At 44.1% G+C, this 1153433-nt stretch overlaps 1 protein-coding gene across 3 annotated transcripts; it reads right to left on the bottom strand.

The window, feature by feature from the left end:
• Window positions 1–312778: 312778 nt before the first annotated feature.
• On the bottom strand, window positions 312779–1116142 carry OPN4 (opsin 4). Of its 3 annotated transcripts, none has more exons than XM_069610768.1 (11): window positions 1115757–1116142; window positions 778227–778369; window positions 739821–739951; window positions 737535–737738; window positions 680655–680826; window positions 641277–641438; window positions 549625–549732; window positions 414353–414533; window positions 328982–329134; window positions 326669–326737; window positions 312779–318888 (listed from the first exon to the last, which is right to left on the bottom strand). In XM_069610768.1, the coding sequence occupies exons 1-11, from the start codon at window positions 1115898–1115900 to the stop codon at window positions 318577–318579; spliced, it is 1779 nt and encodes a 592-aa protein (XP_069466869.1). In that variant the 5' UTR covers window positions 1115901–1116142; the 3' UTR covers window positions 312779–318576. The 3 variants fall into 3 exon arrangements, with proteins under 3 accessions (XP_069466869.1, XP_069466868.1, XP_069466870.1); XM_069610767.1 differs by having other exon boundaries at window positions 739821–739954; window positions 1115757–1116139; XM_069610769.1 differs by lacking the exon at window positions 328982–329134 and having other exon boundaries at window positions 739821–739954; window positions 1115757–1116140.
• Window positions 1116143–1153433: the final 37291 nt, after the last annotated feature.

The following is a 1153433-nucleotide window of genomic DNA, read 5'->3' as shown; positions in this document are numbered from 1 at the left end:
AGGTGAGAACCACAGACTGACACATGTTTTCAGTTAGTTCTCCGTCACGAAAATGTTTCCAGATATTTATATTTATAATGCTGCCAAGTGTGTTACAGCATCGTTTGTGTCCCAATATTTTGAAAATAGGTTGACTTTTTACTGGTGTCAACTGTAGGAGGTCTCCAAAAACAATTAAGTGTTTTCCTCCAAACAGTTATTAGTAGTCTTGCATTCTGAGATGAATTAAAGCCAACATGAGATTGGAAACCATGCTTACTTCCTCTATCAGGAGCACTTTCATTTGTTTCAGAATTATGTGTACTTCAGTAGCAGCTTCTGCTGATAATTTGTAGTATTCTAATTTGTTTTGGTGTTCTACTGGGAGGAGCAGTAGTCAGTGTAAAGTTACGCCTCCTATGTTGTAGGCAGCTATGCCTGTGGGAGCTGTTACACAGATGAAAGGTTGTTTTTAAGTTTTGTAGACATATGCTAATTATTTTAATTAAGAATATTTTACCAGAACCAGCTTCACCACTTACATACAGCAGCAGAGGTTTATAATTTATAGAGCTACAAGTCTTAGTTTCATGTTTAAAGCCATGTTCAATTTCTTCAGTGACTTCTATATAAATGGTGAGTTGTCCATCATTTAGCTGCGATTTGAGCACTGACACGCCTTCTTCAGATTGTTTAGAATGATACATGGTATTTTCTACCTCAGTCATGGATATGTTTTGCTTCATTTAAAATGAGTGGTTCTCCAAGTGGTTCTCGGCTTCCTGTAAGGGAAGGTTGACTGCACTCAGGAGTGTATTTAGCTAGCAGAGCTTCAATTTCTTCCTCTTGTTGGCGTTCATTGTATTGTTTGAAATTTACATTTGTTTTGATACTTTTATTTGCTTTGAATGCTGCTTCAAATGAGTCATGATCACCTAATAATTCTTCTTCTTTTCGCCAAGGTTTAAAATGTTGCAATAGGGCCATGTAATAGAGTTCTCTATGTTGGATAGATTTAAATGATAATTAGGCTTTGCTTCGTAGGTTTTATTTGGCTTCCTTCACAAGTTGAGACTGAATATTTGCCAGTTTTCTCATCTGGTGTGACATTGTTTTTGTAGGAGTAGCTTTGGGCTATGTCGTAAAGGCACTCGTTTTCCAAAGCAGTACTTCTGTTTGGGTAGTATGTGTCAATTAAATTGTTTTTTAAAATGTCCTAGCTGTTGGGATCATTTGTGGCTATTGTTTCTATTTGTTGGTTGGATTTAGTTGGATTTTATTACACTTTTTCAGGATGAAGCTGGACCAAAGATTAGCCCGACAATGGGCCGCATTACGAGTATGGAGGTAGCCATGCTACTTTTAGCGGCATGGCTATCCCCATACTGGGCACCGGGTCTGGATTCCTGGAATGGGGAAATACCAGGCCATTCTGACCTTGGAGGGCCCGGTATTTCCCCATTCAAGGAACCCGGACCGGTACATCCCCATTCCCATTTGAGCCCCCATAGGGCTCAATGGGAATGGGGAGGATGCTAACAATGGGCCAGTTAATGACAGGCCCATTGTTAGCATCCTGGTCTGCTCGCGGGTGCCGCTAAGGACGCCTGGTTTTAGCAGACGTCCTTAGCGGGTACCGTGAGCAGACCTCGTAATGAGGCGGTATAAGGTTAATGGGGCCAGCAGCTCTACCGGCCCCATTAACCCTCTACCGTCAGGGTCGTAATGAGGCCCAATGTGCCATATAAGGCTGTACGTGTTAAACAGTCTGAAGCTTTGTAGCATCCGCATTGTCTATAGGAGAGTATTTTTGTACTGAAGCTGTATACCTTTTGTGACAGTGTTTTGTCAGATGATATGTCATCCCAGAGGTCTTTTAGCTCTGTTTTCGCATCTTTGCTGAGATAGGCTGTGACATAACTTGCAACTGCAGTGGAATTGTCTGCAATGTATTGTATATCTATATTTGCATTCAACAATAATGCACCTAATACCGCACTTGAGTTTGGTTTCTAAGCACAGATCCGGGATTCAAACCTCTGTTGCTCTGCGTGGTCTTGCTTCCAAGACCAGTGAATTGCCCCTGTGCTATCCTCCATTCATGTACTTGGATGCATCATCACTTTTACTGTTGTATGTGTTTTTAGGGCATTTGCCTTTTACACTGTGTATAGACAAAAACATCAAGCAATTTAGTTGTTCTTTTGCGCAAACTGGTCTAGGAAAGCCAAAGCAACATTTGGTATAGTATTTTCCTTTGTTTTTATATCTACATCAGCAGTATTTGCCACACTTATGTTTTTGGAGGGGTACGATTTGTGAACGTAGGTCACCATGTATGGTTTCTGAAGGGATGTCGCAGGTAATGTAATTTTCAATAAACTGTAAAACACTGGCATAACTGTCATGGCCACATTTGGGCACATCTTTTATCCATATGTGATGCTCCTGTGGATTGATATTCTTTTTTCCAAAAGAAGCAGAAGCGTTCTACTTCTCTGAGTGGAGGGGTAGTTCCAATACCGATCAAATGCAGCATGGCAATGAAGCGATGGTGAAAGTACCTTAATACATTGACAGGGTCAAGAGAGTAGAGCTCGCTTGCCTGGTGTTTCTATATCTGTTCCCTCTTTTTTTGGTTTGCAGGGCGTAAGAAGTCATGCAATTCATTCCATGCATATTCTGCAGAACTTAAAGTAATAAACCATATGGGTGGGCCTAGTTTCCTTAACATACAATGTTCATAAACATGACGTCAGAACCAGTATTCTTTTGTACCACACATGTTTGCCAAGAGATTTGTGATACTTGACTTCAAAACTTCATCGTTGTCTTTTATCTTTTGAAGCAGTTGGGTAATAGACATGTTTAAAAAATTAGAGCCTATTTTTAATGTGTGTGCAACTTCATAACATAGAGTTGCTAGTTCACTTTCGAAGAGGAGGTTACAAATATATTCTATATTTTGTCTGAATCTGGGGTCTTCAGAATACATTTATAAAGAGCGATATTTTGAGGCAGCCATATGTGTGGATCTTTCATCTTATATTTCTCCTTTTCCTGTAGGAAAGAGTAGAGGAAAAGTACAGGCATACTTGCCAACATGATCCATTCAAATCGATAGGTTCTTATCAAGTTTTTTTTCCTTTGCGTTCTGTTACTTGTAGTCCACTTTTCCCATTATAAAACTTGGACTACAGGTCCTAGAACGCAGAGAGAAAACTAGGACTGGATAAGCACCTACAGATTGGAACGGGCCATGTTAGCAAGCGTACATTTACTGCCAATATATTAAACTTACACACACCAAGAGGTACTTAAAAATGTTCTACAAATCGTTTTCATCTGCTTTTCCTTTCTTTTAGAAAAAGGTTACATACAGTGCTGCTATAAATGCACATATGCATTTTTTTACTTGCATGATAATGCTCCTAAAAGAAACATGTTTAACTGCACAGCTTTGTAAGTAACTGCCACTTGATGTGAGCAGGTGTTGGATGCTGCAATACATGGCATTTGGTAGAGTGGTTAAAACGAGAATATTCTTATTGAGAAGCTTGTTACAGGGTAAGTAGAAGCAACCATGCATATATATTTATGAAGGTTGTTAAAAAAAAGGTACTTTTAAAAATATAAGCATACCTGTACTTTGTGTTGCTAGGTGTAGATCGTCTTGAATCTGCAAATAGAAATCTTGGAGAGTTTCACAGTAGTTCTTGATGCAGGTGGCTGTGAGTAACAGGAGACATGTACTTTGAGAGTTCAGGAGTACATCTGAAGTGTTGAACTGAGATGACGGGGTTACATGTCGGGTTTTTGGACTTTATTGGTGGATGGACGTGTGACTGTTTGGAAGCAGCCAATAAGGAGGTGTCAGAAACATAAAAGTAAAAGGGTAGTAGGGTTGCCCTGTACTATGGCGTCCGTGGACATGGTAGTTCGCGGACAGCGCTCATGCCATATCGGTCCTTTAAGCATGCCTGCCATGGAAAGGGGAATGTAGAGACATCCACGACTGTCCATGGACATCAGGGGATCTGACAATCCAGTTTCATGGGTGTGGTGTTACAGGAAGACTGGGTAGCAAGAGTTATCTTTGTTGTGTGGAGTGAAGATGGCTATGGCATTGAGGAAGCAGAGTGTCTGGATCATGGGTGATTATTGGGTTCATTGGCTAAAGGTGTATTCACAGCAGTGCGGATTGTCTGAGAATCTTGGATTAGAAGAATTTGACGTTTCATGGTATGGAGTTTGAGAAAAAAAGTGGGTGGAATTTCTCCCGCTTTGTGAGAATATAGTTACTTTCAAGCATCCAGACATCATTGTTGTTTATTGTGGAGTCAGCAGTTTGGGCTATGTCACTGGAATTTGTTTACTTTTTGCAGTTTACAGTTTGCCATGAAAGATGCATTTGTAAAGTTAATGGAACTGTTCCCCCATTCCAACATTGTTTTTTTTGGGTAGCTCAAAGACAAATGTGGATGCGTTCTAATTTATTTTGTGCACAAATCGAAAAAGCAAGGCGCAATGTGAATAAAGATGTATGTGCATTTTTGCAGTATTTTGGAATGACATCTTTTCCTAATGAAAATATCAAGTTTGATATTGTGAATAATTTTTGAGGAGATGGAGTGCATTTGACTGATGTCAGAAATCAGAGTTTTCTTTTCAATATCCAAAATCTGAAACAATGTTTGTGAATTCATGAAACATGTTGTGAAGTATTTTCCTAGTAGTTGTAGTACAAAAACCGAAAAGAATTTGAGGCAGTTTTGTGAAACTTATAAAAAATAATTACATTCAATAGAACATTTGTTAGTTCAGTATATGAAACCCCCAAACATTAAAAAAAAGGTTCTTTTAAGAGCCACCATTTTTGAACGCAAAACAAGTAAATTTATTTTAATTCCTCCACCCCACGCCTGGAATTGTCCAGGTGTCCATGAACTTCACATTGTCTGCAGAATATGCAGACTGCAAACATTCTTGTAATTTACTTTTTTAGTTCTATTTTTTTCACTGTGAAAGGTGGCTCTTAAAGAAGCTTTTTTGTGTTTTTTGATTTAGTATTTCTTTGTGTTTTTTACATGAGAGGAAAGTTAAGGTCAGGGAGGGAAGGGAGGAAAGGTGCACCAACCACAGATACGGCGGGCCAGGTGGACAGTGGAAGATGTTGGTTAGGCCTTACATTTAAGGTAGGTGGCAGTGTGTCTTGTGCTCCTTGACCACGGGCTCGAAAGCACTACAAAACTGTTCCCCCTTTCAGATTGGTGTGCCGCAGCACAAACATAATACTGTAACTCTTAAAAGGTAAGGAGTAGTCTGTGTGGTGGCAGGAGCAGTTGAGGAGGATGGGGTAGAGCTCGCCAACCTGCTTTTCCCTGAGAAAGGAACAGACTTTCTCAGAGCACCCTGGTGGTTGGATCTGGTGTGGCGGCACATGGAGATGTTCCCGTAGGAGTACAGCCCAAGTTTTCCATGACTGAGTACGACCCTGCACTCAGTGCATCTCACCTTATCTGCCAGAGACTTCGGTACACCCCCAACAGTGGTGAAAAACCACCAAACCCATGACTCACTCTGGGCGCTTGAGGTAGGCATTTACTCTACCTCATCTTGCTCTTCCTCTTCATCCTCTTCTACATCACTGCACCTGTTCTCCTCTCCAGGCCATCCAGGTTGTTGTGGTGGTGGTGGCTGGGGAGGAGGGAGGGTCATGAGTGATGACATTTTGCAGGTAAATCCAAGCAGGAACTCAAGAACTGCAAACAGGTGCTCTCTCCCAGATAGCCAGATGAGAATGACTGAAAGTAATGGGTGGGTCCCTTCAGAGGAACTGTCTGCATACCGCTCAACTGTCTGCGGACTACTGAGTAGAAAATAGGCCTTGGAAAGTTGTAAAAAGTTGACAGATCAACTAAGAATGGGTCTAGGAGCTCTGGAGGGGTAAACCTTCAACTTTTAACACCCTATATTGGCCGATAATGCAGTTTTAAACTGTTCACGGTGACTGACACCATCCACGGACACTCCATCACACCGCATGGGGGTGGTCACATGATGACATCCTGGGATGGTGGGTGTCCGCGGACACCCCTTGGGTGGGAGAGGCCAGGCTGATGTGCATGGGGGTATGCAAACAGGCACTTTGTCCGCAGACTATTTAAAAGTGCATCATGCGAGAACGGACATGCCTGGACAGAGCATGCCGTCCTCAGGAACCCCTTTTTGAAAACAGACCCCCGAACAGTCTTGTGGTCTGCAGACAATTAATTTGGCTCTTTGCATTTTTTTTATCACAGATTAATATAGAAGACATTTATAGTAGAAACAAAATAATGTATTCATAAAAGGGATGGGGTATCGGAATGTGAAACATACATGGAAGAATTTGGAATTTCTAGGAAATCATGATCGAGGGAGAGAGAGAGGTTTCATCAAACCGTCTTTCCTGTATATTTTGTGAATCTGATTGCGGTGATTGCTGGGGAAAACAGGGCAGGTGCAAGTGAGACAGTGATAATTTACATTTCTTATAACATGATATTTTACATAATTTAAAAGTATTTTGAAGTCATTACTAAGTGTATCCAATTTTGCAGGCAAGATCATTTTTTCATTATGTACAGTTGGGGATTGGGAGAGTCTTTGGGATTGTTTGCGATTCTTCATAATTCACTGGTGGTGTACTTTCTTCAAGTAAAGTATGTAATATAAGAACAGACTGCATTATTATTTCAATGAGCTGTTTATAAATTACATTATTTGTTTATATTGAAGATGTATTGTTTACCATTAGAGTTTGCATCATCCCTCATTGCTTCTTTTGGAAAGTTTTCCTCGAGCCACTCCATTGTGTTTGCCATTTCTGTAAAAATAAAAAAATAGTAATATTTGCTTATGACAAATGTTTATATAATGAATGGTAATAATAACGAAATAAATGCACCGTACTTACTATTTTGTGAGACTTTGTTTTGGAATGAGCTGCTGGTCTATCTCAGTCTATATGAAGAGATGTACTGGCCTGGTAATTTGAGGTGTGCAGTTATGGTTTGTGCTTGTGCATTCCATAATATGGTGTGCTAAATGAAAAAACAGTTTTCACATTTTGAAATGTTGAATTGTACAAAAGGATATATTTAGGAGTTGCATTAAGCATAGATGTAGAAAATTGATAGCCCTTGAAGTGGTTGAAATGAATGATTAAACCAATGTAACAAAATAGAATTGTATTGTCATGAGTTAAAAAGTCGAATAAGATTAAGTGCAAACAATCTCTCAATGAACACAGTTTAACATACATATATAAAAAAAATCCAAAATATATATATAAAGAAGAAAAATATAAACAAACGTATATAACAGAACTATGTAGTGCCCAAAAAAGTGATTAATGCAGAGTAGTAACTGTAGGCCTATCTAGGTGGAAATACTCTTCAATATAGAGACATTTATAAATGATGGGAAGTTAATTCATTACAGTCTCCCAAGGCTATCAATAACTCTTCCTGGCACACATTTTAGCAAAAAATTGCCTCCGCTATGGGGCATTGGCTTGATCTCAACATGTTTCTGTTCTAATTCCTATTAGTGGTGAACATTCATCAGGAGTATAATGGTGGGAGTTACCAATGAAACTTGGACTCTCAGATTGAGAGCTCTTCCATTCACAATTAACGGGGTAATTCATAGAATTCTGTGCACAAGTGGCGTACGCGTCTGGCGCACTGTGTGCGTGTGCGACTTTCTGCACCAGCCGCGTGCGCTAAAATCCATTTCTGCGCACAGCGTATTCATGGATTTTAACATCCAAAACCAGTCGTGGCGCAGAGTGGTGCAGCAACCCTGCAGCAGCACCAGTTACGCCCCCAACCCCTCCCCGTGTGCCATGTACAGCGTACAAATACCATACATGGCGCACAGGCTCACAACCATGAAAATGCCTGTAAAACTCCCCGCGCACCCCTCCGAATACACGTACCCCGCTGCGCGGGTAGTCTCACACGCGATTGGGCCTGTGCAAGCGGGGTACGTGGATTACTGGGGTTCGCGTGAAGTTTCACACACGATTGGCCCAGTGCGAGCAGGGTACGTCTATAACCGGGGTGCGCGGGAAGTTTCACACGCGATTGGCCCTGTGCGTGCGGGGTACGTGGATTTGGGGGGTACGCGGGAAGTTTCACATGTGTTAGGCCCTGTGCATGCGGGCTACGTGGATTACTGGGGTGCGCGGGAAGTTTCACACGCGTTTGGGCCTGTGCGAGTGGGGTACGTGGATCACTGGGGTGCGTGGGAAGTTTCACACGCGATTGGCCCTGTGCGTGCAGGGTACGTGGATTTGGGGGGTGCACGGGAAGTTTCACACGCGGCAGGCCCTGTGCGTGCGGGCTACGTGGATTACTGGGGTGCGCGGGAAGTTTCACACGCGATTGGGCCTTTGCGAGCCGGGTACATGGATTACTGAGGTGCGCAGGAAGTTTCACACGCGATTGGGCCTGTGCGAGCGGGGTATGTGCATAACGCAGTATGGGGGAAGTTCCACACGTGCTTACACTGTCAGAGCGGGGTATGTGCATCCAGGGGGGTGCGCGGGGAGTCCCACACGTCAATTGGCAGTGTGGGATCTCACAGGTGTGCCCTCTACCCCCTCCACAGACCCTGCAGGCAACCCACACCACAGGGGACTACCCAGCACCCCTGGTCATGTCCCGCAGGCAGTCCATCCACCATGGGCATGCCCCCAGCCAGGCCACATGTCACCTTGCATTAGTGATCACCAACACATGTCCCCCAGCACCCCAAGCCCCCAGCAGTGAGGGGCACCTGCCAGCAGGCCCCCACTCATGTCCCACTCATGTCCCCCAGGACCCTCCAGCAGTGAGGGGCACCTGCCAGCAGGCCCCCACTTATGTCCCACTCATATCTCCCAGCACCCCCACCCCCCAGCAGTGAGGGGCACCTGCCAGCAGGCCCCCACTCATGTCCCCCAGCACCCCCACCCCCAGCAGTGAGGGGCACCTGCCAGCAGGTCCCCACTCATGTCCCACTCATGTCCCCCAGCACCCCCACCCCCAGCAGTGAGGGGCACCTGCCAGCAGGCCCCCACTCATGTCCCCCAGCACCCCCACCCCCCAGCAGTGAGGGGCACCTGCCAGCAGGCCCTCACTCATGTCCCCCAGCACCCCCACCCGCCAGCAGTGAGGGGTACCTGCCAACAGGCCCCCACTCATGTCCCACTCATGTCCCCCAGCACCCCCACCACCCAGCAGTGAGGGACACCTACCAGTAGGCCCCCACTCATGTCCCCCTGCACCCCCAACCCCCAGTAGTGAGGGGCACCTGCCAGCAGGCCCCCACTCATGTCTCACTCATGTCCCCCAGCACCCCCACCCCCCAGCAGTTAGGGGCACCTGCCAGCAGGCCCCCACTCATGTCCCACTCATGTCCCACAGCACCCCCACCCCCCAGCAGTGAGGGGCACCTGCCAGCAGGCCCCCACTCATGTCCCCCAGCACCCCCACCCCCCAGCAGTGAGGGGCACCTGCCAGCAGGCCCCCACTCACATCCCCCAGCACCCCCACCCCCCAGCAGAGAGGGGCACCTGCCAGCAGGCCCCTACCCATGTCCCACTCATGTCCCCCAGCACCCCCACCCCCAGCAGTGAGGGGCACCTGCCAGCAGGCCCCCACTCATGTCCCACCCATGTCCCCGAGCACCCCCACCACCCAGCAGTGAGGGGCACCTGCCAGCAGGCCCCCTCTCATGTCCCTAGCACCCCCACCCCCAGCAGTGAGGGGCACCTGCCAGCAGGCCCCCACTCATGTCCCCCAGCACCCCCACCCCCCAGCAGTGAGGGGTACCTGCCAGCAGGCCCCCACTCATGTCCCCCAGCACCCCCACCCCCCAACAGTGAGGGGCACCTGTCAGCAGGCCCCCACTCATGTCCCACCCATGTCCCCCAGCACCCACACCCCTCAGCAGTGAGGGGCACCTGCCAGCAGGCCCCCACTCATGTCCCCCTACACCCCCACCCCTCCAGCAGTGAGGGGTACCTGCCAGCAGGCTCCCACTCATGTCCCACTCATGTCCCCCTGCACCCCCACCCCTCAGCAGTGAGGGGCACCTGCCAGCAGGCCCCCACTCATGTCTCACTCATGTCCCCCAGCACCCCCACCCCCAGCAGTGAGGAGCACCTGCCAGCAGGCCCCCACTCATGTCCCACTCATGTCCCCCAGCACCCCCACCCCCAGCAGTGAGGGGCACCTGCCAACAGGCCCCCACTCATGTCCCCCAGCACCCCCACCCCCCAGCAGTGAAAGGCACCTGCCAGCAGGCCCTCACTCATTTCCCCCAGCACCCCACCCGCCAGCAGTGAGGGGTACCTGCCAGCAGGCCCCCACTCATGTCCCACTCATGTCCCCCAGCACCCCCACCACCCAGCAGTGAGGGACACCTGCCAGCAGGCCCCCACTCATGTCCCACTCATGTCCCCCTGCACACCCAACCCCAGTAGTGAGGGGCACCTGCCAGCAGGCCCCCACTCATGTCCCACTCATGTCCACCAGCACCCACACCCCTCAGCAGTGAGGGGCACCTGCCATCAGGCCCCCACTCATGTCCCCCTACACCCCCACCCCTCCGGCAGTGAGGGGCACCTGCCAGCAGGCTCCCACTCATGTCCCACTTATGTCCCCCTGCACCCCCACCCCCAGCAGTGAGGGGCACCTGCCAGCAGGCTCCCACTCATGTCTCACTCATGTCCCCCAGCACCCCCACCCCCCAGCAGTGAGGAGCACCTGCCAGCAGGCCCCCACTCATGTCCCACTCATGTCCCCCAGCACCCCCAACCCCCAGTAGTGAGGGGCACCTGCCAGCAGGCCCCCACTCATGTCCCCCAGCACCCCCACCCCCAAGCAGTGAGGGGCACCTGCCAGTAGGCCCCCACTCATGTCCCACTCATGTCCCCCAGCACCCCTACGCCCCAGCAGTGAGGGGCACCTGCCAGCAGGCCCCCACTCATGTCCCCCTGCACCCCCACCCCCCAGCAGTGAGGGGCACCTGCCAGCATGCCCCCACTCATGTCCCCAGCACCCCCACCCCCCAGCAGTGAGTGGGACCTGCCAGCAGGCCCCCACACATGTCCCCCACCACCCCCACCACCCAGCAGTGAGGGGCACCTGCCAGCAGGCCCCCTCTCATGTCCCTAGCACCCCCACCCCCCAGCAGTGAGGGGCACCTGCCAGCAGGCCCCCACTCATGTCCCCCTACACCCCACCCCACTCAGCAGTGAGGGGCACCTGCCAGCAGGCCCCCACTCATGTCCCACTCATGTCCCCATGCACCCCCACCCCCAGCAGTGAGGGGCACCTGCCAGCAGGGCCTCACTCATGTCTCACTCATGCCCCCCAGCACCCCTACCCCCCAGCAGTGAGGAGCACCTGCCAGCAGGCCCCCACTCATGTCCCACTCATGTTCCCCAGCACCCCCACCCCCCAGTAGTGAGGGGCACCTGCCAGCAGGCCCCCACTAATGTCCCCCAGCACCCCCACCCCCAAGCAGTGAGGGGCACCTGCCAGTAGGCCCCCACTCATGTCCCACTCATGTCCCCCAGCACCCCCACCCCCCAGCAGTGAGGGGCACCTGCCAGCAGGCCCCACTCATGTCCCCCTGCACCCCCACCCCCCAGCAGTGAGGGGCACCTGCCAGCAGGCCCCACTCATGTCCCCCTGCACCCCCACCCCCCAGCAGTGAGGGGCACCTGCCAGCAGGCCCCCACTCATGTCCCCCAGCACCCCCACCCCCAGCAGTGTGTGGCACCTGCCAGCAGGCCCCCACTCATGTCCCCCTGCACCCCCAACCCCAGCAGTGAGGGGGACCTGCCAGCAGGCCCCCACTCATGTCCCACTCATGTCCCCCTGCACCTCCACCCCCCAGCAGTGAGGGGCACCTGCCAGCAGGCCCCCACTCATGTCCCCCAGCACCCCCACCCCCCAGCAGTGAGGGGTATCTGCCAGCAGGCCCCCAATCATGTCCCCCTGCACCCCCACCCCCAGCAGTGAGGGGCACCTACCAGCAGGCCCCCACTCATGTCCCACTCATTTTCCCCAGCACCCCCACCCTCCAGCAGTGAGGGGCACCTACCAGCAGCCCCCCGCTCATGTCCCACTCATGTCCCCCTGCACCCCCACCCCCCAGCAGTGAGGGGCACCTGCCAACAGGCCCCCATTCATGTTCCACTCATGTCCCCCAGCACCCCCACCCCCAGCAGTGAGGGGCACTGCCAGCAGGCCCCCACTCATGTCCCACTCATGTCCCCCAGCACCCCCACCCCCAGCAGTGAGGGGCACCTGCCAGCAAGCCCTCACTCATGCCCCCCTGCACTCCCACCCCCCAGCAGTGAGGGGCACCTGCCAGCAGGCCCCCACTCATGTCCCACTCATGTCCCCCGCACCCCCACCCTCCAGCAGTGAGGGGCACCTGCCAGTAGGCCCCCACTCATGTCCCACTCATGTCCCCCAGCACCCCCATCCCCCAGCAGTGAGGGGCACCTGCCAGCAGGCCCCCACTCATGTCCCCCAGCACCCCACCCTCCAGCAGTGAGGGGCACATGCCAGCAGGCCCCCACTCATGTCCCCCAGCACCCACATCCCCCAGCAGTGAGGGGCACCTGCCAGCAGGCCCCCACTCATGTCCCCCAGCACCCCCACCCCCCAGCAGTGAGGGCACCTGCCAGCAGGCCCCCACTCATGTCCCACTCATGTCCCCCAACACACCCACTCCCCAGCAGTGAGGGGCACCTGCCAGCAGGCCCCCACTCATGTCCCCCAGCACCCCCACCCCTGAACAGTGAGGGGCACCTGCCAGCAGGCCCCCACTCATGTCCCCCTGCACCCCCACCCCCCAGCAGTGAGAGACACCTGCCAGCAGGCCCCCATTCATTTTCCACTCATGTCCTCCTGCACCCCCACTCCCCAGCAGTGAGGGGCACCTGCCAGCAGGACCCCACTCATGTCCCCCCTACATGAAATAAAAATGCACAATCATGGCCCACTTCTACACCAAAATACCACAGCACGCCACCCCATTCTTGAGACGCAATATTTCCCAATCCACCCCACACTGACATGCCTATCTCAAGACACAAACTAAAAGTCAACTATGTACATCAACACATGTCCGTCACACACACACACTGGTTGGCATTGATTGTGTAAACCCACATTTTCACATGCATTAACTCAATGAGCGAATCCCACACATGGAACTAAAATATCAAAATGTATTATGTACAAAAATAAAGCAATGAAATGAAAGCATAACAAAATGGCAAACATGAAATGAAAAGCATGTGCAAAAGATGAGTAAATGAAGTGTATAACCAATCCAAAGAAATCAGAAAGAAAAATAGTCCAAACTCTCCCTCCACCAACGCAAATCCAAAGGAAATGTAAAAAGAAAAATCCATTGATCCATGGTGAAATCAAAAGAAAAAGTTCAAAATAATCCATTGTCCAACTATGTACAATCCATTGTCCAAAAGAAAAATCCATTAATCCATGTTCAAAATCAAATAAAAAGTTCAAATAAATCCATTGTCCAACTATGTACAATCCATTGTCAAGAGTCCATGAGCCCAACGAAAGAAATTAAACCTACCTAAGAAACTACCTAATAAAAAAACTATATACAAATGTGTGTGGCATAGTCCATTCGCCACAAATTAAAGGAAAAGGAAAAGGAAACCTAACTGTAAAAACTATTTACAATGGCAGCGCGCTAGTCCGACGGCTCACTTCCCGATTTCCCAGGCCAGGGCATCATCGAACTCCTGCTCAATGTCCCAGAGGCGGTCCTCTTCCTTGGCCCCGAGGGTTCGCAGGGACGATGGCATGTGGACCTCCAACTCCCTGCGAATTGCCTCGAGACACTCGGCCCGCCTTAGTGCCCTCTGCATGGAGTTCTCCGCCCTGACCATTGTGAGCCGTGCCTTTTCCGCCCGCTGCCGCTCCGCATCTATGGCCTGGCCCAACTGCTGCCACACGGAAGACACTTCCAATCCTGGGTCCTCCTGCCCTCTTGCCGATGCCTGCCCCTCCGATGTTGAAGGCCCCGAGCCATCATGGCTCCCACCTTGTTGCTGCTGCGGCTGTGCCTGTGTCTGTGCCCTGGCTCTTGCTGCCTGCACGTCATCCTCCGGCTGGGGTGCAGTTGTTGAGGTGGCCACCCCTGCTGGACGTCCGACTCCCGACTGTGGCAGGGATGTGTCCTCCACCAGCCTGGCCGCAGGGTCAGAGGCAGCTCCATAGGGTTCCCAGGTGATACATGGGTGGGAAGATGGCATGGAGGACGACTGGCGCATAGCGGGTTTAGGTGAGGAGGGTGTCGGAACAAGGTCCAGCAAACTGAGGAATCCGGCCCTGGTGACCCGTACCAGTAGGTCAACGCGGTCAATGAGGCATTCGAGATGACGTGCAGTGTCCTCACGAAAACACTGCAGGTCACCTTGCATGCCCCGTTGACGCAACGCCATCCCACTCAGGACAGGCTCAGCCCGGTCCCGGATAGCCACATCCGCAGGGAGAGGAAGGCCAGTTGTTGTAAGTGGACCCCCTCCCTGAAAACGGGTCTGGACTTAGCATCCCTGCTGGTGCAGGATGATGCAGTCACAGGATCGGTGACAAGATTACACACAGGCACCTCCACGGCGGCCTGTGCTGCCTCCTTTCCCTGCCCCTGCACTGCACCACTAGCACCAGTGGAATCCCCACTTCCAGACCCCGTGTCTGTCCCTTCCACGGCCTCCTCCTCCACCAAACCCTCCACCAACCTGGATGACTCCGTGCCATCTTCCTCCGTCGGACCCTGTGGGGTCTCAGCTGCCCCTTATGCTGCCGAGGAGTCCAACTCCGACCTCCGCCTCTTGGACCTACCCTTGGCAGCTGCGGCCTGGGATGCGGTACCGTACTCCTCACTCCCTGACGAGATGACAACCTGGGAGGGGAGCCGGGCCTTGCGACTCCGGCTGGTGGTGCGTTCCCTGCCGCCTTGCTCCACAGCACCCTCTCCGCCCTCTCCATCAGTTGACGCTGCAGACAGGGATAGGACACAGGCATCAGGGCACTGTACAATGGACTTATACACACATGACAGTTGCACATGAGTGGCAGTGTCAAACTTCAGACATGGCATCACAATCCCCAACACACATGTCATTTCAACTCACACACATGAGCAATTCCACAGCAATATTACACCAGGCAGCACCATCCATACACATACAACAGCATGATCAGCCGAAGGTGAGCCTGACATCACATGAAACACAGGGAGTACACAAGACATGTACACACGCCACCACACTTACATGCATGTGTACATCTCCACCAACTGTCGCAGTGATGAGATCGCCATTCATGTCACATCTGGCATTCAGCCTTCTACATATCAGTGTCACATGCATCCATGTTGCATCACAGTTGCACACTTGTCAAATACACACACATGCACATGTACACAGTGCAGATACATGCAGCTGGAACCAACATCCATGTTGACACAACAACCATCCCAACGTACATACACAGTAATTCAAACATGTGTGCTCCCACATATGTATTTGGCCTGCATGCTTACCCACACATACACCATCCATGTGTCTAACACATGAGAGGACTCGCATGTGTCAGCCTCACGCCCCTGTACATACACATCCATACATGGCCCTACAAAAACACATGTGCAACCTGCACACTACTGGCACACCACGACAAGCACAGCGTCCAATCAGTATGCATGTACACTTACCGCTCGACTCCAGATGGGTCTGCCTCTCAAGGACCTGGACGTGGAGCGCTGGGCATATGAGTTCCAGAACCCTCAATTGGTGGTCGGACAGGTGGCCCGGGCGCCCCTTGGCATCCGCTGACTTCAAGAGGCGCGGGCCTTGTCGAGGGTCCTGGACCTGAAGTCCTCCCAGCGCTTCTTGACATGTTTGATGTTGCGGACTGGCACCCCCCCCCCTCCTTGATGGCAGTCACGATGGCAGTCACGATGTCCAACCAGATCCCGGTCCATCCTTCATAGTCAGCACAAGAACTTCCAAAGAGGGCATCATACTGCCCCAGGACTTGCTCGAACAGGACACCAACTTCTCTGGCACTGAAGCTGGTGGCCCTCTGCCTCTCTGGCTGGGGGTTGCCAGTGGTGCCAGATGGTGGTGCGCCCGACATGGCAACCCCGGAGGCAGGTGTGGGTGGTCAACTGGGTGCTGGGGCTGGGCTGTGGAGCAATGGTATCCCAGTCGGGAGTCTTCAGTTCCAGCAGGGGTGGTCACAACAACTGCACCCCTGCAGATGGCTGATGTGCAGGCAGCAAATAGCAGGGCACGTGGGCAGCAGGCAGGCAGGCAGCAGCAGATGGCAGGTGGGAGCGTGCTCGGGGCTCTGGGGGGCAGTAATTCGGCCTTCTGGGCAGGAGCGTGGTCTTCCGTGTTTTGTTGCGTGGCCAGCTTGTTACGGAATGATTTGGCACGTGAAAAAATTGCACGTCTGCGTGTAATTCGAGGAAAGGCCCTTAGCGCGTAAGCGCATCTGTGACGTTACGCGCACGGACGTTTCCCTCGTGACGTGGGCATAGTGGTTCAGCGCACATGAAAAAACTGCACGTCCGCGTGTGAATGCGTGTAATCCAAGGAAAGGGCCTACGGGCGTCTGTGACATTACGCGCGTGGGCGTTTCCCTCGTGACATGGACATAGTGAATCAGCACGTGAATACACTGCACGTACACAAATTCATTGGACCAAATGCCCTTTAGCGCATAAGCACCTCTGTTACGTGACGTGCAAGGGCGTTTCCCTCAACACGGGTGCATGTTCATCGTACACGTCCAAAAACTGCACGTCCGAGTGTCAGCTCGTGTAATTGGAGGAATGGGCCTTAGCGTGTACACGGGTAAGGGACGTTGTACGTGTAGGCCAGATTAAAAGGTATAGGATGCCATTTACTTGTACGTGCTTTTCGTGGAGAGCGAGTGGGTGAATTTTGTACTTCTTGTCGGTTCACACTCGATTACTTCACAGCGTTTCAAGTTCGTACTCCCTGTTACCTCTGACAGCGTTCTATTTTTTGGTTGGCCCTGTTTCCTCAAACAGCGTTCACTCCTTCTTTTGTCCTGTTTCCTCAGACAGCGTACAATTCTTCTTTTGGCGGGGGTGTTGCCAATGCGTCTTTTTCATGTTCTTTTTCCAGGCATACGGTGAGTCGCACACGTATTTACCAAATGTGCTTGCCCCGAGTGTCGCGTTCCCCTTCAGAGGTCATTGTAGGCTGCGTGTATTATGCGTACGCTTATTTTTGTGTTTCTGGGTGCCACAGCATAGTGCAGGTTCATTTTTCCACGCATGTGGTCTACGAGGGGTTGCGTGCACATTCATTTTGTTTTCGGGGTGCCTGTGCGTTGCGTGACCCGTCATCTTCCCCCAGGGGTCACAGACAGCGTTGCTAGAGCACTAGGGTATGAATTCCATCTAGTACCCTACCCCTTTCACTCCCAATTGCCCAGGACAATAGTTTACTGCTACTCCCATACGCACATGGTTATAGTCATGTGGGACATGTGTAAATCATGTACAGGACCTCTGTCTTGTCATGCCTATGTGTGTGCTATGGTGCTCATGCCTGTCTGCATTTGTTGTATTTCATGTTTTTGCAGGTGATGACGCACTTGATGCTGGTGAGGTTGAGGAGATGGTGCAGACCCAGGAGGGATCTCTGCCATGCCCGAGCACCACTGGAGGACGTGGTGTGGTGGTGGGTGGAAACCCAATCTTACTGCAGACCATTCCGTCCATGGGTGCCTCTGGGTGCACCTCCCCAGACCTCTATTCAGGTGCTGAATCAGATGATGAGACTTATGTGCTGCCGCAGGTGAGTGCTTCTGGCAGGGATTCTGTTCTGTCCAACCCACCTGCACCAGGGGTAGACCCTCTATGGGGATGTCAGTGTTGGTAGGTCCGCCTTTGGTGGTTACGGATGCAGGGTCACACTCCACAACATCTGATCCTGTTCCTGGGCCAGCAGATCAGAGGGGGAATGCAGTCCTGCATCCTCAGGCAGTGCCAGCACAGCAAGGTGCAAATTGCCTTGCCCCAAACAGGTGTGGTGCCTGCCGACGCGGTGGCTGTGCACCACTAGGCAGTACTGTATGGGAAAACTCCATGTACGGTGTGGCAACCCAACAGGCAGCATCAGTTGAAATGATGGCTCAGGCAATGGAGAGGGTGGCCACTTCCATTATCCCCCCTGAAAGGCAAATGGAGCAACAACAGCAGGCAACAGACTCCATTTGCCAATCACACAGGGAAGACATGTTGGTGTCCAATAAGGACCAATGGGCGGCACTGGAGACTCTGCGCGAAGCCATATCAATAGAGTCACAGGGCCACAGGGAAGCCCTGAGGGTAGAACTCCATAACATCAGGGAGACTCTGCTTGAACTTGAGGCTTCCTGAATTTTTAGGGCAGAACAGCAGCTGGAGCAGCTCACACGTTCGCTCTCAGCTGAGCTGCAGGCAACCCGTGAGGAGATCCGGGCATCACGCGAGGCCATGCATGCGGAAATGCAGGCAACCTGTGAGGTGCTGCATGGGGATCTCCACACTATCATCCTCCAGAATCAGACCTTCAACACTCGCATGCTTGCTGCCATGGAGGACCATACCAGGGCTTTGCGTGGGCTGCCTCCCATTGCACCACCACCTCCTGATGCAGCAGAGGGTGAAGATACCGACAGCAGTTCTCCCACAATGCCATAGCCGTGCAGGCCATGAGCCCCTGGAGGTATTTTATTTTCCCAACATCCACGCAGATGGGTGTTGGTGTGCACCCTGTCCTCGAACCTCCTGGGTGGCCCCCCTCCCGGGCCGCCACATGGCCATTTTTGATTTTATAAATATTTTTTTACAGTGTGTTGCCTTGTGTGGCTCCCGTGGGCATCCACTGTGTATTCTGGCTGGGCACATGCAGGCTTGTCCTGAGTTTGGGTTAGATGCTTGGGTTTGTGTCACACACACCCCTCCTGATTCCCGTTTCCATGGGCTTGCAAAGGGTGTGACCAAGTGACCGTGACTTACACAGTGACATTGGGCTCCCATGAGCTGTGTGGGCAGTCTGTAGTCAATACTGTGTGGACATCCCTAGTGGGTATTGTTGTTGTATTTAACACTCCATGGTGTATTGATATGTGCTTGTGCATCCATGTCTTCCTCAAAATTTGCAGGTACCTTCTTCATGTCTTCACAAGGCCGTCTCCTTTGCAGATGGAGTTCATGTTGTATGCAGTACACTGACACATTTGCGTGGCAGCAACACTCTGCAGTTGGAAGGGGTCGATGTGCTGGCTTATTCAGGTTGTAAGACGACCACTACTTTGACTTTGTACTGTCATGTTTTTGCAATGTTTCATGCTATGTTGATGTATTGTGTTGGTGGTAAGTATTTGGTCATGTTTGCTGTTTGTTATTGATTACTGGGAGCATATTGTCTGTGGGTTGTTTCCATTTGGGACAGTGCACTTTGTGACACTTGTGTCAGGTCTTGTGCATTGCTTTGTTTGCTTTCACATTGCATGACATGTCATGGTGTGTTGGGTGGCGGAGATGGGTAGGGGTTGGGTGACATGGCGCTATTTTCATGTTGTATTTTGATAGGAGGTAGTCATTCATGCAGCATGAATGTATGTCTTTTAATGACACAGCATTGGTTGTCTTTGGGTAGGTAGGGATGCACACAGTGTGTGCATCCCTACCTTCCAGGTGACCAATCTCAGGCTGGTATGGTTGTGACAGTTGACTGTCCCTTATGTCATCATCATTGATTGTCAGCTGGTATGTGCCAGGGATGTGTGCACTCCACAGGAGTGTGATTTTCGGTGAAGTAATTAGCCACCAGCTGCGTACGGGCTGCCTCACCACGTGCCCTTTCCCCTCCCATGCGCAGTGGCGTGCATGTGGTTGGGGATGTGGGGGCACAACCATGTCCACCGGCAGGCCCCGGCGTGTTGCAATGTTGTGTAGGACACATTCTGCCACTATGATCCTGCACACTACTGGGGGAGCGTATAGCAGCTGCCCACCAGAACGGTCAAGGGAGCGAAAGCGTGACTTGAGCACTCCGAATGTGCGCTCCACTATGCCCCGGGTTGCAATATGGGCTGTGTTGTATCTTACCTCGGGTGGTGTGGTGGGGTTCCGAATTGGTGTCATCATGTGGGTGCTCAGAGGGTAGGCACTGTCCCCTGGGGAGGTGATGATGGGTATCATTAGTGGGGTTGTGACATTACTCAGTATCTGACATGCAGGCATGTGCAGTGGCATTTATACTCACCAAGCAGCCATGTATCTCCATGCCGCCCAGCTTCTAGGTCCCGGTTTAGGGTTGACATTCTGTATATGAAACTGTCATGGGTGGACCCTGGATAGTTGGCATATACTGAGGTGATGATTCCCTTGGCATCACAAACTACCTGCACGTTGATTGAATGCCAGTGCTTGCGGTTTCTATAGATGTGCTCTGATGGCCTGGGAGGATGTAGAGCCACATGGGTGCAATCAATGGCACCTAGCACTTTGGGGAAGTGTGCCACCCCATAAAAATCCTGGGCAACAGCCTGCCTTTCTGCAGGTGTTCTGGGCAGGTATATGTGCCTGCGGACTGAGGGGCGTGCAGTCATGATGGCCAAGACCTGGTGTAGGCAGTGTGACTGCGTGGCCTGTGACACCCCCCCACTATGGCACTTGTCCGCTGAAATGACCCAGTAGCCAAGAAGTGCAGTACATTGAGCACCTTTTCCAAGGGGCTCAGTGCTTGGGAGCACAGGGTGGGTGATGTGAGGTCATCCTCCCACTCACTCACCAGGTCGAGTATTATGTGAGGTGGAAACCTGTACCTCCCATACACCTGGTCATCAGGCATCCCAAAAAGGCTGATTCTGGGTGTAAAAATTCTGGCCCTGACTAACCTCCTCCTCTTCCTGCGGTATCCCACGACCACTGCTGCGAGGAACGGTATATTCATCGTAGCATCTGAGCTTGTTTGTTGTTTGCACACACTTTTATGCTGCGCGGGTCCACGTACACCTGCATCCTGCTGGCATACGTGTTTCCGGATTAGTGCGTCTTTTTTGGTGCACATGTTAGCCCCGTTCGATTCCATGAATACATGTTGTAGGCACGCGTGCGGGCGTTCCGAGCATTTGCCACCTGTACTTCCCCGTAACGCCCACATTTTCACGCGTTGTTCCCCATTCCGCGTGTTACGCCCCGTGTTCCGCCTACTTCTGTTGTGTGCGCTGCGCTATGTGCGCTTTTGCTATGCGCGTAAGGCACGCTGTTTGATGACGTGTGTGCCTGCGTGTGCCACGCAGGATTTTAGCTCACATCCATGGATTTACACGTGCACGGACTTCCATGAATTGCTGTGTGCGGGTTTCGCTGTGATTTTGGCACTTGTGCTGCGATTCGCACGCTTTTGCACGCTTGCGCAGGAATTTTCAGTGCACATTAATTCCATTAATCGGCCTGTAAGTCTGTTTTCCCTGGACACAAATCCGTATCACTATCTCACAACAACCTGGGCTATCAATAAAAACAAAAACAAAAAAATAAAAAATAGCTATTAATGCTATAATCAATATGTGGGATCTATGTCAAATCCCTAGATCAAACCAAGGGTTGTAATGACCTTTGGTGGTGTATCGGTGTAGACAGATATCACAGGGAAGGTCTTTTAAATAGACTCGAGGTCTGTGTGTATTCTGAAAAAAAAGCGCACATCATTGTGCTTTAATGCTACCTTTAACCATGACTCATTCCACCCTTCAGTCGAGTCCCTCCTGTATCAGAGAAACGTCATACTCTCATATTTCTATATTACTGACCTCAAACGGTCTATGTCGCTCTTCAGGGCGTGACTTCAGGCTGTGAATGCATTCTGTGTTAATCAGAAAGAATCTGTAACCATATACAGAGGGCTATCAGTCTAACGGTGTAAGGTGTAGATGTAAAGAACAAATTAACTGCTATAGCAGTGAACTCACCCTTTGATGGTGCATTGTTATGCATATAGGTGCTGGTAACTCGATATCTCTGTGTGATATTTAGTTCACTATAGACTTTCAAATGACGTCCTAAGGTGAAACAAAGGAATGGGTAAGCAGATAACCACATAAGGGCTCTAGAGTTAAACATACATTTGTAAGTTTATAAGTTATCTGGCTTGTACCATTATTAGCTGGAGATGAGACAAGGCTCGTAATAAACCGGTCTCTACCCTGCCCTTACCACAGAATACACACGGTCCTAATGCGGGTGTGGATTATCTAAAATATTAATCATATCTGCCCATTGGGTAAAGACCCTTACCTGCAAATGCCAGATTGTAGCCGTGGCTTCTGGTCGCAGTGTTAGTCCCATGTGTCTAATGGTTACCTAGGTAACCATGACTATAGCTGTTATAGGATCCCTTCCAGTTCTGAAAAAGCTGACAGCCATCTTTGCATATGCTGGCAATCACCCTTTGTTTGTGCCATGCATATAGCAATTGGCCATAGTGAACTTCTCTACTTGAAAGCTAGTGTAGTTCGAATGTGACATTAGGTAAGGAGAACGATGAAATACTAAATCACTCTGTGTATTGCGTTGTTTTGTCAGTCACCTTTAGTTAGTGTTGTTTAGGCTTTAGAGCACTCTATAATTGTTTGTCTTTATATGCATGTAGTCCCTCTAGGTATCGACATGGTTGCACATACTCTGTCGCAGTATTCAATAAAAATATGATCACTTTGGATGGTTGCACATACTCAGTCGAGAATCATAAAAAAGAGCACTTTGTATGGCGAAGAGCCTAATGCCATTAGAACAGATCTTCCAGTTCGGATCTGAATCTCAAAGGGTGATCCACTTTATGTCCCAGCTATACTGTGTATCAGTGACTACAAAAAAGGTAGGACTACACTCTTTTAACGGATAGCTCAGTATATGATCTATTATTTCTACAGATGCTTGTAGTGTGAAGGTTGCTGTGCAACTTTCCGGTTTGTGGAGGGCATTGTGGATGAAGGGCCCAGTTTAGTCTCTTCCTCTGGATACTGAAATATAGTAATGAGAGTGCTCACTGGGCATTCTTACCATTATGCCACCATTTAATCTTGTGCCATTCCAGTGCCTCATTAAGACCTCTCTTGTCCCTTTTGGTCAGGAAAATCAGTTTGTGTTCCCGTTTGAACAATTTATCTTCTCTGATCTGTTGGTTTTGTCTTTTCATCACTTGTAGGACTGTCCAGTCAAACTCTTCCCTACCATGATTATGATTCATATATATTTTACTGGCCAGTATTACCAGATTAAAAATTGTGTACTTCTATGGTGCATGCTGCAGCCATTGCCTATGTGTATGTATTATTACGTTCCTGTATTAACAACAGCACTCCAATACAATGTTTTGTTTAGATGAGTACATGTTTTAATACATTCAATAGTTCATGAAAGGTCTCCCAATTACTCCTGACATCTTGACTTTTCATCAAAATTAATTTCACATGTAATATCATCAGTGATGTCATCAATGACATTTATGATGTTATCTTTATCTTTGATGTCCTGGGTGTTAGTCTTAGCAGTGCACGGTGGTGGCGCGAGCTATGATTGCTTAACTTACCATAACTGGTGAATTTATGGGGTTTTTCGGTTTTACTTGTAACCATAACATCCCCATAACAAAGTTTTTTCATTGAATTTCATAGGTTTTTATTAGTGCAACCTAACCATAACGTCCCTTTAACAAAGTTTTTGATTGAATTTCATAGGTTTTTATTGGTGCAACTTAACCATAACGTCCCTTTAACAAAGTTTTTTCATTGAATTTCGCAGGTTTTTATTAGTGCAACTTAACCATAACGTCCCTTTAACAAAGTTTTTTCAATGAATTTCATAGGTTTTTATTAGTGCAACTTAACCATAATGTCCCTTTAACAAGTTTCTTTAGTGAATTTCATGGGTTTTTACCAGTGCCTGCTATTTTCCTACAACTTACTAATTTCATACTTACCCAATATAGCAATATTTGTGTCCAATTTACAAAGTGTCACCTTAAAACTCTGCCCTTTTCCACCTTCTAGCATCATTTATAACTCTTCTATACACTTTTTGCAACTATTTCAACTGATTTTGCATCTGTAGACTTCTACGAACATCTGATTTCATTGCAGACCTTCCAGAAAGTGCCACATGACCATATGCTCGTGCACCGATTGATGACGTGGCCGAGAACCCGTCTGCACTTTGCGATAAGATCCATGCTTCGCGTACAGTTCGGAACTGCATTTTCTACTGACCTAGGAATTTTCAACTTCAAAATTTCCCTTGCACAGCTCCTACATCTATTCCTACTCATGATACATTAACAATCTAGTACACAGTAGATACTTGGACTCATTTTAGCAAAACTGCTATTAATTTTAAAAATGGCATCTGCAAATGTCCTCGCCTCCCCAAGAGCCACCACCACCAGCTGGAGGACCTTCCAAACAAAAAAAGCACAGTACTTCCTAGACAATGAAGAGGACCAAGAAGATGCAGTAAAGGAAGAGCCTACCTCTAGCACCCAGAGAGAATCATGGGTGTGACAGTTCTTTACCACTGTTGGGAATGTACAAAAGGCTAAAGCTACCAAAGTAAAATGCACTGAGTGCAACTTTGTATTGAGTCGTGGACTCCCTGGACAGCAGTCCTACAGGACCACCTTCATGTGCTGCCTCACCAAATCCAATTACCGCAATGCTCTCAGAAAGGTTGTTCCTTTCTTAGCAAGTAGGAGGCTGTCTTCCGCGCCTCATCTTCCTCAACCAATACTATAACCACAAAGCCTACTTCTGTGGGACACAAAATCCCACCAGCTACCTTGCAAGCAACAAAAGAGGCTCTTCATCCATTTTTCTTCAAAGAGACAACATTCCTCTGTACATACAACAACATAATAATCTGCAAAGGGAAGCACTTTCGAAGTGCTTTTGAAGCTGTAATCAAGGAGCATGGGAAACACTGTCCCCTACCTTAGAAACAACACATGCGCAACATTTTCCCCTGTCCACCTGTCCCACCATATTAGTGTTTGGTGCGTCTTCCCTCCTTTCCCTCCCCACCTTTCGTTGTAAGCTCTCCTGCCAATAAAAAATGCATCCAAAACCAACAAAAGAAATGTTCCTTTAGGAACCATCGTTCACAGTTAAAAAATAGAGCTAAAAAAACGTATAGACTCCATCTACTTTACATTTCTCAGTAAAGTACATAGACTCAATAAGATTTTCCAACATTACCATTTGCATTTTGTGTTGCGCTAATGGGAATATTGTGGCGTTCATCCCCCGTTCCAGGGACTGGAACGGTGGATACCGGCCCAGCAGCTCAAGTTATCAGCCCAAGCGAAGCGAGGGGGGATAACGAGATCTCCGGACCATTATCCCCACATTCCAGCCCCTGTAAAGAGGGATGAAGGCCACTAGCACCGTAGGTTCCCAAAGCAGGAACCCAGGGTCCCACAAAGGGATTTTCCTCTTACACCTGTAGGAAGAAAAATCCTTTTCCAAGGTGGTCACCATGGAAAGGGAAGGTGGGGTTTCATACAGGGCCCCTCTTCGCTTTCCATGGCAGCCTGCAGAAGGCGAAGAGAGAACCCTATGACCATATTACTACAAGCACATTTTTCTTCCCTTTCAAACTTATCCCAATTTCAAACAACTTTACCACAAAGCTGGTCCCAGGTGGACATGGCCACTTTAATGCCATGTGTTGTCTCTCATGGTCATGGCCACTAGCCAGATTGTCCGGACCATGACCTTATTCCATGACACAAACAATCTGGGCATTGCCCATGGCTACCGGCTATACCTCAGTCACCAAAAAGGTATATCACTATTTTTTGTACCTACATTATGACACTTGTTCAAAAATAAAACAGGGGCACATTTGCAAAACCATGCTTTCAGGCCCTTGCCAATGCTCCGTGCATAGGTTTGCTGGAAATCCACCCATGTTTTATTTTTTCAAAAGTGTCAAATGTATGCACATACAATAGTCATATAACCTAGCCCCCACTTGATAAAATACTTTCAGACTTTATGAAAACATTTATATCTAGATCTAAAATCTTTTTGCAAACCTGTGTGTAGATTCGTCAAATTGCACCACATTTATAAGCCTTTACAATATTTTGGGACCGCCCACTCTAATTTTTCCCTCTCTTGACAGAATCCCATCAAACATTGCAAAAACATTTACATCTAGATCTATAATCTATTTACAAACTTTTGTGTAGATTTGTCAAATGGCACCACATTTATAAGCCTTTAAAATAATTTGGGTCCCCCTCTAATTTTGCCCCCTTTACAAAATCCCACCAAACTTTGCAGACTCATTTCATGCAGTTTAATTAAGTGGTGCCAAAGTTATAAGCCATCCAAAAACTGCTTTTCACCAACCCTGTAATGCAGAGGTGTCTGCGAACTTCACAGGACTGTTAGTGAACATCCGGGCTGTTCGCGGACATTTGTGGCAAAAAACACCTGTTATGTTTGCTTTTTGCAGCCATATCCCATCCCATCCTCATCACCCCTCACCTCCCCAGAGATTATTTGATAAATTTGACAAGTGAAATGTTGTGTTTTTTAATATGTTTTTACCGTGATGTCCGTGCACACCGGCCGCTGTCCGCGAATCCAAGATGGCGGACATTTTAAAAAATCTGACGCACTTTACGCTTTTCACCATCCAATCAGTGGGCGCGTCCGATGTCTGCAGACACCATGTTGCCCTTTAAGCCAATCAGAGTCCTGTCCGTGGACCGAACAGGGAAATGGGTCCACGGACAGGACACAGATATCACACATTTTTTTCACTTACATTTTGGTTGTTTTAAAAAACTACTGGACAGATTTACACCAAATTAACAAAAGCACGCTTTTGGGACCAAGCTGCCATACCTGCCGCACATTTGGTGAAAAACTGTCCAGCGGTTTGGGCTTTAGGCGTGAGCAAAGTTTTTTCTCATTATGTCTATGGGAAAAAAAACAATTTTGGGACCCCCTTTACGACTTTGGCCCCCCTTGACGAAACCTCACCAAACTTGGCAATTTAGAGTGGGCCATATACTTCTTTTGCAAAGTTTGGTGAGGATTTGTCCACGGGGAGCAAAGTTATAAGCCTCCCAAAAGTGTTTTTCCTATGAGTTGAGCAACTTAACCATAACTACACGGCCGCTACCACAGGCCGTTTAATATATATATATATATACACAATGAAAAACGTGGGGGTGGACCACAAACTTCCTCCTGCTCCTGTTGCTCTTGTGACTAATATAGTCCAATCCCAATCAACACAACCCTGGGGAGTTACTAGCTAATATCACTCTAAACCAAACCACTTCATGTAAGAAACAACCCTGTTTCTTATTCAAAACACATATATTTATTTAAAAAAAAGTGTATACATACAGGTGAAGACTCTGCTTGCCTATGCATACTAATTCATACAAACATAACATATAACATTCTCCATCATACACATTGACATTCAATATGGGTTAGTTCATGTTTGGCCTATGCTATTGTGCCATAGCATTTTTCATACCCTTCTATCTATTTTTATATAGTAAGTCCGGTAGGTGTATTAACCTCACTTTTGGAGCAGTGTCTTGCCACAGTGTCCCTCAAAAGCAAAATACGGAATCATATATGTTCTTGGTGCCTGGAAAAAACTAGACTAAGGTTGTTTGAAATAGTCACACTTCACAGTTGTGTAGTTGTATTTTCTGAGAGTTCTCTCATGTCTCTGTGTTGCTTCACTGTCTTATCTTTAGGTACCTCGCACCATCCCCTTGAGGTGCTGGTTGATTATCACCCTGCTATTCACTATAAGTGAACCAATGGATAAACAAAAGGTGGTGTCGACGCACTGTGTTTCGGACTTAAACAATGAGATAGTTCACATCCATGCGGTGGTCTTCCCTTGGTGATGAAACAGGCCTTCGTCAGGACAGAAAAAAGTTTTTTGTGCTGATGTTAATCTTCTAACCCCAAAAATCGTGATCTACAATTAAAAAGGAAAGACAACCATGTTAAAAGAAGTGGTCTGAGTGCTCTAACTTACTAGAGACTATAGGAAGTGAATATGGGACATGGATCACTAACCTTATTAGATGATCCAAACAAGGACAGATTTCAAAAGCGGAATGCATCAAAGGTTAAGCATTTCGGAAAAGATTTCCTGTAGGAGAAATAACAGGGCAATGGCATGTTAGCTCCAGCATTGGGATTTAGGTGTATGTATACTTCACACTCTGGCAAAAAATGCTTTCAGTTAGTGTAGATAAAGGACTAGGACCCGTCCCTACCTTAGTACAGAACAGAAGAAAAGCCTCTGTAAAAGCTGGAGGCGCCCCAAGGTTTCTCATCCGACCGTTCAGACTGAGTTCACTTCAAGGAAACTGCTGCTGCAGATAGGATCTGCGACTGTTGATGCAGAAAAAAAGGAATTCACAGAATGTCAAGCATTCTAAATGCAACTGCCTAGAGCACATGTTACTGTGTAGCTGGAACAGCTATGGATAACGAGATGGCCGTTAATAACAGAGGGAGCTTAAAGTTGGCGCTCATAGTAACGCCAAAGTCGTCATGTGGTAATACAAAAGGTGATTAGAACCTACAGTAATACATAGGCAGACAAGACCCTTTAACTTTCACACTAGTTAAAATGGGGTGTGGCAATAATGTGCTCGCCAAGGTAACCTGCTCTATATCCTGATCCTGTGGTTATTGAGAAAACGACATCTCAGAGGCTACAGGCGGTGCTCTATTCAAGAAGCTATTTGTCAAAACCCCAGTGGCACCAGCTACAACAGTACGTGATGCGCCGCAGCTGCAGGAGAAGGAAGAGAAAATGTATAATTCATACCTCGATGCAACTAGACAGGGAGCTCTCCTGTTGTTGCTTCAGACGCCCGGTGACTGTGTTCGAAAGGCACGTAATGCCAGCATCGCCGACTGTGTTACACTATAAACACTGGGCGATCAGTCTCATGGATATCGAAATAGGACTAGTTCCCAAGTCAAACAAAGAAAGAAGACTATTTGCATCTCACGCATTACACTGCAGAATGATCTTGTGTCTCCATGTTTATCACTACCTGTGATTCCTATCGCTAAATGTGGATAGCCCCTCCTCCTTCTGGTGTTTCCAATGTTGCAGTGAATTGTGTACCAGCTCGTTCAAATTTTGAAAAATGCCAGTATAGACATACCATTTATGTACATGTGTTAGAAAACGGTTCCAGATTCATAACGTCCCTCCCGTTACCCCATCCTCTCGCAGGCAGCAGCAGGTACGCTTACCCGGTAGAACGCGGAGGGGAGCAGTGTTTTGTCCGCGAGCCGAAATGTGTAGACGTGCTCGTCAGAAACCACCTTGCCGATGCTTTGTTTGGAAGTTGCCATGGCGATTACGGCAATGGGCGCATCGTGTCCCACGTGATTCCTTATGTAGCGGATCAGCGTACAAGTTGTGGAGTCACTCCTTGTACAAGGTCCGATCCATCTCTATTCTAATTCTGCTGCCCCTCCTGGTCCTTCCATTGTGAGTGTACCCCCAGAGACACCATGACTAGCTGTTGACACATCACTCTCCTGGTTGAGTCCAGCTGAAGTACCAGACACAGGCAGGGTAGGTCAGATGTATGGGTGTGGATGGCGGTAATAGGAGATTCTATCACGGCAGGATTTATTAAAATCGAATTGGTCAAATTATTTAGGATGAATTTGGCTGCAAATATATGTGGGGGAGTGGAATATATATAGGGGGAGGTTGGTGGCAGGTGTTGGGGGTCTCTCTCTGCATATATTTGCAGCCAAATGTAAACAAATACAAATAACATTGTACTAAATAGAATTCGACAAAAGAAATTCGATGGGGTCACCTACAACCTGGTTGTCCAGTCTCCTGAATGCAGGGAGCTGATCTGAATAGTGCTAAGACGTGCTACCCATTATAGATTGGACCGCGCGGACCACCTACCCTAACCCCATTCCTAAACAGTCACAAATGCTGCATAGCTTAGTGTGTAATTCGGCACTGGCTTCAGTCCATGTTAGTTAGTGCGGCACTTCCTCCCGGGCAACGGGCCACCCTCACTCCTCTCTTGCACAGCTCTCTCTTTGTGTCTTGCTCATTAGTTATCCAGAGGCCCTGCTTGCACACATAGCACACCCAATGCTACTCCTTTTATTCAGAAGAATAAAAACAAAATGTATCTGAAGTTACCACCTCTTCTCCTACATCTCTGCAGAAATGCCCAATGTTTTCTGTACATCACTTGATGCACTATACCTTCTATAGCAAGGTATAGGCATGTGCAACCCCTTGGATACAACACATTGGTCTGCTTTTTTTTATAAGAAACAATCATCACTTTTAACAAGCAGCCTTTCAATTCAGTCAAACCTCATGTGAACCAGAAGATATGTCAGTAGTGCATTTAGAACACTGTTATAGTCTTGTCAGAGACCCATGTAGAGAAATGTCTGTCTGTGGCTCTTTGTCACTTTAACGTTTAATGTTTCAGCACTGCCCAAACTCCATAGACCGTTGAGGTCTGTGGAATTAAATATACTCTTTCCTTTTTGCCTAATACATGTTTTGCCTAATGCATTCCTTCTTTACAGCAAACAGTTATCAGGATACCCTTCTGCCTGCCTCTCCCTGGTCTCTGTCCTCCTTCTCTGACAGAGACTAAAAAGCGGTAAGCATAGAGGCTGATACATGGCACTGACTGCCTCTGATCAGGTGGTCCTCTGGGTGAGCTTCTGCTCCCTCTGTAGCTCCACACGAGATGCAGAAACAAGGTTTCCCTTTGACAGAGTAGGCAGATGGGAAGGCACCAGGCATTCAGTGAGCATACCTTTTTTTATTCCAGCACCATGCACAACAACTACTGGGGCTCCCAGGTTAAGACATTTCTGTCTAAACACATAAACCCACCTGCCTGCCAACAAGGCTACAAACAGGTTCGGGTATCACCCTGCAGAGCACAGCATGGGGCCTTGCTGAGAGTGCATCCGCTGTTTCCCTGTGGCTACGCTCCGCTTCATAGGCACAGGAACAACTCTATCAGGCAGCATCATAGACTTGTGTAGAGGAGCAACTGAATGCCTCTGCAGGAAGTCCCGCCCCCATTCTTCCTACATGTTGGAAACCGGAAATCACGACATGCACGACACCAGTGATTGTGCCAATTCCACGGAGAGTCTTCGAGAAAAGGTATCCATTGAGAAGACCCTATAAGATGTACCCCCACAAAGATGACAATCTCTTGGAGGAGATCCCCCAAAGGAATATGAAGAAGACAGAAAAGGAGGCTGGTGACGTCACAAGAAATGAGTGTGACGCATGGAGAAGAATGGCCGAAGAAGAAGATGCATAGACATTATAGAATCTGATGACGAAGTAAAGAATCAAGTAAACTTTCATATGCGGAATAAAGATTGCACATGTGAAGAGCACTGCAGAAAATGCAAGCTGTTTTATAACTGTACAGATGCAGCAACGCAAGTAGATTAAGTAATTATAAAGGCTGGCTATACGTAGTGAATAGACTGTAGACGGTGCCACCATTATACAGAATCTGGACATCAGTGTCACATATCTAGTAAGCTCAGACCCATGACGAAAGAAGGATCAGAAAGCTGTGTCACAGTAAGAAAGCAGCTGAAGATCGAGGAAAAGCCTGGAATAGCTGTCTGGCCTGGTGTCAAAGGATAGAGCGGCCAAGAACCAGTTATCTATCCTAGAAAAACAGTGAACCTGAGAAGCTGAATTGGCGCTTGTTAAGGTGCAAGAAAGAACACCATCAGTGCCAAGTTTATTAATTGAAGACAGTTAAATGCTGCAAAACAGGCCGAAATATGGTCTCCTGTCACATGAGTCAAGGATGGAAATAGGAGTTGGGTGTACAGACCAAAACTATGATAAGGGTGTGCCTATACTCTCTTTCATTCTCAGGAGCAATGATACTTTGCAAGGACAAGTTCAAAGACAAACTGAATGGCAGGTGGCACAAGCGATGAGAGATGTTGGGGTAATTGGGTGTGGAGACACGATCAAGTCCACCCACTGGCACCTGGGGTACCAGCGTACGTGCTGCTAGTGAGCCGAATGTTCGAGAAGAGTTTGTACTGCCTGTGCATGCCAACCAATTGTAGAAGGGCCTTATAGTTTGATAGCCAATGGTGTACCGTGTATATAGTAACTGATGAAGATGACTTGCACTAGGGGTGGGCATAAGTTGTCCACCTGATTGTAGAGACCCAATCACAACCCGTCCTATATAGAAAGTATACTTAGATGTTCCCCTTAAGCCAATCACAACCACCCCAATATGTTTTTTATGCAAAATGATTGAGAGCTCGAGCGAATGTCTGTTGATGTCTGTTGTAACCCCCCGTTTTAGAAAATTGAAAAAAAACAGTTGGACGAGACTTTTTGCCAACTTCCTGAGTCAGACTTATTATTTGGTGTAAGAGTTATTCTGCATCCCATCCTGAGTATGATGTGTTACTGATTTAAAGGGCCCCCCCTAAGGGTTCAAGTGCTAGCATTGTCAGATGGTTCAGACCCATCAACCTGTTGACTCCAGAGTTTCGGATGATCTAGCCGGAAGATCACAGGGTTTCCTGTGGAGCGTGGCCGAATAGAAAACTTGCAAGTAAAATTGAGACAGTGGCGAAATCCCTACCTGGTTTCCATAGGCTCTTTGTGGAAGGAAGCTGAAAGTTGTCGATTGAAGGAGGAAGTCGATACCGAAGGCTTCAAGCCGAACAAGCAAATGGTTAGTAGAATAAGGGGAACGGCAAACTGAGGGGATGGGATCGTGGTCATTAAAAAAGGTAACGAGAAGTAATGAGAAGTAACAAGAAGTAACAGGAGCAACAGGAGATTTCTTTTGGTGTATTTAGAGATTGATAAGAAGCACAAGAGTCCTAACCCAAAGGGTTTTAGAAGAGGCTGTCTCACACTCCAATCGTAGTAATCTAGGCTATGTGCATGACAGGTCCGCATAAAGTGACAATTTAAAGTCTGTAAATCAGGGTATTAATAGGGGCAGAGAGTAAGAGTGATCACTAAGGTTTTTATGTAAAGAGTCAACTTGTCTGTTTGTTTATGCATTTGTGTTGAATTAAGGTGTCGAGGAGCGTAACAAACTATATTATGAGAACTGAGACAAGGTTAAAAAGTTACACTATCTATCTAGGGAAGTGGTTGGTACCACTCAAGAGGTAGACAGAGAAAATTGGAGAGATAAAGGTTTTGAGTGGCAATTGTTGGAGCGCACTCATATTTGTTGTTTTTATAAAGGTATTTTGTAAACACTGGTAAGTATTGACAGTCAATTGAGACTTGTCACAATGGGAGACATTACTTCTCTGATGCATTTATGTAAGACATTGCCAAAGCACATGCCAAAGCTCAAACAGTATAGTGCGGAATTGGTGAAGTGCACGGCAGATAAGATGTTCATGCCATGACTACAAGGGGGATCACTGACAAAAGAAGTATTGAAACACATGTCCATATAATTGCACGCTGCAAACACGGGAAAGAAATTAGAGAAAAGGTTAGCTATTTTGGAGCTCTGGAAGATGTACCTCGAAGAGAGGGAAGATCCGTCACCTGAGGACTGGATGCTTAATCAGTGTAAGGAGGAAGGTGTTGAGCCCTCAGCTCCCCTTACATCACCGGAAGTAAACAGCGATAGTAGGGAAGAAATGGGATTGTATCCTAATGAACTGAAAGCAGCGACGGGGTATAGTAATCCGATATACGAACTGCCCGCTTATAGCAGTGATGGCAGACCAGAGGAGAGTAAGAGAAAAGAGGAAATCTTTAATATCTTGCAGGACAAATGGGAGAAAAGTGAGCGAATAAATATATTGACAGGCATAGAATGAGAGATTAAGAGATGGAAAGGAGAGAAGGATAAAGCTGACAAGGTAACGCTCGTACAGAATGAATGGATGGGAGGACAGATGCTGCTCAAACTAGATGGTAAAATGCATCGAGGGAGTAAGGAAAAGGGAAGATCAGGACGAACAGGATAGAAAAGACAGGGAATGAGAAAAGAGATTAAAGGAAGATGAGCATAAAAGAAAGAGCACACAGCGGCGAGAACAGATGTTTCAGGAGGAGCAACAAAAGAGAGAAGAAAGGGCAGAGGAGCAAAGGAAGCATGCCAACAGGCAGAGAGCAATAGAAGAACGGGATACGCAAGAAAGGAAAAGAGAAGAGGAGGAAGTGCAGAAATTAAAGGACAAAACATACAGAGATGAAGAGAAGAGGAAGAAAGAAGAGCATGGGCAAGGACAGAAGAGATAAGACAAGAAGAGGAGAGAGTTAGATGGAAGGCAATGAAAATGGACACATTAAACACATATGATGTAAATGATTTTGGATATATTTGGCAGATGTTAATTTTTCAATTAAGAAATTGTGCTTGTGGAAGCCCTGTGATGAATAATTGTGTTAATTGTGTATCATTAGGTGCATTTGGCAAAGTGCCCCATGCTTAAGATCAGCACTTTTGCAGGCATCTAAATAGTAAGAGTACATGCCTATTAAGGTTCCGTGGTGTAGAACTAACAAGGTACCTCTAATTTTATAATTGCTATTATGTATTTCATAATTTGTAGTTATTATTTCAAGATAATGAAAATCTTTAAAAATATCACAGGCATATGTGTACAGCCTGGCAATAGATTACTTACCCTCTGTCACCAGTGTCTTCCTGTAAATCTCCAAAATGGACACCCGGGACCAATTAAATGCTTTTCAATTAAAATGTAAATATTGACCAGTTTTCACCCGCAGAGGAGAATAACCAAGCCTTTTTATCATGTCACATTATGCTTAAATTGACTTTGTAGTTAATATTTGGCATTGGCTATATTTAGCTCCATTTGTCTAATAAGAGTGAAGCACCAAAATCACATTTTCAGAAAGAAATTAAATTAGCATTTACAAAGCATCCTCATCCCTGCACCTCAGAACATATTTTCCCACAGCAGGGTATTTACCATTTACCATCCTAGAACAAGTGTGTAAAAAAAGTGTGTTTTTTGGTGAACTTCTATAAAACATGCAGAACTTGTCAGAGCCTGCTTGTACGGAAGTTAAAGAGGTTTACAGAGTTGAGTTCCCTGATTGGCCACTAATGCCAAATTGTTATGTAAGTGGTTTCTACCTCATCTCTGTACTTCAATATTCCAATGGGATGTGTCTGCCGTATGCCTACTCCCAAAATGTAAAGGTGAGTGTTTAAGGTCATCATCTGTACAGCAGCCTTGCAGACTACAGAGTGATTGCTGCAGGCGGGGAGGAGCTCCCCAGTTTAGCCAGTGCAATCGATGTTCTAGCTGCACCTCCAGTGCAGATTCCATCTTACTTTTTCTCAACCTACTCTGTCGTGTGCAGGAAATTGAAGCCCACCGTGCCCTGGGATTGTCAATGTCAGGAGAATTTGCCCAGCCAGATCATTCCGAGAGAGTTCAAGTGGTGTCCGGTTAAAGGTGCAAATACAAAAGGTGCGAATGCAATAGGATCGGGTCAATAGGACCGAAAACAAAAGGTTCACGTTTTATTTAAATTATATATTTTGGGGGGTTTCCGTTTAGGTAAAAAAAGTGGTTTTTACCACAAAAACAGGGGTTGGGGGGAAGCCCCCCCCCAAAAAAAAAAAAAAAAAAGTCAAACCTTTTGTTTTCGGTCCTTTTGATACGACCCTCTTGTATTTCGAACCTTTTGATTCGAACCTTTAACCTATAACCGGTTCAAGCTATATGAGAGATTTCAGGAATTAGTCTCCTTTTGCTGGAGACTCCTGCAGGTTCTGAGTGACTTGGCATATTAGCACTTGGGCACCTGGATTTGGCGGGAGCAGTTAAATGGTTAAGAACCGTCAATAAAAATGCCGGTATTTTGAGTTACGATGAAGATAAAGGCAATTATTAGCTACTGACAAGGAAATCGAGAAAAACTAATTCAAACAGTGAGGGCCATGGAGACAAAACATCTACTGCCCTTTCTGGATGAACAAAAACAAGGAATAAAACTCCAACTTTCCATAAATGTGAACGTTTTGAGAAGAGCAATAATGATACAGGGAACAGGAAAAAAGACCCTCTGCAATAAACACAGTGGTGGGCTTGACAAATAATCATACTGTTTGTACAATGAGAAGCCAATGAAGAGAGATAAAGAAGATGCAATGTGAGAGCAGCAACATGTGCTGGTGATTAGAGGTGTATCTACCTTCTGAATGAGCTGACGTTTTTGTAAACTATAGTTCAGAAGGCCAAAGAGAACAGAGTTGCCATCGTTTTATTAAGAATGAACTACACCAGTGGTTACTGACAAGGGACGGGTCTGGCCTTGATAAGGACACATTTGCTAATGGGGAGAGCATGATCTTTGATCTGGGCATGAATTTAATATTACAGTCCAACTTGAAACCCAGATTATTTTTCGATTGGGACTGGAACAGGGCAAAGGCTCACAGAGAGCATACACAAATGGAGACACCAGAGTTTGACACTACTAACATTGCCTGAGTCTTGTCTATGTTAATTTTAGGTCTGTTGGAGATCATCTACTCAGAGATGTAATTCATTCACTGCTAGAATTGCAGGGGGACAGTGTCCAGCTCCCTGTTCAAATGGATTAGGAGCTAGATGTCATTAGAAGATGTGTAAATTGTATGCATGCAGGTGTGTATGCGTAAACAAGAGGGTTTGCATCTGCAAGTGTGCATCTGAAATAGAGTGAATGTTTGTGTACACATGTTAATGCAAGAGAGCATTTTGTTTGTGTGCACAAGTGTATGAGACAAATGAATGGATATGTGAATGTGCGTGTGCCCGGGTAAATGCGTGTGTAGCAAGAAACATGGTTTCACACAAAACACAGGACATACAAGCCTTAAATTGTGCCTGTAGTTATTCACACTATTATTGTGTACCCTCAATGCTTGCCCTAATCAGAAGAACAGGAAACATTCCACTCATTGTGGCAGTGGTGGGGAGGAGGGATTATTGGTGCAGTGGCAGCCAGGGCATAATTGTTTTACTGTGTCATTGAAGTTTATACTAGGAATCAAAGATAAAGCAAACAGGTGGTATTGCGTGGCGAGACTGGCCTACATTGGTGACACAAGTCTGGCCATGTGTTCCTACTGTGGCATGGCATTGTTTATGGGAATCAAGGGAAAAGCAAACATTATAAGTGTTATTACATGGCTAAACAGGCCTAGATTGGTGGTGCCAGTCTTGATATATTGTCTTGCTGTGGTATGGCATTTTAAAGTTGGCATCAAGAGTAAAGTAAACATGGTAAGTTCTATTAGTGGCTAGACTGACCTTCTTTGGCGTATTACGCCTTGCCCATTTATTTTTATGGTGGAATGGAATTTTGTACTGGGAATGAACAGTAAAGCAAATATGATAAGTGTTATTATGTGGCTAGACTGATTTTCCCACTATGGTGCAGTGAGTCTTCTTATATATGCTTACTGTGGCATGGCATTTTTCTACTGGTAATCAAGGGTAAAACAAAGACAGTATGTGCTATTATATGGCTAGACTTGCCTACTCTGGTGCAGCCAGAATGGCCATATATTCTTCTATGGTATGATATTTTTTACTGGGAATCAGGGGTAAAGGAAACATGATAAGTGTTATTATGTGGCTCGACTTGCCTACATGGTGGTGCCAGTCTGGGTATTTTTCTTACTGTGGCATGGAAGTTGTTACTGGATGTCAAAAGTAAAGCAAATATGACAAGTGCTGTTACGTGGCTAGACTGGCCTACTTTGTTGCAGTCAGTCTGGCCGTATACTCTTATTGTGGCATGTTATTTTGTAGTGTCAAGGAGAGTAAAGCAAATGTTATGTACTTTATTACGCGGCTCGACTGACTTTGGTGCCAACAGTCTGCTCATATATATTTACTGCAGCCTGGCATTTTGTACTGGGAATCAAGGGTAAAGCAAACACAATAAGCATTGTTATGTAGCTAAAGTGGCCTACTTTGGTGCAGCCAAAATGGCTGTGTATTCTTACTGAGGTGTGGTATTTTTACTGTGAATCTGAGGTAAAGCAGACATGATAAGTGTTATTACATGGCTAGACTGTCCTACTTGGATGGTGGCAGTCTTGATATATTTCTTACGGTGGCATGGAATTTTTATGGACATGCATAGTAAAATAGAAGTGTTATTACGTGGCTAGACTAGCATACTTTGGTGCAGTCAGTCTGGCCACATATACGTACTGCAGCATGCTATTTTTTACTGGGTGTCAAGAGTAAATCAAACATCAGTGTAATTATGTAGTTGTACTGGGCTACATTGGTTCAGACACCCTGTACATGTTTTCTTACTGTAACATGGCATTTGTATTGGCAAAGCCAACAGGTGTATGTTCTTAGATATGGATACTGGCAAATATTGTCAGAGCCAGAATGCTCATGTTTTCTTGTAGTATCCTTACTGGGATTATGTGCAAAGCAAATATGAGTATGTTCTTATATAGAAATACTGCCATACATTAATGCAGCGAGCATGAATATGCATGGGCACAGCCAGCATGAAAATGCTTTATACTTGCATAGATCGTTGAAAAATACATCATGGAAATACATTGGAAAATGTTCCTGTGCAATGTTGGTGACTTGCACCTATTGGATATGTTCATATGTTACCCTACAAAACCAATTTCAAACTGGTTTTTACCCAATTCTTCACAGAAAGTGTGTTGTAAAATACACCATTCAAAACTGTTATTTTAAAAAATTCCTCAGAGGGAGAGCCCATCGGGCCCTGCAACTCACTTTTGTTGGTGCAGACTCCCTCGCTGTGCTTGGTCACTCAGACACATTTGTGGGGCAAAATGTACATCCCTTCAATAAAACAAAATATCACCCACCACTGTGTCTTTAATCTCGGCTTTTTCAAGTAAAAATGATTAAACAGATGATGTGGCTTTCAGCAAAGCAATCCTCTTGTAGGTGTGCAAGTCAGCTGTCTCTCCCCGTACCACAGTGGTGCCTGCATCATGTACCAACACTGTACGACTGCACCCTTATATTTCATGCATTTACAGTCATGATTCTTGTGGGTGGATAGTCATGACTGCTGGTTGGCCCTTTTCAATTAAACAACATTTTGACATCTTGGCTGCTGCTAAGCAAGTTCGTTTCTAGCAGAGCTGGGCTCATGATGTCATGTTGTGTGATGTGTCATGAAACTCATGGAATGTCATGTCTATATTAGATATGATGATTCCCTGTTTTCTTGCGGTGCTCCTGTACAATCAGTCAATGGAGAGAGAGTTACGTGCTAGGGAAGTAGGGGTCAGGTGGGTGGTGTATTCAGAGAATGACAGGCGATTGGGCTCAACTGTGCATCCAGGTAGATGTAATAGGACACGCTTTTTGCTGAATACAGAAGTTCATATAGTTCTCATTAATCTTATCATTAGATGATGGGCTGCAGGTCTTGACATGAGGCCATCACTAACTTATGAATCTCTATGCTATCACAATTACTTTGGCTAGTATTGTGTGTGACTCAGAGCAGTAAACTTCTGTATCCATCTATATTCCTTTTACTGGCAAATATGATACATTACGATTTGATTTTTCTGTGTATTTTTATTTGTAGACCTATAGTTCATAAACCATACACATTCTTCACAATATTTCTTAAACATGCCGGAGAGATTAGAAAACGTGTCCGTGAATGTGCGCCTGCTATGAGCTCATTCCCATTGACATTATCTGCATGAAAAACATCCACGTGTACTGTCTTTTTTTTAGACGATGCTGCAGCTTGTTTCCCTTCCCAACTCTGGCCTGTGTAGGGGGACATGTTTGTATGGGCCTGCTGTTCTATGTGTGAACCTGGTGATACTATTGTGAAAGTAATTTAGAATTTTGCACTTCCCATGTGCTTGTATGGACCGTGGTCTTACTGCAGCCTCCCTTTTTACGGGCTACCCCTGCGCTTGCTCCCCTTTTCCGATCCCTGTGTGACTGCCACCTAGTTTCTTTTTGTTTTTTTTTCGTCTTCCTCAACACAGGGGAGTCAACTTCCTCCCCGCAGCCCCGACTGTCCCCATTGTTTTCAGTGCTACTGTAAGGAAGCCCGTCGAGAGAAAGCCATGGTAAGATGACCTAGGACCAGTTCTACAAGCCTTCTGGGACCCCAACACACCTCAAAAGTATTCAACATGTGTTTGAAGATATCTACACTATACATCATTACTTGGTAAAATGATGCTGTTTTCACAAGTCCTGAGTGGACACCTAATGCCTTTAACCATGCATGGAAATCATAAACTCCATCATCAAAGGATTCCATAAACTAATTTGCTCCCCAGTAACGGTGTAAACCTATTGGAACGAGGAAGCACATTCTTTACAATCATTGGTTTGCACAATAAATCTATATCATGTATTCTCCAATTTCTCTGAAATCGTTGGTTAGACTTCATTACAAGTTTGCCGGTATTCCGGAGGTAAATCCGCTAGAATACTGGCAAACGGAATGGAGGTTACCAGCACTTGGTCTGCCGGAATTACCGGCAGATTACAAGTGCTGGTAAGGGCAGTAAATTCTCATTCCATCGGGTCCCATTGGACCCTATTGGCGGGTATTGCCACAATTATCGTCCGTGCCAGCAATAAAGGCAGTGTTTTGCCAGTAGGGGTCATATTAACCTCCAGCTTTTAGATGGAGGTAAATCCTTGACCCCAACTGGCAAAGTTGTAGTTTAGCCGGTCTGGTAAAAGTTCCAGTAAACGTTTTTACCTGCATTTTTACTGTGTACCGGCTAGCTACGAATGAAGCTGTTTATGCGTTATATTGCGGACCAACAATGCATGCTTTCTAACACTGCAGAATAAGGAGAGCCCGGTTCACCTATTGTTTCTGAGTAAAGAGTCATCACGCAGCATGAAAGTACATGCAGTTAATGGACTTTCATTTTTTTCCGGCCTCTGGCAATGGGGACATACAGGGCCATTACAACCTTGGTGGACCCTGTATGTTCCCATTGCCAGGAGCCGGAATCCATTACTCCCCATTCCCATTTCAGCCCCATAGGGCTCAATGGGATTGGGGAGGTCAGATGCACCGGCACCATTCCCAATGCTGCCGGTGCATCCGACATGCTGTGCTCGCGGGTGCTGCTCTGCCGAAAGGCACCCCCGAGTACAACTCGTAGTTTCCAGGTCCGGGAACTACAGTACCAGCAGGCTCACCGGTACTGTAAGTCCCAGACCGGCAAACTTGTAATGAGGCCAAATGTCTTTTTCTTTTTTCCTAATCTGAAGTGCTAACACCTGCAGGCAGCCCGTGTAACTGTGCAGCGCTTCAGTTACACAGGCTGCCCGAAGTTTTGGCGTGGCTGGTGCTAGTCGCGACTGGTCCCTGGCAGGGCCCCTGCTCGAAAGAACATTCTGGAGACTGCCCCGGCCCACCTAAAGCCCTGTCCTTAGAGTAACCAAGGAAAGGATTAGTCTATTGCCTTCTGACTAATGGCCATGACCCCCTTACTCTGTTTTCAAGTGCAACATCATGATCTATGGTGTACACTGCTCAAGGGAGGACCAGAAAGATCAGTAGAGAGCTTAGCTTTACCATTAGCAGAGAGAAAGCCAAGGTAAGATGATCTAGCACCAGTTCTATAAGCCTTCTGGGACCCCAATGCACCTCAAAAGAATTCAACTTGTTTTTGAAGATATCTAAACTACATCATTACTTGGTAAAATGATGCTATTTTAAGAAGTCCTGAGTGGACACCTACTGCCTTTAACCATAGATGAAATCTTAAACTCCATCATCAAAGGATTCCATAAACTCATTTGCTCCCCAGCAACGGTGTAAACATACTGGGAACGAGGAAGCACATTCTTTACAATCATTGGTTTGCACAATAATTCTATATCATGTATTCTCCAATTTATCTGAAATTGTTGGTTATTTCCAGTTAACAGATCCGTATTGTAGTGTATGGTTGCAGGTACTGTAGACTTCATTGCAAGTTTGCCGGTATTTCGGCTGTAAATCTGCTAGAATAGCGGGAAACGGAATGGCGCTTATTGGCACTTGGTCTACCGGAATTACCAGCAGATTACAAGTGCTGGTAAGGGCAGTAAATCCCCATTCCATGTGGTCCCATACGACTCCATGGGGGGTTTTGCTGCAATTATCGGCCGTGTCGGTAATAAAGGCAGTTTTTTGGCAGTAGGGGTCAGAGTTACCTCAGCTTTTAGCTTGAGGTAAATCCTTAACCCCTACTGGCAAAGTTGTAGTTTAGCCGGACTGGTAAAAGTGCCAGTAACTGTTTTTACGGGCATTTTTACTGTGTACCAGCCAGCGCGGAATAAAGCTGTTTATGCGTTATATTACAGACCACCAATGCATACTTTCTGACAATGCAGAATAAGGAGGGCCCGGTTCACCTATTGTTTCTGTGTAAAGAGTCATCACCCAGCATGAAAGTCCACACGATTAATGGACGTTCATGCTGCTTGATGACTCTTTACTCAGAAACAATGGGAGAGCTGTGTCGTCGAGCCCCCCTCCTGTTTCTGGGTCATCAGGCAGCCCGGAGAGACAAAGCCACGGGTTGTCAGGAGGTGTCAGTACTTCGGGTTAGAAAAAAAAGAAAAGGCAAATGGGCCTCATTACGAGATTGGAGGTAGCCATGCCGGTTTTACCGTCATGGCTACCTCCAAACTCGGCTCCGGCACCCGAGAAAGGGGAATCACCGGGCCATTCTGACCTCGGCGGACCCGGTATTTCCCCTTGTACGGGTGCAGGAGCCTGTACGTCCCCAATCCCATTTGAACCATAGGGCTCAATGGGAATAGGGAGGATGGTAGCAGCTGTACCGTTCATAACGGTAACATTGCTACTATCAAGTTCTGCTCGCGGGTGCCGGTACGGCCACCTGGTCAGACCAGGTGGCTGCAAGGGCACCCTCAAGCAGAACTCGTAGTATGGCGGTATGGTAACAACGGTGCCGGTAGCGATACCGGCGCCGTTGTTGCCTTACCGCCATACTCTTTATGAGGCCCAATGTCTTTTTCCTTTTTCCTTATCCGAAGTGCTGACACTTGCAGGCAGCCCGTGTAACTGTGCAGCGCTTTGGTTACACAGGCTGCCTGGGGGTTTGGCGTGGCTGGTGCTAGTCGGGACATTTCCCTGGCGGGGCCCCTGCTTGGAGGAACATTCTGGACACTTTCCCGGCCCACCTAAAGCCCTGTCCTTAGAGTAACCAAGGAAAGGATTAGTCTATTGCCTTATGACTAATGCCCATGACCTACTAACTATTTTTTCAAGTGCTACATCATGATCTATGGTGTACGCTGCTCAAGGGAGGACCAGCAAGATCAGTAGAGAGCTTAGCTTTGCCATTAGCTTAAAGAGTCTCAAAGGATGCATTAAAATATAATATACGGGCTAAGATACCAAGGAGATCTAGTGGTGAGTTTGAAGGCTAAGGCCATTTTTAAAGTAACTGAACTTCTAAATGACTTGGAAAATCATTTTGTGTATAGAGAAGGGTACTTTATGTGTGAGCACATTTGAGAGTGAGTGAGTGAGTACATTTATAAAGTTCAGAGTTACAGAACTGACTTTCTCAAGGAGTTGTGCATTATGAGGTTTATAAGCACCGGAAAGAAAAAAAAAAAAGATGTTAACAAAAAAGATGACCCTGGGCTGAATTCCTCCTCGGGTGGCGGATTCAGCCTCGCTGGTGTCTCATGCGTGTTAGTTGTGGCTTGGGCTGGTGGCCTGTGCCTGTACTTGTGCACATTTCGCCCAGTGTACCTGTTTTGGACATTGACCAGCCTAGGCTTTTGGTTGTAACTGGTTCTTTTTTTGTATGTTTTAAGATGTGCTCCATCCTGAGTGCACTGCGAGTGCTGTTTGCTGCCTTGGCTGCTGGGTGGGTGACACTGTCTTTCCTGGAATTATCCTTGATACTTTACTGACGCGAAAATGAAGTGTCTCAAAGACTGTGGAAACCCCGCCCACTCGCCGCCTATAATCTGTGCACAACTCGTAAGGCCTGTGTTGCGCGCATCCACACGCGCGCATCCCAGAGTGTACTTTAAGTGCTGTTTGCTGCCTTGTCTGCCGGATGGGCTATGCTGTCTTTCCTGGAATGATCCTCAATACTTTACCAACACGAAAAAGAAGGTAGCTGTCCGCTTACGTGCAGCCGATTGACTGATAAAAGAGACTCTTGTATTGTTTTCAATACATTTAGAATACGTAGTAAATACTGTCTCATTCATTTACCAGTGTCTCAAAGGCTGTGGAAGCCCTGCCCACTTGCCGCCTACAATCTGTGCACAGCTCATAAAACCCATGTCGTGTACCACGGAGGCACTGCGAGTGTTGTTTGCTGTTCGTTGGGAGTTGGGAAAGGGGAACTCTGCTCCTGAAGGTTTTGTTAATTTATCTTGGGGTGATGACTGGCCTTTTGGAAGGTTATGCTTTGGCATTCCCCCTTCAGAGATATTTGCTATCTGAAAATATGCTAATTTTTGTAATGATCTTTTGACAATATTGTTTTGTGACTCCATCTATATTGTATACTGTATGATGTTGACTTGTTTTATATGCAGAATTGACGCTTTGTGCAAAAGAAGCATCATATGCTAAACACTTAAGAACGAAATGCTTTTGCTGTGACCCGCTGGGCTTAGTTGTGTAAACTTTTGTGGTTAGTACTAGAAAGCGGATTGGCTTGTAATGAACTACTTTCTAGTCGTACAATGAGGGAAAAAACCATGTCCTCGAATAAAGACATTCTTGCAGCGCCATTGGTCTTTACTCATAGAAGAGATAGTCTATCAAGAGCAAGGGTGATGCCCCTACCGCCTTCTCCTCAAAAAGAGCGTGAGGAGAGCAGCTGTGGACTTACCACTGACCCTGATGTATCTCTATTAGACACACAGAATCAGGAAATCCAGGATCATTCTCAGTCCCTTTATGTGGAAGACAATGAGCTGGTGCTTTTGAAGGATCCTAAGGAACCTGGACCGTCCCTGGTTATTCCAAATTGTTCTATGGGGGATAATTTGGAACATTTCTTCCTGGACACTCCTCCCATCTTTCTCGCAGGGGAAATAACTTTACTTGGATTGTCCCAACATATGGAAAGGGAGGAGGGGGGGCAGGGGGAGATGAAGGCCGTAATATCCCATGATATATCCAATGCAAGTAATCCTAATGAATTCTCAAAGTTATTAGAGATCATTGGGTACATGAAGGGGGATGTAATGAGGGAATTGAAATTGCACACAGGCCTTTTGAGAGATTTGTTACAGTTTATGAATGTCTACTCCTCTAGTTGTGCGGCCACAGTGAAAGAGGGTATGGAAAATGTGATTAGTGCGATTCAGTTGAGTGCAGGTTTGACAAACATCCTTTGGGAATGGTGTGCAGTGGGTAGCGTTTTACTCCCCACCCCTGAAGAGACCCTGATGTCTCCTTTGAAGAGGGTGGAGCCCGATGCTGAAGGGGAGACTAGAGCCGCAGGCCCTTTGTAAATGTGGTTACGAAGAACTCAAAGAAAAAAGAAAAATAAATGAAAAGAAAGATGGCCGTAGACCTAAGGGAATCTAGGATCTGGTCCTGCAAACAATTGCATGGAGTGGCATTTCAGGATCTGCAGAACCACCTAGCAGAAGTAAAATAATACAGAAGGAGTGAAACAAACCTATGGGATCTTCAAATAGCATCAGGATCCTTCCAGTTTCAGTAATGCTGATGCCGCTAACATGAGATACCCAAGCTGGGAGCTATGAAGAAGGATCCTAAAGGCACAGGGTCTACTGGTCAGGGGGATGATGGTCGTGACTCCAACCCCCCGGTAAGGTTGGGGAGTGAACAACCCAACACCTCGCCAATACAGGGACTTGATAGGCCCCGGTCTGGGGGTGGGGGAGCTGGCTCAGAGCATAACACAGAGAAGTGATGGGTACTTTAACAGGAAGACTGGTGGACCAAGGAGATGGCCATACAGGAAATATATAATATATATGGGAAAGATGGGTGTTTTCAGCAGAAGGAAAGTTTGAGAAATGGTTCAGGGTGTATGCGGCCTGAAGAGAAAAGGGGTCAGGGGGATCAACACTTTAGGCTATGTGATCCAGCATACCCTGAAGTTCTGAGTCTGGTTCTGAATTATCTGTTCGATGAAGTGGGACCTCAATCTTTGCATAGATCTTGTATTTAGGCTCTCTTTGAGGATATTCCGGAACTCAGGCTGATTACATCTGCTGATATTAAATTAGTTGATTTTATCCATCTGTTGAGATATGACTATTTTAGATTGGTCATACCTTCTCCGTTGGTCAGATACACTCTATTTAATGAGGTGAGTAGCCTTCAGAAGTTTGGGAAGGATTTAACCATATTAAAGGGGCTAATATTCAGTCCAAGGACTAGAATAAAGGGCCCACTTCAATCGCTAGGGAAAGAGGTAACGAAGTGCAGGAAAGTAGGGTTTGTGTGGAAAAGCAAGATTCAGCTTTAGAGGGCCCTAACGGGTGCTGGTTAGCGCTAACTTTGAGAGATTCTATTGCATAGTTTCAGACTTTGAGTCAGCCACTTTAGAAACCTAGGATCGGTTAGTTTTGTATCATGGAATTCGAAAGGGCACCCTCGGTTAGCTGCCTAGCTATTGCATTTAGGCAGGGGCTAAACTTAATTAAAAATGGTGAGTGGAGGATACTGGATGAATTTCTGCTTATTTCTCTTCATGCACCTCAGGTTTCAGGATCAGTGGAAATACGTCTTATAAATGTATACTGGAACCCGGCAGATAAGTCAGATAACGCTTTAAGTATTGCCCTTGAAAATCTAAATAAAATGGTTGAAGATTGGCGCATAAACTCACCTGGGGGCTTGATCATCTTGGCAGGCGACCTCAACGCTAATTGTATGGAGGCGCTTAATAATCTACAGGAGCTTCTACTTATGGATCTGCCGATCACATCCAATCATATAAGAAAAAACAAACATGGAGCCCAGTGGCTCAATTTTGCAGAGAGTGGAGGATACCCCGACTTGGTACGTGAGGAGCTTTTGCTCAATTATAGATGATGTCTTCCTGACCCGGCAATTGCTTGTAACAATACATAATTTAGAGATAAGGCTTACTAAGTTGAGTGATTATGCAATGTAGTGCCTCCAAATTAAGTGGCACTTAAAGGCCTCTTACCGTCATATGATTTGGAAGAATCTAGGAGTCAATGTTAGAGGCAATAGATTTAAATGATCTGGAAAAAAACAGGAAATTCAAAGATATTATGATGCTCGATTTCAATCCACAACACTGGAAGTGAAGGTGGGGAATTATTATTTGTTGAATTTCTCTGGATAGGTGGAGAATTATTTGTCCACACTTTATCTAGGTACAAACAAGTATGGTATAAGATCACTAAGTCGTACATATGTTTTTGACCCTGTTGTGAAAGATCGAAAAGCACTCCTTTTGAAAACAGTAAGAAAGATCTATAAAATAGGGGGGTCTATGTGACGAAAGAAGGGATCAGGTTCAGAAGCTAAAGAACAAGCCTATAAGAACTGGCTTAAGTTCTATTTTGCTGCCCTCTATCAAAAGGATGGGGAACATATGATGGCATCCCTCAAAGTTAATAGTACTCATAACTTCTGGGATTTAATGAACAAAACTGAGCTGAAACCATATCAGTTACTTACTAATCCTATCGCCGAAAAAGACTGGTTACTCCATTTCGAGAATATTTATAAGCTCCCTGCCACTTCATTAGTGGAACTGGAAGTGGTTTGGCATGAGTGGAATCTGGATGCATCCATAAATAACATTGCCAGGATTATCACTAAATCTAAATCCTCCAAAGCAGGTGGTCCTAATAACTTGATTAATGTTATCTTAAAACAAAATGTAGAGATATGGGCCAACATTCTCCATATATTTTATTCTGATATGGTGTGTCAGAAGAGTGCCCCTTTATCTCGGCAAATATCTTTTCTAGTCCCCATCTTTAAAAAGAGCTGCACACTGTCTCCATTAAACTATAGACCAATTGCCATAATGGATGTGGAGTCTAAAATATTTGCGTCAATATTACTGGAGCATCTTAAGCTCTGGTGTGTATCAAATGAGATTTTGAATGATAGGCAAATGGGCTTTAAAAGAAATGTTGGCACGTACTGTAGGGGCCTTCTGCTTATCTGCATTCAGAGGCTTGTATGGCAATCAGATTTACCTGCTGTTTATGTGGCATCCATGGACATGTGCATAGCTTTTGTCATGGTCAATAGAGCCTTACTATGGATAGAAACTGCTAGACTATGGATGAAAGTGAGATTGAACTCAGATGGGAGGATGTCGGCCAGTCTTTCAACACACAATGGTTTACGGCAGGGGCGCATATTGGTGCCCACATTATTTAATCTGTGCATTGCTGATGTAGGTAAACTTTTGATCAAGTCATTTTTGCATCACCGAAAATTGGATCTCTAAAAATCAATTGCACGGCATACGCGGATGATTTTGTGCTGATTGACTGTACGCCGATAGGGTTACAGAGACTGATTAATGCTTTTGGCCAATATATGGTCGAGCTCGACTTAAAAATGAATCCGTCCAAAACGATCATCTTGAAATGTGCTAAGGGTGTGAGGTCCAAAAGGAAGTTCTGCTGGAAATGAGAGAACAGGGTGCTGCCTTTAAAAGAAAATATGCAATATCTAGGATACCCCATTTTAGCAGACCATTCCAAGATTTTCTACCGAAATTATCTTAAAATAAAAGTAGTAGCCATGGCCAGATAATGAGGTGGATCAATCAGACATTTGGAAAATTCTCCATGATTCCATGGAGGGACTTCTATAGAATGAAAGCTTTGCCCAGAATATGCTATGGTTTGGAATTGTGTCCTTCATGGATACTCCCAGAGCTGAAAGCCTTGTGTGGAGAGTGGTCTTATTTAATTTGCCAAAGTGCATTCCAATGCAAGTAATAAGATATGAAATTGGTTTACAATCTACGGCTAGTATAATGCAAGGGAAATTACTGGCTCTTTTGAGAAAATGAGAAACTAGCCCAGAGGTCTATACAGTCTTTTAGGGGAGGATTTGACTGAAGGTTTTGTAAACGATATACGCAAAGAAGGGGCATCAATCCTCTACAATTTGGGAGCTTCAGTAAAAACCCTTATGGACAATCCCAGGAAGGTAAAAACCTAATTATAGGTAATGACTGGTATTCAGATAAAAATAAAGCCGGAGACTGTAAACTGTATTCTCAAGTGATGTTGCCCCAAAAATGGTATCCTGACATGGAACATTATCTAAAGAAATATCCCAGTCGATGGGAGAGAAACAACATGATGCGATTTGGCTTTAATGTTGTAAGAACGAAGGAACTATTACTTAGAAGGAAGCAATTGGGAGATATGAATGTCGTGTGTAGATTTTGCAATACTACTGAGGAGATAGAATCCGTATTCCATTTGTTATTGGTATGCCCTGCTTTACTGACTGTTAGACCGCAATACTTTGGTTCCTTTGTCACCAATACACAAAGAGTCCCAAGAGATTTTGTCTGGTTGTCCATGTTACATGGGGATTCCATGGCTTTGAAGCTTAGAGTCTTGTCGTTTATAAAACATAAGTGTAAATTGGAATGATAATTTTTTGCATGTTTGCTCTTTCTGATAGGTTATGCATGACAAAGTTGGAATTCAACCCTATTTTATTAAACATCTAAAGAATTAGATAGTTTCTAGGTGTTCTGGATGCAGCCGATTCATTATAGGTTGAAATGAATTTAACTGCTACTTTATTTTATCTGTGTATACACATATGGGTTTAGGATTTTTGCTTATTGTTTATTGTGTATTGCTTATTGTGCTATGTTCTATTGATGAAATGTGTAGACTGTTGGTACTGTACTGTAATCAATATGATGTGTAACTAGGAACAACTGTTTTAATGGTATTGAAAAATGTGTATATATATGTTTTATTCTTTTTCTCTAATGGAAACTTCATTTAACATATGTCATTTATTTTTCTCTTTTTGTCTCTCTCTTCTTAGTAAAGGTTTCATAAGCCATATACATTTGTTAATAAAAAAATGAAAAAAAGATGTGATCCATCCCACTATTACTTTTTTGTCGGGGGGTGATTTGTTTTGTCTTGCAACTTTTTGCTCATTTACATTGCTGGACCCTCACTTTGACTGTATCACAGATTGTTATTGCCATGTCTTTCTTGCTAGCTTCTGTGTGCCTTTATTTTCTCTCTTTTTTCTTTCTCTTGTACGGTATTAATGGTCATAATTTATTTCTATGTACCAATTCGTTAATTTTTGTAAAGAGCCTTGGCGAAGACGCTCTAGACATGGAATGAATAATATTTTACACTCTGTGGAAAAGCAAATCCTTCCCTCCAGCCAAGGTCCAACTGGAGTCTATTCCAAAGAAAGATGCCCGTCTCTCCCCATCAGACTTTATTGAACTGGACACAACCAGTGACACTGCTTTACAGAGAAAAGTTCTTGAGTGGGGATGGTTCTCAGGAATATTTGCTAAGGTGGGTGGGAGGGGGCACTTTTCATAAACAGATTTGTAGGTGAGGCAGCCTATTGTAAACTGGATTATTGAGTCGTCCGGCAAGCAATGGTGGGACCTCTTGATGGCAAAGATATGATCTATTCTATGCAGCCCTTTGACCAGCCGTATGGCCACATTTGGGATCATTGCAATGGTTGGAACAAGTTTAAAGGGAGGCCCCCATACTGGATCCTGCATGAGTCATGCCTGGTATTGTTACTGTTGCCTACTCAAAGAGCCTGATCGTTACTAGGACCAAACAAGAGGATCTGCTTTAGGTGATGCAGTTGTTTGGTCCTAGTAACAATCATACTCTTTTTGTAGGCAACCGTAATAATGCCAGCCTGGACTCCTGCACGATCGGGCATGTGTGCCCCCCTTAAGCTTGATCCAACCATTGCAATGAGTGCACATTGGTGGCATAATGTCTTCATGCTTAAAGGCCAGGTTATCACAATTGTAAGCATGAAGGCATTATCTCACCATTGTGCACGCTGTTTGTGGATGATGGGAGCGGAGGCATGTTGCACTCACATAATGTATGTTTGTCATACCAGTCACCACACTTCTCCCACCATATAAACACACTGCTATTTTATGACTTGTCTTGATATTCGCACCTCTTCTATTTTATTATATGTTGTATATACACTGGTACTTCTGCATGCTATTCCAGACAGTACACTGCAGCAATCCCAATTGTATGGAGCAGCACACTTCGGTAGGACTGTGATGTCACCCACCATGGAGCAGACTGGGAAAGGGTGCAAAGAGGCAATTGTCCCCTGTGCTGGCTGGGCTTTTGCTCCAAAGACCAGAGCCGCAAAATGTCAAATTCCTTCCAAATTTGGCTTGCCTCAAAAGAACCTAGTGCTCAAAGACTGTCTGGCTTCTGTTTAGATGAGGTGAGACAGTCAACATTATTTCAGCAATGTTGCAGATATACCTAGGTGGCCCTCACATGTGGACCTCCACCGTGGGTGAGTGAGTGGAAGAAGAGACGAGGCACGGGGTCGTGCTCACAACACCCAGTGGCAATGTACACATTTAACTTAAAGATCATGTGATCCTGGATGGTAATGTTGGCACTACTGTGCCCACACATTATTGACCTTTTACACTCCTCAGCAGCTTGTCAGGTCTTCTACTTACCAAGGAAGTACAGGTCCATATCGGATTAGAGTTTGTCCTTAATTTAATTCTGTAGGCATGCTTCCCCAATTCTCTGTCAAATTCCTGATCACTGGCAAGTTTATCATGAGAAGAGTGTAATAGGACCCCAAAAAGCACCCATGGATGTAACTATATGGTATAAAACAAGGAGGATCTGCCTGGGAGTCTCTCTGCCGGACATTAGTCCCTGTTACGAGAGCCTTACCCAGATTATTTAGCTCACTATCTTTCACAGAGGAGAAATATCCAAAACATATCAGTAACTATATGGTGCCATTAGGAATGGCTGCTGGATTGTTTGTGGAGAGTTAAAAACCACTCACAGAAAGCTGTAACTCAAAATGATGTCATTAGTGGACTACAAACTAAGGGGCCAATTTAGAGTTGACCTTTGGCAGAGGTGGTATTTTTGCAATACCTCCAGAGGTATTTTAGGAATACCACCTCAGCTAGTGGTAACGTAAAGAGGTATTTTTTAAAAGGGTTCCAACTTCATATAACTATTGTGCATTTGTTTATGTTCAAAAGTGTCCATTCTGACCCTTTTATGCATTACATGGAAAGTTGGTGGAGGGCATCAGAGATGCACATATTTTCACCCCCATACCATGGCCCTTTGTAATAACAGTTTTCACTGTATTGAATGCAAGAGCTTGCCCATCCCCCATCCCCTTTTACAGGAAAAAAAGGTCTAAAATAAATTGTGGCCAATTTGGCTTTTTTAACTCCACCTCCTCGGTGGAAGTAAAAATCGGTAGATTTTCGGCAGAAAGTCGCCTAACATGCTGCCACCGGTAATAGTGCCAGTGGTACTTAATCAAACCCTGATTTGGGCAGACAGTAAAATCAGCACTATTTGCCAGATACTAATAATTTGATAATTTCCACCCAGCTCTGAATGTCCCCTGTCTTTTTTTTCCTCTTGTCCAGAACATCTTACCTGACCAACACAATATACACATACACATCAGCAACAGATTCACATATATAGATACATAGTCACAGGAACACAGATGCATCCTTCCACATGCTCGCCATTACCAGATACCAGACAGCATCCCTTTGCAGTTCTCTCTGCTTCCATTCATTGAAAGAAAGTGCATCTTGGAAGCACAGTAACAGCCAAGTCCCCACTGCTTCATTTTCACTGCATAGTCCAAGTCCAGACCCTATAGTCACATTTACCGGCAAGACCCGACTCAGCCTCATGTCATGTTTGGCAGAGGCTGACTAGCAAATCAAGGTAGTCTCCCACCTGCATGTCAACCTGGGCAATGGAAGGGGTGAGTGACAAGGAATTGGTGACAAGTGAAGTGGGTGTGATCAAGGAGTGGGGATTGAGTTAACAGGTAAGGGATCGGAAAAAAAGGGGAATGGAAGCCTGCAAGCTAATTGTAATGATTGGGGTGATGAGGCATTGAGGATATGCTGCAAAGAAAGAACAAAAGAGTGTGATGGGTAAGGAAATTGGGGTAAATGAGACAGAGGTTCAAATCTAGAAAGGTAGAAAAGCCGCTTGAGTAACTGTTACTGAGATCTGTGTCTAACCTGCATGCCCCTGCACCTGATTGAGGGACAGGTGCCACCCCTTTCTTTTTTCTGGCAAACTGATGTATACTTGCTTTAGGAGCATGTTTCAATAAAGAGTCCTTACATTGTGTCACGTTGCTTTATGGAGTGATTTGGTGCTTTGAAAGTCAGATGTATCGAACAGTTCAGTTTAAACCGTTCAGTTTAGCCCTTAAACAGCGACTTTGCAGAACACGTTTTGTTAGTTCTAAAATTGAAGATGGAATAGGAAAAGATGAAGTCTCCTCTGCTGCTAAATTTGAAACCTAGGAAGCTAGGGCTTGAATCCCTGTCTTCCACAACTGACACATTTTGTGATCCTGAGCAAAACACTTTTCATCACTGTGCCCTTTTGCTCTGTCTGTAGGGAAATGTCTAACTCATATGAGTTTATAGTATATAGTATCACTTCATTAATAAATGTGAACCATTTATATAATGTGCACTGGTGGGGGGGGGCAGTATAACAACTTAGGTTCCTATGTTGTGGGGAGGGTGGGAGTGAGTAGGCAGGGTGCCAGGTATTGCTTGTGTTATGCGTTGGGGAGGCATGAAGCCAAGAATGGGTAATTTGCATGCCAGCATGTGCTTGGCTCTTACAGCGAAGCCAGACCCCCTAATTTGGCTCTACTCATGAATTCTCTGGCTTCTCTACCTCTTTAGATTGTTGTAAAATTAAAGATGGGGTGTGATGATGTAATGAAGTTGGAGGAGTTGTAGTCTGTTTTCAAATTGCCGGCTGGGACACAGGAAAACCTGTGCTCAAATCCCAGCTTTCAAATTTGATGAAGTCATACCATCCTGGTTAAATCGTGTTACCGCGTGTGGTATGTGTTGGTGGAGGTTCCCTAGGGCCCAGCATCCTAAGAAATGACAAACAGAACGGAATCCTATTTTGCATAAAAGGAAAGTAATTTGAATAATATCTTCTATATATGCTAAACAATTTGTAGATGGGGGAGAAGGTTGGTATTAAGCTTAGTTGTTCTGAAAGTTGGGGCCGCTTCATTTTGGCCCTTCATGTTTATCCAGCGGGGACTCGGCTTCTAATGAGCGGTGGGACCAATAAACTTGCATACGTGCTATATGTGTTTCACAACCCCTATTAACTATTTTTAGGACTGCATCTGCAGCAATAGCTGTGCCCTGGCACATTACCCTTCTTTGCCTGCTTAATGCATGGATATTGGTCAGGGGAGGCTGGTAACTTTTTTTTGATGCCCCTTAAACTGCATCTGTCTTTTCCAGATCTCTTGGGAGCCCCTGGTGTCACTGAATAATGCCAGGCATGTTGAAATTGACATGTAACCTTCTTTGAAGAGTGTGTCATGAAGCTCTCCTTCGTCTATCCTAGTTCGCTCGTAAGAAGGTCTGCACATCGGTGTATAATACATGGCAGCTTGCAATATCCACATCAAGGCCTCTGCATAATGTCTTTATATTGCATAGAAACCTGCAGTTTCTGCACAAAAGTCTTGGCATACTATTTTTATTACAAGGCAAATGCAACATGATAAGGCAACGGCAGGACTCCTTACTGGCACGCATTAAGAAAATGACATCACTTCTCTTATCACATTTCAGTAGATTCGAGATGTCACAGTGGCCGCTGCCAGAGACAGACAGCACACTCTATGAAAGGCAGCTCTTCACAGGATTGAAAATGCCACTGAAAAGTTTAATTAAAGAAACTAAAGCAACGACCTGCTTTTCAGATTATTTTCTTTTGAACTCTGTTTCCAAGTCACTCTCCTTAGTGAACAAATAAGCTGGCACTAAGGGTACTATGTTTATTTCGTGTACTTCTGGACATTTGCACAGCAGATCAGGAATCTGCATATATGCTGTTGCTTATTCTGAATCTAAATACTGGGTGTTAAATGCATTTTATTAATCTGCTTACAATGTGCTCTTGCAAAGCATTGGAAGCACCCTCTCAGTGTTTCCGCGTAAACAGTTTCTACATTTATTGAACATTACAACCACTGAAAGATCTTTTGCATCAGAAAAAGCAAGACATGGGGCCTCATTCCGAGATTGGAAGTAGCCATGGCGCTAATAGCGCCATTGGCTGCCTCCAATAACGGTACTGAGTCTGCCCTCATTCAATGGGGACTTACCGGTCTAGTCAGACCTTTGCGAGACTGGTAAATCCCCATTGAAAATACCATTCCCCATTCCCATTTGAGCCCCCATAGGGCTCAATGGGAATGGGGAAGGTGCAAATAACGGTACCGCAATTTGCGGTACCGTTGTTTGCTCCCTGGACCCTTTGCGGCTCCCGCTAAGGCCGCCTGGAAAAACCAGATGGCCTTAGAGGGACCCTCAAAGGGACCTCGGAATAGGGAGCAAAGGGATTACCGGCACCGGTGTCCTTACCGGTGCCCGGTATCCCTTTGCACCCAACTCGTAATGAGGCCCATGAAGTGTTAAATAGGCAGATTAAGTAACAATGGCCTCATTCCGTGTTGGGCGGAAACGCTGCCGGTGCTACCGGCGGGTTGCCGGTGGACTCAGAATAATTTACCGGTGCCCGACTTCCCAGTGCCAATGGGAGATTACAACCCTAGCAGCTCGGGAAGTCAGGCAGCAGTACATTGTATGGGAGTGAGGACCACGGAAGCCGTTGCTTCCGTGACGGCCTGCTTACTGTGGCCGCTGTGCCCGGCAGGGTCAGTCAGACCTGTCGGGCACGGCTGCTCCGGTGCTCTGGCAGGCAGACCTGTAGTATGCCGGACCGGAAAAAAATACAGTGCTGGTACAGCACCGTTGTTTCTGGACCAGCATACTTGTAATGAGCGCCATTCAATTATAAGGAATAAGGTGTCATCTACTGTACATTAGAAGGATATTGGAAGTCACCTCCGAGTTGTTTGACTTTATAAAGGTTCTCATTCTTCTACTTGGTCCAGAAACTCCTCAGTGACTTGTAATATCTTTATCGCATGCAGCTCAAGGCGTTCTTTAGCCCACATATGACACTCTAGAAAGGACATCACTACTCATCAGTAACACACAAAATGGCATCACTACCGCAACTGTAATAGATTATTATGGTAACATCACAATGCCAGATGCTTGAGCACAGAGCACAATTCCAGTTGCCACTAGAGCACTTGTGTAGACCTGCGACTAGCTGTTTAGATTCCTTTCTTCCGAAATAGCTTTCTTTGACCATTTACAACCATTCATTGTTAAAGAAACGTTTATTTTAATAGTTTGTCTTGTGCACGGGTGGGAGTTTAACTGACAAGAGCAAGACTCTATCTGCTTTGTATCACTTAAAAAAAAAAAAGAGGTTACACCGTTGGGAGGGACCTGGTTTGCATACAGAGGTTATCCTGGAAAACCTACAAATATATGAACCCCTGTAAGCCTGAGGGATTTGGTACTAAACAATGTAACAATATGATATGTTTAATACATCATAAACTATTGCTCATGGGTTCACTAAGAGACACATTGGGCCTCATTAGAACTCCGGCGGTAGCCGTACCCTTATTAAGGGCACGGCTGCCGCTGGACTTGCATTTTTTCCACGAACTCCGAATGGGCAAGAACCGGGTCATGCCGAGCTCGGCGGACCCGGTAATTGCCCATTTTCGGGTGCCGGAATCAAGGGTGTGCCGATCCCGATTCTGCCCGATAGGGCTGAATGGGGATGGGGACGTCAGCTGCACCGGCACATTCAGAGTTGTGCCGGTGCATCCAACGTGCTCTGCTCGCGGGTGCCATTTCACCCAACAGGAAAAACCTGCCGGGTGAAACGGCGCGCGCGAGCAGAGCAAGTAGTATGGCGGTCCGGGATCTACGCTACCAGCATGCTTACCGGTACCGTAGTTCCCGGACAGCCATGGTTGTAATGAGGCCCATTGTATTTAATAATGTACATGTAGGAGAGACCATGGTCTGTTGACAGTAATGAGACAGTTTCTTCCCCTTGCGCTACTGTTCGCAATGGTATGGAGAAGCAATGTCTGCACTATATGATTCAGTCCATTGAGGGGACTTTTTTCAGGGGTTAGTCTTTTAGAAAAGAATAAGAGGTTTTATCCGGTAAAAAAACATTGAAAAGAATAATTAACCTGACCTCAGTCAGCATCGTTATTCATGCTAGTAAAGCCCAAAGTGCACTGCTCCTGTAATCTTGCACCTATGCAAATTACAAATAATTGTACCTACAGGTTCATCAATTTCAAAAATTGAGATAGTTGTGTGTTCAAACCGATTAATCACGGAGTCCTCAGGACAAGGCTTTTGTGTTCATTTACATATGCTGGCGCACTACCCCCGTACTTGGGGGGGCATTATGTAATATTAATTCACCTTAATTATGATGTGCAGACGTTTTGTGGCTAAAAAGCTTGTATATTTTGAATTGGCAAATAATCATGTTTGTATGTATCCATCCTTTGGTTCGTGCTTTTATTAGCATGGCTCCATATCCCTTTTATTACGGGGATGGGATCCAACTGTACAAAGTATATATTCGGATGACCCAAGCTAGAGGAGGATTTAATCATACGTTCATTTTGAAAGAAAATATGGAATATAAGGAGGCCACCACCTTCCGAGGTTCATTTCCCTCGTGTTGCATGAATGCTACTAACAAACTGTGCGAAAGAAAACGCTTGCTTAATCCAGAAACATTTGTTAATGAATTGTTTGGATTCATACGTACACATCATTTGAAATACATTTTTTAGAGTGAACCAGTCATGGCTTCTGGTCCCAACACAGGCCTACAAACAACGTTAACCCTTATTCCCCCTACTTGAAAATGTCACCAGAATCTAAAGTATTTGAAAAACAGGTAAACAAATCACACTAATCGAGCAAGAGCAAAAAAAAGAAACCCTATTAGATTCCAAGCAGACAAGTGCCAGTGGTTATGATTCATTCAATTCCTTTCAGCCATCACCTTTAGGTTTTGCACAAGAATCTTAACAGCGTTGATGTGTTAGTAATGCAGCTGTCTGATAACGGAGGAGCTATTGCACTCACGAATCCATGTGTTTTTAAGGCTGAATCGTAAGAAAGAATGGATAAGAGGGGAAGAGAACGGTATACTATCAGAAAAAGAAGCAGATGTTCTGACTCCCACACCCAGAGGAGCACAGATGTTATATTCCATACTTGAAGAGCCACAAAAGTCTTTCTAACCTAACGGGCGGTCCCATTGTATCGGGCCATGGTTACTTTTAGAACGTCCATCCAAATACACTGGTCCTCGTTACGAGGCTGGCGGTAGCCGTGCCTGCAGTACAGGCACGGCTGGCGCCGGTATTTATTTTTTTCCGGCGTCCAGAAAAGGGCAATTACTGGGTCATTGCAACCTTGCCAGACCCAGTAATTGCCCTTTTCTGGGCGCCAGAAAAAATTCTTCCCCATTCCCATTTAAGCCCCATAGGGCTCAATGTGAATGGAGAAGGTGGTAGCACCGGTACCGTTAATAACAGTACCGGTGCTGCCATCATGTTCTGCTCGTGGGTGCCGGTACAGCCACCAGGTCAGACCTGGCGGCTGCAAAGGCACCCGCGATCAGAACTCGTAGTTTGCCGGTACGGTAACAACGGTACCGGCAAGCTTACCGGTACCGTTGTTACTGTACCGGCAAACTCGTAATGAGGCCCACAGACTTTCTTGTTGAGACAGTACCTTCATGAGAGGAGAGCTTTTACTAAACACAACAGCCATTTCATTAATATTGTAGAAGGAAGTCCAATTAACCCAGAGCAAAATCTTCTAATAGTGTTAGATGTTGAGTCATTATACTCCTGGATACCACAAAAGGCGGCCATACATATATTAAGGGATTACCTTGACACACATCATGCAGATATGCTAAATCCAGGAAAGTTTTTATTGAATGGTGTGCCCAGGTCACGCACACTTACAATTATTTTCGATTTTAAGATGATTATAACCATCAAATAGAGGAAACAGAGATGGCTCTACTTTTGTCCCCCAATGTTGTTGACCAGTACATGGAACATTTCGAGGAGACACGTGTATACCATATTGATAACATCTACCAGTTCTGCATTGTGTTGTGGGAAAGGTTTATAGATGACAATTTGGTGGTACGGGAGGGCCCTGTGGATGAGGCACTGAGTTTTGTAGAGTGGTTTAATGATCTAGAGCCACATTTTAAGGTCACCAATATTATTAGCAAACATCAAATAGATTGTATAGACATTGCTATTTTTTTTAATCCAATGGCATACTACATGTCCAGGCTGTACAACAAGCCCACAGATAATGTAAGGGTCCTTTCACTCAAAATCATTAATAGATCATTTACCTGTGGGTGAATTCTGTAGATTATTGAGGAATTGCACAAACAAGCATATTTTGAGTTGGAGGCTAAATCTGGGGCCACAGATAGGTTACCCACAGAAGGTTATACACAATACATGGAAACGGCACAGAGGGAGAAGCGCTACTCCAGATGACTGAAAAGCCAGCTATAAACACTAGAACAGTAGTGGTCAATATATTTTAAAATGTGTCATTTAAGATCAGGTGAAAAGTTAGCATATTCTTGAAAGAGGCTCCCATACGATCATGGAGGTCTCTTTTTCATACTGAGAGTGTAGGGATATCAGGAAAACACTTGTACACACAGAGATGTGGAAGATAGAGAAGTAAGCAGAGTTCACAGTTTCCGAACCATGGTGTTACCCGACTTTGAAAGGCCATCACCCATGTGGACAATGTGCAGTAGGTACATTTACTACCTAGTCAACAAAAATAGATATAGGAATGGCCACATCATGGAGACAAGAAATGTTTACCAATTGTAACTATAGTTATGTGGAGAGTATGATAACTTGAGCTTGTTCGAAAAGGTATATCCGTTTGACCACCCGTTCTGAACAAAAATGGATAGGGGAACACACAAGCTATAAAAGCAAAAAGAATTTGAACGTCCCTCTTATGAATTGTTTGGCAGCAGGTCATAACGAAAACGGAATTAAATGTACTATAGTTGTGTCCATCAAACACATGGAAAATGCAGAGCTATAGATGCTGAAATGGGAATACAGGTGCATATTCAAGAGCAGGGGCCAATGGTTCATAGTGATAGTTTCGACAGTGAAAGTTTCTACACACAAAACTTCCGACACAAAAGCATCGAAAAAAAGTTTCAAATGCATTTTTTTAAAACATTTTTTTTAATGGTGTGGTCCCCCAACCCCCCATTTTTTTTTTTAAACTTTATTTAATGATTGTGGTACACAACATTGCAACAACATGGCATTCCAAATATATCCATATCAGAGACATTCAGTTTTGTTATACAACATAAAGTGTGGTATTACAGTATAGACCTGTTACTGAGCCCTGCCGGGCTACTACTGGTAGAGTCCGCTTCGCATAGATATACTCTGAACGGGGCCCAAATGTCCTTCGGTTTACATGTATTCGGGAGTGACAGTACTCGGTGTTCCTCACATTCATTAACGTACATCAATTCCTTAAGAAAGTGGCTCACTTGTGGTGCCTGTGCACTCTTCCATTTTTGCAGAATGCACTTTTTTGCCACTGCGCACGTAATGTTAAAGAGTCTTCTAGTTACCTCTGACTGTTTTCCTATATCCCGAACAGATATTTTTGCGGTGTGAGGTCTGCCGGTATCTGAGTTACTTCCTCTAGGATTTTAGCCACCTCCCCCCAGAATACACACATGTGTGGGCAGCTCCAGTACATGTGCATTGAGTCTGCCTGATCCGCCCCACACTTCTGACACCTGCCGGGATTGTTATTTGTGAATTTCGCAATCTTTTGGGGGGTGTAGTGCAACTTATTCAACACCTTAAATTGGATAAGCCGGAGGCCCTCGTTCATGGATACCCTCTTGGTCAGTTCACAGTACCTCTCCCAGGCTCTTTCAGTTATGGCAGCCCCCATGTCCGCCTCCCAGGAGGTCTTTATATTTTTTACCGATGGAGTGTTGGCATGTACAGCCATGTATAGCCCTGAGACACTGGTCCCCGACCGGGTTGACAGAGCCACCCGGCACGGGTGCGGCGGGGGCTTATCTGGGAACATTGGCCACCTAGCCTTAAAGGCCATTCTCATTCTATGGTATTGTAATATCATCAATTGGTCCTTCCCCATCCCCATTTTGAACTCCTCCAGCGTTATAAATCTGCCATTGGGAAATATGTCATTGATTTTAAATTCTCTCTCTGGGTCCCATGTCTTCTGCACATCTGGATCATATGTGGGTGCTATATCGGGGAAGTTCCTGAATGGGGCCTCAGCGTAGTAAGGTGTTTCCACACCGAGTTTACAGTAAATTTTGGACCATGCATACACAGTTGTACTGACTGGGTCGAATGGAAACTCATCTCTGTGCTTTCCTTTAAAGATGACTGACCTTAAGTCGGTTCGGCGTGCAGCATGTTTTCTAAACAAATGTGGGGTGAGGTGTCCTGCTCATCATACCAGTGTTTAACAAACTGAGCCTGTGCTACCAGATAATACAGTTCAAAGTCTGGGGCTGCTATGCCCCCTTTATTGTAGGGTTCCACCATTGTCTCCCACTTCATTCTGGCTGCCCCCCCGCACCAGATAAACTCCACCGCGATGGATCTAAGAGTATCAAAGAATCGCCTACCAAGCCATATCGGGACATTAGTAAATATATATAGCAGTTTGGGGAGAATGACCATTTTCAATATAGCTACCTGGCCAATAAGTGAGATGGCAAGTTTAGCCCAGAAGCAAAGTTTGGCAGAAATCATGGTCAGCAGGGAGTCGTGGTTGTTCGAGAATAGGGATGTCCTATCACCTGACACAATAACCCCCAGATATCTTATCTTGTCGGGGGACCACTGTAGGCCGTGCGAGTTTTTTGGACATCTAGTGGCAGGAGTCAAAGCAAAGATTTCGGATTTGAAGCGATTAGTTTTGTAGCCTGAGTATTCTGCGAATTTGTGTACAGTTTCCATTGCTGGCCCCAGGTGTATGTCTGGCTCCCGGATGTACAACAGGGTGTCCTCTGCATATAGTGAAATGGATTGGGTTAGGCCCGACATCCATATTCCCCTCTGTTCCTGGTGTTGCCTTATTGCTGCTGCAACCGGTTCCATAGTAAGGGCGAATAGTATGGGGGAGAACGGGCAAATCTGTCTCATACCCCTGCCCAGCTCAAACCATTCTGACATGGTGCGATTGGTCAGTACTCTGGCCCCCGGGTTAGTGTATAGTACCTTAACGCCTTTAAGGAAGTATGGGCCTAGTCCAAATTTCTCAAGCACCATGAACAAGTACGTCCATGACACTGAATCAAATGCCTTTTCGGCATCTAGGGACACCACCACCGCCTGGGCTTCTGGCTTTATCTGGGCCATAGCACCAAACAGCCTACGCAGATTCAGTGCCGTCGATCTTGTGGGGATAAATCTGCATTGGTCTGGGTGTACCAACACAGGCATATTGGGGAGGAGTCTAGTGGCCAGAATCTTTGTGAATACCTTGGCATCACATTTTATAAGGGATAGGGGTCAGTACTGTCGGAATCAAGAGTATATTGTGCCTCCTATTGTAATAAATATATTAATATTGGCCTATGCCAAGCTGCTCGAAAGTCACTTGCGAGATCTCTGCTACAAGGTCTTGACCTTTAATTCATGTAGGCCGCCATTTTAGGTCAAACCACCATTTTAGGATTTATGTGGAAAAGTCACCCTGTGAGCTAAAATGGTGGACGATGTCATTGCAAAATACAACATGGCCCTCTTGACCTCTGTACATCGCTAATGTGTAATCTGCCTGCAGGCTACTTGTTGAGGTCATGAACTGAGACCTCGTCCTACGTTGACCTATGTGTAAAAGGATTACTCGCGCAATCAAACCAATCCACGAGTATGTATTATGATAATGTATTTACACATTGGACAAAGACCATCTGTTTTACTATATCATATAAATGTTTAAGAAGACCTGCAATACAAAACTTAGAATACACAGTTAATGCATACGCTTATTGTTACATGTAATAAAGAACAAACCAGTTAGATGCGGTTATTTGAGACTCGGCAACGAACCCTAGAATTGGTGACGTATAAAGTAGAATATTAACCCGAAGAGGGGTTGGAACTAGTGCTCACAAAATGCATAAAAAGAGAATGCATTCTAATGTACAGTCTCTCACTGAACACACTGAACCACGCTGGAGTTCGTTGTGTTGTACTGAGGGCCGATAGCTATCTGACTTTGCACTGTTTTGTAATTGTATTCGATAGAGAATAAAGTACTTTGTATGTTCCTTTGAAACCTGTGTTTGGTGTATTTCCTTTTGGGGTACACAGCCTCGATATTTTGTTTCTGTTTTCACAGTACGAGGACATCTCGCTCGGAGGGCGCCTGGGCTTGAGGAGTACCGTTATTATGGCCTCCCTCATAGACGTTGGGAGTGTCCCTATCTCTATGGCCTCCTCCCATACGGACAGTAGTATCGGGGCCAGCTCCTCACAGAGCTCCTTATACTACTCGGACCCCAGTCCGTCAGAGCCGGGTGCCTTTCCACTGGCTAGTGATTTAATCGCTTCCTTTATCTCATCTACTATTAGGGGCTGTCAAGCAGCAGTCTATTTTCTGTTGACAACGTCGGGAGCGTGATGTTATCTAAGTATTCCCTAATGTCTTGGGAAGTTTTCAGGTCATGATTGGCGTATAGTTCTGTGTAGAATCGGGACAATTCTCTATTTATGCCCTCCTCACTTGTGGTTACTGTGCCATCCCCTGCTATTATGCTGGAAAATCATGGTATGATGTCTTTCGGCCGTTAGTAGGTTGGCTAGGGTGCGACCCGCCCTGTTTCCCTCGCCATACCGGCGTGCTCTAACTGGGGTAGCCATGTACAGTAGTTCCCTGATGGCCAGTTTATTGAATTCTTGTAGGTTACTATTGATGTCCGCAAGGGTGCTGTCCTCATGTATGGCTGTGTATAGCTGTTCTAGCTGCCCCAACCGTTTCTCTACATCCGCCAGTTCCCCCCTGACCGCCTTTAACAGTACTGTGGATTTGGAAATCAGGATCCCTCTTACCCATGCCTTAAATGACTCCCATAAAGTCGCAGCACTGTTGACTGTTTCTCTATTAGTTTCGAGGAAGAATTCTACCTCTGTATGTAATTCCTCTGCCACTGCAGGATCCTTAAGGATGCCGGGAGGCATTCTCCATCTCCTGACCGGTGGCTTCAGGTTCCCAAGTACCATATCTAACAGGATAGGAGAGTGGTCCGACAGGGTGCAGGGAAGTATGTCGCTATTTTCGATTTGGTTCATAAGGGATGCGGAAACCAACCAGTAATCTATGCAGGATTCGGTGTCATGCACCAAGGAGTAGAAGGAATACTGTCTTTTATGGGGTGTAGTGTTCTCCAGGCGTCTACCAGTGACAGTTGCACTATGATTTGTTGTAGATTAACAGCTGTTTTTGTGGGGTCCTGTGTCTGGAGGTGGAGCGATCTAGGGTGGTATCTAATATGGTATTGAAATCTCCCCCCCACAATATTTGCTTGCTTCCAGAGAAGCCAACCTCCTGCATTCCATTTGCGTAGAAGTCAGGGTCGTCCACGTTCAGACCATATGTGTTTATTAATATCAGTTCTTCCCCAGCAATGTGTCCCCACTCTATCACGTATCGACCCAGAGGGTCTATTTTACTTTTCTCCAGTTGGACCCCAACAGAGAGGTGGATCAGGATAAGTACTCCTCTCGCCTGTGAAGAGTATTCAGTATAGTATCTATTCTTACCCCACCCTTTCAAGAGCTCGGTGTTGACCTTCTGGAGCGCATGAGTTTCTTGTAACATGATTATCTGGGGATGGTGTTGAGTGACATAGGCTCCCACCTTGTTCAATTTGGCTTGATTGTTCAGTCCCCGGACATTCCATGTAAGGCGTTTAAGCCCTCGGCCGACGTTACAGGATTAGCCATATCTGTATATCCTTGTTGTGTCTCTTGACTTGCTGTTGCTCAGCAGAGTTCCATGCGCTGCAATGTCACCACGATTTTTAACTTGTGGGACTCTTCCAACTGAGTCCCAGACCCTCAACCCCCCGCCCCTACCCGCATTGCTCAATGGAGCTGAACATCCTGTAGTACTTTGGTCCCGCACCCACATCATCTCCCCTAACTTGACAATGCTGTCCTGTTACGTTCATTCCCTTAAACTGATGAACCTTCCTGAGGGTCGCCCGTTGCTTACACCTGGCTTGCCCCGACAGAGGCTCCCGTCTCGGTTATTTATGAGTCTTCATTCAGTCCGTCCATAATGTAGTGTGTTCCTTTCTCAGGGCGGTAAGGAGCTGGCTACCCCTTTTTAAGAAGGAGAAAAAAGACCAAATTTTCCCCGCTCCTGATTCTTCCCAGTGTTAGGGAGCAGATGGTTTACTTTGGTCAATCAGCTGCGTCTGGTATCGCAATTCCGGGTCGTGGTCTGGCGTTCTGTTCGACTATCCGGTCTCTAGGAGGTAACATAATGGAGGCCTCTATATATGTCATGGCTTCTGTTGGGTTTTCGAAGAAGTGGGCTCTCCCGCCATGTTGGATTCTCATTTTCGCTGGGAAGATGAGGGCATACGGTACATTGCGTATCCGCAGCTGTTTTTTAACCAGTTCGTAGGATCGCCTCTGTGCCTGTATACCAGCGGAGAAGTCTGGATATATATGGATCCTGTTGTGTTCAAACTGTAGAGTGCCTTTCTCCCTGGACAGTCTGAGTATCGAGTTCCTGTCCCTGTAGTTGAGGAGGCAAGCTATTATGGTGTGAGGAGGCGCCCCAGGTTTCGGTAACCGCATCAGTGTGCGGTGGGCCCTCTCCACAAGGAAGTGTTCAGAGAAAGAATCTGCTCCCAGGATATTTCTCAACAGGTTCTCCACTTCCCTCTCCATGTCACCCTTGCCAAAATTTCTGCAATACCAACAATTCGGATATTATTTCTCTGAGATCTTGATTCTAAATCTTCGCACTTATGTTGAGTTTTGCATAGCTCTGTCTGGAGGTGGGCTATGTCACGGCCATGCTGTAAAATTGTGTCCTCGTTAGTGCTTATCCTGTTTTCCGCCTCTGTAATACGCGTGCTCTCCTTTTCCTCTCGAGCATTCAGGGACCCAATCGTTGCGACTATGTCGTCGAGTTTTACATTTACTGCCATGAATCCATTTTGAACCAGTGTCGCCAGGCGGTCCAGGGGGTCTTCTCCCTGCTTGTCGTATCCCTGTGGCATCCCATCGGGCGCCCTGTGTGGCTGGGAGCTGGCGAAGGAGTCCATCGGCCGGTCTTTTTCCCTCCTGTTCCTTTCCTTTCGATGCGTCCCATGTGGTGTGGTGTGCGCCTTTGAGTGGACTGCGTCCTCCCACGTATTATATATTAGTGTATAACTGTTCAAGTGAGAGCAAAACAGGCAGGTAGTGCGGGAGTGTTTGGCCGTCTGCACCCCTCTTTCTTTCGGGTGTTTTCGTATTCATGCGTGCCTCCTGCGGGGCCAGGATCTTTGCCGGGCAGGTCCCAAAAGTTGATTGTAGTGACTGTCCCTGCACGGCTTTTAGCGGGGTGTCCCCCTTCACCACTCCAGTCTTGATGTTTTTTTTTTCCCCACTTTTTCCATTCTCGGCGGGGCCGCCTAGGTCTGCCCTTATATGCACTGGGGTGTTGGTGGTACTCTGGCAATTTCGTCTTGCTCGGCGTGTCCCGCCAAGTGCCTATGCCCCCTTTAACAGTCCCTGCCGTGCTTCATGCGTTGTTTTTCACAGGGCGCTGCGTTCATTTAATTCGTCAGTAGCAGTTCCTGGGAATTATCCCTCAGCCACCCCGTGGTCTCTCCCCGAGGGTCTCGGCGTGACACTGATGCTTGTTGTCATGAGGGGGGGCGCCTGCCCCGCTTCACTTACTTGATGTGGGGGGTGCAACACGACCCCCCCGTGTCTTCGCGGTCCTCTTCCGTGTTCTCCTTGCAGGGAATGGATGGGTCGCGAGAACCGCACAGCAAACCCTCAGCTTCTCGGCAGGGCCTCCGCTCCCCTCTCCTGCTGTGACCAGCTTCGAGCGGCAATGCCCTCCGCCAGCAGCTCCTCTGCGTTCCAGGGATGGCAACAATGCCCTTAGTATCACGGGCGACGCGGAAGTTTCCGCACCGGCCCCTCCCCCACTGCGGCCCGCTCCTCACAGCACACCTCCGGCACACAGTAGCTGTCCTGTGGAGCCGGCGGGCGGCCACGCCAGCACCTCCTGCCTGCCGAAACTCTCCCAGCCAAATATTTCGGGTTTCCGCCAACGTAGCCACTCAGCTGTTTGGGTGCCTGCTCCGGAGGTCTTTCGCCACCTCAACCTTCCTTTCTCAAGCGTTTGGAATGGCGCTGAAAGGATTAATGAACATCAGGATTTATATTGGAGCCGGAGCTCTCCTTTCAGTCGGCCAGGTTCGTCGTGCGCAACAGCGCCCCCGTCCGCCCGTTTTCCTTTTAAAACAAACTTTTTTTTCTACACAAAACTAAAATAAAACCTGAAATATGAAAAAAAATGCATTTGAAACTTTTTCTTTCGAAACTTTGTATTCAGAACTTTTGTATGTAGAAACAAAGTTTTTTAAATAATGACTGGATTGTGGCCAATGACTGGGCCACAAAGAAAAACTTGAATGAGCTACATAAGAGCGATTTGATTTCAAACTCCATGTTGAATATGTTCCTTTGAAAAGATGGAACATTATCAGAAGGTTTCTTTGACTATGTCTATATGGTAGGATCCATATATAAGTAGTCAGTGGACAAGATGGAAGAATAAGTACTGCATGTTTTTCATTAGGCCCATGTAACATGATTTGAATGCAAGTAATCAGGGACTTCCTGCTAACATAATGAGGGATTGTCTTGTACACTATATTGTTACTCAATAAGAGTAAACATGAGGAAATAATCAGAAACAGTGAATTTGGCTAATAGTAGACTTTCAATACATAAGGAAGCTAAAGTAGTTGGGCCCTCAGTTTAGTCTTTTTGAATTGTCCATGGAATCTAATGTTAACTGCATTCACACATTTTGTGGTTTATGCAAACATTTAATAATCTCTTTTATGCCCATGTTACGACCCAAGATTCCTATTATTAAAGCTCAGGAAGCAATGCACACCACGTCCAGTTGTTTACACTTCCAAGGTGGCCGTAAGCAAATGACATATTTAAAGGAGATAACTGAAGGACTACGTATTCAGATGGTAGATTAAGAGAGCGTTTTCATTTGTGCGGTTTGTTGGCAATGTTCCCTCTAAGTATTTTTCTCTATGTGCGGAACCGGTTGGCTGTTGTGCACACATTATTTTCCAGGTACGCAACGGACTAATGAGGAAAGCCACTTCATGAGCTACCGTCGCAGAAAAGAGTTTCAAAAGGAATTCCTCTTCCAAGCCACTGCAATTCTTAAAAAATCTTACAACACTTTTTCCAAACACATAAGCTAAAATAAAATATATCATATGTGATTATACACAAAACACATCAACCAGTCCAAGCCTTCAATATCTGCCACAGTACCTTGCAAACATACTTCTGTGCAGAGAAAAATGTGTATGTTTTATGCCACTGGAAAACACTCATTTGTATTACAAAACACAAATATCTCTTGTCATAACTGATGTGGCTGTCAAGAAACTCAGAATACATTTGCCGATGGATTAATGGCAGTTAAAAGCACCAGGAGAACATGCTTCTAATAATGTGTGTAAGGATGATAATTGTATCAGAATAACTACACCTTAGAAAATGATGATCCAAAATTCCTGTGCCTCTGCTTACTATCCACATTACGTTCTCCTGTAGATAGTGATAACACCATCCTTAGAGGTAAGAGACATATGCACCATGCGTTTTTACTCCCTAAAAATGCAAAATGTGCCTAACAAAAAAGAGAAACAATGAACATATCATTGCTTCAACCCACAAAGCTCCACTGATATTTTTTCGAATTAGTGAACAGTAGAGCAGTGGCATAGGAAGGAAGGAACTCTAATAATATTAATGCCCGATCTCAAGAGGAATTTTATGGGGAAAGAACATCTTTTTAATAAGCAGAAAGTATACCTATTGGCAAAACTAATAACATTTTTACTCCCTGAAAAATCATTTGACTCCAAGTAGGGAGCAAAGTCTGATTAGAGTCCTGCTTGTAACCCTGACATAGGGAGTGAAATGACAAGGCACATAATAAAGTGTATAGTTTTTCCCACCCTTCCGCACCATAAGCCTAGATAAAATTAAACAAGAGCCTTACTGAGGTTTATTATAGAGCCATGATGAAGAAAATCACATATATATGCCCCTTTAAGGTAATTGCATCAATTCATCAGAGATACAACCGATTGAGCGCCTTCTTCTGTAACTATGGATCCCTCTTCTGTAATTCTTTTTGATCAGTTAGATAAGATGCAGGGATATGCTAGAAACTGCAAAAACAGAACACATGGCTATATTGAAAAGCCCACAGCAGTTGAGCATAGAAAGAAAAACAAGGTGCTGTTGTCTAGATGGGTACTAGAATTTCCTATCCTTTAGCAAACATGCAACACATTTCTTTCAGTGTATTGCTGAAACGTCTGACTTGGTCTTTGGAATTTGCTGCTTTCTTCATCCCCTCATACCCTTCCCCGGCCCCTGTGCTTGCCTCCAATACTAGTTGATAGACCAGTTGGTCCGATAGCACAGTGAGTAGAGCGCTCGCTTTGCCATCTGTGCAGAGCCTGCTGATGCAGGTTCTAATCCCAGCAGGGCCAAACTCAGCCTTTCATCCTTCTGAGGTCGATAAATGAGCACCACACACTGTGGGTAATAATAAGCAGCGCTCCAATGCCTGAGAGTTCGTAGTGCTACATAAATGCTAAATTATTATTATTATAGAGCACTGTAAAAAGTAAAGGATTGTAATAGTAAACACTCACTGGGATATTTACAGACCCACCATACTTTGCAAGCAAGGCATATTTAAATGACAACATATCATGTGAATTTTTACAATGTCATGACTCTGCATGTACACAATTCTTTTGCAGTGCATACAAGATTGTTTGCAACATACCCCACCCTTATATCATTGTGTAGGATTACACAAGGGCTCAGTGAAACTATTTTTGTATAGAAGCAAGTTAGCATATAATGTGTTACGGTCTATGCCCAAAGAACTCTGAACACATGGAAATGATGCAAATTGTTTGAAAAGCATTCTTCTGTCTGAATATCCGGTGCACTGATAATATGGTCAAGTAATCCCAGGCATAGTCCATACCCATAATCCCTTGTAGGGTAAGTAAATGATATTGCAATGTTGCTCTCTACTTATAGGGTAATGGTAGTAATGCAGAAGTAGGAGACACTGAGCAACACATTTGTCTTTTCAAAATCTTTATAAGGCAAAATAATATTTGAGTTTTATAATGCGTTAATTTACAAGGGGCCACTTCAAAGCAGTTGTGTGACAGATGTACAAAGAAGAGGAAGTATGAGATTTGGTTACACATCCAAGTAGCCTGCTTACTTACAGCCAGTATCCGATATTTGAGCTGGTAGTTCAATTATGTAGTGGGGGTGACGCTTTTCATAAGGCACAATAAGTACCAGACATTCTGGCACGTGAACGTTATTCATGTTACAACAAACATAAAACAAGTGGAGATAGGTATGCGTCTGCTAACCATCCGCAGAGCCAAGAGAGGAAGAGTCAAGGTTGTCCAGTAGTATCTTAATGTACTCTGGGCAGAAGTTAGAGTCATAAGGGTGTGGTAGAGTCAGGTTTAGGAGTCATAGGTGGGGAGGGAAAATCTTTGTTTAATGTGTGCAGGAATATCTTGGTTAGATTCTTCTGTTCATGGAGCCAGTTTTTCATATTCGTTTTTAACCTCTTGTGTGGTATTTCGCTGTTAGGGATTGTAGGTGCACAGTAGAGTAATTAAAATTATCACAATATGAAAACTAGTTGCTTATTTTAAGAGAAAAAACTGTCAGGTAATTGCTGTGGCTTGTGCCTTATTACATCTTTTTGTATAGGTGAGAATTGTCTGTGTGCGCTGCTAAAAATCTTCTGAGCGGCACCCAGAAGGAAGATGGGCAAGCTCACATGCACACAGCTTAGAGGGAACATTGTTTGTTGATACCATCCAGGAAAGGTGCAGGAAAGCAGTGTAGGAGATTTAGGTGGCACAAATTCCAAATAGGCCAGGAATCACAACTCAGACTCCTGCAGAATAGATATGATAGTGTGTAATTCATAAAAACAAATGGAGTGGGCAACTGGGCTTTGGCCTGACAGGGCAGTGCATTGCAGGTAGTGTATGGATTAATATCTAACTTCTAATAATTAATCTACTAACTCCTAACCCCTAAATGCAAACCATTAATATAATGACTGTTTACAATGGGACAGCTGAGTCCATAGCACTTAGTACAAATCATTGGTACAAGCTTAGAGTGAAAAACTAGGGTGCAACCTGGGGGTGTAAATGGGTTGCAAGCACAGTCTCTGCAATACCGATTAGAAAATATATGCAGGAATAAAAACTGCTTTTGCGATGGAGATGTGAGGGTTAGAGAACTTGGAATTTGCAAAATCATGTTGCTCAAGGTAGGCCCATTGTCCGAGCTACTAGCGCAGGAAGCCAGTGTAAAAAAATGCAATATATCGATTCTGGTGCCCATTGAAACAAAACTCTGCACAAAGGTGATGGTGGAAAATTATAGGGACTCATTCATGGGATTTACATGAAGTGGGTTGGCAAAGAGAGGATTTGATAAGAAGACGCAGAGAGAAAAAATGCCTTTTTGGTTATTTTTGTGGCCCAGCGAGAGAGTAAGAATGAACTCTGAGGCCTGGCTGCTTCTGTGCTGAGACCTGCAGTGCCGATAGCTGCCGGATAGAGTGCAGGGGTGAGAAGGAGAGCTGCAGTAATTCTCTGGGAGTGAGAGAGAGAAGCTGCCAAAGTGAGCACAGCAATTTCCATGCAAGCTGACTTGATGAGGTAAACATGACCTTTCATAAAGATAATAATGAGCAAAGTGACTTATTAGAAAGACTCCAGGTCTTGGGGACGGGTAGAAGTGAAATAAATAGACAGACAACTCAAACACAATTAGCTATTTTAATTGGTTTTCTCCATGTGCAAGGGTCCAGGTTCACAGGCAAACTGAAAGCTTACAACTCTGACAAAATAGTTGATACTTTTCAAGGCTACAGATAGCTATGCATTTCCAGCCAAACGGTAAAGTATACGTGAAGTTTGCTATGGGGAAAGAACTTTGTCGCGGGGAGGGCAGTGGCTATAAAGTGAACTCACATCCCTGTTTGGGTTTGAAACATAGAAAATGCTTTCACCCAATGAAAAAACTTTGGATTACAATGTGCATTTTCATTTGATATCATTGCAAATGTCAAGTTGAGCTTATTACCTTGCACCTGTTATTTCATATCAAGAACACTGTGTACTAAACTGAGAATCTCAATTGCATATGAAATACATTAAAGAATTAGCTCAGTACTGGTCTATTTTTCTTGTGTGCTCTACTTATTTGTGGTATGTATAGACAGATGCAAATCTAAGGGGTATTTAGTACCGCCTGTGTTAAAAGTAAGAAGCACCAGTGGGCTAGGCTTGGCAGTAACCTGAGTCAAATCATAGTAAGATAATTCCCATGTTATAAATACATGCTTGTGCAGGTGATCTGGTAAGTCTACTCTGGGCAATTACTTAGTAATCCAATATGACTAAGATAGAGAAATGGTGAATAAAGTGCTGAACTAAGTCCTGCTTTTGTTTCGGCTAAGGATCCTGGTGTAAGAATGATATCAACCAGCTCTGTGTTTTTGGCGAAGTAGGAATCCTCACAAAGATATCCTTCAAAATGAATGTGTGTTTAAATCCCATAGTTAAGATCTTCAGAATATTTTTTTTTGTAGATTTGGCCCCTATCTAATGTATGACTGACATAGGGAACCAGGATAATAAAATCATAAACAACTGATGGATAAATATGAAATGATAAATGACAGATTCAGTAAAGCAAATATAAGAGCTTTTTATTCACACAATTTCTGTACATCATAATTAAGGTAAGAACTATGAATACATGTTCCCCAACTAAAAGGATAGCACAGTCACGTATGTAAGGTACTAATGAAAAGACAAACAGACCTTGTCCTCAGGTCTTCCCTATCAATAGGGTTGGACGAAGAGCAATCTCCATTTTGATATTGGTGAACCAGAATGTACAGGTACTTATTATTTTGTATTGGTAAAATATTATAGGAAAATGTGCTTTACTAATAGACTTAATGATGATTAAGTTCAGACAGTTTCTGTTTTTCAGTATATTCCTACAGGAGACCCCTTCCTTTTTTGGTCTGTAAAAGAATAGGCCCTGAACAAGATCCCACATTTGGACTGAACATGTAGGACACACATTGCTTTTCCCCAAAATGTTGGACCGTAGAACAAGCAGAAGAAATATATGGTTGCTAGATATGTTAATATTGTGTGCATAATGCTGAATTTGCTTTAGCTATATTTAGCACATTGATATACTCCAAAGATGTATGTATTTGAAATGTATTGTTTGTTTTGCTTATATTTTGTCACATTACTGAAAATAGACAAGGACCACCCCTACTGGTTTATGATGAATTAAGAACATTGGGCCCCATTACAAGTTTGCTGGATTTCGATGGTAAATCATCTGAAATAGAGCCCAACGGAACTACTGTTACCACCGCTTGGTCTGGCAGAACTGCTGCCATATTACAAGTGCTGGTGGGGTGGCGTTAGTCCCCATTTATGGAGTCCACAGGAACCCATGGGATTCTGGTGGAATTACCATTATTTTGGTGTTAAGGTGGCAGAATTACCTCCAGCATTTTACTGGATATTTTCCCTCCGCTTCACAACCAAAGTTGTGGTATGGCAGTGCAGTAATGCTGCTGTAATGTTAACTGCCGACATTTTTTCCTGCAACGCCATCTTCAGGGTGAGACTGTGGCAACAAATTGGATCGTGCACAAATGAAAAAGGGGCCCAAAGTCACAAATGTTAATGTTAATGGTAATGCTAAAGGATATTTGTATCGCGCACTATCACCACCGGAGTGGTACCCTGGCACAAATGACACATTCTTTTTGGGTATTACATTCGTTAGGCAGTAAGATGTACTGTAAATTGCTCATTTTGCACAGAATATTTGTTCAGTAACGCTTGTCAAACCTGCTAGCAAACTCATCAAGGTGGTTCACTTTGGGCAAAAAAACAAGCCCACTTTGACCCAAAAAACAGGCTCACACCAGCACGTTTGGCCTGCACTTCAGACATTACCATATTGCCCTATAATCCTGTCTGAGCCTGGTTTTGAAGCCCTCCCCAGCACCGAGGCCAAAGTGGTTGGGTGGAGTGTGAGCAGTCTTAAGGGGATATAAGGACTCTCCTGTGTCAGGAGGCATATGGGTATGTAGTAGAGCTTTATTAGTTTTGTGCTTTCGTGTTATGAGTGTGTGTGTGTGTATTGTTTATGTCAGTCAATAGTGTTTCTCACAAAACATAGCTTGCTAAAAGATAACCATCTCATGGCAATATCTCTAAACCTCCAGAATGTCACACACACCCCTTTTGGTGAGTCATAAAGGGCAACCCACACTTCATCATTATACATCAGCCATTTATAAATAAGGTGCTGGTAACTACATGTACCAGCACCTTTTCCAGACCGGCATACTCTGAGTCTGCCGGTAGGGGCAGTGAACTACCAGCAGGCCTGGCTAATATTCTTGACAAAAACCTGCAGGAAAGGTGGAACAACATCACACAAGCAACACCAGGCTACTCTCAAGAAATAACTGAAGACACAAAATGTATTCTATGAATCGATCCCTTAATCCCACCACATTCATTAAACCAAAGTATTCTAATCTGCATCAGGGAACATGTACTGCTGGGCAGGAATCCCCAAAGAAGTGGAAGAACTAGTGAAAGAATTCCAACCTTGTGAGTGCAGTGACAAAATGAAGAAGACATATGCAACTCCTCTTCAATTCAGTGAATTGAAGTACCCAGCTAAGTGTATAACAACTTGCCTGTTTGAGACTTAAGAACGGCTAAAAAGTTACCTACTCGTCTTGATGGACTACACCTCCAAATGGGTGGAGTGGGGCGTAGTTCAGGTTACAGTAAACACATGAAAAGTAATTAAATTCCTCATAACTATATTTGATAGAGAAGCTGTTCCTGATGATATTATCAAGGAAATATCAAATTTCCTAAAGGACCATGGCATTACACATGCACATACAGCTTTATACCATCCAGCCTCAAATTGATTATTAGAGAGGATGGGGCATTTCTATAAAGAGTAGCAGACAACTGGAGATAGCTAGCTCTCTACCATGTAAAGATGCACTCAAGGAAACCCTAAATGCTTACAGAGTCACTACACACTATTCTACTGAAGTAGAGCCTTTTGTCCTCAGGAGGGGCAGAGATGCATGCAATCTCTCGAACCACTGTGGGTACACAAAAATGAAACAAGGGAGATTGACATGGAAGCTGAAATGACAGGAGTCAGAGACAAACAAAAAATATAAACAATACTATAATCTGAAGAATGCAACCACTCCAACCACAATAAAGGATGGAGAATGGATCAGAGTCAAGGAATCTGATCGTACATTAATAGGACTATCTAAGTTCAGGTCACCTCAACGTGTGAACAAACTAAAACAGTAAAAGTGTGATCCTAGAGAGTGGAGAAAAATGTTCAGGTGTTGTGGTGAAAGTGAAAGAAGATCACTTTGATGCACAAGAGTACCAACATCACAACCCAGAGCTGACCTCAAGAAGATTTGGCAAACCAGTCAACGAAGAAAGAAGGAGATGCACTGACTATGAATCCAGCATAATCTTGAAGAAATTGACTGTTAGTGCTGAATATTAGAAGAGATGTTTTATATAATTAACCCTAATGCAAAACAATCTTTACACAACCGCATCACCATTTCCCCACTGTTAATCCTTTCCTCATCTGTTCTTCCCCATCCTATGGTTTCTCCCATTTAACGCTTGTACGGAGGGATTCGTGGTGTAATGACTCAGGCCCCATGCTCGAAGCAACCTCCATATGTTCATGGGGTCTGTTCCAGAAAATGACCAGATTCAGAGAGACTCTTATTACTTGAATGAATTAATTACTGTAACTCCTAAATGCTTGCACTCAAGTTGAAACACTAAAAACATTTCTTTGAGAACTATCTAGAGTCACAAGAAGATGAGCACTCCTATACATACGTGGGATGTCTTTTTGTCAATTGGGTGGGGACAAAGATCTGATATACACTCTTCTGAAAGAGCAAACAGATTCTTAAAAGGGCATGAAGGACTCTCATACTTTGACCGTCAATGGTCCTTTTTTCTCCCTCTACCGTTGGGTGCTCCTCAAGGCTTTGCTTTTGGTACTCCCTTTTTTCACTTTATAACACCCTTCTATCAGCTATTATCTCTAGATTCAGGGGTTCCTTTCATTATTAAGCCAACCACTCACAAATCTTTGACTCTTTATTCAATTTCTCTGATAGCCTATTTCTTCTCTTTCCTCTTGTGGTCTTGGAATTCAACCGCGCACCCTTACTGTCTTCTACTTAACCCTTTTAAAATGGCAGTTTTCTTCTTTCTGTCTTCACTAACCAATCTCTCCCTCACCTTTCCTTTACTATCTTTTTCTCCCATTTCTCTGCCCTTGCCTAACTCTGCACCTTGGTGTCCTCTTTGACTCTCCTCATCGTTTACTTACTGAATCTCCTCCGTTGCTAGTAGATGCTGATTCCAACTCTTTAGCATTTGTAAAACTCACGCCTTTTTCCCTTTATGCTACTAAAGTTGACATTTCTGTCTTTCTTTTTTTCATCTCTTCTAGTGTTGGTCCCTAATCATCGGTCTCCAAGCTTATCAACTTGCCCCCTTTGTTCTATCGATCATTTTGCTGTATGTGTTAGTCTACGTCGTTCAGCCTGTTCTTCCCTCTACTTCTCTCTTCTTTCCTTATTTTGGGTCTCCTTTTTCCAATTTCTTTGCTTGGTGTTAAAGTGCCTTTTTGGCTTTTCTCTGCTCTATCTTGCTGCTCTCATTTCTTTCTACTCTCCTCCTTGTTCTCTTCAATCACAATTTATCTGTATTTGCTTGCTGTGCCTAAACAGCCTTGTACTCAACTCAATCTAATTTCCATCGGACTGCTTTCTTTTTGCACTTTACCATCTCCATTGATCCAACACTCTTGTTCCCCTCATTCTTCTAGCACCAAAAGAACATTAAAATCTGACTCTGCGGTCCACTACCTGAACCAAGTGAATCCTTTCCTTCAAGCTCTTTCTCCTCCATTTGCCCACTCTATTGAACTGCTTTTAAGGAGTTGAACTGCTGAGGACAATCCATGCGCCTTCATCTATGCTGCTAGTGAAAGAAATGTTCTTCTGATCTTTCCACTGTCTATCGAGATTCTCATCTTGTTCTCACTGTAGTTCTTCTCTCCGCCAAATGCTCTTGCTCTACTGAACTTACATCCTCTCTTCACTGACAAACCTGCAAATTATCACCAATTCAGTGCTCCCATTGAGCCCTTTGAACCATTAATAAAGAGCTTACACCTGTTGCTTCTTCTGACTTCTCCTCCTTATTCCATCTCCTACTCTCAAGAGGCAAATTCTCTGCATGATACAAAACAGAAACAGTCATTCATATACTTAAGAAATCCACTGCTGATGCTCAGAATCCCTCTTGCTCCAGAAATGTCTCTCTTCTGCCCTCCTGCAGCCCTACTCTAAAATCTTCAAGCACATTGTATTTAATTGGATTGTCACATACCTTGAAATGAGAAATCTGTGATTGCCTACAATTAGTTTTTCTGGGCAAACACTCCACTGAAACTGCTCTCCTCCATATTCACAACTTTCTGACCTCTACTCACCACTCTCAGCTCTCCTACAACCTCATTCGACTTGATCTGTCGGCAGTCGTTGACAATGATGAAATAAAACCTCTACTACCATTATTTTAATGACGTTGTACTCAAACGGATGGCCTGCTATCTCTCTGACTGCTTTTCCTCCATCTCGTGAAACTCTAAAAAACTCCTTCTCCACACCTATTCTAGTGGATGTTCATCAAGGATCTGTCCTTGACCCGCTTGTCAATTGCTTTAATCGTTAAACCTCCTCTCTCTATGAGCTGATCTCATTCTTTTGGCTTTCAATATCACCTCTTTGCCAGACGACCAGATGATTATCCCCTCTGAGTGTCACTCCTTCCATCTTGTAATACATCACTTGCTGTGTTACAGCTATGCAACACTAGATGGCTTTTTACTGCCTGATAACATGCTCCTCCAAGACAAACATCTTCTTTCCCCGTGCTGCCAATTCCACCTCCAGTGAGAGAAAGTCACCCATGTGGGTAGGCAACTTTGCACTTTATGGATTTTGGTAACACAAAAAGATGCTGGTAATTCTATTTCAAAAGTGAGCACTGTTAGTCAGTCCTCACTTTATTAATGCTCCATTCGGAAAAAGTGTATTTCACATGTATTCTTTTGACTGGACCGTGTCTACTAACACACCATCAGTTGCCATGTTGTTTGGGAACATTGCAGCAAGAGAGGTACATGTAAATTCCTGACAAACAGCCTGCTGGAATCTAAATTATTGCAACAGTCATGAGTTGCCTTTAAAGGTATGCGCCCATGATAGTTTGCTTAAATACTAATATCAAGCAACATCTGATTTGATATGGTGGCCCATTAGGAAACACAGTGTACACTGCCAAAACCCTCTGATGTAATTGTATTAGCTAGGAGTTCCCTGTGACCTTTCACAGTTGTCATAACCTTTGAGTATCACTGTCTGGGACTGGGGTTCACCCACAAGAATGTGTAGAGGCTAGCCCTGAAGGCACCCTTTTTACCCAGCTTTGGAAGGCTTGACAACTTCACAGAGGAGCAGCACATACCACATACGAGAGAGTGTCAGCTTGTCCTACCAAGGAAGCCTGGCTAGCTGATTGGGGAACTCAGATTAGGGCGACAATGACTGGTGTTTATTTAACTCATGCAGAGATGGGGGAGGGTGGTGCAGGGAGTAGTGCAGCTTTGAAGAGGAGCTGACCCAAGAGGAAGAGTGCTTGGAAATGGTCAGTCTCCACTCCTTCATGTACCCCCACCCAACTTCCTGCAGACAGCTGTCTGGGTGCTGACATTGGAAGGCAAAACTTTCATTACAAAACCTGACATTGGTCTCTTACAGTAGTCTTGCAATGTACAAATCCAATTTGACAAAATGACGATATGGGAGGTGGGACCCTTCCCCTATTGTGGGGAGTAGAGAGTGGGCGGTAGACCTCTCTTCTCTGCAGGTGCCTACCTCTTTAATAGCCTCCCTGCCCTTCTCAAACTTGAGTCGGACCACCTGAAGTTCCGGAAGCAGCTCAAAACTTTCCTCTTCTCCTCTGCTTTCTCTCTCTCCCACCCACCTGACCTACCTGACCTACCAGTCTGCTATACCGACCGGTTGGTTGACTACCCTCAGAGTTTCATTGGGTACCAGGCTCTTTCTTGATCAGTCACCCTTACACAGCCTAGGGGCCCACCACGCACATCCCCCCTCACTTTCGCCTTGCACTTCTCCTTCTTACACTTGCACGATCTGAATGACGCAAGGCCTATCGTTTGTCTTGTACTCCCTCTGTCTTCCCTCCCTTGTCTTGTAGCGCTTAGAAACACTTGTGTACAGGTGCGTTATAAATGACTTAGCATATCATATCATATTTGAATCATCTTGGAAATGGGTAGTACCCACTCCTTCCTGTACCCCCTTCAAACTTCCTACAAACAAAGCAATCTGGGAGTTGAAATCAGAAGTCAGAAACTCTTGTCAAGAGCTGAGATTGGTCCAAACAGAAGGCTTTTAATGGAATAATCCAATGTGGTAAAATGACGATATAAGGGGCGAGACACCCCTTAGATGAATCATCTTTGGACTGAAAATAGAATAAGGATTTCTCTGGAACTGCCCAAAGTCCTCAGATATTGAAGTGAAGATAAAGGTTTCCAAGGAAGGAGCGAGACCTTCCCCCATCCCACTCCAGGGGAATATGTGGAGTCACCTGTTTTGGACACGGAGTGTAGCAACTTCGAGAGTGCTCTCTGGCTGGGAAAAACAGAACAAGAACACACCTTCCTGTCTAAGCCCATGTTCAGGGTTCCATATTACCTCAAGATCAAATTAACAGTTGTCAGTTCTGTTTCCTTGACTAAAACCTCTTTCAAGCTAACTTGACCACTTTTTAGTAATTTTGAGCCATCTTTAGGCCCACAGAGATGCCTTTCACATTCTAAACTTTTCAAACTGCTTCGATCCATTTTCAAGGCGCCAAATCAACCTCTCCTGCCTGTTCACAGAGGCTTTTGAATTGATTGCCAAGCAAACCACATCGCTGGATCCAGTCAAACCAACTTGACAATTTCTTTTTTTTTTTTTTAAACTTTGGTTTTATTGGTCATTTTTCAGAAAAAGAAACAATGACAACGCCGGGAGCAGTATGAATATCACATTTAGCATTGTCATCAAACCCCCGTGGTCTCCTCCCCCCCCTCCCCAACTCCATCCACCCCCCAGATCAGTGTCCTTTCGTGAAACCAATCGCAGGAGTCGTCATCAGTATTCGTAGTTCGGTGCCTTGGAGCCATGCTATGCGTTCCCTTAAAAGCTGGCTTAGGCGGATCCGCTGTCTCCCGGGCCGTGGGCAACACCATTGTTCTTGAGTGGTTCTCTCTGGGCTCCATCGCCCTCACGCCCCGTGTTGTTCACATAATGTCAGTGAGCCTCCCACCCCCATGCCTGGTAAACCCCATACCAATTTGCCTGGAAGGTGCTCGATTCATTGTTTACCATGGCCGTCAGTTTGTCCATGAGGAACATGTTCTTCAGTTTTTTTAGCCAGTCTTCCTTAGAGGGGGTCTCCGGACTTTTCCACCTTTGGGCTAGGGCCACCCTTCCTGCTCGCAACATGGTCTCCCACATTCTTGGGTACCTATATATTTCCGCCTCCTCCGGAGGGAGGCCCAATAACATCTTTAGTGGATTGAGTGGGGGTAGTTCCTCGGTGACCTCCGCCATCCATCCCCATACCTTCTCCCAGAACCCCTGTACCTTCAGGCAGAACCACCACATGTGACCCCTCGTCCCCACTTGGCCGCATCCTCTTAGGCATCTGGGGGACACCCCCGAGAACATCTTGGACAGCTTCAATGGGTCTCTATGCCAACCCTGTAAAATCTTAAAGTTGTGCTCCATGTCCGACGTGAACAGGTTCCCATGAAAAGCTATTTTAAACACCCTGGACCATGCGTCCTCCGAGAGAGCCTCTCCTGCCAGGTCATTCCAGAACACACAAAACCCTCTCCTCCCTTCCAAATTAACAGTGTTCAATATTTGGTACATTTTAGATACTACCCCCTTCCTCGTTGTGGCTGTGTCTAATAACTTTTAAAAAGGGGTCAGCTGTCTCCGCAGATTCAGGCCCCAGGTCTGGTCACAGAGGATGCCCTTCAGGCGCAGATATTCAAAGACTGAAAGAGACCCCCGCCCAAGCACATCTCGCAGCTCCTCAGGATGAAAGAATAATGGAACAGATGAGTAGTGAAGTAATGGAGGAATTAAAAAGGAAAAGGGAGGAAAATGGTAGGGAGATGGAGGAGAGAAATGAAGGAGAAAGAGAAGATAGGAGAAGGGAGAGTGAAGTATGGGGGGATGTATATAGAGACACAGAAGTAGCAACAACATCAGCGCAAAGGGGAGCGGTTGATAAAGGAGAAAAAGGAGAACTGGACCTAATAGACTTACAAACAGTAACAATAAAGGGGAAAAAGACCGAGTGGGGGGTGCCGTTTATGACTGACTTTTGCAGTGAGGAAGAAGAAGGAGTGGAGAAGGAAGGAAGAAACAGTGAAAGGGAAAGCCTAGATAAACTATACATCACCCGGACCAACACAGACTCGCCATGGATCCGTAGGAGAAAGGATGAGCTGGAGAGAAGTGAGGAGGATGAGCAAGGAATAGCGGAAAGACAGACACATGAGGTGGCACCGCCCCCATCACGCCCTCTCCCATCGCACCCTACATGCTCAACCACCTCACGCTCGTTACGCACAATAAAACTTGTGCCCTTTACAGACGAACTGACACCCTATGCATGTCGGCTTAGAGACCTCCCTAGACGCAGGCAGGAAGGACGAATACACATGCCCATATTAAATACAGGAAGTGATGGAAGAAAGGGAAAAGATGGGGAAGAAAGAGTTGCGAGCAGGGGAAATACAGACGGAATTGACGACGTAGAAGAGAGGGAAGAAGAGGAAGGGTGTGAGGACTCGATTTTATGGAACACAAAGGATAAAACGAGACATAACTTAACGCCACTTCTGGAGAGGGGAGGGGTTAGACCACAGTACGTCCCTTGGAAGCATACAGACAAAGAAAATATAAAGTGCAGGCTCCCATCATTAAGTGGAGGTGTGGGTAAGTGGATATATGAAATGGAAAAACACACCGCAGGACAGAAACTAGCAGTAGGAGATGTGAAGGGCCTTCTAATATCAATATTAGGGGATGCAGCGGATGACATTTGGAAGAGAACGGGATTCCCTGGGGTAACAATAACAAACACATCGCATGATGGGGCACTATTCGCAAACTGCAGACATGCACTATGGCAGGCACTGAGGGTACAGTACCCAGACACATCAGACATAGGAGCAATTACCTCCCGCAAGATGCGTGAGAACGAAGATCCTGTTGATTATATCCAGGAAATCCAAGAGAAGTGGCGCATGGAAACTAAAGAACAATGGGATAAAACACCCGCAATATTTTACCATATACTAGTACAAGGGCTCCCGGAAGGAGTTCAGAAACAACTGAAGAAAGTAGTGGGAATGGAAGCAAAAGCATGGCCAGAAATACAACTGACTATAGTGCATCATTGCAGGACGTGGCAAGGAAAAATGAAACAAAAGGAAGAGGACAGGAAAACGGAAGAGGCTAAACTAGTACAGAAAAAGCTTACTAAATACACAATGGAAGGGGCACTAATAACTACGCCTACAACAATGACCCAAAGCCCCACACAAGTAGTGGCTGCACAAGATCCCTCCCAAATACCACCTTCACAGACTATAACACAACAGGTGCCGCCACTCCAACCATACACGACCAACATGGGAGGAGGATACCCAATGCCAGGAGCTGGGTATTATAATTACAACAGGGGGAGAGGAGGAATTATGAGAGGGAGAGGATACGGATATAATACCCAACAGCAGGTGGGAGGACTTAGAAATTCCTATCCCACAGGGCAACCAGTATACCAGGACAACGTAGGGAGCTTTCCATGGCAGAGTAGCGAACCACCGGTGTGTTGGAGTTGTGGATTATTAGGGCACATGTCACGCACGTGTAGAGTAAGACCAGGAACACCATCATGGAGTGAACAGGGACAACCAAGGCCCACACAGGAACAGCAGGGCATACAGCAACAGCAGACGTTGCAACAGGGAAATGAACAGCAACAACTAATAACACAGACACATTCACTGCCACAACAACAGGTAGCGATAACACAACAACCCCAAGTACAACAAACACAACTGGGTAGGGTGACGGTCCTGGGACACAACCCTTACACAGGAAATGGTCAATCGTTGTACCCTCAATAGGACAGCCCACAGATGGCCTTGGTGTGTCCCATCCTGTCAATAACACCTAATAGTGCGGAGGAACCACGCATAGAGGTAACGATAGGTGACAAAAAGTTATCATTCCTTGTTGACACCGGGGCGACCCGGTCTTGCATAAGGGAAGGTAAATTTAAGATGTCAGGCGAAGCCATGAACACCCAAGGATTCTCTGGGGCTAAAGGGTTGGTTCCTTTTACTGATAACATTCCCTTATCTATAGGAGATTATGACCTGTCAGTCCCACTTCTATATTATAGTGCCTCACCAGTAAATATACTGGGGAGAGCCATAATGAACAGGTTGAATATGACGATCTCATTTACTGAGGACGGCATAATTTGCTCCACTCCAGGGATTAACATCCTCACAGCACGACAGATTATGCAAGCGTACTGCGGACAAACAGCGATTAGGGCGGAGCCAGTAGATGGCGAGCTCTTCCAGTACGGGACAGGCATGGCATTTGCATGGATGCCAGGGATAGAGGGGAAAATGTGGAGGAGGCCAGCAGCCTATCTGTTCAGACCAGAAACACCAGTCAATGAGCCAGAAGGAAAGGTGGTTCCAGTGGACATTGAGAGCATTATAGCAACAGCTGATTACATTGCTGTACATGCCCAAGACAGAGAAGGAAGGGCATGGAGGGCAGTGATAGCACTAGCGGAAGGATGTAGACTCACCCAGGTGTCAGATGAGGAGCTGTTCTCAGAAGAAAAGGAGGAAGGTGAAATGGTGTTTATGATGAGTGTGGAAATATGGCTAAGAGTGGCGTACAAACAAGTAGCACAGAAAATTGCAATGGCACTTGAGGCACCCGCATGCACCCCAGTCCCCTTCTTTAAGGAGGATATGACAAAGGTACCCACATCACTGTGGACTACTAGCCCCTATGACATGGGGTGCATAAAAAGTATAGGGGGAGTAAGGATAAAATTGAAAAAAGGTGCAATACTCCCCAGAGTGAAACAGTACCCACTATCAAAAGAGGCAGATGAGGGCATATATGAAACCATAACGGCCCTTATAAATAATGGCATATTGGTCCCCTCAGAATCACCATGTAACACGGCTGTATACCCAGTGCGCAAGGCTAAAGGGGGTTCTTGGCGTTTCATACAGGATCTCAGGCCCTTGAACAACATAGTAGAAGCAGAATACCCCATAGCAGCAAATCCGGCCACAATATTGTGTGGCATTCCAGCAGATGCATCATGATTTACAGTGATCGACCTTAAAAATGCATTCTTCTCAATACCATTGCACCCAGACTCACAAGATCTGACTAGCTTCACTTACAGGAACACAAAGTGGAAACACACCAGATTGCCACAAGGGTATTGTGAGTCACCCTCAATTTTCAACAGAGTAATACAGATGGATTTGGGTAATATTGAAGTGGAAAGCAGTGTTGCAGTATGTCGATGACATAATACTTTGCAGTACAAATGAAAGGACATGCAGAGAGGACTCATTAAAGATGTTGACAATATTGGCTGAGAAAGGTTACAAGGTAGACATGGAAAAGTTACAGTACTGTCAAGAACAGGTACTTTACATTGGTCAGCTCATATCCCAACATGGAAGAAAGATTGCACCACAAAGAGCACAGGCCATTTCAAACACACCAGTGCCACAAACAGTGAGGGAACTGCAGCAGTTCCTGGGTCTATGCAACTACTGTAGAGCATGGGTATTTGATTACAGTTCATACATAGGGCCCCTGCTTGAGGCGTTAAAGGAAGCTAATAAAGGGGAGAAAAAGCTGGGGTGGACAATGGAAATGAAAGAGGCTTTTGAGGAGTTGAAAGATGCGATATCAACTGCTCCGGTACTGGCATCCCCAGACTATGAGCGACAATTTTTTATATTTTCACATTGCGACTCAGCAGTAATGAAAGCAGTGTTGGCCCAAAAAACAAGCATGGGCTACAAACCAGTAGCATTTTACAGCGGCCACTTAGATCCTGTGATGCTAGGTCATTTCCCTTGCGAACAAGGTCTCGCCGCAGCTGCTTTTGTGGTAGAAAAAGCATCAGCAATAACCATGGGGTGCCCAACTACACTGTTTGTGGAACATGCACTGTTCGCCATATTGAATACACCTAAGTCCACCCTAACCACGCAAAGGGCATCAGGTTATGAGATCATCTTATCCAGAGCTGAACTATCAATTGTTAGATGTAGCACGGTCAACCCTGCAAGGTTCCTAGCAGAAGTAATTGAGGAGGGAGATTATGCCCACGACTGTACGCAAATAACTGACATGTACTCATGTACTAGAAAGGTTGAAGAAAACGCGCTAGAGGGAGGTGAGCTCTTGTTCATTGATGGGTCATCAACTATAGACCAAAGGGATGGTGTAAGGAGGACTGGGGCAGCAGTGGTAAAAATGATGGAGGTACCGGTGTGTGTGGCCATGAAATGTGTACAATTACCACAGCATTACTCCGCTCAAGCAGCGGAATTAGTTGCACTGATCTTGGCGTTGAAGGAAAGCTTTGACAAACGAGTAACCATATACTCTGACAGGGCTGTCGAAATGGAGAAGAAGAGGGTTTAGGAGAGCTGATGGCACTCCAGTGCAACATGCCCTCCTATTGGCTGAACTAATTGAAGCAATAAATGACCCCCAAGAATTAGCTTCAGTGACATGCACCGCACACACCAATGGTGAAGATCACATCTCAAAAGGGAATGCAGCGGCAGACGCACATGCGAAGTATGCTGCATACTTTGGTGAGATATGGAACCCCCCAGAGTCACAGAGAGGGAGAGGGAGGGGAATGCCTAAGGAGATGTTGATAAGAGAAGGGTACACCCATCTCCCAGCCACACAGATTATGGAGCTACAAGCGGCTGCACCAATGGCCGAAAAAGAAATATGGGTAAAAAGAGGATGCACAATGTCACCAACCGACGCATTATGGCGCCAGGGTGACACTGGAAAGGTTGTAATACCATTGGCACTTTTGAACACCGCCCTGAGCCAACTACATTACCCAGCCCACACAGGCAAGGAAGTAATTGCAGCACGAATTAGGGAAGACTGGTTCTGCCCCGAGTTAAATTCTCATATGTCAAATTTTATCAGCAACTGTCTCACATGTCAACAGTTTATGGCCGGCCACACTCTGAAGGTGATAAGAGATACTATACCCCGGCCAGAGGGACCGTTCCGACATCTCCATATTGACTATGTTGATATGATCAACGTATGTCAAGGAAATAGGTATATGATTGTAGTAGTATGCCCATTCTCGAGGTGGATTGAAGCAGGGCCCTGTTCACACCCAGATGCATTTAGAGCAGCTAAATTCCTAGTGAGGGAGGTCTTCCCTAGGTGGGGAGTGTGTGAGGTATTAAGGTCAGACAATGGCCCACATTTCGCAAACGAAATGTTCCAGCACATTACATCCCTGCTGAACATCAAGCATACATTTGCATCTGCATACCACCCACAGGCCAACGGTATATGTGAACGCCTGAATGGCCTATTAAAGGAGGCAATTGCAAAGATACAGCAAACAACAAAGAAGAGTTGGTTATATTGCCTTCCATTAGCCCTATTTGAGCTAAGGAATAGACCAGGGTCCGACCACCACCTCACCCCCCACCAGGTGGTTACCGGACGTCAAATGCGCCTTCCCCTAACGCCAACATCAAGAGCATTTACTGATCACGAGAGTACTGCGAGTGTTCTTGGTGATGAAATGTACCAATATGTGTCTTCTTTGATTACTAGTGTAGTGTTTGTGTCTCAACAGCTCGAGCGCACGCGGGGCGGGTCTAACAGCGACCAACAAGAAGACGTGGATAAAGAATTGGAAAAGGAAAGACTGTGCAAAGTTGCTAAAGGTGACCACGTACTACTTCGCAATTTCAACAGAAAGTGGAACAGTCCACGATTCACTGGCCCCCATCTGGTAGAAGAGGTATCAACGAGAGCAGTAAAGTTACAGGAAAAACGTGCTTGGAACCACCTACACGACGTAAAGATCTACAAACTCCAGACCCGCCCCAGCGCCACCGACAGGGCCACAGGAAGAAAAACAACAGCGTCACCAACGGAGGAAGAGACTTCTCCCACAACTAATAGCCTAAGTGTCCCCATACCCTGCCACCCCCCAGATTCCCCAGAGACAACTATTAGAAAAGAAAGGGGTGATCCCCATACCGCCCACCCCATGGTTACACGATCAAAGGGTAAAGAGACTCCCGCCAGCCTGGGCCCCAAACCCTCTGCCCATTGACCCCCTACCCACTGTAGAAATAACTGAACTGAAGGACATTGTTTTTGCACATATACACATGTAAACACCTGAATGTTCTCTTTCTTTTCTCTCGCACATGCAGGTAAAGCGTATTATTGTACTGTTAAGAAAGTAGATAACTCACTAATTCACTGCCCAGGAGTAGATGGTACCCTCAGACGATAATTACCTGGAAGAATTGTCACACCAATTTGTATATGAAATAAAACGGCCAACGTACCTGAAAGGAAGGAGGGTACGTGTCTACTACACAGCATTCCTCTTGGCCATAGAACATTCAATGCCCCACCTCCAACCATACTTGCCTGCCCTAAGAGATAGATCGCTTAGATTGGCGTGGGAACAGCTCTTCGCCAAGGCACTGAATGACTACTTGATAGGGAGAGCTTAATAACAATAACTAACCTTAATAACGAGCATATTAAGAATTTTCAGGCGGGCAACTGTAACGTCGCAAGAATAAGCTGCCGGACTGCAGCAAAGTAAGAGCAAAATGCCGGTGAAATTAGCATTTGTAATAAAATTGATAGGGATTTTAATGATCACCGGGTTCTTGGCTGCCTCTGTATGGCAGTACAGCTATGCTATTGATATTATTGCTGTACCCAAACCTAATATACCCCCACCCCCAGCTGCAACAGGTGTTACGTCAGGTGGTACTAGTAAAACCCCACACCAGGAAAATAGAGTTAAACGCAGCACATACTCAGATAATAAAGGCATTGACAACTATGTACAAGATTCAGCACACGTCTCTAACAACATGTGGTACCAACACATGACCAAAATAGGCAAGCAGACAACAGGAGACAGCTGCTACGTTTGCTCATTGATCCCACATGCCATGAGCGCTTCTCGAACATTTGTTGCTACGGAGATAGATGGAAAAATAGCACGATGTATAATATACCTGGCACTGTTCCAGACGAAAGGAAGATTTCAAGGGACAGTGGTGCATCTGGTGTGGAAAACACGAGATACATATCCATATGAAAACAACTTCCTTAAGACTTATTTGAGTTACCACAAGAGCAGTCTACATGCTGAAGGATTCAGATACATAACAAGTGGCCCTGAAAAAGGAGAAACAAAGAAGGTAACACTACAGTACCTACCATGTGATTGGTACGCCGCTGAAGTCCCTGGTAAAAACGGATGTTGGGAAAGACCACCGATGATAATAACAGGGAAGGTGTACATGGACAACAAATGGGACATAGGAGTGGTTGGCAGCAACATGGTAACAAGAGAAAATATTTCAACTATTGATGGACATAACCATAGATGTTGGATGACTTGGATCAAGTACGTACCCATGCTTACGTGGATGGAGAAGGATGAAGACCCAATAACAATATTGCCGCTAACTGCGCCTAAGGTATGCTACCAACATAAAGGAGAGGTGGATGTAGGATACAACACCAACTGTGAAAGCGTGATGGAGTTACCTGAGGGGCGAGCAGGAACAGCAGTAGTAATGGACCATTACTGGGCCTGTGGAGACAAGGCGTATCACACACTGCCCCCTTTGTGGAATGGTGTATGCACTATAGTACACGTTAATGTACCATCACTAGTGGTACCCCAGAAGCATGTGAATATGGCGAATTTCCCCAAGATGGATGAAGGAAACAAAAGGAAGAAGAGATCTGCACAGCCTCGGAAAGGGCCAGAGAACAGACGCGACGGCAACAACACTGTCCTCAACAGAAGGAAAAGACAAGGAGAACCCCTGACAGGAAATTACCTGTGGGGAAGGTCGGAAACAGCACTCACCTCAATTCCGCCGGAACACAGACTATTCAGCAGAGCAGCCATGTTCTTCTCCTCAATAATACATCCTGGACTGCAGGCCTACGCAAACGCGAAATGGCTCCAGATAACTAGGTGGGAACTAATGATGACAATTAACTCTACAGTAAATGGATTCAACGCAATAAAAGAGGAATTGCGAGCAGTAAGAATGGTTGCACTACAGAACAGATATGTACTGGACCTCCTCACAGCAATGGAAGGAGGAGTTTGCGCAAAGATAGGACAATCATGCTGCACATTCATTCCTGCTAACGATGCTGACAATGGTACACTCACGGAAGCTGTATCACAATTGGCCCAGATGCACTCAAAAATGATGGATGAAAGTAAAGGTGTGAAAAAGGATGAGAGCTGGTTTTCCATATTATGGTCATGGATGCCATCGTGGCGTGTCAGATGGACTGAAGATTATAGTTGGATGTACTATTTTGGCTGCAGCTGCACTGATCATAATAAGATTTTGGAAGGCCCGGAAGGCACGCACCACAGACGAGATGATCGAAATGGTTGGTATACACCTCTTGATGCCAACAGATGACGGCCAACACACAGGCACAATCATAAAAGAGAGAGAGAAGTTGCGCAACCAGATCATCACCAACCACCTGGACCCACCATCTGTGAAGCTCGAAAACCCAAGAAACCCAAGGAGCTACATAGGGAAATGGGTATACTGCACTCCTGGAGGAACCTGTGAATATATGTATTGGTCATTTGAAGACCATGTTAACCACTATGGACATTTGGGAGGAATAACTAAAATATGGAGAGTAAGAGGAGATAAAGAAAAGGATATGTTTGTGGTCGACAAGTCGACCAAAGGGGGGACTGAAGTGGGAGAATGGAAGAACAGGCTCCCGCCCTTCCCCTCTCGCGCTTGGCCTAGAGGATCACGGCCCAGACACCCGCCACAAGAGGAGTTTGCCTATCTACCGGACGACCAAATACCCTGGTACAGGAACATAAGGATGTGCCCATCTACCTGCCCAGCAGCCCGCCCTGCCCATACCGACACCTGCGGCACGGATCAACTCGACTAAACCTACACGTCGTTAGAGATGCCATGACGACCTAGCCAGCGGTCAGCACACCTGTGCAAACATGCACACCGGACACTCCCACACCAATCCACACGAAGAACATATTCAGTGCTATGACGTAGGCGACAGACATACTCACGGACGTGCATCTTTATTATTTTCCACATAGGCTCTCAAAATGCAGAAACGCAAGACGCATCATGAACTTATCTAAAAAAGCTTGCTCACGCTTCTTCTAAGAACCATGTACCATAATGAAGAATATAACGGAGACACGATACTGAGGATAGAGCAATATGATACCGCAACCTAAAGCGCTCTGCATCAAGCGGTTCCACCTATGCACCAGGCCCAAGTAGGCCGCAAGCAAAAGCTTCCATGAACATTGAATGAGCAAGAACTGGGTTGCTGACCCTGCAGAATGAGTCCGGCGAAAGCACACCGCCAAGGGCACGATGTTGCAATCTCGCACGCTGCAAGCCAACGCCAAGGTCGCACCTGCAAGATAAACCAGGCACACAGTAGGAAAAACAATATTAATTGTGTTGAATTTTGCCTCAAACACGGTCCCCCCTCACGTGACAAAGTCAAACCTGACAAGATGCCAAGCCCAGGAGGAAGGAGACGCCTGAATCCCACGTTTCAAGACACAGGCAGATACAATTAAAAGACTCATTGGACATCTGCAGCAGTGGGAGTAGTCGACCTCCCAACATATGAATAAATCCTCACATTGTTTACACCTACCCATATTAAAACATTGTTGCAAATTACAGGTGCACCGCGAGCTGGGAACAGCGATAGTCCCAGACTGGGAGGCTCGCGAGCGGACCAATCAGAACATGGGGCTCTTATCACTGACGCCATTAACATTGACCAATCCTCAGAGGTCTTCATGTAACAATTTTCATGTATCAAATTGAAGGGACAGCCCAGGTATACCACCTGACTAACCCTCAACCACTAATACCGTTCTCTATATGCATGCTATACTAACCCTACCACTCGAGTAACCAATCCAGAGTGGAGATAGGTTTTTTGCTAAACTTTCCAAGTGACGCAAGTAGCGCGTCATACAAAGGTAAAAAGGGCCTGCGAGCCCCACGATTGTGTGTGTGTCAGTACGGACGCGTACGCCCTTGACCCATCCCTGCCGTTTTGTCTAATAAACAGCAGAGTCACCTTGCTTCTTGCGTGTGTCTCATACTCTATTTCTTTTGGGATATACGGGAGGAGTTGGGGCCTCCCTGCCCGGAGGTCTGCGGACGGTCCGGCCGACCCCGGCAGAATTTCCCCCCGACAAGTGATCTGTTGGTTGGGGTGTTCAACACCCGCACGTTAAGGGAACCCACGCCCAGGGCAGGCAGATCCTCAGCCATTGTCTAAAATCGACATTTTACTGGGTAGCTGACTCGTGGCACTTTTCCTTTCCTGCTCCTTTTGTGTTATAACCTGATCTCCCCTACCCCCTCCCCCCAGGTGGGCCTTAAACCTGTCCCCAACTGCCCCCTGGTCCCTCCTCTGAACTGAACAACCCCAACTCTTCATTCAACCCCCACCCCCACCCCGGCGTCCAGCCAAGTAGTTCCACCATTGCTGGTAATTGGCCGGACCACCAGCCTACCGCCTCCGGCTGGGCTGATGTCGAAAATCACTCCTCCTTGAGCCCTCCCCTTTGTCCCCTCTCGCCCCCCCACCAGGCCCCCGTCCCCAAGCAACCGGTATACTTGCTGTTCTGGGAGGCCCCTTACGTCTTTAGACCCCGTAGTCCTGGAAATCTACTCGTCCTTGTGCCGGGCCGGACGTTGTGATCGTGCATTGAGTTCTTTGCCCGGTTTCCCCATACCCTTTTGCACTTCCAGACTGGTTTTCCAGCTTCCAGGCTACCCCGGGTTCGACCGGCCTGCTCCTCCATGACCGGGGTCGGCGTCTTCCCTGTCCGTCGTCGGGGACGGCGGGTTCAGTTTCTTAAATTTCCGTGGACCCGTCTTCTTTCTCCTCTCTCCTTGTGACCTGCGTTCCCTGGCTCCTTCCACTGCGAATCCCGTGGGTTCTCGCCGAGGGGCCGGGTCTGACACATATTCTTGGATGGCTCCCCTTATGTCCTCCTCTGTAAACAGGGTCAACCGTTGACCCTCGTACTCGAACGAGAGGGAGAAGGGGTACCCCCATCTATAGCGCACCCCCTTCTCTTTTAGCATTTGTGTCAGAGGGTGGCACATCCTGCGTTTGGCCAGTGTGTATGAAGAGAGGTCCTGGAAAATGGACACTTGTGTGTTGTTATAGGTTATCTCTCGTGTCTTTCTGGCCTCCTCCAGAACCTTCGCCTTCTAGGTGTAGTAGTGAAAGCGGACCAGGATTGACCCTGGGCTCCGAGCTCTGCCCCCCGCTCTGTGGACCCGGTCGAACGTTGGTTCGGCCGTCATCTAGTCCGAGAAAAGGAGGGTGATGATGTCTCTCACCACCCGGTTCAGTTCTCTTTCCATTTCTCCCTCCGACTCCGGGACCCCAAAAATTCTGAGGTTGTTCCTCCGTTCCCTATTTTCGAAGTCGTCCATTTGTCTGGCCCTCTCCTCGTCTCTTTTTTCTAGAGCAGCTATTCTCATGGACATGTCCATCTCTTGGGTCATTGTTGAGGACTGGTTGGTCTCCAGCTGCAACAGTCTGTCCTCGACCTTGTCCACCCTGCGGTCCATGTTCTCCATTTTCTGGGCAATGTCGGCCTGCATGTCTCTAATCTCCTGCAGGACCGAGGCAAAGCCCTTTTCCATTGTAAGGGTGGGCGGGGGCGAGGTCTCGGGCTGGGACATTCTAGTCGTCCGGTCCAGGGCACTAATCACCCATTTGGCGTCCTGGTAGCGATACTCCTGGAGGGTTTGGTGCCAGCTCATCCGATCTTCCTATCTCTCCCTCTGGCCAGTGGTCTTCGGGGGCCAAGAGCGAGGATCCTGCTGGGCAACCGCCCTCACTCCTCTGGGCAAATCTGCTCCATGTGGGGCTATCTTTGAGCAGGCACACGCCCCGCCAGTCTCCAGCGGGGGCCTCACACTCTCTACACACCCTTATCCCGCTGCTTGTGGTCGTCTGTCCCTGTGTTGGGCGGGTGGTCGACGATGAGTATCAAATTGTAGTCGGATGAGGGTCCAGGCTAGGCATGCTGGTTAGGTACTATCAGCCATGTTTTCTTCCAAGTTCGTCTCCAGGCGGGCACTCGCCCTGGGAAAGAGCCCAGGGGCCACCACCTGTAGTAGTCCCTCGCCTTCTTCACTGGCCGTGCCCCGCTGTTGTCTGCGGTACACCGCTCTGATGGCCCTCGTCGGGGTCCGTTGGTCGGGGTCCCGGCGCCCCTGTTGTTCGACTCTGTGGTCGGGAGCTCGGGACAAGCGGGCTGCCTCTCCTCTGGCAGATCTGAGATCGCGGCTCGAGTCGCCGCCACTGGGGGCTTCCGCTCTGGGCTGGTCGGTCCTCCTGTGCCGCGGGGCCCCGCGGTGGAGTCCCCGCCGAAGCACCGGCGTGCTCTGTGGGTGGGGTAGAGTGGAGGAGTCAGGCGCGCTTACAGGCCTCAACAGCTACTGCGTACCACGACTCCCCGCGCAGCTCTGGAGGCGGGCGGGGCCTCCCGCGGTTTCTCTCATTGGGCCACGGGGCCTCGTTCTTGGGCATCCGTGGGTCTTTCGGCGTCACTCTTTCGCCCGGGGGGTCCCCCGGGGTTCACCGCCACTGAGAACCACAGCTATTTCGCAGGGGGATCACGGGGGGGGGCTCAATCCCTCAACACGGCCCAGTTTCGGCGGGAGCGGCGTCTTCAGGCAGCCATCGCCTGTGCGCCCCCTGGTGGCCTCTCCCAACGTGACAATTTAAACGCTGACTCGACAAATTGGGAAGCACCTGACTCGACCCCTCCAACTCGACCCATTGGGAAGCACCCAACGCACCCATCGAAACGCCAACTCAAACCATTGGCAAGTGCCTGACTTGACCGTCTCAATGATAACGCAACCCATTTGGAAGCGTCTGACTCACCCGTTCTCTGTGCTGACTAGACCTTCTGGAAAGTTCTATTGAGTCTACAGAATGAGATTAAAGGTATCTGTAGAGGTTCCGTCCTCATGCCTGGTTTTAAGTTCCCTAGTGACATTTAAGATCCAACTCTTTACCTTTCAAAATTCATACTTGAACTGGATCATTGCTGCAAAGACAATTACCTGAATTGCATGCATAGCCTGTACTCATACTCGGAATGCTCGTTTATCCAAAAGTATGAAAATTCTGTGTATTGCTTTGCAGGGTAAGGTTGTTAGTGTTTTAATTAGGGTGCATGTATTTTTGTTTTATTAAAAACTATTTTTTAAAGTTCCTTGTATAAACATTTAATTTATTTTGGTACAACATTGCTATTGTTTTAGATGCTTACTTGCTGGCTCATACACTATTGAAGAACCCTCGGCCCATGCTACATCAAAGAGGCAAAGGAGGTGTACCATTTATGCCATGTGTTTCTCACCTTCATGACTGTCATCACTGCTGGTTCAGCAGTAGTGTAGTGTGGCGCTTCTTGGTAGTTTAGAAGCCACTAATCTTCCCTGTACTCGTGCAGAGCAGAGGTCACTTTCAAAACACACTCTCACATCTCCTTCCTGTCTGACCTCCACTTAAAGCGCACAACCGTGGTGTCCTCTTTCAGAGCGATCTTACACACCAACAGTTTTTTACAACCACTGCCTGTGCTGCCAAGATCAACCATCTCAAAATAAGGATGATCCACCCCCACCTCACCCACCACTTGGCCAAAACTCTGATCTCTACCCTCATACCCAGCAAACAGGACTACTGTCTGAGTCTAGTTCTTGGCCTTCCTCTTTACCCCTTCTCGCAAGAAAACAAAGATTTCAACTTCATCAACACATGCTCCTTTTGCAACCTACCCAGATTCTCCCATTCTTCTACTTAACAACAGGATGAAGGATGGCTCACCATCTAAAATCACACTCTTGTAGTTCCTTCTCTTTATCTACATATTTATAAATGCTGTCATTTCCCCAAGTACCTTTTTTACTCTCCTTCTGAATCTCTGCAAACTTCCTCTCTCCACGCCTTTCTGCCCACCCCGCCCTGTTGAATCCTCTAAGTTCCTCTGCTTTTCTCTACCTGCCCTTCTCCTCTGGAATGTTCTGCCCTAGCCATCAAAGCCAGTCCAACATTGGATTTGTTCAAAACCCAACTAAAGCTATGTTTGCTAGCCAGTGGGCAGCCATGTTCTACCCCTATGCTACTTCTATTTAACTTATACCCAGCCTAACTCTCCTGATAAGACTATACAGACTATGGCCCTAGCCTGTATAGCCTATTTATGTTTGCAGTCTTGTCGCTACCCGTCTATATCTCTTTGTACTGCCCCATCCATCACCTGGTGCAATCTCAGCTCAGCTCAGCTTGTGTAAGTCAAGTCTGTTTGAAAGAGCATTAAAAGGTCATCCATATTATTGTCTAAAATATAATTAAATACAAGGACGGTACCAATGGCGTGCTAGTACACTACAAATGCCACATTGGAGTATCAGTAACAGTGTAGGTGAGCAGCAGAGATAATGAATGGGAGACAGAGTATGGTGTGGTAACCTTCAAAATATTTCTGCAAATTTCAGTAGCAGACTGTCAGCGATTTTGTGGAAGTGGGGCCTTCACTGGTAATGGACCATGTCCTGCTGGGTTGAGTCTGTCATAGGATGCAGTGTCATTGGTGGGGGAAAGAGGATGGGACGATTGGGATTGTCGACATGCTACATGGCTGCCTTCATTTTTAATTTGGGCTATTAGACTTCAGCGCCACCTATAAGCCAAAACTATCATATGACATATGAGGAGGGACACAAAGCTTGTAGGTGGTCTTTGGTTATTTGGCCAACCATTGACTGACCATGGCCACTTCCCGTCCAAAATCCCTTCTTATGGGAACTGGGAACTGTTCGAGTTTGCTAAAAATCAAGTGTTTTCATCAAAGGCAGTTTTCTGAGAGATAATGACTTAATTGGAGTTGTAAACGTACAACTGGTGTAATAAAAATGTCTTAACCAGGTTGCCTTCACCCACTCTTTTTATGAACACTATGGGCGTCCTTCACTGATGTCTTGCCTGTTAAAACCGTTTGTTAGAATGTATACAGTGTCGCTATACCTATCTACAATACTGAAATCTTGTATTCTTCTCAAATTAAATGGAAATCAAAAACCATATTGTTGCCACTGTGTCCTGGAAACAATGGTATTACTGAAAACATAATATTCAATCGTGCTTAAATTCAGAAGACAAATGATGATCACTGCTGGAGCAAGGCTAAGTGGTGGGTCAGGAATTGTCTTTCAGTTTATGGCCCTTTGGAACGTGCATATGGTAATGGATGGGATTACACCAGAATAATCCAAATAACCGGACAAACTCAAGAATATGGCAAGTTACTGTTTTATTAAAAAGTTTCTAAAACAGGGAGGATACAACGAACATCAACGGACATACGCTCAGTCTCTCAAAGATCTCCACAAAAAATATGGTTCTTATGCTCAATAATACGTCAGAGTGATGTCATACCACGTGGCAATAGTGAAACACCTACCAAGGGTCCGGATTGGTTAAGGGAAACATCTAGATATATGCTTCTATAGGAGCTAGGATTGTTATTGGCTGTCCGATATCAGGTGGACGACTTATGCCTACCTCTAAAACATGTAATTTCAGGAAAATTAGATACATAGTTTCTCATTGGTCTACAAACTATAAGGTCCTTCGTTATACGGACCAATACAATTGGTTGGCACCTTGGTGCCATGTCTGGAACATTCCGTTCATTTAGCAGCATGTAAACCCAGACCCAGGTGCAGGGAGATAGGACATGAAGCTACATCACCACCCAATTAGCCATGCATCTCTCATCACCCATGCCTTCTGCCATGAAATTGTCTTTGTACTTGGCTTTGCAGAGTATTCTTGTGTTTCAGCATGCACAGGAGGGTGGGCATGCGCTATCGCACCTGGAACTCCAAGTTCAAACTCTATTTCCATCCTTGGCTCACGTGACAGGAGACCACGATCTGGTCCATTTTGCAGCTTTTAAATGCTCTAAATGGATTAAAACTTGGCATCCTTTGTGTTCTTGCTTTCACCTTAACATGAGAAGATTCATCCTCTGCACACTCGTTCATCTTCATAGTAGATAGTTGACCTCGATTTCTATGATCTTGATTTTAGGCCAGGCAGCCTCACCACGCAGCTCGATGAGCCTGTTTTTCTGCTACGACACAACTTTCAATTCTCTGGAGCTGCGTGTTCCCAAACAGCCCTTTAAGATGAGTAGCAACACCTGGAGATGGAGGGGGTGCAGATTTTATTCATACATCAATAATCAAGATCACACAAATAGTTTGGCAAAGTTCGTCTGTTTTAATGTCAAGAATCTAAAACAGGGAGTACAACGAACATCAGCAATCGCTCGATATGCTGACTCTACTTACTTCATAAAAAACCTGGACTCTTATACCCATAACTGGTCATCATTGACGTTTTGACCTGCGTCATTACCAACGTCATCCTACGTGGCAAACTACACAAACCTAATGGGAGGTGGGATTGGTTCTAAGTGAATAACTAAGTATATGCTCTACATCTATGTGGAGGAACAAAAGAAGGTGGTAGGATAATTAACATCAGGTGGGTCAACTAAGCCCTCCCCTAAAAAGATCACTAAATGTAGGACGTCCCATTGGCTATACAAGCTATAGGACCCCCAACTACGTGGTCCCCTACAATTGGTTGGCTTCTAACCCCCATCAGTACTTTTCCACCTATGTTAGCAGCACGCAGACTGAAAAACCAGGTGCGGGTGAGCTCATCTTAGTACCAGCTACCCACCAATTATCATATCATCCATTATCACCTCAATGGTCCATTGTCAATTAGTGCTTTGAAGTTGGCCTTCAATTTGTACTGTTCTCTGAGAATTTAGCGGAGGAGTATGGGCATCAGCCAACCTCTGTGCATAGGTGTGATCATCTCGTTCGTCCATCTTCCTTCTATCACGTGACTGGACACCATGAAATTGAGCCTTTTCGTGTATTTGATTTTATTCTTCAATAGTCCTCTGACGTCATTGTTTTTGCTTGACCTCTCTGAACAGGAGCTTCTGTTCTTTCACGTTAATTGTATCCAATGTCAGCCAATTCCAGTCTGATAAGACCTTGGCTTTCTTGGCTCAGTCAACTCCTTAGCTGAGCTTTTATTCTGTTTAATTCAATTGCTTTTCTTAACTGCGACACTGAAATTGAGGCCTTATTGCTTTGTTCAGTACTGCTTATTTACATAGTGGAAACATCCATCCTTTACTTTTTCATATGTTTCTATAGAGGTATATATTTTTATGTATATATTTTGGGGCATGCCGCGGTCTAATCTATTCAAAAGCATGTGGCTAGCCTCATGATTGCTTTGCTGCTTGCATTTCATTGCATCTGTACATGTTTAAAGTAACTAAGTATCTTCATCAGGTCTGTGGCATAAGTCTCTTCATCTTGATCCCAAGATGTCACTTATCCTTGGTTCTTCTTTGTTTTTATAAATCGTCTGCCTCTCTGGTCTGGTTATCTTTCTACATGGGTGTCGATTCACTTTGTATGACGTCACTATTTATCTTTGCCATTGAATTTGTCTGCTTCTTCAGGAATCTGGTTTAAATGACCATCATATTGTCTTGTATGCAAGTATGGTTTCCTCAATGGGTACTTTACCTCCCATATTCTCTAAGGTATAGGTATTCTTATGGGTACTGCACAGGGTCCTCGCTCTTCTCTTCGCTGGTTTAATTGTTCAGTATACGTCACATACTTTGGTTCATACTTTTCAGGTAATGTAGGCAGGACAATTGGAGTGGGGGCACTTGGCTCCTCCTCTACACCCCCCCCTCTGGACAATTTATTGACCACTCTCACATCATCTTTTACATCTAGACATCCTGGTCTGCAGAAATGCTTCTTAGGGATCCCTATCTTTATGACTCCCTTCAAGCATCCAGGTGATTTTACATGCTCATCCTTGTTCCATGTCATGAGCATGCACTGTCCACTTGCACTGCAATAGATCCATCTTCCTACATACTTCTTATGGTCCTTTGGATGCAGGAACTTCGTTCCCTCAGGTGCATGGATACTGGCCTTCACAAAGTCTCTGATTTCTTCATCAGTCAGATCTTTACGCTTCCATCCTGGTTCAACATCAATCATGATTTTCATCCCTATGGCTTTCTTTGTCGTTTTCTTGCAATGTGACATTATTATCTTGATCACGCAGAATCCAAGCAATATCATTACTATTAGGGCTCCAAGGAACTTGAAAGTGCCTGCCATCAATTGTGGAACCCACGAGAAGAGTGATCCAAACCAGCTGTCATCAGCAATGTCTCCTACTTCGTCTATCACCTGGCCATGGAGTTTCATCAGCATGTCTATGGCTTCTGTCAAGGTACCATTCTCGTCGTCGTCAGAAGGTATGAACGTGCGACATGATTGCCCAATTTTTGCACAAACACTTCCATCCATAGCTGTGATCATTTCCAAGACATTTCTATTCTGGAGGGTCATCAGTTTTATAGCTCTCATATCTTCTCTGATTGCATTGAATCCTTTAATGGTAGTGTTGATTGTCTGCAGCAATTATCATCTGGTTATCTGTAACCATTTGGTATTTGCTCCAATTTCACTTCCATCAAGGCAGAGCCGGTGACTGCAGGCTTCCAGCTTACGGTATCTGAGCCTCTCCGTGGGCCGTGGGCTTTTTTTTCTGCTTAAATTTGAGTTGCTACCATTGTTTTTCCCTCGTGTGTTTCCCCAGGCCCCCCTGCCCCCCTCTCCCCTTCTGTGTTCTCCTGGTTTCCCCTCCCTCCCTCCTGCCTCCAAGCCTCCCAGCTCCCCCTGATTGGCTCTAACTCCCTGTCTCCTCCTCCTCTTTACTGGTGCTACCAGGGCAGCCCCTGCCCGGCAGCCCCACGGCTAAGGGCCCCTTAGGCAAAGGATGGCTCCCTCTTTGTGCGGCTCCTGCTGTGTCTGCAGGTGTCCGCAGGTAGACGCCAGGTGCCATTTCATCCTCAGGGTTTGCCTCCCGGCCTTCCCCCACCTACTGATTCCTAACACAGCCGGGTGGTCCCCTAGGCTGATGTAAATAAACACTGTATCAGTACCCAAATCTTGCACTGTGAATATTAGGCCTTTTTCTCCCCTACAGGATTCTCAAACTTAGGTGGTTCCCCGCATGTTGTTGCATTACGCACTGTATCAGTACCCATTCTTGCACTGTGAATTTTAGGCCTTTTTCGCCCCTACAGGATTCTCAAACTTAGGTGGTTGCCTGCATGTTGTTGCATTACGCACTGTATCAGTACCCATTCTTGCACTGTGAATTTTAGGCCTTTTTCTCCCCTACAGTATTCTCAAACTTAGGTGGCCTCACACTGGTTCGAGAGTTGAGCAGTTGTGAGCTCCAAACCCACTTCTCTTTGGGCAACTTGCCTGCCGCTCACTTCTTGTCTGCCTTCTTCCTGACAGTTTCTCACTTCCTCACTTCTTGTCTGCCTTCTTCCTGACAGTTTCTCCCCCACCCCTTCCTCTCCCACCTACTCTATGGTGCTCTCTGTCTCTCCTATCTTCTCTCACTGCTTCTCTATTGACTATCCTGCTCTCCTCATTAAATCTGGTAGGAAGAAGTTTAAAAAGGACATCCTGGTCTCAAAACCAGGCCTCCCTATCTCTGACACCTACACCAGTGCCTCCTCCAAGGAAACTCTCACTGACATTCTCTTTGTTGTTCCTTCACCCGACATATGGACCCTTCATATGGTCTCTGTACTCTCTCCTTTCTCCTCTTCTCCCATTAATGGTGGCACCCATTGGGACGCCCTCCTGGCCTCCTTCCATTCCTCTAAGGTCATAATTAATGTTTACTCAAATGGGACTGTCTTGGTCCAAGGTCCTCAGGCCAACCTTCACCTCTTTGATAGACGCTTCCCGCGCCTTATCAACTTCCTTTCCTCTCCTGCTGTCCCCCCTCCCCTCTCCTTGGCTACCTTGCCCTCCCTCTCTCTCACTGCCCCCTCTCAGGCACCTTCTACACCTCTGCAGGGCGTACCTCTGATCTCTACCCCTCCCCGGAAGTTCTTCAAGGATGGCAACCTTCTCAACATTGCCACTCTTAACTCTCACTCTGCTGTAAAACATTCCTCTGATATCTGCCGCCTTCTGGAAGAATTTGACCTTGATGTCCTCGGTCTCACCGAGGCTTGGTTCACGGCCAGCTCTGTCACCAGCTTTGACACACTCCTAGCGGACAGCTACAAGATCCTCTCTGCGCCAAGGCCCAACCGCTCTGGTGGGGGTGTGGCCCTTATCTTCCCTGAATGGATTCCTGCCTTTGTCACTCTTACGCAGACCTACTCTTCTTTTGAATGCCTCGTCTGCAGGCTCTCTCTCTCCCCTAGCCATTTCCTTACTGTGGCTACTATCTATCGGCCACCGGGTCAGATTTCTTCCTTCCTCTCTGAATGGGCGGACCTCTCCTCCTCCCTCCTGGCCTCAACTACTCAACTCCTCCTTCTTGGAGACTTCAACATCCACCTGGATGCCTCCTGCCCCCCCGCTGGACTCTTTCGCGACCTCTGCGACTCTCTCACTCACCATTCTCCCCTCTGGCCGGACCCACTCTGCAGGGCACACTCTCAATGTTCTGATCTCCTCAGACCTTTTCCTCTCTGTCCCTCTCTCCACTCCTCTCTCCTGGAGTGATCACTTTCTCCTATCCTCCCACCTCACCCTCCCTACCCCCCAGGTCAAGCCACCTCCGCCACTGCCACCCACCTTCTCGGTCATCCAGCCCATGAAGCGCGTGTCAGTTTAGGCTTTCGCCGCCACCTTCTCACCCCCCCTCCTCCTTTGGCTGACGCTCACCCTGACACAGCCCTCTCCACGCTCCACTCTTCTATATCTGATACTCTTGATATCCTTGCCCCTGTCATGAGAATCCGCCTGAAGCCCAAAGCCAAGTGTAACTCCTGGTATGACTCAGACCTTGTCGCCCTAAAACGCAAGTGCAGGGTGGTCGAGAGGAAATGGCGTTGTTCCTGCTCATCCTCTGACAAACTGGCCTGCCGCCTACTGCAAAGGCAATACCGGCTCTCCGTCCTCACCAAGAAGAGAGCTCATATCCAATCCGGTGTCCAGTCAACTGGTCGACAACAAACTGGTCGACTGCAATTTGGTCGACACCATTTGGTCGAATGCCAAATGGTCGAATTTTTTTTTTTTATATATATATATGTGTTTTGTGGGTTTTCGTGTGGGTAAAAAAAAAAAATTCGACCATTTGGCATTCGACCAAATGGTGTCGACCAATTGTCCTGTCGACCAAATGTTTTCGACCATTTGACTGGTAACCATCCAATCCCGCATCTCTGCGGCATCTAACAGCCCGGCTGAACTCTCTAAAATCTGAAGGAACTGGCCAATCCTGCTGCAGTCCCAACCTCTCCTGTCCCTTTCCAGGCCCTCTGCACGGCTCTGGCCTCTCACTTCATTTCTAAAACTCAGGACATCCTGTCCTCACTCTCCTCCTATCACCCCCCTCCCACTACTCCATGCTCATCCTCTGGCTCTTCTTCAGCAGGCCCCCCTCCCTTCTCTGCCTTTCCCCTTTTCTCTGCAGACGAGGTTTCTAGACAAGTCTGATCTATGAAAGTCTCATCAAAACAGGTTCAGCCCTGTTCCTCCAAAACGATCAAGGACACATCAACTCCTTGGCTCCTGCTCTGGCTGGTTTTTTGCAATCACTCCTTCACCACTGGAGTCTTCCCTTCCCCCCTGAAGCATTTCCTTGTGCACCCTCTCCTTAAGAACCCCTCTGCTGACCCCTCCTGCCCGGCTAACTATCGCCCAATCTCCATCACTCCCTTCCTGGACAAGCTCCTGGAGAAACTGGCCATCTCCCAGCTAAATCTTCACACCGAATCTGTTGGTTGTCTTCATGACCATCAGTCTGGCTTCAGAGCTGCCAGAAGCACGGAAACTGCTCTCCTGAACATCTGTGAAGACCTGCTCTCCAACCTCGATCCAATACCCCTTGCGTCCTCATCTTGCTTGATCTCTCCTCTGCCTTTGACACTGTCAACCACGCCATCCTGCTCAACCGTCTCCGTGATAACCTGGGTATCACCGGTCAGGCTCTGGCGTGGCTGACTTCTTTCCTCTCTGACCGACCCTCCCTGGTCCAACTTGGGTCCTTTCTCTCTGATATCTTTTTCTCTACCTGTGGTTTCCCCCAGGCATCTAACCTCTCTCCTGGCTGTTCAACCAGTACCTGGCACTCCTTGCCCATCGCATTGCCACTCTCTGCCCCAATTTTCCGTGCTATGCGGATGACACACAGCTCATTTTCATTTCAGCTACCCTCGGTCTCCTCCTTCCCTTCCCTCATCTCTGTCTGTCTGTCTGCTATCCAGGATTGGTGTGCCGCCAATTACCTATGCTTTAATGCCAGTAGGACTGAGATCCTACTCATCACACACCCACTCCCTCCTTCCCTGCAGCCCTCTGGCCGGCCTCTCTTGGCCCACTTCCTGCTCCCACCTGCAAGGCTAAGAATCTTGGGGTTATCTTCGACTCCACACTATCCTTCTCTCCTCACATCTCCGACGTCTCCAAGAAGTCACACTACCAGCTGCACCTCCTCAGAGGTATTCTTCCTTTCCTCTCCTTCCCCCAGAAGCTCACCGTCTCCAGAGCCCTGGTTCTCTGTAAGATGGACTATTGTAACAACCTCTATCTAAATCTGCCTGCATCTACTCTCCGCCCTTTGCAACTTATCCAGAACAGGACTGCGAGACTTGTCCTTGTCCTCAAGCCCAGCGATTGTATCTCTCCAGGACTGAAATCCCTGCACTGGCTCCCAGTGTCTGCAAGGATTAATTTCAAAACCCTATGCATTGTCCACAAGGCCTACTGGGACCTGGGCCGAATTACCTTCAACTCTCTCTTCCCAAATATCTTCCTTCTCAAGCTCTTTGCTCATCTGGCTCCAACTCCCTCAGTGTCAGTTGCTTCTCTAAGCAACGAGTTAGTGGTAGATCTCTCTCTTCAGCAGGGGCCTCCCTCTGGTATAGCCTTCCTGCCTCCCTGAAACTTGAGGAGAATCATCTCCGGTTCCGTAAGCACCTCAAAACCTTCTTCTTTGCTTCTGCTTTCTCCCCCTCTCGCCCCTGCTAAATCTGCATTGTCCAAAACTACCTGCCCATCCTGTCTGATTCGGGCGCAGGCACCGCCAGTTGCACACCTGCACTGCCTTCCCTGGCAACCCTGCACTAAGGGACTGTTTCTGTCTCCCTACAGTCCCCCTACCAGCACTTATGTCTGTACTTACCTTGCACTTGCCACCATATGGCTGTTTTATTATCTTATTTATTCAATCACCCCTTGTACTGCACTTTCTCCTCTCGCTTCCCCTCCTCGCACTTTCCCCTTCCCCCCTCCCATACACTTACGCAATCTGAATGACACCTGGCCTAGTAGGATCGTTGTCTGTCATCCCTTGTTTCACCCCCCCATGCCTCATCGCGCCTTGAAACACTTGTGTATAGGCGCGTTATAAATGCCTTATCATAGCATATCATATCATATCATACCTGAACTGCTGGTAGATAGATTAATGAAAACACCGAAGAAGTTTGGCTGGGCAGTCTGTGTTCATATGGAATAGCATCAAAGGCTTCAATTGATTTAGCTAAAAAGTAATTCTCCCTCTTCATCCTCTTCACAGGTTCTACAGACCTCTTCTTCCTCAGGTGGGCATATGCTTTTGGAAAACTGTCAAGGTTCAGATCACTTTTTGCAATTAGCAACACAGGAACAAGGACATTTACTAATGTACAGATTCCTCCCCAATCTTTAGGCAGTCTGATGTAGGCCTTGGATCCACAAGCCCAATAATGATCCATGATTACTGCTGTTCCGATATTCATTCCTGGTGCATCGAAGATTCAGCCACAGTTCTGAATTCCCCCCACTTTTCGTGTACCATTGTTCCTGAAACACAGGTTATAACTCTCCAATGGGACTATCTGCAGGGGTCCTCCTCTGTCTTCGACCCATGTGAGTAATTTAGCAAGTTTTGCCCGGTGCATTCTCGATTGTTGGTTGGTATTGACCCATTATTACCCAGTCTCTGCACATTAATACTCCTTCTTCCCAACCATCAAGTGATAGAACAGTTCCCCAAATCTGCATCTGGCCACTGTTTTTTCATCTACGGATGTCTTCTGCAGATTTGCCTGAAACTTTCAGTTTTTGATTTAATTCTCTTTTTATTCCAGTTCCTTTTACTCCAGGTTTCTCGTATCTGATCACAAGATTCTTTGTCTAGGCATTGTTTCTTGTCTTTATATCTTGAAAATAGTCATCTTTATTTGGATCTGTCCATTCAGTTGCACATTTGAGAGAGGCTGTTCGACCCATGAACTGGCCTCTTGTACTACAGAAAGCTAGGTGCACTGTGAAGTTAGGACATCTATTTCAATAGCTATGAAGATCTTTGACTTTTCCATGCTGTATGGCAGGAGTGCACATACAAAGCATTCTTCATCTGATGTTCTTCTTCCAACTTCTTTCATGTGTTGGTACCATATGTTGTTTCCCAAGTGTGCTCTGCTGTCCAGATAATCATTCAGTTCATAATTATCTTCTTGGGTGCTTCTCTTGGTTCTCAAACTCTTCATGTAGTTTTCTATGACTACATCTCTAAATGTATCCACTTAGCTTCTTCTGGCTGGTTTGTTTGCCGGAACATCCGTCTGGGTTCCCTGCGTAGAATAAAGTTCCACAAGTCTTTATACATCTGTCTTTTTCTAGCAGCAGCTAATGACGGCCATAAAGTTTCTACTATAATCTCTACGCGTGACTTTTATTTGGGACTTGTGCTTGGGCCTCTTGTCGCTGGACCAGGTGAATCTGCATGTATTCTCTGTGTAGGCCCAACCTTCATCAACCCCTTACCTTGCCTGATCCGCCGACCATGAAACAAGTGCTGTGTCTGATTTATTACTAACAACATCCATTTCAAGCTCAGATATCTTCCTATCTTTTCTCTTGACAGGAATAACTATGTATGGTCTAAGCTGCCTTGTAGTTGCCACGCTCACCTTTTCGTTCTGCTCAGAAACATATACTGGAGTCTTGGCCCCATGTGCTCCTATATAAAATGTAGTTGTCACTGTCAGTGAAAGCAATATGAGTATGAATATAATGCATGTGTAAATGACACAAAGGTATGCCACTTTGCAACATCTGCTTCTTGGACAATGTGTCTGTCTGTTCTCATGGGGCAACTCAATGTTACTATTGAAATTCCCCATCTCGATCATTTGATGCTAAGCAAGGAAAAACACATTTTAATAGCTCTGCATTTTTAGATTGCTTTCTGGAAGCTGTTGTCTTCGTTCAGCATTCGTCCTCGATCAATTATCTGCTTTCTGGATGCTAAGAAATGATTTTATCTTTCTCTCTGGAACCAGCTTTTTTCCCTCGTCGGGATGCAAATGTTCCTTTATCGTGAAGAAAAATGACCTCTGAGTTCTGCTTCATATATCAGCTCCCAATCAATGCCTCAAATCTGCTTCAGTCCAGGAAAAAAAAAGGAAAAACAATGTACAATGAAAAGATATACACATTTAGATACAAAGCATCCAGACCTAAAAAAAAAACAATTGGACATGTTGCTTCCCTGTCAGCATGAACAAAAAGTTTTGTCTTTTATTCACTTCCTCGATCTTTCACTCGGAGGAAAGTTTCTACACCTCTCTGTGATTTCTTTCAGAATAGATGCTCACCTGGATAATAATACTCTCCAAAATTATGTTAACATTTGAAGTGTTTCTTGGGTCTCTAAGAAATGTGTGCACATCAGTGTGCCTCCCAACGGGGTGTGGAAACTCTTCTATTAGCTGAAAGAACACCACACTGACCAGTCTATGAGCTGCTTCATCTGATAGGGCATCTGTGCTCTGCTCACTGTACTATGGTAACTTCAAGAATTGTTCTGCAATGACTGTGATCAATCTTCTTATTATTTTTTCATTGTCAGGATCTCGAATGAAAGCTGGAATGCGGCAAGTTCTCCCCACCAGTGTCAGATAAGAACGTAACACCAACTCAAAATACGTAAGTATGTTCCTGAAAGGTCATCACTGGGTAACACCATGAGTAGAACTCAACAAGAACTCTGTGTGGAAGGAATCAGGATATTGTACCCTCTTCCAGTTGCTGAATCTAGCATATTCTTATTCTTATCAAGGCTTTAAATATGCCTCAGTCCAAAATCAATAAACCTTTATCACTTTTCTTGTTATCAAGGCTTAGGCATGCCTCAGTCCAACGTCAATAAGCTACTGTGGCTTCAAGAATGCAAATCTTCCCTTAACCCTGCAACTAAGATGCACAGAGTGTTCAACTGTGTCCTTTTACCCTTTTATTTATAGCTCAAAAGGGAGTGTTCAAATTCAAGCCACAGTCCAACAAAAGGGTTCTTTACACTTTCCACTTGTCAGTTTATGCGTCCTTCTTTTTCTTCATAGATCTCGTCTGCACGTCCTGTGGTTCTTCCCCCGATGATTTTAGCTTCTTCGTGGAGGGGGGTAGGCAGAGGGGTTCCTCCAGAGTGGATCTTTATATCTCCCAAGAAGATACAAGCACGCCTACCCTTCAATTTGACAGCAGATGGCATTACGTCCTCAACGACAAAAGGACCGTAGAACCTGGGCTCGTCCCAACCTTTCCTTGTGTGGTTATAAACTGGGACCACATCTCTGGGATAAAGTTTGAGAATATGAAATTCCAGAGGTTGGGTTGTTGAAGCATCTCCTTCTGTGTTCTGTACTGCCCTACACCCTCACCTCTGCAACTGTCCTGAAATTACAGAAAAACGGGACGTCATACAGTTCAAATAGTTTTGCAGTTCCAATCCTAAAACTTCTGATGTCAGCTAAGCATCACTTCTAACTCGGGATGGAGGCATTAGGGGTGTTCTCATTCGCCTTCCTGTCACGATTCCGTGAGGCATAAAATGGTGGTCAGAACCTGGTTGGTTCCTTAATGCATATAATGCCAGTGGTAAGCAATGCAACCACCCTTTCTTCAGAGTAAGCTTCAACGTGGCTATTCTTTCTTTTAACAGGCTGTTGAGCTTCTCACAGATCCCATTTCCTTGCGGATGATAAGCCGAAGAAAACTTGTGCTTTATACCAAGCAACGAGCTGATCTGATCGAAAACTGTATTAACAAAGTGAGGTCCATTGTCCGATCTCATTACCTCACACACTCCCCATCTAGGAAATACTTCTCGCAATAAAACTTTGGCTGTAGAGGTAGAGTCTGGGTGTGTGCATGACCTGCCTCTATCCATCTAGAAAAAGGACACACTACAACAAGCAAATATCTATATCCATTGCAAACATGTATCATGTCGACATAGTCGATATGCAAGTGCTGAAAAGGGACATTAGGTTCTTGGAATGACACCCCTCACTATGCGCAGTGTATGCCCAGATGTGAATTGTTGGCAAACAATACAATTTACCATAGAAAATGCAACATGCTCCATTAGGTTCGGCACAAACGAATCCTCTGCAATAGTTAAGGCAAGATTCTCCCTAGTTGTATGCGCTGAGTAGTGTAGATGTTCCAGCATCACCCTTAATAAGGCCATAGGCATCACTGGTTTATCAGTGCTGTCTTGTCACCACAATGCTTCAGAGGGGTTTAAAGAACACCCTCTTCGCTTCACAAATTATTTTCCTCTTGCGGTGCCTCCCCTTGGAGCTCCATTATCTGTGTTTTAGACATATGATTATATCCTTCAACCTCAGTCATCATCACATTCATCCTTTCATTCACATCAGTGGTCTCGATATTCATCATCCCTGTATCTGTATTTGCTATGCACTTGGCGTCAGCGGCTGCTGCTTGTTTTCCGCGTGAGATAAAAGTTGGTCCCTTTCGTGTGAGCTGCGCATTTAACGACTGCTATGTGCACTGGGAGTTGTAGTGCCTTAAAAAGCCTGTCCAATAAGGCTGCGTGCTGCACTGGCATGCCGTCCACTCGGAGCTAGCCCCTCCTAATCCAACATGCTAATCCTGCGTGCACCGTCAACATCACATAGGCGGAGTCGCTGTACATTCTTAATTCCTGGACTGTGTGATTCTCGACCCCGGGTATCTACGCCAATAATTCTGAAGCTTGCGCTGAATAATGAGATGGCAATCGAGTACTAACGAGCACTCAAAATTCTCCATTTGCCAGATGTTTCACCACAGCGGCATCTGTGTATCTTTGTCCATTATTTTGATCGATTCTCGAAGATCCATCAATGAAAACAATCTCTCCCCCTGCGAGTGCATTCTCCTTTATTCTAGGGATTTCATCATAGAACTCTTCATAGTTTGCACAATCATGTATGGGCTCTCCTTCTGTGATTGGCTCAGCTATAAACATAGCTGGGTTCACTATTATACTTCAAACTATTTTAATTGCTGGTTTTGGTATGACTACCTCATAGGCAGAAGCCCTTTGAGATGTCAACGTGCCTTTCAGTTTTTCCAAAATGGCAAATAGTGCATGTTCACCAAATAACGTCATAGAACATCCCATCACTATGCTTGTAGCCTTTTCTATGGCGAACGTGGCGGCTGCAAAACTTTGTTCGCATGGAAAGTGACCTCTCATTACTGGGTCTAAAATTCCACTGTAATATGCAAGGGGCTTGTACCCCAATGTGGTTCGCTGTATGAGTACTGCTGTCATAAAAGTACTATCTATATGCGAGAATAAAAATAATTCCTCTGCATAATTGGGGATCTCTAGAACTGGGGCTGTGCAGATTGTTTTTTTTCAATTCATCAAACCCTTCTTCCATTGACTCAGTCTGCACAATTTTTTCTTGTGTTGCCTGTGCTTTCTTTAAGGCCTGTAAGAGAGGCCTTGTATACAAGCTGTCGTCAAAGACCCATGCTCTGACATAATTGCATATTCCCAGAAAACTGTGCATCTGTTTTATCGTGTGTGGCTTAGCTGTTTTTAAAATGGCCTCAGCTCTTTCAGGAGTAACTTTCTTTCCTTCATGTGAAATCATTTGGCCTATGTCCAACACTTCTTGTTGGCAATATTGTAACTTTTCTTTGTGAACCTTATATCCTTTGTCAGCAAGTATAATCATCAGCTGAACAGAATCGCGTCTGCACTCTTCCTCTTTGGTGCTGCAAACTAAAATGTCATCTACGTATTGCAGTACAATGCTTTCTAAAGCGTTCTAAAGCAATATGGCTCAAGTCCATCTAAAGGATTCTGTTGAAAATTGATGGAGACTCACAGTACCCCTGGGGCAGCATTGTGCTTTTCAATCGCACTTGTCTAAAAGGAAACAATGTCAAATCTTGCAAGTCTTTGTCCAATGGGATTGAGAAATCAATCACTGTGAAATATCGTGCATCAACAGGTATATTACATAGAATTGTAGATGGGTTCGGGGCTAAAGGGAACTCGGCCTCTACAATTTGGTTTATTGCTCTCAGATCTTGTATTAGTCTCCAAGACCCCACCCCCCTTAGATTTCTTGATAGGATAAACTGACATAGTACATGGTGACTTAGATACCTTGCTCCATCATGGCGGAAATTGTCTTGAAAATGCCCTCATCTGCCTCTCGAGACATGGGATATTGTCGTGCTCGAGGTAAAACTGCTCCTGGTTTCAACTTAATCTTCACTTGCCCAACCCCTTTCAGTAAGCCTACGTCATAGGTGGTCCATGATGAAACTGGCACTTTCGCCATATCTTCATCAAAATATTCAGGGCGCTTCTGTGCTAGCATCATTCTCTGCGGAACTTTGCTCTTGATCGCCTTTACCCAATAAGTAATGCACATTTCAAATATCACAAAATCATTAGATAGATAATCTCTAAACAATTCCTCATCAGTGACATCTGTCACTCTGCAGCCTTCTTTGATTGCAATTATTGTGCTCCATCGTCTACCCTTATCATCAGTTATATCAAGTAAAGCCATATTTCCTCTGACTATAGCTGCTTCTATGTCTAAAGGAAAAATGTGCCCCTCCTCTTCATCCATGGGTATCTGAGGTCTAAATAGAAACTCATCTGGTATCCACAAGGTTCTACCTACAAGACCTGGTAGCCATGTTAAAAGAATGCATATCCCATAATGGAACACCTCGGGTTCGAGCGGTATCACCCTAGGAGCTATCTATCCTGCAAATGACATGATCATTTTGCACACGTTTAAATAATGCATTCCCGGTGTTGAGCATATTATGCCTTTGTCTGTAAACAAAATGGTCATATTCAATTTTGTCATCAAATCTTGTCCTAATATGTTGACAGGTGTTTGCCTCGAATAAAGCAGTGGCACCATCATAACACATTCTCCAATGTAGACTGTTAATTCTTCTGTGAAAGGAACTCGACTAGTTGCTCCTGTAAAGCCCTGAGTATTCATCGAATTGCCAGACATAAAAATTGTGCCCTCATGTATACACGAGCGCGTTACACCTGTGTCCACTAAGAACGAAAAAGCTTTCCTGCCTATATTTTATGTCTATCCTCGGTATCTCATGAGGATTCAGTGTTATAGATAGGACTGAACACATCAGGTCTCCCAGTGAGCTGACCTATTGCGGGTACAGTCTCACTTCATCACTCGTGAATGGATTTCCTCCATCAACAGTGACACCTCCTATTCTACGAGTCATTGGTGGTTCTGTGTTTGTGTACTGCTGAAGTTGCATAGGAGATTGCTGCGATTGTCGTTGCAGTTGGTTGCCTGCCATTTGCTGTGATTGCAAGCCTTGCTGCACTCTTGGCTCTTGCTTCTGCACTGTTTGATTTTGTGCAAATCCATTTCCGCTCTGCTGCGAATATGCAGGTGGATTTGGCATTCTCTGTCTTGAAAACTGATCATAATGCACCATCCTTTGGCTTCTACACACACAAGCCATGTGCCCTGTCATTCCACATGTCCAACATATAGGTGGTTGTCTCCCCATCTGCCCATATTGCATATTCTGATTACAGTTTTGCATATTCTGAAAACCTCCCTGATTATTCTGCCAATACCCTTGATTACCTTGCAACCTCTTCCTAGATATCCCCTTCCTCGTGGACCACATGCACTATTTGTCTGATCAAACTGTCTTTGGTTATTTACTTGTGGCATGTTCACTGCCTGCTGCGAATTTGATCCGCCTACGCTAGTTAACATTGCCCCTTCAATGGTGTACTTGGACAGTTTTTTCTGAACTAATTTTGCTTCCTCACCTTTTTTCGCGTATTGTCTTTTTTGCGATTCTTTTCCTGCAGGAGTCTGCAGTAATGTTCAATAGTTAACTGGATTTCTGACCAAGGTTTAGCTTCTATACCCACTAATTTCTTGAGCTGCTTCTGTACTTGCTCTGGCAGCCCTTGGCATGATATATGATAAAATACAGGTATAGATTTTCCACAAGCATAAGAGTCTCAAGCGTCCAGGCGTCTTGGACATTTTGAATGTGAACTAATGGATCATCCCCTTCCTTCATCTTTCTTGTCATTATAACTCCCATATAGGATGTATCCGGATATAGTTCTCGTAGCGCTTTCCAAATTGCTGCTCTGCAATTATTAAATGGCACTCCATCGTGTGTGGTGTTGACGGGAGTCACACCAGGGTAGCCTGCCCTTGTCCATACGCCATCAGCGCTCTCACCAAGTATGGCGATTAGAAGACCTTTAATATCCCCTATAGCTAATGTATTCCCACCCGTCATTTTTTCTAACTCATGTATCCATTTTCCATTGCCGTAAGTTAAACTCAGGAGTTTGCACTTTAAATTATCGCTGTCCATTTAGACGCCCAAAACTCATTCTCATCTCTCATCATTTGTCTATCTACCGCCGGGGTAATATTCCCACATCACTGTCTACCTGGCAATGGTCTTAACCTGCTTACATAGGTCGGGGACTCCCCCCCTCTGACCGTGGGGTTGCCCCTTATGTCGGTCTGACTTTGTCAATGGCTCTGGTGCCTTGGACATAGGTATCTTTAAATCTGACCATATTATTCCTTTATCTATAGGCGAATATCCCTCTGGAACACATACATCACTTCTCTCTTCCCTCTGGAAGGTTTCCCTTTCTTCATCTGATACTTTTTCTGCCCAACCCGTGCGACTTCTCTCATCATCTCTATTTAATGTAAGTCTGTCTAAATACAGCTCCTTGTGTCTCGCTCTACAGGAGGCTTCCTCCGTTTCATACAACTGAATGCTCTCGAGATGATCATTTTTTCCCTTCCCTTATGATTCTTTCTGGCCTTGCATTTTGTGGTATATTTTGTCGATTGTTTCCCCAATACTCTGTGAGTCAAACTCGTCTTCTAGATTTAGTCTAGACGTACCTGGTAATGACTTGGATTCGGGAAAATATTCCTCTATGTCTTCCAATGCTACCTGTGGATTGGGATTTCTGATTTCCCTTTCCAAATACACGAGATTGCGTGCTCTCTGCCTTCTTTTGCGTTCCATGTCATCATCGACTTCTCTGCGCTTTCTCGCTTCTTCTCTCACTCTATCTTCCTCTTTCTTTTTCATTTCCCTTCGTTCATATCCTCTTCGTATCTCCTCTTCCCTTCGTCTCTGTATTCTTTTCTCTCTTATCCTTTTCAATTCATCATCTTCTATTCTTTTTCTTCCTAGCCTTTCTTGTTCATTGGCTGTCCTTTGTCTATTGTCATGTTTTCTTTGCTCTTCTGCTCTCTTGTTTTTTAGCTTGCTCATCTTGATATAACTGTTCTCGTCTTTGTCTATCCTTTCTTTTCGCTCCCTCATCTTTCAATCGTTCCTCCCTTTCTTTTTCTTTTCTATCTTGTTCATCTTGATCTCCCTTTTGTCTTACATCCTTGATGCCTTTACCATCGAGTTTAAGTAAAATCTGACCTCCCATCCATTCATTCTGTAAGAGCGCTAGCTCATCAGTTTTATCCTTATCTCCTTTCCATCTCTTTATTTCTCTCCTTATATCTAGAGATGTACTTGCTCAATCACTTCTTTCCTTATCATGTCTCTCCTTGTCTCTTGGGACTTTGGAGGCTGTATCTTTCTCTGTATCTTTCTCTGGGCCCTCGTCACTACTTTGCGTAGGTGACTCATATGAGAGATTGCTCAGATTGCTGTATCCCAACGCTGCTTTAAGTTACCTTAATGGGTATAACCCTTCGTCATTCTTAGTTTCGTCTTTTATTTCAGACGGGGCGGGCGGAGTAGAAGGCTCTTCACCCCCCTCTTTGCATATGTTGAGTATCCAATCTAAAGGCGGCTCCTCCTCCTTTTTGTGTTCATACATTTTCCAAAGTTCTAGACTCGCTAGGCGCTTTTCTAACTTTTTCCTGCGTATGCTGCATGCAAATATGTCGTCATATGCTGCAGAACTGCCTTTGATAATGATCTGCTTTGTGGCCATGACATAAACATTTTGTCTGCATTTACTTTAACCCACTCTGCACTGTATTGTTTAAGTTTAAGCACGTGCTTCGGTAGCTGTTTGCAAAGATGCATTAATGGAGTAACTTCTTCAATTTTTAACCTTCTCTTTTCTCTTTGCTACCACTCGCTTACGCTTAAATTACAGTTTCCAAATTACGTCTCAATCAAAATACACTTATGAGCGAGCACCAATCGTCGCAAGCTCCAATCCCATCAAAACACAATTTTTTACTTTAATCTTGCTAAAAACAACCATCAAAGTTTAATTCTAAAACAATCAATTTCCGTGTCTCAACTTCACGCTTTTCTATAACATAAAACTGTTTCTTTCAACTCTGACATCATCACCCCTTTCAATCACATAAAACAAACAGACAGACTTTACCAGCCACATGTACTAGTCAGCTGAATGGCAAAAGTTGTGTGATATTGCAGAGACTCCAAAGTTACTTATGTCGACGGCCAATGGTTATCTTATCAAACCATGCTATCTCCGCTACCAAGTGAGCTAGGTGTTCCCAAACAGCCCTTTAAGATGAGTAGCAATACCCTGGAGATGGATGGGGATGCAGATTTTATTCATACATCAATTATCAAGACGACACAAATAGTTTGGCAAAGTTCGTCTGTTTTAATGTGAAGTATCTAAAACAAGTACAACGAACATCAGCAATCGATCGAAACTCTGACTCTTACTTACTGCATAAAAAAGCTGGGCTCTACCCATAACTGGTTATCACTGACATTTTGACCTGCGTCATTACCAACGTCATCCTATGTGGCAAACTACACAAACCTAACGGGAGGTGGGATTCGTTCTAAGCGAATAACTAAGTATAAGCTCTATATCTATGTGGAGTAATGAAAGAAAGTGGTAGGATAATTTACATCAGGTGGGGCAACTAAGCCTTCCCCTAAAAAATGGCCACTACGAACGTCACTAAATTTACGACGTCCCATTGTCTACACAAGCTATAGGACCCCCAACTACATAGTCCCCTACAATTGGTTGGCTTCTAACCCCCGTCAGTACTTTTCACCTACGTTAGCAGCACGCAGACTGAACAACCAGGTGCAGGTGAGCTTGTCTTAGTACCAGCTTCCCACCAATTAGCATATCATCCATCATCACCTCAGTGGTCCGGTGTCAATTAGTGCTTTGAAGTTGGCCTTGAATTTGTACTGGTATCTGAGAATTTTAAGGAGTATGGGCACCAGCCGGCCTCTGTGCGTAGGTGTGATAATCTCGTTCATCCAACTTCCTTCTATCATGTGACTGGACACCATGAAATTGAGCCTTTTTGTATATATTTGATTTTTATTCTTCAATAGTCCTCTGACGTCTTTGCTTTTGCTTGACCTCTCTGAACAGGAGCTTCTGTTCTTTCATGCTAATTGTATCCAATGTCAGCCGATTCCAGTCTGATAAGACCTTGGCTTTCTTGGCTCCGTCAATTCCTTAGCTGAGCTTTTATTATTTTTAATTCAATTGCTTTTCTTAACTGCAACACTTAAAATGAGGCCTTCTTGCTTTGTTCAGTACTGCTTATATATTTAGTGGAAACATCCATCCTTTACTTGTCCATATGTTTCTATAGAGGTATATGTTTGTATATATATATATTGTGGGCCTTGGCACTGTCTAATCTATTCAAAAGCATGTGGCTAGCTTCATGATTGCTTTGCTGCTTGTGTTTTATTGCATCTGTGCATGTTTAAAGTAATTAAGTATCTTCATCAGGTCTGTGGCATAAGTCTCTTCATCTTGATCCCAAGATGTCACTTATCCTTGATACTTCTTTGTAGTTATAAATCGTCTGCCTCTCTGGTCTGGTTATCTTTCTATATGGGTGTCGATTCACTTTGTATGACATCACCCATCATCTTTGCCATTTAATTTCTCTGCTTCTTCAGGAATCTCGTTTAAATGGCCATCATATATCCCATATTCACTTAGGTATAGGTATTCTTATGGGCACTGCACAGAGTCCTCACTCTTCTCTTTGCTGGTTTAATTGTTCAGTATACGTCACATATTTTGGTGCATACTTTTCAGGTAATGTAGGTGGGACAATTGGAGTGGGGGTGCTTGGCTCCTCCTCTACACTCCCTTCATGGTTTCTGGCTTACTTAATTTATGATACCAATGTCCAGTTTCTATACAATGGTGGCTTTGTCTGTATTCTATTTACTACTCATAGCTAGCCTATACGATGACTTGATCTATCTTGTGTTTCAGCGTCTGCACATTTACTGAACCTTTGTTTTTTGCAGCACTTTGTGCATGTGTAATCTTCTTCTTTTACACTTGAGAGTTCACTCGATCCCTTACTTCGTCAATAGCCCTCTAGGATACATATATTATTTTCAGCCAATAGCTTAGGATGTTGTGTACTCTTTCTTATGATGTCAACAGTTAATTTGTTTAGAGATTTCTCATATTCCTTCAGGGAGTTCTTCCTGTAGGTTGTCATCACTTCGAGGATACATTCGATAGGGCTCTCTCAATGGATACCTCCTTCGAAATAATCATGGCAGTACCAGTACGATGGATGGTGTCAGACACGGCACAGTCTAATTTCTCCAATACCGGGGGAATAGGCGGGCCGGGATCTCCTGCAGATGTATACAGCTGCTCCTCTGCAGCTTTATGTCACCAGCAGGCAACTGAAATAACTGCAAGTCAGCAGCTGCAAGATCATTCTGTGTAATGTGACATTAGAGCAAATCTTGCAGGGATATAGCTCAAATCCCTGCTAAGCGAGCAACAAAAACCAAACATGCTTCTCTCTTGCTGCCCAGAAACAGTTCTCAGAGCGAAAGAAAATAAGGGAACGATGGCTGATTTTACCAAATCTTAGAAGAAAATTGTACCCTTAAGTTCCCACCCACTTCTACCTCTGGCTAAGGGGCTTAGAACTAAGATTTGTGTGTGGACTTTCTTACGGACATCAATGTAAGGATTGATTGAGGGGATTTCACAGAGCAGTCTGTCTCTCTCTGTGGACTGGGCTTTGGCTATGAAAAGGGGCATGCGTTGGGTTCTCTCTTCACAAGGCGAGAGACACGGAGCAAACCGTAACTATCCAGCTCAGCCTGCAAGCCCTTATAAGAGCATGGACAACATTTAGCGGTCACCAGGGTTGCACTTGCGACCCCTGAGGTCTCCCTTGCTACCCCTCTGGTCTCTCTTGCTACCCCTACAAATTACAAAATGAAGCTCCTGGGCTGTGGCCAATGCCACGTGCCTCTTTTCTTCTAGAGTAGCTGGCTTTCTTGTTCAGGCTGCTTAAAAAAACAGGGGGTTCCACAAGTGTAACACTCTGAGCAGTGACCCTTAATAAGAAAGAATAGGAATAACAAATAATGTGTCTTTCTGGAATTCTAGGCAATAATTGCTAGACTCATTAAAGTTTTATTTCAGGCACACTTCAGGGGGTGAGTCACTGATTTAGTATGTTCTTAAACACCTCAAATTCACAATGCAGACAAAATCCTTCAACAAGCATTTAGAGTAGAACAAGAATCCATTTGGGACTATGTATTTTGGTTTTCGCAAGTTGCAGTTATAGCATGTTTTTTTCTGTTGATACATATGGTGATCCATTCTTGTATGAAATGTATATCATGTTACAGTGATATTGTAACCATATTTTTCATCGTGTACTTAGAAACAATGCTATGTGATGCCACTTAGTGTTTTGTCAAGGGGTAAACGGTTGTGTTTCATTGCTTCCTGTGATGTCACTTTGGGGTAGGGTCAAATGACATAACTTCCTGTGATGTCATCAGAGGTCAAGGTTCATGTGATGTCACTTCTGCTACCCCTGGCATTTTGGCGAAATGACGTTCCTGTATAAGTTTCACGCATTTTCACATTGTTCAGCCCTTCATTAATTGCTGTGGCACTAAACAGGTTAGCGGCTCTTCTGACAACGGCACATCCTCCCCCTCCATTTAAATAAACATGCATTGCAACATGTTGAAAAACAACCCCTCTCATTTCTAAGGATCTGTTCATTGTTATGGACACTCATCTATGTAGGGAAGATAATTAATTATTCAGCCATCTGATACAACCGTATCCTCCATTCCTTCAGCTCAATAATCGCATACTTTACCTTTAAGCTCTAAGAATGGAACACGTTGTGCTTGTTTTTCAGTTATTCAAAAGTCATTTTCATATTTGAGCCCTGAGCATATATAATGTCACCGCATAATTATGAATCATTTCTTGAAAATCAATATTTAGACATAAGACTTTAGCTGTGAAATCACCCAACAGCTGAATACACTGAAATCTATCAACTCTTTCTGAATTCTGGTGGGGGATCTTAACACGTGGCGTGGAAACCCGCTGGACAAAGAAGCAATCCTTCTTGAAAAGACGTTGAAAAACATTGACTACCTAGTCCAGAACAGTGAACCCACTACAATGAAAGGAAATCAGTTGGATTGGAATATTACACAGAATCTCAATATTCAGAATATAAAAACCCATCCATGCATCTGGTTCGATCATTTTAAAGTTATTTTTGAAATACATCTGCAGGACATACTTAAACCTAAACATAGCCCACATATCAGGATTTAGAGCACAAATTTCAAAGGCCTAGGCCCAGATCAATTGGAACCATGCTTACGTCAAATAGCAGATAGCTTCCAAACTGGGGACTCCTGTGAGCAATTGTTGAAGCACTACACTAACCATATACATGATATAGTGGAACAGTGTGCTCCTCTTAAATCCAAAATGGTCAGGAAGACCAACAACCTCCATAGTTGGTTTAATAGCACACTTTGCGAGCTCAAGATTGAGAAAAGACGATTGGAAAGGATCTGGCAAAAGGATCCATCATTAGAAAACAAAAAACGTTGGAACCAGGCCAACTCTAAATATAGAAGGGGTATTAGAAAGGCCAAAGCGGAACAATACAATGAGCTGATCGAAGCTGCTCCTAACTCAACAAGTAAGCTCCTCAATATTCTCAACTCGATTGAGAAACCCAAAGCACTGTCCCCTCCATATACTCCAGCGGAAGAGGATTGCAAACTCGTGAAAAAGGCATCTGCAGATAAAATACAAAAAGCCAGAGAGTCCGTCATTCAGGCTAGAGAAACCTCAAAAGAGATTCACCTTCTCAACGCTGCTGAATTGCAGTCTTACGAGCTGGAGAATTTTTACTTCCAACCAATCTCTGAAGAAGAGATGGTGAAGGTGTTATCTAAGATGAAACAGTCCTCTTGTGCAGAAAATGTAATTCCTCCTAAAATAATTGTAGAAAATGAGGAATTGTTCACCCCAGTCCTGTCAAAGATAACCACTGCTTCCTTCCATGATGGCATGATACCCTAAGACATAAAAAAGGTGACCATCACACCTCTGCTTAAAAAAGCAGGTCTGGATCCTAAGGACCCTGGCAACATGCGCTCGATTATCAATACTAATTTTATCCTGTAAATCATAGATAAAATTGCCACAGAACAACTGCAATCCAATGTTGAAGCCAACAACATATTGCACGTGCAGCAATCGGGCTTCCGTGTCGCACATAGCATGGACACTGCGATGCTTGACCTACAATCACAAATGCTATCCATAGTGGATAAGGGCAAGACAGGGATGCTAATGCTACTGGTCGTAAACGCGGCTTTCGATCTTGTGGATCACCTGCTGTTACAGCAGGTCTTGGAGAAAACAGCAGGATGTTCAACAGCGGCATTGGCCTGGCTGGCATCTTTCATCACAGATCGAGTAGCCAGGGTACATTGGGAAGAGAAGTTTTTGACTCCAGCCCACATACGTGCAGGGGTTCCACAGGGAGCCAGTATATCCCCTCTCCTCTTTAACCTCTTTATGAAATACTTATGTGTACTCTTAGAATCCATCGGCGTATATTTTACAAACTACGCCGAAGATACACAGTTGGTGTTAGAATTAGAAGGTGATTACCAAACAGATAAGGTTAAGATCATGGCCATGTATGACCTAATTGACAAGTGGATGGAAGAAAACTGGATGTGTTTAAACAGCAATAAAAAACGAGCTGATGATATTTGGCTCACGACAAGCGAGACAAGCTAGGAATAGAATATGAGGAGTTTGTCGTCAAAGATTCATGCATTAAGGTAATCACCCAAGTGAGGATGGAACGGACTCTGGGTACGGAGGCTCATACCAACTACCTCCACAAAAACAACACCTACTACATGAGGCTCTAGAGAGCTATCCGCCCGCTCCTGAGCAAAAACAACTCAGCCACAATCGCCAGGGCTATCATACTATCGCGCCTTGATTATGGCAATTTTCTATTACTGGGAGCATCTAAAAATGCATTTAGAAATGCCAGATAATGGAAAATAATGCGGTTCCGGTGGTAAAAGGGATCAACAGAAGAGATCATGTGACAGAAGGAAGGAGAGCACTTCACTGCCTCAGGGTTGTGGAGAGAATTCTCTTCATATCCATGGCTCCAGTGCATAGATGCCTGTATGGGGTGGCCCTGTTGTATCTCAGATCTAAGTTCACTATATACACTCCTAACAGGACCCTGAGATCAGAAGCACAGGGCAAGCTACAGGTACCACCAGCAAATCGAGCCAGGGGCACCGGAAAATCCTTTCTGGTCCAGGCGGCCCTGCAGTGGAACAATCTCCCTGTGGCTATGCGCTTAGAACCGAACCATAGAATTTTCAGGAAGCACCTGAAGACCCACCTTTTTAAGCAATTTCTGACTTAAACAGACCTTCATTAGTATTTCGACTGTCTATCTACTGTACCCTCTTCTATGTCTCTGCGCCCTGATTCCTGCTGGCTTTCGGCGCATTATAAACGCATAAATAAATAAATAAAAAATAAACATGATGCAGTTCTAGGGACATTCGACCCAAATCCTCCCACTCACCACCATAAAATCGGCAGAATTACTGCAGCGGTAATTCCGCTGCTGTAATTCCACCAAGAAATCCCCATTCAGTCCAATGGACTCTAATTAAATGGGGAATTACACCGCCAAATTAAATGGGGAATTATACCGCCACCACCACTTGTAATCTGGTCGAAACTCTGCAGGACCACGTGGCAGTAATGGTAATTCGTTTGGGCGTTTTTCCTGCGGATTTACCGCCGGCATACCACCCAACTCGTAATGAGGCCCTTTGTGTTTATGTCTATGTGATCAGATCCAGATTCCACATAAGGTCAAAAAGGTGAATTCTTTAACTATTGCTTTTAAAAATGACCGGAGTACAGTATGTACAGGAGCATTCTTGAAAACACAAACTATTTGTTGTTACCCTACTTTTTTTGCAATAAATCACTGTAATCTGTCAAATGATGTTCTCCTGGAAAAGTGTAACCACTATGTTTACATTCTGTACCCTACTTTCTCACCTTGCCCAGAACTTTAGGTGGCAGGAACACATTTACCTCCTAAGCTAGGGATCTGCAACCTGCACCCTTGAAGATGATTTTGATCCATGATCCCTCACTATTGACTTGCTGGCTAGGGCTGATGGGAATTGTAGTCCCAAACATGTGGACAGCCAAAGGCTCTGTAGAGATATCCCAGCATCATGACCCCTGCCCATATATTAGAGTGTATCCTTAACCTTGCATCTGCATTTCAGTTGTGCTCGTCCCCACTCTCCACCTATGGATCAGTCTTATCAGTACATTCCTGTGTACACTACTTCCAATGTGTGTGTCCTCGTAGGTCTGACTTAACAGGGAATGGGTGCTTACTAGTGAGCAGGGGTGGATGGCAGGTGCACTTTTTGCACTGTGGAAAGTCTCACAAAGTGATAACTGTCGCTGCTGCAAGTCCAAACGCAGTACACACCTTATTTCACTGTCACTCGCGAGATTGCACCAATGCAAACCTACCATAATTCCACACCAGGTTGAATAAAGGCGTTGCATCAGTGTTGTGTCGAAATTCACATCCAATGTATTGAACATTAATCAAAGCGTTTCATAGCTGCATTAATGCAAAATAAACCACTTGGCGTTAGTTTTTAGGTTGGCACATATATCTTACTGTTGTTTGTCTAATTTGCCCCCAATAGACTCCTCTATTTGTTGTCCCATATTTTTATGGTGCTAAATATGTTGCAAAATTGAAACATATTGCGAATGGAAGGGAAAGAAGGCAGCACAGCACAGGTTAATAGCAGATTGAAGGTGTGTGGAATGACCACTGGGTAGATGAAGTCACTTTGAATGTTTAACCCGAAGTCACCCTAGAGATCCTTCGTGAGAGCGCACATCTATCTTCCTGTTCCAATGGACACGCAGTACCAGGACAAGGGGATCTATTACCAGTACTGCATAGCTGGAGGTCTGGCACATGTCAGAGTACAGTCGCAGCTGTGGACGTTATTTCCCATCCTATCTCTAGTAGGCCTGTACTTAATGTAAGGGGAGCACTAAACACATTAGATAACCATTTTTTTTGCACCGAGTTTTTTGCCTAATATTTTAGGCTGAAAAAATGCATCCATTTTTTTTATTTGGGAGGGTTTCTCTCAAACCCCTCTTGCATATTATCTAGTCCCTATTCCCTACACCCCCTAGCTCTTAAATACCCTTACCCCATCCCCCATATTTTTCGATTCGTTTTTTTCAGCCGAATATTGTCAGCGAAACACTCAGTGCAAAAAAAGCCTGGCGATGAAACAACGTTGTACCGGAAGTACCGGAAGTACAAAACGCAATCCTTAACGTTTGCAGTCTATTAAATTGGGATTCTACTAATGTTCACAATTTCCCAAAGTAGTCTTTGTGTGAGATTGCATACATGTTGCTCTAAAAGCCAAGTCTTTATCCAAGCGTGTATATATTGTTTGGAACCACCACCGCTCCATACATTGTAAAGGGGTTTGTGATGCAGACCATCTAATTACATATTCTGCACAGGCCGCAGGGTCGGACTGGTAATAGAATAGGCCGAGGCCCAATGCACCGTCCGACAATCGCAAATGGCGGTTATTTACTTTTCTTGAAAAACGGAATGTTACCAATGTTTTTTTTTTGTAAAATATGGAGCAAAACGAACTTTTAAAAAACTTTTTAAAAACACATGTATTCAGTGACATTGGTCAAAACTGCCAGCTGCACATTGCAGCAACACATCAGACTGTACCAGTTTGGCCCAGAAACCCATCTCACACTAGTATGTTGCCCTGTTACCCCCTTGCCAGTTTTAAGCCATAGCACTTATATTTTTTCAGATGTCTGGAATATCACAGGCAGAGACAGGGTTAAATGGCAGTGGAGGGCTCGTCGGTATATTATACCTTTTTTCACAACTCCCTAACTATGTACTATTTTTTTCCCAGTAGGCAGTGCATATGAGTTACTTACGTGCTGGCACAATGGCAAACCCAAGCAGTTTTAGACGGATTTCATTGTATTGTGGCTTATTGTAAGAGCATGAATATTAGTGAGCGACCATTTACAATTCTGAAGCCTCAATTCAATTGTCTGCTTTGTTCTGGTGACATTTTGCGGCAGTGACACGAGGAAACTGTTCCGCCTAGCAGACCAAAGAGCTCCTCGCGGTCACGTGACTTCCTCCCATCCCCTGGGAATTGGCGTGCATTAGGAGCCACCCCAGAGAAAGTTGTTGCACAGAGACAAGGGAATAGGGACGGCAATCCTTGCAGGCCCTGTGCTGCCTCTCTGAGATTACAATGAAATCATACGCTTCCTAATTAGAGGAGAGACTGGGGTCGTCAACCTCTCCCATGCCACTCTCCAGTGAGCCCCCTTGCTGCATACGACACGCGTTCCCATACAAAAATACAGGTATAACACCCCTCTGACAGCAGACTCAAACAGAGACTGTGCTATACCAGTGCCCGCTCACTACAAAGTAGGGCCAGAGAGTTTATTCTTTGGAGGGGGGGGAGGGAGGGGGTTCTCATCCTGAGTATGTCACCAGTGACTAAGGAAAAACATAGGAAACCCGAATAGCAGGACAAGATTGACTCCTAGGCAACACCAACCCACACATGCAAACCCGGATCCCGAGTCTGAACCAAATATGACTGACACAATGGCCTTGCACTTGTTCGTAAAATCCTCCAAGCCCTACAGGACTCAAGAGCCAACACTAGAACAAAAAATGGATCCAATGCAAATGGATATGGGGCTATCAGCCATAGTGAGGGTAAACAGAAACTCGGATATCAAGTGTTGAGTATGTGCTGGACCCCTTGCAACGGCACGTATAAACGTTAACATCAAAACCTAGTATTTGGAGAAGAGGATAAAGGCTAGGGAGCAGGGCCAGCCTTAGGGTAGGGCGGGCCGGTGACCGCCCGGGGCGGCATGCCCCCCAGGGCACCATTTGGCCCCTGCCACGCCAGCTCTGAGAAGTCTTTCCAGGGCTCCCCCAAGCTGGCGTAGTGGGAGAAGGCGCGGCAGGCGAGGCACATTTAATAACAATAGGGTGCTGATGCTTGGTACAGCACCCTATTCGCATGATTTCCTCCTTCCTACGACGCAGGAGCGAGGCGGTTTGCATTGGAATAGGGCGCTCATGCGTTAGCATGAGCGTCCAATTCCAGTGATTAGCTCCCTTGAGGCACCGGAGCGAGGAGGAAGATAAAAAATGTGGTGCATCCTGCACCCCCCCACCGCCCTGCCCCCTGTTGACCAGGGGCGCGTGGGTGAAGCAGGGGGCACCAATTCGCCCAGGGTGCTGCTGCCTCTAAGGCTGGCCCTGCTAGGTAGGGGAGGTCAAGAAATAATATATGAATCATCGGTCTTTGGGAGGAAATTGAAGGGCCCTCTGCCGAGCTATACTTTGAGGACTGGTTCCAACAGGTTGAAGGGCCAGCCCTATCAGACTTTCCAATGTTTTCTCAGGTTAGGGAGCCCACAGGATGCCAACTACAGAGCCTCCTGCAGTGAATACCCAGGGGCTGGTTATAGCAAAAATGCTCAACTATCGAGACTGTGACACAATACTACAAGCAGCAAGAAGACACATTTCCCTGATTTTATAACAGTGGTCCAGAAAGCCTACCAGTCTTCTGATATGGTCATGAGGAAACTGCGACTCCGAGATATTAAGTTTGCAATGATGTACCGGTTTTCCCTTAAAATCATGGGAATTAATGGCACACAATCCTACACAAAACTTAAAGAGTACCTTGGAAAGGACTTAGATAATGTACAAAACAAGGGGGGCAAGATGAGGGGAAGGGTGAATGCAAGGAAGGACAGGAAAAGGAATGAAGATCAGCCACAATCTGAACTGCAAGAGCACAGGGTTGGCAAGACTGGACATGTGGAAATATGGTAAGGTCGGTTGAATGAATTGAAAAGTCAGGAGACAGAAAAGTGATTTAATACAAAGAAACAGTGGGTAACTAGGTATACAACATGTCAGAGCAGTGCGGGCTAGTAAGTGTCCCCTCAGAATCTCTCATATGGGTGGTTACTTATGTTCTGTATGTTATAAGAGTCGGCAGATGCTTCTAGTTTGGGCGAAGTATGGGGACGGAGAAGTTAAGGGAGTTTACAGTGTTATTTAGGTCGAACAGCTCTGCACGAGGGAAGCACCTCTTTTGAGAAAACTACAATTAGGGCACCTAAATGCAAAAATTGCCTACGTAGACAAAGGTGGCAGTAGCAGTGGAAAATAGAGGTCCTCATTCAAATGTCTATCCTGGAATATAAATTGGCTGAATGAAAACATTTGATGAGGGCTGGCGGTGCAGTACCTGGAAAGACATTTCGGCCTCATTACGATAGTGATGCTAAGGCAACAATGGCGCTGGTAGGGCTACCGGCACCGTTGTTACCATGCCGCCACATTACTAGTTCTGCACCCGCGAGCAGAACTGGATGGTAGCAACGGTACCGTTATTAACGGTACCGCTGCTACCATCCTCCCCATTCCCATTGAGCCATATGGGGGCTCAAATGAGAATGGGGACATACCGCTCCGGGTCCCACGCAAGGAGAATTACCGGGCCCGCCAGGGTCGGAATGGCCCAGTAATTCCCCTTTCGTGGGACCTGGAGCCAGACCCGAGTTTGGGGGTAGCCATGCTGGTATAAATGGTATGGCTACCTCCAATCTCGTAATATATGCATGGGGTTCCAGGAACTACGGTACCGGTAAGCATGCCGGTACCATAGTTCCCGAACCGCCATGCTACGAGCTGTGCTCACGGGCGCCTGTCAGCCCGCCAGGTCTGACCTGGCGGGCAGAGTGGCACCCGCGAGCCCAGCATGTCAGATGCACAAAAACCGTTGTTGACGGTGCTGGTGCATCCACCGTCCCCATTCCCATTGAGCCCTATGTGGTTCAATGGGAATGGGGACTGACAGGCCCCAGCACCCGACAATTCAGGAATTACTGTGTCCGGCAATGTCGTAATTACCCGGTAATTCCTCATTGCCGGGTGCCGGAAAAATGCAACTCCGGCGGCAGCCGTTCCGGTTTTACAGGCACGGCTACTGCCAGAGTTGTAATGAGGGCCATACCATCTCATTATGAGTTGGGCGGAGCAGGTTAAATGCGGTGGTATTAGAGTATACCACAGCATTACCCCAGTGCCCAATTATGAGTTGCTAAAAGTTGGAGGAGCTGGAGGTAAATCTGCCAACTTGCTGCCCGATTTCGGCAGAATTACCTCTGCGGTAATTACACCAAAATGCCCCATGGGGTCCTATGCACTCCAAGTAAATGGGGACTAACAACGCCAATGCCACTTGTAATCCGGCGGTAATACCACCGGAGTAAGTGGCGGTAACAGTGATTTCATTTAGTGGTATCTCAGCAGATTTTCTGCTGAGATACCATCAAATGTATAATGTATAATGAGGCCCATAGAGCAGATGTAGTCGTGCGCCAGGTAACCCACCTAGTTAGGACTTGCTTAACATTTCTAGCGAGAGGCCAATACAATACAGTAGAACATGCAGGATTCTGAAGGAGTTCACAAGGAGTTGAGATGTTGATACAGCATTCCGTACCACTTAAATTATTCATAGTGAACAGAGAATAAAGGGAGATGTGTTCTTGTTGCAGGAGAATAATGGGGAAAAAAGATATTAAGATATTAAGCATGTATGTACTCCACCTCTGAGTATGGAGTAGCTACTTGCTCTACAGTCATCACTTTCACATAACAGGGCAGATTTGACGATAGTAGGTGGGCTTTCAATGAGTTCATAGATTCCAGGCTAGACAGACCCTTGCAGATGAGACATACAGGTTGTCACCAAAAAAAACAACCCCTTTTGTTCGGTTGAAGGATATCCGGCGAGACCTTCATTCTGAGGAGAGAAAGTTTTCCCATACTACACAGGAGCACACACCTCACTGTCAAGATTAGACTATTATTTAATTCCCTGTTTATTGTCCCAGAGGGCTGTAGAGGCAGCCTACCTGTGGAGAGGCATATCGGGTCATGCCCGTATTTGTTTTAAGATTAGCAGGAAAGTAGACAATGGAGGGGGACTGTGGAGACTCAGTCCTTACTACTTGGCAGAACCTTAATTAATGTGCATGTTAGAAGAAGATGCATCTGAATAGTTTAGATAAATGAGGGCTTGATGGACAGCCCAAGTACATCGTGGGAAGCCATTAAAACAATTTTAAGGCCATCTCCTAGCACAAGAAACATGGAATTGCTAAACTCCTGGACTTAGAGAGACAAATTAAGATACAGGAGAAAGGTTATGCAGCAGATGGCGCAACAGAGTTTTACAAGTAAATGTTGAGGATAATGGGTCAATATGAAACAGTAGTGACTGATGATGCTAGAGAGGAGAGAAGTGGGGATCCGTTGGGTTAGGAAACTCTAGGCAACTGGTGGAGATGCTCACACAATGGGAGATGTGATTGCCAAGGCCTTGGCCTCTTTCTACCGAGAACTGTACACAGTAGTTGTAGTCTCAGACAGGGGCAGATCAATCAATACTTGGAAAATATTCAATTTTCCAAGTTAGGAGTTGAAAGTCAACTGGATCTGAAGGGAGACATCGCCCTGGAAGAATTAGATAGGGTGATTGGTCGGTGTCCGGTGAAATGGTCGACAGACAAATGGTCGGCAGGACAATTGGTCGACACAATTTGGTCGACAAGTCAAATGGTCGAATTTATTTTTATTTATATATATATTTTTTAGGTTTTTGTTTCAGGAAAAAAAGGGGTTTTTCGCAAAAAAATGGGGGTTGGGGGAGGACCCCCCCCAAAAAAAAAATGGTGAAAAAACACACAAAAGAAAATTCGACCAGTTGACCTGTCGACCTTTTGGTGTCGACCAATTGTCCTGTCGACCAATTATTTTCGATCAAATGACCTAGAACCTGATTGGTCAACTTCAGGTAGAGAAAGCCCTCGGGCCAATGGCCTCCCCGTTGATTTATGGAAAAACTGGGGGCAACTGTTAGTCGTCCCATGCTTGCAATCTTTAATGAGAGTCTGGAGTATGGGGAACTACCAATTATGGTAATACACACAATAAGGGAAATCTCCAGAGTTTGGCTCATCATATTACCAAATCCCCCTTCTTAATTAATGAAGAATCTAACATTCTGGCCAAGGTCTTGGCAAATAGACAGATTAGGATGTTAATAAACTCAGATCAATGTGAGTTTGCCCTGGGAAGACCGATGAGAATTAATGTTATGAGGATTTACATTGCCCTTGCTAAGATTTCCCTGCTACAGCGTCCTCAGGCTCTGGACTCAGAAAAGGCCTTTTACTCAATAAAGTAGGACTTTATTGGGCCTTAATAGAGGACATCAGATTTGGTGGATCACTTTATATCCTGGGTAGAGCTGGGTGAATCCAATGGCCAGAGTCATAGGTAACGGTCACATGTCACAATGCTTTTGTCTTTGAAGGGGCACACGTCAGGGCTGTCCCTGTCACCACTGTTATTCTTCTTAGCCATATAGCCATTCAAGGAAAGGATAAGATCTGACAGAGCGCTCAGGGTTTTTGTCTGGTCTAGGGGATTGGAAGACCAAGTATTGCTCCATGCAGACCACCTAATGATATATTTGGGGGACGAAAGAAATGATCAACGAGTTTGGTAGACATAGTGGCTTACAGATTAATTGGGAAAATCTATAGTGCTCCCGTGGAGGCCCTCAGGTGATCCCCGTACACTGCCCTCTACATATTAACCATGGTTCATTTAATAACCTGGGCAAGCACATGGGCATTGTGGTTTTTGAAAGAACTCCTGGACTCAGTCCTGGTGAAACTAAAAGGGGACGTCAGACACTGGCCTAAGTTATGACTTTAAATGCTGAGCAGAGCCAACCTGTTCAAGATGATTGCGTTAACAAAACTACTGCGCGTGTTATAGAACACCCCGAATGAGAAACTGCAAACTGCCTTCAAGAAAATAGAGGGTCTGCTCAGAGCTATTATCTGGGGAGAAAGAACCCATCGGATAGTCTGGAAGACCCTATGTCGATCAGTCAGGGAAGCGCTATGGGGGTACCAGATATCCGTAAGTACTATTGGGCCACCCAATTAGTTGCATGGAACAAATGGTTGCTCGGGTATGTGACTGAGCCCACTTACAGTTTGATCTTAAAATAATGGGGGATCGCTCTCCACTATAAATATTGATTGGGGAAACGGGAGGGTATGCACTACTACCGGCAGCTCAGAGGGTAATACAGGTAAAATGCCAGTTTACCAAAGCAATGGGTTGATGAGGTAGGGCTATGCTTATGTCTCCACTATGAGATAATCAGAATATTACTGATGTTTATAAATGGAGAACTTTGCCACACTGGATAGACAAGGGGATAGTGAAATTGGGAGACATAATCATCCAGAGTAAACTGGTGCCTTGTTAAGGCCTGAGAGAAAGATTCCACCTACCGATAGGCACATTCTATACACACATTCTCCTGAAGCACACATTACAAGAACAGTTCAGGTGAGAGGTTGACAAGAAAAAGAAATAGGGGAAAAATCAATCATAGCTTTATACCAAACATTCACCAACTTCATTTCTTTACCACTAACCAAATTAGAGGAGAAATGGGTGTCAGCCCTTGGGAAATTTGAGGATCAGAACTGGATGGAAGATGTAATGTCTGGCAGCCTGAGAGTCCATTGTTAGCAATAAGCTACCCCTGGTTCCATATACACTTTCGTATTCAAGAAGGTGTTTGTGTGAAATGGATTTGGCCCTAGACTCGAGGTGTCCCCACTGCGGGAGTGGCTGAGGCACCTTTTCCACTTGGTGTGGAGCTGTCCTAAAATCCAAAGCTACCGGCAAAGGGTATTCAGAAAACTGTTCAGGGCCTTGGAGCACCAGATACCAATATGTGACAGATTAGCAAATCTACATATTTGAGGTGAAAATGAGATGATGTCTTGGGAAAATAAAATGCATCACAACTGCGTTAGTAGTGGCTAAGGGGGATATTGCCTCTAAGTGGGGGGAGACCTTTGAGCTTTAAGGAAGGCTTGGACTGGTGTTGTCAGCTGGAAGAAAGAATGTATAGATATAGAAAATGCCCAGGAGAACTCCAAAAGATCTGGGGGAAATGGATCCAAATTAGTTGTGAAAGGAGATTTTATTTGCGTGGTCCAGCTGAGAGAAGATCAAATCATTTCAGGATTGTTTGGACACTTAAGCATCAATCGTGTTAAACATGTTATGGAAGGGGTGTTAAGGGTTGCAAGTGATGGGGGTGGGGGAGGAGGGACAGGACATGTGAGTTTAGTTTTAGTTGTATTTTTTGAGGGAAGGAGTGAAAAGAGGGGGAGAAGGGAAGAGCAAACAATCAATAAGCTGTTGTGCTAGGCCTAATGACTTGCCATATAGGATAGTAAGTGCATGACAAGGAGTGTGGGGAGGAGGAGGGAGAGGAGGGGGAAAAGGACATACAGAACAATAAACTACTGTGCTAGACCTGGCGACATTCACATTGAATGACGATAGGTCGTCATTGATAATGCGTCCATGCACAAGTGTTTCAGGCGCAGCCAAGCTAGGGAGGGAAGACAAAGGGAGGACAGACAAAATTATCTTGCTAGGCATGGTGCATTCAAGGTTGTGCAACTGCGCAGACAGGAAGTACGAGGGAGGGGGAGTGTGAATAAGTGTGCCAAGTCCATCAGGGGCCTGGGTTAAGTGCAGAAGAGGTTTCCTCTCACATGGAGCATTTTTCTAGTGCTGAAGTGCGAGGTAGAGACCCGGAGGCAAGTTTAGGAGTGGTGGGGGAGCCTGGGACATGTGTGGCTCTGGAGGTGCAGCAGGTGACCAGTCAGCAAAATTGATCAGAGTTGGGAGGAAAGCAGGAGAGAGGAGAAAAGGGATTTGCAGGGGAGAGGGAGAGAGAAAGAGGAAGAGAAGAGGAAGGTCTTGAGGAGTTTCCAGAACTTGAGGAGATCCGGATCAAGATGGAGAGAGGCAGGGAGGCACCTGCAGAGGATAAGGTTCTACCCCCAAATATATGGAGAAACGGCTCACTCGCAGAGAGTTGGAAGAGGCAGAGTGGGAGGCTCTAGAAGGGGAGTATTTATGGAGAGAGCGTTGTAGGTTGTGCGGTCCCTGGCCCCAGAAAGCATTGTGGACTATGCAGAGGGACTTGAACTTGATCCTTGCAGCCACTGGCAGCCAGTGGAGAGATTTCAGGGCCAGAGAGATGCGGTCCCTGGGCTTGAGGCCAAGGATAAGTCTTGCGGTTCTGTTCTGGATAAGTTGAAGAGGTCGGACAGTAGAAGTAGGGAGACTGAGAAAGATACTGTTGCAGTAGTCCTGTCTAGAGAGAACCAAGGCTCTGAAGATGGTGAGCATCTGGGGTAAAGTGAGAAAAGGTAGAATACCTCTGAGGAGGTGCAACTGGTAGTAGGAATTTTTAGAGATGTCCGAAATGTGAGAAGAGAAGGAGAGAGTGGAGTCGAAGATGACCCCAGATTTTTTGCCTCACTGGTGGGTGACCAAGGGAAGCCTGCCAGAGTGCAAGTGGGAAAGCGGGAGCATGGGTCCCAATGAGGATGATCTCTGTCTTACTGGCATTAAGGCAGAGATCATTACAGCACATCAGGGCTGAATTGTGGACAGACAGTCAGGGATGAGCGAGGAAGAGGAAGAGGTCGAGGGTAGCCTTAAAGAGAGCTGTGTTTTATCTGCATAACACTGAAAGTTGGAGGTGAAAGAAGAGAACATGTGGGCCAAAGAAGCCATGCAGACATTAAAGAACCAGGGGGATAGATTAGATCCCTGGGGAACACCACAGGAAGAGAGAGAGTGATAGCGGAGAGAAAGGACCCAAGTTCCACCTGGGAAGGTTGATCAGAGAGAAAGGACGCTAGCCACGCCAGGGCCTACTCTGTGATGCGCAGGAGATCAGGATGTTGTGGTTTACTGTATTGAAAGCAGAAGAGAGGTCAAGAAGGATGAGGACAGAGGGAGAGCTGGAGTCAATATTTCAGAGCAGGTCTTCATGGGTGTTCAGAAGAGCAGTTTCCGTGCCTCTGGATGCTCTGAAGACAGACCGATAGTCATGAAGACAGCCAACAGATTCGGTGTGGAGGGTAAGCTGAGAGATAGCCAGCTTCTCCAAGAGTTTGCCCAGAAAAGGGGTGATAGACATCGGGCGATAGTTTGCAGGAATGGAAGGGTTGGCAGAGGGTTTTTTGAGCAGAGGGTGCTTAAGAGAGGGCTTGAGAAAAGTGGGGAACCCCAGTGGTGAAGGCGAGGTTGTAGAGGACCGCCAAGGCCAGAGCTAGAGAGTCAATGTTGTCCTTGATGGTTTTGGAGGGGCAGGGCTCCACCTGTTTGGAAGAGGCTTTCATAGACCAGACCTGTCTGTATACCTCAAGTGTGACTGGGGAGAGGAAGCAGAGAAGAGGGGGTTGGGAGGGGGCAGCTCAAGGGGACCCAAGGGATGATGGTGCATGAGTGTGCACGGAGGAGAGAGAGGACAGGATGTCTGGTGTTTTGGCAGTGAAGTGTGCAGCCAGGGCCGAGCAAAGGGCCTGGGTGAGTGCAGTAGAGGATGAGGCTGCAGTAGGGTTGGCAAGACATGGGAAGGTGAAAGTTAGAGAGGGCTCTGTCAGGGTCGGAGTCAGATGCAAGAGTAGAAGGCGGAGAGTAGGTAGAGGTAAAGGCGGCCACTGACACACTTTTCATGGGTCTGGTGACCTTGAAGGTGGGAGGCATGCAGAGTGTGCAAGTGTTAGAGGTGCAGCAAGCTTGAAGTGAGAAGAGAGATGAGAATGATCAGTCTAGGAGAGTGGGGTAGTGAGAGGGACAGAGAGGGGGATGTCTGTGGTGATGAGAGCATTCAAGGTGTGGCCAGCAGTGTGCATCGGGCCACGGGGTAGAATGGAGAGAGAGAGTCACATAGGTTGCGGCAAGGTCCTGAAGAGTCAGGAGAGTCAACGGTGTATTGAGAAGGCACCCTCAACACAGCGAGTCCCTTCCCTCCCAGTTTGGGAACCCTCAAGTGGTTATTCAACAAACTGATTAACAGATTATTTTTTTACCCCCATCTCAGACACATATCATGCCCTTGGATGCCTCTCCCCTGAGCTAACAATGAGCCAAGAACCAGGCTGGTGTAATGGAAATATATTGGTATTTATTTAAATTAACAGTAATAGAAATTACCACACAAATATTGAAAACACCACTTTATCCGTGGCAGAACATAATCAACTTTGATCAGCACAAATAAATCGGACAAGTGAGTAAAAAAGAACACAGACACAATTCTTAATTTTCTGTAAATCTCACTTCACAAAATAATTACACTGATCAATGATATCATTTTACCCCAAACCTTTGGTTTAAAATAAACACGGGGTGATTTATAGTTTTGTTTTTCAGACCCCACGCCCTTGCTCTGGTCTATTTTGGAAGTCAGACAGGAAAAATGTGAATGCTTTGGGGGATTCTGGATTTCAGACCCCCCCTTTACTGAAAGGCCTGTGTTCGGGAAGCTGGATAAAAAGGTTGGACTGATTTAAGAACAAAGACACCCCTCTTCCTTATAGAAGTCAGGGTCAGCTGGACAACAAGGTTTACCCAATTCAATTATAGGCTATAATTTTCAGCGCACACTGGGAAGTGAGCTTTGCTAATTTCGAATTTTAACTAAATTCACCCGTAGTGTTCTGCCAAATGGGGAATTAATTAAATTAATATTTTTGGTTATATAGGCTAAGGATCTACACAGTTCTGCCCCCCATCTCGACTGACTATAAAGGGAAATGATTCAGGGAAAGTAGACACCCCCCACCTTTTGGTACTCAGAGGTCTCAGTTGGCTCCATGACTTCTGTCATAATTCCACCCAAACCACTGTCCCTTCTTTCACGAGAGCTACAGGAATTTCCCTGACTCTGACTGCAATGGAATCTGCTCACACAAGTTTTTCTTATTTTGATAGCCTGTTTTGTTTCTGAACACCTCTGAAAAAAACTTTTTTTCTTTCAACAGCTATAAGACTGGTTTACAAGTTTTGAATCACTAGAACTTGTTCATTGCTTGGCTTTAAGATGATCCCAAGCTTGCCCTGAACTTCCCAGCTGATACGGTTGCCTGCATTGCTGGCAACATATACAAATCTATTTACAGGTCAGGCTATTTTTAGCAATGTAGGTCTGCCTAGAATAATTCTTTAATGGCTATGGGCATTTCTCCATGTTCGTAAGCTTGCACACCTGATTCCTTGAGTGTGCAATACCTGAATGTGTTCTTCATTATTCCTTTTTATTAATCAAGGTGTAATACACACCACTCCCAACTAGGAGATTGGTGCCCTTTGTATTGATCATTACCTCTGTATGTGGTTTCTTTTCTTCTTGTCAGATTGTACCTTCCTGACCATCCCCTTCATTTTATAGCCTCTTCCTACATTACAATTGAAACAACATCTGATAATGCTGCCTTGTATCCCCATGTTCTGCAATTGTGGTTTAGGGAATTGACTCCTTGTCATTAGCAAGTTCCTCTGAATTTCTGCAACTGAAACATAGCATATTTGGCAGTTTCCATTAAGATCCACCTCACCTCGTTCTTGCTTGCTCAACTTTCTTCTTCCATTATCCTCTTCTCATTTTGGTGGGAAACCCTGATACTGCTTGGATCTCTGGCTGACCATGTTGGCTCCAGGTCCCGCCATTTCTGCAAAGTCTTCTTTTAAATCTCGAATAGACAATTCGGTTTGTTGAACTGTTTTTGGATTTACAATAGCCTCTTCTAGCATAGGGTCTGCCTTTCTCCAGGGACGTATGTGTTTACCTCTTTTGCATCCACATGTGTTTTGCTCAAAAGAGCTTCTTCAGGGCCAATAGTTACATTCCGTAGTGACTCTATTGCTGCTATAGAGAGATCTATCAAGTGTCTTCTTTCATTGTGTACATTTGGTTATATAATCTCTTATGTTAGGGTTTTCAAAGTAGGTGTTGGTGTGTGGCTGCTTTCACTGTTCAAACTTCTTCTTCTGTGAGAAACATTAGTTCAGGTTTTCATGTGTCTCATTTATAGGATGTCCAATTAAGTAAGCTGAGTCTTAGATATAATTATTGTCTGCTTGTTGTTGTGAGCACAGCTCTCCTGTTCCCGAGCATGTGTAGGCCTTATATTTTGCATAACAATTTTTACAATAAAACCTTTTTCTAACTATATAAAATGTAAATACCCTTCCCATTATGACCCATAGAGCCAAGTGCAACAGGGTACAAGACAATCATTTTTCTGTTGTTCAATGCTGCTGAGAACCCCCAAAACAAACTTTTTTCTACAACTATTTTCCCTAACTAGCACCTACTCTGCCCTTATTTCAAACCGCACATTAGATATAATATAGATAGATTATAGTGAGGCACTATAGATAAACTGCGTATCAAGTTCTATAGGAAACCTGTAAATTGAATTTCTAATAACCTTTGACTGGCATGACAGATTTGGCTGATATTTTGCAAATGAAAGGCTTGTCACAGGCTTCCCCAGACTGAAACTTTTGAGAAGGATTTGTTTAAAAAATGAAAAACATATTAAGAAAGCAAAACAACAGTGATTTTGACCTGCTTCCATTCATTTCCCTTAGAGAAGAAGTCCAGATTTCTGCGCCGCGCATAGCAAAAACGGCTGGATTGAATTGGAACAGGTACTAAACAACTTGGGCATGAAGTGTTCACTCGATTTTTGGGAGCGGTGCCCCCATAACTCAAAATTATTGCTATATCTCCCAGGGTGCTTTGCAGGAGAGAGGCTTTTCAGAAATGAAAAGGCCATAATTTATTTATTTTGCTCCATTTGAGCGATTACCGCGGTAAGTACCGGGGTAATGCTCAAATGGAAAGTGGAAAAATTTGGATGAGGAAAAGGGATTAAATGGTATCAGGGTAGAGGTGGGGAGGGGAAAGAGGACACCATGTGAAGTTGGGGAGTTGGAGGTGGTCTGGGGAGCCAATTGCAGTTTGAACTTGGCATCATCACGGTAATATCGTGGTAATCCAGATTACTGCTAATCTTTTTAACGGCAAAGGGACTAGATTAATCCACAATAATGATCAAGGTAATGGACACCAGGGGGAAAAATAAATGGAGGTACATCTATTGTGAGCACATCTCCTAGGCAGGAAGAAATGGGTATTTGTGCCAGTGGCCCTGGCTAGTGGGCCACAGAGAAAACTACTGGTGAAACATGTACAGGTGCCACAGCCGAAGGCCATGGCTAGTGGGCCCCAAAGAAACCTGTAGGTGGACCATGGACACAGGCCAAGGTAGAAGGCCATGGTCAGTGCGCCCCAAGGAAACACATAGGTGGAACATCTACAGAGGCCACGGCCGAAGGCCATTGCTAGCGGGCCCCAAGGAAACCTATAGGTGGATGGCTCTGGGCACAGTCCATGCCCGAATGCCATGGTAAGTGGGCCATAAAGAAACATATTGTTGCAACATGCACAGTGATCGGCCGTGGTCACTGGCCATAGCCAAAAGCCAGGGCTAGTGGGCCCCAAGGAAACCTATAGGTGGATGGCCGTGGCCACTGTCCATGCCAGAAGGCCATGGCTTATTGGCCCTAAAGAATTCCTATTGGTGCAACATGCACAGTGGCCATGTCTAGTGGCTTTCAATAAACTATGGTATAATAAAACCTTTGCAATTCACTGAATACACCTTAGTTAAGGTGCAGTTAAGTTGCACAGACTTAATGCAACAAAACCCTTGAAGTTCAGCGGATGTGAGGAGTCATGACCAGCTAAATTAAGAGCATTCCCATTGCAAAGGCCCTGAGCACATAAATATTATAAGGGAAGGGATTCACAGTGGCATACGAAATGGCATCATGGGGGACATCAATGGGAACGTGCTGAGTTAAGGTGATCACGACTTCCCACATCCAATGAATTTCAAGGGTTTTGTGTTAATTCTGCGCCGCTTTACTGCCCCCTAAATACGAATTATTCAGTGACTAGAAGACATATTTAACGATCAGAAGGAGCGAGGAAACCTCTAATAGCCATCCACTCTAGCTACATCTGCTGGTTCACCATGCCACACACATGCCGGCCTAGCAATGCCAATTAGCCTCCAGTACCTGTCCTCAATGCAGAGAATCATGCAAAGTGTGTCCCTACGACAACAGTTTCTTCCCACGCCTGGAGAGCCAAATGCCTCGTGGGAAGTTTGGATGAATTATTTTCAGACGTACCTAAAGGTGGCAGGAGTAAATTAATGCAGAGGTGACCAAAAAGAGGCCATTCTTCCTCATCATTTGGGTACTGAAAGCCTTCAAATGATGATAGGTTTATCTGACCCCTGCAAAGGCCGCCAGTGTATAATCCAGTCTTAGCACATCCATATATGTGTGGGAACTTCACATTCTAAAGGCCCAGTTTGGAAATAAAACAAATGCGGTGCTTGAAAGATGTATTTCTTCTCACGTAAACAGATGAAAGCTGAGGGTGTGCATCATTATCGATGGGGCTAATTGCCAGGTGCATATTCACAGGGAGAAAACAGGAGTTTCCTAGAGACCTGTTAACGATGTTCACATTCAACCACAATGTCCAAATGGAAATGATGTCAGGCTGGAGATCTAAACCTGCAGGAAGCGCTTGAAATTGTGTGCAATATTTAATTCCCACGCAAATGTGTCAGCATTGTTGTGGTTGTGCATTTAAGAAGGTGACAGCCGGGGGCGGTACGGAAATGGGGGCCAGTGGAAAAAGCCAACCAGGCTGGCTGCGCTGTTACACCATGGCAGGAACAGAAACATATTTAAATAAAAGTGAAAAAGGTATAATCCTTCACAATCCAGCCTGCCTCTGAGGAACTGAGTGCTGCAAGGTTTTTTTGGCTTCTGTGAAGATGGGGCAAGACAATAGCCTTGATTTCAGCAATGTTGCATATGTTCCTGGGCAGCCCCCACACCTGGGCCTCCACATTGGGTGGGGGATGGGGGTGGAAGGATGAGGAGCCTAGGCACAGGGGTATGTTCATACCTCCCAGCCGCAATGTACACATTTAAATGACAGATTCTGTGACCCAGGATGGTAATGTTGGCACCACTATAACCCTCACACCATTGTTCTGTTACAATCCACAGCAGCGTATCACAATTCCTACTTGCCAAGGAAGTAAGGGTCCATATCTTTTTATAGCTTTTCCTCAGTTTTATTCTGTGAGAATGCTTCCCCTATGCTCTGGCGAATGTCTTGATCATTGTGGAGTTCTTAACAAAAAAGTGTTCACTAGCACCCTGAATAGCACCCATAGATGTTACTATATGGTGCTTATATATACAGCTTTTGGAATGTTTGTGGACTCACGTTTGGGCACAGCTGAAGAGCAGGCAATGAAGGAAGTAATATTGAGGTATTCGTTCTTAGTAGGTGACAAGGGGTCATTCAGAGTTTGTCGATGCGTTTGTATAAAGGCAGGTGATTGTTAACTCAGGAAAGGACATGGTTGGCATCTGAAGAGGCATGAGTTGCTTAGGTTTTCAAGGGAAATTAATGGTTGCTAGGATAGTGTAGCTTAGCGTAGAATCAAATTGGTAACAGGGCCTAGGTAGAGTTAGGGAATTAGGTTACACCTTTTGTTGATGTGAGGTTTAGAGGCACATCATTTGTGGGTGGATCTGAGTGTGAATTATGGGTGAAGAGGCAATGCACCTCATGCCACTTGGTAAGTGTACGAGAAGGCCAAATCACTGAGAACCTCACATGCCTTTACCAGGCAGAGGAAAAGGAAAAAGCATTGAGAAAGCCAGATGCATTTAGGAAGCAGAGGAGAAGGCCAAATCAGTGAGTACTCCAAGTGCAGTTAGTAGGCCTAGGGGGAGCCCAAAGCATGGAGAACCCCAGCTGCATTTAGTAGTCAGAGGAGAAGGCCAAAGCATTGAGTACTCCAAGTGCAGTTAGTAGGCCAAGGAGGAGGCCAAAGCATGGAGAACCCCAGCTGCATTTAGTAGTCAGAGGAGAATGCCAAAGCATTGAGTACTCCAAGTGCAGTTAGTAGGCCTAGGAGGAGGCCAAAGCATGGAGAACCCCAGCTACATTTAGTAGTCAGATGCGAAGGCCAAATCACTGAGGACTGCATGCATATTTAGTAGGTGTAGATGAAGGCCAATGCACTCAGAACCAGAGGTGCATTTAAAAGGTGGAGAAGGCCAAATCACTAAGAACCGCAGGCATATTTAGTAGGTGTAGAAGAAGGCCAATGCACTCAGAACCAGAGGTGCATTTAAAAGGTGGAGGAGGCCAAACCATTGAGAACCCAATACACATTTACTAGGTGGTAACGAAAAGGTGGAGTCTACAGTAACCTGACGTATGTCCAGCTCGCTCCAACGCTAAGGAGACAGTTGCACACTTTATGTTTTTATGCCCACACTATGCAGATATTCGTTAAGTACATTTAACACCTTACCTGATCAATTATGAAGTGAGCACCCTATCCGAAGCTGAATTACTATGCAAGAGCACTGAAAAGAGAGATTTTATATTTGCAGTTGTAAGCTTCCTTGTGAAAGCCTGGTGCCGCAGGACTTGCTATCTAAAACTGAAAACAGATGATACTATAGCTTGGAAATAAATCCACTAAATGAGGAGAAATTATCGTAGTTTAGATGGAAAAATTGTAGCTAATGCTGGAATTGCCTTCATTTTGTATTTTATGGTTTCAGGATTCAAGAGGAAGGATAGCGAAGGGGCAACCCAGTTTTGCATTCCGATCCTGCGCTTAGCTTAGAAACCACTCGCTGGTATTAAGTGCGTTATAAATGAACAATAAATAAATATTAGAAAAGCGATTGATTGAATGATGGAATAAGGATTAATATTAACTTAATTAGTGAAATCAATTGAATTGATTTTATATCCCCCTGACTTTACAGTAAGGAGTCTGACCTTAAATGACATTTTAATCCCATTTTCTCCATTTCGAAATTTAGTATCTCTAATGCACTTCACTAAACAGGAAATAGTCCGTTGCTATGATGGGCGACATGACAGGATACAATCATGTTAATCTAAGCCCTGTACTCTCATATGTTTGCTTACACTACATTTATTTATTTCATGTATCTGTGTAAAATGCGCCGGAGCCCGCAGGCAGAAGAGAAAGAAGGGTAAGAGTGTCTGTGTCACAACAGGCCTGATTATTCAAATAGGATTGTTTTCAATTACTTCCTGACACTCAAAAGGCTCGGTTCTGCACATAGATCTTTGGGCAGATTGTTCCAGGCTTGAGCTGCCTGAACCAGGAAAGAACTGCCATATCCTCTAGTGCGGTTGCTCCTGGGAACGGCCAAACATATGCCCTCGCTTGATCTCGTAGCTCTAGTAGCAGCAATATGAACTTTCTTGCAGACTTTTAGGTAGGGTGGGGCTTGTCCATAGTGACCTTTGTGAACAATAGTGAGAGCTTTAAAAAGAGTCCTAGCTTCTACTGTGAGCCAGTGTAGATCTTTTCTGTGCACCGACACAGGCTCATGTCTATGCACATTTTTAACGATGCGTACAGCATCATTTTGTAACACCTCCAAGCATCCTTTGCCTCCCTTACTAGTGCCAATATGTAGTGCACTACAATAGTCTATTTTAGGCATAATCAAGGCTCTCACCAAGGTGGTACAGTTAGCTTAGGAGACATAGGGCCTCATTACGAGTGCAGCGGTAAGGGGTTAACAGCGCCGGTAAGGATGCCAGTGCCATTAACCCCTTACCGCTGCATTACAAGGTCCCTTAGTGGGAGCCACTAAAGGACCAGGGAGCAAATAACGGGCCCGTTATTAACGGGCCCGTTATTAGCTCCCTCCCCATTCCCATTGAGCCCTATGGGGGCCCGAATGGGAATGGGGATGGGTTTTTTGAATGAGGAATTACGGGGTCCTCCAAGGTTGGAATGGCCCGGTAATTCCTCATTCAAGGAACCCGGACCGATTTTGGAGGCAGCCATGGCGCTAATAGCACCATGGCTACCTCCAAACTCGTAATTAGGCCCATAGGGTTTAATTAATCACAGAAGTCTGAGGTGGTATTGAGTTTTGTTAACCACATTCTGTATATGAGTGTCTGAACTTAGTGATCCTTCAAAGACAACCCCCAAAGTCTTGAATAGGGCAACGATGGGGATAGAATGTTTGTCGATGGTAAACCCAGTGTAAAGGTCCCCAAGTTTCCCTCGGGCCTAAGGGGAGCCAAAAAGAAGTAAATCAGTCTTAGCTGCATCCAGGCACATTCCATTGTTTGCCATCCAGTTCTGAATCGAATTATAAATCAGAGATCAGATACATGCTTGCTCATTAATTTGATGTTGACTTTAAAAATGTACTACCGCTAATGCACTTTACTCAACAGGAAATCATCTATTGTTAGGATAGGCGGCGCAATAGGATGGAATGATTTTAATCCAAGCCCCGTATTCTCTTTTGTCTGTTTACACCATACACATGTTCGCTCACAAATGTTATATTGATTTGAACGTGCATATGACCCACTTGACTTGATTTGTATCTACTTTGTAAGCAGTATAGTATTTATGACAGCATGAATGTATTGTGTACTTGTGTTTATGCTTTTATGTCTCTTGGTCGAAATAAAGCTATTTTGATTTGATTTGATTTACTAGGTGGAGGAGAATCCAAATCAATGAGCACCCCACATGCATTTAGTAGGGAGAGGAGATGGTCAACGCACTGAGAACCCAGGAGAATTTAGTAGGCATTGGTGAGGGCCAAAGCATTGAGAATCCTAGGTGTATCTAGCAGGCATAGGCCAAGGACAAACCACTAAGAACCCCTGGTGCATATACTAGGCAGAGGAGCTCTCCAAAGCACTGACTGCCAGAAGTTCACCTCTGTGCCGCATCAGCTCGCCTCGAGGCTATTGGAGAGAACATCGAGCCCCAGCAACACCTGCTGTCGGAAATGGAAATTACTTTGCGCATACCAGAAGCCATTTTGCTAGCCACTGCTGCATTGCCACAAGACTTAGAATGGCACCAGGCCAGCCATGGGACCTTGCTCAACAACAATGTCAATGCTTTGTTCCAAGTTGGTTGCCATTCTTATCTTTGTATATTCAGTGACGCGTTTCTCCTGTACTGATGTTTGTACTGATGCCTTACTACTCTGCTTAAAACTCTTCTTTCAATACAGACTGCCATGACTCTGACCCTCCTGTTTTCTTCTTTGTACTACTGCCTTACTAACGTACTTAGACCCCAGCCGGTATTAAAGACTATCCTGCCTATGGCCCTTCTGTGTCGTTGTTTGTACTACTTTCTCACTACTGTGCTTGGACCCCAGTACCCTTGTGGACAACCCTACCTCTGGCCTTTTAGTACAGTTGTTGTCTACAATCTGTGTTAGGAAGCCTCTGTGCATATCTACTGACATCCTGCCAGGTTTATGGGGAACCATTACATACACCACTACTCCACCCACATGGTACCCACTCTCCCTTTTTTATAATGAGGACCTCTGTGTTGGACCTGTCCCATGGTCAGCCTTAATTATGAACAAACTCGAACCTAGACTATCCCATCGGTCAGCCATGATTCTAACTTAGATCCTTAGGTTGTTTATGAAGTCTCTTTCCTCTCACTGTATATTTGTATTCCTGTATGTACGCTGTTTGTTTGCATTTCCAAATGTATCCATTGTTATATTATCAATATTCCTCTCAATTGTTGTAACTAAGCTGAAAGTATCCCTGTAACTCACTTTGCAAAGGTGCCCATATACCCTTGGGTCGGGTGCGCCATACAAATAAATAAAAAAACAAACAAACAAACAAACAAACTGTTGATTACTGGGCAATGGACTTTCAGACTTGTATATACTGACTCTGGACTTGTATACCTATTGGACCTTATTTCATCCTCGCGGCATTCGTACTGCTGATTGGTTCCTTCTTGGCCTCATGCTGGCTGGTTGCAGGGCTGACGATGCAGGGCATCTGGCTGTGTATCAGCTCTCAATCTTCTGACAGTATCTACATATAGTTGGGATGAATGGAACTACTGAGCACCTACTGGCATTTATTGTTGACTCACTCTTCAATGTCAAGCCGGCAAGTTAAAAGCAGCATGTGAGTGAGGAACAGAAAACTCAGAGGGTTGTCATTCACACGAGGATATGCAAGCCATGTATAACAGTGCACCGAAGAGATGTTTAAAAGGCTGTATGGAACACAAAGAGGGAGCCAATGATCAGAGAGCAACAACCCAGTGTGGGACTCCACCACTGCAAAGAAGTATATCGGACAGTGCACACATTCCCCACAACTATTTATACTACTACAGACAGCACCCCAATGAGCTTTCAATGAGTAGAAACATGTAAGATGCTGCGGGACAGGTGCCTCCCACAGTCTGCATTGCAGTATGCATTGGGGTCCCTAAAACAATTCAGTGGGCGCACTGCGGAGCAGTTGGTTGATGCATATGTTATTGACTAATGCCAACTGGGTGGTGATGATAAGCCACCTCTACTATGACTTGGCAGGCAGCCAGTATGGTCATCTGTACTTGGACACATAGATTTAGAAAGCCTAAGCTGCCCACAACTAGTGTGGAGTCTAAATGTGTTGTTAGCACTGTTTGTGCTATTGCCTCAGACCTCCGGGGAAGCCTCAATTACACACACACACACACACACACACACACACACACACACACACATGCACACACATACAAATCAGACAGCTTACTTCTATCGAAATGAACTGGCATATTTTCACTGAAGACAACAATAGGAGGAAGGATCAGGACCATCTCTTGCAAGGCAAGACCACAAAATAAATTCTGCAGGTCAGACCTGGCGGGCGGAAAGCCACCCACCCACAGAACTCGTAGTTTACTGGTCCGGAAAACGGTGCCGGTACGGTTCTACCAGCACCGTTAATTCTGGACCAGCAAACTTGTAATGAGGGCCTATGTCTTTTCATCTGTTGTTTTCCCTGAAGGCACATTTATCACAGGGATTTTTGCATCGGCCATCTGCATTGCCTTGCATGTACATCACCCTTTGGTCCTCCTAAATCCCCCCAAAACGTAGGGACACTCTGTGACACCATTACACAGGTTGCAGGTACTCGCTCTCCACAACTGCAGGAGGACCTCATGTGCCTTACTGTTTTCGTACAGGTTCATCCCATACAGAGCACCAGCACAGTGGGTTAATCAGGGATCTTCGCTTCAGCAATTTCCCAGGAAAGGGTTCGACCACCCGTCTCCTACACCATGTTTGCATCTGCAGGCTGAAATCTCTGCTTGGTCCTGTGGAGTGAAATAGGTGAGTTTTCACCCAAAAAGAAACCTGTCCCTATTTTGGGATATTCAGGAGATTCAAAGCAGCCGCATGGAATTGACCTCTAGATGCTTGTTAAGGGACCACAGGCAAAACTGAGAGATTCACTCAACTCTCTTTGAATTTTGCTAGTGCACATGAAACTTATAGGGGTACGTGTGCCTTAATGGTAATTTTGAACATAGCATTACCGAAGATGTATTTTTATGTATATTAAATGAACAGCTAAGGGAATACATTTTAGAAAGCCTGAAACACACAAAAGACCGTCGGATTTGCGGTAGAGCCAGACACCACGTGTGGTTACATGGTGCTACGATAGGACACTAGGCAGTATCCTTGGGATGCGTGCTCTTTTTGTCAATCACTCCTTGAACATAGGTAGGGTATTCCCTGGAAGAAGGTGCCTGGAGTTCAGTATTATCAATGGCTGTGGAGTGAACCCACCCGCAGAATGCTGCAAATAGTTACAATTTTTTTTATCCAAATGCCCCTGAACACACAACTTTTGCAAAGTTGCAAACAGGAACCTTGACAAAGAGAGCTTTAATAGAACAGAAAAGTGTGTCCATTACCTTTGGAAAAAAACGGCACTTTAACCCCAGGAGGAGACAACAGTGAGACCCCATTGTGGAATTGTATACAGTGTGCTTAGAGACGGTACAGCACTGAATATAGAGAAACTAATTTGACATGAAGTCTGAGAAGAGTGCACTTAAGTTCAAAAGGATTGGAAAGGTGCTATGACTGATCAGCAGTCTCAGGCAAGCAGGAACATTGGGGGTAGAACCTTGGTGATGTCCCTTGTGCAGCTCTGTGATGTCACAAGCCTAAGAGGACATGAGAGCATTAGGGGAGCATTAGTTGTTAGACTGGAAGCCTCCACCGCAGCAAAGGGTAAAAAAAACCATTGATAAAACAGGATCTCATTTAGCAGACATACATCTGTTTCTATTCAATGATGGCCTGATAATGTTCAGTAGATTTATAAGAGGTAGCTCATACTACAGTTTTGCTTTTTTCCTCCCTTCAGGCAGGACGTACATGGTATTACCCGCACTGCTGTGATGTCATGATGACATGTGGTAAATTCTCCATTGTGACAAGTCCGTGGTATAAAAGGCTGGTTGCCAGGGAAAAGCAGGATTGGAGACCAGGACCCTGTTCAGTGAGGATGATTGCTGGAGCAAGTGGAAAGAATAATGAGATGCTGCAAAGGGGTGACCAGGACCAATGAAGAGGGGAAGAGGGCGAGGTTGAAGGGGGTGAAGGTAAGTACATAAATCAGATGAAACAAGCTGAACTCTGAACTGAACTATACTGAATATCAAACTGAATACCACCTTTGACCCTTACCCTGAAATCCGGCCCCTCCCTCGACCATCAAAATTTACCTAAACTATTCTCAGAAACGAATTTGTAATCCAAAATTCAATCTTCTTAGCCCCACACTTTAACACCATTCCAAAGTATGCCTTTTACCTTTCCCACGCTTACCGCTTTTCTATCACACACCCTCTCAAGTCTTTCCTCACCCCATGTCAACTTTGCTCAAGTCTTCTCTGCCCACCAACCCCTCCTGTTCTTTTTTAAACTCTTTATCAATTGAACATATTAAATACATCATAAACATTAAGATAGAGTCGGTGAGTTACATCTTAACAAATCAGATGGTTCTTTCCCAAAGGAAGAAAGATGTAGATTAGTTCCATTCTCCCCTCTGGGGATCATACATCATAGAGCCACCATCTATAACTAACCCTATGCAATGTTACTAGATACGAAAAAGAGAAACAACAACACAGAACAAGGACATATACAGACATGTAAGGACAATACAACACAACTCAACTCCTAACACTTTTTGGCACCCTTTCCCACTCACCGCCATATCCCCCTAACAACCTTCTCACTTCCATATTTACCCACTTCCTCAACCTTCTCATACCTGCATGCATCTCTTGTTTTTTCCTTTTCCTCCCTCATTCTGCCCCCTGCCCATTCTCTCCCCTTGGTACCTCTTCCCATCACCCTCTGTCCTCGTTATCTCTCACAGTCTCTCTTCCTCCAGCCCCCCACCCATCATGCTCCATCCCTCTACACTTCTATCAGCCCTTTCTCCTCTCTTCCCCTGGCCTTTCCCCTCCTCCTCTCTCATGCTTACATCCTTCTAACCTGTTCCTTTCTTCCCCTTACCTTACCCCACCTCCTCTCTTCCCTTTGCCCTCCCCCTCTCACCTCCTCACTTGACCATTCTCCCTCCTTCCCATCCTCCCCTCTGCCTGCCTCACAAAGTCTTAAATTATCCCTTCTCCACCACTCCATCGTAACTCCTCCTTATCTGCACACTGTAACTAGCTTCTTCATCCTCCTCAAACCTCACCCATCTCCCAGCCTGCTTTACATTTCCCTCCCTCTACCATTTCTAGACATTTGGACTAACCTGGTGCGTGGAAGGCAGCAGATACACCATTCCAAGAGGGCTTCCGCCAAACAAAAGGAAAAGCAACCAAGCCGAAATCTCTTGAGAAGACACTAGTTCCCGGGGGCCAACTTGGCCAGCAAGACTATTTAAGTCCCACCCGCTCTACAGCACATGCTGAGTATTCATTTTACCAACTCTGCACCAGTTCCTGGCGCCCTTCGGATCATTTCCTGATTACCAGATTCTATGGATCTCTGCTCACTCTTCGGACTCGGACTCTTCATCACATTCGGTGCGTGCCTGTAAAAAGAGAAGAAAGGACCCATCAATACTTGGATGGACATTATCGTGGTGAATTGTTATTGGATTTATCACTTAGCTGGATTGGACAATGGTTACTTGGTTTTTATTGGTGCGTGTCTTTGGAGTTAGGCATTTGAACTGAACCTTGTCACATTCAAGCATAAGAGGAAAGGTCAGGAAGATAACTGAGAAGCCAGCCACAGCAGTACTGGGCTGTTGAGCCAGTGATGTTAACTGGACCTAAGACGCATCTGTGAGCGCCTCTTCCATGCACGATGGTATGTCCAAGGCCCATAGGGCTCAGCATATACTTGAGGAGGAGTGGGTGGATAACAGGGTACCATTCTGACCCCTCTCAGTGTCTCCAGGAACCAGACCCACGCACTAGACAAGTGACTGAACCACGGGGTGCCATCTTCCTGTTGTAACATCACACCAATCCAAAAGCCTCATCCCCTCCTCCGTAGCTGCGCTAATGCACCATTCAAGTGCCATTCGAGGTTGGGGCAGGAGTGGTGGGGGTGTTTGCGAGGTGTTCCAGGATGTCCCTGCAAGACCGCAGTTCTACAGAACTCTGAGCCCATGTATTTGTCTTTCCTGGGTGCCATGGAAACCCCAGAGATTGACCAGTAGGCCATGGTGCTGGGGCACCTGTGGGCGGAGGTCCATGCTGCAATGTCAGAAACTAATACCCTTTAGGCAGGAACTGATAATTAACTGAGAACGAACTGATAAACTTGCTGTTTGTTTTAATCAAGCCCAAGCTTCACATAAGCTTCACATACCCTATTATCCAGAGCACATGTACAAGCAGGAACCACACAGGGTGGGGAACCCCCATCCAGTTTACAGCCCCAGCTCCTGTCCACTTGGTGCCAACAAATGCTTTCTAGGGGACCCACAGAAGTATGCAGTTTTTCTCAATAAATGCAAATTATTTTTTTTATGTAGACAAGTGGCCTTCTTTAATGATCAAACTAAGGTGTCCTTCATCCTGTCCTACTTAGGGGGTCATGCGGTAAATTGCTCCATACCAATTGTGGAGAGAGATGACCCACTTCTGGAGATGGAGAAGCTTTTCGCTCGGAAGACCCAGGCACTTACTCTTGATAATGAACATCTCTTGCTGAGAGCGGGATCCCAGGACCTTCTCAAGTATGTTGCTACTTTTAGCAGGCTGGTGGCAGAGACAAACTTGCCCAAGGAGAAGAGGACTACCCTGTTTCACCAAGGGCTCCATGGAGAATTAAAAGATGCTCTGGCCCAAGTAGTAAACCCACCTGATCAATCTCCTGACTATATTGATTTGGTGATAAAACTTGATCACCGGTTGTCTGAGAGGAAAGCGGATCAATCCCGGGCGGATTTCCGGCCAGTCTATACATGTCCAAAGAAGGTCACCAAGCATAGTACAGAACAACCATCTGAACCCATGCAGCTTAGAGGAGTTTGTGGTCCCATAACTCAAGAAGAAAGAGAATATTCCGCTAGCAGCAGCTCTATCTATATTGCGGAAAGGGAGGCCACTTATTGCATGATTGTACAGTGAAGCCAGCACGGAAGGCTGTATGGGCCCTGGATGCCAATCACCCGCAAACAAAGTTGGGAAACAGCGATGCCTGGCACACTTACCGGCCCGCTTGTCGAGCGCAGGGAAAATAGCACAGGTCTCTCACTTTGCATTACCAATTGTTTTGATCATCCAGCAGCAAGACCAGGAGATGCATGGCATCGAAGCTTACTTAGACTTCAGAGCCATAGGAAACTACATGGATCTTGGTTTTGCTGCCTGATTGGGAATCCACACATGTCACAAAGCTGACTCCGAATCCGAGCGGTGGACGGCACACCACTAGCCTCAGGCCCAGTGACATAGTGCACAGTGGACCTTAGTCAAAATGGACATCAAGAAGATATTTTGTTTGATTTAATTTGTGAACCCCAATTTAAAGTCATTTTTAGGAATTCCTTGGCTAGAGGCACATAACACTTGCATTGACTGGAGAACCCGGTCTTTATCCTTTCCCTCCTCGCGTGCAAAGACGTGTTACCACCAACCACCAGTAACTTCGATAAGCTATTCATTGCCTCTGTCCTATCAAGCTGAGCAGATGTTGGGTGTGGTTGGAGAGTTGCCAAAGGAATATCAAGAATATCAAGATATATTCTAGAAGGACTAGGCCAATACTCTACCAACACATCGACAATATGATTGTCAGATCTATCCTGTCCCAGGAACGCGAGTGCAGTGTAGCCGCCTCTTTGCCCTGACAGCACAGGAGAACACACACTTGAAGGTGTACCTTGTGCAATACCTAGTAAATGGGTTTATCCGGCCGTCAAAGTCCCAAGAAGGATGGGGACTTGAGGAACTGCATCGATTACAGTGGCCCTCATTACGACCCTGGCGGAGTGGGTTACCGCCAGCGGTAATCGCGGCGGACCCGTCCGCCCTACTACGAGTTCCCGTAGCGCCATGGAGCCTTTCTCCGCCTGGTTTTACCGGGCGGAGAAATCCATGGCGCTAAGGGACCTCGTTGTTAATTACGCCACCGTACTTTACGGTGGCGTAATTAACGCCTTCCCCACTCCCATTATACCCTATGGGGCAAGAATGGGAATGGGGAAGGGCAAAATGGGGATTGGGGATTTACCGCTCCGCCAAGGTCGGCATGGGGTGGAAAATCCGCCAACCCCCATGGCGCTATCGGCAGCTTTCCGCCGTGCTCCGCGGTGCATTTAGCACCGCGAATTCCGCCAGGGTCGTAATGAGGGCCAGTGTGTTAAATCGCATCCTCATAAAAAATTGATACCCCTTGCCCTTAAAATCGCTACGCCTGGACCAGGTCAGTGATGTGGCTGTGTACACTAAATTGGACCTCTGAGGTGCCATCCGCCTGGTGCGTGTTAAGCTTGCAATGAGTGGAGAACTGCGTTCTGCATGAAATATGGCTTGTATGAATACCAAGTAATGCCCTTTGGGTTGTGTAATGCGCCAATGGCGTTTCAATACTTGGCGCCTAGAAACACTTGTGTACAGGTGCGTTTCAAATTCAATATCATATCATATCATATCATATGAACCATGTCCTAAGGGAATTACTGAATGTCTGTGCTATTGTCTACATCAATGATATTTTAATCTATTCATCGTCCCTTACGGTGCACATTGAGCATGTACTAGCTCTTCTTGAGTGTCTATGCCAATACCATCTGTACGGAAAATTGGAGAAGTGTGCTTTCAATGTCACCAGTTTGGAATTCTTTGGCTTCATGCTCACACATCAAGGGATTCGGATGGATAACCGAAGGTGGAAGTGAACTTCAGTGGCCCTCTCCAACATTTGTCAAGGCAGTACAGAGGTTTTTAGGCTTTGCCAATTTCTATCAGTGCTTCATTTGTGACTTCTCCAACATAGTGCACCCCATCACCTCATTGCTTTGGAAAAACAAGAACTTCCAATGGAGTCAGGATGCGGAAAAGGCTTTCTGCACTTGAAAGCCCGGTTCACCACAGCTCCCATCTTGTTTCATCTGAATTTAGAACAACCGTACATGGTTGAGACTGGCAACTCCAACGTGGCAATGGGAGCAGTACTTTCCCAACGGAATGACAGAACAGGCCAGCTCCATCCTGTCGCCTTTTGGTCCAAGAAGTTCACACCCAGTGAAAGGAAATACACAATTTCCAATAAAGAGCTCCTAGCAATAAAAGATGCCTTCAAAGAGCGCCAGCATCATCTGCGTGGGGCAAATCATCCGGTCACTATTTTCACCAACCATCAAAACCTACAGTACCTAAAGTCTGCACAACCACAATCAGCAAGACAATTAAGTTGGGCCCTTTTCTTTGTGGAATTTGGTATTGTTATTACCTACGTCCAGGAACACACAACAGAAAGGTTTTGTTGCATCTGGGCTGCAAGAAAGAGGATTAAGAGCAAGCGTATGCTTCACCTGAACCAACCCCAATTATTCCTACTGACAAGATCGTAGGGGCAGTGGATCAACCAATACACACAGGTACAAGATGCTGTGCAAAGTCTCTTCACGCCGGACAATCTGCAAAACTGGGCACTAAAAAACCCAACTTGTACACTCTATTACAGCCTGTTGTACCATCAGGGGCGACTCTACATCCCTGTTAGGGAGAATTCTCAAAATGGGCTAATTCCTCCTACCTTAGAGACACCAAGCTCTTTTGCTGAACTTTGGGACTCTGTACTTTTTAATTCTGTTTGTTTTCTGTGTTTATTTTCTTTAGTTATGGAGTTTTGACCAACTCCATATGCATTATCTTTTTCTTGTGTGTCACACAGAACCCTCAGTGCAGTGGCACAGGGATGTCTTTTAGACTTACCAAGGTTCAAATACCTTCTCTGGGACTGACTACTGTCTGCCAGTGAATGTAAAGTTAAATTGACTTTGCTAGTCTTTTTAAATTTCTAGACCCAGCACACCCTGCCTTACAGCAGAGTGCTGGAGGAAATACCTCCTAGAAATGCCTAGAAAACTCATGTAGCCCTCAAAAGCTACCCTTTCCTCTCAGAATGGCTGGTGGCAGTGGTATTACCATGATTTCCCCGAACACGACCCATTTAAACGCTCCGGTAGCTGAAATCCACCAGAGCCATGTTTTTCAAGATGGCGTCTGAGCCCCCTCTGAAAAAACAGGTTCCAATAGACTTTTTTTTCGCCATTTCTTTTTGGAAAGGTCCTTCTAGTGTTTGTCAAACCAGGTTTGGTCCCTTTGTTCATTTGCCTGTGGCGGGCTTCTGTACTGAGTGTCTGGGGTGGACAGGATGTGAGGGAGGTGCCCGAAACTGTCTGTGCTTAGTCTCCTAGGATACCTGAATGCACTCTGGCGTGATTGGTTGGCTGACTGTCCGGCAAGGACAGCCACCCTGCTGCGTGAGCTACAGCTAGGCTGGAATGAATGGGAGAAAACTGTTTAAAAGCAGGTCTCTGGGACTTGGAAGGCAGAGTCGACCACTGGAATGAAAGAACCGAAGACGAGCTGAAGGAAGACGACTTCTGCATTGGTTTTCCCAGTGAAGCCCTGCTGCAGGTCCGAATTGCCTGAAACTCCCTCAACAGAGAAGCCCTTCAAGGACGACTTCTTCCCTTGAGCTGGTGGGGACAAACCAACTCGCAAGGAACCTGGAAACCATCTCCAAACTGGTCGAATTTTCTTCAGAGTGCTGTTGAAAACCGGATAGCCAGTGAGAAGGATACCAGATTGTGGACTTTAAGGCACTCACACCTTAAACCGTCGTTTTGCCGAGGTTGTGGATCCGTCCCTGTGCAGTGCAGGAACCTCCCAACGTCCTCCCTCTTGTCCCCACGACTGAGGCTCACGGACAGCGAGTTCTGCAGGAACTGCCAGGAACAACTGTCTCAGCTACAGCTTTTCTTCATCCAAAGGTACTATGCAATTGCGGTAGAGAAATCCTCTTTGCCGCGGTGAAGGTTTGTGATACTTTCCCAACTTTGGAGTCCTGTTCGCTCCTAAACCTACCTCTAACTCTTTTTCGTGCAAACTACTTCTAAGAACATTGGCAAAGACTTATCCATTTACTACCAGAAATGTGCTATCCTATCCAAGACACTGATCCATTGACTTTGGCCCAGGCCTATTGAATTGAACTGCCTCTTGTAGTGAACCAAAAATATTTTCCCTGCCTATGAAAGTAACTGTGTTTGATTCTTATAACCTTTGTCTTTCTACCCCTTTTGAAAGTTACTGAAGTGCCATTTTGCTCCCACTTCAGGTGAGCCTAACTTGTTCAGAAACGTATTGGTTTGGTACTGTAGTGTATTGTTGTGTGTGATATTGAGCTGCCTATTACTAGTGGAATGTTTTCTAAATAAATGTATATTGTTTTACCAAGAAACCTTGAGTAAGTGTCTGTTTGAACCACTGTAATTGCAAGTCCTTTGTGTAGCACCTTGTACTGCTCACATCCCCCTTGAGATACGCCTGGCTGTTCAGCCCTGCTACCACAAAACTGTATAGTACAGACTTATATCAAAGGTGAGATTGTGCTTACACCTTTAGTCTTAATTGTGTGTAGTGTTCCCAAAGGGTGCTGCATCTGCACGTAATTCTGCTTAACACTGGTGGCAAGTGGTGAGGATAAAGTATAGATTGAGAGTGTTGCTCTTACTATTGTTCAAATAACCCTTACAAGTCTGGGCACCACTAGAGAAGCAATCGTTTTATCATGCCTGATATGGATCACTACAGACATTTTAACCTATCCTAGTCATTTTAACAGTTGTTCAACTAAGAGAAATGTGTAAAACTAGGAACCTCCCCTGTTAAAGGCAAAAAGAATGAATTGATAGGAAAAGTGTTGGAATGTCAAAGTCTAAGAAATAGGTCCGCTACACCTACTTCTGTAGAACATGTGGAAAATGATGATGAGGATGATAATGTTTCAGAGACCAACTCAAATGTTATTGATGAGTTAGACGAGACAGAAGCGTCTCAAGATGTAGGCCCTACTGTACCTCTACCTGATCTTAGGCCTCAACCTTTAGCCACAGGGACCCTACCAGGTCCAGTACTGAGTCCAGAGTTTGTCTCTCTTGAGAAGATGAGACTTGAGTTAGAATTCAAAAGGCTCTAAGCCCAAACTGAAAGTAAACATCAAGAACTTAAACTAAGGGAAATGGAATTACAACATGCTCTTGAAATGAAGAAATTGTCTCTTGAGAATGGTTCTCTCCCAGAGTCTTCTAGGTCTCCCAGTCCTAAGAAGCCTCGTATGCCGAAAGATGCAGTAAGTATGTATGAGGTTAAGCTTGATATTTTGGATTGGTTGGCTGCTTTTGAGTATAACTATAGGATTCAGGAAATTACAGGGAATCAGCTGATTCCTTGGCTTTTGTCTAGGCTCCCCCAGGTTGCAACTGATGCTGTAATGGAGGTGGGGGAAATAGACAGAATGGAGTATGAAAATGTGAAACTCGCTTTGATAGCGAGGTTTGGGAAAACTCCATCCCAGTATCTTAAGAGGTTTAGAACCCTCAAAAAGCATGACGGTACCCCTTGGGCTACCTGGGTGTGTGAATGTTTGAAAAACGTAGATGGTTGGGTTAAGGGTTGCAGAGTTAACACTTATGAAGGTATGAGAAATCTGTTCATGTTAGAATCTATCAATGATACCTGCTCTCCTGAGCTGAGACAGCACTTGGCTGACTCAAATGAGATTGATCCCAAAAAGTTGGCAAGAGCAGTTGACTCATGGGTAGCCAACAGGGCCACTCATAAGGATTCTGAGGCCACTCATAAGACCCAAAGGGTACTGCATGTAATTCTGCCTACAATCCTTATGCGGGCCTTACAAGAGCAGGTGCTTAAAGAAAACCACAATGCTCTGTTAGAAGGCCAGCAAGGCATCAGAAGAACGATACAGAAAAAACAGCAGCATTACTGGTGGCCCACACTCCACAATGATGTAGCTTAATATATTCAGGACTGTGGCATCAGTGTACAACAGAAATCCCAAAGACATAAGCCTCATGGTCTTCTCCAACATATTCCAGTACCCTCATCACCATGGCACACAGTCTCTCTAGATTTAATTACAGAATTATCCAGTTATCGAAGATACAATACTATTTTTGTAGTGGTGGATCTGTTTTCAAAAATGGCACATTTCATCGCCTTAAAGGCCTACCAAATACCTTGTCCGAATTCATGGGGATTCCTCTCTGTGCTTATTTCTGACAGCGGGAGCTAGTTTCTGCCATGCGTCTGGAGCAGATGCTCTGCCTGTGCCCAAATAGACATATGATTACCCACGGCCATCACCCTCAAACAGAAAGAACTAACCAGAGTTTAGAGAAATACCTCTGATGCATGTTAGTGCAAACAGACCATGAATGGGTAGCTCTCCTCTGGGTGGCAGAATACGCCTATAACAATTCAATGCATAGATCTACGGGATTTGCTCCTTTTTTTCCTGTTTCATGGGTAACATATACCCACATCATATTTCGACTCTGTGGTCCACTAGGAATGCCATCTGTACACTAACTACATGAAACCATTCATCACACCTTAAACCAGGCAAACCAAACCCTGCAATATGCTAAAAGCAACTCACAAGTGGTATGCTGATGATTGAAAGAGGCAACCTGCTTCGTCATATCAAGTCGTTGATCGGGTCTGGTTAGCGACAAAGCACATGTGACTCAAAGGGCCACAGAAATTCCTCCCACAATACATCAGCCCTTATCCCATTACAGCCCTAACAGGTCTGGTAGCAGTCAAGCTCACCCTCCAACTTTCTATGTGTATATACACCCTGTGTTCATGTGTCAATCATAAAAGCCGCACACCCAAACACACGCAGCATGCAGATAAAGCAGCCATCATTCATCATTGTAAGGAACCCGAATATGAGTTGTGCAACATCCTTGATTCTGTAAGGGGGCCCTTGGGAGGGTGTTGTCAAGACCCCCAGGCAGGCACATATCTCACACAGAGCCATCAGACGACACCTCCTGACCATACAATAACTGGGTCTAGACACTTGCACTAACCTGGTGAATGGATTGCAGCGGATACACCATTCTAAGATGGTCTCCACGTAACACAAAGAAAAGCAGCCAAGCCGAAATCTCTCAAGAAGATAATAGTTCTCTCTGGCCATCTCGGCCAGCAAGACGCGGAAGAGCCGTGCCAGCTCTTCCGCGTCTGCCCAGTCTTCAAATTACCAAGACTACATCAGTTCCAGAAGCCCTTTGGATCATTTCCTGATTATCACGCTTTTAGCTGAGTTCTATGGATCTCTCTGAGCTCTGCTCACTCTTCAGACCCATACTCTTCATCACATTTGGCGCGGACCTGTAAGAAGAGAAGAAAGGACCCATCAATACCTGGATGGACATCAGTTACTTGGTTTTTACTGGTACAAGTCTTTGGAGTTAAGCATTTGGACTGGACTTTGGATTCAAGCATAAGAAGGAAGCTGAGGAAGCTAACACAGAAGCCAGCCGCAGCAGGACTGGGCTGTTGAGCCAGTGACGTTAACTGGCCCAAAGATGCATCTGCCAGCGCCTCTTCCACAAATTATGGTAAGTCCAAGCCCCAGAGGGATCAGCGATTAGCATATAATCAAGGTGAAGTAGGGGGATAACAGGGTACCATTCTTGCCCCTCTCATTTTCTCCAGAGACCAGACCCACGCACTATACATGGGACTGAACCGGAGGACGCACTACACATGGGACTGAACCTGAGGGTGTCATCTTCCCGTTGCAACATCACACCAATCCAAAAACCTTATCCCTTCACCACTAACTGCTCTAGAGCACCAATCAAGTGTCATTCATGGTTAGGACAGGAGTGGTAGGGCTGTTCATGAGGTGTTCCAGGATGCCCACAAGGTAAGCGTTTTCCCTCCCCCCTTACCTGTTACACTCACCCCCAAACCTGTCCCATCCCCACTCACCACTAGGTAGATGTCTATTCATTTTACCACTTCCCCCAGTAACTGCCACTCTCTCCTTCTTCCCTTCCACTGTCTCCCCTTCTATTATCCCTTTACCCACCCCTCACGCTCCATTACATATCCAGGGCCCATTTCCCTCTCTGCACTTTTTCTTGTCTTACTCCATCCCCTCTGTCCCATTGTCACACTCTCCTCTTCCATTCTCTCCATGCTCTCATCTCTACCCCTCTCTCCTACTCCATCTCCCCCCAGTATATTCCCCTTCCTCCCTCTCCCGTCTCCCTCTCTCTGTTACCTTTCTACACCCACTCTGCTACTTTCCCACCCCATCTCCCAAGACATGTATTTCTCTCCCTGCTCTATCCCCTGTACCATCCTTATCAACTCTCCTCTTTTCCCTTCCCCTCTCCCACCTGACCGTCTCCCCACATACGTCCATTCACCTATTCCATTCCCATCCCCCCACTTTCAGTTCAATGTACATTCGTTGCTTTTTTCCTAAATGCTAACTTCAGTGAATGCATTTTTGCTTCCCACACCTTCGTTTTTTACTTCCCCAAACACCCATTATATACCATGGCACAGTTTACCATATACTTGTTTGTGTTAAATAAATCGGCAAAAATAAAATGCAGCAAGACCTAATTTTGCAAAGTTTCCATTCAGGAAAAGTGAGCTAGACCCCACCTTCTACATGCCCTCTCTGTGTTGTCCGATCAACTCCATCATCTTCTCCTGACCCTCCTACCCAATGGGCCTGCCCTCAGTGGCAACTTTAACCTTGTATTGGGGCAGGATGTATATTACATTTCTGTTAGCATGCACTACACATAAACCTCCACAAGATGTTAGTCATATGTCTTGAAACAGATCACGAGAACTGATACTCTGATGGGTGGTGTCCCATTCCCATGATATATTTTGTGATGTCATCCGTGATGTTATCTGTGATGTCATCAATTTTCTCTCGTTTCCAGGGAAGCCATTGTTGATGTATTAAATGATGTAAAAGTGATGTGTGTGTTGGTCTCATCTTTGATGTTATCAGTGTCACCATTGGGCTGCACAACGATGGGGATCAGTGTCTTGGTGTCTTAGCGTCCAACAATTGCTAAATTTCAAAGGTTGTATTGCACAAAACCATCCCTTTATTGTCACTTCAGCTGAGTGGTCTTTCAGCGTATGCTGTTGCACATCTGCGTTCTGTTTTGAAATCTTTTACTTAGATTGTATTTTGTCTTCCTCCTTGATTGCCTTCGTTGCTTTGAGCTCCTTTTCCCTTCTCTAACTTCTGTATGACTCTCAGGTTCTTGTTCACTTCCTATGTAGAGTCTTAAGTTTGCTTACAGTTTGTATTCTGATTTTCTTCTTTGATGTCTTTAAATTCTTCATCACTTTCCTTATGTTCCCCCTTTTTCTTTATTTTCACTGCCACTGCCCTTCTTGTGTGCACTCGTTTCCACTCTTTCTCTCCACTAGATCCTAAATACTGGAACGTTCTACCTTCACATGTGCAGGGCACCTATATGTTGCTCTGCTCTCAAAGAACATTTCCTTTTTTCTTCGACCTTTCCTTTGAGATCTATTATGTTCTATTGGTTATGATGCTGCATTGTCATCAATTATTCTGTAGGTCTGTACCTTTTTTACGTGTTTGGCAAAAGCGCTATGTAAATTCAATAAGCATAAACATATGGCCAGGATGTTTGTGAGGGTTCGCTCTCTGGATCCTAGTGACTAGAGGAGCAGAGGTCGCAATACAAGCGATGACACATTGGGGTGTTTGGTGCCCAGAACAGCTTAGAGATGTGAGGGTTCACACTGGGTGAAATACCAGACTTCCCCCGTTCCTGTTCTTTCTCTTTGTTCCCCCTTGTCCTGTTCTCCTAGCACCTCTAAGGCCCTCACTTAATTGGCAGTGTAAGTAGCCACAGCAGCCAGAAGCTGTCACCAAAATTAGATCATGATGTTGATTAATATGTGCCAGAGTCATCCGTTCGCGAGATCCTTTAGTCTCTGAACTTCAGAGCAAGAATCTCCCTGGCTCCCTCTGCGACCGAGAGAGCAAGGGTTGGCCATTGGCAGCCATGTCTGAGCAGATTAGAGCATGCATTCCTCGTGTGCCCTTAGTGCGTCCCATGCTAACAGACACATCAGCCCCAATGGCGCTCAACCATAAATCTTCTTACGTGGCATCAGACACAAATGCCCTGTGTCAGACGGTGTGTCGGTGGGTGGGGGCATGGAGGTGGGGGAATCCTTTGCCAACGAGCATATTTCCAGGGCTCTAGAAATGTACAGCAGGAGACATGACTAAATCGCCATTTTGTTTTCATTGATCTACCAGCATATTTTATATCTCTGGTTCTCTAGGCTACAAGTAAAGCAATGCAGTTAAAGACTTTAAGGTTTTTTTTTTTTAAAAAAGCATAGACCAGACAATTATAGAATGCAAGCAAATAGAGCAATACGATGTCATGTTATAATAATACCACCATTTTAGATCTGGCTGTAGAGCCAGAACAAGATATAGCTCTTGAGAAAAAAACACAACGGGAAATGGGGGGGAGCTGTTGTGTGTGTAATGTCGCAAGCAGGTAGTGCGCCACGTTTTATTGGTGGTCTAATGTGGCTCTTTCCCAGGAAACAGTCTGTGTGTTAAGATGGCAGTAGGAGGAAGAGAGCCATTCTCCACCCGAATGGCTGGCCACATCCTCCTGCTCAGTCAGAATGAGCCGGTTGTTGTTCAGCCGGTCCATCCCTGCCCCTAAGCCAATCGTCCATTCCTCAACGGAAGGCAGCAAATGACTAGCAGTGGGATGGCTCACAGGGTTCACTGTGATTGGTCCATCATGCTCTCCTCTGAGTGGAGTGCTATTTGACACATGTAGTAATGTTGGCTACGCCTATCAAGTGATGCAAGGTGAATTATGGGGTAAGCATGTATGTATTTTAGGATCTGTTTCTGTTGTCAGCAGAGGGTGGAACAGGTTGCTATCGCAGGACTGGAAAGTCAAGGCAATTTGCCCCAGACACCTTCAGCAATAATGCTCTGATTACTTACCGGTAATCTTCATTACTCCTAGTCCTACTCCTCCTCGTCACAGCACTTACTTCATGAGGCACCTGCCTCCGACACAGGACCTTCTTCTATTTCTTTAAATCTCTATAACTCCTCCCCCACATCCATGTCACTCAGTTTCATATTACCAAGCCGGAGCATGGGCCCTTCCCCGGAGGGAGGGTGAGGAGGGTCGTCAGTACTGTGACGAGGAAGAGTAGGACTAGGAGTAATGAAGATTACCGGTAAGTAATCAGAGCATTACCTCCACGTCCACTCTTCCTCGTCCCAGTACTTACTTCATGAGGTATACCAAAGCAGCAACGGGGAAAAGGTCCCAATGAGACACAGAGCCAAAAACAGTGCAGCAAAACACACCCACAATAACTCTTAAATCACATCCCCACAGACAAAACTCCAACCACGAAGGAACCAACCCCCGAGTGGGAGAAACTCAACCCATAGCGGTTGATGAAAATTCCTAGACCAGCCAAGGCGGCAGCCATACAAATCTCTTGCAGAGAAAAACCCTCCTTGCATCGGCCCAGGAAGCCGCCAAACCCCTGGCAGACCGCCCCCGATTGTGCGCAGGCACAGGCAGGCCAGAAGCCACATAGGCCCTAGAGATCACAAACCGGAACCACCGGAAAATGGAAACCACAGATGCGTTATGCCCAGCCCCAGCCGGACCACAAGCAATCAGAAGACTATCAGATTGGTGGAAAAAGCAAACCAAGCCAAATACTCCAACGCGTCCCGTCGGACATCAATGTTAAGCCGAGCCACCTCCTCAGGCGTTCTTGGATCATGAAAGAAGTCAGGGAGAACCAGACCCTGAGAGGTGTGAAAACCGAGAGACAACCGAAGGGAGAAACATCAGTCCACACCCCGGCACCACCGAGTCTGGCAGCACCCTCAGGAAAGGAGCGTGACATAAGAGAGCCCCAATCTCCCCAAGCCTACGGGCAGAAGTGAGGGCAATAAGAAAAGCAGATTTCAGTGTAAGATGTTTGATATCAATCTCGGAAATGGGCTCAAAAGAAGGCCCGTGAAGGAACCGTAATACAAGAGGGAGATCCCAAGAGGAAAGCCCTTTATCAGCACAAGGACGGGAAGAAGAAAAACCCTGGATTAATTTCCCCACCAACACCTCCCCATCCAAGTGACCGTCAGAGTCCCCCAAAAGTAATTTCATGGAGGCCTACTGAGAGCGAAGCCTGGAAAAACTGCCAGGCCCCTGTCAAAACCCCTCCTGGAGGAACTGAAGGATAGCAGAGGCCAGAACGCAGGGGAGGGATCCCAGACCGCCCATACTAGTCTCGGAAATGGCCCCAGTGTCTGCCTAACACCTTCAGAGTGGAGGGTCTAAGAGCATCCATTTGGACCCAACTACAGGATCTGAGAACCCCTGAGATATCAACCTAGACTGAACAATAGCCACACTGCCCATTGCATCTGGTGGAATTCCAACCGCAGATCCCCTTGAAGGGGACACGGCCACCTCGGAACCAGCCAAGGTTCCTAGGACCGAAGCTCCAACAGAGAGGGGAGCCAACTCCGGCGGGACCAGAACGGAGCTAACAACAACACAGTCACCCTGGACACTCTGATGCGCCAAACCACCCGGGGCAGAAGGGGAATAGGCGGAAAGGCATAAAGGAAAACCCCAAGGCCACTGTACAGAGAGGGCGTCCTTCCCCCAATCCCCTCAGCCTGAAACCTAGAGCAGAAGAGGGGAACTTCTGCTGAGGCCGGGGATGCAAACAGGTCTAGAACCAGGGACCCTAATCTGACACAGGTCACCGCAAAGACCTGGGCCAACAGGACCAGTTCCGCAGAGGAGTGCAAACCGGCGTCTGAGAAGATCCGCTTGAACATTGTCCACCCTTCTGATACGTGAGGCCACCAGAGGCACCAGATGAGAGTCCTCCCAGGTGCCTATCAGCGCTGCCAGAGCATTCAAGGAGTGGCCGGAAACCCCTTTTGCAGTTGACATATGCCAAGGCCGTCATATTGTCCGATCGGACCAAAAACCGCCGACCGTCCAGCAACTCCTCGAAGTACACCAGAGCTTGGACAATGGCACAACTCTTGCCAATTGGATGATCGCCGGCTCTCCCCAGATCTCACAACCCTTGAGCTGAGAGGACCCCCAATGTAGACCCTTCCTGCTGGTGTTGGTAGTAGGAGATGCCACAGGAGGAAGGACCATGCACACTTCAGCCTGTAGACCTGAAACCCCCCGCCACCATAGCAGGGACACTCGCAGCGCTGGGGATACTGAAAACAAAACTACGAAAGCTGAGATGTCGGGAGCCAGTGGGAGAGAGTACAAGACACCAGGAGACGTAACCGAAGACGGGCTCAAGGAACTGGAAAACATGCAAGACGCCACGTGCCCCGTAACTTCAGCAACAGGCGAGCCGAGACATACTGCCTTCTGAGAACCCATCCCAGAACAGCCAGCAAGCGCCCCCCCTGTACAACATTCAGAGTACGCTCTCCCCAGACGTCCGGACAAGCAGTGCAGGGTCTTGAGACCCATAAGCAGGTGACACACCCTAGAAGGCATAGGGACCAGGAACACCCGCAAGTAGAAAACTTGACCCTGAACAGGGAGCGGAACGGGCAAGACGGTAACCCACAACAACCGTTCGGAGAGAACGGATCCCATGGCCAACTACTTTGACCGTGAGCTGGGTACCAAAGTCCTAACCATGCAAACCTGGACAGGAGGAGACAGGAACGGCAACTGATACCCCCTCCAGAAGGAGCCCATTACCCAGGAAGCCGAACCCCACCGGTCCCATACACCTCCGAGAAGATAGAGACGAGGAGCCAGGGAAAACCGCCAGTCACTGCACTTGCACCAGAGGGAAATCACAGGACGTTGAAACAGGCCTGCGCCAGAATATAACAGCATGCTTGTCAGACCATAAAAAGATCTGACCTATCAAAAGGAAGATACTGGCCAGCCCAGAAGTCCAGCAGACTATGGCCCTCTCAGCTGACAGAGGAGCCACCAGGCTGGCGTCAAAAGGGCAGAGTACTGTCACAAAGCGGGGCAAAGCAATCCATCCCGGATAGCCGACATCAAAGGCAACCCCCTACCTGAGGTATGCCTATAATGGAAAACCCACTGAAGTGACATCCCCCTCCACCGGCACCAGGGGCTCTGAGAACCCCTCTAAGCACAGACATGTGCCACCATGTGCCCTATCACTTCCCACAAGTCTGAGAGGAGGCGTGAAAGCAACACGTTGGCACCGGAGGACCTAGCCCTAAAAGAAGAGACACTGGGAACCCCCTGCATGGCCGTTACTTCCATGATGCATTTTCCATAATCCCATGCCGGCAAGGGAAAAGCAAATCAACTCCTTCGACTTTCCCTCGCGCAGTTTAGAGGAAGAGGACAGGACAAGGAGTCTGCATCCATAGCTAGCACAGACCCAAACACACCACTAACACGCCACATGACTGAGAGGTGGCTTGAGCCCTGTATCCAGTAGCTGGTAGCCCCATGCTCTAGATCGTTCCAAAGCGTCAGTCTAGGAAGGTTGAAGGACCGAGTCAGCACCGCTGATACTCGAACCCGAAGTGTAGACTATGCCAGGCCGGTACCCTTCCGGCCGCTTGCAGACGTGTCCAAATCTGTGCCGTATTCACAGGCAGCACGCAAGGAATGCAGCCAACATCTGGTGCATCCTGGGCTGTGTGTGTCTGAGGAGCGGGTGGTATGTGACATGCCTGTGACAGTACAGTCACACTTTCAAATACTCTGTCACAGACACCCCACGACAAGAAGCAGAGAGGCCTCACAACAAAAAGGGAAGGCTAGCCCATACTGCCAAGTGCTTGCCATCATTTCCAATAAAGATGTGTACACGGAGCACGAGGTAACGACCTTTCGAAGGAGTGAAGATGGTCATACCAGCAAGAGAGGGGAAAACATCAAGCACAGTCCTCCCCTCTCCTTACCTTCCCCCAGATAATGCAGCTAACATCCGGTGCATCCTGGGCCATGTGTCTCTGAGGAGCGGGTGGTATGTGACATGCCTGCGACAGAACAGAGCCCCCGCACTTTCAAATACTCTGTCATAGTCACCCCACAACAAGAAGCAGAGAGGCCTCACAACAACAGGGAAGGCTTAGCCCATACTGCCAAGTGCTTGCCATCATTTCCCAATAAAGATGTGCACGCAAGGCACGAGGAAAACGGCATGTTGAAGGAGTCAAGATGGCCATACCAGCAGGAGAGGGGAAAAATATCAAGCACAGTCCTCCCCTCTCCTTACCTTCCCCCAGATAATGCAGCTAACATCCGGTGCACCCTGGGCCGTGTGTCTGAGGAGCAGGTGGTATGTGACATGCCTGCGACAGAACAGAGCCCCCGCACTCCCAAAGACTCTCTGCCACTGTCACCCCACGACAAGAAGCAGAGAGGCCTCACAACAAAAGGGAAGGCTAGCCCATACTGCCAAGTCGAATCAAGACGGCCAAAACAGGAGGAGAGGGGAAAAACATCAAGCCCAATCCTCCCCTCTCCTTACCTTCCCGGGGCCGTGCAGGGCCCGGGACACAATGCTCACGCTGCGGTCCGGAGCCCAGCAAAGAACCGAGCGAGGCAATCCAGGGGGCCAGCAATCGGTGCTCCCTGGTGCCCCGCACCGGGAAGAAAAAGTCCAACCTGCCGGAGGCAGGAAAAATTAAACTGAGTGACATGGATGTGGGGGAGGAGTTATAGAGATTTAAAGAAATAGAAGAAGGTCCTGTGTCGGAGGCAGGTGCCTCATGAAGTAAGTACTGGGACGAGGAAGAGTGGACGTGGAGGTAATGCAGAACTTTAAAACCATACATCTCCCCGATACATTAGACCCTTTTTGCTGCCAGACCACATTCCAGAACCTGCATTTTTCACCACTCCTTCTTATGCAGCAAACTTTGCTGCTATAAAAGAAGGCCCAGAACCGGAGTATCGCCACAGTCCACTCTGCAGCTCTACTGGATGACTGGAATCTGTACTTTTGAGCCTTCCCAAGACTGTTATGTTGGTTACAATGCAGAAAAAAGCATATACCACAACGCACTGTACCAGTTAATTAAAAGGCAGGAAAACCTGTGTCTGCACCTTTCAGCCACTGAATTCCTGCATGTGCTCTCCATCATCAGACACCTGCAATCAGTGTAAATAATCTCGGTGCAGCCGTCCAGGAAACATTTTCACTTCTGAATTGGACACAGAGCAAGAGTCAGACATTCGCAGGCACGCAGCCACACATCAGCGCAGCTTGAATGGATTGTACATACTAATTGCAGAAGGCATCAGAGAGCTTTCCAGGAAATAATAAGGGAACATTGGAGCGATTGGTAAGCAACATCAGGGATATCTGGATGGAAGAGCTGGGGGATGTCCATGGAACAACAGGACATCCTCTTCCCTGCTTCTTTTTTACTTTCACTGCACGTATATAACAAAAAAAAACATGTTCTTGGTAATAGCATTCGCATGAGTTACTACCAGGTCAGTGGGTTTTAATTCAGGTTCGATTTAAAATGTAATACACGTGATGGATAGTAAAATGTATTAAAACTGTATTCATTAATTTGTAGGAAAATTTAAATGAACAATGTCCCTGGTGTATTCTGTTCAAACTGCGTTGGGAAAAGATTGCAGTATCCATTTAGATTATGTTATGTTATGTTATATTGCATTTATATAGCACCTTATATACCATTGGTATGGTCTGAAGGCGCTGGTAGGTTGAACGCCCTTGGGAACCGAAGTTATGATATGATATGATATGATATGGTATTTGTAACGCGCCTATACACAAGTGTTTCAAGGCGCGACGAGGCAGGGAGGGAGGGAAACAAGGGGAAGACAGACAAACGATCCTACTAGGCCAGGTGTCATTCAGATCGGGCAAGTGCAGAGGTAAGGGGAAAAGGAGAAAGTGCAGGGGGAGGAGGTGGGGGGGAAAGTGCAGTACACGGTAAGTAGCGTAATAAAATAATAAATAATAAATAAAAGGGCCAGCTGGTGGCAAGTGCGAGGTAAGTGCAGAGCAAGTGCTAGGAAGGGGGCTGTAGTTCAGGTCAGTAGAGAGAGTAGAGAGAGTCAAAGGTGCATGTGAGCACCGGGGATGTGTGCAGCTCGTGCAGTATTCGTGTAGTAGCTGCTTCTTAGCAGTAGGTGTGGTGGTTGAGAGATCAGGAGTATGTGTTCGTTCTGGCAGGATTTATCCAGACCGAATGTGGCTGCGTTAGGCCTGAGGAGAAACGCCTGGCTGGGGGGGGTGTAACCAGCAGTGTTTACTTGATGGGGAGTGAGCAGCGGATGTTGGTATGATAACAGTTATACCGAATTGTGTCATAATATCTCTGTGTTCTAGTTGAGTGGTGGTGTAAAGAAGAGAGTAAGCGTGGTGGTGTGATATGATGGGTTAAAAGCTTTTTTAAACGTTCCCAGCATTCCAAACCATACTATTTACATCACGCAATTCTATGCGCTCTAGTCCATTCCATGTACTCTTATTCATTCAATGCACTCCAGTCTGCTCCACACACTCCGGTCTGCTCGACGCATTCATGCACTCCAGTCCGCCCTGCGTGCTCCAGTCCACCCCACATACTCCAGTTTGCCCCACGCATGCACTCTTGTCTACCCTGTGCATGCACTCCTGTCTGCCCCACGCATGCATTCCTGTTGGCCTCATGCATGCATTCCTGTCAGCCTCATGCATGTACTCCTGTCCGCCACTCGCACTCCTGTCTGCCATTCGCACTCCTGTCTGCCACTAGCACTCATGTCTGCCACTCGCACTCCTGTCCGCCATTCGCACTCCTGTCCGCCATTCACACTCCTGTCCGCCACTCGCACTCCTGTCCGCCGTTCGCACTCCTGTCCGCCATTCACACTCAAAACCGCTCTATTTACTCCAATTCGTTTCGTGTATTCTCAGTTGTTTTATGTACTCCCTCCACATATTTCATCCGTACCATTCCGTGCATTCTAAGTTGTTTTATAAGGCACCCGTTCTATCTACTTATGCCAGTCGTTCCATCAACGTACATCACCCGTTCCATCCATGTCCGTCAGGCGTTCCATCCATATATGTGATCAATTCCATTCACATGTATCATTTGTTCTATCAATATAGAATCCATCTACATACTTCACTCGTTCCGTCCGCTCTACGCATTCAGAAGCTCTACGAACGTATCCATTCTATGCACTCATCCATACTGCATGCACTCTGTACTCACTCGTTGTACATACTCATCCGCCCTACACAACCCGTCCAATCTATGCATTACGTCTGTTCCCTCTAGGATCGTTCACTCCGCTCTAGGCACTCATTCGCTCTAGGCACTCGTTCGTTTTATGCCCTCACACGCACTATGCATTCACCTGTTTTACGCCCTCGTCTCCTCTATGCACTCGTCCCCTCTACACACTCGTCCCCTCAATGCACTTCTCCCCTCAACGCACTCGTCCCCGCTACGCACTAATTCCCGCTACGCACTCATCCCCGCTATGCACTCATCCCCTCTACGCACTCGTCCCCTCTACGCACTCGTCCCCTCTTCACACCCATCCCCTCTACGTACTCGTCTGTTCCCCGCACTCGTCCACTCCCCGCACTCGTCCACTCCCTGCACTCGTCCGCTCCCAGCCCTCAACCGCTCGCCTTAGTCATCCACTTGCCTCATTCATCCGCTCTCTGTACTCATCTGCTCCCCACACTCATCCGCTCCCCTCATTCATCTGCTCTATGTACTCATCCACTCTATGCGCTTGTGCTTTCCACGCATTCAACTCATTCTGCTTCCCGCACTCATCCGCTCCTGGCACTCATCTGCTCTATGCACTCGTCCGCTCTAGGCACTCATCTGCTCTAGGCACTCATGCTTTCCACGCATTCAACAGCCATATGCGCTCATCAGCCCTAAAAAGTCATTCGCTAATACGCAGTAATCCTGTTCTACATATTCATCTGTTCTCTACACTCATCCGCTCTGTACACTCATCCGCTCTATACACTCATCCGCTCTGTACACTCATCCGCTCTGTACACTCATCTGCTCTGTACACTTATCCGTTTTATACACTCATCTGCTTTATACACTCATTCGGTCTATACATTTGCCAGGTCTGCACATTCATCTACTCCAGCGACCCACACACTCTCCGTACTTCCATACTCATCCGCTCTACATACTTATCCGCTCTACATAGTCATCCGCTCTACATACTCATCCGCTCTACATACTCGTCCACTCTACATACTCGTCCGCTCTACATACTCGTCCGCTCTACATACTCATCCGGTTTATGCTCATCCGTTCTGTATATTCATCTGTTCTACGTGCGTACGTACGAGCGTTCTACTCGCTTCTCTGTATTTATGCACTCATCCGCTCTACACGCTTGTCTGCTCTACACACACAACCGCTCTGCACACTCATACGCTTAACATTCTCATCCATTCTATACACTCATCCGATCTACATACTTAATTGATTTACATACTCATTTGATCTATATAGTAATCTGTTCTTCATCTGTTCTACACGTTTCATCCATTCTAACTATTTCATCCACACCATTCACTTTGTTCGCTCCTCATGGATTATGTCCATTTCAGCAGTTTAAATCTCTTTACTGTTTCCCTATGATGTATTCCTTACTCGTTTAATTCTGTTTGTCCTTCAAGTTTGTATTCAGGGTTATTAGCTGTCAATTTCTCACATCCGGTAGTTTGTTGGATTGGTGTCAAAGAGATGCTGTTAGTCTGTTTGGTTAGTTTTGGTATCGGCTGGTTTTAGGAGAAGAGCCAGGTTTTCAGCAGTTTGCGGAAAGGCGTTAAATCCTCAGTTAGGCAGATGTGGGGTGGGAGCGAGTTCCACAGGGTGGGGCCAAGGCTGAGAATGATGATCCGCCCAGTCTGACTAAGTTTGTCTTAGGTATGACCAGGAGGCCGGCTGAGCTTGATCTTAGGGTGCGTGAAGGGTGATAGGGTTTTAGCTTGTCTTGAAGATATTGGGGTCCGGTTTTATGCAGTGCTCGATGGGCGATGCATAAGGTTTCGAAAGTCGCCCTTCGGGTTACTGGAAGCCAGTGAAGCGTCTTAAGGGCTGGGGAGATATGGTCTCTTGGGCCGAGCGCAAGTAGCATTTTGGCTGCCGCGTTTTGTGCCCTTTGCAGTTTATTCAGTTGGTACGCGTGGACTCCGAGGTATAGGGGGTTTGCGTAGTCCAGTCTAGATATAACAATTGATTGGACCGCAGAGAGTCTGTTGGGAAAGGAGAGATATGGAAAGATGCGCCTAAGGGTTTTAAGGTGGTAGTGGCAGGACTTTCAGACGTTGTTGACTTGGCGCGAGAGTGTTAGGTCAGAGTGAAGGGTGCATCCAAGATTTTTCACTGAGTTTCAGGGGGTTGGTGAGTTGCCCGTGGCGGGTGGCCAGGGTAGTGGGTGCGGAAGAAGTTCGGAGTTGCCACATACCATGATTTCTGTTTCGGAGGGGTTTAACAGGAGGTGGCTTTGTGTCATCCAGAGTTCTATGTCGAGGAGGCAGGAGGCCAGGTCAGGTCGGGGGTTGGGTTTTGAGTTAATTAGTTTTAGAATTAGTTGAGTGTCGTCAGCGTAGTTGTAACACAGGATGTTGTGAGAACGAATTATTGGTGCAAGGGTGATCAGGTAGAGATTGAATAGGAGGGCGGATAGGCATGCTCCTTGCGGGACTCCCATGTCGACTGGTCGGGTTTGGGAGGCATAGGTGGAGAGTATCGTTATTTGGTACCTATCTTTGAGGAATGAGGCTATCCATTTAAGAGCGGTTCTACAAATTCCTAGGGAGTGGAGGCGGTCTAGGAGAATTGAGTGATTGATTGTGTCAAAGGCGGCAGATAAGTCAAGAAGGATTAGTGCGGCGCATCCCGTGGAGTCTGCCGTCATTTTAAGGTCATCCCAGATTGAGGTTAGGGTGGTTTCAGTTCCGTGACGGGCTCTGAAACCTGATTGTGCGGGGTCTAGGAGATTGTTGGCTTTGACAAAGGCATTTAGTTGGGAGTAGGCGGTTCGGTAAATGAGTTTGGCAAGGAATCTGGTGTTTGAGATGGGGCGGTAGTTTTTTGGCTCAAGAGGGTCAAAGGAAGGTTTTTTAATTTGCGGTTTGACATGAACCATTTTGAAAGCGTCGGAAAAGATACCAGAGGAGAGGGAGGCATTTATGATGGATCTTGCGTGTTCTCCTACGCAGGTGGAAGCGAAAATCTCTTTGAGGGTTGTGGCCGGGCAAGGGTCCAGCGGAGAGCCAGATGTTTGCGGCAGATAGGAGTTTGAGAAATTGCTCTGATGATATTGGGCTAAAGGATTCGAACGTTGGTTGCGTTGTGTTCGCAGCTGGTGGGCTGGCCGATATGGGGGGAGTATTGCCTTATGGATGTAAGAGAGCGAGTTTGGTGACTAGAGTATTTGTTCTTTCGAGAGCCGTGGTGTAAAAGTGGAGGGAGAGAGAGTCGCACAGTGATTGTGAGGGGGTCGGGCGGTCGTGGTGCATGCCGGTTTGGTGAATTCAGAGGTGATTTTGTGGAGTTCTTTGCTTGGGTTTTTGCAGTTTAGGAATCGGGAGTTGTAGTGGGCTTTTTTTGCTTTCCGGTTTTCGGCCTTGTACTGATAGAGGTGTCGGGCCAAGGTGGCCTTGCTCTCCATGCTTTTGTTTTTCTGCCATTTGCGTTCTAGGTATTTATATAGTTGTTTAGTGGACTTCAACTCAGGAGTGAACCATTTGGGAAAGAGGCCACGGCGGGTGGATGGTTTGCCAGGGGGGTGTGAGCGGCATCAGAGATGTGTTGAGCCATGAGTCAAAGGCGTCAGCGGTTATTTGTTTATTGAGTTGGCAGGTAGGTGGTGGAGAATGGAGGAGCGTGTCGGCTAGGTCTGGGACGATAATGAGTTTTTTCCAGCATTTGCGTAGACTCAGAGGTTCAGATTCAATTATGGGAAGGGGGTCGGGTGAGCAAATGCCGAACGAGAGAATGAAGTGATCGGACCAAATGATAGGGTTTGGGGTGTTTAAATGAATCTGGGTTTTGGAGCTAAAGATGGCATCAAGAGTGTGTCCTTTATAGAGAGTCGGGCCCTTTATGTGGTGTTGGACGTTAATTGCATCTAGACCGTCAACTAGAGAGTGTGTCATGGGGTTGGTGGGGATGTCGAGCCATATGTTGAAGTCTCCAAGAAGGGTGAGGTTGGGATGGTTTAGTTGAAGGGTGGCAATAGAGTCGCAGAGGTTGTTTGCGAATTGTCTATCGTAGCCAGGGGGTCTGTAGATTAATAGGAAGCTGTGTGAGAGCGATGGGGAGATGGATAGTTTAACAAGGAGAGATTTGCAGGAAGGAATGGAAGGTTGGTTGTCGATGATTGAGGTGTGAAGAGAGACTTGAAGACGAATGCTACTCCCCCTCCTCTGAAGGGACGGTCCAGTGGGATGAGGGAGTAGTCAGGGGGGAAGGCTTCATTAGCAATTGGGGCGAAGTCATCAGAGAGCCAGGTTTCGGTGATGAAAACCAGGTCTGGTTTGTCAGATTCGAGGAGGTCGAAGATGCAGTGTCTGTTTTTTGCTACGGATCGGGCATTAAATAGGATGCAGTTCACATCGGCAGGCGCGGTTGGTCTCGGAGCTGGAGCGGAAGGGGGTGGTAGCAGAGAGACTGGAAGTTGGAGAGGGTGAGGGGTAGGGTGGGCGATGATCGATGGGAATAGTGGGCGAGCAGAAGTAATGGCAGGCTACTGGCGGGATTGGGTGGCTGCATGAGTTAGGATGATCCGGGCTGGTTTAGGGGATTTGAAGGTGGGGTGTGGGCGGTTAGGAGTTTCAGTTGCAGTTGATGAGAAATCGAGGGAGAGGGGTTTCAGGAGGGGTGAAGCCACGGGGGAAGGAGGAGAGTGGAGGAATGAGGTGGAGGGTCGAGACAGGGGGGACAAAGAGTGCTGAGAGATTGAGGGGGACGAGGTACGTTTCCTCTTTAGTTTCTTTGTTGCGATTGGAGTGTGAGAGAGGGTAGGTGGGTCAGAGGGGGAGAGGGATGCGGCTTCGGGTCTTGCTAGGGCTAGGTGTGCAGATTTTAGGCAGGGGAAAGGGTGCGAATGGGGGGAAGGTGGCGGGGGTTTGAGGGCAAGGCGGGGGTTGGATGATTGCAGGGCGGGGTGTGCAAGGTATGACAGTGAGGGGAGCGGGCATGGTTAACGTTGGCTGGTCGGTGGTGGGGTTCAGGTGAGGAGTGGTCTTAGGGTGGTTGGCTCGCCATCGTGCCCCTCTGGCTTGGTGTTTGGAGAGGGGGATGGTAGGGAGTGCGAAGGAGGGTGGGGTGATTTGGGAGGATGGGGGGCAGGCTGATTGGGGAGAGGGGGCGGTCCACTGTTGTCGTTTCTGACAGACTTTGGTGGAGTGGTTGCACTCATGCTTGGTACTAGCTTTTAGGTGGATTTAGGAGGGCTTTCTAATTGTAGTTCTAAATTCAGTGGGGGCAGCCTTTTAGGCACACTTCCAGGTTCAATTTGCACAGAGATGATACCAGGCTATTAGGTACACTTCTAAGTTCAACTGTACACAGAGATGATATTAGGTTCTACCTCTAGATTCAATTTTGTATAGAGGGGATATTAGATTATTAGGCACAGTTCTAGATTCTACATTACAGGTGTTGTGTACACTTCTAAATTGAGCTAAGTGCAGAGAGACTATTTGGACACTAGTCAGTTCAGTTAGGGCACACTAATAGGCACACTTCTCTCAGTTCAACTTTATACAGGGAGGGTATTAGGCATGAGCCTAAATCAACTTTGCACAGAGAAGTTGCTAGGGAGATCAGTCAGTTCAACCCGGCACGGTATTAGACTATTAGGATATTGGGCACACTTCTAAATTCAACATTCACAGAGAGTCTATTGTGTGCATTTCTACATTCAACCTTCACATAGAAGCTGCTCAGCACGCTTCTAGATTCAACCTTCACAGGGAGTCTATTGGGCACACTTCTGAAATCAACTTTCACAGAGAGTCTATTGGACACACATTTAAATTCAACTTTCACACGGAGGCTATTGAGCACACTTCTAAATTCAACTTTCTACAGAGAGGCTATTGGGCACACTTTAGCTTTTATATTAGTGGAAAATGCATAAAAATACAGAAGGATTTGTAAAACTGATATGTTCATTTTATGGAATTATCTTTAAGTTATTGAACTCTAATACATTGTCATATAAGAAACTAATGAACAATATGTTTTAACATAATATTAGTTTTTGTACTTGTGGACATTAGAATGTATTAAATAAAGTTTAAGGATGTATACATATTTTCTGTCAAAGATTTAATTAACTTGTATTTAAGATTTATAAATGTTAGTATGACAATGTGAGTACGGTAGAAAAACTCTAAGCTTGAGAAGTTGATGTGATTGATTTTTTGGTTCATTGGGTTTGCTAGGTCCCATCATTCTCCGAGCATCATAAATTGGTTTACAATATAGAATTCTTTTCAATCAAAATAAACGGATAATTTTGGTGTGCTCCTTGATGCGTATAAAGATTGAGAGGAACCACCAGGGAGATTTGCAGGAATCATTGGGAAGATTTTGAGGGAACATCAGGGAGATCTGAGGAGAACATTAAGATAATTGTTAGGGTCGATTAGGGAGATTGGGAGAGAAACTCAGAAAGGTTTGCAGAGAAGATCTTGTAAATTTGCAGAGGATATCCTAGGGAGATTGGGAGAGTACCTATGAGCTGTTTTTAGGTATCAGGTATTTAACTTTATGAGGCCTTCCCTGTTGAGTTTGCAAAGGCAGCTAGATGGTTTTCTCCTCGGTCTTCTATACTTTCCATTCATATCTTCTCCCCGTATTTTTTAAGTGTCTCTCCTTGTAGACTTCTCACAACTTCCCACTTGCTCATGACCATCAAACACTTGCAATCATTACACAACACCCCCTGCTTCCACACCCAGCCTACTGAAGCAAGAGTTTTTCTTAGAGAATAGGACACAATCCAGCTTAGTAGTGTGTGTAAATATCTATACACAAAATGTTTTTCAGGGAACATCAGTATGATTTGCTAGGACGATATAGAACATGCAGAATATTTGCTAGGAATATTGGGGAAACTGTGGCAATACTTCAGTTCAATTAGGAGAGAGCATGTGCTACTTTTATTTCTATAAATGTAATATTCTCCAAGTGACAGAATGCAAATAAGTAAACCAGGACTGGATGGGTAGCGACACATGGTCTCAAAAGCTCTGAGGAAGATAGAGATTTTGACAGAGCGCAACAGGTATTGAAAGCAAAGGTTGTGAGGATTTTAACGGTTTGTCAGTATGATTTGAAGGGAAATACAAAGAGATTTCAAGGAAACATCTGGAACATTTTTAGAACATACTAGTGAGTTGTAAGGTAGTATTGGGGTAGATTCGTAAGGGAAATCATGAAGATTTGGCCTAAATATTGATACGATCAATGCTGCTGGGGTGTGTTCGTGTGTGTCTTTGTGCGTGTGCGTGTATCTCTGTGTGTATGTGTTTGTGTGTGAGGGAGACCTTCAAGTCCCAAGCTTTAATTATAGCAGGGCAGACTCAGACCTTTTAACCTCCAAGCCTGCAGACATTTGAGTATAACTTTCTTGAGTAAGCTGTCAGTTCCAGCACAACAAAATGGCAGCATTGTGGTAGCAAATGCTCTACAGTGTTAATTAGAATGAACACCAGGCAGTGTTGTCATACAGACATGGGACGTTTAAAAGAATATAAAGGACATTCAGAGACAAAGTCAGAAAGCTTTGGATAAAACATCAGTACGATTTCATGGGAACATCAGGGAAACTTGGAGGGTTTGTCAGAGAGATTGAGGGGCAATTTATGGGAGATTCAAACATCAGCAAAAGTTACAGGGGAAAATTGTCAAGATTGTGCACAGCTAATGCTATGAATGGGACTGTGATCTGAAGCAGAGTATACACATCTCTGTCATATAGTAAGTACTCTGTGGGGTCCTCTGTATCCCACAGGCAGTGAGTATTTTAAGACATTTAGACCAAGTGTTGGTAATGGTAATCGATTTTCACAATAATTTGGCACATTTACCACTGAATTGGCACCAAGCTGGTAATGAGGCCCATTGATTTTGAAAAGAAAGCTTTGGGACACATCAGACAGATTTGGATGGCATATAAATAAGATTTGTTGGGGCATTATGAAGCTTTGCAAGCTACATAATGAAGATTTGGAAGAAACATAATTTGCTTCCTGAATGAAAGTCAGCCAAGATTCACAGGAGACATTAAGGAGATAAGATAACTTAGTGAGTCAGATGCGCACGGATGAAGTTTGTGTGTGATCTGCAGAAATTGTAAAGAGGCTAAATAGGCTATTAGGTTAACTATCCACTGTTCCAACTAATCCTCTTTGGCATTCTGTATATTACAAAGCTAAAACCCTTGCTTTATTGGCTGAAGATTGTGTGCAATTATCAGCTTCAACAGTACCTCGGTGCACTATGTGATGCCTTGGCTACACTGGGCAATGAGAGCATTCCTTGGTTTGTATCCATGTCGGTAAAGCTTGTCCTCTTTGTTTTATGGAAAGATCCATTTGCTCTTTACCCAAGTACCAAAAGAATTGTAATAAATGCTTATGAGGACAGGTTCTCGATGGTATTCTTAGCGTGCAATGCAAGTTTATGTTCACTATATAGAGCAATAAAAAACATTTAGGATTCGAGTGTACTTGCACCTAATCGACTCTCCACGTGCAAAGTAATTATTTATTCAACTGGGTCTAGGAATTTTACCATTGTTTGTTTTCACTGTACATTGAAACTTATGGGATTTATCAAAATGCCCATTGTGTGCTCCTGGGATGAAAACATTAGCACGTTTTATTCGCGTGTCCATTATTTGACAGGAGAACATGGCTGGGACCTACTCTGAGACAAATTAATAAACACATTTTGGTTGAAACTGTAGCCATGTGCAGATTTGCTAGCAAAGTCCCCTTCGTAGTAGCAAACTTACTCCAGAAAGCTTCGTCAATGAGAACAAGCTATCTGAATTCAGCTATACAAGTGTCTCAAATGATCAAATAATCTATTGCTTTCTACAACAATTTCTGGAAGTGGCTTTGCCTACGAATTATGTATTTGTGCTATTTCTTAGTTGATCTTGATATAGCCATTGAATTGATTTTATGATTCTGCATTGTTTGTAATATTATGAACTGTTTCAAGAGCCTATTGTTTTTTCATGCAATATGATTTGTTACTGTCATAGTATTATAACTAATATTTTCCCTTTGAGTATTAACTATAGGGGACTGATGGTGATTTGTTTTACACAAATATTTACAAAATAATATTTGTTATGTTATTGCAATTTTATCAAATATGCTTTTTTATCTTGTAATATATACTGATGTTTAGGATTAATTCAAACAAAGCATCTTAATGAAGTGACTAGGTCTAATGATTTTGTAGCCAGGAAGTTCCGTTTAGTGCCCATACATTCTTTGTATTTATTTTTTAATTTATGTTGTTGTGATGCTTTTATGATTTTAAATAAAAAAGGCGCACCCAAGCAAGTCCCCTCAAGTCCTGCTTTTCCGCGGGTGACTTTGCTGTTCGTTTGGATTCGGAATTGGACTTTCCTTGGACGCGTTTCTTCGTGTGTCTAACACGTTTTCCCTCATCAACTACAGCTAACAGAAGGTGACTTCAATATTGACTTTAAGATAGCACTGTTAGTGCAAAACGACCTTCTAATACGCAGTATTTCTTTCTGTTTAGGCTTTCTGGCATAACAGCAGAGGCAGAGTCTTAAAAGGGAAGCTGCGCGCGCACCCAAGCAAGTCCCCTCAAGCCCCTTTTTTTCGCTTTGCCGCGGTGACGTGGGGCCATGGGTTTCTTGCTTTTTTTCTCTGTCTCTTGCTCAGTATAGAATGTTTCCAACACTTAAAACTGGTATGCCTAAAGATCTACAAGTTGGTCCTGGGACAGTGGTTTCAAAAAATTGACAAAAGCCTGTCGTGAACTCTACCTCTACTCCGAAAACCTTACGGTTCAAAAGAGGCATGAACCTTACTTTAAAAAAAACGAATTCTCCTGACATTCGTAAATTCTACAAAGAAACCCTCGTTCGATCTCCAAAGGTCTTGGCAGACGAGTGTTGTACGCCTTTGCATTGTAACATCTCTCGCAAAACCTTATTGAAAAAGATGAATGTCAACCCCCGCCAGGCTCCCGCTCACCCCTTGAGCTTCCTTCCTACTCCCCAGGGTCAACAGCATGTATCTGTATGCCATGGAGCACCAAAGCCATCCGGAGCTCTGTTTAGTAAAAATCTTGGGGATTCCAATGCAATTACGGACAGCAGTATTCTGGAAAATGTTCCTCCTACTGCTGAATTCTTACTAAATAGTTCTGCCATTACGCCACATGTCTCAGATGTTGCAGTAATTGATCTCAATCCCTCCAATTCCTCATTTTCTCCACATCTTATGTCTGATAACCTATCTAAATCACCTATCATGTTTTCAAGCTGTTACTCTTCCATCTCCAATATTTCTTTTTGTGTTCCAATGGCCTGCAGACCAGTAGCACCTCCTGATAATGTCACTGCCATCTCGATCCCCTCGACTGCTAGCAGTCGAGTTCAAGAATTTTCTCTGAAATGCACTTGTAAACAACTCCATCTCTACCCTGCAGCAGCACAAGTACCTCAGATTGATAACAACTTGGTGCTCACTCAGTTCGCGCTCAGTGCTTTGCAAGTGTTTTTAACAGTCATAACTAAACTATATGACACTCTTGTGTTGAAGCTACAGAATCAAACGACTTTGTTAGAAAAAATAAGTGCATGGCAAATGGAGTGGCCCAGTGAGCATCCTAAATCAGGCTTACCGTCCTTTCCTATTCCTGTTCATTCTGGTTCTCAACCACTGTCTGAAAACTGTGTTCCTGTTTCAGCTGTTCTTATTCCTCCCGGTCCTTCATTATCTGATGACTGTTTTTCACTGCCTTCAGTCACGGTCACACAAACTCCGTTGTGTGACCTTCCAAATCAGCGTTTGCCTCATATTGATCAAATTATTCTCCCAATTGAAGTCACTGTGCAATTTGTGTGTCCTGACAACGGCTTGAACATTGAATCCTGCAATGTTTTCACGAATCCACAGTTTTTGCCTGCAGATCAGACCCCTTCTTGGCCTGATAAACATAGGAAAAACTTGATGCCCACATTAGCCAACTCAAAAACAAATTTGGTGTTAAATGTGTCTCGAAAGACCCCGTGCTTGGTCACCTCTCAAATACCAGCAGATTCCTCCAACAAAGAGACCTACACCATTTTCTCAAAACAAGAAAAGACTCTTTCTATTGATCCAAAACTACCTAAAAATGTTTCTGGAAACAACAAAATAAACACTGCTAAATCTAAATCATTCATCAAGAACCTGAATCTGCCTAAAAAAACACGTTCAACGTGGCTCGTTCAGTCTCTAAGAAATATCTTGCGATGAAACAGTCTAAGGTGACAAATAACGCCATCATTCAGTTTCAATCTCCCACATCGTATCCTCCTTTGGATCAACTAGTGGAAATTGCTCATCAACAGTCGCAATTGGAACTCCACAAAACTTCTGGCCCTAAAGTTGTTACAATTTAGGCTCCTGTTGCAAAAATCAGTGCTACTCCAATTCCCAGTCCCGATGTTGCACATCGGGAAGAGATTAGGAAGGCGGTCGATGCTTATTTATCTTTCATGATGCAGAAGCCACCCATCAATAATATCTCGAATAGCCTTCCTACTACTGATATGCATATCATGAAGCCTAGTTATGAGCCGCACCCCAAGTTGCCTGATGTGCCTCACTCAAATCTTACCAACGTTTCCAATCATGCGCCCACTGCAAATGTTGTGGCAGCACCCATGACTGCTCCCTACGCGCTGCTGATGAAAATCACTCCAGAAATGATTGACAAGTTACATTTAGTCACTCAATCCAGACAAATATCAAACATTCCGCCTTTGAAGGCGGAAAATGTCCCCCTTGCTCAAAAAATCCCTTTGCCTCAAAAGCCCCCAGGCAAACCTCTGGCTAATTATTCGCTTCTTCTGGCCTGTAAACCTAGTCCAGCTACTTAAACCATCTTGAATAGAAGTACACTTCTGGCTATATTTTCTGACATTCGCTCACTTGAAGATATTAGCTCAACAGATATTGCGCTAATTGAATTTCTGGTCCAGCATAGTGTTAATTCTGTTCGAATGTGGATTCACTCAAGAGCCATCCAAAATTTAATTTGGATGGCCAGAGCTGAACTTTTTTCCTTGGACTATGTTCTTTCAATTGACACTCTTAACAAGTTAGCCCTTAATCAAACCTCTGTTTCGTTCGCCAATTGTGAATATGTTTCCCAGGGTCATCAAATTCAGCAAGCTGCCATTTGAACTGGTCAGCGAAACCTTGCAGGCTTGCAGCCAAACTAGCTAGTTTTGGAGCGTAATGCACAATCTTTATCGCTCATTTGCTGGAACACCAGAGGTTTCTCCCATTTAATTAATAACGATAATAATCTCCTCATGCGTTATGACATACTTCTGTTCCAAGAAACCTGGATGATTTCGGCCCCTTTGTGGGACCATCATGATGTTTTCCTCAATCCAGCTCAACGTGGGACTTCTGGGAGACCCACCTCTGGCCTTTTAATAGCCATTAGGATGGGCCATGGATTGACTGCCAAAGAATGGTGTTTCCCGAATCAGTTTCTGCAGATGATTAGACTAACTGTTCATGATATTGAATATGCACTAATCAATGTTTATTGGAATGTGGCTGGTATATCCGATGGATGCTTTTTTAAGGCCCTTACAGAACTATTTGATCTGGTTGCTCTTGAGTCTTCGGTTACTAATGTAATCATTGCGGGAGACTTACATTTAGATTGTTTTACGCCATGTGCCAGTAACAAATCTAGACTAACAAAATGGCTGGCTTTGGTTTCCAACTATGACTTAGTCATGATCAATGGAGCATTTCCATCGGATACACCACCGAAGCCTACCTGGAAAAGAGGTTGCAGTCTGTCAACAATTGATTACATTTTTTGTAAATGCCTCTTTGTTCTCAAGCATGGACAACTTCCAAGTTTTCTCCAATGACAACAGTGATCATAATCAGTTAGTTACTGAGTGGACAATTCATCCTATAGGTGCAAGGTCTGAACATCCTTACTACTTTGCAAATCTAGTGCTCAATAATGGAGGACATCGCCTCTGATGGTCTATTCAAGCCTTGTGTGAGTTAAATGGAGCCCTGGAAAATTACTGTGACCGTGACATTGTTCACTATTGCAATCTGTTCCAATATTTCCAGACCTCCAAAACTTCAAAAACTAATATTGGTTTCACGAAGCCTGGCCCCAGACTTCATGTTTTTAATATTCAGGTCTAACAATTAAAAGCTCACACTCGTGCCCTCAAACGTCAAGCCATGCATGCCCCGGCTTAACTTAGAACTGCTATTCTGAAGTCCATTAAGACAAGGCATAAAAATGCCATTAAGGCATATAAAGCTCAAATGTATCAGTTTGATGGGGAAGCCATGGTATCTTCCGTTCAATCTAAATCTGCAGCAGGAGTATGGTCTCTAATAAATAAAACCACACGCCCACCACAAGTTGTTTTGCAAGCTAACACAGTCACTGAATTAAAGTAGATTAATCATTTTTCTCTATTGTTTTTCTCTATTGTATGCTCGTCCTTCTCATTCCCTTTGTATTCCAACAAACGTTGCATCAAGTGCTTTTCATCTTTCCTTCGATCTTAGTGACATCAAATTTTACATCTCGAAGATCAGTTACTCCGGTGCATGTGGTCCTGATGGCCTCTCAAACCAAATGTTTAAGACACATCCTGATCTCTGGGCCATGATATTACATAAGATCTTCACTACCATCAACACTACACAATGTTTACCTACATCCTGGACTCATTCGATAATCGTTCCCATCTATAAAAAGGGTGATTGCTCTTCCCCGGCCAGTTATAGGCCCATAGCGTTATTAGATACACCGGGAATTTATTTTGCATGAATCATCCTCCGGGACTTTAATTCATGGACATTGCAAAACAACTGGAGAGACCCCTTCCAGACGGGATATATTGCCGGCCTTAGGCATGCCCAAATCTCCTAACTTTAAATATCCTTAATTCCAAATATGCAGACAGGAATCAAGTGCTATTTCTAACTTACATAGATTTCAAACATAGATAACAAATTTGATTCTATCGACCGGTCCATTTTACATCAGAAATTTATTTCACATAAGTGTCCAACCTCTCTTCTGACTTTAATCATGTTGCTTCACACTCACACAACCATCCAAATAAGACTTTCCATGGCAGGCAAACATTCATCCATCATTGAAACTGCAAGAGGTCTCAAACAAGGCTGCATCTTGGCCTCATCAATGTTCAATTTTTTTCTGTTCGATCTAGGAATTAGATTACAAGCCACAAAGAGTGACTCCCCTAAACTTGGATCCCACATTATAACTCACTTGTTATATGCTGATGATTTAATCCTCATTTCTCAGACTCCTTCTGGGCTCCAAAACCTTCTTGATTGTTTGGCATCATATGTATTAACCACCAATCTCATTATTAATACACAAAAAACTCAAACCATGATTTGCAAACCACATGCTAAATTTAAAGTTAAGTCTTATAGTTGGCACTTACAACAAGTCTCCTTATCTCAAGTTGACTATTATAAATATCTTGGTGTCACTATACAGGCTTCCTCCTCCCATCAGGAGAGAGAAGATGAAATTCAACTCAAACTTTGCATGCTAATTTCGCAGGCCAAAGTTTTAAAGAAGAAGTATGGCAAATTCACAATAAAACACATACTTTTATTTTATCAGCAAAAAGTGATACCCACCTTATAATATGGCTCTGAAACTTCAACAGCTAAAAAACCCGAATGGTGGCATATTCTATAGGCTCGCTTTTGGAAACAACTTTTACAATTGCCTCAGAATGCGCCACTACCTCTCATACGGCACAAAGTGGGCATTCCATCCCTAGAATTTTATAACAAATGATCAAATAATTCTCCCAATTGAAGTCACTGTGCAATTTGTGTGTCCTGACACCGACTTGAACATTGAATCCTGCAATGTTCTCACAAATCCACAGTCTTTGCCTGCAGATCAGACCCTTTCTTGGCCTGATAAACATAGGAAAAACTTGATGCCCACATTAGCCAACTCAAAAACAAATTTGGTGTTAATTGTGTCTCGAAAGACCCCGTGCTTGGTCACCTCTCAAATACCAGCAGATTTTTCCAACAAAGAGACCTACACCATTTTCTCAAAACAAGAAAAGACTCTTTCTATTGATCCAAAACTACCTAAAAATGTTTCTGGAAACAACAAAATAAACACTTGCTCATTAATCGTAGTCTGTGCTTAAAATATAAGGACTTTGGTTCTCGTGTATTTCCTACTAAATCCTTGCACTCCACGGCGCTCCATCTGATAAAATGCCCCAGTTCTTATGTTAGACAACAATTTCTCAGATTTCGCCTAAATCTTTGACCAACAACTCAGGTATTGTCAAGACGAAATCTGATTCAGAAAGACCGAAACTTCTGTCGCTTTTGTTTGATAAAACCCAAAAAGAAATGTTGGAACATTGTGTCCTATATTGTCCAATGCTCACGAATCAAAGGTTGACGCATTTTGAAAGATGCAGCTTGACTAAATATCATCTCATGTCAATGGACAATGTATGGTCCTATATATGCAATAACTCTGATTTAGGCATGAGGGTTGCCATAGTTCATTTTTTAGATGCCATCTTCCATAAATGTCACTCTGAAGTAGTTTCCGCCTAAATCTTAGATTGTTTTTTATAGGCCCCAATCGCATCCAGTAACCTCATTGCCCAAAAATATTGTGCAAACTGTAACTAGTCGTTTTGGCAAGGTGTACATTTTCTTTTTGTTCTTGACAAAGAAAAAGGGGGAAATGCTTGTTTGTGTGACTAAATCTGTATATATTGAGTCTAATCTATTTACACGCTTAATTTTCATAAATTCACTTTCCCCATTTGTATCTTGTATTCATAATGAATGCTTTCTTTTCTTCACTTTACTTCTCTTCTTTTTATTTTCACAAAGCTTGCGTTTTCAAAATGCTCAATTTAAGATATGTAAAATGTGTAATATGTTTTAAATGTAAAATGTAAATAATTATTTGCTGCTTTTTATACATATTTGAAAGGAAGTTTATATTATCCGTATCAAATAAAAAAATAAAAAAAATAAAGGCAATTTTGAATTTTAATTTGCTTGCACTGCTTTTGAAAGGATATATGTGTTTTTGAATGTCATCTATGTGTCTTCAGAATGTGTGTAAATTGGAATGTGTGATTGTGTGTGTGTGTATCTGAGTAAGTCTCAAAAACAAAAATAAGCGGGCACCACTTTTCCTTTAGAAAATATCTGAGTGTATTTAAACACTTTCTGGAAAAAAATCAATCAATAATAATAGGTAAAACATGAATGCTCACAGGAGCTGGCTGTAGTAAGTCTGGAGAAACCCTGACTCATAGAACAGTGAAGCAAAAGACTAGATAGAAAACCTAGTCATACAGCCGCTCTCCGTATGGACCCAGCAAGGGTCTTGTAGTTCCAAGCAGGTTGTCTGGTAGCAGTAGTGAATCTCTTTTTCAACTGTATCAGTTCAATAAAGATACAAACGTGTTCGGAGTTTTGGTAAGAAAAGTATATGTATCAAAAACGGATTTCAAGAAAAAATAATAAATAGGAAATCACTAATCACATCTTAGTGAGGACGCGGCCGCCACTTCTCATATTTTTTGAATAGACCTAATTTACCAATGCATTTCGGAGCATAGAGCTCCTTCATCAGGGTAAGTCTAATCTAACGACAAAAAAACATTAAACATAAAAAGAAACACAACATGTTATAACATACAGTTAGACATAAAGAGTAAATGACTTAATAGTCACATTCCAAAAAATAGAGGCAGGTACAGGTCAAGTGGTGATATGCAGATGGAAAAGAAAAGAACCAATGAGTAAAATAATGTGGGAAATCTACAATACTGCTTAAAATTTTTTAAAAAAGAAAGAAATGTGGCAAGTTCCCGCACGAGAAGTATGTGGCCAAGCGTGGCAAAAAATGCAGAATCAGTGGCAGGCATAAAGTCTGTTGTGAGTAACAGCAGTGTGTGATGCGCAATCAAATTAAATGATCGATCTGTTGAAAAGAGGTCTTGTTTAGTGTAGGTTAAGAGAGATACAGTAAAAGAAAAAAGGGGAAGAAAGCATTAGTGGGTACCTGAAGGTCTGGATTCAAGTCTACGGCGGCTATGGAAACGCTGTGGTGCATCGCTGTGTAAAATCATTGCTGTAGCAACGCTGATATAAATAGACACGTGACCACATCGCTCCAGGAGAAGGCGCGATGCGGCACGTTAACAAAAGTACTGCTAGAGGGGTGTGTGGGCATCTGTGAGGCCTGACAAATAATTATCAGCACTGTGGAGGGTAAGCAAAGAATAATGATCACATAAAAAGTACATACAAAAAATACAACGAAAACATAGACATAAAGAGCTTACTAAATATATTAGTGTCTATCATCTAAAACAATGTTAACAGTTGTAAATTAAGGCGCATCGCTTAGAGTAAGCGTTGCCATAGAAACGCTGAAATACATAGACAAGTGACCGCATCGCTCCGCGGACAGGCGCGATGTGGCACGTTGACAAGAGCACTGTATATGGGGCAGGTAGGCATCAGGGGAGACTAAAAGACAATTATCCACATTGTTGAGGATTAGAAAAGAATAGTGGATACATAAAAAGTGCATACAAAAAAATGGACATAGAAGAAATACTAGAAGTGTCTGTCTTAAATAAAGACAGTCACTAAAAATGGTTATAAATGTAAATTATGAGTGAAGGTGCAATGTAAGCAATTAAGGCTGAGAATACTGGGAAGAGTGGGAAAGTGTGCTCATTAGCCGCAAAAGGTGGCACCAAAGGTGTCACCTTGGGTCCCAGACACATGTCCGGGAGGGGCGGCAATTATGTTGGAGCGCGAGAAGCGCTAAGTTTACAAATTAACTAATGTACGCATAAGAATGTTAAAAAAAATGTTGTGTGACCAACTATGGTGGCATAAAGCACGACTGTCAGCAAACCAACATATAAATAGATAGTCCTGGCATAACGCTAAAGACAAAAATACTTGGATATTATAAACATTGCTTATACGTTTGTAACATGCAAACACATCAACAGATGGTTCAGAAACAGTATGTACAATCTTACATAGAATCAACAATAGTACATCAAATCAAATATAACAATGATAGTAGATTTCTTCGTTGAGGCCATTGGGATGCAGGCTTCCCAGTCTGTCGATCCAAAATGTCTCTCTTTGGTTGAGCCGTAGGCCCAAGTCTTCGTGGGGATTGAACTTGTTGAGTACTTCCAGGATCAAGTACCTGATTTGTGACAGATTGTGATATTTCTCGTTCCAATGTCGAGCTACTGCTAAATTAGGATTCAAATTACGTATGCAGGAACAATGCTCGTTCCAGCGTACTTTTGCTGCTCTTGTAGATTGGCCAACATAATATTTCCCACAGGGACACTTTATTCCATAAATGATGTTCATGCTATCGCAAGTTCCAAATGTCTTAAGTAGGATCTTGTTGCCCATGCTGGGATGATATACGATGTTACCTTTAATTACCAAACTGCAGTTGGCACAATGTAGGCAGGGGTATGTCCCTGTCCGCTGGGTTTTGGGTTCTTTCAAGGGGGGTCTTGTGCAGTAGATTCTTGCTTCTCTGATAAGCAAATACCGGCAATTGCTCAAACATTTTCTGCACTCTGACATCATTCCTAAAGATGTTCCAATGCTTCTTAATGGAGTTCTTGATCTTATTGCTTTGGACCGAAAATTTTGAGACATATACTGGTGTTTTGAGTTCTCTTTTCGGTTTGGTGGTACTAGACAATAGTGTGTCGCGATCTAGAGTGTTCATTCTTTGGGAAGCTAATTCAAGTTCTTCCTTCTTGTAGCCATGTAGTAGAAATTTGTCTTTCGTAGCTGATTGTTGAGCTAGACATTCTGTAGGATCGCTTACTATCTTCTTAACTCGTAGGAGTTGACTGTATGGTAATTTCCTGAGAAGGCTGGGTTGATGAAAACTGAGGCGGTGTGATAGGTTATTTGCGATCAGTGGTCTTGCGAAACAGAGTGGTACTGTAGATGGTGTCTTTCTTCTCTATGAGAACGTCAAGAAATGTGATTCGATCCTTAGATATCTCGCTCGTGAACTGAATGCGTGGGTCAATGCTGTTCAGATATTCGAAAAAGATCATGAATGCATCTTCAGTGTTCGTCCAAATTCCAAAAATGTTGTCAATGTAACAGGACCATAAGTGAATATTTTGGTTCCACTCTTGCTTATTCAGTGAATGGTCTGTTTCAAATTTATGCATTAAGCAGTTGGCGTATGACAGAGCCATGGTGGCCCCCATTGATGTGCCAGAGATCTGTAAAAAGAACTTGTTGTGATATTGAAAGTATGAGTTTTCTGCAATGAATTGAAGAAGAGTCAATATGAATTTCTTTTGTGCACGAACAGTGGGTGTTTCTAGTAAGAGCCATTCTACAGATTTGATGCCGAGATCATAGGGTATAGATGTGTATAAGCTATTGACATCAATTGTAAATATGAAGTGTTCTCGTTGAAATGTTGTATTGTTGAGCTTCTGCAAAAAATGTGAAGTATCTCTAATGTAAGTAGAGGTTTTTTGTATCAGCAGTTGAAGAAAAAAGTTAATGTAAACTCCCAACGGTTGGTTAATGCTGTCCATGCCGGCGGCTATGGGTCTCCCTGGAGGTTTACACTGATCTTTATGGATTTTGGGTAATGTGTAAAAGTTAGGAATCCTGGGGTGAGTGTTATTGAGAAATTTGAGAGTGTGTTCATTTATCCAATCGAGTTCCATAGCTTTGTCAAGAAGGTTTTCCAAATTTTCTTTAATGGACACAGTGGGGTCATAATCCAAGGGTGCGTAAATGGTCTGGTCTTGTAATTGTCTCATGCATTCTGTGTCATAATCTGCCGTATTCATGATTACCAAAGCACCTCCTTTATCTGCTGGACGGATAGTTATGTCTTTATCACAATAGAGGTATTGGATTGTTTTCATTTCATGTGGTTTCATGTTCTTATATGGTGGAATTTTATAACTGATACTTTCAAGATCTTTAGTAACCATTTTCTGAAAGATATCTATCAACGGTACAGAAATCGGTGGTACAAATCCATTCTTAGCTCGAACCTCTTGAAAATCAGGAGTATCAGTAGTACTTTCACGCGGTTCAAGTTCTTCAAAGAACACCTTAAGTTTTAATTTTCTGATAAACTTGTAGAGTTCAATCTTGGTGTTAAACAGAGTCATACTATAAGTTGGCACAAAGCTTAACCCCTTTTGTAATGCGTTCCTTTCCGTTTTGCTTAATGTTTTACTAGATATATTGATAACTAGGTTTTCCTCAGTTGTAGTCTCGTTTGGGGCTTGTTTCTGAGGTTTCCTCCTCCCCCTGCGGGTTCTTTTGAGCAAGCTCCTAAAAAAGACAAGGTTGTAGGTGTTTGGGTTGAAGGAGTAGAGGAGCGATTAGCCTCACCCGATCGTTGTTCAATCTGTCCCTCAGGGTCTCTATGTGCTTCTTAATCAGAGCGAGATGTGGTGTCCGTTGGATATTTATAGAGTTTTTTGGGAGCTACTGGTCCGTATTTTTCCATCCATGTATATACTTCATGTTTACAATTGATGTCAAGAGCTTATACACATCTATACCCCAGGATCTCGGCATCGAATCTGTATAATGGCTCTTACTAGAAACAACCACTGTTCGTGCACAAAAGGAATTCATTTTGACTCTTCTTCAATTCATTGCTGAAAACTCATACTTTCAATATCACAACAAGTTCTTTTTACAGATCTCCGACACATCAATGGGGGCCACCATGGCTCCGTCATACGCTAACTGCTTTATGCATACATTTGAAAGAGACCATATACTGAATAAGCAAGAGTGGAACCAAAATATTCACTTATGGTCCCGTTACATTGACGACATTTTTGGAATTTGGACGGGCACTGAAGATGCATTCATGATCTTTTTTGAATATCTGAACACCATTGACTCACTCATTCAGTTCACGAGCAAGATATCTAAGGAGTGAATCACATTTCTTGACGTTCTCATAGAGAAGAAAGACACCAGTTACAGTACCACTCTGTTTCACAAGACCACTGATTGCAATAACCTAATACACCGCCTCAGTTTTTATCAACCCAGCCTTCTCAGGAACTTACCATACAGTCAACTCCTACGAGTTAAGAAGATAGTAAGCGATCCTACAGAATGTCTAACTCAACAATCAGCTATGAAAGACAAATTTCTACTACATGGCTACAAGAAGGAAGAACTTGAATTATCTTCCCAAAGAGTGAACACTCTAGATCGCGACACACTATTGTCCAGTACCACCAAACCAAAAAGAGAACCGTGAACACCAGTATATGTCTCAAAATTTTCGGTCCAAAGCAATAAGATCAATAACTCCATTAGGAAGCATTGGAACATCTTTAGGAATGATGTCAGAGTGCAGAAATTGTTTGAACAATTGCCGGTATTTGCTTATCAGCGAAGCAAGAATTTACGGGATGAACTTGTTCGCACAAGACCCCCCTTGAAAGAATCCAACACCCAGCGGACAGGGACATACCCCTGCCTACATTGTGCCAACTGCAGTTTGGTAATTAAAGGTAACATCGTATACCATCCCAGCACAGGCAACAAGATCCTACTTAAGACATTTGGAACGTGCAATAGCATGAACATCATTTATGGAATAAATTGTCCCTGTGGGAAATATTATGTTGGCCAATCTACAAGAGCAGCAAAAGTACGCTGGAACAAGCATCGTTCCTGCATACGTAACGCAAATCCTAATTCATCAGTAGCTCAACATTGGAACGAGAAACGTCACAATCTGTCACAAATCAGGTTCTTGATCCTGGGAGTACTCAACAAGTTCAAACCCCGGCTCAACCAAAGAGAGACATTTTGGATCGACAGACTGGGAAGCCTGCATCCCAATGGCCTCAACAAAGATATCAACTATCATTGTTATATTTGTTTTGATGTACTATTGTTGATTCTATGTAAGATTGTACATACTTTTTCTGAACCATCTGTTGATGTGTTTGCATGTTACAAACGTATAAGCAATGTTTATAATATGCAAGTATTGTGTCTTTTGCGTTATGCCAGGACTGTCTATTTATATGTTGGTTTGCTGACAGTCGTGCTTTATGCCACCATAGTTGGTCACACAACATTCTTTTTAACATTCTTATGCGTACATTAGTTAATTTGTAACCTTAGCGCTTCTCGCGCTCCCACATAATTGCTGCCCCTCCCGGACATGTGTCTGGGACCCAAGGTGACACCCTTGGTGCCACCTTTTGCAGCTAATGATCACACTTTTCCACTCTTCCCAGTATTCTCAGCCTCAATTGCTTACATTGCACCTTCACTCATAATTTACATTTATAACCATTTTTAGTGATTGTCTTTATTTAAGACAGACACTTCTAGTATTTCTTCTATGTCCATTTTTTTGTATGCACTTTTTATGTGTTCACTATTTTTTTCTAATCTTCAACAAGGTGGATAATTGACTTTTAGTCCCCCCTGATGCCTACCTACCCCATATACAGTGCTCTTGTCAACGTGCCACATCGCGCCTGTCTGCGGAGCGATGCGGTCACTTGTCTATGTATTTCAGCGTTTCTATGGCAACGCTTACTCTAAGCGATGCGCCTTAATTTACAATTGTTAACATTGTTTTAGATGATAGACACTAATATATTTACTATGCTCTTTATGTCTATGTTTTCGTTGTATTTTATGTATGTACTTTTTATGTGATAATTATTCTTTGCTTACCCTCCACAGTGCTGATAATTATTTGTCAGGCCTCACAGATGCCCACACACCCCACTAGCAGTACTTTTGTTAACGTGCCGCATCGTGCCTTCTCCCGGAGCGATGCAGTCACGTGTCTATTTATTTCAGCGTTGCTACAGCAATGCTACACAGCGATGCACCACAGTGTTTCCAGAGCCACCGTAGACTAGAATCCAGACTTTCAGGTACCCACTAATGCTTTCTTCCCCCTTTTTCTTTTACTGTATCTCTCTTAACCTACACTAAACAAGACCTCTTTTCAACAGATCGATCATTTAATTTGATTGCGCATCACACGCTGCTGTTACTCGCAACAGACTTTACGCCTGCCACTGATTCTGCATTTTTTGCCACGCTTGGCCACATACTTCTCGTGTGGTAACTTGCCACATTTCTTTCTTTTTTAAAAATGTTTAAGCAGTATTGTAGATTTCCCACATTATTTTACTCATTGGTTCTTTTCTTTTCCACCTGCATATCACCACTTGACCTGAACCTGCCTCTACTTTTTGAAATGTGACTATTTATTCATTTACTCTTTATGCCCAACTGTATGTTATAACACGTTGTCTTTCTTTTTATGTTGAATGTTTTTTGTCATTAGATTAGACTTACCCTGATGAAGGAGCGCTATGCTCCGAAATGCATTGGTAAATTAGGTCTATTCACAAAAATATGAGAAGTGGCAGCCACGTCCTCACTAAGATGTTATTAGTGATTTCCTATTTTTGATTTTTTCTTGAAATCCGTTTTTGATAAATATACTTTTCTTACCAAAACTCCGAACACGTTTGTATCTTTATTGAACTGATACAGTTGAAAAAGAGATTCACTACTGCTACCGGACAACCTGCTTGGAACTACAAGACCCTTGCTGGGCCCATACAGAGAGCGGCTGTATGACTAGGTTTTCTATCTAGTCTTTTGCGTCACTATCTGATTAAGTCTGCCTGTGTCTGAGAGTGTGTATGTGTCATTTGCCTTTTTGTATTTCAGAGCATATGTTTATGGCTGGGCGTGTATGGTAACATATGGGACCACCTCTGAATGTGAGAGCATCTGCATGCGCCTTCGCATGTGTGAGCAACTATTTCTGCCAGTCTGCATCTCGGTGTCTCTATGGTATGCACCCTCTGGAAATTTGTCAATGTCGAGCTTGTGTGAAATAGTCCTGTTGGGGTGGTGGGTCTCTATACTGAAGCAGGGGTTTTCTCAAGTATTTAGTTCTGAATTATAATTACATTTTCTCTGAATATAACACATAAGGCTGAGCAGGAGAGATTAAAAGAAGACTATTGTATTAGCAATAAGGGTAATTGCATATACTGTACCAGAAATAAACTATGAAGCATGAATACTTTGTTAGTAGCGGCATTGACTGCGGACAATCTTCCTACATTTGCTAATATGGACACCTTTTATTCCACAGTTCAGAATTTATTAAGAATCACTGTGAACCATCACCATAAAATCACATCTAGTAGCTGTACTCACAAGAATATATATGATCTATCTGTAGCTAATAGGAAAAAGACCTTCATAGCAATATATGCTGGTTAAAAAGAAATATGCAGGATTCCAAGATAAGAACTATGAGACTAAGGAAACTGAAATGCAATATGAAAATTGCCAAAGGATGCCTAAAGGCACTATATCCTCTGCACAGTAGACACTAATGTGTATGGCATTAAAAGATAAGAACATGCAAAGATTCTGGCACATTTATAAAAAAATATAACTCTGGAATGCTATGAGGAATTCGAGAGATTAACCCTATCTCTATTGATTGCTGTAGAACTTACATACTGTCTCTCTACTATCAATAACAAATCCCTGAAATTAATGATTATTGGAACATAGGTGACAAAGAATGTTTTAAGTTCTCTGTAGCTGAAATTGAAAAAATAATTGGGGACATGAAGTCATCTAGGGCCCCTGGCCCTGATGGACTACCGAATTTACTATGCAAGGAAAATTTAAAGGTATGGGCCTCAATTTTGAACATTGTTTTCAGTGAAATCTTATGCACGGGACAAATACCGAATTCCTGGAAATGCTCTGTGTTAATACCTATTTATAAAAAAGGAGCTAGAGACAGTCCGTCTAACTACAGAATCCTGGAAATGATTGACTCTAGTGCCAAAATCTTTAGCACATTGTTATTAGACTATATAACTGCATGGATAGTAGAAAACAAGATACGCAGTAATCAACAATCTGGCTTTTGTAAGGGTTACAGCACCATGTCTAACATTTGGGTTTTAATCCATTTTATACGTACTACTTTGCCATAAAAAATTAAAACACTGTATATTTGTTAAATAGATTATAGCAAAGCATTTGACACTGTTAACCGCCAAATTCTCTGGGAAAAGGACTGGATCCAGACCTTCTCGGGCAAACATGCGGGGACAAAGGCTCCGGCCCTAGCCACAGGATCTAAAGTACATAGGTGCTATGAGAAAGTTATCAGAGAGGCCAAATGTAAACTTAGAAGAGATCTCCGTAGGTTAGAAATAGCGAACATTCCCAGTGAGGCTCTCCTCAAACAGAGGAGAGCCTTAAGAAACGCCTCCTGTAACCGGGTGAAAAGGTGACGATGGGTCAGTAACAACGTAGCCTGTCAAACTATGGCCGCGATCCTTCCCTGTGGGAACACACGCAGCATCTGGGCTATATTGGGGGAAGCCAAGGGAAATACTAACCACAATATGATGAATCCCATTAAGAGTAGTGAATGGGTAACATTTTTGGGGGATCGCAATATATTTGCACAGTGATCCACTCCTTGTTGGTGGACCTCAAACCAGCAGGAACAGCAATTAAGATCACAGAGGAAGATAGTTACAGGAAAAGTAAGAGCCTGAAACCCTCCTGTGCACTGGGCCCAAATGGCCTGGCTAATGTTTTTCTGCACCATAATTCCTATTTTTTTGGTCCCCCTTACTTAAAATATTGTTTGATAAGTTACTGGCTGAATGCAAAATCCCCACCTCCTGGCAAACTACTCATTTGGTACCGATTTTGAAAAAAGTCTCTCCTCTAGAACCTGGTAACTACCGGCTTCTATCCATGCTGGATTCCTCTGGGAAGTTGTTGGCTTCATTTCTACTTAAAGAACTCCAATGTTGGGCCGAACACGGAAATATACTGGATAAATTGCAGAGTACATATGGTTGAACAGGCACAAGTAACTAACAGGCCACTTTATTCAATCTTTTTCGATCTTAAAGCAGCCTTAGAAACTATTAGGAGAGAGTTGCTATGGTGGGAATTAGATCTCTTGGGCTTTCTACCAGGTCTTTTGTATTTTTTTAAATCGCTCCACAGTTACAACACGGTCTATCTTAGGCCGGATATTAGCGGAACAAGGACTCCTCCGGTCATGCAAAATGTTGGAGTCAAACAAGGTTGCGTAACTGCACCAATTCTATATAATTATTTTGTCTCGGATCTTCCGGATTACCTGGCTTGGATTAAAGCCTGCCCTCCGAAGATTGGCGATTCTCACTGTCGGGTCCTGGCATACGCTAATGACTTGGTGTTCGTAGACCACACCTTTAATGGTATTTAGCGTACTGCCCGTGGCCTGTTGGACTATGCTGAAAAAAACGGACTAGTTATCAACAAACACAAATCCCAAATTGTGCTACTTACAGCAAAGCAAATAGCAAGACCTAGACTTCTGATTTTAAACACCTTGGTTGTGTACACTCCAGTTTATAAATACTTGGGGATAGAATTTGAAGTTAGAAGGGGCTATAAAATCTGCATTGAAACCCGGGTTAGAAAGGCTGTTCAACTTACAGCAGTCTGTTTGCCAGGAAAAGGGAAAGTTACAGGGCCTTCCAAGGGGTATTTCTACGGCCATTTTGAGATTGTAACTAGGTCTACCTTCTCTTAAATCCATGGTGTTGAAGAAGAGAGCTATCCTAATCACAAAGCTGATGAACTTCCCTTCAAACCCATTATTAAGCAATTTGGGCAATTTGGGCAGTATGATCCGAAGATTGGAAACTAAGTCAGGTCTTAGCAGAGGAATGGCCTCACTCTTTAAGGAAGTTGGCTGGAATTCTATCTGGGGAAAGACAATTCCAATCTCCAACAGCGCCTTACTAAACATCTGGACCTATGGGACTGGTGTGTAAATATTAAGCATTTGGGATCCCTGAAAAATGATGGGTTTGTAACGGATGTTCTCCACACCTATCAAAAGATGCAACCTTTTCTTGCACTCTGTCCATCTAGGATATTGAGCAGATTTATTCTCCTATTGCGTATTAATAGGCTCCCGGTATTGGGCATAGGTGGCCTGTCTGTGGCCATGCCTGTCTTAGAATGCTCCTGCCGCATCTGTGGCAATAATGCCATACAGGAGATGGCCAGACATGTTCTTACTATGTGCAGTAGTATGGAGCAGGTGTGTGTGAAACATTTTAGTAAGTTTGTCCACCTCCAGGACTTGATAAAAGGCTCCACATTCTGGAAGAAGAATTGTAGAAATACGCAGAATAGGAGCAAGCACATTGCACTTTTCAGGGTCTGGAAGGTGGTGGAGACACATTTAAATCTGGCCTAGAGTGGAAACTCTAGAAATATCTTCTTCAAATAAGTTTATTCGGAATAAAAATATCCATAAAGCACATTACATAAAAGAAAACATACATAATCAATACCAAAAAAGAAAAAAAAACGGCACCAATTTGATCAATAAAACAAGGAAAACTGGTAAAAAACAGAGTAAAAAGATATATCTATTTAACGTATATTAAATATGTATTCCACATGTGGAACACAATTGATCAACATAGAGGCGTTTTAAGCAAAACAGGACCATTAGTTGGGCAAAGATTGTATGAATTTGAATAATAAAGCAGTGACCTTGGTTTTTAAGGCTTTTAATGTTTTTGAAATCGACACTGTTCTATCTGTATGATATATATATTGCTGTTTGTCTGTATGGTTATTTGTATGATATTTTGTAATATTAGTACTCTTGTATACTATGATATGAATTGATTTTTCTTACAATATGCTAATTAAATGATGAATGTATATGTGTAAAGTTTTAATTTAAAACTATAACACATCAAATAAATAAATAAATAGCTACACTGGGAAAATGGAGAAAGATGGATTACACTCTCAAATATTATATTTTGTTAAATCATTGTATACTGACAATATGGTACAGTTTAAAATTGATCAAGAGGGTGAGGTGAGTGAACAAATCCCTGTTAATTATGGCCTTAAACATGGGTGCACTCTGGCTCCGATATTCTTCAACATTTATATTTCAGACCTTGAAAGAGCTTTCAGTGATTGCAATAACCATCCTCCACGCATAGGTGTCTTTCCCATTTCCTGGCTTTCTTACACAGATGATATTATACGTTTTGATCAGACTGCGATAGGATTACAACATAGCCTGAATAAATTAGCAGTATACTCTGAAAAACACGGTTTGGCTATCAATCTGTCCAAATCTAAAGTTATGACGATCAAATTGAACTGTACATTTATAAAGATATTTAGAACGACAATTGATAACAATATGTTGGAAGAAGTAGAAACACTGTTACAAAGTTTAAGGCTAGTATGTATTTCATCTTGAAATCTAGTGGACACCCAATACAGGGCCTATTGAAATTATATAACACTTGTATAGTTCTTGGTGCACTCTATGAGCTTGAAGTTTAGTCTACCAAAGAGAACGACTGGATGAGACTTTTAGAAGGGGAACTTGGGAGAAGTGCCTTGGGTCTCCCTCAGTGTTTACCAGCAGAAGCAAAATGCTTCAAGCTGGTACTGATTTCTTTGACTACCCGGAAAAATGATTGCAGCATGTAACTTATAATTCAAAATAAGGCTAAATGCTGGCAACACTGACTCTGTGTACTCATATTTCAGTGATCAAAATGGCAATAGGTGCCCCTTTCCAGCTTTGAAAATAGGGCACAGTGATATTGATCACGTATTGGAGGAAATCGGATGCGCACTGATGCCAGAGGATAACTTGGCCACAAAATATTTTGAGATAAAAAAAGGCAATGATCTGGGATAGGGATAAGAGTATTACCTATCCATCCAGGAAGTCCAGCTATAGGTTATACTTATATATATACAAGTATTCCAACCTGATACTGCATGCTCCTATCTTATTCATTTGAAAAAAACAAATAATCAGCTTCCTTTGTTGACAAATAGGTGCAGGTGGGGAAAGATTACTATACAGGAACAAGTATGCAGAATATATGGAGAACAACAGGAGACTGCACAACACTCGTTGACAGAATGCTCTGGTCTAACTCTCATGCATTAGAAAGGATACTCAATGCGGATTGATGACATGAATTTTATTCACACTAATCAATTTTGGTCTGCGATCTATAAAGGAAACAATATTGTGTAAACCTTCTGTATATTACATGTGGGAAGAAATTATGAATGTGTTGCAGAAATGTAAATTGAAAGAAATTTTGCACGTTATTAGAAACTGATTTTTTAGAAAGTGATGCTATTTTTATATTATAAAGATCAAAGTCATCTATCTTAAACTCTATTTTGTAGTCATGTCTAATGTATTCATGTGTTCTATGGGCATGACCTTTTAACACTATTCATTTACTCTATCATTTTATAGTGTTAAAGGTTATATTTAACCACATGACACTTAATAAATAAAAAGAACATTAAAAGAAATGTAGTTCTGAATGTGGCAAACAGATTCTGAGATGTGTTGCCCAGTAGGACATTTTGTAAGGACTAGGACAATTGCCTACTGAGTCAGGTAGCCCTTTTGGGTAGGGCGCTGAACTGAGTGAGGCAGTGTGTATTTTGGCAATTTGGTCTTCCTAGGAAGCTTTACTTGGTGATGTAAAGTATTGCAGTCCTCTAGAGGCATCGAATATTGACTGAGGCATAGTACATTTATAGACATCCTAAAGGTGTTTTTATATTGGGTGAGGAAATGTGCATCCTTTGAGATATAGTCCTCCATGTTTATCTGCACTAAGGGACTCAGAGCTCATTCTGAAATGTGTAGTTATGAGGGAACATCTGTACTGAAGCAAAGTGAATTATGGGGCATAGTGTCCACCTTTTGGTCTTCTGTCCTGAGTGAGATGATTTGCCCTCTGAGGCAGGGCAGCAGGGATTTGGCAGTAGGAGGGGGCAGAGATGGGGGAAGTGGGATGGGTCACAAAGAAAAAAAGAAAGCGTGCAGTGGAATAGAACCGCAGGGCATAAAGGAACATGGATTCATAGCCTTGGCACATATCCACGCTCCTAGCCTCCATATTGGCCGTGAACACCGCCCCCTTACCCCTCTCCTCCTGGGGTGGTAATGTCTAGTGTGTTGGTCTTATCTACGAAGAAGGGAACTGAAGCCTTGAAAGGAGCAAGGATTTGGCAGAAGAAGAGGAGGTTTACTTCTCGGGGGACAATGATATTGATTATCAAGCAGTGGTACCTGGTGAATGTTTTAAGTGGAGAGGCACGAATATTCACCCCAAATATGCCAGAGGGACCAAGCGTAGCTTGGGAGCACAAACCAAGCAAATAGGTTCCAGGCGGTCCAGTCCTCAGAAAAATGTTGGTTGGAATAATGGGTTAAAATGGTTCATTTAACAGCACACTTTAAGTGAAAAATTGGGTAAAAAGCCAGTTAGCAATTGGGTTTGTAGGGTAACTCGTGAAAATAAAATAGATGCAAGTCATCAACAGTGCACAGGAGCATTCCCCAATGCATTTTCATGATGCTTTTGCCCACAATATATGCCAGTATAAAATATGCTTACAATAACTGTGCTCATACATTTCCATGCTGGCTGCAATAAATGGCATCATTCTCATATGTGAAGATATTCATTCATGTTTGCTTTGTGCATAATTGCTTTATCATAGTTGCCCACTAAAAAATACATTGCCAAAAAATAGCTAGACTGGCAGTAGTAAAATGCCAGTCTTGCCACATAATACCAGTTATCATGCTTGCTTTGTTATAGATGCCAAGCCAAAAATGTCATGCCAAAGTAAGAAATAGATAGATTTGTTGCACAGAAATGGAAGTTTAGCCACGTAATAGCACATCATGCTTGCTTTATTATAGATGACCAGTAAACAATACCACGTTAAAGAAATAGGTAGAGTAGCTGCACCAAAATGCCAGTCTTGTCACCTAGTAACATTTATTATTCCTGCTTTAACAAAGATGGGCAGTAAAAAACGTCATGCCACAGAAAGAAATGATTAAACTGCCTACACCAAAATGCTAGTCTAGCCACGTAAAAACACTTACCCTGTCTGCTTTATCAAAGCTGCCCAGTGAAGAATGTCATGCCACAGCAAGAAATACCTAGACTGACTGCACCAAAATAGCAGTCTAGCCTCATAATAACATTTATCATGCCTCCTTTATCAAGATTGCCCAGTACAAATGGTGCAGCCACGCCTGCACCTGGAGATAAAATGGGCACATGTACATTTCTATTTACATTTACTTGACTTATTGAAACTATTAGGGACCCCTTTAGTTAATATATGTTACAGATCAAGTTGTAATAGCAGGTCTAAATGAACTGGCCTGACTCTTGCATAGATTCCAACCTGAGGTGGGGGTAAGAGGGCCTCATGTGTGTTTGGGAGGGCATCTTTGTGCGTGAATCTTGCATTGTTTCAAACTGTAGAAATAAGTCTGAGCGTTAGGATGTATAAAACATCCACATATCTCCTGATATATGTGATGTCTGTGCTAACTCACACACTATTATTCATATTTATTTTAAACCTATGCTTTTCTCTCACTTTGTTAGTAGGATGTGTGTTTCAGCTGGAGGGTTCTCTCCCTTCTAAATAACTCTAATGCCCTCTGCAGTTGTTTTCATGCTATTATTTTCTGACTGTGCTTTAGGGATTGCTGATGTCATCACTCTCTGTGTTGTCACAGATGGCTTTAATAACTCACAAAGACCCAGAGATAGTTCAAGGGTTTTATTAGACACATAATCAGATAGGCAGATCTGTAGTGGATTGCCTTGGATTCAGGCACACTAGTGGCATTCCTCTCTTGTCTCCCATGGGATTCCAGCTTCCTAACCCAGGTGTCCCTGTCCCGAGGTTAGTTTGGCTAGCGATCAGTAACTCTTATTATCTAGGAATCTGACTAAGGTGATGGACTAAAGGCTGCAGCCTCATCTGTCTTGCTCCCTCCAGAACATCCTAGGAGTACTCTAACTCTGCAAAGGTCTTTCCCAGGTCTCAAAATATATATCAGAGATTGATTGTGCCAAAACAGATGCCTAACTCCTTGCAATCTTTTCCCCACTAGCTCCAACTCTCCTATCCCTGGTCTTCTCCCTCCTTCCTTACTCACACACTCTGCTCTCATTTCCTATTTCCTCCCGTTTTCAAGCACTTTCCCTTACTGCTCTGCTTACTTTTTACTACACCACTCTTCTCACCCTTTCACTACAACCTTCTTCTCATCTCTCAATCTCTCCTCAGGGATGGTGCCCTGCTCACCGTACAGGGATATAGTGCCCTGTTCACCTTTCTCTACTAACCTTTCTCTCTCACTCTCTCTCCATATCTCTCTCTCTATCTCTCTATCTCTTTCTACCCAGTTTATTCAGTCCCACTATTCTCACCCCTCTTCTCTCCTGCACTGTTCAACTCAACCTACTCTCCTACACTCCAATACTATCTTTACTCTCTTCCAGCACCCACTCTCTCTCATCTCTCATTCTACCTACTACACTCTCTCCCTTTCCTCTTTCTCCCACTATTCCCTCACTTTTACCTTCAATCTCTTAAACACTCATTCACCGCTTCACACTCACAAAATGGTACAACTCTCTCTTGCTACTGTGAGACATCAGAAATGTGAGGCAGACAACTTTGTGAAGGTTTTCCAAAAGATGCCATTTTATTAACTCAAAGGGTTGGATGAACCCCACACTATTCGTACCCTGATGAGTATTCCACTGCCTAAAATAAACTAAAGGAAACACTCTAACAAAAGGTTTCTGTCCCTCACACTCATACATACAATAACTCAACAAGGTAATATATAACAGTTCAATAGCAACACATATAACAGTTAAGTTCACAGTAATAGCTGTCGCTCCTTATAATCTGGGTGAATTCCCCTTCCCCGGATTCTGTTCAACAGTTTCAAAAGAATACCGAAATCCGATCTTCTAACAAAGTTCCTACCCAGTTCTTTTTTATTCCAACTTGACAAAAAACGTTCCAACACTTCAGAATTGTTCAACAAAGTTTCTTTCTCTTGCACTTGCGATATTAAGAACTCAAGCATCCCTGTTCGTATAAAATAGGAACACATCTTTGGTTCATCAGGATTACCATAAATTGTCTCTGTCAGGATTATTCTCCAACAACGTATTTGTTTTGAAAATGTTCAACACTACTGTAGCAGTTTACACACTTGCTTCAGCAATGAAAGTTTGTAAGGATGATTCTGTAATATTTCACCAAAACATATCAGTGGTTCTACCACATCTTCTTTACGACTTGTCAACACCACTTCACAACACTTCATCAACATCCATCTTGTAGACTCACAGGCCAGGCCTACTAATTCAAAGTCCTCTGTTCTGGTATACTCTCCTGCCAGATCAGCATAAAGTATTGCAACAACCTCTGACATTGTGTACTCTCCTGACAGGCCAAAATAGACTATGAATGACAAGTACTTCTGTGGTAAAGATCAGTTTTCAACAATTTAGCAATGTGTCTTGCTTCACAACATCATGATTAAGCAAGGCTTCAGGGAGAACAAGATTCACATTGGTGCTATTTATTATACACTTGTGATTTACACACAGTCTGCAAGTTATTCTCCACTCCTTCTGAATATCCTTTATCAGAAGGGCAGCCTTCTTGCCACTCTTGTTTCTCCACTTCCTCTTTACAGCTTCAAACTCAAGTATTGCTTCTGGAAAAACAAGAAGTAATTGTGTGCTGTTTGTTATACATTTGTGATTTCCTCACTCTCTGCAAATTATGCTCCACTGTCTCTGAATATCCTTTACCAGAAGGGCAACCTTCTTACAACTCTTTTTTCCCCACGTCCTCATTAACCAAATACTTGCAATAATTCTGTTTCACTCTGAGTCTTCTTTGGCTTTGGGAATGTGGGTACCAGCCAGTTCCTTTTAGGAGCTTCTTCAAATATGGGCAATATGGGCACAAATATTACGCTCTCTTCTGGTATTACCCAATTCGATACCAGTCCAGGAAGTTAGGCTTCAACTTGGCTTACAGTCCTTGAGATCCCTTTGGAAGCTGGCTGTGTGTAGGCTCTAGGCAAAGATCACCTTTGAAGCCTCTCGTACAGCGGGGCACTCAGGAGTACCTGGTATAGGAAGTTGGAACAAACAGTCCTAAGACTTTCTCGGACATTGGTGTGAGTGTTGTGCCGAAGACTGAGGTCGAATTTCATCTTGCTAAAATTGAGGAGAAAACCCGCTACCAAGACAGAATATTATCCCTAGATCAATTGGCATTTCAACCCAGTTATGCACAATATTCCCATCAAGGTCAGTTTGAGGAGACACCCGGAATTATCTTATTAGGTTACGCTCTCCTGGGTTGGTCCATTTTATCCTATACCTATAAGTTTTGATATTCTACCAGTATTGGGTTACCCCGGTTCTTGGGTAGGAATGCCTTGACATATGAGACTCTGTAGGTTGTGTTGGGAAGCGGGAGAGACCGCTCGGCATAGCCTAATGCAATGTCCTAGCATTCTCTGCCTGTATGATAAAGAATATGCTCATTTCAGAAATGTTGTACATGGCCGATTCTGGAGTCTGCTCTATGAGGCTGAATCGCCCTCCACATCGGGACTATTGCAAAAAAATAGATTACTGCCATGAGTGAGTATTATGTTGTTTTTACATGAGATTATCTTGTATATTATATGCTAGAATTTCCCTGACATGTATGACATTGTTGATGAACTCTCTTTTACTGTGTTTATGTATTTCTTTTATATGTAGTCTGAAAGGTTAATTAACCAAATGCACTTAATAAAAAAAAATATGGGCAATAGGTTTTACAAACATTTAGATTCTTATTTGCCCCTTTTGACTTTGGCAATGATTGTTATTTCTAATATGCCTTGTTATAACTCTCTTTGGGATTTGCCAATGGAAGTTTGTATTGGGTTCTTGAATTATTGCCCCATCTTGTTGATCGCTTTCAGATTGACCCGCATGCATATGATCACTGCCCTTTGGCCTGATAATCAAGCTTTTATATTTCCACTTGCTCCATTCAAAGTCAGTTTGGTTTACAAAATACTGCTTTATCTGCTTTCAGTCAGTTCAGTATTCAAAAGTACTTTTCTTCTTGTATTTGCCTCTACGTGTTTTGTTTCTTATGTTAAAGTATCTGGTTTGAGCAAGTGGGTGCTTACTGAGCGCTCCGGTTTCACAATATCTTAGTGAACTCACCGGGTCTGGCATGTGTTTCCGTTTGCCTCACTGCATCCAGGTCCCCTGCCTCAGCTGCTTCTCACGGCCCAGCAACCGGCTGCTTTCAGTCTTTTGTGGCCTGTGCCATTCGCACGCAGAGCTTTCTCTGCTCCAAAGGCTCTCCAGTGCTTGCCTGCCATCGGAGATATCCTTGCTGTAGGGAAAGCTTTCTAACCATTTGTTTTCCACGGTGCAGCCTCTGCAATTCCGATCTTCAGGGGGAAAGCTTCCAGCTCTGATTCTTCCCGCTGCGAGATCTCTACAATTAGGGCATCTGGAGGCAAAGACCTTCTAAAGACCGGCAACTGCTCGACATTCGACAGTGATCCTGACGTCTTCTTCCTCCTCCAGATTCTGTGTCTGCTGCAATGTGGAGAGTTGACAACTCCTCCACCTACGACCACTGCTCTGCTCCTTCTTCTCACTAATGGCCTGCACCTGAGGGGGCCTTTTAAGCCTCCCAATCGCCCTCAGGTGTGGGTCATTTCCATTAACAAGCTGCACTTTGCAGTTTTGTGTCTCTTCAGCCCTCTTCTTCATCCCACTACTTTGGGGATTATGGAACTTGGAGTCCATAATGTAAAAATCTGCTTTTCTCGTGGGCATTTTAATCTTCTGCTCATTTCTTTCCTTAATTATATGCCTTAAAGAAATATCATTAGGATTAATTGAGAGATTCGGCTTTACAGAAAAATAAAGATCTTCTGGGTCTAAATTGTTATTATTTGCAGACTCATCTTTATTATTCCTTTGGGAGTCAGGGGAGCTTCCATTTCTATGAATCTCCATGATTTTAAAAGGAGCTTCATTTCTCCCAATGCATGAGTGATCATTAATGTTTTCATCCACATTAAGATATTCAACTTGGGAAGTTAAAAGTTCTTCCTGACAACAAAATCCATTACATATTTTGGCATTACTGATATTTCTTCCCTAGAGGAAGACACATACTGTGTCTCACGCAGTGGAGACCTCCCGCGCCCCTCGACGCTTCTCCTTCCAGGTCATCCGTCCGTGTAATACCACCCCCAGGGTTAGGATCAGGAAGAGTCTACCTTTCCCTGGCGATCTGGGAGGAGACTTTAGGTAGGGTCTTTAAGAAGACTCTGAAGGAATCATCACACTACCAATACCTGATCTCCACTGAGCGCCAACCCTACCACCAACTCCTCAGCACTCCACTTGTGCTTGCTCCACATGGTCTTTCAGTCACTTCCATCACTTCTGCAATTCCACACTCTTCCCTTCACTCACTCCCCTAATGTATTGTGTGTCTTCTGCTTTTAACCCCTCCCCCTCTCCATTGGCTCCACTGCTCACCTGACTCTATGGTCCAGTCTATGCCTGTCTTTTCCTCAGTCTCGGTTGCACAGCATACAAACTTTTAATACGCTCTAAGCCCCCCCCCCTTCTCCAGCATGAGAAGGAGTACTGGCAGGCATTTGCGGACTCAGGGTGGCGCTATTGGCAGCATGCACGGCATATTGGGGAATAACAGGGACTGCACCCCTCCCCCAACTTCCTCTCCCCATTTCCGGGAGCGGTCCCTGTTCCCCCCTGACGTTCATGACCCTAGCCCTGTCACAGTGTGTGATGCCATGCACAAGGCCCACCGCTCACTGCTGAATGTTCTTTTTTAGGTAATCTACAGCACACGAAAGGGAGCTCTATGTACAAAGGAAGAAGGAAGTCTCACAGGCATTATTCTGCCGCTAACTGCACCAAAACACAGGAGTAACAAGGGATACAAGTAATATCTATATACTGTGACCTGGCCTGGATAGAACAGAAAAATGCTTCACATTGAAGGTCAGAGTACTGTTGTGTTTATGTGGTGAGTCCCAGTGTGGTCTATCTGTCTACATATTCACAATAGCTTCACAATTCAAGAAAAATCTATAAGAAAACGTGTCTTACAAAAACCATGTGCTGAGATGAAACAAATTGAATTCAACCCAGTAGACACTAAATCACAATTCAATATTTTTTATTAACACGTATAGAAAAAATCATTGTAAAAAACTAATCTCATAATTTATAAAAATATTCATCAATGTAAGTATCAATAAATTTGTTAATCAATCCATCAAGTTCATAATTGGACTGATAAGATACAACATTCCTATCTCAAACCACAACACACCACACATCAACCGTACTACATTCATACTCAAACAATTCATCAAATCACTCAATTATAACAAATATTTCATCAATAAAAACAATCATGCTAAAATACAACATTACAATTTCTAGTCCATTGTTAATATGAACCATGAATTAATCACAGCTGTGCCAGTCTATTGTTTGTACAATCTATTCTGACTCAAGCTTGTATTACTTAAAACTGTTTACAAATAACAGTACAATCCCCGACCCGATATGTTTCTTTCTGTGCAAATCTTGGTTAACAGAAATTCTTCAAGGGCAATATGTTCCAGCATGGTCGAGTGGAATGTAGATGGAACAAGAGTATGTGTATACTACACCGACAGATTATACCTAAATATAAACCTAAAAACACAACATCAATCAGGCTAAATGCTTGAATTTTTAGATTGATCATTACTACCGCCGCACCATGAGTGAACGGGGTGTAGAAAATGATTATAAATACCCACCATCTATCTCTACCACTAGGGAAATCATGTGAACTGGGGTACGGAACCATAATAGAAACACCATGTTAATTGGTATATCCAAAGTAATACCACCATCACCAGCACCGCGTGACATGTCGGGACTTCCAGAACTGCTGATATCATACCTCTGACTAGAGGTAAAACCAACCCTGACACAATTGTGTACCGTGCACAAAAAAGAAGAAGGAGGTCCATAAACAGGGTCACATCAGACCAAACACTCACAATGAATCTTGTGTGAGTATTTCAATGAGTACCACTGGTGAATATCACTTCCAATGGTACACAGTCACCAGTGGAGCAAGTAGTGCCATACACTCAATGAAGTGAGGAAGCCCAATTCTGTAGACTCTGTATATACAACATGGTCAATTCTAGCCCACCTGCCAACAAAGAGGCGGAACATAACCAATTAGCAACCCTGGCTGGACTGTCAGGCACAAAACATCTCTTTTTCCGCATTAGCACGTGATGTCTCGGAAACAGCTAGTATAGACATTATATATTCCGGGTGACAATACCCAAAACAAACATGTCTACCACGAAAACATGCACATTTCACCCCGGCTTACCTTATTCATCAAGGTCTGTTACTTTCCGGCATGTGCATGTATAAAGACTGCATCCTAGCAAGTGTCTCCCCGTGAAACAACAACGAAAGCGTTGTCTGTATCAGTCAAACCGAAATGTTTAACATTACTATGGAAGCAAGAGAAAAGTAGCGAGGACAAATCAGTGGGCCGAATCAACACCATGAGATGATCAGCTAAACTGCTCGAGACATCCGTACATATTAATGGTGCAGCATGCGTGTTCAAAAGAATGCATCTCGTGAGACCAATAACAACTGACCCACCCCAACCAGGGTGGGAAAACGGGACAGTGTAGGGCAGCAAACTAGTGCCAAAAGCACAGAATGAAAATGCCGGTACAACCCCGGTGCCGTCAACATCGTGAACAAAAACTGCAAACTAGTGCGAAAAGCATGGAGTAATTATGCCGGTACAGCCCTAATGCCGTCAGCATCGTGAACAGAAACCACAAAAGCAGCCCTGCTTACCTGAATGACTCCCGAGCGTGCTACACTGATAGCCACAGTGGGCCAGTGTGCCGGCACGTCCAACGGTCAGGCTCAACATTTCCGGGTGATATACGTACTCGATTGATCACGTGGCGGGCACGTAACGTAGAGTGTCATAGAAATACACACCCCTTAGTCACTGTTCGAACTCAAAAATAATCTGTGACGATGGAACACATTATCAGCTACATTTTCAAGATTAAGTAAGTGGGTTGCACTATATAAATCAAATAAATGATTATGATTGAGTGGACAAGTCCCCACATCAAAGTAAGCGTAATATGGTAATAATGCTTCCAAAAAAGTACTCACACATCAATTCATAAGGGTAAAAACCCCCTAGACAAAAAGACAATCATGGGGTGTATTATGTACCTCTTCACCGACATAGCTAACTCCACACCACACCGTGGGTAAGCAGCCAAACAAAACAAACAAAAACTATGAGCTCTGCCTGTTTCTGTGAGCATTTGTTTGTGCTTTGAGTGAATCTTGTGTGCACACAATGTAAAAAGAAACAATTCATCCTCAACGTTGGCCTAATTTTATTACTAACTAATGTGTACCCACATACATATAAAATAATTCTTTGATACTTAATGGCATTGTGCACTGAGAATGATGTGAATATGTTAAAAACATATAACGGCGAATGGTTGGTAAAAGAAGAAAAATACAATATTGGCATATGTTCCATTCTCTGCAACCATTGTATCCACTTACATAGCACTTTGTGATATAATCTTTTGTTCCATGTGTCACACTATCTCTTCTGATGCCCACCATCAATGTGGTTAACTTTTTAGCACTATCCATCTTGTATCTTCTTCAGTATGTTGTTTCTCTATTAAATGTTTAACTATGGTAGCTTAAGAGATTCAACTGCGTAAACAACCATGATGTTCAGTGATATGGGTTTTGATCTTCCTTTTTGTCGTGCCAATGTACAGGCGATCGCATTGGCACCATATACCATAGACCACAATACTGCTATTGGAGTTGATTAAATCATTCTGTAAAGGTCAATATCCATGTCTTATCTTTTTCTGATGTGTCTACATGTCTCACATGTACCGCTTGGATGGCGGTGTAAAGACTGGAGGGGGGTATCTATACTCCTGCTCTCTATATGGCAGAGTGGAAGCACAGAGTAGCCCAGCCAAGATTCTCTATATGGTAGCGAAGGTCGAGCAATCACGGCTCAAGCTCTCAGGAGGTGATGCGGGCCGGTTAAGTACAGTGTAGTCCCCAAGCACCCACAAAGGAATGTCCACACCCTATGTTAGTGAAAACACAGTCTTTATATAAATAAGGCTTTGATTATGAACACATATAATATCATACTTTGTGCTCTGACAATTCTAAAATGGTAAATATATGCAGTCTCAATGTGGTACCACACATACTCTTCATTCCATTAAAATGCATCAACTGTACTCAGTTCAAATGTCATACAAATCAGTTAATAAAGTGAACCAACAATAGACATAGGAGGAAAGCAGGTTGGTTAAACCAATAGGCAGAATATTGGGCCACTACTACCAGGCACAGTTCTGTATGAGGGTCTCCCCACCTGGGCAACCGTTAAATAAAGATATAACACAAGTCCAGTCCATATATTGTTCAATGAATCTTATTTCCCACTAAAAAGGTTCTACCACCCCAATGTAGCTAGTTTGTTGCTGCAAAAGAGAGTCACTGAAGAACTTTGGCCCAGCAAGGGCGTCGAGTCGTCAGCATCTCCTGCGGTCTTTGGGTGGCAGCAAACCCACCGGCGGATGCTCCCCTGCGCGTCGGTGGACTTGACTTTCTCCGGCGGGACAAAGCGGTCGGTTGTGCTGGCGAGAGCGTCCTTGAATTCAAAGTGTCTTATTCAATGCAGAGTTGCAGCTCTGGTCGTCGGCGGCTTGGGGTCAGGTGCTTACCGCTTCTGGGCAATGCAGCTTCGACAGGCCTCCAGCGCTTATAGCAAACCTGCAAACCTTGTTCGATGACGGTGGACGGCTGTCTGGTGTTTCTCTTCATTCTCCTCGGCAGCCCCAGTCTCCGGTTCACAGTCGTTCGAAGGATGACTTCCAAGGTGCTTCGGCGAAGTTTAGGGGTGCACAATGGTTCCTCGTAGCTCGGGAAGAGGTCTCCTAGCCAGGTCCTCTCTTGGATCAGTTTCAACGGCACGGCAGCTTTCGGATTGCGGTGAAGGTAACAGCAGTCAACCTTCTTCTTCGGGCTCAGCTTCGAGATTAAGCATCAAGTGTATCAACTTCAGCTTCTGAACGATTTCTAGCAGCGAAAGGCCCCCAAATATACTGTTCTGTCTCTCATTCACTCTGCTGGGTCACACTCAGGCAATCAATCACTAAGAAGGGCATTCAGGCAGTCAGGCAGCCAATCAGGCTCACAGTGCATTCAGGCCATTCTCCTCCCTCCAGACACTCACAACAAATAATGTGTATTGGGACAAGTACCCAGCCATTCAGCACCCCACACTGCATTCATACCAGTTTCGGGAAAGGCTGTCTCAGTCATTGTATTACATACCAGAAACCAGACACCCATAAAAATGAAGTGCATTTTGGTCACACACCCTATTCACCCAGGTCCCACCCACAGGGTGTACCCACAACATACAGTCACTGAAAAGGCTCTGGGTAAGTCTCTCGTAACCAGGACTAATGTCTGGCAGAGGGACTCCCAGGACCCCCGTGTCAATTTGCATATTTAAGTAACTTTGGGTCTCACCCTAAGTTACTAGGGGAATCCAGACATGGACCTCTTGCTCACTAGTCTTAAAGAGGCACAGATCCACCCTACTGATGAGGTCCAACCAGACCGAAACACGTGTCTGGGGTTTCTGTTGGTACTCTTGTTCAGAGGAGAATTGCCTAGCATTTCGGTGCTGGACTGCCCCAGGGCAGGACAAAGACTAATATATTTGAGATATTTCTTCTCTGTAAAAGATAGTGAGCTAAAGACTCTGGGTAAGTCTCTCATAACCAGGACTAATGTCTGGCAGAGGGACTCCCAGGACCCCCTTGTCAATTTGCATATTTAAGTAACTTTGGGTCTCACCCTAAGTTACTAGGGGAATTCAGACGTGGACCCCTTGCTCACTATTCTTAGAGAGGCACAGATCCACCCTACTGATGAGGTCCAACCAGACCGAAACACGTGTCTGGGGTTTCTGTTGGTACTCTTGTTCAGAGGAGAATTGCTTAGCATTTCGGTGCTGGACTGCCCCAGGGCAGGACAAAGACTGATATGTTTGGGATATTTCTTCTCTGTGAAAGATAGTGAGCTAAAGACTCTGGGTAAGTCTCTCGTAACCAGGACTAATGTCTGGCAGAGGGACTCCCAGGACCCCTTTGTTAATTTACTGAAAAGGCTCCAGCCAGTCTGGCCTGGACTTACCCACAATACCATATATTTAACTTCCACCCAACAGCCAGTCAGGGGGAAGGGACAGAGTCAGGGCTTCCCAGGACTTTGGGAAAAACAAGGTAACAGGCAATAGAAAGCAAGAGGCCACAGGGGCCATCTTGTCTCCTACCAGGAATCAACTGATTCCATTGGCAGGGCCTGGGTATCACAAATTGGAGGATACTCAGAGCACCTGTCAAATTCAGCATGGAGCTGCCACCAGCCCATACCCTGCTATGTGGGCCACACACAGGTGCCCAAAAACATACACTAAGGGTACAGGGTTGTACCCCCACCCATGGGTGCCATAAGGGTATCCCAAGGGCCTGTACACCAAACCAAAAGAGGAGGAGCTGCACTGCCAGGAGTCCCACATGGACTCCTGGGCAGAAAACAATACATAACACACATGAAAAAGGACTGCAGAACAAGGTAAGGGAAGGCCTGCCCGTCCAATGCATTTCCAGCATCAAAGGCGGCCTTTAATTTTAGGGAGTCCCCATGTTTGTGGTGTAGTATTTAAAGTATTTGTGGGTTTAATCACTCTTATGACAGTCCTCATCTTGGAGAGATGTGCTACGTATTAATGCAAATCAAGACAGTTCTAAAGTGCTGTCTTGCTTAAAATACCCCTGTGTTTGTTTATGATTCTTTGGATCTTCAAAGGCAATGTGGAATATGTGTTCTCAACCACTAGGGCATTCAAAATTGCTAATGTGTGGTGATTACTAGTCCTCTTCTTAACTGTTCTCAACATCCTGTTGGAATATCTTCTTTGTAGCAATTTGGTAGAGTGCCTTGGCTTCTTTTTCGTAATCTCTATACTGTTCCTGTACAGCCTTAGCTAGTGCTCGTATGGCATATTTTCTCTAAGGGATGGATCTAGGATGAAACTTATCATAACTAAGTAGGACGTTTTTTTGTCGGTCAGTTTGTTGGAAAGCTTGACCTTCAGGATACCCTCTATTTTGTGTATATGGTGGGGTTTTGAAAAGTAACCTCCTTGCTAATTATTTTCACTGTAAACTTTAGATGTACTTTAAGTTGATTTATCATTCAAGAAAAGTCAAAGCTTATTCTTGGTCACCTCTCCAAATCACAAGCACATCATTGAGGTGATCTATGTAATGATGTTTTGTTTATGTGGATGAAAACATTGTATATAGTTGGTTTTTCAAAGATTTCTTCATATATGTTAACTATGCTAGGAGCCTCTGTTGCATCCACAGCCATGCCCCCTATTTAATTGTATAGCTGCTCAATCAATCAAAAGAAATTGGGCCTCATTACAAGTCCGGAGGTAACCGAGGCGGTAAAACCGCCTGGTTACCGCCGGACTCATATTACCATTCCACCTCCGTGATTCCCGGAATTACAGGGGCATTACAACCCCGGTTTCCCGGGAATCACGGAGGCGGAATGGTGTTAATCCCCATTCCTATTGAGTCCTATGGGACTCAATGGGAATGGGGATCATGGAAACACCGGCAGCATCTCGTGATGCTGCCGGTGTTTCCTCGTCCGCTTGCAGGCGGGAGATGCTAAACCCACCAGGTCAAACCTAGCGGGAACATCACCTCCCGCCTGCAGGAGTCGGGATCAAGCGGTCCGGAAACAACGATGGCAGCGGGTTTACCGCCACCGTTATTTCCGGACCGCCTGATTTGTAATGAGGCCCATTGTCTTTAAGGGCCATTTGAGTGCACCAAAAAATAAACTCTTTGAGCACATCCATGGGGGTATTCCAATAAGTACATCAGCTAGTGTTCTGAATGATTAATTTGTTGCTATCTTAGTATCCATAGTTATCAATAAGCTGCCTATTTAATGCCATAGGTAGGTTCAATGCAACCTCAGAATCTTGGAAATTAGCAACTGTCGTGCTGATTTTCATAAAGGGGAACATATCCGACCCATCATATTAGAGGCCAATTTCTTTGCTGCATGCAGTAATAAACTGCTTGGGAGGGTAATTCGTAATAGGCTCTGCATATGGAACCGTGATGACTACCCCATTTTAGAAATTCAGTATGGTTTTAGAACAGGGAATGGTACACAGGGGCAGATGCTGAATTTAGCACTAATTGCCTCGAAATTCAATGTTCCTTATGCGTCTCGAATATATCAGCTTTCATGGGCCTTTCATGTGTCTTTGAATGTGTCAATGGGGACCTATGATGGTCCATATTGCAGTGTCACACAATCCCAAGGCCATTGTTGGAATTGTTGAAGGCCCCGTATAATGATTTAAGGGTTCATATTTGCTCTGGCCCGTATGATAAATTCACTGATCCATTCCCCACCAAGGCGGGAGTAAATCAGGGATGTGTACTAGACCCCCTACTATTTTGTATTAATGACTTTGAAAATGATATATCACATGTTCCAAGTCCGGCGTTGTAGTGCGTGAGAACAAATGAGCTAAACCATGGAGCCGGTGTGCAGCCATTTTTGCACATTCACTTCCAAACCGCAATGAAGTCTATGTTTACTGCAAACTCAGTTAAAAGGCAAACACGGTTCTTGCAGCTTTTATGATATTTTAGTGTTAAGTAGATGAGCTCACTGCATAGGATAGCTTTGCATTGCTCGCTCAAGGATGAGCCAGGAGAGACGCAGAGCTGTGCAGGTGCACTGATAAGGGGCCCTGGGAATGACAGCTCAAGAGCATGAGCTGGATTTTTCCACTGTCTGGATTTTTACACTCTAACAGTGCCTCCAATGCTTGCCGTCTGTCACTCCGGCCGGAGACATTCAGTCCCCTATGGAAGGCGGAGACTCTGACCCAATAAGAGGAGTGGTAGAATCCGCTAAGGGCAGTTGAAGTTCCAGGTGAAGGAAAAGTCTCGCTGAGAGGGAGGACGCTCTATTCCAGAACCTGTTAGGATCTCTCTGCTTACCTGCTTTGGCACTTTGCAGGGTTGTTTTGGGTGATTTTGGGCGGGATGAAGGTGTTCTCTACAGCTGCACTAACGGTGATGATGTATTAACCTATGTCTATGCCCATATATGTATCGATGTGTAATAAGTTGCATTTATTCTATTGTTTTATGTAAGCTTATGAAATATGAATAAAGGGCATGTAAAGAGCCACGTATATTCTAACTGTTGGTCTAAGTGTGCATCATTGCCTTCCTGAGTCCAAGAACTTTCATTCCGTATAGTGTGAGTAGTTATTCTGACGGTTATACACAGGTTTGGAAAGCAAAACAGAAGGTCATCAACATTCTGTGCTATCATATGTGGATGATGCAGTTTTGTTAGCTAAGACCCCAAATGCCCTTCAAAGTATAATAGGTCTTTTTGTACATTTTCTGGACTCGAGGGGCATATCCATAAACGAGGGGACAACTAAAATCAAGTCCATGGGTCAGAAAAACCATTCCTTAGAACAGTTTTCTATAAGGGCAAAAGGATCCAAAGGATCGAGAGCTATGACTATTTAGGCATATGTGTATTGAGTAACCTGAAATGGACAAATCAAATAGCCAGGGTTACCTCATGTGTGAAACAGGCTAACACAACTCTCTTTCGCTTTGTGTCATCAACTAGTGGTATCCACATGGAGTCACTAATTAATTACTATTAGGACAAGACGGTAGGCCAAGCAGTTTATGGCATAGGTATCTGGGGCAGTGCAGATGTCCATAAGAGAGCTGTAGCTAAAACACCTTCCTGTGATGTATTTTAGAAGTGCCACAGTTAGGCCCTTCTTTTATTCTTCATGAGGAGGTTGGGTTAGTGTATATTGAAGAACTACTGAGAATGCACCTGATCTCACTACGGTGTTCAATATGGACTAATCTGGAAACATGCATGACCAAAAACATATTGTTTGACACCATGACCAGTGTTACGACAGGCTCTATACGTTGGTTGTCTTAAATTAAAAATTAGGTAAATAAAATTGGGTTGGCAGCCTGATTCTCATATCTGGACTTGATTCCAAGAAATCATAAAACCCTGATTAGAGATAAATATATCTTCCTTCTGCAAACTTGGAGTAAAGAGTGGTGTTTGGAGAAAAGCACAATTAGACAATGGGGGTCATTACATCCCGGCCGGTCCAGAACAGAAATGCTGGTAATTCCACATACCGGCAGGGTACAAGTTTGCTGGAGGGGGTTATCTGATATACCGCCTGCCAAGACATGGAGGTAAATCAGGCCCCCACCAGAAGAAAACTGCCAGTCTTTCTGGCACTGGTGTTACCAGTGCTGGAAATACCAGAAATTCTCATGAAGTCCTATGTAATGGGGAATTACCAGTATTCCCGCCATCTGTAATAAATATCCTGGTAATACCGGATATTAGGTGGCGGAAACGGTAACCCCCAATATCTCTCACAAAAGTCCTCAGCCGGTCCTGCAATATATTTATTGTGGAGCAGGCACATGTTCTTGCACGCACTAATAACCATATTTCGTTTCAATATACTACCACTAAATGATGTTAGAAGAGCTTGGGAACGTGGCCTGACAGAAAGAGCCCTAAACACTTGTACTTTGTGTATTGCAGAGGATTTACTATATTTTTCTGTTATTCTGCCCCAAGTACACTGCAATTCATCACTACATGTTGTTAACTTTCTTAAGGAAATAGGGTTTTCGAAATTGTCGCCCAGCACTTATATTTCCAGTAATGCTTAATGAACCTTTGGTATGCTTTGTAGTTGAGACATGTTTGTTTGCAGCAATGAAAATCTGTTTCTCCTGACCTTTTACAGATTCTTTGAGATGTTTTATTGTTTAATTTAACGGGATAGTTTTCACTAGACTAACATACATGATTGAAAGGTTTCTCTTTAGTACACAGTATTGCTTTTGTTATACTTACTTTGATGGAAATTGTGTATTTTCCGAAATAAACTATTAATGATTGATTGATTGTTTGAATGATTAGGTAGATGATCGCATAGGCATTTCCAAGGCAGAGAGACTTTTCTGAGATGAGGTGGAGGGAGCAGCCAAGACTGACACCTCCCTGATGCCTTTGTGCCACCATAGCTACACTTTCTGCTAATGACATTGCCCAGTAATACCTTACCAAGATCTCCATACTATCCAAGACATTCTTACCACTCTCTTTTCCCTCACCTGCCATTTTATCCCCCTCTTCAATCCCCACCACTTTCTGTCTACACTTCTTCCCAATTTCTCCCACTGAAATGGATCCATTCCTGCATACAGCCAACCCCTCCTGAGCACATGTTGACACATTTTCTCCTGAGACAGCCAAGGAACCTGCACCCCTGAACAATTTATATCACTTTTCCCTTTTCAGCTTCTCTATTTTAATTGAGATCTATTTTTCCTGCTTCAAAATAGCTACAGTTCTACCAATAAGATAAACACACTTGGCTGACACCATTGAAGAGAAGGTGCCATCACCATCTCACAGCCTTGGCACCCCTGGATCAGGAAATGCAGGCTTAAACACATCAGGACACTCAGACTGGATTTCAAAAGACATCTGTTAAATCTTTTCAGCAGACCAGGGCACAGCATACAGCATATTGAAGAACAATCTGCAACTCCCAAATCCCCTCAGGCTTCAGCCCTTTATATACTATTTTAAAAAGTGAGGAAATGCAATGATCAATATAAAACATCCTGATTGGCCTTGGTACTTGAAGACAACCCCTTTTTCAATCCCTGGTTGGTCGCCTTAGCTGCCACTCAGAACAAGTTTAAACAGGTTACACCTAGCTCATTCTACACCAGTGGACTTTCCATGAACTTCTATGAAAAAATTATCCAGTGACATCATCATGACTTTACACAAATTGACCATTTTGTATGCTCAAGCATCCATTTTAGAGTTGCCTGACTTGTCTTAACAAAAATGTTTCCTTACATTAATTAATGCAAGTGCAAATACAAAAGCTGAATGTTTGAAACTTCCACAGGAAGAGACAATAAAGGGGGAGCTGGAGGTGGCAGGGATGGTGCACAGAGTCATTATGCCAGAGGTGTTGGATACAACTGTGGAGTAGTGAAGGAAAAGGGCATTGCAGTTGTAGACCCACTAGAGTTGTTTTCAGAGGAATCGTACAAAAATGTTGCCCTCATTTGTGCGCCCACGCAATCACTGCGACTTTGGAGGCGCACAAAATGAGGGTGACATTTACTTTGCCCAAGCAGCGCAGTAACGAGGGTCAGGGGTTGTGGGGGTGTACCCCACTTACCATTTCGGAAAGCAGGGGACACGTAAGAAAAAATAAGTTAAAAAAGAAAAGCACCCTGCGGCGTCAGCTCCAACCCATGTTAGTGGGAGGAGCTGACACCGTAGGTATCCCAGAATGCATGCTGCCCTAAAGGTAAATGGAGTAGGGGGGTCGAGAGGGGTAATGCAGGCCAGGGGAAGCAGGCACAGTGATCCATATGATCACTGCGCCGCGCCATAACTGGTGTCAGCATTTTCAGCCATCGCAGTTACGGGGGGCGCAGTGATCAGATAGATCCTTTTTGGACAATGCCTTAATCAACTTTGGAGTTGGAGAAGGGAAGGTGGGGATCAAGAAGGGAGAGTGTGCAGTAGAAGAGTTGGGCTATCTGGAGCAAGTGGAGTAGAGGGTGTATGGAAAGGTGGAAGAGCTAGAAATGTAGGAAAAATAAGTAGTTCCCTAGCATATGTCTTAGGGGGAATAGAAATAACTTTAATAATGTATTCGAATGAGTGGAGTCCCGTACCGTAGCCAGTGCTGCAAATTCATGTGTCCTGCATCACGCGTCGTGTCCCTTCAGCTCTCAGAAGTTATTTCTTGAACACCAAATAATAGTAAATTGCACTTTATTGCCCAGATTTGAGAAAGGCACGTTAAAGGTGCCGAAACACGTGTAATCACTATGGGCTACTCAATAAATTCTGAACCAAAGCAAAATCCGTGTGTGGTGCAGTAATAGATGTGTGCAGAAACCCTCTTTTTTTCTGTACTGACAAATGAAGTAGGGAACTCTGTGTCTTCATTTTCTGCATGCACCATTGCGACACAAAAAAGCTGGTATTATATTTTGAGTCGCGGAGGTCTAAGAGTGATGAAAAAAGTCCCCCACAAGTTGGTTTTGCATTATTACATGTATTAGCTTATGCACAATATGTTGGGGATTGGGGATTGGACCTTTCTTTAGGTCCAGTGTAACAGAAGAATGAATTGCTAACTGATGATCAATCATAGTTTATTCGGTTAACACCATTAAATACATCATAAATACATTTAGATACATAAAAAGTTATGCACCTAGGAAAAAAAGAAAAAAGAAACAGTCCTATCAACATGTGCTTACTAACATTCTTGGAAACCAGGAAAATATAGGAGAGACGGATGCAAACCTGGTTTTTCTAAAGAACGTGTATTAGAACAGCTCCCAATCTCATACATACAAAAAATACCCAAATAGCGACACTAAACATTGTTGAAGAACTATTGCTGCGTAAAAGAATAACTCAATCTTTCTTTGGTGGACAGAGATGTCACTCACTGAGAATTATTTTGTTTTCAATAATAAGTTCTATGCATAGATACACGGGACATCAATGGGGTCAGCAGTAGTGCCCACCTTGGCGAATCTGTATGATGAAACATTGGAAACAAACGTAATCCTCGTTGACACCAATCCGGACAGATAACATATTAAATTGTGGAATATTTTATTGATGATGTCCTAGTAATATGGTCTGGTAACATCACAACATTTGAAACGTTCTTTTCCTGGCTGAATGATTATAATCCGTTTTTGAGGTTGACTGCTGTGATCGATAAACAATCTATTAATTTTCTCGACTTAATGATCTACGTTGACATACTAGAGAGAACCTAACGTTTGGCCAATTCCTTTGATTAAAAAGGACTAGTACGACAAGAATGGATTTTGATTTACGAAGCTAAGATACTTACTAAAACATTGTCCAGAGAGCATACCCCCAAATAATTGTACAAACAGGCCTCCAATAATCACTCAGAGTCATTGTTAGAATACAGTCCAAAATGCAACAAAGGGGAAGCAATAACCTTTGTAAATTTGTTTAACCCATTATCCAATGAAATCAGCAAGATTGTCAAACACAACTGGCATATTCTCAAGGGAGGTGATTGCCCATTAGACCAACCTAGATGTGCCTTTTGGAGAAGTAAGAATTTAAAAGAACTGATCACAAAGAATGACATATATTACCACACAGACCCACAACCAACATTTACTCAACAATGGGGCATAAACAAACCGGTAGGCCAAAGCCTGTGTGGACAGTGTAGTTGTTGCTCACAAACTTCTAGAAGTAAGGAGGTTGATTTGGGTTTGAGAAGCCCTTGGCAACAAAGATTATTAACTGATTGCAACTTCGATGGTGATTTATGCAAGTTGGTGTCCATGGAAACGATTATACATAGGCAAGACCGAAAGGAAAGTTAAAATACAGATTCGGGAACAAAAAAGTTGTATACTCCATAAAGTACTCAATGCACCACTGGTAGGGCATTTCAATGCATTAGATCACAAACCAGAGGATTTGAGATGGACAGTCACAATGAAGGTGAACCCACAAATAACACTGCCAACGATAAACACAGACTATCAATTCAAGTACAACGGTTGATCTATTTAACCAAAAGCAACACGATCGGTCTCAATGAGGAAATTGATTGGCGTATTATCTCATGATACATTGTCATCATGATGAGACTTCAGGGCACCAATACTTTATTAATGAACTATTCTGGGTGTAGCCACAAGCGCATCATCTTTCCCGGGACTTATGCCGAACGTGATTACGTCAATATAGACAATACTGTGTCACTTTTAATTTTATTCAACTGATATCAGAGCCTCAAGCTCTAGTTTACATCATGGGTGGTTGACACTGTTCAACATCAGACACACAAGTCTTGCATCGTATTATTGGCAGTGGGCTGCACCTTGCAATCTGTGTGAATAACCCAGTCCATTTGTTCAAGTAACCTTAGTTTACATGGGTCTCCCGCCCACTTCCAACATGTCCGCCATGTCGCTTCATACCCACACATACATCTTGCTTCCTTTCAAACATAACACTTGATCTTACCAACAATATTTGTATACGTCACTTGTGACTCCATCAGTACTGACAAAGGACTACCCAAGGATTTCTAATCAGTATTGTCCATGCATACCGAAGCAAGCGTGGAGACAAATATACAAATTGGTAACGAGGATGCAGGGTCCTCGCTGACATTGAAGATATTGGAGTACAAGTACCTTCAAGTAAGTCATCCCCACCTTCCCCCTTTTTGAACAGTAGCATGACTTAAGGTTCAGCGCCTTCACTCGGTCTACATAGGTGACTGCACACCACAGCACGGGCTACTCCCACCATTTTTCAAGTACTATGAAGTGCATCTGTTACGGCACGAGGCAAGCCTCCCTTACAAGTATTATATACTCATTATTTTTAACCTTGGGCACTGCCCTAGAACTGGAGTGCTCCCTCCACGTTCTATAAGATGACCAGATCGTTAGCATCTTTAACCTACGACATTCACCGGGAACGATGAGTAAGTGCTGATACGACTCCCACGAGTTACTTCGTTAATGATAAGACTTTTATTGGCTGGGGCATATTCTGCACATTGGGCTCTACTATTAGGCATATATGTGTTTTTTAGTTTCATGTTGACTATATTATGGAACACTCGTCACTAATAGAGTTTTGTTTCTTTTTCTATGGTCTAGGGGATATTGTCCAACGATAAGGACTACATTGAACGATCACAATCAAGAACTTCCTTGTTGTCCGTGTCATATTCTGCTCCATTGTATTATTTGCAATACAATTTAGAGTATTTAAGTGACACTGAGTTTCCTCAGTGCCTCACACAGTCACCACAAGATAGGCCCATTAGGCCTGTAGGGTATTTTGTGGAGATTTGGGCCTGACGGTATTTTATTACCGCCGAGAAATAACTTGGCAATAATCACTCTTTGTATTCAGATTTGGCCATGTGCAACAATAATACAATGGACATGCATTATTTCAGCACCCAGACCTGCATATTTGGTATACGTGGTTGGTGGTATTTTGGTGAGCATAATTCCCTTGTTTTATTTGTGGCCCCAATGTCCAGAATCCCTTATCTTCGCTTAGATTTTTCGTGTGATCACTAGAGAGACCTCAGACCTGCATTCTAGGGAAACCACAATTTCCAGGGATAGTGTTGGTGCGCCACCATGGGCAAACTCACTGACTTATCTACGACAGAGAGCTATATGTGGTAGTCTTGTGGTAATTTCCACTACCTTATATACGGTAGGGAGCTATGTTCAGAGAGTCTCTCTTCCCGTTGGCTCATGTACCTCCAACAAGTTATACTACAGTCACTCACAATTATTCATACTGATTCTGACATACACACATCTGTCTTAAAATGACCATTGCACTGTTTAAAAATCTCCCCACATCATTGGCATTGTAATGGTAAATAGAAAATAAACCACCCGTCTGTTTTCAAATATTTTCTGTATTATAAAATTTGCATTTAGACATGATCTCATTCTTTACAGCAATAAAAGGGAACAATCAAAGCATTTTCAATGACACACTGCAATTATAGTGGCGGAGAACAGAACTTAAATTGCAACATTAGCACTTGATTAAGACACGCACGGGACTTTCATTTTTCTACACTGACTGCATACTTTCGTGCACACACACACAGCTCCCCCAGTTAGGTAATTACCTTATCTGTTCAGAGGATTCTCTCTGTGAATGTGGCTCTCTTGGCTTAACTCCAACAAAAAGGAACGCTTGCCTTCTCAAGCCGGGGTCATTGCCTGGAATTCTCAGCTTTTTCAGATAGGACTGCCTCTGCCAGTGGAAAGGTAATTCTTTCAGCTTTCCCCAGTCTCGACTGCAGCAGGACACCCCCACAGCCAGGTCTTCTCCCCAGTAGTGCAGAAAGATGTCTCCCTGTCTTTTTCCCTGCTACTGCCCACTAAAACTTTCCTCTCAGCCCTCTTTATGACGTGTTCCAATGAAATCCATCATCTCTCATCCTCCTACTTTTAAACAATAGCTTCGCTTATACATTTGCAATTGTTGCAAATCTGACTTCCTTCCTCCTGCAGTTACTGTGCACAACAACACGGATAATCAGGCAGAGAAGAGAGGAAAAATCTGCACACTCATTTAACTGGTTTTCAAAGTATGCCTAATTCTGCAGTAGAGAACACATTTTATTAGTGAGTTATATTAAAATAAGGTTTTATTAGTCAGGTTAATGGTTAATATGTTAGCTGTTAATTTTCAAATGTGTCTCTAGCAATATAGGCATTTCAGGTGAAAAATAGTGTGCATTTTTAAATGAACACGTGTGCTTTTAACTGTAAAAATAGCTTTGCATCTTATATGTTAAAATCGTTTTTTGACTGAATAGTCTGTCTTTCCTTGTTAATCTGCTAACCCATATAGCAATGCACCGCACCCTTGTGGTGGTGCTGCAAAAAAAAAAAAATGCTACTTGTGCAGTAGTGCTGTAATGCTACTTGTGCAGTAGTGCTGTACTCTGTGCTGTAACATGCCAAATATCCTTACATATACCCTCCTTTTGTTTTTAGAACTTGGCTATAATCCAAGCCAATTCCTAAAAACAACTTGTTCTATTTTTTTTTTACAATATAGCAATCCAACAAAATGAATATTCATGTGCATCAATGAAAATTTGCAATTAACATTTCATCTGAGTCCATCAGTTCATAAAATGTTCCACATTTGCCTTCTCAGTGGAAGTGGCATTACTTTAAGTTTAAATTTCCAAGTCAATTAAAAACAATGAAATAAAACAACTAACTAAAACAAATAAGTAATATAACAAGTTAAAATAAATAATTAAAATAATAAATACGTGGAACTTCATATGCCGGAACTTTTGCTTTGTCTCTTTTGGTATGTCCCGGCCAGCGATGTTATTCGGTTCATTCGAGTACTCTTTCATCTTGGCAATCTTGAATCCACAGTAGTCATCTCTTTTGGCATTCCGGTTATTTTGTCTTCACCTCCACCTGGAGGCAGGCATCTTTTGGTCTTCATCCAGGGGACTCCAGGACTCCATCGTCTCCCGTGGCCTCTGATCCCGGAACCTCCGATCAAATAATGTTAATCGTCTAAATCAAAATAGAAAATAAACAGATTAAGTACATAGCACAATACTAACTTCATCCTTTTGCCAAAAATAAAACATGCTTGGTAAAAATACTTCGTTTTTTTTTTTCTTTTTTCTGAAATTAAACACAAGTTAAAAGAAAACAAACACATATAAAACAGCATTCAATATTTAATACACTTTCTCTCTGCACACCAACCACGAGCTTCCGTTATATGTGCATTTATTTATTTATTTATTTATTTATTTATTTATATTATATATTTTCACATATATTACAGTGTTTATGTGCCATCATTACAATCAACTTTTTTTTTTTTTTTTTAACTTCTTTGTCACTGCCTCCTGATCACACCCATTTATTTTCTCAAGGGACTCTATCCGTTTCCACATGCTCAAGCTGCCTGATCTCATGTCTGGGATGGCATGGTTTGATTTGATTTACATGGACAAACTGCTCTATTGCTGTTTCACCTTCATTTTTCAAAATTTTATACACTACAGGAGAGACTTTATCTATAATTCGGAATGGCCCCTGCCAGGCTGCCAGAAATTTAGAATTTTTCTGTTTACTTTTTCCAAAATGAAACTTGTACACCTGATCCCCTACATTGTATTCCTTTACTGATGTCTTTTTGTCATAATATGACTTAGCACTGTCAGCAGCTCTTTCCAGATTTCTCTGCACAAAAGCAAATGCATGTTGCAAATGCCTCCTCAGTTCATCAATATATTCATGAACTGTGGATGCACTCACTAGAGTTTGCTCATGTGTTCTGTATAGTAGGTGTTGTGGTAACACCATTTTCCTACCTGTTAAGACCTCATGGGGGCTAACACCTGATGCTTTGGCAGGAGTCGACCTGATTGCCATCAAAACCAATGGTAAACGCAAATCCCAGCTGGAACCTGCTTCTGCCACAAATTTCTTTAAAATGTCCACAACAGACCTATTGCTTCTTTCAACTGTACCTGAAGACGCCGCCCGATATGCGATATGTAGTTTCCTTTTCACACCTAGTATTTGCCATACCTTACTCATTAGAGTACTTGTGAAATGACTTCCTCTGTCTGACTCAATTCTTTGTGGCAACCCAAACCTTGAGAACACATGGTTCACCAGCAATGTGGCTGCTGTTTGCGCACTACAATCTGGTGCGGGAATGCACTCAATCCATTTTGACATCAAACATACCACACTCAAAATATAGCGGTGTCCCCTGCTCGACCTTTTTAAAGGACCTACATAGTCTATTTGCAAATCTGACCATGGGAGAGTTAGGCCTCTTTTCATCAATGGTGCTCTATGCATTGGTGAAGCAGGTTTAAATTGGGCGCATACTAGACATCCTCTAGTATATAATTCCACATCTTGGGACATATGTGGCCAGTAAGCATAATCTTTTAGTATTTCTAATGTCTTTTGTGAACCTCTATGGCCTGCAGTTATGGCATCGTGTGCATGGTGTAGCATTAGTCCTCTGAATGAAAGGGGTACTACCCACTGTATTTGCCCTGTTATGGACTCTCTAATCATGAGCCCATCCTGTAATCTAATTCGTGTTTTGTTCTTTAATAACACCCTCAACTCTTCTTTTCCCATACAATCATTTTCTGTTAAAGGATTTTTTTCAGGATCTATCAAATGATTATAATAGATTCCCAAAATTTGATCATTCTTTTGTGCCTCAATCAAATCTTGGTCTGGCGTGTCATGACTCCACTGCACCACCGGTTGATCTACCTCCTTTGGTGCTTTAGAACGTGTGACTGCATCAATTTGTATTTCACCCATTAAATAATCAATAGGTAGCAATTCTCCCATCACAGCCCCAATCTTAGCCAGATGGTCTGCCTTATCATTTCCCTCCTTATCCTCTCCTGGTGTTTTTAAATGCCCACGAATTTTTCTCCAGTATATTGTTAAATTATTTTCTGACACCAATTTGTCTATGGCTTGTATCATTTTTCCATGTTTAAGTGGCTTTTTGTTGTATGTAATCATGCCTCTTGCTTTCCAACCAGGCAAATACTCCACAAAGCTATTCCGTGCATAGTCAGAATCAGTCACCAGGACAATTTCACTGAACTTTTTATCAACTGCAGTAGCAATTGCTTTATAGATGGCTGCCAATTCCGCCACCTGACTGCTCCTATCTCCAATCCTCATCCCTATACTAGGAACGCCTTCACATTTCAACCAGACATTTCCTATTCCTGCCACTAATTGTTTATTACTGTCATTTTCAATGTGAAAAGCACAACCATCCACATATACAGTTGGCAAATCCTTGCATGTTTTTTCATCAAAAGCTTTGTGTGGTGATTGTTCAAATTCCTGCAAACTAGCTTCCACTTCCATTTCATTTGGTATTTGTTCAGCTGCACAGTCATGTAAGTCAGCTAACCCTTGAGCAATTGGGCTCTTTTTATTTTGTCCATATCTTACTTCTACGGGAAAACCTTGTAATGCCAGCGTCCATGAAGTGATTCTGGATTGCGCTAGATTGCCTGATCTAATTCTTTTACTCTCTAAAAATTGCAAAGGTTGATGATTTGTTTCAATAATCACCTTTTCTCCCTGAACAATGGGGCGGAAATGTTGTAGCGCCCACACAGTGGTTAATAGGGCCTTTTCGCATTCATTAAATTTCATTTCAACTTGGGAAAATGCCTTACTTGCATATGCAATGGTTTTGTGATTCAAATCGTGTTTTTGTGATAACACTGCTGACATACAATGTTCAGAAAAGCCTATTTCTATAAAGAAATCCCTGTCCTTTATGGGGTATGCTAAACATGGTGCCTTTACAAGACATTCCTTCAATCTAGCCACTGCATCAGACTGCTCTCTTTCCCATTTCCAGGGAGTATTTAGTTTAAGCAGTTTAGTCAATGGTTGAGTGATTTCTGCATAATTCTCAATGAACTTTCTGTTATAGCCTGTCATCCCTAATAAACTTTTTACTCCTTTCACATTTTTAGGATCTTTTAATCTTTGTATGGCCTCTATTTTCTTCCTTTGTGGATTTAGCCCATGTTCAGTCACTTCATGCCCTAGAAAGTTCACTTTTTTCTTGCACCATTGTGCTTTTTGCAAAGATACTTTGGCGCCTGCTTTCTGCAATTGGCCAAGCACATGTCTTATTTCATCAAAATGGCTTTTAAGGTTTTCATTTTTTATCAAGACATCATCCACATAAACTATTGTCCCTCTTTCCGCTGCATCTGGCATGGCCTTTCTCAAAAATATGCCAAATTCACTCCCACTATTGATGTACCCGAACGGAGCTCTAAGCCAGGCATATTGAGTCCTGTCAAATGTAAAGGAAAATAGGTGTTGTATCTCCTCTGCCAATGGCACACACCAATATCCAGATGTGAGATCTAACGTGGTAAATACATTTGAACCATGTATCTGAGCTAGGCCCTGATCAATGAATGGTAGTGGCCATCTAGATACTGGTACTCTTTTATTTAACTCTCTTAAGTCTGCACATAGCCGCCATTGACCATTTGGCTTTAACACACCTAAAATAGGCGTATTGGATGTGCTATGAATGGGCCTAATTATTCCCCGTGATTCCAAATTTTTAATAATCTCTGCCAATGATTCTAAACATGCCAGCGGTAGTCTATACTGGCGTACAAACACTGGATTTCTGCTACAACCTTCTGGTAGTGTGGCCACATGTAAATCAGTTAAACCACAATCATAAGCATCTTTTGCAAATACATCCTTAAACTCCATAAATATTTCCCTCAGATTGCGTCGATCCTCATCGCTGTTACATGCATCCGCTAAGGAGATCTGCTCTTCTACCATTCTGGAAAATTCTGGAAACTCTTCTGGTAAAGGAATCTCAGCGCTTTCCTCTAACTGTGTGGCTGTGTCTTTTTGTAGGGCTGCCACTTTCAAATATTTTGGCATATCAGCTTCCACTTCAATGGGCTGATTTCCTGTTTCATTTTCATTTAAATTAAATATTATGCAATCCTCTTGATGGCAGCACACTGTCTCATTTGAATCATAAGGATACACAGAATGAATTTTAAATATTCCTTTGGGCTGAGAGTCCAGGTGTTCTGGCAACTCGCCCTTGGCATCTACATATTTTTCAGGAATATTCCCAATCACCATGTTATTTAAATCTGCCGTATAATGTGATTTTTGTATGGCCATTCCTAATGGGGAGTTTTCCTCTAAATGAACGTCCTGACAACCTTTATTATTTACCATGATTTTTACAGATCCCTCACCAATGTCTACCAATGGAATGTATTCATAATCCAGGCCTTGCTGTTTTATGGATTCATTCAGGCATACAAATGCATCAGAGCCTTTCATCTGCTGTCCATTTTTGCATTGCAGTGTTATTGCAAACTGTTTTGTAAATGCAGGAACAATAGTATTTTTCCTCATTTGTAATTCGACTGCATAAGGAACTAGTTGTGCACAATGATAAGCCCTTCTTTTGTCTTCAAATTCAGGCGCCGGCCCACCTAGGCGTGACCATATTTTTTGATTAAGGAAATCTAACACCATACACATTCTGTGCATGATGTCATTGCCCATGTAAAATTCATTTTGTGCTCCACTCACTATCCATACATTATGGTAAATTGCTTTCTGCCCAATGCTAATTTTAAGCATGCATCTGCCTGTAATTCGGTTTTCAAAGTCTGGACTGTCCAACCCAGAAACATATTGGTTTTTAATCCTAAATTTCGGGATTTCTTCCCTCTCCATAATTTTTTGCAACAATTTCTCATTAATGAAACTCCTTTCATGTTCAAGCGCTAAAGTGGCTTTTATTGTTTTAAGATAATCATTTATACCAGCGTGAACCCATGGTTGCTCATCTTCCATGTGTATCTCTGCCAGAGTGGTAATGTGTTTTTCTGAATCTGTTTTAGGAACAATATTCTGTTTGCATGTATTCTCTTTTAAATAGAAACGTAATGTGTGTTCGTCTATGGCAGTCTGCCAATCTTTCCTTGGGTCCAAGTATATTTGTACAGGTAGTTTTTCATTGTCGCTCTGATCTTTGTCTTGACACCTTAATATAACAGTGACACTAGGTATGCAGCTATTCTGGAGATATACCTCCACAGCATCATTTGTTTTGGCAACGGTGTGACATTCTTTTATATTGCTGTTTTGTGATTTTAGTTTCTTAGGCCTCAATGGTTTTTTGGTTAAGGACCACAGCACTCCATTCACCCCATCTATGAGAGGAGACAATCTTTTCAGGCAATCTGTCCCCATCAGAAATGGAATTTCACAAATAGATGTGATCAATACCTCTTGTTTCATTCTGTGCTTTCCTATTTTTATGTCAACCTCAGTTACACCTATGATGGGCACCTCCTCCCCATTAAAGTTATGCACTGGGCCTTGATTTGCCTTCACTGTGATCTGACTCTGTGGAGGCCTCCCTTCATTGATACTCTTTACCAGCTCCTTGGACATAATTGTGGCCTGTGCGCCAGTGTCAATCATAGCAAAGGTGTGGCATTTTTCTTCTACAGTGATGGGTGCATAATATCTGTCCTCAACTTCCTCTAATACACATAAGAAATGTGAATTCTTACTGATTTCAGGGCTCACCTTTCTCAGGTCTTTTTCACTTTTGGCTAAGCACATTGGTAAATGAAAAGACATTTTTCCCTCCTTTTTACCCATTTCTGTGCGAGATATTTTATTCATTTCTCCATGTTCAGAGGTTTTTTGGAGTGTGGCCACCGTTCGCCCATCCATCTGGGTAACATCAGAGACCACATTACAACCTTCCAACTGAACATGTGTCACAACATCATTCAGCAATTTGTCATTTTTTAATTCTGTGCATTTGTGATCATTTAGTGTAATACCAGCCCTTTCAGCCTCTTCAAAAATATGTGGCTCAAAGAATTTTTCAGGTGATTGACTTGTACCCTCCTTGTGAGTATTTCCTTTTTCTGTCTGTGTTTGGTAATTGTTTTGCTTGCCCAGGGAAGGAGCTATGGCATCCCCACTTACTCCCTGTTCACTGGTATTCCCCATGCATGAGTCATTTTTCTTAAATCTGTCCCTTTGTTCTTTTGGAATTCCTAATGTTTCTTTTTCATTTGTGCAAATCTTTACTGTTTTATTTAGCTCTAAGTTAAACCGTACCTCTTTTTTAGAAGTATTTGCACTTTCTGTCACAATTTCATTTACTGGTACTTTCATTTTTAATCCATTAGACATCTCAGAGTCGTTATGCAAAATTATATCAGAGCAATCTGTCATTTTGGCACTGCAGTTATCATGAGTACTTAGTCACTTTTCGGAAGCCCCCCGGTCATTGCTATGGCCATCAGCCCCCTCTTTGGAAGGTTGTTTTTGCGCTGTATAGAGCTTTCCTATTTGCTCAGCTAACATTTTCACTTGGGCCTCAAGGCATTGGAACCTTTCCACCTCTCTAGGATCCTCTTTCTGTGGCCTAGGTCGATATTGGTTGTTTTCCCCCTGATTGGATCTATTCTGATACCTCTCAGGTGATTGATACCGGTTGGGATGGTTTCTGAACTCTTGATTCATTTGTGGAGGGGAGCGGGTTGCACCCATCCTTTGATTATAGTCCCCTGGTGGGGAATCATTGTACTGGCGTGGACTGTAGTTCACGTTTTGCTTCATGTCCTGTCTCTCAGATTGTGGGTACTGGCCCCTATATTGATTTCCATTATCAGTAAATCGATCCACATATCGGGGCCTATCCTGATTACCATATATCATGGTGCTGGGATCAAATCTGCTCTGTGTCCCCAATGACTGGTAGGGACCATCATTTCTTTGATCTTGATTTTGTCTCTGGTTATTGTTCATACCTGCCATATCAGACCGGTATCTTACCCGGGGTCTATCTCCTAAATATCTAGGGCTGATGTAGCTCTCTCTATTACTAGGATCATGTGATTGGAACATTGGTACAGTAAATGGCGATCTTTGTTGATTACCCCTTTGTTCAGGTGTCACATTATTTTTACCTTGGCTTTGAGCAGACTCAAGGGACATTTTGGCTGACCTGATTTCCATTACTGTGGCTGAGGGTTCTTTAGATTTAGGCCTAGTATCTTTCATTTTATCACTTTCTCTACCCTGACAATAGAGTACCTCATATAGCTTGGTGCTTTGATGTACAATCCATTCAAGGGACTTGTCACGGTCAAATTCACGGACCAATTGGGATATGATGTCTTTCTGTAGCCCATAGAAGTATGCGGTTTTAAACTCATTGGAATTTGAGTCAAAAGATACATCAAAGCGAGAGAATGCTCTTTTTAAGTCTTGTAAAAATTGGCGAGGTGATGTATTAGGTCCAGCAGTAATAGTGTACGCAACTTTCTTTGCCTCCTGCAATGACTGAAAAGGAGAAAAATGACGCCTAATTTCTTTTTCAAACTCCAGCCATGTCATATTCTGCTGTTCATTTAATCCCCTTATGATGCTGGCCGTCGGGGCATCTAAAGTTAAATGAAAATATTGTCTGTACTGTTCCTTAGGTATCTGGAGCGCTTTAAAAATGTCATGCACCGCTTCTAAGTGATCCTCAATGCAGCATTCACCTCCCTTTTTAAATGGTTTGATCAGGGCTTTAATGGATTTCATTATTTTTATGGGGCTACTTGTTGCAATGCATGGAATTGCACTATTTTGTGATTCAATCCTGTTTTCAGGTGTATGAGATTGGTGGCTGCCCCCAATGGGAGTATCAAATCCCCCAAGGGCACTGCAACCAAGTTCAGTCACCGGCCCAGTCACTGGGGCACTAGCTCTTTGGGCAGAGCTAGAATTCACCTCCACTCCATTGAATGTGGTACCCTGCCGCCTCTCCTGGGACCTGGGAATGCACATTTGCTGTTCTAAGTCCTTACACTTTTTAAGGAGTCTGTTGGCTTCATCATGCAAATAATTATTTTCATCACTCATTTTATTAATTGCCTCCTGCATATCGCACATTTGCATTTGGCATTCATTGAACTCTTTACTTCTCTTGTCTCTTTCTTGGATCATTTTAATCATTTCTTGTTCTACACTCTGGAGATCACCTTCTTTTTCGCAATGTTCTTTTTGTAAAATCTGCATTTCTGAAACAACCTCATCTTTATCCTGCCTAATGTGATCCACTAAGGCTTTTAAGTGTGTCAATTCTTGCTCACTATCTTCAAATTGTTTCTTGCTTTTGGATAACTGAGTATCAAAGTCTCTGCATTTTAATTGCATGTCTTTTTGGCATACATCCAATTCTGCTCTCAACATTTCCTGATTTTTACTTGCCCCATCTAATTCAGTCTTTAACCTGTTAATTAGCTGAGTATCATTCTCTTGCATTCGCAGTGACTTGTTTAAAATAAACCATATTTTGCCGCATAGCCGTATTAAACAGTCTTTCTCTGCACTTTTATCGGCTGCATTCAATAATCTTGTAAGGCAGACCTGAATTATGCTGCCTTCTGCAAAAATATTGTCTAGTTTTTCTTTCTGCACCTCACCCTGAATGCGGTTACTCCATTCTAAGGTACTGTTCGAAGACCAATTCCCATGTGCAAATAACTTTGCCTCTAAATATTGCACTAGATCTGAGAATGTGGTTTCCCTTTGTGACATTCTGAAATTCGTTTTTAGTGGCACACTGCTATTATAAAATGGGTTCCCTTTAATGTGCAAATGGCAGTGTGAGACACGCTTGCCACGCCCAGTAGGTACTCTGTGATCACTTTCCCGGCCTGCAACGCACCATAAATATGTAGGGTATTTTGTGGAGATTTGGGCCTGACGGTATTTTATTACCGCCGAGAAATAACTTGGCAATAATCACTCTTTGTATTCAGATTTGGCCATGTGCAACAATAATACAATGGACATGCATTATTTCAGCACCCAGACCTGCATATTTGGTATACGTGGTTGGTGGTATTTTGGTGAGCATAATTCCCTTGTTTTATTTGTGGCCCCAATGTCCAGAATCCCTTATCTTCGCTTAGATTTTTCGTGTGATCACTAGAGAGACCTCAGACCTGCATTCTAGGGAAACCACAATTTCCAGGGATAGTGTTGGTGCGCCACCATGGGCAAACTCACTGACTTATCTACGACAGAGAGCTATATGTGGTAGTCTTGTGGTAATTTCCACTACCTTATATACGGTAGGGAGCTATGTTCAGAGAGTCTCTCTTCCCGTTGGCTCATGTACCTCCAACAAGTTATACTACAGTCACTCACAATTATTCATACTGATTCTGACATACACACATCTGTCTTAAAATGACCATTGCACTGTTTAAAAATCTCCCCACATCATTGGCATTGTAATGGTAAATAGAAAATAAACCACCCGTCTGTTTTCAAATATTTTCTGTATTATAAAATTTGCATTTAGACATGATCTCATTCTTTACAGCAATAAAAGGGAACAATCAAAGCATTTTCAATGACACACTGCAATTATAGTGGCGGAGAACAGAACTTAAATTGCAACATTAGCACTTGATTAAGACACGCACGGGACTTTCATTTTTCTACACTGACTGCATACTTTCGTGCACACACACACAGCTCCCCCAGTTAGGTAATTACCTTATCTGTTCAGAGGATTCTCTCTGTGAATGTGGCTCTCTTGGCTTAACTCCAACAAAAAGGAACGCTTGCCTTCTCAAGCCGGGGTCATTGCCTGGAATTCTCAGCTTTTTCAGATAGGACTGCCTCTGCCAGTGGAAAGGTAATTCTTTCAGCTTTCCCCAGTCTCGACTGCAGCAGGACACCCCCACAGCCAGGTCTTCTCCCCAGTAGTGCAGAAAGATGTCTCCCTGTCTTTTTCCCTGCTACTGCCCACTAAAACTTTCCTCTCAGCCCTCTTTATGACGTGTTCCAATGAAATCCATCATCTCTCATCCTCCTACTTTTAAACAATAGCTTCGCTTATACATTTGCAATTGTTGCAAATCTGACTTCCTTCCTCCTGCAGTTACTGTGCACAACAACACGGATAATCAGGCAGAGAAGAGAGGAAAAATCTGCACACTCATTTAACTGGTTTTCAAAGTATGCCTAATTCTGCAGTAGAGAACACATTTTATTAGTGAGTTATATTAAAATAAGGTTTTATTAGTCAGGTTAATGGTTAATATGTTAGCTGTTAATTTTCAAATGTGTCTCTAGCAATATAGGCATTTCAGGTGAAAAATAGTGTGCATTTTTAAATGAACACGTGTGCTTTTAACTGTAAAAATAGCTTTGCATCTTATATGTTAAAATCGTTTTTTGACTGAATAGTCTGTCTTTCCTTGTTAATCTGCTAACCCATATAGCAATGCACCGCACCCTTGTGGTGGTGCTGCAAAAAAAAAAAAATGCTACTTGTGCAGTAGTGCTGTAATGCTACTTGTGCAGTAGTGCTGTACTCTGTGCTGTAACATGCCAAATATCCTTACAGGCCACTTATATTTCCTTCCACCTCTAAGAAATTCTCAGAGGAACGAAACATGTTGTTCTTTTTTTATTGAGAAATACTTACACTGATGTGTTGTTTTGTTACCCATGCTAATGATTAGCCTAGAGGCCTATTGACACCATGCCTAAATATGCATTCAAGATTGGAACTTGAGCACTGAAAATTGGTTTAAAATAAATGTTGTGGTCTGCTAGATGTTTAAGTGTTTTAGAAAACGCGATATGCGATATTTGTATTGTATGTGACTTCTATTTAAATATGTTTCTCATTGCATCTTTGCACTAAGTCACTGATAAGGAGGGATACACTGGTAACTTTATCATGCACAAGTCACTTTGTTATGTATTAACTTTTTGTATTGAATAAAAGAGAATTAATTCCCATATACAGATAAAGTCATAACGTGTTATTCATGTTGAATATTCCAATAATAATGGTGACTTAATATTGAGATGGAGCTACAATTTAATTGAACTCAAGTCCTTAAACCCTAGATAGTTATCAAAATACGCACCTATACCTCTCCAAGGATTCCTTCACAAACCGATGAATATCAAACATAACATCCTCATCTGTTGAATGAATCATTAAAAGCATTGCCTCCTCTAATATTGTATTTTTTCAAATGTGATCTTAACCATGTTCTTCTTAACCCTTTATAAAATGTATATACAGATATACAATGTACAATATCCTCACGCATTCCCATTCCACATGGACATTTCGTATCCAGTCCTAGTCACAGTGTTCCGTTATGCACCAGTAAAACATTTTGCCTGATAATTAAAATAGTTCTCATGCACTCATGGGAATTTATATTCGTAATAGAATTACGGGGTACCATTACATCACAACTCTCCATGTACAGGTTCATTGACCGGAGCCTTCGCAGACACTCCTGAGTATTGTCCCATTCCTCTTTTTGGCACAGACTAAAATCAGTATTCTCCTTTGCTCTTTAGACAGTCTACGCAGGTGCTCTATATTCCGCTGACCCCATTTTTCATCACAGTTGCTCCCTCAGAAAGCATTGGTAGTTCCCCTTTAGCAAGCAACTACACATTTCCACTAGGGCATTCTTAACATTTGGGTTCATAGAGTCCTTAAAGTGCATTTTCAGATAAAACTCAATGAAGCGGATTGTCAAGAATCAAGGGTCTGGCTATAGCAACAGGGTAACTAATGGCACTGAAAGGAACAAGAATCATCCTCCACATACTGTATTGAGCCATCACGACTCCTTGAGACATTCCTGACACCGTTCTTTAGCTATTCCACGTCAGGTTTATGTCACAGAAAGAACCCGAATGCTAGAGCACTGGCAGTTACCCTGGAAACACTGGCGTTGCCTCCATGCGCACTGTCACGCGGGGCACGCGAGCCGGATCACGTGACTCTGGACATTTAAGCCTCTTCCATCATGGCCGCAGCGCTTCTGATTAGTTTCACAATAGTTACGTTTTGTGTCTTGTTCAATTCTTCTATTCTCTGCCTCATCCCTGGATTGCCTGTTGAAATTGCCTTGCCTGATACCTGCTGTTCTGTGCCCATCACGTTATCAGCCTCTTTTCTCAGCCTCACAGACTCTGTTTGTTTGCCGATTCCAACCCACTCCTGCCCGCTTGTTGCCGACTCGGATTTGGACTCTGTCTGTATTTTGCCCACGTTTGGTCTAAAGGATTACCTGAAAGTTACCGACCTTGTTTTGTGTACTGGACTCCCTCTCGCTTATACACACGCACTAGAGACTGCCTGCTTGGGACCACCTAGGCGTCCGCGTCAAGTCGGGTCCGGTGGCCAGCTGGAACTAGAGATTCGTACCACCTTAGGATTAGGCGTCCTCGTTTCGTCAGTTTAGGTTTTATCTGCCTTTCCTTCGGAATCATTTGGAATCCTTAAAGACTGCCGGACATTCATTCAACATCTGAGTTCCAGATAGACATCACAGCCTTGCATCTTCGGGTGCCGGTAAGCCTTTGTCTGGGGAATTCTGGGCCTCTATTGTTCTTTTGTTGGTAGCATATTCTGAAATTAGTTTACATATTCTGTTATAGAGCTGAAACCCCAATATCAGAGACCAGAAGGTTCTGAAGTGTATGGTCAAAGGACTCTCACCTGCTTAAAAAGGTCAGTTCTTTACACATTTTTCACATACCTTGTTTGCATAACCCACACCTCTGATGACTGTTCTGTTCTTTCACAGTTACGGTCTGCGTCTGCTGTTCCTATCATTGGGGGTCCTCGCCTGGTGTTCCAACCCGCTCTGGTGTTCGTTTGGTGTCCTTCTTCCCAGTAATAGACTCCTCTAGTTGTGTTTTGTTTCACTCAAAGTGATACATTATATAGAAGAATTTGTTGGCCACTCTACGTGATCAACCATCAAGAGTAGACGGATTCAAACACGGATGCAGGCCTGGCGTCTCATACTAGGGACCCCAAGCTCGCATCATAGAGCATCCCCTGTTGGTGCTGGAGATAGATCCACCAGCTTTCATAAGAAAGCATTTTGCACCACCTCTAATTTTGATTAAGGGGTAAAACCCCATAAATTGCATCCATACAGCGTATCAGTAATTATCTTTTGGTTCAACACTTTTATGGACTTATCCATCCTTTCCCCCATACAAATAATACAATCTGTGAAGTGCTCTCACACCTGCTTCCATCCCTGTGGCTGCCAAAGTAACCAAAACAGGTGAACAAAACCCCCAGATGCTCCTATATTTGCCTCTGCCAAAGACCACAATCTTTGTTTTTTGGAGGTTTGGTATCAAATTGTTCTTTTTAGGAAAATTATCTGCATACAACAGACTCTGCTGTAGCCCCCCTTCTGTTAAGTCTATCAATGCCATGTCATGGGCATATAGTAGGGCACTATATTGAACCCCATTTAATTTGTTTATTTATTTAATTATTAATTTATAAGAACTTACCCATCCAATACATTTGAAAAACCAATATCAATGATTAAAATTTAAGCAACCACAGTACAGTGAGTGTTAATAACCATACATGAAACAAGTATGAAAAAAACACAATATCAAACATATTCCAACAATAGTAAATACTAATTATACCAAAATGAACTTACAGTTAAGACACGACACAAAGATGGACATACATAAAACACTTACATTATAACCCCAAGCTACTCCTAATCAATGACTAATAAACAAACCTGTCGTAATATAAAGGAAATCAAGGAATCACTCATACAAATCTTTAAACAGACTCTGTAGTACAAGGTATAAACCTTCTCAATCCTTATTTAACATTAACACTTTCTCATAGTTCGATATGACCCGCATCTTCGCTAAGCAATCTTCTACATTAGGCTTTCTCAATTAAATTCAATTCTTTATTCTGTGACACAGTTTCAACAAGTAAAACATTACAAACATAAAAATAAAAAACAGATAACATGATTAAAAAAACTTCATAAAATCACATTACATTAAAATAGACTGAAGGTGTCAGTAAAAGTTATTTTTACCAAATCCATCACAGTTATAGCCAGTTGATCAGTGGGTTCTAACAGAAAGTTCCACAACACCATTTCCCATGTGAGCAATTCTCTATTGTTTAAAATATGACTCAAACATTTCTACCCAAAGGTTAGAAAGGGCCAGGCATTCAACAATTATGTGTTTTACAGTTTCTTTAGTTATCAAACACACACCACAGAGACGCTCTTCCTTAGGCACTCTATTCCTTGCCCCTATAACATCATTTGTTGACAACAGATTTCATTTTACCCGTAGCCAAAAGACTCTCAGTTGTTTAGACAGATATTTTATCAACAATTTCTGCAAGGAATTATAAGGTTTTATGTCCAAGGAGAAATCTTCAAAAATCTTGTAGGGCTCAGACAATGTCCATTCATAATCCAGTCATTTTCATATATTTTCTTTTCGACCTTGGCCAGAATGCACTCTAAATCCTCCATCGCTACACACTTGTCATCCAATATACTTAAGACTCTATTCATCCATATGTTAAGGGGCCCACAGTCAACCTGTTTAAGAAAGAGATTCAGTTGCTCAAAGGGTAGAAACAGGAGGAAACTAAATACTTCTGAGTAATTAAACTTCATCAAGCAACAATAGCCTATAAAGATACGAGGCCCAATATATGCCGGACAGCCACAAACGGGGTGTCCATAGGGAGTGACAAAACATGCATCCAAAATTAAAGCCTCAAGCTCAGACCAAGATAGGGACCCAAATCTGATTGTACATTTTACGGACCGGGAGTAAAGAAAAACACCCATACTCTTATCAAGTACCCTAAATTGAGTGACTGATGTGATCGTATTGAGCTTAAGTGTATGGTTCGCCTGAGCCAACAAGCCTTTGGCTTTAAGCGAAATCCCAAGTTATCTAAATTCACACACTTCTTCCATTCTCAGATTATTAATATACCAGCCACAGTTAGGCCTACCAGAAAAAATCCTCTGCGGATTTACCACCAGGATCTTGACTTGGGTACACTGATGTGCAGGCTAAGGTCATTTGAAGTAATCGGCCACTCCTTTTAACAGTCTATGGAGGCCCATTGCGGTAGAATCCATTAACACAAGGTCATCGGCATATAAGAGGCAATGCAGTTTCAAGGAGACCAATCTTGGGGGGTTAACCACAATACTAAATAAAGCGGCCCCTATGCAGAGAACATGGAGGTTAAATAGGAAAGGTGCTAGCAAACACCCCTGGCAAAAACTGCGTTCAACAAATTTCAGGCTGAGTACAAGCCCCTTTTGTCTAGCCTAACTTTCAATCTGATATCTGAATGCAAAAGCTCCAGAATATTGACAAGGGAATCCAGACAGCCCCACGCCATTAACATCTGCCACGACCTGCCGTGGTCAACACAATAAAAGGCCTTGGAAATGTCTAGGCAGGACAAATAAAAACTATGTTTGGACAGTACAGCCTGATTAGACAAAAGCTAGATCAAAAAGCAGTTCAAAAAAGTACTTGTACCTTTTTTCGAAAACCTGACTGGTTTCGATCCAGCTTACCAGAGTCCTTTGGAAAACATTCAAGAGCCTGTAGAATAAAACGTGAGAAGATTTTGTAGGAGACATCGAACAGGGAGATAGGTTGGTAGTTTGCAGGATACAATCTATCCCCCTTTTTAAAAATTACGACAACTATAGCCTTCTTCCAAGTCTGAGGAAACTGATGAGTCACCAGAATGTTTTGAAAAAGTTGAAACAACACCACTGACCACAATTGTGGGGCTGATTTGAAAGTTAAGTTTGTAAGGCCATCAGGCCCTGGAGCGTTAGAGGATTTTGCCCTTTTTAATGGGCGCGAGATTCCCCTCAATATCTATGTCCAAAATTCCCCAAGATTGAACATCCTTAGTTATCCATCCGCCCCCCTTTGGGCTAGCCCTCACCAAGGGCTGGGAAGCAGAAGACTGAGGCTCATAGAGATTTCCAAAATAAGACTCCCATAAGGAGCCAGATATTGGCTGCAATTGCAAAGATGTTTGAGCACCAGGCCCTCGTATTAGTTTCCCAAAATATGCCGAATCCCTTTAGCCCAATGCGATAAACATGCATTCAGCGTCCCTTTGAAACAACAAATGCCTGTAGCCCTTTAACCAGTTTCTATGAGCTTGCTTCAGCTTTCTTACAATTGTGATAGAGATGGATTCAAGTTTGATTGCATTTCTAATGCCTCTTCTTAGTTTTCATTTCCTTACACTCACCTATTTATCAAATGTATGACTAAGTTCTGAGCGATAAGTGGCTCCATTTAAGCTTTTTGATGGTATTAGGCCTTGGAGTAAATCCTGCATATATGGACCAAACATCTGGGGAGACATTCCCAAAAAAGCACCCTCAGATAGAATCTAGGACACCTTAGCATTAAAGCATGACGGATGCTTCGGACGCCATAAAATAGCATCGTCTCTAGGTCTCACTACAATTGGACCCAATACTTCTGATGAAGGACCAGATATACAGGCCCCGTCCCAAAGAAGTGATCCACTGTGAGTGGTCGCTAGATGTACTATCTATTACCTCCAGCAAGTCAAAGCTAGCAAACAAAACACTCACAGAAGATATGTAGTCCAGAGTAGAACTGGGGACTCCATTTGACCATATATAATTTGGTAACATGTCCCCCTGAATATTCCCATTAAGAAGTCGCAAGTCACAATTATCCAAAAGAGAGCGGAACAAAAGCCCTCTATCCCTTGCCATCCTGAAGTATTGGCAAGTAACACCTAGGTCGTACCAGTGACTAAAAAGACACTATGGGCCTCATTACGAGTTTGGAGGCAGCCATGCCCTTAACAAGGGCATGGCTGCCTCCAAACTTAATGACGGGCCCGTTGTTAGCATGTTGGTCCCCTCGCGGGACCCGCAAAGGACGTCTGGTCTGACCAGACGTCCAGAGCGGGTCTCGCGAGGGGACCTCGTAATGAGGCAGTAAGGGGTTAAAGGCGCCGGCACCTTTAGAGGCGCAGTTAACCCCTTACCGCCTCACTTGTAATGAGGCCCTATGAGTTAAAGTCCCCCATGATAACAATACCCTTGTTGGTAGATGCACAGCGAGAATAAATCACCTTGGAGATAACTAACAAAAAATCAACCAAGGATATCACAGCAGGATTATAATAAACATTCAGCCCTATTAATGAGCTCCAAGTACAATCACCCAAGTCCCACCAAGTTATTTTCATGCCCAGGATTTCAGGGTGACCTAGAAGCACATTTTCCACATTTGACCCAGGAGACACCGGCCAGGCACTAATCAGCCCCCACCGTGGTCTACCTCTTGGACCCTTCCTCTTAGCCTCATATATAATGGAAAAACCATCAACAACTGGAATGGCTAACATAATTTTTTCTTGCAAACAAATCAGATCCGCTACTAGCCATATGTCATCATTAATACGCAGGTGGCTGAATACGCGTGTATTCCATGAGAGCAGCCTAATAGGATTATATCACTTAGAGCCCTGTTGAACTGAGTTATGCTCATGCAAAGAATGAATAATATGTGCCCAATCATAAGTCACTGAGCATTTTTCTGAGCAGTCGGGACCTATGCCCTTTGTACTTGTAGTATCTAAGTTTATGGTAATAATCAGAGGTTCATTTATGGTCAGGACCACCACCTCCACCTAGAATTTATTTGTTAGAAGTTGTTTCCATCCACTCTTCAGACAACCGATAACTCAAGTTTAACAGACATGATGATTCAGCCAAGACCAGATTTTTTATCAGCTGGGAGTAAAAGACAACCTTTACCATATCCACCTGATTAAAATCAAACAAAAAAGAATTCTGGCAATGTTTTTTGATGTTAACAATTGTAAGGTAGGGTTTTGTGTAAACAGTGCTAATATGTATTGACAGTTAAGGGGATACGAATCCTTTACCTTAAAAGTATGCTACAAGAATAGGCAATATAAAATTGTCCCCTAAGCCAGGCAAGTCAGCCTTTTGATCAAGCATCTCAGCTTCCTCCTTCAAAGGTAACTTAAACATAGGTGCCCTGTTCAGACCTTTAAGAACCCATTGGGGAATAATAACAGGGCTTGGTGGACGGGGATGCCTTGATACAATATTCCTCCTTTCTTCCATAGTACACAAATTTAAAGATTCCCCCACTGCCACATGTGGTACTTAAATAGAGGGAAGAAAGATTGAGGCTGTCGGTTACAATGCCACCAAAGAAGAAGTTACAGAGGTAGAGGGGGTTATATAAGACCCTCACATGCTCCGTCACCACCTCAGTCACCGGTCTAGGCAGCACAACCAACTGATTAGGTTTTGCGTAGGTAGGAGAATTTAATTAATCTTCCTCAAACCCATCTGAGTAAGTGGAGATGGAACTCAAGTTTAAATGCTGAGCCACAGCAATTTTAGACTTAGGTTTCAAGTGGGCCGTAATTAAATAATTGCTCTTGCTTGCCGGATTTATAAGAGTACTCATCATAAGGCGAGTTACAAGAGAACTCTTGGTACCAATAACCATCTTACGCTTACCGGCCACCTTTTGTTCATCTTGAATACAAAGAGCAATTTCTTGAACAACAGACAAGCCAGAGGCATCACAGTCATCAGGGAAAACTTCTGTCTGATCTTTGATTGAATGCAATAATTAAAAGGAACTTTTCTTATTATTCAATGTGTTTTCTTTTTTTGTGTTTTTAGATTGTATTTTTCCTTTTAGCTCCTAGTTCTTCAAGAGGCGAAGAATCTCCCAATGACACTGATACAAAAGTGGCAACAGCCTCCACTGACTTAATATTTAACTTTAACTCTGAATAACAAGTGAAGTCTTCTCGACTGCTCATAATGAATGATCCCCCACAAGGGCCGTCGAAGAAGTTTCATCAGATAGTCCTTCCAAATTATCGCCCACCCCAGGGTCAATGGACGGGGCAACAACAGATGTTTGACAAGTGGCAGGCACTGAGGTTACAGTAGAGTGAATACGCCCACAACCACATTTATCGTGAATCACTTGGGACATTCCCAAGTTATAAAACCTTCAATGAAGTTAACTTTCACACATAAATATTTTATAATTAAGCGAACCTCCTGCAATTCATAACAGGTAAAGAGATGGTCTGTGTCCGTAGAGTCAAGAATCCTTGAGAGCACTGGGAAAGAGAATGCATCAACAACAGGATCTTACCAGGAAACATAATGAGCACGGACAGAGTTTGAGGCAGGGATATGTTGTTCTTGGACCCAGCTGATCAAAAAACTCCTGTTTTTCTGCTAAATTCAAAGAACCTTGGGAAACTGCGGCATAAGCTTCACCCTGAGGGAGAGGAATCTGTGCTAAGTTCCGGCTCGGTTTAAACAATTGAATATCCTCCAACCATCGCCCCGAACAGCTGGGACTACCAGCATGCACTTGTGGACACGCACCCTAGGAAAGGCGGATACTTTTGGTCAGTTCAGAAGAAATGACAGGCACCAAGATAGAAACATTGGATACAAAGTTAGACTCTGCACAGTCCAACAAGTACTTGGGATGCACATGGCCGAGGGAACACAATATCTCATAGGGGATCTGAGCAATAGTTTTCCCAGGTGATAAGGAGGCAAATGTTCCACCTGGGATCTTAGCTTTTGGTGGGGTTGGCCGCAAGGTAGGGGTTTGGCCAACCTTTTCACAGACCACCGTTGCAGGCATAATTCCAACTTTTGGAAAGTTAGGAAAAACAGTATTGCAAGCAACACTTATCTCATTGGCGCCCCCAACGGTCTGAATCAGTACCTGTGAGTCTCCCACTGCGCAAGCCGTGCATGATTAAAGTCAGAGTAGAAACAAGCTTACCGAGAAAATAAGCTGCACCCTCACAGTACCTTCAGATAACAAGGCGTCGGGCGGCATTTACAAGGCTCAGAATCATTGGGGAGACCCAAAAATGATGTACCCATCAACCAACAAACAGATGTACCTAAAATCACAACTATTCTTTACAACATGCAAATATACCTTTTTGACCAAACATGTTAAAAAACAAATCATTTTCAACGGATCAACGGATCACGGAAGGAGATGGAATGCTGGCGCGACCCACAAACCAGTCACTGATACGCTCTCCGCTCCACTCCCACCAGCCCATGTGAATACCAAAACACACAGCGCACACTGCACGCTCCGCGTAGATTAGGGTATTTGAAGCCTGCCTACTGACAGTAGAAAGCGAAACAAGAGTCTGGAGTGCTTTCCAACAGAACTGCTAGTCACTGCTCACACGGAAACACACATTAGGCGTTTTTCTAGTCTTCCAGACTCTCAGGATCAATTTTGCCACAACAACTAGAGCTTTATCTATCCATTCTCCATAATCTATCGCAATTGTGCACCTTCCACTACGTAGCAACAAGATCACTTGCACAGGTGATCTTGGGAAATTAATATTCAGAATCATATCCACCCTGTCTAAAACCTTCTTCCAAAATAAATGTACCTTTGAACATCTCCAAAACAGGTGTAATAATGCAACTGTATCCCTACCACAACCCCAACACAGGTCGTTATCCAGCAGAACTAATGTATGCATCCATACCGGTGTCCAGTAAAGACGTCCTATAATCTTTTGCCGTGTCATTCTCAGATTCATATCCATTTTAGTTCCAGACCCAATTGTGAGTAAATCCCCCATTCCTCAGAAATTATTACCAATCCCAAGTCCTCCGCCCAAGTCTGTCTCAATTTTTTCAAAGATTCCAGATACATTTTATCCATGGCATCATTGCGATATAAGTAGAAACCATGAGTGTGGCACATCAAATAATTTGCAGAGTCCCGGCCTAGTTTCTAATGAAGTACTTATCATATTAAGCCTCTGAGTCAACAGAGTGCGTATTTCCATATAGCGGGCCAATTCCCTTTTCACCAATTTAAACTGCTGCCGGAGTTCCTGAAATCTCAATAACCTGCCCTCTTTCAAAACATCACTCAGTCTCAAGACACCTCTTGCAATCCAACTACGCCAATGCAAATATTTGTTCTCAATTTGGAGTCCTGGGTTATGCCACAGTGATGAATAATAATGGAACCATACAGATTGATAATTCTCCACAAACCAGGTCACTAAAGCCGCCTGTGTGGCAATCACGGGCTGCAATCTCATTTTCAATCCTGCACATTTTTCCATTCAGTATAAATTGTCAGGTACGTAGGGCTTACATACCTCCCTTTCCAGTTTTAACTAGAGCGGTTGTGTAGCACTGCATAACTAAAATTGTAAGCTGCCTTCTTAAGTAGGACTCCTCTGTGATATTTCACAAGATCCGGGTAGCCAAAACCCCATTTAATTTTGCCGGTATAACTTTAGCATTAGAGTTGTGTGGATTGAAACCATATAAGAAAAGGGAGAATTAAAGTGACGCTGATGGGCACCCCGTAGTGACACCTTTATTTATGCTAATATCCCTTGAGTATTTGTTTGCCCCTGCGCAAAAGATAGCTGCTGAGGTATCACCATAAACCAGCTGTATCAACTGTATCAGATTACGGGGCACATACATTTCAGCCAGCTTTGCCCATAATAAGTTCCTTTTGATTGAATCGAATGCTTTAGTTAAATCCAGGAAGGCTATATACACTTTGTCACCTCTCACCTTTGTGTATTTTTCAATTATAGTTTGTAATACAGCGCATTGATCCAATGCCGAAAAACCCTTCCTGAACACTGCTTGATTATCTGGCGATTTTCTGTTGCTCAATGCCCAAATCTGTATGCGAGACGCCAGACACCCTGTAAACATTTACTTGAGATGTCAAGGAGGGAAATCGGACAATAGCAGTGAGGGTCCTTTATTTGACCGTTTGTGAAAATTGGTACTAGTAAGCTTTGATTCCACGACTTTGGGCATTTCCAGGTAGCCGCTACTGCATTAAAAAACTGGGTTAAGACAGGCACCCACCATTCTGACACCCAGACAGATATCTCTGGTCTATTCCAACTGGTCCTGCTGCTTTGTCTGTTTTTTAAATGGAAATTGTGTGTCTTTATTTCGTCATAAAGGTTAATTTCTCTGCATACTTTTGCTCTAGAGGTTTAGTTGCCCTTTTTATCACTTGCTGCATTATTTAACACTCGTTCAAAATGTGTGATCCACTTGTTTGGGTTAATAGGGTCAATAGAGCATATAACCCCCTTCGCATTTCTAGCAAAACTAATATACAGAACCTTTTAGTATAATTATTTTGGACCATCCTGTGTAAAAAAAAATCACAATGTTCTTCTATAAACTGATGTTTTTTCTTTTTTTAATAATTTTTTGTAGGCACGTTTTTCTTCATGGAGAATCCTATCCTGCTGTTGCCTCCCCTTATTGCCTGGTTCAGCCTCCATTTTACATATCTGCTCTCTGCATCGAACCACGGGGCATCCCCTGCTTTCTTTCCCTTTTGTTCCCCTAATGAACACCTATCCCGAGAGATAGCTAATTTTTCACAGATATATCCCATCATGCTTTCAATGTGTCAGATAGTCTTTCTATAATCCTTATCTTTACATGTTGCCATCCTTAACCTTTGCATCTCCGGGCCCTGCAAATGGAGCATCACTTTGTCTCTCCCAACTTTCTATCGTAATTAACCCTGGTTGTTGATTCATACCTATGCCCTGTGCATAATTGGTTTACCATGGACATGGACTGTCATAGGATTGTGATCACTCTCCCACCTCTCAACAAATGTAAAGGATTTCACTTTATTAAAAGAGAGAAGTTTCACTATAGCATAATCAAATATTGATTCGCTACCACCAAGCTTGCATGTAGAATTCGCTGGTATATCATCCTTACAATGGCCATTTAATTTGACTAGTAAATGAGAGTGCATCAGTTGAGCCATCACCTTCCCTCTAGCATCCTGTGCTTGATTATTCAACTTCCTTCTCTGGATGACCAAAAAATCCTCTGCTGAAGAGTCATCATATCCGTCTACCAGATTAGTCCCTAATTTGGCATTGAGATCTCCCAATAGCAGTAGGCTGCCTACTGGAGCTGATTTAATAGATGTTCTCAGGGGGCATCCATCCCTTGAGCAACTAAACTCTCGGGTTTTGGGTGAATCTATACGTTTAAAATAGAGAGAATCCGCTTATCCCTTTGAGCCATACTGCATATACCAATGCAAAATATAAGGCCATCTGTCTGGATGCATTTTGTAGACAGACAGCCCTGGCAGCGACGAGCACACCAACATAGCTAGGCCCCTTCTCCATCTCCCTTTCTCAGATGTACACGCATCCGCTACAAAAACGTTGATTGCCGCGAACAGTTCCCTAAGCAACCTGGAGTTCTCTAATCACGTTTCTTGCATGCATATTATGTCGAAAGAGCCTAGCCATTAGACCCAGTCGATATCCGCCGATTTGTTCCGTACCCCAGCTATATTCCAACTAATTATCTTCAGGGGGTTTGCCTTGTTGCCCTCCCCCCTTTTCCTGGGGAATCTATTGGGCCTTCCAAATGATATGCCTCTTGCTCCTTTACTGTACATTCTTGGCATTGGGGTGCCCGCCTACCCGGCAAACATACGGTATTCAGAATCATTTTGTCTGGGATAGTCAGAACAGTGATAAACCATCTCCACAGCCTGTCGTGGAATAAAAAGTCGTCTATGTTTCTCCTTTAATAGCTGCTCCATTTCGCTCCTTGAGCAATCTAATTATAACCTTTTTGGACCGGATGATGGCTGGGATATAAACTGCCTCTTCGTCTCTACTTGCCATATCACTGTTACTGTTAATGTGGTATGCCACGAGCCATGTAGATGGCTTTGCCTAAAATGACAATCTTCATTTATTAAGATCCCTCTTGCTGCAAGTGCCTCTTTAGAGTTTAGGATGCACAATCTTATGAAAGGAGTTCTGAAAAAGATGCATCACATGCTACGACCTCCGCAGAACATACAATACCATAATATCCTCACTGTTGAGAACATTTTACAGAATATATCATCTACTTGTTATATGGAGGGCAGTTCTTTTATCAAGATTCTCTTGTACAGGTTCCTGTTGCCAAGTGTTCGTCCCTTAAATGGACACATTACATTCTAACGGATCAGTCACCTCGACATTCTTACAGTCAGGAAGCCAGATATTCATAATCTGTACTTGCATTGGTTGATTTATACTTTCGCTCCTCATCAGTTCTGCTACTTCCACGGACCGCAACTCAGTCCCCTTTGGTTGTGTTGTCATAGGCCTCTGATTGATGTCCATTGGGCCCCTATCTTCTGCCATTATGGGTACCTCGTCAGAGAGTTGATCTTTCTGTCCTTGTGTCAACTTACAGAGCGAAGTTACACATGCCGACTTCATCTAACTGATGGATTTCACACTTTTTGTTAAGGGACCAAATGTCAAGGAGCAGGTGATCCATGTCCTGTTTTTACACTCCGCCATGTGTGTATAGCAAGCTGGCAGCGAGTTTGCTTCTGTACTTCCTGGATTACCCATTTCAGCTGATCTTGGTGTTATTCTCTGGTTTCAGATCTTTTAAACATTTTATGTTGAGGTTGTTATTCTCCTTCAGTAACATTTGTGAAAACAGCTGTGATCTTTCCATGGCTGTTGTGATGGAATAGGATGCTGCCCAGAAGAACAAGGGAGAGAAAAGGTTTCTGAGTGTTATGTCCTACCTTGTACCACAACTCAGCTCAGTGGGTTTTCAGTCATAAAGGAAAAGCAGATAGCATGTGAATAATAGGGCTCCTTCACCTGCATAGTGGTATCATGGGATGAGTGAGCAGAAGAAGACTCCAAACAACAATAGTACAGTAAGTTCCAAAATAAAAGGAATGTCCAAGCAATGTTCTATACACATATGTCCATTAGTTAAACACACTTATACACAGATAATACATTAAAATGAATGCAACTATGAAAACGCAAAGTGCTGTAGTTTGAAATGTCTTGGGTAAGGTAGGAAAAAAGTGGGCCTAACCATTTCAGGTGGCTAAATTAAAAGTAAGACAGTGAAGGTACCTAGGAACACCTGAGACAGGGCACCTAGTCCACACGTTCACTACCTTAGCCTCTAAAGTAGACTGAGCATCTCAGTGTGCTGACCGGGCCTTGGCTCAGAAGGCAGCCTGGTGCGTGCCGCGTGATGAGGTCCAATCAGACAGTCAGAGGTGGCTCACTGTCTCGCAGCATGGAGGGCCCATCAAAGTAACGAGCAGGACTCTTTACCCCAGTGTTTGCAATTGGGATCCATTTAATCAGCTGGTTTCATGCTTTTGGCTCTTCTAGCAGGTAGCCTATCTGTCCCTCATAAGCGGATGAGTCTTTGAATCCCTTGTGACAACCTATCAATAACCCAACCAAGGGTCATTAAACTGTCAGCATGTATATAAAATATCGATGGGTCACCACTTCACATATAGCTGAATTCTGGCAAGGGATTTGTGTATTTTTAAGCACCCGGATTGGAGCCAATCAAAACCACTTTTTAATAAAGTGGCTCCCCTCTATGGGTAATCGTACCCAGAGTCCTGAGTCTGCACTAAGTCATGTGTGATAAAGTACAATATGCAAAGAGCAAATCAAAAATAGTAGGATATTTCTTTCTCTGTAGCATGCTCCTTTGGTTGTCTTAGCCACCTCCCTCATCTCCTATCCCCTGAACATCAAAATGAATCCTCTGTAAATATTTCCCTTTTTTCCACTTCCTTTGGCATTTACTCTGCCAACGCCTTCTTCCATGAACCCAAACCTCCCTACACAGGGTTATAGCGTTAGATTCTCACATGAACATGAAAAGGATTTCATGGGCCATTTGCTTTACATTCTGAAAAATGAGGCATACATTCAGCAAATGTCCCTTCCACCTAATCAGCCAGTGAGTGGGAAGCAATATAGTCCGACATTATATCAAAGAAAATTTGAGATTGGCCTCAACTTCAATTTCCTGCATAACGCAATATCCATCTCTTATAGGATGTTAATTTATTATTTGATTAATCCATCCTCTATTTTGTAGAAGGTGAGGAACACCATTAGTGTAATACAGTCACTTGAAATGACAATGGGCTACACTCACAAAGATTTTCGCTAGAGCAAATCAGGAGATGACCTGGGCATCTCAGATGTGCTCGCACTACCTTATATATTATTCACAAAACCTAATACTGGCAATATTTGGAAATACGTGGAACATCTTCGATGTGCTCATATGCAAATGATATTCTAAAGATTTGCCCCAAGGCATGGCTGGGATGCTCCTGCCAGCCGCATATTTGCTTTTGGTGTATTCTGTATGAATCAGGTACATACGATCGCAGGAGCAAATCCAAGATGCTCAGGCCATCTACTGATTTGCTCCAATGAGGCCCAGCACATGTTAACATGAAAAATAGCTTTATGTTCCCACATAAACAGTTGAATGCAAAATTGTTCATATTTGTTTCAATGCATGCATTGGGTTGCAGTTTTATACCCTCCATGTTTGAGGCTTCTATTGTACTACTATCAGGTAGTCTAGACCAAAGTAGATTTGCATGGGTTGCATCATTTTGAAAACAGTTCTTTGTCTGCTAAGGTGAAATCAGCTTTAGAATACTGTTTAATCAGCAGGGGTATAATGTTACTGTTTACTGTTTAATTGTTATGGAAATCAATAAAGAACGTTTTAAAAAAAGAATACTGTTTAAAAACCACAGCATACTTTTTCTTACTTTATGAAATAAAATGAATAGAGTAAGAGGTGTCAATGAGTAGCTCTACTGTATGTCGCTGTTCCTTTAGTGCATGTGAGATGTTAATTGCAAACCTAACATAAGAACCTTTAAGAAAGTTTATGCATGTGCGTGTTTAATATGGCATGATATATTTGTATCTGAAATGTTTACATTCCGGTTGCTTGTGTGTCAGGACACAGGGCACAGCAGAAGTATACTGTGAAGGCATCATGAAGCAATACACAGAAAACAGATTCATGTTTCTTAACAAAAGTATTTTATTTCAAATTTCAGGATGGAGTAAGGCATAACTTGCCCTATGCTAAGGTGGGATTTCCTTACCTTAAGAAACTAAGGACAGTCTGTGTCAGTAAGTTCAACTTAAATGTCTGTCTGTGTCCAAAACCTATACTTGCCCTCACAGCTAAAGATATGCAATGTGTAGGGATATCAACACCAAAACAAACAGTGCTCAAAATTAAGTTCTGAGCTCTGGCATGTTTTCAACTTCCCCTTCCCCAAGTTCAAATAGTAAAAAAAAAGGCTTGTGTTTCCCTTCCCCAAGTGCAACACAATTCAAGGGTATCCTGGGGTTCCCTTCCCCAAGTTCAACACAGTCCCAGAATATCTCGGGGTTTCCGTCCCCAAGTTCAATACCGTTCCAGGATATCTCGCGGTTCCCTTCCCCAAGTTCAACACAGTTCCACAATTTCTCTTGCCTTTCAATACGGCTTCCAGTTTCACTTTATAATCCTTTAGACTCTGTAACAATTCGAACAGATGCTTCCTTTCATTTAAGCACTTATTCCACAGGGTCTAGTATTTTGGCTTGCCTGGCTCTTTCCCAAGTCAGGCTACCCAGTCTCGGTGCAGTTGTCATACTACACTATCCACCAATTACAGGTCACGCAACCGATATGCCTTGGCACTTTATGATGCCCGTGGTTTCCCTTGGTTTGTTACAAAACAAGAGGCTAAATCACGAGGTCTAGGTGCAGTTATTGAACCACACAGTTCACCCATTACAGGTCACACAACCGATGACCAGTGATACTTGGTTATTAACTTCTTTATCTTCTCTGTCAACCTGTTTCATATGCCACCTTATAATGCCACGTTTCTTTAACAGTTTCCTTGGTTCTCTGTCAAGCCTTTGTCCAAAACAGGCTCCCTCTCTCTGAACCTTTGCCAACAATCATTGTTTGCTGTACTATTCTACTTGGCAGTCTTTTAGGCTTTGCCACAACCTGTATATTGGCAGTCTTTTGGCTTGCCCACAACTTGTATTCATTTTATTCTGTGGTGTATATCTTCTTCCACCACCTTGCTTTCACATGGCCCGATCAAGTTCAACAACTTGTCGTTCACGCTTGCTTTGCACTTAATTCAGAAGTATTCAACTTGTCTTTCACACTTGCTTGTCAATTAGTTCATAAGCATTCTACTTGTCTTTCACACTTGCTTTTCACTTAGTTCATAAGTATTTGTTACATGCTTTCGCTTTCTTCATCAATGCTTCTTAGAGATTTTCACATCCTTCTCTTCCCACTCGTGCTGTAATTTCACATTATTTCCATATCTTCTCTTTAGTTCGCTATTCAATATATGTTTTTGGATTTCACAATATACTTGACAACTTGTTTGTGATTTAATGTTTTTTCATTCGGGTTCCAAACCCCATTCTTATACGTTTCAGTTTGATCACTCTGAGTAAATGTTCAATTCCCGCCCCTGGAGCACCCTGGTAGAGTATTCCCTGTATTGCACTCACCAAGGCTTGTCTGTTTCTCCGGGCGTCTTCCTTCTGTTCTCCGGCTTCCACTTCACTCCTGGTTATGCGTCGGGAGATCCAGTGAGCAGTGATCGCCACCTGTGAACCTCTCTGCAGCGGCTCACGGCTCTTCTGAGTCTTCTGTGTTCTCCAGCTCCACCTTTGCCACACACGGTATAGGGGACTGCAGGGGCTCTGACCTCCTCAATGCACGTTCAAATCATAGTGCCTCTCTCACCCCTCTGAAATGCATGGTGTGCTCTCCACCAGCCTCTCTCCAGTCTGTTTCTCGCCTTGCAGCTGTGTACTTCTCAGCAGGCAGGTTCCCCTTTCCATGCTGCTGTGCTCTCCTTTTAACCAGCTTTGACCTTCCATTGGGTTGCAGGTGCGAGTCCTTTGCATGACCATACATGTACCAATAAACTGGACATGCCTCACCCGCTATAGTCATCTTCCTCGTCTCAGTACCATAGTGGTGAAATTGACTAGAAGTGTGCTTCAATCCTAGTTGCCTCTTCCTCGTCCCAGTCTTAAAGGCATATGATTGTGGGACAGTGTGTGTGGAAGGGATAAAGACTGACAATACCCTACGAAGGCAGGGGGGGACTTATTCTCATATGGAAAAGGGGGGATACCATGTCTTACCTGAAGAGGATCTCCCCACTCCCTGAGCTCCCTCCACTCAGGTGAGCCTCCCTCACATATCCACCCCCAAAAGTGATGGCCTTTGCCTGGCCACCTGATAGGAAGATCCAAGGGGAGTAGATGGGAGGATGCTCTCAGATTCCTCACAATACACGTATGAAATATGTGATTAGCAGTGAGAATGTAAAATATTAATCAAGCTTGAAACCAGCTCCTGTGCAAACCATGTCATTACTCTTTAGGAATAGGAACTGTTGTGAAGACATCTTCACTATGCATAGCATGATCCAAAAAAGCTCAGGAGAGTACACCATTGCAGATGGCATTCTGTCACACTGGTTGTATGGTTATTTTTAAACTGTAACAGCATATTCTTATATGTGCATTTCTCCCGCTGTGTAATTCTGAAAATTCCTTCCAGAAAGGACACCATTATGTCCAAAAAGTCAACAAATCTGTCACTAAATGTTTCAGTGAATTCAATGTGGGTGTGTATTTGATTGAGGTCCTAAACAAATTCTGTGAACTGATTTGTTGATCCTCAGCACAAAACATATGCATCATCATTCTGTCGAGTATTTATAGCTCCTTTCTCATTTAATGTTTCTCTATGTAGACTATACCTTTGTTTATATAAATGTTTGTATATCTATTGAATATTCAGTGAAAAAACGTTGTTAAAGGCACGTTATACTTACTTTGCACTAACAACAACATATCCATATTATGGGTACACATAAAACCGAAAAGCCCCAGAAATTTGCCGGTTATGGTAAGCTAAGCAACCATAACTCGCGCCACCACTGTGCTCTGCTAAGACTAACACCCATGAAATCAAAGATCACATTGATTGGCACAGTGGTGGCTTAGCTTACCATTTCTGTTTTTTTTTTTGGTTTTACATGTACCCATATTATGGATACGTTGTTGTTAGTGCAAAGTAAGTATAACGACCCTTTAACAACGTTTTTTCACTGAATGTGCTAGGTTTTTCTTAGGACAACTGAACCCTAACGTCCATTTAACAAAGTTTTTTCACTGAATTTCATAGGTTTTTACCAGGATAATTTGTATAGAGGTACCATACAGCATACCAAATGGAGGTGTGCATACCGATGGGCACATTAACTGCGGACTGTGCATCTGTTCGTGGATAGCGGATAGCATTCAAACTGCTGAAAAAGGCAGGGGTTCTCTTACATGGTTGTACCATTCAACAAAGACAAGGAACATATGCAAAGAGCATCATGTACGTGCATTGCAAGAAAAAATGGACTAGGTTTGCAAACTATGTACTTGTCAAACAAACAGAGCAAAGGCATAGGGTATGCACCATAATGGAATGCACCAATAAGAGAAATACTATCTGAGTTGACCAAATATTACTGCACTGCTGCTTTACATAGGAACGAAGAAGGAAGTGGCAGAGTAAGGACTGCAAACTATTCAGAGCAGAACGTCACTACAACGCGGTAAGTACACAGAAGTTTTGCCTACAATTGCACATCTTGATGATGTATCCAGGTTCTAAGGTTTTAATATCAAAGACAAAAATGGGCATTTAAAAAAAGCTAGGTATATTGTCAGAGTTCTGTAGAGTAAAGCAAGCATATATGAAACCACTCTAAAACCATGCTAATGGTGTGCCATGCCTCACACAAAATCTCTAATAACATCAACATTGAAACAGAGAGACTCCAGCAGGCGAGTTTCTAAGGCTACCTGTGAGTGAGATTCCAAGATAATGCTAAATGGTCTGGCCAATTGAACAAAAGCAAGCTTATTCTCAGAAGGCTATCGGGTGTTATTCATACATTGAATACCCAAACAGGATTATCAATTACCATTGGCCGTTTGAGAAGTTGACTCATTCCAGGCATGCTCCGCTGCCTTGTTTGTCAGCAAAATTTGAGGGCATGATGTTACCCCCTTTATGTCTATGATAGAAAACAAATGTATAAAACAATTTTCCTACCAATACCCCTTATATATCACTACTGTTGGAAACAGGCTTCAGGACGCTCAGAGGTGAGATGCTTTTGAGGCCCTTTTCTTTTGGTTATGCCTACATTCCTCTGTCAATTTGACATAATTTGACAGAATTACGTTTTTAGAGATACAGTAGAATCTGCTAATGGCAAATGTTGGAAACTATATAGACCTCTCTACAACCCACTGCAAAGCATTGGGATGTTGTACATCCTCATTGAAAATGTTCCTATTACACAAGAGCGCAAGAGGGTAATACATTCTAAGCTTGAGATTTTGTACTTGAAAACTCTGATTTTTGAAACTACCAAACTGTCAAGTTTCACAGGCTGCCTGATATTTAAAACTAACCTGGATCTTAAATGGACCTTTTGTCTCATTACAATACCGGCGGTAGCCGTGCCAGTAAAACAGGCATGGTTGCAGCCAGTATAATTTTTTCCGGCACCCAGGAATGGGCAATTACCAGGTCATTATGGCCCACGGACCCGGTAATTGCCCATTGCTTGGCGCCGGAAAAAAATGCTCCCCTTTCCCATTCAAGCTCCATAGGGCTCAATGGGAATGGGGAGGCAGGATGCACCAGCACCATTCAGAATGGTGCCGGTGCCGGTTGGCGAAAAGGCACCTGTGAGCAGAACTCATAGTTTTACGATACGGTAATGACAGTACCAGCAAGTTTACCGGTACCATTGCTAAAAAGAGCACTATACATCAAATTCCGACTCAAAATCTTTCCTTTCCATCAAATGAAAATAAAAAGGGCCTATACTAAGAAACCTATTGCCAAACCTTACAATTACTACAAAAAGGGTGTGGGGTGGTTTTTAAGGAAATAAAGAAGTGTTCACAAATAAAATATTGTAATAATAATAATTTATTTAATGTGATACAGTTTACATTAATACACTTTACACATAATCTAAATTTAAGCATGTACCTATGGTAGTAAATACCTAAAAACAAATAGCTTAAAACAACATACAAAAGATCCTAAAAGTAGATCCTAAAAAAAGTTGATCAGCAAACCTAAAAGGTCAGCAAACCTAAGAAATACATACCACATTACAATATAACATTTATAATAATGGAAAAATCAGATACCAAGAAAAAAAGCAAAGTAAAAAAATATGGGCAGGTAAAATGAGGAATAGTAGTCATGAAGATGAGTAATCAACAAACACACTCGAATTATTCTTCCATCCTGTTTGTACAAATGGGCATGCAGATAAATGATCACAGAGAATAAGAATAAAAAGCGATGATCAACAATGCTGATCAACAGCACATCTGGACACCGAGCATCACCAATTGAGGTGCTGAAGATAAATCCATGTGAGTACGGGCAGAAATATATTCAACCTCATAACAATTGGCAGTTAAGACCATAATTTATCACTACATATGGCATAATCATGAGGCTATACTACGTCACACATTGTTTTCCGGATACTATTCAAATCGTGATACCCAAAGTCTCTTCAATCCTTAGCCAGATGTTATAAAAGGACTTTAATGTCCACAGGCTCTCGGAATTGATGCAGTGGTGCCAAAAGGTTAAGTCATTGATTGTTGACAAGTCATGGGTATACAACCCAATATGCCGGTGGATTATATCTGTCAAGCCACCACATTGGGTTAGTAAATGTCTAGCTGTTTCTAGTTCGTTATTAGCTTTACATACCCTACAAATCTGTTGGTCACTTGGGATGTGTTCTCTTCTGCCTGTGACAATCAAAGTTGGAAGCTGGTCCATCCTGAGTAGCAGTATAAAGAGTTGCAACCTTTTAGAGGGGCAAAGATTGAGATAAGCCTGTGCTTTCATGAAGGAATATAGCCTATACTGTACAAACTGATAACTTTTCAGTGAGTTGAGGTGGGCAAAGTTCTCTAACCAATCCCACATATCAACACGCTTATTCAGTGCCTTCTGTACCAGAATTTAGTACACCCCTTTACGCCAGGCCCAGCCAATATCAGGATGTGGTAGCTTGGATCTCCCTTCCCCACATTTTGAGCACAGGGTAAGGTGGGATCTTGAAGCACAGCAGACACTCGAGCTTCCCCAGCATGAGTCGACAATTATGTTCCAGTTCATCAGGAGCCTTGATGGCCAAGTCTCGTTTCACTTGAAAGTCCTACAAATGGTAACAGGGTTCAACTAATCTTTGCCCATTTTGCACCATGGAAATCTGACATCCACGTCTTGCTGTCCTGCGTATGCTCATATAGGGAGAAGATGGCTCTATCCCATTTTCTCAAATAGCTGGCATTTTCTATTTCAAATGCTTACGCCTTATATAAATCTACTAACTATGAGGATGTTGTCTTTAATGTTTTTTTTTCTTGCATAGGGCCTGGCACGCTCGATTTAAAGTAAATGCCACGATTTATTGGCACAGGATAGACCTCTAGGAATTGCGGTCTTGCAAAGAGAAGTCATTTCAGTATCTCTTGATTATTGCAATTACTTGCACATTGTCCATATTATATCCATCGCACTTTCTCGGAAAGGATGTTTTATCTTTTAAGTAGCTATTTATATATTCTTCTTTTGAACAAAATGGATGCACTTTGTTTTTCATCTGTGGTATTCTCTTGTACTGTACTTGTATGGGAACTGCCCGAAACAAAGTGCAATCAGACCTCAAAACCCTGCGTTACCACTTCAAAACTGAAAGTGCTTCATTCTCGGGCAAATAATTTACTAAATTGTTAGTCGCTAGAAGTTACTCAGTTTGCAATGCATTCTGTTAAAAAAAAGCTCACTTATGACGTGCTAGACTGTATTGTAGCATTCACACAGCCAAAGGTTATGGCTTGTGCACAGCAAAATTGTTTTATTGCAATGTATGCCAAAAAGACACAAATATTTGCTGTTCCGAAATGTGTGGGTTGTTGCGAGGATTTTTGTTACAGTTGATGTTGTTGATTTTGGAGAGGAGCTTCAATAAATTTAAACTGATTCACCATATTTATAGTCTTTAATGGCTCAGGTGAATAGCTATATTTTCAATTCCCAGCAAACAAAAAGAATAGACTGCACAGCAGCAATACATACTTTTACAGCTTCAGAATCTGAGAATGTGTGCTTTAGACAAATAACAATAACAGCGCACAGATGCCCCCGCTGTTCGGTGAGATTTATACATGTCAAAATAAATAAATAAATAAATACATAAATACATAAATACACCACACCAGATAATGAAAGTGAATACATTTCTTGTAATAATGTTCTCTACCTTGATGTGTGACACAGTATCAGTCAGACACCCGGGATACATTCATTAAAGATGGGTATGGATGTGGGGGTGAGACAAGCTTCAGCAATGAAGAGTAGCTTGCTGAGAAATGTAGTCAAAGAAAACAGTCAAGGGGAATAAAGACGACGGAAAATCAATTTATTTCGGCTTCTTATAAAATCTGAGTACACAGAGTAGTGTTTATGTTTGCAGTACAGTCCTGATATGACTATTTACGCAGGGCATAAGCTAAATCACTGACTAAGCAACTTATCCTTGAGAAATATACACCGCGTACCTACCCTGTAGCCAACCATGATCTCAGATTGTAATATTCGCAAGGCAGTTGTAGTTTAATTTGTTCTTGACAAAGGCGTGCATCTCTCGCAAACCTCTTAACAATCATGCATTTATTGATTGACGTATTGATATCTGTCAAGACCAATTTAAATACATCCCTTTATACATGTTATCTAGTCCGCACATTGATTGTTTTAAATTAGAGCAAATAATATCTGATTGACTCAAAATAGGACTAATCCACATGTTACATCAAGTTTTCCTTAAGACACTGCAACTCTACTTTGCTCACTTTGAATGAGTGCAACTACCTGTTTCCAAGCACAGATGGTGCCAACAGGCCATGCCCCCTCAGTTATCTTGTCTCTCCAGTAAACCTCTGCTGTACACCCCATCTGTGCGTGTCTGTCTCTCTATCGCTCGCTCTCTCACCTCCTCACACTCTATCTCTTCCCTCTCTTTCTCCCTCCCTCTCTCTGCATCTCTCTTGGGTAGATCTCCAGTGAGTTATGGTGATGCCCCTCATTGGCAGTGACGTGAATAGGGAACCCCTCCTTGCACTTGCAGAGAGGGGGCCAAGGTGCTCTATGAAGAAGATGTCCCAGTCTCAGACTAATCATGGGGTCTTTCCTTCTCTGTCTCAGGAACTCTTGGGGAACGTCCTCTCTCTAAACCCTCCCTCCCCCAGCCTCCTCTCTCCCTTTTGCTTTCAGTTTTATCCCATATGCATGGGCTCCCATGGGCTGAGTCACTCTTCCCAATCTTGAGAGCTGTTGGCCATAGAAAAGATACAACTATGCATACAATTGTCTTGCCCTTTCCAATATTGACTCTGATCACACATGAAACAGAGATGCAAGCATTTCATTTAGTTTGTATACCCGTGGTGATTTGCTCTGTGGCTCTGAACTGGAGGTGAACTTCCAGCGATGGCAGCCATGTGGCTCTGTGACACGCATGGCCGGTTAACTAAAGCTGCTTCTTCTACCGGCGCATCACATGATGGAAAGGTTTTTCCATACTTTAAAAAAAACTATCATAGTATGGTATTTAGCTAGCAATACTGAACTCACAGGGATGTCAACTACACCCCACAGATGATCGGTAATACATGGAAACCCCATCTGTGGTGTACTGCCATATAATGCAATGACATTGATCTCAAATGGACCAAAATGAAAGCATATCATTTAATTTTTATGGCGATACCTCTTTGCTCTGTTGCTCTGAACTGAAGGTGCATTTCCAGGCTTGGCCGCTAGATGGTACCTTGGCATGGATGGTTTGTTAACTGAGATGGCCTTTCCTATTCGGGCTCCTGCTGAAACCACTGGTACACACTTCACATTTTAATCACCGGGGCTCTGAAAGCAGGCAGATGCCAAACACCTATGCATGAACTGTTTCCGCTATTAGCAACTCCCTAAGTGGAGGCTTACAGCTTCCAATGTTTTTTTAAAGTTGGCCACACAGGGCTTTAGAGATTTGACATCTTGATGCTAACCTCCTTCCTACATGGGACCTCAGCTGCCCTCTAATGTTCATTATAAGGGCAAGCAAGGTGCCCAATGTTCCTTTAATGCCAACATGGATGTTACTACCTTTCTTCTTAGGCATGTCTTTTATCTTTATCAATCTTGTCTTTTTAGCATATATCTTTCAAACTCATATCTGTTTATTATAATATAATTTCCTTTCTCACATTGTTACTTCATTTCATATTTTTAAAATCTGGCTTCTCAAGAATACTGTGAATAGCTGCCTCTAGGGACCTCCTGTAGGTGCAAAGGTGTTTTGGCTTGGAAGTAGTATTTAATAATTGTTTGTTTATTTAGTTTTTTCTTTCTTTAGAAGCAGACCTATAATATGTTAGAGAATTTTAAAGATATGTGGGGGGTATACACTGTAGGTAGGTGCGCTTGGGCTGTCCACTGATGATGTGTGGGAAGCTGCAGCGGCAGCACTCTGAGGTATTCCCCTTGCCTCTATAAAGAATAGGTATATTTGCAATGATTGTGCTGTCCACCTGCGCTGCACCCTAAGAGTAGATGAATAATGCGTAAACCATTCAATAGGTTGCCAAAGTCAATGTAATAAAGTCATTTATTCTCGTGCTCAGTAGTATATTAGCATCTTCATACAGTCCATATGCACCTACGTTTCTTATAAATGTCTATTCTGAAACTCTATACCATTTACAATACGCACTCAAATAGCATACTGAATAATAAAACTATGTACACTAGCAGGGTTCAGCAACCTGTGGCCTTCCAAATGTTATGGACTACAACTTCCATTAGCTCTGGTCAGCAATTGTCAATGGTGATGGATCCTGGGATTTGTAGTCCAAAACATCTGGCGAGCTGCAGGTTGAAGACCCCAATGCTACACCTTACCTAAGTTCTTATTCTTGACTTCAACAATGACCATTGTGCTCGTGAAGACTTTGCCCTCTCCTCCTTTTGGAAAACGCCTGATTGATGCATTGATGTATGACTAAATCCATTAGTAGCTCTTGTTTGTGTCTTTTAAGAAAGTGGATGCATGCCCTTTCCTGCATCTAAAGATCTAATTTGCTTGCCATAATATTAATGAACTCTTTAGGTACCATGGGTAGAGAAAACTCCATAGTTCCTGCACCTATTGATTGATCATCTTCTCCCATCTGCTGATACTCAACCATCAGGCCCGGCCTGCTGGTGCGCAGCATTCATTTGGCAAGACTTAACATTGCTGCCCTTAGTTTTCTGTCATGGTCTCTCAGTTAAATATGATGCTCAGATGGTTCAATTGACCTCAAACCTGGACAAAGCAAGCAATTTCAGATATATAACTTCCATTTTCACAAAGAAGGTCTTAATGAACAAATTGAGTGAGTCAACATAGTGTGTGGCAAAGTGCCTTAATATTTTACATGTTTTGATATCACTGGAATGTATGCCTGATTGAAACATTGGTATTTGGATGTGTACCCCTAATTCAAGTGACATCCCACAATGCGAAAATGGTTGTATTCTGAATATGTTGTGCTTTATCTGCAATTACATATTTTGATGATTTAATCAGTTTTCAAGCAGCTGTTAAAGAAACTATTTTGAATGCACCTGGAAAGTAATGAATGTTACTCAGATTAGACGGTGGAATGAAGCACATGAAGCATAGTACCATTGTTTGGTGATATTGTCAGTTCTGGTTCTGTCTTTGCAATGGATTTAATTAATTGAAAATGGCTTAGAGAAGTGGAGTCAGCTAATTAGCCAGTGTTAAAATGCAGGTCCTTTGAAATTCAATGAATGCGTTTCTACCAAGATATCGGAATAAACTACATATTGAAAAGTACAAACATAGTTTAAGTAAAATGTTAAAGAGAAGGAATAGTCACATCGGTTAGAGCTAAATTGAGATCCCTTAACAAGGATTAAGCTGGAGGCTCAATGACCTTGATGTAAACATTCTGTTTCTTCTATAGCACCACAATTGTCACATTATGTACATTACCTGTAACTGTTTTATAATGTCTAGACTACCTGTATTGTTTACCTACTGACCATGCTTGTAATATATCGGCTATGCTGTAACCATGGCAAGCGCCTGGATGCCCTAGGACCAGGCGGCACTATACAAATAATAAACTAAACTAAACTAAACTCTCCCAATGGACAGGAAGCAGAGTTTATGTCTTAGGGCACAGTTTGGTATTGAAGAGGCTAGTCCTAGACCTTTCTTCCAAATTAGACCTTGAATAGAGTCTAAGTAGGCTTTCAAGTCTGACAAAATAGCATCCATGCCATATATTATAGCAGGTACTATTTTTGTCAAATAGAATATGAATACTGTACTAAGCAAAAACCTGCTCAAACGCATGTACATTCTTTTCATTTGGGTTATAAGTGAATGCATCCTGTAAGGAAAATGTGTGGATGTACAGCATAGTGCATGATAAAAACAACTTTAACATGACTAACTATTAATACTAATCATTTTAACAAAACTGACATTAGTAATTAGATTTGAGGGACAAGTGGGTTACTGTTGCTTAGGCCACAGGCCGTGTTGCAGGTGCACCGACATTGACATTGTGATGTTAGTTTAGAAATAAATGCAGGATTGAAAAGATGAACAGTGGTGTGCCTTGCATATGCTGGATTCAGAGCGCTGTCAGACAGCAGAATGAGCTCTGGAATGAACACTTTCATTGTTGTGCTGATGAAGGGAGCAGGAAGGAAAGGATATTTTGTTTCACATTCATCCGGGCTCGGTGGCATGTTGAAAAATGCTGTGCATGGGTCATTGGAGAAAAGACTAGTAAACACTTGAAAGTTACTGTGGGTGTTGACTGACTAGTGACTTCATGAGTAAATCTAGTAATTTGAGGGGCAATAGTAAGGAATCCATACGGAGATATAGGTCAGAGGGAGATGAATGGAAGAGACTTTAAAAGATGAGCAGAGGGGAAAAGAAGGGGAGACATATGGAAAAAATGAAAACAGAGAGAGAAGGCAAGGGAGAAAAAGAAAATTAACTGTGGAATCAGTGTTGCTGGATGACTGGTTGAGGTGTTATAGTGTAGGTTGAGTGTGCTGGGATTCTGTTACCCTAGAGCTGAAGCAATGTCTTGGAGAGACATCAGCTGTGAAGGGAGTGTGTTTTTGCCAGTGCAGTCAGAGACTTCAGACACTAAGATCCTGGTGACTATTGGTAAAAAAAGATAATTAATTAGGGTACATCCCATAGTCTATTTAGTGAAGTGTAAAACTGGGCACAAAAGGGCAAGAGCTCCTTTGCCCTTGAGATATCGAAGGACAACTGAGTTAGCCTGTGTGTAAATTGTAAATTGTTGAGAAAGGAGGGAGTGTTACTTTGTCATGCAGGAATTCTAAAATTTGCTAGTTAAATTTCTAAGGTTGCGTATAAGGAATGGATGTTCTGCCAGGTTTGCTGATAAGTACTAGCTAGGTGCACTCACGGGAAGGAGAAATCACTGTTCTGGGTGTGGGGGGTTGTGAATGGAGTTTAAAAGCATGCCGATAAAATGTCATTACAAATGTAATGATGAATCATGAAAGCTGTGTTTACATGTTTTTTTCTTTTTTTCTAAATAGGCAATGTTATTCTGTATTTGTGTCTATGTGTGATAAGTATTCATTATGTGTTGGCTGTTTTTGATGAAAGAAAATATAACACAAAAAAACAATTGTAAAAGAGTGTTGTGGTAATCATTGATGCTAAACTTTATTATAGTTTCGGAAAAGAGGTGTGAGGGTATTTTCCTATTGCCTAGTTCAGTACCAGCCTTTGTGGTGTCTAGCCAAGAATCCCATAATAAAAGTGTAGTAACAGAGATGTGGCAATAAACATTTGTAACAATACTAGTTCTCAAACTCTCTGTTATCGTAGATATTGGAGTATTATTAGAAATATTGAAGCCTAAGTATTGAATAGAATGGACTTGTTCCAATTTAGAAGACCTGATTAACCAACTCATAATTTTTGGTTTCCTCTTAGTTGTGTATACAAAGACTTTGGATTTGTTCCCATTCACTATCAAGCGGTTAATGGCAAAATATTCAGCAAACAAAGTCAGTTTCCTTTGTAGGCCATTTGGTGTTGGGTCAAAGAACAGTAAATTGTAGGTGAATGCTAAACTATTCAATCTCATGGCTGCTCATTTTATTGAGTATGCATTCTCAGAATATCCAAAATGATCAATATCGGCAAAAAACAAATTAAAAAGAAGTAGAGCAGGGTCACAACCTTGCCTGAGCCCTGTGAAGGTCTCAATTCGTCTTGACAATAGATCACCCTTGAACAGCCTGATTTTCACATGCATGTTTCGATGCAACAGAGAAAGAAGTTTAACCAGAGGTCCAGGTATTCCTCTACTTAGCAATTTAAACCAAAGCCTCTGTTGATTGACATGGTCAAAGATACTGGACATATCCATTGACTCCATAAAAACTGTTCAATGTATGCCTTTGGAGATAGAGGCCTGGATATGGGCAAACATTGCCCCATTTAAGGATGTGCCTACCTTCTTTCAGAACCCCACTTGGAACTTGCTCCAGATATCTTATTGATCAGCCCATTGCTCTAATTCTCTCAGTAACAGTGTCGCAAGGATTTTACCAATGGCGTCTAAAATAGCTATCAGGTGATAATTTGCTGGATTAGTTTGGTCGCCCTTTTTCGCAAATTGGTATGATATAAGACATCTGATACAATGATTACTAATTGATCATTATACACAATTGTCTATATTTTCGTTAATAGTACCCACCGTAAACAACTCAGAATGGTTGTAGAAGTAATTGGAATAAAATAAGTTGTTCATTATCTGAGTGAATTTCCTCAGAAGAGGATGGTTCCACTTAACACTTAAGCCGTCCATATGATGTTCGACCACTTCTAGGGTCTGCGATGCTTTACGAATTTCAGTAGGTAGGTTAATATCAAATTTGATCAATGAATGATCGCTCAACCCAGCACTGTTGATTAGTAATTCTGAGCAAAATGGCAACAAGTTGTTAAATACAAAGCAGTGATCCATCCAGATCCTCGATTCCAAGTGTAGATGTTGTTAAGTAATTCTACTCCATTCGGGACAAAAATGTGGAAATGCCAAGTTTCCATATATTCTCCCCAAATGTTACCTCTGTGAAACCCACAAATAGGAGCAGAACAGTAAGTAGGTAATATCATTGAATTTGTAACTAAATTATAGACACAAACAGAATTAAAATCGCCAGAGATGACTATGTTGTTAGCATGACTGTCACCCAATCATTTTTCCACTACTACATCAATGGCATGATGAATGTTGTAAAGTTGGCATTTGTCAGGATTCCAATATAAGTCAATAATAAAAATGTGAAACAAGTTATTGGCAAACTCGAGCCCAATAGCTCAAATGTGTTTGTTAGTTGATTTAATTGAGTAGGCCCTTACTTTAAGTTTTAGGTCCACTGCAATGGCCAAACTGCCTGAGGATGTCCACTGAAGCCTTCAGTGGGTTTATCTGAAAATGTTTGATAGCCCTCAATACAAAGCAGATCCATCAACATAGTCTCTTGCAATAGCAAGGTATCATACCCAAGGAATGCAGAACTGTGTTTAGAAGCATTTGTTATGTTTACAAAGCCATAACTTTTCTATGAAAGAACGCAATGCAGTTTTACTAAAGATATCTCTTCAGACTCTTTAAATTGGTGTGTTTACTAATGGCATCTTCGTGCCTTGAAACACTTGTTTTATAGGTGCGTTATAAATCCTGTATCATACCATACCATATCAATCATGACCAATCTTACTGAAAATTGTCTCCCTTACATGAAACAGACTTTGAGGCAATGGTATATTTCCCCTTAGTCAATTCTTTTGAGACTCCCAATTGTTTAAACATGGTTAGGTCTCTGGGATTTGACAAGAAGAGGGCGATATGAGAGAAGTCTCTAAGCCTCAACATGTCGAAGCCCATAGATCTAAAAACATCAATTTGTTCTGATACCGGACGAGCCATTAATGGAGTGTAAACATGTACCACTAGTTTGGCAGCACCCTGGTAGGGACTCTCAACCAAATCAATATCTCTGGAGTGCAATAGATGTAGTGCTGTTATTTCTGTAGCAATATGCAATAATTTTAATCGATTGAAATTAACAGATCCATTTATCTGAATAATATTCCCAAAACTATTCAGTCTTTCATACTAGCAACATTTGTCGATTGCTTCCCTTTAGGGCAGATTGCCAATTTCTTGTGTTCTGGAGGGCGAACCTCTGAGGAAGTAGTGGACAGACCCATGGTATAGGTCCTTACACTAGCCCCATCGATAATAGACTCAGGAATTTTAACCTGGTTAGGAGATTCAATTGGTTGTGTTAGGGGAGGCTGATCTTCCAAGCAAATAGTAGAAGTACCCACATTAGAGGTCCTTACACTGGCCCCAACATAAAGGATTCAGCAACTTTAATCTAGTTAGGAGATATAATTTGATACAACGTTGTGGTACACTCAGAGGAATCTAACACATGGATCTAGTGGTCTGCAGATTCTTCAAATTCATGGGATATCAGAAATGTGGTTATTTTTCCTGCAAAACATTCCTACCAGTCTTTTTGTTTCCCGTTAACTCTCTTAAATGAAATGCTGTTCGTGGTGACAGTAGCCACTAGTTGATTGATTGATTGATATTTTATTTCTATCGCGCTCGTACATAAGGGTTTCAGAGTGTGACAAGGCAAGGGAGGGGAACAGGGGAAAACAAAACAGCGATCCTACTAGGCCCAGTGACATTGAGAACGCGCAAGTGCATGGGAGAGGGGGGAGGGGAAAAGTGCATGGAAGGGGGGAGAGGTGGAAAGTGCAAAGCGGAGGAGAAACAGATAAATAACAATAAATAAATAATAAAGGCAATAAACAGTGGTAATGCAGCCAGCAATTTGCAAGTGCTAGGTTTGAGGCAGCAGACAGGGTAGGTCTGATAAGTGCAGGAAGAAAAAGGGGGGGCTGTATGGGTACAGATACAGACCCCAGTGCAAGGGGTGGCCCGGAGGCAGTGCGGGAGGGTGGCAGGATGAGCAGGTACCTGGGCCCAAAAGACAGAGGGTGGCCAGGTGCACGGTGCCAAGAGAGAACAGATCAGCAGGGGAGAGGGGAGCGAAGGCAGAAGAAAAGAGGAAGGTCTTGAGGTGCTTCCAGAGATGGTTCTCCTCATGTTTTAGAGTGGCAGGGAGGCTGTTCCAGAGGGAGGTCCCAGCCAAAGACAAAGATCTACGCCCAGCTCGTTTCTTAGAAAAATGACTGACCCTGAGTGAGTTGGAGGTAGAGGACCGAAGAGCTCCAGAGGGGAGGTATTTGCGGAGGGATAGCTGAAGGTATTTTTGGACCCAGGCCCCAGAAAGCCTTGTGGACAATACAGAGGGTTTTGAATTTAATCCTTGCATCCACTGGGAGCCAGTGGAGAGATTTCAGAGCTGGAGAGATACGATCCCAGGGCTTGAGGCCAAGGACAAGTCTCGCAGTCCTGTTCTGGATTAGTTGCAGAGGGCGGAGAGTAGAGGCAGGTAGATTTAGAAAGAGGCTGTTAAAATAGTCCAAGCTAGAGAGAACCAGAGCTTGAGATACCATTAGCTTCTGGGGGAAGGAGAGGAAAGGCAGAGTACCTCTGAGGAGGTGCAGTCGGAAATTTAACTTTTTAGAGACCTCAGAGATGTGGGCGGAGAAGGAAAGGGTGGAGTCAAAGATGACCCTGAGGTTCTTAGCCTCACAGGTGGGGGTAGGAAGGGGGCCAAGGGAGGCCGGCCAGAGAGTGAGGGGAAAGGATGGTGAAGGTGTGCCGATGAGGAGGATCTCCGTCTTGCTGGCATTCAGACAAAGATCATTGGCGGCGCACCAATCTTGAATGGCAGTTAGGCCATCAGAGATGAGAGAGGAGAGGAGGTGGCAGAGGGCAGCTTGAAAATGAGTTGAGTGTCGTCAGTGTAGCACTGGAAATTTGAGCAGAAAATGGCAATGCAGTGGGCGAGAGTTGCCAGGTATTGGTTGAAAAGCCAGGGCGAGAGGTTAGACCCCTGGGGAACACCACAGGTATAGAGGAAGATAGATGAAAGGAAGGAACCAAGTTGGACCTGGGAGGGTCAATCTGAGAGGAAAGAGGTCAGCCAGGCCAGAGCCTGATCAGTGATACCCAGGTTTTCACGGAGAGGGTTGAGCAGGATGGTATGGTTGACTGTGTCGAAGGCAGAAGAGAGATCGAGGAGGATGAGGACAGATGGAATGTTAGAGTCAAGGTTGGTGAGCAGATCTTCACAGATGTTTAGGAGAGCAGTTTCGGTGCTTCTGGCAGCTCTACAGCCAGACTGGTGGTCATGGAGACAGCCAACCGAATTGGAATGAAGGTTAAGCTGAGAGATGGCCAACTTTTCCAGGGGTTTGCCAAGAAAGGGAGTAATGGAAATTGGGCGATAGCTAGCTGGACAAGAAGGATCAGCTGTGGGTTTCTTGAGAAGAGGATGCACAAAGGAGTGCTTCAGAGGGGAGGTGAAGGATCCAGAGGCAAAGGAGTGGTTGATAAAATCAGCAAGGGCCGGAGCGAGGGTGTCAATGTGGTCCTTGATGGTTTTAAAGGAACAGGGATGATCCTGTTTGAAGAGGCTTTCACAGATCGGACATGTCTAGCAACCTCGTCAGGGGTGAAAAGAGGAAAGGACGAGAAGGATGGTGGGAGGGTGGCTAAAGGAGGGTCAGCAAGCACAGATGGAGAGGGAAGAGGAGGAGTGTGGGTGGAGAGGGTGGACAGCATGTCCTGGGTTTTTTAAATGAAGTGAGAGGCAAGGGCATTGCAAAGAGCCTGGGAGGCAACAGGAGGGGTAGAGACTGCAGCAGGGTTGGCCAGCTCCTTGCAGATTTTAAAGAGTTTGGCCGAGTTGTTAGATGCCGCAGAGACACAAGCTTGTATGTGGACTCTCTTCTTGGTGAGGACAGAGAGTCGGTATTGCCTTTGTAGCAGGCGACAGGCCAGTTTGTCAGAGGATGAACAGGAAGTCCTCCATTTCCTCTCAGCTGCCCTACACTTACGTTTAAGTGTAGCTACGTCAGAGTCATACCAGGAATTGCACTTGGCTTTGGACTTCAAACGGATCCTCATGACAGGGGCAAGGGCATCAAGCGTATCAGAATTGAAGAGTAGAGCAGAGACAGGGCTGTATCAGGATGAGAGACAGCCAAAGGTGGAGGGGGGGAGAAAGTGGCGGCAAAAGCCTCAACTGACACATGCTTCATGGGCCGGATGTCCGAGAAGGTAGGTGGCAGTGTTGGGGTAGGCTTGGCTTGGGGGGAAGAGAGGGAGAGATGAGATGAGAGGAGGGAGTGATTGCTCCAGGAGAGAGGAGTGGTCAGAGGGATGGAGAGGGGGAGGTCAGAGGAGATCAAGACATCGAGTGTGTGCCCTGCAGAGTGAGTCGGGCCAGAGGGGAGGATGTACAGGGAGAGGGAGTCGCAGATGTCACGGAAGAGTACAGAGGAGGAGCAAGGAGAGTCTAAATGTATATTTAGGTCACCGAGGAGGAGGTGTTGAGTGGTAGAGGCCAGGATGGAGGAGGAGAGGACTGCCCACTCAGAGAGAAATGAGGTGATTTGAACAGGAGGCCGGTAGATGGTAACCACAGTAAGAGAATGGGTAGGCGAGAGAGACAGCCTACAGACAAGGCATTCAAAAGAGAAGTAGGTCTGAGTGGGAATGATAGAGGCAGGAATCCACTCAGGAAAGATCAGGGCTACCCCCCCACCGGACCGGGAGGATCTGGGTGCTGAGAGGATCTTGTAGCCATCAGGAGGAGAGTGTCAAAGCTTGTGACTGAGCTAGCCATGAACCATGTCTCAGTAAGACCAAGGACATCAAGGTCTAGTTCTTCAAGGAGGTGGCAGATGTCAGAGGAGTGTTTGACGGCAGAGCGAGAGTTGAGAGTGGCAATATGAAGAAGGTTGCCAGCCTTAAAGACCTTCCGGGGAGGGGTACAGATCAGAGGTACGCCCTGTGGAGGAGAAAGAGCCCTCAGAGAGGCAGAGGAGGAGAGCGAGGGCAAGGTAGCCAAGGGGGGAGAGGAGGTGACAGCAGGAGATGAAAGGAAATTGATGAAGCGAGGGAAGCACCTATCAAAGAGGAGGAGATTGGCCTGAGGGCCTTGGACCATGACAGTGCCATTTAGGTAGACATTAATGATGACTTTAGAGGAGTCGAAGGAAGCCATGAGAACTTCCCAGCGAGTGCCACCATTAATGGGAGAGGAGGAGATAGGGCAGAGCACAGAGACCATATGAGGAGTCCATAGATCTGGCGAAGGAACGACAAAGAGGATGTCAGTAAGGGTCTGTCTGGCGGAAGCATTGGAGTAGGTGTCGGTGATAGGAAGACCAGGATTAGAGGCCAAGTTATCCCTTTTGAACTTCTTCCTACCAGACTTAGTGAGAAAGGAAGGATAGTCAATGGAAAAGCAGTTGGAGAAGATAGGAGAAACAGAAAGCGCCATTGGGGTGGAAGTAAGGAGATGATGGAGATACTGGGGGGGCTAAGGCAGGTAGGTGTGAGACAAAAGAGAGTGGTGAGGTCACTGGGCTGGCAAGTTACAGAGAAGAAACAGTATACAAGCAAAATACAGAGAATTTCGCAATGGGCAGCAAGATTTGACTTTTTAGTACAAAGCAAAAACAGCAAGATTTGACTTTTTCAATCTTGGAATTGGATGTTAGCAAAGGGTTTTAGGAAGCACTGCGCAGCAGGATGACAACATGGGAGCAACAAGCAGAAAGAACAGTGATAGTCAAAGGCAGTATAAGTGAGTCCCTGAGGAGGGAACAAACCCATAGTTCTGGAGGTGGCAAAGTCAAGGCAGTCTGGAATTCTTAGAGGAGTGAGGTGGCAGCATCATTGTGGTTAAGGGACCCCAATTAGCGTTCTGGAAGCGGGCAGGGAGCAGACAGGGGCCTTGGAAGTGGGCCTTTGCTGAGAGGGCCAGCTGAAGCCTGCCAGTCCCTGATTGGATGGAAGAAAACACTCAGCAACCAATGGGAGTGCAGCACAGGGAGAGGTGATTCAGCACAGCCTGCCTACACAACAAAGAAAACCACGGTGGCCATCTTGGAAGGGCCAAAAACAGTGAAATAAGCAGCAATAGTAGGAAAAAACGAGTGCTTTCAAAATAGCAACGCAGCTCCAGGTATTAAAAAGCTCAAAAAATGGCTGCACGATGAAAGTGCCAAATAAAACAGTCCTTTCCAACAATATTATGCAAATTTCCTCTATTTTTCTTTTTCTTCTTTTTTTTCATATTTCAATTTTTCAGGTTCAATAATTCCCCAGGAGGTGCAGTAATGCACAGAAAGTGCACCTACCTAATGGAATGGTCAGCAGCCAGGCACAAACTCCACATGTGCAGGAGAACAACAGTTCATCTCTTTAATGGGAACCGTCTATAATTTCAACATTAAGTGGTAAAGAATGGAAGAATTTCCTAGAAGACCTTTTCTTGTTTCCATTTAAGTTAGCAAGATTTTTAGTTTTCTTCTTTGGTTGCTTGGTTGTTTAGCTCTCACCTTTTACTGTTTTCTTTGCAGCAGTGGTGTTGCATTTAAGTCATGGGAGACCAATTTGTCTCCATTGGTTTCAGGATCCACTAAATCATCAGGATCTCCCAAAGAGTGAAACAAAACTGGAGAGGAACAGAATCGTGATAGAGATGATTGAATAACTGGTGGAGCATGAGATGCACCGGGCGCTAAAACATCTGGATTAATACTGTCAAAGATCGAGCCATCCCTGGTGAAATCAATGTCCAGAATTTCTTCATTCCCCCCCTCACAGCACGGTTTTATCAAGATGGTCATGAAAGAGTGGTATTTTGGTGAACAGAATGTTTGATGTTATCATACAACCTCATTATCAACTCTAACCCAAATGCAATGCCATACTAGAAGAGGGGTTTAGCGTGTCAATGTTGGGAAGAATTTTAGAAGCGTTCTTTGGTTGTACATTATTAGGAATAACAAAACCCACATGAGGGGAAAGCACCTGATGCAGTGGATTTAAGTGAACCTGATTTTGAGCCGGAGAGTGGACAGATCTTGAGTTGGAAGAAGAAAGAGATGTTAATTCAGACTTTGTGTTCGGGTGGCAAAGATTAGTTATTTTAACCTATTTTTGTATTGGCTGTAGGGCAGTATCAATGGAAGCATCCATATTGGAGATGTAGACCATGACCGGGAGAGCACTTGATAAGTTGTCAGATGTAGCAAAAAGTGACCTGTTTATGTTTGACTGGGGCACAAGCTCAGCAGAAGCATCCATACTACAGGGATGGCCCACTAACGGGGGAGCTTTTGAGAATGTCACAGAGGTAGACGCGACAGTCAAGGGGTCTGCCAGGATAGAGACGTTGGTAGCACTTCTAAGATTGTATGTTGGCCCGTGATAGAGACATAAAGCTGTGACTGAGGATTGCGTCAAATTTGATATTGTCAATATGAACTTTCGAAAAATGAATGTAAACGCGCGTTCTTTCCAATGTCCAAGACAAACATAAAAGACATACTCACATTGCCAATGCTCTCTACTGTCACACGCGGACCACTTCAGACCATACACTTTGCTGCACTTCTGCACCACACTCCCCACAGTGTCTTTGGTTTTTAAAACATACCAACGAGCTTCTTTTCAGAGTTGCTCCAATTTGGGTTTGATGCAACAATGCAGCCTCAAAACAGCAGTAGGCAGCCACCACAGACCACACACTTCGCCGCACTTCCACACCAAGTTTGTCTTTGAGTGTACTTCCATTGAGTCATGGCCATGCCCTTGGCATGACTGAGGGACCCCATCCTGCACCAGCAGAGAGAGGGTCCAGGCACTCAATAACAAAGAAGCCCCCTGTCACAGGCTTAGCATGGGACCTTACAGTTTCTTTCTCAGGAACACTTGGGAAACCTTCAGTCTCCAATCCCTCTCATTACCCAAACTCCTCTGTCTCTCTGCCTTCTGATCTAATTTCCTTTGCAGATGAATAGTCTGAATAGCAGATGAAAGGACTTAGTCTCTCTGTCCCTTTTCAGCAAAGGCCACACTGATATTTGATGTATATCATTCCCTGACAGTTTGCTACAGAAAACATTTGGGCACTGTTAACACTTTACACACTTGGAATCCCCATTTGTGCCAGCAGGCCTGGCAAGAAGTCTGAATGCAAAACATCTAAATGTTTACCACTTACACGCTTACTATCTCCCAACAGTGGGTTACATTTTGACCATAATTTTGAAAATGTCATTGATATTGTAATTTCATTAGCTCTATATTTTAACACAATCAATTTATCTATGTGTGTCAAATGTCTTTGACATTTGTCATTTTTGAGAAATGACACTGTACATTCAAGTTAGTGTGAAAACAGTCCAACCACGTATTAATGTGGTGTTCAGTCTCTTTAAAGAAAATGAAATTGTAACCCAAAGTTGATGAGCATTTTGCTGACGGATTCCCAGACTCATAGTTATAGAATGAGGTCGAGGAAAGGTCAGTAAAAAGCCATAATAAGAAACAAAATGGGGGCAGAGGAAGGAGAAATGGTAAAAGGAGAGGGTAGGAAGGTGGGACTAGTAACGTGGGCCTCTATTTGCATATCAAAAGAAGAAGTGTAAATAGAAAAAGCTCAAAGCAAACAAAATAGTCATTGTGAAAAAAGAGACAAATGCACTAAATACTATCTAGTATATACCACTAGTAACTGCAGTTATATGTTGACCGAACCTGAGGTATCACTTTTAAAGTAACATCAAAACAATTCTCTGGCAGCCTTCATTGCAATATTCCTAGGTTGCTTTTGAGTTATATTTGATGTTTTTACATTTCAACTGTCACTTACTGTTTTTAGGCGGCAAGTGCAAAGTTGTTGGGCTTTACATTGTGATCCACACTCTTTTCTTCCCACGGATGTGGAAAGCCTCCCAGACATTGCATTCAATGTTACAATCACAGCCACCATTAAATTCTGTGGGCAGAACGATAACTTTTATGAGGAGGCAGCGTGCCGGCTCTAGAGATGGAATTAGTAGCTGCAGTGTGCCCTGGACATGTCTGTAGAAGCATTAGAGCTAAAAAGTTGAGAGGGGGACATACAAATTAAAGTTTGAAAGCTATTCCAATAAGTAGCGAGAGAAAAAGGTCTTCAGTTCACTGCAGTCTTTTCACTATGTTTATGCTTATTATAATCCTCAACACATTCTGAATCACATACATTTTTAATCATCCACATGTATTTACCATGCATATTGCCATTATTTAATCAATTGTTGTCAAATGACTGTACATTTTAATAAGGTGTTGTCACCATCTCACTGTTATTTGCCAAAAAGTACCCAAATAAACCCCGTACACCTGGTAAATACATTTGACATTATTACATTAAGCACACTTTATACATGTAATGCTCTCTGCATACAACTTTATCATATGTTAACACTATCCAGGGTCTGCTTGGAGACCTGATCAGGAATGGGACTAACAAGAGAATAAAAGATGTTGTGAAAGATTGCAATGATTTACCCTCCACCATAGATTTGACACCAGATTGGAATCTGGATTCTCATTTTTATGCCCACTACTCAAAAACAAAATATGTAATTGGGATTGATGTAACAACATTGACTAAATCCGCTAAAAGCAACATTTATGTTGAATATTCAAAGCAAGCATTCCCGATTGCATTAACATGAGATTTTATAATCTCATACACTGGCAATACGATGTGCAGATTATTAATACTATTGTTTTTTAACATTCTCCCCTCCTGACGCGTTATGGGAGCTAGTCATGGTTTACCAAGAGAATTAGGAACCTGTCATCTTTCTAAATTTAACTATATATTCGAAAAATCACAACATCTTCTTACACTGTGTCCTAGACTTTCTGATGTATATGTAAAAAATGTAAGGGCCTGTGTGCACAACATACAATATGTCCCTTCTGATCAGTTTTGGGCATATTGTGTTCGGGATGTTCGATTTCACACATAAACACCCTAAGGTGTCTATGGAATGTCACCAGGCATAAATTAGCTATTTCCACAAATTAATAAATGTGAGAGGGACAAGAATGAATCTGTACAAATTTACACCTCTTTGAAGGATTATTTTAGTGTTAGCAGCGTATTCTACATCATTGGCTTCAGGAATTGTAATGCAGTAGATAATGCTGTTTTGCATTTTATATTATGTTATGTGTGTATTTCAATTAATGTGATTTATAATGAAACAATTCTTGACATGATGAACTATTTGTATTAGTATTGTATTTTTACTGAATTCATATTTTATTGTGTGAAAGGTTTTATTTCGCCATAACACACTAATAATAAAATATACCACAGAAATGGCAGAAATACTTCTTTTTACGGCAGTGAATGGAAGTGTTTTATATGTCTATGATTAATTTGATATGTTACATATTCGTACATTGGCACATGCTGGCATATTGTGGCAGAGCCTTTGCAGGTATGTTTTTGCAGGGGATAATATTGCAATGTCCTTACAGGGGCTAATGTTGTGAGGTTGGTGCCAAGCAATCACAGCTGTTTCCTTAGAGGGGAAAATGATGTTATGTTTGGACAACCCCATTGCAGGTTTATCCTCACAGGGAAAAAATGTGGTGTGTTGGGGTGAAGTGCAGGATATTTTCATCAGGCAACATTCAATTTGGGGTAATTTTCCATCCCCTCCAATCCAGGTGTGCAGAATTTGTATTAATTAAGTTATTTTTGTGAAATTGGGTCCCCCATGTAATCATATTGATTTCCTAACAGGCCCCCTCCCCTTTTGGGGCAAGACACATGCTGGGCTGCACAGAAGGTTTATTTATTAATCACATACAAACAATTAAATCAATTTAAATGTAAGCAAATTATACATCTATGAAATTCCAGCTTCAGTGGTGAAAACGGCATTAACATGAAAGTAAACTTGAAAAGCACATGCTTCACCATATATGCATTTGATTTATCCTGAGCACACATTCACCAAGTGTTAAACAGATATATGATTACTCAGGATAAATTGACATTTTATAGAAAACCCAATTTAATCAGAACATCCCAGCCTATCTAAATCTTTCGACTTCTTATTTGTTGCAAAAAAAAATGCAAGACAAGCTACTTAAAATTCCTGCATGTGAATCACTTACAAAATGAAAGCATATGTTTGCTAAACTCCCTTCAGTGGTGTCTCTATTGCATTAAAGTGGAAAAGTGTACATTTTCATTTTCAATGGGCAACTTAAAGGCAGATAAATAGGTAGTGATTAATCACCCTTGCCCATTTTGTTAATTTAGATCAGCACCAGTAACAGGACTCTGCTAAGTGATGTAACCCGGAACTGACTTCAATTACCTTATTTTTCAAGAAATGCAGACAGGGAGATGTTCGTTTAGCTCCATGAATGCTTCTTCTGTGTGATCATGAAACAGAGAAAGAGTCAGGAGATCTCCCAGTATACGCACCACAGGATGTATTCTATCACATATATAAATCCAGAAGCACGTACAGTTCTGAAATACTTCTCAGAATATATAGTCAATTTATATTCCCCCCCTCAGTACTTTAAAAAAAGGGGCAGGATTTAATCTATTCCCCTTTATTGTATATTTCCCCATGGCATTATATTTACATAGGAATTTCTTTTGGCTGCCTCACAGACAGGTGGTAAGCTTCTTAAACTGTTAACTGCTGAGGACGAGTATGTTCATCCTATTTGCATAGACATGCATAATAGACCAGCAGTTAAGGGGTTATGGACTGGTTTAATGCTCCGCCTCTGGAACATGTGGGCAAGAGTTAGCAAGCAGAGTCAACTTCCCTCCACAGTCTTGTCCCTTCATTCTATATTTGGGCCTATCTGCTGTCTTTCCCATTGAAGAAGGCCGTGGCTTTAAATCCTGGTTGGCTCTCACTTGTAGGGCTCTAGTATATTTCCAAAAATGAGTCCAAAGCAAAACAATCTATTGCCTTCTCTTTTCTGTTGTTATCAGTTCTCGTTTCTTTCCTTCTCCCCATCCATCAGCCAGGCAGTCAGTGACTGTATGCGTGAGTGTATGAGTGAGTGTGCCCCCAGAAACTATGGGTTTGAACTTTTATAGAGCAAAACCACTCCCTATAATTATAATTGTTCTTTATAACATGCGTTATACCAACAAGTGATTTCTAAGCGCAGGATTGGGATTCAAACCTGTGTTGCACTGCATTGTCTTGCTTCCAATACAAACCCATTGACCCTGAGCTATCCCTCCTCTTATAGAAGTGTGTATCATTTCTATAATTTAATTGGTCAGAGTATTTGATTGAACAGGGTTCCAAATGTGACATCATACTAAACCATCCCTTCATACTCATTGGCCATATTAATGAGGAGGGCAGTATGATTGGATTAACTTCCAACCCCAGTTTTCATCCCTTTTGATGTGATGTCATCTTAGAGATTTCTGCATTAAACAATTGTAATCTTCTAAAACATCATATTCCTCACTTGAATTCATGATGCTAATAAGCTCATCAGACGGCTCTCACTTAGATTAATCATATAATGCGTTTTTCATCTCAACAAGAATTATGTTGGATGAGTTACACATTTTGGCTTTTACACACTGATGCTTTCATACAAAAATAAATGTTGCATCCCAAAGTAACAGGCTTGCGGGCACTGACACCAAGATATATGAATCACTGGCATGTTCCCACATTTGCCTAATTTACATAATTAACATAATATCACTAAAATCTAATTTTACATTCAGCTGGTTGGGATTTTCACCCTTAATATTTACACAAAACAAAATAAGTCTAAAGGGCCTTCCGTTCAGAAGTTAGACACAAAATATGATTGCATACGTCAAATTTAAAGGCAGTTTTGTTTCTTATTTCCAAAATATGACATGGCCTTTTCAGTTGATCTGCCTAGAATCAGTCGCCTTTCAGCTCAGAACTGGGGCACTTGTGACTCCTGTGAATGCTATTGTCATGATGCAAGTTCTTTGAAGTATAGAGCTGGCCAGGACTTTGCGACCCTTTAATGATCCCAGGATCTGGCTGATGGGGATCAAATTTATTATTTATTTATTTTTTACATTTTTTGTAATGCCTAAGCCCAAAGGTATCACAGCATTTTGTAATGAGCAGATAGAATGCATGGCATGAAAAAACAGCAAAGGCATGGAATGACAACATTCGTTACTGTATTTGTAAAAGAGCCAGGTCTTGACAAGCCTCTAGAAGGTAGTGAGCGAGTGCTAGTTACGGATGTTAGTTGGCAGGGAGTTCCAGAGAATGGGGACTGTGACACAGAAGCTGACACCGCCAGATATTTTGCACTTAAAACATGGGGCAGTCAGGAGCATGCGGTTCCTGACCTAAGTGATCATACTGGGAAACTTTTGGTGATGCAGCTGTTTAGGTAGGAGGGGACTTCTTGGTTGATGCACCTGTGAGCGATAGCCAGTTTTTTTTAAAACAATGGGTGCTTTGATGGGGAGCTAGTGTGATTTGCATCTAATGGCTGAGCTGTGGTCAGAGAGTTTTAATCCAAGGGCAGCATGAGTGCTTTATTGCAGTTGGTGGAAGTTGTGCCCATAAAAGGTCATTGCAATAATCCAATTTGGAGAGAATCAAAGCATGGGCCAAAGTAAGGCAGTTGCTTGGAGAGAGGAATTGCCTACTAAGTGCAATGAGTCTTGCAGTGTAGGCCATCAAGGAAGCTAGGGCATTAATCTGTCTTGTCATTGCTAAATAGGCTTCAAGGTGGACGCCTGGTGTTTTTATGTTTTTGAGGATGGGGACCCATCGATGCAAATGGAGGAATCAAGATGTTTGAGCCGGTAAGGTGAGCCAATGATGAGGAGTTGGGTTTTTTCATCATTTAGGTATAATTTGTGAGTGGCCATCCAGTTTTGGCTAGTGCTGTAGACAAATTTGAAAGTGGCACTGTCTCTAGAGTGGTCACCTGTGATGGTAATGAGAATTTCGGTGTCATCAGCACAGTTGGTGTAAATGATCTTCCTAGAATCAAGCAGGTCAAAAAGGGGTTTTGTACATGTATTATAGAGTGTAGGAGAGAGGCACGATCCTTGCGGGACACACAGGGGGCAGAAATGGGGTCAGCTGCAGATTCCCCAACGAAAACTCGTGTGGCACAATCACTCAAAAATGATTTCATCCAGGCACAGGCTTTGGGAGAGAAGTGGAAATGCTAGATAAGGTGGAGACATAAAATGTCATGATAGACAAGGTCGAATGTGGCAGAGAGGTCTAATAGCAATAGGATTGCTAGATAGCCCGAGTCATGGTTGGAGTCCATTTTGATTTTTAGATCCAGCAAGGCCATTTCTGTGCTGTGCTTGGGAGAGAAGCCAGATTGTCTGTTGCCAAGAAGGGGGTTTTGCTTGAGGAAATATTGAACTTGGCTATAGGCAAGGAGATCTAAGATTTTGAGCAGGAGGGTGACTGTAGTGAAAGGTCTGTAATTGGTAGAGATAGCAGGATCCAGGAAGTTTTTTTTTAGCAGGGGTGCTATCCAGGCAGATTTGATGCTGGTGGGCACCACATTCGATGTAAACCAGACGTTGGCAAATTCCGTAATGATGGGTGCTAGCGTAGAGGCGCAGAGCTTAACAAGGTGTGCTTGGCAAGGGTCGCCTTTGCAGTTGAGATTATTAGTTTGCAATTATTTGAGAGGGGATGCTACAGAGGGCCTATTTCTTGAATATTTGAGGTTTTTACCCTAAATTCAGAGACGGATGAAATTTGTACATTGATACCATTTGTTTTGTTCTGCAGGGCTTGGCTTCCTGCGAACCAACTCCAGACAGAATCATCAGTTTTTATGGTCATCTTCAAAGCCAATGTTCACACTTTTCTCCTGGAAATGCCGGCCAGCGCCCAGTCATGTTGCTTTGTTGCTATGAGTTGGGGGGAGGAATACCAGTTGCCCAACGTGAGTTTTTTCACCAATGCAGCCTTTACATTCATTTATTTTCCATGTGGCTTCTATATTTTAAACGAAACACCACTATAAAATGTTCTTGCCAATCAAACAACTCTCACAACTAATTTTGGATATTTCTTTTTATATGAAGCCGATTTTCAGTTCTGTACACACAATGCCCAAATAGTTGTTTTGCCTCTCCTGTGACATGTTGTGCTTTTCATCTCAAATTGGACATTTCACAATTGTAATACAAGTTTGCTGGCTTCTTCCATGTAACACAACAATTCCTTTTAGTCCCTTGTCATATACTGTTGGACATATACTTTTTTTTAATATGGGCTGTGAACATCACACATTTTCTTCACATGTGTCATTTTTAAATGCTGTGTGCAGGCTGCAGCTCACATGTTTGTTTTTCAATTTAAAGTTTTGCTTTGCATCCTTTTTTTGCATAGATTTCCATACATAAACCATCATAGTTTAGTCCATAAAGGGGCAAATACTGCCATTTTGGGCAAATCCCTTACAGTTGCGTCCTTGCAAGATAAACTCTTGGCAATTTTGGGCAAAACCATCACAGTTATGTCCTTACAGTGGCAAATGCTAGAGATCTTTTCGGTAAAGCTATTACATGTGTGTTATTTTTTTTTTTATTTTAATGATTTTTATTGTTAAAATATTGATTTTGATACAGATATCAACAGGTTACAGACTTTGAATAAAACAAGAACCACAAAGAAATGACATAGTAAATGATTTTGGTCTCTTGTAATAGTATTTCTATAAGGCTGAGTCATTTGTTAAATTCACTTGCAAATATAATATGAACTATAGTAGATATAAACCGCATTAATATAACAAGTAGTATAAAATTAATAATAGCACAGGTCTGCAAAAAGTGACTTATATGTAGTGAAAATAGAGATTTGGGGGGAGACGTACAGGGAGACAGACTAGAGACATATAAGGATAAGGAGGGAAGAGGATAAGGGGGAAGAATGGGTATATTGGATTATTTCATCAAAATAATCTAATCATTTCAAACATTATCAAGTTCTAGCATTTCTAAATGAGTACGGAAATATGAATAATGATGCAAATATAAGGGTGTAGATTTATGTACCATGAGCAGTTGCATTAAAACAGTTAAGATACCTGGTGAAATAATACCATTTTGCATTATATTTAGGAATTGTGTTGTGATTATTGGCCATGCACATCTCCAGTTTATGAGTGTTACAAATGGTGTTCCACCAGATTTTGGTAGAAAGCAAACTAGAGTCTTTCCAGTTAGCTGTAATGCATTTTAAAGCTATACAGATGAATAAATCATAAAGTCTTGCAGAGTCAGATGGGATATAAGTTGTAATGGCTATACTTCCTAAATATATGTTAACAAAGGAAAAGGGCACATCAACACAGAAGATACATTTAAGAAGCTTCCAGATTTCCTTCCAAAATTGAACAGTAAATGAACATTCAAAAAACATATGCATATACGTGGCGGGAGATATGCCACATGACCAACATTTAGCATTATAATTCGGATTAGATTTAGCCAATTTGGCCGGAGTAATAAATGCTCTGTGCATGAAGAAATAATAGTGTTGTGATATATTTGCTGATACCGATATATGTTTGATTTTAGCAAACAGACAATGTCATATTTCATCTTCAAACATGAAGCCCAAATCAAGTTCCCATTTCAGGCGTATAGGGCAAATTTTAAAAGTTGAGGTGAGCATATTGTAAATTTTTGAGGCTCGAACTTCACCAACTATGGTAAGGTGCATTAGTCTAAGGGCATCTGGAGTAAGAATTTCATTGGAAAATTGGGCAAGTGCATCAAGGCAGGAATTAATTAAGTTGTTATAAAATTGAAAGTCCTTCTTAGGAATGTTAAAAGTGGTGGAGAATTGCTGGAAGGAAAGGACATACGGGTCATCCATAATGTGTTGAATGAATCTGATACCTTTTTGAATCCATGTTTTGCGGTTAAGGATCTTGTTATTAATTACTATGTTCTTATTATGCCATAATAGTGGGGAAAGATGTTTACTAGGGGTTACAGTGTGAGGAAAAAGAAAGGTTTTTAGAGCAGATATTGAAGCTTTAATAGGGTCTAAGATCTTTTTAGCCGAATGTTTGAAAATGTATATGTAGTCTGTGATGTCGTGTGGTAAAACTACTTGTTTTTCTAATGTACACCAGGTTGGGATATCAGCGGATATAGGATCCATGAACCATTGACGAGATTGTTTTATAAGAAATGCATGATGATATGATTTAAAGTCAGGGAATCTAACTCCCCCCCATATCATAGGGGGCTTTCAGTTTCGTCAGAGCAATTCTCTTACTTTTTCCTTTTCCCCATAGAAAATTAAGTAGTATAGAGTAAATGGATTTGAAAAAGGAAAGGGATAATGGGACGGAGAGAAGTTGCAAATAGTATAGTATTATGGGAGTAAGCATCATCTTGATAGTATCTAAGCGCCCCCACCAGGAGAGGTATAGTGGAGACCATTTGGATGTTAGATCTTTAAGGGTGCCCAGTAGTGTTTCAGTATTGAGTTTGATCGTATTAAGGATATTTGGGGCAAAGCGAAGACCTAAGTATTTGACTGAGCTACTGCACCATTTGAGGCCAAAAGTGACAATATCATGTTTAAGGCAGTATGGATTTAGGGGCATAATTTCTGATTTCTGTGTATTTAATTTATATCCTGAAACCTGACCAAATTGTGATAAAACACTCAAGAGGTTGGGAATGTGAAGTTTGGGGTTTTTAATTAATATAAGAATATCATCCGCATATACAGCTATTTTATTTATGGAAGCACCGACTTGAATTCCCGGGATGTTTTTGCTAGATCTTATTGATTCTAGAAGTGGTTCAAGAGAGAGGATATATAGTAATGTTGAGAAGGGGCAACCTTGACGCGTTCCTCTTAGTAAGGGAAAGGAGGAGGAAGTCTGACCATTTAAGTAAATAGCCGAATTGGGGGCAGAATAAAGCAGTTTGACCAGTGAAATGAATTTTTCACCACAACCATGCCAGCGTAGAGTTTGAAACATAAAATTCCAGTCGACACGATCGAAAGCTTTTTCCGCATCTAATGCAATGGCCGCATAGCCTTGTGTGTCTTTTTTGTCATTGGCTGCAAGGTTGATGGCGTTTAATAGGAGTCTTGCATTAGAGGATATATTACGTCCTTTAACATATCCTGTTTGGTCTGGTTTAACTAGACTTGGGAGTGAGGATTTGATTCTATTGGCAAGTATTTTGGCAAAAATGTTGCTTTCAATATTGATAAGGGAAATGGGTCGATAGTTGCTAGGAAGAGTAGGGTCCTTGTCGGGTTTTGGAAAAATGATAAGCAAAGCTTCAGAAAAAGATCCCGAGGAACATTTTTGTGAGATAAAATATGAAAAAAGGTTTTTGAGCTTAGGTGTTAAGGATTGAGAGAATGTGTTGTAGAATTCTGTAGATAGTCCATCAGGGCCTGGTGCTTTTCCTTTTCCAAGGCCATAGATGGCTTTGGTAATCTCGATAGAAGTGATGTCTTTTTCTAGATGAGATAGATCAATTTCAGGGTAGGTGGTTCTACTGATATTATTCAAAAAGGAATCAATGTTTTCTCTAGGAATAGCGCATTCTGGAGTATATAGATCCGTATAAAATATTCTAAAGCATTCCAATATTTCATCGGGCCTATGATGCATCTTGCCCAGCTTATCTTGAATGTGAGAGACTTGAACTTTTTCTTTTTTGGTTTTTAGGTAAGAGGCTAGCATTTGACCTGCTTTATTAGAAGTTTGATAGATCTTAGTTTTATATTTAAGAATGGTTCCTGCCGCCAACTCAGTAATCTCTTTATTGATTTCAAAGCGTATCTTAATGACTTGTCGTAGATTAGCTGAGTTAGTGTCAGTGTAATAATGTTGTTCTGCAATAGTGAGTTTAGTGTAAAGATCATCGAGATGTTTTTTCCTGATTTTTTTATTCTTGCCTGATAGGGCCATAATGTGACCACGAAGGGCCGCTTTGAAAGCATCCCAATTATTGACAGTGGAGGTATCTTGCTCTTGGTTTTCGTTAAAGTATTGTTGAATGAAAGCATTGATGGATTGAATAGATTTAGGATCATTTAAAAGAAAATTAAGTTTCCATCTGGGAGAACCTTTGTTCATATCTGTAAGGGAGAAGGAAGTGATGACAGGAGCGTGGTCAGAAATAATGATATTGGCAATCTTAGAGTCTATAATGGATCCAGAAAGAGTCTTTGCAGCGAAAATATAATCAATACGTGACAATGTGTTGTGTGGGGGAGAATGGAAGGTATAATCCAAATGTGAAGGATGAGATATCCTCCATGAATCAATTAGTCCTGTTTCTCCTAGACAATTTATAAAGGATTTGTGAGTTTTGTTGGGTTTAAATATGCAACTGGATTTTCGATCCAAAAAGGGGTCAAGAACCTGATTGACATCGCCACACATTATCAGGTTGATGAAGTCATTTTTCAAAATCATTTGTTTGATATTATTCCAAAAGGAGGGATCTGGTAGTGTAGGTCCGTAAATATTGAGAATTGATACTTGTGTCGTGTCAATTTGCAGTTTAACGCAAACCCATCTACCATTTGTATCTGCATCTTGGGCAAGGATTTTGTAGGGTTGTTTTTTACTAATAAGTATAGCGACACCATTTTTCTTGGATAAAGCTGGGCTAGCAACAACTTCCTTCACCCAAAGAGACTTGAGTTTCATTGATTCTTTGAGGGATAAGTGTGTCTTTTGTAGACAAGCTATTGTTGGTTTAAATTTATTTAAGTGAGATAGTACTTTACATCTTTTCATTGGATTCATGCAACCCTTAATATTCCATGTTATGCATTTAAATATCATCTAGCTGGCGGAAATTTGATATTCATACATCTAATAGCTATCGTACAAAAATACGCATATACCATTGTCATTCGATTGAAATAATGTTTACACCAATATTTGTGTTGAAGGAAGGAACATTGGGGGTAAGGGAGGGGAGAGAGGGGTTTGATCACAACTTGACAGGCAGTATACCATGACGAATGAATGAATTTAGAGATCAAACAGGACATGGGATAAGGAGTTGAGGGGAGATATATATAGGGGATAGGAAACGCCTACCGGGTCGCTAAGTAGGAGAAAGCGACTACTTGTGGAAGATGGACCCAAAAGAGCGCCCACCCCACATAGTAATTATCAAAGTAAAATCATAGCATTAGGTAATTAGATACTTATGAGCATAGAAGTCGAGTGATGGAGATCCATTTTCAAGTAGTAGATGAAGTGGAGGCCGCCGCTGGAGAAGAGGTGTCCATATTTTCATTTTTAATGGATTGTATGAAGAGCTTTAAGTCAGCGGGATCATCAAAGACTGCAGAGCGTCCTTCGTATGTGACTTTAAAGGAGCAAGGATGGAATAAACCATATCGGACATTAAGTTGTTTAAGAGCAGGCCGGAATGCCAGAAAGACCTTTCTTCTTTGTGCTGTGCTTCTTGCCACATCCTGTGAGATATATAACTTGCTGCCATGCCATATTAGGGATTTACGTTCTTTAACTGTGGAGATGATACGTTGCAGTTGAGAGTATTCCAAAAGGTAAAATATTAGCGTTCTTGGTGGCTGACGAGATGAGGGAGATGCTGAGGGTTGGCCAATCCTATGGGCTCGTTGTATGTTAAAAGTAGTTTCCAAAGGCAAATGTAGTATGGCCGGTAAGAATTTTTGTAGGAAGACAATAGGGTCTGTACCCTCAGCTTCTTCAGGAAGGCCAGAGATACGTAGGTTATTGCGCCTACTTCGATTTTCCAAATCTTCATTATGCTTTTGAAGTTCTACAATGGATTTTTCCATTTGTGCTACCTTAGGCAATATATCTTCAAGCACGCCGATTCTTTTCTCTGCCTCTTCTACTCTGTTGTTAACTCCCATCCACCTTTCATCAAGTTGCTGTAACTTAATATTTGTGGTTTCCATAAAGGGTTTAAGTGCCCTGATTTCAGCAAGAATGGTTTCAATAGCTGGGTCTGAGATTCCACTTGGAGGAGGAGAGTCACTTTTGGGTCTTTTCAGAGTAGTTGAGGAGGCGGCAGTGTCTTTGATAGAGGAGCTATTTTTTTGGTTGGTTTTGCTGGTTGCCATATTTGTGCCGAAGTTGATAAATATAAATTGTTATGGCGTCTAATTATTTGTAGAGGATCTTTATGCTGACTAGTAGTATATAATTATTACATCCATATTATTCTTAGGCTTTACTCTGTATTAGAGGGACCAAAAAGTGGAAATACCCAGAATAATAAGGCATACACTACTAAAGATTAAATATGATATGTTGTGTAGAGCTGTTATCCAAATATAGAGGTTACGTCCGTGGGGCTGTAGAGTTCAGCAGTTGGATGATTATAAACCAGTCAAATAATACAGTATTGGAAGGTTGCAGCAATGAGGCATGGCAGTGGTGTAAAATTTAAAAGCAGCACTCAATATTTGCAAAAGGGAGACTTAATAGCTTGTACAGGATGATGGTTTTAAAGGATAATTTATGAAATGTGGCTTAAAAGTCCGTTCACTGTTCTTGCAGACTCCTTTTTGAGGTGTAAGACTAAAATATCCTCTCTTGTTAATCTAACTTATTCTCTCTTCTTGTTATTTTTTATTTATTTATTTTTTTATTTATTTTTTTTTTATCCTTTAAATATATCTTTTTTTTTTCCTTGAATATAAATTATTGTAATGTGAACTGTGCTCTTCTAAAATTATTAATCCTTACTTTCATTTGTTTACTGGTTTTCTCTGAGTCCAGCAGATGGCGCACTCGTGATGAAGCGTAGTAGTTTAGGGCCCAGACCGGGGAGTCAGCTGATGAAACGACGCCGTGTCTCTCCTCACGTGAGGCGGATTGCTTCCTATATGCGTCCGATGCGGAAGGTGGAGAGTGGAGCCTGTCGCATGAGAAGCCGTTCTACATGCCGGCGCAGCGAAAGAAGACGAGCAGGTGGGAGCGGAGTGTCAGCGGAGCTCAAGAAGGAGAAAAAAGGTAAGTGAAACGATGTTTAAGTTAACCTAATGCTGTTTTATATAATATGTGAGGTGGAGCCGCTGTCGTAGGCTGCCATCTTGCCTCGGCGTCAAGCCACGCCCCCCACATGTGTGTTATTAATGGTGGAAAATGCAGGCATTTTGGGGTGAAGCCATCACTGGTGTGTACTTATAAGAGCAAATGTGGGCATTTGGGGAAAGGCCATCACAGATGTGTTCTTACAAAGATAAATACTGGTATTTTGGGGCAAGGCCATCACATCTGTTCACTTACAGGGAGAAGTTCTAGACTTTCAGAGCAACGCCTTCACAGCAGTGTCCTTAAATAGGCACATCCTGGCATTTTGGGTGTAAAGTAATTTACAAGTATGTCCTTATAGGGGCAAATACGAATGATATTTGAGCCAAAGCCATCACAGATGTGTCCCTCAAAGGCAAATATTGCCAATATTTGGGCAAAGCCATCATAAGTGTGTTTTACAGTGGCGATACTGGAATTATTTTTTACTGTGTTTACTGTATATCTGCAAACCTTTCCAACAAACAGCCAGCTGCAATTTGTTTTTTCAATATGTGCGCTGCATCTGTATTCCTATGCTGAGTTACCAGTTTCTGTTTGCACTTGTTTTTTTGACTGGAATACATTGTGCCATATCAATGACCAGTAAAATTAAAAAGCTAGGAATTTAAAAAAATGTATTTGAATGAAGTTATTTGGCACCTACTAATGGCTTTGCTGCTTTGATCTTCATGACATATCAGGAATCAATTTGTTCATAAACAAAAATCTACAAACAGACTGTATACTTGACTTTAAATCTACCCACTGAAGGGTAGCCTTTTTTTATATTAACCACCAACTCCTTGCTGTTTCTAATGTAACACATTATCTATTCGAGAGTTCAATATGCCACATTTACGTCCTCCAAAACTGTTTGTTCATCAGATCAAATCAGCTAATTCTTGCAGTTGTGTATATACTATGAGTGTCATCGACAATCTTTGAATTATGCTGTTATGCCTAATTTCTTCAATAGGTAGGTGTCACAGAAGCGTAACATGAGGAACGGTGGAGCCGAAAATGTACTGTACTCGTCTGTATATGCTCTTCACCATTTAAAACGTATTTATTGAAACATAGAAATTCGAACAGAGATTTCTACTCAATATAATGCATTTTGAATGATTGAACAGTGTGAGCATTTTCATTCTTGTTCATAAGCTTAGCACCAGCATTTATTTTCAGTCTTGTATTCTGGGCATAACATCTTAAATCTAAACTCCTTCTTATGGAGAGCAAACAGTGTGACAAAATAAATATAAATCACACAAAAACATGACACCATTCTTCCAATAAATCTTACACTTATGTGGTACTAAAAATATCAAAGAAATGCAATGGCAAATTAATTCAATATCATTTAATTTGTAAAATTCCACATCAAATCTGTGTGTATATATACATGTATATAGCTTGCATTGCAGTAGCTTCAGTGATGGAATATATCAATGTGGTTAAATTAATTTCAATTTTAAGTTTTTGATGAACCAGCTTTTTACATACAGTAGTTCCCAGGTTCTGGTCCTAGTGAGCCCAGGGATGGGTTTCACATGTGGATGGGCTTGGAGGTGGGGGTGTGCCTTGTTTGGCGGCATGCATGAGCTTTGGCGCAGGGAAAATACTTGGGCTTTGTATAGGCCTCAGGAAATGATGAGTCTCAAAGCATGGAGGGGGTTCCGATGAGGTGTGCAGACATTCCTTGTCCAAAGAGTAGGCACAGAGTTATGAAGAATATTTAATACAGTTTACGTTCGTTGTGGCGATTACAGCAGTGAAACAATGTATCTCTTGCACAAAGTAGCTGATTTTGAAAAATCTGATATCTCTGATATATCTAATGCCATTCCAAGTTGATTGTAAGATCAGTTTGAATTGCACAGTATCTGTTATTATCCTACATTTGGTATTAAAGGGCACTTAAAGCCCACTAGTTATCCAACCACTGGATTAACAGATGCAAACGTGGAGCAACTCATTGGTTACTCATTTGATGAGATTTGCCCTGGTTACAGGATTAGTGGTTTTGACTGGGATTAATTAGTACCTGCGACCAACAGGTAATGCCTGACTTCTTCAAATGAGACATTAAGCTTCTGAGCAATCCACATTTGAGTGCTATGCTCCTGCAATGCAGATATAAATCCTTGTTGGTTACCCATTGAAGTTCACAAAGGTTAATTAAAAGAAAAACATTTCAATTAATTGGCAATACTAAAAGTATACTTGGGGTGTATGGAAGTTAAATTGGCTAATGCAGTCCAGGGGAAAGGCATCTTCTGTTGAAAATTGTTTTAGCGATATATTATGCACTACATGCTAGTAAATACACACATATACTTCATCATATTAAAATATATCTTCATTGTATATTATTATCAACATTATTATTTTCCATTATTGTATTCTATGCTGAAATATATTACGCATATACACAAACATAGACTTAGAGATAAACAATACCCATGCATAATATGGAACCATGTATTATTGTACTAGTTGGCCATTAATTGGTTCTCATATTATAATAAACCATAAGCTCATTGGTCCAGTAGCTGGTAAATGTACCAGCTACTGGTACATAAATTACATACACCTTTCAAAAGGTTTATTATTAATTGCATAATGTGGCTTGTTGGTAATTCCCCTTGTATTTTAATGTGTACACATCTATGAATCAGATGGATGACTAATCACACCGATGTTTCAGACCATTTGCTATAAAAGCCTAATCATGGCCTATATTAGAGAGTCAGTGATAGCATATTTGTGGTTAGGATGCAATCTGGAATCCAAGTAAATGTACATTTTTGGTCCTCTCTGATCAACCTAAGCAACCGAGGAATCATCTGAGAATGAAATTTGTAAAGGATTGATCAAAGGGCGCCAAGGTTAGAGAGGTCCCTAAACATTTTCTTAATGGGTTTTCCCGTAGAGACTCATTTGCTTATCAATATCATAGACATTCTGCACAGTTCAGCACCAGATTTGTCATACATTAAAAGATGGTTCAGAAAGGGACCTTTGTTTTTGAATGGGTGAAATTAGTTAAGCAGCTTTTTAAAAATCCCAGATAAATTGAGAAACAATGCCTGTATATTTAGGGGCTGATTCGTGGAATTATCTGCGCCGAAAAAAGGGCTTTGTGCGCCATTCTGCCCGCAAATCCCTGTTTCACAAATGGGGATTTGCGAGCAGAATGGCACACAAAGCCCGTTTTTTCAGCGCACATAATTCCGTGAATTAGCCCCTTAGTCTGTTATCTTCGATCTGAAACCAACATTCTCAACTCAAGTTTGTGATCTAATTTTCGGGAACTGTAAGAATGCTTTCAAAGATCTGCCATGTTGGGTGGTTGGTGGATCAATTTTGTAGTGAAATAGTGAGTGAGAAATGGATGCTGTGTACCGAGATGTGGGAATTTGTATTATATTGGGGCAAATTATTTGCTTTCAAGACACTCAGATCCACTTGTGGCTTCAAATTGAGACAGGAAATATTATTAATAAAAAATGTTATCGACAATTAATTTGGCTCCCCTTAATTAATCTTCACTACAATTTCCAGAAAAGATTTTTGGGGACAAGAACACTGTTTGCGTGAGTGCCAAGAAAGAATAGATGAGAAAACAATGAGTTGTATGGTGGTGAACCATTTTGGATGATCTATGATGTTGGCCCTGCTGAACAGTCTTTCTCAAGCCTCTGAACAACTGTTTGGGTAAGTAACTATGTTCATGTGTCATTTTAGGAAAATATTTGAAGGGGCAACACTTATCACAGGGATCCACAAAAAAGAATGTTCCCACAATTGAACACTTTCTTTCTGACTTAGAATAAGATGTGTGTTTTTAAATGTGTGCATGACCATGGGCAATGCCTTGCACTCTCTTAACCTTCTAAGTGAGGAAAGGCAATGACTCTGGGCGGTTTCTTGTGTGTATTGTGAATAATGCGCTGCTAAAGCTGTGCCTTTAGTACACTTAACAAGGGGCATGGCAAATGCTGTGCCGTGTGTCAAGTATAGAAGAGGCATACCTCACTGAATCCCTTACTCATTCTAAATGCATGGCATGGGTAGATGGGTAGAGGACCACACTCATAGTTGTTGTATATCATTTCGTTTAAATGGAAATAGTTTTGTTTATGGGATATAATGTAAAACATCTTCTCTGAATAACCCTAATGATGATGAATGGTATGTTGTCTGGTTCCTGCAGTAAGTCTAATTTTCCTCTTGACATTGTCCCGGGACCTGCTCTATGTGCCAAAAAGCAATCTCTGACTGCGATATTTGCCACAAGAGTTCATTGATGAGTGATCGAGCGTGTATGTCATTAAGGAGAGAGGCTGATAATGTTCAGAATGTTATGCATAGGTAGGGTGACCAGATTTTTAAAATATAAAACCTGGATGGCCCACCGACATAGAAGTAGGACTACAGTTTCTGTTGACATAAACACAAAAGAAGGACTAACATATGCATAGGACTATAGTGAAAGTGAAGTCCTACTTCCATGGTGGTGGCCTTTTCCACACAAAGTACGTGTTTATTAAAAGCTCATTGGAGGTGAGAAGCCATGGAGGAAGAGGGGGGTCTAAAACACAATCATACGCAATCATGAAGAGCTATGCCTGGCCCAATTGCTGTATTTTTTCAAGGGTTAGCAGCAAAAACCAGGACATTGGCCCAACATCCCTCCAATCCCGGGACAGCATTTTAAAAGTTACAAAAGTCTTGAGACGCTGGGTCCAAGGCTAAAATACTGGGATGGTCCTGGCAAAACCGGGACGTCTGGTCACCCTATGCATAAGTATGGTGTTACATCTTTCTCATTGCAAGCAACAACAGTGTGACTTCTTCGGAGGAATGCTCCCAGTATCAACAGGCTGCATAACCGGGTATCAGGTAATAGTATCCCTATATATACATATGGTTGCCATATATAATGTCACTGGGAAAAGGATGTGGTGACATTATATAGGTGACCATGGGCCTCATTACAACTCAGGCGTTAAGGGTTAACGCCGTCGTTAACCCTTATCGCCTGATTCCAATTTTAACGGCTGCTTTTAGCAGGTGTTAAAATCCATGGCGCTAAACCGCCTTGGTGCTAATTACGGCACCATAATTTACGGTGCCGTAATTAGGCCTTCCCCACTCGCATTATGCCCTATGGGGCAAAAATGGGAATGGGGAAGGGTAAATGGGAATTGGGGATTTACCGCCCCACTCACCTTGGAATGGGGCGGTAAATCCGCCATCCACCATGGTGTAAACATAGTTTACACCATGGTGGTAAAGTTGGTGTACTTACCGCCTGGGTCGTAATGACCCCAAATATATATAGGGACTGGGGCAGCAGGGGTTGCGGGGGTGTCCCTGTTTGCCATGAAAAATAAAAAAGGGTTTGTTGGTTGCAGGGGTGTCCCCTGCATGTTCCATGTAATAATGTCCCCACAAAAAAACATCAATTTTTTGGCGATTTTTTGCATGGCGATATTTGTGAGGGAATATTATTACAGGGAACCCATAATCGACTATGATCTTACAAATGTGTTATTCAGATACATAAATAGGATTCTATTTTCTTGGCAATATCAAAAGTGCTGGGATTATGTAACAGGACTGGGTAGCAAATTACAGTTTAATGATGTAATTGGGTACTTGAGTCCTTTCAGACACCGCAAAGAAGATTGATCTAGAGGGAATCCAGCCACTAAAGTACACCTTGATGGAAACAAAGGCACTACAAAAAATAGCATAACACAATCAAACATAACATTGCATAAGATAAAATAATAAGCACCACATAGGCACGTATAACATGACAAACATAACACAGTACAGTACAACATGCATACATAGTCACCACGTGAGAGTTTACTGCTACAACAAAGTCTTGACGAATGACGGGCCAAACTGAATATACACATGTTTCGCACTAACACAAAGTCAAAGAATTTCCAGGATTTACTGAACAGTTTATAAAGAAACAAAAAAGACTTCACAAAGTAAGTTTCCTAAAACACTTAATGGTTTATTTGTTATTTCATTGCCATTTTTACAGTGGCTATTTTAATAATCCGGGTGTGGGTGTTTCTGCATTTCAGACAAGCATATAAAAGATGTATGTTATATATATATATTTTACAATGGCCGTCATTTAATTTTGTGCCCCCTTCCCGGCCAATAGAAGCTCCTGTATTCTCTTCTCCATCTTCTTCACGCAGCTCTAACTGTCCTTTAAGCAGCCAAACACGGTTCATGACTCTGAGTCCTCTTTGTGATTCCAGAAGCTTCCAGGGGTCAGATTACAGAAATTTTCCACCAGTCCAAGTGCAATTTTGAACAGTAAGTAACACCATTCTGTATAAGCACTAGTGCAAACTTTGCCATGATGTAAAATGGATTGGTTTTTGCACAAGAACAAACTTTACCCCGCGTGGTAATTACATGGACATCTGCACTTGTAGTGGAAAGGTTTTCTAATGTGGCCAAAATGTTTTGTGCGGTAGCGCTAACTTGGCCTTACTGCTAATACTGTGTTAAAATGCACTTGCACTGGTGCAAAGTTTCTGTAATCTGAGCCCTGATGCGAGCTGGTCACTTAGCCCTTGCTCAGATGCTGCCACTTGCAGCCGCCTAGGTGTCACCCTGAAAGAGAGGCATGGAGACTAGAAACTTGGTGAACATGTGTCCATTCAAGTTAACATGTCCGACCAGCTTTTTTTTCCCCACTAACCAAAAGCCCATTCCAACTTTGCCCAGCAATGCTACAAGTCAAAAGTCCAATAAGCCTACAAACTATCAAGGGGAATTTGTAAAGGTACAGGAAAACAACCCATACATACTTACAACCTCCTTCTCTTATCCTGTCAGTTTGTGCTCTGGTACAAAAGTGATATTTCATTGATCAAGAAGAAAAACAATGGGTATTGTGGGAATGATGTGGGAGAAAAACTTGATAATGCAACCAGTGAATGAATACCTCGAGGACATCAATCTAACAGGGAAGGGGAAAGATGATGTTTGTATTCTCCATCTGGAGGGCAGAAGATATTTTCAGTCTCTTATATCATGAATTTTTCAAAAGTGGAAATTTTTCACAGTGAAAGCAAATGATTTGTAAACACTAATGGATCCGACATTAACATGAGCCCTTCTTGACCCCTGCAGATTCAACAGGAAATGATGTCCTATCACTGCATGTGATAAGTATATATTGTTCTTTGTTTGTCTTATTATGAAAAAGGTTCTTTGAGACAGACCTAAACCGATAATAATTGAATTGATATAAGGTTATTTTCAAAAACATGTAATTTAACACTGAAAATTGAGTGTACAAAGTTGGGAAATGTGCAATCTAAAATTATAAAATGATGCAAAGGATCTTCAACTCCAAAATAGGCGTATCAAGCAGTTTAATATGACATCTGTGTGAGAACACGTTGATAAGAGTGGTTTTTGTTAAAGCTGTTCTCTGAATACGTTATTAGCTAATACAGTATTGCACGATTACAAAAGAGTGATTTTTTGTGAATGCAGCTGCTTCCAAGATGCCCACATTTTTGTTGGATGAGACAAAAGCACATGCCAACTTGGAACTTTATGAATGGTGGCTTCCACGAAGTGGTTCATTGAGGCACGACCACAGCACTAAATGTCTTTCCTCACCATCAGAGATACCACTTGCAAAGCTAAAAAAAACCTTTGCAGGAATTGTACAGAACCTATAGATTCCTCAAATGTCCTGTAGTTGGCAAGTCACTGATGGATGCAATTGAGGCTTCAGCTATGTAGTCCTTTTTGGGGATAATGGAATGGGGAACAGAACTCTTACTCTTGGAATCCACGGGGAAAAGGTTAATCACTATCAATAAGGTATTTACTTAAGTGAGCCCTTTAAAGGCATGCAAACCTCTCTCCCTATAATTCTGTAGTGTCTGACCATACCTTAAATTTTACTTGTATTTTTCTCATTTGGACCCATCATTGTTTACCGAATTTGCCTTGCGGCCTGTGTTGAACTTAAATTCATTGACTTATAGCATTGTTCATGAATGCCTGACTCCCCCATATCCAAGATGTTCATTTGCTCATTACCCTCCATGAGAACAACAGGACAGAATGTCCTATGAAATGGTTGAAGCCTAAAGGAGCTGAATTCTGCATTGCGTTTTCCTTTTGTCAAGCAATCTATCAGAAATGCAAATAGATCCCATTAAGAGAGAGACGATGGTACATCCTGGAAACATTGTATAATCAAACCTGGTGTAGTGGGGGCGCATATGTTCTGAAAGCAGAGAGCCCATAATGGAACATTATAGCGTATTGAAAACAAATCTAGCAAACTAGCTGAGGGAATAAAATTTCCCATTCCTGTTCCACCAACCGAAGTCCTATAGTGGAATGCTGATCTGTATCCAAGAACCCTATTCCTTAAGTAGCCTATGCCCACAAGGCATAGTATGACGCAATAAAGAGATACATCCTCCCAGCACTAGTACATTGGGCGGCATTTAACAACATCACCACAGACACTGGATAAACAGAAGGGAGGCCAGACGGTCCTCGTTTGCAGGTTACAATCTAATATCTGACCTGCCTCTAAGCAAGAAGAACCCCTGATACCAAAGGCTAGGCTTGAATGACTCTTTGGTATTGCTTCTTATATGCTAAATACACACCGCCAGACAACTAGGAGAGCATTCCTCGACTTGAAGATCACCCACCAAACCAACAGGAACCAGATATCCTAACCATCCGCCAATGATATCATGAACCTCAGATACCCAGAAACCAGAACATATAAGCATGAAAGGTTTGGGATTGCATATCCAACAGCGGGGGCAGCTAAACAAACAACTGTGTGCCCCCTCCCCACCAAATGGTCATGCATCAATAGCTAGATGCCCATAATCAGCCCTGACCTGTACCAAAATACCATATACGCATACCCATCATAGAGAGAACAATTACAAACACCTAGTACTGACTATTCAACTGGATGCACAATACAGCACACCTGCAATGCTCTCGGTATCCTCAATTGATGGTAACCATTAGGTCACCTAGAGGAACTCAGGACATATTGAACATAACATTTTCCCAAGGAATCTATTGCCCAGACCTGGACTGGAATAACCATACTTCCTTTCCATTTAGCAATGTAGACCTAATTGCCTTCATGCTCCCTTTCTCACCAAATACTCCGCATACCAGCCATAACACACATGCTAATGATTCAGGGCCCGATTCTCATGTGGGTGTTAAGTAGCCAAAAGGTCGTAAAAAGCGTTAACAACCTTTTTGGTACTTACGAACTATTCTGAAGGTGGCGCATTCTTCTGAAGCTGGTATGAATGTGCCACTTTCGGATCATATGTGGCGGTTGCTAGGATGGGCGGGAAACCAGCCTAGCAACCACCACATTCGTTACCTGCCATTTAAGACAGGTATTCTTGTGTAACTCCTCCACTTTTAAATGTTTTAAATGTGCGTTAAAGCGGCGCACATATACAGTACCATTTCGGTGTCTGTATTGTGGAGTAGTGTCTTAGGAAGCTGGTCGCAGTGCAGCTGGGTGACCAACCATTAGTGTTTGGGGGGGTTGGATGGGTGTGACACTGGTTGCATTGAACCCTGTCTCTCATTTGCATACTAGCACTACCTTTTTGCTGTATTTTAGCATGATTTTTTTTTAAAGTGCAGTGTATAAGGTCGTGCTAGTATGCAGGTGAGAGACAGGGTTCAATGCGCTTGTAAATGTAACCAATATCCTTATGGAGGCATACACATTTGCAAACATTAACTGCTACATTGCATGTTGAATATGAAGGGTTCTCGGCAGCACTTTTGTAAAATAACGATTATGGTGTTATTTAAGGAAAGTGCAGCTGAGATTTTTCCATTGCACCCGTTGTACCAAAAAACAGGCGCAATGAAGGCAGAGCACTGTCATGCACTACGAGGAACCCCAGACCCACTTGAGAATAGTGGTGGAGCCTGGACCTCCAGATTTGACGCGGTGATTCATGCTCAATGTGGCAACTTCAGAATCGGGCCCTGAGTCGCTCTGCTAGTGTTAGACAAAGTAGCCATATCTGCTCTTTCGTCCCACCACTTTGCATTCCCACATTTACCCATACTAGTGAGATGAATCGTATTAGTATGTAGTGTGGCATGACACCTGGGACCCATGTGGGAGCACAAAGCTCACTTGTCCAACTGATTTAGGGGTCTATGGAACGTTTAGCACGATGCAACGTGACTTTGCAGTAGTGCAGTGACTTTGCACTGCCAACAAACACACTGATTCACAAAGCGATTCAAAGCGTATGTTTGCAGAGAAAAATGACTTTGCACCTCAAAAATACACTTTGAACCGCTCCGTGAATCCGGGTGTCTGTTGGCAACTGTGTTAAATGTTCCATAAATTAGGCCCGTAGACTCTTACCGGCATCCAGACAGCAGAAACTTCTGAGTCTGCACTCCTCAGCAAGTCAGGATTCAGTGGCACTTCTCCCATTACTCCCGATTGACTCCCCAGCCCTTTCACTTGCACAACCAAGCATCAACTGCAGCTATAATGGAAGAAGTCGTGCTATACACAGCCCTCTTACAGTACAGCCAAGAACAGAAACGAAAGCAACATGGATGGGGATAGGTGTTCCCTAAAATGGCCTCTCTAGGTAAAATCCCAGAGGTTTTTTTATAAAAAGACTTTCTTGTGATTTTGCTATGCTTTTGGGGTGGCACGGATACTGCACGTTGGATCCAAAAAAGCCATGTTACTGATGGAAAGTTGTATAGTAAAGCTTCACAGTCACTGCTGTCTTTTCAAACTGTATCCAATTAGCCACATCTAAACCGTCGCAGGTTTTTTCAGCAAAGCAGAGTCACATGGCTTTATGACGAAGCGAGCCTCTTGATATTTTTCAGGAACGAAATGCATCCAAAAATAAGGCCGTGACTCGGCGAACTCTTGGCGCACGTGGAGACAGTTCCCTCGCAATCAAAGCTGCGAAGACGTTATGAGTTATTCTACCATGGACTGGCTCCTCACTGGATTTGCCGCCATTTTCCCCTTTTGTTGTTTAATGTCCGCCAGAGGCATAACATTCCCAATAAAATGCAGCCGATCTCTTGTGCAAGGTTGGGCAAGGAGGGCGATTGCAACCACTACTAACACTTTGTCAAAAGAACTGGCGCAAATGTTTGGCGCGAATGTTGTCAGTTGCTGCAGCTCCATTGGCGGCAATAGAGACATAGATTACAATGCTTTACAACAGAAGCACACGGTTACATTAGACACCTTCATGTATGTACTGTATAGAGAATATCCTCTCACTCAAATGACTACAATAAATAGGCGAATTGTCACTGACAGATTCTAATGTGAAAGATCAGAGCTTTGCAGGAGCTTCATTTGGAAAGTTGGGCGCATTGTTCTGGTAAACCTGGTCCTTAAACAACATTCAAATTTCATTTATAAGCTAAAATGTGCGTAGTCCTCCATGTTTCCTTCCGTAATGGACTCGATGATTTGCTGTAAACAATGTTCACCTCATGTCCACTCAGTGTTGTGATGTTCGTGCTGCAGCAGGACATCTTCCTAAACACATGACACATCTAGGATTCAGCCTAGGGGAGGAAGCGGAAAAAGCCAGAGCTTATAAATAACTGAGCAAATAGTTCTCTACTGCAGATCTTTCCACACGCGCTCACACACAGACGCACGTGCTCGCGCGCACGCACGCACACGCACACGTGAGCACAGGAAAAAAAGCTGTGTTGGAAGTGTTCGAAGGGGCGATGTTGGGGGTCTCTGGGTGCCCCCACGCGTGCCCGTGAGCCCCTCCACCCACAGACTCAGACCGGACACGTCTGTGTGCTTCGGGCTCCCCGGTCGCTCTGACGCGGCCGGGAACGCCCCGTTTATTTAAGGCGCACGCGGCGACGTGCAACGTCACGTCGCCGCGTGTGCGTCTCCCTCACGGGGCAGCGCCACACTCCTCCTTTTTCCGGGAGGAACAACAACAACAGATACTTCCTAAAATTGCACTGCACACAACATAACAATTGCAAACTCAGAGCCCATGCCCCTTTAATGTCAGCCTCCCGATTCCCCTTACTCCGGACCACAGACAATCGTCCCCAGCACATAGTCTCCGAGATAGGCAGGTCTCCCTCGCCCAGCCCTCTGGGGGTACCTCCCGCCTACCTCAGCCGCAGGAGTCCCAGCTGCTCCAGTGCCTCGTTCGGGCGACCCCACGAGTTCCCCCCGGGGGGTATCTTCATCCGGGAGGACAGTCTCATCCGGGTCAGGCGGGAGCTCAGCTCGAGAGTCCCCCAGTTTCTTAAAGAAGCTGACATTCCGAGTGACAGCCGACTTCCCGTCCGAGGCCGTTACCATCGATCCCTTTACTGCCACCATGTCCAGCGGCTCCGGTTCATATGGGAGCGAGAGCTTTCCGTGGGGATGCCGATTCCTGATCAGCACTTCGTCGCCCGGTTCCAGCCGCTGCGGACGAAGACCCCGCCGTATGTTCTCTTGATGTGTCCTTGCCTGTCGCTCCGCCTCCACACGTTGGTCATCTATTACGCCGGGTTCCTTTTCATGTACCTCCGGGAGGAGACCTCGGGGGCACCTTCGGAACAGGACTTCAGCCGGGGCCACCCCCGTTGAGGCGTGTGGGGTTGTGCGGTACACTCTCAAGAACTGGTATAGCGCCCGCTGGAGGGGCTGGCCCTGTCCCTGGGCTATCCGGAATGTTTTGTTCAATGTCCTCATCAGCCTCTCCGCGTCCCCGTTCACACGGGGCCACAGCGGGGACACCTTCCGGTGCGCCACTCCACAGCTCTCCAGAAATTCCGAGAACCTAGCGCTCTGGAATGGGGACCCATTGTCCGAGCACAGAGTCACGGGAAACCCATGGGTGGCAAAGATTTTCTCCACAGCGCCCACCACGTGCTCAAATGCCACCGACTCGACGAATTCCACCTCAGGGTATCGGGAGTATTCATCCACGATGGCCAGGAAGTGAGTGCCTACGGCCGTGGATCCGAAGTCCGCATGTACGACCTCCCACGGCCGGGTCCCTCGTGGCATCACTTCGATTTCAGGCTCCCGTTGGACTGGGGAGGCCGCCTGGCACCACACACAGGCCGCTACGAATTCGTCCACTTTCTTCTCTAGCTCAGGAAACCACACCTTCATCCTCAGTCTCGCCTTCGTCTTGGCGGCCCCTTGGTGTCCCTGGTGTGCCAGGTTGATGACTTCATGGATCTTGGAGCCCGGCACCACCAGGCGATCGCCCCGCAGCAGCAGGCCCGACTCCGTGAAGGACAGTTCGTCCTTTACCTTCCAGAGTTGCTCGAGGGTCACTTTAGCCTCTTGAGTGCGCCCTGCCACCAATTCCAGCACGGACTTCCAGGACCCCGACCGCATCGAGCTCCTCAAGATTCGGAAGCACTCGTCGTTGGCCGCAGCACTCTCCAGTTCGGGTAGCGGCATTGCGTTGGGGGTGGCATCCTCTACCACCATCCTGACGTGGTCATCGGCTTCCTCAGCACACGAGTCTTGTGCGGGTCCTCCACCGCCCACCGGGTGCCTGGACAAGTAGTCAGCCGCATTGTTGGTACCCGGCCGGTAGATTAGGGTGACGCTATATTCCAGCAGGGCCAACATCCACCTCTCGATTCTGGCTGGTGGTTTTGAAGATGATCCGGCCATGATCGGAAGCAGCGGCTTGTGGTCCGTTACCACTGTCACGGGTCTCCCCAGCACATAAAGCCGAAAATGCCGACAGCCCCACAAGACAGCCAGGGCCTCGCGTTCGATCTGCGAGTATCTCTGTTCGGTCTCGGAGAGGGCTTTGCTGGCATATGCCACTGGCCTTATCCCCCCATCTTTGCCCACTTGGGTGAGCACAGCACCGAGGCCAAACGGGCTGGCGTCCACCACAATCTCTGACTCCAGGGCGGGGTCAAAAAAAGCCACGGTATCATCTGCTGTCAGGGCGCCTTTGATGTCCTCGAACGCCGACTGTTCCAACGGGCCCCACTGCCAGGTGGTATCCTTTTTCGTCAGGGCCCTCAGAGGCTCCGACCTCGAGGCTAGATTCCTGATGAAGCGCCCACAGTACGTTACCATTCCCAGGAAGCTCCGCACATCTGACGCCGACTCAGGGGGGCGCGCGGTCCTGATGTCCTGGACCTTCCTGGGGTCGGGAGATACACCGCCCTCCTTGAAGATGAAACCAAAGAACTCAATGGTCGGGCGGAGGAACTCGCACTTGTCTCTGTGGAGAGTGAGCCCCAGCGACTGCAGCCTCTCAAGGGTCTTGGCCAGACGTCTCAGATGTTCAAGTTCCGTCCTGGCAAAGACCAGAATGTCGTCGCTAATGTTTAGGACGCCCTCCAGGTCTGCGAGAGCGCCTCGGATCAAGTTCTGAAATACCTCGGCTGCTGACGACACTCCGAAACTCAGCCGCTTGTATCGGTAGAGCCCCCTGTGGGTAGTGAAGGTTGTAATATATCGGGACTCTGGGTGGAGGACAACTTGGTGGTATCCAGCTCGTAAGTCCAACTTAGAGAAGCAATGATGTCATCGATTGTCGGGGTCAGGTGTCGTTCTCTCCTGATGGCCTTGTTGGGCAGCCTCATGTCCACACAGATCCAGACGGAGTCCGGCTGTTTTGGTTTCCTCGCCACTACGATAGGGGATACCCATGGTGTGGGGCCCTCCACCTTTTCGATTATATCCAGGTTCACCAGGTTGTCTAGTTCCCTGTCCACCTGGTCCCTTAGATGAAACGGGATCCGCCTGTGTTTCAGAGCCACGGGCTGCACCGACCCATCAATGTGGAGTCTCACGGGGTCACCCTTCATTCTCCCAATCCCTTTAAAGATGTCAGCGTATTTGTCCAGCAGATCGTTGATGTCCTCTAAGTAGACTGAGTACGCGAAGCTCACTATGCCAAGAGCCTCCGCGGCCGCACAACTCAACAGGGTGTTGCTGCTCACCGGAGTCACGTAGAAGCGGGCCTTGATCTTCGTCCCGTCATGCTCCACCTTGGCGACAAACGCACCGTCCAGTGGCAGGGGCACCCGCCCACCAAATGCAAAAATGCGGGCTCTCGGCGTCGCCAGCCTCGGGGGTGGGTTGAGCGCGGCATAATGTCCTCTCGCCATTACGTTGACTGAGGCCCCCGTGTCGACCAGCACCGGGACCGGCGAGCAGATCACCTCCACGACGCATCTCGGCTGTCTCCTGCTCCTCCCCTTGAGGACTTCCATGCTGGAGACGAAGAAGATATTCTCCTCATCCTCTTCCTCCACTTCTTCCGCCGGCGTCTCCTCTCCCGCCTGTTCCACCTGAGCTACATTGGGCGGGCGGTTTTGGCGAGGGGTCCACAGACGGGGTTGTCCCCTCGGAATCAGTACAGGCAGGGTCGCCCTGCACACCCTCGAGAAGTGGTCGGGCACCCCACAGCGTCCGCAGATTTTTCCTATTGCCATGCACTCAGACGAGTGGGGGAGGTCATAGCCGCACTTCTGGCATGACTCCACTGGCTTACCAGCTCTGTCTCTGGGAGCCCCACCGGGCCTTCGCACCCCTCTGCCGCCTCGCCAGACAGCGCACACCTCTTCCGGCCTCGCTGCGCGGGATCCGGCCTCCATCTTGTTGGCACGGGCCTCCGCCACCTCATGGCACCGCCCGAGCTCCAGGATTCTGGGCAGGGTGAGTCCGGGTTATCTCAGGACCTGTCGCCTCAGCTTGCCGGATGAACATGCCTGGATTAGCATGGTCCTCATCATATCCTCCGCATCCCCCCACGCACACCCTTGGGATAGGCGGCGTAGGCGGCCATAGAAGGTGTCGAGCGTTTCATCCTCCTTTTGTCTGGCCGAGAGCATGACGAACCTCTCATAGTCCACGTTGGCAAGGGGAATAAAATGCGCGAGGAGGGCGGCTTTGGCTTGGTCATAGGAGTTGTCCACCGGAGTTAACGACTCAAATATCTCCTGCACCGCTGCTCCGGCCGAATACAGCATCGTGGCCACCTTGCTGTCATTGTCCGTGACCTGGGCGGCCCGAAAGTACATGTCCAGCCGTCCAATCCATCTTCTCCATCGAGGGCCCAGGCTGGACGGAGGACCCGTAGCGTCAAACACCGGAATGGGCTGCAAGGCCGCTTGCGCCCCGGCTTGGGCCATGGCCAGGGGTGGTGGTTGGTTCGGGGGAAGAGCGGCACCAACCGTGGGTGTAGGCAGCCCCGATGTCGCCGGACGTGGGGTTGGCTGTGGGGGATTCTGTTGAAACAAATCCGCCAGGCTTTCGTCCTGCGAATCCTCCGAGGCCGTGGCAGTCGCACCCTCCAGGGCGCCGAAATCACTCATGGGCCCAAGCGCACAGGCGCCCTCGTTCTAGTCCTGAGGGCCGCAACTTGCACCTCTCTCCACACTGCCACCACCCTCGTGATGATGAAAGGGTTGAAGAGGGTCCTTGAACCAAATGCTCCAAAAATTGAGCTTCAAAAATTGAGTGGGCTGAGAAGGCCCAGCCACCTCAGTCCATCTTCCAGCTACCACACGACATTACAGACTGAAAATTGGCCAAAATATCAAAATTCAGGCATGGGCCTGCGGGTTAGGCTGCCCGCAGTCAGCTAATCCAAAAATTGGGCTTGGATGGCCTTCCGACTCCAAACCGGAGCTTTCGGAAGTTCCTCAGCCACGTGCGCAAGATGGCCGCCAGCCGCGTGTATGGTCCGCGGCCACAGCGTGAGGCGAGACATCCGCGGATGTTTCGTCGTCGGAGAAAAATAATCCGGGATCGCTCTCACCGCCGGGCCCGGGCATCCAACACTCGTCGCCACTGTTGGGGGTCTCTGGGTGCCCCCACGCGTGCCCGTGAGCCCCTCCACCCACAGACTCAGACCGGACACGTCTGTGTGCTTCGGGCTCCCCGGTCGCTCTGACGCGGCCGGGAACACCCCGTTTATTTAAGGCGCACGCGGCGACGTGCAACGTCACGTCGCCGCGTGTGCGTCTCCCTCACGGGGCAGCGCCACAGGCGAGTCCTCTCTCAAAGAATGGTAGACAGCTCTTCAGGGAACAACTGCTCTGGGAAAATATCTGCCATGAGTGGCTCTCCGAAGGCAAAGGAAATGGTGGCAAGTGAAGCGCTCTGGGTGAATGTGTCCAAGTGGGCATCGGCGTCGCCCTCGTCCTTTTCAGAACCCTTGTTCATATCCCGATCCGGGGAGCGTGGCTCAGTCGGGGGCTGAGTGGCATAGCGTGCACTGCTCGTAATGACGATGCTGGGAATCGGTGCCGCTGGCAGCCTACGCAGAGAGCCTCCTTTCCTCGGTCCAATGCCGTTCAAGCTCTTAACTGCCTAGAAAATAAAAAGTCAAAAAGAATGTAAACACATACGTCTGAAATAAGTGTATATCACCTCCATCTCGTAGAAAGTTTAAAAAGTCAAGAAAAGATCAACTGATTAGCCTCTACCATACTTTTTAATTTTACATTTTTACATAGCATGACACTTAACACCAAACTGACTTGTCCAGAAAGGCTGCTGGTCAGGGGAGTTGCTAGGTCTGGAAAAGACCCGGGGCTACGCTGTTGTCGGAACTGTTGGGACTGTGGGCTAGCTAGCCTTTTGGTTGTAGCTCCTGAGATTCTACCCGGGGCTACAACCAAAAGATCAGGGGCTATAGCCACCATACCCCCCCCAGCAACCCCGCCTGCTGCTGGTCCTTAGAACAACACTAAATTCACAGTTGTATTATTGCCATACAAAGCAGGGCGGAGACAGGTTCTTCAGTCCAAAATTTCATAGGAACAGCTGAGGAGAAATCATGCGCAATCTGAATGACACAAGGCCTAGTAAGATCGTTATTTAGTCCTCCCTTTGTTTCCCCTCCTTGGCTTGTCGTGCCTATAAACACTTGTGTACAGGCATGTTATAAATGCCACATCATATCATATTATGATGCCAGTATTTGTAGCCAATCATTGGTACGGCCTCGTAATACTGTGGTGTATCTAAAATGTGCATTTTCACACAGTGCTTCATGTTCACAAAGAGAGGCGTCTGAATAGCAGACCTTAATTAGTGTATGTGCTGTGAATAGGTGTTCAGGCGTCTGTGTGTTAGGCAATGGCGCCTGAGAGTAGTAGAGTTGCATCATTGGGAGTGCATTCTTTCTTGGCATGACATGTGTGGCTGTGGGCGATTAAGTGCTTCTGACGACAGAGTAGAAAACTTTGCCAGATTGGGCTTGGTGCTGTGATGGGTTTGGGAGATTTTCATGCAAAAAAGCCTGACTTGTGGTTGCTATTTTGACCTTAATGCTACTCCTCACTGTTGTGGCCCACCGAGGGCAAAACTGGTTTGGGGATGCTTGTGGTCTCATGAAGAAGGGATGTGAGCAAGAAATTCGGGCTGGACTGCCCCTATTGAGGTGGGACTAAGCCTGATTTGCATATGGTCCTTTCCCCTTTTGTAATGGCTTGGCAGGTGAAGAACGAGGGTCTGGAGGGCTGCTCAGAGCAATTCCAAAGATCATGATAGGTTCTAAATCTTCCAGTCATCACCTCTTGTTTTGCTATAGTGCTACTGGGTAACAGCATGTTAACATTCATATTTATGAGTTCATTGGGGTTTAATGTGGCATCAACTGAGAACAAAGGTGCTTCGGAGCACCCCCAAAGGAAGGGGAGGAGGGAATAATTATCTTTCACAGGGGCTCATGTTCATGAGAGCCGTACTGTGAATGGAAGGCGTAAAAAGCTTTAACGCCTTCCACTCACGCCACTGCTCATTTTCAAGCATTTGTATGGTGGAGGGGAGGGGCGGAACGCAAATTGTATTTTGGCCACTCCCATCTTCTATGCCATACAAATGCTCCAGCATCTGCCCTGAAATGGATTTTCATGGCGGTTCAAATGCTGGAGATCTCTTTGTGGGCTGTTTGCTTGATGCACCAGCATAAAGCAGTCAGACTCATAGGGATCCATTGTACATGCTTCCTGCCATACGAGTATGGCAGGGCATGTGTAGAGTTACAATTAAACCCTGCCCAACATCTGTGTATGCCGGGCAGGGTTTAATTGTATTCATGAACACTGTTTACCATGCGTGTTCTGTAAGCAGTGCTCACAACTGAAATTATACCCTCCCCAACATGTGAGCATGTCAAGGGGGGTTTAATGGTAATTGTGAGTGCTGCTAGCTATGCAAATGTGAAGGGCAAAAGGCAGCTTACCCGCTTGTAAATCACCTTTTGCCCTTTATTTTTGCACCCCGCAGTTCATATGACTAAAGTGACCTGGCTACATCTCAGTGTAAAGGTAGCAGGTCCCCACCATAAAATTACATCTGGGAGCAAAATGAGCTTCACAGTCTTCAGAAACATGTGCATCAATGCAATGCTATTGTAAAGGAAGGGTGACAGTAGCAAATAAATAAACCAATATGATAGCACATGGGCAAGGTAAGAAAAACAATACATAATACATGCAAACCAAGAGGTAGTAAAGGGCAACAACTTAAGTTCTTGATGTCAGACAAGTGCTCCACTTGGGTAATTAAGTCTGAACAGATCACACTGACAAAATGCCAAAAACAGAACTGACACTTGGGTGTACAAATTGGCACAACTCTATTGTGAAGGGAATAGTTCTGATGTTGTTTGGAACTGAATGTGGTTCTCAACGGATTTGATGATGATCAGATCATTTCAGAGGGTGGAAATTGGAGAGCCCAAACTCTCTCACTAAAGCAGAACCACCAAGAAATGCCTGAAACCTTCCTATTGGTCCTGGTAACTTATACATCATGAAAAGAATAGCAAAGGAAGGAAACATTTTTCACGCTTTTTATAAACCACATGTCTTTCTTCCTTTGCTATTACTCCTACTATCCTGCCACCAAACTTTCCTTTTTAAATACATGTAATCACCAGCAGGAGCAGGCCATAGCCATTGGAGCTGTGGTGGTTGCATAAGAGGGTGTGGTTTTCAATCATCTGGACTATGTTGTTTTGTTGGCAATATTGAGTTATAGTGTGTGTTCTGTGCAGTTCAGCCGGTATTGGGCTCTGTTTGATTATGTATTAGGCGTTCTGCTTGTGCATTGTTGCTGAAAAGTAACACAATGCTATCTGTGGGGGAGGGTATTGGTATTGTACTGGTGTGTCTTGTCTTGCCTTTTTTAAGAACTCATATTAAGTTTAAGAGGGTAACAGGGCATGCCTGTTTTCTACTTGTCTTTATTTGTCAGTAAGATCAATCAGTCCTTTGTCTGGTCTAGTTCACTTACTAGCCTCATCAGTTCGTGACTCACTCAAGTCCTGCTTTAGCTTTGCTTTTGTGATGGCTTTTAATCTGATGCTTTTTTTGACTTTTATTTTGCATTTTTGATAGCTTTCAATCAGATGCTAGAGCACCCAGCTACTGCATTTTCATCCAAATGGGTATCAACTGCTGCAAGGCTCTATGAATGTGCATTCTTACGGGACCCGCTTCAAGCTTTTAACTGCTGAAACCCAGTGATTTGAAAAGCATCCAGTAGTAGTATTTAAGATTGTAATTTTACAATCAAATAGCATATGCTTGCCTTAACAGCCAAATGTCCATACAGTAATGTTTTCATGAGTTGAAAACAATTAGACACATTTTTAAAATCAGAATATACAGTAGTCTCAACCTGGACTAAATGTCAGATAAAGAGAGCTACAATACTCCCGGGAGGATAGCTCAGTGGCAACGTGCTCGCCTTGGAAGCAAGACGACACGAACCAACACAGGTTCAATCCCCGGGTCTGCACTTAAAAACCTCTGGGTATTTAAGTGCGTTATAAATATGCAACTAAAACAAAAACATAAAAAATTCTCTAACGGGCCTCGATGCTGTGTGAGCGCTTTAAAAAAAAGCAAATAAAAAAAACTCCAGAGGACACCAATGCATACAAGTCCTTGCCCACGGGAAGTCCAAGACAGTCAAAGAGTTAGCCAGAGATAAAGACTATATTAGTCAACTAATTAACAGTGATATTAAAACTTAAAATGAACACATTTGCAGATGGTTCTCAGGGGAACTGGAACTGGGGCATTTATAGGAAACGGATATGCACTTGCATGTTATGTTTGAAAGTTTGCACATTGAAATTTAGAATTTCGGCTATAACAAGTCAGGCAAAGTAAATCCCATTAGATTGGTAATAACATCCATTAGTGCAGAGCTTGGAAGTGGGTGGAATCCAGCATGAATAGTGACCCTTTACTTTCAGTGAACACCTTTGTGTTTTTATTGTGTGCATCGTGACCCTGTTGTGTAGGAGCAGTGCTGGCAGGCAAAGCATAGCATGTGGTAATAGTATTTTTGGCTAAGAATGGAACTTTGGTGATCAAAGATCTACCTTTTGGAGGGGAACGCCAAAGACAAATGGAGACGGTCTCAAGTTTAAAGTGGAGAGGCGCCAGAAAAACACAATGGGCCTCATTATAACAGTGGTGGTTCAGTGATAATGGCGCTGGTAGTGATGCTGGCGCCATTATCACTGTACCGCCACATTACGTGTTCTGCTCGCGGGGGCTGCTCTGCCTGGCTGGTCGGACCAGGCGTGCAGATCGGCACCCGCGAGGAGAACTGGATGTTCGCAACGGTACCATTATGAACGGTACCGCTGCTACCATCCTCCCCATTCCCATTGAGGGGGCTCAAATGGGAATGGGCACGTACGGGTCCCGCGCAAGGCGAATTACCGGGCCCGCCAAGGTCGGAATGGCCCAGGAATTCCCCTTTTTCTGGACCCGGTGCGGACCCGAGTTTGGGGGCAATAAGGGCATGGCTACCTCCAAATTTGTAATGAGGCCCATTGCTTCATTCAAGACTTGCGCTTCTCCCCACTTAATTGCTTCCTTGAGAGGCAGCGCCTGACACCTGATGTTGAATTTTACACAACCTAAACCATCCCAGGACCAATATTGGGCCTTGAATGCATGTCACCCAAAGACTGTGTTTTGACAAATTTAAAGTGGAAAAAGGAGATGCAAAAATCCCCAGTTTAAAAATCTCTGCATTCATCATACCATACCACATTGCAACAATTTATTGTATGGAGTTATGCTAATGAAGAGATGTCGAGTCTGAAAAATGTAAAAGCAGTTTTGCATTTAATTTATAATCACATCCTTCCTTATAAATCATGGAACTATTTGTTAAAATGAAAGAGCCCACTGTGTCAGAAATGTTCCAATGTAAACAGTGTGATTCATTTTCAACAAGAATGTGAAACCTTGCTTTATTCCTTCAAGAATAAGTATGAAGAAAATAACAGACACATTTCTATAAATGCATGTGGGCACCTTTCATGATTATGCAAGCAGTGCACATGTCATATTTTAAAATAGGGAATTCTTAATGGCATAAATATGTAGCTTATCAATAGTTTTCTCACATGGCTCAATAAAATGTAAATTTTGCTGTGCTCTTGATAATATGACTTTAAGTTAAACTCTTGTTCAACCGAGCCTTGCCTTGGGGATCGGTGCAGCCCAAGAGATTTCGATGAGCCATCTTAAGTGAACAGGGATTGTGAGTTGGCATAAAAACGTATTAGGCTCACAGAAGAACAAAAGGCCCTTGAAACAGGCCTTGTGAGTTTTATGGGAGGCCGACCATTGTGAATTCATCCCAAGCAGAAAATATTATTATAAATACAGCTTAAATCCCACAAATGCAACGTATTTAGCGTGTTGACTGACAACCATCAGGCCTCTTCACCTAGTGTCCAGCTTCAAAGTCAATAGCATGTCCACTTTTGAAGTCGGCTCATCATAAAACACGAACAGTTGCTTCTAATGGAAACTCCAGACAGAATAATCTGTCAGGCACCTAAATCAATCATTGACTGAAGACCTTACAATTCTTGCTCAAATGTGTCATTGTGTGGATGGGAGGGTATTTCTCTTCTCCATGGTTTTAAAGCAACCACAATGTACTATTATATTTTAGACAAAAGAACGAGGTTTAGCATAACCCTGCAATTATGTAACTTAGAAACAAGGCGCAGGGTGAATTGCTATTGTGATATTTTGTTCTCTATCTAATCGGTATACAGCCACATTGCCTATGTTTATTAAACAATAATAACATTATTAATTTTCAGACTCTTATAATAAATATGCCACACATTTATGCTGCATATCAAGTTGTGTGTGTGTAGGCTGGAGACTTACAGAAATCTACATTTCATTGAATTGGTAAATTGCTACCAGAAATGATGGATTCAAAACTATATTGCATTCAGAAGTGTAAGAGTGAAAACACCTCAACAAGTGCTCAAGTCAAAATATATAGAAATGATGCTTAGGCAATGCAGAATGTGGTGGTGGGGTGAATTCTTTGGGACTTTCTGACTGTTGGGCAAGCCAATGGAAAGATTTGACCAATATAATACTATGACATAAGTGTGGGAATATTACACATTTGAAAAAGAAGGAACACAGAGGGAATATGAGTCCATGACTCTGGAACTAAAAGCTGCAGGGAAGGAAAAAACATGGTTCTGAGAATGAATGGATTAATCAGGGATACCAATGGATAGATGCTTGCTAGAACCAGAAGGGAGTGGCTTGGAAAGGGTGCTACTAAAATACATTGATGTTGTAATGGGAAATGAACAGTGAATTCTCACTGCATTTAAAATCAAGGGAGATACCATTTCAAACTGCCATAAAATATAATTTTGAGCTGTGTGCACAGTGCAATACAAACAGCACTTCTGTGAAGCCTGTGCACACTTCTTTGTAAATAGAAATCTGACAAAATTGTACCCAAAGCAATTTCAAAATAAATTTAACATTGAGCTATAGTTCATACCATAGCCTAATGAAGATGTGCTTGATAATGTGTAATTTGTGTAAGCCCTGATTGACCCAAGTAACCCTTTTGAAAATGGACCCTGCAACAGCCCCTTCCCATGCAGCCCCTTCGGCTAGAGGCCACAAGGCAGGGAGCTGCTGTTTGCTCGTGTTCACCTGGGAGACCTGCCAAAGTTGACCATTGGTGGGGATGGGGCAGGGGTAGTCTGGGTCAGAAGTGCAAGGGTTGCTGTGTTCCGGGAGGCCTTACCGTCTCACTCATCTTCATAACATGGTTTACCAGGGTTGCTGGTTAGTGGGTGGTAGTCTTATCACTGCTGCACTCCAACCGTTAAGTAGCATTTAATTAACTCTTGGGTCCCCACCTTAGGCACCCTTCTCAAATCTAAACCCTATGCATAAGTATGGTGTTACATCTTTCTCATTGCAAGCAACAACAGTGTGACTTCTTCGGAGGAATGCTCCCAGTATCAACAGGCTGCATAACCGGGTATCAGGTAATAATATCCCTATATATACATATGGTCGCCATATATAATGTCACTGGGAAAAGGATGTGGTGACATTATATAGGTGACCATGGGCCTCATTACAACTCAGGCATTAAGGGTTAACGCCGTCGTTAACCCTTAACGCCTGATTCCAATTTTAACGGCTGCTTTTAGCAGGCGTTAAAATCCATGGTGCTAAACCGCCTTGGTGCTAATTACGGCACCGTAATTTACGGTGCCGTAATTAGCGCCTTCCCCACTCGCATTATGCCCTATGGGGCAAAAATGGGAATGGGGAAGGGTAAATGGGAATTGGGGATTTACCGCCCCACTCACCTTGGAATGGGGCGGTAAATCCGCCATCCACCATGGTGTAAACATAGTTTACACCATGGTGGTAAAGTTGGTGTACTTACCGCCTGGGTCGTAATGACCCCACATATATATAGGCACTGGGGCAGCGGGGGTTGCGGGGGTGTCCCCGTTTGCCATGAAAAATAAAAAAAGGGTTTGTTGGTTGCAGGGGTGTCCCCTGCATGTTCCATGTAATAATGTCCCCACAAAAAAACATCAATTTTTTGGCGATTTTTTGCATGGCGATATTTTTGAGGGAATATTATTACATGGAACCCATAATCGACTATGATCTTACAAATGTGTTATTCAGATACATAAATAGGATTCTGTTTTCTTGGCAATATCAAAAGTGCCGGGATTATGTAACAGGACTGGGTAGCAAATTACAGTTTAATGATGTAATTGGGTACTTGAGTCCTTTCAGACACCGCAAAGAAGATTGATCCAGAGGGAATCCAGCCACTAAAGTACACCTTGATGGAAACAAAGGCACTACAAAAAATAGCATAACACAATCAAACATAACATTGCATAAGATAAAATAATAAGCACCACATAGGCACGTATAACATGACAAACATAACACAGTACAGTACAACATGCATACATAGTCACCACGTGAGAGTTTACTGCTACAACAAAGTCTTGACGAATGACGGGCCAAACTGAATATACACATGTTTCGCACTAACACAAAGTCAAAGAATTTCCAGGATTTACTGAACAGTTTATAAAGAAACAAAAAGGACTTCACAAAGTAAGTTTCCTAAAACACTTAATGGTTTATTTGTTATTTCATTGCCATTTTTACAGTGGCTATTTTAATAATCCGGGTGTGGGTGTTTCTGCATTTCAGACAAGCATATAAAAGATGTATGATATATATATATATTTTACAATGGCCGTCATTTAATTTTGTGCCCCCTTCCCGGCCAATAGAAGCTCCTGTACTCTCTTCTCCATCTTCTTCACGCAGCTCTAACTGTCCTTTAAGCAGCCAAACACGGTTCATGACTCTGAGTCCTCTTTGTGATTCCAGAAGCTTCCAGGGGTCAGATTACAGAAATTTTCCACCAGTCCAAGTGCAATTTTGAACAGTAAGTAACACCATTCTGTATTAGCACTAGTGCAAACTTTGCCATGATGCAAAATGGATTGGTTTTTGCACAAGGACAAACTTTACCCCGCGTGGTAATTACATGGACATCTGCACTTGTAGTGGAAAGGTTTTCTAATGTGGCCAAAATGTTTTGTGCGGTAGCGCTAACTTGGCCTTACTGCTAATACTGTGTTAAAATGCACTTGCACTGGTGCAAAGTTTCTGTAATCTGAGCCCTGATGCGAGCTGGTCACTTAGCCCTTGCCAGATGCTGCCACTTGCAGCAGCCTAGGTGTCACCCTGAAAGAGAGGCATGGAGACTAGAAACTTGGTGAACATGTGTCCATTCAAGTTAACATGTCCGACCAGCTTTTTTTTCCCCACTAACCAAAAGCCCATTCCAACTTTGCCCAGCAATGCTACAAGTCAAAAGTCCAATAAGCCTACAAACTATCAAGGGGAATTTGAAAAGGTACAGGAAAACAACCCATACATACTTACAACCTCCTTCTCTTATCCTGTCAGTTTGTGCTCTGGTACAAAAGTGATATTTCATTGATCAAGAAGAAAAACAATGGGTATTGTGGGAATGATGTGGGAGAAAAACTTGATAATGCAACCAGTGAATGAATACCTCGAGGACATCAATCTAACAGGGAAGGGGAAAGATGATGTTTGTATTCTCCATCTGGAGGGCAGAAGATATTTTCAGTCTCTTATATCATGAATTTTTCAAAAGTGGAAATTTTTCACAGTGAAAGCAAATGATTTGTAAACACTAGTGGATCAGACATTAACATGAGCCCTTCTTGACCCCTGCAGATTCAACAGGAAATGATGTCCTATCACTGCATGTGATAAGTATATATTGTTCTTTGTTTGTCTTATTATGAAAAAGGTTCTTTGAGACAGACCTAAACCGATAATAATTGAATTGATATAAGGTTATTTTCAAAAACATGTAATTTAACACTGAAAATTGAGTGTACAAAGTTGGGAAATGTGCAATCTAAAATTATAAAATGATGCAAAGGATCTTCAACTCCAAAATAGGCGTATCAAGCAGTTTAATATGACATCTGTGTGAGAACACGTTGATAAGAGTGGTTTTTGTTAAAGCTGTTCTCTGAATACGTTATTAGCTAATACAGTATTGCACGATTACAAAAGAGTGATTTTTTGTGAATGCAGCTGCTTCCAAGATGCCCACATTTTTGTTGGATGAGACAAAAGCACATGCCAACTTGGAACTTTATGAATGGTGGCTTCCACGAAGTGGTTCATTGAGGCACGACCACAGCACTAAATGTCTTTCCTCACCATCAGAGATACCACTTGCAAAGCTAAAAAAAACCTTTGCAGGAATTGTACAGAACCTATAGATTTCTCAAATGTCCTGTAGTTGGCAAGTCACTGATGGATGCAATTGAGGCTTCAGCTATGTAGTCCTTTTTGGGGATAATGGAATGGGGAACAGAACTCTTACTCTTGGAATCCACGGGGAAAAGGTTAATCACTATCAATAAGGTATTTACTTAAGTGAGCCCCTTAAAGGCATGCAAACCTCTCTCCCTATAATTCTGTAGTGTCTGACCATACCTTAAATTTTACTTGTATTTTTCTCATTTGGACCCATCATTGTTTACCGAATTTGCCTTGCGGCCTGTGTTGAACTTAAATTCATTGACTTACAGCATTGTTCTTGAATGCCTGACTCCCCCATATCCAAGATGTTCATTTGCTCATTACCCTCCATGAGAACAACAGGACAGAATGTCCTATGAAATGGTTGAAGCCTAAAGGAGCTGAATTCTGCATTGCGTTTTCCTTTTGTCAAGCAATCTATCAGAAATGCAAATAGATCCCATTAAGAGAGAGACGATGGTACATCCTGGAAACATTGTATAATCAAACCTGGTGTAGTGGGGGCGCATATGTTCTGAAAGCAGAGAGCCCATAATGGAACATTATAGCGTATTGAAAACAAATCTAGCAAACTAGCTGAGGGAATAAAATTTCCCATTCCTGTTCCACCAACCGAAGTCCTATAGTGGAATGCTGATCTGTATCCAAGAACCCTATTCCTTAAGTAGCCTATGCCCACAAGGCATAGTATGACGCAATAAAGAGATACATCCTCCCAGCACTAGTACATTGGGCGGCATTTAACAACATCACCACAGACACTGGATAAACAGAAGGGAGGCCAGACGGTCCTCGTTTGCAGGTTACAATCTAATATCTGACCTGCCTCTAAGCAAGAAGAACCCCTGATACCAAAGGCTAGGCTTGAATGACTCTTTGGTATTGCTTCTTATATGCTAAATACACACCGCCAGACAACTAGGAGAGCATTCCTCGACTTGAAGATCACCCACCAAACCAACAGGAACCAGATATCCTAACCATCCGCCAATGATATCATGAACCTCAGATACCCAGAAACCAGAACATATAAGCATGAAAGGTTTGGGATCGCATATCCAACACCGGGGGCAGCTAAACAAACAACTGTGTGCCCCCTCCCCACCAAATGGTCATGCATCAATAGCTAGATGCCCATAATCAGCCCTGACCTGTACCAAAATACCATATACGCATACCCATCATAGAGAGAACAATTACAAACACCTAGTACTGACTATTCAACTGGATTCACAATACAGCACACCTGCAATGCTCTCGGTATCCTCAATTGATGGTAACCATTAGGTCACCTAGAGGAACTCAGGACATATTGAACATAACATTTTCCCAAGGAATCTATTGCCCAGACCTGGACTGGAATAACCATACTTCCTTCCCATTTACCAATTTAGACCTAATTGCCTTCATGCTCCCTTTCTCACCAAATACTCCGCATACCAGCCATAACACACATGCTAATGATTCAGGGCCCGATTCTCATGTGGGTGTTAAGTAGCCAAAAGGTCGTAAAAAGCTTTAACCTTTTTGGTACTTACGAACTATTCTGAAGGTGGCGCATTCTTCTGAAGCTGGTATGAATGTGCCACTTTCGGATCATATGTGGCGGTTGCTAGGATGGGCGGGAAACCAGCCTAGCAACCACCACATTCGTTACCTGCCATTTAAGACAGGTATTCTTGTGTAACTCCTCCAATTTTAAATGTTTTAAATGTGCGTTAAAGTGGCGCACATATACGGTACCATTTCGGTGTCTGTATTGTGGAGAAGTGTCTTAGGAAGCTGGTCGCAGTGCAGCTGGGTGACCAACCATTAGCGTTTGGGGGGGTTGGATGGGTGTGACACTGGTTGCATTGAACCCTGTCTCTCATTTGCATACTAGCACTACCTTTTTGCTGTATTTTAGCATGATTTTTTTTTAAAGGTCGTGCTAGTATGCAGGTGAGAGACAGGGTTCAATGCGCTTGTAAATGTAACCAATATCCTTATGGAGGCATACACATTTGCAAACATTAACTGCTACATTGCATGTTGAATATGAAGGGTTCTCGGCAGCACTTTTGTAAAATAACGATTATGGTGTTATTTAAGGAAAGTGCCGCTGAGATTTTTCCATTGCACCCGCTGTACCAAAAAACAGGCGCAATGAAGGCAGAGCACTGTCATGCACTACGAGGAACCCCAGACCCACTTGAGAATAGTGGTGGAGCCTGGACCTCCAGATTTGACGCGGTGATTCATGCTCAATGTGGCAACTTCAGAATCGGGCCCTGAGTCGCTCAGCTAGTGTTAGACAAAGTAGCCATATCTGCTCTTTCGTCCCACCATTTTGCATTCCCACATTTACCCATACTAGTGAGATGAATCGTATTAGTATGTAGTGTGGCATGACACCTGGGACCCATGTGGGAGCACAAAGCTCTCTTGTCCAACTGATTTAGGGGTCTATGGAACGTTTAGCACGATGCAACGTGACTTTGCAGTAGTGCAGTGACTTTGCACTGCCAACAAACACACTGATTCACAAAGCGATTCAAAGCGTATGTTTGCAGAGAAAAATGACTTTGCACCTCAAAAATACACTTTGAACCGCTCCGTGAATCCGGGTGTCTGTTGGCAACCGTGTTAAATGTTCCATAAATTAGGCACGTAGACTCTTACCGGCATCCAGACAGCAGAAACTTCTGAGTCTGCACTCCTCAGCAAGTCAGGATTCAGTGGCACTTCTCCCATTACTCCCGATTGACTCCCCAGCCCTTTCACTTGCACAACCAAGCATCAACTGCAGCTATAATGGAAGAAGTCGTGCTATACACAGCCCTCTTACATTACAGCCAAGAACAGAAACGAAAGCAACATGGATGGGGATAGGTGTTCCCTAAAATGGCCTCTCTAGGTAAAATCCCAGAGGTTTTTTATAAAAAGACTTTCTTGTGATTTTGCTATGCTTTTGGGGTGGCAGGGATACTGCACGTTGGATCCAAAAAAGCCATGTTACTGATGGAAAGTTGTATAGTAAAGCTTCACAGTCACTGCTGTCTTTTCAAACTGTATCCAATTAGCCACATCTAAACCGTCGCAGGTTTTTTCAGCAAAGCAGAGTCACATGGCTTTATGACGAAGTGAGCCTCTTGATATTTTTCAGGAACGAAATGCATCCAAAAATAAGGAAGTGACTCGGCGAACTCTTGGCGCACGTGGAGACAGTTCCCTCGCAATCAAAGCTGCGAAGACGTTATGAGTTATTCTACCATGGACTGGCTCCTCACTGGATTTGCCGCCATTTTCCCCTTTTGTTGTTTAATGTCCGCCAGAGGCATAACATTCCCAATAAAATGCAGCCGATCTCTTGTGCAAGGTTGGGCAAGGAGGGCGATTGCAACCACTACTAACACTTTGTCAAAAGAACTGGCGCAAATGTTTGGCGCGAATGTTGTCAGTTGCTGCAGCTCCATTGGCGGCAATTGAGACATAGATTACAATGCTTTACAACAGAAGCACACGGTTACATTAGACACCTTCATGTATGTACTGTATAGAGAATATCCTGTCACTCAAATGACTACAATAAATAGGCGAATTGTCACTGACAGATTCTAATGTGAAAGATCAGAGCTTTGCAGGAGCTTCATTTGGAAAGTTGGGCGCATTGTTCCGGTAAACCTGGTCCTTAAACAACATTCAAATTTCATTTATAAGCTAAAATGCGCGTAGTCCTCCATGTTTCCTTCCGTAATGGACTCGATGGTTTGCTGTAAACAATGTTCACCTCATGTCCACTCAGTGCTGTGATGTTCGTGCTGCAGCAGGACATCTTCCTAAACACGTGACACATCTAGGATTCAGCCGAGGGGAGGAAGCGGAAAAAGCCAGAGCTTATAAATAACTGAGCAAATAGTTCTCTACTGCAGATCTTTCCACACGCGCTCACACACAGACGCACGTGCTCGCGCGCGCGCGCGCACGCGCACGCAGACGTGAGCACAGGAAAAAAAAGCTGTGTTGGAAGTGTTCGAAGGGGCGAGTCCTCTCTCAAAGAATGGTAGACAGCTCTTCAGGGAACAACTGCTCTGGGAAAATATCTGCCATGAGTGGCTCTCCGAAGGCAAAGGAAATGGTGGCAATTGAAGCGCTCTGGGTGAATGTGTCCAAGTTGGTATCGGCGTCGCCCTCGTCCTTTTCAGATCCACTGTTCATAGCCCGATCCGGGGAGCGCGGCTCAGTCGGGGGCTGAGTGGCATAGCGTGCACTGCTCGTAATGACGATGCTGGGAATCGGTGCCGCTGGCAGCCTACGCAGAGAGCCTCCTTTCCTCGGTCCAATGCCGTTCAAGCTCTTAACTGCCTAGAAAATAAAAAGTCGAAAAGAATGTAAACACATACGTCTGAAATAAGTGTATATCACCTCCATCTCGTAGAAAGTTTAAAAAGTCAAGAAAAGATCAACTGATTAGCCTCTACCATACTTTTTAATTTTACATTTTTACATAGCATGACACTTAACACCAAACTGACTTGTCCAGAAAGGCTGCTGGTCAGGGGAGTTGCTAGGTCTGTAAAAGACCCGGGGCTACGCTGTTGTCGGAACTGTTGGGACTGTGGGCTAGCTAGCCTTTTGGTTGTAGCTCCTGAGATTCTACCCGGGGCTACAACCAAAAGATCAGGGGCTATAGCCCCCATAGCCCCCCCAGCAACCCCGCCTGCTGCTGGTCCTTAGAACAACACTAAATTCACAGTTGTATTATTGCCATACAAAGCAGGGCGGAGACAGGTTCTTCAGTCCAAAATTTCATAGGAACAGCTGAGGAGAAATCATGTGCAATCTGAATGACACAAGGCCTAGTAAGATCGTTATTTAGTCCTCCCTTTGTTTCCCCTCCTTGGCTTGTCGTGCCTATAAACACTTGTGTACAGGCATGTTATAAATGCCACATCATATCATATTATGATGCCAGTATTTGTAGCCAATCATTGGTAAGGCCTCGTAATTCTGTGGTGTATCTAAAATGTGCATTTTCACAGAGTGCTTCATGTTCACAAAGAGAGGCGTCTGAATAGCAGACCTTACATTCGTGTATGTGCTGTGAATAGGTGTTCAGGTGTCTGTGTGTTAGGCAATGGCGCCTGAGAGTGGTAGAGTTGCATCATTGGGAGTGCATTCTTTCTTGGCATGACATGTGTGGCTGTGGGCGATTAAGTGCTTCTGACGACAGAGTAGAAAACTTTGCCAGATTGGGCTTGGTGCTGTGATGGGTTTGGGAGATTTTCATGCAAAAAAGCCTGACTTGTGGTTGCTATTTTGACCTTAATGCTACTCCTCACTGTTGTGGCCCACCGAGGGCAAAACTGGTTTGGGGATGCTTGTGGTCTCATGAAGAAGGGATGTGAGCAAGAAGTTCGGGCTGGACTGCCCCTATTGAGGTGGGACTAAGCCTGATTTGCATATGGTCCTTTCCCCTTTTGTAATGGCTTGGCAGGTGAAGAACGATGGTCTGGAGGGCTGCTCAGAGCAATTCCAAAGATCATGAGAGGTTCTAAACCTTCCAGTCATCACCTCTTGTTTTGCTGTAGTGCTACTGGGTAACAGCATGTTAACATTCATATTTATGAGTTCATTGGGGTTTAATGTGGCATCAACTGAGAACAAAGGTGCTTCGGAGCACCCCCAAAGGAAGGGGAGGAGGGAATAATTATCTTTCACAGGGGCTCATGTTCATGGGAGCCGTACTGTGAATGGAAGGCGTAAAAAGCTTTAACGCCTTCCACTCACGCCACTGCTCATTTTCAAGCATTTGTATGGTAGAGGGGAGGGGCGGAACGCAACTTGTATTTTGGCCACTCCCATCTTCTATGCCATACAAATGCTCCAGCATCTGCCCTGAAATGGATTTTCATGGCGGTTCAAATGCTGGAGATCTCTTTGTGGGCTGTTTGCTTGATGCACCAGCATAAAGCAGTCAGACTCATAGGGATCCATTGTACATGCTTCCTGCCATACGAGTATGGCAGGGTATGTGTAGAGTTACAATTAAACCCTGCCCAACATCTGTGTATGCCGGGCAGGGTTTAATTGTATTCATGAACACTGTTTACCATGCGTGTTCTGTAAGCAGTGCTCACAACTGAAATTATACCCTCCCCAACATGTGAGCATGTCAAGGGGGGTTTAATGGTAATTGTGAGTGCTGCTAGCTATGCAAATGTGAAGGGCAAAAGGCAGTTTACCCGCTTGTAAATCACCTTTTGCCCTTTATTTTTGCACCCCGCAGTTCATATGACTAAAGTGACCTGGCTACATCTCAGTGTAAAGGTAGCAGGTCCCCACCATAAAATTACATCTGGGAGCAAAATGAGCTTCACAGTCTTCAGAAACATGTGCATCAATGCAATGCTATTGTAAAGGAAGGGTGACAGTAGCAAATAAATAAACCAATATGATAGCACATGGGCAAGGTAAGAAAAACAATACATAATACATGCAAACCAAGAGGTAGTAAAGGGCAACAACTTAAGTTCTTGATGTCAGACAAGTGCTCCACTTTGGTAATTAAGTCTGAACAGATCACACTGACAAAATGCCAAAAACAGAACTGACACTTGGGTGTACAAATTGGCACAACTCTATTGTGAAGGGAATAGTTCTGATGTTGTTTGGAACTGAATGTGGTTCTCAAAGGATTTGATGATGATCAGATCATTTCAGAGGGTGGAAATTGGAGAGCCCAAACTCTCTCACTAAAGCAGAACCACCAAGAAATGCCTGAAACCTTCCTATTGGTCCTGGTAACTTATACATCATGAAAAGAATAGCAAAGGAAGGAAACATTTTTCACGCTTTTTATAAACCACATGTCTTTCTTCCTTTGCTATTACTCCTACTATCCTGCCACCGAACTTTCCTTTTTAAATACACGTAATCACCAGCAGGACCAGGCCATAGCCATTGGAGCTGTGGTGGTTGCATAAGAGGGTGTGGTTTTCAATCATCTGGACTATGTTGTTATGTTGGCAATATTGAGTTATAGTGTGTGTTCTGTGCAGTTCAGCCGGTATTGGGCTCTGTTTGATTATGTATTAGGCGTTCTGCTTGTGCATTGTTGCTGAAAAGTAACACAATGCTATCTGTGGGGGAGGGGATTGGTATTGTACTGGTGTGTCTTGTCTTGCCTTTTTTAAGAACTCATATTAAGTTTAAGAGGGTAACAGGGCATGCCTGTTTTCTACTTGTCTTTATTTGTCAGTAAGATCAATCAGTGCTTTGTCTGGTCTAGTTCACTTACTAGCCTCATCAGTTCGTGACTCACTCAAGTCCTGCTTTAGCTTTGCTTTTGTGATGGCTTTTAATCTGATGCTTTTTTTGACTTTTATTTTGCATTTTTGATAGCTTTCAATCAGATGCTAGAGCACCCAGCTACTGCATTTTCATCCAAATGGGTATCAACTGCTGCAAGGCTCTATGAATGTGCCTTCTTACGGGACCCGCTTCAAGCTTTTAACTGCTGAAACCCAGTGATTTGAAAAGCATCCAGTAGTAGTATTTAAGATTGTAATTTTACAATCAAATAGCATATGCTTGCCTTAACAGCCAAATGTCCATACAGTAATGTGTTCATGAGTTGAAAACAATTAGACACATTTTTAAAATCAGAATATACAGTAGTCTCAACCTGGACTAAATGTCAGATAAAGAGAGCTACAATACTCCTGGGAGGATAGCTCAGTGGCAACGTGCTCGCCTTTGAAGCAAGACGACACGAACCAACACAGGTTCAATCCCCGGGTCTGCACTTAAAAACCTCTGGGTATTTAAGTGCGTTATAAATATGCAACTAAAACAACAACAACAAAACACATAAAAAATTCTGTAACAGGGCCTCGATGCTGTGTGAGCGCTTTAAAAAAAAGCAAATAAAAAAAACTCCAGAGGGCACCAATGCATACAAGTCCTTGCCCACGGGAAGTCCAAGACAGTCAAAGAGTTAGCCGGAGATAAAGACTATATTAGTCAACTAATTAACAGTGATATTAAAACTTAAAATGAACACATTTGCAGATGGTTCTCAGGGGAACTGGAACTGGGGCATTTATAGGAAACGGATATGCACTTGCATGTTATGTTTGAAAGTTTGCACATTGAAATTTAGAATTTCGGTTATAACAAGTCAGGCAAAGTAAATCCCATTAGATTGGTAATAACATCCATTAGTGCAGAGCTTGGAAGTGGGTGGAATCCAGCATGAATAGTGACCCTTTACTTTCAGTGAACACCTTTGTGTTTTTATTGTGTGCATCGTGACCCTGTTGTGTAGGAGCAGTGCTGGCAGGCAAAGCATAGCATGTGGTAATAGTATTTTTGGCTAAGAATGGAACTTTGGTGATCAAAGATCTACCTTTTGGAGGGGAACGCCAAAGACAAATGGAGACGGTCTCAAGTTTAAAGTGGAGAGGCGCCAGAAAAACACATTGGGCCTCATTATAACAGTGGTGGTTCAGTGATAATGGCGCTGGTAGTGATGCTGGCACCATTATCACTGTACCGCCACATTACGTGTTCTGCTCGCGGGGGCTGCTCTGCCTGGCTGGTCGGACCAGGCGTGCAGAGCGGCACCCGCGAGGAGAACTGGATGGTAGCAACGGTACCATTATGAACGGTACCGCTGCTACCATCCTCCCCATTCCCATTGAGGGGGCTCAAATGGGAATGGGCACGTACCAGCTCCGGGTCCCGCGCAAGGGGAATTACCGGGCCCGCCAAGGTCGTAATGGCCCAGGAAGTCCCCTTTTTCCGGACCCGGTGCGGACCCGAGTTTGGGGGCAATAAGGGCATGGCTACCTCCAAATTTGTAATGAGGCCCATTGCTTCATTCAAGACTTGCGCTTCTCCCCACTTAATTGCTTCCTTGAGAGGCAGCGCCTGACACATGATGTTGAATTTTACACAACCTAAACCATCCCAGGACCAATATTGGGCCTTGAATGCATGTCACCCAAAGACTGTGTTTTGACAAATTTAAAGTGGAAAAAGGAGATGCAAAAATCCCCAGTTTAAAAATCCCTGCATTCATCATATCATACCACATTGCAACAATTTATTGTATGGAGTTATGCTAATGAAGAGATGTCGAGTCTGAAAAATGTAAAAGCAGTTTTGCATTTCATTTATAATCACTTCCTTCCTTATAAATCATGGAACTATTTGTTAAAATGAAAGAGCCCACTGTGTCAGAAATGTTCCAATGTAAACAGTGTGATTCATTTTCAACAAGAATGTGAAACCTTGCTTTATTCCTTCAAGAATAAGTATGAAGAAAATAACAGACACATTTCTATAAATGCATGTGGGCACCTTTCATGATTATGCAAGCAGTGCACATGTCATATTTTAAAATAGGGAATTCTTAATGGCATAAATATGTACCTTATCAATAGTTTTCTCACATGGCTCAATAAAATGTAAATTTTGCTGTGCTCTTGATAATATGACTTTAAGTTAAACTCTTGTTCAACCGAGCCTTGCCTTGGGGATCGGTGCAGCCCAAGAGATTTCGATGAGCCATCTTAAGTGAACAGGGATTGTGAGTTGCCATAAAAACGTATTAGGCTCACAGAAGAACAAAAGGCCCTTGAAACAGGCTTTGTCAGTTTTATGGGAGGCCGACCATTGTGAATTCATCCCCAGCAGAAAATATTATTATAAATACAGCTTAAATCACACAAATTCAACGTATTTAGCGTGTTGACTGACAACCATCAGGCCTCTTCACCTAGTGTCCAGCTTCAAAGTCAATAGCATGTCCACTTTTGAAGTCGGCTCATCAAAAAACACGAACAGTTGCTTCTAATGGAAACTCCTAACAGAATAATCTGTCAGGCACCTCAATCAATCATTGACTGAAGACCTTACAATTCTTGCTCAAATGCGTCATTGTGTGGATGGCAGGGTATTTCTCTTCTCCATGGTTTTAAAGCAACCACAATGTACTATTATATTTTAGACAAAAGAACGAGGTTTAGCATAACCCTGCAATTATGTAACTTAGAAACAAGGCGCAGGGTGAATTGCTATTGTGATATTTTGTTCTCTATCTAATCGGTATACAGCCACATTGTCTATGTTTATTAAACAATAATAACATTATTAATTTTCAGACTCTTATAATAAATAAATATGCCACACATTTATGCTGCATATCAAGTTGTGTGTGTGTAGGCTGGAGGCTTACAGAAATCTACATTTCATTGAATTGGTAAATTGCTACCAGAAATGATGGATTCAAAACTATATTGCATTCAGAAGTGTAAGAGTGAAAACACCTCAACAAGTGCTCAAGTCAAAATATATAGAAATGATGCTTAGGCAATGCAGAATGTGGTGGTGGGGTGTATTCTTTGGGACTTTCTGATTTTTGGGCAAGCCAATGGAAAGATTTGACCAATATAACACTATGACATAAGTGTGGGAATATTACACATTTGAAAAAGAAGGAACACAGAGGGAATATGAGTCCATGACTCTGGAACTAAAAGCTGCAGGGAAGGAAAAAACATGGTTCTGAGAATGAATGGATTAATCAGGGATACCAACGGATAGATGCTTGCTAGAACCAGTAGGGAGTGGCTTGGAAAGGGTGCTACTAAAATACATTGATGTTGTAATGGGAAATGAACAGTGAATTCTCACTGCATTTAAAATCAAGGGAGATACCATTTCAAACTGCCATAAAATATAATTTTGAGCTGTGTGCACAGTGCAATACAAACAGCACTTCTGTGAAGCCTGTGCACACTTCTTTGTAAATACAAATCTGACAAAATTGTACCCAAAGCAATTTCAAAATAAATTTAACATTGAGCTATAGTTCATACCATAGCCTAATGAAGATGTGCTTGATAATGTGTAATTTGTGTAAGCCCTGATTGACCCAAGTAACCCTTTTTGAAAATGGACCCTGAAACAGCCCCTTCCCATGCAGCCCCTTCGGCTAGAGGCCACAAGGCAGGGAGCTGCTGTTTGCCCGTGTTCACCTGGGAGACCTGCCAAAGTTGACCATTGGTGGGGATGGGGCAGGGGTAGTCTGGGTCAGAAGTGCAAGGGTTGCTGTGTTCCGGGAGGCCTTACCGTCTCACTCATCTTAATAACATGGTTTACCAGGGTTGCTGGTTAGTGGTGGTAGTCTTATCACTGCTGCACTCCAACAGTTAAGTAGCATTTAATTAGCTCTTGGGTCCCCACCTTAGGCACCCTTCTCAAATCTAAGTGTTTCTGCATTTGCTGATGTGCCCCCGTTTTGACATGCACACACACATCTTAAAGATTAACTCTCAGGATCTCCTACACATGAACTTCGGTCCCCGAGGGCGTACCAAACACAAATCACATTGAGGCCATAGAAATGGGGAAAGGACGCTATACAGATGACAAATACAATACAATCTTGCACAAAATGGGACACTATTTCCAAACATGCCAATTAATCCGACCCATGCTGTAGTATCTAAATATTGTCAGCTGGTAGGGTTACCCCACCAGCATTTCACTACCCAACATTTTCACTTTCAGAAGAGCATCTAACTTTTCACACAGATTACCCTAGGACAGATGATTAGAATATTTAGTTGCAAAACGTAAGATCATTAAAAAATGGCAGTACTGAGGTGTCACGTGATATGATGCAAGCTGCAGAATGCCATGTGACCAGATTCATTGGAGAGTAGCATCAGAATTCCATTTATTGAGGGTTATAATCAATGGGTGATGTTTATGTGGTATAGTCACCCTCCATTTAATTGGCACATTTATCCCTTTCTTTATGATCTTTAGTGTAATTAAATTGATTATATTTGCGCTCGTGTACAGGTGAACACACATCTATCATGTGTTTTGGCTGCTCTTGGGGAAGAGCTTAACAAATGAATTATCCTAAGATGTTGTCATCTGTACAAACTTGTAGTGCCAGAACCAAAGACCTTTACTTTAACTTATCACAAAGACTATTTACTCTGTCTTGGAGAGAGGGGCAAATATCAGATCCAAGGCTGGTTATTAATGTCAAAAGACTCTGATGATGTCATGGCAACTTAGCTTGTCTGTTTATAAAGAAACATCAATAACATTGTTTACTTACAGTAACGGGCGGGGTGCGTTCGACTGTGCTCACGTCTACCATAGAGACATCGTCTACGTCCATAGAGGTCTAAGGAAGAGGAGACAAAAACCAAAAACACCCAACCATCAATGATAGCGTGAATCATTTCCTTAGCACCATCATCAATGGGCAATATGCAGGGAAGAATCAGCACAAGCGGAGCAGAGCTGGGGAAGCAAGCCAACACTGAGGACTCCATTTACATTGATGGAAAGTGATATCATGATCAGTTTGAGGGTGAGACAGGATTGGCTGTAAAGGGATGTAACAACAAGGGATACTGGAAAGGGTGAGATCGGGGTGGGGTATCTTTTTCATTGAAAAGCAGGGTCTTGATTTCCTGTTAGCAGTGGGCAGGATGGGGAATTATATATTCTTAAAATTGTGTCAGGGTGAAATGTTACGTGGTGAGGTTGTGGTGAGGAAGCCCCACTAGCCGATATTATTTAGTCTCCATAGCAAGGGGACAAATACTGGATAAAGCAGAAAAAAACACTTTAACGACAGACCATTATCCCAGGAGCATTGGAGGGCTGAAAATCGGTGACTATAATTTCTTTTGGGGATGCCTATCATTACCTTATATATTTCCCCTTTAATTTGGAAGGGGCGACGCTTGCTGTAGGCGTGTGGCTAATAGGATCATAGGACACTGTCTACGGGCAAGCAGGGGCTGGGTTGAACCCATAAAACATTTGTTCTGGTAGGTGGGTAGGTCCTGGTATTGGCACTCTACCTGTAACTTGGGCAGCATTACTATTTCAGAGCCATCAAGCGATTTGAAATGGGGAATCTAAAATGGGTTTCGTTTTTATTCACTGAATTCTGCATGGTATCAGGGAACCATGCCACTGCAAGCAACACAAGTGGGCGGATGCATGTTACAGCCTCTGTCAATGCTATAGGTTCTATAAAAAACCCTTGTGGCATGCTGATTGTGGTAATTTAACATGTATCCATCCGACATTAGCCACCACTCCCCCTAGCAGAAGGCGGAGTCACCCCCATGCTTGTACATATATCTGGTTTAGTATGCAGGAATCATGTGTCAGCCATTTGCTATGTTTTCCAGCTATTCTCCTCAGTTCCATCTTTTTGCCCATAGATACACAGGGATGCAACCAAGGTGAAAACTTCCAAACTCTATTGGAAGGTGGGAGAGGGGGATAGTGAGTAACATATGTGTTCATATGGTAACTGTCCCCAACATGGACCATATACTAGATCTCCATTATGCCTGATTGTAGCCGGGGCTACACAATAAGCCAATGTGGTACTGGATGCAAGGAACTAGAGGAAAGGCTAAAAACATCTGCATACAGAAAGGATGTATTTTCAGGAAAATTGGCCAGGGATGGCAACGGGTGTCTGTCAAGAAAATGGGATGTTTTTGGGATGCACAAATGTACTAAAATGAGTGCCCACCTACCAGGGGTGAAAGGGACTGCATGGTGATGAGACTTTTATTATACATAATTTGTCAATGGCGCTCTAAGTGGTAGCCACACGGGATAGGACCCGCTAATATAATACGTTCTAGGTATTGGGACCTTATAATACATCAGGAAATGAATGAAGTAGCTCGCTAAAATGTACACTCTAGAAGAAGGAATTGGAACTCAAGTTATCTGATACACTTCGACTGTAAGAAACAACAATGCCGGATTGTGAAATTGCAAGAACCAATGGGGGGAACCGCACTGTCATAGAATGGTATTAGAATGAATTTGATGTGATGACCTTAGGGACCTGTCGTAGAGTTCATGTTGGATGACAATTCGGCAGACACCACTTTCAAGGAAACGAGTTGCAAAGAACCAGTTGCCTTGAGGACGACCATAGGTCGAAACATGTGTCGGCTTTGTTTGATTTTCTCATAAAAAATATTGAAGTGCATATTGAGAATTGTTCTTTGGAGGAATTCATCATTGATAAAGCTGTTTTCTTAATGCATTATTTTCATGGTCTCAGTGCCGTTAGACAGCATATAACGATTTTGTATTTATAAATAGTCTGAAACCAATTGAAACGAAATGGGCACTTAATAGGAATACAGGTGGGGAAGATGATGTCACACACTACTGCAGCAAAAACATCTACATACTGATAGAATTCAACAATAGATGGGTGATACAGCAAATGAGGTCTCCTTCCATGTCTGGCACATTAGGAGGAAATATAGCATGCACGAGTCCTTCCTAGCTGGGAGCCCTGACACTAACGATTAGATTCACAATTCTATAAGTAGAACATTTTCAGTTGGACTCGAGGCGTGCAAAGCAAATGATTTACCTTCTCAAAAATCCCAGAATCATGGCTTTTCAGTTTAGATTTGCTAATGGAGTCAGTGGTCTCTGAGGTGTCTTTACTCATTTCATAGGAAACCTGTCTACTGGCTGGTCTGGAGGCCACACTAGAGATATCAGCTTCGGTGTCAGTCCAGCCCTGGAATAGATACATTGACAATGGGTCACTCAAGTTTCTTGGTCTACCATGCAGGCCTGAGTTGCACCTTTACGGCATGGACATAGAGATACATAGACATCAAAGGGAGGAAACAGCATGACAGAGGTTATAAAGGAGGAAGTGGTGAGACATATTACGCACAAAGACATGCAATTTAGAGCTTCTTACACGACATGACAAATATATGTATAGCACATTCGTACCAAGGCCATACATCATCCATTTCCAGTACAAACAATCAAACACCAATCTATGTATATTAGAACAAAGTTGAAACCTAGCGAGCTGGGGTGGATGGGGGTGAGCAGGGGAATGGGGAAACTCCAGAGGGACAGGAATAGGGTTGATTGGAATTACCAGCAAGATATTCTTTGAAGATTAGTGTCTTCAGGTCCTTCTTGAAATGCAGGATGTGGGCAGTCTTACCAGTGTAGATAACTCGTTCCATCCAGGTAAAACTGCCCCCCCCTCCATACCATATGGTATCTACTTGTTTTAAGTTACAGACAAAGACTTAGGGCCTCATTACACGGAAGGCGGTGAGCCATGGCGCTACTAGCGCCATGGCTCATGCCGGTAAAATACCGGCACCGCCTTGGCGGAAAGAGGATTTACCGCCCCATTCCAAGGTTGGAGGGGCGGTAAATCCCCCTTCCGCCATTGCCCTGTCCCATTCCCATTTCTGCCCCATAGGGCTCTATGGGAATGGGGAAGGCGCTAATTACAGCACCGCAATTTTGCCGTGCCGTAATTAGCTCTGAGGTCCCTTAGCGGGTTGGTTTTTAACGCCTGCAAAAAGCAGGCGTTAAATCACCAACCCGCAAAGGGACCTCGTAGTACGGCGGTAAGGGTTAACGGTCACTGTTGCCATTAACGGTGACCGTTAACCCTTACCGCCGTCCGTGTAATGAGGCCCTTAATCCCTTAAAATGAGTGTGGGAAGTAACAATAAAAAGAGGCGGTATTTATAAAAAAAACTCTGTTTTTACCACCTTTCACATTATGGCCTATGAGAAAAGTATAACAGTCAGTAAGGCATATGAATATATGATACCACCATATTATGAGGTGAATTATCTCAGATATTGTACTCCAATGTTTTACCTCCAGTCACAAGGTAGTGGTAACAATTACAAAAACTCACCTGATGTTTTGTTTCATGTTTTAATTAATGAAGGGAAAATCATTCTGTATAGGGGCAAGCCGAGGGGCTAAAGTGGGCACACCTGATGCTCACCGTCCAATCCCCTTTGCAAAGTAATGCTCAATAGGGTCAGAATGTAAGCACGTGTGGTTTTAACAAATGTGTACATGAGGAGTATGATCTGCTGCTGTGCAGTTTCCATCCTCAAAAGTAGGGTGCAAATGGTTATTTGAAAATGTTTTAAAATAATGCATAGGTATTTATAGAAATACTGCATGCAGTATTTCGGTGATCAGCATTCTTTAATACCAAACCAGCAGATTTTTTTCCAATGAAGCACCTTCCTAGAATCACTACAGGTGGTAAAGGCAACTATTGGCTGCATTAATTCCAGTGTAAGAGCTGCCTTACTCATAATGAGGGTCAAGGGGTCCTGGCTCACGCTGGATTATTTGCTCATGTAATCATGCCCGATCTCCATTCATGGATGCTCCTAACCCTGAAACGGGGCAACTTGGAGAGTCAAGGAGGACAGGCCCAGTCATGTCCAAAGGAAAGCAGAAAACATCAAAGCTCTACCCTGGCTCACAGAAAAAAATGAATTGTGTAGGGGTTAGGGGAGGAAAACTGAGAACAAAAAAATGTGCAAATCTTAAAACTCATAAATCAAAACTTGGGCTTCTAGGCAGAATCCAGAAACCACCCTATGGTACTGGTATACATTAGCATACAGCATACCCACAGCACCAGATGAAAGAGACAAGGGTCCTTTTAGTGAAAAGAGCCCTTTGAGGAAAATAAATGAACGGCTGCGGGAGAGTGGTGGGGAGGAGCTGGCAGAGCTAGCTGAACTGCGGTTACCAATGGATGTACGGGCTGATGATTGAGGGGAGACGTCGGAGAAACTACTACAATATTTCACAGTATTTTGCAACAAAGGCCAACTGGTTGCATATGTCCCCTGAAATAACCTTTAGACAAAACGTCAGCATGCCTGGTTCTCTTTTTGGGAAGAGAGGGTCCAGCACTGAGTCAAATAGTTAGGTGTTGTCAACTACCGAGTCTTGAAAGATGGTGTTAACTGCAGAGGGGTTTTACAGAGGCAAATGAGGATCATGAGGGGGTAATATCAGAAACAAAAATAATACTAGGAGGGATAGAATAGTGGGTCTCAATCTTGATCGGGAAAGCACTTATTTTGGTCCTGCATAAGTTAAAGGCATAACCTCTCAATAATAAAAATAAGGATATGCGGAAAGGTCCTAGAACATTACCCTAATGTTGAGTGTTTTTGGAAATGGAGAGTGGGGGCCTTATACATTGACGTCATCATTCTGGTCTTGTTCTGTGTGTAAAAATATAATACACATTTAAAGCATTAAAAATGAATGGCAGGTGTGCCATGTAAACATTGAAAAGAATTGGAAATGTAGGAATGGGTGGGCTGTTGTTATGGATCATTGCTTCAAACCTAAAGTATGTCACCAGAACAATCACTGTACTAATGAATGTATAATGCATCAAGGCACTGGTTACAAATACATAGCACAGCCATTCTTCTTCCCCCACACATAGAGCAAAGTTAGTTTTGCACCAAGATAAATTGTGGAATGGCAACTCTTAGTCATTGATTCACACCAATTTTGATGAATAAACTCTAAGTCACTAATGGATGAAAATCATGACAAAGGAGAGGAACTTAACCTTGAAGTCCTCCACTCATCCAGGATGTCACAGGACTTCCCTGTTATTAGTACAGTAGTAGAGGTCTTTGAGACATCTCTCGACATTATCTATCCAGCACAGTTGAGAACTTTGTTCTCAATTTAAGATTCCAGACGCTGCCAGTCTTGTAATTGACAAGTAAGAGAAATAAATGGGACTATGATGATATGATGTGTTTGCGTACCTTAGATCACATGGAAATGGTGATCCATTTTGTATTCCTCTGTCTGCATTACAAGAACTTGAGAATCAGATGTCTAAAGCAAATCCTTAAAGAGCTTTAAATTAGGAATTTGCAAATTGATAGCTGCAGAACACCAGTGAACCAGTATGTAGTGTTTTCAGTAGCCCAGTTTCTGGTCTGAGCTTCGGGGCAAATAAATAAGGGCATAGAGGTAAGGGTGTATCCAATGCCTGTGTGATTAGATGCTCATATTATCAATTGATTTTAAACTGTGTGGCATCAATCATCTCTGTAGAAGAGATACAGCCCACAATCTCGTTCTATTGATTATAGATAATCGCAGGATGTTCTAAAAAAATGTTTGCTACCTAAATTAACATATTGAAACAGTTCATGAGTTGATGTCAATGTTGACTGATCAGAACGTAATTGGATTAGGATAATGGGCCAGACTCTCATCCGCTCATTTCATCTGCACTATTATGAGAAATGCCCAGGTCACCTTATTCACAAAGAGCAGTTCTGGAGGAGGTGGACAGTAGCGCGCAGATGCTCTGTCCAGCCCCCTTGCATAAATGAGTGTCAGTGGGAGTGCGCTTTGTTGCTGGGAGTGAATTTCACCGAAACGGCCGTTAAAGAGCCTGTCTCTGGGAAATGACAAAAAAAAAGCATTTCCATCCTGGTTTAACCCGCGTATGACACACTTCAAAAGAAAATAACGACAGGAACGGAAATGACCCTGCCATGATTTGCACCTCTGCCTGCAACTGTTTAAAAGGAGCAGTTGAATGCCTCTCATTTCCGGGGTACTTTAAAGTGCATCCCGTATGTGAATTCGGGATGCGCTTTGAAATGTCCCCTTAAGTGTGCAAATGCACAAAGGGGGAAAAGGCATCTGAAGGAGTGCACCCTATGTATGATGTGCTCTTTCAGATGGCCTTTGTGAATTGGGCTGATACTTTTTTGGTGCAAGTGAGGAGATGCGCTTGTGACAATCTGACCCAATGTTTCATTCATTTTAATTGATTTGACTATACATTTTGATGTAAATCTTGCTTGTTGAACTTTTGGTACAACAATTATTGTATTACCACTTACCCCCATCTGACACGCTTAGATTGCTTGATATGATTGTGCATTAGATGTAACCTCAACAGGTGGACCGCAGGATACTTAGGGCCTCATTACACGGATGGCGGTGAACCATGGCGCTATTAGCGCCATGGTTCATGCCGGTAAAATACCGGCACCGCCTTGGTGGAAAGGGGAATTACCGCCCTATTCTAAGGTTGGCGGGGCGGTAATTCCCCGTTCCACCATTGCCCTTCCCCATTCCCATTTTTGTCCCATAGGGCTCTATGGGAATGGGGAAGGCACTAATTATGGTACCGCAAAAAGCAGGCATTAAATTCCCCAACCCGCAAAGGGACCTCGTAGTAAGGCGGTAAGGATTTACCGCTACCGGTAAAATACAGGTACCGGTAAACCCTTACCGCCATCCGTGTAATGAGGCCCTTAGCCTTTTCCTTCCTGGTAAGGCTCAACCATTCTTTCAGCATACCTGAAGCCATCTTAGATAGCACTTCTCTCAGGTCCTTTGCTCTGGTCTTACCTTAGGCCTCAGTTGTACCTGCTAAGGTGGCCATTTGTAGCCCAGATAGATCGTGAAAGATTCTATCCCCTAAGGTTGCTTCTCCGTATTCTCTCCCCTTCTATTTGACTTCAGAGATTCTACTCCATCTTTCTACTATGACATGCTACCTTGACTTCTACGATGTGTTATTTCCATTTTACCTCCTAATTCCCCATCTCAGTGTTTTCTCTCTCTCTCTCTCTCTCTCTCTCTCTCTCTCTCTCTCTCTCTCTCTCTCTCTCTCTCTCTCTCTCTCTCTCTCTCTCTCTCTCTCTCTCTCTCTCTCTCTCTCTCTCTCCTCTTTCTCTCTCTCTGTCTGGCTGCTTGCTATTTTCTCCCTCCTGACTCCACCCTCTACTGCTCAGCTCTCTTCCCCCACCTAGTATGTGCTCTCTTATCCTCTGCTTTTTCTCTTTGGGTGTGACGCCTCTTTCCCTTTCTCTATCCTTTGGTGCATTCCATCTCATCTCCCCTCTTTTCCACTCTCGTGGTTATTTGCATTTTCCCTTTCCTCTCGTTTCTCCCTTAGTTTTTCTTTTTATTAATAATGTGTTATGGTCATATATATGACTTTTCACATAATTAGCAAAACACAAATTCATTACAAAACAGAAACATAAAAATACATTTCACTTATTCCAACTAGTCCTCAGGTTATCTAACTCAATACAAAGCTACATCATTAATCAAATCATTAGTTTTTAGTACCTTTATAAGTTCAATAGATCCAAATGTTTCATGGTCGAGGACAGTCTTTGACAAAATTCTTCCGTCTGGAGTTAGTCTTCATTATGAGCAAAACGACGAAAAGAAGATCTCATCCGGTCTTGCGACCATGTGCACTCGTCTAAAATATGACATAGAGATTGCATGGTCTCTCTTTGGCATACAGCACAGATCACCTTCTCAACTTTCTCCTTTGCTCTACTAGCTAATATCTCCCCTGTTGTAAGTAAGTTCAGATGAAGTCTTAAGAGCTTGTTTCTTCCTCTTTCATCTGGGAATTGTCTCAAATAAGCTGGCACGACCCCTTTTAGGTTTATCCAAGAATGAGTGACTTCCGAGGAGCTTTAATGAGCGGACAGCATTAATAGTTGTTACCCAGTCCGTCTCCATTAAAGCTTTCTTTACACTGTTGTGATCATCGATTGAGTCTTTCACTGTTTTAAATGCTGTACTTAGAATATAACTCACCCTGTTGGTTAGGTTCCTCATGAAGGGATTGGTCTCCTCCTGAAGAACCTCTACAAACAAGGAATTAGTCGGTGGATCTTTAATGGAGCACTACAGTTGTAGCAATCTCCAATCCAAGCTGGCACCTAACGAGTTTAGACCTTTCTCGTATCGGAGCACAGTGATGGGAAAAGACTGTGGGAGACATAACACTCTCTTCCAAAGTCTACCCTCCAGCCGCCCCAGTTTAAATTCCAAGCCTGAGACTCTATCTGTACCATATAGTCAGGTGGATATGGCTTTACCTTTATAGAATGTAAACAATGGTAATATGGAAAACCTGCAATACGATACATAAATGCTCTTAATTTGGTACGCAATTTGATCTATCTTGGCTTTTAACCTACCCTCCAGCAACATCATATTCAGGTAAGGGTTTAATCTAAAGCCAAGGTAGATATGATATGATATGGCATTTATAACGCGCCTGTACACAAGTGTTTCTAGGCACGACAAGACAAGGAGGGGGAAACAGAGAAAGGGCAAAACAACGATCTTGCTAGGCCTTTGCGTCATTCAGATCGCGCAAGTGCAGGGAATTGGATGAGGAGAAGAGCCACAAGGGGGGAGGGGTGTAGAAGTGCAGGTAATCAAAAAGTGCAGCCAGTGGGTGGCTCAGTACAAGTAGTAGAGAGTGCAGCCAACGTGGCATAAGTGCAGAGAGAGGGGACTGTAGTGTTACAGATACAGACCACAAATGATGGAGAAGCCAAGAGGCAGTGTGAGGCGCAATTGGACATGCAGGGCCCTGGGCCCAAGGTAAGAGGGTGGCCAGGTGACCAGTGCGTGGACCAGATGGGTCATCAGCATGGGAGAGGAAGAGAGAAAATGGAAGCGAATATGAATGTCTTGAGTTGCTTCTGGAACCGGAGGTGGTTCTGCTCAAGTTTGAGAGAGGCATGGAGGCGTTTCCCGGCCAAAAAAAGAGATCTTCCCCCAACTTTCTGCTTGGAAAAACGACTGGCCCTCAGAGAGTTGGAGGTGGATGAGCAGAGAGGTCAAGAAGGGAGATGGTTTGCAAGAGAGCATTCGAGGTAGTGTGGTCCCAGTCCCCAAAAAGCCTTGTGGACAATGCAGAGGGTCTTGAACTTGATCCTTGCTGCCACTGGGAGCCAGTGAAGAGATTTCAGTGCTGGAGAGACACGATCCCTGGATTTGAGGCCAAGGACAAGTATTGCATCCTGTTCTGGATAAATTGTAGAGGATGGTGTGTAGAGGCAGGAAGATTTAGAAAGAGGCTGTTTCCGTAGTCCAGCCTAGAGAGGACCAAGGCTCTGGAGACAGTGAGCTTCTGGGGGAAAGTGAGGAAAGGAAGAATACCTCTGAGGAGGTGCAGCTGATAGTTTGACTTCTTAGAGACATCAGAGATGTGAGAAGAGAAGGAGAGGGTGGAGTCGAAAATGATCCCAAGGTTCTTAGCCACACAGGTAGGAGTAGGAAGAGGACCTAGAGTGGGTGGGCAGAGAGAGAGAGACAGGAAAGGAGGGAGCTGGTGTTCTGATGAGGAGGATCTCAGTCTTAGTGGCATTAAGGCAGAGATCATTGGTGGCACACCACTCCTGGATTGTGGATAGACAGTCTGGAATGAGAGAAGGAGTGGAGGTGGCCGAGGGGAGCCTGAAAGAGAGCTAAGTGTCATCCGCATAACACGGAAAGTTGGAGCGGAGAGAAGCGATGCAGTGGGCAAGAGGTGCCAGGTAATTGTTGAATAGCCATGGATAAAGGTTAGACCCCTTGGGTAGACTACTGGTAAAGAGAGAGATAGAAGAGAGGAAGGAACCCAGCTGGACCTGGGAGGATCCATCAGTGAGAAAGGAGGTCAGCCAGACCAGGTTATCACAAAGGCGATTGAGCAATATGGCATGGTTGACCGTATCAAAAGCAGAAGAAAGATTGAGGAGAATGCGGACAGAAGGAAGGTTAGAATCAAGGTTAGAGAGCAGGTCTTCATGGATGTTCAGGAGAGCAGTTTCTGTGCTTCTGGTTGCTTTGAAGCCAGACTGGTGGTCATGGAGACAACCAACAGATTCAGTGTGAAGATTAAGCTGGGAGATGGCCAGCTTTTCCAAGGTTTTGCCCAGGAAAGGAGTGATAGAGATCGGGCGATAGTTAGCCGGAGAGGAAAGATCAGCAGAGGTCTTCTTAAGGAGGGGTGCACAAGGGATTGCTTAAGGGGGGAGGGAAAGGTTTCAGTGACAAAATAGTGATTGCGGAAATCAGCCAGGGCTGGAGCAAGGGTGTCGATGTGGTTCTTGACCAATCTGCTACAAAAGCAATGGTCTGCGAGTTAAGGGACCATTTAACACCAGCCCTTTTTTTCATCGGTTTACTAAACCTCATGATCTCTGTCTTGACAGGAATAATGAGAAGCACATTCTTTGCTACATATACACTTATTGAGGTCAACAAACATAGTATACCACGAGGCTTGACTTCTAAAAGAAGGATATCATCAGAATATGCTATCCAGGTGATCTTACGGGTGCTAATCCTAGGACTGGCTAGTGCATGCTCACACAGGGACCCATTCAGATTGGCCAAATTCCAAATAAAGAGGCAGGGTACAATAATGCATCACTGCCTTAGTCCCCTATCCATATTTATCGGCCTTGAAAGATGTCTCTGACCATCTAGCCTGATCTGAATGGTTGTGTTTTAATGTAAATAGACAAGTGTTGATAATAGGCCAGGGGAAATGCCCCAGGATCTTAATTTTCCCCAAAGGAGAGATCTATTTATAGTGTGAAATGCTTTAGAAAGGTCAATCTTAGCCATAAAAAGAGAATAATTGCCTGCCTTCCAAGAGCAGTCCCACAACATGTTTACAATGAGGCTATTCAGAGTGGTCGACGTGCCTTTTCTAAAGCCTATTCGATATTTATATCTAGAATCCCATTTGTTTCGGCCCAGCATTCCAATTCCATAAGGAAGGCCCCAGCAAAAAACTTGCTACCCGCATCAAGAAGGGCAATCAGACGATAGGTCATAGGGTCAGTCCGATTGACCTTCTCATATATTGGTGTAATAACTGCTGTTTTCCAATTCTCTGCACATCTATTCTGAGAGATTATATTTTTGAAGAGAAGAAAAAGAACCATTGACCACGAGGCCAAATCAGTTGTGAGGATCAGATTTGACAGACCATTTGGTCCCGTTGCTCTCGGGGTAGATGATTTTTTATAATTTTTCCCGCGACCTCCAGAGAAGTGTTCAGGAGCCAAGGCACATTAGGAGATTCACTAACCACATCCTCCCATGGTTTACAAAAGAGATTTCTAAAATGTACAGCCACACTTTGTCAGACAAACAGTTACTTTGACAATTTAATTGGGAGGCTTTCCCATTGTTTACTAAGGACCAAAGGTTCCTGGTATTTTTTGATATTAAGGTGTCTAACAAAAATTATCTTTGCCTTTGTAATTTTAATAGTTTATGAAATCTACTCCAATTCTTAAAGTCTGACAACAGTCTTTTTTTATTCATCTGTATCTCAGACCTTGGCATAATACATTTTTGTAATTTTCCGGAGTTCTCTTTTACAAAGCCAGGTTTCCTGATCCAAATTATATTTATGTTTTGTCCGCAACATTTTTATACCCATTTGTGGACTGTTGTGATCCAAGCTAAAGGTTCACAAGTGTTCTGGATAGCAAGCCAAGATCAGTTGGTCTGGTGATAATGACAATATAATACAGTTTCTTTGAGATTCTTATTTAACATACGTCCATTAGCTCCAAACCTCACCAATCTATTACACCCCTGATTTACCACTAGTTCTGTCTGTTGGCCCCTCCTTGTCCCATCACCCCCGCAAGCTAATTTAAGAGTTAGCATATTATGGTCACTTTTCGTAGTTGGCTTTATCTCAATTTTGACACATCGATCAAACATATCTCTGGACATTGTTATGTAGTCACTGATGGACTTAGATGTGCCGTTTTCCCATGCAGGGGCCAGAGTTGAATCACCCTCCACACCTCCATTACAAAGGAGGAAGTCCCATTCATTAAGAAAATGCACCCACTTCTTACCATTTTCCACAGCCAGGCCATTTTTATTTTCAGGAGTAGCAGTGGAAAAACAGTGAGAATTCAAATCCCCTGCTATGAGAATACTAGTAGCTTCCCCCTGGGATAAAGGCTCATCCAGAACCTTCATGAAAGACTCCATAAACTCTAGCAAGCTGGAATGCATGGGGTTATAGTACAGATTTAGGACATCAACTGGCCCTCTGAATAGAAATGTAATTTGGTTGGAAGAATGCCATAGAGATCACACAGTAATTTAGACACTTTCACTATTTTGGCATTCCTAGAAGCTGTCAGTTGGCCTCCTGAAGGACGACCCATTTTATTACCAATAGCTAACTGCTCTGAGATTGTGAAGCCATCAATTCTTAATTCAGATTGAAGCCATATTTCCTGCAACAGTATCATATCGAAAGTGCCAAAAAGGTTACTACCAGGCGAGTCATTTACAAAAAACTCTTGCATTCCAGCTGAGAAAATGAATATCACCCTTTACTAAAGTGATGCATTATTTGCTTCTAACTTCTGAAATACCTGGGGGGCGTGGCTAACCGCCATGTAGGAGAGACGTGTTCGGCGCAGCTCCGCTCGATACGATTATGGATCCGCCGCCAACCATCGCTTAACTTGACTGCAGTCATCTGAAAAACGAACACAGGTCGTGTGAAGGTGTGTCCCGCCTGCTGTCGAAGTTTGGGAACCTCACGTCCCTCTGTTGGCCCGCACCAGTGAAAAGAAACAGAACGCCATGCGAAGGCAGGAAATGGCGGCCATGATGATCCCCGGCCCAGTGCTGTAGCGGAGCCCTGTGATCGACCCCAGAGGAGCCCACCAGGGATCTGCCTTAGTGGAACTCGAACTGAAGCGGCGGCGGTGGCCTAAGCTGAGATTCACGCTCCTGCGTCCCGAAGAAGTGCGGTAAGGAGTCGGAGGGGGGGGCACCTGGGGCGGCCTTAACTGCACCCCCGCCGGGCCCGGAGCGAAGAGCCTTACGGCAGGATTGTGCCCGACCGCCCTGCCGAGCGGCCCATTGACACTGCCCGGACGACACACAACCCCCCCTCACGAAGCATCTCCCGCCGGCACCAGTGAACCGTATAGTGCCCGCCGAGGCCTGGCGGACAGGACATGACCACTAAGGGCGCCCGAAGCAAACACCGCCAAACCACCATGGAGTCCTTCGCGGCCGCTGGAGTGACCGGACCCAGGGAGGCTCCAGCCCCTGGGGAGGCGTCGGGCTCCGAGAGGCCCGAGCCGGCCAACTCCCAACTGCTAGAGGCCATCAAGACACTCCAGAAAACCATGGAGGACAAAATAGACGCGGTCGCCATCGACCTGAACCTATTGAGGCAGGATGTGCGCTCTATCGCCGGCATGAACGGACGCTCTTGAGATCCAAGTCCGAGACAACACAGACGCCAAAACTCAACTCTTAAAGGATGTGGACATTTTGGCGCAAAGAGTGAAAAATCTGGAAGACAGGGCCGAGGAGGCCGAAGGAAGGGCCCGCAGGAACAACATCAGAATCATCGGCCTGCCCGAGGGTATCGAGGGCAGCGACCCCACTAACTACATCGAGAACCTGCTCATACAGGAAATTGGGGCTGGGAAACTGTCGCAGGACTTCACCATAGAAAGAGCCCATCGCTCCCTAGCCAGGAGGCCGCCACCGGGGAGCCCATCCAGACCCATAATAGCCAAAGTCCTCAACTACAGGGACAGGGAATCCATTTTGGCCTTCACCAGGATGGGCGGTTCCATACAGAGGGACGCCGCGAAGATTGCAATATACCCCGACTACACCTTGCAGGTTCAAAGGAGCAGAGCCCAGTTCCACCACACCAAGGCAAGACTCAAGGAGGCAGGCCTGCGCTACCTACTCCTCTACCCGGCCAGACTCAAGGTCCTGCACAACAATAAGGCACACTTATTTGACACTCCCGCAGAGGCCTGCGAATGGATGGACAGTGAACAGATCCCAGACATTGAACGGAGGCAGCGCGGGCCCTAGCCGCCTGTAACAAAGGGACTTCTTCTCACCACTTACTGGCTGCAGTAGCCGATCGTACATTAATATGCCAGCAAGAGTGGCGACACTAATGGTACCGGAGCCGCGCTGGTCGTGGCGCACCTCCTGATAACACCCTCGGAGGTAGCCCCTCTCCTATCCCCAGGATAATTTGGGTGAGCTCACCCGCCCGTAGGGCACCGGAAGACCTTGGTCTGATGGGGCAGAAACGGGGATGTCAGAGCAAGGGCAACCTCGCTAGACGTGTTGTGTTTGAAGTTGTGTTTGTAGTTAAGTTAGACGTTGTTGTTCATGGGGGTCTGAACCCCAAGTTGGGATCACAGTTTGAATCGGACATAAACCGGACCGGGACCAAGCGCAGCGGAATTGCTACCAGGACGACCAAGTTCGCCGAACACCTCAACCTCAGGCTTCCCACAGCCACACGACCACACCTAGACTATGGCTGAGAGGATCAGAGTCATGTCCTGGAACGTCAGGGGACTAAACAGCTACATCAAACAGCGCCGCATTCACGCCTACATGAAGCGCCACAGAGTCGGAATCGCTCTCCTTCAGGAGACCCACTTATGTGGCCCTAAGCTTGCAGCGCTAGCTAAGGTCTGGCGAGGTACCCTAGTGGGTTCCTCCTACTCCACCTACTCCAGAGGAGTCTTGATATGGATTGCCCCCTCTGTCCCAGTCAAGCTGATCCACACCAAAACGGACAATGAAGGTAGGATGGCCCTAATTCAGGGCACCATAGAGGGGCGTGACATTCGCCTGATTTGCACCTATGCCCCGAATCATGATGCCACTGTTTTCTTTCGTTCGTTGTACGCCCGGCTGTCCCCGAGTAACGAATGCATAACGATATGGGGAGGCGACAACAACTGTACCTTAAACCCTCGCATAGATAGATCGGATGGTAAGCATGGTGACCCCTCCCCACCCGCCAAGATACTGAACGCCCTCACACAGCAATATGCCCTGAAAGACCTGTGGAGAGCGCAAAACCCCGGAATCAGAGGCTACTCCTTCTACTCCCCCCCACATAAGGTCCACACCAGGATAGACTGCCTGTTCATTAGCGAAGAGCACGTGGCCGGGTTTGAGGATACGCAGTATCTGGCCAGGGTGCTTTCAGACCACTCCCCACTGATGACCTCGTGGGTGACCACAGCCCCCAGGCCCCCCATCCCGACGTGGAAATTAAGAAGTGAAGCGCTATTAGACAAAGCCTTCAATGAACAAATCAGGGAGGGCTCCACACACTACTGGCAAACCAACATTGATAGCGTCAGATACTTGGGCACAGCATGGGAAGCCTACAAGGTGGTAACTAGAGGGGAAATGATAGCCGCGGCCGGAGGGGCCCTGAAATCCGTCACGACCCTGCTAGAGCACGCTGAGACCGAACTCCAAGACCTCGAAGCCACCCCATCCCCTGATCCCGCCCACCTGCAGAAAATGATTGAACTTAAACAAACATGCTTAACACACTGGGAGACGCTGGGGAGGCTCAGCTATACCAAATTCACGGAAAGGAACCACGCCCTGGGCGACAAACCCGGGAAACTTCTTGCATGGCTTTATAAACGAGAAACCCCCAGACACCCCATATGCTCCATCCGTAATACAGACGGCCTGACCCTTCACACGCAAGTGGGTATTAACGCAGTGTTTAAGCAATATTACCAAACCCTTTACTCCGATCCAGCCCAGCCCCCAGACCACGCGATCGAAGACGCCCTGGACGCCATCAGGCTCCCTCGCCTGGAGGACCATTTGGCAGATTCCCTCGGAGGCCCCGTCACCCCAGATGAGGTCGCAGCCACCATTAGGTCACTGCCCTCCGGTAAAACGCCGGGACCGGACGGTCTCCCGGGCGAATTTTATAAGACCTATGAGGACATACTGGCCCCCCTACTGTCCAAAGTATACAACGAGGCGTATGAAACAGGCCACCTCCCCGACTCCATGACCGAAGCCACCATCATCCCCTTACTTAAGCCCGGCAAGGAAAGCTCTGACTGCGGCTCATACCGCCCCTTATCCATGCTGAATGTAGACAATAAGATCCTTACCGCACTACTGGCCAGAAGGCTGCGTACAGCCGTCCCGTACCTTATACACCAAGATCAGACAGGCTACATGCAGGGCCGCTCCATGTCTGAGAACCTGCGAAGGCTGCATCATGTGATACACAGCACAAACGGCATGCCCGGTAAATATGCAGTTGTGTCCCTAGACGCCTCTAAGGCCTTTGATTCGGTCCGATGGACATGGCTCTATGCCACCCTTGCTAAGATGGGGATCGGAACGGCTTTCTTGAATTGGGTCAAACTCATTTACACTAATCCCACAGCCAGAGTGCGAACCAACAACACCTTTTCGGAAAAATGGAGCCTGGCCAGGGGCACTCGGCAAGGGTGCCCCCTATCCCCTTTCCTCTACATCCTGGCGATTGAACCAGTGGCGGCATACCTTAGGCAGGAGTATGGAGACGGGGGGATAGTGGTAAATGGAGTGAACCACCTTGTCTCCATGTATGCGGATGACACGCTCCTCTACCTAAGGGATCCCGAACTTCTTCTCCCCTACATTCTCGAAACCCTAGATGGGTTCCACAGATGCACCGGGATCCAGATTAACCACGGCAAGTCTTGCCTATTCCCCCTGGCTGCACTTAGTGGAACCAAGAAAGAACACCTCCCCCCTCTGGCCCTGAAGTGGGAACCCACCACGTTCAAATATCTGGGCGTCGCGATCCACCGGGACCCCGAAGCCGAACATGCATTAAACACGGGCAGGGCTAAGGAGGGACTGGCCAAATCAATTGACCTATGGTGTAAATTGCCCCTTTCAATGGCTGGCAGAGCGGGACTCCTTGAAATGGTTGCACTCCCGCGTCTTCTACATTTCTTCACTAACGTCCCCTACAACATCCCCCAACGTTTCTTCAAAGACCTGAGCAAACTATGTAGGAAACTCCTATGGCGGGAGGGGAGGCACAGAGTTGCCCTAGACATAACTCAAAGACCGTACGAGAGGGGAGGCCTGAAAACCCCTAACTTTGAGCTCTACTACATAGCGGCCCAGCTTAAGCACGTGATCCAGTGGATGGCCGATGATGCCACGACTGACACACGGCTATTGCAGCCCCCAGACGCACCTTGGTTGCTTAGGGACCTCCTCTGGATCAGACCAATACCTAAAACGCTGGATGCACACCTCATCCGCCTAGGCACTCAGATCTGGAGTCGGGCCTGCAAATCGGTCAGGTTGACCGACCCCTACTCCCCACAAATCCCTATAGCCGCCATCATGTCCACTAGACCGGAGGACCGGAAGGCGATCCGGAACATGTGGGAACCCTCCGGTGTTGCCACCCTGGGCGATCTGATAGACGACCAGGGCACTCACACATTTCCCGAACTGCACGAGTTGACTGGGGTTCCACTGGGTCAGTTCCTTTTGCATGGGGCGGTGATGGACAGGCTTAGGAAGCGATGGCCGGAAGCGGAATCCCAATGCGCCGGACACGAGACCATTGAGAACTTGGTGGGCGTTGCAGAGGGGGGACACGAAACCTCTAGGCTTTATGAGATCCTAATTGACAACACCACACATAACGAACTCACATGCAAGGGTAAATGGGAAGCCGCGCTAAACACGCTATTCGGAGACACGGAGTGGGAAACAATAACACACTACCATAAAAAAGTCTCCAGGAATCCCCGATTCCAGCTTATCCAATTTTACATCATCCACAGGGCCTACCTTACCCCGGCTGTCATCTCGAGATTCAATGGCGCCTGCGTAGTGCCGTGCCCCAAGTGCCAAGAACCCGCGGCTTCACTGACCCACATGTTTTGGGCCTGCCCGGATATACAAACCTTCTGGTCACAAATTCAGACCAGGATAGCGGAGGAGGACATAACGCTAGACGTGCAATCCCCTAAGGCATGTCTATTGGGCTCATATCCGCGAGGCAAAAAAAACAAACCCCTCAATAGGCTCAAGGACTTGATGTACATCCTCGCAAAAAGGCGCATCGCAATGGCCTGGAAGTGCCCCAGGGCCCCTAGACTTGTGACATGGTGGGAAGACCTCCGTAGGTGGTCTGTGGCTGAAACCGGGGCCTGGGAGCTGGCACAGCGACAGCAGAAAACAGTAGACTCGGAAGACCTCTTGCAATGGATAGCCCTCACGACAGCCCTGTTCCGTCCTAAAGAAGTCAGTACCTCAGGTGAGGACCTGGACAGCCCGGGCTCACCCTAACACCAATGGCAGACCGCGCAACCCCGGTCCGGGTTCGCATGGGGGGAGGGGGGAATGGGAAGTTATTGTGGATATATAACTGATTGCTATGTGGATGATGCTGGTTGTATAAGTTTCTTTGAAAAATCAATAAATATATTTAAAAAAAAAAAAAAAAAAACTTCTGAAATACCTCTGTCAAGATCCCCGGCAGCAGGTTCCAAACATTACTCTTAAGATTCAGAGATGCCTTATTTTCAGATGGAGAATGCCTAACCATCTGTCACCCTAGATTTCCGTCAATGCTACTCTCCTGCTTGTTGTGATGCTTTTCACCTGCACCACATCTTCTATACATAGGTTTATTAGTTGAGAATTTAAACTCCATGTCTGCAAGTTAATTTGTTTATTTATAGGCTGAAAGATCTGTAATTGGGTATATGTACTAACAGGACCTCAGCCACCTTCAGCCACCACCTGAGTTTGTACTGAGTGGCTTTGAACTGTTGATGGATCATTTAGTACAGCAGGGGCCTTGTGTATATTTTTCCCATGATAAAACATTGGGGCCTAGAGCTCAGCAGAGACTTTCTGAACTTGTAAAGTGGAGTTGTTATTTGTCACATTCTGAGAGGTAGGATTTGGCATCTCCACTTGGTTTTGGACATTTAAAGCCCTCAGGTTTGTAAGATTTTTAGCATATGTTACAAGTGTGCTATCTGTTATCTGCTCTGTATTCTTCTGTCTAGGAGTATTGCCCACACTAGAGCTCTCTAACATTGGTGGATCGATTATTTGTACCAAGATATCTGAATTTGAGACCATCTGTGTTTCCACTGACCGAAATCTTTTCAAATCTTTTCAAAGACTCCCTCACTGGCATCACGGTTCACCTCAGAGTTTGAATGACAGTGTCAATTGTCAACATTGTTTTAAGTCCCCTTTTCAGGTCTTCTCTTAGAAACTGTGCTCCTATTGCAATCAACTGGTTCTTCATAAGTTATTGAATTTGTCGATAAATCTAAAAATCTCAGGTAATATCTTGAGCTTTTACTGTGTTTTGCCCTTTTTAAAAAAAAAAAAAAAATCTTCATTTCCCTTTTTATTTCCAATTTGTAATTCATTACCACACGACAGTGGGCCCTGCTCTTCTTCAGGGCCATTGTCTACTCCATTCTACATGCAGCCGCTTGGTTGTTCAATCAGTAATATTTTAGTGGCTACTAATTCCAAATCCATTTCTGTTGGCTGTGTTCCCTTCAGAGGCAATGATTGCACCCCCCGCAGTTAACGGCCTATCATCTTGAACAGTATTTGCCAGTTCCACCAACACACCTACTTGTTCTTCACTCACCATAAGCGATTTAAATTGCTCCATGATGAGATTATGATGTGTTTCCAAAGTCAACATTATAGACAGTACTTTTTGATTTAGGTCTTCCAAGGATATACATGTTTTTCTCTGAAGTGCACTAATGTTAGATCTTTGTTCGTCTAGCAGATCCTGCAGCATGCCCAGAACTATTTTTATCTCACTAGTCTGCAGAACGTTAGCAGACAAAGTGCCTCATTACGAGTTTGGAGGTAGCCATGGTGCTACCCGTGTCCGGTTCGGGTAGTCGGAATGGGGACTTACCGGGTCCTTCCAAACTTGGAGGACCCGGTAAGTCCCCATTCTGAAAACCCTTCCCCATTACCATAAGAGCCCCCATAGGGTTTAATGGGAATGGGGAAGGAGCTAATAACGGGCCCGCAAATAACAGGCCCGTTATTAGCTCCCTGGTCCCTTAGTGGCTCCCGCAAAGGGCGGCTGGTAAAACCAGCCGGCCTAGTGGGACCCGCTAAGGGACCTCGGAATGCGGCGGTAAGGGGTTAACGGCACCAGCATCCTTACTGGTGCCGTTAACCCCCTACCGCCGCATTCCGAGGTCTCGTAATGAGGCCCAAAGTGTCCTTTATATTTTTTAGAGACTCACAAAGGAACTTAAGACAAGGTTTAAGGCTGAAATTGACAGAGAGGTTAGTTTAACCCCGTCATACATATTTTTTAGCGTCTCATGCACCACTTGTCAAGAAACACCTCCGGAAAATGTATCAAGCTAATTGCCAGATGTTCTGTTAAGACTGAGGCAAGTTCAACCACACAGTCCTTTTCTCGGTCCCCCCCAAGGAGTCAATTTTGCTAATGTCATTGGCACTGAGCCCAGGCTAGGGTGGAGTGTACCTTTCCAGCCTAGGAAAAGCCTCCAAGATGCTTCTGTCAAAAGATCCTTTGTACTATTTGCAGTATTCCCAATTTTAAAAAGAAATCCTTCATTTTCTTCACTTGCTCATATTAACAGGGCAGGGCGGCCTGTTTTCTGCTACCGCAGGTTGCAATAGTTGCTGCAATTCCTCATGCATATCATGGTGAACTAAAGCATGAATTTGCACTTTATTTTTAGCAGCTAAAACTGGGGATGCCAGATAGACCTAATCAGTAATTTATGGCACACATTCTAACTCTCTTACTGATTTCTTTATACTAATCAGGGTCGATGTGGGAGTTTTAGGAGTTGATATGGAGGTGTTCCTTGCTGGATTCTTCTTTGTTAACTTTCCAGGACCAGGTGTTTGTTTAAAGGCATCAATTGTTGAGCAAGGCATGGGTGGCACCAGTTCCACATCCTTGGTTACACACAGAGGTTGCCTTGCCGAAGGTAATATCCCGGGAGAAGAACACTCAGCTCCTTGATTGCCAGGTATAAGGCATCCGTTGAATGCCAGGCATCCAGTATCCGGCATCCAGCGTGACTTGGTCCATCAATTTCAATGCTGAGGGAGGGGCAGATGATTCCCCTAGCAGTTGAACAGGCTCATCGGCAACAGTTAGTACTATCATCGCTTTAACCCACTCATCTCAATGTAGAGCCGGTACGGGCTGAGGTTGTTCTCCTCTCTTTGTCTCCTCCCAGCTGCTTCTTACCACTCTGTAAATCGGACATGCATGCTATGCAGGACCCAAGTACGTATCAGAAGAAATCAACGAATCGTGTATATTCTGTAAAGCAATGTGGCCTGCTCTCAATCAGGGACTCAAAGGAAAAACCTGCAGTCGCCCACCACAGCGCTTTACTCAAAATAGAAAGAGGCAGATATTCAATTTTGCATCTTTAACTAAAGAGATTGTGAGACTATAAAAACGTCAGTCCAATAAAGAATCTCACAAGCCTCGTGATATCTGTGGCAAAGCAATGGTTATGTACAGACAATGATGGCAAAAGTGGCAGTATGGAGAGCGGTGGAGAGCGGTGTGTAAGCAAGGGACATAATACCAAAAGTCACAATCCAGTTACATTTTCAAAGGTTGCATAGTTGAATTAGAAGATTAGCAGATCTTTAACAAAACAATTATACACCCCCCCATTGCTAAGCCGCCAAACCGCCAAACCACCAAACCGCTTCTAAACTTGAGCTCACACTTGCTGTGAGCGCATGCACATGAGTGCGTGGGCAGAGTTTTATAGTTCATCTGCCGAAAGGGCGAGTATCCAGTCAATTAAAGCAAAATCCAGTTTAGGAAATAAATACACGTCTGCCACCACCAAATCACTTCTACACTCGAGCCCACACTTGCGGTGATCACGTGTGCATGAGCACATGGGGCAGGGTTTTATGGTTCCGCTTCTGAAAGGACAGAGTATCCAGTCAATTAAAGCAAAATCCAGTTGAGGAAAGAAACACATGTCCGCCACCGCCAAACCGCTTCTACACTTGAGCCCACACTTTCTGTGAGCGTGCGCACATGAGCGCGTGGGGCAGGGTAGTTCCTCTGCTGAAAGGGGAGAGTGTACAGTGAATTAAAGCAAAATTCAGTTGCGAAAAGAAACACACGTCCACCCCCGCCAAACCGCTCATACACCTGGGCTCACACCTGAGCTAGTTTTCATCTGGTTGAGTTTACACTCATATTCAAATGCATTATGATATATTCCCACTACTCACAGATCACAGTTCTCTCTGCTGCCCAAATGTTTGATGGGACAGTGAAGAAATGTATCTTAACAGGCATCCTCAACCGTAAACAACCATCTGCATTGTGATGTGTGCTCTCAGCCTCACTTGCATCCGTAGTGGAATCGGAAAACCCTTGCCCTTAATGATGCCCTGTATCTCTCTCTCTCTCTCTCTCTCTCTCTCTCTCTCTCTCTCTCTCTCTCTCGCTCTATCTCTCTCTGCAATTACCATCCATCTCCTAAGTTCCACCATCTTGCTCTAGTTAACACCCTTTATATACCCTGCCATGTTAGATAATTAGCTTTGGAATTGTTGGATCTGTACCAATTGTGTGTGTGTTGGGTGTGGATCAGCGCACACTTGGACCACACCTCTCCCATATGGACCCAAGGATGCGGTGGACGGTCCCGTGTTCCGCCACCCAAAGCTACAAAATCTTGTGCTGCTGGTGTGTAAATAGTTGCATGTTGTTATTTGACCAGTCCTGCAGTGGTTGCATGAGTCTCACTCTGACTTTGCTAGAATTTCTTGACTCTCTGACAAAAGTGTGTGGCCCCCGGTTAGATTGGATTAGATTAGGGATTTGTAACGCGCATATCCATCCGGAACCAAGCAGTAAACGGCATCTAGGCACGGTGTTGGAAGCGGTTGGAAGCGCGGCATGCTTTAAGCAGTGTTAATATATTAGATTCCTGCTGCGTATGCACCCAATCTTTCAGAGAAGCATGCATCATCGAGTCCCATTGTTGTGGCTCTGCACGCTGTTGCTTCAGTATTCTTTGAACGTCTCAATTCTGACATCTCTCCTCAAGTCTCAGTCGATAATGGAGCCACAAGGAAAGTTTAGGGAGCTTGATTCTTGAACTCTTGATGAATTCTTGGGGCACATGGGTACACCTCACTCATGATGTTGGGGATGGGGTGTAGACCTTGCTGGATCAGTGGGCAGCAGTCCCCAAACCTGACGGTCTTTCAGATCCAATCCCCAAAACTGTTCAGTGTGACCTTGTCACACCAGTTACTTTTTACTTTGTGTATTTGTTTTTATTGCTGTAGCATGAACTTGAGAGCAGCTGAGCACTTTACGACAGGAGTGTGCCCATTGGGCTTGACATTTTATACAGCAGCGCAGTACTTTTGATTGAGGGTGGGAGGAATTTCCTCTATAGATTCTTCTTCAAGATCCTCATCTTGGTCTTTACATCCATGGATGGGCTGACCCACCCCGAATCCGGCTAATTCCATCTCACTTTACGCTCCCCCTCCCATGCCAGGCTTTTTTCCTAAACACTATTCAATTTATGTGCCCCCTGCACACCCTGCACTGCCGGCTCTTCCAATGGCCTTCCACAGGTGCGCCCCACCTCCTGAAATCAAGAACACCATCACTGCCCAGCGTCCTAAAAGAGATTTTAAGACCCAACTACTTGGCCGTCTGGAAGGTGACATCTGCTGACACCGAGCAGCATTGCCCTCTCCCTACCCCTCCTTCCTTCCACTGTATCATCCACTGTAAATGCGTTCTTCTCCTCTTCGCTGTCTGTATCATCTCAATCAGAGGTGAAGCTATGGAGCGGCTGTGGGGGCTATAGCCCTGGGTCTGTTGGTTGTAACCTAGGATAGAAGCTCAGGGGCTACAACCAAAGGGCTAGCTAGCCCCCGCATCCTGCCATTAGCATAGCCTTGGATCTTTTCCAGACCTAGCAACACCCCTGATCTCAATTATACGCATCAATGTGCCTCTTCCCTCATCCTATGCCCGTCCCATTCTAGCTCTGACAAAGTAAACCCCATTTCATGGGAATCAGCTAAACTATAAGTGTACACCTGTAAAGTGATTCGTGTTAAAGTGCTCCCTTCCTAGCACTTATAATTTCACATTGATGCACACTAAATCACGCAATTCATTGATATAAAATAATTCTACTGTGTGTTTTTTTTTTTAGAAAATGTGTGTCGATCTCCCTGATGATTCTCGACATTTGTAAAACCTTTTACACTGAAAACATTTCCTAAACATGGAATCTCTAAGCACATCATTCTTTGTAACTTAGCCTTTCACATGGGCTTTGAAAACAAGTTCCCACCCTGCATACTTTAGCTATCACTATGATCAGCGAATTCTTCAAGCGGTTTTGGACCTAAGCGTTTTTTTGGAAGCGTTTCCCTTACAATTACACTTTTACAAAGTGTATGACCTACGGGCGAAATATATTACAGTGTGGTATATTCTAGAGTCAATTTCGCACCATTCCTCTTCCTAATGTCATCATCGTTTGCAAGTGAATACGTGACATACATGTTTACTCACCCTGAGAGCATTGAAGCTTATCACCAGACACAAGATCTCAGAAAGCACTTTCAAGCACTGGAATATTTCAGCTGTTGAGTGTTTCCTAGACCCTTTCAGGAGCATGTGCAAATCGTACTCTGATAGTGAACTTCAAAACAAAACTTCCCAAAGAAAGCCAGGAATGTGGAGAATTAAAAATACATCCATTGCACAGAAAAGCTGCTGCAATTCCGCCTGGTGTGAGCAATGGGCATGCTCAGAAACATACCATAACCGCTCGCTACTTCCTTTTCCTGTTAACGTTGATAACCTCATATCCCTGTGAAACCACTGCTGCACCAGTGATTCAGTCCGGTGACTGCCTTGCACCAATCCCAACCAGTCATCGAATACAGTAGCGGTGACTGCCTTGCACCAATCCCAACCAGTCATCGAATACAGTAGCGACCACCTTTGCGCACAAGGGGGCTAATTGTTGAATTGTGAGTCCATCAAACATGTCTTCTGGGTGCGTCCCACAATGCACCCTTCTCTGTGGGTGAGTCTTGCATTGCTCCTTTTCTTTGAGCTCTAGGCCTCACAACCAGACATTGAAGGAAGGCCTGAATGTTGACCAAACCCGTCATTGGTGAAAATGTAAACATGAATAAAAATACAGGTCACTCCAACCTATGTTGTCTCGGGAGGATAGATCAAGGGGCAACATGCTCGCCTTGGAAGCAAGACGACATGAAGCACCACAGGTTAGATCCCCGAGTGCGTTATACATTTATCTATCATACCTATACCATGATGTCAGACATTTGTAAATAAAAACACACACTTATTCTGCTCTACTTTATTTTTAAAGAGATACTACTAACCCTTGGTCTGTAGCGGGTGTTATGGACCCATAAAACCTGTTCAACGCGCTCGCTGCACTCAACTTGACCTTCAGGGCCTATAATGGCTGGTACGGCCCTCGGGTGGGGTTTATAAAGCTTAACTATTACTTTGCTTGGAGGCATGAGGAATCCGGCATGAGAAGCAATATAAACATTTAAGGTATTATTAATATGGTTGTTACTGTTATTATTATTATTAGTAGTAGAAGCAGTAGTAACATTAGTATAATTATGATTTTATTCAATGTTGACACTTTTCGCATCCGGTAAGTGACCCAGTTTTAATTACGTGCTATAACATTAGCCACCAACACTCCAAATACTCTGAAAAGCAATGCTATCGAATACGCATGTTTCAGTGAATATATTGATAGCATAATACCATAGACTTTCTTGTCTAAACAGACACATGGCTCTGCACCCCAGCTTCCCTCGTAGTACGGGTAGTTGTTTGATGTTGAGGTCCAGTTTAAGCGCTCATCCCATGTTAAGGGGATCCCTGCTCTGAGCCTTATACTTTGATTGTCAAATTAGTTGTGCTCTGTGCTGCTTTAGTGCAAGGTTGAATTGATGTGAGCACCCCATCAGGCACTTACTCTCAAAACCTGACCATATACTGGTGTAATTCTAGATTTGCGGAACTGCTCCCATAGTGACACTCAGTGCTGCAAGTCCACTGACATGATATTAAGGGGGGACAAAGACTTGCTTTGACATTTTAGTCACAATTTAGGTCCAATCTGCAATTTCGTTCTCACCATATATTTCATAATTATGGCAATCGTGATTTCTAGCTGACCATTGTGCATAAACGGGTAGGATACATGTTGTAAATTGCATATGGGAATATGAGAGGGTCACCCTGGTGATGCGATAGTTGATTTCAAAAGTTCTTGCACCTATTTTTCTGTGCAACTGCATCCCTAGCTGTAGTGTGACACAGACTCACGAGCAAGACATTAAGTTCAGTGTTAACACAAGCAATGAGGAATCGCTAGCATGGGGTGTTCAGGACGTGCACACCTAGAAAGTGAGTGCTTTAGACTTAAGAAGTGTTATTCCCAGCTGAGTGTGTGCCAAGAGAACGAAGAGCCGCCCCATTCAGTTGAAAAGAGGCGCAATGCAGGAGGTCTCAATGACTGCAACATCGTGTTGAGATGATAGGTGGCACACCAGGGCTGGGTACATTTATACGCACACACGGGCGTCTCTGGGGACTCTATAGTAAAACAACAAGAGAGAGCAAGACAGAGGCAGAGAGACAGAGAGACACTAAGCACCAGGAATGAGCAAAGCCACCACATGGTGTCCTGCCATAAGGACCCAATCTAGAGAGGTGAGGAGTGGGCAATTCCCAGAAACAAGGCAGGTACAGAGGGCAATGGAATCCATAGGGCTGACGTCCCTGCCTAGGGGCAAAAGAAAAAGGACTCTGTGTATGCTTCGAGGCCATGCAGAAAGTACTAAGGGAATCTCAGAGAGCCAATCACAGAAAACCTAGCAACAGAAATAATCATACATGCTGGAACTTGGAGTGGGAGTTTCTAGAGCACATTACGAAAGCAACATGGAAAACATTTGCCTCATACTGAGCCTTGAAGTGCGAGTTCCTAGATCATGTTAAGAAAGTGATATTGATAAGTAATGCTACATGTTGGTATTTGATGGGGGAGTTCAGGTAGCACATTAGGAAAGTGCAATTAAAGAAATTGATTTATTGCAGGGACTTGGAGTCAGAACTCTTCAAATTCCCAGCAAAGTGTCATTAAAGGAATAAATGTCCTGCTGGGACACATCAAGATTTTTTAAAATGTTCTATTAATGTGTTATGGTCAAATAAATGCACCTTTCACATATAGAATAGCAATAATCAATACATAAAAAAGACATAAAATCACATTTAACAGGAATTCATAAAAATACACATTATCGCTCTACACATAGTCAAAAGGTAGTATAAAAAGAGAGTTAGAACTTGTTAAAATGACAGATAGTCACTATAAAATTCAAGCCATATTTCACAACTACACTGGGGCAACACACACAAACAATCCAAATGTAGGGCTTTTAGTATGATATATTTGAGAATAAGACAACAAATGTCATGATCTCTTGATGTGTAATATTGCCATCTAATATTAATCAGACCAATTTTACCTAACAATTTTACAACCTCGAATGTTAAAAAAGTTTAATGACCGGAGTTTAGCCTGTCCCAAAATTCCTTGCATTGAGCCACTCCAAGCTATCCACAAGGCATCCCAGAAATAGTACTCTGGTATCCTGGAGGGCTGGACAAATAACCATAACATGCTCTAGTGTTTTGGCACTCTTTCAACTAGGGACAATAATGACATAACTCATTTTTCTTTTTCTGGATGCAGCGTACAGTAAGTACTTCATTGGTATGTAATAAATTCAAGAAAAATCTTTAAAATTGATTTAGCCAATAAGCATTGGGAAATATGTATAAACAATTGGGCAGCATTCCAAGTGGTTTATCGATTTTGGTAAATGAATATTAAAGAGAGTAATTATGCATTTTTGCAATCGTGTTGGCCAAACAGATATCCCAAAATTATTTCTTTACTGATACTGAATTATTTAATATATCATCTAATGCTCGAACACAGTTTCTCAAAATTGAATCTGCCAACATGTTTAATTTCATGAAGGATGTTAATTTACCCCCTTATTTTCAGCACTTGGATCTACATACAATGAAGACTCAATAGGAGAGACTACCTTACCATACAATGATAAAATACTCCAGTTAAACCAGGCTTTTAACAAGATTAATGCCATTGGGAGGCCTGGCAGAAGACCAGAAGATAACACCATGCTGACACTCCTTTTTATTCTCAGGCCCAGTGATCCTTTGCAAGGCCAAGTTCAAAGGAACTAATTCAATGGCAGACAGTAGGAGTGATGATGGATGTTGGGCTAATTGGGTGGATAGGCTTGGTCAGGCCAATCCCTCCAGCACCTGGGGTACCAGCTTGTGTGCTGCTAGCGAGTGGAATATTCCAGAAGGGTACAAGTGTGCCAACCAATTATAGAGGGCCACGTAGCGAAGAGCCCTACAGTTTGAAAGCCAATGAAACGTTGTATATTTTCTTGACGCAGAAGATGACTTGCACTAGGGGCGGGCATAACTGTCCACCTAACCTTAGAGACCCAATCACAATCCTATACCCCATAGAAAGTATACTTACATTTTCACTTTAAGCCTATCACAAACCCTTGCTTATTTTGCCACGTAGTATGACGTCAGTGATGATGAGGTTTTGCTATAAAAGAATGTTTTTTTTATTAAATGTATTGAGAGCGAGAATACTTGTGCGGTATCCCTTGATGTCCGCTGTACTCCCTGTTTTAATCAATTGCAATTAAAACAGTTAGGTTTTGCCAACTTCCTGAGTCGGTCTGATTATTAATGTTAGAGTAAGATCTGCATCCCCATCCATCTCAGATACTGTAATCTCGTTTTAAAGGGCCTACGGGTTCAGTTTAATTGATGCATGGTATATATGCCATCCCTCTGATTTAGAATACGCATTTGCTCTAATCCTCATGACTCTTTCTTAAGAATTGATTGTTTTTGTCTCCAAATCCATGACTGATTGCCTGTTAGATGCTAAAATTGAATGTATTGCCTTGTCAGACCATGCACCTGTCCATATTCAATTATTTTGATTTACAAAATGTATATAAACCCAGTAGATGGAGATTTAACTATGCTCTCTTGAAAGACGATTCATTCAACAACAGCATTCCCATTTCTTCTCAGAAAATCCGATCACTGACACTTTCATTATTAATAATTAGGATCGCTACAAAGCCACATTCAGAGGACACATTATCTCTTATAATGCCTTCAAAAAGATAAAACTTAGACAAGAAGCGGATGATATTTTAAAGCAATGAAATCTCTTGAATCCAAATATACACATACTAACTCTGCAGAATTCTGTATAATAGTATGGCTAGACAATTTTCCTGCGCTAATCTTTTAAAATACAAAAAAAATGTATCAATTCTCCAATACATCTAGAAAATCTCTAGCAGGCTATCTTAAATTTAAAAGGGATGAGGCCAACATTGCAGTCATTATAGATCATAATGGTAACAGCTATTTTCAGATAAAATATTTTACAAGCATTTTCAAAATTTTATCAAACATTATGTACTTCTGAAGCTCCGTCTAATGACGCCCATGCTCAAGACTTTCTTCAACATGTACACCATAACTTATACTCCAACACTGACTTTAAGGCATTAAATGCCCCCATATCGTCTAAAGAAATTTATAAAGCTATTACAGACCTCAAAAAAGCTAAAGCTGCCGGTCGTGATGGATTTTCTATCAATTTCTATGCCCATTTCAAGGATCCCTTAGTGCCTAAACTTGATTAACTCTATACTCTGTTTCGTCGCAAATGAGAAAGCAATGGGACCCTTCTCTGAAGCTATGTTAATTGAATTCCCTAAACCAAACAAGGACACTGAACTGACCCAAAATTACAGACCAATTTCTTCAATCAGTACTGATTGTAAAATCTTTGCTAAGATTTTAGCTAATAGATGTCTACCCTTCCTTCCAAATCTAATTAAAAATGACCAGGTAGTGTATGTTAAAGGGAGGTTATCATCAGCCAATAATAGACTTTTTGTTGACATCCTCGATACCATTCAGAAATCCACTGACCCATATGCAGCAATAGCATTAGATGTAGAAACAACCTTTGATAGGGTAGAATCGAACTACATATTTGAGGTATTAAAATGGCATGGTATTAATGATCCCTTTATATCCATGGGTAAGGTACTATATTACAATCCTAAAACATCTGTCTTCATAAACGTCCAAATGTCATAATTCTTCTCATTACACAGAGGTAAACGTCAAGGTTGTCCCCTATCCTCAATTCTCTTTATTCTTGCGCTAGAACCTTTCGTAGAAGCAATACATCAGGGAAATAATATTAATGGAATCTACTATGGTGGTATTTAGATTAAGAACACTGCTTATGCTGATGATGTATTGTTACTTCTCAATATATGGGACACGTGTTTGCAATTTGTATGTAGCACTATTACACAATTCTCCCTTGCATCGGGATACAAACTCAATACAAACAAGTAGGAAATTCTACCACTCAATCTACACTGTACTAAACTTTATACTCGATCAGCTTGTATGAAATGGTGCCCTTCTGTTATTAAATACTTGGGTATACATATTTCATCCTGCATCAAAGACATTATTAAGCAAAATACTGAATCTATGCTAAGCCAGAGTAAAGGAATTTACTAATTCATGGGCCCCCTTTTTTATCATGGTGAGGGAGGGTAGAGTCTGTCACAATGATGATTTCCCCAAATATACTCTATTTCCTATACATGCTCCCAGTCTCCTTTCCCACTTCTTTCTTTAAATCACTGGACTCCTGTAATCTCAAATTTCTTTGGGGAAAAAAGAAGCAAAGAATTTCTCCATTTAAGCTCAAAACACAATGAACCAATGGTGGTGTGGGCCTCCCCGATTAAAACAGATATCAAATGGCCTTTGTTTTACGACCAGCACAATTATGGTCCAATCCTATTGATTCTAATGTGCCCAATTGGCTTCTTTTGGAGAGAGCAATGGTTTCCCCCACACTCTTGCTGATTGCCCGGATATCAAGAGAAGTAATAGACTTTTTACCAGTGCTAGCATTAATATTTCTGTGCAATATCTTCAATTCTATTTATTTCCTTCCATTACAAAACACCTCCGTTTATTTCAGAATTTATTTGGATGAATGCCTTGATAAAAGTCAAAAAGAGAATTATTTGTTGGAAACCCTGGCTCTCACTAGGTATTAAATATGTGGATCAATTGTTTACTCAAGGTGCTCCACTTGCTTTTGATGAAATTGCAACTAAATTCCATTTGCCAATGTCATGTATCCATCAATATTTGAATCTGATAGATGCCATTTTGGAAAATGATGATCTTTTAATATTGTTACGTGTCCTGGTAATTGGTGCTTATGGAGCCGTTGGAGTACTCGCCTCCATTGATGTTCCATCACACTTCTAGTGCTGTATTTCGGTGTGGTCTAGTTGTTACCAACATGGCTGACCACTGGGAGGTTCTTATTGTTCCGTCTCCCAGTGGTCAGCACATTGCAACCCTGATGCTGCCTCTGTCCTTTGTGTGTAAACGCTGTTTTCCTTGTTTGACTCCCACCACCTATCCTTTCTTCTGGCTCTGCTGGCATTCTCTCTCCATTTTGCTTCCCTCGCTCAGCGGCAGGCTCTCGTCCCTGCTCGTGGCATACCTTCTCCTCCACACAGTTCTCTTAAGCGTTCTCCCCTGCTCTCTCTCGCTCTCTTTCTCTCTCGCTCGCCTTCCTGGCTTCCATTTCTCACTGCCTTGCTGTTTGGCTTCCCGCTCAGTGTTTCTTCTGACTTTCCCCTATCTGGGGGATCTCAGTTTCTCTCACTCCATGGTTCAGGATGTCCAGGACCGGATTGACAGTTGTTTGGTGTTTCCCCTAGGGGAACCGCCCTCAAATCATTCTCTGCTGTTACTGCATCGAATACATGCATTGCCTCTCGACCCTCCTGACAGCTGTTTTTCTGCTCACTTTCTGGACCCATTCACGGCTCCTCCTCACCTTGTCTGCCATGTTTTTTTTCCCTGCTCTCTTTGCTATCCCGGGAGTGAGGCCACTGGTCAGGTTCTCACTTCACGGGTGGCTTCCTTCCGGGTAGACCGTACCTGCACACAAAAAAAGGATTTCAGAGCAAGAGGAAGAAAGAAGGCGTCATATCCAAGCTCCAGCTCTCCAGGTGAGGAGGAAGGGGACTCTTTTGAGACTGATAGTGAGCTATCTGAAGCCGACATTGACAGTTTGCAATGCCCTAAAGAAGCAATGGCAACTGCAGAGCAGGTACATGAACTGGTCGCAGCTGTCCAAGGCCTTACGCTGGAGGTGCAGAATTTGAAAATGGAAAACACAGTGCTCCGCCAGCTAGTCACCTCTAAAGAGCATCACCCAGCAGACCTACTTCCCATGGCTCTAACTTCCGGCAAATATGACGGATCACTGAAGAAGCTGAAAGAATTTACAGAAGCCTGAATGGTGCACTTTACCTTTTGGGCCGGCACGTATGCTTCAGAACACGCACGTGTTGGTTTTATGATTTCCAATATGGTGGGAAATGCCCTTGCTTGGGCAACCCCACTGGTCACCAATGCTAATCCTGTTCTACACGATTGTGGGGGTTTTGTCATCCTGTTAAAGCAAACCTTTGTGGCCTGTGAAGAACTGCTGGATGTATGTCCAGGGCAGTACAGACCTGCTGTCGCACATCACTACGTTCAAACAGCTCGCCTCTGCATCAGGATGGCCTGAGCAGGCTCAATATGCCATCTTCCAGCAAGGACTTAAAAAGAAGACATTAAATATGAACTGGCCAGAACCCCACGCCCTCCCACATTCTCTGACCTGTTGTCTGCTGTCCTGCAGATCGACTACAGATTGTCAGAACGCAGATCTGAGAGGAAGAGAGTGAGGGATTTCTCTTTTTCTTCCGATTACTCTGTTACTGTTCTTCAGCCCTCGTCTCATCAATCCAAAGAAGAGACTATGCAAATAGGTACCGCTCGAGGTCTTTTGACTTCTGAAGAACGGAAATGGCGCAAGGAAAAAGACTTGTGTATATACTGTGGTTTCTTCAGATAGTCACCTTTTTAGGGATTGTCCCGAGGTACCCTCCCGGTCCCCTGGCGTCTGGGAAACAGATAACCTTGGTCCTAGGAGGGATGGGCTACTGAAATGTCCAAAACAGTCCCTATGTCACTTTATCAGTGGCTTCTTCTAATACTCCTGAATATTCTCTCCTCGTGGTTATTGTCATACAGTTCAGGGTAAATGATCACAAGATTAATGCTCTAGCCCTTTTGGATTGCAGGGTATTTCATGGACACCATTTGGGCTGATAAGGTCGGCCTCCAACATGTTGAGAAGAAGGAAGACCAGAAGGTGGAAGGGGTGGATCACAAGCCGCTGATCTCCAGTCTTATTACTCATACCACAGAAGACCTCCAAGCCACTGTTCTTCAGCACTCGGAAACCATCAGGTTCGACATAATTTGTGCTGCTCACTTCCCGGTGATCCTCGGGATATCGTGGTTGCGCAAGCATAACTCGACCATAGATTGGACCCAGAACCAGCTGAGCTTCAAGTCTGATTTCTGTCTTAAGAAATGCCTCTGAAGACCTGGGTACGAGACGGTGAAGGTGGTTGCTGTTACGGATTCGGTTGGGGTTCATTGTCTACCAGTAGAACACAGAGAGTTTAAGGAAGTCTTTGTTGACAAGATCCCCTTTGAGCTACCTCCACACAGCCCAGAGGATTACACCATAGGTCTGGCTCGTGATGCGCTTGTGCCTTTTGGTCAGATGTATTCTCTCTCCCTGAGGGAAAAGAAGGTTCTCCGAGAATATTTAGATGCCAATTTCACCAATGGTCTAATCCAAACATTTCACTCGCCAGCTGAAGCTTCGTTCTTTTTTATACCCAAGAAAGACTCACTAGAGTTAAGACCATTCATTGACTTTAACAGACTCAATAAAATCACCATTCGGGATCGCTATCCGACGCCCTTATATCTGATATCCTTGAAGCCGTCCAGGGGGCTACTGTCTTTTCCAAGATCGATCTCAGGAACGCTTACCATCTTCTCTGTGTCCGCGCAGGAGACGAATGGAAGACGGCCGCCTGGACTCCGTTCAGCCACTTTGAGTATAAAGTCATGCAATTTTGGCTCATCAATGCCCCTGCTATCTTCCAGAGGTTCATGGACTAATTATTCTCTGACTTGTTGTTCCACTTCATCATAATATACCTAGATGATATCCTCGTCTTCTCTGCATCACAACAGGATCACCAGAGTCATCTGCGGGAAGTTCTGCAACGACTACAGACCCCTCTCCTTGTCAAACTTGAAAAGTGCGTGTTTGGGGTGTCATCAATCCCGTATTTGGGATTTATTCTCTCCAGCCAAAGAATCATGATGGACCCCAAAAAGGTATCTTCCATCCTCGATTGTCCCAGACCCACCTCAATCAAAGAAGTTCAGCAATTTATCAGGCTGGCTAACTTCTATCGCAAATTCATCACAGAGTTCTCCAATATCGTGTTGCCCATCACAAGTCTGCTTAAGAAGATAGCTGCACTGTTTCGCTGGACCGAAGCAGCGGGTGCAGGGTTGGCTTTACTCAAATCTCATTTCTGTTCAGCTCCCATTCTCCGCCAACCAGATCAATCCTTACCGTTCATTGTAGAAGCTGATGCTTCGTCCGCTGCTATCGGAGCCGCACTTCTACGGGAGCACGATGGTGTAGAGCATCCCGTTGCATACCTCTCTAAGACCCTCACAACCAGTCGGGCAAATTATTCTGTGATAGAAAAGGAACTACTAACCATGAAATTGGCTTGCGAGGAGTGGTGGCACCTGCTCTAGGGTGGAGTCCACCGCTTTCTCATACGGCCCAACCATAAAGATTTCAGGGGACTTCAAAAAATGGAGTCTGTCAATTCTCGCCAGGCTAGATGGGCAAATGTATTCTCCCAATTTGACTTTTCTATCACCTACCTGCCTGGAAGTCTCAATACTTTGGCTGATGCGCTCTCACGTCACGACTTGCACAGTAAATCCTCTGACACCCTGCATGAAAGTCTTTTCTCTAGGAACAGGATTGTATCTATGGTCTCGTCATTTCTACTGGATGTCCAAGAAGCGATGGTTCAAGGCCCTGTTTTCAGACCCAATGTCTTCTAGGACGAAGTCCAAGAGAAGGATGGTCTGCTTTTTATTAGCCAGCGCTTGTCCGTTTCTAACAAGAAATTGCAGTACTCGGTCATGTCCTGATGTCATGACAATTGCACCCCTGGTCATTGCGATAAGAAGTGCACGTTGGATCTTATAAGACAGTCTTTCTATTGGCCGGGTATGGCGAATGATGTTGAGGAATACACCAAGGCTTGACAGAGGAAGTCAGTATACATCCAGGTACTGGAAAGCCCTTTGTGAGAGACTAGGTATTGAAAGAGCCCTGTCATCCGGGTTTCATCTGCAGACCAATGGACAGACTGAGCACCTCAACAATACCTTCGAACAATATCTACGATGCTTCACCAACCAACACAGGATAACTGGGTTTCTCTATTGCCCACTGGAGAATTTGCATACAACAACTCACTCCATTGTCCATTGGGCATGAGCCCCATCTTCTGCACATATGGAGAACATCCTTGTGGTGTCCTGCCCTTCTTCTCTTTGCCCTCCAACATACCCTCAATTGAGGACACTTTAACTCAGATCACTGAAGCCCACAAGAAGGCAGGAATCAGCCTCCAAAACAGCAGAGAAAACAACACGAAGCAAGCAGATCAGCATCACAAGAAGGGCCCAGACTGGGAGATTGGTTCGAAGGTCTGGCTGTCCACCTGTATCCTTCCCAGTTGGGTTTGCCCCTCTAAACTTTCTCCTCCATATCTAGGGCCTTTCGAGATCCTGTCAAAGATCAACCCTGTGGCCTCTCGACTAAGGCTCAATGCCTGAGTCTCAAACGCATCCATCCGGTGTTCCATTCTTCCCTCCTGCGCCCGGTAGAACTGGACATGGCTGGTCGCTCTATACCCCGCTCTCACTCCACACCCACACAAGTACCTCAGGAGTACGAGGTGGCCCAGATCTGTGAATCTCGTTATCGCAGAGGGCGAGTGGAGTACCTGGTGAGATGGAAAGGATATCCTGCATCAGAAAGTTCCTGGGAGCCTGATTCATATATGCATGCTCCTCTTTTGCTCCGCAGGTTTCACAAGGCTCACACAGGGAAACCAGCGTTCCTCCAGCATAAGAGGGGGCATACTGTCACACGCCCTGGTAATTGGCCCTTATGGAGCCGTTGGAGGACTCGCCTCCATTGATGTTCCATCACGCTTCTAGTGCCGCATTTCGGTGCAGTCTAGTTGTTTCCAACATGGCCAACCACTGGGAGGTTCTTATTCTCCCGTCTCCCATCGGTCAGCGCATTGCAACCCTCATGCTGCCTCTGTCTTTTGTGTGTAACCGCTGTTTTCCTCTTTTGGCTCCCGCCACCTATCCTTTCTTCCGGCTCTGCCGGCATTCTCTCTCCGTTTTGCTTCCCTCGCTCAGCAGCAGGCTCTCATCCCTGCTTGTGGCGTACCTTCTCCCCCGCACTGTTCCCTTCAGCATTCTCACCTGCTTTCTCTCTTGCTCCCCTTCCTGGCTTCCCTTTCTCTTTGCCTTGCTGTTTGGCTTTCCGTTCAGTGTTTCTCCGACTTTGCCCTATACAGGGGATCTCAGTTTCTCTCCCTCCACGGTTTCAGCTGTCCAGGACCGCATCTCTTATGTTATGCTATGCTATGTTATGTTTTTTTATGTTGTGTTGCTGGGTTTCATACTGGAATCTGCTACAATTTGAATAGTATAAAATGCACTTCGGTGGATTTGAGAAAAAAGGGGGTGGGTTAGTCCGGTGGTTAGGGAGGAAAATTCAACAAAGCTTTGTTGTTTCACTGATTAGTTTAGTTTAGTTGCATGCAGACAGGAAGTACCCAGAGCTGCATTCATTGGGCCTCATTACGAGGTTGGAGGTAGCCATGGAGCTATTGGCTCCATGGCTGCTTCCAAAACCCTTCCGACTCCGTCCTGGTCAATGGAGCAATTACCGGTCCATTCCGAGGTCAGAGGGACCGGTAATTCCTCATTCACCAGGGCCTTACCCCATTCTCATTTGAGCCCCCATAGGGCTGAATGGGAATGGGGAAGGCGCTAATAACAGTACCGCAAATTGCGGTACCGTTATTAGCTCTAGAGTCCCTTTGCCGCTCCCGTCCTTAACGCCTGCAAAAACCAGGCGTTAAGGAAGGACCTGCAAGGGGAACTCGTGGTAGGGAGGTAAGGGATTACTGGCTCCGGTGCCCTTACCGGTGCCGGTAATCCCTTACCTCCCACCTCGTAATGAGGCCCATTGTCTTGCACTGACGACAATGGAAAAATACTCATCCCTAGCTTCTCTCTCCCAATCATCACAAGCTTGTTGGAATCTCTCACTGCCATTTTCACTGTATTTATAGCCTTTCTGTATTCACCCACTGACTGTCTCATTTCCGCCTTTTTGCACGTCACTGCAGATCCTGTCACTGCCTCACTTTCTGCTGTCATGCACATCTCTGCAGTCTCACCCTCAGAAGGTAGTGCTCTCATCCACAGCCTTCATACACCAATTGACATCAATGAGAGACGAGAGGAGACCTCTCTCAATTGCAACTGTAGGTTCTCTCTCAAAGATTTGATTTAGATTTAATGTTAGTGTCCTGTTTCATTCTCAAAACATTATGTATGGGATACAGTACCCCCTACCCTACTTTATAAGGCTATTGCAAGTCACAGAAAAATTCCATGCTTACATAGGGAAACAAGCCCGAAAGCTGAGTTTCTTTATAAGCTCACAGAACTTGGAGGTGACTTGCAATATGATGTTTATGTACGCTAGGGGATATTTTATTCCTTCTAATACATGGCCACATACTGTCATCCCCTTTAATACCTGGCCTCCGGCTTAATGTAATGTGAAAGGTCTTCCATTTGGTGAGCCATATAATCAATGTAGAATTGCTTGGATTTAAAAAGCTAGAATGCAGTCCTTAATGTGTTGCCGAAAAATATTGTAAGCAGTTTAATGAAATGTATTGGGGAAAAAATCATTTTAATAAAAATAATTTTGTGCTTAAAAATAAGATTATTGTTCCCACTTCTTAAACCCCGTAAATGCACTGATTATATTCTACCATAAACTGTTGTTTGTCAATTAATGCTTGTAAAGCTGCAAAGAAAACTATTTTACAAGCAAGAAATGTGAACATCGTGTCATGGCTTTAATGAAGCACTAGATGAAAGAACACCTGTGGGAGACACATGCGTTTATCGTGACTACAAACAAACACCTATCATCATCTCTCGAGCTCAGTCATACTCCATTCAAAACATTCTCTAACTGCTGGAACATTTCTGTGTTCAATGGTTTAATGTACAACAAACACATGTTTTTGTTATGCAAAATGTTTAAAAAACTCAATAGTACCAAATGACAGTCTCCAGTCCACTCTCGGTGGACTATTTATCACAAAAATGAGTGATGGGGATAGTTAAAGTGACTCATAAAAGCTCAAAACAGAGATATTACACTCATGACTAACAGTACTCCTAAAAATTAATTCACGTTTCTTATTACACAGAAGTCGGTCTGGACTTGTCATCTAAATGCCTTCCCTTGGCCATGTATTTTTATTTGTATTTTATTTAGTTATATTTTATTTGAATTGTATACATCGCTTTACTCCAAAGCGCTGTACATAACATCAAGCAGTACATAAAATGAGACATGATAACATTTGAACAATCATTTAACCAGAGTAAGGTTAATGGTATTTAAGGGAGTCTCAGAACAAAGAAAGCACTGTGATAGGACGTAGCGTAAGAGCAAGAGCGTTCCAGTGAAGCGGACAAGCAAAGAAAAAGAACAGAAACTTGTTTGCGCACAAAGGGGATAAGGAGTGACAAGGTGAAATTGAGATCAGGAGGGAAGAGTGCGAGTGGGGATATAGAATGAGACCAAAGAACAAAAGGTATTCAAGAACAATACCATGAAGAGATTTAATAACTAGACATAAAAAGTTGAATTTAAGACAGGATTGGAAAGCAAGCCAGCCAAGGGTGGAGAGGGATGAAGAAATAGAGTCACAAGGGGACAAAATGAAAAAGTAAATAGGTGGAGGCATTAAAAATAGATTCGAGGGGAGCCAGACGAGTAAGCGGGAGAATAAAGAGGGCAGAAGAACAATAGAAAAGTTGAAAAAAAATTAAAGATGATAACAAGAGCTTAGTAGCATCGAAAGTTAGAAATTGTCAAGCTTTCTAGATATTGTAAAGATGGAAATGACAAGCACGTGCAAATAATGAAATATGGTGTTTGCAGGAAAGCTCAGAGTCAAAGTACAAACCTAGATTATGGGCAATAGGAAAAATAGCTAGCTGAGAAGGTGGAAAGGAAAAAACGGAAGGAGGGAGAGGAGAGGGAATCGTACTTGCCAGAAAGAAAAGTACCTCTGTTTCAGTGGCATTAAGAGCCAAGAAGTGAGCTGACATCCAAGATTGGATGGCTCGGAGACCAGCAGAAAGTTGGCCATGAATATCAGCGGAAAATAAAAAAAAGGAAAGAAAGAGCTTAGTATCATCAGCATAAAAGGGATGGGAGAGCCCAGAAGATGAGATACCGTTAGCCAAGGGAGAGGTATGAGGGAAAAAAAGAAAAGGACTAAGGACTAAGGACCAAGGACCACTATTCAGACTCTACTTTAGTGTTTTCTTCTGGCCAAAAGACATCACCAACCACATAACAGTCTATGCTAACTCTCAGATGTCATGTGTTCCATCTCAGAGCAAAATGAATGGATTATGACTGAGCTAGAGAGGTGATGATAGATGTTTGGTTGGGGTCATGATAAAAACATGTGTCTCCCACACGTGTTCTTTCTTCTACATTTTCATCCTGGTAGAGTGAGAAACTAGTCTGGGCCCCACCTTTTTTTGTTTTAATGAAGTACTGCAGTGACAGCTGGAATTCTGCTCTCGACTGGCTCATCAAGCATTCTAATGTCACAACTGAAGTGTAATAACTGATTACAGAGCAGTTGTGGTGTCATATTCTCATTGTATGTCAGTTGTGATCTCACAATTAGCCTGTAATAAGAACATTATTTCCAGGCTTTTATACAGCGATTGCAGGCTGTCATGTATTATATTGAAGTTGCGGAGTGGCTGGCAGGGCAGTCGGTTGCCTTGCTAATGAAGGAAGATGGGAGGTGGAGCAATCGGCTATCTGAGCACGTGCATACGTTCAAGCCCCAATCCCGCAGAGTGGAGTGGCTGGCAGGGCAGGCTGTTGCCTAGCTGTTGCCATGCTGGTGATGGCGGCTGCTTAGGAGGGTGTTTGGGTGGCTTCTGCTGCAGCCGAGCTGAGTGGAACAGTTAGCGCCATCGGGAGAAAGAAGAGGAGGAGATGGGAGAACGCCATAGAGTCTCTGAGCCTTGTGCCTGAATGTTGTTTTGCTACCAACGCTTCATCTATTAACTTTTAGCCTTACCCCATCCCTCCTTAGTCCCACAAGGGCCATGACAGCTCTATCCTGTTGGGACTTTCCCAGCTGGGCAACTGGACCATGGTTAAAAGAAAAGCACAAAGCCCCCCGCCTCCCCAGTCCTGTGTGGTGAGAAGTCTGGCGTTCTGCCCAGCAACACGAAGAAGAAAGGCAGGGGGAAGAAGGAGGATCGACAGCAACCCTCCCTAGATGATTATTTTCTTCAAGTGGCAGGGCAGTTGGAGGAAAGGATTAAGGAAACAGAACATGCAATGCATTCTACTATTATCTGCTTACCAGTGAAGGTGGAAGCCTGTATACATCTTTCGGGGGAGGTCACTGGGAATGCTTTCATTACTGGTGGGGGTGTGTGAACTTGATGGCAAGGTAGGGGGAAGCACCAACATTTTTTGGGCACCCCCTGTGTGCAGTGGTCCCCACATAGCAGACTTTGGTCACCGGCTGCCCGACTCCCTGCCCATTAAAACACCCTCTTGCCACTGGTGGCACCCAGCCCGATGGCCCCCACCCTTTTTTTTTAAAAAATATTTTATTGATTTTATATTTTGAAAAACAAACGCACAACACAATACAACTGTTAATTATTTACAGAAACCACACAAGAAATACAAGAAAAGAAAAAAGAGAAAAAAGGAAAAAAAAAAAAACTCCCCCCACCCCCCATCAAGCCAGAGCCGGCTTCCTTTTATCCTCAGTCGGGGCACTGTCAGGAGAAAAATTGTCCGTTGGCACATCTTCAGAATTCTCAGATTCGTCCAAGCCCTGTTGTGGGTTGGTTATAAAGGCCACCAATTGTCGCCAGGCCAGCAAGGGCCCTATCTCCTCCTCGCCCCCTCTAGTGACTGCTTCAAACCAAACCACGGATTCAGCCTCCGCCCACCTCATAAGGTCCGCCCACCATAGTTCCACTCTCGGCCTGCTAGCCGATTTCCAGTTCATGGCAATCCTGCGTTTGGCCAGAACATATGCCAGGTCCCTCAGCTTGCTCAGGTGCCTAAAGTGACTGGGCCTGGGGAAGATCCCAAGCATACATGACCAGGCAGATCCCACGTCCAACACCACTCCCCCACTTGCGAGCTTCATCTTGACCTCCTCCCAAAATCTATACACTTCCGGGCAGGCCCAAAACATATGTAGCAACCCAGCTTCCACCTCCCCACACCCTGGGCATTTTTGAGTGATCGAGCCTCCGAACCGTGCGATCTTCTGGGGAGTCAGGTAAGCCCTATGAGTAATGTAGAACTGGAGTTGTTGGAGCCGTGCATTTCGGGACACCTTTTTATGATATCCCAGGACCCTCTTCCACTGCCCCTCCGTCATGAGTTCACCCATTTCCTCCTCCCATTCGTGCCTCAGTTGGGGCAACTCTTTCCCAACCTTCGTTCTGAGGAGTTCGTATATCCGTGATATTTCATGCCCACCCTCTGAGACATCATACATAGTTTCAAGGGTGGCATCAGGATCATCTGCCAGTGCCGTCTCCTGCCATCTCTTTCTTACTCGTTTTACTAGCCTGGCATAGGTGATGTACTGGCCTCTGTGCACCCCCGTCTCATCCTGCAACTTTTGAAAGTCCAGCGCCTCCCCCTCTCTCCATATGTCCCCAAGCGTGGCCAGGCCCGCCGGCTCCCAGTACCTACGGACAGAGTGAAACAGTTGGGTGTCGTTTTCGCACAGGGCCACCAGCGGGACCTGCCAAGATAGTGGTTCTAGCTCCCCCATCAATTTCCATGTTCTGTGCCAGACCTCCCATCCCAACCTCAACAGCCACCCTCTTCCCTTCAGTTTATTCCTTTGTATCCACACCACCTCTCTCAGGAAGTATGGGGCCGCATCCTCACGCAGCAACCTAGATTCCGCCGAATCTTCATCAGACAACCACCTGGCCACGTACAACAGTTGTCCCGCCAAATAATATAGTTCGAAGTTGGGCAAGCCTATACCCCCCTTCTCATACGGGTTCTGGAGCTTCCACAGGGCCACCCTGTTCCTGGAGTTACCCCACACGAAGCCCCTACACATACTATGAAGTCGTACAAATAGGCTCTTAGGGATCAAATACGGGACGTTCACGAAAAAATGCAGGAGTCTTGGAAGGACTACCATTTTCAACAACGCCGCCCTCCCCATCATGGACAGGGGCAATCTGGACCAGAATGTCATGCTGTTCTTGACCCCCTCTATGGCTCTCTCTGTGTTATGCTTGTGTACCGCCTCGGGCCGGTGGTAAATATTTACCCCCAGGTACCTAAACGTGTCGGTCCGCCATGGTATTGGCAACACAGGCAGCCTCTCCAACGGGACGTCCCTGTACCCGCCCAACGGGAACAGGCTAGACTTCCCGGGGTTCACTGATATGCCCGAGAGGACGGCGTAATGATCCAGCACTTCCAGTACGTACTGCAGGTTCTCCTCCGGGTAGCGGAGGTACAGCAGCATATCGTCCGCATAGAGAGATGTTAAGTGGCTGCCGCTGGCAGTATTAATGCCCACCTCTCCGTATTGTTGCCGCAGGCATATCGCCAGTGGTTCCAGCGCAAGTATATATAACATGGGTGACCAAGGGCATCCCTGCCTGGTCCCCCTGCTAAGCTGCCAGGCATCCGAGATTGTGGCCCCAGTCTTGACCCTAGCCACCGGGCTGCTATAGAACAACTGGACCCATCTGATATAACCGGCGCCCACGCCGTATCCTTGCAGGGCCGCTTTCAGCCAGGGCCATCTCACTGAATCGAAGGCCTTGACCGCATCCAGCGATACCACCGCCATCTCGCCCGTGTCATCCTTAGTATGGTCAATGACATGGTGCAGCCTCCTATGGTTATCACTGATATTCCTGCCTGGGACATATCCCGTTTGATCCGGGTGGATCAGCTTGCCAATCACCTTCTTCAACCTGTTGGCCAGCACCGCCGTGAGTATTTTGCTGTCCTGGTTTAGCAAAGACAGAGGTCTATAAGATCCACACTCAACAGCCGCCTTGCCTGGTTTCAGTAATGGGACAATCATGGCCTCGCGGAGGGACAACGGGAGTTCGCCCTGTTCGTATGCCTCGTTAAACAAGGCCAGCAGTGGCTGCAGCAGCTCCTGCACGTACGCCTTGTAAAACTCACCAGGCAGGCCATCCGCCCCAGGTGCCTTACACGTGGGGAGGCCCCGGATCACCACCTCCAGCTCATCAGAAGTGATAGGGGCGTCCAGTTCCTCCTGCTCCAGGTCGTCTAGGGTGGGGAGACCAATGTCTTCCAGTGTGTTCAGGATGTCCTGGCTCCTGTCCTCCCCAGTGTCCTCATACAAACGTTTGTAGAACTTGAGGAATTCCTCGTTCACCCCATCCTGAGTGTTGCGAAGGCCACCGTCCTCACCACGGATCTCATGGATAACCGCTCGGGGGGACTCACTCTTGTACAGCCAGGCCAACAGTCTGCCTGGCTTGTCGCCCCCCGCGTGCAGCCTCTCAGTGTATTTCCTATGGTTCAGTCTACATAGTCTGTCCCAAAGAGCGCTGCACGCCACCTGAAGGTCTCTCATCCTTGTCTTGTCTACCTGAGTGGCATTCTCAAGACGAGCCAGGCTCTCCAGTTCCCTTTCGGTGTCCTGCAGCTCCCTCTCGATACCCCCCTGAAGACCCTTGGATTTAGAGATGGCCACACCGCGCACCACTACCTTAAAGGCCTCCCACAGAGTTCCTGTAGAACGCACACTGCCCGTGTTTATCTCGAAATATTCCCCGATGGCAACCCTCAGGTCCTCCCGGAAACCCTCATCCTGCAGTGCTTCCGCCCGGAGTCTCCATGTGGGGACCCGAGGCCTAGGGGGTTGGTGTCGCCACTCTACCATCAGGGGCGAATGGTCCGACAATACTCGAGCTTTGTATTCCGCCTCCACTATTTCGCCCGCTAACTCGGCGGTTCCAAACACATAATCCAATCTCGTGTATGAGTCGTATGGCGCCGCATAATGCGAATACTGCCTTTCCGTGGGGTGGAGTCTCCTCCACACATCCACCAGTCCCAAGTCTCCTAGCAATGTCCCGAGCGCCTTGGCCGCCGGCGACACTTTCCTTTTGGTGTCTGCAGACCGGTCAATTTTGGGATCTAAGACACAATTGAAGTCCCCACCCCACACCATCGCACCCCCTATCAAGGGGCCAAGTTTGCCATAGAGGGATCTAAAGTAGGCTGCAGTATCATGATTGGGGGCATACAGGTTGAGGATGTGTACCTCCCTGTTCTCTAGGAGTCCCGTTATCGCCACCATTCTACCCTCCGGGTCCACTATCGAGTCGAGCACCCGGAACGGCACATGCGGCGCCACCCAGGTGATGACCCCTCTAGCATACGCCGAGTACGTGGCACCCACTACCTTGCCCTTCCACTTCCTTGTAACCACCTCCAATTTCTCCCTAGTGAGGTGGGTCTCTTGTAGCAGGGCTATGTCTATCCACATCCTCTTCAGGTATAGCATGACTTTGTTTCGCTTGAGGTAACTATTAAGGCCTCGGACGTTCCAGGTAACTATGCGAAGGCTATCCGATGCCATCGGTTTGGTCTGTATTCAGCCCCGCCCTCCCCACAATACCCCCTTGGTCTAACACTCCCCCGGCTCTTCCGCCCTTGATCCCCATCCCCCCTCCCTGTTTACCAACTACACACCACAGCAAACAACCCCTCCCATCCCAACAAAGGCCCAGCTCCATCCCTGGATCTCAGGCCCACCCGCGTCTGGTCCTATCCCGTTTGCAAGGGATAGGACCCCGCGGGGCGTCGCCGATCTAACAGCGACCTAACTAACTAGATATATTACTATTGGGGACAAAGGAAGCCTCTTGGAGCTCACAATCAAGTGACCACGGGTAGGCACGCCCTACGGGCCAGCCAGTCAGTACCACATCATACGCATCACATATCGTACCAATGACTATATTCAAGTCCCAATGTCTTGGCCCTGTTGCCCCAGGCAGCCCAGCCACAAGCTACTTATCTTCCGTAGTCTCTGCCTGGATGTCCGATTCTTGAGGACTGCCCAGCGCGTCTAGCCAGTCCATCGCCTCAGTTGGTGTTTCGAAAAACAGGGATCTGCTTCTGTAGAAAACTTTCAGTTTGGCCGGGTAGAGTAGCATATAGCGATGGCCAGCTTCACGAAGTCTCCTTTTCACCGCTCCGAAGTGCATCCGACTCCGCTGTACTTGTAGCGTGTAGTCTGGGTAGGCCGTAATCTTGGCCGATCCTCTGTCAATCGTTCCCCCTTTTCGAAAGAATTCAAGAATCTTTTCGTGGTCACGGTAGTTCAGAATTTTCGCGATCACCGGTCGCGGGGGGGCCCCGGGAGGCGGCCTCCTGGTTAGGGCCCTATGAGCTCTCTCAACTGCAAACCCCTGGGTCAGTACCCCGCCTGTAATCTCCTGCAAAAGCATGGATTCCACAAATTCCGTCGGGTCAGGCCCTTCGGTTCCTTCAGGTAGGCCCACGATACGGATATTGTTGCGTCTGGCACGTCCTTCCGCCTGCTCCGCTCTGTCCTCCAGGTTACCCACCCGTTGCACAAGGGCGTGTAGCTCCTTTTTATGAGCAGCGCAATCTGCCGTGTTCGTGGCCGTCTCCTTCTCGATGGCCCCCCCCGTTCCGAGACCGCCCTCACATCCAGCCTAAGCAGATTCACCTCCTCCTGGACGGCACCGATCTTGAGGTTTAAACCTTCCTGTAGTTCCTTCATGGCGAGGCCCAGCTTGGCCTCCCATGACACTTTTAAGTCCGCAATCGCCGCCAGCACCTCCTGTATCGTGCCAGGTGACTCCGCGGTCGTCACGGGGGTCTCTTTGATCTTGCCTCCTTCCGCCCCTGGGGGGGACTTGGCGTAGGCCTCCATCGTGGGCTGTTTGGCCTTGGGTTTAACACCTCTCGTGGTCATAATGTTGTATAAGTCGGGCGGGGGTCCGTCCCGCCAGTCACCGAGGGGGAGTCACGCCACCCAACGTCCAAAGCCTGACCCACCACACCATGGGGCATCCAACACGCCCGGAGCACTCCGACCACCAGGCCCACGGTCCTGTCGCTACATCCACATCCGTTCGACACCCCCGCTCGCTGGGCCACCGTGCGTCCTAAGCGGCACTCATGTGTTTTAGTCTCCGAGCAGAGGGACGCAAAGGTCCAGCACTCGTGATCGCGACACTGACTTCATGATCCTCGGTGTTCGCAACGTGTCGCCGCCATTTTGTCTTGTCCGCCTGTCCAGGGCTCGTCCCAGTCAATCACAAATATTTCAGTTTCTGAGCCCTCTGGACGTCCCAAACTTTTCACAGGGTGCAGTGGTGGCATTCACACACCTGGACATCGATTTCCAACGTCGGCCGGCCCCCGTGGACGTGCCCCTCCATCAGGATCAAAACAGGATCAGCGGAGCTCCTCCAGAGTGCGACCTCTTACATGGCCGTCCAAGCCACGCCCCCTGGCCCCCACCCTTGGTGCTAACCCCAGAGTGAAGATGTCTGTGACAATAGTGGAGCTTGGTCCTCCCAAATACTGCCCTTTCAATTCTCAACCAGGATGATAAACACATTATGTCCAAAGTACAGACTCTGCTCAATGTTATGATTAATTTTAAATCAACTATTTTTAACACTTCAGCTTTAGTGGGTGATTTTATGAGGTCATTCAACAAGGACGTTTTTAAGGCATTGGACATTGTGAGGAGTTCCCCCAAATTGCAACGACACAAGGCTTATCCAAAGAACACTCTACAAAAAACCTTTTTGCAGCGAGTCAATGTGTGGCGTCTGCTGTGTCAGCCAACCTCCGAGAGGTCACAAGGGTCGAGATCCACAACCCTGTAGCTGTATCAAAGGATATCTGTCAGTTGGTGTGCACTCACCCCCCAGTCCCATAGCCCTATTCAGATTCACTGTAACTCCCCCCGGAAGCCCTACCTGTGGCAGCAGTGATTGTTAACATAACCCCATTGTGGGCCGGTCCTCCAGAGGACAAAATCTCTCTATTACAAGCAGCAAACTGGAACAATACTAAGCTAAATGCGAGACCTATCAACCTGCGCCATATTCTTATGGCTAGAAGGATACCCTGGGTTGGACCTTCAATTAAATCTATTGATGGGTATTGCATTGTGGTGACCTTTGCAAATCCCAGAATCACAGAGTATGTAATAAACTCTAATCTAGAGTATCTGAGGTCCCCCCGGAACAGACTGAGTGCTTGGCTGGTCCTTTGAATTTTTGTTATCTGCCTAAGGGAGTGCATACTGTCAATGGGAAGTATGCCAATCCATGTCAGACAATACCTCGTGACCCCTGGTCGTCCCAAGAAATCACTCACTTTGGTCAGCGGAATATGGCGCATTGGGGTTTGCTCCGTTCATCAAAGAAGGCGGAGGAGAGTTGGGGTCTATCCATCACTTGCCTCTAAGTAATCAGTTTGAATGTCTCACGGGCATGGATGCAATAGACTGACCATTGCCAAGCCCCCCTGTCCTAGGGAAGAAAGATATAGGTGGTTTTCCTGATTCAAAGACTTTTTTAGCCCACTTGGAAGAAGGTTTGGTCCATCCATGAGCTTGACAACCTTGGCTGATGCATCCGTGGCGAGTTCATTAACTAGTCATCTCATGGAATGTGGCGGGAGCAAAGAAAAGGCTGGTTAGACCCGATGTCTTGACTTTCCTTGAACAGGCTGATGCTGCCTTGCTCCAGGAAACGTGGTCTATGGATGAGGTTCAATTGGAAGGTTGCTTGGCCCACTGCATTCCTGCTTCTAAAGATTTGCGGGCTGATGTTTTGGTGGCATGGCCATAGTGGTTAAGTCTTCCTATTGCTGTGAATTGCTTACCAAGGACCCCTCGTATCCCTTTCTCTGAGTGGCAATAGTAAAGAGAGCTCAGGCTCTGAACATTTAGTTGGTGAATCTTTATAACAGCCCCCACCATCTTTATAAGTATTACTACCTATTGAGCCTGGCCAGTGTGATGGATACCCTTTTAAACATGGCAGCCAGCCTGGACATGGCTCTGATATTGGGTGGGGACTTAATGCAAAGTTGGGGGATGGGGTGGATATGGAGTTATTTGATAATACTGAAGACTGCTTGATGGGGATTCCCACTCCTATTTTGATAGCTAGATGAAATTGTGTGGAGGGGCTCAGGTTATTGTAATACCTGTATGATTGCAGAATGCGCTCAGTCATTGGCCGTCTTCCGAAATATATACCGGGAAAAGTTACTTTCTCTTCAGCCCTGAGCAGTTCTATCATTGACTATTTCTGTGTTCCTTTGAAATCTTGGAGAAAGGTGGTACATTTCCAGTAGACGAAGCCTTAAATGGCCAACAATCGATCACAGGGAAATTCTATCATTAAATCGGCAAGAGATTGATACACTATTGGTCGGGAGGGGTGATTTGCATGAAAACCTGGCTAAGGTTTCAAGGATAATGTCCAATGTTTCAAATCTATTAACTATTACTGGGCAGGTGAAGAGAAGGCGGAACCAGGGTGTCTGGTTTGAGTCGACATGCACTAAGGCCAAATTCAGGATATTGGTCTCTCTTAAGAAACAGCCCAATCCAAAAGCGAAATAACAGTGACCAGGGTATTTTACAAAAAAGCCCTTGCTCACAGAAAAACTGAGATTGAGATTGCTACTTGGCATGACCTGGTTCTGCGCACAGGGATAATAACCCCAAATGATTCTGGGAGATTGTGAACCATGGTCTGTTCTATAAATATAAAGCACAAGGTCTGTACACTATGGTCACAGATTTGGCATTGGTAGAGCATTACTTTTGCCACTATAATAAGGAACCCTGTGGGGATCCCTTGCAGTTGGTTGCTATACAAATCCTTCCATGTTACATCTGGACACGGACATGGAATATTTGTTGCTATCAAAAACCAGCATGCAGACAGGGCACCGGGCTGGCACGTCATTTCACCAAAATACCAGGGGTAGCGGGAGTGACATCACACGACCCTAGACCTCAGATGACAGCACATGAAGTGATGTCATTTGACCACACCCTGAAGAGACATCACGAGAAGCGATGGAACACGACCTTTCACCCCTTGACAAACAGGAAGTGGCATCACATAGCATTGTTCCTAAGTACACTATGAAAACTATGTTTACGATAGCACAATAATGTGATATACATTTCATACAAGAATGAATCACCATATGTATCGTTAATATCTGTGTATATGCCCATATTATCAAATTACTGTAAATGCAAGCAGACGTCCAAGGCCAAATGATAATGTGTTAATATATAGCACTTACGCTTAAGTGATATATAGAACAAATATACATACATCACCCAACCTCTGTTGGTACTTATTTTTCAACATCAGAAGGATGAATGGCTGAGCTGGCCTTGTAAGGATTCAGATCTGCAACCTGCAGATCACACACACATCTCAGAAGCGAGCTCTCAACCCACTGAGCTATATTACCGGCTATAGTAAAATGAACAATTACATGTTTGAATGTCTTCAAAGTCAGAAAGCAAATTACACTCTGTAGTGGATGTCATTAAACGGGTAACTGGATTTAACAGCAGGCCAGTTCATGTGCAGGTCTGGTGGAAAGTTGGCCACATGTCAAGCCTGCATGGGTCTACTTTTCAGGATTCTGAGATTGGCAAAATACATACCATTAGGAGGGTTCATAACTGGGTATTAAACAATTTAGAGTAGCACAGGGACAGCAGTGCACTCATATGCATCCCGTACTCTGAGTACTTGTTACCCCCTACATGCAAACATCCTGAACAGCATGCCTTTGAGATAGGAAAGATAGACACATTACAACAAAGCATTCATTTTGGCACAATGAAATCAATGGCCACTTGATGTGCTATGGTCAAACATTTCTACACTGTACACAAGCTTTTAGGAACAAGAATTTTGGCAAGTGACCTAGGACAGCAAGATGGAATGTCTTGTGATGATCGTAACAGAGACAACAGCAGAAAAAACATGCTATAACTACAACTTACAATTTGTAAATCCTATTCTTTCTTATTTAGGGTCACTTCTCAAAGTGTTACACTTGTGGAGCCCCCAAGTTTTTTAAGAGGCCTGAACAAGAAAGCCAGCTACTCCAGAAACAAAGAGTTACATGGCGCTGGTCACAGTGCCCAGGAGCTTCCATTAAAAGAAAAACAAAAAATAGGAGAAACATGTTTTGGGGTAGCAGGGGAAACCACAGGGGTAGCAAGGGAGACCTCAGGGGTGTCAGGTACGACCGCTAGTGGCCCCCAAATGATGTCCCTGGCGCAAGGCACAGATAACAATCCAGCTGACCTCTTTCTAAACTAGGTCAACCTGTGGGCCCCCATTCTGACCCTGGGCTTTAAAGCCATTAACACAGGGCGCAGTACCCTGCTCATGGCTTACCGCTTTGATCCAACCTATATATAAGAAGGGACCGAGGTATTTATCTGGCTCTTATAGACCCATGACCCAACTGGATTCCATTTTAAAAATCTTTGCCACGCTATCCTTGCCAGGCTGGATGCCTAGTCGACTCAGAATAATGTATTGTCCCACATCCAGTTGGGCTTTCGAGCTGGCCTGGGCTCCTCCGAGCAATCGCTGAACCATTTTTTTAACTGTGGCCCATTCTCTGTATGTGAAGGGGGAGCCAATATATTTGGCCTTCATGGACCTGAGCACCGCCCTTGACAAAGTCAATTAGGCTAAGTTTTGATGTGTGCTGAGATCCATGAACTGTCCAGAGGGATTTGTAAAGCTCTTGGCGTGGCTCCACCAGCGTAAGCAGGCCTGTTACAGAAGTAGGACAAATGGCCGATGTTGAGAGTTTTTTTCTGTGGAGATGGGGGTGCTCCAGGACTGTGTCCTGTCGCCCCTACTTGTTAGCCTATACACAAATGGCCTAGATGCCCTCTTATTGAACTCAACACCTGATGCCCCAAGGATGGAGGATAGAGTGTTACTGCTACTTGCATGTGCAGATGATACTGTCCTCATTGCGTGTATGCCGCGTGCACTACAGGAATTCATTTCTGATTATGCAGCCTTTATGGATGACCTGGACCTGAGGGTAAATGCCCAGAAATCGGCGGTAATGGCTTGTCATAGAGGGAAGCGGACACCAAAATTCCCCCTCCATGTACAGTAATGGTATGGTGATCCTGAAAGTCAATTCTTTTGACTATTTAGGAATTCGTTTTTCCTCATATTTTACTCCAGAAATGCACCTGAAGAAACAACCTGTGAAATTCAGATAAGCATTGGGAGGGGGTTGCAAAGATCAATGTCTATGTTTACAGCAAAGCCCCTCGATCGGATTTTTAAAAATGTATTTTCTACATTGTTGAAGAGGATTCTGCTCCTTTTAGGGGCATCCTCAATTGTGGTGGCGTAATAAGCTGATTTGGTATCAGTAATCAGCTTTTTGTGCAAGGCTCGCAGGGCTTTGAGTAAGGAGAGATCCTCCGGATTGCAGTGTTTATGCCACCGTTTTTCCAACAGAATGGTTGGCCTTTTGTTGGCCCTGAGGTCAGTGTACCAGGGTGTGGATGGTCTGGCCTTGATCTGTGTGGTTTTTAGCAGGCGTGGGTGTTTTTGCAGGTCAGTGGCAGCAAGAGAGAAGGATCTGAGTAGGTCTTAAGCATGTCCGTTGGAGTGGGTAGTGGCCAGAGCTGCTGGCTCAGCGAGGACCACGGGGAAGTGTTTGAAGGAGCGACGGGTGATCTCAGGGCATTTAACCTGTCCCTTATGGGGCTGTTAGTAGTGTTGCAGGGTCAGAGGGATTGCCAGGTGGTCTGACCAGTCGAGTTAGATGGGGTCAGCACAAGAGAGGAGTGCCGGAGGGATGGAGACAAGGTCGAGCGTGTGCCCTCCTGTGTAATTTGGAGAGATTGGGTGTTGCACAAGTCGCCTAGTGCGTAGATTGAGTCACATAGGTGTTTGGAGGGTTGGGTCTCTGGGATGCTGAAGCCCCAGGGGGGATGTTGCTGGCATGTGCGATTGTTGCTGAGGAGATGAGTCATGGTGAGGTCCTCTATGAATGACCCGTTATATGCTGCTGTTGCTGTTGAAAAGAGGAAAAACACTGTTTACATTGGAATAATTCTGATACACTGGGCCTTTACATATTTTTAGAGATACAGCTCCATGATTTAAAAGGCATATCGTGATTATTGAGGCAATGCATACATTTCTTGTTTGTGTATAGCAGTAGTCTATTGTTTTGGTGCAGCAAGGGCACTGTATTTCATGACTGTAAAGGTTTCAATTTTTAACTGGAGATGTTAGCGTTTTGTGTTGTCAATTGTTACCCCTGCAGAGCCAAGTCTGTTGGCTTTAATATGATATGATAGGTTATTTATAACACGCTTAATACCCAGAGGTATCTAAGCGCGGACCTGGGGATTGAACCTGTGTTGCTCCGTGTCGGCCTGCTTCCAAGGCCAGCACGTTGCCCCTGAGCTATCCTCCCGGGTGCTGTCCAATACATAAGACCACATTTATTTGCTTGTTTTTTCGTGCAATATTTCTCCTTACAATTCAACCATGGGCACCACATTTTTAGAAAGCTGTACAGTTTTTGGGTTCCAGTTATCTTCACAAGGCATACAGCTTCATCATGGCACACCTTGGAATGCCCGATGATCAGCTCCCATGGGGCATCCAATGGGTTATGGCACAGGCAGGTCTCAATGAAAGATACTGATTTACATCTCTCTCAGTGTTTCGTGTGTGTACACCAGGGGACCTGAAAGCCAGCAAACCACTGGAAAACAGAGGAACAAGACTGCTGATGGCGTAAGTTAAGAAATAGTTGTGCGCATATGTTTGTGAGCTAGTCAACATCTCACAATATGTATTTCGTTATATATTTTTATGCAGCCATTGAGTTGTTTTGGCATGTGGCAGATCTGAGGGCCCAAGCAGTGACATTGAGTAAACCTGGGGCAATGGGGGTGGCAACCAAATCCATGGGCAATGAGAGTGACATATGGAAAATCGAGACAATGGGACATGTATGATATCAATTAGCCATATCTACTCCATAGTGATAATACTGTAGACCGCTGGGCTTTGACTCGAGCACAGTTTGATTGCTTATGGTTAGGGTCACAAACTAAAAGTTGGACAGATAGTGTGCAACCTACAGCTTGCCCCTTTTGTCAGTGGCCGGCGGAGGATCTCCTACACTGTGGGCCTCATTACACGGACGGCGGTAAGGGTTAACGGTCACCGTTAATGGTACCGGTGACCGTTAACCCTTACCGCCTTACTACGAGGTCCCTTTGCAGGTTGGAGACTTTAACGCCTGCTTTTTGCAGGCGTCAAAAACCAACCCGCAAACGGACGAGGGAGCTAATTACGGTACCGCAATTTGCAGTGCCGTAATTAGCACCTTCCCCATTCCCATTATGCCCTATGGGGCAAAAATGGGAATGGGGAAGGGCAATGGGGGAAGGGGGAATTACCGCCCCACCAACCTTGTAATAGAGAGGTAATTCCCCTTTCCTCCAAGGCAGTGCCAGTATTTTACCGGCATGTACCAAGGTGCTAGTAGCACCTTGGTCCACCGCCGTCCGTGTAATGAGGCCCTTTGTATTGTTCTGCCCACATTATATAGACTTAAGACGGAGAACACTTTTGCCACTACTCGGATCGGCCGGCATGTTTCAGGCTAAGCCTGCCTTATGTTATTTGCTGTCGGCAGCTACGATTCCAGTGGCTTGGGGTATGTAGGATTATTTGAGACGGGCCTGGTATCGGAGATCCAAAACCGTGGCACAGAATTTGATTGAGCTCTGAAATTTTAATCGTAATGAATGGTTTGGCTGCTCTTTGTGGATATTACCTGACTTACACACATGCACATTTTAAATCTGTATGTATTGTTTGTAAATGTATACTCTAGATATTTTTTTAGTACGTTGAATTGACTTTTGTAATGTATGCATTTTTATTCTGTTAACGGTTTATGGATAATTTGTTTCCGAATAAACTTTTATGATGATGATGATATCAATTAGTAAATAACAAGGGGGGTCCTACACCCTACTGATGGCACAGCTACACCCTACTGATGAGGTCCAACCAGACCGAAAACACGTGTCTGGGGTTGCTGTTGGTACTCTTGTTCAGAGGAGAATTGCCTGGCATTTCGGTGCTGGACTGCCCCAGGGCAGGACAAAGACTGATATGTTTAGGATATTTCTCCTCTGTGAAAGATAGTGAGCTAAAGACTCTGGCTAAGGCTCTTGTAACCAGGACTCATGTCTGGCAGAGAGTCTCCCAGGACCCCCCTTGTTATTTGTGATATCAATGAGTGACATGGAGGAAATCACGGGGCAGTAGGGCTTGTCATGGGGCACGCCTTGAAGCAGGAAGATTGAGATGCAAGAAATCAGGGGTGAAAGGGCAGTTCAGAGTGAGCAATAATCATGATGTGGACCCACCAAGGCCAGTGGGAAGTGGCCTGGGTCAGTCCTAGGGACAATGAGAGTAGTATGGGACGATGTGGGTAATGCAATCGTACAACGAGCAATAGGGTGTCCTCTTTTTTTAGGGGCTTGTTGGGAGAGGACTAAGTAACATGTATAAACAACCAGGGTCCACAACAAACTACCTGCTAATGTCGTATTGGGCTGAAAAGATTAGCATCACACCTAGAAGCAAAAAGGGTGAAAAATCGTCTTGCCAAACATATAAAAAGACGATGGGGTCGGAGTTTACCCAAACATATATCAATTTTTATTTTTTAACAGATGGTAAAAATGGACATTGGGAGATGTGCCCATACAGATAAAAAGTTAATTACAATGGATCAGACATTTAAACAGGTATTTTTTGTCCAAAAAAAGACACTTATTCTATATCTACAGAGTGATGTTAGTAAGTAGTGAGTGAGTTTTTGCACATTTCTTTACATGAAGTACAAATCCCCATTCAAAAAGTGTCGACAGTCACAAAATCTGTTTCCAGCCTCAAAACGGTAACTACTTGTTCCTCGCACTTCAAGGTTGATAGTAGGTATGTGTTTTTCCCGTTAAGGCCTTCATCAGGACACTTGTGATCCAAATAGAGCAGTTTTAAGGATGTCGTGTTGATGATCTTTATTTTGGGGCGATATGGGGGCTGTGACAGAAACATGGGCACATCCAGAAGCAATGGGGTAGGTCCATGTTCAGCACATTGATATGGGGAACATTTGGGTGCAAAGTGGCAGACGGATCAAAAAATCAAACAGGGCAAATGGTCATTTCTGGAGCAATGAGTGTTACATAGGGAAAACCAGGGGCAATGTGAGTCACAATTGGAATATCAGGAGATCATTTGACAGTTTTAATGGAACAATGAGAGTGATATGGGAAAACAGGGGCAGTGGGACATGTGACAGGACAGTTCCAAGTGCATGAAGTAGGGGAACACAGGGCAAACCCTGAAACAAAGGGAGAGTTATGGGAGCAATGCGATGGATAAAGGAAAACATCAAGGGCCAGTGGGGTGTGACATGAGGCTTTTTTAGGGCCACGGAGAATGACATGGGGAAACCCCTGTGGGGAATAGGGCAGTTTTCATTGCAATAAGAGAAACATGCAAGACACCAATGGAAATGATATTGGTTGTTCTAGAAGCAATAGGGGTTGTTTATATACAATCAAGGCCATGAGAGTGATATGGGGAAAATCAGGGGCAACGGACAGTTCTAGGTAAATCATTGTTACATGGGAAAAACTGGGATAAATGAGTGCGAAATGCAGCACATGTGGGACACAACAAAGGCCAGTGGCATGGAGCAGTGGCTAGGGTAGTTGTATGGGTAACGTTAAGGAAGAGGTGCACATCAGGAGGTGTGGGGCAGTTCTGATGCAACCCGAGTGAAAAGAGTACTCATGACACAGTATGACATTGCATGGGGCACTTAGGGAAACATGTGGCAGTTCTCAGATCAATGAGAGTGACATGGGGCAGATCAGGGGACAGTTTGTTGGGGAATTGGTCAGTTGTAGGGGAAATACAAACAATACGGGTCACATCAAGGGGAAATGGGATCGTTCTTGGGGAAGTGTGCAAGGTTATTTAGGAGCAATGACCTGTGGCACGGGGCAGCTCAGGAGGCAATTTAGATGCTACCTTGAGAAGGTGCTGAACTGGGGCTGCACAGGCAGGGAATTATTAAGACAGACTTCAACATTATCTGGAGGCAATGCATATACATCTACGTTACTCCAGAAACTTGTGATGTACTTTTGAAAATGGGCTGCCTGTGTTGCCCTTATACAACACAGTATGATGCTTGCAGAATGATGCAAGGCAACACATGAATAACTCTGTTAGGATTGACATCATTGTTTTCTGAGGGTACAGTAGCTGCCTGCATGATAATATATTTTAGTTTGGCAACACTGGCATGCTTTTTTTTTAAAGATTGCCATTATAATTCTCTGGAGGCAACATAGACCTCAGCATATGTGTCTATAGGGTTGGGGCAACACTGGCATGCCATAGTTTGGACTAGCATCAAGACTTTCATGGAGGATTGTAAAGATGTCTACATTGTCCCTAGAACATTTTATGTCTGTATAATAAAAAAAAAGACTGCCATTGTTTTCCCATTAAAACACATTATCATTCTGGTTTGTTAATTTATTTTAGTGACAGACACAGAGATTGCTTTCTTTGGCACTGGCATGACACTTTACTGTGGGTAATGTAGGTGCCAGCAGGATCCATAACACTTAGAGAGACTAGAGGTTGTAAACCTATCTTTTTGTCTTGGACCTACGTGCAACAGCCCTCTTCAAAACACTGCCCACAACGTAGTATTGTATGTGCACGAGGTCCCTTGCTTTCCACCACTCAACCAGACTTTGACCACAAGCGCATGTCTTATTTCAATTAAATTCCGACATATTACAGAAAGGTTTTGTATCAAAAACTATCACTATTTTATTCACATCATAAAAAAAATATGTATTTAACATCTTCGTTCCAATTATCAACAATATACATTACAATATTTCTAAAGTTAACCATCAAGTTTTCTTTACTTTTTTTTAAAACAGTAAATATTTTGTGCCCAGCAGGATACCATGTTTTATTGTAGCAACAATGGCATGCATGGCACCATTACAACCCATATAACATGATAAATATGATAAATATGTGGTTATCTGAGTAAGTTTGAAATTGGTTTGACAATCAGCATTCTCTTAATACCTTTATTCCCTTGTGCCCCATTAGGCAACAAACAATACAATAACATTCAGCATCATAGGCCAGTGTACAAACAATAACAAGTTAATGATACAATAAACATGGATGAAACACATCATGATGCCTTAGTCTGATATAAATAGGTTAAAATGTGACAACACAATTTTGCTGGCATAGTGTAGCATACTAGATTTACAAACCTCTTCCTTAGAATCCATGCTCTAATGAAATGTTTGGCCACTTCATTATCTGTTTTTTTACATGAGACGATGGCTTCCAAGTTACTCAGAATTCCAAGTTTAATAAACGTACATTTCAGGTAGAGTTTCCAGTATCTGTATACAGTGGGCAAACCAGCATACACTGAACGACAGTTCCTACACATTTGGAAATTGATCTGGTAATTTAGAATTGCAGGAATTCATTCTATATGACAAAAGGTAAAATACCAAATCTAAATTCTCTTTAGTCTCCCCAAGTATGCTTCTGTCCTGTTGACAACATCATTAACTTTGCTATCAGGACTCTCTTTGAACTCCCTCACTTCACACTTACTTCCTCGTACTGTCACCGGGCTGGATGGGTGACGATGGAAGCAGGGCCATATTAAAATGTCTTCTCCCGGTTAACAAATCTATACATGGTAAGGCACCACTGTGTCTATCCACCTCGATCCAACTCTACAACCATTCTAGTCATCTCCGCTCTGCCTCTTTGAGTACCCTGGTGGCTCCTCGCTGCGCCTCCTCTCACTTCTGCTCCTTCTTTCTTCTTGCTCCACTTGCATGGAATACTCTTCCCCTGGACATCAGACAAACAGTCCATACTGATCTGTTGAAAACCAAACTAAAATCCTACCTACTTGCCTCTGAGTTACCCTCTTGACCTACCTCTCATTGGCCTGCTAGCTAACACGTTTCCCTCGCATCTGCCCTGCCTCTGTCCCTTACTTCCTCTGCCTCCACTCTAGCACTTCGCCCATCATGCTGACAGAGTATAGAATTGTGGGCCTTGACAATCCTAATTTGGGATCATTGTCAACTCCAGTTCTGTAACCACACCCATCTTTGTCACTTGCTTCCATGGTGGTCTGCCAGGTGCTCAGATCTGCATCTGAAGTGAGGGGAGTAATGCATCCTCAACAGGTTCCTGTGTTTAACCTCATGGTTACTGCCATCGAAACCTGACAGCTCCTCTCAGCCCTGCATCCTTCTGAAGTTGAAAACATGAGTTCCCTTGAATTGAGTAACAATAAACATGTGTTATCTGTCAATAATGCCAAGATACCCTTCAGGGGGTCAACGTGTGCTCTAAAATACATCTGGTATCTAATAGCATGTTAAATACGTCCATACTTGCAATTGGAAAGGGGACCCTCTGTGACTCAGACAAAGAAAATCTAATAGTGTTTCTTAAGTGGTCGTTAAAGGTTTCAGCGTCCTTGCTTTTTGCTGCTGTGCAGAGGCCAATAAAACCTGCCCCATGATAATCTGCAGCTCCATTGCTTTAAATAGGACTTTGACACAGAATGAAGCCCCAAGGTGATGCTGATGGCATGCGCTTATTCTCTAAGGAGCCAACAGTGTTCACAAGCTAAAGACGGTGTCACTCTAAATGTGCATTTGCTGGTCAAAGCTAAATCTCACCAGAAGATGCTAAGACATCATAGACAGTTTTACCCTGTGGTGTGAGGCAGAAAATATGACTGAAGATTATTGACGTTCAAAGTGGGGCTCATGTTACGCAACCAGGTAAATGGCCCATTGCAATTTGCATTAGGAAACATAACCATAATAATGGAGACGCCACTCAGAGGCCTCCCCACCCAAAGTCCTTCATCTATGATGCACTTAATTCATTCTTCCCATTCCATATATATGTTGTCCATATATATGTTCCATATATATTCAATTAAGTGCACTAATTGAAACTGGCCCTCATTACAACCCCGGCGCTAAACCATGGCGCTATTAGCACCATGGTTGGTGCCAGTGTTGTAACGATTCCGCCATGGTGGAATGGGGAAATACCGCCCCATTCCAAAGTTGGTGGGGCGGTATTTCCCCATTTCACCATGCCCCTTCCCCATTCCCATTTTTGCCCCATAGGGCTCAATGGGACTGGGGAAGGCACTAAGTACAGTACCTCAAATTGCGGTACAGTAATTGGCCCCGAGGTCCCTTTGCGGCACCCTACTTTAACGGCTGGTAAAACCAGCCGTTAAGGTCGGGTCCCGCAAAGGGACCTCGTAATCAGGCGTTAAGGGGTATAACGGCGCCGACATCTTTTACAGCGCCGTTAAACCCTTAACGCCAGGGTCGTAATGACCCCCACTGTATTTGCCCCAAACACGCATGCACCACATTCCCACTGCCATTTTGCACTTGAAAACTTTAAACTACACAAGATTGACACATTTGTCTTGTTAACACATGTGGGTGGGTTTCCCAGCTGTAGATTGTGTGGCCCCAAAACATGACTTGAAATGGGTCCCACAAATCTTCTGCATCCCTGTAGCCCATGGACTGCAGATCATGCTGTCACACCTTCACAGCTGTGGATTGGCGGCAGGACCAGAGCATGCTGTGGTCTTTGCTCTCTGAAGGTTGGATCATACACAAGAAGAGAGAAGAACCACAAGGATATTGTTGTGGTCTGGTCAATGACTAAACACAGGCAGGAGGCTGAAGTAGTGCTCTTTTATCTATGCAGCACATGCAACTCTGACTTCTCCTCTAAAGTGCACTCTCATAGTACAGTGCAGTAACTATTTACAATGATAAATGTCCTGCTGGCTTCTCCTGCATTTAAGGTGTGGGAGTGGGCCTCTGGTATGGAGGTTGCAGGGAAGAGCTTTGGGCAGCCTTCCTTTGCCTGGCTTGCTGCGCTCGCAATGTAATTTGCAGGAAGCCCCCTCGTAACCTCGTAGGAACTCCTGCGAGACTTGGCACGGGACTTCCTGGAAGACATTTACTCTACAGATATGCAGAGGTAAAGGAGCTGCAGACAGGCTTAACTGTGCAGATAGTGATTTCAAGATGGTGCATGCATCCGGCCTGAGCTAGAACGGCTGTGGAGCCCAGCACCTATAACTAGACAGTTGCAGACGCTGGCATGGTGTAAAGTGCGCAGAGGAACGAGCAAGCGACCACAGCAACCTAAAAAGATTTTTTTGGTGGCAGGTGCACTGAGACATTTTGTGAAGGAATATGGCAGATGGGTGAACAGAGCGCTGGGAGCGACTGGTTGGGCCAGCTCAGTAAACTTCTACACTGAGCTTCTGAATGCGGGTTGGAGGCACTGCTTATCTTGGGGTAAACTACCCGCAGATTACTTGTTGCACGTCATCTTACCGCATAGCAGTTGCATAAGGTGCGTGTGTATCTTGCTGAGGTCGAAGGGAGATAAAATACATACCTATGATAAACAATACCAAACAAAAAGAGGGGGTTATGTGAACCTAACACAAAAAGACCACATATAATAAAGACGAAATACCGGTCATCAAATAGATCCCTGCTGTGTTTACAATGCTAGACAATCCGTGCGCAATACCGGAAGGAAGGGCAGAGGCAGAACACCTAGCAACAAGGACACGGATAGACAGATGCAACGCCTTGACAACGAGAAGGATGTTTGTGCAAAACCTGTGTGTAGTAAGTTGACTCTGATCTGTTTTAGAGGATGATGAGCTCTTTTCAGCTGGTGCAGCACCCTCCAAATACCACTCCATTAAGCTTAGAAATAGCCAGGGCTTTAAAAGGGCTGGGGCTAACTGGGGCAGAGTCCTGGCAGGCTCTGAAATAAGGTTCTGAGATGGGGCTCTGCTTGTGCTCCCTAATGTCTCCTGGCAGGCCCGGGCGCTAGACGACAAGGCTGTTTTTCTAAAGCCTGAAGCTCTCGCTCATGTGTGAGAGCTTCAACCATTAGAAAAAAAAAGGCATTTTCTCTATAATGGTGGTGCTGGCACATCTGAGGCATCCCTTTAATGAAGAGATATCTGTGGGCCAGCGCCACCATTAGGGAAGAAAAGGTGAGGCTGCAGGAAGCCGAGCCCTTTTTTTCTAGAGCCTGAAGCGCCACCTCATTTACAGGAGCTTCAGGCTTTAGGAAAAAAAGCCTTGGCTTCCAGCGGCCTCACCTTTTCAGCATTAATCGTGCTGCTGCCCCTCACCAGGCATCCCTTTAGCTAAGATATGCTGAGATCACGGAAGGGTGATTGCTGCATCTCTTAGCTAAATGAATGCCTGGCGAGAGGCAGCGCTACCATTAAGGCTGAAAACAAGTGACGCTGTCCCCCGCCAGTTATCCCTTTAGTTTAAAGATGCAGAGATGAGCATCCTATGGTTCTCATCTCTGCAAAGGGCTGCCTCGTAGGGGTGCAAGTAGCCCGTTAAGCCGGAGGTTGTCAAGGGGGCATGGTTTAACGAGCTGGCAGACGACCACCTGCCATCCACAGCCCCTTGATGAGCCCCAGCTTGCTTTCCCTAGCCACTTAAGGCACTGAAAGCAGCCCAGAATCTTTGAGCAGGTGCTCATGAGCTGAATCACTTACCCTATGTACTGGACAACTTGTCTTTAACCAAAAAGTGCAACGTAAAGAAGCTTGCAGTAACAGAAAACTAAAACTAAACACTAGCGGGACCATTCCTTGTTCACCCACTTTGAGATGACAGGATGGTGAGGGCACCAGAGTGAACAATGCCTTCACCAATGACTTAGGAACAGTGAAACACATAATAGAATCCCTAAAGATCCTGGCAAAGAAACCAAAACACATGGGGGTCAAGTGTACACCTGTGGATACTAATGGAGAGGAGGTGCTATCACTAATCACCATCTGAGATAAAAATATCTAAAACAATCATGGCACAAAATTCACCATGCAAAGAAAATGCTAATCTTTTCAAGACATGGCCACATATGCTGTCTACTATCTGAAGGTCAAAGGTGACCGTCCCGAAAAAAGGGCTAAAGTGAGAGAACATCACAATTCTAGGTCTAACCTGCAATGTTAGTGGTAATGAAATCATAGGTTTACGTGGGCAACTCATTAACCAAAAGCTTGGAATTGATAATAGCAAACCAACAGCAGATGTAATAATGACTACATGTGCCAAACACATGATCTGGTGGCCTAGGACAAAGGAGGAGCCCCGATAATCAGCACTTCCATTGCCCCTGTTCTTTCTTTGAAAAGAGAAGTCACCTTAGAGGATGCAATATAAAAACAAGCATTGACAAATCCAACCGTTTTGGCTTTTGTTTAAGGCATTGGTCAGGCACTGCCATGCTGGTATGGTTTAGGGTGATTACATCGAATCTAGAATTGGTCACATGTTTTGTTTGACCGGTTGATTTTGCTGCATATATATGCAGGGGGAGACCCCCTCATGCGTCCCAGAACCCCCTACAATAATGACTTCCCTAAACCCACCCCCTGCATATACATGCAGCAACATTTCTCAGAAAATCTGTGACAAATTCTCACGCAACCCGATGGGCTGCTCAGTAATCTGCCAATCCCGCTGGTACTACCCGGCCATAAAATGACAACACCCCTAAAATGGCGTAATTATTTGGGCTTATGATAGCAGTGCGTGGGAAAAGCCTATCTAATACTGACACACAAGCAAAAACTGTTGGCTTTGTTAATGCTCATTTTTACCAGGACTTGAGCAAAAGGAGCAGCTATAAATGAAATGGCTGATGGTTAAGACATTTTTATAACACCAATAGCACATCCATTGTTGCAATTAAGTCCTTAATTCTCAGCAGACTGCTTGGAAAAAACACAGACAGGCCAATGTTTGATGTTGCTACTTGATAGAGAAAGCTCAAAGAGATCCTAGGGGGATCTGTTTTGGGCGGTGAGAGGCATGTAGGACGTGGGAATGAGCATAGGGATTAGCATGGCCGGGGACAGTCAGTGGTGGGTAAATAACCAAACAACACCCACAAGCTGTGTGTCCCTCCTCACATGTCATCTGTCTCCCAGCTGGACCCCAGTGCAATCGTTTCGCCTTATTGGCGGTGCTTTAGTGCCACCTAATAGTCAAAACTAAAAACGAATGGAGATCATGAAAACAGCAGCATGTCGAAACAACCAACATTACCTCTGGAACCAGGAAAAGGCATTGGCCACAAAAGAGAGGAACACTGGACCTGCTTGGGGGGACCAAGGTTGTTCAGGGGTTTATAAGAACAAGCCACACTCGGTTTTAATACACGACCTGCTATATTTAAAGGCCAATACAAATATAAATAAACCCTGGACATACCTAGAGATATACAAGTTCTGAAGGAAAAGAGTTGCACTCAGTTTTAATACACGGCCAGCCATGTTCACATAAAAATACAAATATAACACAAATCTTATAGAGCACAATAAGGAGGAATGCACATGAAAGGAATTCAGCAAAATATTAAAAATTGATGAGGAACCAAGAACCTTGAACCCACATGTAAACTGTTAAAAGGTGCGCACATGTTAAACCCAGCAAGCTGAACAATGAAATCTCCTATGAGCAAATTCACATGCATTGCTAGTGCTTTCATATGGTCATGTAGGGAAGTGCCAGCCTGCAAATCAGACACTCTGAGTTTGAATCCTGTATTCGGAACTGTGCAAAACATGCACAGTTTTTTTTTTTAAGTTAAAGGGGGCAGTATGACATTTCTTTTTAGCGTACCACCGCTCCTGCATACTAAAGGTGTTGACTGTAATATATTTCTAAATAGCTTTGAATTGTGATACTGTATTATATCGCAGTTCTCACACCACTTGTGGTTGCAAAACCCTTTTATGCAGTTTGTTAAATGCTGCGCCGGCTCGAGATGCACTTCCACCATCTAGTGGCAATATTGTGGAAACACGACACCCTGTGCACATGGTTTGGGGTCCGAAGGCTGTGAACTAAAGGCCGACCTTGCGGAGACCAGGATGAGAAGTCTGCTCCCACATGGTCGCTCATGACTGAGGAATTTGACCATCTGCATGGTGGGCGTCAGCTCGCCTGGGCTTTTTGCAATGTTTAATTAAATTGAATGATGATAGACCAACTGCAGGAAAATGTGGGGGGCTAATCCAGACATTTTCTTATGCTCGCACTATGACTACTCAGGAAAATGTGTGGGGCTAATTCACACACATTTTCCTATGCTCACACTACGACTACTCTCGGTGGACACAGCCTACAGGCACAGCCCGTCCTAATATATAGTTGGAATGTAACAGCCAGGGGTGCACTATGTAATCTCCAAGAAGGGGAGGGGGGCAACCTTATCCTTGCCATAGTCAGCCAGATTAAAAAACAACAATAACAAAAGCTCTGCAGACCCGTCCTGCTCTTTTGTTAGGCCTGCAGCTGGTGGCAGTGATCAACATACCAATAGAGGGTACTACACACAGGCCGACATGGGGCCTGGCTGCAGAGGTTAACAAAGGAGACAGGAAACCCAACAACCTTTTGGATGTAACTGTGTGAACCTGAAATAAGCTCCCGCCCTCAGTATCAATGACAGTGAGCTGTCATGTCGGGGACTGCAGTTTACAGTAAGCCAACAAACTAGGGAGACCCCAATCATAAGGTACGCAAATGTGGTTTGCAGGAGACCAAGAGCTGCAGCTTCAAGAGAGACCTGTTGCTTTAATCAGGAACCACAGAGAGATCCATTAACCAGATAGTCTCTATGATCAACAACAGACAGGAAGATGAGTGGGACTTAGTATCACAAGGGAGTGTGGCCAGAGATCTTTCCTATGAAAGAATAATTACGTCATTGTAGTTCTGGGGCACACCTTGTTCCTGTTTTCACCCCCTTACCTTTCCTGTTGCAAAGCACTCTGGTTATAACCTCACGCATACAGGAGATTGTTGATAGGGACCCCAGAATTGGTTAATTACGGTAGGCTTAGATTACATCAATTACTGTGGCCCACTTGACTGCAAAAGAGGGCCAAACCCCTCTTCTGGCAGATCATCTGACGACTTCACCAGAAGTAACAAAGAAGAACTCAACCATAGACCCTCGCTCAAGGTACAGTCTGCTTTACATCTTCTGCCAGTGAAAGAAGGCCAGGAGATCCAAAGAGGGAAGCAAGATCCCTCCCCTAAACATCTCCCTGGGAACATAGGGAGATGAAGACCTCAGAAGACCCTTCAGCCATGTACTGCTAGGCTCTGCAGCAAGCTCCCTGGGTAGGGAGTGCTAAAAAGTCTCTGAACTTAAAATCCAGGAAAAGGTAGCTGCCTGCAACACACTCCACAGTTGTGGGCCGTCTGCCTTAAGGGATGACACAAGCCTATTGAAGAAGCTGGGAGAAGTGCCTCAACGGGAATCTAGCGATGTCCGCCTTAAAGTACATTTTCGAGCCAGTCCAGTTCCTCGAGTTGCAACAGACTTCAACACTGACATTGTCAAGCCTCAGTCGGCTAAAGACATCCGAGACATCTTGACCAGTGTTTCAGAACTGCCGATCGGCACTGAGACAATGATTCCTGATCCCGAGCCACCGTACAGGACAGCCTGCAGCCCTTCATCCAGCTTCGCTCAGCAAAACTGTCTTACACCCTGATATCCACAGCTGACTACCATCTTCAACTCTATGACATGAGCATGCAAAGCGCTCTTAAGCCAACTTGACCCTGTCAAGTACCAAGAATACCTACAGCACAATGTATTGGACATAGGCCTGCCGTTCTGTACACGTTACAAACATTTCACAAGGAGGTTTATCATGTTCCTGTTGTTCCAATCTATTTGGATCCCTTCTAGTGTTCTAGAGGTGTGGAGCTGATTGATTATTTAGAAAGCGATATTTACCCCTGGACCACTGGTGTCCTGGTAGTTGGTTCATCACATTGGTGGCAGATGGTCGGATTTAGTTGGAGCCTCGCGCACAGCTTAGTCACCCAATGATACAAGTACTGTTGCAGGCGACTTTTAGAGCACTGCTACGAATAATAATCATGGATCTTGACATAGAGACTGGGAAAGTCATGAGCAAGGATATCCAGCGCATCCTTTGTCAATATAGGGGACTTCCCCACAGCACCAGGATTAATAAACCTGAGGTGCTGACCAGACTCTGAGCTTCAGCAGAAGCGAGGGCGGCTGGGGAAGAGACCCCAGGGGACGGGCTGGGCCTAGTGTAAACAAATGAATAAGATCTTCCGGGAGGGGTAGTGGAAGATGGCGCGGAAGACAGCATGAGTAGTGCATCTTGCCAATCATCCCTATGGGGGGCAAGTGTTGTTTTATCAACTTTTTAAAGTGTCAGTGAAGTCAGGGGCTAGTGCGCCATTCCGCAGGTCCCAGGCCTTGGCACATGCTCTAAGTGGCCCAGTAATTGTTCTGGCTGTTAATTAGGTAGTAGGTAGAGAGCTCCTGTTGGAAGAGAGAAGACTAGTGCTGGAGGAACAAAAACACTGGGACAAGGTCCCCATAGAGATGCGCAAGCTGGCACTCAAAGAGAAGAAGGAGGCCAGCAGATTCACCTCTAGCGAAAGCAGCAGTAGTGGCTCACATCAGGGTGCCCAGGATAAGCCCCAGTGCCACACCACCAAAGACTTAGTGCCGGCTTATGAAGTGGGGAAGGATTCTTCTGACTTGTTTGATGCTCTCAAGCTTGCTTTTCAGCTACAGGAGGTGGACGAGGTACTGTTGGGTGCAGCCCTGATGAGTCGCTTTCCAACACCAGGGACTAGTGCAATTCTTCAGTTTACTCCCAAGGAAAGGCCCATTTATGAGAGCATTAAGGTGGCCCTCCTGAGGAAGTTCTGTAAAACCATGAACAGTACCTCAAGAGCTTCAGAGAGCTTGGAAAGAAAAGTGGGCAGACATTTGAAGTGTTCACACACTTGTCGTTGAAATATCGGAGCGTGGGTGTATAGTAACAAAGTTGACACATTTAAAGGGACGTACAATTTGATTGCTTGTGAGCATGTCTTGAAGAATGATGAGGTTGATCTACACCTGCATCTTGTGTACAAGACTATTACAGACCCTGGGGAACTTGCAAAGGTTGCCGACAGGTTTGTGAATACTTGAGTCCAGAAAAAGGCTCAGCCGAGCACACCCAAAACAGGCGAGAAATCCTCAGACAAGAAAAGTAACAAGGATGGGAAGGACAAAGATCCAACCCTCTCCTCTTCTAAGTCAGGTGCCCAAAAGAGTGAAGGGAAAAACCAAAACTTTCGTTCAGCCGTACACACCAAAAAAGAGGAGCGCAGGCACCTCTAACACTGGGACAACTTCATTCTCACAACCCAAAGTTTGCTTTGTGTGTAAGGAGCTGGGCCATTGGAAAGGGGATCCTGCTTGCAAGTGTTTACCTAAGCAAGCCATAGTGAATGTTGGACTCATGGAGGAGGGATCATTAGTGTGGGCCTCCTAGAGTAGGACTTCCCATTAGGCCAAGGAGTGGCTGAAGATGGATTGTTTACACTGAGTGGGAACAGTACCGGGTCTCCAGAAGAGATCCCAGTTCCCAGTAATACTCAACTGTTATTAGAACATGCGTATATCAATGGACACAAAACTCTGGTGGTCAGAGACACCACAGCTAGCATTATTGCTGTCACCCGGCAGTGGGTACAGCCACGCCAGTATATTGATGGGCCTGACTGTAGTGTCAGCGGGTTTGATGGAAAGAGTAAGTGCCCCTTGGCGATAGTAGAGTTCAGCTGGTGAGGTAAAACGACCCAACACTGTGTAGCGGTGAAAGATTCCATTGCTATCCCATGTCTGTTGGGTAATGATCTTCCTGACCCCGAGATAGTTGCAGTGGCTACCAGATTGAGGCCCCAAGAAGACGCCAGATTGAAGGCTCTCAGGACCTTAGGGCCTCAAGTGCTTCCAGAGGGATTGTTGGAGGTACCAGCGTGGCCGGTAGCCCCTGGTTCAATTCCACAGACTGCTGAGTCACCTATTCCTGTGGGAGAGGGGCCAGTAGCCAATGAGGACCCTACTTTGGAAGCAGGGGATTCAGTGACTACTGAGCTACCTGGTGCAGCACAGGAACATAAGGTAGAGGACCAGGTGAGTTCAGATGGGAAGGGCCTGCCCAAGCTGGATATGTTTGCATCATCTGGGGGCCCAGATCAGACTGACTTCTTCAAAGCCCAGAAAGAGTGTCTGTGTTTTGGATTTGGCTCATCAATTTCTTTTAGTGGGTTTCTTGGGAGTGACTAAGACATCTTACTGTTTGTCTGTGGATTTTTACTGACTGCAGTTCAGCGCTAAAGTTAAGGAATTTGTATGGTCCTGACGGTGGTGATGGGAGTATAAACGATGTTGCACTCTGTTTTAAATCATTGCCTGCCCTATTTACAAAACAAAACAAATATTAATAAACAAGGGCTTATATACATCCACAATAAACAGCAAAACATTATGGGGCACCGTCAAAAGAATTCGTTCTGTGGGCAGTGTTTCAACAAACACATTACGTACCAATCACACACACCGACATAGAATACAATTACAAGGAAAGTTTTCGTTCAATAAGTACAATAGATAGACATCTTACGCAGGTAAATGGCCCGTTTCAATATGAACATAGCAAAACTGTCTTAGCGCCAATTAATTGTTTTTAGGCAAAAAAAAGAGGTCAAACACATGTAAAAAATAAAACTAACCGGGGCCTCCATCCAGAAAGTAAAAATGGTTGCCAAATTCAATCCTCAATACACATGCAGAAAAAGAGTGCAAAAGAGCAGGAATGGATGGGAATGTGTGGAAAATGACATAGGTTTGGACTACATATAGGCGTTTAACTGGTGGAAACATAGCCACACAACACCTGCAGGCTATGTGTCGTTCCTATCTATCTCCAATCAGAAGGCCTGATTCCTATCTCCATTCTGAAGTTCGCATTTCTAGGATAATACCTTTCTTTCGATCCAGAGTCAGTGCTTTCAGTGTCACCGATTAGCCAAAACTAAAAAGACCTTTGTACAAAGGTATCAAGCTTATGTTACTCCCCCTTTATGCCTTGAAATATTGCAGAAGAGCAGGGCTCTCCCTGAAATAATGGTAGAACTTCACTCTATGCAGATCCTGGTTTCGGTTCATCACCTTATAGGTCTTAAAGTGCCATATTGATGGCAAAACCTTCTGTTCTCCCAAGTGATATGATATGATAGGTTATTTATAACGCGCTTAATACCCAGAGGTTTCTAAGCACGGACCCGGGAATCGAACCTGTGTTGCTCCATGTCGTCTCGCTTCCAAGGCGAGCACGTTGCTGTTGAGCTATCCTCCCGAGACATGTGCAGAGAGTTCAGACTTTTCTTCTCAAGGATATTAAAAGAATGTAACATGGTGTTTGCCTCTCGTTTGCAGGGCGTTCTAACTGTGTGCTAATGAAATCGCATGTCTGTCATAGTGATTTGTGATTTGTCTGCAAGACTCCCATGAGTGAGTGGGGCAGGGGTAGATGTCCTAGTTGGAGTTTTAAACATATTTTGGTTATACTATATACCGTCTCCTCCTCTCTCTTCAACCCTATGTTGTATTGTGATAAAGAGGCAAGCAGTTATTTGTTTTGCAGTTTTATCAGGAAAAGAACGAATTTTGCCTAGCCATGTGCTGAAAACTAGTGTTGGACAATGGCACTACCCTAAAAGCAGAGGGCTGCATGCGAGCGGCCAGTTGCACAGAGACCCATGGCACCAGTGACCAAGAATCACAACCCATACACCTTTTAACAGTCAAACTGAAGAGGAGCAGACCCCAAAACAATATTGAGTCTGGAGCGTGTGTGTGTGTGTGTGTGTGTGTGTCTGAGAATAGGGGGGTGTGTGTGCTTTCTTATTTGAGACATACTTTACAGTGTGGCTGTTCTAGGCTACCATATTATGTCCTTGCTGTGCTCTGCACTGCCTTAAATAGTCTTGCTCTCTTGGGTTTAGCATGCTACACTATGTTAGGTTATGTTATGCTATGTTGTGCAAAGTTGGTTCTGTTAGCAACTTTGTGTTTTATTCCCAAATGCAACTTTGCTAGACATGTTATCTTGGAATTATACTTTTGATGTACACCATTGTTTGGACTTCCACTTCCTCCCCCACATCATCTATACTTAACTCTGCTCCATAGTTATGTTTTTCCTTTGCACATTTCGCCTTCACAATTGTGAGCTTGTAACTGAATTGGCGTTGTTCGTATTAAGAGATGTTTTCTTTTTTTTCATTTTAATTTATTTATTTATTCCCCACATTTCCTTCATTTTGTTTTTGGGTTATAATACTTGATTTTGTTCTAGTAGCTGGTTATGTCATTTATACCCTGTTATAATACATATTGTTTTCCCATTTTGTTTCGTATTTGTGTCATGTTGCCTTATAAGGGCAAAAAGCGCACTGAAGCAGCCAGCTGACAGGTAGGACTGCACAAAAGACCCCAATAAATAAATCAATAAATGTGCGTGAAGTGGCAATCAGTTAATGAAAATGTCTACAACAGACAGAGATTACCTGCAAATGCAAGCTGCTGAGCAGATCCGAATGTTGCACTTTTTTTAAAAGCACATTTACTTGGTGCCCACCCATACTTGCCAACATTCTCTGGCCAAAAAGATGTAGGATTTTTCAAGTTTAAAAATAATACTTTGCGTAACAATTACATTACAGGAAAATACGTAACATGCATTGTTGACACCACTGGAGTATTCTAAAATACACAAGCCATCAAACAGCACAACATGGACAGATGTTTAAATGTTTATAATGTATAATTCTGAATGGTAAGTTAACAGTGAATTAAATTCCCTAACTTCACAGAAGGTAATAACACAGAGCAGGTAAGCAGCATTTGCCACTTCTCCATAGCAGCAGCCAGGGCAATACATATTTATTCCTGCAGTGCAAGATGAATAACTGAACAACATGGAGACTGATACCCTCCTCAGTCTGATATGCAGATGCTGTGTGATGGTGGTACGCTCTGCCACTTGCCTGCACTTGGCAGAGTCATGTAGCTGTCAGGTCACTGGATTGGTCTGAGCCCATCACTATTAGTAATCAATTACTCACCAACTGCATTCACAGGGTAACTAATGTGTTCCATGCTTTGTCCTGGGCAGGTCTCAAGCAGCCTGCCTTGCTCGCCCCTGTAAAAATCAGTAGGATCTGTGATCCAAATCTGTAGGCGGTCGGACTGCTTAAAAAGTAGTAGCCTACTGCCATACTATGCCCACCTCCAAGTGGATGGACAGGGTAGGGTTATACAGATTAACTACTAGAAGAGCTCAGCCCAGGCGAAGATAAATCCTGCCTCCCACACCACTATAACCATCCCCATTAAGTTCATAGCAGGTCTCAAGAACTCCCAAGAAGCCTGGTCTAGGGGTTTGTTTCCAGAGGAAGCACAGTTGAAAACCCACCCACATTTATCATTTGTCTATCCTAATCTCCTATCATTTCCTGAAAGTAATTTGTAACTTCTTTTTTCAACTCCCACTGTTTCAGTATTTGAACCATGTAAGGCGCTGCGAGAACCTCTGGACAGGGCTAGCGCGAAACAAAAATAAAAATAAATAAAAAATGTAAAAGTCCTTTCAGTTCCTCCGAGTGTTCCTTTCTGTGGAACGTGGCTATTTGTGAATTAGGGAATAAGTAGAAGGGCTTTGATCGCCTGTTCCCTAATTCATGGCTTCAACATGCCAGGCACAGGATAAGGCACTGGCGCTATGGAAGCCTGGCCACCTCTAACATTCTTAGAACATTTCCCCCATGCATACAGAAAGACAGATAACCCATCGCTCCGTACCACCCCAATTCAAGCTCCTATAGGGCAATAAGCCCATGGGCGAACCAAAAATGCAAAATGCTGGTGTGGGCCAGTTTCTTGGGTCAAAGTGGGACACTTTTTTGGTCCATGTGGGCCAGTTTGATGAGTTACTTCCCTATGCGGCTAATAGTTTTGACCAGTGTTGCTGAATAAATATTCTTTAAAATGCACAATGTGCATCACATTTTATCAAAAAAGTCCCCCATGGGTACTATTCAAACAGTGTTACAAAAGGAATGAATAGCCATTTGCAACTGTGGGCCACTTTTCCATTTGTGCCCGAGACAATGTCATGGCCCAGTCCGACCCTGCCCCTATTTGTCGCCATCCATGTTCACCTTTCACCCAGTCTGCTCTGGACTTATCCACACGTGGCCAATAGGCTTGGCAGTCGCAGAATGACTATCCTGAAGTTTCTTTTATGGGAGAAATTACAAGTTCTCTCGGGCAATGAACACTGACCTCCTTCAATAGTTTTTCTCGAATCCATCACTACAATTTCTAATATTCTATGTTAAACCTGCACTCAATAAAATCCCCCATTATCTACGGGCACCTATGAGCATGACGTTACATTTCTATACAATTCCTCGAATTCCTGGATTATTAGAGGATCAAATATCCAGACTTCCACAAGCATTACCCCTCTCCATTGCATCTGCCAGTTTATGTGTGTCTCTTTTCTCCTTTATTTGTACCCGCCTTTTCTCTTACTCCACTCTCCCCTGACATGGGCACAATGTGCGACTTATCAGACAACCCAAGGTGCTCCAAGACTAACACATTGGTGGTTTGGTGCAGAACATATACTTTGTAACATAAAATATGTGTGGGTGATACCTTAAAATTAAGGGCATAGTGTCACCTTCTTTAAGTACAACCACCCTGAAATCAATTAGAGTCCTGTGCATTGAGAACGGACATTCATAACATTGCAAGGGGTCTAAGACCTGTTTTCCACTCTTATTTGGGGAGGGAAGGTCGGATTATTTGTGGGTTGAGGGAACATTGCAGGGGGAAATCCTAACTAGGGTGCTATCTTTCCTAAATCAAAAAGTGCTCCTATTCCCTGGTGTTTTGTATATGTTCCACTAGCAGGTTAAACCAAATATCTTGCTTACATCCTCATTGTAATTATCACCCCATTGGTGATTGCTGCCCCATATAAAAAATGGTATGATTTCTTTCGAATTTGAAAATGAATAAATAAATATTGCATTTCTTCAACCAGCCTGGTTCATGATCCATTGTGACCCAGGGTATTTGAAAAGGGGGTGTGATACGAGTTGTGTACCATCTCAAATTGAATCTGCATAAAATAAGGAGAAAAGCATCTCAGCTGTGCGCTACATCCTAGGCCGAGACCAAGGTGTGTGTCGCCTGATTGAAATCCTTAACACCCCGGATATGTTATTGAAACTTGTGCCGAACAATCACAGTGTAAGGTTTAGAACTATGGGCCCGATTCTCATCAAGGAGTTAAAAAATTATTTTAAAAATTCAATGTTTTTTTCAAAAGAATTCCACGGCAAAAATCCCCACGATGAAAAGTCCGGCAATTAAATCACGTAGAACCCGGAATACATGAGGTGGTTGCTAGGATGGGTTGGACACCAACCTAGCAACCGCCACATTTGTAAACTGGCTTTTTGGAAGCTTATTCTTGTGGCACTCCTACAGTTTAATATTTGAACTAAACCAGCGCACATATACGGTACCCTTTTGGTGCCGTTAAACTGGAGGAGTGCCACAAGAAGCCTTGTTTGGTGTAAATGAAAGTGTTCATATACACCCTTGTGTTGTATATGAACACTTTCATGTACACCAAAGCAAGCAGCTTCAACGTTGCAGAATGCAACGTTGAAGCTCCTCGCTTTAAATGAAAGTGTTCATATACATCGCACGGGTGTATAGGAACACTTTTATTTAAACCAATGCGATGTTGAAGCTGCTGGCTTTGGTGTAAATGAAAGTGTTCATGTACACCGCAAGTGTAAATGAACACTTTCCTATACACCAAAGTAAGCAGCTTCGACATCCTGCAATGTTTTTTTTTTTGATCAAACAATTTTATTGATTTTATTACATAATACACAAAAAGAACAGTGACCCTGAGGGGGTCCAACCATGAATAACATCATAAGAGAAAATAAGGTCCGTCTTTCAACAACTTAAGTATATGTTAACAAATACTTGTACACTCTTGCTTTGCCATTACATACTGGCCACCGGCCTGTGTCATACAATAGTTTTAGTGTGCGTTCTCCCACTTTTCCCATATTTTCCCCGCTTTCCCAGGGCATCCTCTGGCCGCATATACTCTTCGCTCCATCGCAATGCATGCTTCTACATCATCCACCCATTGTGCATGCTCAGGGGTTACATTCGAGCCCCATAGCTTGGCAATGTTGCGCTTGATCAGTGCCATGGTGGTTGCAAACAGTAGCCTGTCGGTGCGAGACATCTCACCCTCTTCCTCGACACCCAGCAACATCAGTTTCGGATCTCTGGGCACATCCCGACCCAGTACCCTACTAAGTGTGTTGCAGCAGCGTTGCCAGTATAGTGTGATGTGTGGACAGTCCCATATAATGTGGAAAAAGGTGCCCTCTTCCTGGTGGCAGCGCAGGCAATTCGGGTCTGTGGATTTACCCCATCTGTACAATGCAACCCGTGGATAGTAGACTCTATGCAGTATTTTGAGCTGGACAAGGCGTAATCTGGCCGAAATGGCAGATTCCCTCGGGTACATTAGGATTGTTATCCAGTCTTCAGGCAATATTTCTCCCACATCCCTTTCCCATTTAGTTTTTAGACTCGATAGCTCCGGTGTGGCGAACGAGGTGAGAACATTGTACATCACTGAGGTGATTTTGGCGTCTATGCTATCTAGTACCAGGTTCCTCTCTATGGGGGTGCAGTCTGCCATGTCCCTTAGGTCAGGCAAGTGCCGCTGTAGGGCATGACTTAATTGCATATGCCGGTATCGGTCAGTGACAGGGAGGTCAAATTCCCCCACCAACCTCTCGAATGTCACAATTCCCCCGTCCCGAATCACATCTCCCACTTTTGTTATTCCCGCAGTTATCCACTTCCGCCATTTTGGGAGCCTGTCCATCTCAGGGATGTGTTTGTTTACCCACAGTGGCTGTACCGGCGTGGTTTTCCCTTCCCAGTTTATGTGTTTATGCGCCTCTGCCCAGATTAATGCCCGGTGAGCAGCCATTGTTTTGGTGGTGTTGCTATTAGTTTTCTGGTATAGGGACTCTAGTGGGGTTATGCTTGCTCCATCTAGGGTATCAGATTTAATGTGAGGTAGCGAGGGGTTGCCGTGTAATAGGTCATTTATCACTGCCATCTGACTCGTCCAATAGTACGTCTGTATACGTGGCAATCCTATGCCTCCTTCCCAAATGGAGCACTGCAGGATGTGGAGCGCTATTCTCGGGTGTCCGTTGTTCCAAAGGAGTTTCCGGAGGATTCTGTCGACTCTGTGAAACTCCTGTCTGGGGATGTGTAACGGGGCGTTTTGGAGTATGTGCAGGAATCTAGGTAGTGCCATCATCTTAAATAGTGCTGCTCTCCCCAGTAGGGTCAGTGGCAGGGCGCTCCAGTGTTTGACGTCCTCTGCAAAGCGGTTTATGATTGGGTGGAGGTTTTTTTCTACGTACTCGTTTAAATTCGTCGTTATCTGAACCGCCAGGTAGCGAAACTGGTCAATTTCTATACGAAAGGGGCAGTTCTGTATCTCTGCGCTACCCATCTCTCTCAGTGGGAACAGTGTGGATTTCGACCAGTTTACCTTCAAACCACTAAAGGATTCATATTCCTTCAGTAAGCGTATCACTGCAGGACAGGAGGTTATGGGGTCTGATAGATACAGGAGCAGGTCGTCCGCATACAGTGAGTCCTTATCCTCCCAGTCTTCTGTCCACCGGAAGCCCTTCCACATTCGTGATTCTCTTAATAGAATCGCCAGCGGCTCTATGGCAAGCGCAAAAAGCATTGCAGACAAGGGGCATCCCTGTCGTGTCCCCTTGCCCAGTTTAAACGGCTGCGAGAGCCATCCATTTACTCTGGTCACGGCCTCTGGGGACTTGTATAGGAGCTGCACCCATCCCAGGAATTGGTCACCAAAACCCATTCGACGCATTATTTCCCACAGTGCTGGCCAGTGCACCGAATCGAAGGCTTTCTCAAAGTCTATTGCTAGAAGCGCCAAGGGACCCTGCAATAGGGAGGATTTTTCGAGTGCAGCGTGCAGTCTGTGTATGTTCATACACGTAGACCTCTGGGGCATAAAGCCGCATTGGTCTGGGTGTATAAGTGACAGGATAACTTTCTGCAGTCGATTTGCTAATGCTTTCGCCAGGATTTTGGTCTCAGTGTTAATTAACGAAATCGGCCTGTGCGAACTACATTTCTCTGGAGGCTTATCTGGCTTGGGGATCACTACTATAGTTGCTCTCCTTAGGTCTGGGGGAAGCTGTCCTTGCTCCCTCGAGTGTGTGTACATCTGCAGGAGATGTGGAAGTATCGCACTTGGTTGTATCCTTTTCCATGTATCCACTGGGAAGCCGTTCGGCCCCAGTGTTTTCCCGGCATGTAGTTGTAACATGGCCAACCCTAGTTCCTCTTCAATAATGGTTGCCCCCAGTAGATCTCTCTGTGTGTCCGTTAGGCTGGGAAGGGTGATCCCGTTCAACACGGAGAGGTTAGTGGGGGCTTCCGGTGACCCATAGAGCATTGCATAGTAGGCTGCAAAGCCTTCTGCGATAGCCTGATCTGTCCACAGTGGTTCCGAATTGTCGGGTTTGATCATCCTGACCTGTTTGTGCCCTTCATCCCTGCGCTCCAGCCAGGCTAACAATTTACCCGCCTTATCTCCAGTCTCATACAGTCTGGTGCGCATCGTGGTGTGCGCCTGTTTAGCGTTGTCTAGGGCTACATTGTGCAGTGCTCGGTTCGTTTCAGGCAGGTCTTGCGCCAGATGTGCGCGCTCTGCACGTACCACCTGTTCTTCAGCCTCATTTACTTTTTGCATTTGAGCCTTTTTGTGTGCCGTTGTCCAGGAGATAATCTCTCCCCGCAATACCAGCTTGTACGCTTCCCACAGCAGTCTTGGGTCATCAATTGAATCAGCGTTTAGTTCAAAGTAATTGGTTGTGGTTTCTTGAATACGCTCTACATTACTAGGTAATAGTTGTTAAGGCGCCATGAAGGTGGAGGAATTGGCCTTGACGTTGATAGTTCTATTAGTAGGGGCAAGTGATCAGAGATGCTGCGTGGAAGTAGTGTGGCACTAAGTACTCTATGCACCTCTGTGGTTGAAACGAAAAAATAGTCCAGTCAAGAGAGAGAAGCATGGGCGCCTGAGTGGAAAGAGTATTCTCGCCCCTCGGGGTGAAGGTCACGCCATACATCCCTCAGTCCCAATGCTGATGTGAAGGTGGCTAGCCTAGTGTGCGTGTCGGGATTCCTGCCCCTTAGGTGTGTACGATCCATACCCAGGTTCATAACATCGTTAAAGTCGCCACCAAGGATTAGTGTGTCTGAGGAATCTTGAACTATTAGGGGGGTTATTTCTCCTATGAGATTTGGCAACAGCGCGGGTGGTGCATATACAGCTAGTATTGTTATGGTTTGATTCCATAGGGTTCCTGTCATATGCACGAATCTGCCTCCCGTGTCCTGTAGCACACTGGACAGTGTCAGCGGCAGCTTCTTATGGATCAGTATGAGGACCCCTCTGGAGCCCGAAGTAAAACCCGAGTGCAGTGCTGTGCGATAGTTACCACGTTTAAATAGGTTGCATGTGGTGCCCGCTAGGTGTGTTTCTGTGAGCAACGCCACATCTGGCGCTTGCCTGTTTAATGCTTGGGTGACAAGTCTGCGTTTTATCCCACTACCCAGCCCATTGACATTCCAAGTCAGGAGACGTAATGATTTTGTATCAAATCTAGCATTCATCATCTGGTTGGGGGGTGGGTTGCTGTTGAGCAGTATATGTAGGATTCCGGGAAGATGCACAAACTATTGTTTCGCCGTGTGATGCAGGTTTGTAGGAGTGAATATTTAGTGTTGTCGGACCATACATGAACAAAAATAAAGACGATACCCAGAACAAGGGTAAGAACTCCCCCTCCCCCCAGCTCTCTCTCTTGTTCCCCTGAAGGCATCTACTGCCCCGGTAGTGTTACCTAACCCCCCTCCCTATACTCCAACCCAACCTGGAGTATCTGTCGCCCGAAATTTAAACAGAACAAGTAAACCTTAACTAAGCCACTCTCAGTGGCATATGAACTTCTTAGATTACACAACTGTCCGTGGTGCTGTCGCGGACTTCTTTGGTTTTAGTCTTCGCTCGTGGGGCAAGTGGCTGTTCGGCCACTGGCCTGGTTGTATTCCGTGCGTGGATCGGCGTGGGGGGTGAGAGATTTGTGGTGCTCCTAGGCTCGGTAGCTTTGGATTTCTGCCCAAAACTGCTCCCAGTTCATATTTCTTCCCGCAGCGGGTTTCCTGGTTGTGAACGCTGCTGTTGGCCCTGCTCTGGCGGACGGTCTGGGCGAGGACTATTGCGTCTTTCTCTCCTTCTCCCCTCCATGTTTCAGTCCCCTTCTATGTGCCGTTCGGCCCAGTTCCACGCCTCTCTGGGGTCGGTGAAGTGCACGGTCATGCCCCCATGGAATATCTTGAGTTGGGCAGGGAAGAGCAGTCCATATTTGACACCCACTGTTTGTAGACGTTTCTTAAGCGGGTCAAATGACTGTCGCGCTTTCTGAACTTCCCTGGTAAAATCGGGGAAGAAGGCTATTTTGGATCCGTTGAATGTGACTGTGCCCTTCGATCTTGCCAGTTGAAGTACCGTGTCTCTGTCCCTATAGTTCAGAAACCTGGCAATTACTGTGCGTGGTGGAGCTCCTGGTATCACTTTGCCAGCTGGGATACGATGGGCCCGCTCGATAGAGAAGAATTTAGAAAATGCATCTCCGTCATAAATATTCGTCAACCAGTCCTCAAGGAAGAGTTCCATGCATTCCCCTTCGGCTTTTTCCGGCAGGCCGATTATGCGGATATTATTGCGCCGGGATGTACCCTCGCTATCGTCCACTCTTGCCTCCAGGGTCTTTATCCGTGCTAGCATACTCGCCACTTGCCTATTTACGCCCCGTAGGCCGTCCTCGGTTTCAGAGATTCGCGCCTCTGCCTCTCCCGTACCGGAGGTCAGCTTTTGCAGATCATGGCGTAGCAGGGACACGTCTGCACCAATGCTGTCCATCTTTTTTTCCATCGAGGTCCTGGAGATGGTGATGGCACTCATGATATCTCTTATGGAAATATTATCCACATGGTCCGGGTCGGCCGGTGGTGGCCTCTCTGGTGAGCGGGGTGCAGACGTCGCTGCATACTGCTCGATCCTGCTCTGTGTGGATGTTTTCCTGGGCTTCTCCTTACCCATTCTCTGTTTGGCGTGGTACTGTTGCAGTGTGCTGGTGTCTGGTCCCGGGGTGGGGGGTCCGGCCGGTGCTGGGGGTAGGCACTAGTGGTGGTGCTGGGCCCGCTGCGACCGGCGGATATTTATGCCTGTGCTGGCTTAACCGTTCCCTTGACCAAACGATATCAATTAGCCACACTTTCAGCAGGTCTGTGGTTCTACCCCTGGTAGCGGCCACAGCAGGCGCAGGTGGGGATCGCAGCTCCGTCTGGAGGCCCTTCGCCCGTGGGGGGAAGGAAGGCGGTTCGCCAGCACTCTCTATCCCACCTTCCCCTCTCCTTACCACATCGCCGGATGTTTCAGGCCTCGAGCAGCGGGTCCACGTCTCCGGTTGTAGGGGGCGCGCTAGTCGGATCACCAGCCGGTACGCCGTGCATCTTCTTCCGCGCCAACACTGACATGCCAAGCTTCCCGCTCTGGGCCCTTTTTAGGCCCCGGTTCGGTTGGGTTCTCGCCAGGTGGGCTGGGCCTGCGACCACAGTATCGCCCCGCCACCGCTGTCAGGATGTTGACTGCAGGGCCCGGCAGAGCGTGCGCCGGCCGCCGGCCGGCAGTTAGTGCACGCTCGCAGTTATGGCGGCCATCTTGGGCTCAGCACTTGTCACGGTTCCTGCAACTTCCACTCGATCTGGACGGCGATTCCTTTTACGGATTTGCGTCGGAGCACCGCGATTCGGTGCAGGAGAGTCTCACACGCCGCTGGAGTATTTCAGGGTTCAGCTCGGATATATATTTTAGCAGGATTTTAACAGGATGAGGCCAGTGGCGCGGGAGCAGCGCGGGCTCACGTCCTCATCGGATGGCTGCTGGCCACGCCCCTCAACATCCTGCAATGTTGAAGCTGCTCACTTTAGTGTATCAGCAGCATTTTCGTTAAATAACGATTCCCTCGTTATTTAACGAAAATGCTGCAGAGATTCTGCAATCCGCCTGTTTCGATTAGAAACAGGCGGATTACAGCGAAAGCACTGTCGTGCTTTGCGATGACACCCAGGCCCACTTCAGAATAGCAGTGGTGCCTGGGCGTCAACAATTGCGCAGTGAATCGTGCTATTTAGCACGTTCACTGCGCCATGATGAAAATCGGGCCCTATGTGTCCTGATTTGTATGCAATATTAACTATGGTTCATGATTATTCATTAAATACATATTGTCATTTTTGTTTAAAGGTTTTGACGTATACAAATTATATTGATAAGCATCAAATTCTGCTTTTCAGAAATGTTACTATATATTTGTGTTGTTAAAATTCCAAAAAATGATTATTGTCAATGTAGTTCTTTTTTGTATTTACAGAGTTTTCTTAACCCAGTAGTCCAACACATACATAAATTGTGGCCATGATCAGCAAAAGGTTCTAAATATTTTCCCAAATTATACATTTAAAGTCACACCACAAACTCAAGATGAATAGCTGAGGGTACCAGCAGAGTGTTGGACAAGTGTGAGCCCTCCACTGCCAAAGACTGAGGACAGCGAACACCACAAGAACCCCATACGCTCTGTTAGTCCCCCCTTAAACTCATTAAGAGCCCAGCATGGCCCCCACCCTGTTTTGACTGCAGAATAACTGCAAGGAAATCTGCCTTCTGTTCAGCCTGCATCCAATTTGCTCCCTCAGTGCTCTGCGAAAGACTCCAGGGCCGTCTAGGACTGCATGCGCATACAGATCCCCAGCACAGCCTGGTCACACCTGTGCAGAACATGCCAAGTGGGCTGGCAGTGATTCAAGCGGATACACAGTTGAGTGGAGCTGCATGCCCATCGAGAACCATGAGTTAGAACTCTTCTCCAGAGGAGTGCTAAATGTGTGGCTTGATGCATTTTGAGCTGTGGCTAAATATGACGCACTAACAGCAACCGCAGTCTTGTACTGGTGTGTACATTGGTGTGGTATCATTGTTTACCAGAGACAACATGTGATCTCTGTGATTTGTCTTATTTATTTATTGGGCATTTATAAGGCATTTAGACAAATAAACAGTGGAAAGAATAATGAATAAATAGAAAGAAACAGCGGTCCTACTAATCCTTGTGCTATTTGGAGTACGCAAATGCAGGGAAAAGACAATGGGAAAAAAGAAGGGTGCGGGTGGGAGGGTAAGGGGTAAGTGCTGTTAGGGTTCCCTGGGGGAGGAAGTGCCAAAGGTGGTTAGGGAGGCAACGGGTAAGTGCATGGGCAAAGACAACCCAGGGGAAGAGGGAAGTCTACCACCCCAAAGATAAGGGCAGAGGCAAAACCACCCGACATGCAGATGTGGGCCCAGTGTGCAATGCAGGGGGGTTGCTGGGGGCAATTGGGATGAGGCCAGGACCCAATTGGTCACTTGAGTGAACAGACTGCCAATGTCAGTGACAGAGGGGATGTTTAGCATGGGGGGGGAAGGAGGAGTAGGAGAGAAAAATCTTGAGTTATTTGCGGAACTTGAGGTGGTCAGGTTCAAGACGGAGAGACTGCTCCAGAGGAGGGAGCCAGCTGAGGAGAGATATCTGCCCCCAGCTCTCTGCTTGGAGAAGAGTTTGTTCAGCAGTTGGAGCCAGAAGATCGAAGGGATCTGGAAGGAGAGTAGTTAGTAAGAGAGACATGCAGGTAGCATGGTCCCAGGCCCCATACAGCCTTGTGGATGATGCAGAGGGTCTTGAATTTGATCCTTGCAACAACCGGGAGCTAGTGGAGAGATTTTAGGGCTGGAGAAATACTGTCCCACGGTTTGAGGCCAAGGATAAGTCTTGCAACCCCATTCTGGATTAGTTGAAGAGGACGGAGCCAGGAAAGGGACATGTTTAGGAAGTGGCCGTTAGAGTAATCTAGCCTGGGGAGGGCCAGAGCTCTTGAGACATTGCGCTTCTGGGAGAAGGTGAGGAAAGAGAGAATGCCTCTAAGGAGGTGAAGTTGAAAGTTGACCTTGCTTGCAAGGTCCAAGATGTGAGGGGTAACGGAGAGACAAGAGTCAAAGATGATCCTGAGATTTTTGGCCTCAGTGGAAGGACAGGGAAATGAGTACATAGACGGTGGCCAGAGTGCAGGAGTGAAGCGGGGAGCAGATATCACAATAGGAAGAATCTTGGTCTTACTGGTATTAAGGCAGAGATCATTGGAGGTGCATCAAGACTGAATAGCAGACAGACAGTCAGGGATGATAGAGGAGGAAGATGAGGAGGAAGAGTTGTGTGTCATCAGCGTAACACTGGAGATTAGGAAAGAAGGCAGAGATCAGGTGAGCAAGATGAGCTAGGTAGATGTTGAAAAGCCAAGGCGAGAGGATAGAGCCCTGGGGAACACCACAAGTAGAGAGAGTGGTGGAGTAGGACAAGCGACCCAGGAGCACCTGGGAGGGGCGGTCAGTAAGGAAGGAGGTCAACCAATCAAGTGCTGGTCTGAGATGCCAATTGTTTCGTGGAGCCACTTTATGAGGATAAAATTGTTGACCATGTCAAAGGCGGAAGAGAGGTCAAGGAGAATGAGAACAGCAGGTGAGTTAGAGTCAAGATTTGATTTTTATTTGATATGATTTTTGAATTTATACAACGCATATCTCAATGGGAAGCCTGGCAGTGAACTGCAATTAGGCACAGAGGGATTTGTAATGAACTAACAACATTTAACTATGCCAAATTACTCTGAAAACTACAAAAACAAGTATGTTTTCAGATGCTTCACAAAAAAGTGAAAGAATGTATTTGCCCTAGATGTAATTGAAGGGAATTCCAGGCATGATGGCCCGCAAAAGACAAATGTCTGTCAACCCAGGTGGTAGTTCTAGAAGGGGGAATTACTAACAGGCTTTTTCCCATAGATTGCAGTGCCCAAGTGGGGTGATGAATTACAATTCTAGATGTCAAGTAAGTAGGAGCGAGGCCATGAATACATTTAAAGACAAGGCATAGAACGTTAAACTGTATTCGCTGCTGTACTGGAAGCCAATGAAGGCTCTTCCAAAATTCGGACATCAATGTTTTCTGAGGTAGTGAGGAAATCAGTCGCACCACAGAATTCTGTGTGACCGAAGCTGCTGAAGTTGGTATTTGAGTATACTGACCAACAGGGCATTACAATTATCCAATTTGGTGTATATAAGAGATCCCACCACAATTGGATGGTCTTTCAAAGAGATGAGCTGGAGAAGAGGTTTAAGAAGTTTCATCTGGAAATAACAGGCCTGATAATTTGGTTTACCTGTAGGTTGCAACTCAAACTGGACTGCCAAATAACACCCAGATTTTTTTACTGTCTGTGTGTAATTGGCAGCCATACTGAACAATGATCTCCGTCTTAGAGGGCATCCATATTTGATTTGTTTCGGTGCATTTTAATATGCACTCAACTGCCTTCAGCAGCTGTCTTAGACCTGCGTATCAATCGAATATGAATGGTAGCACAGATTGAATTGATCAAATATATTGAGAAGTGGGCATATATATAAATTAAACAATATTGGAGACAAGGATGAGCCCTGCAGAACTCCACAGCTAACAGACAAATATTCAGAAAGCTATGAGCCTGCCCTAACCTGATGCAGGCAATTGGACAATAAAGATGTAAACCATTGAATGGCTGGATTGGACATCTGTACCAGTGATAAAAGTCTGGCTTTAAGTATGCCGAAGTCAACTGTATTGAAGGCTGCCGACAAATCAAACATGGCCAGCATATGCTGATGTCACCTTTGTCAGCAGTCTCGGGGAGATCATCCAAAATGGTAAGTAAAGAGGTCTCAGTCCCATGACTTGCTCTTAATCCTGATTGATTGGGGTCTAGAATGTTATTATCATCCAAAAAACCCTGTAATCGGGAGGTAACAACCTTCTCCATGATTTCTGCCGTCCACAGGAGGCCTGCAACGGGACGATAGTTGGATAATAAGTTCTGGTCCAAAGTGGGCTTTTTTAGCATTGGAGTTAGATAACATTTATTTAGCTCAACAGGTACAGAACATTGAGCAAGTGAGGCATTCACCAGGAGCTGAATAGGTTTGCTAAGAGCATGAGCCAGCTTCTTGGCCAAGTAGCCCGGAATAAGGTCATAATTGTGAATGATAGGTTTTAACTGAGCAATCAGGGATTCAATGCTATCAGCTGTGACTGGGGAGAAAGTAAACATGGGTACAATCTCTTGATTATCAGAATCTATATTCTCCATAGCAGCTTCAGTACATGCTGTCGTTATATGGGCATCAATACTACTTCTAATCAGATCAATGTTTTCTGTAAAAAATGTATTACAATCATTGGCTATCTTTTGAGATTTCGGTAAAATAACATGTGTACATATGGGACTAGAACACTTTCTGATGGCTCTCAATAGAGCTTTGGGTCGATTATTTGCGAGGTCATCTCTTTCTGAAGGCATTGAGTCTTGGCTCCGTTTATAATCTCAATGCAAGCTTGACCCCGACAAGATCAGGGTCAATTCTGGTACTAAACCATTTCTTCTCAGTGTTCTGATATAGTTTTTTAAGCCTTTTCAACTTTCCATTATACCAATGGTTGTTTTTCTTGGGTACTAGCGTAAACTTTTTTAACAGAGATGTTTTCTCACAATTAACCTGGAGCTGTAGCATCAGTTTTGCATATAAGGCAGCATAGGTAATATCAGTTTGTGCAAACGTTATGTAGCTCAGAAGTTCGTCATCTGAAAAACAATCCAAATCTTTTTTTCAGCGACACAGTTCTGGTTTTATAAGTAGCTTCTGTCCGCTTCACAGGTGATTAAGAACCATAACAAAGAACACCATAAAATGGTCTGATCAGCTAACTGGCACATTCTCATGATGACATAACTTAAGATCTCTTGACAGTATGGGGTCTAGACAATTCCCATTTCTATGAGATGGTAACATAGATAGAATGCTAAAATCATGAGACTCAAGAATGTCTTTCAAATGTTCACAATCAACTTCCTTAGGCTCATTACACTAGATGCTTAAGTCACTTAAGGTTAGCATCTTAGAATGACAAAGTGCTTCAGTCCCAAGATAAACATCCAGTGTATCTAAAAAAAGACTAGCTCACCGAGGGGGTCTGTAGCACAGGATTAGATGACAAGAATTGTTAGGGGAGAGTAAACATGTACAGGCCAGTACCTGCGAGGGAGTGTCCCAAATCAAAGTGTGGACGTTATGTAATTCAAGTGTATCTTTGTACAATATAGCAAACCAGTGCCCCCTTTACAATTCTCTCTATTAGGTCACTTAATCTGGTAGTTGTCGGATACCATGAAGATGAAAGGAGGTTGTACTGGTGGAAGTAAACCAGGACTCAGTAATGAAAAATACATCCAAGTCAGTAGTTATAATAAGATCATTTATATCGGTGTTGTTCTTAATAGCGGATCTAGCGTTAACCAAAGCCATTTTTAATTTGGGGGCAGTATTAAAATCTGCATTGATGGTAGGTTGGGCATTAAGCATATAAAGGGACCTAATTTTACTGCAAGCAGTTCTTCAGGGGTGTTCAGGAGAGCAGTTTCCGTGCATCTGAATGCTCGGAATCCAGATTGAGGTCATGTAAACAACCACCGAGCTCAGTGTGTTGGGTCAGATGGGGGATGTCCAACTTCTCCAGGAGTTTCCCAAGGAGGGGTGTAGTAGAGATAGAAGCAATTACTGCACAGGCCTCTATGTCACTGAATGCCAAGCCAGAAACACCAATTCTTAAATTCCTTCATTGCACTCTACATGTAAGTATCCATAACAGAACCTCTTAATAGGGCAAGGCCCCTATAAACTGGCGTGAATGACCTGCGGATAGTTACTGCATGTCAATGAAATGGCACAACATGGCATAGCATACCATGACATGGCATAACATCCTCATGACAAAATATAACTTTATATGACATAACCTATCATTTCCTGGTACTACCCTGTTCCCTAAAGCAGCTCTTTCATTGCTAAACAACCAATGACTATGTCTGTCTCTCTAATATATTCTTCAGTGCATCGTTCTCCTCCCTTCAATCATCCTTGAACACTTCCCTGCCCCCAACAATGCACATCTCGAGGCAGCCCAGAATGGGCTCATTGCAGGAACGCTAGAGAAGACAGTGCTGCTTACTGATTCGCTGTCTGAGACCGAGTTTATCCGGCTCATTCCTCTTTGCCGTCTGCTCCCATCAGAGGTCTGACTGGTGACAGTAGAGCGCCGGGTGGACGGGTAGCTGCTGTAGGATCTGGAGTCTTTACGAGTCACTCTCAGCAGAGATCCCAGGCAAGGAATGTACTTTGCAATGGCCATCCTAGCAAATCGGGAACACTAGTAAGCAATGATATAGCTGACATGAAAGCACACACAATGCAATAGACAACCAATAGAACACATTTATAAGTTATACATTTCACCCGCCTGGTCAATGACAAATATTCTAGGATTCACATTTCATTCAATGAGGCTAGCACAGAAATATATTGAGCCAACTTCACTATTTATGCCACTTTTCCACTCCAGAAACACTTGATCCTCTGGCAACATGTGGTAACATTTTGGAAATTAAAAACTTGCATGCAGTAAAGGACGTTTTTGAGGGACTGAAGGAGCATGACAGTGTGGTGTCGCTTCCTCTTAAGAACACAAATTACACAAGCTGAACATGTCCATACAATGAGCATCAATCTTTCAACAAGGTTCCTGGAGGCGCCGTCATGGCCCTAGATGAGCGACGCCATTAGAAGCTGCCTCATGGTCCATGGCAGGGCCCTTTGTTTGTGGTAACAAACTTCTGGGGGGACAATAGACAATGGGGAGGGGAGCGGCGATGCAAGGTGAGTTATTGTCCTTACCTACATCCGTTGGGGCCGGCTCATAAAATGGTGCTGAATTGTGGCTGCATCATCTTTCCCGCCATCCTCGCCCCACAAGAAGATTGACCACCAACCCAACCGTTTATGGTGAAAGTGTTGATTTAGTCATGAACTGGGATATCGATCATTTTGCAATCGTGTTCTGAAGATTGGTGTATGTAATTTTACTGTGTGTTATTTGCATGTCGCATCTTTGGTGGTGTTGACGGGGACCTACACAATGGATATGGAAGTGTTCGGACCATGAGCAAAATGTTGAACTTGATGAACTATGATTTTACTTACCGAGTTGTGCGGCCCACTCGCATTCAATAGGTCAAGCCGCCAGGGATGGTGGTGGTGGCCCCTCTGGGTGCCCATTGGATGGAAATATAGCCCAGGCTTGTGCATTGGACTGTCTGACTGGATACTGGATCCTAACCCTAGAACAGATCAGACAGCTAGTAGACCAAAACGGCACTCAGCTAGCGGATCAGTAGGGCTGCTAGCATCATGGTCATGGTAACCGATTATGGTTGATGGAAAAATACGTGGGTCCCCATAATGATTTCTGAGAGTTTTTCTGTGATAAAGTGCGGCCTGTTTACCTCCAAATGGAGTCGTGAGTTTTTTATAATAAAATGTGTGTTTCGTGAAGACATGGGCATTACGAGTGCCCCCACACAAAGAAAATTGGCTTGTTTGGTATTTGTGATTTAACACAATAGTTCTATTTGAATCAGGTAGCAGTCATTTAAGTGTGTGGTAACTTGGACATAGCATAGGGGAGGACGATGGGGAAGCTATTGACCAAGAAAGACGTAAGGCACAAACATAGCTTATTGATCTGCTGGATTCCCATTGAGAACAGGTAGGGAAACATTAGAGATTAAGGTTTTAAACCTGAAAGAAGAATTAAAATGTTGTGCTCTGCATGGTGTGGGCTGACAGCATATGCTGTATGCCAGTGTGTCGCCAGGATGCCCTGCAGGTGGTATGAGGCAAAGAGGAGTTGAGTGCGATCTTGCAGTGTAGGAGTGACAAACTGATAATGAAGGCTAAGTGAATCCAATTAAGAGAATGGATTCCATTATGTATATATCTGAAGCTACCAAGGATAATAAATAAAATAGGACATCCACGCACAAATATTAGGCCAAGGAAGAAAGAAAATGCGTTAATTAGAAAATTAGCTGCTGAGCTGCTAAGCTCCTGGCTTCCAGTATCTTGCGTGAGAAGCAATTATAAAAGCCATTAATTGCTGAGTGCAAAAGCAAACGTGATGGAAAGGTTGTGATTGCAGGATCAAAGTAGTTAAAATGATAAGGCAATTACAAGACAACATAGTGCCCAGGTCTTCCTAACATGTCATTGTAAAGACTGGAGGGGGATTTCTGTACTCCTGCCCTCTATATAGCAGAGTAGAAGCACAGAGTACCCCAGCCAAGATTCTCTATAGGGTAGCTATGGACAAGCAATCAAGGCTTAAGCTCTCAGGAGATGATGCAGGCTGGTTCTTAAGTACAGTGTAGTCCCCAAGCCCCCACACAGTAATGTCCACACACTATGGTAGTGATAACACAGTTCTTAATATAAATAAGGTTCAGAATATATACATACACAATAACACACTTTGCGCTTAGGCAATACTATAATGATAAATATGTACAGTATCTATGTGGTACCACAATTCACTCTTGACTCCTTTAAAATGCACCAACTGCTGACCGTTGTAATGACATACAAGTCTAATAGCAATGTGAACCAACACCATACATAGGAGGGAAACAAGAGGTTAAACAATTGGCAGAATACTTGTCCCTACCAAAGACACAGTTCTGCGTGAGGATCCTTCACCTGGGCAAACTGTAAATAAAGTATATTAACAAGCCCAGTCCATATATTGTTTAGCAGAGTCTTGTTCCCTTCTAAAAATGTTCTACTACCCCAGTGTACCTGGTTTAGTAGAGTTCTTCGACGGGTCATTGACGGATCCCTCTTGAGTGAATTGCCTTTAAGGCAGGGGCCACGGGACAGAGAGATTCCTTGATGAAAAAGTGAACAATGTCATAGAGATGGCAGCTTCGGCCTTCCCGGTGCTTGTTAGTTATCGATCGTGGACGCCCTGCGAAGACGAGGTGTGCGGGGCACCTCGATGATGAGAGTTTGTTGCCGCAAAGATTACTGAATGATGAACATAGCCCCAGCAAGGGTGCCGGGTCATCGGCGTTGCTGTCGACGATCAGGACTCAACCTCAGCTGGCTTTCGGATCTTCGTCGGCGTATTTGAGGACTTTGGGTGATGGGAAACTCACCAGAGGATTCTCCTAGGTTCGTCGACGACCTTGACTTTCTCCGGTGGGGCAAAGCGGTCGACGGTGATGAGCAAGTGAGTCCTTGACTTCAAAGTGTCTTAGGCAATGGAGAGTTGCGGCTACGGTCGACTAGGTTACAGCGGTTCTCTGATCCTCGGTTGATGCTGATGGCACTTTATTTCAGGATTCCTCGGCAGTCCCCATTTCCGGTCAGTAGCCTTTCGATGACTGACTTCCAGGGAGCCTTGGTGAAGATAAGCTAGTGTAGGATGGTTCCTCATAGCTCGGGAAGTCAGTCCTCTCTTGGATCAGTTCTTGGAGACACGACAGCTTTCGGATTGCGTCGAAGGAAAGCACCAGCTAAGCCTTCTTCTTCCAGCTGGGCTTCAAGGTTACACAACAAGTTTCGACTTCAGCTTCTGAATAATTCTAGTCAGTGAGAGGTCCCCAGATATACTGTTCTGTCTCTCATTCACACTAGTGAGCCAGGCAGCCAATCATTCAGAAGGGCATTCAGCAGGCGGGCAGTCAATCAGGCTCACGGTGCATTCAGGCCATTATTCTCCATCCAGACACTCACAACAAGGAATGTGGATTGGGGCAAGCAATCAGCCTTTCAGGTCACCACACTGCACTCATACCGGTTCCGGGCAGGGCTGTTTTATTCATTGTGTCACACACTAGAAATCAGACACCCATAACATGAAATGTATATTGGTCACCCACTCCATTCACCCAGGTCCCACCCCAATGATGTACCCACAACATGCAGTCATTGGAAAGGCTCCAGCTAGTCTGGCCTTGTCTTCCCCACAATACCATATATGGAACTTCCACCCAACAGCCAGTCAGGTGAAGGGACAAAGTCAGGGCTTCCCCGGACGTTGGGAAAACAAGGTAGCAGGTAATGGAAAGCAAGAGGCCACAGGGGCCATCTTGTCTCATATCAGAAATCCACTGATTCCTATGACAGGGTCTGGGTATCCCAAAATGGAGGCTACTCAGAGCACCTGTCAAATTCAGTATGGAACTGCCACCAGCCCATACCCTGCTCTGTGGGTCATACTCAGGTGCCCAAAAACATATACTAGGGGTACAGGGTCGTACCCCCACCCATGGGTGCCATAAGGGTATCCCAAGGGTTGGTTCACCACAACCAAAAAGAGGAAGAGCTGCTCTGCCAGGAGTCTCACCTGGACTCCTGTGCAGAAAATAACACAGAACACACATGAGAAAGGAGTATGAGACAAGGACAGGCAGACCCTGACCCTCCAATGCATTTCCAGCATCACAGTCATATCAAGAGAAATGTCCAATTTTTCTGTCACTGAAGTGTCTTCTTCAAGTCCCTTCTCAAGAAAAACTACCCACCTGTTTTACTAATGTGTTCCACTGGAAGAAATTCAGGGCCTCATCACGAGTTGGGCGTTATCTGGGCTGTAATACCACCCAACTGTAATTGCATTATCGGCAACCGGTCCGGCGCTATTTGCGCCAGATCACGGGCTGCGCGTGAATGGTAAATCCCCATTCCCCATTGGGTCCAGCATTTTTGGTGCAAAAACTGCACGCTAACACAGCCGGCAGTAATTGAGCTGAAAACAGGGCACTAAATGGGATTTTCACCCAGGTTTCGAAATTGTCACATGGTAGCACAACATAATTTAAACGTTGCGAAAAACATAGTACATAGTACACAAATTAATAACCAGACAAATACGTCTAGCTCAAATTTAAAACAAAAGACGCATCTGAACGAGTGATTTTAATAACGTGGGCCATTTCAACATGCTTGAAGCTATTTGGCGTCTTTTGGCGGAAAGCGTGTCGAATCACTGCAGCTAGTAACGTCACTCGATGACGTAATTGCACTCTGTTTACTTTCAGTATTTGAGCTGAGTTGAGATGCCTCGGAGGCATGCTGAGGCTCGGCTCCAATTAGCTTGTGATTCAGCTGAACAGAGGCCCGACTGATTCGAGCCGATTCGAGCCGATTCTAACAATTTTTTCATGAGTAGAGGCAAAATCTGTGTCAAGCACTTTAAGGTTAATCCGCCCCTAGTTCAGATTCCCATACCTATGAAAGCAGCATGGCGCAGCCTTTTCTGCTTCCGGTCGCCCAGAAACAGAAGCATTATCTTCCAACTGCCACTGTGGGGCCATAAAAACATAACAAATGGATGTCTGAAAAGTGAAAGGCACTACACCCAACAGCCTCCGGCGCCAGATACATATCACTACCAGCAATGACAACATTAGAGGGCTTGCTTCATAAAGCACAGCTTTTCCTGGGGAGACTGAAAGGGCCACCCTTTAACAAACTAGCAGTGGGTCTGAGACGCTATCACTGGGTCAGTAAGGATTTAAGTATGGCACTTACAAAAACAAACAAAAGTCAGACTTAAGAAGATTCAAAATGCAGCTGCCGTGGTAGTGGAAGGAGTGCTTTGTTATCATCACAGCACACACGCAGTTTTGCAAGTAACAGAGGCACATTTGGAGTGCAAAACACACCACATTCAGCAAAACTGAATTTAATGGGGCATGGCTTGATATGATATGATATGGCATTTATAACACTCCTATACACAAGTGTTTCGAGGCACGACGAGGCAAGGGAGGGGGAACAGAGGGAAGACAGAGATAATGATCTTACTAGGCCAGGTGACATTGAGATTGCGCAAGTGCAGGGGAGGGAGGAGAGGGAAAAGTGCGAGGGGGAAAGGGGAGGGGGCAGTGCAGTACATAGGATAACAATAAAATAAATACAAACCGATGAATGCAATAAATAAGAAGTGCAGCCAAGAGGTGGCAAGTGCATGGGTAAGTGTAGACATCAGGTGTCAGGTACTGGTAGGGGGCTGTAGGGATACAGAAACAGCCCCAGAGTGCAGGGGGGATCCCAGGGGGGGAAGTGTAGGTGTGCAACTGGCGGGGAGGGGGCCTGGGCACGAGAACAGAGGGTAGCCAGGTGACCAGTGCAATTTCAGATTCAGCCAGGGGTTCAGCAGGGGAGAGGAGGAGAGAAAGCAGAAGCAAAGAGAAAAGTCTTGAGGTGCTTCCGGAACCAGAGATGATTCTCCTCAAGTTTCAGGGATTCAGGGAGGCTGTTCCAGAGGGAGGCTCCAGCTGAAGAAAGAGACCTACCACCAACTCATTGCTTGGAGAAGCAACTGACCCTGAGGGAGTTGGTGGCGGATGAGTGAAGGGCTTGAGAAGGAAGATATTTAGGAAGAGAGAGAGTTGAAGTTATTTAGAGCCACAGCCCCAGAAGGCCTTGTGAACAATGCCGAGGTTTCGAACTTAATCCTCGAAGACACCGGGAGCCAATGCAGAGATTTCAGTCCAGGAGAGATACGATCCCTGGGCTTGAGGCCAAGGACAAGTCTCGCAGTCCTGTTCTGGATGAGTTGCAGAGTGCGGAGAGTAGAGGCAGGCAGATTTAGGAAGAGGCGGTTGCAGTAGTCCAGCCTGGAGAGAACCAGGGATCTAGAGACAGTGAGCTTCTGGGGGAAGGAGAGTGCCCTGCCTTAAAATGCAGGACACTGTTCCCTACATTAGAGTTATAGGTATATCTTTGCATGGATATTGAACTGGTTTTCTGTTTCACAGGTGACCACATTTAATCTATTGGTTGCAATACCCCCATTCATCTGGTTAAATAGCATAGCCGGCGTATTCATAGAGCACACGTTCACGTCCCCCCCCCCACCCACCCGAGGCGCCACCGGGTGCTATTGACATAACAGTTGTTGATTGTTATCCAACTTAATAGTACTCTTTTTTATCGACATCGGAAGGGTAAAGGGCTGAGTGGACTTGTTGGGATCTGAGACCAGGAGGTCACCACAATTCCCTGTACTGGATGCATTAGTCCACTGAGCCACAGCTTAAGTGTGCATTTAAGAGGGAAACTGCTCTCTATATAAAATAAAAAGCATTGGCAAAGCTAGCTGGCTGTGCTTTAACCTTAATAGAACATTTGCCACATCATCATAGTGTTATGCTATTGGGTCCTATATAGCACAGCTATTACATGGCCTTTTCAGTCTTTGGGTCCTAAAAGAAACAAATGCTGTTCCTTCATAATTCATGCGTTTTGATTGTTACTTTCGACCTGTAACAGTTTGGATGCACTGTCTGCATTTTAGAACAATAAAACAATTCAAACACATTGATTTTGTCACATGTTGTGTCTACGCATATGTGCTGCTACACTTAATAAATATGGAATGGAGGCAATGTTCATACAGGAAGTTTGGTTAGCCAATGCCCAAGCTAGGTGGGCTTACCTTGAAATGGTTGCATATATAGTATGCAAAGGTCTGAGAGGAGACAGACAGGTTACGTTTTTGCTTCTATTTTTTTCAAAAGGAAAGCAGTGAGTGAATTGGATGTAGGGGGTTGGTAGGAGAAGGAGGCCATCAAAAATCACAGAGCATGGGCAAAGGCACCAGATGCTAAAGCATTGTGTTCTGTTGATAGGCAGACAAATACGTCATTCATAGCTACTGCCCCTGCCCCACCACAATATTGCATACTTGAGAAACGTTACTCAATAAGGCGACAATACAAGCCTTTGTTAAGATGGATTTATCAACTCTGACCTGGTGGGCAGAGGTTCAGAAGGCCAGCCTAGTTTCTTGGAACAGAGTTACCTTCTGGACAAGCCAGACCAATCAAGGTAGCATTGGCGGCGGTCAAGACTAGGTCTCAGGGGGGGTGAGAGTGATCGAAAGCCAACAATGAGCACACACAGGGAAGGGCCTTGAAAATCACTCTCAGTCAGGTGTATATCAAAAATACATATGCATTTATTAAAGGCTTTTTAAATCAAGCGCAAGCAAAGATCAGCAGTAATACTACTATAAAAAATATATATACAGTTACCAATGGCCTAAAGGAATGGCACACAGTAAGGGTCCACAACCTCTAAGGAAAGGGAGTAAACAGTGAGAATATATTTTAGGCAGTCCTTCACTTTATCAACCATAACTGAAAGGCAGTCCAGGCCTTAAGAAGAGTGCTTTCGGATGCAGATGCACGCGATTGCGCGGTTGGGCAAAAACGGGGTCTCTTGCAGGCAGAGGCTGTAGAAGCTAAGTCAGGCAGGTGAGGCAGTGAAGAATAAGTTCCCACCATTTGAGGAGGGACTCCGCAAGAGGGCAGAACAGACTCCAAGGGTTGAGGATAGCTCAGTAGCAGAGGCTACCTCGATAAAGGTGAGTGGCCCGCGGGGGACACTCATGCGTAAAAATTGATGGATGTGCCAGGGCCCACCGGTAAGGGTTGCAAGTAATCAACGACCCAAAGCACACTCCAGACCAAACTTTGGCAGTCAAGTCCACTTCGGTTGTGGGTTCAAATGCTGCTGTTCCAGGGATGATTCCGTGGCGGGATAGTGGCGATTTCTCCTCTCCTGGTGAAGGGATCAACTCGATTTCACTGCAGCTCATCTCAGGGCAAAGGGGGGCACAGTAGCAGCACACCCACGAAGTTTGTCACCACGGCTGGGCGACACAGTGACCGCGTGCACTCGGGTTCAGGCACACTCTACTAATTCCAGACCCAGACCCAATGAGACACCTGCTCACATACAGCCATGCCAGACATGGACCAATCACGGACCATGGTGGTCCCAGTCATTCCCAGCACACCAGACTCTCTGGCACCCAGGATGTGAATTGGAACTAGACAGTCCTGCCCACACCCTGGAGCCACACACAGGAGGCATGCAGAAGCCCGTGAAAGCTTGGCGTTTTGCGGGAGAATTGCATGACCAAATAAGGACTGTCCTGGGTCTGCTTGACCTGGCGATGGCAAAGGGACAAGATGACCAAAAGGACAGAACGAAGACCTTGTGAAATGGCCATTATGGGGCCAAGCCACTGTCCAGGGTCATACACGGTAAAGTGTGATATGGACCGAATGAAAGAGTTAAAAATATATGAAAAATAACAGCTGCCACCAGCTCTGTCCAAGGCACATTTGTACTTCTACCAAAAAATCCTTTGAGGGTGTTTAGGGCCTTAGAAACGAAAGGTAGACCTCAGCGCACACTCCTGTAAGGTACTTTGTACACTGGTAACATGTTGCAAAGAACATGTTACAAAGTGAAAGACTAAGGCAAACAAAGTCTCCCAGTACTGACTGTCTTTAAGGGCATGTCAGTTTCCCCATAAAAAAATGAGCAAAAACCCAGCGGAGTGCAGCAGAAGGATGTGCTCCACTGGCAAAAGTAAGGTCAGGATGGTCAGACAACAGCACAAGGTTCGGGGGTTCACAACTGGACGGAAAATTACACATAAATTGAAATCCTTCCTAACAGCCTAATAACAGGAGGAATTGGACCTGAAGTAACTAAAGATGGTGAGAATAAGTACATTCCCTGTTAACCGACACACGCGCATGCAATCGACACAAAGCAAATATGCCCTCACCTTGAAGAAACGCAGACACTGAGTTGAACATGCATTTATACACAAACAATATTGTTTGCAACCATAAAGACACGAAGAACATAAAATGAGCAATGTATAAGCTGAAATACAACACAACTGATACACGTATATAGCTCATTAACATAGAAACGCGACAGTAATGGGCAGCCATCTTTTTAAAAACGGAAGCAGCAGCACACTTTGAAATGAATGAGAGGCTTTGAGGCTTCATGGAAACTTAAACTGCTGAATTTACTGAAATACAATCTGTGCAGGGCAAGTATTCAAGGTTACTAAGCAAAGGGAGGGTTTTAACAGCTGAGAAGAGAGCATGAGATGATAATTCCCATGGCACAAGGCATATTTCTCTAAGGTTAGTGAAAGACCAACCAGCCTTTGAAGGACAGGTGCAGAGGGATTATAAGCTAAAACCTTCATAAGGAATGCATCGACTAAGTCTCTAGTGGCCAGAAAAGTAATAACAATCACACTCATATTAACTAAAATCTCTGTAAATGAAGGGTGAAATAATTCAGAACATGGTCCTCTCACACATGATCCATAATTCAAGAACACTGTCTATTCATTAGCCCCAGACACAGTTAGGGTCATGCTTTGACTACCCACATATTCTCAGAAATGTGGCGCAGTGCAAGGCCAACTACAAAGACGTTGCTCTGGCTCATGGCCTATGATTAAGGGATAGTATCTCTTTTAAATGAAAGGAACACAGTCCGTAGGCTTCTCTTCCCAGCTCCCATTGGGCTCATATTTTGATTACCTGTCAGTTGTTCAAGGTTGGTAAGTAAGATGCCAACCAATGAAAACTCCCAATGTTAGGCCGCCCATTACATATTATGCCAACCACTAGCTTATTGTAGAGATGACATATATTCACCATTATCAATTTAGAGGTGATCTCAGGTGGAGCCACATATATTTTATAACCATATATAGTTAATTCCCATAATCAATCCAACCACCTGCAGGTTTTTGTAACCAAAATTGTAGTATGACATCAGAAGTGATGTATTTTTGATTTATAAACAGTTGTTTTGTATGAAAACATTTGAGAGCTCGAAGATGTTACTGCTTGAATGCTCTCTGCTTTATGTGGATTGTTAATAAAGCAGGTTTAGCCTTTCACTTTGACTGTTTCCATTAATGAGTGCAGGATTTCCTAGCCTCTCCTTTCTGCTTAAACTGAGGCTTTCCCAGACCACATTCACATATGGTAGTAGAGAATGGTTCTGGCCAGAGTACTAGAATTGTTGAAGTTCCCTGCCGTGGCATGAAGACTGTGAGGTGACCTGTGGAGACTGCTATCATGTGTGAACTAAGGAATGTCAACAGGAGCACCCTTGGAGATATTTCTGTTCGATCTTCTTGGGGTGCCCAGTGGGTGGAAGGCAACTGACATATTGGTGGAAGTTCGATACTGGAGGCCGTTTGCTGAACCACAGATGTGAGTATATAGCATTGGATTGGCAAAACTGGGGAGGGAAGTGTGTGTACATTGAGGAACTGTGAGATAATAAAGGATTGATTATGGTGGAATACCTGTGACAAGGTCATAGAGGACAACACACTAAACCTTGTACGAGGTATTGATGGTGGTGAGATTTCCCGGGACACGGTCACAGAAGAATGCATTGTAAACCCACTTCCGGGGTATGATAAAAAGACAAGGTTACCTCAACAAGTGATGATAAAATGGCTGTATTATATTTGTGGTCTATTCATTTGTGTAGTGATTGCTGGCGCAAGCTATGGTTGTAAGATGGTTTAATTTTGTGAAAAGTGAACTTTTGTGTTTATTATGGATGATGTGAAGTTGTGATTTGGACAAAAAAGAGACGTTTTTATGGGAGGGCAAAAGGGGCCCTTGCCCAGGGCCCCCACCTTGGAGTGAGCCCCACAAGGCTAGCTGATCTGAAGAAGTAAGATTCCATTGTTTACCAGTCTTAAACAGCACATGTCAGGATATTTTATGGGGTGCTGCTGAGGCTCTAAACCCATTGGGCCTCATTACGACTCAGGCGGTAAGGGTTTTACGGTGGCGTTAACAGCGCCGACCCTTACAGCCTGAGTACGAGGTCCCTTAGCACCATGGCGGACTTAACACCTGCTTTTAGCAGGTGTTAAAATCCATGGCGCTAAGGGACCATGGAGTTAATTACGCCACCGTAATTTACGGTGGCGTAATTAACGCCTTCCCCACTCCCATTATGCCCTATGGGGCAAAAATGGGAATGGGGAAGGGTAAATGGGGATTGGGGACTTACCGCCCCGCTAAGGTCGGAATGGGGCTGTAAGTCCGCCAACCACCATGGCGTAAACGTAGTTTACGCCATGGTGGTAAAATCACGGCCCAGGCGGTAACTTACCGCCTGGGTCGTAATGAGGCCCATTGCCTTTCTGTTTTGGCAAGTGCATTCTGCTTTGATCAATTCATCATTTATTGCTTTCTGTGTTCACTGTGGTATACATAGTTTGTGTGTTTCTTATGGTACAACTCTAGCATGCTTTCCTTCATGTGGGAATTATATTGATCATCTGCAATAGGCAATGGTGAAATGTATATTGATAAATTGAGTGCCACAATGATTCAAAAGTTAGCTCAGTGTGTGAAGCACCCATTGCAGAGATATGAGTTAATTTGCAAAACTAGAATATCACATTCCAGCTAGGCTGGCTGGGCCTTTCCTATGTCTGAAGTTTATAAACCTACCTGCATATGTACTTGGTTTTGCAGAACAACATCTGCTATTATCAGCAATGTACCTGTACCAGATAGGGGTTGCTTTAAAAACAAACATATCATACGTATGCTAAAGGTCTAGAAATTGGTTTGTTCAGACGGGGTGTTGTAAAACCTAGGCAATCGCCTCCAACGATGGCATAAACTGTTAGTCCTAGAGGTGAATAAATATCCAAATTCAGGACTATGGAACAACAGCGTTCATGTTTGTATCCTGGATTTGCCAGCAGGCGATACAGTGATCCTGGCCAAATCATCCAATATAACTTACATTACTGTGATGTCTTCTGTGAGGTTTGCCTTCTTGCATGCTGCTGGTATCACTTAGCCCGTTACTCGATCTTTCTTCTTTTGTAGGCCATTTGGGTGGAAGGGTTGGTAGACAGAAGAGAGCTGACCATATGTTGCAGGCCTTAGGCAATCATATTTTAAGGTCTGCTTGTTTGACACAAAAACGGTTTGCTTTTTGGTAAAAGTCAAAGGTTTTTATGCTTGTTTATAAATGTAAATGTCACAAGCCATTGGCCCTCATCAGGAGGTTGGAGGTAACCATGCAGCTTTTAGCGGCATGGTTGCCTCCTTACCGCATTCCGGGCCCGGGTTCCTCGAATGAGGACTTACCGGGCCATCGCAACCTTGGCGGACCCGGTAATTCCCTGTCCAAGGAACGCGGACCCGGTCCATCCCCCTTCCCATTCGAGCCCCCATAGGGCTCAATGGGAATGGAGCTAACAACGGGCCCGTCAATAACGGGCCCTTTGTTAGATCCCTGGTGTCCTCGCGGGATCCGGTATGGACGCCTGGTTTTTCCAGGCGCCCATTGCGGGTCCTGCGAGGAGACCTCGTGGTAGGGCGAAATGGATTTACCGGCACCTTTACGGTGCCGGTAAACCCATTCCGCCAACCTTGTGATGAGGGCCATTGTTTTGGAAGTATTTAAAGCTTTAAAATACAAAAGACAAACCCAGATTAAATTTGTTAAATCACATCGATTGGTATGCTAGTTCTTATGTACTGCCCTTGATGATGGAGAGAATGAAGCTAGAATCATTCCCCTTTTGCATAACACCCTTCGATAATATTTTGTTTAAACATGGGCATGTTTGGTAAAGTGATTTGTGTACTTTCCAAGTCCGTTTTTTAAATAAAATCAGATTGTTTTAGTTCATGTTAAGAACTGGAAAAGAAAGTGTTCAAATGCACAAATTGCAGAGTTGGCACAAATCCCAGCTTCAACCCTTAACCCATGTGTGATCCTGGGCATCTCATTTAATCTTGTATTGCCGAACCTCTCAATATTTCCATTCCCGAAACCTTTCAAAATTGTCAGCCCTTCCAAGTGATTGCCTTCTCATGGTATGATCTTCATAAAAGCCTTATTAATGGTTTCACTGTGTTAATAGTGAGCATAGTTATATCGCACACCACAGGCATTTGTTCCTTTGATATCTAATGGCAACACTATTTGAAAACCATATCCCACTTCTAATCTCAGTCTGTCTGGATAAAGACACCTTCCTGGTAGCTTCTAATCTGCCTCCACTATCCATGCTATGGTATGTGTAGCGTTCTCCTTCCTTCCAATTGGTGGCACCCTCGGCTCCTCCTCCTCTTCCTCCCCAGAACACCAATCCATCTCCCAAAACGCAGGGACTCTACCCATTGCAAGAAATAAAACATCAGCAGTATATACTAACCCCACATAGGCATCCCGCACGTACAGCACCAAAAATGTTATAAATTGAATTAAATAAATTAACAAAATTCAGTGACTGTGCACAATGAACACAGTGGACACTCTGAATTACAGGCAAAACTAACAGAGGCTGAGAAGGAGATTCGGAGACAGAGAGGCAGGTAGGGCAATAGGGAAGAGAGAAAAGTTATGCCAAAGAAATGGCTTGGAGGACAAATAATGCTTACATTAGATGGGAAAAGTACAGATGAATTTAAAGAAAGAGAAAGGGAAGTCAGAGAGAGACGGGAGAAGGAAGAAGAAGAGAAAAGAAAATAAGAGCAAATAGAATGGGAGAAAAGAGAAGGACAATGTGACAGGAGATATGAAGAAGAGATGGAAAATGAAAAGAAATGAGAGGCCGACTGATAGAATGATAGAAAATGAGAAGAGGAAAAAGAAAGAAAAAGGCAAAGAGATGCAAGAAAGAAATAAGAAAAGACTATTAGAAATAGAAAGAAGCAATGAAAGGAGATCAAATGAGATAGATGAGATTATCAAGTGATGAACAGTTCAGGATACAAAGAAAAACTTAGGAATTGCAGGAAAGACACAGAGATTGGGAAAGACGCAGCAAGGAAGTAGATGAGATACTTAAAAAGCATACTATTCCAGATGAAGATAAGGGAGAAGCCATGCAAAGGAGGATTGTGAATGTATACAGAATCAGAAGGGATGGGGCAAGTAACATAGTAAAGACAAGAGGAGGGTCTCCACCAGGTGAGGGAAGGAGTGTAGCGCAAATTGTAAGGAGAAGGGCATACAAAATGAGTCCCTTTAGGATACTAGGTTTGGAGTACAGGGAGGAGGTGAAAGTGATGAGACAATGTTTATAGATGAGGAGGAAGTTAAAGAGGAAAGGGGTGCATGAGCCTCCTCGACAAGCATGTGAATAAAGAAACAGACAACGTGGTCAGCTTTGGAAGTGAACTCATAGACCTGAATTCTTTAAGACGAGTTTGCAATACTTAGAGATGGATGGGGATGCAGAATTTAGTCATACATCAATAATCAAACAGACTCAGGAAGCTGACAAAACTCAGTGTTGTTTTATTTGCAATTGTCTAAAACAGGGAGTTACAATGGACCTCGCAAAGCACAAACTCGATGAATTTCATAAAAAACATAACTTGTGAAAGAAATTCATCATTGTTGACGTCATACTATGTGGCAATCTACAAAAAACTACTTGGGAATGTGATAGGCTTACAGGGAACATCTAAGTATACATTCCATACTACCAGGGGTTGTGATTGGATCTCTAACATCAGGTGGACAACTCAGCCCTCCTCTAGTGCTGGTCATCTTCATTGTCACAAAATACATGATGTTTCCTTGGTTATACAAACTATAGGGCTCTCTATTGAGTGGCCCTATACAATTGGTTGGCACGCTTGTACCCTTCTGGAATATTCCACACGCTAGGAGCATTAAGGCTGATTACCCCAGGTGCTGGGAGGGTCAGCTTGGTCCTGCCTCCCCAGTCAATTAGCCCAACATCAATCATCACTCTTGTGGTCTGCCGTTCAATTAAGGCTTTGAACTTGTCCTTGCAGAAGCTCTTTGTGCCTGAGAATAAAAGGGAGTGTGGCATGGTCTTATCTTCTGGTTTCTGTGTAGTTCAATCCAAAGTCTATTTTCATCTGACCATGTGACTGGAGACCATATTTTCGATCTCTTCGCTGCATATAATACTATTAAATGATGAACTCTTGACTCCTTCATTGTTTTTTCATCCCACCTCAAACAGAAGTTTGTTTCTTTCTCAAGTTCATGTACCTAATTGACAGACAACCAGGCTCACAGTGGCCTCGACTCTTGGTGCTGGGCCAGCCAGCTTCTCTTGAATTCTCCTTCGCCATTAGCTATTTTCCAACTGTGCCACACTGATATGATATGATATGGCATTTATAGTATTATACGCAGCAAAGAGCTCAAACCCCTTTCCATTCACGGGATTCAAGTCTTTCTAAAGTGCATTGTGGAACATCAAGGTTCTATACATTTCTATGCATATATATTGGCGCATCACCGCAATCTATTCACTATGTAGCCAGCCTCAGGATTATTACGTCTACTTGCGTTACAGCATGTGTACCAATGTAAAATAACTTTGCATTTTCTCCAGTGTTTCTTTGCACAAGCATCTTCATTTCAGTCCCAAAATGTTGCTTATCTTTTACACCTCTTCTTCAGATCTTATAGAATGTCTATGTTCTTTTCTCTTGTGTATCTTTTCAGGGTGTATCAGTTCTGCTTCGTTCTGATCTCAACACCTCACATACTCCCCATCTAGTAAATACTTCTCAGACTAAAAACTTCACAGTGCAAGTGGCACTAGGATGTGTGCATGGAACGGCTTCAATCTATCTCAAAAATGGGCACATTACCTCTATCATATACCTATATCCATTACAAACCTGCAGCATATCAACATAATCGATTTGTAAATGCTGAAAAGGACCATTTGGTCGAGGAATTACTCCTTGGACTGTTCGCAGTGTGTGCCCAGCAGTAAACATTTCACATACAATGCAATTTACTGCATGAAAAGCAACGTGTTCTAACAGGTTCGGTGCAAACCAGTCCTCCACAATGGTTGCTGCAAGGCTCTCCCTAGTAACAGGCGCAGGGTAGTGTAGCTGTTCTAACACCATCCTTAATAAGGCTACAGGCATCACCAGTTTACTAGTGCTGTCTTTTCACCACAGTGCTTCAGAAGGGGATAAAGAACACCCCCTCAGCATCCACAGTTCTTTCTCGTCCTGTGGAGCTCAACCTTGAACTTCCATTAACTGTGTTTGTGGCAAATGATTAAATCTTTCATTCACAATCATTATTTCAGGCATTTTCTTTTTCACATCAAGAGTATCAAAACTAAAAATATCAGAAGAATATGCAACTTTTTTGGCTTCTTCGTCTGCGGCTTGGTTTCTGCATGAATTAAAGTCAATTCTCTTAGTATGTGATGCTCACTTAACTATTGCAATGGCTTTCGGTAGTTATAGTGCTTTAATGAGTCTCTCTAACAATGCGTCGTGTTGCACTGGAGTGCCGTCAGCTCGGCGGTAACCTCTCCTTTTCCAATGTGCTAACCCTGCGTGCACGGTTGACGTCACGTAGGCGGAGTCACCGTAGCCTATCACTTCCTGTCCTGCATGATTCTGGAGCGCGACAATAAGAGCCACCCGTTCTGCAGCCTGTGCTGAAAAATGAGACGTAGTCTCGCACTTGCTACCACTTCAAATTCCCCATTGGCTCTGTGTCTTACCACAGCTGAGCCTGAATGCCTTTCTCCATCAGTTTGAGCAATCTTCAAAGAACGATCAATAAAGAGAACCTCCAAAACTGCTAGAGCATTCTACTTTACCCTCTGGATCTCGTCATAAAACTCTTCATAGTTTGAGCAATCATGCACTTGCTGATCCGCTGCCAGTGGTTCGGCTACAAATGTGGCAGGATTCACCATTTTATACCTGACTATTCTGATCGCTCGGTTTGATATAACCACCTCATAAGCAGAAGCTCTTTGAGATGTTAGTGTACCCCTAGGCTTCCCCAAAATAGCTCACAAAGCATGCTCAACAAATAACATCATGGAACACCCCATCATCATGCTTGCAGATTTCGCGATAGCGAACAGGGCTGCTTCCAGAAATCGGTCGCAAGGAAAGTGACCCCTCATAACTAGGTTCAGAATCCCACTGTAATATGCTAAGGGATTGTACCCCAATGTAGTTCTCTGCATGAGTACTGGTGTCATGACTGTCCCATTTGTGTGCGAGAATAAAAAGAACTCCTGAGAATAATTGGGAATTCCTAAAACCGGACCTGTGCAAATTGTCTTTTTTAGTTCATCAAACCCCTCCTCCATTTCTTCAGTCCATTCAATTTTTTCCTTATTCACCCGTGCCTTCTTCAAGGCCTGTAACAGGGGCTTTGTGTAGGAACTATAATCAAATACGCATGCTCTAACATAATCACACAGTCCTAACAACTGTTGCGTTTGCTTTATCGTGTACAGTTTTGATGTTTTCAACATTGCCTCAGCTCTTTCAGGTGTAACTTTCTTTCCGTCATGCAAGATCAACTGTCCTATGTACAACACCTCTTCCTGACAGTACTGCAACTTCTCCTTATCCACTTTTCTATCCTTTGTCTGCTAAATTAATCATTAGCTGAATCGAGTCGAATCTGCACTCTTCTTCTGTTGTGCTACAGACCAAAATATCATCCACGTACTGCAGAACAACACTTGGTAAATCAATATTGCTTAGGTGCATCTGCAGGACCCTATTGAAGATCGATGGAGATTCACTATACCCCTGTGGCAAACATGTACTTTTCAGTTTAGTGTGACGGAATGTGAATGACGTAAGATCTTGGGAATCTTTATGCAACGGGATTGAGAAAAATGTATTTTTCAAGTCAATCACCGTAAAATATCGCGCTTCCAGGGTAATGCTGCACAAAATCGACGCAGGATCCGAAACTAGAGGAAACTCTGCCTCTACAATCTGGTTAATCGGTCTCATGTCCTGAATTAAAAGTCATTGATTTTTTTTATCGGATACACTGTGGTATTACATGGTGACTCTGACGTCACTAAGGTACCTTGTTCCATCATAGCTGATATAGGGCCTCATTACGAGTACGGCGGTAGGGGGTTAACGGCACCGGTAAGGATGCCGTGCTGTTAACCCACTACCGCCGCATTCTGAGGTCCCTTAGCGGGTCCCGCTAGGGCCTGCTAGTTTCACCAGCTGCCCTTAGCAGGACCCACTAAGGGACCAGGGAGCTAATAACGGGCCCGCTACTTGCGGGCCCATTATTAGCTCCTTCCCCATTCCCATTGATCCCTACGGGGGCTCGAATGGGAATGGGGAATGGTTTTCACAATGGGCATTTACTGGGTCCTCCAAGATTGGAATGACCCGGTATGTCCCCATTCCGACTACCCGGACCCGGACACGCGTTTGGAGGCATCCATGGTGCTCATAGTACCATGCACTCATAGCTCATTACGAGCAAACTCGTAATGAGGCCCATAGTCTTGAAAATACCCTTGTCTGCCTCTCGAGACATGGGATACTGCCTTGCTCGAAGTAAAATTGCTCCTGGCTTCAACTTAATTTTAACTTCTCCCACCTCCTTTAATAGGCCTGTAAAGACTGGAGGTGGGGTCTGTAATTCTGCTCTCTATATGGTAGAGGAGAGGCACAGAGGACACCAGCCAAGATTCTCTATTGTTGGTAGCAATGGACGAGCAATCAGGGCCTAGCTTCTCAGGAGGTGATGCAGGCTGGTTCTTAAGTACAGTGTAGTCCCCAAGCCCCCACAAAGGAATGTCCACACAATGTATTAGTTAAAGCACAGTCTTTATATAATTAAGTTCAAGGTTATATAAAATCGCAATAACTCACTTTGTGCTTAGTTAATCTATGATGGCAAATCTATACAGTTCTAAGTGGTACCATAGTTATTATCAGATCTCATTAAAGTGCATCAACTATACTCTGGTCAAATGTCACACGGATCACTCAATAAAGGTAACCAACAATAGATATATAACAATTGGCAGAATACTGGCCCCGTTACTTAGACACAATTCTGTATGAAGATCCCCCATCTGGGCAACCTGTAAATTAAAGATATATCACAAGCTCAGTCCTTGTATTGTTCACAAGAGTCTCATCTCCTTCTAAACTAGTTCTACAACCCCAATGTACCTGGAATAGCAGAGTTCGATATCGGGTCGTCGAAGGATCCTTCTTGAGCAGCTCCCTTTAAGGCACGAGCCACGAATCGTCAAGATCCCACGAGGAAAAGGGTTGAACGACGACGGTGAGGTGGCAGCTTCGTTCCTAGCGGTGCTCGTCGATGACAGAGCGTTGGTGTCCTGCAAGGAAGAGGCGTGCTGGGCACCTCGGTGACGACAGTTCAGGACCGCAAAGAGATTGTGAAGAACTGTGGCCCAGCAAGGGCGTAGAGTCGTCTGGCATCTATCCGGTCAGCAGGTTGTGGGAAATCCACCGGCGGATTCTCCTCGGCACGTCGGCAGCCTCGACTTTCTCCGGTGGGACAAAGCAGTTGACGGTGCAGGTGAGAGCATCCTTGGATCAAATGTTACTTAGGCAAAGGGAGCACGGCGGCTCCGGTCGCTGACGGCAGCCATCGACGGTGATGGACAACAGTGTCGGGGGGAAATTCTGCCGGGGTCGGCCGGGCCGTCCGCAGACCTCCGGGCAGGGAGGCCCCAACTCCTCCCGTATATCCCAGATGAGATAGAGTATGAGACGCACACAAGGAGCAAGGCGACTCTGCTGTTTATTTATACAAAACGGCAGGGATGGGTCAAGGAGCGTACGCGTCCGTCCTGACACACACATAATCGTGGGGCTCGCAGGCCCTTTTTACTGCATTATGACGCGCTACTTGCGTCACTTCAGAAAGTTAACAAAAAACCTATCGCCACTCTTAATTGGTTGCTCGAGTGGTAGGGTTAGTATAGTACACATATAGAGAATGATATTAGTGGACAAGGTGTAGTCAGGTGGTATATCTGGGTTGTCCCTACAATTAGATACATAAGAATTGTTACATGAAGGCTCCTGAGGATTGGCTAATGTTACTGACGTCTGAGATAAGAGCCCCATGTTCTGATTGGTGCATCCGTGAGCTCCCCAGCCTGGGACCACCGTTGTTCCCAGCTCTCGGTGTACCTGTGTTTGCAACAATGTTTCAATATGGGTACGTGCAGACAATGTGAGGATTTATTCGTAGGTGGAAGGCTGATCGCTCCCGCTGACCGCTCCCACTGTAGCAGGTGTCCATTGAGCCTTTCAAGTGTCTCGGCCTGTGTCTCGTAGTGAGGGACCCAGACGCCTTTTCTCTCCTGGGTTTTGGCATCTCGTCAGATTCGGCTTGGTCACGTGAGGCGGGACCGTGTTTGAGGCAGAATTCTGCACAATTAATATTGCTTTTCCACTGTGTGTCTGGTTTAATTTGTAGATATGACTTTAACGTTGGTACGCGGAGTACGAGGTTGCAACATCGTGCCTTTGATGATTTGTTCTTGGATGTGGGCTTGCAACATTGCGACCTTGGCTGGTTGCGCCATCGGGTTCTTTCTGCAGGATCAGCAACCTGACTCTTGCTTTGTTAATGTCCACGGGAGCTCTTGTTTGAGGCCTACTCGGGCCTGGTGCTTAAGTAGTCTGTTTGGTGCATAGGTGCTTTAGATTATAGTAGCATACATTTCCATGACCAGTATCGTGTTTCCATTATACCTCTCATGGTGGTAACGGGTTTCAAGGGAAGCGTGAGCAAGCGTTATAGATGAGCTCATGATGCATCTTGCGTTTCTGCATTCTGAAAGCCTATGTAAAAATAATAAAGATGCACGTCCGTGAATATGCCTGTCGCCTACGTCAGAGCACTGAGTATGTTCTTCGTGTAAATTGGTATGGAAATGTTAAGTGTGTATACTTGTACAGATGTGCTTCCCGTTGTCTAGGTCGTCATGGCATCTCTAACGACGTGTGGTTTTTAGTCTAGCTGATCCGAGCCGCAGGTGTCGGCATGGCCAGTGCGGGCTGCTGGGCAGGCAGGTGGACACATCCGTATGTTCCTGTACCAGGGTACCTGGTCGTCTGGTAAATGGACAAACTCTTCCCGCGGCGGGTGTCTGGGCCGTGACCCTCTAGGCCAAGTGCGAGAGGTGAAGGACGGGAGTCTGGTCTTCCATTCTCCCACTTCAGTCCCCCCTCTGGTCGACTTGTCGACCACAAACATATCCTTCTCGTTATCTCCTCTTACCCTCCATATCTTAGTTATCCCTCCGAGATGTCCATAATGGTTTACATGATCTTCAAATGACCAATACATGTATTCACATGTTCCTCCAGGAGTACAGTATACCCATCTTCCTATGTAGCTCCTGGGGTTCCTTGGGTTCTCAATCTTCACTGATGGTGGGTCTAGATGATTGGTGATGATTTGGGTGCGCAACTTCTCCCTTTCTTGTATTATCACACCTGTATGCTGGCCGTCATCTGCTGGCATTAAGGGGTGCATTCCCACCATTTCCAGCAACTCGTCAGTCGTGCGTGCTTTCCGGGCCTTCCAAAATCTAATTATGATCAGGGTAGCTCCAGCCAAAATAGCACATCCCACTATTATTTTCAGTCCATCTGACAGCCAAGATGGCATCCATGACCATAATAGTGAAAACCAGCTCTTATCCTTGTTTACACCGTTACTTTCGTCCATCATTTTGGAGTGCATCTGGGCCAATTGTGAAACTGCTTCTGTCAGTGTACCATTGTCAGCATCGTTGGCAGGTATGAACGTGCAGCAAGATTGTCCTATTTTTGCACAGACTCCTCCTTCCATTGCTGTGAGAAGGTCCAATACATATCTGTTCTGGAGTGCAACCATCCTTACAGCTCGCAGCTCCTCTTTAATTGCGTTGAACCCATTTACTGTTGAATTGATGGTCATCATTAGTTCCCACCTTGTTATTTGGAGCCATTTTGCGTTTGCGTATGCCTGCAGTCCCGGATGTATTATTGAGGAGAAGAACATTGCTGCTCTGCTGAATAGTCTATGTTCTGGCGGTATTGATGTTAGTTCCGTTTCCGATCTTCCCCACAGGTAATTTCCTGTCAATGGCTCTCCTTGCCTTTTTCTCCTGTTTAGGACAGTATCATTGCTGTTGGTCCTGTTTCCTTGCTCCTTCTGAAGTGGTGCAGATCTCTTTCTTCTCTTATCCCCTTCATCCATTTTAGGAAATTTCGCCACATCGACATGCTTCTTAGGTACCACTAGTGATGGTACATTGACGTGTACCATTGTGCACACACCATTCCACAGGGGAGGCAGTGTATGATATGCCTTTTCCCCACAGGCCCAATAATGGTCCATTATTACTGCTGTTCCCGCTCCCCCCTCAGGCAACTCCATCACGCTTGCACAATTGGTGTTATATCCTACGTCCACCTCTCCTTTATGCTGGTAGCATACTTTAGGCGCAGTCAATGGTAGTATAGTTATCGGGTCTTCATCTTCTTCTACCCACGTGAGCATTGGTACATACTTGATCCACGTCGTCCAACATCGATGATTGTGTGTCTCGATAGTTGAGATAGTTTCTTTTGTTACCATGTTGCTGCCAATCACTCCTATCTCCCAGCTGTTGCCCAGGAACACCTTTCCTGTTATCGTCAGTAGCGGCCTCTCCCAGCATCCTTGTTTACCCGGAACTTCAGTTGCGTACCAATCACATGGTAGGTACTGCAGTGTTACCTTCTTTGTTTCTCCTTTTGCAGGGCCACTTGTTATGTACCTGAATGCTTCAGCATGTAAACTGGTCTTGTGATAACTCAGATAGGTCTTGAGGAAGTTGTTTTCATATGGGTATGAGTCTCGTGTTTTCCATGTCATGTGCACTACTGTTCCTTGAAATCTTCCTTTCGTTTGGAACAGGGCCAAATATATTATGCACTGTGCTGTTTTTTCATCTATTTCTGTGGCAACAAATGTTCGTGAAGCGCTCATGGCGTATGGTATTAATGAGCAAACGTAACAGCTATCCTCAGTTGTCTGCTTACCAATGCGGGTCATGTGTTGGTACCATATGTTGTTTGTGACGTGTGCTGAATCTTGTACATAATTATCAATACCTTTATTGTCTGAGTACGTGCTGCGTTTAACTCTATTTTGCTTGGGTGCAAAATTACGATTACCACCTGACGTAACACCTGTTGCAGCAGGGGACGGGGGTATATTAAGTTTGGGTGCAGCAATAAAATCAATAGCATAGCTGTACTGCCAGACAGAGGCAGCCAAGAACCCGGTGATCATAAAAATCCCTATTATTTTTATTACATATGCTAATTTCACCGGCATTTTGCTCTTACCTTGCTGCGGTCCTGGCAGCTTATTCTTGCGACGTTACAGTTGCCCGCCTAAAAATTCTCAAAAGTGCTCGTTATTAAATGTTAGTTTTGTTTCCTTTAAGCTCTCCCTATCAAGTGGTCATTCAGTGCCCAGGCGAAGAGCTGCTCCCACGCTACTCTAAGTGATGGGTCTCTTAGGACCGGCAAGTATGGGCGGAGGTGGGGCATGTAATATTCTATGGCCAGGAGGAAGGCTGTGTAGTACACACGTACCCTTCTCCTTTTTAGGTATGTTGGCCTCTTTATTTCGTATACAAATTGGTGTGACAATTCTTCTGGGTAGTTATCGTCTGGCAGCACCATCTACGCCTGTACACTGAACTTGTTAATTAGCTTTTCTTAACAATACAATATTACGCAGTTCCTGTATGTGCGAGAGAAAAAGAGAACATTCACGTGTTTACATGTGTATTGGTGCAAGCAATGTCCTTTAGTTTTAGTTACAACTGTACTTAGGAGTCAATGGGGGGGGGTTTGCGCTCAGATGGCGGAAGTATTTTTACTCTTTGAGCGCGTGACCATGGGGTGGGCAGTATGGGGATCACCCCTTTCTTCGTCAGTTATCGTCTCCGAGGGAACAATTGGGTCGTTGTCTGTGGTGGAACTTTCTTCCGCTGTCGGCGATGTTGTTGCTGTTCGTCCAACGGACCTGTCGTTGGCGCTGGGGCGGGTCTGCAGTTTGTAGATCTTTACGTCATGTAGGTGGTTCCAGGCACGCTTATCCTTTAGTTTTACTGCTCTTGTTGATACGTCCTCTACCAGATGGGGGCCAGTGAACCTCTTCTCGTGCCACCTTCTATTGAAATTGCGAAGTAGTACGTGGTCACCTTTGGCAAGTTTGCACGAGTTCTCCTTTCCCAATTCCGTACTTTCGTCTTTTTCTTGATTGCTGGTAGACCCGCCCCGTGTGCGCTCGAGCTGTTGAGACACAAACACGACACTAGTAATCAAAGAAGACACATATTGATACATTTCATCTCCTAACACATTCGCTGAACTTTCGTTATCGGTGAATGCCCTTGACGTTGGTGTTAGGGGAAGGCGCATTTGACGTCCAGTAACCACTTCGTGAGGGGTGAGGTGGTGGTCGGACCCTGGCCTGTTTCTAAGTTCAAACAATGCTAACGGAAGGCAATACAACCAACTTTTCTTTGTTGTTTGTTGTATTTTAGCAATTGCCTCCTTCAACAGGCCATTCAGGCGTTCACATACACCATTAGCCTGTGGGTGGTATGCACATGCAAATTTGTGTTTAATGTTCAGCAGGGATGTAATATGCTGGAACATTTCATTTGCGAAATGGGGGCCGTTGTCTGATCTTAACACCTCGCACACTCCCCACCTGGGGAAGACCTCCCTTACTATGAATTTGGCTGCTCTAAACGCATCAGGGTGTGAACAGGGCCCTGCTTCAATCCACCTAGAAAATGGACATACTACTACAATCATATACCTATTGCCTTGACAGATGTTGATCATATCAACATAGTCAATGTGAAGGTGCCGAAAAGGTCCTTCTGGCCGGGGTATTGTACCTCTTATCACTTTTAGAGTATGACCGGCCGTAAACTGTTGACATGTGAAGCAATTGCTGATAAAATTTGACACATGGGAGGTTAACTCGGGACAAAACCAATCTTCTCTAATTCGTGCTGCAATTATTTCCTTGCCTGTATGGGCAGGGTGATGTAATTGGCTCAAGGCGGTATTTAACAGTGCCAACGGTATTACAACTTTCCCAGTGCCACCCTGGCGCCATAGTGCGTCGGTTGGTGACATTGTGCATCCTCTTTTCACCCATACTTCTTTTTCGGCCATTGGTGCAGCCACTTGTAGCTCCATAATCTGTGTTGCTGGGAGATGGGTGTACCCTTCTCTTATTAACATTTCCCTCGCTATTCCCCTCCCTCTCCCTCTCTGTGAGTCTGTGGGGTTCCATATCTCACCAAAATATGCAGCATATTTCGCATGTGCGTCTGCTGCTGCATTTCCTTTTGACACGTAGTCTTCTCCATTGGTGTGTGCGGTGCATTTTACTAGGGCTAGTTCTTGGGGGTCGTTTATTACTTCAATTAGTTCAGCCAACAAGAGGGCATGTTGTACTGGAGTGCCATCAGCTCTCCTAAACCCTCTCCTTCTCCATTTTGATAGCCCTGAGTGGACAGTGGATGTAACATATGCACTGTCGGAATATATAGTTACTCTTTTATTAAAACTTTCCTTTAATGCCAATATTAGTGCAACGAGTTCCGCCGCTTGAGCAGAGTAGTGCTGTGGTAATTGTACACACTTCATAGCCACACACACCGGCGCCTCCATCATTTTTACTACTGCTGCCCCAGTCCTTCGTATCCCATCTCCTTGATCAATAGTTGATGACCCATCAATAAACAAAAGCTCACCTCCCTCTAGTGCGTTTTCTTCAACTTTCCTAGTACATGAGTATATTTCAGTTACTTGGGTGCAGTCGTGGGCGTAATCTCCCTCTTCAATTACTTCTGCTAGGAACCTTGCAGGGTTAACCGTGCTACATCTAACAATTGCCAGTTCAGCTTTAGACAAAATAATCTCATAACCTGATGCCCTCTGTGTCGTTAACGTGGACTTAGGTTTATTCAATATCGCAAATAGTGCATGTTCCACAAATAGTGTAGTTGGACACCCCATAGTTATTGCTGATGCTTTTTCTACTGCAAAAGCAGCTGCAGCAAGACCTTGTTCACAAGAGAAGTGGCCTAACATTATAGGGTCTAAGTGACCGCTGTAAAATGCTACTGGTTTATAGCCCATGCTAGTTTTTTGGGCCAATACTGCTTTCATCACTGCTGAGTCGCAATGTGAAAATATAAAGAAGCGCCGCTCATAGTCTGGGGATGCAAGTACTGGAGCAGTTGATATCGCGTCTTTTAGTTCGTCAAATGCCTCCCTCATTTCCATAGTCCATCCCAACTTTTTCTCCCCTTTATTTGCTTCCTTCAAACCCTCAAGCAGGGGTCCTATGTATGAGCTGTAATCAAATACCCATGCTCTACAGTAGTTGCACAGCCCCAGAAATTGCTGCAGTTCTCTCACAGTCTGTGGCACGGGAGTGCTTGAGATGGCCTGTGCTCTTTGTGGTGCAATCCTTCTTCCATGTTGGGATATCAGTTGACCAATGTAAAGTACCTGTTCCTGACAGTATTGTATCTTTTCCATGTCTACCTTGTACCCCTTTTCTGCCAGTATCGTCAACATTTTTAAGGAGTCCTCTCTACATTTACTTTCGTTTGTACTGCAAATTATTATGTCATCCACATACTGTAACACTGTGCTTTCCACCTCAACGTTACCCAAATCCATCTGTATTACTCTATTGAAAATTGAGGGTGATTCACAATACCCCTGTGGTAATCTGGTATGTTTCCACTTTGTATTTCGGTAAGTGAAGCTTGTCAAATCTTGTGAGTCTGGGTGTAATGGTATTGAGAAGAAAGCATTTTTAAGGTCAATCACTGTAAATCGTGATGCTTCTGCTGGAATGCCACACAATATTGTGGCCGGGTTTGCTGTTACTGGATACTCTGCTTCTACTATGTTGTTCAAGGGTCTGAGGTCCTGTATGAAGCGCCAAGACCCCCCTTTAGCCTTGCGCACCGGGTACACAGCTGTGTTACATGGTGATTCTGAGGGGACCAATATGCCATTGTTTATAAGGGCCGTTATGGTTTCAAATATGCCCTCATCTGCCTCTTTTGACAATGGGTACTGTTTAACTCTTGGTAGTATCGCACCTTTTTTCAATTTTATCCTTAAACCCCCTATGCTTTTTATGCATCCCACGTCATAAGGGCTAATAGTCCATAATGATTTGGGCACGTTTGACATATCCTCCTTAAAAAATGGGACTGGGGTGCCTGCGGGTGCCTCAAGTGCCATTGCAATTTTCTGTGCTACTTGTTTGTGAGCCACTCTTAGCCATATTTCTACACTCATCATGAACACCATTTCATTTTCTTCCTTTTCTTCTGAGAACAGCTCTTCATCTGACACCTGGGTCAGCCTACATCCTTCTGCTAGTGCTATCACCGCCCTCCATGCTCTCCCTTCTTTATCTTGGGCGTGCACAGCAACATAATCAGCTGTTGCAATAATGCTCTCAATGTCCACTACAAACACCTTCCCTTCTAGTTCATTACCTGGTGTTTCTGGTCGGAATAGATAGGCTGCTGGTCTCCTCCATATTTTCCCTTCTATCCCTGGCATCCATGCAAATGCCATGTCAGTGCCATATTGGAATATCTCGCCATCTACTGGCTCCGCCCTAATCGCTGTCTGTCCACAGTATGCTTGCAAAATCTGTCGTGCTGCGAGCATGTTAATCCCTGGAGTAGAGCAAATTATGCCATCCTCTGTAAAGGAGATCGTCATGTTCAACCTGTTCATTATGTCCCTCCCCAGTATATTTACTGGTGAGGCACTATAATACAAGAGTGGAACTGACAGATCATAATCTCCAATAGATAAGGGAACATTATCAGTAAATGGAACCAACCCTTTAGCCCCAGAAAATCCTTGGGTGTTCATGGCTTCGCCTGACATCTTAAATTTACCTTCCCTTATGCAAGACCGGGTTGCCCCGGTGTCAACAAGAAATGATAATTTTTTGTCACCTATCGTTACCTCTATGCGTGGTTCCTCCGCACTATTAGGTGTTACTGACAGGATGGGACACACCAAGGCCGTCTGTGGGCTGGCCTATTGGGGGTACAATGATTGGCCATTCCCTGTGTAAGGGTTGTGTCCCAACACCGTCACCCCACCCAATTGTGTTCGTTCATTTTGGGGTGGTGGTTGTATTAACGCTACTTGTTGTTGTGGCGGTGGCAGGTACTGTGTTATTTGTTGTTGTGGCAGTGAATAGGTTTGTGGCTGTTGTGTTGTTTGTTGTTGTGGGTCACTCCCCTTTTGTGACGTCTGCTGTTGTTGTATGCCCTGCTGTTCTTGTAATGTCCTGGGTTGTGCTTGTTCATTCCATGCTGGTGTTCCTGGCCTGACCCTACATGTACGTGACATGTGTCCCAATAGTCCGCAGCTCCAACACACGGGTGGTTCCCTGTTTTGCCATGGGAAGCTCCCTGTGTTGTCCTGGTATACGGGTTGCCCTGTGGGGTAGTTATTTCTTAGTCCCCCAGCCTGTTGTTGGGTATTATATCCATATCCTCTCCCCCTCATAAACCCTCCTCTCCCTCGGTTATAACTATAATACCCAGTTCCTTGCATTGGGTACCCTCCTCCCATGTTTGGTGCGTGTAATTGCAGAGGCGGCACTTGCTGTATTACACCTTGTGGAGGCGTTATTTGTGCGGGATCTTGTGCAGCCACTACTTGCGTTGGGCTTTGGGCCATTGGTGTGGGCGTAGTTATTAGTGCCCCTTCCATTGTGTATTTAGTAAGTTTTTTCTGTACTAATTTGGCCTCTTCTGTTTTCCTATCCTCTTCCTTTTGTTTCATTTTTCCTTGCCATGTTCTGCAGTGATGTACTATAGTCAGTTGTATTTCTGGCCATGGTTTTGCTTCCATCCCCACTACTTTCTTTAGTTGTTTTTGAACTCCTTCTGGGAGCCCTTGTACTAGTATATGATAAAATATGGCTGGTGTTTTGTCCCATTGTTCTCTAGTTTCCATGCGCCACTTCTCTTGAACATCCTGGATATAATCAACAGGATCCTCATTTTCACCCATCTTACGGGAAGTAATGGCTCCTATGTCTGATGTGTCTGGGTACTGCACTCTCAGTGCCTGCCATAGCGCATGTCTGCAGTTTGCAAATGGTGCCCCATCATGCGATGTGTTCGTTATTGTTACCCCATGGAATCCCGCTCTTTTCCAAATGTCATCCGCTCTATCCCCTAATATTGATATTAACAGGCTCTTCACATCTCCTACTGCTAGTTTCTGTCCTGCGGTGTGTTTTTCCATTTCATATATCCACTTACCCGCACCTCCACTTAGTGATGGGAGCCTACATTTTATATTTTCCTTATCCGTATGTTTCCAAGGTACATACTGTGGTCTAACCCCTCCTCTCTCCAGCAGTGGCATTAAATTCTGTCTTGTGTCACCCTTTACGCTCCATAATGTTGAGTCTTCACACCCCTCCTCTTCCCCCATTTCCTTTACTACTCCAAATTCTTCCTTACTACCTCTGCTCCTACCTCCCTCTTCTTCCTTTCCCCTTTTTTCATCATTTCCTGTGTTCAATATGGGTATGTTTATTTGTCTGTCTTGCCTACGACTAGGGAGGTCCCTAAGCCGACATGCATACGGTGTAAGTTCATTCATGAAGGGCGCGAGCTTTATTCTGTGCAGAGAGCGCGCGGTAGTTGAACATGTAGGGCGTGACGTGGGAGGGTGCGATGGTGATGTGGGTGGCGTGGTTTCATTGGTTTGTGTTTCCCCTATTCTTTTCACTTCCTCCTTACTTCTCTCCAGCTCCTCCCATCTTCTACTCATCCAGGGCGAATCTATGTTTGTTCTAGTAAGGTATAGTTTATCTAAGCTTTCCCTTTCACTCTTCCTTCCATCCTTCTCCACTCCTCCTTCCTCCTCACTACAAAAATCATTCATAAATGGCACCCCCCACTCTGCCTTTTTTCCTTTCACTGTTACTGTTTTTAAGTCTATTAGGTCTCTTTCTCCCTTTCCGTTGTTACCAACTGTTCCCCTTTGTGCTGATGTTGTTGCTACCTCTCTACTTTTATATACATCTCCCCATCTTTCACTCTCCCAACCCCTCTCTTCTCTTCCTCCTTCACTCCTCTCCTCCATTTCCCTACTATTTTCCTCCCTTTTCCTTTTCAACTCCTCCATTACTTCGTTGCTCATCTGTTCCAATATCCTTTCATCCTCTTTCTTCCTTTCCCATTTCACCCTTTCTCTTTCTACTATACTCTCTATTACCTTCCCCTCTTCATATTTCTTAGTTGCCTCTGATATTATCCTCCTCCTCCATATTTCCATTTCTTTTTCCTTTTCTTCTTCTTCCTTCTTCTTCTCTCTCAGCACTACTCTTGATACCCTATCTGCTGCTCCTTTTACCCTTTCAGCTTCTCTCTTTTGTTCCTCACTTCGTTCCCTTAATTTTTCCAATTCGTCCTTACCTTCTTTCCTTTTCCTCACTCTCTCTCTTTCCTCCCGCTCAAGTTGTTTGATCAGTTCATTCTGCTCATCCCTTAGTTCTGCTAATCTTTCCTCCAAAATCTCTTCCTTCTGCCGTAGTAGCTCCTCTCCCCTCATTTCACTCTCTCTGGCACTATCCTCGTTTGTTCTCCTTACCGCCTCCCTTTCTTCTCCAGTTAGTGAGCCTCGTAATTTCAACAATATCTGTGCAGCTATCCACTCATCGTTTCCTATCTCTACAGTCTGCTCTTCTCTAATCCTCCTGTCCCCCATTGGTATCTTCCCATGAGCCACATATGGTGGAGGGCTGTATGCCGGGTTTGAGTATCCTTCAGCCGCCCTTAACTGTCCTGCTATTTCTCCTAATTCTCTTAAAGGGTACAACCCTCCTCCCTCTGTTTTCACTCCCGGTGTTATGGGTATCCCATTGCTCGGTTCCTTTTTTATGTCGTCTGATTTATCAATCTTTTCTCCTCCCTGTCTTTCGTTCCCCGTATTCTTTGTGCTTTCGCACTCCTTTTCCCCACCCGTTCCTTCTTTCTTAATCTCCTTTTCTTCCGGTGTTTCCCCCATAGTGAACATTCCATTTGGTCCTGGTCGAGACCCCTGGAACATCCTCCATAAGTTAAACACCTCCACATGGTTTGCCAACTTCTTCCCCTTGTATGTATTGTGCAGATGGTTCAGTAGTGAATGTTGGGCATATGGATCGAAACTACCATTAGGCGGCCATGGTGTTAACATTTTGTTATCTGTCCCCTGGGTCCACTCTATGCTGTACTTAATTAACTTCTCCCTATGTGGTGGCAGTGTGGTGCATATGTGCTGTAGTGGGGTAGTGAGGGTGTTCCCCCACCCTCCCGACCCTCTCCCGTATGACATAAATTCACTCCCCTTGTTACCCTTCCCCTTACTAGCAGTTTACGATATACAACCTTGTATTGCTTACCTCGCCCCGCAAATGTGGGGACTTTCGACAATCCTTTTGACAAATTATGCAATAATAATAAATATGATGTTATATTATATTCCTTCCCCTACGGCCCCCTGCGGCCGAAGCGCACGCAGCCCCCTGCGGCTGCGCACCCCTTACGATGATCTTATACAGTCGTCCTGTTTCTCCGTTCTCCTCCCCCGTTTACACTTGCCATGGCCGGCGTTCTCTGTGCGCAGCCACGCCCCTTTCCCCTTGTTTTCGATCCACTGGTTTATAGTTTATCTCCGTACCAGCTCCTTTATCATGCTTCTCTTCCCCACCACTCTCAAACCCAAAATTCCTTGTGCTCGCGATATCCTATTAAATCCCTACTGGTGACGTCACCGATTTCTTCGAGCTACTGGTATATTCTTGTTATGTTTTTTAAGTTCAAAATACACTTGCAATCTACCCCGCTAACCCTACAGCTGTCTTCCTGTCTCTCCTGGAACAAGGTAATCTCATCAATAATATAACCGGACTGCGCACGCTGCGTCGCCTCGCGTGTGATACGCCCCTTAACAGGAGGGCTTAACCAGCCAATTATCTTCCGTTTTGGGCAACTATGTAACTAGCTACCGCCCACAGGGAAACGTCATCTACCTATCGAGTTTCTTGCTCGAACAATAGGGAACCTCATCTACTCATTGATCAATAAATGTCAAGTCGTAGGAAACCACACACCCACCCTCACACTTAGTCGCAATTTAGACCATCAGGGTCTTACGAGCGGCTGCACGTGATGTTTTCGTGCCCCGCCCCCCTCTTTCGCGTAACGTTAGCTGACTGTTACGAGCGGCTGCACGTGATGTTTTCGTGCCCCGCCCCCCTCTTTCGCGTAACGTTAGCCGACTGTTCTCGCACTCGTTTTCCTATCATTCATTCCATTAGCAACACTCAGTTAAACCTTCGCCGCACATCTCTACAATACCTCCCCCCTCCCTTATTTACTTCCTCCCCCTCCCTCACAATTTCGCATTGCTTGTTGTGCGTGTCATGCTCACCAAGTTCTCTCGATGCAGGGCCGCTCGACTGCGTGCACCCTCCAAGCGGCTCGCCACCTCCCCTCGTCTGGACCACGTCTGGACACTCGCCGACCGCGGGCGGGATACTTCTCAACCGGCGCCCGAGGGCCAATATCCGGATTGCGCTGTCCGGTCTTCTCGCGGCTCCGCGATGGTCCTGTAGTCCTCAGAAGGGGGCAACGGCAGAGGGGGCCGCGCCGCCGGGCCTCCTCGCAACGGGAGTGCCTGGAAAAACTAAAAATAAAAGTTGATCTTAAACAGATCTCAGCAGTGCCTCCAACTTGTCGGGGGGAAATTCTGCCGGGGTCGGCCGGGCCGTCCGCAGACCTCCGGGCAGGGAGGCCCCAACTCCTCCCGTATATCCCAGATGAGATAGAGTATGAGACGCACACAAGGAGCAAGGCGACTCTGCTGTTTATTTATACAAAACGGCAGGGATGGGTCAAGGAGCGTACGCGTCCGTCCTGACACACACATAATCGTGGGGCTCGCAGGCCCTTTTTACTGCATTATGACGCGCTACTTGCGTCACTTCAGAAAGTTAACAAAAAACCTATCGCCACTCTTAATTGGTTGCTCGAGTGGTAGGGTTAGTATAGTACACATATAGAGAATGATATTAGTGGACAAGGTGTAGTCAGGTGGTATATCTGGGTTGTCCCTACAATTAGATACATAAGAATTGTTACATGAAGGCTCCTGAGGATTGGCTAATGTTACTGACGTCTGAGATAAGAGCCCCATGTTCTGATTGGTGCATCCGTGAGCTCCCCAGCCTGGGACCACCGTTGTTCCCAGCTCTCGGTGTACCTGTGTTTGCAACAATGTTTCAATATGGGTACGTGCAGACAATGTGAGGATTTATTCATAGGTGGAAGGCTGATCGCTCCCGCTGACCGCTCCCACTGTAGCAGGTGTCCATTGAGCCTTTCAAGTGTCTCGGCCTGTGTCTCGTAGTGAGGGACCCAGATGCCTTTTCTCTCCTGGGTTTTGGCATCTCGTCAGATTCGGCTTGGTCACGTGAGGCGGGACCGTGTTTGAGGCAGAATTCTGCACAATTAATATTGCTTTTCCACTGTGTGTCTGGTTTAATTTGTAGATATGACTTTAACGTTGGTACGCGGAGTACGAGGTTGCAACATCGTGCCTTTGATGATTTGTTCTTGGATGTGGGCTTGCAACATTGCGACCTTGGCTGGTTGCTCCATCGGGTTCTTTCTGCAGGATCAGCAACCTGACTCTTGCTTTGTTAATGTCCACGGGAGCTCTTGTTTGAGGCCTACTCGGGCCTGGTGCTTAAGTAGTCTGTTTGGTGCATAGGTGCTTTAGATTATAGTAGCATACATTTCCATGACCAGTATCGTGTTTCCATTATACCTCTCATGGTGGTAACGGGTTTCAAGGGAAGCGTGAGCAAGCGTTATAGATGAGCTCATGATGCATCTTGCGTTTCTGCATTCTGAAAGCCTATGTAAAAATAATAAAGATGCACGTCCGTGAATATGCCTGTCGCCTACGTCAGAGCACTGAGTATGTTCTTCGTGTAAATTGGTATGGAAATGTTAAGTGTGTATACTTGTACAGATGTGCTTCCCGTTGTCTAGGTCGTCATGGCATCTCTAACGACGTGTGGTTTTTAGTCTAGCTGATCCGAGCCGCAGGTGTCGGCATGGCCAGTGCGGGCTGCTGGGCAGGCAGGTGGACACATCCGTATGTTCCTGTACCAGGGTACCTGGTCGTCTGGTAAATGGACAAACTCTTCCCGCGGCGGGTGTCTGGGCCGTGACCCTCTAGGCCAAGCGCGAGAGGTGAAGGACGGGAGTCTGGTCTTCCATTCTCCCACTTCAACAGTGTCCAGTTTCCTTGTGATTCTGCGGCGGTCCCCGTCTCCGGTCCAAAGCCTTTCGTAGGCCTGTCTACTAGGAAGCACTGGCAAAGATTAGCAGTGCACGATGGTCCCTCGTAGCTCGGGAAGAGGTCACCCAGCCAGGTCCTCTCTAGATCAGTCCTTTCAGACACAGCAGCTTTCAGATCGACGAAGTAGAGCAGCAGCAAGACTTCTCTTCCAGCAGGGCTTCAAGGTTAAGCTTCAGTTTCAACTTCAGTTTCTCTTCAGCTTCTGAACACGAATTCTAGAAGTGAGAGGCCCCCAGATATACTAGTTGATCTCCCATTCATTCTGCTGGGTCACACTTAGGCAACCAATCGGTCAGAAGGGCATTCATGCAGGCAGGCAGCCAATCAGGTGCATAGTGCATTCAGGCCATTCACTTCTCTCCAGACACTCACAAGTTATGTGTATTGGGACAAGTACCCAGCCATTCAACACTCCACACTGCATTCATACCAGTTTTGGGCAGGGCTGTCTCAGACATTGTGTAAAACACCAGAAACTAGACATCCACAGCAAGAAGTGCATATTCATCACACACTCCATTCACCCAGGTCCCACCCACAGGGTGTACCCACAACATACAGTCACTGGGAAAGCTCCAGCCAGTCCGGCCTGGACTTCACAACAACACCATATATGGAACTTCCACCCAACAGCCAGTCAGTGTGAAGGGACAGAGTCAGGGCTTCCCAGGACTTTGGGAAAACAAGGTAACAGGCAATAGAAACCAAGAGGCCACATGTTTCCTATCAGGAATCAACTGATTCCAATGGCAGGGCCTGGTTATCCCAAAATGGAGGATACTCAGAGCACCTGTCAACTTCAGCAGGAAGCTGCCACCAGCCCATACCCTGCTCTGTGGGCCATACAAAGGTGCCCAAAACATACACTAGGGGCACAAGTTTGCACCCCCACCCATGGGTGCCATAAGGGTATCCCTTGGGTCTGTGCACCAAACCAAAAGAGAGCTGCACCGCCAGGAGTCCCATATGGACTCCTGTGCGGAAAACACAACAGAACACACGATAACAACAGTAAAGGACAAGGATACGGAGGCCCTGTCACCCCGATGCATTTCCAGCATCACAAGGCCTACATCATAAAGGCCCGTAGTCCACTCAGAAATTGGTACTTTCTCCATCACTTCATCAAAAAATGCTGGATGCTGCCGCACTATCATCATCTTTTGTGGACCCTCTCGTCTTTCTGTCCTGATCCAATACGTAATTCTCATTTCGAACACTACTTCGTCGTGTGACCGGTCATCTTTAAACATATCCTCGTCAGTGACATTAGGCAATCTATATCCTCTCCCAATAGCAATCACTGTTCTCCATGGCCTGCCTTCATTATCAAATCCTTCAAGCCTGGCCAATTCCCCTCGTACTATGGCTGCCTGTAATCCCAAGGGTAAAACCTGTCCCCCCTCTATTTCCATAGGTATCTGTGGCCTGATCAGAAATTCATCAGATATTCTCATAGTCTTGCCAACTAAACCGGGTAACCACATTAACAAAATGCGTACCCATAATGAAAAACCTCAGGGTCTAACAGCATTTCTCGCAGAGCTATTTGCCCTGTAAATGCCATGATGAACTTGCCCACATTTAAATAATGTATTCCTGGCGTTGAACACACTATGCCTTCATCAGTGAATGAAATAGTCATATTTAATTTTGTTATTAAATCACAGCTCAGTATATTAACTGGTGTCTGCCTTGGATACAACACTGGACAGACATATAACACTCTCCTATGGAGATTGGCAATTTTTCAGTAAAAGGAACTGTACTAGTAGCTCCAGAGAACCCTTGAGCATCCATGGCATTTCCTGATAACGAAAATGTTCCCTCTCATATACATGAGCGAGTTGCCCCAGTGTCTACTAAAAAGAAAGGGATTTGCCTCGTATGGTAAGATCAACCTTTGGTTCTTCCTGAGGATTTGGCGTCACTGATAGTACTAGCTGTCCTGTATTTGTGCTCTGCTGTATATGCATGTGTGCGTGCTGTGACTACCCTTGTGGCGGATTCAATGGTGCTTGCTGTGGTTGCAAAGCCTGTTGTGTTTGTGGTGCTTGTGCCTGATACGCTGTCTGATCTTGGGTGAACCTGTCCCTACTTTGTGGGCTATATGCTGGAACATAAGGTGTCCCCCCTCTTGAACTGCCCATTTTGCACATACCCTTGGCTCCCACATGATCACGCAATATGTCCTGTCATTCCACATGTCCAACAAATAGGAGGAGGTCTTCTAATTTGCCCTCCCTGCATGCCTAAATTGTCATTTTGAACATTCTGAAAACCACCTTGGTTATTCTGAATGTTTCCCTGGTTGTTCTAAAAGCCTCCTCTACTTCGGAAACCTCCCCTGTCTCTTGACATGAAAATACCTGCTCTCTGTTCTGTTCCTATCCCTTCTCTGCTAGTCAACATCGCCCCTTCTATAGCATATTTCGACAGCTTCTTCTCTGTACTAGCTTGGCTTTCTCAAGCTTCATAGTATCTTCCCTCTTTCGATTTTTCTCTTGCAACAATCGACAATGCTGTGCAATGGTCAGCTGTATTTCTGGCCATGGCTTTGCTTCCATACCTACCAGCTTCTTAAGCTGTCTCTGCACCTGTTCTGGCAATCCCTGACATAAAATATGATAGAATACAGGTATTGATCTCCCCCAAAGCTCTCAAGTTTCCAAAGACCACTGTTCCTGAAAATTCTGAATGTAAGCAATCAGATCTTCGCCTTCCTGCATCTTGCGTGTCATAATTATCTGACATATCGGGATATTGTATTCTAAGCGCTTTCCAGGCTGCCAATCTACAATTAATAAATGATGCTCCATCATGCGCTGTGTTCTGTGCTGTGACACTTGAGTATCCTGATTTTATTCAAATGTTGTCAGCCCTTTCACCAAGGATAGCTGCTAGAAGAGCCTTAATGTCCCCTATAGCCAACGTGTTGCCTCCTGTCATTTTTTCCAATTCATAGATCCATATCCCTGCCGCTGATGTTAAACTGGGCAATTTACATCTTATATTGTCCATATCCATCTGGGGACATGGGATATACTGCAGTCTGGCCCCTTTTTTTCTGACAAGAAATCCCAAAATCTCAATCAACTCCCATCGTCTGCCTATCCATATTAGGGACAATGGTTCCAGATCACCTTCTTCCTGGCAATGACATCAGTCTGCTCACATATGGTGGCGATTCCCCCCTCTCGCAATGAGGTCACCTTTTAGGTCACACTTGGCACGCCATAGGCTCTCGAGTCCTTTCTTTAGGCTGGTCCAAATCCGACCACTTCACTTCTTTATCAGTCTGAAAACACCCCTCAGGACCACACGCACCAACACCCTCTTCCCTACAGAAGGTTTCCCTGTCTTCGTCTGACATATCTTGTCCCCAATTGGTATGACTGTCATCCTTCTTGTCCCAGTTTAGAGTCAGCCTGTCAAAAGACAAGGCTCTATGCTCAAGATTAAACAGGTTTCCCTCCTTGCCTTGTGATTGGACAATGTAAGATCGATCGTCTTTCTCTTTATTCCTCGATTCACTTTTTTGCCCTCATCTCCTGTTAAGCCTTCTCGAATCAATCTCTGATACTTCCTATATCAAAATTCTCCTCTAGGTTTACTCTAGAGGTTGGTGGCATCCGGTCTAGTGATGGGAGGAACTCCTCTATGTCTTCCCATAATACTACTGGACTCGGTTCCATTAGCTCTTTCTCAATGCGATCAATGTCACGTGCCCTAACCCTTTCTTCTTCCTGTCTTTTCGCTTCTCTTCTCTCATTTGCCCTACGCATCTCTTAATCTCTGTGTCTTTACATCCTTTATTCGCTTAATTTCTGCTCTTCCTCTTCTTCTCTTTTCTTTTCTAGCCTGTCTCGTTCTCTGATTGCTCTATGCCTATTGTCATATTTTCTTTGCTCTTCTCCTCTCTCTTCCTTTCTTAACTGTTTTTCCTGATAGATTTGTTCCCGTCTTTGTCTACACTTTCTTTTATACTCGTCTTCTTTCAATCGCTTTTACCATTCCCTGTCTTTTTTATCTTGCTCGTCTTGATCTTCCCCTTGCAGTACTTCCTCGATGCTCTTCCCATCAAGTTTGAGCAATATCTGACCGCCCATTCATTCATTCTGTATGAGCGCTATCTCGTCAGATTTGTCTTTTTCTCTTTTCCATCTATTAATTTCCTGTTCTATATCTAGGGTCACACTCTGCCGTTCACTTTTCTCTTTGTCCCGTAAGACTTTAGAGATCACATCTTTTTCTTGAGTTCTCTCTGGGCGCACGTCACTGCTATAAGCAGGTGGCTTATGTATCGGATTACTGTATCCTGTCGCTGCTTTAAGCTCTCTTTAATGGATACAATCCTTGATCTTTTTCACTATCGCAATTTACTTCAGACGTGGTATGGGGAGCAGAAGGCGCAACACCCCCCTCTTTACACTGATTAAGCATCCAGTCTTCAAGAAGTGGGTCTTCCCGTTCCTCCTGGTACATCTTCCAAAGCTCTAGGCTAGTTAACCTTCTTTCCAATTTCTTTCCCATATACGCAGCATGAAAATATGTGTTCATGTGCTGCAAAACTACTTTTGACAGTGATTCCCCTTGTGGGCATGGCGTGAACATTTTGGGCCTCATTACACGATATGCGGGAACTATGGCGCTTTTAGCGCCATGGTTGCCGCTGGTATTTTACCATGTCCGCCTTGGTGGATGGCAGAATTACTGCCCTACTCCAAGGTGAGTGGGGGCGGTAATTCCCCATTCACCAAGGTACTTCCCCATTCCTTTTTTGCTCCCATAGGGCTCAATGGGAATGGGGAAGGAGCTAATTACGGTTCCGCAAATTATGGTACCGTAATTAGCACCAAGGTCCCTTTGCAGGCCTGTTCCTTAACGGCTGCTAAAACCAGCCGTTGAGGTCGGGTCCGGCAAAGGGACCTCGTAGTAAGGCGGTAAGGGTTTACCGGTACCGGTGCCCTTACCGGTATCAGTAAACCCTTACCGTGTTCCGTGTAATGAGGCCCTTTATCTGCTGTGCCCTTAACCCATTCTGCACTATATTGCTTAAGCTTGGGTGCGTGTTTTGGCAGCTGTTTGCACAGGTGCATGAGCGGAGTAACATCTTCCTTTATGACAAGTTACAATCGCCTGTCAATACTTACCGTTATTTTACACAGAAAATACTTTTCAGAAAAAAACACTATATGAGCGTGCACCAATAGTCGCTGCTACTAACCTCTATATTTCACTTTACTTCAGTCTACCTATTCAGTCAATACCATTGGTGGCTAAATAAATAATCTACTCTCAGCCTTTTACCACAATCTATTATTTGTCGCTCATCACCATGTCATTATTTCCTTAATACATACAATACATACAAAATGCAAATAGACCAAACGGCTGGGCCCAACATATAGCTTGTCTCAGCATTTCTCGCTGCTTATTCCTACCCCTAAAAATACTCAGATGGGAGTGTAAGTTATCTCCCTCAGCGAACTCGTAGCCTAGGTATTGTTAGGACACTCACCCGGGATCGGGATCGGCCGTGTCCTCGTGGGCGGGGTGATGCCTGGCGGCTGTACCCGCAGTTTCGCCTTGGTCGTGGGCGCATTCTCCGAGCTCATCGCTCATTTGGGGTGCATGCTTGCATACGCGGAAGCGGCAGGGAACGGGCTTGTGGTTCAAGCCTCGTTCCCATGAATACCGTGATTCCGCGCATGCGCCGACTCGGATTGCGGGTCAAGCCTCGCTTCCGTGCCGAATCAATATAAAGGAGCTTCCGGATCTGTACTCGCCGGTCCTGACCTCCTGCTCGCTACTGGAATTCCTTATTCTTCCTTGGTCTCCCCGCTTGCCACCCTTGTTTCCTTCCAGTTTGCCCGGCCTCCCCTTACCCTGGTGGTTTGGTTCCTTGGTTGGGGGTCTGCTCCCCTGGGTTGGGTTTTGTCCGGTCCTGGCCTGGTACCTCCGGTCCCTTCCTTTTTCCTCCTTACCGCCTATCCCTCTCCTGCCTGACCACCTTCCTTGCCTGAATACTCCTCTGCCTTGTGCTGGGTGCCAGTGCCTTCGGTGCCTTTGTTCGGTCCGTTTTGCCGTCTGCCATTGCTGCCATACTACAGTCCCGGCTGGCTTCTCTCAACATCTTCAAGAAGGTTTCTGCAGAATCATAGCAACGCACTCAAGCTCGCTGTCCACATCTACCGGCCTTCCCTGTTCAGTGCTCGCACTGTTCTGGCGCCACGTAAATCCAGGGAAGTGTTCATCCGTGGCGTCAGGAATCAGACCCATTTTCAATCCTGCAATCAGGACGGGACCTGGGCCGGTTCTTGGCGTTACCCTCTCATCTTTCGTTCTACAAGCAACGTCCTGGCGACCCCGGCACGCAAGCCTACAGGAAACACAGGTACGCAGCGCCCTAGGGACGCACATCTTGACAGGTATATCCACTTGGATTTTGAAATAACTTCTAGACGTCCCTTGGACATAGGACTATGGATTTAATCTGTGACACTCTTTTTCCTATATATATACCTCTATATGACGCTCCTCGCTGTTTACTAAATACCCCACCAACCCTCCATTACTTTCTTTACATTATGACTTTCCCCACTTAATATGTGTACATTGCTTTTAGCCACATTTCTCAATCTACTCACCATTTGCTTTTCAGCTCCTGACCCTCAGGATCGTCTCCTCTTCAACCGGCCACCATAGCCTTCGGTTCGCACAGCTGCCTGTAGAAATCAGGAGGGGAATTCTGTGATAGAAGGACCCATCCCACCTATCTCATTGTGTCTTGCAAGAACCTATTTTCAGCCGATATCCACACAAGCCTTGCGGTCCTCCAGCTAAATGGAGGAGGACTTTCGATATTACGAGACCCTTTAAAGCCTACTGGGTTGATGGATCTTTAACCATACCACCTCTGCTATCACCTGAACCGATAGACCTGGGTCCTTAAAGATGAGGTAGCAATACCTAGAGATGGATGGGGATGCAGAATGTACTCATACATCAATAATCAAATTGACACAGGAAGCTGGCAAAACTCAGTGCTAAAAAAGGGAGTTACAATGGACATCAACGGACGTCGCAAAGCACGATCTCGAGGAATTTCATTACAAACATAGCTTTTATAGTCAAAAATCATCATCATTAACGTCATACTACGTGGCAAACTACAAAAACCTACTTAGGAATGTGATAGGCTTACAGGGAACATCTAAGTATATGTTACATACCAACAGGGTTGTGATTGGATCTCTAATATCAGATGGACAACTAAGCACTCCTCTAGTTCAAATCATCTTCATCGTCACAAAATACACAAATATTAATTTGCTATACAAACTATAGAGCTCTCTATTACGTTCCTCTCTACAATTGGTTGGCCCACTTGTACCCTTCTGGAATATTCCACAAGCTAGCAGCACACAGGCTGGTCACCCCAGGTGCTGGGAGGGTCGGCTTGGTCCTGCATCCCCACCCAATTAGCCCAACATCCATCATAACTCTTGTTGTCTGCCATTCAATGAAGGCTTTGAACGTGGCCTTGCAGAAGCTCTCTGTGCCTGAGAATAAAAGGGAGTGTGGCATGGTCTTATCTTCTGGTTTTGGTGTAGCTCGAACCAAAGTCTATTTTCATCTGACCATGTGACTGGAGACCACATTTTCAAGCTCTTTGCTGCATATAATACAATTAAATGATGAACTCTTGACTCCTGCAGTGGTTTTTCATCCCACCTCAAACAGAAGTTTGTTTCTTTCTCACGTTCATGGAATTACTTGACAGACAAGCAGGCTCACGGTGGCCTCGACTCTTGGTGCTGGGCAGCCAGCCTTTCTTGAATTCTCCTTCGGCATTAGCTATTTTCCAACTGCGCCACACTGAAGCCCTTCCATTCACTGGCTTCTAGTCTTGCTAAAGTGCATCGTGGAACATCCAGGTTCTACACATTCCTATGTATGTACATTGACACATTGCCACAATAAGCATCTGTACAAGTGTAAAATGACTTTGCGTTTTCTCCAGTGTTTCTTCGCATTAGCATCTTCACTTCAATCCCAAAATGTTGCTTGTCTTTGATACCTCTTCTTCAGATCTTATAGAATGTCTATGTTATTTTGTCTTGTGTATCTGTTCAAGGTGCCTCAGTTCTGTTTCGTATGACATCACCAATCGTCTTTCTCATTCATTTTCACACTTCTTCCGGGACCTTGTCCAGAAGACCATAATTTCTTTGTGAATGCATATAGAGTTTTCTCAATGGATACCTTGTTTCAAGAATTCTTTGCGGTACAGGCATCCTCGCTGGTACTGCACGTGTTGCAATTTCCAGTTCCCAACATATAGGCAACATGGAGGTGGAGCTTCTGGTAGGGGCTTTTGGCTCCTCCTCTACAGAAGACCCAGAAGGAAGAAGGCCAGAACCCATTGAATATCCCAGACGGGCAATCGTGTTATCAAGCAGTTTAGATGAGAGAACCCCATGTGTGAATAGGTTAAGAACTCTACCGTGGTGAAATTAAGTCAACATGACAGACACGGTTATAAAAAAAACAAAGAGTGTGGTTGCACTTGAACAAAGGTCAGAATTGGCACAATTCCCATTGTTAGAAAAGGGGGGAAGATGTCCGCAATATTTTCCATGGACACAAATAAACAAAAATAATTTAGTCTATAATCTACCAACGCTTACATCTGGAGCGGGCAAGTGGATTAATGAACTAGAAAGAATGACATCGAAAATGACGTTAGCGGTGGGTGACATAACAAGCTTGCTTGCTGCCATAATAGGGGAGAGGGCAGATGACATTTCAAAATGAGCGTGCTATCCTAGCGTGACGGTCCAAAACACCACTCATGACAGTGCACATTTTAACAATTATAGGGCTGATGCAGGGAAAGCACTTAGAGTACAGTATCCCGAGTCGTCAGACATGAGTGCGATGACACATAAAATGTGTGGCGATGAAGACCGAGTTGCTTATATTAAGGAGATTCATGAGAAATGCTGACTCAAAATGAGAGGGCTGTGGGACTAAAGAATATCTTTTTTGTCACATAGTGTGCCAGGGGCTACTTGAGGCAGTACAGCAGCAATTGAAAAAGACAGTGGGAATGGAAGCAAAAACCATGGCCACGTAGTCAGTTGACTATTTTTCAGCACTGCTGGCTATTGCAAGAGAAAGCTATATAGAAAATTGAGGAAAGAAAACTGGAGGAAGCAAAGTTAGCTGAAAACTATCAACATTTTCAGTGGAAGGGGGTGATTACACAGGAAGCACAACAGTTACAGCCAATAGCTAACGGCAACTTTGCAGGACAGGGAGAGTATAATTATTTTCCATGAGGAAGAGTGGGTGTGCCCATAAGCAGAAGGTTCAGATTTCAGGATCCACAAGGAGGGGTGTTTAATTAATGGAGTACAACCTAGGTTTGGAGGACAGAGCAAGCAATGTTGTGCATGCAGAAAAATGGGGCACATCTCCCGAGTGTTTGGAAGCAGAAGAGGGATACAACAGAATAGGCCAGATCAAAGAGGAGGGACAGCATATGTCTGACCCTATAGTGCAGAACCGCCTGAACATATGCACAAGATCACATGCAGTATCAGACACAAGCACCACAAATACAGCCCATACAGCAAGGAAGGCCAATGCAAATGCAACGATCACCAATGGAAGTACAGCAAGCCCTGATGCCGACATAGCAGATACCTATGCAATCACAAGCACCCATGCAAAAGAACACAATGGCACCATGGAACGCAAACATACTGCCCCAGATACCCAAATCTAGGATAGGGGGTGTGATTGTAGTGGGAGGGAATCCTTTCACAGGCAAAGGAATGTGCTTATACCCACAATAGGACAGCCTACAGAGAGACTTGATGTGTTCCATTCTATCAGATACACCAGACACACAAGAGGAACCCAGAGTCAGTGTCCCCTTAGGTAACAAAACGTTTTCCCTCCTTGTAGAAACAGGAGTAACTCCATCTTGTGTAGAGAGGGAAACACCCAATGTCACGCATTGCCATGAATGCATAAGGTTTTCCTGGGGTGACAAGTACTGTTTCTCTCATTGACGACTTACCTATCACCATAGGAGAACATGATCTTTCCATGACATTATTGTAGTCCCGCAAGACAGGATTCTACATACTAGGGAGAGATTTGATGAGCAAACTGAACATGGCAATATCATTTACAGACAATGAAATAATATGTTCGACTGCAGGGATCCATAATATAAATGCACAAGAATTAATATCAGCATTTTATGACCAGAATCCACAAAGAGCCGTGCCATTAGACTCAGAACTATTCCTTTATGGCATACATATACTATTAGCATGGCTTCCAAAATTAGGGGGCAGATTTTTGTGATTGCCCACAGAGTTTTTGTTCAGACCAGAAATACTCATGGATGAGGAAGAAGGGCAACTAATCACAAGAGAGCTAGAAGCAGCAATAGTGAGAGAAGACAGGGTGGTTTTACATTGTGTTGATGATGAGGGAATACACTGAAGAACAGTTATAGATCTTGGTGAGGGACACAGAGTGGCTGATTTTAGAGATGAAGACCTGCTTACGGACGATAACTCAGATAATGAAGTAGTGTTTAACATAAGCCTTCCTTATGCTGCAGAGAATGGCATTGGTACAAAGGACACCGTCCATTCTCCAGGAAGATTTGTCATAAGTACATAGCATATTGTGGATCAGTAGTCCATATGACATTGGTCTTTCAAAAGGTGCAAGACAGTCAAAAATAAATTAAAGCTAGGAGCTATTTTGCTACAGGGAGACAGTACTCAATGCCAAAAAAAAAGCAGACACAGGTATGTATGACACCATTGCCACACTAGTACATGAAGGAATATTTGTGCCATCAGAATCCCCATGTAACACAGTGGTGTACCCAGTAAAAAAGGTAATGGGGGGGTCATGGAGATGTATTCAGGATGTACGCCCCCTAAACAACATTGTTGAAGTAAGGTTCCCATTGGCGAACCCAGCCACAATATTGTGCAATATTCCATCCAAAGCTAAATATTTCACAGTGATTGATTTAAAGAATGCCTTATTTTCAATCCCGCTCCATGAAGAGTCCCAAGGCTTGACCTAATTTTTATATCGCCGGACCAAGTGGAAACATACTCATTTACCTCAGGTGTACTGTGAGTCTCCCTCAATCTTTAACCAAGTACTGCAGATTGACCTAGGAATCATTCACCTTGACAGTATGGTAATCCAATATGTATACAGCATGTTGGGGTACATTGAGACAGAGGAACAGTGCAGGAAATACTCAGTGCAGCTAATGACAGTTTTGGCAGAGAAGGGTACAAGGTAGAAAAGGAGAAATTACAATACTGCAAGAAAGAAGTCCTGTATATAGGTCAGTTAATATCCCAAGAAGGAATAAATGTGACCCCTGGGAGAGCAGAAGTGATTATGAAAACAGCTAGACCAAAAGCATTGGTGGATATGTGCAAATTATTGGGCATTTGCAATTACTGTAGAGCAGGTGTCTTTGACTACAGTGCATATATCAGACCACTGTTAAGAGAATTCAATGAAGCACAAAAGCACAACAATATCATAGCCTTTACAGGTGAAATGATAGAGGCCTTTGATGAATTTAAAATGTCAATAAGTACAGCCCCAGTGTTAGGCATCCCTGATTACAGTGCAGAATTATTTGTATTCTCCCACTCAAATGGAGCAGTGATGACAGCACTACTTGCCCAAAAGACTACCATGGGACAAAAACCATCAGCATTCTACAGTGAATCTTAGATCCAGTGATGAGAGGTAATTATCCATGTGAACAAGCATTGGCATCAACAGCCTTTGCAATTGACAAATCTGCAAACATCACAATGGGCTGCGCACTAACATTCTGTGTTGAGCATGCCTTGTTTGCAATCCGTAAAAAGCCTAAACGCACATTAACCACACAGCGAGCCTCTGGTTATGAGGTAATTATATCAAATCCAGCAATCAAAATTGTCATATGTAGAGTAGTGAATCCAGCAAGATTCATAGCAGAGCCAGTAGAAGGAGATAATGTGCATGACTGTACCAAGTACACTTAATATCATGATGAGATACCACATGTTAAAGAAATACCCTAGGATGGGGGACAATCCTCTTAATTGACAGGTTCTCATCAATTGATCAAAGCACAGCTGAAAGGCACACTGGGACTGCATTGGTAAAAACAAGTCTGAATGACAGCTTTGAGACAGTGGCAAATGCAAGATTGCCACAGCATTTCACAGCACAAGCAGCCGAATTGGTAGCGCTCATTTTGGCACTTGAAACATATGAAGAGGATGTGATAACGGTGTACTTCAACTCCACCTACCTGACATCAACAGTACATGCAGGCTCTGCTGAACATCCGTGAGGACTTGCTTTTGAACCTCGACTCCAACACTCCGTGTGTTCTCATTCTGCTTGATCTCTCTTCTGCCTTTGACACTGTCAACCATGCCATCCTGCTCAACCGTCTCCGTGATAACCTGGGTATCACTGGTCAGGCTCTGGCGTGGCTGACATCTTTCCTCTCCAATCGTCCCTCCCAGGTCCAACTGGGGTCCTTCCTCTCTGACATCTTTTTCTCCACCTGTGGTGTCCCCGAGGGATCCAATCTCTCTCCCTGGCTGTTCAACCAGTATCTGGCACTCCTTGCCCACTGCATCGCCGCTCTCTGCCCCAACTTTCAGTGCTATGCGGACGATACCCAGCTCATTTTCAGGCTACCCTCGGTCTCCTCCTCTCCTTCCTTCATCTCTTACTCTCTGTCTGCTATCCAGGAATGGTGTGCCGCCAATGACCTCTGCCTTAATGCCAGTAAGACTGAGATTCTACTCATCGCCACACCCACTCCCTCCTTCCCTGCAGCTCACTGGCCGGCCTCTCTTGGCCCTCTTCCTGCTCCTACCTGCAGGGCAAAAACCTCGGGGTCATCTTCGACTCCACACTCTCCTTCTCTCCTCATATATCTGATGTCTCTAAGAAGTCACACTACCAGCTGCACCTCCTCAGAGGTATTCTTCCCTTCCTCTCCTTCCCCCAGAAGCTCACTGTCTCCTGAGCCCTGGTTCTTTCAAAGCTGGACTACTGTAACAGCCTCTATCTTAATCTGCCTGCCTCCACTCTCCGCCCTCTGCAACTCATCCAGAACAGAACTGCAAGACTTGTCCTTGGCCTCAAGCCCAGGGACCGTATCTCTCCAGGACTGAAATCTCTACACTGGCTCCCAGTGGCTGCGAGGATAAAGTTCAAAACCCTCTGCATTGTCCACAAGGCCTTCTGGGGCCTGGGGCCTAAATACCTTCAACTCTCTCTTCCTAAATATCTTCCTTCCCGAGCCCTTCGCTCATCCGTCTCCAACTCCCTCAGGGTCAGCCGCTTCTCGAAGCAACGAGCTGGTGGTAGATCGCTCTCCGCGGCAGGGGCCTCTCTCTGGAACAGCCTTCCTGCCCCCCTGAAATTTGAGGAGAACCATCTCCGGTTCTGGAAGCACCTCAAAACCTTCCTCTTTGCTTCTGCTTTCTCTCTCCCTCTCCCCTGCTAATTCTTCACTGAAACTGCACTGAATCTGCAACTGGGCCACTCTCACCGACCTCGGTCCTGGGCCCAGCCACTCTCCACTTGCACTGCCTCCCTGGCAACCCCTGCACTGCGGGACTGTCTCTGTATCCCTACAGCCCCCCCTTCCCAGCACTTGTCTGCACTTACCCTGCACTTGCCACCAGCTGGCCCTTTTTTTTTTCTACTTACTTGTACTGCACTTCCCCCCTCCCCTTCCCCTTGCACTTCTCCCTTCCCCCTACCCCTGCACTTGCGCGATCTGAATGACACCTGGCCTAGTAGGATTGTTTTCTGTCCTCTCCTTGTTTCCCCCCTCCCTGCCTCGTCGCGCCTTGAAACACTTGTGTATGGGTGCATTACAAATGCCATATCATATCATATCATGATGAAATAGGTGTGGCTTCTAACACACAGACAGCACACCAGTGCAAAATGCAGAACTATTGGACAGGGTAATAAACTCACTTCAACTCCCATTGGCCATCACTGTGGTAAAATGCACAGCTCACACAAAAGGCACAGATTTAGTTTCTCATGGCAACAATACCACCGATTCAGAAGAAAAAAAGAGCATCGTATTTTCCAGAAATATCTGAATTTGACACTGCAGATGAGCATGAAAACATGTAATGAAAGAAGGCTTTAACACACTACCCTGAGCCCAAATTACTGAGTCAAAGGGGTGATCACCACCAGAAGAGCAAGAATTGTGCAAATGAAGGGGATGCTCATTATCCCCCAAAGATGCAATGTCGTGGCAGGACAGCACCGGGAAACCAGTTATGCCCTCGGGATTACTTAAGTAGCATTAGATCAACTACATCACCCAGCATATGAAACATGAGAGTGTGTTGCTGCTTTGATCTCAGAAGACTGGTTTGTACCCAATCTGGCAGAGCATGTTGCCAAATGAATTGTGAATTGTTTGACTTGTCAGCAGTTTACTTCTGGGCACACACTGCAAACAGTAATAGGAGCAATACTCCATCCTACTGGACCCTTCCATCATATGCATATCTACTATGTAGATTTGCTCCAAGTTTGTAACAGCCACAAATATATGCTAGTAGTCGTATGTCCCTTTTCCCAATGGATTGAAGCAGGTCTATGCACACATCCTGATGCCACATGTGCTGTGAAGTTCTGCATATGTGAGGTCATCTCGAGGTGGGGAGCGTGCAAACTGCTCTGGTATGACAATGTGGTAACTGTAGGCACAGCACTGGGCATGACAGGACCATGGACTAGAAGTAGATATACACTGTGGGGGTGTCCTGTCAATAGATTTTAGAGATTGCAACTACTTTGTGCAAGCATATTAGTAATTGTGCAGTATAGCTGAAACAAGAAACCTCTTTCTTTCACTGATGGCCTAAACAGACCGTTTGAACAACACTCTGAGACTGAATAGTGTTGCAACAACTTCTATTTATTTAAGCTGTATCACCATTTTTTAATTGTTTAAATGTTCATTTAACATGGGTAGTTCACGAAACAGGCCCCCTAACAATAATACCCATAAAAATGCTATGTTCTGCTTTAAGAATAATGTCCCAGCAGAGTTGGGAGAGAAAATAGGGGGTGAAAACGTATTTTCGAAAGTGCCGGCATGAAATTAGGCAAAGCTGTCCTAATGGACCACTACTGGCTTGTGGTTCTGCTTTTGTAGTACCTCAGAGTAAAGTACAAATTGACGACTTCCCCCAAATAAATGTGCATCAAAGGAAGAAAAGATACCTCAGATCATGCACTTTGAAATGCTGTAAAAGAGAAAATTATTTTTTGACAAATTCAGAAGTGGCCTTTGAGGAAATACCAGATCAGCACAAATTGTTCAATAGAAAAAAGCATTGTTTAGCTTTTATTTTTGCTCCCGGGTTGCAATCAAACGTAAACACCAAATGGTTGCAAATAACTAGATGGGAGTTGCTTCAAACAGTAAATGTATCTGTGAAAGGCTTTAATGTGATAAAGGAAGAGCTGAGAGCATTATGACCCATGATTCTCCAGAATAAATATGTCCTCAATTTGATAACGGCCATAGAGGGTGGTGTGTGCAAAGATATTGGGCCACCTTGCTGCTTGTGCACACCTTATCATGATGGGGATCTTCACATAGGTCACATCAACCTTAACCGACTTGCACACAAAGGTGATGGAGGAGCTGGATGAACCTGAAAGTGATGACTACTTGGGTGGTTTCAAATACCTTGAGTCTCTTTGGGTTTCATGAGTTTCTCTTCCCCAAGTTCCAAACACCACGAAAGAAATATAACACAGTTCCATTCAGCACTAAGAAAAGAAACAATCTCTTAGGGTTCCCTTCCCCAAGCTCAGGCCCCTTCCATCTTTCAAGCACAGAGTCAGTTTTATCAAGCTACACTTTGCTTTCTTTAGTAGGCCTCTCAGTGTTCCCTTCCCCAAGCTCAGGTCCCTTCCAGCTTTCAACACAAAGTCAGTTTTATAAGATTGCACTTTGCTCTCTTTGGTAGGCCTCTCAGGGTTCCCTTCCCCGAGCTTAGGCCACTTTAATTTTCACACAAAACAAAATATATCTCAATTTCATTTAGGCTTCTCAGGGTGCCCTTCTGCAAGCTTAAGACTCTCTGTTTCCAAAATAAGTATTCAAATTTGGTAGGCCTTTCAGGGATCCCTTCCCCAAGCCTAGCCCCCTCTAGTTTCAAACACAAGTTCAGCTTGTCAGAATGTACCTTTTCCTTATGTACAGTTTCTCTGACATACAATCCTTTCATGGGGTAGAATCAGAGGCTCACGAAAACGCCAGGTTCTTTGCTTCTCCTAAGTGCGATGACCCTGATCATTTGCCCCTTTCTTTATTTCTTACACTTATTTTCTTTCCTTTGTACTTTTTTATCTTCAGGCGTTTCTTGCACCACTTTCATCTGTCTGTATTGCTTTCACTTTGCAGTGCACACTTGCACTGTCATTTCCTTTCTCTCTGTTGTGCCTCTTGCACACTCTGCTCCTTCTGCCGTGCACAATTGCACATGTGCTTTTCCTATTGTGCCTCTTGCACACTTCTTTCACGCTTCCATGCACACCTGCACTTGTTTCCTTCTTTCCGGGTAGCTTGCACCCTTTTCGTTTACTCAGGAATTCACTTTTACTTCTGTGCCGTTAATGTGCCTTTTTCTTCCTTTTGTGCCACTAGCAGGCTTTCTCCTTCTTTCCTCTTTCCTTGTTCCTTTTTTCGTACTTTCTGTTTCTGTAAACTGTCCTTCTTGCTTTCCGCTCTGTGCTGCTTTACAAATCTCGCTTTTCTCCCTTTCCCGCTCCAGCCACCCGCACTTTCCCAAGTTTCTCCCTCTCTCTTGCAAAACTCACTGGGTAGCGCAGCACTGGTGAGCAGTCTCTCCTGGGTGCTTTGCATAGAGATCAGGGTCTCACCACCTGCCCCTCGGACACCGTTAGGCCCAGCACACAGCTAACGGGAACGAGCAATTTCACAGACACCACCAGCAGGATACCGGCTGCTTCAATGCGGCTCTCAGGAGACTTGTCTCCCTAGCCACGCTGCAGCCCCTCTCAAACACTGGGCCAGAGTTGTGACACGTTGCTCTCCTCTGGATCCTTTTTCTGCAGTTCCCAGCTTCTTGGCATCTCTGGTCCAGTATGCTACCCGAGCTTGCTCATTCACCTGTGCAATACTACACCTTTATGGCGGCAAAACCAGTCAAGTGTAGTCAGGTGTCAGTGGTCATTATTAAATGCCTAACCTTACCTGCCTCTATTAGTGGGACAACTTGAGTTCTTTCCATGGTAGGTTTCCCTTATCTTGCACATGTTATTCCTATGAGTAATCTTTACTAATCTTAGTTGTCTCCTTCTCGTCTCAGTGTTTGCTGGAAATGGGAAAGAGGAGATGGGGTGAGATTGAAGATATCCCATGAAGGCCGAGGGAGAGTAGGTTGGGGTATTTTTGGGACTGAGGGAATACCATGTCTCGCTCTTGGGTAATCTCCTCCCAATCTATCGTGACCCTCCACTCAGGTGATCCTCACTGGCTTGTCCACCCCCAGGGTCAGGATCCAAAACGATGGCCCTTCCCTGGCCACCTGAATTGAAGTTCCAGAGGGAGTAGGTGGGAGAATAGCATCAGGTTTCTCCCAAACACTTCCCCTATGTGGTTTTGGAGTGAATTGCTTCATTGGGGAACCTCGCAAAGAAATCTACCAAAGAAATCTACATTTCCTTGTTCTTTGCCCTTTCAGTGTTTCACTGAGAAGTGTTGGGCAGGAAAGGAACCTTGACCACCCCACTAGGTGCTTTAGAGTAAGGCGAATCCCATAACCACACTTGTGATGTACCAAGGGGAAGTGGGGCGTTCTAAGAAACCCTGCACACACACAATATTAAATATAAACACATAGATTTAGTGCACAGATATATATATATGGAGGTGTCATTGGGGTGTGGCTTAGGGCTCATGTAATAAGGACGTGTTTTGCCTAAACTCCCACTGCGATCCTGCATGACAATCCTGCAACTGGCAAAAATAATATTTTTCTGGCACATTTGCAGCCAACAACTGACTGAATACAGTTAAGACATTTTGGGGCCTCGCTCCTGTTGTAAATCAAAGTTCCTGGAGTCTGGGAAAATGAGCTGATTCCCTCGGTTGAAAATCTAAGATGGCGACCGGAGAAATCGCTCAGTGCTGGATGAGCTGAGGGAGAGGAGAGGGTGGTGCTGCTAGATTGGTTGCCCTGAAGACTTCAGTGGTACTAAGCAGGAGAACCACTCCACACTGCCCCAGCGCCATATCTCACAATCGTGGTGTAAACATTGGGGTGAAGAAATAGCTGTGGTGCTGAATAGTGATTGGGTGGTGACTGCGCAGAGTGAGGGATATTCTTCTTGCGGATACAAGACAGTGTGGCGCTGTGGTATTACAACTGCAAACAACATCTAAAGAAGGAGGCTTACCAAAAGGCGCATGAAGACCTGAGGACACTTGAAGCGGAGCCCGCTTGTGTGCACGCCAGTGTAGCTGGACAAACACGAGGCATTGAAAAGGAGTAAGGTGAGCCGTTGGCTAGAACATTATCCGGGAGAGGCGCATACAATCCTGAGTACTCAAGCTTGCTGACAACACACGCTGGTGCTGGTCGCTGAAATATTTTGACGATCCGCCCGGGTCGGTGAGTACATTTAACGACAACAGGCACCAACGCTCTAATGTTGATTAAGGGACCTAGAACCCCAGCGGACGGGCACCAAGGTTTGCATGGACAGTACCAGGGGGTAGATTTCCTGAACCTTGAAGGCAGGCTTTTTGCTCCCTTACCACTATTACCAAACATTGAATCAGCTGTTGGACACTCCACCAATATATGAAGCTCCTGGACCATACTTATGGGTGCATTTCATTTATAGGACAGGAATAGACACCCATGCACTACAGTTTGGGATGTGCCATGGGCCTGATAATATTTAGAAACCTTCTTTATAAATCGCTGTTCCGGGCGGTGGGAGGAACATTACGTTGTGTGACTTCAGGGACCCAGAAACATATTTACAGTGGACAAACAACAAAATGAAGGGTTTGATCATGGACTCCTTTGCTGGGCAAGGATAGAACCAAGATGCAGTGCCCTCGAATTTTCAGACATTGAGTGAAGGTCAGGTGCAGCATGCTGAAACACAAGAATCTAAGGTGTTGCCTGCAATTGCGAACCTGAGGACCTCGCTGAAGCGCAAAATGAATGCAGTAAGCATTGATATGCAACTTCTCTGCCAAGACATGCACACACTTACAGAGACGGTATCAACAGCAGAGAACATTCTGAAAGATACTTCCACTGCCACTGGAGACATCACAGTGAGGATGAAAACCCTGGAGTACAGAAACGCTATACGAGAAACAAGACTTGAGGAGGCAGAAGGACGGTCCAGTAGAAATAATATATGGGTGCTGGGGCTACCTGAAGGTATGGAGGGCTGGGACCTTACTGGTTACATCGAAAATCTGCTCTTGCAGGAAATTGTCCCTAAAAGGTTATCACAAGGGTTTGCGGTCGAGAAGGTGCCCAGGTCCCTCCAGAAGAGACCCCCACCCGGCCCCCATCCCAAGCCAGTCATTGCTAGGATTCTAAACTTCAGGGACAGATAAGTGATACTCCAGTTCTCCACAGAAAAGGCAGAGGGATACATAGATACAACTCGTCAATAGCTATATTCACAGATGACATGCTTATGGTACAACAGCGATGCAACACGTGCGTGCCTATCAAAGTGCAGCTCCGGTGGCTTCAAATAAAATACATGCTGGTATACCCAGCTACACTGAAGATTCTGTATGGTGGAAATACACACTTTCTCAAAACCCAGGCAGCAGCTAACATGTGGCCTGAACACAACAACGTAGGGAATAGAGAGGAAGATGGGGCCCTAAGAAACACAGAGACTGCCTCTTGAACTCCCATTGAGTGCTGGAAGTAGGAGACATGCAACTAACTGTGGGAGCCCAATCCCTGCTCACCTTTCATCGCCTTTGGGTGCAGCTCAAGACGCCTGCGTGGTGATGAAACAAAGATGATACACGGATGAGCTCAGGACTTATAGCGGGGGCACTGCTCAGGGACACCATTAACTCAGAAAAACTGGTTGTGCCACCCTATGCTATTAAGGAACCCATCAAACTGCTGCTGAAGACAGTGGGTGCGGGCATCATCACCTGCTGGGTGGTGCTTGAACTACCCCGAACTTGGAGTTACTGGGCTCTGGCCAGTTGCTGGCCCTATTAATGGCTAATTATAGCTTTAGTGGTATGAGTACGCCCGAACAGGGACTCACTGTTGGGCGCTGTTTGTTTCCCAGGCTTAGGGGGTTGTGGTATTTGGTTTTGTAAAATTGTTTAATAGAGCTCAATGAAGGTACAAAAGGGGGAGAAAGGCAAGAATAAGGGTTGAAGGCTGGAACTGGCCAGGGCACGGTAGGTTATATAGTAAACGGGCAGCGAGTTTGAGGAGGGCTGGAAGAGTGGGGAAGACTGTAAAGGTTTATGCGCAGGGTGGGGTGAGGACGGTTGTGGAAAGTTCTTGTGACGCCAATACATTTTTTGTCCTGGAATGTGAGATGACTAGGATCATACATATGAAGGAATAGGGTCCAGTCCTACCTGCGAAGGAAAAAGATATTGGTGGCCCTTCTACAAAAAACACACCTACAGCCGGAAGGGCAGGAACAGCTCCTTTCCAGATGGGGTGGGACGGGATACGGCTCCCCTTTTTCCCAATATGCTAGGGGGGGTTTAAATGGGTGGATGCAGCAGTCCCTTTTCGATTGCTGGAGGTGGTGACAGATGAGAAAGGCAGATATGTCATCTTGTGTGGCTACCTGGGACACAGGGAAGTGCATATTTTTAATTCATACGTTCCTAATAATGCGATACCAGAGCATGTAAGGTCACTCAGTAGCAAGATTGTGATGTGGAGGGATGTAAAGCTATTGTGGGGGTGCGACTTCAACTGTGTGCGAGATGTACTACTAGATAGATCGACTCCCCCTAGAGGTGGACCCTGCCCGGCCTCTGATGCTCTTAACGGGTCACTGATGGAGCGCACTCTAATAGATGTATGGAGGGCACTACACCCGAACAAGAAGGGATAACTTTTACTCATCCCCTCGTGGCCTTCACACCAGATTAGATTATAGGTTTGTAGGTGTTGACCATTTGGCAGAATTTACCATTGCCAACTATTAGGGACACACAATGTCTGATCACTCCACACTGATGATTACGTGGGCGAAGGGGGACCTAGGGGGATGCAACCATCCCGACATGGCATATGCCCACGGATACCCTACGAGATGACTCATTCAGAGAAGCGCTTCATGAAACCATACAGCAGTGCCTGGAAAATAATGTGGGAAGTGAGGATAGCTGGGGCACTGTTTGGGAGGCACTGAAGGTGGTGTTTTGGGGAGATATAATAGCAAGTGCTGAGGTGATACACAGACAATTAAGGGCAGATTTGGAAGCAATGGAGAATGAAATCTCTAAGATAACGGCCCAGAGCCCTGTGACTTGACAACTAGAGCGAGAACACACCAAATTAAGGATGCAATGTGCACAGGCATGGGCCAGGCTTTCCAAATTCGATTATGAGATGAGCGTGATGCACGCCTAGGAGGACAAACCTGGCAAAATGCTGGCATGGTTGTGCAAGCGGGAGCGGCCCAAGGTTAAGACCACGTTGCTACTAGATGAATGCGGTGCCCCCTGGAAGTCCTGTGTGGTCATTAATGACATATTCACTAGATTTTACACACAACTGTATAGACACGACAACCAGATACCGCAGGAGGAGATAGCGGCCGCCTTTGACCAGATCCCACTCCGGCAACTAACAAGTGTTCAGGTAGTGACCTTAGACCAACCTATCTCCTTAGAAGGGGTAAAGGGTGCAATTGCTGCACTTTCCAGAGGCAAGGCCCCGGGTAGTGATGGGCTCCCGGCAGAGCTTTAAAAAACGTACAGCTCATTAGTGACAATGCCACTCCTGCAGATTTACGAGGAAGCATATGCTCTCCTGCCCAGTATGAGAGAAACTTTAGTGATACCTGCTCTCCTGCCTGGTATGAGAGAAACTTTAGTGATACCTTTTCCCAAACCAGGAAAACCCATGGAGAAATGTGCCACCAGCCATGTCGAATTATGATGCTAAAATACTTACCACCATAGTGGCTGGTCTCCTAAGAAGAGCCAAAACCACTGTAATACACACTGATCAGATGGGCTTCGTACCTGGCTGCAGCACTGTGCTGAACCTTTGTAGGTTAAAACATATTATACATCAGACTAACTCGCAGCCTGATCATTTGGTGGTGGTGCCATTGGATGCCATCACAGCTTTTGATTCAGTCTTTTGGGAGTGGATGTATACAGGGGATTTGAGTTTGGGGAAACATTAATTCGCTGGGTTAAATTGCTATGCAACAACCCATTGACTAAGGTGAAACCATTGCTGCAGATGCTTGTATGAATGTGGCAGAAATAAGGGAGGCCAGACTTTGGGAAACACATGGAATATATACCTGGGGGGATATGTTTGTGAACAGGGAATTTAGAGAATTGGAAGATTTGCTACAGAATGAAGGAATCCCTGGGGGCCCAATTTTAAGCTACATGAGGGTACAAAAGATGACCAAGCAGAAATGGGAGGGATGGCCCGCCGAACCAGAGGAAGAGACACTGTATGACCTAGAAGATGGTTGTAGACCAACGGCCCAAATTCATGAATGCCTCCTGGGAAATACCAGCACAAAGCACAAGTGGCTGTAAAACAAATGGGAAAAAGATGTGGGGCTGCAGTTCACAGAGACACAATGGGAGCAGGCTCTAGTTTTTGTCAAAGAAATGTCCTGAAATATGTGATTCCGCCTCGTCCAATTAAATGTATTGCACCGTACATATGTGACTCCCTGTAGAGTGGCTAAATTTGGCACAGGAACGGCCCGATCTGTCTTTGGTGTGGGGTTGAGGTTGCAGATTTGATACACATGTTTTGGACATGAACTCAAGGGTAGCGATTCTGGTATGGAATAGAGCAGGTATGCAAGAAAATGGGTATCACTAGGTTTGAGTGGAACCCATTAGAGTGCCTCCTGGGAATATACCCCGATCAGCCCAACAGAAACATGTCATTAAGTTCATGGACCTGGTGTGTGTTCTAGCAAAGAGACCCGCAGCCATGTCTTGGAAAAATAAGCAGGGACCCCAATACAACCAATGGTATTAAGAATTCAACTACTGGTGTATAGCCGAGGCGAAAGTGTGGGCTGGGGCCATGAACGGTAGTGGGGAAGAGTCAACGGATATGTCTGATGCCTGGAAGGGCCTAGATGTAAAGATGTTTCCACCCTCGAACAATAAACAGCTTTGAGTGGGAGATTTAATGCACCTAAGGTTGCACAATTCAAAGCCCGTGCCCACGACTGCTCTCCACTACAACATCTTGACAAGGCTGGCGAGTCACCCGAATGCACGCCTAATACAGGATCCCTAACACCATGGATATTAATATTCCATGATAGGAAGTGAATAGCTGAGCTCTTTGATGTTTGTTTGCTTTTGTTTATTTCCTATTAAGCTGTTTTATGACGAGATGGCACATGGATGCTGAACAACGTAATTACGCCGCTGTGTTGGCAATAAAATTAGTGGGGGAACTGTCACAGTATATCCTTGTTACAATGCTATACCTATCTTGTCTATGTATCATGTGCTATAACAACAAAATAATACAACAGATTTAAAAATAAATATAAGGAGGCGCCATTTTTGATGTTATGGTAGAAAAATATAGCCCTGAATGGCTGCGTGGTAAACACAGATCCAACGAAGAAACCTGAACAGGCCCAGGCGCTGCTGATAGAGAGACCCATGATGCTAGCTCCCATATAAACTTTCCTTTCTTCCATAACTGTTGCGAATATGTGTTAGCCCAAGAAAGAACGCACACTGCAAGGCTGCAAGTCAGTACCAGGCATCTTGCAATGCACGTTTATCACAGCTTCCAACCCCCACACAGCCCACATGAGTAATGACACCAACAACTGCCCCAGCCCTAGACCCCTGAATTCTGCGATAGTAGGTGACCTTAGACCACCAACCATAAACCAAGTGGTCATAAAAGATCTAAAAGAACATAAACATTCCACCTTATTTCATAATTACACGCTTTGTAATGTGAGGTACAGGGAGGAATACATCACAGTCCAAAGCAAGGGTGGAAACCTTGGGTGTGAATAGTGCAATATGGAATGAGAGAAGAATATGTGGGTCAGCAGGATCTTAAGCCTCTCCTTGTCGCAGTCCCTGAGCTTCCCAGGATCATGCCATAATGATAGAGTAGCATTGTCTTAGTAACTAATGAGGAACGTGACCTTCATTCCCTGGAGAGATGAGCCCAATGGACAGACGGGGCTGGGACCAATAGCAGCCTGGTATCCTCTATGGAGAAGGCCACCCATGTATAGGGTCTCACCAACCAGCCATGCAGGCTTTTATTTTATGTGTGATGATATTAATGACGATGTGTTTCCTTTTAAGCTTCTGGTTGTGCCATTTTCCGGCAGAATGTTCTTAGGCAGCAGAGTTCTTTTCTGGCATACCTATTTTTTGTGCTATTAAAATGTGTTATCCTTGCAAGAAATCTTTTGGCCTTTTTTCCCTAGTGGCTTATTTTTTCTGGCATGAGCGTTCAGGGGCGTGCCTTCAGAAGCAATAAGGTTGCAAGTCCAAGGACCACCGCATAAACCGTGCCCAAGTAAGAGAAAGTCCCATTACACCTCCAGGATCAAAATGTACTTATTCTGCAGACCCTTGCAACTACGTTGGATGCTGGATATTTTGCAAACTAGATGGGAAGCGCTGCTATATGGCCTGTAGTGTGCAGGAACACATAAGATGTAAAGGTAACCTGCAGGGAGGGGTGATCAAGTTATGGACTCCCAAAATACCTTTTTGGGTGGAGGGCACTAAAAGAGGCATGGTCGAGGACTTGACCAGAGGGAAGAATGTTGACAGGCAGATGAATACATCATGCATAGCTTCTGCCCCTCCACCACCCCAATATCACATAGGTGAGAAACGCTACTCACTAAAGCGACCATACCAGCCTTATCCCAGGCAGATACAGGAGGAATTGGGCCTGATGTAACTAAGGTTGGCAAGAATAAGTAAAGTCACTGTTAACTGACAAACGCACATGCAACAGACATTAAGCAAATATGCACTCACCATGTAGAAACACAGATACTAGGTTAAACATGCCTTTATACACAAATAATATCACTTGTAACCATAAAGACACAAAGAGCATAACAAAAGCAATGTATAAGCTGAAATTCAACATGTACGATGCACGTATATAGCTCACTAACATAGAAATGCGAAAGTAACGGGCAGCCAACTTTTTCAAAATGGAAGCAGCAGCACTCATTGAAATGAATGAGAGGCCTCAAGGCTTTGTCGAAACTAAACTGCTGAATTTACTGAAATATAAATCATTGCATGGCACAGACAATAGCATCCAAGGTTGCTGAGAATTTATGGAGGGTTTTCATGGCTCACAAGAGAACATGAGATAATAATTCTCAAGACACAAGGCATATTTCTCTAAGATTAATTAAAGAACAACCAGCCTTTGAAGGCCAGGTGTAGAGTAATTATAAGCTCAAACCTTCATAAGGAAAAGGTCAGCTAAGTCTCTAGTGGCCAGAAAAGTAATAGCACTCACACTCATGTTGGAAAAAATCTAGTTAAATGCAGGGTGAAATAATGCAGTACATTGTACTCTCACACATGATGCATAATTCAAGAACACTGTCTATTCATTAGCCCGAGACACAGATAGGCACCTGCTCCGACTCCCCACATATTCTCAGAAATGCGGTGCCATGCAAAGCCGGCTACAAAGAGTTAGCTCTGGCTAATGGTGTAGGATTAATGGATAGTATATATTTTTTAATTGAAAAGAAAACAGTTCCTAGGCCTCTCTTCCCCTACTCCCGTTTGGCTCATGTGTTGATGACCTGTTAGCTGTTCGATGTTGGTTAGAAAGATGCCAACCAATGAAAACACTTCAATGCTAGGTCACCCATTAAGTATTAGGCAAACCAATAGCTTATTGTAAAGATGACATATATTCACCATTATCAGTTAGAGGTGGTCTCAGGTGGAGCCATCAGATATGTTATAACCAATGAGAAGACTAACCCCTTTATATATATATATATATATATATAAGTGAAACTATGTGGCTGTGTGAGTTTGGGGCTTCGTATATGTTCCCTATACAATTCCACACCGTTTCACCAATCTGCACCACATTTTGCACAGTCACCTGTTAGGACGCTCCAGACATTACTGGCTACATGACATCTGGAGACCCCACCCTTCCCCTGGATTTCTGCAAAGGTGGATATTCAGGTGTGGGTTTGTGGCTTTGCATATGTCCCCTATTCCACACAGTTTCACCAATTTGCACCACATTTTGCAGAGTCACCTGTTAGGACCCACCGGACATTAATGGCTACATGACATTTGGACATCCCACCCCTTTCCCTGGATTTCAGCAAAAGTGTCTAGGTTTGTGGGTTTGTGGCGTTGCACATGTTCCCTATACAATTCCACAACAATTCTACAACAATTCACCAATCAGCACCAGATTTTGCAGAGTCAGCTGTTCTAACCCTCTGGACATTACTGGATACATGTCATTTGGACACCCCACCACTTTCCCCGGATTTCAGCAAAAGTCAAAATGTGTTTGTGGGTTTGTGGCTTGGCGATGCATTGTTGCTTTTACAATTCCACACTGTTTCAGCAATCTTCCCAACATTTTGCACAGTGAACTGTACCTATGAGGGAATGAAATCCCGGGCAACGCAGGCAGTGGTTGAAGTGTACTAAAAGAAGTAGTGGAACTATGTTCCCTGCTGGCCTGCACCCACTCCCCACAAATTCCATCGCCACGCCCTCTCCCACACACAATACAAACCCCCAAACACTAGCACCTGCTGTTTACGGGAACGTTTAGTGCAGTGCACTGAAAGTGCAAGCTGCAACGTCTTCCTACACTTTTATTTTAAAACAAAACCATTATGGAACGGTTTCTTTTTAAAATAAAAGTATAGGATCTGTAAAACGTAATTTAAAAAAGTAGACGAGCACCGTTCCCACCCGCTCTCGCTCACTTCGACCACTGAACGCCGGGTATATCAGCTAGTATATTCTATATATTGTTAATTCCCTAAACTAATCTCTCCACCCGTAGGCTTTTGTAACTAAGATCGTAGTATGATATCAGAAGTGCTGTATTTTTAATTTTTAAACCGTTGTTTTGTATGAAAACCTTTGAGATCGCCAACATTTTACTGCTTGTATGCTGTCCCTGCTTTATGGGAATTGTTAAAAAAGTGGGGTTTGCCTTTCACGTTGACTGTTTCCGTTATTGAGTGCCAGATTTCCCAGCCTCTCCTTTCTACTTAAATTGGGACCACTTTTACAGTTGCATGCTGGGAATCTTGAATGTAATGCGATGCTCTATAAACAGCTATATTGGGTGTTGTTGGCTTCACTCTGCCGGGCTATTTTAACAAAGAAATGCAACTGCTCTACAGTGACCAGGCAGAGGTTGAGACGAAAGGCCCGACTGACTTAGCGGTACAACCTGAACATATTTGTCTACAACTGCATCTTATTATATAATGGTGGTGAGAGACTATAAATAAGTGGCTAAAGTTACACGATGTGTTTGGTATAGGTGGTTACAAGAGAATTCAGGGGCCCTGGGCAGTCAGGTGAATTTGAAGGCAGTAGGTTCAGAGTGGAGGGGCCTTATAACCTTGTTTGACAAAACCTAGAGAACATCTTTAATATATGCATTCTGAGTACAAAATATAATTTAAGCCACGTGCAAGGATCAAGGTGATGTTTGTGAGAAGGACTGACATTTACTGTTTATACAACATCATATGTTGGGCTAGTTGTGAGGGACGGAACATGATTGTTGTTATGATATGATATGATATATGATATGATATGATGTGATATGATATGATAAGGCATTTGTAACGCGTCTATACACAAGTGTTTCAAGGCGCGAAAAAGCATCTGTTTCTTGTGGTTGAAACTAACTTCCTCAGGCACTGTGTCACCATGCCATTCAGGAAAGGTTAGTTTCAGGACGAGAAGGCAGGCCTCTCCTTGTACCTGGCTATGCAAGATACATCCACGGTGAACTTTGAGAAACGTGGACCATATTTTGAATCATAATTCACAATTTTTCACTACAAGTTGTTGGAGTGATACCTGGAGATGTATATTTTGGGAACCTTTGCAGGAATTGGTGCAGTTTAAAGTGCATTGAGCCAGTATAATTGGTTACAACTATCAGCTGTACAGTGTACCCACTGTCTTCATATTGAAAATCCCATGCTCCACCGACTGAGTTATCAGGTCTCTTTAGAGAGAGCTGTTTTTTGCATTATAACATGGTGCGCCAATGCATTGTTACAGAGTTACAAAGTATTAGTGGCATTTAGAATCAAGATTTCCGCTGTTTGTTAGTCGCGGACAGTGAACATATTAAAAATAGAATTTATTTTATAACTCAAAGCAATACAAATAAAAAATGAACCCGTTTGGGGCAACTTTACTTTCAGAATAGTGCTACCTGATTACAGACATGAAACTACAGACTTCATATTGGACGCCCCATGCTCTCCAAACAGAGTTACCAGTTCTTTCTTTAATGTAAGCAGCTGTTTGCGTTGTGACATGACTGTCAAATGTGTCACGAGTTAACCACCATCTACAAAGTATTAGTGGCATTTCTGATAAAGATTTCTGCTATCTTTTAGTTGCTCATGATACAAATAATCAAAAGTATGTCTTGAATAAGCAGTCTTGCTGATTAATGTGGCACAACATAACTGTCTGATGTTTTACCCAATCACAGCCTTGATCCTACAGCCATAACATTGAAGGTCCTGTTCTCTATAGTCTGAGCTATCAGATCTCCCTTCGAAAGCTGCGACTTTCTGCATTAGGAAATTACGATCAAACGTGTAGTGAGTTATCCGCCATCTGGAAGTATTATTGGAATATCTGTTAGTTGGTTACAATGAAAATAATCAAAACATTTTTTGGGAATAATTCAAAGCAATGAAAATAAAAAATAAATTGCTTTACCCACATATTTTATACAACTTTACTTTCTGAATAATTTTACCTGATGATAGTGCTGAAATGATATCCTTCAGTTTGAAAGTCCCACACTCTACCAACTATGCAATCAGGGCTCCTCCTCTGCAGCATTATGTGCTGTATGCTCACGACTGAAAAGATTGTTGTACTGTAAAAGCGATTTGTTTTAGGGTGTAAAATGTCTTCCTTTGGCACTGGGCTGTCAGGCCATCTAGGAGGAGGTTGTAGGATCAAGTTTGGGAGGCGCAGGATTGCCCAATAGCCATAACGTAATGAAGCCTGCAGGTCATCGTTACTAAACATATCCCAGGTAGAAAGATGCACTGAAAGCCCAGGAGTAAGACAAGGTGAATTTTGAAGATAAACCAACACATATTCCTGGTGGGGAACTGAAGGCTATACGATTTTTTGTAAAGTACAAATATTTGCTTCTTGGCATTCAGGTGGCGTATCACAACACTGGGCCCGGTGGCGACCACCAGGTTGCATAACATGTGGTATGAGTCAAACAAACTCTTATTCTTGTCAGGGTGGGTAATGGTACAAATGCGTACACATTGTAAGGGATTCTCTAGAATGGAAAGGGTGTCCCGTCCTCTGAAAAATCTATGCAAAAGGAAAGGAAAAACTGCTGTGCATTACGATTTTCCTATCTCATAGTAGTGTATTTCCAGTTCTATGCATAATCGTTCTCTCCCAATTCCAAAATATAGTGCCTGGCATGTGACGGCCTCAGCGTTAAAGTGCACAGCAACGTTTTTGTAGACTCGTGATCATAGCACCCAGCATGCGTCTTTGGGAGCCTAAACACAGGCTCAATGTTATTGCGCCAAGCTCGCTTCTTTGGCAATTCATTCTCTTTACAGAACACCAGGTGTGTACTGGCCTATTGGGAACTCTGGAGATTTCCTGGCGGGCCTCTGCACTCTGCGCCTCTTTTGTGTGGTATTTCCAAATGTTCTCATAGGAAAAGCATTGGACTTGTTGAAAATGTGTCATATGGGGCCATTTTGAAAATTATTTCCTGGGCCTCTTTTGGTCCCCAGTGATTATTTTCAGGGCCTCTTTTTGTTCCCAGTCCACCCCTGCAGAACACAATCACAGGGTTACAGTGCCCAGTACACCTAAATGCTGCAGCAATATAAGGACCTTAACACTCATATGGTCTTCGTTTCCAGAACCCTTCTTGTCAACCTCAGGGATATATTGCCCCACAAAGTGTTTAGTTAAGTTTCATCAACCTGGCTTGTATAAGTTGTCTTGATTCAAACTTTCTTTGAGCCCTTTGGATTGGCTAATTGTTCTAAACAGTCAGGCCTAAGACTTGAAAAGTCCTTGCAGCTATTTTGGAGACAGGTGGAAGTCCCACATCCCTTATGCAGCTTAATATTTGCCACATACGGCTCTGGTAGCTGTGGCGGCACTGGTTGTCCTGCGGCTCTCAGTGCAATACTTCTCTGCGACTCAGATATCTCATCCTGGGGATTACCTCCACAGTGCCAAGGACGAGATTTCTCGTCCTTGGCACTTAAGGGGTTAATTAAGGAGAAAATGTTAGAAGGTTTTGAGTGGTGAAATACCGAAATCACCAAAAAGGCCTTGGCACTGGGGTGGGGGGGGGCATGGCAGTTAAAAGGTTAAGCAGGCCTTGTGGGGAACCAAACTCAGCAAAAGCGGGGAGTAAGCCTTATTGGGGGCAGCAAGTACTGCATCTCTAGTGAGTTGAGGAGGGGTGTCAGGACTCTGAGGATCCCTACCATGTCCTCCTCCAGGCAGCTCACTGCACTGGCCTGAGGTACCTGGTATGGTGGCTTTTCTAGTACTCAAAGACAGCGGAAGCTCCGGGACAAGGTCAAGACCCTGGCTTCATCACAACTCCCGTTGGGTGGGTATGGCCTCCTGAAAAACAAGTTGTAAAAAGCCCAAGCCATGACACAATTTTAAAGAGGTTAATTCAGATTTAAATGCATCCTCAAAACGACATGGGGAACAAGGTGAATTTTGGTAGAGCCAGAAATGTATTGTTGTTACTGAATTTCAGAAACTCCTCTTATATGTTGTTTCCCCCAGGCCTCTACCTTATGCCTGCTGATCATGCACGCATCACGGCCTTTGATCATATTGATCATATTGATCATCGATTTTGATCCAATCAACTTCAGATACACCTTGACATCGGGAGTATCTTACCTTAAGGAGCTCCTCTTATTCAGAAACTCTGGGCTTAATTGGATTTTAATATGAATTCACTGTCTGAATAACAAGAAAACACCTTAAGTTCACTCTTGACAAAAAGACATCTTGGTTGGTTGAAACCTTATTTGTATGCATCAAGACTTGTCCCTGACGGTTTGAGTCTATTTGACCTAAAACATTTGACCTAATCACATTTGATCACATTTATTTGACCTTTTATTCGGTCTAAAATGTGTGGGTCCCCCCACTTCCCCTCAACCTTATCTATACCCTTACCAACTCCAAAATATAAATTTAATTAAATTTGATTGAAAAAAGGGTCAAAATAATTCGATCAAATATTTTAGGTCAAATGTTTTTAGGTCAGTTATGCTAATACTGCCCCTGACCCCCTATTGCCAAGGCAGGAAGACTCCTAGGTGTAGTGATGCACAGCGTGCTCAGCCTGAATCACCACAATAAAGTAGTTCTGTACAAGGTGCATTATGCCATATCATCCACTATCATCCACAATCTCTTCTTAATAAAGCCCTCTTGTTTATTCTCTACCATCCAAACAAATCAGGCGAATTAAGTCCAGGTGTAGCAGTCTATTGGTAAGACACCGCTGTCCGTTAAGTGCTCTCTTATGAGATCTGTGTGCAACATTGAGTCAAAGATTGAATGCTGAGAGGATCAGCTCAGCCTTTCGTCCTTCATAGGTTGTTTAATTCAGTACCATTGAGCAGGGTAATGTTAACATCACCTACTATTAGAATACTTACCAGAGTATGGAATTTTATATGAAGCTTTATATGAATAATATAATCATGTTTATTGCTACCTTAAAAGATTCATAGTGTCCCACATTCTGCAACAAAACAACCACATCAGCGATGGCCCAAGGTTCCTATCTCCCTTGTCCTAAAGCCAGTACAATGTCTCCCCGAGGAGCACTGAATGAAAGTCAAGGCCCTTTGCCCTACCATGAGAGCAGGTTCTTGCAACAGAAGGTACCATGTACCACCATAAGATCTGGATCTGTCCTTCTGCCGGAGGGTTTATTGATTAAGAGCGCTTAAAAGTATACATCACTCCAACGGGTCACTTGGCGTTGGGGACCTACACATGTAATTCGAAAGTGCCAGCTCTCAAGTGATGCCAAAGCATCATTTGGATCAGCACAGGGCTAGAGACAGAGCATTTCAGTTTCTTGCAGCCCTGAGAGTTTGAAACTAAATTTGAAGGGGAGGAGTGATGGAAGATGTCTGCATGAACTTTTGGGAGCTCTTGAAGTGGTGCATTGGCTAATTGTATCACAGACATATTGAGGGGATAAGACCATCTGGCTTTTAAAGGCCAGGAAGCCCAATTTAAATCCAATGCTAATGACCTCTGCCCCTGAGTGCCTGGCAATGATTTTCTGTCTTCCGATATGTGCTAAAGTCTTCTAAGTCAGAAGATCAGAAATGTCCCGTATCCGTTGAAGTTTATTAATGAGAACTTGAGGAAGACCAGAGTGCAGGCTACTCGCATAGCCTATACTGGTGTTAATAGCTGCCCCAGCCAATGTGGCTTTATGTTTACAGGGAAGTAAAGATATGATGTTGCGTAAGATCTTGAGCCGGTGGAAACAGCTGTCAACTATTACATTAACATATAGGGCCATTGTCATTTTGTCGTCAAAATAAATGTAGATGTTTTTCTGATTATGGTATGAAGAAAACTAATCTGTGGCTCTCTCACTTCACTTCCAGGGCAGTGCACAATGAAGCATCTATCACTTCTGGCAACGCAGCTTGCAAACACCTGACATCTTTCACCAGTTCCTGGCAGTTTGTGTCCCTGTCATCAGTGTGTCCTCTTGGTAGTTTCCTTGTGAGTTTGTAGATTCCCAAGTAATACTACCTCAGCATCTTTGGACCTCAGTGGTTCTTCACACCAGCAGCCCTTTCTTCCAGTTTTCCTCATCAAGTCTGGCCCGGAGGTAAAGTGAAACGCAGCACTCAAAACTGAAATCTGCAAGATGACCAAAGTGCGTCACAGTGGGTAAGATGGGTTAGAGACAGACCTTGGATAGAGTGCAGGTGCAGTGTCACGGAAATATCATAGTATAATGTAGTGCTACGTTTTAAAATGTGAAATACATCACAATCTTCTAAGGAACCATTGGGAATAATTTGCTGTGGATCTAAACACACTGTTGTCATCCTGCTCTGCAAAGCGCAAGTAGCACAGGCCCCCCGAAAGATCTAAACACACTATTGCGTCATCCTACTCTCCACAACGTAAGACGCACAGGCACTGAAAGCTAAATAACTGCTGTGCGCTTCATTCTGAGAAAAGACTAGCAGTTGTACCCACCTATTCCATTGAGGCTGCAGAGCTGCAAATCGACCCACAGCACTGCGAGTCAGCCTGGACTCTTGCTGGCTGCTCCTTCGTTCCCTGGAGGGGGCGGAGCCTGCTGGCGACCACGTGATCCATCACGTGATTGGAAACCATTTGAAAACGCACCCGCGTTCACCCTCGCGGCGTTGAGCCCGACAGGGGTAGAGGGCGTCGGCTGTTGTGCGGCTGTTTGGCGCCCAAGGCGTCTGAAACTGCAACGGATCTGCAAACAAGTGCGAGCAGTCTTCAGCAGGCTACAGAGGCTCGGAGGTGAGGAGACATGGCTTCGCGAGTGGACCCAAATACTATGCCGCTGCTCCCCAGAAAGATACAACCACACAGTGATAACCCCCTCACCTCGGACAATTCTACTCCTCAAACTCCGCAAAAAAGCCCTTCTCGCAGAGTGCTGAGGAGCAGTTACGTCCGAGTTCATAACCGGAAAGAAACCTGCAAAAGTTCAAAGCCGAGTCTGAGGGTTAGCGTGGGGCATAATGATAACATCAAATCCATTTCCTGTATACCAGTACAGAAAACAACATCCACCGTTTTTGCACAATTGTGCCCAATTGCTTCCGAATTGGCCCCTTGCCTCTCGGAAGACGCAACCAAAAACTCTCAGGACACGGACGAGGAGGGAGAGGAGAGCTACGAGGTCTCTAGCGGGGAAGATGCACCAGCCTTTCAACCAACGTTCTCCCCATCTGACTCTCCATCGCCCCAAAACCCCTCTAGGGCACCGCTCCAAAAAATGCAGGCGGAGCCCTTATCTACAAATGCGGACGGGAGTCTACCCGCAAACTCTTCTCCGTCCCAACGGCTGTCGCCGGCACTGGTGGAGGAGCTCCCGGCGGTTATCCCTCCCGCTGCTGCCTGCTCCTGGCCCACGGGCCTCCGCTGTGGTGAGTGGGGTGGAGCCAAACGCTGTCGAAGGACGCCGCGAGGCCGACCATCTGCTCGCGGCCCGAGGAGTCTTCAGCAGGGGGGGAGTTTGGTGGTGCTCTGTGCGTCTACGCCCAGGCAGCAGCCGGGGCGGGCGAGTTCTTGAGCCAGAATTCGGACCCGCATACGGCGCAGGAGTCGAGGGGAGAGGCGTCACACCCTGGTCCACTGGCGGAGCCCCGTCCCGGCCAGACGGGAAAGCCATTGAACAAACTCTGTGCCATAACAGAGGCGCCCTCTGCTGCCGCGGCGGATTTACTAAAGCTCATTCAAAATACCACTCTGAATTCAGAGGGGAAGGAACACATGGACTCTGACCCAGATCGAGAATCAAACTGCAGCCCATTGAATGCTTCTACAAATGAACTAATTAGGCAAAAAAGGGACATAGCACTGGCACTGTTAAAAAAAAGAGCGTTAACAAAAAAGATTCTCAAGGAACAGGGAGAACTACTGAATCAAGGTCGTCAACATCACAGAAAAGGCCCTAGGGCTACAGCCCAAAAGAGTGAATCTGGAAAGCCGTTTTTGCAAAACTATCTGACGGCTCACTCACTGAAAGACTTTTTCTTCAAACAAACAAAAAGGAAATTTGATTCTGAGGTTGAACTTTCAGACGCCGATTTATTAGATGCCATCACCGAAGCTCCCTTAGACCCTTCAGCTTCTAATCAAGGCAAAACTACACCGGCATCATCTCAAGTCCTCTTAGAAGCTCCCCCTTGTGCGCAGGACGTCGACCCTGGCCTAGAAACTTCGGTCGTTATGAAGGAGAGGAATAACACCCAAAATCCACCGTCCCGAGGCACAGCCCTGGATCAAATCAACCTGCTTGACAATGACGTTCCATCCTTCTCTACAGAGAGTCCGGGACTTGGAAATGAGCTACTAATTCCGTCAACCAACGTCTCTATTACTAATGGACGGAATCAGAGAAGCCCACGTCTATTAGCACAGGCCCAACCATTTTTGGCCCAGTCGGAGCAAAGAATGAACAACAGTAACTCCCCAGTCAGAAGACCACCATCCCAAAGTGGCCTTCAATATAACATCTCAACCCCACTCAGGAATGTGAGACCCAGCAGTTTTGGGACACTGCACAAAGAGACTCCACCAAAAAAAACGGACCTTGTCACTATCATGTCAGCAATTTCGGTGGGCTTGGCTCCCTTTGTAAAGCTATATGAGTCAATAAATGACTCAATGAAAGACTCGCTAACCCTATCATCCTCAATAAACACTAAAGTAACGTTCCTAGAGGGCTTCATCACAGCGTTAATCCAACAAAACGCTGAGAAAGAAAAACAACAAGACGCCAAATTCGCTTATCTCCAAAATTTAATTGAAGCCAAACCTAGTGCCAGTTTCACACAAGAAGCTCATTTGATGGCCCAAAAGGAGCTTATATCGACGCCGATTTCGAAGGAGCAAAAAACTGTCGGTGTAAACACCTTTTCTTCCAAGACGATCCAACGCTCTGGCCCAAAACGCCAAAATGGGAAAAAAACCAAAGACCAACCTAAAATAGCGACAATTTTCAACATTGCAAAGACAACTCTCCAAATTGCAAGCAAAACTGTACCATTACCTAAAATTTCTACGGCGTCTCAAGGTCCTGTCTGCCAAAACCCAACGAAGGAACAAGAGATAATTGAACTGGACAATTCTATTGCATCTCCAGCCGATTCATCGGGAAACGTATCACTTTTGGATCTAACAGTCCATCAGGATCATGAAGGAGCCTACGACTCACAAGATGAGACCTGACGGCCAATACACCAGGAAACACCGCCACTCAGGAGAAACCGAGAGAATCTTCTACAACTACGCCTTCACCAGAAACTCAGTGCCCCAAAGCCAACGTCTGTGAAGAACCAGACAGAGCTCCTCTTGACCTGCCAAAGAAAACCCAACAAAATGAGAACTATACCTCAGATAAAATCGAAATTCTTAGACAAAGGCAGAAGCCTAGTAAGGAGCAAAAAAAAGGCCTCACCTCAAACAGGCTCAGCAATGATCTCGAGACTCTCCCAAGCTCGAATTTTCAAGATGGAGCAATTGACGGCCGGGAAAAACTTTGTGATACTAAACAGAAAAACCATCCTCAAGATCTTAGCCAAAATTCCAAAGTTGAAATCCCTGAATACGGCAGATCTGGTGCTGATTGAACCTTACCACAGACACAAGAAGGCCAAAGTGTACCTCCACGTCACAAAGGCAGCAAGCAGTAACCTCAAATCAGATTTGATCCTAACCTTGAAGGAAATGGGTTTTGCCCTTGAGGAAATTACTACACCAGTACCATCCGATAAAAGTATGCATGCCCCAAGTAGACCGATAGAAAATCACCACGATCATCCGATGGCCATAGAGGTTCAGACTACAAAGAAAAGAGATGACACGTACAGGAGGTACGCGGAAAGCCGGCGAGGCCGACTTCAATCAAATTACACTGCAATAAACGAAAATGCAAACTATAAGAGATCAAATTATACAGAAAACACAAGAAAGAACGGCAGATGGGTGAACAAGCAAAGGCTCAGCTCTTCAACTGAGCAAAGTGCTGACTGGTCCCATAACAAAAAACGTGAACCTGTTGGTCCATGGAGATGGCTGAAAAAGGTGCTAAACCCAAATACTCAAGCATAACAACGAAATGCCCCTCCAACGTCGACCTACAACATAGCTCATGAATCTCGTTACGCCTCTAAATCAAAAGAAACATCAATGTGCTCATGGAACACGAGAGGCCACGAACATTTAACTAAACCAGATGCATTTGACATGGCACAGTTCGACATCATCTGTCTCCAGGAGACCTGGTTGACGGATTCACCAACGATTGACGGCTACGATACCTGTATTTCACCGGCAAGTAAGGACTTGTTTGGCAGACCTTCATCCGGCCTTCTGACCGCAGTCAAACTTGGATCAGGCATTTCTATCAAAAAAAAGTAACGGAATCCTACGGTATTCTGGCCTTACAAACAGAATGGATCCAAATTGAAAATTCCTCACGAAAGAAAACAAAATCCAGTTTAGCCATTATAAACGTGCATTGGAACCCGCAAAGAACAACCAACACTGAGTTTTGCAATGCCGTCGCAGACACCCTAGATAAATTCACCATCGACTGGCCACCGACCACATCCTCATTTGTGGAGACCTAAACGCGAGGTACGAGCAACTCGCGAAAAGCCCCCATCTGTCGCCATCTCTAGAACGTGGTGCATTATGGTCGGACCTTATGGACTCTAGAAATTTCCACAATGTGGCAGTGCAGCGCGGCCGCTTTCCAATGATTCCAACCTGGGAACGTCTTGACACCTCAGCCACACTGGATTATATTTTCGTCTCACACTCTCTTTTCTCATCTATCGATCTCTATGAAGTCTATCGAACCAAAGCCAGCAATCATAACTTGCTGTCAATGACCTTTGTGTCAGTGAATACCGCCAAAGAACTCTATCCCTTTGACTTGGAGGTTTCACGTAACTCCTCTCGAATCCAACTCTCAGCAGCTAACATCACGGACATCTCCCGGAAATTCGACGAGGCAGATGATAACAATACATCCTCGCAAACTAGGCCAAACTACCTCCCGTTACTTGTGAAGTACAGGAAAAAGCAAAGAAACCAAGCCCCATCGATTGAAAACAAGACCCATGAATATGACTTGCAATTGGTGATGAAAAGAAGAGTAGTCCGCAAACTGAGACGTTTGGCTAGAGTTTCTGATAACAACGAACAAAAAGAAATCGCCATTGCGGCGCAAAATCATATAAAGCATGGCTGAAACATCATAAAGGGACCATGTATCAGAACAACGCGGAAAAAATGCTGAAAACCCTAATGTCCAAAAACTCAAAAGACTTCTGGGCGCTGATCAAAAACAAAAGCATCGAGTCAGCCAGCCAATTATCAAACGTTATACCAGAATTGACCTGGACTTCCTTCTTTGCAGCCCAATTCGCACCATTGCCTGAAACAACAGAAACAACTGCTTTCCTTACGGCGACACCATGGGCTGATCTCACAGACCAAGAAGAGATTTTGACCACGATACTCAAACTGAAAACATCTAGGGCACTGGGCCCTGATGGTCTAACCCACATGGACCTAAAACAACACCCTAAGGAATGGTCCCTCTTAATATCCAAAATGTTCGCCACACCAACCCCTACCACCCTGCTTCGCAAGAAGCTCCCGTCAGCTCACTAAGGAAAGGCTACTGCCCTTCCACCAAGGACCAGCCTTCAGACCGCCTTTCTCCTCCAACCCAGAAACTCTCGCATCAACCTATGATGTTGCCATCAAAGCAGCTATCAATTCCATTGCCCCGCTTAAACCTCGTAAATCCAAACCCACCACCCACTCTAACTCCTGGTTCACCCCAGACTTGCTCACACTCCGGAATGAAAAAAAGGCAGCTCTTACACAGTGGCAAACATCCCACACTGACAAAGACAAGTTGATCTTTAAAGCCCGCTCTACGGTTTACAAAAAAGCTATCACCCAAGCAAAAGCCAAATCTTTTGAACCCAGAATCTCGGAAGCCCAATCTAGCGCAAAAGAAATCTTCGCCATTTTCAGGGAGCTAGAGACTCCCATGCCCACCCCCCAGAACTTCACCAAAGACAAAGCCTGGTGCGACGAAATTCAAACAGCCATGCAAACCAAACTGAGCCGCCTCCAAAGCAAAATACTAGCTACTAAACAAGCCCTGCCTAATACGCATATCCCTGCCCCACCACCAACCTCGGACCCCCCTCAACCCTTCTCCTTCAAACCCATACAGGAAAAAGACATCATTAATATAATGAGGAATATCAAACCCTCTAACTGTAAAGGTGATGCCTGCCCAGCCACTCTCATCAAGGACTGCACAGAAGCGCTTGCCCCCTTCCTGACAGCCTTTGTCAATGCCTCCTTTGCAACAGGGAAAGTCCCCGCCTACCTTAAGGAAGCATGGGTCCGCCCCCTCTTAAAAAAATCAACTCTCGATCCCACCTCCCCCAACAACTATAGACCCATCACCACTGTCCCTTTCCTCCTCAAAATACTGGACAAAGCAGCCTACCTGCAGGTTCAGCACTTCATCGAAGAGAACAAACTCCTGGGACTCCGCCAATCTGGCTTCCGCCCCAGACATGGGACGGAAACCGCCCTACTTGGTCTGAAAAACCAGATGGACGATGCTAGAGACATGGGCAAACCAGCACTTCTCCTACTTCTTGACTTATCTGCGGCGTTCAATCTCGTTGATCGTGACGTCCTATGCCATCACCTCTCGTCCACTGCCAAGTTCTCCCCTGACGCCACAGCATGGATCACCTCCTTCCTACAAGACAGAACCATGCAAGTATTCTCTGACTTAGCTTCTGCCTCACCCACCATCATACTATGTGGTGTGCCCCAAGGCTAATGCCTCTCCCCCACCCTCTACAACATCTTCACACGACCCCTTTTCCTCATCCTCGACGCTATCGGTATCTCTTACACTAACTACGCGGACGATACCCAGATCCTCCTCACTCTCACCGGCAACTATGACACTGACTCTTTGACCCTTAACAATCTCTACAACACCATCCAAGCCTGGATGGCAGACAATGGACTATGCCTCAACTCTGACAAGACTGAACTCCTACTGGTAGGTTCCCCGACACGCTAAAAAATCTTGACTCCCAATTCAGTCACTTCACCATCGACACCATCAAAATACCTGTCTCAGACTCAGTCAAAACTCTTGGAGTTTATTTGGACTCCAACCTATCCATGGACAGACAAGTCAACGCAATTGCCTCCTCAGCTGCATATCACGCTAAACTTATCAACGCAGTCAGGCCTTTTCTCTCCAGAGAGAACTGCACAAACATAGCCAGAGCCATCACCGGCTCCAGGCTAGACTATTGAAATGTACTATTTCTAGGAACATCAAAAAAAAACCTTGAGAAGCTACAAGTCATCCAGAATAGTGCTCTCCATGCAGCCCAAGGCATTGCTAAAAGAGACCACATCTTGGAGGCCAGAAAACTGGCCCACTGGCTCCCAATAAAAGAGAGAATCGTGTTCAATGCGCTGACACTGACACACAAGTGCATCCATCTCACTGCTCCCGACTACCTCTCACAAAGAATCCACCCCGTCGCCTCTACAAGACCAACCAGATCACCCTATACCAACATGCTCTGTGTGCCACGAGTAAAAAGAGCTAGAGCGGGTGGATCCAGCTTCCCATATCTCGCACCTACTCACTGGAATGCCTTACCTCCCACCATCCGAAGTGAGGCCTCCCTCCTCGCTTTCCGCAAAGCAATGAAAACCATCCTCTTCTCATAAGGTCCTTCGTAGCGGCATGAATACCAACCATAGGACCCACTGCTTAATCTGTATTGACCAATCAAATAAGCTGTAATGATACCTATGTCTGTGTTTGTATGCAATGTGCCATTTACTGCTACCACGTCTGTACCTCTGTAACTAAGCTCATGCAAGTAACAGCGCCTCAATGCCCTTGGGCTGCTTGCGCGCTATATAAATATAAATAAATAAATAAATAAACAATGCCAGGCCAAGAAACAAATCCCCAAAACATGGACAGAAGCACTGATAGTGCCTATCTTCAAAAAGGGAAGTAGAGATAATCCAGCGAACTATAGGCCTATAGCCCTTTTGGACATTATGGAGAAAATGTTCGCAACTCTTCTCCTATCCTGATTTCACAGATGGGCAAGAACAGCTCCATGCCTCGATGAACTCCAAACAGGCTTTGTCAAAAACGCGAGCACAAGCATCAACATTATGATATTAAATATCATAAAAGAAAACGTGAAGAACGGCGCTCCTAAAGTATTCATAGCGTTTGTAGATCTGACACAAGCTTTCGATAGAATTGGGCGTCGGAAACTTTGGTCAAAGCTATCTAACTGGAACTGCCCGGGTGAAATCCTAGGAACCGTGATCGCTCTACACACAGATACAAAGCTGAGAGTTCGGCTCAACAAACAAGGCCTGATGTCAGAGCAATTTCCATCAGAACGAGGAGTGAAGCAGGGGTGCCCTCTTGCCCCGGCCCTCTTCATAGCATTTCTGGGAGATTACCAACACACCCAATCGGCGATAAGAGCTTTTCCACCAAAAGTAGGAAATACTGCAATATCCAGACTCCTCTATGCGCACAATGTAATCCTTATAGATCAGACCCAAATTGGGCTTCAGCGCCAACTCAACAACCTGGCCAAATATATTGAAGATAACGATTTGGAAATAAACACCAACAAATCGAAAATTCTGATCATGGGAAAAACCTGTTCAGCTGCAAGTAACAACGGACACTGGTTCCTGAATAACAAGAAGATAGAGACTGTCTCCAGTATAAAATACTTAGGAATAATTTTAGATGCAACGCGCTCAGAAAAGGCTATCCATCTGGCCTTGTGGTTAAAAATAAAAACATTAACCACTCAGACCAAACTTGTAGATCGGAAATATGGAAAATTCTCCCTCCTACCAGCGATTCAATTCTATAAGCAAAAGGTGGTTCCATCGATAACCTACGCAATGGATGCAGCGTTAAACATCCAAGATACAATCTGGCCAAAGCTGGAAGGTTATTTGTGGAAAGCAGTACTGGGCCTCCCGAAATCAACATCTATTTCAGCTATCAGGCGCGAGCTGGGCCTCTTATCAATGAAAGTTTCTGTCAAGCAAAGCCAAATAAGACTTCTGTGCAAAATCATTTCTCCAGACGCTCTACCATTGTTTAAAGTAATCCAAAAGGAACTTATCCAAGGACAATGCATTGCGCTGAACAAATGGGAGCAAGAACTGCAAAAAAATCTGGCAGACTTAGCCTGTACACCTGAAGACTTAATCCATAACCCCGCCAAGATAAAAAGAAAAATAGCTCAGGAGGACTGGATTCAAACATGCGAGGCAGCGACGACAAACAAGTTGCTCACTCACTTACCACCGACTACAAACAAGCTCAACAGACCTCTAAATTACTGTATAAAATGTCCTGATAAAAGGCTACAGAAAAATTTCATGAAAATAAGATTCAACCTCATGTTAACTCAAGAAATCAAAGCCATTCGGACTAAATCCATCACTAAAACATGCTGACTATGCCCAGAGACGCAAGAAGTGGTAACTGTAAAGCATTTACTACTAAATTGTGACAAAACGGCATATCTACGAGAAGCTTTTCTGCTGCCTCTAATATATGACGCGACACTTTGTGAGGAAGATATATGGTGGTCCAGTCTGGTTGCAGGCGAAAAGACTAAATGGTCCACGGCGGCGGTAAAGATGCTGAAGGCCGCTCTCAAACGAGCAACAGAGAGTGTGACCTTGCCCTGTACTACCTAACAAAGTCCCTCTTCGCCCGCCCTGTTTGGCTCCGCTTCCTACGACATACTGTGCTCTTTCTCTTCTCGATTTTCCTGTTCTTTAACGTAACGGTTTCACGTGACATATGAGATGTGATTTCTTGTCAAAATCAAATTTTCTTTTGATTATAAACAAGTAAATAAAAAAAATTAAAAAAAATAATGTAGTGCATGTGCTGGCTGGTTTGTTGTCCAATTCTTGCCTGCCTATTTAGCTGTTTGGCCTTTTGGTCAGTTGTAGGCAGCTCGGTAATGTGGCCAGTACTGTTTATCCATCCTTAGAAGACTTTAACTTGGGTCATTTTTGTTCTCTGTATCTCTCTGAGCCAGGAGTCCTGTGCACGGCGTGACTCCCAGCTATCCCAGTAGGGTCTACTAGAGTCAAAGCACTTCCTCAAGAAAGAATGATGAGTAGTCCAAGAAAGAGGTGCCTCATGGGAATGTTTGGAGGTTCAAGGAGAACGTCATTCCAACGCAAATATGTACCAATTGCGGATGAAGAGTGTTGCTTGATAACCCCCACAGAGACATGGATTATAGCCACCTTATTAAATTAGTGGATAATATTTATGCAAAGGGAATGCAGAAATACAAAATTTACTATACTATCTGTTGAGGAGCAAGCCAAAGAAATCATGGCTCTGAGCAGTCAATCATCTTTTACATCATATCTAAATATCTTTGATGCAATAGCTGCAAAGATTGTGAACAAATCCATATATAGTAAAAGGCAGTTGCCCCTTCTGACTAGTCTAACACTGATAGTAGGTCAACCTTGCATGGCGTTCCGTTACTAAGATCCATCCACTCTGAAAACAAGCCTCGAGGGAACTATCTGTTACATTCGATTTCCCCAAAAAGAATGTCCTTTCGGAAGAGTCCCTTCACATGTGGACTCCTCAACGTGCCCTAGTTTAGGATGCGGGAGACCCTTTGCCGGCCTGGCTACCAGACAAGGTAGTCCAAATGTGATATTCTTCTCCACAAGACCCACAAGCCTGTGGTGCAAGACAGAAAAAAACAGAGGTGATCAATAATGGGGGAAACTGTGTGATCCTCAACATGTAAAAAACATTCCAAAGAAAGAAATGGGCGTTACCGCCAAACAAGATACTGGCTTAGCCCAGTGAAAATACAGGTCAGGATGCAGTGACTTTAAAGGACTTCAGGGAGTTGTGATCCCAGAATGAACATGGATTGCGTTATTATTAGATGTGGATCTACTAACGTTTGACATGTATACTTAGAGGGTTGCCAGCTAATTTAAAATGTAATGTACCTAAATCTGAATGTTTCATCACAGTAAAAGAACCGACGAGTGTAGGAAAAAAAGGAACCTGGTTCTGATTAGAAAAAGTATTGAAATCGAGGCATTTGAAGAAGATGTATTGTTAAAGGATAACACCAGAGTTGCTTTTTTTCTGTGTCCAGAAAATGTTCTTACTATTGATTGCCATTTTGGCTTTTCAGAATTTCTTATTGGCCCATAAATGCTAAACTGTGATGTCCATAGCAAATCACAGTCTGTAGCAAATTAATGTCTGCTATCTATTCACTCAATCTTGTTTGGGAACTGATATGAAGCCAGATTGGGATCAACAACAGACAGAAAGCGAGATCGTTCAGTTAAAGGTATTTTAATGATGTTTACAGTATTTGGTAAAAAATAAATACATGTCGCTCACATTTTTCCCAGATTCCTAAGATCTTTCCTGAAATAACTAATACAGAGGATCAACAGAGGGCTTGCTCTTGGGTATGAGTTTGTTAACACAAACAGAATGTTCTCCTGATGTTTAAGCAAAAGAGCTAAGGGTTTCATAACCTTGAGTCCAGGCATCCCTTGATGGGATTTGTCGTCAATTCTCAGTCACTCAAAATGTTGGAGTCCCACACTTCTTTCTGGGTTATTTGATCTGTAGATTCATGGCCACTGCTTCTCATCATCAACTCCTGGGGCGACCCCTGCCTGGGTCTCCGGACCCCATGTGGGCCTGCATGCTGGGCCTGGACAGCATCAGATGTTATGGCTTGGTAATACAGAGCCAAGGCCCTAAAGCTTCCACCAAGATGCTGGCAACCTGAGCTTGTTTACAGTTTGGATTTGTGTGCCTTCTCCACCTTCCTGTCTTGGGGTCCTGGGTCAAGGGTCCAACACCCCAACCCTGTCTTTCTCCTCGACAAGTCACAGTAGAGACTGACCCTGACTGCGAAGCTGGCCCCCTCAAAGGGCTACCTTTAAGAGCCAAAACGAATCCTGCCTGGGCCAGGAAGGCCTCCCGCTTGACCAACTACATAAGTATATGCCCATTCCTGCATCTAATTGCAATGTTATGCTGAATATCCCCAAACAGCTATCTGAACAATCTCACTGGTATATCAGCAAGCACCAGAATTCACTAGTCCTTACCCAGGAGCTGCATAAGGGAACTCTTATCCATGAATTTCGTTCATTGTACTTCAATGCTGGTCCTGTAACTACAACGCAATCGCTAAACCATATTTTTTCTATTCTAGATTCCTTTATCTGGCATTGCAATATAGCCCCTAGCACCGCTGGGTGTGGCTTTCCCGACGTGTGCCCTGAGGCTCACTGCATTACTGCTCCCTATATTTGCCTGCTGTAATCCTGCATGCCCACCGTGCTGTAACACAGACCCAGTAGGTAGGGCATGTCTTAGCCTCTTTTCTGCAGACTCAAATCTCAATGTCATTTACTTCATGGTATCCGATTTCGAACTATCGATCTTATATTCGTTTTGCAACTATGTAACTTGCAACCTCTTGTAACTGTAACTGGTGCCTAGATGCCCGAGGGCTTTGTGCGCTGCTATAAATGGAAAACATACAAATAAATAAGTAGTATTTTGCTGAAAAGGACCTGACCTGCACCTCCTGTCCTCTCCTCTCTCTCTTTCCCTCCTCCTTAGCACTTCACCACCTGCTTGTACATCCACCCCATCCACTCACATCCCTTAGTCCTAGGGTGCGTTTGCCCCTCTCTTTCTTCTCTCTGGCATTCTCCTCTGACCTCCACTCTGTTAGGTCTCTTCTCATCCTCAACTCCTCTATCTACCTCCCTTTTAGTTCACTTCTCCATTGCTCGGCTGGTGTTGTCCTTGCAGATGTTCATGCTCTCTTCTTTATAAACTCCTCTACCAATTGCCTTAATATACATGTTAACTTCCCCATTCTGTCTCCTCAAAACTCTTCAACTCCACACCACACAGGAGAAGCGTGTCCTGGGGCTACTGCATGCGACAGCTATGGAAAATAGCTGCACTGCTAGAGTTCATGCCTAAAATGTTTTTTACACGACTGAAGCCTCTTTTAAGGGGCCTGGAGCATGTTCTTGATCAATGTGATGATCCCCTGACCAAAGACTGGGTGGGGCAACACGGGATCCTCCCTGCACCAACCCCAGGCTCAATATCGTAATGCAGGTGGCCGTGCCCTTCACTTGTAGACACCCCATCCTTTCTCCAAGATTCAGGCAGGGTCCTTTGTCATAGAAGACATCCAAAAGATGCCAGATGTTCACATCTTTATGTATGTACTATAAGGTCCGGATTACAGTTGCATTTTAAGGTACTAAAACATTTTCTGATTTAATTTTACTGTTGCCAATCTGTTCTGGTCAAGTGTATCATTTTTCATACTTTCATTTTCTTTAATGTTTTCAGTATCATTTATTGTATAGCTCTTGTTTTTGCTTTACATGAAAGGTCTCACCAGGCTCAAACCCACCATAGGAGGGCAGATGGCTCTTACGATTTCACATGCATACACATATAATCACAGTTTTGCAGCTACTGCACTGTAAGCATTCCTCTTGCATCTAAATCTGCACATGGTCGAGGCAGGGGATTATATGCATTTGTCCCTGAGACTCTGATCTAGCCCTGTGTCACATCAATGCACATCTCTGTAGAAATAGGTAACTCCATAAGTAACATACATTGGGAAGCTACACATAGATTAAACAGAACTAGTGGCAGAGGGGCCCCTACAGGACTCAATAGGAGATCAGTGACTGTTTGGAAAGGCCCAGTTTAGCACAAGGGATTCCTTTTTCATGAAAAGACCCGGATGAACTCAAGTCACAGTGGTGACATGGGCCACAACAGCCAAGTGATGTAAAAGCATATCATTCTCCACCCAGGTCCAAAGCTGCTGGGAGCTGTAAAATCACTCCATTGACCCAATCTGCATTGTCTACAGCATCGTTCAAAGATCCCACTAATGCATAGCTGGATTGAAGAGATGACAGCTCTTTGTTAGATTGCAGATAAAGGTGTATTTGTCCTACCACCACATGTTTCATGATTTTAGACAAGGTTGAAAGTTTGTAATAGGTCTCAAGTTAGACGCTATGGTAGGTTCAAAGCAGATTATCTCAGAAGTTATGAAATAATGCATACTTTAAGAGTCACGGATACTTTGTGCATGGTAAATGGAGGGTCATCAGCATATGAATAATCAAGACAAAAAAATCTCCAGGCTGACTCAGGAGCCATTCACAAGCCAGAAAAACTGGTCTATCAGTGGGGTTGATGTTGGCCAGTAAATGCACGCAAAAAAATACATGTGGGCGGTGTGTAGAATGGAGCATATATCCAGGCAAAATTACTATAGCACTGGAAATGTATCCGTCAAATCAAATAATACCCATATGATATCATATCATACTATATAATAAAAGGCCAGATATATGTTTGTCCGAAGCTGTCATGTGCCCACTTTGCCCGTTACCCCTGATAGAGGGACTGTTACCTTACGCATACAATAAGACTTCAACTAGCACAGTAAAGACTGCCCGCTTCACCTGTTATCACTGCGAGAGGGAGCTGTTGTCTTACGCATATAATAATAAGACTTCAAATTCATTTTCCAGGCAAACAAAATGTGTATTACAACAATGATAACATATATTTAGCTGAAAAAGAAGGCCAAGACAGGGATACCACTTTAACAGCACACTTCACGTTTCATACACCAAGAAAATAAATACATTAAAAAAACATATGAACAGAAATTCAGTTGATTAAGCACTATTTCTCCAACAAAATACATTACTTTATTCCCATAGAGGGGACTTTCTGTAAATACAATCATTCTTATTTTCAGCATAACATGCCTCCACAATGTGTCTATTAACACTTTCTGTCTTTCTTCACGCACTTTGGCCCATGTACATGGGATGTTCCACTAGCATAGAAGAGAATTTATTAAAGCAACAACTCAATTAAGACAGAGAGGGACTAGGCTAATAAGGGAGTCGTTTGTATGGATTTTCCTGCTGACCGAATGGTATTATGACTTATAACCTCTAGGATACCTTTTTCATATAGCTTTAACTGACAGTATAATGGTCTTTGTCAGTAGATTTCTGGTGCTTCCTCATCTAGCTTGTGCTCTCCATTTAACCTTCTCAAGGATTTATTAAGGGCTGAACCACCATGCTAAGTGAGTATGATTTCCTGCAGCCTTCAGAAGGCCTGCATTACTATAAGGAATTTACATAACACATTGGCAAAACCCATTGTGAAAACATAGCATTAAATGGGGCCTTAACCTCATGATTATGGTTATGGATCCACCCATAAGGAAAAGTGGGTTGGTGTCAAACAGCTCGTGATTGACATACTAGTGGCAGTGTGGAACTCTCTAGCCATCAACATGTGAGTCACACAAGGCAATCTCAACATCAGAAAGTCATCAAAGACTTGGTTCTTGACCAGACTAACTAGAATAATATCCAACTATTTAGAGTTAAATATACTCCCACAGGCAGTCAAAGCACAACTATCCCACTTATTTCCCTTGTCCGCTACATGTCTGAATAACTCTCCAACCATCCAATCATGATCATCACTCCATGTCAAAGTCTAGAAACTCTGTACTTGTCCAAGATACTGGGGCTCATTTTGATTCATTCCTAATTTGCACTGTATGGGACAGTCCCTGTTTGCACATACATGCAAAAGGTTCCCTGTCATTTGTGTCATTTCCAAAACTCAGTGGAAATTTGAAGAACAAAATAAAGATGGAATCGCACTTGGATTCCTAAGGAACCATAGTGCTATGAACATTTAAAAAAGTCAGGCGGAGTAGATAGGAATCCTTCCATTTTGCACCAGCATCAAAATACACGCTTGCAAACAACAATGGTTCTACATTAAGGCCGAGCGGGAGAGCATCACGAAAATGTACATCCCATTCTGGGGTCCGCTCAAACTTCAGATAGAAGGAAAATCCCCTGGATTGCAAGAGCAAAGCGTTAAGAGCGTAAACCTTGCTTTTATGCTTTATGTTTATGGTTAGAGCTTTAGAAAATGAGACCTGCTGACTGCCCAGCTGCCACAGGTAATGTCCTCCAGGTTACAAAAAAGGAGATAGCAAGTGTTCCTTGGTTTGGCTTTGATCTACAGAACTCATGACCCATCATCTCTCAAACTTCTTAAGATTGCCTCCTCTGATGAAAGTCCTGAAATATTGAGCTCTAACTAATTGTGCACATTACCAAGAGGTAAAGACAGGCCCCAGATTACTATTATTTTTTATTTATGAAAAACATGTTTAAGCTTCAAACACCTTTAGTGCAGGTTACATGTATTGAATTAATACAGATTACTACAACACAATGTGTTACATAAATACACAGGATAAAGACGTAAAGGTGTGGACAATTGAACCCATACTTGTAAAACTTCAAGAACAAAATTAAAAGAAAACACTTCGAGAGAGCAAAGTACAATCCCTCAGAATTCAGAAGAAAATGGATCGACTATTTGCAAAAAATCAGACCTACTGAAAAAAGAGGACAGCCAACCTTTTACAATACCTAACGTTCAGGCAGCTTTTCTATATTAGGCCCTCATAATCGGTTAACAGAGTTATAGCTGTGATCCATACCTTTAGTCCATGACTAGTATCAAAGTGGAGTATGATGTTTTAACACTGTGTTCATCCTTAGTTAACATGGAAGTCTGCTTTGTCCGCAACCCTGCCAATGCAGTCTCGGCCATTTGCACTATTTTTGATTTCAGTTCTTTAGAGGCCTTTTAAAACTTGTGTTGCATTTCTCTCAGGCCCACAGCATTCTGGTGCCATCCTAGCATGTTGGGCCTCATTACAAGTGCAATGGTGCAGTAGAATTACGGAAAAGTGGGGATAACTCCACTATCACCAATATAGCGCTGCATCAATGCACCACCACAATACTGGTTTGGATGTAAATTTGAGAATGTTATTTAAGCATTTTGCTGAAGGTAGACCCCTCACTTTACCCCAAATCTCAGTGGATTTACCATGTGGAACTACCACTCAGAGTAAAGCTGATACACATCCCCTAGGTTTCCTATGGAGCCCAACAATGGGGATTTGCACTGCCATGCATCCAATCAGACTCCCATTCTAATGCAATGGAATCGAGTGGTGGTAACGGGAAACGACTTGGCCAGATTACCACCAAACTCGTAAAGAGATCCTTTGTTTCCTACTTCATCCACTGGTTCCCTTTTAGATGATTTCTTCACGCTTAATATGACACATGTTCTCTTATCTTGTGTAAGAATCATAACAATGCCAGATGGGTTTTTCTTATTGGGATGTTCCTTTGGGTGTCCAAAGATTGAAACGTCCACTACATGTCATTTTGTCTTATCAGAGAGATGCATGATGAGTTAAAGAAACTCCACATCATCTCACATGAGTCGGCCGTGCCACAGAGGACTTGGTTGCCAGTCACTAGTCGACATGCCTCTCAGAGGCTGGAAGGAGTGGAGTTGCTGGACTCAGCATCCTCTCAGAGATGCCCAATTTCTTTATTTCAACAGAAGTCATCTATAGCTACAATGATTATCTAGGACTATAAGTTCCTCTATGCTTCTGATGATTTAGTGGGTCATTTAGGTCATACCAGCAAACAGAAATACCATTACCACAAGCGTGCAGTAACAGGAAGGATCTGCATTCTTTTGGGTGGTGGTAATGACCTCAACATAAAAGTGTGTGAAATTTCTGAATTTCATATTTGAAACTGGGAATTTGGCAGAGTGGTAAAACGGGTAGTATTTCCGAGTGCTGCATTTTGTACCTCTACTCCCAAAGTCTGAATTATCTCCTTAGGATTTAAAAAGAGTAAAAATCACCCTGGTAAAGGCTTCTTAAATCATGATAACAAATCTGTATTAAACTCTAAGTATGGAGATAATGGTTGTCGTGTGGTTCCACTCCCAAGGTCCACTGTAACTTGCTTGCTGAAAGGAGACGCAACGCTCAAGAATTTTCAGAATGCCAAACACAGAGAAAAACTAAATAAAGAGAAACCTTGACCAGTACTTTATCTTAAACTTGAGAACCTAGAGCTGGCGGCCGGCTGAATCCACAGACTCTGCTCTTTGCGACCTCAATGAGCGCTGTGGGACACTGTAGAGGCGCGACTGCTCATTTGGTGAATCCAAAATGTCACAGCGGCCCCGGTATCACTTTAAAGACTTGACACCAACCGTTATCCAAATCAAGCTACCTATCAAGACTGACCAATGTCAAAAGGGAGCTGATAAAATGTTTAAAAATCAAATGAAGCCTTAGGAGAAAGCAAACTAATCAGGGCACTTAAAACACAATGGGGGTCATTCCGAGTTTGGAGGTAGCCATGGTGCTATTAGCGCCATGGCTGCCTCCAAACCCGGGTCTGGGTCCGGTCTCATTGAATGGGGATTTACCGGGTCATTCCGACCTTGGAGGACCTGGTAAGTCCCATGCAGTAAACCATTCCCATTTAAGCCCCCATAGGGCTCAATGGGAATGGGGAAGGCGCTAATTACGGGCCCGCAAATAGTGGGACCGTTATTAGCGCCCTGGACCCTTAACGGGACCCGCTATGGACGTCTGGTCTGACCAGGCGTCCTTTGCGGTTCCCGCTAAGGGACCTCGGAATAGGGCGGTAAGGGTTTACCGGCACCGGCATCCTTACTGTTGCCCCTAAACCCTTACTGCCCAACTCGGAATGACACCCAATGTGTACTGGAGGAACCAATCCTGGGCCAGTTTAGAGAACCAATCCCCGGACCAGCCTTACAAAAGAAGAGAGACCAAGCCAGTAAGGGAAGAAAACTGGAATCAAGAAGACATGCCTTCATCCTATCCCTGTATATACAGATAGACTACTACCTGGGAAGAGGTAGTGCAGGTGCTAGAAGCTGTGCAGCAGTAGGTCTGGCAAGGCTATCCCAGTAGACCTACCAGAAGAGTTGAAGCTGGATTGAAGAAAGGACCTAACAAACCTTCCTACTAAAGGGAAGGCATGATGGAAATTTGGCTTTTCCTTTAAGGAACTGGAAAAGAAGAACTCCTGGCAGGAAGGTGGGAGTGTAATCTGTCTGAAAAGGACCATGAATGAGGGTGGGCTTAAATACCCATTACTTCCAAGAATGTTGTGCTGAACGAGGCATGAGACAGAAACCTGAGAGAATGACGGGTTTGTCGAAAAATCATAGAGAACCATTGTGAGAATCTGAGCGTGTGGAGAGACCTTGGGATAACTTGTGAGTATTTAAGGTTGTGGAGAAAACCATTAGAAATTTGAGAGAAAGCATACAAGGCTACAGAGAGACCTCAGAAAAGCTTGAAACAATCCAAGATCCTGGACAGACCTGAGAAGGTTAGTGACCATAGGGAGGCCTAACAAATGCGTGTTGTTCAAGACTTCCCCAAGATGGAGTCCGCCTAGCAAAACACTTAACATAGGTTTGTTTTAAAGAATAAGGACAGAACTTGTAAGACTGGTTTTATGAGCAAAAAACACAAATGAGCAACCCGCTCTAAAATCGGTCTGTATTCATATTTTAGAAATGATGACAATATTAGTTATATATCTGCCCAACGCTCAATTTTACAAATGAGTTTTGTTTTAACTCAAAGAACAAACGTGGCATAAGTGCACATAGTGGCGACATGTGACATGTACCTCGCTCCCAGAGCTTAAATGGCAATATATTCAATCTTCAAGCTGACATCATTTAAGGATATTGTTGTATCAAGTTTTGTATGATGCAATTCCCTAAATAGATGTGTCTACAGCAATTGGTGAAGCATTCAGTATTAAAACAATAGTTTATAAAAGTGCACTGAGAGTTGTTTGTGAGTATGTTTACTAAATAGAAACCTCCTGAAATATTGTGAAACATGGAGGGTAACCCATGTCAGAGGTCCCATTTGTTGGAGCTGTTTAGCTTGATTCCAGGGTTTGGAAGACTCTTTCAACAAGTAGGAATTACCTGCGGAATAACACTTCCATGAAATGAAATGGAGCTATGCTGGTCCTTCAGAAAGACACCCATAGAAATATTGGCTTGAAATTCCACACCCCCAAAAAATGCCCCAACCTGTTATGCCATGAAATCATCACATAATCTGACAGCTACCCCAACATCAAAAGTTATGATTTGAGGACCAGACTATCTGCACATCTTGCTAGTCAGATGACCAAAATCAATCTCCTTCTTTTTGACCACAACTTGGACATAAACTGCAGCAGCCCCATCTTGAATGAGATAACTCCACCAAATGTCAACATTACCTTTACAAATAAATGATCAGGCAGAGGAGGTGATATTACCTTTATCCACCAAAAGTCCATCCCATCTCTGCCATAAACCTAACTCTCCATACCTTCCCTGGATGCCTCATGATCAAATGCTTCCCATCACCCACACACACATTTCACCTCTTGATCATCCATCACCGTCAAGGTCCCCTCCATACCTTCAATAACACCTTTACCACCTCCATCCCTCAACACTTGGTCTCATTCTCCAACATTACAATTGCAGAAGACTAGAACATTTCCACAGACCGGTCCAACCTCCCAGGCCCCAGATTGTCTGTCAGCAATATGGAGTCCTTCAACTTTAAGCAACTGGTCTCCAAACCCACTCACACCAAGGTCACATGCTTGACCTGCAACTAACAACCGATCACCAAGCAATCTACCATTCAGAACCCTTCCCATCGTTTAGTGAGATCATTTTTCTATCCCATTCTACATCCAAATCCCCTCTGCCACACCCACTAACCCACCTGTCCACATCTTTCTTACCACCAAATGCATTTCCTCATTTTTGTATGACTCTGAAACAATCTAAGAGGCCACAATAATTTTATCAAGAACACCAAAAAGCCCACCTTGCGTCCAGGATCTTCAATACCCCATGCAACTCTGAAGAACACTTCAATGTTTGTAAAGAACTGTCCAAACCTCCAATCTCCTTTCATTTCCCCCCTGAATCACTTGCTAAATGTGAAACACTCTCCAAACCTTTAATTGACAAGGTGGATTACATTCCCCAAGCCATCCAGTCTGTGAACACTCCGTCCACCATCCAGTCCACCGAACTCCATCTCAACCAACCGCTGCTCTTATTCCTTTAGCTCCCTTTCTATCCTTTCAGCTCCCAATCTCTTTATGCTATTCTACAAAATCGTAAACTCTGGTTCCCCACGGGACCCTTGCTCCCAACCCTTTTAAAATAACTCTCCCTCAATTTTCTGAACTGCCTTCTTCACCTGATCAACTCCTCCTTAACCACTGAATGGAATGTTTCGATTTCAAAGAAAGCCATCACCAGATCCTGCCTTATATAAACCTCCCTATACCCTGCCAATCTCCAAAACAATGACATTTCTGTAATCTTCCTTTCCTTGCTAGAATCACAGAAACCGTCACAGCCCACCAACTTCAGTCCTACCTAGAAGTCCACAATATATTGAATGATCATCAAGCCTGCTTCCACTCCATCTGAGGCACTGAATCTGTCATTAAGACAGTGCTGGATGATCTGCACAATCTAGCGAATGACACCAAAACAGGTACCCCAGTCCTTTGCGACCTATTGGAAGCCTTCAAAATGGCAGACCACAATATTTTCCTAGCTTGTCTACTTGACATCCATATCCAAGCATTCACCCTAGCAAGGCTCTCCTCCATCTTCCAATGATATCACTATGTTTTCCTTCGGCCCTGTCAATCCATTTCTGAATCGTTCCACTGTATAGTGGCCTAGGCGTCATTAGTTCTTCCCTTCTCTTCAGCATCTACATATGCCCTTTCGCAACGCCTATCCTCACTTTCGGCCACATTTTTACTCACACGCCGATGATACCCAGATCCTGGACAAATCCAAAGCCGGCATTCTTCATTACTGCATGACTGCCATATACCACTGGATGCACAACAATTGGCTTAAACTCAATGGAGACAAAACTGAAGTGCTCATAACCAACCACTACCTTGCTCTGTGGCCTCTTTCGAGCTGGCATATCGCCTGAACCTTGCCCCCAAAACTCTACAACAGTGAAACACGTGGTGTTCAAATTGATGCAGACATCTCACTAACCACTCAAATACATGCTATTGTAAGCTTATGCACTTCCACCCGCAAACCTTAAAAAATAATAGGGCCCCTACTAATGTTCCCCATTGAGTTACTGTTGTGAATGCCCTAATCTCCTGCAGATTGGATTCCTGCAACAGCACATGTCTTGGCCTTCTTTCAATTCCACTTAACAAACTCCAAAGGATACAAAATGCGGGCCCACGCCTCCCTCTCAACCTCTGAAGTGATGAACACATTGCTTTGTCCTCCCTTCATTGGCTCCTCGCCCACTCATGGATAACATTCAATTCCCCTGCAGCATTCACCAGGCCTTCCATAAGATCAGACACCCTTTATTCTTCTCAGGTTGTGGCCAATACGTCCCTGCAGGAAAGCTCAGCTCTTTTTCCAAATTGCAACACATCAGCCCCACTTTCAACAAATCTCACAGCAGCAGGGCTTTGCTGCTCTAGCTTCTAGACTCTGGAACAAATTACATCAACAGCTCAAGACCATAAATGGTCACCTCTCCTTCCACTGAGCCCTGAAGCCTGGTACTTCCAAAAAAACCGACACCCTCACCACTCTACCCACCTTTTGGATCCTTAACTGCTAAGATCCACCCTGATGATGAACGCTCCACTTTACACATAACAAAAATAAATGAAAAAATAAATAATAAAACTTCAGTGAAAAGGATTTTGTACGTGACCCAGAATGTGGCAGTGATTTCGCATTTTGCACTTGTGTGCCAGGTTAATCATTGTGTTTTGCTGACATAGCTCCTTCAGAAAAGGTATCTTTTAGCTCCCTATGGAAGGAGAAAATCCTGGAGTGATGTTATCAGTAGGACATATCTCTGACCCTCTGGTTCTCTCCACACGGGTCTGTTTTGGCACTTTAAAAAAATCAGTCTGCGGGTGAGCTTTAACATGCAGAAGTGTTCATCATTCCTTAGGCCCTCATTCTCCGCTCAGTGGATTTGGCAACAAAAAGTACAAAAATAGGCTTTTCACATTTCCTTTCTGCCACAGCCAGTTCTCCTGAGTGTGGCGTCTGCGAGCCCGGTCTCCCCATGCTACAGATTTACTGCGGTCCGCCGAAACACCACTGACAGTACCTAACAATTGCACAGTCATGATATTTCTGGTGGCGGGAGAATGGACATGATTGTGGGCATTTCTGGGAGGTGGTCCTCCATCACCCCAAAAATGTGCAAAGCCAACTTTGACCTTACAATTGAATATCAGGGATGGGAGGGATGTCAGGCGGCATGCAATCTCTCCAGGAGTGGGAGAATTGAAAAGAAAAGCATTGCCCTGTCTTTTTTCTCCACTGAACAACATTTCTGCAATGCAGAGAAAAACCGAGGATTGTCTGCGGCTATGCAGAAACATTCAGGGCATAAGGGTCACAGAGCTCCTTTCCGAGGATTTCCCCATGCATCCCTGAGGCGTGACTCAAAGAAAATATCCCTGGCGGATATAGGGTCACGGCATCCCTAGGGATTCGCCGTCTGCAGGAGCATACTTGTCCTAGTGGCTGTTGCCCAAAATTAGAGTACATTGACTGATCCTCTTTTGGGCTAACTTTCAAGTCTATGAAATAGCGATCAGATTATATAAATAAAGGCAACTTGTCTTTGTACAGTCGTCTGCAGCTCGTGCAGGTACTATGCAGAAGAGCGCTGTGCACTCAGAATTGTATCCTGCGTGTTCCTAGGTCTGTAAAATATCTGGGGCTACGCTAATGTCGGGACTGTTGCTGGGGCTCAGGACTAGCTCGCCTTTTGGTTGTAGCCCCTGAGCTTCTATCTGCGGTTGATGGGCCAGAGAGGGTAACCATTGCTGGACTCTCCACTAGTGAGAGTCGACAAAACCTAAAGTCTGTATCCGCAATGGTTCATTCATTTACCGGCGACAAACCAAAGCACAGGATTCAGCAAGTCCCGCGCATTACAGCACCGATGTTCTACTTTAAAACAGAATGGCATTAAAGCAGATTGAAAAGTGGCTTTAAAAATGGGTCATTGCGTGTAAATGATACAAATGTGTTTCCTGGATTAACCATTGACTGTTTAAGAGAGAAACATATATAAAAAAGCAAGAATGACATGCCTTTATCAGATCACTGCTGTTTACAGTATGTTTCCTCTCTAGAAGGCTTAGCGGGACCACAAACAAGGCTTACGTCCCTTTAAATTAAACCTTGTCAGAGCACTACCGTGATTCACTTAATCTCCACTAAAGAGCTATTTGATTTGATCTGCCTCTTGGACATCTGGTCTGAAGAATGGCATTCAGTATGCAGGGATTCCCTGAAGCGCACCAGTGCAGAAGGTATTCCAGAGACAGACAAGAGCGGTAGGAATACCAGGGCCCATGCACGTGTGGTCGAAATTCAATAGGATGCACCAGTGCAGTAGGCATTGCCAAGAGAGACAAGAGCAGTAGGAATACTGTGGCTCATGCAAGTGTGGCAGGAATTCAGTAGGGGGCACCAGTGCAGTAGGTATTCTACAGACAGACAAGAGCAGTAGGAATACTGTGGTCCATGCAAGTGTGGGCAGAATTCAATAGGATGCACTAGTGTAGAAGGTATTGCAAAGAGAAACAACAGCAGTAGGAATACTGTGGTCCATGCAAGTGTGGGCAGAATTAAATAGGATGCACTAGTGTAGAAGGTATTGCAAAGAGAAACAACAGAAGTGGGAATACTACAAACAAGAGCAGTATGAATCTTGTGGTCCACACACGTGGTCGGATTCAATAGGATGCAGCAATGCAGTAGACATTGCAAAGAGAAACAAGAGTACTAGGAATAATTTGGTCCATGTGAGTGGGTTTATAATTCAATAGAATGCACCAGTACAGTAGGAATTCTATAGACAAAGGCTGTGGTCCATGCAAGTGCAGTCGGAATTCAGTAGAGTGCTCCACTGCAGTAGGTATTCTATAGACAAACAAGAGCAATAGGAATACTGAAGTCCATGCAAGTGTGGGCGGAATTCCATAGGCTGCACCAGTGCAGAAAGGCATTGCAAAGAGAAACAAGAGCAGTGGGTATACTGTGATGCATGCAAGTGTGGTCGGAATTCAGTAGAATCCACCAGTACAGTTGGTATTCTATAGACAACCAAGAGCAGTAGGAATATATTGTGGTTCACACACATGTCGTCAGACTTCAATAGGATGCAGAAATGCTGTAGACATTGCAAAGAGAAACAAGAGTAGTAGCAATACTTTGGTCTAGGCAAGGGTGTTCAGAATTCAATAGAATGCACCAGCACAGTAGGTTTTCTATAGACACAGAGCAGTAGGAATATTATGGTCCATGCACGTCTGGTGGGAATTCAATCGAATGCGTCAGTACAGTTGGTATTCCATCGACAATGTTTATGTTGGCAACCTCCGAGTGAGGGGGAGGATGAGTGATGTAACACTGCCATGAAGGCATCATATGATTTATTGTCTTGATATGAGGGTAAATGATGATGTCAGGAGGGTAACGTTGTTTATTATGGATTATGGCCCCAGACATCTAATGCTTGAATCATACGTAGCATCGTATAAACATAAGTGTTTATTATTTTCCTTTAAATCCCAGCAGACTTTGATTTGGTTGTCCCCACCTGTGGACTTTTTAGTAATGCTTGCAATCGAGGGCACTTGGAAGAGCATGTACTGTAGGACTGCTGAGACAGTGCTTTAAGAGGCTCTCATGTGCATGGAGTGCCAGCCAGTCCATACCGCTGGAACCATGGAGACTATTCGCAGCGGAATTGCATAGGGAGGCGGTGGCTTGATACCCCGCATCTCAGGGGATGAAGACCAGATGTCATCAGCCCAAGGTCATAGACCCGGATGAGGAACGTTCTGCGATTGTTCATAATAAACTAGAAGTAGGAGAAAGACTCTGATGGGATGCAAAGATGTCTATTCTTGTATGTAGGGATGAGGTGGGTCAAACGGAAGTGATCTTTTCTAAAGGGGGTCTGGCCACAATGGCAGGCGAATAGGAGGGCAGTTTGGGTTGGCTCGGGTGGTTCGGCATGAGGGAATGCTGTCTGTTTGTTAGACTTGTAATTCTACATAAAACTGGACTCAATTTGTCCATTCTTTATACAGCTTGTTAGGCCTTTATTTTTCTCCTTTGATAACAAACAGGAGCAGGAGGTATTCCATAGACAAACACTAGCAGTAGGAATACAATGGTGCATGAAAGTGTGGTCGGAATTCAGTAGGGTTCACCAGTGCAGGAGGTATTCAATAGATAGACAAGAGCAGTAGGAATACAATGGTGCATGAAAGTGTGGTCAGAATTCAGTAGGGTTCACCAGTGCAGGAGGTATTCCATAGATAGACAAGAGCAGTAGGAATACAATGGTGCATGAAAGTGTGGTCGGAATTCAGTAGGGTTCACCAGTGCAGGAGGTATTCCATAGACAAACACTAGCAGTAGGAATACAATGGTGCATGAAAGTGTGGTCGGAATTCAGTAGGGTTCACCAGTGCAGGAGGTATTCCATAGACAAACACTAGCAGTAGGAATACAATGGTGCATGAAAGTGTGGTCGGAATTCAGTAGGGTTCACCAGTGCAGGAGGTATTCCATAGACAGACACTAGCAGTAGGAATACAATGGTGCATGAAAGTGTGGTCGGAATTCAGTAGGGTTCACCAGTGCAGGAGGTATTCCATAGACAGACAAGAGCAGTAGGAATACAATGGTGCATGAAAGTGTGGTCGGAATTCAGTAGGGTTCACCAGTGCAGGAGGTATTCCATAGACAGACAAGAGCAGTAGGAATACAATGGTGCATGAAAGTGTGGTCTGAATTCAGTAGGGTTCACCAGTGCAGGAGGTATTCCATAGACAGACAAGAGCAGTAGGAATACAATGGTGCATGAAAGTGTGGTCGGAATTCAGTAGGGTTCACCAGTGCAGGAGGTATTCCATAGACAGACAGGAGCAGTAGGAATACAATGGTGCATGCAAGTGTGGTCGGAATTCAGTAGGGTTCACCAGTGCAGGAGGTATTCCATAAACAGACAAGAGCAGTAGGAATACAATGGTGCATGAAAGTGTGGTCGGAATTCAGTAGGGTTCACCAGTGCAGGAGGTATTCCATAGATAGACAAGAGCAGTAGGAATACAATGGTGCATGAAAGTTTGGTCGGAATTCAGTAGGGTTCACCAGTGCAGGAGGTATTCCATAGATAGACAAGAGCAGTAGGAATACAATGGTGCATGAAAGTGTGGTCGGAATTCAGTAGGGTTCACCAGTGCAGGAGGTATTCCATAGACAGACAAGAGCAGTAGGAATACAATGGTGCATGAAAGTGTGGTCGGAATTCAGTAGGGTTCACCAGTGCAGGAGGTATTCCATAGACAGACAAGAGCAGTAGGAATACAATGGTGCATGAAAGTGTGGTCGGAATTCAGTAGGGTTCACCAGTGCAGGAGGTATTCCATAGACAGACAAGAGCAGTAGGAATACAATGGTCCATGCAAGTGTGGTCGGAATTCAGTAGGGTTCACCAGTGCAGGAGGTATTCCATAGACAAACAAGAGCAGTAGGAATACAATGGTCCATGCAAGTGTGGTCGGAATTAAGTAGGGTTCACCAGTGCAGGAGGTATTCCATAGACAAACACTAGCAGTAGGAATACAATGGTCCATGCAAGTGTGGTCGGAATTCAGTAGGGTTCACCAGTGCAGGAGGTATTCCATAGACAGACAAGAGCAGTAGGAATACAATGGTCCATGCAAGTGTGGTCGGAATTCAGTAGGGTTCACCAGTGCAGGAGGTATACAATAGACTAACACTAGCAGTACGACTTCCTTCTAACATGCATGGGCAGTCAGAATTCCATGTGGTGCACCAGTGCAGATGGAATGTAACCGGGCGCCCCATTTCACTACTTCTCACATACATAGAAAAGTGCATTAGGAAATATGTGGCGTGCATGTTTGTGGTACAGTAAACATTCAACCTGATTTCATAATGTAATAATTTTACTTGATAGATAGTGCAGTATACGTTCTCTGGAGAATGTCAATAAAGTAAAAAAAGTACATGTAGAACGCTGGTGCTAAAGTATTTCAATTTAGCAAGCCAGGGCAGTACATTCCATGTTCATCAACAGATAATAGAAATTGAATTCAGTGAAGAACATATTCCATGGTGCACACACGTGTGGTTGGAATTCCTAGGAGTGCACTGTCACAGTAGGGATTCAATGGTGCTTACCATTGTAGTGGGAATTTCTAGGAGTGTCCCAGTGTTTTAAGAAATCCATGAAGAGCAGCAGTCAATCAGGATTTCCTTGGAGCAGGCTGAACACACGTGTGGAATTAATTTCATGGAACCTACAAGTCTATTGAATTCAATGGGGCAAAAATCCAAGCAGCACAAAAGTGTAAGGAAATTAATCGAGTGCAACAGTAAATTAGGAATTCTGCCTTCTATTTATAAGACCTCTTCAAAAACTGGGTACACTGCAGTGAAAAGGTCAAGCAAATAAGTGACTTAAAATGTATACTTGTGTTAGTTATTGTAGCAAATGGGGCATACTCCGGTAGAAATATTTTCTAAATGTTTTATTACTGAAGCAGCAAATGACATCGCCTTGCTCCCACTCACCTATCTGTCTACATCCGTGTCCACACCCGGCGACCACATGTGTTCCTTAACTAGGTTTCTTGGTACTGCAATATCTAGATGCCCATCACGGGCAGTGTGCAAGATCTCAGCCCTAATGCCCTTGGTGGGAGACTTATTTCCCCTCTCCATAACACATCATATGCTCCTCTGCTACCAGGCCAAACAGTTTCATTTCATGGTCAACACTCCCTATTGGAGGGCAGCCTCCAGAGACACTTAGTTTAAGTGCTCTAATGATGGGGACCGCTTTCTCCATCCTTTCACATTTCTCCTTAATAAAATCCCACTAACCAATGTGCATTCAGATTAGTCCTGCACCATGGGATCCTACTCGATTACATGTGCGCTATCTGCTTTGCGCTACAAACATTCGGAAGCTGAACTAAAGGTTTGTGGTCTGTGGCTTGGTCAACATTTGCACACTGCACAAACTGCCTGAAATGCTCAGCAATCCACGCACAGGCCGCGGCCTCATGTTCTGTGCAGGGTATATTATTTCGGTGTCAGTCAAAGAGTGGGATGCAAATGCTATAGCACACTCCAATTGTTCCACAATCTGGGTGAGCACAGTATCAAGCCCTTGGGCACTGCATCTGCACTACATCTACTTTAAGCATTGAATGTTTGGTGATATCAATTTGACTAGTAAAGGGTAGATCCAATATGTTTCCTTTAGCTACTCTGAATGCTTCTTCTGCTCTACTCACCACACAAATGGGGCCTCCTTCACTGTTTTGCAAATGGGTTCAACCATGATTGTAAACCCCTTCACAAATATCCATACAATTTTAACTGTCTTCAATAATGAAGATAGTTGTCTTCATGTTTCATGAGTCTTATGGCCCATTTGATAGTATTTACTAGACTCTTTTTGGGTTTCACTCCCCCTTCTAACAGGGTGTGTCCTAGATAGTTTACTTTGTGCAGATACATCTTGCCCGTATCTGCCTTCTTCAGTCATTTTTCTTAGAATCTACTGTCCTTGAGGAGTGTTAAGATTCTTTGTAAGAATCTTAGCACCTCTTGAACAACCTTTGTGTGTTTGGTCATGGGTTCTGTGCAAACAAGAATGTCATCCTGGAAGTATCGAACGTTTGGAAGGTCTTTCAAGATACTCCCCAGTAATCTGAGAAAAAACCTGCCAATGCTAGTTCGAAAACCATTCGATTGAAGGGGAATGAATTTAAATGGTTGTCCAAAGCAGTTCAGCCTTTGCTGGAGTCCATCAAGTCTCTGTCAGGACATAGCTCATGGTTCCTATCTTGCGTTTCTCAGATGTATATGTCTTCTCATAATATCTTCTGAATTCCTCTAATTTCCTGGCCATGGAATGAATCGCCTCCTCTGGTTCACTTTTGATCTCCCCCATCTGTCTGGACCTAATCTTTGCTTTCAATGTTTACGTTAGTAAGTTGCTAGCTGTGTTGCCCCATTCTAAATAGCGCTGTTTAGTTCTTAGGAGGGTATATTTGGCTTTGTTCAAGGTAAGAATATTAATCTGTGACTTAGTTCCTTAGTGGGGAGTTCAATTCCGCCCATCAGATCGATTCTTCAATCAGCAGGCCCCTCATAGCTGCCTGAAAGGCATCCCATCTAAGACCTGCGACAAATTGTGAGCTTAGGTGTTCATTGAAAAAATTGTGAATATCCTGTGCGATATCATCCCTATCAGCCAGATCTCTCAGCAAACTTAGATTCAGTTTTTAAGCATCTAAGGCACATCTCCTTTTAGTGGAACATTGAAAACCCCCAGGACTGGTGCATGGTCAGAGAAACATATGTCCCTATGCTTACTTCCTTAATGTTGCAGACCTGCATGTTAGCGATAAACATATAATCTAGTCTTGAATGCATTTGATCTAAATGGGAATAAACAATATAGGTAAAATTGCTGGTAGTTCCGGCATTTTGCCAGACCAGGGAAACACAATTTTGATGTTGGACCATGGATCTACCTCCAGCCTGACCTGCCGGTATATCAAACCCCCACCGGCAGGAAAATGAAGCAATTACCTCCACATAGACCTATGGGACTCCATGCAATAGGGAGCTACCGGCATTCCCGCCACCCATAATATCCTGGTAATATGGGATATCAGGCAGCAGTAATGCCAATTCTGTTTTGGTGGTCCCACCGCAATTACTGACAGGATACCACCAAACTCAGAATGAGGGCTGTAGTCTTTAACCTCTGGTTGGGCATGCTTCCACGAGTGAACCAGACTTCATTACTATAATAGGCTAGTCAGTTTCTTCCCTGTTGATTCACAACCCAATAGGAAACTCTGGACATGTTCCAGGTTGGGTTAATAGCTAAATTAAGATCACCTGACAGGTTGATATATCCTTTAGCGATTGATAAAGGTTCCTCCAGAGTCACACAGAGAAACATATTCTGGGCAAGGTGATGAGAATATCATTTAATTTCTGAGCCATAAATATAGATTTCCCCTCCTTATCCTTTTTAATAGATATTAGGGAAACACCATGGAGCATCCAACCGGAATGCTCACTCTGCTGCAGTTGTTTTTAGCCAAAGAGAAGCATGAACAGGGAAAATAATAGCTTGAACCTGAAGACCTATTTTTGCATAAGGTGGCCCACCTAAAGGCCACATCCGCTTGTGCATTTTTTTTTACTTTCTCAGCAATTGTACACTTTTGTTCAGGAGTAATTGAGACCCCTAAAAAAGGTATAGCAACACTTTGGGCCATATTCTCAAACATTTTTTTGTTGCAAGTGAGGAGATGCACCGGCCCAATTCACAAAGGGCAACATTCGGATGCATTTCTTCCCGCTGGTGCGCATTTGCACAGATAAGGGTGTGTTCTTGGGCCTTTTCAAGGCTACCTCAAATTCATAAATGGGATACAATTCAAAATGCCCAGGATTGAGGGTCTTTCCCCTTCTCCCATTCATTAGAGTCACAGGGGGATTTACAAATCGTGACTGGGTCATTTCTGAGCCTGACATGATTTGTTTTTGAAGTGTGACAGCCACGGTTTAAACTGCGACTTTGACACTAGCAATTCCATCCCTGAAACGTAGATGGGCATGCTTTTTTTAACAGATAATTTTATAGAGACAGGACCTTCATGGGCCCATCTCTGTGAAATGCTCTCCCAACACCAACGTGGTGGCTGGGAGTCTATCATACATTAGTATTGAGAACTTGCTCCGGACACTTATGTCTACAAGGGGGCTGGACAGTGCATCTTTGCTCCACTGTCCAGTCCCTGGTGAAATGCTCAGGTTAACTTTGTGAGTAAGGTGACGTGAGCATATATAAGTGAAGCTGTGAACTCCCTCTTTCCCATAGAGCCTAGACCTTGTGTAGAATACAGGTCGAAATGATTTACCATGGTCGGGGTCTCCCTCAACCTGGACAAATAACACCCTTCTAACTCCTAGGAATAGTAAATGTGAACTACTAATAATAACCATATTGTTAAAAAAAATTGAGCATGTCCTACAAAGGGCATACAGGGATCCAGTATGACGAATACCATTGAGGCGTGTCAGACCAAAAAGGGCAGGATTCATTTTCTTTCCAATTAAGAAAAAAAAAGAAAAGCATAAAACATGAAAAAGAGAGAGATAGAATACCCATCTTGCTCCAGACCGGCCCCAGAGTGATACCCATCCACGACCAAACAGTCACTAAGGCTCATAATGCGATTGAGCCTGCAGTGTTGCACCCATCAGCCACGATGACCTCCAAGAAGACCACCAAACAATGCAAATCCCCCCTATTAGTATGCAGGGCAAAACCCAAGCCACCATGGGTGGCTTATAACTTCGCTCTCCTTGGATGAATCGTCACCAAACTTTGCAAAAAGTGGGATATGAGTGGGCCCATATAGACAGTTAAAACGTTTGATTCTATGGGTGTGATCTATGGGTGTGATATGCTGTCGTGGTTGTGGCCAGGGCCTAGAGTCTTGGGTGCATGGCACTGCTCCATTTAAAGGTCTGCCATATGCAGCATCCACCTACGGCCAACCAGGTGTTGCAGAGGTTTTCGTGTGATCCAACAGTTTTTCCCCCTGATGGAATGCTGCTCGTTTCCATCTTCTGTCTGCTGACTGTACCCCCAGTTCTGACTGCAGATGAGAGTAGTGTAACAGGTTTACTTGCCTACCCAATAAAAGCAGTGTCCAGTCATTAATTGGAAAACAAAAGGATCGAATTCAATAGTTGAGAATATACATTTATCCTAACAACCTTAGTTTTGAATGGTAATTTGTGAGAATCATTTTCGAACATTATATCTAATAATACATTACATCTAATAATACAGACACTTACTGTATTTGTAATAATGCTTTTATTCTTAATGTTGTAAATACATTAGTATGTATATATGAATATAAACTAGATGAGTATAAACTGTAAAAATATTGTATATGAATTTTAAAAATAACATATATTTTTTTAATGCAATTTTTATAAATAAATGTATTTTACATTATAACTTTTTTTAACTTTTTCAAACTGTTATACTTTTTGAACTGCTGATGGCACTATTGGATTAATTATTAAGTTATTCAAGTTTTGTTTTTGTTTACGTTTCTAGTCCAGCATTTAACGTATGATGTGGCACGTTTACGCATTCATGCGTGGATGCTATTTTGCGAGTTCTTGTTCCTCCGGGGTCCTGTGCTTATGGTCTCTCGATTTTTTATGGATTTGTTTTTTTTCAAGTTGGAGCATTTTTTTTCATCGGTCCTGGCTTTTTGGATTGTTTTTTTTTATTGTGGAATTGATTTTTTTGTCTAAGCCTTGGATGGATTTTTTCATGTGGTTTATGGATTCTTGATCACTCGTATACTTTTTCATGGATTTCTCTTTTTTGGACTTTTTATTTCCTCAAATGGTTTTTATTTATAATCTTGGATTTTTATTGTGGAATGGATTTTTTTCTACGCCTTGGATTGATTTTTTCATGTGGGTTATGGATTCTTGATCACGCGGTTACCTTTTCATGAATTTCCCTTTTTTGCACGTTTTTTTCCCCTGGAATGGTTTTTATCTCTACTCTTGGATGGATTTTGGGTGTGGAGTATGGATTCTTGATTACTTGGATTGGTTCCATATGGATTTCTTGGATTTTGGTACATTTTTCGGATTTCAGAATCAGTACTTTTGGTGAGTTTTTATTTATTCATTTTTAACATTTCAAGTTATATGATAATGCTTCTAAATAGTTCATTGATTCCATTGTCTCGAAATTGTTTACAATACTCGTTATTCTTTCTTCATAGCCTCTGTATTTTTTTCTGTTTATGAGTATTTTTCAGAGAAATAGTCTGTGCGATTTTAATTTCCTGTGTTGTTTGCTCCATTTCAAGTTGTTTTAGGAAATGCCGCAAATGTGGGTTATATTTATACATTGAATTGCTTGTTTATTTTACTGTGCCATCCCTCTTGAATATTGTTTGTTCTTGGCCAGTTTTCCTTTACCGCTCGGTAACAGTTCCATACCGAAATGGGATATTTGGCTCGCCTCCTTGTACCTTTCCTTGTAAGTTGCCCTATCCAGGTGTTTTCCAAATAATCTAACAAATCTGCTAGTTCATCTTCATTTATTGTGAATTATATAGTGACAATCAGTGTTTCGTAGTATGTAATAACGTTGTTTTCCTGTACAAATGCTAATGCAAAAATGTGTTTTATATGATGCCGAAAATCACTGTTTTCAATGTATTTTGGACATAGACCTAACTTTTGAATTTTTCACCATATGGCTTGTCCAAAATGAAAAATAAAAACCTGTATATGAGTGTCTGGGTACATTGCTTTAAAACCTTTTAGTTGACCCTGTTCGAAGTCCATTATTATTGTTTTTGGTATTTTATCTGGTATTGCTTCTTTGATTTTCGCAAATACACTTCTGTATAGTTCCTCGGTTTTGCCTGGCATAACCATGCCATATTGTTGAATTTCCTAGATGTGTCAAATTTGTATTAGTAGTAAAAATTAATATTTTTTCCTCTTTAATTTCCAATGTCACAAACAGAAATTGTTCCCCATTTTCAGTTTTATATAATATCTCTGGCACATTTATGTCAGTATAGTTCTGTGGTGCCATCGGCAGATTTTCTTTTTGCTGTTTCTGTCTATTAACGCTTCTCTTTAGCAGTTTTGTGTTTGGCTTCTGAGCCGCTACATGCAGCGGTATTTTTCCACATGTCTCGTTGACTATTGAGCTACTTGCCTCATTACGATTTGTTTCCGCATTTTTTTAAATTTCATGTATCGTTTTTTTTAATCAATATCGCTGTATTATCAGGCAAATGGTTGTGTTATCCTGTACATCGTATGTTGTCTACTTCTGTAATTGCTCTTCCTGTACATTTTAATTTGTGGTACTTGGTACATTTCTAATACGTTGATTCTTTACGTGTAATTTCTCGATTATATGTGTAGCCTTCGTACACTAATTTATTTCCTCCCATTTGGGATTGTACATATTCAATTTTCGCACTCATTGTGTATCTGAAATAGCGAAGGTTCTGATTAATTATGGTTTCCTGACTCTAATATATGTTGTTTATTCTTATTTCATTAGTTTAATTCGTTTTGCTTACCTGATGATTTCAGTCATGTAATACGAGCTTCGTGTCAGCTGGTGTTTCCTTATTCACTTTCTCTCATGTACTGACAGTTTGTTTTCAACGGTCACCTGTGTATATGCTGTCTAAACAAGGTTCTTTACTCGTTGTTTTTACCTATTTTTTTAATCCTTTATCGATCGGGTTTTTAAGCACTATGTGGTTTAACCTTCAATACTTTTTTTTTGACCAAATTACTTTTTACATGTTTTTTGCCAGATGTCGAAACTTTGACTTTCGATCATTTTGATTCGAAACTTTTGTTTGTCGGCTCTTTGTTTTCGGTCCTTTAACCTATAACCATAAAAGCTACAACAGGAAGGCCATCTACACTTAATGACTGCTGACCATAGCGTTTCAGTTATTCACTGAAACTCCGGCCCCCTTTGTAGTGCGAGTAACGGAACATCTTGGGAGACAGTTTCTGCCCCACATATAAATAGTCCCAATGTCTCTATATGCCCGAAATATTTTCCATTGGTGATGTAAAAGTTGAATTTCATAGTAACGTCACAATACGGGGCACTGGGACCACTGTGGAGCAGCCTCAATAAGTGGATGTCGTTCTCCAGGAAGTTGATCTCAAATAGTGCAAGCGTCCAGCTCTGTAGGTCTGTTCCTTAGACTCCTTCTGATAGATACCAGATTCTCAGATTCATCCAGAGGTGGCTATTTCCCAAATGTCCAATCGTTGACACTAGGGGTACATATTCTTCTTGGTATCTGCAAGCTCAACTTAGAAGTGGATGACATCTTCCTGTAGAGATTGAACTGAGTTGTCCATATTCGCCAGACAAGTATTCACTTGCTTCACATCCGGGTCTAACCTATCAAGGGCTTGCTTAGTTCACCCATTGTGGCCTCAACTTCCTGATTCATTGAGTGCACTTTTTAATGAATACAGTCACTCAAGAAGTTTGTGTTTATTCAGCCGGGGTGCTTTATTCATCCCAGCCACCATTTCTGACATTCCCAGGGAATAGAGCACTATAGCTCTCTTATTGTCGGTATATTGGTCTAGATCTGGGTTCCGTGACTACAGTGAGTTCAAGGTCCTCCCGTTCTTCCTGCTAAATTGGAGCAATGTAATGTATGCACACCCTGCACACCTCAAGTATGTCGGAGGATGGTTGTGCCAGCTACTCCACGCGAGGTGGACAACATATTCTGGAGAAGGTAAGGATCACCTTGCAATGTTGGAGATCATTTTCCAGACTCAGCCTTGGGTAAAGTTCATCTGCTGCAGTTCCACAGCTTGCATGTCAGTAGAAGGCGGCTATGGAGAGCCTCAGCGGCAGCAGACCTACTCTCCATTTTGCCATCCGAGGCCTTCCTCACTCATTGGGAGACCAGAACTCCTTTTCAACAGCTACAGCACCAGCGCAGATATTCTTCCATTATTTGCCACCCTGCACAGGGGCAGATCTATTCATATCCAGATGCAGCTCCAGGGACCAAAGACCCTAGGGGAGACTCCCATGCCCTCCCACTCCCTAAGCCACCACATATGGCAGCCACTTGAGGTATGGCCCTCGTTCATCTTTGTACCGGCCCCAGGTCACGGTCAGGAGCGCTTTGCAAGGGGATTCCACTGTCTTCTCCACAGAAGCAGCATCAGGTGATGTCATCTGGGGGGGACTCCGAGGGGGCCTGGTGATCACCTTGGAGTGCTCGCAGCAGGACAGCACTTCTCACATCAGTCACTCAGATCCCACCAGGTCGCGTCTGCTGCACGTCAACTGCCATTTTACGATGCGTCTATTTTCTGCTAAGGGGGCTACCACAAATAATGGAACAACTCCCTTCCGGCATTTGAGCTGGTGCCCTTGGCACCTTCACACCATCAGGGGGTCAGGCTGTTCTGCTGCCAAGGGGTTTGTGACGTGTCGGTGGTGGATGAGCACTTTTCTTCTCTCGCAACTAGGTAGTTCTACTAGAAGGCTGTCATCTCCAGCACTACCAGCCAAGCCACCAACTTAATACATGGTCTGCACTCTTTCATACAAGTTAAAAGGATGCTGCTCGGTCAAAGAAAACAAAATTAATAAAAATACAAGAAAGGAATATTGGCAAAATGGAAGATGTTGCACTTTAGAAATACCGCATATTGGAATACATCGTAAACAAATCTTGAAAAACAAATTTGAAAAACCTATCTCTTCAAGTTGTATTAAGCCATAATACATGTCTTCAATGGTGTTCCATTACAATAAGTAAAACAGATATTCTTTTTTTCATGAATTTTCTTTTCTTTGACCCAGCATGATCCCTTTAGAGGTAGCATGTGGAAACATCTTTTGACCTAAATAACATTTTGCGCAAAGGATTGAGGGGGTTAAAGGGTTAAAAACAAAAATAAAAATTACTAAGGACAGGTGAAAGCAAAAGCCCAAAGGGTGAACCTCCAAAAAGGAAGAAGAGATAAATGACATAAATGCAAGAAAACGACCTTAGTGAGTCGACCTTATTACCAAAGATAATACCATTTTTATATAGGATAAATCTGATATGTCCATGAAGAAGTATTTTTTTAGCGGATTGTTTCGCACTGGCACTTTTGGTACACTGTAAGTGACTGAATATTATTAGATATGTCAATCGTGATGTATTGCATTGTATGTTGCGTAATATACTGTGCAATATGTTGTGTAAGGTTTACATTCGAACCGAGAACACATTAAAAAAAAGAATAATTACCAAACATGTTTTATAAGAAGTTTCTACATAGAACCCTTTATTTGGCCACCTGCTGCTGTCTAGCGTCTGAAAGAGCAGACAATGCCCAAGTGAACCTCTTCTCCCTACACTGCCATGCACGTTTTGAGTAGTTTCCGGGTTAAATGGGAACAACAAGCATGCAGATCTTAAACATGACATAAGAGAGGATTTCAGTGCCTACAAACCTAAACCTAGCATTCCAATTTGGGGAGATGTAAGTAGTTTTTCTGCTAAACCCCTTAACGTTTAATCCAATCCTCGAGATTAAATGTTCATCTGATCTTCCACCACTATCTATTTCTTAATGCACGTCCACTTGAGGTTTTGTGGGGGAACTGTATGGTTGCAGAATTAACCAGTTCGCTTTGAAATGATGAGTACACACAAAGTGCTGGGCCGACCCTCTTTGTCTGTAATTTCTTGCCTTCTTTGGCAACTTGATTTCAAACAGGGTTCTCGGTGGAGACCATAATCTGGCACAGTTATGGTGAGAGCAGATTTCCTCTTGTGCATAAATTGTGAACTACAGAATCACAAAACCAGAGTTCTAATGAACATATAGTAGGATGCTGGGCACATCAACGTGTCGAACAGTGCCCCCTTGTCCTCTTACCTTTCTAATTCACCAGCACTTTTTAATGGCGAATTGAGGAATAATGTGCAGTATTAAAAACTGACATTGCATTTTTTCATTTATATGTAAACTGCAGTGCTTTCCTGCAGTCTTGGACTCCAAATCTGCCTAGTTAGTGATCATTAAATGCACCAGTACAACCACTGCCAGACTCGATGGCTCATAACAGTCTGTCGCTCTCACCCATATTTCCCCCCTTTCACGTTTTCGGTATACCTGATATGGGTGCCACCATTATAACATGAACTATGTGGGTTCTTCTGAAAGCACAAGATGAAGGGATAAAATCGGCTCCTCCCTTCCCAATGTTACAAGCATGGTCACTTTCAGTAATGTTGATTTGGAGAACATTTTGTTTCCATTGCGTCCTCATCTATCACTCACAAGCGAAACATCTTTGATTGCAGCGCTGGACAGGAGGGATGATGGTGCAGCCCTTACTATACTTTTTTACAAAAATGGATGGTGAAACGCCAGCAAGGACACTGGCCGGTCTGCGTGGCACGGAGCGGACGTTGCTGAGGCCGAGTGTTGTTGTTTGCGTTGTCCAGGAAACCCTACATTCCGTCTCTACCCACTCACCCCCCCTGAAAGGACACAGATGCAGATCCTGCATTATCGGGCTCCTGGCGTGCACTGTCGTGGTGCAGGACCGCCCCTTTATCAATAACTGGACGTGATGGCATGCTGTGTCCGTCGTGTGCCATCTGGGCACATCACATTCCTCCTTTTTCATAACGATCAAAAGAAAACATTTGTCTTCACTGTTGGCAGTGTAAACATAACAGGCTTAACATTGTAAATATGGTAACATACCAAACGGGTTTTGGCCCAACGTGGGCAACATTGGGTGGCGCAGTTGATCTGCCGCTTATTGCGGATCATGGGTGAGTGGCAGCATTGATCCTTTTGGATCTGTCAGCCGCATTTGATACCATTGATTACGCCATCCTGATCAGTCGTTTGTCAGCTGCTGGTATGTCAGGCTCTGTTCTTGCCCGGTTTTGCTCTTTTCTATCAGACCGGTCTCAGCAGTTCCTACTTCAACCTTTTCTCTCGCAGTTGCAGCTCTGCTGTGTGGGGTTCCACAAGGCTCAGCCTTGTCTCCTACATTGTTCAATATCTATATTCAGCCTCTGATCACTCTGATCCACTCCCATGGCTTCAGATGCTACTCGTATGCTGACGATACACAGATCTTGGTTTCAAATTGATTTACTTTATCCTGCCAATGCCACTCCGCTGCGAGATTACATATCTGCTGTGGGATGCTTGATGAGCGAACATTGGCTGAAACTTAATGGAGATAAGACCGAGGTTAGGGTGGTGGGTGCTGACACTGTCCATTCTTTTTGGACGCTGTCCTGGCCGTCTTCATTCGGTACCTTTCAACAGTCAATGGGTGTCAAACTATCGGCCTCTCTTTCCATCGCCTCTCAGATTGGGTCGGTCTGTCAGGCTGCCCATTTTCAACTGAAAATACTCGGGAAGTTTCTGCCTTTTATTCTACTTGATCTGCGTGCCCCAGTGGTTTCTGCCCTGGTTCTTAGCAGAATTGACTACTGCAACTCCCTATATCTTGCACAACCAGATTATTTAGTACATTGCTTGCAGGTGCTTCAAAATGATGCTGCTTCTCACCTTGCCACTGGTACTCTGTATCAGAAGCATATTTATCAGGTTCCTCCATTGTCTCCCACTTGCTAAACGTGTGTCTTTTAAATCCCTCTGTCTAGTGCATAGGGCTTTCTATGCTGTTGGTCCAGAGTATTTGCTGTCGAAATTTCGACCCTATGTTCCTGCCTGCGCACTGCGCTCTGCGGACCACTCCCTTCTGGCTGTTCCCAGAGTTCAACATGCAAGAATTGGAGGCTGCTATTTCTTGGTCACAGGGGCTATGTTGAGGAATGCCCTTCGGGATGCCCTTCAGGCCTCTCTGATACATATTCATTTCAGGAAAGCATTGAAAACTCTACTTTTCTAATTTGCTGGCTTCTTTTTATTATTATTAGTTTTATATGGTTTACAAGGAAAACCTTTAAAACAGATAACAAGATACACTACTTCCTACTTCTTTCACCAAACATATGTTGTTAGACGATTTGTCAATCGTCCCCTCTTACTGTCGGAATCGGCTCTTTTAGACGGGTTTTCAATTCCTTCAACAATTGAACTAAGCCAAACATAATTTTTAGATCAGCACCTTCAACATAACTTTCCACCAGTCATCAGCCGTATAGGTACTTCGTGCCTCAAAGAGCGGTCCGAATAACTTTGTTCGCAAAGAGCGAAATTCTGGGCAGAACAACGTCAAGTGTTTTAGTGTCTCTATCGAATGATTACAAAATCGACAGATTAAATCGACAGGTTCCTTACGTAGCCAAGTACCTGTACGGTCTTTTGTCATGAACAGATTAAGTCGAAAGTGCAGATATAGTAATCTTGAGTTCTGATCAGGAAATTGCGTCAGATACGGTTGTAGTTTGTCTAGCTCTTTTGCTTCTGGTGGTACTTCTCTTAAGAGACGAGAGCTAGATCTGTCGATACAGGTTTGATGCCAGTCCGCACTCCATAGTTCCTGGCTTCTGCAATACCTGTGTTTTCAGTCATAGTGCCAGGTTACCTTGGTTGGTGTCAGTTGTGCTGTACCTTTGGTATGAAAAAAGTAACATAACATAACATAACATAGTCTGGACCCTGTCAGTTCGAGCCTTTTCACCCATGATATAGTGTCTGAATCGTGAGTGGCATCTTCTGCTTTCTCGTCTGGGGTATGTTCTTTCGGCTACTTCTTAAGTGGCATGATCTTCGAACCCGACTGGCATCGGCATCTCATCTTTCCCTCTGCCTCCTAGTCCTGGATCCACACATGAGGTTTCAGCCAGGGTACCCCTTCCTCCTGTTCTCGTACTCCCTCCTTTTCACCGAACTAGAGTTCTGAGTCACCATCAATACTCTGACTTAGACCACCCCATGTGACCACCCATGAGGGAGGGCTCGTAGGTGAGGGATAACTTCCCCTGTGGGTGTTGATTACGAACCAGCACTGTGTCTCCAATGACTATGTCCGGTGGCTTGAGACATCATCAAAGGTTTTCTTCTTCATTATGGATCCTCAGATGTTCTCTCATCGTCAGTGGAGCCTGGGGGCCGGCCCCCAATCTCTGGGATGAGTCTCCTGGGGCATCTCCAGAAATGTGCCTCCACTGGGGCCTCACCTGTGGACCGGTGAGGTGTAGACCTGCATTCCTGCAGGAATTGGTACAAGGTCCTCTTTAGCTCATTGCCTTGACCCTGCGCTATGGGGAACCCATTGTTCAATGTCCTCATAAAACATTCAGCCTCCCGTTGGCCCGGGGCCAAACGAGCATAACCTTCTGGTGGGTGACCCCACAGTCGGCCAGGAATTCAGCAAAGCTCTCCCCTTGAAGTGACGGCCCGTTGCCCAAGCACATAATCCTGGGGAAGCCATGTGTTGCAAACATCTTCTCCATGACCTGCACAAATTGGGCAAACGAAGTGGACTCAACCGGCTCAACCTCTGGATATAGAGACCATTGGTCTATTCTCACTAGGAAGTGCATCCCCCGGCCCGTGGACCTAAAGTCTGCGTGAACAATATCCCACGGCTGGTCACTGCGAGGCATGGACTCTATCCTGGGCACTTTGTTGACTGGGGACGTTGCTTGACACCAGATGCAAATTGCGCCAAACCCGTCCACCTTTGCTTTAAGGCCTGGAAACCAGATCTTTAGCCATAGCCTCAACTTGGTTTTGGCTGTTCCCTGATGGCCAGTGTCAGCTCAATTGCTCTTCCCACCAGTGCCTGTGGGATCACCAACTTGCGTCCTCGAAGGATCAGTCCTTCCTCAGTTGTTGATAGCTCGTGTCTCACCTGCCACAGCTGCTCCAGGTCCTGCTGCACCTCTGGATTCTTACGGTGTGTGCTGGACAAGATGGTCTTCCAATCCCCACTGGCCATGGCAGCTCTGATCACCTCAAAGCATCCATCACAGTTTGATGCGTCCACCACCTCCGAAATGGAGAGTGCAAGGGATTTGGCGGCCTCTACTACCATGCAAACATGTTCCTCGACCGCCAACTTTTCGGTCTCTTCGAGGTAGTCCGCTGGATTGCAGGCCCCAGGCCTGAATGTCAGAATCACCCCATACTCCATCAGTGCGAGCATCCAGCATTCAATACTCAGGGCGGCTTGGGCGAGGATCCTGCCATGATGGGCAGTAGCGGTTTGTGGTCAATCAGTACAGTTACAAGTTTGCAAGGATGTAAATACAAAAGTGTCAGCATCCCCATAGGATGGCCAGAGCTTGCCTTTAAATCTGGGAGCAGTGTTGTTCCGTGGTTTTTAGCGCCTTGCTGGCATATGCTATTGGCCTCATATGTCCTTGTGCATCCTGTTGTGACAGAACTGCTCCTAGCCCGACAGGGCTGGCATCAACAATGATCTCTGACTCCTTCCGCAGGTCAAAGAACGCTATAGACTCTTTTCCCATGAGTGCCTGTTTGATGGCCTCAAAGGCATTCTGCTCTTCTGCTGTCCACACCCACACTATGTCATTTCTCGTCAGCGGTCTGATGGGCTCTGGGAGGGTCGCCAAGTTCTGTATGGAGCGACCGCAATATGTCACCATCCCCAGGAAGCTCCTAACTTCCGACACATTTCCAGGTGGGCTCGCCTCCTGGATGTCATGAATTTTCTGCAGGTCTGGGGAAATGCCATTTCCATGAAATACAAATACAAAGAATTCTATGCCGTTTTTCAGGAACTCGCACTTCTCGCGATGGAGAGTGAGCCTGAGGAGCTGCATCCTAGCTAGTGTATTCTCGAGTCAGGCAATATGTTCTGCCTCCGATCTGGCGTACATCAAAATGGCATCACTGATGTTGATGACCCCATCGAGACCTACCAAGGTCCCATGTATCACTTTCTGGAAAACTTCCGCTGCGGAAGAAATCCCAAAGCGCAAGCGTTTGTATTGATAGAGGCCTTGGTGGGTTGTGAAGGTGGTAATATACCGCAAGTCCAGTACCACTGCCTCTCCTAGAAACCACTTTTTAAAAAATTTCCCACATGGCGCACAAGCACTCCACATGTGGATCCGCTGCCGTTGGGAGCACAAAATGGTGCTGTTTGCCTTAACGCTGTTATGAATGAATCTGACAGGCGTCGGAACAGGTCACCAGAGATCAAATCAGCATGGAGCTCCTTCCCCCTGCCCAGCTGCATCCCCGTCGCAAATGTTGTGGTTTGCTTTGCCCGAGAACCCCTGCATGCACGCTGTGCCCCCGCCCCGTCCCTGAAATGAACACACAGAGACAGATCCTGCAGTATTGGGCTCCCATCGTGAACTGTTGTTGTGCAGGATGGCCCCCTTTGTTACTAACTGCACGTGACGGCATGCCATGAGCTTGGAGCAGCAAGTCTCTTGCAGCAAAACATCAGAAAGCACTGCAGCAGCAACTGGATACAGCTGCAAGGGACCAGGAATGAGAGTGGCGAAGTTGCTGTGGAGATCGGCAGATCATGGGCGACTGAGCTGACATCCGGTCGCACATGCTGATGGTAAAAGAGACTGGCGGCTCAATGGGCCTGGCTGCTCTTGGGCTAGGAGAGTGAATGGGCTGCTGCACGGCCCCCATCTGCCAGGCCAAGTGTGGTGAAGCCGCTGTAGAGTCTCGTAGGTCACTAGCAGCACATCTGTTACTAGGCCATACACCGACAGGTACAGTGATTTGTGACCCAGGCAGTCTGGATGCATCTGCGAGCTGGGGAAGTGAATGTGGAGACCCTACCTCGAAGGATGCTTACCTGGTGACCGTTGTTGGTGACACTCCCCCCTAATGATATACACAAACTTAGCACCAGTGGGGTGTCCAGAAGGGGGCACATAACACAATGTGATAATTGCCAGGGGACAGACGGGACCATGCAGCTCTAGCTGACCCTGCTGCGCGTGGGCTGCCGACCAAAGCGTGCTAGATATCCAATTCGAACCACTCTAAGAAGTCAAAATTAGAGTCTTATGCTCTGAAAATGCAGTCTCAAGCAAATGAAGTGAGGAACCAAGGCTGCCAGGTACATCCGTCCAAGTACGACTCACAGCAGTGGGAAAAAAACAGAGTATCAAGAATCAGGGCTGACTGAACTCCTGAAGGAGCTTAAATTAGCTACTAAAGAAATGAAAAGCAAGATAGGCACTCTAACAATGTGGGTGGAAGCGTTGCAGCACAAAGAAAATGGAGCAACTTTGCTTGCGTGTCAGTGAAGTGGAAGGAATAATATGGGACACTGATACTAAAGTGGACGCCTGTGAAAAAACGCTTATGTCCCTGGAAAAAGGATCGAGAATCATGCTCAAGATGTAATATTGTCAGGATAGTGGTGCACCCTGAAATGGCAGTACATGGTCCTTTAGACCCATTCTTGGAGAAATTATTCCCTGAAGTGCTGAAAATGACAGTGTTCTCTCAACACTTCCATGCTGAGAGAGCCCACAGATCGATGGGTCCCAAACCGGCACCAGGGCAGCCCCTAAGGCCGATAATAGCACGCAGGTTCAACTACAGGGATCATGACCTGATCTTGAAAGCTGCAAGAGAGCTATCTGAAATCAAATATCCAAATGTTCCCGGACTTCAGCCCTTTGGTGCAGGCCACCCGCAAGACCTTTTCGGATATTAAGAAAGCCCTGGGGTACCACAGCGTCCCATATCAGATGCTTTTCCCAGTGATGCATAAAGTTATAAATATGAATAAAGCCCACTTCTTCACCACGCCTGCAGATTTAGATCTGTTGAAAACTCCTAAAATGTCATTACTATTGGCTAAGCCAGCATTTGTCTTCAACCCTATTTCCATGGGCACTATGACGACTACACTTAGGAAAATGTGCCCTATAACGTGTGCAGGTGATACTATGCCCGCAAAGATCATATTAAATAATATTCATCTATTGAGGCCATTCCTAACACGCTTAGTTAATGCCACATTTTTTCATAGGATTGTCCCAGACAACATAAAAAATGCAGTTGTAACTCCCTTAATTAAAAAAACATGCCAAGACCCTAAAGAACATAGTTATTTGAGACCAATAACACATGTCCCTTCTTACTAAAAGTAGTGGATACAATTGCAATTCCAGGAACACCTGGAGGAAACAAATAGTTTGCATCCCAGGCAATCTGGGTTTAGGTCAAACTACGGAACGGAGAGTGCCTTAGTGGACTTACAGACCCAGATGTTAAACATAGTGGACAAGAGTAAGCCAGGGCTGCTGATATTATTGGATTTATCAGCAGCCTTTGACCTTGTTGAACACAAGAGAATTATTGCCATTCTTCTCGACTCAGGACAGTGTACGGAAGAAGCTGCTTTGTGGATTAAATCCTTTTGAAGGACAGAAAATCAAACATTTGTTGTGGGCGATGTTGATTCAGAACCAGAACTGATTACATGCGGTGTACCTCAGGGAGCATGCATCGCACCCACACTTTGTAATGTCTATATCCGCTCCTTGTGCAAATTACTTGAAAAACTGGTGACCGAGTTTACTAATTACACGGACAATACTCAACTCATTATAGAGTTGAGTGGAGACTATACTAAAGATACAGTGAACATTTCAAGCATCTACGGAGCAATCCAAACTTGGATGTCCACAAGCTGGCTCTGCCTTAATGGTTCTAAAACCGAGCTCCTCATCTTTGGATAACCCCAAGCAAGAACTAAATTATGAATACAGTACATAGGTTTTCCTTTTGACAGCTACTATATTAAAGTTTCCAACTAAGTCTAAACTTTAGGTGTCGTCTTTGACTCCTCCCTTGCGGCAGACGTCCAAGTAGACAATTTGGTAAAGAAGTCCCAGTACCACCTAAGATTGCCAAGGCTAGTTAGGACATACGTATCTAACAAAAGTAGTAACACCCTGGTAAGGGCAATTATAATGCCCCGGATTGATTATTGTAGTGGCTTACTGAGTGGGGTCAGTAAAAATTGCATTAAAAAACTTTTTACAGAATGATGCAGTCCGCATTATAAAATTTTCTCCAGAGAGCATATCTCCACACACAGAAGAGAAGTTCAGTGGCTGCCAGTGTCAGCCCGGATTCGCTTTAAGGTCATTACAATAACCCATAAATGTTTATATGGGTCAGCTCCATCATATTTACGTGAGTGTTTCACTCACCACCAACCTGTTCAAACTACAAGATTGAGTAACAGCATGCATTTGAGCTACCCACGGTCCAAGTGTGCAAGAGGAAATGGGCATTCTTTTCCAGTCCAGGCAGCTCTGGCATGGAATAAACTATCAACAGCTTTGGGGAAAGAAGAAAATCTGACATTTCGTAAATGCTTTAAGACACTATTGTTTAATTGATAGCTGCTGACCTGAACTGACTTCCCCTTCTAATATGCTGATGTTTGTCTTTTATGTGCGCCCTGATGCCTGCGGGCTACAGCGCGTGATAAATATACAAAAAAACAGATGCCCAACAGTTTATAGACCAGCACTTCAGCAATAACGGTCGAGCTCGACGAGGAAGAGCTTGGCTGATGGAGGCAGTGTCCAATTTGCAGAGCTACTGTGCACCTCAGGATGAGGGAGTGCTCACTTAAAGTTGTCATATGACTTTTATGGTATGTTGTGGGCTAACTCCAATGTAAACACAGCCAGTGGGTTTTGGTGGGTGATCACCCCCCACCCCCTTGAGTTCAACGGCGAGGGCCGAAGGGTTGTTGTTTTGGATGTATCCAATGTTTAGTTGGAGAGATGGTGTGGGTGGGGAGGGGTTTATTACTGTAGCGGTGCAGACAAATATGTCATTGTTAAGCCCCGCCTCCTCACCTCCGTCATGTTGGAGCAACAGTAAAAGAGTCATATGTATGACACCAAGCATTGTCCCGATGCCGCATTGAGTGTATGAGAGACGTTATGCACTCAGACAACCGCATCGAATGTTCCCTCGTACTGAGACAGTAGACGTATGTTGACATACCACAATGAACATTGAGAAACTGTAAAGACCATCTAAGAGCTGCAGAGTGAAATCTTGAAGTAAAGACACATGGACGCACTGAAATGATCCATGAATATTTAAAAGAATAAAAAATGTAACTGAAGCAACAAGAGAAACATGTAATCAAGTCTGAAGAACTCATGAGTATCAAAGAAACAAGTGAGAAAAGACAAAGTAAATGCATATATGCAATAACGCAAGGTAGTGGAGGCATATAGAAGCTTGCTGCGATATAACCTATAATGTGACTAAAGCAGCTGTGGGGAAAAAGACGGACGTTGGACTCGTACTGAATCTAACTGAGCTAACTGACAAACAAACCAAAGATGCAGGGATGCGAGACGCTGGAAAAACAGCTTTGTGTGAAGGACGGAGAGGAGTCTCTTGGCTTGGGATCAAGGATGTCGATCAAGGAATAATTGCAATGCATAAAGGAGTCAAGAGGATAAGCCATGGACATCATACATATTTGTCTTAGATTAAGCTAAGAAGAAAACATCCACAAGTGCTAAGTATTGGATAATTAAAATGCAGAAAGAATATGTGAGATGGAGTGATCAAGACTCCAGAGGCCAAGAGGAGACATAGCATATAGTACAATTAAATCAAATAGCAGTAAAGAAGAGGTTGAAATGAACACATGTGTGGTCTCCTCACACATGAATCAGAGGGTGAAAGCAAGGGCCATTCATTAAGCTCCAGATGAAGATAAGGGTGTACCCACAGTCCCTCAAAGATCCCAGAGCAAAGAACATTCTGCAAGGTCAAAGACATACGAGAGCCCTTCGGCCTATGGCCTTACTGATGAGAGATGATGGACTAATTGGAGCAAGTGGGTAGTAGTCTGATGTTCTCTGCACCTGAGTTTCGTTTCGCTTACGTGCTGCTACCGAGCCGAAAGTCCAAGGTTGGGAGAGATTGCCAACCAATCATATGGGTCCATGTAGCCTCCTGCTATACAAAGTTGCACAGGCCAATCCGCTACTGTATTCTGTTATAATCAGTAATAAAATAATTTAGAGGTAATTCAAGGTGTGCCTACTAACTAAGGGGCAGCCAGTGAAGTTATTAACATGTACACATACTATAGGTACATATGTTCCCTCAACCAACCCCTCCGTTCAATCTGTTTTATGTTTGCCACACAGGATGGCATCATAGTTGACACAAGTTGAGGTATAAAGCCTTTGTGTAATTAAAATCATGTGTGAGTGTGCAGATTACTGCTTGTGGTTTGCCAGATTGCCCTATTTTATTTTGAACTGACAATAAAGTAGTACTTTGCCATATTCTTTGGGTCTGTCCGGTTATTTGAGTCTGGGGTCACTTACTATGGTAATTCCACTCTGCGCATAATAAATGCTTCAAGGTGCTATTGCACATTTGGTAGCGGTGCAGATGTTTCAAGATCCAGTTGACCTAGGCCCAGAGCTAGACTTTTGGAAGATCTGTGGCTCCCACCATTAGCCAGAAGATCGTGGAGCTTCCTGTGGAGATCGGCGAATAATCACATGTGTTGATGAATCGATTGGCAGGGGCCCCTTTGAAGAAATACCTACCCGCTCCCCGCAGGTGCCCTGTGGACTGACAGTGAACTGGTCGATTGGGGGAGTGCTGATGCCTAGGGACTCGAGCTGAGCCACGGATGTAAGTAGAGCATTGAAGGTGGCAAACAAAGGGGAGAGGGTATGGTGTAAGTATCAATATATAATAAAGGGATTTGTGTTTAAAGAAATAGGTATCACAATTATGGGTTCCAAGGTGGACCAAAGAATATGTACTAAACTCTAAATAGAGTAAATGATAAGGATTCTTGAGGCTAGTGCCAATATGAAGAGTACGTATTACACTCCAAAATGGAGTAAAAATAATTAGATGAGATACATCTAATGAGGGAAGGTAGAGGAAGGTGATCACAGGAAAAGAAAAGTGCACATGTTTTGGGGTTATAAATATATCTGTATAAACCTCGTATTGTGTATAAACTAAGAAAAATAAAACAATAGTAATACAATATACTAATTATCAGGCCTTAAGATCAAGTGATTGACGTCAATCAGAGAAGGATAATAAATAAAAATAAATAATAAATATAAAAATCAAAGGTTCTTGCAGTGGCAATAATAGAACAATAGGCCGGTGAGAAGCGATAACATTATTGATGAAAAAACAAAGAGAAACAATATCAAAGAGTTTTTAAAACTGATTATAAAAATTGGTCTTTTTATGATAAAAGGGCATTGATTGAGGGTGCTGAAAGTGTTTTAAGAACCTGGTAAATAGCGACAGTCGAAATCGACTCATCATTATAGGAGATACACCTCTCTTACACCTATGCAGGACATTACCAGGACATTACCAGGCTAATGGCTAAGATAAAACAGTATCATGAAGAGTGGCTTAAGGATACAGCGAATAAAGCACTAGTGCGGTGACAACGTATTTGCATGCTACATACAAGGGGAAAAAGTTGCAGAAAAGGATTGCCATTTTAGAATTGTGGAAAATGGATCAGAGTGAGAAGGAAGACCCGGTGGACAAGGAGTGGATGTTTAGTCAGCATAAGGAGGAGGACGTAATGCCCTCGGCTCCTCTCACTCCTCCCAAAACGAATAGTGTCACGGAAGAGAAACAGGGAATTTATTACCTTAAAGGAAATGAAGGCAGCGGTGGGGTATGTTAATCCCTATATACGCACCTCCCGCTTATAATAGTGAATACAGTATAGAAGAAAGTAAGGTTAAAGGAGCAAAAACATACATCAACAAGTGATGCATATAAGCAGCGTGACAAACAAAGGAGTAAACAGATAGTAGAGGAGTAACCCAGAGACAAAATGAGGGGAAGGACAGAGTCAAGGAAGGGATCGTAGTGCAAAACAAATGGATGGGAGGACAGATATTACTTAAGTTAGATGGGAAGGGCATCAGTGGCGTTAGAGAAAGGGAAGAAATAGAAGAATGGGAAGAGAAAGAAAAGGAACAAGAAAGAGCATACAAAGAGGAGAAAGAGAGAATAGAGGAGAAGAAACATAGTGAAACAGAAGCTTAGAGAATGAAACAACATAGTTTGCAAAGAAGCTGAGAGGAAGAAGAGAATAGAGAAATGAAGAAAAGGGAAGAGGAAATGAGAAGGAGCAGAGAGCATAAGGATGATGAAATAGACTATTTTGTTAACCGATGTATGGTGCCAATTGAAGCACGAGAATGGTGGGAAGAAGAAAGAGGGACACAGCAGCCCCAGAGGGAGCTGCAGGGAATACCAAGAATATAGACATGGGCTGATGAGCACGGGGCAAAAGACATAGAGAAAAGGATTGGAGATCTATATAGACAAATGAGGGAGAAGGATGGTTACAAAACTAAGGGAAATAATGAAGGGTAATTGCTGTAAGAAGCAGGCAGCAGATTGGGTGACACAGTGGCAGAAGAACATAGGGCTTTATCCTTAAGCAGGTTGGATCTTGATGACGAGGAAAGGGATAATAGTCATACGAGTTGGGGAATAATGATGAAGAGAGGGAACAAAATGACAGGGCACAAAGAGAAGGTGCATGCCGTTTTTCAATAGACCCAAGCATGGAACAATTGGTAAAATGGTCATATTTAGAAGACCCCAAAGAAAAAACACTTGAACCAACACCATATTCGGAATGACCACCAGCACAATCGTGCAGTGTAGGGGATATATCCACGCCATATGTGAGATGATTAAGGTCACTGCTAAGCCAAAGATAGACAGGCAAAACTAGCCTCAACTAGAGAACAAAGAGTGTAGGTGGGTATGGTCATGGCCAAGGGTTTTTACAATTCCCATTATTAGAGAAAGGGGGAGGACGATCACAATATATTCCATGGCACAGATGGATAAGGAACATTTAAAGTGTAAATTGCCTAGTTTGAAGGCAGGCGCAGGAAAATGGATTTAGAACGAATGACTGCAGGAATGACGTTAGCAGTGGGAGACATAAAAGGCTTATTGGCAGCCATTCTACGGGAGAGAGCTGATGACATTTGGAAGCGCGCAGGGTATGCAAGTGTAACAGCACAAAACACAGCAGACTGCGTTCAGAGGAGGGCAAGGTGGATTTCAGAACCACCAAGGAGGATGAGAAGGCTTTGATGAGGACAGCCACAGCAATGTTGGAATTGTGGGAGAATGGGGCATGTAGCCTGAACGTGTAGGAGCAGAGGAGGAGGCATGCAACAGAACTGGCAGGCTACAAGTGGGGGGATGGGCTGCCCGCATTTCCTGTGGGTTTTCCGTGAGCATGGAATATGGTCACATTACTATGGTTATCATGTTTTGTTTACACTCTCGTGTCATTTATTCATGCATACAGGGTTTTTTCTTTTTGACTCGCATGAAAGGGTTAACAACGTGGATGGTAGACTCCACCAGCAGGGGGAGCAGGATTGATTGTGAAGTGATTTCACCTCAGGACTGTTGTGGGCCCCTTGCTGCCGGAGAGGGTTGGAGATTCCCACAGAGGATACGTGGCCGTAGGGGATCGGTAGGGGGCGTTAAACAGAGAAGCAAATGAAGAGAGGAGATTGAGCCTGCCACTGAGGGCATCCCGGCCCTCAGGAGTCCAGTGAAGTCCCATTCGCTAGGCCATCCACCTGGCGTTAGCCAGTCTCTCTCCCCCACCCCGGGTCGAGGGAGTGTGCGGGGTCCGTTGGTTATGGATGCACTTGGCGGGTGTTTTTCCGCTGGCTAACCACCGCTATATAGAGAGAGAGGGAGAGCAGGGCAGTAATGGGCAAAGAATATTGAGTCAGGTAGGAGAGGGAAATACTAAGAATAGATCCCGAGCCCTGTGTGAGCCACCTGCCGGCATACACAAGGGCCGTGGCATGCTCTATGGATGGTAGATTTCTCCTCTCGGGTACCATGTGGGATGCTGAGAGGGATGCAAGGTAACCTACGCTCCGGGTATAAGGGTTTTGGAGGACTTTGAGTATGCTGTGAAGAAGGCGCTGTGGTGCCCTGAGGAGGTTGGGCCATGCTGATGCTTGAGGGGTCCCTCGTTGTCTCTCAGGTGACCAGTCCTTGGCCCATGCTGGTACAGAGGGGGATTGAACCGGGTCTCAGGTAAATATTAGCCTGAGGGGGACGGTGATTTACACGCCCCGTTAGTGGTCCTCTTCACCCGCTCTGGGGGCGGCCAGAATTTGATACTTCCCTCTGGGATGGTTTATCCAAGGGGCCCTGTCCTAATATTGTACTGAGGAAGGGATACAGCCTAGTATCTAGACTGGGGAGTTGTGACGAAATGCTGTGGGAGTGTGGTACCTCCCAGTGGTAGTCTTTATGTACCAGTGTGAAGGGGGAGTGGATTCAATCAAGTTGAATAGTTATTTACCAAAGGTGAAGGCGCACTTTCTCATGTGATCAACAAGATATACGTGAATATTTATCTACCAAAGGTAAATGCACACTTCCTCATTTGACATGCATGCTATATTTGAATATGAAGTTACCAAAGGTGAAGACGCACTTTCTCATGCAATCTACATGCTATATTTGAAAATGTATTTATCAAAGGTGATTGCGCACTTCCTCATCTGATATACCTGATATATTTGAATATTTATTTATTTATTTACCAAAGGTGAAGGCGCACCTTCTCATGTGAGCTACCTGATATATTTGTATATTTATTTACCAAAGGTGAAGGCACACTTTATCATGTGATCTACATGATATATGTGAATTATTATTTACCAGAGGGGAAGGCGCACTGCCTCATGTGGGCTACTGGATATATGTGAATAGTTATCTACCAAAGGTGAATGCGCACTTCCTCATGTGGCTGCTGTGATAAAAAGGAGTGTATTTAGCCAACCACGGTGAATGCACACAGTCTCAGAGGATCTCTCTGAGTTATATGAAGTTTAATTGTACCTAGGTGTATGCCAAACTGCCCAGGTGCTAACGTTTAAATATATGAACGGTTATTCAGCAAATGGGAATCAATTGGGTCCTAAGGGCACCACAGAACCCACTGAGAAAATCCTAAAAAAGAAACTGTGTAATTTATGATACCAAAAGTGATTAAATGAAAACGGTTGAACATTGTTACTTTTCTGTATTATTCGAGAGAGTCTCAGCTAGGATGTTCAGTAATGTAATTTGGCTAAGTGTAACAAGGATTGGTTTGACTGAATCAAATATATACATAAAGGAAAGTGTTTCCCGCTTGTTAAAAGAAGCCAGACTTTGCCTGTTTATTTAATATGGGGCCCAGGTGTTGCTGTCGCACATATGGGTGAACCTCACCTTGGCTCTAACTAAGGTCCATCCACCTTTTCCCCCTGGGTACTCCTGGTATGTACATGTGTGCAGTGAGGTGTCAGAATCCTTTGCTCAGGTCTCCCACCGGTTGCAGTCCACTCATAAATATGCAGAAATCAACTAAACAAGGAAAAGGCACCTTACACAAGGTATAATCCATAACCACATGAATATTATGCCCAAGATCACACACAGAATCAGACACATAAACCACAAATACAGCAAGTACAACAAAGCCCAGCACAAGTGCAGATGCCACAGGGGTATGTGTAACAAGCGCATATACAAACCCAGCAAACACAGACTCCGCAAACAGCTGCACTGCAATGGAACATAAATACAGGGGCTTCACAGTCATCTACACCCAGGATAGGGAGTGTGACTGTGGTAGGAGGAAGTTCTTTCACGGGTAGTGGGAGGAATTTATACCCACAATAGGACCGCCCACAAAATGACCTGATGTGTTCAGTACTATCAGTGACACCAGATCCCCTTGAGGAACCAAGGGTTAGGGTGATAATAGGAGGCAAGACATTTTGATCTCATGTAGACAATGGAGCGACTCATTCCTGTGTTTGAGAGGGTAAATACCCAATGTCTGGCATTGCCTTGAATGTGCAGGAATTTTCTGGGGGGACAACTTTAGTTCCTTTCACGAACGAGTTACCGATTTCTATAGGAGAACATGACATATCTATGCCACTGTTGTTCTCCTGACAACCGTGAGTTAACATATTAGGGAGGGACTTAATGATGAAATTAAGCATGATGATTGTGTGATCTACTCCAGGAATACATTTGATAAATGTAAAGAACTAATATTAGCATTTGCAAAACATAAAGCATTGAGAGGAGTTACCCTAGATCCGGAAGTATTTTTGAATGGCGTAACTGTCTTGTTGACATGGCTCCCCAGACCAGTGGGTAAAATATTGAGAATAGCTGCTGAATTTTTGTTCAGACCAGAAATACCTATGGATAGTGAAGGTGGGCAGATAATTCCACTAGAATTAGCAACAGTGACCAGAGAGGAAAGGGTGGTTGTTCATGGGACAGATGATGAAGGAAGAGGATGGAGAGCAGTAATAGCTCTTGTGGAAGGCTACAGACGGACAGATTTGACAGATGATGAATTATTCAGAGACGATTTGTCAGACAACAAATTGGTATTTTTCATGAGCCTCAGCTATTGCATTAAACTAGAGAACAGAAACATCCCATGGGGGATGGGAATAGTGAGACAGAAACCACCATACTTTCAGGAGGATTTGCAAAAGGTACTAGGCATTTTGTGGACTAGTGATCCTCATGACGAAGATCTACTGAAAGGGGTAGGAGATGGAAAAATTAAGCTCAAGCCTGAAGCTATCCTGTCACAAGCAAAACAGTATCCCATGTCCATAAAAACTAATGAGGACATATTTGAAACCATTTCCACTTTGGTAAAGCAAGGAATATTGATACTGTCAGTCTCTCCATGCAACACAGCTGTTTACCCTCTGAAGAAATCGAGAATGGGGTCAAGCTGATTTATTGAGGAAATCTGCTCTCTTAATAATATTGTTGAAGCAGAGTTTCACTGGTTCCGAAGCAAGCTACAATATTATGCAATATCCAACCAACAGCCAAGTATTTTACTCTAATAGATTTAAAAAATGCATTCTTCTCAATTCCCCTCCATGAGGACTCACTGGATATGACTTCATTTTCAGAAGGAAATATCCACAAGAAGCATACTTGTTTGCCCCAGGAGTACTTTGACTCCCTCTAGATCTTTAACAGAGTCGTCCAAATGGGTCTGGGTAATGTACAGCTTAAGAGTGCAATAATTCGATACGTGGATGACATTTTAGTGTGAAATGAGATAAAAGAAAGATGCAGAAAAGACTCAGTTCAGCTCATGACTATATTGGCAGAGAAAAGATATAAAGTGGACAAGGAGAAATCATAATATTGTCAGGAAGAGGTCCTATACATAGGACCGTCAATCTCTCAAGAAGGGAGAAAGGTGACACTGGAAAGAGCAGAGGGTATTCAGAAGACTCCTCAAACTAAAACCATAACAGTTTTTAGGCCCATGTAATTATTGTAGGGCCTGGGTTTTTGATTTTAGCACATACATTCATCCACTTTTAAAAGGACTTAAGGAAGCACAGGTAGACAAGTAAAGGATAATATGGACGGAGGAAATGACTGAGGGATTTGGAGAATTAAAATGGGCAATTTGTACAGCCCTGTGCTAGGAATTCCAGATTACAAAGAAGAGTTCTTTTTATTTTCACACTCCAATGGTATAGTGATGACAGCACTTTTGACACAGAAAACAACTTTGGGGCATGTTCACAAACAATGGGCATATTACAGTGGGATTTTAGACTCACTAATACAGAGATTGCACCCTTGCGAACAAGCTTCAGCTGCTGCCGCATTTGCGATTGTAAAGGCTGCAAGTATTACAATGGGGTGCTCAATGACATTATTTGTCGAGCACTCCTTATCTGCGATTATAGAGAAACCTAAAAGTACATTGACTACACAAAGAGCATCGGGCTATGAAGTAATTATTTCAAACCCAGCGATTAAAATTGTTAGATGCAGAGCAGTGAAAACAGCAACATTTCTAGCAGAGTTAGCAGGGAAAGAGGACTATATGCATGATTGTACATTTTATCCTGAATTCAATGCTGATGTTGCCCATGTTGGATAAAATGCTCTTATGGGGGGTTGTATTTATTGATGGTTCTTCAAAAATTGACCAAACAACTGGCTAAAGGCATACTGGGACAGCAGTCATGAAATTGAATCAGAAGGGTGAATTTGAGGTAGTTACAAGTGTGAGATTACCTTTGCATTGTTCAGTACAGGCTGCTGAGATAGTGGTGCTTATCGCTGCACTCCACAGATATGAGGATGAGGAAGTGACAGTGTACTCTGACTCCACCTGTGTGATGTCAACTGTACATGCAGGATTGTCATGTTGCGAAAGAAAGGGTTTCCTCCACATAGGCAGCTTGCCCGTGCAACATGCACCACTATTGGATAAGCTTTTTAAAGTACTAAAGCTTCCATTGGCTATCAAAGTTGTAAAGTGCACAGCCCATACTAAAAGGGCGGACATGATTTCTTGTGGTAATGAAGATATGGAAGCTAATAAGGGATCGTATTTCCCAACCATTTTTAATTTTGATGCAGAGAGTGTGAAACAATTGTCAGGAAGGTACATGTTAATCAAGGAAGGCTTTAATATGTTATCCATTGTACAATTAATTGAGTTGCAAGGTCCTACACCACGGGAAGAACAGAATCTTTGGAAAAAAACGGGGGTGTTCTTTATTCCTAGTTGAAGCTTTATGGAGACAAGAATGCCAGTTATGCCTCTACCATTATTGAAGGTGGCGCTGGAGCAGCTTCACTACCCAGCGCACATCACAAGAGAGTCTTGCTGCCAGGATCACAAAAGACTGGTTCACATCAAATTTATTTGAAGAGGTGGCACAGTTTATTTTAAATTGCATTGTGTGTCAGATATGCATGGCAGGACACACCTCAAGGCTGAATTGTCCTTTTCAGCATCTAAATATAGATTATGTGGATATGTTGCAAGTATGTACTGGTTATAGGTACATGATGGTAGTAGTATGTCCCTTTTCCAGATAGATTGAGGCAGGTCCATGCACACACCCTGTTGTGCTGCCAAGGTTCTCGTGCGTGAAGCAATTCCAAGATGGGGTGTGTGCAATTTCCTGCGGTCTCACAATGGATGGCATTTTGTAAATTAGTTGTTCTAGCAGATAGTCATCCTACTAGGCATAAAGCACAAGTTATCTTATGCCTGTCATGCAGAGGCGAATGGAATGTATGAATGATTAAAGGGACTCCTTAAGGAGAGGATAGCTAAGATTAAAATGAAGCTGAAGGGGTGGCTGCTTTGTCATACATTGCTTTGTTTGCCCTGAGGAACCAGCCTGGTTCATATCACCACCTGATTGGGCAGCCATGGCTCCCACATGACTGGAATTGCTTCATTGTATTAGAACTTTTAAAAAGCATAATCTTGTCCAGCGCGCTCTGTATTTAGCCCAAACTTTGCATAGATAAGTGTCTTCTGTGGGATTTGTGGGTTAATTGAGCTGCATTATCTGTTTTAACATCATGTGCAGCAGAGCCCATAGAACAGGCCAGCACTACCTCCTTTCCTAGCCCCCTCCCTCCGGTGTCCTGATTGGGCAGCCACAGGTCCCACATGATCGGAACTGCCTTCATCTCGAGTACTCATAGGCAAGCCTCTGTCTGGCAACCCCTCGGGCAAGGGACTACGAGGCAAAGGACCGCTCCCACAGAAGTAGCTCCAGATGGTGTATGCCAGTATCAGCCGGGGAAGCAAGAAGTCTGCAGTCGTCAGTCTGCTGCCCCTGACAAGGTAGGTGTGGTGCAGACAGGGGGGGTCAGCAATCACAGCAACCCACTAAACTGACCCACCCCTCCAATTATTCATATTTCTCTGTTTGCACCACCCTTAGGCATATCAGTGAACTGCATTGTTTAACCTTCTCTCACATCTCTCCAGGAAAGTCACACTTCTTGCTTTGCTGTTGTGTTAAAACTAAGCCTTTTTCACCTACTTTTAGGAAAGTTGAATCTGGGTGTTTTTGCATTACTGTTGTGTTAAAACTGGTAGTTTTCCCTCCCTTTAGGAAAGTAAAATCTGGGCGTTTTTGCTGTGCACTGTCCCCCTCCCGCTGTCTTTCGTCCACATTGTTCCTTTGTTGCCCTGTGGGGTGTTGCCTGCTTGTTGCCTCCTGTGTGCCTCCTTCTGTGTGAACCCTCCCCATCTGGTGCTTCCTGTGTTGAGCGGCTGTGGGCTGCTTTTTTTTTCTCCCCTCTTGCCTCCTTCAGAGCCATCTTAAGTATTTTTGGGGCCCTGGGCATGGACATCTTTGGGCCCCCCCTCCACCAAACCAATTAAATGATCAAGAATATCTAGTGGCACCCTCCCCCCACCGTGATCATAACCTATAGGTTGATATGTTGCCTAGCAGCATTCAAAATAAGCATGTTTACTACCTTTAAATTCCCTTACCCTCTTCATTCTTGCTTTAATCAGAATGATAAACAAGTAGCATTTGAAGACCAAATTTAGCAATCTACGAAGAGGTTACTTCTCTTCTAGTATAGAAACAGGATACTTTTTATCAATAGCATCAGGGAAGGTATGCAGCCTGTAGTATTACTGTGGGACTGTATGTAAAAGGTACATGTAACCCAGAACAGGCAGATTACTCACATTAGCTGCCTCAGAGAATGCAAAATTGTGCAAGCATTGATGGAGTAGACCAATTGCAAGGAAGGAGAAAACTACACATAGCATCGCATGGATAGTGAATGCAGATTAAAAGCTACCAGGAAGGTGTCTCTATCAAGACAGACTGAGATTAGAAATGGGACATGGTTTTCAAATAGTGTTGCCATTAGAGATCAAGGGAACAAGGGCCTGTGGTGTGCAGTATATCAATGCTCACTATTATAGTGGAAGCAACCCTATAGCCAATGAAACCATGAGTGAGGCTTTTATGAAGATCATACCCTGAGAAGGAAATCACTCTGAAAGGCTGACAATTTTGAAAGGTTTACGGACTGGGAATTCTGAGAGGTTAGGCAATACAAGATAAATGAGATGCCCAGGATCACACATTGCTTAAGGGGTGAAGCTGGGATTTGTGCCAACTCTGCAATGTCTGCATTTGAACACTTTCTTCTCCAGCTCTTGCCATGTACTAAAACAATCACATTTTATAAAACTCACTTGCAAAGTACACAAATCACATTTCCAAACCTGACAATTTAAAAAAAACTAAATATTACAGAAGGGCATTATGCAAAATGGGAATGATTCTAGCTTCATTCTCTCCATCATCAAGGGAAGTATATAAGTACCAGCATACCAATCAATATGATTTAACAGATTTAGGGCCTCATCACGAGTTTTGCGGTAACCCCTTAAATCCGGCGGTCGTGCTATTACTGCCGGATTTAAGGGTCCGCCAAATCAGGGCTTCAGCGGATTTCTCCCCAGGTCTGAGCTCGGCGGAAATCCGCCAAAAATTCACGCTATTACCGCCGGCGGATGGAGCGCGAAAATTCCCCATTGAGCCCAATGGGGAATGGGGCATTTTCGAATGAGCTCAGTGGGGAATGGGGAATTCCATTACCGCCAAACCCGTGATCTGGCGCTAATAGGGCCGGGGGTTTGGCGGTAGGGCTAATACCACCGGCGGTAATACCGCCAGCATTACCGCCCAACTCGTGATGAGGCCCCTAATCTAGGTATGTCTTTTGTACTTTTAAGCTTTAAATACTTCCAAAACAATGGCTTGTGAAATTGTCATTCATAAACGTGCAGAAAATCCTTTGACATTTATACAAAAAGCAAAACATTTTTTGTGTCAAACAAGCACAACTTAAAATATGCTTTCCCAAGGACTACAACATCTGGTCCGCTCTCTCCTGTCTACCAACCCTTCCACCCAAATGGCCTACATAAGAAGAAAGATCAAGTAATGAGCGAAACGATGCCACCAGCATGCAAGAAGGCAAACCTCACAGAAGACAGCACAGTAATGCAAGAGATATATGATTTGACCAGGATCATTGTATCGTCTGCTGGTAAAGCCAGTATACAAGCATGAACACTTTGGTTCCACAGTCTTGAACTTGGATTCTGACTCACCTCTTGGACTAATAGTTTATGCTCATATTTGGAGGGGATTGCCTAGGTTTTAGAATGCTTACTTTCTACAAATCAGTTTATGGACCTTCACCATACGAATGTCATGTTAATTTTTATAGCAACCCCTATCTGGTACAGGAACATTGCTGATAATAGCACCTCTTCTGCTGCAAAAGTCAAGTACATATGCAGGTAGGTTTATAAACTTCAGACATAGGAAATGTTCAGCCAGCCTTGCTGGAATGTGCTCTTCTAATCGTTCATATGAACACATATCTCTGCAACAAGTGCTTAACACACTGAGCTAACTTCTGAACCAATGTGGCACTCAATTTATCAATATGGATTTCAACTTTGGCTATTGCACATGATCAACATAATTCCGACAGGAAGTAAAGAATGCTGCCCAGGTTGTGCCGTACGGAAAACACAATCTATGTATTCCACAGTGAACACAGAAAGCATTACATGAGTAATTTATCAAAATAAATGTACTTGTCAAAACAGACAGGCAATAGGTTTAGCGCCTCAGCAGCATGCCATAAAATCTTCTGGCATGTGCTATTTAAGTCAGGTGAACAATGGAATCTTACTTTAGATCAGGCAGCCTTGTGGCAGTGCCCCTTTTTCCCTCCCATAAAAATGTATCTGAGGTCACTGTCTTTCTCTCAGAATGGGCTGACCTCTGCTCTTCTCTCCTTGCCTCGACAACTCATCTTCTCCTCCTCAGAGACCTCAAAATCCACCTGGATGCTTCTAATCCCTCCTCTGGGCTCTTCCGCAGCCTATACAACTCTCTCCCCCTTTCCATTCTACCCTCTGGTCCGACACACTCTGCCGGCCACACCTTGGATGTTCTCAACTCCTCAGACATTCCCCTCTATAACTCTCTCACCACTCTCTCTCTTGGACTAACCACTTTCTGGTCTCCTCTCACCTGAAACTTCTTGCCCTTCAAGCAAAGCCTAGCCCAGCATTGCCAACTTCCTTCTTGGTCATGAAGCGAGTGTCAATGGATGCCTTTACCACTACTTTCTCTGCTCCGTCTACTCCTGTGGCTCCCTTGCACCCTGACACAGCCCTCTCTAACCTGCATCGTTCTATCACAAACACTCTGGACATCCTTGCCCCTGTCATGAAAATCCATCTGAAGCCTACTTCCAAGTGCAACTCTTGGTTCGACTCTGACCTTACCACCCTGAAATGCAAGTGTCAGAAAGACTGACAGAGGTATGTACTGTGACTATAGAATGGAAGGGCCTTCCCTGAAGGTAAAGTTTGGTTTTGGTGTTGCATAGCTTAGGGATGGACGTTTGGTTTGAATGAATCTTAAGACGTTTGTTTATATTTTAGGGAAGGAGTCTACAACCTTTGGCTCCACAGATGTTTTGGACTAAAGCTCCCATGGTCCCTCACTATTGTATATGCTAGAAAGGGCTGATGAAATTTGTAGTCCAAAACGTCTGGAGAGCCAACGATTGCAGACCCCTGGCTTAGGGTGAAAGAATCATTGAGATTAGGTTTTCTGGCCTTTTTTGTGTTGATCTACACCCTTTGGACATTATGTTTAGATGAGGGTCTCCAGGAGGGATACGGACACTTGAGTCTAAGGCATTGGTTTATGATTCAAAATCCAAACTTGCTAAGGTGTGTAATACCAGAAAAGTCACAATTCTCGTTTTCCCATCTTTTTAAAAAAAAACTTTTATTTAATACTGGCATAGCAAGTCAAAGGGATCATCACATTATCATCAAAACAATGAGATTAGTAGGCATGGCACGAGTATAGTTTTGGTCACGCTTTGATAGTCACATGGCATGGGAAGGGGAGGGGGAGAGAGAAAAGACACAAAGGGTTGATTAAACATTAGCTCAATTTCTTCCTTCTTCTTATGTCTCCTCTGCATTCCGTAGGTACGTTCTGAGGGGGTCCCAAATGTCCTTGGGTCTAGAGGTGGAATGTATCCCTCTTATATAGGTCTCTTCGCATTATTGTGTATTGACCAGGTCTCGGAGCCAGCCTTCGTGTGTGGGAGGGGTTTTGGATTTCCATCTCCTGAGAATGTTCTGCTTGCCAATGACTCCCCCCACTCCAAATAGTCTGCGGGTCTTAACAGATGCTTTCCCAATGTCCCCCAGTAAGTATTTTTGTGGTGTAGCCGGGATATTTGTATTCAATATATCGTTCATAGTTTCTGATACTTCCTTCCAGAATTGCTTAATTGGTGGGCACTCCCAGTACATATGGATTGTATTTGCGGTTGTTGTGCCGCACTTGGGACATGACTTTTGCTTGGAGGGATCGAACTTGGAGATTCGGCTGGGGGTGATATGTAGGTGGTTCAAGATTTTGAACTGGATAAGTCTGAAGTTAGCGCATAAGGAGATAGATTTAGTGTATCTGCAGTAATTGGTCCAGTGTTGCTCGTCGATCTCAATGTTTAGATCTCTCTCCCATTTGTTTTTTATCGCATTCTTGGATGGGGTGTTGCTCTGTACTGTTCTGTAGAGCGTAGAGACCCTGCCTGTGAAGTCATCCTGTGTCAGCATATCAGATAGGAATTTGTGAACCAGTGATGCCAGTGGGAATGACGGCCATGTCTTCCTGCAGGCCGCCTTTAGTCGCTGGTGTTGTAGTGTTGTGGATAGTCCGGCTGCCGCCCTGTTCTGGATCTCTGCAGCTGTAAGAAATCAGCCCTCAGGGAAGAAGTCCCCGACCCTGGCCTGTTTTCCAAGATCCCATTTCATTTGTATTGTTCGGTCCATAGTAGGTTCCAGGTCCGGATAATGCCATAGGGGTAGATGTGGTCAGTATGGCATGTCACATCCCACTCTCTTCAGGATCTGTGTCCATGCCCACACTGTCGATGACATTGGGTCCGCCAGTATCCTTTCCTCTGCGACCTTGGCGAATATCATGCTCTTAAGGTTCAGGGAGATGCCACAAACTCTTCCGCATGTATGTGTGCAAATTGTTCTGCAGAATTGTTACAGTATTTAGCGAAGTACGCCTGTGCGGAGTAATAGTATAGAAGGAAGTCGGGGGCTGCTAGACCACCAGTATCATAGCTTTCACAAAGTTTAAGCCAGGTAAATCTGGGCATGCGTCCTCCCAGACAAAATGAGATGACAGCTTTTGTAGCGTGTCGAAGAATTTTCCACCCGTTCACATCGGGATGCCGCTGAATAGGTATAGTAGCTTTGGTACCACCAGCATTTTCAATAGGGATATACGCCCATACAGGGATAGTGGTAACTTAACCCATGAATTGAGTTTGTATTCCAGTTGTGTCAATCATTTTCCCATCTTGGCACAGTTTTATTTTACAAAAAATCTCTTTAGTATTACAGTTTCCACTTGTCCCTTTCAGGCTTTTGTCTGACTCAGCACACAAACTTCAGCACACTGAGATTAAAAATAAAGAGTTGTTAAAGCACAGTTGTGTATCCATCATTGTCTTGAATTTCACAGAATGTACACATTGGGACTATACTGTTATTTTTTTCAAGCTGTAGTTTATCACAGTGTTTATACTGCGATACACATGGGTTGTCAAACTGGATGATAACTACAACTGTGACATTGTTAGTGTGCAGAGATTGAACAAACTGCAGGTAAACATGCGCTGTCAAAGAAAAAGCATACTGCAGTTACCAAAACTGGAATACTTGGGTGGGCGTATGGGGAGTATACTAGTGTTGTGCAAATTGGGCATAGGCACATATTATCAAACTGAAATTATACTTGTCATGTGAAGCTCAGAGTTAACTGGAAATATTGCAAACCAGAAATATTCTTGGATTTGAAAACTGAGAGTATTCTCAGATTCTGCAAACATGGACTGAGTTTGGATTTTATAGGGTGGTACTATAATCTATAATGAAGTTGTCAAACTCAGAGTATAAATATGCATAGATGTACGTATATGGTTTATAAAGTGCAGCCATATATAGGAAGATGCAGAACACTTTCTTCTTGGTTTGAGTCGAGGCAACGATGCACTATTGCTGGCAGGGTGTGGCAGCAAGCTTGTTTGAATGTTTAGTACTGCAGTTCCAAGGTCGGAAAGTGCCAATGGCATCTCTGGAGGGTCCTGATGGTTTCAACAGGGTCAACCATCTCCAAATAATGGCTTGCAGCAGTTTGAGGGTGAGAGTGCTGGAATCCTGGCTGTCATGGCTTTCTGCAGATGTGAGTCCAACTCCAGGGCCTCGGGGGTAAGAGTAGTCCTTGTTATCAGGCTACCAAACATGGGGGTGGCTGGCACACAACTGCAGGAGTCCTCCATCATGGTGAGGTCCTGGGTACCAGTGTGGCTGGCGGATAGGCAGCTCTTGCTCCACAGCAGGTCACCCCCAGTGTGCCCTAGGGATGGTTAGGGAGCAGAACCTGCCTCTGTCTTGGACAGCCTGTCTTTATCTCACAACCGGTAAACTTTGAAAAGGACTACTCTCCCAACAGGGTCCAAACAAAATATTCTTCAATGGCTGAACTCCAGAGATGATTCATAGATGGAGTGGGAGACCCCTTATTTTAAAGGTAAAAGTGTACATGTGAGTGGACAAAAGAAAGTCTGCTTTAATGGTCCAATCCCTGTTGCTGGAACAAGTGAACTCTGTCTTCACACATCACACCAAAAGTGCTATGTGTTAACAGAGGTGGAGGGGGCAGGAAGGAAGAGATATGAAGAGTGAAAACAAGATGTTGCAACCTTCCTCCAACTTGTCTGAGCTCCTCCTGTCTGCAATAACCTGCACCCTTCCCTTGTCATTAACATCAAAGGCCTTTTTGGTATGCTGCACCCTGGTGTGGGGCTAGTCCTTTTGTGAAGGGTGTGCCCTTTGATTCCTGCTCCCAGGACAGCTTCCTCTGGAGTGGCTGTAATCACTGGAGAGGGTGTTACCTGCCCTCACAAAGGATCAAAGAGAGGCAACCCCCAGAGTTGCAGTATTGATAAAAGCAGCAGAGACTGCATGGCTGGGTGGTCTACACATACCTCTTCCATAGGTGAGCTGGGCTCACAGGGTTGACACATATCAAATTGATGTGGCTTGGATAATTGTGAAAAATGCTAGCCACCATACCTCAAACTCTTACATTTACAGTTAACATGATACAAAGATAGCAACTCTCATAGTTATGTTGGTCCACCTCGGGCTTCCATTGTTTTCTCTACTCGCAGGGGCTAAAAGAACAAAAAAATCCACCCGGGCTTCCCTTGTTTTCTCTACTCACAGGGACTAACACAACAAAAAAGTCCACCTCGGGATTCAATTGTTTTCTCTACTCGCAGGGATAAAACAACAAAAAAGTCCACCTCGGGCTTCCCTTGTTTTCTCTACTCGCAGGGGTAAAACAACAAAAAAGTCCACCTCAGGCTTGCATTGATTTCTCTACTCGCAGGGGCTAAAACAAAAAAAAAGTCCACCCGGGCTTCCCTTGTTTTCTCTACTCGCAGGGACTAAAACAAAAAAAAGTCCAGCTCAGGCTTCCTTTCTTTTCTCTACTCACAGGGGCTAAAAAAACAAAAAAGTCCAACTCGGGCTTCCCTTGGTTTCTCTACTCACAGGGGCTAAAACAACAAAAAAGTCCAACTCGGGCTTCCCTTGGTTTCTCTACTCACAGGGGCTAAAACAACAAAAAAAGTAGACCTCAGGCTTCCTTTCTTTTCTCTCCTCACAGGGGCTGAAACAACAAAAAAGTCCATCGCAGGCTTCCTTTCTTTTCTCTACTCGCAGGGGCTAAAACAACAAAAAAGTCCACCTCGGGCTTCCTTTCTTTTCTCTACTCGCAGGGACTAAAACAACAAAAAAGTCCAACTCGGCTTTCCTTTGTTTTGTCTACTCGAAGTGGCAGAGATATTGACACCATTGTGTTGCCCATATAAAATGTAATAAAAACAAACAACTATGGTCAAATCAAACATGTTGCCAGACCTACCTATATTTAGGGTGAGTGATGGCGTAAATGATGGGGTTGTGGATGGCAGATGCCTTGGCAATCACTGCGGGCACGGAGTTCACGTAGGGTGTCAATATGTTGGCGTACCTGGAGGAGAGGAATAGGAAAACATGTAGCTGATAATGCCAGACCCTGCCCAATGAGTTCATAGACAATACAATCTCAAACAACTTTCAAATCTGAGAACATGTTATTTCTTGACAAATGTGATTTTATGATCTGAAGATGGCAACTAAGCATGCAGTGAATAATCAAATAACATTTGTGTTACAAGACCTAATTCCATCAAGTTTGTATAGTTGAAAGTTGTATGTGCTTACCTTAGACCTCTGTGTAAGCCTGAAGCACACATAACTGAATCCCTTAGGGCCAACTCAGTCAGTCACACTTTTCAGGTTGCAAAATTGAATACCATTACATTGGGTAATGGTAGCCTCTTAATATAGTGCTTCGAAGTGGTTGGAATCTAGCAAGGCACGCTATATAACAATGAACTGTTGTTATTATCATTAACATGCAAACTAGAGTCATGCTACTTGTAATTGAACAGAGAAGAAATGTCAGTAGTAATTACAATTAGCAGCTGTGACATGGACAACGATGCATATATTGAATAAAAGATTGAGACACATGACCATCTTCTCTGGCCAAGCCTTGACTTGGCCACTGATTTCCAACAAAAAATCATGATTGTCATATGGCCCTTATTCCTTCCAGACAACAAATATACCCCCCCCCCAGACATCCCCCCCAATCAGCACTGAAGCCTAGTTCATGCAAGAAACATCTTCACCTATCATATGAAGAGGCATGTATTGAAGCTAAAGGCACTTTTCATTAGCATCTCTCTACACACTTGGACCATTAACCAGCGCCTCACTCTCCAGTATACACAGTTCTTAATAAGAGTTTCTTGGGAGAAGAAAGGTAGAGTAGTGCACGCACGCAATGCTATTTTACATTGGGTTAATTAACCCAGAAACAGTGGATAGATAGATCACTGAGAAACAGATCAGATAAACTAAGCACATGTGGGAGGGAATGAAATTGTAATTGGGTATTTATAACGTGCAGAGTTTTCTAAGCACAGACCGTGGGATCGAACCTGTGGTGTTCAGTGTCGTTTTGATTCCCAGGCGAGCACGTTGCCCCTGAGCTATCCTCCTGAGACCTTAGGTAAACACCTTTACCGGGACACATGGCCATTTAATTTTGTTTATTACTAAACTGTCTCACACGTACTGCTCACTTTTCATATGTTGTTTTTTATATTTACACTTCGCAAACACATCTCATACCTTATTTCTTTATACTTGATCCCAGACCACATGGTTCATTCTGACTCTCCAGGTCCGTAAAGAAAGTTCCGGTATTTCTATATACCGGCACTTTTACAGACCGGCAGAGTACAAGTTTGCTGGTGGGGGTTTACTGCCTTACCTCCAGGCAGGAGCTGGAGGTAAATCAGGCTCCCACTGGCAAAAAGCAGCTAGTACCAGCTCCAGTAATACAGGTGCCGGTAATACTGGCAATCCCCAGCATGGTGTCCTATGGGTCTTCATGGAATGGGAAAGGACCGCCGTTACTGGCACCTGGAATATCCTGGTAATACTGGCATATCAGGCGCCGGTAACAGTAGGTCCATTTGCCGGTATACTGGAAGATTTACCTTCAGGATATTGGCAAACTCAGGATGAACCCTGGTGAAACATACCATACAAATGTGACTTGGTGCCTCAGCTACTAATGAACAGATGTTCCAAATTATGCTAAACACACTGTTTTTAAATACATTATTTTTCAATTTAAAAACTCCTGCAATGTGTGGGTTTTATTTTGCTTTGTAACAATAGGAATTCCTGCCCTCTTGCGGTACTGAATTGCATTGTGTTTAATGATGGAAATGGGGAGAGAGGGGTGGTGGTCTGGTTCGCTCAAGGGAATAGTAAGTTATTTGATGCCATCTTGCCCTCAGAGGACTCATGGTATTGACTAGTACAATCCAAAATGATGGACTGACAAGGAACTCAGTTTTCGAGACCAACAGAAGACTCGTTCAGAGCAGCTGGTTAGTTAATTTGATGAGGATTTCATACATTAACCTTAATCCTCATATTAAGTCCTTACAGCTCAAGGTACTGCTGAGCAAAACAGACCGTTGAATACACATATTTCTGTGGAGTTAAAACCTGCCCTTAGCACTAGTATAATTTCAGGAACCCGGATCCAGACTCACTCTCATTCTTTTCTCTGGGCCTCATTACGACCCTGGCGGAATGGGTTAACGGGTGCTGCAAATAGATGCGGACCCGTTAAACGCATTCTGCCTGATTACGAGGTCCCCTCGCGTGACCCGGTAAGGACACCTGGTAAAACCAGGCGTCGTTACCGGGTCTCGCAAGGGGACCAGGGAGCTAACAACGGGCCGGTCGTAATCAGCCGTTGTTAGCTCCCTGCACCCATTCCCATTGAGCCCTATGGGGGCTCGATTGGGAATAGGGAAGGTCCGGGCCCGGGTTCCCAGAGGGAGGAATTACCGGGCCCTCCAAACTCGGAATGGCCCGGTAATTCCCCATTCAGGGGACCTAGACCCGGTTTTGGAGGCTGCCATGCCACCAATAGCGGCATGGCTACCGCCAAAGCCGTAGTGAGGCCCTCTGTATTCATTATGAAAGTGGTTGTTGATCACCTCGCACCATAACACAACCGACAGCAAGACCACTAATTTGTAAGCACTACAGAAAATCCAAGCACACATGCCACCTTTCAACTTACTGTCAATTTCTATCCACCTTAATGGGTGGGCAAATAACCAAACACCTACAAGCTTCGTATGACATTTCTCCCTAGCTGTACTCTAATGCAATAGTTTTGGCTTGTAGGTGGCGCTTTAGCCAAAACCAAAAAAGACCTTCTCCCCAAACTTCGAACACCACAAACTTCCACCTCTAACTACAACCGCCATTCTCAGCAGCCCCTGGCCAATGCATGCTGTCACAATAGGCACAGGTACCCCCCTGTGGACACAACGCCTTTGATGCTTCCTACACTTCTAACCTAGAAAGCTAACAAGCACAAGGAACTCAGAGTACTTTCGATTTGCAACCTGAGCACAAAGCATTGCAATCTTCCCTTTGCCTCTACACCCAACTAACTACACCCTCCCATTCTCTTCCAGATGCACCAGGGCGGTGCCATGACACCATGCAACTGGCAGCAGTCCATGGACCAAATCCTACCAGCATAGCATAGCATAACAACACAGTGCAATGTACGAAGATTGAGATCGACATGAATGCCCAGCAATTACTTTTCTATGGTATTAAGCTAGGAAACGTATTCCAATGTAGGCCTGCGTATAGTTGCTGTAGCTGTTTTGCTGACTATGAACTGGTTAATATAAAAATGCGGGCATTCTCACCAATGGATTACATTGATAATGTATGAGGTTATTGAAAGTAAGCTGATAGCTGAACAATATATCCATACCTTTGTTTGGCTTTATTGTGGTTCCCATATGCTGTCATTGTCATAGATGCAAATAAGGCATGGTTGGAGGCTCTTTTGTGCAATTATCAAACTGCACAAGCCGGACTTGTGGGTGAGGGCGCAGAAAGTGAGTGACTACAAAGAACACTTTTTGACTGCATGTACACATCGCATCTGTTACCACAATGCAGGTGAGAGGCACAACATGTATCAAGAAAAAGGTTACCTATCAGATGCGGACTTAGAACCTAAAGTGGCCTTGTTCTTCCAAGTTTCCCCATATTACACCATGCAAGCAAAGTCCCACCTCTCCAAGTAGGTCTTGGGGTGTTCTCAGTCCCAGAAAAGGTGGACAATTGTGTCCCAATAGTGAATTATCAAATGCATATGCCCGTGTACAGGGATTAACAAGTAGTGAAGCATAACAAAAAAAGTGGCATGGAGCATTTGTTACAAGTGAGGAATTACACAATAAAGCTTTGTGACAAATTCTTTACTTCCAAGGTACGTGGGAAATACAGACAACTGGAAAGAAGTGGGTGGGGTGACTGGAAGAGAGGGTAAAAGATGGAGCAAATCACACCACCCACACAAAAGAGGCCCATGGAGCAGAGGCCCACCGGGAAATCTCCCGAGTTCCCTGTGGGCCAGTCCAGCACTGGTACATATGTAACAAGGAGTGAGACTTAACCAAACCCTGCACAGAGAATTGCAATACAAATGTTTCATAAACCTGAACTAACTAAAACAGTAACTGCTTAACAACCAATTCCCATATGGTAAAATTGGAATAAAGCACCATCCATGTGGGAATCTTTCAATTAACCACATTCTATATTGAAATCAGATCCACTGCATCAAACAAACAGAACATGTAAGCAAACTATTTGTACCACCTTGAGCCATGCCAGAGAGAGCATAATTGCATGCCTGAAAAGGTAAACTAGGAATATTGGCACAGGAAGGAGATCAACAGCTGACTTCAACCTTTGCTCATCCCCAGTGAAATGATTCCCTTGTAATCTCTTCAAGTAATAGGGTGAGATTTTAAAAATGTTGCTGGCAGTGAAACACTAATCAAACACACCCTCTTGCGCTGGCCCCAAAGGTCTTCATGACATGCACATGTGCATACAGACGGCAAGTGTACTGCTTGTGCGCATTGCACATTTCTGTGGATTCAGACCCGTTCTTGGGACTGCTATGGATGAACTGATCCTGAGGGAGATTCAGAGTAGGTTAAGATGGCCTCCAAACATTAAAACAAATGCCACGAGCTGTAATCCACTCTGAAATCTGCAAAGCAGTCACAAGTAAGTAACCTGGCAGCTACGCTCCAGATATCTAGTGGCATATGCTCACTGTGCAGCAAATCGACCAACTGTGAATCACAACTCATCTGCAAGGAGAGGACCCGCGAAGAATACTTCTCTTATCATGCACCCATCCTCTGGAACTCAATCCCGGGTGTCGGCTCGGAATGCCCCCACAATTCTCCAATTTAGGAACTCTCTCAAAACATGGCTCTTTCAACAACACCTGACCAAGTGCTAATTCCAATGGACACACACACTGACACACAGACCTCACAGTACTGCGCTACTGTTAAAAGATGGCAGCCGAAATGCTAGCTACCCATACTCTGTACAGGGCTCTTCTGCTCTCGAGCTCGGTCCGCACTTGAAACAATAAAAATAAAACATTTTTTTTAAATTTAACTGCGTGTATTGATTATAGCTTTACAAGCTAGAGTGTAGAATATTGATTTGAACTCTTGCTGCTACATAGTTAAGCAGTGAAGCATTGGTAATGAACCAATGTGTAATCAATATGCATGAATTTCAACAAGGGAGACAGATATTTGTCCTTGACCTGGATATATTCATTCACACATTGTTCAATAAAGAAGACAGTGATTGACAGTGACAGTGCTTGCATCAATTATAATTGAACAGTAAACTACTAAACATGAGCGATTATGCAAGGAAGATATGATTCGGAATAATTTTGGAGTTGGTACTGTACATGCATGCATACTAACTGAACAATGTTCATAAGGAGATAGCTCCCTTGGATCCACTTTGCACATTTCCGTGTAAATGTAATTGTGGAGGAATGTGTAATGCATAGCAGTGTATGCATCAATGCTGTGCACCAGCATTCTAATTATTGTTTTGCTGTCCTCACACCGAGAACAGGGTTATGTCCAGCACATCAGAAAAGCATGAGATGCACTAAGGTTGCACTGACAGCAAGGAATATTACTGCACATTGTGTATTGCACATTGTGTAATCATCATAGAGAGTCCCACTTGGGTGTTTAGTAAGACTTTCCCGCAAACCTTTGAATTGTACCATTTGGGTCCCTTTAGGGTCCTCCCCGAGCCAGGTTTTTCTCTGCAGCATGTTCCTCCCTCTAGGTTCCCATGCCCCGCCCGTCCCGCGCTTGCCCCCGCTGAACATCCCACACATGCGCAGCCGAAGTGTGTGCATTCACAAAGTAGACATGAGAGGTGGGGCACGGTGAGCAGCACCGCAGGTTGCAATACGGTTCCATACTGCGATTAAGTAAAGACTTTTTCAAAAACTCCTAACTCGTACCATTGTGTCCAGAGCTCTATCACGTATCAATCTAAGACAGTCCCCGAGCACCCCCGCACCGTGTTCTGACCTCTAGCAGGACAGGGAGGCACAAAGAAAGTGATTAGATGAATTATTACCTTACTGGTTAGTCAGTAAAGTATTTATTCATTGAGTCATACATGTACTCCGGATGATGTAAACAGCACCATTCTTACAGCATTCCATGGTATGGTACAACCCCATACCCCAGTAGTGGCAACACATTCGGCACCATCTCGTGGGTTGTTACTCAAATGCTGCAAGGCTGGGGAGGCAGTACACAATTTATGTCTCCTCTTCCACACTACATATAATTCGTCCCACCCCGCCACATGCCGCCTGCCTGCACATGAATCTACCTCTTGAATCCACTTGCATCTTCACCTCTGGCTGATCTTTTGGGAAAGCAGTGCATTCACACCACCTGACTCAAATATCCCCCAAAGGCATCGACATTAGTAGTGTACCTTCAATGAGAGCTTAATTGATGAACTGCGGTAGTGATCTGATAGGATAACGCGCTTAATACCCAGAGGTTTCTAAACCCGGACCCGGGGATCGAACTGATGTTGCTCCATGTAGTCTTGCTTCCAAGGCAAGCACGTTCCTCCTGAGAGGATAGCTCTGGGGTGCAGGCCCCATAGATTTTTCTTCTGCCTTCTGCACTGGCCGCCATTAGGTAAGTGCCTTCACTTGGGTGTCCTGTGAAAGTGATTGTTACCATTGCCCCGCCCCTAATCCCACAGATTCTGCAGCTGAAATTGGTTGCCAATAGTTTCCAATCAACTCCCTAATGCTCATGCAGCTGTTCTCAGCCACCACCTGTGGCCAAGGATGGTGGGGATTAGAGTTGGAGGTGGCAGCTGCCGCATAGTGGTAATGGGATGACAAGGATCCTCCACAAAAAGAAAAATAAGAAAAATAGATAGGATGATATTAGCAGTACACCCATTTAAAAACAATCTAAACAATGAACAGGCTGGCAGCATTGAAGTCTAACTCAGAAATTCTTTTTGTGGACGAGTACGTCACAATTAAGAAGAGGGGAGAGATACACAGGGTATAGAGGCATTGCAGAAATACACTAGTTATGCACAATAAACATGTACAACAGAGGCATAATCCTTATTTTGGTGCGTAACCGAGGCCTGAAAAAAAATGTAAGCAACGTATAAGCAGAAAAAAGAAACGCAAAACAAAATCAGACAAATCACCTCAAGATCAACTACAGAACCTAAGAAAACATGTGAATGGCTTCACAAACTAAATACAACTGGACCTAGAACAGACTTTCAGCGGAAAACCCTGATTCCTACACTCTGCTAATTGACTACTCAAACACATCCCAGCTAATTTGAGCTAGCAATGTACACAGTAACAGTGCCAATCTGCAGATCATTAATGACCACACACACCTGGTGCGTCTGGAGCCACAATATCAGTCTTAATCCTTGTATTATTCAGCACGATGTTTACAAGAGTAGCTCACAGCTACCATGCTTCGTTCCCTGCATTGGAGGCAAGGGAGGAACTTCTTCAAGAGGACTGATACGGACCAACACCATACACTGGCATGAGGAAGTAGTGACTAAAAGACCCTAGTGTAATCCCAGATGTTAATTAGCTACTGAAATCAAAGTCCATATATGGCATTGTGAAAAAGTGTCTGTGGACAAATGTGACACATGAAAAGGGCACATCTGTGTTTTTAAGGATGTAATTTGTAATATATATTACACGGCCACAGTAGTTATGGTTAAGTTGCTGTTTCCATAGGAAGAGCACTTTTTGGGCAGCTTATAACTCCGCTCTCCCTGGACGAATTCTCACCAAACTTTGCAAAAAAAGTATATGACCCACTCTGATTTTTTTGCAAAGTTTGGTGATGTTTGGTCCAGGGGGGGACACACAATGTCTCTGCCAATTGACTGCAGTGAGCCATGCCAAATGCCATGCACCCAAGAACAAAGTTATAAGCACTGGAGGTATAAGCCACTGCACACCCATACATTGCAATATCTATGGACATACAGCTAGGAGTCTAGCCTCTGGCCACAACCACTGAAGCATACCACACCTATAGATACACGCGTACTACCGCACATCACTCAGGTGGTTGTGGGGAGGGCCGGCAAGAACAAAGTTATAACCTTTTAACTTATAAGCCAACATGGGTTTTATATAGTGCAGTGGTTGTGGGCAGGATGTTGACTTTTGGGTGCATGGCTGCAGGCTGCATGCCATACACCCAAGTTTGTACACCCTTCCCACAACCACTGCAGCATATCACATTCATACATCACACCCATACAATCGATTATGTATCTGGTAGGTGTGGGCAGGGCCTAGAGTCCTGGGTACAAATTAAGTAAATGCTACAGTTACAATGTTTCATTCTATGGGTGTGCTACTGATTTATAAGCAACCATGGGTGTAATATGCTGCAGTGGTTGTGGCCAGGGCCTAGAGTCTTGGGAGCATGGCCGTAAAGTTATAAGCACTGGAGTTATAAGCCACTTCACACCCATACATTGAAATATGTATGGACATACACCTAAGACTTTAGGCCCTGGCCACAACCACTGCAGCATATCACAGCTATAGATACACCCGTAGTATTGAACATCACTCAGGTGGCTGTGGGGAGGGGTTGCAGTCATGGGTGCATGGCCAAAGGCCAAAGGCCATGCACCCAACAGCACATTTATACATAGTGTAGTTACTAGCCACAATGGGTGTGATATGGTGTGGTAGTTGTGGCAGGGACGTAGAGTCTTTGGTGCATGGCCGAAGGCCATGCACCCAAGAACAAAGTTATAAGCACTGCAGTTATAAGCCACTATGGATTTTATATACTGCATACCCATACATTGAAAAATCTATGGCCTTACACCCAAGTCTGTAGCCTGTGGCCACAACTACTGCAACATATCACAGGTACATGTACACTCGTACTATCAAACATCATTCAGGTGGTTGTGGGGAGGGTGTAGCATTTTGGGTGCATGGCCGAAGGCCATGCTCCCAAAACCAACTTTATACGTAGTGAAATTAGAAGTCACAATGGGTGTGATATGCTGTGGTGGTTCTGGCCAGGACCCAGAATCTTGGGTGCACGGCCAAAGGCCATGCACCGAAGATTGAAGTCATAAGCAGTGAGGTTATCAGTAAACATGGGTGTGCTGTGGTGCGGTGGTTGTGTGCATGACCTAGCGTCTTGGGTGCATGGCTGCAGACCATGCACCCAAGAGTAAACTTATAAGTAGTGAAATTACAAGCACCATGGTTTTGATATGCTGCGATGGTTGTGGGTAGGACCTATAGTCTTGGTTGCTTGGCCGGAGGGTGTAGGTGGTAGGTTATACTTTGAAGTTGCTAGGTCCAGCCTACAGCCACTGCACCATATTACTGTCATAGATTAGACGTGTAGATTCGAATATGTATGACATGACTGTAATTATACTTACTGTTTACTTTGTTCAGAATCCATATATGTCTTACATGACTTTAGTACTTGGCGGAAATATCCTTTTTTAATTTCTGTGATAAAAGAAAAAAGCATGTTAGTGTTTGCATTTTATGAAGACTTATTACATTGTATAATAGACGGTTTAGCTTTTTTTTACCCTCATATTTAGTTTACAAACCAGTGTACTGTGCATTTTGCTCAGTTTCTGTGTTTGTTTTTCAAATCCTTGGGTCTGCGGGAAAAAAATCCTTGTCGGATTAAAAAAACCTTTATTTGGTATGCTACAAACTATTTCTTTGTTTTCTTTGAGTGTTTCCTTGTTCTTTCTGATTAATGTTATGTGTGTTGCCTTGTTGCAGATTTTTAACAACAGTTAGATACCTGTTGGCGTATTTTAACTGTGCATTTGTTGTTACGGATCTGTGGTATTCATTTATCTGTGTCATTGTTATACACTCTTGGGCAGTTAGATACCTGTTGGCGTATTCTAACTGTTTATATTCTTTTACTTGATTGTTTGGTAATGTTGAAGTACATATTAGTTATTAAATTTTGTCTTTAAGAATATTAAATATGCATTTGTAAGATTAGCTGGCAATCTCTACTTTAGAGTAATGGTGCTATCATTACATTCCAATCATCCACATTTCTTTTTAATGTATGCAGTGTAGTGACCTGCATTGGTTGTAGCTCCTGCGTGGTAGATTATACCTATTGTTGTAAAGGTTTTCTTTCCAAGTGACACTTGACCGTGTGTGAATCCAGTCAGCTTGCAGTTGTCTTTGCATTATGCATTATAACGTAGAAGCATAAGTATTATGTAGTTCCTATGTGTTTGTATCAGTAAGGTGGAGCAATTGTCTGAATTGCACATAGTACATAATCTGCCATGGTTTGCATTCGGTACAAGTTGCTGAAATGGAATGGATTCACAATTAGGTATGGATACATACTCAAATCGCTCATTTGGGATTTGTTCCTGTATCACATTGTTACAGAGAGTGCATGTATGTTTCCACATTTATGAAATCTTGAAGATTTCATTTATAGGTAGGCTTTTGTTTTCCAGTACTTGTAGTAAGTACATTAGAAATTCTTGTGGATTTTCTTGTGAGTTTATAGTGAATCTCACCATTCCAGCACAATAGTCCAATTCTTGCCTTATTCCGTGAACACTGTACGTGTTGTCAGGATTGTTTGTTGCGTTTCTATGAAGGACTAACATTTGCAAACACAATTGGTCTGTACTGTGTAAGTAAATATTGGGCCTCATTACAGGTCGGGGGGTCCGTAATTAACAGTGGCGGTAAACCCGCCGCCACTGTTAATTGCAGACCGCCTGATCCCGAGTCCTGCAGGCGGCAGGTGATGTTCCCGCCAGGTCTGACCTGACGGGTTTAACACTGCCCGCCTGAAGGCAGTCATGGAAACACCAGCACCATCACGAGTCCTATAGGACTCAATGGGAATGAGGATTTACCGAAATCCACCTCCGGAATTCCCGGGACACCAGGGTCGTAATGCCCTGGTATTTCCAGGAGTCACGGAGGCGGAATGGTAATACGAGTCCGGCGGTAACCAGGCGGTTTTACCGCCTCAGTTACCGACGGACTCGTAATGAGGTCCATTGTTAACAATTGGTGGCAATTGAAATAGAATATTCATTGCTACATTTGCATAGCAACTTACAACAGTTTCATTTGAAAATTTGAATGGACCAGCTAGTTCTGTATCTGAGTGTTTTTTAGGAGTTTCTGTTCCTTCTTTGAAGAAGTACCTAGTTTACTTTCCCTAATAGGTTCTTCTTTGCTTGTGGTAATTGATGAGGTTTTAGCTTCTTTTGTTTTCTTTGGAGGATTTGCCGTCAGATCCTGTTGCATTTCTGTTTGAATTCGTTTTCTTTTACCACGTTTTACTTTTTCTGGAACAGGATATTGTTTCAGATGGGGAGTGTACAGTGAACACAATCTATTGTATTCTAAAATGCAAGGAACACCAGCGTTCAGTTTACTTGCATCAAAGTTGATTAGAAATAGACCGTCAAGTGTACGTAAGCGTGATAGTGCTACATAGCTCATGCCTTCTTTAAAGAATGTGTTTGCTATATCTATCAATGCTTTGTCTAGGGTAAGACCTTGGGATTTATGAATGGTGACTGCATATGCAAGAGTTAGAGAAAATTGTTCTCTATGTCCATACATGTCTTTGAAGAGAAGGAATCGAGCAGTTGAGAGCCCTATCATTTTCACTTCTGAAAGATTGTCAAAGGGAATATTGACAAACTGAATGTTTGTCAATTAATGTAATTGAATTAAGGCCATACAATTGACATTTTTGTGCGCTAATTGTTCTATAACATCGGTAGCACATGCATTATAGCCCTAAAGTGCATGAATGTGCTGGTTTTTCAATATTGCTTGTGCTTCTTGAGATAGTACACCAACTCTAATACTTTTTAAGATGTTGGCATAAGAGAGATCTGCAGATTGCTGCATGTTTTCTGTTAATTCTCTGTATTGGAAATGTTGCCAAAGGTTGACATTTCATATGCTGACACCAGTTTTACAGCAGAATTTGTGTCCTAAGGTTTTAAAAATAGGTTCATCTTTCACTGGTGTCAATTGTAGCAAATCCCCGAAAACGATAATGAGGTTCCCTGAAAAGAGTTCTTTGTAGTTTGTTCTAAGTACTTCTTGCAATCTGAGGTGAATCAAAGCCAACGTTAGGTTGGAGACCATGCTCACTTCATCTATTAGTAGCATTTCCATTTGTATTAATACTCTGCGTAGTTCCATTGCAGCTTCTGCAGAAAGTTTGTAATAGTCTAATTTGTTTTGGTGTTCTACTGGAAGGAGTAGTAATCGGTGTAAAGTGACACCGCCTATGTTGTAGGCAGCTAAACCTGTGGGGGCAGTAACAACAGCTGACAGTTTGTGGTTTGTCAATTGTTGAAGGAACTTGCTGATGATTTTGATTGAGAATGTTTTTCCTGACCCAGCTTCACCACTGACGTACAGCAGTATAGGTTTGTAATTTTGGCAGGTACATTCTTTATTTTCATGTTGTACACCATGTGCAATTTTTTTGTTACGTCTTCAAAAATGGTGCGCTGATCTTTGTTAAGTTTTGGTTGTTGTACAGTTAAGTCTTCTATATCTTCTTGATAGTGACACATGGTGTTTTCCACTTCTGTCATAGCTAATTCTGCCTCATTTGCTATTAGTGGCGTCCTAGTGGTTCTTGGCTTCCTGTTACAGAAGGTTGACTACTGTCAGAACAGTCCTTATCTAGTTGGGCCTGAAGTTCTTCTTCGTGTTGCTGTTCATTGTGCAACATTGTTTTGTACTGCGTAAAGTTCACATCGGTGATAACGCTTTCATTTGCTTTGAAAGCATCTTCATAGCAGTCATAGTTATCTAGTATCTCTTCCTATTTTCTCCATGGTTTAAAAAGTTTTAGCAGAGACATGTAATATAGTTCTTTCTGTTGAGGAGTTTTTAATGACAATTTAACATGATTAATTAAGCTTCATTTGGTAAGTTTCACTAAGCTGCCTTCACAATCTGTCACTCTATATCTACCTTTGCTTTCATCTGGTTTTATATTATTTTTGTATGCAACATTTTGAACTATGTGGTATAGACACATGCTTTCCAAAGTGCTACTCCTGTTCGGATAGTATGTGTCCAGTAAATTGTTTTTTAAAATGTCTTTGCTGTTGGGATCATTTCTGGCAATCGTTTCTATGTCCTCATATGATTTCAGAACTCTTTTTCTAGATTTAGCAGGACCAAGACTTAGCCATACTATGTTGTCTGATTTTCCATACAAAGCAGTACCGGTTAAACGATCTGCCGCTTCATAGGTGCCACATTCTCCATGAGAGAGCATTTTTATGCCTAGGCTGTACAATTTCTGAGATAGTGTTTTGTCTGATGATAGGTCATCCCAGAGGTCTTGAAGCTCTGTTTTTTCTGCTTTTGTTAAGTAGGCTGTAACATATTGTGCAACAGCAGTGGATTTGTCTGCAATGTACTGCATATCTATGTTTGCATTCCATAAGAGGGCAATGATTGCATTGTAATCATTGATATGTTTTGATTCTTCTGTTCTTTTTATGTAATACGTGTTCTTAGGTGATTTACCTTTAACACTATGTCGAACTGAAGACATGAAGTTGTTCACTTCACCTGTTTCTGTAACTGGTCTAGGGAAACCAAAGCGGCATTTGGTGTAGTATTTCCCTTTGTTTTTGTATTTGCGATGACAATATTTGCCACATTTATTTCTTTGAAATTGTAAAATCTGGTCATGCAGGTCACTATGTGTCCGTTGTGAAGGGATTTCATAAGTGACATATTTTTGGATGAACTGCAAAACAGTGGCATTAGTGTCGTGTCCAAATTTAGGTGCACCTTTGATCCATAAAAGCATGTGAATATCTGGTGCTCCTCTCGCTTGGTATTCTTTTCTCCAAAAGAAGTGTTACACTTCTCAGAAGGGAGGGACAGTTTTATTTCAAATAAAGTGTAGCATACCAATGAAACGATGATGGAAATATCTTGACACATTAACTGGATCTAGAGAGCAAAGTTCTCCAGGTGTTGATATATCTATATTGGTTTTGTTGCTGTTCGCTATGCATAGGAACTCATGTAAATCTTCCCATGCATATTCTGCACAACTTGGTGTAACAAACCAAGTCAGTGGTCCAAGGTTTCTAATCATACAACGTACGTCTACGTGCTGTTGGAACCAGTATTATTTTGTACCACGCATGTTTGCAAAGAGATTTGTTATACTTGATTGTAAAACCTCATCTTTTTCTTGTACTTTTTGTATTAATTACGTAGCTGGCATATTTTGAAAGTGGGTTCCAGATTTCAAAATGTGTGCAACTCCGTAACATAGGGTTACTAGTTCACTTTCAAAGAGTAGGTGGAACATGTATTCCACATTTTGTCTAAATCTGGGATCTTGCAAATACATTTGTAATGAGCAGTATTCTGATGCCATAATCTGAGTGGGTCTATCATCGTATCTTCCACCTTTGCCAGTAGGAAATAGCAGTGGAAAAGCACGTGCTTCTATACTTTTTTCCCATATGCTCATTGGTGACCCTTTGGTTTGTCGCATTTGGTAAGGTTCTAGTGCATCATCTATGCTTTCATTGGAATGCAATGGATGAATTGTGTAATGGTCCAAAAGAGTGGATAGTGCAGCAGGATCCAGAAGTTCAAATTGTCCAGTTTCTGATGACTCTTGAATTATTTCAGTTGTTTCCCTTAAGCTTTCTTCAATATTTATTTCCTTCTAGTATTCGTCATTGTCTTTTAGATATTGCGAGGCTTGTCTAACTTTATGTAAATCCACCAGTTGTTGCCATTTTTTTTGTCTTTTGTTGGTACATCATTTACCAAGACAATTAAAGAATGCTCTATTGAATGGTGCACTCCTAGAGTGTGTACATTTTCTGTTAGATCTAATGGCAAATAAACTGCTTTGCCACGAATGCCTTTCACCAATTCAGAGGGAGGTAATTTTGCTGTTTTGGTTGAAGGCGTATAACTGCTTAAAATGAGTTAACTGTTTGAATTATGATGCTCTCATACAAATTGAGTTGTTGCAGGGTTTTTGGTAGTGGTAACAATTCCAAATTATTTGTGATAGCACGTGAAGGAGTTTGGTTGTTGTCCAGTTTTGTAATGCAGTAACTGCAACATATTAGGGGTTCACTTATTTGGTATTTGTTTTCTGCTAAAAGGTAGAGAGCTAATTCAAACAATTTGGAATCTTCATTGTCTTCTATTTTGTATTCTATATCTATATTTTTTGTGTATCTTTTGTAAAACGTTCTGCGGCAACACACACACATGGTTTGGTACTTCAGCCGATGCACTTTTAAATTTTAGTATTTCTTTTTTGTATGTGTGTAATACAAGGTTGCTATATGCAGAATTGTTGCTAGTCGGTTCTAAAACTATTGCATTTTGTAAGTGGCTTTCACTTCCAAAATATTTTCTCTGGATACGGTAGATTTCTTCCTGTAGGTATTTGGGTGTACCATACAGAAGAGTGTTATTTGGCTAATTCTGAAGCTGGACTTTTAGCATAGTATATTTTATACACTAGGTTTCTTACATTTGAATGATGTATTGATATCCTTTTGATATCATGGAAGGTGCTTTTGCAAATAGGTCCTGAAATGCAGGCTAATCAATGTCCTTGTAGTCCTGTGTATTTGCGCACTGGACAGATATCCTTATTTTGCAGCACTTTCATTTTAATTTTGTCTTTACCTTTCACATACTGATTGAGGAACTGATGTAAAGATTTGAAAGATTTGTTGGGAATGGCACACATTGACGTGCACGGTCATTTGTATACTGGACGGTCTGGTTCAGTCGAATGGAGAGGTAATTCTGAGTTTTCAGGGGATACTTTTCTAAGCAATGTTTCTTGTTCCATGATGGCATTATTGTTTTTTTCATACCCTCGTCCACTGCTATGGATGGCAATTGTGTTTGTTTGATTTTTTTTGCATGCTTCTTCATTAAAATATGGTTCTGTGGTTGTTGTGTGACTCCATTCACCTCCACAAATATGTAAGAAGTTATTTTTGTTCACATTCCGTTTATTGATAAGTTTTTTTGTAGTTTGGCACTTAGTTTTGTTAGTGGTTTCATCCTATTTAACACTAATATAAACAACTTCCTTTTGAGAAGGATTGCACTGTCCACAAGAGCTTGTAGGATTAATTTTGCATGGTAGGTTTTAAGGGTTGAGGATGATTTCGGTCCTCTTCTTATTAGATTCTGAAGGACCCTGTGGCGAAACATTTTTGCTAAAATACTTTTTTACTATGGGTTCTTGTTACTATATCAGGATTGATAGGAGCATGGTTAGCAGTACTGGTAGCCGATTTTTTGTGAAGAGTTTTGTGTTTCGTGCCACATTTTGATGGAGGAGGTAAAGTTTCAGTAATTGAAGCTTCCTTTGTTTCGCTAAACAACTGTATTAGCTGTTTTGTTCCAGGAAAACCATCTCTGGTTCCGGAAGCACCTCAAAACCTTCCTCTTTGCTTCTGCCTTCTCCTCCCCTCTCCCCTGTTGATTCTACTCTCCTTCGGCACCATGCACCTGGCCACCCTCTGTCCTCTGGGCCCAGGTACCTGCTCATCTTGCCACCCTCACACACTGCCTCCGGGCCACCCCCTGCACTGGGGTCTGTATCTGTACCCATACAGCCCTTCCCTTTTCTTCCTGCACTTTCAGACCTACAAGGCCTGCTGCCATAAACCCAGCACTTGCCACTTGCTGGCTGCACTCTCATTGTTTGTTGACATTTTATTTATTATTTTATTGTTATTTTTGTTCTTTTTCCTTCTCGCTCCGCACTCTCCCTTTGTTCCCCCTTCAATGCACTTCTTCCCCTACTCCCTAAACCCTGCACTTGCATGTTCTCAATGTCACTGGGCCTAGTAAGATCGTTGTTTTTGTTCTCCCCTGTTCCCTTTCCCTGCCGGGTCGCGCTCTGAAACACTTGTGTATGAGCGCGATAGAAATAAAATATCAATCAATCAATCAACGTTCTCTACAAACTATGCTACAGATGGAGGCTTAGGTTGGACACTTTTATTTTTATTTGCTCTATTTCTGCGCTCCTTTTTCTGGACTTGCTTTTTGGTAGGCATTCTTTGGGGTCTGTTGGAAAAAAGAAGGCATGGTTTGGTCTATTGTACAATGTATGTGTGCTGTGTGCATGCATGCATGAGTTTGAAGGGAAAGCTCTTTGTGGTGGTGTGTGAATGTGCATTGGCATCTTACAATGATTTGGGAAGGCTATTTTCTGTTTGTATACTACTACAATGTGCTTCAGTTGAGAGTACAAAGTGAGCTAGTGGTGAGGAGAAACATTAATAGTAAATGTAATGGTATGAAATTGAAACAGCTATTTGTTTTCTAGTACTAAGATTCTAAGGCTTCTGTATGTTATTTGAGTTCCAAAAACACAGGTATTTGTGAGCCATTCTGCCTGTTATTCTTTGTTTAATAAATGGGGATTTGTGGGTAGAATGGTTCAGAAATCAATGTTCGTTTTGGTGGTCAAATTAAATAAATAACCCACACAGTCTCTTTGAGGAATAGTTAGAATATAAAGATAGTACTGTACTTACTGTTTTTTGCGGAATGACCAGGTTTCTTTGGATATGTCATTTGCAACGTAGATGCTGTTGATTTTCAGGAGAGTAGTCTTCTCTGCGATTGTAAAAAGAAGAAGTTAGTAACTTTGTGTGTTTAAAGCAGTGATGTTATTGTACAAATTAATTTTGCATCTTTCGTCGGAGTATTCTCCTTTGATAATTCAACACAGTGCATGTGTGCATTTCACTTCACTATGTGCTGCCTTTGTATGTTATTTGCAGTATGTTATTTGCTTGTGATTCAGAAATGAGTACAATTTTTAGGTTATGAAAATGGCTTGTTTTTTTAAGCTGTGTTATCCATAGCAGAGAGGTTTGTAAGTGATAGGTCATTATAGTAGGTGGGAAAAATGTCACTATTTTCATATTATAAGTACGAATCCGAAAAATCTGGAGACCCTCACAGGGAGATGTCACCACAGCAATCGGGAGCGTTTATTTTTCTCATACGATCGCATTGGAAGTAGCATTAATGTAGGCGGTACACAGTAAAAATTGTGACATTTTCTAATGGAAAATCGAGTTTCGCGCTAAATAGGGAGGGTTGTAACGTATGTATAGGTTATGCAGGAGACAGTAAGAAGTAGTGTGGTTTGTCAATGAAAAATTGGACATCTTGCACTTAAAGGGGGAGCATTGGTATGTATTGGCTATGCAGATTTAGTGGCATTCATTTGTTTAAATGAAATCATAAGGGTTGCACATGTTCTCTGATTAAAATATACATACCTGTACTTTATACTCATGCATGGAGCTGTACGTAGAAATCTGCGACACTTGCACAGTAGTTTTTGAAGTAGGTGCTTTTCAATGATATGCGTCTTGCATTCAGAGTGATCAATAGTACATTTGAAGTGCGAAAATTTGATGACAGAGTTAGATGTAGAGATGTTGAATGTGATTGGTGGATGGTTGTGTGACTGTTTAGCTGTGTCCAATGAGGGAATGGATTCGCAAGTGATGTGGAAATGGGAGAAGGACTGGCTAAGAGTTACGTGCCACACGTAGACAACGCTTGTCCATGGGTAGGGCGTGTCAGGTGGAGAGGGTTAGGGTTTTGGTGCTTGGAGATATTTTTGTCCATGGTTTACAGCACTATGCCGAAAGTAGGCATGTGGCACACAATTTTGATGTGAGAGGAGTGGAGGTGGTGTGGAGCGCTGAGACTGATCGCAATGTTGCAGCAATTCTCCATGTTTGCAGAGACATGCGTACGATGACCACTCCTCATGTGGTACTTTTGCACTACGGTGCTTGCCATTTGGGCTACGTGAGTTCACGTACTTTGTTGGAAGATTTGGAACAGTTGGTTCAAGCAGTTATGAACATCTTCCCAACTGCGAAAGTAATTTTTTTCTGGGTTACTCCCTAGAGGAAAATGGGACAACAGTTCCGTTTTCTGTCCTGATCAAAGTATTGGGAGGTGTAACATCAATCGCGGCATGCATGCTTTCATGTAACGAGCTAGTATGTTTTTCTGCAGCCACGAGAACATTGTTCCCATTAATGCGGCTTATTTTGAAGCAGATGGTGTTGCATTATCTTCTTTGGAAAATGCCACGTTCTTTTGGAATGTAAGGCTTGCTTTGGAGAAGGTTCTGTAATGGTTGTAGGAGTAAAGTAAGAAGAAAAAATATTTAAAAAAAACAAAATAACAGGTGTCTGTAAGGCATCTGCCCAAAAAAAATGGCTCTTTTCAGAGCCCACCTTAAAGGAGAAAAGGGGAATAATATTTAAATGTACAGTCGTCACGCTCTGATCCTCTACGTGTCCGCGGACATGGCGGTAGTTTGCAGGCAGCGCGTATTACCAACGGTATCAGGTATTAATATCCCCAACAAAAATATTGCCGTTAATATGGCCGTTTGGTTTGCCATAGGCATTATTTTTATTGGGGATATTATGTGGGAGCGGAGGTTGCGGGGGTGTCCCCCGCACATTAAAAAATGATGCAGGGGTGTCCTCCGCAGGGTCCATTGTGAATTTTGCCGCAAAAATATGGCAATATTTTTGTATCGCAATATTTTTACGGCGGAATTATCACATGGAACCTTACCAACGGGGATTCTGGGTTGGAGACGCAATCAAATGAGAATTTGTGAAGGTAGGGATTGGTCAGTAAAGTTCAGTGGGTGTGTTCTGAATGAAGAAATTTAGTGACAAGGTCTTTTCCCTGACAGGAGACCAGACAGCCATGGCTCTGTATGCTCGAAAACAGATTATCTGGATTTTGGGAGACTCATGCATACATTGGTTGAAGGTGCATGCAGAAAGTTGTGGTCTATGTGCAGATCTTGGATTTCGTCATGTGGAAGTGCACTGGCATGGCGTGCGTGGAATGAGGTGGCTGGACTTGGTACCTCTCTGTGCTACTTTACAGACAGGGCGTCATCCTGATATACTTATCATTCATTGCGGAGGAAACAGTTTAGGCCATGTCTCTGGAATTTCTTTGCTATTTGCAATGAAGGAAGGACTTGCGAAGGTCATGGACATGTTTCCAAATTGCCAAATAGTTTTTTCCGTATTGCACAAAGACAAATATGGCTGCGTTCTTCTGCATTTGGTCCACAAATGGAGAAAGCGAGGCGCAATGTCAATAAGGCTGTTTGTACCTTTCTAAGAGATGCTGGCATGTCCTCATTCCACAATGAAAACATTTTTTTTCGCAGTACTTTCATTTTTCGCAGAGATGGAGTCCATCTTACATATGCTGGCAATCAGATTTTTCTTCGCAATCTACAAAATGCATTGCAAACTTTTTTGGATTCATAGTCACCTATTTGGCAATCCGTTTTTTCCAATCTACAGTTTTTGAAACACCCAAAACACCACCGAAAGGCTCTTTTCACAGCCACCACTTACTCCCAGCGAAAAGTCCATTAGTTTTGCGACGCTTGCACCCTCCATTTTTGTGCGTCCTACGACTGTCCGGGGGCTTTTTGAAAAATGCGCGGGGCCCTACAATGGTCACTTGATAGTTCTATTGTTAAACTGACAAAGGCGGCTCTGAAAAGAGCCTTTTTGTAATTTTTGTTGTTTTCCAGTTTATTGCTTTTGAGCACACAACACACTAGGAGAGGAGGGCAAAGGAGGGTAAGGAACAGACACCAACCACAGGGATAAGAAAGGGCAGGTGACGAGAGAAAGATGTTTGGTGGGCTTTACTTAGGTAGGGGGCAGTTCTTCTGGTTCGCCGTGACCGTAGCCTCAGAAGCACTTTGAAGACTCTCCCCCCTACAGAGTACTGCGTTGCAGTACATACACAATATTGTGGCCCTCGAAAGGTAAGGGTCACCAGCATTGCAAATGGCTTGTGAGGCAGCTGGAGGGATGCGCTCCCCCACAGGAGTGTCTCTTGTGGTGAGAGGATCGGACACGGAGGATGCTGTGGAGGAGCTCAATCTACTACGTTCTTCACATGGCACCACGTTGTGAATGTCCACTCTGTGGAACGAAGTTAGGTGTCGCTTCATGGTTGTCGTACCAAAGCTGTACGCACCAGGTCTCCCGCGACTCAGCACCAACTGGCACTGGTTACACCTGACCAAGTTTGCACGTGCTTTTGGTACGTTCCCAAAATGGAAAACAACCGCCACACCCACGACTCCCGGCGAGTGCTTGTAGTGCGGAGTTCCTCCACCTCATTCTCTTTTTCCTCTTCTTCCTCAATCTCTACATCCTCACCCGTGTTTCCCTCTGCAGGCCCTTGGGGAGGTGGTGGCGGTGGTGGGTTTGGGGGTGGTGCTGGGGCTAATGAAGCAACAGTAGCCATGGATGCCATGAGGATTACTTGGCTAATGGTCGCTACAGCAGTAAAGGCAGCACAACTCAATCTGCTATAGCCAGAAGCACAATGAAGATGAGCTCGGGGGGGGGGGCATTTATAGGGGTGGAGAGGTGCATCTCATGACCATATTGATCACTCAAAAGTGTTGCAAAAATTCTAAACAATACGTTCAAAGGTAGAGCCATTGTATGGCACATGTGAAATGGTGATTTTATACTGTAAAATGATTTCTCATGTTTGTATAAGTTCTTTTGCAATGTTGCGGAAGCAGACAAACTGCACAAATTAGTCCACACGCTCAGCATGGGTGCGGTCACATGATGACGTCCTGAACAGATCCGCAAGGGAAATGGGTGCCCGCTGGACAGCAAATCCAGAGTAACGGACATACGCATGTGCGCAAGTGTTCTACGGACAGTGTTCGGGTCCTGAAACTAATTAAAAGTGCGACATAAGTGAGACGGACAGTTAGGGACAGGCGTGATATTCCCAGTACTTATGGGTGTACTGTGCATGTGCGTACATGATCTGTAGTGTCCTTAAGACACCTCCATTTTGTTAGACTACGGACATGCCGGCCACCGCACCTGTTCTACGGACGGTGCCATCTTGGCTGTGGACGGTACGGACAGGTATAGTGTCCTTAGGGCACTCCCATTTTGCTCATTTACAGACATCCCGGACACCTGGTATGTTCTAAGAACATGTTTTATCTCGTTTGTGAGCGGTACGGAGAGGTATAATGTCTTTAGGGCGCCCCATTCTGTTCATTTACGCACAACTTGAACAGATGGTGCGCTCTAAGATCAATTCCATCTTTGTTGCTATTGCTACGGGTAGGTGTATTGGCATTAGAACATCCATATTCTATTGCTTACAGCTAGCTCGAACAGGCGCGCTGTCTGCAGACATTTTAACTCTTTTTAAAAAAACATTTTTTCCTCAAACCCTTCCACTACAACTAATATAAAAAAACTTTCAATACACACACACATACATCAATCAAGAGAAATACAGGGGGAAGCAGATACTGAAACGAATATAGGGGACATAGGGTTTAACACGGGCTGGTTTAAAACTTTTATTTTCTTCTTGAAGGTTTGAGGATGGCTCACTAGGAAATGGAGAAGGGGGGGAGGTACAGGTGGGACAGTGATAACGTATTTTCCCTCTCACAAATTCCTCCACAAATTGCCTTGAACTGTTAAAATTGTCATTTAGTGTGTCCATTTTCACTTCTATCCTTTTCAGCCTGTCTTCTTCTGTGTCGTTTGTTGGCCTTTCTTCTTTTTTTTCCTGGTCTGTTAAAAATAAATATATATATGTTAAATTCCCATAAAATACTGACCATTAATTTGCTTATGCAGAGTAGTGTGTACCATTATTATCGCTATCTTCTGACATTTCCCCATGCAGAAAATTATCCTCCAGCCACTCCAAAGTACTGCACATTTCTGTGTCAAAACAACAGAAAGAAATTATTTGTTCTGCCCCTCATACAAAAAAAGTACACACACATATAAGAAAAATGAAGTTCACTTACTATTTTGTTGTAATTTGTCTTCCTTGTACTGTGTACGTCTGCTGTCGCTCCTGGCTGCACAGTTTCTGTGAGGTAATTACGTTGCAGGCATACTTTTTTTTGTTATGGTATAATCCATTTCATTCTACATGGTCATTAAATGAATGGTTATTGTTTCAGTCATTTAGGTTTACCTATTTATTTATTAGTACTTATAATGTCTTTATGTGTCCTTTTTCAAAGTTGTATTTTTTATGTAACACAATAGTACAATTTCAGATACCCCCTGACTGTTTGGGTACTGTTGACCTCGTCCGCGCCCGTCCGAAGACAGGCGCTCAGTCCATGCCTTTCAAATATCAATAGCGAGGGGGTTCAGTATGTTCTATGTTACATGTATATAAAGTAAGGCAATTATACTACATATCTCCCAAAATCACATGATGAAAGTGTATATTCAACAAAAAAACGTTATTAACGAGATGACATGTTTAAGTTCCCCTTCTAAAAACCTGTGAAATTCAGTAAAAAAAAAACATTGTTAAAGGGATGTTATGGTTAAGTTGCCCTACTAAAAACCTGTAAAATTCACACAAAAAGAACTTTGTTAAGGGGACGTTATGGTTAAGTTGCCCTATTAAAACCTGTGCAATTCACTAAAAAAAACTTTATAAACGTGCCATTATGGTTCAAAGTAAAACCGAAAAACCCCTGAAATTCACCAGTTATGGTAGGCTAAGCAACCATACCTGCCCCCACCATTGTGCACTGCTAACACTAACACCCAGGACATGAAAGATGGCATCACAAATGTCAGTGATGACATCACTGATGATATCAAATGTGTAGCCACTTTGTTATTGTTCACTGCTATATATATATATATATATATATATATATATATATATATATATATATGTATATTCAGTAAAAAGAAATGTTGTTAAAGGGACGTTATGGTTCACAGTAAAACCGAAAAACACTTGCCATTCGCTAATTATGGTAAGCTAAGCAACCATAACTCGCGCCACCTACATGCATTGCTAAGACTAACACCCAGGACATCAAAGATGACATCACAAATGTCATTGATGACATCACTGATGACATCACATGTCTGGCTCCCTCTTTCTTCCTTTAGTGATATATCTTAGCCAGTAATACTTAGGAACAAAAAAATCGAAAACTACTATATTTGTAGACTTACACTTCAAATATGTTTTTACAGCAATTCACTTAGGGTCCACTCAAAGCATATGAAACATATACAAAGGGGAAAACACAGACTTGGAAGACAGCAATGCTTTCTATATATGAAGATGATTAGTAGGATTATCAACACTGTCTTATAGTTCTGTTGTTTTTTTATTACTGTACTTTCCCTGGATATGGTCATATTTGTACACATTGCACTTACACTACTTTCCTTAGGGTCTAGTCACAATATGTGATAGTTATACACAGGGTAGTAGTAGCTTTGAAGCAGAGCAATCATTTCTGTACATGAAGATAATGAGTTAGATTATGAAGATTGTTGGGTAATACTGCTGTTTTTTTGTTTACTTCACTTTCCCTGTATATCCTCTAATTGTATGTGTTGTCTGTTTGTGTTTTGTGTGCAGTAATGCAATAATGTAGTAAGTGGGTTTGATTAGGTACTTATTAAATATTTTACAGTATGCAAGACTAAGAAAGCATTTTCAATTTTAGTATGTTACATGGCAAGATTATTAATATTGCATCTCCATCATGTCTGCTGCACACTATGCCTATGTTACTACATGTGTACCTTAGTATATTGGAAAAAGCTTCATAATACAATGCTATTTAAATTAATGCATTACTTAATGCACTATGTACCTCATGATATTTATTCCAATGATCCTTGACACTTTTTTATTAACATTACAATAACAATCCCTTGTACAGACTTTTCATGAAAGGTAAATGCACATGTGATGTCATCAGTGATAATGACATTTGTGATGTCATCTTTGATGTCCTGGGTGTTAGTCTTAGCAACGCACGTAGGTGGCGCGAGTTATGGTAGCTAGCTTACCATAATTAGCGAATGGCAAGGGTTTTTTTGTTTTACTGTGAACCATAACGTCCCTTTAACAAATATATATTCAGTGAAAAAACTTTGTTAAAGGCATGTTATGGTTAAGTTGCGCTGCTAAAAACCTTTCAAATTCAGTGAAGAAACTTTGTTAAAGGGACGTTATGGTTAAGTTGCGCTGCTAAAAACCTTTCAAATTCAGTGAAAAAACGTTGTTAAAGGGACGTTATGGTTCCAAGTAAAACCGAAAAGCCCTTGAAATTCACCAGTTATGGTAAGCTAAGCAACCATAACTCGTGCCACCACCGTGCACTGCTTAGCCTAACACCCAGGACATCAAAGATGACATCACAAATGTCATTGATGACATCACTATCGTCTCAGAGCACGAGAAGATCTGCTCACTACCCAAATAAACCCCACTCTACATCTTCCTCTCTCAGCTGGCCCTTTCTTATCCATGAGGTTGGTGTCCCCCCCTTTACCCTCCTTTCCCCTCCTCTCCAACTGTGTCGTGTATAAAAAACCGAAAGAAATACAAAATATCAAAAATCAAAAAACAAATAAGGTGCTTTTCAGAGCCGCCTTTCACAGTTAAAAAAATAGAAGTGAAAATAAATGAAGCAGGGCCCTGTGTATTTTTTAGAAGTCCGCGGACAGTTCGCGAACATTTAAAAAATTGGGTTGCTATCCTATCACAAACATTGCAATTTTCTCTGGGAGGAAGTGGTGGCTCTGAAAAGAGCCTTTGGGATGTGTTTGTAAGTCAAAAATTATAAATGCTTAACACCTACTTCAAAATGGATGTTGTCATTCCAAAAAAAGGTCGCAATGCATTTTGTGCATTTCTCAGAAAAATCTGATTGCCACCATAAGTAAGATGGACTCCATCTTTGCGAAAAATATTTGTACTACGAAACAGAATATTTTCATTGTGAAAAGAAGACATGCCAAAATCTTTTAGAAAGGCACAAACAGCTTTATTAACATTGTGCCTTGCATTTTCCATTTGTGGACCAAATGAAGAAGAACAAAGCCATTTGTCTCTGCACAATCCGTGAAAATATCACTTGAGAATTAGGAAACATGTCCATAACCTTCCCAAGTCCATCTTTCATAGCAAATTGCAAAAATATTCCAGTCACATGTCCTAAAATGTTCCCTCCACAATGAATTACAATTATGTCTGGATGTTGCTCTGTCTCCAAAGTAGCACAGAGAAGTAGCAAGTCCAACCACTTCATTCCATGTACGCCATGCCAGTGTACTTCCACATGTGGGAATCCAAGGTCTACAGCTACTCCACAGCTTTCTGCATGCACCTTCAACCTATATATCCATGAATCTCCCAAAATCCATACAATCTTTTTCCTAAAACACACAGACATAGCTATCTGTTGTTCACTCAGCAAAAACAGTATATGAGAAACTCTCTTCTGGCACAACACACCCACTAAACTTTCCTGACCAATCCCTTTCAGTACTCATTCTCATTTGCATGACTTCTGAACCCAAAAATCCCCGGATGTAACTCCTGATGTCCGCGAACTACCGCCATGTCTTCGGACATATCGTAACATGAACAGCCCTTCTACCATTTCCACTTCACTCTCTCTGCCATTCCCTCATTGGATGTAGCTAAGAAGTCACATGACCATGCACCAATCACATTCAAGACCTCTACATCTAACTGCATCATCATAGATCAGCACTGCAAATGTACTGTGAATCTCTCTGAGTACAAGTGTCATTTCATTGGCAAGCTCCATCTACCAGAAATACTGCACAAGTCTCCAAGATTTCTACTTGCAGCTCCATGCATATCCATATGCATGAACACAAACTTCAGGTATGCATATTTTCTGTACAGTAGATGAACACATTTTCAAAAAGACTTTTCGCTTGTGTAATCTGTAAAATGAATTTACTGTATTTTTTTCAATTTCCTAAAATCAACTATTACTTATAAAGCTTTATACTATTTACTTTCTTTATACACACACACTCAAATCATGTTAAACTAACATTTTTAAATGAAATATATAGACTACATATATTCAAACAAAATTGCATGCAAGCACAATCTATGTTTACATTTTTAAAAACATACTTATACAATTTCATATTTTTTTGTTTTTATTTATTTATTTATTTACTTAATTACTTTAATTTAGACATGACATTGAGGCGCTATTACCTAGAACAGCTTAGTTACAGAAATAGTGGTATTTACTGGTATTTTATACATTTCACAAGACATAGTAAAGATATTTTTTTGCTACAGTTAGTCATTCAATACAAGTTGTTCATTAAGAACATATCATATGTACTGAACTGATGCAATGTATCTTATGTAAATAAATTAGTTTAATGGTTTTAAAGAAGGCGCTGAGGATTTCAATTTAAAAAATCAATATCTAAACTAAAAACAGCGCTATTTACAAACAAGTTAATAATTTGAAGCTTTTACAATTGCAGTGAAGACCAGTCTCCTGAAAAGAAGCAGCCGAATTCGAAGAACAAAGAAGAACTAAGAAGTTACCTGTTAATTTAAGAAAAAAAGTAAGTAGAATATCACCATAATATTTGTATTATTACTCAAACATACTGTAACGTTAATACAAGCTATTTCTGTGCCTAAAAATAGAGATTGTGTACCATTTTGTCCAAAAATCTCCATGTCTTAAACAGCGATTTACAGCCAGAATGGCCCACAAGTTCCTATTTTTGGACACACAAATTACCCAACTGAACCTCTACAATTTTCATATTATAGAACAAACAACTGTTTTAATTGTATACATTAGATTTACTATTTGTACTTTTCCACACCACTAGCTTACTTTTTTTTGTCATCTGAACCCCAGTTTAGTAACACATACATTCAAGAATACCTATCCCTACTAGTTGTAGTTCCCAATGCACAATCACATACCATTACATACATCTTTATCATCTTACTCAAACACTCATGCACACAGCACACATACATTGCAGAACACCCCAACCCATACCTTATTTATTTTTTTCAACAGACCCTAAAGAATGCCTACCAAAAGTCAAGTCCGTAGAAAGCAACGCAGAAGTAGAGGAAATGAAAATAAAAGTGTCCAACATAAGCATCCATCTCTAGCAGAATTTGTAAATAAAAAGTTGAAACAAAACAGTTAATACAGTCATTTAGTGAAACATAAGAAGTTTCAAGTACAAAAACTTTGCCTCCTCTATCAAAATGTAAAACAAACCAAAAAACAATTAACAGAAAATCAGCTATCACTACAGATAGAACTACTTCTTTAAATTTTAATATAGTGCAAAGTAAGCATACCAAGAAAAGTATTTTAGCCAAAATGTACCGTCACAAAGTACTTCAAAATCTTATAAAAACAGGAGAGAAATCAGGTTCAATGCTTAAAACCTATCGTAGGAAATTAATCTTAGAAACGTTGATGGACAGTGCAATTCTTCTCAAAAGAAAGTTATTTATTTTACTGTTAAACAAAATGAAACCACTAACAAAACTAATAACTAAATTACAAAAAAGACTTCTCAATAAGCGAAATGTCAACAGAAAGAACTTCTTAAGTATCTGCGGAGGTGAATGGAATCACACTACGAGCACAGAACCATATTTTAAAGAAGAAGCGTACAAACAAAAGCAAACAAATACAATTGCCATACATAGCAGTGGTTGAGGTTATGAAAAAGTGAATAATACCATCATGGAACAAGAAGTACTCCTTACAAAAATATGCCCAGAAAACTTAGAATTACCCCTTCATTCAACTGAATCAGAACGTCTAGTGTACAAATGGCCATGCACGTCAATGTGTAACATTCCCAAACAATGTTTCAAATCTTTACGCCAATTCCACAATAAATATGTAAAAAGCAAAGACAAAATCAAAATTAAATTACTGCAAAATATGGATACCTGTCCAGTGCGCAAGTACACAGGACTACAAGGACATTCATTGGCCTGCATTACAGGACCTACTTGTAAAACCACTTTCCATGATATCAAAAGGATATAAACACATCATTCAACTATAAGAAATCTAGTCTATAAACTGTACTATGATAAAAGTCCTGCTTTAGCACTAGCAAATTTAAATAACATCCTTCTACATGGTACAGCAAAAGACCTACTTGAAGAAATTGTCTATATCCAGAAAAAATATTTTGGAAGTGAAAGCCATTTACAGAATGAAATAGCTTTAAAACAATTAAGCAACAATTCTACACATGGCAACCTTTTGCTAAACACATACAAAAAAGAAATACTAAAATTTAAAAGTACATCAGCTGAAGTACCAACCCATGTATGTGTATGTTGCTGTAGAACTTTTTATAAAAGTAACACAAAAACTGTAGACCTATCATACAAAATAGAAGACAATGAAGATTCTAAACGGTTTGAATTAGCTCTCTACCTTGTAGCAGAAAACAAATACGAAATAACTGAGCCCTTAATACTTTGCAGTTACTGCACTACAAAACTTGACAACAACCAAACTCCTTCACGTGCTATCACAAATAATTTGGAATTATACCCAGTACCAAAACCCCTACAACAACTTAATTTATATGAGAGCATCATAATTCAAACAGTACACCCATTTCAAGCAATAATACGCCTTCAACCAAAAACAGCAAAATTACCTCCCTCTGAATTGGTAAAAGGCATTCGTGGAAAAGTAGTTTATTTACCATTAGATCTAAAAGAAAATGTGCATACTCTAGGAGTGCAACGTCCAATGCAGCAATCTTTAATTATCTTAGTAAATGGAGTACCTACAAAAGACAAAAAAATATGGCAACAGCTGGTAGATTTACATAAAGTTAGACAAGCCTTCCAATATTTTAAAGAGAATAATGAATATTACAAAGAAATTAATATTGAAGAAAACTTGAAAGATACAACTGAAATAATTCAAGAAACACAAGAAGCTGGTCAATGTGAGCTGCTACATCCTGCTACAATATCAAATACTTTAGACCATTATACAATTCATCCTTTGCACTCTAATGACACCATAGAAGATGTACTGGAAACGTACCAAATGCGTCAAACAAAAGGATCGCCAATCAGCATATGGGAAAAAAGTATAGAAGCACGTGCTTTTCCTCTACTCTTTCCTACTGGCAAAGGAGGAAGGTATGATGATAGACCTATTCAAATATCAGCTTCAGAATACCGCTCATTACGGATGTATTCTGAAGATCCCAGATTTAGACAAAATGTGGAATACATATTCCACCTACTCTTTGAAAGTGAACTAGCAACTTTATGTTACGGAGTTGCACACATATTAAAATCAGGATCACACTTTCAAAATATGACAGCTACACAATTATTAGAAAAAGTGCAACAAAAGGATGAGGTCTTACAATCAAATATTACAAATCTATTAGCAAATATGCGTGGTACTAAAGAGTACTGGTTTCGACGTCATGGAGATGTACGTTGTATGATCAGAAACCTTGGCCCACCCACTTGGTTTGTTACATTAAGTTGTGCAGAATGTGCATGGGAAGATTTACATGATTTCCTACGCATATCAAATAAAAACAAAACAGACACAGATATACTAACACCTGGAGAACTTTGTTCTTTGGATCCTGTTAATGTTTCAAGATATTTTCACCATCGCTTCATTGCTATGCTACATTTTATTTGTAATAAAACTGATCCTCCCCTTGGAGAAGTGCAACACTTCTTTTGGAGAAAAGAATACCAAGCCAGAGGAGCACCACCTATCCACATGCTTTTATGGATTAAAGATGCTCCTAAAATTGAAAAATATGTCACTTGTGAAATTCCATCAGAAGCCACAAATAGTGATCTTCATGCACAAATTTTACAATTTGAAAGACACAAATGTGGAAAATATTGTCTTTGCAAATACAGAAACAAAGGGAAATACTACACCAAATGCCGATTTGGTTTCCCTAGACCAGTTACAAATACAGGTCAAGTGAACAACCTCATGTCTTCAGTTAGGCATAGTGTTAAAGGTAAGTCACCTAAAAATACATATTACATAAAAAGAAAAGAAGAAGAAAAATTTATCAATGATTATAATGCAATCATTGCCCACTTATGGAATGCAAACATAGATGCGCAGTACATTTCAGACAATTCTACTGCAGTTACAGGATATGTCACAGCATAGTTAACTAAAGCAGAAAAGACAGAGCTCCAAGACCTCTGGAATGACCTGTCATTAGATAAAACAGTGTCTCAGAAATTATACAGCTTGGGCATAAAAATGCTCACCCATAGAGAATGTGGATCATATGAAGCAGCTGATCGTTTAACTGGTACTGCATTGTATGGTAAATCTGAAAATATAGCATGGCTAAGTCTTGGTCCAGCTAAATCTAGAGAAAGAGTTCTAAAATCATATGAAGATATAGAAACAATAGCCAAACGTGATCCCAACAGCCAAGACATTTTAAAAAACAATTTATTGGACACATACTACCCAAACAGAAGTAATACTTTAGAAAACATGTGTCTATACCACATTAGCCCAAAACTACACATACAAAAATAATATGAAACCTGATGAAAAAAAAGGTAAATATAGAGTGACAAACTGTGCAGGCAGCTTAGTTAAACTCACAAAACCAAATTTAATTAATCATATCAAATTGTCATTAAAGACTCCTCAACATAAAGAAGTATATTACATGTCCCTGCCACAACTCTTCAAACCATGGAGAAAAGTAGAACAAATACTAGATAACTATGACTCATATGAGGATGCTTTCAAAGCAAATGAAAGCACTATAACTGATGTAAACTTTACACAGTACAAAACAATGTTGCACAATGAACAGCAACACGAAGAACTCCAAGCCAAGCCCAACTAGATAAGGACACTCCTGACAGTAGTCAACCTTCTGTAACAGGAAGCCAAGAACCACTGGGAGAACCACTAATAATAAATGAGGCAGAATTAGCTATGATAGAAGAAGAAAACACCATGTGTCAGTATGAAGATAAAGAAGACTTAACTATACTACAATCAAAACTAAACAATGAGCAACGTAGCATTTTTCAAGAAGTAACAAAACAAATTGCACATGGTGTAAAACATGAAAATAAAGAATGTTCCTGCCATAATTATAAACCTATACTACTGTACGTCAGTGGTGAAGCTGGTTCTGGCAAAACATTCCTAATCAAAATCATTAGTAAGTTCCTTCAACAATTGACAAATAACAAACTGTCAGCTGTTGTCACTGCCCCCAAAGGTTTAGCTGCCTACAACATAGGTGGTGTTACATTACACCGATTACTACTATTACCAGCAGAACACCAGAACATATTAGACTATTACAAACTTTCTGCAGAAGCTGCAATGGAACTACGCAGAGTATTGAAACAAATGAAAATGCTACTAACAGTTGAAGTGAGCATGGTCTCCAACCTGATGTTAGCTTTGATTCACCTCAGATTACAAGAAGTACTCAAAACAAACTATGAAGAGCTCTTTGCAGGAAAACACATTATTGTTTTTGGAGATCTGCTTCAATTAACACCAGTAAAAGGTGAGCCTATTTTTAAAACAGTAGGACACAAACTCTGCCGTAAAACTGTTGGCAGCATTGGAAATGTCAACCATTGGCAACATTTCCAATACAGACAATTAACAGAAAACATGCGGCAATCTGCAGATCTCACTTATGCCAACATTTTAAAAAGTATCAGAGTTGGTATACTTTCTAAAGAAGCAGAAGCAATATTGAAAACCCGGCACATTAATGCACTTTATGGCGATAATGCATGTGCTACAGATGTTATGGAACAATTAGCCCACACAAATGTCAATTGTATGGCCTTCATGCCATCTCTTGCAAGCTGTTTCAAATTCAATGACATCATGCTAAGTAAAGAAATGCAACCAATCATGGAGATTAGCGCCACAGACAAACTAGATGTACATGGTATGACACTACCCATGTGTGACCAAGCCACAACAAGACTAAATAGTTTAGAAAAATCAATCTCGAACACAGCAGGCTTAGAAAAGATATTAAAATTATCCTTAAATTGCATAGTAATGCTTAAACGTAACATTGACGTGGACCAAGGACTAGTTAATGGAGCACTGGGTACAGTTGTTGGCTTTCAAACATTCTCACGCAACAACAAAGTTCAGTTTGTCAATATACTCTTTGACAAACTTTCAGAAGTAAAAAGGATAGGACGCTCAACAGCTAGATTCCTTCTCTTCAAAGATATGTATGTACGCAGAGAACAATTTTCTCTAACTCTTGCATACGCAGTCACGATTCATAAATCACAAGGTCTTACCCTAGACAAAGCAATGATAGATATTGGTAACACAGTCTTTAAAAAAGGCATGAGCTATGTAGCACTATCACGCTTATGTACACTGGACGGTCTATTTCTAATCAACTTTGATGCAAGTAAAATAAACGCTGATATTCCTTGCATTTTAGAATACAATAGACTTCGCTCACTATACACCCCCACCTAAACACATATTCTGTTCCACAAAAAGTAAAACATTATAAAAAGAAAAATAAATCAAACAGAAATGCAACAGGATGTCACTGCAAATCCTCCAAAGAGAGTAAAAGAAACTAATACTCCATCAAGTACCACAAGCAAAAAAGAATCAATTAGGGAAAGTAAACCAGGTACTTCTTTAAAGAAGGAAGACAAACTCCAAAAAAAGCAGTTAGATCAGAACTACCTGGACCATTTAAATTCTCAAATATAGTTGGTGTAAGTTGCTACGCAAATGTAGCAATGAATATTCTATTTCAATTACCACCAGTTGTTGACAACATTTACTTACACAGTGCAGACCCATTGTGTTTGCAAATTTTAGTACTTCACAGAAATGCAGCAAACAATCCTGACAACACGTATAGTGTTTATGGAATAAGACAACAATTGGACTAATGTGCTGGAATGGTGAAATTCACTATAAACTCACAGGAAGATCCACAAGAATGTCTAATGTACTTACTGCAAGTACTGGAAAACAAAAACATACCTATAAATGAAATCTTTCAGATTTTATACATGTGGAAACATACATGCACTCCCTGCAACAATGTGACACAAGAAGAAATCCCCAATGAACGCTTCATATATATATCAATACCAAATTATGAATCCATTCCATTTCAGCGACTTGTACAAAATGCAAACCATGGTAGATTGTGCTATACCTGCAATTCAGATAATCGCTCCACGTTAGTAATACAAACACATAGTAAATACATAATACTAATGCTTCTACGCCACAATGCAGATGGTACCAAAAACAACTGCAAGCTGACTGGATTCACACATGGTCAAATATCAATTGGTAAGAAAACCTTCACAACAATAGGTATAATCTGCCACGCAGGAGCCACAACCAATTCAGGGCACTACACTGCATATATAAAAAAGAAATATGGATGGTTTGAATGTAATGTAGTACCATTACTCTAAAGCAGAGATTACCAGCAAATCTTACAAACACTTATTTGATGTTCTTAAAACCAAAATTTGATAACTAAACTGTATTTAAATCCTAAGTAAACTTGTGTTCAAAAAATATAAACTGTTAGAATACTCCAAAAGCTATCTAACTGCTCAAAGATTCTACAACAACTAATCAGATAAATGAATACCACTAAATTAGACCAAAAAATACACAGTTAGAATACGCCAATTGGTATCTAACTGCTCCAAAATTTTATAATATCCAAACAAATAAATAATATGTTACTGCTCCAAAAAAATGCAACAAGCCAAAGTATAAAGCATTAGCCAGAAACAAGTGAACACTGAAAACAAACAAACAAATAAACTGTAGCATAACAGAAAAAGTTTTTTTTTTAATCCAACATGGATTTTTTTTTTTCCCACTACCCAATGATTTTTGCAACAAATACAGAAACTGAGCAAATTGCACAGTACTCTGATTTGTAATCTACTAAATATGAGGGTCCAAAAAAAAAGGTATGTTGATTATACAATGTAATAAGTCATTACAAAATACTAATACTAACATGCTATTTTCTTTTATCACAGAAATTAACAAGAAATACATGTACTCCGGTTACTAGACCAAACAGTAAGTATACAATAATAAGGAGAACCATAGCAGCATATCACATCCATAGTATCTAATACCTTTGGTCCTTATACATTTGTTTTTCACCCAAAGTTATAACCAAATATGAATGTGATATGCTGGGGTGGTTGTGGCCAGGGCATAGAGTCAAAGTTATAAGCAAATATGAATGTGATATGCTGGGGTGGTTGTGGCCAGGGCATAGAGTCTTGGGTGCATGGCCAAATGGCCAAATGGCCAAATGGCCATTCAACTTGCCAGCTACAACCCCCCCTTCATATTTGCGAACATTTCAGGACACAGCGAGTGTTCGACAATGTCTTCAGAACACCCCAATTTTGTGTATTTGCGAACATTTCAGGACACCGCAAGTGTTCTTAGAACACATTCAACTTGACAGAGAACAATACGGACAGCGTCCTCACGACACCCCCTACGAACATTCCCCGGACACCGCGAGTGTTCTTACAAATGTCTTCAGAACACCACCATCTTGTTTATTTGTGAGCATTTCAGGACACCGCGAGTGTTCTTAGAACACATTCAACTTGACAGAGAACAATACGGACAGCGTCCTCAGGACACCCCCATTTTGTTTATTTGCAAACATTTCAGGACACCGCAAGTGTTCTTAGAAGCGTCTTCAGAACACCACCATCTTGTTTATTTGCGAACATTTCAGGACACCGCCAGTGTTCTTAGAACACATTCAACTTACCAGCCACAACCCCCCATTCATATTTGTGAACATTTCCGGACACAGCGAGTGTTCGGCAACGTCTTCAGAACACCCCCATTTTGTGTTTTTTTACCTACTTTTTGGTCATTTTAAAAAAAACTACTGGATGGATTTTCACCAAATTTGCATAAGCACGCTTGCGGGACAAAGCCGCTGCTCCTGGTCCAAACTGGGTGAAAATCCATCCAGCGGTTTGGGCTGTAGACGCGAGTAAAATATTTTGAATGGGAAAAAAAAAAGTTTTGGGACCCCCCCTATAACTTTGCCCCCCCTGGAGAGCGAAGTTATAAGCCACCCAAAAAGTGCTCTTCCTATGGAAACACCAACTTAACCATAACTACATGGCCACTACCGTGGCCATGTAATATATATATATGGCAGTGAACAAAAACAAAGGGGCTACACATGTGATATCATTAGTGATGTCATCAATGACATTTGTGATGCCATCTTTCATGTCGTGGGTGTTAGTGTTAGCAGTGGACAGTGGTGGGGGCAGGTATGGTTGCTTAGCCTACCATAACTGGCAAATTTCAGGGGTTTTTCGGTTTTACTTTGTACCATAATGGCACGTTTGTAAAGTTTTTTTAATGAATTGCACAGGTTTTTTTAGGGCAACTTAACCATAATGTCCCCTTAACAAAGTTTTTATATATATATATATATATATATATATATATATATATATATATATATATATATATATATCCTTTTTTTCTTCACACTGATGGAATCAGGTAAAACTGAGCAGCACTCTTCATTTAGCCCAAAAAGTTAATCCGGACATCCAATTTCACAATTAAAAAGTCATCTTTATTGGTGCCTTGCAGGACGGCACAAACATATTAAAAAGCCATTAATATAAGGCTCCCCCAAAGTGCAAAAAAGATGTGCGCGTTGGGAACGTTAATATATATATATATTTTTTTTATTTTATTTAGTTATACAAGCCAACTATTAAAACATTACATCTCCTCTCCACAGCATCAAACATAATTACAGTCAGATAAAAACAAAAAAACTGTAACAATAATCCCTTAGATACATCCACAACTGTGGCAACTATCCTCCATAGCAAAGAAAAATGGAAGATGCAACCCTCGAAATTCCATGCCATGAAGACCTGCCATGCCTCGTCAGCTGAATATGGTACCTGTATTCCCGCCCCTCTGAGTGCAGTTAGCCACAGTGAGTGGAGCGCTTCACAACTCATTAATAGGTGTTTTGCCGATTCAACGTTAGGGTCTACACAGTCGACAATGACGGTGGTTTTGGGGAATATTTTGCCAGGCCTGACTATCTCATTTGTCTTTACGCAATTGAACTTGATTTTAATATAATCCCAAACCACTGCATTCCCTGCAAAGCTTGTGATATACGCAGGTGTGCCAGATCTTGTGGCAAGGTAATCAAGAAAACGCATTGCTTGGGACTTAGTTGCCAGCTTCATTGTTTGTTGCTCATATACATTTTTTACGTAAAACCAACTTCATGTGTCTCTTAAATTAACCAGTTGGCCATCTCCTCAGCTGACCAGGTTCCATCACCAGCCAGATGTTACCGGCAGCCTGGATTTTTACAATATTGCTGTTAGGCATAAGCTTGGCTCTTGATTGCAGCACCAGTAGGGAATCATGCAGTGAATTACAAACTTTCCAGAATAGTGACAAACAGCGCACCTGCAAGCACATGGACAGATTTTTTGTTAAACTCTTGTGTTCAGCATTCCAATGGGTATACATGGTGGCAATCAGAATAAAAATCTTCAGCAGTTGACCTTCCAATCTGGCAATACCCTCCATATGAGATAATGCCCAGATCTCAGCCCCATAGAGAATAATAGAAAGAATCTTGGACGGGTTCGATTGCAGGATATTTTTTAAAGAGTAGCTGCCTCCCTTATTTGCTAGCAAACCTATTGAATAGGTCACTCTTGCCGTTCTCGTTCTAATGTGTTTAAGTAGATGCCCCGATTTTTTAACTTGGTCACTTACCCCACAATGACCGCCTTCACAGAGCATGAAAGCTCTTTCATTCTCCTTCCCTTTACCCCGGAAGACCATGATCTTGGTTTTATCTGTGTTAATTACAAGGCCATTGTCCTCTGCATACTGTACTAGTCTGTATTCAGTAATTATAACATATAACATATTCAGTAATTATAACAAATAACAAAATAACTAATCCCATTACAACTAACCGAAAATAACTCATTCCAAAATAATATATTTGGAAAAAAACAAAGCAAAAAAGGGGTTGGGAGTGGGAATAGTGGTTTTGGAGGTGGGGGAAAAGTATTAGGAACAGAAAAAGATGGGGTTTGGCGGGGGAGCCCCCCCAAAACAACAAAAAATGAATTTATTTTGGAATTCATTATTATGGTATTAGTTGTAATGAGATTAGTTATTTTGGATTTGTTAAAATCACATGTAACAGTACTAGTCTATCCAGAGTCGCCTGCAGACCCAGAGGAGTAGAGTCTAGAATAGCGAGGTCATCAGCGTATCCCAGCCACTGTATTGGTACATCCTCCAATTTAGGGGAGTTCACAGAGCGATTAACGATCTCTCCCCGAGGTCAGCGAGGTTGAGATTGAAAAGCATGGGTGCCAACATGCACCCCTGCTTAAGCCCCTTGTTTGTATCAATCCAGACGGTGGTTCTCCCAACTTGATCAGCCCGTACCTTCACCCATGTTTTGTCATGTAGAATTATTATCTCAGCCTTGGAGAGATGTCCCATTTGCACAATTTAGTCCAGAGTTTTGATCTATCCATGGTGTCAAACGCTGCACTACAATCTATAAATGCAGTACAGACTGGTGTCTGACGGATAGACCGTGACTGCTGGATAATTGTCACCAGGGTTAAGCTGTTAATAGCTGTGTCACGCCCCTTCCGAAGCCGGTCTCGTTTGATGGAATTATGTTTTTATTGGCCACCCATTCTTCTAGCTCTGCCAGGAGTAGTCCAGCAAAGCTCTTTGCTGGAATATCCAGCATCGCCAGTAGGCGATAGTTTTTGGGTCATCATTGGCCTTCCCTTTTTGTGCACTGGGACAATATTATCCCTCCATGACATCAGGATAGTCTGCACGTCACCAATCCAGCTGACTAACTGATTCAGGGACTCTGCCCATATGGCTGGTTCCACCTTCAAAAGTGAGCTGCACACCTCGCCAGGGTCCGATGCCTGGGAAGATTTACATGCCCTGATTATTTTCGGATATAGCCACATGGGCTGGGATGTTATAGGACCCCACACCCGGGAAATGATGTGCCACAAAGATTTACCAGCTTTCATCAGAGACCCTGTTTAAGTCTTTATGTTTTCAAGGATGTCCATTAAAACTTTTCCATAAAAGGGTGGGGTTGTTCGACTGAGATGACCAGAACAATAGGCCCCATTGGCGCATTCCTTTTGATATTTATGGTTCCTTAGCCAAGTCGTATAACCCTTTTTTGGCAGCATCATGAGGCAGGGCTCTTTTCTTTGCCTGAATTGCTTCATCGTATATGTGTGAATGATTCTTAAGATAGCACCTGCCTGTTCTTTTTCTGTGTTTTTTTGAGAGCCAATCGAGCAGGGCTTGATTTGCTCCAGGCAGGCTTCGAAATGGCTTATCGCATTTGCGGCATGCGGGGCACTACTTTCCCACTGACTAGTACCCCAAACTTCGCAAAGAATGCCAAGGCTGTTCCTTCCCTGATAGGAGCCTTCCTTAAGTTCTTATCATACCAGGAAATCCGGCTCAGGCCGCTGTTCACTGACAGCTCGCTCAGATCGACAGATGCCGGTTTCGCCTGGATGTTGTTAATTTTCATAATCAGTGGGAAATGATCACTGTCAGTCCAATCCCCCAAACACACATCAACAATTACTTTGGTAACAAATGCATAGTCTAGGATGCTACTTACGAGTCTCCCCACTCTCGTGTAGCTAGGTGGAATGTCTGAGGGAGTGCTTCCATTAATCATTTCAAAATGGTTAGAAAACAACAGACTGGCCCAAATAGCTCCTCGTGTGCAGCCAATAGTCAATCTCCCCGATCAGTCTCCAGATGAATAGTCTAGCATATCACCTGTTGCTGCCAGAGACGATCCTGCGGTTAAAATCCCCACAAATCATGGTCAGGCACTTGTTGCCCGGTTTAGTAAGGATCAGATTGACAATCTTTGGTACCTTCTTATTACAAGATTTGTACAGAGGATCATATCCACTAATTACAGACCTAACTTGTCAGGTACGCGTGGGGAAGATGATTTAAAATAAATTCTGCCAACCAGTATATCCTTATGTTCGTGAAGAATCAATTCAGTGCTTAGGTTCTTCTTAACCACTAATACCAAACCTCCTTTGGGTCGGCCCCGCCAACCCTGAATTACCAAGGAGGAGACAAGGTTCCAGCCGTCTATCACTAATGGGGATGTAAGTCAAGTCTCTCTTAGGGCAATGATGGTAAATGATCAATGTGAAACAATAATCTTCCATGGTCGTACAGATGGGAATTGCCCTGAGTATTCCAACTGAGTAGAAAGGTAGAACCTGGCTTGTCGGAGTTAGGAGCAAGGACTAACATGTTGGTACACCAGGTTGGCCAGCCAAGCCCAATACCCCTCGTCGCCTCTAGTGTCTAGTTGCCCTTTACCACTTGGACGTATATCCTCTGTTAGAGGCTTACTTTCCCGATGCCTGGTGGGATAACTATGGTTTACCTCCGGATTGCCAGAGCTATCCATGAATTTATATGGGAAGACCTCCACAGAAGAGCAGCAGAGCAGTCATAGCCCAATTTGAGCAGGGCTTGACGATGTTCCAAAACATAGGACAGAGTTCTACCTGCGTTAAAGAAAACAGTAGATGTTGCTATTTTGCCCCTGCTGAATGAGTCGCTGATATGGACAATGCATATATCGCTGGAGTCAATAAATCGAAAGGGTCTGACAGAGTGGAAGAGTTTCAACACCCGGCATCTGTTCAAATAGGCACAACTGTCCTGGCCAAAAATGCTCAGAATTTGTAATGCTGATGTTTTAGGCTGGGCACGCATGGTGGACATTGCAGGCCTCTAATACCCCTTTCGCGGGACCCGATGCCAGACCCGAGTTTGGGGTAGCCATGCCGGTATTAACGGCATGGCTACCTCCAACCTCGTAATGAGGCCCAATGTCTTGATCTATAAAGCACCTTACAAATGCACAATGAATAAATAAAATAAAATAAATAAATAAATAAATACCCATCACTGTCCATCATGAAACCAATGGAAATAGACATGCTCAGGAAGACAATCCAGCCCAGAAAAACACATCATTAAACATACCTGAAAAAACAGTTTCAGCTTCTTCCCTCCTGGTGCTCCTTCTGATTCCTGCCTCTGATGTCACGAACATCCAAAATGCACCGAAGCAAAATAATGCGACAATCAGCAATCACACAACTTCTGCAGAAAGCCACTGCTGACTCTGTGATTCGCGCCACCAACAGCCAATCTGTAGCATGCCCCTTGCAAGCAATGCATTGGAGAGAAACGTTCCTCAGCATCTGCAGATCTGGAAGGGCACACCGTACCTCATGTCTGTCAATCAGGCAGTAGGCCAAGGAAGTGACTGAAAGTATGATACTTATTATATGTGCGGACTTACGACTACTGAGGAAGGAGGGCACAATACAATCCATACTCTTCTGGCAGGGACACCCATGATCACCAAATTCTTTTAAAAAGACTAATGTGATGGAATTCAGTTTCCGCATCAGCAGCAAGGCCCTTCTGGCAGCAGTGTGTGGTGTGAGCTGCAGAGTTAGGGACTCATTTAAGCACCAGAAAGTCAAAGCCAGGAAACTATTAATTAACAAATCGGCTCCAGTGCATCAACATGCGTGACAGCTGCAAGACTGTCCCAGTAACACGGTGCAGGTGAGCAACAGAGCTCTAGAACACAGAGGGGCACAGGTAAGTCAAAGCCTGGCAAATTGTTCCATTCAAAAACGCTGCTGCAGCGCATCAGCGCACGTGGCTGCAGCAGTAGTGGTGTGTCCAGACAGACAGATACACACACACACACTCTCTCTCCCTCTTTCTCTAATCATAGTTTATGATAATGTAGGGTGACCAGATATTCAAAACAAAAAACCGGGATGGCCGACAACATAAAAGAGGGACTACCCCATCGCAGCCCACCAATTACCGCCCCTCCCCCAACACACCCCCACAACCACCCCCCAACCATATTTCCAGCACTTCGGCTTTCTATAAACTGTATATAATCTCATTTGTGCAGTTTTGTCTGTGAATCATGGCATGTTAATTCAAATCGAGCGTTAGCTCTAATTGATAGTACATGGCTTGCTGTACAATCAGTTCCAAGCCAGTCTCTGTGGCACAGTCAGTAAGTGTGCTGACTTGTACCTGAGAGGTTGGGGATTCGAGCCAAACCTCCAACTTCAAAATCTGAAAGTGTTGTGAAAAATAATGATGGTTTTAATTACCGTAGCCCCCCAAACATGCAAACCCCGGACAGGGTTTCAAAAATGAAAAAACTCCCGGGACCCGGGACGGAGGGTGATTTCCCCAGACTGTCCCAGGAAAACCCGGACGTCTGGTCACCCTATGATAATGGAGTGGCACCTGTGGTGGCCAATCAGATTCCAGGGGTAGCACGTACCACCCAAGACCAATCCCTGGACACGCCACTGTTCAGCAGCAGGTTCTGGAAGCTCAAACTGTGTTGGAAGCAGGAGTCCTGGAAGGTCTTTTGATCTTAACTGCCTTGCCTGTATGTAGGGTGACCAGATTGAAACCCTCCCCCCCATTCATGCAGGAAGAGTCGCGCCAGGCCCGATTTCGGGATTTCAAAAACAGCTCCTGGCAAAAACCGGGGCTGTAGCCACCCACCATTGCAAACCCGGGAGGGGGTTTAAAAAATTTGAAAACTCCAGGGACCCCAGGGTTGGAGGGCGATTTCCTGGGACTGTCCTGGGAAAACCAGGACGTCTGGTCACCCTACCTGTATTGTACCGATTATGATTGCATACTGAGTCCTGTGCTATTTATCTTTCTCACCTGTCATTTCTCGTTGGAGTTTGCTAACCTTAACTGAAGCCTTGCAACACAAGCAACCTGGTAATCCTTGGGACCATTACAGCGCTGGAGCAGGGAGTTTTCTTTGCTTGGCTCTATCCTACTTCTGTTTCCATCAAGAAATAGAGACTGTTGACGTTGAGGCTTGGTGAATACAGAAGCTACTGATTACAAATGATTCAACTCCACCCTGCAGGGAAAGGACATTTCCCACAGTACATTTTTAATCAAAAGTCAAGAACATTTCACACAGTACATTTTTAATCAAAAGTCTGCACCATTTGTGACATATGAAGAGGCTTTCTAACGAACATGGTAGAACTTAATATCTCAGTTTTTGTTCTTGTGGTTCATATTGTCCCACCAGCTTTCTGCTGTCCAATGTCCACAGCGTTACACCATAGCTAAGGTAATACATATTAAAGGTGTAAATCTCTAAATATAATTTGTGTAGCCTTCACAACCTTAGAAAATTGCACCATTGTTGCTCGACTTGTCTTTTGATTGGTTCGATGTTCTTTTGCCGCCAGGATTTTTTTCGATATAATTTTTTACAAAAAAATAACATTGAAGTAACTCATCAAATTTGTTATTTTTGTTTGGCAGTGTTCTCCCCCAAACCTCCCCATCCCTATTATGTTATCCCTATTTCTAACCTTCTACCGCTTTTATCCATCTACCCACCCACCCCTATATTTTTTTGAATAGTTCTTTCAATGTAATTCTTTGATAATAAATTACATCGAAAAAACCCTGGTGGCAAAACGACTGATTGACCCTTTTGATTGAACTGGATAATTGTGTCATTTTGTTCACACATGAACGAATAGGAATTCTTATACTTCTGCCCCCCAAGGCCATTTCATTATTTATTTTTTAGATATTGGATTATTATCTGGATGAATAAGTCTTAGCCCTAGTTCTTAGCCTTAATTTTAATATGTATCAGTTTATTGTTATTATTTTTATTTTATTAGTTCTCCTTTGATATGATATATGATATTTTATTTATATTGCACCCATACACAAGTGTTTCAGAGCTCAACAAGGCAAGGGAGGGGAAAAGGGGAGGACAAAAACAACGATCTTACTAGGGCCGGTGAGATTGAGAATGTGCAAGTGCAGGGGAGAGGGAAGGGAGAAAAGTGCAGGGGACAGAGGAGGAGTGGAAAGTGCTGAACACATAATAAAAACAACAGGTAGTGCGGCCAGCAGGTGATAAGTGCAAGAATAAGGCACATGCAATGGCTGTCTAATAAGTTCAGGAAGGGGACTGTAGGGTTGCAGGTAAAGACCCAAGTGCAAGGATTTCCAGGAGGCAGTGCGGGTATGCAGCTGGGTGGACAGGGATCTGGGCCCGAAATCAGAGAGTAGCCAGGTGTCCAGTGTTGAAGCAGACAGAGATCAGCAGAGGGGAGGAAGAGCGAAGGCAGAAGCAAAGAGGAGGGTCTTGAGGTGCTACCGGAACTGAAGATGGTTCTCTTCCATTTTAAGAGAGGCAGGGAGGCTGTTCCAGAGGGAGGCCCAAGCCGAAGAAAGATGCCTACCCCAGACTCGTTGCTTGGAGAAGCGACTGATCCCGGAGGGAGTTGGAGGTGGGGGAGCAAAGAGCTCGAGTAGGAAGATATTTCCGAAGGGAAAGTTGAAGGTATTTCAGACCCAGGTGCCAGAAGGACAATGATGGACAATGAAAAGGGTCTTGAACTTATCCTTGCAGCCACTAGGAGACAATGAAGAGATTTCAGGCTGGAGAGATACAATCCCTGGGCTTGAGGCCAAGGACAAGTCTCGCAATCCTGTTCTGGATGAGCTGTAGAGGGTGGAGTGTAGTTGCAGGCTGATTTAGAAAGAGGCTGTTACAATAGTCAAGCCTAGAAAGAACCAGAGCTCTGGAGACAGTGAGCTTCTGGGGGAAGCAGAGGAAAGGAAGAATACCTATGAGGAGGTGCAGTTGGTACTTTGACTTCTTAGAGACATCAGAGATGTTCAGAGAAAAGGAAAGTGTGGAGTCGAAGATGACCCCAAGGTTCTTAGCCTCACAGGTGAGAGCAGGAAGATGGACAAGGGAGGCCGGCCAGAGAGTGACAGGAAAGGAAGGTGCAGGTGTGCAGATGAGGAGGATCTCTGTCTTACTGGCATTAAGGCAGAGGTCGTTGGCGGCACACCACTCCCGGATTGCAGACAGTCACAGATGAGAGACAAATAAGAGGTCGCAGAGGGGAGCCTGAAAACGAGCTGAGTGTCATCTGCATAGCACTGAAAATTGGAACAGAGAGCAGCAATGCGGTGGCCGAGGGGTGCCAGGTATTGGTTGAAAAGCCAGGGAGAGCGGTTAAACCCCTGGGGAACACCACAGGTAGAAGGTGAGGTAGGGGAAAGGAAGGGAAATGTGCATTCACATTGAAATGTATTGAAATGTACTTGGTTGTATATTTACTCATTCCCTGGCATATTGTTTCTGTTGCTTGGTTTCTTCATGTTTAAACATGATGAAATGCAAGTTTCCCCATTCACCATGTAAAAAAGTTGGGATCCCCAAATGCATCTGAGAAATTCTTTGATAATTATCCAAGTAAGGTTGTTATGTTAAGTGCTTAAATATCCCTCGTTGAGTTAAGTTTAAACTCAGGATCATGAACCCCAAATCCCTTACTTGATGAGTCTATGTTCCTTCCTGTTTCTAACATTGTTAAGCCTATAGAGTTCAAAATGCAAGCCGTTATAGAGGAAATCAACCCGTCAATCAAATTATGCAGTCCTGTTAGTGCAATAGGGGGCCGTATACCATGCTTCCTTTTGAAAATCGCTCATAAACGGTCCGTAGAAGCATATACCCAGCCAGAGATACACATAACTAGAGACATGGGCAAAACGTATTTCAGTAATCTTTATAACATAACATATACGACCAAAGGGACCTCCATTTCCAAATGAGAGGGAAATCGTTTACCCTGCACTTGTAATCTTGACATCTCGATGCAGAAGTGGAGCTGGCTATCCTTTCACAGCATAGAAATAAGGACCTGGGATTAGTGCACTGTTTCAATCAGAGATTTAATTCAAGCTCTTTAATGGCATTACATCAAAGGTTTAATTCCCACTCAGTTGGAATAGAGCTGAGGTCATTCTGATAATTAAAAAAGGAGACTGAAAGGATGTCTCAAATTATTGCTCTTTCTCAACGAGTGGCATAAGTGCCACAATCTATTGGAAGATCTTCTTAGTGCATTTAGAGAGTCACATGGCTAGAAGAGAACAATACCCTTTCTGAACTTCAAGCCGGCTCGAGATCAGGCACGTATTTGTTCGATCACGTTTTTTGCCTAATACTGCTAATACAGAAATATACAATGTTACAGAATCAGAACCTCTTCATCATTTGTGTTGATCATTTGATGCGGTTCCGAGAGAGTAGCGCTCTGGAGACACATATGCATACGAGTACAGTCAGTGAAAGACTTAACTCGGATTAAAAATACATCCATAAAATTACGTGAATATGAATTCAAACAAAAATGTACATTCCATAAAAAAAACAATTTTTAAACCTTTAAAAATAATACACTTGATTCCAAAGAACCCTATAATTAACCATGTTCACAGTAACAAATGGAAACCGACCCCACAGCTTATTCCCAAAAGAGATTCAAAGTACATACATCCAAATGATATAATATATTGACCCAGCTTGAGAACTCTCATAATACTCCTAAAACCAACACTATTATCTTTGCCAGATTGACACCTTCAATTATCCAGTATATCTGAATAATTGAAATACAGTTTTATAAATGGGCAAAAATATATGGAGCGATTTAGACCAACCTTACAGCGCATATTATATTTAATGTTTATACAACAAGGATAAAATCCACCAATAAGTGGCATATGCCATAAAAACTATTCATCCAGCATGATCTCTGTCCTGTAACACATTGGGCCTCATTACGAGGTTTGAGGTAGCCTTGCCGGTAGAACTGGCAAGGCTACCTCCAAAACAGCATGAAAATCCAGCACCCGCGAATGGGCAATTACTGGGGTATTACGCGGGTGCGTTACTGAGCGAGACCTCATCTGTGGTATTAGTGTGGGCAGTGAATTTTATGACGACAACCACAGATGGTTGAGACAGTGCATCAATGTGCTTGTCCAATAATGCAGCATATAATGGGAGATCCATCAGCTCGCCTGAACCTCCTCCTCGTGTTAGGCCTGTGCAGTTCCCTCTGGGACCACTGCAAAAGATTTAAGACTACAGGTGTTTGGCAGTAAACCCATTTGGTAGCACTCTGTACCACAAAGATTCACTTGGTAGCTGTGCCTGACAAATAGACTTCCCTCAAGAAGAGTTAGGCAGTATACAGAGTATTCACAATAGGTCAAAAGAACACAGTCGAACGAGCAAACACTGACCGGAGCTTGGTGTAAAAGAGATATAATTGTTTATTTAAAATCACATCTAATAAAACACACAGGCACTAATATTAAGCAGTTCAAAAACACGGTCATTAAAAGATATTTTTTATTTTCAGACAGCGGTGAGCGCTTAACGCAGATGGCACTCTAATAATTCGTTTTAAAAGGGAGAGAAAAGCAGAGTATAAATTGAAACAGATCCCAACACTTTCACAAGAACACAGCAAGAGAGGAAGGCAGAGTCAAACCGTGAAGTTAGAGTTCAGAAGGCCGGATCCACTTTAAGAGGATCAGAACGAAATGTGTCCAAGTTCACACGGTTGAAAAGTGCACAAAAGTCTCGAAAAGGTTCAGAAAGAGTTGGACTAAAAGAAAGGGACAAGTTAGATGGTCAAGGCGGCCAGCCCAGTCCAGAAGGTTAAGGGATTATTATTACCTTGTAGCAATCTTTAGAAAGGGAGGCCTGGAGGACACGGTACCTTAAAGTGGTGAGAATACTCCAGCGGGGGCAGTTGTTCCTAGCAGCGGATGCAAGTCGGTGCTTCGTCCGGGGGAAGAGAATATCTCGTCGGGGAGGAAGACAGGTGTCGGTTGCACTGCCAGGGAAGAAACCAGCCGCGGAGTTCTCAGTTAAAAGGAGCGGTCCTTTAGTTTGCGGTCCAGTGGTAAGTGGCTATCCGGTTGCCGGGGTGCTTGGCACGGGCAATTCAGCCACAAGACGTCCTGGGATGTGAGAAAAAGAAGGTAAACTGGTTGTGCCCACTCTCTCCAGCAGGGAGATCTTCTCTGTCGCCGGGAAGTGGTGAGTCGGTTCCGCAGGGCTCCACCGGTGGTGTCGTCGTAGCAGGTCGGCTCAGCTTCTCCTTCATCGGATTCTCAGGTCCTGTGGCGACTTCTGAAGTTCCAGTCCCCAAAGCCCTGCTTTAATGCAGCACACCCCCATTCACTCAGCCTAGCTGTCAATCAAACATGCTAAGTGGTGAGCCGGTCGGCTCACCGCTTGGGCCAACACACAAGAGTGCGACTTGAGTTACCAAGGTAACTCTGTCCAGGGTGCCTAAACCCCCTCCCACACCACCTGTGGTACCCAGACAGAGTGGCACCACTTTTGGAGGCTTCTGTGGAGAAGCCCGCCAAAAGTGGAACAAAGGGCTCGACTTGGGTTGGAGTCACAGAAGAGAACACAAACGCCGTTTTAGAATCGAGTCCTGGCATAAAATACCAACAGGCGAATTAATATTAAATAAATAAACCAGCGGTATGTTCGAGGCTATGAGAATTAAATAATTAAAGTTGGTAGCCTTGAACAATGGGAAAATCCCATAGGGATATATTCGCGGTCGAATATAAAAAGTAGTATCCACTGCCACCAGCCAAAACTCGATCGGGGGGATGGAGACGTGCCCCCTCGACTAACAGACCCCGGGGCAATCAAATTGCCCTGACCAGTACGTCCACAATATGATGGTTTGTACTGGTTTCTGTTCATAATTTGGGACTAGTAAAGCCAATCGTGACTTTACATTCCCTGGGAGACAGTAGTCAGTCCCAGCGTATGGAGTCTATGGTCGGGTGTCACTATGACACCCCTGTGTCACTGCATGGAGGGTGCTGTGTAACACACATAGTAAAAACACATGAGACCCTATGGAGTAAAGGACCCCATAGCCCATAAAACACATTAACAGTAAAAGGAACACCATAAATCAAATCCAAGAGTGGGAGAAAAAGAGTCTCACTCTTGGCAGGAGAAAAAAACAAACCCCAGAAATCCAGCAAAGCTGCTGGGGGACTCACTAGGTTCGGAAATTCAGCCTAAACAGAGAATTCTCCCTAACACTCTTCCACGATGCAAGACTTGAATGCACAGTGGTGGAGACATATCCTGAGCCTGAATAAATGGTTGTGTGACACCCCTGGGATGCTAATAGCACTTTTTATTGCTGACCGATCACCGAAGAGGACCCCCCCCTAGAGTGGTCTGTCTTCTGCTTTAGAAATATCATCTTCTTCTCCCTCAAAAGCTACACAGTTGTGATTTGCTAGATCTTCATCAGAGCACATTTCTGTAAGAAAGGTAGCAGGATTGGCTGTTTTACATTGCACAATGTGAATGTTTGGGCTTGAGAGGATAACCTGATACGCGTATGCTCGCTGCATGGTCAAGGTGCATTTTGAACATTATAAAATGGTGAAAACAGCATGCTCGTCATACAATGTGACAGAGCATCCCATAACGATATTAGAACTTTTTTCAATGGCAAATGCTGCAAGCAGAAAAGTGCTTGCTCACATGCGAATTGGCCCTGCATTACTGATTCTAGTATACCACTGTAATAGGTCAATGGCTTGTGGCCCAGGGTGCTATTTTGTGTCAGCACTGCAGTAATCAGTTGCCCGTTAGAGTGGGAAAATAAATAGAACTCTTGCATGTAGTCTATGGTCGGTAGCACTGCTGTGGTGTAAATGACCGCCTTCAGCTCTTTGAAATTAGTGAACATGTCCTCTGTCCACACTATTTTGTTGTCTTTTTGTGCTTCCTTGAGGCCTTGTAAAAGTGGACTTGTACATGCTGCATAGTCAAGTATCCATGCCCTACTGTAATTGCAGAGCCCCAAGAACATTTGCGCTGTTTTGGGCTGTGGGGGGAGCGCACAGAAGCACTGCGATCAGGGATTATTCTTTTGCCATTTACAGAAATCAATTGACCCAAATAGAGTACTTCTTCAAGGCAGTACTGCAATTTAGACTTATCAATCTTGTACCCGTTATGTGCCAAAGGTTGTAGCCATGTAATAGAGTCCTTCCTGCACTGGTGCTTGCTGACACTGCACAACGGTAAATAATCAATGTATTGAATAATGGTACTAGGTACCTGAATATTGCCTAAGTCAGCATGCAGTATTCTGTTAAACAAACTGGGGGACACACAATACCCTTGAGGCAAACTTGAGTGTTCAAAACATATACCCCATGCATAAACGTGGTGAGATATTGTGAATCGGGGTGCAAGGGAACAGAAAAGGCATTTTTGAGATCCACCACAGTAAAGTCAGTCGCTTCTTTATGGATGTTGCAAAGTATTGTTGCAGGGCTCGGGACCACTGGTATTTCAGTATGTGCAACATCATTAATAGGGCTCAAAAATCCTGAATCATTCTCCAATTCCCCCTTTCATCTTTTTTATTAGGTATACATCCATGTTGCATGGGGAGGTAGATGGTACAATTATCCCCTGATTTAATAGGGCAATGATATTGTCGCATATCTACTCCTCTGCTTCCCTTGATAAAGGGTACTGCCTCTCCCGGGCAACACAGCACCTGGCTTTCATGTTGTTCAAATTGGGGTCACTCCTTGTAAGAACCCAACGTAGTGGGCTTTTGTCATCCAAAGCCTTTGAGGGACCTGCTCTAAGTCTGTCTCAGTGAAGGGGGTGGAGCTAAGAGAACCAGCAGATGACATTGCACTTTTCGATACTGCACCATAATGTCACAAGGAATAGAAATCACTAGTACAATCTCACCATTGCCTGGTCTATCCTCAAACAAGTCAGCATCAGTCACTTCTCTGAGAGGCATTGTAGAGTCAATACACAGCACTGTGCATCATTCACACCCCTCTGAGTTGGTCCCAATCACAACAATCCATTTAGGTGACGCTACCAACCCTGTACGTCTAGGGATAGTATTGTCCTTGCCACTCATTCAGGGGTTACCCAAGGCTGAAAAATGAAGTCACATGGCACTCGCCAACAAGCCTTGCCAATTTGGGGCACTGCCTCAAGAAGCACTGTTATGCTGTGCACAAACAGATCAGGATCCACAGGAATACTGCAAACCACTGCCTCTCCTCCCTTGGCATGTATTATGACCATTGCTCTTTTAGCACACATGCCCAGAGTGGTGCACACTATTCCTTGGTCTGTAAAGGAAATGGTCATGTTCAATTTGCCTAACAGGCCCCGCCCCAACAGATTTATCAGGGAACTCTCAGAATACAACAGAGATGCACACACCATCTTTCCTCCTATTTTGATATCAAGTTCTTTTGTGTAAGGAACCATGTCAACAGCCCCAGAGACCCCTGGTGTGTCAAGAGTTTTGAGAGCATCACAATGAAAGTCTCCCACATGAACTAAAAAAAAGAAAGGACCCAAATACTTTGGGTAAAAAAGGCCACGGGTATCAATGCTCTATGAGCACATTCATCACATTCCTACCAAGGTGCCATCTCCTAATCCAACACCCCTTACTACACAGTCCTACCCCAAATTATGGGACAAGAAATGGGATTTTAGGTGCTTAATAGTTTGTTTTATTAAGATAGTGAATCAAAACCAAAGGTGGTCCCTTTATGCAGGAGAATTCCCCAACAAAGTTATACAATTTACAGGCACTTTGGCTACCGAAAAATCACATGCCTCTAATGATATTGCCAGTATACAAAACACACATACATAGATTTGTAATAAACAAATCTATATATAAATGCATTTCTAACATTCCTAAAGAATCTAATTTCAATATTAGCGCTTGTTGACCAAAGTACTCTTTAAAGATTTTCATCACCAACAGACGGAAGTGTTGATACCAGAGACAGGTTTTAAATGAACATTCAATTGGAGGTTCTCTTAAGCCATTAACAATCATTAGTGCCAGAGAAAATCAACATCAAACATATATAAATATACATTTCCTTATTTAAGTAGCATTGTCATACATATATATATATATTATAATATATATATTATACATATATATATATTATAATAGGTAAGGTGAATGTTGAGTCCCATAGGGAATCTAAAAAATGTTTTGCTAATAAATTTGGACCCATACAATGGTTTTGGCTGAAACTTTGCAGACGAAATTGTATGCATTGCTCCTGTCTCACCTACCAAGCCCCACACGCCCCCATCGTCACCCCTCGACCCCAAACAAATCTTGGTGAAAGATCTGTTGCAAAAAGTTATTAAGAAAACCAAAAAACACACATTCGGCCTAGTGCCCATTCATTTTCACATGGACACTTATCTTTTGCCAGACCACACAGTGATAAACACTGTGCGGAATTGGACCTGGTACAAAAGAACTTGGGCACAAAGCACTGACTTGCGTTCCCGGGCAGTCTGGGGTTTTTGCATCCAGTAATTTTTGTAATATTTCCCAGAGGACTGCACCTTCTCCCAAAATATTTGAAATATCTCCCATGGTGTTTTGCAGCAGAGAGGATGGCAGACTTCAAGAAATAAAAAAGCAGCCATGTTCTCTCAAAATTCTATTGCTAATAACGTTTGCCTTCCTGGATGGATTTGGATAGAATTCTCAAAACAAACAGTTTGTCAAACCCGCTCTCACCTTTTTCTATCCACCCCCCACAAACTGCAAATTCTGGGAACAATTCATTGTAAAATGAAAAAGGTATTAAGAAAACAAAACAGTTTCACAGTTTTCAGCCCATTAATTTGCCCATAGAGAATATGTGCAGCTTAATGAGAAATAACTTGGACACAAATCATTGACTTCAATTTCTTAACTGGTTTGAGATAATTCCAGCCAGTTGATTCAAAAATATTTAACAGAGAGGGTGTGCCTCCTGCTGCTAAAAACCCTTTTATCGGCCTTGGTGCTTTTTACAGCAGAGCGGCTGAGCTAGGCTAATAACTTACTGGATGGATTAAGATGACGTTTTCCAAAATAACAGTTTGCCAAGAGCACCACTAAACTGGATATTTGGGTACACGTTGTTAGAAAATGAAAACGTTATTAAGAAAACATAAAAACACTGTTTTTAGCCTACTCACATTCATTTTCCCATATAGAAAAAGAGCAGTTAATGAACAGCCGTAGCATGAAAACCGCTTGGCGGATTTGGACCAAATAAGAAACAATTTGGACACAAAAAATTGACTTAATTTCCATTCCTGGTTTGGGGTAAATCCATCCAGTAGGTTTTAAAATATTCAAAAGAGAACAGAGTGCCCCTGTTCCTTAAAACCTTTATATCGGTCTTGGTGATTTGCAGCAGAGAGGCTGAGAGAGGCTAATACTTTTTGACTTGCTGGATGGTTTTGGATGACATTTTTTAAACCAAATCAAAAAATGAAAAGTAATTAAGAAAAGATAAAAACACAGTGTTCAGCCTATGGTGCTTTGCAGGATGGAGGCTTTTCAGAAATGAGAGTTAAAAAAATTAGATTAATACAAAAAAAGTGCATCAAAAAGAAGCATATTAGGGGAATATGTACAGTGGGCATGGCCAAAGGCTATGACCCGTAGCCGAGGGCCATGTCTAGGGGCCCAGTAGTGTTTTTAAATATGCAGTGGGCACAACCGAAGGCCGTGCTCACTGGCCAGGGACAAGAGTCCTGGCTAGTGGACCTTTAGACATGGTTATTAGCCACGGCCGAAGGATGTGGCCACCTAGTAGGTCAAAAAGAAACATATTGGGAGAACATGTACAGTGGTCTGGTAGTGTTTTCAAATATACAGCGGGCACGGCCGAAGTCCGTGGGCCATGCCCACTGGTAAGACACAAAGGCCCTGGCTACTGGCCCTGAAAGACATATATATTTTTTGTTATTGATTCAGCTGAAATTTCAACCTTTTACCATGATACAAATAACATTTCTACAACATTTCATTTAATACATTGCATAATCATTATGTACAATTTTACTCAAAAACACCCTGATATATAATCTCCAATTTAAACATACATTTCCTATAATTCATTATTACACAGTAGAATCCTTTTGGATAACAAACATATCTGATTACAGCATACCTAAATATACATTTATTTAGGAGATGCCTATATCAAGTGTTTCTAAAAATCTAATCCTTGGTAAAAAACCAATGTGACAAATTACCTACAAAAAGAAAATAATCATTGCCCAGGCTTTGCCCTCAAATAGATCATTACAATTAAAACAATATTTGTCTATATTTAATTGCTTTTGAGAATTCAATGTTGGGCCCATTGTAGTCAGGTGTCTTAGTGTTTCAATGTGATTTGCACAAAATGAACAATTTTGCAATGCCATGGCCACTTGCTCTAGTCTCTGTTATCTCTCTTGTTAGCCACAAATTGAAGCAGAATTTTAAGAAGCCTCTCTGGATTTTATTGCATGGGAAGCAACTTAAATACTCTGAACATGAGTTGAGTCTTCTACATTCATATACATAATTATTAAACACCTCATATTCATGGCACTCCTCTATAGTACAAAACCAATCATACCACTAGACCATAATGTTCGCCCTATCAGGGCTGTCAATTAAGGTTGCAAGTGAAATGTTAGCCGCATTTATCCACTTTAGACAATTCCCCTTTCATCCTGGAATGAGACCTATTTGATGATCTTTTATTAATCGTCTTAAGAATCCCAATATAGAATCTGGCTTCCCCTTCAACATTCTTCTAAATAAACTTCCATTTCACAATCGCTGTCAGAGAGAGCAGGCCCCCCTCATAACGCATGATTTGAAGTCGGACTCCCTCTGGTAGTCCTAAAACCCACTTCCAGAATTTACCTTCAAACTTGGCAATTTAGTTTTACTTGTATTGATGTCTCCAAATGTAACTCCTTAATATTGGCCAGCAAATATGGAGGGAACCCCATTTTGCCAACTTTGACCACAATTATTGTTAATATGATTGCCCATCCATCCGGATGGGCTTTCAACATTGTGTTATTCATTCCATCTGGGCCGGGTGCTCATGAATTATTTATCTTTAGTAAGATCATTTTAATATCTTCCTGATCATATAGAAGTTCCCAATATGTTATATTACAGATTTCTTTTTCCCGTCACCTTGATCATTGACAGAGAAGAGAGTTTCCAAATGTGCAGTCCATACCTCCACTGATATCGGCTTTGCCTGCATAACCAGTTATTTATGAGTATTATTATAATTTAACAAGGACTAGATTGCATTGCTATTTTTTCATGCGAGGGCTGCCAGCATTTTCTCTGCATTTCTTTGCATCATTGCTGCGTTATGCCCACGCAGCCAGTTTTTTAGATTCAACTTCAGGAATTTGATTATGTTTAGTCCTTCCTTTCCATAATGTAATCTAACCCATTTAATTTCTTGTCTGGTTTCCCTTTTTTTTAACTGAACCCCTAAATCAAACATATGTTCATATGGCAGTTGCACTCTCCTCAGAGCAGTTCCTTTAATTAGGAACTGATTGAATAATGTTTGGTATTCTTGTATCTGATATGTATTTTACCTAAGTTGATTTTTAAGAGCCTCCAGTGAGTTACATGACCAAATGAAATGTTTTTTCCTGCTCCCACCATCAAATTCTCCTTATATATTTATATCACCTTTATGTGGAGATATTGAAAGCAACCAGGTGCTTGTGACCAAATCATGATCCCTTTTTGTGTGTGAGATCATCTCTAAATCCTCTATCCTCCCATATAAGTTCCTTGTAATGAAAAAATAATCTAGTATGGCCATGTGGTGACCACTGGACCATGTGGAACGAGGCGGCATTTCACCTCTGAACTTGTCATTTACCATAAGAAAACCTCTCATTTCCATCAAGGCCATCCAGGCATTCGTTCTTAACCTTTTGGCCCTTTAGAGCTGGACAGACAGGAGATATTCAAATCCCCCACTATCACCACCCACTGTAAGAGGGGGTCCAAATCACATAAGCCCAATAAAAAGGACCACTCCCTCCATAAAAGCCTCAGTGGTTATCCCCAGAGGGTTCCAGTACAAACTGATCCAGCCAATTGAAACAGAGTTGATTTTTGTCTCCTGTGACCATAACAGTCTTGATAGTTGGGAGAACCCATTTGGGGAGAACCATAGCTGCAGGCTCAAACCCAGACTATTTCCACAGGCTGTTAGTAGGCCTGCTGTTAGCTCTATCACTTTTGCATTTACTTGCCTTTACTGGTAGGAGTGAGTACCCATCCAAAATGAAGTCATCTCTCAAACAAGTGTCTTGTAAACAGAAGATATCTATGTGAACCGAAGGGCTATCCTCTATTGATAGAAGGTGATTGTATCCTCCAGTGTTTCAGCTCCCCATCTGAATATGAAGTATTCTGCCCCCTTTTTTGGCTAATACCTATCGGGTTTCCCTGCTAAAACACCTGGGAGCCAAGACCAGTCTTTTCCCCCTGGGTTACCTCTTATATATGAACATATTCAATTTGTCTTTCCCAAGACCGAATTCTCAAAAGGAGAAATTGCGACTCTGAAGTGACATTGAATGAGATGAACACTGCCTAACTTGTTGCATTTCCCAATCATTCACTTAAAAATTTTAAGAAACACATCTTTCTTGCTTACAAATTCGACCTGATCTATATCTTTTGATTGAATAGATCTTAACCGTGGCATCATAGCAAATAATGCAAGAACATTTGCTTTATTCATCACCCATCACCCTAAATGCATTACACTCTAGAAAAGATTCTAAAAGCAAGCAACAACCCTCATTGATATTGTGGCCTTCATCTACTTTTTCAAAGCAGGATCCTCCTCTCATCTTAAAAAATCCTCTGCAGGGTCACAAGAATGACTCTGTGGTCTATCCTTAAATGGTCCCGAAATTAAGTGCGGGACTTTTGACTATAATTCATGTTGCTCCTCCTTTTGCTCTCTTTCCCACCCACTCCTCTGATTCATAATAGAAGTAGACCTGGAGGAGCCTTGTATTGCCCTCAACCGCCTCTGTTCTAGGGTCAAGAATAATGTAGGCTGAAACCCAACTACAGAGTCTACAAGTTCAGGCTATGATGTCTCTTCTGAGCATTGTGTGAAACAGTCTGATGGATTATAACCATCCCTCCAAAGTGAGTGATAAAATGTGGGCCATAGTTGGTAAGGAGGAGCTTGAAACTTCCTATGCCGAGTGAGTAGTTAGATTTAATATGTCTCTACCCAACACAATACTTGAAATTTCTACCTCTTGAAATTAGTTCCCCTCCATAAGTTGAACCTGTTCCATACTGGTACTCATTGTCTGTTTTACTGCCTGTTTCTTTGTGGGGGAGCATCAACTGGCCTTTAGTTGGGAGTGATATGGGTCTTAAGAACATCCTGGAGCCCATCACCTGCGATTTTGACACAGTCTTCTGATTTTGTTTTTTTTAAATTTTCTTTTACTGACTTTCCCATCAACTTTTTCTTTGTAAATATATCAAAGACTGTTTTAGCTGGGGTCTGATCCTTTAAGTCACCTTGCACCATCAAAATAGTGGGGTTTGCCTCCTCTTCCAGCTCCATCACGACTTGTTATTGGTTCTTATGTAAAGGTATATGCAAACTTTCATCACAGGATCAGACCCAGAGGTAATCTCCCATTGTTGTATTGCAGGGTCATATGAGGAAGGGGAAAGTCTTGCAAGGGAAATAATAATTGTCTTTCCTCCATGGGTTTGTTGGGGTAACTTTTCTCCTCAAGGACAGTTAGCTTTGCCATTATTTTTGAAATCAAGTGCATCTGAGCTGTACTCTTTTCATTTAGCGATTCATATAAGTTTAACAAAGTTGAAAAAGTAGTATTCATAGCTGACAATGTTACTTCTGTTGTCAGAGCCACCTGGTTTGTCATGCCAAAAGATCTTCTTGGAGTCGGGTGAATGAAATAGACTGAGGAGTTTGTGGACAAGTACGAGAAATCTGGATAGAGAATTGGAAATGCTGATAATTTACTCTCTTGATAAGAGAGATCCCTCCTCTCATCACACTCTCCACCCTGATCTTTCAACCAATCCTTTATCACTCCCGTAGGTAAGTGTTGGGCATCCAGTATTTTTGACAAGACGTCTCATGTATATACGAGGGTGAATTATCCCGCCTCTGAAGTCCAAACAGTTTATCATTTATGGTGCCTCCAATGCATTATACATTCTATATGTGTTTGCGAATGGGGTTATGAATATTCTTGTCAAAATTAACCTTTGCCTTTGCCATTGATTGGGGGAGTTGATTCTGATGCGGGGTCCTTAAATGGACATTCTCCTTTAATCGTCAGGCTCTTTCCGGCGACTTCAAAAGTGGATCAAAGATCGATCGAATCTGTCTAGTATCTTCCAAATCAAATGCTTCTATTTGCTTTGCCCCACCATCAAATCAGTGTCTGAGATCTCCTCAAAGGATATTAGCTGGTCAGTTGGACAGTAAATGTAAGGTGGGATAGAGTCAACAATCCTTGCAGAGTGGAGCTGTAGATTTGCTGACTCCTTCCCACCAACACAGCCCCTAATATCCTGTCTTTGGGGTAATGGAACCCTTACCCCCAGAACTCGTGCTGGCTGAAATATCTCTCCTGCACTTTCATTAGAGAGGGTCTTTGGAGTCTAGGCGCTGATTTCCCTTGTTCTTTAGAACCTGACATGGCCTTTTTCAGCGTGTATGTATATAACATACTAACTTTAAAATTTATAAAAGTCGTCTGACTGACCCTTATGCAGTTGATCTGTTACTGTTGCAAGGTCACCAATCGACTAAGTCTCCTTTTGCCCTGGTTCCACTTGCCCGTCAAACAGCTAAAGAGTGAACTCACAGTGCACTCTCCAGGTGCGCACGTGCAGGTGTGTGCGGCCCGGTACTTACGTAGTTCCTGAGTTCTGGGCGGGGCTTATGGCATAATTTTCTTTTAAAATAGTAGTTTTTCCTGGGCAACGTAGGTAAAATATTAAAATACTTTACAGGAGCAGATAGGTTGAACAGCAGTTTCAGCAAATGGCACACTGTTCCAGATGAGGAGAAAATAAAGGATCTTGAAGCCTCCAGCAGGGGGTCCGAAGAGAAGCCAAACAGTGCACGCTCCAGGTGACATGTATAGTAGTCACGGCCGAAGGCCATGGCCATCTATTGTGTCCAAAAGAAACATATCGGGGGAACATCTTCAGTGGGCACGGCCAAAGGCCATGGCTAGTGGCATGTACAAAAAGTATGGTATAGAAAACTCTTGAAAATCACTGAAAAAACTTTAGTTGCAGGGACGTAAAAGTGAGCAATATATTCTAACAAAGCCTCTTAAGCTTCCATCAGTGATGTCCCATACAATGTAATTAGTGATGTCACCAGTGATGTAATCTCTGATGTCATCGTGGCGGTCATACGCTGAGCAACATGGGGTACAAAGTAAGGTGGCTTTGCCTGAACTGTCTGCTGAATTTCAGGTATTTTGTTTCATTAAATGTTCACCTTAATGTCCCCTACAATGAAACATTTTCCCCTGAATTTGAAAGGTTTTGTTACAATGTATTAATCAACTTTACGTGCCTGCAACTAAATGTATTTTGCTGAAAATATATATATAGGTAAGGTGAAACCATTGGACATAGACTTTTCTCAAAATTCTTTCCTTTCTTTTAGTTACTTTATTTCGACCAATAATAGATCATCAAAGTTGCATACACAATAACAGTAAAATACACAGATAAAATATACATCATTGATCAAATAAAAAGATACACAGTAGATAACACTAAAACATCTTAAAAAGATAAAATAATCCTTTGCACACAAAGTGCTCATAGATCAGTCCCCACTGTAGTGACATGCTTAAAACTCTTCCTCCATGCCAACAGCAGGAAATGCCCCATACTTTACAGCACATCAGGATAACCAGCCAGACAAAAATTCTGCACCATTGAGGTCTTGTTAACCTTCAGAAACTTGGCTAAAGGTAGCAGATATTTCCTTCTAGTGTACATATACACTGGACAGAACAAAACCAAAATGCACAATACTTTCAGCTTAACTAGGGTAGAATGGACAAGCGGCCGAGTGGGACGCATTCTAAAAGTACTTTTGTGTGGCTGGAGGCAAGACACCAAAACATGTCTTCACATGCAAAGCCCTCATTTGCTTTTGTCGGCATTCAAAACCAGCAACTCAAATTTCTACTAATAACTTTGACTCGCTGGATGGATTTGGAGGACATTTAAAAAAGAAAACATTTGCTACTCCCTCTAAACCCCCCAAAACTGGATATGTTGGAGAAAATTACTCAAAAAATAAAAAAGCTATAAAAACAACAAAAACATGCTGTTTTTGGCCTACTGCCATTCATTTTCTTACAGAAAAAGGGTGCAATATATTTGAAGAAGAAGAGCAAAAATCGCTCTGTGGATTTGGACCAAATAAGAAACAACTTGGACACAAAGCGTTGACTTAATTTCCTTGACTTGTTTGGGGTAAATCCATCCAGTACTTTTAAAAATATTTGATGAAGAAGGGCATTCCCCCATTCCCAGAAACGTTTATATATCTCCCAAGGTACTTTGCAGCAGAGGAGCATTTCAGAAATGAAAACACGCCTTTTTGGTTTGCTCGATATGAGCAATGCCTGCGATAATACCTGGGGAAGCTGAAAACGAAAAGTACTCAAAATGCTATTTGAAGGAGGAAATAGGATGCAATTGCATCAGGCTTAAGGTAGGGAGGGGGAAAGAGGACACCATGTGAAGTTGGGGAGTTGGGGGTAGTTTGGGAAGGAAGCTACAGTTAGACGTTTGTCCACTTATTGGGGGAATACTGGGGGAATCTTGTGAGATTCCTGCATCAACAACAGACACGCTCGGAAAAGAAGTTGCATCACACCAACCGAAGATGATAGGTGTTAATGGGAGAAGGACAGGGAGGGGAAACACAATTGGAGACCAGGGAAAGAGGAGGTGGGCACATGGTGAATGCCTTTGAGGACAGGGACATTTTTTAATTTTAAAGCATTATCGGGGGAATACCAGGGGAATCCCGCAAGAATCAGAACTCCATTATAGTTCTTGGGTGAATACCGGGGGATTATCATGAGACTAGAGAGTTAAAAAAAAGACATTTTACACCTACAGTGATCACATCTACTAAACAAGCGGGCAATGGTGCTTTGCGACACTGGCCATGGCCAAAGGCCATGGCTAGTGTGCTCCAAAGAAACGTATTGGTGCAACATGTACAGTTGCCACGGCTCAAGAAAATGGCTAATGACGCCAAAGACACATATTGGTGCAACATGTACAGTGGCTAAGTCCAAAGACTGTGGCCATAGCTAGTGGGCCCCAAAGAAGCCTATTGGTGCAACATGTACAGTGGCCAATGCTGAATGCCATGGCTAGTGGACCCCAAATAAATCTACTTGTGCAGGATCTATAGTGGCCATGGCAGAATGCCAATGCTAGTGGGCCCTAAAGAAACCTATTGTTGCTACATGTACAGTGATCACCACCGAAGGCCATGGCCAGTGGGCTCCTAAGAAACCTATTGGTGCTACACGTACTGTGGCCACAAATGAAGGTTGTGGGTTGTGGACCCCAAAGAAACTATAGTCTAACAAAACCCTTGAAATTTTGTGACAAAATTTTAGTTGAGCGAGAGTTAAGATTATCAGATTTTATGTGAAAATTCCATAGTAACAAAACTATAGAAATTCTGTGAACAAATCTTGGTTTAGAGAGAGTTAAGGTAATCAGATTTAATGCAACAAAACCAATGAAATTCAGCACTTTCATTCGAGCAAGCCCACCTTAACTATACACCCCCTGTTGCCAACGTACAACCACAATGGTAACATCACAGATGACATCACTGATAGCATCAATGAGGACATCCCTGGTGACATCACTAATTGCATCAATGACACCAATTAGTGGCATCACCAATGATGTCATCATTGATGTTATCAGTCGTGCCTTCTGTGATGTCATTATTGTGGTAATGCACTGCGCAACAAGGGGCGCTTAGTTAAGGTAGACTGTAGGAAAGGTTATGAGCTAAAGAATGTGTGCAGCATATTCTGTGTAGTGTAGTACATAGGTTAATAACATTCAGTATTGGGGACAATAAAGGGGTGACATTGGTTGCTAACATTTAGAAGGGGTGAATTAAGCGGACTAGATTTGTTAGGCCACAGGCTCTCAATGTACTAATGTGCAGCAGGCGCATGAACACCACTGACTGGTCATTGCCATTTTCAGAAAATAATGCAAAATTGAAAGCGGAACAGCAGTGCTTCTCAAGGCAGGGTGTGCAGTGTAACAGTGCACTGGGCCTTGAGAGTAAACGTTCATTGTGTGGAGCAGGAAGAGAGGAAGGAGATGCAACATTAATGGGAGGCTGTGATATGCAGAATACTGCCCAAAGGTCATTTGAACCCAGGGCGGAAAAGTTACACGAGTTACACAAACGGAATCGGAAGGGTGCAGGATGGGTGTTGGAAGGGTCTGGCACGTGGTGTGATGAGACTGGAAAATGATAAAGAAAAACTCCAGAAATATAGGTTGAGAGGCAGTTTTCTCTGAAAGGTTTCAAAAAGGGAGAATGGAGGAATGAGGGGCTTGGTTCTTCGGTCCCTTGCTCTTATTCAGGGAGCTGTCTGGTGAAAGATGGTTGGCTGAAAGGAGGGACTGTCCTGCATAGCTGGCTCTGAGGTTTTCTCCACTGAGCTGGTGACCGGTGCAACTGCAGAGGGAGTCCTGGAAGGCCGCAGTTCAAATTGGGGGCAGTGTCCTAGCAGAAAGGGCTGGATTGTACTTGGCTGCAGAAAGGACCTAGCGACTCGAGGATGTGTCGATCCTTCCGAAAAAAAGGGAGAGCCCAGTGTGAGTATAAATAGGTCAAACATCAATTAGGACTCCATTTGCAATGTCTTTTAATTGGCAAAGTGTCAGCTTGGATACGAAGGATGAACATTTTTAATCCTTCTGTACCAAAGAATTAGCAAAGTAGACATAATCCAAAGTATTAGCTGAGAGTTTCATCATTCATGCAGAGGGGCTCACAATCTCATAATCTTACTTCTAGTCCATAGTTGTGCAAGGATAGGGGAGTAACAGAGATCTGAAACTGCTTTCATACTGCATCACTTTCATAGCCAAAGAGTGATAGTAAGAATGTGTCAATTTAAAGGGCAATCACTTACATTTGAATTGATATGCTAATGAAAAGTACTTTTTGTTATAGAGTGTGTTTACTTTCATTCTCACATGTGCCCAATGCAAATCCCAGTCCTTATAGTAGCTGAATGCATACTCTTCTGTGTCACCTCTCTCTCTGAAGGATAGTCCATATATAATGTACAAACACAATACAAGGATTTAGCCCTGCCTCCTTTGCTGGTTTCCCTCATTCTTATGTCACCCTTGCTCATCCTAGTTTTCCCAAATACAAACAACAAGAGATTATGGGCCTCATTACACAGTAGGCGGTGGACCAAGGTGCTATTTGCACCTTGGTCCATGCCGGTAAAATACCGGCACCGCCTTGGAGGAAAGGGGAATTACCGCCCTATTCCAAGGTTGATGGGCGGTAATTCCCCCTTCCCCCATTGCCCTTCCCCATTCCCATTTTTGCCCCATAGGGCATAATGGGAATGGGGAAGGTGCTAATTACGGTACCGCAAATTGCGGTACCGTAATTAGCTCCCTGGTCCCTTTGCGGGTTGGTTTTTAACGCCTGCTAAAAAGCAGGTGTTAAAGTACCAACCCGCAAAAGGACCTCGTAGTAAGGCGGTAAAGGTTAACGGTCACCGGTACCATTACCAGTGACCGTTAACCCTTACCGCCTTCCGTGTAATGAAGCCCTATATCTAAATAATCCAAAATAATTTACTAAACCTGTAAGAATGTTTGAAAAATGGTCAAATATATTTTATTATAAATTCCCTTGACCATAGAGGATTCCCAGTGAGTTGTAATGACCTCACACATGCATAGTTATTGCAACTGTGAGGCTGGCACAGAGTCCCACAAGACATTTATAGCTTTTGTAAATTGGGAATGTGCGAACCGGTCATTCACTATGGGGTTGTTCAGGCCCGTTCTTTCGGTACGGAGAAACTTAATGGATTTACATTTGGATCCGGTAGCCAGAGTTTTACAAACACCTGGTAAATTGGTGTTCGATCCCTGCAGAAAATGGGGTGCTTCCAGATTGTGTGACCATGTTATGACCGCTGTGATATCAGATCGAGTGCCCTAATTGAATTCCCTATCTGAGCGGAAGGGAGCCCAGAGGGAAACCTATTAGAGGAATATGTTACTGTTGCCTGTAAGCACAACCTACGTTGGTGTCAGAGACTCAGGGATTGCTGTGCTGGTCAGTATTTCCAAGTGAACAACTTAATGTCCTTTTCTTGCACTACTTGATTGTTGGTTAGATAAAACGAAGGTTTTTGAATTCAGTTACACCATGCTTGTGGACCGTATATACAGTGGGCTCAGTGTCCCTTCTTTGTGTCTTACCCGAGGGGTGGTGCTCCTGCGGATGCCTTGATTGAAACCCTGACAAAATGGAATCATAATTAATCGTCAAGTGACCCATGTTCAAGAAAATTAATTGCTCAGTTAGCAACGGCCTTGATTACACTGACAGCATGTGCCATTGCAAGCATGTTAAGTTCATTTTTGAGTAATTGATGTATACTTTATTTTATCTTCTTTGTAGGTATGAGTCAATTGTTCTTCACTCATCCATTAATCAAATGTTTTCCCTGAAGAAGGCTGAGCTGTCTTCAAAACTACTAACCTAACCCGTTCAGGCCGAAACTCAAGTTGGCAAGGATTATACCCTGAGTTGGGAATTAAACTATATTTGCATGTTCTAGTTCACTTTGGGAGCCAGAGATTTTTTTTAACTGATGTACTAACCTGGCACTTTGTAATATAGGCACATGGGCTTCATTGTTCCACAGTGCCGAACAGTATTAGATACCATCAGTTGTATGAATTTGCACACAATTTGCTTTGCACGTACTGCTTGTTTTGCACAGACATACTTGTTCTTTATGCACATGAATATATGTTTGTCAGTGAATGTACGAGGATGGGGTAGTTCTACGTTTATAGTTATGGGATGATTGGGTAATCTACACTAGTAATTTTAAAGTGTAATATTTTTGTAAGAGGTATATTATTGTTGTAAGTTGTGTTCCAAGCATAGATGAGTTTATAATAAAAGATGTTGACAATTTTTCAAACATTCCTTAATTTAGGATCGCTTTTTGTTTCTATTTGGGAATCCCACTGGCACTATGTATTAAGTCACTTTGTGGGTTGACCGCGTGTCAGTGGTCAGTGGTGCTGCCAGGCGGGCCAAGAGGGGCCACAGCCACCCTAATAAAATCGCTGTCTCCCCACTGGTCTGCCAGCGACTAAAAGAGGTCAATGAATGTGCCACCCCAAGTGACCTCATCAGACACCCCTATGAAAAATTTCTGGGGGCTCCACTGCCTCGTGTACGTGCGTATACATCCTACTTTTTTAGCCAACTAAGGTCTTTTGAGCCAATTGGGCCACAATGCACTACCGAACAGGATGTGGTTGTTTGAAAGTACTAGGGTGGTGATTTGGCCCAGTACAAAATCAGACTTACATAGCAAAAAAAAATAACATAACATAAATGATGCCTCTACCTGAAAAATAGTGGCTACTCCTGGCGTGTGAGTTGGGTAATTTGACATTAATGGCAATCACTGATAAATGGTATTCATACCTGGTAAATATGACTGTAGTGCATGGCATATGACTAGTGTGATTACGCTGGACATTGAGTGTGTACATATCACCTGAGCTGTTATACAATCCTATGTAAATATGGCGAACCCACTCGCTTACACTTGACAAACAGGCCACTGCCGGAGAGCAGGGGCACGTGCAACAACAAGACGGATCACGACTGCCCGCTGCCCCTCGCCTTGCCAGCCTTCTTTCTCTGCACTCCCCGTCGCACGGTGCGGGTGTTTTTTTTTTATTTTACCCATAGCTGGCATACGCGAGAGTTTGAAACAGGCTTTTTCAGCAATTGAATTTGACCTATGTCTTTTTCATCTCGTTTTTAATCTTCTCCTATGTGGGGATTTTGAAGTTGCTCGGCTATAAACTGATGAGCCCGTGGGATGAAATAATGCTCTAAACGTTTGAAGCACACAGAGCAATAAATGTTGCTCTGCACTGATTTTGCTGAGTTATGAATGGGATGCCTCCATCCCTGTCTGCTGTTCCAATTTGCTGCTCTCATTGCCCAGTCTTTCAAGGTGTCTTGCTTCTTAGCTTTGCTTGTCTGTCTTGCTATGTTTTATTGACCTGTCTTCTCTGCTGAAGCCAATATTATCATTTATTGGAAATCTGAATCAGGCCCTGCGAAAAATGTTACTGATGTGTTTCTGAGGTCAGATACCACCCGGTTGGTGTTCAAAGAATCAGCACATTTTCCACTGTTCCCTTATCACGCCCCTGTGTGATAAAGTGCTATGGTATGTAAGTGTATCATCTATCATTTGTGTTGGCTCTTGGATCCGAAGTCTGGTTCTGTGGAAGAGTTTCCTCTGACTGTTCTGGGGTTTTTAATGGAAAGACTCTAATGAAGGATTAATAGCTTGCTTTTCAATGGCTGTGAATCCTTTGAGGATATGAGATTTTCAGTGGTTAGAAACCTACCGAGTTTTAGGCTCTGACCTTCCCAACTGAACCCATGCGAGTGAAAGCAAGAGTATTGAGTTAGTTGACCGAAAGCCATTTTTCTGTTGGGTGTGTGTATGGAGGTAATCCCAGAGGGACGTTGCGGATGAGAACTTCGGCAACAACACTGCGTGTTTGTGGTACAATCATGAGCACGGAATTCATTCTTTAAAAGTCATTTGCTGTTGTGGGTTTCTGTATGTAGTGTGCCCAGTGATTTAACCCCTTACGTGCCAGGCTATTATGCAAGTCTATGCAAAAAGGGCGAGCACACTCATCCTTGGCACTGATTAATCAGTTTGATTTAATCATTTTTTTGTTTATAGGACATTTTACCACTAATGTATGCGGGCGAGACCACCCGCAGCCTCCCAAACCCCCTTACCTTTATTATTACCCTAACCCATCCTCCCAAATACATGTACGGTAAAATGCAGTAATTCTCCTACCATGGAAAAACCTGCGATGGAATCATTATATCCCTGCCCAGTAGCGGGGTTGGACCTGCAGCTTCCCACAATACCTGTGTGAGTGGATGTCATGCAGTACGAGCTCTCTGCTTGTTGTCTGCGGGAATCTTGCAGATATGGTCGTTCTGTGACCTTTCTCAGCATCTATGTGAGTTTAGTATGTAGAACCAGGAAAATGGAGCTAGGTGACTAAGAGTTTTTTGCAATTGTGAGTTATCAACAGAGGGATACATATCTATCTAAACAGTATTTACATAGCGCCACTCATCCGAAGGCCTCAGGGCGCTCACAAGCCAGACAGAACATAGAACAAAAAGTTGCATAAAGCAACACAGACTGGACCAAAAACATGGATCCATCCAGGCCTATGAACAGCTAGATGTCTCAGTTCGGGATGTGCATGAGGCTAGACCCACCAATATTTGCTCGGGAGGATAGCTCAGGGACAACGCAATTGCCTTTGAAGCAAGACGATGCGGAGCAACACAGGTTCGATCCTGGGTCTGCGCTTAGAAACCACTGGGTATTAAGTGTGTTATAAATAACCAATTTCAATTACAATATTGTATGTGGGTGGTAGAGCCAGGAGCATATTGTTACTTGACGGAGAGTCCGTTGTTTTTATGTATGTCTCAGTGCTAAAGATTTGGGTTTCTCAGTGGAGGGTACAGTACAGCTGGGCTAAGCCTGTGATTTCGCTACACCCATGTGAGTGGAGATTGTGGAGTAAAGAGCGTTACGTTAATTGGATCTTAGTTTTGTTAATAATAATCTTGTGTTGTTGAATGCATCTCCACAGAGGGAGCCATGTGGAACGGTCTGGTCTATCACATTGCCCCACAAACTTGTTTGTAGGCGATACAGTCAGATGCATTGAGTTAGTTAATTGAGAGTCCTTAACATTTGTGAGTTTCTGTACAGGGGAAGCCCTGTATGGTGGTTGGATCGGCAACGTTTCCTAACAGTTGTGTAAGTGTAGGCAGTGGAGTCCAGAGGTCTGTGTTGGTTGGTGGGTGTTCTCTGCCTGCTGTAGGTTTTTCAGTGTGGGAACAGCTGCAGAGATGTATGTTCTGTGACCTTCCCCACCATCAATCTGAGTATAAACACGTGTGTGTGTGTGTTTGTGTGTGTGTCTGTCTGCCTCTCTGTTTGTGTAGTAGGCACATTGGCAGACACTCATCCCACTCTCTGTGCTCCCCAGTAGTAATAGCAGTGTTGACGAGGAGAGGAAATTACTGACGGGCCCATTGGTCAGTACTCACCCTCGAAAACTAGTAATGCATGATAGCTGCACCATATGAGGACAGAGTGCAGGATTCACATACTCCAGCAAGATTCAATAATCAGGACTCAGTAAATTGGCAAAGGGAAGTCTGTTTAATGATACATACATCAGCAGATGGAAATCAGCAGCATCACAAACACCTGCCTCACCCCGACTTCCCCGAACTTTAGTCAAACAGCCTCTTTTATGGGCAAAATCCATCATCATTGACATCTAATTCTACAAAAAATCATCATGCAATATAATTGGTTGGGTAAGGTAACTTAAGTATAGGTGCTATATCTGTATATGGAAATAAGGCAAGTGGATTGGATAACTCTTATCGGGTGGGCGTCTACGCCCTTCCCTCTACAACACACGTGATAGACGTCACTACACGTACGATGTCTCATTGGTTACAGTGTCTATAGGACCCTAGATTACATGGTCCCTTGTGATTGGGCAAGTTACACCCCTAAACATAAATCTCCATTTTAATTAGCATCATGCAGGGTAGACACCCAGGTGCCTAGAGTCCCAAGATTCACCCTTTCTCCCTTCCATCAATCAGTGTTTTAGGGCTATGTGTCAATTAGTTGGCTTGGTATGGCCTCGGATCTGTAGTCTCTTATCAGGATAAGTTATGGAACCCTCGGGTTCTGGATGACATCAGGCGGTGGTACATCTTCGCGTCTGTCTGGTCACGTGCTGGTCCACTGTGAATCTGCTTCAGTTTCCAACCTTTTGTGCATTTAATTCTGCGTGCACTTGGCCACCTGCATGGGCCTCCCTTATCTTGACCTTCACGGGCGGGCTTGTATGCTCTGAAGCTGGAGCCTCGTGGGCTCATGCTCACCTCCCCTTCTCTGGTTGACCTCAATTTCCCCGGCGTGAGCCTCTCTTTGTTACGTTTCGATCCCGCTCCTTTCCCCAGCATAGACCTGGATATGAAGCTTGGCCAGTCAGGCCTTGGCCGCCTGAGTGTACTTCTGCTTTTACAAAATGAAGTCACACGTGTACATTGTGCTGTGTTGAGGTAGATATATGGTTGGCGCTTGCCGCTCTATTCTTCTACTAAGCATTGCAGGCAGTATCGATTTCTTAGCATCTTGCATTTCAAGCTTATTTACATACGTTCAACAGGGTGTTTGCTTCCATCTTGTCTCGTGGCACCATTCCCTTATATTTTAACAGTGTCTCTCCCCTGTATCCGTTATAATTATCCTTATAGTTACTAGTACTGACATACGTGCTATCAGTAGCCAATTCTGTTTGTTCTCGGGGCTGCTCAGGCCCTTGGTTTATTTCCATTGGCCTTCCATTAAGGCTTTAGGGGTCTCCTTGTGAACTGTATGTAGGCATTCCTCATTTCGTTTCAGTGGCTGGTATGGCTGTCTGATAGGGTACAGTGCTGCCCAGGGTTGTCACATTATGGCTGCTTCAACCGGTACTGATCTCCTTATGTACAAGGGGCAGAGTCCCAGTGCGGCTCTCTGCTGGTTCATTTGCTCCTTATACGTCACGTACCACGGCAAGTACCTTACTGGCAACTCGCAATGGGGGGCAGGGGCGCAGGTCATATCTGGGACCTCCTCTACATCAGTGTGACCTTCACTGACCTATGACTGTGTGAGTGGTGTATTCATGTATACTATCTGTGATGGTGTAAGAAAGGGAGTTTCAACCTTTGGCTCTCCACCTGTTTTTGATTATCGCTCCCTAGGCAGCATACGCAATGGTGAGGGATTTTGGGAGCTGCTGTCCAAAATATCTGGAGAGCCTCAGGTTGCAGGCACCTCGTGTAGGACCTGCTTCTGTTAGCGGGAAGCATAGTTTCAGATTTGAGGTCTGACACTTTGCATCTGTATGTAAGAGGCAGAAGAATAGTGTGCTGTACTCATTCACAGGGTGTCTATTTCTACTTGTTGAAATCCGTACTGGTTTCCTTTGAGAGATGTGCTTTTTAGTGGATTTCAAGATCCACCTCTGCATCTCTGCATGTGCATAGGTGGCTGATAATGAACTTTGTGTTTGTTTCTCTGGAAGGATTTGTGTGCATCTCTCGGTGCCTTTGTATGTTTGCGTGGTGCAATCAGGAGCATGTGTTCAGTGGCAGAGGTTCCTCTGCTTTGGCAGATTTTACCAACATGTGTGTGTGCAGTGAGCTCTTTGTACATTGTCTGAAAATGTACTCAGAGTAGAGTACATGTGTATGAGTGGGAATGGCGCTTGTGCTCCACATGTGGATTAATGTGTGGGCGGTGGTTAGCTCTGTGTTCAACAATGGGGTACTCTCTGCTGATGGATATTCTGTGGGCCTCCTACAAGGGGATCCTCATATAAGGAAACACCCTCGGCCTTTATCAACATCTGCAAATTTGAATGGGAATTAAGTATTGTGTCATCTGCGTCATTGCCTGTGCCGTCTACTGAGTGCTGTCCTATGGGTTTCCTACCCCACACACAAGTTCGTACTCTGTATCCAGGTGTGTGAGTGGGTGGCTGGGAATATGGTGTTTAGTTCTGGGCAGGCAGGCGGACTTTTGCAACATTGAGGAGTGAGGGACAGAAAAACGTTCAATGAATCATAACCACTGTGAATTACTTCCCATACCTTCCATTCTGTCGTTTCTCAGCAGGCTACGCCATTCCACATGGCCAAAAAGCAGATGTAAATCTGCTTTATCCAAACCAGAGGTGGCTGTCCAGCTCAATCTGCAAGGTCTCATCGCTTCTGAATAAGAGCACAAGCAACCCCAGACATGTTTCAACCTCATTAGACAGGCCAGGTGAGGTGACAAAACCACCCAAATCATTATGGTTGGATTCGAAGACTCACCTTTGCCCCACATCATTAAGGGAGTAGCTTTGCTCTTGATTAGTTGATGGTCACCTGCTGGTGTGCAGATTGGTTAATCAATATTTGCTTGTACAATGATGGCATGGTCTGCCTAGATCAGCAGGATGAACAACAGAAAGTGTGTTCAAGTCTAATGCACTCGCATCTCCTGCACTCTCATGTACTGTATGACGGTCAGTTATACAAATATGCCTCAATGTTAAATACACAGATTAGAGGTGAAACATTTTCAAAAGACTTTCTGATTCGTAATTATTTCAACAAAAGTAATAATACAACAACAATGCTTTTACAAAGGCACAGCAAAGTGTCTGTTTCTGAACAGCTCAGCGCGTTTCGGACAACCGCCCTTCCTCAGGAGCAGAAATACAAACAATCGGTGAATATTTGAAATCAGAACATCAATATTGTAGTCAATTGGATTAGTTCTAAAATTGCTAAATGAAATATAAAATATAATTGATTCATTTATTCCAATTATTAATCAAATCAAAACCTATTGTCCCTATCTTTACCAAAGAACAAACCCAGCTGATTAGATCTCGACAGTGTCATAGGTCACCAATAATAACATCATCCAAACTAGCACCAATCTTGGTACTCAGAAGCCATTACAGAACATTAAGTAGTTACGAATACCATCACCTGTATCAGTTATTCACCATATAAAAGTATACCTCAACCGTGCTCATTACAATATAACCGGTGTCCCAGAAAGTGTATGGCTCCAACCAAGATATAATAGTTATGCAAATATGGTCGCGTCGTCTACACAGAGTGGCAAGGACAGGTGAAACATCCTCTTTTTTTCACTGAGAAACAGACAGCTAGAGAGACGTTTTCCTCTTAAAGGTTGGTGACATTTGCTCACTCATAGCTGATGATGGTAAATATGAAACAGAGCACCTTTTTTTCTGAAACATCTGTGTTCTATTTCAGAATTGAAGTGCAATATCTTTGGAAGGTATCTGCTTGCCTGACTATTGTATCTTGGTTGGAGTGATACACTTTCTGGGACACAGGTTGTTCATTTGCTATACAGTCTTTTCCTCCCCTGCACCCACTGAAGATACTGACACTTTCTGAATGTTTTTTGAAGTAATCGATTGATTTATTTATTTTTAGCTCTTATAGAGCGCTGCACGTCCGTAGGCCTCTACAATTCTGATAATGCACTTAGGTATTCGGTTTTGGAGTTATATCAGCAGGGTGACTAATGAGATGTTGATATGTAACTTGGGATTTATAAAGCTCAGCACCTGTCATTTACCCAGCTGCTTTGATTGATGTCTGTCTGAGTTCTTTAGTATCATCATGTCAGTCAGTTGTTGGTTTAGCTGCAGACCCACCTTCCACAACAAATGTGTGTCGACAGAAGGGTTGCATCCTTTAATTTCAATGGATGTGTGCATTGTTTGTGGGATGTCATGCAGTGGGCACCATAACACCTGAACATACCTGTATAGGTAGTCGACTTCTTTGCTCTATCGCAACATCTTTGTGCATCAAGAGCTATGTGGAAATATGCAGGAAGTTTATCCGATCGGAGCTGATGGTGGCCATCTTGAATGGGTGTTACTGTGGGTGTATGTTTGTACGGATGTGTGTGTGGGTGTGTTTGTGGCGTTCATTGGATGGTGTTGGGCAGGGTCTGGCAGAGCCCCAGATATATATGTGAATAGTTGTTTAAGAGTGTGTCTTGTGCAGAGTGCTTGCTTCCATTGTCCTCTAACACACCCTGGGCCCAGTGTGCTAACACTGTTGTTGATGTGGGAGACGGATACTCTTCTTACTCCCAAAATAGTTCTGTCCCAATAAACAGATTCTTGAATTTTTGGTAAGAGCGGTCATTAAAAAGTTGTGTTTATTTAAGGGTTTACGGGTTCGATATGACTTTTTGAATCTTTCGAAAGTATGTGCTTTTTAAATCTTGCTCTCAATTTTGTTTGTCGTTCCGCTGCTTTCAGCCTAGGTTTGCGCATTATTCAATGTTTATTATTCAATAGGAGAAATTGCGTGTCGGAGGCGGCCTCTTTCGTATCTCTGTGGCATTTGCTGGTCGAGGTGCAGCTTGACACGCCTACAGCTTTCATCAGCTCCTGCTAGGCATCAGCGCGTTACCGTAGCATGTAGCACGCCGCGTGCTGGAAAACGAGGGTCCTTTCCTTCCCTTTCCCCGACTCCCTGTCTCCAGCTCCAGGAACGGCCCAGCGAGACGTGAAATTGAGCGGGGTGCCATCGCCGCCATTGCCGCCTGATTACGGAGCGAGGGGGAGAGAAGGGGACTGGAGAGTAGGAGCAGCCCCGCGAGCTGCAAGCAGAGAGCGGAGAACGGAGAATGGTGAGCGGGACTGCAGGACCCAGTATTAGTATTTCAAGGCATCAGTCTGCAGTGTCCTGGAGGTGATCTGGGGGCGCTATTTGTTTTGCCGTGCAGTCGGCTTTGATTGGGAGCTGAAGAGCATATTTTTGATGGGTGCTTTGGGGGCTGAGACCATTATAGGTTAGAGCCTCGCTTAAACAACGGCCATAATCTTATGCCATATGTAATATTATTCAATGTTTTAATTCTTAAAAAATCACGTACTGGAAAAATAAGAAGTGGCCAGCCATTCTGGGTAACCGAGTGCCCGGATTAAAACAAGTGAAGTGCAAGGCCTGCTGGGCTCACCTGGCCTGCTCTGAAGACTGTTGGCTACACAACCGTGACCTACTAATTTATATCAGGGTGGTGGGGGGAAGGGTATAAAGGGAAGATAATACCCTATTGGAAAGGACAGATGAGGATGAAAGGAGGAGCGTTTAATGGGTGGTTGGAGTGTGTGACAGGCAGGGCAGGCAAGATGTCATACTAAAGAGGACAGAGGAGGCACAAAGTGAAAGGGGGAACCAAAAGAAAGGGATCATACGGACACAGTGTATAGGAGGAATTGCTTTAACTAGACTGGTGCCACAGATATAGGGGCACAGAGACATGGTGGGAGAGATGGGGCGTACAGAGCGAATCAAACACAAACACTAGGCTTCAGGCACAAATGTACCCTGTTAGTATATATGCAGTGTTTCATACACCCTAATACCTTGTTAGATGCTGTAACTTAAATTTGTCACTCATAAGGAATACGCACATAAAATGGAAACAGTTTTACAGAGGTAACACTAAAATAAACAATATTATTGACAGGGGTGTCCTTCCGCGCCAAGACATCCACAACAAAGCTCCTGTACAGAATGTGTAGCACGATTCAGAAAAACATTTAATATTAAATCCAACAAAAGCTTTATTGAATGTAGACATAAAAGTTAAATCAAAGCCCTACTCTAACTAGCCACCTTTGAGAACACAACTATTATATACAACAAGATAAAAATAACAAAATGTACATTTCAAATGACGATTCAAGATGTTGAGTCCAATGGTCCAAATGTGATGCGCCCTTAGTGGAATCCACCATATGGAGGGGTCAAATAACAAAGTATAATTGGTTTAAACATTCTGCCCATGTTATGAAGGACATACAATCTCCCACAAATGCGTTTTCATTAGTTCTTGACATTTTCTCACAGTTTTTATGCGTATAACGGTTCGACGCAGTACCCATTAGGCGAGTCTCCTTGAGAGGTGCAAGCAGTCCAGGCAGCACACTTCGTGTGTAATTCGAAGTGGAGTTGGGTACTTAATTGGTTCTGGAATATTTCTTATAGATAACCCTCCAATTCTGTTTGTCTGGGCTCACTTGTTTCTGTTTTCGAAATTACAACCGGTGCCAAATTATTTCTGGCAGAGCCTCCAGTTGAGGATGTCAAGTACACCCCTCCAAGATGGCACACTTGGAAATACTCCTTTATTTAAGGAGTACTGGCCCAAATAAAGATACTATCTGCATATCAGAGCAGGTGATTGTTATGAATATTAGTCTTTGTTATTATATGTGTTAACAATGCTGTATTGGAGCACAACAATGGAAACATCACCAATGCAAATCAGGGTGGAATTAAAATCTGCTTTTAGAAGCATGTTCAACAACTCTCTCCCTGGTTTCACACCAGCATTTACAAAATGGCCAAAAACTACAACAGAGCAGTCACCATGATGCCTTCTTTCTGCTTCATAGCACAGTTGATTGACAACTGGCCATTTCAACATATTGGTGCAAGAGCTATGGCAGATATCTAAAGTGCAAGCATGCCCAGACCCTATAGGCATCCTCCCATTCCCCCGAGCCCAGCCTAACATGTTTGTCATATGTCACTTTATGCCATCTGAAACATAACAAAATGACAATTGACTCTAAAAAGAGACCTGAGGGTTGTTGTGCACAGTATCACTGGGTGTTCTACTCTAGTCTTTATCCTCTAAAAGAGAATTACACAAAATCAGCATGATTAATCTCTAGGGTTTTAATGTCGTGTTTTTAGTGTTTTCATCTCTTGTGTCTATGTTTGCGCCCCGAAGCCTGCGGTCTGCCAACACAGTACAAATCCCATAAATAAATAAATAAATAAATAAAGATTATAAGCGAATGGCTATGCTTGTTGCTTATTGAAAAATTGTAATTCTTATTGCACCATTTTTAGTATGCCACATTAACGATACATTGTTGGCAAGTTGCATATGATAAATACTATACATTAGGAGTATCCATAATGGATCGTTGTTCACATTTCCATTTTATATTAATATTCAATAGGGCACTTACCTGTCCAGGGCTGATAACACCTAATTATAATACCCACTGGCAAGAAGGTATGTCAATATTATGAATTTGGCATGTGCACCACTGGTGCAAGCATGAAGATGATATAGATTCCACGTCAAATATTGTAATTGTGTAAAGGTTATTACACATTGTGCTCAGGCCTCATTCAATTGAACAATTTATCAGGTTATGCTGATACTACAGGTCTAGACTTCAGACAGCAGAGCTATCCCCCAGGTTCTACATTACCTCATACATTCAGCCCTCAGCCAACAGAACAATCCCTCTCACTGCTAATAATATTACTGTTTTATTCACATTATTATTAGTAGTAGTATTTTATTATTATTGTTATTATTTTGCATACATCGATATCCCTTAGCTACAGATGCTTCAGATGCTTCAGGATTAGACTCCAGACAGCACAGCTATCCCTCAGATTAAACAGATCTGATTGGTTCAGACCTCACACAGCACAGCTTTCTCTCAAGTTACACTGATCTTGCAAGCACAGTTTTCAGACAGTAAACCTATAGTGCAGGTGATACATTTTAGAGGTTGAAGCCTAACACAGCAGAACTAGTCCTCAAGTTAGATATATACTACAAGCAAAGGATCCTAGATAACCGAATTATCTACCAGATTGCACATATCTCACAGGCAAATGCCTCAGACAGAAGAGCTGTACTTTGGGTTACTCGAATTGTATTAAGGTGACCCTCACATCATACTCCAGGAAGCGAACGTATCCCTCATGTTACCTTGATATAAGGTACACAAGTCCCAGACAGCAGGACTTCCCTTCATATTAGATGGATACAATGCACATGTCTCAGTCAGATCCAGGAGCCAGGTTACACTATAGAAGACCGATATACCCACCAGGATATAGATCTTCCAGACTCATGCCTGAGACAGCAGATATATCCAAACACACATCAGCTTTTGCCAGCTGATAACCCTATGCTGCACTCCTGATGGGGAGACAAGTCCCCAAGGTTATTTTCAGTATCACGTGAACCCAATCCGACTCCAACAAGGAGAAGTCTTAAGTCACGAGAGACCACACTGTCAATTAAATTACAATGCAAGAAAGCCTTCACTGTACTCAAAAAATATTTATATGCTAAACAAGATATAAATAGCATATGTCTCTCTGCTTGTCTACAGAGAAGCACCACCAAGCTGAGACAAAACAGTTTTAGACAGATAAAGTATTTTTATGTATATAGGCAAATGAATTTCACAAAAGGTGCGTTCCAGTGTTACATCCAAACTATTAACTCATAGCGTGGTAATCATTAGAAACAAAAGTAGTTATACATTTAAACAACGACAATATTCTGAGCTGAATCACAGTCCTCAAAAACATACAAATGTTCTCAAAACGTTATTTGTGAAGTAACACATTTAAATATTGAATTATTTAACACAATTGTCCATCTGGGCAGTACACTTCTTTCTGCTCAGAATCTCCTAACCACAACCATGTGTACCGACGCGTTTCGGATTACGCAACAATCCTTCTTCAGGGTAGGATGTGTTAAAGTTTCAAAAGTTGTTCATTAATTCCTCATTCCAGTGTACGTATCAACAACTGGGATCAATTTGGAAGGAAGACCAGTGCCTCTCCCCGGGAGAACACGATGGTGAAGAGCTGGGTTTTCCAGTGGGTGGTGGCTGTGATCCGCACCACTTAATAAGGACCACTGAGCTGGGACTTCTGGAAGTGTAGTTTATTCTCCAGTATCCGAAACCGGAGGGCACCTCTGTGTGGGTGTATCTTCAAAACCACTATTATATTAGTGGCGATGCATGGTGGGCAGCTTCCATCATTTGTGGCTTGATCCACCACTGCTAACTGTAGTGCTGCCTCTTTGTAAAGCTGTGCTCTTTTGAGGTTGATTTACTGCGCTCGGCTTGGCGGACGCTGTTTTCTTTGATGCGCGCTGATATATCCGTCAGGTTCCATTGATGCTACGTGCACTGCGTGCCAGGTTATATTCATGTCAAATGCACAGGTTGTCAGCAGAGCTATACCTCAGAGAAGTGATCTTAAAGAGTAAGCTGTGAGACAGCAGCATCATCCCTCACGTTACACAGATGTAACATGCATATGCATCAGAGACGAGAGCTATCCCCAAGGATCTAACATGCGCAAGTCTGAGACAGCACAGCTGTCCCGCGCGCTACAGATCTCAGAGCCTCTGGCTAGAACAGCTAAGCTAAACATCATTTTACATACATTTTACAAGCACGTAGCTCCCGCAACAGTGCAGTCCTTCAAGTTAATGATGTTAAATGCTCGGACCTCAGACGGCAAATTAGGTCCACGCAATGTTACAGAGGTCCAACAGACTCACACCTCCAACAACAGTACAATTGCTCAGGTTAGACGGACCTTAGCTTCACAGATGTAACACGGCAGATTGATTATTCTGGTAAAACCAGTAGCACATGCACAAGGAAAGGAAACAGGAGCTTACATCGAATCGTTTTCACCGTATTACTGGTTAGTGGTTAGTGCGAAAAAATCGGCATGGAGAAATCATTGCATTCCGATATGATCGGGTAGCACAGTTTTGGGTGATCACGCATACCTTTAACACAAACAAAAACCATTTCGCTATGAAATCTCGATGCCCCACATAGAACACGAAAGTGATCATCGCGCACCGAATACTTTCAGTTTCTATGATAGGCACCGTGATTTGGGGATTGAGGCGGGGCGGGTGGGGGGGTGGGGGGCCCTTCATTTGCACAGGACCCAACTAGTCACCAGGTGATGGTGTCAATATAGTTGTTATAAAAAAAAAAACACATCCGAGGTTGAACACTTGTAGTGGTTTGTGCGCCTTTTGGGCATAAGGAAATCACGGTATCCACTGATGTTAGTGAAAACTTTTTATACGAGGCATTTTTTACCGGAGCTAACTCACGGAAAAATAAGACACATTTTTAAAATATATATATGAATAGGTGATCATGGGGTTAAAACAGGTGGGCAAGGATTGGGGGCGGCGGGGGCTAAAACATGTGGTAACAGGGATGGGGGTGTTGGGGGAGAGCCCCCACAAATAAAACAATTGTAAATTCGGTATTTTTTCGGGAAATTTGTCTCAGTAAGAAAGCCTACAATAAAAAAAAATTGGTAAAATCACATAGAACCGGAAATCGCATCTAAATCGTTTGCAGACTTGAGGAATCCTACAAAAGGTAATTAGTACACAAAAAAAGATTTTGAATGTTCCATTTATTCATCTTTATCGTCTTCAATATTAAGGCGCAACGCGCTCCATGAGCGCGCAGCTTTATCATGCGATCATATCGGTCGCACTGTAATCACCCTAAACTAGTGGTCTTCAAACTTTTTGGGCCGGGGTTCCCGGAGCAAAATTAGGCAGGCCAGGACCCCCCCGAAATGCCAAATGGACAGTATGTATGATATTATAGGTTATTTATAACGCGCTTAATACCCAAAGGTTTCTAAGCACAGACCCGGGGATCGAACCTGTGTTGCTTTGTGTCGTCTTGCTTCCAAGGTGAGCACGTTGTAGCTCAGTTGTCCTCCCGGGCTGTCACCACTATTGCGTGCTGTCACCACACCCTACTCCCAGTATAGTCCCTGGGCTCCCCCACCTGCTCCAATCAGTCGCTGGGTTCCCTCATACCACTCCTACCCAGTCCTGGGCTCTCACCACCCCATCACACACCACAGGCTTTCCCCCACCCTGGTCCCACCACTATCCCATGGTTCCCGCCCATCTTGCTCCTCCCCCATCCCGTTCCCAACACAGGCAAGGGCCTGTGGCGGCTGGTGAATTTTTGAAGTGGAGTGGCATAACTATTTCCCTCAAAAATGCCTAAGCGACTGTGCACAGTGAGGGAGCCTGAACCAATCAAGGAAGGATCGGGGGGTTTTCCCCCATGATTTCTTTTTAAAATAATGGGTTAAAATGTTGCACTGTAGTGCATTGTCGAGCATACTATCATACAGTCTATGACTAAAGGAATGAATATCAATTTACAACTGCGGGCCACTTTCATTCGTGCTCAGATAGTTTCATGTTTCTGCACAACCATGTGAGCCGCCCCTGCCATTTCTTCCAATAAAATCATTTTTTTTTTAATTCTTTTTTTTTAGATTTCATGCTGGCCTCTCACAGCCCCCCAGGGATGTGGCCACGACCCACAGTTTGAATACTGCTGCCCTAAACCCATGCACAAGCCTCCAACAGCAGACCTCACTACCTAAATCCTACACAGCAGAGCTACACTCCTGACATCGGAATTATGGTCACAATGGATCTTTCATTTGAAATGCACCGGATCGGCACAACATTTGCTCATTTAAAGTGGAAACTTGCTTAGGAGAGTCTCATGACGCCCATGAGGGTATAGGGTATGCCAGATTTGCAAACCTCCGTCGCCCACTTCGGACACAGAAAGCATGCACTACGATGCCCCCGTACAGTTCCAGTACCGTTCCCGGGAGGTGAGCTACAGTGACATTCTTGTTAATCTTTGTTGGTCAAAAAAGGCCAGTGTCACTTTAAAAACCGATAGGTGCCAGTTTTAAATCTCTTCATAATCTCTATTGGCCGATTAAATGCTAGGCTGAGAGGAAGCAGAGCGACTGATGAGTGATATTTCCATGAAGTGGTTTTATTTCCATGCCACACGCCCCTTTCCGCCAAGATCACACACATTAAGGATGAATCGTTTCATGTTTTTGTTTAACTCTTGTTGAAAAGGCAGGGGGTGACAAGAGGAAAACAAAAGACACGAAGGTTAGAGTCAGTTGAAGTGATGTAGAAGGAGACAGAGTCGGGTGGTTAAGAATGAATGTGGAGATTAAAGTCTGAAGCCTCCAGAAAGTTCCAGAGCTAGCAGTTACGGAATGGGGTGGGATGGCTCAAGCAGGCACAGGAGACAATCTGGTGCCTAAAAGTCCCTCCTCTTGATATCGTGATAAGACCATATACAATGTAAAGATTGGTGTGTGGTGTAATATGGCCATATGGTCCATGTGGTTTATGGCACCATTTTTCACCACAGATTTTCTTTCTGCAATTTGTTTATGGATTTATTTTCCACAAAATGCGGGGGGATCCCCCGGGCCCTTCCACTGAAGCCCCCCGGACTCACCCACCCCTCCTCACTATAGTTCCATCCTCTCCCCAATCCATGTTGTCTCACCCAACCCAACCCACTGCATTTTGAGGAACACATTCAGTGAAAAATGTGCAGTAAAAAAAATCTACAGTGAAATGTGTGCAGTAAAAGGACTGGATACCATGAATAGAACTCAGATGGCCTTGATGAGCCATGCCTTCCTCCTCCAGTACCATCCAAAACAAAGGAGGTGATGGCTGGAAGGCCTAGAATTCATCTTAACCTCTGGCATTGCTCTGGGCAACCCTCCGGACCGTTTCTCTTCACCTGCTAGACCATCACAGAAAGCGGACCCTCCAGCCCTAACTGCTTGGTCACATCCCGTCTGCACGAGACCACACGCTAGGCAGGTGAAGAACTGGTCTGGAGGGTTGCCCAGGGCAACGTCAGAGGATGAGATTAATTCTAAAGCTTCCAGCCATCACCGCTTTTGTTTTGCTATGATCCCTCTCACACCCTGCCATGCAGTCCTCCCTGCTCCCACTAGTTCTGACGTCGGTGCTGGGGGCGAGGGTTGCAATAAACGAAGGGAGTAAACCTGTGCACGCTCCCACGACCAGGCCGAAGTGCAATGATACTCCTTTTAAGTAGTGTATAATGTTGAAAGAAAGAAGACATGCTTTGAACATATGCATGCAGATTCCATTAAGACCACTTGTACATATTTATGAAACTGACTCAGTGGGCTGAACCCCTTTAAGCTGTCCTCCCTCCCCTAGCTCCCGTCTACACCCTCTGTTTGTTGTCTCCCTTTTGTTCCATTGTAAGGTTTGTGTTACTTATTTTTTTTTTAAATATGTATATTTTAAACCAATGCAAGGTGACAACAGTATACATATCAAGAGCAACAATTATCTGAGGGTTCCCCTGGCTTCCTCCTCCCCCCCCCCCTGCCTGTCTACCGAGGCAGGCCCCAGTTCATTGGAGAGTACCTTCTGCCCCAAGTCAAGTCCCCTCTTCCCCCAGTGGCTCCCCCCCAATGCCCAAGACTCTCCTGACCTCTAAAATCCCATGAACCATTATATGCTTCATAGGTAAATGTTCGGGCTATTTAATGTGACCTCTTTGCAAGTAATTATGATCAGATATTGTACAAGGTAATCAATAGAAAATGACTTCGGTAAACATAATAAATACATTTGGATTACATGTTCGTGTTGAATCTACTTCCAGACTACATGTTCGCCTATTGATGCTTTATTGCATAAACACACACCTGGGCACACATTTTATCTTCCTCCAAAGAGCAATCTGTGTACAGAAGAAGCGTTCGGTGTGAAAATGCTGTGGCTAGTAGAGTGGGAAAGCCCTACCTGCTTTTCTCACCTAATTACGTCATCCACACTCATTTTCCACATAACGATGTGGAAATAGAGCTCTGAAATCATATTCGCGAATTCCTGGCATTGTTAGCACATGTCATGTTGCATTCCCGTAGAGTTCAGAAATAGAGGACTACAAGTACCAACATTCAATATGACAAGAGCCTCAAATCAAGACTGCATGACTGTTCTACACCCGGCATGGGGCAACTTGAGAGCTTACCCAATTAGGAGAACTACTTTCAAGACTTAACCACACCACACAAGAGTCTGCTGGATGCGTGCAGCCATATTTTGACACAGTCATGCTGATTTTTCTAACCCGTGAGATGCATAAGATATTAAGCGCCACTAAACAGTTACATGTCTTTGTGCATGGAAGAAGCCCATGTGTACCCTCCTCAATGTTCGATAAGAGCTCTGAACACAGCTGAACAATGGCCAGGCAAAGTGAGCCCTGGGCCATCATGCCAAACTGTGCCCGTGCCACCAGCTGCAGGACACAGCATTTCATAGGAGGAAGGGCAGATCAAAGAGCAGGGCCATTGGAGCATAGCTGGCCGTGGGGGTTCAGTGTTCTTTTCCCGCCAGGTTTTTTTCCGATTCATATTTAAATGAAACCTGTTCATAGAAAAGACTCATCGAATTTTTTAAAAATATATTTGGGTGGGGGTTTCCCCCCAAGTGCCCCTTTCCCTATTATCGTATCCCTATGCCTAAGCCCCTACCCCTTTAATCCTGTTACATACCCCCTCTATATATTTCAATGAGTTTTTTCGATGAATATTTTTCATTTAAAAAAAAAAACTCATCAAAAGAAAATGGTGGCAAAACGACTGTATACCGCCAAGGGATCTCTGCCCCATCCATTCTGTGCCCATCATGTCTAGCTGTTCCTACAGCTTTCAGCATTAGAGCCGTAGGAAGTAAGAGCTATGCTTCATTTGTTGAGAATGACAGTGCTGTAGTTGGGGGGTGGGGGGTAAGGGGAGTCAAATAACTGTTCTGATGGAGGTACTCCCTCCCTTCTACAGCATTTAGCTTCTTACCTTCTTCACTGCCAAATGTGTTTAGAGTTTGCACATGTCCCCTGGTACAGCCCCCCTCCTCTGTGTCCCTGCCTCTGTGAGCTTGTTTCCTGGACATGCACGAGATGGAACACTGCACTTGCTCGGTGCACAGTGAATTAGTGCAGAGCACGAGGAGAGTGTACACCAAAGATCAGCGCCAGAGTGGGGACCCTGGGCCTTTGATGTGTACTCTCACTTTGAAGGCCTTGACTTTGCTCTGGCCTATCAGCTTTAAGTATCGGGATGTGACCAGCCAAGTCATCCCATTGCAGTGGCCCAAAAGGCCTCAGTAATGTACTGTTCACTCCTAACTTCCCCAAACATGCACATATTGTTTGTCAATCTACAGCAAACATTAGCATATCAATGTATTATCCATAATTCTGAATGTAAACCTACATCTCTCTCATACTGATGAAATTGCAACATGTCTGAGTAAAAAGGACCGCAAATGACCAGTCTCCATGCACTTTGGCATATCTTTCTGCTGCTGCTTCTATTGTTATGTTCACATACCAAGCCCTGTCACCTCATCAAGAAGGCCTTTGGGCTCTGAAATGAGTGTTTGAAAGACTGTTGACCTTTGATTATTTCGACTCAGCAAAGGTCCATTAGAAGCTAGCTAGAGAGGTAGGCCATTTCATCTAAAAATGTCTGTGAGCCTTTGCACCTTAAACGTTTGGATGGGCAAATCAACGTATTGATGATACACCAGCACAGCCAGGCCTCTAATAGTCCTCGTGGATCAAGCACAGTGCTTTAAAGGTAACCCTTTTATGAACTGGAAGCCAATGCAATCCAAAGAGAGCAGGTGAGACATGGTCAGAGTGCATCAATCTCATTAAGGGACGACCTCCAGCATTCTGGAGAACTTGCAGCTTATTTATCTGAGTCTCGGGAGGGTAGCTCAGGGGTAACGCGCTCGCCTGGGAAGCAAGACGACACGGAGCAACACAGGTTCGATCCCCGGGCCGCTGCTTAGAAACCTCTGGGTATTAAGCACGTTATAAACAACCAATTATAATTACCTAGAAGTTTGGACGCCATGTCTCAACAAAGAAAGCTCACTGGGGAAAGACTGACCACTTAGACAACTTGGCGAGATGATGTGAAGGCAGAATCAAAACATGCTCCCAAGCACTTAACCTTCAGTACAGGGGCCAACAACCAGGACTGCTTCCTAGTGATAGCGGATCAATTAGTTGCATTAGAGTGAACACGTTCTGAGAAGCCTTCAATCAAGTGCGATCACAATTAGGCAGCTCTTGAAGTGAGTGGTTATATCACTAGGATTTTAGCCTTTGGCATATTTATGAAACTGAAATCCATATGATGCAATGAAGAAGCGGCAGCAGTAAAACAAAAAATCAACATCTGTAGTGGTGCCACGCTTGCTTGCTCATATTCAGCAGAAGCAGTCACTCCACACCCATTGCAAAGTGAACCAGCTGCCAATGATAAAAAAACTGGGGAAGTATTCAAAAAGGCCACCGAGTAGACGGTGCCCAACGGCCCTATCGAGATCAGAGACAGATCAAAAGCAATTGAAAGCCAACACCGCCTTTAATACCCTGCACAGTGCTGGTTAAAGGGCAGCCTGGGAGGTAGCCCACTTCACCGAAGACCAGAACCACTCCTACACTTTTCTGCAAGTGGCCAACATGCTGGGGGTTGGCTTAAGATCCTGCACTTTGACTGGGAATGAAATAGATGTGCTCCTTCAAAGTGGCACCTCGCATGGGCTCCCTTTGATTGGATGGGCCACATTACTTACTTCTAAACTGTGTCCCCATGTTCTACTCTGCATCCCGGCGTCTAGAGCCATCTTCATGTTGCTGTTCCTAGATCCTGGAGGACGTGACCAGCATGCAGACCAATCTTGTTCATAAGCCCCACACTCTTCAGTTACCATCCTGCTCTCTTGCCCCCCATCCAGAAGCCCTTCTCATCCTGCATACATCTTAAATACGGCACCCCCTTAGTGTTCCCTACTGTTCTCTTGATTCCCGGTTGCTCCCCTAGCACCTCACGACCCTTACAGGGGAAGCATCCCTTTACAAATTAAACAGAGGAAGGAAAGAAATTACATTTCAACGGAGATTCAGAATTTCCCACAAGTGAAATGTTATAAGAGTGCTGGATTGTGTATTATATGGCTGCCTCCAAACAGGAAAAAAAATGATAGCCTGTATAAAAAATCAACCATTTTATTGTTGAATTTACAACTTTAGAAGAATACCAGTATTTTTAGAAATTCAGTGATATGTAGGCCTGATAACAACAGAAATGAAGATAAACAATTGGGACCAGAGATAGCTTCAATCACTTCAAATAGATGAAGTCAATGGCAGATATATATAGGGAAATAGAAAGGGGAAGGTTGGACCCCAATACTCTTAAATCCATATAGAGCGGCCTGATAGATCATATAGAAGGCTACTCTTACAAAAGCATCATTTCTATCTCTGTACCTGTCTTCTGTTTCTAAATTTGAGGTCTAGGATCACTGCTAGTAGTTCAAATAAATGTAAACATAAAAGCACATCAACGTTATCCTCTCACCCTGGGGAGGGTAGTTCAGGGGCAACGTTCTCGCCTTGGAAACAAGATGACACGGAGCAACACAGGTTTGATCCCCCGGCTGTGCTTAGAAACCTCTGGATATTAAGTGCAAATAACCAATCAAGCACTTCAGAAAGGAGCTCAAGGCCCCTATCTTCAAGGAACACTGTTTCTGCGGCGTAGACACCCCTATCCACCCAACCTGGCTGATCCCAACTCCACCCTAATTACTGCTCCTGTTGGTTAATTTTATGTAACACAGCCCTGCAGTAACATCTGCCCTTTACGTGTATGCCTATTAACCCATTGTTGTACAGCACTCTACAACTTCTCACAGCTAGGTCCATCGACAATAAAACCCAAAATAGTAAAAAAATAATTTAAAACATGTCCTAGGAACCTATCCGCACACATGTAAGGGTTATATGTCTTGAAAATTATCTAAATTGTTTGCAAATCACAGCATTCTTTGGTAGCCGCGCTTCTTTTCCGAGTTAGCAGGCGATGGAACTGTTGGGTCTTTATGTTCAATGATAAGACTAATTGATATTGCAGGCAGGTTCTCTTGAGGTTGCAAGTAATGAAGAGTTAGGATATGTGAATGATCATCTCACCCTTTGAACCCTCATGCTTCTTAATGAAAGACCCTCACATAGTCCACAGAAGATCTTCAGATAGACGCCAATGGACCCCTATGAAATTCAGAAGAGTGCCTCATATATACCCCATGAAACACAGACTGCTTTACATGGCAGTTTACATAGCTCCATGTAGAAGCGCCCACATGCTTGGTATGCTAGCACACCTCTGTGGCAGAACACTCAAATAGAGAGCAAATAATTTGCTAACCATGTATTTCATACCCCTTCAAACTTGCATCAATGGTGGCTGGCACATTTTTTAAGTATAGGGGCGTACATTTTTGCACCAAATATGCAGGAGTGACAGACCACAGCGAGGGAGTCAAACCATACAAGCAGAGTTCAAGGCCATTCTGCCACAAGAAAGGTTTCTAAATAGTTTCTTAACATGATGCATTTTTACAGAATTTCCTGTGAAACATTGGGTAAAATGCCACACTGTTTGCAATTTGTTTTCTATGGTAGCATATGAAAAAACCCAGTAGTTGCAAGTAAACAACAGTGCACAGGAGTATTTTGTCAGTGCATTTTCATGATGATTTTGCCCACAGCATATGCCAGTAAATAAAACATTTTTTATGATGGGAGTGCATACACATGTCCATGCAGGCTGCACCACTATACGCCAGTATTACCATGTAAGGACTACGAGCCAGTAAAAGATTCCATTCCACTAAATGTTTTTCCATAAAGCTATAGTGACATAGGCCAATGTCGACGTACTCACACTTTGTTCATTTGACCCTTGATGCCCAGTACAAAAATACCAATTACACATTACGAATACATGGTCAAAATGTAAGTCAGTCTAGCCATATAATTACATTATTACATTACCTTTGTAGTGCGCACTATTGACCCTCAGGCATAAAGGCGCAGATCAAACAAACAGGTAATATGCAACAGTAGGACACAAGACACATCTTCTTCATAGGGACAGAAGGGAAGAGGTAAAAAGGGTACAGCCGAAGTGTGTACAGCTGGGTCAACCCTAGGGATCAAATCGCAGGTACTAGGTAATGGTAGAGAGGGAAGTCATATCGAGGAATTCACTTAATTTAGATTAAGCAAAGAGATGTGTTTTAAGTTCTTTCTTAAAGACTTGCAAGGAATTCTGATGCCTTAATCGGTCAGGAAGTTTATTCCACAGGGAAGGATCCCTAACGTTGAAAGCCCCATTTTCTGCCTTAGCAGTCCTGCTTCTGGGCTGCACAATCAAGTTATGAGTTCCGGATCTGATGGATCGTTGGTTAGATTTCTCTTTTGTGTGATTCTGTAGGTAAATGGGCACAACTTGTTGCCTACACTTAAAGGTGATAACCAGCACTCTGAAGACTATCCGGGCTTCTATCGGAAGCCAGTGAAGAGATCTTCTAGCCTCTGTTATATGACTATACTTAGGGAGTCTGAGGACTACTCTGACTACCCAGTTCTGAGCAACCTGCATTCTATGTAATTCAAGTTGACTGATGCCTAGAAGAAGACTGCAGCAGTAATCCAACTTTGCCCCGATTATTGCCCTGGCAATAGTCTCTGCGCATTCCTGAGATATCATAGGCCTTAGGTGGGAGAGAAGCTTAACATAATAAGCTATTCCCACCCACTACCATAGAAACATGAGCCTTCATAATTAAAGTAGAATCCAAGGTAACTCCTAAGTTTTTTTTTTATGTAAGGGAGAAATTATGTCATCTCCCAATTTGAAGGAGCTGTAAGCTATATCAAGATTTTTTAGAGCCCTTGGACTACCGACGATCAGAAGCTCTGTCTTTCTATGGTTCAGTGCAAGGAAGTTTTCCAACATCCACCTTTCAATTAAGGTGCAAATTCTGTTTACCTCAAACTCGTCCCTCTCGTGATGTCCTCTCAATGAGATGACACATTGAGTGTCATCTGCATAATTTGAAAATATGACCACCATACGAAAATTACGCTCCTCATGTTTGCTTTACCCTTGATGCCAAGTAAAAGTTTGCCACAGTAATACAATATACAGGGACTGGCACAACCAATGTAGGCCAGCCTAGCCACAGAGTAACACTTATCATGTTTGCTTTACCCTTGATGCACACTCATTTACAGTTCTCCTGGCTTCTCAGCACCACTCTGAACTCTCACATTGAACATCTCTACTGTGAATCCATATGGTCACTCAACATTCTGTCAACAACTCTGCCCCTTCGTAATGGATGCCCCTTTCAGTCTGTGTCTGTATTTTAATTCTCATCCTTTGGTTTGAAACACCATTAAATGGGTATCAGGTAATATTATCCACACCAATAGTATCACCATATATATGGTCATCGGGAACGGAAATAGTCGATATTATTAGTGGGGATAACCTTTGGGGTAAATGGGAGTGAGGGTTGCGGGGGTGTCCCCCAAATCCCTTTAAAATAATATGGGGGTTGCGGGACATCCCCCGCAGGTTCAATGGGTTAATATTGCAGCAAAATTACAGCGCCATTCTTGTATGGCGATATTTTTGCAGGGATATTAATTAACACATGGAACCAATAAATAGCAATGCAGAAGGTCGACCAGCCAAGAGACCACTCTGACGGCAGGTGAGGGTTGGACTATGGGTAGGGGATACTGATTCTGATCATGTGACATGTGTTTGTGTATGTGGCAGGGGAAGGCAATAATTTTGGGCATGGCCAAACTCTTCCACTCTCACTGCACTAACCAAGGCAGAAGGCCCAGGTCCTGCAAAGGTTTTGTCGCTGTGCATCTTTTTACTAGCACCCAGATAGTCTTTTTACTCTAGCCCTCTAGATTTAACAGCTAGTAGTTGTCACCTGTTGTCAGGTCAGGAGAGGCTGGCTCCAGGAGAGTGAATGCCAAGGAAAAATCTAGAGCAGAATTACCAATGCTCTAGGTATGGATAAACGACTGAAAACCACTGCCTGTGCCTTACAGGGCAAATTACCGAAGATACGGGCAGTCTTTGATGGCATATAGGGCATGACAACTAGGCAAGGCAGGGTGAGGTTGAGATTAGATCCAGCAATGCCCATGCATCCCAGGCAAGGAGAGCGCTGGGCTGGTGCTATACCACCCCACAAGGGCTATCACTCAAACCCCAAAATTCCCTAGGCAGAACCAGTAGCTGTGACTGAAATTTGGCAGAATCCCAGCAATCCCTTCCACACCTCTGACTATATATGAATGGATTCCCAGACCCCGCTGTGCACATTGTCTATTGTAACTTGTATGTAGAATGAGACTGGCAGACAATGATAAAAGGAGGCCTCTGTTTAATCCTAATGCATTGGTGGATGGTATTGGAGGTGCCGTAGATGGCAGGACAGTGAATTAGAAGTGGGAAACACTGTCGCTCTGTTCCTTTACGTATCAAGGACCTCTCCCCTGTTCTCTTGTCCCCTTTCATTCTCAAAACGCCATTGCTATGGTCCCCGGAAGTGCCATGGAGCCACGTGACGTGGTGTAACCTCAATAAAATAAGCATCAGACATGGGATATCACCTCGTGAACCCTTCTTCCTTCTCCATACGGCTTTCTTCCAACATGTATGTTCTGTTTTTGCCTCCTGGGATCCCTCGCAGCCATAGCTTTCAGGTGTCTTTGTGTTAGTTTAAAAGTCCTACAAGCAATTGACCGTGGTTTGGAAGAAGAGGCGCTCAGAATACCCCCACCCTTAATGCAGAGGGACTTCTAAAGGATCTCAGGCAAATTTCATCAAAGTGAAGGCACTGGCACACTACATCTCGAAGAGGAGGTTTCCAGCCTTAGGATCGGGATGCTTTGGTTGCTAAGCATGATCATTGATATAATGACTCATTCCACCCATGGCAAAGTAAAATCCCCCCACAAAAACATCACCATTCACAATAGCCACCACTGGTGCTTGTGGGGTATTATGGACCCCTACTGTCATGCTAGTCATTTCCGTAGCCTTGCCCTGCCATGTTGGTTGCAATTATCCTAAGCCTTAAAAATCCATGCCATATAGTAAAATAGCTAAAGAAGTTAAGATCTTGCGACAGAAATCGGTGCACAGCCTGCACAACTCAATCAATCCTGGCAAGGCCAACCCAGCCCTTCATTCTTCATAGGGTGATAATTTGAGTAGCATTAAGTTACATAGAAATAACACAAATTATGACAGTGCTTAGCAGAGGATAGAACCTGGCAAATGGCTTTACAAAAAACATGGACACATGTCCAAAGTCACAAAGGCGAAGGTTTCTAGAAACTGTGGACTGAATATCAGAGAGTTGCATTGCAGACATTATCCTAGCACGCCCAGACTCAGGAATCAAGAATCACTGTCATCTTTGACTCTCTCACAGAGATTTTCAGGATTACCAACACATATCTTCACTGAAGTTTTGATTTTGGATTTTGAGAAATCTGAACAGAACTTCACTGATCACTGGGTTGAAAGGCTCATAACTGGGATAAAGTTGCTTCCCATGATCACGCCGATGAGGAAAGCTTGACCAACTTGGAGAAGGTTACCCTGAGAGAGACTTCCATGATGCACATCCAGAAAGGGCTCTTAGAAACACCTTACCTTCTAGAAGCACTAATCTTCCTGTTCACTCCAGGTCTCCCTAATTTTCATCCCTTCTGGAATCAATGGATATGCTGCCAATGCTTACCCTGCAAAAGCCAGAAGCGCCACCGCAGAATATGGAGACCATGAGACCACGTAAAGTAGGATGACGATCAGTGCGATTTTCGCCATTTTCCACTCCTTCTTCATCTTCTGGAGCTCCTTCTGCTTGCTTTTGTGATCATTCGCCCCTATTGTCTGAACAGCTCTAGAGAAAAGGATATGTATTGTGGTTAGTCACCAGGAGTGCACAATATCAGGCTAAAGCAGAGATGTTTGGGCACTTGAAGAACAGTTTATTTCAGCTCCAATCATATTTTAATTGTTTTGATTTCTTTTCCTCGGTAGTGCAGATGTCCGCGTCTTCGAAGTTCTTTCCACGTGCCCTCTAACAGACCCCAGTGTGAACCTCTGTCCGCCACACTCCGTCTAGCACAGAGCACATTACTCCTTCAAGTGGGCCAATTTGGGTAACCAGAGACTTTGAATTAAAAGTATGCAGAGTGCATAAAGGATTAGGAAAAGGCAAGAAGCGCTTTTTTCTGGACTGTGGGCACACTATGAGTTTGGGGGTAGTTGTACAAACAGGTAGTAATGCCATTACTGCCTGTTTCCCCACCCAACCTGATTATCGGTTTGGAAACTCATTGGCAACAAAACACATGCTGGTGAGTAGCAGTATTACCTCGACTAAAAATGGTAACTGGTAAATGGTAACTGGTACTGGCAGTATTACCACATGTAGTACTGTCACTCCCCAGTGAAGTCCTACATGACTTCAGAATGGGGAGTAACACACATCCAAAATCAGGTTTACATTTACCATTGCTGCCGGTAAAAATGCTACCTCAGTTTGGTGGTATTAAACTCGCAATGAGACCAAAACTATTTTGGTATTAAACAACAGCACACAATGACCAATTTATAATACTAAATGTGTATTTATTCCTGGGTGCCGCACATTTCCATGATCGCAAGTCATGAACGCCCGGATAATGGCGACTGTCTATGATATTCACTCTTCAGGGGAGAGGCATTTGAGGGCTCCTGTGAGACTTGAGGTACCCCTTGGCTCTCCATCTGTGAGCAGGGGATAGTAAAAGCCGAATCCCACCACCACCCTCTCCTTAAGATGCACTCAGGCACCACTGAGAAGATGTGTGTGTGAGTGTGTGTTTGTGTGGTCGAGTAGTTAAACAGTACACTGACCTCCATGCAGTTTATACTCTGTCACTTCCGGCATTGTAACCAAGGATGGCCTGTTTCACTACTTGAGGATTCTGCCTAACTAGCCCTACGCTAGAAACTAAAAAACACGTGTGCCATTAAATCAACTACGTGGCATCTGCTTTTCAAATGAATTGTTTTCAATTTTATTCGTTTTCTATGCAAAGCAGTGCTATTTTTAAAAAATAGTTTGGCTCAGAATATTTCCAAAAATGTTGTGTTTACTGCTTTAATCACAATAAAAAAGTGTACCGAGGTGCCTCGGTGTATTCTCCCACACACTATAAATGAGTCTTGGGATTTTTGACTCCTTTCAGTGTAGAGTATGTCTCTTTTACAAGAGGAATAATTTACAGCCCGTCACCAGATTGCTGGTTCTTCTCTTGTTTTTCAGGTCATTGTCATTACAGCAGTAAACACAACATTTTTGGCAATATTCTGAGGCAAATATTTTTAAAATAGCACTGTTTTGCATAGACAACGAATACAATTGAAAACAATGTATTTGAAAAGCAGATGACACGTAGTTGATTCAATGGCACACTTGTGTTTTAGTTTCTAGCGCAGGGCTAGTTAGGCAGAATCCATACAATTTGGAAATATGAAAACAATCGCAAATTGACTGACCTGATATTTGAATGTGCGACAATGATAAACAGGGCAATATTCAGGTGTGAGGAACTTAATAGTCCATCACGTGTGTCCTTGTCACTACTTGAGGAATCATCAGCCTATCTATACAGACATGAAGAGCTAAAGGGGGTAATTCATAGAATTCAGCGCACAAGTGGCGCATGCGGCTGGCGCACAGTGTGCGTGTGCAAATTTCTGCGCCAGCCGCGTGCGCTAAAATCCATTTCTGCGCACAGCGTATTCATGGATTTTAGCTTCCAAGACCAGCCGTGGAGCAGAGTGGCGCAGTGACCCTGCAGCAGCGCCAGTTACGCCCCCAACCCCTCCCCGTGCGCCATGCACAGCACACAAATCCCGTACATGGCGCACAGGCCCCCAACCACGGAAACGCCTGTAAAACTCCCCGCGCACCCCTCCGAATACACGTACCCCACTGCACGGGGAGTGTCACACGCGATTGGAGCGGGGTACGTGTATTACAGGGGTTCACGGGAAGTTTCACATGCGAAATGCCCTGTGCGAGTGGGGTACGTGTGTTCCTGGGGTGCGGGGGAAGTTTCACACGCGATTGGAGTGGGGAACGTGTATTTCGGGGGTGAGCTGGAAGTTTTACACGCAAAATGCCCTGTGCGAGTGGGGTACGTGTATTCCTGGGGTGCGTGGGAAGTTTCACACGCGATAGGCGCTGTGCGAGTGGGGTACTTGTATTCCTGGGGTGCGCGGGAAGTTTCACACGCGATTGGCCCTGTGCGAGTGGGGCACGTGTATAACTGGGGTTCGCGGGAAGTTTCACACGCGAAATGCTCTGTGCGAGTGGGGTACGTGTATTCCTGGGGTGCGCGGGAAGTTTCACACGCGATAGGCCCTGTGCGAGTGGGGTATGTGAATAACTGGGCTTTGCGGGAAGTTTCACACGCGATTGGCCCTGTGCGAGTGGGGTACGTGAATAACTGGGCTTCGCGGGAAGTTTCACATGCGATTTTGCTGTGAGAGCGGGGTACGTGAATTTCGGGGGTGCGCGGGGAGTCCTACACGTGAATTGTCAGTGTGGGACCTCCCAGGTGTTCCCTCTACACCTTCCACGGCCCCTGCAGGCAGCCCACACCACAGGGGACTACCCTGCAGCCCTGGTCATGCCCCGCAGGCAGCCCATCTAATATGGGCATGCCCCCCAGCCAAGCCACATGTCACCTTGCACTAGTGATCACCAACTCATGTCCCCCAGCACTCCCACCCCCAGCAGTGAGGGGCACCAGCCAGCAGGCCCCCACTCATGTCCCCCAGCACCCCCACCCCCCAGCAGTCAGGGGCGCCTGCCAGCAGGACCCCACTCATGTCCCCCAGCACCCCCACCCCCCAGCAGTCAGGGGAACCTGCCAGCAGGACCCACTCATGTCCCATACATGTCCCCCAGCACCCCCACGCCCCAGCAGTCAGGGGCACCTGCCATCAGGCCCCCACTCATGTCCCACACATGTCCCCCAGCTCCCCCACCCCCCAGCAGTCAGGGGCACCTGCCAGCAGGCCCCCACTCATGACCCCCAGCACCCCCACCCCCCAGCAGTCATGGGCACCTGCCAGCAGGCCCCCACTCATGTCCCCCAGCACCCCCACCCCCCAGCAGTCAGGGGCACCTGCCAGCAGGCCCCCACTCATGTCCCCCAGCACCCCCACACCCCAGCAGTCAGGGGCACCTGCCAGCAGGCCCCCACCCATGTCCCACTCATGTCCCCCAGCACCCCCACCCCCCAGCAGTGAGGGGCACCTGCCAGCAGGCCCCCACTCATGTCCCACACATGTCCCCCAGCACCCCCACCCCCCAGCAGTCAGGGGCACCTGCCAGCAGGCCCCCACTCATGTCCCACACATGTCCCCCAGCACCCCCACCCCCCAGCAGTCAGGGGCACCTGCCAGCAGGCCCCCACTCATGTCCCCCAGCACCCCCACCCCCCAGCAGTCAGGGGCACCTGCCAGCAGGCCCTCACTCATGTCCCACTCATGTCCCCCAGCACCCCCTCCCCCCAGCAGCCAGGGGCACCTGCCAGCAGGCCCCCTACGCATGTCCCACACATGTCCCCCAGCACCCCCACCCCCAGCAATGAGGGGCACCTGCCAGCAGGCCCCCACTCATGTCCCACACATGTCCCCCAGCACCCCCACCCCCCAGCAGTCAGGGGCACCTGCCAGCAGGCCCCCACTCATGTCCCACACATGTCCCCCAGCACCCCCACACCCCAGCTCAGGGGCACCTGCCAGAAGGCCCGCGCTCATGTCCCCCAGCACCGCCACCCCCCAGCAGTCAGGGGCACCTGCCGGCAGGCCCCCACTCATGTCCCCCAGCACCCCTACCCCCCAGCAGTCAGGGGCACCTACCAGCAGGCCCCCACTCATGTCCCACACATGTCCCCCAGCACCCCCACCCCCAAGCAGTCAGGGGCACCTGCCAGCAGGCCCCCACTCATGTCGCCCAGCACCCCCACCCCCCAGCAGTCAGGGGCACCTGCCAGCAGGCCCCCACTCATGTCCCACTCATGTCCCCCAGCACCCCCACCCCCAGCAGTGAGGGGCACCTGCCAGCAGGCCCTCACTCATGTCTCACATATGTCCCCCAACACCCCCACCCCCCAGCAGTGAGGGGCACCTGCCAGCAGGCCCCCACTCATGTCCCACTCATGTCCCCCAGCACCCACGTCATGACGATCCTCAATCATGGGCCTCATGGCCACCCACATCACACCCCACCCCAGCCCAAAGACCCAACCAAGTATTGCATCCACCCACAGAGAAATGGCCATTACATGATACAACCCGAATGGCAAGTATGTACATGAACATATGTCCGTCACACACACACAATGGGTGCAAGTGAACATGAAAACCCATATCATGACATGCATGAAACCAATGAGAGAATACCACACATCGAAGTATGAAACAAAAATGCATTGAACACAACATGAATGTAATGAAAAAAAAACACTCAATAATGGGAATAAGAAATTAAATGCAGCATGTCCGGAAAAGAATAAAAAATCTGAAATCAGAATCCAAAGAAATCCAAATGAAAATTTGCCCAAAGTCTCAGTCCAACAAAGCAAATCCAAGGGAAAAAAAATTAATGAAATCCATTGCGCCATGGTGAAATTAAAATAAAAACGAGAAACATCCACTGTTCAACTATATACAAATCACCAATCCAGGGTCCATGAGCCCAACAAATGAAATGAAACCTACAAAAAACACTACCTAATAAAGAACTATATACAAAAATGTGGTGCATTGTCCAAGCGGCCCAAAATAAACAAAAACAGAAAGGAAACCTAACACTATCTAACTATTTACAATGGCAGCGGGCTAGTCCGAAGGCTCACTTTTTGATGTCCCGGGCCAGGGCATCATTGAACTCCCGCTGAATGTCCTGGAGGCGGTCCTCTTCCATGGCCCCGAGGGTTCGCAGGGACGATGACATGTTCACCTCCAACTCCCTGTGAATTGCCTCGAGGCTCTCGGCCCGCCTCAGGGCCCTCCGCATGGAGTTCTCCGCCCTGACCATTGTGAACTGTGCTTCTTCCGCCCGCTGCCGCTCCGCATATATGGCGTCGCCCAACCGCTGCCACATGGAAGATACTTGAAATCCGGGGTCCTCCTGCCCTATGGCCGATGCCTGCCCCTCCGATGTTGAAGGCCCCGAGCCATCATTGCTCCCATGCTGCTGTGCCTGTGCCTGCTCCCTGGCTCTTGCTGCTTGCACATCCTCCTCTGGCTGGAGTGCAGTTGTCGTGGTGGCCACCCCTGCTGGATGTCTGACTCCCGACTGTGGCAGGGATGTGTCCTCCACCAGCCTGGCCACTGGGTCAGGGGCAGCTCCACAGGGTACCCAGGTGATACATGGGTGGGAAGATGGCATGGAGGACGACTGGTGCGTAGGGGGTTCAGGTGAGGAGGGGGTCGCAAGAAGGTCCAACACACGGAGGAATCCAGCACCGGTGACCCGTCCCAGTAGGTCAACGTGGTCAAAGAGGCATGCGAGACGATGTGCAGTCTCTCCACGAAAAGACTGCAGGTCACCTCGCATGCCCCGTTGATGCAACACTATCCCACTCAGGACAGGCTCAACACGGTCCCGGATAGCCATGTCCACAAGGAGAGGAAGGCCAGTTGTTGTGCGCTCATCCCCTCCCTGAAAACGGGTCTGGACGTAGGCATCCCTGCTGGTGCCAGATGATGCAGTGACAGGATCAGGGACAGGATTACACACAGGCACCTCCGCGGCTGCCTGTGCTGCCTCCTGTCCCTCCCCTGCACTGCACCACTAGCACCAGTGGAATCCCCACCTCCAGACCCCGTGTATGTCCCTTCCGCGGCCTCCTTCTCCACCAAACCCCCCACCAACCTGGATGACTCCGTGCCATCTTCCTCCGTTGGACCTTGTGGGGTCTCAGCTGCCCCTTCTGCTGCTGAGGAGTCCACCTCCGACCTCTCCCTCTTGGACCTACCCTCGGCAGCTGCGGCCTCGGACACGGCACCAGACTCCTCACTCCCCGACGAGATGACAATCTGGGAGGGAGCCGGGCCTTGCATCTCCGGCTGGTGGTGCGATCCCTGCCGCTGTGCTCCACAGCACCCTCTCCGCCCTCTTCATCAGTTGACGCTGCAGACAGGGAGAGATAAAACACAGACATCAGGGCAATGTACAATGGACTGATACACACATGACAGTTGCACATGAGTGGCAGTGTCAAACTTCAGACATGGCATCACACTCCACGACACACATGTAATTTCAACTCACATGCATGAGCATTTCCACAGCAATATTGCACCAGGAAGCAACATCCATACACATACAACAGCATGAACAGCCGAAGGTGAGACTGACATCACATGAAACACAGGGAGTGCACTAGACATGCACACACGCCACCACACTTACATGCATGTCTACATCTCATCCAACTGTCGCAGTGATGCGATCGCCATACATGTCACATCTGGCATTCAACCTTCTACATATCAGTGTCACATGCATCCATGTTGCATCACAGTTGCACACTTGTCAAATACACACACATGCACATGTACACAGTGCAGATACATGCAGCAGGAACCACCATCCATGTGTGACACCACAACCATGCCAACGTACATACACAGAAATTCAAACATGTGTGCTCCCACACCTGCATTTGCACAGCATGCTTACCAACACATACACCATCGATGTGTCTCACACCTAAGAGGACTCAAATGTGGCAGCCTCACGCCCCTGTTCATACACATCCCTACATGGCCCTATGAAAACACATGTGCAACCTGCACACTACAAGCACACCACCACACGCACAGCGTCCAATTAGTATGCATGTACCCTTACTGCTCAACTCTAGACGGGTCTGCCTCTCAAGGACCTGGATGTGGAGCGCTGGGCATATGTGTTCCAGGACCCTCATTTGGTGGTCGAACAGGTGGCCCCGGTGCCCCTTGGCATCTGCTGCCTTCAAGAGGCACCGGGCCTTGTTGAGGGCCCTGGACCTGAAGTCCTGCCAGCGCTTCTTGACATGTTGTAAGTCGCGGACTGCCACCCCCTCCGCGTTGATGCCAGTCACAATGTCCATCCAGATCCTGGTCCGTCCTTCATTGTCGGTGCACGAACTTCCAAAGAGGGCATCATACTGCCCCAGGACTTGCTCCAGCAGGACATCAACTTCCCTGGCACTGAAGCTGGTGGCCCTCTGCCTCTCTGGCTGGGGGTTGCCAGTGGTGGCAGATGGTGTTGTGCCCGACAGGTCAACCCCAGAGGCAGGAGTGGGTGGGCAACTGGGTCCTGGGGCTGGGCTGTGGAGCAATGGTATCCCAGTCGGGAGTCTTCGGTTCCAGCAGCGGTGGTCACAGCAACTGCACCCTTGGCTGACGTGCAGGCAGCAAATAGCAGGACACGTGGGTAGCAGGCAGTCAGGCAGCAGCAGATGGCAGGTGGGAGCATGCTCGTGGCTCTGGGGGGCAGTAATTCGGCCTTCTGGGCAGGAGCGTGGTCTTCCGTGTGTTGTTGCGTGGCCAGCTTGATACGGAGTGATTTGTCACGTGAAAATCTTGCACGTCATCGTGTAATTCGAGGAAAGGCCCTTTGTGCGTAAGCGTGTCAGCACACGTACGTGGTTTCATTGGACCAAAGGCCCTTAGCTCGTAAGCGCTTCTGTGACGTGAGTCGCACGGGCGTTTCCCTCGTGACGTGGGCATAGTGGTTCAGTGCGTGTGAAAAAACTGCATGTCTGCGTGTGGATGCGTGTAATCCGAGGAAAGGGCCTACGCGCGTAAGTGACACGACGTGCGCGGGCGTTACCGTCAACACGGGTGCATGTTCATCGTACACGTCCAAAAACTGCATGCCCGAGTGTCAGCTTGTGTAATTGGAGTAAAGGGGCTTAGCGCGTACACGCGTAAGTGACGCTGTACGTGTGGGCCGCTTTAAAAGGTACGTGTAGGACCCCATTCCCTTGTACATGCTTTTCGTGGAGAGCGAGTGGGTGATTCTGTACTTCTTGTCGGTTCACACGCGATTACTTCACAGCGTTTCAAGTTCATACTCCCTGTTACCTCTGACAGCGTTCTTTATTTTTTTTGGGCCCGTTTCCTCAAACAGCGTTCACTTCTTCTTTTGTCCTGTCTCCTCAGACAGCGTAAAGTACTTCTTTTGGTGAGGGTGTTGCCTACGCGCACATGCGCATTTTTTTTCACGTTCTTTTTCCAGGCAGACGGTGAGTCGTGCACGCATTTACCAACTGTGCTTGCCCCGTGTGTCGCGTATACCTTCAGAGGTCATTTTAGGCTGCGTGTAACACGTGTACGCTTGTTTTTGTGTTTCTGGGTGCCACAGCGTAGTGCAGGTTTTCCATGCACATGGTCTACGAGGGGTTGCGTTACTTTTTGTTTTTGGGGTGCCTGTGCGTTGCTTGACCCATCATCTTCCCCCAGGGGTCTCAGACAGCCTTGCTAGAGCACTAGGGTATGAATTCCATCTAGTACCCTACCCCTTTCACCCCCAATTGCCCAGGACAATTGTTTACTGCAACTCCCATATGCACAACAACATCAGTGCCATGGTTGGGAGGCGACCAAGCGGTAAGGGACGCAAAGGTGGCCGACCTCCAAAAGGCGGGTGTGGTGGGTGCGGTAGGGGACATGGCCATGATTTGCAGGGTGCCCCTAGACCCCCATGTGTGGAGGACCAATCAGGGACACCCATGCCCCCCCCATGGTTGAGGGAAACGTGGCTGACACCATCCCAGCTCAGCCCTTGTTGGACCAGCCCATTGTGGCACCTGAGCCGGCACAGGATGACTCCCAGGCTGACTTCCAGGTCAGCAAGTCTAAGCCATGTGTGCCGGTGCAAGTTGGTGTCACCAGGCCACGTGGATCTGGGGCATCAATATCATCTGCTGCCCCGAGTAGGCAGGGTGGGGAGGCTGCAGGGGCAGCTGCAGCTCTATCCACCCCAGCTCTGAGTCTCCCAGCCGGGACAGTGTTGGTCCTGGTCCATCAAACTGACGTTGCCCCTGCCAACATCACACTTCAGCCAATGCCTGCACCAAGACCTATGGTCATTGTGCATACGCACACTCCCAGTACCCAGTCCACCTGCGCTTCTGCCCCTACTGACCAGAGCGGCGCAAGCCACTCAGGCTCTGCTCCACCTTTGAAGAAGAGGAAGAAGGCTGCTCTGGCACTACACGCTGAGACCCCAGACACGACTACACAGTCTGGCACGTCAAGGAAGCCTAGCTTTAATGACCCCGAACTTGATGCACTTGTGAGCTATGTGTCGGCACATAGCCGCAAAATGTTGGTGACTGCAGGGTGCAAGACCACACCTGGTCATCGTAGGGCACACTGGCAGACCATCACGGACCGCATAAGTCCCCTTGGATATGTGAGGCTCACAGCTGATGATTGCTATAGGCGGTGGAATGACCTGAAACGCAGAGCAAAGAACAAGATGGCCTCAAATCATGCCACTAATCTGGTGACTGGCGATGGGTCTCCAGAAGAGGTCAACAAACTCACTGAACATGAGTCTGTTGCTGGGACCTTCGTCACAGAGGAACAGATCCAAGGTGTGGGAGATCTACCTAATTACGACACATTGTCCGGTGAGTGCCCATGCATCTGTGTGTAATCCATGTGTATGTTGTTTGGGTGACGGGTTCTGATTGAGTGCCAGACGAGGGTGTGTACTCCTGAGTGTTATGGGTCACCCATTTGCTTCCTCCCATACATTCACGTGCCTTGGATTTGGGTATGACTGCATCCCTTCTGCCCACAGTTGCCAATTAGGCCCACATTAGTGCACTTTACCTTAAACTGTCATCTTGCAAATACATTGGGGGTCATTCCGAGGTTGGAGGTAAGGGATTACCGGCGCCTGTAAGGGCACCAATGGCGGTAATCCCTTACCTCCGTATTCCGAGTTCCCTTTGCGGGTCCCTCTTTACCTCCTGCTTTTAGCAGGAGTAAATTACAAGACCCGCAAAGTGACCTTGGAGTAAATTACGGCACCGTAATTTACGGTGCCGTAATTACCTCCTTCCCCATTCACATTGAGCCCTATGGGGGCAGAAATGGGGATGGGGAAGGGCTATGGTGAATGGGGAATTACCGGTCCATCCAACCTTGGAATGGACCGGATATTACTCCATTCACCATGCCGGTATTCCATGGAGTAAATAGCTCCATGGTTGCCAACCATGGAGCTATTTACTCCATGGTGTAGTCCTAACTCGGAATGAGGGCCATTGTTCAGATTTTGTAAGTGTTCATTCATGCTGATTGTTTCCACTCTCCCATTTTTACTACGCATTTTTCTGCCCTATTGCAACATATGTGATATGCTTCGGTCATTGTTTACAGCCCACACTGGGCCACTATTTTTACCTGGTTATGTTAATGATTACACCATTCAGGCCGATGGAGTATTGGGCTGCAGAAATGTTTTATTAGGGCATGATCGCATGTGGAAGATAACAGATGTTTCCTGTAATGTTAAAGTGACCAACCATTGATCAGCCCACAATGACTGTGTTATTGGACACTGAATTTGTTTCAGTGTTTGGCACATGCATATTTAGCAACACTATTCAGCATTAATCTTCGCATCATGTCGATGTGACATGGATTTGTGACGGTACTCATTCACTGACATATTGCTGTAGTTTTGTAATTTACCGTGGCTATGCTATATGACATCTGTGCGGTGGCATGTGTCATGTATGTGTATTGGACAGCCTGATGTGTGATGCCAGTGCTACCCAACATGCTGCAAATGTGTTGCTTTTCCATCTTGCTCTCCCCAGTGTCTGCCTTTTTGACTCCACTTCCAACTCTTTGACAGGGCATGCAGGGCAGGGTTATAGTCATGTGGGACATGTGTAAATCATGTACTGGATCTCTGGCTTGTCACGGCCTATGTGTGTGCTATGGTGCTCATGCCTGTTTCCATTTGTTGTCTTTTATGTTTTTGCAGGTGATGACACACTTGATGCTGTTGAGGTTGAGGAGATGGTGCAGACCCAGGAGGAATCTCAGGCACGACCGGGAACCAGTGGGGGACGTGGTGTGGTGGTGGGTGGAAACCCAATGTTACTGCAGACCATACTGTCCAGGGGTGTCTCTGGGTGCACCTCAGGTGCTGAATCAGATGATGAGACTTATGTGCCGTCGCATGTAAGTGTTTCTGGCAGGGATTCTGTTCTGTCCAACCCACCTGCACCAGGGGTAGAACCCTCTATGGGGATGTCAGTGTTGGTAGGTCCGCCTTTGGCGGTTACGGATGCAGGGTCACACTCCACAACATCTGATCCTGTTCCTGGGCCAGCAGATCAGAGGGGGAATGCAGTCCTGCAGCCTCAGGCAGTTCCAGCACAGCAAGGTGCAGATCGCCTTGCCCCAAACAGGTGTGGTGCCCGTCGACGCGGTGGCCGTGCGCCACCAGGCAATACTGTATGGGAAAACTCCATGTACGGTATGGCAACCCAACAGGCAGCATCAGTAGAAACTTCCATTATCCCCCCTGAAAGGCAGATGGAGCAACAACAGCAGGCAACAGACTCCATTTGCCAATCACACAGGGAAGACATGTTGGTGTCCAACAGGGACCGACGGGCGGCACTGGAGACTCTGCGCAAATCCATATCAATAGAGTCCCAGGGCCACAGGGAAGCCATGAGGGTAGAACTACATAACCTCAGGCAGACTCTGGTTGAACTTGAGGCTTCCAGTAATTTAAGGGCAAAACAGCAGCTGGAGCAGCTCACACGTTCGCTCTCAGCTGAGCTGCATGCAACACGTGAGGAGATCCGGGCATCACGCGAGGCCATGCGTGCAGAAATGCAGGCAACCCGTGATGTGCTGCATGGGGATCTCCACACTTTAAGTCTCCAAAATCAGACCTTCCAGACCTGCATGCTTGCTGCCATGGAGGACCATACCAGGGCTTTGCGTGGGCTGCCTCCCATAGTGCCACCACCTCCTGATGCAGCAGCAGAGGATGAGCAGAGCGACAGCAGTTCTCCCACAATGGCATAGCCGTGCAGGCCATGAGCCCAAGGAGTTTTTTTTTTCCGCAACATCCACGCAGGTGGGTGTTGGTGTGCACCCTGTCCTCGAACCACCTGGGTGGCCTCCCCACCCCCCTCTGGCCCACACATGGGCATTTTTGATTCTTGATTTTTTTTTTTTACAGTGTGTTGCCTTGTGTGGCTCCCGTGGGCATCCACTGTATTCCGGCTGGGCACATGCAGGCTTGTCCTGAGTTTGGGTTAGATGCTTGGGTTCATGAGACACACACCCCTCCTGCTTCCATGAGCTTGCAAAGGGTGTCACCAAGTGACTGTGAATTACACAGTGACGTTGGGCTCCCATGAGCTGTGTGGGCAGTCTGTAGTCAATACTGTGTACACATCCCTAGTGGATATTGTTGTTGTATTGTACACTGCATGGTGTATTGATATGTGCTTGTGCATCCATGTCTTCCTCCTAATTTGCAGGTTCCTTCCTCATGTCTTCACAAGGCCGTCTACTTTGCAGATGCAGTTCATGTTGTATGCAGTACACTGAGACATTTGCGTGGCAGCAACACTCTACAGTTGGAAGGGGTCGATGTGCTGGCATATTCAGGTTGTAAGACTACTACTACTTGAACTTAGTACTGTCATGTTTTTGCATTTTTCCATGGTGTGTTGCAGCATTGTGTTGGTGGTAAGTATTTGGTAATGTGTGCTGTTAGTTATACATTACTGGGAGCATATTGTGTGTGGGCAGTTTCCATTAGGGACAGTGTACTTTGTGTCAGGTCTTGTGCATTGCTTTGTTTGCTTTCACATTGCATGACATCCCATGGTGTGTTTGGTGGTGGAGCTGGGGAGGGGTTGGGTGACGTGGTGCTGTTCTCATGTTTTATTTAGCAAGGGGGTAATGAATTTAGCAGCATAGATGGATGTCTTTTGATGACACAGCATTGGTGGTGTTTGGGTAGGTAGGGATGCACACAATGTAACACTTCCAGGTGACCAATCACTGGCTGGTATGGTTGTGACAGTTGACTGTCCCTTATGTCATCATCATTGATTGTCAGCTGGTATGTGCCAGGGCTGTGTACACTCCACAGGGGTGTGATTTTATGTGAAGTAATTAGCCACCAGCTGCGTACGGGCTGGCTCACCACGTGCCCTTCCCCTCCCATGTGCAGCGGGTGTGCATGTGGTTGGGGATGTGGGGGCACCACCATGTCCACCGGCAGGCCCCGCCGTGTCACAACGTTGTGCAGGACACATGCTGCCACTATGATCCTGCACACTACTGGGGGAGCATATAACAACTGCCCACCAGAACGGTCAAGGGAGCAAAAGCGTGACTTGAGCACTCCCAATGTGTGCTCCACTATGCCCCGGGTTGCAATATGGGCTGTGTTGTATCTTACCTCGGGTGGCGTGGTGGGGTTCCGAATTGGCGTCATCATGTGGGTGCTCAGAGGGTAGGCACTGTCCCCTGGGGAGGTGGTGATGGGTATCATTAGTGGGGTTGTGACATTACTCAGTATCTGACATGCATGCATGTGCAGTGGCATTTATACTCACCAAGCAGCCATGTATCGCCATGACGCCCAGCTTCTAGGTCCCGGTTTAGGGTTGACATTCTGTAAATGAAACTGTCGTGGGTGGACCATGGACAGTTGGCATATGCTGAGGTGATGATTCCCTTGGTATCACATACTACCTGTACGTTGATGGAATGCCAGTGCTTGCGGTTTCTATAGATGTGCTCAGATGCCCTGGGGGGATGTAGAGCCACATGGGTGCAATCAATGGCACCTAGCACTTTGGGGAATTGTGCCACCCCGTAGAAATCCTGGACAGCAGCCTGCCTTTCTGCAGGTGTTCTGGGCAGGTATATGTGCCTGCGGACTGATGGGCGTGCAGTCATGATGGCCAACACCTGGTGTAGGCAGCGTGACTGCGTGGCCTGTGACACCCCCCCACTATAGCACTTGTCCGCTGAAATGATCCAGTGGCCAAGAAGTGCAGTACATTGAGGACCTTCTCCAAGGGGCTGGGTGCTTGGGAGCACAGGGGTGGTTGATGTGAGGTCATCCTCCCACTCACTCACCAGGTCGAGTATTATGTGAGTTGGAAACCTGTACCTCCCATACACCTGGTCATCAGGCATCCCAAAAAGGCTGGTTCTGGGTGTAAAAATTCTGGGCCTGACTATCCTCCTCCTCCTCCTGCGGTATCCCACGACCACGGCTGCTAGGGACGGTATATTCATCTTGGCGTCTGAGCTTGTTTGTTGTTTGCGTGCACTTTTAAGATGCGTGGGTCCACGTACGCCTGCTTCCTGCTGGCGTACGTGTTTCCGGATTAGCGCCTCTTTTTTGGCGCACGCATTAGCCCCGTTCGATTCCATGAATACGTGTTGTAGACGCGCGTGTGGGCGTTCCGCGCATTTGCCTCTTGTACTTCCCCCTGTCAGAATAGAAACAATATTATGCCTCCTATTGTAACAATTGTATGTGTATTGGCCTACGCCAAGTTGTCTAAACATTTTGTGCGAACAAACTCCACGGCAAGGTCTTGACCTTAGATAAACCAATGTAAGCCACCATCTTGGATTGAGCCGCCATTTTAGGTTCTCTTGTTATGTAGAAGTCACCCTGAACATCAAAATGGAGGCCAAATGACATTCTGAGTAAGATTCTGGCCGTTGTGACCTCCGTACAGCTGAATAATTAATATGCCTGCAGGCCACTTGTCGGGGTCGCGAACTGAGACCTTGTCCTACCGTTGACCTATATGTAAATGTACAACTTATATCAGCGAAACTAATCGAAATGCATATATTAAAGGATTGACCTGGCAAGGAACCCTAAGACCAGAATTAAATATTTCGCAGAATGGTTAACCCGCAAGAGGGTTGGCCAAGGGCTGGACAAATTGTATAAAAGGCCCGGGTATTCCAATATGCGGTCTCTCTCACTAACACATCGAACCCTCGTTGAAGTTCGTTATATTATACTGAGAGCCGAATAGCTATCCGTTTGTCAATTGACTTGGTCACTGTTGTAGCTTGAAATAAAGAACTTGTATGTTTCTTTGTAACCTGTGCTGGTGTGTTTCTTTTTGGGCTTCCCGGCCTCATATTATTTTTCTGTTTTCACAGTTGGCGCCCGAATAGGGACCCTCAAGATTGATGCCGGATCATTGAAGGTTAACGCAGGCTATCGAACCGGGATCGGACGGTGTGATACTGCGGGCCCGACCGAACGAGACGCGATATCTCGGCAGCGCTACACGATCCGATCCTTGGACGATACTCGTGTGGTCTGACACGGCATCTTGACGAGGGTCCATTTTTGAGGCGGGCAGATTTGTCGAAACCACCAAACACAAGGTAAAATTTGTTAGGTAAGTTCTTTGGTAAACCGTACGGTCCTCCTTAGGTTTGGTCAGGTGTAGTCGTGACCCGACTCTTAATTTAACCCTGACAATTTGAATTTGGCGTATTGTATCTGCAGACACAATTATTGACCAGGTAACACCAATTTTTTGTGAAATGCTTGGGAAATTGTCTAGCTGCTTTAGGGCTCTGTTCCGCAGCGATCGACAATCTTTGGAATTTAGCCACCCGGCACCACAGGAGGGGTTGCCGGCGTGTACTATGTACTGTAAGCATGGCATTGAAGGTATAGTAGTTAATGATATTTGGCACAGACAAACCAGACATGCCTCCGAATTTCAGTGGCCAATCAATGGTACTTTCGAGATCCCCCGTATTGAATACCTAGAATCGGTCTTGCTAAAGAAGAAGGCCAGACCTGCAGCAGTTGATGTTTTGCAGAATTGGAAAAAAGAAGCGTTGCAGCAGCTTAAAAGTAGGGATAAACATGCACGCCGTCATAAAACGAATGCCGAAAAGGCGATGTTATATGATAAGGAAAAACATTCAGAGTCAGTCAAGAATATGGATAGGGCTTTCTCACTCGGTATCCAGAAAATCTATCCCTCTAAAGATTTTCAGGTTTCCGAAGAATTTATTGATAAATTGTTAAACGAGCGAAGGCCTGGTGCTTCTGCGCCACCTCCGTATGATCCTCTCCCTGGTGCTTTGCCCATTCCGGCTGTTATTCCTGCTGTTATTCCTGTTCCCCCTGTACAACCTATTGTTCCTGTTCCTCTAGTTGTTGTTCCTCCACCTACTCTACCACCCCACCCCTTGCGCCGATAGTCGCACCTCCATTGAATTTGCCCGCACCTCCGCTCCCGAGTGGTTCTGTACTGACTGAAGTTGATCAGGGTGCGGGGTCAAAGATTGTTACTTGAAATACTGTCTCTGCAGAAAAGAAACGAGAATTATTTGCATGGGCTAAGCATTGTATGGAGAGAGGTGATCAAGCTGACGTTTTCTCCACATTATCAAATATGGGCAATTTTCCAGAGAAAAATGTTTTTATTGAAGGTTTGGGGACTCATTAATGTGTAATGTTAGGTAGATTACATAATACGGATCTCCCAAAAGGGTTGAGAGATCTAAATACTTTAGCGCTTTCGAGGGATACTGAGGAGAAAGTACATGGTCATGTTGAGAGGTTATTTGAGTATAGGAGGGACTTAGAAAGATTACGGGATGAGGATGGTGAAGACAACAGTATGTATGTGCAGAAACGGTTCCTTCCGTGCGTAAATTGGCATCTGAGGAAGTCCGAATTTGTACCAAAGATGCGATTCGATGGATCTCGGATTCATTGATACCGCCGGATGAAGTATATGACACGTATAGTCAGTATACAGTAGAAATGCAGAGGAAGGTGATTCAGGTAATGGTACAGTACCTGCAGGATGAATGTGTAAGGAAGAAGGTTAGTTGTACTATAGAGTTATTGGGTATTTGTAAAAGGGCTTTTTCGCCCGACACTTCTTCGGCTGCCTTAGCGCTCGACCTGGCTCTATTGCTTAGTAAGCGATCGGAATTACCTATATCTGAGTTGCCAATGAGAGAGGTTCCTCCGACATTTGTCCCCAAAAGTTGAGATTCCCGCTAACGTTGGGACAGGTGCACCCGCTGTGGACATCCCTGCACATTATGTATCGCAATTTGTTCACGTCCCGATTTCGCGACAGGAAGTGAACACTATTAGGCAATCAATTCCTGATATTAGGAAAAATCCGACAATATTCTACAAAGAGATAGAGTCCGTTTTGCAGTACTCTGTGTTCACCCTAAGTGATATTGACTTGCTATTCCCTGTACTCCTGCCCGTAGATTTATGGAAGCAGGTCCGAACAATAGACGATGTGCCAGGGTTGGGAGATACGTGGGCTAACATAACTAGGTTTGATGGGGAAAGACCAGCTGGTGAGAAACCACGTCAGGTAATACTCACTTTGCCTGATAGAATTGTTGCAAAATTGAAAACCATAATTCCTGAGAAAAGAATTATTTGGGACAAGCTTATGGCCTGTGTTCAAGGAAAATCTGAAGGTGCCACCGAATTCTTTAATCGATTCGAACAGGTATTCTCTGACTTCAGTGGACAGCACTTGGGCACAGAGTCTGGGAAAAGGTTGTTTGTGGACAAATTTGTGCGTGGTTTGCTGCCTGACATCCAGTCACAGATTATGTCCTCTGAGAGCGCTTGGCAGGCGAAATCCCAATCTGAAGTTTTGCACATGGCTCAGTTTTATGAGAACCGTGTTAATAATGAAAAAGAGAGAATAGAGAAGAGGAAAGGAGATTTGAAGACTAAAGTATTGTTACAGCAAATTGTTAGAAATCCCAGAGGTGGTAATTCACAGACCAGAGGTCAGTATGTTCCGAAAGGGAACGTCCCCTTGGGTCCTGTGAATATTAATCAATGTGCCTATTGCCGCCAGGAAGGTCATTGGCGTGCACAGTGCCACATCCTTCGACAGAGATCGAACAACACATTTGGGAGTATGGGTAGACGACCTAGAGGTCGCCCCGGAGGGGGGGCCCTGATAGAGGTCAGTTCTCACAAGATCCTCAGCAACCTTTTTCACGGGATAATCAGACTTCGAGTGTGGACACGAGAAACATATTTGATCACCCTTCTGCTGCCTACCTTTCTGAAGAGCTTCCTTCTGATGACATTTTATTTCGTTAGGATTGCCCGAAGCAGGGTTTGTCAAAAAGGTCCCTACGTTGAATTGTTAGTGGGGAATAGGAAACATCAGTTTTTGATAGACACTGGAGCACAGAAGTGCTCCATTGATCATTCTCGGGTTCCAAACATTCCACTTTCAGGGCAAACTAATGTTTCTGTAGGGTTTTCTGGCATACCAGTTGCTTGTCCGGTTTCTTCGCCGGTGCTTGTTTCTTTGGGTTCCTTTACGGACCATTGTCCATTCCTCTTGACTTCAAACTGTGGGGAGAATTTGCTGGGGTTAAATCTGTTGAAGAAACTAAATGCAGTAATTCATTGTTCCTCTGACGGAGTGCGACTGACGGTTTCACCACAGCAACTTCCCAGTTCTCAGTTTTTGACTCGACCATTGCCTCCTGAGTTTAGCGTTGTCCCGGAATGTTTGTGGGCGGTTGACGACAATGATGTCGGAGTACTACAGGTTGAACCAGTTAAAATAGTTTTGAAACATGGAGTTAAACTACCACGCATTCCGCAATATAAAATATCAGTTGAGGGCGAGCGTGCTTTGAAGTGCATTGGGGAGGGAGGATAGCTCAGCGGCAGCGTGCACGTCTTGGAAGCAAGACGACACGAAGCAGCAACAGGTTCGATCCCCGGGTCCGCGCTTAGAAACCTCCGGGTGTTTAAGCGCGTTATAAATACGTAACTCAGACAAAAAAACACAATTACGCAACTAAGAAAAAAAAAAAAAAAAACGAACAATTCCTGTAACAGCGCCTAGATGCCTGCGGGCTGTGTGAGCGCTTTATAAATGTAAATAAATAAAATAAAAATTGTCTCCGATTTTGTGCATCGAGGAGTGATCGAAGAGATTGCAGGTAGTTTATGTAACAGCCCGATTTTACCCGTGTACAAGAAAGGCGACAACGCAATCCCATTCCGTTTAATAATTGATCTACGCGCTATTAATAAAGTTGTCGCCCCACAATTTCCTGATGTGACAACGATACTAACGATGATCCCTGCTACAGCTACTCACTTTAGTGTTGTGGATCTGAAGAATGCTTTCTTCAGTATTCCTATACACAAGGATAGTAGATATTTGTTCGCGTTCACCTTGGGGGGACGGGACGTTCGTTCACATTTACTCGTGCACCTCAAGGTTATACTGAAAGTCCAAGCATTTATAGTAGGGCTTTGAAAGAGCAGCTTGACACCCTTGAATTGCCATCTACTTGTACACTGCTTCAGTATGTCGATGACTTGCTTTTAGCTGCAGATTCTGAAAATGCTTGTAAAGAAGGCACTGTATTGTTGCTCATTCATTTGGCTGAACATGGTCATAAAGCTTCGCTTAAGAAATTTCAATATTGTTGTCAGGGGGTCGCCTATTTAGGCTATCTCCTATCAAAGGAGGGGAGAAGATTGACACCTGAAAGAATAAAACACATTTCTGGCATGTCTGTTCCAAATACACAGAAGGAAGTCAGAGCCTTAATAGGTATGGCTTCTTACTGTAGGCTGTGGATCCTGAACTTCTCACTAGTGATAAAACCGATGTTGGCCTTGACAAAAAAGGGCATTTCTTCGCCGCTGCCATGGAAGTCGGAACATCAACGATCATTTGAGCTTCTCAAAGCCGCGTTATGCTCTGCACCGGTTCTGGGTACTCCAAATTACAATAAGGCCTTTGTGTTGTTTGTGCATGAATGTGATGGATGTGCTTTGGCTGTGTTAACACAGGAACACAGAGGGAAGAATAGACCGTGCGGCTACTACTCTTCCGCCCTTGACCCTGTCGCATGCGCTTTGCCAAGATGTTTGCGAGCTGTTGCTGCTGCTGCCGCGTCTATAAAACAGAGTGAGGGAATGGTCCTAGGCCATGATTTAACCCTGATGGTACCTCACTCTGCAGATGTCCTATGGAACAAAACCCAAACACAGCACCTCACCTCTGCACGGCTGACAAGGTATGAATTAACTTTGTTTGCCCCTCACATTCAAATTAAGAGGTGTTGTGTTCTTAATCCGGCTGAACTCCTACCTTTCCTGCAAAATACTGTTTGCGGTGACGAAGAATCACATGACTGCCTGTATACTACTGAACAGGAAACGAAGGGCAGAATAGACCTTATAGATACTCCTTTGGATAATGCGGAAGGGGAGCTGTTTTGTGATGGCTCCTGCTTCAAACTCCCGGATGGTACATCTACAGCTGCCTATGCAGTTACTACATTGAGTACGGGCCGCAGAGATTATAGCGTTGACCCGAGCTTGTGAACTCTCCGAAGGGCATACAGTAAACATATATACTGATAGCCAGTACGCCTTTGGGGTGGCTCACAACTTTGGGAGGCTCTGGTCGGAAAGAGGGTTCCTAACCTCACATGGGACCAAGATTCAGCATGGCCCCCTGATAGTGCAATTGCTCTCGGCACTCGCGCTCCCTAGTCAGTTAGCGATTATGAAATGTGCAGCGCATCGTAAGGTCATAGATGATGTGGGAAAAGGGAACGCTTTTGCTGACCAGATAGCCAGGCAAACGGCCACAGACCTTAGCGCAGACATGTATGCTCTAAGAGAAACAAAAGATGCCTATGTAATGGATGAGGGTATTGGGTCTGTACGAGATATCCAAGCTGATGCCACGATAGAAGAGTCTAAAAGTTGGGCCGCAGGGATGGGGAAACTAGATGAAGATGGGTGTTGGGTGGATACATCTGAAGGGAAATGGTTGTTCCCTGATTCATATGTGCTGGCGATGGTTACGATGGCACACGGTCCTACGCATGTGTGTGCTCAGCAGATCACGAAAATGTTAGAACAAGTCTGGGTAAACGATAAAATTTTGAAGATCGCGCAGTGCTATGTTCAAAATTGCATGATATGCTTACAGCACAATGTGGGGAAGGGGACAGTAACTCCAAGGGGTAGTTTTGGGCCTCCTTCTGTTCCCTTCGAGGTCATCCACTTTGATTTTATTGAGATGGAACGGTGTAACAATCTAAAATATGTCCTTGTGATCATTTGTGCTTTTAGTAAATGGGTTGAGGCTTTCCCCGTTAAGGATGCTACTGCCATGACCACTGCGAAGACTATGGTAAAGGAATTCTTTCCACGATTTGGGCTGCCAAGAGTAATTTGGTCGGACAACGGTCCCCATTTTGTTGCAGCAGTAATTTTGCAGATATGCACACCGTTACACATTGAAAAGCGATTTCTCTCGGCTAGACATCCTCAAAGTGCTGGGCTGGTAGAGAGACATAATGGTATCCTAAAAATAAGCTTGCTAAAACATGCGCCGGCACCAAACTGAAATGGCCGGACGCCTTACCTATTGTAGTGTTAGCCATGCGTGCCACACCCCAAACTAAGACTGGGCTCTCTCCATTTGAGGTAGTGATGGGGAGACCTGCTAATATTTGGGGTCTTCCGAAGCCTAAAGCATTGAGGGAGGTTGAAAATGTATTGCTTGTCGACTACTGTAACCAGTTGACTAAAAATCTGTATCTCATCTATCATCAGGTTCAATCAGCTTTACCTGTACGGTTTACGGGCCCAGGACACAATATTCAGCCTGGAAGTTGGGTCCTGGTGAAGGCCTACGAAAGGTCTTCCTGCCTCGCGCCTCGCTGGCGGGGACCCTACCAGGTGCTGTTGGTCACCCAGACAGCAGTGTGGGTGGCTGGAAAGAAGCATTGGATCCACGCGACGCATGTCAAGAAACTTTCTCACCCGACGCCACACATTACAGAAGAAGCAGAACCCCTCGCTGATGCTACAATCTCAGATCCTGGAGTAGGGAATCGTGCTGTGAGTGTGTCGGAGAATCTCTCTGAGCCCGTGGAGCTTGGGGAACAGTCCATTTTGTCTCCACACTCTTTGGAAAGGTCACTTCCGGAAAACGTTGTTTCAAGTTCTGCGACTTCCGTCGCCTCTGATACGTTGCCTACCTCAGGAAGTGACGTTACCTTATTTCCAGATCAAACAGTACCAGGAATCACCAGGTACGACCTTCGACAAAGAAAATAGAACTGCGGCATGAGTTTTGCCTGTGCATCTGGAAAAGAAAAGAGTCATTGAGAGTTTTGTTCTTGCAAAAGAAAGTTTTTGAAAAGAAAGGGATTCTGCTGGCTAGGGTTGGGGAAGGACTAAGAAGTCGCGCGACCATAGTGTCGCCAGCAACGAACATTGGGGTCATCGATTGAGAAACTACGATGCCTGCCACCTCCACCGCTGCTGCTCGCATTGGACTTGTAAATAAGGGGGTGACCAACTCGGACAATGAACAATGTGCCTGGGCCCCGAAAACGTATTGCTGTGTTGTGATAATAGTAATTGGAATTTGTATAGTTACTGCCGTGGGACTCTGGTACTTTGAAGAAATTTATCCTCCAGAGCCTCTTCTGCCAATTGAAATTGTACCTACCTCTTTGACTCCCTCTGTGCACCTTCATACTCTGTCACCTAGGGACTCCCAGCATAGACGAAAGTACCATAATAACACTTTAATGATAATAATGAATTCATCGCATGCCATTTTTAATAAGAGTAATTGCTGGATCTGCACCCATTTACCGAAACCTGGGAACAAGGGGCTAGGATGGTATATTCACCCTTTACCTTTAACGACTGCTTGCTATGCCTCTCTTAGAGCACTATTCTTTGGCCGTTGGAATGACAGCATCTCAGGGAACTTTGATGGAACTAATTTAAATCATTTTGAGAAACGTGAATTGACTCCCCTGGGATGCTCCCTTTTTGCAAATAGAAGTAAGCCTAATGTTGCTTCTATTAGGCCATCTGATAAACTGTCCCTTCCTTTCCAAACTCTAATTTCCTTTAAAATGGCTCCGATAGTCAATAAGGATGCTGTGCCTCCTTCTTACTCCATTAACCGTAGCCCTGATTCAGTCCCCTTCTGTGTACAAAGAAATGGCACTCGGTCAATGGGAGATTTTGAAGGTTGTGTGAACATTGTACATTTTGACCAGAGAGAACAGGCCTCTGTATGTAAGGGGGCCTGTCTATTTCGTTTGCGGTAGTCCAGCATTTCCCTGGTTGCCCAAGGATTGGCAGGGAACCTGCTATTTAGGAATCCTGTTACCTGGGGTATTTATAGCTAGTGCATTGGAAGTTTCTAAGGCTCGCCCACGGCGGGACGAGAATGGAGATACCCCTGGGAAAATATTGGGATATATAACAAAATCAGTTGTGCTATTTTGGGGACAGATAGCAAATTTTGAAAATATTAGGGGGCTAGCAAGAGTACTGGAGAGAACCATCAACCGGACCACGGATATACTCTACAATATAACACTGGAACAGAAAGCAATAAGATTGTTAGCGCTCCAAAACCGGATGGCATTAGATTTCATCCTGGCAGAACGTGGTGGAGTATGTAAAATAGTGGGGTCCGCTTGTTGTGTTTTTGTACCAGATTCCTCACCGACAATTTTCAAAGCAATACAGAACTTGCACGTCCTTAGTTCAGAAGTGCATGTTCCCGTGGGTGATTGGAGTATTAGTGCTTGGTTCTGGGATTCTCTGCGGTCCTGGGGTTGGAAGGTGCTTTCTGTCATACTGGTTATTTTGGGAATCCTGCTACTCCTTTGTTGCTGTATCCAATGTCTACCTAGTATATGTGCAATGCTAGGGGGATGTTGCGCTCAGGCAGTGAGCACGATAGGGCACAAAATGTATGCCCCAGAAACAGCATCTAAAGAGTTTGTGTTGCAAGAGGTTCTGGTGAACGACCTAATGGCTATAGATATTACAGATAACGATTCAGGATGTATGGACGACAATGCATGGAGTTATTTACAAAGACATTAGAAATGGTATTAGCACTTGGCATAGGCCAAAAGGAGGGTTTGTCGGAATAGAAACAATATTATGCCTCCTATTGTAACAATTGTATGTGTATTGGCCTACGCCAAGTTGTCTAAACATTATGTGCGAACAAACTCCACGGCAAGGTCTTGACCTTAGAGAAACCAATGTAAGCCGCCATCTTGGATTGAGCCGCCATTTTAGGTTCTCTTGTTATGTAGAAGTCACCCTGAACATCAAAATGGAGGCCAAATGACATTCTGAGTAAGATTCTGGCCGTTGTGACCTCCGTACAGCTGAATAATTAATATGCCTGCAGGCCACTTGTCGGGGTCGCGAACTGAGACCTTGTCCTACCGTTGACCTATATGTAAATGTACTACTTATATCAGCGAAACTAATCGAAATGCATATATTAAAGGATTGACCTGGCAAGGAACCCTAAGATCAGAATTAAATATTTCGCAGAATGGTTTACCCGCAAGAGGGTTGGCCAAGAGCTGGACAAATTGTATAAAAGGCCCGGGTATTCCAATATGCGGTCTCTCTCACTAACACATCGAACCCTCGTTGAAGTTCGTTATGTTATACTGAGAGGCGAATAGCTATCCATTTGTCAATTGACTTGGCAACTGTTGTAGCTTGAAATAAAGCACTTGTATGTTTCTTTGTAACCTGTGTTGGTGTGTTTCTTTTTGGGCTTCCCGGCCTCATATTATTTTTCTGTTTTCACACCCCGTGACGCCCACATTTTCATGCGCTGTTCCCCATTCCGCGTGTTACGCCCCCTGTTCCGCCTACTTTTGTTGTGTGCACTGCGCTATGTGCGCTTTCGCTGTGCGCTTAGCACATGCTGTTTGGAGACGTGTGCGCCAGCGTGCGCCACGCAGAATATTAGCGCACATCCAGGGATTTACACGCGCAGACTTCCATGAATCGCTGTGCGCGGGTTGCGCTGCGATTCGCACGCTTTTGCACGCTTGTGCCGAAAATTTCAGCGCACATTCATTCCATGAATCGGCCTGTAAATGGCATGGAGGTGGACATCAATGTATATTAGAGATATATGATAACAAACAATTCATTGGCAACACAAAGGTAGTACAACCCACCCTTTCAGAGCATATCAGATGGCATATGAACCATAATAAAAGTTGAGTGTTAGTTACAGCATCCCTGCAGAAGCACAAGCAATCAGAGGACCAATAGACTAAGTGCACTCATATGTGCAGCTGTGCGCTCATATGTGCATATGTGCAGCTGTGTGCATGGAAGGGAATTACTTAGTTGTTTTATTTTCTTTATTGTTTTTTATACTGGGTGTTTATCCCCCATATCCCTAGCCCTACCCTTTCCCCAAAGTAATTGTATCAAAGTAAATGTCCACAAAGTAATTCACTTTGCTGTAGCAATAGTTTGCCATATATGTATATTGCGCCATTCTCCATTTTGTTCCCGATGGACAAGCACGTTTCCCATAGATGAAGAACAAACAGGCATTTACTGAAAGATACATGAAAGTGTTGAGCTCTATAAATATTATTAGTTATGAAGTCAATGTGAGGAATATTCTGCTGAGAACTTAGCGAGCTGCAACTTACTCAGCAAACCTCAGCCATGTTTGACCTCCCTGTGCCTTGCCAGAGGAGACCCTCCATTTGCATGTCGGAACCACGCCCACAAAGAAGGCTCAGCCCATAATATCATTCACATCTCCTCTCAGAAAGAGTACCAAAAGCAACTCCATACACATGTGTCTGCCTCCTTGGGTGTCACCGGGGCCTTCTGGCTGAGGGGCAGCTGCCTCTCTCAGCCCGGAGCCCTTCTCTGCATCCCCAGCTCATATAGGGTTATTTGGGGTAAAGGACTAGGCTTCTGTAATCTGATTGAAGATTATGTATGCAATAGTGGACTACTGTAGCTTGTCATGTTCAATGGTGATGTTCTAATAATGGGCGACTGTTGGAGCAGTTGTGGGGGGCAAAGGTTAGTCTGCTTGCTGTCTGGTCCCTGGCAAGGGTTTCCTGACAATAGCTGATATTTTTCTTTTTTATTGCAGTTGTTTGAGTTGATCACTACAGTTTTGAAGAAATGGCAATGACTTCCCTTAACCCTTTGACTACCTTTCAAATGGATATGCATCAAAATAACTGGGTCCCATTTTGTCTTTAGGACGTATGTATATGTGCAACTTTGGGCGAAGAAGGGTGATGCATGTGTCCACTGCCAAGTCCCTGAGACCGCAGCCCAAACATATTTATTTTACTGCAACTTGTATGGTCACATCCAACAAATATGATGACTGTAGCTCAGTAAGAGGGACATGGAACAACGCACCCTTTAGTAGATAAGCAGCACCCCAGTAGATGAGACTAAAAGAAGCTATGCAGATGTTCAGCAGATTACTGTGTGCTACCCGGGTTACATGGACACTCACCTCTACCATTGCCATGAGATGGCCTTGTGTATATGGTCCTGTGGAGAAGGAGAGAGTTGTAGGGTTTTTATTGATATGAAGTCTGGGGTACAGAGCAAGTATGTGTTCCATGTTCATCTGGTAACTGTGTCAAATGCAAAGCTGTAGGTCGATAGCCGGAAGGAATGAATCCTAACCACTGGGAATTTCTGTGGGAAGCCATTTTGTGTCAATTCATATGGAATCATTTAGGTATACCAGATCCGGCATAGAATAAAGTTGTCACCTACTTAATTAGGAGAGTTTAATCCATGTTGGTAATGTCTGCACTATCAGGAGGAGTCAATATCTATACTAATTAAGATGAAACATTTGTGGTTCAGTTTTAGATTTGGAAAACTAAGACCACTTTTTCATATTATGATCCTATGCTTACTAACCCCAGTTTTTCCTCCATCCTACAAGAATTAAACTGCAGGTCGCTTCAGGTTTTTAATAATTTTTTGGTACTGATAAAGAAGTATGTACAAAGACAGACAGGCGGGTATCTTGGTGTACAGTGTTAGACATATTTTGATCTTTCTCATTACTACTTTAGATACATACAAGATTTTAAATTGATCTAAATGTTGTCATCACAAAAAAGATCCGTCAGAGAAAGGAAAAGCCCACCCCAACTGCACTTGATTCTTGTCGGAGTTTAAAGTATTTTTTGCATAAATGCATAACCCTTGACTTCAATTTAAAACCAATGAAACGTTCAAATAGGTGCCTTTGGAATATAAGAAATGAATATAATAATAGTATCTTGTCCAACAGGAACATTAATATATTGAACTCATCTGTGGATTATTAAATGCCTTTGATTGGTCATCTTTATATATGGCAAATGACATTTGGTTTAAAAATAGAATCAACAAAAGGAAGCAGGGATTTGAACGCCCCCCCCCCCCCCTCCCGCATTGTATCTTTTCAGAATTGAATTTGGTCTGAAATCCACCATTGATAAAAACAATCGCTGAAGGAATTTGGTACAGAGACATTGAAGCATCTCAAATTGTGCATGCAAAGTTACATGTTTTGTGATTTTTTAATAAGTGTGATCATTCCATTTTGTTGAATGCTTCCTGAATATTCATGCAAATGACAGCACCCGAGGACGATTCAGACCGACTCATACGGAAAATGTGGATGACTTGACGAATATTATGCTATCAATAGCATTTTCCAGTGGAGCTAACTGGGCCCATAGCCTAGTAGATAGCTTGCATTGAATGTTTAGGAGAGGGATGGGATACATGTTTGCGCAATGCCTGAGATCCTTCAACTCCTTAAAGATACAGTGGTGTGTGAAGCTTTCATTGAACTGTGGAAACAAGCACTCTGAATACTATATATGTCTATATATGTAGCCTTGATATAAGATAGGAGAGAGTACTTCCCCGAAACGTTTGAAGGCTTCATTCAATAATCCACCTGGGACTACAACTTTCTATGGCCCTCATTACGACCCTTGCGGAGATCCATGGTGCAATTTGCACCATGGACCATGGCGCAAAGCTGCCAACACCGCCATGGGGGTTGGCGGATTTACCGCCCCATTCCGACCTTGGCGGGGCGGTAAATCCCCAATCCCCATTTTGCCCTTCCCCATTCCCATTTTTGCCCCATAGGGTATAATGGGAGTGGGGAAGGCGTTTATTACGCCACCGTAAATTACGGTGGCGTAATTAACTTCAAGGTCCCGTAGCGCCATGGATTCTTCCGCCCGGAAAAAGCAGGCGGAAAAAGGCTCCATGGCGCTACGGGAACTCGTAGTAAGGCGGAAGGGTACGCCATGATTTCCGCTGGCGTAAACCCTCTCCGCCAGGGTCGTAATGAGGGCCTATGTATTTATTTATTTATTTTAATTTTTGTAAAGTGCTGCATGCCCATGGGCTTCCGCGCGCATGCAAGAAGAGGTTTACTTAAGCACTTAGAACATTTTACTTCTTTGAGACTATAACAACTGCTTTCAATGTCTTCTATAGTCTTACTTTCAGGCATTGGCATCACACCCAGAAGCATGGTCATGGCAATGATGTCAGCAGCTTCTTGAGATCACAGTAAGATGGACGACATGATTCCTGGAGTAGCCTGTGGACTGACCAGATGGGCAAAGCATGCATTTTTTTGGATAATAACAGTGGGGCAGTCAAAAGATTCTTCTGTAACCATGGAAGGAGGGCATTGTCCCCAGCCCTAGAAATCTATAGGCTGCATGCAAAGGCTTTGGCTTTATGTGGTCCTGACATGTGGAGATATAATAATAATGTCCTCCTGGTTCCTATGTGCAGCCCTAATACATTTTGGGGATCTATGTGATCACTGACACCACACATAATTGCGACGGCCGAAAATTCTGACTTTTGTTTTTAATGAAACCCTCTTTGCACCACATAGATATGCGGGAGGAGACCCCCCCGCAGCCCTCCATATTACTATAGCATCCCATACCCCCCACATATATATGTGGTGTAAGGGTGGTATAAAAAAAAGTCTGCATTTTCGGCCGTCGCAATTCTCAGGTCGACTTTTTCTACGATTCCCATTTTGGAAGTAGATGTATGCCTTATTGGGGACGAGGCGAAACCTCAAAAGATATAGGGAAGCGCTGTTCCATGTAAGGAGCATGGAAGGGGGTAAAGCGCTCCCATGGGTGATGCATGTAAAGAATTGATTGTGTGACCTGGATTTGAGCACTTTATGGCCTAATTGATAACGAAGTGTTCATAAGGTGAAAACGGCTGCTCTATTGATGACCAGAGTAGAGCCGCCCTATGGACATGCACTTTATATCAAGCTGAGGGTAGGCACCGTAAATGTGACCAGTTTTACTAGTTTGTGGGGCAGTGCGAAATCACAAACCTGCCCCATTTGTGGCTGTGCAGACGAGTCTGGGGTACATGTTATGCTTATCTGTAATGGATACAAGTTACTGGGAAGGAATTCATTGAAGCCACTATTTAATGCAGCAAACATCCGCAACACTAACCAAGCGATGATTTACTGGAAGCAATTTGATACCCTAAACGTGGTGTTTTGTGTGGCTGAATATATTCATCAAGCATGGTTTCGAAGGGCCCGGATCATAGCCGCAAACAATGAAAGTATCGAATAAACCTGAATTGACTAAGGGGCTTTTATTCTTAGATGAATGTATTGTAGTGCAAGCTCAGGGTAATTATGATTGAGTTGTCAAATATTTAGCAATACTATAAAACAGCTCCTCCTTAAGTAATTTATTAATTGTTTTAAATACACTTCATAATAATATGAATAAGGCCTGCAATGTAATATAAAAAGTATGCATGTATCTCTGTTTAAAAAAAAGAAATGATGTATTTGATTTTAAAGTGTTCTTCATTCTTCATGTATTTTTTAATTTCAACAAGTTACCATGTGTGAATGAACTAACAAAATAGGAAAAGTCAATTTGGTACTTGGTTGACTAACTGCCAATGGAGTAGATAGATTATATAATGATGTATCGGTTAATTTTATTATATCTATTTTCTACTGTGAAAATGTAGTGCCTCTCTCATATTGATGGTTTAGATATATTCCCTTAAGAATTGTTGCTCTTTCAATTGCACATTTTTATAATATGTTTTTATATTTGAGTATGTATATGCTTTTATGGGTAAAGCTCTCCTCCTACTCTTCTTCCCTACGCTTTCTCTGATCACGCTATAACTCCCTCCTTTCCTATTCATATTATAAAGTTCCAAGCACAAAACTCCCACTACTCCATTTCTCTTCCGCCTCCTTCCAACAAACAAAGCAGACAAGCTGACCATACCTCCTTTAACACCTATCCACCTTGCCTCTCTTCCTCTGAGACTCAACTTCTCTACTCTTCCTTACCTCATTAACTGAACATTGCACTCTGAAATGCTCGGTTTGTATGCAACAAAACGTCTTTTATCATTGACTACTTTCACGCCATCTCTCCTCCCCTAGACCTTCTTGTTATCACGGTAAGCTGGATTTATCCATCTGCCACTGCCACTCTGGCAGACCTAGACAACTCCAAACCATCCTTCATTGACTCTCCTCGACTGACTGGCAGTAGACCTGGAGGTGTCAGACACCTACTCTCTTCCCGCCTCAATGCCTCAAAAATCACCAATGCTGCGTCCTATCCTACCTCTTTTGAATTCACCATCTCTATTATTGCTCTGCTCACTCGGCTCACATCATCTCTATCAACCGCCCTCCTGGTCCCATTGGACCATTCTTTGATGATCTTGGGCAACTGCTTGATTCTCTTTCCACTAAACATCACCTCATTCTCTCAGGTGGCTGTAACCTTCCATCTCCAACCACTTCTCAGAAATCTGAACTTCAGTCTTTTCTTAGTCATCGCACTCTCCATTCTATCCATAACCTACCCACCCAAACAGCAGGTACATCTTGGGAGCTCTTATTCATCTCCACCTCTCTCTCAGCCACCGATCTTGCTGCCATGCCATCCATATCTGATCACTCGATTGCTTACACCACCATCTCCTTTCCACCTTTTGACCTTTCCTCACTACTTGCTTCACCTATTTCTAACAGTACATGTAAACCTTCTGCCACTCCCCTTTCCCTCCAGCCTACAGTTCTCACTCCCCTCCTTCACACCTGATGTCTCCTCCACCAACACTGCATTCTCAAGCTTTCACTCCCTACTACATGACTCATTCTCCTTTCACTTCCCACTGCTTACTTTCAACCCTAAATCTCAGCATCCTCAACCATGGGTCACTCCATTCATTCGCTCTCTCTGCACATATATTTGTCAGCTGTAGTGCCAATTGAGGTGCACCCACTTGCATGAGGACCTGCAACTTTACCTCTCTGCCCTGAACACTCTTAAGTCCACTCTTGATAGAGCCAAAAGGGAATTCTCCCTAAGCCTCATTGACGCTCACTCTAACCATCCCCATCGGTTATGGGGCACCCTAAACTCACTCCACAGTCCTCCTACGAAAATGACTATCAACCCCACTCTCACAGCCAATGGCCTTGCGGAATACTTTGCTGGACATATGTATACAGGACTAAGGCTACCCCTCCCTTTTGACACTTACAGTTGTTAGTTACCACACATTTAACAGATATTGGTATTTAATCTGTACATGTATTACAACAGATCACCACAGTTGCATTTCACAAAAATTCTTTATTTTGAAAGTTTTCTATAATAAAACCTACAGAAGGTGTTTAGCATATCTAGACATGAGGTAACGCATTTGGGCTGCAAGGTTTTTTCTGTGCCCACGATGGTTCATCACATATTTACAAACATTTACGACACCTTTTAGTGTTTCTAGCATAAACAAGGAATCACTACTGCTAATGTAGTTGTTGTTCAGATGCTTTTCTCAGGACTGGTGGAGAGAGAGGGGGCTGTGGTTAGTGCCTTGTACTGCCACGCCCATTGTAGGATAAGAAGTCTAAAGTAGATAAATAACATTTAAAATAAAATTAGAATGTGGTGAATCTGTGTGACCAAAATGGAAGCCAGGGAACGGTGGTATAATCATACCTGTGTGACATCCTATCCTACAACGGGCATGGCAGTACAAGGCACCAACCACAGCCCCCTCTTTTTTTTTTTAAATAAAATGGGATGCAATTTTTGTATTCTAAATAACATTTACTCGGCAACAGTGGTCAAAACTATTAACCGCACAGTGAAGTAACTCATCAACAATGCCATGCAAGTGGTTTAAAGTGGAATTCGTATATAAAGAAATTGTGCTGTTTTAAAATATTATATTATTTTGTACATTTCCTTTGATCAGAGGTCAACTGCCAGCTCCGCCCCCAACCCCGCCTCCTCAGGCACCGCCCCCGCAAACTCTGCCCACACTCGGACCTTGAGGGATGCCCCACCACATTTTTTCCATTTCCACCACTGTTCCTGTCACTCCACAGAAACTGTTCTCATGAATGTGTCCAACTGTATAGCCTCTGCTAAGCACTTCAACCTATCCTCTATCCTAACTCCCCTTGACCTGCCTGCTGCCTTGGACACTATTGATATCTCTGATCTCCTTACTACTCTCTTTCTTCTTGGGATTTGCTATCAAGCTCCTGCCTGGATTTAATCCTACCTTGCACCTCTCAACTCACTTTTCTAACTGTTGGTGTTTCACAAGGCTCTGTCTTGGGTCCACTTCTTTTTACACTCTACACCTCTGCTCTTGGGGCACTAATCTACTCCTTTACCAACTCTTTGCAGATGAGACACCCAAATCTTCTTTTCTTTTCCTCAACTCTCCCCTGATAGCTTTATCAAAATTTCCAACTATCTTTCCGCCATTAAATATTGGATGGCTTTGCACTCTCTGATAGTAAACTGTATCAAAACAGAGGTACTCTTCTTCCCTGCCAGGGCTCTCTCTAATCTCTTCCTCTGTATATCCAGTTCCAACCTGACACTCTCCCCTACTCTTCTTCAGCTAGAAACCTTGGCATCATCTATGACCCTTCTCACAACCTTTCTACTTTCATCTCCAAAAATGGTACAGTAGCTTGCCTCAACCTCCTAAATATTAGGGAAATAGGCACCTCCTTCCTTTCAACTCTGCCAAGCATATCTTAACCACTTTTGTCTTCTCTAAACTGGACTACTGTGCAGCATCCTCTTTGGTCTCCCCAACTATGCTTTCTGCCCTCTCGACAAGATCATTAACTTCACTACAAGTACTCTCTTTGAACTCCCTCACTTCACACATACTTCCTCATACCATCACCAGGCTGGATGGCTGATGATGCAAAACAGGGTGGATTTCAATTTATTTTCCTGGTTCACAAATCTATCCACACTAAGGCACCACTCTTTCTATCCTCCTCCATCAAACTCTATAGGCCCTCTCGCAAGCTCTGTTCTGCTTCCTCAACTGCCCTTGTGGCTCCTCACCCTCCATGTGCTTCCTCTCGCTTCTACTCTTTCTCACTTGCTTCACTTACATTGAATTCGCTTCCCCCAGACATCCGAGATACAGTCCATATTGATTTGTTCAAAACGAAATCAAATTAAAAGCCTACCTCCTCGCTTCTGAGTTACTGGGAGAGAAGGTGCTTAAGAAAATGTTTGCACTGTACTCTGGAAGCTATGGCTTCCCCACAATTTCTTTTTAAAAGTATTTAAAAAAAAAAGCCATATTGACTTTGCTCTATTTGGTGAACGTTTGGGGGAATAGCCCAAAAATGAATCACTCCAAAAGTGCATTCTTGACCTATGCAAATATGTACTCCTCATGTTTTTTTTCCGTGAGTTGAAGAGACTGCCTGGGATGACAGAGTGGAAGCTGTAAAATGTGGCTATTTTCCAGGGCAATTCTTCTGTCTACAGAGCGTTGTCGGTATTGCGTTGCCAAAATGGATCCAAATAATTTTCATTCCATCATTTTTACCAATATTGACTACCAGGGGGCGGATTATCAAAGAAATTGCTCGCAGTGCTCAGAGCCTGTGTTTTTAGCACTAATTTGCACATGGTCACTTCTGTGGCAGTTATCATACTTACCGCTGTTTAATAGCATGGCCGGGAAGGGAAATGCAATTATCAAAGAGGAAAACAAGGTTGAGGTGTGCCGGAAGGTTGAGGCGCTGGGTAAAACCGAATTTCAAAGAACAAGCTGAAGTAGATAAAACCTGGCTAAGCAGATAGGGGTGGGTTGCTGCACGAACGAGGGACTATCAGTCACCTCAAAAACTAGCAGCCCTAAGCAAGTAATAAATGACACATTCAAATTGTGTATATAACTGAAAAGCAGATACAATGTAACCAAAAGAACAAGGTAATAAATTCTTGAGCCAAAGTGCTACTAGAGCAAGTTTTATGAATTGGTGCGGAAACAGAAATGCCGACACGTGTTTCGACCCAAAACAACGTGTCCTTTTCAAGGCAAAGCGTGTGTTACTCAAACTGAATCGCAACGCCCCGAGCCCTCCGTAGGAGCAAGCATAGGAGCTACCATGCTCCCTAGGAGGGGTGACACACAACAACTACCACCACATCACCTTTATCAATCTCTGCCACAATCCCCTCTGTACTTCACTCCAGCGGCTATCCTCTGCCTGGTTTCTTGGTCCACCTCCTCTAGCACTGATGCCACTCGTAGACCCCTCACTATGTCTCTCAGTCAATCTTGTATGCTCCTTTAGCCTTTCCCCCTCGCTTCCATTGATCCAGTGACTCACCTGACCCTAGGGGTCAATCTCTGTCTGTTCTTTCCCCCTGGGGTCAGTTTTCATGTTATAAGTCTTCATACACCCTTTTTTCCCACCTCCTCTTTTCACTTGCCATTTGAAATTGAATAGGCTCTGGGTGCTGTGACTCGGTCTTCCACAGAAGCGTGGTGATTCTCGTTAAGTCTGCACTGCCTTTCGCTTCCGGAGCATGGAAGCTTTCAGAGATGTTGATGGAACCGGAGGTCTTTCTTTTCCACTTGTTCTGGTCTTGAGCAGTTACTGCGCTTGCTGATATTGGTAGTACTGTAATGAAACCGAAAGAACTGTGGCCAGCATTGGATCAGCAAGGTGTGGCCTGATTTGACAGTGGCACCGTTTTCATTCAACACAGCACAAGCAGGGGTGGAAGAAAATGGGTCCCTCTCAACTCCCTCACCCCACCTGTGGAGCAGGATTGGGTCTGGAGAAAACCCTGGTAGGGATAATGGAACAGGCTGAGAGGTGTCCCAGTTCCCCCCTGAAAGGGTCCAGTCTCAGACCCCGTCCCATCACATACCACTTGGGAAATAGAATTCTGTATCCATAAAATGTGGCATACATGCATATTCTGCAAATACCATCTTCCGAACATATAAGGGAATCTGTGACAGTGGACACTGAAGGTTCTCCACAGAGCAAGTGCAGGCTCGGGTGATAGCCACACTGGCGCCCCTGGGGCTGCATGATCACCTCTCACGATGGGATGCAGGAGAGAAGATGAGAAGGGGGTAAGCACACCTTTCCAGAGCAAAGGCTATGGAGGGCTAAATCCTTCACCATGGTATCATTTAGTAAAATGTTTTAATTTTCTCCTGCCACATACGTGTGTACGAGTGGTATCTTTCAGTTTTCCAGAAAAGTCCTAGGGGCGGATTATCAAAGGTTTGCGGTTTTTATTATTGTTCATGCGCCAGTTGAAGCGGCAGTCTCTAACTATCAAAGCGTTGTGCATTATGTCACTCTGTTTGCACACAATTTTCCTGCCCTATGCGTCTCTCTTCTTGGCGCTGGTCTAGTAATTATGAACACAATTTGTGTTTGCTCTGCGCAAAGCTATTATCATAGGACCCCTTGCAGTGCATTATTCCCCCCCATCCCCCAATGCTGAGGTGGCATAATGGTGCTTCATGGCTTCATGCTATAGTTTTAACGGCCTCAGAAGCCTATCTTTCCGATATTAGCCTACTTATTCAAAAAACATTTGACTTTTTACTTTCAAACACATTTTTTTATCGTTTTCTTGGTCAAAATTCTGTCAAATTTAATAAAATATATATATGGGGAGGGGTAAGGAAATGGAGGTGGTGAGGGTTGTCTCCTCCAGCATTTTCGACAAAAAACCGAGCAAATAGAATTCGATCAAATGTGAAAAGGTTATATATTTTCGACCAAGTAGACCTAAACCATCTTAACAAGTGAGCTTGTATATCCACTGACCCCTTGAGCAATGCAGTGGGAATAGCATCAGGGCACAAGTAAAGGATACTTGCTGGTGGGCGTGTTCTCCAGTAATGAAATAAATACAGTCCTTGTTACTTAATGTATCAAAACCAGGATTCAAACCAAACACTGGTGGCTCTGCTTTGAGGTCCGAGACTTAGCACAGGACCACACGAATCTCTTGACCAGACAGCGTGAAATGGTTTTTATTGACATTCTGCTAAACAGAACATGATGTAAAGGTTGTGTGCCTTTTATACTTAGCCATAAATATTACAGTCCAAATGTTTGGTTCGAATGTCGTAAGGCCTAGTAGGACCATTTATTGTTGTTTTCTCCCCTGTCTCCCTCCTCCCCGGCCCCTTTTTTGTCTAGTGTCACCTTGAAACACTTGTGTATAAGCGCCATACAAATGTTCAATAAATAAATCTGTCGGAAAACCTATTTTTGTAGGTTATTTAAAGCAAATGCTTACTTGTCCTGTGCAGTCTCTTAAATGGGAAAAGCCACATTCTAATCCTGGCTGCTAACAGGTGGCCAGTATACAGCATGGGTAAACACAGGAAACATTGGATTGATATGTGAGAAAGTGACAATGCCCTCAAAAACATGTTTTTAACATGCTGGCATTGAGTATCAGTTGTTAGGAAAAGCTGAAGGGGCAAATGTACTGCAGTGAGCTTTCACCATGCAGCAAGGGTGTCAGCTGCCCTTCTCCTTATCAAAGAGGCAATAAGTTCGGCACTTCTGCAAGCGACACTTAGGGCCTCTTTGATAATTGCACTGAAAAAGTGTCACCTCTGAGTCATTGCGCAGCCCTAAGCAAGTAATAAATGACACATTCAAATTGTGTATATAACTGAAAAGCAGATACAATGTAACCAAAAGTCCAAGGTAATAAATTCTTGAGCCAAAGTGCTATTATAGCAGGTTTTATGAATTGGTGCGGAAAAAGAAATGCCGACACGTGTTTCGACCCAAAACAACGTGTCCTTTTCAAGGCAAAGCGTGTGTTACTCAAACTGAATCGCAACGCCCCGAGCCCTCCGTAGGAGCAAGCATAGGAGCTGATTCTATAGCAGCTGGTTCTGCTCAAAAGTATATAAATACCAAATTGCTGGATCAATCGCTGATGCTGAAATAATGTGGTTCAATCCCAGAACATAAAGGTTAATGCGAACGTTGTAACTGCAGATTCAGGGGATGGATCCCCACTACGGCCATAATCCAAACGCTGTGGAAAGTTTGTGTTGTGAACATCTATTGTTGCTCTGATAATACATTATGTACTGAGTATATCAGATCAATACGAACATGCACTGGTAGTAGCAAGTTTATTCAGTGCAGTGCAGAGCTTTGTCACCTGATACAAACTCCCCTCAAAGCGGTATAAATGCAGAGAAATGAAGCCGGTTATGTTTTTATGGCCTGCTATAGTTGTATGTTCAAGAAGAGCTGCAGTTTCATCTTTGAAAATAAATGTACAAGACCCAGAGACGGTTGTCAAAATACATACGTTATTATACGTGAACAATAATGTCGATGGGGAATTTCCATTGGAGCTCAGATTCTGTAGAGGAATGGCAGTCTTGCTAGGTTTTGTCAAATAATATTTCACCTGCACTGAAACATGTTAGCTGAGTGTGTCTCATGCCAATCGAGCTTTCCCTGTACAGAGAGATTTCTCTATTTAAAATCTGCAGGGACGGCATTGGGTAGAGTGCGACGAATTACAGGCATCATCCCTGCCCTGGTCTACGAAGGTGCTTGAATTTCCTTCCAAAACATAGAAATGGTGTGTTGCCATCGCCTCAATTCAGGATGATCAGGCTCGGAGGCAATTCATATGCCTATTTATTTATTTATTTATTTATTTATTTATTTATTTATTTATGTATTGTTTATTTGTATAGAGCCAATACACAGAGAAGTGTTTCAAAGCGCTCAAGGAGGGATGTGAACCATGGAAAAAAAACAACCGTCATTCAGAGCCCTTGACTTTCTGAATGATACAGGCCTGTACAGAGCATTGTTAGCACAAGGATAAGTGCATGTATACATATAATAGTGGAGATAACTCTTTCATGTCTGACGACAGTCCTTGGTTTTTCAAAGTGCCTTACACAAATAGGGGTAAAAATGGGGGTTGGGGGTAGGGAAAAAACAGACAGGCTACTATACAATAGTAAGTTGAAGCAGATCTTGCAATTATAAAGCGGCGTGGCATGAATAGAGTGGAGGGGGAGGGTGGGTGAGAGGGGACAGGAAGAGGAGTGAAGGAAAGGTAGACTACTGGGCATTTTACGCTCCGAATAGTTTAAGCAGTCTTAAGGTATAAGGAAATGGGCAAGTAGGGTGGAGGGAGAAGAGGAAAGGTGCAGGTTAGGGTAGAGTACAGAAGGGGGACAATAAAGCAACAAAAATAAGGAGGATCGAAGAAGAGTAGATGCTAGGTGCTATGTGCTTATAATGTCATGTACCTGACTGAGATGTGTTAGCGTGCCATGCCTCCAGGGCTCAGGCTCAGAAACAAAGAGGTACTCTCACTGAGAGTTAAAGAGAAAGCAAAAACACGTCTTTGGGGAGGGCTGGGTGAGGAGGGGGTCCCAAACAGAAGGGTACCCACATAGGAAGTGAGATGCAAAGACCGAGACAGACTTGGAATATGAGACAAATAGAGAGACACACAGATAGAGAAGGCCAAAGAGAGCGAGAGTTATAGAAACGGCTTTGCAGCATCGCAGGGGACTGGCGTGAGAGCCATTCTTGGACCCTGCCGGGATTGCGCCCCACTCACATAAAGCCTAGATTGTTGAGTACATGATCTCATTTTACATTTAAGGTCCTGGTCTCCCTCCTCCTGATTATAATCTTCATGAGCCTTGAGCCAGTCAGTAGAAAAAACAGACAGTGAGCAACAACCACACACAATGGAGAAAGGCACATCTCACTTGTTGGTGTCTTTAATGGCCTTGAAGATGTAGAAGTAGCAGTACATGATGACAAAGAGCGGAATGAAGAAGACGAAACAGAAGAGCAGCATGGTGTACGCACGGACCGAAGGCGTGAACGTCATGTAGTCCCAGGTACAGGAAGTCAGCAGCCCTTCAGGAACATAGGCACCTTGGGAGATGGACAGAGAAGAACAGCATCAGCGAATCAGTTTATGTTAGGGTTTATGTTTGTTTGCTTGCTATGGCATAACTATGCAATTCATTGTCACTTGGATTCTTCAGCCTGTTGAACGACAAAGCACAGCAGATGAAAAAAAGAGGCCTGTATGGAACATAGGCCTAGGTATATATGTCTATGCCAGTGGTTAATAGGAAAACACCCTATTTTAGAGTCTTTCCGAAGGCCTGCTGGATACCACATGGCATAGTTCATGAAGGATTAGAAGCCATGTTTTTAGGTGAAGTGGGAGAATGTACATGAATCTGGAGTATGGTACTTTGCATGGTTTGAGGTCTGCGGATCATAGTGAACTGCAGTGATGAAACTAGTCGGAAAGACATTGGAAGATCCCCAACACGACCCAGGATTTGACTTGAAGGCAGTGTGGGTTTCTTAGAAAAGCTATTATTGGTTAGACTTTGAGTTAGTCCTGCTATACACCAGTATGTTGGACTTGTTGCAGACATCATATCTCGAAGGAAGGTAAACCTTCCTACATTGGTACATTGTGTTAATTTCCTCCTAATGTAGGGAGTTGCTAAGGCCCCTAAGCAAAGATGCAAGGATAACAGGAGAGATTAAAGGGAAGACCTTGTTAAGTAGCTTGAGTTGGTAAAATGGAAAATGTACCTGCACACCAATTTGGGACCTAGCATCCCAAAGAACTAAGAAGATTCTGACCATAATATTGATGGCCAAACAACACCAAAACACCAGCCCGGAAGGTGGGATTCACCTAATGTGTTTTGGGATTTTAAGGATGATGTATGTGCTTCTGCTATTCAGCTTATGCATCCAGGTTTTGAGGGTTGATAGCTAGTCATTTGCAGTGGACAGTTGTCCCCACTCATCTTTGACGTGCGGTCTACCCATGTGTTATTGCTGCATGAGTGTAAATGGAATCAGCGTTTCATAATAAGACCATGATTGGACATGTTCCATTTGTTGTTGCAGGTGGTCTCTGTGTAATGTCTACCTGTATTTCTAGCACCAGAGTAGTTCTACGAGACTGCTGTAAGTCTCAAGTTCTTGGGGGTTTAATAACACTATATTGGACTGAGGTGACACAGCATCGTTTCAGGCTGAGCAACAACTACACATTTGGAGAGGAACATTTGAGTTTGACCACTGCCATACCGATGAGGATTAGAGGAAGAGATAAAAAGTGAAATTTGTGTTTGAATAAAAAGTATGCATTGCCACGTAGTAGCTAAATTGCCCTGGGACTTTCTTTGTTACCAATGTCAAATGGAAATACATTAGTTCAACAGAGGGCTCTAGTTTTCCATGTTCCATAATTACTAACCTCATGGATAGGGGAGAGTCACCAGCTTCTTCAACTGTTGAAGCGCTAAAACAAATGACAGTCCCTTTAGGATTGCCTAGTCTCCTAGGATTAGCAACCTCAGGAAACGTGTCCCTTTCGTGTATGCCACCTTTCCAGTATACCTAATGCATAGATCTAGTGATCAATTTAGCTCTGCACAATGTGACCCTCATTAAACAACAAATAAGCTGATACTCGTTTATGTACTTACATGTTATTCTACAGATGTTTATTAGAGCTGGGAAATTATATTAGCTCAGAAATTAATTTGGGTCCATTTTAGTGCCCAGTTCACATTGCTGCTGATTGCATACCACCTGGTAACGTCATCAAAAAAATGTCTGGAGGACATGCGAAATCATATCAATTTATTACAACATTAAATCATTTCTTTAAACAATAAAAGCGATTTTTGATAAAATCAAACGTTTTTGTGCCCCCCCATAGTTCAGCGCCATATAATAGCAGAAGAATTGAGAAATTCACTAATATAAATATAGCTGAAAGAAAATCGCCTAGCACTACTCATACCCAAACAGTACACATGGGCACTTACAGTCAGCTGGCTAGATCATAGACATTACACATTGCTCAGTATCAGCAGAGAATCTTGGCAGATACATTTGAGGATATAGATATGTTAATCATTAGCAGCAGAATATGTTAGAAGCGTACCACTGCTACTAGCACTAATGATTTTTTTGGGTATAAAATTCAAAAACATAGTCAAACAACAAAATAAATCATCATCTATATAAAAACAAAAACATTGATTTAAAATACCCCGAGTCGCAAAATAGATGTACAATACAGAACGATTGCACATTGCCAACATTTCACTAAGACATCAGTCTAATAAATAAAATGTATGGACCACTTTATTTCGTCTTCATATATAAATTTACCACAAGTTCATAATTCTACAAAGCATTAGGGCCTTTGGGAAACTTTCTTCTTCTCTTTCAAGGAGGGTTGACCTCAGATAGACTTTTACCCAGGCCAGTATCATTGCAGGGTTAGTAAACCATTCATCATTGTTTAGGGATATAACTTCCATACTGAGTGCTGTAACCCAGGCTTCAGCATGCCAACAAGGTTCCCTCAGAATATCCTTAAACAGGAAAGAATTATCCCAATGCCATCATTATATCTAATAGAGCAGGGATCTGCAACCTTTAGCTCTCCAGATGTGTTGGAGCACAACTTCCATCAGCCCTAGCCAACCTAGTCAATGTTGAGGGATCATGGGATTTGTATTCCAAATTATCTGGAGAGGCGTAGATTTCAGACCCCTGTAATAGAGCAATGGTTAATACCTAGCAATTCTCTCAGGAAATGTACAGCGACTTCTCTACAAAATATCAATGAGGCTTATGCATTACTACCGCTGAGGATTTTCCTGAAGTAATTGTGTGCAATACCATCCAAGGATGAACCTGTATGATACCCCCATAGTTCGGCACCACACAATGCTTGAGAAACAGCCTTTGCTTAATACCCCTACAGCATATTTCATTGAGCATCCACGCATTCAAAAGTGTGAACTTACCAAGGAACCTTTTGTTTGTTTCATATTTGCTTAGTAAAGCACCAAAACAATAGTACACCCGAATAATTGCGGGTAGCGACTATTTCTATGTGCTCGATATTCGCCACATATTTAAATTATTTTCTCTTTTTTTATATACCCATGATCACAACCTTAGAGTTTTGGGTCTTGGTTATCAAGATGTGCTCTCTTGAGATTTGCTCCAATATGTGCAGTAGAATGTAATTTTAATAATTTGAAAACTTTTGTGGAAGATCATTTTAAACCAAAAACCTCGCACCATTGCCCCACATGTACTTGTCCCTCCTCACCATATCCCAGTCAATTATCCCCAAACCCTCTCCATAACCCAAAACGTTTTGATGAGACTTCCATCCCTTCTTCACCTAATAACAATCATGTTGAAACCCCTAATTCTCCTGTTTTTGTTTCTGTTTCTGCCTCACCTTCTCTGTCATAAATTATTAATATATGTTAAATAAAGTTTAATTTTTATATTGTGTTGTAAATAGTTTCGTTTTTTTTTTAAAAAACAATGTAGGTGTCCGCGGACAGTGCAGGTGTTCTGAAATGTTCGTAAATAAATGAAAATGGAAGTGTCCTGAAGAACACTATACCTGTTCGTACTGTTCGCTAGCAAGTTCAAACTGTTCTAAGAACACACGCGGTGTCCTGAAATGTTTGTAAAAAAAAATAATTAAAGTGTCCTAAAGAACAGTATATCTGTCCGTAGTGTTCGCTATCAAGTTTAAACTGTTCTAAGAACACAATTGGTGTCCTGAAATGTTCGTACGTAAACGAAAATGGAGGTATCCTGAAGAACACTATACCTGTTCGTAGTGTTCGCTAGCAAGATGAAACTATTCTAAGAACACACGTGGTGTCCTGAAATGTTCGTAAAAAAAAAATTCAAAGTGTCCTAAAGAACACTATATCTGTCCGTAGTGTTCGCTATCAAGTTTAAACTGTTCTAAGAACACAATTGGTGTCCTGAAATGTTCGTACGTAAACAAAAATGGAGGTGTCCTGAAGAACACTATACCTGTTCGTAGTGTTAGCTAGCAAGTTCAAACTGTTCTAAGAACACACGCGGTGTCCTGAATTGTTCGTAATTAAACGAAAATGGAGGTATCTTAAAGAACACTATACCTGTCCGTACTGCTCACTAGCAAATGAAACTGTTCTAAGAACACAATTGGTGTCCTGAAATGTCCGTACATAAACGAAATTGGATGTGTCCTGAAGAACACTATATCTGTCCTTACTGTTCGCTAGCAAGTTTAAACTGTTCTAAGAACACACTCAGTGTCCTGAAATGTTAGTTTCACGTGTGGCACATTTTTAATTACTTCAGGACCCGAACAGTGTCCGTAGAACATCAACGTGCATGCGCTAACCAATCTCCGTGCATTTGGTGTCCTGCGGACATGCGCTTCCTTCGCGGACTTGTTCGCGAACAGATCATATGACTGCGTCCACGCTGATCGCGTGTTCTGAATGCGGACACTGTTCGTGTCCCCGAACAATTTAAAAGTACATTTTCAATTAATCCATAATATTTTTCAATAAAATCTCACCATGGCACAAGTCCCACATAGTAACCCTGAGTTTCTACATACCTTTTGAAATTTTTCAAACTTTTTTTGTGTTCGATCTGTCCGTGGACAGCGCGCATGTCAGCGGACCGCGCACAAGCACCCATACAAAAGACCACGCCCTACAGCTTATTCTCATTGTGTTTCTGGCTATTCTTCAGAACAGAGCGATTTTTGCTGCTACTTGCAGATTACCCCATCATCGAGATGGCATTCATAGCTGAACTACTGCCACCTGGTGCTGCACCTGCTTCAGCACCACCCCCACCCCCTCGACCACCACCACCTCCCCAAGGGCCTGAAGAGGGGGAACAGGAGTGAGGATGTAGAAGACGAAGAAGAGGATGATGAGAATGAGGTAGAGGAAATCCCTACTACCCGCACTAGGCGTGAGTCTTGGGTGTGGCGGTTATTTACCATTCATGGGAGTGGTCCTAATGCTCGTGCGAACCGTGTTACCTGCAATGAGTGCAAAATGATACTCAGTCGCGGGAAGCACGGTAAGTACAGCTTTGGGACCACTACTATGAAGTGACACCTGAGGTCATTTCACTCTGGGGCTATTCGAAGGGTTGTACCTTGCGAAGAACATAGCAGGTTGATTTCCTCTACTTCATCCTCTGTTTCTGATCCTGTCACCACAAGGACCACCTCTGTGGGACAGCATCTTCCTCAAGCTGCCTCACAGGCCATATAGAATGCTGATGACCCTTACCTTTCGAGGGTCACAGTTGTATGTATGTACTGTGACACAGTACTCTGCAGGGGGGAGCGACTTCGTAGTGCTTTTGAGACTATCGTCTCAGAGCACGAGAAGATCTGCTCACTACCCAAATAAAACCCACTCTACATCTTCCTCTCTCAGCTCACCCTTTCTTATCCCTGTGGTTGGTGCCCCCCCTTTACCTTCCTTTCCCCTCCTCTCCTAGTGTGTCGTGTATAAAAAAACCAAAAAAAATACAAAATATGAAAAATCAAAAAAAAAATAAGGCTATTTTCAGAGCCGCCTTTCACAGTTAAAAAATAGAAGTGAAAATAAATGAAGCAGGGCCCTTTGTATTTTTTAGAAGTCCGCGGACAGTTCGCTAACATTTAAAAAATTGGGTTGCTTCCCTATCACAAACATTGCAATTTTCTCTGGGAGGAAGTGGTGGCTCTGAAAAGAGCCTTTGGGAGGTGTTTGTAAGTCAAAAATTATAAATGCTTAACACCTACTTCAAAATGGATGTTGTAATTCCAAAAAAGGTCGCAATGCATTTTGTACATTTCTCAGAAAAATCTGATTGCCACCATAAGTAAGATGGACTCCATCTCTGCGAAAAATGTTTGTACTACGAAACAGAATATTTTCATTGTGAAAAGAAGACATGCCAAAATCTTTTAGAAAGGCACAAACCGCTTTATTAACATTGCGCCTTGCTTTTTCCATTTGTGGACCAAATGAAGAAGAACAAAGCCACATTTGTCTCTGCGCAATCCGTGAAAATATCACTTGAGAATTAGGAAACATGTCCATAACCTTCCCAAGTCCTCCTTTCATAGCAAATTGCAAAAAAATTCCAGTCACATGTCCTAAACTGTTCCCTCCACACTGAATTACAATTATGTCTGGATGTTGCTCTGTCTCCAAAGTAGCACAGAGAGGTAGCAAGTCCAACCACTTCATTCCACGTACTCCATGCCAGTGTACTTCCACATGTGGGAATCCAAGATCTACAACTACTCCACAGCTTTCTGCATGCACCTTCAACCAATATATCCATGAATCTCCCAAAACCCATACAATCTTTTTCCTAAAACACACAGGCATAGCTATCTGTTGTTCTCTCAGCAAAAACAGTATGTGAGAAACTCTCTTCTGGCACAACACACCCACTAAACTTTCCTGACCATTCCCTTTCAGTACTCATTCTCATTTGCATGACTTCTGAAACCAAAAATCCCAGGATGTAACTCCTGATGTCCGCGAACTACCGCCATGCCCGCGGACATATCATAACATGAACAGCCCTTCTACCATTTCCACTTCACTCTCTCTGCCATTCCCTCATTGGATGTAGCTAAGAAGTCACATGACCATGCACCAATTACATTCAAGACATCTACATCTAACTGCATCATCATAGATCAGCACTGCAAATGTACTGTGAATCTCTCTGAGTACAAGTGTCATATCATTGGCAAGCACCATCTACCAGAAATACTGTACAAGTCTCCAAGATTTCTACTTGCAGCTCCATGCATATCCATATGCATGAACACAAACTTCAGGTATGCACATTTTCTGTACAGTAGATGAACACATTTTCAAACGGACTTTTAGCTTGTGTAATCTGTAAAATTAATTTACTGTATTTTTTCAATTTCCTAAAATCAACTATCACTTATAAACCTTTATACTATTTACTTTCTTTATACACACACACTCAAATCATGTTAAACTAACATTTTTTTAAATGAAATATATAGATTACATATATTCAAACAAAATTGCATGCAAGCACAATCTATGTTTAAATCTTTAAAAAAAATACTTATACAATTTCATATTTATTCGTTTTTATTTATTTATTTACTTAATTACTTTAATTTAGACATGACATGGAGGCGCTATTACCTAGAACAGCTTAGTTACAGAAATAGTGGTATTCACTGGTATACTATTAATTTCACAAGACATAGTAAAGATATTTTTTGTGCTACAGTTAGTCATTCAATACAATTTGTTCATTAAGAACATATCATATGTACTGAACTGGTGCAATGTATCTTATGTGAATAAATTAGTTTAATGGTTTTGAAGAAGGCGCTGAGGATTTCAATTAAAAAAATCAATATCTAAATTAAAAACAGCACTACATACAAACAAAGTTACTAATTTGAATCTTTTACAATTGCAGTGAAGACCAGTCTCCTGAAAAGAAGCAGCCGAATTTGAAGAACAAAGAAGAACTAAGAAGTTACCTGTTAATTTAAGAAACAAAGTAAGTAGAATATCACCATAATATTTGTATTATTACTCAAACATACTGTAAAGTTAATACAAGCTATTTCTGTGCCTAAAAATAGAGATTGTGTACCATTTTCTCCAAAAATCTCCATGTCTTAAACAGCGATTTACAGCCAGAATGGCCCACAAGTTCCTATTTTTGGACACACAAATTACCCAACTGAACCGCTACAATTTTCATATTATAGAACAAACAACTGTTTTAATTGTATACATTAGATTTACTATTTGTACTTTTCCACACCACTAGCTCACTTTTTTTTGTCATCTGAACCCCAGTTTAGTAACACATAAATTCAAGAACACCTATCCCTACTAGTTGTAGTTCCCAATGCACAATCACACACCATTACATACATCTTTATCATCTTACTCAAACACTCATGCACACAGCACACATACATTGCAGAACACCCCAACCCATACCTTCTTTATTTTTTTCAACAGACCCTACAGAATGCCTACCAAAAGTCAAGTCCATAGAAAGCAACGCAGAAGTAGAGCAAATGAAAATAAAAGTGTCCAACATAAACATCCATCTCTAGCAGAATTTGTAAAAAAAAGTTGAAACAAAACAGCTAATACAGTCATTTAGTGAAACACAAGAAGTTTCAAGTACAAAAACGTTGCCTCCTCTATCAAAATGTAAAACAAACCAAAAAACAATTAACAGAAAATCAGCTATCACTACAGATAAAACTACTTCTTTAAATTTTAATATAGTGCAAAGTAAGCATACCAAGAAAAGTATTTTAGCCAAAATGTACTGTCACAAAGTCCTTCAAAATCTTATAAAAACAGGAGAGAAATCAGGTTCAATGCTTAAAACCTATCGTAGGAAATTAATCTTAGAAGCGTTGATGGACAGTGCAATTCTTCTCAAAAGAAAGTTACTTATTTTACTGTTAAACACAATGAAACGACTAACAAAACTAATAACTAAATTACTAAAAAGACTTCTCAATAAGCGAAATTTCAACAGAAAGAACTTCTTAAGTATCTGCGGAGGTGAATGGAATCACACTACGAGCACAGAACCATATTTTAATAAAGAAGCGTACAAACAAAAGCAAACAAATACAATTGCCATACATAGCAGTGGTCGAGATTATGAAAAAGTGAATAGAGTACAAATGGCCATGCACGTCAATGTGTAACATTCCCAAACAATGTTTCAAATCTTTACGCCAATTCCTCAATAAATATGTAAAAAGCAAAGACAAAATCAAAATTAAATTACTGCAAAATATGGATACCTGTCCAGTACACAGGACTACAAGGGCATTCATTGGCCTGCATTAGTGGACCTACTTGTAAAACCACTTTCCATGATATCAAAAGGATATCAACACATCATTCAACTATAAGAAATCTAGTCTATAAACTGTACTATGCTAAAAGTCCTGCTTTAGCACTAGCAAATTTAAATAACATCCTTCTACATGGTACAGCAAAAGACCTACTTGAAGAAATTGACTATATCCAGAAAAAATAATTTCGAAGTGAAAGCCATTTACAGAATGAAATAGCTTTAAACCAATTAAGCAACAATTCTACACATGGCAACCTTTTGCTAAACACATACAAAAAAGAAATACTAACATTTAAAAGTACATCAGCTGAAGTACCAAACCATGTATGTGTATGTTGCCGTAGAATTTTTTATAAATGTAACACAAAAACTGTAGACCTTTCATACAAAATAGAAGACAATGAAGATTCTAAATGGTTTGAATGAGCTCTCTACATTGTAGCAGAAAACAAATACGAAATAACTGAGCCCTTAATACTTTGCAGTTACTGCACTACAAAACTTGACAACAACCAAACTCCTTCACGTGCTATCACAAATAATTTGGAATTATACCCAGTACCAACACCCCTACAACAACTTAATTTATATGAGAGCATCATAATTCAAACAGTACACCCATTTCAAGCAATAATACGCCTTCAACCAAAAACAGCAAAATTACCTCCCTCTGAATTGGTAAAAGGCATTCGTGGAAAAGTAGTTTATTTACCATTAGATCTAAAAGAAAATGTGCATACTCTAGGAGTGCAACGTCCAATGCAGCAATCTTTAATTATCGTAGTAAATGGAGTACCTACAAAAGACAAAATAATATGGCAACAGCTGGTAGATTTACATAAAGTTAGACAAGCCTTCCAATATCTTAAAGAGAATAATGAATATTACAAAGAAATTAATATTGAAGAAAACTTGAAAGATACAACTGAAATAATTCAAGAAACACAAGAAGCTGGTCAATTTGAGCTACTAGATCCTGCTACAATATCAAATACTTTAGACCATTATACAATTCATCCTTTGCACTCTAATGACACCATAGAAGATGTACTGGAAACGTACCAAATGCGTCAAACAAAAGGATCGCCAATCAGCATATGGGAAAAAAGTATAGAAGCACGTGCTTTTCTTCTACTTTTTCCTACTGGCAAAGGAGGAAGGTATGATGATATGCCTATTCAAATATCAGCTTCAGAATACCGCTCATTACGGATGTATTCTGAAGATCCCAGATTTAGACAAAATATGGAATACATATTCCACCTACTCTTTGAAAGTGAACTAGCAACTTTATGTTACGGAGTTGCACACATATTAAAATCAGGATCACACTTTCAAAATATGACAGCTACACAATTATTAGAAAAAGTGCATCAAAAGGATGAGGTTTTACAATCAAATATTACAAATCTATTAGCAAATATGCGTGGTACTAAAGAGTACTGGTTTCGACATCATGGAGATGTACATTGTATGATCAGACACCTTGGCCCACCCACTTGGCTTGTTACATTAAGTTGTGCAGAATATGCATTGGAAGATTTACATGATTTCCTACGCATGTCAAATAAAAAAAAAACAAACATAGGTATACTAACACCTGGAGAACTTTGTTCTTTGGATCCTGTTATTGTTTCAAGGTATTTTCACCATCGCTTCATTGCTATGCTACATTTTATTTGTAATAAAACTGTTCCTCCCCTTTGAGAAGTGCAACACTTCTTTAAGAGAAAAGAATACCAAGCCATGTAATAGAAAGAAAAAAAGGGGGCTAGGATACATTATGACCATGTTTCCTTCAGTATGGGAAAGGTTTGTGTGCTCTGATGCCTGAAGTAATTCATAATGACCCATAACATCCATTAAAGGTTTGCTATTCAGCAGTGCCAACAGTGAATGCCATTGACGGACTGTAAACATAGTCACAAACTGGGTCCTTGCTTGATTGCACTCTTTAACAACTTCCGGTAAGCCATCTTTGTTTCTGGCAGCCTATTGTAGGGCTCACCAAAACCATTCTTTATTTGTTCTCGACTGTCTTTTTATTATGAACTGCTTTTGTCAGTCTACTAGTGGGCTGGTCTTTCCTTTTTTCTTTTACTGATTTCAACAATATAGCATTAAACACCAAGGTCTGGGCTGGACCTTGCTGGTTTAGGCTATTAGAGCCTGGGCCGATATCCGGGGTGTTAATATTTCCTCTTTTATTTCTTTATGTGGGAACTAGTGTACAGGCCTGTATACACGGGCCAAAGTGCAGGTTTTCATTGACAAAGTAGGACTACTATATATCCTAAGCTGACAGCCCCCTTTAGCTGTGAAAACAGGCAAAGTTACTGCATCGGACAAAAATAGAGGGACCCACATACATCTGGCTTTTTATTATATTGTTAGATTAGATTGGCTTCACACATCATATTTGTGCTAAATCCCTTAAAAAAAACTGAAAACAAAAATCTTTGCTGGAGGGGGCGGGGGAGAGAGCCTCCCTTTTATGTTTCCATGGTGGATGGGGTGGTTAGAGGAAGGACCCGAAGCAGGAGGTAGCAGCAATAGGTAACAAGTGGCAATAGATGGTGGGAGGAGGAGAGGAATGTGCAGTGCTGGTGGATCGGCCATGCACCCAATAGTCTAGGCCTTGCACACACCCACTGCAACGTAATGCCACCATGCATATCAGCATGTCACCAAGTACGACAATCCACATACACAACACTGCCACCAGCACTCCTACCCAACCTGTGCACCGCCATGGAGCTATGCAGGAAAAAAATGCAACAATTACCATAATGTACACATAAAACACTGTCTCCTGCACCGCTGTGCACTTTCATTCACATACTACGACCGTACCCACTTCCATTCACAAAGTATTGTGTCACTGCCAACCTACCCACATACTGTTCGCAACATTGACCCTACTCCAACCAATCTGCACACACCACACTTTGCACGAACCCCCCTCTACCGGATGCAGAGTCAGACATGCATTGCTGCAGTGGGTGAGCTGAAGCCCTAGGCTCTTGAGTGCATTGCCTATGGCCTACGGCCTTCAGCCATGCACCCAATAATCTAATCCTTCAACAGACCCATCACATCTTCATGCACCCATGCATGCCACCATGTGCCCAACTACTGCTATCCATCTGCATAGCACAGGCACCCGTGCTCCCACCCAACCGATGCCAGGTGCAATTCACTCCCCTTCTGAAATTCACTTGCCACCACTCACCACGGAAAGAGGTCACTGAAAACAGGTTGCGGCAGAAGTTATCGGGTCGTTACGACAGCTGCCTCCAATCATCACACAAAGTTGTTGCCTGTCTAAGTACCCGCGAATTGGCGCAATACGCACAAATACTGCAGCCACTCCTCCATCTTCTTCCACCTATTTACATATGTCACAAAAACCACTTCTCACTCGCCCACCCTTACCCTCCCGTCTTGCTGCCAACACATTGCGTACAGTATATTTTGCAGACCCTACCGCCGGCGCACTGTCCTCCGATACACCATGGCAGTGTTTGTCAAAAAATGTTGACGCAGAGCACGCTTCCCTCCAGCCAACCACCGGCCGTGTCCAAAGTTATCTGACAGCACGCCGTACCGCAAGCCAATGACACTTCTGTCCATGGAGCGAACAGGGAAATGGGTCCGCAGAGCGGACCCAGATATCACTAATTTTTAGAGACGTACATTTCAGTTGTTTGCAACAAAAGTACTGATCTGATTGCCACCAAACACACAAAAGCACGCTTTCTGACCCAAGCCCCCACGCCTGCCACAAATTTGGTGCAAATCCGTCCAGCTATTCGGGCTGCATCCGGGCACAAATTTTTTCCCCGTTCAGTCTATAGAAAAAATAAATATTTTGGGACCCTCCTATAAGTTCCCCCCCCACTGCACAAAACCTCACCAAAGTTGGCAAAAAAATTCAGAGCGACCCATATACTTTTTTCCCAAAGTTTGGTGAGGATTCGTAGTAGAGGGGGAGTGCAGTTATAAGCCGACGAAAAAGTCCTCTTCCTATGAGTTTAGCAACTTAACCATAACTACACGCCCGCTACCACGTGCTGTGTCATATATATATATCATTTATAAGTTAGCTCATGAAAACTTTGTTTACATTATTAACAATTTAGGCCATGGCAAAGGCTGGGGTCACTGGCCAGCACCAAAGGCCATAGCTAGTGGTCAGTTAGTATTCAAAAATACCAATGGGCATAGTTAAAAGCCATGCCTAGTAGCGCATCACTGTTTTAAAATATACAGTGGGCCACGTTGAAAGCTGTTGTCAGTGGCCATGGCTAAAGCCCATAGCTAGTGCCCATTAATATGTTCGAATATACAGTTGGCACAGCCAAAGGTCGTGGCCACTGTTTTAATGTGCATTTTCTCATGATAAGTTAGCATGGGCTAATCCATTCATCCATTCATCCATTAAGTATAGGCTATGTTTAGTATGATAGTCTCTTTTGAGCTCTCATAGATCGACATTTGCTGAGAGTCATGTAGAAATATATATTTAGCTTGTTATTTTGTAGAGCGCACATTGTAGTGTTTCCGAAGTGCTACTGTGGGTTTTGTCCATCATGAATCTGGCCTTTTCTCAGCGTGGAGAGGTAAATGAGTTGACTCTGAACACAGTGTAGATGTTTTCATAATAAAGTGATGCTTGGTCGACTGTCAGATATAGCCTTCACTGCGAAAATAGTTTTGGCTATGTTTTTGGATTTCTGCAGTAAGACTGTCTTGTGCGAAAGATAGGAATGTTACACAATATTCTTTGCTGTTCTCAGAATAGAATATAGAAGAACATGTCACTGTGTCCCAGTACAGAACACGATTATGCTATGTTGAAATATGCACGCACATAGCCATAAAATGCTGGTTGCCATAGAATGCTCTCTACGCATGCAATTGAAAAATGTACGTCAAAAGCTATTATGTATAACTATAACAGTGGTTTTCAGTTCAGTCTCAGAGCTGGCTGAGAGTAGAGTACAGCTGTCTCAGTGCTGGGGGAGTGCTGAGTAATGAGAGTACTCAGTGCTATGGGGTTCATTAGAGCATTGCTAGAGAAAAGCGGGGAGGGTTGAGGTTTGCTAAAGTACTCATAGCTAGAGAGCGCGGATTGTTTGTTAGTGATTAGTGAGTATTGCCATGCATAAATAAAAATGCATAAATAAAGATGCTTTCTGTTTGAAATATCCAAATTCTGTCTCTGCTGTGATCTTCTTTTTGTTTTCCTCAGTATAGTATATTTAGTTTCACAGCTGGCTAGTATTGTGTTGAAGACCATGGCTAGTGTCTGGTTACTGTATATCATCTACACTGGGCACAGCATAAGGCCATAGCTAGTGGCAGGTTATAGTTGTATAATACATAGTGGTCATGGCCGAAGTCCATCGCTTATTGCATTTTATTATTTCAAAATATACAGTGGACATGGCTAAAAGATGTACAAACTACTAAAGGTCAAAGGCCGTGACTAGTGGCCCATTTATACATTGGAATATGTAGTGGGCCCAGCCAAAGATTGTGGCCACTGGCCAGTATTGTGCTAAAGCCCATGGCTAGTGCCTCATCAGTGCACATATTATACAGTGGACACGGATGAAATGTGTATCCACTGGTAAAGGCCAACATCTATGGTTGGTAACCTGTTAGTGTTTTGAAATATTCAGTGCACATGGGTGAAGTTTGTGACCACTGTCCATAACTGAAGACTATGACCAGTACCCATTCATGTGTTAAAATATATTTGGCCATGCACACTGACCATGGCTGGAAGCCATGCTTAATGCCAGTTACTGCTGTAATGTAATTAGTGATGTGATCTGTGATGTCATCATTGTGGTCATAGGCTGCACTACAGTGGGCACCAAGTTAAAGTGGCTTTAGATGAATTTCAGGGGTTTGCTTGTGCTAAATTCTCATCTTAACGTCCCTGTAATTAAAGTTTCTTCTTGAATTTAAAGAGTTTTGTAATTCCGTACATAATTCACATCATTAATACAGACAATTGGGCTAATTAAAACAATGTATCATGTATACAAAGTAAAATAACAAGAAATTGTGCAACCATACCCCCCAAGTAAACCTGTTCATAACAAACTTTGTTTGCATATGTTCTTAACTTTTTAAAGTGTTTACACTTATATGTAATTTTGATGACTAGAAAGTTATTAAAGTGTTACCGTAACTGTGTGCAAAGACTACACTCAATATTTCTCAAATTTACTTTATTACAAGACTATTGCCTGTATATATATCTATACAAGCTAAAATTAAAAATGACAAAGTTCACAGCACAAGACAAAGGACAAAGGTATAGGAAGAAGAAAGGTAAAAAAAAGAATGGATAAATCAAGGGACTGCTTTGAAAAGTTCTTGAAGGCTCATAAAGAAGTTTACCCACCAAGAGACAAAAAGCAGGAACGAGGTGCCATGGAGAGGGGTACAAGCGCAGTTACGCGTTATAGTGAACCAGAATGTGTTTTCCATACGCGCGGGTATGCCCAAAAGCAATGATGGGTTTGTGCCTAAATAATTGACCAATCGCCTAAATCAACGAGAAGAAGTGCCTGCATGTAGCCGTAGCCACGTCGAGGAAAGGACCAATCACTTTGAAAGCTGCAGTGTCCAATCAATGCAGCTTCACGCCTGTTTGTAACAGGTAATCGGATCATGTAACAATTTTGCGTTTACACTATATCTTGAATATGTTAATTTTTCTAATGTTATCCAAGTAGACAGTTTAAAGTACAATTAGTAACCGACAAGGGATAATTGGATAGTTACAAACAATATGATTGGCCCTCACCGGGTCCTTAGCATCCAGACAAGGCACTGGTCATCACTACATCCCTGGATGTTTGTTCTATGAGTGGCTGCCGTGGAAAGAGAGAAGGGACAACATGTACTCCCTTCTCCCTTTCCATAGCGGATATTTTTTTCCCTAACACACATACCAGCCCCACTCCACTCCCCATGGTCCGCCTCCACTCCCCTGGTCTGTGCCAATCCCCCAAAACACTCAATGCATCTATAATTCTACTCCACCCAAAATGTAGGATAGCCGCGGCTACCATACGTACATTTACGACACAATGTGCCATTTGTCACAATATAGCCATGGCTGCCCAGGGTGCCACATCTACTCGTGGGTAGCAACGCCGTGCACTGAGTGGCTGCTGGATAGCTGCAGATAATTACAACAGTACCATCAAACAAATACAAACTCAAAAACACACACATCATACATACCCTGCTCATACAAACTACTAGAAATTGAAGCTAGGAGTAATTTTCCTGGAAACAGAGAAAGAATTCAGATATCATGGCTGGTTTGAAAACTGTGCGGCTGATCGTAGACGGTTGCTGTTTTGGTTACTGTCTTTTTTAATAAATATATACATAATAGATCAGTCTTAGAAAATACTACAAAATAGATCAGTCTTAGGGACTCTTTAGGATACAAACAGTGTACATTTTGCAGATTGAGGCCTATAGCCTTGGGCATGGTCCAACGAACCCACAGCTACAACCCTCCCCAGTCGTTGCTGCAGTTAACTGCTCCTATCCTTCTATCTGAAAAAAAAGAAAACATAATCAGTTAGAAAGCACACACACTTTAAGAAACACAATTTAATACGCACATTTTCATGACCCTCATATTTTCTATTCAGTGCATCACATGCACTTTATAAGATACCACATTTGTGCATACAACAATGTTGTTCTCTTTCCACATACTAATTATCGGGAACAAAAAATCCAACTTGGATTAAAAAAACATTAAAAAGCACGGGACAAGGTGGGACTCCAGAGCACAGCACACTCTCGAGCTTTCGCAACACGAGACAACAGTTCCGCTTCAGTTATCAGGGCCATCAGTAGCCAAGTCTCTTTTCTACAAAAAGGATCTTGCATCCGAGGATCTGACAGGCTCCAAAATAACAAACAAAATATTCCTTTCAAATGTACGTTGGGTGATGCCTTCACCACTAGGTCCCCCTCTTCCGGGCGCACACCCTTCTCGACTGTTTGCCTCCCTCCATCGAGTTGACTCTGGCTTTTGTAAAGATATTTTCTCCTTGGCATTTACTAATCTTAATGTCTTTTTAAACAGTTCTCGGGGATATCCCTCTGCAGGATTCACTTTTGTCAACACACTGTTTTTGGGACTTTAGACTGTGCCCCTCTTTATTGGCATTCCTCCATCGGGTTCACTCTTGCCACCTCACATTTCCTTTTGCTTTCTCCTGATACTGGATTCACTTCCCTCGTGCTCTCACAGTTTTGTTGGTTAAAGACTTTCGACTGTACAGGGATTTTGCTAGACCACTGTATGACCACTTTGACCTTTCTTGGCGGCTCTCCTTCGGCCTTCTGGTATGAGTAGTTTCAATCAACAGAGGATCAACCAGAGTATCTCGAGTGAGCTCCCACATGTTGCTGATCCCTTCTGCAGCTTTGAACTTTCCTCAATGTGCCACTTTGCGACTTTCATTCAATACAGTTCGGTTTCTTATCGTTTCTCTCCTCGACTCACCGGCTGTGATGAGCCGCTTGGCTTTCCTTGTATTTGGAGTCAAGGCCAGTACCATGGTAGCAGGCATCTCCCTCGATCCTGCTTATCAGCTTAGGCATGCTCTGTGTACCGTTGACATCTGCTGCAACACACTTGAGCTATTGTTTGCGGTCTTACGATTCCTTCCACGGAGGTCTCATGGGTCTGTGTCGGAAAGGGAAAGGTCGCTTCCCCCCTTGTCAGCCTTTCAGTTCTCAATGCCTTTCTCCTCCTCTTGAACTGCCGTGCCTGGATAACTGTCTCGTCGTGCGGTATGCCTTACTCGTCTTGTGCTCTCATGCTCCACCTTTTATCCCTGTAGGGAAGGGAAAGGGCCGTCAGATGTGTGTGAGCCTTGTCAATTGCCTAACTTTGCCTGACCGTTATGTTGGGACATGTTGGGTAAACGGCTTTGGTGCTTGTCTGTCATCTTTCGTGATGTGCGAAAGTGTTCGTGTCAGGAAAAGGGGGTAGAGTTTCTGAGATTTCTATATAGCAGGATGGGGAAAAGGTACTAGAAGAAGGGGGATACTGCATCTCACCCGCCTGTGTCCCACTTCCACTCCCCGAGGACCCCACCATCCAGGTGATCCTCTGTCACAGGTTCACCACCAGGAACTGGATCCAATAGCGATGGCCGTGTCCTGGCCACCTGGATGACAGATCCCCGAGGACTAGTCAGAGTGACACCTTCAGGTTTCCCACACACTCCATTTCAAGAATCATCAGAAATTCTAGAGAGGTTAAAAAGAAGGCTTTTCACAGACTGTCTACAAATGTGCTGCTCCCATCCCCAGCAGTACCACTATGTTTTGAATATAGGTTGACCTTTTACAGATGTTAACTGTCCAACATCTGGTGTAAATCCACTGGGATGATGAGAACGATATAGATAAAACACAATAAAAAAAAATACTAATATGAACTTACAAAACACCATCAATTGTACTACCTCACAGAAAACTCAAAACAGCTAAGAGTACTGTATAGCTGAAACTGCATTAAAATTGCAACACATACTGTTAAATAATCTTCAACCAAAATACATTAAAAAATACTTGCCACACAATCAGAGCAGATGAACAAATTATAATAAACACCATCTGATAACCATTATTAATATAAGTAATACACACAACACTGCAAATAAACCTTCAAACATGTAAATATTTATTAACACTTACTTTCACATCAGCCACTCTCCTGCCTTGTGCACAGTGAGAGTTCTGGAATCAAAAGGATACAACTAAAGACAATGGTGGCTTTTATACTTTCCAAAATGAATACCAAAATAAGGAGACAATATAACAATAAAACTATTAAAATGGATGAACCATTTTCACTACAACTATTCACAAAACTACACAAATAGAACAGTAACAACAACCAAAAACAAACAATGAAACCCACAAAAATATATTTTTCCCCCCTCAGCCTCTTCCATAGCTGCGACTATTTGACACGGTTGCAGACCTTGTTTTGGATCTGCAGCTACACGTATTTGTTTCTACAAGCCCAAAATCAAAATAAATTGGCCTTCAAACCATCAAATCAAATAAGTGAACAACTAAGTACATAAAATAATACAACCAAATAAAATAATGTACTGTATCATCCACATAAAAATATTGTTATTGCACAGAAAATGTATGTTTATAGACGCGGCTTTTTGGTTGCACTCACAACTAATAAAACTAACAATAGTATTGACGCGCCAACACACATGCTTTTTAATAGAAATGTATAAAGCACACGTTCACTCGAAGGCATCATGGCGCTCACCTGACAGATAGAAAATCAGAAAAGCAAGATGTTTCTAACTAAAATGAAAGGTTTTCAGGGCCTGGAGGAAGGGCAAATGGTTAGAAGTAGCCCGCAGGGACAGGGGGGGGGAGAGAATTCCAGGCCTTAGCGGCTGCCACAGAGAAGGCACGACTACCCATACGGAAAGTCTCACCGAGGTATTTGAATCATCAGGATGATTGAGAGTTAAGAGTTCTAGAATGCACATACAGAGGGAACTTTGCTTGAAAATAGATAGCACCAAGTTTATAAAAACACTCTGTGAGCGATGCACAGCCACTTGAACAGCACTCGCTTCTCAACGGGGAGCCAGTGAAGCTGACGAAGAAGAGGTGACATATGGGCACCGGAGGAAGGTCGAAGTAATGCTCGGGTTGCAGAATTTTGCAGGGGCTGCACACTGTGCATAAGGTAAACCGGTTGAGCGATTTAGAGAGCATTGCATTAATCAATACTGCTTAGCACCAGACCGGCCACCGCAGGAGCATAAAATCTAGAGGGGATAAAGGGTAGAACTTTCCAAATAATTTTGAGCTTGAAATGTCCAGATTGAAGAGACCTGATCATGCATTGATAGGGAGGAAGATAGTTTAATCCCCAGGTCTCTAACAGACAACAGGAGAGGGAAAAAGGCCAAGGATGGAGGACCAGAAGTCGGGGTCCAGAGGGACAGAGGACAGGAGGAGCCAACAACCAACACCTCAATGACACGGCTCTTGTGAATAGGATTTACCTCCTCATTCAGGCATGGATGGCCACCCATGGCCTCTGCCTGAATGACGATAAGACAGAACTTCTGATCTTCGGAACCAAGGCCAACCTCAAAAAACTGAACACTGACTACTCCCCCTTTAACATTGATGGCAATACCATCAAGGTTGTAAAGGAAGTAAAAACCCTAGGCTTTTACCTCGACTCCACCCTAACCTTGAGCAAACAAGTCAACTCCATGACTTCGACAACAGCACATACATGTAAATTAATTAGGGCTTGCAGGCCTTACTTATCCTCAACCAGCTGCCTTACGCTAGCCAACGCCCTCATACTCTCAAAACTGGATTACTGTAATGCTCTTTACTTGGGCACCAACAAGTACATTCTAAATAAGATCCAAACCCTACAGTATAATGCCCTAAGAACAGCCCTAAATATTCCAAACAAAGATCACATATCTGAGCTCAGAATTCAAAATCACTGGCTGACAATAAATGACAGAATCTTGCTCAAAACTACATCTTTGACCTTCAAATGCCTGAATAACGCAGCCCCACTCTACCTTACCAACCGTATAGTCAGGAAAACCTCTAATCGCCCCTCCAGGACTGCCAACTCCTTTTGCCTCAATGTACCACGATTCAACTTAACCAAATCTGGCGGCAGTAGCTTCCCAGTTTTGGCAGCACAAACGTGGAACTCACTCCCTCTTACACTAAAAGCTGATCAAACTTACCTCAGCTTCAGACGTAACATTCAGAAATGGCTGAGAACCAATGATATTCATACAGGGTCCTAAGCCCTAAGAATAATGTGTTAGTCAAATTACATGCTACATGCTACGGAATTATTTATTTTCTGATGCCTGCTATGTACTTACCGTTGTTTGCTCTCCCTGCTTGACACTCGAATACCCTGCAAACTATGCAATAATGTGAAGACTCACCTTACACCCTTTACTATGTAAAACCTCTCTCTGATTTCTCTGTATCATGTAACCTAAGCCTAACGCCTACTTTACTGCTTGCGCCCAGTTACGTTCGGGTTCAGTGCGCCATACAAATAATACACAAACAAATAAACAAACAAACCTCAGTTTTATCCCCATTCAGCTTCAGCCAGTTCTCGTCCATCCACCCGCCAACCTCCTCAAGGCAACCCATAAGCCACGCAGCAGTATTCGGTCTGGCAAGATCCAGACAAAGATTAATTTGCATGTCGTCGACATAGGAGTAGCACATGAAGCCATGGGAACGGATAAGGCAGAGAACTGGCTGATATAAATGTTGAATAGAGTGGGAGAAAGTGTAGAGCCCTGAGGAACTCCACAGGATACTGGAACAGACTTAGAAAAAAAGGAGAAAGAGAACGATCAGCCAAAAAGGTGGTGAACCATGCAAGAACCTGGCCCGAAAGACCTGCAGAAGACAGCTGGGCAATCAGGGTGGGGTGGTCTATCATGTTAAATTCAGCCGACAAGTCTAATAGAATAAGCATCCCTACCCCAACTGATCTACCTGGTGAGTTAGGTCAACGACCACGGACACTAAGACTGACTCAGTCCCCATACCAGGCCGGAAACCTGACTGGAAGAGATCAAAGAATTTGGATGATTCAAGAAAGGAACCAATCAAGGGAGAAACCAAAGACTCAAGCAGCTTCATAAAGAATGGTAGATGCGAAATAGGACGGTAATTTGATAAAATAGAGGGGTCAACGGAGGGTTTCCTGATCAGAGGTATTATTTATTATATGTTTCAGGTCACTACGAATTTGACCAGAGCAGAGAGAGGTATTAATTGCCATTGTAACATGATATAGTCTCTGCTGAGATCTCCTTAAGTAGAGAGAGAAATAGGATCAAGAGGTGAGGCAGATTTCAATTTATAAATAGCAGACAGAACAGCGTAATCAGATAAAATAGGGAAAGTAGCCCAGTATGCAGTGGGCAGAAAGTCCAGAGGAAGATGAGTAGAAGGTAAAGGGGGAACAGGCAGAAGCAATTTTACGACGGATGGTAATGATTTTATCAAAGAAGAACACAGAAAGGTATTAGCAAAACACCCGAGAGGGCCCGATCCCAGAGTGGACCTTGGTAGGAGAGCACATAATTTAATATGTCGAAGGTTCAATTTCAGAATTGTGTCAAAGTAATCCACAGATAACAAGTGAGGAACATAGTATGTACATGATTATAATCGTTGTACTGCAAGCTAACGTGCCAGCCTACTTCACATACACATTTAAAAAAATGCTCCCTTAAAAGAGGAAATAAGTGACGTGTTTTGCAATAAAAAGGGTAATGTTACTCTCCATAAATGTTGAAGTCTATAAACATTGGTAATGCAGATGTTAGGTTTTGTTGTATGATTACATTTAAAACCAGCATTAACCCAACACATAACATAAAATAACAGCAGCACTAAAACTAACATTGCTGGAACTTTTACTCACCCTTCAAACAAAAAGGAAAACAATAAAATCATTCAATTGAATGAGAAAATGACTTCAAAGCCTTGGACAATCAGATAATAGGGGCAGCGTGCCCTCCTCCAGGCTATGTGTGCGCACTGACAGTGGCACAGCAGGATTGATTGGGGCTGGCTGGCGTTGTCAGCCCCCACCATTACAGAAAGGAGGAGCGAGTGGGTGCGAAGCAGGTAAGTGTTTGATGTTTATCAGTATGCTTACTTTTCTGCAGTGTATCATTGCCTGGATAGAAGGATCTCCCCCGAGTGCAATCCTCACATATTGGCAAGTATGTGCCACAAACTAGAGCCACAGCTGTGCCTTACCATAACCTGTGGCACTTCCAGGCAAAAGGGAATAGCTGATGTATTCCCTGCACTGTGCGTGCCAGTGTGATACCCCCATGGCACTGGCTTCCAGGGCTTTAAACTCCATAATATGATCTGTGACCACAATATGCCTTCCAATACTCACTTGACACACAGCTTTCGCACCTCTTGGGACCGGCGACACAGCCTTCCAGTTTGACGTTTACCTCTAATGTCCCCACACCACCATTGCCACTGTACCTTTCAGTGCGGTACTCAATATTGACACTGTCTTCCAGTGTGATATGCTCAATAGATGGCACATGTGATGCTGCAGCTGCTTTCTAGTGTGACACTGAATCAGAGTGCCACAATGGAATGTGCGGAAGTCTGGCGGAGTTCTACTCTCTGGTCAAAACCGTGGTGCACTCCGGTTGATATGGTGTCGAATGTTGAGAACTGTAGACTAATTCTGTCCCACTATATTGCTTTCTCTCTCAGTGCCTTCATTTGGAAATATGTGTGATGTAACAAAAAATAGCAGTGCATTGTCCCACCTTGTACTATCAACATTACATTACCTCTCTATCATATTCACCTTTTACAGTAGTATACTGTATGTAGGGGGAGGCGAGCCACGAAAGAAGTCCTGCTACTTGAACCCCGCCCAAAAGCAATGCACGCGGCACCATAAGGTATCATTCACACCCCCAATCAACTTTTTTGGTAACATTAATGGTAGATGGCATTTGACACACACACATAAAACTGCAAGACCGTTAAAGATGCAGGAAACTCATCCATTACAGCTCTGTGGGGCAAAATGCATGCATATCTCCTAATTTGCATATGTATTGCACCAACAGAAGTGATTTTACAGAAAAGGACATTGGAAGGAGCATCATCAGTCTTTGATACTTGGAAGAACCCTGGACGTGACTTTAGAATAAGTTGCCATATGTAAGCCAAGTGGCAAATAACTTTGTGGTGCAAAATACCAAATTGCACCATTATTATATATGGAGCAACTCTATAATCATTATTCTATTTTTTATAATAGCATGATATATTAACATAAGCTATGAAGTGAATCACTTATGGAGATGCAGATAAGACAGAGTGCTATTACATGATTTGCCCAGGATCACACACGGTGGTTAAATGGTGGAATCGGGATGTGGACAATTTGATCAATTGAACACATCTTCCCAGGTCAGTTGATATAATTATTTATTAAGATTTTGCTTTGCATTTCATGTGCTTAAATAATACTTTATTTATAGCAATGCTTTGGAAGCAAATCACATTACATTATAAACTAACCTTTCATAATAAACTAACTTTACACTATATACTTCGTCATAGAAATATGTTGAGCAATATGAGTATAGCTTTAGTTTTATTCTCCCGCCTGCACGCGGAGAGAGGTGCGCCTTGTCGTGCGAATCGGGCTCAGTGCCCACGGCAATCTGTAGTCAGGTTTGTGCAAGGGCGTGTACTGGTGGTGTGTTCACCTATGGTACCCTCTGCTGCCAGTCCTGCAAGCATTGTTGAGTTAAGAAAGGCCCTGCACTGCCTGTTTTGTCTGCGCCCATTATGGTTCATTTTCTTCTCCCATTATGAATACGGTACAGACCTTGCATGTTTTTGGCGCCAGTTGGGGTTGGTTATTATACTAAATTTTTATCCACGTGTGCCTATTATCTGAGCATGCTGGTCGTTCATGGGTTCTGGAATAAAGAGCTTTTCTCCATCAAGTCTATGATCCATGCATGTTTTGGGTGCCATTTTCTGTGGGGCTTCTGCAGTAATGGTCTTCTGCGGGTGTAAGTTGAACATTGTGTTGCCTTGGCCCATTGTGGTGAGTTGTATTCAGCCCATGTGTGTGTTGTTCACCTGCGACCACTCAGAACTGTGCTTAATTGTATTTAATGTGTTTGTGCCGGAGTATGCTGTTTGTCATGGTGTTGACTTGAATGTGCATGTATAATATTGAAATGTGCAAGCAAGTATTGCCATAGAGCTCAGTGGTGGGCACACAGGAAGAGTACACCAGGATATGGTCCCAATACGGTTTTATTTACAACAAAACTCTTCAAACCAGCCCTAAAACCCTCACCTCAATGCACAATGTCTGGTTAGTCTTGGCCTAGAGTGTGTCACAGTAAGTGTTTTTATGGCAGCGTAACCTAACAAAAATTACACATTAGCCACCTCGGACTCTACGACATACATACATTTTTCTGGTTGTCATTTTGAGTGGTCGGTGTGGGGGGGGCACCAACGATGCTTCCCGCCTGGGGTGCAAGCTGGTGTAAAACCAGCCCTGCTCCTGACTGTTTCACCTTATTGTCTGTTTTTTTAGCGCTTAGATGTTTTTTGGCCTTAGCTTGCACTCTATACATTCCTTACCATACCATACCATACCAGGTGTTCATTGAGAACTCAGCCATTTCCATATGACTACGAAGGCCCTACCTGACTCAGCAGGGCAGGTTTCTTTAAATATCTACTGTGTACACATTCACTGAATTGAAGCCCTCTTTTCATATGTGTATAAAACATTTAGAATAAAAGAAATGCTTGATATGTCTCATGCGGGACCCAGAAACAAACAATAATAGGTCCAGCGCTTATGGGGGGAATGAAACTGACATCACCTGGCCTTAGCTGATGGGTGGTTCCGCTAGCATGTCTCCAATCCATAAGCCTTCCAGCATGGTGGGAATTACGTGTTCCTGAATATATATGTGACTGAAATGGTGAACATGCATGTCTTTTGGCCAGGGCCTGCAGCAGCAGGCCCTTCATCTAGGTTTTACAGCAAGAAGACACGTAGTGGCTAGATAATAGACAGAGCGCGCAAGGCTATATCAGCCATGTATTGAAGATACACTGGGGCCTAAATCATAATGCGATCTGTGGATGGGATGACCTTTCAGCTGATAACATGTGTGATATGTACCAATGGCAAACTATGGAGGAGGTAGATGAGGAACAGAGATGGCACCTTGGGGCAGGGATGCAGAGCGAAAGAGACTGTAGGGAAATATTATCCATTCCCTGGTGGACATTCAGGGGTTTTGCCAGTCTTTTCTGAGCCTTAGTACCTGTCCCTTGTAAATCTGACTGTACCAATGCACATGGCCCTGGAGGTTTGTTTAATAAGCCTTCTGTGACATTGAGTACGAGGAGCCAACAACTAGGAACAGACAAACCCCGAGACAAGAAACAAGTGCCAGTTGCACTCAAAACCACAGGCACGTGAGTGACTGTGGACGTATGCTCATATCTGAGAAAGGAACCCACAGTGTGATTTCTTGAACTCTGGAACCCAAGCAGATACCATCCTGTCGTTGTTGCTGGAGTCCAAGATCTGTTTAGTCAAGCTACGGACACAGAGACTTAGTATTAGTTCCCCTAACACGAGGGGACTTGAAATTCAGAATTAAATGTATATAAGCAGAAGTGGTGTTGTTGGTAAATATGTGATTGGTTGTATTCGGATGTTCAGATGGGGATAACTTGCTTTGTCTGATGTGCCACTATATATATTTATTTTAAGTGATATGCACAAGCTTTTTATTCTAATGTTGCTACACTTGACAATGTATGATGCTAGAGATGTGTATTTTTTTTGTGTGATTTTTCTATGCCTCATGTAATGTTTATACATATGATTATGTTGTTTTGATAAATGGTCTTTGAATTAAAGTAGCGAATGTAAATCGTCAGGAACGCTAATTTTGTATATGTTGTTGCTGGACTTTGCATTGAGTTGCTTAATATCCTACAGTTTGCCTAATCCTGTAAATAACCCTAATAAATCCTACCATAACAATACCTTTCTATGCCACATGTTGTAGCTCCTATTTAGCTTTGTGACACATGTCAGAGTGCGGGTCCTCTACCAAGAGCCTGTCCTTCTAATTCTCTTTCCAAATCCCCTGTAGAGAGCTAACTGTCCCTCATTCTCTGCTTAGTCCTGAGGTCCATGTCTATTTAATTGGTTGCTCTGGCCTGGTTAGTGGAAGGAAGATGTCCCCTGACACTGGGGCTCCACAGCGATTAGAGGTGATTGTGTGAACCTGACAGAACCACCCATTGCTGATAGCTGTTGAGGTTGGACATTCTGAGGCTGGCCAAGGTGTGACACTTTGCGGACACCTAGTAATTGCATCCCTACTAGAATCTTGTGCTGACAACAAGCAGTTTTTGGGAGCCTCTGAATATTCTTTTTTTCCTGCTGCATATTACAGTTGCCAGGGATGCAATATTCTACCAGGGCTGTAGACTTTCTTTCTTAAGTGACTTTGATTACTACACTTTACCCAAACCCCTTCAAATGTACACTTTCCTATGGGATTGTTTTCTTTGGAAGGAAAGATAAGGTATTTGGGTCATGCAATCTTTAAAAAAAATATTAGCACATTGATATTGATATTGACCTCCTCACACCCAATCAGAATGTTTAGAGCGTAGTCAATAACTACTGGTATTGAATGCATTCTCAACATTTTGACTTTAAAAACAGGCAGGAAGTCCGCAATGCAAATTCCCTGCAAGGTTTCTTTCAACAAGACACTTTCTTTCTCAGAGAACTTTTTTATCACTGCAACATCCTATTTAACACACCAGAGAGAAAGCTAAAATATCAAAACATTCCTTGACTTTCTTATAGATACACCATTTACTTTTACGTGATGCCTAATGCATGCTCATGTTAAACCCACTCTAGTTTCACCAAGTTTGCAATAACTTACCTCTACAAAGACAATCTCGTGTTTCTATTTACTTTACACACTATTAAAGAAACATCTTTTACGTCACTGCTAAAACACCAAAACAGGTACTGCTACTACCACCAAGTGCTAATAGCCCCATAGATGGATGTACGTTAATATCACAAAAACCACAATCTCGAAGTACAGAATCACGAACACAATAGCGTATTTTGTAATTCGAGATTTTTTTGTGGGGGGGTTTGTCCCCCGCAACTCATGTCTATGCAGGGGACACCCCTGCAGTCCAAAATACCGAATTTGGGGAGCGGGGACAACCTGCAACCCCAGCTCCCCTAATTCTCTATTTTGGATTACGTGATTTTTGTAGTCCCAAAATGCAGGATTTTGGGTGATGCAAGTTTTTAAATACGGTATTTTCATTGAATAACCTTATAGATGGCCCAAGCCGAATGAAGCCTCCCTCAGTCTATCTGGATACATGTACAGGAAGGCAGAGTGATTAGCGACCCTGTTATTACCTGTCATACACGATCTCTATTTCCTACTGGGTGATTACACTAGGTGCTTTAAACTAAGAAGAAACATCATCTCAATTGAGATTTCATTTCAGAGCGTTTCTAAGTTTTGCTACATCACTTTTGTATGTGCTGTGCACTTTACACGAGAGGTCTGCAACCTGTGGCTCTCCAGATATTTTAGACTACGACTCACCATCGACTATGCAGTTTAGGGCTGATGGGATTTGTAGTACAAAACAGGATAGCCAACGGTTGGAGACCCCTGCCTTACACCTTTAGTTGCCATTTAAGAACAAGCCCATACCTACTCAAGGTTAAGTCTGGAGGGATCCTGGTAGCCAATCTTCTGCTTTCGTTGCAGGGTGGGCAGACACACAGGAGAGTGAAGAGCGAAGTAGAGTGGAGGAGAGTGAAGAATGAAGTACCTTATCACCCTCATCACTGCCTTTATTCTCGCAAGTCTGTGTCACCCACGCACCAGACTACACGGAGCACATACCAAAGCACCTGCTGTTAATGCGAACTGAAAGTATCGCATGGCAAATATCTTGCAATCCGTCGTTTCCTTCACTCTATTATCTTTTGTTTGCCCACCAAAAGCTTGTGTGCTATTACTCGCCTAAAAGCATTTCAGCGCATGGTCTCTGTAATGAGGCAAATCACTCCTGTGAGAAGAGGAGTTGAGAGAAGGAGTTCCCAGACCCATTTGCACATTACAGAGTCAAAGGACGCGTACTTCTGTTCATCGGGTCCCAGTGCTGCTGCAGATGTGTGAATGGGCTGAGAAGCGAGATCTTGAGAGATGGATGCCATTTTCACCATGAGGCGCTTTAAGATTATTAATAATATTTAAAAGCGGTGTGCTGCTAGCCTGGAAGCCAACCTTCTCTGGACGTTGCAACCCCTCACTTCAATGCATTCTTAGCGAAACCATCGACGAGAGAGAGAGAGAGAGAGAGAGAGAGAGAGAGAGAGAGAGAGAGAGAGAGAGAGAGAGAGAGAGAGAGAGAGATGTGTGTGTGTGTGTGTGTGTGTGTGTGTGTGTGTGTGTGTGTGTGTGTGTGTGTGTGTGTGTGTGTGTGTGTGTGTGTGTGTGTGTGTGTGTGTGTGTGTGTGTGTGTGTGTGTGTGTGTGTGTGTGTGTGTGTGTGTGTGTGTGTGTGTGTGTGTGTGTGTGTGTGTGTGTGTGTGTGTGTGTGTGTGTGTGTGTGTGTGTGTGTGTGTGTGTGTGTGTGTGTGTGTGTGTGTGTGTGTGTGTGTGTGTGTGTGTGTGTGTGTGTGTGTGTGTGTAAGACGGCCCCGATGCTGAAAACCGTTTTCTTGGCGCATGTGATGAGATGCTCCAGCCCCAACACATCTCATCACATGTGCCAAAGAAAGCAGCAGACCCATTCTCAAAGGGCATCTGAGGCCAGGTTGCCAACGGTTCACGTTTTTTTTGTTTTACTTTGTGTACACGAACTGCACTGTTTTCTGATTATCACATAGCAGTGAACAACAGTAGACCAATTTTATTCGCGAGGGAAAATATATTGTTTGGCTTGTGTCAGTAGTATAGTGTCTTATGGGACGTTTTGTCGCAAGACAAGAGTGTGTTCTTTTGTCGCACGCAAATTGACAGTTTACACCTCTATTCCATTATGGAGTCCTGTTAAAATGCTACACGAGGCAGCACATTGAACTTATAACAAAACGTAGCTAAGGCTAATCCTTGCTTTGGGGTCAGCAGCACTCTGCATTGCTTAAGTGCTTGAAATTCTCCCAACTGTAAAACTGTCACTACAAGCCCCAGAATGCACAGTGCAGCTAACAATGTTGTGCTGAGCTACACCTGGAGCCCATTGACAAACCAGGAAAGTGCCTATTAGTAAATGCTATTAAAGGAAACACCTTCTCTTTTAAACATATGGTTTGCCCGTTTATACACAACGTGAAAGTTTCAAGCAAATGCCAAGAATGACCAGACTTTCAAGTTAAGTATCAGAAAATAGGAATACACTCGTCACATCATGTGTAAGGCAACAGACCAATTGTACTTGAATCTATCCTGAGCTGCACGTGAGGGGAGGGGGGAGAGCGGTTTATTTAATTGTGCACTTGGCCGCCTAGCATTGGGCAGTATGGCAGTTGGTGCTCGAGGCTGTCACCCTCTGTTAATTGTGCAAAGTAAGTCCCGTCAACACTACAAGTTCCAGAATGCGTTGCACTAGTGTCTGATTATTCGGTACTGGTTGCATCAGGGCTTCATGTTATGTGGTCCATCTTTGTCCGCAGGTCACATGAGTGTAGCTGCTTAACAACGGCTGCCAAGGTTCATATGCACGTTTCCAAGCCGCCTGAAAGCAAGCTGCAGTCTCATTCATTTACAGAAGAGGAACACCTGCTTCTGTGCTGAGCATTGTCAAAATGGTTGCAATGGTAGCTCAGCAGGAGGAGTGACTGCTGCTGAGATGTCATAAATTAAGAGCTGCCTGTAAATGATATGACTTTTTCCCAATTCTGTATGACAGATGTGCTCCTATGTGCAACAGAGTTCCTGAAATGCCCATGACGCAAAACTATATAAAAACTTGAACATATTTAATAAATGTGAACTTTAAAAAACAGCAATTGGTTTGGCCTATATTATCACAAGTGGTGGTATTTCTCACCAGGGAATGTTGATTTTAAAGGCATGTGAAAGAAATAAAGATACGTTTACCTTCATCCAAATGTATGAAGCAGGAGCCTAACATTGTGATAATTCCTCTTATGCTGACCGAGAAGTGTCACTCAACTTTTCTCTAGCACCTCACATGCCCCCCCCCTTTTTCTGTCCCACCCCATCTCGCTTTGTTTCAAAATAAAGGCAGCCCTGCCCCAATGGTCCACATGTAGCTCAGCGCCTATTGAGCTGTCACTGTGTTCCATGAGAGGCCAACTCCCCATAACAATATCAAAGGGGCACTAAATTTAGTAAATTATCAAACCAGTACTTAGCGCTTCTTTGATAATTGCATCTCGCTTGCAGGCATGCAGTGTCTCAATACAGCACAATATAAGATAATGGCAAAGGAGTGACCATTCGACATTGTAAGTTAGGGCCATTTAGCACGGTACACAGTACTTTTGCAGTGCAAAGTCACTTTCCTCCTCTCTGTGAATTAGGTGCGGTGCAGGGTGTATTTTTCCAGTGCAAAGTCAATTTGCTCTGTGCTAAACGCTCTGTGAATTAGGCCCATAGGAACTCTGACACAGAGCAAAGATTCTTTGATAAAATGGCTGCTGAATGGGCGCATTTTACATGTTCTTATTCAAGGGTTAGCTTATGAAAGAACACACGCTGTGTACTTTGCACTGGTGTTAATTAGCGTGGGATCTCCATGGGTCACTTTTTCGTGATGATCAAAGATGGCTTTGTTTTTTTAGCTCAGCGCAAACGCAAAGGTGTAGCAATTATCAAGGAGGGTCTAAGTGCATCTATGATAATTGGCTAAGCTAAGGCTCTGGACTGTAACTCGGGCCAGATTGAAAGTTCAAGATAGGCAAGGCTTGCAAACACTTTTAGAGAAACATCCCAAGACAGAGTTGTAAACTGCAGCCAGAATATTGGGTACTACTGAGCATGGAAAGTGTTGGGGCATAGGCCAGAGTATTTGCACAAGGGAAAACTCCATAGGCAATGAAATCTCAAGGCACTGCTTGGATAATATGAATTAAGACTACATAAAGTCACTCAAAACACAAACGTGTCTCCAGGGCTGGCTTTAGGCCCGGGTGACCTGGATGGTCACCCACGGTGCCACATTAGACACCCACCATGCCAGCTCGCCGGAATCTTTCAAGGGCTTCTCCGAGCTGGCTTGGTGGGTAAAAGGCCACACCCCGCTGCTGCTCCTCATTCTGTTTGTGGCTGACTAGGACAGAGCATTGCTACAAATTGCTGTTTTGCTGATTTGCTGGATAATGGCATCCATAGCTGCTGCTGCCTCTGTCTCAGCACCACCGCCACCTCCACCACCACCATGATCACCATCTGAAGGGCCTGGAGAGGGGAACATGCTTGGTGATGCAGAGGGGGATTAAGAAGACGCTGAGGATGAGGTAGTAGAAGTCCCTACTACCAGCTGCCTGCGTGAGTCTTGGGTGTGGAGGCTATTTACCACCATTGGAGGGGTACCCAAGGCGCGTGCATCCAATGTACAATGCAATATGGTACACAATCATGGAAAGTCTGGGTTGTACAGCTACGGGACCACCTCCATGCGGTGACATCTAAGGTCCAACCACAAGACAACAGTTTGGTGGGTCGTATCTTTCGGAGGCGGTAATAGGTTGAGCTCCTCTCTTGCACCCTCAACATCTGCTCCTGTCACCACAAGAGACACTCTTGAGGTGCAGTGTATCCCTGAACATGCCTCACAGGCCATACACAATGCAGTGGACCCTTGCCTTTCGAGGGTCACTGTACTTTGTATGTACTGTGACACAGTACTCTGCAGGTGGGAACAGTTCCAAAGTGCTTTCAAGGCTACGGTCCATGAGCACGAAGAACATTGCCCCCTACCTAAGTGAGGCCCACCCAACATCTTCCTCTCTCCGCCTGCCCCTTCATCCCTGTGGTTGGTGCTCCTTCCCTACCCTCCCTTTCTTTCCCTCCCTTTGTGTCATGTCTGAAATAGCCAAATAAATTTACAAAACACAAAAAAACAGCTCTTTTCAGAGCCACCATTCACAGTTGAAAAATAGAAGAACCAAAAAATGGTGCAGGTCCCTGCCCAGCCTACAAAGTCAGCAGACAGCACAGTAGTCAATGGACTTCTAAAAATGTAGGTGGTGGCAGCATCTAAATCATTGTACTCTTTTGCAGGAGAAAGTGCTGGCTCAGAAAAGAGCCTTTTTTTGTTGTTTTTTTTGGGAAAATGCTTGCTATAGTTGCAAGAAGGGCTGCAAAGCATTTTGGATATTTTCACAAAAAAGCTGATTGCCAGCATCAGTAAGATGGACTCCATCTCTGCGGAAAGTATTGGTGCTAAAAAATGTAATGTTTTCATTGTGGAAGGACGACATGCCGACATCTCTCAAAAATGCACAAACAGCCTTGTAGACATTGCGCCTCGCTTTCTCCATTTGTTGACCAAATGAAGTGGAGCGCAGCCACATCTGTCTCTGGGCAATGCGAGAAAAAATTACTCAGGAGTTTAGAAACATGCCCATGACTTTCCCAAATGCCTCCTTCATCACAAACTGTAGTGAGATTCCAGTAACATTGCCTAAACTGTTCCCTCCACAATAAACAATAATAATGGCCGGATGATGGTGCGTCACCAAAGTGGCACAAAGTGGAAGCAAGTCCACCCACTTCATGTCACACACTCCATACCACTGCACATCAACAAGATCAAATCCAAGATGTGCCACCACTCCACAGTGCTCTGCATATACTTGCAACAATGTATCCATGAGTCCCCCAAAATCCACACACTCTGCCTCCTGAAAGACACAGCCATAGCAATAGCCATCTGCACTCCTCCCAGCAAACAGACCTTCTGCCACAGTCTTACCTTGCATACCACACCCCGGGAATCTTATTGGCCAATTTCCTGGTCTCCACAGTCCCATTTGTATGCCTATAATAATCAAAAATAATCAGGATGTGAGATCCTACAAAAAGCAAGTTACAGTTCTGAACAAATTAGTTTATTTCAAAAAACCACACGTGTTATTGTTCAATTAGTTTACATAGCTTTTAATAAGCACGAAAGGCTCAAAGGAATGGACAGGAGTAATTAAATTTGGTGAAAATATGGAATGAGTATCAACATCTTTTGTATTGAGGTACAGAGTTCCACCTAAGGGCACAGTGGTATACAACAGTTTGAAGAACATATATTTAAACAATAGTGCACCTGGGACATAGGGTGGTCCAGGGCATGGTTAACACGGGGTGTACACAGCATAATCTACAAGACATACACGAAAAAGGGTTTTTTCAGTTGTGTCACTGGGGATCGACACAGGTGTGTTTCAGCCATGGAGGCAGAATTGTCGCCTGGATAGTGTTGGCCTTCTTCAGGATGAGCACCAAATGTGGCGTAGTCCTTATTGTCTGCGAATAGAGAAGGATTTGTGAGGATCTCAGGGTCTAATTGTGTTATTTATTGTTTCATAATTGAGGCCTAGTGTTGCCATGTCAAAGGACAGCTTACCTGCTGCTGTGGTAGCAGTAGTGATGCTGTACAAAACCATACAAGGATTAGTGCTGGATGGTTGGTGCAAGACTGCACTTGGGGGAGCCGTGGGTTCCTGAGGTATCATTTTCGCTCAGGATCCTATTGGCTAGAGGAGGGCCTAAAAAGGTCCCTCGTCTGTAAAAAAACAATGATGGAAGTGAGTTTGAGGCGTCGGTTAAAACGTCTAGAACTAGGGTGAGGGTGTCGGTGATCCTGGTCTAGTTACCACTGTTGGACGGTGGTGCAGTGGTGGGTATCTGGAGCAGACCATAGTGCCTCAGCTTGTGCCTAGGGAATAGATCCAGTATAGGGCTTGTAGAGTGATAACAGGCGTTTGTGTAATGGCGAATACCATACATACATAAACGCTCCAGGGCATGTGGACAACATGGTATCAACTGCTGCCCGATGTGATCTAGGGCGTGAAGGGTATTACAGCCCCATGGTGTGTGGACAAGTTGGTTCAAACTAGCGCAAGAATATGAAACAATAAATAACACAATTAGACCCTGAGATCCTCACAAATCCTCTCTATTCGCAAACAATACGGACTACACCACATTTGGTGCTCATCCTGAAGAAGGCCAACACTATCCAAGTGACAATTCTACCTCCATGGACGAAACACACCTGTGTCGATCCCCAGTGACACAACTGCAAAACCCCTTTTTCGTGTATGTCTTGTAGATTATGTTGTGTACACCCTGTGCTAACCATCCCCTGGACCACCCTATGTCCCGGGTGCACTATTGTTTAAACATATGTTCTTCAAACTGTTGCATATCACTGTTCCCTTAGGTGGAACTCTGTACCTCAATACAAAAGAGGTTGATACTCATTCTGTATTTCCACCAAATTTAATTACTCCTGTCCGTTCCTTTGAGCCTTTCGTGCTTATCGAAAGCTATGTAAACTAATTGAACAATAACACTTGTGGTTTTTTTAAATAAACTCATTTGTTCATAACCGTAGCTTGCTTTTTGTAGGATCTCACATCCTGATTATTTTTGATTATTATATACGTACCCTCCTGGGTAGATCAGGACCCCGCCAGGTGCCCTTATTTTTACTCCATTTGCATGCCTGTCATCCTCAAAAGCCCTGGATGTGGCACGTGCAAACCGCGGACTACCGCAGTGTCTATGGATAAATCATCCAATTCAAGGGTGTGGGGAGAGAAATTTAACTTGAGGGTTGGAGATTTCCTCTTTAGTGGTGGCTCTGAAAGGTACTTGTAAACAAACAACTTTTGTTTTGTATTTCTGTTTTGGTTTTTCTCTGCTGAAATCACAACTCAATGATGAGTAATGTAGCATTTTCCTTGAAGTAACTAAAGGAATTGAACATGGTTTGCAGCATGAAAGCAAAACTTGTAGCTGGCAAAATAATAAACCTTTACTCCTCTATGTAAGTGGTGAAGCTGGCTCAGGCAAAACATTTTCAATACAAATCATCAGCAAATTCCTCCAAAAAGTAACAAACAATAAGCTTTCAGCTGTTGTAACAGTCCCAACAGGCAAAGCTGCCTACAACATAGGAGCTGCTACTTTACACTGACTACTGCTCCTTCCAGTAGAACACCAAAACAAATTAGACTTCCACAAACTTTCAAGAGAAGCTGCTATGGAGCTACGCAGAATTCTGAAACAAATGAAAATGCTCCTAATAGATGAGGTGAGCATTGTATCCAACCTAATGTTGGTTTTGATTCATCTCAGATTGCAAGAGGTCCTTAAAACAAACTACGAAGAACTCTTTGGAGGAAAACACATTATTGTTTTCAGAGATCTCCTACAATTAACACCAGTGAAAGGTGAATCTATTTTTAAAACCTTAGGACACAAACTGTGCCGTAACACACTTTGCAGCATAGGAAATGTAAATCTCTGGCAACATTTCCAATACAGAGAACTAACTCAAAACATGTGTCAGTCTGCACTGCAAACCTTACCTATGCTAACGTTTTAAAAAGCCTTTGGATTGGTCTTCTTTCTAAAGATGCACAATCTATCTTAAATAGTAGACTCATCTATGAGCTATACGGGCATTACACATCTGCTGCTGATGTCATGGAATAATTAGCACACAAAATTTGAAATGTATGTCCTTAATGTCAACCCTAGCAAGCTGTACGCAATTCAATGAGACAATGTTAAAACAAGAAATACAACCAATAGTGCATGTTAACTCCACAGACAAACTGGAAGTGCACGGCATTTCACCCCGTATGCGTCAACAAGCAACAGCACGACTGAATAGCTTAGAAAACTGTATCTCCAACACAGCTGGTTTGGAGAAAATTTTAACATTATGTTTAAACTGTAGGGTCATTCTGAAACATAACCTTGATGTGGTGCAAGGTTTAATTAATGGAGAACTTGGAACAGTTGTTGGCTTCAAGACGTATCCATGTGAAAACAACATTCAGTTTGTCAACGTCCACTTTGACAAACTTTCAGAAATTAAAGGAATAGGATGCTCAACAGCACGATTCCTTCTTTTGAAAGGGATGTATGTACACAGAGAACAATTATCTCTGTCTCTTGCATATGCAGTCACTTGCATATGCAGTCACTATTCACAAATCGCAAGGTCTAACCCTAGATCCGGCATTGATTGAAGGATTGGAGTGTTGTGGATCCGATATGAATGTGCTGTGCGCTCTTGACCATTCTTCTATTAAGTATACAGAGTCAAATTAACTTAATCAAAACTGGCAGCGTGCCCTCTCAACCCTCCAGCTTATCCACAAAAAACTGGAAAAAATGTTGAAAATTCAAACTGTGTGTGGTGGGTAGGGGTGACACGCTGAAGTTTGCACAATTAGTTGTTCAAGTAACCAATATGTGTTGTCCTTATATGGACATTTCCACGAAAACAAATCTTCTTGAAGTAACGAAATGTATTCAGAGATTGAACAGATGACACGTGTTTCGACCTGCGGGACATTCTCAAGGCCAAAATACTGGTTCCGGTACAAATGCTTACTGAAAATGTGTTAATGTCCCATTATCCAGAGAATTGGACTTCAATCATAAACTGCCAAAAAATATTGTGTGACCATATATTATAATCAGCCAAGAATCAGTGGCTCGATAGTACATATATACCCGTAAATTGGAGCAACCACTAAATAAATTGATTCTATTTCACGGGGATCTGGCCCCTTTATTTTGTGGTTGCTCCAATTTGTTTAAAAATGAATTCCAAAATAGGCCTTTCAATCTGGCAGAAGTTTTGGATCTGGATGGAGCAATGATTGTGTAAAAGACTAAATCAATGCTTCCTCTAGAGAGACTATCACTGGCATTCTCTTTGCTGTTCCTTCTTCTAACCCCCCATATGGTCTCTGTCCTCGCCCCTTTCTTCTCCTCACCCATTATTTGTGCCACCAGATGGGACGTGCTATTGTCTCACTTCGCATCTTCCAAATGCACCATTAATGTCTTTCATAATGGCACTATCATGGCCCAGGGCTCTCAGCCCAACCTCCTCCTTCTCGACAGGCATCTCCCTTCTCTCTTCAACTTCCCCACGTCTGCTCTCACCCCTCCCGACCTCTTCTCCCCTCCCCCCTCATCCCCACTGGTGGGATCGCAACCCTGTGCCCCCCTCGCAAATCTTTTAAAGAGGACAACCAGCTTTACTTAGATACCCTGAATTCTCACTCACCTATCAAACACTCCTCTGACATCTGCCACCTTTTTGAAGACCGTGACTTCCTTGCTCTCACTGAGACAGGGTTTAAGGCCAGCTCCATCACTGCTTTTGACACTCTTCTCCCTGAAGGCTACACGATCCTGTCCAATCCCAGGCCCTCCCCGTCCGGTGGTGGAGTGGCTCTGATCTTCCATAAGTAGGTCCCTGCCCCCATCATCCCCACTCAAATCTACTCATCCTTTGAAAGTCTAGTCTGCAGGCTGCCTGTCTCACCTACTTGGCTACTTTCTTCCTGACTCTCTACCATCTACAGACCCCCCCAAACCATCCTCCCTCTTTCTCTCAGAATGGGCCGACATTATCTCCTCTCTACTTGCCTCCTCCCCCAAACTTATCCCCCTTGGGGACTTCAATAACCATCTCAACTCTCCTGATGTAGCTACTGTTCATTTCTGCAACCTCTGCAACACTCTTTCCCTCACTATCCTTCCCTGTGGCCCAACCCACTCTGCTGTACACACCCTGGATGCTCTCCTCTCAACAGACATCCCTCTCTTCAACCCTCTAACTACTCCTCTCTCCTGGTCTGACCACTCTCTCCTCTCTTCCCACCTTGACGCCCCGTGTCCCCTGTTCTCCTACAATGCCAGTCTCCTTCTCCATTATTCGACCGATGAAGCGTGTGTCAGTTGCTGCTTTTGCCTCTTCTTTCATCCCTCCTCCTCCCCCTTCATTATACTCTCCTTCTGTCTCTGTTCTTGCTAACCACCATCTCTCTATCTCCAACACTCTGGACATTCTTGCTCCCTTCATGAGGATCGGCATGAAGCCTGCTTCCAAATGCAATTCTTGGTATGACTCTGACTTGGCCACTTTGAAACACAAATGCAAAGCTGCAGAGCGGAAGAGCATGGCATCCGTCTCATCCGTGGACAAACTGGCCTGTTGCCTACTCCAAAGGCAATATCTTCTCTCCATCTGCTCCAAGAAAAGGGCTCATGTCCAAGCTGCATCTCTGGACTCACAAATAACACAGCTGAGCTGTTTATAATCTGCAAGGAACTTTCTGATCCTAACGCAGTCTCCTCTTTCTCTCCCATTGCACCTAATGAGATTTCAGGAGTGGTTCGTTCTATGAAAGTCTCCTCTAAACAAGTGCTCCCCTGCTCCGCCAGAACCATCAAGGACAACATTGCCTCTCTCGCTCCAGCCTTGGCTGTCCTCTGAAACCAGTCATTCGCTACTGGCCCCTTCCGTCAACCCCATAAGCACTCTCTTCGACTCTCTCTCCTAAAAAAGCCATCTGTTGACCCTTCTTGCCCGGCTATCACCTTATCTATATCACTCCTTTTTTGGGCAAACTCATGTAGAAGCTGGTCATACCCCAACTGACTCTCCACACCAAAATGGTTGCCTGCCTCCATGCACACCAGTCCGGTTTCAGGGCACCCAGAGGCATGGAAACTGCTCTTCTGACACCCGTGAAGACCTACTCTCTAATCTGGATTCTAATACTACCTCTGTCATGATCTTCCTCAATATTTCTTCTGCTTTTGACACAGTCAACCACTCTGTCCTCATAAACCATCTCCATGATACCCTAGGCCTCACGGAAAGGGAATTGGCGTGGCTGAACTCCTTCCTCTCAAAAAGACCTTCCCATGTGCAAATGGGTCCTTTTCTTTCCTCCACCTCACTCTCTTCCTGTGGCGTCCGTCAGGCTCTATCCTATCGCCATGGCTCTTCAACATCGTCGTGGCCCCTCTGACCCACCTGATTTTCACTTTCTCCCCTCATTTCCAGTGTTACACAGACACCACACATGTCTCTTTCAAGCTGCCTTCCCCTACCTCCTCCTCCTCCTCCTCCTCCCTCATACCTAACTGCCTGGCTGTTATTCAGGCAGTTTGCTCTGCCAATGGCCTCTGCCTGAATGGCATTAAGAAAGAGATCCTTCTCATCAGGATACCTGCTCCTTGTCGTCGTCCCCTCTCGGCCAGTCTCCATGGGTCTTTTCCCCTCACCCACTTGTGAGGAAAAACAGCTTGGGATAATCTTTGATTCATCTATCTCTATCCTCACATCATGGACATTGCCAAGAAGTTCAATTTCCAGTTGCATCTCCTCTGGGGCCTTCTAACTTTCCTCGCCTTGCCCCAGAGGTTCAACGTCTCGAGAGCCCTGGTTCTCTCTAGACTCGACAACTGCAAAATCCTCTTCCTCGACCTGCCTCTTTCCAACCATAGCCCCCTTCAACTAATCCAGAATCGGACTGCAAAACTTATTCTTGCCCCCAAGCCCAGGGACCGCATCTCTCCAGGCCTAAAATCTGTCCTCTGACTACCAGTGACTGCAAGGATCAAATTTAAGGCCCTTTTCATCATTCATAAAGGGGGGTCCTGGGAGTCTCTCTGCCGAACATTAGTCCCGGTTATGAGAGCCTTACCCAGATTCTTTAGCTCACTATATTTCACAGAGGAGAAATATGCAAGACATATCAGTCTTTATCCTGCCCTCGGGCAGTGCAGCTCCGAAATGCTAGGCAATTCTCTTATGAACAAGAGTACCAACAGCAACCCCAGACACATGTTTCGGTCTGGTTTGAACTCATCAGTAGGGTAGAGCTGTGCCTCTCTAAGAATATTGAGCAAGGGTTGCACGTATGGATTCCCCTAGTACCTTAGGGGGAGACCCAAAGTTACTTAAATTATGCAATGTGAGGCTCACAAAACAGTCAAAAGGATGAATCTCACTCACAGGAAACACTTGAAAATTGAATAGGAAGTGTGCGTGTATACTGTTTAGCCTGCTTGCTAGCTAATCCTTTTGACCTTTAGGTAATTGAATACATAATATACTCACACAAGTGTTGTGAGTATATTTCTCCACACTCACTTCCTTCGTTCGGCAGGTCGGTAGGGTTACTTTAATTTGCTCTTTGGGTTAGAACTGGTTGTAGACAGGGAAAAATACAGCACCTTCAGAGTACATCTGATCACACTAATAATTAAATACTAACATGCCTACCAAACCCAATTTGCAGGCAATATATATTGCCAGCTGACAGACTTACAATTACAGAAATGTGTGAGGTTTTGTTGTAAACTGCTCATGGTGTGACCCACAACTATGCACAGACCTAGAGAGAATGAAAGTGTGCATTGCTATATTTAGTTTGGCTTAATGTGATCACTGTTTTCATCTGTAGGTAGAACTGTTTTTATATTTCCATAAAATGCATACTGTTAAGGAAAGCGAAGATTTTGCCAAAATATTATGCTTATATTTGCCAACTTTGTACCAAAAATATGGTCTTTTGAGAAAGATAATTCCTTAAGAAAGTGTTAGACTTACTCCTGAGAAAAGTAATAACTTACAAATTTAACTAAAAAGGTGGGAATCAATTGATCAAATAACCTGCCCCCCTCTTTTTCTTCCCCTACCCTTCCTGTCATCCCTACAGGGAGAGGACATTGAATAATGCAGACTACGCTGCCATTGTAAATTAGGAGGCATCCACATCTATGACCTCCAAAGCCCTGAGGAATGTGGTCTAACCACTTCATACCACAGAAACCGGTCAGCTATTGGGAGACCTGACCTATGTAACGCTCACCTGACTCCCACGGGGGCGCTGGCCTGGTTCTCGCTGCTGTGACCTCGCCTAAGGTGATGCGCAGGGTTCGGAAGACGGACTGGACCGGGCCTCAGATCTGGCTTGTCTGACTCGCAGAAGTATCCTTCTGTAGGTGAGAATAGGGGGTTAACTGTCTGCGGGGTAATGCAATCGGCCTCCCACTTACCCCTCTCACCCTCCTCAAAACCCTTCTGTGCTTCCCCGTAGCGTCTCACCTTAGGGTCTAGAAGGACGAGCTCTCCATCCTGCTTCTGATGCAGGGGCGCGTTGGTATCCAGTTACGTCACTGGATTTTCGGATGGATGAGAACCAAACTTGCTTGGCTTCCAGGTAAGTTTTTCTATAAGTGGTTCCCCTTGTGTCCATGCATTAATGTTCTAATGCTAGTGTCTTTTTCCCCATAGGGGCCGGGGTACGGAATGCCGGGGAACAGGCACCGACCCGAGGTGACCGGTGAAATCCTTGTGGAAATCAGGTAAGTCTTTAATGAGTGTTTTGGTAATGTCTTTTCATTCACTCATTAACGCTGATGTCTTTTTCCCCTTAGGGGCCGGGGTCCGAAATTGCCTGGATGCGACCCGAAATGAAAAGGGAATGACCCAACAGGTAAGTCTTGACATGGAGTTTTAGCTTCCCTTTTCCCTTCTTTCTCTCACCTTTGTTCTTGTCTTTTTCTCCTTAGGCGCGGGGGCGCGATTGCGAATCCGGATGGTCGCTGCTGAACATGGAGGCGCCCTGTAAAGGTGAGTAGAATGCGGCGCTGCAGCGATCGATGCGAGGTGCTTTTTAAAAATAAATGTCTTCCTTTTCAGGATTGTCGGCGAAATGTCTCTGGGATGCAGATTTAGCAGGTGAGGCCTTTTCCTTCTTCTGTTCTCTTGTTCCCTTCCTTTGCAGGTGATTCAGGATGCTGGCAGGTGTGGCAGAAGTCAAGATGCAGGAGCAGACACGGTGAGCGTCCAGCTGCTAGATGCAGAACAACGCAAAGCACGTGTGGCTGATCGGGTGTGGTTTAAATAGCCTTGGAAGAAGTTCCTAGAATGTGTCCTTCCTCCAATCAGGTATGTATCCTTCCCCGACCACGCCCGGGTGGTAAATGAGTCCCACAGGTAAAGTAGGTCCTTTCAGGCCTCAAGGAGGCCGGGGTTCTGCAGCATGGTCTGCATCAGGTAAGTGCACCCAAACACTTTCATAATGAGCCTGGCGCCTATGGCGACAGGACTGATGTTTTCTATGAGCCTGGCGCAATAGGCGCCAGGACGCTGTCCAAAGGGCCCCTATAAGGGGTTACTGGGACCTTCCCCGGGGACTTGATGTCCGCTTTCGGGGACGCAGGGCCTGAGCCGGCTCCCCGGGAGCGGCCATCGTGACAACCTAGTGCCAAAGAAAAAAGCACAGGCAGAGTCTTTCGTACTAGGACCTGTAGAATAAACATTAAGGGTCCAACAGAGATTCTTCAACTTGTATAAACTTAAATTTGCAAAAGAGAAACCCACTGGAGAATATAATGTTCACCCTCCAGTTTTTTCAGAAACATATTTGCACCTGCCTGACGGTGAAAACCTATTAAAGTCTCAAGAATTTCATCCGAATACTGGCAGACACATAAACAGCCCGGAGTGGCTTAACATGTGTTTTTAGCACGCTGGAGTGCACCCACATGCACTTGTAAGCTCAGACAAAGATTTGTGCTCTTCCTAACCCACCCCATTAAAGAAACTGTATGTTCCTGAGTGTGATTATAGTATTGGGCAACCCACAGTAGGAATACCCACAACAGTCCTTTGTGTTTTGTATAATCCATTATTCTCATCCATTTTTCCAGCTAATGGAGTGCTCCTGGGCTGGCTGAACTGTCAAAGGGAAACACTGTTTCCCTTTGACAGTTCAGTTTAGTTCCCCAGCCGCACATGCTAACTGAGCCATACAAGTACTGGGGCGTTTTGATTCGCCAGCATTGCATAGCTCATTGAAAATGCTGGCTGGGGCACTGCATGTCTGTATGTCCGAGGTGGAGATCCTTCGCCTCCTTGCACATACGGACAGAGCAGCCTGGAGCAGGGCGTTTCAGCACCCACACGCAGGCCAATGCAGAAGGTACGTTTATTTTCATTGTTTTTATTTTAACATGTGTATGGATGCGTATATGCTTATGTTATGAGTGAGTGTATGGTGATGGATGCTCGTGTGAATGATAGAGTGATTGCTGTATGAATGTGCAGCGCCTTGCATACACACATAATCATGTTGATTGTGTCAGGCCCAGTGGGGCCCAGAGGACAGGGATGTTATCTTTTTACTGGACATCTATTATAGATGTCCAGTAAAAAATGGCATGCCTGCCCCCTGGGCCCCCCAGCACCAATTGCAAACTGTTTGGCTAATTACCAATTTTTTTTTTAAAAGTATGCTCTACAATGCAACATTTTAACGCATTATATAAAAATAATTCACAGGGGGAAACCCCCCTTTATTGGATCTGGCTCCCTCACTATGCTCGGTCGCTATGGCATTTTTGGGGGAAATAGTTATGCCCCGCCACTGGCCCTCAGACTGTGTTGGGAACGGGATGGGGGGAACCCAGGGACTATGGTGGGAGCACCAATGGGCTGGAGGAACACAATGGGCGGGAACCATGGGATAGTGGTGGGGGGAGAGTGGGGAGAGCCCAGGGTGTGTGATGAGGTGGGGAGAAACCAGGGACTGGGTAGGAGTGGGATGAGGGAGCCCAGCGACTGTGATGGGAGCAGGTGACGTTGCGCAATATATACTGTCCATTTGGCATTTCTGGGGGTCCCGACCTGCCCAAATATTGCTCAGGGGGGCCCCGGCCAAAAATGTTTGAAGACCACTGGCCTAAGGTGAACTGCCCTGACGGCACTAAATCATATGCCCCGCCCCTGAGCCTCACATCACTAAACCTACGTGACATGACGCAGAACCCGAAAATCAACACACAACATCTCACAACACAGCATGGCACAATTCTGAATAATAAACCATACTTTAAAAAGAAACAAGACTGTACAATTTGTAAAGTACTTTTATTTCACAATAAACACTCCGACTATTGCCATATTCAATCAAATTGGAAATGTCTTTCTTCACTCGCGATCCAAAATGTTTATCGCGAGTCATGCGTTGTTCTTTTTGCATACAAGGTGTGCATTTTGGATAGAAGAAGCGCTTGGGTCGCACAGTGAATTCCAGGGCTTGTGCATCAACTTGAGGCTACACCACCGTAAAGGATGTTATGTTGATCCTAATCGTTAGTACAGCATAAGGGCATATCTGCCCTTGCCGATCGTCCCAAAAAACTATCAAATACATCCAGTTGTTCACAAGTAGCTGGAGCTGCCGATTAAAAAATCTATCAGTTGGCATCTGGAATCTATGACAATCGCAGAATGGCAAAATGTACCTGTTTCGCAAACATAATAGAAATGTGTCTCACTAGCAGATCTTTATTACAATTTGCTTCCGAGAACATTGTTATGTAGTATGATCAACTCTAAACGGGATACGAAAGCTGACGCTACAATTCTTGGTGCTCATGGATGGCATTTTAATGAAATATTAGCGTTGAACCTTGGAGAACTGAGTAGTGGTCTACATACATATCAATGCTGGCCTGCCCATCTGGACGGTAGAAAGAACATTACACACAAAGGTTATACTTGCGTTTCATTGTAATATGCCACACAGAACAAACGAGTACTATGTAACCCACAAATAATGCTCAGATAATGATAAATTGATGCTTGTTCAAGTATAAAATCATCCAAAATTAAACTTACATTACATTCACCATTTCCATTCTCTTGGCGTAACTCAGACCGTAAGGCAGAATCAGTTCGCACCAACGATTTTTCATAAACTGAACTTACGTGTTCCATAGTGCAGTTTTGGAATACATAACCTTATCAAATCTTACATTATAACAACCCTCCTTCATTCAAATCCTTTCAGAATGGTGCCTTTCTCTCAAGATCAAAAAACAATTGAACCTTGTACTGTGTGTCCGATGAGTGGGCTTCCTGAGCTCGCAAGAAAAAATTCAAAGCTGGTGTCCTTCACTCAGAATCAAAATACATTCTAAGTTTTCAACAACTTGCCTCACCGTATCCATGAGAACTGTAATTCTCATGCTCGTGCAAAGCCGGTCTTTGCATCAGGCAGTGCAGGTGGCTGCCTGAGGTGCTGACTGTAGGGGGCACCAGTATGACTCCATTATTACTTTAATTACATTTTAACACAGACATGAATAGCCCTTTCTTTGCCGCGCTCTGGGTGTCGCACAAGCACATTAATTTAGAAACATCAAACGTTTTAATTAACAGTGTAAAATAACCTGAAATTGCTTCTATTTAATATTAATAAATATTGGGCAACCAATATAAACAATATAGAAGCAGGGGCATTCGGAATGTAGTATTACTCTGTAATACCACAAGGTAAAGTTGGGGTTGCAGACTGCAGAAGCAACAATCTATGTTTACAAGTCCACCATTTACGTTTCTGCCTCACCATCTGTGTTGTCACTGAAATAATGCAATCAACTTGAAAATTAGTGAAGGTTGCAGGCTAAAAGCACTGTGCAGAGAAGTGATACAGCCCCCAATGCTACGGGGTAAGGAAACTTTGCAATGACAGAATGCGCCCTACTCCAACATTGAAGTAGAGGGTACACAAAAAAGAGTCAACTTGTTTCTAGCAATAGCCCCATGGGGGATTCTAAGTCAATCAACCACTTCTTCCGGTCCTGCACAGGACTGTTCACGAACATCCTAACTGTTCGCACTTTCGCGACAAAAAAAACCCCTGTTTTTTGCTTCTTGCAGCCATCTCCCATTCCATCCTAATCACCCCTCAACTCCCCAGAGATTATTTGATAAGTTTGACAAGTGCAATGTTGTGTTTTTTAATATGTTTCTACTGCAATGTCCACGGACAACAAGCACGGATCCAAGATGGCGGGCGTTTCCAAAAATGTTACGCACTTCATGCTCTTCAGCATCCAATCAGGGGACACATTGCATGTCCGCGGACATGACGCTAGCCGATTAGCCAATCAGTGTTCTGTGCGCGGAGCGAACAGGGAAGTGTGTCCGCCGAGCGGACATAGATTTCACAATTTTTTTGTGACCTTCATTTTGGTCGTTTTTAAAAAAACTACTGGGTGGATTTTCACCAAATTTACAAAAGTACGCTTTCGGGACCAAGCCGCTGCTCCTGCTGCAAATTTGGTGAAAATCCGTCCAGCGGTTTGGGCTGTAGGCGTGAGCAAATTTTTTTCCTCATTCAGTCTATGGGAAAAAAAGAAGTTTTGGGACCCCCCCTATAACTTTGCCCCCCCTGGAACCAAACCTCACCAACCTTTGCAAAAAAATTCAGAGTGGGCCATATACTTTTTTTGCAAAGTTTGGTGTGGATTCGTCCAGGGGGAACAAAGTTATAAGCCGCCCAAAAAGTGTTCTTCCTATGGGAAAAGCCACTTAACTATAACTACACAGCCACTGCTGTGGCTGTGTAATTCAGAAAACCTCTAAGTTATCTTAGGAACATTTAGGAGCACACTTAAGTTACATCTATTAATTCTATGTATTTCTGTTGGCTTTAAGGTGTGAACGTGATGGAAAGTTTTTGTAAATGTGTCGCATGTGTTGAGTCAAAAATTGAGCATGTGGTGAAAAAGTATTTTTGAGTATTTTGTAAACATTCATTTGTTCCATCTGGTGTATAATAAGTTACTATGGGGAAAGACCTCACATTTTACTTGTATGGGGGTCTTTTTTGGGAATCAGATGTAGGAGTGATCACTGACAGGGCCAAAAACAGATTGACTGGTCAATAGGTTCACCGCGTTGGTTCCTCAGGTGAAGTTGACTGGAGATTGACATGAGAAGTCTACTTGGGGTTTGAATACGATACAAATACAGACATTCTGAATAGTTTGCCGCAAAGCCTTCTTAAAGTCGACCAGCCCAGTGGGAGAATGCCTGTGGATTGGCTAAGTTAGAGTCCCATGTGGGATTTTGGTCACTTAAAGTATTTACCTGACAGACTCACTGGTAGGATAACAGAGGGAGCACTTGGGTTGACCAGCAAAGAGTGTGAGGTCTCATCAGCACATAGCTCTCTAATCTGTTTTCATGTACAGATTATTGTTAAGAGGGTGAAGGTCTCACTGGCCCCTTAATGCCTCAAATCCATGTGCATTTTTGGGAGGGTGAGGATTCAACAGCCCACACAATACCTCATTTCTATTTGCATCTTTTAAGAATATTTCTAAAGTATTTTGTTCTTGGTTCATTATGTTGGCCATTTAGAGTAAGAGGTTAAGCATCTAAAAAGAGTCCACTTGAAATTGTGCTTGCAGGCAGAAGGAAAAACACCAGAATTACCAGGGACCTCTGGGGGGCACATCTGCTTTTGATTTGTGGGGTTTGTACCTTGAAGCACACCACCTTTTGCTCGGATTGGTAAATAAGCCACTCTATGTTCTGTCTCATGGAGGAGGGACATTAGGGAGGAGGGTGGTTTGTGGTCTGCTGACCTTCAGGATAAAACAGATGCACCAGATATGTGCTTAGCAGGTGTTAGTTCTGGGGAAAGGGCACTCCATAAGACATCCCATTGAGCGCTATTACGGTGTTTAGAAGCATTTTGGGCACATGATGAGTTTTATTTGAAAGGGTTTGTAGTCATCTGGCTGGGCGGTGATGAGCCATTTCCTTACAGATGTCTGTGTTTGTTTGGATGAATTGTACATAGAATTGTATCAGAGCTTAAAGCTTGATAAGGCAAATCACAGATCCAGCAAATATCTGATGAGGAACAGTGTTCAATCTGCATACAAGAAACAATTCATACACAAGAAGCACACCACGTTCGACAATGGGTAAACATGAACATTGAAAAACGAGGGGCTATTTAATCTTTAATTACTGATCATAGCAAATATGTACCCTGCTCTATTCAACCTTGAGGTGAGGATGCTGAATAATCACAGTAGTAAAGGTTGATAGCTTCCTGCTTAGAACATGTATTAGTAACCATATAATGTAGTTCGTGATACCAATGTATACCCCTGTTCATCCTGTTCTGTTACAGCGATTGTGACTGCAACTATAGTGCTTGTTCCAGCACCATCCCCAATCATGGCCGCCTGCAGTGGAATGGATTGCAACACAAAGTACAAATAGGGCAATATAAGGATTCTTCCACACAGTACGAAGACAATGTATTCGATGAAGAGGTCTAGGCATGAAATAGAGGGCAAGTCTTCCTTAAAACAAGCATTGACAAAGCCAATAATGTTGCTGTTAAATGGTGAAAATATTGTCTGAGTTCATGTACACTTAGGGGAATGGGGGATACTTCAAGGAGGAAGCATATAGAGAGTGGGGAGAGGGTGCAGAAGAGGTGAATGAATGAATATCACTAGGGGGGCTGATGAATGAGAGGGGGAGAGGATGTGTCAAGGAATGATTAAGGATAGTTGAATGTGTAAGGGTTTGATGCCAGAGGGATAAATGAAAGATTTTGAAGGTGGATTGATGAATGAACGTTTAAGGACAGGTGGTAGTGTGAGGGTGTATTGGGTGACAAATGTATGCGTGTGATATGGACGAATGGATTATTGACTACGCATTTAGAGATGAATAAATGAATGTGAGAATGTGTCAATCTATGATAATGTTTGTACTGGGTGAGCAAGTGAGTTTGGGGGCAGAAGTGTGAAGCTATGAAGCCCACAGCAAGGCTTTGCCAAGTGACCACGGTGTTTACTGTGCAGCCAGGAAGTGTCAGCATGCACGACACAGCATGCAACCATCCAGAAGAAATGGCATACGCACTAACGTATAGAAAGCACGGAACACTAAAGGATATTTGAGAGGTATTCTGCAGCATGCTGCCTTACCTCTTATCCGATATTTTAGGGGGAATGTGTGACTGATGAGACTCCGCTTCTCGTCCTATGAGCAGTCTCATCTTAGGATGTATGCAGTTGACACTGTAGTGTCCTTCCCACTAAGTGGCAGAGACTACATTTGCTGCCATTGTTTGTGTGAGTCTCCTGGGTGCAGGGGAACCAGCATTGTAAATGATTCAAGGTCAGTAAAAGAAGGTAAACATATTCAGAGGAGGGGAATTCATATTTTGCTCAAAGTAGTGCGAATGTGAGTGCACAGAGGGAACCTTAAGGCAGTCTCTGGTTAACATTCCTTGTAAGGTTATAAACTAAAATGGTGCATTTGTCAGCACACATTTTCCTAAAGATAGATTAAAAAGACCTAACTGTACAATCCAATAGATGCCAAGTTACCAACATTACACAGGATCATTTTACATTGTCATCATGGCTGTTCCCACAATATATGCGAGTCTTTCCAATATAAAATACACACCTATACACAGACTTACACACCCACACTTGCTCCTTCAGTCAAGCAGATACATGCATCCTTATTCAAACTCGTGCACACAAACATACGCACAGAAACCTACAAGCACATTTTATTTAAAAAAAAATTACCATTCATTTAGTTATCAATCTTTTCTAATGGTCGGGGCCAGAAAAAATCAGGAAGTCTGCTGTTATAATTGTGGGTTTGAGGTTATAAATAACCACTCAGGAGCCTTGTTCAGTTTAGGTAGGTTTAGAAAGTTTGTAGGAACACAGGTAAGTACATTAGGAATAATACAGGATAAGTTCATAGGATAGAAGCATCCACCGGTCCCCCTACTCTTAGGCTTCAGATCTCAACTGACTCTCTGTGGAATTAGAGCAGCTTCACACCAAAACATTCTACAGCCAACACTCTACATTCCACACTCCAAGCCCACACACACTATCAGGGAAAGACCAGAATAAGTAAAACCCAACATCTGCCACAGTCAGCCTCCAGCCTAAGTAATAACACATGCAGCCCTGGTGGGGTACTGCACTCGGTTGTTTAGCAAGCAGTGAGCTGCAGCGAGCAGAGCCTGTGTGACAGGACTCAGCTCAGAGAGGGGGCTACGGCGCCAGTTTAGTTGCCTATGTATATTTTTGAAACCACGCTAGGAAGATGCATGGGGGCACCAGGATGCAAAGGAGGCATGCCACGATTTTAGCCACCCAATCCTCTCCTGGCACCGGCACTATACCCAAATCACTATGTGGGCAAAGTTAGAGTTAGGTAAAGGACATGGGAAAACAGGAACACAGATCTTAAAATGTATGGTTTTGATACACTCTGAATTAGGGCTTGTGGAATATCACTGGCTTCTGGCCCCTCTCTTATTATGGCTTCATATATGGGCAAATCCTAGTGCGTCCTTGACACAGTACATTTTAAAGGCCTTTATTCAGGTTGAAGGTTGGAAAAGAATTCCTTGGTTAAATCACATTAATCATTATTTGATACAATTTAATGTTCTGTCACTCATTTCTCCAGCAGTCTATATGGTGTTGAGTGCCAAAACTGTTTTATCAAAATCTCTGTTGCCCGTATTAAGGAATCTACCCCCGCAGCATGTTAATCAATCAACATCAATGTTGTGGGCATAATATAGCTTTAACCCCTGCTGCAGGGGGCTGACATGGCTGCTAATGGCCCGCAAACCCTTGCCAAGATAGGCTCGAGCGAAGCGAGGATACTCGTGTAGGGCTGTGCCCTGTTACCACCCATGTCAGCTTCCCACTAAGGGGATGAAAGCTAGTCGCACCCCAGGATTTACTGTGGTGTGGACGGTTTTCTTTCTTTTTTCTTGTCCCACTGGAGATCAGCTCAGCATGAGCTCATATCCCATCGGAGAAAACAAAAATGTCCACTGCCATTAAAATGGAAAAGGGACAAGGTCCCTTTTTGGATGACGGCGGCCATACAAAATATGTTCCAAAATGGCCACCGTCATGCTAAAAGGGACCTAGTCCCTTTTCCATTTTATGCTGCACATGCGAGTGGTGAAAGCACAATTGCACCCGGGAAAGGCAGATTTTCATTGGTCAATCTGCCTTTCCTGTGTGCAAATATATTTTCGCTACAAGGGAACAGGTACATCTGCAGACATGTAAACATGAAATGTAATGTATGAAGTATTTATTTTCTCTTGAGCCAAGGGTAGAAATGGAGCATATGTGTTTCAGAAAAAACGCAGGGAGCCCATCAATCCCTTCTTTTCTATTTGCAACTTGAACAATTAGAAATAATGCACTTCTAATCCCAGGATGCAAAGCAAAAACCAAGACTGAAGGATTCAATCTATCGAACATTAAACAATTTGACAACTTTGCACATGTGCAGTATTATCTGAAAGTAGGAATTAAAGACTCGAAGTGTTTACTTGCTAAAAACATATGTTCACACTATGTGAAAAAGAGCACTTTCCATATTCAACATTACTTATAAATAAATACATTCCTTTCCACACAGACACACACACTTCTGTGAATGCCTCTCGACTGAGAAGTTCTGTTAACGAAAAGGAAAGCTTCTACACCCATTGCTCAGATGGCTGTCATGAGGTAATGGATAAATCATCCCATGCATTCTCAGGAGGATAGCTCAGGGGCAACATGCTCGCCTTGGAAGCAAGACGATGTGTACGCACTTAGAAACCTCTGGCTATTAAGCGTATTATAAATAACCAATTATATATATATATATATATATAATTATATATATGCAGCAGAACAAACCTAAAACAGCAGGAGCTAACTTTAAAAGTGTTGATGCTGCTGGACAGCCTGCCCTGTTTCATGACAAATCTGCCTTATTTTGCCCCTTTCCACTGAACCTCCCCTAACCCTGCACCCCTATTGCAGACCTTTGCCCGTTACCCACCTCTCAAGAAAGAGTAATTAACACTATCTCGCCTCTGGTAAAAAGTAGTCCCAAACAGTCAGACAGTCACTTATGATATAATGATAGCTCACCTGTGCAGAACAATGTCCCATCTGGCAACCCTGATTGCTTTGTATAGCTATGCCTGTGTTTTTCCAAGTATGGGGCTGGGAGTGGGAGGAGGTACACAAAGTAGTGTTATACATGGAGTGAAAGGAGTAGTCCTTCAATCAGGGAGTGTGTGACACTCTTGTAAGAGAAAGACAAATCCCTGATGTGATCAATGTTCTATAGGAAATAAGCCTCGAACCGAACTCTGCTGAAGCCTTGTATGAAGATGAAACCACACAGTTCATAGGAATATTTTGGCCAAGTTGACTTCTTCAACTTTTAGCCAAAACTAAAAACGTTTCTTCAGGTGGTCAGGAAGTCTAATTTGTCTATGTTGCTGATACCCCTTTTTAAAAAAATCTGTCCCTGTAAGACTTTTCAGGATTTTGATTTCAAGTCTCGGGATCAGTGGTCGAAGTGGGCGGCAGCGGTTGGGAGCTCGTCTACATTGTTTAATTACGCTTTACTGTTCCCATACCTTTTTTTTTATTTTAAACAACATTCCAGAGTGGTTTTGTTTTAAAATAAAAGTGTAGGAAGAAGTTGAAACTTCCACTTTCAGTGCACTGCACTGAACGTTTCATTAAACCGCAGGTTCACGTGTTTGGGGGTTTGTATTGTGTGTGGGGGGGGCATGGTGATGGATTGTCTGGGGAGCAGGGCGGGGCAGGCCAGTAGGGAACATACTTCCACTACTTCTTTTCATGCACTTCAACCACTGCTCTGGATATTTTCTCAGTTCTGTCTCTCTCAGATACCAACATGAAGTGTTATCAGGTAATATCCCCATAAATATGGTCGCCATACATATGTTGGCGGGAAAATGTTGTGGCAACATTATATATGGTGACCAAAGATATGGGGTCAAAGGGAGCGAGGGTTAAAACCCCCACTCCTCTTGAAAATAAAAGGCGTTGGGGGTTGCATGGGTGTCCCCTGCATGTTTAATGTAATAATGTCCCGGCAAAAAATGCAAATTTGTTCTTGAAAACGAGAACACTAACAGAGCACAAAAGAAAAAAGCAATGAAAGTGTTTTGCCAGAACACAATAAAAAGATTAGTTAATCCACTTTAAGGGATTGAAAATGACACATAATGCACTTACACAACTTAAAGTGAAAAATGTAATGTATTTGTTTTATATTTCTTGAAATCATTGTTATCTGATTTAAGGCTGAGTAATAATACTTTTATTTTTTAATTATGTATATTGTTATTAAATGCTGGCTGTTTCTTTCTTGTGGTTTGGTTCACCTTACAACCAGCTATGTGGGTCGCATACATTTTATTTACATTTCTTTATAAATAGTATACATGACTAGTCAATTTTAAGAGCCTCTGAGAAAAAGTGAAAATGCTAAGTCAGCTTGGTGCCAATTTCAGCCTGAGACCTACACTCTTTGGTACTGTATTGACGTGGATGCAGGGTAATAGCTGAATAGGAGCCCATGTCTAGTCAACTAAAATTCCTGCTGCCTCCATCGCACTATGTGCTCACATACAATCAGGATGGGAATCAAGAAGAATTCAGCACTAGCATAAATGAAGGAGTGACACAAGGACAGGTTAGAGAGCCAGATGTATTTGGGCAAGTGGCCTAAGAAGCATAAGGAACAAGGGAATATTTTATAAGGGCTGTGGCCTATGTACTGTAGGAGAGGCATGGTATCACAAGCAGAGACCGGCACAATGGGTACAATTTGTAAAACCTTTATTTAACTGGTTGGGATTGGAAAAACTCCTATTCTGCCTTATAACTAAGATGGGAGTAGTCTCGACCATCAAATAATCAATAACGCAATCCTAGTGGAGTCTGTCAAATCAAAATGGCCTATGCTAACAAAAACCTTATGCCTGCCCTATCTCTTGTTCGGAAAAATGTCTACAAAAGGATAATCAGTGTTCAAATGATAATGTGGTTGAGCCAGCTCTCCTGTCCAAGTTAGGCCTCAGGGAGTAAGGCGATACTAGTAGGCAGGGTGACACACTCTGGCTCAGTTTTCAACAAAATATGTATAGTTCAAAAAGCTGCGGATCGAGGACCGCCTGGCCTTCCATGCTAGAGACTCTTTCTCTTTCTTCCAAAAAAATGTCTTATCCAAAACGTTCCCAAAAGATCCCCTCTGCCGGGCTCAGACCTTTCATTATACAATTCTTTTATCTCTCCCTCTGTCAGGCTGGGATCTCCAAGGATAAAGTTCAATGCAAGTTTCAAGGGGGGCTCGGGTCTCTTTCTGTCGTGCTTGGACCCATTTCGGATTTCGAAGACTTTCAAATGTGCGTGGCTTATTTGTCAGACCACTGCAGGACCACTTCGTTCATTCGCTTTCTCGCTTTAAGCAAATTACCTTTCACAGAGACTTTCGAGTGGGTTACTTCCTTTCTCCGTTACTTAGTATCACTGATTTCCCAGCTGTTCTTTACATCGAAGTTAATTCACAGGTCGACCCTTCCTCGCTTCTCATCCACACTTATGCAGCTTCACTTCTGATATGATGTTGCTACTTCATTCACTTTGGCACAGACCGGTCTCTCAGGTCACTTGTCAACTCCCTGGATGCATGTGTTTCTTTCTTGTTTGGTGTTTTCCAATTTCCGGGTCAAGGTTAGTACCACAGGCTTGATCTCACCTCTCCAACTCTGCTGTTCACTGGTGAGGGTCGCTGGCATCATTGAAATACAATGCAATCTTCACTTGTGGGATCTGACCCTCTGCATGCCTCATTTGTGGCATGTTGGAGGCAGCAACCTCCAATAGGGAAGCCTTGGGGTTTTTGGCCCGCTGCTCTCGTCGCTTGGTCTGTTGTTCTTCTCCAGTAGGTACGCTTCGTCCCGGGAGTTCGGCTTGTTCTCGTATTCCACCCTGCTCAGAGTGTGTCTTTGGTTTCTGCCTTTTATTCATGTGAGGAGTGCTAATTGGTACCCGGTGTATGCACTTAGGATTAAGTGCCTGACTTTGCCTGACCCGGTTAGCGGGACATGGCCAGTATGATGTGTGCAAGTCAGTGTTGTTATTCTCCGTCATCCTCTTCCTCGGCCCAGTGTTTGTGTAAAACATAGGATGGGTTTGATAAAATAAATATGGATGAATACCACTTCTTGCCCCACACCCCAAAGACCCTCACTCAGGTGATCTTCCCACAATGATCCACCCCCACTACCTGCATCCAAAAGCGATGGCCGTGTCCTGGCCACCTGGATAACAAGTCCATGAGAACTAGCGGCTGAGATACCTTTGGTTTCTCAAAGTACCGTACAGTAAAGACTCACCTGAGTTTTTTATTCACACGAAAATACATCTAGCATGAAAGGGAGAGAAATAGATCTTTTAACAAAGTTCGGTTAAATGTAATATGAAAAAATATAGAAATATATATTTTTTAAAATAGGTACATTCAGATGCCATTCCATGTAAGATAGCTCAGGGTGTTAACGTGCCTACTAAAGAGCTATTCTAGTGAAAGGGAGGTCTTTAATGTCCATCCCAATTACATAGCTCAAGGAGTATCTGTGTGTAACATTCAGGCCAGAGCTCCGTCCACCAAAGCAAAAGAAGACCTTTGGTCCCACGTTTAATCTTCCAGTCCATCCTCCAATAACTGAAACATCTGCACTGCAGCTGAAAACCTCTTCTACTCCAGGAGAAAAAGGGGGCAGGGCCATTTGAACAAAACATTGGTTTTCCGTATAGCATCACTCTGCGGTGACCAGTGACAGTCAAGTGTTTGTGTATTGATTACGCCCCTTTGTCCTTTAATGCCCCCATGGAGGACTGGATCAGCCATTAAAGGTTCACACCTCTTCCACTCTCTGGAAGTTCCCATGTTCCATGGTGAACTTTCAAATACTGGGGTGCCTTAAAGTTATGGGTACAAGTGACGTAAACATTAGTGCTGGAATAGCAAGAGACCAAGAGACAAGAGGGGTAGGCAGGTACTTGAGAGGGATACAGAGGGAGAAAAGGATGCCAGGATATTGGAGATGAAATAAAACAGGACAGTTCACAAAATGAAAGAGTAGTTAATTTCATCTCTGCCTAGTGACAGGCACACCACGTACCCGTTTCATCACGTCAGGCATAATGCAACAAACTGGTGACAGCTAAGTTTCTGCAAAACAATATATTGAGATATTTGAAATTGGTAATAAAGCTACTGAACTATCTTTTTCGCTTTAGACTTGACTATTGGCCAGCGCTCTCCTGAATCGCCATCTTTTATGGCATTGGTCACACAGGCACACACCCACTTTACTTGTGCATCGCAGTTCCTAAAACTTACTCCAGCCAAAGAAAGGTGGCAAACTCCAGGACAACGAGTAAAGCCAGACGCCCACGAGAATCAGCACTGCCCTCTTCCTGGACATCACGCCAATGGAGGCCAGTGGGCGCGTGATCACGAAGTAGCGGTCCACGGCGATCACCATCAGCGTAATCATAGACGTGATTCCAAAGAGGGCTCCGCAGAAGGCGTAGAGCTCGCAACCTTGGAAGACACAACCGACAGTGAACAAGAGTGCATTAGAAAAGTCACAACCGACAGCACGTGAAATAGATCAAGACAAATATAAGGTTTTAGTAACATAATGACTGAATGCGTGTCATTTGTGAGGGGGAAGTTACCAAAAGATGGCAGAGGAGACCTTGAATTTCAATAGGTAAAAATTAAATAAGTACAACTAATTTAAGGACGTTTACTAGAATGAAACGTATTTTATGCAACAGATCAGACATACTCCTTTATCTAGTGTTTCTGCATTTCTCCTCATTAAATGTATTTTAAGAAACACATTACACAATCTGTACATCAATGTCATAGGTTCCATAGATATCTGTATGAAAACAACACCATTTTACTGGCTACTATGAAAACGAAATATGAGGTTCAGTAAAGAAGTTTCAGGAACTCAGAAAATATAGCCACATCTCGAGCGGAAGGTGTGACATGCTTTATACAAATGGATTGTCATAATATGTTCTGTATGTATGACGATTAGATACATAATGCTTCATCTCCTGTTTGATAGACAATGTCTTATTTGATTTGGACGTGCTCTGTATGTATGGCGACAGATAGACATAGATTTGCATTAAAAAGATGTATGCTTTTTATATAATGACTTGAAATTATTTGTATTCATGTAATTTATTTAAACAATGTTTATTCTGAAATAAACTTATCTTTGAAGGTGAATGCCATAAAACAGGTCATAAATAAAGATTACAGTTCAGTCTCCCAAGGGCGCGGCCATTGTATCGCTGGTTCCCTTGAGTAACTCCGAGTCCGCATGACCTCTCCATTTTGTTGTTTAGTGCTGTAAAGGGGCCTGCGGTCCACTATTATATAATAATGTGCTATTTTCCAACCGAAATTGGTATTCATTTATCAACAGCGGAAGGATGAAAGGCTGAGTTGGCTTGGCCGGGATTCGAACCTGCCATCTACAGATCACGCTCAGATCGCAGTAGCGAGCGCTCAACCCACTGAGCTATCTTATAAGCTATGAGACTTGTGAATAAATTGCCTTAATCTTGCCTTCATCACTCGGGTCGAATACTTGTCACGCCACTTTTTGGATGACAAGAACTGTAAAGGCAGCCAGCATGCAGAGAGGTACCGCTGTCTTTCTTGCATCCTCCACGCAACCCTTTCACAGCTATTGACTTGCCAGCACTGAATCGGCATTCTGATATTACACAGCAAGCCAGTTTACGATATATAAGCAATAAGCACTCGCAGCCTCCTCCACCCCGAAACCTCTGCATCACTGGCTGGAGAAGCCTGTGGGCGGGCGATTATTGCTCTTAGCACCCCCGTTTTGCGTCTGAGGCGCTGAAAGCATTTGTTTTGCTTGAAAGAATGGATCGCATGCTGTTTCAAAGAAATACTCACCCCACATGGCAGCCATGGAAATGGAAGCCGTGTGGAGCTCCTCTTCCATTTCCATGGCGACCAGGGGCCTTGTCAGGAGCAGTGGGAAGATGCCAGAACACCTAGAAGTGAGTGGGGGACATAGGAAAGGGGGGGGGGGCACATCGGGAGATAGAAAGAAGATGGCCTCTGGGTGGAGGCAGGGTGAGATAGCTTGGAATGCAGGTTTGTTTCATGAGATTCAGCCAGCGTTCCAAGCATCCTGATTGGCTGCTGCTCCCCCCTCACGTATTCATTTGTGTTAACCCACAATACATTAGGAGTCAGTAACACAAGTGTAGAAGAATTCCACTTACACTTATGTGTGCATATGTTAGGAAGATGACCCACAGAGTATCAGTGCAAATCATGTATACACAACTTTGCCCCTGACCAAGGTCTAATTCCAGTGGAGGACCATGCGGACACACAGACCTCAACTCCCAGTACTGTGCTACTGTTGAAAGATGGCAGCCCAAGTGCTGTCTATCCACACTCTGTGCACCGCTCTGCTGCTCTCGAGCCAGGTCTGAGCAATAACATAAATGAAATGACATTGGTGAGTTCAGTATGAATACCAGGAGGTTCTTACGCCTTGTTCAGATTACAGCGGAAGTGCTCAGTGACAACGGTCATTCTGGGTTTTTGAATACGCACCCTTTTCCCCGAAAATCCAGCGCTTGTGAAGGCTGGTGGTGAAGAAAATCGGAGCCTGCGTGACGGACATCATGAAGTCGGTGATTGCAAGGTTAATGATGAACATGTTTGCAGGGGTCCGGAGGGTCCGACTTCTGGAGCAAGAGGACGAGAAGAAACAGCGCCAATGTTAAGAGCCGCGGGCAAACAGTGCAGGGTCTGGCCCATTCCAAGGATCAGTGCAAACAGGGGCCGACAAAGATGATGCTGGTTGGATGCAAACAAGTGTAATTCTGGGCCGCAATCAGCACGGATGAAATGTTACATTTTATAAGTTGCAAAAGTCGTGAGTGAGTGAGTGAGTGAGTGAGTGAGTGAGTGAGTGAGTGAGTGAGTGAGTGAGTGCACCGTCTCTACAAGTCATTTTGACTCGGAGTAAGAAAGCGACATGACAACATTGCGGCACACCAATATATTGAAACAAGGAAAAGTAACGATTTTACATTGCACTAGACAATTACCCCCAAACTTCCACCTTTTCCTCAGCGTGCAGTTTGGGGGAACTAAGATAGAGGGAAGTGCTATGTTTTTATTTATCATCGTGCAGTGGGGCAGTGCCCTTTCTTGAGGTGGGCAAAGCAGGCAGACACCAGCGCTTTTGGAGTCTAGTTGGTCGGTTCACTGCTTCTAGGGGCAGGAATAGTGGGCTATGGTTCTGGATATGGAGAGGGAAGGGCGCTGCAGGAGCTGGTGCTTAATCTGTACCTGGTGTCTGTTAACAGTTGCCGGCGTGCCCCTCCGGCCCCGTGAGCCCCCCCCCCCCCCCAGCATACAGAGCACACGAGACACGATGCTCTCTGTCCAGGCTCCACGGTTGCACTAGCGATCAATGGCACTCCCTGTTTATTATGTGCGTACGCGGCAGCGTTGTGTCACTCTGCCGCGTGTGTGGTCTTAAAGGGGCAGGCACCACAGTGTCAGGGAAAAGTACAGAAGGGCTAATGAGGTTCCATCATAATTAAAACCAGCATCAGGGGCAAGGGGCCAGAAGAAGGGGGAGGAATTGGAAGAGCAGCAGGAGGCCAGCGTGGAAAAGAGGGGTGGAAAGATAGAAATTATGAGGTTATTGACGGGAGAAGGGAAGGGAAATAACATGAAAACAGGAAATGAAATGAAAGGAGGAAATGATGTCAGAAAGTGAGCAAGAACGCAGTAATGTCAAATAATGAGCGGGGGTGATGTAAGTGTTACATAAGTAGAAAGCACAAGGCAATGCAGAAAGATCAAAGGAGAGCGTAGGATTGAACACAAAATACAAAAGGAAGGGAGGAGAATAAAAAAAAGAAAATAAATGAGAATGAACACCCATTGAATTTAAGTTCACAGTAGAAAGGGGTCTTGAACGTGTGGGCAGTACACAGAAAAAGAGGGAGAGAGATGAGGGAAGGAAATATGGACAGCAAGGAGGCCACAGAGGTGGAAAAAGGGTTTTCTGAAAGAAAAATAATTTGTGTATATGAAGTAAGTAAACTGATGGGTTGGCAAATGAGATAGAAATAGAAAAAAGAAAAAGCAGCAAGAAAATCAAGAGCGAGTGGTGAAATCGATGCAATAACAAAGCTGGGAATTATGGGAAGGACGGAAACCGACGAAGCTAAGCAGAAAAGGGACTGATAGAATGGAAAGGGATAGAGAGAGTATGATAAGAGAATGTGAACACATTTTAAACCTTGGTATTACCCCGAATCTCCTTGAAAAAGTGTAGGCCCTCAACTCAAACTTTCAGGTCAACTGGGCCACTATCCATGAGAAATGAACATGATGATCATGTGCCGCACGGGCGCACCACGTGCTGTACCAAGTGAAAGATGTAAGTACATTTTAGAATCAAACCTTACGTTTTTCACATAGCGCAGGGGAGTGACATCTGGCCCCTGGCACACAAATATACCAGCTGACACTGTAGGTGGCAGTAGCATTATTAAGCTAATGCTGGTGGCAGAGACAGCTTTTGCCGGCAGAGAGGCGGGTGGCCCCTGAGGTGGCTCTGACATTGTAACCAATTCAGGGTTAGTGGCAGAGGGTGTCTATTTTTAGTAGATGGGCATTAACAAGTCTTAACAATTAGCACCAATCATAGTGAGGGAGTCCTACGTAATACTGGGATGCTCAGGGTTCTCCCCGATGAAGAATTTAAAAGAATGTGTTGAAATGGTGTATTTTGGGCACAATTTCAGAGAAATCTTTTTTTTAAAAGCCATACAGTGTACAATTGGTTCTCTAGGGTAACGAATGAAAGATCCAGTAGATTCCATTTCACCAAGTTTACACTGGAGCTTTTTACAGCATTTTCATGAACCTGTTCTCACAACATAGTCTGGAATGGCCATTGAAAGTCACTTTCATGTTGCTGTGCCCACCATATATGCCAGCATTGCCACTGCGAATCACTTAATGAAGCTGTGACCTGTATATGCACTTTAGTCACTTTCTCACTATAAATCACTTTCATGAAGTTGTGCCCACGGTATGATCATGGTAACTCAGAGTAAACCCTTTTGATTATGATGCAGGCACAATCTATGCCAGTATGATCACTGTAAATCATGTTTAGGAAGCTGCAGCCACAATCTATGTCAGTATGGTCACTGTAAATTACCTTAATGAATGTGCAGCCACAATATGGACAATACAAATCACTTTTATGAAACTTTAGCCACACTCCATGCCAGTATGGTCACTGTAAATCACGTTCACAAAACTGCAGACACAATTTATTCCAGTAAGAGTCATTGTAAATCACCCAAAATGAGCCAGAATTGTCAAAGTAACTTTCCTGATGCAGGCAGTACCCCACTGCCAAACGCATGCATGCATTGCTCGTGCACAGTCACGCAAATACATGCTTACACACAAAGTCAGTCTCACACTCACTTACACAAACGTATACATGCACACATACACATTCAAAATCTTACAGACATACACACATACATACATTTAAGCATATGCATATGAACATTTGTCCTGTTTTAACTTATGTTCAAACTCATACACTGCTCCTTTGGAGGCCTTCTTTCAGCCTGGGTGGAAAGAATGACAGCAGACCTCTGGAACATGTCAGGCAGGGTGTCCCGGTAGACTCTCGGTTAACTCCCAACCAGTGGGCAACAATGCTGTTGGGCAGCAGAGTGTCAAGCTCCATCATGCACACCTATTTTTTAAAGACTGAGTGATTTTTAATGGCATAGTTCTGTTAACACTGCCCTCCTTGACACAGGGTCCTGTGCTACACCAGTGACAGTACAATGAGGTGAGTGAGAAATGAGAAATGTTGAAAGGGTGCTAATGAACTGTAGGGACATAGGCGAGAGTATGACAATGAGTAGTATATGGTCAAAAGGAACTGGGTGGCATAAAGTGGATAGTATCAGAGACAGAGGTCGAGGTGAGAGATAGACATGGGGAGATATTAGTGCAAGGAGAGTGGATGGAAATGTAGACTGAGAGAGATAAAAGTGAGAGTAGGATAGAAATGGAAGGGAGAATGAATGGGACAGAGCTAGGAGCAATGTGCAGATATTAGAGGAGATTACATATAGACTGGGGGAGAGAAAACAGTGAAACGAGGACAGACATGGTGAAGGTGTAATAGAGAATGGCCAGATAGAGGCATAGACAGATGTGAGAAAATGGAAGCCAGTGATGAGAGTGCAAATTAAAGAGGTAGTTGAGAGAGCTCATGGCAGGGCTTGTATGAGGATGCAAAAAGAGCTTTCCGATACTGATGTTGAAGAGTATGCAAGAGGCAGGAGGTTGGGAGGGAGAGGGACAGAAAGAGAGACGGAGACAGAGAGAGAGAAAGAGAAAGAGAGAGAGACGCTGTCTGTGTAATAGAGAAGATGGAAGAAGTTGTTAAAATGACCTGGGAAGTCCCAGATTACACAGAGGTTCTGGAACCAGTTCAAACAGACTCAATAACGGAAACAGACAAAGTGCAAGACACAACCCAGCTTTATTATCATCAAAATAAAGCAGAGACAGCATAGAATTCTTGGCGCTCTCGATATGCTCATCAAAAACAACGTTTCATATATTCAACATTTGTCATAACTGCCATCATACAGTAATCTTAGTTACCAAAAACATATGGGGTACAGGGATTGGCTAATAGTGGTGATTACCAAAACATTCGATATGGGTTACATTTCTCATTAGGTAACACTTGTCTGATGGCTCCTCCTGTGACCACTTCTAAAATGATAACAGTAAAAATACATAATTTCCACAATATGTAATTGGCTGGAACCATACTTCATGGGTGGCCTAACATTACAGATTTTTGTTGGCTGGCTTTTTTACTAACCAACCTTGGACAACTGACAGGTTATCAAGACATGAGACAGAAAGGAGTGGGAAGAGACCATCCCCCATTTCTAGGCCACGAGCCAGGGCGATTTCCTTGTATTTGGCTGTGTGTGGCATTTCATGTCTGGGGATACATGTAAGGGGTAAGGCAGGTGTGTTATCTGTGTTCATTGCAAAAGGATAGACTGTGTTCTCCAAGTATGGGTCACGTATGATTGTACCATGTTTGGAATTATTTCACCCTTCATTTATTGGGAATTTAGCTAATATTGATGCAAATATTATGTTTTCTCTTGCCACTGGGGACACCCTTGAGTTATTCTTCATGGAGTATTTTGGCTTATAGCTGTCCTGCAACTGGCTTACACATGCTGGTTGTTCTCTTATAAAACCTTAATTAATCTGGGAGTATCCTTTTTGCATCCTCGGAATTGCTATCTTGTGATTTCACTGCAACGTTCTGACCCTCCCTTAATTCGCTGTAACCTTGGCTGTGGTTGCCAGTTCCTGCCTGAGCTCTGCCAGGATCTGTATTTCTATGATTTCAGCATTTTGAGTTCTTGTGAAGCCTTGATGCCTTTCGTTTGCTTAGAAGCATATTGTGGATTCAATTTTGGAAAAGATGGCTTCCCATTACTGATGCGTTTTTATGTTACTGAGCTATATTTGCATGTCGTTCATGTTGCATTCAGTTTGTATATTGCTTATGTTAATATTCTTCATGTCTCATGGATGCTATGTTTTTATTCAGGTTTACAAAACAGTGTTTAAACATTCCCCAAACCACCTCCTCCCCCCTACCCCACCACCCCAACTTGTACCCACCCCCCTGACCCCATGTCCAAACCAAGTCTGGTGTTCCGGGAGACTTTTATCATACTCTCCCTCTCTTCGGGTGTGATGCAGCTAGTGCCCATGACTCCGACAGGCCTGAAGCCGCCATGCCCCGGGTACCGGGCCTCCCTGTATTTTTTTGCACAGCTCTCAGCCTGGTTTGCCCCGTTGGGACCGAGCTCCCCACCCAGGATTCAATGGACCTCCCATCCCCAGGATTGTTGTACTCCGTACCAGTTCGTGAGGAATGAGCCTATGTCATTGTTCACCATGGCAGTCAGTTTGTCCATCACAAACATGTTTTTTACTTTTTTCATCCAATCTTCCTTAGAAGGGGGCTCCAGGCTTTTCCATTTTTGTGCAAGGGCTACTCTACCCGCCCGCAGCATTGTCTCCCACATCCTTGGGTATCGGTGTACTTCCGTTTCCTCCGGGGGGAGGCCCGGTAGCATCGTCAGGGGATTTAGAGGTAAGTGTTTCTCTATCACTTCCGCCATCCAGTCCCTCACTGACCCCCAGTACACTTAAACCTTTGGACAGTGCCACCACATATGGCTCCTGGAGCCTGCTTGACCACATCCCCTCGGGCACAACGGGGACACTGCCGGGAACATCTTTGATAATTCCACTGGGTCCCTATGCCACCCCTGCAGTACCTTAAAGTTGTGTTCCATATCGGCAGTAAATAGATTCCCATGGAAGGCAATTTTGAATATTCTGGACCAGGAGTCCTCTGAAATCTCCTCTCCCGCCAGGTCATTCCAGAACTTGCGAAAGTTTCTCCTTCCCTGGAGGTCGTACGTATTGAGGATTTTATACATGGAAGATACCACCCCCTTCCTCGAGGTCGCCGTATCTATGAACTTCTCAAAGGGGATTAGCTGTCTACTCAGATTGGGGCCACACGACTGATCATATAGAATGCCCCTTAGGCGGAGGTACTCAATGATGGTTAGGGATCCCTGGCCGAGCGTGTCCCTTAGTTCCTCATAAGGCAGGAATTCACACTCCCCGAACATCTGCCCTGCCCACTCCAATCCCTTGTCTGACCAGGTTTGGGATGACCTAAACCCCTTATTACCCAGGTTGAGGGGGTGGCCCCAGAGGGAGGTCATCGGGGACAGCCATGTAGTGAGGAACGCTGTCTGAGGCCCTTCCTTCCAAATGACCCAGAGAACCCCCAAGGTCGGGTGGGTTTTCAAATGACTCGGGATTGTTCTTCGTGGAGCCCACACAAGGTCGCAGACCTTCAGGGGGTGTGTGTCCATATCCTCCAGGTATGACCAGTACGTCCCCATTCCTTCCTTCATGTGTTCCAATATCACTCGGAGCTGGGCGGCGCGGAAGTACAAATGGAAGTCCGGCAACCCAAACCCTCCCTCCTCCCTTGGCAACGTCAGTGTGGTCTTACTGGTTCTCGGGGTTTTCCCCTGCCATATAAAGTCCTGGATAGCATTCCGTAGAGCCCTGAAAGCCTGCTCTGGGACATTGGTCGGAAGGGCGGTAAAAAGGTATAGGAGCCGTGGCAGTACGTTCATTTTAACCGCCGTCATCCTGCCATACCAGGAGAGTATCATCCCGCCCCACCTCCTCAGATCCGATGTGATCCCTGTTATTATGGGGTCGTAGTTCGCAGTAGCCAGTTTAGTTAGGTCCCGTGTGAGGAGAACCCCCAGATATCGTATTTCGGCCTTCCCCATTTCAATCCCGTGAAGCCTGTTTAAGGGGTCTAGCACCGAGTCTCATAGGGAGCAGGACCGATTTCGAGGCGTTGACTTTCAGGCCCGAGAAGCATCCAAACTCGGTCACCAGGTCCAACAGAGGGGGAAGTGAGGAGCTAGGGTCTACCAGGGTTGCGAGTCATTTGGTCGAAAAAAATTGGTCGACCAGACAAATGGTCGAACCAATTTGATCGAAAACCAAATGGTCGAATTTTTTGTATTTTTTATTTTAACCCTTTTTTTTTTTTGGGGGGCCCCCCCAACCCCCTTTTTTTCTCTAAAAACCCCTTTTTTAACTAAACGAAAATACAAAAAATAAATATATAAATAAAAAAAAAATTCGACCATTTGGTTTTCGACCAAATTGCGTCGACCAAATTGCAGTCGACCAGTTTTTTTTAGACGAGTTGACTGGACACCGTCTACCAGGTAAACCAGGATGTCATCTGCAAATAGGGAGAGTTTAAATTCCACCTCTCCCCTGCTGATCCCCTTAATTCCTGGATGTGATCTGATCGCTATGGCCAGAGCTTCTATCGTGAGGACGTATATCAGGGGGGAGAGGGGACACCCCTGTCTTGTCCCTCGAGAGAGGGGGAAGGCATCGGTCAACTCCCCATTCACTTGGACCCTTGCCGTGGGAGCTCTGTAAAATGCCGTTACCCAGCTCATGATGTGGGTCCCGAAACCCATCTTCCTCAGGAGGAGATCCATGTACCGCCATTCGACCCTGTCGAACGCTTTCTCCGAATCTAAGGAGAGGACACTTGCGTTGAGCTCCGACCGTTGCGCGAAGTGGAATAGGTCTATGGTCTTGCGTATGTTGTCCGAACCCTGCCTTCCCCTGATGAAGCCCACCTGATCCCCATGGACTAACTTTGGCAATATACCCTCTATCCGCCTCCCCACCACCTTGGCCAGAATCTTAACGTCAATGTTTAGCAGTGATATGGGGCAGTAAAATGCACACTCTGCAAGGTCCCTCCCCTCCTTGGGTAACATCGCGATGATAGCCCCCATCATGGAATCGGGGAGAGTTTCCCCCTCTAGCACGGAGTTGATGACTTTCACTAGGTAGGGGATTAAAGAGGATCGGAATCTTTTGTAAAAATAAACGGAAAACCCGTCATCCCCGGGGGTGTTTCCCACTTTCATCCCGCTTATCGACTTGTCTACCTCTTCCTCGGTCACTGGCCCTTCCAGACCCTCGGACATCTCCCTAGACAAAGCAGGGAGTTGGATTGAGTTCAAGAAATCTTCTATCAGAGCAGATCCCCATCATATTCGGATGAGTACAGGGTCTCATAATATCAGCGAAAGGCTTCTCCAATGTGGGAAGACTCGCAACCCAGAGTTCCCGGAGCGTCCCTCACTTCCTTCACCATTTTGCTCCTCTGGACCTCCCTCAGCTTCCAGGCCAGGATCCTGTCCGCTTTGTCCCCTTTCTCATAGTACTTTTGCTTGACCATCTGAAGACTTCTCTCCGTTTTGTGGAGGAGTAAGTCCTTCAGCTGGAGCCTGTAATCCTCCAGGGCGGCCACACGGTCGCGTTCCGGCTCTCGGTCCGGGGAGCCCCCCGGCTGAAGTGGGGCAATTTTTTCCCACAGGGTCTTCTCCTGAGCCTCTCTCACCCTTTTTGCCGATGCACCCTTTTGGATAAGAACACCCCCTAGAGTCGCCTTAAAGGCGTCCCAGAGCGTGTGTGCCCACTTCCCCATTGTCGTTTAGTTTAAAAACTTCTGTTATGGAGTCTGCAATCTCTTGGGCGTGGACCTCGTCCTTTAGTAGGGCATCGTTGCATTTCCACTGGCCTCTGCGTTCTTTCCGCCATCCCCCCGATATTGTAACCCCCATGGTCATGGTCATATCATGGTCCGACCAGGGTACGGGATCGACCCTGTAGCCTGCCACATAGGGGCGAAGGGTTGCGTCCACCAAAATGTAGTCTATCCTTGAAAACGAGGCATGGATGGCCGAGTAGTATGAAAAAGAGGGGATTCCTGTTCTGGGGGTGGGAATTGAGTCTACCAGGCCCAGCTCTTCGTTCACCCTCCGGAAGGTGCGCGCCGTGGACTCATCCGCGGGTCTGGGGTTCTGGGGGCCCACCCGCTTCCTATCCAAAGATGGGTCCAGCACAATATTGAAATATCCCCCTACTACCAACATGCCCCGTACAAATAGCTTGAGCTTCTCCTTTACTCCCTCCCATAATTGGGCCTGGCCGTCATTCGGACCGTACACCACAGCCAGGGTCAGGGGGGATCCTTGTAAGGTGCCCCTCACCAACAGAAAACGGCCCTCAGGGTCCTGTAGGGTGGCTTCGCTAGTGAAGCGGACATCCCTGGCAACCAGGATGGCCACCCCTCTTTTCTTCCCCTTGTGGGATGCATGGAAAACCACCCCTATGCCCCCCCTCTCATTTTTGGGTTCCTTCCCCCGCGCCCAGTGTGTTTCTTGCAAAAACAACAGGTCCAGCTTAGCCCTCCCGAATTCTCGGCAAACCAGGGACCTCTTGGTGGGGGTGTTCATGCCCCGCACATTCAGGGTGCCCACTCCCAGGGCCGGTTGGCAGTCAGCCATAATCTAAGTCGCCAGATCTGTTGGGCACCTGCCTAGCATCACTATTCCCTTTTCGCTCCCTTAGTCTCATTGTTAGGACATTATTTGAACCTTTCCCCAACTCGTCCCCGAACCCCTTCCCCAACCAGAAACCCCCAAATAACTTTGTCACCCCCTCCCCCCTCCCCGGCGTCCAGCCAATTAGTTCCGCCATACCTGGCATTAGGCCAGACCACCAGACTGCCCTTCCTGACCGGGCACTCACATCCAAGCTCTTCGTTATAAGCCCCCCCCCTGTTTCTTCCCCACTGTCGCCCCCATCTTACTTGATGTCCTGGGGGAATCTCTGTTCATCCAGACCATCATTGTGTCGGGTCCCGTCCCTCAAGCGGACGGGTCGCCCCGATCCTCAGTCCTCTGAGTCATTGCGCACCCCCTCCCTCCCGGACGGTGGGGTGTTTAGCTTCCTGTATTTTCTCGAGCCGGTTTTCCTCCTCCTGGACGCAGGACGGTCCGAGGTCCCCTCCCCGATCACTGCCGGGCCCACCGGGCCTCTTCTGGGAGTAGACTCCGTCACGTAATCCTGAATGGCCCCTTTTATATCCTCTTCTGTGATTAACGATGTCCATTGGCCCATGTATTCAAAAGTCTGGGAGAATGGGTACCCCCATCTGTAGCGCACCCCTTTGTCCTTCAACAGTTGCGTGAGGGGGCGGCACAATCTCCGCTTCGCCAAGGTGTAGGCTGAAAGGTCTTGAAATATTGAGATCTCTGCGTTGTTGTAGGAAATCACCCCCGCTTTCCTTACCTCCTCCAGGACCTTTGCCTTGTCCATATAATAGTGAAATCGTGCAAGGATCAAGCGGGGGCCCCCTGCCCTACCGCCGGCTCTGTGCACACGATCAAATGTCAGCTCCGTGGTCATCTCTTCAGCGAATAGGAGGGTGATTATGTCTCGCACCACACGGGTTAAGTCTCTCTCCGTTTCCCCCTCCACATCGGGAACCCCAAAAAATCTGAGATTGTTCCTCCTTTCCCTATTTTCGTAGTCGTCCATTTGCCTGGCCCTTTCCTCGTCTCTCTTTTCCAGGGCCGCCAGCTGCATCTCCATTTGCACCTCCTGTGTAGCTGAGGACGACTGATAGGTCTCCACTTGCAAGAGCCTGTCCTCCACCTTGTCCACCCTGTTGTCCATTTTTTCCAGTTTCTGCGCAATGTCTGATCGCATATCCCGTATCTCCTGAAGTATGGATGCGAATCCTCTCTCCATAGCTGCTGCGGAGTGCGTCGGGGCTTCCGAATGGGCCATGCTCCCGTGGTTTGTGGGGTTCTCGTTTTTGTCACCAGCCCCCTCGTAGCGAAAGGTTTGCAGGGTCTCCCGCCAGTTCATACAGGCATTTCCCGTTCCTGCTTCGCTGTCCCCCACCGGCTCCGGGACGGGGGCATTGCCCCCCGGGTCCTAGTGGATGGGTTCGCGCAGCGGGAGGAGACCTTTAGGCAGGCACACGCCCCACCAGAACCGTGTGGGGGCCTCATACCCGGGTCCTGTAAAGTCCTGGGGGACTGCAGGCGGGCACACGCCCTGCGGCCTAACGCAGGGGCCTCCACCTACCAGAAGTGAGCGGCAGATAATTTCTCGGGTGGAGGGGTCGTGGGGTGGAAGCCCTCCGGATCCTTGACCTCTATCGCCGTCGTCTGTCTCTTCCTCGGGCACGGGCTTGTGGGCCTTTCACAAGAGGGGGGCAGGGGGCCACCCTATCTTCCCCGGGCGTAGCCTCATCTCCGGCCCCAGGTTCGTCCCGCCGCCACCAGCTCTCTTTGCCGGGGGGGGGGTTTGTGGAACACACACTCAGGCTCTACCGCAGCGGGATCCCCGTCCGTGGCGCTTCTGTTCATCCGTGTCCTCTTCCTGCTTCAGGATCGATGTCCCAGGTCTCCGTGTCTTCCCACGTTGATGGGCGGAGGGCTCTCCGCGTGGGCCCAGCACTCCGATGGGAATCCCCCGCCTTGCCGGGCAACGCCCACACTGCGGGTCCACGGTCGAGGGATCACCCCTCCGGGCCCTCCCTTCGCTCCGTGGCTTTGGGCCGTGAGGTCCGTTCTCCGGCTTCCCGATGCCCCCAGAGTCCGCTCTTTCGCTCAGCGGGAGGAGACCTTTAGGCAGGCACACACCCCACCAGAACTGTGTGGGGGCCAAAGTCCTGGGCGACTGCAGGCGGTCACATGCCCTGCGGCCTAACGCAGGGGCCTCCACCTACCAGAAGTGAGCGCCAGATAATTTCTCGGGTGGAGGGGTCGTGGGGTGGAAGCCCTCTGGGTCCTTGACCTCTATCGCCGTCGTCTGTCTCTTCCTCGGGCACGGGCTTGTGGGCCTTTCACAAGAGGGGGGCAGAGGGCCACCCTCTCTTCCCCGGGCGTAGCCTCATCTCCGGCCCCAGGTTTGTTCCGCCGCCACCAGCTCTCTTCGCCAGGGGGGGGGTATGTGGAACACACACCCAGGCTCTACCGCTGCAGGATCCCCGTCCGTGGCGCTTCTGTTCGTCCGCGTCCTCTTCCTGCTTCAGGACCGATGTCCCAGGTCTCCGTGTCTTTCCACGTTGATGGGCGGAGGGCTCTCCGCGTGGGCCCAGCACTCCGATGGTAATCCCCCACCTTGCCGGGCAACGCCCACGCTGCGGGTCCGCGGTCGAGGGATCACCCCTCCGGGCCCTCCCTTCGCTCTGTCGCTTTGGGCCATGAGGTCCGTTCTCCGGCTTCCCGATGCCCCCAGAGTCCGCTCTTTCGCTCAAAAGGGGCACACGGGGGTCCAGCAGCCGATCCAGCACTGTGTTGCCGCGGGAGGGATCCGGGGGGGGGTTCAATCCCTTTCAACGGCCCGAGTACGGCGGTAGAGCAACGCTCAGGCTGCCATCACCTGCGCGCCCCCTGGTGGCCACCATGGATGCTATGTTAATATTCTACATGTATAAATGCTTATATTACCTATTTATTTATTTTGCATTTTTTAAACGCTCACACAGCCCGGGGTGCATCAAGGTGCTGTTACAGAAATATGTCTTAGTTGCGTATTTATAATGCGCTTAATACCCAGAGGTTTCTAATCGCAGAGCCAGGGATCGAGCCTGTTTTGCTCTGTGTTGTCTTGTTTCCAAGGCGAGCACATTGCTGCTTAGCTATTACCTAGTATTCGCATTCTTCATGTTAAGTGCATATTTGCTTCATGTCTTATGCATGCACATGCATTGTCATATTAATTTGGTGACTCGTGCCATCTTCAGCTTGGACCGTGTCCATCTCCTGCTGTACCTGCCTGGGATAAGGGCTATATGGTTGTGTTAGTGAGTAATGTTTCTCACCTGTGCAGTATTGAACTGAGGGGTGGAGGGGGGGATAGAAGCTATGGATGACACATTCATCTGCGTCTCAATAAAGTAGTGTGAGGAGATGAATTTTTCTAACACACAAGAACACTTCGTGGGGTCCACTTTTTCAGCGTGGAAACTAGAGATTATTCATATACCATTTAATGTGTGGCCTCAAAGTATCTTTTCTTCTGGATTAGCCCTCATAACATATGTGGGCTGCTATCCTTAGGGGTAGGGTGAACGGATCTTCTGCCCTTTTGGGAGTAAGGACGGAGATTAGTGTCTTGGTGGGGCTTGAGGCCACATTTCTGAGAGGAACTATTTCATAGGTCATGGGACCTTTTTTCTTTATTGACCTTTGTAAAACGTGTGTGTGCCCCAAGTATTGGATCACTCTTGTGATTGATAAATAAAGTGGAAGTAAAAATGGGATTTTTTTAGGCCCATCCGTTGTTACGTTCTCCTTTCAGGTGGTTTTATTTTGTTTTTGTCTGGCTTCTTGCAGGATTGTGGTTCAGTATTGCCTTTGTGATATGTTTCACTTAGTGCTTTGCCACTTTGATTGGTGTTTAGTACAGGAGTCCATAATACAGCGGTTTTTCTGGGGGAATACTTCCTCCACAACAAGATGTTGTTTTTGGTCTTTTTTCAGAGGGGTATCCCAATTGATTTCTTGAGATATCCTTTGGTTTTTAAAAAGGGGTCGACCGGTTTCGATGATTATTATTTATCATCTTCTTCAGGACCGTGATTTTTGGGCCTGATAAGATCAGGAAAAGAGTGGGGTCTGAGAACCCGTCATCCCATCTGCCTTCCATGCAGCTCTGCTAATCAGATGCTGTAGGCTGTGTTGCTGTTATGGACGGCTGGAAGGTAGCATCTTTGGTTTCCTGAAAAGCTGATCTCAAACGCGTGGTGGATAGCAGCGTTCGTGGCAGGAGATGATGAAAGACAGTGAAGGAAGAGAAGACAGACAATGGTAAACAGAGAGGAGGTTACTAATAGAGAAGGATATGCCAGAGAGGCAAGATTTAGAAGAGAGAAAGAAAACACAATGGGCCTTATTCCGACTAGGGTGCAAAGGGATACCTGGCACCATTAAGGACATCGGTGCCAGTAATACCTTTGCGCCCTATTCAGAGGTCGCTTAGCGGGTCCCGTCCTTAACGCCTGGTTTTACCAGGTGTTATGGACGGGGCCCGTTAAGGGACTTCAGAGCTAATAACGGTACCACAATTTGCGGTACCGTTATTAGCACCTTCCCCCTTCCCATTGAGCCCTATGGGGGCTGAAATGGGAATGGGGAATGGCTTTTTCAATGGGGACTTACCGGTCCCGCGAAGGTCGGAATAGACTGGTAAGTCCCCATTGAACGAGAGCGGACTCGGAACCGGTATTGGAGGTTCCAAACTCGGAATGAGGCCCAATGAGGCCCAATGAGAACCAAAGTTAGAAATCAGGGACTAGAACTGCAGGATAAGTTAATAGAGAGAGTTAGGGGATAGAGACCAGTGAAGTGATAGAACTCGGGTATGGGACGAGGTGATGGGAAGGGAAAACCTGAACAAGCTATTAGGAAAGACCTAGACATGCCATGGCCTGAGACATTGTTTCTGAAATAGGAAGTCTTTTCACATTACACTGGAGACAGCAATGGAATGAATCTATGTATATCACACTGACTTTATTTATATCAAACGGTACCTGGTTGGAGAACATCTGAAAATGGTCAGGACGTTTTCCACCCCACGATACATCATTTTGCAATACAGAAAAAGCTTTGCTCATATAGATTTTAATGGACTACAATATTTTTCATATGTAATGTGGATCATCAAAGGCAGGATTAAGTAAATTAACTCCCGTAAGCGCTGAGACTCAACCTTTGCGGATTGCTGCCACTACTGCACATTTTTGCTGTACAATAGATCATAACCAGTGTTTGGAATTTAGCTACACATCTGAGCTAGCCACAGCATTAAATTTAGCGAGATATTTGACATAGCCACTGCTTTAAATTGCAACTGGACGTTTGACACGCCCACTGATTTAAGTTAGCGAAACATTTGAGTTAGTCACTGGTTTTATTTGTAAGTTAAGCTGTACAGTAGAATAAACCAAGAAGCCAGCCAAGTGAACGCGGGTATGTATCACACTCTATGCTAATGAAAGATAGCCAAAGGCAAGGCCACCCATCCGCACACATCAGCAACCATACACCACTCCCAATGACACATCAAACAACACCTCTGCCATTAGAATGCAGCTATTCCCCACGGCACAAATTCGGTCTAGCTGGACACATAATGAGTTCTATTACTCTTGCATTCTCTCTTGTCAACTTCAAAGCACCCATCCACTTGCCAGCGCAATATGGGTAGCTAGTAGGGACCTGGCCAGCCGTAGCCAACTTCGCTTTCGAAGATTTATTTTATTTTTTACAGATGATAGTTCCCTAGAACCCCCTACTCTGGGTACTTAAACCTGCTGCTCACTCACGAGCACGGGCACCTAAGCACTTACCCCCCCACTCCCTCTTCCACACTCCTCTCTCTGCACTTACACGCTCTGAATGCTTACAAGGCCTAGTAGGTTCATCTTTATCTTCCTGTTGCCCTGTGGGCTCTTTGAAGCACAATTTATTTGCTAAAATAAATAAATAAAAATACACACGCATTCTAAATCCTCTGATCAATTTTCTCAAACCTTGAACTATGGTCCCCTGAGGACGTTAACCTACTGTGCTTTGAGGCTGTACGAATGGGATAATGCCACTGTGCAAAAGACAAATTACATCACATGGCACAACAATATAACCATTACCTTAAAAGCCCTAGCAGTTATCAGGAACCTCCAGGAAGGCTGGACAGTGGCTTCTGCTCTCAAGGAAGCCATGGTTTAAATCTCACCCTCAGTCAAATGTGCCCATATTTCCTCCCAGCATTTCCAGGTATATAACCTGGCCATTTGTGGCTGTTCGGACTCAGGTGACTGAATAGAGGGGCTTTTCACAATGTGTTTTCTTGGGCATGGTTTCCGCATGCTTTGGCACACCACGGGCCTCATTACGACTTTGGAGGTAGCCATGGCGCTATTAGCACCATGGCTGCCTCTAAAATCGGGTCCGAGTCCGGGTTCCCTGAATGGGGAATTACCAGTCCATTCAGAGTTCGGAGGGCCCGGTAATTTCTCCTACTGGGAACCCGGGCCCGGACCTTCCCCATTCCCATTTGATCCCTTATAGAGCTCAATGGGAATGGGTGCGGGAGCTAACAACCGGCCGATTACGACCGGCCCGTTGTTAGCTCCCTGGTCCCCCTCGCGGGACCCGCTATGGACCTCTGGTAAGACCAAACGTCCACATCGGGTCCTGCGAGGGGACCTCGTAATATTGCGGAATGGTGTTAACGGGTCGCCTCCATTAGCGGAACCCATTAACCCATTCTGCAATTCTCATAATGAGGCCCCATGACAGTGTGGAAGGCTCATAAGTCTAAGTCATAGACAGGGTTGCTGTTCCTAAGCAAGTTGGGCACAACCCTAGGATTTTTGTAAGCATGACATGAATAAATAAGGAAACTAACAAATTTGAGGTTTTTGCTTGCGTTTCATGGAGTTGTTGCAAACATTGGCAAATTCTGATTGCTGCCATACAACTCTTGCCAAATGTTGTTGGGGGCCTGGGGAAGTAAGTAGAAGGGTTTTGCCACCTGTGTTTTCTTGGGCATGGCTTCAATATTACGCAGCTCACCATGCAGTGAGTACATTGCAGACATACACCCTGGCGGAGCGGACACCACTTCTGCAGGTATCTCTCCTTTCGGCGATGCACCCCATAGAATACAGTTGAGCCCCATGATAAATTCGGTAAAATTGTACAGGTAGCTCTTCCACCTTTTCCTTATGCCTTCCCGAACACCTTGTCTATCCTTCATCCTCATTCCAAATATCTATCCAAATGTGCTCCTCCCTACTAATACTGAATGTTCTATCATTCTCCTCCCTTGGCTCTCGGACAGGCAAAAGGGCTGTGAAGCCATGAACTATGACAATCAAATGGTGCCACTTGTCCTAGGGGAGCACCACTTAAAACTATCTTATAGTGCATTCACTTTTGTCTTCCTATAATCAGTATTTAGTTTTAGCCACATTAATGCATAGATTCCTTTTGTGGCACAACTCTTTGAAAACCACCATTAGTTGCCTCAGACCATTCCCTCTTTGGGAGAAGATGACTGCACTGGCTGCAAAAAATAACACTGGTACTGATTCAGCACCTACACTTGGAGGGTCCCTCCCTTATGCTGGAGGCATAAAATGGGGACAAGGACACAATCCTGCCTCTCACCTTTAGCAATACCAAAATCTTCTCATACCTCACCCTGATGACCGAAGTGGTGCAGGGCCTCAATTAGACGAGTCCATGCTGGATCCATACCTTGAGCCCTGCGAGAATCCCATAATATGGTTCTATTGAACGCATCAAATGCAATTTTAAGATCAACAAATCCCTATAAAAATGGAACCCTTTCCGAAGTGACACATATTTAATTATGAACCCCTCAAGTGCCAAACACGGGTATGCTTGTCCTTTTTGCATAGACTTGCATAATAGCCTGGCCCTTAAGCATGAAATACTTTTTAAATTAAAAGCCCTCTGTGGTATGGTCTATGGCTCTATGCCCTCCTGCAAATCCTCCATCTGTGCTCGAGTTATGACCTTGCCATTGCTCTCCTATTCCAAAATCCTAACCATTACAACCTTTAAGAACATTTTTCCCGAAGCATCTAAACGGGAAATCGGTCTGTAGTTTGCAGGGTCGTCCCTATTCCGCTTTTTGAATATATGGACTAGCGCTGCAATTTTACAGGAATCAGGAATGGCCCCTGTTGTTCAAATCAAATTAGACCAGGTACACAGGTTAGGTACCCAAACCATTGTATCAGATTTAAATAGGTCAGTCGAAACACCGCCCAGGCCTGGGGACCTTTCCCAAAGGCTGAGATTCTAGAGTATTCCCGACCCCATCAAGAGAATAATAGGGGGCAGAAAATGGAATAGAATTCGGAGTGACACTTGTGACACTGCCTGGTAGGTTACTCGTTGACTTAGAATATAGGAAGGTGGCAGTGGCACATGCAATTCTGTACATGTGGACATTGGTGTGTTTCTGTGTGTGTGGAGGGGGGTGGGTGGGTGTGTTGAATGTTTGTGAGATACGCGTGATATAGATATCCGCATGATATTTTGAGCGTGGCAACTGTGGCTGTATTGGCCAACAGACATCACACTTGCTGCATGCATTGGGCACCTGAGTTGAGTTGTATTTTGTGTTTGACAGTGTGTCCTGTCAGGCTTCTGTATGATGTTAGACAGGTGCTCCGTTTTATGGGCTGGCATACTGGATCTACTGTAGATGGACGTGCTGCTGTGGGTATACATGTTTTTCTTGCATTTCTTGTTTTTCCCTTTAGGTGAACTCTTTTGCACCCCTGCAATTACTTTTCCCCCTAAATGATTGTATTGGCCACTTCTCTGTTCTAATCTTGTGCACCCCTGCAATTACCTTTCCCCCTAAATGATTGTATTGGCCACTTCTCTGTTCTCATGATATTCTTTGTTCAATAGGCATTTCTCCTCTTCTCTAGGTTCCCCCCTCTGTTACCACTTCTTCATCTAGCTCTTCCCCCCTTGGGTGCTCAGAGCTGGCTCCCACTGTTCTTTCTCTCTGCCTGGTGTTGTTCTCTGCACTCTGTTATAGCCAGACTGTAAGCTACTGTTTTTAGCCTGTTCTCTGCCCATGTGTATCCTTGTGTTCTCCCTATCTCCCTCCCCCTTCTATCTTATCCCCCCTGTATACCCTGGTTGCCTAAGTCTTATGAAGTTTTCCTCTCAGCTTCCTCCCACCCCCCTCTTCTCCCTCCTACACGTACTTTGGTCCTATTTCCTCCATCTTCTCTAATTGTTTCTCTATCTCCTAGCCTTCTCCTCTCACTAAGACTGGTAGGAAGAAGATTAAGAAGGACACATTCGTCTCCAACCCAGTCCTTCCCATTGCTGACACCTATGTCAGTGATTCCTCCAGAGAAACTCTCACCAACATCCTCTTTGTTGTTCCTTCATCCGACCTATGGACCCTTCATATGGTCGCTCTTCTCTCTCCTTACTCCTCCTCACCCATTAATGGCACCACATGAAGGAAGGTCCTCTTAGCCTCCTTCCATTCCTCCAGAGTCGTCATTAATGTCTATCTCAATGGTACCATCCAGGTACAGGTGCCTCAGCCCAACCTCATACTGAATGATCGGCACCTCCCTCGCCACATCAACTTTCTTCTTTATGCCATTCTGGCTACCTCTTCTCTGGCTCCACCTCCACCTTCTTCCACCACCCTGGCTCCTCTGCTTTCTACCTCCCTGGCTCCCATGTCAACTGCCTGTCTCCTGGCTCCCTTGCCACCCTCGGCCTCCTCCTCTCTGGCTCCCTTACCAGGTTCCTCTCTCCTAGCTACTGTGCCATCCTCGGCTTCCACCTCTCTGACATCCTTGCCAGTTGCCTCTCTCCTGGTTACCTTGCCACCCCTAGCCATCTCCTCCCTGGCCCCTTCGCCATCCACGACCTGCTTAGCTCCTCTGCCTCCTCCTCTCTTTACCTCTCAGGCTCCTCTGCCACTTACGTTGGGGACCCCTGTACCCCTCCCTGGAAGACTTTCAAAAGTGGTAACTTGCTCCACATTGCTATGCTCAACTCTTGCTCTGCTGTTAAAAACTCCTCTGACATCTGAAGATCCTTGAAATTCTGGATCTAGATGTTCTCATTCTTACTGAGACATGGTTCAAGGCCAGCTTTGTCACAGGTTTTGACACACTCCTACCTGTAGGCTACAAGATCCTCTCCAAGCCAAAGCCCAACAGGCCCGGAGGTGGAATGGCCCTGATCTTTCCTGAGTGGACTCCTGCCTTCATCATCCCCACTCAAACCTGCTCCTCCTTTGACTGCCTGGTCTGCAGGCTCTCTGTTTCTCCTGGCTCTTCTCTGACTTTGGTCACCTTCTATAGGCCACCTGGCCAGGCTACCCTCTTCCTCTATGAATGACCCCACTTTGTCTCTCCATTCCTCTACTTCCCAGCTTCTCCTCCTTTGGGATCTCAACTTCCACCTGGACTCTCCTGACTCTGCAGGGCTTTTCTGAAACCTCTACGAACTTCTCTGCCTTTCCAGACTACACTCTATTCTGATTCACTATGTCAGGCAGACCTTGGATGATCACATCTCTTCAGACGTCCCCCTCTCTAATCCTCGCACTACTCCTCTCACCTGGACTGACCACGTTCTTCTCGCTTCTCACTTGAAGCTTCCTGTCCACTTGACAATGGCACACTCAGCATTGCCACCTTCATTCATCCTTATTCGACCCATGAAGCGGGTGTCAGGAGCAGCCTTTGCCTCCACTTACTCTCCTCCACCTAGTCGTGTGGCTGACTTCCATCCTGACATAACCCTATCCAACCATCACCTTTCTATCTCTAACACGCTTGACGCCCTTGCCCCTGTCATGAGGATTCGCATGAAGCCTGCCAAAAGATGCAACTCTTGGTATGACTCTGATCTGACCGCCCTGAAATGCAAGTCCGGATTTGCTGAACGAAAATGGGGAGCTTCAGGTACACCCTCTGACAAACTGGCCTGACGCCTACTCCAAAGGCAATACAGACTCCCCATCCTCTCTAAAAAGAGGGTCTATATTCAAGCCTGCTTTTCTGCAGCCTCTAACAACACGGCCAAATTATTCAAAATATGCAAAGCAGCTAGCCAATCCTATTGCAGTGTCTTCCTCCTCTAGACCCACCCAGGCCCTCTGCTCGGTCCTGGCTTCTCATTTCACCACTAAAACCAAGGACACTCGCTCTATTCTGCTCCCCTCCCACCCTCTACTTCTCTCAGGCATTCCTTGGCTGCCCCCTCTCCTCTCCTTCTCTCCTCCCTCTCCCCTGTCACACCTGATGAGGTTGCCAGTCAAGTCTGGTCTATGAAAGCCTCATGCAAACAGGTGTGCACCTCCAGAACGATTAAGGACAACATTGTCTCTCTCCTGCCTTGGCCAATCTTTGCAACCATTCTTTCGCCACTGGAGTTTTCCCCTCTCCTCTCAAGCACTCCATTGTACACCCCGAGAAAGCCTTCTGCTGACTCCTGCATTCTGGCAAACTATCGCCCAATCTCATCACTCCTTTCCTGGGCAAACTCCTGGAGAAATTGGCTTTCTCTAAGCTAACCCACCTCACTGAAGATGTTGGTTGTCTCCATAACCATCAGTCTGGCTTTAGAGCAGCCAGAGGCATGGTAACTGATCTCCTGAATACCCATGAATATCTGCTCTCTAACATTGACTCTAACTCTCCCTCTGTCCTCATTCTCCGTGACCTTTCCTCTGCTTTTGACACAGTGAACCACAACATCCTGATCACTCACCTCTAAGATACCCTGGGCATCACGGATCAGGGTCTGGCATGGTTGGCCTCTTTCCTCTTGGACCGACCATCCCAGGTTGAACTTGAGTCCTTCCTCTTCTCCACCACACTCTTCACATGTGGTGTTCCCCATGGATATATCCTCTCCCCCTGGTTTTTCAATGTCTATCTGGCCCCCTTGGCTCTCCTGATCTCTAACTTTCAGTCTTATGGGGATGACACGCAGCTCTCTTTCAAGCTACCCTCAGCCTCCTCCTCCTCGCTCATCCCTGACTGTCTATCCACTATTTAGGCATGGTGCTCCTCTATTGATCTCTGCCTTAATACCAGTAAGACAGAGATCCTTCTTATTGAGACCCTTGCTACCACTTTTCCCCTCTCACTTTGGCAGGCCTCCCTTGGGCCTGGGCCCTCACCCTCTTGTGTGGCAAAAAACCTTGGGGTCATCTGTGACTCCACTCTCTCCTTCTCTCCACACATCACAGGCATTGCCAAAAAAGTCCCATTTCAAACTGCACCTCCTCAGAGGTATTATACCTTTTCTCACCTTCCCCCAGAAGCTCACCATCTCCAGAGCCCTGGTCCTCTCCAGGTTGGATTACTGCAACAGCTGCTTTCTCAATCTACCAAACTCTATCCTTCACCCTCTTCAACTCATCCATCCAGAACAGCACTGCAAGACCTATCCTTGGACCGAAGCCCAGGGACTGCATCTCTCCAGCTGTGAAATCCCTCCACTGGCTCCCAGTTGCTGCAAGGATCAAGTTCAAGACTCTCTGCATCGTCCACAGGGCTTTCTGGGTCCGGGGCCCATACTATCTTCAACACTCTCTTCCTAAGCACCTTCCTACTAGAGCCCTCCGCTCATCTACTTCCAATTCTTTGTGGGTGAGTCGCTTCTCCAAGCAGAGACTGGGTGGTAGATCTCTTTCCTTTGAAGGTGCCTCTTTCTAGAATGGCCTCCCTGCTGCTCTCCACCATGAGCCACCTCTCCTTAAGTTCCAGAAGCTCCTCAAGACCTTCCTTTTCTCCTCTTCCTTCTCTCTGCCTCTCATCTGCTAACCTTTCCCCTCCTCCTTTCCTCTGCCTCTCCTCTGCTAACCTTCCCCTCCTCCAGCATCATTATGATGACTGAGTGCTTGATGCTTCCCTGAGTCATGCAGGACACCAGGTACCCCCCGTCCAGTCCCTCACACGTGCCTGCTGGCCTTCCTGCACTGTTGTCTGGCCTTCCTTGCATGACCTGGATGTGATTCCCTAGAGAGGCCCAGCCCTCCTTGCACTTAACTCAGGGCCCTGCTGCTTTGGGTGCACTTGTCCCCTTTTCTCGCCCCTGCACCTCTTGTCTGTGCACTTGCACAATATAAATAATACTAGGCCAAGTAAGATCGTTTGTCTTGTTCTCCCTTGTCCCCCCCCTTGCCTGGTTGCGCCTTGAAACACTTGTGTATAGTTGCATTATAAATAACTTATCAATCAATCAATCAATCAATCAATATATTTACCGCTTGTGTAATGCTTTGTAAAATTCTGACATCCCATGCTAACTGTGTCTGTTGACTCAGACAATGTATGTGTGTGTGTTTATGTTATGCAGGTTTAACATATCTTTGCTGAGTAACATATGCATAGGTTTTATGTTTCCTATTGATATTTACTATGCAATTTGCAGACCGTAAAGGCTTGTGCATGCAGTTTGCATGATTAATAATGAGTCTGCATGCAAAGTGTCGCAGTCGCATTTTCATACCAATTTATTTGTGACTTGGCTCAATTTTTTCTTGAAGGACTGCTCCCAATCTCTTGCTCTTCCTCCTTTTCAATCTGCTGCTCTTGCGCTCACATGTGGTGTCCCTCAAGAGTCTTCTCTTTCTCCCATTCTTTTCAACGTTTTTGTCCAGCCGCTGGCTAAAGTGATTCAGTCCCACGGCTTCCAGTGTTATGCCTACGCCGACGATATGTGGTTCATCTTGATCTTGGCGGCCCAGCTGCTGCAGCCAGATTCCGTTTTTGTCTTGAGTCAGCTGGATGTGCCTTAACTGGCTCAAGCTTAATGGAGAAAAGACAGAGGGTTTGATAGTAGCCCGTCCTGAAACCTCTTCTTTATGGCCCATCTCTTTGGGCCATTTTCCTCTCCCTTTGACTACTGTTAAAGATCTTGCTGTCAAAATCTCTGTGTCACTGTCTAGAGAGGCACGTTTAAGCTTTGTCTGCTGCATAGGCCATTTCGAATTGAAAGTCCTACGGAATGTTCTTCCTTTTTTGCCGGCCCAGTTTCAGGCCCCGGTAGTGGCAGCAGCAATGTTCGGACACCTGGCTTATTGAAATGCGCTATATCTAGCACAACCTTCCTACTTGCTTAACCATTTTCAAGTGCTTCAGAATTCTGTGGCCAGAGTCTGCGCTGGCCTATCTTACTTTGAGCATATTTCCCCTGTTCTACACAGTCTGCATTGGCTCCCCATTGGTGACAGTGTCATATTCAAGGCCCTATGCATTGTTCACCAAGCTTTTTCCAGCAGATAGGCGAAATATCTTCAGGATGAATTTCGGCCCTATGTACCTTCCAGGGTTCTCCATTCTGCCAATACTCTGTCCATTCAGGGCACACGGTTTTGACGTTCCGGAACTGGCTACCGCTCTCTATCCGCGGAACCGACAATCGCCTCCAGTTCCGTCGGCAGGTCAAAAGATTTTGTTTTGAGTCTTTCTTTTCTCTCTGTCCATCCTGTGATGGTTTCTTTTTAGCACAATGATGCCCTCAGGTGACTGCTGCGCTTTATAAATTATAACATAACCTTTCACCCTGCAATCATTGGCGGCCAATGAAAAAATACAAACTGCATGCAGTGGACTGCAAATGTTACCACTTACGTGCTGTTGGGTCCCCTACATGCAATTTGAAACTTTTACAAGCGGAGTGTAAAACAAAGAGTAATACCAGGAGAAATTACCTTTAGTCTTCAGTTTTACTCTTTGAGCCTCATCATGAGTTGGGCCTTACCCCGTAAATGCAGCGGTAATGGTATTACCACCACATTTAAGGGTTGGCCCAGTCATGAGTTGGATGGAAATTGGGAGTTTTACCTCCAGCTTTTTGGTGCAGGTAAAAATGTCCTCTTACCGCTCATTTTCAGCACTATTACCAGTGGCGCAATTACCAGCAGCAGTAATAGCGCCTCCAACCTGATTGGGGAATGGGAACTTACTGCTGTACGCTACTCATGATTTGGCACTAATAGTGCCGGATCGAGTAGCGGTAACGCTATTTGCGCTGGCAGTATTACCGCCAGGCTCCTGGTGAGGCCCAATTTGTCTTGCAAAAAGTAAACCCTGCCTGCAAATTCCACTTTGCAGACAGTGATTACTAATAGGAACCCATTTGTTCTGTGCCTATATGAAAATCGAATTCAAGCGTAATACAAAAAATCAAGCGTGATACAAAATGGACACACAAGATGTAGGAGGGAAGCACAGTCGAGATGAAATTTCCACTCTGTGCCCTTTTCGCGCTTACTCAAAATGGGCTGGAATGGGAAATGAAGGCATAAAAGCATCTCCTGACCGAATCTGGTCCTATGTGCCAATGAGGTTATTGCTGTTGTGGATGGTGCGCCTTTGGCAATTCCCCATAGCACCCCCGTTTTATCCATGAAAGGAATCAATACATTGCCTGGCCTGATCAGCTGATCCTCAGCTGATAGTGAACAGGGAAACATCTAGCCTGTGAATCATATCACGCTCCTTCACATCCAAGCCCTGTAATGTGAACTATTGATAGAGCCCGTTTCCGATCCACAGCGTGGGTAGTCTGCCGACTACATAATTCCTGAAGTGTGAAGCCCGTGTCCAAGATCAATGGGAAATTGAATCTGATAGGTCCATGGATTTTCTGGATCTGGGTCAAAACGTGCCAGCGGCAGTGGGGCACTGCATACTGTTAACAAGTTTATTATTGACTTCCAAGCATGGAGAGTAAATATCTTGACCATATACAATGACAGAGGTATATATGATGTGTCTTTACAAGGATCACACATTTCGTGAAAAGATTTGTCATTTTTCATGTTGAAATTGACTGTATGTTGAATGAGGATAATTAGGGCTGCTAAGCAGCATGCTGTTGGCATGATCGATGTAAAAAATGCCACCTACCACCAGCCGCTTGATTAAATTGTCTCCCATTTTCTATTTTCTCCTTGATGAGCAATTTGACAACCTAAATCACAGTGCGGAAGTGTACGTACCCAAGATCATACACACTACTGCTATAGTGTCACTACTAGACTACACAACCACTTATAAATCAAATCCCAATAATTTTGTCAATTACACATGATGAAATCATGACCGCATATCTATAATATATATTCGCACTTGGGAGGTGATGTCTGATAGCCTCCCAGCCAATCGGGGGGAGCACAGAATGTGGGCAGTACATTATGCTATTGCCCTCCTTCCAAGACCCTCAGTAGGGGAATGTTACCCCCTTCCCTCCAGGGGCTTCAGTTTCTACTTATCCCTGTCCTCCTCACATTCATCCATCCACTGCTGCCCCACCACCCTCCCCCATCCGCTTAAATTGTATGCAGGCTCTCCCGAAGGGCTGAACTTTCTACACATGCTGGTGGCGGTCCTCTCTGCAGCATTTAACACAGCAGATCACCAGACACTCATACTCACCAACAATCTACATCACCACATGGGGATTAGTATGATAATCGTAGCTGATTGAAATAGAACCTTGCTAATCGCCACCATTTTGTACAAATGGATTCCTCCAGATCATCAACTCTACCCATCACCTGTGGAGTACCTCAAGGATCCATCCTCTCCCCTCTGATCTTCAATCTTTACATGGAGCCGCCTGGAACCCTCCTCGTTCCATACAACGCCCACATTCACCCATATGCATATGAAATGCAGCTCTACCTGATTTACCATGATTTGTACAAAGATGAAATGTTCGAGGGAGAAAAGACTGAAAGTTATTTTACCGAAAACAACTTTCAGTTTTCTCTCCCCTGAACCTTTCAGACTATCCCCTTGACCCCCACACCCTTACATACCTGTGGGTGGCACACCTCCTTGTGGGCTGCCGTCTCCAGCATTCCTCTGCGATGCCGGTTCCCTTCACTTGTGTGTATGGGAACCTGTGCCGCAGTGTTCGCTTTTCCTTTTTTTGTAATATATTATTTAGATGGGACACCCCTACAGCCCCCACTGCTCTTCTTCACTGTAATGGTTTCTATGCCATATTTATTAAAATCTTTAGGCTATATGAGCTTTTCGTATAGCCTAAATTTGGTCAAATATGCCATACAGCTTTTTCTCTTCAGTCTTTTTGGATGTTTCCGCTCTACCTCAAGATATCCTCCATCAAAGACATCCACATGCTCAAGGCCTGCCTCTCATTGATCCAGTCATGGACATCTTGTGCTTACCTGAAGCTCAACCCCTCTAAGAATGAATTCCTATTGCTGGCCAATAGCACTTAACACATAGGCATCTATTCCTGGCTCTCTGCTATGCATCTCGAGGGCTTCACACACCAGCTGGCCAGTTGTGTCAAGTCCCTTGGGTTTGACATTGACAGACACCTCTCCTTCAAAGAGCACATAGCAATGAAGACACAAACGGTTTGGTACCAACTTTGTCCCAGAAACAACTTCAGATATGCTGTCCAAGCCTTGGTCCTCTACCACCTGGATGGTGGCAATGCCCTTTTACAAGGCCTTCCAATAACTACACCAGCACCTCTGTGATGTGTCCTGTATTCATTAAAGGACTACACAAATTCAACCACATCCCACCGACCATAATCAAACTGCACTTGCTCCCGTTGAAAGCCAGTATCACCTTCAAAACCTGTGCATCACCTGCAAGGCTGTTAACCTGAAGTCTACAAGCTAACTCACTGAAAAACTCAGCATCTGTGGAGGCTTTTTTCTATCCACCAGAAGTAAGGGCATGTGCAGACGTGAAGTCCACCGGAGCAGGAAGGAAAGCACCAGAAGACAGGCCTCTGTCTACACTCCTAGACTCTGGAGCTTCCTGCACTTCAACATGAGACTTGTTCCATTGCTTCTACAGTCAGGAGGAGCTCAAGACCCTCCACTTCAAGGAATGGCTCCTCCCTAACACCCAGGTCCACACATCCTCCATTCCCCACCCTACCTGAGACCGGGTGATCTGATGCCCACTGTTTCCTCTCCTGGTTGTTTGTAGATCATGTGCTGACAAATTGCCCACCTTGCCGTTTTGTTATAACCCCACTCTCTTGTTTCCCTGCTTCCCTAACCATGTTCTTCCCTCAAGGATGGTAAAGCGCTCCATTGCTTCACGAAGCTAGGTCTGCGCTCAATAAATATACTAATAATAATAGTAATAATAATAATAATAATAATATCCATCATGAAAAGGGAAAGGACATTTCCTTTCTTTTTTCCGCACCACCCATTTTCTATTGTAGTTTTTGTTAAACTTGTGAAATGACCATAGTGCAATTTCACCACTTTAAAAAAATGTTGGTACCCCTGATGGGTCCCAGTGGTCTTCAAACTGGAGGGGTGCCGCCCCTACGGGGGACAGAAGGATGTCCCGGGTGGCCCATATTATTTAGAAAGTGATTAAAAGGTCTGTTTTTAACATAGAAAAGGGATTAAGGTGACTGTTTTTAATAGAACATATAAGCAATATAAAATCAGCTTATAGTTTGAAGGGTCTTTTGCCCCCCCCCCTAGACATCCTATGGGCTCCTTTCGTGGGGTGGTCAACCCCTAGGTAGGGAGGCAGAAACAATATTTTTACTGGGGGGGCAGTAAGAAAATGTTTGACTACCACTGCTATACCCGCTTCGGTGGGCAGCATTGCCACCTAGCAATAGCAAGGGGGCCCAGGCCTGCAACCTGAGTCTGGGGCAATTACCAGACTGTAAGTCACCCCACCTCGGTTGTTATTGCTTGAGCAAAGCTAGTGGCATCCTTAAGTGTCCAACGCTGTCAGCTGTACGAGATCAAAGGAACCAAAAAGCAGGTGTTACAGTGAGGCTTTCTTAAATGAAAATGACGTGACCTAAAAAGCCAGGGTCAGCCAAACGTCGACATGTATAAAGGCACAGTTTGTGATCTCTAGAGTTGTATGAAACGGACCCATAAAGTCTTTGGCTCTGAAAAGCTAAGGTCCGTTAACAAGGAATTGTCCACTTTACTAATCAGATTCAAAGACTTAGAGCTTCATCCAGTCCCGGTTTTCCACATTGCACGCTCGGAATAGTAGGCCCATTTTTTCAATGAGCAAAATGCGCACGCAGTGTGGAGCACCAGGATTGGCTGAAGCATTCAGGCCTGACTTACAGCCACTGAACAGCTATACCTAACTGATATTTGGTTTTCCCAATATGTAAGGACTCTCACTGTAGGAGGTACTCAGTTAATGAACTTCCGTAATGTCTTTCTCCCTCTCAATTTGCGAACCTGAATACCCATGTTCTCTGTTATAATGGAAAAGAAGTACCTAGTGGCCGCTGTAGAATCAGGAGGCACAAGTTCTACCATTTCATCATTTGGAGAAACTGAGATTATTACAATCCCGCCTCACTTGACAACATTTTGTGATTTTTGACAAATCATGTCCTAGTCTCTTATCTGAGCACTCAGAAATGGCCTATGCCCTGTGGGATGTATTGACCCACTTCTGCTCTGTTATGCTGCATCACTCTGTTATGATGGTGCCAGAAATAGCAAAATGGCTGCAAAACCCTTGTGTGCGCCAAAACCCCTGGATTTCGTGCTTTTCAATGCACAAAATGATGGCTGCCAATCTGCCACGTATGTTGTCAATGGTGGAACAGAGCTCACTACTGAATTGTGTCACTGGGCTGCACAACAACTGAAAGTGGAATGCAGAAGGAAAAAAGCAGGGCTTTGCTAAATTAAACTCCCAAAATTGCTTGAAATCACTCTTTCTTTGCCGCTGAAACTTCAGAATGCCGGTACAGAACACCTTCAAATATTCAAAATTCTCTTAGATTAAGAAATCATTGTGAACTTTCAAGATCCTGAAAAGCTGAGAGCATAAAGAAATTTCCACAGCAAAAGTGGCCTGTCTGTGGAGATGTCAAAAATCTCTGCAGCAGAAAGCTGCTGTGATGACAGCTGTCAGGGGACTGCCTAATTAAACTTTATCATGTATAAACTGAAAATCAAATGTTTGCAATCAAGGAGGCCTGGTACTGATAGTAACCCATATTGTAATTGTTTTGATCCCATGATTTAAAATCTTGAACGAGAAATCTAGCTGCTATTTGATCCAACATTTGTTTTGTGCTAAGGAAAAGGCCACAGAATTTAAAAATTAATTTAAACCTGGCTGAAGCTGCAGAACTTGAATAACAGTTTTTTTCTCACAGAAGGAAGGTCTTTCCCCCAGCAGGAAATCACAGAGAAGTGTTAATTACAGGGTAGAAAAGAACCTGGTCTACAGAGGCAAAAGCAACAATGACAAGCTGCAGAGCAGGAAATTAGAAGTGTAAAGACAGTCGTAAATGGCCTCTGCAAGGAGCAAACAGGGGGGATGGCTCCTGGGCTTCCAGGGAGAGACGAAGGGGTGGAGCCAAACAACCATTTGTTGCTTAACATGGACAAAGAACATATTTTAAAAAGACTGATAACTTACTGTTTAAAATTGTGAAAAATATAAAAATAACAGAGTTGTTAATGTAATTTCTGGATGCACGGGTGAAGAGGCGCCAGAAATGTGTGGCATGTTCTGGACAGAAATGGCAAGAAATGTGATTTTATGCTAAATGTATTTCCGCCCGAATTGTGAAACTTTATACACTTATTCCCATGATAAACACGGACACTTGTAGACATTTGCTTAAAAATTGGACATTGTGTTCCTAGTGAAAAGGGCAAAATTCTGTGAAAGGCGAAGACAAGATCCCACAGCTACGGGGTTTTGAGAAATAGCTGCTATGTAAAATATGTAATCAGTATATGTGATTTTATAGAGGTTGCACATGTGGAAATATGTATTTTGCCAAAAGTAGATTTTGTGTTCCAGGGGCTAGGGGTGGATTCTCAGCCTCATAAAATTGCACCATAAAGATGACACTCGCTTTCTCTCCTCCTATCAAGGCAGAGAGTAGACTCTGACCCTATCATCTTTCAAAGGGTCAAGCTTAGGCTAAACCGGACCACACACCCCCTTTATGATGTCAGTTCATGGCATAAATAGAGACAGCTAACCATACATAAGGACAGACAGATTCACTCACTATCCTGATGCTGGCGGAGCACCCTGCTGCTGAACTCTACATCTTCCTTGCTCCAGACTCCAGAAACTTGGCAAAGCAAAAGGCCCATTGCATAGCTGAACCATTCTCAGCTAGGCCTTAAATTCCAGAACAGAACCCCCAAGCCTAAGGGGAAGCATCATAATACAGCCGGGCTGTACTGTTCCTGCTTGCCTGCTGAAAATAAATATCCTCAGAACCAAGAAGGGCAGATCTGATCCAGTCCTGTGCCGTGCTGTGACCAGAACACCTTGCTGACCCTGTCCAGTCCTGTGCCATGCCGTGACCAGAACGTCTTGCTGACCCTGCCCAGTCTGATGTGCCAAGCCGTCTTTCCTAAACCAGATCCAATCCCCTGACCAGAATTGATGGTCCCATTTAAAAATGATTCCAGTGAGTATCAATAGGAAGAATTGTGTCCCTAGCATATGTTCTTTGCATAGTCTTAGCCCTATCTTAGACCCATCCTATCTTGTATTCAGAACCTGTATTGTTAGGAGTATCTTTGCATTGTCTGAAACCTCTCTCCAACCCATCCTATCTTTCCTCCATAATCAGTATTGTTAAAACTTTCTTTGTGCTGACCTTTTCTCATCTGAAGAAGGCAAGTTTCCTTAGCAGGCAGTCACCCTGATCATGTGACTGTGTTCCTGTGCGGTATTTGTTTTGTTTATAGTCATCCTCTAGTGTAAGCAACCCATTTGTCATTTTTAAAAGTGCATTCCTGTTTTCCACTCTTGCGCCTATCTCGAAAAACGACCTCTACTAAAATGCCTGTAACTACCTCAGTTTTTCAAATTCAGCTTGTAGTAACATCCATATCTATCCATCACACCTAAAACCGCACTCCAAATCAATGCGATTCTCCCGTTATCGCGAAAACCGCACAGTGAAAAGTTTGCCACAAATGTTCATTTTGGGAAATTTTTACACGTGTAAAAAAGCTGTTAATTGCTTCCGACTTGAATTTTACGTTTTCAAATGTTTTCTTGGGATTAAATCATTGCTTGTGTTTGTGTGCAAATATCCAAAGCGGCTCCCATAAGAATTTATAACAATTTCAGCAATTTTGACCATATTTGGTGTTTTTGCCCAGTCCATTCTAAAGATAACTTTAAAAGCCATTTCGACAGGTGGATAGCCAACTCCGTTTTTCTCTTGTGTTTGCTGGGGGAAAGTGCGATTGATATTCTGTTTGAATTCTACCATTCCTGAAACCTGTTTTCTCCTCCTATCTCTTTACATTACCTATTGGGGGGTTGAGGGGTGTGCAGGGGGAACCTCTAACCACAGTGCTATCAGATCTGAATCCACACAAAAGTATTATTTCTGCGCTGAATTGTTTTCCTACTACTTACTCCTTGTGTATTAAAGATATTGTTCAGTGTTACATCACCCCATTGGTGATTGTTGTATACCTATTTAAAACATATCATGATTATTTTTTAAATACATAAATAAATATTTACCTTTGCAAACCAGCCTGATTCCTGGTTCAGTGTGACCGGGGGAGGGGGGGTGTTCCAGGAGAAGGGCGTGATATGATTGGTATATTGTTCAGAATAAAGAACTTTAAGACAAAAATAAATAAGGATTTCAGTTGTGCACTACATGCTAGGCATTGACTTGGGTGTGTGCCGGATTGAAATCACTTACAGCCCACAGGATATAGAATCTAGACAGTGCATTTGCACACCAGCATTATTAAGTAGCCACGATTCCTATTTGCAGAGTGGCTGGAGCCTCACCTTAACACAGAGGACATCTTCATTTGATCTCCTACACCCACACATGTCTGAGCAGTCTCTAATCATCTTAACAGGACCCAGTGAGGTTTACATAGCTTCTGCCTAATGCAAACACACTGAATACACATGGGATGTGGGACTGCAACTAACAATGAATCCTGGCATTTGTCAGGTTAGGCCTGCCTTTAAAAAAACGTTTTTTAGGCAATTTGGACAAGAATATAATCAGGGTCTGGAGAAGAAAAAGTCAGAAGACCAGGAACACTCAGCCTTCTTGTGTATTCAAGCCTCTCTGCTCTCTCTCTAGAAATGAACTGGCAAAGTGAGCAGCTTTAGCTTTTCACAAAAAAACTGCTTTATTCGACCTGAGGCCAGATTGCAGGCCATTTGCGAAACTGACATTTTGCATGATATTAGCACTAGGGCAAAAATGCATTCAAAGCATATGTTTTTTGAACGAGGACAATGGTTGCCCTACAGCTAACATTCTGCAGCATAGTACTTGCTCCAGTGCAAACATTCTGCACACTGGCCCCAGGCATAGGTGACGAGTACACAGTGGCAAAGGGGGCACTTGCCCACATCCTCCTTGAACAACAAGGGCAGTCGCGTAATTTTTCCCCTGTGTAAATTATGTAAGTATTTGAATGGTGAGCTTTGCAAGTGCGACCAAAAACGAAAATAACTAAAATCCGGATTGAGTGTAGTCAGTCTTATAAGGCAAGCAAACAGTGATTGCTTACACCCTCAGTAGGCAGGGCGGGGCTTCTGGTTCTTCTCCTGCTCTGCTCAGGTTTGATGAGGTTAGCATGCATCTTGCAAAGTTAGCTAGGGCCGCTTGCTACAAAGTGCGAAGGCAGCCTCATTATCACCTCAGCCTTGATTGTGGGGACAGTGAACACGCATGTCAATTGTTCTTTTTGCTATTTCTTACTTTTTTCTCTTTAATTTAGTTATTTTTCAAGCATGGACATTTTGCATCTCACTTTATTACCATTCTTACTTTCCTGAGTTTCTTTTTCTTTCTGAATCTTCTTTTCGGCCATCTCACCCGTCAATCGTCCCGTTTTCTATGTCGCTTTCATCTGCCCCCTAACCTCCCTCCCCCATGATTTTGCTGCGGTCTCTCTGTCTCCCTGTTTCTCTTTAGTGGTAAATTAGCCACACTCTCGCCCACGTTGCATGTCCATGGCTGTTTTAAACCAGAGGCCACTGGTTCCAATCCCAATACAATAGCTCGCCTAGTGCACCTGCCATGGAACAATGTTTGCAACCAGAAGGTCCAGCTGCTTAACAGATTGGCACAGAGGAGTGGAAGAGAGGGAACTATGCAGAGGAGGAGAAGAAAGGAAAGAGTGGAAGGAAGGTAGGGAAAGACATGAAGAGAAAGAGGAAGGGAGAAAAGGGCAGGACGTGTGATAGAAATAGAAATGTGGAGAGTATAGGAGGGAGGGCGGGTGGAAGAGAGAGAGAGAGCGTGGGTAATTGGAATTGGGAAGGGGTGAGCAAGGAAGAAAGAATAATGGACACAGCAGGGATTCATGTGTGGAGATAATGAAGGAGTGATGGAGACTGGGGGAGTGTGAATTGGAGAGATGGAAGGAGCAAAGGAAAACAAAATGAAGCATTTGAGGGATGGAGAGAGGGAGGGCCGAAAGGGAAAGCATAGAGGGAGAGTTGGTACAGTGTAGGCAGTGGGAGGATGGAGGGATATTGGAAAGAGGAGTGAAAAGTGAAGGGCTAAGGGATTGTGTAGATACACGAAGTTGCCCTTCATGGTGAAAGTACTCTGCCCGCAGACATTAGCACGCATACACATATCCTGAGAAACAAAAGGTATAGCCACGGAGGCTGCAGGGATCCAGCAGAAACATAGGCCCCCTGAAACGCAAGGCCTCTCTGAGTCCTTCCTTGTAGCAAAGCTGAGAAATTAAATGCCAACTAATGATTGTGGTGTTCAGCCCTGCTCGGCCAAAGATTCTAGTCAGTCTCCTAGGGATAGCGTCAGTGCCTTTCAATCCATTCCATTGAAATGGGCCCTGAGCCTCGGGAGGCCCCCTAAAAGGCTGCCCCATGATGGCAGTCTTATGACACAGCAGCATGCTCCTTTAATTTGGGAAATTAAATGTGTGCTTTGCAGCGCAAACATTGCAGGCTGCCTTTGCTGGTGCCTTCAGGCCATCACCTCCCTCTGCCTCTTACAGTATCCAGCAACCTTCTTATCACCTTGCTACCTTTGTACTCCAGTTTGCTCAGAATGATTAGCACCATGCTCTCAAAGTGTGATTAATAGCTTTTCAGTGGACATCTAGTGTTTAAGTTCACTGATGGCTGCCTGTCCAAGATAATCTACAGCTATAAACCGTCCCACTGCATTCTTTTGACTCATGGTTGCAGGTTTTACTCTGATTTTTGCAGGCATCTATCAATACTCAGAAACGGTACCATGTGTGATAGAAGTTTCTATTCTGAGCAGGCGGTCCTGTGCTTTATATCACATCACTGGACATTGGCACAGACCAGAACCTCATTATTTACTGTCTCAGCTGTGAGGCTGGGGCTTGAGTGGGCATACACTATGGCCTATCTTACTCCCCTCTTTTAGGCAGATTCTGGCCAGCAGCATTTCTTGATTTGAAATTGTCATTCTGATATACTGCACCTTTTGGACATGGACACAATTATGGATCAGTCTATCAGATAGCAACTGGACATAAAAACATATTTGCAGGGAAAGATTGCCTGCAATAGTAGCCATTTCAATTTACATTCAGAATGCTTTGTTTGTACTAGTCTCCTGAAAGAAACACAAAGCATTAGGCTGTGCTCCTTTAGAGAGCTTACCACAGAATCCCATGTTTTAACCAACAATTGTAAGGTGTTTTCAACTTATTGGCACACATCAACCCTGATCTATTCTCCTCCACAGCAATACGTTTGTCTCAAATATAGCTGGCACTTAAGTGCCATCTAAGTGACCAAAAACAAAAAATTATGTCTTTCTCTGTGACATCTTAATTACGTTGAATCTGAAGTTGAGGCTAAAGTTTGGTTTTCAAGCAAAACAGATTGGATCTGTGCAAGTAGTCTAGAAATCCATACAGCTTTCAGGAAGCGGTTTGCTACATTTTCAACTGGCCTTTCCTCTTTGTTTCTGGAGATCCCAGTGTCCTTATTTGTACAGATATTGTAGAAACCGTGATCGAGAGGTTGAGGGCTGTCATCATTATACACTATGGGCTTTCAGGCCAAAGAAGGACCTGCCAGTGCAGGTTTGGCTATTATGAACATGTCCCTCACAATATATCTAATGTGAAGGGCTGGTCTTCTCAGGCAAGTTTCCATTCGCACCCGGGGAAGGGTCATGGGCCAATCAGGTGACTGGACAGCGGGCGAGAATAAACATTTCTCGCCTGCTGTTCCAGTCACCACAGGGCCCTTCCTCAGGTGGCGGCATTTCTTTTTTTTTTGTAATGTTGGGAGGCAATAGAGAGACCCCCAATCTCCCCAAACCAAACTAAATGTCTCCCCCTCTCCGACCCTCCACACTTACCTGCGGGTCCAGAGCTCTGAGCTCCGGTCCCGCACACCTCCCACTCTGGCCGCTGCCATAGAAATGGAAAAGAGACGTCGCCCTTTCCCATATGGTGGCGTTACTCTTTTTTTCATAACCCCGCCACCCCTCAAGAGATTGTCTGTGCAACCACTATGAATCTCCTCAGGGAAAAAAAGGAAGACATTGGATGAACCCTGGGAGGCAAATGGCTTTCACGCTATCAGGCTTTCACAGCGGTGGGGCAGACATGGCCGGTAACAGCCCGCAGCCCTTGCCTAAGCCCTTGCTTCTGTCAGGCCTACCATGGCTCAGCTGGCGGGCTATTACCGTCCATGTCCAGCCCCCCACCGGGGCATGAAAGCCACATTAGCACACCATCATCAGAAATTCTAACAGATCTACACAAGTGCCAGCTCTATGATCAAAGCTGTCACAAAGTTGTGTGTTGCCTCCAGAAGGTTAAAACAAAAAGAAAGAAGCTGGCATGGTGGAAAGGAAAGGTAAACTCCACTGACATAGAAATACACCTGCAAAAGCCTTTAGGTTTTGGCCAGCATATGACAAAATCAACCTCAAAGGCCACAATAAAACTCACCCTTTGACTAAATAATAGCAGCATTACCAGTGAACGCAATCATTAAATGTCGTACTGTAGTGGAGAAGCCGTATACCTCTTCAGGAAACCCTGGCCTCCGTCCTCCCATATGTTGGAGACATGAGACCGTGCCGTGCTTGACACCAGCCGTGTGCCAATACTGCAACGTGTGTTTGAGAGAGGATACCCCTTGAGACCACCCTACCAAATGTTTCCCCGAAGTGATGACAACCTAAGGGAGGAACTCCCTGAAGGAATATGAGAAGGAGCAAAGAAAAGAAGCTAGTGATGTCACAAAAAGTAAGCACGACATCCCGAGATACTGAATGAAGAGGATGTATACATCCTAAAGAAACTAATGATGAAGTAAAGAATCAAGTGAACTTTTAAATATGAAAAAGATTACACATGCACAAAGTGCTGCAGAAAATTAACCGTTCAATAAATGTACAGATACTGAAACGCAAGGTAGACCAAGTCATCATAGAAGCTGGCTATACGTAGTGAATAAAACGCAGGTGAAGCCGCCATTATATTTAAGCTGGACATCAGTATCAAGAATTTAGTAAGTCGGGACACATGAAGCGGGAAGGGAAAACTCTGTCACAGTAAAATAGCAGAATCGTGGAGCTGCAAGATGAGGCTTTCTGGACTGCAGTCAAGACTGAAGCAGCCATGGTCAGCTATCTATTCTGGAAAATGAGCAAACGTGTGGAGGATGAATAATCCCTTGCTAAGGTGAAGAGAAAGAACACCAGAGAGTGCCAAGTTTAATTCATTTAGAGCATTAAAAAATCTACAGAATGGTCCAAATCGTGGTCTCCTGTCATGAGAGCCAAGGATGAAAATACAGTTCGAACTTGGAGACCCAGAACACGATAGTGAGTGCTCTCTTCAATCTTCATGGCAGAAGGCATGGGCGATGAGAGATGCTTGGCTAATTGGGTGATGGGTTAGCGGCATGCCCGATCTCCTTGAACCTGGGTCTGGCCCTACTTCCTGCTAAGTGAACCGAATGTTCCACCCCTGGCACAAGCAGGCCAACCAATTGTATTAGTCCATATATAACGAAGGACCTTATAGTTTGAAGACCAATGAGAAACTGTGTATCTAAAGTTTCTGAAGAGGTAGGCATATGTTGTCCACCTGATATGTTTTCCACCTGATAGTGGACAGCCAATCACAACCCTAGTCCCTATAGAAAACTATACTTAGGTGTTCCTGACCCTTGATAGGTTTTTCATTATTGCCACATAGTATGATGTCACCTCTGATGTATTTTTGGTATAAAAGACTACGTTTTATGAAAAGATCACTGAGACTGAGCGTACATTTGTTGATGTTCGTTGTAAACTCCCTGTTTTAGATAATTGTTAATAAAACAGTACTTTACCATCTTCCTGAGTTGGTTCGCTTATTTGGACTCAGAATTATTCTGTATGATCCCATCCAGTACATATGCACGTTCCTAGAGGGCCCTAAGCTCAGTACAATAAAACAAAACATGCACAGAGTTCATGCTGCAGAACATATGAGAACAAAACAAACATCATTCTGTCACAAATGGGACACCTGCTACTCTTTCCATGTAATTGACAGCAGAGGCAACACATTTCAACTAAGGCACCCATATAATGTTCCCATTTCATGAAATGGCAACCTACAAAAAGAAAGAATAATGACACATCGATAGGATAAACGTTTACTCATACACATTTGCCGTCTTCAATGATCATTGTTAACACTAATGCAATACCAACGAGCCAGAGCCTAATGGCTGAAAATGTTCTTCCCATAGCACAGTCTGCATAACAGTTTTCCTCAGCCCTTATTTGGAAGGTAGTGTGCTATGCTAAGTACACAGTAATAGACACGCGGTCAGTACACACACATTAAAGCTAGAAGATGTACCTGCCGAATGCATAGATGACTAAGAAGTTACCCAGCATGCCTGTGATTCCCACGAGCAGGATGACCGAGCCAATAATGTAGTGTGCATGGTCCGGGACGTCCGCCGTGGGGAAAGCGTGAGGGGCCTCCATCATGACTGTACCCTTAGGGGAGACAAAATGGGAAAGCAGTATATGAGCAACGTTCTTTGGTAACAATTTGCAGAAGTGTGTATTGAGAGTGCGATTCAAGGCAGGTGATGCAGCCAGAGCGAAGGATTTAAATATGACTGCTACAGGAACAGAAGCAAGCCATCTGCGCACACTCTCCGCCCCATATCAATGCGCAGAGTGTGTCTGCCACTAGGGGGCGAGGAAAAGCCTAACATTACAAAAAAAAACTCCTTGTTGTCAATCATGGTTTCGATTGAAAATGCATGAATTTGTCCTCCAGGAGTCTTTTCTGTGTTCTCAGGTTTCAGCGTGATGTTAGCTGCCTCTACCAATGTGCATAATGATAACACTGCAAGTAATGACTATGAGGACATTTATTGAAAAAAACAATTGCTTAGAAATCAAGTGTCTAAAGGCACAATTCGATAAGAAATGGACTGTGAGCTGCATGGTATCTATTAGAACCCACTACCCAATAGTCCTTACTAGATGAAGGTTCCCTGCCTTTCTAGGCAAAAGTCAACAAAGTAGCAAAAATGTCCCAACTTCCCCCTGTTTCCTAAGGGGAGTAGAAAGCTCCACCTCGCCTTGTCATCTGCCTGTGTTTGTCTGCCTCCATGGGGAGACCAACGAAGAGGTTGGATCCAGGCTGTTGCCAGTTATAGATGCATGCTTAAGAAGGGTAAGAAGAGGTTCAGAGGAGGTTGTGCTGTTGCAATCTTCAAACCCCATGCTTCCAACCCCCCACCCCACCTTCCCTTTAACCATCGCTATCCTGTTGCAGGGTTTCCTGTTCCCTAATCCGTATACAGGACACCCCATTGTGGACCGTACAAATGGAAAAATAATGAGGTTTGCCGAATATGAGGTTACGCCTGTCCTGCCTGTTTTGCGGACGCCTGTCAGGTTTAAATATCTGAGCATTTTCTGCCAGCTGTGGTGGACGCCAGGTGGGTAGAAAATTGCAATAACAGGAGTGCAACACAACAATCTCTGATGATCATGGGAGGTTGCAAATACAGTTTTAGTCCAGGGTATAACCTTCACCCGTGGCACACCAGCCACCGGAATATAAAAATGTACTCAGAATGCAGTGCCCTAGGTTCTGGCTGCAGCAAAATAATGCATCACAGACCTTACAATCTGGCTTACCTGGTGGATGCTGTCACGTGCAGGTAAAAGGTTATTCCACTGGTAATGGCGAAGCAGATTCTGCACCGAGTGCAATGCACTCTTAAAAGGCACTGTGTTCTCTATTTATCTCGGTTTGCAGTGTATTCAGGTCATGAGTGCTGCCTCTTGGTCGTAAAGCACTAACCTACACAGGCAGTGCATTGCCAGGCTTAATGTTTTGCAGCTGGACTTGGGCCTTGCAGGAGTATGGTCCTCCAGCCAGACCCTTTTACCCCCAGAAAACAGAAATATCAATTAACTTATGAGCATTGTTTCACTTTACAGCCAACAGGCACCTTGTCTCAGGTAAAACATATATCTCTCATTATCACTGTACAGAACTAATGGGGAAAGTATTTCATACTTAATAAGTTAGTTTCTGTACTGCATATGCTTTTGCTTGCATAGCAGTGCACATGGGGCTGCAGGTGAAGCCTAATTGCCTCCATCAGGGCAGTAACTGGGATGGCTTCACAAGTGATTCAACTTGATAGAATTCCTGCTACTATTGTAAAAGCTATATAAAGCTGTGCATAGCAGTGAAATGCTAGGTAATTTAAATGTGAGAGTGGGTGTGCTTTGTGTAGCAACAAAATAAACTGATAGGTTGCCAGTACAAAGACTGTGGGTTTGAGAATAAAACCTCACTCCTTTTTAGTTTTGGCTATTGGGTGGCGCTAAAAGCGCTACCTATTAAGCCGAAACTATTGTCATTAAATAAGAGCTTTAACATGAGAGCTTGAAACAGGGGCTTTGGATGCAGGTTTATTTTAATGCTTTTCAATGCAGGTTGGATACATGGTAGTTTGACTATATGTACCACCCAGTTAACGCCCATTGCTAAATGAAATCAAATGAGCTTTTCCTCCCATTTCAACCCATCTCCGCCCAGAAATGCCTCTTTTTGCACTCTTTGGCAGAATTTCTACTGTGTGGTGGATTTGTCGGCCATTTTTCCTTCCAAAATGGCGGCTGACATGCTTTAATGTTAAAAAAAGGTTATTTGACTAGATTGATTTTACAGTGTTTTTTAATAAAATGTAGCCAGATATTGTAAGTGTTACATTTTGGTTTAAAATGGCTTTGAAAATGTACATCTAGTGACTTGTGGGGAATTGGTCAAGTGTTTTTTTCGTAAGGAACACTTGATTGGCTGTGTAGTGAGTGACGTCAGTGGTTCTCCAGTCTGTATTTCTTTATGCACGGCAGACATTTTCTTCAGTATGCATGTTAGGTAAGGATGCCAGTCTGAATTCGTTTTTGAAATGTTCTAACGTTACTAAAACAAACACAGAGCCGGTGGCAGGATTGGGAGTCCTGATGCTGTCACTCACTCTGGGTTTGTTTTAGTAACGTTAGACTGCTAATAAAACTAATTCAGAGCCGTTTGCATCATTGGGTTTTCTGATGCTGCGTCCAGCTCTGAATTTGTTTTATTAATGTGCTTACGTTACTAAAACAAACTCAGAGCGGATGGCAGCATTGGGAGTCCCGATGCAGTCACCTCTCTGAGTTTGTTTTATTAACGTTCTAACATTACTAAAACAAACATGGTCTTGGGTGCATTTTGTTTCTTCTGAGGCAAATCTGCAATCTGCTCGGATGATCAAGCACAGCCCGTTTCCCCGAGTCACAGCCCCCCTGAGACATGCAGGCTGCGTCCCTCTACACCCAGTGCCATAATGAACTTGACAAAATGTTTCTTTTGTCACCAGAAAGCCCACCAGTCACCTTGCAAATCAGTGACAGTTAAAGTGAGCAAAACAAAATAAAGCACCCTTTGAAATATTTGTTCATACCCATAATGTCTAGTGGCTTGATATGCTAAAAAAGTAAAGTTTTCTTTCATGTCCTTAGTTGCATGTTCTTAAAACCATACATAACAACACGCTGGAGGTTTGTGATGAATCTCCAAACCTAAGCGAGTTTATTAAACAACTTCTTTTATTTTGTGCTTAAAGCGCTGAAAATAAAGTGGGTAAATAGATATTTTGCATCTTACAGTTTTCCATTCAGGATGTGGAAAATAAAGGTACACTGATATTATATTTTGTCTCAACATGCTGCTATAAGGATTTACATGTTGTCATGATGCTTTACTATGCAATTTGTGTATTTTGCAAGTAAACTCTATAGGACGGTATTATTGTAGGTCTTGACACCCAAAACTTAAATATTTGTTCCAAATAAAGCATGGAAAAAATGTGGACGTGCCTAAATTGCAGAGCGGGTTAAAATCCCTGCTTCGATGTTATAAGTGTGTGATCCTGGGCAAATAATATAATCTCACTCTGACATCAACTGCAAAAACTGGAGTGCTTATAAGGGATTACGTTTACACCCTTACAATAGGATAGTTTTAATAAGTGTAGGGACACATTGGTGTACCCTGGTGCTCCTCTGCTAGTGGCTCCAATACTGTCACATAGAATTGCATTATTGCTGTACTGGCCCTCCCCCAGTCTCGTATCACTTGTTTTGACAGGCAGACATAGTCTCACCAGCCAGTCAGTGCACCAGAGATTCTAGTATAGCGGATTAACTTTGTACCCCATTTAAGTGGCTGTTGTTCCAGCAATTATATTTGCACATCCAAAAACTTAAGCTGTTTGAATAAGTATCTATGTATGCACCAAGTTGGCTAGAAACTGCCCTGCATGGAAGTGTGCTACTGGCTTGGTGATGTGGTTAGATTGAAGACAATAAATACACCAAGCATTGGTACAGTTTGGGCTTTTGAGTAGGCATTGGAAAGGCACTTGCAAGGAACTGCCGTAGTGGTATTAACTGGCCATTGATGGTAGTAGTTGCAAAATGGTGCAAGCAGATGGGCATCTAATAGTGGTGCCTGGCAAATGCCTAAGAATTGTACACAAGCCAAAGCTATTGGCTTTGACAATGCTTGTTTTCTTTGAATTGTTGTTCTTAGCCGTTGCTGTCCCGGCAGCAAGACCATGGTCAGGGTTTCTCTTTGATGACCTATAAAATACATATTACCTGATTCTGTGCCTATGTGGCCAGTTGACCTCTTGTAACATGGTTGCTTTTTCGAGGGTGCTATGCAGTGGCGTAACACAAAAAATGGGGGCCCCCTGCAAATAATGTTATGCTTTTTTTGAGCAGCAAAAAAAACACACGCTGTTACAACTGCACCACAAAAGGTTGCACAAGTCAGCCGCTGTCTGACAGGGGAAGCTAAGCAGAGACATGCCTGGCTAGTACTTGGATGTGAGACTGCCTTGAAAGAATACACTTTTTATATACTGACTGATCGCAAGCACCGGTAAGTACCCTGCACCACAGTGAGATAAATATTCAGCATTCCCAGTTGAGGGTTTCTGTCAAATGCTGATGAGTTGAACTGTGAGATGTCAACCGGTCTTTCCTTCTGGAGCAGAGGTTTTCTCTCATGGGTATTATAGTCAGCACATGAAGGTATATATGTACCTATAGAAAGTTTTGCATTGCCAAATCAGTACACTACAGTAGAGATGGAGATAACTTACCAAGGTGCTATGATCTATTGCATCCAAAGCTGGAACATCAATATGGTATTATGAATTTTTTTTTTTTTTTTATTGTGTTTGGTTTATACAAACCTTTACAATCATTAAAATAAAAGATAAAAATTAATACATCCAGCACAATAACAATTTAACAATGGGTTAAAAACATACATGACATTTGTAAGGAATGTTTCCATACCACAGTTTATGCTTAATATATTAAATTCAAATTCTCATATTGGCAGTGTAGAAAATTCATTTAGTTTAACTTCAATAATCGACAATAATTCTATCAATTTCAAATTGAATGACAAACTATTACTACACATACAGCGGTTCCAAAGTGCTTCCATACTAATGTCTGTTTGGAATTGAGCCTTTAAATTGAAGTTTTTTTTACGGAATGGTAAGAAAAAAGGACAAGCAATGACCACATGTTTAAGTGTCTCATCTGTTTCCGGAGCTTCACAAAATCGACATACAGTAGAAAAGCCGGCCTGAAGTGATGTGTTCCAATTTTTTGTTTTGGATAGAGTTCGAAATTGATTCAAACGAAAGCGGATTAGGAGATTTCTACCCACCGCAGAGGGAAATTGAGTCAAATAAAATGCACAATCACCCCACTTTCTGCGAAATTGGTTGTATTCAGAATACGATGGGTAAGTTCCCATTTTATCTGTAAGCTTACACCAAAAGTAGAGTTCATATTTTTTTTTTTGAGCAGGAAGCAGCAAGGTCATACTTTCAGGGGTTTCATTAATAGCATTTAAAATTGTATTTAGTTTGTTTGTGAATACTTTAAGTGAGTAAATACTTGAATTCTCAAGTAATTTATTCAAGTTAACATATAAGGAGTTTGCCGGAGGGTCCAGCATTTTAATATAGTTTTTTATATTTCGCCAATTTCTTTTTACAGACAGAGGCAGGAGATTGATTTCATGGCATATAAAAACATTTGGTATGGACTGGGCTAAACCCAGGGCAGACTTCCACATTTTTCCCTGTATTGTATCAAGAAGAGAATCGATTTCATATAAACATATATCCAAAGGGTATAATAAGCAGGGTTCAACTTTGAGTAAGTAAAAATGAATAAGAGGTAATAAAGAGAATAAACAATATTTATGGAATATGATTTTCATCTGAGCGGCTAAAATTTTGGCTTTATTATTAAGAAATGTTTGCCACATACTTAAAGAATAAGAGTCCATCAGTGGATAGCCCAAATAGCGGATGGATGAAGTGTAACAAAGTTCGACTCCTTGCAAGAGCCATGAAAATGTATTTACCTTGCATCGCCCATCATAGAAGGTAAGAATTGAAGATTTAGTTGGATTAACTATAAGATTCAGATTGTGAGCAAATTTTGCAAATAGATCAAGTTTGTTCTGAAGGCCAAACGGGGTGCGATCAAAAAAGAGAAGATCGTCTGCAAAACCGATCCAATCAAGCCTAAGTGCACCCAACTTAGCTGGAAATACATGCTGATCTTTCCAAAGAGAGTCAATCCCATAAAGATATAAATTGAATAGGACTGCCGCCATATTGCATCCTTGCTTGACACCAATTTCGGTGCTGATTGGATTAGTTAAGGCACCATTACGATTTAAGCGAATTCGATAAGAGGTCTTACGGTGCAACATGGCGATCAGTGCAACCAACGAATAAGGGATACCGATTTCGATCAGTTTGGCCCAGAGGATTTCTCGAATTACACTGTCAAATGCAGCTGTCAGATCCAGACTGGCCATATACACGGGCCCCATGTGTGCATTTTTCGTCTGTGCGTAGAGGTGTGCCAGAATTGTTGCATTCAAAGGACAGCCAATGAGCTTTCTAAAACCTACCTGAAATATTGAGAGCAAGTTATTACATGTGATATACGTTTGAAGCTCCTGCAGGAGTAAAAGAGAGAAGATTTTGGATGAAGCATCAGTAAGTGCAATGGGGCGGTAGTTACATGGCAATTCAGGGGGGCCTTTTTTATAAATAGGTATTATATGTGCCGAGTGCCATGTTGCGGCAATTTCTCCGGTTTGTAAAATCAAATCAAATCGGATCTTTAAGATGTGTGCCCAAAAAAGGGGATCCGATTTATACACACACGGAGGGATCCCATCTGGACCTGGTGCTTTTGAGTTATTGAGTTTGTTGATTACACCAGTAATGTCATTAACCGTCCATCCAGATCTTGTATTATGAATAAACGTTGGATAATAGTTTTTGACAAAAGAGAAACGATCAGGCAATTTGAATTTTTGTGTTATAAAGTTAGTCCATGCATCAGCAGAAATTACACATTGCGGATCAGATTGTTGGCCTGATTTTAAAGAGCGTAGTAATGACCAAGATTGCCTTGTGTTATATTTTAGTAAGTGATACATCATGTTTTGATTATCAGTAATGTACATTGAAATTTTCAAAGATTTAATTCTGTTTTTGTAGACTTGTTTTATTCGATTTAACGCAATTGTCCTGCAAAGAGAGGGAGACATAGATTTCATGATCTCCCTGATTTTTTTGTACTTCTCTTTTTTTGAATCAGCAACCAACTTATTGAATTTATGTATGTTGTTTGAATTAAATTCGGTTGTGAAGCCTTTAATCAAGGCAATTTTTGATAAGTATTTAATCAAGGCAATTTTTTGATGGTATTATGAAATAGCAAGATACCATATATGTATTAGTAATCAGTCAGCTTGCTCGATGTTAGTGATTTATTGTCTAACCAAGTGGTGTCACTTGTTGGGTGAAAAATGAATTCCCCAATGCTGACCCACCCCCAGTCGTGCCCTCTGTTGAGCTATGGTTAATCACACATCATCCATCCCCAGAGATTGGCAAGTTAACACTGTTTCTTTCAACAGGCCTACTGCAGGGCCGAAATAATCAATAGGTCCTCATGTAGACAGGACCTATTGCCAGCTCTTGAAGACAAATGGGTTGTTGAGGTGTTTGTGCTCCTTGCATTCCACTTCCATAGGGTTTGGACGGATCCAAAGATGGGTCCATAACTGGTGTCACCCCTTCTTATTGTACAAAGTAGTTTTCAAATGAAGTTGTTTTTAGTGGCTGTTACTTGTCCTGTCTTTCAGACAATAAATAAGGGCACTCTCCCTCTCACTCCAAATGATTTCGATCCAGTAACAGGTACAGTAGATTTCTTTACGGATGGCAGCTGCCTTCTGTCATATCCCAACATGATATCTGTTTTTTCTACTCTACTCTACTTTGTGTTGTGTTGCTGTGTTTTGGTGATGCATCACCTTGGTTGGTGGGTTGAGGCACCAAACCATTGCCCATACAGGGTTTTTGAAAAGTTGTCTGATTATATGGTACCCATGTTCAACCTGAATGTGTCCCTTGTTTCCTAGTAACAAACACGACAGGTTGCATGCATGATGTTCTGGTATTCTTGATGCCCATTGGGATATGTCATGCCACAATGGGAGGGTTTGTCCGGGCTGGCGCTGCTGGCGTGGGTCAATGGGGCCACGTGCTGACACGTGTTGTATTTGCTTTGCCCTTGATTCCCAGGAACAAACATGACAGTTTGCATGCATAAAGTTTGAGGTATTTTTGTTATCTTGCCCTTGAATAGTGGCCTGCTAAGCATGGATCATCAATGAACATCCTGTCCCTTTGCAGTCTTTTGCTTACCTCTTTCATGTCTACTTGAAAAGAATACCAATTCAGGGAGACGTTGTTTTAATTCTGGCCTGGGTTCAAGGAACAGTGATGCGCCACAACTCAGAATGTGTCAGGATGAATACCAGCCATGCTGCCCTAGACTTCTTTTGAGTCAGTTGTCTTATCTACATGCATGTGAATTTGACTGCCTGTCACAGGTAAACTTCTTCCTGTTGACCATGGTGACATTGTCTCTCCCCTTACGCAAAATGTCTTTTACCACCAATTAAATGGAAAATTGTGTGTCGTCCAGGAGCGGATAATATATCATGCCCATTATTCATTCATTTATTTATTTATTTACTTACTTATTTATGTGTTTGTTTATTTGTGTGTTTGTTTATGTATAATTTATCAGACTATGGCCTAGTTAATTAATTTGCTCTGAATGTGTTGCTTGGGGACTAATGACTACCATGCAAATGCATATGAACGTGTTCAGTCCTTGTCAACTGTCTGGGGTACACATGGACTTCAAGTTTGGTCTCAGAATCTCTGGTACCCACGGGTCATCGGCTTACCAGTGTAGGCCAACCATGCTTTCATTGGGCAATTGATATCATTGAATGGTTTACTATACCTTACATATCACAGGTGAAACAGCTGAAGGGAGAGTAGATTTCGACAACGGATGCTCAGTGGCAAGGATATTTGGCAATCACTACGACATCCAACCCAGAGCTGCTGATCGATGTTGTCATTGTTATTTAATGTTTTAAGGACATTTATTGAATGAATATCTCTTTGGTATTCTAAAAGTGCCTGGTCCTCAGCCATCCCTCTCCAGACTCAGATGCCACAGGTTGGGCTACATGCGGGGTGATGTTCTTTGCAAACTTCAAACGTATCTACCAGTATGCATGGTTAGATCCATGTATATCCATACACCGGTGGATATCATTTACAGACTCTATTTCAAATGTTGGGGTCACCCATTCATCTTCAGACTCTTTATAAGGTGGTTTTATATATTGCTTCTTCAAGCACTCGTGATGACTGTATCCATGGTTTGCTTGCCAAAAGTATATAGTGTGCTACTTTCTATATCTTCATTTAGTAAGGACTGTGACGAAACAAAGGTGGACGCAGAGGAAATTGCCGATTATGTAAGGTAATCCTCATTACTCGAGTCGACCCGTTTCATCACAGTCTGTTTGGCACTCTATCTGCTTCCTCCTCTACCTCTTGGGTTCTTCTGCCTTTTTGTCTAAAGACAGTAAAAATACATGCAAAGGGTAAGGAAGAGCAATGAGTTTGTGAACATTCTGGAAATATGTGTAACTTTATTCGTTTCTTTCTGGGAAGACAAAGGATGTTCATTTAGTAAGGTCTGTGATGGTGAACTCGAATAATGAGGATTGCCGGTCATAATCAGCCAATGTTTCTGAAAAATACTATTGCAGGTTCACATACCTGCAATGGGAAACAAATGTGGATGACAAGAAGCTCAGTAGCTGCAACTAACAGGTTACCTATCAGGCATCCGTTTTTTCAGGCAGAAACGACTGTTTCAAATCAACTTAATGTGCAAGGATTTACATAACATTGAGAATTGCCCCTGGTCATTCTATTGGCAATGAATATCCCTCCACAAATTCCCCAAAAAGGCCCAGCCCACATATTATTTCTATATCAATAGTTTATTCACATGCATGTGGCCAGTGCTACCTCCATGAACTAAAACTAATAATGTGGATGTTATCAAATAGTTGTATGTATGAAAGGAGCTCCAAATTTACCATGTAATGCAGCTGCACCCATGTGCATTGAATTGAGAATGTATTGCTGGATTTACCTCTTTTTTCTCTGGTTCTGATATTCCATGAACCTCTGGGTATAACATTGTGAGAAAAGTCAACAAAATGCATAGTACAGATTTAGTGAGAATGTTCTCTTCAATAAGCCAGGGGAGCAGACATTATAACCAGCTGTACATCTTTAGAGTGGGGAAGGGCAGGCGGGGCACAAGCCAATGGCGGCTCAAACTCGACTCAAGTTCTGACCCAAATATGGGTTGAGCCCCACCTGCTTGCACTGTTGCTCACAGAATCATTAAACAAGCTTACAGTCCTCATGTCTTCTTGCCTACATGTGGTTTGCCATAAAGCCACTGCATGCCATTGCTTTTTACATTTTTTATAGCAAATGTGTTTTGGGCCTCTTTGTAGAGGAATTCATGCTTGTTCGTGCATTTTCACTTGTACAGCCTCCTAACATTGTTCCGTTTCAGGTCTATTTATATTAAGGGACCTAAAACACAACAATGATTGCTGACTACAAAAGTGCAAAAGTAAAAGCAAGTCGGAATTCCATACGAAAGAGGTCCACAATATGTCTAAATATGGAACATGTTAAGGCCTTCTGGCCTTAGGAAATGAAGGACGCACACACGAGAAGGAACATGGAACGTCTCTCTTTATTCAACTCTGTCCGCATACCACTTTCCCCTTCCAGACACCTCCCACTTCCCACATCATGGTCCAGGAGACAAAGAGACAGTGAACCTTCTAACAACACCCCCGGACAAATGTCCTTGCATCCACTCAACATTCTTCCACTAGGCGCAATGGTTTCCTAATGGTGCGCCTTAGGCTACCACTAGGGCCAACGTCGGGACCAGCTTTGCGACCGTTGGCCATCTCCTCCAGGTGTCGAGACAACGCTGCTGGTGGGACCCACAAGTCATCTCTTGATGCACAGTGTTCTGGGTCTGGGTCTGGAGGTGGAGGCCTTTCAACCTCATCCTTAACAAAGTGTTAAAATAATGAACTGTTCCGTGTTATCTCTTTCTCAGAGTTCACAGCTGTCTTCACTGTTCCTTTGATGGCAGTGACTTGTAGGAGGTGCGGGGCAAACCTTGAGTCAGTCTTCCTGACCATGGCTTGCTGAACCAGTACCTCATCCCCTACGTGGAATTCTTTTGGTCTGGCTCCTCTCCTCTCGTCCGTCTCTAGGCAAGTTCTTTCCTTCCGCTCGGCATCTCTTCTGGTGACTTCCTGATCCACTTCCGGCTGGCTCTTCATCACCAATTCTTCTGGGGTCTTCTTTGTGGCTTCGTGAGGAGTTTTGCGGTAGTCCCTTAGCAATCAACAAATTGCTTGGTGGGGGTCAGCGACTTCAATGCGGGCTCTCTGCATGGTTTTCTTGATTGAGGCCATGAACCTCTCCACCATCCCGTTGGCCTGTGGCCATGGAGGTGTTATTTTCTGATGTATAAAAGCCATGTGTTTTGTAAAAGCTGCAAACTCATGTCCGCAGAATGGCGCACCACTGTCCGACTTGGAGGTGTCTGGGATTCCCCACTCGCTCATGACTTCATCAAAGATCGCTGCCACCTGGGAAAACGCTGTTGACGTGGACTTCTTTACAATTGGAAATCTCGAGTGTTCATCGATGAAGAGCAATAGATACTTCCCAGACTCAAGGGGGCCATGGAAGTCCACAGCCACCTTCTCCCATGGATGTTCTGGGATTTGCATCGGTTGGAGTGGGATCGGAGCCTCAGCCCTGGTCGTGCATTGGCACGGTGCACAGTTTTTCACCCACCGGTCAACCATGGCATCCAAAAACGGGAACCACACATGACATCCGAGCTGTCTCTTGGTGTTATCTGCCCCTCGATGTCCCTCGTGGGCAGTCTTGATTATTTCCAAACGAAGGGTCGCAGAGATGACAAGTCAGCACCCTCTCAAGAGTATTGTGTTGTCCTTTACAGTCAGCTCCGTATGCACCTTGGCTAGTCTCTCCAACTCATCCCTGCATGCCCCCAGATGGGATAGTACTGCACGGTGGTAGTTTCTCCACCTGTTGTTCTCCATAAGACTGATCACCAGTGCCATGGAGGGGTCCGTGGCTGAGGCTGACACAACTGCCTCGAGCGAAACAGCTGAGGGTAATGCGTTTGCGGTCACATAGCTGATGTATTCAGTGTTGCCAGATCTGGGCACAGGCTTCCTAGTGGGGTGTCTCAAAAAATAGTCTGCTGGGTTGTTCTCACCCCCAGGACGATGGATGATCTCGAAGTCATATTCCTGGAGTCTGACACCCCATCGCTCAATTCTGGGGGGCATTTTGCTTTTGGGGTTCCCAAACAGCTACAGCAGAGCCTGGTGGTCAGTGATGAGGGTGAATCTCTTCCCTATCACGAAGTTGTGGAAGTGCTCACACGCCCACACGGCTGCCAGACTCTCTTTCTCGGCCTGCGAGTATGCAGAATCCGGTGGGACTAGCTCTCTGCTGGCATAGGCCACGATGTGTCTCAGATTTGCGTCCACTCCGTTTGACTGCACCAGTATGGCTCCAATCCCACTGGACTCGCATCCACAACAATTTCAGTGCGCCAGTCTGGATCAAAGTAGGCCAGCCTCCGGGCCAAGGCCAGAGACTGTTTGATGGTGTCCAACGCTGATTGGCACTCAGGTGACCCTGTAAATGGGACACCCTTCTTTAGTAGACGCCTTAATGGCTCAGTGATGGTGGCATAGTGTGGTATATACCTGGCACAGTAGCCTGCCATTCCCAGGAATTATCTCACATGAGCTGCCTGGTCTGGTCTTTGAAGGTTGAATATGGTTGAGACCTTGTCAGGATTAGGTGTCATGCCCTCAGAGGAGAAGATATGTCCAAAGAACTTCAGCTTGGATTTGCTGAAGTGACACTTGTCGACGTTGAGGGTTAACGCTGCACCTTGGATAGCAGAGCAGGTCACCCACAGGGCGGTGTCGTACTCTTCACGGGATTTGCCAACCACAAGGATATCGTCACTGTAGTTGAGCGCCCCCTTCAGAGGCCGGATGACCTGCCTGATGGCCTCGTGAAAAATATTGGCTTCCGATGAAATGCCAAAATGTAGACGCTTGTAGCGGAAAAGGTCATCATGCGTTGCAAAGCTAGTGATGACCCTTGATTCAGGGTGGAGTTCCATCTGATGATACCCTTGGTTGAGGTCAAGTTTGGAAAAAAGGACAGCCTTGTTGAGTTGGACAATCATGTCCTCTATCCGCGGTCTGGGGTGTCGCTCCCTTTGGATGCCATTATTGGCCATCCTCATGTCCATACAGAGTCTCAGGCGACCCCCTTCCTTCAGAACGATTGCCAATGGTGTGACCCACAGGGTTGGGCCTGTGGCTTGTTCGATAATACCATATTCAAGGAGCTGATTTGGTTCACCTGACACAGCCGCTTGTAGATGAAAACCAACTCTCCTCGGGTGTTGGGGAAGGGGCCGTACAGAAGGGTCAGTGTGCAGTTTCGCTGGGGGACCTTTCATCCTGCCCAATCCTTTGCATAGGAGTGGGAATTCTTTCAAGATTATGTCTTTCGTGATGGTGTTCACTGGTGATTGAATGTTCCACACGTTGCAAACCTGGTCTCTTGCGTCATCTGTGGGGGCGGTCCAGCGAATGGCCTCGCCCTCTTCGATGTGAATGTCGGTGAGGCCCAGATAGGAGGATGTCCGATAACTCAAAAGGCACCTTCCCTTGGTTGGGCTCAAGCTCATGTGGATAAATGTTGTGGTGGAGCGGCCACCGTGGATGAGCCAGTGTCCGAAGGATTCGATCGAGTGCAGGGGAGTGGCGGCAACTCATTGGAAAATCTTGGATACTGTCTGGGCCAATACTTGCTTATCCGTGATTTGATGAAACTCTTTCTCCCCCATGATGTTTACAGGGGCCCCTGAATCTAATAGTCTGCCATAGATCTCTACCGGTACCCTGGGTGCTTCATGGCTTCTTTCTCATCCATGTTGAGTTTGACGTACTCATCATGGGTGTACAGGTCATACTGGTCATTCGTATTCCACTCCCTGAGGTGCTGCCGCATAGTATCCTTCGTGTGTCGGTTCATCATATTCATCGCAAATCCGTGGAGTCTGGTGATATGCTTTGCATTCTTGGGTCTCATATTCATGGTCCTCCATGACCTCACTATCATCTCGGCTCTTGCTGGTATGGGCACATCTGGTATGCCTGGTTCTGCAGGGTCCGGTTGTATGCCCTGTATTGTGGCGCTGGTTGCGTTCGTGGTGTGGTGAAAGGCCTGCCCTCCCGGCAGACTCACTGAAAGTGGCCTTCTCTACCACAATTCCCACATCACTGGGTGAGCGCTGCATGCCCCTGAGTGGGGAAACGCCATCCTGCAGCGGTAGCACTGCCGCTTCATTCTCAGGGTCGGTTCATATCCTCCTCCAGAGTTCTTGTCCCATGATCTTGCATTGCTTGGTTGAACTGTCGTGATCAGCTCACTTCTGTCCTGTTTGGATGTGGCACTACCTGACATCTGGGTTGCTTATATATCCACTCTCTCAAAGATCCTGGCCATTTCGCTGACCTCGTCGATGGTGAGTGGTTTCTTGAGCAATTGTTTCTTGAGTGTCTGTTTCAATGACACGTAAGCGAATAGCTTCATCTAAGGAGAAGGCGTGGAACTACTAGTGCGCCCCTTTTATGCACAGGCGGGTAATGAATTCGTCAACTGTCTCATCAACTCTCTGGGTACACTGGTTGAACATGTACCTCTCATAGTCTCTGTTGGGCTCGATGACAAGCCTTCTGTTGAGAGCTGTGAGCAGTGTTGCAAAATCAGGGTGTTTGGCTGTTGGAATGGTTTTAATCAATGTCTTGATTTCATTTCCAGCAATGTTGAGGAACATGCTGCGTAGTTTCAGGGAGTTCTCCTCACCCACCGCTGCAATAAAGTTGTTAAAGTCCTCTAACCATTCTACCCACCGCAGGCATTTGTCAACCTGCGGGGTCAGCGAGAATGGGGGGGGCATGTGTCATGCAGTAGCAGTGGACCTGACTGGAGGTGCAGGGACCGTCTTGGTTTGGGCAGCCTGATCAGGGGGTGAGCTCATGATGGCAGCAGTTGGTATGCGGTGGCTGTGACGCTTGTCAGGTGTCTCAAATTGGGCCACGTGCTAGGCACCCACTGTAAAGTTCTTAGGCGGGCTCTCCGCCTTCTGGTGGCTGCTGGCAAACACTGTTGTATGCGTGACCATACACGATGTGAGGGAAACCCCAGCAAAATGTTGAGATGCAGGAAGTGATGTGGTGTCTCTGGGCCTGGCTAGGCCCTGCTGCAGGAATGGGCCAACACGTGTGTAGGCCGAGCGGCTATCGCCGCAGCGTTGTCAGCTGCGTGCGTCGCGGGAAGGTGGGGGAGGGGCGAGCCACCTGTGGTTCCACATGGTCCAGGAGGGCTGAGATGCCTCAACCGCTGGTGGATTGCCACGTGGTGATTGGACGGCACACTCCTTGCTTGCGTCGCCCGGATGCAGAAGGAGGCGGGGCCCGGGATTGAGTTCACCGACTCGGGAGGAGCGTAATTGGAAATGGGGCCGTGGACGTGGCTTTGATGCGACTGCCGCCGGAGATGTAGTGCAGCAGGATCGCCAGGTACTGGAGCAGGAGGATCTGGCCGTAACTGGAAGCACGGTCATGGACGCGGTCTGGATGTGGCTGCTGCAGGAGGAGCAGTGCAGCAGGATTGCTGCGTGCTGGAGAAGGAGGATCTTGGTGCGTGGGCAAACAGCCTCATCGCCAATGTTAAGGCCTTCTGGCCTTAGGAAATGAAGGACACGCACACGAGAAGGAACAGGGAACATCTCTCTTCATTCAACTCTATCTGCATACCGCTTTCTCCTCCCACTTCCCACGTCATGGCTCACGTGGCCTGGACCACGTGGGCCTGCCTCTATCTTAAAGAGACAGTGAACCCTCTAACAGAACACAAGCAGCAGATTAACACTTTGAGAAGAAAATGTGCTGTCCCTGTTACAGATGATGCTCATCCTACACCAGGTAAGGGTTTTGTGTTGAGGAGAAGTGTTGGTGGGGTGCCAGGTTAGTGTCATGTGCAAGGTTAGGTCGCCGGTTGCCCAGTAGGGCTCTTGTTTTCGGGGGGAGTGTGGCAGGTAGGGCTTTTGTGGTGTGGGTCTGAGGTGGGGCAGGGTGCCAGTCAGGATTTTTGTGTGGGGGACAGGATGCTACATAGACATCTTATATGATGGATGACGGGGACACAAGTGGGGGTCTTGCAGGATGGGAGTGCCAGGTGGGTGTCTTGTGTCATGTGGGAGTGAGGTGGTGAACAAGGACACCAGATAGATGGCATGGGGTGTCAGCATGCTAGGCAGTGGCCTTATGTGGTAGAGGATAGAGAGGCAACACACCAATCAGGGCTCGAGTGTGCTACGATAAGGAGCATTGTGTAGTAGATTTTGGGAGTATGGTGACAGAGCACCAGGTAGGAGTCTTGAGCGGTGCGAGATTGAGGTGACGGGCAGGGTGCCGGGTAGTCCCTCTTTGGAGTGTTTTTAAGAAACAGCTTAAAACAAATATTTTCAGATAATTTACAGAATTAGGCTCCCGCTGTTTTCTCCATTAACACCCTCTGCTTTGTCGTCGCCCATATGCCTCAGGGCCACTTTGGTTGCACCTTAGAAATAAGCTAAAGTATGATTTGATATAGATATCCCTAGAGGATATAACGGCGGTAGGAGAAGTGGAGTAGGCTCAAGTTAGGGGGGAGGGTAACGGGTAAGCAGCGGTTATGTTTCAATTTGGTACAGGATGCTTAAAGATGTATGACATGCACTGCTAGGTTTGTTTCTTGTTGTTGATTGGATGTTGTAAAAGTTAATAAAAATTGTTTTTAAAAAAAGTATGATATGATATGATTGGTTATTTATAATGCACTTAATACCCAGAGGTTTCTAAGCGCGGACACAGGGATCTTACCCTTGTTGCTCCGTGTCGTCTTGCTTCCAAGGTGAGCACGTTACCCCTGAGCTATCCTCCTGAGACGAGTAAAGGGTTCTTGTGTGGTAGGCAATAGTAAGGTTGTAAATCAGGTATGTCATCTTGAAACTCAAGTTATTATCTTGCAGCTCAAGTCAGGTTTGGCTCTTAAAGCCAAGGGGCACCCCCTCAACCGGCTCTGACTCAGCTCTTTGCTTGTACTTTGGCTCCCGCCTCTATGAGCTGCTTTTGATCCGTGCACTTCTGGGTGATCCTGTTTTCTGAAGACTGGGGTCTCACTTCCTCTCTGTCTGATAAAACTCATTAAAACCTTTTATTATTATTATTATTACAATTAATAATAATAATAATAATAAAATAATAATTATAATCACTATTTTTATTATGGTTATTAGGGTATTTATTGAGCATGGACATAGGTTTGAAGACCAATGGTGTGCTTTACAAGTCATATGGGAAAGTTCACAGTGAGGGATGCAGCATGCACACGTGCAGGTAGCTAACGACGGGTCATGGGGGGGTTGGGAAATTGGCAGCAAAGGATCTACAAGCCACCAGGGGAGGAAATTGAGGGGGACAAGAGTCCCCAGCCTCAGGTTTGGCAGGGAGTGGAGGGAGTGTGGACCTCTCTGTTAAGCCTTAAATCAGGCATCGTGCCTTTTTCTGAATACTTGGAATATTGTGTTGAGTGACGACCCATGTAATCTGTACATTATCTGGCTTTTTCTTTATTCTGTAGGAGACATAAGGCCTGCTTCTGGATGTCCTCTTTTAGGGCTATTTCACTTGGTTACTTTCCGATGATTACACCGTTAATGTCTAGTTTATAAATAGTAACGTTTAAGTTGTATTCTTATATTGTGTCCTGCATTTGCACTTAAAAAAATAGTGAATGAAATAAAATAAGTAGAACATTCACTGTGCTCTCAGGGTGTAGGCTCTTGTCAGGTAATGGAAGCGCACAGAATCCAGTCTGCCGAGTCAGTGTTCTTGTGATTACATCTTGCCCAGCTCCCCTGGCTCCCTTTACCCAGAGAATTGCCTTCAAAGGACTCTTACCTTGATGGCAAACTCAAACCCATCACCCAAACAAACATCAGACAACATCTTCTACACATTCCACTATGCAAACTCACATGCGCACAAAAGCAAGCATTTACCCACTGGGCACCCAGGTCTTGGAGCACCCTACCTCCTCACATATACACTGCACCCTCCATCATCACTTTCAGAAAACATACCAGTTTCCCCACACATAACCTTTCCCTCCTCCACTGCTGTCACTTGTCTATACTAATCTCCCTATCCTTTCCAGAAAACATTTTGTAGCTTCTTTTTAAACTCCCAACTTTTCAAACTTCGAACCATGCAAAGCGCTCGGAGATCCTCTGGGCAGGGCCAGCACTAAACAAAATTTCAAATAAAATAATAAAATAAAATGAGCTACTTGGGCAGCAGAGGTGTGTTTCCCTGTTCTGGGTAATTTCTTGCTCTCATGCTCTTCTAGTGCCACTGATTAGCCACCATTGTTTCCTGCAAATGGATTACGTGCCTGACTCCTGAAAATGTTCTGATTCGGTATAAAGGGATTGGTCTAATGAAAGAAATTGAACATGTTGCATTGATGTAGATCAGGAAAGACATGGGTCTGACTGCATAAACTTGCATCGGTACAGGGAGGTTTTGCAAGAAACATTTGCGCTTACCGGCCTGCTCAAAAATGACCTCTTCACCGACTGAGCAGCGCAAAGCTGACTTTGGCACCAGTCAGTCTTTGCAAAATAAATCTCAGTGCCACACTCTCCAAAGCCGGATACTCTAGACCTACACGCTCCTCAAACTCGCACCAACTGGCCATCCCCCGATTCGAGCAAAAGAGAGCGGGAGGGTCCAACTTCCTATTCATTGCCACTAAGACCTGGAACTCCTTACCCTTGACACTGAGATGCAAACAGTCCCATTGGGTGTTCCGGAAACAACTTAAAATGCCACTTTTCTCAACAAACTTACAACTTGCCCGACCACAACTACGCCACTTATTCCTGTTCTAAAGTTGGTTAAGTTGACCTGCTCAATTGTACTCAACCAGCACCTTATGTTCTTTGTCTGTTATTTCTACTGTATGAAACCAGCGCCTTGATGCCTCTGGGTTTAGTGTGCTTAACAAATGCAAAAAAGAATTACAAAATAAATAAATTGCTCAGCACCAAAACAACAATGCATGTCATTTGGCTCTAGAGTCTCAAATGTAGAACAAACGTATGGGTTTCTTTCAAGTGGAGTATCTCTACAAGGCACAGATTTTGTGTAATGTTCCAGGGCCTTGTTACATAATCCGTGCACTTCTGTAAACAAACATGCACATGTATTGTTGCACCAGCCTTGCTGCGTGGGCATTCAAGGACCTAACATGCTTTGCTACAATCCATATTACATAAAGATTTGTTTCCCTAGGGAAGAAATGTAGTAAGCTAATGTTATCTTGCCATCTAGCCAGCTCAGCGAGGTAAACGTTGGCCACATACACCTGTGTTCCGCCTGTAGAACACTGGTTCAAATCCCAGCAGAGACAACTCAGCCCTTCGTCCTTAAGACAGCAATACATTGAATACCATTTAATTGTGTAATAATATCGCCTATAATTAAAGCACTTAGAAGCAGAAGGAATCCTAGCATAAGCACTAAAGAAAAAAGGGACTATTACTAAGATTATTTTATTAGTACTATATTTTCTGCTTAAAGTAATAAGAAATTAAGCAACTAGAGTGAGTGATAAAATCTTTATTTGGAAATATAAATTCCCATCAAGAACAGACAATTAAAATGTTACAACAATAAGAACGTTTGAATACAGTCAAAATCATGTAATCCACGGAAGTATACTAATCATTTATCAGTACATAAAAATTGCCTGCGTAAAGTAAGTGCCTGCTCAGTATACAAATACACTTTATGGGTTGTCGGCAAATCTGGGGCTGTAAAAATGTAAGTGCTAATTGCATATGTCTGATGTTGGAGGTTCTTAGTGCTGGCATTACAAAAATCTTTCTTAGATTTGTTAGGGTGGGACAAGCAACTATATTTTGTCTCAGCTGCTGTCCCATCTTTCACATTTAAAAATTGGAGTAATATTAACATGCTTTATTTCTTGTTGCATAAATAGGAAAGAAGTAAAACATTGTTTTCCTTGCTCATTTTCCTCGCTCCTGGTAAAAACATTGCATAATTTGGCCACAGCTAAAAACGGAGCCTATGCTGAGAGGAAAGCCTCAGTTGAACTAGCTGAACGTACAAAGAGCTCTGAAGACTTCCTTACTAGGTCCTGCTTACAACCTAGACGTATGGCAGCTGATCTGATCAGTCCACTTGCACCCTGAGAAATTAGTGGCTATCTCCTTTTACATTGATTCTGTCCGGCATTTACCTAAACCTGACTTTGTCATGTATTATACAGTGAGGTTGATATGTAATTTCAGGATAGCATGTTACTCTCATAAGAATCATTTGGGGCTCATTTAACAATGGGCAGAGAAGCAAATGAATGCCTTTACCACTCCAGCCCATTGTCCTGTGCTTACAAAGCAGAGAAGAGACATGAAGCAGAGTTAAGAACTCTGCCAAGCTTTCCTCCTCGGTCTTGGAAGAGCACTTATTTTACGCCAGCATGAGATTTTGATTCAGGTGTAAAACGGAAGGATTCCTATGGAAAATGCCTCCATTTAGCACCTGCTAAAAGCAAGCATAGAAATCCATCGATAAATGCCACCTGTAGAGTATAAAAGCAAGCATGGGAATTCATTGGTAAATGGCAAGCACAGGAATCCATTGAAGTACTGTAAGTGTTTTTTAAACAGCTGTTTGTCGGATTCTGCCACTCCGTGGTGTGCAGAGCATTCCAGGATAAGGTCCGATCCCTCTTCCTGCCCCCCACCTTCTGCTCCTCACCCATGCCCCGATTGGGCCTGCTACATGACCCGATAACACAGCGAGGGTGCAATCATCCTGTCTGCATTATATGCAGCATCTCAGAGCTGCTTTCGCTAATGCCGGTGAATGCCTAATTCTCGTCGTGAGCCTAGCTCATGTTATCTGAAGTCCTGATATTGATGAAAAAGTGATTCTTTTTTTTTCTCGGATTGAGTGCCTAATTTGGGTGCATGCCTAATTTTGTTGGATTCGATGCCTAATTCTTGTGGGGGCCCAAATCTGTGGGATTGATTGACTAATTTTTGTAGTGAGCCTAGCTCACATATTTTGAAGTACTGTAAGTGTTTTATAAATGGCTACTTGTTGGATGTTGTCACTCTTCGGTGTGCAGAGCATTCCAGGGCCAAGGCCGATCCCTCTTTCTGCCCCCCATCTCCCTCTCCTCCCCATGCCCTGATCGGGCCTGCTGCCCCACATAATCAAGGAACACAGGGCGGCCCACTTCCCTAGCAGCCCCCAGCGGCTAAGGGCCCCAAGGCAAGGGGCTGCTCCTCCAGAAGCAGCTCTAGATTGTGTCCGCCAGTGTAAGCTGGGGATGCAGAAAGCCTGCAGCCATCAACCTGCTTCGTCTCACAAAGTAAGTGTGGTGCGAAAAGGGGGGGCAGCAATCACTGCGCCCCACTAAACTGACCCACCCCTCTATTTACTCTTATTTTTATTATCTGACCACCCATGAGCATCTAGGTGGACTGTATTGTTCAGCCACCTCCCTAATCTCTCCTGGAAAGTCTGTTTGGGGTGTTTTGCATTGGTGTTGCATTTAAAACACAGGGCCTCATTACACGGATGACGGAGAACCATGGCGCTATTAGCGCCATGGTTCATGCCGGTAAAATACCGGCACCGCCTTGGCGGAAAGGGGAATTACCGCCCCATTCCAAGGTTGGCGGGGCGGTAATTCCCCCTTCCACCATTGCCCTTCCCCATTCCCATTCTTGCCCCATAGGGCTCAATGGAAATGCGGAAGGCGCTAATTACGGTACCGCAAATTGTGGTACCGTAATTAGCACCCTGGGTCCCTTTGCAGGTTGGTTTTTAACGGCTGCAAAAAGCAGGCGTTAAATCCCCCAACCCGCAAAGGGACCTCGTAGTAAGGCGGTAAGGATTTACTGGTACCAGTATTTTACCGGTACCAGTAAATCCTTACCGCCATCCGTGTAATGAGGCCCACAGTCTTTTCTCCTCTTTCTAGGAAAGTCGAATATGGGTGTTTTTGCATTGCTGTTGTGTTAAAGACTAGGCCTTTTTCCCTCTTTCTAGGAAAGTCGATCTGCGTGTTTTTACATTGGTGTTGTGTTAAAAACGAGTCCTTTTTTACTCTTTCGAGGAATGTCGAATCTTGATGTTTTCACAGTGCACGTACTTCAACTTAAATGCCTGCTTTTTACTTATCTCTGTCTCTGCACGCCCTACTGCTGACCACTGTTGGTTACTTTTGGGTCCATTGCTTACTGCCGTAGCCACTGGCTCCCCATCCCACCTTTTGCTGTTGATCTCTTCCTCCAGACAGAATTTCACTGACATCCTCTTTGTTGTTCCCTCTCCAGACCTACCTATGGGCCCCTCATGTGGTCTCTGTTCTCTATCCTTTCTCCTCCTCTCCCTTTAATGGTGGCACCCAATGGGAGGTCCCCTTGGCATCCTTGCACTACTCCATAGCCATTATTAATGTCTATCAAAATGGTACCATCATGGTCCAGGGCTCTCAGCCCCATCTCCTCTTTCTAGGCAAGCATCTCCTGCGTCTTATAAACTTCCTTCCTTCTCCTGCAACTCCTCCTACCTGCTCTCTGGCCCCTTTGCTGCCTCTTCCTCCTCCTGTTTTCCTCTCTGGCACCCCCCTGCTCCTCCTCTCTGGCCACTATGCCATCTCTGGCTACTGCCTCTGCCCACCCTCTAGTCCCTCTGCCACTTCTGCAGGGTGTACCCCATTCTTGTACCCTGCCCTGGAAGTCTTTCAAAAGTGGCAACCTGCTCCGCATAGCTACTCTCAACCCTCACTCTGCTGTCAAACACTCCTCGGATATCTGCCATCTCCTCAAAGACCTTGACCTTGATGTGACCTTGATGTCCTCGCTCTAACCGAAACATGGTTCATAGCCAGCTCTATCACAAGCTTTGACACTCTCATCCCTGAGTGATATAAGATACTCTCTGCGTCCAGAACCAATCTGCCAGGACGTGGAGTGGCCCTGATCTTTCCTGAATGGGTTCCTGCTTCTGTCTTTCCCATGCAGGCCTATTCCTCCTCTGAATGCCTGGCCTGCAGGCTCTCTATCTCTCCTGGTCTCTCTCTAACTGTTGCCACCATCTACAGGCCACCTGGCCCGGTTGCATTCTTCCACTCAGAATGGGCAGACCTCACCTCTTCTCTTCTTGTCTCTTTCTCTCAATTTCACCTGCTCTGAAATCTCAACATCCACCTGGTTGCCTCTGACCTCTCCTCTGGGCGCTATTCTGCTACCTTTGCGACTCTCTCTCCCTTTCCATTCTACCCTCTGGTCGACCTACTCTGCCAGACACACCTTGGATGTTCTAATCTCCTCAGACATCCCCTCTCTAACCCTCTCACTACTCCTCTCTCTTGGACTGACCACTTTCTGCTCTCCTCCCACCTGAAGCTTCCTGTCCCCAAACAAAGCCCACCCCAGCACTGCCACCTGCCTACTCAGTGGCCGTCTTTGCCTCCACTTTCTCTGCTCCTCCTACTCTTGTGGCTGACTCACACTCTGACACAGTCCTCGCCAATCTGCATCTTTCCATCTCCGACACTCTGGACATCCTTGCCCCTGTCATGAGGATCCATCTGAACCCTACCTCAGGGACGTCGTTTCACCAAAATGCCAGGCGTAGCAGAAGTGACATCATACGACCATTGACCTCTGATGACATCACAGGAAGCAATGTCATTTGACCCCACCCCAAAGTCACATCACTGGAAGTGATGGAGCACAACTTTTCACCCCTTGACTAAACTGGAAGTGGCATCACATAGCATTGTTTCTAAGTCGATTTTGAAAAATATGGTTACAATATCACGGTAAAGTGATATACATTTCATACAAGAATGGACTACCATATGTATCGTTAATATCAGCGTGTATAGGCCCATTTACCAAATTACTGTGAATGCAAGCAGATGTCCAAGGCCAAACGATAATGATGTGTTATTGTATAGCACTTACGCATTAGCGCGTCATATAGAACAAATATACATACAAATATACATACAGTATCACCCAACCTGTGTTACTTCTCATTTATCAACCTCAGCAGGATGAAAGGCTGAGTTGATCTTGCCGGGAGCCGAACCTGCAACCTGCAGATCACACACACATTGCAGCAGCAAGTGCTCAACCCACTGAGCTATCTTACCGGCTATAGCTATCAGAAAACTAGCCACTCCAGAAACAAAGATTAAAGTGCTGCTGGCCACAGTCCAGGAGCCTCAATTTAAAAAAAAAATATTTTGTTTTCAACATTCTTTCTTTTTTACTGGTAGCAAGGGGGACTACAGGGGTAGCAAGGGAGACATCAGGGGTCGCAGGTGCGACCCCTGGTGACCCCTAAATGACATCCCTGCCCTACCTCCAAGTGCAACTCCTGGCATTGCTGCCGCCTTCTCCAAAGACAATGCAGACTCTCCGTCTTCTCCAAAATAGGGTTCGTATTCAAGCCCGCCTCTCTGCGGCCTCAAATAACACGGCCAAACTCTTTAAAATATGCAAGGAGTTGGCCAATTCTACTGCAGTCTCTGCCTCTCCTGTTTCCTCCAAGGCCCCCTGCTCGGCTCTGGCATCTCATTTCTCCACTAAAACTCAGGGCATCCTGTCCTCACTTTGTTCTTCCTCTCTCTCTCCCTCTACTTCTCTCATGCCCCTTTTGGCTGCCTCTTTCCCTCCTCTCCTTCTTTCCTCCCTCTCTCCGATAATACCTGATGATGTCTCTTGACAAGTCGGATCTATGAAAGTGTCTTCCAAACACATGCTCCCTTACTCTTCGAGAACTATCAAGGACCACATTTCTTCCATCGCTCCAGCCTTGGCCAATTCCTGTAATCACTCTTTAGCAACTGGTACTTTCCCCTCTCTCCTCAAGCACTTCCTTGTGCACTCTCTTCTAAAAAAGCCTTCTGCCGATCCCTCCTGTCCAGCATACTATCGCCCGATCTCCATCACTCCTTTCCTGGGCAAACTCCTGGAAAAGCTTATCATCTCCCAGCTAACCCTCCAAAATGAAGCTGTTGGTTATCTACATGAACATCATTCTGCCCTCATAGCAGCCAGAGTCACAGAAGCTGCTCTTCTGAACACCCGTGAAGATCTGCTCTCTAACCTTGACTCCAGTTCTCCCGCTTTGCTCATCCTCCATGACCTCTCCTCTGCCTTTTGTATGGTCAATCATACCATCGGGCATCACGGATCAGGCTCTGGCATGGCTGAACTCTATCCTTTTGGACTGACCCTTCCAGATCCAACTTGGGTCCTTTATCTCCACCACCTCTCTCTCCACTTGTGGTGTCCCCTAAGGCTCTAGCCTCTCACCCTGGCACTTCAATGTCTGCTTGGCCCCTTTGGCCCACTTGATTTCCACCTTCTCATCCAACTTCCAGTGTTATGCGGATGACACACAGTTCTCTTTCAGTCTTCCCTAAGCCTCCTCTCCTTCCTCGCTCATTCCTGACTGTCTATCCGCGATTCAGAAATGGTGCACCTCCAATGATCTCTTCCTCAATGCCAGCAAGACTGAGATTCAGCTCATTGAGACCCCTGTTCCCGCTTTCCCTCTTGCACTATGGACACCTTCCTTGGGCCCTCTACCCTCGCACTCCTCTGAGGCAAAAAACCTTGGGGTAATCTTCGACCGCACTCTTTCCTTCTCTCTTCACATCACCGACATTGTCAAGAAGGCCCACTTCCAGCTGCACCAGCCTCAGAAGTATTCTACCTTTTCTTACCTTCACCAAGAAGCTCACAGTCTCCAGAGCTTTGGTTCTCTCCAGGCTAGACTAATGCAACAGCCTTTTTCTTAGTCTGCCGGACTCTGATCTTCGCTCCCTTCAATCTATCCTCTGCTTTTGACACGGTCAACCATACCACCCTGCTGGGCATCACCGATCAAGCTCTGTCCTGGCTGACCTCTTTCCTCTCTGATCGACCCTCCCAGGTACAACTTGGGTCCTTCCTATCCTCTATCTCCCTCTCTACCTGCAGTGTTCCCCAGGGGTCTAACCTCTCACCCTGGCTTTTCAATCAATGCCTGGCAACTCTCGCCTACTGCAGTTTCATTTTCTGCTCAAATTTCCAGTGCTATGATGATGACACCCAACTCATTTTCAGGCTTCCCTCGGCCACCTACTCTTCTTCCCTCATCTCTGACTGCCTAATCGCTGTTCAAAATTGGTGTGCCGCAAATGATCTTTATTTAAACGCCAACATGACTGAGATCCTCCACATTGGTACACCCCCTCCATCCTTTCCCCTCACTCTCTGGCCGGCCTCACTTGGCCCTCTCCTGCCTCTACCAGCAAAGCTAAGAACCTTGGGGTCATCTTCGACTCCACACTTTCCTTCTCCGCATACATGTCTGATGTCTCCAAAAAGTCAAACTTCTTACTGCACCTCCTTAAAGGCACTCTTCCTTTCCTCTCCTTCCCCCAGAAGCCCCTTGTCGCCCACACTCTGATTCTCTCTAGGTTGGACTACTGTAACTGCCTCTTTCTAAATCTACCTGCCTCCACTCGCTGCCCTTTACAACAATCCAGAACAGGACTGCGAGACTTGTCCTTGGCCTAAAGCCCTGGTACCGTATCTCTCCAGCTCTGAAATCCCTTCATTGGCTCCATGTGGTTGCAAGGATTCCATTTAAAACCCTTTTCATTGTCCACAAGCCTTTCTGGGGCCTAGGACCAAATTACCTTCAACTATCCCTCTGTAAATACCTCCCCTCTAGAGCCCTTCGCTCCTCTACCTCCAACTCCCTCAGAGTCAGTCATTTTTCAAAGAAACGAGCTGGTGGTAGATCTTTGTCTTCTGTGGGGGCCTCCCTCTGGAACTGCCTACCTGCCACCTTGAAACTTTAGGAGAACCATCTACGGTTCTGGAAGCTCCTCAAGACCTTCCTCTTCGCCTCTTCCTTTGCCCTTCTTCTCCCCTGCTGATCTGCTTTCTCTCTCAGCAATGCTGCACCTGGCCACCCTCTGCCCTCCGGGCCAGGTACCTGCTCACCTTGCCACAATCCTGCACTGCCCCCTAGCTACACCTTGCAGTGGGGCCTGTATATGTACCCATACAGCCCCCCCACTCTTTGTCTGCACTGATCAGATACTCCCTATCTGACTAACCTGGCACTTGGCATTCACAGGCTGCACTACCACTGTTTTGGATCACTGTATTTATGTATTTATTTTCTTATTATTTATCTTGTCCTCTCTTATGCTCTGCACTTTAAAATGTCTCCCCCTCCCATGCACTTTCTCCCTTTTCCCTTCCCCATGCACTTGCGCATTCTCAATGTCACTGGGCCTAGTATGTTTGTTGTTTTTGTTCTCTCCCATGTTCCCCTCCCTTTGCCTGGTCGCGCTCTTAAATACCTGTGTATGAGCGCGATATAAATAAAATATCATATCATATCATATCCTTGGCCTCAAGCCCGAGGACCACACTCTCCAGCCCTGAAATCTCTGCACTGGCTCCCGGTGGCTGCAAGTATCAAATTCAAGACCCTTTGCATCATCCACAAGGCTTTCTAGGGCCGGGAGCCACACTATATCCAACTCTCTCTCTGCCAAAATACCTTCCTACGAGAGCCCTTCGCTCAGCTACCTTGAACTCTCTGAGGGTCAGACATTTCTCCAAGCTGAGAGCGGGGAGTAGGTCTCTCTCCTCTGTAGGTGCCTCCCTCTGGAACGGCCTACCTACCCCTCTCAAACCTGACCCGGACCACCTGAAGTTCCAAAAGTTGCTCAAGACCTTACTTCTTTTCTCTGCCTTCTCTCCCCCTCTTCCTTTCGAACCTTCCTGTCTGCCTGCCCTGACTGGTCACCGGGTACCCTCAGAGTCTCACAGGGTACCAGGCTCCTCCATGCCTAATCTTCCTGCACTCCTTCTGACCCTACTGCGTACTTAGGGCCTGTAACTGTAACTCCTACTGCCCTCCATGCACTTACCCAGAGTTGCGCTGCCCTGGCTGCACTTACTCAGAGCATTGGTGCCGTGACTGCAGTTTCCCCTTCCCTCTCCCCTGCACTTCGCACTCTCCCTTTCCCCCTTGCACTTTTGTTGTCGCGCTTGCCTGATCCGAATGACACAAGGTCTAGTTGGATTGTTTGTCCTGTTTCCTCCTGTCCCCGTCCCTTGTCTTGTGGCGCCTAGAAACACTTGTGTACAGACGCGTTATGAATATCAAATCATATCATACATCATATCATTGGTAAATGTCACCTGTAAAGTGTAATGTGCAGGCACTGTTCACTTTTTTAGAAGGAGAGTACAACTGAAGAGTAAAGGTGATTTCGCCTGTTATTACTCGTCAGCTCTACTCTCTGCCTTTAAAAAGTTTAAACTTTAAAGCAGCGGACACAACAGTCTAAAAGTGCTAATGTTGTCAGTCTCCTGTATGCAATTAACATTTGTAATAAAACGCCACTCTTAGTCTATTCATCCCTTATTCATCTCCTACCAAATTCTGCATTTGATTTGTTAACACCCTCCTTGTATTTACCAAGCCAAGCGTTAACACATGACTGATTAGTGGCAATAAGTGATGTTCAAAAACCACAAATTAAAACAAAAACATATATATCCCCTAACACACAAGTGAGAAAAAATGGGCAAAACCGGGTTTGCAACCTGCAACTCTCCAGATGTTTTGGAATGTGTCTCCCATGATCCTTCATCAGTAGGTATGCTGTCTATGGCTGATGGGAGTCATGGTCCAAAACATCTGGGGTGCCAAGGGTTGCAGACCCAAAGATATGTACATAAAACAATAATCAAATCTGATTACACTTTTGTACACCACTTCATGCTAGATTCCTCCCACTTCTAAGTGTTATAATAACAGGTGTTATTACCCAAATTAATGACTCAGGCCTGCCAGGATTCTAACTTGAAAAGATGAGTGCTGCCCCATGTTTAAAGGCAGAGATTAATGCACGAGCTATCCACCCAGCTATATTAGTAAACCAGAACGCGTTTCCTCCACTCGCTAACACACAAGCAGCAGCACACATGGTGCTTAATGCGCTTGCTCCCTTGTTAGCAGCAATGAACACTTTCAGTAACCTGGCGCCGGTCTTCAAAAGAATGCAGCTTTCTTACTCCAGTGGTCACATTAGAAATAAAATGCGCATTCTTTCACGAAGCTGCAAATGTGAACGAAAATAGCCAAACAATTGCACGCAAATGTGTTCTCCTCCGCAAGGGCACGCGGTAGCTGTGCACAAGCCGCTTGTTTCTGTTCAGTGCGATGAGGTGTAAAACTGACTGATGTGCTCCACAGCCTTTCTAGGGCCGTGTATTGCCTATTACGGTCACGTCCACCCGGTCTCAGTAAGTATGTGCAGCAAATCAACCTTTGCGCGAACAGCTCTCTTACTCTCTTCTGCCATTTAACTTCGATGCCAAAAGTAATGCTTCGAGGCGTATGCTGTTGGTTCCTGCATGACGTGGGCTCTCACAATCAGCTGTGCGGTCCGACAAGTTGTAATAATGCCTGAGACACTTGGACCAGCGTCTTAGACAAGATCTGCAGTTTCAGGACATTGTTGCCACTCTCTTTAAATCAACAATGCAGGCTATTTTAATAACTTCAGTGTTGTGGTTCTTAAAAGGCACATGCATTTTATTGTGTACGCTTAAAAGTCGTCCCAGTTTTGTTTATTTCTACACTTGTAAACTTTACAACTGATCAGTTTCATATCCCTTCTGTCTGGCAGAGTGGCATGCCCTTGTAACCCCAGTTCACGAGGAAGTTTGGTTTAGAATTTGTGGCTGCTGTGAGCTATCAAGTAAGAATCCAGACAACCAAAGAAAAAACAAAACTGACCAGCGCCCACCACCCCCAGTTTCTCCTTGCCCATAATACAGGGTGGGCTGGGAACCAAAAGTGGCCCTGGAAATAATTACTGGGAACCAAAAGAGGCCCTGGAAATAATTTTCAAAGTAGCCCCATATTACACATTGTCAGAAAGTCCAATGCTTTTCCCATGAGGACAGTTGGAAATACCACACAAAAGAGGCGCAGGGTGCAGAGGCCTACCGGGAAATCTGCAGAGTCCCCTGTGGGCCAGTCAAGGAGAAACATGTAAAAAAGGAGTCGAGAGAGGGATATGGCCCAGAGCATCTCTAAATGCTAACTGCCAGGGACCCCTCCACCGAATCCAATGATTTAAGAGATCCAGAATATCTGATCGTGCCCCCCTCATCGCGATCACAACCCATAGCTTGCTATAGTGCCTCACAGCAATCAAATTAAACATGGGTACTCCCTTTTGGTCCCCTTACCCTCTTCATTCTTGTTGTAATCAGAATGATAAAGAAGTAGCAATTCAAGGGCACCATTCACAATCCACTGCAAGTTTCCCTGTGTTCTGGCATAGGTACAGGACATTTGTCATCAATAGCAGAAACAGGAAATGTTATAGGTTATTTATAACACGCTTATCCGAACCTGTGTTGCTCTGCGTCGTCTTTCTTCCAAGGCGAGCGCGTTGCCCCTGAGCTATCCTCCCGAGACAACGAGGAGGATACACTGGCCATAGTCTACATGCAGGGCACAGATTGAAAAAGGTGCACATAATCCAGAAAAGACAGACAATTTCGATTATCTGCCTCACATAATGCAAATGTGCTGAAGCATGGATACAGGCGGCCAACTGAAGCAAGGAGAAAGCTACACATATCATAGATAGCAGAGGAAGATCAGAAGCTAGCAGGAAGGTGTCCCTATCCAGATGGACTGAGATTAAGAAGAAGGGCATGGTTTTCAAGTAGTGTTCCCATTAGAGAGAAAAGGAACAAGTAGCTGTGGTGTGCAATAATTTGATGCTCACTATTATCATGGAGGAAGCAATATTAGAGCCAGGGAAAACACAAGTGAGACTATTTTGAAGATCATACCCTGAGAACAAAATCACTCAATTTTGAAAGGTTTAGGGACTGGCAATTTTGACAGCTTCGGCAATACAAGATTTAATAAGATGCATGTGATATTTAGTCCATTCATTTCTATCTAGAACCCCTTTCCACACAAAGGTCTACATTAAACGAAGGAGCAGCTAATGGGCTAAACAATGCCACCAACATGTGAGAAATGTGCAAATGGCTGGTATCACGTGGGGATCGGTGGACATAACACAATTTCCCCCATTAATAATGGGTGTGCCACCAACAAAACGTCCTTCACCCACTAGAGTACACACTTGAAAATAGTCTGGAATTCAATTTTTTTTTAATTATATATATATTTTGTTTTCACTAGAATGTATTCACATAGAAACAATCTTATTATATCAATATAAAGTGCATATGTGCCAATAATAGTTACAATTACATTCATACAATAATCACTTGTCTCAACACACTGATTCACACACAATTAGACATACTCGTCATCACTCAATGAAAAGGTTCAAGGGCTATATTCACCAGCAACATAATGCAATGTGCAAATAAATCCAACAATTATTCCAATAGTATGTAGATTAACATTTGAATCCACATATCAGGATAAAAAAATATGCAGTCAAAGATATAACTCCCTGTGTTAATCCAGGAATGTGGTCGACTAGCGGAGGCCTTCAATTCTGACTGGCAGAGGTGATAGGTTCTCAGGGTCAGAATACCATTATTTGCTTATGCCTTCACATGCTTGTTTCAACTTTGAAAATGCATAAATCATTATATCCAGTGGTCTTCATCAGTACCAAAACTGCAATGTTGTAAACCTGTGTGAATTAATCATGCAGAGAATGTTCTTAAATAGATTGCTTCATTAAATATCTCCAAATATCCAGTTGTTTGATAACTCCTTAAAATCCTTATGTCCATCTCAGCTAGAATAAGAAGAATCCATGCGCATAATAAGTTCTATATCTTCAGTCGATATCAAAATAGGAGGGGTATATGTGTCACAAGGCACTAATCTTCATCTCGACCAGTCAGAACAACCAATTACAAAGAATATCTGATGGAGAAAGCAATGTATACTTCATATTTTATATTGCTATAATAACATTGTGTGTATTTGAATACATTCCAGTGAAAACAAAAAATATATATAATTTAAAAAAATAATAGAATTCCAGACTCCAGTATTTTTGAGTGTGTACTGTAGTGGGTGAATGACTTTTTATTGGTGGCTCATCAATTATTAATGTGGGAAATGGGGTTATCTCCACTGAACCCCACATGATACCAGCCCTTTGTACATTGTTTATGTTTTTTACCCCAGGTATCAGTGAGTTATGGTGTCTACCATCCCATATGTACAAAAAATAGCATGTGAGAAGGCAAACCTTTTCACAGATGACAGCACAGTAATGTCAGTGAAATGATGATTTGTCCAAGATCACGCTATCATCTGCTGGCAAAGCCAAGATAAACGCATTTTGTCCCACTGTCTTGAATTTGGATACCTAATAACTTCTCAGATGTATTTGTATTTGTATTTATTGATTTTATGCAGCACTTTAATCCAAAGCGCTTTACAAATTAACAACAAGAATTCATCGAACATGGAACAGTTGAAGCAATAACAATATATATGACAATATATATGTAACACTTTATGTTCATCTTCTGCGGTGGCTGCCTAGATTTTCAACTCCCCATCTGAATAACTCAATTTCCGGACCTTCACCTCTTTGATGCTATGTTTGTTTATATAGCAACCACTATTTGGTGCAAGTATATTGCTGATAATAGCACATGTTGTGCTACAAAACGAAGTAAATATACATGCAGGTTTATCAACTTCAGAAATATGAAAGGTTGATTCAGCCCTAGCAGGACAAGGCCACTGTGTTGAGCGACGCAGATGCCCAGGAGACGCTGCCTGGTGATACGTAGCATGCAATGCTACGTCCATGCCTCCAAGCCTTTAAGAACCAAGGATCGGATCCTCTGCAGAAAACACCTTGCAGGACAAGGCCACAGTGTTGAGCGACGCAAGTGCACAGGAGACGCTGCCCGACTGTGGGGTGAAATTACAGCCCCAGAGTGACAGAGATGAAGAGGTCATGCTAGTCCCCTATCATGAGAGCGAAGCTGGCTAATGTAGAGCCCCACTGAAATATAAAAGCCAGTACAAAATATTGATTTCCAAGATAAGGCCTAGTGAAATTAAAAGAAATGGGCCCAGTTCAACTGTACTAAAATGGACAGGCACTCAAGTGAATGGGAATCTACCTGAGAGCTTAAAACTGCTGGATATGCCCAATGAATGGGAAAAGACAGGGCCTCATTCCAGGTTTGGAGCTAACCATGGGGTATTTAGCTCCATGGTTGCCTCCGAAACCATCCCAAATCCGGTATGGTGAATGGAGTAATTACCGGTCCATTCCAGGGTTGGAGGGACCAGTAATTCCCCATTCACCTTTTGCCCTTACCCATTCCCATTTCTGCCCCATGGGGTTCAATGGGAATGGGGAAGGAGGTAATTACGTCACCGTAAATTACGTTACCGTAATTACCTCCGAGGTACCTTTGCGGGTCCCGTACTTAACTCCTGGTAAAAGCAGGAGGTAAGGAAGGACCCGCAAAGGGAACTCAGAATACAGAGGTAAGGGATTACCGACATCGGCACCCTTACCGGTGCCGGTAATCCCTTACCTCCAACCTCGTAATGACCCCCATGTGGTGTTGCAGATGCTGACTTTGTGTAATCTGTGAAAAGGCGCCTTTTGACAGATTCAAAACTGCAGCAGTACACATGGGAAAAGATACAAAGAAATGCTGTGCCTTTGAATACAAGAAGGACTTGTGCCTTATATTTCAAAAAGTGAAGCCAAGTGTTGACACAGAGAAAGACACTTACCTTCCACAAATAAACTGACATTTAAATGGAATGTACTACTTTTTTTTAAAAGGGCCACTGGTTTCCCATGTTAAATAGTAGCCTTTGTGTGGACAAGTTAAGAGGAACACTGATGTCTTTTCAACCAGAAAATGAAATACATATATTAACATATGGACAGAAGCCCCATAGGCAACGCAAAATGTTACATATAAACACATTTTTATAATTTAAAAATTGTATTTTTCTTAGAATATGCATGTAACTGACTGCTTCAGCTTCCCCCACTGAACTGCTGTGTATCTTGAACTGTGACCTTAAGGCCTTTGGCTGGACCCAAGAGGAAAAGCATGCCTGGTGTTCAGTTAAATGCTAAGAATTACAGAGAATTAGATCAGTATTGTGAAGGGGTAGATCAGCCGGCCAGCAGAAATCACCTTTAAGGTTAGGACTCCCCATTAATTAAGCATTAGTGGCCAACAAAAATTATCTTTTTAGGGCTGACTCAACCTCAAGAAATGGACTGCAGAGCCAGTAATGGATCTTCAAACCCTGTAAAAAAAAACAGGCCCTGCTGATAAACAGATGTTTGTGTCATGTGACAGATGTGAAATGAAACTTAAGAAAAGGTTGGGGCTATTTTGAAATCGATGGGCACAAGTGAAGCATTGGCTGATTAACATAAGATTACATATTCCTTAATAAAAAGAGCATTGTGGGTCCCAGTAAGCTCATCCCAGACTCATAATAAAGGGGATGCGACGCCCGTCGTACCATGTAAATATTAATTCTGCGTGATGTATACAATGTGTGCTATGAAGAACATTATGATTCGGGCTTTCCCATAATTCCAAGGAATGGAAAGTTGGTGTAGTGCTAGAGGGGGAAATTATTATTTGAATCCTTTGTTGGATTTTTAACTATTTCGGCTCAGGAGCAAATGGAACAAAATGGTAGCTCCTCCCAGGAAGGGCGTGCCGAAATAAGATTAGTATTTGCAGACTTGCCATTAAATATAGAACTCAAATATATATCTAACTGTGCCTGCAGTTACTTGAAAAATTAGGGACGCTGCCATGTTGTAAGGTTTTTAGGAACACTAAAAGTTAAACAAACTTGTCATTTTCAGATGATGAATCTTTCTCCTCCCTCAGCCTCCATCATCCACACCTCCCAACTCCTTGTCCTATCAGCAGGCAGTGGGCACATTGGGGGTGGGGGAGAGCTAGCCAATCAGTATCGTGGGAATAATGATAATAAGGGAGTGTCACCAGCCCTATAAGAGATCTATTTTCAATCTGAGAGGGACTTTTGGCTTGACTTTTCCACTCTATTCCTAGAGGTAGTCTACTTCTGGACTCTTCTGAGGAATAACTAGCAGAGATGCAAGGAGAGCTGCTCAGGCCATAAGGGTAAATCTTGCCAGGAGAAGAGCTGGTTAACCGGAAAGGCCTAAACCTTGCATGAGAGACAGAGACTGGGAAACGTAGAAGCTAGCTGGGCCTGCCATTTGAGGAGCCACAAGAGGACTGGGTTGCTGGGGCCTATCCTAGACTGGAGTCTTTGACCAGATCTGTGTTGTCTTCAGATGAACCCTGCTGTTTCTCTGGATGCCCTATAACCAAGGCCTTCCATGTTAGCAGATTAATCCAAATGCCAACAAAAGTTTGTGGGGGAATCTGCCAGCTTTAATCTCTATCTCGCATAGCCAGTAGGGGGAGTGGAACTGGGGAGACCCTTGGCACATGTTATTAAATATAACTCAAATGAATTCCCCATAGAAAATCACCCTATTCATTTAAATTGAATTGTGCAGGTAACTGCCTGCCTCAATCCTTTCCATTAAATTGTGGGGGAGGGGTGAAAATGTGTAGACCCTTAGCGCATTGAAGTAAAGTTAAATCAATGAATTCCCTTATAGAAAAATACCATCCCAATACCGTCTTGGACTGGTTAAACCCAGATTTAGGTTAGTGAAGGCTGGGGGGGCGCAGTTTTAGTGTGCAAGGCCCTAATTTGTGGAACTTGTTGCCTCTGAGTTTGAGAGCCGCTGAGAAAACAGTTAGGTTAATAAAAGAGCTGAAGACGTTTCTTTTTAATCTGCCACCTGATTAGGACTTTCTTTCTTTCTTTTCTTTGCCCCGTGTTGACCTTGAGTCTCATCCCTGGTTTTTCTCTTCGCAACACTTTTAATGATATTTGTTTTGGTCGTTCGTCATGTGGTCTTGTGTGTGTGTGCGCTCTGAGGCCCATGGGCATGTGGCGTGATGTTATAAGAACTTTTAATAAATACAGAAATAAAAATCACGGTATGAGTGTTGTTAGAGTTCAAAACGAACAAAGTTCATGCTCAGTGTGTTAGAGTCGGTATAGACAATAAAGTACTTGGGTGACTCTACCTTTCTGAAACCCCTGTCTTCCTTATCGAAGCAGGGTGTCCATACTCCCAAAATAAGTAACCTTAATACTCTGCCATTCAAGTGAATGTAGAGTGTGCAAAACTAAATTGCCCATTTATTCACTTGCATCCCAAAACAGAATTCCAAGGCCCTGCATTTTATTCAAATAAAAAGCCTAAATGATTTTCCCATTGGAGTTCCTTTTCCAAGCATTGCCTTCCTAATAATAAAAAAAAGCAAAAACGATATTTCCATTGTATTCCCACTCCTTGTACCTTGCCTTCAAACCAGAGGGGTCATATCTAATTGATGCCTGTGGGTGGGGGTTGCTGGGTGAAAAGAGCCTTATAAAAACCAAGCAATCACTGTGTGAGTTATATTGTTCATTGGGTGCAATTGCAAGAAATCTGATGTAAAGTAATGACTGTCCATCTCTAAATTGTGCCTGTGTGTTGTAGTATCTGTAAGTCCATTAGAAATATAAGTCAGTCAATTGGTGCAAGTAATTTGAAATTGTGATAATGTGTAGTGCCACAACATTGGTGGCTGATGTTTTGGTTGTTCTATTATTCTTTGTCAAACCTTAAATAAATATATATTCTTACTATTCACCAGCCTGGTTCCTAGTTCATTGGTGGTAAAGAGGGTATTTGCTGAATGGTACAAGATAGGTTGGAGGCCTCACTAAAGTTGAATCTGCAAAGCGCTTTGTTGCACGCCACCTTGCTTGGGTGAGAAAGGAACTCCCTGAGTTGAGAGTGACCGCTCAATAAATTGTGACATGATGATACAAAGCACGCAACATTACGTACATGCTTCCGAGCCTTTAAGAACCGAGGATTGGACCCTCTGCAGCAAAGCCCGCACAGGACAAGGCCGCAGTGTTGAGTGACATAGCTGTGCAGTAGACACTGCCAGACAATACGTAGTACTTAACGCTACGTCTAGGCCACTGAGCCTTTAAGAACCAAGGATGGGACCCTCTGTGGCAAAGCCCTCGCAAGACAAGGCCGTGGTGTTGAGCAATGGGGTTGCTGCACAGATTGTAAGCGCGGTTGACTTCACCCTCAATCTGTGGCCACAAGGTAAGAAGTTGCAGGAAGGGGGAGTAGCATTGCTACAGTCCACGCAATCCCCTGACCTTACGCATCTGTCCCATTCTCCCTCTTGCACACGTGTTGTTCCCCCTCGCAATTGTTCCGCTTTTCTCCCCTTCCCACTCCCTTCGTAACCTAGGCCTCTCTCCCTCTGCCTTCCATGCCTCACGTGTCCCCTTGCATTTTAGGCCCAGTTCCCCCTGTCTTCGTGCTTGCATCTCCATGTAATTGATCCCCTTGCAACTTGTCCCAGCGCTGCTCCAACGCAACTATCCCGACTCCCTTGGCCTAGCACATCCCTCTCTGCAAGGCTCCCCACCCATTAACTCTCTGCGTTGCTCCCCACGCAACTTATCCCAGTGCTGCTCCATGCAACTGTCCCGCTCCCCCGGCCTAGCGCATCCCGCTCTATGTTCATCCCCATGCATTAACTCTCTGTGTTGCTCCCCACACAACTTGTTCCTGCTCCCCAACCTTGTGCATCCTTCTCAGCGTTGCTCCCCACGCTACCCATACCCTTTCACTCCTGTCCTTCCTCTTCAGGCTCCCCTGAGCCAAGTCCAGTGCACTGTTCCCTGCCTGTGCCTCCCATCCTACGCCCTTGCATCCTGTGAACATTGTACTGTTCAGACCACTGTTTTTGCATCTCACTGGTGTATTGTCTTCCATTGCATTGCCTGCATTCCTCTTACTTCCAGGTTTCAATGGACTACCAGTGTTTTGCTTTGTTTGGTTACTATTGTATTGTTTATGTGCTGCATTGCTTGCATTTCTCTTCTTCCCCTCTAGGACCCATTTTTGACGACCATCTGTGTATTCTGTACTGTACTTGCATTTTTACACCTTGAGTTCTATTGTGGTGTATTTTTGATGCGTGTACTGTTCTCTCTTGCAGGGCCCTAGTGTTCTTGTTCTGTGTTTTACTGCTTGATGCCCCTCTTTGTGTTGAACCCCTGTGAACCTACCTCCAGTTTGCCCCTAGCGTGTGCCACCCCCTGCTTGAGAGCACCTCTTAATCTCTGCCCGCACCCTCTTTGGTGCTCTCTATCTATCTTCTCTAACTGCTATTCTATCGGCTATCCTATCCCTCTCACTAAGTCTGGTAGGAAGAAGCTCAAAAGGGACATCCTGGTCTCCAACCCAGGCCGTCCTATCACTGATACCTACACCTGTAGGACAAGAGGCTCTGTGTATGATGTCAGAGTGGAAGGGTCAGACCCCCTGACCATCGCCAGGTAACATTTGGGGTGACCTGCTTTGGACCACTGCATGGTGCTCTGCCATTGGAGGTGATTGGATCAATGAAGGTGCCAGCATTATTCACTGAAATGGGAGTGCAGAGCAAGAAGGACACATCTTGTCTAGAGCCCCTGGATTGGGACTCACAGCAGCATGAGTCCAAAGCAGCCTGCTTCAAATCGCCCTTTAAACTGCTTTGAGCGTGTTCAATGCCTTCAAGCCATCACTTGATCCCTAGTTCTTCTTTTGGCATTGTTTTGTATTTTTAAACCACTGGCTGCACTGTTGGCCCTATTCAATGCCATATCGCACCAGTAGCTCTACCATGGTGCCTTAACTCTAACACCCATTCACTGTTGTGGAGGCACCTGACTCACTGCATCTTTGAGTACCACTTCATTTCAAAACAACCTTTTCTTAGCCCAAGTGGACCACCGACTCACACCGTTGGAAGCCATCACTGGTCTGCTGGAATCACCAACAGCTAAATTGCCCCTTGTTGATGGGGTGTTTCCTTTTCTCGACTCCACGCCTTTGGAATACTTTACCACCTGATTCGCGACTGTGCTCTAGCCTGGTCACTTTCAAGCGTCTTTTGAAAACTGTGCTTTTTGAAGAAACTGAACACACTTGTGTTTCCTCTCTTTAGGATTTCTCTGGCCTTCTCTATGTTGATTGTTGTAAGTCAGTCTTAGCGCTCTCATGCCATAGGGCTTTTTGTCTCAGTGCGTTACAAATATATTAAATAAATTAAATAAATAAATAAATAAATAAATAAATAAATAAATAAATAAGATCTTTAGATTGACATGAACCTGCTCATCATGGTCATCTCCAATTTCTTCAGGGACTAGAATATCATGTTGTAACTATTCCACACTTTAAGTCACCTTAATTCAAAGTGGTGTGGGGCAAACTAAGTGTGGCTGCGCTCTGGTAGGCGAATGCTGTGCGGACTGCTGCTTGGATCCGTGAAAAAAAGGCTTCCCCACCGCCTATAGACATAAGTATTGGAAACAAATGTATTTACAGCTCAGTGCAGGTGCATCTCCCTAGCTCTTAGTAGCTCAATAGCTGCAAAATAAGCTGAGTTATAGAAGTGAGTTAGCAGTCTCGAAATTATATCATCTCATCAAATCATTGAGGCAAGGTGTCTATGAAACGATTTATTCCATGTGATTTCATATTCCAACCAAACCTATGTTGTTTGTGAGAATTACAGATGCCAAATGTCAACACGTGTTTCGAACCTTTTACCGGTCCTTATTAAGGCTGGGTTTATTCCACATGTTGGTTCGAGGGCGTATTGCCCAAAAACGGTTTTAAAGGCTCAAAAGAGCCTTATTGGGTGGGTAATCACTCCAAACAGATTGCGAGGAAAAATTCCTGTACTGTCAATATATGAAAGCACAGGTTGCCAAACCTTTTGTGATCAGTTAAGCAAATATAGTTCCAGTCCCAGCCCCCTGTTTAAAGAGGGACCATGCCCGTTGGCATCCCACATGCACCTATTGAGCTATTAAGAGATAAGGAAATGCACCTGGACGGAGGTGTAAAAACGTGTGTTCCACACCTTACACTCATCGAATAGTGCACAAATGTGTCTAGAATACTGCAAACACCAAGCTAAAAGCACTGCAGATGAATCAGAATGGCCACGAGATGTTAAACAATTAGGTGATATGGTGCAATTGAGTGTGCAGTGTTTTTGGTGGTATTTGAGAGACGTGTACTTATCGCTTTTTTATTAGGAGAAACAGCCATCTAACCCAAATAGTTTGCCACTGCACTGACTTGCTCTTTCCACAGGGGCGCAGTGTGATGGAGACGTCTTTTCGAGCACATTGGCGTTTAAGCACTCGTCACTTCCAATGACTTTGGTGTACATGTCAGTGAGTGCTCACCTAATGAAGTGTTAAATCAACTGGGTGGTCCCTCAATCAACTGGGCACCAGGTTTCGATCCACCACACCAATGTTATTTTTGATGTCAATAATCACATTATGTTCTTTTATCTAAATCAGGCTTGTGCAACTCCAGAAACATGTTAGTTTTTCAGGATACCCCTCATTAATAGTTATGAGATAAATGTATGCTCATTTTTCTCATGAATTGTAATGAAGGATATACTGACAACCCAACAGCATTCCGGTCCTCGTGGCCTGGATTTGGACAACCCTGATCTAAATGTTCTTATGATTAACTAATTTCACTAAATGCGTTCAGTATACAGCACATCTAACATCTGATCTACAGATCTGCATAAGGTTTTGGAATTTTTTTTTTCGTGTCATTGTACAGTCCTACACATACACAAAGGCAAGTCAAACATTTCACCATGTGTTTTGTGAGGAATCAAGGGACTCAGTCCCTTCTTCCCAGGAGGCAGCCTTTCTTCTTGAGGCAAAGGAGGTGAACCAGATATGCAACATTCCCCCGGCGGTAAGCAGGAACTCCCTTTCCATCAGACTCAAAAAATCACTAAGGTAATATCAGTTAACATTAAACCAAAATCCTCCTACAATCTGCTATTGCAACACCTCTCCAGAAGATAAGTATCTGCCTGATAATGAAACGAGTAACAACCTATGAGTAAGAAAGAATGCAGAATTGCCTGACACAGGGACGAAGAAACCCAAAGGAGTTATGCTGAGCCTAACTCTGGCACAAAGAAAGGACTGCTATTGGAAACTGGGAAGCCCCAGAGCAGCATCATGAAAGTGGGAGGAGCAAGAGAACCAGAGAGAAAGACCAGAAGTTGCAAACTAGCTGGAGGGAAGCTGGTAACCGGCAGAGAATGCTGTTCTCTACACAGGTGAGTTGCTGGAATTAAGACGTGCCTGAACTGCACCGTGTAAGGAGCAAACCGAGGAAGTTGGCCTGGCGAATAACCGTCCCTGAATAGACCTTTGAGAAACAAGCACGGAGGAGAGAAAATGTGGCTGGGAAGTGCCCTAGTCACAACAGGACCCTGCGACAGCATACTTACCTGGTGGTGGCTGGGAAGGAGAAGTAATTACTATACTTTTCCACAAGAGTACACAGGTAGAACAACACCAAAGTATGCCAGAGCAAGGAAAAAAAGAAGACTCAACAGCCATTCTGACGAACCATGGAGGAACTCCAAAGACGAGTGCCGACCCGCAGCCACAGCCCTATTACGCTATAGGTAACAGGGAGACTGCAAGACACAGGGGACAAGGCACATATAATGAGATGCACCATAATATCATTCATAAAAGTAACAGAAGTGAATATAAAGATGTGAGTAAGCCTACTTGTCTCAGTGAACTTGAATACATTAAGAATAGTGAGGATCATACAGGGACTCACCCTACTCATTCCAGTGAGTGTGTACGTACTAAAATGAGTGAGAATCACATAACGAAGCAGCATCCTCATCCCGGTAATTGTATAAATAATCAGAAGAGTGAGAACTGTTCATGAACTCAACCTACTCATCCCAGTGAATGGAATGTTTATAAAAGGAGTGAGATGCGTTACTGGGTACTTTACACGATCCCAGTGTGAAGAAAAGAATACAACCAGGGATAATTAGTAATAATCAAGGAGCTACGAAATTGGAGAAATGGGTGTCAGGAAAATAACAGTTTCCAACAATAGTTCAGATGAGAAGAGTAGTTAAATATACAGAGGCCACAGCACCTAAACAGCGGAACTTGAGAGCACAAACAGACCTAAAGCAAGGGACGTGAAGACATTTCTTGAAAGAACTGGTACACAAAATAACGAGAAGCTATTTGAAGATCCTATACAGAGAAATACTTGCTGACAAAGCAACCCCAGGAGGAGGGAGACATTTCGTTTTATAGGAAAAGTGGTAGGGTCCGTAAGGATTCGCTTTTCGACAAACTTAATTTGGATATTAAATGAAATGATGTTTTATTAATATCGTGCTCGTACACAAGTGTTTCAGAGCGCGACCAGGCAAAAAGGGAGGAGAACAAAAAAGAAGACAGCGATCTTACTAGGCCCAGTGACATTTAAGAAAAGGCAAGTGCATGGAGAAGGGAAAAGGGGGAAAGTGCATGGAAGGTGGGGAGTGGAAAGTGCGGAGCAGAGGAGAGAAAACATAAATAAGTATTAAATAAAGTAAATAATAAATAAGGACGATGAACCATGGTAGTGCAGCCAGCAAGTGGCAGGTGAAAATTAGTCAGATAAGGTAAATCTGATAAGTGAAGACAAAAAAAAGTGGGAGGGGGACTATATGGGTACAGATACAGAAACCTATTGCAGAGGGTGGCCTGGAGAAAGTGCAGGAGGGTGGCAGGGTGACCAGGTCCCTCGGCCCGAATGAACAGAGGGTGGCCAGGTGCACAATGCCAAAAGAAGAAACAGATGAACAGTGGAGAAGGGGGGCAAAGGCAGAAGCAAAGAGGAAGGTCTTGAGATGCTTCCAGAACCGGAGATGGATTTCCTCAAGTTTCAAGGTGGCCAGGAGGCTGTTCCAAAGGGAGGCACCAGCCGAAGACAGATATCTACCCCAGCTCGTATGGAGGTATTTACGGAGGAATAGTTGAAGTTATTTTGGACCCAGGCCCCAGAAAGCCTTGTGGACAATGCAGAGGGTTTTAAATGTAATCCTTGCATCAACTGGGGGCCAATGAAGGGATTTCAGGGCTGGAGAGATACGATGCAGGGCTTGAGGCCAAGGACAAGTCTTGCAGTCCTGTTCTGGATTAGTTGTAGAGGGCGGAGAGTGGAGGCAGGTAGATTTAGAAAGAGGCTGTTACAGTAATCCAGTCTAGAAAGGACCCGAGCTTGGGAGACAGTGAGCGTTTGAGGGAAGGAGAGGAAAGGCAGAGTACCTCTAAGGAGGTGCAGTAAAAAGTTTGACTTTTTGGAGACATCAGAGATGTGTGCAGAGAAGGAAAGTGTAGAGTCAAAGATAACCCAGAGGTTCTTAGCCGCGCAGGTGGGGGTAGGAGGAGGGCCAAGGGAACCCAGCCAGAGAGTGATAGGAAAGGTGTCATGCACCAGCCCTGGAAGCTTGTCCATCGCTGGAGGTACTACTAACCTGGATGCCAGAAGCAAGCCTTACGGTCTAGTCTATTCCAAGATGGCTGCCCACTTCTATAACCTACTGATCAGACTAGCGCTCGGCGCGTTGTATCGAATTGCTACCAGCGCTGCCAGTCCGTTTCAGTGACTCGCTTTCTCTATTCAGCTTAGTTCCTAGCCTTTTTTCTGTGCCTTTCCACTCGCAGTGTTTTCAGGTCTTCAGGTAAGGTGATCGGGATCTATCCAAGCTGTCTTAGCTTTCACTACACGTTTACTTCGTTACACGCGTATTCCTTATCAGTGTTTACTTTAGCGTTTCGCCCTGCCCCGCCGTGTACAAACGCTAGCGCGGTTGGGGTAGTTCTGTATCTTTTCTGATCTATTCCCTATCTACCTCTATTCCTTCTCTCTACCACTCCGTATAATTCGGCTAGTTACTCTCTATGCCGGTTTATTCACGGAGACCAGTGATACCGAAGAGACCTGCGGTATCCCCGCACGCTGAATCCAGCAACCTGCTCCTTATTCCATACCGGAGTGTTCCATAGCTGGAATTGGCATACCAACGTTCCCGCTTCATCAAGTCTTCGACAAGACCTCGGATCTTCTCATCTCTACGGTCTTGATTCCATCAGGGTTTTTTGCCTATACGGCTTTTTCCCCGTTTAGGGCGTGCTCCTCTGGTAACCTCCGGTTCTGCATTAGATTCAGACCACGGAGGCGGCTGAGGGAGCGCGGCCCTATTTACGACAAAAAAAGGAGAAGTAGAAGATCAAGAAGAGAAGCTCAGTCAGGGTGGAGGAAGAACCTGACCAAACAGGTGAGGAGGAGTCAGGGGAGGAGGAGACCCCGCTTGACAGTATACAACGCCAAAAGAAGGAAATGGCTTCGCCCGAGCAGCTCCAAGAGATGTGTAATGCCATACAAAGCCTCAGAGTGGAAATGCAATCACTACATGCTGAAAACCTTCTTCTCCGACAGCAAGCTGCGGCCCGGGAAGCCAGCAGAGATGACTTACCTCCGATGCCCTTTATTTATGGGAAATATGACGGAAATCCCAAGTACATCAAGGAGTTTCTCGATGCCTGCTCAATCTACTTCTCTTTTAGACCTCGAGCATTTGAGTCTGGAAGAGCTCGAGTAGGATTTCTCATTTCCAATTTGGCTGGAAGTGCCCTTGCTTGGGCAACCCCTCTGGTTACCAGCCAAGACCCTCTGGTAAATGATTTTACTCAGTTTGTACAGGGATTCAAGAACAGATTTGAACGCTCTGACGTTGTAGGGTATTTTGTGGAGATTTGGGGCCTGACGGTATTTTATTACCGCCGAGAAATAACTTAGCAATAATCACTCTTTGTATTCAGATTTGGCCATGTGCAACAATAATCCAATGGACATGCATTATTTCAGCACCCAGACCTGCATATTTGGTATACGTGGTTGGTGGTATTTTGGTGAGCATAATTCCCTTGTTTTATTTGTGGCCCCAATGTCCAGAATCCCTTATCTTCGCTTAGATTTTTCGTGTGATCACTAGAGAGACCTCAGACCTGCATTCTAGGGAAACCACAATTTCCAGGGATAGTGTTGGTGCGCCACCATGGGCAAACTCACTGACTTATTTACGACAGAGAGCTATATGTGGTAGTCTTGTGGTAATTTCCACTACCTTATATACGGTAGGGAGCTATGTTCAGAGAGTCTCTCTTCCCGTTGGCTCATGTACCTCCAACAAGTTATACTACAGTCATTCACAATTATTCATACTGATTCTGACATACACACATCTGTCTTAAAATGACCATTGCACTGTTTAAAAATCTCCCCACATCATTGGCATTGTAATGGTAAATAGAAAATAAACCACCCGTCTGTTTTCAAATATTTTCTGTATTATAAAATTTACATTTAGGCATGATCTCATTTTTTACAGCAATAAAAGGGAACAATCAAAGCATTTTCAATGACACACTGCAATTATAGTGGCGGAGAACAGAACTTAAATTGCAACATTAGCACTTGATAAAGACACGCACGGGACTTTCATTTTTCTAAACTGACTGCATACTTTCGTGCACACACACAGCTCCCCCAGTTAGGTAATTACCTTATCTGTTCAGATTCTTCTCTCTGTGAATGTGGCTCTCTTGGCGTAACTCCAATAAAAAGGAACGCTTGCCTTCTCAAGCCGGGGTCATTGCCTGGAATTCTCAGCTTTTTCAGATAGGACTGCCTCTGCCAGTGGAAAGGTAATTCTTTCAGCTTTCCCCAGTCTCGACTGCAGCAGGACACCCCCACAGCCAGGTCTTCTCCCCAGTAGTGCAGAAAGATGTCTCCCTCAGCTTTTTCCCTGCTACTGCCCACTAAAACTTTCCTCTCAGCCCTCTTTATGACGTGTTCCAATGAAATCCATCATCTCTCATCCTCCTACTTTTCAACAATAGCTTCGCTTATACATTTGCAATTGTTGCAAATCTGACTTCCTCCTTCCTGCCGTTACTGTGCACAACAACACGGATAATCAGGCAGAGAAGAGAAAAATCTGCACACTCATTTAAATGGTTTTCAAAGTATGCCTAATTCTGCAGTAGAGAACACATTTTATTAGTGGGTTATATTAAAATAAGGTTTTATTAGTCAGGTTAATTGTTAATATGTTAGCTGTTAATTTTCAAATGTGTCTCTAGCAATATAGGCATTTCAGGTGAAAAATAGTGTGCATTTTTAAATGAACACGTGTGCTTTTAACTGTAAAAATAGCTTTGCATCTTATATATTAAAATCGTTTTTTTTTTTTTGACTGAATAGCCTGTCTTTCCTTGTTAATCTGCTAACCCATATAGCAATGCACCGCACCCTTGTGGTGGTGCTGCAAAAAAAAAATGCTACTTGTGCAGTAGTGCTGTAATGCTACTTGTGCAGTAGTGCTGTAATGCTACTTGTGCAGTAGTGCTGTAACATGCCAAATATCCTTACATATACCCTCCTTTTGTTTTTAGAACTTGGCTATAATCCAAGCCAATTCCTAAAAACAACTTGTTCTATTTTTTTTATTTACAATATAGCAATCCAACAAAATGAATATTCATGTGCATCAATGAAAATTTGCAATTAACATTTCATCTGAGTCCATCAGTTCATAAAATGTTCCACATTTGCCTTCTCAGTGGAAGTGGCATTACTTTAAGTTTAAATTTTCCAAGTCAATTAAAAACAATGAAATAAAACAACTAACTAAAACAAATAAGTAATATAACAAGTTAAAATAAATAATTAAAATAATAAATACGTGGAACTTCATATGCCGGAACTTTTGCTTTGTCTCTTTAGGTATGTCCCGACCAGCGATGTTATTCGGTTCATTCGAGTACTCTTTCATCTTGGCAATCTTGAATCCACAGTATTCATCTCTTTTGGCATTCCGGTTATTTTGTCTTCACCTCCACCTGGAGGCAGGCATCTTTTGGTCTTCATCCAGGGGACTCCAGGACTCCATCGTCTCCCGTGGCCTCTGATCCCGGAACCTCCGATCAAATAATGTTAATCGTCTAAATCAAAATAGAAAATAAACAGATTAAGTACATAGCACAATACTAACTTCATCCTTTTGCCAAAAATAAAACATGCTTGGTAAAAATACTTCGTTTTTTTTTTTCTTTTTTCTGAAATTAAACACAAGTTAAAAGAAAACAAACACATATAAAACAGCATTCAATATTTAATACACTTTCTCTCTGCACACCAACCACGAGCTTCCGTTATATGTGCATTTATTTATTTATTTATTTATTTATTTATATTATATATTTTCACATATATTACAGTGTTTATGTGCCATCATAACAATCAACTTTTTTTTTTTTTTAACTTCTTTGTCACTGCCTCCTGATCACACCCATTTATTTTCTCAAGGGACTCTATCCGTTTCCACATGCTCAAGCTGCCTGATCTCATGTCTGGGATGGCATGGTTTGATTTGATTTACATGGACAAACTGCTCTATTGCTGTTTCACCTTCCTTTTTCAAAATTTTATACACTACAGGAGAGACTTTATCTATAATTCGAAATGGCCCCTGCCAGGCTGCCAGAAATTTAGAATTTTTCTGTTTACTTTTTCCAAAATGAAACTTGTACACCTGATCCCCTACATTGTATTCCTTTACTGATGTCTTTTTGTCATAATATGACTTAGCACTGTCAGCAGCTCTTTCCAGATTTCTCTGCACAAAAGCAAATGCATGTTGCAAATGCCTCCTCAGTTCATCAATATATTCATGAACTGTGGATGCACTCACTAGAGTTTGCTCATGTGTTCTGTATAGTAGGTGTTGTGGTAACACCATTTTCCTACCTGTTAAGACCTCATGGGGGCTAACACCTGTTGCTTTGGTAGGAGTCGACCTGATTGCCATCAAAACCAATGGTAAACGCAAATCCCAGCTGGAACCTGCTTCTGCCACAAATTTCTTTAAAATGTCCACAACAGACCTATTGCTTCTTTCAACTGTACCTGACGACGCCGCCCGATATGCGATATGTAGTTTCCTTTTCACACCTAGTATTTGCCATACCTTACTCATTAGAGTACTCGTGAAATGACTTCCTCTGTCTGACTCAATTCTTTGTGGCAACCCAAACCTTGAGAACACATGGTTCACCAGCAATGTGGCTGCTGTTTGCGCACTACAATCTGGTGCGGGAATGCACTCAATCCACTTTGACATCAAACATACCACACTCAAAATATAGCGGTGTCCCCTGCTCGACCTTTTTAAAGGACCTACATAGTCTATTTGCAAATCTGACCATGGGAGAGTTAGGCCTCTTTTCATCAATGGTGCTCTATGCATTGGTGAAGCAGGTTTAAATTGGGCGCATACTAGACATCCTCTAGTATATAATTCCACATCTTGGGACATATGTGGCCAGTAAGCATAATCTTTTAGTATTTCTAATGTCTTTTGTGAACCTCTATGGCCTGCAGTTATGGCATCGTGTGCATGGTGTAGCATTAGTCCTCTGAATGAAAGGGGTACTACCCACTGTATTTGCCCTGTTATGGACTCTCTAATCATGAGTCCATCCTGTAATCTAATTCGTGTTTTGTTCTTTAATAACACCCTCAACTCTTCTTTTCCCATACAATCATTTTCTGTTAAAGGATTTTGTTCAGGATCTATCAAATGATTATAATAGATTCCTAAAATTTGATCATTCTTTTGTGCCTCAATCAAATCTTGGTCTGGCGTGTCATGACTCCACTGCACCACCGGTTGATCTACCTCCTTTGGTGCTTTAGACCGTGTGACTGCATCAATTTGTATTTCACCCATTAAATAATCAATAGGTAGCAATTCTCCCATCACAGCCCCAATCTTAGCCAGATGGTCTGCCTTATCATTTCCCTCCTTATCCTCTCCTGGTGTTTTTAAATGCCCACGAATTTTTCTCCAGTATATTGTTAAATTATTTTCTGACACCAATTTGTCTATGGCTTGTATCATTTTTCCATGTTTAAGTGGCTTTTTGTTGTATGTAACCATGCCTCTTGCTTTCCAACCAGGCAAATACTCCACAAAGCTATTCCGTGCATAGTCAGAATCAGTCACCAGGACAATTTCACTGAACTTTTTATCAACTGCAGTATCAATTGCTTTATAGATGGCTGCCAATTCCGCCACCTGACTGCTCCTATCTCCAATCCTCATCCCTATACTAGGAACGCCTTCACATTTCAACCAGACATTTCCTATTCCTGCCACTAATTGTTTATTACTGTCATTTTCAATGTGAAAAGCACAACCATCCACATATACAGTTGGCAAATCCTTGCATGTTTTTTCATCAAAAGCTTTGTGTGGTGATTGTTCAAATTCCTGCAAACTAGCTTCCACTTCCATTTCATTTGGTATTTGTTCAGCTGCACAGTCATGTAAGTCAGCTAACCCTTGAGCAATTGGGCTCTTTTTATTTTGTCCATATCTTACTTCTACGGGAAAACCTTGTAATGCCAGCGTCCATGAAGTGATTCTGGATTGCGCTAGATTGCCTGATCTAATTCTTTTACTCTCTAAAAATTGCAAAGGTTGATGATTTGTTTCAATAATCACCTTTTCTCCCTGAACAATGGGGCGGAAATGTTGTAGCGCCCACACAGTGGTTAATAGGGCCTTTTCGCATTCATTAAATTTCATTTCAACTTGGGAAAATGCCTTACTTGCATATGCAATGGTTTTGTGATTCAAATCGTGTTTTTGTGATAACACTGCTGACATACAATGTTCAGAAAAGCCTATTTCTATAAAGAAATCCCTGTCCTTTATGGGGTATGCTAAACATGGTGCCTTTACAAGACATTCCTTCAATCTAGCCACTGCATCAGATTGCTCTCTTCCCCATTTCCAGGGAGTATTTAGTTTAAGCAGTTTAGTCAATGGTTGAGTGATTTCTGCATAATTCTCAATGAACTTTCTGTTATAGCCTGTCATCCCTAATAAACTTTTTACTCCTTTCACATTTTTAGGATCTTTTAATCTTTGTATGGCCTCTATTTTCTTCCTTTGTGGATTTAGCCCATGTTCAGTCACTTCATGCCCTAGAAAGTTCACTTTTTTCTTGCACCATTGTGCTTTTTGCAAAGATACTTTGGCGCCTGCTTTCTGCAATTGGCCAAGCACATGTCTTATTTCATCAAAATGGCTTTTAAGGTTTTCATTTTTTATCAAGACATCATCCACATAAACTATTGTCCCTCTTTCCGCTGCATCCGGCATGGCCTTTCTCAAAAATATGCCAAATTCACTCCCACTATTGATGTACCCGAACGGAGCTCTAAGCCAGGCATATTGAGTCCTGTCAAATGTAAAGGAAAATAGGTGTTGTATCTCCTCTGCCAATGGCACACACCAATATCCAGATGTGAGATCTAACGTGGTAAATACATTTGAACCATGTATCTGAGCTAGGCCCTGATCAATGAATGGTAGTGGCCATCTAGATACTGGTACTCTTTTATTTAACTCTCTTAAGTCTGCACACAGCCGCCATTGACCATTTGGCTTTAACACACCTAAAATAGGCGTATTGGATGTGCTATGAATGGGCCTAATTATTCCCCGTGATTCCAAATTTTTAATAATCTCTGCCAATGATTCTAAACATGCCAGCGGTAGTCTATACTGGCGCACAAACACTGGATTTCGGCTACAACCTTCTGGTAGTGTGGCCACATGTAAATCAGTTAAACCACAATCATAAGCATCTTTTGCAAATACATCCTTAAACTCCATAAATATTTCCCTCAGGTTGCGTCGATCCTCATCGCTGTTACATGCATCCGCTAAGGAGATCTGCTCTTCTACCATTCTGGAAAATTCTGGAAACTCTTCTGGTAAAGGAATCTCAGCGCTTTCCTCTAACTGTGTGGCTGTGTCTTTTTGTAGGGCTGCCACTTTCAAATATTTTGGCATATCAGCTTCCACTTTAATGGGCTGATTTCCTGTTTCATTTTCATTTAAATTAAATATTATGCAATCCTCTTGATGGCAGCACACTGTCTCATTTGAATCATAAGGATACACAGAATGAATTTTAAATATTCCTTTGGGCTGAGAGTCCAGGTGTTCTGGTAACTCGCCCTTGGCATCTACATATTTTTCAGGAATATTCCCAATCACCATGTTATTTAAATCTGCCGTATAATGTGATTTTTGTATGGCCATTCCTAATGGGGAGTTTTCCTCTAAATGAACGTCCTGACAACCTTTATTATTTACCATGATTTTTACAGATCCCTCACCAATGTCTACCAATGGAATGTATTCATAATCCAGGCCTTGCTGTTTTATGGATTCATTCAGGCATACAAATGCATCAGAGCCTTTCATCTGCTGTCCATTTTTGCATTTCAGTGTTATTGCAAACTGTTTTGTAAATGCAGGAACAATAGTATTTTTCCTCATCTGTAATTCGACTGCATAAGGAACTAGTTGTGCACAATGATAAGCCCTTCTTTTGTCTCCAAATTCAGGCGCCGGCCCACCTAGGCGTGACCATATTTTTTGATTAAGGAAATCTAACACCATACACATTCTGTGCATGATGTCATTGCCCATGTAAAATTCATTTTGTGCTCCACTCACTATCCATACATTATGGTAAATTGCTTTCTGCCCAATGCTAATTTTAAGCATGCATCTGCCTGTAATTCGGTTTTCAAAGTCTGGACTGTCCAACCCAGAAACATATTGGTTTTTAATCCTAAATTTCGGGATTTCTTCCCTCTCCATAATTTTTTGCAACAATTTCTCATTAATGAAACTCCTTTCATGTTCAAGCGCTAAAGTGGCTTTTATTGTTTTAAGATAATCATTTATACCAGCGTGAACCCATGGTTGCTCATCTTCCATGTGTATCTCTGCCAGAGTGGTAATGTGTTTTTCTGAATCTGTTTTAGGAACAATATTCTGTTTGCATGTATTCTCTTTTAAATAGAAACGTAATGTGTGTTCGTCTATGGCAGTCTGCCAATCTTTCCTTGGGTCCAAGTATATTTGTACAGGTAGTTTTTCATTGTCGCTCTGATCTTTGTCTTGACACCTTAATATAACAGTGACACTAGGTATGCAGCTATTCTGGAGGTATACCTCCACAGCATCATTTGTTTTGGCAATGGTGTGACATTCTTTTATATTGCTGTTTTGGGATTTTAGTTTCTTAGGCCTCAATGGTTTTTTGGTTAAGGACCACAGCACTCCATTCACCCCATCTATGAGAGGAGACAATCTTTTCAGGCAATCTGTCCCCATCAGAAATGGAATTTCACAAATAGATGTGATCAATACCTCTTGTTTCATTCTGTGCTTTCCTATTTTTATGTCAACCTCAGTTACACCTATGATGGGCACCTCCTCCCCATTAAAGTTATGCACTGGGCCTTGATTTGCCTTCACTGTGATCTGACTCTGTGGAGGCCTCCCTTCATTGATACTCTTTACCAGCTCCTTGGACATAATTGTGGCCTGTGCGCCAGTGTCAATCATAGCAAAGGTGTGGCATTTTTCTTCTACAGTGATGGGTGCATAATATCTGTCCTCAACTTCCTCTAATACACATAAGAAATGTGAATTCTTACTGATTTCAGGGCTCACCTTTCTCAGGTCTTTTTCACTTTTGGCTAAGCACATTGGTAAATGAAAAGACATTTTTCCCTCCTTTTTACCCATTTCTGTGCGAGATATTTTATTCATTTCTCCATGTTCAGAGGTTTTTTGGAGTGTGGCCACCGTTCGCCCATCCATCTGGGTAACGTCAGAGACCACATTACAACCTTCCAACTGAACATGTGTCACAACATCATTCAGCAATTTGTCATTTTTTAATTCTGTGCATTTGTGATCATTTAGTGTAATACCAGCCCTTTCAGCCTCTTCAAAAATATGTGGCTCAAAGAATTTTTCAGGTGATTGACTTGTATCCTCCTTGTGAGTATTTCCTTTTTCTGTCTGTGTTTGGTAATTGTTTTGCTTGCCCAGGGAAGGAGCTATGGCATCCCCACTTACTCCCTGTTCACTGGTATTCCCCATGCATGAGTCATTTTTCTTAAATCTGTCCCTTTGTTCTTTTGGAATTCCTAATGTTTCTTTTTCATTTGTGCAAATCTTTACTGTTTTATTTAGCTCTAAGTTAAACCGTACCTCTTTTTTAGAAGTATTTGCACTTTCTGTCACAATTTCATTTACTGGTACTTTCATTTTTAATCCATTAGACATCTCAGAGTCGTTATGCAAAATTATATCAGAGCTATCTGTCATTTTGGCACTGCAGTTATCATGAGTACTTAGTCACTTTTCGGAAGCCCCCCGGTCATTGCTATGGCCATCAGCCCCCTCTTTGGAAGGTTGTTTTTGCGCTGTATAGAGCTTTCCTATTTGCTCAGCTAACATTTTCACTTGGGCCTCAAGGCATTGGAACCTTTCCACCTCTCTAGGATCCTCTTTCTGTGGCCTAGGTCGATATTGGTTGTTTTCCCCCTGATTGGATCTATTCTGATACCTCTCAGGTGATTGATACCGGTTGGGATGGTTTCTGAACTCTTGATTCATTTGTGGAGGGGAGCGGGTTGCACCCATCCTTTGATTATAGTCCCCTGGTGGGGAATCATTGTACTGGCGTGGACTGTAGTTCACGTTTTGCTTCATGTCCTGTCTCTCAGATTGTGGGTACTGGCCCCTATATTGATTTCCATTATCAGTAAATCGATCCACATATCGGGGCCTATCCTGATTACCATATATCATGGTGCTGGGATCAAATCTGCTCTGTGTCCCCAATGACTGGTAGGGACCATCATTTCTTTGATCTTGATTTTGTCTCTGGTTATTGTTCATACCTGCCATATCAAACCGGTATCTTACCCGGGGTCTATCTCCTAAATATCTAGGGCTGATGTAGCTCTCTCTATTACTAGGATCATGTGATTGGAACATTGGTACAGGCAATGGCGATCTTTGTTGATTACCCCTTTGTTCAGGTGTCACATTATTTTTACCTTGGCTTTGAGCAGACTCAAGGGACATTTTGGCTGACCTGATTTCCATTACTGTGGCTGAGGGTTCTTTAGATTTAGGCCTAGTATCTTTCATTTTATCACTTTCTCTACCCTGACAATAGAGTACCTCATATAGCTTGGTGCTTTGATGTACAATCCATTCAAGGGACTTGTCACGGTCAAATTCACGGACCAATTGGGATATGATGTCTTTCTGTAGCCCATAGAAGTATGCGGTTTTAAACTCATTGGAATTTGAGTCAAAAGATACATCAAAGCGAGAGAATGCTCTTTTTAAGTCTTGTAAAAATTGGCGAGGTGATGTATTAGGTCCAGCAGTAATAGTGTACGCAACTTTCTTTGCCTCTTGCAATGACTGAAAAGGAGAAAAATGACGCCTAATTTCTTTTTCAAACTCCAGCCATGTCATATTCTGCTGTTCATTTAATCCCCTTATGATGCTGGCCGTCGGGGCATCTAAAGTTAAATGAAAATATTGTCTGTACTGTTCCTTAGGTATCTGGAGCGCTTTAAAAATGTCATGCACCGCTTCTAAGTGATCCTCAATGCAGCATTCACCTCCCTTTTTAAATGGTTTGATCAGGGCTTTAATGGATTTCATTATTTTTATGGGGCTACTTGTTGCAATGCATGGAATTGCACTATTTTGTGATTCAATCCTGTTTTCAGGTGTATGAGATTGGTGGCTGCCCCCAATGGGAGTATCAAATCCCCCAAGGGCGCTGCAACCAAGTTCAGTCACCGGCCCAGTCACTGGGGCACTAGCTCTTTGGGCAGAGCTAGAATTCACCTCCACTCCATTGAATGTGGTACCCTGCCGCCTCTCCTGTGACCTGGGAATGCACATTTGCTGTTCTAAGTCCTTACACTTTTTAAGGAGTCTGTTGGCTTCATCATGCAAATAATTATTTTCATCACTCATTTTATTAATTGCCTCCTGCATGTCACACATTTGAATTTGGCATTCATTGAACTCTTTATTTCTTTTGTCTCTTTCTTGAATCATTTTAATCATTTCTTGTTCTACACTCTGGAGATCACCTTCTTTTTCACAATGTTCTTTTTGTAAAATCTGCATTTCTGAAACAACCTCATCTTTATCCTGCCTAATGTGATCCACTAAGGCTTTTAAGTGTGTCAATTCTTGCTCACTATCTTCAAATTGTTTCTTGCTTTTGGATAACTGAGTATCAAAGTCTCTGCATTTTAATTGCATGTCTTTTTGGCATACATCCAATTCTGCTCTCAACATTTCCTGATTTTTACTTGCCCCATCTATTTCAGTCTTTAACCTGTTAATTAGCTGAGTATCATTCTCTTGCATTCGCAGTGACTTGTTTAAAATAAACCATATTTTGCCGCATAGACGTATTAAACAGTCTTTCTCTGCACTTTTATCGGCTGCATTCAATAATCTCGTAAGGCAGACCTGAATTATGCTGCCTTCTGCAAAAATATTGTCTAGTTTTTCTTTCTGCACCTCACCCTGAATGCGGTTACTCCATTCTAAGGTACTGTTCGAAGACCAATTCCCATGTGCAAATAACTTTGCCTCTAAATATTGCACTAGATCTGAGAATGTGGTTTCCCTTTGTGACATTCTGAAATTCGTTTTTAGTGGCACACTGCTATTATAAAATGGGTTCCCTTTAATGTGCAAATGGCAGTGTGAGACACGCTTGCCACGCCCAGTAGGTACTCTATGATCACTTTCCCGGCCAACGCACCATAAATATGTAGGGTATTTTGTGGAGATTTGGGGCCTGACGGTATTTTATTACCGCCGAGAAATAACTTAGCAATAATCACTCTTTGTATTCAGATTTGGCCATGTGCAACAATAATCCAATGGACATGCATTATTTCAGCACCCAGACCTGCATATTTGGTATACGTGGTTGGTGGTATTTTGGTGAGCATAATTCCCTTGTTTTATTTGTGGCCCCAATGTCCAGAATCCCTTATCTTCGCTTAGATTTTTCGTGTGATCACTAGAGAGACCTCAGACCTGCATTCTAGGGAAACCACAATTTCCAGGGATAGTGTTGGTGCGCCACCATGGGCAAACTCACTGACTTATTTACGACAGAGAGCTATATGTGGTAGTCTTGTGGTAATTTCCACTACCTTATATACGGTAGGGAGCTATGTTCAGAGAGTCTCTCTTCCCGTTGGCTCATGTACCTCCAACAAGTTATACTACAGTCATTCACAATTATTCATACTGATTCTGACATACACACATCTGTCTTAAAATGACCATTGCACTGTTTAAAAATCTCCCCACATCATTGGCATTGTAATGGTAAATAGAAAATAAACCACCCGTCTGTTTTCAAATATTTTCTGTATTATAAAATTTACATTTAGGCATGATCTCATTTTTTACAGCAATAAAAGGGAACAATCAAAGCATTTTCAATGACACACTGCAATTATAGTGGCGGAGAACAGAACTTAAATTGCAACATTAGCACTTGATAAAGACACGCACGGGACTTTCATTTTTCTAAACTGACTGCATACTTTCGTGCACACACACAGCTCCCCCAGTTAGGTAATTACCTTATCCGTTCAGATTCTTCTCTCTGTGAATGTGGCTCTCTTGGCGTAACTCCAATAAAAAGGAACGCTTGCCTTCTCAAGCCGGGGTCATTGCCTGGAATTCTCAGCTTTTTCAGATAGGACTGCCTCTGCCAGTGGAAAGGTAATTCTTTCAGCTTTCCCCAGTCTCGACTGCAGCAGGACACCCCCACAGCCAGGTCTTCTCCCCAGTAGTGCAGAAAGATGTCTCCCTCAGCTTTTTCCCTGCTACTGCCCACTAAAACTTTCCTCTCAGCCCTCTTTATGACGTGTTCCAATGAAATCCATCATCTCTCATCCTCCTACTTTTCAACAATAGCTTCGCTTATACATTTGCAATTGTTGCAAATCTGACTTCCTCCTTCCTGCCGTTACTGTGCACAACAACACGGATAATCAGGCAGAGAAGAGAAAAATCTGCACACTCATTTAAATGGTTTTCAAAGTATGCCTAATTCTGCAGTAGAGAACACATTTTATTAGTGGGTTATATTAAAATAAGGTTTTATTAGTCAGGTTAATTGTTAATATGTTAGCTGTTAATTTTCAAATGTGTCTCTAGCAATATAGGCATTTCAGGTGAAAAATAGTGTGCATTTTTAAATGAACACGTGTGCTTTTAACTGTAAAAATAGCTTTGCATCTTATATATTAAAATCGTTTTTTTTTTTTTGACTGAATAGCCTGTCTTTCCTTGTTAATCTGCTAACCCATATAGCAATGCACCGCACCCTTGTGGTGGTGCTGCAAAAAAAAAATGCTACTTGTGCAGTAGTGCTGTAATGCTACTTGTGCAGTAGTGCTGTAATGCTACTTGTGCAGTAGTGCTGTAACATGCCAAATATCCTTACAACGTGCAATATTCCAAGTTTGATGCCTTCCTCGAGGTTAAACAGGGGAATCAGGATCTTCAGAGCTATATTGCCCACTTCCAGGCCTTAGCAGTATATACCGAATGGTCAGACTCAGCGCAACAAGCTCTATTCCGACGAGGCTTGAATGAAGACCTTAAGGATGAGCTGGCCCGAGTAGTCAGGCCTACCACTTTCCAGGAACTGGTGACCCTAGTACTCCAGATTGATTTCCGTCTTCAGGAGAGACGAACCGAGAGAAGAAGAGGAAGTGGACCGACCTCCCAGCATAGCCCTCCCCAGGGAAGAAGAGAACGTCCTACTCCGGAGGAACCCATGCAAATAGGGTCGACCAGAGGACCTCTTACCAAGATGGAAAGAAGGCGGAGACAGGACCTGAATCTCTGTATGTATTGTGGGTCGGCTAAACACATATTAAAGGACTGTCCAGACATACCCTCGAAGCGACAGGGAAACACCAAGCCCCAGGTATTTGCAAGGGAGACCATGGGGAAGACCGCCCAAACCCTTGCAGTTCTACCAGAACCACTTCAGAAGCAATAGAAGATAATCGTTTGATGGTGTTCGAGGTTACGTTTACTTGCAGATCTGGACAGAAGCTTTCAGTACTGGCCATGTTGGACTGCGGAGCTGCAGGAAACTTTATAGATGTAACCTGGGCCGAGGAGAACCAAATACCACTGAAGGAAAAGGACAAGCCAGTACCGGTGGAAGGGGTGGACGGAAGCCCTCTAACTTCAGGACCCATTACGATGGAGACCATTCCCATCACAATAGGAATGGAATACCATGTTGAGACCCTGCGCTTTGATGTTATCAGAGCAGCTCATTTTCCGTTGATCCTGGGAATCCCATGGCTAAGAAGACATAACCCCAGAATAGACTGGACAAGGAATCGGATCAATTTCGATTTGGAATTTTGTCAAGAGCATTGCTTGGAACCGAGAGAACCTTCGACTGAAGTCCAATCCAGTCTGGCGAGTATTCAAGACCGTCTTCTGATATCTTCTTTACCTAGACAATACCAACCTTTCGCAAGAGTGTTTGAGGATCATAACCCGAGACTCCTCCCACCTCATCGTAATGAGGACTGCAGCATAGACCTCAAGGAAGAAACCTCACTTCCATTCGGACGCATGTATCCTCTAACCTTAACCGAAAAGGAGGCCTTGAAGGAGTATCTAGCAGCCAATTTGGCAAACGGTCTTATCAGACCCTCGAAATCTTCAGGAGGAGCATCATTGTTTTTCATTTCAAAGAAGTACTCCAAGGAACTACGCCCCTGTATAGACTACAGGGGTCTAAACAGCATAACCGTTCGAGACAGATACCCGATGCCGTTAATCAGAGACATACTTGAGGCAGTTCGGAATTCCAGGGTGTTCACCAAGCTCGACCTTTGAGGGGCTTATCACCTGTTAAGGATCAAGAAGGGGGACGAGTGGAAGACGGCGTTTAGAACACCGCTGGGGTTGTTTGAATACTGTGTCATGCCATTCGGCTTGGTGAATGCTCCAGCGGTGTTCCAACGTTTTGTCGACAGGATTTTCGCAGACCTGTTATAATTGTCAGTGGTCGTATACCTCGACCATATACTGATATTTTCCTCTTCATTAGCTGAACACCGCATCCATGTGAGTGAAGTCCTCCGTAGACTGTCAGAGAACAATCTGTTTGCTAAACCAGAGAAGTGTACTTTCGAGGCCTCAGAGGTACCATACCTGGGGTTCATCTTATCCACCAAGGGAATCCGTATGGACCCATCCAAGGTTCAAGCAATAGATCGATGGCCAGAACCCACCTCAGTTAAGGATATTCAATGATTCCTGGGTCTGGCGAACTTCTATCGCAGGTTCATACCAAGATTCTCGGATCTCGTATTACCAATTACTAGTCTTCTCAAAAAAGGAGTAACATTCCACTGGGGACCTTCCGCTAGGGAAGCCTTCCGGAGCCTAAAGGAAGCCTTCACCTCTGCCCCTGTTTTGGTCCAACCTGACCAGAGTAAACCTTTTGTTCTAGAGACAGATGCTTCTGGAGGTGCATTGGGAGCTGTTTTGTTACAGAAAGGAACCGATGAGCTGGAAAACCCCATAGCTTATTACTCCCGTACATTGACAGGAAGTGAGAGGAACTACTCAGTACTTGAGAGAGAACTGTTGGCTATACGTAGTGCATTCCAAGAATGGAGACATCTTCTGCAGGGAGCCTTACACCCATTTATTATCCGCACGGACCATCGAAATTTGAAGGTTCTTCAACAAATGGAGTGCAGAAACTCAAGACATGCCCGGTGGGCATATTACTTCTCTAACTTTGACTTCCTGATCACCCACATACCAGGATCCCAAAACAGCCTCACTGACGCTCTGTCCCGAAGCTGGAGCGTAGAAGAGCTATCTGAGGTAAAGACGGAGAAGATCCTACCAGGACACCATTTCCGCACGATAGCAAATCTTTTTCTTCAGGAAGTTAGAGAGGAACTACTTCATAGCACACAGGCGGAGAAGGACTCCTGTCAGTTGCAGGAACGCGAGTGATTTTGGTTCCGTCTATCAGGTTTGTTTCTTCCTAAACCTAATTTGAGAACACAAGCGATAAGATTTTGTCATGACCTTCCCTTAGCAGGACACAAGGGGGAGAAGGCAACGTTTGAGCTTGTCTCCAGGAACTTTTGGTGGCCGTCTATGCGAAGCGACATAGCATGTTATGTTTCTTCGTGTCCCACTTGTGCCATCAATAAGACACCCCATCATAAACCACATGGCCTTCTACACCAAGCTAAAGCACCAAAACGTCCCTGGGAAGACCTCTCACTGGATTTCATCGTAGAACTTCCTACCTCTAAAGAGAAGACCACAGTCTTAGTTGTAGTTGATTCGTTCACCAAGTTGGCACATTTCATATCCCTTTCTGGGATTCCGTCAGCATCAGAGACTGCTACGTTTTTTCTTCGCGAAGTGGTTAGGTAACATGGTTTACCTCATTCCATTATCTCCGACAGGGGAACGCAATTCACTTCAAAGTTTTGGGACTCGTTGTGCACCCATCTAGGCATCCAAAGGGCCTTATCGTCTGGGTTTCACCCGCAAACGAACGGCCAAACAGAGAGGTTAAACACCAACCTAGAACAGCATCTTTGCTGTTTTTGTAACAAGGAACAGGATGATTGGACAGTCCTACTACCTATGGCGGAATTCGCTTATAACAACACCTATCACATAGCAATCCGGATGAGCACCCTTCAAGTGTACGTATGGGTACCATCCTCACCATCTACCAGGTATTTCCATTCTCAAGGGTCAAACTACCACTCCAGCCTTGGAAAGGATGCTTACTGATCTTCGCAGAACCCACACGGAAGCCCTACGAACATTAGAAGACAGCCGCAAGACATACAAGATTTATGCCGATACCAAACGCAGTGCAGTGCCTCTTTGGAAACCGGGAGACCTAGTCTGGTTGTCTACGAGATACCTTCCCCGGTGGACACATAGGGGAAAGTTTGCTGCCAGATACATAGGCCCCTATCGGATTAAATCTCAAATTAATCCGGTTGCCTTCCGGCTACAGCTACCTCATGCATTGCGGCGAATACATCCTGTTTTTCTCTCCTCTCTACTCAAGACATATCAGGAGGATCCATTCAAGAGATCTAGGAGGAGAACTGTGGTAACACCCCAGGAGGAACCAGAGGAATATGAGGTGGACAGGATTGTGGATTCCCGCTACAGAAAGGGAACCTCACAATATTTGATCCACTGGAAGGGCTATCCCTCAGCCGAAAGAACATGGGAGCCAAGAACGCATGTACATGCCCCCAGACTGGTACAGCGATTCCACAGACTGTATCCGAGGAAACCAGGAGGGAGTAGATATAGGAGGGGGCATACTGTCATGCACCAGCCCTGGAAGCTTGTCCATCGCTGGAGGTACTTCTAACATGGATGCCAGAAGCAAGCCTTACGGTCTAGTCTATTCTAAGATGGCCGCCCACTTCTATAACCTGCTGATCAGACTAGCGCTGGGTGCGTTGTATCAAATTGCTACCAGCGCTGCCAGTCCGTTTCAGTGACTCGCTTTCTCTATTCAGCTTAGTTCCTAGCCTTTTTTCTGTGCCTTTCCACTCGCGGTGTTTTCAGGTCTTCAGGTAAGGTGATCGGGATCTATCCAAGCTGTCTTAGCTTTCACTACGCGTTTACTTCGTTACACGCATATTCTTTTGCGTTTCGCCCTGCCCCGCCGTGTACAACCGCTAGCGCGGTTGGGGTAATTCTGTATCTTTTCTGATCTATTCCCTATCTACCTCTATTCCTTCTCTCTACCACTCCGTATAATTCGGCTTGTTACTCTCTATGCCGGTTTATTCATGGAGGCCAGTGATACCGAAGAGACCTGCGGTATCCCCGCACGCTGAATCCAGCAACCTGCTCCTTATTCCATACCGGAGTGTTCCATAGCTGTCATTGTCAGACCAACGTTCCTGCTTCATCAAGTCTTCGACAAGACCTCGGATCTTCTCATCTCTACGGTCTTGATTCCATCGGGGTTTTTTGCCTATACAGCTTTTTCCCCATTTAGGGCGTGCTCCTCTGGTAACCTCTGGTTCTGCATTAGATTCAGACCACGGAGGCGGCCGAGGGAGCGCAGCCCTATTTACGACAAAAAAAGGAGAAGAAGAAGCCAGAGAAGAAGATCAAGAAGAGAAGCTCAGTCAGGGTGGAGGAAGAACCTGACCAAACAGGTGACGAGGAGTCAGGGGAGGAGGAGACCCCGCTTGACAAAAGGATGGAGATGGTGTACCAATAAGGAGGATCTCAATCTTGTTGGCATTTAGATATAGATTGTTGGAGGCACACTGGTTTTGAATGCTGATTAAACAATCAGAGATGAGGAAAGGAGAGGAGGATGCTGAAGCAAGCATGAAAATGAGTTGGGTGTCGTCAGCATAGCACTGGAAAGTTGAGCAGAAAATTGAGATGCAGCAAGCGAGAGTTGCCAGGCATTGGTTAAAAAGCCAGGGCGAGAGGTTAGACCCCTGGGGGACACCGTATTTGGAAAGGGAGATAGAAGATAGGAAGGACCCACGTTCTACCTGGGAGGGTCGATCAGAGAGAAAAGAGGCCAGCCATGCCTGAAACTGATCAGTGATACCCAGGTTGTCACAGAGACGATTGAGCAGGGTGGTATGGTTGACCATGTCGAACGCAGAGGAGAGATCAAGTAGGATGAGGACAGAGGGAATGTTAGAATCGAGGTTGGAGAGCAGGTGTTCACAGATGCTCAGGAGAGCAGTTTCCATGCTTCTGGGAGCTCTGAAGCCAGATTGGTGGACATGGAGAGAGCCGACAGAGTCAGAATGAAGATTAAGCTGAGAGATGGGCAGTTTTTCCAGGAGCTTACCCAAAATGGGAGTAATGGAAATTCGGCAGTAGTTTGCCGGACATTAGGATCAGCAGTGGATTTCTTGAGGAGAGGATGCACAAGGGAGTGCTTAAGATGGGAGGGGAAAGAGCCAGAGGCAAAGGAGAGGTTACAGAAATCAGCAAGGGTCAGAGCAATGTTGTCAATGTGGTCCTTAATGGTTTTCGAGGAACAGGGATGGACCTGTTTTTATGAGGTTTTCATGGATCAGACTTGTCTAACTACTTCATCAGGGGTGAAAAGAGGAAAAGAGGAGAAAGGGGGAGGGGAGTAGCTGAGGGAGGGTCAGCAAGCCGAGAAGGAGAGGGAGGAGGAGGGGGATGGAGGAGAGGGTGGACAGGATGTCCTGGGTTTTAGAGATAAAGTGAGAGGCAAGGGCATTGCAAAGAGTCTGGGAGGCGAGAGGAGGGTGGAGGCTGCAGCAGGGTTGGCCAGCTCCTTGCAGATTTTGAAGAGTTCTGCCGAATTGTTGGATGCCGCAGAGAAGCGGGCTTGTATGTGGACTCTCTTCTTAGTGAGGACAGTGAGTCGGTTTAGCCTTTGGAGCAGGCGGTAGGCCAGTTTGTCAGAGGATGAGCAAGAAACCCTCCATTTCCTCTCTGCTGCCCTACATTTCCGTTTAAGTGTAGGTAGGTCAGAGTCATACCAAGAGTTGCACTTGGCATTGGACTTCAAACGGATCCTCCAGACGGGGGCAAGAGTAGCAGAAATAGAGGAGTAGAGAAGAGAGAGGGCTCTGTCAGGGTGTGAGTCAGCCTGGGGTAGAGGAGGGGGAGAAGGTTGCAGCAAAGGCCGCGACTGACACACGCTTCATGGGCCGGATATCCGAGAAGGTGGGTGGCAATCCAGGAGTGGACTTGGCATGGGGGAGGAGATGGAGAGATGAGAGGAGAGGAGGCAGTGATCCCTCCAGGAGAGAGGAGTGGTAAGGGGGGTATAGAGGGGGGGGCCGGATGATATCAAGACATCAAGTGTGTGCCCAGGACTATAGACAAGACGATTAGCACCCTAGTTTAGTTATGTTTGGCAGGGAAGCCATTAGAATAGGGATAGTTAGGCATTTTTCTGTTGTTTTCAATAAACATCCTTTAAAATGGATAATCGTGGTCTGCCTACTTGTTCTGACCTACCACAGTTTGTATCTCAATATAATGTGTTTTCTTTCGTGTGCTCTACCCCTGCAACCTCAAAGGATATAGGCTCCAGTTAATGCGTCCCGTGTACAGTACCTTTAACACATGGGCCTTTGAAGTAGTTGCAGTAGTTACTTTTTTTTTAACCTAAAGAAAGGGGCAAACCATAAATTGTAGAAGCACTTTCAAGCACATAGGCGTTCAGGCACCCTTTACTCCCATTCAGCTGGTAAGCCCATGAATGGGACTGGTGGTGTACTAACTAGCATAGATAGTATTTATTCAACACTGAATAGTTCATCAAGTATTCAGCCGAATCAGAATATGGAGCCGAATAATTATTTTATTTAATACATAATGAGCCAAACTTTAAAAACAAACCTTGAAAACAAGAAGAACTGTTTTAATCGACATATCATCCTTATTTAAAGCACACAAGGCTAAAATGTACAAAATAACAAATAAGCAGGGACCAAATGTATGGAAGGATCTTGACTTTGCTAAACCAGGGTTAGTCAAAGTGTCAGGTTTCACGAATGCAGGGTACCCGTTTGAAATAAACAAAATGGATATTGCACTTTGCAATTGCTATTGCACATTGCACACACTGCAATCTCTTGCAAGTAGCATGGTCACTTTGTGGGAAGGTGAGTTTTGAACAGTCCTTGCAGTTCCAAAAGAAATGTGTGTAAATGAATGCTGTCCGCTCATGCAGGACGCAGTCAAGGGTGCACATGAGGTGAGTGGACTCCATCTCCCAAGTATCTTTCCCTGCCGATAGGCCAAACAAGGAGAGGTCTCATCCAGAGAGGCAACTGAGCTACTCTAAATTCTTTAATACACAGTTATGAACCCTCCCAATGGTATGTATTTTGCCAACCTCTGAAGCCTGTAAAGTAGATCCATGCAAGCTTGACATGTGGGCAACTTTGCACCAGACGTGCAGATGACCTGACCTGCTGTTAAATCTCAGTTACCAGTTTAATGGTATCCACTACAGAGTGCAATTTGCTTTCTGACTTTAAGAACATCCAACAATGTAATTGCCCATTTTACTATAGCCGGTAAGATAGCTCATTGCGTTGAGCACTTGCTGCTGCGATGTGTGTGTGATCTGCTGGTTCGAATCCCAGCGAGGCCAGCTCAGCCTTTCATTCTTCTGAGGTTGATAAATGAGTACCAACACAGGTTCGGTGATATTGTATGCATATTTGTTTTAAACAATAACGCATCATTATCATTTGCCCTTGGCCGTCTCCTTGCATTCAGAGTAATTTGGTAATATGGGCCTATACACACTGATATGAACATACATATGGTACCATTCTTGTATGCAATATATATCACATTACAGTGATATTGTAACCATATTCTGCGTAGTGTACTTAGGAACAATGCTATGTGATGCCACTTCCAGTTTTGTCAAGGAGTGAAAGGTTGTGTTCCATCTCTTCCCATAATGTTATCGGGGTGAGGTGAAATGACATCAATTCCTGTGATGTCATCAGAGGTCAAGGGTTGTGCGATGTAACTTCCGCTACCCCTGGCATTTTGGTGATATGACGTCCCTAGGGTTGGAGAAGGTATAGGCCCATGTGCCTATAATGTGACTGAATCTGCCCAAACCATATGAGCCCCAAGAAGCCACTTGCATGTTTAGCATTCTCTCAATTTCACCAAATCTAAACACATATCTATGTAAACCATCCCCTGCCCACCGCACTAGAAGAATCCTGTTACACAATGTTTATTTACATTTTATTTTGCAATCTGGAAAATCTGCACTTAGTTGGTTCTCTCAATTGTTACAATGCGTTCAGGCGAAGTATTCAGCTAGAGCTGATGAGTTTTTTTCAGCCAGAATTTCACCAAAAGAGGTAGTTCAGTACACCCCTAAATGTGACGCACCTCAGAGAAATCCTCAATCAACTGAAGTCTGGCAATCAGTTTGATTCCCATTGCCAGCGTTGACACTATTAACATTTGCATTCTAGGAGCCCCATAAAGTAAAGGTAAATCATTTGTGTCAAAATGTTTTCTCATACAGATGCAAGCAGGGGGCTCCAACTGCTGGGTTGGGCAGTGAGTTGGCAGTCAAGGTGAAGGGACTGAAGCATAGGTTGCTGTGCCACTAAAGAGTGTGTGTGAAGAGGTATAGTATAAGCACATGTATGTTCTAAGGACGGTGCCAATAAAGGCAGAGTAACACCATATACTCTATTCACACGGTCGCTGTAAAAACTGAATTTTAGACACAGCCCCCAAGAACAGGGACAAATCATGATCTACCCCCTCCCTTTTCCTCCACAGCTGCCCTACGTGGTGAACCGTCTTCTCCCACCCCCCGCCCCAACTGGGTGCACACCTTAAGCGCTTTAAGCTGTCCACTCCCTCACGTTCGCACCAAATAGTGTGTCAAGTATTTGTCCGAAGTCGAATATAAAGCCGAATATGTTTTTATTTATTTATTTATTTATTTTTTTATTACTTGTATATAATCTGAAAACAGATTTTGTTTATGTTTTTATTTAATAAATCATGCACTCCAAAGTTGAAGAATACACTTAAAAAAAAATGAAAGCAATATTTTCACACGTTTAATGTATTTCTCTTTCTTTTAATCAACATCTCCTCTTTAATGCACACAGTGCCGAAAAGAACAGATTAACAAAAAAGCTGGCATTGTATCTACTGAAGCATTTTGCATTTGCAAAACCAGTGCTGCTCAAAGTGGCAGTCTTCCCAAATGCAAAGTGCTAGGGTGCAATTACCGAAATGAATACTGCAATTTTCGTCTGTCATTATTACGAATCGTACAGTGTGCAATCTCTTGCCAGTTGCAAGGTGGCTGACTTGGAAAATGTATTTCCAAACTTCCAGTTCAAGCAGGAATGTATAAACGGTGTATGCCTGCTCATACAGGGCATACGTTGAGGGTACATGCAAGGTAAGTGCACTACATCTCTCTATTGATTTTAAAGAGGGTGCTTGCTCCAAACATACCAATCATGGCAGAGGACTCTCTCAGAGAGGCAGATAGGCTTGGGCCAGGGGTAATCACATGTAGAAGGTCTGGCATATGACTTAATGTGCCCAAATCTTACAAGCTCTAAGAAAGCACTTGGCTTGTGTGCACTCAATTCCACCAAATCTTACCCACCTCCTTACCATCCAACTAGATGATGCCAGGCTCTATGGCTTTTCCTATGTCTCACTCTTCAAGCCTCCATCACACAGCACTAGCAGACTCAGTGCTTAATATCACTGTGTCCTCTCTCAGACGTTTCCTGTTGGAACACAGTGGGCAATAATGTTATTTGAGTAATTACTAAATAAGCTATTTCTCCCAAGAGACTAATGTACATTTAGAAATGTTGGCCACATCTCGCAGTCCCTGACATGTAACTGACTTGTCCTCTGTTCTTATTGATGTAAAACAGACAACCGCCTGCTGAGAAGTCTTTGGATTTCCAAACATGCTCCCCTGCTTTTAATGTCCCAAGAGAGTACATACATACAAAGTCCTGACACCTATCTAGCTGTCCACCCTCTGGCAGTCTTGTCCACAAGGGATCTGGCGACGTTCCCCAACATGATACTCCTCAGAGTCCTGTTAGGTGGGGGCATGTCACTCTGCCTGACATATAACTGACTACTTCAGTCCTACTGGTCTCCAATACTCGTGAGTTGAAGTTTCTCCATATGCACTTCCCATGGGAACAGTTCATGTTCACCCCTCACTCATCGTCACATATCCTCTTCTCCTCCCCATTAAACAAACATATGCACCTTAGTCTACGTATATTTAATCAGGAATGCTTTCATACACAATTTAATTTAATTACTTTTTCCAAACTGCACTCCATATTGCCTCCGTGAGTTGGTACATTCCATTAAAATGATTAGACAAAGTATTCAGCTGGAGCTGAAAAGCTTAGACATTATTCAGCCAAATAGGTGTTTTTCAGCCGGAATTCTGCTGAATACTTCTTCAAAGTTGAAATATGGTTCAGCCCTCTTGCAATTTATAAAGAAATCTCTTCACTGCCCCACCATAAAACCATTCTTGCCAGCTCGAAAAGGAAATCTTTGCATGGCCAAAAGCCCAACCACACCCCAACACCCTTTTCCTGCACCATTCCCTTCTCTTCAAAACAGCTACACAATGAAAACGACAGAGTATTCTGACATATAATCACATATTTGTTTTATTATTCAAGTTTTGCAGGCCAAAGAAAAACCTAATCAAATTCATAGAAAGAGTATTAAAATACCCACAGCACATGTGTGTGCATGCAGCATTCCTTTAGGGGGAAAACAGGTAGGAAATCGTTAAAATGAACACTTGTGCAAAAAATGTTTGGTGGAAGTACGTCAAGCCAAAGCTTTGTGATGGATGCTATCCATCAGCTTAACCGTTCATGGGTTTATGAACCCACTTCAAATATCCCCTGAGGTGTGCCCATTTCACTCAAATTTAAATCAAGAAAGAAAAGAATGGTCCTAACTCAATAAAGACCCTGGATTACAATGATTCCTGCAGCTGAGGAAGGTTTCAAATCATTGTTCGGTATTAATCTGAGTTTTTGAGTGCTGCAGGTATCAGACCTTTTCACATGTAGGTCCAGGGCCCCACTTGAAATTCATTCTTCCAAGAAGACGGTATCTGTAATCTCTTCAAAGATTAAAATTAAACATTCTACACTCACCTGAAAAATTATAAATTACAACAATATACTGTTCCAGAACTTACTCCACAAATAAGAAATGTGGAGCCTGTGAAATGTAAAGCAGCATTGCATTGCATCTAACTAATAATAATAATACCATTCCCTAATAATAGTAGGGAGCATAGTACGAGAAAGACAAAGAACCGGTGCCAGGTCTTACATTTCTTAAAAAACAGTGCTAAACGTTTGAATAGCTAAATGTATTTACCTACAATTGCCTGAGCTAGAAATGCCATTTGGTTTTAAATTAAGCATCATAATTTGACAGCCTTTCCTTTATCTATGTTTTATCTTATTCAAAACATGCAAGAATGTGTGGAATTTAAAACATATGTTTCTTTCTCCAACGTCAATCACAAAGAAGTGGGTTATCCTTTCAAGAATATATGTCAGAAGAATACTGTGATGCACTTATAAATGCAAACAGAAGCTTATTGTAAAGGTATTCAGTGTTATACATATATGTTCGACTTTAAGCAGAGACTGTATTGTTGCTCAAATTTGAATGGCCAGTTTGGTATTCTAATGCAGCTTTGCCAATGCTAGCTTTGATGATTCTTCCAGGGAACCTGACAACTAGCTAATGTTTAGCCCTGCATACATTTCTGATGGGGCGCGGGGGGCTTCCCAGGAGATTAGCTTGATCATCTAGAGAAAAACAGACTCATGTATCTTGCATCAAACAAATACAGTGAGACCAGCACTACAAACAAATTCTCAAACTCCAGGTATCTGGTTAATGGGGGGCCCGCATCCACATGGGCTCATCTCAATAAAAATATTCTTAGACAAATGCATGTAAACATTCCAACGAGGCTTACAATATTGTACTCTCAAGAGATATAATCTAAACTGATTCTATAAAGTGGGGCTCTGTTCTCTAGGCTTAGTGCTTACAACAGCCAATTTGCACTTAGAGTGTTACCTTTTGACATTAGCTCTTCGTATACAAACAATAAGCTGCAGTCTTATAGAAACTCAAACAAATTAGGCCTGGCAGCTAACCACATTAATCACTGAAGGAAGGTTTCACAAAGGGTCCTACCAGAGGTGCTCACAGTGTTTATTTTTAAGACACACACACAAATAAAATGGGCCATTTGACTGATTGTTCTGATTGTTTTGAAACCGTGATATTCTCCTCTACACAAGTAGTCTAAACATGCTATCTGTCGATTTATTAATAATTGATAAAGATATCAGTATTAATAATGTTCTCATATTTCTCTAGACATACTCATGGCGGGTGTCCTTGAATTTGTGAAAAAGATGCAAATCTAGAAATCCTTATTTTATTGAATGGAAATATTTATTTTGCGAGACATGGGGAAAGTATGATTCTGAGTCCAAGATTGTTCAGAACACATCCTGTTACATCAGAAATATGATCACCTTATGCAATCAAGTGGTGTATTCTTTAGGAGTTGTGGTTTGTTAAGCAAGCAAGCAAATCAAAAAGTGCAATGTCACCATGACATGGTGTGGGAATTGGGCGAAGAATTCAGGGATTGTAAAGGGTGCAAAAAGAGGAACCCCTGTTCCAAATGTTGCAGAGCTTGAATAATATCTGGAGATGTAGGTGCCTTATACATGAGGAAGCCCAAAACAGATTTTACCTGAGGCCGGCCTAGGTTCCTAAAGGGAGAAAGAGACCAGAAGGGACCTAGCTGACTGTGAATGGATTGAAAAATCTTGACAATCCTTTCTGGCTCTGTGACTTAAAGAATTATTCAACATTAAATATGAAGATATTCCAATGTAATTAGAGATAGGCACTCTAGAACTATTTCCCTGCTATGTCCCAGGAATGGGTGCTCTGAAAGGGAGGCCGCTAGTGTGAGCTTATGCGGAATAGAATGCTTAAACAGTTTTAGTGTGAAATGTAACATTACTTTCTCACTATATTTAAAGCTTAGTGAAATTTGATTTACTGTAGAACACAAACTTTGCTTATGACGGCGTGCAGTGGCTGATAAATTATCACCAAAAGAATGAGAATAGGATGTTGCAGCCTGTCAGTGTGCAATGTATCCTGCTTATGCTGCATTCAAAGCTGAGTGATATTACTTTTAAATAAGAACAAATAGCCTTTTCTTCCTTTCTGTGCTGAAAGTGCAGCATTTTGTAAATCACACCTAAATAAATTAAATCCTGCAGTCTGCACATGTGTAGTCAGAGACTGGGGCTATCAAACAGCGCACAACACTTAATAGCCTGACAATGAACACTAAATAAAGGCCTGTGAAGGCCTAGTCATTTCAAAGGGGGTATACAGGGATGAAAAGGAGTTTAGCTATACCATGTCCATTGAACATATGCAATTTCAAGTGCATAGTAACATGTCACCAATGATATTGTGTTGTAGGGAGAAGAACTCAAAGACAATACACCCAAATCACCCAAGAGAATTGGTGGATAATTGTTATGCTTTCAGAAAATAAGAATGTTGGGTGGACGCATAGTGTAGATAAATCTGCTTTCTATGTGTTCTAAGATGATAGCACAGCTCACTGGAGCTACCATTTTGTTTACATGCAGATGCTAGAAACCAATCACACCACATCGTACAATGGACCACATTGCTAATTTGAAATATCTAGCAAATGTATTTTCTGTGTAACTTTTCTCTGAACCCAAACTTGTGTTTGATATCGGGGAATATGAAATAGAATGTTTTAAATTGTCATTTCTAAAAGAACATTAATTTGATGTAAATGTTAAGGGAAATATTTGAATACACTGGCCAATATGCTATTTTGAAGTTGCTGTAGAGATGATGATGTACACGTCATGTATAGAGCTCACCCCCTCACCTCCATCATACTGGAAGAACAGCAAGAGAACACTGTGCATGACATCCCAATACCATCCCAATACCACATCAAATGTATGAGAGACGTTATGTGCCCAGACAACTGTATTGAATGCATCCCCAAACTGATGCGGTTGACATTAGCTTGTAGACAGCACTGGATATATAAGAACTATAAGTAAAGTCTGGCAGAAGAGAAGTGATGCCACAAAAGAGAGAAGACATGTGGGCGCACTGAATCTGATGCATGGATGTCTGAAGAATGAAGATGTAACTAAAGCAACCTTGTAAACATATATGTGAATTTGAAGAAAACCATTAACACATAGAAGATAAGTAACAAGAGATGTGGTAGATCTATATACGCAGAAACACAAGGTAGATAAGGCAACGTAGAAGCTTAGTAAAGTAGGAAATGTAATACGATTAAAGCAGCCATATTGAGAAAATGGACGTCGGCATCGTATAATAGTAAGAGAGAAATCTCAAGGAGAGAGACCAAGACTGCAGAGCCGACAGGCACTGGAATACAGCTTTGCGCAAGAACAAAGGGAATTTGCTTGGCTCCAGATCAAGATTACCACAGCAAGAAGCTACTGCACAGAACGAAAAGGCATCGAAGAGGATAACCCATGTACGTAAGGCATATTTCTCTTCGATTAAGTAAAGGAGTGAACAATTGTGAGTGCCAAGTATTGAACAACCAAAGATGCAGAAAGTGCAGGAAGGACCGAGCAACCAAGTCTCCAAAGGCCAAGAGGAGTAATAGCACCCTATATAAAGGAATCAAATAGCACTAAAAAGAAGGACAGAATGGACAAAATCATGGTCTCTTCACATGTGGGATAAGACCAGAAGACAAGGCCTATTCATAAAGCTCCAGATAAAAATAGCAATTTAGCTTCACTCCCCTTAAAGTTCCAAGGAAGAGAACAGTCAGCAAGGTCAACTACAAAGAAGAAGCCTTGGTGTAGGGCCCAACTGATGAGAGATGGTAGGCTAATTAGCTGAGAAAGGCAGTTGTCTGACGTTGTTTCCTTGCACCTGGGTTTCGTTGCTTATGTGCTGCTAACAAGACGTGTCAACCAATCATGAGGGTGTATCATACATTGTTACAGAAGCATATCTGCTGCTGGTATTGCTGCTGGTATTGCATTATCATCTGTATTTTACGTAATTTGAGCCAGTTTAAGGCGTTCCTACCAGATACGGGGCATCCAATGATGATACTAACACTTATATGACTTATCGGTATATACGTGTCCCTTAACCAATCTCTCCATCTAGTAGGTTTTATTGTTTGCAACATAGGATGACGTCATAACTGACGTATAATGAGGTATACAACCTTTCGTGTAAATGAAAAGAGTGTGTGAGCTACAATTTGTTTGTTCGCCAGGTATCCCTACTTTATTGAACTGATAATAAAGTAGTGTTTTGTCATATTCTTTGAGTTTATCCGGTTATTTGGGCCTATTCGGCACTTGGAATGCTACCAGTTCTATTGTACATTGTAACGTATTATTCATAATTAGGACTATTTAGGAATATAGGTGTGACTGCATGTATGTACTGGATATCACTGAGAATTTCAGAGGTACGTTAAGTTTTTTAAATATGTTGCCTATGTCTATGGATATGTAAAAATAAGTAGTGGTTTTTTCAGCATAACATTAGGAGACTATGGGCTTCATTACAAGCTTGCCGGTCCGGAAATACGGGGCTGGTAGGTCCGTATGCGCGAAGCCGGAATCAGAGTCAGCCAGGATGCCGGTATGGGGAGTTTTGGTGCCTTTTGATGGTATTACCGGCATGCCGGTGCTACCATTTCCGGCGTGCCGGAATGCGCATACACGCTGACTCGGAATCAACTGTTGATTTCGGCAGCAATGCAACACGGACTCAGTAGCACTGACATGCTGATATTTCCAAATATCTACTGGCAAGCTTGTAATGAGGCCCTATCTTTGTATTGATTTTGCTTCATTAAAACTAAATATTAATTCCTAGTACAACTTGTTTATTGTCCCAAAATAGTGAGGTCAATGGTATACGAAGTGGTGTTAAATTATTGAGTGCACCTTTGTGATATTTAAAATTGAATCTACAAAAGATCTGACAGGTCAATCAAACTCGCTGTGGATAATTCCATCAAGCCCAATGCAATTGGTGCCCCACCAAGCCATATCAGGTGTTAGCGCCTGCTACCTTTTTTTGACATATCAAGTGTTCAAATGTATAATCAGATGTCAGGCACTGCATACCCCGATGCAATCTGTACACTGAACATCAGTGACTCATATGCAGCCCAAAAAGTAAAAGTTCAAGCTGGGTGGAAGAGCCTTTTCATCTCTATCATTGCAAAATGTGGAACACTGTACCACAGTGGCTTTGTCACCTTAATGACCCACTCAATCTCAAAGGCCATAAAACCTTTGTTTTCAGCTCTTAATCTCTTTTTGCATTCCGATTCCTTTCCTCTCTGCTACTACTGCCTTCTCCTTTTTCTGCGCCAATCACATTGATTCCCTTGCAAGCAATTAGTTTGTTCTTTATTACCCTATTTGAAATGTCATTAAATTAAAAATGTGCACATGTATGGGGGCATTCACTTCCTACATCACCTCACTATACCCCACAGCACCCAGCAGCTCTTACTTGCCCTCATGTTTAATTCTCCTCTTCTGGGTGTGCAATTCCCCCTATGTGGTAGTAGATGGCAGACCACATGAGGGAAAGCCCAAGAGTTGTTAGCCATTGCTGGATTTCCGTAATGGAATAACGAGTGCTGAAAAGCTCCCACAGCTTGGTGCTCATCTCTCGGCCAATGGTTTTAGGCCATGTGAAGTACAAGAACATTTGACAGTACAGCAGGTGAAGTAGCTCATGAGTTGCATTGCACAAGAAATCAAATGTAGAGTCATCTTCAAGACTGTAAATTGGGTATGAAGGGATGAGGATGGCTACACAGGGCATGTACAAATCTGGACTTCAATTATTTTATAGCGGGCCATGTTGAATAAGCCATGCATATTTGGTCACCTTTATGTACTAACCATTTGTATTCAGGGTAGACAGAAACTGAGAATGTGAAAATATTCAAACACCCAGCAAGAGGTCAGAGGGTTTATTAAGCAATTGGCAGAAAGTTACCATCTCCATATCAATGGGCCAACAATGCCTGAAAGCTTCCCTTTTTGCCAAGCCAGGTATACAGGAACAAACCTTAACACAACAAGCACATGCAGTGCACTTACAGATGGGTAACTATTGACTGTGGGTATTTAGTCTAATGAGGGGTGCCAAGTGACATCTGATAGGCAACATCCTTTTCCAGCCCTTGCAATGTCCACATGGACTAGCAGAGCAGCACGCGTAGAGGGGAAGCATGAGCAAACTGTGGTATAGACAACATCAATCATTCTAGGTTCCAAACAGAAACGGACCTTTCAATAAAGCAGCGTTTATTTCTAGTTAATCTAAAGTAAAAACAAAGTGTCCCCCAATGACCCGCCCCTTTGAAGAGATTGAAAATGTGAAAAAACAGCATTGGTTCTGAAGGGGCAGTGAACTGCACGTCATCTAGACATGCACCACAAAGACAACGTTCAAGAGCACAGACAAATCCCCTTGACTACGAGGCCTTGAGGCTAATTGCTGCCCCAAGTGCACATAAGCTTCAGCCCCATATTATTGAACATGTGTCTTAGCTTTTTACTCGTTTCAACTAAATGAAATAAAATAAACACGGTCAATTGAAGAAATTGCATTTTAGGAGGGGACATTCAAGCCATGTTCCTGTGGTAGCTCCCTATGTGACGGCGAACAGTCATACAATTTACTACCAATGCAATGATTATAAATCCCATAAAAGCTTACATCAGTTTTAACAATGCCAGGCAAGAATTCAAAACCTTCTTCATGAGTAGAACCGTTTGTGTTTAGTACCACAACATTGAGATAATGGGCCTCATTCCGAGTATGGCGGTAAGGGTTAACGGTCACCGTTAATGGTAACGGTGACCGTTAACCCTTACCGCCATATTCCAAGTTCCCTTTGCGGGTTGGCATTTAACGCCTGCTTTTAGCAGGCATTAAAAAACCAACCCGCAAAGGGACCTTGGAGTAAATTACGGCACCGTAATTTACGGTGCCGTAATTACCGACATCCCCATTCCCATTGAGCCCTATGGGGGCGAAAATGGGAATGGGGATGGGCTATGGTGAATGGGGAATTACCGGTCTCTTCAACCTTGGAATGGACCGGTTTTTTACTCCATTCACCATGCCGGATTTCCATGGAGTAAATAGCTCCATGGTTGCTTACCATGGAGCTATTTACTCCATGGTTACCGCCAGACTCGGAATGAGGCCCAATGTATATGTTCTGCTAGTTTCTATTTAGATTTATCTGTGAAATCGGGAAAAGAAATGCATTCCCCAGAGGCCGCTCACCAAGAAAAAGGGTCTAGAGTCACAGCCAAGGGTGTATCGTGTGTCGGCTAATGTTGCGAACGCTGATGACTAGTACTGTATGCTGAGAGGATATGTCAAGGTGAGAATCATTCAGAATGACTTACAATGAACAACACTGTCATGCTTGGCAATGAACATCAATGCACTCTTATACATGTGTTCAGATTCCACAGGTCAAGACATATCCAGACACCATCATTCAGTTTGCAAGCAGGGACAATCAGAGAATGCAATTCCAATGTCTCTGTGGCTTCCATCATCGATTATTCACAGAATCTGTGTAGTTCCACCTGAGGATATTCTTGTGCTGCTGTGGGAGCCTTGCACACTTTATGGACTATAGGACCGAAACCGCCCTTCTAGCAGATTTAATGACAACACTCGGTCAGTTTTCTTAACTCTTCTGAATCACCTGTTGCTATGTCATACTTCAATGAAATATTGTTAATCATTGGAATACCCTTTCCTGACAACAAGGCTTTTGTACCACGGTTTACATCCTGTATTTTCTAATTTAATATTCTACCATTCAATTCTGAATTCTGCCAGATCTTTAAAATATCACATTAAATACACCAAAATACTCCATGGTGCACCTGAGTTAATAGCTGAAGCCACTGAATCCCTTAACTCCATACCTAGAATCCTTACTCAAGCATAAATCACCAAGGTAAACAGAAACCTCAAATTAGCAAACACTTTACAATATTACCTATATAAGCACTTTAAATAATGGGGTACATTGTGTTGTCCTCGTCACCAGCAATACCACATCACTTTGTATTTCTTCTGTGACATATTAATCTACACACTTCATGCTATCATTACCCACCTTCTTGCGTGCTTCAGCAAAGTCTACGCTCTCTGCACATGTTCACCCCTAGCTCTTTCGCTCTGGACACCCGTTGGTCATGCATAATCACTCTAAAAACCCATGTTAGTGGCATGTATTTTATTCGTCATGGGTTGATATTTATTCTTGAGACCATCCACACCTGTCCTTTCAAGCCTTTCCTTCTTGTCTGACTCACGACTGCTCTACTACTGTTCTTTCTCCATCATTTGTTTATCCTAGCATTCCTACCTCAAACAAAAATGGGCGAAGCATAGGCAGGTGAATCTCCCTCGCTATGGCAGGTAATGTGAGCGAACATTAATAGACAAAGGGTTCTCAGACAGTGAATTAATTCTCAGCAAAGATTATAATACCAGATTTATTTTTTGGATCATTTTCTAAACAAGAGCCAGAGAGGCATAAACTAGCCGTTCCTTGCCTCAACTCCAAAGGTTAGTGGCAGTGTTTAGCGTATCCAAAGATAGGAGGAGAAGACAATGGAAAAGAAGCCTATGGTAATCAGCATTCAATGGTTCAATGCCAGGTGTGTTTAAATTGTTTACTTCACCAGGCACTTGTGTGTAGTTATTTGAACATGATAGAAAACCATGCATGTGTATCCCTCTCTTTCCTAAGCAATGTAGCATGTGAAATAAAATCAGCTACCAAAAAAATCTAATACAAAAATGCAAACTGTGTGCCCATGAACAAAACCACACTCCACTTTTCACAATATACAGAAAATATAAAGAACATGTGCCTGTATTAACTGTCAAAAACAAGTCAGTAATGCTAATGACGGCTGTTCATTCATTTTACAGCCAACTGTTTCCAACCTAAAAAAATGGTCTTATAAATAACTGATCTATCAATACTGTGACAATTGTGTTTTGTAGCCGACAGGTTTCAGCCAGATCCATTATTTCTGGCTTTCTACAGGGCACTCAAACACCAAGAAGAATCAGGAATCTTAAGGCACATTGGCTTTGATCCAATAGGTCAACCATAAACACAAGCCAATGCAATTTGAATTTGGTTACTCAGTAGGTCTTCAAATATGCACCAATGTTATGATTATTGAAATGCACAAAGAGCATTGTACTTTATGTGTTATGATGAATCCTATGGAGTTCTCACAAAGACTCTACCTGAAGTCTGCTACCAGGTGGCCAGGGGAAGGCAGCCGCTACCTGATCCTAACACTGGTAATGATATTAGCCCGGAGGATCACCTGGGAGGAGAAGGTCCCCAATGGAATAGGCGGACTCTGTTGGGAGAGACGCCGTATTTGTCTTCTTCAGAGGGAGAGATTTCCGTGATACCGAGTATGTAATGGCTTGTTGTCAGAGTGAGGATTCCCTTCACAAAATGATCCCTTTTGTTGGTTGTAAAAACTGGCTTAATCAACATAGGGGACAGAACCATGATGCGCTGCCTTCTTATGAATCTGATTCTCCCTTGAAACTGAACCAATCATTTATCAAGAATAAAACTTCCGTTCAAAAATGGTAAATATTTATAGTAGTGAAAACTCTTTTAAACAACAGGAGAATGATAGATGTCGACATCAGAATATTACTATCTTAAATTCTGATGAAGATAACTCTCCTGTTAATTTGAACCAGTCATTGCGCCCTTTTAAAAATCTTGTTGGAGGTATAAATAAAGTGAGTAATATTCAGAAAAAAAGAATTAATCTGAATATTGAGGACTTCAAGTCCCACAATGTACTGGGATGAGCAAAAGGGATTCAGAGGGACTAGACAGCAAGGTGCAGTCTAGTGTTTCTAATGACCCACACCTGAGCAGGACGTTTTGAATATATAAGACCCCTCAGGTGCAGGCCATTGGAAGTAGGAGGTGGAGTGGTTGCAGAGATTTCACGTTGCAGAGGAAGAAGGGGAACGGAGCTGTCGGAGCAACCACTGTTTGTAGAGCGTGTGACGGTCCTGATAGTGTCTCTACCCTTAATGGCCTTGTATGCAGAAGTTAAGCTGCAGGAAGTGTGATTGTGACAAGCTTTCCCCCTGGAGACAGAGGCTCACCTTATTGTGAGTTGGGCTCCGGTGGCAGGAGAGCACCAGAATGATTCAGGAGCGAGGAACGCTCCTTTCCTGACAAGCATGGGCCGCAGGAAGTGAAATGAAGCAGTTTGCTATGCAGGAGGTAGAGGAGGAAGCAGAAGGCACTGTGGCAACAGAGCGAGCAGGCGCATATGCAGCAAACGGTGAATTCACCATGGTGGGGTAACCCCAGTATGCTCCGTAATCACTCGCTGGCCACTAGTGACTATTTTGAATACCAAACTGATGTAGAAGTTGAAGTGGCATGATAAGAACTTTGTGAACAGACAAGACAGGAAAGGTTATAATTATTATTTATTTATGTATTTATTTATTTAATTTCATATTACGCGAGATATACCCAATGCCAACATTATTGCCAAAGCCAAGAGAGGGCAATGCTAAAACCAGTTAACAATAACCACTATTGCCAAAGCCAAGAGAGGGCAATACTTAAACCACTTAACACTAACCGCCATTGCCAAAGCCAAGGGAGGGCAATACTAGAACAAGTTAACAGTAAACATCATTGCCAAAGCCAAGAAGGGGCCATATTGAAGCACGTGATTAGAACCCTTATTTTTTTTATTTTTTTATTATTGTTTTGGCTGGGATAAATTCCAGCCTTTCAACATTCAGTTATAAAATTAGGCATACAAGTATAAAACATAATCCATCCTTCAATTCATCCTTCAACAGATACTTAGACTTTTTTTAACAATACATGAACAATATAATAAAGGAAAAAGAAACCTGCAACAAAAGTACAGTAATAACAGCTTGCTGATGCTCTATATGATTTTGCCTCTACATTGTGATACCTCTAATAAGATGTATAGATACATAATGATCAACCAAGATAGATAAAGTACAACAGGGTACAGATAATAAAATTTCACTCCCAATACTGTTAATTATGGCTATTACTGCATGTGTTCCTTGAGATTTAGCGACCACAGATAATTAATAATTGTGTATCTAACACATTTCCGATCTGTATGGAATAGAACAAGCCATAACTGATGATGAGTCAAATTCACCTGTTCCTCAAAATTACATTTAAAATGAATACATCTCAATGTGACCAAGGAATCACAGTTTATGAATAAATGTCTTAACGTTTCAATTTCTTGATGACAAAAGTGGCACATACTTTCAGGCTGTGAGCCAATTTTTTGCTTGCATAATACTTCATTTTTCGGCCACAAGTTCAATCTAAAACGCAAAAAGGCTGCTGGTGCTGTGAGCTTGGAGACTTCGCCAAATAAGGAGCAAGAGAGCCATGTCTTTTGTATTCAAAAGGATTTCCCTTGAATTTCTTATATCGCATGCATTGCATTCAAGTCTGAATCTAGTCATACTCCCATAGTTGCATTTCGCTTTATATGGATTTTCGATTAGTAATGAGAGTGGACTATCAGCAATATCCAGGAGTTTCTGCGCTCTCCTGCGCCATAATTTGGGGAAGTCCTCATCAGCTGTTTTGAGGTCTTTTGATATTACACTCAGAAGGCCATTTTTGTTCTTACACATGAGACATTTTCGATATAAGGAGCACTATTTCCATTTGTATAATGTGTACAATGAGATCAGACCCATCTCATATCTAAGTATTGGAAGAGATTCTGCCATTTTCCAATATGAGCCTTCAATTTTCGACCAGTATGAATATGGTTTCCATACTTTTGTTGCTCTGCCATAGAGAATGATGGGTACCATTTTCTGTTTATAGTAGATCATCAAGGGTTGTATCGTGAATTTACCTTATTGCCAGAGTAAGAAGAGGCAATAGTTGGAAAAGACCTCAATAAGCATGCATTATCTAAGCCAAAGAAGAGCAAGTGTGCTAGAGAGAGCTTGTCAGCATTTTGTTTGTGTAAAAGTGGAAACACAAGAGTGACAAGAGAGAATCCCTCCTGATAGAAGGTATTCAGGAGGAGAGGAGCATTACCTGCATTGCATGCGGCAATCACAAGAGTGCAACAAACAGCACCAATGTGTATCATGTTTTCCCCGAAGAAACGTGAAAGTTTGATGTTGTTGAAGGTAAAAGACTTTACCAAGTGGTTTGAAGTGAACCCCACTACAAAAGTACTTGTAGTGGTGTTAGGAGTTTTGTTTGTCCTGACAGCCGACTATACCAGGATAGGGACATTTAAGTGGTAGTCCTGGCAGGGTGGTGGACCAGGAAGAAATCATTGAAGTACAATAACACAGATGAATGTGGGAAGAGTTTTGTTTCCTAAGAACTTTTGAAGTAGTGTTGAACTCTTTGCCACACAAGGAGAGATACAATTGCACTGCTGGTCAAAGTCTAAGAGAAAGACTTTTGGAGCAAGAAGAACTTTATAATCAGAACTTGGCTGCAAAACTGAACCTTTCTATTTTGAACTGTTGATTAAAAATCCTGCTTTGAACCTTTGGAAGGGGATCTGACCCAGGTTACAAGGATACACAGTTATTCGTTTTTTGTTGAACATAACTGTTATTCCTGTCATATTTGAATTGCTGTATATTCCCTTTATGAGTTTGATGTATGCATAAGTATGAGGGACAGATTCCTTTTGTTAGAGTGTTTGCTTTAATGTATTTGCTAGGCAGGGAAATCCTCGTTAGGATAGGGATAGTGAGGCGTTCCTCAAACCCTTTTGAGTTAATAAAATGGCATCTTGTGACAAACCTTTTCCAAGTTGTCTGCCTCACGTTTTGACCTCTCACATGGTCAATTTAAAAATTACTCTGCATAGAGATTAGAACTTTACCTACTTTTGTTTTAGTGGAACGTTGCCTTATTCACCTTGGCTTTGATGTATAAAACACAGCAATACAAACAAATCATACAGGACTCATTTGCTAAGGCCGTGTGTGAGTGTATGATCCCTATTTTAGTAATTTATGTATGTTGTACTTATGCGTACATGCCCAACAACATCTTTAGAAAGTAACAATGGCATCACCCACTTTTAAACATGCACATGCAACATTAGCAGTGCGAATGTGCACGTTCCAATTCTTGATGCCCACAGTGAAAAAACACCATTGGCAAAGCACCCGGCACGCATGCCAGTTCCCACATTCACTGTGCACATTCCGCATACAGAGCCCAACTTACCCCAGAGGGTACACCGTGAAGTGGCACTTGCATGGACTAGGTGGCAGGGAATGGTGATTTTGATTCCTACAGGGGCATGATCTGTGGCCTTTTACGAATTCAAATCCTGCAATATGCCGCATGTCCAAAAAAGTGATCCAAGGAACGATGGTGCAATGGATAAACGCTCAGCTCAGTCAGAGCTAAGGAATGCGTGCCACGTTCACTACTGCAACCAAACCAAACATCACAACTGTGGATGCTGCCAAAGGCGATCCGAGCACTAGTAGCTGGGCACAGCCCAAATTCAGCAAACTGTCCCAATCCAGATAGCAACATCAGGCGGAAACAAAAGTCTTGACTCATGGTCAGGTCCTAATCTCCTCAGAAGAGGGGGAATGTGCAGTTGAGATTTCTCCTACTTTATTTGTAAAATACTCCAACGCACAGTGGCTAGCAAGATTACATTTCCAAGAGTAACTAAGTACAAATGTTGCATTTCGGTCCTGATTCCATACTAAAGCATTCCACGAACTGGTGAGATAGCTCAGCGGGTTGAGCTCTGCCTGATGTGATCTCTGTGTGATCTGGGGGTCACAGTTTCGAATCCTGGTAAATCCAACTCAGGCTTTCATCCTTCTGAGGTTGATAATGCGTACCAATTTTGGTTGGGCGATATTATATGTAAATATGTTCTATGTAAAGCGCTTAGGCGTAAGCGCTATATACATAACCCATCGTTATCACGTTCCAAATCAACCTACAAACATCAGAAACTCCCCATTCTTAGCAAGCATTGGGAGGGCTAATAGTTTTGGGTTTCATGTAGAGTATTCATTCTCTGTGTTATGCAAACAGGGTGGAGGGACATAGGAAGGAAACGTCTAAAAAGCAGCACTGGGCAAGGAACCCAGGAAAGGAGCACAGCAGCGAGGCAGGAGAGACGGAGCATTACAAATGAGCATGGCGAGAGGAACACCGAAGGGAGGGGGTGCAGGGGTGAAGGGACATTTGGAAATGGGGCACATAGAGAAGGAACACAGCGGCGCACAGGAGAGAAAGGGCACCAGAGGGCACAGTACACAGGCAGTTTTAGGTGGGAAGAGAAACAGGGTGGTGTATCACGAGTATACATTGGCATGGGGCAACAGAAAAGGGGTAAAGTGCACAGGAAAGAAGATGCTTTGTCCCTTAAGATTTGCTCCTGTGAATATAATCTTTGCCAGTCTGTAACTGTATCACTGCCATCTTTGTGTACCTGTGCCTTTAAGATATGCGCCTGGTTGCCTTCGGGCCTAGCGTGCTATACAAATAAATAAAATACAAATACAAATGTGCAAGTACTGCCATGACGTACCCACGGCCAGCTAAACCCACCATAGGTCTAGGTGTAAAGTCAAACGTTAACAGGTGTTTACAAATGGCCCCTGTCATCAGCCTGTGTCCATGTACTGCATCATATCACGCTGCAGCCATCACAGGCTTGTGCAATGTCGCTCCATGTGTTTATGCAACATTGTGATATTCAGCCATCATAGGATTGACCTGGTCGCAGATCTTTGTACCAGCTTCTTGCCAGTCTTGGAGCGAGATGCCCCCGAAAAAAGCTGGCCGGTTCACTGAACTAGATAATGATTGGAAGAGATTGGAGCATCCCTTCTCCTCTTGGGCTCTCTTACATTTCGTCTCCTTCTCTGGGCATTCCTGTACCCACAAGTCACGCACAGTATCACTTGATCACCAGGTACTTTCTTTCTCTTTCCATTTCTGGCAGAATCACTGTTACCAGCGGCACAAAATTGCCACATCACATTACATTGCTGCACAGGGAGGGACGGGGGACAAATAGACAAATACCCCTTGGGCCAGAGGTGCACTATATCTCTTAAAATAATTGAAAAAGAGAATGTCCCTCAGAATCCAGCCTGCTGCGAAGGAACTGAGTGCTGAAAGGCCTGCTTGACTTCTGTGTTGCTGTCGTGAAGCCATCGTGTTGATTTCATCAATGTTGCCGGTATGCCTGTGTGGTCCCCACACCTGGGCCTCCACAGTGATTGAGAGGAAGAAGAGCCTTGGCTGGAGGGGCAAGTTTATATCTCCCAGCGGCAATGCATGCATTTAAATGACAGATTCTCTACCCTGGGTGGTAATGCTGACGCCATTGCTGTCCATACACTATTTGTCTGTTACACTCCTCAGCAGCTTATCATGAATCCTACCTGCCAAGGACGTAAGGATTCTCATCTTATTACAGCGGGGGTTTCCAACCTTTATGTTAGCAAGAGCTACTTGTAGTTGATGGCCAATTGGTGGTAGCTACTGGAGTGGTGCTGCTTATAAGCATGGGGATTTGAATCAGTATTTCCTGGCTGCTGATTTCCTCTTCATACAGAAAGGAAAAAACACGCATTCACAGTTATATTAAGAACTTCAAAAACATCTTTATTACATTATTTTTATTACTAGCTGTCTCATGAAAAAGACTATCAGAATGTAGGAAACCGATAGGAACATCCAATGTGAAACCTGGCACTGCACACTATCCACTAGTGCTCGGTAATCTGGTGTGTAACAAATCAGCCATGTCCTGCTCCCCCAGCAACTACATAGTCCACTACTCCACTACACCAGCTCTTGTAGAACCTGGAGCTCCTAGAAACCATGAAAAAGGCAGAACGCATGCTATAAAAGGTCCAAAAACCTTGCATATAAGGGCATGGAAAGGAGCTTCATTCATTCTTCGGGGCAGAGCTCTAGACGGCCCAGGAACTTCCAATGACTGGAAGGAGGAGGAAATGAATGTTGATGCTACCGCATAACCCTCCACTCCCCCACTAAACTCAATTCTCGGGTGCACTGAATGGCTGGTGAGACAATATGGCACTCATTACAAGGTTGGCAGTAAAATCCGACGGTAGGCGGCGGCCTACCACCAACCCCGTAACACAGTTTCCGCCACCGGATATCTCAGTGCTACCAGAATGGGATGAGCGGCGGCGGAATCATGAATCCCCATTGGACTCCACGGGAATGGGGACACTGAAGCACCGGCACTGTTGTTAACGTGCCGGTGCTTCAGTGAAAACAGTGCCGGTAGGGGTCTGAATTCCCGGAAGGTCAAGCCTGCCAGGAGTTACGTGCCCCTACCGGCAAACTCACAGTTTGGTGGTCCAGAAAGCATGCCGGTGCGTTGCTACCGGCACCTGCATTTCCGGACTGCCAAACTTATAATGAGGCTCTGTATCTCCCTATCAGACGAAGTGATATGGGGCTCAAGGAGGGCCAGTGAAACAATAATGCATTCTAGGTGACAGCATTGGGGGCCACTAACAGTAGAATGAGGGAATGCCATTTTGTCCTTAAATCCCTCAAATATGCCTCATTTAAGGGCACTTTTTTCATATAGAGAGGGCTAAATAATGTACACTGACACACTTTTTTGCATTTTGTGTCAGGGTAAGATAATATTGTTTGCCCTATGGCTAAACCAAATATTCAATTTAATCATTTGACCACACACCTTCCAAACTTTACTTGGTAGATATATTTATCTTTTGGATTTAAAGGTCGACAATAATACTGTCTTATATGATTTACTTGCATAGGCACATGTTAAGTAAACGAATATAATTGTAGCTTTATTCTTCACAGTCTGAAATTAAAACTTTAAGTCCCAGAGGGCAAAATAATGCAAGCCTGAAACATCTATTTAACACCACTGCACATTCATCACTTTTAGACACTTGCAGAAAGAAGTTTTGTAATAATCTAAATTAGAAACAGAGATTGTCACAAACTTGCACCTCAATTTTATTAATCTCGTTAAGAATATTTCACTGTGGAATAAAGCATGTCAAGCTAGGAGACATCATGGATTCATCTTTTTAAAAGGGGGCTTTATTCTATTACTCACTTTAACTTAATATGAAGTAGTCACAGGTTTACTGGGTAACTGATGTTGTTCCGGGTCTTACAAATTACAAATGTCCTTTTTGCATAGGAAAGACTCAGCTGATAACAAAAGAAATGTGTTAGGCCAGCTTGTTAAGGTGCTGGCTGCAGAGCCACAGATGCTGTGCAGTTAATGTTTGAGTCCCCCTTAAATTAAAGGGGACCTGCTATGTTTGCACCTTGAAGTACAGAGGTCCTCTCTGCATAATTGTCCACATTTGCAAGGCAAAGTGCAAAAGTAAAGTGCAAAAAGGTGGCGTACACAATTGTTTGCCACCCTTTTTCACTCCACAAAGCAAAATGAGTAAATGCTACCTGCTGTGTATGCATTCTCGCGAAGGAGACCAGTCACGTTTGCGCCTTGCACCTTGACATACACAGGTCCCCTCCACATAATTTTCAATATTTGCACAGGGATTGTACATGTAAAGTGCAGGAAATGGCATACACGCTTGCATGCCACCCTTTTGCACTCCGCAGTGCAAAATGACTAAACACTGCCTACCATTTACACATTGCAGGCAGCATTTACAATGGATTCCTATGGGATACACCTGCTTTTTTGCTGATGTAAAAAGTAGTAGATTCTGTACGAATCCACAGCATTTGCTTGCAAATGCAGGATTATTTGCATGGCAGAGAGGAAGGGCAAGGTGGAATCGCAACGCACTATCGAGATCTTCTCTGCTGTGCAAATTGTTCAAAATGTGTCATAACGTAAATGAAATGTGAAATGCATAGGGCTTTTTCTCTTTTTATTTATCTTGCACTCATTGAATATGATCCCCTGTGTGTCTCTCACATCCTGGCCATGATTTGGGGAGAAGAGCTTCTGTGTCGATACTGAGAGGAGGGTCTGCAGCTGGGGCGTAGAGAGTGACTGAAAAGCCTGAGGCAAGCTACCAGTCTCTCGTGAGGTGTATTGGACACTCAGTATTAGTTTGCCCTATGTTTCATCCTGTAAAATTGCATACACGCTGTCCGGCTGAATTTCTTGATCACTGGTGAGCTTGTTACAAAAAGAGTTTAATAGTACCATGAGGTGCACCCATGAATATTACTATATGGCGGTTATAGAAATGACTGTTGGATTGTTTGTGGTACTTATATTTGAGCACAGTTGAAAGACAGGCCCAGAAAGATGTTACATTCAGATTTTAATCATTAAATGACTGCAAACTAAGGGGGTCACTCAGAGTTAGATGGATGTTTATGGCATATCCCCGAAGAAAGTCACCACCCTCAACATTGTATTTCTGAATATTCATCCAATTAAGAGTTTATCAATGGAGCAGGAGGTATCAATGTAATACCGCTGGAGGCATTTCAGAAATACCACCACCACCAGTGGTAATATAAAACATGAATTCGGCCAATTCCACCTTCAAAGTGAAGGTCGAATGGATTGTGCATAGTTGTGGCTCATACAACTAAAGTACTTTTTTTATGCACAAAAGCGTCAGTTCTAATCTTTGTATGCATTACATGGGTATGGTGGTGAGAGTGAGGCATCAGAAATGTCACATTTTCACCCCTTGCCAGAGACTTTTGTACACGCCGTTTTCACTGTATTGAAGGTACGCACCTGTGACCATTTTTTTATTTTTTTTTTATTAGCTGGAAGTTTAAACTGGCAGATTCTTTGTCAGAAAGTTCCACCAGTTAGCCCCATAGACTACCAACAGCAGTATTTGATCAAAACATCATTTGGGTAGATGGTACATTTTGCAAGACTTTCCAAATACCTCAAATTTCACCATTACTACCTAAAGCTGAATGACCACCTAGGTCTGTGGTTGTCTTTTCATCTTCTTATAAATAACACACTTATAACATATTCATATAAATAGATGCATAGTCACATGAAAACAGATACATCTTTTCACATATATTTTACAGTCACAAATACACTCAAACAGATCACCACAGCAACACAAGTTGAAATGCAAACTTACACACACACGTCACTCTTACTCCTTCTCCAAAAGCAGATCCTAGTGGGCACCCCTCACAGTTCTTTCTGCATCCATGAATCGAAACACATAGCTGAATTTCCCAGAAAATGCAACTTGAGAGCACAATATGGCACAGACTTTCCAAAAAAATGGAACTTGGGAGCACAACAAAATGCATGTCCCCTCAGTGTCTTTCACTCTGCACTGTCCAAGAGCAGACCCTATAGCTATAAATACCAGCAAGACATTAACCACAGCTTCATGTCATGTCTGGCAGGTGCTGAAATCAAGGTGGTCTACCATGTAGATGTGAGCCAGAGTAAAAGAAGGGGGTGGCTGACAAGGAATTGGCGACTGACTAATGTAGGCAAAGAAATGTAGTACATGCGTGGTAGGGGAAGGGGATTCAGATAAGGGTTATAGAAGGGTGCAAAAGGGGAACAGAGGTCTGAATGTCAATTGCAGGCAAGGGGGGTTGAAGGGCATTAAGGATATGATGCAATGGAAGGATAGTAGAGGGTGATGTGTAAGGAAAATAGGGTAAAGTAGACAGAGGTAATAATCTGGACAGGTAGGTCAGCAGACAGAATGATTTTCACTCAGATGTGTGCCTGAACTGCATACCACTGGACTCAGCTGTGGACCTTCTTGGAACCTTTCTTTTTTTCACATGAAAATATGCATATGTGCTTGATGAAAATATATTCCATAATTCTCTTGCATTTTGTCACATTGAATTGTTAGGTGACTTGGTGCCTTGAGATGCATTGAATTGTGTAGTGGTTTAGCTCTTGAATAACAACTTTGCAGAAAGTGTTTTAATGGTTCCAATATTAAAGATGGAATTGAAGAAGATGGGGTCTCGCCTGCAGTCTAAATTGGAAAATGTGGGACCAAGAGGTTTTGGCTCAATCCCTGCCTTCCATACCTCACACATTAAGTGATGCATAGCCAGTCACTTTTCATCACTGTGCCTTATTTTCCTTACCTATTGGTAGGAATGTTACCTGTTTACATAATGCGTACTGGTGGGGAAGCAAGGTGCCAAGTGAGAGCCTTATGTTATGGGTGGGCGCGGTAGGGAGGATGCCAAATATGTTTGTGTTGTGGGGAGGCAGGAAGCCAGGTATGAGTCTTTTGCCATGCTAATTAATGGTTCGCTCATAAAGCGCCCACCCCAGACAAACTGGTTCAGTTACGGCTAAGTCCTACAAAATAATTCTTCACATTCCCCACCTCTTCACATTGGTCTTAACCTAATGATCAGATGGGATGAGAGGATATGTAGCCTGCTGCAAAACTGCGCACTGGGATATGAAGAAACCCAGACTCAAACCCAATTTTTCCCATTTCACCAAATGATATTATCATTGTGAAATAATTTTACAATGTTCGGTATGTGAGGGAAATTTCCTGGTGTCCGGGTCTCTAAGAAAACCTATCCCACCTAAAAGAGGTGATTAATAGTCTTTGCAACACACAGTGTGGAAAAGATGTAATGATAGTGTATGGTGGTGATTTTAATTTGAGGTTAGGTAATGGACCGACAGAAGGGTTATTGAACCAGGAAGAAGAGAGGGTTTTGGGCATTCCTCCTATGTAGATGTCGGATATAAGGATGTGTGGTGTGGCGCTTCGATTTTGGCATCGGATGATGGAAGCAGGCTTTAGAAGAACAAATGGTAGATTTGGGGGTGATATGCCAGGTGCCGTTACATTTAGAAGCACCAGAGGAAGTTGAACCATTGATAATTTTTGTGTGTCCATTAATATGTGAAGTTTGGTTATGAATCTTTGAGTTAGAGATGAGTTGTTTAGTGACCACTATACTCTTGATTTAGCCATAAAATGACCTGGTGTAAAATTTAATAGAAATGGTTTCAATCGAGATTTTCTTTAATGGTAGTTCTACTAAAAGATTAAGATGGAATTAGTCTACGAAATCTGTCTGGGGCAAAATATTATAAAGAAAAACTTGGCTCAATTTCAGTTAATATTAAACTAATGATCCAGTGATAGTAGTTCAAACCTTTACGCAATTAATGGGAAATATCTGAGATGGATTCATGTAGGGATGGTTAAATAAATGAAAAAAAAGGCCCCAAGTTGTGATGGTTAAATAAGGATTGTCGACAGGCCAAGGCTAACCTAATATGCTTACTTAAAAATAAAGGGACTCCTAAGAAGGAGATTGTCTGGCATAGGGCCATTTATAAAGATCATGGACTTCATTACAAGTAGGGCGGTAAGGGTTAACGGTCACCGGTAACGAGACCGGTGCCGTTAAACCCTTACCGCCTTACTACGAGTTCCCTTTGCGGGTCCTTCCTTAACGCCTGCTTTTAGCAGGCATTAAGGACGGGACCCACAAAGGGACTTTAGAGCTAATAACGGTACCGTTATTTACGGTACCGTTATTAGCGCCTTCCCCATTCCCATTGAGCCGTATGGGGGCTGAAATGGGAATGGGGAAGGGCCCTGGTGAATGGGAAATTACCAGTCCCGCCAACCTTGGAATGGACCGGTAATTGCTTCATTCACCAGGGCGGAATCGGAACGAGTTTGGAGGCAGCCATGCTGCAAATAGCGGCGTGGTTACCTCCAAACTCGGAATGAGGCCCCATATTACAAAATGGATAAATTTGGATAACCTGGCATGGGATAGGCTGGAGTTAGCTTGTAATAAAAATGATTAAAAGAACTTCTGGAAACAGGACTGCAGTCAAGTATTCCAGATCAAATGTGGGTAGATCATTTTAGTAAAATGTATCAGGCTCATCTGGGGGGAATAATACAGAGTCGGTTTTGCCGTCAGAATCAAAGCAGGTGGATAATATACATGGTGAGGGTTTTTTTCATTTGAAGAAGTACTTAAAGCCATTAAAAGTGCAAAATGCAATCAATTACCTAGCAGTGATGGGATATCAGTGGAATACTATCAGGAAATAGTGAAATGTGGGGCTCTACCCTAATGATCCTGTGTAATGCCATACAGGGCTGAAAATCTATACGATGGGAATGGCTAAAAGCGATTATCGTTCCTATTTTTAAAAATGGATGTCAGAAAAGCCTCCAATCATACTGGCCGATATCCTTGTTGAACAGCAGCTTCAAGATGTTTGGGAAGTGCTTATTCACGAAATTGGAAGAGTGGGTTACCAACCAGGAGATTTTGTCCCCTATTCAATTGGGGGTTAGGCCCACATTGAGTAGATCTTTCTTGCATTTATGGACCTGAGCACTGCCTTCGACTAGGTAAATCGGTGTAAACTGTGGCACGTGCTCTGGTCATATTACTGCCCAGTGGTTATTTTGGATATCTTGGATAATCTGTATAGAGATAATGAGGCCTGTATTCAATCTGGCAGTGAACGGAGTTCCACAACATGGTTTCCGATAAATTCAGGGGTTAGACAAGGGTGTGTATTGGCACCCCTGCTCCTCTCTTTGTATATCAACAATTTACTGGAAAAGCTGATGGAGTGTAACGCAGATGTTCCTAGGCTGGGAGGTATGTCAATCCCAGTCTTAATTTATGAGGATGACACAGTTTTCATTGCACAGACTCCCAGGGCACTGCAGGCCCTGGTTACCAAATTCTCCTCTTATATGAGAGACCTGGACCTGCAGGTTATTATTAATAAATTGGCAGTAATGGTGTGTTATGGGAAAAAACGACCCTATAAATTCCCAAAAATGTGGTGTGAAGGATTAGAAGTTTTGAGAGTGACCCAACTTTACTATATATCAGTGTTCGATTGAACGAGAAATTTACTGGCAATGCACACACTTTGAAAAGGGTCTCACTTATGAAGCTATCAGTCAGAGTATTTATAGATTTATGACACAGCATAAGCAGCAACCATTAGTGTCATAAAAAAGGTCTAAAATGTAGGGCAAATAAATAAGGTGCAGCGATATGGGGGTATGAGGGCAACGGAGCATTGCAAAAAGAAGAAAATTGTTTTTTTAAAAAGCTTTTAGGTTTACCACAATCTGCTCCGAACTTTGCTGTACACAGAGAGTTCAACTTATGATTCCTTAAAGATCTATTGGCAATGGAACCCATAATGCTATGGTTCCGTGTCTGGTAAAATTTGAAGGGCTGGGCTCACACATAACATGATAAAGAGTTTGCTGGGTAAGAGAGGTTCAGACAAAATTGTCTGATTGTCATATATAAGGAAAATATTGGGGCAAGTAAATGCTGAAAATCTGTTGGTCAATCCCTCCTTAATAGATAATAATATGGTGTTGTCTTATAAAGGAATGAATTGCGGAGTGGGTAACGGATACCAGAGAGATGCGGACACATAGTAGGGAGCTATGGGAGTGTGAAAATAGAATGCGGCCAAACAGACAGAAGGGACTAGGTACGTTTTACTGGTAGAAGGGGGTATTGGTGTGGTGCCTATTGAGCTGATTGAAGCCTGCCGACACACAATCACAGTAGGAATTTTGATCTTGGGAACTTCTAATGCACTGGACGCAGGGCAGCGTCAGGGCCTTTCAAACTTTTCAAATGAAAGGGGCCTCGAGCCTCAGAAGGCCCTCCAGCAATTGCCCCCATGTTGCCAGTCAGCACTCAGCAGTCTTGTGACATTGTAATATATTAATTTCTCTATTTTTGTTCTGGGGCTTAAAATGTGCGCTTTGCAAGCTGCGTTCTCTCTTACCACGGGATATACAGAAGTGTTACCTCATTGCCTTCTAACACTGGTTCCTCCACATCAGCCACTTGCTGACAAAGAAGTGTTTAGAGCTCTTCAGTGGGCATTTAGTGTTTATGCTCCCTGCTGGCTGTCCGTCTCGTGATAATCAGCGGCTATTAACCTTATTTTTGTTGCCATTGGAATGTATGCACCCCATGGGTGCTTCAGACTGTTTTCACTTTAAGCAGGGGGCCCCCAACCATCATGTTGAACATGGCCCCTACACATCTTCAGCCTGGCCTGACTGGACAACGCTGCCGCTCTTTTACAGGGAAAAAACACATACCAGTGCACAAGCAATGGTGACTGCAGCGTGTGAAAGCCCAAAGAGGAACTATGAGCTCTTGGAGACCATGACAATGGCAGCAATGTGGGGAATAAATCCCAATACCATAACATGCCATTGTGCACCTTAACGGGGCTGCACCAGTACCTGTAGTCCTGCCATATGTTATATGTTATGTTAGCTGAATTCATAGCGCGCATGTTAACTCAAGGCCATCTTGGCGCGAAACCACATGTTTGGAGGACAACATTGACCAGCCCTCCAAACACCCTTGTGCTAGGGGTTTTCTACGGGGATACAGACAGCACAGGAGTATTGTGTGTCATGGAGGTCATGTGTCCCAGAGTGGGCTGTCCAGGTCTTGGGAGTTGTGTCAGATGCAGCGGACCTCATAGTACACATTAGCATGACTGGTAGTGCAGCGGCCCTCTGCGTGTATGGTGTTGAAGAGCCTATCCCTTATTTCGGCTGGCTATATACCTAGGCATGGATTGCCCTGTGGAGCCCTGGCTCACAGGGTTGGTGGGCCACGCGCCAGGCAGATGGGAGGGTGAGAGCTTGACTGAAGGCCGGGATGACCCCTGCTTTGCAGGGATTGTTTGGGACAATGGGCGGTGCTGAAAGCTCAAACATTTGGGATTCTGGTGAGACAGCGGGTGCAGCTGCAACAGGTGCCCACCTAGGCCGCTCCTGTGAGGAGAAACGAAACCCCACATGAGAGGGTGCCGGAATAGGGGTTGTGTACTGTCACAGGCCTCCAAACACCGGTGTATTCAGCACATCCTCAGGCCACCGATCAATCTAGGCACCTGTCTTATTGCCTGACATGCCTGCAGACAGTGCCAAATGCGAGACTCCCATGGAAAGCCTTTACTACCAACAATCTTTCTTTTAGTTTACCGTCGGGAAAAATGCGTCTTCCTTAATCGATAAAGCGCGTGATTGAGAGGGAGGCAGGTTGAGAAAATGACCTATTTCCTCTGCCCGAGTGTTTGAAGGTCCTCAAAATGCACGCTTCGCGCCACCACGCGCCAGCTCTGCTCTCCTTGGGAGGCAGCTCGCGCCTCGGCCTGCACGCATTAACACATCACCGGATGGCAGGGCCCTCCCCAGAATGCGTGAATGGAGCGATCCCCCTAGAACCCCGGGGTGGAATTCGCAATTCTTAATTGCCAACACCAACTGATGAGACAGCTGCAGTTCACAGCATACATCCGGCAATCTAGCAAATTGCCAAATTACGAATGTTGTCGTATTACGGTGTTCCACGAACAACGTGTTGTATTGATTAATTTAAAAAAAGGCCTCTCGTGCGGAACAATGAGCAATACAATGAGTATTAAGTATTATTTTGTTAAATAGGTCTGTCAAAGACAACACCGACTCTGAACTTAGGAAACAGATGTTTTTACTTTTTAAAATGTATTGAAAAATAAATGTCTTCTGCAGTCTTCTCATCCAGACCAGCACAAGATAGCGACTGCGTTTGAGTGAACAAACATACATCCATCTGCCTTTGAACTCTGTCTCCTCACCATCCCGTTGACTTCTCGATAAACTTCAAAACGAGCAAGATAAAACACTGTTTTATCTCAGGAACAGTTTGATCTTGCATAAAAAAAAATATATCGTTGGGCCCACTGCCGTGCACACTGAAATATGTCTGTTCTGAACTGCTGTAACCGCTCTTACACCTCGCGCCACCTCGGCGTTGTGACTTCACAACTGAAGCGGCAGTGCTGTCATTTTCTGAATGCAGGTCCGCAGTGACGTCACATCTAGCCTATAATAACCGTAATAAGAACATGATGTACAGGATTTTATATATTGCAGGCTGCCATGTATTAAAAACTGATAAACTCACTTCCTTCGAATCCCCAGGACGTGTCCGTTTGTCATTTGATCTCCATCCCATGCCAACAAGTCCCTGTATCTTTTGACCTTCCTTTGATGAAAGCTCACCCAGTATAACATTCGCCTTACACCCCCCTTGTCAGGAGGATTGCATTAGTCAGCTTTACTCATCTTCACCCTGTTGGTTAAGCTCTGCCCCTGCAGCTTGCATGCTTGAATTGCAAACATTGGCATCGCTCTATTCTCTGTGGCTGCACGCTCAACGAAGCCATCCAAAAATGCTACGAAGATTTCAGTTTAAACAGCGGATCTTCCTATGAAGATGTGCAGACCTGTCCCACACTAACACTCATCTCTGCCTCCCCATCTACAAGCAGTGTCTCCTTTATCTTTCCATGCACTCATATCCCTAAAAAAGACTGACCATTGAATGCATTCCTTGTCAATTTCGTTTTTGAGGGGGAAAGGACCAATTTCCTTGCTCTCATTCCCAATACACCAGGAACATATGCTGGGGGTTTCTGCTGGCACTCTTGTTAAGACTGCAACCTCTCACTCAAAACACACAGCACGGTGTCGGATCTGCTCCTCTGCAAAGTCATGCTCTTCAGTTCCACCAGAGTTTCAGAACAGTTGTCCAAGTCCTGGTCACCTTACACTAGGACAGGAGCAACGCCTTGCTCACAGGAGTCCCAGAATCCACTTTGGCCACTCAGAAAGCCAGCCCGCACGTTGCAGCCCGCCTAATCACTGGAATAAGAAAATTCAACCACATCACCGCCATCGTCAACAATTTGTATTGGCAACCCCTCCAAGCACTCATCCTGTTTAACACAGCCTGCATCCCCTACAAAGCAGTCACTACCAAAGCACTACTCTACCTGGCAAGAAATGAACAGTGTCCAGTAGCCAACCCATCACCAGAAGCCTCAACATCTTCAGACTGGGACCAAAGAAATGAAAGAGTAAAAAAAACTGGGAACAGGCCTGCTTGACCTCTCTCTGGGACACATTACTAAAGAAGTTTGGAATTAATTCCTCCATCATACGCTTCAAGAAGGACCTGGAGGCCTTACACTTCAAGTGCTGATCAATTCACTAAACTCTACTTTTACCCCTATGGAACTCCACTTCCCCCTTGCCCCCCAATCCTTCGCTGCTACCGCGCAACATACCGTGAACACCTGGAGGCCTCCCTTATGTACTGCGCTTCTTTACTTCCCAGCTAGGTTTGCACTTTATTAATTCCATAAAAAGTATATACAGAGGATAATTGTCTAGCATTTCAGTCCTACACTTTCCTTCTTGGCAGGCTCAGACTGATACACACATGGATATTTCTTCTCTCTGAAAGGCACAGAGCGAAAACAGGACAGCAGTCTGTCCTGAGTGGCAACATCTCCCGATTCGTCTATCTTGTTTGAGATCCCTTTTCTTTCCAAATCGTTTCTTTCTTTTCCAGCCACCATCCAATTGTCCAATCTGTTCCACCATGCTCTTTGACTTTTGTGTCAGCATCGGTATAGCTTTGTTTTTCACCCTCACCCTTCTCCATAGCTTTGCTCTCTTGCTATCCGGTCTCAATCGCTGATTCTTCTATATGTGTGCTTGACCTATTCAAGGCCCATCATCCAATTGCAGGGCCCAAGATTCGATCGATTGGGGAGTTTGACTAGTCAATCAGATGCACAGGGCCATTCTAAAACAGGTGTGTGGGCCTCCGTGGGCCTTTAAAAGAATCACTTAGCTTCTTGCTTCTTTTGTGGGTTTTGTTTGGCTGTCGACTTAGGGTGGACAGGACAAGCTCATACATTGGTGGTTTAGGAGTTTTTTGGAGGTTTTTTTGGAGGGGTTTGTTAGTTTCTGGATCCCTGTTTTATCCCAATTTGTCTACATGCATGTGTGTGTTTTAGGCCCCCTCTCTAATTTTCCATTTTTATCTTTCCTCCTTTTCAAAAAACGGTTTTAAAGTTCCTCATATTACTTTCCCTGTTCCATTTGTGACACCCCAAAATTGAAAATAAATCTTTTTCTTTCCTGTGTTTGTAGAGAAACCTTCCACTGTTTGTGTGTTTTAAGAACACTTTCCTATCATGTGAATCTAGTGAGAACCCCTTTATTTGTCTTTGTCACTTGCTTTGTGTTTTGGACATTGGCACTGTCAATTAATTCGATATGTTTGTGTTTTGCACACAGTGACACTAGTCAACATCTCCTTTTATTTGGAGGGACTGCAGGAGGGAGTAGAGCACCACGATGCCCACAGGCTGTTGCACGCTCTTCAAATATGAATGAATGAATAAATAAATACATAAATAAATAAATAGATGGATAAGAAGATGGATTACTCCTTCATGTCAGAGGCTGAGGGAGTGAGTCAGCAGGGGAGAAAGAGCAAAATGAGACAGAGGAGACAGAGGTTGAGACGAAACTTGAGGTGGGGGAGACAGTGGTTGAATCAGTGAAGACTGTGTTTAAGGAAGTGAAGACCGTAATTGAGAAGGTGGAGACAGATAGTGAGGAGATGGACCATGAGGATGGGGAGATGCAGCATGAGCAGGAAGAGGATGTGGCTACCAATCGACAGGAGATTGTGGTAAAGGCAGGGTCATTTGAGAGTGCTTGCAGAAGGTGTGCGACTTCCTTGAACATGGACTTGATGGAAAGGAGGAGGAAGTACCACAGGAGCAGCAGAGAGAGGTAGATAAAGAGGTGCAGAGTGTATGAAGGGCAGAGGGGGGTGACAGTACTGGTATTCAGGAGACTGAGGAGCACCACACAGAGGAGCTAGAGATCAGTCCTCCAACTCATTGCTGAGAAGGAAGCGACTGGGACTACTGAAACATTGCCTTCCTTTCCATAGCCACATGGTGGGATCAGGACTTCTTCCAGAGGGTAAAGTCAGATTGTATCCATACACATGACATCACTATCCATGTGGGTGTTGGACAACTTCGGCTTGCTTGAGGGTGTGACTGTGAGAGGGAGGCAATCAGTGTAATATGCCACTTCTGCCATAAGACTGTGCATCAGGGTAACCCAAGTAGGAGTGCCTTTGGCACTTCTTTGATTTGCAAGGACTGCAGGCTGTGTCACAATGATATGTTCAGTGAGCGCACATCATGTGCCATAAATGCAGCTACTGCAGAAGCCTTGCGCAGCAGTGACGATGAGTGTAAGGGAGCTATCCACTTTCTATCAAGGGACCCCCTCTGACTATGGGCCGGCTCAACCGTCTCCCCAACCCACCATGGCCGAGTCATCCCAGCTTTACCCTCTGGTACCATCCACTACCAGGGCCAATTTTTCACAGCTAGCAGTGCAGCCCATTGTTTTTGCTGGCAGAGTTCTTGGCGTCGTGCCATTTGGGCTGGACAGTTGAGGCAGAGTTATGAAGTATGAAGGCAATACACTGCATGCATTGCATGACCTCTGTCAGTTACTGTTATCTGGATGGTAATGTAGTGGTGCCATTGAGAAACAAGTTCCTGTGCCACACAACACTCTTCTAGATGACTGGGCAAGAGGATAATAAAAGACAGCGCACCATCAGTGCTAAAAAAACATTTCACACTGCACACGGTTGTGGGTAGTTTAGCCTTTCCTCCGCTAATTGAACAAGAGCAGAGGGCCACAAAGACTGCTTTCCAAACCAGATTTGCAGTGGTTCATCATCACAACTCAGTTGCCATATTTGTAGAATATAGGCATCAACCATCCAGTCTGCATTGGGCCCACTGAATTCTCATGGATGCCCCAATGTACATAGCAAAACACACTGGGGTAGGAGTCTGTCCCACAACCTCTTTCAGTTTTCCACTCTCTGAAATCTAACCATGGAGAGGCCTGAACTAGTATAATGGGCCTCATTCCGAGTACGGCGCTAACCAATGGCGCTATTAACGCCTTGGTTGACGCCGTACCCGGACCGGCAGCGCCTTGGTGGATGGCGGAATTACCGCCCCATTCCAAGGTTGGCGGGGCGGTAATTCCCCATTCACCAAGGCTCTTCCCCATTCCCAAATGAGCCCCCATAGGGCTCAATGGGAATGGGGAAGATGCAAATAACGGTGACCGTTCATTACGGTCACCGTTATTGGCTTGGAGGCCCCTTTGCGCCCTCGACTTTAACACCTGCTCAAAGCAGGCGTTAAGGGCGAGGGCGCAAAGGTAACTCGGAGTATGGCGGTAAGGGATTACCGCCACCGGTCTCGTTACCGGTGGCCGCTATCCCTTACCGCCATACTCGGAATGAGGCCCAATGACTTGTGGAGAATGAGTGTACACTGTTGGGTGACCTTCTTTGCAGTGGTGGAGTGCCACCTGGACTGTTTATGTACGGCCTTTATTGATCTCTACTTTTTGCAGCCTGGCTTTTATACATCTCTTTAGGGCATCCTTACACATGACTATCACATCCTCTTGCTACTGACAACCTGCTGAATCTTTCTCATCCTGATGCACATATTGTTAAAAGTTGCCATCTTAACTTTAAACCGTGGGCAAAGCAAAAAAAAACATGCCATAAAGCACTCGATGTTCCTCTTCATACCAGCAATGCATGGATCTTGTGGTGAGATTGAGAGCTGCTTAATTGCGAGCTGCCCTGCTTCTGCAGTGCTACACCATGCATGTGTATGTATTGTGTTGGGTAACTCCAATTCAAAAAGATACATTAGTAGCAGTACCCCATGAAGTGAGGTAGCATACAGGCTAATCCACTGGGTGACCTCTTCAATTGGCAACAGCAAAGAGCACATATTGTCCAACATTTGCCACTGTGTTAATGCTAAGTAGGCACAGTGTAGTTTCTGGCTCTGGATTTTGCAGTAGTCGGTCACTGTGTTACACTGTTCTTGCAAATGCTTCAGCATATGGAGTCTTGAATTCCACTGAGTTGGCTTTGCAGCTTTCAGTTGGTTGTAAGGGAGCTGGAGCCATGAATGCAGTAATCATAACATGATCAGGGCACTGGAGGCACAGCAAAAGTGGGAGAAGATGGTCTGGGCCCCACCACCTCCTCTATTGGCGGAACCTGGCTGACAAACTGGGTCCCCACAAGATGGAAGACATAGGGAAAGTAGTACACATGCTTTGTCTTTCCTACCTCATGGCAGCAAAAACATTAGGCTCAGTATCAGCTGCAATAAAGCCCATTTGAAAACTTTGAGGAGTGAGCCAATGTGCCACACTCACATTGACTTTCTTCCAGATAATCAACTCCCCTGTGGGACCTGCTGGCAAATCCTTTCATGAACAAGGAGGCTTGCAGATGAATGATATGTCATGAGCAGATAAAACGGGGGGTCCTGGGAGTCCCTCTGCCAGATATGAGTCCTGGTTACGAGAGCCTTACCCAGAGTCTTTAGCTCACTATTTTTCACAGAGGAGAAATATCCAAAATATATCAGACTTTGTCCTGCCCTTGGGCAGTCCAGCACCGAAATGCTAGGCAATCCTCTGAACAAGAGTACCAACAGCAACCCCAGACATGTGTTTCAGTCTGGTTGGACATCATCACTAGGTTGGAGCTGTGTCTCTTTAAGAATAGTGAGCAAGGGGTCCACTTCTGGATTTCCCTAGTTACTTAGGGTGAGTCCCAAAGTTACTTAACATCTGAAAATAACAAGGGGGCTCCTGGGAGTCCTTCTGCCAGACATCAGTCCTGGTTACGAGAGCCTTACCCACAGTCTTTATCTCACTATCTTTCACAGAGGAGAAATATCCAAAATATATCAGTCTTTGTCCTGCCCTTGGGCAGTCCAGCACCGAAATGCTAGGCAATCCTCTGAACAAGAGTATCAACAGCAACCCCAGATACGTGTTTCAGTCTGGTTGGACATCATCACTAGGGTGGAGCTGTGCCTCTTTAAGAATAGTGAGCAAGGGGTCCACTTCTGGATTCCCCTAGTTACTTAGGGTGAGTCCCAAAGTTACTTAAAATCTGAAAATAACAAGGGGGGTCCTGGGAGCACAATGATACACCCCTTACTGGTTTAGGGGCAGTACTCTCACAATGTCATGATGTCAACTATTTCCTCAGGAGAGCAATTATGCAACTCTTGAACTTTAAGGTTTGGCCATTAAGTGGGCTGTAACCTATTTAAAATACTATCTAACAATTAGAAAGTTCCAACTTGTTACAGATCATGTCCCTTAAGGTGATTAAGCCTTCGGAAAGATACAAATGCTAAAGTTATGCGTTGGTTTTTGGATTTACAGTCCTATTTATTTTCTGTCGAACATAGGAAAGGAAAAGTAATGTAGAGTTCCTTTCTCGATTTCCAATAGAGGCTGTGTAAACGAGTGACATTAGGGGAAGAGTATGTGATGAATCCAGTGAGATTATCACTAAGAACCCGGTAAGGGCCTCCTCTCATGAGGACAGGGAAAGGCAGCCACTACCTGATCCTGACCCTGGGGGTTGTATCAGGTGGGAGGATCACATGGGAGGTGACTCATGCCGGGGGAACAGTAGGACCTCTTTACCTCACAGTTCTCGTATAATCCCTGAAATGCTGATGGCTTACTGTAAAATAGAACAAACTAACAGTACACAATCTTCTATGGACTTCAGGTCCCATAATGCTAAAAGTACTGGGACGACGAAGAGGAGCTCAGAGGCAATGTGGATTCAGAATAGTGAATATCCAAAGGTAAGGTCTAGTTGCTTCTGCTCAAAGCGCCTGAGCAGAATATTTAAAATTCAAGATGAGGCACAGCCGTGGAAGGAAGGTGAAGCAGAGGAAGGAGTGCAAGGAGCATTGGAAGTCCGTGCAGAAGGCATAGCTGCGGACGCTGAAGCCATCCAAGGGTCATGTGCCGTCATTGAAAAAAGCACACCAGCAGACATCACCACGAAGGGTGAAACTGAGTAGAAGCAGAATTGCAGAGTATGCATGGCGGAAGAAGGGATACTAAGAAGGAGCCCAACGGAGAAGTGTTCCCCGAGCAGCGTGTGGCAGGCCGGCAAAAGATCAACTGAGCTGTCATCGCTCCCATAGACCGACGCGCATACTACTGGTGATTCACAGAAGTGGGAAAGTAAGCAGACTGAATGTTGAAGGACAGATGCAAAGCCAGGCAGGAAGAGGGATACGCTGCAGAGAACCAGTGAGTTGGCTGAGTGTGAATGCCGACCCTGGGACGCTCCAAACAAGAAAGCCGCTACAATGCAATCATTTTGAATACTGACAAATTGACAAATCCAGGCAGAAACTATTTTCTAAATACTGAATAATTAAAGAAAACAAAGTAAAATGGCAAAGACATAGGATCCCTTGAAAGAGACGAAAAGAGGGGAACATTTATGACCAGCATTGTGAACAGCCAAGAGGCTGTCAAAAGGCTTTCGGAGAATTACCAGTGGGGAAAGCCTCTAACCAGCACTACCCACAGCTAAGAGGCTATGAGAAAACCATACTAAAACAATCATATAACAAGCATTACCATGAACCAAGAAGTTGTGACAAAACCTCCATAAAGCAAACAAGGCGTAAATCCCCTTATAAGAGATGTACTTTTGGGAAAACTTATATCACACCTTACCAATAGCCAAGAACATGTGAAACGAAACCGAAAGGTTTTTGTAGTGAATGTTGGGATCAATATTGCCATCAAATTTGAAAATAGTTGTAGGAGTTTTTCTTCCTGGCAAGTGAGTGTACCGGGAAAGGGCTTATAGTAGTTAGTCCTGGCAGGTGAGTGGACCAGGAAAGAAGATGGTGGTTTGATAAAATAGGACTATGTAATATGATTTGTTATATTAGCGACATGTAAAGCAGGATGATAGACATTTGGTCTCTTTATGGTTATATCTAGAGTTCAGCTCTTAAAGAAGGGGAAAAGTTTCCCAAAATGCATAGAGCAACTGTTTGACCTGTGACAAACAAAGAAAATCTTGGATTTGAATATATCTCCTTCTTTACAGTTTTACTTTTGTTAAAGTACACAATAACTTTATTGAATATTTGTGAGCTGTTTATTCCGCCTTATGGTTTGCAGGAGACGGGAGTGTCCATAGAATGGGCACCATTGTGATATAGTAATTAGAAGCTTTGTGTCAGGGTTGTGATTCCTCCTCTGTACCCACATGTTTGTTTTACACATTATACATTTTATTTTCTAATATTTGAATTTTGATGTGCATTGTTGAGTGTTTTTGCTTCTTGGATATAAATAATGTTATCAGTACGTGTGCCTTATGTCAGAAAACCAGCAATCAAATCCCTCCTCCAGTTTCCCTACATCTTTTGCCAATTATAGATGTTCCATTTACTCAAATAGGTAAGGATATGCTAGGCCTTCTAGAAATTTCAAAATTAGGAAGCTGATAAATCCTGGTAATCCTACATTATGCCACCCGTTACCGAGAAGTCTACCCTTTCAGGGATAATTCCTCCCAACAGATCTTGAAACATCTACTATCTTTGTTTTATAGAACTGGATTTCCAAAAGAAATTTTGACAGACCAGAGATCCACGTTTATGAGTAAACTTATGGTGGAGGTTTACGTTATTCTCCAGATTAAAACTTTACGCAGCTCTATTTACCATCCCCAAACTGATGGTTTGGTAGAATGCTTTAATCAAACTTTGAAACATATATTAAAAAAATTAGTAGAAGCAGATAGGAAACATTGGGATATCATGATACCCTGGGCCCTATTTGCCATTAGGAAAAACCCCACAGTCTCCTACAGGAGCCTCCCCATTGAACATTGTGTGAAAGTTAACCAAAAGATGTACTAGATGAGTTGTGAGAAACTTGGGAGAAACTTGGGAGGAGAGAGAGAAAGCCACCCTACAGTTATCACAAATTGTTCAACGATTAAAAGAACATCTGCAGCAGTTCAAGCTGTATGGCTAAAACCCAAGAACATTGGAAAGATGACTATGATATAAGAGCAGTGAGAAGATCTTTTTTGGTAGGTCAAAAAGTGTTGGTTTCACTCCCTTCTTCTGAGAACAAAATGTTTTCCAGGTGACATGACCCTTATAAGATCCTAGAACAAATAGACCTTCTAATTATAGAATCTCACAACCTGATAGAAATATTAAAACTCATATCTATCATATTCATCTTCTTAAAGGTTGGAAAAAAAACCCTATTCAAAACACTTCAGTAATTGTATCCAGTTCATTAACTAAGGAAAATGATACCAAAAATTGATTTATCAAGATTTAGCACAAAACCAAAAACAAGATCTAATAGATCTGCTACAACAATTCCCTGATGTATTTAGAACTGATACAGAAAGAGTTAAAGGAGCATACCATTATATTCGCACCCCTTCAGGAAAGGTTGTACATCTAAAACCTTACAGAATCGCTGAGATAAGGAAGAAAATTATTCAGGAAGAATTAGAGCCTATGTTAAATGTTGATATCATAGAGCCATCACAAAGTCATTGGTCCTTCCTATTGTGTTAATCGCTAAACCCGATCAATCCTTATGATTTTGTATCGATTTAAGGTTAATGAAGTATCACAATTCAATAGCTACCCAATGCTTAGGATAGATTACCTTATTTATAGGCTGGGGGATGCTGTATACCTTTCAACAATAGATTTGACCAAAAGATATTGGCATGTCCAAGTTAACCCTGCCAATAAACCCAAGACAGCCTTTTTCACCCCTATGAGTTTATTTAAATTCACAGTTTACCCTTTGGGTTACATGGGGCCCCATCCACCTTGCAGAGATTGATGGACCAAGTCCTTAGACCATAAGCCTTTTTCTGTGGAATCTATATTAATGGTATTATCATACATAGTAAATCATGGCACAAAGATATGGCCCATCTATGTATGGTGACTCTGGCCCTGAGGAAAATTGGGCTCAATGCCAATCCAAAAAAGTCATCAAGCTAGATCCACAGTGAACTATCTAGGCTTCTTTGTAGGGAATGGATTAGTACAGCCTCAAACTGAGAAAGTTAGAGCTGTTGAAGAAACTCAGGCTACTAAGAACAAGGAAGAACAAAGGGACTTTTTAGGTTTCGTTGGTTATTACAAGCATTTAATTCCTCACTTTGCATCTATCACTTCTCCTTTCATGGATAAGCTTAGAAATGCAGAACCCCAAAACGGTAAGGTGGGCCCCGAAGACCAAGTATGTTTTGATAAACTAAAAAATATTCTGGGTAGTGAACCTGTTTGGAAGGTGACAGACTTCAATAGAAAATTTGTTCTGCACAATGATACATCCCTTACTGGTTTAGGGGCAGTACTCTCACAATGTCATGATGTCAACTATTTCCTCAGGAGAGCAAGTATGCAACACTTGAACTTGAAACTTTGGCCATTAAGTGGGCTGTAACCTATTTAAAATATCATCTAACAAGTAGAAAGTTCTGACTTGTTACAGATCATGTCCTTTATGGTGGTTAAGCCTTTGGAAAGAACCAATGCTAGAGTCATGCATTGGTTTTTGGATTTTCAGCACAATTGGTTTTCTGCTGAACATAGGTAAGGAATAGTAATGTATAGGTCCTTTCTAGATTTCCAATAGCGGCTTTGTAAACCAGTGACATCAGGGGAAGAGTATGTGATGAATCCAGTGAGATCATCACTAAGAACCCGGTATGGGCCTTCTCTCATGTGGCCAAGGAAAGGCAGCCATTACCTGTTCCTGACCCTGGGGGTTGTATCAGATGGGAGGATCACATGGGAGGTGACTCATGCCGGGGGAACAGAACAGTAGGGACCTATTTATCTCACAGTTCCCTTATAAACCCTGAACTGCTGATGACTTACTGTAAAATAGAACAAACTAATAGTACACAATCTTCTATGAACTTCAGTTCACATAATTATAAAAGTACCGGGACAAGTAAGAGGAGCTCAGAGGCAATGCGCATTCAGAATAGGGAATATCCAAAGGTGAGCTCTAGTTACTACCACTCAAAGTGCCTAAGCATGATATTTAAAATCCAAGATGAGGCACAGCCATGGAAGGAAGGTTAATCAGAGGAAGGAGTGCAAGAAGCTAAAGAAGTCCATGCTGGGGGCATGGCTGCGGACGTAGAAGCCATCCGAGGGCCAGTGCCACCATGGAAAGAAGCCCACCAGCAGAGGTCACCACAAAGGGTGAAATTGAGCAGAAGCAGAATTGCATAGTATGCATATCGGAAGAAGGCATACTACGAAGGAGCCCAGCTGAGAAGTGTTTCCCGTAGCAGCGTTTGACAGGCAGGTGATGTCGCGAAAGATTAACTGAGCTGTCATCACTCCCGAAGACCGATGCACAACTTACTGGTGGTTCACAGAAGTGGCAAAGTAAGCAGACTGAATGCTGAAGGACAGCCGCAAAGCCAGGCAGCAAGAGGGAGCCACTGCAGAGAACCAGTGAGTTGGCTGAGTGTGAATGCCCACCCTGGAATGCTCCAAGCCAGAACGCTGCTATAATGCAACAATTTTGAATACTGAACAATTGACAAATCGAAGCAGAAACTATTTTCAGAATACTGAATAACTGATTAAAGAAAACTAAGTAAAATGGCAAAGACGAAGGTTCCCTTGAAAGGGACCAAAAGAGGGGAACGTTTATGACCAGCATTATAAACAGCCAAGAGGCTGTCAAAAGACTTTAGGAAAACTACCAGTGGGGAAAGCCTCTAACCAGAACCACCCACAGCCAAGAGGCTGTGAGAAAACCATACTAAAACAATCACTGGGAAAATCTCATTACCAGCATTACCACCAACCAAGAAGTTGTGAGAAAACCTCCATCAAGCAAACAAGGAATATATATCCCCTTATAAGAGATGTACTTTTGGCAAAACATATATCACATCTTACCAATAGCCAAGAGACTGTGAAACCAAACCAAATTATTTTTGTAGTGATCAATATTGTCATCAAATTTTAAAATAGCTATAGGTGTTTTTCTTCCTGGCAGGTGAGTGTACCAGGAAAGGGCTAATAGTAGTTAGTCATGGAAGGTGAGTGGTCCAGAAAAGACATTTTGAAAGAATATATCTGAATTAAGACAATCCATTAACTTTATTATTTTGTTTGACAAACAGTGACATCACTATAACAAGTTGATTTTTGGTATCCTGACAAAAGTGTTTAATTTCAAGAAGAGGCATTGATAAACATTGAAGTGCTATCTTGACAACAAGCAGTTCTTTCAAGTAAGTGTTACAATGTAACAAACCAATTGCATTTGTTTGGAACCTGTGTTTGTGAAGGAAAGTTAATCATCCTTTCAAGAAGGACTTTGTGGAAAATCTTGAACTGTTTTGAATTATCTACCAAACATTGTGCAAAGACTCAGTGGTTGATAAGAGTTTTTCTATTACCTTCAACAGAACTTTGCTGAATCATAATTGCAATACAAGTGGCCTTGAACTGATCCAGGGGAAGGCAATCCAAACCTAGTCACAAATATTGCGTTCATGAACTTTTGAGATTGAATTACAGACTTATGTTGTTGAACCAAAGTTTGTAATATTTTCCTTGTATCATTTTATTGTGTGTAGTGTGATGGCCAGAGATATTTTGGAACATAGGTCATTTTTCTTAAGTTTTAGTTTGCTAGGCAGGACCTCTCTATTAGGTTAGGGAAGGTTAGGAGTTTATCCAAACCCCTTTTTATTTCGAATACATGGCAAACCTTGAGAAAATGTTACCTTTGTGTCTGTCTCGCAATTATGACCCCTAACACAAGTGAACCAATGGGGTCAGAGCATTATTCTTCTTAAGCCTCCTCAATCACGCTCTGTACACATACTTGGTGACAGTAGAAAACATATATAGATTACCAGTATCTCTTCAAAGAGCCAAGGCAAATTCAACTTGCCGAATGACGGCCTCCTTGAACAGCCGGACTAAGTATTTCATTCTAAGGTCATCATAATTTATGTGAAGGAGCAGGAGGGGGAGACTGACAAGGAAGGGTCATTCTGTGGGTTACAAACTTGTATTAAATTAATAAAGAATCTTATCTCTCCCTACTTCTATTTGTCTTGCCCTGCCACAACCTAGGAAAACCTGAGTGAGTTGCAGAATGTCTGTCAAAATCAAATGTTCTCCATCCTCGGTCAGTAATCTACTAATCTAACCCTAACACTATAAACATGAGTCTTTAACTAAAGTGAAGTTTGTCTTCCCATCACCAGCAGAATGACTCCCTTCTCCTGGTGTCCTGCTTTCACCTTATATTAGAAATAGCTGCTTCCTTGGTGAATTACAAAGGACCATGGGAATTACTCCCTTCTCCTGGTCCTTCTATAAAGGTTCTCCATGGTGGTCTTTAAACACACTTGTAGAAAACTATAATCAGTCTCTGTAACTCTTTTCAGGAAGTAGAAAAACTCATAACCTTATTTGGCTTCGATTTATCATGCTGACGAGAGAAATTGCTCCCTTTCCACTCTTCTTGGTCAACAGTATTGTATGCACAATCTCCTTGCTCAATGGCATGGGATTGTTCACTGAGATGAGGAGGTGACTCTTGATTCTATGTGCTTGGGCATTTGGCTGACCACTGTGATAAGGGAGATGACTTCCAAGGCACTCAGCTTGAGCAGTGGTGTTTAGCCGACCACTGCAATGAGGGGGATCATTCACATTGTACTCTGCTGGAGCAGTGGTGTTTGTCTGACCACTAAGACGAGGGAAATGACTCCCAATAGACTCTTCTTGGGCATGGTGTTTGGCTAACCACTGAGATGAGGAAGATGTCTCCCGAAACACTACACCTTCTCGGTTTGGCTTCCTGGACCCCTCCGGGTCTTCCCACCATTCCCTTCACCTGGTTACCAGGATAAAATTGATTTCTCCCCCTTAAACTCCTGACTCTCTTTATGACAATGCCTGTCATTTGATTCAAAATTACCTCCCAATCCCCTTATCTGAACTTATCTGTTTCTCGTTGTCTTTGTCTATGTAAGCGCCCTGAGACTTTTGGGTGAGAGTTGTGCTATAAAAAACTACTTAGTTAGTTAGTTAGTTAGTTAGTTAGTTAGTTTGTTATTTAGTTAGTTAGTTCTCTGTTGGGGCACAGCTCTGGTTCTTCCTGGGGTCACACGTTTCTTCATCTTCTTTTTCCTTTACTGTGTGGCAGGCTCCAGCTGCTGATCTCAGCACTGTTTCCAGACCTCATGGTCCAGATTTCTGCATTTGTGCCACCACCTCGACTGCTTCTCATGGCTGGCGAGGTGACTCCCAGCCAATTCCTGGGATGTTTTAGCAGCATCCCGTTCTGTGCGGCTTCCGCCTGGATAAACAGCTTATCCATGTCTCTGGTTCTCCCAGTTTGAATCACCCAGAAAGGGCCTGTGTGCTGCTGATGTCGGCAAATCAAGTGCATTATTGTTTTCTAGGTTATATTGTTGACTCTGCCCTTATGTAAAGTCAACACCATCTTGAAATGTCATATTGACACTCTTCATGCCTAAAGTGAGCCACCTACTTGGCTGGTTTTGCTTATGGCTTTGTTACACATTATCAACGTTGTCATGGTGGCAAAGCCGTAGAATATGGAGAACGGCGCATAACGTGATAATGCAGGCTCCCATAACGGCGACCTTTCCTAGAGACAACAACGGTCTAGTTGTTTCACGTACATCTGACGCACTCGCGCCGGGTCAAGTGACTCCGTAAGTTTGCTTCTAGGACCCACACTCCTTTCCTCTACTGACTCAGAGTTTCTCCTTATTCCTTACTTCTGTTCTGATTTCTATTCCCTTGCTTAGACTCAGCTGCTGGCCGTATTTGGTGGGATTCGTGGGTTTTCTGGCGGGTTGGCCGCCCATGTTAGTGAGTACAATCAGACTCATCTCCCTTCAGTAGATTTCCCTCCCCGGCATTCTAAAGCTTACTTTCTATTCTCTGTTTGCTAGCGCCACCACATCCCCGGAACAGGACCGGCTTCTCAAGCCCTCGGACACTTCTGAGAGCAGTCTCTTTCCTTAGAGGACACCCTCCTTAATCCCTTGTACGTAGTTTCACACTTCCCACTCTCACTTATTTCTCGCTACCAGTCTTCCTGGAACTTACCTGTTCTATCTTGTTTCCTTGGAAAGGTCTCTGACCCTCTTCGTTGTCCAGCGCGCATAGAGGATCCGTCCAGACTTCCACCTCCCGTTCCGAAGAGTTACAGCGGCTCAGGGTTTTTTCCCCCAGGAGGGTTTCCCTGGGGATCCTGCTCTCCTCCTAACGGGTTTATCATTCAGGGAGCTGGGAAGCAGGACTCCCACAGGGGATTCATCCATTTCCACGACATCCGCCAGTTGTCTCCATTCCGGGTCGCAGTCTGCCCAGGTTAGTGCAATTTGTTACCGATTTGACAGGCTTCGCGTGCTCTTAATCGTCCCCGTATGTCCTACATTTGTCACAGTCATAGATTTACAGTAACACATGGTTCCGCTGTCCATGGTTGGAGAAAAAGGTGACCATGAGGGTATGGGGTTCTGTGACAGGGTTGGAGAATGGCTTTTCCCCAGGTGGATGTCCTTATCCCCAGTCCCTCCCTATGAGGTTCTCTCGCATATTACCACCCCTAGGGGAACTATTTGCTAGCGGCCTCACCTCCCTAGCCTCATAGGAAAGGGCTCCCCTCTGAGAAGTGACGAGAACTGGTGAATTGTCACACTGGGTGGTCTGGGAGTATTCATGTGTCTACACAGGGGAGGGCAGAGTAGTGGCCTTGACAGCAGAAAGGGTTGCAACTTCAGTAGCTTTGTCAGCTGCACTGGCGGCAAGTGAGGGGCCAACTGTGGCATCACCCACATTGTTAGTGGGGTCCCTAGCCACACTTAGTGATATGGTGGAAGTCTGAAGGCTGGTGTGCTTGTGCCTGTAGAAGTTCCCTGTGATCTACTTAGGCTGGATGTGTCTCTCTGGGTGGACTGTGAACCTGTTGGGCGATGATCGATATGCAGTCAGTAATCATGCATACTTTTACATAGCATTGCAATTCACTCATGCACTATGAAAGATGCTGACTGAGGCACATTGGGTTTCCGGCGTGTTCTACTGGAGGATGTGTAGCATGCTAGTTTTCCGCATATGGCCGCTGAGGCACAAATACCTTGCAGGATGTGAGAGCTGTGTTTCGTGTGACATGTTTTTAAGATGTGCAGTCTCATCTGTGGCTTGCTCAGTGGGTCAGTAGTTTGCATTCTCTGCCCTGCACGATTGGATTAGGGTAAAGTGACATGGGGACGTCCCCTGCTGGCCCTCATTAGCAGATGGTTTGATCACATGGCATGTGTCGGGAGAGCCATTGGTGTTGTTGTTTCCTATGTGTGTTGATTAGCAATTAGGTGTTTGAGTGATGGATGTGAGCAAAGGGACCTTCTGTTGGCACATGGCAATGACCTGGGTACATCTTATTATTGCATGGGGTTGCATATCCATATATGATATGGTGCATTACTATTTTCGCAGTCATGTGGGCATGGTGTCACACCTTTGATTGCATGTGCATGTTGCTCCTGTGCCAATGGTCACAGTGCCTTTTGGTAGGGCATTGGCCTGGAGAATGTGCCCATCTGATTATGCAGGCAGCCACATGAATAGAACAGGGAGTCAGGTGAGGCATTTTCATTGGAGAGGTGACATTCATACTCACCAGTGTCGATTTGACTGGTTGCTCCCACTTTGCCCTTAGTGCTTTCCATGTGGAGAATGATTGTTGCCTTTTCCTCCCATGTTGTGATGTTGAGTGGCACCACAGTGCGCGCATCCTCTGTTATCTGTCTCCTGCCGGTGGATGGACAATAGGGTGCAGACTCTGGCCTTGGGGACATTCCACCTCTTCCGGTAGTCCTTATTTTCATGGGGCATGGGGTACGAGGCAAACTGCCACAATCTTGTTCCTTGTGTCAGACCAGATGGCATTTTTCCTCCGACCTGAGGTTTTCCGTTGGTTTGCCCTGAACAGCTCCTTCACATGAGTCATTACCTCATCAGCAAAGACCTGCACATCTGCCTCACTGAATTATTGAGTTCACAGCCTTATTAATGCTGATTCTGAAATTTGGCGGAATTGCCGTCTGTAGTTTCTTATCGGCAGTAATTCCACTGTATGGCAATGGTTTGTGCGCACACCTGTGCACTTGTACTATGTTGGTAATTCCACAGGACACCACAGAGGTAACAGTCATTTCATCCATCGGAATAAGCGCTGGATGTACCGCCAGACTAATAAGAGCTAATGTGTTTTGATGGCTGGTTGTGCATTAAAGAACAAAAGAGGGAATGAGAATGTCACATGAACAGCCATTTGTAAATGTGTTAGAAGGCCAGTTATATTTCCTGCACAAGTAAGTGGGAAAGCCCACAAGGGATTGTGATTAGAAACTGAGAGGGACCACAAGGCACTGCAGAGATTGAAGGGAAAGAGACTTAAAGCATGTGATTAAATGTCAAGAGTTGGTCTTAATAGTGGTTGTAGGCGATACGTTCGGGTGAACTCTGGTCTTCCCTCTGAAGAAGCCACCATGCCAGAAGGTAAACTGCCATTTTGGTCACCTCCAAAGAAAGGAGCTAATCCTCAACAGGAAAACCTCAAAGGGGAAAAACCTGTGTAGATGATGTCTACCAGGACCCTGGTAAGTCCAGAGGATGAACTGAGCCAGCGAGGCAGTCAGGAGTAACCATGAGGCAGGTTGATGTTTTTCACGACTCTGTTAAGTGCAAAGTATGAATACACACTGAACCTAGCCAAGGAGACAGCCAGGAGTAACCAAAGAGGCAGGTAGCACGAAGAGACAGAATGCAGAACAAGGAGCTGTCTGAAGGCAGGTCAAGAGAGAAGGAGCTGAAGGACACAGGAGCAAGGCAAGGGAGGAAGGAACATGAACAAACAGAACGGAGTGCACAAGCAAGAAACTTACACTAATCAAGCCCAGGCAGCCACAGGATACTCCTACATAAATCCAGCTTTGTGATGAATTTCCGTTGCCTTGAACATCCCAGAATCGGAAGTACCTGTCCTTGAGATGCGAGCCAACATCACCACCATCTTGGAATGGGCATGCTGAACCTTTCCTAATGTAGAGATGCCCCAACGTCCCCATAAACGCCAAGCACCCATGCAATTCCTAGCACTAAATGGAGTGAGGATGTGTAAGCGAGAGATCATACACATGACCAAATTAAGCATTTGGTCACCATGACTTAGACTACTGTCTTCGTGAATTGAATAGCCCTCTGAATTTTTATGTCAGAATTGAGTATAAGTTACTCATAGTCATTTTGTTTGTGAATTGAACAGTCTCTCCAGGTTTAAGTCAATGGTAAGTGAGTTACTTCTTTGTGTTTTGCTCAATGACATTTGTGATGTCATCTTTGATGTCCTGGGTGTTAGTCTTAGCAGTGCACGGTGGTGGCGCGAGTTATGGTTGCTTAGCTTACCATAACTGGCAAATTTCAGTTTTTTTTTCGGTTTTACTTGGAGCCATAATGTCTGTTTAACAAAGTTTTTTCTTTGAATTTCATAGCTTTTTATTAGTCCAACTTAACCATAACGTCCCTTTAACAAAGTTATTTCATTGAATTTCATAGGTTTCTACCAGTGCATGCTATTTTCCTACAACTTACTAATATCATACTTACCCAATATAGCAATATTTGTGTCCAATTTCCAAAGTTTCACCTTAAAACTCTGCCATTTCACACGATCTGGTTTAATTTCTAACACTTCTATACACTTCTTGCAACTATTTCAAGTAGTTTTGCATCCGTGGACGTCTACGAACATCTCACTTCATAGCGGACCTTCCGGACAGTGCCACATGACCATACGCTGGCGCGCGGCATGATGACGTGTCTGAGAACCCGTCCGTACTTCACGATAAGATCTCTGCTTGGCGGAGAGTTCGGAACTGCATTTTATACTGATCTAGGAACTTCCAACTTCAAAATTTCCCTTGCACAGCTCCAACACCTATTCCTACTCATTATCCATTAACAAGCTAGTACACAGTACATACTTTTAGCAAAACTCCTATTTATCTTAAAATGGCATCAGCTAATGCCATCCCTCCTCCAAGAGAGCCACCACCACTGCTGTAATCAAGGAGCATGAGAAACAGTGCCCCCTAACTTAATAATAACACACACACAACATTTTCCCTTGTCCACCTACCCCTCCATATTAGTGTTTGGTTGCTCTTCCCTCATTTCCCTCCCCACCTTTCGTTCTCAGCTCTCCTGCCAAAAAAAATACATCCAAAAGCAACAAATGCCATATTCCTTTAGGAACCACCTTTCACAGTTAAAAAATATAACTAAAAAAAAATAATGTATAGACTCCATCTACTTTATATTTCTCAGTAAAGTACATAGACTAAATAAGATTTTCCAACATTTCCATTTGCATTTTGTGTTATGCTAATGGGAATATTGTGGCGTTCATCCTCTGTTCCAGGGACTGGAACGGTGGATACCGGCCCAGCAGCCTAAGTTATCACCCGAAGCGAAGGGAAGGTTGATAACAAGTTCTCTGGACCATTATCCCCCCTGTTCCAGCCCCTGGAATGGGGGATGAAGACCATTAGTACCCTAGGTTCCCAAAGCGGGAACCCGGGGTGCTAAAAAATAGGTTTTTTCTTCCAACACCTGGACGCCTGCGGCGTCCAAGTGTAGGAAGGAAAATACTTTTCCAGGATGGCCACCATGGAAAGGGAAGGTGAGGGTTCTATACAGGGCCCCTCTTCGCTTTCCATAGCAGTCTGCAGAAGTCAAAAAGAGAACCCTATGACCATATTACCACAAGCACATTTTTCTTCCCTTTCAAATCTATCCTAATTTCGAATAACTTTACCACAAAGCCAGACCAAGGTGGACATGGCCACTTTAATCCTATGTTTTGTCCCTTGTGGTCATGGCCAGTAGCCAGATTGTCTGGATCATGACCTAATTCCATGACCCGGACAATCTGGCCACTGCCCATGGCCACAGGCTACCCCGCAGTCACTAAAGGTATACGCTATTTTTTGTAGCTACATTATGACACTTGTCAAATAATGAAACACTGGCACATTTGCAAAACCATGCTTGTAGGTCCTTGCCAATGCTCCTTACGTAAGTTTTCTGGAAATCCACCCATGTTTTATTTTTCCAAAAGTGTCAAATGTATGCACATACAATCGTCCTATAGCCTAGCCCCCACTTGACAAAATCCATTCAGACTTTACGAAAACATCTAAATCTAGATCTATAATCTTTTTGCAAACCTTTGTGTAGATTTGTCAAATGGCACCACATTTATAAGCCTTTATAATATTTTGGGACCCCCACTCTAATTTTACCCCCTCATGACAGAATCCTACCAAAATTCGGAAAAACATTCCTATCTAAATGTATTATCAGTTTCCCAAATTAAGTGAGGATTCGTCAAATGGCACCTCATTAATAAGCCTTTACATTATTTTGGGACCCCCCCTCTAATTTTACCGACTCATAACAGAATCCCACCAAGCTTTGCAGCCGGTCAAGTGGCACAGCGAGTAGAGCGCTCGCTCTGTAAATGAACACCACACACTGTGGGTAATAATAAGCAGTGCTCAGATACCTGAGGGTTTGTAGCGCTATATAAATGCCAAATTATCATTATTATTAAAATTATTAATACTCACTCAGAATCAGCCCAGGAATATACATGCAAAATTTCATGCAGTTCCATTAAGTGGCGTCAAAGTTATAAGCCATCCAAGAACTACATTTCACCAACCCTGTAATGATGAGGTGTTCGCAAACTTTTCAGGACTGTTCACTAACATCCGAACTGTTCGCGGACTTTCGTGGTAAAAACCACCCGTGTTTTTGCTTCTTGCAGCCATATTCTATCCCATCCTCATCACCCCTCACCTCCCCAGAGATTATTTGATAAGTTTGACAAGTGCAATGTTGTGTTTTTTAATATGTTTTTACCGCTATGTCCGTGGACACCGGCCGATGTCCCAAGATGGCGGGCGTTTCCTAAAATCTGACACACCTCACGCTTCATGCCAACCAATCAGCGAACACGTTGGGTGTCCGCGGATATGACGCAAGTCAATTAGCCAATCGATGTCCTGTCCAGGGAAGTGTGTCCGCGGTGGCAAGTTTGGGGGAAATAGGTGTAGCGGTTTAAAACATATAAAGCATTTACAAAAAGTTTTTGACAAAAATGTTTTGCATTGGATTTCCCGTAGGTAAAATGAGCATCCATAGAAAAAACATTCATCCGTAGGCAAAGGATGAATTTGCTTCGCTGAGGTCATCTGTGATGTCGTCATTTTGCTCACAGGCTGCAAAATGGGGCCCTTAGGTTTAAGGTGGTTTAGCTTTCAACACTTGTTGAATTTCAAGGGTTTGTTAATCACGTTGGGGTCCTTCTACTAACATTTATAGAGAATTTCAAGGGTTTTGTTGTGTTGAACAGTTCTCTCTTAACTAAAGTTTTTCATCACTGAATATATATATACCTGTATCTCGTTTCATTCCCCAATTGCACACATTGCCAACTATCGTATCCCTTTCAGTGAATGGTCTCACAACCTCCTCTTACTCACTCGCTGGCACCCACGCCTTCTCTGCCTTCTGACACTCTCCACCCAAGCACACTTTTCTCTATCCTCTTTCTCACCTTGTTATTACATAGCCTCATTTCCCATGCATCCCCTCCATGCATCTAACAGTCTCTACCTCACATATTTTGAGAAGAATGCTAGAGAACACTCAGGGATTTATTATCGCTGACGGAAGGGCGCAAATTTAGAGCTAGACGCATATCAATGTTATGTTCGCATCACAATTTCCTAAAGGCCCTCCCAACTTCATCACTATATCTGTTCCTAAATCTTTCTTTTTCTCCAAGAGTCCCTACTACCCCTAGCTCTCATTCTCTAAACTCCATTAATCCATGTCCTAGCCCATCCTCATCTCACCTCCATTGGTCTCACTCTGTCTTTCACCTCACCTCAACCTCTGCCTACCCTCACCTTTCCAACTCAATGTTTCTCTCTCATCTACACTTCCTGTATTCGCTCACCTGACATTCACCAATTTTCCTCTCAGCTCCACCTCTTCCTCTCACGTTATCTCTCTCTGCTGCTATTAGACGCCCACCTAGTCTATTTTCTAGCTCGCATCCACATTTCCTCTCATTCTCTTGTCTTATTTTCTCGCAGTTTCATCCTTAACTCTGTCCATGCTGGCCAATTTCTCTGATATCACCCTCAAGTTCATTTCTCATTTGCTCTATATTACTCTCATCGCTTTTCCTGTATCTCTCCATATCTTCATTTGTCGTCTTGCTCTATCTGCCTCATCGGGAGGCCCACCCTATTTCACCTCTATATCAAACCCGCTGTATCTATTTCCATCCTTTGTTTCCCTTCTTTCTGAGTTAGCCACCTGATGTTTCTGGGACTGTCTTTCCTGCTCCTTCGCTCTTCCTCCCACTCACTATTTTCCCTTATTTCAACTTTCTCTTTCAGTATTTTCTTTCCCAGCCCTTGTTTGATCTTTCTCTATCATGCAAATTGCCTCACTCTATCTACTTGTATGTCCTTTGTCTGACTTTCTTTATTTTTTTTCTTTTTCTTTCCTTTATTGAATATAGCTGAGAAAACTCAACTTTTTCCATTTTCGTTTCTACCCTGTCAAATTATTTCTTTGTCTGATGTTTCTATCTGGCTGTGAATAGTTTTCTTGTACTCTTATTCTCATTTCCTTTATTCTGCTCTCTCTAAGCACCAACTCCTCGACCCTTACAGGCCACAGTCTAAGACTTGTGGAATTTAGCTCAAAGATGAGGATGTTTGGTGTCACACGGAAGTGCTTCACCAACCCAAGACCCTGAGCAGCTAAGTCTATGGCTGCTGCTGTTAGCATGCTACTGTTTGCAACACGCTTTGTCCCTCTGCATCACCGCTCACTAGGGGACGATTCAGTAGCTGGGCCTGTAGCACCCCTGTTCAAGTGCCATTGCCTTCCACTTGATACAGACTGCCATTGCACTAATTACACCATATTCAAATCCACATTACTTTGGAAAGAAACGACCATAGAAAGCCCTCCATCACCATTCCCCTGGCCACCGAATCTCATCACATTATATTTTCTAAATGCATGAAACTATGCCCTAACTCCCCCTAACCCCCTCAACACCGTCCCAGGGAAGGACACTATATCTTCCTGTTTCAGGAAACATGCAGAACCTCTTGCAGGTCTGCACATGTGGGAGGAGGTGCACAATTGTGAATACAGCCATTGGCTAGGCAGTGGCCAGGGTCCTGGACTGGCATATTTGCACGCATGGCATACCTATTTTGTTGTAGCGACAGCAGGTAGAATAGTACAAGAAAAGGAAATGGAATCCATTTGGCGGGTAGATAGATAGATTGATAGACAGATAGATTGAAAGATAGACAGACAGATAGATCGATCACATAGCAAAATAGCAAAGCAGTTGACACGGCTCAACGACTTTACAATCATGAACTATGGGTTTGAACGGTCGGTTTCCAACACACCAACCAGCTAAAAACACGTATCTGGGAACCAATGGCAGTTCGAGAATAGATTATGCTTTGATCTTGGCCTGGGACTGCCATTTAGGTGACCAGTTCCAAGTTCTAGACCAGCATGACATAGGCTTGTGACTTTAACTATGAAGACTAAAGTTGCAGCTGCAGAGAAGATTGATGGTTTAGCCACCGATATCACTGTTGCTGGGCATGCACACTGTGCAGTTAAATGGACCAAAATGGTCCAGAACAATAAGATTCCATATGTTTATTCTTCTATATTGGGGTTTAAAGAGTCAATGGGCCTCATTATGACCTCGGAGGTAGCCTGCCGCTATTGGCGGCATGGTTGCCGCCGAAATCCCATCCGGGTCCGGGTCCTCAGAATGAGGAATTACCGGGCCATTCCGAGTTCAGAAGACCCGGTACTTCCTCCCTCCAAGGACACGGACCCGGTCCTTCCCCATTCCCATTTCAGCCCCCATAGGGCTGAATGGGAATGGGAGAGGGAGCAAACAACGGGCCATTACGAGTTGGCCCGTTGTTTGCTCCCTCTTCCCCTCGCGGGACCAGGTAAGCATGCCTGGTTTGACCAGGCGTTGCTTCCTGGGTCGCGCGAGGGGACCTCGTAATGAGGCGGTACGGGGTAAACGGCGCCGGCACCTTTTACGGCACCATTTACCCCGTCCCGCCAGGGTCGTAATGAGGCCCAATATCTAGGGCCAACTGCTCAGACAACAACGCTGTCATTGAATTTGATAATCTGTTAAAGTGCATACAGTCCTCGACCAGATGATCCAAAGCCACCATTAAGGAGAGAGCCAAGAAAATGGAGGCATGGCATAATATCGACCTTAGGATAGCAATGTCAGCGCTTCTTGATTATTTAATAAACAAATCCAGTGGTAAACAGGCCTCGACACCGCAAATTGAGGAGCAATTATGTACACATAATTAAAGATAAGAAGAACAAGTACTTGAGGGAGAAATGGGATCGCATGTTGGAGGCTCCTGTGAAGGATGATTCTGCCCGTTTTTGGACGCAGGTGACTGAAAAAGATCTTGGTGGGGATACGTGTTTGCAAGCAGGTATTACCCCTGATGAGTGGCACAATCCTTTTGAAGGCTTCTATAAGGAGGTGCTGGGTGGGGGATGAGAGTGTTGCACGGGCCCCTCTGAATATTGTAGAGGTTGGCCTGTACCCAGGGTATTTTGACCAGAAACATGGCCTTAGGGTCTCACTGAAGGAGGTGGAAGGCGCCATCAGATCACAGACAGGGGGCAAGGCTGCTGGCCTGGACAAGATCCCATTGGACCTGTTTAAGGGAGAAATTACAATTTGGGCTCCAATTCTAAAAAGGGTGTTCAATGCACTCTCAGTTACCAACATTATTCCTAGGTCATGGCAGACAGCTGAGATTGACCTGATTTACAAAAAAGGGGGATGGAAAACCTTGGCAGTTATCAACCCATATCTTTGCTCAATTCATCTGGGAAGATATTCGCAAAGGTATTGTTAAGACATTTGCAACATTGGGTCGATTTAGAGGGATTACTCAGCCATCCAGGTTTCCAATCACGAATGATGAGCACGCTAGATCAAGGATTTCAACTACATGTGATCATTCAAAAGCACATACTACTATCCATGACAAAATTATATGTAGCCTTTGTTGATCTAAGAATCACTTTTGATAGTGTGCCTAGAAGGCAACTGTGGGAGATCTTGAGAGCCGAGCACAAACCTGATCAGTCTGAGTTACTTCTTTACTCAAACAACACTGCTGCAGTTTGATGGAGTTTGGCTGGGGATGTCACTCAGCCACTGAATGTGGGTAGAGGTGCAAGGCAAAGCTGTGTGATATCTCCCCTTTGCTTCTGTCTCTATATTAATCCAATCATAGATGAGCTAATGACTTGCAGCGCTGATCTGCCCTAGTTGGGTCTTGACAAAATCCCAGCCCTTTTTTTTCGTGGATGACGCTGTTTTATTGTCAACAACAACTTCTGGGCTGAGATTTGCTCTGTGTTGTTTTGCCAGGAAGTGTGCTGAGCAGTGGCGTCACTAGAAGGGGAACTGGGGGGGGGTGGCCCCCCCGTGAAACCCTGTGCCCCCCCTTGTGCCCCTCCACCTAAGATGGGCAGTGACCATGTTCTCCCCCTACTTTTGTCTGTGCCCCCCTACTTTTGTCTTTGGCCCCCTCTGTGCCCCTCCTAAATTTGATTCCTGGCGACGCCACTGGTGCTGAGCTGGGTTTGAAAATCAATGCAGCAAAAACCAAAACCATGATTTTCAGCCCAAAGAACACAAAAGTTAAACCCTTAAAGTTAACATCCGGGGAAGCTGGACTTGAGCAAGTAACACTGTAAGACTATCAGGCATTCATTTTGCAAATCATCTCAATTGGTCCTTGCAGCTCCTTAAAGCTAGCCCTTTAGAAGATTAGTGGCATGATCAAGAACTATGAAAGAGATCAGAATTCAATCTGACCCTAGTTGTGCTCTCTCCCGCTCTCCAGATGGAGCTGCTTCAATTTCAAATCTGTATAATCACATTAGTCCCAAAGATATCATGCTATGCTCTCAAGGTAAAATCATGAAGAGTCGTATCTTCGATTTTATTATATTATTGAGGCTCAGGCGTCCTATCAGTTATGCGCCTGTTGGTATATCATGCCAATGCATTTCGGACATTGTCCGTCATCAGTGCTCTAGGCGCAATCGCCTTCTTATTTCATTAACATAACCATATTCAACATGTCAAAAATCAATATTCAGCCATAATCCAATGTGAAGTACAATAAACATAAATTGCAACACATTCATATCATGTCATTTTATGCATAGAAATAAATCAATGTTCACCAAATCCCAATGTCATTTCCATCAAAGTTATTTAACATCCCATAGGGTAAAAGTAAGCACATACCATTTACGTGGATTACCCAGTCAGTTCAAATCCCGAGATGTAATTCACCGAAAAATAAACAAAAGATAAATTGCAAGTAAGCTTAGATGTTGGACAATAATCTCTACACAATGCTACTTTCGGTGCATGCTATGTACCTGTTTTGTCAGTGGCACTACTTATTCTCTCTCCTGTGTCACTCCGCTGTACCTCAATATTATTTTCTCAGGAGTAACTTGTGAAAAATCACACCACTATGATCACAATTCATGTTCCACAAGTCCCTAATCCACCTAAAAGCTACTACATTCTCTATGCTTACCCGTGTTCCCCAAGCGCTCGTCGCTGGGCTCCTCGCTGCAAAAACCTGCGTCCTGTCCAGATGCTGGTTTTCTAAGTTTACCTTTCGTTGCTAGGTAACCCGCGCATGCGCGGGTGTGTGAAAGAAAGTTGCTTTCACTTTCTCACGTACGTTGTGCGCCAGCAGTACCGCCGGCTACTGTTTCATTTAAAGTGACAGCGCGGATGCTGTGTTATGTCAGGATGCGTTGACCATCTGGATGTTAGCCCTCAATCAATCAAGAAATTACATCATATGGAGGAAGGGCAATTAAACCTGCCATGGAACTTCACAAGATGCTGGCTAAGTCATCTGCTAGTATGTTATTTGGGGCTACGTAAATGCATGATCCTTAACTAAAATAGAAAACAAATGTATGAAAACATTCTCCATTTACCACAAAGTGCACCCAAAGCGCTAGTTCGCTTAGAGTGCGAATTGAGTCCAATGGAAGATGAAGTCAGTTCAAGGATAGTCTACTATTGGTTATGGATGTGGCTAACCCGTCATTGAGTAAATACCGGGAGGCTCTGACCTATGTCATGTCCCTGGATGAGGGACTAAAAATCCCTTGGCTATCACATGTGAGGAATTGATTTGAGATGCTGGGGCTACGTAGCCTTTAGGAAGAACCAACCGTCCAGCATCAACGGGGAAGCCAAAGCATGAGTGAAGATGGCCATAGGTGAAACTAGGATGAGAAAAAATGAAAGTTCTTGTGTCTCCCTCGCCCATGGGATGGAATATCTCTTTTGTGAAATGGAACATGGATACAAGGATTACTTAGACATCATTGGCCCCGCAAGGGCCCAGGCCCTGTAATTGGAACTTCAGCATGGGTGACTCAAAATAAGGAAGTACACTAGTTACGGGAAAACCTTGTCTGATGCCAGGTGTCTCTTATGTGGTGCAGAGGAGGAGACGCTATTGCATTTTTTATTTATTTGTGAAGGGATCAAATTGCACAGAGACAACTTAAACCCTTATTCCAACTGCATGGCATCTGCACTACAGTGGATGCCCTTGCTCTATGAAAATCAACCACTCGCTTGACTACTCTTCATTTTGTATCATGATGTGTGCTTCGCCCATGACCTAAGGGGAAGATGCTATCTACAGCACTGGTTAATAACTTAAGCCAACAAGAGTCAGTTTTAGCAAACTCATGACCAATGTTTGTATCGTCTTTCATGTATTTTTGTCCAACCAAGATATTTGAGCAGGTGCTGTTTTATCTTCTTAGATGGGTATATTTGTACTTATTGTTGTATCTAATCTCTGTTTTAGCTTCACTGATGTAATTGACTATCATGTGGATCAATTTGTTGATTTGATTTGTATCTAATGAATTTAAAGTCGAATAGAGGTTTAAAAAAAGATAGACAGAAAGATAGATAGACAGATAGATATGATGTTTCAAATAGTTCCTGCCTTTGTGGGGATATAGAGGCCTTGCTTCATCTTGTTTTTCATTTTGTCCTCTGTATATTGATTGTATCAAACAAGCTACTGCTAGGGATGCTTAGAGAGACGGGATTGAGACATAACCAACCGGCTTTTACGATTAGTAATAATGTGTCGGTTAACTTTGCACTAGCAAGCTTTTTGAGGAAGGTTTAGATAAGGAGAGGCACATTTATGGAGGTGAGGCTGATTAATAACATTGTTTCTGTAATAGCATGATTTCTGATGCACTGTCATTTCCTGCTAGCGCATGGCTTCTACTCTAATGTAAAATCTCTGGTTTTATGATATTTATTTTTCAGTTGTATTGCAGTTGTTATTATGTGTATTGTGGTTAGAAATCTGAAATAAACGTGAAGATAGATAGATAGATAGATAGATAGATAGATAGATAGATAGATAGATAGATAGATAGATAGATAGATGGATAGATAGATAGATAGATGCTACATGCACCAGCGCCCCTACTCTGCTTTCTGAATAACACTGAGATGCTTTTTCAGGGCTCATCAGTTCTGGCACTCCACTGGCCTGGCCTATGTTTGAGTTCCCTCATAGCTTTACAGCATGCATACTTAGAATATAACTACCTGAATAAAGTTATGTTTGCCCTTTTAATTTAGAGAAAGCCTCGTCTGTGTAGAGAAGCCTCGTTACCTATCTCCCCAGGTGTGATTCACACTGGAGACTGAGAAAAGCCTTAAATATCAAATCGAGGGCATTTATGGCCTTCAGAACAAGCAATGCTTTGTGAGATACAGGATGGCATGTGATATGCTAACAGATGGCTTGGCAGGAAAATGTTCGAATCAAGCTTTCCTAAACATTTTGTAGTTGCATTTTAACACTCTCTGAAGTATGATGGTCGTGCTAAATATCTCCCTTGCATCATGTATTGTGCTTTTGGCCACTGCCTGCTGGTAATACATTGTCAAAGCTATCTCAGATAAAAAAATAGAGCACATTATTTTCTTAATCTGATTTATTAGTAATTTCAGATTGACTACATTCTAATTCTAGCACATAAACATTGATTTATGATTAATATGTGTCTCCCTCGTGTCCCTGTATGACTCCACACCATCAGAATTTAAGGGAAACATACAGCAGTGCATCCTCATAGGATGTAATAAATTAAGACTTTAAAATCTGTAGGATCAGTAACATCAGTATGTACTGAAATCATGGAAATACTCATGCTAACTCAACTCTAATTCTCCTCAACCGTGATGACCCTCTAGTACTCTCACTGCAAAAAAATATCTGAGAGTCCCTGTACTGTGACCACAGAAGGTGCCAAATAGCTTGTTCTATGGGAGGGTGCAAGCTCTCGGGAGGGTGCTGGGGATTGTGGAGATGGGTTCTACCATTGTGGATGTGTTTTTCAGTTGTTTTTCTATGTATAATTGTCTCTTTCAAGGCATATACCCAAAGGCTTTCGCAACTTGTTAACATGAATTACAGAATTTTCTTCTGGATTTCAGGATATAATTCTGTTTCTTTCTCTTTTAAAGTTGGGCATTTTAGCCTTCAAAAGTGCCATCAATGTATCCAGATTAAAGAAATAATTTTCGGACACCCTATTAGAACTTCTGTGTATTTGGTAGAATCCAATATTGATGGCAGGAAAGCTAATCAGTGAAAAGACTTCTCCTATAACTTGTACAATGTTGCCTTATAACATTGACATATTTAGGTTGATGACTGCTCTCACTTTCCCCTCTTACCCATACTAAAACCCTCCGTACTCCTGCAAACGTACCACACACAAACCAAACCAAACTACATACAATGACATCTAAAACACCCCCATCCAAAAACTGACACCAAACAGAAGAACTCCACAGCTCCTCCAGTAACTCACACAATCTCAACATGGCCAATGATTCCTTATGCCAAGGGGACACAGGGTCTCTCATATTGCCGCAAATGCCTTGGACCCCCGCCAACCTAGACCGCCCAGAAGCAAACCCCCACCAGTGACTCTTTTTTTCAGAACTCAAATGACCAAAACCATAGTAAAATCATCTGTATGTGCGCTCCCCCGCCTCCCACTAACAAACTAAACCCTCTTTTATTTTCCAATCCACCAGCACATGATCATGCAAATGGCAGCGGTGTGCGGTACAAGTCCCACTAACATAACATAACATAACATAACATAACATAACATAACATAACATAACATAACATAACATTATTTCTTTTTTTAATGAATCCCCATTTAAAAAAGGCAACTCTCTAAGTAAGTGGTCTGCAATCTTTGGCTCCCCAGAAGTTGAGTACAACCCCCTACAGCTTAGTCAGTACAGTTAATGGTGAGAGACCATGGGAGTTGTAATCCAGTGCACCTGGAGAGCCACAGGTTGCAGACCCCACCAATAGTTTTTGCCACAAAAGGTCAGGAGACTCGACCGTAGACCATTATGTCTTACAATAATGAGCTTTTAAATCAATCTGTGCTCAGGATTTTAAAAGGGAATGTCACTGTTCATGGTCAGAGGGCTACTGTGCATCAAGGGGACATATAAGCCTAGAGATCAGGTGGCTACTGATTGCAAGGGGTAAGAGTACTGCTGCAAACTAAAACAATGGTTCAGAGGCCAGAGCATGTTTAAAAAGTAATTTCTTAAACTACTTTTAGAAGCACAATTGTTATTCATGTAGTAACACAAGCTGGACATTGTCATGTCTTGCACAATCAACTACTTTAGGAGTATAGTCACAGATATATGTATATGCATTAAAAACAACAATTTTTGTTCTACCTTCTATCATTGAAAATTGTTTTTACAAACATAATCACAGTAATATACCGTATTCTATGGAAGGGTTTACAACCTTTGGCTCTCCAGATGTTTTGGACTGCAAATGTCATCACTCCTAAGAGCATGGGAGTTATAGTCCAAAACATCTGGAGAGTGGCAGGTTTCAGGGCCCTGTTCTATAGATTGCCAACACACAAATGTAGTAAAAGCATTATCGATAAGAAGTGTGGCGGGGTGGCTGAGAATGTGGATTTGCTTGTCAAGGTGAAGAAGGCAAGAGCTAACATGAGAACTTGAACTGTTCATGGAGGGCAAATGTAACATACAGAGGGGTAACTCAGAAACAACCCTGCAGTTTTGGCCCTTACGGATTCAGTGGCATCGGCTCCATACCCAGGAAGAATTCTGCGCAAAGCAGAGGGGGGAAAGTGAGTGAGCTAATATACTTGATTAAAGGAAAATAACCACATTCATCTTTCCATGGTGATATGTCATCAGGAAAAGAAGAATGACAGGTTGTAAATGAACAGGACATGCACTAAGAGAGGAACAGTGAAGACTAGAGGGGGAAAGAAAACATAATCTTCATGAGTCCTAATCCTTCTACTCATTATTGTGTGTTTCACTATTTTTTCCAGCATTTAAGTTAAGTTTCAAAGCTTTGTGGGCTGGTCGTACAGCTCCAGGTGTTGGCCCACAGCACCGCCGCAAAGGATACACCAGTAGGCACTAGATTGGCACTTAAATGCGTCTACAATGGTGCATCAACCGACAAGACATATTTGGCCTCATTACAAGTTTGGTGGTATCTCGGCCGTAAATCCGCAGAGATTTAATGTTACCACCACTTGGTCCGGCGGAATTACTGCGGGATTACAAGTGGTGATAGATGATATTAATTCTGTTGCCACTATCTATCGGCCACCTGGTCAAACTCCTCCTTCCTCTCTGAGTAGGTGAACCTCTCCTCCTCACTTCTGGCCTCAACCACACAACTCCTCCTTCTTGGAGATTTGAACATCCACCTTGATGCCTCCTGTCCTCCCTCAGGACTCTTTCGCAACCTCTGCGAATTTCTCTCACTCACCATTCTCTCCTCTGGCACACTCACTCTGCAGGGCACACTCTGGATGTTCTGATCTCCTCACACCTTCCCCTCTCTGTCCCTCTCTTGACTCCTCCCTCCTGGAGTGATCACTTTCTCCTCTCCTCCCACCTCACCCTCCCTAGCCCCCAGGCCAAGCCACCTCCATCACTGCCACCCACCTTCTCGGTCATCCGACCCATGAAGCGCGTGTCAGTTGAGGCTTTCGCCACCACTTTCTCTCCCCTTCCTCCCTCTTTGGCTGGCTCTCACCCTGACACAGCCCTCTCCACGCTCCACTCTGCTATATCTGATACTCTTGATATCCTTGCCTCTGTCATGAGAATCTGCCTGAAGCCCAAAGCCAAGTGCAACTCCTGGTACGACTCAGACCTCGTGACCCTAAAACGCAAGTGCAGGGTGGCTGAGAGGAAATGGCTTGCTTCATGTACACCCTCTGACAAACTGGCCTGCGGCCTGCTCCAAAGGCAATACCGGCTCTCTGTCCTAACCAAGAAGAGAGCCCATATCCAAGCCCGCATCTCTGCAGCATCCAACAACTCGGCTGAACGCTTTCAAATCTGCAAGGAACTGGCCAATCCTGCTGCAGTCTCTACCTCTCCTGTCCCTTCCCAGGCCCTCTGCACGGCACCGGCCTTTCACTTCATTTAAAAAACTCAGGACATCCTGTCCTCAGTCTCCTCCTATCGCCTCCCTTCCTCTACTCCATGCTCTTCCTCTGGCCCCTCTGCAGCCAACCCCCCTCCCTCCTTCTCTGCCTTTCCCCTTTTCTCTGTAGACAAGGTTTCTAGACAAGGCCGATCTATGAAAGTCTCATTGAAACGGTTCACCCCTGTTCCTCCAAAACCATCAAGGTCCACATCGACCCCCTGGCCCCTGCCCTGGCTGATTTCTGCAATCACTCCTTCGCCACTGGAGTCTTCCCATCCACCCTGAAGCACTCCCTTGTGCACCCTCTTCTTAAGAAACCAACTGCTGACCCCTCCTGCCCGGCTAACTATCGCCCAATCTCCATCACCCACTTCCTGGGCAAGCTCCTGGAGAAACTGTCCATCTCCCAGCTTAATCTCCACACTGAATCTGTTGGTTGTCTTCATGACCATCAGTTTGGCTTCAGAGCTGCCAGAAGCATGGAAACTGCTCTCCTGAACATCTGTGAAGACCCGCTGGCCAACCTTGACTCTAACACCTGTGTGTTCTCATCTTGCTTGATCTCTCTTCTGCCTTTGACACTGTCAACCATGCCATCCTGCTCAACCGTCTCCATGATAACCTGGGTATCACTGGTCAGGCTGTGGAGTGGCTGACTTCTTTTCTATCTGACCGACCCTCCCAGGTCCAACTTGGGTCCTTCCTCTCCCATATCGTTTTTTCTACCTGTGGTGTCCCCCAGTGATCTAACCTCTCTCCCTGGCTGTTCAACCAATACCTGGCACTTCTGCTGCACTCTGCCCCAACTTTCAGTGCTATGCGGATGATACCGAGCTCACTTTCAGGCTACCCTCGGCTTCCTCCTCTCTTTCCCTCGTCTCTGACTGTCATTCTGACATCCTGGAGTGGTGTGCCACCAATGACCTCTGCCTTAATGCCAGTAACACTGAGATTCTACTCATCAGCACACCCACTCCCTCCTTCCCTGCAGCTCTGTGGCTGGCCTCTCTTGGCCCTCTTCCTGCTCCCACCTGCCAAGCAAAAAACTTTGGGGTCATCTTCGACTCCACACTCTCCTTCTCTCCTCACATCTCTGACGTCTCCAAGAAGTCACACTACCAGCTGCAACACCTCAGAGGTATGCTTCCTTTCCTCTCCTTCCCCAGAAGCTCACTGTCTCCAGAGCACTGGTTCTCTCTAGGCTGGAGTATTATAACAGCCGCTATCTAAATCTGCCTGCCTCTACTCTCCGCCCTCTGCAACTTATCCTGAACAGGACTGCGAGACTTGTCCTTGGCCTCAAGCACAGGGATCGTATCTCTCCAGGACTGAAATCTCTGCACTGGCTCCCAGTGGCTGCAAGGATTAAGTTCAAAACCCTCTGCATTGTTCACAAGGCCTTCTGGGGCCTGGGGCCGCATTACCTACAACTCTCTCTTCCTAAATATCTTCCTTTCCAAGCTCTTCGCTCATCCGCCTCCAACTCTCTCAGGATCAGTCGCTTCTCCAAGCAACAAGTTGGTGATAGATCTCTCTCTTTGGCAGGGGCCTCCCTCTGGCACAGCCTTCCTGCCTCCCTGAAACTTGAGGAGAACCATCTCCAGTTCCGGAAGTACCTCAAAACCTTCCTCTTTGCTTCAGCTTTCTCTCCCCTGCTGAATTCCTGACAGAAACTGCACTGGTTACCTGGACACCCTTTCTGTTCTCTGGCCCTGGCCCCGCCAGTTGCCCATCTGCACTGCCTCCCTGGCAACCCCTGCACTTGGGGACTGTTTTCTGTATCCAACCGTACCAGCACTTATCTCTGCACTTATCTTGCACTTGCCACCAGCTGGCCGTTTTATTGTCTTATGTATTCTACTATCCTATGTACTGCACTTCCCCTCTCCTTTCCCCCACGCACTTTTCCCTTTCCCCCTTCCCATGCACTTGCGCGATCTAAAATTCACCTGGCCTAGTAGGATCGCTGTGTGTCTTCCCTTGCGCCCCCTCCCTTTCCTCGTCGCGCCTTGAAACACTTGTGTATAGGCACGTTATAAATGCCATATCATATCATATAATTTATTGGAGTCTGTAGGACTACAAGGGGATTTTGGCTTAATTACCACTGGCGGTAATTCCTTTGATTTGGCTGTTTTTTGCTGTAAATCAGACAGATTACTTTAAGCATTCTGCTGGAGGTTTTTCCTCTGCCTTACCTCCAAACCCATAGTTCGGTTGTGTGGTAACGTGGAGGTAATGACCACCGTTTTCGGCCACACTGTAATCTTTGTACAGCTCAGCAAGATTTATTTTTTTATTGTATATGGTTTACAAAAAGAAACTTTTACAAAATAAATCCTTAAATACAACAAAAAAAAACAAGAAAGAAGGGGTCATACATTACTGTTACATTGCATATTGATTTCATTTCATTACCAATATGATAAGAAAACACATCCAGATCCACATATCCTTTTTCTATCAGTAAGTAACATATAAAAAGTCAGCTAAAAAATTCAGTGCACATTAACATTTTCGACAATTTTTTTGATAGTTAAAAGGAAAAAATTCCCTTTACATAAAAAAAGAACTAATTTAGCAGCAGTATCAATTAAAATTCCGCCAGAGTTTGTATGCATTCATGATAGACTTGATAGAATATAAAGATGGAATTCATCAAACAAATTGATCAAATGGGAGGGGGATACAGATCAAGAGACTTAATAAAACCCGCCACAGCAAGAACGTCTTTAATTTTAGAAATTGAAAGAGACTGGGACCAAATAACATTCTCTGCCCCCAATAGACTCAGGGTATTGAATCTACCTACGTAGATATCTCTAAGTCCTTTCAGAGCAGTACATTCTAAAAAAAAGATGGTGTGTAGATTCAATTACCCCGGGGGTATGACAAAATCAACATAAAAGGTCCAAATCACTAACCTTCTTCCTTTTATAAAGAACTTCTTTAGTAGGTAGGAGATTCCATCTGAGTTTGAGAAGAAGTGAACAATAATAGCGGTTAGGAAATTGAGTTAGGATAAAAGACAGGCAGCCTCTTTTCTTGTGGTCAAATTGCAGATCACTGAGAGGTGGGTAGGCATGCAATTTTTCCAGCGTATTACTCCAATCGCTAGTGAAAAGACATTCTTTGACTTTGTTGGGGTTAGTTAACAGGGTATCCCTGTCAGTGGAAAGATCTGATAGAGTCATATCGCAGAGGTCACTAAATCTCGAAAGATATAAGTTTCGGTCCGGTGATCCCCGCGAGAAGAGCATCTTACCAACATCAACATAAAGGGTATCCTGTTTCGGAGAGAGAGCAAAGCAGAGAAAAGTGTCAGAACTCTCCATAGAATTCTAGCTCGCAGAGAGACTAAACCCAATTCGTACCTTATGGCAACTATTGGGACACAATTAGGCAGCTTCATAACTTTTCTCCAGTAGATACCCTCAAGGGTGTCCCAGAAGGTCAAAAGAACAAGATAATGCAATTCCATTCCATATATATTAGCTTTGGAATCACCTTTCCCTTGAAGAAATCCACTACAGGTTTGAAGGAGAACATGCCGTATTTACTATCCAGCTTAATAGATTGAGAAATAAGCAGAAGTATTTTGTGTCTGAGGGAACGTCTTAATTCAATGGCCGATGGTTGGGCCAGAATGAGGAATCCCAAATAGACAATTTTGTGTGCTCTAATGATATTTTCACCAACAATTTTCCATACTTTATATTACCCTCTCTCCCTCTAGAGAAGACCATTGTTCGAGTTCTACTTGGGTTCATGTTTAACCCATTAATTAAGGCATATTCTTCAAATTTACAGATAAGCTTCTGTAAGCCGACTTTGGTGTGATCAAAAAGAAGAAAATCGTCGGTGTAAGCCAGCCATGAAGAGCCTGAGATCCCCCAATTTTGCATTTACCATGCCTGTACTTTCAAGGAATTCCCCTACGTCTGCTAAGAAGAGGATAAAAAGGCATGGAGCTAACAAGCAGCCTTGTCTAAACCCAATACCAGTCCTTATCCTTCTAGAGAGGGTACCTTTAAGATCGATCCTAATATAGACCCCCGAATTCTCATACATTGCCATAATTAAAGTGAGTAGACCTGCCAGAATCCCCCATTTAGTTAGTTTTTCCCAGAGTCTCGACCTAATTACTAAATCAAAAGCATTTGATAGGTTGATTGAAGCCACATAGAGAGAGCCGCCATATTTCCCCATGTAGAACTTTGAAGGGCAATTAAAATAAATCCATTAAGATTGGTTGAGTGTCCAACCCTGAAGCCTGTTTGTTGCTTTGGGAGAATATTATTTTCCTTAATCCAAACATTAAGGTGCGAGAGGAGCATAGCAGCGAAAAGCTTGCAGTCCGCATCAATAAGAGAGATTGGTCTATAATTCTTGACCAATGTCCGTAGACCGCTCTTAAAAATGGGGACAATATAGGCGGTCGGCCAGCTAGATGGGACATTACCAGAGTTAACTACATCTTGGAAAAGGAGAAAAAGGAGTTTAGCCCAAATTTCAGGTTCTGCTTTAAGTGTGTAATTTGTTAAGCCGTTAGGGCCAGGGGCCCTTGATTTCTTAGCTTTGACAATAAAGCCTAGTATTGTCTCATAGTCAATGTCAGGCTTCCAAGTATCATTAAGAGCATACTCCCTCTTTTTGCAGAGCTCTGGGCGGTTCCATGTAATAATGTCGCCACAAAAATATCACCATACAAAAATATAGCTGAAAAATGGTCGTTTTTTGTGGTGACATTATTGCATGGAACATGCGGGGGACACCCCCGCAACCCCCAATTTTTTTTTTATTTTGTACAAATTTTTTTTTTTTTACCCTGTTACCATATATATGGTCACCCAAATAATATCGCCACAACATTTTCCCGGCGATATTATTTACAGCGACCATATATGTGGAGATATTATTACCTGATACCCTCTGGGCCCTCTCCGCCCATATCAAAGAGTTCAGTATAATGCGCGACACATTTGGCCTCAGGAATAGCATTCAACTGGTCGGCCACTGCCACATCATCCTGGCCAGAAAACATAGCCCAAAGAAGCCCTAAGATCTCTTTTGACAAGGACTTTAAGCATAAACTCTGCGTCATTTTGTAACAGACTAGATTTTCTGGATTTGCAATAATTTTTATATTTTTGACGGAAAGCTCTAATTTTTGTTTTTTTGTTATCCCATTCAATATCAAGGAGATGGACCTCTCTGATAAGTTTTTGAGTGTGGGCCTTTTCACTGGCCAACTCCTGATTGAACCTATGGGCCTGGGATTTCTTAGGCATACCCTTCCTTAGTGAACCAGAGATGCTGCTGTGAAGAGCATTAAGAAAGCTATCAAAGTATAAAGACTTGAATACTGCGTGTTTCCAGGAGAGAGAAGTGTGATTAAATGAGTAAATCAATTTATAATTAAGTAGATTAATATTGTCAGGAGACCAACGTACCCCTGACCCTTGTCCCATGGTTTGGAGATGGCATGGCCCCCCTGCGGGCAGAGGCTTCATGGGAAAAGGAAAAGAGAATGTAACCAGCAGTGACTCATGGTCACTCCAAGGGTTAAAGGAGACCTTGACCTCAGAGGAGAGAAGGGACAGAGAATGATCTACATAGACATAGTCAATGGTAGACGATGAAAGACCTCTATGCCATCTAGGGCAGAGAGGGAGAGTAGCGTCAAAAGACCCGTTAAGGCAAGTTAGGCCTACCGAGTCCAAAGGGAGATTCCAAAGTCTACCCCAAACATATTTCTGGCCTTGCCGGTTGTCATCCTCCAAAGCCAAACCCATGTCATCATAGTTGGCCTCGGACGAAATAGAACAGTCGGAGGTAAAATCACCAGCCAAGATCAATTTCCCCCTGGGATGTAGGGATCTCCATGAAAAGTACCATATCCGTTAAGCATTCTAAAAAAGGCTCAAGGGCAGCCATACCTGTGTGCCAGTAAACATGAATCAAGAGGAGATTAACCAGTTGATCAAGGGAGGAGGCCTCCGTAGCTAAAACACCAAATGGCGTATCCGCGAGAACCTTATTCCTGAAACCAAGAGAAGCCCTGAATCCAATAAGAAGACCCCCAGAGGCCTTCCCTCCTAATCATAAGTACTGTCTCAGTATTCGTGAACAGATGAGAATTTCCCCTGGAATTCCAGGAAAGAAAAATAAATTCATTCGGGACCTTAATATTGATAAGAGTACCATGGCACTCAAAAGAGTGCTAATTTCCACAAACTTGAGGTGACCTGGGCCCAGTTTCTAGCATTACCATTAAATCTGGGCGAAATTGCCTCCGTTGAGGTTGTGAGGCTCTTTCCGGGTGATAAACCATAGTAAGGTTTCTCCTATACTCTTCACACCCACCATGTTTTCCCGAATGCTGATTGGGTTGTAGCAAATTTGCTTCATAACCAAGCTGCATTAAACCTTCCCTTTGACCCATTATTAGTTCTAGTACCACTCTAGATTTCAGAATAATGTTACTCATATCTACACGTCCTTGAGTAGGAAAGAAAATCCTTTCCATGTCGTAACTAGAGATAAGTGAAAGTGAAGGAAGTGGTGGAAGATTTTTAAAATATTTCCACGATTAAGACAGATAGGCATATCTTGACCCCATAAACTAGTAAACTGCAAAATTTCGATAGGATCTTTAGCCTCAGTTGATTGAGGTAAAGAGTCAGTAATACTTTTTTTAAATTGACTCAAAGAGTCAGCTTCCAGATCCGTATCCCTAGCGCCCCTTAATATAGTCCTATTTTGGGTAATGTGGGGTCCCACAGGAAATCTTTCATACAGATTGGGAGAATTCCTATTTTGGGAAGGTTCAGGCCCAGTGGAAAGACCTACAGAGCCACTTGAGGGCTTTGAGTGAGCAGGGTTAAAAAAAAGTTGGGAACATAGAGACCCTCCACTGGTCTAAATCCCATAACACGCTCTTCCATTATGGACTCTGTGCTGGACGAGTGACCATCAGAATGGCAGAGTGGGTGACCATCCGTGGGGGGAAAAGTTGTTATGGGAGCCCTAACCTGAGATAAGCCTGAAGTCAAATTGAAATCCACCCCCGTAAGTGAGTTTGAGCTCACAAGCTCCTGAAATAGTTGTTTCACCATGTCAAGATTGACAAGATTCGCCCTTACCGGGATGGGAGTGGGCTCAGAGTGGGTAGGGTTTATACCAGTTTGGGAATTACCCATAGTAGTTGAGGGATCTGCAATCAGATCGAGTGGCAATGGGTTACCTGTGATTTGTGCATTCAAAATAACTGGAGCAATGTTATTTAAAAGCTCCGGTTGAATAATTATCTTTGGATGGCATGTATCATGAGTTTCCTCCCCCTGGATTATACTGCCCACCTCCTCAAGGGGAATAATATCCTTTGACATAGAACTCCCTGGCAAAGTTTCGGGCTGACCGGAAACAGCCGGAATAGTCGGAACAGAGGTGGAACCAACGGAGACAACAACCACATTAAAGGTAGCGGTATCAGTTATCACTGATTCCCCCTGAGTCTTAACCCCCTTTGGGGGGTAAGGAGTTGTAACACCCAAAGGAGCACATGCCATGAACAGATTTTTAAAGAATTTGCTAGAGAAAGAATTCATTTTGTTCAAGTTCTTCTGGTTTTTAGTTTTCTTTATTTGTTGGACATGTTTTTTATTAACTGTATGAGCAAAGCCCTTTAAGGATACCGTTTCCTTAGTGAGAGCGATACATTCAAGAGGCTTCTCCAAGGGAAGATCTAATATAGAAACAGGAAGAGGGGCAGCAGTGTCTCCTTTGAGTGGTTCAGCCGCTTCCGATGTAATAGATTTACAATAGAGTGCCTGAGAAGTGGAACCAGGGAGATTAGGAGTGACCCCTCTTGCGCTTTTTCCACCAAAGAATTAGTAATCACTTTTATGGGAGTGACACAAAGTTTAGCATCCGGGGGAGGATACACTAAAACGCCCTCAGGGATCGAGGGGGGATCAGAGAAAATTGGTCACCAGAACCTCTGTCCGAACAAGGAGGGACAGTATTGACTTGGGGCATATTAAGAACGACCCCCGGAGTACTATCTTTCTCCACATTAGGGACTTTATTAACCAGAAGCCCTTCCAAATAAGGTTGCCTGTGAGGAAAAGGGTCTGGGCACTGTTTTGTTATTGAGGGGTTATCTTCCTTAATAATTTTAACCAACTCTTCAAATCTATCTAGACCTTCTAGCCTAGTATAAATTTCAGAGAGGAGGAGAGAGTGAGATCTAACCTCTGACCAAATGTTATCATACAGACTCACAAACAAACTAAGAACCATATTGAGTGCAGATAATGTAGGTTCAGTTAATTTTATTCTGTCATCTGCCTCTTTAAGGGTATGGTGCATGAACGACTCACTTACATGATCCTTTTGTATATCTGGGAGTAAACCCCTTTCACTAAGCCATTTTTGCTTCTCTGTGTACTCAGCAATAAAAGTTGTGAGTTCTGAAGGGGAACACATATAGGAGGCATCACACGTTTGCTGGGTTACCTTATTAGTATTAATGACATTAGATTCCAAGTGACTCTCAGCTATTGCCTTGTCTGCACATGCTATAATACTAATATCGTCGATATCATTATCAGAAAGATCTTCAGTCTCCAATTTCTTTGCTACATTCTCAAGATGTGTATGGTCCAAGGAAGCCACTGTTAAAAATGAATGTGGGGGTTTAATGAGAGTACTAGTGGCAGTCCTTTTACCAAAGAAATTGCAGATTTTTTTCCCTTGAATAGGTTTACCCATACTAGGTTTTGTTTTGGGTGTATGAAGTAAAGATTTTGTAAGTGGAGTTTTGGAAACAGTGGGTTTCACTATCGAGGTAGGAGCAGCAGGTACAGAGATAACGGAAAGAGTAACATGAATAGAGGAAGTATAATTGGCCTCCCCATTAGAGGAGGGTACCTCCAGTGTTAACTTGGCAGAAGGACCACCCGGGTTCCTATAGTCCTCTAGTGGGGGGGGGTGGTGGTTGTAGAACAATCGCCTCCTTAGATAGTACAGGAGGTCCTATAGAGTTCCCGTCAGGGGCATCCAACAATGGTATAGGCAGGGGCAACTTAGGTTGTAATTGGGCGGGGGTTAGGTGTATATTGTTCACTGTACTATTATTCAGATGATCCATCCCCTCCCTTGCCCTAGATCGGGAACCAGCTTCCTCCAAATTCAGAGCTATAGTAGCTGCTAATCGTTCTTCCTGTGCATTTATGGAGATATCTTGTTTTTCAAAGAAGATGCAGCTATTATTGATTGGTGTACGTGGGATAATACCCATCAAATTGAGTACAGCAGACCTATCATTAAAGTGGATTTGGGCTTGGGGGTTCTCTACTAATGTATGTTGTGGCTTACCCAGAGGGGTATTAATAGGGTTCATAGATGGGGTAGAGTCTAACAGAGTAGGGAAAGGAACCACCTCAGGAGCCTCCATAGTGGCCTGGCTCCTGAGTCCCTTGCATGTCATCCAAACAATGAGAGTGCCTGGAGGAGTAAGAGGCGGAGAACTGGAAGCGAGACAGCAAGGTGGCTCAGTGAATGCTTAGATGCTAGAGGTTATAAATTAATATTAAAATAAGTATCACAGGCAGTAGAGGTCACAGGTACTGTGAACAGTGAAGCAGCAAACAGTAATTATTACAATGCACTGAATAAGGGGAGCGGCAAAAAGACACGTAACAGTACCTCAAATACAGATTAAATAGAAAGCACAGAATAATATGGGTCCTTTGTTAAAATCAAGGAAATGGGTAGGAAATGTATCCAAAGTAGGCCCCTAGAATATTATATTAAAAGTCATAGGCTGGGTAATCATTCCAGGAAATCAGGAGACGACTGAGGCTGCACTCAGTATCAGGGTAACGAACGCCCGACAGCTTGAGGAGCTGCCAGAGTCCGTCTCTCCCCTCTTACCCTGAGTACTGGCTAGAGTTCACTCAAGTGGGGTGGTAACTTATAGCTGCAGTCTATGATACTCACAGGGCGGTTGCACGGGTACAGTCACAGGTCACAGCCAAACAGCAAAACAGAAGCTCCAGCCCTTACTGCCCCCATGGCTTAACGCCTCAAGGGTGGTTATGCTGGCAATTTAAGTGCTGGGAAAAGTCACGTGATCTGTCATGTGTCGACGTTAGGCTCTGCCCCCTCCAGGAAGCAGATTCTGCAGCAAGAGCAACGCTCGCAGTGCTGCCAACGGGGTTCACAGTGCAGAGCACAAGGTACAGGCAGTTAGGAGACACAGCACTCCTTCAAGGTATGGATAGAGACGCCTCGCGGGAGGTTATGCCAGCAATTTCAGTGCTGGGAAAAGTCACGTGATTTGTCACGTGTCGACGTTAGGCTCTGCCCCCTGCAGGAAGCAGATTCTGCAGCAAGAGCAACGCTCGCAGTGCTGCCAAGGGGTTCACAGTACAGAGCACAAGGTACAGGCAGTCAGGAGACACAGCACTCCTTCAAGGTATGGATAGAGACGCCTCGCAGGCGGTTATGCCGGCAATTTCAGTGCTGGGAAAAGTCACGTGATCTTTCACGTGTCGACATTAGGCTCCGCCCCCTCCAGGAAGCAGATTCTGCAGCAAGAGCAACGCTCGCAGTGCTGCCAACGGGGTTCACAGTGCAGAGCACAAAGTACAGGCAGTCAGGAGACACAGGAGACACAGCACTCCTTCAAGGTATGGATAGAGATTATGAGGTATGCTGTGCGTTGCTGCGTTTGGGGTGCCATCACATCCTTAGCTGTGCTAATAACTGTTGTTTATATATACATTTCAGCAGTATCTGCATCCATTCTTTCCTCTTTTCGAATTCTGCTACTTTTTTCAACTTTCAGTCTTCAATGTGAGCTTTCTATGTATGTGTATGTTTCTCTGGGCCTCATTGTTCTCTCATCTATTAGCCGCTTCCTTCTGTGCAATAGAAATGCACATTGTATAGATGTTAATATAACCGATTCCCCCTCTCTTGCATCAAGGCCGCCATCGTCCTCCTACGTTTTCAACATATAATTATCTAGAATTGCGTTCACTATGCCTTCTTTTGTTCCTGGACCTTTGTCGCCTCATTTTATTATTGTTAGAGTTGTAGTAAGAAGGGGGGGGTGGGGAGGTAACGTTGTTCCGGTGTTTACTCTGACAATAGCACACACTCCAGGCCGACCGCGGCTTCCACAGGAAGATTTGATTAATTTCCTCTCATACAGTCAGTCATAATGAGCCCTCGAGCACTCAGCATTGTGACACATTCAGGTCTAATCATTGTGACAGACGTGAATTGTCGTGCACAAGCATGTGAAGTCATCTTGTAGTACTCTCTGTAGACTGCGCAATGGCCAATGCTTTTGCAGGCCGCACTTCTTAGAGATGACCAGGAGTCGCAGTAGGCGATGATGTGTGGCTGTGTGAGGAATGATGCTTTCTATCTACGACGGCAAATGTGGGTTCTGTCTGCAACCAGAATTAAGTCTGTGAGAGAAAAAAAGAGCGTGATACGTTGGTGCACGTGCTCTACCCTAAGGCAAACATGGGCAGGTATCTCACCCTTAGGGTAGATCCTGGGGTAGAGGGAGCTAGACTGGCGCTGGTATCTAGCCTCCCAGATCCCTCAGTAGGTTTGTGGCAACACAGAGGACTGCTCACTCTTGAAGGTAAGTATAATAATGATATTTTTTATTTATTTAATTGGGCTTCGACTTGTTATTTAAACCTTTCACAATCAGAGGCCAAAGTGGGGGCGGGGGGCTACAGGGTAAGAGGTTCCTCTACTTTTTTTTTTAAAAAGTAGACCTTGTTCCCTTACTTTTTTCACTCAGGCACACCGTTCCTGGACAGTGCCCAAAGAACACTTGCTGATTTTGTTCCTTGCTTGCTTTGCTACAGGTGCGTGAAATGACTTCTGGGGGTGGAGTCATTGCCAGAGGATTCGCTTTGTGGCCTGGTGCCAAAACAGCCTTTCATCATAATGAGGCTCATTATTTGAGTACCATTATATTTGGCAGTAATAACACTTATTGTTACAGTACTTAGAAGCCAGAGAAATCGGGCAGGAAGCGCTACACATAAAAATGTGATACAATAGCAACTGTTGGAGCTGGATATGGAATATCCAGGCCACATTAACACCAGCGCAACCACTATTGTACAGTGCTTAATTTGTAAAAAAATAAGTGCAAGGGCCCAAAAGATATTGGCCCCATAATGCCTGGCGCGTGCGTCGCCTGCATTGCGGGCAGGGGGCCCGGGCCAGTTCAGTGCTATGTGACAATATTGGAGCCAGTAGCAGAGGAGGACCACTGGACCTTGGGTACACCAATGTGTCCCTACACTCATCAAAACTGTCCTATTGTAACTTAAGGGTGTACACGTAATCACTTATAATATAAGCACGCCAATTTTTGCAGTTGAAGTCAGGGTGAGATTACATTATTTGCCCGGGATCACATACTTATGCTGAACAGCGAATCAGGGATTTTAACCCACTGTGCAATTTGGGAACAGAACAGCCACCTTCTTCCACGTTTTACATGGAACGAATATTTAAGTTTTGGGTGTCAACAAGACCTAATAATACCGTCCTATAGAGTTTACTAGCAAAATACACAAACTGCATAAAAGCTTCATGACAACATGCTGGGCCTGATTCATATAAGTGTTTTATAATGGTGCAATCCCATAGGAAAACACTCTGTGAATCAGGCCTGCTGTGTTTATAGCCTGACAGAGACTTGGGGAGGAGGGGGGCTCTGATTTCACCCCCCCCTCTCTTATGAAGCTGTGGCGCATTTGCACCTTTGCACACTCCGCAAACTTGGGAATGTTCACATAACGGGTAGAATGATGATTAGAGGTCGCAAGGATCCCCTCCCCCTTCACATTCTGACCGACCACCTCTTAACGACTGCACTCATGCAGGTGGGGCTGATGTGGACGCCAAACTGCCCTCACCACCTTTATCTGCCCCGCCCTTCTCCATCTTCCCCGCTATCCACCCTAGGGCCCCCTACCTCTTGCGGGACCCAAAGCAGCAAGGTGCGGTGCAAATACTAGAAGCGTCTCCTACAAACCCTATCAGCATAGCATTATATGATACGGGCATGGCTTTCTAAAGCGTTCATGGTGGAGTCCTCTGCTTCTAAGCACTGTAACATTAGGCGCTATTACTCTATTGGATGGTGTCAATTCATTAACATCACGAATGAAGGTTTCCGGTCTGTTTTCCTGCTGCCAGGGCTTTGAAGATCTCTTTTGTTGTTCCCCTAATAGAGCTGGCTATGGGCAAGGATACATTTCTTCTGCAGAACAGACACAGCTGGATCACCAGCACCGACAGAATTCTGAAGTGAAATACGCCACGAGGACAATGTACCCAGACGAGATACGCCCCATTGGAGTTACTGCAGTTAGGTGGCGTGCTTGCCTTGTAATCAGATTTTAAATGCAGGGCCTAAATAGAATGTGGAGCTGAGCAGCTAAGGCATTAATGTTATTTTAAATGCAATTTTAAATGTTATTCTAGCGTTCCATCGCAGAATATTTAATCGAAGCCCATTACATCGATTTTTTTTTTTAACACATTTCGCCTCATTAAGGTGGGATGGATTGTGGGTGCGGGTGCTTCGGGGGTTTCCACCCGCGTTGATTTGCAGTGAAATGTGTTAAACAAAAAACACATTTGATGAAATGGGCTTCTTGGAAATATTGTCAAAAATATCACATTGATATGTTATTTATGACGCACTTAATATCCAGAGGTTTCTAAGCACGAACCCAGGGATTGAACCTGTGTTGCTTCATGTAGTCTTGCTTCCAAGGCGAGCACAATGCCCCTGAGCTATCCTGCTAAGCTACATTTAAGTCCCATTTGCACAATGATACTTGCTGTAATCTTCAGACAACCGTTACTGATTTGTGGCTATTATGACGCATGTCAAAAAGCAGTACTATTCATATTGCACACCCTTCTGTATGAACCTGGATGCTGGGTTGACAAACATTTTTGACTTTTTTTGTTTGGTTTTCTTCAAAGGTCCATCTCAGATCCAACATCTCACTCAGGTGGGCATCTCAAGCAGATTGGGGGCTCAGGAATCATTTGAATCTGATTCCAGACAGCTCTCTGCACGCGCACTGAGTGGACACATTAGCGAGACGCACTCGGAATAAAGTGCCTCGCGGCGTTGGCTGCGAGTGCACGCACCCCTGAAGCAGAATTTCTTAAGAACGTGTGGTGCCCGAAATGTGGGTACACAGACTCTTCCTTCTGAAGGTTTATAGAAGCCTTCAATCAGACGGCATGCGGTGACATCGCTTAATACATTATTAAATGCATGGGGTGTTGGAGTGTGTGCGGAAGGGGGAGCAGGAGATCAGGTCCCAATACCCTTGCCATTGTCTACTCCATGCTTCTTCTTTTGACAATTTACACCAGCAATCATCAGAAAGGCTTCTCTTTTGTGTGTTAGGTTTTTTCAATAAATCATTATCACTGAACTGTTCATGTGACAGAATGCTCCATGTTGTCAATATGAGGCCGTCTTTGGACTGCACAACTCTCCTGAAGTGACCATTTTGACTTCATTATGGAAAGCTACACATGGGGACCTTTCAGAGAACTACCTTTCACTGACAAATAACAGACATGCAATATTTTGCGAAAGGCACAATGTTCCTATCTCAGGACCAGTACACAGCCTCAATGCTAGAGCCTGGATGAAAATCTTAACCATGAGCCAAGAGAAAGTGGCAGCTCTTCTCCACTCGATTCTTGACCCAGTGATTAAAGACAAAGAAAATCGACGTATATCCAGATGATTCAAATCAATTGATGTTGAATCCATCACCAATAAATCAAGTCACCATCCAACAGATACTTTTGAGATTCCAGAGCATACTTCATCAACGATTTCACCGCAACAAAAGGTCATTGTCCCATCGTCTAGCGCCATTGCATCCTCATTGGAAACAGATGCAATACTTGACAAAGACAAAATGCACCATAGGCAAGGGACAGCAGGGCCAGCCTTAACATCTGGAATGGGTTCAGCTCACATCCCTTGTGACAACTTACCTCAACAAATATGTCCCATTTCGTCAAGGGTGTAATGACATCTAAATCAAAATCTACAACAAGGGCAACTAAAATCAAACTAAATCCTAAAATTAAAGCACCGGAGTCAAAGCAAATGTTAAACAAAAAGCAATCATAGGCACAAATCACAATTAAAACATTGCCTGAGATAATTCAGTAAAATTGGCAAGGAAAAACAAAGAAGGCTCACGATTCAATTAATGTTGAGTCGTCAACAAAACCGCCACAGTCAAATTACAAAACAAAAACATCATTAGAAACAACTCATGATGACTCTCACAATAATGAGCACAACAGTTGTAAAAAACAAAGTTTACAAGATAAACATCCTCAATCAACAGCCATGGAAAAGAGTTGCGTGTTGGACGAAATTACCAACGAGTCACAACAAAATAAGCACAACAGTTGCAAAAAACTAAGCTTACAAGATAAACACCCTCAAACAATAGTTATGGAAGAAAATCGTGTGCTGGGGGAAATTACTGATGAAAATGACGCATTATCAATAGATTTGGTGAACCTATCAACTTATTTTGTTAATAGTTGCACTCTATCAAGTGAAGATCTAGAAGAAGATGAGGCGGAAAATGTTAGTGTCTCCTCCTCATACGGACATGGAGGATGGATTTTCAGAATCCAACACTAAACCAGATAAGAAGAGAGCTCCAAAAGGGCCACTCCGGTTGCACATAGAGAAGTCCATGCAAATCCTGCATCCATCCAGGCAGGTGTAAAATTTGACAAATCAAGCTTACCACTTCAAAAGAATTCAAAACTGAACAAAACCATCACTAACATAGAGAAAGAAAAAGTATCGAACAAAGAATCAAGTCGAACTGCGGGCGGAGAGGGTGAACTCACCTCTGCTCCTAGCAGACAAAATAAAATGCATAATGATTCATGGGTGGAACCAAGTGAAGACACCTACCATATTTCACCACTCAAATTACCATCTCGCTCCAAAAACTATGAGGCACAAAAACTAAGAAGTCAAGCAAATAATTTCAATCCTTTCGAAGATGGGCTGCTACTTGAAAGAATGAGTACGGAAAAAGATGGGCTGATCATGAATCGAGCAAATGTCATAAGACTACTACATCATATTCCATCTCTTCGTTCATTAACATCTAATGACCTAGCGAGAGTGGAATATCCGGAAGAGAACACACTCGATCGAGTTCTCATTTACCCGATGACTCCACTAATCACTCAATCATTGAAACAAGAAATATTTCAATTAAGATATTTAGGCTTTTATCGTACTGTGCTAAAAATAGTGTATGGATCATCAAAAAGCGCCCACACTTCATTTGAGATGAATTTAAAATTTGAACCAAAATCAACCTACAGGCATAACAGTAAGTGGTCTTCAAGAACTAACGGAACGGAGGATAGACCTACACTTATTGATACCCATGATCGGTGCCCTCATAAAAATGACTGGCATGATAACTCACACCACCATTCAGACCGCTATAGGTCAGATAGAGTCAAGACAAACTATCGTAGGAACTCTAACAGGCGCAGAAACTCAATGTTGCCACAACCTAGAAAAGGCTACAGTCATGAAAGATCACCCAACAAACATGATCTAAAGGCGCCAGTGGCTGGTACTGAGGAAAATTGGAAATGGCTTATGGGTCTAGTGGCTGACAAAATCAAGATGCCATAGGACGGGCCCCTACCAGCTTTAAAGCCCCTCACAACTGCGTCATGGAATACAAGGGGCTTTACTCACCTGTTTCAAAAAGGAACTAATCAAATTGAAACTCATGACATATTGTGCTTTCAAGAGACTTGGATTTGTACTCCCCCTGTAGTTGAAAGGTATTCGAGTCACCTCAACCCAGCAATCAAAGGAGACACTGGAAGCCCGACGTCAGGCTTACTTACTCTCATCAACAACCATCTTGACTTTTCAATAGTAAAAGAATTCACACCAACTTCTCTAATTCAGATTATAGTGGGCTCTCTCAAAATTGACAATAAAAAAACAAGAAAAACGCTCATTGTTGTAAACCTTTACTGGAGTCCAGCTTCTGTTGCAACTTTGAACTTCCCGGATCAAATTGAAAAATGGTTAGTGCACTGTAAACAAAAATGGGTGGATCCATGGTTCATCATCTGTGGAGATCTTAACTCTAAATGTTGGGATGAAACAAGAGGTCTCATAACACTTAATACCTTTTCAGCCACTCCGGCAGAAAAGAGAGGCTATCAGTGGAACACCACCATGAATGCGAACAAACTAAATTTACTCAACAGAAACACCATTGGTGATATACCGGCTAACATCACGAGAAAAAATCAGAATGGTGGCCACATTATAGATTACATATAAATTTCAACGGAAATGATTTCCTCGAAAAATAAGATGAAGGTTCAACATATGGATAACAGTGATCACAACTTGCTTTCAGTCAAACTACTACCAATCTTCAACAATGCAACCTTCACAAATATGACAGTGATAGAAGTGAACATGGTAAAAAAATCAAATTAAAATTTTGTCTACCAAACTACCCGCTTTGACTCGAAACTTAAGCAGTCTAGTGAACTACCTATACTCAACAGGAGGGACTGAACCCTTAAACTATCTCAGTTTGTTCAGAATTTACGAGACCAAACCAAAATTGTCTTCTCTAAAGGAAATTGTACATCGTAATGCCTTTGATCATCAAATCATCCTCCAAAATAAATCAATGAGGCAGAGTTTAAACAGCTTAAAACGAGATCACTCCATAACAGCTGCAATCAAAAGGAAACAAATTCTGCAGCGCTATCGGAACTGGTTATGTTGTCACAAAAAGGTATTAGAACGCAATGATGCAGAAAAAATGCTATACATCATCAGTTTGTCCAACACAGCAGAAATGTGGAGACAAATAAACTATCTGGAGATAGATCAAAATTTGTTAATAATGACACCAATTCTTCCGCTGTTTGGATCTCCCACTTCAATTCAATCTTCAACCAAGAATCTGACAATACGTTATTTCCAAAAAAAGATGAGAAATGGCATTTAATAGATACTTCAGTGGATACTATTGAGAATGTCATTAAGAATTTATCAAAATCAAATGCATGTGGACCCGATGGGATAAGCAATGCAACCTGTAAGGATATTTGGCGTGTTACAGCACAGAGTACAGCACTATTGCACAGGTAGCATTTTTTTTGATGCAGCACCACCACATGGGTGTGGTGCATTGCTATATGTGGTGCCAGAGTAACATGGACATATAAGTAAAGACAGGCTATTCAGTCAAAAACGATTTTTACATATAAGATGCAAATCTATTCTTACAGTTAAAAGCACACATTTGCACATTCAAAATGCACACTATTTTTCACCTGAAATGCCTATGTTGCAAGAGACACATTTGAAAATTAATAACTAACCTTATTAATAACTAACCTGACTAATAAAACTTCATTTAACATAACCCACTAATAAAAATGTGTCTCCACTGCAGAATTAGGTCTACTCTGAAAGTGAACTTTTAAACGCACATTCATTTTTTTTCTCTGCTGCTCTGTCCACATAACTACAGGAAGCAAAGAGCTCGAAGCAACAGGAAATCAGTTTGTTACAATTTTTACTGTAGAAATGAGCCATTGTGTAGTGAGGGAGGAGATGACATGATTGATTCTGATTGGAGCAGCGTCATAGCAAGTATCATGCTAGAGGCTGTGATTAGAACTTTGCTGGAGAAGCTTGAGGGGAGGGGGAGAACAATCGAGATCTTGCAGAGTTGGAGAAGGACCTGTTTCCTGGCTGGGGCATCCCTGCTGCAAAAGCTGAGAGTTCCAGGCAATAACCCCGGTTTGGGAACGGCAGACGCTTGTTCTCACTGGGGTTGATTTTCAAGAGAGCCAAATTCAGAAAGAGAATAGCCGAAGAAAACTCATGCTGAACAGATAAGGTAATTATAGAAGCGAGTGGGAGCTGTGCGAAAGTGTGCGAAACTGTTCAGTCAGTGTATTGGAGGGAGTCTCAGTCCCTTATCAGCATATTTAATGTTACCAATTTAATATATTCTCGCAGCTCTCTGTTCATTTTATCACAAATAATGTTGTACCATTTCATTTATTTCTGTAAAAAGGTTAAACTGTGTTTAAAAGAAATTTCTATAATACAAAAATATTTGAAAACAGATAGCTAGTGTGTATTATTTCTTTCTTTCATTTTGCATGGGGAAAGGTTTAAACGTGGGTAGATTTTTAAACAGTGCAATTGTCATTTTAAAACAGATGTGTGCCTGATTCTATTCAGTATGGACAGTTGTGAGTGACTGTTTGTAGCATAGCCTGTTGGAGGTACATGAGCCAACAGGAAGATAGACTCTCTGGACATAGTTCCCTACCGTATATAAGGTAGTGGAAATTACCACAAAAATACCACAATAGCCCATGGTGGCACAACACTAACACTGAAAATGTGGTATCCCTAAAATGTAGGCCTGAGGTCTCTCTAGTGATCAAGAACAATCTAGATAAAAAACAAGGGATGTTGGATATGGGGGCCACAAATAAACCAACCACTATACCAACCAACCACGCAGACTACCGCGCACATCATCTAAATAGGTCTGAATTCTGAAATAATGCAATGTATTATTGTCATGTGTGACCCAATATGAATACAGAGAGTCATTATTGCTAACGGTATTTTGGCGGTAAGAAAATACCGCAAAGCCCCAAATATCCACAAAATACCCAACATATTTATGGTGCGTTGCAGGCTGGGAAAGTGATCATAGAGTACCTACTGCGCGTGGCAAGCGTGTCTCACACTGCCATTTGCACATTAAAGGGAACCCATTTTATAATAGCAGTGTGCCACTAAAAACGAATTTCAGAATGTCACAAAGGGAAACCACATTTTCAGACCTAGTGCAATATTTAGAGGCAAAGTTCTTTGCACATGGGATGTGGTCGTCGAACAGCACCTTAGAATGGCGTGACCGCATTCAGGGTGAGATGCAGAAAGAAAAACTAGACAATATTTTTGCAGAAGGCAGCATAATTCAGGTCTGCCTTACAAGGTTATTGAATGCAGCCGATAAAAGTGCAGAGAAAGACTGTTTAATACGGCTATGCGGCAAAATATGATTTATTTTGAATAAGTCCCTGCGAATGCAGGAAAATTATACCCAGCTAATTAACAGGTTAAAGACTGAATTAGATGGGGCAAGTAAAAATCAGGAAATGTTAAGAGCAGAATTGGATGTATGCCAAAAAGACATGCAATTAAAATGCAGAGACTTTGATGCTCAGTTATCCAAAAGCAAGAAACAATTTGAGGATAGTGAGCAAGAATTGGTACACTTAAAAGCCTTAGTGGACCACATTAGACAGGATAAAGATGAGGTTGTTTCAGAAATGCAGATTTTACAAAAAGAACATTGTGAAAAAGAATGTGATCTCCAGAGTGCAGAACAAGAAATGATTAAAATGATTCAAGAAAGAGACAAGAGAAATAAAGAGTTCAATGAATGCCAAATGCAAATGTGCGACATGCAGGAGGTGATTAATAAGATGAGTGATAAAAACAACTATTTGCAAAATGAAGCAAACAGACTCCTTAAAAAGTGTAAGGACTTAGAACAGCAAATGTGCATTCCCAGGTCCCAGGAGAGGCGGCAGGGTACCACATTCAATGGAGTGGAGGTGAATTCTAGTTCTGCCCAAAGAGCTAGTGCTCCAGTGACTGGACCGGTGACTGAACTTGGTTGCAGGGCCCTTGGGGGATTTGATACTCCCATTCAGGGCAGCCACCAATCCCATACACCTGAAAACAGGATTGAATCACAAAGTAGTGCAATTCCATGCATTGCAACAAGTAGCCCCATAAAAATAATGAAATCCATTAAAGCCCTGATCAAACCATTTAAAAAGGGAGGTGAATGCTGCATTGAGGATCACTTAGAAGCGGTGCATGACATTTTTAAAGCACTCCAGATACCTAGGGAACAGTACAGACAATATTTTCATTTAACTTTAGATGCCCCGACGGCCAGCATCATAAGGGGATTAAATGAACAGCAGAATATGACCTGGGCGGAGTTTGAAAAAGAAATTAGGCGTCATTTTTCTCCTTTTCAGTCATTGCAGGAGGCAAAGAAAACCGCTTACACAATTACTGCTGGACCTAATACATCCCCTCGCCCATTTTTACAAGACTTAAAAAGAGCATTTTCTCACTTTGATGTATCTTTTGACCCAAATTCCAATGAGTTTAAAACTGCATACTTCTATGGGCTACAGAAAGACATCATATCCCAATTGGTCCGTGAATTTGACCGTGGCAAGTCCCTTGAATAGATTGTACATCAAAGCACAAAACTATATGAGGTACTCTATTGTCAGGGTAGAGAAAGTGATAAAATGAAAGATAGTAGACCTAAATCTAAAGAACCCTCATCCACAGTAATGGAAATCAGGTCAGCCAAAATGTCCCTTGAGTCTGCTCAAAGCCAAGGTAAAAACAATGTGACACCGGAACAAAGGGGTAATCAACAAAGATCGCCATTCCCTGTACCAATGTTCCAATCACATGATCCTAGTAATAGGGAGAGCTACATCAGCCCTAGGTATTTAGGGGACAGACCCCGGGTAGGATATCGGCCTGATATGGCAGGTATGAACAATAACCAGAGACAAAATCAAGATCAAAGAAATGATGGTCCCTACCAGTCATTGGGGACACAGAGCAGATTTGATCCCAACACCATGATATATGGTAATCAGGATAGACCCCGATATGTGGATCGATTTACTGATACTGGAAATCAACATAGGGGCCAGTACCCACAATCTGAGAGACAGGATATGAGGCAAAACATGAACTACAATCCACGTCAGTACAATGATTCCCCACCAGGGGATTTTAATCAAAGGATGGGTGCACCCCGCTCCCTTCCACAAATGAATCAAGAGTTCAGAAACCATCCCAACCGACATAAATCACCTGAGAGGTATCAGAATAGATCCAATCAGGGGGAAAACAACCAATATCGACCTAGGCCACAGAAAGAGGATTCTAGAGAGATGGAAAGGTTCCAGTGCCTTGAGGCCCAAGTGAAAATGTTAGCTGAGCAAATAGGAAAGCTCTATACAGCGCAAAAACAACCTTCCAAAGAGGGGGCTGATGGCCATAGCAATGACCGGGGGGCTCTGATATAATTTTGCATAACGACTCTGAGATGCCTAATGAATTAAAAATGAAAGTGCCAGTAAATGAACATGTGACAGAAAGTGCAAATACTTCTAAAAAAAGAGGTACGGTTTAACCTAGAGCTAAATAAAACAGTAAAGATTTGCACAAATGAAAAAGAAACATTAGGAGTTCCAAAAGAACAAAGGGACAGATTTAAGAAAAATGACTCATGCATGGGGAATACCAGTGAACAGGGAGTAAGTGGGGATGCTGTAGCTCCTTCCCTGGGCAAGCAAAACAATGACCAAACACAGGCAGAAAAAGGGAATACTCAAAAGGAGGGTACAAGTCAATCACCTGAAGAATTCTTTGAGCCACATATTTTTGAAGAGGCTGAAAGGGCTGGTATCACACTAAATGATCACAAATGCACAGAATTAAAAAATGACAAATTGCTGAATGATGTTGTTACACATGTTCAGTTGGAAGGTTGTAGTGTGGTCTCTGATGTTACCCAGATGGATGGGCGAACAGTGGCCACACTCCAAAAAACCTCTGATCATGGAGAAATGAATAAAGTCTCTCGCGCAGAAATGGGTAAAAAGGAGGGAAAAATGTCTTTCCATTTACCAATGTGCTTAGCCAAAAGTGAAAAAGGGCTGAGAAAGGTGAGCCCTGAAATCAGTAAGAATTCACACTTCTTATGTGTATTAGAGGAAGTTGAGGAAAGATATTATGCACCCATCAATGTAGAAGAAAAATGCCACACCTTTGCTATGATTGACACTGGCGCACAGGCCAAAATTATGTCCAAGGAGCTGGTAAAGAGTATCAATGAAGGGAGACCCCCACAGAGTCAGATCACAGTGAAGGAAAATCAAGGTCCAGTGGATAACTTTAATGGGGAGGAGGTGCCCATCATAGGTGTAACTAAGGTTGACATAAAAATAGGAAAGCACAGAATGAAACAAGAGGTATTGATCACAGCTATTTGTGAAATTCCATTTCTGATGGGAACAGATTGCCTGAAAAGATTGTCTCCTCCCATAGATGGGGTGAATGGAGTGCTGTGGTCCTTAACCAAAAAACCATTGAGGCCTAAGAAACTAAAATCACAAAACAGCAACATAAATGAATGTCACACCGTTGCCAAAACAAATGATGCTGTGGAGGTATATCTCCAGAATAGTTGCATACCTAGTGTCACTGTTATATTAATGTGTCAAGACAAAATGCAGAGCGACAATGAAAAACTACCTGTGCAAATATACTTGGATCCAAGGAAAAATTGGCAGACTGCCATAGATGAGCACACATTACGTTTTTATTTAAAAGAGAAAACATGCAAACAGAATATTGCTTCTAAAACAGATTCAGAAAAACACATTACCACTCTGGCAGAAATACACATGGAAGATGAGCAACCATGGGTTCATGTTGGTATAAATGACTATTTTAAAACAATAAAAGCCACTTTAGCGCTTGGACATGAAAGGAGTTTCATTAATGAGAAATTGTTGCAAAAAATAATGGAGAGGGAAAGAAAAAATCCCGAAATTTAGGATTAAAAACCAATATGTTTCTGGGTTGGACAGTCCAGACTTTGAAAACTGAATTGCAGGCAGATGCATGCTTAAAATTAGCATTGGGCAGAAAACAATTTACCATAATGTATGGATAGTGAGTGGAGCACAAAATGACTTTCACATGGGCAATGACATCATGCACAGAATGTGTATGGTGTTAGATTTCCTTAATCAAAAAATATGGTCACGCCTAGGTGGTCTGGCACCTGAATTTGAAGACAAAAGAAGGGCTTATCATTGTGCACAACTGGTTCCTTATGCAATCGAATTACAAATGAGGAAAGATACTATTATTCCTGCATTTACAAAACAGTTTGCAATAACACTGAAATGCAAAAATGGACAGCAGATGAAAGGCTCTGATGCATTTGTATGCCTGAATGAATCCATAAAACAGCAAGGCCTGTATTATGAATACATTCCATTGGTAGACATTGGTGAAGGATCTGTAAAAATTATGGTAAATAATAAAGGTTGTCAGGATATTCATTTAGAGGAAAACTCCCCATTAGGAATGGCCATACAAAAATCACATTATACGGCAGATTTAAATAACATGGTGATTGGAAATATCCCTGAAAAGTATGTAGATGCCAAGGGTGAGTTGCCAGAACACCTGGACTCTCAGCCCAAAGGAATATTTAAAATTCATTCTGTGTATCCTTATGATTCAAATGAGACAGTGTGCTGCCATCAAGAGGATTGCATAATATTTAATTTTAATGAAAATGAAACAGAAAATCAGCCCATTGAAGTGGAAGCTGATATGCCAAAATATTTAAAAGTGGCAGCTTTACAAAAAGACACAGCCACACAGTTAGAGGAAAGAGCCGAGATTCCCTTACCAGAAGATTTTCCAGAATTTTCCAAAATGGTAGAAGAGCAGATCGCCTTAGCAGATGCGTGTGACAGCAATGAGGATAGGGACAATCTGAGGGAGATATTTATGGAGTTTAAGGATGTATTTGCAAAAGATGCTTATGATTGTGGTTTAACTGATTTACATGTGGCCACACAACCAGAAGGGTGTAACAGAGGTCCAGTGTTTGTACACCAGTATAGAATACCGCTGGCATGTTTAGAATCATTGGCAGAGATTATTAAAAATTTGGAATCGCAGGGAATTATCAGGCCCATTCATAGCACATCCAATACACCTATTTTAGGTGTGTTAAAGCCAAATGGTCAGTGGCGGCTATGTGCAGACTTGAGAGAATTAAATAAAAGAGTACCAGTATCTAGATGGCCACTTCCATTCATTGATCAGGGCCTAGCTCAGGTACATGGTTCAAAAGTATTTACCACATTAGATCTCACCTCTGGATATTGGTGCGTGCCAGTGGCAGAGGAGATACAACATTTATTTTCCTTTACATTTGACAGGACTCAATACGCCTGGCTTAGAGCTCCGTTCGGGTACATAAATAGTGGGAGTGAATTTGGCATATTTTTGAGAAAGGCCATGCCGGATGCAGCGGAAAGAGGCACAATAGTTTACGTGGATGATGTCCTGATAAAAAATGAAAGCCTGAAAAGCCATTTTGATGAAATAAGACATGTGCTTGGCCAATTGCAGAAAGCAGGCGCCAAAGTATCTTTGCAAAAAGCACAATGGTGCAAGAAAAAAGTGAACTTTCTAGGGCATGAAATGACTGAACATGGGCTAAATCCACAAAAGAAGAAAATAGAGGCCATACAAAGATTATAAGATCCTAAAAATGTGAAAGGAGTAAAAAGTATATTAGGGATGACAGGCTATAACAGAAAGTTCATTGAAAATTATGCAGAAATCACTCAACCATTGACTAAACTGCTTAAACTGAATACTCCCTGGAAATGGGAAAAAGAGCAGTCTGATGCAGTGGCTAAATTAAAGGAATGTCTTGTAAAGGCTCCATGTTTAGCATACCCCATAAAGGACAGGGATTTCTTTATAGAAATAGGTTTTTCTGAACATTGTATGTCAGCAGTGTTATCACAAAAACACGATTTGAATCACAAAACCATTGCCTATGCAAGTAAGGCATTTTCCCAAGTTGAAATGAAATTTAATGAATGTGAAAAGGCCCTATTAACCACTGTGTGGGCGCTACAACACTTCCACCCCATTGTTCAGGGAGAAAAGGTGATTATTGAAACAAATCATCAACCTTTGCAATTTTTAGAGAGTAAAAGAATTAGATCAGGTAATCTAGCGCAGTCCAGAATCACTTCATGGACGCTGGCATTACAAGGTTTTCCTGTAGAAGTGAGATATGGACAAAATAAAAATAACCCAATTGCTCAAGGGTTAGCTGACTTACATGACTGCGCAGCTGAACAAATACCAAATGAAATGGAAGTGGAAACTAGTTTGCAGGAATTTGAACAATCACCATACAAAGCTTTTGATGAAAAAACATGCAAGGATTTGCCAACTGTATATGTGGATGGTTGTGCTTTTCACATTGAAAATGACAGTAATAAACAATTAGTGGCAGGAATAGGAAATGTCTGGTTGAAATGTGAAGGCGTCCCCAGTATAGGGATGAGGATTGGAGCTAGGAGCAGTCAGGTGGCGGAATTGGCAGCCATTTATAAAGCAATTGCTACTGCAGTTGATAAAAAGTTCAGTGAAATTGTCCTGGTGACTGATTCTGACTATGCACGGAATAGCTTTGTGGAGTATTTGCCTGGTTGGAAAGCAAGAGGCATGGTTACATACAACAAAGAGCCACTTAAACATGGAAAAATGATACAAGCCATAGACAAATTGGTGTCAGAGAATAATTTAACAATATACTGGAGAAAAATTCGTGGGCATTTAAAAACACCAGGAGAGGATAAGGAGGGAAATGATAAGGCAAACCACCTGGCCAAGATTGGGGCTGTGATGGGAGAATTGCTATCTATTGATTATTTAATGAGTGAAATACAAATTGATGCAGTAACACATTCTAAAGCACCAAAGGAGGTAGATCAACCAGTGGTACAGTGGAGTCATGACACGCCAGACCAAGATTTGATTGACGCACAAAAGAATGATCGAATTTTGGGAATCTATTATAATCATTTGATAGATCCTGAACAAAATCATTTAACAGAAAATGATTGTATGGGAAAAGAAGAGTTGAGGGTGCTATTAAAGAACAAAACACGAATTAGATTACAGGATGGACTCATGATTAGAGAGTCCATAACAGGACAAATACAGTGGGTGGTACCCCTTTCATTCAGAGGGCTAATGCTACACCACGCACATGATGCCATAACTGCAGGCCATAGAGGTTCACAAAAAACATTAGAAATACTAAAAGATTATGCTTAATGGCCACATATGTCCCAAGATGTGGAATTATATACTAGAGGATGTCTAGTATGCGCCCAATTTAAACCTGCTTCACCAATGCATAGAGCCCCATTAATGAAAAGAGGCCTAACTCTTCCATGGTCAGATTTGCAAATAGACTATGTAGGGCCTTTATAAAGGTTGAGCAGAGGAAACAGTTATATTTTAAGTGTGGTATGTTTGATGTCAAAGTGGATTGAATGCATTCCTGCACCAGATTGTAGTGCGCAAACAGCAGCCACATTGCTGGTGAACCATGTGTTCTCAAGGTTTGGGTTGCCACAAAGAATTGAGTCAGACAGAGGAAGTCATTTCACAAGTACTCTAATGAGCAAGGTATGGCAAATAATGGGTGTGAAAAGAAAACTACATATTGCATATCGGGCGGCCTCTTCAGGTGGAATTGAACGAAGCAATAGGTCTGTTGTGGATATTTTAAAGAAATTTGTGGCAGAAGCAGGTTCCAGCTGGGATTTACGTTTACAGTTGGTTTTGATGGCAATCAGATCAACTCCTGCCAAAGCAACGGGTGTTAGCCCCCATGAGGTCTTGACAGGTAGGAAAATTGTGTTACCACAACACCTACTATACAGAACACATGAGCAAACACTTGTGAGTGCATCCACAGTTCATGAATATATTGATGAACTGAGGAGGCATTTGCAACATGCATTTGCTTTTGTGCAGAGAAATATGGAAAGAGCTGCTGACAGTGCAAAGTCTTATTATGATAAAAAGACATCAGTAAAGGAATACAGTGTAGGGGATCAGGTTACAAGTTTCATTTTGGAAAAAGTAAACAGAAAAATTCTAAATTTCTAGCAGCCTGGCAGGGGCCATTTCGAATTATAGATAAGGTCTCTCCTGTGGTTTATAAAACTTTGAAAAATGAAGGTGAAACGGCGATAGAGCAATTCGTCCATGTAAATCAGATCAAACCATGCCATCCCAGACACGAGGTCAGGCGGCTTGAGCATGTAGAAACAGATAAAGTCCCTTGAACACAAAAAGAGAAAATAAATGGGTACAATCAGGAGGCAGCGACAGAGAAGTTAAAAAGTTGATTGTTATAATGGCACATAAACACTGTAACATATACAAAAATATATAATATAAAATAAGTAAATAAATAAATAAATAACTAAATATATATAATGGAAGGTCATGATTGGTGTGCAGAGAGAAAATGTATTAAATATTGAATGCTGTTTTATATGTGCTTGTTTTCTTTTTAACTTGTGTTTAATTTCAGAAGAAACAAAAAAAACGAAATGTTTTTACCAAGCATGTTTCATTTTTGGCAAAAGGGTGAAGTTAGTATTGTGCTATGTACTTAATTTGTTTCTTTTCTATTTGATTTAGAAAATTAACATTATTTGGTCGGAGGTTCCGGGATCAGAGGCCACGGGAGACGATGGAGTCCTGGAGTCCCCTGGATGAAGACCAAAAGATGCCTGCCTCCAGGTGGAGGTCAAGACAAGATAACCAGAATGCCAAAAAAGATGACTCCTATGGATCCAGGATTGCCAAGATGAAAGTGTACTCGAATGAACCAAATGACATCGCTGGTCGGGACATATCAGAGGCAGACAAGAGTCCTGACATATTGAGTTCCACGTATTTATTATTTTAATTATTTTTTTAATTTGTTATATTAATTATTTGTTTTAGTTAGTTGTTTTATTTTATTGTTTTTAATTGACTTGTAAAATCGAAACTTAGAGTAATGCCACTTCCACTGAGAAGGCAAATGTAGAACATTTTGTAAACTAATGAACTCAGATGAATACTGTGTTGATTGCAACTTTTTCATTGATGCACATGAATATTCATTTTGTTGGATTGCTATATTTTGAAAAGAAGAAAAAGAACAAGTTGTTTTTAGGAATTGGCTTGGATCGTAGCCAAGTTCTAAAAACAATAGGAGGGTATTGTAAGGATATTTGGCATGTTACAGCACAGAGTACAGCACTACTGCACAGGTGCATTTTTTTTGATGCAGCACCACCACATGGGTGTGGTGCATTGCTATATGTGTTGCCAGAGTAACATGGACATATAAGTAAAGACAGGCTATTCAGTCAAAAACGATTTTTACATATAAGATGCAAATCTATTTTTACAGTTAAAAGCACACATGTGCACATTCAAAATGCACACTATTTTTCACCTGAAATGCCTATGTTGCAAGAGACACATTTGAAAATTAATAATTAACCTTAATAATAACTAACCTGACTAATAAAACTTCATTTAACATAACCCACTAATAAAAATGTGTCTCCACTGCAGAATTAGGTCTACTCTGAAAGTGAACTTTTAAACGCACATTCATTTTTTTTTCTCTGCTGCTCTGTCCACATAACTACAGGAAGCAAAGAGCTCGAAGGAACAGGAAATCAGTTTGTTACAATTTTTACTGTAGAAATGAGCCATTGTGTAGTGAGGGAGGAGATGACATGATTGATTCTGATTGGAGCAGCGTCATAGCAAGTATCATGCTAGAGGCTGTGATTAGAACTTTGCTGGAGAAGCTTGAGGGGAGGGGGAGAACAATCGAGATCTTGCAGAGCTGGGGGAAGGACCTGTTTCCTGGCTGGGGCATCCCTGCTGCAAAAGCTGAGAGTTCCAGGCAATAACCCCGGTTTGAGAACGGCAGACGCTTGTTCTCACTGGGGTTGATTTTCAAGGGAGCCAAATTCAGAAAGAGAATAGCCAAAGAAAACTCATGCTGAACAGAAAAGGTAATTATAGAAGCGAGTGGGAGCTGTGCGAAAGTGTGCGAAACTGTTCAGTCAGTGTATTCGAGGGAGTGTCAGTCCCTTATCAGCATATTTAATGTTACCAATTGAATATATTCTCGCAGCTCTCTGTTCATTTTATCACAAATAATGTTGTACCATTTCATTTATTTCTGTAAAAAAGTTAAACTGTGTTTAAAAGAAATTTCTATAACACAAAAATATTTGAAAACAGATAGCTAGTGTGTATTATTTCTCTCTTTCATTTTGCATGGGGAAAGGTTTAAACGTGGGTAGATTTTTAAACAGTGAAATTGTCATTTTAAAACAGATGTGTGCATGATTCTATTCAGTATGGACAGTTGTGAGTGACTGTTTGTAGCATAGCCTGTTGGAGATACATGAGCCAACGGGAAGAGAGACTCTCTGGACACAGTTCCCTACCGTATATAAGGTAGTGGAAATTACCACAAAAATACCACAATAGCCCATGGTGGCACACAACACTAACACTGAAAATGTGGTATCCCTAAAATGTAGGCCTGAGGTCTCTCTAGTGATCAAGAACAATCTAGATAAAAAACAAGGGATGTTGGATATGGGGGCCACAAATTAACCAACCACTATACCAACCAACCACGCAAACTACCGCGCACATCATCTAAATAGGTCTGAATTCTGAAATAATGCAATGTATTATTGTCATGTGTGACCCAATATGAATACAGAGAGTGATTATTGCTAAAGGTATTTTGACGGTAAGAAAATACCGCAAAGCCCCAAATATCCACAAAATACCCAACAAACCCTCAAAGAAAATCCACATCAATGGGCCAACTTTCTATCAATCCTATTTACTTACATCATAACAATTCAAAAGATACCAATCTCATGGAAAGAGACGATAATTATACCCATTTATAAGAAGGGCGATCGACAAGTTCCAGCTACTATTGCCCTATAGCATTGCTGGACTCCTTGGGCAAGGTATTTGGAACCCTTATACTGTAAGCATTGCGAGCATAGGCAACATCTTCTGGTCATACTGATCCATGGCAATCAGGCTTTGTGTGAGGCATCGGGACTGCACTTAACATCTTTATACTAAACCTGTTGAAAAGTCGTACAGATAGAAGGAAAGACATAAAAACGTACATTGCATTTATTGATCTAACGCCAGCGTTTGACAGCATCTCTCGCCCTCGTCTTTGGACCAAATTGAGAGAATGGGGTTGTCCTTCTTCCATCATGGACCCCATTAAGGAATTCCATCAAGACACCACTCTCTGAGTTCGGCTGAACAAAACAGGTCTATTAACTGAGTCTATTCCAACCAACAAAGGCATCAAGCAAGGCTGTCCGATGGCCTCTGAAATATTCAATCTTTTCATCTCCGATATAGACTCTGCAGCCAACAACATAAGATGCTTTGCTCCATCTTTGGCAAATATCCATGTGAGTCGTCTTGTATATGCCGATGACGTGGTCCTTATAGACCAGACCCCAATAGGTCTTCAGAGACAATTAAATGCCCTTCAACTTTATGTGGAAAAAAATGGAATCACAATTAATCCAAAAAAATCTGCGATCTTACTCTTTGGTGTTCAAAAAGGTCAATTACTTACAAAAACGATGCAATGGTCTCTATTGGGAACGGAAATCGATGTAGTGCAATCTTTTGTGTACCTAGGGGTATGTGTAAACTCAAGTAGGATTGATGCTGCTCGACATCAAATATTAAGAAAGAAAGCAATACATTTGACAGGACTAGGAAAAATCATTCTGAGACGCTATTGTGGTTTCAGTCTAATTCCACTAATCACATTTTATAAAGCCAAGGTGGTTCCGATCCTCACCTATGGTGCTGAAACCTCTTTCAACTTTAAAAACAAAAATTGTGCAGCACTAGAAGGTCACTTTTGGTAAAACACACTTCGCTTACCCAAAGGCACGCCGATACAAGCAATACGAAGAGAGCTGGGTTTAACCTCTCTGCTAGCTATCGTAGAATGGAAAATACTCTCATTTTACAGAAAATGCATAGAAGAAAACCCCAAAGGAGGATTTAAATACCTCAAAAAAGCCCTCATGCAAGAACAAGATCTGACACTGACCTCATGGCAATTAGATTGCCGAAGTTTATTAGAAACTACAGGAGAGCAGGTTGATACCTTGATCAACAACCCAGACAAAGTTAAAAAAACAAGCTCTATTCCTGTGATTGGTTCAGAACTAAAAAAGAATGGTCAACATGTAAAATATATGGTAAACCATGCGAGGACAATAAAAAACCAACTTCTCTATCCAACTATCGATGATTGTTTCCCCATTGGTATTTCAGAGACCAATTTTTGTAGATTTCGGTTTAACCTAATTAAAACAAGAGAAACCGCCTGGCCTCGGAATCATGCAGCTCATCCCTTGACTAGTAGGCTATGTAACAAAGACGAGACAATAGAAAATCTGAACCACTTGATGATGGATTGTTCAGCCCTATCGTCACAAAGGGACATTCTAATGAATCCCATCATAACAAAGTATGGACAATAACTTTAGCCGTGGTTAAATTCTCTATTGTCATTCAGAAACAGCGATCATCATTTGAAGATGTATGAATTTTTATTTTAAAGGAAAAGTAATTTTTGGAAAACTGTTCTTATTTTGATCAAAATGTGACTAAAGGTTGTCAATTGTATAACCAAATATCACAATAAAAAATTTTAAAAAAATGTAAAAAAATCTTAACACTAGAAAGAGGCTGTAGAACACAGAGTGCACTACCCTTTCCCATACTACCCACAAGGAAAATCCTGTGCCCATGCCCTGTAGGGTATGGCCTGCAGTATGCCCCGGGTGCACTTTTCCTCCACTATCGACAAGTCATGGCCTGTGGCTATAAACTGGTTAGTGTGTCTGGGGAGGTTGGGGCCCAGGGTACAAATGAAAAATAAGCCCGGGCTGACTGGAAGCAACTACTAGGCCGCACCAGTCCACACATGCTGGGCTGGCTTAGGCAGCAGGCTCTCTCCCCTTGCTCTCACACAACGCCACGCCCTAACAACAACTTCTGAAGTGAAGGTGACACCGCGCTGCCTGTGTGTCCAAACAACAACACCCACGTGACGTGATGACAGCCACACTCACCATGATAAGTCATTTAATTGGCCCAGAGTAACAGCCAATGAAAACTGTGTATTCTGTGTTACTATACAGAATTGAGCAAATACTGCATAGTAACAACAGAATATTAGTTTTTATTAGCTGTTGTTTCATTGCTGTAGTCCCACAAGGCCCATGACCTGCTGCAACTCAAGCACAGCATGAGATAGAGATCACAAATCACAATGATTTGTGATCTAACTAAAAAAACAAAACAATTACACGTGTTACGGTGCCCAAAAAAGAGTGCCGCTGTTGCACACCAGCAAACACCGGCACAAATTAAGCACTGTATGCACAAAATGTAAGGCCATAAAAGCATAAAACAGTCACGTGACTATAGATAAGGTCTGGGGCATCCAGTCTGGCAGTCCTATATAGGCAAACCCTATTATCCAGCTGTACCTTCATGAATATTGCACATTAGAGAAAGCCAAAACACAGGCTTGACGAAGGCTTCTGGGTAAGAGATATTAGAAATACCATGGAGTACCCACCCTCTGTTGTTAAGTCTGTACATACACTTCCTTCCCCCTCCATCATTTACACTTGTCTCTGTTCTTTCTATCACTGCTTACCCGGAAGCAAGCCAGCACAAATAACCAACTCGCAAAATTACTTCATTTTTAAAAAACATTATTGCACCCCTCTAAGCCATTCTTTTGTCCCTCCTCTAATAACTATTTTTGTCAATTTTAAAAAAAGGCAGTAGGAATATGTTTTGCTTTTTCTAGCACTGCCCACTTTTGCACTCTTTCAGTAGGCCTGCCTTTGACCACGCCCCATCAAATGCCATAGTTCCACTATCATTGTTTTACACTTCGACCACTGTTCACAATACAAATTATTTACAATTAAATGTAATACAAAAAGACAATTTGATTTAAAGCACAAAAAAGAATTTGTGTAAAATATAATAAAAGAAACATATAAACACTTTCATCAAATAATCTAAAATTGCGACCTAATGACAGCTAAATGACTGCTATACGTTAAGCTTATAAACCATGATTGGATGCCAGAAGCAAATATATGTATAATAATTTATATCTGTAAATATAGAAAAGCATTATAATTATAATTGTTTTTTTATAACGAGCTGAAGACCTAAGATGTTTCTGAGCGTGGACTGAGCCATACTTCCCGTCTGCCGCATGTATTACTAATGCCAATCCTCAAAGGTGGACTGGCCTATAGGGAACTGTGAAGATTTCCCAGTAGGCATCTGCACCCTGCGCCTCTTTTGTGGGCTAATGTATTTTATTTCCAAATGTTCTCATAGGAAAAGGGTTGGGTTTGCTGCAAATGTGTATTATGTGGCCACTTTAAAAACATTTTGAGGGCCTCTTTTGGTTCCCAATCCACCCCTGCTAACCCTGCATTTAGGTGTGGGGCGGAGGCAGGGAGGACATCTTCTATACCAGCCACTCCTTCATCAATGTGGGTTAAGAGCTCCCACGTGCTCTCATTCTCGTGCACTCACATTACAGCACCCAGGTGCGTGAAATGACATAGGTGGTGGGTATCACATAGTTCCCTTTCTAAACAAAAATCACTTTCTACTGACAGTCACTTTGTATCACAGTCATATATACTTCCCTGGCAACCTCCTCACTCGTCGGGCCTGATTCCCGGGATGTCTTCTGATGCAGCCTCTTTGGTGGGGAACATGCTGCTACTACTGATTTCTTCAATGGATGTCAGAGTTCTATCAGGGGGTTCATTTGCACCCTCCATATTCATTATGAATGGAGCCTCATGGTTGTGTTCTTGTTAATCATTAACCTCCTTTCCTGAATGCATTTCCACGCTTCTTCAAGGCGGCCCTTTCCATGTTCCATACCCTGCTGTCATCGCAAAGGACATCTTTTTCTCCTCCCTAAACTAGTTTTTGAAGCGAGCTGTACTTGGACATTGTGTCGCAGTATCAGTGTCTATGGTTTTGCTTTGCCTTGCCTTGCTACCGTCCCCTTTGCCTTGCATTTGTCATATGCCAGAGATGTGGATTGCCTTTCATTTGTCATACTGACTGTGCATGCTCCCTGTTTCCCTTTTACTCTCAGATTATGTCCTCTATCGACACTGCTGCATCATCTCTGATAGACAGTCATGGGGGAATGAGAACAGAGTAGGCTCAGTGGGTCTTGCATCATCTGAAATTGCGAAGCGCCTGTGATAGTCTTGCGGCTAAGTCAGGGTGCCACTATGGCTTTCTGGTCTGTGGTATATGGATTTTTGCGTGTAGCTATAACCAGTTGCATACTTCCCTTTAAGAATCTGTTAATCCTTTCCTCTTGCCCATTGACTTGTGGGTGCTACATGGTGTCCATTGAGTGTTGTTGTCCTTGACCAGTTATTATTTCGTCTCACCTGACACCAGTTAAATGCGCTTGTCTTTTACTAGGTATTTGGGCAAGCACCCTCCCTATCGAATATCTCTTTGAAAATCTTCATCACCATGCCTACCATCATGCTGGTCATGAAATGTGCCTCAAGCCATCCGCATAAATAGTCTATGAACACAATACAGTAATACTACCAGGGTTCATGTCTCTCAGTGGGCTGATGAAATCAAGCGAAACATACATCGGGTGTTGCCAAACGATAGCCCTGTATTGCACTCTTAGTGGGATGGAATCCCTTGACAATTTGAATAGCAAATTGTGAGTCGGAATCTCCTAGAAAGTGGGAGACACCCCCTCCAGAGTATATATAAAACATGTTATGCTCCTGCAGTTTGAAGGTTCTCGGTGGTTCTTGAACTGACTTTACCAGGTGCACATCTTTCTTATTTAAATACATAGCCTATTCTAGTTATGAACATATACAAGTACTAAACTATCTCGCTCCTGAAGAGTTTTTTTGTATACTATGGAGGGGGTGTCTCCCACTTTCTAGGAGATTCCGACTCACAATTTGCTATTCAAATTGTCAAGGGATTCTATCCCACTAAGAGTGCAATACAGGGCTATCGGTTGGCAACACCCGATGTATGTTTCTCTTCCTGTGTTCTGATCTCGAGTGGCCTCGGGACCCCACCTGAAACCTTATTTATCAAACACTCTGAATCCACTGGAGTCATTATTTACATTTATATTGATCCCATGAACTCTCAGTAGTGCCTCCCACCCCATACCTCTTTCTGATGAAATCAAGCCCCATCTTCTCCCAAGGTTTGTTGTGTTTTTCTATGTATGAAAACAGCACCTGACTCGACTTCGGTCTTTTGTCAATATCTATGCAATCATGACACGGTTCTATGACTCCATCAATTTCACTATCGATCTGCAGCCACCAATAATCATCTGTGATCTGCCTGCTGGTGAGAGTCCTGCTAAATGTCCTTTAGACACTTTCCATGATTGCTGTTCTGAACTGTGCTCAAATCATACAGCAACTTGCTTTCGTATGGTCAACCTTGGACAATGTATTGGCTATCGTTCTGTAGAGTGGCATCCTTCATCATCACTGTCATGACGCACTACTCAGTACAGCGTAGGCACGGTGGGTGGTTTCAGAGCATGTTTCCTTAACTGCGAAAATGGCAATTGCCCTGGAGTCTACCTCATCTTCATGAACATGGTTGTGTTATGTCTACAGCCTGTCACTCACATCGGGTAACACTGCCATTGCCATGGTTACCCCAACGTGAGTAAACACCACCGTGATGATGTGTTTCCTGGTTTATATAAAGGCATTCCACCTCCGGGGGAGCTTTGCTTCTGTTTAAAGTTGTACCAACTTTCTCACTGCTCATTTCTCCCGAAACGCTTTTTGAAAATCCTTCTAATTGGCAAGTGGATTTCTATACTCTCTTCCTCCCTCTTTGTTTCACCTCTGCTCGCTGCGTGTTGTCATCCCTCACCAGCGAGTTCCTTGTCTATATACAGAAGTTTGCAGATAAACCACAAGTTCCCCGCCTACACGTGGAAGTTTACATACTTGTCCACAGATTCCCTGCCTACACGCGGAAGTGGCTTACTCACCCGCAAGTTCACTACCTGGTCTTTCCCATGCCTTCCGACACTGAAACGGGAGAAGTCTACTTCCTTCAGTTACAAATAACATGGTCGTTCCACCAGCACCCATCTCCTTGAATTGATCCTGTACCTCACCACGGAATGAATTTGGATTACCCTTTGGATTGTGGAAAGCCCTTTTGTTTATTTACCTTTTCTTTTTCCTGGAACCGCAAGACCGTCCTCGTTTTGCACAGGTGCGTCCTTACTAACCTTCCTTTTTATTATTTTTTCCTCCACATTTTTGGATGTTTGTTGTCGGTTTTCATTGACTCTATTTTGGGGTTTTGGTGAAATTAGGAGAGACACCCATAGAGAAACACCTTTCACATAGATACCAGCCTGGCTTCCTTCCCAACAGGTGTGTCCAAGTACTACTATCAGAGACATTATCTTACCTCCTTATAAGATACTAAAACTGTCTTATCATCCTGGTGCACAGCAAGGTGGTGTGAATTGCTCTTTTGATCTAACCACAACTCTGTCTGTGCTTTTGAACATACAGAGGGGTATTTACACAAAAATGTCACCCTGTTTCAGGAGACCCCAATCTACAGGGTTCATGGCACGAGACAACTTAAACATCTCTCTCCGAAGTCTCGTGAGTATCTGATTTTTGTGGTGACCACAACAGAATCAGAAGCCACAAATGGACACCTCACAGGCCTTGTCCGCCATCACCCAATTGGTGATGGAACTACAAGGCGACATGATAACTGTCCATGATAACTTTAATCACAGTATGGATGCACTCCAAGACGTTACGCGTTCTGGTGTAATGGATAGTGCCCAGGCTGGTTCTTCTACTTCCGGCTCTTCCTACCCTGTTTCTGGCCAAACGTCCATCCCAGTCTTCATGTCCACTCAATTCCCTTTGGCCCCATCTGAAAGGTTAATGGCGACCCTAAATCCTACAGACCTTTCATAAACCAGTGTAAGCTGCATTTTCTTTTCCACCCTGCCTTGTTTCCTGACTCCACCACCAAGGCAGTGTTTGTGCTTTCCTATCTTGGAGGGATGGCTTCTGCACGGGCCAATCCTTTATTGGAAATGAACAGGTACATGCTATATGATTATGACTCCTTGATCACAGATATGAACCGTGTTTTTGACACTAGGTACAAGACGCAGGCCACTGATTTGGAGTTCCTAAATCTTAGCATGGGGAACACACCCTTACTTTCTTATTTAGCTAGGTTTAACCAATTAGCGGTGGAAACTTCAGTTTGATGCCAGGCGGGCATAAAGGCTGGGGGAACGAAGGACCTGTGGGATGTGTTGACCCACTTTGCTATGCTGTGCAGCCTCACTCTGCTATCTATGGTGCAAGAAACAGCAAAATGGCAGCAAAACCCTTGTGCATGACCAAAACCTCCAAAACCGCGTTCTCAACACACAAAAAGATGGCTGCACAACCTGCCACCTGTGATGTAAGTGTGGTGGAACAGAGCACACGCTGCAGAAAAAGTGCCAGTGGGCTCCAAGACAAATAAACAGAGAGGGCAGAGGCAGGTGCAGCGCTCTGCAAGTGAAACTCCAAAATTCGCCTGTAAAGGACAATTATTTTGCTGCTGAAACTTCAAAATACCTGTACATAACACTGTCTAACACTCAAAATCTTGCTTGGCACTAAAATCCATTTAATCTAATGAAGCACTGTGAATTTACAAGGTCTTGAAATATGAAGAGCAAAACATTTTCTCAGCAAAACTGGATTGCCTGTGAATGACAGTTCCTGTCAAAAATCTGTGTGCAGCCACACTGGGCTGCTTGTGAGTGACAGCTCCTGTCAATTGGGCTTTCCTGATTAAACTTTACAGTTGTCTAAAACTAAAGACCTGCCGCATAAGCAAATATTAAAGGATTGTTGATGTTATGATCCCACAGGTTTAAAGCTAAGAATGTAATTTATCTATGTTATCTGATGCAACAAGTTTGTTTTGTGCTGATTTTTAAGTCAATAAAATAGAGTTGTTTATCTAATTTTAGGCCCTACATTGCAAAACATGGGAGAACTAGGTAGCATATTCTGAACAGGAATGGCAATATATGTAGTTTTATGGGAACTGGATGTATGCTAGAATTGTTAAACTTTGCACACACATTCCTATGGTGAACATGCATATTTGTGGACATTTGAAGAATGTTTGGAAAATGTTTTCATGGAGAAATTGACAGAATGCTGCAAAAAGGTGAAACAAGGTCTCACAGCTATGGGATTTTGAGGAACAGATACTGCATAAGATGTGTAATCTTTGTATGTGGTTTTCATAGAGGTAACACATGTATGTATTTAGGACAAAATTCAATTTGGATACTAGTGGCTAGGGGAGGTTTCTAGGATTGTAAAAACCAAACCATAAAATGTGACATCATCTGTCCTTGATCCAATCACTCAGATGCAAGGTGGAGATGAGGCTCTGATCCAATCCCAGTTCACAAAGGTGAGTTTAATTAAGCCGGCCCATATACCCATTTTTGTGATGTCATTTGAAAGGATCAATAGAGACAGCTGACAACTCATAGACACTCTTCTGATTCCAGCGAAGTACTCTGATCCAGCATTCGACATCCAGCTTTAACATCCTTCCAGATCCAGATGCCAATCACAAGGCCAAGCAGTGGATGAACCATTTTCAGCTAGGCCTCAATCTTCAATGAATCCTCAACTAATCCTTACCACCCAGTGAAGCGCTGTGGAGTGGGGAAGCATCCTGAAACTCTCTGGCTTGCTACCATATTGCTTGCCTGCTGAACTTGCAATCCCGCTGATCTGAAATATCCAGAGACAAGAAGGGCAGATCCCGTGCAGTTCCGGCATCTGGCCTAACTGATCCAGTTCTGTGCCTGATGTGTTGTCCTTCCCTGATAAACCGATCCATTGACCAGAATCTTGATGGGCCAAAAATCTTAAATCCCAGTGGATTGTGAGTATTAATAGGATGCTAGAGAAATATTGTATAATTTGCTTTATCTTGTTCCACTCTAATCTCTGAACTATCCTTCTTTGCATAACCAGTAACAGTGTCAAACTCTTTAGTGCTACCTTATTCTGTCTATTTAATAAAGCGTCAATTCTATAGTCATTTTTAGTTGTGTAATTCTGATCCAAAAATCCCACTTCGAGTATTTGGACTAGTACCGCCGGGGAAGGTGATGGGGATCTGTTACTGAAGTCATGAATCAGTCTCAGAGCTTACTTTGTCCAAACTTGGTTGTCTAGTCTAAATGCTCTAGTCTTGCGTAAAAGCATAACCCATCATTTCTGATTTTAAACTGAAATTCCTTTTCAAATTTGTGTCTTTATTTTCAAAAATCACCTCTCACTAGAACCTCTATAACTCCCTCTGTTTTTAAGATAGAAATGAAATTGCAACTCCCCCTGATGCCTAACATCCTCAGCTATCTCCATTCTTATCAAAAATCGCATAAGTAAAAGTTTGCTGCGAATTTATGTTTAGTAAAGGTTTTACACGTGTGAATTGCCTTTAAATTATTTCCCACTTTGCCTTTGAGATTCCAAATGTATTCTTTTGATTAAATCATTGCTTTTGCTTGCTTGCATCTGTTCAAAGCGGCTCCTGTAGAAATGTATAATAATTTAAGCATTTTTGACCACATTTAGCGTTTTTGCTCAGCCAGTTTCAAAGCCATCTGACAGTTGAAAAGTCAAATCTGTTTTTCTCTTTTGTTAAAGGGGGGAAGGTGGGAGTGATATTCTGTTTGGTCTGCATTATTCCTGAGTACCTGCTCTCTCCTCACTTTTAAATTGCGTATTGGTGGGTTAAGGTGGGAACCTCTAACCACAGTGCCATCTGTTGCAAACCAACCCAAAAGTATCCTTTTCTGTGCTGCATTCCTTTTGGGTTCATTACCTGATTCCCACTGCATTAAAGATATTATTCAGTGTTCTGTCACCCCATTGGTGATTGTTGTTACCTATTAAATATATATTGTGTTTTAAATTCTAAATAATTAAATACATATTTACAGTTGCAAAATAGCCTGATTCCTGGTTCAGTGTGACCAGGGGTGTGTTTTGAGAAGGGTGTGATATGAGTGGTATATCATTCAGAATATTGAACTTATAGACAAAAATAAATAAGGGTTTCATTTGCGCACTACATGCTGGGCGAGACTTGGGTGTGTGCTTAATTGAAATCTATTACAGACCAATGTTCCAACAGTTGTTAATCCTCCGGATGTGACAGGCAGTCATACTGATTCCGAACCCATGCAAATAGGGGCAGTTCATGGCCCACTGTCTAGTGCCGAGAGAGAGCATTGCCACAAGGCAAACCTATGTATTTACTGTGGCTCTGCTGATCATGTATAATGCGACTGTCCTAAAAAACAGCCAGAAAGTCGAGAAACTACAAAACATGGCTGTAAAAGGAGTTCCCCCGGTGAGTAAATGCCCTTTAGACTCCCAGTTGGTCCCTACTCTGTCGCTGCTTTACTTACCTATTATGTTCATGGACAGCCGTGGAGTCACTATGCGTGGCTGCAACGCTATTGACTCAGGTGCTACTGGCAATTACATGGACTCACGGTTTGCCCAACAAGCAGGAATTCCTATTTTGCCAAAAAATAAGCCTGAAGTGGTTAACGTAGTAGATGGTACCACGCTCATATCTGGCTTGGTAACAGAACAAACCGAACTTCTGCAAATGACTACTGAAGCTGGACATCAAGAACGTTATAGCGTTTTACATCATAACAACGCCACAATACTGTGTCATCCTGGGTCTACCTTGGTTACAAGCTCATAACCCTCAAATCGACTGGATCACACAGGAGATTGTATTTTCATCGGCCTTTTGTGGTTCTCATTGTCTTTCTAGGGCTTCCTGTTCGCGGTCTCCCTGCAAGGCCATGCATGCTTCGATCTCTTCGGTAGGGGCTCACAAGGTACACATCAGGAAAACCGATACCCCAATCCCTGATGTGTACCTTGAGTATTCCAATGTCTTTGACAAAAAGAAAGCAGAGCATTTGCCGCCTCATCACCCATATGATTGTCCCATTGACCTGCTCTCAGGTTCTAAAGTCCCTTCTGGTCGGGTGTACTGCCTTAACTTTAGGAAGATGAGGTGCTCAAGGAATACATCAAGGAATCATTGGCTCATGGGTTCATCCGCCCTTCTAAGTCACCTACTGCCTCCCCTCTGTTTTTTGTGCCAGAGAAGGGGGGGGGACTTCAGGGCTTGCATCGACTATAGGGCTCTCAACGCTATTACCGTAAATAACCAATATCCTCAGGCACTTATCTCCACCCTGCTGGACCAGTTGGGTTCCTCTGTTATCTTCTCTGAGTTGGATCTCAGGGGAGCTTAAAATCTGGATTGCATACAAGAAGGTGATGAATGGAAAACAGCATTTAAAACATGCTATTGCTTGTTTCGAATGCTCGGTAATGCCTTTCAGGCTATGCAATGCGCTGGCTACATTGCAGTTCTTTATGAACAACGTTTTTCGGGACATTCTGGACCAATTTGTTGTTATATATTTGGGTGCCATTTTAATTTATTCCCAATCCTATGATCAACATATTGCGTATGTTTGTCTGGTTCTTCAAAGATTAAGAGACAACCATCTATATGCCAAACAAGAAAAGTGCAATTAAATCTTTAACCTCTCACAACTCCTCAAAAGTTACATAAATTAATACTTCCTCTGTCTTTCTGTCCCCCTTTTCTTGGACCCTTTCCTGCACCTTTGTCAGTGTTGAGGGATCTAGGTGTTAAGTTCTCTCTCTCTTTTTAGGCACAGATAGCATCTGTTTGCCAATCTTGGCATTACAAACTCAGGGTCTTGTACAATGTGCTTGATTTAATTCCATGTCATTTGCATGCAGCAGCGGTTGCCTCTTTAGTGCTTATTGTAATCTATTAGTGCAACTGCCTCTTTCTAGCCCAGCCACTTTATCAGGTGCACATCTCCAGATCTTGCAAAATGCAGCAGTTAGACTGGTAACACAGACCCCTTTTTCAATGCACATTTCTACAGCATTGAGACAGTTGTATTGGCTCCCTGTTATGCAAAGACTCCAATTTAAATCTATGTGCATAGTGCACCAGGCTTTCTATGGCATGGGAGCAGCCTATCTGCAGCTCACATTCTGCCGGTATGTTCCCAGTCATCCCCTACGATCTGACCAGGCACTCATCATTAATGTGCCTCATGTTCGGCTCACCCGAATGGGTGGCCGCACTTTTTGCCTTGCCGCGGCTAAGTTGTGGAACTTGCTTTCCCAGCCTCTACGTGCTACTAAGGATCATCTCTCCTTCCATCGCCTTTTGAAATTTTCTTTGTTTAAACAGTCGTGATACTGGTTGTCTAACTGTGTCTTATGTTATAGCGCCAAGATGCCCTCGGGTGAACGCTGCATTCTATAAGTGTCAATACGATAAAATGAGATAAAATAACACACGCACACACAAAATCACGATTACCTGGGTTTTCCATAGTCTATGACCCTGGTTTCACCAGCACCCAAAATAAATCCAGCACAAACAACAGACTACAACATATTCTAATACAAAATAATAAACACTGATGAAATAAGACTCCAACAAATACATTGATACATGTTGCAAATGGAATTCAATACCTCAAATAAAATAAATCTATTGCAAACCCTGCAGACGTTATCCTCATAATAGTCCAAGTAGTACTTAAATATTAATTAGAAATACAGTTGCTCCCATTGAAATTAAGGAGGCTCCCGTGTTGAGTAGCATTGCTAAAAAATATGTTTTTTACTTATCAAATACAACATTTTGCAACAATGTGGTTAGAAATTGCACAATTCTTAATATAACAACCAAAATCAATTAGTGACCCTGCAATAGGATTTTTTTTAAAGTGAACTTTGCTATACTGAATTTCAGTCTACCAAAATCAACAATTATTGGTATTGTTAAGTGCACATAGTCCCCATTTATAAATGTGGCAGCTTATTCCACTTTAAGAAAATATATCCAGAAAGGCTGTGCCAATGTAGGCTAGTCTAACCATGCAAAAAGACTCATTTTGTTTGCTTTATATTTAATGGCAGTAAAAAGTTATGCCACAGTAAGACAGTATATCCAGACTGGCTGCACTAATGCAGGCCAGCATGGACATGTAAAAATGCGGATCATGTTGTCTTTCCCCCTGATGTCAGTAACTAATGCCTTGCCGCTGTAAGAAGCTATATCCAGACTTGCTGCACCAAAGTAGGACAGTGTAGCCAGGTAATATCACTTATGTTTGATTTAACCTTGATGCCAGTACAAAATGTCATGCCACAGTCAGAAAATATGTTCAGTTAGGCTGATTCCCTTAATGTTGGCTTTACCATGGATACCAGTAAAATAATTGCCCTGCAGCAGTAAGACAATGTATTCAATCTGGCTCCACCAATGTAGGCCAGTCTAGCCATGTAACAACGCCCATCATGTGTGCTTTACCCTTGATGCTGGTAAAAATGTCATGCCACATAAAAAAAATATCCGGACTTTATGTTCCATTTTAAGCAAGTATAGCCACTTAAGAACACTCATTATGTTGGCTTTAACCTTGAAGCCAATAAGACATGTCAATTCACAGTATGAAAATCTATCCAGGCTGGCTGCACCTATGTAGGACAGTCTAATGATGTGATCACACTTATCATGTTTGCTTTACCCTGGAAGCCCAGTAACAAACGCCATGCCACAAAATGCCATGACACAGAAGGAAACTATATCCATACTGGCTGTACCAATGCAGCACAGTCTATCCATGTAATATCACTCATCATGTATGTTTTACCCTTGATGCCAGTACAGAAAAAACCCACAATCCGAAAGCATGTTCAGATTGGTTGCACCATTTTAGACTAGTATGGCCCTATAAGAGCACTCATCGTGTTGTCTTTACCCTAGATGTGTGTAAAACATGAATTGCCACAGTAAGAAAATATATCCATACAGGCTACAGTAATGTAGGCCACTCTAGCCACACTCATCATGTTGATTTTCCCCTTGATGCCAGTAAAAATGCCATTCCTCTGTAAAATAATATATCCAGACTGACTACACCAATGTGGGCTGTCTGACTATGAAACAACACTTCTCATGTTTATTTCACCCTTGATACTTAGTACAACATGACATGCAACAGTATGAAAATCTATCCAGACTGGATACACCTATGTAGGACAGTCTAGTGATGTAATCACACTTATCATGTGTGCTTTACCCTGGAAGCCCAGTAACATACGCCATGCCACAAAATGTCATAACACAGACAGAAACTATATCTAGACTGGCTGTACCAATGTAGGACAGTTTAGCAATGTAATATCACTCTTCATATTTGCTTTACCCTTGATGTCAGTACAAAATGCCATGCCACAGTCAGAAAACATGTTCAGATTGACTGTTCCAATATAGGCTTGTAAACCCCTGTAGGAGCACTCATTGCGTTGTCTTTACCCTTGATGCCAGTAAAACATAAATTGCCACAGTAAGAAAATATATCCATACAGGCTACAGTAAGTGTAGCCATATAAGAACCTCACCATGTTGTTTTTCCCCTTGATGCCAATAAAGAATGACAATCCTCTGTAAAAGAATATGCCCAGACTGACTACACCAATGTGGGCTGTCTAGCCATGCAACAACACCTATCATATTTATTTCACCCTTGATACTTAGTACAACATTGCATGCAACAGTAAGACAATATATCCAAACTGGTTGCACTAAAGTAAGCCTGTTAAGCCACCTAAAGATACCTTATCATGCTTGCAGTACTCTTAATGCCTAGTATATAAATGCTACCCCATAGTCTGAATGTCCAGAATGTCTGCAACAATGTAGGCCAGTCAATCCATGTAATAACACTGACCGTGTTTGCTTTACCGCTCAATTCCAGTAGAACATTTCATGCCACAGTAGGAAAACATTTCCAAACTTTGGGCAATAATGTAGGCCAGTTTGGTCATGTCCGAATACACATCATGCTGGCTTCAACATTGAAGCTGTAAAAATGGCCCTGCAGCAGAAAGAAAATATATTCAGACTGGCTGCACCAATGTTAGACAATCTAGCCTAATAATGACACATATAATGTTTCATTTCCCCAACTCACTAAGAGGAAGCAATGCAAGACTAAGACAACATTTCCAAATTGGGTTAAAAAATAAAGGCCAATATGGCTATATAATAACACCCACCATGTTGACTTTACCCTAAATGGCCATGCAGCAGTAAGATAATGGGCCTCACTACGAATGTTACGGTAAGGCAACAACGGCGCCGGTAGTGCTACCGGTGCCGTTGTTAACTCGCCGCAACATTCTGAGTATGCTTGCGGGTGCCGCTCTGGAACGCCTGTCAGACCAGGCGTGCAGAGAGGCACCCGCAAGCAGTACCGGATGGCAGCAACGGCCCTGTTATTAACGTGGCCGTTGTTGCCATCCTCCCCATTCCCATTGAGCCATATGGGGGCTCAAATGGGAATGGGGATGTACCAGGTCCGGGTCCTGAGAAAGGGAATTACCAAGCCCTCCAAGGTCGGAATGGCCCGGTAAATCCCCTTTTGCGGGACCCAGACCCGAGTTTGGGGGTAGCCATGCCCTTACTAAGGGCATGCTACCTCCAAACTCGTAATGAGGTCCTATGTATCCATACTAACTGTACCAATGTAGGCCAGTCTAGTCATATAATAGCACTCATCATGTTTGCTTTGCCCTTGATGCTGGTACAAACTGTCATGCCACATAAGAAAAAATCTCCAGACTGGCTGCTCCAATTTAGGCGAGCATAGCCACATAAGAACACTCAACATGTTGGCTTTAACCTCGATGCCCCCAAAAAATGGCAAGTCACAGTATGAAAATATATCCAGATTGGCTGCACCTATGCAGGCCAGCCAAGTGATGTAATAACACTTATCATATTTGGTTTACCCTTGAAGCCCAGTAACAAATGTTATGTCACAAAATGTCATGACACAGTAAGAAAATATATTGAGATTAGCTTCACTAATGTAGGCCAATTTAGCCACATAATAACAGTTATCATGTTTCATTTACAAAATTCAGTAAAAAATGCCAAGCCATGATAAGAAAATATATACAGAATGGCTGAACTCCTAATGCCAGTCTAGCCATTGTGATGGGTCATGAGTAAGAGTCGGACACAGAGGCTTATTTTGATTTCTATAAACCTTTATTTGAGAAAAAGGGGTTGGAGGAAAACCTACCTTTCCTTATAGCTATGAGAGGTTTCCCTGCCTTCATTAACCAAAATAACTAGTGTCCAAGTCAGGATGTCCAAAAGTCCTCTGCTCCGGTGTCCAAAACCTGAGCTGACCATCACATTGTAAACTAATCATAAAGTGAAAGGGTTCCCTTTGCCTAGAATTCCACAGTACTTTTATGACACACAGTCTCAATATATATCAACATGTTTTCACTTCCTTCATCTGCTTTCCAATTATGCCACAAAACAAAGAAATATCTTTTCCTCTTGTTCACAAGGCTTGTGGTGTCAAGATATAGCTTCTCCTCTCTTGATAGCCACAAGTTTCAATGCATCAATGTATATGGTCCACAACACCAAGAGATTGTTCCTTCTCTGTCAAAGAACATAACTTCCTCTCTCTTGTTTGCAGACTTCACAGGGTCAAGAAAGTGCTTCACCTCTCTTGACCTAGTGATTCAAACGTGCACAGTTTTAATGTCTTTCAAAACAGTCTACCTGGTGTACTCTCCTGGCAGGTTTCATTTAAGCATCTCAGTTCACAATTCTCCAAAACAAAACACCTGGTATACTCTCTTGCCAGACTTTATTCAAGCATCTTAGTTTATAGTTCTCAAAACAATGTACCTGGTAGACTCTTCTGCCAGGTATTACTCAAGTTTACTTGTACTATATTTTGCAGCCTTATATTTTCTGCTCATGCCTGGTGTACTCTCATGCCAGGGCTTCTCATATAAGTATGTTTGTCAATCAGGATGCAAGTCTCAGACCCGCTTTCAATGTGTCTGGTATACTCTCCTGCCACGACTTTGCCAAACTTTGTAGAGTTTTGTGTTCCGCCAATATTGGGTTCTTGCCCCTTTCCTGTTGGCTGTTGTCAATGCTTTTCTTGTTCACTACTTCCCCTGTTCGGGATTCCCAGATTTTCCCAATTCCTTGCTTGCAGTACAATTAGTCCTTGCTTAAATGTTACATCTCCCTTGTTCACGTTCTCTAAACAGAGCGCTCCCTTGACACTTGCTGTGCCATTCATGTAGCAAAGTGCCCTGGTGTCCTCCTTTGCTTGTCTGGGCTCACTGGTAGTTTGTGGCTGCTTTGACATTCTCAGCGGTTGGCATTCACTGAAGTCGTCTTCCTTCTCTTTGCATCAGCGTCTCATGTACTCTCCGATCTTCTCACCATTCTGGTGTTCACGTTGGAGCTTCCGCTGCTCTGTGCTTTGTGACAGCGGTGCATCTGGTCTGGAGTCTCTCCTGACAACGTCTTTGTGACTGTACTTCTGCTCTGGTGCACGTCACAATCTGTCTGCTTCCCGAACTACATCGGAAAAAGAGATTCTCCATCTTTCAGTCTTGCTGTAGCTTTTAAACTTCCCAGAATAGGTCATATGATCAGAATAACTAAACAGTATCATCTGCTTCTCATTGCTGTTCATCTGCATTGCTCTTGTCCTCTTCTCCCTCCCAGAAGATTCATGGGAGTCAAGATGTATTTGCCCATGGCTTTCAATATCTTCTATTGCACAGTATGCATACAGTTTTGAGATGGACATAGAGCATTGTTACTATCAGTCCATTCGGGGGGTGGTGGGAGGTATTATGTGTTTTCCTTGGTAAACCACCTGCATTATCCCCCCATGTGGTCCTCCCACAGATAGCCACTCCCAGTGTTGGAGTCAGGTAGCGTCTGCCCTTCCCTGACCACATCGGTGAATACTTTCCTCAGGGAGTCAGTGAAGGGTTTGTTGGATCCGTCACACCATGTAATAACATTTTGCATGTTTGATTTATCCTTGAAGCCCATTGATAAACACCATGCCACAGTATGCAAATATATCAAAACTGGCTGCACCAATATAGGACAGACTAGCCATGTAATAACACTCATCATGGGTGTGTTACCTTGATCCCAGTACGAAATGTCTTTCCACAGTCAGAAAACATGTTCACACTGGCTACACTAATTTAGGCCAATCTAGCCACATAAGACACTAATCATGTTTCATTCACCCGTGATGCTCAGTGTAACATGACAGGCAACAGTAAGAAAATATATCCAAACTGGCTGCACTAACATATGGCAGTCTAGCCACCTAAAAATACGAATCATGTGTGCTGTACCCTTAATGCCCAGTAAATAAATCTCGCACCATCATGCTTGCTTTACCCATAATCCCATTAGAAAATGTCTTGGCACAGTAAGAACCCATTTGCAGACTGGGTGAATAGTATAGGCCAGATTAGTCATGTAAGTACGCCCATCATGCTGGCTTTACGATTGCAGCCATTAAAAAAACTGCCCAGCAGCAGTAAGAAAATATATTCAGACTGGCTGCACCAATGTAAGACAGCCTAGCCTTGTAATAACACCCATCATGTTTCATTTACCCAATTTAGTAAGAGAGTGTCCTGCAAAAGTGAGAAAACATTTCCAAATTGGTGCAATAATGAAAGCCAGTATGGCTACATTGTAACACTCATCATGTTGGCTTCTACATTGATGCCAGTAAATAAGTGTCTTCCCACTGTAGGAAAATGTATCCATACTGGCTGCACCAATGTATGCCAGTCTAGCCATGAATTAACACTTATCATGTTTGCTTTTTTCTTGATTCTGGTAAAAAATGTCATGTGACGTAAGAAACAATATCCAAACTTCATCATGTTGCCTTTAACCTTGATTTCCATGAAAATGCATGTCACATTAAGAGAATATATCCAGACTGACTGCACCAATGTAGGCCAGTCTAGCCACATAATAACATGTGTCATGTTTGCTTTACCCTTGATGCTCAGTAAAAGATGCCATGCCACAGGAAGAAAATATATCTAGACTGGCTACATCAATGTAGACTAGTTCAGCCATGTAATAATAACACTCATTATGTTTCATTTAACATGTCACAGTAAGAAAACATTTCTGTACTGGCTCCATCAATGTAGGGCAGTATGCCCATGTAAGAACACTCATCATGTTGGCTTTGCCATTGAGCCCAGTAATAAATTTGCCTTGCAGCAGTTAATGTTGCATTTACCCAGTTGAGTAATAAATGCCGAGCCACAATGAGAAAATATATACAGACTGAATGCACCTATATAGGGAGTCTAGTGATGTAATAACACTTATAACTTTTGATTTACCTTTGAAGCCCTGTCACAAACTTCATGCCACAAAATGTCATGGCACAGTAAGAACATATTTCCAGATTGGCTGCACTTATGTGGGCCCGTATGGCCATGTACGAACACCAACCATAGTGTCTTTAGCTTGGATGCCAGTAAAATATGCATTGACGCACTAAGAAAATATATCCAGGCTGGCTGCACCAATGTAGGCCAGTCTAGCCAAGTAATAACACTTTTCATGTTTGCTTTAACCTTGATGTCATGTCAAATATTGCATGCCACAGTAATAAAATATATCAAGACTGGCTGCACCAATAGGCAAGTAAGGCAATGTAAGAACATTCATCATGTTGGCCTTACCCTTGATGCCAGTAAACATGCCATGCCACAGTAAGAAAATATATCCAGACTGGCTGTGCCAATGTAGGCTCAATTTAGCCATGTATTAATCACCCCCCAAAAAAACAGACTCCAGCAATCTAGACAATTATTGACTTCTTTCTCCTCCCTGTCCCAGCTATTCGAAAACTTTGGAATGTGTGGTATTCAGCTGAATCACATCCTGTCAGAAGATTTGTGTTTCCCATCCAATCAGAATTTTGTAGTAAACACTCAACTGTAATGAAACTCACCCATGTCTCTCACTTTCTTACTACTGCTCGCCAAATTATACTCCATCACATTCCTACTTGACCTTGTTGTAGCTTTTGACACTTTTGTCCATTCTCCTCTCCTTCACACATTCTCTCTCATTAGCCTCCAGGACATTGTTCATACATGGATTGCCCCTTACCTTCCTAACCAGTGTTTCTCTGGAACAACATCACCTCATGTACAACCACCTTTCTTATAAGAGCTCCCAAGGATCATTCAGTGTTCCCATCCTCTTTACACTCTACACTTCCTGTATCATTAAGCTGATTTAATCTTCTGGATTATCCTACCAACTTTTTTCTGATAGCCACATTCATTTAACTTCTCCCCCACATCACTGAGGTATCCACACACAAAGAAAGTAAGAGAAAATGGGCAATGAGAAAAAAAGGTAATTGTAATTGTTTATTTGTAAAGTGCTTATACACTAGTGAAGTGCTTCAAAGCGCTTGTAAAGGTAAAGAAAGTGTATGCCATGATAGCAATAAACAAATCATGGGAGAAAAAGAGTCGTGGGGAATTGGATAAAGATAGGAAGATGAAAGCCAGAAAGAAGACAAATTGAGAGTGAGAATGAATAGGGGTTATCCACAGCAAGGTAAACAAGGAAATAAGAGTGTCTTCGGAGAGAGAATAGGAGGAGCAAAGATGGGGTGTGAGAGTCAGATGTGAGAGAAGAGCAAAAGTAGATTGAGAAATGAAAATTAGAAAGAAAGGGCTTTGGTTTACATTGGTTCTGCCATTCGATGGCATCTACAGTATCGTTGCAGGCCTGGAATGGTGTTGGAAGGCTGGTTGAAAGAAGAGGAAGTTGGTTAGGGCATGCCAGCTGCAGCAGGATTGCTGTATTCTGTATTGTAGTAACCAATAATGAGAATAATGAATTATGACCCTGTAATCAAAGCACACAGGGCTGAATATCGCAAAAAAAAGAGACTCATCCTTCAGTTAAATAACATCAATACTCACAGTGCACTAAGAACTATTAAATGTAAATACTCGAACTGGATTCATGGACGACGAGCATGGATGTATCAACAAGATAGCGAAGCCATGCTTTGCTCAATCTGGTGAAAGAATTCGGCTGAAATATGGCGTCTCCTTAATTCGAATTCTAATTTATCACAGGCTCATGTTCAAACTGGTGTGGTAACCGAAGCAGCCTGGATTGCACATTTTTCAGACTTATATCGTGACCCGCTCTTCCACCATAATGAATATAAGATGCAATCCAAAACCCAGTGGAAAATTATCTGTTCCCCCTCCCTACTCGAAGAGCTGATCGCAAAGCTGAGCCCCTCCCGAGTCGCTGGTCCTGACGGCCTACACAACGCCATCCTGAAGGAAAACCCGAGGCTATGGGCAAAAAATCTCCACGCCATTTTCGCAGAATTTATGAAACACTGTATCTTGCCAGCTTCGTGGCTATGCTTGGTCATAGTCCCGATCTATAAGAAGGGTGATTGTACTGATCCTTGTAATTATCGTCCAATTGCCCACCTGGACGTCCCAGGAAAATTCTTTGCTAAATTAGTTTTAACCGAATTCAATCTTTGGACGGATCTCACTGCCAAACGAGATCAGCAGCAAATGGGATTTGTCTCAGGTATGGGTACTTGTATCAACCTTTTAACCTTAAATGCAATAAAAGTCCACAGTCAGTCCCATAAACAATCCATTTATTTTGCGTTTATTGATTTACATGCTGCCCTTGACTCCGTCTCACGTGCCCTGCTTATGATGAAACTAACAAGAGACAAATGCCCCCCAGTCCTTCACGATATTATCCACGCATTTCATGCAGCTACATCGATTCGTGTAAGGCTCACCTTAGAGGACTTGTTGTCCGCCCCAATCAAGACAGACCGGGGACTAAAGCAAGGCTGTTTATTGGCCGCAGCAATTTTTAATTACTTTATCCACGACCTAACCTCAACTTTTCTACAGATCGCCTCTGATGCCCCAGTCCTTAAAGGGCAAAAAATTACCAACTTAAATTACGCAGACGACATAGTCCTTATTTCAAAAACGCCGCAGGGCTCGCAGAACCTTATCGATGCATTTAATGTGTATTTAACCGAGAATCAATTGGTAATCAACACTAAAAAAAACCAGATTGTAGTCTATAAGGCAAATCGGCTGCATAAGTTTAAACTTAAGTGGACATTCAATAATATTCCACTAGATGTTGTGCAAACATACACTTATCTGGGTTGTGAATTTAGTGGCTCGGTCAAACCACACAGTCAAATTGACCGCATGGAGGCAAAACTGACTACGGCAATCTCACAATCTAAAATCATATTGCACAAGTTTGGGAAATTTACAATCCAACCGGTAATAACTTACTGGTCCATGAAAGCAATCCCTTCCATTCTGTATGGGGCAGAAACCCTATTGAATTTTAATAACTTGCATCTTGAGAGACTCGAAGGAAAGTTTTGGAGGGCTGTGCTCAACCTACCTCATTGTGTACCAAGCACTTGGTTGCGTTATGAACTAGGCCTTATTTCCATGCATGCGGTCTATATTTGGCGATGTTGTATGCTATTCCGTAAATGCCTCATGGCAAATCAAAAAACGAATATGCTATCTGTAATAGGTGACTACATGTTAACAACTGACAAGAACTTTGTAAAACTATGGATTAATCTTTGTTTGGAATCCTTAGCATCTGTAAATATTAGATTGGTCCAATACCATCGATAAATGCCAAGAGTATTGTCAACCATGTAAGTTTTGCTTCTGGCCCAAACTAATGAAATGCCCTGAATCTTATCTTTTAAAATTTCCTTCTGCTAAATTAAGAGCAGGCTTTCTGAGGGCACGCTTTGACTTACGGCCTACTTATCAGGTTCAGGCAAGACGAAATCTGAGATCATGCGCACTACAAGCATGTCGATTCTGTATGCAAGATAATACCACAGAATCCTTGGAACATCTAGTCTGTTATTGTACCCAATTGAGTGCTCAAAGGTTAATGCATTTTTCAAAAGTTCTACCCATCATAGAAACTTTTTATTGTGCTCCAATACTCATTTTTTGCAGATTGCATTAACCAACTTTTTACTATCTTTAAATTTGGATAAAGTTAATTGAGAAGAAGTCTAAGTCTCAAGCAGCTCGAAAATGAAAAAGAGGAAACTCTTCTTTTTAATGCTAGTGAATTATTTGTGAAGTGTATTTGTTTTATTTCTACAATGTATCAGCTAAATGTCTGTGTATTTATTAGATTAATGGCAACAACACCTATGCTGCTTGAGTCTGTACATTCTAATATGAATTTTTTTTTTGTTTTAAATTCTGTTGCTATTTTGATGATTATATAAAAAAAAAATGTGTGTATTGAAAAGTTGTTTTTAACAGCTATATCAATAAAATAAAAAATAAAAAATAATGAGAATTTGAGTATCTCAGTGTACTTACTGAATTCTCATGGTCACAAGCCAGTGGGAGACCCTACTTGATGAACCCATGTGTGCAACGCCAACCAAAGCATGTCACAGGCTGCCAAAAGCAAAGAAGAAAAACCAGCAGCAATATTGGCCCTAAATCTCTGTTCCCTCCATTCTGCTCGATTGGTCTTGGGCTCCCTGCAGGGCCATGTAGGCCTCATGCAAGCCGAACAAGCAGACAGGGGAGCCTACCACTGATAAATGGCATCCCGGGAACAAGGAATCCTGGTATTGCAAGTTATTACATAGCAACGCAGATTCTTATCCCAAGCTCTGAAAGCTACAAAGCAGAATTGCACATAGCAGGAGGCGAGTGGGGAAGTTGGAGGGAAAGAGCCAAGCACAGCCAAATATAACTGGAGAACAGGGGTTCAATAAGCAAGAAGGGAGTAAGCTAATAACTAAAACTGGAGAACAATGACAAAACTCAAGAAGATGGCAAAGGAAACATCATCTGACATAGACATTAATGGTGCAGGTGATTCCAGCAACTGGCAGCATAACGTTGGCACTGTAACCAGCACAGTGTGGCAGCACTCAGGAAGGAATAGAAATCTAAACACTGGAATCAGTACCGTCAGTAATACAGGAGCTATGAAAAGTGTACTGCCAGCAAACTTCATTCTGACCACTCCAGGTGAACCAGTATTAGGTGTATTGACCATTTAACATTGTGTGCAGGTCAAAAAGACAGAATAACAAATATCCTTTCCAACCCCTGGCCTACAACTTGTGATGGTGTCAGGCAGAGCCAGGAAGTGGCTGAGGTGTGAAGTGGGCTTCGGACATGGTAGGTGTTGGCGGATCAGCAGGGTGTATGGGAGGTTGATCTTGGCTAGGGCAATCATGGGGGAGTATGAATGGGTGTTGGGGATGTATGATTTTATTTGGATGCCATTGGCATGGGGGCGGGGGAGAGGGTTGGGTGGGACGTCAATGTACCAGTGTTTCAGGGGATAAGACGCTGGATGGGTCATATCCGGTGTGGAGCGGAGAAAGGGCTCAGGGAAACAAAATGTTGCCTGTTGGAGGCGTCGCCAAATGGTCTGTTTTGAGTGCAGCCTTCAGTGGGTGAGATAGTGACATAGATCCAGAAAAACAACTTGTACCGTGGAAGAGGTCGAAAGAAGGATTTACAAGCACTGTATGCAAGCATAGTATTGCAGTAATTAGAGAGGAAGACATTTCTACTCCTCCACTATCTAGGCACTGAAGGGTAATATGAGTTTGACAGCCTACCACCTTATAGCCAAACTGAAGCACATCGATTCAATGAGTAAGTTTGAAAATGCTGGGCACACATTATGAAGCCGAGCTCAGAGAAGTGTTAGACAGAAACAATTTCCAGAAAAGATCTGAGGATAAAGGGGAATCAGTAGAGCAGTCATCACAGCGTTGAGAGGTCTAGTGTCCACTTGCAACTTTGGGGACAAATGGAAAAAAGACTCAGAGCCCCCTCTATCTGTTGCAGTCTCGCTGTCAACCTTTACAACATGCCCCTGTAGGATCTAGGCCTTCAGAATTCGCTACAGGACCTTTCATCCTCTGTCTCCCCTTGTATCAGGGTTCTTTCTTCCACTGTTTACTCTATGTCAAGAGAACAGATTCACAGTAGGATCCTCCAGTACCCCTATTGGTACATGATTTGCAGCAGTTCTCTCTCATAGGCCTTGGGTTTTAGCATTCACAATAGGCCTTTCTCCTAGGCATTGAATCGCAGGACTCACGCCTCCCCTTATATTAGGTTGCTTTACTCCTCTGTATCATTTCTATTAACAGCATTGAATGCACACTAGACTTCTCCAATTGGCCGGCTACAGCATATAGAAAAGGCCTTTATCTTCTGACTTGTGTTATGGGGGTGCCGAAGATCACACAATCAATCAGGAAAAATACTCAATGATGGAGGACAGCATATACGCATTTATCTCAGAACCTTCACATTTCAAACGATTCAAAGCTGGTTTTGTTACAAAATTGCAACATCAATGTCGTCACATCACATTATCAGTTTACAAAACCTAGGGGGAGTTCGGGTTGGTTATTAGGTAGAGCTACATATAGACCGTTTACGTGTTAGTCGCTCAATTGGTGGATACTTATCAGATATCTCCATCTGGGCCTGTCCTACCTACAAATACTATTTCTAATACATCATTAAAGGGCTAATTAAATTGATTGACGCTATCCATCATGGGCAGTGTGGCAAGGGGATTTCTTATGGATTGGCAATTAGGTTAGCAACCTTTGTCACTTTGACAGGATGTCAATATGCGAGTGAGACGCGTGTTGAGGAACAGACTTCCATGGTCTGGCATATTTCCCATTAGAAAATACTCCTAATCAACGCGAGGCAATGAGGCCTTCCCTATTCTTCCCTATTCTTTGATCTCTGCCCTGTGTTCTATCTGATGTCTGTGTGCATATTAAGGGAGTTCTGCACCTGTGCTATCTGTGGTTGACTCATAATAAATAGGCTGTTTTTTTATAACTGGATCACGTGTTGGGATAACGTGTTTTAGAGTGGATTTGCTTCTATTTTTTAAGGTTTTAACTAATTCTAATGTGCGTGTTGTGTTCTTTGTGGCCACTTATGGCGCTTGTTGGTTACTTTCTCTAAAAGCTTCTGGCATGCTGTTCCCATGCACCTGGACATCAATGGTTGTTTTTGTGCTCCTATTAAACTTGATTAACTGACGAGTCTACCACGTCTCGTCCTGGGAACTACTATCTCGTGCCTGCATTCTGTTTATCCAATACTCCCTTCCTAGTCTGTGACCTTGGCTCTAGATATGAGCTACTGTTCTGAGCTCTGCATGAGTTTCTATAATACATTTAACACATTGGGTTCTGAGGCCTTGGTAAATTCTGAAACCTGCTAAGGCCTCTGCGTTTAGGAAAATTGCAGCGCCTTGGTTCATTCGTCGTCACGTTATGCCCTGCGTCTCTTACATGTTAATGGTTTCAGGGACTGCCCATATACGTGTCTATGTTCTTCATGCCTACGTGCAAATATCCTTCATGTTGGTGTGGATATGTACTACATGTCTATGGGCAAATATTCTTGTGTCTATGTGCTCTTCGTGTCTATAGGTACTTGCGTCTACTATGTGTACTTTGCGTGCATGTGTGTAGCCATCCAATTATTCTCTATTTCTGTATATATATATGCTAACAACTACCTGTCAACCCACTGGTCACACCATCTATTCCATTCAAACTGACATTTCATGATCTTAGTTAGTTTTGTCTATCACCCCATGCTCTTGGGGTGGTAGGGCTGTATCAACTGATATTGTTTCTCACCTGGACAATATTGGCAAGGGGTATGAATAGGATATGGCATTTGTATGCTCATCTGGGCAGGTGCGGTGGGTATTATTTGCACAATTATCTGCCTCATATCACTTGGGATACAGGAGTCTCAGGTCTCTCGCATAGTCCTTCACTGCAGACTTAACAGCAGATGGCTCTGACAGGCCTGGGCCAATCCTGCCAGGGGATGGAAGCTCTTATTATCTTGCCCTGGGGTCATAGGTGGAAATCAACAGACTATGGCTCTCTAGTACCTCAATGAGTTGAGATGGGCTGTCTTGCCCTTTAGGTCAGCCTTCCTCCTTCAGGTTTTTCAGGGTTTACAACTCTCCCCCTCTCCTTCCTGCCTCTGCAGGCTGGCAGTACCTTCCTTCGGGGAGCAGTCCTTCCTGCAGCCTGCCCTTGTATCAATGGCGTATCAACACATATGTCTGCTAGCTCTGGGTTCAAGCCCCTGAATGACTTTCCCCATGTCCTTTTATACCCTTACATCTATGAGGAAATGGACTCTCATAATTTACTGCTGAGGCTTCTTCATTTCATTCCCTGGTACTAGTTATACATGTTAGTGATCGCTTTGACTCTTACTATCTCTTTAATGATTGCTTATTGGTGTTTATTGGTGTTGTTCAATGGCTGCACTGATGTCCCTCCTCTAGCCTACAACTGAGAGGGTTCTAAAGACATTGCGGTCTGCAGCGCCATCTTGAAAAACACTCAGACTATGGCAGTGGTTCCACTGCATTTCGCATATAGGCAGCTTACCTCTGTTTACTGGCCCGTTCATTTGTTGTTTGAACATAGAAATGGGGAAAGCTTTTTTAGCTCTCTGTTTCTCCTTGCTCCTCTCTGACCCTGGTCACCTTCTACAGGCTACCTAGCCAGGCCAACCTCTTCCTCTCTGAATGGGCTGACCTCACTTTTTCTCTCCTCTCCACCTCCCAGCTTCTCCTCCTTGGGGATCTCAACATCCCCCTGGGCCCTCCTAACTCCTCAGGGCTTTTCCATAACCTCTGCAGCTCTCTCTCCCTTTCCATTCTACCCTCTGATCTGACCCACTCTGCTGGACACACCTTGGATGCTCTCATCTCCTCTGCCATCCCTATCTCTAACCCTGTCACTATTCGTCTCTCCTGGACTTATCACTTTCTTCTCTTTTCTCACTTGAAGCTTCCTGTTCCCCTGGTAATGGCCCGCCCAGTACTGCCACGTTCCTTCTCGGTCATCCGACCCATAAAGAGAGTGTCAGTGGCAGCCTTTGCCTCCACCTATTCTCCTATACCTACTCCTGTGGCTGACTCCCATCCTGACATAGCCCACTCCAATGTTCACCTTTCCATCGCTAACACGCTTGACATCCTTGCCCCTGTCATGATGATCTACCTGAAGCCTGCCAAAAAGTGCAATTCTTGGTACAACTCTGACCTGGACATCCTGAAACGCAAGTGCAGAGATGCTGAATGGAAATTAGGAGCTCCTGATTCACCCTCTGACAAACTAGCCTGCTGCCTACTTCAAAGGCAATATAGACTCTCCATCCTCTCTAAAAAAAGAGTTTACAGTCAAGCCTGCATCTCTGCGGCTTCTAGCAACAAGGCCAAACTTTTTAAAATCTGCAAGGAGCTGGCTAATCCTATTGCAGTATCTTCCTCTACCACACCCACCCACACGCTCTGATTGGCTCTGGCCTCTCATTTCACCACTAAAACTAAGGACGTCCTGTACTCACTCTCATCTGCTTCCCTCCCCCCTCTATATCTCTCACACCTTCCTTGGCTGCCCGTTCTCCCCTCCTCCTCTCCTCCCTCTCTCCTGTCACACCTAATGAAGTTTCCAGACAAGTCCGGTCTATGAAAGTCTCATCCAAACAAGTGTCTCCCTGCCCCTCCAGAACCATTAAGGACAACATGGACTCTCTCGTTCCAGCCTTGGCCGATCTCTGCAACCACTCCTTTGCCACTAGTAGAGATTTCCCCTCTCCTCTCAAGCACTCCCTTGTGCACCCTCTGCTCAAAAGCCTTTTACAGACACCTCCATCCTGGCAAACTATCACCCAATTTCTATTACTTCTTTCAAGGGAAAACTCATGGAGAAATTGGCTATCTCCCAGCCAACCCGCCACACTGAATCTGTTGGTTGTCTCCATGACCATCAGTCTGACTTCAGAGCAGCCAGAGGCACGGAAACGGCTCTCCTGAACACCCGTGAAGACTTGCTCTCTAACCTTGACTCTAACTCTCCCTCTGTCCTCATCCTCCTCACCTTATCTTCTGCTTTTGACACAGTCCACCACAACATCCTGATCACCCGTCTCCGAAATACAGAGGGCATCCCAGATAATCCTGATCTCTGTCATGGCTATCCTCTTTCCTCTTGGACCAGCCCAGGTTGAACTTGGGTCCTTCCTCTCCTCATCACACTCTCGAAATATGGCGATTTCCAGGTATCTATCCTCTCACCATGGTTTTTCAATGTCTATCTGGTCCCCGTGGCCCGCCTGATCTCTACCCTTTCCTCTAACATTCAGTGTTATTCAGATGACAGGCAGCTCTCTTTCAGGCTACCCTCGGTCTCCTACTCGCTCATCCCTGACTGTCTTTCCGCAAATTCAGGCATGGAGCGCCTCTAATGATCTCTCCCTTAATGCCAGTAAGATAGAGATCCTTCTCATTGGGACCCCTCCTCCCACATTTCCCCATTCACTCTGACTGGCCTCCCTTGGCCGTGTGCCCTCATCATCTTGTGAGGCAAAAACCTATGGGGTCGTCTTCGACTCCACTCTCTCCTTCTCTCCACACATCACAGACAACTCAGAAAAGGCCCATTTCCAACTGAACCACCTCAGAGATAGTCTACCTTTTCTCACCTTCCCCCAGAAGCACACTGTCTACAGAGGCCTGGTTCTCTCTTGGCTTGACTATTGCAACAGCCTCTTTCTCAATCTACTTAACTCTACCCTATGCAACTCATCCAAAACAGGACCGCAAGACTTATCCTTGACCTCAAGCCCAGGGACCGCATCTCTCTGACTCAGAAGTCCCTACACAGGCTCCCATTGGCCACAAGGATCAGGTTCAAGACCCTCTGCATCAACCACAAGACCTTCTAGGGCCAGGGCCCATACTCCAACGCTATCCTCCTAAGTACCTTCTTTCCAGAGGCCTCCATTCATCTACTTCCATTTCTCTGCGGATGAGTCGCTTCACCAAGCAGAGACTGGGTGGTAGATCTCTTTCCTCTGCAGGTGCCTGCCTCTGGAATGGCCAATCTGCCACTCTCTGCCTTGAGCCAGACCTCCTTAAGTTCCAGAGGCTCCTCAAGACCTTCCTTTTCTCCTCTTCTTTCTCTCTGCCTCTCCCCTGCTAACCCTTCAGCATCTTCTTTTCTCTCTGCCTTCCCTCTGCTATTCTTCCCTTCCTCTTGCTCAGTTATGTTGACTGACTGCCTGGTGATACAGGACACCTGCCCCCACCCAGTCCCTAGCACTTGGCTTCGGGCCTTCCTGCATCGCCAGCTGGCCTTCCTTGCACTCAACCCAGGGCATTGGTCCCCTGGGTGCACTTCTCCCCCTTCCTCTCCCCTGCACTTCTTGTCTGCACACTTGCACGATCTAAATGATAGTAGGCCTAGTAAGATCGTTTGTCTTGTTTTCCCCTCCCTGCCTGGTTGCACCTTGAAACACTTGTGTATAGGCGAATTATGAATAACCTATAAATCAATCAATCAATATGGACTGAGGCCTGTATCCTTAGAGGTGGTTGTTACTTTGTCATGCTGGTACTTGTAGTTTTAATTTCTTTATTTGTATACTGGCCGACTGGGTGGAGCTAATGACAATGAGAGTTACTTTTGGAGTAGAAGGTCTGCAAAACCTAAGGGTATTCTCACTCCTAAACCCCTTGGATCCTCTATGCAGGTGGCCAGGAAAAGGCCATGACTATTGGATCCCAACCCTGGGGTTGGAGAAGCAAGGGAGGATCACCTGGGTGGAGGTTCCTTGGAGAATGGAAGTGGGTACCCTTTTTCTGTTAGTGACCAATCCAACCCTTCTCCTATTTTCATGGCCTGTTATAAGCCCATTGCCTCTTTTCTCCCCACTTGACACTTGACGGTACTGGGGTGAAGAAGAAGCAACTAAGAGCAATGAAGAACATGCTCTTTCACCACTCTGGTACTGGGACGAAGAAGATGTCTGCTAAGAGCTGTCAGGGTCAGGCATGTCCCATTAATTGTGGTCAGGCAGGGCTAATTGAATACTCACACCTGCAGCCTGTCGAGGGGAGTACAGGTGTATAAATGGAGGCCAGCCCAGCAGTATGAGAGGAGCAGACAATGGGAAGCCTATACGTGGAACAGCAGCAGGAAGGCAGGCGCAAGTATGGCGAGGGAGCTGGGACTACGCGCAGGAAGCCGAACGTTACAAAGAGAGCCGTATGGGATGTTGCCAGTTGCTGGAGTCACCTGCACCATTATTGCCTATGTCAGATGATGTTTCCTTTTGCCTCTTCTTGAGTATTGCCATTGTTCTCCAGTTTTAGTAATCGGCTTGCTCCCTTGATTATTGAACCCTTGTTCTCCAGTTATATTTGGTTGTACTGGCTGTTTCCCTCCAACTTCCCCACTCTCCTCCTGCTGTGTGCAATTCTGCTTTGTAGCTTTCAGAGCTGAGGATACGCACCTGCGTTGCTATGTAACAACTTGGCTGTCCCCTTTATGTTCGTTAAAGATGCTCATTCCCCTGTACTGTGATGTGGACACAGGGTTGTCTGACGGACAGGTGCAAGACCCCTGATGTGAGGAGCAGAAGGCTGCCTGATCAAGACTGCTGTGAAGCCTTTGAACATGACTGATGAGTTTCTTTCCATTGAGAAACCCCGGTGCGCAAACATTTCACTGAGGTAAGTGAGAAATACATTGTATCGGAGTGATACATTGTTTGAATTTAAATACCTAAGAATACTTTGTATAGGAGAGGCGGCATGTGGGAGAAAACACGTCTTCGAAAGTCTCCAAATGTTAAACATTACTTTCTGAAGTGAATGATGAACATTATATACCACGGGTTAGCCTGTAACTAAGCTCATGCAAGTAACAGCGCCTCAATGCCCCTGGGCTGCCTGCGCGCTATACAAATTTAAATAAATAAAATAAATAAATAAAGGTGTTCTGATTGCAAATCATGTGCTTTCTGGATATCAGAACTGAATGAATATCTTAACATGCGCAACCCGTGCCTTTTGAAGACCCAATTTTACACAAACTTTATTTAATGAATATTCAACTAAATATAAATAAGAATAAAGGCCACCCACAACTATTGAAGACTAAACTGAATTCAATCTTTGTTTTCTTGAATACAGAACTTAGTCAAAACCTCATAAGAAAGCAGAACTGCTACATACTAAACTCAGAATTAAAATGGAACTTTAATTTCAAACCAAACCATTAAATGCTGAATATTAAAAATAATTGCTACTTTTTCTACAAGTGAAAAACAATTGTGAACTTTACATATTGAAACAAAGCAGGAAGATGTTTTCAACACAGTCACAATTTCTATATACAAAGAGGACACAAGAGTGACCATGAACTTTAAAGAGACAAAGGATATTTTGTGCTGAAAAGTCTTGGAGAAGAGAACGCTGAGACTTGAACTCTTTATTGACCTGTGACCAAGGTTCTTTTTGGTTCTTGGAACTGTGTTACTTGAAGCTCGGGGAAGGGAACCCGAGTCCTGGTGAAACGACTTTATCCTGAACTCAAGAGAGGTAACTTTGAGACTTTTTGTTGGAACTACTTTATAATTGGGGAAGGGAGCTGAAGGGAAGCTGAGAGCTGGAAGAGGCTCAGAACTTTATGCTGGATGCTGTTTCTTTTGGTTGCTGACATCCCTAGACATTGTATGTATTAGTTGTAAGGGCAAAATAGGTTTTGAACACAGACAGATCCTTCAGTTGGACTATTGACTGAGACTGTCCATAGTTTTATTTTGGTAGGGAAAATCCCCCTAAGCATCGGGCAAGTTAGGCCTTTTTCCATCCTGACATTTCAGTTAATAAAGGTATTTTATGTGAATATTGAATCTGTTGTCTGTGTCTTGCTTCATGGTTCCTTCCCAGATGGTGTCATGAGTGGGATGCAACTTAACCAATGCAAGTTGGGGACCCTAGAATTTGAGAAACTAGGTACCAGAGCCTCAGACCCCTCTTTAGGCTCTACCAGGTCTGAAATCTGTAGCAGTAGGGATGAAAAAATTCCCCCAGGAGAAAGGAGACTGATACTCACTGACTTGATATTGAATCCCCCCCCCTTGGCACCTACATAAGAATAGTGCCCAAATTAGGGTTAGAATGGATATTTGGAATCAATGTTTTAGCAGGGCTGACAGACCCAAACTTCTGAGGTGATGTTAAGATCTTACTGTTAAACCACGGAAGGGACCCATTTCAAGTTTACCATGGCCATAAGATTGCTCAAGGAATAATAGCGAGAGCAATGCTCCCCAGATGTAAAGAAGAGACAGAGAAAGTAACCAGGGGTTTGGGCAGGCTGATGAAACACCTGGGAACCTTTCTAACCCTGAATCCCTAAAGGATTGTAAGGAAGGACCATCTACACTTCTAGATTTTGCTACAGTCCAAAGAAACAACCCCTTTCTGACTAAGGCCTTTTCACAAATAGTTTCAGAATTAGAGGGCGGTGGGACAGAGGAACCTTTCTTCCTTCTGAAACAAGGGTTTCTCTATAGGCAATACACCTTTCCAGAGGGTACAGTAAAACTGCAGTTGATGATTCCCGAAAGTCATTAAAAGTTGATCCTAGAGAGTGCCCAGTCCAGTTTGATAGAAGACCATCCGGGACACCTGACAATCCAAACTTATTTGAGAGAGGGGTTTTTCTGCCAGGAATGGACATTGATATTAAAACTCTAAAACAGGTGTGCACAACTTGCCAGAAAACTAATTTTTCTATACTTTGTTTCTACCCCACCAAGGGACTAAAACCCCAAGAAACAGAGGCTGACCAAAAATGTTTTAGGTCAGCTCTGCAAAATCTGAATTCTTGGGAAAGTACTCATTCTCCTAACCAGATTGATTATCATGTTGGGGTAGTCTTCCAGACTGTGAGTTCATAGGCCATTCTTCCCATTCGGAAGTCTGTGCAGGGGAATGGTATGCATATTTTGTGTCCCAATGACAGTTGAGTACCGGAGAGGGACAACATAATAATCTTTGGGTTTACAGCTCAATTTCACTTACTGTATGGCCATTTATGTACTACCCCCTAAAGGAATCGGATTGAAGTTACAACCTATGCTCTCATGGTGAGAGGAATTGAAATGTGTTCTTTTGAATTTGTCTAACGACCCCATTGAAACCACATGGGGACAATTGGTAGGAATTGTAAGGTATGAGATCTTATGAGAACCTTCCTCCTGTCCAACTTTGAGAGAACATTATTAGAAGAAAATCCAGGGTAAGGAGGGGAATCAAGATCTTCTCATTGATTCTTTAGAAATACAAATACACTACTACTAGGGGAAGATATGTTGGAAGATATGTTACAATAATCAGCCAACTCCCAAGAAAGTTTAGGAATGCATCGAAACAGGGGAAAAGAGGGAGAGAATTCAAACTCAGCAAATACTTCTGAGGAGACCCCAAAAAGTCCTAATAAGTCATCAACTAATATTCTACCTTCCTTGCCGGGGTCACTCTGCACCCATCTACCCCAGATAACAACAACCTAAGAGCATGGGACCACCAGTGTGAATGTGCATAAACATACCAGCGTTAATATGAACCTGTGTGGAAAACAAGGGTGCCAATTATATGGCCATGAGTAAGTATGATTTTGCTTACTTTTAAGCACCACATTGGTTTGGTTTTGTGATGGTGGGCCCATGTGGCAAGGCATTCCCATCGAGACTTAAATAAATGCAGCAGTGAATTCAGCCTTGTCATAATCGTTAAGGTTAGACTTTTCATAGCATGCTTAGCATAGAGTGCCTTTCCTTTAACCTTGTAGCATATCGAACAGATAGGAGCTCATTTTCATTGTGGCGTAATGTGATTGAAAGGCGTAAAAGACTTGAGTAAGTCTTTTACGTCTTTCAATCATGGCACGCCACATTTTCATGCATTTGTATGGCGGAGAGGAGGAGCAGAATGCAACTTGCATTGCCACCGCCTCCCTTCCTCTCTACCATACAAATGCTACAGCATTTGGTCTGACAAGGATTTTCATACCGGGCAAATGCTGGATATCCCTATGGGTCTGCCAGCTTTATGCACCAGCATAAAGCAGGTTGACCGCATAGGGATCCATTGTGCATGCTGCCTGCCATGCCATGTCAGCACAAAAAGAGCTCCCCTTTGCCAAATTACTCATTTGAAAAATATGAGCTCCTTACCAATATAGTGAAATCAGTGAGTGTATCGTTGCAGTGCAGGACTGGCTGCATACAACTGGCTGGGACGGGCTCCAACACTGAACAAGATGGACATGAGCTATTAGCACTGCCTCCAATAATAAGGCAGACAAACCCAGTCGTCACATTTAGCTGACTGAAGGTAGGACATCACTGCACGTTTGCACGCTGTTCCAAGTGGAGTAGCCGTGGGAGCTCAATAGCCTCTTGTTTACAGAATGACCTTCCTCACTGCCAACACTAATTTTAAAAATGTCAATGAATTGAACATAGTTTGCTCGCGGTCGCCAAACTGCAACACCGGATTAAACTGCTGGCGATAAAGAGCGATTTCGGCAGGTGGAGCAATATATGAAGTCTGATAGGCTGAGTCCACCTGACGCAACAATAGAGTCCTTCCAATCTTACTTTACAAGGTCCCCAACCAAGAGGTCAGCTCCAAGGGAACCTGCTGTAGTGGTGCCAGCTAGGTAAGCTGAACCCCTTTTTGAAACTGGGACGCTGAAGTGGATTGCTGGGGAGGCAGGGCATGCACAGTCACCATTAGAAGTCTCCAGCTGGCAGGAGTGCCATGGCTGAAACCCAGTTGTTCGGTACTTGACCGAGTGACATTGATTTTTGTTCCAGCTTGTCCTGTGCTCTCACAAGGCCCCACAAATACACCTGTTCAAGGAATTGCAGGCTGGTGATTGTTGGAGTCGCTAGAGGTTTGGAGTGTATGTTGTACCTTATTTGGTCGAGCTGAAGGCAGATTCAGTGCCAGGATGGAAGGTGAATTCACTGATCCCTCTCTTCGTTCACCATCTTCATTTGTTGGTTGAGAATGCTCATCTGGCTTGGAGGGCAGTGATTTCAGCTGCTCTCGCTACGGCTGTGTGGCTTGAAAGCTGGTGTAGTGCCAGGGGTGGAGGGCTATTTATCTGCCCATCCATTTGCTGACCCGTTATCTGTTGGTCAGGATGCTAGCCTCTTTTGGAGGGGCAGTCCCCTTTGCCACTGACCCCTCACACAACGTCTTTCCCTTTCCTTTTGTAGCCCCGCTACGTGGCCCTTCTCCAGCTCCAACTGATACTCTGTAATCAGACTGATTCTTGTAAGTGCCTTTATCATGTAAGTTTCAGAGGAAGCAGGAGTTAATTGTAAGAAGCAGAGGACCAGGCATCCATTTCCTAGGGAGACTAGATGTAACGGCTCAACTCTCACTCTTAGAATGCTGAGAGCAGGAACACTGACAGGGAGACAGATGACATCACACCTGCACACGCCCAAGCTCTAGGTTCCGTAGATGGCAGGGATACAGGGAAAAAAGCGCAGGCAGGATGTAACACCCGCCTTCTAAGCTACATCGTTACCTAGTTTATTTAAGAGGCAACCAGACTCTTTTTGTGATGGACAAACAAGCGAAATTAGTTGTTTTATATTACTTGCTAAGAAACGATACAGCGCCCACCCTCTAGAACTCTCTGCCGCCGCACATCAGAAATAAACGCTCCTACTCAAGCTTCACAAAGCCTGAAAAAACTTGGTTGTTTAACAAATATGACTATTGTCCCTTATGGATTAACCGAGTGTGAGTGCACACCTTATTTTAAAAAAGAAAGTAAAGCAACAGTTAGCAAAGATTAGAGTTACTCTTGGGTGCAGAGGAGGTAGCACAACCTTGACACGCGGTTGGAAAGAACAGAAAAAACATGGAATCCATGGTCACCTTCATGTATGAAATCGTGATACGAATGTCTGTGCAACACAGACTGAGTAGTTCAATTATTCATATAACGATCTGAAATTGATGTACTCACAACACGAGAGTCAAGGATATTAATGCAGAGTGTAGAAAGATGCTGCGGACCTACCTAAAAGCAGGAAATCAAATTGAATTACGTATGTCCGGTCTGTAAAGAACAGACAGCGTCTCGCTTCTTGTTGTATTTACGGTGTTGCCATGGAGCCGTAGAGGAAAATAGAAGAAGGGCTGTCCTGTCTGTATGTATGCAGGTTAACGTGGAATAATGACAACCAAAGACTGACTACCAAAACGTCCAGATATCGCAAAGCGAACTGGGCGTTGTATTTGTCAAAAGCTTATGTGTAGTGACAAAAAGACACATTGGAGTATTGGAAACACGAACTAAGATCTGAAAATAAATGAAGGCTTGTATGTGAATGCAAGGGAAGTGAATGGACGTGTCAATGTCATAATTTAGCAAAAAAGCTAAATAGCTGAATATGGCCGAAAGACATAGCCCCAGAGGGCGATGTGGCAGCTTCACTAATAAGGTATCTTCAAGCGTGGATTGAACTTTAAGCTGTGCTGTTGCATGTTGCAAAGTCCTTGCGTGCTATCTTTTCTCCCGTGTGTGGTTGCTGGATGGTCTTGCCCTTAATCACATTATTGCCTTTGCTGCAATTCAGGCACAGGAATGTGGCTTTCTTTCTTGTCGCTGCGGTCCTTTGTGGGTCCGGGTGAGTCTTTTTCGTCTTCACCAGTCTGTATTTAAAATCCCTTCCCCTTTTGTAGGCCATCACAGGTGATCTCAGAAATACATTCTTGAGCACAGGGTCATGATGCAGATGTTTCCAATTATTGCCTATAATTCTGTGAAGGTGTAAGTTCTGTCTGAAACATTCTGAGATGTATAGGAGTGGGACCCCCTTGTCCTTTGGTGTTGGGTGAGGGAGTGTATTCCTATCCAGTGTGTTTGTCTTCTGTTTAGCTGCATCTATGACTTCTGGGGAATAACCTCTAGCAATGAACGTCTCTTCCTGTGCAATTTTCTCCTTTTCTAGACTTTCAGCATCAGTAACTATTCTCTTAATCTGTACGAATTTACGGAATGGGAGGTTTTGTATCATTTGCTATGGATGAAAACTAGCATAGTGTAGGACGTTATTAACGTCTGTGGGTTTGTGATAAATGTTGGTAACCAAGTCTGTGTCTAAAGAGCTGCGCTTTAGAGCCTGACCATATACCAAAAATATAACCAATATACCTTTTCCAACTGATTAAATTCTTAGACAACTCTATATTGTTCAATATATACTTTTTCTCAAAGTAATATACGATTATATTGGCATATGCTGGTGCCCTGGCTGAACCATGGCTGTCCCAGTGATTTGTGCTTAGTACTCAGTGTCGAATCTGAAATTACTATTGTGTAGAATGATATTAAGTAGATCAGTGATAAGCTTACGATTAGTCCTGATGCTGTCGTCTTTGAGGATGAGCCATTCTATGGCTTCAAGTCCCTCATGATGAGGCATTGACGTGTAAAGACTGCCCGCATCAAGTGAGAGCAATATATTGGTGGTTGAGAGTGATTCCAAACTCTCCAAATATGACTTTTGTTCCTTATGACGTATCTTCAAACGCTTTTCTCTGCACCAAACGCCTTGATACCCCCAGGTCTGGGCGTTATGTAAATGTAATAAAAATAAAGATACTCAGAAGAGTGATAGGTGGGTAGAGTGAGAATATTTGCTGGTTAACATCAAGGAACATTTATATAGTTTAACCGGATTTGTGCTCTAATACCATGATATGGGTAAATGTAAAGAGACATTTTATACTTCTCCAGCTACCAACCTAGTGACCCCTCAAGCCGAGGCTTCTCTGAAGTGTGTAATTCCAGTCCTTGGGACACTAGACCAGCATGTGTGGTAATGAGAGGGGGAAGGGCACGTGGAATAGGAGGAGTGATTTGCAGGTAGTAGGTCATCCTATCACCTACTGCTTCCCATATAGTAGCTGCTAACTGTGGGTGCAAACATATACTCCTCTGTCTGAATAGTCATAACTATGCTACCTATGTATCTACAAGTGCACTCAAACACATTAATTGGCGCACACACGTCTGCCCTCACCTTTCCAAGATTATAGAGCGTTGTTCTTCTACAACCAAGCATGATTCTTTCTGCTGACAAAGATGGCAGCCACTTAGAATGGGACCAAAGAGCGTTTTCCTTCTACCTCGTGGTAACAGTGCTCTCTTAACACTATTTACAATTTAGGACATATATTCTACAATCCGAGGTTAATGTGGGCGGGAAGCAAAGGCTACCACATTCCTTTACGTTTTGTTGAAAGCAGCCATTTTTCCCTTACTTTTTTCACCCGGAACACAGCAACAGCAGAAGGGCCTTGTTGTTTTTTGTGTCCCCCCAACTGGGGATTCGAACTTGGTTAGGCTAGGAATGCTCTAATGTCACATCTTGCTGAGTTATCCTGCAGGCTCTGTCTCGCTTTAGTTCCCGGATAACATGGCCCATCCCTGAGCCACATGGCCCATCCCTGAGCCACATGGCCCTGCACCAGCAGTGATCAGTTTTCACCTTGTGCATTGAAGCACAATTAATGTGAAATTGCTGCAGGTATAGCTGTGTGTGTGTGTGTAGGTAATGGGTGAGTGAGAGGATGCTACAGACTTTGGAATGCTGCATAAGCAGTAGGAATGTTGTGTGATTAGATAGGGGAGGTCGCATAGAGCTGCATCCTGTGGGGGACAGTGACGGAAAGTAACACTGGTCATTTAAGAGGTAAAATATCATAATGCTGCCCTCATTTGTGCGCCCCTGCATTCACTGCGACTTTGGGGGTGCACCAAATACTGACTCCCATTACTGCCCCCAAGCAGAGCAGGGTTTGCGGGGGTGTCCGCTGCTCTCCTTGGGGGCAGTAACGGGAGTCGGGGTGTGCGGGGGTGTCCCCAGCTTACCACTTTGGTAAGCGGGATACAAGAAAGTAAAAAAAAAAAAAGAAAAAAGCACCCGCGGAGTCAGTTCCGACCCACGGAATTGGGAGGAAACAACGCCACAGGGGTAGCTGGGAGTCGGCGGCACACACAGAAGTGTGCTGCCGTCAAGGTAAGTGGAGGGTGGGGGGTCGGTTAGGGGTATGTGGGGTGGGGGAGGTGGGTAAAGTGATCTATTTGATCACTGCGCCGTGCCGTAATTGGCATCAACATTTTCGGCGGCGCAGTTACGGGCGGCGCAGTGATCACATAGATTAATTTAAGATGCACTTTCTTTCACTGTGTTTCATTCAGTGTTGCTAGCACATTTGCAGCACACAGTGTTGGGAAGCGTTCTAGAGGAAAGGCAAGACCCAGGCTTCTATTGGTGGAGGGATACTGAGGATGGCTATGGGGTTGCTGGGGAGCGGGGTGGTGTGGCGACGGGGAGCGCCAAGTCAGAGGGAACATAGTTGCACTACTTCTTTTGTACACTTTGACCCCTGTCTGCAGTCACCAGCTACCTGACACTGTAGGGTACTGTGCAGAGGACGCACCAGTAGCTTGAAAACTGAGGCTGGAGCATGCGCGGCTACCCAAAGGCAAAAGCTGAGCAGAACAAGCAACAAATAAAGAGTCATGTGAGCAACAACAAACAGTCATGTGAGCAAAGTCTGATATCGTCTGACTAAAATATCCTAAATTAGATCTCACATGGAGAATTAGTAAGCATACATTGATTTTCAGTCACATGAGATTCATATTTCTTTCAATGGCAGCTCATTTGTGCCTCTCTGCAGCCCCTGCATGCGCATTCCACATGACAATATGATCTGATTTAAAACCCACGGTTCATCTTCCGGGATCAGAAGGGCACTTCCGAAGCTTATGATATATTTGGCCACCAACTCTTGGACGCAAAGGGCGCCTGCTAAATGTATCAAGAAATAATGAGTGGGTTTAAGGGGATGTGGGCCGTGTAAAACGGGCCATTTTGTGTTTACAGGTCTTGCCTAAATGCACGCATATTTCAGAGATGTGCTGTCAATCAATCACACGCACAAGATCCCCTGACAGCTTCTAGCCTCTTGTCTCCCTGTCCCTTCCTGCGCCTCTCTAGTCCACCCTTTTCTTTTGTGTGTCCCCTCAAGCACACACACACTCTCTCTGTCCCGCTCTGCACTGTCTCTTTCTGCTCCCAACACGTTCTTCCTTTATCTCTCTATTTCCATATTGATTACTCTTTCCTGCAATTCTCTAACGTCATCTCTCTTTATCTACCCCTGTCTCTCTCACTCTTCCAATATATCTGCCTCCCGGTTCGTCTCTGTATATCTCTCTATGTCTCAAGAACCATTGCTTTTTTTGGGTTTACTAATTTTCCTTCTATATAATTCTTTTTCAAACGTTCTCTGTGTTTATATCTCTCTCTGTCGCTATCCTTGCCAGAAAACTACATTTGTGTTGCCTTAATTCCTTTCCCTTTCCCCTCTCTCTCTCTCTCTCTCTCTCTTTCTCTCTCTCTCTCTCTCTCCATCTCTCTCTCTATATATATATCTCGCTCTCTCTCTCTCTCTCTCTCTTTCTCAATACACACCAATACACCAACATGCACTCCCATATCTCTCTCTCTCTCTCTCTTTCTCTCTCTCTCTCTCTCCCTCTCTCTCTCTCTCTCTCTCTCTCACACACACACACACACACACACAATACATACCAACAATACATACCAACACACAAACACCCCCTCCTACTCCCATTATCTCCCTCTTTCTCTCTCTCTTTCGCATTTCCTCTGTGACACTCCGCCTATTGCTGCATGCCACTTTTTCCCTCTCAATATCGCTTGATTCCTATTTACCTTTTGTTGTTCTTTTACACCTTTGTTTATTTCTCTTGCTATCTTCCATGTAATTCTCGGTCAAGGAGACCTGATGGTTTTGAAGACGTGTATTGAATTCATTGTTAAAACAAGTAGAGAGTGATGATTAAATCATATCCCCTTGCTTTTTGATTTTGACTGATTTAGCCGGTGTCTTAGCCACATCTAAAAGTGAGCCACAAGTAATGCTATAGATGTGTAGAGATGAGGGCTGGTCTTCTTAGGGGTAGACAGAGATCCTTGATGTTTTTGGATGCACTGTCTTGCATCTCAGTTATCAGTAATTGTATGGTCTGACATCTGGTTTTATTCACATTGGTGTGTTTTATGTTGTTTTTTTTTTAGGTTTAAGCAGTGGCCATGTTCTCTGCCTGGCTCCATCATCAACTAAAGTAGACCCTCACCAATGACAGTCTACCATTGTGGGCAGTCATAAACCATCGCCGAATATCAACAACCATAGTTAGATGTTGCAAGCATCATCAACCACGGTTCACTCTCAGCAAACATGGTAGAACATTGGCAACTATTAATAACCATCAACAACCGTTGTCAACCATCGCAAACCAAGGCTAACTATCACCAACCATGGATGACTACTGCGTGGCCAACCATCAAAAGTCGTGGTCACTCATCATTGATCATCGCCACCTCCCAAGCCTCTTTACCGGGGACCCAAGGGTGCCTGTACGACTCAAGCAGTTTACGTCAGCAAAACCAAAACTGGATTCACCAGTGCTGTTTTCTTTCCAATGCCTATCCCAATCCTTTTTTTTATATATATGCTGATATTTTATCACACTGTACAATGATTACCCTTTATATTGTGTAGATTATCGTGTGTTGTTTGAAAGAGTTGATTGTGTCCTTCGTTTTCCCTAATATTGTCCGCATTTTTGCCTTGTGGAAGGGGTGGGTCCTGAGGCAGGAAAATCCTTGGTTCAGGAAAAACCTTAAGGCACTGATGGGTCTTCCATTATGATTAGGCCTCAGAAGAGAGATGTGCCTCGCAGCAGAGATGTGACTTGGGGAAAGGGGTAAGGCCCCACACCAGTGATGGGCCTCTGAGCAATTATGGTTCTCGGACAGCGATGGGCCTTGGTGCAGGGATGAGGCTGAGGGCAGGGATGGATCAGAAAGGAGTCACACATAATGGATGAACTTTGAGGCAGGGATGGGCTTGAGAGCTGGGATGGACATCATGAGAGAGACAGCAACAGGGCAGGGATGGGCCTCGGGTGAATATAATGGAGACCATAACATTATCGACCTCAATGAAGGAAATTGCTGCACCCAGTAAATAATCAAGCCCGAAAGTGCATGTTTTTCATGATTAATTTAACATCATGTAAAGCTGTCTTTGCTTTTATGAAGGCCTTCCTGCACATGGCCCTACAAGAACAGAGGGGTGTGTGTTTGGAATGTTAGTGAAACAGGGTGGGAAGCAAATGTGAATCCTTACATGTTGATGTGTGATGGCCAGAAGAACCAGGGTGCTGGGTGCAGGTTTGATTTTAAGTGGTTTGCACATGAAGCAGTTTGATTTGTGATTTCATCTGGAGGAGAGAGTCCAAGATCGGTCAAAAGGAAGTCAGCACTGCAAGATCGGTTAGCCCCTAGCACAGGGTGTGTGTGGTCCAACTAGAGATACGACCAAAAACGTCGCTATTTCAGTGGGGTATTTAGTAGGCATATCGCTGCCATGTGTGAGGGATGGGTGCTGAAGTAGTGTAAAGTGCGAAGAGTGAGAGAAGTGAGTGAGTTTGTGGGATTATGAGAGGAGATTGGGATAAGTGAGGATTTATGTCATATGAGTTTTAAGGGTTGTACTGAATTGTTTCAGTGCCAGCCTGTTCATGTTCTGGGGTGGCAATTTTGTTGAGCCCTTGTCCACTTGGATAGTTCTTACTATTTCGGTTCCATTTAATGTGGGTGAAAGGAAACAGGGCCAACTGAGTTCTAGGGCCTCATTACGACCCTGGCGCTAAACCATGGTGCTATTAGCACCATGGTCCATGCCGGGGTCCGCCATGGTGAATGGCGGAATTACTGCCCCATTCCAAGGTTGGCGGGGCGGTAATTCCCCATTCACCATGGGCCCTTCCCCATTCCCATTTTTGCCCCATAGGGCTCAATGGGAATGGGGAAGGCGCAAAGTACGGTGCCGCAAATTGCGGCACCGTACTTAGCACCAAGGTCCCTTTGCGGCACCCTACTTTAACGGCTGGTAAAACCAGCCGTTAAGGTCGGGTCCCGCAAAGGGACCTCGTAATTAGGTGCTAAGTGTTTAACGGCGGCCCAGCCTTTTACGGCGCCGTTAAACACTTAGCGCCTGGGTCGTAATGAGGCCCTATACCCCAGGTTTATTGCCTGCGGTGTTGTCCGGGGGCAAGTGGCAGTTTGGTGGAGTAATCAGAGAGGGCCCAGCTTCTCTTTTGCCATGGTGTTTAAGTGTGTTCTTCTGAACGTTGAGCCCTACTGGATGTTCTTCCTGACAAACACACTTTGTGTTCTTGTATGTGATGGTTATTCTTGATGTGAAAGGGTCTGAGGTGTAGGACCTTAGCAAGTGCATGTTCAGGCCTCTCATTCTTTAAGGTCAGAAGTAGTCTCCTAGACTGGATTGTCTGTTGGTTGGGGTTATTCTGGGGAGCTTCGATTTTGTCAGATGTTTACGAGTGCCAACATAATGCATATTTTGAATAGGCAGGTGTTCAGACAGGAGTTTTTACTCGGGAAGAGTTTCAGAGCTTGGATGAGAGCAAAAAATAAGTGCCAGGACCAACATTTTTTCTAGCATTCTTGGGACACTGTGGGTGGGCAGTGGAGGGCAACCACTGCTGCCACTACCCATACGTGCCCCCCACAGTGTCGACATATATGGGGTTACACTGCAGTTCACACCTGCTCATTCTAGTTGATAGATGCACTATCTATCACCACTTCATAATTAAAGTGAGTCTGAGACAATAAGTGCAGGGGGCTACAAAATAAGTGCCAAGGCTGAGCCCTGGCAAACTCTCCCACAGATTAAGCACTTGTTGAGAGAAAGGAGAAGAACAGTCTACTGTGTTGTTTCTAATTGTAATCTGGCAGTGTTACTGCGGCTGTGTTACTGGATCAGAGTGCTCTGGTTGGCTTTTAGTGGATGAACTTGCCTGTGGTGCATCCCTGGCCTCTGAAATGCAAGGTATGGCTGGTGATACTGAGGCTTTTAGATTGCACTGGGTCTTTGATGGGAGCCAGTGAAGCATTCAAAGTCAAGGTTAATGTGTTCACATCTTCGAGTCTCAGAAAGAGTTGAACCGCCTCATTTTGTAGCTAGTTTATTAAGTAATACGGGATGCTCAGTTAGAGGATGTTGAATAGTTTATTTGGCAAGTACCAGGGCAATGACAGCAATGGTTTGTGCCAGAAAGTCAGGTAAATCATGATATAGTGGATAGCTCGTGACAGAAAGAAGCAGCTTCTTACAATGTCGTTCACCTACCGTTCTAGTGTGTCCATCATGAGTCTACAGATTTTGGCCATTGCATTCAGCTGTGGGCATTTCCCCATTTCTTCTGGCCAAAGGATAATAATTAAAGGGGTTTCATAAATGAAAAAGTAACTGCTGGCAAGATACATAGTCTGTGTGTATGGACAACTAGGGACATCACTGTGTGACTGTAGCCCTCATAATTTAGGTTTTGGGTATATACTCCATGTGACTTCTCTTGGGGTCCATGTATGCAGATATGAACTTCAACTGCGCTCAATATTTTCATATGCAAAACACTTCAACGTTTTCTCGATGATTGGTCCAATCTTGGTCACATGATATAGGTCTGTACTATGCACAATGGTAATGCAGTGATTGAACTTGGATCAGGAATGTGCCTTTAGATCAGGGCTAATCCTCGGAATGTGATGGTTATCAAAGATGGGATGGGTTTGGGAGCTATTGCATCATATGACCTTGGATTGTGTGGTGGGAATGGGCGGAATGGCCTTTTAAAAAAATGTCACTTCTGCCTAAATCAGCCCCAAATGTCTCTGCACACAACCAATTGCACCGAGGGTACACCTTCTCTGATGAGGTAAGCATAGCATAGCATTATTATGGGTGTCACTGAGGATTACTCCAGTGCCTAACAAGCAGAGTGAAGAGGTAGCAGGTGAGAGCAGCGTGCAGCTTGCTCCAAACCCTGGTTTGGATTGTGTGATTCTGCCTGGTTTTGGAGCAACCTGATTGAATGCCAAACCCGTCCCATGTGCCATTTCTTAAAAAGGAACTGTCTGATTGCAAGAAGTTAGTATTGGAGTATTTTTCATCCATAAGAGAATTCTTTCAGCTAGGAAAATGTGTAGATTACAATTTTACATCTCCCTTTTGATTGTGATAGAGCAATGCTTGCTGTGGTCAGAGGACCAAAATAAAAGGAAATGTTTTAACAACTTTTTTTCTTCAAGACGGACACACTGGATACTGAGGTACGTTTCATATAAGTTTATTCATGTAAGTTACCAGGTACATCAATACTCAAGCTATCATGATACAAGGCACTAGCGATACGATCCACAGGCCACTCTCGCCCAGGGTTACTGTCACTTCACAAAACCCAGCATTCCACCATCTTGGATGCCATCGGGATGTGACCTCACACGCACATCAACATTCCAAACCTAGGCAAGAAATTAGAGAAACGTAACAAACCACAACACAACCCCTTCACTCATGGAACAGTTAAAGGAAATTAGACTTCAGAAGAAACACTCTACCAGAGGGTATAATGATACACTCGCAGAGTTCTAGTCCGCACACTGTGAGAAACCTGTGGGTATCCTCACTCCTACTCCGCCTGGATCATCTTGTCAGGTGGCCAGGGAAAGGCCATCACTTTGGTATCCTTACCGAGGGGGTGTAGAGGCAAGGGAGCATAACCTGGATGGAGAGTCCTTGCGGATTGGGAATGGGGTATCCACAGGTGAGACATGGTATCCCCGTTTCCCTATTGAAGACCAACCTAACCCTTCCCCAGCCTTTACAAGCTATTATACAACATCTCCCTTCATTTTCCCCACACTTTACCTATGAGAGTACTTTGACGAGGAAGAGGCGACTAGGAGTAATGAACACCAGTAACTCCTTTCACCACTCCAGTACTGGGACGAGGAAGATGCCTGCAAAGTACTGTGAAGGTCAGTGTTAGACAGAATCACATGCAGTACCCATGGGGAACACTACATGCAATTAAGACTACAAGTGTCAGTACAATTTCACCTTTGGTACAAGCCCGTAGTACACAGTAGTGTGGTAGCAGTGGCTGAGCAGCCAGACTTATCTCAAGAGTAAAGTGAGCAGTAGAGCAAGTTACACAAAGGACCAACAAATACAGTGATTCAGACAAACACTTGCTCAAGGTTTATCGGTGAAAGAATATACATTTATTTACACAGTCATTTGGAAAACATTACACTAGCAAGCTCAATATCATATACTAATGTACTACAAATACACAACCAATAAGTTACTGAACAAGTTCAGCTCCCCTGAAGTGGGAGCAAAATGGCACTTCAGTTACTTTAAAAAGGGATAAAAAGACAAGGTTATAAGAAATGAAGCACAAATACTTTCATATGCAGGGAAAAGGATTTCAATTAACTACAACCAGCAATTCAGTTCATAGACCTGGGCCAAAGTCAATGATTCAGAGACTTTGGGGGTCATTACGAGGTTGGAAGTAAGAAACAGTTCTTACCAGCATGGAGCAAATACAGTGTCCGTGTAGGAATGAGCCCGCTAACAGTGGGCTATTACGAGTTTGCGTGCACAAGCATAGCGGCATGCCGGTATCGACAGTACCGGCATGCCTCTAAAGTCCCAAAAATGCCCTCTAGCGGCATCATGGAAAGCGCAGACAGCACTACCGCCGCCATCCTCCCCTAAATAACGTGACCGGCATCAATGGATACAGCATTAGCGGGCACTGCTATTAGCGGTGACCGCTAATAGCGGTGCCCGCTAATAAGCAGAACCGGAAGTAGCGTCATCGCGCCGGAACGGGAAAGAGCATGGTGGCCATCTTGAAAAACACAATCCATTGCCATACTCACTACACAGGACCTGGAGCCTATTTCTGACTGCTGAAAAAAAACATTACCACCAGCATCATGCATAAGGCTGTCAAAAAAGGCACATCCCGGCAGCGCAAAGAGCGCTTCACGGAGGACAAGCTGACAATGCTCGCAGAGACACTGGCAGATAATGCTGAGGTTGTCTTTGCCAACAACCTCAAGAGAGAGGCACAGATGAAGAAAAAGGAGATCTGGCAACTTGTTGCTCAAAATGTCAGTGCAGTAGGGAACACCCCCGGCACAGTCAAGGAAGTGTGCAAGCGATAGGACGACCTGCGTCTGAGAGTCAGAAACATAATGGCGGCAAACCGGAGCCAGGGCCTGGCTACTGATGGTGGTCCTAGCTCCCCTATCAAACTAAGCCGGTGGGAGGAAATCTGCACCAGCACTATTGGCATCAAGGCAATAGAAGGTGTGGGCGAGATGGAACCTGGCGCCACCTCATCGGTGGTTGGAGGTGAGTGTCTTAACAAAACACTGTAATGCAAAGTATGATGATAGTCCACCAATTTGTCTGTCCCAAGAGGCAATGCATGGCCTATTACATACACATTGACACATCCCTGCCTAGATGCCGTCCTTGGCACAGACACATCCACATGCATGCAGCATGGCAATGCCATACCTGAGACACACCACACAAATATGAAAACGGCATAAGTCACACTGCACACAGACCACAACAGAAATGCATGTCACACAGCATACGCCAGCTGCAACACGTGTGACCCTGACGGATGCCTGCATGCTCCACCCATATAGCAAGCAACATGATTGTCAAAACTCCAATAGCTAATACCCTCTAATGTGTCTCTGTCTCCCACAAGCTCAGATCCTAACAGCGAGGCCCGGGACTCAGCCCCACAGGCAGCAACTCCCTGGAAGAGGGCCAGGGAAGAAGGCAACAGGCCTTCAAGATCTAAAGGGCCAGCCAAGCCATGACAGTCACAGAAGAGGCAAACAGCACAGGATGACATGGCACTGGTGCCGCTAAGGGCCACTGCTAAAGTCCCCACAACATCTGTGTGCCCTGCACAGGAGACAGTGTCCGTTGGGGCCCTTTCAGCTGTGAACAGCTCTGTTGGGGAGGTGGCAGCCGCAGCACCCCAGATGGATAAAGATGCGCAGAGCCAGGGCCAGGTGTGTGTCCCTGTGGAGGATCACTCTTCAGACTTACCTGCCACACCCAGTCCCGCACCATCACCCCAGGTCACACTATTCTACTCCAACAATGACACCACACCAGAGCAGTCTGGAGGGGAGCCAGGTCAAGGGAGCATGAGCCCCACAGAGGAGCCACACGGATTTGGGAATTTGACACATGCACCATCCACCTCCACTAGTATCGGGGCTGGGGTGCAGCAAATGGAACATGCGGTGCAGCGCCAGCAGGAGCTGACAGCCCTAGTCAGGCAGTTTGTTTCCGATGGTGACCAGGCAAGACAGGAGGGCCAGGACAACACTACGTCCCTGAGACAGGCCATTGAGGCCAGCACTACGCGTATGTGCGAGGCGGTGTCTGATCTGAGGCAGGTCCTTTCCCGCATAGCGGATTACTTGGAGGCAGAGCGTCCGGCCCCCAGACTGGAGCAAGCGGGCACCCCATCATCATAAAGCTCTACTCAAACCAGCCCTCTTCGCAGGTCTGCGCGCACCTTGCGGCGATCGGACATGCCGCCACCAGGTGCGGGAAGTGGACTAATGTAGATGGGGCAGCCTAATTAAGGCAATAGACACAGAAACCTGCAGCATTTGCTTGGACACCATGTGTGGGGGAGTTGTGGGGGAAGGTGGACGGGGGAGAGGGTGGGTAGGGGAGTTGTGGGGAGGGGGAGGGGGGAGAGGGTGTGTGGGGGAGTTGTGGGGGGAGGGGTAGAGGGTGTGTGGGGGAGTTGTGGGGAGAGGCGAGGGGGGAGATGCCATCCTCAGAGCAGATAGACCTAACGCTCGAGGAGGTGGTGTAGCTATCATCTTTAAATCCTCGCTTATAATTAGACTAGCCACCTCCTCTCCGCTAAAATCATGTGAGAATCTCACAGTCAAACTGCAAACAGCCCTTAAGAGCACAATTACGATGCATCTAATATACAGGCCCCCTGGTCCGCCTGGTTCATTTGAAGAAGATACCACATCCCTAGTAGCCGAAAGCTCTAAACCCTCATCTCAAATTATCATACTTGGGGACTTCAATCTTGGGTTTAATGACCCTCATGACACCCCAGCTACTTCCCTGGCTACTGCACTAGCTGAGCATGGCCTCCTACAACTCTGCTCCCAACCCACTCACTCGACAGATAGGACTCTCGACTGGGTAGCTGCTCTTAATTGCAATATTACCCTTAACGACCCCCTACCTCTTGTTTGGACGGATCACCACCTCCTTTCGTTAGATATCAATATCAGCAACTTAGTGCCCAAAAAGCCTTTTATTGCACCGGCCTGCCCAACTAGGAACAAGAGTAACATTACAGTTGAAGCCTTAATACCCTTGGTAGTCCCCACTCTGAACGCACTACCAGCCACAGCTGACTTGAACCTGTTGGTCAATACCCACAACAAATTCATGTTTAAAACTATCGACATCATTGCCCCACTGAAAATGCACAAAGGGAAACCGAAAGCTCACCTGAACTCTTGGTACACCCCTGAGTTCAAACTACTCAGACAACAAAAAAGTAAATTTGAAACACTGTGGAAAACAGTTCCCTCATTAGAAAATAGAACTAATCTTACTAATATTACCACTCTCTACAAAAATTAGATTATACGTGCTAAAAAAGAATCTTTCAACTCCAGGATAACTCAGGCAGGCTCTAGCACGAGAGAACTATTTAACATCTTAAAGGAACTAGAAAACCCTAATCCTCCTACAGATACCTGTACTAAGGATAAACCCTGCTGCACAGGTATCGAGAATGCCCTCGCCAACAAAATTACGGGGCTCCAAACCAAAATTGAAAACAAACGACAACAAGTCACTTATGGCTCAACCTCTAGTCCAAGCTTACCTTCGCCCACTGCTATCAGCTCAGGCTTCACATTCAAAAAGGTAACTATACCAGAAGTACAAAAAATGATAGCCTCCCTGAAACCTTCGAACTGTAAGGGGGACAGCTGCCCCGCTCAGATCATAAAAGACACAGCTAGGGATCTATCCCCTTTCATTGGCAAACTAATAAACCTGTCATTCACTAGGAACGCAGTCCAAAGCAATTTGAAACAATCATGGGTTCTACCACTGGTAAAAAAAAAAACACTCGACCCGTCTATACCTACCAACTATAGACCTATAACCACTGTACCGTTCTTACTAAAAATTCTTGATAGAGTGGCCTACGTACAAATTCAAGATTACCTTGAGACAAACCAATTATTGGGAATTCGTCAGTCTGGCTTTCGTCCTCAACATGGAACAGAAACGGCCCTTGTTGATCTCAAAAGTCAGATCGATGAACTCAAAGATAAAGGAACGGCTGCCATCCTTCTTCTACTAGACCTCTCCGCTGCCTTTGACTTGGTTGACCATAAAATCCTATGCAACGACCTGTCATCGGCAGCACATTTCTCCCACTCTGCGGTCACATGGATCCAATCCTTTCTCGCTAACAGGACCATGCGTGTCTTCTCACCGTTAGCAGCGGCCGACCCGATTCCCATCACCTGTGGTGTCCCACAAGGCTCTTGTGTTTCGCCTACTTTGTATAACATATTTATAAAGCCTCTATTCGACAAGCTGGACCATCTGGGTGTCACCTACACCAACTATGCAGATGACACCCAGATACTCCTTACTCTATCCGGTAACTACAACTCGGACATCAGCCGGATCAACAAAGTCTTCTCCATCATTCAGGCATGGATGGCCACACATGGCCTCTGCCTGAATGATGACAAGACTGAACTGCTCCTTGTCGGGTCCCCTAACACCATCCAGAAGCTTAGCCCCAGCTATACCAGCTTCATTATTGATGGAAACACTATTACTATCGCAAAAAGTGTAAAACCCTTGGTTTCTATCTAGACACCAACACTAACCTCTCCAAACAAATCAACATGACCGCCTCAGCCAGTGTTTACACAGGTAAGCTGATTAGGGCCTGTAGACCTCTGCTATCCACTAACAGTTCCCTCACATTAGCTAGAGCACTTATACAGTCTACACTGGACTACTGCAACGGCTTATATGCAGGCGCAAACAAATCTGTAATCAACAAATTGCAGGTCCTCCAAAACAATGCACTCCGAGCTGCTCTTAATATTCTTAGGATAGATCATATCTCTGCTATTAGAATATCATGTAAATGGCTTTCCATCCAACAAAAAATTGATCTAAAAACCATTTGCCTCACCTACAAAGCCCTTAATCACCTCGCCCCGCCTTATCTAACCAATAAATTCACCTTGAAACCTGCTACCAGAATCACCAGATCTACCAACACACTACACTTGATGGTGCCCAAATACACCCTTAAAAGAGCCGGCGGAACCAGTTTCCCGGTTCTAGTCGCCCAACTCTGGAATACAATTCCACTGGACATCAAATCCATCCCCACCTTTCAACCTTTCAGAACCCAGGTCCTCACCTGGCTACTAAATAAATAACTAACACTACTTCAGGTCCTTCGGGACACCTCACACACACACTAGCACTCACTCACCACCACCCTGTATTTACCGATACTAGCTTCTACAGCTCCTGTATCTTTGTGTACCTATTAGTTAAATGTTTAACAACCTATCATATTGTCTGTTTGCTATCTGCATTAACTGTATTTTTGTAAATTGTAAAAAATGCTGCACAACTGCTCCAATGTAATCACCTATGCCTGTAACCATATCCTTGAGCGCCCATATACCCCTGGGTCTGGAGCACTAAACAAATAAAATAAACAAACAAACAAACAAACAAACAAACTACCAGATCAACGTGTGCCTTTTCGGCGGGATGTACATCTTATCTGAAAGAGGGAAGGAGGTATACAAGGAATACATTAAGATCGGGCTACAGAACTGCCTCATTACGGAGTCGCAATCACCTGCAGGGGCATCCCTTTTTTTCATTCTGAAGAAGGGATCGGATGAACTCTGTCTCTGCATCGATTACAGAGTAACAAAATCACCATTCCGGACAGGTATCCGATGGCCTCGATCCCAGAGATTTTGGAGGCAGTCAAAGGAGCACAGATATACAACAAATTGGATCTCTGGGTGCCTATCATCACATCCGCATCAGTGCGGGCGACGAATGGAAAGCAGCATTTCGAACACCCTTTGGCCATTTCGAATCTAAAGTTATACCATTTGGCCTTTCCAATGCCCATGCAATCTTCCAAAGATACATGGACCATATATTCTGAGACCTCTTACTCCATTCTGTAATATTGTACCTCGACAACATCCTCATTTTTTCATGAACGTTATCAGAACATATCAACCAAGTCCAAACAGTACTTCGGAAATTGAGAGGCAATAATTTGTATTGTAAATTAGAGAAATGCAAATTCCATCAGCAGGAAGTCACCTATTTAGGTTACGTATTGTCTCGTGGGATTGCCATGAACCCTGGTAAAATGTCAGCTATCATAGCCTGGATACCTCCCAAGTCAATCAAAGAATTACAGCGTTTCACCGGATATGCTACTTTTATTGGAGGTTCATCGCTGATTTTTCCAAAGTAATTCTGCCTTTAACTGCTGTGTTGAAGAAAGGTGTATGATTCACATGGAATCTGACTGTAAGTTTGGCTTTTGGAGCCCTAAAAGACGCCTTTACCACCGTTGCGATCTTGCAGACTCCTGATCAAGGTAAAGGCTTCATACTGAAAACGGATGCTTCGTCTCACGCCCTGGGTGCAGTACTATTACAGACATCCGAGAAAGGAGATTAATTACCTATTGCCTTTATGTCGAAGACCTTGTCCCCAGTAGATTCGCACTACACTGTTCTAGAGAAGGAACTCTTTGCCATTTCAGGAATAGAGACACCTTCTTTTAGGAACCAAATTTCCCATTGAGGTCGGACGGATCATCAAAACCTAAGAAGTCTGCAGTATGCCGAGACCAAGAACAGTTGACATGCTTGATGGGCCCACTTTTTCTCCCCTTACAACATAAAGTGCACTATCCTACCCAGGAAGGTCAATCTATTAGCAGATGCGCTGTCCAGGAAATCACCCTTCATAGACGCTAGTTTCCAAACTGAAAGACTGTTCCCCAAAGCCTGCTTAATCTTCGTTGTCTCAGATTTCCTACAATCAGTGAGAGAAGACACTCATGAACAAGCTGATACCTGTAGAGAAGTGACTCCGGTATTCGATTTGATACCCGACGATGGCCTGCTTTTCCATGATCAGCAGGTTTTTCTGCCTTAACTTACTACGCGGACTGAAGCTATGAAAATGTGCCACGACTCAACGATTGCTGGTCATCGAGGAGTTAAAGGCACTTAAGCATTGTTACAAAGACATGTTTGTTGGCTGAGAATGGAGGATGATGTACAGGATTATGTCTCCAGTTGCGTCGTCTGTCTACAGACTAAGACCCCCCATAGAGCACCATGGGGTTTATTGGTTCCAGTATCTCTCCCACAGAGACCATGGCAGAAGATCTCCACCAACTTCATTACAGACCTCCCCAGTTCAAAGAGTCTCAAAACCATCATGGTGACCATAGATTACTTTACGAAGATGGCGCCTTGCCCAAGTCCCTACCACCGCACAATGGCGCGTCTGTTCAACGACCATATTTTTATTCGCCATGGGCCTCCAGACACTTTCATCTCAGACCGAGGGCCACAATACATGTCCAAATATTGGAAACTCGTGTGTTCTGCATTGAACATCAAGAGAGCATTGAGCTCAGGATACCACCCACAAACTAATTGTCAGACTGAAAGGTTGAATCAGACGTTGGAAGAATACCTATGCTATTTTCTTTCAGCTACTCACGATGACTGGGCTAACCTCCTGCCACTAGCAGAGTTCGCATATAACAACAGAAACCATTTGTCAATTGGTACTAGCCCTTTTTTTCTGTTCTTATGGCTATCATCCTAGCTGTTTTCCTTCCCACTCCCATTCCACTGCCAATTTCTCTGATGTGGCTGCTCTCCTATCGGATATTCAACAGGGTCACAAACTGGCATTGACATCCCTTCAGGCTGCCCAGGACTGCTGTAAATGTACGGCTGACAAACATAGAACTTCAGTCCCTACTATGAGACCAGGTGACAAAGTGTGCTTATCCTCACAATTCCTCCCAAAACACCTGATTCCTTCCAAGCTGTCTCCTATGTTTTTTGGACTGTTTGAGATCCTAGATACAAGAGGTCCTGCAGCATTCATTTTACCTACCTGGTCTCGATTGCATCCAATCTTTCAAATTTCCCAGTTGAAGCCTGATGTTCCTGATCATTTCCACTGGGATGCTCTTGCTCATCCTCCTCCGGTTGTCACCTCCACCGGATTGGAATATGAGGTTTCGGGTTTTATGATTCACAATACCTTTGCGGCCACTTGCAATACTTCATTGACTAGAAGGGGTATTATCCAGCTGACTGCACTTGGGAACTGGCTTCTACAGTGCATACCCTGTGGTTCATCCCAGCAAGCCAGGCTTTCCTTACCTTGGGAGGGGGCATACTGTTATATCCAGGTTCCGCCAATATTCTTTTTTGCACATATGGAGGCGGAATTGTGCATTGGTTTCAGGTCTTTCCAACATGGCGTCCGATGTCCTGTGTAACAGTCTAGTCCCGGAAAGAAAGGAGGAGCGACACATGATCACGGCAACTCTAGCATCAGACTCAAGGAAAGACAGTGTTTATATGCTGGAGAGACTGGATAGACTGTTTGTGGCTACTGTTCTTTCAACACTCATAAGTTCAAATACTCTTACTGTGCTTTTACTCGACTTACCTTACTTTCCTTCAAATCCTCTCTTGTTCTGCTATTTTCATTCTGTGCTTAGGATACCTCTGCCTTCAATTGCATGCAGTACGTCCTGTCCCTCGGTCCTCGAGTTCTTGCCTTCCAGCATTCAAGTAGCTTACTCTTTGACTTGAATAAACTCGATCCGGCTGACAGACTTCGGAGCCTCACTACGCTCTTTCTCTCTAGAGCTGCCATTGCACTTACCGGATAACAGCCTATCATCCAGACAGTACATATTCTCCCCCGAGAATCCATCATCGCGGAATGGAAGATAAGGGTTTTCTCCCCTGAGTGGGTTTCCCGGAGGTTTCTATTCTTTCTCTCCTTGATTAGAGATTAGCAGAGAATCCAGAGAGATTCTTATTTTCATCATTGGATTGCTGTATTCAAACAAGGTTAGTCCATTGTGCATGTACTTGTTGTCTATCGTTAAACAATTGATACAGGGGGCTAATACGCAACATTGTATCAACCCCCTGCGTGCCGAGAATTCTCAGACAAAGCCCCCTGGTTCTTCAGCCTCACCCAGATTACCGTTCCACTGTGAAAGTGTACCAATATTGCCAAGATGGAATGCGGAAAACCCCAAGCTTTAAGCTTTGTCCAAAGAGGTGAAGGTCTTACCATGTCAAAGGCCATTGAAAAATCGATCACCATTACGAATACTTGCCTATCTGACTTTAACCATGCTTGTTCCTGAACACATGAAATTACCAATCTATTCAGAGAAGTAGAAACAACTCTTCTGAAACCAGTTTGGAATTTCATTAGACGACCCCTTCCAATGCCCAGGGTTCCAATTCCTGCAGGACCAGGCAAGTGAATACTTTTCCCCCATAGTTCAACAGTGATATTGGATGATAATTAGATTGATTATGCCTATCGCCTTTGTTAAAAATCAGAACACTAATAGGTCATCTCCAAGTACTAGGCATATCTGTCAAGCAGATCAGAACGCTGGCACGTACCTGTACGAGGAGTTGAACCGGGGTCGGCACGTTGATTCACCACCGACTGGGGAAAATGGCAATGCCTGAAAACCCACTCTGCACCCACCAACTGAGGATAAACACTCAGAGGCTGACAACAGGGGAGGTCTTCCCATCCACACCACAAGTTGTGCCCCTGGTTAACGTGCTGCAGGAACAGTGCAAGGCACTGGACAGGGGCACCAGGATGGTAACAGGAGAAGAGCACAGAACAAGAGGAGACAAGAGAGCCAAGACAGGCACAAGAGGAAACCAGGCAAGGTGAAGGCAAAAAGAGAGCAAGCACAGGTCAGGGCACGAATCACCAAGAACAGGTGTACGGAGAAAAGAAGAAGAAGACAAAGGGAGTGAAGACAACAAGAGAGTTAAGACGTACTCGGGCTCAGTCTCACTTCCTATTCATGTCCTGGCATTGAAACGAGGCTGTTGATCCTGGTTGCCAAGCAACAGAGCTCTGAGTGCATGCAGAGCCAGAGTGCTTCACAACGTGACCCGCTTTGTGGGGAAAATCTGGCAGCCCCCTATAGCTGCAAGGATCCTGGGACTGGGCACCCAAGTGCACTGCAGCGACCCCAGGTGTGATCGCATGGATGCTGGGGTGGACACCAGTGCTGCCGGCAAGGCCGCACTGGCCCGAGGACCAGTGGGCAACAGGTAGGTCTCCCGCCAGAGAGGAGGACACCAATGCGTGTATAGTCGGCAGCCTCCCATTCTCTGATGTCAGAACCGGGTTGCACGCACTGGCCTGCCAATATCCTGTTTTAATAGAATTGAGTAAAAAAAAAAACAGGATCACTGCTCATACCCCAGCATTGAGCTTAAGGGTGGGGTTGGAAAGTCCATTCGGCCCTGCCGCCCTAGAGTTAGAGGAGTGCTTAATAACTTCCTTAATCTCTGCAACCCCAATGTTCAGGCACCAAGGGCTTGTAATGGATAAATATGAAACTGTGATGGACGAATCCCTATAAATCCTTTCAAAGTAATTTCTCCATCTTGCCTCTGAGATTGGACTATCCAATTTGTCATCCAGGGGTGGAGCCATGTTATTAGTGAGCCCCCAGAAATGTTGGGAGTCATTACAGAGCACAATTTGCACCATTTTCTCACCTTCCAAATAGAACCAGTAATATCGGTGGGACTTGTACCCGTTTATAAAACCTTGCCTTAACTTATTCACCTGCCGAATCATTAATTCTTTACAAATTATGTTTTCCCTAGCCCACTGTAGAGCTCTATGTAGGACTTTTTGCTGCTCCTGGACTAACGGATCAAACTGATGTGCCCTCCGGCCCTTCTTTGGCCTCTTCGTTTTTTCCGTTTTGACAAATCTATCAAGTAGGCGATTGAATTAGCCCACATTCAGGATGTCAATTTTTTCTGCAAAAGAAGTTATACTTAGCAAATGCTCCAGATAGTTTGTGCATTTGTTAGCATTAAGTGTTTTCTTCCCCAAAAGATTACATCCATTTGAAAAAGTAAGATTCATTAGACCAGGATTATAATTGGACTTGGTTCCGAAGGCCAGTGATAAGATTAAGGGGTTGTGATCACTCAACACAGTTGATTGAATTCTGAGCAGAATTACATGATGCAATTAGTCACTACTATGTAATCAATACATGACTTACTGAAGTCGTTTATCCAGGTAGGGTTTGGAGGAATGTCACAATTAACATTACCTTTGAGCAACATAAAACCCCACTTATCAAAAAAGGTCAACCATTCAATTCCATCTTGTTTCCCTCATTGATTTGATTGGTTACTACCTTCCAACTTACAACAGACTACATTCAGATCACTACCCATTATCACATGAACTCCTCCTTTACTACAAAGGAAATCTTCCAGAATTTCGGATAGATTATTCACAAAACATGTTAATTTGTTGCACTTTGGGTTGTTATAAACATTAATCAATAACACTGGAACCCCTCCCAGAATATTCTTCAATTCAACTATACCCGCCACTATACCATCTGTTCCATCCGAGAGTACCTTCAGGGCCTTTATCAGTGTATTCCTTACTGCCGTTATCAGACCCAATCAAAGCCTACCCCCGCTTTTTTTGTAGCCAATTGTTGGATGATAGTATACCTATCCAGTGACACGTCCTCACACAATCACACTTCTTGGAGTAACAGCACATCGGCCATCAACAAAAATTCACTCTTCAACAGCTGGTGAAAGCCCTAGAATTCCAGCTAGCCAAAGACAAATAATGTCGAACTACCTCTTCTGCTTGAGTCCCGTCCCTCTCTCACTCATCGGCTTCCTGCCACCCGTAAGGGAAGACAGGATCCATGTTCATAATTCTCCCAAGGACCTTGATTCTGTCACCCAGTTTTCAGCTTGTTCAGAGGCAGAATCCGTCATTCCACTCCCACCAGAAACCACCCTCAGAGGCAGCCTCAGCCCCTGTTTATACTCCCTCTCAAAACAGACAACCCTTTCCTCTATTACAGACATTCAATCTTTCCAGATGTCTAGATCGTAGCCAAGGTGTCGGATAGAGTCAACCTCCACCAATACCAAATCTACCACCAATTTGGATTTTTATAACCATTTTTACAGTCCCCCTTCGGCTGATATCTGGGAAGAATACTCTCTGTATTTCACTCGAGCGTATCAGTCGTAGTTGTGGGATTTTATGTAGCAATCTCCGTATATCAGAACAATTCAAGGGGACCTCCTCAGGTATTTGAAACAGGCGTTCCAAAACCAGCAGTTTCCCCTTAAAACCCTCTGCTACAATTGGCTGACTTCCCTTGGTAACCTTGGGTAAAGAGGTAAGTTCCCCTCAGGTTTTCTAGGGGGATGCCATAGTGTCACACAACCACTACAACCATGACCCTCAAGGCAACAGTAACGGCCGGTACTCATCCGCTCAAGCTCCACCCTTTGCAGAATTCTCTCCCTCTAAGTCTGCAGAGGGATACTCGGGTGATCCTTCTAATCAATGTAGGTGGCCCTTGGGCCAATTGGTGCCCTTTCCTGGTGTGTCAGCGTGTCACCAAAGGATACCTTCTTCCCGGGGTATAGTGGAACACTTACATCCGCAGTCATAATCATATCATCTTCTCTCAAACTAGAAACCCCTTGCACATAGAATACCAACCCCTCAATCCCCTCCCCATTCTCATATTGGAAGCTCATACCATTCGTCGGGCGCTCAAGCACCCTTGTCACTAGTGGTTTTACTGACAGCACCATGTGTTCCTTTTTTTTAGAAGATGACGAATTAGAAACACTCCCTCTAGTTTGGGAGAAGATTTTTGCCCACTGTGCAAACTCTGCTGCTTTCTCAGACAAGAGTTCAGTCTCATAAGTTACTTTCCCCAGGAGATGGCCAGCCAGTCTCTGTTTACTTCCCCGTTGCGCATAAGGCGGGCCCAGTTATTTTCTGGGACAAAGAGTCCATCTGGGCTAAACATTCACAAGGAGACTCCACCCTAGCCTCAACCACCAATGTCAGTGAGTTACCTCCTGCCAACTCACTCCCAGCAATCATCCTCTCTTGTTGAACCTCCACCACAGCCGGCTCTTCAGTCATGACACCGCAAAACTCAACCTCCTGTTGAATAACCATCGAGTGGGGGGGTTGTATAAGCTCAAGAGTTCTAAAATATTTTCTGGAGCCCATATTTGGGCACTTATTCTTTTTCTTTATGAGTGGCTTATTTTCCCCATCATATCTCACCTCCTTTGGTGACATATAGCCCCCTTCCACCCTGCCGACTTCCCGTTCACCTGGTCTCTGTGCCCCCAGGGCACTATTATTCATATCCCGTGCAGCGCTCGGCTGACTCTTTGCTACCACCTGGCTAGGGTGTCTAGGCATTACAGGTTGTAAGTTTGTGATGTCATTTTTCCCTGCCAACTGCATACAATAGCCCTTAACCTCCTCGATTCCTGGCTTCACTTCACTGAGCTGTAGGGTATGAACCTCCAGTTCAAGCTTTATATTGTCATAAACGGAGGCAAATGAACTAAGCAGTGTGTTCAGGGCTGAAATCTCAGGGACAGACATCCGCACTTGTTTGTCCATATCCTATAAGGTATAATACAAACCTTGGGTGGGGAAGCCCCTTTGCCCGCGTTGCCCCTAGGTGAGCTAATACCATGTTCAGTCAGGAATGAAAAATTGTGATCACTTCCGCTGGGGTATCCAAATTCATTGCTTCTCCCTACATAGAGAACACAAAGCTAGAAATGTCATGAGTAACCAATGCAACATTAATAATCAAACTTTGGTCACTAATAAAAATACTTTCTATTTCTTCGGAGAGTCTCCTGACCCCTTCAAGGCTAATACCAGTACTCGTTCCAGGCATAGGCCATGCTCCACAGCCACTAAAAATGTGCTTTGGAGATGTTAAAAAGCAGGTGGTAGTGGCTCTTTTCTTGCCAAGTTGGCATTTGGCGTTGTAACAGCCGCTCTATTAGGCTCCAATACTGCCTCTCTTGTACCACCAGAGGCCAAGTCGCCCAACCCGGCCCCCTCTTGTGCAATCTGCAGTACATCTATTTCCAAATCTTGTCTGGATAATGTACAGGTATTTACTTGCAGGACCAAAGAGGAACTCCTCTGACTTTTTTGAAGAGGTCCTACTTAGGAATTCACAGCTGAAGGGGTCGCAGGGCGTATGCGGGCCCCCATCTGCGCTTTCAGACATCGCCCAGCATTTTGGACCGGTAATGAGCACGAAGTACTGAACTCAGTGGGAAGCACAGATGACACTGTCCAATGAAATCCGCTCCTGCTGCCGACCATGGACTTCGACATTCCCATTTCCACTGAAACAGCATTTTGCACGTTTTGCTCAGTTACCGCAGCTCCCAACAGAGTGTAGCCCTGCTCTGTTTCGTAGCCCTTCTGCGCAACTAGCCAGTCCTCCGCGCCCACTCTTTCCGTTACTCGTTTGCTGCACAAATCATACATGGTATATGTCACTTTTAATGCATTGACCTAATTTGGGCCAGTACAGAGAAAAGTTAAAGTTCACCACCGAGCTTGTACGATTGTATACACGGTACACACCCGAAATATGGCAGGAATGAGAGTGGTTACAAAAGTATAGTCTGTCGGTTGCCAATTAAAAGTTCAAAAAGACAGTACATGTGCAACACAGGACACAGGACTCACTGGACGTTTTCCTTTGACTCTCCGCCTGTAAATACACAAGTGCTCAACTCTCCATAACCTTCAATGTAATGTTATAATAACACATTGGGAAAACGAGAGGTGTCTGACATCAGTCAACCCCGGTATACCATGGCAGCCACAGTCCAGGGACCAGACTCCACCTCCTGCAGTAGAAAGTGAAGAGAAACTGCCACCACGGAACACCACTTCCAGCCACTTCTCTGCACTGCACTCTGTGTGTTCTGGGGGGTTTTACGAGCTCACAGTAGCAGTCCAGGGACCAGACTCCACTTCCTGCAGTAGAAAGTGAAGAGAAACTGCCCCCACGGTACACCACTTCCAGCCACTTCTCTGCACTGCGCTCCTTCTCTGCACTGCACTCCGCGCATTCTGGGGGGTTTTATGAGCTCACAGTAGCAGTCCAGGGACCAGACTTCACCTCATGCAGCAGACAGTGAAGAGAAACTGCCACCACGGAACACCACTTCCAGCCACTTCTCTGCACTGCGCTCTGCGCGTTCTGGGGGGTTTTACGAGCTCACAGTAGCAGTCCAGGGACCAGACTCAACTTCCTGCAGTAGAAAGTGAAGAGAAACTGCCACCACAGTACACCACTTCCAGCCACTTTTATGCACTGCGCTCCTTCTCTGCACTGCGCTCCGCGCATTCTGGGGGGTTTTATGAGCTCACAGTAGCAGTCCAGGGACCAGAATCCACCTCACGCAGCAGACAGTGAAGAGAAACTGCCACCACGGTACACCACTTCCAGCCACTTCTCTGCCTCTCTGATAGAGGATAATTATTGGGGAATAGAATGTGTCCTTGGATGTTTTGGGAAAATGTTGGTGGCATGGGACAAATCAGTAAATATAGTAAAACGGCATGAGCAGTTCTGGGGTCAATCATTTGAGAATGGTGCGGTCCTGGATGCAACAATATGGCTACAGGGCAAATCTGTCAGCAATGTGCAGTGGCGTTAGCATGAGTTGGCAGGAGCGGTTCTGGATCAAGGTGAGAGACAGGACAAAAGTCAGGGGTAATGGGAAGTGCATGAGACCGTATTGGGGCAATGTGGATGCTACTGGGCAAGTGAAATGAACGATAGCATGGATAGCTCTGGAGATATGGCATGTGGTACGTCTATGGTAATGTGACATTGGCAAATCCTGTGAATTGTCAAGTGACATTGGAAGTTCCAAGTGCAATGAGGCATGTCATGGGGCAGTTATGGGGCAATATGAGTGGCATGGGGCAATTCAAGGGCAATGCGATGAGATATGGGGCAGATATGGGCAATGTGGGGGCCCTACAGCAATCCAAGAGACACATGTAAGTGTTGTTGGCTATTCTAGAGACTTTGAGGCATGGCAATGTGAATGGCAGGGCAACTCTGGGAGTAATATATTGTGACATAGGCAGTGCTGATGACAATGTGAGTGCCAAGGGACTAGTCGGTTATCATTGTGAAGTGGAAGAGGCAGTTCAGATGGAAATGTGGTAAACAAACGACAAGTAAACGTACAATGGAGTCTGGCATGGCACAGTTTTTGGGTAGTGCCTATGCAATGGGGGAAATCAGAGGGAATTGTGTAGTGCCACAGTTAGCTATGGGGCAATGCGAAGTGGCATGGGGCAGTTTTGGTGACAATCTAAGTTGCAAGGGACAAACCTGGAGGAAACCTGAGGCAGTGGCACATGGCTTATTGCAATCCTGGGGACAATGTTAGTGACATGAGGCAAATTGAGGCAAATCATGTGGCAATTTGATGTGGCATGTGGCAGATCTGGGCAATCTGTGAAATGGGGAAATTCATTTATCACTGGGACATGTCCTACTGCAGACGCGGGCTTACTGTGAGCACTATGGGGAAGGTCAGGCAGCAATGTGAAGTGGTATGGGGCAGTTCTGGAGCAAGGTGATTAGGCCCAGGGAGGTTCTGGTGCCCATCTGAATTACATGGGTACATTCAGCGGATGATGTAAAGTGGCTCCAGCTAGTAGAGGTTGACATCACCATCTCTGGGAAAAATATCATGTTACAATCATGTCCAATCAAAATTGGGCAGTCTGTTATTTAAAAAAAGCCATGCTAGTGTTTCCGCAATAACAACATTGTCATGCTGGTGTGATTATATGTTTTACAGGGGAACTACTGACAGTCCATTGGAGATACTGGTATCACCATTTTCGGGTGGCTGTGCACATGGTAGCAATATTTCACGTTTGGTTTGGGCAACACTGGCCTCTTGCATGCTAGTTTCAAAACTGGCATCACAGGGGAGCAATCTTACCCTCAGAAAATGGCAGTGCCCGTTGAAATATATAATATGCCTATGGTGCCATTAAATCAGATGATCATGCTGTTGTGATAATGTGACTTACTGTTGTAGCACTGTAATTTATTTGTTGAGACTGGCATCCACTTTATCTAGTGACAAAGCAGGTGTCATTATATTCATGTGTTTCATTACAATGATGTTGCCATTGCTTTCGTGAGACTGGAATCATGTTTTCCATAGACAATGTACAGCCAGCACATGTTTAACTGGGGCAACGCATCCATGGTATAATTGACATCTTAATTCCCAGGGGCAAGCGTAGACCCCAGCAGGAAAATTGTTCTTGCAGGGAGAACAATACATGGCATTTTTGAGTCTGCATAATAATTTTCTGGGGCAATGTAGAAATAAATTTTACTCCCGTTCAAATAATGCCATGCCATGCCATTGTTCCCCCAATACAATAACCACTATTGCTGCCATCCTAATGGGGCAACCCTAATACTGCTTCGTTAGGATTAACATCACCACAGTCTGGTGCCAAGCAGTTGCGAGCATGATGATGCGTTTTAATGTTGCGAAATTGTCGTGCCTGCCAAGGTTAAAACTGGCCTGGCATTGATAATATCTGATTTATTGGGGGGCGTTTTAAACTGAAGTTATCAGGCTGACTCTGTGTGGAGATACCTTATTAAATCCACCTATATTGTTGATATTATGGACTGAACCTTTTTCTTTCACAAGATACTAAGTCAGGGCAGAGCGCGTTTCAGTGTGTCATTATCATAACTTCAAACTTTTTTCTATCGGTAATTGGTGGTGACCCGGCACAAGGACACACGTCACGCAGCTCATTGTATGCAATTAAGTTCAGTGAGCATAGCGCACAATCAAAGCTTTAGCCACCCAACTTTTTCTTCAGGCAGTTTTAAACTGGCTTGGCAAAGTGGACATTGATATAGCAACGGTTAAGCTAACAAGGGCCAGATTACAGAAAGTTTGCACCGGTGCAAGTGCAAAGTTTGCACGATATTAGCACTAGGGCAAAGTTTGCCCTATTTTTAAAAACACTGTGACACATTAAAAAACCATTCCACCTTGACAAGTGCAGTTTGGAATATTAAAAGCACCAGGGCAAAAATTGCCCTGGTGCAAAAAATGATGCATTTTCAGTACATGTTTGCACCAGGGCAAACTTTGCCCTAGTGCTAATACAGTGCAAGCTTTGCACTTGCACCAGTGAAAACTTTCTGTAATCTGGCCGCAGGTGGGCGCATTCAGGTGAACTTGGGCACATTAAATAAATTGGTGCATGGCGCTGCCCCAAACCCCCTAATTAAGTGTATATTTTATGTTATGGCAGTTCTGATTTAGACTAGCACAGGAGCAATGCCACACTCTACCTCTCCTGACAGAATGTGCACAGCTACTGGAACTGCCCATTGCCATAGATTTGCGATGTGCATTCTTTGCAGACTGCTAGTGCCACCCGGTATCAGGCACTGCTTCCCGGATGGGGCACAGTTACATGTGTGTCTTCTGTGAATCCGGTGTTTCAATTGGGCTCTCAATTATACACGGCGCGTACATTCATTGTCACCGAAAAATGCTCCCGTGCACAATATGTCGTCAGCTGGTAACCGAATGATTGGCGATGTGACTTCACGAGTTCCCCCACAGAACTGCCTGGACGTGATATCCATCTCACCAAAAAGGAGCTGGAAATGCAGCAATGTTCGCCCATTCCAAAAGAAATGTCTGCACCGGAGAGCCCTGAAAACCCTTTCTCTGGGCGTGATTGGAGGGCTTGATACACTCACCACAACCCAACGAACACGTGTATGCCCTTGCACATGGACAAATGACTGTCCAATAATAATGGGCTAATTTTTGAGATATCCCTAAAAGTCCAAAGACCTAAATCCCTAAAAAAATCGCCCTAAACATTTGAGTAGAGATATCCGCGAATAAATTCACTCTCAAATGATTAACCCCAGAAGAAATTGTTCCTTACCATACACATAATATCCCGGACATGATTTATAAATGTCAAGTTTGATCAGATGTCATGAGGAATATATGTGCTCAGGAACCATTGAAGCTGAATTCATGTTTTCTTTATTTTGTGTACTAAATTTTGGCACTGAAAATGCAAAGTTAAACATGGTTATACTTTGTTTTATATTTATCTTTATTTCTGTTACACACTGTATATATGTGCCACTGTGAACTTGTCATCACCACATTACACACTTGTATTATATAAATCATTATTTTTCAATATACTTTGTTGTAGATGGTCATTTGTCTCCAGTTTGATACATACAGGGCCTGAATTAACAAAGGCGTGGTACAAACTGTAGAAGTAGACATAGACCCCAACCCACGCAGAGAAAGGCTGTGAGTCCCTCAGTAGTCCCCCTGTCCCACACCTAAGAAGATTCAAACAGGGACTTGGGAGGAACAAGTTTATGCCCCCACCAATGGTAGGAGGGTTCTTAGAAATCTGTACAATGGGAAAGGGGACAGCTTTTTCTTTGTTGACATATGTCCAATTAATAATCACATTAGCCACTCCCCTCCGGCTATTTCCTGATGCAATCCGCTATGCAATCCGCTATGCAAGTCGCTATGCAATTCTTATAAATCCACCATTGAGAATTGCAGTGGCACACACGCATATTTCAGATTCAAAACATTAGCTCAGATGATAAGTCCTTGCCTGCGAGACCCCCAACCTCTACCATGCAGACCCCCTCTCGGGAATTGCAATGGCCTATTCTACTTCCTAGTTTTCTTCAGGATCGCTATTGCTATGGATGGGTTCATGAAACAAGGTTTGCAGAGCCTCTGGGTTGGGGACATACTATGGCCTCAGATCTCTTAAGCAAAGACCTCTCAATAGATGCATGCATGCTCTGGATTGACCTGGAAGGCTGCGTCAACAGATATCAACAATACCCCATGCCATGCACAAGCGCACACCTTCACTGCCTATCTTGCAGTAGCCCATAAAAGGTATAATGGATGCCTTCATAAATGAAAAGGAAATCACATTTCAATGCCATTCAATTCGGCTTCAATTCTCCATTCAACCTTTCTCCTGATCTGCCCTCCTTAGCTTGTGCTCATGATTGCCAGGGAGCTTTTAGAATGGCAACATATATTCAGCAAATCACAATTATGAATGATTTGTTTTCTTATTTATAGGAAATCTGCATACTATGGAGTCAACATTCTTTTCTTCACCCACTCATCTGATCTAATGAATTGTTAATGCTGTATATTGTTTCGTTTATTTTAATATATTCATCAGTTATTTGTATGGCAGAAACTGTGGTTGCAGCCGCTTCGTGGTGCACACAATGCAAGAGAAGAGGGCATAGTTAACTCATCTTCCGCAGGCCTTAAAAGGAAACAGGTCAGTATGTGCAAGGACAACAAATAAGGACACATTCAAAAGGAACAAGTGCATACAATGGATTGCAGCCCAGAAAGGTAAAAGCAGAGTGCCACGCGCTCCATTAGGGGAAGGCTAAAGGGCCAGGAGTGAGCAGAAATGTAGGAGGCAGATAAGGCAGAGCATGAGATAAGGCAGTAAGACAAGAGTGAGTCTTGAGTCTTTTACTGAAGAAAGAGGTGTGCTGCTTCTCCAACTGTAGGTGAAAGAGGAAGAAAAGCATTCTAATAGGCAGCGCCAACAGATTCCAGTGTTCTTCCTGTGAGCTTCTTTCTTCTGCATGTTTGAACAATGCTTTTCACTGATGATAATGATTAGAATATTTGTTTTACAATGTGCTTAATACCAGCGAGTGGTTTCTAAGTGCAGAATCGGGATTAGACCATGTGTTGCACTGTGTTGTCTTGCTTCTAAGACAAGCACGTAGGCACTGAGCTATCCTTCCCCCCTGATGAAGACATGAGAGGCTTTGCATCGGACAGGAAAGTAGGTATTGATCTTCCAATTCAGATACGGCAGTCCAGTGTCCAAAAAATGTTTATGAGTAATGTACAGGACTTTAAAGTTCATTTGGTCTGTCACGGGAAACCAGTGGATAGCGATCAGTGCCAGCGTGACCTGATATTGAGGTTTGAGGTGTAGGGTCAGCATGCCAGCCTTATTCTGGTTGTCCTAGAGCTGATGAATTATACATTTGGGCAACTGCAGTAACAGACTGTTGCAATATACAAGTCTTGATGACACCTAGCAATTGTCTCCTGACGCTCTTTGTGATAGGTTCAAGGAGGGGAGGATGTGGTTAACAACATGTATTTGAAAAACGATCTTGTATAGTTCTCCTGGATTTTAGGAGAAATGTTCAGCATACTGTGAAAGATTATATCAAAGTTTTTACCAAAATGGGCAAGAGCAGATGGGAAACCAATGGAAGGACGTCAAGATGGAAGATCTGGAAGAATACAGGAGACAAAGATGATTTCTAAATTTGATGCATTAATAGAAAGGCAGTTGTCGATTATCCAATCATGTTTCTGTAAGAGGCAGGGAGAGGTATGTTGATCGATGATGAAGGCAATCAGCAAGTTGTATGCACATAATTGAAAGGACACAGAGAAGGGAGCAACATGGTCTTCCAGAGGTTTGAGATATGCTTTAAACAGCCATGGAGAATGATCCTTTCAGAACTAGACAAATGAGGAAAGTGGGAGGCGCAAGAAAAATGACAGAGCTAACTTGAAGTTCTCTGCCAGTGAGGCGGGACAGTATCCATGTAAGAGCTGTACTTTCAGTGCCAGCAGAGGTGTGAAGGTGGTTCAGATGGATAGAGTTGTTAACAGTCTCAAAGGCCGCAGGTTGCTCGGTCACAAAGACATTGGAGAACATAACCAGACATGGCGTTTTACAGGTTACCTCTTTAATCAACCTTTACAATTGGCCAGTCTCTGATAGGCTAGGGTCTTCCTGTCTAAAGATAATGTTGATGGCTAAAACATAAGCCAAAAGATACTTCCCATGCCCGCTCCCCATTGGTTGATGTCAGTGGTTGTCAAACCACTCCCTTGTCAGACGTTACAAAGCTGAGGTTAGGGTAAGATTTCCTTCCTCTGACAAAACACAAGCCTTGTTGACCTTGTCACCTGAGCACCCCACTACCTTTGGGGAATCTCTTCTAGAATATTCAGTATCCCAAGGTGACTCACCTTCTCCCTGGGTGATAGCACCAGTTTTCAACAAAACTAACCCTTTCTAAAAAAAAAAAAAAACGTCTCTGCTCCAGGAATTTTCTGTGTAAAACTCACAGTTGTTAAATAACCAAAACAGCTATTTTCCACAAATTGTCTTTTCAGTGTCTTTCTTTGGTTTTGCTTATACTCTCTTGGTATAATTGGGCTCAGGTAGATGGCATCCTGTGTATGAGGGGTTGTTCCCCTGTCACCTCATGGTGGGTATCATTGTTCTTGAAATATGCCAATCACCCTTTCTCCAAACCCACAGCACAGTCTGGGGCAATAGTGTCACCAGTGTTTACCAGAACGTATGCCAGGAAGGGCTTCAGGTTTCAGGGTAGCTATTATGGTGCTGCTCTGGCCCTGGCCCCTTATCCTATTACCTAGTCCCCACTGACTTTCCTCCTGTTAGCACTGATGCTCACTTACTCCTGGAGATCTGTATCCAGGTCTAGTGGCTGCCTCCAGGATTACTTATCAGCTAACCTCAGCTCCCTTATGCCAGGAGCTTGTTACTCTTCCCACTCCCTTCAGACGATGGTTGGATGGTTGTTGTCACACTGTCTCTCTGTAGCAGGCCCTATGCCTCCAAAGGCCTCCCTCCTCTCTATTCCTTCTGTCTGCTCCTCCCCCGTTAATCCAACTGCATTGTGTCCCTATGGGGATGCTCACCTCCACTTGGCACCTTCATATCTCCCTTCTCGTCCAACCTCTGGTTTCTCCTTTCCTCCAGCATCTACCATCTCCCTTCCCGAATGGCATTCTTCTACAACCTATGTCCTCCCCTCCTGCTTGATTTGTTTTTCCAGTCTCTGTCCCCTTGCCTCTTGCTTGATGTTCCTCCCTTCTCTTTCCTCTTCTCACCTGGTCAGTGTTATCTCCAACCCCTGTGAACTTCCTTCCTGCTTGATGTTCTCCTCCAACCACTGCCCACTCCATCTGCTTGATATTCCTCTCCAACCTGTTCTTCTTGCCTTCTCCCTTTGCCTCCTCCACCTCCTACATATTTACTCTCTTCATACCATCTCTTCGGCCTGCAGCTTTAACTCACTTTCTACCAGCCTGCTCCGCCAGCTCTCTCTACACATTCTCCTCCTGCCCCTTATTCACCTCAACCTCTTCATGAACTTCCTCTTTGTCCTACACCTCCAGCTCCTCTTAAGGCACTTTCAGCACTGCCTCCCCCTACACCTTCAGCTCGCTTTCCACAACCACCTATGTTTGCACCGCTGGGTCTCAATCAGGGGTTCATCCTCAGAAGTAGTTTCCATGTGATAGTCACTTGTTCCTAGCCACCTGTGTTGTAGGGTGAACTAAGGGATCCCACCAATGCCACACATCACAGAGTGGGTAGTAGGGCCTGGTCTTGACTCCTGAGTCACCCCCACACACAACCTCAGGGCCAAACTTGAGACATTGTCACAGGTCCAAGAAGATGACGATGACTGGAATGTTTATGTCAAATGACTTCGAAGCTGATCCCTCTTATAGAGGAGTCTTCTTACTGTTCCTCTGGGTGGTCTATGGTCTGATTGCTCGTCATGTAGGAGTTTGTGTGATTCACTAAAGGCTTGTTTTGTTGAGATTCTCTGGAATATTTCCTGTGATGGCAGTGTTCTAGGTGTTCTAGGTAGGTCAATAAACTGATTAGGATCATTGTGGACTTTTTTGGGAAGAGCTGAGATGTGCATTTTCCCAAGTGAGGTAGGAGAAGATTGTGCTTTCAGTGTGCAGTTGAATAGGCTAGTGATTGAAGGACCCAATAATTCAAAATTGTCTTTAATGGTCTTAGCTGGACATGGGAAGAACTGATCAAAAAAGCCTTTCCTTTATTTTCTAACGCAACAGAGACCAGAAGGGAGATGGGTTTGAAGGTCAAGAAAGGTGCTTGCCCTTTTATGTCAGTTTGATGTGGAGCTGAAGAAGATCTAGTGTGGCTGGAGATCACGTCTTGTTTATATGAAATCTTTTCACAAAAGAGTGATGATAGAATGTCTGCTAGAGATTGAGTGGCAACTGGCGAAGAGGCACATTCAGTAGGGGACCTCATTTCATGGTGAATCCTAAAGAGTGCAGGGGAATGGTTGCTGGTTTATACGATGGAGATGGACAAGAAGCATTTTATTCCATTGCGATGGTGACATGTTAAGCTCTCAGCTGCTTCTGATATGTTTTTGTTCTTCAGATCTCTTAAATTTACCATCACTCTACAACTCTCTTTGTGCTCTTAAGAAGAGACAGTTCACTCTCAAACCAATGATTCATTTTTATAGCAGACCCATGCGTCTCAGAGATGTAGTGTATGGAAATATCTTGAGTTCTAGTTCTCTCGTCAAGGAGGTTAGCTAGCAAGATTTCTAGTGGGGTCTGTCTGTTTGGATGACCAAGTGATGGTAGCTTCAAAGACATTTGCAGAGACCCACTTCGTGGGGCTGACTTGGACGGAACTGAGGTGGGTCGAGTGGGGCTGATTATGTCACCTCACTGGTTTGGTTTGGTTTGGTTTGGTTTGATTTGGTTTGGTTAGTTTAGTTAGCAGCAAGCTATGATCTGATCATGGGAAAGGAGTAACCTATGGAATAGCAAGGATGAACTGATAGGATGACAGGCTAAGATCCAAACTGTGCTCTTTGGTGTAGGTTGCACTTAGGACAGGATGTTTCTTTCCATTGATGCACAAGAATTATGAAATACCAATGCTTGCTGGTTTACAGGGTGACCCAACCAGAACTTGAAGGCGCCTGGGATGATTATGCAGCTGTATTTATCTGGCAATTTGTGTTGAAGTCAGACGACTCTTCTAAAAACAGAGAGGGATACCCCAGGGTCAGTAAATGGAAAACATTGTAATGCACAGGTTCTACTTAAGTAGGCATTTCCATCAAAAGATTTAACAGCAGGGAAAGTTGGATATTTACTATTATTATTAAAGGACATATTGTGGTTTTAAGCAGGGCTGCCCTTTAGCAGCAACCCTGTTCAACTTGTATTTATCGGACTTGGGCACATATCAGGCTCATGTTATAGCGTACCCTCTCAAGATTAACAAAACCGTGATACTTTGGATTCTATAGGCCGATGATTTGATCCTAATTGACAAAACTCCTATAGGCCTACAGAAGACACTCACTTGCCTACAGGAATACATCAAGATCAAAGATCTGTGGATCAATACTAAAAAAATCAAAAGTTATGATCTTGAATGTCAGTAAAAAGAACCAAAAACTTATCTTCAAATGAAAAATCTGAACTGAAGATCTGTAGCGTATAGAATCCGTTATGTATGTCTGAACCAGAGCCTGATTGAGACCCCTTGGGTTTCGGGCCTGAAAGAAAAAGTGAAAAATATAGTCGCTCAGGGTATGGTTCTCCAGGACAAATATGGTAGATTTTCAATGGTTCCTATCTTGACTTTTTATACCATGAAAGTGATGCTGATTCTCTGCTATGGAGTTGAGACAGGGTTAAACCTCCCATGGCAAATCTGGGAAACACTACAGGTAAATTTTTGGTAAAAGATCCCCGTCTTCTCAGGGGTCTGCCCCTGGCACTTATTCGGTTTCAGTTGGGGTTGTATTTGCTATATGAGGTGAACCTCTGTAATTCACTAGCAATGTACCGAAAATCTTTTTTTTGCAAAATTGTCTCCACCACAAGAAATTCCAGAAGCTGTCCCAAGGTAAAGGTATGGAATGGCCCTTAGACTATTGCAAAGTGAAATGCATGACATTTCTGATGAAGTTGAATGTGGAAGTAGAACAACTAATCGATAATCCTGTGGCTGTGAAAGTGAAATTGCAATGTGATGATTGGATAACAACTCAAGAGAAAAGAAATCAAAGTAAACTGATGTTGAATCATAATGGTGAATGTAGGATGATGAGATCTATTCCAAAATATATGGTTATGTTTCCCTGCAGAAGATATAGAGATCAATGCATGAGATTCAGGCTGAACCTTTACTTAACTAGAGAACTTCTGGCTGCACAGAAACAAACAGAGGGATCAGCTCTGTCATGTAGGTTTTGCCTACTAAAAGACACTGTAGAGACTTTGAATCATGAAACAGTTTCTTGTATGGGCCTTTTAGCCCGAATAACTTTTTACTTTGGAGAAATCCTCAAGGGGGTGGACACCTTGTCGGCGGATGAATGGTGGAAGATTTTATTGTTGGGTGAAAACCTGTTTCAAATTTTTGCTGTGGTGCAATTAATCAACAATATTCTCACGGTAGAAATGCAAGAACTCATTTTGAGTGTTCAAGATCAGCCTGAACATCGAGAAAACTCATATCTGGCTAATTCTTTGGAGGGGATTCTGCGCTGTCTCCCATCTGCCTAAAACAAGATCTCTGTAGACTTTGGAGGGAAGAAACAGGAGGGGGGAGAATTTAATGGAGAAACCCTTTTGATATTTTTGGATTGTAGTTTTTAGGTTTTATTTATTTATGTTGTGTTTTTTTTCTTTTCTCTTGTAAGAAATGTAATGATGTATGATGATATTGGGAAAGTACAAACTTGTTAAAGGCTTAAGATAAACCAATAAAAAAATATATATTATTAAAATAAAAATATTGTAATAAACAGTTTTGTTTAAACATCAGCGCTTGATACGTGGCAGAGGTGTATTGGGAATTGCTATTCCCAAAGCCGTGACATTTCTTCATGAACACACCTATCGATTAATAGGGTCGCTGAAATTCTGAATACACTTCTACAGCTCACAAAAACTCAAACAAAAGAATGTGTGTATTCTAGTACACAAACTCCATTACTATATTCCATCATAGCAAATTTGTTTTGGTGACCAACATAACCAAAAACATCTTAATTCAAATCATTGTCTTCTCAATACAGGACAAGGGATAGAAAAGATGTGCAGGTAAAGGATGGGTGCTGTAGCTAAAGAAAATCTGTCTCAGTGCCCAGAAAAAAATCACTCCACTTATAAACACTAAAAAGGGGGTAAAATCTCAACAATGATATACATCTTCTTAGCAAGCTTCGGCGACTACATGTAAAATCATAAACCTTTCCATCCTACATCAACATGCACGTTTCACCCCTGCTATATTATATCATGGTCTTTATCGGGGCGCTGTTTCCCTCTTGCCCTAATTACCCCAACAGTATTCATAATAGTTTTCAGAGATAAATAGCTTATTAATTAATCACCCACAATTCATGCAGTAAATCTTCTTATTCAATAGTCCTCAACAATTTCCTGGATTGGCTTGCACATTATATCTTCACATACTGAGCATTCTTTTAATTTGGTGATCTCTGATATTATCAGTGCTGAATTTGTCTTCTTCCCTTGACCACATTCATTACTTAAAGGTTTGTATTGAATCTTAAGTGCATACATTACACCCATAGTTTGCTCATAATGTAACAAGATGAACTTCATAAGTTTCCTAAACCGTGCATTATTCATGCTTAACCTGCGTTCTCTAGTGGTCTTCTTGAACGCTCAGGGCAAAACATGAATGTCAAGCTGGTTGAAGGATATCACTCAGGCCCCCTGGTGCCTACAACCCTATCAAGGAGAGATAACACGGTACACCATATGCTGTGTTAATGCCCATTTGAAAGTATTATGCCTGCAGCCCAAATGCATTGTGAACATCAGGCAATGCCTGAAAAGGCCTTTGTTGGAACGCTTCCAATGAATAGAAGATCGTTCTTGACCACCGAGCAAAGCTGTCCCATTTGTGTTTTGCCACATTAAAAAAATCAAAGCTAGGAGAAGCACTTTAAGGCTTTCAATTGAAAAGAGATAGAAGAGTAGCTTTCCAAATGTTCTCCTGACCTTTGCATGACAGCACACCACATTAATCTGGAAAAGACAGAAAGTGCAAATCAAAACTAGATATGGACCTTAATGGAGAACTAACCACTGTTGTCCAAAACAATGCCTTCAGGCTGACACCCCTTCCCCCTGGCAGGCAACAATTAGATGTTTAGTTGAGAAAGGCCAGGCCTCCAAGTTAGTATTAAGTAAAGTGCAGGTGAAGAAAACATCCAATTTTGAGAGTGTGCACCAGCAGGCAGAATAGAGAATCGTAGCTTTGAAACTAACAACGTGTATAATGTGGTTCACTAGAAAATTATTTAGAGTCATGCTTGTACTGCCATAAATGTATTGAAGCAGGTTGATAAAGTTACATTAAGCGAATGTTGTAAAAAGAGTCGTAAGGCTTTGATGTATTTGAAGTGCACATCTGTGTGGGTTATCCTATAGACTCAAAACTGACCTACAGGGTCTAAATTGTCCTGGCTCTACAGAGTCAGCAATTGTGTTGAATGGGTAAGGCTGAAATCCTCCCCAGTGAGGTCATGAAATCTCCCATTTGTTGCATAAAAACAAATCTACTGGGAGGTGAATAAAGGATACTGAAATTTGGGGGTGGTGGAACATAGCCTGGAGACCATATGCTCTTCTTGTCTGTGCTCATACTGCAGTGCTGCTATAAAAGATTCGATGATCCAGCCTCAACAGAGGTTGAGGCCAACATGTGTTTCCACTGACACTCTCATATACATCAACTAATTTCAATAAAGTCACCTTGTTTGATAATCCCATCAAAAAAATATTTGCACCCCTGATGAACCGAGAGGTGTGAATAGCAATCACCCCCGCCTAGGCTTAACGTACAGAACAGGTATCACCCTCGAGCCCTCACTGAGTCCCACTCTTTGCTCAGGCCTACCTAGTGTCAGGCTGGTGAACCAGTAACGCCCTGTATGCCCCCCTGAGTGGGGCTTTTAGGGAGAATTCTCAGAAATCTGCTAATTCTGTTCTACCTTAGAGACCCCCAGCACTTTTGCTGGACTGTAGGACTTAACATTTCCAACCTGGAGAGTGAGACGTTTTTCCAACTCTCTCATGTATTTTTTCATTGATTTGAACAATGTGTTTCTTTTGAGTTTGGAGTCTGACATGCTACAAGCATCATCTTTTTGTGACACAGGGTGATTTCCCAAAGGTTTAAATACCTTCTCTTGGTTAAACTACTTTTCCAAGAGCAGTGAAGTGAAATTGACTTTACTTACATTGTAACTTTCTAGGCCCAGCACACATGGTCATACAATAGGGTGCTGGAGGGGTTAATTTGTATCCCCTTTGTCAAGTTTCTCATGTAATATTTTATATGTTACCCTTTCTATAATTAATGGCTGGTGGCAGTGGTTTACTTTTTCCTACCATTGTGTGTTTCTACAGCGGGCTGCAATTGCAGCTGCAGTAAAGCACCCATGGGTGTCTATTTTGTCAAACTGGCCCCGGTCTTCTTTTTTAGCCATTTCCTGTTGGAAAGCTCCCTCTTGATATTTACTCTGCACGCCAAAACCAGGTTTGGTCCCTTTATTGGTTTTGTCTTTGGCAGGATTCACTGGAGTGCTGGACCCCGGATGCGAGGAAATTCCATAAATGTATCCCAGAACCGTGGTGGTGCTGTTTGCGAGAGCCGCAAGGAGCTGAAACTGCGAAGTGCCGCTGATCTGAAGTTTGCCCTTTGCTGCCGCTGATCTCCAGTTCGTAGTGCAGGAGTCCCCAGACATCCTCCCTCTTGTCCCCACGATTGAGGCTCAGAAACACAGGATCTTCAGACCTACAACTGGAACAGAAGCCAGCTGGAAACAATGTATTCAAACTAAAGGTACTGTAAAACTAAGGGGTTGCCTACCTCTTGTTGTGTAGCCTTGCTGACTCTCAGTTGTGACTTGTCTTGGTGGCTTTTACAGTTGATTGAAGCTTTGCTCCCCCAATCCTCCCAGCGTGTGACCCTACAGTGATTTAATTTTCTACAAAGATTTGTAAAACATTTTGCAAGACTTTTTACCTAGCTGCAAGAAGTGCTTCATCTCAACTAGACTTTGCTGTTTTGGCTCCCTGAAGGCTCTTCTAACCTCTGACTTTGTGCTTTAACTATCCCTCAACAAATGTCACACATTAGATAACTTGTGGAGCTGGGAAAGGGTTGATTTGCTTTGCATTGGAGAATTCAAAAAGTGCTTAGCTGCTGAAGAATATTTGTTAACCATTATTTTATTCTCTCATCTTTTCCTTTTGACGCTAATCTCAGTATTGCTCTAAATGTGCCAGTGATATATAAATGTTCACAGTATCATAGTTATTTAAGTCACCTCAGGGTGTAGGAAGTGTCTGTGTGCCATCCCAAATGGATATCTACTGATTTATTGAAAATGAGAGTGTGTAGTTTTGAAGTATATTATTGTGTTACATGATTTTTCTCCCTTCTAAAGAAGGCTTATTCCACTGCATCCATTATTGAATGCAATTCAGACAAGCAGTTATAGTGCCTTGGCTGCCACAGATGTACTCTTCAGTTGTAAATGGATATGGGTTTGGTCTGCCTATATTCAAAACTCTATATTATATTGCTCCTCATTCACCTTCATTAGCAGTGGTATGCAGAAATTGAATAAAACAAGAGGTAGGTAAGAGCCCTGGGGAACCCCACAAGAGATATTCATAGTGGTGGATAAAATGGAACCATTTCTGTAGGCAGACGTTGGTAAGGAAGAAATGAACCTAGGCACGTGACAAACCTGCTATCCTAGTCCATCTCTGAAGGAAGTTAAGAAGAATGTTGTGGTCTACTGTATCATACGCAGTGGAAGCGCCCCAATGGATTACTATTGCATGGTATCCTTCATCTAGACAAACTAGGAGATCCTCCCTGACATTAGTCAGCATGGTCTCTTTCCTTTCCGGGCTGAAACTGGACTCACAGTCATTAAGGTGTAAGAAGGTTTCTTAATATGTCTATTTCTTTAGCTATATCCCATTTCATGATCTTGCTGACACATGGTAGATTGAAGATGGGTCTGTGGTTTGGCAGCTGCTTGCGATCCACGTAAGGTTGCATAAGCAGTGGGCTCACAATAGCATGTTTTTGTACTGAAGGATAAATGCACTGCAGGCGTTTTCATAAACGAAATCACACAACCACATGGCACTGCATTTGATTAAAAATAGTTTATTCCTAACATAGAAGCAGATAATGTTTATATCCGCTGCATTAAATATTAAGCTATACACACACACATCAAATCAGTCAACAGAATACAATCTAGCTATTGTGGGGGCTTCACATCGCATTTGCCAATGAAACAGAGACCACAATTCAAACCAACCATTCTCCTGAAATTTTTAATCGTCTTGCTGCAAAATCAATCTGTCTCCATTTGATTTTCTTCTAAGGGTACTAAGCACACACTGCTCTAGGCCTCCCTAAACAGACAATCATACTAACCCGATCTACATTTTCATTCATTTGTTTATTTTTTGGGGTACTTGCAGTGCTCGGAAGACATTTACAAATCAGTCAAAATTAATAATCCTTAAATATGTTAGTATATTTAATCACAGTGGGCCTCATTACTGGTCTGGCGGTAACCGTGCTGGTACTATCAGAGGGTTGCTGCGGACCCATAAATATTTACCAGTGCCTGACTTCATGGTGCCACTGGGAGATTACAACCTTGGTGGCCTGGAAAATTCAGGTGCTGGTAAAATGTAAGTCCCCATTCCCATTGTGTCCCATAGGACTCTATGGGAGTGGGGACATGGAAGCACTGGCACCGTTGCTAACGGTGCCGGTGCTTGGTTGACCGGTCTGCCTAACGTGGCCACTGTGCCCGGCAGAACCAGAACTGTCGGGCACGACGGCTCCAGCAGGCAGACCTGTAATATGCTGGTCCGGAATCACCAGTTCTGGTAAGCTTACCGGCACCCGTGTTTCCAGACCGCCAGGGTGTCTACCGGTGTCTACAAACATAACAGGATAAACGATAAGACTATCCTAAGAGTTGGCTGAAAAGTGCAATGTGTGCAACAATGTACAGGGATACATGGTTCTGAATAGATACCAAATTCCTCTATCTGTAATGGCCTCCATATCCATGAAATAACATTTTGGAGATGGACAATTATCTGTTGGGAAAATACCTTTTGCTCCACAATTAAACTTTTCTATATGTCAATATACTATTTTGACATCAGCTGACTTATTTCTTCTTTCACTTCCTAACTATCACTAAATGAGCAGTTTAGGTTGCTCACTATAAGGAGATTTAATGATCAATTAACCTCACCCAAGGTCCATCCTGACATGACGTTTTCCATAGATAGCTTTACCAAATGTCCTCCTATGCATGAGACCTTGTGGAATACCACCTCCAAATAGCTTAATATCTTTAAACTGCCAACCCATAAAAGTACTGACATCTGCTGAAGTCTCCGTATATCAAGGGCAGCAAAATATATCAATGCTTCCTCATCTATTTAACTCTCTCAGCAAAAAGGGCCACCAAAAATACTTTACATTTGTGGAACATATGCTATGCATATTGATATGTTATTGCTGTATATCTTTTATCAGCACAAAGAAACGTTTTTGAAGTGCCTTCCTTTTTGGTTTTGGGTAAAATATGCCTGAGCCAATTGGACTGGTGTAGGATACATTGTAAGTCAGAAAACTTTTTCGTTCCTGGTGCGCATGCAGCCAAGCTGAGTGTATGCATCTTATTTTGTTATATTTGTTCTGGCAGAGATAATTGTCACCTTGTGGCCAAAACAATACAACAGAGAAAAAGGAGAAGAGCAAGGTACTGAGAAGCTGTCCTTCTTCTTCATCACAGTCCTTCTCCCTCATCACAGTACTTCCTCTTTTGTCACAGTCCCTTTCTTAATAGTCCTCCTTAATCACAACCCCTCTCCTTAGTCACAGTCCTTAACCTTCACAGTCTTTCACCTTAACAGCCCTTCACCTTCGCAGTCCTTTATCACTGTCCTTCTCCTGCATACAGTCCTTCTAATTTCCACAGTCTTTCAAAACAGTAATTATCCTGCATCAGCAGTCCTTCTCCTTCATCACAGCCATTTTAAATCACAGTCCCTCTGTTTTGCTACAGTTTTCATCACAGTTCTTTTACTTCGAAACAGTCCACCATTACAATGTTTCTCTTTGATAGTAGTACTTCGGTTCCATCCTCCTTTGTCACAGACCTTGTCATTCATCACAGTCCTTCATCAGCATCACAGTGCTTCCCCTTTGTTACAATCCTTCATCACGATCCTCCTCCTTCATCACAGTCCTTCTCCATCAAAGACCTTCTCCTTCATCACAGCACTTCTCCTTCATTGCAGTTTGTACCTTGTGGCATTCTTTTGCTATAGTCCTTCTTCATCATCAGATTCCTTCAAGATCGTCACTGACCACCTTTATCATAATCTTTCACCTTAATCAGTTCTAAAACTTTGTAAGTACTTCTACAAATTCCTTTTCCTTTGTCACAGTCCTTGTCTTTTGTCAGTCTTTTCCATCATCAAAGTCCTACCTCATTACAGTTCTTCTCCTTCATCAGACCTTCATCAGATCCATTTTCTTTCATCTGTTCTTCTTCAAAGCCCTTCTCCTTATTCACAGTCCTTGGTCTTTGTCACAGTCCATCAGAGTCCTTCTTCATCAGAACCCTTCATCACCGTCCCTCTGCTTCATGATCATCTTTCTCATTGCCATATTCTTCTTCGTTCATCAGAGTCCTTCTTTGTCAAAGTCCTTTTCCATCATTGCAGTCCTTCTTGGTAACAGTCCTACTTCATCACAGTCTTTCTCTTCATCACAGACCTCCATCACAATTCTTTTTCTTCATAACTGTACTTCTTCATAATAGCCCTTCTCCTTCATCAAAGCACTTTTCCTTTGTCACAGTTATTCTCTTTTTATCTGCCCTTCATTGCCAGTTCTTCTCCTTCATTATAGTCCTTCACCAGAGCCCTTCTCTTTCATCACAGTGCTTTTTCATACAGTTCTTTGCCACAGACCTCCTCCTTTATCATAATCCTTTATCACAGTCCTTCTCATCCATCACAGTCCGTTTTGTTACTGCCCTTCTCATTCATCAGTCCTACTTAGCAGTCCTTTTCGTTCATTAGAGTACTACTACATCATCACATTCCTTATTCTTCATCAAAGTCCTTTTCTCTTTTCACAGTCCCTCTCTGCCATCATGGTTTTTCTTTTTGATCATAGCCCTTCTCCTTTGCCTTAGTCCTTCTCCTTCATTACAGTTCATTCCTTCATCACAGTAGTTCTCCTTCATCACCATCCTTTTCCTGCATGTCTTAGTCCATCTCCTATGTCAGAGTCTTTAATCAAAGTCCTTACTTCATCACAGTCTTTCGTCACAATCCCTCTTCATCGCAGTCCATCTTGGTCACAATCCTACTTCATCACAGCCCTGCTTCATCACAGTCTTTCTCTTCATCGCAGTCTTTCATCAAAATCCGTCTTCTTCATATCTGTACTTCTTCATAATAGCCCTTCTCCTTCATTAAAGTCCTTCTCCTTCATCAGTTATTCTCTGTTATCTGTCTTTCTTCATTGCCAGTTCTTAACCTTCATTATAGTCCTTCATCAGAGTCCTTCTCTTTCATGAAAGTCCTTTTTTATTGATCTGCCCTTCTTCATTGCCAGTTTTTCTCACTCATTATAGTCCTTCACCAGATTCCTTCTCTTTCATCACAGTCCTTTTTCATACTGTCCTTTGTCACAGACCTCCTCCTTTATCATAATCCTTTATCACAGTCCTTCTCATGCATCACAGTCCCTTTTGTTACTGCCCTTCTCATTCATTAGTCCTACATCGCAGTCCTTTTCATTCATTAGAGTACTACTGCATCATCACATTCCTTATCCTTCACCGAAGTCCTTTTCTCTTTGCACAGTCCCTCTCTGCCATCATGGTTTTTCTTTTTGATCATAGCCCTTCTCCTTTGTCTCAGTCCTTCTCCTTCATTACAGTTCACTCTTTCATCACAGTCTTTATCCTTCATCACTGTCATTTTCCTGCATCTCTTTCCTTTGTGTTAGTCCGTCTCCTATGTCAGAGTCCTTAATCAGAGTCCTTCTCCATCATCATAGTACTTCTCTTTTGTCGTAGTATTTCTACTTCATTACAGCTCTTCTCCTTTGTCAGAGCCCTCCATCGTAGCTATCATCCTTTCTCCTGTCATCCTTGGTCACTTTCCCCTTTGTCACAGTCATTCATCATTGTCAGTCCTTCCCCTTTTTCCCAGACCTTCATCATAGTCATTTAACACAGTCCTCACTTTCATTACTATCCTTTGCCATATTCCTCTCTTATTAAAGTCCTTTTCAGTCTCTCTTCTTCATCACAGTTCTTCATCACAGTTCTTCTCCTTCAACACTTCCTTATAACAGTCCTTTTATTTCAGCAGTCCTTTGTCACAGTGCTTCTTATTTGTAACAGTCCTTCCCTTTCATCAAAGTGTTTCTCCTTCATCACAATCCTTTACCTTAATCACAATCTTCCCTCATCACGGTCCTTCTTTGTCACAACCCTTCTCCTTTATTGCAGTGTTTGCTCATCACAATCCCTCTCTCTTTTACAACAGTCATTTTCTTTCATCAGAGCCCATTCTCATGGTCCTCCTTTGTCACAGTCCTTCATCATAGTCTTTGTCCCTCATCACATTCTGCCTCCTTTATCACAGTCCTTCAGAGACCTTTACATACCTTACAGTCCTTCATCCTTTCCCTTAGCCACTTTCATCAGACTCCTTGTTCATCATAGTGCTTCTCCATCATCAAAGTCCATGACCTTCATCACATTTCCTTGTATTTGTTGCATCAGATGCAGGTGAGCGTGCCTGGACTTATTACTGGGATTTCACGGGCTATTAGTTTTCTTTTTCTTTTCTCTCTTGCACACACAGCAGACTCTTCAGTCTCTCATTCAGCTCTATCAGTGACACGCTCGGATGTGGACATTGCCAGCTCTTATGCTGGAGCTCTCCGCATGATCAGTGGATTCATTTTTGATAAGGATGGCAGTCACCATGTTCCGTTGACTTGCTTCTAATTTTCTTTAATTTCTTATATCATTTGGTTTTATTGTAACAAACCTGGTTCATTAGTTTTATTTTTACCTTGCTGCACTCAATCTCTTTTATCCGTACATTTTTGTTAGTTTATTATTTTATTTGTTTAATTTCCTTGTATCTACCACGTTAGACGCGGGTGAGGGTGCCTGGCCTCATCACTGAAAGTACGGGTGCTCGCTCTGGCTCATGCTCTTATTCTGCTTTTTATTTCTCTCTTGCACACACAGCAGTCTCCTCAATCTCTCATTCAGTTCTATCAGAGACAAGCTCGGATTGCACAACGTTGATACCTTGTGTAGGCATATTTATAGATGTTGACGTGCGCGTAGCGGTCACGCTGAAGTCTCATCCAAGTTAAGCCTGTCTGGGCTCATGCTGGTCTTGGTCGGGCCATGGAAGAATTCTCCATCAGGGAATTCAACAGCTACTACTTATTCACATTCTTCACTACTTCAACTTTCCCTTTAGGTACAGTGTGGCTGCCCTCTTTAGTTACAATGGCGCCTACTCCTGATCTGGTAGCTCTACTTTTCAATGCTTGTTCTATTCCGGCCGATACCTCCGATTGATATGATTTGTTTAATGATTTATCTCCAGATCACTGTTTTATAAAGGAGACCTGGTTGTGTGATTCTTCGGGACTAGCTCTAGTGCAAGCTGTCCATCAGTTTATAATATTCCATGTGCTGATAGGGATTCTACTCATTCAGGTGGTGGCTTAGCTATTATCTCCTGCTCTGCTTTGCAATGTGCCTGCCTGTTGGTCTTGCATAGTATCCAAATGGAAGCTGTGCAAGTGCAGATTAACATATCTGCTATTCAAACCCTGCATGCTTTACTTTTTGCTCCACCTTTTTGGAATGTGCTGCTGTCCTTATGCATTGCTATTTGGACTTAATTGTTCTTGGTGATTTTAATTTGAATTCGATAATGGTGTTGCCCACCATTTCCAACATATTAATGGCCCTACCCGTAGGCAACGCAATGGGTGAGACCTAATTTGTTTGAATGCTAGGCTTAGTACAATCTTCCCCTCTTTCACTGTTTTATGGACTGACCATCTTGTTCTTCCGTTTGCTATTAATAATACTGTCCCTCAGGCTCTGCCAGTCCAACCTCGGGTGCATAAGTGTAGTAGGCATTCAGTTTGTCCCATCACTATCTCTGCTGAATTAAAACATCCTGCCCTATTGTGTCTTCTAACGTTTCACATCTGTCTCAGGCTCTTAACAATATTGCTGACCAATTAGTACCTTTGAGACCATCCAAACCTTGTGATCGGCCATTATTTTCCATGGTGCTCCCCTCGTTTAGCTGTTCTTGGTTTGCAATGCAGACAAGCAGAAATAAAATGGCATATTGATTATCGTCCCCTGGCTAAAACATATTTTCGTGAAGCAACAAGAACATACCAGCAAGCCATATCTACGGCAAAGTGTATTCAAATTTCCAGTCAAATTGGACACGATTTAAATCAGCCCATGGAGCTGTTTGAAATTGTTCATTATGTTTCTGCTACGTCCATCTCTTCTCATTCTGTTTCTTCTTCGCAGTAACCATGTAATTCCTTGTCAAACTGTTTTATTGACAAAATTGACCTTATTCGTCAGGAAATGTCTCTTTATCCCTCTCTGTTTCTCCTATAGACAGCCCGGTTTTGCAAGCTGTCACTACTAATCAATTCTCTTCCTGGTCTACCCTTTTGTCTGTTAGCTCTAATGACATTGTTCTAGCCTCAAATACATTAAAATCCTATTCCCCTCTTTGGCAAATTCCTTTATCAGTTTTGAAGCTGATCATGTCTGACATTGCTCCTATGGTCACTTCTGCTGTAAAACACTCTTGTGCTTCTAGTTTTATTCCATCTACTCTTAAACACGCTTTGGTGGTCCCGCTTTTTAAAAAGTCTTGGTCCGCTGTCCCTCTCTAGCTATCGTCCTATCTCTCTGTCACCGAGTCAGTTTTAGTCTCTGTTGTGGATGATCTGTCGAGGCTTTCTGATCATGGTGGCATAGGAGTGCTGATCTTATTAGAGCTATCGGCCGCCTTTGACACCATAGATCATTCTGTTCCATTACATAGACTACCAAAGGCAGGTATTTCTGGCTTGGTGCTGGCCTGGTGTAGCTCTTTTCTTGGGGATCGTTCTCAAACTCTGTCTCTACATCTCTTTAAATCTTCAGCTCGATCTGTCACCTGTGGTGTTCCCCAAGGTTGTGCTCTATCACCTATTCTTTTATTGGTTATGTTCAGCCACTTGCTAAACTTATTCAACCTTTTTGCTTTTTCTGCTTTTCACATGCGGACGATGCCCAGATCGTGGTCCCCCTCCATCTGGACCAGCCGGGGCTGGCTGCTAACTTTAACAACTGTATGAAATTGGTTTGGGACTGGATGTTTCGGAACTGGCTCAAGCTCAATGGAAACAAAACAGAAGTTTTGGTTGTTGGCCCCCCATCTGCCGCCTCTCTCTGGATTTCTGAGTTTTGGCCTGCATCCCTTGGTCCCCTCCCACTTCCAGTCCCAGTGGAAAAGATCTTGGAGTAAAAATATCTGTGTCTCTTTCTATCGAAGTGCAAGTCAGCTCTGTTTGCCAGCAGGGACACTTTAAACTTAAGGTCCTGAGGAAAGTTCTACCTTTTATTCCTTTGTCTCTTCGAGCTCTGTGGCCTCTCTTATTCTGGGCACTTTTTATTACTGTAATGCATTATACGCAACCAGCCTACATTTTACACAGGCTACAGGTTTTATAAAACTCTGCAGCTCATGCTGTTTATGGTCTTTCTGCTCATAATCGTATTTCTCCAATATTGCGTCATTTGAACTGGCTGCAGGTGGCTCTGCGTATTGATTTCAAATCCCTATGGCTAATCCACCGTGCCTTCTATCGTTGTGGTGCCGATTATCTACAGCAGAAATTCTCCCGCTATATTCCTTCTAGACCTCTTCATTCGGCCTCTGATTTTATGGTCCAAGATCCCAGAGTCTTTCGATCCAGATCCACTGGTCGTGATTTTTCAGTTGCTGCAGCTGGTCTGTCAAACAACATGCCCTGCTCTTTATGAATGAAGGCTGATCATCTATAGTTCTGCCGCTGTGTTAAAACATATTTGTTTTAAAGGTTCTTTTTTGACGCTTCCCATTTGTGGGTGTTGTTCTTCTTTTTCTAGGTTTATCCCTCCCAGCACCATGTTGCCCTTTGGTGTAAGCTGTACTTTAGAGGTTTTCGTAACATAATATAACAATCACAATCCTCCTTCATCACAGCCCCTCATCAACACAGTGCTCCTTTGTCATAGAACTCCATTGTCACAGTCCCCCATCTTCACAGTACTCCTCATTCATTACAGCCCTTCACCTTCATCACAATCATTCTCCTATAACATAGTCCTTTTCCTCCTTTACAGTCAGGGGTGTTGCTAGGTCTGGAAAAGACCCGGGGCTACGCTGATGTCCGAACTGTCGGGACTGGGGGCTAGGTAGCCATTTGGTTGTAGCTCCTGAGATTCTATCCAGGGCTACAACCAAAAGACCAGGGGCTATAGCCCCCTTAGCCCCCCCCCTAGCAACGCCTCTGTTTACAGTCCTATGTCACAGACCATTGCTTTCCTCATATTCCGTCTCCTTCATCAAAGTCATTCTTTTACACAATCCTTTTCCTTCATTACAGTACTTCATCACAGTCATTCTCTTTCATCACAGTCCTTCTCTGATGTTCTTCACCTTCATCACAGTTCCACTTCATCACAGTCCTTCTCCTTCATCAGTCCTTCATCACAGTCGATCTCATTCTTCACAGTTCTCCTTGTCGTAGTTCTTATGTCTCATCCAAGTAATTGTCTTTCATTACAGACCTTTTAATTCACAATACTCTTTATTGTTCAACATAGTTGTCTCTGTGGTCATAGACCTTCACTTTCATCAAAGTACTTTTCCTTTAACACAGTCCTTCATCAGAAGCCTTCTCCTTCATCACTGTGCTTTTTCTTCATCACAATCCTTCTTTGTTGTCAGTCTTTCTCCTTCATCACAGTAATTGTTCATCACAAAATCTTCATACTAACCCTTATCCTTTGTTATAGTCATTCATAACAGTCCTTCTTTTTTATCACAGTCCTTCACCAGAGTCCTTCTGTTTCATTTCTGGCCTCCATCACTGTTCCTTTTCTTTGTCAAAGAGTTTGTCCTTCATCAGTCGCTTTCCTTCATCACAGTGTTTCTCCTTCACCAGTCCTCCATCACAGTCCATCTAATGTTTCACAGTTCACCTTCATCATAGTACTTCTTCGTCATCAACGTTGCTTTCTTTCATCACAGTTGTTTGACTTCATAATATTATTCATCCTTCATCACAGCACTTCCCCATCATAATAGTCCTTCTCTTTGAATATGGTCCTCCTTCTTAATCCTTCTCCTTCATCACAATCCTTCTCCTTCATCACAGTCCTTCAACACTCTCCTTCACCTAGATCACAGTTGTTTTCCTTCATCATATCACTTCTTCATTATCACTCTGGACAGCTAACCTGGCAGACTTCCTCAATATGCCCCATACACCATGACAACATGCACCTTTTATTCACATTGGCCCGGTTATGATGGTTAAGGCTTGTTCAGCTGTAGAACGCGTGGCCGATATCATCAACCTCATAACCAACAACAATCCTGATGCCCTTTTCAATACTGAAACATGGTTTACACCAATGCTACATCTTTGATGTCCTCACACCCTATGTCGAAAGCTTCCAACAAATTGGTTGCATAGGAAAAACTGGAGGTGGGGGTGGCAGTCATCCATAAAATCGGCTGGGCCTGCATGGCAATCCCAACCCTCACACACAGCTCTTTTGAATCCCTGTCATGCCGGTTCTCCATCTCAAACTAAGACTCAGTTACATTCCACCCTAATTACAGGCCACCACAAGCGAGTGGTAACTTAATTGATTACCTTTCTAACTTTCTGTCCTCCACAACAGTTTCCTACTCCAATAACTATTTTTTTAACTGTAATTGGTTAAAATACTTTGGCCCTCATTACAAGTTTGCTGCTAAACTTCCAGTAATTCCGGCGTGCCGGTATTACTGGCTCCAACAGGGCGACTGCCAGAAATACTGGTGCAGTACAGGTTCTTGTGTGCACGCAAACCCCCCTGCATCGGCAGCCATCCACCAATATTACCAGCAGAGATGTGCCGGTAATAGCATTACTGGCCCTGAAAATGCCAGAATTACTGGCGCCAGAATTACTGGCACCCGAATTAGCATCACTGCCGGATTGGGAAGCTTGCCGGTGGCCATTTTTAAAACTCAATCCACTTTGCATCCCCCACTTCCAACTGCCACCCACTACAACAGGAGGTGCCAAAATGTCTGGGAGCAAAAAGGCAAGAGTCTGTGACGTCCACCTAAGGAAACCAACATTTTCACAGGCGGAGCTCGCTGCACAGTCTGACACAATGGTGTAGCTTGTCAAGGCCTTCTTTGGGGCTGGCCAGAGGAGGACCAACCAGAGCAGAAAGACGGCCATCTGGTAGGAAGTGGTAGAAAGGGTCACAGCCATGGGGACTGTCCTCTGCATGCTGAGGAACTGCCATAAGCAGTGTGGTGACTTGTGCTTGAGGGGCCACAATCTCCTAGCAACACACAGGAGGAAATCTGCTGCCACAGGAGGTCGGATGATGGCACCCGTAAACCTCAACCCTGGGAGGAGAGGTGCAGCTCCATCCTGCACATGGAGGGAGTCGGGACAGCAGAGGCAGGAGCTGGGACCCAAGGTGATGGTGGTAAATCCAACAAACCCCATATTAATGCGAATGTTGAATCCGAATACATGCATTGCAAGGCAGAGAAACACAAAATGGGCAAGGGAACAGGTCCAACACGTGTCAGTCACAGCAAATGGCCCAGTCACACACACATACCAGGGCATGCAGGTAGAAGTAGCCATGCACAAACACTGTAGCCAAAATGTAGAGCCCCACTCATGGGCACATGATGAGCCCCCATGTGTGCCATGGGAGAACAGGACAGGAATCATAGGCCCACTGCACACACATCAACAAGCCACCTTGGCAGACCAACAGTCAATGTGCACTCCCACCAAGCACATGTAGAAGCACACATCAGAGCAAACAAACACACCAAAGAAGCCGCATGACACGAGCAGGGCACACACAATGTACCATGAGTGTAATGCAAGCTGCAGGTATTACTCCCAGAAGACTAACAGCATGTTAATCCCTTCCCAACAGGCACACAGTCCTCTGACAGCAATGCACCTGGACCATCAACATCAGGCCCACCAACTGCAGGCAGACTTGCGAAGGCTACACCACCTCCAGCTGTGGCAGGCCCGCCAGCTCCAGCTCCGGCAGCCCCACCACCTCCAGCTGCAGCATCCCCACCACCCACAGCTGTTGCAGCCCCACCACCATCATCGCCACCATCGCCGACTACCATTGTAAATGGCACAGCAGCAGTAGTGCATGTGACTGCTACCATCACCACATTCATGGTCAGTGGCCCCACTGTCCTTCCTGTGCCCTCCACACTACCACAGGCCCACTAGCCACCTGGCCATTGTGCTAGGTAAACCAAGGATGAAGTGGATGTGTTTCAGCCCCACAACACCACACAGCCCCCAACCACTGACACTGCCCAGCATTTGTTCCCTTGATACATGCCTGTGTGCAATTGAGAGGAGCATGACACAGAACTCACCGGACATGCACGCCAGCAGCTGGACGAAATGTGACTCATACGTGAATGCATGCAGACCTCCAGCAGCAGGAGGGCCCGAACTAGAGGCCATGCCACTGCCGCCCTCTTCACCCTTGCCCAAAGAGCGCTTGAGGGCAATGAAATTGCCTCTGCCACAGCCCAGACCATGCCATTCAATTGACCCTGGAACACATGCAGGACCAGGGGTCTGACCCACGGACATTGGTCTCAACCACCGAGACCTCCCAGCATGGCAGCCAAAGGCGCCACTCGCAATGACTCCGGTTCCCAATTGAATCTGTTTTGGGCCCATGACAAAGAGGGGTTGCAAGTGAATGTACACTGGCTGGGTGCTTCACTGGGTGTTTTTTGTGGGGGGAAGGAAATGTTTGGGGAAGGGGGTGTTTGGGGAGCGGTTTAAGCAAACAAATGCTTAAGTACTACACGTGATGATGTCTTACCATAATATCAGTTTACAAAACATAGGGGGAACAGAGATAGGTTAGTGTGTTTGGCTACATATATTCCATACAGGTTAAACAGTTCATTTGGTTACACGTATCTGATGGCTCCACCTGGAACCACCCCTATATTGATAAAAGTGAAACTACATCATCTTCATGGCAAGGGGTTGGTTGGCATAATACTTGATGGGCGATATGTCTCTGAGAATTTTGATAGGTAGGCACATTGCTAACCAACCTTGAGCACTCGGCAGGATATGAGCCAGACATAGAGTAGGGAGGGAGACGTCCATGGAATGCACTTCCTTCAATTAAAAATGACCATCCCTCATTCTCAGGCCATGAGACGGGGTAATTCCTTTATACTTGTGTGGCACCTCATGTCTACGTATGCATTTAGGGAGTATGGCAGGTGTTCTATCTAAGTTTGGCAGTGTTCTCTAATTATGAGTCACATGTGAAGAGATGTTTGGAATAGATTTACCCCCTATTCATTGAGGTTTTCTCTAATATCATGTGTGTCATGTTTTCTGTTGCGACTGGGGACACGCTTGAGTTATTCTTCATAGAGTCTTTTGGCTTACTGTTGTAGTGCACCTGACCATCAAAAGGCTGTTTGTGCCCTTATGAAACTTTTAATTAACCTAGGAGTATACTGCTTGCGTCTTGGGAATTGCAATCTCGTGCCTTCATTTTGCCGTTCAAATCCTCCCTTATTTCCCTTTAACCTTGGCACAAGTTGCCAGCCACTGTCTGAGCTCTGCATGGATATCTATTTCTGTGGATTCAGCCTTTTGAGTTTTCCTGAGGCTTTGTGGCCTGTGCTCATTCAGAGATATGCTGCAGCTTTCATCTTTAATAAGATGGCTGCTCCACTACACTCTTGCTTCTGTGTTAGCAAGCTATATGTCCTTCATGTTGCATTCACCTTATACATTCGTCATGTTAGTTTTCGTCATGTCTGTGAATGCTATGTTAATTTTCTTTATGTCTAAATGCATATATTACCTATTGTACCTGTACTTCGTGTGAAGTGCATGTTTGCTTCGTGTCTAATGCATGCTCTTTTACTGATACAAAGTTTTATTTATTTAATTTATTGCTCATTTGTAATGTGCCTATACAGAAGTGTTTCAAGGCGCAGCAAGGCATGAGTGGGGGGAACAGATAGGAGAAAAAGTAGCAATCCTTAGAGGCCTTGCAACTTTCAGATTGTGCAAGTGTAGTAACAAGAAGTTCAGGGGGGAGGGGAGGTGGTGAAGTGCAGGAACTGGGTGGAAGGGCCCATGAGAAGGAGAGTGCCATGGGAGGCCAGGGATAGGGCCAGGGGGAAGCAGAGAGAGAAGGGGAGTCCACAACTAAGTGTGAGTTAAGGGGCTGGAATGGCTCCAAGGGGTAGAGGCCAGTCAGACAAGTGCAGGTGGGGGGACCCGTGAGGGCAGGTGCAGGATAAGGGTTGGGAGGGGGGTCAGGGGAGAACAAGTGCAGGGGTAGACTGGTCAGGGGGGTTGGTGCCCTGTATGAATCGGAAGGAACCAGGCTGCCAGTCTAAAGCAGGCGGAACATTAGCAGGGGAGAGGGAAGGGAGTAGAGAAAAGGAAGCTTTTGAGGAGCTTCCAGAACTTAAGGAGATCCGCCTCAAGTCTGAGGGGCCGGGGAGGCCATACCAGGGGGCAGTAACTAAGGAGAAGAGGTATACTTACCCCAACTTGCTGCTTAGAAAAATATCTGATCTGCAGAAAGTTAGAGCTAGACAAGCGAAGGGCTCTAGCAGGGATGTATTTATGGAGAGATACTTGGATGTAGCGGGGTCCCAGGCCTCAGAAAGCCTTGTGGATGATGCAGATGTTCTTCAACTTGATCCTCACAGGAACTGGGAGCCAATGGAGAGATTTAAGGGCTGGAGAGATCCGTGAGGCCAAGGATAAGTCTTGCAGTCCTATTCTGGATTAGTTGATGGGAGGAGTTAGGCAGATTGAGGAACAGGCAGTAGTCCAGCCTGGAAAGAGCCATAGCTTTGGAGACATTGGGCCCCATTACAAGTTTGGCCGTAGTCGTGCCCTTAACAAGGGCACGGCTACTGCCAAACTCGCTACCGGCACCGGCACCCACGAATGGGCCATTACCGGCCCATTACGAGTTGAATGGGCCGGTAATTACCCATTCGCGGGTGCCGGTATAGTTGGGCTCCCCAACCCCATTCTGCCCATTAGGGCAGAATGGGGGTGGGGAGCATGGTTGCACTGGGACCGTTTATAACGGTGCCGGTGCAATCACGAGTTCTGCTCGCGGGTGCCGCTCTGCACGCCTAGTCTGACCAGGCGTGCAGAGCGACACCCGCGAGCAGAACTGCTAATGTGACGGTATGGTAATAACGGCGCCGGTAGTACTACAAACGCCATTGTTGCCTTAGCGCCAAATTCATAATGAGGCCCCTTGAGTTTCTAGGGGAATGTGAGGAAGGGGAGAATGCCAAACGTTAATTTGAATTCTTCTGCCATCTTCAGCTTACATTATGACGACCCTGGCGCTAATGGGTTAACGGCGCCGTAAAAGGCTACGGCTCCGTTAACCCATTAGCACCTTACTACGAGGTCCCTTTGCGGGACCCGACCTGAACGGCTGGTCTAGACCAGCCGTTAAAGTAGGGACCCGCAAAGGGACCTTGGTGCTAAGTATGGTACTGCAATTTGCGGTACCGTACTTAGCGCCTTCCCCAGTCCCATTGAGCCCATTGAGCCCTATGGGGCAAAAATGGGAATGGGGAAGGGCCAATGTTCAATGGGGAATTACCGCCCCGCCAACCTTGGAATGGGGTGGTAATTCCCCATTGAACATTGGCGGACTCGTTACGATACCGCACCAACCATGGTGCTAATAGCGCCATGGTTTAGCGCCAGTATCGTAATGAGGGCCAGTTCCCAAACCCTGCTGTACCTGTGGGGGATAAGGGTAGAACGGCTGTCTCAATTAGTAACGCCTCTCACATTTGCGTTATTGTACGGAGGAGGGGCAGAAACTATGGATGACATATTCATCTGCCTCCCAACACTGCATTAATTTGGTGCCATATAATAGTTTAGGGATCATTTTTCCCTCATAGAAAGTAATTAAGGGCACCAACAAAAACGTACAATACTTATTATGGATCTTCCTTAGTTGGCCCACTAGCATGGAAGATTTGCTAACCATATAATTGCAGTAATTCATGACTTATTTAAGATCGGAAAACCCAGATAAATCAGGTTATCCACCAGTTTGTGGTTTGTTTTATTAATGGTACTTGCATAGTTAGATCTACACCTCCTGGCAGACAAACATATAACATTTGTTTTTTTTTGTGTGTTGATACACAGCCCATTGCCATCAAGAAACTTAGCAAATGCCACTAACATCCATTGCGATCCTATGTAGGTGCAGTCAAACAGCATATAGTCGTCTGCATAGGATATCCTACTAAAACGATGGAGCTCCATTTTAGGAGCACACTCCTGACAGCCTTCCAATTTCTTACTCACCCGTATTGCAAATGACTTCCCAATAAATTCCCTTGAACAATGCAACACCTCCCGGATGGGCCCTGAAGCTTGGGTACCAATTTTGTTAAAGAAGGGCTCTTTTCTGCCTAAATTAGTGCAAGGTCCTGTGCTGATGTCTCCACCCACTGCTTCATAATTAAGAGTCAACTGTGAGATATTTCGCACACACAAAAGCAGATTAAGAGCGGCCGCTGCTCAAAATACCTTTTTTAAATGACTGAAATACAGTAAGTAGTTGTAAGTCCTATGAAAAGGCCTTTAACTACTTGCATTTGATCCTTACAGATCAGAATATTTCCTGCTCTTTTAAATACATTTAACATGCATACAATATTCTGTGTACAACGGGGCCCCCAAATGCCCCCTTTCTTTGACAGGAATGTAAATTTATTGCAAATAAATAATATCTCATTTTATATCCCTAAACTAAAAAAGGGACATTCTGTGCTTATCTACATGATATGATATGATATGGCATTTATAACGCGCCTATACACAAGTGTTTCAAGGCGTGACGAGGTAAGGGGGCCGAACAGAGAGAAGACAGAGACAGCGATCTTACTAGGCCAGGTGAAATTGAGGTCACGCAAGTGCAGGGGAGGGAGGAAGGGTGAGAAGTGTGGGGGAGGGGGCAGTGCAGTACATAAGATAACCATAAAAAATGTAATTAAAAAAATGTAAAAAGTGCGACCAGCTGGTGGCAAGTGCAGCCAGCTGGTGGTAAGTGCAATGGTAACGGCAGACATCAGGTGTCAAGTGTTGGTAGGGGGCTGTAGGGATACAGAAACAGTCCCCACGTGCATGGTTGCCAGGGGGCAGTGCAGGTGTGCAACTGGCAGGGATGGGACCTGGACCCGAGATCAGAGAGTAGCCAGGTAAACCAGTGCAGTTTCAGATTCAACCAGGAGATCAGCAAGGGAGCAGAGGAGAGAAAGCAGAAGCAAAGAGGAAGGTCTTGAGGTGCTTACGGAACTGGAGATGGTTCACCTCAAGTCTCAGAGAGGCAGTAAGGGTGTTTCAGAGGGAGGCCCCAACAGAGGAAAGAGATCTACCGCCAACTTGTTGCTTGGAGAATCGACTGACCCTGAGGGAGTTGGAGGTGTATGAGCGAAGAACTCGAGAAGGAAGATATTCAGGAAAAGAGAGTTGAAGGTATTGAGGCCCCAGACCCCAGAAGGCCTTATGGACAATGCAGAGGGTTTTTCACTTAATCCTTGCTGCCACAGGGAGCCAGTGCATCGATTTCAGTCCTAGAGAGATACGATCCTGGGGCTTGAGGCCAAGGACACATCTCGCAGTCCTGTTTTGGATAAGTTGCAGGGGGCGGAGAGTAGAAGCAGGCAGATTTAGAAAGAGGCTGTTGCAGTAGTCCAGCCTAGAGAGAACCAGAGCTCTGGAGACAGTGATCTTCTGGGGGATGGAGAGGAAAGGAAGAATACTTCTGAGGATTTGTACCTAGTAGTGTGACTTCTTAGAGACATCAGAGATGTGAGGAGAGAAGGAGAGTGTGGAGACGTTTCCCCCGAGGAATCCATAGCAGTTAGCATTCCACAAAAGATTGTTCAACTTTTGCAACACTCTTGAGTCTTTTTGCCACATGGCTGCCTATTTCCACTTTTTCCCATTCTACTCAAGGATTGCGTCAGAAATATCTTATCGACATTAAAACTGCAATCTTCACCCCCTCAATGATAGACAACATGCTTACTAGTGTTTCTCTTGCCCATTATTACAAACCTCTGTTCTTGAAAACAAACCCAGCAAAAAGTGTGGTTCCCCGGGAAAGAAAACTGCCTTCCCATACCTCACCCTATGTAAGAAAATACGAAAAACAACAACAACAAAAAACAAGTTCAAAGAAAAATACATCCCCTAACCTTTTCCATTTTAGCAATGAAAGTCTTATCTTCCTTCATAGTTCAGCGAAGTTGGTACATTTGTTTCATTATATTTTTAAGCGCACAGAGAACTGGAGATACACTTCTGCTCCATTATCCTTGAAAACATCAATAACAAGGCTTAAGTTTACAACATCTATTTGTACCGCCATGCTTTCATCTGCTAGCAAATGAAATGAAAAATCTCCCGTGAGAATCACATTCGTCTCTCAAATAATTGCTAGTAATGTTTATGTAATACTTTATGGTCAGAAAAGAGATATAATTATGAGTTTTGGGTTCTCTGATTCTTTGCCTCTAATTTTTGTAAACCCTCTGCACATCTACTTAAAGGTCAGCCTCCACATCTTTAAACAGCTCACAAAGTCCTTCACGTCTGCTATTGGAATTAACGCGGGGAGATTAAGGTCCCAATTCATGGAAAAGTGTGCACTGACCTCGCAAAGTCCGTGCCTTGAAAAGTACTTTGCGTGTCCCAGCGCAAATATGAAAATCTGCGTGCTCTGCATGTTCACAGAAATTCCCACGCAAAACAACGCTCTGCTCAAGGAGTGGCCGTAACGCCCAAGGCACACCCCCACGGATAGCAATTCCAGCCATGCATACAGACCTTTATGCACTCCGCAATTGCAATGCAACACACCCCGGAAAAACAGCATACGAATCCCCACAACCAAGGCAGAACCCCGATGACACTGCGTAGGGTCCCTAGTAACTATTCCCAGCACCCCCACATCATGCGTACTATAAATCATAAAAGTTGACATTTCCTGGTAAATATGCGTGCAAACCCTCGTAAACCGTGCCTGCACCCTGCTACACAGCGTACTCGCACCCCTTAAGTTCAATCAGAACCCGAATTGCTTGCACGTGCCTTAAATCCAACATGCGATCTTACCTCTGCATGGTAATTCCTATGCGCAAGTGTCTGTACACCTGCCTTCGGCTGGCGGGTGTATCAGAAGCTTTTCATGGTCATTTCCCCTGACGTGAGATTGCGCGGTCAGATCAATGAATAAGATTTGTTCTGTGCAGTTTTGCACGTGCGACTGCCATGCACACGCCGTCCCTCGGAACGCCCACAATTTTCCTTGTTCTTCCTCATTTTGCATATTCCGCCCCCTACTTTGCGCCCACAATTTTCCATGGTCATCCTCATTTTGCATGTTTCGCCTCCTACTTTGCGCTCTGCGTAGGCCCAACCCACCCTCTGCGTGGACGCACTAGACCTGCGTGAAAGCCCCTTTATAATGTTGAATCTTCACGCAAAGTTGATTCCATGAATCGACATAGGGGGTTTGCGTGCTGAATGGTGCACAGAGCCACTATTCAGCATGCAAATAATTGCATGAATCAGGCCCTTAGTCTCTACCTATTCCACCTGCAGCTCAACATTATCAATTCTGGCAAATGTGTCTTTGGTTCCTACTTCAAGGTCATTACAATCTACTTGATCAAATTGCTAGGTATGTTGGGAAACCTCCTCGTGAGCCTCTCTTAGATGTTGGTTGAACTGGTTAATAGTCAACTGCAGCTATAGCACGTGAATTGATTCATGGCTGCACTGCCCTGACTTCTCTACATTCTCCAACATTAGGAAACTCTGAAGGCCATCACCTGCCGATGGATTTTGTATGGTTTTATTTTCCATCCTTCCAGTCCTCAACTCAATTTAATATACATTAGGATCCTCCTGATTTTTTATAACACTATTGGCAGAGAGGGCCTTGTCATCTTAAATGCAGTCAGACAGATGCACCAATTGCATTAAATTATTGATATCCATTTCTAGCTCTGAATCAGATTCATAGTTTGACCCTTACTTCTGCAATGGAGTAAACGTACCCCCTCCACCCCGCCCTCTGCAGAGGAAACAGGAATGGAGGTAGATATATGTTATTTTAAGTTATGTTATTTTGCATTTATATAGCGCCTTATGTACCATTGGTATGGTCTGAAGGCGCTTGTAGGTTGAACGCCCTTGGGAACCAAAGTTTGAGACAGTAGAGAGAGTGGAGAGAGTCAAAGGTGCGTGTGAGCACCGGATATGTGTGCAGCCGTAATAGCTGCTTCTTAGCGGTAGGTGTGGTGGTTGAGAGATCAATAGTATGTGTTCGTTCTGGCAGGATTTATCCAGACCGATTGTGGCTGCATTAGGCTTGAGGAGAACGCCTGGCTGGGGGGTGTGTAACCAGCAGTGTTTAGTTAGAGTGATGGGGAGTATGAGGCAGATGTTGGTATGAGAACAGCTATACCGAATGGTCTTAGTATCTCTGTGTTCTAGTTGAATTGGTATAAAGAAGAGAGTAAGCGTGGTGATGTGATATGATGGGTTACATGCTCTTCCAAATGTTCCATGCACTCCAAACCATTCCATGTAAGTCACACAGTTCTATGCGCTACAATCCGTTCCATGCACTGCAGTCCGCTCCATGCACTCCAGTCTGCTCCATGCACTCCAGTCCGCTCCACACACTCCAATCCATTCATAGACTCAAATCCGTTTCACGGACTCCAATCCATTCCACGCACTCCAATCGGTTCCACGCACTTGAGTTTGTTCCATGCACTCCGATCCGTTCCATGTATTTCTAAGTTGTTTTATGCACTCTGTAAGAGGATTCAATTCAGCACTACAGCCAAGTCAACGCCTAGTCTAGAATACTGAATGAAAACCCTTATTGATATATCTTTATGTCCAGTGCATGCGTTCTGGATGACTACCCCTATATAACACCCCTCTCTTGGAATCCTCCTGACCCCACTGAGCCAAGAAGTAGTTCTGTTTTGCAAGTTAAAAGGTTTAATTGATAGTTTAAACAACAGATATATATATATCACACTTTAGAATAAATTAATAATTGAATAGCACACTTAATCTGATATGATAAAGATTAACAACGGAGAATCTGGCACTAGCACACTTCTTTATAATCAATGATGAGTGGTTATAGGATGGATAAGATAGCAACAATACTTTTATGGTTTCAAATGGATGCAATGTGGAATGAAATGCAGTACAGAAAATAACTTGATAGGATTTCAGCAAAGACAATGCAATCACTTTCTTGTACAATTCACCCCCCCCCCTTTTATGCAATGCAAGGAAAGGGAAGGGAGGCACACAATTCTCAGAAATGCAATTCAAATGTAATTCAGTTCACCCAGCAACTTAGACTACAGAAGTTGAAAACACAGGCCCAAATGCTTTTAAATGTGCTGGCAATGAAGAAAAAAATATGCTAAAATGCTTTTAATTCCCTCTAGAGGTTTAGGGTGAGTGGTATATGCTTTGAATAAGTTCAGGATCACTTTAGCAATGCTCTATAATGGTTGTCAGGTTGCAAACGAATTTTTGCAACGGAAGGCAAGAAAACTGCTGTTTTCACACGTAAAGAAATTTTGCAAATCGCGGCAAATTAGCGAATGCGTTTTCCGCGATTGCGGCAAAACTATAGGGAATCGGAATGCGCTTCTAGGTTCGTTGAAAAGCTGAGATTCTAAGCTTTCAAAGGAAAGTTACTGCAAGTCTCTAGGACAAACGGTCACGGAGATATGAGCGATTAAATAAAGGTCGTTTTTCAGATTTGAAATTTTAAATTTCAAAAAGACAAGTGCAGCTTGCAACTAGAAAATGACAAGTGACAGCTTTACAAATGACAGGTGACAGTTAGGAGGCAGTTCTACTTAGATTAAAATAGGATTGAATTATATTATTTTAACTAAGAGATTGGTTCTGCACAGTCTACTATGTACTCACAATATATTTAGAAATATGCCTCGTCACGGATCTGGTCAGGTTTTGGACTGGACTCCGGTCTGGCCTGGGTCTCTTCACAGTGATCTGGGTCAGCTCTGCTCTGCTGGTCTGGTCTGGGTTTCTGGTTCTGGAGATTGATAGATTTGAAGTCTCTATCTTTCTGCACAGCTTTCTCTAGAGATTGATGGAGGTAAAGTATGGATTTTCCAGCAGAGCCTCCCGCAGCAAATGGATTTGAAGGTCCCTATCTGTCCTGTCTGTCTGCTTTTATCTGTTTTTAAAATGGGTGTGTGTGCAGCATCACTAGCCCCTACCCCTCTCCACTTGTCATTGGCCACTTCATCCGCTTCCACTTGATTGGGGGAATGAAATGAAGTGTCATCATGATGAGGTCTGTTTATGATACAGAGAACCCACCCCTGTCAACTTTACACACAATCTATATTTGCTCAAAAAACATATTTGCACAGGTACACATTTGTTTAAAATTACATGCACCCTTCACATATCACAGGAGGTATCCCCTGTTCAAACTCTGCTCTTCCTGGGGGCTTGCATTCAGAAATGGCACATATTTCACTTTTTAACTGATTTTGCAATGTCGGACATTAACCCAAATTTACACACATGTGCGCAAGGAGTATGGACATTAGTTGATGAAGTGTCATATTTTCACATGCACACATTTTGAGTAATATCCTCTTTTCCGCTAAAACCCCCCTGAACATACCACCGGGTCCTAACACGTCTTAAAATGTGGGCAGAAAAATCACAAGAATTATGGTGTCATTTATAAAATTTTCACATGTCCGCTCTATGAATGATCCATCTTTTTAGAGTTATGTTCTGGCCCCAAAGGGGTGTGGTTTTCCCCCAGCACAAGGTTGAATTTCTGGTTTTTCCAGTTCTGCCAAGCCAGCTTGCTCTCACAGGCAGTGCCCCTCCCCTTCCCTTCCAGGAGGAAGCTACATTTACGACATCTGCAATAAACCATCTGCCTGGGTGAAGGGGGTTGCATTGTTCAGAGCTCCTGTATTCTGTGGGGGCTCCCCTTAATTCAATTATCAGAGAGATGGCATATCCTTAGTGTGGCCAGCAAAAGGCAGATAGGCCTGGGAACACAGCTGTGACTCAAGTTTCATCTCCTGTCGGGGGTAGCTGGTGGGAAGAATTCAGTTCCTTAAGCCAGGTTTCAGATAAAATGTCACTTTTTGTTACCCAGTTTAAGTCAAGACAATGTTTACATATGCAGCTAGAATGCTGATTCTAAGTTTAAAACTATGACATTTAAACAATTGAAACCTATGCGACACTCAAAGTAGGTCACTCATTTCTTTTAAACATTTAGATTTTTAGTGTCTTTCAGTCCAAATGTACTTAAACTGCTGAAATCCACAGCTCAGCCAGTCTTGTTATAAACCTTCAAGTCACTTCAGAATATAACTTTACATTGGATCCACCTCTCAGTAAGTCTTTCTTTGGCCTGCTTTGGGTTCATTTATTCAGTTTTCTACAAAAAAGTAAAATCTGGTGTTGTTTTAAAACGCCGGCTTTTTGATATTGGCGAGTACTGGTACTGCACCCCTTTTTGGGATTTAAGAAAATGAATTCCCAACAGTTATGGGTTTGCTTTTGGCAATCAGCATTGCCACTCCCAATGGTTTCAGACTACTGTGTGGGTAGTCCAATGGTGGTTTTAGGCAGTGTCCTTCTGTGCCCATAACATCGGCAAAAATGAGTGGCAGCCTATTCTTCATGCATTTCCCTGTGCATTTTCTGGGAAGCTCTGGCCATCATGATGTTTTCCATGTCAGTACTGCACAGTTTTGAGGTAGGGCTCGGATGCATGGGTAAATACATCCCACAACTTTATCCACATATTTCACCCGTACCATCCACATATTTCCTCATACCATTCACATATTACAGCAGTACCATTCACATATTACACCAGTACCTTCCACATACTTCATCTGTTCCATCCATATAGTTCACCCGTTCCATCCACATATTTCCTCTGTTCCATCCACATACATCACCCGTTCCATCCAAATACGTCACCCGTTCCATCCACATACATCGCCCGTTCTATTCACATACATTACTCGTTCTATCTACATACGTCACCCATTCCATCCACATACTTCACCCGTTTGTTCCGTTCTACGCACTCAACGGCTCAGCCTACTCATCCGCTCTACACACTCATTCGCTCTATGCACTCATTCGCTCTAGGCACTCATCCGCTCTAGGCATTCATCTGCTCTTGGCACTCATCCGCTCTCTCATCCGCTCTAGGCACTCAGCCGCTCTATGCACTCATCCGCTCTACGCACTCATCCGCTCTACTCACTCATCCGCCCTACGCAGTCATCCGCCCTAGGCACTCACCCGCTCTAGACACTCGTCCGCTTTATGTCCTCGCATGCTCTACTCACTCACCTGCTCTATGCACTCCCCCGCTCTACGCACTCACCCGCTCTTATGCACCCCTCGCTCTCATGCACTCATCTGCTCTCATGCACCCATCTGCTCTTAGGTACTCATTCGTGCTTGTGCACTCATTCGCTCTTACGCACTCGACTGCTCCATACACTTGTCCGCTTTACCCACTAGTCTGTTCAACACATTCATCTACTCTACACACTTCTCCGTTCTTACAGACTCCTCCGCTCTGGGCACTCTTCCGTTCTCTTCCGCTCCGCGTGCTCTTCCACTCCACGCAGCCATCTGCTCCGTGCAGCCATCTGCTCCATGCAGCCATCTGCTCCACACACTCATCCGCTCCTCGCACTCATCCGCTCCTCGCACTCATCCAGTCCTCGCACTCATTCTCTCTATGCACTCGTTCTTTCCATGCACTCATCTGCTATATGCACTCATCTGCTCTACAAAGTCGTTCACTCATATGCACTCATCCACTCTATACACTCATACGCTCTGCATATTCATCTGGTCTACACACTCCTGCGCTCTACACACTCCTGCACTCTACACACTCATCCGCTCTACACACTCATCCACTCTACACACTCATCCGCTCTACACTCATCCGCTCTGTGCACTCCTGCCTTCTATACATTCTCCCGCACTTATGCACTCATCCGCTCTACACACTCATCTGCTCTACACACTCATCCGCTCTACACCCATCCGCTCAACACACTCATCTGCTCAACATACTCGCCCCTTCTATACAATCATCCGATCTATACACTCATCTGATCTACGCACTCACCTGCTCAACGCATTCATCGGCTCAGCGCAATAATCCGTTCCACGAGCTGTATTCATTCTATTACACACATCCAATCTACACACTCATCTGCTCAACGCATTCATCCGCTCAGCGCAATTATCCGTTCCCTGCGGTTCATCCATTCTAACGATTTCATCCGCTCCATTCACTTCGTTCATTCATCATGCATTATCGATTCAGGCCATGTCACTTGTCATACGCACTGGATCCGTTCCGTGCTTTTTATCTGTTTCATGCACTACACCCGTCTCATGTAATTGAATCGTCTATTCTGTACTTTCCATTTATGCCATGCACTCATACAGTCGGTGTCATCTGTCTGTGTACTCATCAGTCTCTTGTATTCATCTTTCCATCCTCTTCTCTTTATTAATTTCGCCCATTTTGTTCATTTTGTCCATTGCACTCATTACATCTTTTTTTTTAATTTAAACCTCATTACTGTTTTCGTACGATTTGTTCCTTTTTATCCACTTCACTGCTTTGATCTACTTTGCTTGTTCTATTCTGTTTGTTCTTTTAGTTTACATTAGTGTTTATTAGTTGTCAATTTCTCGCATGGATCTTGATGTTGTATTGTTATTTGTCTTATTGTTATTCAAGATCTAGTAGTTTGTTGCGTTCGTGTCATTGAGATGGTGTTATTCAGTTTGGGTTAGTTTCCGTACGGGTTGGTTTTAGGGGAAGAGCCAAGTTTTCAGTAGTTTGCGGAAAGACATTAGATCTTCAGTTAGGCGGATGTGGCATGTGAGTGCGTTCCACAGCATGGGGGCGAAGGCTGAGAATGATGATCCACCTAACCTGACTGAGTTTGTTTAGGTATGACTAGGAGGCCGGCTGAGTTTAGCTTGTCTTGAAGATATTAAGGTCCAGTTTTATGCAATGCTCGATGAGAAATGCATAAGGTTTTGAAAGTCACACTTCGGGCCACTGGAAGCCAGTGCAGAGTTTTAAGGGCTGGGGAGATGTGGTCTCTCTGACCGAGCGCTAGCAGCAGTTTGGCTGCAGCGTTTTGTGCTCTTTGAAGTTTATTCAGTTGGTAAGCATGGGCTCCGAGGTAGAGGGGGTTAGCGTAGTAGAGTCTTGATATAACAATTGATTGGACCGCGGAGAGTCTGTTGAGAAAGGAGAGATATGGGAAGATGCGCCTAAGAGTTTTAAGGTGTTAGTGGCAGGACTTTGAGACATTGTTGACTTGGCGCGAGAGTGTTAGGTGAGAGTCAAGGATGCATCCAAGGTTTTTTACTGAGTTAGATGGAGTCGGTGAGTTGCCCATGGCAGACGGTGAGGGTAATGGGTGTGGAAGAAGTTCGGAGTTGCCACATACCATGATTTCAGTTTTGGAGGGGTTTAACAAGAGGTGGCTTTGGGTCATCTAGAGTTCTATGTCGAGGAGGCAGGAGGCGAGGTCAGGTCGGCAGTTGGGTTTTGAGTTCAGGAGTTTTAGAATTAGTTGAGTGTCATCAGCGTAGTTGTAACACAGGATGTTGTGTGAACAAATTATTGGTGGGAGGGTGATCAAGTAGAGATTGAACAGGAGGGCAGATAGGCAAGCTCCTTGTGGAACTCCTGTGTCGACTGGTCGGGCTTGGGAGGAATAGGAGGAGAGTAACGTTATTTGGTACCTATCTTTGAGAAATGAGGCTATCCATTCCTAGAGAGTGGAGGCGGTCAAGGAGGATTGAGTGATTGATTGTGTCGAAGGCGGCGGATAGGTCAAGAAGGATTAATGCGGCACATCCCACGGAGTCTGCTGTGATTTTAAGGTCATCCCAGATTGAGTCTGAGGTTAGGGTGGTTTCAGTTCCGTGTCGGGCTCTGAAACCTGATTGTGCGGAGTCTAGGAGATTGTTGGCTTCGACAAAGCCATTTAGTTGGGAGTAGGCGGTTCGGTCAATGAGTTTGGCAAGGAATCTGGTGTTTGAGATGGGGCGTTAGTTTTTGGAAAGTGAGTCATTTATGATGGACCTTGCGTATTCTCCTGCGCAGGTAGAGGCAAAAACTTCTTTGAGGGTTGTGGCTGTGCAAGGGTCTAGCGGAGAGCCGGATGGTTTGCGGGCAGAGAGAAGTTTGAAAAATTGGTCGGGTGATATTGGACTAAAGGAGTCAAACGTTGGTTGCACAGTGGTCGCAGGCAGTGGGTTGGCCGGAATGGGGGAAGGGCAGTTTGGTGGTTAGCACATTTGTTCTTTCGAGAGCCGTGGCGTAAAAGTGGAGAGAGAGTGAGTCGCACAGTGATTGTGAGGGGGTCAGGACGGTGGTAGTGCATGCCGGTTTGGTGAATTCGGTGATGATTTTGTGAAGTTCTCTGCTGGGGTTTTTGGAGTTTTGGATTCGGGAGTTGTAGTGGGATTTTTTTGCTTTCCAGATTTCGGCCTTGTACTGATGCAGGTGTCGGGCCAAGGTGGCTCTGCTCTCTTGGGTTTTGTCTTTCTGCCATTTGCTTTCTAAGTATTTATATAGTTATTCAGTGGTCTTCAGGTCAGGTGTGAACCATCTAGGGAACAGGCCATGGCGGCCTCATGGTTTGCAAGAGGGAGTGAGCCATGTTAGTGAGGTGTTGAGTTGTTTATTGAGTTAGCAGGTAGGTGGAGGAGACTGGAGGAGTGCGTCGGCTAGGTCAGGAACGATTATTAGTTTTTTCCAGCATTTGCGTAGATTCTGAGTTTCAGGTTTTAGTACGGAAAGCGGGTCGGGTGAGCGAATGGCGAAAGAAACAATGAAGTGATCGAACCAGATGATGATAGGAGTGGGGGGGTTTAGATGTATCCGGTTGTGGGAGCTAAAGATGGCATCAAGAGTGTGTCCTTTATACTGAGTCAGGCCGTTTAAATGGGGTTGGAGGTTAATCGCATCTAGACCGTCAATCAGAGAGTGTGACATAGTGTTGGTGGGGATGTCGAGCCATATGTTGAAATCTCCAAGAAGGGTGAGGTTGGGATGGTTTAGCTGAAGGGTTGCAACAGAGTCGCAGAGGTTGTTTGAGAATTGTCTATCGTAGCCAGGGGGTCTGTAGATTATTAGGAAGCTGTGTGAGAATGACAGGGAGAGGGATAGTTTAACGAGGAGTGATTCACAGGCAGGAATGGAAGGTTGATTGTCGATGATTGAGGCGTGGAAGTGAGACTTGAAGACAAATGCTATTCCCCCTCCTCTAGAGAGACGGTTCAGTGGGATGAGGGAGTAGTCGGGGGGGGGGGAGAGGCTTCATTGCGATTGGGGCAAAGTCGTCAGAAAACCAAGTTTCGGTGATAAAAACGAGGTCTGGTTTGTCAGAGGCGAGGAGGTCAAAGAAACGACTGATAGTGCCCCGCTTTAACTTCCACATGATACCTCTGCATTCTGCCTCAAGCTGCTCATTAAAACCTTTTGGAGGGTCACTTTGGAGGGTAAACTTTCCACACTTTAGGCCTCCTCGTCCAAAACAATGGGCAGTTTTTCTTAACTGTGGTACATCTTTGATAGATTGTTGAAAGTCTTTTTTTTGTCCTTCCATGGCTTCCGTACACTCGTAACTGTGAGTCTAATCAAGCAGTTGCTAAGCATCACGGGTTGATATTGAGGATACAAGTAGAAGGTTAGTTTCCTGTGCTTTAATGTGTGCCTCAATGGACTCCTGCCTTCCAACCCTGAGCCCGGCTGCTGACAGGGGTGTCATTTCACCAGAATGCCAGGGGTAGCGGATGTGATATTGCACGACCCTTGACCTCTGATGACATCAAAGGAAGTGATGTCACGGGAAGCAATGGAACATGACCTTTCACCCTTTGACAAAACAGGAAGTGGCATCATATAGCATTGTTCCTATGTACACTACGACACATATGGTTACAATATCACTGTAGTGTGATATACATTTCATACAAAAATGGATCACCATATATATATCGCTAATATCAGTGTGTATATTTTATCAAATTACTGACAATGCAAGCAGATGTCCAGGGCCAAATGATAATGATATGTTACTATATAGCACATACCCGTAAGTGCTTTATATAGACCAAATATACATACAATATCACCGAACCTGTGGCAGTACTCATTTATCAACCTCGGAAGTAAGAAAGGCTGAGTTGGCCTTGCCGGGATTTGAAACTGCAACCTGCAGATCACACGCATATCGCAGCAGCAAGCACTCAACCCCCTGAGCTATCTTACCAGATATAGGTAATTTACCGGCTATAGTACAAAGTACAATAGCATGTGTGAATGTTCTGAAAGTCAGAAAGCAAATTACATTCTGTAGTGGATACCATTCAACTGGAACTGAGATTTAACAGCAGGCCAGTTCATCTGCAGTCTGGTGGAAAGTTGGGCACATGTCAAGCCTACATCAATCTACTTAATACCACCCCAACCGCCTCCCCACCCATTTTAACCCGTTACCCCACCCCCATATATATATATTTTTAAAAAACAGTATTCATATCGGCAAACATTTTTAGATAAAAATGTCATTGATTATTTTTAATTCGGTAAAATCACTGCATACCATTTGTCAATCTTTCAATTTCAACACATTCAGCCAGTCTCCTACACGAATTATTAAACAGAAGCAACCAAATTTGTAAAGAAATGTAGGAACTCATTTTGTCAGTGGCTTACAGAGATGAATACCCGGAACTATCAAAAATGTGTCTCTGCTGTCAAGGTTCCTGAAATATGGAGGGAGACTAATTTATCTAGAAACATCCTGTTAACACGTTTGAAGGTTCCTCTGCTCTGCGCCTATTTGTAAGACATTGATTAAGTTATGAGGAGAACAGTCTCAATGCATGCATACAGGGTTCATTGTTCCTGTCCCTTTAGGCATATATGTAAATCATCCAGCTCTGCACAGTTGTTCATTTGCATATATTAAAATTAATACGTTTTCCTGAAGCACTAACTTTGCACAGATTCGAGGAATATTTGTACTGAATATTGTTTACCTTTTATCCCAGTTTTTTTTTAAATATGGATGTTGTGCCATCTCAATTTGTTTCACGAATGAAAATAATGTATGCAGTGCTTAGGATATTTCTCATAGATGGGAGCAGTGGGCCTACAATGACTGGAGGCCAGTGCAGCCATTGATTTAAATTGGATTTTAAAGGTGTCAGGTCCATAAAGTGTTACACAAGAGGCATGTCCAAAAATATGAGAGCTGTGGCCTAATTATGATTTTTCAGCATTTCTTTCAGGGTCATGCGACTATGATGTATGTGCAGAGTTGGGAGCATTCACAGTCAGTATACTCAGTATTCTAATTGGAAATCTTACTCTGTATCCTGTAAGTGAAGCTACAAGCAAGTGACAGAATAGGCTCAGATACAGCTGAGTTGCCCTATCCACTTTCAGGCAGAAACGAATGGCCATATTTTCTTAGTTTTCATATAGAAGTTACTACTTCTAGTGGTCGCTATATGCCAACTATGTGGACTGAAGCACAGAGATAAGGTGATTTGCCAGAATCGCACACATTCGGCTATGATGGAAGGAATGGAGTTTACAATTGGAAAAATATAAATGAGTACTTCAAATGCACTCAATAGTTTTCATATATTTAAAATAAATTGCTAAACTAGATATAGGTCCAAAATGCACACTCTGGCGCCGTCGTATTGAGTGCATTCATATTGGCAAAGCCTTTTTATTTGTTCACTAGTATTTTACATGCATCACTTGCTAAAGCAATTAAAGACACATTCAGAAGTGTTCATGTGTGCAATCCATTGCTATGACCCTTCACTATTTCACAACATTCTATTGCTAATAGCTTGACACACTGGACGGATTTGGATACTGATTTTCCAAATATATGCCTACCAAAGCCCCCGCCCACCCCCTAACTGGACCTGCTGGATGGGTGGGCACCAAATAAGAAAGAACTTTGGCAGAACACACTGTAGATGTGTCTTTTGTTGTTTTGGGGTAAAACCCTGCAGTAGTGTTAAATGTATTTGACAGAGAAGGGGTGTCTACGGGCCATAAAGTATCTTGCATATCTCCCATGTTGCACTGCATCAGTGAGGTTTCTCAGGAACTGAGAGATGCCATTTTGTTTCCTCTATACGCACCATTCCCTCGATAACCCCGAGACAAGCGAAAAAAAGGAAGTGCTCAAAATGATATTTGGAGGAGGGAAAGGGGTGGTTTTATATGAGGGTAGATGTGAGGAGGGGGAAAGAGGGCCACATGCGTAAAGGAAGAGTTGGAAATGGGCAAGATAGCCCATTTTTTCCCAAACCATTTTCAGTTTACTGGGAGTATCCCTCGGGATTATGTTGAAAGACCACTCGGAAAAGAATGTGTCACATGAAGCGGCAATTGAAATGAGGAAATAGGAGAGGGTCAGGGAGAATTTACAAAAGGGGTGGCTAGGAATAAGGAGGGGACAACTGGAGAGTTGCAGTGGGGTGGGGAAGACTTTTCAAGCATTTTACCATTTCCTCTGTGATCAGAAAATTATGCATTAGAGCGGGAATAATTACCGGTAATAGTTACAGAGGGAATAGAAAGCAGCACAGGGTCGACTGTAGGAGTTTCCCAGATGAGACTAGAGTGGAAATTAAAGCAGAGGCAAAAAGAAATGCAGCCTGGGCCATGGGCCACTGACAATCGCTATGGCTGGTGGAATCTGGTTAGTTAGTAGGCACGGGTGATGAGGCCTCAGTCTTTTTTAATAATTGGGGCAACAGCCCGTGTCCAATGCCAAAGGCCATGGCTTGTGGTATCTGGTTACTTACTACGCATGGGGTGATCAGCTCTCCCATAGGCCAGGGCCATCTTTGTTTTGCTGCAAAATGCAGATGGTAAATTGGGCTCAGGTATGTATCTGGATGGGTGGGGGTTGTAAGGAGGGTTTGTGGGAGTCTGCCCTTGCATTTTGCATTAATAAAGGTGGAAAAATCAGTTAAAAGAATTTGGCAAAAACTTAGGTTGGCAAAAACATTCTACAATCATTCATAGAACCCAAAAAGAACCACTCAGGCCTAAGACAAGGCCCCACCCTCTGCATTGCCTTTTTTGTGACCTGTCTGAAATTCGAACCTAGGGGTCTGTGCTTGTTACATCGTGCACCTCACACTCTGCATTACATTGTTGTGCCCCTCCTGTAACTACTAGTCTGCCTGGTGAGTTTGTGCTAGGACAGTGCAGTGCAGCCACCTTTCTCTCCTTCATCTATCCTCTGCCACTCTGATGGCACTCACCATCCCTCCTATCTTCTGTAACTGCTCCATTATTACCTACCCTCCCTTTCTCACGAAGTCTGGAAGAAAAAAGTACTAAAAAGACATCCTTAGTGCCAACCCTGGCCTACCCATCGCAGACACCTACATCAGCACAACTTCCAGACAGGTCTACACTAACCTCCTCTCCTCTGTCCCCTCCCCAGATCTCTGGACTCCTTATATCATCTCTACTCTCTCCCCTTTCACATCCTCCCCCATTCATGGTGGCACCAAATGGGAAGTCCTCTTGGCGAGCTTTGCATCATCACGCTGTATCATTAATCTCTACCACAATGGCATGATCTTGGTTCAGGTTCCTCAACCCAACCTCCTTCTCCTTGACCAGTGCCTGCCATCCCTCATTAACTTCTTTCCCTCACCTGCCTCTCCCCAACTACTCTCTCTGCCCTTCCCCCTCCAACTGGTGTACCACACCTCTGTAATCCTCCTCGAAAAACCTTCAAAGGCGGAGACCACCTTCACCTGGTCACACATAACGCCCGTTCAGCCAACAAACACTCATCCGACATCTCTCTCCTTCTTGAAGACATTTATCTCGACATTCTCGCTCTTACCGAGCCATGGTTCAATGCCAGCTCAGTCACTGCTTTTGACTCCCTTCTCACCAATGACTACAAGATCTTTTCCAAGCCATGACCTAACCGTGCTGGCGGTGGTTCACTTAATATTCTGTGAGGGGGTTCTTGCCTCACTCATACCCACTCATCCTCACTCTTACATTTAGAGCCTGGTCTGCAAGTTGGTAATCTCTCCCTGCTCCTCTGTGACCATTGCCACTATCTACAGTCCCCCTGGCACTACCACCCTGTTTCTATCTGAATGGGCTGACTTCTGCTCCTCTCTCCTCACTACCACCACCAAACTCCTTCTCTTGGGTGACTGCAACATCCACTTTGAATCCTCTATCACAGCATCCACCCTCTTCCTTGACCTTTGCACCTCGCTCTCTCTCTCCATTCTCCTGTCTCGTCAAACCCACTTATGAGGACACACTCTTGATGCCCTCATCCCCTCTGGTCTTTTGATCTCCACCCCTGTGATCACTCTTCTCTCCTGGTCAGACCACTCTATCCTCTCTTCTTACCTGGGTCCCCTCGGCCATCTGACAGCACCTCAGCCAGCCTTGACAACCTTGTTCATGAACATCCGTCCGATGAAACGAGTGTTAGCTGCTGCCTTCTCATCCACCTTCATTGCCCCCTCTCCACGCAACCATAACATTACCTCAGACTCCGCTCTCATTAACCTCCATCTGACCATCTTTAACACTCTGGACATTCTTGCCCCAATCATGAGGATCTGCCTGAAACCTGCCTCTAAGTGTAATACCTGGTTTGACTCTGAACTTGCAGCCCTGAAACACAAGCGCAGAGCTGCAGAACGGAAGAAGCAAACCTCAGGCTCACCCTCTGACAAACTGCCCTGCCGCCTGCTCCAAAGGCAATACAGACTTTCCATCAGGGCCAAGAAAAAGACCCACATCCAGGTAGGGGTATCCATCGCATCCAACAACACAGCTGAACTCTTTAGAATTTGCAGGGAACTAGCCAACCCTTCCGCAGTCTCCTCCTCGCCTCTTCCTTCCTAGGCCCTCTGCCATGCACTAGCCACACAGTTCACCACAACAACTCTGCACATTCTGAACACCCTTGTTACCCACTCCCCAAAGCCCTCTCTTCCCCCTTTGCCTCCTATGGCCTCCCACCCTCCTCTCTCCTCTCTCTCCTCCTTCTCCCCTGTCACACCTGATGAGGTCACCAATTTTGTCCACTCTATGAAGGTCGCCTCCAAACAGGTTTCCTTCTGCTCCTCCTGAACAATCAAGGACAACATTAGCCCTCTTGCCCCTGCGCTTGCTCATTTTTGTAACCACTTTTTTGCTACTCGATCTTTCTGGTCCTCCCTCAAGTGTGCCCCCTCCTAAAAAAAACTTCTGCAGACCCTATTTGTCCAGCTAACTACTGCACCTTCCTTGGAAAACCCCTGGAGAAGTTGGCCTTCCCCCATCTTACCTCACTCACTGAACTTGTTGGCAGTCTCCACAACCATCAATCTGGACTCGGAGCATCCAGAGGCATGGAAACTGCTCTTCTCAACACCTGTGAAGACTGCAACTCTCCAGCTGTCCTCATGCTACTTGATCTCTCCTTTTCCTTTGATAAGGTCAAGCACTCCATCCTCATAAAATAGCTCCATTATACCCTGGCTATTTTGGAGTGCGCACTGGACTGGCTAACCTCCTTCCTAACTGATCATCCATCCCAGGTTATTCACGATGCCTTCTCCTCGCCTACCTCCTTCTCCATCTGTGGTGTCCCCCAGGGCTCCACCCCCCCCCCTGGATCTTTAACAATTACCTTGCTCTGCAGGCACACATCATTTCCTCCTTCTCCCCAAACTTCCAGTGCTACACAGATGACACTCAACTCTTCTTCAAACTTCCTGCTGACCCTCTTGCTTCTTCCACCATTCCGGACTGCCTATTTGCTATCCAGTTATGGTGCATCTCCAATGATCTGTGCCTCAACGCCAGTAAGACTGAGATCATTCGTATTGGGAACCCTGCTCCCTCTTTCTTCCCCTCACTCTGACCATCATCTATGGGCTCTCCTCCTTCTCCTTCATCCCAAGCCAAAAATCTTGGAGTCATCTTCGACTCCTTTCTCTCCTTCCTCCCTCGCATCCAGGGCATTGCCAAGAAGCCCACATTTCAACTCTTCCTTCTCAAAGGAATTCTAACTTTTCTCACTTTCCCCCAGAAGCTCAATGTTACCAGAGCTCTGTTTCTCTCTAGGCTTGACTACTGCAACAGTTTAGCCTTGAATCTACCCCCTCCCTCTCTGTGACCCCTCCAGCTAATCCAGAATAGTGCAGCACAATTTATCCTTGGTCTCAAGCCCAGGGACTGCATCTCTGCTGCCCTAAAAACTCTTCACTGGCTCCTAGTTGATGCACGGTATAAATTCAAATACCTCTGCATCATCCACAAGGCTGTCTGGAGACAGGGACCATGCTATCTGCAAATTTCTATTACTAAATATTTTCCCTCTAGACCTCTCTGTTCCTCTGGCACCAACTCTCTCTGTGTGAAGCATTTAGCTTCAGTAGGCTCCCTCTTGTGGAACTGCCTCCCCCTTCTTTTTGATCTTGAGCTGCACCTCCTCAAATTCCAGAAGCTCCTCAAGACTTTCCTTTTCACTTCCTCCTTTCCTTCTTCCCACATCTGCTAACCTCACAGTTGCTACATTTCGTGACCAGGGCACTTAGGAGTCCTCGGGCCTCTGGTCTTCCACACCCAATCGCCTCACCTTCTGCCTGCACACAGCATTTTCCTTGGCATCTACTGGCCTATCCCACTGTAGGCCTGCACTTACCCACCTTATTGCAGCTCCACGCCCCCTAGCACTTACTATACACTTGGAACTTACATCTAATGCTCACCCATGAGCACGGACATTCCAGCACTTACCTGCCCCCACTCTTTCCTCCCCTCTTCTCTCTCTGCACGTGCACGTTCTGAATACTCACAAGGCCTAGTAGGTCCGTCTTTATCCTCAAGTGTATATATTGTTTCAATCCCATGTCCTCTCCCTGTTGCCATGCGGGCGCTTTGAAACACAGTGTATGTGTTGTATAAGCGCCAAATAAATGCACAATAAATAAAATGACGAAGATCAATCAAATCCTTCAATTAATCACTCCATCTTTGCAACAATATTCCATAATAAGATCAATACTGTTTGATTAAATTTAAAATTCATAATACCAATCCAAGAGATTTCTCAGCAAATCCACACAAATGTATCAATTTGCATTAAAATAAATGCAAATTAGAGAGTTTCTGGCGCAGAATAAACCATTGTGACATAATATAATCCATTGTATTTGCTGATTAAAACCATAGTAAAAGTGTTAGTGGGGAAGAGCCACCAGTTGGGCAATAAACTTGCATTCTGAGAGCATTACTGGGTGTCAATGGATCTTGGCTAAATTTAACAAACCAGAGCCAAACAATGAGGTAAGAAGGTTCTGCTTAAAACAAGGAAAGATAAAGGGGAAACATGTTAATGCTGTGATAGAAGACTTCTATCAGCCATTATAGAATGCTGCAACTGCATGCCTCAATTTTGAGGTCCTATGGTACAGCACAACTCACTGATGGAAAGGCCGTACTGTAGGTCCAAATAAGTGCTTCTTGCTCATGCCTGAGTCTAGTACAGATTTGAAGCCTTCTAAACCTCAACATGGTAAGCCAGGTCTTGGCTTGTGGTATGGTGGGAGGAAGGCTATAATGCTCACATTTGTAATTGTTTCCAGTTATGTTGGCAGTAGTGCTTTTGGGCAGTGAGTGTGGATACATGTTGATAATGTTAGTTTGGTTGTTCTACAGATCAAGGAGGTATTCGGCTCATGTCAGGTTATATCGGGCATTTCAGATGGTGTGTCTATATGGTGTTTTTCTAATCTCAGATGAATACATAATGCAAAGAGTAGGAAATGGGAAGTGTGGATATGTGGCAATTAAATAGTATAGGAATATTTGAGTTTTTAAACTAGACTCACGTTGGCATTGCATGCCGTCTCATATCCCCATTTATGCAATCACACCCCACAATTCTGGGCAAAGAACCAACAGTGTGGTTTTAAAAACTCAAAACGTATTTAAGAGAATAAATGGATTCAACCAAGGTGGTCTCAAGCCTTTCTCCAGGTAGATCACTATAATATTATGTATAGCAAATCCAATAAACAGCAAAAAATGAAATTGCCAGTCTTTGACTCTATTATTAGTCCATACATGCTCGTACCTTTTTCAGATTATTGCATTTTAGAAAATTGTTTGTTGATCTTAAATATATAGATAATGACTGCATGTGACAGAGATTGCTGAGTTTGGGAACTACATCGGTAGCAATTGCAGTATGTGGTTTTTATTGATAATTTAAAACTCAATGATCTAGATAGATCTTAGAACCTAGTACAATATGTCATTGATTTTTGGAAGTAAGATGGATTAATGAATGATTGCAAATGATCAGAGTTTTTGGGATGTATTGATGCGGATTTGATATTTAAATGTTGACTACTGCACCCTTGTTTCCGGACCACCACACTAAGAGTCAGACTGCAGGGGCCGTTGCGCCTGGCAGGGTCAGACCTGCCGGGCGCAACGGCCCCTGCAGGCAGACTTATCACAAAAACACTGACATTGTTAGCAACAGTGCTGATGCTTCCATCTCCCGACTCCCATGGAGTCCTATGGGAGTCCATGGGAATGAGGAGTTACCAAACCCACTGCCTGATTTCCCGTGCCTTCGGGACTTGTAATGTCCCGGTGGCACCAGGAAGTCAGGTGGCGGATTCAGTGTTTCTGGATCGGCGGCAGGCACCAGCGGGTTACCGCTGACCTCGGAATGAGGGGCAATGCGTTTTTATATATGTTTGCCTTGTGACTAGGTGTGGTTTTCTTAGTCCCATGTCACACAGAAAGGTGGGGGTCCAAACCATACCTATTGAAAAAATGTCAATTTCGTTTTTATACCCTAATCATTAACTAAAAATGCTAGCTTAATAAAAATTGAATCTAGATGCCAGTGTGCACAATTAGACACTTGAATGATCACACTGTGATCAAATTTGGCAAAGTTATGTGATTTTGCCATTTTTTCGCCTATTCTTAACGTGGCACCGTATATATTTTTTTAAATAATTTGGTAGATATTACTCCTGGCTACAAACTGTGAACATGTTGTGTCGATCCAAGCTTGCATTGCGTTGCAATGATTATTTTAATTATTAAACATTTGATTTAAGACCTCATGTTACTGTCTATTCATGCTGCTAGTATGAAGCTGCTGACATTTTCCTGTAGGTGGCGGTGGAGGTGCATCCCATACATACTCCTTGTTCGTGCTATCAATGTGTGTTAAGGCACAATGGCCCTCATTACAACACCGGCGGTAACCAATGGCGCTATTAGCACCATGGTTGCTGCCGGTATTGTAACAAGTCTGCCAATGGTAAATGGGGAAATACCGCCCCATTCCAAGGTTGGCGGGGCAGTAATTCCCCATTTACCATTGGCCCTTCCCCATTCCCATTTTTGCCCCATAGGGCTCAATGGGACTGGGGAAGGCGGTAATTACGGTACCGCAAATTGCGGTACCGCAATTATCTCAAAAGTCCCTTTGCGGGTCCCTACTTTAACGGCTGGTCCAAACCAGCCATTAAGGTCGGGAGCCGCAAAGGGACCTCGTAATCAGGCGTTAAGGGTTTAACGGCGCCGACACCTTTTACGGCACCGTTAACCCCTTAACGCTAGCGTCCTAATGAGGGCCAATGCCTTTTTGCCATTTATCGAATTCAGTAACCTTTCCCTTGACGTGGGCTAATGGAATTTGTTTTATGGGAGGCCTGGAGCTTGATCAATTATGATGAGCCGTTTGAAGCCGAGAGCCCAAATCCCTTAGTGATATCTGGCAGCAGATTTATTTGCATAATCTTCTGAACCTGCTTAAATAGACCATGAGGGCCTTTGTATGTGCTCTTCATGTTTTGTTATTGTGAATTCCTGACCCTGGTTAGCGCTGGACATGAATCTGAAAATGGTTTTGAATTTCCCTTTTCAACAATTTCTAATGTCCTTTTAAACACAAGACTGGGGCAGGTCACTTTCAATTTCAAATGCAAGGATTCAGAGTGGATATGTATGGTAGAACAAAAATGAACATTTACGTTAGTTCATGTATGGCTCACCATCACATTATTAAGGGTAAAATAAAACATCTGAAAATAGAGTTATAAAAATGTTATACCGTTTTTCTATGCCACACAAATGTCCTTTACACTTTCTGTGCTTAGTTTTGGGGGCTCATTATATCACATATCACTGAAGTAGGCTTTACAACTGACATCATTTTGTACACCAGAACATATAGTAAAAATTAACATTTAATACAAGTCACATTTATACAGCAGAAACATTTTCTCTTCACAGGGTATTCTAATTATAAGGACATATAAAGAAATCCAGTTCTCTTTCAGCTTCAAAGTTTCGAAAATGAGTGTTTTGGGAACCAAGACTGGGTTCTTATGTTGATAGCATATCACAGGTGATTGGGCCTTAAAACATAACGCTCATTTAATTTTAATACACATGTAGCCTGCTGTTTTCATTGTCTTTAGTATTTACAATAAACTGTATTGTAGAGAAACTATGAAATGGTCACAGCTGACATGATTAAACACAAGGTTCTCAATCGCATGCATATTTAATTTCACTTTTTGCAAGGGCATCCTCTTAAATATGGCAGCAAGCAAAATGTTCAATCAATCAAACAACAAACTCTTTTTAACAACTCCTCTGTCTTGCTCTTTTGGAGGGGCTTTCTTTCACCAGTTTATTTTAGGCCATCATCCTTTGTTCCAAGGTTCCTGACAATAGTGAAATAGGCCGTGGTATGCACAGAGAAAGACATGCAGCAAGTGGTTGATGCAGCATTTTGAGGAAATGGATATAACGAGTTGAAGAAGAGGGACTGTTTTTGGCAATATGTATGATCAATATGCACAGACCACACACATGGCCAGAATACATGTCAGCACACAAGCCACATACAACAGGCATGAGTCACATGCAATGATTTCATGCATAATGCAGAATACAATTCACCTGAATGAGCCAGGAGAACAAGGATTAAATTTCAGATAGCACGACCAATGCACGTAGACAACGCGCATGTGTAAAATACAATTCAGCAAAAAGCCAAATACAACAGACACAAGCAACCTGCATGGATCATACACCTAATGGTAGAAAGCAATTGGCTGCAATAAGCAAAGACATCACAAGTTATGCTCAAAATGAATGCAGGCATGTTTCAGGGACACAACATTTGCACACCTACGTACACAAACACATACACCCTGAAACAGGCGGAGACATGCATATATAAAAGCACACACACATACAAACATAATGATAAACAAAAATACAACTGGGAAAATCAGTGGAAACAAGTATTAAAATAAAAAAACAGTTAAGGTTACTATCGAGAATGTCCTTGTACAAAGACCAGAACACTACAAATATAACCTTAACTCATACTGCACAACTTCTTCACAGCACCTGCTTTAAATATCAGGCCCCACCCTATGGTTTCAGGGAGTGTTGTGAAGTAGTGATGTAGTGTGAGTTAAGGTTACCTATGTAATGTGATGGACGTTCTTTGGATTAGTTGATTCGGACAGAATGGCATTACCTTAACATTGCAATGTCCAACAGTTTCAGACTTCACATTTTGTTACGTTTGGACCAAGTATCTCTAGGTTAATGTTTGCATTCCCGACGTTTGTAGAATTCCCTTTTTTTTTAAGGTAGAACGCTTAAATGCTTTAAAAATGCGATTGTTTTCCCCTGATATACTCCCCCTCAACCCCAATGGTATAGACGTACTTAATAATATGATCACATCTAAAAAGCGACATAGCATCCTAAATCAGTCTTTATTGCACGTTTCAGTGTCACCACTGTACGGCAGATGTCACACACACTTTAGAGCCTTTCTCTCAGCGGCAGCTGCCATGAGACAGCACGGCTGGCTCACTCCGCGCTCTGACAGGCGCGGTCCAGGTCTCTGATAAGTTGGTTCACCCTAATAGTCCCTTAACAAATACGCGTGAAGAGCAACTAGACACATCACCTGCGTCACAGGAACAAAAAAAGGCCCGGCCAGCAGTTCTCCGTTACACCTGGCACGGCAGGAAACATGCAATGCGTGAAAAACGTGCACATCTTTAATCACTGTAACTTTACATAGGTATGAAGTGCACACAGCCAAGAACGAATAATCTCTCTGTGCTCGTGCACACAAGGTAAGTGAAATAATAAGCGATGTACTTTCACAAAAAGGTTCAAATAATACAACTGTTTTAAAAACAACCATTACCATTCTTTCATAACTAATGTTATAAAATGAACATTTTAATTCACATTCAACTTTATTCCACATTTGAAGAAAAAAAAGAACGCAGGTCATGAAAAATTATATATATATAGTTTTTTCTCAACCTCTCATGCAGTCAATAATGCCTCAGCCTTATGTTTCGGGTGATATTGTACCTTCCAGACACATTTTACTGGATTTACGGTCAATAGTATCCAATACAAAATACAAGTTCAGTCGATATTTAGTACACATATGAGTTAAACATCTCAAAATCTCTCTGCTGCAACTGGGAGCAGTAGAAGCAGTCCTTTGATGTCAACTCACAGTGCCACACGCAAGAGCCACTCACAGCTGGCATTGAACGACTTGAGATATTCCACCCGTGCCGTAACCAGCACCGCGGGCTTAGGTTATTTGCTTCAAGGCAGGGTATTCTGATGAAAATACCACTTGGACGTTTCCAATGGTTTCTCCTAGATCTAGTTACTGCCCATTAATGTACACCTTTCCTTTGCTTTTGCTTTTATAAGGGTGTTTCACCCACACACACCCATTGGGCGTCTGCTTCCAAACGGACTGCACTCATAGCTATCCCTGGCCCACCTCTGTTTGCTTTCCTTTTTCTTAAATGACCCTTTGCAATTTCGAATTTAGTAACCAAATTGTATTTTTTGTTTTAAGAAGGTCACTGCTAATTTTCTTTGGTATTTATTTATTTATTTACCCCCTTGTATTTTTTGGGACATAATGCCAATTTAGTTATACTAACTTGTCGTGTCATACCATATGATTTTATATCATATTTTGTTGTCATTTCACATTATGTCATGTCTTGTGCGAGGACGATGAGCGCTTTCAATCAGATATAGGGTGACAAGTAGCACGCCACAAAACACCCAAATAAATATAGAAAACAAATAAGCATTACTCCGTTCATGAAACGGGCCATAACACCCACAGTAGACTTTTAAATTTAAGTGGGTAACAAGCCCTTACACACTTACTGGACCTAAGAGCACCCTGCTGAGCTCGTTCAACGGGACCAAAATAACTGTAGCCTGGTCGAGAAGGGTGGACAAGGATGAAGCTCATCCCCGGTCGAAGAGCAATACAACTTGCCAGACTACTGTAAGCATCCCTTTAATGCTCTTAGCAGGCCTCAAACACTGGCAGGGCATTGCTCCCAGTGAAGCCAGGGGTCAAGTGCAACCCTAGTTTGATTGTAGAACCTGGCAGTTTGTGGTCATTTGGTGTTTAGGGAGCAAGTAGATGGGTGTTTGCGCATTGTTCCAGCACAGCCATGCTAGCAATGGTAGTCAAGTGTTGTGGAAGGCCTCTCTGCCTGACTAACCTTGAGCCAAAAACAGAACTTGAAGCATATGCTATTGTGTTGGAGCAGGACCTAGCAACCTGTAGGCAAGAATGGGTTAAAGTCCCGAACTTTTTAAAGGACAATTGTTGTACAGCAGTGGGCTCCTCAACTGATGTATTTGCTTATCTTGGTTTGTACAGGTGGTGGGAAATGGAACCCCTGGGGCGGGGAGGTTTGGGGAGGTGGGGAGGAGAAAGGGATAGTGTTACTGATTACAAAGATCTGAATGACACAAGGCCTAGTAAGATCGTTATTTTGTCCTCCCTTTGTTTCCCCATCCTTGTCTTGTCACGCCTAGAAACACTTGTGTACAGGCGCTTTATAAATGCCACATCATATCATAATATTGGGGGTCATTACGAATATGGAGGTAGCCATGGTGCTTTTAGTGCCATGGCTACCCCCATACCGCATACCGGGTCCGGGTTCCTTGAATGAGGAATTACCGGGCCATTCCAACCTTGGAGGACCCAGTAATTCCTCATTCAAAATACCCATCCCCATTCCCATTCGAGCCCCCATAGGGCTCAATGGGAATGGGGAGGGAGCTAACAACGGCTGCCCATAGAGGAAATAGGGAGGAGCATTGTTAGCTCCCGGGTCCTTTAGCAGCTCCCACTAAGAGCGCCTGGTAAAACCAGCCGCCCTTAGCGGAACCCGCTAAAGGACCTTGTAATGCGGCGGTAAGGGGTTAATGGCACCGGCCCCCTTACCGGCACCATTAACCCCTTACCGCCAACTTCGGAATGAGGCCCATTGTGTTGTAAAAGTAGTGTTTTTGGTGCTGACTTAACTGTTTCAGTGGAAAATCAATAAAAACCTTTTTTTTTAAAGCATAACAAAAGTCTGAAATAAATAAGCCTGTAGTCTTCCCTGTATAGTCAATTGTCTAAACACACAAACAGATGCGTTCAGTAGAACTCTGATATTGCACAGTCTACTTCACAGACACACATAACTGTGCAGTAACATTCATATGACTCACAATAAATATGAAATTACCCCTCTACGGCACATTCAAATGCCGCTTCAGATATAGCTTGCAGGGATGGGTGTGTACAACACTAACTTTGTCCCTTAGGGACTCAGTCAGAGTTTGCCATGCTGCCACTGTCAATACAAGGAGGTAAATGCAGTACAGGGATGGAGGGAACACACGATTGGAATGCCAGGTCAGGTGGATCAACTAGACACGTACGTATCAAGGAATTTACTAATAAAATCCCACTCTAGGATTCTTCTTGTAATAATTGCATCCTACATGAGAAATGCATTTGGCGAGTATGTTTCATTTCGATGCAATGATAAGTAAAGCGGATTTGAGTTTACATTGCAATTATACTATGTCATGTAAGCACTTCTGCGTGCATTCACGGGCCACCCTGTCTCTGATTTCGGAAATCCTACGTTTATAGTATCTTTGCTTGGCCTAGAAACCCACACATTACGCTTCTTCAGGGTGATGCATTGAAGCTTCACATCCAGCCCTTGAAGACCTCAATGAAAGTGACTTTGAGGTTTGATACATGGACTGTCCTCTCCTACTTCCATTCCCCTTGTGTTCTCTGTCTACTGCATACACATGCTACACAGCCAACCCATGGCTCAGCCCTTGCTGGCATCTGGGCTCGACAGTGCTAGGATTAAGCTACTGGGGTTTGTCTTTGGATGGTACAATGTAGCTATCACAAACACGCACCCTCATACATGGGAACAATTGAGCACATCTCTAGCCCAATACACAGCCACACACACGACAAATACCATCTACTCGGTCATATGTTCTTACATCGCCATTTTTTTCCACTTAGTTTTTTGCAGAAAATTTTTGGTTAAAAAACTCATTGACATTTTATTTTTATTCTTTGGGGTTCTCCCCAATCCCCTCTTCCCTATTATCTAGTTCCTATTTCCCTATTTCCCACACCTCTCCAAACACTATAAAAAAGAAATAACCAACACAAAAAAACATATTCAATGATAGAATTGCAAAAGCTAGCTCCAATACTAAGGAACTGTTTTCCATCCTCCGGGAAATGGAAGCCCCAATTCCACTGGCAGACACTATCCCCAAGGTAAGCCATGGTGTACCACAATTCAAAAAGCCCTTCTAAATAAAATGACTACGCTCCAGCAGAAAATAGCAATTAAAAAGGCCTCTCTGCCCTCCTCTGAGCAACATCCATCACCTGACACAGGGCGTAACACAACTACACCATTTACCTTTAAAGAAATTTCTATCCTTGACACAGAAAAAATCATTCTCTCTTTAAAACCTTCAAACTGCAAGAGCGACAGCTGCCCGGCACAAATTATAAAGGATGCTGCTAGAGACCTGGCCCCGTTTATCTCCAAGCTCATTAACGCTTCTTTTAAAACTAATTCAGTACCTCAAAGAATCTTGGGTCCTCCCCCTGCTTAAAAAGCAAACACTAGACTCCACTAACTACAGACCTATCACCACTGTCTCCTTCCTACTCAAAATTATTGATAGGGTGACATATATTCAAATTCAGGAATACCTAGAAGTTAATCAGCTACTAGGATCACAACAGTCTGGCTTCCGCCCACTCCATGGAACGGAAACTGCCCTGCTAGACCGCAAGGCTCAAGTTGACAAGTTGAAGGACAAGGGACAAACTGCTATGTTACTTCTCCTGGACCTCTCCACAGCGTTCGACCTAGTGGATCATGCAGTCTTATGTAACCGCCTTAGATCGGCAGCGCACTTTTCAGGGGAAGCCATAGCCTGGGTCCAATCCTTCCTGGCTAACAGGACAATGCGAGTCTTTTCCCCATTAACAGCTGCTGACCCAATTCAAATCGCCTGCGGAGTACCCCAAGGTTCCTGTGTCTCACCTACTATGTACAGCATCTTTACTAAGCCTCTGTTTGACAAATTGGACAGACTGGGTATCACCTACACTAATTATGCAGATGATACCCAGATCCTTATCCCCTTTCGCGCAACTTTTTGGAGTACACAGCCTTAGTAAACAAAGTATACCTCCTAATTCAGGCATGGATGGCATCTCATGGCCTCTGCCTGAATGACGATAAAACCGAGATACTAATCCTAGGCTCTGAAGCAAACATAAAAAAACTTAGCCATAGCTATACCACCTTCAAAATTGACAACGATCTCATCAAAGTGATGCCAGTGGTCAAGACACTAGTTTCTATCTTGATGCCACTCTCTCGCTCAAGAAACAAATGAATTCCCTCGCATCTTCCACAGCCTATACCTGTAAGCTTATCCGAGCATGCAGACCATTCCTCACTACCTCGAGTTGCATCACCCTGGCCAATGCTCTCGTAATGTCGAGACTAGACTATTGTAATGCTCTCTACTCAGGTGCCAACAAAAATATCATCGACAAATTACAAAGAATGCAAAATAATGCTGTAAGATCAGTCTTGAATATCCCTATTAGAGAACACATCTCGGATGCTAGAAGAGAGATTAATTGGCTAAAAATATCTGATAGGATACTCCTAAAAACCACCTCCCTCACCTCTAAATGTTTAAACAACTTAGCCCCACCCTACCTTGCTGATAGGATAAACAGGAGATCGTCCACACGCTCAACAAGAGCAGCCAATGCCCATACCTTGGAAGTACCCAGATTTAAACGTGCTACATCTGGAGGATCTAGCTTCCCAGTTATTGCAGCTCAAACCTGGAATGCATTACCGTATGACCTGAGAAAGGAACAGCCTTATCCCAAATTTAGACTCAATGTTATCAAATGGCTACGGACGAATGACTGTTTGCTTACCTCCCGTTACCTGCACTGCTGTCTCTGCTGCATGTTTCTTACCGTGCTTCCTTCCGCCATTGTAACTATCCAGGCAGCACTTATTCTCCAACTGTTTTGTATATTATATGATTCATTGTAATTACTCTGTAACTAAGCTTAAGTTATCTTGACCTCTGCTGCGCCCGAATGCCCAAGGGTTTGGTGCACAATAACAAATAAACAAACAAACAAACAAACAAACACCCACCTTCCCCATATATATCCATTTAACCCCCCGCCTTCCATATTTTTCTCTGAGTTTTTTTGGCCAAAAGTTTCGGTAGAAAAAAACCTTGCAATGTAGCAACGTCATCTACCGAGTAATAGGAAATGGCTTTGCTGGACATTATGAGTCTGGTTATAGGGATCCGATAAATATCCTTTTTTACTGATTGTTTCTTCTGAGTCTATATACATCCGATTTAACACAAACACTTCCCTCTGCTCTACCTATCTCAGAATCTCCCCCTAAAATCTGATGCTTCTTTGTACCTACCCTCACTTTTGCAATCATGGCCACAATATGCCAGCCTCTGCCTGGTAGACCACTGTGGTGGCAATGGGCACAGCATAAATTCCTTTGACATTATATTAAAGATTGTTTTACATCTCCTAAACCTCCATAAAGAAGGCTTTTGTGGGATCCCTGCGCACTACACCAGCCTCCCTCTAAAGCCCTTACATCTGTATATTGCACTCCAGAACCCCCCTTTTTCTCCTTCCTTCCTGTATTTTGCATGCTACTCACTGCCTGTCCTTTCCAGCTCATCGCTTCACTTCCCATGGGACACTTTTTTTCCTCACTCACCACTTGCAAACCCTCTTTCCAAGGCATATGCCAATGCCAAACCAACCGCTTTGCTATAAGCCTTCATTAAGAAAAGTAGTACATGGTCTTCTGCATAGTAGTACCCCGCAAGGGACAATAAGATTCTAACAATCAATCTGATTGTCCCTCGCCGGGTCCTTACCAGGCCCACAAAGACTAACCTCTCAAAGTTTGCTGCTCTGCGTCTCTCGGAGTTCCATTTTTGTCCTTGTTAGGTCGCCATGGAAGGGGAGAAGGGACTATTTGTAGTCCCTTCTCCCCCTTCCATGGCAGCCATTTTCTTTGTTTGCATGTTGTCCCTGATCCCTGGCAGCCATTTATTTTCTCGAGTTGAGAAACGGTTGCAGCACTGTATCTGAACTTGTGAAAAATTGCTATTACTGCACTGGTACAACGTGCCGGGGTACTAATAAAACCCTCGGTGAGGGGTGGGCATTACCGGTCGGGTAATATCCATGTGGCTACGTTAAAGCCTTCGCTTCACTATGGCTCCTAACTGTCGCCCCCAGGTACATTACCCTACTGGTAATCCCCCCCTTTCCCCCCCCCCGGGTTCTATTGCTGAAATAATATGGCTGCATATCCATATTGTTTACAGTCCTTTCATCGTCCTGCGAGGATAAAGTCATTTAGATGGAAATGCCTCGGCCGGAGGGCAGCTTTGTTAGAACGTTCAGTACTGCAGCATCCAGCAATGATTCAGAGTGTCAGTGTGTGTAATAGGTTCCTCTCCACACTACCCCTTTTTATTTAATGAGCATCTGAGGACACAGTCAGGAGATTTAGTGAACATCCTTAATGCAGGCTTGTAAAGGCTCCATTGTGCATGCTGTTGACAGCGTGACACTTGTTTCCAGACCTCATAGAAGACATTAATGAAACCAAAACGGAACACAGGCAACATTTTCTGTTTTCACAGCATTTTTCTTTGCATGTCACCTGATTTTGGTGTAAGCAGTTCTGGAGCCATTTCACCCCACCGAGAGGATATAAGGTTCTTCTGAATGTAGGTTTGTGCTGTATACAGGCCGAGCATGCATCTGTACGTGCATGCATGCATGCATACATAAATGCATTCTGGAGTTTCCATCTGCTAAACTCTGCAATGTATGCAAGGTATTGTTTTAATATCCATGACATGAGCACCATGGGACTTTCCTTTTGGGGGGAAGCAGTAATGAACGTATTCGAAGGACTGGCAAAAAAACTACATTTTGAGTCAGAGCAAACACAGAAGTTTGAAACTGAGGAGATATTTACAAGTTTGATGATATACCCATCAGGAATACCTCATGAAGTATTACTGCACTTCACAGTGTAATATGAGTAGTTCACGCAGCTTACAGGTTTCACAGCTAGTAGGGCAATAAAACCAGTCCACGCATGTGGTATTTTTAGTAATAGGGCGTGCAGTATTTAGAAATATTTCTTGTGGTATTTCCGGAGTATCTCATGCTCTTGTTTATGAACACTATGTCCATTCCTGTTGGGGGAAAAGTGTACAGAGATGTCAGTAATGATTAGGCCCGGTCAAACCTTATGACATTTGGACCTAAGTGGATGTTTTTTTTTAGAGAACAATTCTCGCTACTGCGAGAGGGGGACATGTTATTGGACAAGGGCGTTTCTCTGGCAAGCTTGGAGCAAGCTTCCGGCTTTACTCGCGATGGCTCATTGTGTATTGCCAAGTGGTGTCTCTGGTGACAAATCGGGTTCACCTCAGTCCTGATGACTGATGAGCGACCTTTGTGATTGTGGCATAGACTACAATGCCCAACTAAACCGATGTCACAGCCATTGATCGCCTAGGTGGGTTCGAAAGTAGGTAGGAGATAAATGTACAGGTTAAGTTTCAGCCATTTGTCCTTCACTACTGACCCCCAGCCTTGGTCAGCACTTCGGATTTTAGATGGGGCTTGAGAGACATTGGGCCTCATTACGACCCTGGCGGAATTCCATGGTGCTATTAGCACCATGGTCCATGCCGGTAAGTTACCGACTCCACCATGGAGAAAGGGGGAATTACCACCCCATTACAAGGCTGGCGGGGCGGTAATTCCCCCTTCCTCCATGGCCCTTTGCCATTCCCATTTTTGCCCCACAGGGCTCAATGGGAATGGGGAAGGCGCTCAGCACCGTAATTAGCACCAAGGTCCCTTTGAGGGTCCCTACTTTAACGGCTGGTCTACACCAGCCGTTAAGGTCGGGTCCCGCAAAGGGACCTCGTAATTAGGCGCTAAAAGGTTAACTGACTCCTCAACCCTTTTACGGCGTTGTTAACCCATTAGTGCCTGGGTCGTAATGAGGCCAATTATGAAACACATTTCTATCATACAATGTTATATCTTAGAGGTGACAACTTAGTCACGATGATTTTTTTTAAAAAACACTCTTTATTCATTTTTAATAAGAACAGCTCACAAACCAACACAACTCCCCTCCCTACCTCCCCTTCCCCTCTCCCACCCACCTGTCCCCCAAAACCTCACCCCAACACATTAAGTAACTATAATTCCAACAATAAGATCCCAGACCATCCCCCCACCCTTCCCCCACACCCCCCTCCCAAAGTCCGAATAAGTCCTCCGGGCTTCCACGCCCTCCAATGGCGACAGCATATCGTCCGCTTTCCTCCCTATTTCCTCTATGGGCAGAAAACATCCATCATCCATTCCCAGGTTCATATCTTCCCCACTCATCCTTATTCCCCTCCTCTCCCCTCCCTACCTGTATCTCTTAACGGCGGTCATAGGTCATTATCACTTGACAGGTCATTTAGAAATTGGGACCAATGGATTATTACATTTTCATTGCCCCTATCCGGGTCCACCTCCCGCAAAACCGTTAATTCGCCAGGCCCCTCCTCCGCACATCTTTCTGCCACAGATTAATCGCCGGGCCCTGTGGGCTTTTCCATGCTATCGCCATTCGGCACTTAGCCAGTATCAACAAAAACCGGCCCATTCTTTTCCGTGTTTTATGCTTTTTCCCCCCTGGTATCTTCCCCCATAGACAAATCTCCGGGCACTGTTCCCATCTGGTCTCTAAAAGCTGATTCACACCCTTAAGGACCTCCTCCCAGTCACAATGATTTTAGACAGAGCTTACCAAACGGATTTTAATTTTACAAGAAATATAGAAACTTTGGGTCAAGTTCTCAAAAACTAATATGAACGTAAAAAACACAGAGGATCCCCTTTTTTATCCGTGTTAGTTTGAAAAAGGTGCAGGTCACTTTATTAAAGGCTGAAGAGGAATAAAAACAGTGATGTCATTAAACCAAAATACCAGGGGCAGCAGAAGTGACATCACATGGCCCTTGGCCCTTGACCTCTGATGATATCTCAGGAAGTGATGTCATTTGACCCTACCCCAAAGTGACATCACGGGTACCGATGGAACAAGTCTGTTTACCCCTTGACAAAACAGGAAGTGGCATCACATAGAATCGTTTCTAAGTGCACTATAAAAAATATGGTTACAATATTACAATATTGCTGCAACGTGATATAAAACAAGAATGGATCACCATATTTATTGGCAGAAAAAATATGCTATAACTGCAACTTGTGAAAAGCCAAATACATAGTCCGAAATGGATGCTTATTCCACTCTAACTGCTTTTTGGAGGATTTTGTCTGCAATGTGAATTTGAGGTGTTTAAGAACAGACTAGATCAGTGACTCACCTCCTGAAGTGTGCCTGAAATAAACCTTTAATGCGTCTAGCAATTATTGTATGGAATTCCAGAAAAACAAATAGCTCAAATAGCCACATGGCATTGGCCACAGTCCAGATGCAGCAATTTGGCTTTTTTAGGGGTAGCAAGGGAGACCACAGGGGTCGCAAGTGCGACCCTGATAACCCCAAAAAACGTCCCTGAGTACAAATGATTTGTTGGTCATGACCCTTGCATATGGTAGTGTTGTGAGCAAACTCTGGGCATTGATGTATTACAGGCTCCCAGCAATCATGTGGGTGCTGCAAGAGCATTTCACAGTGAGAGGCCCATCAATGCCCCCCAACTGTGAAATTCTTTAAAAAAAAACATTTCTATCCTTGTTTGAAGGATAGAACTGCAAGTGGGAAAGCAGTGGTTCAAACCACTTGCTATTCCACTTTCTAAAAAGTGCATGAGAGTGGCAGGATTGACTCTGTCATGTAATGTGTGTCCCCCTACATCTGTTCCAAACAGGCATAGAGGAATGTCTTTGTTTTATGTGCATTTTAAAGTGCATCCTGTTTTTAATTCAGATGCATTTTAAAATGCGCAGAACCACGTCTGATTTTTGCCAATGTGCAAAAGGAGCAAAAGAGGACATATGCACATAAAAAGGCCATTTTAGAATACAGTGTATCTTTTTTTGCGTGCAAAGCAAATGGTGAGATGCATTAGTGCATCTCATCATTTGTACCAAAAATGTTTTGAAGAATTTGGTCTATTATTTTAAAGTGGATACTCCTGTAGGTTTCACAAAAAGACAAGCTTGGGAGTTTTGGAAGAACAAAAGCACCTGTATCACTGAGGGGGTGGGAGGGGGGCACTGTGTAGGAGCCTATTGCTTGATGCCACTGTTCCATTGTGAAATATCCAGAGATATGTGAGCCAGATTCAAGAACCCTTGGTTGTGGAAAGAGGTTTATGTAGCTTGTGCTGGAAGACTTTGTAAACTCTTTGCAATGGCTTTGAATACAAATGCAGGTAACCCAGGGTGGCTGAATGGGACTAGGCCACAGGTGGGCACCACTAGCCACACGTTTAGAGAGGATTTCTATATCCGGGAATGTTTCAGGATTGAGGGCACTATCAAATATGTCTGTGCAAAAAAAAATGAACTTTATAAACTCCCTTTGCTAAATGGCTGAGAATTCAGAAAAGTCAAACTGAAGGTAAAGCATCAGTGATGAGGCTCAAACCCAGGACCCTTTGCTGTTCTCTTCCTCCTGAGTGAATGTTTTAACCATTCAACTACCAGTGGTTTGGCTATGACTATCGTGCAGGACCCTTAAGTGCCTGAAACTGTTGCTACCATGTGTGATGTGGACAGGGCATGCATCTGCAGGCCCTTCAACCACTGTTGAATTGTAAGTCAATACCAAGTTGCAAAACAAAACATGGCTCATGCAGCTGTATAAAATGTATCAGGGATATTTTGGAGACAAAACCGTGGTGTCATGTGTTGCTGAGAGGGTCAAATTATCTGATAAAAAAAGAGTGAAATGTCCAAATTTAATCTCTAAAACATTCTGTCCTAGAAAACACGGTGATGCTCATATGTATGCATGTACGCCTCCTGTACTTATGCATGTGTAAACTAAATGTGATTCACAAAAGAAAGCAGAAAAGTAAAAGATTAGAAGAAGGTTTGACTGAAGATTATTCAGACTCTCTGTAAAGTCTGGTGTGATGTTGCACACACATATAAAACCAACAATATCAACGAGATAAAACCAATGTGGAATATCCCGCAATTTTTGGAAGTTTGCATAAGGAGCAACGACAGTGATCTGAATATTTCTGTGTGTAACCTCAAGGAGCTGTTTACTAGCGATGGCAGATTTTTAGAGCAGCCCCGCAGGAAACACTTCAATGCCAAATTCCATATTTTAATTATTTTCAGCTTGGACAATATTTTTGTCTTGATGGGATCTCTCTCTCCCCCCTGCACTTTTCCCTTCCCCCTTCCCCTGCACCTGCATGATCTAAATGTCACCTGGCCTAGTAAGATTGTTGTCTCTGTCTTCCCTCTGTCCTCCCTCCTTTGCCTCGTCGCGCCTTGAAACACTTGTGTATAGGCGTTTTATAAATGCCATATCATATCATATCATACCATACCAAGACTGGCCTATGTTAGCCTATCTTTGTAAGGATAGGATTTATATTAAAAATATTAAGTTCTTCGAAGCAGATTATTGACCTTCAGAAAGAATATTACATGTATGGGTCCAAGAAGGACTGCCATGGATACAGGGGAAATTAGACCAATCCATTCTTACAGATGGGCTCAAAGATACATGAACAAAGACAATACTTTTAAGGTGGTTTAAACAACGGCTCTGGGAAGACTGGAATGGCTGAAACTAAGGGGGGCCCTATGGCTCTCTTGACCCTCCTATGGACTCTCTCCTCGCTAGACAAGGCATCCTGGAACCCCAGATTCTCCCCTGTGTAATCCAAAACAAATTAACTCATACTATCTAAGTCTTTCTAATCTTGCTGGGGGAAACTAAAGGCTTCTGACTTTTCTATCTATCACCTCCTGAGACTTTTTATGCGATACTTCTGGTCTGCTGAACTGATGTCACCTGGGTTTCTCTTCCAGTTTCCATCTTCTCACTCTCTATCTCTCACTATCTCTCACTCTATCTCTCTCAACACTCTCCTTCTTCCATTATATTCTTTATCTCCCTCTAGATACATAGGTATGAATTTCCTTTTCCTCTCACTTCTCTCCCTTCTATCTTCTTCCCCTCTCTCCCTTTCCTCTCCCCTCTCAACCACCACCCTCATAATGCCTCATCTCTCTCCTCTCTTCTTCTCTCTCTCTCTACCTGCTGTTGCTCCTCTCCCAAATCTCCTTTCCCCCTCTTTTTATGCCTAGTCTCCTTCTCGTCTCTCCTCTCCTTCTCTCTACTCTCAATGCCCTATCTACACCACTGTGTCCTAATCTTAACACACTCTCTATGCCGACTGCTTTTAAGTTCCTCCCCTCTGCTTCAATCACCCTCACGACTACTCACGATTCTGACTTATACTCTCTCCACACCCTCCTACTATACACTCTCTTTATCATTCTCACTCTCTTTCTAATTCCCCCTACACTTCTCTGTCTATCTACTTTTCCTTCTCGCATTCCCATTCACCGTTTACACACACCCTGACCATGCTACACTCAACTGGTAACACTTTCTCCTATTCAAAATACCTTACTTGCACCCTTTCAGAAAACTGCCAGAGTCTTCTCAGCACTGCACTCCACCATCCACCCTCTACCTGGTCCTTTGATCCACCGCCACTCCACCTGACTTCACCCGTACAACTTTCAAACTCCTCTGTGCTAGCTCAGATTTTGTAGCCCCGCCACCCCCTTTCCAACACTCCTCCCAGCTCCCATTGGTTCCACTGGCTAAATGCACCCCTTGGCCAATCTATGGCTAAGAAATCCCTTGAAGACGGCGAAAAGGTGTTTAGCCCCATCTGCTTTTCAATCTCCATTTGCAGGGTAACAGCCACTTACTTGCTCAGACCATTAGTTTTCCCAGTGGTGTTCTTAATGTGCTGGTGCATTTTGCTGCCTAGTCGGATTGGGAAGGATTACTGTGTTTCTCCTTCTGTCCTGCAGTCCCTTCTCACTCTCAGTTTGTTTTATGTTGCCCCATCATTCACCTAGTGTCCTTCTGGGTTTGGCAGGTCGGATTTCCGGTGTTTTATCTCTGTTTGGCAAGAAATATGTTCCTGATTGTATTCCTCTGATTCCAGTCTGAGTTTTCTTGGTTGCGCTCAGGTGCCTTGTGGGAGTTGCTCTCCTGAAAAAGGTGAAACAGAACTCGGAAAAGAGGTTAACAAGCATTGTGGGAAGGACAGCCGTACCAGCAGACATATAGAGTGCAAACATAGAGGGGCAGGCACTGAGGCAACCCCAACTCCCTCTCCCTTACTGTGGGTTAGGATAGGCTGTGGCATACACACTCAAAGGCGGCCCACCCCGGGTTGTAGGGGTCCCTGTTCTCCTCTGATAGGGTGATCACCCCATCCTGTCACACCATGCTAATTGTAAGTACAAGTTTGACTCCCTCTACACTGAAAACATTTTAAAAAATGTGTTCTCTATATTATACCTCCCTTAAGCTTAACAAATATGCTGGAAGTGAAGATAGTTGCTGTCCTAACTGTGGGCACAAGGGCATAGACACTTAACATATGTAAGTGACTTTGCCAAATGTATTACATGTTTGGAGTCAGGTAATTTGTAGCATACCACATATCCTTAAAAGAATATGGTAAGCTTGTCCCTTTTGACACTTGGCGTACAAGTAGGTAATTTTATGAGCTCTGTAGAACAGTTTGTAGTACTGCGTAAGTATGACCAGACCTCTTATTAGGAATACATGGATGAATAAGCAAGCACCTGAACACACCGAACAACTGACCCATAAATCTACAGATAGGACAATGTTGGTTTATTTTTTTTAAAGATTTGACTGAAGCTATGTTGTATCAATGTAGTTTTCACGGTTTGTATGAACCTGGTGCATTCTTGGAATAATGCACAGTCTTTATATAGCTGACACAGAATTATTGCACTAAATGTATATGTGGCTATGTTGATGGTATTACCACTGGATTAATTATGAGAGGCAGATTAGGGTGAACCTCTGAATATTAACAAGTGGTTACATTTAATCACCACCCAGTAATCCCTCCAAGGAAGTCCACCACTAGTTCAGAATCACTGTCCAATGTGTTGTGGGTATGTAAATGAGCGCAAACACAACATTTTTACTCGAGAAGATTCGCTTTACCCTATAGGACAGTTTTATTATTTACAGAGCTTCATCAACTCAAGATAGACATCATTTGAGGATACATTTCTTCCACATTTCAGATCATCCATGCAGTTTAGTCTAACATCCTTAGTAATGGAGCATCAGGGTATGTTTAGCAAACACCATCAATGTTTTGGTGGCTTTAAGAACCTGTGAACAATCCCTTTCGTCTGGAATATGAGTGTAGAATAGATTATTTTTAGCAAGCTTATGCATCCCACAGGACAAACCACTATCCATAGGTGGAAGTGTACATACAATCCAGAACCATAGAACAATCAATTGTGGGTATGCAAATCAGCACAGATACACACCTTTGCTCCAGAAGATTGTCTCTATCTTATAGGGCAGAGCTAATTTGTACACAGAGATTTCAGCCCAAGACAGACAGATCTCAAGGATGCAGACAACCACATATGTGTTTCACCTTCATTAGAGACCATCATTGTTGCATATTCTGACATGCTTGCGGTTGGAGCATTGTGGTATGCTTGGCAAACACCTTCAATGCAACAGAGTGTTAAAAAACCTGACATGTGAGAGTAGAATAGGCCATTTTAGCTAAGCCACAAATACCAAAGTGCCACACAGTAGCAATCTGTGAAGTTCACTTCCATTTCATATCTCTTTAGTACTAACATCTCTTCGTTGGCACCTTGTCTACAACACCTACCATGGCCTAGGACCCAAATACCTCAACAGTTTGTTACTAAGGCCAATCCCCAAAACATGGAGGGCTTTAACTAGGACAGATTCAAGATGTTTGGAGGTAGACCATTATACACTGAAGGATCACCCCTATTTTACTCCATCTCTTTTCATCACCAGTGTGAGCCCAGCTCACCGAAGGTCTGCAAATCATTGAAGGCAACAAGTTGCAGCCCATCATTGGCTTATTTTGATATCCCCCTCTATGTATCCTCACCCCCTTGTTCTTCTTGCTCTCTGAAGCAGCTCAAGAATGCACGACTGAGCCAGAATTTTAAAATCATACGACATAATCACCATTGGTAATGTTTACAGTACAATCCCATCTGCAGGTGCTACAATCATATGCTAAGAAGAGCTACAAATGCCCTAGGTATGGCTTTATATGCCTTTATAGTTACCTTATGCTAGAGGATACTACTAAATGTGCAGGAGCTGCCAAGCAAAGCCTTACATGCAACAATAATTCCTGCATACCACTCATATAGCTGCCCTATCAAGCGTAGAGATATGCAGTGGTACTCGTTGCCGGTCATGGGCAGTCTCAAATGCTGCAACAATGAATCAAATCCCAAACTCCTAGCCTAGTACCAACCCATCTTGTGCCTTACTTGTGCAGCCGAAACAATCAAATTGGTAATATCCGTTTAGGTGCCGCAATAAATCAAACAAACCACTCTGCGTGATTACCAGTCAGGTTTCATCTGGTTCAGTGGGGCAGAGGTCAGTGATATGGATGCCAGGGAAGAACCATGTATTGGCATTGGTTAGAGTTGGGTCTGTGCTCAGATTTTATTTGACCGCTCCACAGATCTGTGTACATTAGATCATGGTATCCGGTGTCTCTGGCTACCATGGGAAACTATGGTACTATCTTAATCGCTGCACATCTCCTGTCCAACAGGATGCCCCAGGTCAAACCAATTTATATTGTAGTCCGCTATGACTGAGCTATCAAGTGATGTGCTAAATGGTTCCAGGTTACCACCAATGCTTTTCAATATGTATATCACCCCGTTATCCCAGTTTCTTATCCACCGTAAAATCGGTGACCAGCTGTATGCTGATGATATACAACACTAGAGACTTAATAAGAGCACTAGTGATATATAAGTGCCTCCTGCACATGCAGGCATGTACTTGTACAATCATTCTAAGGTCCCAGCAGGGTAATAATCAAATGTATCACAACACCTGCTATTTACGATGTTACGAACTGGCAAACCCTATGGTAGCAAGTTATTTATCCAAAATGAAGTTATTATTCTCTGTAGGGCAACAGCGAACTGGGATTCTTGGGCTGACAGCCGTAAACAGAGGCATTGCTAGGGGTGGGGCTTAGGGGGCTATAGCCCCTGGTCTTTTGGTTGTAGCCCCGGATAGAAGCTCAGGGTCTACAACCAAAAGGCTAGCTAGCCTCGAGTCCCAAAGTCCCGACAGTAGGCTAGCCCATGATCTTTTCGAGACCTAGCAACACCCCTGGACGTAAAGATGGATTCCAAGTCTGGAAGTGATGACAATCTGGTTACCATCCCATCATGAGCTGAGGCAGACAATCAATCCAGTGAAACATTGTAATTGCATCCCTAGCCATTCTGATGATTAATGGCACCTACACTGGTACACTGCCTGTACTGGTGGCAGGGGATGCTGACCACCAACGAAAAGAGAGACAGCAAGGAGAACAGTGACCTATTATAGCTATACTTTTAGCGACTGGCCGGCATATTCATACGCCCGCTTGCGAAGAAAGGAGTGGATGCTTTGAAGCGACGGCGTACACAAGAAGTGGAGGAGGTAGCCCCGGTGATGGCTCAGCAGCAGGTAAAGGGCCAGGTCTGTCAACGATGAGCCAAATGGGGAGGCAGATGTGTGCAGTTAAGGAAGCAGTCCACAGCAGTGCCTGTCAGCTCACGATTTAAGGGTTTACAGAGTGCCCCCAGAGAAACAGTGAGAAGCTGGTGAAGAGTTGGGGTGAGTGTGCAGATCTTCTAGAGAGCAATGGTGCACTTTAGAGAGAGAAGATGGAGGAGGTGCTCCTTTCCCACACTTTGGAGGATTCACATACAACGCAGTGAAGCCATCCTAAAATCGCTTCAGGTTCATTGCTATGAATGCATTGGCAGTCACTTTGAACCTGTCTGGGTCTCACCAGCGAAAATTTGGGCTAGTATATGGGAAATGCGCATACCGTGTTTCATATGTGTTGGAGCAAGCAGAAAATATGTTCTCTGAGCAAAAACACTTTAACCCATTTCTGGGTGCATTACAATGTGAAGAATGTTGGGGAAAGAGGACACAGATACACACATCATTGAGCAGTGATGCAGTAGACACATGATGACGTAAATATAACTGACAAAAGGTAGGAATTGAGAGGACATTGAAGGGCTGCCCAACACCAGCCAAGGAGTGAGGGAAGGGGAATGCCCTCAACAACAGCAAATGGGATAAGGAAATGTGGGCAGCACCCAACACCATTCAGGGAGTGGGGGTACCCCCATCAGCAGTCAAGGGATGAGTGGAGTGGATGGGGTGAGCGGATGCAAACAACCAGCATGGGAGTGGTGTGGGGGCGTGGGACGGCGAGGGCACCTATTACCAACCAAGGAGTGCAAGAGAGCTCTTATTGCATCTTGGCAGCTTGCCTGGAATGCTGGCAAAGAGTGAGATGAGGGCCATCCTGACAAACAAGCAGTACCCTTCAACAAAATGTCCAAGATTACGATGGACACATCCATCAAAGTACGTTTAAATGGGCTATACACATAATGTGATCCTAACCCAATCAGGGTTCTGGATGACTTACAGGTGGGTCTGTGGAAGGCATAAGCAGGCTGCAAGAGATTATTTGTGTGGGGAGGACTTTCAGATAGCTGGCACCCTCCCCATTCTTCCAGCCATTGTGGACAAGCCAGAGTGAGCAACACCAGGAGATGGGCAGGTCTATGGGGTGCCACTCTTTTTGAGACCACATAATGTGTTCTTCTCCCTATCATTGCTATAGATTACTTTGAGAGGGGCAGTTCAGAGTCTAGTTGAGGTGGCAAGAGTGTTTAAATTTGGGGGCCTAGTGAATTGTATAGCCAGGCCTCCTCCCTATCCTGCAAGCAACTACTAGTTAAGACAGTTGGCAAGGAAAAAAGTGAGGCAGGTCTTCAGTGCCCTTCTCTGGATGAAATAATGTGATGCAACCTCACCCCAGTCAAGGCCATTGATAATTTCTGTGTGGGAAGGTTGAAGCTCCATGGAGGTGGTACAGGACTTATCAGGTGGAGGTCCGACAGATGGCAAATTCATGACACCTTACATACTGCCAGTCGCAGGTGGTGTTGGCAAGGTCATTTTTTATAAGAAGCCTCACACCAGAAAGAGGACCCAGCCATCTATGGAAGACTTAGCCTGCAAAGTTATTCTTTAAGGGACAGGGTATGGTGCATGCCACCACCCTTTTCCTTAATGGCTCAGACCACTGTCTCATTAGACCCACCTGGGCTGCAGTGATGAATAGAGGAATAACTTTACCGGGGGTAGGAGTGATGGAGGCAGTTCACAGGCAAATGTCTTAAGGGATTATAAAGTTGCCCTCTGATGCTACCATAGGCACAGCACTGACAATGAAGAGGGGGGTCTTCATGTCATGGAGTTTAAGAAATCTGAAACGTTTTTTTTCTGGAGAATACCACAAAATATGTAATCACACTACAGCACTATGACTGACGGGTGCAATTGCTAACCAAGATTAATATGATTTAGTTCCTTGGCCACCATACCATTGCCAGGACATATTTAATTTCATCCTGGTAATGTGACAGAGCTAATTTACCATGTTGGCGCTCAGACTTAAGTAACAGAAAACAAATGGAGTGTGTTAGACAAACCAGAGGAAACTGACAGGATGTGAACAGAAAACAGGGTGTCAGAGCTCTGTATGGATGAAGAATCGGTTACTCAATAAACAGTGATATAGTGTCTTTATATGAATGACAGCCAACAAGATTGCAAAAGTCCTGTGGGAACTATCTGACCATAGAGTCAATGGCTTTCAGGACTATTCTCTTAAATACAAAAACACAATCATATACTATATAATAAAAGGGCAGATATATGGTTGTCCAAAGCCTTCATGCGCCCACTTCGCCTGTTACCAGCTGTTGCCTTGCGCATACAAAAATAAGACTGCAAGTTGCGCAGTAGAGACTGCCCGCTTGATCTGTTATCACCACTAAAGGGAGCTGTTGCCTTAAGCATACAATAATAAGACTTCAAGTTCATCTTCCAGGTGAAGAAAATGTGTATTTCAACTATGAAGACATACAATTAGCTGCAGAAAAACCCTAAAACAGGGATACCACTTTAACAGCATACTTCAAGTTCCAAACACTAAAAACATATATACATTAAAAAAAACATATAAACAGAAATTCATTTGATTAAGCCGCTCAGTGGAAATTTAACAAAAACAATGATGGGAAACCTCCACCCAACACAACTTTGGCCCGTTTACACAGGTTATTTCACTATTTTATGATAAAATATATTAAGAAAATGTGGGACAGCGAAAATGGTAAAGATGACATAATTGGATAGACAGAGAATGCAAGTAAAGAAGTAGATCACTGAGCAATATAAATACAAACCCTGTCTGTAACCAAGGAAAATCAAAGAGATGGAAGTCAAGTCAATCATAGGAGAATTGATTTCTGTACTTTGACTTAGCTGATGGAGAAGAGAGTGAGAAGATAATGCCCCATCTTGAGAAATTGTTTCCCAGTGTTATCAAAGTGGAGTTTCAGCCACCCTTCAGTATCCAAAAGGCACACAGGATATGTCTGGGTAACAAAAGATCAATGATCCCTTACTTCCTCAGATGGTGGAACAACTAAAGAGACTGGTACAGTGTAAGGTCGTTTCCCAGAGTGTCCCTTCTGAAAAAATAAGAAGAGCAATCAGTTCTTGAACACACACCTACTCGAGTGAAAAACAGAAATGCAATTCAGTCTTTACGAACGTAACAAATGAAGGTTGTGAAATACAAAAAGAAGATGCAATTGCTAGATCCAAATGGGTAAGCAGTGTAACTAAAATAGTCAGAATGTGCAATGATGGATACATCCCCAGGGTTTTTTAACATAAACCAAAAACAACATAGCCCTGATTAAACTCCCAGGCGTTCAGGACGTGGTCTTGGAAGCTAGGTATCTCTGGGTACTATGAATGGAAAAACATGAGCTGGAACACCAACATGGCAATTTAAGATTGGAAACATCTAAATTGATAAAGGTTACTAAACTGGCGGAAACAAAGAAGACCCATAGGAGGAGAAGACATGAACACCACATCAGGAGATGGTTGCTCCCTGGTGAATGCAGAAAAGATGAAGTAATAGAAAGTTGATTTAAAATATCAACCAGTAGTAGCTCTACCTGGCTGATATCAATTTCCACAGCCAATTGCGCAGTAAGTGAAATCGACAAAAGCTTGCTGAGGCGGCAAATAACTAGGACCTGGAAAAATGACCTCCCCCTCAGCCAAACAACCAGAAACTAAGCTTGGTGGTAATTATGGAGAACCAAAACAACATTAACATACAATGAAAGGTTCTAGCTATTAATGTTTTTTACAGCTTTTAGTTTACATAGGTTCAAGTTCTTACACATAAAGGGAATGATTCTTCTCAATGGCTTTTATAGGTTGAAGGAAGTTGAGAAGGGAGGCTGCTTTTATAGCAAAATATGCAAATCACTATGTAAAGAAGAGCTATGAAGGGCACTAGCTTGCTATATTGGGAACGTAACAATAATTTCCATGAATCCTAATGTATACAATTTCTATTTCAAAAAGAAAAAAATAGTAGCATACACAGAATCAATAACATGGCCTTACTCCAGGAAGCGTACATTATCCCCTAGAAAGCAAATCATTGGGAGAGAGGTTGGATTGAACACCATAAGGAGGAAAAGGGTGGTGTGGTCATTTGGATCAACAAAGTGTTACATTGTGAGGTATCTGAAACATTGAATGACAAAGAAAGTTTAGTGTTACAATGTAAATCTCGAAGACCAGACATTCCTTGTTGGATCGGAAATCTGTACGCTCCAATGGAGGCAGAGATGCCTTGCTGGCATCACAGAACAGATCTAGGCAGAGATTATGAATGCTTCCTTACTAACTGGAGGCAACTGGAATGTTGCATAATGCCCAAAACTCATACAGTTTGGGCAGAGACAGTATAAACGAAATACTAATGATGGTTCAGACAGAAGAGCCATGGCAACCACTGATTCCATCAGCCAAATAGTGCAATGTATGTCCCGCGTACATGGATCATTTGTCAGAATTTTCTTTCAAGAGGAGTCTAGATCTTTGCTCAATAAGGTATCAAATGTGCAATGTTAGCTATGTCTGCTTCAGATCATGCCTCAATGATCCTTTAGGACGAAATGCAGGGAGAAAAGGCCATTTTCAAGACATACCATTATGAAATCCAGAAGATACAAGAAAACAGACAGATTTGTATACTTAATATATAGATGAGAACAAACAGTACCATTTAAGGTAAGTGAAAATGTAGTATGTTGAGAGCTAATCAGGGAAAGTCTTGTACAAGAAAGATTATTGACCAGCAGAATGGTGAGGGCAAAACAATAGAAATTAGGTGTGATGTGTAGTGTGATGTAAACTGGGTGTTTGCAGTGTATTTCTTGTTTTTTTGGGGTTTTTTTTGGCTATTGTATTAAAGTGTGTGTGTGTGATCCATACATTTAAATCCACGCATCAGTGCATGCTTTTAAACTGCACCCCAAATCAGCCATCCGAATGCACACCCTGAAACCGTAATCTGAATGGCACTTTTCTCTCCGCCTTCCCTTTGTTGTGCTCAGCTGTTTCTGTATTCATGTGAAGACATTATTGGGAGGAAGTGGAGGATCCCTAGCACGCGGAGCATGTAGTTCTGTTTTCGGAATGGAATGGGCTGAGATGGATAAGACAAGGGACCTCCTTTATAGGGGACACTGATGTCCTCATTTGTTTTTTCCAGACCAGACCTCCTGTGCAGGTCAGAATTATAGGTAAATTTTTGTAAAGTTATAAAGTGAATGCCTTGAATTTGGCTGATGTGATTTTTCAAAATGATTGCAGCCTTCTCAATTTCTAGGTAAAAGCTAGGTGTGTGCTGAAAAGCTCAAACATCGAATCTGCCATTTTTGGGATCTGCATCCTGAAAGAGTGCTTTGGGGGAGGTTATGGTAAAAACAATTCAAAAAGAGGTTGCAGAAAGAGCGTAGAGAGGGGTGGAAGAGGGAGCAGACAGCAAAGATTTTACGAACTTGTGTTCCTCGCTACATAAAGGCGACACATTTGCAAAACCTGATTTCCTCCCAAAAGGAGGAATCTGGGACAGTATACGTTTCATAAATCTTTAACCCAGAACTAACTGGGCTCTGCCTCAGATACCTAGGATCGCCCATGTGTGTGAGTGAGTCAAAGCACTGCTTGCCTAAAGACCCATGACCCATTTGTGGAAAACCTGTAGTCGAACTGGGCTGCACTTGAATTACGGTGTACCCTACTGAAATGGTATTACGTGGTTATTTGGGTCATCCCGCCTTTATTTCTTTTCTCTTTCCAGTGTTGATAACCAGGTCCAGAGTTGAAGGAATCAAAAGCTTTCAACTATCTCTTAAGCAGGAACTTCTTTCTAGACACCTCGGCAGCATCATCAGTGTACAATGAAATGGGCAGTTTTTTTGTCAACCATGTGAACCCTCATCCTCTCCTTACTGTTATGAAACCCTCCACAAAGCCATCAATAAATGAACTAAAAAGGGCAGTAGCCAATAAGCAGCCCTATCTGACTCCCATCATAATAGGGAAGGAATCTGTCACCCGTCACTGGATCCCATACCTAGTTGTGGCCACATCCTTCCTGTAAATTAGCTTTATTGCTCTTATGAGATCTACGGGAATCCCCTTGCTTCTCAGTACTATCCACAATTCCCCTCTGACATAGAGTCAAAGCTGTTTATTTTAGCTCAATAACGGCAAAACAATGATACTCCATTAAATGTCATCTATGTCTGTATAAAGAAGAAAAGCCTAAAGGACAGATGAAACATGCGTTGCTCTCGCATGAACCCTCATTGTACAGTAACTGGCAAATTGATTATTGAACTTGCCCTTTCTACGTTATCAAAGATTTTACACAGTGACTCCAAAAGAGGGACTGAGCAATAGTTGCCTGGTTTCTCCCTAGCTCCCTTGTTGTGCAGTGTAATTATAGTGGCATTACGGCACGAGGTAGGACTCTAACCACGAAGTGATGTAGCTGTCACCTGCCAACAAACAATCAGCCCCCGGATTAATACATTGCTCTTTTATAAATCAATTGACTACCATCCAGGTCAGAAGACTTGTCATGATTTCTAGCAAGGATTGCTTCTACTATAACTCTTGTTTCTACATTGACACTAATAGGAGCCACATGTCCTATTTCTGCAATCGAAGGTACTTCTTCCTCAGACAGGTTCAATGACTACAATTGGGAGTAATGATCATACTGTCCCTCTATCCCCAATATTATTGAATAAAGGAGGAGAGGCTGTCTTACTCTTCTATACCCACTGGCTTAAAAGAAAATGCCCAAACTCTTTTTTTCCCACCATTTTCCACATAGGTTTGGGGAACCCTCCATTTAATGGAAGCAAAATCTCTTTTCTTGCCGCAAATAAGTTGGCTATAGGGTAATGGCCGAAAAGAATGGGAAAAACATGCTGAATGCATGTTTTGCGCGCATTAGGCGAAGAAAACGTTCAATCCCATAATGCCGAACAAGAGGGGCGGGGATTGTGGGCATGTCCCATGCTCCCCTAGGTCGGCATTATGGGCTTTGGGGGTTGTGGGGTGTCCCCCACTTACATTACATGAAAAGCAGGGGACAAATGTCAAAGAAACGCATTCAGCCTTTTTGAAATGTAAGGGTGTCAGCTTCACTGTATTGAGACTCGTTCTTTTTGGGCTGCAGTTTGTTCACGCAGGTCTGGCTATAGTCTGGGGCAGTGGGTAGATATTCCAGCCTGTGGTCTCGGTTGTGTCTTCATTTTGCTCAGCTCTCTTTTTGCACTAGGACATTCCTCATTAAACCATACAGCTTTTTGTCTGGGTCTTCCATCCTTTTATGACGCCTCAGACGAAAATCAAGTTTTATGTCAGCAAATAATATTTCATAGGACTCTACACATCGAAATAAATTCAAACATGGTAATTTGTGTAGGTTGCTTTGTGTTTTTTTGTCTTTTGTTGGGGATCTTTCCATACTTGTCTCCCAACATATATATATATATATATACTGTAATGGCTTATCGAGAGGCCACCCTCAACCCGGGGCGTTCCCGTTCCTTCCCTGCCCAAGCCAGGTGTCACACAATAAACTGCCCTATTTCAGACTTATATAATGCTCCTTTTATCCATCACCCTGAGCTACCAATGAGCCAAGAACCAGGCCGGTGTACAGGAAATATATTTGTATTTATTTGTATAATTGAAAATTTAGATCACTTTAAAACAACACATGCCACCTTCCCTGTGGCTCACAATTAAACTTCTTACATAAATAAATCACAAAAATTGGTTGGGAAAAGCACAAATCGCAATACTTTCTACAGAGCTCAATTCAAGAAATATTCAACACTGCTCAATGAACAAAATCAATGTACATATGCAGTGCTGTGCAATTTTGATTTTCCTGCGCGCTTAAATGGCTAGCAGTTTGGTTTACAGATTGGTACAAATGCATATGGCAATTATGATTTCACCCAGACTTTTGCTTTAAAATAAACATAGAGTATTTAGCAATTTGTTTTTCAGACCCTCTTATTTTGGTCTGTGCTGGGGAAGTTGGACAGTAAACATTGGGATGATTTATGAATTTTGGATTTCCAGCTCCCATCCACTTAAAGGCCTGTGTTAGGGGACATTGGACAATAAATATTGTGATGATTTAAGTATGTTGGATTTAGACTCCCTACAAAAAGGAAGAGGCCGGAGGGTATTTCATAGAACAGACCCCTATGATCAGCCCCTCTTTAGGTTACCAAACTTAACAACAAAACAACAATGCTCAAGGGTGGCTTGTTTTCATTGGATATATTTCACTGAATCCCAAAACAAGAAGAAAAACTCTAGCACTTCAAATGGTCTCTTTATCAAAGAAATACCACGTTTTATTATTTTTTCATTGTGTTAAAAATTGTAAAACACATAGGAAATAGCCACACTAATATAGCACGTCTATAATTGATAAAGTGCTTCGTGCTGCACACTATACTACAAAAAATTGCACACACTACTTATTCTCTCAGTAAACTCAATTTCACCCATTCATACTATTCATAGTACACAAAAACCCAACCTGTTTCATTCCTTCATTTCTATTGCTACATCAACATTATGGGAATTTCATCAGGGGCTCGCTATTTACTTTTTCAACTAGCAGCGATTACTGAGACTTATTTTTCACTTCTTTTAATGATGAGAAGGTCCATTTTTTTTTCACTGTGAGGCATTTAAGGAGTCATTACTTCTGCACAATCCATTGTACTCTCCCGGTTCTAACTGGTTATTGAATCGAGTACATAAACTTAAATGTGCACGTCTGGAGAAGCCTCCAGGACCGGGTGGAGGGGAAGGGCCACAGATCTAGTCCTGATGTCTAATAAAGAGGTTCAATGTTCACAGCCTTCATATTGTTAAATTTCAAAATGTCCATGTAGCAAAGTGGTTTCATTCTGTATGTTCCAATCCATCATTATTAATGTTGCGACCTGTCTCTGGATAGTCCTCAAATTCACGCCAGGTCACGTTTCCTCCTGGTCCTGGTTCTTCCTTACGTTATTCTTCAAAGTCTTCTGGATGGGTCAGAGACTCCGTCTGTAAAGACCGGAGGGGGGTGTCTGTACTTCTGCTCTCTGAATGGTAGAGGAGAGGCACAGAGGACCCCAGCCAAGATTCTCTATTATTGGTACGTGGTCGAGCAATCAAGGCCTAGCTTCTCAGGAGGTGATGCAGGCTGGTTCTTAAGTACAGTGTAGTCCCCAAGCCCCCACAAAGGAATGTCCACACACTTTATTGGTTAATACACAGTCTCTATATAATTAATATTCAAGGTTATGTACAATATCACAATAACTCACTTTGTACTCGGTTATCTATAATGACAAATATACAGTTCTACATGGTACCACTATTACTATTAGATCTCATTAAAGTGCATCAACTGCATGGTTAAATGTCACACAAATCAGTTTGTAAAGGAAACCAACAATAGATATAAGAGGAAAGCAGTTGGTTAGAACAAAAGGCAGAATACTGTCCCCGTTTACATAGACACGGTTCTGTTTGGAGATTCCCCCACCTGAGCAACCTGTAAAAGAAAGATATATCACAAGCCCAGTCCATATATTGTTCACAAGAATCTTTCCTATAGTTCAGCAACCCCAAAGTACCTGGTGTTGTAGAGTTCCTCGTCGGGAAATCGACAGCCCTTCTTGAGTGCCCTCCCTTTAAGGCAGGAGCCACAGGTCGTCGAAGTCCAGCGATGAACACAGTGAACTATGGCGGTGAAGTGGCAGCTTCGTTCCTAGCAGTGCTCGTCGACGGGGAAGCGTAAACGTCCTGCAAGGAAGAGGCGTGCGGGGCACCTCGATGTCGATAGTTCTGAACTGCAAAGAGTTTAAAGAACTGTGGCCCAGCAAGGGCGTTGAGTCGTCGGCGTCTCTGTGGTCTTTGGGTGGTGGGACACCCACCGGTGGATGCTCCTCGGCGCGTCGACGGCCTGGCCTTCTCCGGCAGGAATGGCAGGCCGTGGTGTGGACCAGTGCATCCGTGAATCAAAAGTTCTTAGGCAATGGGAGCACGGCGGCTCCGGTTGGCGACGGTGGTCGTCAACAGTGGCAGACAACAGTCCGGGCGCTTCTCTTTGGGATTCCTCAGCAGTCCCCGTCTCCGGTCGGCAGTCTGTCGTAGGTCTGTCTACCAGGGAGCTTTGGCAAATATCAGCTGATGCACGATGGTCCCTCGTAGCTCGGAAAGAGGGCGCCTTACCAGATCCTCTCTGGGTCAGTCCTTGGAGACACAGCAGCTTTCAGATCGACGAAGTAGAGCAACCGCAAACCTTCTCTTCCAGCAGGGCTTCAAGGTTAAGCTTCAGTTTTACTCTAGATACTCTTCGTAGTGGACTTCAGCTTCTGAACACGAATTCTAGCAGTGAGAGGCCCCCAGATATACTAGTTGATCTCCCATTCATTCTGCTGGGTCACACTCAGGCAACCAATCGGTCAGAAGGGCATTCATGCAGGCAGGCAGCCAATCAGGTGCATAGTGCATTCAGGCCATTCACTTCTCTCCAGACACTCACAACAAGTTATGTGTATTGGGACAAGTACCCAGCCATTCAACACTCCATACTGCATTCATACCAGTTTCTGGCAGGGCTGTCTCAGTCATTGGGTCAAACACCAGAAACCAGACATCCACAACAAGAAGTGCATACTGGTCACACACTCCATTCACCCAGGTCCCACCCACAGGGTGTACCCACAACATACAGTCACTGGGAAGGCTCCAGCCAGTCTGGCCTGGACTTCACAACAACACCATATATGTAACTTCCACCCAACAGCCAGTCAGGGGTAAGGGACAGAGTCAGGGCTTCCCAGGACTCTGGGAAAACAAGGTAACAGGCAATAGAAAGCAAGAGGCCACAGGGTCCATCTTGTTTCCTATCAGGAATCAACTGATTCCAATGGCAGGGCCCGGGTATCCCAAAATGGAGGATACTCAGAGCACCTGTCAAATTCAGCATGGAGCTGCCACCAGCCCATACCCAGCTCTGTGGGCCACACACAGGTGCCCAAAAACATACACTAGGGGCAAAGGGTTGTACCCCCACCCATGGGTGCCATAAGGGTATCCCATGGGTCTGTTCACCAAAACAAAAAAAGAGAGAGCTGCACCGCCAGGAATCCCACATGAACTCCTGCATGGAAAACACGACAGAACACATGGTAAAAAGCAGTAACGGACAAGGATACAGAGGCCCTGTCCCTCCAATGCATATCCAGCATCACACTCTCCACTTAAAGGCCTGTTTTGGGGAAGCTGGACAGAAAAATTGGGATGATTTGGGGAATTATTGGTTTTCAAAACCCCCTCAACTTAAAGGCCTTTGTTGGGGAAGCTGGATAGAAAGGTTCGGTTACCCAATTAATCTACAGTCTATAGTTTTCAACGCACACCGCAAATGAGCTTTGTTAATTTCAAATTTTAACAAAAATCACCCCATGGTGTCCTGCCAAGGGGGATTCATTGAATTAATATTTTTAATTAAATAGGCTAAGGATCTAAACAGTTTTGCCCTCCACACCCCACTGTAAAAGGAACAGATTTAAGGCAAGCAGATTCTCCCACCTTTGGTTTCAATTGGTTCAATTCTATTTACATTGAAAGCCTCTGATTAAAATTCAGGAAAGCCACCTGCATTTCCGGACCCTCTTGGAAGACAGGTCAGGTCAGGGGTCCGGTCACTCCACTCTCAAGGATGATCCCCAGCTCTTCACCAAAGGGCCTGGACAGTTTTTTTAGGCCTCTGCAGCAATAGACAGCTCCACCCAGATGCAAAGCTCAGCAATCTCTGGTGTTTCCGTGCAGCTGTCAGAGGACATGTTCAGCAGCTCTCTCCTTTCCCTCAGAGTGCATCCACTTTATATACCAGTGATGACAGGATTGGACAGATACCCTTCTCTCTCCTCCCAAGTTCAGCCGCTTCCTAAGAATGGGTTTAGGAGTCTGGGACAGGCATATGGCAACTTCCATTTTTAATCCCCTTTTGTTTCCATGTCAACATTTTGGCAAAAATGAGTTATGTGGCATTATATTCCACTTCAGCTAATCAAGCTGGGTCCACACTATGTTGCACGGGCATGTGGCAATTTTCTGCCATTTATACGAAGAGCATAATAGTTAGGAACTAGGAACATGCAATTTACACCCCACATTCCTAATTTTACCCTCCACGAGTTTGCCAACTCTTGAATTCATGTTCAGAGCAGCCAGAAACAGATTTTAGCTTGCCATTACAATTTCCTTAGTAGCAGGTGGACACATTTTATTTCAACAAATCACCTTGAAATTATCTAAAAAATGAAACATACATGTATGCAGTGTGACTTGTGGTTGCTTTGAAATACAACAATTGTGATAGTCCATTTAAACTAATGTGAAACCTTCAAATGCCTGCAAATATGTGCTCCGCCTCCTCCAGGCCATTTGCCATTCCTGGCCATCATGTGACCAGAGCATCCTCAACTGTGTTTATATTAGCCTCTTTTTTGTTTAAAGTTAACAGGCTGCTAGTCATAAATGCTGATGAGGCCTCAGCTACACAGAGATCCACCACTTCAGATAATGAGCTAGGCGGGCCCGTGATATAACAAAGCCCTGCTGACATCTGGCATCATGGCCTGTTATCAGAAGTAGATTACCATTTTGATCTGCAAAGCTTCTGTTTTCTTGTATTCTATTTGCAGAGTTTTCGCTTTCTTTGATTGTGGCCCCTCCCCACATTCCAGTCATGAACTGGCTAGGACATTTGCCCTGCACATTACTGTGTACAGAGACAGCAGGTCACATTTTATTGCAGTTACAAATAGCTGGGGAGATGTAAACCAGGCTTGCAGTGGGGAAAGACATTTGCAAATTCTGCCCATAGACCCACCGATAGTACTTGGCTGAAAGAAAATCACAGATTGCATTTTCTAACATCAGCGTTTATTCTTTGACATACTGGGCCTCATTACGACCCTGGCGGAAATCGAAAAACGATGGCGGCAATGCAATACCGCCATCGAATAGCGCTCGGTGCGATTATGACCCGTCACCGCAAAGTACGATGCCATTAGCGACACCGTAGTGAACGCCAACGCTAACTGCACCAAGTACGCGCGCGCGCGCCATGCCAAACCGTGATTACCACCATGGCGCAACGGTACGCGAATTCTGACCCTAGCGGACATGCACCTAACGCCATCAAGCACGGCGGAAAGTACCATTCCGCCATGGTGAGAAGTATGGCATCGCGAACCAACCGTAAACGGCCCCACTGAGTGCCTGTACACCGCTCCCTGGCCACATGGTACAACTCCCCGTAGGTGCAATGAAGTCACACAATGCAACCAGTGAAATGTACTAGTCATCCATGCCTGCCAACGAACAAATGAATCTCAAGAGGGGCCAATGGGAGCTGCAGGGCACAGATGGCATGAATACAGAAGCTATTCCAATGGACATGACCTCAGTCTCCCACCAAGAAACGCACACAAACACAGGCACCTGTGACCAGCAATATTCCGAAAATCACATCATTCCACCAATCCACCTGGCTGACCGGCATCTGTTACACAAAAGCTAATCCCCCGCCCCTGAGCATGACATCATTAAAACAGTCATATTGGCAGCCCTTATCCCTGACCTCACTGGGCTTCGTAGGCAAACGCGCCCAGCACAGTACCACGCAACTATACTCCGAAGTTGGAACCCAATGCAGATCTCCTCACAATACATCGCTCCCCAAATAGGAATATGCCACATCACTTGCAAAGAAGAACGCTACACGGTCCATATCAGAATAGAAATGTAATGCACAACAAATTCACCAAGCCCATACAGCCATTAGGCCATGAACTCCAAAACACATTTCACCATTGTGGGCTGCATCCGCAATAAATGACCAGCTACTTCTTGTGTGACGCCCTGTTCCTTCATGGTACACAGGGGCTACATTCTCGTACGAAAAGGCAACATGGAAGCGCCTAGAACCGCAGGGCCGTCCCAATGGGGAGGCACTAGTCCAGCTGAAAGGCCGAAATGTTGCTCCTAGCCACTAGTACTGCGTAAGGGCATGTGGCCCATTGGCGATCGTCCCATAAGATCGTAATGCTGCTCCACTGATTAACACGAAGCAGCAGGTGTCGGGAGTAAAATCCATCTGCAGGAGTGGCATACAGATGGCAGTGGCAAAAGGGGAGGAGATACCTGTCAACCAAATGAAATGAAAAAGAATAGCATGGCCATCAGAACTACATTTGAATTACTCACTTCAATGATCACACCAAATCCACAGCCATATGCATGCTAGCCCACTCCAAAGGATCATCACCACCCAAAAACCACTTGCGAATCATAACTATCTATATCGAGGTGAAAACACCATCACAAACGAGTGTACCTGTGCATGCGTCTGTTAAAACAGAATCCATCAGATGGGATTGGTAACGTGCATAGACACAAGTGTCTGAAGGCGCGTCGAGGCAGGGAGGGCTCAACAAGGCCAGATAGACGATGGTCCCACTATGGCAGCCCTGCATCACATAGCGCAGGGGAGGCGGACAGATTCCAAGAAGCCCTGTACATGGCAAACTCTGTATCAAATCATCTGTCCATGCATCCATTCATCATTCCCTCATCCCGTAATGAAAACGCCTGTTTCCATACTCACATAACATGTGAAATTTCCATTGAGTCTGTGCGTTATGCAGCCTGCAAAATCCACTGTGCCCCAGCCCGTAATTCCAGTGTTGTGAAGTAACATGTATTTGGGAACGTCCGGCCTCATCGTCCACTTCGCTATTGCGCATCCCAAACTATTCATATCAATCATTGCATCCTCGCCATGGCCCCTGTCCCAAGGACATTGAACAATAGAACGTTATATTTGCAGTCAGACCTGTGGGCATCTCCTCGCCGCTAGCTGAAAACCGAAAGCGCCGCCCTTCGAATTCCTCATTTGCAACATCACGTCGAAAAGGCATCTGTGGCCGCTTGAAATCACAAATTAATCCATCTAGTGCGGCTGTGTATGAAAATGGCAACTGCCTTCACTCACAAATGGGACGCCCCGCCCGTCGTTGAACCTCGGTACAGTGATGCATGAGGGTCCACCGTTACTCGAGTACTACGTTCCACTGACCCTTCACAAGTCTGTTCGCGACTGCAAAGATAGTATGTGAAACAATGGGACCATAGCCGAATGAACATATCAACCAATGTTACACTGCCATCGGGTACAAATACATGATTGTAATAGCAAGATGCCATTCGTCGAATTGCAGCGTTGTGTGCGGGACGTGCTCGCCCAAAGGGGAGAGCAGCTTGCACAGGTGGAATGAATCACCACAGGTGGAGGCCATACAGCCTGAAAACACATAAATTGCACACCCAGTCTCCTCCCACAACCACACCCACTCCGAAATGCTACCGGCAGGACTAGCTATGTTGGCCCTGGGGGACCTGATAGCACTGCAAGTACTCCAACTTCAAGAAGAAGACGAACACCAACTACAACCGGCCGCACGGAGGAGACGCAGGAGGAGGAGGAGGGCAAGGCAGGGCCAGCAAGGGCCGCCAGCACAGCCACTACCACCACGCAGGCAGCCCGCAATCCCACACCTCCGAGCACATCCGTTCAACCTCACTGATGAGCAGATCCACACCCTCTACCGTTTGGACCGGGACACCATAACCGCCATTGTGGACATGACACAGGCTGACCTTGTCAGCATGATAGATAGCCCAACCGCCATCCCACCCCTACTGAAGGTGGTGTCTGTACTCCACTTCCTGGCCACAGGCACCTACCAGCACACAGTCGGACAGTTGCATGGCATTTCACAGCCACTGTTCTCACGGACACTATTGCAAGTGCTCGATGCCCTCCTGCAGCACGCAGACGACTACATCTCTCTACCAAGCTCGGAGCAGGAAATTACCAACACAAAAGTGGGATTCCATGCACTTGCCGGCATACCGGGTTGCATTGGTGCCATCGACTGCACCCATGTGGAATTGGTCGTCCCACATGCCATGGAGGCCCAGTACCGCAACCGAAAACAATTTCATTCTCTGAATGTACAAATGGTGTGTGACTCCAACAGGATCATTACACATTGTTGTGCCCGATTCCCTGGATCAACCCATGATTCTATGGTCTTGAGGAACTCTACAATACCACGCTACATGGAGCGACACGCAGGGAACAGATCCTGGCTACTCGGTGAGTCTCTTTTCATGCATGATGATGTGGGGTATGTGATGCGGCAATGACCTGGCAGGAAGGGGGGGGTGCGTACGTAGCAATGGCATTCCACATAATTCGTTTATCGTCCACATACAGGTGATGCCGGATATCCACTGAAGAGATGGCTCCTCACACCAGTCCGGAACCCACGGGACCAGCATGAGGAGGACTACAACCATGCCCACTCACGTACCCGTGTAGTCATAGAACAGGCATTCGGCCTACTGAAGACTCGTTTCCGGTGCCTCAGCAGGTCTGGCGGGGCACTCCTGTACCGCCATGTGAAGGTTGCAAAGATGGTGATGGCATGTGTCATGCTACACAACATGTGCGTACGTAGAAATGTGCCCATGCCCCCTGACGCAGAACTGCAAGCACCTGAAGATGGTCATGATGAGGGTGGGGATGTGGCAGCACCTCATGGAGTCTGCGAGGCACAGGAGGGCCGTGACATTCGTCAGCATCTCATAGATGCATGCTTCTAGCACTCACGCCTGGTGGCTGATACATGGACACGGGACTCGTGGCACTGTGTGTGTCTGGTACATGCACAATATGGACTGTACGCCTATAATGGCCTCGTACACAAAGATCAATGTCCACACATCTCATTGGTTGATCATGCATTGTTTATGGCATATGTGATATCATGTTAAACACCCTATCGACCCGCCACCCAAGTGAGCCCAACACACCCCCTCCACCCTCCTACCTCCCCCCGAACACCAGTGTCCAAAGATGCTCATTGTCAGTGGGCAGTCGCTATTGCAAGCCCCCTCTGCGGGTATCAGGGGCACCCCTGCCTGTGGAGCGCAGGTTTCTCCCAGATCTACGTTGGGGGCTGCCCTGGACGGAACTTGCAACGGATGATGTCTCTGCCTGCTCACGTCCATGCATGTCCCTAAGGGTTTGTGAGAGCTCAGTGAGCACACGGCGCACTGCGGCAAGTTCGGCACATACGTCTTTGGATGTCGCATGCAGTTCCCCCCTCAGGCTCTCGGTGCTTCTCTCCATTTGTACTCTCAGGCTCTCGGTGCTACTCTCCATTTGGACTCTCAGGCTCTCGGTGCTACTCTCCATTTCTGCCCTTAGTGTCTCTGTACTTCTCTCCATTTCTGCCCTAAGTGTCTCAGTTGATGTTTCTATGTCTGCCTTAGTGCCCCCACATTCATCGGCATGATCCTTGAGGAGCGTGGCCAGTTGCTGCTGTTGCACGATTAACTGGTCGAGGGACTGTTGCCTCTGCTGGGCCATGGCCATTTGCGGTGGTGTCACAGAGTGGCTGTTCGCCTCATGTTGCCCTGCCACAGGGCTTGTGGGGGATGGCCAGTCGTCGTCTTGTGGGTGCCCCTGCGTGGTATCCTCATGGTGTACGGGATGGAACAGACAGGGGGATTGGGACAGGTCATGGATGGATCTGACTTCGACATCCCCGTTTTCTGTGTCGGAGCATGCTGCCATTAATGCAGTGTCACCTATGGTGCTGCTGCCACCAGAAGCAGTGCCTACTGTGGCATCCATTGGGGGGACCTGTGGTGGTGGTGTTGTGGGCATGCTGGCTGCTGGGGTGCCTGTTGGAGTTCCCTCCTCTGTGCTGCCACTTGATTTGTGCTGCTGCCGTGTCTTGATGCGTGCAGCTGAGGTGGAGGGTCTTTGGCCGTTGGTCTTGGCCCTCTTTGCAGGTGTGCTGGTAGGGGTGTCCTGGAGCTCGTCGTTTGGATCGGACCCTGTGGTGGAGTAAAGGAGGGCGAGCATTATTAATGGGTCTGTGGGAATTGGAATGGCAATGTATCACATGCATTGGGGTGGTACCTGAGGGTGATTTGGGTCGGGGCCTTGGAGGTGGTTTCATTTGTGTGTGGAGTGAGGGTGCAGTTGTTTGGCAGCCTGCAGTTAGGGTGTGCCTGCTGCACGTGTAGAGGGTGTTTTTAGGATTTTTAATTATTTATGTATTTGATGTGAGTTTTGAAGTGTGCTATCAGGCCTATGTATGTGGACGTTCTCCTGGACATGTGTTACTGTTGCACTATGTGGGCACGTGGTACTTCACATGATTGGACATTGTGGTTTTGGCATTGTTTTATTTGGGCCACCTACCTGATTCTTCGGATGTCTGCACTCCTTTCTCCATCCCTCCAACTCCCTCTATGCTCTCCATTCCTATGGTGGAGGCACAGATTTCTTCCCAGGGGGTCAACTTGATGGGTGATTCCGATCCTCCCCCGGTGGCTGTGGCAATGTTGCGGTTGGCAGAAAGTATGCTACGGACGCGTATCCGCAGGTCGTCCCATCGCTTTCTGCATTGCTGTGGGTTGCGGGGTGCGGTCCCCACCGCACTTACCCGCTGTGCCACCAGGGCCCATATGGCCTTCTTGTTCGCAAGTGCCGTCCTGGTCATTTGCGTGGAGAAGACGGCGGCAGCATTCTCCTGGAGGGTCTCTGTGAGCACGGTGAGTTCCTCACGGGAGAAGTGGACCTGCCGCTTGCGGTCGCACGCTTTCTTCGCTACTTTTCCCATTTTTCTTGGTTTCACTAGGGTGGATGACGGGTTGGGATGTGTCTCAGGGTAGTATTTTTAATGGTTGTGTGGATTTTGTGGTTTTATAGGTGTACGGCGTGATGTTTCCCGTTCTGGGACCATGCTTTTACTTCCGTTTCCGTATATTTACGGTCACCGTACTTTCCGGTTGGCGCTCACTGCGGTGTCCGCTAAGATGGGTGGCGGTATTGCACCTAGGGCGCCGTACGGCGGCGGTGTGGGCCGTTTTGGGGTCATTTCCGCCATCGCGGACTTTGCACTTCCGCCATGGCGTGGTGCTCGTGCCCGATGGGTCGGAATGAGCCGCACTTTGCTCCATCGTGCAATGGCGGAAACGCTATTTACGCTGTGGCGGTCCGGTCAGTCACTTTCCGCCAGGGTCGTAATGAGGGCCACTGTGTGGTTTACTGATTAGCGTTCACTTTTCTTTTGCATCAATGGATTTCTTCTATATTTTCACTCAACATTGTATTTTTTAAGATGACAGCTGAAAGTACAGGGCTGTTTCTTGCAGTCATTAACAAAATACACTTTTAATGATCTGCTGTTTGTTTTTCTGCTACAAAGTGGGTCTGAATTGTCATAGTGCACTGTGAAAATGCTGCATTCATTTCTCAGCCAGTATTGTGATATGCTTTTCCAATCTGCGCTTGGATTACATTTTTATTTTAGCTTTCTCCGAATTTCAACTGTAGAAAGACACCCACATGGTCTGTCTAAATGGGACCATTTTCAGGTTGATGGTTTGTGAATACTGGCAGGTCATTTTCCCAGTGGACCCTATAGTTCTGCTTGTTGGGCCTTTGATTAAACCCTCCACCAACCCTACTCCTACCCTTCGCACTCTTGAATAGCCCTCACCCCTCTCTATACTTGAATCTTTTTACCCCCATGATATGATAGGTAATTTATAACGTGCTTAATACCCAGAGGTTTCTAAGCGCGGACCTGGGGATCGAACCTCTGTTGCTCTGTGTTGTCTTGCTTCCAAGGTGAGCACGTTGCCCCTGAGCTATCCTCCCAACAGGTAAGTTACAACGTAGTAATTCCTGTTGATGAAACAACGGTATACACTTTCATAGATTAACATTTTAGTTCCAGGCAGAATTGCAGGGATTATATTGGCATCTATCTGGGGTCACACACTTTTTAGAAAAAGCACCCTCCAGGGGGCGCTGCTGAGCAGCAATGGTAATGTCTGCCTGAGCTGATAGCTCACCATCCAGCAAAAACCGTAAAAAAACGTATCCTATTATTTTGGCACATTTCACGGATCCAGTATCAAAACCCTGTCCCTGACTGTGGCAGGTGAAAAGTGACCAAGTTTCTAGTCAATCGGCTTCGGAACGGCTGAGCACTGGTCCCAAGCATTATCTCCAGTTTGGCCTCGCTGTGGGTGCAGTGTCGGTGGGCCATCATATGCTATGATATCATATGGGCCGCCTGGAAGATTCTGTCGCTGGTGAGCGTATAGGGGGCCTGGAGGCAACGAAGCCCCTTTCGTACTGCTGTGTCTCTCGCCATGAGATTTGAGGACGTGTGGGCAGCAACGGGACTGTGCGGCGTCCACTCCCTGAGCAGCGCTGTGTGGCTGAGTGTGCACTACCACTTCGGGAGACATGCAAATAATGGTTGGTCTGATCTTCCAGCAGAGGCCTGACACAGAATTTGGGACCAATGATTCCATGGAGTGCTGAGTATTAGGCATGGAGAGTGCCTCTTCTGCATATGAGCTGTGAGACTAACCCTCTTTGCGACAGTGCCAGTATATAAACGAATATGGGCCCTGAGCTGAGAACTGGAGAACTTGGCCTGGTAGTGGCTGGGGGCTAGCACGGCTGCCCCGGTCGGCGGTGGTGGGCGCAATTAGGAACTGGAGGTGATACTTGTATGGTGGCTGATTGGTGGGGGAGGCTATCCCTCAGTGGGGCATTGGTGGCCCTGTGCGAAGAATGCGGTGGGACACCCTGATATTGTGGTTGTCCTCCACTGTGGAATCTTAGAGCTCTGCTACCATGATCAAGGGCAGTGGCAAACACCGAAAGGACCCGATGGACTCCTTCACAAGCACTCCCCATAGGGATACAGGAGCAAGTGACGCTGCATCAGCTGTGTCGGATGGGGACCCACAGGGTGACCCAAATATGGACCCATATATGACAGCAATGCCAGCTGGATTTGCAACGGTGAGCATTAAGCTTGATGACATTGTTTCTACAGTTAACTCCTTATGCACCAAGTTAGATAAGGAGAGTGGTCGAATTACTGAGGTGGAAACAAGAGTGGGAGATCTAGAGGATACAACAGGGGAACATGGTCGGGAACTGCAAAACATCAAGAAGGAACTTATGGTGGTACGTTTCAAATGTGGTGATCCTGAATCCCGTTCCTGACAGAATAACATTAGAATTGTCTGGATCCCCGAGAAGTCAGTCCATGACCCGATGGAACCTTTGTTGAGACCCTACTGCAATCCATCTTTGGTGATACTCAATTCTCCTCACAGTTCCTGGTGGAGAAGGCTCACTGCTCTCTCGCCCCGGTGCCGTAGCCTGGGTACCCCGCCTTGTACCATCATTGCCAGGCTTCTAAATTATCAGGACCAGGATCTTGTACTTAAACTAGCACAAGAGAGGGTAACGCTCCAGCACGAGTCAGCAAGGGTGCAAGTCTAGACTGACTTCTTGGCAGGTGTGCAAGCAGCCAGGAAGACATATGACCATATCAAGCGACTTCTTTACGAAAGGCATGTGCGATACACCATGATGTTCCCAACTAAGCTACGTATCCACCAAGGAGGGCGGGCACACTTTTTCCAAACCCCGGAGGAGGCCATAGCATACATTGCGAGTTATATTCCTGTGCAGGTGGGTCAGGGCTATGGCGTAGGCCCGACAGATGTTGCATTTGGAGGGGCTGCATCAGGTGACTGATTTATCTCCATATACTAAGGCCTGGGATAACACCACCGCTGTCTGGAAATGTTATTGAGTGGTGCTTTACTGGACGCTATGCTGTTCGTTTCTGCGTTATCAAGAAAAAGTCGTGGTAAGCATTGCGCTCCCTGATGTTACGTGAGGAAGATGTTGGGGAATACACTGTCAAGTTGGGGAGGATGGAGGTTCAAAAGTTAAAAATGTTGGCTGGTCATGCTGAAAGCGGGAAAATGCTGGACACTATGCACAGTTTTCTATTTCATAAGGAAGACAATTTTACATACCAGGTGACAGACTAAACGGGGCAAGGCTCTTGATGCAACTTTTAACATGGAATGTGCGGGGCTTGAATAACCTTGTTAAGGCCAGGAAGATCCTCTCGTACATTGGTCGGGACAGGCCTAAGGTCTTAATGCTACAGAAAACACATGCAGTGGGAGAGTGCATGAGGCATTTGCGCACAATTGGGGCCCATTACAATGCTATACAGACTACTACTTACAGTTGTGGGTTATCCTTACTCTAATACACCATCCCCTGGGGTTCTGTGTCTCTGGCAGCACTGTTGACCCAATGGGCCGCTATGTCACAGTGCAAGGTGCTTTGGCGGGTAACCTATTCATCTTGGTGAATTCCTATGGGCCAAATATAGATGACCCCAAGTTTTATCATCAATTATCACATAAGAAAGGGGATGTGAATGGGGCATATGTCATTTGCGGGGGTGATTTTAACACAATTCTGGATCATCACCTGGCCAGAACTACTACCAACTCCGGGCATTGTCCAGAACTGCCCAGACCTTGCATCAGCTGTTATTATATTTACCATTTGCAGATGCATGGCGAGTACTGCACCCACAGGAGAAGGAATTCACAAACTATTCCTCAGTCCATGACTCGGGGTCACGCATTCATTTTTGGTTGATCACCCTGCAGTTGCTCTCGATGGTCAAGAAATGTGACATTCACCCCCAAACACGTTCGGATCACTCCACGAGCGGTGTTGAAGGACTCCAGTGTGGTTGAAGGGCTGCACAGGGACATCACTGAGTTTCTTAAGCTAAATGAGGGGCCAGTAGCATATCAGTCTACGCCTGTCTCGTGAGGATAGCTCAGCGGCAACATGCTCACCTTGGAAGCAAGCTGACATGAGCAACACAGGTTCAATCCCCGGGTCCGCACTTAGAAACCTCTGGGTATAGCGCGTTATAAATAACCCATCATATCATATCACTCCGGGAGTCATTTAAGGGGTGGACACTGGGATTATTTTATCAGTCTCTAATGGGGCCCTTAGAACTATCAGGAAAGAGCGGAATATAGTAGAGGGTAGACTGAGAAACCTTGAGAACGAGCATGGCAGAACACAAGATGGAGCAGTTTTGGGTCAGATTCTGGGACTGCACTTGTCCTTCCCCATTAGGGCCAGGTGGTATGGTGAGGGAAATAAGGCAGGCAGTCTACTGGCCAGGATGGCTAGGGTGGTGAGCAATCAGAGCCTATCACCAACAGAGTGGGGCCGGAGGGTTCAGTACTTGTGAAGGAAGAAGGTCTCAATGGCACATTCATTTTTACTCAAAATGATATTCAAATTGCGATAGTGTGTCAGAGGCCGATATCACCAGATATCTATCGGACATTACCCTACCTGTATGGCCCGTGGAGGCGGCCATGGGCCTCAAACAGTCTATCACTATTAAGGAGGTGATGGAGACAACAAAGTCGCTAGCATCAGATAAAGCTCCCGGTGTAGACGGGTTGGGGATTGATCTTTACAAAGAATTTCTGCACAACTCTGCTGCCCGAGTGCAAAAGGTTTGGGAGAAGTCCCTAGCATTGGGTGTCCTTCCCCGATCCATGCGCAAAGCCATTATTGCTGTATTATTGAAACCCAACACACCTGTTCAGGATGTGGCTTCATATAGGGCACTGTCCTTGATTAACTCTGATGCAAAAATGTGTGCTAAGATTTTGGATACCCGATCGCTTCCACATATGCCTTTTTTAGTACACCCGGACCAGTCTGGTTTCATCCCTACCAGAATCACTGCCTATAACCTGAGATGAGTATTCGGCATTATGGTGCAGAGAAGCCCATGGGCTAGCGCTGTGGCTGTGTCCCAGGATGCTGAAAGGGCATTTGATTCAGTCTCATGGCTCTACTTGTTCCAGGTTCTGCACTGTTATGGTATTGGTCCCTATTTTCTGCGATGTGTGAAGTTGCTATACTCTGACCCAATGGCCAGGGTTCGTCCTAACCTAACCACGTCAGCCCCATTTCCATTAGGGAGAGGCATCAGGCAAGGATGCCTTCTCTCCCCCTTCTTATTCGAGCTCATGTTTGAGCCACTTGCTGTGTGGGTTCGGGAATGTCATGGGCATAGATGGATCAGGATGGTGGGTCTGCCCCAAATCATCTCACTATACGCAGATGACACATTACTTTATATTCTTGACCCTGAACAAAATCTGGGCCCGATAATGGCAGATATATATGACTTTGCGCTGATCTCTGGATATAAGATTGACAATGCTACATCAGAAATTTTCCCCCTTACACCTGCTACTGGTAAGTGAGTCGGCCTCAGAGGATTTCACTGGGCCCCCTTAACTTCTGGTATTTGGGGAATTTGGTTTCATGGAATCACTGCTCATAATAACGGATAACCGCTAATCATACCTGCATCAATTAACTGCTAAGCTTTCCTTATGGGCGTGACTCCCAATTTCGATGTATGGACGGATCACACTGAAAAAGATGGTGGTTCTACCGACGCTGCTTTACTTTTTTTGTAACATTTTGGTTTGGTCGGAAAGGGTCTTTTTCCCCAAGCTTCAATTGTTGGCAACAGCGTTTGTGTGGAGCGGAGGGGGGTGGTCCCCTTGTGGAACTTCGCAGACATTTCCGCCACATTCGATAGAGAGCTTACGAGGTCCTGTGATCCATTGGGTCAAATGACGGTTGGTGATAAGTTTACAGAGGGATGCTTTGTATCATTTGATGACTTTTCCTGTAGATTGGGAGGTGGCACCCTCCAAATTTTACAATATATCCGGATGCTCACTGCATTTCGCGGAAGGTGGCTGTCCTTTCTCAGAGAGCCAGAATCCCATGAATTCATAGATCGGATTGTGTCAGGAGAGGAGGATGGGTGGCGAGGAGTGTCCACAGAGGAGCACTATGAAGGTTGCTTGGGAGTGGGAATTGGAGATGACATTGGATGATTGCAAATGGATCAGATGGTGCCACCTGATGAAGAGGGTTTCTCTAAATGAAGGCCTTCAGCTGATCCAGTTCAAAATATGAAACCAGCTACATTACACTCCTGCCAGGGTGGCAAGGTTTTCTCCAGCTGCAAGTAGAGCTTGTATGAAATGTGGACCAATGCAAGCGGGCTCTTTCCACATGTATGGGGCTTGCCCTCCGATATTAGCATTCTGGAGTAAGGTGGAGGAAACGACAGGTGAAATACTGGAAATCCTACTGACCCTTGCACCAATTAACTATCTGCTGGGAGACCTGAGCAAAGTGTCTGAGATCACACGTTGCTTTTTTAACATTGGATGTGCAGTGGCAAAATGATGCATACTTAAATACTGGAAGTCGAAGTCTTTCCCTGGCAGAGGGAGATGGTTTCGAGAACTGCTGTATGTTAATGACGTGGAGGAGGGATATGTTGACGTGGAGGAGGGATATGTTATGACTGTATATATATATATTTGTATATATCTTTGCACCTTATCTTGCTCAAATCATTGTATATCTTGTATTTCCATTGTATATTTTGTATATTTCACTGTATCCTTTTTATATTTGCATGCACTGTAACGAAGTTGAAAGTATACCTGTAACCCATTTTCGAAAGGCGCCCAGTTACCTGCGGGTTGAGTGTGCCATACAAATAAATAAACAAACAAACTGTCAATCCTGTAAGCAGACCCAAAGACATCTGGGGACGATTCAGGCTGTATCTGGCACGGACCAATGATGGGGGTACGGTTGCAGGGACTGAAGCTGCTACCCAGGAAGATTTATAACCCCCTATCTGTTGTTACTGATCACCCTGAACGCTATAATATATGCCACAGCCTTGCAGGTTTCCCTGCAGTAATTGTGCCTGGATACCGCCAACGCAAATAGCGTGACTGCAACTCAGTCCGGTGGAATTTGCACCAGATCCCGAGTAGTGGTAAGGCTGTAAATCCCAATTTTTGTAAGATTCCATAGGACTCTATGGGGATTTTTTCGTCGCTATTACCATTGGCAGCAATAGCACCGACAGTAATAGCCCAAAAACAGATGAAAACGGGCAGAAAGTGGAGATTTTTACTCCTGCAAAAAGTAAAAACCTCAATTTTTCCTCACAATTAATGATTGGGCCAGACGTTAAATGCGGCGATAATAATGTAACCGGCCCATTTAACGGCTACCTCCCAACTTGTGATGACGCCCATTGACTGTTACATGGTATGTCTGTTATCTTGAAATCAATGCCCTGAAATGTCCTGATAGAGAATACTGGAGTGCAGTTCTGTAAACCGCTTGTTTCATGGCTGTCCTATAAATAAAGGTTGACAAAAAAAATAAATTAAAAAAAAAGAAATAAGCACCATCCTGCCACCACAAATACATGTTTGCAGGTAATACTTCTAGAATTATCGCAAACAACTGCCTCTGGAAGTCGCAGAGAACTATTATTCAGGGTAAATACATCTTGAAGGGGTTCCTGGGTGCTTTCTACCTGGCTAATTACTTTTATACCCCTCACCTGGCGCCAGTTCTCTGAATCCGTTATCCTATACTCTACGGCACTTGTTTGGGTATCTGAGATAAAAGTACTCCAAGGAGGACTGTCGGATGAAGTGTGGTCAACTGGCATACACCAAATTGTGCCCGAAAGTTGGTCAAAAGTGTTGCTCCTGTCGCAGGTTTCTCCCTATAGAAGATAGAATAAGGATTGCCCCGTGCATTTAAGGCTGCAATCTTGAAAGTTCACCAGATTTGGCATGTGTATGCACGTGGACAAATAATACTTTCCTATTTTTTGCAGATTTACATGGATTTACATTTGGTGAATTTACATGGATAAAATCAAAAGCTACAGAGGAAAATGTTTTCCTATGTAAGGTACCTTGCACCCATATCTATAATGTCCCTCCGAGACATGGATGAATTATTACTCAAAAAGGGTGACCAAGCCTGAATTGGATTGATTGGAGTGCAGAGAGGCACGTTTAGAAAAAGACTGGAAAGCTGTACTGTGATGCCGAAAGTGACCTTTTAAATGTGCACTTCCATTCATTATAAATTGCTTAAGAATGATGTTCAGTCTGTTTTTAAGTGCTCTCAATTCTGTCAGGACAGGGAATGAAAGTGCAGCAGTGATTTACCTAAGATCACACCGTGTGGTCACCAATGGTAACCGGGATTAGAGCCACTGTTTCTTGGTTTTACAGCCAACAACCTAAGGCTCGAACCATGTCCTCTTCCTTTTCTCTCTAAAACTTAAATAAACTATGTTATTGATAAAAAAAATGAAAAAACAGAGTTTCATTTGCATTCAAATGCCAGCACTGTATAATGTGTTCCCTGAGGCCCTTTCTAATTCTTCCAGGCTGTGCACGCTTTAAGTAAAATAGAGAACATGATCTGGCAGGTGAGGAGCTGTTTTTGGGTAGGTTTGGCTATGTTTTCCGGTTTTCTTATTCTCCTGCTTCCTCTTTTTTTGGTTCTTTAAAACATCGAAATAAAATGGATACACCAGAGTTTATAAAAGTAGCTTTTATCTCCTGCAGTGGTAAGTGGCTCATTAGTGGAAATTGTGAAAGCCTTTCACACAAAGAGGTCCTGATCATCAGCGAGCGGCCTGTTTCTATGGCGATACCAACATGTACACACAAATTAAGCAAGATGGTTCTAGAGTTTTGTTTCAGCCTTGATATTTCTTCAAAATAATATTATCTGATTAAAGAAAGGTATATGTCGATAGATTGGACTTGCGGTAATGCAGCTTGTCCCCAATGAGGTCCTATGGACTTGAAGATGGGAAATAACTTGAAATCACGTGGACTTTTTACCACATTGCCATTTGGTATTAACGCCGTAATCACCCCATAGATATAGCTGCCGCAGTCCTATCTCTGTACATATACAGGGTCCGCTGATTACACTTGTCAGTGTTGTTTAATCAATGTTGATTGTTAAAATGTGCAGGCATAGCGCAAACCTAGGGGGTGCTGGGGGTGGTACAATAAAACTACAAGAAACGAAGCTATGAGTACAAGAGATAAGAAAAAGAAACCATAGTGTTAAATAGCAAAATGAAAATGAGTAAAAACAAACGTCTGAAAACATTAAAACCAGAGAAGGGAAGAAATAAGCCAAGTGTATAAGAGCAGAACCAAAGGACATCCATTTTCAGAAATGTTGGAAAGGAGATCCAGTTGAGAGACCACCTGGGGAATGGACTGGTAAAACTGACCAGCAGGAGCAGACAGGACCTGCCTTGAGTGCAGGGTGGTGCAGCCTGGAGACCCTATTGATGAACAACATACTCGCCAATAGCATAGGCTACCCCTGGGAAAGGGCCTTGCAGTGGGAAGCCAATGAAAAGAAAAGGAAAATGGTTGTGATGTGATCAAAAGAAGAGGAGTGACGTGAAAAATGGTCAAGCATGGTGTATTTGCAGGAAAGACCTCGGTTTCAAGAAAGGGCTGGCCCTCATACTGACCAACCTTGCCTAGAACTGGGCTGGGTGGGCTGGGCGCTGGTGTGCGGCAGAGGTAGCTGCGGTGATGTTGATGACATCTATATATATAGCAGCTATTAGAATAACCTCACCTAGACCACTCTGTCCCGTTGGGAAATGGGGTCCCAAAAATGGGTCCATTTTATGAAGTGATTCACAGCACTCCCTTGAGGCGCAAAACCAAAGAGTCTGCAATCTTTGTCCCAACAGATGTTTTAGACTACCACTCCCATGATGCCTCACCATTGCCGATTGATTAAGCCAATTGTCATTTAATTTAATTGACAATTAAGCCAATTGTGATTGGCTAAGAATGATGGGAGTTGCAGTCCCAAACATCTGGAGAGCCAAAGGTTGCAGAACCCTGCGCAAAACCCTCAATTCCCTCATTTTGTCCATGGAATCTCTCGTGCTTCTAAATGTTAATCTTGAAACGTTCTCATCTGCGAAAAGAAAAAATCGAGGGCATATCCCGAAGTATCCCCCTGCTATTTTGAGCTATGGGTCAAAAATAAGTTCGGATGTGCGGGTCCACTAGCTAGAAATCAGCTTGTTTTCTTTCCCTGGCCTGGAAGCAGTCATGCGGCGTTCTTGGTCTGAAATAGCTCCAGAGTTTCCAAGCCAGGGGAAGCAGAGACCACAGTGACTCCATTGTGGACCTGGTCATAAGGAAGGCCATGCATGAAGCAGTGTATTTGTTTGCATTGTTGTCAGTTTCATGAGTGCACACACCTCATTTCCTAAGCAGCTGACTGCAATGTCCTCGTCCTTGCTCTGACCTTGGACTGTCTTCACTCCAGAAGACTTACATTTCCTTTCAGGGTCTATCCGTCAATGTACCAGTGCACCCGGCTGCTTCTGCTTGCACACTGAATAAAGAATTCATGGGATTCATGGAAAATAAGGGCCCCCAGGGACCCTAAGTTTGCTCATCGCTTAAACGATTCTGATATGCAGATCTTATATGTTCTCAAGCTTTATTTATATGTGTGCTTGTTTAAGAGCATGTAGAGCAGGGATCTGCAACCTTTGTCTCTCCAGATGTTTCGGACTGCAACTCCCATCAAGCCTAGCCAGCATAGGCAATGGTGAAGGATCATGGGAGATCTAGTCCAAATCATCTGGAGAACTAAAGGTTGCACACCCCTGATGTAGAGCACACGCAACAATCTAAGTTGAGAAATAATGGACGGACATTAGCTGGGGGAGTGGAGGGATGGAGAAAGTTGGGAAAACAGACAAGTGTTCAAGAGATTTAGTACACAGGAAAAAACAGGCAAAACACTCTAAGCTCTACCCATGCTTGCTTAGGAATCTTCCTCTCCCAAGGTCTGTCATGGACTTCCTTGTATTAGCTAGCACTTTCTCTCCCCAGCACTTCTCCTATCATCTTTCTGCGACTTTACAGTGCTGAATAAGTGTCATTTGGCATTGGACAGGAGTATGGCTTTCCACTGTCCAGCTTGAGTGGTTTGCCTGTTACAATGTAATCTTCTGATGGGGCAGTTTTGTTGGAGCCTTAGGCAGAGCGGGGCCCCCCAAACCCTCTTTAGAGCGCAGGGTTCCTAGCCAAGTATGGATGTGTGGTAAAGGTCTTTTTGAAATCTCTTTAGGGCTTTCTTGAAAGAGTACAGAGTGGGACGTGCAGGCACTTCAATACTGCAAGAAACAATTTGAGAGGCATGATCCCGGCCCGGGAGGATAGCTCAGGGGCAACGTGCTTGTCTTGGAAGCAAGGAAATCCAGAGGAAAAGAGGGTTGAATCCCAGTCCCACGCTTAGAGAGTGGTCTCCAGTAATAAGCACGTTATAAAAGATTAATGAATGAATCCTTGATTCTGCTCCTTCTGCCAGGGTTGGCATTGCTCTGGTAAGCTCCTTCTTTGTATTTAAATAGATATATGTAGGTAGGTACCTGTGTTGATTCCTACGTGCGTACTCATGTATTTATTTCAATGTCTATCTCTCTATATATGTATACCAATCAGGAGACCCAAAATGGCCCTCTGATCTGCAAAGAGGTCAGCAAGATAGAAATATCGCTAGCAGAATTTCAGGCACATTTTGTTCTTAAACAGCACTGAAGGGGTTTCACCAAACTTAGGGGGTCATGAATTAGAGCAGACGTTAGCTTCTCGTGCGGGTTTGCTGCAAATCCGTCCACCGTTTATTACTCCAATGTAGGTGAAAGCAAAAATGGTCTGGGGGAAGTTGCATGCCAAATTCCAAGTTCTGCAACTCAGCATGTGGAGTCAGAACTTTGTAAATATTTCAGAATTGGGTGTATATTTTCTTGAGAAGTTTCATAACTGAGATAACATTGTTAGCACATGAGAAAGTACTCATCCAGTAGGCTGTCGAACTTAACCCTAGCTACGAATCCCTATGTTGGAATCTAGAATGGCAATCTATTCATGCATCTTGCAATTGACTCTTTGAGGACAATTCACGAAAACTGCAGGCCACAGATGTGACGCGCGATCTACTCATCGGATCCTAAGGCCAGCAGGAAGTGCACCCAGGTCCCCTTATGCACAGCGAGGTCTGTGTTTTGTAAAATGGCTGTGCTGCGATTGCAAGCGCCTGGAAGCCTGCCTTCTCCTAGCATATAAAAGGGTCGGGTGTAAGCCCTTGTTGTTGTTATCATTATTATTATTATTATTGTATTTATTGAGCACAGATCTGTTTTCGAGAAGCAACAGAGCACTTTACAGAGATATACACCAATACAGATACATAACGGAGCGCTTTTCAGTGTTAACAACAGATCAGATATAGAGCGAGGGGTAGGATACAGAGGGGACAGAGGAGGGGTCCAGCTGTACCGGGTGGTGGGGAGGAGAGGGGTGGGCGGCCTCTAGTGAGTCAGGTGGCCCCAGGGGCGACGTGCTGTCCTAGGTGTTGAGGAGGAGAGACTCCTTGAAGAGATTGGGTCTTGGGTTATTTTTTTTAATTGTACGAGTGTGGTGGCGAGTCTGATGCCGACAGGGAGGAGGTTCCATAGTCTTGGGGCATAGGCAGAGACTTACACGGCCATTACCTGAAATGCTGTTTTTGCATTTGCAGTTATTTGAGGGACAGAAGTTTAAATACTTGATAAAAATGCGCATGAGTGTTTCTATTCTAGGCTTTGCAGAGGCGGCAGGGGGTCCCCTGTAGGCTTTGTGTTTTTTACTGTACCTGGACTATGAAAGGCCGATTCAGGCACAGGTAAGGTTTTCGTGGGAACCCACCACTGAGCAGATCCTTTCCTGAACCAGGGATGTGCTGGGAATATCTACGGGCATGCCCAGCTATGAATAATTTCGGTTTGGCTGATCTGAATGTGCAAAGCCATTAGCACAAGCAAGAACTATCTTGTGCAACTAAGCTCAAAAGCACAATGCTCCTCCTATGGCTACTTCTGTGAACACTGGACTCTCACAAGAAGGAACAGGCCGTTGTCTGTCTGAATGTTTTTCCATTTACCTCTGGAAAGCACTGCTCAACAAGGGACAACAAATCTGGACATCAAAAGCGTGATCATCCATCACAACATGGGAAATCAATGGTACTGGGCATTAAAACATTCTGGTTAACCAAATATCAGTTTTCTGAGCCCAATAACAAGGTAAAGAGGATGGATAACCAAGCTTTCTGGCCTGTTTTCTCTGTTATCCAGCACCAAAATGTAGTTATCCAGCATGTTCTTAATCAGAACGTTCCCTGCAAAGCTCAGGATAGAAATATTAATGCATGGCATGAGCATTTCTATCAAGTGTTTGCAACAATCCCTATCACTCACACTTATGTTTTTCTTTCCCTGAATGTTGCAAGTTAAGTCTGTACGTGTTTGTCTCCTAGCCTTTTCTCCCTCCTCCCCTTCCCCGCTCTCTTTCCCATGTTTCTTATTCATCCCACAGACCACTGTCTGGCTGCCTCCCTGGACGGGATTACAATTTGCCTCAAGCAAAACATGCAATTCATGGGAATCAACCCACGGTCAGTGTGCACAAACACATTGCGCACATATGACATAAATCATCCCTGCACACGTTATAACACACAAATATCAGATGCATCATGGATCAGCATACATACTCGACACACACATGCACAGAACACACATTCTGACACACACACACACACACACAAATGTGCAGATCACACAAGCATTCTGCACATGACACATACATACACATCACATACATATACACACCATGCACAGTTGCAGATGTTTTGACACAAACATATGCATGTCATTCCTTGTATCGTGTCATGTTGCCACGCTAAAGGAACGGTTGTCTTATACTGCATTTAGTAACCCATCGCCGCTCAGTAGGTTGTTCTGCGACCAAATCTAAGAATCGAGGAGAGTGTAACTCGTGCACGGTCCCAGAGAGCGTTAATAACTCTCAAAGGGCATGTCGGTCTGTGTATCCATTGCTCCATCCCTGTAGTTATCCGGCCTGCTCTCTTCATATCTATCGATGTATCATCTGCCTATCCACCCATATGTCTGTTTATCCCTATATCAATGTATTTATTTAACTAGGTATCCGTCCATCTTGCCAGCTGTCTGGCTCTATAGCTCGAGGCATCTATTTATCCATATATCTATCAAGCACCCATTCACCCATCCATCCATCAACCCATTATCTGTCATCTATATTATTTTTCTATTGATCATCCATCTGCCTATCTGGATAACCATATCTCTATCTACTTATCTCTTTATCGATTGCTATATCCGAATGTCTGTCCATCGATCTTTCTATCTATGCATTTATGTAGCAATTTCTCCATCCATTTAACTATTCATCAATCCAATCTATCTAACTAGCTTTCTGTCCATCTTCCCATCCGTCTGTCAAATGATCCATCCATGTATCCATTCACACACCCATAACCTATCTATCTATCTATCTATCTATCTATCTATCTATCTATCTATCTATCTATCTATCTATCTATCTATCTATCTATCTATCTATTTATCTGGCTGGTCTATCCATCCATCTATCTATCGGCTGTCTGCCTCTATGCTCTATCTATCCATCTGTCTAGCTATCTATCTATCTAATCTTTCCGTTTCTCTATCCAGCTTTATGATATGATATGATATGATATGGTATTTGTAACGCGCCTATACACAAGTGTTTCAAGGCGCGACGAGGCAGGGAGGGAGGGAAACAAGGGGAAGACAGACAAACAATCCTACTAGGCCAGGTGTCATTCAGATCGTGCAAGTGCAGAGGTAAGGGGAAAAGGAGAAAGTGCAGGGGGGGGAGGTGGGGGGGGAAAGTGCAGTACAAGGTAAGTAGCGTAATAAAATAATAAATAATAAATAATAAATAAAAGGGCCAGCTGGTGGCAAGTGCGAGGTAAGTGCAGAGAAAGTGCTGGGAAGGGGGCTGTAGGGATGCAGTGACAGTCCCACAGTGCAGGAGGAGCCAGGGAGGCAGTGCAAGTGGAGAGTGGCTGGGCCCTGGACCGAGGTCACAGAGTGGCCCAGATGCAGGTTTAGTGCAGACTTCAGTGGGGAGTTTAGCAGGTTTAGCAAGGGAGAGGGAGAGAGAAGGCAGAAGCGAAGAGGAAGGTTTTGAGGTGCTTCCGGAACCGGAGATGGTTCTCCTCAAGTTTCAGGGAGGCAGGAAGGCTGTTCCAGAGGGAGGCCCCTGCTGCGGAGAGAGATCTACCCCCAGCTCGTTGCTTCGAGAAGCGGCTGACCATGAGGGAGTTGGAGATGGATGAGCGAAGGGCTCGTGAAGGCAGATATTTAGGAAGAGAGAGTTGAAGGTATTTAGGCCCCAGGCCCCAGAAGGCCTTGTGGACAATGCAGAGGGTTTTGAACTTAATCCTTGCAGCCACTGGGAGCCAGTGAAGAGATTTCAGTCCTGGAGAGATACGGTCCCTGGGCTTGAGGCCAAGGACAAGTCTCGCAGTTCTGTTCTGGATAAGTTGCAGAGGGCGGAGAGTGGAGGCAGGCAGATTAAGATAGAGGCTGTTACAGTAGTCCAGCCTTGAGAGAACCAGGGCTCGGGAGACAGTGAGCTTCTGGGGGAAGGAGAGGAAGGGAAGAATACCTCTGAGGAGGTGCAGCTGGTAGTGTGACTTCTTAGAGACGTCAGATATATGAGGAGAGAAGGAGAGTGTGGAGTCGAAGATGACCCCGAGGTTTTTAGCTTTGCAGGTAGGGGCAGGAAGGGGGCCAAGGGAGGCCGGCCAGAGAGCTGCAGGAAAGGAGGGAGTGGGTGTGCCGATGAGTAGAATCTCAGTCTTACTGGCGTTAAGGCAGAGGTCATTGGCGGCACACCATTCCTGGATAGCAGACAGACAGTCGGAGATGAGGGAAGGAGAGGAGGAGGCCGAGGGTAGCCTGAAAATGAGCTGGGTATCGTCCGCATAGCACTGAAAGTGGGGGCAGAGAGCGGCGATGCGGTGGGCAAGGAGTGCCAGATACTGGTTGAAAAGCCAGGGAGAGAGGTTGGATCCCTGGGGGACACCACAGGTGGAGTAAAAGATGTCAGAGAGGAAGGAGCCCATTTGGACCTGGGAGGGTCGACCGGAAAGGAAAGAGGTCAGCCATGCCAGAGCCTGACCAGTGATACCCAGGTTATCACGGAGACGGTTGAGCAGGATGGCATGGTTGACAGTGTCAAAGGCAGAGGAGAGATCGAGCAGAATGAGAACACAGGGAGTGTTGGAATCGAGGTTCAGGAGCAGGTCCTCACGGATGTTCAGGAGAGCAGTTTCCGTGCTTCTGGCCGCTCTGAAGCCGGATTGATGGTCATGAAGATTACCAACATATTCAGCATGGAGGTTAAGCTGGGAGATGGCCAGTTTCTCCAGGAGCTTGCCCAGGAAGGGAGTAATGGAGATTGGGCGATAGTTGGCCGGGCAGGAGGGGTCGGAAGAGGGTTTCTTGAGGAGGGGGTGCACAAGGGAGTGCTTGAGGGGGGATGGGAAGACTCCAGAGGCGAAAGAGTGGTTGCAAAAGTCAGCTAGGGCAGGAGCCAGGGAGTCGATGTGGTCCTTGATGGTTTTGGAGGAACAGGGGTGAACCTGTTTAGACGAGGCTTTCATAGATCGGACTTGTCTGGAAACCTCATCAGCAGAAAAAGGTGGAAAAGCAGAGAAGGAGGGCGGAGGGGTGGCTGCAAGAGAGCAAGAGGAAGAGCCGGGAAGAGAGGGAGGGAGGAGAGAGGAGGAGAGCGAGGACAGGATGTCCTGAGTTTTTGAGATGAAGTGCGAGGCCAGTGCAGTGCAGAGGGCCTGGGAGGGGACAGGAGAGGTAGAGACTGCAGCAGGGTTGGCCAGCTCCTTGCAGATTTTAAAGAGTTCGGCCGAGTTGTTTGATGCCTCAGAGATGCGGGCTTGGATAAGGGCTCTCTTCTTGGTGAGAACGGAGAGCCGGTATTGCCTTTGGAGCAGGCGGCAGGCCAGTTTGTCAGAGGATGAGCATGAAGCACGCCATTTCCTCTCTGCCACCCTGCACTTGCGTTTTAGGGAGACGAGATCCGAGTCATACCAGGAGTTACATTTGGCTTTGGGCTTCAGGCGGATTCTCATGACGGGGGCAAGGATATCGAGAGTATCAGATATAGAGGAATAGAGCATGGAGAGGGCTGTGTCAGGGTGGGAGTCAGCCAAAGGGGGAGAAGGGGGCGAGAAGGTAGCAGCGAAAGCCTCAACTGACACGCGCTTCATGGGTCGGATGACCGAGAAGGTGGGTGGCAGTGAAGAGGGTGGCTTTGCCTGTGGGGTAGGGAGGGAGAGGTGGGAGGATAGGAGAAAGTGATCGCTCCAAGAGAGAGGAGTGGAGAGAGGGAGGGAGAGGGGAAGGTCAGAAGAGATCAGAGCATCAAGAGTGTGCTCTGCAGAGTGAGTAGGCCCAGACGGGAGAATAGAGAGTGAGAGAGAGTTGCAGAGTTCGCGGAAGAGACCAGTGGGGGGACAGGAGGCATCGAGGTGGATGTTGAAGTCACCGAGAAAGAGGAGTTGGGTGGTTGAGGACAGGAGTGAGGAGGAGAGGTCAGCCCACTCAGAGAGGAAGGAGGAAATTTGACCAGGTGGCCGATAGATAGTAGCCACGGTAAGGGAATGGCTAGGAGAGAGAGAAAGTCGGCAGACAAGACATTCAAAAGAGGAGTAGGTCTGCGTAGGAGTGACAGTGGCATGAATCCACTCAGGGAAGATAAGGGCAACACCACCCCCTGAACGGTTGGGCCTGGGCACGGAGAGGATCTTGTAGCCGTCAGGTAGGAGTGTGTCGAAGCTGGTGGCAGAGCTGGCAGTGAACCAAGTCTCAGTGAGACCGAGGACGTCGAGGTCCAGTTCCTCAAGAAGGCGACAGATATCAGAGGAGTGCTTGATGGCAGAGCGAGAGTTTAGAGTGGCAATGTGGAGAAGGTTGCCACCCTTGAAAAACTTCCGGGGAGGGGTACAGATCAGAGGTACGCCCTGCGGAGGTGTTAGAGAAGGAGTTGAAGAGGGAGCAAGAGAAGGGGCAGGGAGGGAGGGGAGAGGCAAGGTAGCCGAGGACAGAGGAGGGGGGACAGCGGGAGCGGAGAGGAAGTTGATGAGGCAAGGGAAGCGTCTATCAAAGAGGTGAAGGTTGGCCTGAGGGCCTTGGACCAAGACGGTCCCGTTAACATAGACATTAATGATGGCTTTGGAGGAGTGGAAAGGGGCCAAGAGGACATCCCAACGGGTGCCACCATTAATGGGAGAGGTGGAGAAGGGAGAGAGCACAGTGACCATGTGAAGGGTCCATAGGTCAGGTGAAGGCACGAAAAAGAGAATGTCAGTGAGAGTTTCCTTGGAGCAGGCGCTCGTGTAGGTGTCAGCGATAGGGAGGCCTGGGTTGGAGACCAGGATGTCCTTTTTAAACTTTTTCCTACCGGATTTAGTGAGGAGAGCAGGATAGTCAATGGAGAAGCAGTTAGAGTAGATAGGCGAGATAGAGAGCACCATGGAGTAGGAGGGGAGGCGGACGACACGGGTATGCAGACAAGAAGAGAGTGGAGGGCACTAGTTTACCACAATGCAGAGCAAACAGTAATGCGTAGTAGGTCAGGGCCACCTAAGTATGAGAATCCTGCGAGGGGAGAAAAGCACCCTAGTTTAACACAATGCAGAGCAAACAGTAATGCGTAATAGGTCAGGGCCACCTAAGTATGAGAATCCTGCGAGGGGAGAAAAGCACCCTAGTTTAACACAATGCAGAGCAAACAGTAATGCGTAATAGGTCAGGGCCACCTAAGTATGAGAATCCTGCGAGGGGAGAAAAGCACCCTAGTTTAACACAATGCAGAGCAAACAGTAATGCGTAATAGGTCAGGGCCACCTAAGTTTGAGAATCCTGCGAGGGGAGAAAAGCACCCTAGTTTAACACAATGCAGAGCAAACAGTAATGCGTAATAGGTCAGGGCCACCTAAGTTTGAGAATCCTGCGAGGGGAGAAAAAGCACCCTAGTTTAACACAATGCAGAGCAAACAGTAATGCGTAATAGGTCAGGGCCACCTAAGTTTGAGAATCCTGCGAGGGGAGAAAAGCACCCTAGTTTAACACAATGCAGAGCAAACAGTAATGCGTAATAGGTCAGGGCCACCTAAGTATGAGAATCCTGCGAGGGAAGAAAAGCACCCTAGTTTAACACAATGTAGAGCAAACAGTAATGCGTAATAGGTCAGGGCCACCTAAGTTTGAGAATCCTGCGAGGGGAGAAAAGCACCCTAGTTAACCAATAAATTGGAATAGGGGGGGCGAGGCATCATGCGGATGAGGTGAGCAAGGTGAGGAGGGGTGGGCCGGAGAGCGGAGAACAGGTGGAACAGGCGCCTGGCGTCCCCTGCGGACACCTGCAGACACACAGGGAGCCGCAGTCGTAGGAGCCGCCCTTTGCCTAAAGGGGCCCTTGGCCGAGGGGGCTGCCGGGCAGGGGGGCTGCCCAGAGGGAGTGGGATATAAGCAGGGGGAGAGGAAGGGGAGGGGGGTGTGGGCAGGAAGGGAGGCGGGAATGGAGAGGGGAAGGAGGACCAGGAAGTGAGGGGGAGGGAGGGGGCAGGGGGCAGCACACAGACGCGCACAGAGCGCTAGCAGCACAAACAACAAAACGTTACAAAAAATAACAGGAGGCTTAACTGGAGCCCAATGGGGCTCGGGAGGCAGCCTCAGCAACAAGCCACACGGGGCTACGGCGACCGCTCCAACCCGCTCCGGCTCAACAAGGAAGCGAGCGTGGTGAGCGGTCGAGCCGTAGTCCCGGAGCGGCTGCGAGGACAGCCAATCAGAGGGGGGGGTGGGCGGGAAGGGAGGCGGGAATGGAGAGGGGAAGGAGGACCAGGAAGTGAGGGGGAGGGAGGGGGCAGGGGGCAGCACACAGACGCGCACGGAGCGCTTTCTATGTATGTATCATCCATCAGTCCGCATATCCATGTATCTCTATATCTATCCACATATCCTTGTACTTAGCGACCTGTCCATCTGTCCATCTATCAATCTATGTATCTGCCAATCTCTCTCTAAGTATCTATCCATCTATCCAGCAAGCCAGCTCTTTACCCATAAATCCCGTATATCCATAATCCCTCAAATCTCTTGCTTTCTATCAGCTCTGGGTGGATAGCTCATGAGTAAAGCACATGCCTCAGACTTGGGACGGACCTGCACTCTGCAAGTTCAAATCTCAGAACAGGTTCAATTCATCCCTTCAGCCTTCTACAGTCGATCAAAGGAGCACCATTAAACTGGTTAACTATAGCATACATTATTCCAGCACTTAGAAGCGGGAGCAATCTGGCATGAAGCACTACTTAAAAACACCATTTATTATTATCAGTCTGTCATTCGAGTGCTCCATCCATATATCAATCAATCGGTCCACCAACCCACCCATCTATGAATGCATCTGTCTCTGTATGAAGGTCTATTTGCTTGACATTGCCTGTTATCAATACATGTATGTATATGTTGCTTAATGATTGATCTCTATCTTCTTATATATTAATCTATGCAAGTCATTTTATTAATCTATTTGTTCATATATATTTTCATGTGTATATGTCTAGGTATCAGTCTATGAAATAGGCGTCACCTCTTTGTCTATACATCTACTTACAGGGCTATTGCTATGTTTGACAATTGTACTATGGGGCATTTTTCCCTGTCCCTTTAAAATAATGTATTAAATTAAACAATAAATCTTCATAAGCACCTTAAGGAAATCGCTCCTTGTATTACACGTTGAGAAATGCATGCCACCGATTGATCATCAAATCTCCTTTCTAGTGACCTGCTCATAATGTGAGTACCATTTCACGCACTGAGTGGATCAGGGGAGCACTGGGGCGAGGCTACTGACACATCAAGCCTGCTCTACACTTCAAAGTGTGCGACTCAATAGAGTAACACATGCGCCGTCCACTTCAACATAAAAAGCGACCTCTTTCTCTGTCTATCGATCCATTTATATATCCATCTATCCCCTGTAGGCTTGCCTTTTCTGTCTATTTAACGACAGATCGTTCAACTGATCTAGCGATCTATCTTCGGTATGCATTCCTCTATCTGTCTAGCCTTTTATGTGGCTAGCCACCTTCTGTATGCTTGATCTATCTTTCTTTCCATTTATCTAGTGATCTATCTTCTGCATGCTTGCCTTTTTGTATCTGTTTTTCCATGTATCTGCCTATCAGTCTTCTGTATGCTTGCCCTAACTATGTAACATCTTTCTGTCTGTCTGTCCATTTCAACCAATCGCGCTCTGCATCTCACTCTGCTAGTTTGTCTGGTTTGCGTCTCTCTTCCCATTATCTACCTACCAACATAGATACGTGCCTATTGACCTATCCTTCTACCTATGAACCAAATGGCCTATGTATGTATCTGCTGATCTATATCTACCTACCTATCTATCTATCTATCTATCTATCTATCTATCTATCTATCTATCTATCTATCTATCTCTCAGCCTTATCTGTCCATCGTCTACCCACATCTATCTATCCAGAAATCTATCTTATGTCTGCTTTGTGTCTAGCTAATCTGCCTGTCCTATCTACCTACCTGCCTATCTCTCTATGAATCCAGCTTTCTAGATATATATATATATATATATATATATATATATATATATATATATATATTATTCTGCCTGCCCTATGTATCTTTCTATCTAGCTAGCTATCTAATCTGCCTGTCCTATCTACCTACCTACCTCTCTATGAACCTAGATTTCTAACTATATATCTAATCTTCTGCTTGCCCTATGTATCTTTCTTTCTATCTAGCTAGCTATCTAATCTGTCTGTCCTATTTATCTACCTATCTCTCTATGAATCGAGTCTTCTGCCTGCCCTAGTTATCTTTCTATCTAGCTAGCTCGTCATCTAATATGTATGTCCTATACCTACATATCTACCTATGAATCTAGCTTTCTGGATATGTATCTAATCTTGTGCCTGCCCTATTTGTCTTTCTATCTAGCTAGCTACCTATCTAGTCTGCTTGTCATATCAACCTACCTACCTATCCCTCTATGAATCTAGCTTTCTATATATCTAATATTCTGCATGTCCTATTTAGCTAGCTAGCTATCTAATCTGTCTGTCCTATCTATCTACCTATGAATCTATCTTTCTAGATATATGTCTAATCTTCTGCCTTTCCTAGTTACCTTGTTAGCTAGCTAGCTTTTTCATCTGCCTGTCCTATCTATCTATCTATCTATCTATCTATCTAGCTTTCTAGATATATATCTAATCTTCTGCCGACCCTATTTATCTTCCCATTTACCTAGCTAGCAATCTGCCTGTCCTATCTATCGATCTAACTACCCATGAATCTATCTTTCTAGATATACATCCAATATTCTGCCTGCCCTATTTATCTTTCTATCTAGCGAGCTATCTAATCTATCTGTCCCATCTATCTACCTGCCTCTCTTCTCTGAATCTTGCTTTCTGGATATATATCTATATATCTTCTAGAAAGCTAGCTATCTAAACTGCCTGTCCTTTCTATCTACCCATGAATGTCGCTTCTTAGGCAGATATCTAATCTGCCTGCCCTATCTATTCAGTGATCCATCTATCGATCTCCTCCACTGCTCATCTGCCCACCTAACGCTCTATAGACCCTTAGCCAGCTCTCGCGTCCACTTATCGCCGACCCTCTGGATTATGAATATAGCGGTCCTGGTTCCATCCTTCTCATCACAGGAGCCCTCGAACCTAACTGCTTCCATCGCACCCTCCGCTGAGTTATGAGTTTGTAAATGAGACCATGTGTACCCTACAGGAGTAACACACGCCGAGCTCATCCGCGCACGCAAATAGTAAACACAACAATGTAAAACTCCGCGCAAGTTCCACCAAAGTCCTGCTTTTGCTAACGTGGCAGTGTGAGGAGTCAGGGTGCACCCAGTGACCCTTGGCCAATAGACCAGGTGCCTACCCCTGCAGCTTGAACCCGGCCACCTGCCCATCGCGCACTTACCGTCGGGGTGGCATCAGGTAGCTCCACCAGCTTGTAGGCATTCACCTGCGAGTCGTTCCAGGCGGTCAACGTTTCGATAATCCTGGTGCAGTTGACGTCGTGCGGCGGGCACGAGATGCCTCTTCGCACAGAGCGGTGACTCATGATTGAGGTAAAAATAAGAAACTATGTAAAGAAAGTGGAATCGATCCAAGCAGAAGCAACGGGAGTCATGAACATGCGGCTCAGTGCTGTGGCGGCAGCATCCCTCCAGCTGTTCTCCCTCAGCACAGCTGTGCCTGCGCCTCTTAGCCCCTAGTAACGCGCAGCGAGGCTGCTTCTATGCACGGCTCGCGCAATCCCCTTAAATATCCCAGCTCGAGGGCTTTGCACATGCTCAGTGTGAGCCCCGACCACGGCCCGGACTTCGCTTTAATCAGTTTACAGAACTGATGGACCCGCGAAAAGAGCGCGCGCTTGATCTCTGGTCATGGAAAAGCGGTGTCGCGCCGCGCGGCGCTAATAGGCGGAGCGCAGGTGCGCCCGGGAGGATGCTGACACCGCTCCGACCGGGCATTAGTCCCTGTTAATTCCGCACGCAGTCTCCGTGAATTAGCGTGTCATGACCCCCCCCACTTAAGAACGCATAACACTACAGCGATTCATTTATTCGCCCCGGGCCGTCACTCAGGCTGTAAACTCTCCTCTCACGCATTCTCTGTGCAGGTTCTGTGCTTTTAATGGTCAAGGAAGGGAGCGCGTCTAGACACATAGCATCTATTTTATGTGTGCCAGAAACAACATATTCATAGCAGATGTGCACCGCCAGGTCCAACTGGTGTGTCTGCTCCCCTGGTGCTTCTACTCTTCCTCCACCCGGCAGCTATTTGCTCATGGCAATGCTGATGCACTGGGAAGGGGCGAGCCACAGGGCGCTACACCCACAATGTTATGAGGGGCCATTTGGCGCACTAGTTTCCCCAATGTCAGTCTCAGATGCTGCTCTAGTAAGATGAACTGCCGTGTGTTGACATTTGGCCTGATTCATAGAAAAAGTGAAAGTTCCCACAAAGTAATTAGCGCCTAAAACAACTTTGTGCCTACCTGCGAGCAAACGTTTTCTTTGCTCATTCCACGGATTCATAGATTTCAAGGAGCACAGTAACCCGAAAATTGAATTGCGCTTGGAATGCCCACACCACGCCCCCATGCAAAGAAAAGTCAAATAACCTTTGCCCCACCATCCAGCACCTCAGCGAAACTGTGTGCCACCCCCCACAACTCAAAGCAGCACCCCAGCAAAACTGCGTGCCGTCCCCCTGCAGCAATAAGCAGCACCCTGGCAAAACTACCTGCAGGCCCCAAGCAACTCAAGGAAGCACTCCAGTGAAAATACAGACTGCCCCCTACTTTCAAGGCACCAAAACGGTTGGGCCTACACCCCTAAATCACAGCAGCCCCCTCAAGTCCTGACAATACCCCCAATTCCTCCTGACCTCCGCTCACTACCCCAGGCATTCTTCAGCCAGTACCCTCTTCCCCTCACCCCCTGACCTCCGCACACTACCCCAGGCAGTCTGCAGCCAGTTCACCCCCTCCCCTCACCCCCTGACCTCTGCCACAACCCCCACACAATACCCAGCTAGTACACCCTCCTCCACTCACCCCCCTGACCTCTGCTCACTACCCCAGGCAGTCCCCAGCCAGTAAACCCCCATCCCCTCACTCCCTTGACCTCTGCTCATAACCCCAGGCAGTTAGCAGCCAGGACACCCACCCCCTCATCCACCTGAATTCCTCCATAATCCCTAGGCAGTCCCCAGCCAGTAAACCCCCATCCCCTCACTCCCCTGACCTCCGCTCACTACCGCAGGCATACCTCAGCCAGTACACCCCCTCCCTTCACCCCCTGACCTCCGCTCACTACCCCAGGCCGTCCCCAGACAGTACATCCCCTCCTCTCACCCCCTGACCTCAGATCACTACCCCATGCAGTCCCCAGCCAGTATACCCCCTCCCTTCACCCCCTGACCTCTGCTCGTAACCCCAGGCAGTCCCCAGCCAGTACACCCCCTTACCCACACACCCTGACCTCCACTCACTACCCCAGGCAGGCCCTCCTAGATTCCACCCGTTCCAGTCCAATGTTGAACAACTTACCCCAACTCCTCTGGCCTGCCTCCAACATGATGTACACTGGCCACATATCCAACTCCAACCTGAACAACTGGGAGCACTGCTGCAGAATCCATGTCCGTAACTCCTTACAGGACTCCCTGGCACATCACAGTCAGTTGCACATCAACAGGATGGCATAATATAGCACCAGCTACACTTTGACCATAGCATGTGCCTGTGACATAGTAATGCAATGGAGTGCAATGTCACGTATGATTGTGCCCATGTGCCATTGCAATGGCCTCAAAGCACTGTAGGTGAATGCCCTTGGAGGACCCAAATCTGAGACAACAGTGATTGGACTCAGTCATTAGTAATGCATGTGTGCATTGTAGCCTGTACAAAGGAAGGAATGAAGGTAGTAAGGTGGGTAGGCAGGGGTGGCCAAGCCCCTGCAAGTGACATAAGTAGAACAGGCTTGTGGTTGGGAGATGTGAAGGCTGACAGAGCGTGCAAGTCAAGGAGACCGATAATGTGTACAGCCAGAAACATTAAACACGCATGTAAATATGCAGCATTTGAGTGGCAGATGTGCACCATCATATGAGAGCAGGTAGTGGGTGTTTGCAGATGTGTGCGGGTAGGTGTCCGTTCTTTGGGAGAGTTACATCTACCAAATATCAAGTGCACAAGCTATGTGCGTAGCCCACACATGCACAGTGATGCCTCAACCCAGGTGACAGTCACAGAAGAAATGCATTTGTACAACATTGAAGAAGTGATTTTGCACATGGACAAAGAGACTGCAAGAAGCGTGGGATCAAGATTCAGAAACTTGTATTCAAACTATTCACACAGCAATGATGAAACATGGGGAAGGGTAACATTTCCAGGGATAAAAACAAAATAAAAGTCCAAAATGAAAACGAATACTATAGAACTATATACACAGCCAGCAGGCTTCAATGTCTCTCGATGCTTATTCCAGGGCAGTCACAATCCTCATTTTCAGCCTGGAGGCGGACCTCCGTTCTTGCCTAGAGGGCTGGACGGGCCACAACCATCCACCTCTCCCCCACCTCTGCATCTCTACAAGCTACCTCCAGGAGGGCTGCCTGCCATATTGTCTGCCTCTCTGCCCCCTCTGCACTGGTCCTGGCAATGGTAGCCTCCCTAACCCACTGCCACTCCACTACCATCTGCCTCCCATACCCGGCTCTGACGCACACAATCCATTGTCAGTAATTACAATTAGCTCTCTCCCTTACAATTAGTAATACACATGTATGTGTTTTTTTTTTTTTTATAGGCATCGTGTTACATCAACTCATCAGAGCCCGTGAAGAAAATCCCACTAACCAGCTGGGGATTGAAACACGTCGAGCAGTGCTGTAGGATTTACAAGCACACAAATGAGCATTGGAACATACTGCAATGATTCCCTTTTTTCATTTTTAGAAATGTCTGTTTAAGTCAATTTCTGGTCATTTCTTTTTTCTAGGTTGCCAAGATCCACAGGATGTGGACAGCGGCAAATTTTCTAGATCACTTGGTTTAACAAATTGTAGCATTTTAAGCCTTGGTAGAAACAATGCAATAATGAGTTTTCATGTCTGTATGTATTTACTAGAATAAACTATGTTTTTAATCCATTCATTACATATGTATGTAATAACAACTAAGTGTCTGCAAGTATACTGGTTTCACTTGAGACACCACTACAGGAAGGATCATTGTTGGAAGAGAGCTTTGAGCAAACTTTGGCAACTTTGTTTGTATCTAACCTCCCATGGCCGTGTCAGGTTCCGAATCGGCACCTCTGTCCATGGGTCTGCTTGCCTCCACGCAGGGACCCGGCAGGCTGGCTTCTCCCCTGGCGACTGGCGCAACAAGTTGCCAAGAAAACTACAACTACCCAGAGCACTGCGCACTCACAGGTCGCATGCACGACGTCATTATTTCAGATGTGATAGAGAACCACTGCTTCCCACTTAAAAGGGATATAATAAGGGAAACTGACTCAGTTCGATGCTCCTCAACCTTCATCACCCATGGTGAGTAGCCTTGCTGTTCAAATTATCTGTGTCTTGTTTCCTGGAAGTTTATTACCCTGTGGAATCTTGCTGTGTTACCTGGACTGTGTTTGGATTGTCGTTATCTGTTTCGGCTGTGGATTTTGGAAGGAACCTTCTGTTGCCTGCTTTTTGGACCTGCTTCAGATTATCTTTGGATTTTGTGGTTGGAACTTTTTTTTTTCTTCCACCTAGACCCTGGAACACTTTAGATTTTGGATTATGCTTTTTCTTTCTCCTTTACCATGCACATGTATGCCGTTCAGGGTTAGGTCCCTACACCTCCTGACATGTGCATCCACCGGTTTCCCATGTTGGGCGGTATTCCTGGTCTATGGACTGTTCTTGCTCATGGTAGGAGTGAATACAGATATATAGATTCATCTCACCCAACCTAAACACTACAGGTAGTCAAAGGGCTTGGGGCATAGGGGAGGCTGCATATCTGGATCTACATTACTCAGTGAATAAAACAGTACTGTTTTTGTTTGTTTCCCTCTGTAGTTTGCTGGTTAGACCTCCTGCCTTTTCACCTGAGCCCTTAGCCTGGTGGGTTTTGTTACTATTCCACAAGCTGTGCTCTTGGGAGGAGACGCGCAGCACAGTCCCTCTATCCTTGGAAGTGTAGTAGGTTCCTGACAGCTGTGGCAAATAAAAGATCGGTCTCAGTACTTCAATCCCCAGAAGGGATTGTAATGCACACGTCACAACATCACCCCACATCTCTCATTCAGAAGTAAATACCTGTGGTTTGTTTATTCATGCTGCTACTCAATGCAGCTTGTCTCCCGTGAGCAGCGGTTCCTTCGGATTTTGATTCCCTTTCTACTTCCTTGGTTTTTGGATACCTGCTGTGTGTATTGACTTTTTCGCTTGGATTCCCCCTTCATTGGATTCTGGCGTTTCTGGTAAAGATTGATTCTTCTGGCTTTTGGAGACAGCTTTTTCGTCCTGGATTGGTTTTGGATTATCTTGGTTGCTCTTTTTGTTTTGGCTGTTAATTTGAATTTCCCCTGGGATGTGAACCTTTGCCTGTGTGGACTTTCCTTTTGTTGGATTTCTAAGGAGTTCCTGATCTTTGGTACCCTGCTACCCTGCCCCTTTAGGAGTCTAACTACATCCTGTTTCTTTTTCCAGTTGTATCCTGTCCTCATACCGCCCCAGTCAGGTCCCTCTTGTGTTGTCTTTTCTTTTTCTCATTTGAGAACGGGTTTTCTGACCTATGGACTTTTTCTGTTTTCTTCCACTTGACACGCACACAATAGCACAAAGACAGGTGAGAGAGGATCTAATAGTGGCAGGGTGGTGCATCTATTAGGGTGTCCTGTATACTTCATTCATGTTTTCTTTTATTCTTGCAGCTTCGAGGTGGTCCTCCAAGGACTCCCTCTGCCCATCCGCCTTCATCCTCTCTGTAGGCTGTTTTTATATAGTCTGTGTGGTGGGTTAAGGAGGAAGGGCTGCCTCCCGCAGGAGGATATTCTACCCTTCTTGGCATACCTCTTCTTAATTCTCCTTCCTTCAAATGTAAATCAGTGACCCACTTAATCATTAGGGAAACCAAAGGGTGTCTCACCTACTAGTCCCTGGGGATCTCTCTCTCAGGTGGACAATGAGGGAGGATCACCTGGGTGAGGGGTCTTCAGGGAGTGGGGGCGAGGTGACCAATAGTGTGACACAGTATTCCCCCTTTCCTTATAGTAAAGGGAAAATTGTTTTTTAAGTTTGTAAACAGGTGGCCGAAGGTAGCCTGAAAATGAGCTGAGTGTCTTCCGCATAGCACTAAAAGTTGGGGCAGAGAGCGGCAATGCAGAGGGCAAGAAGTGCCAAGTATTGGTTCAACAGCCAGGGAGAGCGGTTAGACCCCTGAGGGACACCACAGGTAGAGATAAAGATAGAGGAAAGGAAGGGCCCATGTTGGACCTGGGAGGGTCGATCAGAGAGGAAAGAAGTCAGCCATGCAAGTGCCTGACCGGTGATACACAGGTTATCACGGAGATGGTTGAGCAGGATGGCATGGTTGACCATGTCTAAGGCAGAAGAGAGATTAAGTAAGATGAGGACACAGGGGGTGTTGGAATCAAGGTTAGATAGCAGGTCTTCACGGATGTTCAGGAGAGCAGTTTCTGTGCTTCTGGCAGCTCTGAAGCCAGACTGATGGTCATGAAGACAACCAACAGATTCAGTGTGGAGATTAAGCAGAGAGATGGCCAGGATAATAAGCACACAAACAGACAAAAGGGGCAAATATGAATAAAAAAGAATTAAGATATAATACGCCTAAGAAAATGATAACCAAACTCGCCCAAAATCCACCATAACTCCTCTAAAACACATGTTGTGAGATTGGCTTGTGCACCCCTGATCTTACAGCCTAACAAAACCCACAAGAGAAAGTGTGATGGGCCTGGTCCTTTTATAGGCCCCCCTAACCTCCAAGAGCCCACTGAACCTCATCAGGAGATTTGTTGATTCGGACTGGCCCACCACAAGAAATCTTGGCCACTCAAACACACAGGACAGTTTTAGATGCTATAAATGGCTGTGGAATCTTGCTTGAACACCGATTATGCTGGGCTGGACTTAGTTAGAGCCATGAGTAATGCTGGTCATAGGTTGGCCCAGTCTAAGTAGTGTGCTACTGACTTTATATTTATATTTCTTATGAGTCATCAAAACCCTTAAGTATATTAGTATTCATTTCAAACACCAGTTATAAAAGTATTCTATTGACCTATATCTGTGGCTTGAGGAATCCAAATTTGGAAAGGAGTATGTATGTACGTCTGAATAACATTCGCACAATAGTCCAGTCTTAGTCCTAAGTAACAACTGGAGAATTCTGTCAGCATTTGTGGGCCACTTGTTTAGAAAGACAACAAAAGATTTTAGACATTGCGAAGCTTGGCACCTCCTAATGAAGCATGGCTTAAACTGAAATGTGTATGAGCAGAGATTAAACCATTTGGATATGCATTTACAGTAGGAGAGGGGAAATGTTGAATAAACACAGCTTATAGAGTGCTTAACTGTTTTCTTTACTTTGTTCTGAGGCACATCTGATATTGACATTTGAGGTCACAATATTAGAATTTCAGTTTGAAGTTGTTTGGTCAACTGAGCAAGCAGGTAGTATGATTGTGATTTGTCTGGCTCTCCAACAAAGAATTTAACAAATCAACTTCCGGGGCGCCAGTGGTACAAGGCTGAATATTATAAGCCTCCTTACCCAATTTTGGAAAACATGTAAGGAACAGCAGGCGTATCTCCAAAAGGTTGTGAATCGTTAGTTTGTTGCAACACAGCAAAAATAGAATTATTACCCAATGATGAAAGAGACTGTCCAGTCAAGGTTGTATAAAAATACTTTATTATCACAACAGGCATTTCTAGCACCCCTACAAAATACAACCCAGCCTGTAAAAGAAATGCAGAGGACAGACAGTTTCAAAGAAGGAAAAGGGATGCACTCTGGATAATGATAGGAGGATATTCGGTATGGTTATTAACCACAACAGTTCAGGGTTACTTGGCTTCAGCACAAAGGGAGAAATTGACTTAAAATGTCTCTAGGGTCCTTTTGGGGGTTTTGTCATAGGGCTATTACATAACTTGGGAGATATTTTAGTTTTGTGGTAAATTGGCAGTAAGGTGGTGGTAGTTTGGTATTGTGGTATAAAAGTGGTGAACATATTTATAATACTGCCCTATATGATGAGACCAGCCTTTCCCCCCTTTTTATGTATATTCGTTCTAGGGTTGACTGTAAGTACAAATCACTGGACCTTACACTTATAGGAACATAATAGCACCATCTATTATGCCAATGACTTATATACAACACCAGCCTACCGTATTTAATGGTTCTGTTCAGCTTCCAGCATGCACAGCTGAACACACACACACACATGCATCAGAGATTTTCTAGCTTGCTATATGGCTCTCCAAATTTTACTTCTCAGTCTACCACCTGTGGTAAATAAGTTACCGCTGTGGTATATGCACTAAGGCACTTCCTTGTTACCTCACCTCCCTTAAAAATAATCACCAGAAAACAATAAAACGATCCCACTAGCTCAGCTTTTGCCATTTTTATACATGTGTTAAAATAACACTAGTTACAATAATACATCTTATTTTGATTCACAATGAAAACATTTGTGTGTACTTACCAACGCCTTGAAACTGACGCAGTTATCTAAGAGAAGAGATATGAAGCACAGCACAATACATGGAAACTTTTTCTATCATCAGCTTTTGTAAGTCACCATTAAACATGTGAGCGAAAAACATCAAACACTTTGTTAAAAATAAACATTTGACCTGACTATCTGATGGGAAACGCACCTGCAATCGTCTGCGCTCTGCAATTTACACAGATACTCACATTAAACTGTGAAGTCTCTGCGCTATATCAGGAAAAGCCCACTCTCTGCTGTGGGTTATCATCAAAGAAAGTGTTGAAAACTCTGAACTGCTTTTACGCCCCAGAAGGTCAACTCACGGCCCCAGCTGCATCTAAAGCCTGGACAGCTCGGCTCTTCCCTCTGTCTGCTGCTCTCCCCTTCTTCTCCGGACAGCCAGAAGCAAAAGAACCCCACACCCTCTCTGCCTCTCACATTTATAGATCAACCCTGTCAGTCAAAACTACCTCCTGCCTTTTTCCTGATGTCTTCTATCACCCCAGTAAGCTTCTAGAACCATAGTATTTCTCTGTCTAATCACCCAGCGAGGGCATACATGTATCAACTTTGCTTCCAGCAAGGACCATAATGCTTTCACAATGAATGACAACAAGAGAATTGTATATTATTTTATTTAAACGAAAATGAAACAGAGAAACAGCGTATTGAAATGGAAGCAGATATTCCAAAATATTTAAGGGTAGCAACTCTACAAAGAGATACAGCCACACTATTAGAGGAAAGTACAGAGGTTCCTCCATTGGAGGATTTCCCAGAATTTTCTAAAATGGTAGAGGAACAGATTCAGGCTACAGATACATGCACGAATGAAGAGGAAAGGAATGAGTTGAGAAAAATACTAATGGATTTTACAGAGGTTTTTGCCAAAGATGCATATGATTGTGGCTTAACCGATTTGCATGTTGCCACATTACCAGAGGGACATGGTAGGGAACCAATGTTTGTGCATCAATATCGGTTGCAACTGGCATGTTTGGAATCATTGGCTGAGATAATTACAAATTTAGAATCTAGATAAATTATTAGGCCCACTCATAGTACCTCAAATACTCCCAGTTTGGGTGTGTTGAAACCACATGGTCAATGGCGTTTGTGTGCAGACTTAACAGAGTTAAATAAAAGGGTGCCTGTTTCCAGGTGGCCACTTCCATTTATTGATCAACGTCTCGCCCAGGTTCATGGGTCAAAGGTGTTTAGCACGTTAGATCTTACAGCCGGATATTGGTATGTGCCACTGGCTAAAGACATACAACATTTGTTTGTATTTTTGTTTGATAAAACCCAATACGTATGGTCCAGAACACCATTTGGGTATGTCAATAGTGGAAATGAATTCGGAATATTTTTGAGAAAAGCGCTCTCAGATGCAGCAGAAAGGGGGACAATAGTTTACACGGATGATGTTCTAATCATAAATGAAAACCTAAAGAGTCATTTTAATGAAATTAGACATGTGCTTGGCCAGTTACAGAAGGCGGGAGCCAAAGTATCTTTGCAGAAAGCACAATGGTGCAAAAAGAAAGTGAATTTCCTTAGGCCATGAAGTGACTGAGCATGTGTTGAATCCACAAAAGAAAAAGGTGGAAGCAATACAGAAATTGAATTGAAAAATCCTACTAACTTGAAAGGATTGAAGAGCTTGTTAGGGATGACAAGATATAACAGGATGTTTATTGAGAATTACGCAGAGATCCCTCAACCCTTAAACAAATTGCTGAAGCAGGGTGTAACCTGGAAATGGGAAAAAGAGCAATGTGAAGCAGTGACTAAATTGAAAGAATGTCTCATGAAGGCGCCGTGTTTGGCCTATGCCATGAAGAACAAGGAGTTTGTGGTAGAAATAGGATTCACTGACCAATGCACGTCAGCTGTGTTATGTCAGAGGCATGATTTAAATCACAAAACTATTGCCTATGCGAGCAAGGCATTATCTCAGGTTGAAACTAGATTCAGTGAATGTGAGAAAGCACTACTGACCACTGTCTTGGCATTGCAGCATTTCCGCACCCTCATTCAAGGAGAAAAGGTTATTATTGAAACAAATCACCAACCCGTACAATTTTTGCAAAGTAAAAGAATTAGGTCAAGTAATTTGGCACAGTCCAGAATTACTTCCTGAATATTGGCATTAGAGGGGTTCCCTGTGGAAGTAAAATATGGTCAGAATAAAAAGAGCCTGGTTGCTCAAGGATTAGCGGATCTGTATGATTACGCAGCTAAATGCATGCCTGATAAAACAGAAATAGAGACCAATTTGAATGTATTTGAACAATCCCCACACAAAGCTTTCAATGTAGAGGTGTGTGGAGGTTTGCCAACAGAGTATGTGGATGGATGCGCATATCATGTGGAAAATAAGGAAGAAAAACAATTTGTGGCAGGAATAGGAAATATTTGGTTCAAATGTGACAATGTTCCAAGAGTGAGCCTGAGAATTGGAGCTAGGAGTAGCAAAATAGCAGAGCTGGCTGCCATTTATAAGGCAATTGCTACTGCATTTAAAAATAAATTCAAAGAGATAGTTTTGGTGGCTGGTTGTGATTATGAGCGAAATAGTTTTCTAGAGTATTTACCTGACTGCAAGGAAAAAAGGGATGCTCACATATAATAACAAGCCCCTTAAACATGGTAAGATGATGTAAGCCATAGACAAGCTAGTATCAGAACATGATTTAATAGTACACTGGAGAGAAATCTGGTGACATTTAATGGTGCCTGGAGTGGACAAGGAAGGAATTGACCAAGGAGGTCAATTGGCCCCAATTGGTGCCGTCCTGAGAGAGTTGTTTCCCATTGAACACCTACTTGGTGAAATACAGGTAGATGCAATCACACGCTCCAAATCTCCAAAAGAAATCAAACATCCTGTAGTGCAATGGAGTTATGATACCATGGATGAGGATTTGATCAAAGCGCAAAAAGAAGACCCAATTTTAGGCCTATTTCATAATCATTTGGTAGATGCAAAACAAAATTCTCTGTCTGAAAACGATTGCAAGGGAAAAGAAGAGCTGAGGGTGTTGTTAAAAAATAAAAAAAGAATTAGGCTGCAAGATGGCTTGAGAGTAATGGAATGTATAACAGGTCGAATCCAATGGGTGGTGTCTCTGTCATTTCGGGGACTGATGTCACATCATGCACATAATGCAATAACTGCAAGACACAGGGGTTCACAAAAAACTTTGGATAAATTAAAGGACTAAGCTTACTAGCCACACATGTCCCAAGATATTGAACTATACACCAGAGGGTGCTGGTATGTTCACAATTTCAACCTGCGTCACCTATACATAGGGCTCCATTAATGAGAAGAGGTTTGACCCTTCCATGGTCAAATTTGCAAATCAACTATGTTGGGCCTGTAAAAAGATCAGCCAGGGGAAATAAATATGTATTACCTGTTGTGTGTCTGATGTCCAAATGGGTGGAATGTATTCCTGCACCGGATTGCATTGCGCAAACAGCAGCCACACTATTAGTTAATCATATATTTTCAAGATTGGGTTAACTCAAAGAATAGAATCAGGCCGTGGAAGTAATTTCCCTAGTGCATTAATGTGTAAAGTTTGGCAGATACTTGGTGTGAAAAGGAAACTGCACATTGCATATCGGCCCTCTTCCTCAGGAGGGGGTGGAGAGAAGCAACAGGTCTATAGTAGACATACTAAAAATGTTTGTAGCTGAGGCAGGATCTAGTTGGGAACTTCGGTTGCCTTTAGTATTAATGGCCATTAGACCAACTCCCGCTAAGACGACAGGTATCAGCCCTCATGAGATATTGAAAGGAACAAAAATGGTATTGCCACAACATTTGCTGTACAGGACGCATGAGAAAACACTTGAGAATGCTTCCACAATTCATGAACGTGTGGAAGAATTGAGGAAGCACTTACAACAAGCATTTGCCTTTGTGCAGCAAAATCTAGAGAGAGCTGCAGATGGTGCAAAAACATATTATGATAGGAAGACGGCTGTAAGAGAATACAAGGTCAGATCAGGTGTATAAATTCCACTTTGGGAAAAGTAAGCATAAAAACTCTACATTTCTTGCGGCATGGCAAGGGCCATTTGAAATTATAGACAAAGTATCCCCTGTGGTATATAACATTGTTAAAAATGAGGGCGAAGTGGCCACAGAGCAATTGGTACATGTAAACCAGATAAAGCCTTGCCATCGAAAGCACAAGGTGAAAAGGCTTGAGCAGGTTGAGACTGGTTTAATGAAAATGGTAGATGAAGTGAAAATAGAGCTAACAGGGGAATTAAAGTAAGCATGCCTTATAATGATATAATAAGATCATGAAACCACATAGTAGTTTTGTTTGCTAGCATGCCCATTAAACAGAGAATGAATTATACTACATGTAACACAGTGACACAAGAACAAGTGTGATATAGTATACACGAGATTTCACTCCATAGTAAACAAACACAAGACCTGTTGAGCAAGCAGAAGTGATAAAGCCACGCATGACATTTAAAAGTTGTTTCTCTCTTCATGATATGGTGTGGAATCAAACTCTACTCCCCTGACATTTGGTAGCAGGATGTTTTTCCGCATGGGGAGGTGTGTATTTTAAGAATTATTTTGAGTGCATGGTGTGGAATGTTATTTTGTTTTTTGTAACGATGGATTTGATTTCAGGTGTACCATTATGACAAATCCAGGGAGCCACTGTGTTTTAATCAGAATTCCAATTTTATTTTCAGGCCTTGTAGCAGAAGAGGGAGAGAAAATGGTTTAATGCTAGGCACTTAATGTGTTTTTTTCCCTGGGAGGATGCCACGGGATTGGAGGCCCTTGGAAAGGCCACCAGACTGAAGAATGGAGGTGAATGCAAAAGGTTCAGAGATGATGGCCCGACCTGGGAACTGGAAACTCATTGTGCTGATCATCTTGATTGCATCGGAGGTTGAAATCACGAGAGCACAAGTCATCATAGAACCCGGACTGGCATCCAGAATTGCAGTGGAAGAGGCGTCTGGATTGATCCTGGGAAACAGAAGACTGGTTTATCAAAATATTTACATTAATCTAAATCCTGATCTTATGGTTGAGAAGTTTGTAAAGGAAACTGTAATTGCCTCAGATCAGGTGAGGGAGTGGGTAGAACTGCGAAACGAGGATGCTCAGAAATCAACCAGAGATATTGCCATGCAATTGGAAAAAAACATTTGTAAATTCATCTGTGGTGAAAAGAAGTGGAAGTGGGTGGCAGGTTTGCTTGTGGCCTCAGTGGTGATGACTATTATTGGGGCTGTGGTGGGCACACCAATGTCTACAGCCAATGCAATTTCTGTGGGAACATGTAAGTGCCAAGGCGCAGCAAATGATTTATGATTTGGACATGATACAGCGAACCTTAGATGGAATTAGAGGCGAACAGGTGAAATATGTCAACAAGACTGTTCTCATATTGAATGAGCAGGCTGAAATCCTGCAGCAAAGCACAAATGTTGTGGTTAAACATGATAGAATATTGAGTGACATTATAAATGTAATCGATCCCATTGATAGGTTACTGGAAAAATACTTTGGAGAAGTTCAAAATGCAATATCACAATTAATTCGGGGCATGCAGCGTTGTACTTTGTATAATATGATATCATCCATCAAATGATAGCAAGGATCACACAAAGAGAGGTGGAAATAGTACAAGTGAAAAATTGCATTTGAAATGGGGACTGATATGCCTTTGTGTATAAATATAGATAGGATGGAGATAAACACCTATGACCCATGAACCTGTGTGAGAGCTTGATCAATAAATGGATGTGGCCACCTGGAAAAAGGCACCCTTTTATTTAACTCTCTTAAATCTGCACACAAACGCCATTGACCATTTGGTTTCAACACACCCAAAATAGGAGTGTTTGAGGTACTATGAATGGGCCTAATAATTCCTCTGGATTCTAGATTTTTTATTATCTCAGCCAATGATTCCAAACATGCCAGTTGCAACCGATATTGACACACAAACACTGTTCCCTACCATGTCTCTCTGGTAATGTGACAACATGCAAATTGGTTAAGCCACAATCATATGCATCTTTGGCAAAAACCTCTTTAAAATCCATGAATATTTTTCTCAACTCATTCCTTTCCTCTTCATTCGTGCATGCATCTGCAGCCTGAATCTGTTCCTCTACCATTTTTGAAAATTCTGGGAAATCCTCCAATGGAGGAACCTCTGTGGTTTCCTCTAACTGTGTGGCTGTATCTCTTAGTAGTGCTGCCACCTTTAAATATTTTGGAATATCTGCTTCCATTTCAATACGCTGTTTCTCTGTTTCATTTTCGTTTAAATCAAATAATATTCAATTCTCTTGGTGACAGCACACCGTCTCACAGGAATCATGAGGACACACAGACTGAATTTGGAATATCCCTTTAGGTTGAGAATCCAGAGACTCTGGCAACTCACCCTGTGCATTCACATGTCTCTCAGGGATGTTCCCAATCACTGTATTGTTGAAATCTGCAGTGTAATGTGATTTTTGTATTGCCATACCTAATGCTGAATTCTCTTCTAAATAAATATCCCGACTTCCTTTATTATCTACCATGATTTTGATGGGCTCATCCCCAATATCCACCACTGGTGTATATTCATACTCTATTCCTTACTGCCTCGTGGATTCATTTATGCACACAAATGCATCAGAATCCTTCATCCGCTGTCCATTTCTGTGTTTTAATGTTATAGTAACTTGTCTGGTGAATGCAGGAATAATAACATCCTTCTTCACCTGTAGCTTAATTGCATAAGGCACCAACTGTGCACAATGATAAGCCTGTATCTTGTCTTCAAACTCAGGCGCAGGTCCCCCTGATTAAGGAAGTCCAACACCATACACATTCGGTGCATCATGTCATTTCCCAAATAAAATCATTCTGTGTCCCACTCACTATCCACATATTGTGACAGATAGTTTTCGGGCCAATGTTAATTTTTAGCGTGCATCTTCCTACGACTCAGTTCCTTGATTCCAGCTCATCTAACCCGAAAACGTGTTGGTTTTTAATTCTAAATTTTGGGATCTCCTCCCTTTCAATTATTCGCTGGAGTATTTTTTCATTAATTAAACTCCTTTCCTGTTCAAGTGCTAGCGTGGCCTTATCATTTCAGAATGAGCATTTACACCAATTCGGATCCATGGCTGCCCATCTCCCATGTTTATTTCAGAAAGGGTTGAAATGTGTTTCTCTGGGTTCATCTCTGAAATGACAGGTGACTTGATTTTTTCTTCTTTTAAGAAAAAGTGTAATGTGTTCTCATCTATTTCAGTTTGCCATTTTATCTTGGGGTCCAAACAAATCTCTACAGTCTGTTTCTCTTCATCACCTCGCATTTCACCCTGACACATGAAGATGACAGTGACACTAGGCACACAGCTATTTTGAAGGTACACCTCCACTGCATCATCTGATTTACCCACTGTATGGCATTCTTTTATACTGTTGTTTTGTGACCTCACCTTTTTCCACCTCAATGGCTTTTTGGCTAGGGACCACAAGACCCCATTTACCCCATCAACGAGAGGGGACAACCAATGTTCCCTCTCATTATTTTTCTCTATGTGTGGAACTGGTTGGCTGTCGTGCGCACATTATTTTCCATGGGGGCAGCTGACTAATAAGGTAAGCCACTTTGTGAGCATGCGTAGTTAGTGAGCTACCATATCTGAATAGAATTTGGAAGGGGATGTCCACTTCCCAATCAGTGCAATTCTTTACAAATCTGTGTAAAAGTAACATCTCGCATCACTTTTTTACAAACACATAGGCTAAAAACTATTGTATATGTTATTATAAAGGCAGCTAATCAACTAGTCCAAGGGCCTCATTGCGAATTTGGAGGTAGCCATGGAGCTATTAGCTCCATGGCTACCTCCAAACCTGGCTCCTTTACCGGCTTCCTGCAATGGGGACTTACCGGGTCATTCCGAGATAGGAGGACCCAGTAAGTCCTCCTTGCAGGAACCATTCCCCATTCCCATTTGAGTCCCCATAGGGCTCAATGGGAATGGGGATGGAGGTAACAACAGGCACATTATAAGTGTCCCGTTGTTTCCTCCCTCTTCCCCTCGCGGGACCCGGTAAAGACGTCTGGTTTTACCAGACATCTGATCCGGGTCCCGCAAAGGGAACCTCCTAATCAGCCCTGATGGAATGAAGGGGGCCGGTCCCATACCGGCAGCCTTCATTCCATGAGCGAAGGGTCGTAATGAGGCCCCAAGACTTCAAAATCTGCCACATGAGAAAAAAACATTTGAATCTAAGTAGGGAGCAAAATCCTATCAGAGCCCTTATTGCAACGCAGACATAGGAAGTGAAATGATCGGGCTAATAATACAGCCTATAATTTTGCTCTCCCTTCCTCACCACAGGCTAGACCAGATTCAACAAGAGCCTTACTGAGGTTTCTTATGGAGCCTTGTTAAATAAAATCACAGATTGTGCTTTTAAGTTAATAGCAGCAATGCTCAACTGTCCAACAGATTGAGTGCCTTCTTCTGTAACCAGGGAACCCTCTTCTGCAATTCATTGTTATCACTTAAATACTTTGCAGGGGGATGCTAGAGGCAATAAACAAAGAACACATGATTATATAGAAAAGCCCTCAGCAGCGGAGCATAGATAGAAACAGACGGTGCAGTTTCCTATCCTTGAGCAAACAAACACATTTCCTTCACTGTGAGGTACTGCCGAAAAGTTTGACTTGGTTTTTGAAATTAGCTATTTGTTTATCACCTAGGAGTGTTCTCCTATACCCTGCCACCTGTACTCCGCAATCCCCCAGCTCCTGTGCTAGCATCCAATACTAGTTGACAGAGCACTGTAGAAAGTGAGGGATTGTAGCAGTAAACACTCGCTGGGAAAGTCATCAACCTGAATGGGCACTATTATTTTGCAGCGCATAGAAGATGTTTTGCAACATATCCCACCCCTGCACCCCTATAGTATGTTACAAGTGCTCAGTGAAGTCATTTCTGTATAGCAGAGTTACTGTATAATGTGTTAAGGCCTATGCCCAATGGAACTCTGAACACTTGGAAAGGATGCAAATTATCTCTATCTATCCTCCTCTATCCAACTCTAGAAGCCTTCTCGTAAACTCTGCTCAGCCTCCTCAAATACCCTGTGGCTCTTCACCCTCCCTGTGCTTCCTCTCCCTTCTGCTCTCTCTTCTTGCTCCACTTTCATGGAATTCTCTTCCCTTGGACATCTGAGAAACTGTCCACTCAGATTTGTTCTAACCCAAACAAAAAGCCTACCTTCTCGCCTCTGAGTTACCCTTTTAACCTACCTCTCATCTGTATGCTAGCTAACATTATTCACTCACCTCTTAGCTGCCTGTCTCTCACCTCCTCTGCCTCCACTCTAGCACTTCACCCATCATGGTAACATCCCGAGCACAGCTGGCTGGTCCGCCTACCTGCATTTAAAAATGTCCAATTTTGGTTGTCCTTAATCTATGTATGTCCACTTATGTATTGTCCGCAGCAACTGTTCCATTTACTCCCCTCCACAGCCTGGTCAGAATGTCCCCCACACTCACCCCATTGTACGAAGCTCAGTGCTTCCCATCAAATCTGATTTCTTATTTATTGCACGTTCTTTTGCTATCAAAAGAGCATTGTTCTTCCTTTAAATAAATATAAATAAAATAAATAAATAAAATATCCATTGCCCTAATATTATAGAGGATTAATGTAAGGCATAGTCCATACCCATTACCCCTGACAGGCCTTGAAAATGAAATTGCAATGTTGCTCTTAGCTTATAGTGCAATGTCAGCAGTGCTAAAGTAGGAGATGCTGAGCACGACATTTGTCTACTCAAAACCCGTAGAAGGCAAATATTCCAGTTTCATAATGTGTTAACTTGCAAGAGGACTGCTGCAAAGCACGAGCGTGATATATATACAAAGCAGAGGAAGCATCGGATGAAGCTACGCATCCAAGTAGCATGCTTACTTACAGTTGGGAGGGTGACGCTTTTGGTGAGGCACAATGAGCAACAGAGATTCTGGCGCTTGAACTTTATTCATTTTACAACAAATATAAAACAAATGGGTGTAGGTACAAGTCTGGTAACCTTTCGTAGAGCCAAAAATGGAAGAGTTAAGGTTGGCATCTAAATGTGTTCTGGGGCAGAAGTTAGAGTCATAAGGTAAACGCGTGGAAGAATCAAGTATTGGAGTCATGGGTGGGGAGGGAAAATTATTCGGTTAATGTGTCCAGGCATATCTTGGTTAGATTCTGCTGTTTATAGAACCACTTTTTCATATTAGTTTTTAACCTCTTATGGGTGTATTCTGTTGTTGGGGCTCTTATGTTTTTAAGGTCACGCTTGCATAGTAGCGTAATGCAAATGAGCAATACCAGAATATCAACATTAGTTAGTGATTTTAAGAGAAAGCAAATGTCAGATAATTGTTGTAGTTTCTACCTTATTAAATCTTTTTTGAATAAGTAAGAATTGTCTGCGTGCACTGCTAAAAATCTTCGGAGCGGCACCCAGAAGTAAGCTGGTCAAGCGCACATGCACACAGCTTAGAGGGAACATTGGCGACAACCTCTTCAGACAATCTGTTCCAATCAAAAATGGAATTTCATTGAGAGATGTGATCAACGCTTCCTGTCTCATCCTGTGTTTTCCTGTCTTTATGTCAACCTCAGTGACACCATCGATAGGTATCTCCTCATCATTGAAATTATGTACTGGGCCTTCATTTTGTTTCACTTTGATATGATTTTGTGGGGATCTCCCTTCATTGAATCTTTTTACCAACTCTTTTGGACATGATAGTGGTCTGTGCACCCGTGTCAATCAATGCTAAAGGGATATTCCAAATTCTGTTTGTGTAGCCTTATGATTCCAATGAGATGGTGTTCTGTCACCAAGGGAATTGTATATTATTTGATTCAAACGAAAATGAAACAGAGAAACAGCATATTGAAATGGAAGCGGATATTACAAAATATTTAAAGGTGGCAACTCTACAAAGAGATAAAGCCACACAGTTCGAGGAAAAAACAGAGGTTCCTCCATTGGAGGATTTTTCAGAATTTTCAAAAATGGTAGAGGAACAGATTCAGGCTGCAGATGCATGCACGAATGAAGAGGAAAGGAAAAGGTTGAGAAAAATATTCATGAATTTTAAAGAGGTTTTTGCCAAAGATGCATATGATTGTGGCTTAACCGATTTTCATGTTGCCACATTACCAGAGGGACATGGTAGGAAACCAGTGTTTTTGCATCAATATCAGTTGCCACTGGCATGTTTGTAATCATTGGCTGAGATAATAAAAGATTTTGAAACCAGAGGAAATATTAGGCCCATTCATAGTACCTCAAACACTCCCATTTTGGGTGTGTTGAAACCAAATGGTCAATGGCGTTTGTGTGCAGACTTAAGAGAGTTAAATAAAAGGGTGCCTGTTTCCAGGTGGGCACTTCCATTTATTGATCAAGGTCTCGCACAGGTTCATGGGTCAAAGGTGTTTACCACGTTAGATCTTACACCGGATATTGGTGTGTACCACTGGCTGGAGACATACAACATTTTCCAGGTGCCTCTTCCACTGCAATTCGGTTGCAGGTCCGGGTTCTATAATGACTTGTGCTCCCGTGTTTTCAACCTCGGATGCGATCAATATGAGCAGCACAATGAGTCTCCAGTTTCCATCATCTCTGAAGCTTTTGCCTTCACGCCCATTCTTCGGTCTGGGGGCCTTTCTCGGGCCTCCGATCCCGTGGCATCTTCCTAGGGTCCAGCGCCCCTCTTCTTCTGCAAGGCCTGAGAATAGAATTGAAATTCTGATTAAAACACAGTGGCTCCCTGGATTTGCCACTCTGGAACACCTGAAATTAAATTCATCGTTATACAAAAACAAAACAATATTTCACATTATGCAGCAAAATAATTCCTAAAAACACACACCCCTCCATAATATTTCACATTTCTAACATCCCTTACCATTTCCCATCAATTGCATGAAACCCATGCAAAAAGACCCTACTACACAATATTAGGAAAGCCCAGTTTGGCTCAGCGCTCTCCATGAAGAGAATGGACCATGTATTACATGTTACATGTGGCCCTGTTCACTTCTGCTTGCTCAACAGGCTGTATGTTTGTTTACTCATGGAGTGAAATCTCGTGTATACTATATCAGACTTGCTCTTGTGTCACTGTATTACATGGACTATGAATCATTTTCTGTTTAATGGACATGCTAGCAAACAAAACTACTATGTGGCTTCATGATCTTATTATATCATTATAAGGCATGCTTACTTTAATTCCTCTGTTAGCTCTATTTTCACTGCATCTACTATTTTCATTCAACCAGTCTCAACCTGCTCACGCCTTTTCACCTCGTGCTTTGGGCGGCAAGGCTATATCTCGTTTACATGTACAAAGTGCTTTGTGGGCACCTCACTCGACTTTTTTGATAATCTTATATTCCACAAGGGATACTTTGTCTATAATTTCAAACAGCCCTTGCCATGCCGCAAGAAATGTAGACTTGTTATGCTTACTTTTCCTAAAGTGGTATTTATACACCTGATCACCTACCTTGTATTCTCTAACAGATGTCTTCCTATCATGAGATGTATTTGCAAAATCAGCAGCTCTCTCTAGATTTTGCTGCATAAACGCAAATACATGTTGTAAGTGCCTCCTCAATTCTTCCACTTATTTGTGAATTGTGGAAGCATTCACAAGTGTTTGCTCATGCGTCCTGTACAGCAAATGTTGTGGCAATACCATTTTTCTTCCTGTAAATATCTCATGAGGGCTGATACCTGTTGCCTTAGCGGGAGATGATCTAATGGCCATTAATACTAAAGGCAACGAAGATCCCAACTAAATCCTGCCTTAGCTACACATTTTCTTAGTATCTGCCAAACTTCACACATCAAAGTACTAGTGAAGTGACTTCCCCGGTCTGATTCTACTCTTTGAGGTAACCCAAATCTTGAAAATATATGATTCACTAACAGTGTGGCTGCTGTTTGCGCACTGCAATCCGGTGCGGGAATACATTCCACCCATTTGGACATCAGGCACACAACAGTTAATAAATAGTTATTACCCGTGACTGATCTTTTTACAGGCCCAACATCTTTGATTTGCAAATCTGACCATGGAAGGGTCAAACCTCTTTTCATTAATGGAGCCCTATCCATAGGTGAAGCAGGTTGAAATTGTTCACATACCAGATACCCTCTGGTGTATAGTTCAACATCTTTGGAAATATGATGCCAGTAAGCATAGTGCTTTAAGATTTCTAAAGTTTTTTGTGAACCCCTGTGTCCTGCAGTTATTGCATCATGTGCATAATTTAACATCAGTCCCCGAAATGACAGCAGCACCACCCATTGGATTTGACCTGTTATAGATTCCCTAATCATCCAACCATCTTGTAGACTAATTCTCTTTTTGTTTTTTAACAACACCCTCAGCTCTTCTTTTCCTTTGCAATCGTTTTCAGACAGAGGATTTTGTTCTGCATCTACCAAATCATTATACAATAGGCCTACAATTGGGTCTTCTTTTTGCTCTTTGATCAAATCCTCATCCGGGGTGTCGTAACTCCATTGCACTACAGTCTGTTCAATTTCTTTTGGAGATTTGGAACGTTTGATCGCATCTACCTGTAATGCACCAAGTAGGTGTTCAATGGGAAACAATTCTCCCATGACTGCACCAATTTCGGCCAATTGATCTTCTTTGTCATTTCCCTCCTCGTCCTCTCCTGGCGACTTTAAATGGCCACAGATTTTTCTCCATTGTACTGTTAAATCATTTTCTAATACTAGTTTGTCTATGGCTTGAATCATCTTACCATGTTTAAGGGGCTTGTTATTATATGTGAGCATCCCTTTTTTCCTTGCATCCAGGTAAATACTGTACAGAAACTACAAAACTATTTTGTGCATCATCAGAATCAGTCACCAAAACTAGCTCTTTGAATTTATTTTCAACTGCAGTAGCAATTGCCTGCTATTTGGCTGCTCCTCGCTCCAATTCTCAGGCTCGCTCTTGTAATATTGTCACATTTGAACCAAATATTTCCTATTCCTGCCACAAATTGTTTTTTTTTCTTATTTTCCACATGATATGTGCATCCATCCACATACTCTGTTGGCAAACCTCCACACACCTCTACATTGAAAGCTTTGTGTGGGGATTGTTCAAATTCATTCAAATTGGGTTCTAATTCTGTTTCATCAGATGTACACTCAGCTGCGCAATCATGCAGATCCGCTAATCCTTGAACAATTATTCTGACCACAATTTACCTCCACAGGGAACCCCTTTAATGCCAATGTCCAGTAAGTAATTCTGGACTGTGCCAAATTACCTGATGCCATTCTTTTACTTTGCAAAAATTGTATGGGTTGGTGATTTGTTTCAATAATTACTGTTTCTCCTTGAATGATGGGGCAGAAAGGCTGCAATGTCCAAACAGTGGCCAGTAGTGCTTTCTCACATTCACTGAATTTAGTTTCAACCTGAGATAATGCCTTGCTCACATAGGCAATAATTTTTTTATTTAAATCATGCGTCTGAGATAACACAGCTGACATGCATTGGTCAGTGAATCCTATTCCTACAAAGAAATCCTGTGTCATGATCTCTGCTTCCAAAAGGTCAGGGTTTTCCCAACTCCCTTGGAAGCAGATCCATAACCCAGGTTCCGAGTGCCAACCAGTCCCAATTGGGACCTTTTGGACCCAGTCCTGGCGCCAGTGGCACCAGGCTCATAAATATGCCCAGTCCCAGCGCTGGAAGCGCTGGGCTCATAATGCTTGGGTGGACTTACCTGCAGCAGACCATGCTGCTTACTTGCCTGCCAGTTGAGCCTCTGATCCTCTTCTGTTTGGAACTACTTTTCCTGTTGGGTGGGGCAGGAGCCACTCCCTAGATTCAGAACACTGGAACTCTTCTGGAAAGCAGGAACTCTTTTCTTACCTAGGCGTGGCTGTGGAAGGAGAGACCTAAGCACTACAGGAGGCTATTTAAACCACACCCGATGGATGAATCTTGCTTTGCGTTATTCTGCATCCTCTGCAGCAGAACGCTCATCGTGTCTTCTGCATCTGATCCTGGGCCTAAGGAAAAAGGCTTACCATCCTGAATCCAGTCTTCAGCAACACCTATAAAGACAAGAAAGAACAGGTTAGCATTACGGTCTTCAGTGACAGCTCTTCACTTACCTGGTCCATCGGCTGTCACCAACGCCTCGCGCTGCATTCCGGCATCTGAAAGACAAAGGCTTACCTACTCTTCGTGCGCTCCGGAGGTCTTCACCCTGCATTCCGGCATCTGAAAGACAAAAGCTTACCAACTCTTTGCACGCTCCGGAGGCCTTCGGCGCTGCATCCCGCATCTGAAAGACAAAACAAGGTGCGTTTAAAGACATTGGGGAACTTCAATACTCATGTGCCATTACTCCTTTCCACATCTAACCCAGTGGGTATTCCGGCACCCTGCAGCCGCTCCGAACTTGTACCTGCAAAATAAAAAGACAGTTAGAGCGCATCGTGAAGCAGGCAACAAGCGCTTACTTACGTGCTTCCAGGCGCTTCTATTCATCACACGGGCTCCATCTTCAACTCACTTCAGCCCGTCATCCGCCATCGCCGGAACCCTGCAAAACAAGAAACATCATTACTAAAGACTTTAAAGACATTAGAATTACTCGAAACTTACCGTTCATGCAGTAAACGACGGACAGCAGTCCTCTGAAGTCAAGAGGCCTGCTCCCCTTATCCAGTGAAGAAACTGGTTACAGCACCCTGCCCCGAGGCAGATGGAGAGCACGGCGTTCACTTACCTAAGGTGAGAGCGTTAACCTTTGGGGTTCTACAGGAGAAGAGAAAGGGAAGAAGAGAGAGACATTCAATAACCCAGTTCCTTTATCCCATATTTTCTATCTGCAGACATCTTACCCTTCGAGTCAGACATACAGTGCACAGAGGTCCAGCCCAAAGAGCCAGCCGTGTGTTACACATCACCTTTGAAGATACGGTATACGCCCAGTCAAGACCGGCGCCTCTACAGGAATCAGGTGAGCATTACAGAACGCAAAGCCTACCACAAAACTCCCGTCCAGGCGCAATGGAAACCTCGGATACCGACCAGCTAGCCCAGTTACTTGGGGAACTAAGGGCAGAAGTGCATGCAGCCCGTCAGGAAACGAACGCTCTAAGAAGGGAACTGATTATTTCCAAGGAGCGAACAGATGATCTCGCTAGACAATTGCTACAGTCACAAGCCGGACAGACCCCGTTACCCGCATCTGGGGGAAATCTTCCTTCTACATCCTCTATGAATCCAGTGCGGATCAACCTACCTGGGAATGTACCTCTGGCTCTGCCCGAACGATTTTCTGGTGACCCAAAGAGGTTTGCAGTATTTATCAATCAGTGCCGGTTGCATTTCTTATGCCGGCCAGCAGCCTTTCCAACTGATCAAGCTAAAGTAGCTTTCGTGCTTTCGTACCTTAGTGGCAATGCGGCAGACTGGTCGATCTCTCTAGTAAATCAAGATGATCCGGTCCTCCATGATTTTCAAGCTTTTCAGCTCAGTATGGAAAAACTGTTCGCAAAGACATTCACAGGGGCAGGCCTTGGACAATGAGCTTCTTTCGTTGCGACAAGGTAATCAAGACCTTTTGGCTTATATTGCGTCTTTCAACAGACTGATAGTGGAAACTCAATGGCCTGAGGACAAAAGGATTACGCTGTTTTATAGAGGTCTACGTGGAGAGCTCAAAGATGTGTTAGCCCAAGTAGTGAATCCCCCACAAGATTGTTCGGACTATATAGACTTAGTCGTTCAAATAGATCACAGACTGCAGAACAGGAAGGCCGATCGTTCCAAGTTTGATGCTCGAGTATTTTCCAAACCGCCAACTCCTTCCAAAGGAGGAGACTCCGGGGAACCCATGCAAATAGGGGGTCTGAAAGGTCCTCTAACACAAAAGGAGCGGGAAAGGAGAAAACAGTTGCAATTATGCCTCTATTGCGGAAACTCAGGGCACTTTCTTCGAGACTGTCTGGTGAAACCTGCCAAGAAGGCAGTAGGAGCTGCAGTTACCAAAGTTACAAACTCTGAGCAGGGAAACGACCTCGCCCGACAAGAATAGAGGTCCTCTTGCCGAGCGTGAAAACCAGTTCCGTGACCTTGCATTTCGTGATACCTATGGTCTTCATTAGCCCTGATAATCCAGATCGATTTCATGCAATTGAAGCTTACGTCGACAGCGGTGCCATCGCCAATTATGTGGATCATGAAATGGTTTTGAGGATGAATCTAACTCTTTGTCCCAAGGCTGTAAAGGACGTCATTACTACGGTGGATGGTACGGAGATAGCCTCCGGGCCAGTAACGCATACCACTCAAGAGGTCACGCTAGTAAGTCAAGATGGACACCATGAGAAGATCGTGTTCGATGTGATCAAGGCCCCTCAGTTTCAGATTATTCTAGGAATACCTTGGTTAGAGAAACACAATCCTCTGATCGATTGGCGAGCAAGAACGGTCCAGTTTCCAGAATGTGTCTCTACTTGTCACCCTCCATCTGGTGTTGCACTGGCAGCAATTTCTTCAGAGACTCCCCAGTTACCTCCCGAATACCTAGAATACCAAGATGTTTTCCGGAAGGATCAGGCTAACTCTCTACCTCCTCATAGGTCTTATGACTGCCAGATAGACCTGATACCTGGATCTACTCCTCCTTGCAGTAGAATTTATGCCCTCACCGAGCCTGAGAACCTTCACCTTCGACAATACCTGGATCAATACCTGGCAAATGGGTTTATTCGTCCTTCCAAGTCCCCTGCTTCTTCAGCTTTGTTCTTCGTTCCAAAAAAGGAAGGAGACCTTAGAACTTGTATAGATTATCGCTCCCTGAACCAGATCACCGTTAAGAATAGATATCCGTTACCTTTGATCCCTGAACTCCTGGACCAAGTCAGAAAAGCATGCATATATACAAAGCTGGATCTTAGAGGAGCTTACCACTTGGTACGAGTAAAAGAGGGCGATGAATGGAAGACGGCCTTCCGCACCAAGTATGGGCTATTTGAATATCAGGTCATGCCCTTCGGACTTTGCAATGCCCCGGCCGCCTTTCAATATTTTATGAACGATGTCCTCAGAGAGCTCATAGATGTGTGTGTTGTTGTTTACATTGACGACATCCTCGTTTATTCTTCATCGGAATCTGAACATCGGAAACACGTGAAAATGGTCCTCGAAAGATTGCGTCAACACAAACTTTTCGCTAAGTTGGAAAAATGTGTTTTCAATGTGACTGAAGTTGAATTCTTGGGATTCATATTATCACCTAGCGGAGTGCGTATGGATTCAAAGAAGGTCGATGCAGTTCTCAAATGGCCATCACCATCCTCCGTAAAAGCATGTTAGGCTTCGCTAACTTTTACCGCAGGTTTATCCCCGAATTCTCTCGAATAGTCCAGCCCATCACTGCCTTGTTAAAGAAAAACAAACGTTTTGAATGGTCTACCGAGGCGGAACAAGCTTTCCAGGATTTGAAGACTAAATTTATCTCTGCACCAATCTTAAAACACACTCGCCCCGAACTCCCCTACATCGTGGAAACTGATGCTTCAAGCCTTGCCATGGGGGCAGTTCTATCACAAAAGGACCCGGTAACCAATCAGTTGCATCCCGTGGCATTTTGGTCCCGCAAATTCTCGCCTCCTGAAATTAATTACACAATTACTGACAAGGAACTTTTGGCTATCAAGTCTGCCTTTAAGGCTTGGCGGCATTATCTGCTGAGGGCCCGACACACCGTTACTGTGATTACGGATCACCGAAACCTGCAATATTTAAAAACCGCAAAAGCCCAATCCTCTAGACAACTCCGTTGGGCATTATTCTTTGCCGAGTTTGACTTCATAATTACCTATCGACCTGGTACAAAGAACGGTAAAGCTGATGCCCTTTCTCGGATGGGAGTGGAAGAACACTTGATCAACCCTAAACCTGTACCAATCATTCCCGAACAAAGAATTCTGGGTGTAATCGCCACCGAATCCATAGAGGAAGTTAAGGATAAAGCCAGGCAACTTGTAACTCCAGCAGACATACAGAATTGGCATCTGCAGGGAAAGGACTTTGCAGTAAAGGACAACTTATTGTATTTCCAAGAACGATTATACCTACCCAGCACAGATTTACAGAAAAAAGTAATCTCTTGTTATCACGATTCTTTAATGGAAGGACATCCCGGTATGGCCAAGACCTCAGAAAAGATCAAGCGCTACTTCTGGTGGCCGTCTTGGAAAAAAGATATCAGAGACTTTTTAATGTCCTGTGGAGTATGCGCCCAAAACAAGAGTCAAAAGGAAAGACCAGCAGGCCTCTTACGCCCTATTGACATCCCACCTCGCCCTTGGCATACGCTTTCTATGGACTTCATCACCGATCTACCTCCATGCTCCGGATACAATACGATTCTAGTAATCGTGGACTTATTCTCCAAGATGGCGCATTTCATTCCGCTCAAAGGCTTGCCAACAGCAGCAACTCTGGCCCGAGAATTTCTCGAAAACATCGTCCGACTGCACGGTTTTCCTTCGGTTCTAATTTCGGATCGAGGTAGTCAATTTATTTCTCATTTTTGGCGAAGTTGCTGTCGGTCGGCTCAAATTGATGTGAGACTATCGACCAGTCACCACCCTCAGACCGAAGGACAAACCGAGAGGACCAATCAAACTCTGGAACAGTATTTACGCTGCATGCTGCAACAAACTGAAAAAACTTGGAAAGACATCCTTTGGATAGCCGAATATGCCTACAATAACTCTGTCCATTCGGGAACTGGGAAAACCCCGTTTTTTCTTTTGTACGGCAGTCACCCTCGAACCTCGGAGTTGGATCCCCTCCAAGATCTTGAAACACCAGCAGTAGACTACCTGCATTCTACAATCACCCAAGCCTTTAAGGAAGCTGTTTCTCACCTTCAAAGGGCTAAAGAACAATACAAGAAAGGAGCAGATCAACATCGGAAGGAAGCCCCTCAATATCAAGTAGGGGATCAAGTCTGGTTATCCACCAAATATCTACCTCTAAAAGGGCCACGCACATTCAACCCAAGATACCTTGGTCCCTATTCCATCACTACCATAGTAAACCCAGTAGCGGTCAAGTTGGACTTGCCCCCGCACATGAAGATACATCCGGTCTTCCACGTCTCTCTATGAAAACCCGTGCAACCTCAAACCCGACTAACTAAATCTCCAAAACCTACCCTAGTTGATGGAGAACTCGAGTTTGAAGTCAAAAGCATTCTGGACTCCAAGATCTCCAAATCTAAACTATTTTACCTAATTGACTGGGAATGCTACGGCCCCCAAGAGAGATCCTGGGAACCTGCTGAATATGTCCACGCTCCTGGCCTAATCAAAAGATTTCACCGAACATTTCCTGACAAGCCAAAACCCCCGGAGAAGCCCGGTTTGGGAGGGGCCTTGAGGGGGGGTACTGTCATGATCTCTGCTTCCAAAAGGTCAGGGTTTTCCCAACTCCCTTGGAAGCAGATCCATAACCCAGGTTCCGAGTGCCAACCAGTCCCAATTGGGACCTTTTGGACCCAGTCCTGGCGCCAGTGGCACCAGGCTCATAAATATGCCCAGTCCCAGCGCTGGAAGCGCCGGGCTCATAATGCATGGGTGGACTTACCTGCAGCAGACCATGCTGCTTACTTGCCTGCCAGTTGAGCCTCTGATCCTCTTCTGTTTGGAACTACTTTTCCTGTTGGGTGGGGCAGGAGCCACTCCCTAGATTCAGAACACTGGAACTCTTCTGGAAAGCAGGAACTCTTTTCTTACCTAGGCGTGGCTGTGGAAGGAGACACCTAAGCACTACAGGAGGCTATTTAAACCACACCCAATGGAATGAATCTTGCTTTGCGTTATTCTGCATCCTCTGCAGCAGAACGCTCATCGTGTCTTCTGCATCTGATCCTGGGCCTAAGGAAAAAGGCTTACCATCCTGAATCCAGTCTTCAGCAACACCTATAAAGACAAGAAAGAACAGGTTAACATTACGGTCTTCAGTGACAGCTCTTCACTTACCTGGTCCATCGGCTGTCACCAACGCCTCGCGCTGCATTCCGGCATCTGAAAGACAAAGGCTTACCTACTCTTCGTGCGCTCCGGAGGTCTTCACACTGCATTCCGGCATCTGAAAGACAAAAGCTTACCAACTCTTCGCACGCTCTGGAGGCCTTCGGCGCTGCACCCCGCATCTGAAAGACAAAACAAGGTGCGTTTAAAGACATTGGGGAACTTTAATACTCACATGCCATTACTCCTTTCCACATCTAACCCAGTGGGTATTCCAGCACCCTGCAGCCGCTCCGAACTTGTACCTGCAAAATAAAAAGACAGTTAGAGCGCATTGTGAAGCAGGCAACAAGCGCTTACTTACGTGCTTCCAGGCGCTTCTATTCATCACACGGGCTCCATCTTCAACTCACTTCAGCCCGTCATCCGCCATCGCCGGAACCCTGCAAAACAAGAAACATCATTACTAAAGACTTTAAAGACATTAGAATTACTCGAAACTTACCGTTCGTGCAGTAAACGACGGACAGCAGTCCTCTGAAGTCAAGAGGCCTGCTCCCCTTATCCAGTGAAGAAACTGGTTACAGCACCCTGCCCCGAGGCAGATGGAGAGCACGGCGTTCACTTACCTAAGGTGAGAGCGTTAACCTTTGGGGTTCTACAGGAGAAGAGAAAGGGAAGAAGAGAGAGACATTCAATAACCCAGTTCCTTAATCCCATATTTTCTATCTGCAGACATCTTACCCTTCGAGTCAGACATACAGTGCACAGAGGTCCAGCCCAAAGAGCCAGCCGTGTGTTACACATCACCTTTGAAGATACGGTATACGCCCAGTCAAGACCGGCGCCTCTACGGGAATCAGGTGAGCATTACATCCTGGTTCTTCACGGCATAGGCCCAACACAGCGCCTTCATGAGACATTCTTTCAATTTAGCCACCGCTTCACATTGCTCTTCATCCCATTTCCAGGTTACACCCTGCTTCAGCAATTTGGTTAAGGATTGATTGATCTCTACGTAATTCTCAATAAACTTCCCATTATATCCTGTCAGCCCAAAGAAGCTCTTCAATCCTTTCAAGTTAGTAGGATTTTTCAATGTCTGTATTGCTTCCACCTTTTTCTTTTGTGGATTCAACCTAATGCTCAGTCACTTCATGGCCTAAGAAATTCACTTTCTTTTTGCACCATTGTGCTTTCTGCAAAGATACTTTGGCTCCCGCCTTCTGTAACTGGCCAAGCACATGTCTAATTTCATCAAAATTACTCTTTAGGTTTTCATTCTTAATTAGAACATCATCCACGTAAACTATTGTCCCCCTTTCTGCTGCCTCTGGGAGCACTTTTCTAAAAAATATTCCAAATTCACTTCCATGATTGACAAACCCAAAGGGTGTTCTGGACCATGCGTATTGGGTTTTATCAAACGAAAATGCAATCAAGTTTTGTATGTCTGCAGCCAGTGGCACACACCAGTATCCAGCTATAAGATTCAATTTGGTAAACACCTTTGACCCATGGACCTGTGCGAGACCCTGATTAATAAATGGGAATGGCCACCTGGAAACAGGCACCCTTTTATTTAACTCTCTTAAGTCTGCACACAAATGCCATTGACCATTTGGTTTCAACATGCCCAAAATGGGAGTGTTTGAGGTACTGTGAATGGGCCTAATATTTCCTCTGGATTCTGAAAGTTTAATTATCTTAGCCAATGATTCCAAACATCCTACTGGCAACCGATATTGATGCACAAACACTAGTTCCCTAGCATGTCCCTCTGGTAATGTGATGACATGCAAATCGGTTAGGCCACAATCATATGAATCTTTGTCAAAAACCTCTTTAAAATCCATGAATAGTTTTCTCAACTCATTCCTTTCCTCTTCATTCGTGCATGCATCTGCAGCCTGAATCTGTTCCTCTACCATTTTTGAAAATTCTGGGAAATACTCCAATGTAGGAACCTCTGTGCTCTCCTCTAACTGTGTGGCTGTACCCCTTTGTAGAATTGGCACCTTTAAATATGTTTGAATATCCCCTTCCATTTCTATATGCTGTTTCTCTGTTTCACTTTTTAAAAAATCAAGTAGTATACAATTCTCTTGGTGACAGCACACCGTCTCACTTGAATCATAAGGGTACACAGACTGAATTTTGAATATACCTTTAGGTTGGGAATCCAGAGACTCTGACAACTCTCCCTATGCATTCACATATCTCTCTGGGATGTTCCCAATCACTGTATGTTGAAATCTGCAGTGTCATTTGATTTTTGTGTTGCCATACCAAATGCTGAATTCTCTTCTCAATAAATATCCTGACATCCTTTATTATAGTTAGCATGATTTTGATGGGCCCATCCCCAATCTCAACCAGTTGTGTATATTCACAAGCCATTTCCTGCTGCCTCGTGGATTCATTTATGCACACAAATGGATCAGAATCCTTCATCTGCTGTCCAATTCGGTGTTTCAGTGTTATAGTAACTTGTTTGGTGAAAGCAGGAATGGTAACATCCTTCTTCACCTGTAGCTCAATTGCGTATGGCAGCAACTGCACACAATAATAAGCCTGTCTCTTGTCTTCAAACTCAGGCGCAGGTCCCCCTAGGCGGACCACACTGTTTGATTAAGGAAGTCCAACACCATACACATTCTGTGCATAATGTCATTTCCCAAATAAAAATCATTCTGTGTCCCACTCACTATCCACAAATTGTGAGAGATAGTTTTCAGGCCAATGGTAATTTGTAGCATGCATCTTCCAACGACTCTATTCCCTGAGTCCGGCTCATCTAAACCAAAAACATGTTGGTTTTTAATTCTGAATTTTGGGATCTCTTCCCTTTCAATTATTCACTGGAGTATTTTCTCATTAATGAAACTTCTTTCCTGTTCAAGTGTTAACGTGGCTCTTATGATTTCAGAATGACAATTTACACTAATAGGGTTCCATGGCTGCCCATCTCCCATGTGTATTTCAGAAATGGTTGAAATGTGTTTCTCTGTGTTCATCTCTGAAATGACAGATGGCTTGCATTTTTCTTCTTTTAAGAAAAAGCGTAATGTGTTCTCATCTATTTCGGTTTGCCATTTTTTCTTGGGTTCCAAACAAATCTCTAGAATCTGTTTCTTTTCATCACCTCGCATTTCACCCTGACACATCAGGATGACAGTGACACTAGGCACACAGCCATTTTGAAGTTACACCTCCACTGCATCATCTGATTTAGCCACTGTATGGCATTCGTTTATACTGTTGTTTTGTGAGCTCACTTTTTTAGGCCTCAATGGCTTTTTGGCTAGGGGCCACAAAACCCCAATTACCCAATCAACGAGGGGTGACAACCTCTTCAGGCAATCTGTTCCCATCAAAAATGGAATTTCACTGAGAGATGTGATCAGCACTTGTCTTATCCTGTGTTTTCCTATCTTTATGTCAACCTCAGTGACACCTTCGATAGGTATCTCCTCACCATTGAAATTATGCACTGGGCCTTCATTTTGTTTCACTTTGATATGATTTTGTGGGGATCTCCCTTCATTGATACTTTTTACCAACTCTTTGGACATGATCGTAGCCTGTGCACCTGTGTCAATCTTTGCAAATGCATTGCATTTCTCTTCGACACTAATAGAAGCATAATACCTGTCCTCAACTTCCTCCAGCGCACACAAGAATTGTGAATTTCAAGACTCACCTTTCTCATGCCCTTTTCACTTTTTGCCAAACACAGGGGCAAATGAAAACATACTTTTCCCTCCTTTTTGCCCACTTCATTTTGGGAATCTTTGTCTATCTTTCGATGTTCACTTTTATCTTTTATCATTGCAGAGGATACTACATAGTCACTTATTGTCAGAGCGCACATGATCACTCCTTTGACATTCTGCACCCTCATATTGTGGCTGTTTTGAACTGCACAAAATGTTCCTATTTGCTCAGACAACATCTTAACTTGGGCCTCAAGGCCTTGAAATATGTCCTTCTCCCTGGAATCTTCTCTTTGAGGCATAGGACGGTACTGGTTAAATTCACCCTGGTTGGATCTGTTCTGGTATCTCTCAGGAGATTGATTTCTATTTGAGTTGTTTGTGAACGCTTGATTCATAGGAGGTGGACAGCATGGTGTGACCATTCTTTGCCTGTGGTCGACTGGTGGTGGTGACTGATTATAATGGCACGGGACATAGTTCATGTTTTATCTTTCATTTTGTGAGAACTGTCCCCTATGCTGATTTCCATTTTCAATGAACCGATCCACCTATTGTGGTCTGTCTTGATTGCCATATATCATAGTATTGGGATCAAATATGCTCTGTGCCCCCTGCATCTGTTATGGGCCACTGTTTCTTTGATTTTGATTTTGATTTTGATTGTTATTCATGCATTACATATCGGGCCAGTATCCTACCCTAGGTCTGTCCCCCATATATCTAGGACTAATGTAATTTTCTCTATTGCTCGGATCATGTGACTGGAACATCAGTGTTTGGGGTGGCGTTCCCTGTGGCACGGCCTTTTGATCAGATGTCATATTATTCCTAGCCGTGGTTGGGGCTGATTCAAGTGGCATTTTTGCAGATTTTATCTCCATTACCGTTGGTGTGGAGTCTTTAGATCTTGATTTTGCTTCTTTATTTTTGACTCCCTCTTCACTTTCACAATATAGTACCTCATATAGTTTAGTCCCCTGCTCTACAATCCAGTCCAGAGATTTCTCCCGATCAAATTCGCGAATTAACTGTGATATAATATCTTTTTGTAAGCCAGAAAAGTAGGCACTGTTAAACTCAGCAGAATTATGGCTAAAAGATACATCAAAGCAGGAGAATGCTTGTTTTAATTCCTGGAGGAACTAGCGAGGCTACACATTTGGCTTCGGTGTCATGGTATACACTGCCTTTTTTGTTTCCTGCAATGACTGGTATGGGGAGAAGTGATGTCTAACCTCTCTTTCAAATTCTGCCCATGACATATTATCTTGCTAATTTAGACTTCTGATAATGCTAGCAGTAGCAGAATCAAGAGTTAGGTGAAAATACTGTCTATACTGTTCCCTAGGTATTTGAAGAGCTTTAAATATATCATGCACGGTTTCCAAGTGATCTTCTATGCAACAAACGCCTCCTTTTTTGAACAGTTTAATCAAAGTCTTGATCAATTTCATTATTTTAATAGGGCTACTTGGTGCTATATTTGGAGTTGTATTGTTCTGTTGCTCATATCTTCTCTCAGGTGGACAGGATTGATGGTAACCATTGGTGGGTGAGTCAAGCCCCCCAAATGGGTTACAACCAGGCGTAGCCACCGGTATAGCTACTGGTACATTGCTCCCTCGTGTAGAGCTGGGGCTAACCTCAATCCCATTGAATGTAGTGCCTTGTTGTTTTTTCTGAGATTTAAAGCTACATATCTGCTGTTCCAAATCTTTGCACTTTGTATGAAGTTGGTCTGCTTCCTGACAAAGGTAAGTATTCTCAACACCCATCTTATTAATCACATCCCGTATTTCATTTATCTGCATTTGGCACTGATTAAATTCCCTGTCCGTCTTGTCATTTTCCTGTAGCATTTTGGCCCTTTCTTGTTCAATAGCCTGAAACTCAGTTTCCCTCTTCATATTCTACGTTTGGAGCATTTGTATCTCCAAAATAGTGTCCTCTTTATCTTGTCTGATGGCGCTTACCACCCCTTTTAGTTGTTTCAGTTCCTGCTCATTCTCCTCAAACTGTCTCCTTCTCTGAGATAGCTGTTTCTCTAACTTGCTGCATTTAGATTGCATCACTCTATTACAGACTCTAATTCTGATTTTACATTTCTTCTGCTCATTTGCCTCCTTCAAACTGATCTGTAATTTGTTGATTACATTCTCCTGCAGTCTTAAAGACCGGTTTAAGAGAAACCTGATCTTTGCACGTAGCCTTATTAAGCAATCTTTTTCAGCATTTTTGTCTACAGCTCTAAATTATCACAAGAGGCAGACTTGATTATGCTGCCTTCTTCAAAAATATCATGTAGTGGCTCTTTCTGCACTTCTCCACAAATGTGGTCACGCCAAAGGACAGCATTTTCTGATGATCATACCCCACGAGCAAATAGCTTTGCCTCCAGGTATTTAACCAGCTCAGAAAATGTGGCCTCCATTTGTGACATAATGATACAGTCTGCAGCGCTACACTACTCTCACAGAATTAGTTCCCTTTAAATGCACAAATGGCTGTGTGGAACACACTTGCCACGCCAGTAACTGTTTTACAGTCTGTTCCTGGCCCACGCAGCAAAATATGTTGAGGGTTTTGTCATAGAGCTTTTGTCATAACTTGAGTGATATTTTAGTTTTGTGGTAAATTGGCCGTAAAGTGGCAGTAGTTTAGTACTGTGGTATAAAAGTGGTGAGCATATTTATAATACTGTCCTATATGATGAGACCAGCCTTTCTCCCTTTGTATTTATATTCTGTTCTAGGGTTCACTGTAAGTACAAATCACTGGACCTTACACTTATAGGAACATAATAGCACAAACTATTATGCCGATGACTTATATACGACATCAGCCTACTGTATTTAATGGTTCTGTTCAGCTTCCAGCATGCACAGCTGAACACACACACGTGCAACACAGATTTTCTAGCTTGCTAAATAGTTCTCCAACTTTTACTTCTCACTCTACCACCTGCGGTACATATTTTACCTCTGTGGTATATGCACTAAGGCACTTCCTTGTTACCTCCCCTCCTTTAAAAATAATCACCAGAGACACAACAAAACAATCCCACCAGCTCAGCTTTTGCCATTTTTATACAAGTGTTAAAATAACACTAGTTGCAATAATGCATCTTATTTCGGTTCACAATGAAAACATTTGTTTGTTCTTACCAATGCCTCGAAACTGACGCGGTTATCTAAGAGAAGAGATATGAAGCACAGTACAATACATGGAAACTTTTTATTTTATTGGCTTTGTAAGTCACCAATGAACATGTGAGAGAAAAACGGCAAACACTTTCTTACAAATAAACATTTGTCCTAACTATCTGATGGGAAACACACATGCAATCATCTGCGCTCCTCAATTACCACAGAAACTCACATTAAACTGTGAAGTCTCTGCGCTTTATCAGGAAAAGCCCCCTCTCTGCTGTGTATATCAGCAAAGAAAGTGTTCTAAACTCCGAACTGCTTTTGCACCCCCGTAGGTCAGCTCACTGCCCCAGCTGCATCTAAGGCCTGGACAGCTCGGCTGTTCCTTCTGTCTGCTGCTCTCCCCTTCTTCTCTGGACAGCCAGAAGCAAAAGAACCCCACACCCTTTCTGCCTCCTACATTTATAGATTGGCCCTGTCAGTCAAAACTATCTCCTGACATTTTCCTGACGTCTTCTATCACCCCAGTAAGCTCCTAAAATCATAGCATTTCTTTGTCCAATCACCCAGCGAGGGCCTACATGTATCAACTTTGCTTCCTGGAAGGACAATAACGCTTTATAAATGAACGAAACAGCAAATGCATCCTCTTGCATGTTTTACTTCTGCCGAATGAAAAACAGAATTTTCCAGCTGGGTCCCTTTGCATTTCAATGTTAAAAGGAGTACTAATTGAATAAGGTTCAATACTATTTAATAGGGACTTGTTAATGGATTAATCTGTGTTAGTTTGTTCAATGCAACTACACAGATGGCGAATTCACTTATGACATGAAACATTTTTTACACGTGCTTAGTGCATTTACATCTGCTGTCTTTGCATCCATTTTATTGACTCCATTGAAAACCTGGTTCACATCCCACAATGAGCCCAATGCATTACTTTTAATTTGCTGCCTCCACTTGCACGAAATAATTTGCTGTCTCTATTTGCACTTATTTCTGCTGACTGTGTCCATTGAAATAATGCCATGTACCACAGTATCCTACATAATCGTACAGTCCTTTCAGGAAGGGCCAGGAGGACAGAACAACAATGTACCTTGTGCTGTAGGTTTTCTTGGTGCATGACAGAGTTTAGTCGGCTTCAGGGCACTTTGCAGGCTTCTGTGAGAGTGTTCAAGATGGGAGTCAGTTGCGGGTATCAGGCGGCAAGATGATTCGGCGAGTGAAGCAGGCGTAGGGGTTGGAGTAGCACAGTATGCCATGCGTGTGGATTATGACAAGAAGTGGCTGGATGTAAACATTGAA

The sequence above is a fragment of the Ambystoma mexicanum genome, chromosome 8, assembly GCF_040938575.1.
Source record: "Ambystoma mexicanum isolate Mex_15411 chromosome 8, UKY_AmexF1_1, whole genome shotgun sequence".
NCBI classification, from domain to species: domain Eukaryota; kingdom Metazoa; phylum Chordata; class Amphibia; order Caudata; family Ambystomatidae; genus Ambystoma; species Ambystoma mexicanum.
This window is presented reverse-complemented; position numbering and strand designations above follow the sequence as displayed.

Bases quoted from the DNA above. Each gene is read 5' to 3' on its own strand.
- OPN4 (XM_069610767.1), bottom strand. From the start codon at position 1,115,900: ATGAGTCACCGCTCTGTGCGAAGAGGCATCTCGTGCCCGCCGCACGAC. The intron at 778,370-1,115,756 runs GTAAGTGCGCGA...GTCTCCCCTAAG, and splicing joins TACCTGATGCCACCCCGACG to GGTACAGTCATGATGGAGGC. The intron at 549,733-641,276 runs GTAAGCATTGGC...CCTCTCCTCCAG, and splicing joins GCGCTTCTGGCTTTTGCAGG to GTACGCCAACATATTGACAC.